Consider the following 1,112,791-nt stretch of genomic DNA (forward strand, 5'->3'; position numbering starts at 1 on the left):
TCCGCAATGTCCCACGGAAGCGTTCAGCTCTCCATCTCCCAAACACTGGATTGGAAGAGAAAGTACCCCCTTACCCATCCGCGATCCCTAGCCCTGAATGCCAGCATTTCTAAATTACTGGCTTTAATATTCTGTCATTCCATCTGGTGGAGACGGAGAGTTTTAAAGGCCTTATGGCGGTGGCTGTCCCACAGTACGTCGTGCCCAGCCGCCACTACTTTTCCAGGCGAGCCATCCCTTCCCGTCACAATCAAGTAGGGGACAAAATCATGTGTGCACTGCGCAACGCCATCTGTGGCAAGGTGCACCTGACTACGGATACGTGGACCAGTAAGCACGGTCAGGGACGTTATATCTCCATAACAGCACACTGAGTAAATGCAGTTGCGGCTGGGCCTGAGGCGGATAGCAGTTTGGTACATGTTCTTCCACCACTGAGGATTCCAGGGCGCTTAAGTTTGTCTCCTACTCTGCTTCCTCATCCTCTACTGGCTCCTCATCCGGTCAGCTTAACACCTTCACCATGAACTTCAGCACAGCCAGGGGTAAACAACAGCAGGCAGTTTTAAAACTTATCTGTTTGGGGGACAAACCCCACACCGCGCAGGAGCTGTGGACGGGCCTTGAACAACAGACCGATGAGTGGTTGGTGCCAGTGAGCCTCAAGCCAGGCCTGGTAGTGTGCGATAATGGGCGAAATCTCGTAGAAGCTCTGGGACTAGCCGGTTTGATGCACATCCCTTGCCTGGCGCATGTGCAGTGAGCAGGACCATGGTACAGTGGCCAATGTTGCAGTGGGTCAGGATATGTGTATGAAAGTCTATGAGTAGTTCGTGATGCCAATTGCACCTTGCGCAGGTACTGTTGCAGGGCCCTTTAAGATGTTGCCAGAATGCCAGAGTGGGGATAATGTATCTGTGTAGTGTTAACGGTGTCTCCTACTTTGGTACGGCTGGACTCCTGGATCCTGACTCACTTGCAATAAATTGAGTGCTGTTAGTAGGAGTATTTGAGGAATGAAAGAGATCCAGACTTGAAATAAAGTTCAACTTGTCTTTACTGGTTGCAGCTTGAATCCATCTGAGTAACAGCAATAGTCTTGGGTCCCAGCAGGTATTGGCAATATGTGGCAGGAATCAATATATCTATTCTGCTTCTTAACATATGCCTAGTGAATCTGGCAGGTATCTATCTTCTGCTCTGGCTGTCTGCTTGGTATGGGCCTGACTAGCTGAGGAGGAATTTGGCTTCTCCTGGACTCTGGATAAACACTCACAGGACTGCTCGCAGGGAATGGTTCTTCCTGGAGATCTATAGTTCTTGAGGCGCTGCTTGCTGGTCCACAGTCGAGGCTGAATGGCTCAGACTGGGAAGAGGGATCTTTTGGCCTCACCTACTAACACAGCCTACCCCTAGCCGGGGTGGCTGGTACACTAACTAGAACTTTCCTTCCTCCCCATGAGACAGGACATGGGCCAGCCCACTTCTGCTCAAAGAGGGGGGAGCTAGACTGGAACGTACTATTCCAGTCCAGATATACTAAACTGGCTAAGGTCCTGCTACATACTGCTGCCACCTGCTGGTGTACATGGAAATTACAGCATAATATATAAAACAGGCCTAGAAAATACATATACAGAAAGATGCAATGCTGGATTACACAAGATGACAATAAATATACACCTAACATATAGTAGCGGGGAGAAAGAGTTTGATAACATACTCCGGGATGTTACATTCCCCCTTACTTTAAGTTAAGCTGCCCTCGACTTACGTTTAGGAGGGTGAAAAAGAACCAGCTCTGGGTACCCAATAAATACAAAGTGCTGTGTGAATTACATATAATGACATACAGAGACAAAACATGAAACGGCTTTCCCCATGTTCCTGCCCGCTAGAGTAAGGTGTCCAACACACAGTTTCCTTCTCTTGGTATAACCAGGTAACCTAAATACTGAACAAAGCAAAACCTTTATTGACTGACTTTGTATGTCTTTAGCGCTGATGACATCAAAGAAAGCATGGGGGTGTCTTTACTCCGTAATCCCACCATTATGTAATGGAATGCCCGCAAATGAAAGGGTGGCTTTATTCTGTATTCCCTTTCCTGCACCATAACCTGAAGAAATTTGGCTTGTAGCACGATCACTATGATGACTGAGGGGAAGCTAAAATATGGCTCTAAGGCTTGAGGTGCCTTACCTTAGGCAAAAGGCTCAGAAGGGGAGGTATTTATAGTCTCCATATACTTCTAGCAAGTCACAGGAGGAGGGTAGCATAATCCCGTTGCTCTCCTGGAAATGAGACACCTCAGGATGGGAACAATCTGCAAGAGGGAAGGAGCAGCCTAGGGCTTCTAACGATTCCCGAAGCAGCGGGGGTACCTGTGTAATAACTGGATCTGTCAGGACTTACCACTTGGTCCTACCCTGGGTACCTATGGGTATATATCACCGGGTGTAGGCCATTAGTATTCAGTGTCCGTATGAAGACAGTCCGTATAAAGAGGGGAGAGAACAAGAGCTGTTAAGTTAAGGCACACTTAAGTAAGTTGCTACATTTTTGTTAAGTGCAATGGTTAAGTGCAATCATCATAAACAGTGCATAAATTCACATTGTGGCACCTAGAAGGATAATACACACAATGGGCATGTTATCTTAAACGTTACATAACTTGTAAACTGGTACTAGTGCAATAATTATTAAATAGTATGAAAAATCACAAAGAGCTCAGGTCTCACGTTTGAGTCTTTTCTTTGGGTGCAAGCTTTTATGTTGCCATAAAACATATTTTTATAATAAAGTAGCGCAATCTGTAATGCAAGGATAGGCTCAACAATAACTTGAGTCCTTTTTCCTGGAAGTGCTTAAAGTTGAAGAATCCTCTGGAAACTGATAAAAGTCAATTGTAATCCACAGGGATAAAAGTTAATTGTAATCCAAAGGGTGATATAAAATGTTTAAGAGCACCAGGCTATCAAGTAACTTGAGAAAGGGGATAAAACACTGAACTTGGACGTGAGGGGGTTAAACACTGTTGGGGGGAGTCCTTACTGAGCATAACCATCAGGGTGAGGACTAAATAGGGCAACCTGAAATTTAAAACGTTAAAACACATAAAGCCAACAGGTCCTCACCCGTCAGGAATCAGTCCATGGAGTGGCGCCTAAATGTCACTGTTGTAGTAGGACAGCTTTTAGAAGGCATCCATGTCCTCGTCACTACTCGAGCTGCTGAATCGCATGAGAGGACGCTCCTGCCTCTGGTGGTAGCTCATGGTGGCTGCGGTTGTGGTGCACCACTGCCCTCTATTGGTTGCTGTAGGTACTGGATGAGCAGACAGCCTGGAAAATGCTGCAGTAACACGCTGTAGCCTGGAATCTCCAGCCGGCACAGAGGGGCTCAGAACCTCTGGCTGAAGGGGCTCAGGAAGGGATGGAGCAGATGATTGAGGCTGCTTCCATGTCAGGATGTATAGCTGTATCTTGGGGTTGAATGTTAGGACTGAATTGTTAATTTGTCCTACCCTCAGGGTTGGTGGTGCGGCCAAATCGGGTATGAGAGGTGCAGGCTCAGGCTGGGGCTGCTCTCTGAACCGCATACGGCCATTCGGGGTCTCTTGGAGGCATCTCACCTTGCCCGCAGAGCCTGGATCTTCCTGCCAGGTCTCTGGGACGACGACAGGGGTGAGCGGCTTATCTAACAAGGTCACGCCCGCAGCAAATGGGCCCTGTATGGAGCGCATGAGGATGTATTCAACTTGGTCCCCCACATATAGATTGTGCCGGGCCTGCGCAGGTAATGCCGTTTCACTGAGCGTCGGCCCACGAACACTTCGGACCCTGAATGGTTGTCCTGCAAGAAACCGACTCCCCGTTCGACAGAGAACCATAGCACAGTCCCTGTTCTCCTGGTTAATTTGGGATCCCCTGGCTGGGGGTCATCAATCACCTGCTTCACCCATTCCTCGATGGCCGACTTGTACTCCCAAGCCGTCTGGGCAAAAGCGGTAATCTCATGGGGAACGCTTAGGGTTCAGGCTCTTTGGCTTGTTAGAAGTGGAGCTAGGGGGCGGAGGGAAACGCCAGCCGCCTCCGCCGCACCAGTAGGGTATTGCAGTGGAGCAGGCCTAGGCCTGGTGGCAGTTGCTGGGGTAGCAGGACGTGGTGCAGGGGCAGATGCGGACCGGGCCGGGGGCTCAGGTAGCTAGTTGTCGTCATAGAGTTCCATCTCCGTCCACGGTGCAGGCTGGTCAGCGACTTGCGCAGCGGCGTCAGCGGCATCCTCCGCGGGAGCAGGCTCGACGTCAGCACCCATCTTGACTGGAGTCTTGCTTTCCGTAATAGCACTTGACGGAGCGGAGGGATCTACAGTCTCTAGAGACTTGACTTGCATCAGATCCCCCTCCGCGGGGACCGGGATAGTACCAGCGGCCTTCTTCAGAACATCAGGGGCACTGGTCAAGATAAGCGACACGGGCTCTTTGGCCGCAGAGGGATCCACTGCCTCCGGGCGGGTAGCAAAGGTAGAGGGGCCGCCTTTCTTCAGTAACTGGGAGACTTGGATCTCCGGCAGGTTTTCCTCATATACCGGTTCTCCACCGATTGTCTTTTGGCTCCACTTGGGACGAGGGAACTCCATCTTCTCTGCCTCCTCGAACAAGTAGGCTGCCAGAGATGAGGGTGGAGCCCGGAGGGAGGAGTCCTTATTCCCTCAGCTCTCAATAGAAAATTCACTGGGGGCAGTCTTTAGTTTTCCCGCTTCCAGGGGGGCGTATTCGACATCTTCACGCTCTTGAAGGGGCATTACTAAGTTTTCCCGTTTCTGATGGGCGTATTCGGCAATTTCGCGCTCCTGAGAGGGCGTTCTTGTCTTTTCCCGCTTCTGGGCATGAAGAAGAAGCTCCATTTTACAAATATGGCGAATTAACCCTTAGACTGCTGGAGAGCACGTTTAGCGCTTTCTGGCATAGCAATACAGCAATAAAGTCACTTTTCAAGGTTTTGGCACAAGCTGCAGCTCCTGCAATACTGTGAAACATGCGATTGGATCCGTTTTAACACAGGATTTGATCCGGTTCTGTTGGACAGGGATGGCACACAATTCAATCCGATCCTGTTCGTGATGCCACTTATGCAGTGAGCAGGACCATGGTACGGTGGCCAATGTTGCAGTGGGTCAGGATATGTGTATGAAAGTCTGAGTAGTTCGTGATGCCAATTGCAGCTTGCGCAGGTACTGTTGCAGGGCCCTTTAAGATGTTATAACTCGCGTACCAGGTAAGGAATGCCAGAGTGGGGATAATGTCTCTGTGTAGTGTCAACGGTGTCTCCTACCTTGGTACGGCTGGACTCCTGGATCCTGGCTCACTTGCAATAAATTGAGTGCTGTTAGTAGGAGTAATTGAGGAATGAAAGAGATCCAGACTTGAAATAAAGTTCAACTTGTCTTTACTGGTTGCAGCTTGAATCCATCTGAGTAACAGCAATAGTCTTGGGTCCCAGTAGATATTGGCAATATGTGGCAGGAATCAATATATCTATTCTGCTTCTTAACATATGCCTAGTGAATCTGGCAGGTATCTATCTTCTGCTCTGGCTGTCTTCTGCTTGGTATGGGCCTGACTAGCTGAGGAGGAATTTGGCTTCTCCTGGACTCTGGATAAACACTCACAGGACTGCTCGCAGGGAATGGTTCTTCCTGGAGATCTGTAGTTCTTGAGGCGCTGCTTTCTGGTCCACAGTCGAGGCTGAAGGGCTCAGACTGGGAAGAGGGATCTTTGGCCTCAGCCGAGGCTGGATCCTAGGTTGGGATCTCTATGTCTGGGAGCTCCTACTAACACAGCCTACCCCTAGCCGGGGTGGCTGGTACACTAACTAGAACTTTCCTCCCCATGAGACAGGACATGGGCCAGCCCACTTCTGCTCAAAGAGGGGGGAGCTAGACTGGAATGTACTATTCCAGTCCAGATATACTAAACTGGCTAAGGTCCTGCTACATACTGCTGCCACCTGCTGGTGTACATGGAAATTACAGCATAATATATAAAACAGGCCTAGAAAATACATATACAGAAAGATGCAATGCTGGATTACACAAGCTGACAATAAATATACACCTAACATATAGTAGCGGGGAGAAAGAGTTTGATAACATACTCCGGGATGTTACACATGTGCTGAATTTGATAGTGCAGAGATTTCTTAAAATTTACCCCGATATGTCAGAGCTGCTGCATAAAGTGCGGGCTGTCTGTGCGCACTTTGAACGTTCTCACCCTGCTACTGCTCGCCTGTCAGCGCTGCAGTGTAACTTCGGCCTTCCCGCTCACCGCCTCATATGAGACGTGCCCACAAGGTGGAACTCCACCTTGCACATGCTGGCCAGACTGTGCGAGCAGCAGCAGGCGATAGTAGAGTTTCAGTTGCAGCACTCACGGATAAGTCGCTCTGCGGAACAGCACCACTTCACCACCAATGACTGGGCCTCCATGCGAGACCTGTGTTCCTTGTTGCGCTTTTTCGAGTACTCCACCAACATGGCCAGTGCCGATAACGCCATTCTCAGCGTTACTCTCCAACTTCTATGCCTCCTTGAAAAAACGCTGCTGACTATGATGGAAGAGGATGTGGCACAGGAGGAGAAGGAAGAGGGATCATTTCGTAGGGTTTCCGGCCAGTCATTCACAAGTGGCTCCGAGGGTGAGTTCCTGCACCCACAAATGCCAGGAACACAATTGTCCAGCCAGGGCACAGTTCTGGAAGATGACGAGGTAGAGGAGGAGGAGATGGAGGAGGAGGAACCTTGTTCACAGCAAGGTGGCACCCAGACCAGCTCATGGCCATCACTGGTGCGTGGCCGGGGGTATACAGAGGACACAGACGATACACCTCCCACAGAGGACAGCTTTTCGTTGCCTCTGGGCAGCCTGGCACACATGAGCGATTACATGCTGCAGTGTCTCTGCAACGACCGCCGAGTTGCCCACATTCTAACTTGTGCTGATTACTGGGTGGCCACGCTGTTGGATCCACGTTACAAGGACAACGTATCGTCCTTAATTCCCTCACTGGAGCGTGATCGTAAGATGCGTGAGTACAAGCGCACTGCTGGTGGCATTCCTACCTGACAGCGGGGGCACAGTGGAAGCACAAGGCGAAGGCAGAGGAGGAGGAAGAGGTAGCCAATGCAGCTGGGGCACTGCCAGCACCTCAGAAGGCAGGGTTAGCATGGCCGAAATGTGGAACACCACAACAACCAGCACCACCAGCTAATATGGAACGTCTTAGCAGGAGGCAGCATTTCACCAATATGGTGGAGCAGTATGTGTGCACACGCCTACACGTACTGAATGACGGGTCTGTCCCCTTCAACTTCTGGGTCTCCAAATTGAGCACATGGCCTGAGCTTGCCCTTTACGCCTTGGAGGTGCTGGCCTGCCCTGTAGCCAGTGTATTATCTGAACGTGTATTTAGCATGGCAGGGGGCGTCATCACAGACAAGCACAGCCGCCTGTCCACAGCCAATGTGGACAAGCTCACGTTCATTAAAATGAACCAGGCATGGATCCCACAGGACTTGTCCATACCTTGTGCAGAATAGACATGTTTACCGGCCTTACCCAGCAATTGTTATACTACAGCACAATTGCTTCTTGTTGTATTTTTGATATTTCCCACTCTTTTGGGGTGTACCCTAATTAAAAGAAAATAAAAAAATTAAAACCAAATCCAGTGTTGGCTACCTCGTCCTCCTCCACCGCCGCTTCCACCTACACCGATACGTCCACCGCCTCCTCAAACTCCTACTCAATATGGACCTCCGCCTCATAAATCAAGTTTTCTTTGGGTGTGATATACCACTGCTATACCTAGTATACAGATTCAAAAAATTCATGAATTTGTCTTTTACATTTTCGGGTGAAATTCACCAATTTTTGGGTGTGATATACCACTGCTATACCTAGTAGACCGATAAAAATAAAAAAATCACAAATTTTTCTATTACATTTTCGGTTGAAATTAACCAATTTTTGGCTGTGATATACCCCTGCTCTACCTAGTTGACAGCTTAATACATTTCACTAATTTTTATTTTACATTTTCGGGTGACATTCAACAATTTTTGGCTGTGATAGACCCCTGCTCTACCTAGTAGACGGGATAATAAATTTCACAAATTTTTCTGTTAGATTCTTGGGTTGACATTTTACCATTTTTGACGTGAATAAACCCCTGCTCTGCATAGGTGACAGGGACCAAAATGTAAAAAAAAAATCTGTTCCATTGGTGGGTGACATTAACCCATTTCTGGCGATGAAAAACTCCTGCTCTGCATAGGTGACAGTGACTTAAAATTCGTCTTTAATTGGCCCTTTCCTTCAATCCTTTTGCTTTAATAACTTTTCCCATATTTCCGCTCGATCAAAATTTAATTTAATCCATTCATCTCCCTTGGATGTGGTCTCTCTTTCTCAAGCTCCCTCTCTGGCGTGGAACCCTGATTCGCCGATAACTGTGATCAACATGGTAGGCTCAGAAAAGAACATCGAAAGTTGATAGAGAAGATATACAAATGGATGGTGGACGTCACGGGGGCACCTCTGCATAGGTGACAGGATGATAAATTTAAAAAAATCGTCTGTTATATTGTCAGGTGACATTTTACCAATTCTGCCGGATAGAAACCCCTGCTCTGCATAGGTGACAGGGACTTAAATTTCTAAAATTCATCTTTAATTAGCCCTTTCCTTCGATCCTTCTGCTTTTATAATTTGTCCCACATTTCCGCTTTATCCCATTGCAGCCATTGACCTCTCTTGGATGAGGTCTCCCTTTCTCACGCTCCCTCTCTGGCGTGGAACCCTGATTCGCCGATAACTGAGATCAACATAGTAGGCTCAGAAAAGAACCTTGAAAGTTGATAGAGAAGATATCTAAATAGATGGTGGACGTCACAAGGGCACCTCTGCATAGGTGACAGGAACATAAATTTCAAAAAATCATCTGTTACATTGTCAGGTGACATTTTACTAATTTTGCCGGATAGAAACCCCTGCTCTGCATAGGTGACAGGGAATTAAATTTCAGAAATTCTTCTTTAATTGATGCGCGCCACCTCCTTTCATTGAATGCTTAAACTTTAACAAGTTGTCCCACATTTGCGCTTCAATAGTTTGTCCCACATTTACGCTCTATCATATTTAATTTAAAACAATTAACCTCCCTTGGATGTGGTCTCTCTTTCTCACGCTCCCTCTCCGGCGTGGAACCCTGATTTGCCGATAACCGTGATCAACATGGAAGGCTCAGAAAAGAACATCAAAAGTTGATAGAGAAGATATCCAAATGGATGGTGTACGTCACAGGGACGTGCGATCAGGCAGAAGTTATCTAGAGTCAACAAAGCGGCAGCAGGGCCTCTCCTGTCTAAAGTTTCCTAATCCAAAATACCTCTGTGACATTCCCTGTAATTTTTTATTAATCATTCAAATAACAGGGCATCTTAAGAGTCCTGTATTATCATCACTACATCCCCAAGTCGGGAGTGGGTAATTGCCGCGCGCCCCCTCATTAACTTAGCTTATTCTTCAATACTTTGTCCCACATTTCCGCTCGATTACATTTAATTTCATCCATTGACCTCCCTTGGATGTGGTATCCCTTTCTCAGGTTCCTTCTCCGTCCTGGAACCCTGATTCCCCGCTACCCGTGATCACCATGGTAGGCGCATAAAAGCATCGAAAGTTGATAGAGAAGATATCCAATTGGATCGTGGACATCACGGGGACGTGCCACATGGTGGAGCAGTATGTGTGCACATGCCTAAGCATACTGAATGATGGGTCTGCCCCCTTCAACTTCTGGGTCTCCAAATTGGGCACATGGCCTGAGTTTCCCCTTTACGCCTTGGAGGTCTGGCCTGCCATGCAGCTAGTGTATTTTCTGAACGTGTGTTTAGCACAAATGGAGAGTGTTATCTCACAGGTTGTATTTCCCAATGTTTTGGGGTGTACCCTAATTTAAAAAAATAAAAATGTATTTAAAACCAAAAAGCAGTGTAGGCTACCTCCTCCTCCTCCACCACCGCTTCCACCTACACCGCCACATCCACCGCCTCCTCAACCTTCTACTCCATATGGACCTCGTCCTCCTAGAGCAAGTTTTTTTTTTTTAACGTATTTTATGTTATTTAAAGTAATTTCCCTATCCACATTTGTTTGCAGAGCACTTGCCATGCTCTTAACCACTTTTTGATGCCATTTGCAGCCCTCTAGCCCTTTCCATGACATTTTTACAGCCATTTTAGTGCTCAAAAGTTCGGGTCCCCATTGACTTCAATGGGTTTTGGGTTCGGGGTCAAGTTGGGGTCCCGAACTTGAACTATTTCGAGTTCGCTCAACTCTAGCTATTACATCTCACACGCTTGTTTACTATTATATTACTAATTTTCTTATGTAGGTTTATAGAATTAAAGTTTTCGGAAATATTCTTGTATGTGAAAACTATTTTCGTATGACATTTAAATTCGCATGTCATATACTTTGATTAGATATAAATGATTTGTGGAAACAAGTATTTTTGACATTCAAAAATATTTATTTCCCTTAATCATTAACATCTACTCATACAAGATAAAATGGGATTTTATTTGTATTACTAAAATAGATAGTTAAGCATTTTCGATATCACAATAAACTGTTGGTCTGCCATCAAACACTATCTCACTGGCATCTGATATGTACAGCAGGCTGGATTTCCAGCCTGCATTTGTGGGAGGGGCATAGGGTATTTACCTGCCGCACGGCCTCTCCAGGCTGTCGGCATCTCGTGGTGTGTGACGTCATTTTCTTGCGACTTCCGGTTCCGGCTTCTCCAGCGTGTGCGGGGCACCGGCGGCACGCACTCTCCTGCTGGGCTACTTCGGTGAGTTTAACCCGGTCCATTCAATCCTTCAATATGTCCGGTGTCACAGCCGGCCGCCTCCAGCCGGGCGGTCCACGCCGCCTTTACCTACGTTTGCAACGTTCTCACCGCTCTTCATCATCTGCATTATCGTCACTCATGTTTGGTCCCCTGATAAATCCAGGGACGCCCGTCACATTACCTAACTTCCCTTGTTCTCATGGCTTAATGTCATTCCTGCAAACGACGGCCTGCCCTATCAGACGTGCATGTTTCTTTGGAAAACATCAGTATGCGGTTAGGCGTCCCTCTCAAATTCAGTAAGGTGGACAGTGTTATATCACACACACAGTCTGTGGAGCAGGTCGGGCCCCATTACTGGATTATGGATGGCAGCTTGTTGTCTGAGGGATGTTATTTTAAGTAACTAGCAGCCTCCCCCCCCTGTGTTTGCGGTGTCCCCAGGTTTTTGATATAAAAAATAAAAAAAAAAATAATAAAAAAGCAAGGTACAGAGTCCATAATACATCTTCATAGTCTGGGTACAGCAGGCATCATACATGAAGCATTGCAAACAGAGCAAGGCATTACGTATAGCATCTAAATGAGGCACAGTAATAGATGAAGTCCACCGCGCTCACCAACTTTCCAGATTTTGGCCAGGCATCCTCTGTTTGAATTCCCTCCTTTCCCTGTGTTTTGCTGCGTCCATGTTCATCTGCCACACTATCTTTCATCATGCACTCCGCCGTTTCATGAGTCGCAGCATCCTCGGATGGTTCCATTTTCCCACGCCGAGGGACCTCCCCCGGGTCCAAGAGTCATGAATCCGCGGGTCTGGCCCGGTGGAGAACCCTCCAATCCGTCATTTGCATGCTGCGTCTCATCAAGCAGCGCTTACACTGCCACAGGTGTCAGTTGTTATAAAAATAAAAAAAAACTCCATCACACTTTCACCACTTTTCACACTAGCACTAGTGTTGCCTGATACGTTCAGGTCTTCTTTGTGTCCTGTTGCCTGATACGTTCAGGTCTTCTTCATGTCCTGTTGCCTGATACGTTCAGGTTTTCTTAGTGTCCTGTTGCCTGGTCTATTCAGGTCTTGTTCACTGCTCAATTTGTTCATCTACTAAAGTCACTGTCCTTTGTCTATTCTGCTCGACTCACGTCGCTCACGTCAACCCCCTCCTACTGTCCTGTCACGCTTCATGTCTTGTTGCCTGATCCGTTCCAGTCATGTCGTTACTCGTTGTGCGTCATACCAAGTCACGTCGCTGTCCTTTTTTGTCTGTGTGCTCGAATTACGTCACCCAGGTCTTGCCTCCTCCTACTGTCCTGTCGCTTTCAATCGTTCTTCACTGTGCTCATGTCATCTCCTACTGCCTATTGCGCCAGTCATATCTTTGTTCTTTTCCCAGGCTCAGGATGGTGCCCCCCATCTGCCTGTCAGCACCAGGGTCATGCCTTGTCTATTTTCAGTCACACCCAGTCTTGTACCTATCACGGTCAGTTCATGTTTGTTTTCTTTACCTGTTACGATTGGGTCCTGTTGCTCTCCGTTGCCGTTACGCACGGGTCATGTCGCCCCACTGCCTGCCACATTTTTCAGTCCGGGGCTGGCCTCCGTTGGGGTTTTGTCACCCGATGCGTCTCGGCCCACTGTCATGTCGCAGGGCCTAACACTTTCAAATCGCCTGATACGCCAGGTCATGTTCATTTCCTACCTGATACGCTTAGGACACGTTTGTTTCACCTGATTTCTTCAGGTCTTGTTTTTTCCATTGCTTGATATCCTTCAAGTCGCACCGCGTTCCTCCGCCCGACACGCTCGGGTCGTTTGTGTTTTTGTCCACCTGATACGTTCAGGTCGTCTTGTGGTCTCCACAGCACCCTCTTCTTGTCTTCTTCAGAACCAACGCCTGGCGCGTCCTTGGTCTCCAAATCCGATCATCCTGCACCGCTCAGGTTGTCATTTCTTTTCTCCTCATCCAAGTTTCGTCTTTTCCTGATCGTCATTTACGTAAGTTCCCTTATCAGAATGTTATGGGCGTACCTCTTCATGCAGGTACCAGTTAAGCTTTTTCCTCACTTACCGATCTCAGGTTCGCGGGGTGTGAAGTTTTCACCCTCTTCGCGGCCATACCCGGACATTTCAACTGCGGTCAGTGTTCCATTAAAATTCCGTCCTAACCTTCCTTGGCTCCAGGTAAATTCCAAAGAAATAAAAAATAAAAATGTATTGTATGGGGTTTGTCATTTCACTTCAGGTCCTCCCAACAGGGTCCGGCTCGAACGGTGTGCCCATACTCAGCGGTATCATGTCCCACGTGTCCGACATAGAAGACTCGATGTCTATCCCGGAGTCAGCGATCTCCGAAACAGCCAGCCGCGCTTCATACAGACATTGGATAATCCCCAAGTTGATCACTGAACTCAAAAAGAAGGGGATCCGCCACTCTGCTTCAGCGCGAAAGGCTGAGCTATACCGCTTGCTTTTTCCCGAATCACCCAGGGCTCCCGAACCACCCAGGGCCTCCGAAGATCTGGTGTCCATGTCTACCATTCAACTATCTCTGACCCAACTCCACGCGACCATCAACAATTTAGCGTCACTCCCGACATCGCCCCCGCCTTCTTCGTGCCAGAAAATATCAGGCGTGATATTCTGGCAGGAAAGGACATCAATTTAGCCGCCATCCTGATCTCCACCCACGACACAGTCGAAAACCGAACAATTGCCTGCGGTGATGTATCGGTAGTGCTCAGATCTAAATATGTCCGCCTCAATAGGAAGCTTTCCATCCCCAAATTCATGCTGACCTTCAGCCTATACCGAGACATCGTGTGCTCCGTGCATCCCCACCGCAGGGAAGAACTAGATACATACCTGTAAAGAGTCACCGAGTTAGGGTACAAATACGGCGGCTCCGCTTTCTATGAATACCACCGGTCATTTTCTGCAAAGGCAGCAGCAGCATTCCTCCAATATCAGCATGTCACTAATTGGGCTGTCCTGGACATGGAGCTTTTTTGCAGGCATTTTGCTGGCCAGAAAGCCCCAGCTTGTTCCAACTGCCAATCGGTCCTTCATTCTTCCGATTGGTGCCCCCACGTCTCCAACCCACCCCCTTCCAGGCCAATCATCAACACCGGAGCACAGAAATCTAACCCTTTTTCGGATAAACTTGGCCGTCCCATCACCTTCTTAGGAAAAAATCAAATCTGCAATAATTTCAACTTAGGCTTCTGCAGTTACGACAAGTGCAAAGCACTACACATTTGCTCCATCTGTTTTAGGGCCCACCCTCAGTCCTCCTGTTCCCAGCGAACGGCTAAACGCTTCTGACTAGGCGAGGTCAACATCGACCTGTTACTCTCCCTCCTCCAACAGCACCATGACCCCAATTTCGTTCTGTTCCTCAAAAAGGGTTTTTCCGAAGGTTTTCATACAGGGTTAGTCACCCTTCCGCAGGTCACTTGTGAATGCCCCAACCTTCTCTCATCCTTGGCAGACCCTGCAGCGGTGGATGAATTGTTGGAGGCAGAATTGCAGAAAGGCTTCATGATTGGCCCATTTGTCGAATCCCCCTTCCTCGTGTACCGGGTCAGCCCCATAGGCTTAGTTGTAAAGAAATCTTCAAATAAAAAAAAGATTAATTTACGATCTGTCTGCTCCTCATGCATCCAGCACCCCCAGCCTCAATTCTCTGGTCCCGTCAGATGAGTTCTCCATGCAGTATTCTTCTCTGGACAAAGCCATACAACTCATCCTACAGGTCGGAGCAGGAGCTTGGTTGTCAAAGGCAGACATTTTGGATGCCTTTAAGCTGCTGCCAATCCTGCCTCACCTGTGGAAGTTTTATGGCATTAAATGAAGAGCAAAGTATTATTTTGCCACCCGCTTGACGTTCGGGTCAAAGAGCAGCCCCTGGCTCTTTGATCAGTTCGCCCAAGCACTTCACTGGATCCTGGTCAATCATGCCCATTGTCCGAGGGTGATCCATTACTTGGACGATTTCCTGCTCATTGAGCAGGCTGAACACGTTCCGGACAGGCTGGACAGCCTTCTTAGCCTGTTCAGTAACTTGAACATCCCAGTGGCCCCCTCAAAGGTTGAGGGCCCTTCCAGGGTAATCACCTTCTTAGGTATCACCCTAGACACCATCAAAATGGAGGCCAGACTTCCCCTGGACAAGTTAATTAGGCTAAAGGACTCAGTGGCCAGGCTCGTGGGTACCCACACGGTGTCAAAGCTGGAACTCCAATCGTTGTTGGGGTCGTTCAACTTTGCCGCCAGGATCATGCCGCAGGGCAGATCATTCACCTCCGGCCTACTCAGACTCCTCCCAACGGCCTCAGATCAGCATGCCCTCATCCATCTCGAACGCGATGCGTTGGGTGATCTGGCCATGTGGTCAGTTTTCTTGTCCAGCTGGAACGGCAACTCTCTCTTTGTTCCCCAGTGGAACGACGCCTCTCCCTTGGTGTTTTCCGATGCTGCCGCATCCCTCGGTTTTGGAGCCATTTGCGGGGACCAGTGGTTTGCGGGTCCTTGGCCCGCGCAGGTCTCTTCAGATCAGGAGGCCGCCAAATCCTCTCCCCTGCTCTAAGTGTACCCCATCGTAGCAGCGGCTCTTGTCTGGGGGCAGTCATGGAGAAATAGGCCAGTATGCTTCATGACGGACAACCAAGCGGTTGTCGACATCCTCGCTAGGGGTAGGTCCAGCTCCCCCAAGGTCATGCGTCTAGTTCGCAAACTCACCTGGCTGTCTTTGCAACACAATTTTCACGTCATCTGTAGGCACATAGAGGGCAAAAAGAACACCGCAGCCGATGCCCTTTCCCGATTAAACTTCAATTTATTCTTTCAGATCATGCCAGGAGCTCGGAAAATCGGAATCAACCCTCCAGGGTTCGAAGCCCTGATCATGGATTAGATAAGTACATTTCGGCAGCCCACGGTCTCATCCGCAAGTCGCTCTCGGCCAATTCAGCCCGGAACTATCAAACGGGGTGGAACACCTTCAGACGATTTTCACGCCTTCATCCTAGGGGGGACAAGGACAAGGTCTCCTTTGTCCTGGCCTTCTTGGCGTACTGCCATAAGGAGCTCAGGTTATCTCACAACACCATCAGACTCTACCTAGCGGGCATCCAGCATCACTACATGATCAATCATCCCAGTCATATCTCCTTCTTTTCTTCCCAGGCGTTCAAGGCAGTCTTGAGAGGCATCCAGAAGCTCTCCTCTCCGTCCACTCCCACCAGACTACCAGTCACAGGGGATTTATTTCAAAAGATTTCTGCCGCCCTAGATGGTAATCCTTTCGGGCCCTTCAAAAGTTTGATCCTCAAAGCTGCCCTCTACCTCAGCTTCTATGGGTTCCTCAGGCCAGGGGAGTTCTGCTGCACCTCAGCCCAAAACTTAGGGCCAGTAATTAGTCAGCTCCACCATAGTCTCGACCATTTCATTTTCCTCCTACCTTCTTCCAAAACCTCCCAAGTCGGTCCACCGGTTCAGATCGAGTATTTCAATTCTTTCAATCCTTGGTGCCCAGTGGCAGTGTTCAACAAACTGCTCTCCACTCTCCGTGACAGAAATCCCGACAGTCCCTTACTGCCATTTCCCGTGCTCTCACTGACCTCTGCGCAGTTCATCAAACATGATCGCACTCTAGCTTCAGGTCTAGGGTTTCACGCTGCCTCCATATCCGGGCACTCCTTCCGAATCGGGGCCGCATCCGCGGCATCCAAACATGGCGTCCCAGCTCACGTCATACGCAAAATGGGACGGTGGCAATCTTCATGTTTTTCCCGTTACATTCCACATCCACAGGTCGAGATCGCCAAAGCTTTTTCTAGTTTGGTTCTGTAAATTTCTCAATCAATAAACTACCTAAATTCATGTTTTTGCCCCCTCTTCTTGGCTTACCCGCGTACATGGCTAAAGGCACACCACTAGCCAAGTTAGGTTCAACCGCATCCAGTTCTCTCACCTTCATCCAGTGCTCCTTCCGGAGCCTTGACCACAAGTACAGCAGGCTGGATTTCCACCCTGCATTTGTGGGAGGGGCATAGGGTATTTACCTGCCGCACGGCCTCTCCAGGCTGTCGGCATCTCGTGGTGCCCCACCCTACCCTCCCTCTTTTTCCAGTCTCACTTCAAGCTCAGACTTCTTAGGGTTTGCCCCCTCTTCTTGGCTTACCCGCGTACATGGCTAAAGGCACACCACTAGCCAAGTTAGGTTCAACCGTATCCAGTTCTCTCACCTTCGTTCAGTGCTCCTCCCGGAGCCTTGACCACAAATATTTATATGCTAGCCATACATACATGTGGCCAACGTGTCATTATGTATGGATAGCAGAAAAATATATATCAGATGCACATTGCACATCTAATTTCCTGCCTCACACAATATACCCACACTACATACCACCCCTCACCCCCAACACACACACACAGTTTATAGCAGACATCCTCAAACTGCAGCCCTCCATCTGTTGTCAAACTTCAACTCCCATGATGCCCTTCTATAGGATATAAGAGTGAGGAAAAAAAAAATCTGTGGAGCGCCAGAGGACAGATATTCATACGGATACTAGTCTCAGGATGGTTGGTCCAAGAGTGGATGTTATAATAATAGAATAAAAGTGTGGTGCTGTTAACGCTTATTTCTACGGCTGGACGTGCTCAATAGAAACAAAGATATATATATATATATATATATCAAACAAGAAACAGTAGCAGCACACCACTATATGCGCTAAGAATAAGTGAACAGGTGAATGTGTGAACAGGGTCAAATACATGACGCCATATAGTTACTGCAGTAACTATATGGCGTCATGTATTTGACCCTGTTCACACATTCACCTGTTCACTTATTCTTAGCGCATATAGTGGTGTGCTGCTACTGTTTTTTGTTTGCTGTATTATTGCCGGGTAGCTTGCACCTGCGATTTTTCACAGGAGGTGCTGTTCCGTTTTTTTGATATATATATATATATATATATATATATATATATACAAAAACAAGATATATTAAAAACGATGCTACTGACACAAAATTGTGCTCCAAATTTTAAAAACATGCATCCATACGGATTTTTACTCACTTCACCAGGGGGAAAGGCGCAAGATAAAGCTCAAGACACTTGACGCCATAAACCCCCCTCGCCGAGATCGCTTGTAGAATGTTAGGTATCCTCACGGTCCTTCAGATAGATGACCCGGTGGACTCCAATGATTAAACAAGGTTCCTTTAATAGATGAACTTTGTTTAATCATTGGAGTCCACCGGGTCATCTATCTGAAGGACCGCGAGGATACCTAACATTCTACCGGCGATCTCGGCGAGGGGGGGTTTATGGCGTCAAGTGTCTTGAGCTTTATCTTGCGCCTCTCCCCTGGTGAAGTGAGTAAAAATCTGTATGGATGCACATTTTTTTAATTTGGAGCACAATTTTGTGTCAGTAGCATCGTTTTTAATATATCTTGCTTTTGTATATATCTTTGTTTCTATTGAGCACGTGCAGCTGTAGAAATAGGCGTTAACAGCACCACACTTTTATTCTATTATTATAACATCCACTCTGGGACCAACCATCCTGAGACTAGTATCCATATGAATATATGTCCTCTGGCGCTCCACTGATTTTTTTGTTTTCTCACTCTTGTATCACGGTCTGCTAGTCAGAGCCCTGTAGTGTGAGCAGCCTTCTACTATTGGCTTCAGTCTGGGTCCTCACTTTGGTACTCCTTGGCGCCTCTAATTCCCCATCTTCTCTCCGCCAGATCCTCACCCATTCATTTCCTGGTCCCCTCTCTTCCATATTTTTTCCATCCTTTCCTTTTTCCCCCCCTGTATCTTCATCCCACTTTCCTATCCCCTTACCTGCCCTGTCCTATCCACTCTTGTCCTATTGTCAGAATCACCGCCCATCCACTAGCCCTGACCCACTTGTTGTCTCCTCCATTACTGATGCTCCTTTTTTCTATATTTTTTGCTTCTATAGGATGATAGCTGTAAGCTGTTATGGAATGATGGGAGTTGTATTTTTGCCACAGCTAGAGGGCCGCTGTTTGCTGGAGGGCCGCAGTGTGAGGATGCCTAGTCTAAAGATTCTAATAAGTGTCCTGTTGGTCAGGAGAAGTAATGTTTGATATTCAGTATTTGCTGGTTCATTTAGCGTTACCCAGGGTGCACCACGGGGAGGCAAACCAGCTTTACACCCCATACTATGCCGTCACATCACTAGACAGGTACACCTCTCCTCAGATGGACAATATCCAATAGCTTATACCCCACACACATACAATTTCAATACAATCAGATGTCATAAGTTAACGTTAACTTTAAATCTAATATTTCACTTTCAAACAATAATAATTTTTGGTTTGGTGGTTGAGATGATGACATGGTGGTGGCTATGAGTAAGTTACGGAGGCATCAAGGCAGCACACGGCGACTGGTTCCCTGGACTTAAACTACAACATGCAGAGCTTTTAGTTAGACTGCCTCTCGCTGTGTGCTGCCTTGCTGCTGCTGGAACCTTGCCCCCGCCCCCATTATAGTAAATGTGGATGGATCGTCATTCTGGTGGCAGGGGCGTAGCTACACGGGATGCAGGGGAAGTGGCTGCTTTGGGGCCCTGACCCAGATGGGGCCCTTCGAGGAGGAGGAGGACTAAAAGATTTTGTCAGAGCCCCCTCAACAGTATTACACAATGAAATTATATATAGTGACAGTATAGACAGTGGGGGGGAGATGGCACTAAGATACTGGCACATTATGGGGGGAGATGGCACTATGATACTGGCACATTATGGGGGGAGATGGCACTATAATACTGGCACATTGGTGGGGAGATGGCACTATGATACTGGCACATTATGGGGGGGAGATGGCACTATAATACTGGCACATTGGGGGGGGGTGGAACTATGATACTGGCACATTAGGGGGGAGATGGCACTATGATACTGGCACATTGGGGGAGAGATGGCACTATGATACCGGCACATGGGGGGGAGGAGAGAGGCACTCCGCACTTGATACTGGCACATGGGGGGAGGAGAGAGGCATTTGATACTGGCACATGATTAGGGGGCCATCTATGGGGACACTTACTGGCACATTATTGGGTGGCACTATGGGGCCACTTCTTATTGGCACATTATTGGGGGGCACTATGGGGGCATCTACTGAGGTCACAAAGAAGGGGTATTTTATATGGGGGGCTCTGTGTGGTACTAGTATTATCAGGGGTATTATCTGTTTCTGCAGTATAGTATTGGGGAGCACAGCGGAACAGTATTGGGGGTGTTAGGATGATTTGTCCAGAAGATGGGAGGATGATGGAAAAGTAGTAAACTAAGATTTTTTTTTTGTCAAACTGCAGAGACGAAAAATGGCTGAAAAATGGTGGTCTGTTCTGAAGGTCTGAAAGGAGAAGATGAGGAAAGAGAATATCTACATCAAAGGAGACGTCACTGGATGTAAGAGGTATGTGGCGCTGTATTACACTGTATGTTCTATAGTGATAGGAGCAGGGGCGTAACGATTGCGGTCATATAGGGTGCGACCGTGACTGGGAGGTGGAGGTTCAGACAAACTGACGCGGTCTGACTTTGTTTCTTACACCGTTCACACAATTATGTACAGGATTCGTAGGATTCGAGATTCGAAAGATTTGATATATTCGAGAACCTTTTCGGATTCGGATTTGAAAAAAATTGGATTCGTCCCACCTCTAATTCATACCAATAATTCAAAATTTCTGATACAACTCAAATAGCAGATATAAATTATGACCTCAATGCCAAAGACTATTCCTGGCACAATGGCAGGTTAGACATCCAACAATCAGATTTTATGTACACAGAACTTCTGAAAAAGTTCTTCTTCACAGTCTGTGTTTCTACTACAATCCCCATTAGTCAACAGCTTTATACAATATTCACTAAATTGCATGTAATCTGATGACAAATTAATAAACCTTTTTTTTTTTTTAACAGTACTGAATGAAATTAAAAAAATAAATAAATTGGCCCTTCAGCGGGACCACCAAGAGGATCTGCGGGAGCTCCCGGAGCTCCATGATCGCAAGCTGCGGGAGATAAAGCTCCAATTCTCCCACAGAATGGCCCTATTGGAGGAGCGATACAACAAGGCCGTGGAGGAACTGTTCAACCTCCACGACAAACTGAAATGATTTCCCTAATGGGAATTGTTTATTTAACAATTTTAGTTTTATATAATTATAACGTTTGAATAGTTAACTTATATTGTGTAATTGTTTTTATTTTTTTAATTGAAGGTTTCTTTTTAATTTCTAAACATTAGGTTAGAGTAAGGCCCCTATACTCCATCCCAAACTCATCAGTATCCTGACAAACAGCAGCCGCAGGTACATAGAAAAGGGGCAGTATTAGGCCTACACATAACTCCCAAGGATCTTGATAATAGCAGTTGTCATTGATAATGGTGGAGTATATGGCCTACACATAATCTTTAAGGATCAGGATAATAGCAGCAGTTATTGTTAACTGTGGATTATAAGGCCTACACCAATCTCCGAATCATCTTGACAAACCAGCAGCAGGCAGATGGTTAGTTAACGTTGTAGTTCAAGGTCTACACATAGCCCTGACTCACTCTGCAGGAACAGACAGCAAAATGTTATTAGTTTGTAGCAGTAAGTGTAAATGAAAAAAGAAATGTTGTGTTTATTAAAAAGTAATCCCAATTTTTTATTTTTTATTAAAACAATCGAATACAGCAAGTTACATGGTTAAATACAAGAATTAGCTATTTTGAATATAAATACATTATTTTTTATATTTACATAAATTTAAAAGGATTTATACATTTTCAAACATAATACTAATAATTTTTGTTCTAATAATATAAAAAAAATTATATTCGTATCCAATCATTGAACAGATTAGGAACAAAAACGTTTTTATTAATTAAAAGAGCTCAATTCCTAAGAGTGACAAATAATAACAAATTTATTTTGAATTAATGCAGGTTACCCCCAAAAAAACAAAAACAAAGATCAGTAACAATATGCAAAAATGTAAAGGCATGGGGTAAGAACTAACCAGCTAAATTGTGCATGTTGGAGCATTGCTTCCGCCAAACAGACCGAAACATGTGATTACATGACTCTGAGTATAAGAATTCTCTAATTGGTGACATGGCTTCCAGAAAATTATATAGTACACAGTTTTTACAGAAATTTTTTAACCTGTGTCTATGTACTTAGCATGTGCAAATTATCATTACATAATTGTCAATAATTAACATAAAATATAAAAGTACCTATACATATACACTCACCTAAAGAATTATTAGGAACACCATACTAATACGGTGTTGGACCCCCTTTTGCCTTCAGAACTGCCTTAATTCTATGTGGCATTGATTCAACAAAGTGCTGATAGCATTCTTTAGAAATGTTGGCCCATATTGATAGGATAGCATCTTGCAGTTGATGGAGATTTGAGGGATGCACATCCAGGGCACTAAGCTCCCGTTCCACCACATCCCAAAGATGCTCTATTGGGTTGAGATCTGGTGACTGTGGGGGCCATTTTAGTACAGTGAACTCATTGTTTACGCCAAATTCGGACTCTACCATTTGAATGTCTCAACAGAAATCGAGACTCATCAGACCAGGCAACATTTTTCCAGTCTTCAACAGTCCAATTTTGGTGAGCTTGTGCAAATTGTAGCCTCTTTTTCCTATTTGTAGTGGAGATGAGTGGTACCCGGTGGGGTCTTCTGCTGTTGTAGCCCATCCGCCTCAAGGTGTTGTGGCTTCACAAATGCTGTGCTGCATACGTCGGTTGTAACGAGTGGTTATTTCAGTCAACGTTGCTCTTCTATCAGCTTGAATCAGTCAGCCCATTCCCCTCTGACCTCTAGCATCCACAAGGCATTTTTGCCCACAGGACTGCCGCATACTGGATGTTTTTCCCTTTTCACACCATTCTTTGTAAACCCTAGAAATGGTTGTGCATGAAAATCCCAGTAACTGAGCAGATTGTGAAATACTCATACCGGCCGTCTGGCACCAACAACCATGCCACGCTCAAAATTGCTTAAATCACCTTTCTTTCCCATTCTGACATTCAGTTTGGAGTTCAGGAGATTGTGTTGACCAGGACCACACCCCTAAATGCATTGAAGCAACTGCCATGTGATTAGTTGACTAGATAATTGCATTAATGAGAAATAGAACAGGTGTTCCTAATAATTCTTTAGGTGAGTGTATACATGTGTCAATCAGGCTTCATTCACAAAACCAGATTTCCACAAGGATAAGTATAATGCCAGTCACACCCAACCATGTAGATAGGTCAACAGGGAAGTCAGCCATCCCTCCCAAGACAACAGACAACATTGTGTTCGAACCTAAATCCGTATCTAAATTAAAAAGCAACAAATATTTTATTTTTTTATTAGGTTCATCAATCAGTCCTGTACAATGTTTCCTGCACAAGACCTTTTGACAATGGAAGGCCACATGCGGTCCACAGCTTGCTACAGCGTGAACCACAACACGGCCGCACCAAACCCAATTTATTTTATAAAACATAATAAAATAAAATAAAGTAAAATAATTTCATTTTGTGAATGAAGCCAAACAACGCATGATTCTATTTAAAAAATATATTATTTATATATATATTTAAGTGTCTAAATATTGACAATACATAATTAACAGAGCATATGTGTGAATATGAAACATGCAAACCATGTTAACAGAATTCCTAACTCTATACTTGTTAAAGTGCAAAGTAGAAAAAGTGATCCATGCTGGTTGTTTACGCATGATCACGACATACAGGTTGTACAGTTAACACTGTAGTAGAATGCTGACTCGTAAGTTATGAGTCGCAAATTACGACTCATAACTATGCAGAATAACGGCAGAAAATAGCCGGTAAGTACAGAGCCTAAAATGGAGAAGGTCTGGACTCTGTGGTTTGCACCTGGGTTAAAATTATGTCTTATGCTCCCTGAACAACTATTTCACAATTTATACACGATGCATGATGGCATTGTCATCTTGAACACTGCCCCTGCCATCATGGAAGAAAAAATGCATTGATGTAGTAAAAACTTGGTCACTCGATCTGTTCAATTACTCATGTGACCTCATTCTTTGAAAACATACTGTTGCTGAACATTGACTTGACCCACTGCAGCAACCCCAGATTATAGCACTGCCCCCACAGGCTTGTACAGTAGGCACTAGGCATGATGGGTGCATCATTTCATCTGCCTCTCTTCTTGTTGAGCCCATCACTCTGGAACATGGTAAATCTGTAATTATCTGACAACATAACATTCTTCCATTGCTCCTGAGTCCGATCTTTATGCTCCCTAGAATATTGACTTTTTTTCAGATTTCCGTCACTATTAATTGTTTTTCATACGGGTACACAACTGTTCAGTCCCAATGTCTTGAGTTCCCTTTGCATTGTGCTTTTTAAAAAAGCACTTACTTTCACTAGTAAACATAGCCCTGAGTTGGACTGTTGTTTTAGTAAGATTTTATTTCACTAAATGTTTTAGTTATTGCCTGGCAGGATAATAAAGTGTATATTTCAAGCTATCTTAAATATTTAGCTTTTTACGTGTCCCTTCTAGCCTTCAAGTTTTTAACAATGTTTAGAACATTTATTACACCAATTTTAGGACTCGCGTCAATCTCTTTAATTGTTTGCTCTAGGCTTGATACTTGCCAATGATTTGACCTTTCTCAAAATGACAAACATATTTTTTACCCAAGCAGAAGATATGTCTTTCAACATGGTTGTTTAAGAAATAAAAAGAAAATGAATACGGAGCAGAAATATAATAACACATGCATTCATTTTCTAATAGGTAGCGCAGAGCTATTATCTTAGTGAAATCAAGTATTACATTTTCTTTGTGTACCAAAGCAATTGTAGTAAAGCTACAATTTAAGGCTTAAAAATCTACCGCCAGAACAAACTATAATCATGTAAGACAGCAGCATTGAAATGTCAACTATGTAGTGAAAGGACTACAAAATGTATTGACTCAGCAAAGCAGGTAATGTAGTGTTATTAGGCCCCTAGATGACTCAGCTAGATCAGGACAGGCAGTTGCATCAACAGCAGGATTTTTTAAATGGTCTAGTATGAGGCCCACATATAGCTCGGACCAACTCAGCAGGACAGGCAGCAGCAGCAGCTAAATGTGCAGCAGGATTATGTTACCCGGAATGGCCCCACCACCAAACCAGGGCAGCACCAACACTAAAAGAATACACCTCAGATCGCAGAAGTTTCTAACTTTGCAGGAGGAATGTGAAATCGTGAATGGACCACCCATCAGACCAGGACCACAACCAAAAATTAATAAAACATACGTTACAGTAGTAGTTTCAGAGTGTAAAACAGTAATGTAGTAACATGGATAGTTTAGTAAATATTTAAATTATAAATTGTTTTATGTAAAGCAATTTTAGCTTTTGAACAAACTCTATCTATAAGTAATCAATAAGCCATCCTCTATGCCAACAACATTCAGCTGTAATTGTCCATATAAGGCACATCAATTCTGTAGCAGACAACTGCGTTAACGCAGCCTGACTCACCGTGTTCCGATTCCTCCGAGCCAGAGGGCTGTAGGACTGCTAGGGTTTAGCAGTGGCTCTGTTGTCCTCCGTTTGTCTGTGAGGAGGGATGTGTACCACAGGTCGACAAACCCATACACGATCTGCGCTGCTCACACCCAGCGCTAAGGACAAGAGCACGACCACACCGTCCTCTGATCGTCAGAGCCCAGAAGTCAGTGAAGAAGTTGCTTGCCCTGGGCCAGGTGTGTTAGTGTCCCCGTCTCCGCCACCTGGGTCAATTCAACTTCCCTTCGTTCATGACTCGGTCATGGTCCCCGTCTACTGGCGTAGTCCTCGTTGGCAGTCTCTAGTGCGCAGCCTGGTTCATCTATTGCCGGTCATGCAGCAGAATAAGGATTTAGCTGTGAGGATTGACTACACACGGGGAGTATTGTCACCAAGCCTGGAGCAGACTTCATCGCGGAGTGGCTGACAGGCACAGGGGAGCACCTACACTGTAATCCTGCATAGCAAATATTCGACTCTGTAAACCAACATGTGTGCTGTTGTTACAGAGAAGTGCCGTTAAACAGAACCCACATAACTAATGCAGCAGTGATTATTTTTGGTCGATTTTACATTTATTATTGATTTAAGATCTGTAAAATAAGACAGTCATCCAGTCCTCTATAATGCAGTTCTCGTTAAGGGGAAGAATAATGTAGGGGTTCCCGTTAGAGATGGGGTAGATAGATATATACAAGTGGTCTATCCTGGAATAAATTATCTAGGTACCTTATCTCTACAAAGTAGACCGGTAATAATATAACAATCAAAATATCGCCATTATAGAGGAATGGATTATTGTGCGTTTTTCACAAAGGCTATGATTTTAGATGTCAAGTCCACATACAAGAATCACTGATACTTAAGTTATGTGGGTTAATTGTAACTGCTGTTCGATGTCAATCCAGCACGCATGGTGCCTTCCAAAAAGCCTACAACCACCGCTTTGCTGGATGACAGTGTAGGTGCTCCCCTGTGCCTGTCAGCCCCTCCCTGGTGAAGTCTGCTCCAGGATGCGTGACACTACTCCCCGTGTGTAGTCAAGCCTCGCAATTAAAGCCTTATTCTGCTGCATGACCGGCAATAGATGAACCAAGCTAGTGGAGACGGGGACACTAACACAAGTGGCCCAGGGCAAGCAACTTCTTCAGTGACTTCTGGGCTCTGACGATCAGAGGACGGTGTGGTCGTGCCATTGTCCTTAGCGCTGGGTGTGAGCAGCGCAGACCGTCTATGGGTTTGTCGACCTGTGGTACACATCCCTCCTCACAAACAAACGGAGGACAACAGAGCCACTGCTAAACCCTGGCAGTCCTACCTCCCTCTGGCTCGGAGGAATCAGAACACGGTGAGTCAGGCTGCGTTAACGCAGTGGTCTGCTGCAGAATTGATGTGCCTTATATGTAAAGTGTTAAAGGGCCAGTGTTATTAGCCTACAGATTGCCGTCAAATCTGCCGTCACCCCCCCCCCCCCCCCGGAACAAAACGAAGACTGAGTGATTAATTTACTATCAGCCAGGGACAAGGATGAGATAGCACATAGGGCCAGGAAGAAAGGAAGGCTAGAGTATCTAGGTGCACCAGTAATGTTATTTCTGGATTACGCAAGGGAGACGGTAAAGGAAAGAAGCCATTTTATTGATGTAAAAAAAACTTGCGCTCAAAAAATGTAAAGTACTCCTACTCCATGATGTTTCCAGCTAAATTACGTATAGAATGGGAGAAAATAACCCGTTTTTTTGAGACTCCTGGGGCGGTGGAAGAATGGATTAAGAAAAGATAAAGAACTGAGGTGCAACAGGTTGGGGAGGGGCAGGGAGGGAGTAATGCTAAGGAAGAGTACCAGGGTTAGATGGTACTCTGGATCATTCAGGAGAGGAGGGAGGGATGGGTTGGGCAAAGGGTATTTCCTTAGCTGTTTTTTTTTTCCCCTCTCCCGGTGTCTCTCGAGTCCCCCGCCTCCCCTCTTCATCGGCAATTAAGACTCAGGTGATGGGTAGTTAATATTAACAGTTTTTTTTAATGAGAATAATCTCATGGAATATTAGGGGATTGAGTAGGGGTGTAAAGAGGGTGGCAGTTTTTGACGCAATACAAAGGTCTCTCCCCGCCATAGTCTGTTTACAAGAGACACATCTGACAGGCGAGACTGTAGGAGGGGTGAGTAGACCCTGGATGCAATATTCCTTCCATTCAGTTTATTCATCATATGCGAGAGGCATGAGTATATTAATACATCGAGATATAGATATCAAAGTAGTAAGAACTGAGATAGATAAGGAAGGCTGTTACATTTTTGTGGATTGCATAGTAGAAGGGAAAGCATGGGTAATAGCAAACGTTTACATACCGCCACCCTTTAAATCAGAGTTCCTACCTAAAATTCATGACCTTGCCCTTAAAGGGATTCTGTCATCAGGTTTGGGGCTATAGAGATACGGACATGCACGGCTAGATCGCCGCTAGCATGTCAGCAATATATGTGTCCTATAGGGCTGTGTGGTTTTAATTTCTTTAAAAAAGGATTTTATAGATATGCAAATGAGTGTTGAATGTGTCCAAGGGGCTGCACTAACCTTACTTGTGCCCAGCTGTGCCCAGCCACGCCCGCCTGTGAAGGACCCCAGCACCGCCTATGTCTCCTCCTTTCAACAACGATAGATAGCCGTAATCTCGCGATGTGCGAGCTCGCGCATGCGCATTTCTTTCCCTGAGGCTGATGCCAGCACAGGGAAGGAACACTATAACGGCACTGCGCATGCGCGAGCTCTCGCATCGCGAGATTACGGCTATCTATGGTTGATGAAAGGAGGAGACATAGGCGGTGCTGGGTTCCTTCAAAGGTGGGCGTGGCTGGGCACGGCTGGGGAAAAGTAGGGTTAGTGCAGCCCCTTGGACACAATCAACACTCATTTTCATATCTATAAAATCCTTTTTTAAAGAAATTAAAACCACACAGCCCTATAGGACACATATATTGCGGACATGCTAGCGGCGATCTAGCTGTGCATGTCCGTATCTCTATAGCCCCAAACCTAATGACAGAATCCCTTTAAGGCGGGGGAAAAATCACTCTTGGTAATGGGAGATTTTAACCACCTCAGCCCCCCTAGCTTAAACCCCCTTAATGACCAGACCACTTTTTACAATTCTGCATTACACTACTTTCACGGTTTATTGCTCGGTCATACAATTTACCACCCAAATGAATTTTACCTCCTTTTCTTCTCACAAATACAGCTTTCTTTTGGTGGTATTTGATTGCTGCTAAGAATTTTCGTTTTTCCGATATTAATCAAAATAGGCCGCAATTTTCTCAAAAAAAGTGTATTTTTAACTTTCTCTGGTTAAATTGTTCAAATATAATTACATTTCTATACAAGTTTGTGTCAGAATTTATTGTACTACATGGGGGGGCGGAGCCTGGACGCCGAGGTGGATGGCAGCGTGAAGCTTCAGCTCCTCCACACTTAGGCACAAGAAGGCTAGTACAGAAGCAAAACCTGAACAAAAATGGTGAAATATGGCAGAGACAGAGGTGCTGAACCTACTGACACGCCGAAATCGCATAAAGGACAGCAGGAGATGCGACGATTCTTCAGCAAGAAAGCGGCACACTCACCAGGCTTGAGCGCTAAGATGGCGACGGCTGCAGCGCGGGCTGAAGAGGAGGAAGAGTCGGAAGTAGAAAGCACCAGAGAAGGACAGCTCTCCTGTATCTAAAACCTTCTTAACTAAGGTACTGGGGCAAGCGCTTGAGAGAGCTATAAAACCTGTCCTCAACGAATTGTCGGACATTAAATCAGATCTAAAACAAATCGGCCACAGGGTAGAATTTCTAGAAACAACAGCCCATGATGTAGTGGCGCACTCAGCAGGCATGGCGGAACATATAGAGCTACACACAGCTGAGCTGAATAGAGCCATGATTTTACTTGAGGATCAAGAGAATCGCAGCAGGAGGCGAAATGTCCGCATAAAAGGCCTGCCAGAGTCCTGGGCGAACGAGGCACTGCGCAAGGTAACAATGGAGATCTTTACCGACTTAGTCGGACAAGAGGCGGCTGCGTCCATAGTAATTGAGCGTGTGCATAGAGCGCTTAAACCAGCTCCAAAGCCCTCTGAGAGACCCAGGGATGTTGTGTGTGGCATCTTGTCATTTGTGGACACAGCTCGCATTCTAGCTGCAGCCAGAGAACAAGAGAGGATTTTATATGAAGGTGCAGAAATAGCTCTGTTCCAGGATATTGCACCCTCCACCTTAGCAAAACGTTGCATCATGAAACCGATGCTGGAAGTTTTGAGAAATCAAAAGATACCCTATTCTTGGCTGTACCCATTTGGACTCTCCATCCTCAAAAATGGAAAAAGGATAACAATCCATACACCGGAGGACTTTAATAAAGCATGGTCGGTCCTGGGACTTCAACCTATAGAGGTTCCTACCTGGATGCCTATAGTTCATCCATCCTCGCTTCCACACCTACCGAAAATGGAGTCCTGGCAGAAGATCCCTATCACCAAAACAAGCAAGACACTGAGAAATGCGAGTCGTCCATCTTCACCTCCGCCGTGACTAACCAGAGAATCAGGCGAATATACAGATCACTAGTTAGAAGGGGCCACCCAGCCACACTTAACCCTCCTGTCTAGCATAGGTTAGGGGTGTGGAAAAGGACCCTAAGTTTTAAAAAACAAGTTAGCAAATGGAAATTTGCCATGATGCATTGTGAGTTACCAAAAATGTAAAAAAAAAAAAAAAAAAAGGGATATGACACTTTCACTCCCCCTCAGAAAGGAACACGAGGGAGAATTATTAGGCAGACACGCATCTGCAGCTTAAGCTAATTTGAAGATCCACTTGTACCCCCCCTCCCCCGCCTTCACCTCTCATATCCCCCCCTCCTTTTCCATAAACTTCATCCCTCTTACTCCCCTATTCCCTTCCCTCTTCCCTTTAGAAACCCTCTGGTTTATAGCGCACTAGCTTTTCAGGGAACCAGAGTGTCTTACAGGATAGCAATGCTTTAATGTATTATGATATAATGCAAAGTTTTGTGGAGATGTCCATCTTATGCTAACATGTTCTTTACGGTTCAGGTTATTTCATAATGTTCAATGATTGCACTGGCTTTCAGCCTGAGGTAGGCTGGTAGGCTATAAAGTAAATACAAACACCCCTACTTACCGCCCTGTAACGTGTAACAACACGGCATAGTATCTGTTAATATCTGGGACTTAAGCAACAGGCCTTTGTCCTCTCTTGAGTCACAGATATTTAGGAGAGTCAGCAGGTATTGACTGACTCTATCCTAACACTCAGTATACTACGTCAATAGGGGTTTAGTGTATTTAGATAGACATAGTTGAGTCTATTGAAGCTGGCTGTGTAACTATGCTAATATACCTTACACTAAAAGCTACATAAGTCAGCATCTACTTATAGATATAGTTTATTTACTTTTACATTTATTGTTAATAACTTGTGATAGTCTTATTATTTGTTCGTGTCTTTCCTCCCTTTCATACCTAACCACCTTTCCCCACTAGCCAGTTTTTCATCTTATACAGGGCAGTTTAGCACCTGCAAGAGAGTTCTACTCAAATAGTAAAAAGAACCATAATACCAGCTTCTGAGTGGGACCACATCATGAGTGATTTAAAGGTCACAACCTTTAATGTAAAGGGTCTGAACACCCCTGCCAAGCGTAGCAAACTGATGCTAACACTTAAGAAAATAGGTACACATATCCTATTTCTTCAGGAAACACATTTTCGTCAGAGTAAAATACCAAAAATACATACCCATCCGTACAAACAATGGTTCCATAGCACACACCCATCCTCTGCTTCTAAAGGAGTTTTGATTGCTATACATCATACTGTCCCGTTCATATTGAAACAACAACTAACTGATGCAGAGGGTAGATTATTATTGCTTAAAGGGGATATAGGTACCCACAGATTCACCCTTGCCAACTTATACGCTCCTAACACGGCCACAGTCCCATGGATAATAAAAAGTCTGGACACAATCAAAACATTCGCAGAAGGACAGATAATCATAGGGACAGATCTCAATCTAACCCTCAATCCTGCAATAGACTCATCCACTACTAAAACGCATATCTCGCAAAAACATATTAGTAAATTACATAAGAAACTGCAAGAGCTACATCTGGTAGATGTATGGAGATCCCTTAATCCCACAGTAAATAAAGGACTTCTCTTTTTACTCTAACCCACACAAATCCTACCAGAGACTTGACTATATTTTAACCTCTGCCTCTCTTTTGCCTCTCTTTAGCACTTCTGGGATAGGAAACATCACGATTTCAGATCATGCTCCATGTACGGCGAGTCTCGCCCTGGCCTCCCTGCCTAGGAGGAATTGGAATTGGAGACTGAACGAATCGCTGTTGAACAGCAAGCAGAATTCGGATCAGGTTAGGTCACATTTGGAAACTTTCTTCGCAGTTAACTCTCCTGCACACAGCAAAAACACAGTTATCTGGGAAACGCACAAAGCTTACATAAGAGGAATTTTCATAGCCCTGGGTTCCAATGTCAAAAAAGAACAACAAAAAGAGATTGACTCACTCCTAGCTCAAATAGCGACCCTAGAGAGGTTGAATAAACAGTCTACAAGTAGGGCTTTCCAAGAAGATCTGAAGAACCTTAGACTAAATTTGAACAACTTACTATCCAGAAAGGCCGCAAAGCAGATGCTATGTTTCCAACATAAAATTTATGCACATGGCAATAAAGGGGGGAAAATGATGACCTCATTACTAAAAAAAACTAAGCAAGTGACACACATACACAAAATTAAGGATGTAAAGGGGAAAATTCACTCAGACACTCCTTCTATAGCAAAAGCTTTTCAAAAGTTTTATGAGGGATTATATAATCTTAATAAAAATGAGGATAGTGAAAGTGCAATTATTAGGAAAGAAAGTATCACAAAATTCCTTAGCTCCCTGAACTTACCCTTTCTTTCAACTGAAGAAGCATCCTTCTTGATAAACCCGATCTCAGCAGAAGAGATTAGCAGCATAATAAACAGCTTTCCGCAAGGTAAAAGTCCAGGTCCGGATGGACTCCCCCTAGCTTACTACAAAAAGTTTGAGGATCTCCTCATTCCTAAACTCACAGAAGTCTGCAACTCCCTCCTGCAAGGAGAGTCACTGACACGACAGACACAAGAATCCTTTGTAACGCTGATACATAAAGAGGGTAAGGATCCACAACATTGTGGCAGCTATAGACCTATCTCGCTGTTAAACCTTAATTTAAAAATATGGGCGAAAATAATGGCTTCTAGGCTGAGTAAGTTCCTTCCAAACCTGATAGGGCCAGAACAGGCGGGGTTTGTAAAAGGAAGAGAGGGCAGGGACAATTCACATCGAGTCTTCCACTCCATCCATATTGCTCAAACAAAAAAATTACCATTAGTGTTACTGGGAATTGACGCCGAAAAAGCGTTCGATAGGGTGAATTGGAGTTTCATAAGAGCAACTCTTAGTAAGTTTGCCTTGCCAGAGTCCTTTATTGACGCAATATTCACCCTATACGAGCAGCCAAACGCTAAATTAAGAGTTAATGGTACACTTTCACCAACATTTGAGATTACAAACGGCACTAGACAAGGCTGTCCTTTGTCACCTTCCCTGTTCATTCTAGTGGCCGAGACGCTTCTGCAAGCAGTCAGACAAGACCCAGAAATAACAGGCATCAAATATGGAGGGAAAGAGTTAAAATGCACGGCATTCGCTGACGATCTCCTCTTCATTGTAACGAATCCTCGGGTAGGACTGCTCAGTTTAGAGAAAAGGTTAGATGAATTTAGCAAAATCTCGGATTTTAAAGTGAATACGGCTAAATCGGAGATCCTGAATATTACACTTCCAGAGGAAGAAGCAGTGAGACTGGAGAGAGTATCCCCATTCTGCTGGACCAAAAATCCCATTAAATACCTTGGAATAAAAATTCCACAGAAGCTGGGAGACCTTTTTAAATACAACTATATACCCTTAATGAGCTCTATTAAGCAACTTCTTCAAAAATATAATATACCATTTTTGTCGTGGATGGGTAGAAAAAACATCATCAAAGCATATATAATGCCCAAGATCCTATACACTTTACAAATGGTACCCATACATATTGAGTCACATTTCTTTGTAGAAATGAAACGCCTCCTTTCTAGTTTTCTGTGGGCAGGGAAGAAGCCACGTTTGTCATATAAAATATTGATAAGGAGAAGAGAAAGAGGGGGTCTAGGAATACCGGATGTAGGTACATATTACAAAGCAATCCAAATACAAAGATGGCTAGAGTTAGTGCAACCACTGAGACAGTCAGATGTAGGAGAACTATGTGAATATAGTATTGGGCATTCATTCCAAAAGTATCTTTGGCTCCCCAAAATCAAGAGAGACCCGGTAGAAAGCATGGACCCTTTGTTTAAGGGAATTTACACAACGTGGAGCTCAATGAGAGATACTTTGGCCCCTTCTCCATCTCCACTGATGCCAGCAAACCTCCTCCCCGACTTGTTAGAGATCCCAATAAATGTGTTCCCAGACCTTCGGTCCAACCTGGCCAAAATTGGAGTGAGAGATTTCATGGGAGATATAGATCATCACTTAAAAGAACAGCTCACTGAAACACTTAGGAAATCTCCAACATTCTTCCTGGCCAATTCACATATAAACTCTGTGTGCGGGAGAGCTGCAAAGAGATTCTCATTCCAGAGACCCCTCACTGATTTGGAAGATCTTCTGAAAAACTGCCCAGACAAAGCGAAGGAAGATTTCCGAGGTTTACTTGGTGCTGGGAGGTCAGGGTGAGACCAAAAAGCCGCCTTATCTACTGGAATGGGAAAAAGAACTAAATATTGTGCTATCAGAACAAGAGACAAAGAAGATACTAGCAACGTCACACGGGTTCTCATAATGTGTACGATTGCAAGAAAACCATTACAAACTCCTTTCTAGATGGTACAGAACACCAGAATTTTTATACAAAAGAGGTCTAGCTGAATCCCAGGAGTGCTGGAGATGTGGGGAGGGAGTAGGATCTCTATCACATATTTGGTGGGCCTGTCCCCGTATCATTAAGTTTTGGGAGGGAATAAACAAAGCAGTCAAAAAGATAGCTACACCAGATTTTAATATATCTCTAGAGATGGTAGTTCTTTCAAAACCCACTAGTAACTATTCACCAACAAATAAAAACCTTATGACTCATCTGATAGCAATAGCTAAGTCTCTTATACCATTGCACTGGTTAGACACGCACTTTCCCACCCTTCAAGAATGGAAGGCAAAAGTGGATCAAATTCATAACTTCGAAGAAATGACTAGCTAGATAAACAGAAGACATGATAGCTTCAATAAGATATGGAACCTATGGGAGATAGTGAAATCTGTAGTTTGAGCTTCACATGGGGGCGTGTGAGTTGTTAGGGGATGATACAATAGAATATTATGAGAGCAAGTCCTGCACACCTGAAAGTGATTCAGATATTACTAAACATGATATGGGATACTAGGCTGTCCCCCCCCCCCCCCCTTTCCCACTCCTTCCCTCTCCTTCTTCCCCCCTTTTATGTTTTATGTTTTATGTTTTTGTTCTTCATAGAAGAACCGATTGTATTTTATAGAGTAAGATCATAGCAAGATAACTGGGACTTCCTAGTATAGAGGCGCAAGAGCTCTTATGTGCAGATTGAATAAGATATGCTAGTATAACATATAACATACCATTTTAATTTAATTTGTGCAACATTAACAATATTCATCAGTTTTTTGGCTTCTGCACCTAACTGATGCCTTAATGATGTTACCTGTTTGTACTGAAATTGCTTTTCATGTCTGTAAATGATTTGAAAAATTAGAAAAATAAAGAATTTATAAAAAAAAAAAAAAGAATTTATTGTACTACATGACTTTGATAAAAAAAAATCCAATAAGTGTATATTTATTGGTTTGCGCAAAAGTTATAGCATTTACAAACTATGGTACAAAAATGTGAATTTCCGCATTTTGAATCAGCTCTGACTTTCTGAGCACCTGTCATGTTTCTTGAGGTGCTAGAATGCCAGGATAGTATAAATACCCCCCAAATAACCCCATTTTAGAAAGAAGACACCCCAAAGTATTCGCGGAGGGGCATGGTGAGTTCATGTATGATTTAATTTTTTTTCACAAGTTAGCGGAAAATTAAGCTTTCTGAGAAAAAAATTAAATAAATAAAGTTTCCATTTCTACTAACTTCTGGCAAAAAAAAAAAAAATCTCCCACGGACTCACTATGCCCCTCAGTGAATACCTTGGGGTGTCTACCTTCCGAAATGGGGTCATTTGTGGGGTGTGTTTACTGTTCTGGCATTTTGGGCGGGGCTAAATTGTGAGCAACCCTGTAAAGCCTAAAGGTACTCGTTGGACTTTCGGCCCCTTTACGCATCTAGGCTGCAAAAAAGTGTCACACATGTGGTATCACCGTACTCAGGAGAAGTAGGGCAATGTGTTTTGGGGTGTATTTTTACATATACCCATGCTGGGTGAGAGAAATATCTCTGTAAATTGACAACTTTGTATAAAATAAATTTAAAAGTTGTCATTTACAGAGATATTTCTTACACAGAGTATGGGTATATGTAAAAAGACACCCCAAAACACATTGCCCTACTTCTTCTGAGTACGGCTATACCACATGTGTGGCACTTTTTTTGCAGCTAAGATGCGCAAAGGGGCCGAAAGTCCAACGAGTACCTTTTAGGAGGGCATTTTTAGGCATTTGGATTCCAGACTTCTTCTCACGCTTTAGGGCCCCTAAAATGCCAGAGCAGTATAAATACCCCACATGCGACCCCATTTTGGAAAGAAGACACCCCAAGGTATTCCGTGAGGGGCATGGCGAGTTCATAGAAGATTTTTTTTTGGCACAAGTTAGCGGAAAATGTTTTTTTTTTTTTCTCTTACAAAGTCTCATATTCCACTAACTTGTGACAAAAAATTAAATTTTACATGAACTCGCCATGCCCCTCACGAAATACCTTGGGGTGTCTTCTTTCCAAAATGGGGTCACTTGTGGGATATTTATACTGCCCTGGTATTTTAGGGGCCCTAAAGCGTGAGAAGTAGTTTGGAATCCAAATGCGTAAAAAATGCCCTGTGAAATCCTAAAAGTACTCATTGGAATTTGGGCCCCTTTGCGCACCTAGGCTGCAAAAAAGTGTCACACATGTGGTATCGCCGTACTCAGAAGAAGTAGGGCAATGTGTTTTGGGGTGTATTTTTACATATACAGTACCCATGCTGGGTGAGAGAAATATCTCTGTAAATGACAACTTTTCCCATTTTTATATACAAAGTTGTCAATACAGGGAGTGCAGAATTATTAGGCAAATGAGTATTTTGACCACATCATCCTCTTTATGCATGTTGTCTTACTCCAAGCTGTATAAGCTCGAAAGCCTACTACCAATTAAGCATATTAGGTGATGTGCATCTCTGTAATGAGAAGGGGTGTGGTCTAATGACATCAACACCCTATATTAGGTGTGCATAATTATTAGGCAACTTCCTTTCCTTTGGCAAAATGGGTCAAAGAAGGACTTGACAGGCTCAGAAAAGTCAAAAATAGTGAGATATCTTGCAGAGGGATGCAGCATTTTTAAAATTGCAAAGCTTCTGAAGCGTGATCATCGAACAATCAAGCGTTTCATTCAAAATAGTCAACAGGGTCGCAAGAAGCGTGTGGAAAAACCAAGGCGCAAAATAACTGCCCATGAACTGAGAAAAGTCAAGCGTGCAGCTGCCAAGATGCCACTTGCCACCAGTTTGGCCATATTTCAGAGCTGCAACATCACTGGAGTGCCCAAAAGCACAAGGTGTGCAATACTCAGAGACATGGCCAAGGTAAGAAAGGCTGAAAGACGACCACCACTGAACAAGACACACAAGCTGAAACGTCAAGACTGGGCCAAGAAATATCTCAAGACTGATTTTTCTAAGGTTTTATGGACTGATGAAATGAGAGTCATGATGGGCCAGATGGATGGGCCCGTGGCTGGATTGGTAAAGGGCAGAGAGCTCCAGTCCGACTCAGACGCCAGCAAGGTGGAGGTGGAGTACTGGTTTGGGCTGGTATCATCAAAGATGAGCTTGTGGGGCCTTTTTGGGTTGAGGATGGAGTCAAGATCAACTCCCAGTCCTACTGCCAGTTTCTGGAAGACACCTTCTTCAAGCAGTGGTACAGGAAGAAGTCTGCATCCTTCAAGAAAAACATGATTTTCATGCAGGACAATGCTCCATCACACACGTCCAAGTACTCCACAGCGTGGCTGGCAAGAAAGGGTATAAAAGAAGAAAATCTAATGACATGGCCTCCTTGTTCACCTGATCTGAACCCCATTGAGAACCTGTGGTCCATCATCAAATGTGAGATTTACAAGGAGGGAAAACAGTACACCTCTCTGAACAGTGTCTGGGAGGCTGTGGTTGCTGCTGCACGCAATGTTGATGGTGAACAGATCAAAACAATGACAGAATTCATGGATGGCAGGCTTTTGAGTGTCCTTGCAAAGAAAGGTGGCTATATTGGTCACTGATTTGTTTTTGTTTTGTTTTTGAATGTCAGAAATGTATATTTGTGAATGTTGAGATGTTATATTGGTTTCACTGGTAAAAATAAATAATTGAAATGGGTATATATTAGTTTTTTGATAAGTTGCCTAATAATTATGCATAGTAATAGTCACCTGCACACACAGATATCCCCCTAAAATAGCTAAAACTAAAAACAAACTAAAAACTACTTCCAAAAATATTCAGCTTTGATATTAATGAGTTTTTTGGGTTCATTGAGAACATGGTTGTTGTTCAATAATAAAATTAATCCTCAAAAATACAACTTGCCTAATAATTCTGCACTCCCTGTATACAGAGATATTTCTCTCACCCAGCATGGGTATATGTAAAAAGACACCCCAATACACATTGCCCTACTTCTCCTGAGTACGGAAATACCACATGTGACACTTTTTTGCAGCCAAGATGCGCAAAGGGGCCGAAAGTCCAACAAGTACCTTTTAGGAGGGCATTTTTAGGCATTTGGATTCCAGACTTCTTCTCACGCTTTAGGGCCCCTAAAATGCCAGGGCAGTATAAATACCCCACATGCGACCCCATTTTGGAAAGAAGACACCAGTATTCCGTTGCATGGCGAGTTCATAGAAGATTTTTTTTTTGGCACAAGTTAGCGGAAATTTATATATATTTTTTTCTCACAAAATCTCCCTTTCCGCTAACTTGTGACAAAAAGTTCAATCTTTCATGGACTCAATATGCCCCTCAGCGAATACCTTGGGGTGTCTTCTTTCCAAAATGGGGTCATTTGTGGGGTGTTTGTACTGCCCTGGCATTTGAGGGTCTCCGCAATCATTACATGTTTGGCCAGCATTAGGAGTTTCTGCTATTCTCCTTAGACCTCATGCACACGACCGTTGTTTGGGTCCGCATCCGAGCCGCCGTTTTGGCGGCTCGGATGCGGACCCATTCATTTCAATGGGGCCGCAAAAGATGCGGACAGCACTCCGTGTGCTGTCTGCATCCGTGGCTTTGTTCCGCGGCCCCGCTAAAAAAAATAACATGTCCTATTCTTGTCCGCGCTTTGCGGACAAGAATAGGCATTTATATTGCCGGCGCCCGTTCCGCAAAAAATGGACCGCAAAAACTGGCACGGTCGTGTGCATGAGGCCTTATATTGAGCATACGGGTAATGAGATTTTTTTTTTTTCGTTCAGCCTCTGGGCTGAAAGAAAAAATGAACAGCACAGATTTCTTCATTCGCACCGATCAATGTGAATGAAAAAATCTCTGCCATAAAATGTGCAAAAAAAAAAAAGCTGCGATCGCTAATAAAGATCCAAAAAGTTTAAAACTGATGTTTATAGCACCGCAGCGATTTTACGGTGTTTTTGCAGTGATCAGGAAAAAAAAACATTTCTGTCACTGCGGTGGGGCGGACTGAACGCAAGTGTGCGCACAAGATCAGGCCTGATCGGGCGAATACTGCGTTTTTTGTAGAGCCTAAGGTGACCCCAATGTACTGATATAGATCTGATTGCGATCAGTCTTGATCACTTACAGATACTATATAGTACTAGTGCTGATTAGCGACAGCGATGACGCTAATCAGCGACTAATCAGTGACTGCGGTGCGGTGGGGGCTAACTACCTAACAAGTGGCTAACTAACTGGCGGTGATAAAGGACCCTTAGGCCCCATTCACACGTCCGCAATTCTGTTCCGCATTTTGCGGAACGTAATTGCGGACCCATTCATTTCTATGGGGACAGACTTTGTCCCGCTCGGATCCGGAATTGCGGATCTGCACTTCCGGGTCCGCACTTCCGTTCCGCAAAAATATAGAACATGTCCTATTCTTGTCCGCAATTGCGGACAAGAAAAGGCATTTTCTATATAGTTCTAGCAATGTGCGGATCCGCAAAATGCGGAAAGCACATTGCCGGTGTCCGTGTCCGCGGATCCGCAAAACATATAAGGACGTCTGAATGGAGCCTTAGAGGAGTGATCAATGACAGGGGGGTGATCAGGGAGTCTATATGGGGTGATCAGGGGTTAATAAGGGGTTAATAAGTGACATGGGGGGGTGTAGTGTAGTGTGGTGCTTGGTGCTACTTACAAAGCTGCCTGTGTCCTCTGGTGGTCAATCCAAGCAAAAGGGACCACCAGAGGACCAGGTAGCAGGTATGTTAGACGCTGTTAACAAAACAGCGTCTAATATACCTTTCTGATGTTAAAAAAATCGCATCCACAGAAGTGGATAAAATAATATCAAGCATAACTAAAAATAAAATCCCCGGTATAGACAGCATCCCGTTTGAAATTTACACTCAATATAGAGAAATACTGATCCCAAAATTGCTTACAATGTGGGCAGCCTCCAGGGAGACGGGGAGATTGCCCGATTCCTTGAGGGAAGCCCTTATTACACTCATTTTGAAACCGGAGAAGGATCCTACCTTCCCAGATTCATATCGCCCTATTTCTTTGATCAACACTGATAATAAAATACTAGCACGGATTTTGGCAGCTAGACTTGGGGGAGTAATGTCGACGTTAGTTCATGAGGATCAGTCGGGCTTCATGTCAGGGAAAACTACATCTGAAAATATCATTAGATATTTTATGAATGTCTAATTGGAGCCCACAAACAGGGGAGAGCGTATGATCTTAACTATAGATTCTTCAAAAGCTTTTGATACCATAGAGTGGCCCTTCCTAATTGCAACATTGAAGAGAATGAGATTTGGTGATATATTTGTTTCCTGGATCAAATTGTTATACACCGAAATCTCTGCAAGGGTGATTCTGAATGGAGAATACTCGGATAATATAGCTGTTGGCAGGGGGGTTAGAGGGGTTAGACAGGGATGTCCCCTCTCCCCCCTGCTATTCGCTATAGTCATGGAACCCTTAGCGGATATGATTAGACAAGATAAAGAAATTGTGGGTTTTAGGTTTGGATCCCATGAAGAAAAGATTGCATTATATGCAGATGATATTACAGTATGCTGTTTGTGGGCTCTCATGGATCATTAGTTAGGATATTTGATGACTATAGTAAATATGCTGGACTAAATATTAATTGGTCTAAATCGGCCTGTATCCTGATTGATTCCTTGAATAACTTAATACCGGGGTCATTGGAAATCAAGAGAACAGATGAACCAGTAAAATATTTAGGAATCTGGATAACCCCTAATTCTAAGGATTATATTCACCTAAATGTGCTCCCCAAAATTCAGAAAATTAGGAAGAAAATAGAGGTATAGAAAAAACGACATGTCTCAATGGCAGGATGTATTTCTCTAGTGAAAATGTGCATTTTACCGTACTTGAATTACATTTTGTGAAATGCGCCGGTATTAATTCCCCAAAAATTCTTTAAAAAAATAGCGTCGCTTTTGGCAGATCTGATATGGCGAGGTAAAAAAAACGCGGATAAGAGCCCAAATGTTACATATTCGCGAGAGAGAGGGTGGGCTGTCGGTCCCAAACCTGGAACTCTATTTTTTCTTTGGCCATATCAGATATATGTTAATATGGAGTAATACACAAAGATACAAGACTATGATAGCAGGGATCAATAAAAAGTTGGACAAATGCAGCATCTTCAAATTGGTGGAGGCTGACATTTTGTCACAACAGCAAATCACCAAAATACCGATATTTGGCCTGTGGGCCAAAACCTGGAAAGAGGTAAGAGAATTGGGGCCACAGACCAGATTACATAGTGATACTCTATTGTGGGATAATACTCAACTTACAGAATTAAAGCTGATTGAACAGGGAATCTGGTAGAAATATGGAGTTTTTAGACTGGGTCAAATATGGAAGGAGGGAGATATTATTATATACCCGGACCTTAAAAACGAGTGTGGAATGGGAGATAGGGACATGAGCTTCTTCTATCTACAATTGAAACAAGCTTTAAGGATTTCATTGGGAAGGGGAACACAAATTACCACCTTCCCACACCCTCTAGCTAATATCTCTAAATTAATCGTGGGGAAGAAACTGGTGTCTAGGATATATGAATCATTGTTACATCAAAAGACAGATTTTTTTTTATTTTCTTCTTCTCCCAATTGGGGGGAAAGAGCAGCTGGGGAAGGAGGTTGGGCAACATGTAAAATTATATATATACAGTACAGACCAAAAGTTTGGACACACCTTCTCATTCAAAGAGTTTTCTTTATTTTCATGACTATGAAAATTGTAGATTCACACTGAAGGCATCAAAACTATGGCATCCACACATGTGGAATTATATACATAACAAACAAGTGTGAAACAACTGAAAATATGTCATATTCTAGGTTCTTCAAAGTAGCCACCTTTTGCTTTGATTACTGCTTTGCACACTCTTGGCATTCTCTTGATGAGCTTCAAGAGGTAGTCCCCTGAAATGGTTTTCACTTCACAGGTGGGCCCTGTCAGGTTTAATAAGTGGGATTTCTTGCCTTATAAATGGGGTTGGGACCATCAGTTGCGTTGAGGAGAAGTCAGGTGGATACACAGCTGATAGTCCTACTGAATAGACTGTTAGAATTTGTATTATGGCAAGAAAAAAGCAGCTAAGTAAAGAAAAACGTAAAGAAAAACGAGTGGCCATCATTACTTTAAGAAAAGTCAGCTGAAAAATTGGGAAAACATTGAAAGTAAGGGCTATTTGACCATGAAGGAGAGTGATGGGGTGCTGCGCCAGATGACCTGGCCTCCACAGTCACCGGACCTGAACCCAATCGAGATGGTTTGGGGTGAGCTGGACCACAGAGTGAAGGCAAAAGGGCCAACAAGTGCTAAGCATCTCTGGGAACTCCTTCAAGACTATTGGAAGACCATTTCAGGTGACTACCTCTTGAAGCTCATCAAGAGAATGCCAAGAGTGTGCAAAGCAGTAATCAAAGCAAAAGGTGGCTACTTTGAAGAACCTAGAATATGACATATTTTCAGTTGTTTCACACTTGTTTGTTATGTATATAATTCCACATGTGTTAATTCATAGTTTTGATGCCTTCATAGTCATGAAAATAAAGAAAACTCTTTGAATAAGAAGGTGTGTCCAAACTTTTGGTCTGTACTGTATATGTTTGTATGTATGCTGTTTTATAATACATTAAGTGATATGTTGCTTTATAATGTAATACAACTAAGTGATTGTTGAAGATGTATGAAATTTGAAATAATAATAAAGATTACATTTTAAAAAAAATAGGGTGAACTTGTTACATTTTAAAAAGATAGTAAAAAAAAAATTTGTCCAGTTAATTAAAAAAAAATTATATATTACGAATAATATTTGGAAAACAGTAATCAATAAATATATACACAAAGTACAATCAAACAATAGATAAATAATAAAATTAAACATAATTAAAAAAATACATGTATATATTTAATAATATAAAAATAAATAAATCAAGGAATCAAGAAAAACATGATTTGAAAAAATTCTGAAACATAAAAAGACAATTAGACATTACATGATTCAAACATTTAACAATTCATAAATAATTAAAATAATAAATTAATAAATACATGATTAAAAATGTACAATAAATATAGATAGAATAAATAATAATACGTTAATAAGTAAATAAATAATACAAAAATAAAGAATTATCATAAAAAATTTAAAAAACAACTGAGTTTTGGAGGGAGAGCAAAGGAGAGGGATGGACAAGGGACCCTTCAGCACCCTGAATCAACAGCGGGGGCCAAGAAGTCACTGTCGATCCAGGACTCATTCATTTTGATGAATGTGAGTCTGTCCACGGAGTCAGTGGACAGACGTGTCCTCTTGTCGATGACCACCCCACCTGCCGCGCTGAATGTCCGCTCAGTATGACAGTACGCTGGAGGGGGGGGCAAGAAAGTAACTCCAGCGCATACTGAGCGAGCTCATGGCAGGTGTCCAGCCTGGCAACCCAGTACTCCATTGGGTCGTCGGTGCTCATGCTGTCGGAAGCACCTACGGACTCCATGTAGTCTGCCACCATGCGGGCCAGCCACTGGTGGTGACTGATGCTGATGCTGCTGCTGGTACTGGGTCACGCAGACTGGTAGAACAGCCTCATCTCACCCATAAGGTCACTTGCTCAGCTGGTACTGCTGGTTCCAGCCACCTGCTGGGTGAGATGGGCAGGGAGAACTGGAGCGTGAGGCAGAGGGTTCGCCTCCTCCAGCCGGTGGACCAGACAGGCCCGCAATTTTTCAATACGGGCCTGCCTCCAGCTGGCTGGGATAAACTGCTCCAGTTTCCCCTTGCAGCGAGGGTCTAAAAGGGTGGCCAACCAAAACTCATCCCTCTCCTTTATTTTCCTGATCCGGGGGTCCCTCCTGAGGCATCTCAGCATCTGGGCAGCCATGGGAAAGAGCACAGCCCGCTGTGACTCTTCAGGGCTGCCCGGGACCATGACCATGGTCCTCCTGCTGCTGCTGCTCCCGGTCGGAGCTGCCCCACCCCTGGACTAACGGTGCCCCCAGCACCGGCTCTCCCTCCTGACCAGGCCCAGACTCCTGGACATCCACTAATTCATCATCCTCCTCGTCCTGAGCCTGGTCCTGGTGGAGCATGGTTGACTCTTCATGCTCCACCAAGGCACTCTCCCCAGTCTCGAGCAGGCATTCTAGTGTCCTGTCCAGCAGGAACACTAGGGGGAGCATGTCATTGAGGCTGACCTGCTCCCTTCTGATCATCTTTGTTGCCTGCTCGAATGGGGCCAACACGTCACAGGGGCCTGATGGGATACACCCAAAGCTATTAAAAGAGCTTAGCGGTGAACTAGCAAAACCATTAACAGATTTATTTAACCAATCACTGGTAACAGGAGTTGTCCCAGAAGATTGGAAATTAGCAAATGTTGTGCCAATTCACCAGAAAGGTAGTAGGGAGGAATCGGGCAACTATAGGCCAGTAAGCCTGACATCAATAGTGGGGAAATTAATGGAGAGGATTGTTGAACAAATAAAATCCCATGGATTGAAAGATGAAAAACAGCATGGGTTTACTTCAGGGAGATCATGTCAAACTAATCGTATAGATTTTTTTGATTGGGTGGCTAAAATAATAGATGGCGGAGGTGCAGTAGACATCGCTTATCTAGACTTTAGTAAGGCTTTTGATACTGTCCCACATAGAAGGCTTATCAATAAATTGCAGTCTTTGTGCTTGGACTCCCATATTGTTGAATGGATTAGGCAGTAGCTGAGGGACACACAACAGAGGGTTGTAGTCAATGGAGTATATTCAGACCATGGCCTTATTACCAGTACCTCAGGGATCTGTTCTGGGACCCATATTGTTTAATATCTTTATCAGTGAAATTGCAGAAGGCCTCGGTGGTAAGGTGTGTCTTTTTGCTGATGACACAAAGATTTGTAACAGGGTTGATGTTCCTGGAGGGATACACCAAATGGAAAAGGATTTAGGAAAACTAGAGGAATGGTCAAAAATCTGTCAACTAAAATTTAATGCTGATAAGTGCAAGATAATGCACCTGGGGCGTAAAAACCCAAGAGCAGAATATAAAATCAGTGATACAGTCCTAACCTCACTATCTGAGGAAAGGGATTTAGGGGTCATTATTTAAGAAGACTTAAAGTTAGGCAGACAATGTCATAGAGCAGCAGGAAATGCTAGCAGAATGCTTGGGTGTATATGGAGAGGCAATACCAGTAGAAAGAGGGAGGTGCTCATGCCGCTCTACAGAGCACTAGTGAGATCTCATTTGGAGTATTGTGCTCAGTACTGGAGACCATATCTCCAGAAGGATATTGATACTTTGGAAAGAGTTCAGAGAAGAGCTACTAAACTGGTACATGGATTGCAGGATAAAACTTACCAGGAAAGATTAAAGGACCTTAACATGTATAGCTTGGAAGAAAGACGAGACAGAGGGGATATGATAGAAACTTTTAAATACATAAAGGGAATCAACAAGGTAAAAGAGGAGAGAATATTTAAAAGAAGAAAAACTGCTACAAGAGGACATAGTTTTAAATTAGAGGGGCAAAGGTTTAACCCCTTAGGGACCAGACTCATTTTCACCTTAAGGACCAGTATCACGGTCGGCGTGGCTATCACATACGTGACACAGAGGGAGGGAACGAGGAAGGCCCTGCCCAAGTGAGAGGGAAGATGGTGACCCCTGACTCACCTGGCGGCTGGCACCTGGCTGCCCTGACGTCCCTAGACGGGTTCCTCACCCGTACGCCGATCACGTGCCTAAAGCCCTGGCTTTCCCTGAGCTGAGCCCTAGGTAGTGAACAGGGCGATGGGAACACTAGTCCGCACCACTAACTCTAAGGGAAAACACCAAGGGGAGGACAGACAACACAGACTCAACATATATTCCCAGGTGGGCGACAACAGGAGACAACAATAAGCCCAACAGGGATCCGGAGGGTAGCACTCAGGAACGACAACCAGGATTAACCACTCCAGTGGGTCAGTATAGATGTCCAGGCAGGAAGCTCTATAACTGGCAACTAGAGAAGTGTGAGGGGAGAATATAAGGAGGTAGGGAGTGGCAGACAAGAAACAGCTGAGGAGGAGAAGCTACGGATCCCTGAGAGAGACAAAAAGGATAGCAAGGCAAACACAGAAAACAATCACAAAGAAACAACGTGATCTTTCGATATAGAGCGCGCAGCCACCCGCTGCGACTTCCTGACCCCGGGTATAACGGAGTCAGACGTGGCTCTTGATACCCTCGTGACAGTACCCCCCCTTTCACGAGGGGCCTCCGGACACTCAGGACCAGGTCTCTCCGGATGAGAGGCATGGAAAGTCTGAATTAACCTGTTGGCGTTTACCTCTGACGCTGGAACCCACATTCTTTCCTCGGGACCGTAACCCCTCCAATGCACCAGATACTGAAGAGAGCGGCGGACCCGACGAGAATCAACAATTCTGGCTATTTGAAACTCCAGATTACCAGCCACAATGACAGGAGGAGGTGGCAGCGGCGATGGTTCTAGAGGTGGAACATACTTCTTGAGTAACGATTTATGGAAGACGTTATGGATCTTAAAAGTCTGAGGTAGCTCCAGGCGAAAAGCCACAGGGTTAATGACGGCTACTATTTTATAGGGACCAATGAACCTAGGACCCAGTTTCCAAGAAGGAACCTTCAACTTAATATTCCTAGTAGACAACCACACAGAGTCATTCACTCCTAGGTCCGGACCTGGCGACCGTTTCTTATCGGCCATGCATTTATATTTACCACTCATCTTTTTCAAGTTAACTTGCACCTTCTGCCATACCGATGAAAGAGATGAAGAAAACCTTTCCTCTTCGGGAACCCCAGAAGACCCCCCCTCTTTGAAAGTACAAAATTGGGGATGAAAACCGTATGCACCAAGGAATGGTGACTTGCCAGTGGACTCCTGATAATGATTATTTATGGCAAACTCAGCTAACGGTAAATATGATGACCACAACTCTTGGTTTTCAGACACAAAACACCTTAAATATGTTTCTAGGTTTTGGTTGGTACGCTCAGTCTGTCCATTCGACTGAGGATGGAAAGCTGAGGAAAAGGACAAGTGAACCCCCAAACGGGAACAAAAAGCTTTCCAAAACTTAGAAATAAACTGGGTTCCCCGATCCGAAACCACATCGGAAGGGACCCCGTGAAGCTTCACGATTTCACTGATAAACACCTGAGCGAGAGTTTTAGCATTAGGAAGTGCGGGTAGCGCAATAAAGTGTACCATTTTGCTAAACCTGTCTACTACTACCAAGATAACTGTTTTACCCACCGACAACGGTAAGTCAGTGATGAAATCCATTGACAGATGTGTCCATGGCCTATTGGGGATGAAAAGTGGCAATAAAGACCCTGCTGGACGTGTATGAGAGACTTTCGCGCGTGCACAAGTAGAACAAGTAGACACGAAATCCATTACATCCTGACGCAACCTTGGCCACCAAAAACGACGAGATAAAAGCTCCAAGGTTGCTTTACTACCCGGGTGTCCAGCAAGTGCCGAATTATGATGTTCTTTTAATAATTCAAGACGCAGGTTTAACGGTACAAACAATTTCTCTGAGGGGCAAGAGGCCGGGGCGTCCCCCTGAGCCTCTAACACCTTTCCCTCTAGAACAGAGTGTACAGCAGAGACAACCACTCCTCTTTGTAAAATAGGTACCGGATCACAAACATTACCCCCTCCAGGGAAACTACGAGATAATGCGTCTGCCTTGGTATTTTTTGCCCCAGGACGATAGGTGATTACAAAGTTAAATCTGGTAAAGAATAGCGACCACCTAGCTTGTCTAGGGGTGAGACGCTTAGCCGATTCTAGGTACAGAAGGTTCTTGTGATCCGTAATCACCGTGACGGGGTGGATTGCTCCCTCTAAGAAGTGACGCCACTCTTCAAGCGCCAGTTTAATCGCCAACAGTTCCCTATTTCCATATCATAATTCTTCTCCGCAGAAGATAATTTTTTGGAAAAGAAAGCGCAAGGACGCCATTTGCCAGGAGACGGACCCTGAGACAATACAGCTCCCACTCCCACCTCTGACGCATCTACCTCGACAATAAAAGGCTGGGAGACATCAGGTTGAATTAGAACAGGTGCCGAGGTAAAACTCTCCTTTAGAGAGGAAAATGCATCTTTAGCGGCGTCAGACCATTTGGAAAAATCCGTCCCCTTCCTAGTCATGTCGATAAGGGGTTTAACGATCACTGAATAATTTTTAATGAACTTTCTATAGAAATTAGCGAAACCCAAAAACCGTTGTAGGGCTTTAAGGTTCTCAGGAAGATCCCAATCTAAAATTGCCTGGACCTTCCCAGGATCCATGCGGAAACCTGAAGCAGATAATAGATATCCCAGGAACTGTAATTCCTGAACAGCGAAGACACATTTTTCAATTTTCGCATATAATTTATTCGTCCGTAGGACCTGCAGTACTTGCCTGACATGCACCTCATGTGTTTTCAGATCAGCCGAATAAATTAAGATATCATCTAGGTATATGACTACAAACCTGCCGATGAGATGACTAAAAATATCATTAACGAAATGTTGGAAGACAGCAGGGGCATTGGTCAGACCGAAAGGCATAACTAGATTTTCATAATGCCCCTCAGGGGTGTTAAAAGCTGTCTTCCACTCATTCCCTTCCCTGATACGAATCAGATTGTAGGCCCCCCTAAGATCAAGTTTGGAGAACCACTTAGCACCCGCAATCTGATTAAAAAGGTCAGGAATGAGAGGAAGAGGGTATGGGTCACGGATGGTTATCTGGTTTAACTCACGGAAATCTAAGCAAGGACGCAGGCCCCCATCTTTCTTTTTAACAAAGAAAAACCCTGCAGCCACGGGTGAAGAAGAGGGTCTGATGTGTCCCTTAGCCAGACTCTCGGAGATATAATCTTTCATGGCTTGTCTCTCGGGACCCGAAAGATTATACAACCTGGACTTGGGTAATTTTGCCCCGGGAATCAGGTTAACCGGGCAATCATAAGGACGATGAGGTGGTAGTTTCTGACAACCCTTTTCAGAAAAAACGTCCTCAAAGTCCGAAATAAATGTAGGTAGGGAAGCTATGGAGGCGATTAAGCAATTGTTATTTAAGCAATTCTCTCTGCAATGCTCACTCCACTCCAATATCTCCCTGGCCTGCCAATCCACCACTGGATTGTGCGCTACCAACCAGGGAAGACCCAATACCACCGGAGAGGGAAGGCCCTCCAGAACGTAACATGAAAGACACTCATTATGGTGGTCCCCTACCCGAAGGTGTAAATTACGAACAATGTGGGTGAGGTTTCTCTGAGACAGAGGAGCAGAATCTATAGCGAATACGGGAATAGGTCTCTGCAGCGTACAGAGAGACAAACCCATAGTGTGGGCAAAATGGGCATCAATCAAGTTTACCCCTGCTCCACTGTCTAGAAAAACAGAAATAGACTCCGTCTTAACACCAAAAACAATGACCGCTGGTAACACAAATTGAGATGTTCGTATGGAGGAAACGTATACCCCCCGGCTGACATCCTCATCACAGCCCAGGGTTAGTAGTTTTCCGACGGTCTTTTGTTTTTGAGAAAGGAGGGACAGACATTAATGAAATGACCCCTCCCCCCACAGAAAAAACCCCCCCCCCCCCCACGGCGAACCTCGGGAGGACGGACCTGACGAGAAGTTCCGCCTAGCTGCATAGGCTCATCTAAGTCAGTACAGGCTGACTGTTGCTTGGGAGAGGTAACCAATTGCTCCAGAATTTTCGATCTCTCCCTAAGACGTCTATCTATTCTGATAGAGATGGACATAACAGCATCAAGGGAAAGGGGGGTCTCATACAGCGCCAGTGCATCCTTAACCCTTTCAGATAACCCAGAGCAGAACTGACTCCTGAGAGCCGGGTCGTTCCACTGAGTATCCGTAGCCCACCTACGGAACTCTGAGCAATATTCCTCTGCTGACCGATCTCCCTGTAGGAGTCTCCGTAACTTCGACTCAGCCAGGGCGACTCGGTCAGGGTCATCATATATGAGACCCAAAGCCCCAAAAAATCCCTCCACTGACCGAAGAGCCTGAGAACCAGGGGGTAACGAGAACGCCCAGGATTGCGGATCCCCCTGAAGCAGGGAAATGACAATCCCTACCCGCTGTTCTTCATGACCTGAGGAGTAAGGGCGCAACTTAAAATATAATTTGCAGGCCTCACGGAACGTCGCAAATTTGTCCCTTCCCCCAGAAAATCTGTCGGGAAGAGCAACCTTGGGTTCAGTGACAACCTGGTTACCCATAGCAACCGCTGGGGGTGCGGTCTGCTGCATTTGCTGCTGTTGTTGGAGAACAGACGCCTTCAATCCTGCCACCTCCAAAGACAGGCTTTGAAGCTGTTCTGCCAAGGCATCAATAGGATCCATATTGGATTCTAAGTAGAGAGAGAAAAAAAAAAAACAACAAACAAAAAATTAAATAAATTTTTATTTATTTTTTTTCTCAAAAAGTAAGGGCCAGTTATAATATCACGGTCGGCGTGGCTATCACATACGTGACACAGAGGGAGGGAACGAGGAAGGCCCTGCCCAAGTGAGAGGGAAGATGGTGACCCCTGACTCACCTGGCGGCTGGCACCTGGCTGCCCTGACGTCCCTAGACGGGTTCCTCACCCGTACGCCGATCACGTGCCTAAAGCCCTGGCTTTCCCTGAGCTGAGCCCTAGGTAGTGAACAGGGCGATGGGAACACTAGTCCGCACCACTAACTCTAAGGGAAAACACCAAGGGGAGGACAGACAACACAGACTCAACATATATTCCCAGGTGGGCGACAACAGGAGACAACAATAAGCCCAACAAGGATCCGGAGGGTAGCACTCAGGAACGACAACCAGGATTAACCACTCCAGTGGGTCAGTATAGATGTCCAGGCAGGAAGCTCTATAACTGGCAACTAGAGAAGTGTGAGGGGAGAATATAAGGAGGTAGGGAGTGGCAGACAAGAAACAGCTGAGGAGGAGAAGCTACGGATCCCCGAGAGAGACAAAAAGGATAGCAAGGAAAACACAGAAAACAATCACAAAGAAACAACGTGATCTTTCGATATAGAGCGCGCAGCCACCCGCTGCGACTTCCTGACCCTGGGTATAACGGAGTCAGACGTGGCTCTTGATACCCTCGTGACAACCAGGCAATTTTTTGCAAATCTGACCAGTGTCACTTTATGTGTTGATAACTTTAAAACGCTTTGACTTATCCAAGCCATTCTGAGAATGTTTTTTCGTCACATATTGTGCTTCATGACACTGGTAAAATGGAGTTATAAAAAAATACCAAATTTACCAAAAATTTGGAAAAGTTAGCAAATTTCCAAGTTTCAATTTCTATACTTCTATAATACATAGCAATATCTACAAAAATAGTTATTACTTTACATTCCCCATATGTCTACTTCATGTTTGGATCATTTTGGGAATGACATTTTATTTTTTAGGGACGTTAGAAGGCTTAGAAGTTTAGAAGCAAATCTTGAAATTTTTCTAAAATTTTCAAAAACCCACCTTTTCAGGATCAGTTCAGATCTGAAGTCACTTTGTGAGGCTTACATAATAGAAACCACCCAAAAATGACCCCATTCTAGAAACTACACCCTTCAAGGTATTCAAAATTGATTTTACAAACGTCATTAACCCTTTAGGTGTTCCACAAGAGTTAATGGCGAATGGAGATGAAATTTCAGAATTTAAATTTGTTGGCAAATTTTCCATTTTAATCAATTTTTTCCAGTAACAAAGCAAGGGTTAACAGCCAAACAAAACTTTATATTTATGGCCCTGATTCTGTAGTTTACAGAAACACCCCATATGTGGTCGTAAACTGCTGTACGGGCACACGCCAACGCGCAGAAGGAAAGGAATGACATACGGTTTTTGGAAGGCAAATTTTGCTGGACTGGTTTTTTGACACTATGTCCCATTTGAAGCCCCCCTGATGCACCCCTAGAGTAGAAACTCCAAAAAATTGACCCCATTTTGGACACTACGGGATAGGGTGGAAGTTTTGTTGGTACTATTTTAGGGTACATATGATTTTTGGTTGCTCTATATTACACTTTTTGTGAGGCAAGGTAACAAGAAATAGCTGTTTTGGCACCGTTTAAATTTTTAGTTATTTAGAACATTCATCTGACAGGTTAGATCATGTGGTATTTTTATAGAGCAGGTTATTAAGGACACGGAAATACTTAATATGTCAACTTTTTTTATTTATGTACTTTTTACACAATTATTTCATTTTTGAAACAAAAAAATCATGTTTTAGTGTCTCCATAGTCCGAGAGCCCTGGTTTTTTCAGTTTTTGGGCGATTATCTTGGGTAGGGTAGGATTTTTGTGGGTGGGAGATGAGATGACGGTTTGATTGGCAGTATTTTGGGGTGCGTATGACTTTTTGATCGCTTGCTATTACACTTTTTGTGATGTAAGGTAACAAAAAATGGCTTTTTTTACACCGTTTTTTTTTTTTTTTTTTTTTACGGTATTCACCTGAGGGGTTAGGTCATGTGATATTTTTATAGAGCAGGTTATTACAGACGCGGAGATACCTAACATGTCTACTTTTTTAACATGTCTCCATAGTCCGGGAGTCATAGTTTTTTCAGTTTTTGGGCGATTATCTTGGGTAGGGTATGATTTTTGCGGGATTAGATGACGGTTTCATTGGCACTATTTTGTAGTGCGTATGACTTTTTGATCGCCTGCTATTACACTTTTTGTGATGTAAGGTGACAAAAAATGGATTTTTTTTACGGTATTCACCTGAGCGGTTAGGTCATGTGATATTTTTATAGAGCAGGTTATTACGGACGCGGCGATACCTAATATGTGTAGTGCTCAATGTTCTTGCCCCTTTAACTATGTGGGCAAAATGAAGAGAGAATTCAGACGTCACATCTGAGACCATGTAAATGATGTAAAAAATACATGACATGTCAGTGGCACGTCATATAAACCAGTGTCACGGTGGGGACATTACTTGCCTTAAGTTTATAGGCATTCAACATGTCCCCAAACCAAGGAGGGGTGGAGATTGGGACAAAATAATCCTGTAGGCGGAAGCGAGATGGATATACAGAATAAACTCTGTGACACCAAATGGTTTAAATGAATACCTGTCGTATAAACCTTTCCTGTAAATAATCCATCTAATAAGGAAAGTATCCTGTATATACCCAATCAATAAGTAATAATCCCCCCCCTTTTTATTCTCCGAACTCTCTCTTTTCTCCCCCCCTATGTATCTATCTGTGGCTTTATCCCTATATAATGGACCAAGATAGCATGGTTGTATAAAAACTAGGTACCGGGATGTATAATTTATATATCAATAGCATAGAATTATGTCCATACATATTAAATAGTACCTGTTCTATTTACTTTATAAGTGACCTGTTGATGAGCATTAATAATGAATATACACTCACCTAAAGAATTATTAGGAACACCTGTTCTATTTCTCATTAATGCAATTATCTAGTCAACCAATCACATGGCAGTTGCTTCAATGCATTTAGGGGTGTGGTCCTGGTCAAGACAATCTCCTGAACTCCAAACTGAATGTCAGAATGGGAAAGAAAGGTGATTTAAGCAATTTTTTGCGTGGCATGGTTGTTGGTGCCAGACGGGCCGGTCTGAGTATTTCACAATCTGCTCAGTTACTGGGATTTTCACGCACAACCATTTCTAGGGTTTACAAAGAATGGTGTGAAAAGGGAAAAACATCCAGTATGCGGCCGTCCTGTGGGCAAAAATGCCTTGTGGATGCTAGAGGTCAGAGGAGAATGGGCCGACTGATTCAAGCTGATGGAAGAGCAACGTTGACTGAAATAACCACTCGTTACAACCGAGGTATGCAGCAAAGCATTTGTGAAACCACAACACGCACAACCTTGAGGCGGATGGGCTACAACAGCAGAAGACCCCACCGGGTACCACTCATCTCCACTACAAATAGGAAAAAGAGGCTACAATTTGCACGAGCTCACCAAAATTGGACTGTTGAAGACTGGAAAAATGTTGCCTGGTCTGATGAGTCTCAATTTCTGTTGAGACATTCAAATGGTAGAGTCCGAATTTGGCGTAAACAGAATGAGAACATGTACCCATCCTCTGGCTACTTCCAGCAGGATAATGCACCATGTCACAAAGCTCGAATCATTTCAAATTGGTTTCTTGAACATAACAATGAGTTCACTGTACTAAAATGGCCCCCACAGTCACCAGATCTCAACCCAATAGAGCATCTTTGGGACGTGGTGGAACGGGAGCTTCGTGCCCTGGATGTGCATCCCTCAAATCTCCATCAACTGCAAGATGCTATCCAATCAATATGGGCCAACATTTTTAAAGAATGCTATCAGCACCTTGTTGAATCAATGCCACATAGAATTAAGGCAGTTCTGAAGGCAAAAGGGAGTCCAACACCGTATTAGTATGGTGTTCCTAATAATTCTTTAGGTGAGTGTATAATGTAGCATTATCATCATACCAAGTTTCTTCTCTCTCTCTCTGTTCCTGTATAATGGCACTTTAGCTACCAGGACAGACAGAGTTAACGCAATACGGGCTCTTTTCTAGCCGTCTGAATGCTTGCTTCTTTCCTCCATGCTGTGCAGAGCTTATAAGGATATTGATACGACGTGATCATAAGTAAAGACTTGCTGAATCCTGAATCAGCCGGGGACGCGGAGTAAGGTCCTCATAGCAACAATGCACACCTATTGACCACGTCATTTCCGGCTAGTAACGGAGCGCAGCGAGCCCGGCCCTGTAATAGGTGGCACCTCGTGACTGAGCGTCTCCGTGCGGAATTGGCTGGCACTTTCAGTGGGAGTAGTCAGTGTGCGGCACACCCACAGGGCCCATTGGTTGATTGAACGTGTGGGTGGAGCCTAGCGCAATGAAAGAGACTCCAGTGAGTGAACACCTTGCCACTGCTACAATATACAAGCAGAGCGCTGCCACTGCTGATAGTGCTCTGTGACATATCCATGTCCCTGAAGAGCCAATCTTCACTTGACGAAACGCGTCGGATGATGGAATAGATCTACTAGGGAGGTAAGCGTATAGGGAACTTTAGCACAGGCCCGAGGTTCCAGAGGCTGGGGGTCGTATTTTTCAGGGTGGGTGCCCCGATTACAGCCATTGAGGGATTCCCTGCCCATAGACTAGGTGACACAGGGATAGTGCTTAGGGAGTAAGTTACCCGCCTCACCATTAGGCCACCCCCCCTCTATATAAGGAATAACATCAGGCCATTTACGTGACTATATACCCTGTTTACCCTCCAAATAAGTGCAGAATTTCACTCTATATAGTGTCTCATTTATTTTATTAGAAATAAATAAAAGTTATATTTTAACTTTAAATAACAAGGCATACTCAGTTCAGTATATATTCACATGACATACCGGTACATCATGTGTCCTTAAGTACCAGGACATTATGCCATACCGGTACGTCATGTGTCCCCAACAGGTTAAAAGTAATATCAGGAAGTATTACTTTACTGAGAGAGTAGTGGATGCATGGAATAGCCTTCCTGCAGAAGTGGTAGCTGCAAATACAGTTAATGAGTTTAAGCATGCATGGGATAGGCATAAGGCCATCCTTCATATAAGATAGGGCCAAGAGCTATTCATAGTATTCACTATATTGGGCAGACTAGAGGGGCCAAATGGTTCTTATCTGCCGACACATTCTACGTTTCTCTGTTTCTATGTTTCTATTGTATGTTTTTTTGGCGCAAGCGATATTCCATGCCAGTTGATAGGGTGCAAGAGTGACAGTTTCTGAATGTTTTGTAAGTTTCTTAAAGAACTGAGTCTGTTGTTCTGAGTGGCGTTTCAATGCATTTAGCTTGTGTTTGCGAAGTTCTGTACCTGCCGGAAAGTCGCGGTCCATTTTAGTATGTTGTGAGGCAAAGTGGCGCTGAAGATTTGAAGCTTTAAAATGTGATATTGATGTCGTCTGGCATATCAGACAGAATGGCTTCCCTTTCCTCTCAATGAAAAAATACAAATCCTCCCACTCCGGTAGAAATGTTCTGTGTTCATCTTCATATTTACGCTTGGCATTATGTTTCCCAGACACTGCCATGTTTAGTGTGGTGACGTTGCAGCGTTCTCCTTACTGAGGGGTGGAGGCTGGCTTTGATTTTGTTTGGATTCCTAGTTTTCTTGGTTTCCTCCAATTATTTTTTATCCTATGTAAGACAGACCTAGGTTTTAGAGGAGAAAAATATGAAAAAATTAACCCAATCCTCATCAGACCTCCAAAATGTGACCTCTAATACTCAGATGAGACATCACAAATCAGACACCTCCATGCTCTGATCACCCACAATGCTCAGACAACCCCCCTATGCTCAGATGATCTGACATGGGGGGAGTTATGAGCAAGGTGGGGTGTCTGATTTGCGGTGTCTTATGTGAGCACTGGGGGGCTTATTTTGTGGGTCTGATGAGGATTTTGGGGTCTTATCTGAGCTTATACTACCCCCATGTCAGATAAGAACCCCATGATCAGTAGTTCAATAAAAAACTGTGGACTGTTCTCCATGTGTAGGAAGCTTATCCTCCGTACCTCTGCTGCCGCTGCTCTGAGGTATGTGGTGCCCTATCCACAGTGACCTAACATGCACAGGGTCAGGTCAGAGCGTCGGCCAGTACGTACTAACTATCATTATAGCGACACCAAGCTTGTATGTTTGTTTTTTTGTTTTAATACTTGAAAAAAAATAAAAGGTTTTGAATTTTTTTTCTTCATTTCATCACTATATTCTATTTTATTGATGCCAATTTTGTGTCAATTTGGTGTGTATCACATTTTTATTCATGTTTTTTAGGCCTCATGCACGCGGCCGTTCCATGCATTAGGGACCGCAAATTTTGGTCCGCAGTCCGTACGGTGGCCAGGACGGATCAAGACCCATTAACCTGAATGGGTCCGTGATCTGTCCGCACCGCCAAAAAATAGAACATGTTCTATTTTTTTGCGGTGCTGAGGCACTGACAGAAACACCACGGAAGCACTCCGTGTTCCGTGCCTCCGTTCAGCACTGCAGCTTCAGATTGCGGACCTATTCAAGCGAATGAGTCCACATCTGTGATGCGGGGAGCACACAGCTGATGCCCTGATTGCGGGCTGCAATACGGCCACAGCCGGGCAACGGCCATGTGCACGAGGCTTAGGCAGATGAAGAGAAAAAAAAAATGTAGTGGATAATTATACTAATTAAGTGTGACTATTGGGAGGATAATTAAACAGGGGTATATAATACTTCACATAAGTTTAAATTTTATTTTGCAGCATAAAATATGAGTGGAGCAGTGTCATTATCATTTGGAGGCAATTACAGTCATAACCAGTGAATTTTGTGGCCATTTTGCATTGCAAAGTCGTTATGGTTATGTAACTGCAGAAATACAAATATGTCTGACTGTCAAAATGTCCCTCCCAACCACTGTGACTAGGTTATCTACCAGCCGCACATTGCCCCTCACATAGCTTACACTTCAAGCTGCAGTCTAGCGAGCGTTCAGTACAGTGAGCAATGTGCTGACCCTTAAATTCACCTCCCGCCGCCTCTGTCTTCTGTTCTTGCTTCTGTACTTTAGGACAGCAAGGAGGCGGTGCTGATTAAGTCCCGTGCAGAACGTCCTCAAGCGTCAGGATGTTATCACTGTAGGCCTGCTGTGAGTACTTATTAGCAAGGCACTGCAACTCTCGGCAGTGCTGCGCTTAACACTTTGTGACACCAAACCAATGAGGTGCGTTTGGGGCAGCGTTGGACCCCAAAGACTACAGGGGCTGCCGACTAATATAATCCGCCACTGATTAGCTGGCTAGCTCCCCTGCGAGCCGCATCTGTAGACAGAGCGCTGCAGAGAGGAGGAGCCGCAAATGAAGTTGGAAGGAGCCGCATGCGGCTCGCAAGCCGTGGGTTGGCCACCCCTGCCCTACAGTAAACCCTGCACTAAACCCTATCTGCTACACTATGCCCTAACACTGTCACTAACTAGATTTTTCAGCTAACTAATACTATTCTAAACTATCTATAAATATTCAGACCCTAACAACTATAAAACTGCACTATTCACTAATCCCTAATCTCTACCTAACACTAAATAACAGTATTAAAGGTTATTAAAATCAGTTTATTTGTAAAACACAAGCACACCACAGCTCCTCTCTCACTCTCAAAAACAACACCAAAAAATGGCTGCTGGGGAGTGCCTTCATTTATATAGTGAAGAGGTAGGCTAGTTTCTGATTGGTTGCTGGGGATGTTGCTAAGCTGTGACAAAGCCTTCTCATTGGCTATTCAAGCTAGGAGAAGGGAGGGATTATGAGTCACCTCATATACTGTAGAAAAAAAAACAACGAATATTTGAATTGCGAATATATCGCTATGTTCCACATATTCAAAAATTCTACTAAAAAAAACAATAGGAAAATTGCTTAACGCCCTTACGCAAATCGATTTAAGCAAATATTCAGTACCTATTTATTCACATAAAAATTCAAAGTCATTACTGAATGGTATATTAGCTGTCACTGTCAGTGACAGCTAAAATACCATTCAGTATTGAATTTGAATTTTTCATTATGGTTTATATTATTCGAAAAAATCGGTACTGAATATTCGCTTAAAGCGATTCGCGTAAGGGCGTTAAGCAATTTTCCTATTTATTTTTTGTAGAATTTTCCATTATGTGGAACATACACTGACTGTGTATTTTACGAATATTCGCTATATTGCTATGCTATATATTCTTGTTTTAGAATATGACGAATATTCAAAAAAACTAAGTTATAGCAATATAGCAAATATAATCCCATATGAAAACATGATTCCTTCCTGCTTAAGTCGCTTGTGGGAAAATATGACTCATTGATCCACAAGAAAGAAGCAGGGAGGAATCATATTTTCAGATGTAAAAAATGAAGAATATTCAATATAGCGAATATATTGCACTATATTCGAAATATTCGCGAATTAGCGAAGTTACGATATTCGCAATTAATATTCACTAATCGAATATTCGCGCTCAACACTAATAGTGCATTTGTAATTTGCAGGAGTTGTGTGCGGTTCTGCTGAGATACCCCATCTATACAGAGGGACAAACGCTATTGGAACAAATAATTTCAACTGGTGTGATATACCAGTTGCCCCCCAAAATACTGATTGAGGCTGGGGTGTGATATACCTATAATATACTTTCTATATAGTGAATTTGTAATTTGCAGGAGTTGTGTGCGGTTCTGCTGAGATAACGCAGCTATAAAGAGGGACAAACGCTAATGGAACAAATAATTTCAACTGGTGTGATATATAAGTTGCCCCCCAAAAAAACTGATTGAGGCAGTGGTGTGATATACCTAGAATATATGTAACATCCCAGAGTTATGTTACTAAACACTCTTACCCCGCTACAACATGTTAAGTGTATTTATCTTGTCATCTGGTATCATTTAATATCACATCCTTAATAATGTGCATTATTCTAAGCCTGTTCTATATATTTGCTGTAATTTCCATGTACACCAGCAGGTGGCAGCAATGTGTTCATCAGGTCTTAGTTCAGTTTAGTGTTTCTAAACTGGAATAGTACATTCCAGTGTAGCTCCCCCTCTTTGAGGAGGTGTGGACTGTTCCCACATCCTGCCTCATGGGGAGGAAAGGAAGTTACAGTTAGTGTTCCAGCCACCCCAGCTAGGGGAAGGCTGTGCTGGTAGGAGCTCCCAGTTCTATGGATCCCAACCCTGATCATGCCTAGGCTGAGGCCAAAGATCTTCATCCCCAGTCTGAGCCTTCAGCCTCAGCTGGTTGACTAGCAAGCAGCACCTCCAGATCTTCAGGACGAACCATTCCCTGTGAGCATAACTGTAAGTAACATCCAGAGACCAGGAGAAGCCAAATTCCTCCTCAGCTAGTCCATCCCATACCAAGCAGAAGATATAGATTCCTGCCATATTCTCCAGGCATATGATAGAAGCAGAAGAGATATTGATCCCTGCCACATATTGCCAATACCTACTGGGACCCAAGGCTATTGCTGTATCTCATATGGATTAATGCTGCCTTCAGTAAAGACAAGTTAAATTATAATTCAAGTCTGGATCTCATTCATTGCTACCAAGTTCCTCCATTACTCCTACTAGCAACACACTCATTTATTGCAAGTGAGCCAGGATCCAGGAGTCCAGCCGTACCAAGGTAGGATATTTAGGAGAAATATGAGAACCGCACTCTGTTACTCAGCGATCAGGTGCCAGCCAAGGGCTAAGAATAGCCAATATATATAGAAGTAAAGTTGAGGCACACAGTTTTCACAATTTGCAAATAGGGCATTTATTCATTAGCATGTAATGCTGTCATCCGTAGGCCCAATCTATTTCAGATTATACACATATTGGCAGAAACCGTACGTTTCGGTCGCGCAGGACCTTAATCTGCGGTATTTATCTACAATATAATGATTAACATCAGCTGGACTGTCGCATACATTGCAATATAATTAGGTGCATACAGAGATATATGTGTTTTAGAAAAGGTCATAGAAATAACAGATGTGCGAGATTAATACTATGAGGGGAGATGGTTAAATGTTATTGTAGATATTCCCCCTTTTTTCTTGTCAGGTGGTAGCTCTATTCTAGTTATGTCACATTATTACAAGGCCCGGGGCAGGGGAACACATGGAGATACATAGATATTACCTCAATTAGATATTGCTCACACTACGGACTTGGGCCATTTGGCTACTATAGGTTTTCATTCACCTAGCAGTCCTATTGATGTATTCGATGTACTCCATGTGCTCTACATACCCCTTAGACAATGTATGATTTTTTTGCCTAGTATATAACTCTCTTGTTATTTCTATGACCTTTTCTAAAACACATATATCTCTGTATGCACCTAATTATATTGCAATGTATGCGACAGTCCAGCTCATGTTAATCATTATATTGTAGATAAATACCGCAGATGAAGGTCCTGCGCGACCGAAACGTATGGTTTCTGCCAATATGTGTATAATCTGAAATAGATTGGGCCTACGGATGACAGCATTACATGCTAATGAATAAATGGCCTATTTGCAAATTGTGAAAACTGTGTGCCTCAACTTTACTTCTATATATATTGGCTATTCTTAGCCCTTGGCTGGCACCTGATCGCTGAGTAACAGAGTGCGGTTCTCATATTTCTCCTAAATATTTGACCACAGTGAGATACCTGCACCTACGTCTGAATATGACAAATGTATTTTCATACGACATAAATACTGCTGAGAGCATTGTATCTGGGGTTCACTTACCCAATGAATTCTTACACATACCCAATCATGAGATGAAAATCCGTGAATATGAACGCGATCGAAGACGCCTTATTGGGTGGGAGCTACATTGTAGTACATTAACAGAATACTATAAGAACAGTCGCATCCCTAGAGGCTTAAGATCACGTCTGAGACCCACACTTTTTGCCGACAAAAAGGAATTCTGCGAGCGTTTTGAAAACATATTGAACAAATGTTCTTTTGACCTCATCCTCCTCACAATAGAAGAACTACAGTCCTCAATTGGAGAACTGACTAAGAAGATCGACAATACCGAGACACAATTAACCTCGACCAACCCCGAGGAAGACCTAACAAAAGCAAAAGAAAGGATTGAAAAACAGTTACAAGAATTTAAGAAGAATACAGAACAGAATAAACGACAGAAGTTCATACGTGACGCAGAAGACTACAGGTTGGATACGGTATACCAGTGGAAAGGAAACCAACAAGGTCAAGGCTTCAGAGGCTACCGAAATCCGCATTACTCCGGCTCATCAAATTCGGATAGCGATAGATCCGGCAATCAAAGATACCCGTCCCGTTTTTTAGGCAACCGACGCGGCCGATCAAGAGGCGGAAGACCAGGAGGGGCGGCAGGAGATCCAGAGGAACGAGCTCAGACACGATCCCAGGTAAGGGCGATAATTTAGTTATAAACATTTCATCCACTACGCTATTACCTGAACAGACCTCTGTCCTACAAAAGGGACTGTCTTTCTGTCCCACACCGAGATTAAATACGTTCATATTGGAACAGGAACTACAGAGGTTCTATCGTACACTGAGACTCAAAGCCCATTTTGAGGAAACTCCTATGGCACAACCGGACATTACTGTCCAACCAGGACCTCTATCTATTGACACTCTGGGCTTGAGGAACAAGAGTTCCTATATGCCGCCTAAAAATAAACATCCGGTAGAAACATACATTTCTTTATCCCAAAAACTAGTAGAGAAAATATTAATGGAGAACACACAGGGCCAGTTTAAACATACCAATAACTTGTCCCTCAGAGAAAAATCAGCAATTGAAGCCCTCCAATGTAATAAAAATATCATTATTAAACCTGCAGATAAGGGGGGAGCCCTGGTAGTCATGGACAAAAGAGACTACATGACGGAGATTATGAGACAGCTAGCAGATAGCGAGACCTATGAAATACTACCGAGAGATCCCACCATACAAATACAGACACTAATTACCAACACCATTGAGTTATATTCCAAGACAGGGACCATAGATAATAAAACAGCCAACTTTCTAGTTGAACATAATCCCATCACACCAGTGTTCTATACGCTACCCAAGATACATAAAAGCCTAATTAACCCTCCAGGACGCCCAATTGTTGCATCAACTAATTCCATATTTTCCCCTCTGGCCATCTACATGGAAAAAATCTTGACACCACTAATCAAAACATTGAGATCCTTTATACTGGAGACATCGGATTTCATCAAAAAATTGAAGGGTATAACACCCACACCAGATAGTACCCTATTCACTTTAGATGTAAACAGTCTTTATAGATCAATAGCACATAATAAAGGTATAAAAGCCACAGCAAGACTCCTACAAAACAACTCCAGTCTAACCACCAAACAACAGGAATTTTGCCTAATATTACTTGAGATCATACTTAAAAAGAATTTTTTTCTGTTTGGCGACACCTACTATGGCCAGAAGAGGGGTACTGCTATGGGGTCCAATGTGGCCCCCCCCTATGCTAATGCCTTCATGACAGCATTTGAAAAAGACTTTGTGTACACAAATCCCCTCTTCTGCCAATATGCAGATGTATGGTATCGCTTTATAGATGATATCTTTTGTATCTGGAGAGGACCGATATCCACTATAAATAATTTCGTAGAGAATCTTAACCAGATATACAGCGAGCTAGGCTTCACTTCCCATACTAGCCAAAAGGAAATCAGTTTTTTAGACACACTTGTCCAAATAGACTCAACAGGAGCACTAACCATAGACCTCTATAGTAAACCGACTGACCGCAACAGTCTGTTACATTATGAGAGCTGCCATCCACGAGCAACAAAGGACTCCCTACCGCGATCCCAATATACACGAGTCAATCGTATTGTCACTGAGGAAATAGTTAAGGTTAAACGACTCGAGACAATGACCCAAAAATTTCAAAACAGGGGCTATCCAGACACCACTTTGAAAAAAGCCCTTAATAGCCTCAACGAGACTCGTAAACCCCGCCCCGTGAATCAAAAGAGGGTAGCATGTATAACTACATACCATCCACTTATGCCTAAGATCCAGCAGGCCTTTAAGCAAAACTGGCCTGTATTAGCTAAATCCTACCCGGGAATAGAGGAATTCCAACAACCCCTTTTGACCTGCTACAAGAGACCCCCCAACATCAGGGACAAATTAGTTAGGGCGGATATAGGGAGCCCTACCAGACCACCAACACAGACTTACCTATGGAGTAAACGTAATTGCACGTACCCTTGTTTACACTGCGCACAATGCTCCAATGTAACGAAAGGAGAGTACGTCACACATCCACGTACCGGACAGACATTTGCCATTCAAGGGTTCTATACCTGTGAATCCAGCTACGTTGTATATTTGATAAAATGTCCATGTGGCCTCGCATATGTTGGGGAGACCACTCAACATGTGCGAGACAGAATAAGTAAGCATAAGTCTACCATTAGACTTCAACACAATTTTGCCAATCCCACATCATTTCTTTGAGAGGAAACACCGAATATCGCAACTTTGGCTCCAAATTCTGGAACAAGTGGACCGACCCAGGAGGGGCGGCAACCGGACACTCCTCCTAAAACAAAAGGAGGCCTTTTGGATCCATAAATTAGGAACACTGTCACTATTAACGCCTGAAATAATATTTGATTTTTTTATTAACGCTTGAAAAAATATTTAACTTGTTCTCATATTTTCTCATTAATATCCTATATCCAAACCGTATTTATTATCTGTTGTTATTGTGATCATATCAGGAAGATGTTCTAAATATTGTTCCCCTTTTTCCACAGACTCGCTGAGAATTATTTTTGTCTACAACGGGTGTGGGTGAGACTTCCCCTTTCCCTCCCCTTTCTCCATCCCTGCCCATCCCCCCCCCTTTTCCATTTCCATTTCCACTTTCCCTACCACCTACCTTTGTTTATAGTTACACTATCTCCGGATCCATTACTATATATTAACCCTGTACCTTACATTTCCTTCTATACCTAGCACAACTTAGATTTTTACCATACTACATTTTCTTTGTTACTATTCCCTTCTGGAAATTAGATATTGGATGGCTTTTGTATAAGGCAGGTGAGCGCTATTGCCCAGTCCCCTATAGTCCCATATAGACCTCTACTTTTGCATAAATGTCATAGACTAGTTCCTATTAATGTCAGGTCGCAATGAAAACATAGTGCAACGCAGCGCCCGCATCCAGACACAGTTAGAATACACACACCCCCTGCATCGGTCATGTGACTCCTGATCACATGACCGGAACTCCCAGTAACTTCACAGTGGAACGCAACGGCTCGTAGTGAAACACATAGGTCCGCCCCAGCGATCACGTGACATCCGATCACGTGACCGGAACCTCCAGGCAGCCCATACACATTTAAAGAGCGGCTTGCCCGAACATACGCCATGCATCCAGCGCCCCACTCACCCACATTCGTCTGAGCAGGTACAGATTGTCGTGCAAGTAATCCTAATAAGATTTTTTTCTTTACAGCTTCTTCTTCTCTCTATATATATTGATATATCGGCCTGCAGTACAAGACTTCATTATGGGCGTTGAACTACCATATACCAGCATGTTTGCCGCGACATAAGATCCAAACCACTATTGATTGCAATACTATACCAGATGTGCTAGATTAATACTATGAGGGGAGATGGTTAAATGTTATTGTAGATATTCCCCCTTTTTTCTTGTCAGGTGGTAGCTCTATTCTAGTTATGTCACATTATTACAAGGCCCGGGGCAGGGGAACACATGGAGATACATGGATATTACCTCAATTAGATATTGCTCACACTACGGACTTGGGCCATTTGGCTACTATATGTTTTCATTCACCTAGCAGTCCTATTGATGTATTCGATGTACTCCATGTGCTCTACATACCCCTTAGACAATGTATGATTTTTTTGCCTAGTATATAACTCTCTTGTTATTTCTATGACCTTTTCTAAAACACATATATCTCTGTATGCACCTAATTATATTGCAATGTATGCGACAGTCCAGCTCATGTTAATCATTATATTGTAGATAAATACCGCAGATGAAGGTCCTGCGCGACCGAAACGTACGGTTTCTGCCAATATGTGTATAATCTGAAATAGATTGGGCCTACGGATGACAGCATTACATGCTAATGAATAAATGCCCTATTTTCAAATTGTGAAAACTGTGTGCCTCAACTTTACTTCTGTACCAAGGTAGGAGACACTGTTGACACTATACCTACTACTACACAGAGACATTATACCACTCTGGCATTCCTCACCTGGTACGTGAGTTGCAACACCTTAAAGGGCCCTGAGATTGTACCCTGCGCACACTGCAATTGGCATCACGAACACCTGACCCAGTCAGTGCATCATTTACACCTGAACCAGTCAGTGCATATTGTTTGCGCCAGTGTGCATTAGTCCAATCCGGCTTACTGTATAAAATGGCATCACTGGAACAGGATCGGATCGAATTGTGTGCCTATCCATGACAACAGAGCCGGATCCAATTGTGTGCTTAACCGGATCACAGTACTGCAAGTTCTGAGAATTGTACAAACAACCCTGAAAATGGACTTTATTACTTTCATTGCTGGACCAGAAAACGCTGCATTGTGTGCGTCAGCACTACAAGGGTTAATCGGCCATTTTTCCCTCATGGCGCAGTGTCTTCATGGCTTTCAAGAGCGCGAAGTTGCCGAATCAGTAACGCCCTCTCAAGAGCGCGAAGATGTCAAATACGCCCCTCAGAAGCGGGAAAACTCAGTAACGCCCTCTCAAGAGCGCGAAGATGTCGAATACGCCCCCTAGAAGCGGGAAAACTAAAGACTGCCCACCATGAACTTTGTATGGTGAACCAAGGGAGTAAAGACTCCTCCCTCTTGGCTCCACCCTTACATCTGGTATTCTTCATGATCAAGGAAGTCGTGAAGATGGCGCTCCCTCAGCCTAAGTGGAACCAGATGGTCATTGGAGGAGAGCCGGTGTATGAAGATCACCCGCCAGAGATTCAAGTCTCACAGCTCGTGAAGGAGAGTGGACCCTCCGTCTTTGCCACAGGACCGGAGGCTGTGGATCCCTCCGCGACCAAGAAGTCCGCACCTCCTGTCCCAGTCCCTGCGGAAGAAGACAAGACTCTGGTCAAGTCCTCGGAGGCTGTGGATCCCTCCGCTTCTATTGCCGTCAGCGCGCAAGGCGAGACGTCATACCAGATGGCTGCCGACGCTGAACCCATCCCCGCGAAGGGAGCCGCTGCTGTTGCTGACCAGGCGTCCGATCAGCCTGCACCGTGGACCGAGATGGGACCCCGCAACGATCATCAGGAGGCACCGGAACCGGCCGCCCGGCCGCTACAACAGGTAGGAGCTGCCGCTCTCCCTGAGCCCCAGGCCCGGTCCGCATCTGCCCCTGCACCACTTCCCGTGGCTCCTGAAACCGCCACCAGGCCTAGGCCTGCTCTTCTAAAGACACCCACTGGTGCGGCGGAAGCGGCTGGTGTTTCCACTCCGCCGCCCAGATCTACCCCCATTAAGCCGAGATGCCTGAACCCCAAGGTACCGTGGGAGATAACTGCTTTTGCCCAGACGGCGTGGGAATATAAGTCCGCTATCAAGGAGTGGGTAAAGCAGGTAGTGGACGACCCCCAGCCAGGAGACCCCAAACTCACCAGGCGCACTGGGACTGTGCTCTGGTTCTCTGTTGAAAGGGGAGTTGGGTTCCTGACGGATAGTCATTCCGGGTCGGAGATCTTTGTGGGCCGTCGCTCAGTGAAGCGCCATTATCTGCCGCAGGCCCGTCACAACCTGTACACAGGGGATCAAGTAGAATATACCCCCATAGTCCCTTCGCTGCTGGTGTGACTTTGTTAGACAAGCCATTAACCCCTGCAGTCACCCCAGAGACCTGGCAGGAGGACCCAGGCTCTGCGGGCAAGGTGAAATGCCTTCAGGAGACCCCAGATGGCAGACTGTGATTTAAGGAACAACCCCAGCAGAATCCTGCACCACTCATTCCTGACCTGGCCACGCCACCTACACTACGGGTGGGTCAGATAAACAATTCAGTGCTGACATTTAACCCCAAAGTGCAGCACTATGTACTGCCCTGGAAGTATCCTCAGGCATCTCCTGTGTGTCTACCAGAGCCCCTTCAGCGAGAGGTTTTGAGCCCCTCTGCACCGGCTAGGGATTCCGGCTTGCAGCAAGTCACAGCTGCGTTCTCCAGGCTGTCTGCACAGACAATTCAACCAGCCACCACTAGAGGTCAGTGGCGCACTACCACAGCTGCGACAATGAGCTATCAGAGGCAGGACCGTCCCTTGATGTGCTTCAGTAGCTCAAGTAGCGAGGAGGACATGGATGCCTTCCTCTAAAAAATGTGTCCTCTATAACAAAATGGTGACATTTGGGAGCCACGTCATGGACTATTCCTGACTGGTGAGGATCTGTTGGCATTGTGTGTTTTAACGTTTTTATTTCAGGTTGCCCTAGTTTGTCCTCACCCTGATGGTCATGCTTTGTAAGGACTCCCCCCATCACCATTTAACCCCTCATGTCCAAGTTCATTGTTTTATCCCCTTTCTCAGGTTACATGATAACCTTGTGGAACTATGGTTCTTAAGCTGCTATTTTATACCTCCTTTGGATTACAATTAACTTTTATCCCTGTGGAATACAATTGACTTTTAAAGTTTCCAGAGGATTCTACTACTTCAAGCACTTCAAGAAAAAAGGACTCAAGTTATTGTTGAGCCTACTCTTGCATTGGTAAATTGCACTATTTTACAAAAAATGTTTTATTGCAACATAAAAGCTTGCACCCAAGGAAAAGACTCAAACGATACCTGAGCTCTTTGTGATTTCCATACTTTAATATTTTTGCACTTATTGTACCAGTTACATGTTACGCAACGTTTAGGATAACATGCCCATTGTGTGTATTTTCTCCTAGGTGCCGCAATGTGAACTTTACGCACTTATTGTAATGTTTGCACTTAACCATTGCACTTAACTTAAAATGTAGTAACTTACTTTTGTATGCCTTAACTTGACAGCTCTTGTTCTCTCCCCCCTTTATACAGACTTTCTTCATACGGACACTGAATACTAATGGCCTACACCCGGTGATTTATACCCATAGGTACCCAGGGTAGGACCAAGTGGTAAGTCCTGGCAGGTCCAGTAATTTCACAGGTACCCCTGCTGCTTGGTGAATCGTTTGAAGTCCTAGACTGCTCCTTCCCGCTTGTTATATGTTCAGGATTGTTCCCATCCTGAGGTGTCTTATTTCCAGGAGATCCATGGGATTATAATACCCTCCTCCTGTGACATTGCCAGAAGTATACGGAGACGATAAATACCTCCCCTTCTGAATCTATTTGCCTAAGGTATGGCACCTCAAACCTTAGAGCCACAATTTAGCTACCCCTTAGTCACCATAGTGATCGTGCTTTAAGCCAAATTTCTCAGGCTTTGGTGCAGGAAAGGGAATACAGGATAAAGCCACCCTTTCATTTGCGGGCATTCCATTACACAATGGTGGGACTACAGAGTAAAGACACCCCCATGCTTTCTTTGGTGTCTACAGAGCTCAGGACACTTCAAAGTCAGTCAGTAATGTTTTGCTTTGTGCAGTATTTAGGTTACCTGGTTATACCAAAAGAAGGAAACTGTGTGTTGGACACCTTACTCTAGCAGGCAGGAACCTGGGGAAAGCCGTTTCATGTTTTGTCTATGTATGTCTTTATATGTAATTCATGCAGCACTTTGTACTTAATTTGGGTACCCCAGAGCTGGTTCTTTTTCTCCCTCCTAAGCATAAGCCGAGGACTAGAGATGTCGCGAACATAAAATTTTCCGTTCGCGAACGGCGAGCGCAAATTTCGGCAAATGTTCGCGAACGGGCGAACCGCCATAGACTTCAATAGGCAGGTGAATTTTAAAACCCACAGGGACTCTTTCTAGCCACAGTAGTGATGGAAAAGTTGTTTCAAGGGGACTAACACCTGGACTGTGGCATGCCGGAGGGGGATCCATGGCAAAACTCCCATGGAAAATTACATAGTTGACGCAGAGTTGGATTTTAATCCATAAAGGGCATAAATCACCTAACAATCCCAAATTTCTTTTAACAATGTGGTTTAAAACATCCAGTGTGTGTATACGATCAGGTATGATGTTGTATCGATCAGGTAGTGTAAGGGTTACGCCCGCTTCACAGACATTGACAGACCAAACTCCCCTTTTAATGCCCCGCAAACAACCGCAAACAGTCCATTTGCCCAACCGCAAATTTCCCATTTGCACAAGGTTGGATACCAAGCTAGCCATGTCCCGTTGATGTCATTGAAGGTTTCTTCCCCCACCCAGCCACGTACAACACCAAGGGTCCCCGAAAGGTGAATTGAATAGATTTTTCGAACGCTGGCTCCCTCCCCTTTGTTTGAATCCACGCCACGGTCACTGCGTTTGCGCCGTGAAATTTACTGCCCCACCCGATATGACTGGTATTTTCTGTAGTTCTCTCTTCTCATCAGTTTAATCCCTGTTACGTCGCCAATCTGGGGTCCATTTATTATATTGATTTTTCGAACGGGGAGATGGTTAAAAAAACGCTGGCTCCCTCCCCTTTGTTTGAATCCACGCCACGGTCACTGCGTCTGCGCCGTGCAATTTACTGTCACACCAGATATGAGTGGTATTTTCTGTAGTACTATTCTCATCAGTTTAATCCCTGTTACGTCCCCAATCTGGGGTCCATTTATTAAATTGATTTTTCGAACGGGGAGATGGTTAAAAAAACGCTGGCTCCCTCCCCTTTGTTTGAATCCACGCCACGGTCACTGCGTCTGTGCTGTGCAATTTACTGTCACACCCGATATGAGTGGTATTTTCTGTAGTACTATTCTCATCAGTTTAATCCTTGTTACGTCCCATATCAGGGATTGCCTTTTGTGAAAAAATTTTTAGGCCGGGTACCTTCGACTGCCTTCACAGTGACAGACCAAACTCTGATACACCAAACTGAATTGATTTTAGGAACCGGGAGATGGAAAAAGCAGCTTGGTCGGTCCTCTTACTCCCAAGTTGGGGCACTGCGCGTGCACGGAGCAATGTGCTGTGACACCCTATATGAGTGGTGTCTTAACTAGTACTATTCCTATCAGTTTAATCCCTGTTACGTCCCCTATCCGGGGACATGTGTCGAATTGAATAACCATTGTCGAATTAACGAACCATTACGACATCCTGCAATAATTTTAATCTGAGCTTTGTACTTGCTTTGTATTGGAATTGATGGGGATTTTTTTAAATTGTCTGCATTATTATGATTTTTTTATTTTATGTATTAAAAACCCACCCATACAACTTAAAAAAAATAAAATAATGTTTTTTCTATGAAAAATTATCCAGCCGATCGCTTTTGGTCTGATCATAATGAAGCAACGGCCTTATCATCTGGGGTGTGGCAACATTGCCAACACACTCATAGAGGTGATGATCGCTTCATTGTGATACGCAAGCCCCTTCACCACAACAAGGTAACGATCACGAAGGGGAATTGACACTTGTATGTGTCTTTTTTTTGTTTTTGTTTTTGCAGCCACAGTGCAGCACCAGAGGCCATAAAAATTTAGCATGTACACATGCCCGAAAAACAATGTTATTGTTTCAGCCGCTGTTATAGCAGCAGCCGGAAAAATTGATGTTTTCAAAGCAGAAAGGTGACTAAAACATTGCGGATTGAACCCTAGTTGGTGGCGGAGAATTCACGAAAGTCATCCGGTATGCAGACATTAAATACAGCAGCGTGGGGACCATTTTGAGGCCAAGGCATGTCATCAGGCCTTTTGTTAGTCAAACGTATCCCCCACTGTCAGTCCCTTCGGGATCCATGCCTCATTCATCTTAATGAAGGTGAGGTAATCAACACTTTTTTGACCGAGGCGACTTCTTTTGTCAGTGACAATGCCTCCTGCTGCACTGAAGGTCCTTTCTGACAGGACACTTGAAGCGGGGCAGGCCAGAAGTTGTATCGCAAACTGGGATAGCTCAGGCCACAGGTCAAGCCTGCACACCCAGTAGTCAAGGGGTTCATCGCTCCTCAGAGTGTCGATATCTGCAGTTAAGGCGAGGTAGTCAGCTACCTGTCGGTCAAGTCGTTCTCTAAGGCTTGATCCCGAAGGGCTGTGGCGATGTGTAGGACTGAAAAAGCTCTGCATGTCCTCTATCAACAACACATCTGTAAAGTGTCCTGTCCTTGCCGCCGTGGTCGTGGTAGGAGGAGGATTACTTTCACCTCTTCCCCTGTTAGATTCCCGTTGTGCTGTGACATCCCCCTTATAAGCTGTGTAAAGCATATTTTTTAGTTTTGTTTTGAACTGCTGCATCCTTTCTGACTTTCGGTAAGTTGGTAACATTTCCGCCACTTTCTGCTTATACCGGGGGTCTAGTAGCGTGGCCACCCAGTACAGGTCGTTCTCCTTCATCCTTTTTATACGAGGGTCCCTCAACAGACATGACAGCATAAAAGACCCCATTTGCACAAGGTTGGATGCCGAGCTACTCATTTCCCGTTCCTCGTCCTCACTGATGTCATTGACTGTCTGTTCTTCACCCCAGCCACGTACAACACCACGGGTCCCAGATAGGTGACAACAACGAGCACCCTGGGATGCCTGCTGTGGTTGGTCTTCCTCCTCCTCAAAGCCACATTCCTCCTCTGACTCCTCTTCCTCATACTCCTCTTGCAGCGTTGCCGCAGGTCCGGCAAGCAATGATGACAAGGCTGTTTCTGGTGGTGATGGTGACCACAACTCTTCCTCTTCCTCTTCACGCTCATCTACAGCCTGATCCAGCACTCTTCGCAGGGCACGCTCTAGGAAGAAAACAAATGGGATGAGGTCGCTGATGGTGCCTTCGGTGCGACTGACTAGGTTTGTCACCTCCTCAAAAGGACGCATAAGCCTACAGGCATTGCACATGAGCGTCCAGTAACGTGGCAAAAAAATTCTCAGCTCCGCAGAGGCTGTCCTAGCACCCCGGTCATACAAATACTCATTGACGGCTTTTTCTTGTTGGAGCAGGCGGTCAAACATTAGGAGTGTTGAATTCCAACGTGTCAGGTTGTCGCAAATCAAGCGCCTCACTGGCATGTTGTTTTGGCGCTGAATGTCTGAAAAGTGCACCATGGCCGTGTAGGAACGTCTGAAATGGCCACACACCTTCCTGGCCTGCTTGAGGACGTCCTGTAAGCCTGGGTACTTAGACACAAAGCGTTGTACGATGAGATTCAACACATGTGCCATGCACGGCACATGTGACAACTTGCCCAAATTCAATGCCGCCAACAAATTGCTTCCATTGTCACACACCACTTTGCCGATCTCCAGTTGGTGCGGGGTCAGCCACTGATCCACCTGTGCGTTCAGGGCGGACAGGAGTGCTGGTCCGGTGTGGCTCTCTGCTTTCAGGCAAGTCAACCCCAAGACAGCGTGACACTGTCGTATCCGGGATGTGGAATAGCCCCTGGGGAGCTGGGGGGATTCAGTTGATGTGCAGCCAGACGCCGCAGCAGAAGAGGACTCAGCCGAGGAGGTTATCGAAGAGGATGGAGTAGGAGGAGTAGAGGAGGTGGCAGTAGGCCTGCCTGCAAGTCGTGGCGGTGTCACTAACTCTGCTGCAGAGCCACGCATTCCATGCTTGGCAGCCGTCAGCAGGTTGACCCAATGCGCAGTGTATGTGATATACCTGCCCTGACCATGCTTTTCAGACCAGGTATCAGGTGGTCATTTGGACCCTTGCCCCAACACTGTATGCCAGAGATGCCATGACTTCCTTTTCAATCACTGAGTAGAGGTTTGGGATTGCCTTTTTTGAAAAAAAAAATTTGTCCGGGTACCTTCCACTGTGGTGTCCCAATAGCGACAAATTTTTTGAAGGCCTCAGACTCCATCAGCTGGTATGGTAAAAGCTGGCGGGCTAAAAGTTCCGTCAAGCCAGCTGTCAGACGCCAGGCAAGGGGGTGACTCTGTGACATTGGCTTCCTACGCTCAAACATTTCCTTTACAGACACTTGACTGTGGGCAGATGAGATGGAACTGCTGAAGGTGAGAGGCGGAGTGGCGGGTGGTTGAGAGGGGGCTAGGAGGACAGCAGTGGTTGACGTGGCTGAAGATGCTGGACCAGGAGGAGGATGGTGGCTTTGAGCTTGTGTGCTGCTTCTACTCGTCATCATGTGTTGATCCCATAGGCGTTTGTGATGTGCGATCATGTGCCTTCGCAAAGCAGTTGTACCTAGGTGGGTGTTGGATTTCCCACGACTCAGTTTCTTTTGGCACAGGTTGCAAATGGCATCGCTGTTGTCAGAGGCAGACACACAAAAAAAAATGCCACACTGCTGAGCTTTGCAATGACGGCATTCTGGTGGTGGCAACAGCATGCGTTGATTGGCGTGCTGTCTGGCTGACCCCGGGTGCCGATACATGCTGTCTGACTGTGCCACTAGCTCCTTGCGACGACCTCCCCCTGCTTCCAACTCGTCTCCTCCTTCTCTCTGTCTCCCCTTCTGAACTTTCCCCCTCTTCTTCTTCTCTTCGAGCAGGCACCCATGTGGCATCCACGGACACATCGTCATCATCAACCACTTCACTTGTGTCTGACACCTCAGCAAAGGAAGCAGCAGCGGGTACAACATCATCATCATCATCACACTGTACGTCCATGTGTGTAATGCTGCCTGACTGAGACATATCCCTGTTATCTCCATCCTCTGGCAATAATGGTTGCGCATCACTAATTTCATCCAACTGATGTGTAAATAACTCCTCTGAGGGATCAAGTGAAGCGGCTGTGGTGGTAGTAGTGGTGGTGGTGGTGGCGCTAGGCGGGAGAGTGGTAACTTGAGAGCAGGTGACCAAAGCTGAGCTGGAGGAGAATGGTGCGTCAAGGTTCTTAGCGGAAGCTGTTGAAGATTGGGTGTCCTGTGGAAGTCAGTCAACTATTTTCTCTGAATTTTTTGGGTTCAGGGTACGTGGCCTCTGAACACTGGGCATTATTCCAGGGCCAGTGGAAATCACAGCACCACGACCACGATTGCCCCTGCGGGGTGACCTGTCTCTGCCTGGCATTTTTTATAAGATAAGTGTTACTATGCGTGCAAGGTACTGTGCCACCCTATATAAGTGGTGGGCAGTGGGCACAGTACAGTCTGTGTGGGCCTGACACACACTGGCTTGCAACTGTGATTATATCATAGAAAAAGATTAAATATAAAAAATTTGTATCTGAAAGGTATTTGAGTGAGTGACACCCTGTAACGGTATGAGTGGAGGCCTAGCCACTCGCCAGTGGCCACAATACAGTCTGTGTGGGCCTAACACACACGGGCTTGCAAATGCGATTATATCACAGAAAAATATTAAATATAATTTTTTTTATCTAAAAGGTATTTGAGTGAGTGTTACCCTGTAACGGTATGAGTGGAGGCCTAGCCAGTGGCCACAATACAGTCTGTGTGGGCCTGACACACACTGGCTTGCAACTGTGAAAATATCACAGAAAAAGATTAAATAGAATTTTTTTTTATCTGCGAGGTATTTGTGAGTGAGTGACACCCTGTAACGGTATTAGTGGAGGCCTAGCCACTAGCCAGTGGCCACAATACAGTCTGTGTGGGCCTGACACACACGGGCTTGCAAATGTGATTATATCACAGAAAAAGATTAAATAGAATTTTTTTTTATCTGCGAGGTATTTGTGAGTGAGTGACACCCTGTAACGGTATGAGTGGAGGCCTAGCCACTAGCCACAATACAGTCTGTGTGGGCCTGACACACACGGGCTTGCAAATGTGATTATATCACAGAAAAATATGAAATATAATTTTTTTTTTATCTGCGAGGTATTTTCTGTTACACCATGTATGAATGGTGTGCACACAGTACTGTCCGTGACTGAGCCTGCATCCTCTCACACACGGGCAGGCAACTGCAATATATATATATATATATATATATATATATATATATAAAAAAAAAGCAGACTGATGTACCAGCCCTGAAAAGGGCTTTTTGGGGTGCTGTCAGGACGCTGTCCTTACAGCAGATGAGTCTGTGGACACAGAACACTGCCCTAGCTAACGCTTTCCCTATTGAATCAGCAGCAGCAGCAGCACTGTCCCTCCTCTCACTGAGAATGCAGCTTCCGAATGAATCTAAAATGGATGCTGTCCAGGAGGTGGGAGGGTCTGGGAGGGAGGGTCTGCTGCTGATTGGCTGGAATGTGTCTGCTGACTATGAGGTACAGGGTCAAAGTTTACTCAATGATGATGTATAGGGGGCGGACCGAACATCGCATATGTTCGCCCACCGCGGCGAACGCGAACAAGTTACTATTCGGGACATCTCTACCGAGGACGGCTTAATTCAAAGTAAAGGGGAATGTAACATCCCAGAGTTATGTTACTAAACACTCTTACCCCACTACAACATGTTAAGTGTATTTATCTTGTCATCTGGTATAATTTAATATCACATCCTTAATAATGTGCATTATTCTAAGCCTGTTCTATATATTTGCTGTAATTTCCATGTACACCAGCAGGTGGCAGCAATGTGTTCATCAGGTCTTAGTTCAGTTTAGTGTTTCTAAACTGGAATAGTACATTCCAGTGTAGTTTCCCCCTCTTTGAGGAGGTGTGGACTGTTCCCACATCCTGCCTCATGGGGAGGAAAGGAAGTTACAGTTAGTGTGCCAGCCACCCCAGCTAGGGGAAGGCTGTGCTGGTAGGAGCTCCCAGTTCTAGGGATCCCAGCCCTGATCGTGCCTCGGCTGAGGCCAAAGATCTTCATCCCCAGTCTGAGCCTTCAGCCTCAGCTGGTTGACCAGCAAGCAGCACCTCCAGATCTTCAGGACGAACCATTCCCTGTGAGCATAACTGTGAGTAACATCCAGAGACCAGGAGAAGCCAAATTCCTCCTCAGCTAGTCCATTCCATACCAAGCAGAAGATGGACAGAGCAGAAGATATAGATTCCTGCCATATTCTCCAGGCATATGATAGAAGCAGAAGAGATATTGATCCCTGCCACATATTGCCAATACCTGCTGGGGTCCAAGGCTATTGCTGTATCTCATATGGATTAATGCTGCCTTCAGTAAAGACAAGTTGAATTATAATTCAAGTCTGGATCTCATTCATTGCTACCAAGTTCCTCCATTACTCCTACTAGCAACACACTCATTTATTGCAAGTGAGCCAGGATCCAGGAGTCCAGCCGTACCAAGGTAGGAGACACCGTTGACACTATACCTACTACTACACAGAGACATTATACTACTCTGGCATTCCTCACCTGGTACGTGAGTTGCAACACCTGAAAGGGCCCTGAGATTGTACCCTGCGCACGCTGCAATTGGCGTCACGAAAAAAACTCTTAACTATCATTTACACCTGACCCAGTCAGTGCATATTGTTTGTGCCAGTGTGCATTAGTCCAATCCGGCTTACTGCATATACTTTCTGTATAGTGCATTTGTAACTTGCAGGAGTTGTGTGCGGTTTTGCTTAGATACCACAGCTATACAGAGGGACAAACGCTATTGGAACAAATAATTTCAACTGGTGTGATATACCATTTGCCCTCACAAAAAAACTGGCTGAGGCAGGGGTGTGATATTCAGATGTGTCCACACTTAACTGATCACTGATCTCAACATGTCCTGAGATGTGTGTCACGAACTGACGTTATATCTAAATTGGATAAATTGCAATACAACGTTCAGACAGCAGGTGGCGCATTTTGTAGCACCATCCTGGTTGGTACAGCACACTGTCATCATTAGGTGAGTCTCTGCCTTTTAGTCCTATTGGCATTGGGTCAAGGTGACCTCCTATACCTGGTGATCACTGCGAATTTACTCTACTCTATGCACTTTAGCATATGTATGTGGTTTTAATACCTTAGCCATGGGGTCAATGTCATTGAGACTCATCCTGGATATCCTTTATATGCATAATTTATTGTATATTTAAATGTAATGTAATTACCGAATATTTAGATATGCTTGTCACCTCCTTTGACATGTGTGCAGCACCAGGATGGCGTTTTTTCTGTCACTCTCCTTCATTCTTAATGGCTTATTATTGGAAATGGCTGCAAAATGGTATAGCCCGTGGGAGAAATCCTGCGAGTTAGTGATCAGGGGAATCGGGTGGGTGGTGCAGGGGGGGTTGCGGGCGGTGCGGCAGGCGGGAACAATGGGAAATCACGGACCAACGTTCCCTCAGTTATGAGCATATTTATAACATCAAGTTCACAAGTCCCAGTTCTCACTGGAGTCTCACACTGAGTGAGAACCACAGGATAGTCCTTATTATCAGCATGCCTGTCCAGCCCCTTTATCACTTTATCAGTCTCAGGTTTCACTATCGTGCTACCTCTTACCCGGGCTAGCATAGGATCTCTGAGTTTTGCCATCCCAAACCTAGCTTTTGTTACGGACAATTTAGGCAAAACAGTAACCTTCTCCCCTGCAGACTCCTGAGGGGGAGCAACCACAACAGGCTTACCCACCTGTTCAGACACTGCTTTTTTCACATTGTCACATATTTTTGTAGGAGTTTCTCGGCTGGGTGTCTTACCCCATACCGGCCCAGCAGGTAGCAACTGCCGCCAGCCCACTGTCACAGAGTCTACCACACAATTAACAGGAACGTTCTTACCCCCTGATCTCACGGGTTCGGCAGTTTCGGGAGACGAGGACATTCCATGGACATCTCTACCGAGATCATCATCCTTCTTCTGGACTTTGGAAGCCTGCCCCTGGTTCCTGGTACCACGATCATCTGCAGAATCTGTGATGCAACTGTTGCTACTGGAAACGCCCTGTCCTTGAGTCCAGACTTTTCCCGGACGGTGACTCCAGCCGCACCCTTTAGGACTCTGTGCACATTTGAAGGAAATATAGGAACTCCTGAGAGCCAAACCGCTCTCCACCTCCTTTTCTTCCCATTGGTTGCACTTGGCAACGGCATATATCTTTGTCTCCAGAACTCCGACCGCAGAACTTGAAGCACTCTTGCCACTCCATATCTTCCAAAAGAACAGAAAGTCCTTGCCTAGTATGAACTCTACCCTCAGGGTCTCGCATTTCAAGAGCTCCCACTGTACAAAGCCATAGTCCGTCACAAAGGTCAGTGACACCGTAGTTTTTGTCTCTGACCCCTTGTTATAAAGTCCAGAATTTCAGGCAGGACCCGAGACACTTGCTGGCGGGAGTCTAGAATGACCCCCAGCGGGATTCCCCTGATCACTAACTCGCAGGATTTCTCCCACGGGCTATACCATTTTGCAGCCATTTCCACTGATCAGTCTCTCGTACTGGGCTTCTGGCCCTTTAAGATCCACAAAGCAATTTCCTTTGCAACCCAGCAAATAAAAAAATGTCCAGAACAGCAAGGACACTGCCCTTTGCTGTGATGTTGTTGCTCCTAGCAACCACTTTGCCTCTTACTTTCTGTGTTGTCCTTTCAGCACGGACACTGCACGCATCCTCCACCAATTGTGGGGGGTTAGATCTTTTTCGGGGGTTGCAACCACACACTTCTTCACGGACACCAGAATTTAGGGGCCAAACTGTGCTTTATTGTAGCAAAAGCACAAACAAACAGTACAAAATAAAAGTCTGCCCGTCTGGGCACTAACTAAAACATAAGATGTGTCTCTCTGACTCACCTACAGTATACATCACAGTTCACACACTGTTTCAGGTGCGGCTTTCTCAGCCCAATAGTCCACCAATCCCAAGGCCGCAGCACAGTCAGAATATCTCCCAGCCTCGTGGTCTCTCAGCCTTGCCCAGCTGAGACGACACTCACAGAGCCTCACCAGGCCTCTGTTTGCACACTCCCCCCTTACTGACACCCTGGGAGGTGCTTTATGATCGTCTGAGTACCTCCAGCTGGTCTCACCTGTGGTGGAATAGGGGTGTGGACCGCACTATCCACCCCTTTCTTGCCTCTAACCAGTGTGAGATCTGTCATTGTCTCACTACCAGTAGTCCAGTATGTAATCCTCTTTTGACCTCCCTCCTCATAGTGTGTGCTTTGCCAATAAAATATATTGACCACCCTGTATTGCCAATGGAGAATTCCCCCTGCAAAACATACAAGAATATGACAAGTTCTATATTCTTGGGGGGGGGGGGGGGGGGGCCAGAACAGACATTCAGATGCAGGCAGCACATGGTGTTTTTTCACATTTTTTTTGCCCCCATTGAAATGAATGGGTCCTCAAAAAATATGGATTGGATGCAGACCAAAAATATGGTCATGTGAATGCACTAAGGCTAAATACACAAAGTTTTTTGGATGAGGATTTGAAGCAGACCTGACTACAGAAAGGGACTGGAAAGGAATTAGAAATATACATTAAAGGAAGGGTTTATACTTCTGGCTTTGGCTGAAAATCGGCCGTGTTTAGCCCTGGTATGTTAGCATTTAGCATTATAGCTTCTCACAAATTTCCCATCATCTAAGTGTCCAGGCCTCATATTTACTGCTTATGTCAAGGTTCCAGTCTCCATGACCTGTCTCTTTATTAGCTGTCTGTTTGCTCTGACTATTCACCATTGTATCCAGCTGTTCTTTGATTAGTCCCTGATTAAGTTAAATACACTCCCTCCTCTATTGTTCACACCTAGAAGTGTAAATGTAAAGCTTTAGCAAGGATTAGATACACAGCTCAGCAGACAGTATCAAACATGAAAGGATTAGATACACAGCTCAGCAGACAGTATCACACAGGATAGGATTAGATACACAGCTCAGCAGACAGTATCACTCATGATAGGATTAGACACACAGCTCTGCAGAAATGATCACACATGACAGGATTAGATAAACATTTTAGCAAAACATATCACACATGGTAGGATTAGATATGCAGCTTAGCAGACAGTATCACACATGATATGATTAGATACACTTCGACTTTTAATTTATTTAACTGGGTTAGAGACATCCATCTCTTTGCAAGGAAGCTTAGATGGTGCAAACATTTCGCTCTGTTGAATAAACATGAAAGCAAGGAATTGGACATCTCACCAGACATCTTACAAGATGTCCGTCTACTATTCAACCTGAGTGAAAGCACCCCCCAGGAAGGGAAAGGTCCCTTTACCACCCTTAAAAACAAGAGCCTCAGAATGCCACCTCTTGGTGATCCAACATGTATAGATGTATTTGTAAATCAGGTATGTCGTGATCTGGCAAACCTTACCCCTTCTCAATATGGATTCAATTGCAGTAAATTATAATACAAATCACTGGTAGACTTGGAACACAATAAAAATGTGACCATCAAACCTTCTGATAAAGGAGGGAACATTGTGTTGGTGGACACGGCCGATTACAAAAAAATGTGTCAGGCCTTGCTAAGTGATAGAGAGACGTATGAGAAACTGAGCGGGGATCCAACCACCCAGTTTCAGAAAGAACTAGCTCTCATTTTACGGACGGCGAAGACAGAAAGTCTAATCTCAGAGGAGGAATTTGATTTTTTGTATAAAAAACACCCTACGGTAGCCACCTTCGACAGTCTGCCAAAAATTCACAAAGGTAATATACCCTTAAGAGGATGCCCTATCGTGTCAGGGGTAAATAGCCTGACCCAAAACACGGGGGTCTATTTAGACCGTATTTTGGCACCTTTTGTAAGGACATTACCCTCGTATCTGCGAGACACTAGCGACCTCTTGGGCCATCTCGAGGGAGTCTCATTGGAGGAAGATACATCATTGGCCTCCATTAACGTAGAGGCACTGTATTCCTCCATTTCACATACATTAGGATTGAGAGCAGTGGAGACATTCCTCAGCACAAAAGGACGACAATTTCAGTCTCATAATGTATTTGTACTGCGTCTATTGGAATTCATATTGACTAGAAACTATTTCTTATTTGATGGGGTCCTTTACCACCAGCTCAGGGGCACTGCGATGGGGAGTTCTTGTGCCCCATTGTATGCAAATTTGTTCCTGGACTGGTGGGAATGGACCCTGGTATTCAGTGATATACCCCGTAAAAATATCACAAGAGTGATTACATGGGCCAGGTTTATAGACGATGTATTTGTCGTCTGGAAAGGTGAGGAAAAGGACTTTGTTGACTTTGTACAGGACCTGAACATTAATTCAATTAACATGAAATTTACATCAGAATTTAGAACGAATGCCCTCCCTTTTCTAGACATTGAAATATCAAGGGGCCCAGAGGGTGCGATTCAAACGAGGACATTCAGGAAGCCCACCTCTATGAACTCCCTATTACATTGGAGTAGTCACCATCCACAGCCCCTTAAGAGAGGGATCCCAGTGGGGCAGTACCTGAGAATCAAGAGGAACTGCTCCACCAGGGAGGAACTGCTCCACAAGCTGATGATTTACGATGTAGATTTCGAGAGAGGGGCTATCCTGATTCAGTTCTTAGGTCAGCATACAGAAGAGCGTGTGACAGTAACTGTGATGAATTACTGTATCCTAAGCCCAAAAAGACAGATAATGGCCCCATGTGTCTTATAGGGACTTTTGATAAGGCATCAGAAGAGGTTAAGGAAGTGTTGAGAAAACACTGGGAGATCAACTTGACCCGGATATCAAGGAAGTGATCTCTGAAACTGTACAAGTGACATATCGCAGGGGCCTTAGCCTAAAAGACTGTCTGGTCCATAGTCACTTCAGTGAACCACAGAATAAAAAGGAAATGTGGCTCCATCGCCCCATGGGATGTTATCACTGTAGTGGCTGTGTGGCTTGTCCACATATCACCCAGGGACGTTCCTTTTAGTAGTAACGTCACAAATAAAGAATACCAGATTAGACACTTTGTAAACTGCCTCACCAAGGGGGTGATCTACAAGGCAAATTGTGACTGTGGCCTGGAATATATAGGCAAAACCACCCGTGAATTGCGGCGACGGGTAGGGGAACACTTGGGTGACATAAGAAATAAAATAGAGACACCGCTGGCGAAACATATTAACAGTGTACACACTGGTGATTTCTCCAGTCTCAAATTTATAGGGATTGAGGTAGTCCCACGACCAGGACGAGGAGGAGATTGGGACAGAAGGCTTCTTCAGAGAGAAATGTGGTAGATCTTTCAACTTAAGACGGTGCACCCAATGGGGCTCAATGAGCAATTGTCCTTCAGTTGCTACATTGATCCTTGACCAACCCATGTTTAGACAAGGGAGTCACCCAAAGCTCTAATAGCCACCTCCCCTCCTGTCCCAATACTCCATAAGGCAACCAGTGTCTCGCATCTTAATGTTTTGGATGCGATTCACTGTTGTGTCGTTTATGAACTAGATGATTACCTATCTTTAGGTTTTCGGTTATGATAGCTGCTCGGTGAAGTACATTTTGTAGATATTTGTTGCTATGCCAGAAATTACAAGAAATCGGCTTTACAAACTCTGTAATACTTCCCTGAGGATTGCTAACTTGGCGAATCCCCAGGGCATGTGCATTATTGGAGCGCTGTATGGGGTTGACTAACATTGCCCAGTAGTTTAACCCAGCGCATCGCGACCATCCCGCCCACCTGTGACGTCAGTAAGTTGGAGCGGTTGCCAGGGAATAAGTGTGTGTTTGCATCCAGAGCGCTTCCTGGAACCGTTGGATCACGTGACCGCGAGAGGAGCACATGACTTAACATGTGATCGGGTCATGTGACGCAGAAGGGGCATGGATGGGGCGGAGGAGCGCGGCTTTTTAAACGAGCCGCCAGTGTATTCATACCGCTGCTGCCACACGCAGGTCGCCATGGAGGACACCCGCACCATCCATCTGTGTACAATGCTCACCTAACATTGAACAGATAAGTATAGATAATAGTGATTCTGTGCCTTTGAATTGTTGCTGCAAAGCACTTGGGCACACCTCATTGAATAGTTAGAAACATTTATTGGCAAAATCTGACCATAATGACTGATTCAGTGTTTGGGAGTGAACACTATATGGATTTTGAGCATTGAATTAAAGTGGATCTGGGTTGATTATATCATATCACCTTTTATTATAACTGATCTGTGATTATTTGATACAACATCTTCTTGGAATTTTGACTACTCCAATTTGAATTATGACTTGACATCTTGTGGTCATATGTATATATTAGTCCCCTGAGGAATTGGTAACTACTGATGAAACGCGTCGGGTCATGTTTGTTGATTATTAAAAGGGACACCATAAGGTCCCTATTATGTTGAGCGACATTAGTGTTTATTAACATAGGCCTGATTAAGTCAGACAGGAACACTGTGTTGCGAACTTTATTTTCTGTCAGTTGTTTGTATTTAAATATCAGTGGCGTCAGGAGTGATCGGACCTGTTCATATCTGTTGGACGAAGTTGGGCAGTCTAAATCTAGGAAGGGACGCTCAAGGGTTTGTAAGTGAGAGGGGTATATAGGCAGAATCAGGGACACTTAGGGTTTGAGACCCAGCATTGTACATTTGTAATTTGCAGGAGTTGTGTGCGGTTCTGCTGAGATACCGCAGCTATACAGAGGGACAAACGCCATTGGATCAAATAATTTCAACTGGTCTGATATACCAGTTGCCCCCCCAAAATTTTTTATTTAGGCAGGGGTGTGATATACCTATAATATAATTTCCATATAGTACATTTGTAATTTGCAGGAGTTGTGTGCGGTTCTGCTGAGATACTGCAGCTATACAGAGGGACAAAAGCTATTGGAACAAATAATTTCAACTGGTGTGATGTACCAGTTGCCCCCCAAAAAAAAACTGATTAAGGGGCTTGAAATATCTGCTTCCAGCAAAAAATCATTAAGCGGTTCTATATATCTGATTCCACAAATACTGCTCTTCTATAGGGACTTTGTTACAGGGTAATTTTGAAAATGAAAGGCAGAGGAGAGGACGGGGTCGGGCAGGTGCACCAGGCCTGAGCCTAAGTGGGAAGTTGGAGAAGGTACGTGCGATTACGTCAAAGGGCTCACCAGAGTTGGTTGAGTGGCTCACTCAGCCTTCCGCTTCTGCACCCTCCTCATCCTCTTTATCTGCACCCTCCTCACTCTCTAATGTGTGCACTTCCAAAGACACCACCACCACCACCATAGCCCCTCCACTTGAGTCAGAGGAATTATTTTTCCATCAATTCCCAGACCTTACCGATTCGCAGCCATTCTTGGCATCGGATGAGAAAGGGGAGGTAGCAAAGGCCGCCACTGAGCGGTCTGACGACATTACTCAGATCAGCCCAAGGAGGGTGGTCCCCGCTGTTGCTGCCTACTCCGAGATCTCTAATGTCAATGGTGGTGAAGGTTATGATGATGACGTGTCGATGGACGTCACGTGGGTGCCCACAAGAGAGGAAGAGGAGGGGAGTTCAGAGGGAGAGACAAAGCAGCAGATAGGGAGGAGAAGGAGGAGAAGCAGGCAGAACTCGCAGTGCACAGTAGGCAAAAAGCAGACTGCAAATGTATCTGGAGCGAGCCATCCACCATGCATGGTCACATCTTGTGCTCCCAGGACGCCGGCACATGGCTCCGCAGTGTGGGCTTTTTTTTAACTTGTCAGCTGCTGATAATAGTGTTGCCATCTGCAGCTTGTGCTGTCAACGCATAAGTCGCGGTAAGCCCAAAACTCACCTAGGGACGACCGCCTTAAGAAGGCACCTGGCCTCCCGTCACCGAGCCCAGTGGGAGCAACGCCGTCAGAACCCACAAAGCCACACTCCTGGTACTCCGCGTCCTCCCTCTTCTCCTTCGCCTCTCTCCTCCCATTTGGCCTCCACTCCACCTTCCACCATGCCGTTGTCACGTTCATCTGGCACAAGGCAGGCTTCCGTGGCCCAAAGGTTCAGGCGTAAAAAAATTATGATGCCGGATAATCCTCTTGCCTAACGGCTGACCACTGGCTTGTCGGAACTGCTAGCCCACCAACTACTGACATATAAATTGGTGGACTCGGAGGCCTTTAGAAAATGTGTGGCCATTGGCACATGGCAATGGAAGGTCCCCGGAAGGAAATATTTCTCCCAGAAGAGCATCCCAGAGCTATATGACCACGTTTAGCGGCAAGTAAATGTATCTCTGGCACACAGTGTCACTGCCAAGAAACTTCTGACCACAGACCTGTGGTCTAGCAAACACGGGCAGGGAAGTTACATAACTTTTACTGCCCACTAGGTGAACCTTCTGACGGCCGTCAAGCATGTAACCCATGGCACCCATGTGGATTTGGTGTTACCACCACAGATTGCATGCAGTCCTGTCTCTTCTTCTCCTCCTCCTACTCCATCCTCCGTCTCCTCCTCGGCTGACTCCTCCTTTTCCACTGCTACTGCCTCTTTCGCTGCACCCCCCCAGCTCCCCAGAATCTATTCGACGTGCCAGGTGACACGTTGCCATGCTGTGCAGCGGCTGTTGTGCCTGGAAACCAAGAGCCAGACCGGTCCTGCACTGCTTTCAGCTCTGAGGTCACAGGCCAATCAGTGGCTAATCCCGCTCAATTTGACAGTTGGTAGCCGTGTATGGTAGCCGTCATGCCACCTAACAGGTAGAATTTAGCGTAGGAACCTGTCTAACAGAGATCGCCTTGACGTGCGGCAGACGGGCTCAAATAATTTTGTACAAAACGATTTGCCAAGTATCTCTCACTTATAGTGTAGCACTTGTAATTATTATGCAATTTTGTACTCTATATTGCAGTGAGTTGTCGCATTGCATGTTTTTGTCTTTTAATGTTGTTCCCTGCCATAGCAATGTGCTCCTGCGGTTTGGTATTTGCTGACTGACCCCCTTTTTTGTCTTTTCTTTGCAGTTTGTACTGGAGGTGTGGCTGCCTCCTCAGTCATGCACTCCTGACCACCCTGTCTGCCCTATAGGCTGATTTTAATTAGTGTTAGTACATAGTCAGGCCTGCTCCCCTTCACTCACTGAAGCCATGGCACCAGGAGTGAGATAGTTTGTGGACTCTCACTGCAGTCCTTGGTTGCCGTTTGGCGCCGGTGGTGTTGTGGAGTGGGCCTGCTGTGAAACCTACACTCCCTGAAGTGAATGGTAGCCGTCATGGCACCTAACAGGTAGTATTTAGCGTAGGAACCCGTCTAACAGAGATCGCCTTGACGTGCGGCAGACGGGCTCAAATAATTTTGTACAAAACGATTTGCCAAGTATCTCTCACTTATAGTGTAGCACTTGTAATTATTATGCAATTTTGTACTCTATATTGCAGTGAGTTGTCGCATTGCATGTTTTTGTCTTTTAAAGTTGGTAAAGTGGTGTGCGACAACGATGCCAATCTGCTGAGTGGGCTGAGACAGGGCAAAATGACACACCTCCTGAACTTAGTCGTGCAGCGATTCGTTGCCAAATGCCCGAGGGATCCAGGACATCTTGCGGCAGGCCAGAAAAATCTCTGCCCATTTTAGAAGATCTTACACAGCCATGGCTCGCCTTGCTGACTTTCAGCGGCGACATCACTTGCCTGTCAGACGTCTGGTTTGTGACAGCCTGATGCGCTGGAACTCCACATTGTATATGCTTGATAGGCTTCTCCAGCAGAAACGTGCCGTTAACGACTACCTGTACGAACTCTGTGGCAGGACAGGTTCTGGGGAGCTTGGTTTTTTTTCACCGCGCCAGTGGCTGCTCATGCGCGACGCATACAGACTTCTGCGGCCATTTGATGAGATCACCAAACTGGTCATTCGCAGTCAGGGTGCCATCAGTGACATCGTACCTTACTTCTTCTTTCTGGAGCATGCATTGTGTCGTGTCATTGATTAAGCTGTCGAGGAGCAGGAGCAGAAAAATGAGGAAGTCGCAATGCTGAATAAATTCCCAGTGGGGGCTACACCATCTGAAACAAGTCAGCAGGAGTCTGAAGAAGACTCAGAGGAGGATGGTGCCTTGGGGAAGGAGGAGGAGGAGGAGCAAGAAGAGCAGGCTTTAAACTTTTCTACGATCCCTGGTGTTGTCCGTGGATGGGGGGAAGAGACTGAGGACGACATTCTCCTGGGCGACAAGCAGAAGCCAGGCAGCTTCCAATTTAGTGCAAATGGGGGCCTTCATGCTCCAGTGTTTGAAGAGGGACCCCCGTATAAAAAGCATAAAGGGAAAGGACCAGTACTGGGTGGCAACGTACTTAGACCCCCGGTAGAAACACAAAATGGCAGACATGTTACCAGCATCACAGAGGGCTGTCAGAATGCAGAATTTCCAGGCCTTGCTGCGAGAGATGCTGCATTCTGCTGTTGCCGGCGCTGGCAGAGGAATTTCCACCCACAGAGAAACAGTTGCGAGTACCAATCCTACAGCGCATGCAAGAAGAGGGCGGTTTAAAGATGTGTTGGTCACTTCGGATATGAGATAATTTTTGCAGCCAACCCATCGACAGCCGCCCTCCGGATCCAGCCTCAGGGAACGCCTAGACCAACAGTTGTCCGACTACATCGGGTTAACGGCCGATGTGGACGCTCTGAGAAGGGAGGAACCCCTGGACTACTGGGTGTGCAAGCTTGACCTGTGGCCAGAGCTGGCACAATTTGCCATGGAACTTTGGGCTTGCCCCTTCTCGAGTGTCCTGAACAAAAGGACGTTCAGTGCAGCAAGGGGGATCGTGACCGATAAGCGCACTCGCCTAGCGCACAACATTGTGAACTACCTCACATTTCTAAAAATGAACGAGGCATTGATCTCGGTGGAATTTAACACCTGTGACGACCATGTTTAAATGAATTTCCTCATGACAGCCCACAAATGTCCGCCACCACCTAGAACAAATAATGGTCCCTGTTTTAGGTAAATACAGCGGAATAAAAGGCTTTTTCTGTCCGGTGAATGCCTAATGTTTGGGACCTCGGAGGAATTCAACACCTATGACGAACTTTCAACTATGAATAATATTTCAACTATTATCATTTGGGGTTTTTTCAAGAGGGGGGATTTTGTTAGCCATGTTTTTAATCCAATTCTATATTTTTTGTTCTTTTAAACATATGTATTTGACATCAATTTGTACTGGCCTGCAGAAAAATTTATATCTAATGACCGGCTAATATACCTCCAGGCACATAATTACTTGTTCTTTTCTGTCCGGTGAATGCATAATGTTTGGGGACTGTACTACATTGGCCTGTAGCAAAATTGATATTGAATGGCCGTCTAATATACCTCCGGCCACATAATAACTTGATCACATATGTTCGGTGAATGCATAATTTTTGGGGCCTGTAATCTAACTGGCCAACAGTAAAATTGTTATACGGTGACCGCCTAATTTACCTCTAGCCACATTAACAATTGTGCTTTTCTGTACAATGATTGAATAATTTTTGGGGCCTGTAGTCCACTGGCCTGCAGTAAAATTGATATCCATTGACCGTCTAATAAACCTCCAGCCACAAAATCACTTGATCATTTATGTAGAGTACAGACCAAAAGTTTGGACACACCTTCTCATTCAAAGAGTTTTCTTTATTTTCATGACTATGAAGGCATCAAAACTATGAATTAACACATGTGGAATTATATACATAACAAACAGGTGTGAAACAACTGAAAATATGTCATATTCTAGGTTCTTCAAAGTAGCCACCTTTTGCTTTGATTACTGCTTTGCACACTCTTGGCATTCTCTTGATGAGCTTCAAGAGGTAGTCCCCTGAAATGGACTTCCAACAGTCTTGAAGGAGTTCCCAGAGATGCTTAGCACTTGTTGGCCCTTTTGCCTTCACTCTGCGGTCCAGCTCACCCCAAACCATCTCGATTGGGTTCAGGTCCGGTGACTGTGGAGGCCAGGTCATCTGGCGCAGCACCCCATCACTCTCCTTCATGGTCAAATAGCCCTTACTTTCAAAGTTTTCCCAATTTTTCGGCTGACTGACTGACCTTCATTTCTTAAAGTAATGATGGCCACTCGTTTTTCTTTACTTAGCTGCTTTTTTCTTGCCATAATACAAATTCTAACAGTCTATTCAGTAGGACTATCAGCTGTATATCCAACTGACTTCTCCTCAATGCCACTGATGGTCCCAACACCATTTATAAGGCAAGAAATCCCACTTATTAAACCTGACAGGGCACACCTGTGAAGTGAAAACCATTTCAGGGGACTACCTCTTGAAGCTCATCAAGAGAATGCCAAGAGTGTGCAAAGCAGTAATCAAAGCAAAAGGTGGCTACTTTGAAGAATATGACATATTTTCAGTTGTTTCACACTTGTTTGTTATGAATATAATTCCACATGTGTTAATTCATAGTTTTGATGCCGTCAGTGTGAATCTACAATTTTCATAGTCCTGAAAGTAAAGAAAACTCTTTGAATGAGAAGGTGTGTCCAAACTTTTGGTCTGTACTGTACGTTGAATGCATAATTTTTCAGGCCTGTAATATAACTGGCCAACATTAATATTGTTTTTCGGTGACCGTCTAATGTACCTCCAGCCACATTATCATTTGTTATTTTCTGTCCGGTGAATGCCTAATGTTTATGGCCTGTACTACACTGGCCTGTAGTAAAATTTATATTGAATGACTGTCACCGCCAGCTCTGTGAGAAGATCTGGCAGACGTTCTTCTCTACCTGTTGTATGATGTTCTTTGTTTTGGTTTCACTTTCTCATCTCCTTTCCTTCTCCCAGCTGTCACCTATTTGCACTGATTGTCTCCCTTTATATTCCCTCCCATACTGCCTCACTTTGCGGTTTATACTTCTTCCTGGATTGTGTTCACTGCTGGAGGCTGCTTCTCCTGATTCCTCAGATAAGTCTGTTTCCTTTATTTGTGTTTCTTGCTGGCTTGATTGTAGGTGACCCTGACTCCATCCGTATTAAGGGCAAAGAGCCGGTGGTCGTGTCCCTTCACTATTATAGGATTTTCAGGTGTAACATAGTATAAGGTACGAGGGCATGCAATCGTCTACCATAAAGATCTTTGCATGGGCATAGCAGTCAGGGAGAGCTCTAGGGGTTTTATAGGGCTCACCCATATGCTCCTTAGTTTGGGATCAAGCCAGTCGGATGTTTATTTATAAGTTCCAGCTTTCTGAAACACCATCCGTGACATTATAAACCGCCATAACCGTCTTAAGCATGGATCCGGTTTCAGCCTTGATTGACCGCATGCAAGGTCTTTCAATGGAGGTAGCAGATCTCCGTAAAACTGTGTCTCAGTTTCAGGTGACCGGTTCTGCTTGCGTTCATGGAGTTTGTTCCGAGCCTAAGATCTCGCTTCTGGATACGTTCTTCGGGGGTAGTGAGAATTTTGTTCGCTTTAGAGAGTGTCACGAGTTGGAGGTCCCAGGAGAGACCACCGCGTCGTCAAGCAATAAACGGAAATCAGGTACAGACACATAAGAGTTTATTGCACAAACAGAAACATGGAAAGCAGCACAGATAAAACATGAGCTGTATGTACCGTCAGCACAGTGGGAGAAAACCCCCACTGCGCCACTGTCTAGTAATACTCCAGAGGGGCGTAACTAAGCAACTCCTGGTTTTCACTAGAGCCCTAGATGGTAGGGTTAGACTTAGCTGCAGGAAGTTGCCAGGGTCCACTCTGGAGAGTGACCTAGACAGTGACAGCAGGAGCGAATGGACAACAGGTACCAGAAGGTACCGACGGCACATAGGCAAACATAACTGACAGAACAGATAACAGAAAGGAAGACATCAGTTAGGACGGGAAAGGACGTAAATGAACAAGTAGGGAAACCCACAGAGCACAGACAGACAGACACAGATCCCATGGGTCAGCAGCATGGGAGAGAGAGTACAAACCAGGAGCAGGACAGGACAAGACAACACACACCAGGAGAGCTGACCCAGAACTGAGGAAACCTCAGCCTTATATACAGGTTCCATGGGTGCAGCAGAGAGACCACACCCATGGAGCAGACAGAGGATTAACTCCTAATAGGCACACAGGGGAGTTAACCCATAAAGAACCACAAATGACACACAGGAACAGAACTTCAGCGAGGAGAGCCCAACGAGCAAGAATGGAAGGTCACAGCCAGAGATAGTGACTGTGACAGAGAGGCTTGCAAACTCCATTTTCGCCTACTTGGTGGATGAATTTTTTGGAGCCCTGGGACAAATATATGATGACCCGGATCGTATTGCTCTGGCTGAATCTAAACTGCGTCTTTTATGCCAGGGTAAACAGTCCACAGAGATATATTGTTCAGAATTTCGGAGATGGGCAGCTGATACTGGTTGGAATGATGCTGCACTCCGAAGTCAATTTTGCCATGGTCTTTCGGAAAGATTTAAAGATGCATTTGCTTTTCATGAGAGACCAGCATCGTTAGAGTCAGCCATGTCTCTAGCTGTTCGCATTGACAGGCGTCTTAGAGAGAGAGAGGAGACTACTCCTTCCTGTCATATTCAGTCCAAGGACAGTGGGGCTGTCTCATTCAGTGCGCAGGGGTCTCAGTCTCTCTCAATCCCCTCTGAGGAGGAGGCCATGCAGCTGGGTTTGCTTGCCTCTGATAGTAGAGGATTCAGCTCTCAGAGGAGGGTTTGTTTCTGTTGTGGGGGTATAAATCATTTGGCTAATGTTTGCCCCTCTAGGAGATTCATGGAGTTTTCTGAGGGTAATAGAAGAAAAACAAATAGAAAAAAATCCCTCTAAAAACTTTCTATTTGCTACTATTGGCAAGGTTGATGCGGAAATTGAAGGTTTGCCATTTACTTGTAGTTCCCGTTTTCTCCTACCTGCCAGGGTGGCGCTAGACAGCAAGAACATTGTTTGTGAGATTTTTGTAGATAGTGGAGCAGCTGTCAATCTCATTGATAATCAATTTGCAATAACGCATGGTTTCCAGGTATGCACTTTGGAAAAGGATATACCTGTTTTTGCTATCGATTCCGCTACACTTTCTCAAAGATCGTTGAAGGGCATAGTTCACAATATCCGATTGACTGTGGGTGACGCTCATGTTGAGGATATGTCATGTTTCGTCTTAAGCGGATTACCTACTCCTCTAGTGTTGGGGCTACCCTGGCTCACTAAAAATAACCCCACCATTGATTGGCAAGCAAGGCAAATAAATAATTGGAGTGAGTTTTGCAGAGAGAATTGCCTCACGGCGTCTCTTTCAGAGATTTCTACCAAGACTGTGCCATCTTTTCTCTCAGAAATTTCAGATGTGTTTTTCGAGAGTGGTGTCCAGGAGTTGCCCCCGCAACGGGAGTACGACTGCCCTATTCATCTCATCCCAGGCGCCAAACTGCCAAAATCACGTTTATACAATCTCTCCCAACCTGAAAGAGTCGCTATGTGTACTTATATCTCTGACAGCCTAAGAAAGGGACACATCCGACCCTCGAAGTCACCTATTGCCGCTGGGTTTTTTTTTGTTAAGAAAAAAGATGGTTCTTTAAGACCCTGTCTGGATTTCAGGGAGCTGAACCATATCACGGTTCGTGACCCATATCCGCTTCCTCTGATCCCGGACCTGTTTAACCAGATTGTTGGGGCTAAGGTTTTTTCTAAGTTGGATTTAAGAGGGGCATACAACCTAGTCAGGGTCAGCGAAGGGGACGAATGGAAGACGGCCTTCAATACCCCTGAGGGTCATTTCGAGAATTTGGTTATGCCCTTTGGTTTGATGAATGCTCCGGCCGTCTTCCAACATTTTGTGAACAGCATTTTTCATCATTTAATGGGGATATTTGTACTGGTGTATCTAGATGACATTTAGATTTTTTCTCCTGATTTCAAGACTCATCGAGACCACCTACGTCAGGTCTTGCTGATTCTGCAGGATAATAAATTGTACGTTAAACTGGGAAAATGTGTGTTTGCGGCTCCGGAGATTCAATTTCTTGGTTTTCTTCTCTCCGCTTCTGGTTTTCGCATGGACCCTGAGAAGGTCCGCGCTGTACTTGATTCGGAGCTTCCTGAGAATCAGAAGGCGCTGATGCGGTTTTTGGGTTTTGCCAATTATTACAGAAAGTTAATTTTGAATTATTCCTCTGTTGTTAAGCCACTCACTGATATGACTAAAAAGCGGGTAGATTTTTCTTCTTGGTCGGTAGAGGCGCTTAAAGCTTTTTCTAGAAAATAGTGAAGAAATATCCGGCTCAATTCAGGTGAAGTATTGTAACTTTATTCCAGCGTAGTAAAATCCGTATACAAGTGTAAATCGACGCGTTTCAGACCTCTTGGATATGTGGGTCCTTCCTCATGACAAACATTAAAGCCTTTTCTAGTATCAAAGAGAGTTTTGCTTCTGCTCCCATTTTGGTACAACCTGATTTTTTTCAACCTTTTACCTTTTATTGTTGAGGTGGACGTTTCTGAGGTGGGTGTGGGTGCGGTCTTATCTCAGGGTCCCTCTCCTGCCAAATGGCGACCGTGTGCCTTTTTCTCAAGGAAACTCTCCTCTGCAGAGAGAAATTACGATGTGGGAGATAGGGAGTTGTTGGCCATCAAATTAGCTTTTGAGGAATGGCGCCATTGGTTAGAGGGAGCCAGACACCCTATTACCATGTTTACCGACCATAAGAATCTGGCCTACTTGGAATCAGCCAAGCGTCTGAACCCGAGACAGGTCAGATGGTCTTTATTCTTTTCTAGGTTTAATTTTGTTGTTACGTTACGCCCTGGGGTTAAAAATGTGAAGGCAGATGCCCTGTCACGTTGTTTTCAGGGAGGGGGGAACTTTGAAGACCCGGGTCCAATTTTGGCTGAAGGGGTGGTCGTCTCTGCTCTGATTTGGAGGCAGAGGTTCAGGCAGCCCAGGCAGAGGCTCCTGATATTTGTTCCCCTGGGAGGTTGTTTGTGCCTCTCGCTTTACGAAAACAAGGTTTTTAAGGAGCACCACGATACTGTCCTTGCTGGGTACCCGGGGAGCAGAGCCACAGTGGATCTCATTGCTCGGAGATTCTGGTGGCCGACTCTTCATAAGACGGTGGAGGGTTTTGTGGCAGCCTGCGAGACCTGTGCTCGTGCCAAGGTCCCTCATTCACGGCCATCGGGTTCTCTCATCCCGTTACCCATTCCTTCCCGTCCTTGGACGCATCTGTCCATGGACTTCATTACGGACCTGCCTCGTTCCTCGGGGAAGACTGTGATTCTGGTAGTAGTGGACCGTTTTAGCAAAATGGCGCATTTCATTCCCTTTCCTGGGTTACCCAATGCTAAGACGCTGGCGCAAGCGTTTGTTGATCACATTGTTAAATTGCATGGCATTCCTTCAGACATCGTTTCTGATAGGGGGACGCAATTTGTTTCCAGATTCTGGAAGGCCTTCTGTTCTCGCTTGGGGGTTAGGTTGTCGTTCTCTTCTGCTTTTCACTCGCAGTCGAATGGTCAGACCGAACACGTCAATCAGAATCTGGAGACATATCTGCGCTGTTTTGTAGCGGAGAATCAGGAGGATTGGTGTTCTTTTTTGTCCCTTGCTGAGTTTGCTTTAAATAACCATCGCCAGGAGTCCTCTGATAAGTCCCCATTTTTTGGTGCATATGGGTTTCATCCGCAGTTTGGGACATTCTCTGGAGAGGGGTCTTCTGGTTTACCTGATGAGGAGAGTGAGAGATATAAGCGTGTGGCGGATAAGAGACGTGTGCCTGGTCCGGACCTGAATGTGGGGGATCTGGTGTGGTTGTCTACAAAGAATATCAAACTGAAGGTTCCCTCCTGGAAGTTGGGTCCTAGGTTTATTGGGCCTTACAAGATCTTGTCCGTCATCAATCCCGTTGCCTTCCGTCTTGATCTTCCTCAGACTTGGAAGATCCATAATGTTTTTCACAGGTCCCTATTAAAACCTTATGTCCAACCCACTGTACCCTCCTCTTTGCCTCCTCCTCCGATTGTTGTTGATGGTAATCTTGAATTTCAGGTCTACTGGATTGTGGATTCTCGCATTATCCGCTGTTCTCTCCAGTACCTCGTTCATTGGGAGGGTTATGATCCTGAGGAGAGGATGTGGGTCCCAGTGACGGACATTAAGGCCACTCATCTCATCAGGGATTTCCATAGGTCTCATCCTGAGAAGGTGGGCTCTGAGTGTCCGGAGTCCACCCGTAGAAGGAGGGGTACTGTCACCGCCAGCTCTGTGAGAAGATCTGGCAGACGTTCTTCTCTACCTGTTGTATGATGTTCTTTGTTTTGGTTTCACTTTCTCATCTCCTTTCCTTCTCCCAGCTGTCACCTATTTGCACTGATTGTCTCCCTTTATATTCCCTCCCATACTGCCTCACTTTGCGGTTTATACTTCTTCCTGGATTGTGTTCACTGCTGGAGGCTGCTTCTCCTGATTCCTCAGATAAGTCTGTTTCCTTTATTTGTGTTTCTTGCTGGCTTGATTGTAGGAGACCCTGACTCCGTCCGTATTAAGTGCAGGGAGCCGGTGGTCGTGTCCCCTCACTATTATAGGGTTTTCAGGTGTCACATAGTAAAAGGTACGAGGGCATGCAATCGTCTACCATAAAGATCTTTGCATGGGCATAGCAGTCAGGGAGAGCTCTAGGGGTTTTATAGGGCTCACCCATATGCTCCTTAGTTTGGGATCAAGCCAGTCGGATGTTTATTTATAAGTTCCAGCTTTTTGCAACACCATCCGTGACAATGACCTTCTAATATACCTTCAGCCACATAATTACTTGTTCTTTTCTGTCCGGTGAATGCCTAATATTTGGGACCTCGGAGGAATTCAACACCTGTTGACGAAGACCATGTGTTTTCGAGTTTCAACTATTACCATTTGTTTTTTTTTTCAAGAGGGGGGATTTTGTTAGCCATGTTAAAATCCAATTTTATAGTTTTTGTTCTTTTAAACATATGTATTTGACATCTATTTGTACTGGCCTGCAGTAAAATTGATATCCAATGACCTTTTAATATACCTCCAGCCACATAATCACTTGATGTTTTCGGTCAGGTGAATGCCTAATTTTTGGGGCCTGTACTCCTGTGGCCTAAAATAAAATTCTTCTAGGCTCCAGCAGGCCACAGTTTGGAGAGTTTCCCTTTTAAGATGCATAAAAATGGCCCCTGATATTTGTTGTGGGAATTTTTGCCATTGTTCCCCCTCTGGTATGTCACTGTCCATGTTGTGGGATGATTTGTGCACTTCTTGTAAGTATTTGTTGGCTGCAACAATGACCTGAAGGTTTTTCAGGTTCGCCTGTCATTAAAGTGAATGGGACCCGCCGCGAACTTGTGGTTCGTGAACATTTGATCGCGTTCGCGAATCGTCCCGGCCAATGTTCGTCCATCACTACACAGGACCGATACAATTATCTTTTAACATGGCAAATCATAATTATTAAACACTTTCACCAAATATGCAATATTTCTCCGTATTACCTTCTCCTTACTGACTGCAAATCGTTTAAATTCTATTTTCTCATTTTCCTTTTCACATTTTGTATATGAAATAAGCCAAATACTTGACTCGACACTGGGCATAAACTTAAATTTCAAGCTACTATTACTAACAATACTATTCATGATGTTATTCATATTTATTACCTTAGAAGATTCCAGCTTGTATCTTCACAATGCAGGTTCCCGTCCTTAGCACATCTGGCACCTGTAGTCCTCCAGATTCGATTCTCCGATTTCCTGAAGCTTGAGCCTCCTTTTTGCGTGTTCTTCGTCCCCTTCTTAAAGGCAAAGGAATTTTCGGAACAGCTTGCTTGCCAATATAAAATATCCACGAATCTCTGTAATTTCTCTTCATATCAAATATAGCAGGAGGATGCTTTCTTATAAAAATATAGCATATTTATTAAAGAAGATACATCTTAATTACGTTGATAGCCGAATGTATAGGAAAATATAAATATAGTTCGGAATTGTGCTTGAAGCTTAGATGTTAAGGTCTTGTTGTTCCATCTTTGAATCTCCCAGCTCAAACACAACTTCTCCCTTAAAGGGGTTGTCCGAGTTATGAAAAAAAAATATATAGCATTGAAAATCTCATGGGCAGCAATATATAACTAAGCTAAGCAAGTTTTATGCAAAAAAAAATATATATTTCCTCATTTCCCTGGTTCTTTTCTGGCCCTTTGTTTACATGCAATAAAAACAATCTCTGCCCCTCCCCCTGCTATGCTAAGGGATTGAATACAAGTGCTGCCCTGAGTGACATGTCTGCCTGCTGGGAGAATCAGCAGCATGTTGTATGTGTAGGACTACAAGTCCCAGCTGTACAATGACACTGCTAAGGGAGTGAATACAAGAGCTGCCCTGAGTGCTGGGAGAATCAACAGCAACTTGTAAGTGTAGAACTACAAGTCCCAGCTGTATAATGACACTGCTAATACACACAGGATCTTCCCCCTACCTTATTGTGCAACGCTCTCTCTAGTCTGTCAGCTCCTGTGCCCAGAATTGTCACTGCTGCAGCTAGACAGTCTGTGCAGCTGAAAGGGTTAAGAATCCTTGGAGAGAGCAGCCCAGCTGAGAGGGGGGGCGTGGCCAGCACAGTGACGTCTCGTTTAAAGGCTTCTAAACAAACTTTATCAGAGCAGGGAGAGAAGCTGACATCATAGGTCATGTGACCCTCAGTCAAATCTGAGAAACCAGCCACTGGAGATAAAGTAAGTTAATTGGAAAGCTGTTACATTTGCCTAGTTAAGAACAAAGAAAGAACAAAAAAATAACTCGGACAACCCCTTTAAATGCTATGTACACCTTTGGGGAAATGTTTTTATTATTGCATTGTACTTAATTTGAGCTAAAAAAATATTTTTTTCAATTGATCTTTATTAAAAATAAGGAATCCTTTTTTGTGTACATAGCTGAGATGCTGTAGTAACCTGTAGATTTTCTCTCTTGTCTGTCAGGTAGGGAGCTGACTGGCTCCTTATCTCTGCTCTTAAATGCTTAAATAAGTGTTTATGACCTCTTAGCAGTTTAGATATAAGGTTTATTAGATGACTGGCACAAAGTGAAAGTACCAGTCACACAGAAAAACTGTTAACACTTTGTGACAGAATGGCTCAATATTTTTAATAAAGGTTAATTGAAAATATGATTTTTAGCCTCTGAAGGTGTACAAAAGTTCTCCAGTTTCCATCCCCCTTTTCATTTATCTAAAGTCAGAGCCTATATATTTATATATAGGTTTTTTCTGTTTTCGCAGATGAAGGATGGCTTGTTTCACATGCATGGAGAGCTTTGACCGCATGTTTTCTTCTCAGCAAAATCTTCAAAATGCAAGCACCAAACCTCAAATCAACTCCATACCTTTTATGTGCTTAATTGAGAATGATATGATGAATGGCCCACACCTGCCCATGAAACAGTCTTTGAGTCAATTGTCCACTTTAAAAACAGGGGGCCACATGAAAAGGAGCTGAAACTCCTAAACCCTTCATCCAATTTTAATGTGGATACCCTCAAATAAAAGCTAAAAGTCTGGACTTTATGTCAATGTCCATTATATAACTATAACTTGAATATGTTTTATTAAGCAGGTAAAAAAAACTAAAATTTGTGTCAGTGTCCAAATACATATGAACCTAACTGTATGTACTTTGACCTTTGTCCCACTTTCCTAAAACTAATACCAATTCCATATATGGTAACACTCCAACAACTTTTGCTATATGGTGAGACCCTGGCCCTTCAATAGCAGAGTGACTTAAGATATAACACTCATACAACTGATATATGCCTTATATAGCTTTGTCTACGACTGTTTATCACTACCTTGTGTGCATCTCATGGTCCTTCTGTCTGTGTATATATAGATAGATACTATACAGATATATCAGCATGATATGTAACACTTAACAATCTATACCATTTAGGGTCCATTCACACGTCCGTTTTGGTGTTCCGCATCCGTTCCGATTAAAAACGGAACGTTATGCGGATCCATTCATTTTCAATGGAATCCGCAAATAATCGGACAGCACTCATGGTGCTCTCCGATTCCGTGATTCCGTTCCGTTCCGTGGGTTCCGTTATTCGGATCCTGGAAAAAAAATATACCCTGTCCTACTATTTGTCCGATTTTGCGTTCCGTCATCCCATTCTAGTCAATGGATCCGTCAAAAAAGCGGATGACATGCTAAAAGCATCCTCTTGTCATCCAGATTTTCGGATCCGTTGACAGGAAATAAAAAAAAAATAGGTCAGCCCCCTGTGCCATGTGCTTTTAGCACCAGGGAAAGCTGTATCCTGTCTGCTGTTCTGAGTGTCTGCTCAGTGAAAAGTTAGTGCAAAAATGGCATATGAGGTGGAACGTTTGATCATCATGATCCAGGAGCGCCCATCCTTGTGGGATACAAGAAAGGACCAATATCAGGACCGTGCATTGAAGGACCGCTGTTGGGAGGAGATTGCCACCGAATTGATGTCTGCAGCCTGGGAGTCGGCTAATATTGCCAAGCGTGATAAAATTAGTGAGTATATTTGTATTGTCTAATTTTTTGTGTACAGAATCGATATTAGGTCAGTTTTTTGTGTCCTATCTGTCCTGGAACAGCATAGAAAGTGTACTTTTGAGTGTCAGTGATATTTGGGTGCTCATTAGAACATTTTCTATGCTGCTTCTGGACATGGACAATCACTGCGATTTGTAGTTCAGAGATGTTCAACCTGCAGACCTCTAGTTGTTATAAAACTACTACTCCCAGAATGGCCTTCTGTAGGCTGATAGCTGTGGGGTATGCGGCAATGATGGGAGTAATAGTTTTGCAAAAGCTGGAGGAACACAGGTTGAGCATCCATGGTTTAGATTTTATTGTACAAGGCCTAGTCTTTATTGCTTTGCATACATTGTTTTTTCCTTTTGTGCAATGCAACCTGAGGTTGCATAGCAACCATGGTTTAACCACCTCAGCCCCCAGTGCTTAAACACCCTGAAAGACCAGGCCACTTTTTACACTTCTGACCTACACTACTTTCACCGTTTATTGCTCGGTCATGCAACTTACCACCCAAATGAATTTTACCTCCTTTTCTTCTCACTAATAGAGCTTTCATTTGGTGGTATTTCATTGCTGCTGACATTTTTACTTTTTTTGTTATTAATCGAAATTTAACGATTTTTTTGCAAACAAATGACATTTTTCACTTTCAGTTGTCAAATTTTGCAGAAAAAACGAGATCCATATATAAATTTTGCTCTAAATTTATTGTTCTACATGTCTTTGATAAAAAAAAAATGTTTGGGTAAAAAAAAAATGGTTTGGGTAAAAGTTATAGCGTTTACAAACTATGGTACAAAAATGTGAATTTCCGCTTTTTGAAGCAGCTCTGACTTTCTGAGCACCTGTCATGTTTGCTGAGGTTCTACAATGCCCAGACAGTACAAACACCCCACAAATGACCCCATTTCGGAAAGTACACACCCTAAGGTATTCGCTGATGGGCATAGTGAGTTCATAGAACTTTTTATTTTTTGTCACAAGTTAGCGGAAAATGATGATTTTTTTTTTTTTTTCTTACAAAGTCTCATATTCCACTAACTTGTGACAAAAAATAAAAAGTTCTATGAACTCACTATGCCCATCACGAAATACCTTGGGGTCTCTTCTTTCCAAAATGGGGTCACTTGTGGGGTAGTTATACTGCCCTGGCATTCTAGGGGCCCAAATGTGTGGTAAGGAGTTTGAAATCAAATTCTGTAAAAAATGACGAGTGAAATCCGAAAGGTGCTCTTTGGAATATGGGCCCCTTTGCCCACCTAGGCTGCAAAAAAGTGTCACACATCTGGTATCTCTGTATTCAGGAGAAGTTGAGGAATGTGTTTTGGGGTGTCTTTTTACATATACCCATGCTGGGTGAGATAAATATCTTGGTCAAATGCCAACTTTGTATAAAAAAAATGGGAAAAGTTGTCTTTTGCCAAGATATTTCTCTCACCCAGCATGGGTATATGTAAAATGACACCCCAAAACACATTCCCCACCTTCTCCTGAGTACGGAGATACCAGATGTGTGACACTTTTTTGCAGCCTAGGTGGGCAAAGGGGCCCATATTCCAAAGAGCACCTTTCGGATTTCACAGGTCATTTTTTACAGAATTTGATTTCAAACTCCTTACCACACATTTGGGCCCCTAGAATGCCAGGGCAGTATAACTACCCCACAAGTGACCCCATTTTGGAAAGAAGACACCCCAAGGTATTCCGTGAGGGGCATGGCGAGTTCCTAGAATTTTTTATTTTTTGTCACAAGTTAGTGGAAAATTATGATTTTTTTTTTTTTCATACAAAGTCTCATATTCCACTAACTTGTGACAAAAAATAAAAACTTCCATGAACTCACTATGCCCATCAGCGAATACCTTGGGGTCTCTTCTTTCCAAAATGGGGTCACTTGTGGGGTAGTTATACTGCCCTGGCATTCTAGGGGCCCAAATGTGTGGTAAGGAGTTTGAAATCAAATTCTGTAAAAAATGACGAGTGAAATCCGAAAGGTGCTCTTTGGAATATGGGCCCCTTTGCCCACCTAGGCTGCAAAAAAGTGTCACACATCTGGTATCTCTGTATTCAGGAGAAGTTGAAGAATGTGTTTTGGGGTGTCTTTTTACATATACCCATGCTGGGTGAGATAAATATCTTGGTCAAATGCCAACTTTGTATAAAAAAATGGGAAAAGTTGTCTTTTGCCAAGATATTTCTCTCACCCAGCATGGGTATATGTAAAATGACACCCCAAAACACATTCCCCACCTTCTCCTGAGTACGGAGATACCAGATGTGTGACACTTTTTTGCAGCCTAGGTGGGCAAAGGGGCCCATATTCCAAAGAGCACCTTTCGGATTTCACAGGTCATTTTTTACAGAATTTGATTTCAAACTCCTTACCACACATTTGGGCCCCTAGAATGCCAGGGCAGTATAACTACCCCACAAGTGACCCCATTTTGGAAAGAAGACACCCCAAGGTATTCCGTTAGGGGCATGGCGAGTTCCTAGAATTTTTTATTTTTTGTCACAAGTTAGTGGAAAATGATGATTTTTTTTTTTTTCATACAAAGTCTCATATTCCACTAACTTGTGACAAAAAATAAAAACTTCCATGAACTCACTATGCCCATCAGCGAATACCTTGGGGTCTCTTCTTTCCAAAATGGGGTCACTTGTGGGGTAGTTATACTGCCCTGGCATTCTAGGGGCCCAAATGTGTGGTAAGGAGTTTGAAATCAAATTCTGTAAAAAATGACGAGTGAAATCCGAAAGGTGCTCTTTGGAATATGGGCCCCTTTGCCCACCTAGGCTGCAAAAAAGTGTCACACATCTGGTATCTCTGTATTCAGGAGAAGTTGAAGAATGTGTTTTGGGGTGTCTTTTTACATATACCCATGCTGGGTGAGATAAATATCTTGGTCAAATGCCAACTTTATATAAAAAAATGGAAAAAGTTGTCTTTTGCCAAGATATTTCTCTCACCCAGCATGGGTATATGTAAAATGACACCCCAAAACACATTCCCCACCTTCTCCTGAGTACGGAGATACCAGATGTGTGACACTTTTTTGCAGCCTAGGTGGGCAAAGGGGCCCATATTCCAAAGAGCACCTTTCGGATTTCACAGGTCATTTTTTACAGAATTTGATTTCAAACTCATTACCACACATTTGGGCCCCTAGAATGCCAGGGCAGTATAACTACCCCACAAGTGACCCCATTTTGGAAAGGAGAGACCCCAAGGTATTCGCTGATGGGCATAGTGAGTTCATGGAAGTTTTTATTTTTTGTCACAAGTTAGTGGAATATGAGACTTTGTTTGAAAAAAAAAATCAAAAAAAAAAATCATCATTTTCCACTAACTTGTGACAAAAAATAAAAAATTCTAGGAACTCGCCATGCCCCTCACGGAATACCTTGGGGTGTCTTCTTTCCAAAATGGGGTCACTTGTTGGGTAGTTATACTGCCCTGGCATTTTCCAGGGGCCCTAATGTGTGTAAGTAGGTTAATGACCTGTGAAATCCGAAAGGTGCTCTTTGGAATGTGGGCCCCTTTGCCCACCTAGGCTGCAAAAAAGTGTCACACATCTGGTATCTCCGTACTCAGGAGAAGGTGGGGAATGTGTTTTGGGGTGTCATTTTACATATACCCATGCTGGGTGAGAGAAATATCTTGGCAAAAGACAACTTTTCCCATTTTTTTATACAAAGTTGGCATTTGACCAAGATATTTATCTCACCCAGCATGGGTATATGTAAAAAGACACCCCAAAACACATTCCTCAACTTCTCCTGAATACAGAGATACCAGATGTGTGACACTTTTTTGCAGCCTAGGTGGGCAAAGGTGCCCAAATTCCTTTTAGGAGGGCATTTTCAGACATTTGGATACCAGACTTCTTCTCACGCTTTGGGGCCCCTAAAATGCCAGGGCAGTATAAATACCCCACATGTGACCCCATTTTGGAAAGAAGACACCCCAAGGTATTCAATGAGGGGCATGGCGAGTTCATTGAAAAAAAAAATTTTTGGCACAAGTTAGCGGAAATTGATTTTTTTGATTTTGTTCTCACAAAGTCTCCCTTTCCGCTAACTTGGGACAAAAATTTCAATCTTTCATGGACTCAATATGCCCCTCAGCGAATACCTTGGGGTGTCTTCTTTCCAAAATGGTGTTATTTGTGGGGTAGTTTGTACTGCCCTGGCATTTGAGGGTCTCCGCAATCATTACATGTATGCCCAGCATTAGGAGTTTCTGCTATTCTCCTTATATTGAGCATACGGGTAATGAGATTTTTTTTTTCCGTTCAGCCTCTGGGCTGAAAGAAAAAAATGAACGGCACAGATTTCTTCATTCGCATCGATCAATGTGGATGAAAAAATCTCTGCCAAAAAAAGAAAAAGGAGGGGAAAGGCGTCTGCCAGGACATAGGAGCTCCGCCCAACATCCATACCCACTTCAGCTCGTATGCCCTGGCAAACCAGATTTCTCCATTCACATCAATCGATGTGGATGAATAAATCATTGCCGGGATTTTTTTTCTTTATATATACAAAGTGTTTGCCAAAGTATATGAACACCGCCGCCTCCTCAGCTCATATGCCTCGGCAAACATATCTTTTACTGCAGAGGAGAAATCTCGTCTTGCAGCGCCGCATACACCGACTTGCGTGTAATCTGACAGCAGCGCAATGCTTCTGTCCGAATGCACATCAGTGCTGCAGCTGGTCGATCGGTTGGTCCACCTGGAAGGTAAAAAAAACAAAACAAAAAAGAAAAAACCAGGCCGCAAAGCAATAACTTTATTAACTTTAGAACAGAACATATTAACTTTTTTTAACTTTTTTAACTTTTTTACTTACCGGTAATTTTTTTTTTGTTTAGTTTTTTTTACCTTTATCGAACAAACCTCTCCTTCCCCATGGGACAATGTGCAAAGCGCAAATCGCCCAAAGATGTGGCGAAGTACGTTATGCACTTTATCCCAGGTGAAAGGAGAGGTTTGCAGCAGCTGAGAGTTAAAGGGCCCTAATAGCCCTGTGTGCCTGTCCTGTGAGATGCGATCCCTATGCTAGGTGTACCTGTGTGTGGTATATCCGGAAACACTCACCAAAGCATAGGGCAGGGTGGTCAGGACAGTCAGGACAGAAATAGCGGGTGTCACGCCTTATTCCACTCCTGCTACAGACACGACATCTTTTTCGGGGTGACGGTTGGGTTGAGGTACCAGGAACGACACTGGGGAAATGTCGCTCGTGTAGACGGCTAACTACACTGGTGGATGGGGCCACGGAACCTCCTGGGTAAAGGAGGTTCTCGATGATCTCTTCCTGGAATTTGAGGAAAGATCGTGTTCTCCCAGCCTTACTGTAGAGAACAAAACTATTGTACAGCGCCAATTGAATTAAATATACAGACACCTTCTTATACCAGCGTCTGGTTCTGCGGGAAACTAAATACGGAGACAACATCTGGTCATTGAAGTCCACCCCTCCCATGAGCGCATTATAGTCGTGGACACAGAGGGGCTTTTCAATGACACGGGTTGCTCGCTCAATTTGGATTGTCGTGTCTGCGTGAATGGAGGAGAGCATGTAAACGTCACGCTTGTCTCTCCATTTCACCGCGAGCAGTTCTTCGTTACACAAGGCAGCCCTCTCCCCCCTTGCAAGACGGGTGGTTACAAGCCGTTGGGGGAAGCCCACGCGACTAGTTCGCGCGGTGCCACAGGCGCAAATCCGTTCTAGAAACAAATGCCTAAAGAGGGCCACACTTGTGTAAAAATTGTCCACATAAAGATGGTACCCCTTGCCGAATAAGGGTGACACCAAGTCCCAGACTGTCTTCCCACTGCTCCCTAGGTAGTCAGGGCAACCGACCGGCTCCAGGGTCTGATCTTTTCCCTCATAGATCCGAAATTTGTGGCTATAGCCTGTGGCCCTTTCACAGAGCTTATACAATTTGACCCCATACCGGGCACGCTTGCTTGGGATGTACTGTTTGAAGCCAAGGCGCCTGGTAAAATGTATTAGGGACTCGTCTACGCAGATGTTTTGCTCGGGGGTATACAAATCTGCAAATTTCTGGTTGAAATGGTCTATGAGGGGCCGAATTTTGTGGAGCCGGTCAAAAGCTGGGTGGCCTCTGGGACGGGAGGTGGTGTTGTCGCTAAAATGCAGGAAACGGAGGATGGCCTCAAATCGTGCCCTGGACATAGCAGCAGAGAACATGGGCATGTGATGAATCGGGTGCGTAGACCAATATGACCGCAATTCATGCTTTTTTGTCAGGCCCATGTTGAGGAGAAGGCCCAAAAAAAATTTAATTTCGGAAACTTGGACTGGTTTCCACCGGAAAGGCTGGGCATAAAAGCTTCCCGGGTTGGCGGATATAAATTGTGTGGCATATCGGTTTGTCTCTGCCACGACTAAGTCCAAGAGCTCCGCAGTCAAGAACAGCTCAAAAAATCCCAGGGCCGAACCGATTTGAGCTGTCTCAACCCGAACTCCAGACTGGGCGGTGAAAGGGGGAACTACAGGTGCGGCTGAAGTTGGTGACTGCCAATCAGGGTTTGCCAGCACCTCAGGGATTCTAGGGGCTCTACGGGCCTGTCTGTGCGGTGGCTGCGACGGGGTAACTAGTGCACGTGCCACCGTACCAGCTTCAACTGCCCTTCTGGTGCTCGCCACGTCACCATGTTGTACGGCAGTGCTGGTACTAGGTCCAGGGAGGGCTGCGCTGCTGGTGTATGCCTCACCACGTGATCCGGCAGCGACAGCCCCACTCTGGTGCTCTTGAAGCGGATCCTGCGCAACCTGTGGTCTAGCGACACGGGGCCGGGTACGCCTGGTGCTGCCAGGGACCTCCACCTCCTCGTCCGAACTTTGGGTCAGAGAGCCACTGCTTTCCACAGGTTCATATTCTGACCCGCTAGATTCGTCAGATGAGGGTTCCCACTCCTCATCCGACTGGGTCAGAATCCTGTAGGCCTCTTCAGAAGAATACCCCCTGTTTGACATTTTGGACTACTAAATTTAGGGGTATTCCCTGAGACTACCCAAGAAAAAAAGCAAGCCTGTCTTACAAAGGGGAGGCTAGCGAAGTACCGGAGGCCGCTGCGGTTGATAAAAAATATCAAAACTGATTTTTTTATCGCCGCAGTGCGTGTAAAATGAATGTGCAGTGATCAAAAAATATATATTTTTTGTCACTGCGGTGGGGCGGGCGTGGGTGAACGCACGTGTGGGCGACCGATCAGGCCTGATCGGGCAAACACTGCGTTTTGGGTGGAGGGCGAACTAAAGTGACACTAATACTATTATAGATCTGACCGTGATCAGTTTTGATCACTTACAGATACTATAAAAGTACAAATGCTGATTAGCGATACGCTATTCAGCGAATAAAAGTGACTGCGGTGCGGTGGGGTGGGCGCTAACTGACGCTAACTACCTAACCAAGGGGCCTAAACTATCCCTAAAACCTAACAGCCAATACCAGTGAAAAAAAAAAAGTGACAGTTTACACTGATCACTTTTTTTCCTTTCACTAGTGATTGACAGGGGCGATCAAAGGGGTGATCAAAGGGTTAATTGGGGTGCAGGGGGGTGATCTGGGGCTAAGGTGTAGTGTTTGGTGTACTCACAGTTCAGTTTGCTCCTGTGCTGGATCCAACCGACGAAAAGGACCAGCACAGGAGCAGACAAGCCATATAACAGATCATATTTACTAATATGATCTGTTATATGACTTTTGATTGGATTTTTTGAAAATCGCCAGCCTGCCAGCTAATGATCGTTGCTGGCAGGCTGGTGACGAACTTCTTCTTTGAATTTTGCCGGCCCGCGATGCGCATGCGCGGGCCGGCTTTGAGCGAAATCTCGCGTCTCGCGAGATGACGCGTATATGCGTGATTGTGCGCAGCGCTTCCACCTCCGGAACGCGAATCTGCGTACAGCGGTCCGGAGGTGGTTAAACCAGGCATCCTCAAACTGCGGCCCTCCAGCTGTTGTAAAACTACAACTCCCACAATGCCCTGCTGTAGGCTGATACCTGTAGGCTGTTCAGGCATGCTGGGAGTTGTAGTTTTGCAACAGCTGGAGGGCCGCAGTTTGAGGATGCCTGGTTTAAACTATTTGCAAATCCATTAACTCCTTCATATTGCATACATCTATTATTTTTTGTAAAAAATTTAATGTTAATATAGTCACTTTTCAGGATTTATATAGAATGATGTGTGTGATAGGATTGGTTAATGCTGGCCAACATGCAGCTATCCAGCAGTTGGAAAACTACTACTCCCAGCATGGCCTTCTGTAGGCTGATAGCTGTGGGGTATCCGGCAATGATGGGAGTAGTAGTTTCTTACTAGGATAGCCACAGGTTGGACATATGTAGTGTAGGCGCTGATAGGGTCATATGGATTTTTTTATTTATTCAGATGGCTCATGGATGCATTTGTCCAAAATTGTTTTTTAATTGATTGTGTTAGCTGCAAGGATTATGCTAGTCTCTTATAAAATTAGTAATAATAATTTATTTTGTTTGTTTTTTTAAAAACAGTAAAAGACTTAAAAAAACGCTGGTACTCATGCCGGGACCAATATTGTCGCGAACAGAATCTGAAGGCTCGTAGTGGCGATGGCTCCTTAAAAAAAAAAACATATTTGTATACTCGGCAGCTTGAATTTTTGAAACCGATTATGGAATTAAGGAGGTAAGAGTTTTTAATTTAAAATATATATCCAATGTAATAAAATTTATGTGTGATAGTGCTGTGTCCGTTTGTGTGTACCCAGTTTTGCACTGGTCATGCATGACCGACGACCTAGACGGACATAGCGCTTCAGACAGGACTTGTTCAGACGATTTTTAATATTTTTTTTTACTTTATAGAACTGTTGATAATCTGTCCACGGAATCAACTCAAAATCCGGACGCAACAGGGAAAATTTCCCAAGAGGCCTCTCAGGCACCACTTGAAGAATCAAGAGAAGAAATTCCGAAAATTCGTATTGAACCAATTATTACTTCTTCTCCAGAAATTTCTGCAAATGTGGATACTGCTCCTGTTCAAGAGCAACCTGTTCGCCCTTCCTCAGGCAAACGACGGCGCAGACACGCGGCCGATTCTGATTTAGAGGTTAGGAACTTGATTGATTCTCGGGTTCTACAATTTCTAAATCACAATCGGTCGGACAGTTTAGAAGAACGAACCATAAGAAGTCTGGCCTCAAGTCTCTCGTGTGCCTGAGGAACGGCAAACACGTTGTCTCTCCTCACTGTGCTTATTAATTGATCTATATCGACACAGTGAACCATTTGAAATTGTGCATCGCATGGAGCTGCTACGAGATCAGCAACTCAATATAGAAACGCCTGTTTACAGGTTAAATAGGCCAGAACCTCCAGTGATACATACACCGGGCCCTTTTACCAGGGAATTATTTGACATATAAAATATTGGTTTATACAAAAAAACTTTATATTTCAAGATTATTTTATTACATTTAAATAATATATGGTTAATGTTAACTGTTAATTTAAACATTTTTTACAATGATATTGAACTTCTTTTTTTAAGAAAATAAAAAATAACTTTCACAATGGTGTGAGCAGCACCCATGTTCCTGCGGGGGATCAGTCTTTACAATCCATTTATGTAGATCAATGTGGTGTTATATTTCTGCACTGCCCCTATTCACTTGTGCACAATTACATTATACAATGAATGGGGCTGGAGCAGAAAAGTAGCAGAACAGTTGTATAGATTCAGCACGGAATTGGCCGGCTGTTCTATCAACGGAACATGCAGATTTTTTTATTAAAAAATACATTTTATATTAACCCCTTAAGGACACAGCCTTATTACACCTTAGGACCAGGCCATTTTTTGCTAATCTGACCAGTGTCACTTTAAGTGCTGATAACTTTAAAACGCTTTGACTTATCCAGGCCGTTCTGAGATTGTTTTTTCGTCACATATTGTACTTCATGACACTGGTAAAATGAAGTCAAAAAACAAAGTTTCAGTTTCTCTACTTCTGTAATACATAGTAATACCCCTAAAAATTGTGATGACTTTACATTCCCCATATGTCTACTTCATGTTTGAATTATTTTTGGAATGATATTTTATTTTTTGGGGATGTTACAAGGCTTAGAAGTTTAGAAGCAAATCATGAAATTTTATTAAGAAATTTACAAAAACACAATTTTTAGGGACCACTACAGCTCTGAAGTCACTTTGCGAGGCTTACATAATAGAAACCACCCAAAATGACCCCATTCTATAAACTACACCCCTCAAGGTATTCAAAACTGATTTTACAAACTTCGTTAACCCTTTAGGTGTTGCACAAGAGTTATTGGCAAATGGGGATGAAATTTGAGAATTAAATTTTTTTGCCTAATTTTCCATTTTAACCCATTTTTTCCACTAACAAAGCAAGGGTTAACAGCCAAACAAGACTGCATCTTTATTGCCCTGACTCTGCCGTTTACAGAAACACCCCATATGTGGCCGTAAACTACTGTACGTGGCCGTAAACTACTGTACGGCCACACAGCGGGGCGTAGAGTGAAAGGTGCGCCATATGGTTTTTGGAAGGCAGGTTTTGCTGGACTGGTTTTTTGACACCATGTCCCATTTGAAGCCCCCCTGATGCAACCCTAGAGTAGAAACTCCATAAAAGTGACCCCATCTAAGAAACTACACCCCTCAAGGTATTCAAAACTGATTTTACAAACTTTGTTAACCCTTTAGGTGTTGCACAATATTTAATGGAAAATAGAGATACAATTTCAAAATTTCACTTTTTTGGCAGATTTTCCATTTTAATATTTTTTTTCCAGTTACAAAGCAAGGGTTAACAGCCAAACAAAACTCATTATTTATGGCCCTGATTCTGTAGTTTACAGAAACACCCTATATGTGGTCGTAAACTGCTGTACGGGCACACGGCAGGGCGCAGAAGGAAAGGAATGCCATACGATTTTTGGCAGGCAGATTTTGCTGGACTGTTTTTTTGGACACCATGTCCCATTTGAAGCCCCCCTGATGCACCCCTAGAGTAGAAACTCCAAAAAAGTGACCCCATTTTAGAAACTACGGGATAGGGTGGCAGTTTTGTTGGTACTAGTTTAGGGTACATATGATTTTTGGTTGCTCTATATTACACTTTTTGTGTGGCAAGGTAACAAGAAATAGCTTTTTTGTCACCGTTTTTTTTTTTGTTATTTACAACATTCATCTGACAGGTTAGATCATGTGGTAATTTTATAGAGTAGGTTGTCACGGACGCGGCGATACCTAATATGTATACAATTTTTTTTATTTATGTAAGTTTTACACAATTAATTAATTTTTAAAACAAAAAAAAGTTTTAGTGTCTCCATAGTCTAAGAGCCATAGATTTTTCAGTTTTTGGGCGATTATCTTAAGTAGGGTCTCATTTTTTGTGGGATGAGATGACGGCTTGATTGGCACTATTTTGGGGTGCATATGACTTTTTGATTGCTTGCTATTACACTTTTTGTGACGTAAGATGATAAAAAATTGCTTTTTTTACACCGTTTTTTTAAATTTTTTTTACGGTGGTCATTTTATAGAGACGATCGATACAGACGCGGAGATACCAAATATGTATACTTTTTTTTTTATTTATGTAAGTTTTACACAATGATTTCATTTTTGAAACAAAAAAAATCATGTTTTAGTATTTCCATAGTCTAAGAGCCATAGTTTTTTCAGTTTTGGGGCAATTATCTTGGGTAGGGTATGATTTTTGCGGGATGAGATGACGGTTTTATTGTTACAATTTTGGCGTACATACGACTTTTTTGATCACTTTTATTACCTTTTTTGGGAAGTAAGGTGGGCAAAATTTCAATTTCATCATAGTTTTTTATTTTTTATTTTTATGGCGTTCACCGTTCGGGTAAAGTAACATGACCATTTTATAGATCAGGTCGTTACGGACGCGGCGATACCAAACATGTGTAGGGAATTTAATTTTTTTCATTTTTAATCTGTGATAAATGTGTTTTTTGATTTTTACTTTATTTTCACCCAGACCCACTTGGTTCTTGAAGATCCAGTGGGTCTGATGTCTGTATAATACAGTACAGTACACTATATATTGTACTGTACTGTATTTTACACTTTGTCTGAACAGATCTATGCCTTTTAGCACAGATCTGTTCAGCACCATGGACAGCAGGGTGCCTGAGACGGCGTCCTGTTGCCATGGGAACCTTCCCCGTCTGCTCAGTAGTGGTCAGAACTGCACAGACGGGGAAGGGTAAGGACGGGGCTCTCTGGGGGCTGTCTGGGGGCTCTCTCCCTCTCCATCGGAAGGCTGCAAAGGCACAGCAGCCCCCCGATGGGAGAGGGAGGGAGCTCCCTGAGCTGTTAACCTTTTCCATACAGCGGTCCGTACGGACCGCGGTATGGAAAGGGTTAAACGGCTGACCTCGCATCGCAGATGTCAGCCGTTTATACCAGGGTGTCAGCAATGTGCTGGCACCCTGGTATACCCACTAGACACCAACGATTATTCAAAAGGAGGCGGGCGGGGGATCGCGATCCCGCCTCCCGCACCGCCCGCCTCCCGCACCGCCCGTACCGCCCGCAAATCTCCCCCTGCACCTCCCACCGGGGGGGGGATACAGATATATTTTAGGAATACTAAAGTTTCTGATCCCCGCGGTCAGGGACCGCGGGGATCAGAAACTGCATAAATTGCAGCAAACCGCAGGTCTGAATTGACCTGCGGTTTGCCGCGATCGCCGACATGGGGGGGTCACGGGACCCCCCAGCGCATTTAGCCTAGGTGCCTGCTCAATGATTTGAGCAGGCACCGGGTTCCGATCACTGCCAGCCGCACGGCAGTGATCGAAAATACACAGGGCGTACATGTACGCCCTGTGTCCTTAAGTACCAGGGCACAAGGTCGTACCTGTATGCCCTATGTCCTTAAGGGGTTAATGAACTACTATTAGTGTAGGTCAATAACATAAAATGAATGAAATTTTTTTTCAAAAAAAATCTCGGTGAAATTTCTGGTTTAAATTAGACAGTACATGATGGCAAGCTGGTTTGTCTGAAGCCGTTCACCCATTCTGGAAGCACTAAAGATGCGGGCGTCTGAAGTGCTCCCATAGGCCCTGATATCCACAATTACAAACCTGTAGTTACTGTCTGCAAGGGCCATCAGAACTACAGAAAAATATTGCTTGTAATTGAAGTACCGGGACCCTGAGTGAGGCGGCTTCTTCACACGGATATGTTTACCGTCCAGTGCCCCAATGCAGTTAGGAAACTGTGCTGATTGGTAAAATCTCTCGGCGATCCGTAGCCAATCTTCCGCCTTGGGGGTGGGCATCACCGCTTCTCTGAGACGCTGCCATATAACTTTACAGGTATGACAGACAATCCCAGAGATTGTAGAGATTCCTAGTAGAAACTCAAAGTGCAGAGAAGCGAATAAGTTCCCAGTAGCAAGGAATCTGAAAGAAAAAAAAATATATATATATTAAAATTTGTTTGCTAACAATCATTTGTAAAAATTATTATTAGATATGTTATTTATAATACGAAAAATACACTTACCTCAAGGTGACTATCAACCTTTGCTCTGGAGATATACAGCGCCGCATACTTGTGTCCTGGAAACTGAGGTCAGGGTGGAGAGAGACCAGAAGATGGTCAAAAGCCTCCATGGACATACGGCAGTAAGATTTGAACTTATAGGGGTCCTGTCGCAGGTCATTAAATAATGTGTGGAATTGACCTTTCTGAAGTCTCTGAGCAATAATCGGATGTACCCAGTGTCGTCTCCGCTTTGTCCCCGGCTCTTCGTCCAACATAGCTGATTGCCGTCCGAATCGCCGAGAAATAAGCCAGTGAAGGAGTACATTATTCAAGTCTTCAGACATGACGATCAGTGAGATAACTGTAGAAAACTAAGCTAGCAAGCCAGAGATTTCTAACACAGCTCCTACTACACCAATAGCACAATAAAATGGCACCTGTTCTAGAAGATGTCCTCTGTTTTCACCACTTTTTTTTTTGTTACCCTAGCAACATCTATTCCTCCTCCTCTTTTTTGTTTTGAAAAAACAAAACAAAAAAAAAAAACGGAATCACGGAAACACGGAACGGATTCGGAAGCACTTTATTAAAAAAACGGAAGGTTGTACTGAAAAACGGATCCGCAAAAACAGGAACGTTTATCTTGAAAGGTAAAAATACTGACGTATGAATGGACCCTTAGGGCTCTTTCACACTTGCGTTCTTGTCTTCCGGCATAGAGTTCCGTCGTCGGGGCTCTATGCCGGAAGAATCCTGATTAGGATTATCCTAATGCATTCTGAATGGAGAGAAATCCGTTCAGGATGCATCAGGATGTCTTCAGTTCAGGAACGGAAAGTTTTTTGGCCGGAGAAAATACCGCAGCATGCTGCGCTTTTTGCTCCGGCCAAAAATCCGGAACACTTGCCGCATCGACGGATCCGGAATAATAGCCCATTGAAATGTATTATTCCGGATCCGTCCTAAAATCTTCAGTTGTTACGACGCAACGACGGATCCGGAAGTTGCGTCTGCGCCAGGAAGTAGGAAGGTCTTGGCTGGCGCGAGCTTCCACAGACAACCCGTGCGGGAGAGGTCGAGGACAGGTCGTGTCTTCAGCTCCTGGAGGTGAGTATTCAGTGTGTGTTTTGTCTTTTAATACATTGACTACATGCATCTACTATGTCCTAGACATAGTAGATGCATGTAGGAGGCAGCAAATGAATTTCGGGGGTAGTAGTCTCCTGGGAAAATGCTGCCCCCAGCAACCAGCATGCAGTCACCCCAGCTTCAGTCCCAAGTGCTTTTTCTTTGGGACTGCAGCTGGCTGGGGTGACTGCATGGTGGATGTTGGGGGTAGTAGTCACCTGGGGAATGCTGCCCCCAGCACCCACCATGCAGTCACCCCAGCTTCAGTCCCAAGTGCTTTCTCTTTGGGACTGCAGCTGGCTGGGGTTACTGCATGGTGGATGTTGGGGGTAGTAGTCCCCTGGGGAATGCTGCTCCCAGCACCCACCGTGCAGTCACCCCAGCTTCAGTCCCAAGTGCTTTTTCTTTGGGACTGCAGCTGGCTGGGGTGACTGCATGGTGGATGTTGGGGGTAGTAGTCCCCTGGGGAATGCTGCCCCCAGCACCCACCGTGCAGTCACCCCAGCTTCAGTCCCAAGTGCTTTTTCTTTGGTACAGCAGCTGGCTGGGGTGACTGCATGGTGGATGTTGGGGGTAGTAGTCCCCTGGGGAATGCTGCCCCCAGCACCCACCGTGCAGTCACCCCAGCTTCAGTCCCAAGTGCTTTTTCTTTGGGACTGCAGCTGGCTGGGGTGACTGCATGGTGGATGTTGGGGGTAGTAGTCCCCTGGGGAATGCTGCCCCCAGCACCCACCGTGCAGTCACCCCAGCTTCAGTCCCAAGTGCTTTTTCTTTGGTACAGCAGCTGGCTGGGGTGACTGCATGGTGGATGTTGGGGGTAGTAGTCCCCTGGGGAATGCTGCCCCCAGCACCCACCGTGCAGTCACCCCAGCTTCAGTCCCAAGTGCTTTTTCTTTGGGACTGCAGCTGGCTGGGGTGACTGCATGGTGGATGTTGGGGGTGGTAGTCCCCTAGTTAAGGTGGTACTGTTGTTTAATATTAATGTGTTAACTTTCATCTTTTTGTTCTCATTTTTCTTAGGTTATATTTTTTGGGAGACAGACCTGATCTTAATACTTTTAAAAAAAATGTCCAGTAAGTATCATTTTTGATGGATTTTTTTTAATGATTCAAAATCAATTGTTTAATTATTTTTAATTGTTTCAATAGGCTATTCAAGTGAGTCCGGGAACTCTCCTCCAAGGCGACGAGTTCGCTTGGAAACGGTATGTCATGTTTTAAAGTTTTATTTTATTTTCCCATCCATGTCCAAAATATTATTATTTTTTTCTTTTACAGCAATCGTCAACAGGGGAGAGGTATTCCGGCCCTGCTCCGACAGCGGAAGAGGAGGAAGTCGGGGGTTGACACCATGAATCGGTAATTAAAAAAAAAAAGAAATGTATTGTGTTTTTTCATAATTCTTAAAATTTTTGGTTATTAAGTTTGATATTCTTTTATTTTAGTCTAATCCTACTGTTGCCTGAAGAGGTCGTCAGCAACCACCCACAAGGCGCCGGGGAGCACGCGGCGGTCGGGGACGTGTGAGTATATCCAGGGCCGGCTCCAGGTTCATGTGGGCCCTTGGGCGATAAATCCCAGTGGGCCCCCATGAGGCATTTTTTTACATTGACATGTCCCCCTGTGGCTCCTACACGGTATAATGACCCCCAGTGGCCCCTATACAGTATAATGACTACTAGTGGCCCTTCACACAGTATAATGAACCCCCAATTCCCCCCCACTGTATAATGACCACCTGTGGCCCTGCATTCAGAATAATAACCCCCAGTCGCCCCCATTTAGAATAATGACCCCCAGTAGCCCCCACACTGGGGGAATACTGTATGGAGGGGGCTCTGGGGGTATTTATACTGAATGGAGGGTCATTGGTGATCATTACTAAATGGGGGACACTGGGGGTCATTATACTATGTAAAGGGCCCTCACAGTATAATGACCCCACAGTGGCCCTCCATTCAGAATAATGACCCCCAGTCGCCCCCACACTGGGGGTTATACTGTATAGAGGGGGCACGAGGGGTTATTATATTTAATGGGGGCTCTGGTGGTCATTATGCTAAATGGAGGGTCAATGGGGATCATTATACTAAATGGGGGGCACTGGGAGTCATTATACTGTATAAGGGGCCCTCACAGTGTGATGAATGACCCCCCAGTGGCCCCCTCACATACCTATCATTGCAGGGGAGCTGGTGGTCCTGTCATTCACTAACCGCAGCTCCCAGCTCCCCACATGAACCTGGAGCCGGCCCTGAATGACCACCAGTAGCCCCCACACGGGGGGAATACTGTATGGAGGGGGCTCTGGGGGTCATTATACTGAATGGAGGGTCATTGGTGATCATTATACTAAATGGGGGACACTGGGGGTCATTATACTATGTAAAGGGCCCTCACAGTATAATGACCCCACAGTGACCCTCCATTCAGAATAATGACCCCCAGTCGCCCCCACACTGGGGGTTATACTGTATGGAGGGGGCACGAGGGGTTATTATATTTAATGGGGGATCTGGTGGTCATTATGCTAAATGGAGGGTCAATGGGGATCATTATACTAAATGGGGGGCACTGGGAGTCATTATACTGTGTAAGGGACCCTCACAGTGTGATGAATGACCCCCCAGTGGCCCCCTCACATACCTATCATTGCAGGGGAGCTGGTGGTCCTGTCATTCACTAACCGCAGCTCCCTGCGCTCCTTCTCTCCTCCGGCCCGCTGCAGCAGTGAGCCAGGCCTGGAGGAGAGAAGGAGATGTGCAGTGATGGAGCTAGAACTGACTGGGCCCCACAGCAAAATTTAGTACGCCCCCCTCCCCCCCAATGTGTGTTCACATTACGTTTTTCCTATCGGATTGATGTATACACATGTGCACGTTTTTGTATCCTGCAGAGTCAAGTAAAAAATGCATACGTTAACGTATATGTTTTTTTACCATGGAACTGTATGGTGAACGGGCGCCACTGTATGGCATCAGTCTGAGGCATCTGTCAATGCATACATTTTCAGTATGCATTAAATGGATGGCAAAAATGTGATGTGAACCCAGCCCTAGTGTCAGAATAAGCCCCAGTACACAGCGGAGCAGCATGGAGGAGAGGGGAGGACGCCATGTACTGACAGAGCGCTACCTGGTCCTGGCGGTCAGGCATGAGGACTGTGCTTCCCAAGGATCATTTTCTACTGGAAAATACAGGGCACAGTATAATACACTAGAATCTATATAATATAAAGATATTAGCCCCACCCCCCGAATAATCATACGATTAGGGGGTCATTTATTATATAGAAATACGTCTATATTAGGCGTATTTCTGACACAGATTGTGGCGCAAAGGTCCTTAACACCGCAATCTGTATCTTTTCCCGCTCATGCCAGGTCTAAAAAAAGTGGTGTGGGCAGAAAGGTATACAGTTATGGCCATGCAGTTATTGGATACCACCGCCATATAGTGATAACACCGCCATATAGTGATAACACCGCCATATAGTGATAACACCGCCATACAGTGACCGGATAAAAGGGTATAAGAGGGCACAGTACAGGGAATGACTATGGGCACTGCACAGAGTGTGGTAAGAGGGCACAATGCAGGGTATAAAGGGGCACAGTACGGGGTGGGGGGCACAGTCACATGACCCTGTGATGTTAGAAGGTCCTTATGGTGAATGCGGTTCAGATGCCACCATAATGAGAGGCAGAGGAGTGAGACAGGGGCCCGGGGCCCTGGATGGACAGGAGGGGTGGACACAGCAAGTAGGTTGAAGGGGCTCTGAGGGGGATTCATACAAGTAGTGGCAGGAGGTCTGTGCAGGGCAGCAATAGGAGATAGGAGGGTGGGACAGGAGCCCTGGATACATGAGGGAGGAAAGGAGACAGCAGGGGCCCCATGAGGATGAGATAGGACAGGATGGGGGGGGAGGGGGGGCAGGTGTCATGGAGGCAAACTGCTTAATAAAACAGTAACACAACTAAATAGAATGAAGCAGCAGTGTCCCCCCCCCCCTTTCCTTCTGTCCGACAGAGAAGAGACAGTCACAGTGCAGACTCACTCACAGACTGTGTTCACACTTCTCTGCTCCAGCTCCAGCCGTGCGGTCTCTCTCCAGTCTCCTCAGGCAGCACTGTCCTGTGTAGAGGGGGCGTGTCCTGTGTAGAGGGGGCGTGTCCTGAGTCTCTGCAGCTCAGAGGGCCCACCAAAGGGGTACTGCGTATGTGAAATGACAGCAGTGAGAGCTCCCATCTGTATTGATGGAAGTGCTCATAGCAGCTCAGTGGGCCCCCCCAGGAGCATTGGGCCCCGGCACTTGCCCGGGGATGCCGGGTTATGACGCCGGCCCTGAGTATATCTCAGTATTGAATCTTGTTATATCATATGTGTATATTATTAAATTATTTTCAAAAATTAATACATTTTCAAATTTTTTTAGGGTTCAAGGGCCTCTGCCAGAACGGATGAGGAGGAATTATCCGGTTTCTATATAGACAATGAACTCCTCATCCATCTGGTGGAGGAACACGTCCCACTCTGGGACCATACCGACCGCCGCCATGCAGACCATCACCTGACCCGGAGTCTGTGGATGGAGATTTGCGGCAAAATGCTGACGGATTGGGACGACCTCAGTGAAGGCAAACAGAAAGATTGCAGTAAGTATCCCAATTTTTTTTTTAATTGATTAGTTCTGTCATGTCCAAACTGCGGCCCTCCAGCTGTTGCAAAACTACAACTCCCAGCATGCCCTATCCAGGCATGTTGGGAGTAGTAGTTTTGCAACAGCAGTAGGGCTGCAGTTTGGTAAATGCCAGTAATTTGAGAGTAATGTTTATTTTTATATTTTTCAGAGACGGCAGTCATGGTGCGATGGCGCTCAATAAGGGACCGCTACAAAAAAGATTATAATGAGGAGGTCAATCGCCCGAGTGGGTCTGGTGGAACCCGCCGGCAGCCGTGCCGCTATGCGGCTGCCATAGGGTTCCTACGTAGAACCCTAGAGCTGCGAAGGTAAGTAAAAAAATCCCTAAAAAATGGTAAAATGTTGAAATCAATTTTAAAAACATTCTAATTTTTCTTTGTTTTTTTTTACAGAACAACTAGCAGTACTCGGGCGCCAGAACCTCCTTGTGAAGGTCATCAAGAGGCGGTCCCTGCTGAGCTGCCACCCGCAGATCCCTCTCCACCTCGTCCAGCACCTGGTCAGGACCCAAATCATCCTCTACTGGTGCCCTCTGGTGACGCAACAATGGCCGTTATGGCGCCACTTTTTGAGGCGTTGAGTCGCCAGAGGGCCGGTAGAAGCCGCCAAGCTGATTATGAAGACCTCACAAGGCTCTTGTATGAGACCTTGTGTGGTTACAGCAATAGGATTGTAGCCATGGAGGCCGAGCTGAGAACTCTGCGGGAGTGTGTGGCGCAGTTTTCTCAGCCGGGCCCGCTACAACCCTATTGGCCGTCAGTTAATCAGCTGGTGGCGGACTTCACGCCCGACCAGGTGTTGGAGTTGAGACGTAGGGTGGAGGATGCGGTGTGGGATTTGAGACACCGCACAACTTCCGTCCCCCAACCACCAACCTATCCCCCCTCCCATTCCTTGTTCAACTTTCACCACTCCTTCTTCGCTGGCTCGGACAACTCCTTCACCCAATCCCCCATCCCGTTTGCATACTCCCTCTGTCTCTCCTCCCACATCACACATTTCAGTGTCCACCAGAACATACGAAGGTGGAGAGGGATCAAGCCGTGCACTGCCTTCCACCCCCCAACCTCCTCCTCCAAATCCTCAATACCAGGATTTGTAATTTTTGTTGTTTGAAATTTTATATTAATATTGTTTTATTTATATATATATTTTTATTTTATAAAATTCTGTAAAATTCTGTTAAAAGTTTTTATGTGTCCTTGTGTTTTTTTTTTACTTATCTAAAAATAAAGGCCTGACATGCTCTCCCACCGCTTGTGGAGCGACACTGGAACTGTCGCTCTACAGGCGGTGGGAGAGGGTGTGGTGGATAAAGGCCTGACATGCTCTCCCACCGCTTGTGGAGCGACACTGGAACTGTCGCTCTACAGGCGGTGGGAGAGGGTGTGGTGGATAAAGGCCTGACATGCTCTCCCACCGCTTGTGGAGCGACACTGGAACTGTCGCTCTACAGGCGGTGGGAGAGGGTGTGGTGGATAAAGGCCTGACATGCTCTCACACCGCTTGTGGAGCGACACTGGAACTGTCGCTCTACAGGCGGTGGGAGAGGGTGTGGTGGATAAAGGCCTGACATGCTCTCCCACCGCTTGTGGAGCGACACTGGAACTGTCGCTCTACAGGCGGTGGGAGAGGGTGTGGTGGATAAAGGCCTGACATGCTCTCCCACCGCTTGTGGAGCGACACTGGAACTGTCGCTCTACAGGCGGTGGGAGAGGGTGTGGTGGATAAAGGCCTGACATGCTCTCCCACCGCTTGTGGAGCGACACTGGAACTGTCGCTCTACAGGCGGTGGGAGAGGGTGTGGTGGATAAAGGCCTGACATGCTCTCCCACCGCTTGTGGAGCGACACTGGAACTGTCGCTCTACAGGCGGTGGGAGAGGGTGTGGTGGATAAAGGCCTGACATGCTCTCACACCTCTTGTGGAGCGACACTGGAACTGTCGCTCTACAGGCGGTGGGAGCGGGTGTGGTGGATAAAGGCCTGACATGCTCTCCCACCACTTGTGGAGCGACACTGGAACTGTCGCTCTACAGGCGGTGGGAGAGGGTGTGGTGGATAAAGGCCTGACATGCTCTCCCACCGCTTGTGGAGCGACACTGGAACTGTCGCTCTACAGGCGGTGGGAGAGGGTGTGGTGGATAAAGGCCTGACATGCTCTCCCACCGCTTGTGGAGCGACACTGGAACTGTCGCTCTACAGGCGGTGGGAGAGGGTGTGGTGGATAAAGGCCTGACATGCTCTCACACCGCTTGGGGAGCCAGCCAATGATAGTGGCTACTCATGCGGTGATAAGATTTTTTTGTAAAAATAATATAAATTATTTAAAAAGAAACACCATACTACTATATTTGAAAAAGTTATTAAACTTTATTAATGAACAATTTTTTGGAGAAAAAAAAACAGCAACAGTAAAAAATTTCAATTTTAAACATTCTGGTCCTGCCACTGTAAACGTCCAGCATCTGAGCTGAAGTAGGCAGCAAATGAATCGCGCATGGCGGACACCGCCACAGTACCACGTGGTCCAAAAGTTTCAATACTAGTCATTTCGCTGTCCTCGATTATTCGCTCAATGGCGGGTTCTTTAGTCCGTATGAAATTGTGAAGAACTACCCCACACTTTACCACTTCGTCTACAGTTTCAATCTTCAACTGAATCGGTTTAGCAAAAACTCTCCATTTAGAGGCAAGGATCCCAAAGGTGCACTCGACCATTCTTCGTGCCCTTGTTAACCGATAATTGAAAATGCGTTTTGTGGCATCCAATCCACGGCTGGAGTAGGGTTTAATCAGATTTACAGACATTTGGAAAGCTTCATCACCCACCAAGACGTATGGCAGTGGTGGACTGTCGGTTCCAGGCATAGGTTCAGGAGGTGGAAAGTCAAATTGCCGATTGTAAACGCTCCGTCCCATGAAAGAGTTTTTAAAAATCATTGAATCATTGGTGCGGCCATATGCACCAATATCAACTGCCACAAACCGGTACTCAGCATCAGCGATGGCCATTAAAACAATTGAAAAATACTTTTTAGAATTAAAAAATTCAGATCCGGTACCTGGTGGCTTTATAACACGGATATGTTTTCCGTCCACTGCGCCGACACAATGCGGAAATTGACACACCTCATAAAATTTTTTTTCAATTTGAAGCCATCTCTGCTGATTCGGAGTAGGTATGAACTCCTCATGCAGTTCCTCCCATAAAACTTGACACGTTTCTTTTACAATTGTTGAAATCGTTGAAATCCCAAGCCGGAAATGGTAGTGTAGGGACGTGAAACTGTCACCTGTAGCCAGAAAGCTGAAGAAAAAATATAAATAAAATATTAGATTAGTAATTTGAAATACTTAAAAATTTTAGATTATGGATTTGTCAAATTTGATATGGCCTGAATCACTATAATTATCATAAATATCGTTATGAGTAAAATTTTTCAATACTTGAAAGCATCAATATATATTTACCGCCTGTAATATTTAAATACATACAGATTAGTATAACTGCTATAAAAATCTTCTAAAAAAATTGTTAATGAAGTATATATACTAAACAACACATATAAATAATTGAAATATATCTATATGTCATTATCTTACCGGATGGTCAACATGAGTCGTTCTGTAGGTGACACACTCCTGCGGAAATACGTATCCATCCTGGCCAGTCTCGGTGATACTCGGTCTAGGAGCTCATCAAAGATAGCCATATTCATGCGAAAAAAATTATTACATTTTTCAGGATAATGACGCAATTCCGGGTACAGAACTTCAAATGCTCCTTCGGTAATCCGTGCAGACGAAATTGGATGAACCCAATACCGACGAAGACGACGCCGACGTCTATCTCGCTGTTGTTTCCTCCATCTTGAAACCAAGATCAGGGCTTTGAAAGCAAACTCTTGTTCAGGCATCATCCTGGCGACAATCCTAAGCAGAATCTGAGCTAGTCCCTTAAAGGTTTACTTTTTATAGACCAAAATATTTGCATATTTTATTAGTTGTACAACTATAAGTGATAAGATTAGTTGTGATAAGATTAGTTTCTGATTAATTTTTATTGATAGGATTAAGTTTCTTATTTTGCATACCGGATCCGCTCAAAAATACACGACGGATCCGCTGTTCCGACGGATCCGCATGCATACCGGATCCGTACGACGGATCCGGAAAAAAAACCGTAAACATTGCATTCAGGATTTCCGGATCCGTATCTCCGGAAAAAAAGCGGAAAGACGCATCCGGAATGAAAAAATGATGCGTTCTCACGCGTTTTTCCGGATCCGGCATGTAATTCCGGCAAATGGACTACACGACGGATCCGGCCAACGCAAGTGTGAAAGAGCCCTTAGGCTACATTCACACGTTCGTGGTGTGTTGCGGACCCGCAAATTGCGGGTCTGCAACACACCAGCCCGTCACCCCCATAGAAATGCCTATTCTTGTCCGCAAGCTGCGGACAAGAATAGGACATGCTCTATCTTTTTGCGGAGCTGCGGCCCAAAATCGGGGCCGCGCTCCGCAATTGCGGCTGCAGACAGCACACTGTGTGCTGTCCGCATCCATTCTATCCCCATAGAGAATAATTGGGTCCGCACCCGTTCCGCAAAATTGCGGAACGGATGCGAACACATTTTGTGGACGTGTGAATGGAGCCAAGGGCTGCATTCACACGTCCGTGGTGTGTTGCGGACCCGCAAATTGCGGGTCCGCAACTCACCAGCCCGGCGCCCCCATAGAAATGCCTATTCTTGTCCGCAAGCTGCGGACAAGAATAGGACATGCTCTATCTTTTTGCGGAGCTGCGGACCCAAAATCGGGGCCGCGCTCCGCAATTGCGGCTGCAGACAGCACACTGTGTGCTGTCCGCATCCATTCCGTCCCCATAGAGAATGAATGGGTCCGCACCCATTCCGCAAAATTGCGGAAAGGATGCGGACCCATTTTGCGGACGTGTGAATGGAGCCTTAAAGTAATACATTGTCACATCATATTTAACAATTGTACAGGACAGGAAGTTGTTGAGGAAAACATGAATACATCAGAGGGGTGGAGGTTAAGAGAGATTGAAATACAGAAATGTAATACTGTATTTCCTAACTAAACACATTTGCCAGAACTCTGGGGAAGCTTGGCAACAGTGCATAGTTATAATGGTGCCCCTGTAGTTTGTCACCTACATCTCCCATTAAAAACAATTCTAATAATGCTTGTAAACTGCTTTTCAGGCATCAGTCACACATTGCAGATTTGGTCAGTATTTGGCATAAAAAAACAGGAGTGGAACAAACAGGGGAACTATTATGGAGAGATTTATACTTCCCTTCATTGCACCCACTCTTGATTTTAACTTTGAAAATATTAATTCAACTCTGACCAACTCTGCAATGTGTGGATAATGCCTTATTTGCTGCATTTTGCTGAAATGTCCTGCTACAGAGACTTACTTTAGACCTGTAGGTCTGGAAAAGGCTCACTTTGGAAGTCTTTTCCTCCATGAAGAATTTAACATTTAAAATATTGTTTACAACTGCATATAAAAATCTCAATTTTTAGAACACGAAAAAAAAAAAAGGGCTGTCACACTGCTTGAAGGTTTTATTATAAGTCTAGTGTGTGCTACCTTTATTGCAGCAGCTTCCTAACAACAATGTTTATAGCAACAGAGTAGCAGAAACAACAAGGAGGCCAAGGAGCAGAGAGAAAGCGTTGCACCAGTCCACAGCCATAGGCTTCCTTCTGTAAGGTAAGATCAAGGATACATTAGTTTTGTGGTTTAGCTTTTATTACCTAAAGTGTTCATGGTGTATAGCATACTTCAGGAGTGTTGTACATATTGTAGACATTTTTACTAATCAGATTCCGTTCAATACATTTGAATAGTCTTGTGTCAGGTGTTTTCATTCACACCCCTTTCAGATACTCTATATGGAACAGTTGGAGACATTTCTCAAACAAATCTGGCACATTTGAACATACCCTTAGGATGGCTGCACACAGTGCAGATATATGTACAGAAAATCTGCAAGAAATCTGCACCAAAATCTCACAAAAAAAACACACATATATCCGCATTTATCATGGTTTTGGCACATTTTTGTGAATTTTTGCCCCAGGCGTTGTCGTCCAAAGCAATGCAACCAGGGGGAATAGTTGAGGGATTTGTAGAAATGATTGAGTCCAGACTTTTTATAAACGTTGGAAACAGCTTTACTTGAATAAACTTGCATCAGAGTTCTGAGAAGAGCAGAGCAATTATGCATGCTGGGAGCTGTAGTTTCACAACAGCTGGAGTGCTGGAGGTTGCCTACCCCTGATATAGAACATGCTGCAATTTTTTTCTGAATGCACCGATGATGCGTGAAAAAAGAAGCTCATGTGCACATACCCATTAAAATGAATGGGTCAGGATTTAGTCTGGATGCTATTCATTCACTACACGGATCACATCCGGACGGAAAACTCGCTTGTGTGAAAGAGCCATTAGGCTATGTTCATACTGCAAAAATTCTGTAGCAGATTAGTAGCAGATTACTAGCTGAAAACTGGTTGTTTTTGGTGACAGATTTGTAATTTGGTGAAGGTTTTTTGAGAAATATTTACAAGCAGTATTCCCTCTAAGCCTCTGCTGTTGCTGAGCAGAGCAGTTAGGTAGCTGGGCGATACATCATGAAAGGTGGCCAATCTCTTACTAAGGCCTCATGCACACGAACGTATATTCCTTCCGTGTCCGTTCCGTTTTCTTGTGCACCGTATATGGAACCATTCATTTCAACGGGTCCAAGTTACTCTGTGTGCATTCCGTTTCCGTATGTTGGTATTTCCGTTCCACAAAAAAATAGAACATGTCCTATTATTGTCCGCATAACGGACAAGGATAGTACTGTTCTATCAGGGGCCAGCTGTTCCGTTACGCAAAATACGGAATGCACACGGACTTCATCTGTATATTTTGTGGATCCCTTTTTTGTGGACCGCAAAATACATAGTCGTGTGCATGAGGCCTAAGGGTGCAGTCCCATGTAGCAACCATAGGCTAATCTGCAATACAGTGCCACCATAATTTAAAGGGGAATTCTCATCTCTAACGTTTCTGTGGATTTACAATAACCGTGTAACAGATAACTCTGTTGAGAAGAATTGCCTATAGCAGTGTATGGAGAGGTGGCTCAACATTTGTGGCTCCTTCCATTTACTTCTATAGGAAAATGGGACCTGTGGTATCTGAATCTATCAGACTCCTGTGGATATTCCATAAAAGTCTTACCTGCAGTCCTATGTAACACTACAAATAGCACAGTGATAACTCTCTGAGTACACATAATGTAGTAGATGGTCATAACTGTCAACTTTTAAAAAGCCCAAGGATGCCTATGATCAGCGGCACACATAGTGTGCCACAGCAAATCTTATTTAAGGCCTCATGCACACAAACGTATTTTCTTTCCGCCTGCGTTCAGTTTTTTTTTTTGCAGACCGTATACGGAACCATTCATTTCAATGGATCGTATACGGACCATTCATTTCAATGGTTCCGTATTTCAATGGGTCCTCAAAAAAAGGAAGTTAATTTGTGTGCATTCCGTTTCCGTATGTCCGTATTTCGATTCCGCAAAATAATAGAATATGTCTTATTATTGTCCGCATTACGGACAAGGATAGTACTGTTCTATTAGGGGCCAGCTGTTCCATTCCGCAAAATACGGAATGCACGCGGATGTCATCCGTATTTTTTGCAGATCCGTTTTTGTGGACCGCAAAATACATACGTTCGTGTGCATTAGGCCTTACACTAAGCCATGCCTCTAATGCTGGGTTCACATCATGTTTGTCCTATCCGCTTAACGTATACAAAAAACATATACAAAAAATGTATACGTTAAACAGATGTCTTAGACCAAAGCCATACAGTAGCATCAGTTTCCCATAGAGTTCCATTGTTAAAAAAACTTATTTATTTATTTTACATGACTCTGCAGTATACAAGAACGTAGTGTGCTGCGTTTTTGTACCCTTTTTTTTCTAACGTCTATATACGTATGTCAGACAGAGGCATAAAACATGATGTGAACCTACCCTAACCCTGCTTAACGTCTATCTATTTATGTCCCAATTCCACCGAGTCAGCTTTGGGTCCAAGAAAATTGAATTCCCCCTTACAGTAGTGCTGGCCCCTGAATTGTTAATAAAATAAAATAATAACACTTTTCCTGGCGTTCCCCTAGCGGCTGCTTCACCACTGCGCTCAACAGTCTGTGCATCCTAAAGATGCAGACAATTAAGGCAAGACATGCCACAGCTCTCCCAGGAAGGCAGAACAGCCACTGAACTCCAAGACTGTCCTGCTGGATCTTGGACGGTACAAGTACAGATAATGTAGTAGATGTCACCTGCAGTCCTATGTACCACCACAGATAACACAGGGATGGCTCTCTGAGTACAGAAAATGTAATAGTGTTACCTGCAGTCCTATGTAAAACCAGATAACACTAGTGCAGATCATGTGGTAGTATTACCTGTGTCCTTATAGTGCCTCCCTGTGCCTCGCCCATGGGACTCCATGCTGGGGGCGCTGCCTCCTCCTCCTTCTTGTTCTGATCTTTCAGAAGCACCTGAGTCAGGCCATAGGAACACTGTGGGCATGGTGACACACACATACACACAGGGACACACATACACATAAGCAGTGTCGGACTGGGGTGCCTGGGGCACATTCAAATATTACCTGCTCACACAGCAGCAAGATGCTACCAGATGATTGAATATGGGGGTCCCTGCAGCAACTTTGAGAAGGTAGGTCCTGGGGAAAAGAGGATACTGTCTAGCTTTCCTTTATACCTAGAAGTCATTTCAGCTCTGATTGTGTCTATAATAATAAACTGGGGAGTTTCTTTAATAACCTATCATGTTTTTATATGAACATAGGCTTGTTGAGGTGCTGTACATTTAATATATGTATGTAGTGCAGTAAGTATACTGTGTTATGTGCCACTTGTGCAGGGGGTGGGAGACTAGGGGCCCATCGGAGGATTCAACTGTACCCCTGTGGGCCAGTCCGAGCCTGCACATAAGGACACACATACACACAGGTACACACATACACACACAAGGACAGACAGACCCACACGGACACACATACACAAAAGGGACAGACATATACACGCTGGGTCACACATACACACAGGGACAGACACATACAGACAGGGACAGACACACACACGCTCCTTCTCTGGCCCCTGCACAATATTTCAGCTAGGACTCACAGAATAGTACTGCTCCTCTCTGTAACTACAAGAACACAGCTCTCTGGTCACATGCGAAATAATGTCAGGAAGGTCCTTTAGACCACTACGAAATATCATCCACCCTGAATTTTTGATAATGTTATTTTTAATTTTCCATGTCAATATCTATAAAAAAACAAACAAAAAAACTGCAGTTTTCACACTGGCCACTAAGCCTTATAATAGCTTCAACTTATAGGTCTATACAGAGCACTTTTCTGCAGTTATCTGTGCAGCAGGCCACCTGGGAGGTGCAGGAGGAGGATGAAAGTGGTGAATACAGACTAGATGGTGGTAGTAATACTCAGTGGCAATCTCCCCTCTGGCTCTCTCTGGAGCTGTACAGTAGTGATGAGCGGCATAGGCAATATTCTAATTTGCGATATTTCGCAAATTTTTGGCTTAATATTTGCCAATTCGAGAACTCGTGATTAGGGTTGAGCAAACCCGAACTGTAAAGTTCGGGTTCGTACCGAACTTTAGGATTTTTGGACCCCGGACCCGAACATTTCAGTAAAAGTTCGGGTTCGGTGTTCAGCTATTTTATGGCGCTTTTTGAAAGGCTGCAGAGCAGCCAATCAACAAGCGTTTAACTCTGTTCCCTTAGAAGCCATCAAAGCCATGCCTACTAATGGCATGGCTGTGATTGGCCAGTGCAGCATGTGACCCAGCCTCTATATAAGCTGGAGTCACATAGCGCTGCACGTCACTCTGCTCTGATTAGTGTGGGGATAGTATGCTGCTGGTGTGAGGGAGAGAATAGGACAGAATCTTTAATCAGAAGTGCTTGTTAACTCAGCGATTTTGTTTTGTGGGTGCAGTGCACAATCTTTTTACCCTACCCAGAGCCCAGTGACCCAGAAAAATAACTTTTATCCGTCTGTTAGTTATGTTGGCGGTGGCGGCGGCGGCCATTTTATGCAAGTTCTGTGCAACAGCACAACATATGTTCATTTGTGACAGTCAAATAGAAGCTTGAACTACTGCAATTATATTCTGGGTTTTAAAAAAAATCACTCATTTTTGGCAAGACCCTACATCTGTGGCCTTTGAAGCATCTGTCAGTGTGCAATTTAACCACTTCAGCCCCCCTACCTTAAACACCCTTAATGACCAGGCCACTTTTTAAACTTCTGACCTACACTACTTTCACTGTTTATTGCTCGGTCATGCAACTTACCACCCAAATTATTTTTTCCTCCTTTTCTTCTCACTAATAGAGCTTTCATTTGGTGGTATTTCATTGCTGCTGACATTTTAACTTTTTTTGTTATTAATCGAAATTTAACGATTTTTTTGCAAAAAAATGACATTTTTCACTTTCAGTTGTAAAATTTTGCAAAAAAACGACATCCATATATACATTTTTCTCTAAATGGTAAAAAAAAAATGGTTTGGGTAAAAGTTATAGCGTTTACCAACTATGGTACAAAAATGTGAATTTCCATTTTTTGAAGCAGCTCTGACTTTCTGAGCACCTGTCATGTTTCCTGAGGTTCTACAATGGCCAGACAGTACAAACACCCCACAAATGACCCCATTTCGGAAAGTAGACACCCTAAGGTATTCGCTGATGGGCATAGTAAGTTCATAGAACTTTTTATTTTTTGTCACAAGTTAGCGGAAAATGATGATTTTTTTTTTTTTTTTTCGTACAAAGTCTCATATTCCACTAACTTGTGACAAAAAATAAAAACTTCTATGAACTCACTATGCCCATCAGCGAATACCTTGGGGTGTCTTCTTTCCAAAATGGGGTCACTTGTGGGGTAGTTATACTGCCCTGGAATTCTAGGGGCCCTAATGTGTGGTAAGTAGTTTGAAATCAAAATCTGTAAAAAATGGCCGGTGAAATCCGAAAGGTGCTCTTTGGAATGTGGGCCCGTTTGCCCACCTAAGCTGTAAAAAAGTGTCACACATGTGGTATCTCCGTACTCAGGAGACACCCCAAGTTATTCGCTGATGGGCATAGTGAGTTCATGGAAGTTTTTATTTTTTGTCACAAGTTAGTGGAATATCAGACTTTGTAAGAAAAAAAAAAAAAAAAAATCTACATTTTCAGCTAACTTGTGACAAAAAATAAAAAATTCTAGGAACTCGCCATGCCCCTCACGGAATACCTTGGGGTGTCTTCTTTCCAAAATTGGGTCACTTGTGGGGTAGTTATACTGCCCTGGCATTCTAGGGGCCCTAATGTGTGGTAAGTAGTTTGAAATCAAAATCTGTAAAAAATGGCCGGTGAAATCCGAAAGGTGCTCTTTGGAATGTGGGCCCCTTTGCCCACCTAGGCTGCAAAAAAGTGTCACACATGTGGTATCTCCGTACTCAGGAGAAGTTGGGCAATGTGTTTTGGGGTGTCATTTTACATATACCCATGCCAGGTGAGATAAATATCTTGGTCAAATGCCAACTTTGTATAAAAAAAAAATGGGAAAAGTTGTCTTTTGCCAAGATATTTCTCTCACCCAGCATGGGTATATGTAAAATGACACCCCAAAACACATTGCCCAACTTCTCCTGAGTACGGAGATACCACATGTGTGACAATTTTTTACAGCCTAGATGCGCAAAGGGGCCCAAATTCCTTTTAGGAGGGCATTTTTAGACATTTGGATACCAGACTTCTTCTCACGCTTTGGGGCCCCTAAAATGCCAGGGCAGTATAAATACCCCACATGTGACCCCATTTTGGAAAGAAGACACCCCAAGGTATTCAATGAGGGGCATGGCGAGTTCATAGAATTTTTTTTTTTGTTGGCACAAGTTAGCGGAAATTGATTTTTTTTTGTTTTTTCTCACAAAGTCTCCCTTTCCGCTAACTTGGGACAAAAATTTTAATCTTTCATGGACTCAATATGCCCCTCAGCGAATACCTTGGGGTGTCTTCTTTCCAAAATGGGGTCATTTGTGGGGTGTTTGTACTGCCCTGGCATTTTAGGGTCTCCGCAATCATTACATGTTTGGCCAGCATTAGGAGTTTCTGCTATTCTCCTTATATTGAGCATACGGGTAATGAGATTTTTTTTTTTCGTTCAGCCTCTGGGCTGAAAGAAAAAATGAACGGCACAGATTTCTTCATTCGCATCGATCAATGTGGATGAAAAAATCTCTGCCAAAAAAAAAAAAGGAGGGGAAAGGCGTCTGCCAGGACATAGGAGCTCCGCCCAACATCCATACCCACTTAGCTTGTATGCCCTGGCAAACCCGATTTCTCCATTCACATCAATCCATGTGAATGAATAAATGAATTTTTTTTTATATACAAAGTGTTTGCCAAAGTATATGAACACCGCCGCCTCCTCAGCTCATATGCCTCGGCAAACGTATCTTTTACTGCAGAGGAGAAATCTTGTCTTGCAGCGCCGCATACACTGACTTTTGTGTAATCTGACAGCAGCACAATGCTTCTGTCAGAATGCACATCAGTGCTGCAGCTAGTCGATCGGTTGGTCCACCTGGAAGGTAAAAAAAACAAAACAAAAAAGAAAAAACCAGGCCGCAACGCAATAAATTTTATTAACTTTATAATAACTTTTGAACAGAACATATAAACTTTTGAACAGAACGTTAGCTTTTTGGCTTTTTTTTTTTTTTTACCTTTATAGGACAAACCTCTCCTTCCCCATGGGACAATGTGCAAAGCGCAAATCGCCCAAAGATGTGGCGAAGTACATTTTGCACTTTATCCCAGGTGAAAGGAGAGGTTTGCAGCAGCTGTGAGTAAAAGGGCCCTAATAGCCCTGTTTGCCTGTCCTGTGAGATGCAATCCCTATGCTAAGTGTACCTGTGTGTGGTACTTCCGGAAACACTCTCCAAAGCATAGGGCAGGGTGGTCAGCACAGTCAGGACAGAAATAGCGGGTGTCACGCCTTATTCCACTCCTGCTACAGACACGACATCTTTTTCAGGGTGACGGTTGGGTTGAGGTACCAGGAACGACACTGGGGAAATGTCGCTCGTGTAGACCGCTAACTACACTGGTGGTTGGGGCCACGGAACCCCCTGGATACAGGAGGTTCGCGATGATCTCTTCCTGAAATTTGAGGAAGGATCCCGTTCTCCCAGCCTTACTGTAGAGAACAAAACTATTGTACATCGCCAATTGAATCAAATATACAGACACCTTCTTACACCAGCGTCTGGTGTGTCGGGAAACTAAATACGGAGACAACATCTGGTCATTGAAGTCCACCCCTCCCATGAGCGCATTATAGTCGTGGACTGAGAGGGGCTTTTCAATGACACGGGTTGCCCTTTCAATTTGTATTGTCGTGTCTGCGTGAATGGAGGAGAGCATGTAAACGTCACGCTTGTCTCTCCATTTCACCACGAGCAGTTCTTCGTTACCCAAGGCAGCCCTCTCCCCCCCTTGCAAGACGGGTGGTAACAAGCTGTTGGGGGAAGCCCCGGCGACTAGGTCGCACGGTGCCACAGCAGCCAATCTGTTCTAGGAACAAATGCCTGAAGAGGGGCACACTTGTGTAAAAATTGTCCACATAAAGATGGTACCCCTTGCCAAATAAGGGTGACACCAAGTCCCAGACTGTCTTCCCACTGCTCCCCAGGTAGTCAGGGCAACCGACCGGCTCCAGGGTCTGATCTTTTCCCTCATAGATCCGAAATTTGTGGGTATAGCCTGTGGCCCTTTCACAGAGCTTATACAATTTGACCCCATACCGGGCGCGGTGGCTTGGGATGTATTGTTTGAAGCCAAGGCGCCCGGTAAAATGTATTAGGGACTCGTCTACGCAGATGTTTTGCTCAGGGGTATACAAATCTGCAAATTTCTGGTTGAAGTGGTCTATGAGGGGCCGAATTTTGTGGAGCCGGTCAAAAGCTGGGTGGCATCTGGGACGAGAGGTGCTGTTGTCGCTAAAGTGCAGGAAAGTCTCAAAACGTGCCCTGGACATAGCAGCAGAGAACATGGGCATGTGATGAATCGGGTTTGTGGACCAATATGACCGCATCTCATGCTTTTTGGTTAGACCCATGTTGAGGAGAAGGCCCAGAAAATTTTTAATTTCGGAAACTTGGACTGGTTTCCACCGGAAAGGCTGGGCATAATAGCTTCCCGGGTTGGCGGCTATAAATTGAGTGGCATACCGATTTGCTTCTGCCACGACTAAGTCCAAGAGCTCCACAGTAAAGAACAGCTCAAAAAATCCCAGGGCCGAACCGATCTGAGCTGTCTCAACCCGAACTCCAGACTGGGCGGTGAAAGGGGGAACTACAGGTGCGGCTGAAGTTGGTGACTGCTAATCAGGGTTTGCCAGCGCCTCAGGGACTCTAGGGGCTCTACGGGCCTGTCTGTGCGGTGGCTGCGACGGGGTAATTACTGCACATGCCACCGTACCAGCTTCAACTGCCCTTCTGGTGCTCGCCACTTCACCATGTTGTACGGCAGTGCTGGTACTAGGTCCAGGGAGGGCTGCGCTGCTGGTGTATGCCTCACCACGTGATCCGACAGCACCAGCCCCACTCTGCTGCCCTTGAAACGGATCCTGCACAACCTGTGGTCTAGCGACACGGGGCCGGGTACGCCTGGTGCTATCAGGGACCTCGACCTCCTCGTCCGAACTTTGGGTCAGACTGCCACTGCTTTCTACAGGTTCATATTCTGACCCGCTAGATTCGTCAGATGAGGGTTCCCATTCCTCATCCGACTGGGTCAGAATCCTGTAGGCCTCTTCAGAAGAATACCCCCTGTTTGACATTTGGACTACTAAATTTAGGGGTATTCCCTGAGACTACCCAAGAAAAAAAGCAAGCCTGTCTTACAAAGGGGAGGCTAGCGAAGTACCGGAGGCCGCTGCGATTGCTAAAAAATATCAAAACAGATTTTTTTATCGCCGCAGCGCTTGTAAAGTGATTGTGCAGTGATCAAAAAAATATATATTTTTTGTCACTGCGGCAGGGCGGGCGTGGGTGAACGCACGTGTGGGCGACCGATCAGGCCTGATCGGGCAAACACTGCGTTTTGGGTGGAGGGCGAGCTAAGGTGACACTAATACAATTATAGATCTGACTGTGATCAGTTTTGATCACTTACAGATACTATAAAAGTTCAAATGCTGATTAGCGATACGCTAATCAGCGAATCAGTGACTGCTGTGCGGTGGGCTGGGCGCTAACTGACGCTAAACTACCTAACCAAGGGGCCTAAACTATCCTAAAACCTATCAGTCAATACCAGTGGGAAAAAAAAGTGACAGTTTACACTGATCACTTTTTTCCTTTCACTAGGTGATTGACAGGGGGGATCAAGGGGTGATCAAGGGGTTAATTCGGGTGATGGGGGGTGATCTGGGGCTAAGTGAAGTGTTTGGTGCTACTCACTGTGATGTCTGCTCCTCTGCTGGAACCAACTGACGAAAAGGACCAGCAGAGGAGCAGACAAGCCATTTAACACATCATATTTACAAATATAATGTGTTATCTGGCTTTTGATTTGATTTTTTAAAAATCATCAGCTTGCCAGCCACGATCATTGGCTGGCAAGCTGATGACGCGACCCCCCTCTAACTTTTGCCGGCCCGCGATGCGCATGCGCGGGCCGGCTTTGAGCGAAATCTCGCGTCTCGCGAGATGACGCGTATATGCGTGACTCTGCGCAGGGCTGCCACCTCCGGAACGCGATCCTGCGTTAGGCGGTCCGGAGGCGGTTAAGCTAGAAATACAGCAATAGTTTTCTGGGTTTTAAAAAAACACCCTTTTTGGGCAAAATACTAAATTTTACAGCCCTTGCTGCATCTGTACGTGTGAAATTCAAGCGTTATATACTGCTGTCATATTCTGTTAGTAAAAAAACTACCTTTTTGGGCAAAATACTTATTGTGACCTTGTCTGCATCTGTCAGTGTAAAATGCACGCTTTAGATACTGCTGTGCTATTCTGTTATAAAAAAAACACAAATTTTGGGCAAAATACTTAATTTGCGGCCTTGTCTGCATCTGTCAGTGTGAGATACACGCTTTAGAAACTGCTCTGTTATTCTGGTATTTAAAAAAACACCCATTTTGGGCAAAATACTTAATTTGCGGCCTTGTCTGCATCTGTCAGTGTGAAATTCAAGCGTTATATACTGCTGTCATATTTTGTTATTAAAAAAACACCCTTTTTGGGCAAAATACTTAATTTGCAGCGTTGTCTGCATCTGTCATTGTGAGATACACGCTTTAGATACTACTGTGCTATTCTGGTATTGAAAAAAAAACTTTTTGGGCAAAATACTTAATTTGCGGCCTTGTCTGCATTTGTCAGTGTGAAATTCAAGCGTTATATACTGCTGTCATATTCTGTTATTAAAAATACACCCTTTTTGGGCAAAGTATTTAATATTGCAGCCTTTGCTGCATCTGTGATACTTGAAATACTTCAATAATTTTCTGGGTTTTAAAAAACACCCATTTTTGGCAATACCCTCCATCTGGGGCCTCTTCTGCATTAGTCAGTGTGCAATTTAAGCTAGAAATACAGCTATAATTTTCTGCGATTTAAAAAAACCCCTTTTTGGGCAAAATACTCAATTTTACAGCCCTTGCTGCATCTGTATGTGTGAAAATCATACGTTATATACTGCTGTCATATTCTTTTATTTAAAAAAACACCCATTTTGGGCAAAAAAATTAATTTGTGGCCTTGTCTGCATCTGTCAGTGTGTGATACAATCTTGAAATACAGCAATAATATTCTGCTATTAACCTCCTCAGGACCGCCGTACGCAGGATTGCGTCTTTGCGGCGGCCCTGCTCTTCTGGGTGGACGCGCCGGCGCGTCCTCTCGCGAGACGCGAGATTTCCTGTGAACGCGCGCACACAGGCGCGCGCGCTCACAGGAACGGAAGGTAAGAGAGTTGATCTCCAGCCTGCCAGCGGCGATCGTTCGCTGGCAGGCTGGAGATGTGTTTTTTTTAACCCCTAACCGGTATATTAGAAGCTGTTTTGATAACAGGACACAGGTAGCTCAGTAAAGTAGCACCAAGCACCACTACACTACACTACACCCCCCCCGTCACTTATTAACCCCTTATTAGCCCCTGATCACCCCTGATCACCCCATATAGACTCCCTGATCACCCCCCTGTCATTGATTACCCCCCTGTCATTGATCAACCCCCTGTAAAGCTCCATTCAGACGTCCGCATGATTTTTACGGATCCACTGATAGATGGATCGGATCCGCAAAACGCATCCGGACGTCTGAATGAAGCCTTACACGGGCGTGATCAATGACTGTGGTGATCACCCCATATAGACTCCCTGATCACCCCCCTGTCATTGATCACCCCCCTGTCATTGATTACTCCCCTGTAAAGCTCCATTCAGATGTCCGCATGATTTTTACGGATGCACTGATAGATGGATCGGATCCGCAAAACGCATCCGGACGTCTGAATGAAGCCTTACAGGGGCATGATCAATGACTGTGGTTATCACCCCATATAGACTCCCTGATCACCCCCCTGTCATTGATTACCCCCCTGTAAAGCTCCATTCAGATGTCCGCATGATTTTTACGGATGCACTGATAGATGGATCGGATCCGCAAAACGCATCCGGACGTCTGAATAAAGCCTTACAGGGGCATGATCAATGACTGTGGTTATCACCCCATATAGACTCCCTGATCACCCCCCTGTCATTGATTACCCCCCTGTAAAGCTCCATTCAGATGTCCGCATGATTTTTACGGATGCACTGATAGATGGATCGGATCCGCAAAACGCATCCGGACGTCTGAATAAAGCCTTACAGGGGCATGATCAATGACTGTGGTTATCACCCCATATAGACTCCCTGATCACCCCCTGTCATTGATCACCCCCCCTGTCATTGATTACCCCCCTGTAAAGCTCCATTCAGATGTCCGCATGATTTTTAAGGATGCACTGATAGATGGATCGGATCCGCAAAACGCATACGGACGTCTGAAGGAAGCCTTACAGGGGCATGATCAATGACTGTGGTTATCACCCCATATAGACTCCCTGATCACCCCCCCTGTCATTGATTACCCCCCTGTAAAGCTCCATTCAGATGTCCGCATGATTTTTACGGATGCACTGATAGATGGATCGGATCCGCAAAACGCATACGGACGTCTGAATGAAGCCTTACACGGGCGTGATCAATGACTGTGGTTATCACCCCATATAGACTCCCTGATCACCCCCCTGTCATTGATCACCCCCCTGTCATTGATCACCCCCCCTGTCATTGATCACCCCCCCTGTCATTGATCACCCTCTGTAAGGCTCCATTCAGACATTTTTTTGGCCCAAGTTAGCGGAATTTTATTTATTTTTTTCTTACAAAGTCTCATATTCCACTAACTTGTGTCAAAAAATAAAATCTCACATGAACTCACCATTCCCCTCACGGAATCCAAATGCGTAAAAATTTTTAGACATTTATATTCCAGACTTCTTCTCACGCTTTAGGGCCCCTAGAATGCCAGGGCAGTATAAATACCCCACATGTGACCCCATTTCGGAAAGAAGACACCCCCAGGTATTCCGTGAGGGGCATATTGAGTCCATGAAAGATTGAAATTTTTGTCCCAAGTTAGCGGAACGGGAGACTTTGTGAGAAAAAAAATTAAAAATATCAATTTCCGCTAACTTGTGCCAAAAAAAAAATAATTTCTATGAACTCGCCATGCCCCTCATTGAATACCTTGGGGTGTCTTCTTTCCAAAATGGGGTCACATGTGGGGTATTTATACTGCCCTGGCATTCTAGGGGCCCCAAAGCGTGAGAAAAAGTCTGGTATCCAAATGTCTAAAAATGCCCTCCTAAAAGGAATTTGGGCACCTTTGCGCATCTAGGCTGCAAAAAAGTGTCACACATCTGGTATCGCCGTACTCAGGAGAAGTTGGGGAATGTGTTTTGGGGTGTCATTTTACATATACCCATGCTGGGTGAGATAAATATCTTGGTCAAATGCCAACTTTGTATAAAAAAAAATGGGAAAAGTTGTCTTTTGCCAAGATATTTCTCTCACCCAGCAAGGGTATATGTAAAATGACACACCAAAACACATTCCCCAACTTCTCCTGAATACGGCGATTCCACATGTGTGACACTTTTTTGCAGCCTAGGTGGGCAAAGGGGCCCATATTCCAAAGAGCACCTTTAGGATTTCACATGTCATTTACCTACTTACCACACATTAGGGCCCCTGGAAAATGCCAGGGCAGTATAACTACCCCACAAGTGACCCCATTTTGGAAAGAAGACACCCCAAGGTATTCCGTGAGGGGCATGGAGAGTTCCTAGAATTTTTTATTTTTTGTCACAAGTTAGTGGAAAATGCAGATTTTTTTTTTTTTTTTTTCATACAAAGTCTCATATTCCACTAACTTGTGACAAAAAATAAAAACTTCCATGAACTCACTATGCCCATCAGCGAATACCTTGGGGTCTCTTCTTTTCAAAATGGGGTCACTTGTGGGGTAGTTATACTGCCCTGGCATTCTAGGGGCCCAAATGTGTGGTAAGGAGTTTGAAATCAAATTCTGTAAAAAATGACCTGTGAAATCCGAAAGGTGCTCTTTGGAATATGGGCCCCTTTGCCCACCTAGGCTGCAAAAAAGTGTCACACATCTGGTATCTCCGTACTCAGGAGAAGTTGGGGAATGTGTTTTGGGGTGTCATTTTACATATACCCATGCTGGGTGAGAGAAATATCTTGGCAAAAGACAACTTTTCCCATTTTTTTATACAAAGTTGGCATTTGACCAAGATATTTATCTCACCCAGCATGGGTATATGTAAAAAGACACCCCAAAACACATTCCTCAACTTCTCCTGAATACAGAGATACCAGATGTGTGACACTTTTTTGCAGCCTAGGTGGGCAAAGGGGCCCATATTCCAAAGAGCACCTTTCGGATTTCACTCGTCATTTTTTACAGAATTTGATTTCAAACTCCTTACCACACATTTGGGCCCCTAGAATGCCAGGGCAGTATAACTACCCCACAAGTGACCCCATTTTGGAAAGAAGAGACCCCAAGGTATTCGCTGATGGGCATAGTGAGTTCATAGAACTTTTTATTTTTTGTCACAAGTTAGTGGAATATGAGACTTTGTAAGAAGAAAAAAAAATAAAAAAATCATCATTTTCCGCTAACTTGTGACAAAAAATAAAAAGTTCTATGAACTCACTATGCCCATCAGCGAATACCTTAGGGTGTGTACTTTCCGAAATGGGGTCATTTGTGGGGTATTTGTACTGTCTGGGCATTGTAGAACCTCAGGAAACATGACAGGTGCTCAGAAAGTCAGAGCTGCTTCAAAAAGCGGAAATTCACATTTTTGTACCATAGTTTGTAAACGCTATAACTTTTACCCAAACCATTTTTATCAAAGACATGTAGAACAATAAATTTAGAGCAAAATTTCTATATGGATCTCGTTTTTTTTGCAAAATTTTACAACTGAAAGTGAAAAATGTCATTTTTTTGCAAAAAAATCGTTAAATTTCGATTAATAACAAAAAAAGTAAAAATGTCAGCAGCAATGAAATACCACCAAATGAAAGCTCTATTAGTGAGAAGAAAATGAGGTAAAATTCATTTGGGTGGTAAGTTGCATGACCGAGCAATAAACAGTGAAAGTAGTGTAGGTCAGAAGTGTAAAAAGTGGCCTGGTCTTTCAGGGTGTTTAAGCACTGGGGGCTGAGGTGGTTAAAAAAACACTAATTTTGGGCAAAGTACTTAATATTGCAGCACTGGCTGCATTTGTCATTGTGAGATACACAAGTTACATACTGGTGTTCTATTCTGTTATAAAAAAAAAAACAATTTTGGACCAAAATCTTAATTTGCAGCCTTTGATGCATCTGTCAGTGTGAGATAAATGTGTTAGATACTGCTGTTCTCTTCTGTTATTTAAAAAAACACCCATTTTGGGCCAAAAACTAAATTTGCGGCCTTGTCTGCATCTGTCAATGTGAGATATACTTTTTAGATACTGTTGTTCTATTCTGCTATTAAAAAAACACCTATTAAGGGCAAAAATCTTAATTTTGCAGCCTTTGCTGCATCTGTCATTGTGAGATACACCCTTTAGATACTGTTGTTCTATTCTGTTATTAAAAAAATGCCCATTTTGGGGAAGATCCTAAATTTGTGAAATATGAGGAGAGTGTCAAATAAGGGACGTGGCCCCGGTCGTGGTGCTGCTGGTGGAGCTCCTGTTGCAGGGAGAGGACGTGGTCGATCTGTGCCAGCTACACGCACAAGTGAAACACCTTCCTCAAGTGCGAGTAGGCGACAGAACCTTCAGCGGTATTTGGTCGGGCCTAATGCGGCTCTACGAATGGTGAGGCCAGAACAAGTACAGGCGATCGTAGATTGGGTTGCTGACAGTGCCTCCAGTTCCTTCACATTGTCTCACACCCAGTCTCCTGCTGAAAGTTCAGAGTTGGCACCTGCAGCCGATGTCCATCAGTCTTTCACCTCACCCCCTTGCAAATCAGCCAAGCAGTCTGAGACCCAAGTCATGCAGCAGTTTCTTCTGCTTTTTGATGACTCTGCTAGCAGGGTTTCCCAGGGCCATCCACCTAGCCCTGCCCCAGTAGTGGAAGAGATTGAGTGCACCGATGCCCAACCATTTGGCATAAACGTTCTCAACCTGAGAATGACCTGCATGACCAGGCATCTTAATGCAAAGCACGAGCTCCAGTGGAGTAGGCCCCTCAAAAAACAAGAAAGGTCTCTGGCTCCTCTTGCTTCCTCTTCTGCTGCAGTCTCGGCCTCTTCATTCACCTCTGGAGTGACAGTGGCACCTGCCACCCCGCAAACAGAGGATCTGCCAGCAACACCACTGTGGCGAAACCAACCTCGCCACTGGGTTTCAGAGGGGCCTGGCTACCAGCCTCTTGCCTCAGGATTATGGCCCATACTAACTTTAAAGGAGAAGACAGACTGGCCGCACAGCTTAAATCTGTCTTTGGAATTGTATTTTATGTTATGTGAGGGTACCCAGATAGCTAATTTTATTGTATTCGTGTAGTCTGAGTGCCATTCACCTAATAATATGCACTCAGACTTGAGCTATCTGGGGATATGTTAAATGTCTGTGTTTACTGTAAGGGTTGTGACATTGCATGTTTAAATGGTGATTTCTGTCCTGTTGTCCCCACATGTGTATTGGCGATTTCCCTTTGTCTTGAGAGATAATTGAATTACTCCTCGGGTGTCTCCAGGGCAGAGAGGAGGAAACCATGATGCATTGTGGGGATGTATTGTGTCTGTGTATCCTGAATTGCTGCATATCTGTCCTGTGTCACAGTCTTCCTTCTGGTCCCCTAGGGGCGTGTCCACCAGATGGGGACCTGCATAAATACGGGTGGGTAGCCCTCAATAAAGAGTGCCTGTTTTATCCTTCATCATGTTGAGGCTGGTGTTTGGGTAACTGATCAACACTGGGGGATTGCTATACGCTGAAGATTTGCTATACTCCCCTGGCTTTACCACTAGCTCTTGTAAGAGCTGTTCCTGCTCTCGGGTTTTAGGAGAGGTTCACCCACTGGAGCCTGGAGCCTTGTCGTAGGTCCAGGGTGGGTAGGAGACGGTGAGACCTCAACCAAGCTTCGGCGGTTCGTGGGGGCTGCAGTGCGTACGGTGTCAAGTGGAGTGCTTGGAGTCCTCAGAAAGCACTAGGAGCACCTATCAACGGAGGTACCTGGTCGGGGTGCCAGGAGATCCGTTACATTTGGTGGCAAGCATTGGGATGGCGTCCTAGTGAGAGGAGAAGCAGCTCGGAGACACCGTTCGTGGATTTACTAAATTGAGGGCAACGCTAGTATCCGTACAGCGCCCCTGGCTACAGCAGGATGGAATCGGCTAGTCTTCGGACAGCGTTATATGACGAGGAGGCAGTCGCAGACTGCAGGGATGCAGACAGAAAAGAAGGCTGAAGGTATGAAAGTTCCGTAGGCGGCGCTCACCTGGTCAGTCTTGCAGTGGAAGCACGGACGGTGCTTTGAAAGGGCACCAGTTGCAAACTGTATAAAATTAAGACGGGATGTCCAGCTTTCCAAAAAAGACGTTGTTCTTTATTCCAAAATAACACAGGATAAAAGACAATCCAACACGGCAAGCAGGTCTACATGTTTCGGATGCTCTAATACTGATCCTTATTCATGACACATTGGTTGCTGAATGGCTACAAACTTAAATAGCATGACTTCCTAGCTATACTCCCCTGGCTTTACTACTAGCTCTTGTAAGAGCTGTTCCTGCTCTCGGGTTTTAGGAGAGGTTCACCCACTGGAGCCTGGAGCCTTGTCGTAGGTCCAGGGTGGGTAGGAGACGGTGAGACCTCAACCAAGCTTTGGCGGTTCGTGGGGTCTGCAATGCATACGGTGTCAAGAGGAGTGCTTGGAGTCCTTGGAAAGCACTAGGAGCATCTATCAACGGAGGTACCCGGTCGGGGTGCCAGGAGATCTGTTACAACCACCACCTGGGTCGCCAAGCATCTCCACAATGTCCCACAGAAGCGTTCAGCTCTCCATCTCCCAAACACTGTCCTTTGAAATGCTGTCATTCCGTCTGGTGGAGATGGAGAGTTTTAAAAGCCTTATGGCGATGGCTGTCCCACAGTACGTCGTGCCCAGCCGCCACTACATTTCCAGGCGTGCCATCCCTGCACAACCAAGTGGGGGATAAAATCAGGTGTGCACTGCAGAAAGCCATCTGTGGCAAGGTCCACCTAACTACGGATACGTGGACCAGTAAGCACGGTCAGAGACATTATCTCTCCATAACAGCACACTGGGTAAATGCAGTGGTGGCTGGGCCTGAGGCAGATAGCAGTTTGGCGCATGTTCTTCCAACACCGAGGATTGCAGGGCGTTTCAGTTTTCTTCCTGTTGCTTCCTCCTTCTATTCCGATTCCTCATCCTCTGCCGGCTCCTCATCTGGTCAACGTAACACCTTCACCACCACCTTCAGCACAGCCAGGGGTAAATGACAGCAGGCAGTTTTAAAACTTATCTGTTTGGGGGACAAACCCCACACCGCGCCGGAGCTGTGGACGGGCCTTGAACAACAGACCGATGAGTGGTTGGTGCCAGTGAGCCTCAAGCCTGGCCTGGTAGTTGTTGATAATGGGTGAAATCTCATAGCAGCTTTGGGACTAGCCGGTTTGACGCACATCCCTTGCCTGGCGCATGTGCTGAATTTGGTGGTGCAGAGAATCTTTAAAAATTACCCCGATATGTCAGAACTGCTGCATAAAGTGCAGGCCATCTGTGCGCGCTTTTGGCGTTCTCACCCTGCTGCTGCTCGCCTGTCAGCGCTGCAGCATAACTTCAGCCTTTCCGCTCAGCGCATCATATGCGACGTGCCCTCAAGGTGGAACTCGACCTTGTACATGCTGGCCAGACTGTGCGAGCATCAGCAGGCGATAGTGCAGTTTCAGCTCTGCGGAACAGCACCGCTTCACCACCAATGACTGGGTCTCCATGCGAGACCTGTGTTCCTTGTTTCGAGTACTCCACCAACATGGCCAGTTCCGATAACGCCATTCTCAGTGTTACTATCCCACTTCTATGCCTACTTGAAAAAACGCTGCTGGCGATGATGGAAGAGGATGTGGCACAGGAGGAAGAGGGATCATTTCATAGGGGTTTCCAGCCAGTCATTCACAAGTGGCTCAGAGGGTGGGTTCCTGCACCCACAAAGCCAGGTACACAACTGTCCAGCCAGGGTACAGTTCTGTAGGATGACGGGGTGAAGGATGAGGAGGAGGAGATGGAGGAGGATGAACCATGTTCACAGCAGGGTGGCACCCAAACCAGCTTATGGCCATCACTGGTGCATGGCTGGGGGGATACAGAGGATGAAACAGAAAAAACAAAATCTGTAACCCGTGAAGTGATAGAAACGACACCGGGGAGGAAAAGGATGAGCGCCAAGCTTCCCGTCTGTGACTTATATATAGGAGAATAGTGAACGGATGGGTGAATACCCCAATAGATAAACATACAAGACAGACAAATATAGTATTGATATTGTTGGTTCTTATCGGTATTAACGCCAATAAGGCCTTCACTATAATAAAATATAGTTCCAACTAAACCAAGACCCAAAATCTGGGCACTTCTTAGCAGAAGAAGTATTTTAAATGGAGCTCAAAAGGAAAATTGGTACATTTATGTAAATATATATATATATATATATATATATATATATATGTGATAAATAAGTAAAAACAAGTAATATGAGCCTAGAGATTTTCCACTCACTTCACAAGGGGGTCACCTGCAGGATAAACTCAAGACACCTGGGGTGATACCCCCCTGATCCAAGGTCGTTCGTAGAATGGTAGAGATCCAGGTAAGTGGACCGAATCTGCGGTGAAGATGGAAACAGCAGGCGGATCCTTTACTTCATGAAATCTCTCTTTAATTCAGAATAAAACAAGCTCAACGCGTTTCGGGGGTCCATATAATATCCCCCTTCCTCAGGAGCAGATAGAAAAGGTGAGTAATTGTCTACAGATACATATATACCAAATGAACGAATCAAAACAAATCAAAAATCGGCGCCAAATTCTTGTGGGCGTGGCTACGGAAGTGACATCACACACACTCACCTCAAGGGTGTGAAAATCAATCTATATCAATTTTACAGCAGTCCCATAGGGGGACAAACAATATTACAATTAAGTAATAGAGTAATGAGCGAGCACTCATACACTTGGCAACCAAATTGACATGTGCAGAAAATATTTATTATATCCCCATAAAATACAAGTAATAAAATTTATAAGAACAATGTAGCAATAATATACAACATTACAGTCACATATTGTGGTAGATATGATCAACACTATATTCATATGACTCAATAGTGTCGATAAATTCAATAATATATATCACACCAAGAAACTTCAAGTATATGCTGTTATTTGGGAAGAGGGGGTATTATCTTCTAGCGCTCTATCCCAATTTGGGAAACTGAATGTCACTAAAAATGTTGTAGGTGTATTCACTGGGAGCGCAATATGTTCATAAAGTGTCCACAGGAATCCTGATAATGTGAAAAGTCTCTTATAGCTGATCCTTTTAAGCTCGATATGAGCTTTGGATTGGAGAAAACTTTAAAAATCGATGTTTGGCTTACCGTCTAGCGTCTGCTGTCTCCCTATTGCTTCAATGGAGCTTTAAATATTTGCCGGCTTATTCAGTCGCTCCATACAGCAAGCTGGTTTAAATTTCGCAGGAGTTCCAAAGATCGCAGGAGTTGCCACTCTGTTCCGCAATTTCCTTTGGTGCAGCTTTCGACGATAAGAATAGTTAATCCTTTACTGTAGAGATTTTCTTCTGTATGGCCATACAGTATTATCGGAGGCTTTTCAATGCAGGTACATTACTTGTTTCACCATACGCGTTACGGGTAGATTCACTCTCCCTTCCTCAGTGGTCAAGTGTCTGCCTGCTCTGCCTCCATTTTTATCCATTCCTTTGATTGCTTCCCAAATCTCGGACACCTGTTGTTCATGCTACTCCCAGTTTATTAATATTACAATTAAAACCAATGATATCTAAAATCAAAAAATGGGAGAAAAGTAAGGATTCAGAACTTAGTTTGGTAGCTGCCGGACAAACCGGATGTGACGTCAGTGGAACGCATAGAATTTGCATAAGGGTGTTCCATCAGGCCTTAGGATAAATGCAGATGACAAGTTTATACACATACATATAGCATATAAAATATACTGCCATACATAAAGACATATATAAAGACATATATTACCTCTCCAGAGTGAAGGTATTCAAGATTGTGGCTTCGTGTCGGTAGAACGAAAAAGGGGAAGGGGGGGGCGGGGGCGGGACGCACACAGTGACACGTGCGTTCCACTAAGACAAACCGGAACAATAAGAAGGAGCGTCAAGAGACGGGAAGCCCCATGAAAGCTATGGCAACCGTGGAACGCACGCGGGTCAGCGTGCGTTCCATACCGCTGCCATACCAGATATTGGCAAATCGAGCGCCCGGAGCTTCAAATAATGGGAGGCCCCATGAGATCCATGACAACTGTGAAACGAACGCTTGACGGCGTGCGTTCCATCAACTGTCAGTCGCAAAAAACGTGTTGGGTTGGAGTGGAAAGAGCCGATGCCCCTGTATTGGATCTCAGGAAGGCTCACATATGCATAGAAAAAAAAAATAATAATATATACAGTATATATATATATACAGGGAGTGCAGAATTATTAGGCAAGTTGTATTTTTGAGGATTAATTTTATTATTGAACAACAACCATGTTCTCAATGAACCCAAAAAACTCATTAATATCAAAGCTGAATATTTTTGGAACTAGTTTTTAGTTTGTTTTTAGTTTTAACTATTTTAGGGGGATATCTGTGTGTGCAGGTGACTATTACTGTGCATAATTATTAGGCAACTTAACAAAAAACTAATATATACCCATTTCAATTATTTATTTTTACCAGTGAAACCAATATAACATCTCAACATTCACAAATATACATTTCTGACATTCAAAAACAAAACAAAAACAAATCAGTGACCAATATAGCCACCTTTCTTTGCAAGGACACTCAGAAGCCTGCCATCCATGGATTCTGTCAGTGTTTTGATCTGTTCACCATCAACATTGCGTGCAGCAGCAACCACAGCCTCCCAGACACTGTTCAGAGAGGTGTACTGTTTTCCCTCCTTGTAAATCTCACATTTGATGATGGACCACAGGTTCTCAATGGGGTTCAGATCAGGTGAACAAGGAGGCCATGTCATTAGATTTTCTTCTTTTATACCCTTTCTTGCCAGCCACGCTGTGGAGTACTTGGACGCGTGTGATGAAGCATTGTCCTGCATGAAAATCATGTTTTTCTTGAAGGATGCAGACTTCTTCCTGTACCACTGCTTGAAGAAGGTGTCTTCCAGAAACTGGCAGTAGGACTGGGAGTTGAGCTTGACTCCATCCTCAACCCGAAAAGGCCCCACAAGCTCATCTTTGATGATACCAGCCCAAACCAGTACTCCACCTCCACCTTGCTGGCGTCTGAGTCGGACTGGAGCTCTCTGCCCTTTACCAATCCAGCCACGGGCCCATCCATCTGGCCCATCAAGACTCACTCTCATTTCATCAGTCCATAAAACCTTAGAAAAATCAGTCTTGAGATATTTCTTGGCCCAGTCTTTACGTTTCAGCTTGTGTGTCTTGTTCAGTGGTGGTCGTCTTTCAGCCTTTCTTACCTTGGCCATGTCTGTGAGTATTGCACACCTTGTGCTTTTGGGCACTCCAGTGATGTTGCAGCTCTGAAATATGGCCAAACTGGTGGCAAGTGGCATCTTGGCAGCTGCACGCTTGACTTTTCTCAGTTCATGGGCAGTTATTTTGCGCCTTGGTTTTTTCACACGCTTCTTGCGACCCTGTTGACTATTTTGAATGAAACGCTTGATTGTTCGATGATCACGCTTCAGAAGCTTTGCAATTTTAAGAGTGCTGCATCCCTCTGCAAGATATCTCACTATTTTTGACTTTTCTGAGCCTGTCAAGTCCTTCTTTTGACCTATTTTGCCAAAGGAAAGGAAGTTGCCTAATAATTATGCACACCTGATATAGGGTGTTGATGTCATTAGACCACACCCCTTCTCATTACAGAGATGCACATCACCTAATATGCTTAATTGGTAGTAGGCTTTCGAGCCTATACAGCTTGGAGTAAGACAACATGCATAAAGAGGATGATGTGGTCAAAATACTCATTTGCCTAATAATTCTGCACGCAGTGTATGTGCAAAATAATATTTAAAATGATATATATTTTGAGGATCACTGGTGGGAACAGAGACACATATTTAGAAAACTTTGGTTAGTCAAAAACTACAGTTTTTACACATAAAAGAAAAAATAATAAGGAAAAAATAATAAAAAATAAAAATAAATAAAAATAAAAAGTAAAAATTATATATATAAAAAATAATAATACATATTATGGTACCTACAGTATAGTCTGACAGGACAATATGATAAAAATAATGATAAAAAATCCTAGAAAATCTCTGGGGGGGAGGGATATCTCTCTCTATATATTATATATATATATATATATATATATATATATGTATGTATGAATTAAATATAAATATATTATAAATATATTAATAATATTAATAATGCTTTGATATTAAATTAATTATATAAAATCAAATTTTATAAAACGGTTTCTATGGGGCGAAGGGTTATAAGATTGTTTTAAAAAATCTTTTTAAGAAATAATATATTTTAAAAACATATTTTTTTATACATATATAAGGCATTGGTTATTGAATAAAATAGAGTATTATACGACTAAAAATGGTATAAAGCAGAAGGAAATCAGTAATTTGTATATTCTAGTGATTCATTTAGACCGAATGGCGACAGGGTATTTAATTTAAAAATCCAAAACATTTCCTTCCTACATAACGTTTGGAAGGAATGGGGTATCCATTCTAAAGGTGTAACCAACAGAGAGGAAGGGTCACCTTCATGGCGGAGGGCATAGTGACGAGAGACGCTATGTGTATTAACCTTTCGTCGTATATTCGAGCGTTCATGCGTTCTCTCAGTGACTGGGTAGTATGACCCACGTATAAAAGATCACAGGGGCATTGTAGTAAATAGACAACATTAGTGCTATTTACAAGACATATTTTGTTTTAAAATTACGTGTTCTCTCGAGGTGGGGTAGGGTTAGTTGTTTGCCACACACATTGATCATAGCACAACACATACACCTTTTCACGCCACATTTGTGGGGACCAGTACAGTTCTTTGGGCTAGGCTTTTCCAAGCCGAACGAGGAAGGATTAAGACATGATTGTGTTGTCGCTTTACTCCCCCCAGTAGCTAATTTAGGACAAGATGGGGCCAAAAGGTTCTTCAAAGTCTGGGCTCTCTTAAAAATTAATTTAGAGGTTCTGGGGATAGATGTACCTATAATGGGGTCTTTTAACAAGATATTCCAATGTTTATTCATAATTTTCCTGATGTCATTATGCCGTGTATTATAGCGGGTGATAAAGTTAAGACTAAATTGTTTCGTACCTGTCACAAGGGTGTCAAGAGCCACGCCTGACTCCGTTATACCCGGGGTCAGGAAGTCGCAGCGGGTGGCTGCGCGCTCTATGTCTAAAGACAGTGCTGTTTATTAATGGTAGCTTTCTGGGTTTGCCTTGCAATCCTTTTTGGCTCACTCAGGGATCCGTAGCTTCTCCTCCTCAGCTGTTTCTTGTCCAGCAATCCCAACCTCCTTATATTCCCATCTCTCACTTCTCTGGTTGCCAGATATAGAGCTTCCTGCCTGGACTTCTATACTGACCCACTGGAGCTGTGTAGCTGTGTTCCCTGGTTGTTGTTCCAGAACGTTACCCTCCGGATCCCTGTTGGGCCTTGGTGGTCTGCTGTTGTCGCCCACCTGGGATTATATGTTTCTCTGTATTGTCTGTCCTCTCCTTGGTGTTTTCCTCTTAGTGTCAGTGGTGCGGACTAGTGATCCCACCGCCCCGTTCACTACATAGGGCTCATCTTAGGGAAAGCCAGGGTTTAGGCACGTGATCGGCGTACGGGTGAGGAACCCGTCTAGGGACGTCAGGGCAGTCAGGTGCCAGCCGCAAGGTGAGTCAGGGGTCACCATCTTTCCCTCTCCCTTGGACAGGGCTTTCCCATTTCCCTCCCTTCGCGTGACGCCGGTCATTACATTATATCTGGCAACGAGTGGCTTTCATGTTATGTTCTGGAGGGGCTTCCCACTCCTGTAGTGTTGGGTCTTCCCTGGTTGATAGCGCACAATCCAGTGGTGGATTGGCAGGCCAGGGAGATATTGGAGTGGAGTGAGCATTGCAGAGAAAATTGCTTAGATGGCAATTGCTTAGTCGCTTGCATAGCTACCCTACCTACATTTGTTTCGGACTTTGAGGACGTTTTTTCTGAAAAGGGTTGCCAGAAGTTACCACCTCACCGTCCTTATGATTGCCCGGTTAACCTGATTCCCGGTGCAAAATTACCCAAGACCAGGTTATATAATCTTTCGGGTCCGGAGAGACAAGCCATGAAAGATTATATCTCCGAGAGCTTGGCTAAGGGACACATCAGACCCTCTTCTTCACTCGTGGCTGCAGGTTTTTTCTTCGTTAAAAAGAAAGATGGGGGCCTGCGTCCTTGCCTAGATTTTCGCGAATTAAACCGGATAACCATCCGAAACCCATACCCTCTTCCTCTCATTCCTGACCTGTTTAATCAGATTGCGGGTGCTAGGTGGTTCTCCAAACTTGATCTTAGGGGGGCCTACAATCTGATTCGTATCAAGGAAGGGGATGAGTGGAAGACAGCTTTTAACACCTTTGAGGGGCATTATGAAAATCTAGTCATGCCTTTCGGTCTGACCAATGCTCCTGCTGTCTTCCAACATTTCGTTAATGACATTTTTAGTCATCTTATCGGCAGGTTTGTGGTGATATACCTAGATGATATTTTAATTTATTCGTCTGATCTGAAAACACATGAGGTGCATGTCAGACAGGTACTGCAGGTCCTACGGACGAATAAATTAAATGCTAAAATTGAAAAGTGTGTCTTCGCCGTTCAGGAAATACAGTTCCTAGGTTATTTATTATCTACTTGAGGTTTCCGTATGGATCCTAGGAAGGTCCAGGCAATTTTAGATTGGGATCTTCCTGAGAACCTCAAAGCACTGCAACGGTTCTTGGGCTTCGCAAATTTCTATAGAAAGTTCATTAAAAATTATTCGGTGATTGTAAAACCCCTTACTGACATGACTAGGAAGGGGACAGATTTTTCTAAATGGTCTGACGCCGCTAAAATTGCTTTTTCCTCTCTAAAAGAGAGGTTTACCTCGGCATCTGTACTAATCCAACCTGATGTCTCCCAGCCTTTTATTGTTGAAGTTGATGCGTCAGAGGTGGGAGTGGGGGCTGTTCTGTCTCAGGGTCCGTCTCCTGGCAAATGGCGTCCTTGTGCGTTCTTTTCTAAAAAACTATCTGCAGCAGAGAAGAACTATGATATTGGCAATAGGGAACTATTAGCTATTAAACTAGCATTTGAAGAATGGCGTCACTTTTTAGAGGGGGCAATCCACCCCGTCACTGTGATTACGGACCACAAAAACCTTCTGTACCTCGAATCAGCTAAGCGTCTCACCCCTAGACAAGCTAGGTGGTCGCTATTTTTTACCAGGTTTAACTTTGTTATTACCTATCGTCCTGGAGCAAAAAATACCAAGGCAGATGCATTATCTCGTTGTTTCCCTGGAGGGGGTAATGTGAGTGATCCGGTACCCATTCTACAAAGAGGAGTGGTTGTCTCTGCGGTACACTCTGTTCTAGAGGGGAAGGTGTTAGAGGCCCAGGGGGACGCCCCGGTCTCTTGCCCCTCAGAGAAATTGTTTGTACCATTAAACCTGCGTCTCGAATTATTAAAGGAACATCATAATTCGGCACTTGCTGTGCACCCGGGTAGTAAAGCAACCTTGGAGCTATTGTCTCGTCGTTTTTGGTGGCCAAGGTTGCGTCAGGATGTAATGGATTTTGTGTCTTCCTGTTCTACTTGTGCACACGCGAAAGTCTCTCATACACGTCCTGCAGGGTCTTTATTGCCACTTGTCATTCCCAATAGGCCATGGACACATCTGTCAATAGATTTTATCACTGACTTACCTTTGTCTGCGGGTAAAACAGTTATCTTGGTAGTAGTGGACAGGTTTAGCAAAATGGTACACTTCATTACGTTACCCGCACTACCTAATGCTAAGACTCTTGCTCAGGTATTCATCAGTGAAATCGTGAAGCTTCACGGGGTCCCTTCCGATGTTGTTTCGGATCGGGGAACCCAGTTTATTTCTAAATTTTGGAAAGCTTTTTGTTCCCGTTTGGGGGTACACTTGTCTTTTTCCTCAGCTTTCCATCCTCAGTCGAATGGACAGACTGAGCGTACCAACCAAAACCTTGAGACATATCTAAGATGTTTTGTGTCTGAAAACCAAGAGGTGTGGTCATCATATTTACCGTTAGCCGAGTTTGCCATAAATAATCGCCGTCAGGAATCTACTGGCAAGTCACCATTTCTTGGTGCATATGGTTTTCATCCCCAATTCTGTACTTTCAAAGAGGGGGGGTCTTCTGGGGTTCCTGAAGAGGAACGGTTTTCATCATCTCTTTCTTCTGTATGGCAGAAAGTGCAAGCTAATTTGAAAAATATGGGAGGTAAATATAAATGCATGGCTGATAAGAGACGGTCGCCAGGTCCGGACCTAGGAGTGAATGACTGTGTGGTTGTCTACTAGGAATATTAAATTAAAGGTTCCCTCTTGGAAACTGGGTCCTAGGTTCATTGGACCTTACAAAATAGTAGCCATCATTAACCCCGTGGCTTTTCGCCTGGAGCTACCTCAGACTTTTAGAATCCATAACGTCTTCCATAAGTCGTTACTCAAGAAGTATGTTCCACCTCTAGAACCGTCACCGCTGCCACCTCCTCCTGTTGTTGTGGATGGTAATCTAGAGTTTCAAATATCCAAAATTGTTGATTCTCGTCGGGTCCACCGCTCTCTTCAATATCTGGCACATTGGAGGGGTTACGGTCTCGAGGAAAGAATGTGGGTTCCAGCGTCTGAGGTAAACGCCGACAGGTTAGTTCGGGCTTTTCATGTCTCTCATCCTGAGAGACCTAGTCCTGAGTGTCCGGAGGCCCCTCGTAGAGAGGGGGGTACTGTCACGATGGTGTCAAGAGCCACGCCTGACTCAGTTATACCCGGGGTCAGGAAGTCGCAGCGGGTGGCTGCCCGCTCTATGTCTAAAGACAGTGCTGTTTATTAATGGTAGCTTTCTGGGTTTGCCTTGCAATCCTTTTTGGCTCACTCAGGGATCCGTAGCTTCTCCTCCTCAGCTGTTTCTTGTCCAGTAATCCCAACCTCCTTATATTCCCATCTCTCACTTCTCTGGTTGCCAGATATAGAGCTTCCTTCCTGGACTTCTATACTGACCCACTGGAGCTTTGTAGCTGTGTTCCCTGGTTGTTGTTCCAGAACGTTACCCTCCGGATCCCTGTTGGGCCTTGGTGGTCTGCTGTTGTCGCCCACCTGGGATTATATGTTTGTCTGTATTGTCTGTCCTCTCCTTGGTGTTTTCCTCTTAGTGTCAGTGGTGCGGACTAGTGATCCCACCGCCCCGTTCACTACATAGGGCTCATCTTAGGGAAAGCCAGGGTTTAGGCACGTGATCGGCGTACGGGTGAGGAACCTGTCTAGGGATGTCAGGGCAGTCAGGTGCCAGCCGCAAGGTGAGTCAGGGGTCACCATCTTTCCCTCTCCCTTGGACAGGGCTTTCCCATTTCCCTCCCTTCGCGTGACGCCGGTCATTACAGTACCATCTTGTTCGCTGACAATTTTCTTTTTCCCTTTCAGGCTTTCTGTTTGAGAAGTTTCAAGGGCCCTTCTCATTGATTCGTTTACTAATTTATTTGGGTAGCCTTTATTCAAAAATCTTTGTTTCAAAATGGTTCGTTGTTCCTTACACGTGATGTCGTCTGAACAGTTCCTGCGAATTCTACGCATTTGGCTATAGGGAATATTATTCCGCCATTTTGTATGATGGCAACTTTTATAATCTAAATAACTATTCATGTCGACATTTTTAAAATGCGTTTTGGTAGTTATTTTATTGTTAATAATTTCTAGTTCTAGATCTAAAAAGATAGCCTTGGTGCGATGATGTTCCAGCGTGAAAGTGATGTTCCAATCATTTTTATTAATTTGTTCAGTATATTCTATAAGAGATGACGAATCTCCATTCCAAATCAGGATGATGTCGTCTATGTATCTCTTATAAAATATAATATTGGAATGTGATAGGAGGCCAAATTCCTCTTCGAACGCACCCATAAATAGATTTGCGTAGGCAAATTTAGTCCCCATTGCTGTCCCTTTACACTGTTTGTAGATTACATCCTGAAACATAAAGTAGTTGTGATGGAGTATGAAATGTATAGAATCCAATATAAGTAATTTCTGAGAATATGGCATCAGAGGATCCAGACTGAGTGTTTGCTCTATTGCACGGAGGCCTAGAGTGTGGGAGATGTTACTATAAAGAGAAGTGACATCTAATGTGGCCCAATAGTAGGTTTCCCTCCATATGAAAGGGTTTAAAGTGGTGATCAAATGTGAGGTGTCACGCAAAAAAGAAGGCAGCTGTAAAACATATTTTTGTAATAAGCTGTCAACATAATCAGATAAATTAGATGTTAATGAACCCACATCAGAAATAATGGGTCTCCCTGGGGGGTTGCTCACGGACTTATGCACTTTCGGTAAAAAGTAAAAACGTGATAACGTGGGATGCGGGGTTTTCAAAAAAAACACGTTCTTTTTTGTTGATAATACCTTGACTAAAGCCCTCATCAATAAGGTGTACTAAACTTTTTTTATAGTCATTAGTTGGATCGTGTGGTTACAATAGTAATACCTATTTTTCGGGATACAGAGGACACAGACGATACACCTCCCACAGAGGACAGCTTTTCGTTGCCTCTGGGCAGCCTGGCACACATGAGCGAATAAATGCTGCAGTCTCTCCGCAACGATCGGCGAGTTGCCCACAATCTAACTTGTGCTGATTACTGGGTGGCCACGCTGCTGGATCCCTGTTACAAGGACAACATACCGTCCTTAATTCCCTCACTGGAGCGTGATCGTAAGGTGAGCGAGTATAAGCGCACGCTGGTAGACGTTCCCACCTGACACCGGGGGCACAGTGAAAGCACAAGGTGAAGGCAGAGGAGAAGGAAGAGGTCGCCAATGCAGCTGGGGCACCAACAGCACCTCAGAAGGCAGGATTAGTATGGCCGAAATGTGGAAAAGCTTTGTCAGCACGCTACAACAACCAGCACCACCAGCTGATATGGAACGTCTTAGCAGGAGGCAGCATTTCAGCAACATGGTGGAGCAGTATGTGTGCACACGCCTACACGTACTGAATGACGGGTCTGCCTCCTTCAACTTCTGGGTCTCCAAATTGGGCACATGGCCTGAGCTTGCCCTTTACGCCTTGGCAGTGCTGGCCTGCCCTGCAGCCAGTGTATTGTCAGAACGTGTGTTTAGCACGGCAGGAGGCGTTATCACAGACAAGCGCAGCCGCCTGTCCACAGCCAATGTGGACAAGCTCATGTTCATTAAAATGAACCAGGCATGGATCTTACAGGACTTGTCCGTACCTTGTGCAGAATAGAAATGTATACCGGCCTTAACCAGCCATTGTTATAAAACAGCACAATTGCTGATTGTTGTATTTTGGATATTTCCCACTCTTTTGGAGTTACCCTAATAAAAAAAAAATTTAAACCAAAAACCAGTGTTGGCTACCTCGTCCTCCTCCATCGCTGCTTCCACCTACACCGTTACGTCCACCGCCTCCTTAAACTCCTACTCCATATGGACCTGAACCTCATAAATCAAGTTTATTTATTTTAATTTCTACGTATTTTATTTTATGTCATTTCACAAATTTGTCTGTTACATTTTCGGGTGAAATTCACCAATTTCTGGGTGTGATATACCCCTGCTATACCTAGTAGACAAGAAAAAACATTTCACTAATTTGTTTGTTAAATTTTCTGGTGATATTCACCAATTTTGGGTTTGATATACCCCTGCTCTACCTAGTAGACAGGTAACATTTCACTAATTTGTCTGTTACATATTCGGGTGAAATTCACAAATTTTTGGATGTGATATACCCCTGCTGTACCCAGTAGACAGGTAAAAACATTTCACTAATTTGTTTGTTACATTCTTGGGTGAGATTTGACAATTTTTGCTGTGATTAAACCCCTGCTCTGCATAGGTGATAGGGACATAAAATTTCTAAAATATTCTGTTACAAAGGTGACATTTTACCAATTTTGCCGTATACAAACCCCTGCTGTTTGACAGGGAATTAAATTTCATAAATTCTTTTTTAATTGATCCTTTCATTCAATGCTTAAACTTTAACAACTTGTCCCACATTTGCGCTTTAATAATTTGTCCCACTTTTCCGCTCGATCATATTTAAAAAAAATTAACCTCCAATGGATGTGGTCTCTCTTTCTCATGCTCCCTCTCTGGCGTGGAACCCTGATTCGCCGATAACCATGATCAACATGGTAGGCGCAGAAAAGAACATCAAAAGTTGATAGAGAAGATATCCAAATGGATCGTGGACGTCACGGTGACGTGCGATCAGGCAGAAGTTATCTAGAGTCAACAAAGCGGCAGCAGGGCCTCTCCTGTCTAACGTTTCCAAATCCCAAATACCCCAGTGACATTCCCTATAATTTTTTATTAATCATTCCAATAACAGGGCATCTTAAGATTCCTGTATTTTTATTTATCGTCATTACCTCCCCAATTCGGGAGTGGGTAATTGCCACGCGCCCCCTCCTTTCCTTCGGTTCTTCAGTTTTAATAACTTTTCCCACATTTCCGCTCAATTAAATTTCATCCATTGATCTCCCTTGGATGTGGTCTCTCTTTTTTTACGCTCCCTCTCTGGCGTGGAACCCTAATTCGCCGCTAACCGTGATCAACATGGTAGGCGCAGAAAAAAACATCAAGTTCATAGAGCAGATATCCAATTGGATCGTGAACATCACGGGGACGTACGACATGGTGGGGCAGTACGTGTGCACACGCCTACACGAACTGACTGATGGGTCTGGCCCCTGCAACTTCTGGGTCTCCAAATTGGGCACATGGCCTGAGCTTGCCCTTTACGCCTTGGAGGTGCTGGCCTGCCCTGCAGCCAGTGTTTTGTCTGAACGTGTGTTTAGCACGACTGGAGGGGGTTATCGCAGGTTATATTTCCCAATGTTTTGGGGTGTACCCTAATTTTAAAAAAAATATTTAAAACAAAAAACCAGTGTAGGCTACCTCCTCCGCTTCCACCTACACAGTCACATACATTGCCTCCTCAACCTCCTACTCCATATGGACCTCGTCCTCTTTGATCAAGATTATAATTTTTTATTTTTACGTATTTTATGTTATTTTAAGTGATTTCCCTATCCACATTAGTTTGCAGAGCACTTGCCATGCTCTTAACCACATTTTGATGCCATTTGCAGCCCTCTAGCCCTTTCCATGACATTTTTAGAGCCATTTTAGTGCTCAAAAGTTTGGGTCCCCATTGATTTCAATGGGGTTCGGGGTCAAGTTTGGGTCCCAAACTCAAACTTTTTTGTGAAGATCGGCCGAACCCGTCAAACCCGAACATCCAGGTATCCGCTCAACTCTACTTGCCACTCAACCTACAACCAGGCATGGTTTTGTCAGATAATGGCCGTAACTTGGTGGCGGCTTTGGAGCTCGGCAAGCTCCCACACATACCATGCCTAGCCCACGTGTTCAACCTAGTGGTTCAGCGGTTTCTCAAAGCCTACCCCAATTTTATCTGAGCTACTGGTGAAGGTGCACCGCGTGTGTGACCATTTCCGCCGGTCTGGCAATGCTGCAGCAGCGCATGCAATTGCCAGCTCATCGACTTGAGCACACACTGGAACTCCACGTTCTACATGTTGGCCAGGCTTTGTAAGCAGCAGAGGGCAGTAGTGGAATACCAACTCCAACATGGTCGTCGCCTTTCCAGTCAGCTTCCGCTCTCCAAAAGCGATGAGTGGGCATTGATGTCTGACCTCTGTGAGGTTTTACGCAACTTTGAGGAATCAACACAGTTGGTGAGCGGCGATAATGCTATTATCAGCGTAACCATCCCACTTCTGTGTCTACTCAAACACTCGCTGCTCACAATTAAGGCGGACGCTTTGAATGTGGAAGAGGTGGAAATGGGGGAAGACAGTACACAGGGTGATAGCCAGAGCACCCTCAGTTCGTCTTCTCAGCGCGAATTGAATGATGATGATGATGAGGAGGAGCAGAAGACCGTTGCCTCCGCTACAGAGGGTAGTAGCCATGGAAGTTTTATTCCATCTGTTCAGCGTGGATGGGTAGAAGAGAAGGAAGAGGATGAGGAGATTGAGAGTCATCCTTCTGATGGGGACAGGGAAGTCTTGTCTGTTGGGACTCTGGCACACATGGCTGACTTTATGTTAGGCTGCCTTTCCTGTGACCCTCACGTTGTATGCATTTTGGCCAACACTGATTACTGGTTGTTCACCCTTCTCTACACCCGCTACAAAGATAACTTCTCATCTCTCATTCCTGTGAGAGGATGAGCAAAATGGTACAATACCAGAAGGTCCTTGTGGAAAAATTGCTCCAGAAATTTCCAGCTGACAACGCTGACTGCAGAGTATGTAGTTTCTTGGCCAACCGAGGAGTGGAGACGAGGGGGAACACACAGCAGTTCCAAGAGAGGCAGGGGAACACTCTCCAAGGCTTGGGACAGTTTTAGGACACCCCGCCAGCACCCACAACTTGATGCGTGGCCTAGTTTCAACTATTGGGTGTCCAAGTTGGACACGTGGCACGAACTGGCGTTTTGTCAGAGCGTGTATTTAGTGCTGGTGGGGGCATAATAACTGATAAGCGCATCCGTCTATCAACTGAAAATACTGACCGGTTGACTCTTATTAAAATCAACAAGGCCTGTTTATGAGGGTCACCAGCAGGCCTTCACCCATAATGTTTTAGAGGGTCACCAGCAGGCCCTCACGCATAATGTTTTTGAGGGTCACCAGCAGGCCCTCGCCCATAATGTTTTTACCAGCAGGACCTTGTTCTTAATATTTTAGAGGGTCACCAGCAGGCCCTCGCCCCTAATGTTTTAGATGGTCAGCTCAGCAGCAGACCCTCACCCCTAATGTTCTAGATGGTCAGATCAGCAGCAGGCCCTCGCCCCTAATGTTTTAGATGGTCAGATCAGCAGCAGACACTCGCCCCTAATGTTTTAGAGGGTCAGCTCAGCAGCAGACCCTCACCCCTTATGTTTTAGATTGTCACATCAGCAGCAGGCACTCCTCCCTAACGTTTTAGAGCAGGCAACCTCAAACTGCGGCCCTCCAGCTGTTTCAAAACTACAACTCCCAGCATGCCCGAACAGCCTACAGGTATCAGCCTACAGCAGGGCATTGTGGGAGTTGTAGTTTTACAACAGCTGGAGGGCTGCCGTTTGAGGAGAAGAGGGTGGCAGCTTGCACATGAGGGTTGCAGCAGTGGGAGGTCGGGAGCCAAACATGTCCAGGATAGACAACCCGCTTCGTAGGAGTCTACCTGCCAGGAAAGTAGCGGTGCAGTGGTTCACGAAGGCAGCGGTAGCAGGCAATCAGTGTGAAGTGTTGGGGGGAAAATGCCATACTCTGCGGTGTGGCAATTTTTTGTTAGGCCACCGGAGGAGTTGAACATGACCTTTGCCGACTTTGTGGGCAGAAGTTGAAGCGTGGCCAGGGTGCCAATGTTGGCACCATGGCCCTGCGTCAACACATGCAGCGTCACCATAAAGTGGCCTGGGAGAACCGTGGCTCTAATGTGGTGGTTCAGAATACCGCAGCAACCGCTGCATCACCCAGTGGCACGCACCCAATTTCATGCAGTCAGGACTCCACCAGCTCAGCCGAAGGGAGTCTGTCCTTCCCATCATCTGCTGGTCCTGACGGTCCTGCTTCTCCTTCTCCTACTCTTTCTCAGTCATTCCGTCAGCAATCTATCACCCAAGCGATTGCTAAGAGACAACAGTATGCGTGCACTCATCCAACGGTGCAGAAGCTAAAAGGACTCCTGGCCAAGTTGCTGGGGCTGCAGTCCCTCCCTTTCCAAGTGGTGGACTCTGCACCTTTCAGAGAACTGACGGCTTGTGCCGAGCTAAAGTGGAAAGTCCCAAGCTATCATTTCTTTGCCAAAAAGGCAGTACCAGCCCTGCACACATATGTCGAACAGAAGGTGGGCCAGTCCTTGAGCCTGTCGGTGTCTGCCAAAGTGCACGGCAGCGCCGACATGTGGAGCTGTAACTATGGTCAAGGACAATATACAATATGTCCTTTATGTCCCACTGGGTATTGTGGTTCCTGCCCAGTCACACCAGCAACTTGGCCAGGTGACACCGCTACCGCCTCCACATTCTCACCCCGTTGGTCCTGCGACAATGTCCACCTCTGCATCCTCATTCCCCACCGTGTCCTCAGCCCTCACTGCAGGGACAATTCACAGGGCTTCTCCAGCATAGCACATGTGCAGGACACAACGGTGTCACGCTTTTCTGCACCTAGTTTGCCTGGGTGAACGGAGTCACACAGGAGAGGAACTGCTCCGCGTCCTTCATCAAGAAATCAAATCCTGGCTTTCTCCTTGACAACTCAAAATCGGAAACATGGTGAACGAGAAGAACATTGTGTCTGCGCTGCATCAGGAGGGATGAGCCATGCACCCTGAATGGCACACATGTTCAATCTGGTTGTAAAATGGTTCCTGAATAGGGTTGAGCGAACCCGAACTGTAAAGTTCGGGTTCGTACCGAACTTTAGGATTTTTGGACCCCGGACCCAAACCCGAACATTTCAGTAAAAGTTCGGGTTCGGTGTTCAGCGCTTTCTTGGCTCTTTTTGAAAGGCTGCAAAGCAGCCAATCAACAACCGGTTAACTGTCTGACCTTAGAAGCCATCACAGCCATGCCTACTAATGGCATGGCTGTGATTGGCCAGTGTAGCATGTGACCCAGCCTCTATATAAGCTGGAGTCACGTAGCGCTGCACGTCACTCTGCTGTGCTTAGTGTAGGGAGAGGATGCTGCTGGTGATTTCAGGGAGAGAATAGTAGAGAGTCTTTGCTCAAAATCTGAATCTAACTCAGCGATCTACATACATTGTGTTTTTTTTTTTATCCTGCCCTGAGGCCAGTGACTGAAAAAAAAATAACTTTAATAAGTCAGTTAGGTGGGCGGCGGCGGCGGCAAATTTATGCAAGCTCAGTGCACTAGCACTACATCTGAGCTTTTGGGACATTGAAAATCCGATTTACAACATCTGGTGCATTTGCAGGCTTAGTCAGTGTGCAATTTAAGCTAGAAATACAGCCATCATTTTCTGTGTTTTTAAAAACACACTTTTTTGCCAAAAAACACTATTTTCCTGATCTGCAAGTGTTAAATTCAAGTTTAATATATACAGCTTGCATATTCTGTTACCAAAAAAACCCACTTTTTTGGCAATATACAACATCTGGATTAGTCAGTGTGCAATTGAAGCTAGAAATACAACCATCATTTTCTGGGGTTTTAAAAACACACTTTTTTGCCCAAAAAAACACTATTTTCAGGCCTTGCAGCATCAGCACGTGTGAAATTACAGGGTTATATACTGCTGTCAAATTCAGTTGTTAAACAAACACCCGATTGGGCAAAAAACATTTAGTTGGCAGGCTTTGATGCAGATGTCAATGTGAGATACACCCTTTATACATTTGGGTTATATTCAGATATTTGAAATACCGCCATTTGGTGCACAAATCTTTAATTGAGGCCTACTGTGGGTCAGGCCATGTGAGATACACCCTGTATATACAGGGCTTTTATTCTTTCATTAATAAAACACCCTTTTGGGGGCAAAATACACAATATTTCAGGCCTTGCAGCATCTTGACGTTTGAAATTCCTGGGTTATATACTGCTGCCATATCGAATTATTAAACAAACACCCGTTTAGGGAGAAAAAGTTTATTTAGCAGCCTTTGCTGCATATGTCATTGTGAGATACACCCTTTATACATTTGGGTTATATTCAGATATTCATAATACCGCCATTTGGTGCACAAATCTTTAATTCAGGCCTACTGTGTGTCAGGCCGTGTGAGATACACCCTTTAAATACAGGGGTTTGATTCAGGTATTTGAAATACAGCCATTTTAGGCAAACAAATCTTTAATTGAGGCCTATTGTGAGTCAGGCCATGTGAGATGCACCCTTTACATACTGTCGTTATATTCTACTATTAAACACCCATTTAGGGCAAGATCCTAAATTCGAGAAATATGAGGAGAGCATCAAATAAGGGACGTGGCCCAGGTCGTGGTGCTGCTGGTGGAGCTCCTGTTGCAGGGAGAGAATGTGGTCAATCTGTGCCAGCTACACGCACAAGTAAAAACCCTTAATCAGGTGCGAGTAGGCGACAGAACCAACAGCGGTATTTGGTCGGGCCTAATGCGGCTCTACGAACGGTGATGCCTGAACAAGTACAGGCGATAGTAGATTGAGTTGCTGAAAGTGGATCCAGTTCCTTCACATTGTCTCCCACCCAGTCTTCTGCTGAAAGACCACAGTTGGCACCTGCAGCTGAAGTCCATCAGTCTTTCACCTCACCCCCTTGCAAATCAGCCAAGCAGTCTGAGCCCCAAATCATGCAGCAGTCTCTTCTGCTTTTTGACGACTCTGTTAGCAGGGTTTCCCAGGGCCATCTGCAATGAGCAGGACCGTGGTACGGTTAGGCGGACGCCAAAATATGCAGTGGGTCCGGATATGGGTATAATAGTCTATGTTTTTTTGCTTGTGACGCCAATTGCAGCGTGCGCAGGGTACAGTCTCAGGGGCCTTTAAGGTGTTGCAACTCACGTACCAGGTTAGAATGCCAGAGTGGTGTAATGTCTCTGTGTAGTAGTAGGTATAGTGTCAACGGTGTCTCCTACCTTGGTACAGTTGGACTCCTGGATCCTGGCTCACTTGCAATAAATGAGTGTTGCTAGTAGGAGTAATTGAGGAACTTGCTAGCAATGAATAAGATCCAGACTTGGAATATAATTCAACTTGTCTTTACTGGAGGCAGCATTAATCCACATGAGATACAGCAATAGTCTTGGGTCCCAGCAGGTATTGGCAATGTATGGCAGGGATCAATATCTCTTCTGCTTCTATAATATGCCTGGAGAATATGGCGGGAATCTATATCTTCTGCTCTGTCTATTTTCTGCTCTGTATGCGACTGACTAGCTGAGGAGGAATTTGGCTTCTCCTGGTCTCTGGATGGTACTCACAGTTATGCTCACAGGGAATGGTTCTGCCTGGAGATCTGGAGATGGCTGCTTGCTTGTCACCAGCCGAGGCTGTAAGGCTCAGACTGGGAATGGTGATCTTTGGTCTCAACCGAGACAAGATCCTGGTTTGGGATCCCTATTTCTGGGAGCTCCTACCAGCACAGCCTTCCCCTAGCCGGGGTGGCTGGCACACTAACTTCCTTCCTTCCCCATGAGGCAAGATGTGGGAACATTCCACACCTCCTCAAAGGAAGGGGGGGGGGGTTAAGCTAGACTGGAATGTACTATTCCAGTCTAGATATGCTAAACTGTTACTAAGGCCCTGCTGACACATTGCTGCCACCTGCTGGTGTACATGGAAATTACAGCAAAGTACATTCAAACAAGGCTTTCAATGCACATTTGTAAGGAATATTAAATAAAATTACATTAGATGACAAGGCACATGTTACCAACAAATAGTAGCGGGGAAAAAGAGTTTAGTAACATAACTCTGGAATGTTACACATCCACCTAGCCCTGCCCCAGAAGTGGAAGAAAGTGGAAGAAATTGAGTGATGACCAACCACTTGTTTTTCAAGATGAGTACATGGGAGGACCATCGCAGCACGTCTCGGATGATGACGAAACACAGGTGCCAAGCTGGGGCTTTCGAAAGTGTGCAGACCGACAAGGAAGGCAGGGGTGAAGACTGGGTGGAAGACGATGTGGAGGACGATGAGGTCCTCGATCCCACATGGAATCAAGGTCATGCAAGTGACCTATGTAGTTCGGAGGAAGAGGCGGTGGTCGCACGAGCCACCAGCACAGCAGAAGAGGGAGCAGGGTGCAAAAGCGGAGCGGCTGTCCTCTAGACAGTATGCCTGCTACTGCCCACTGCAGCAAGGGACCGAGCACACCAAAGCCAGCTCCAAGGAGTTCCCTGGCGTGGCAGTTTTTCAGACAATGTGCTTACAACAAGACACGATTGGTTTGAACGGTGTGCAATCAGAGCCTGAAGCGAGGCATAAACGTTCTCAACCTGAGCACAACCTGCATGACCAGGCATTTAAGTTCTAAGCACGAGCTGCAGTAGAGTAGACACCTCAAAAACCAAGAAAGGTCTCTGGCTCCTCCTGCTTCCTCTTTTGCTGCAGTCTCGGCCTCTTCATCGACCTCTGGAGTGACAGTGCCACCTGCCACCCCGCAAACAGAGAATCTTCCAGCAACACCACCACTTGGTTCACCAAGCATCTCCACATTGTCCCACGGAAGCATTCAGCTCTCCATCTCCCAAACGCTGGAGAGGAAGAGGAAGGGATGAGCGAACTCGAACTGTAAAGTTCGTGCCGAACTTTAGGATTTTTGGACCACGGACCCAAACTTTTTTGTAAAAATCAGTTGTTAAACAAACACTCGTTTGGGAACAAAAAAAATTTGTTGGTAGCCTTTAATGCAGATGGCATTGTGAGATACACCCTTAATACATTTGGGTTACATTCAGAGATTTTAAATACCGCCATTTGGTGCACAAATATTGAATTCAGGCCTACACTGGTTCAGACCGTGTGAGATACCCCCTCTACATACAGGGGTTTGAATCAGGCATTTGAAATACAGCCATTATATGCAAATAAATATTTACTTCAGACCTTCACTGGTTCAGGCCCTGTGTGATACACCCTCTACATACAGGGGTTTGATTCAGGGATTTGAAATACAGCCATTTGAAATACAGCCATTTTGTGCAAAGAAATAATTACTTCAGGCCTACACTGGTTCAGACCGTGTGATATATTCCCACTACATACAGGGGTTTGAATCAGGCATTTGAAATACAGCCATTTAAAATACAGCCATTTTGGGCAAAAAAAAATATTGAATTCAGGCCTACACTGGTTCAGACTGTGTGAGATACTACCTCTACATATAGGGGTTTGATTCAGAGATTTGAAATACAGCAATTTGAAATACAGCCATTTTGTGCAAAAAATAATAATTTACTTCAGGCCCACACTGGTTCAGACCATGTGAGATACCCCTTTACATACAGGGGTTTGAATCAGGCATTTGAAATACAGCCATTTAAAATTCAGCCATTTTGAACAAAGAAATATTTACTTCAGGCCTACACTGGTTCAGACCATGTGAGATACCCCCTCTACATACAGGGGTTTGAATCAGGCATTTGAAATACAGCCATTTGAAATACAGCCATTTTGTGCAAAAAAATATTGAATGCAGGCCTACACTGGTTCAGACAGTGTGAGATACTACCTCTACATACAGGGGTTTGATTCAGGGATTTGAAATATGGCCATTTGAAATATAGCCATTTTGAACAAAGAAATATTTACTTCAGGCCTACACTGGTTCAGACCGTTTGAGATACCCCCTCTACATACAGGAGTTTGAATCAGGCATTTGAAATACAGCCATTTTGTGCAAAGAAATATTGAATTCAGGCCTACACTGGTTAAGACAGTGAGATACCCCCTCCACATACAGGGGTTTGAATCAGGCATTTGAAATACAGCCATTTAAAATACAGCCATTTTGGGCATAGAAATATTGAATTCAGGCCTACACTGGTTCCGACCGTTTGAGATACTACTTCTACATACAGGGGTTTGATTCAGGGATTTGAAATACAGTCATTTGAAATACAGCAATTTTGGGCAAAGAAATACACTGCTCAAAAAAATAAAGGGAACACTTAAACAACACAATGTAACTCCAAGTCAATCACACTTCTGTGAAATCAAACTGTCCACTTAAGAAGCAACACTGAGTGACAATCAATTTCACATGCTGTTGTGCAAATGGGATAGACAACAGGTGGAAATTATAGGCAATTAGCAAGACACCCCCAATAAAGGAGGGATTCTGCAGGTGGTGACCACAGACCACTTCTCAGTTCCTATGCTTCCTGGCTGAATATTTGTCACTTTTGAATGCTGGCGGTGCTTTCACTCTAGTGGTAGCATGAGACGGAGTCTACAACCCACACAAGTGGCTCAGGTAGTGCAGCTTATACAGGATGGCACATCAATGCGAGCTGTGGCAAGAAGGTTTGCTGTGTCTGTCAGCGTAGTGTCCAGAGCATGGAGGCGCTACCAGGAGACAGGCCAGTACATCAAGAGACGTGGAGGAGGCTGTAGGAGGGCAACAACCCAGCAGCAGGACCGCTACCTCCACCTTTGTGCAAGGAGGAACAGGAGGAGCACTGCCAGAGCCCTGCAAAATGACCTCCAGCCGGCCACAAATTTGCATGTGTCTGCTCAAACGGTCAGAAACAGACTCCATGAGGGTGATATGATGGCCCGACGTCCACAGGTGGGGGTTGTGCTTACAGCCCAACACCGTGCAGGACGTTTGGCATTTGCCAGAGAACACCAAGATTGGCAAATTCGCCACTGGCGGCTGTGCTCTTCACAGATGAAAGCAGGTTCACACTGAGCACATGTGACAGACATGACAGAGTCTGGAGACGCCGTGGAGAACGTTCTGCTGCCTGCAACATCCTCCAGCATGACCAGTTTGGCATTGGGTCAGTAATGGTGTGGGGTGGCATTTCTTTGGAGGGCCGCACAGTCCTCCATGTGCTCGCCAGAGGTAGCCTGACTGCCATTAGGTACCGAAATGAGATCCTCAGACCCCTTGTGAGACCATATGCTGGTGCGGTTGGCCCTGGGTTCCTCCTAATGCAAGACAATGCTAGACCTCATGTGGCTGGAGTGTGTCTGCAGTTCCTGCAAGATGAAGGCATTGATGCTATGGACTGGCCCGCCCGTTCCCCAGACCTGAATCCAATTGAGAACATCTGGGACATCATGTCTCGCTCTATCCACCAACGTCACGTTGCACCACAGACTGTCCAGGAGTTGGCAGATGCTTTAGTCCAGGTCTGGGAGGAGATCCCTCAGGAGACCGTCCGCCACCTCATCAGGAGCATGCACAGGCGTTGTAGGGAGGTCATACAGGCATGAGGAGGCCACACACACTACTGAGCCTCATTTTGACTTGTTTTAAGGACATTACATCAAAGTTGGATCAGCCTGTAGTGTGTTTTTCCACTTTAATTTTGAGTGTGACTCCAAATCCAGACCTCCATGGGTTGAAAAATTTGATTTCCATTTTTTTTATTTTTGTGTGATTTTGTTGTCAGCACATTCAACTATGTAAAGAACAAAGTATTTCAGAAGAATATTTAATTAACTCAGATCTAGGATGTGTTATTTTTGTGTTTCCTTTATTTTTTTGAGCAGTGTATTTAATTCAGGCCTATACTGGTTCAGACAGTGTGAGATACCCCCTCTACATACAGTGGTTTGAATCAGGCATTTGAAATACAGACATTTTGTGCAAATAAATATTTAATTCAGGCCTATACTGGTTCAGGCCCTGTGAGATACACTCTCTACATACAAGGGTTTGATTCAGGGATTTGAAATACAGCCATTTTGGGCAAAGAAATATTGAATTCAGGCCTACACTGGTTCAGACCGTGTGAGATACTACCTCTACATACAGGGGTTTGATTCAGGGATTTGAAATACGGCCATTTGAAATACAGCCATTTTGGGCAAAGAAATATTTACTTCAGGCCTACACTGGTTTAGACCGTGTGATATATCCCCTCTACATACAGGGGTTTGAATCAGGCATTTGAAATACAGCCATTTGAAATACAGCCATTTTGGGCAAAGAAATATTAAATTTAGGCCTACACTGGTTCAGACCGTGTGAGATACACCCCTTAAATACGGTCGTTCTATTCTATTATTAATTAAACACCCATTTTGGGCAAGATCCTAAATTCGAAAAAATATGAGGAGAGCGTCAAATAAGGGACGTGGCCCAGGTCCTGGTGCTGCTGGTGGTGCTCCTGTCGCAGGGAGAGGAGGTGGTCGATCTGTGCCAGCTACACGCACAAGTGAAACCCCTTCCTCAGGTGCGAGTAGGTGACAAAGCCTGCAGCGGTATTTGGTCGGGCCTAATGCTGCTCTACGAATGGTGAGGCCTGAACAAGTACAGGCGATAGTAGATTGGGTGGCTGACAGTGGATCCAGTTCCTTCACATTGTCTCCCACCCAGTCTCCTGCTGAAAGACCACAGTTGGCCCCTGCAGCCGATGTCCATCAGTCTTTCACCTCACCCCTTTGCAAATCAGCCAAGTAGTCTGAGCCCAAAGTCATGCAGCAGTCTCTTCTGCTTTTTGATGACTCTGTTAGCAGGGTTTCCCAGGGTCATCCACCTAGCCCTGCCCCAGAAGTTGAAGAGATTGAGTGCACCAATGCCTAACCACTTATCTTTCAAGATGAGTACATGGGAGGACCATCGCAGCACGTCTCGGGTGATGACAAAACACAGGTGCCAACTGCTGGGGCTTTCGAAAGTGTGTAGACCGACAAGGAAGGCAGGGGTGAAGACTGGGTGGAAGATGATGTGGAGGACGATGAGGTCCTCGACCCTACATGGAATCAAGGTCATGCAAGTGACCTATGTAGTTCGGAGGAAGAGGCGGTGGTCGCACAGAGCCACCAGCCCAGCAGAAGAGGGAGCAGGGTGCAAAAGCGGAGCGGCCGTCCTCTAGACAGTACGCCTGCCAAAGCCAGCTCCAAGGAGTTCCCTGGCGTGGCAGTTCTTCAGACAATGTGCTGACGACAAGACACGAGTGGTTTGCACGCTGTGCAATCAGAGCCTGAAGCGAGGCATAAATGTTCTCAACCTGAGCACAACCTGCATGACCGAGCATTTAAGTGCAAAGCACAAGCTGCAGTGGAGTAGACACCTCAAAAACCAAGAAAGGTCTCTGGCTCCTCCTGCTTCCTCTTGTGCTGCAGTCGCGGCCTCTTCATCCACCTCTGGAGTGACAGTGCCACCTGGCACCCCGCAAACAGAGGATCTGCCGAAACTCGCATCGGGGTTACATGGCTCTCCTGAGGTGTATATCCCCATATCATGGGTATGTAGACATTTAATGCTTTGGTGAATCTTTGGGGATGTGTTTACTGGCTCTGGTACTTATCTATACCCACTTGGGTTATCCATAAGTGGATGTTGCTTGTGTACCCCAGCCATATTACTATGTACAGTATATGGAGTTCTTAGCTGTCACTACATATCTATATTTTTCTGTGGTATTTGACCATTGATGTGGTGACCTCTTATGCATTTGCACTTTAACTTCTTTTGGTTGTTGTATGTTCCCATATATACATATTTATTGGAACCATTACACATCCATATGTTGCGGTTTAGTCTGTGACCATTTATTGATGTGATGTTTCATTATATGCACTTGCACTTTAGTATTTTTGGTGGTTCTTTGCCCCTATACACTAAGTAATTGTGGTCACGGACTTACACGCAATATTTAGGCAGGCATTGTACTCTCCTTTTCTGCCTCCATTCCTGTACTCCATTCCTTCCCTTTAATGTTTCACCTGTGCTGATATGCCTCCTCAGATGTAGCCATTTTTTTATCTGTTGTATCACGTTCTCGTTTATATATGTTATTTGTGGTCGGATCGGCTATTAGAAAGGTGAACCTAACCTATCTAACCCTATCTACAAAGAGCAGTAGAATTATGCCATAACTGCTGTGGAAGTGCTAAAGTGGCCAAAAAGAGCAGACCTTAGTTTAGAGTAATATATACATACCGTTACAACACCCACTTTGAACGAAAGACCTTTCACGTTGAAGGTGCGGAATATACCGTATATAACACAGTGACTTCCATCTACCTTACCTCTTTGTCTTGTGCATCGGCACATCGTTCTTGGAGATGGTTAATGCTGATGCGATTGAAAGAGTGGCCGGTAACCAGAAATGATTTACTCCTATGTACGCTAACACATGACCATACAACGAGAAGGTCTGAATCCTGACGTGATGACGTAGACAGAGTACGTCACGCTCTCCGTCCTCCCCGCGGCTCGGCTATCCCGCTATCCTGACTCCCTTGGCGTCTCCGCGGTGGTTCTCAGCCCTATCCTCATGATCGCGGGGTATGTGCTGCTGCCTTGATTGCTGAATGTGTGTGGAGTTTGTCTTCAGCTTCTGCCGATCCCCCTTCCTCCTCGCTGTACTGGCGTGACTAACCCTGCTGTGTATTACTCGATCGACGGGCTGCTGGACTTCATCTGGTAATCCTGTTGACCTCCCCCCCTATACCTGACCTCATCTCCGTGTCTCAAGTTTCCGCTGATGCGCTTCCCCTCCTCCCCGCTACCGCTGTGATTAACCACATTGTGATCGTGACTAACCGTGCTGTGATTGACGGGCTGCCGGACGGACTTCGCCTGGGTGCTTTGCTTGATCCTCTCGTTATATTTGATCTCCTCCTCGTGCCTCCAGAGTTTGTTGACCCTTCTCTCTCTGCACTGCTAGGACTAACTTTACTAACCTTATTAACCTTGCTGTGATCGCCTCAGCTGACGGACTGTTGGAGACTGTGGTCTCTCCTCTCTGGTTGTCGGTGTGTCTCCTGGCTCTCCAGCCCTGGTCAGCAACGGCGTTTTTCGTGTGGACGTTCGGGGAGCGTTGAGAGCGGTGAGACTGTTCCTTTTTTGCCTCCTTTTGTCTCCCCTATGTCTTCTCCCTTTGATGCTAGTTATTAGTTAAAACTGTTTAATTATCCTTCAACATACTCAAGGGCTTATTTGCTACCCATTCCTACTGTTGAGGAAAAAAAACTGAGGTGGCTATAAAGGCAAAATAAAAGAAAATTTTTGATTTAAATATAAAAGGAATAAAACTACAAAGCATAAAGTGAAAAGTAAAAAAAGAGAAAAAAGGGGAGATAGAGCAGAAAGGAAGAAAAAAAAAAAGCGAAGGAAAGAAAGAAGGAAACAGACGAAGAAAGAAGAAAGAAGAAAGGGGAGAAAGGAAAAAGAAAAGAGGAGAGAAAGGAAGTAAGGGGAAAAGAAGAAAAAAAATTAAAAAAAAAGAAAAAAGGAGAGAAAAAGGGGAAAGGAAAAGAGGAAAACAAAAAGGCAAAGGAGGAGAGAAAAAGAAAAAAAAAAAAGTAAAAAAAGAAAAAAGGGAGAGAAAAAAGGAAAGGAAGAGAAAGAAGGGAAAAGGAAAAAAAAAAAAAGAAAAAAAAATTAAAATAAAAGGATATATAGGAACAGGGCATGGCTCCAAAAGCTAGCAGGCGCTCGGTCGACCTCTCCGGTCAGAAACCGGGGCCAAAAACTTTTGAAACAACAAAAATAGACCAGTTCCTGAGGTCTCCGAGGGTTAATACGAGGGGCGGACAAAAGGAATTTGCCGCTAAAAAAAATGACGATCCGGAGGTATCTGAGATAGAACCACAAAAAGCCTTCAGATACCCTGAAGAGGAAGATGTTATAATGGGGGAAGTTATCCCTAATGACAACTCCTCTCCGCTAGAAGAAATATTGCTAGCGGTTAAACAAAACGGGGATTTAATACAGGCTGTTACAACCCAACTTGGGTTTATCCAAGTTGATGTGGGACTAATAAAAGATGATTTGTCAAAAATCCGAGACAAAGTTAACAATCTTGAGAGCTCCGTTGCCGTGATACAGAACGTATCCCAAAAAACAAACTCTGAAGTCTCCACATTGAAATTAGAGTGTAGCCTTTTGAAGAAAAAGGTGGTGGACCTTGAGGATAGATCACGAAGATATAACGTGAGAATAATAGGGATCCCAGAGGGTGCTGAAGAGAAGAACTCAACCGAATTCATACAGAATTTAATTTTTGAGAATTTTGGGAAGGACTCGTTCTCCCCACTATTTATGATAGAAAGAGCTCATCGGGTCCCAGGGGGTAAACCAATCCCAGGGAGACAACCTCAGACATTTCTTGTTAAGTTATTGGCCATAGGGGATAAAGATATGCTCTTGAGAAGGGCGAGGGAATGCTCACCGGTTGTATACAATGGTAACAGATTGGCCTTTTTTCCAGATTTCTCAAAAGACATACAAGAAAAGAGACGCACATTTATGATGGTTAAAAAGAGGCTAAGAGAAAGGAGTATTAAATACTCTCTTATGTTCCCAGCAAAATTGCGGATCATTTTCAATGACAAAATCCTATTTTTTGATACCCCGGATGAAGCCGCGGACTGGTTTGAACAAAACGATCTGTGACTTAATTCTTTTAGGATTTGGTGGGAATAATAATTGCTATAAGGGGCTTATACCCCCAATTCTCTTTTTCTCCACTTCTTAATAGGGATGGCCGAGTGGGGGGAGTGTGGGAGGGATGGTCATAGGAGAGAAATCCACTACAATATGCGGTGGATTACCTGTACGGGGGGGGGTTTGGTCGGGCTGTGGTGCGTCTAAATTGTTTTTTTTTTTGTTTTTTTTTGTTTTGTTTTCCTCTTGTCCCACCTAACCACTTTTGATAATGTCGACTAGAATTATTGCCTGGAATATACGTGGTTTGGGGGACAGAGGAAAAAGACAAGCGGTTTTTGATTTGACTCAGGTCCACTTACCAGCAATAGTATGCTTGTTAGAAACCCATCTCACTGAAGAGACCTCTAGGGTGGTCGGCAGGGGATGGGCTGCGCATACGTATCACTCTACTTTTTCCAGTTACTCCAGGGGTGTTACTGTTTTTATACACAGATTGATTGACTTCGTTTGCGAGGCATCCTCTGTTGACCAGCAGGGGAGATTTATTTTCTTATATTGTAGGTTAAGGGGGAAGACATGTATTTTGGCTTTTGTCTACATTCCACCGCCATTTTCCTTTTCGGTTCTTAATTCTTTGCTATTATTTAAGGATAAATGGCCAGAGTGTCCAACAATGATTATTGGTGATTTCAACTGTGTCATTGATCCTCTACGTGACAGGGTCTCTACGAGTGTCAAGGGAGGTAGTCCGGTTCAGGGGTCTCCCCTGGCACGGTTTTGCTTGGAGGCTGGTTTCGAAGACCTCTGGGGATATTTAGGACAGGGGAAAGGGCTTTTTCATGCTTTAGTAAAGCAGGTAAATCTATGTCTAGAATAGATCTTGCACTGATAAGTAGTAAACATGTGAAACTGGTAAAGCGAATGAAATATGAAACGAGGTCAATATCGGACCATTCACCGCTACTCCTCGAACTCTGCTTAACCCAGGAAAGACACATACAAAAATCACCTTTTAGATTAAACCCCTACTGGTTATCAGTAAGGCTACTTTCACACCTGCGTTTGGTGCGGATCCGTCTGGTATCTGCACAGACGGATCCGCACCTATAATGCAAACGCTTGGATCCATTCAGAACGGATCCGTTTGCATTATCATGAACAAAAAAAAAAAAAAAAAATTTTTTTTTTTTTTTTTGTTCATGATAATGCAAACGGATCCGTTCAGACTTTACATTGAAAGTCAATGGGGGACGGATCCGTTTGAAAATTGAGCCATACTGTGTCAACTTCAAACGGATCCGTCCCCATTGACTTACATTGTAGGTCTGGACGGATCCGTTCGCCTCCGCACGGCCAGGCGGACCCCCGAACGCTGCAAGCAGCGTTCAGGTGTCCGTCTGCTGAGCGGAGCAGAGGACAAACGCTGCCAGACTGATGCATTCTGAGCGGATCCGCCTCCACTCAGAATGCATTAGGACTGGACGGATCCGTTCGGGGCCGCTTGTGAGAGCCTTCAAACGGAACTCACAAGCGGAGCCCCGAACGCTAGTGTGAAAGTAGCCTAATAAAGACACATGAAATAATCCAAAATGAAATTGGCCGATTTTGGGATAATAACCATGGTTCAGTAAAAATTCAAGTGGTATGGGACACCTTTAAGGCGTATATGAGGGGAATGATGGTCAGTAATATTGCGAACCTCAGAAAGGAGTACGGGAAAAAACAGAAAAATCTAGAAGAACTTGCATTACTGGCGACAGAATCCTTCTATATGAATAAGACGGAGGAGAATAGGGAAAGTATGCAAAGAGCCACACAAGCATATTCTAACTTCTTATTGGATAAGGCCCAACAGAGCCTTTTTTTTAAAGGGCAAAAATACTTTACGGAGTCAGGGCGACCCGGTAAACTTCTGTCCAGAGTGATCGCAAGCCAACAATCTAAAAAACATATAGATAACGTTCGACTGATTAATGGTAGGATGGTTAGTGGACAGGGTCCGGTAGAGAAGGCCTTTGTGGACTATTTCCTGGACCTGTATAAAGCTGAATCTAAGATCACAGATGATAAGATGGATTCGTATCTTGATGGGATTGCTATTCCAACTATTACTGAGGCGCAAAAGAAAGCACTTGAACTAGAGGTCTCAATTCAGGAACTTGAGGGAGCTATTAAACTATGCTCAGCCAACTCCACCCCTGGTTCAGATGGACTCCCATATGAATTCTATAGTAAATATGGGGACTATATTTTCCCCAAATTGCTGGAGGTCTTTTCTGAATCAGTGGAGGATGGAAAGTTGCCAGATTCAATGATGGAAGCCGTAATAACATTAATTTCAAAAAAAGGCAAGGATCCTCTAGATCTAGAATCCTACAGACCAATCTCACTTCTTAATGCAGATGTAAAGCTTCTTGCGAGGGTTCTGGCCACAAGGCTCTCTAGGGTTATTTCCTCTATTGTCCATCCGGACCAGAACGGCTTCATTCAAAACAAGGGCACCCATCATAATCTGCATCGGCTTTTTGCCAATATACAGGCCCCTGGGGGGACCGCTCGCTCCATCCTGTCACTGGATGCCTCTAAGGCCTTTGACAGGGTGGAGTGGCGCTTCCTCTGGAAGGTTCTGGCAAGGATGGGCTTTGGGGAAAAATTTATAGGCATTCTCAAACTATTGTATAGATCTCCAAGGGCAAAATTAAGTCTTAATGGGATCCTGAGCAGTAGTATTGATTTAAATAGAGGCACGCGGCAGGGCTGCCCACTATCCCCATTGTTATTTGATATTTATATTGAACCCCTTGCGATGGCCATTAGGCAGGATGATCAGGTTAAAGGATTCGGTACGCTAGGAGTGCAAGATCGTATCTCCTTATATGCGGACGACGTTCTTTTTTTTTTTATAGACCATACGGAAACAACTCTTCCTAAAATTATTCAAATGGTTAAAGCATTTGGTGAGGTGTCCGGTTTTCTTATAAACTGGTCTAAGACCAGTTTGATGCCAATAGACCCCCTGCCACAGAATGAGGTTCTTGTGACACAGTTGGACATCGTTGACACTTTTCAATACCTGGGTTTGATTATATCACCCAGGGTTGAAAATTTTGTACAACTTAACTTGATCCCCATAATAGCAAAGATTAGAGCTAAAATAGGGATCTGGCTGAGACTTCCCCTATCTAGAGCTGACCGAGTTTCATTGGTTAAAATGGTGATACTCCCACAACTTCTCTATGTGCTTAGGAATACACCTATTTGGATACAAGACAAGTACTTTAAACTCATGGAAAGAATAATTAATGATTTAATATGGGGAAGAAAACGAGTTCGAATAAAGTTGGAATATTTGTATAAATCACTGGAGTGCGGGGGTTTAAATCTCCCCTACTTCAAAGGGTATTTTATTGCAGCCCAGTTATTGATGTGCTACGAATCAGAAAACAGTGCACTGTTGGGGAAGTTGGTAGCTAGTCACGCTCATAATAATATATTTACCCTTTTAGAATCCGGGCTACTGAAGACCTATGAGCTGGGCTACAGAGATACTATAAAACTATTCCTGAAAGTGTGGGCTACTACTAGGACATGGTTGAAGGTAAAGGGTTCACTTACATTCACGCCTCTTTGGCACAATGTGCACTTACGAAGGCTAGACGATATTGCAGCCGACACATTTTGGCAAAAGAATGAAATTTTGTATATTTCACAGGTAGTTAAGGATAGAGAGATTAAGCCATTTATAGAGATGACACATAATATAGAAAACTTTTCATGGTTTAGATACTTTCAATTGCGTTCAGCACTATCTAGTCTGGACGATAAACTGGTGCTGGATATAGATAATTCATCCTTCCTGAATGATTGGGCAGGGGGGACACCGTCTAGAATGAAGATTTCAAATATATATAAGCTATTACTCAAGGCACGGTTTAGTGATATACAATCACCAGGACAAAGAGCGTGGGAGGTGGATTGTCCGAATTTACAATCAGAAGGGTGGGAGAACATTTTTGGGAATTTACGTTCACTATCCCAGAACTTCAACCATGTTTTAGTACAATTTTATATTTGCCACAGATTATATATCACTCCTTTATGGATGAATAAATGTGGACTAAGAGACACGTCTAACTGCCCTAAATGTGACACCTCAGGAGCGGACTATCTCCATATGATCTGGACCTGCCCAGAACTTAAAAATTATTGGAATAGCATCAATAACTTTATCATGTATAAATTAAAAATACGAATGCCTTTTGAACCACAAGTATTCTTGCTTAATGATCTTTCCATTATAAATAACCCTAGGTATCAAAAGATTTTCTTGGGTAGGATATTGATTTCTTGGCCAGAGTGTTGGTCGGTCGGAACTGGTTTGCTGGGTATACTCCAGATATAAATATATGGATAAACCTAATTGATAAAGGTAAAAAACTATGAGAAAATCATGTATAAACAGAGGGGAGCTGAGGAGAAGTGGACTAAGATATGGGGTGGTTGGAGGACTTGATTACTCATGATAAAAAAAAAAAAAAAAAGAAAAATTCTCCTTTTCTTTTTTTTTTTGACGCACCACAGGTAGGGGGAGGGGGGAGGGTGTAGGGAATTAGGGAAAAAATATATTCTTTTTTGTATTTTTTCTTGCATTGTAATTTGTTTGATATACCAATTAATAAAGATAATTAATTTAAAAAAAAAAGGTCTGAATCCTGAGAGCTGCAGACTGAAACAAACAATGGTGAATCTGTCGGAAGGGCCTAAATTAACTCCAACCATTCGCCAAGGTCCCTGATAGGACACCAACTGTTCCTGGTGGCAAAATACTTCATCGCTACTTATTCCCCAGGCCACACTTTATTTTATTTTTATTTTTTTATAAAGGAGCCAAAAAATTAGAACATGGCGTATGCCATCTTACTCTAGTAGTAGATTAATTGAAATGTGTAAACTCACCAGGCCTGGGGAACCACAAACAGGAATGCATGCCTATTTCGATTAATGAGCTAATGTTGTCTGTAATAAGGACAGACATACACCATACCTGCAGTTGTAACAGAAAATAAGCTTAAAGGGTTTCTGTCACCCTGCAAAACTCATATTTTTTTTTTGGGATAGTTAGATTGCTCATAGTGCGATATAGCAGAATATAATGCTCTTACTTACTTTCATGCGGCCGATTCTTTATAAAACGAACTTTTATAATATGTAAATGAGGGCTCTACCAGCAAGTAGGGCGTCTACTTGCTGGTAGCTGCTGCAGAAATCCGCCCCCTCGCCGTGTTGATTGACAGGGCCAGCCGTGATCTCCTCCTCCGGCCGGCCCTGTCAGTAATTCAAAAATCGCGCGCCTCGCGTCATTCGGCGCAGGCGCTCTGAGATGAGGAAGCTCGTATCCTCAGCACTCCCTCAGTGCGCCTGCGCCGATGACGTCTTCTCTTTCGGTGATGTCATCGGCGCAGGCGCACTGAGGGAGTGCTGAGGATACGAGCCTCCTCATCTCAGAGCGCCTGCGCCGAATGACGCGAGGCGCGCGATTTTTGAATTACTGACAGGGCCGGCCGGAGGAGGAGATCACGGCTGGCCCTGTCAATCAACACGGCGAGGGGGCGGATTTCTGCAGCAGCTACCAGCAAGTAGACGCCCTACTTGCTGGTAGAGCCCTCATTTACATATTATAAAAGTTCATTTTATAAAGAATCGGCCGCATGAAAGTAAGTAAGAGCATTATATTCTGCTATATCGCACTATGAGCAATCTAACTATCCAAAAAAAAAAAAAAAAGAGTTTTGCAGGGTGACAGAAACCCTTTAAGGTCGTGATAAACTATGTATACTGTGCCTGTAGTCGGGATATGCTTTGTCGTGTCTGTAGACGTGGCAGACTTCGTAAATTGCACCTTATTACTGTACCTCCTACTGGAAGACAGACCGATACCCAGGATTTAGGCCGGACACCAACACCCTCAGCCCGAGTTTGTAGATGAAGTAAGCCTGCCTGGGAGAAGGTGATGTCTGCAAAGGCAGGCTCGGGATGACGGCTTATAAAGAAAACAATGATTTCCTTTTATACCCAACAACCTAGAAATTAAAAGTTAGAGAAAACAATAATGTGAGTGAGGCTCTAATGACACAAGCCACCACAAGAAATTGTATTGCGAGCCACAGATGACAGCCATGCGAGCGGGTCTGAAGGCAGAAAAAGACATGGAACCTACTTGTGGTGGGACCACGCAGCCGGCCTCGAATGGAGGAGTTTATGTGTGTAAAATCTAAACGGAGAAGCCATGCGCGGCAGACTCTAATGGCTGAGCCATGCGTGAGGGACTCTAATGGCGGAGTCATATGTGTAAACCTAAAACGGAGAAGCCATACGTGAGAGACTAATGGCGGAGTCATACGTGTAACTAAAACGGAGAAGCCATGCGTGAGAGACTCTAATGGCGGTGCCATGCGTGAGAGTCTCTAATGGCGGAGCCATATGCGTAACCTAAACGGAGAAGCCATGTTCGAGAGACTCTAATGGTGGAGCCATGCGTGAGAGCCTCTAATGGCGGAGTCATAGGTGTAACTAAAACGGAGAAGCCATGCATGAGAGACTCTAATGGCAAAGCCATGCGCGAGAGACTCTAACGGCGGAGTCAAATGTGTAAACTAAAACTGAGAAGCCATGCGTGAGAGACTAATGGCGGAGTCATACGTGAGAGACTAATGGCGGAGTCATACGTGTAATAAAAACGGAGAAGCCATACGTGAGAGACTCTAATGGCGGAGCCATGCGTGAGAGACTAATGGCGGAGCCATGCGCAAGAGACTAATGGCGGAGTCATATGTGTAAACCTAAAAACGGAGAAGCCATGCGTGAGAGACTCTAATGGCGAAGTCATATGTGTAACTAAAACGGAGAAGCCATGCATGAGAGACTAATGGCGGAGCCATGCGTGAGAGACTCTAATGGTGGAGCCATATGCGTAACCTAAACGGAGAAGCCATGCTCGAGAGACTCTAATGGCGAAGCCACATGTGTAAACTAAAACTGAGAAGCCATACGTGAGAGACTAATGGCGGAGTCATCCGTGAGAGACTAATGGCGGAGTCATACGTGTAACTAAAACGGAGAAGCCATGCGTGAGAGACTCTAATGGCGGAGTCATAGGTGTAACTAAAACGGAGAAGCCATGCATGAGAGACTCTAATGGCGAAGCCATGCGCGAGAGACTCTAACGGCGGAGTCAAATGTGTAAACTAAAACTGAGAAGCCATGCGTGAGAGACTAATGGCGGAGTCATACGTGAGAGACTAATGGCGGAGTCATACGTGTAATAAAAACAGAGAAGCCATACGTGAGAGACTCTAATGGCGGAGCCATGCGTGAGAGACTAATGGCGGAGCCATGCGCAAGAGACTAATGGCGGAGTCATATGTGTAAACCTAAAAACGGAGAAGCCATACGTGAGAGACTCTAATGGCGGAGCCATGCGTGAGAGACTAATGGCGGAGCCATGCGCAAGAGACTAATGGCGGAGTCATATGTGTAAACCTAAAAATGGAGAAGCCATGCGTGAGAGACTCTAATGGCGAAGTCATATGTGTAAACTAAAACTGAGAAGCCATCCGTGAGAGACTAATGGCGGAGTCACCCGTGTAAAACTAAAACGGAGAAGCCATACGTGAGAGACTCTAATGGCGGAGCCATGCGTGAGACTAAAACAGAGAAGCCATGTGTGAGAGACTCTAATGGCGGATTCCTTTTTTTTTTTATAAAATATAAACCACTTATGCAGCACCAGTATGACTTGTGGACTCGCATAACCAATGACCCTCTCCGATAATAAACCTAGGACGCTAACCAGCCTACAACCATATTGTACACCTAACGAACATAAAGAACGGTCATCGGGCCCCCGAGGCCATGAAGCCCCCCGAAGCCAAGAGACTGAACTGAATGACCTTACAGTGACAAGTAATTAAAACGTGACCCAGACCTAAAGAAAAATGCATAGACATTAGTGATCTGAACCACGTGCATGAACGAAACATTAAACCGACCGCAAAATTGAAACAGATGGGAGAAAAACAAAAGCCAGAGGCATTGCAGTTCGCTAAGAGAAGACCCTTATCGTGACAAACGAATGAACTACTGTGAAAACATAGTAGGGGCTTACTCCTATTGGCCCACTGACCGCTGGGGAGCCATTTGGTTAACTGGGGCAGGAGACCAATCTGAGTGAATACGAACCAGAAGTCAAGGAGACCAGTCTTAGTGAATGCAAACCAGGACTAAAGAACACCACAATTTATTTTTTTTTTTTTTTTTGAAGTGAACAGAAAAGTAGACCTATGGAATGTAACAAACCACCAAGGAAAGAAACGTAAGCCTGAAAGGAAAGCAGCTATGTTTATCAGAAGAGTAGTATCAGAGCGGTGCGCCGTTTGCCCTAGTAAGAATACTGAGTAACCATAATGTAGCAATGAAAGGAAATGCAGCTTTAAGTGGAAGCAGAGTATAACACGTAATGTAAGAACAAGTGGGTGAATGCAGCTCTGGATGTGAGTGGTGTCTAAAACATGGTATGGGCACAGCTCTGAGTACGAGCATGAAGAGCATGGTATAAAGCAGCCGTATGAATGCAATCTGAAAGTGAGCAGAGTATTAACGTAATGCAACAGCGGACGTATGAACGCAGCTCTAGTAGTGAATGGTGTATAGGACAAAATGTAAATGCAGACACACAGACGTCGTTTTGAAGGTAACAATCCTAACCACAATCATTCGACCATTAGCGCCAAACCCCCTTCGTCCCAGAACACTGCAAATCGCGGACCGCAGTGTGAGTCCTGTGCAGCAAGGTCGATGCTACCGTGAGCGCCAGCATTCACATGGCACCTTTTGCTGTTTACCCAGATGTGAACGAGCTGCCACACAATGCTGCATTTTTTTTTTAATCGACCATTGATCCATATTTACCATCACTTAACACAGCGTGCATAGCTTGAGCCCCCTGCAGACACGCGCCCCGCATGTGAACCAGGTATCGGAAAACATACAACCATGCCTACTCTAAGCACATGCTACCCCAATAACTGTATGCAATGGCCCCACCAGGCCTCTGAATAGCCAGACAAACAATACTAACAACCATCGTTTGACCATTAGCGCCCAAACTCTGCTTCATCCCAGAGCGCTACATGTCGCGGACCGCAGAGTGGGTCCCGTACAAACAACTCCGATCCTACCATGAATACTAGCACCCTCCTGAGACATTCTGCCGTCGCCCAGCTGTAAGGAGCCTCCACACCATGCTGCTGTATCCTAGAGCTGACCCAGAGGTAGTGAAATCAGCGTCAGCCTGGGCCCACAGGTGCCTATAAATAGCCTAGTAATCAGCCAGCCTGGGCCCACAGGTACGTATGAATAGCCTTGTAATCAGCCTCCCCTCCCACAAATGCAGCAATATCTTGCTTATACTTATTCAATAAAGGATTTATTTTTGATGATGTACCCGTTTAATATCAGTTCATTTTTGGTGTTTGGTGTATCTATGTACACTGAGTGGGTTTTTACTTACTCTTTCCGGGTCTATTTAACATAGTACATCTAATTACCATTTATGTGTATGTCTATGTTTTGTGTAACCTATTTGTAATAACCCTGCTCTATCAAGTAGACAGGTTAATACATTTCTGTAATTTTTCTGTTACATTCTTGGGTTGACATTATACAATTTTAGACGTGAATAAACCCCTGCTCTGCATAGGTGACAGGGAATAAAATTTCTGAAATGCTTCTTAAATTGATGCCACCTCCTTTGATTCAATGCTTAAACTTAAACAAGTTGTTCCACATTTGCACTTCAATAATTTGTCCCATATTTCCGCTATACTCTTTTGGCCAATATTTGCGCCTAAATAGCTTTTCCCACATTTCCGCTTGACTCTTTTGGCCCACATTTGGGCTTCTGTAATTTGTACTATATTTGTGCCTTAATAGCTTTTCCCACATTTCCGCTTGACTCTTTTGGCCCACATTTGTGCTTCTGTAATTTGTACAACATTTGCGCCTTAATAGCTTTTCCCACATTTCCGCTTGACTCTTTTGGCCCACATTTGGGCTTCTGTAATTTGTCCCACATTTGCGCCTCAATAGCTTTTCCCACATTTCTGCTCGATCCCCAATTTTTTTAAATAAATTTATCTCCCTTAAATTTGGTCTCTTTTTCTCACGCTCCCTCTCCGGCCTGGAACACTGATTCCTTGTCACCCATGATCACCATGGTAGGCACATAAAAGTACATCGAAAGGTGATAGAGCAGATATCAAATTGGATCGTGAACATCACGGGGACGTGCGACATGGTGGGGCAGTAAGTATGCACACGCCTACATGAACTAACTGACAGGGGTCAGCCCCTGCAACTTCTGGGTCTCCAAATTGGGCACATGGCCTGAGCTTGCCCTTTTCGCCTTGGAGGTGCTGGCCTGCCCTGCAGCCAGTGTATTGTCTGAACGTGTGTTTAGCACGACTGGAGGGTTATATTTCACAATGTTTTGGGTTGTAGCCTAATTAAAAAAATATATAAATACATTTTAAACCAAAAAGCAGTGTAGGCTACCTCCTCCTCCTCCACCGCCACTTCCACCTACACCGCCACATCCACCGCCTTCTCAACCTCCTACTCCATATGGACCTGGTCCTCCTGGATCAAGATTATTATTTTTTATTTTTACGTATTTTATGTTATTTAAAGTCATTTCCCTATCCACATTTGTTTGCAGAGCACTTGCCATGCTCTTAACCACATTTTGATGCCATTTGCAGCCCTCTAGCCCTTTCCATGAAATTTTTACAGTCATTTTAGTGCTCAAAAGTTCGGGTCCCCATTGACTTCAATGGGGTTCGGGTTCGGGGTCAAGTTCGGGTCCCGAACTCGAACTTTTTTGTGAAGCTCGGCCGAACCCGTCTAACCCGAACATCCAGGTGTCCGCTCAACTCTATTCCTGAAGTCTTCAACCCATCTGCAAGATATCCTGAAAATGGCCAGGAAACTTTGCATGCACTTCAGCCACTCATACACCGCAAAACACACCCTCCTTGAGCTGCATCGGCAGAAGGCATCCCCCAACATAGGCTATAATATGCGTAGTTTCCACCCGTTGGAATTCCACTTTCCATATGTCGGACCGATTATATGAACAGAGAAAGGCCATAAACGATTTCTTGATGATACAGGTGGACAGAGATACTACCCTGTCTAACTTCGATGTTAGCCAGTGGCAGCTCGTGCGTGACACTTGCCGTTTTCTCGGGTCCTTTGAGGAGGCCACTTTGTTTGCCAGTCACCAGGACTACAGGATGAACAATGTCATTCCACTGATTCATGTCCTGGAACAGATGCTGCTAAATCTAGCTGGCCAGGGGACAGGAGAAGTGGCGACTACATCTCATGGCCACATGAGCCCTGTGAGAGCTGAAATAGAGGAGGACATTCGAGCACAAGCAATACATAGAGAAATGGGTGGTTTTTCAAAACAGGTGACAGCAGAGGAGGAGCAGGAGCAGCTGGAGGAGCTATAGGGTGATGAAGAAGACGAGGCAGATGACCCAGACACACCGTGGCAGTATGCAGTGGAGATGGAGGCAGGGAGTCCCTCCGAGTCACTTGTGCAAATAGCCCAATGCATCCTCCGTTTTTTGCGTAGTAACAGCCGAATTGTCACCATTCAGCAGGGGGGTGACTACTGGCTCTCCACCATGTAGATACACAAAGGAAAAAAGGACCAGTGGAGCGCCCAAGAATGAACCTCGTGTGGCTATAAGAGACTTGCAAAGCCACCCCATACACCTTAGGGAAAAAGCTATATGATGTGTAATCACATAAATTGAAGAGTGTATAGGAAGTCACATAAATAAAGGTATATGCATAAAAATAATGACATATAATTAAGGCATTACAATCAATACAAGGCGACTATTGAAGTCTTCAATAAAAGAAGTACACAATCTGGTGTGTTACTCACTTCACCAGGGAGGGTGGTGCAAGATAAGCTCAAAACACTTGACACCAAACCCTCCCTCGCAGGGATTGCCTGTAGAATAGTAGTCACCTTGTCGTCCTATTGATAGATGACCCAAAGAACTTCAAGGGTATGCAAGATGGCTTTTATTGTAGTTAGCTCGACGAGTTTCGGGCAATCAAAAAGCCCTTCCTCAGGAACATAATATAGACAAAAGTTCACAGTATTTTATAGTCATAGGGCACTGGAAAAAAGGGGAAAGGTTTTTTCCACTTGGTGGGGAACTCAGTTCCGGTCACCTGACCCGGAACCAGATGTCACGGCCTATGCTGTGTGCTGTGACACTGTTGCCACACTTGCTGTTGCCTGCGGCAACGTTTTGCTATGTGTGCATGCGGTGGCAGTGTCTCGGCCTTCTGGGTGATTGCCGTGACATGGTTGCCACGCATGTTGTTGCCTGCGGCAACGTGTAGCTTTCTATGCTTGTGTGTGCACTTCCCCTTTAAGTGGCTTCCTTCCCTTGTCTGGTGTTGGAAGGGTTAACTCCCTTCCTAGTGTTTTGTTAACACTGGGTTTTTGTCTGTGTGGGTGTGGGTGTGGCTGCTTGGGCTATTTAGCCTCTGCTGGATGCCTGAAGCTGAGGGGTACTCCAGCCATGGTGTATGCTGGAGTTATCCTCCTGGACTTCATATTCCATCTGTCCAGTGAGGGCCACCCTTGCGGTCATAGATGTTAGAAGATGGTTTTATGGTGTCTTATGTTTTTTGCAGCTATGGTGTCCTCGGTTCCTGTGTGGTTTGTGTTGTGTGCTGTGTCCTTTTATGTTGGTGCGGACATAAGCACTTGTGCACGGGTTCCAGTCAGTGTGTCTGTGGCAGGTAGGTGTGTTACTGGTTTCACTTACCTGCCATCTCCATATGCTGTATGTGTTCCCCTCTCCTTGCAGCCTGGCCTCAGATAGAGACTCCTGTTCCTCTATTACTGGGATGAACAGGTTGTCTCTCCCCTGCTCCTAAGTGAGGGATTACCAGGGCGACTTAGGGTTTCTAGGTATCCTGAGTATGAGTCGTCCTACCATCTGTGCTGGCTCATACAGTTAGGAGCTAGGGAGAGGATTAGGGATGCAATAGGAGGTGACCTGCTCCCTGATCCCGGCGTCCTGGCCTAGCAGCTACTCGTTATCCCTTTGATACTGCACGGTGGGGGGGTTTACCCCACTCCCCGCCGTGACACCAGAAGTTCGTTCCACCCATGGAACGCATGTTCAATAAAATGCATTTTTATTATTTAAAAGAAACTAATGGATGGCTGCAATGATTAAATATAATGGATAAGGAAGATACAATATGGGGGTGTGGTATTCATTGTGCCCCCACTTACTGGGACAGTTAAAAAGTTTGCGGGAGCGCTTTATCTATTACATCCGGATATGTGGTGCCGGAGGCCGGAAGTGCGTTCCACCAGTGGAACGCATCGCGGCCGAGATAGTGCTGGAACCGCCCCGGGCACCAAGGCATCACTGGAAAGAATGGTAACAGTAAAAGTAATAATGTGAAGCCCAAATACATATACATATTCCACAATCAGCCATATTAACTAGTAGAGGGGGAATAAAAAAAAACACATGGTAATAAAATTATAGGAATCCTGAGACTTCCGCGTTGGTGTAAAAAATCTGAGGAACAAGGGGGATGACCGCCCAAAACGATAAATAAATAAACACATACTTAAATTGAATAAATACATAAATAAAAGGGTTACTTCTTATAACCCTATGTATAGATAAATGACAACTATAACTTACATATTGGAGTTGGGAATAAGAAATCTACTTTTGGATGCAGTATATAAAATACAAATAAAAACATATCTGGGGTCATATACAGTAGCTACCTCCTTCCCCTTCTTCTCTATCCTTTCCCCTCCCCTCCCCTTTACCTCCCCCTCCCCCTTTGTATGATTTATGTTTGTTTTGCTGAGGTTCCAAATAAAAGCGATGTTTGGCCCTTAAACTTGGTGTCTGGCGAAGATACTTGTGTGAATGACCCCTGGAGAAGAGCTAACCCCCCACAATTGGTGTTGGATGCGGGTAGGACTCCCGGCTGAAAAGAGGCAAAGTGGTTGCTGAGAGCAACGACTGCACACAGGAGCCTGCTGGTGATAATCTTGATTTTTTTTTTTCCTGTGGTGCAAACGGTGCAGGATTTAAAGGGCCAGTAGCCGAGTAAAAGAGACTGACCTGTGGATTTTTTTTTGGGTCAAAATGGCGACCGAGGTGAAAGGTGGCCAATGCGGGAAACTAATTCCTTGTTGAGGAAGCAGAGTGCCTGGAGAGACTGCTCTGAACTGGGCTGAGAGTGGAGGAAAAGTGGATATATGCGGTTGCCAGTGGCAACGTCGGAGAGATAAAGAGGTGGAGAGCGGTGCGGCTCTAAGGAGTGCCAGTGTTTCCTGTGATGGTGTACAAGGTCCTAAAGGGTGCGCCACGGGCCATGTGGTTTCCGTTAGCAACGGTTGCAGTAAGGAGTCTGCCTGTGGTCGTGGTACCAGGAACCCAGAGAAGGCTGGAGTTCTCGGTAGACGTGATCTTGGAATATCTTCATCTCCAGAAACTGCCGAATCCGCGACGTCATGCGTTAAGAACATTCCTGTATTTATTGGGCTGGCAGACCCGGGACGGTACGCTGACGACAGTTGCTACCTGCTGGGCCGGCAGGTGGTAAGTTCCAGTGGCAAGGAACTGTCGCAAGGGGATGTGTCTCTGTGGAAACCGCAGCGTCTGAACAGGCAGGTAAGCCTGTTGCGGTTGCTCCCTCGCAGGAATCCACAGGGGAGAAGGGTATTGTGTGGCCCAAAATGCCCATGACCAAGGCTAGGCTTGGGGTCGTGAAAGTTAGAGACCCTATGCTAGTCCGAGTAAGGGGTAGCACAATGCTGAAAACTAAGACTGGTATAATGGTAAATATGCTGGACAGACATGTGATTAAAAAGGACTGTCAGATAGTTCCCACCGGACGTGAGACTATGGTGACAACTAGATCCAATGGTGCCAAGTTATCTAATGAAAATGTGAAGTTATCACCTAGGTGATAAGGATGACACCCCTTTTCCTTTGCAGGCTGTGATCAGGAAAAAAGCTACCCCTGCTTGTTTAATTGCATGTGTGGTAGGGATGTTGATTGATGGTGAAGGCACACAGTTGAAGGAACCCCCTGTGATAAACATACAGGAAAATGAGGCAATGCTAGAAGGGGCACCACATGTACTAGGTACAGATAAGCAGTCTCCACAGGGTTCTATGGTTAGTGAGCTCGGGTGCAAGATAGATGAAAGTGGTGTGACCTATAATGTGAACCAGGCACCTGAAAGAGAGCCTGAGCAAGTGCAGGTGGTTCTCAACTGAGGGGGAGTCTCCAGTGAGAACTGGGTCTTGTGGACCTGATGTTACAAATATATTCATATACAAACCGGATTCCAAAAAAGTTGGGACACTAAACAAATTGTGAATAAAAACTGAATGCAATGATGTGGAGATGGCAAATGTCAATATTTTATTTGTAATAGAACGTAGATGACAGATCAAACGTTTAATCCGAGTAAATGTATCATTTTAAAGGAAAAATACGTTGATTCCAAATTTCACGGTGTCAACAAATCCCCAAAAAGTTGGGACAAGTAGCAATAAGAGGCTGGAAAAAGTAAATTTGAGCATAACGAAGAGCTGGAAGACCAATTAACACTAATTAGGTCAATTGGCAACATGATTGGGTATAAAAAGAGCTTCTCAGAGTGGCAGTGTCTCTCAGAAGCCAAGATGGGTAGAGGATCACCAATTCCCACAATGTTGCGCAGAAAGATAGTGGAGCAATATCAGAAAGGTGTTACCCAGCGAAAAATTGCAAAGACTTTGCATCTATCATCATCAACTGTGCATAACATCATCCGAATATTCAGAGAATCTGGAACAATCTCTGTGCGTAAGGGTCAAGGCCGTAAAACCATACTGGATGCCCGTGATCTCCGGGCCCTTAAACGACACTGCACCACAAACAGGAATGATACTGTAAAGGAAATCACAGAATGGGCTCAGGAATACTTCCAGAAACCATTGTCAGTGAACACAATCCACCGTGCCATCCGCCGTTGCCAGCTGAAACTCTACAGTGCAAAGAAGAAGCCATTTCTAAGCAAGATCCACAAGCTCAGGCGTTTTCACTGGGCCAGGGATCATTTAAAATGGAGTGTGGCAAAATGGAAGACTGTTCTGTGGTCAGACGAGTCACGATTCGAAGTTCTTTTTGGAAATCTGGGACGCCATGTCATCCGGACCAAAGAGGACAAGGACAACCCAAGTTGTTATCAACGCTCAGTTCAGAAGCCTGCATCTCTGATGGTATGGGGTTGCATGAGTGCGTGTGGCATGGGCAGCTTGCATGTCTGGAAAGGCACCATCAATGCAGAAAAATATATTCAGGTTCTAGAACAACATATGCTCCCATCCAGACGTCATCTCTTTCAGGGAAGACCCTGCATTTTTCAACAAGATAATGCCAGACCACATTCTGCATCAATCACAACATCATGGCTGCATAGGAGAAGGATCCGGGTACTGAAATGGCCAGTCTGCAGTCCAGATCTTTCACCTATAGAGAACATTTGGCACATCATAAAGAGGAAGGTGCAACAAAGAAGGCCCAAGACGATTGAACAGTTAGAGGCTTGTATTAGACAAGAATGGGAGAGCATTCCTATTTCTAAACTTGAGAAACTGGTCTCCTCTGTCCCCAGACGTCTGTTGAGTGTTGTAAGAAGAAGGGGAGATGCCACACAGTGGTGAAAATGGCCTTGTCCCAACTTTTTGGGGATTTGTTGACACCATGAAATTCTGATTCAACATATTTTTCCCTTAACATGGTACATTTTCTCAGTTTAAACTTTTGTTCCGTGATTTATATTCTATTCTGTATAAAATATTAGAAGTTGGCACCTCCACATCATTGCATTCAGTTTTTATTCACGATTTGTATAGTGTCCCAACTTTTTTGGAATCCGGTTTGTATGATGTGATGTTGGACTGTGATATTGTTTCATTGTTGTGGGGTAAGGTAGACACTTCTGCAGACAGTTACGAAACTCCTGCAGAACCGGTACTTGCCCGTTTAAATGAAGGTCTAAGGGAGCTGCACATTGACCGCCATGGGGAAAGAATATTGCCTATTGAAAACAATGGTGCTGATAAGGTGCAAAGCGATTGTGCCAAGTTTGCGGAAAGGCATAATGAAAAGGTAATGACAGGTTAAATATGTGATGATGACATGCATTTTCCGTTTCAGGATGTAGTCAGGGGAAAAGCGCCCCCTGGTGGAAAACGTGAAGGATGCAGAAGTGCAGATAAATGTTGTGAGCACTGAGTTGAGCAATCCTACTCTGGTGAACGGGCAAGAAAGGGTAGCAATCCTAGAGGGTGTATCACACGTAGCAGAGGTGGACATGCAGTCTCCACAGTGTTTTATGGTCAATATAGTAATGTCCCAGGTAGGGATTAATTCGGCACTGCTTCTAGAGGTCAGCGTTAATAATGACACGAGTGACATAGGCGATGTATGTGCTGTGACCATTAGCAACTCCGGGAGGGAAGCTACCAGGTCAAGGTATTGCGAAATTCAGGCGGTTACTAGTAGCAACCAGATGACAGTTATACCTGATGTGACGAGAGCTGAGTGGGGAGATGGCAGCCTAGTGTCCGAGACCCATACCCAGGATGGGGTAGATGACCTGACACGTCAGTATAGCTGCAATCCTGAAGTTTTTTTTCTCTCCACACGGTCCTTAGATATGATAGAGAAGGGACTAGCTGTCTTTACAGAGTCATCGAAGAAGACTGCAGTAGACACAAATAAAGTCCTTAAAGGGACCCTGGGTGGAACCCCCACAGGGTGGCCAAAAGAGGATGGCGATACTTCTACATCGGCTGCAGCAGAGCGGAGTGAAGAGCATCTGGAACAGGAGGTAATCTCCTTGGCTCGATCCCTTGAAGAAGCGCTTGAGGAGTGAGATGAATGTGAGAGGCTGAACAAGCAACTCAGAGCAGAGATGGAAGATCTCATGAGCTCAAAAGATGATGTCGGGAAGAACGTCTGAGCCCACTGATAGGGCTGATGTGAATGCAGAGGCCAAGAGACATGTTCGTTTTATCTGAGGTTCCAAATGAAAGCAATGTTTGGACCTTAAACTTGGTGTCTGGCGAAGATACTTGTGTGAATGACCACCGGAGAAGAGCTATCCCCTCACACTACTTGGACGTGCATATGTGAACTAATCATAATAAATAATTATTTAGAGGAAAAAAAAAATAAAAAAAATAAAAAATATATATATATATATATATATATACACTGCTCAAAAAAATAAAGGGAACACTTAAACAACACAATGTAACTCCAAGTCAATCACACTTCTGTGAAATCAAACTGTCCACTTAGGAAGCAACACTGAGTGACAATCAATTTCACATGCTGTTGTGCAAATGGGATAGACAACAGGTGGAAATTATAGGCAATTAGCAAGACACCCCCAATAAAGGAGTGGTTCTGCAGGTGGTAACCACAGACCACTTCTCAGTTCCTATGCTTCCCGGCTGATGTTTTGGTCACTTTTGAATGCTGGCGGTGCTTTCACTCTAGTGGTAGCATGAGACGGAGTCTACAACCCACACATGTGGCTCAGGTAGTGCAGCTTATCCAGGATGGCACATCAATGCGAGCTGTGGCAAGAAGGTTTGCTGTGTCTGTCAGCGTAGTGTCCAGAGCATGGAGGCGCTACCAGGAGACAGGCCAGTACATCAGGAGACGTGGAGGAGGCCGTAGGAGGGCAACAACCCAGCAGCAGGACCGCTACCTCCGCCTTTGTGCAAGGAGGAACAGGAGGAGCACAGCCAGAGCCCTGCAAAATGACCTCCAGCAGGCCACAAATGTGCATGTGTCTGCCGAAACGGTCAGAAACAGACTCCATGAGGGTGATATGAGGGCCCGACGTCCACAGGTGGGGGTTGTGCTTACAGCCCAACACTGTGCAGGACGTTTGGCATTTGCCAGAGAACACCAAGATTGGCAAATTCGCCACTGGCGCCCTGTGCTCTTCACAGATGAAAGCAGGTTCACACTGAGCACATGTGACAGATGTGACAGAGTCTGGAGATGCCGTGGAGAACGTTCTGCTGCCTGCAACATCCTCCAGCATGACCGGTTTGGCATTGGGTCAGTAATGGTGTGGGGTGGCATTTCTTTGGAGGGCCGCACAGCCTGACTGCTATTAGGTACCGAGATGAGATCCTCAGACCCCTTGTGAGACCATATGCTGGTGCGGTTGGCCCTGGGTTCCTCCTAATGCAAGACAATGCTAGACCTCAGTAAATATCTTGGAAATAGCTCACTGGCCCCACAACCAAAAAGAGGTGCACAATCTGATGAATTCACCCTTGAAATTGTGTAACTGTCAATATACGATTGGCACACTCAAAACATGCGGAGCCCCTCGGAGTTAAAACAATTTATTATCACTACGTTTAGTAAAATATGATAAAATACAATAAAATACATAAAATTAAATTAAACAGTAGTTGTAGTTTTATAATATTCAGATCAACTTATTGCAGATAAGGTGCCCTGGGTATTCTCAATGGTAAATGGGTCTGCAATGACACACAATGAAATCTGTGTATGTTCAATTACAGATCCTAACAACAGGGTGTTATCATGCAAATAAATCACATTCTATGTCACTGCAATCCATACGTATACAGGTTGAAAATACTCAAAAAACCTGTTTAAATTTCCGGAGGTTGTCGAAAACAATCTCTCAAAAAAAGGAGAGAATCCTTTCAGAAACATTTTCCGCATCAAGCTCCGGTTGTATTCATATGCGAAAAAATCTTTCTGAAAGGATTCTCTCCTTTTTTTGAGAGATTGTTTTCGACAACCTCCGGAAATTTAAACAGGTTTTTTGAGTATTTTTAACCTGTATACGTATGGATTGCAGTGACATAGAATGTGATTTATTTGCATGATAACACCCTGTTGTTAGGATCTGCAATTGAACATACACAGATTTCATTGTGTGTCATTGCAGACCCATTTACCATTGAGAATACTCAGGGCACCTTATCTGCAATAAGTTGATCTGAATATTATAAAACTACAACTACTGTTTAATTAAATTTTATGTATTTTATTGTATTTTATCATATTTTACTAAACGTAGTGATAATAAATTGTTTTAACTCCGAGGGGCTCCGCATGTTTTGAGTGTGCCAATCCTATATTGACAATGCTAGACCTCATGTGGCTGGAGTGTGTCAACAGTTCCTGCAAGACGAAGGCATTGATGCTATGGACAGGTCCGCCCGTTCCCCAGACCTGAATCCAATTGAGCACATCTGGGACATCATGTCTCGCTCTATCCACCAACGTCACGTTGCACCACAGACTGTCCAGGAGTTGGCAGATGCTTTAGTCCAGGTCTGGGAGGAGATCCCTCAGGAGACCGTCCGCCACCTCATCAGGAGCATGCACAGGCGTTGTAGGGAGGTCATACAGGCACGAGGAGGCCACACACACTACTGAGCCTCATTTTGACTTGTTTTAAGGACATTACATCAAAGTTGGATCAGCCTGTAGTGTGTTTTTCCACTTTAATTTTGAGTGTGACTCCAAATCCAGACCTCCATGGGTTAAAAAATTTGATCTCCTTTTTTTAAATTTTTGTGTGATTTTGTTGTCAGCACATTCAACTATGTAAAGAACAAAGTATTTCATAAAAATATTTAATTAATTCAGATCTAGGATGTGTTATTTTTGTGTTACCTTTATTTTTTTGAGCAGTGTATATATATATATACAGTGTATATATCATATATATATATATATATATATATATATATATATATATATATATGCCAATCTGGAATAACAAGCTGTTCTAATTGTTTTATTTAGGGGGCAGCTTTTCATTGACCAAACCGGTATATACTGTAGTTATTTTTATTATTATTATTATTATAATTATTATTATTATGGGGAAAAATTTGTTGAAAAAACATTTTCTCTTCCTTTATAAAAATTTTCATTTCATTTCATTTTGTTTGGTATTCATTTAATAGTGACTATATTTCAGGCTTTACTTTAGGCCATTTGGGACGAGGGTGTTGAACCTAAAAATCCAATACATTTCCCTCCTACAGAGTTGGGAATATGATTGGGAGACTACATCTATCAGGGTTAGTTTTAAGCCAAAAAAGTTGCCCACATGTACCTCGGAAAAATGTTTCGACACCCCATGTTTCAAAAACTCTCGCTGGATGTTAGAACAATGTTGATTAAGTTTTTCTCTCACTGTTTGGGTAGTGTGGCTTATATATCGTAGGCTGCAGGGGCACTCCAACATATACATAACATACCTAGTATTACAGTTCATGTTGTGTCTGAGTGGAATGGATTCACCTGTGCTGGAAGCATTCACTGTATCTGCATTGTCTGTGATGCTGAGGCAGCACATACATCGGTTAGAACCACACCGGAATGAACCCTTTGGTAACATTCCAGGATCGTCATTCGAGGAACCCATGTTGCGACAAGTGAGTTTAGGGCAGGAAGGTGCTAATATATTTTTCAAAGTATGGGCACGTCTAAAAGTGATACTGGGTTTAATGGGAAGTACTTTTCTAATAACTGGATATTGATGGAGAATTGACCAATGTTTTTGGAGAATCAGTTTAATAGAATTATGGAGAGAGTTGTACCTAGTAAAGAAATTTAACTTTATCTAATAGTTGTGTTTTAGATGTATTCCTTAGTGTTGAGTGCGAATATTCAAATCGCGAATTTTAATCGCAAATTTCGCCACTTTGAGAATATGCGAATATTTAGAATATAGTGCTACAGTGGCGGAAATAATTATTTGACCCCTCACTGATTTTGTAAGTTTGTCCAATGACAAAGAAATGAAAAGTCTCAGAACAGTATCATTTCAATGGTAGGTTTATTGTAACAGTGGCAGATAGCACATCAAAAGGAAAATCGAAAAAATAACTTTAAAAAAAAGATAGCAACTGATTTGCATTTCATTGAGTGAAATAAGTATTTGAACCCCTACCAACCATTAAGAGTTCTGGCTCCCACAGAGTGGTTAGACACTTCTACTCAATTAGTCACCCTCATTAAGGACACCTGTCTTAACTAGTCACCTGTATAAAAGACACCTGTCCACAGAATCAATCAATCAAGCAGACTCCAAACTCTCCAACATGGGAAAGACCAAAGAGCTGTCCAAGGATGTCAGAGACAAAATTGTAGACCTGCACAAGGCTGGAATGGGCTACAAAACCATTAGCAAGAAGCTGGGAGAGAAGGTGACAACTGTTGGTGCGATTGTTCGAAAATGGAAGGAGCACAAAATGACCATCAATCGACCTCGCTCTGGGGCTCCACGCAAGATCTCACCTCGTGGGGTGTCAATGGTTCTGAGAAAGGTGAAAAAGCATCCTAGAACTACACGGGAGGAGTTAGTTAATGACCTCAAATTAGCAGGGACCACAGTCACCAAGAAAACCATTGGAAACACATTACACCGCAATGGATTAAAATCCTGCAGGGCTCGCAAGGTCCCCCTGCTCAGGAAGGCACATGTGCAGGCCCGTCTGAAGTTTGCCAATGAACACCTGAATGATTCAGAGAGTGACTGGGAGAAGGTGCTGTGGTCTGATGAGACCAAAATAGAGCTCTTTGGCATTAACTCAACTCGCTGTGTTTGGAGGAAGAAAAATGCTGCCTATGACCCCCAAAACACCGTCCCCACCGTCAAGCATGGGGGTGGAAACATTTTGCAGGACAACTTATTCGCATAAACGGGAAAATGGACGGAGCCATGTATCGTGAAATCCTGAGCGACAACCTCCTTCCCTCTGCCAGGAAACTGAAAATGGGTCGTGGATGGGTGTTCCAGCACGACAATGACCCAAAACATACAGCAAAGGCAACAAAGGAGTGGCTCAAGAAGAAGCACATTAAGGTCATGGAGTGGCCTAGTCAGTCTCCGGACCTTAATCCAATCGAAAACCTATGGAGGGAGCTCAAGCTCAGAGTTGCACAGAGACAGCCTCGAAACCTTAGGGATTTAGAGATGATCTGCAAAGAGGAGTGGACCAACATTCCTCCTAAAATGTGCGCAAACTTGGTCATCAATTACAAGAAACGTTTGACCTCTGTGCTTGCAAACAAGGGTTTTTCCACCAAGTATTAAGTCTTTTTTTGTTAGAGGGTTCAAATACTTATTTCACTCAATGAAATGCAAATCAGTTGCTATCTTTTATTTAAAGTTATTTTTTCGATTTTCCTTTTGATGTGCTATCTGCCACTGTTACAATAAACCTACCATTGAAATGATACTGTTCTGAGACTTTTCATTTCTTTGTCATTGGACAAACTTACAAAATCAGTGAGGGGTCAAATAATTATTTCCGCCACTGTATATATTAGTATTCGCGAATAGTGTTTAATATTCTAATCGCGAATATATTACATTGCCGATTTTCGCAATCAAGAAAACAATGACTGGAGATCATGAATTTTGGAATTTGCAAATTTATGGCGAATATTCGGCCAAAGATTTGTGAAATATTGCGAATTTGAATATTGCCTATGCCGCTCATCACTAGTATTTGTACGCGATTACAAACAATCATCCTGACTCTCTTTTAAAATTCGGGATCTAGAGTCTAGTATTAGATTTTTCGGATATCCCTAGTCTCTAAACCTTTTCTGTAGAATTACTAGTTGATTGGCTAGGATCTTGTCATCCGAGCAGTTCCTACGGACCCGTTTCATCTGTCCGTAGGGCATGTTCTTTTTCCATTTGTGGAAATGACAGCTACTGAAATCCAAGTAGCTGTTAGCATCCACTTCTTTAAAGTGCGTAATTGTTGTAATTTTGCCCTTTTGGACCTGAAGATGAAGATCCAAGAAGAGTATGGAGTTTGAGTCCGAATGAGCAGTGAAGGATAAATTCCAATCATTATAATTTAATTTCTGGATGAGTGTGGATAAAGTGGAGGGTTCCCCTTTACAGATGAAGATGATGTCATCATGATCAAGGGAACCCTCCTTACATTCAAATGCCCCCATAAACAGGTTAGCATATGACGGGGCAAACATAGTGCCCATAGCTGTTCCACATTTTATAGCTAAAACTCCCCCTTATAATGAAAATAATTGTGCGTTAATATAAAGAAGATGGAATCCAAGATGAATGTTTTCTCGCTTGTGGGTAGTCCTCATTAAGGAAACCTTCCACTGCCCCAATACCTAGGTGATGTTGAATATTACTGTATAGGGCCGATACATCAAGCGTAACTCAAAGCATCCCTGGTTCCCAGCTGATGTCCTGAAGGAGTGTAATCAAGTGACTGGAGTCCCTCAAGTAAGAGGGTAGGTGTTTAATATATCTCTGCAGGGTGTGGTCTACATACGCAGATAAGTTCAAAGTCACTGAATCAACCCCCGAAATGATTGGACGACCAGGGGGATTGATCAAGGTTTTATGGATCTTTGGGAAAAAATACAAATACGGAGAAGGGAATGCTGTTTTAAGAAATTGGGTTTCTTTCTTCTTGAGTATTTTTTCAGCATATCCTCTATCTATAAAAGAAGCTAGAGCCCTCTTGAAATCATCACCTGGGTCCTCTGGAAGTTTTATGTAATAGTTTTCATCGGACAAGATTTGCAAGGCCTCATTATTATAGGCACTGGAGTCCAAGATGACGATCCCCCCACCCTTATCCGCATTTTTTATCACAATTTCCTTGTTGGATTTCAGGGAGGAGATGGCCTTCATTTATGCTCCAGTGAGGTTACGTGATGGTTTGATCTCTGCCTGACCAGGGCCGACTAAAGTTTTTAGGTCAGTAAGGACCATGTTATAGAATGTTTTGAGATGTGGTCCCCTATCCTCTATTGGGGAGAATGCAGACCTTGGTTTAAACTGAGATGGAATGGGACAGTCAAAAAGTTCCTCCATTAGAGTATCAACTATATCATTCTCTGCCTCACCAGCTTGAGGGTTGGTGATGGTCAGTACAGTGGGGTTGGGGGCGAGATCTTTCATTATAAAGTGATGTTTTAATGTTAGTTTACAAATGTATCGGTTTAGGTCAACAAACAATTCGAACATATCGGGCCCCTTAGATGGACAGAAGGACAGCCCCTTAGAAAGTACTTCTATCTCACTTTGTCACTTGTCATTTATCTATACATAGGGTTATAAGAAGTAACCCTTTTATTTATTTATGTATTTATTCAATTTAACTATGCGTTATTTATTTATCATTTTGGGCGGTCATCCCCCATGTTCCTCTGATTTTTTACACCTTCCGATGGAATCTCTTTTGCGTCCCACTGTGGAAAGCGGAAGTCTCAGGATTCCTATAATTTTATTACCATGTGTTTTTTATTCCCCCTCTACTAGTTAATATTAGTAATGAGCGGCAGGGGCAATATTCGAATTTGCGATATTTCGCGAATATTTGGGCGAATATTCGCCATATATTCGAGATTTCGCGAATTTGTGATATCCAGGCATTATTTTCTTGATTGCGAAAATCCGCATGAAATTCGCATAAACATTTTCGCATAAAAATTCGCATGAACTGGTATTAAAAAAAAAAAGAATATTCGCAATTCCGAATAAATTTTGGAATATTCTAAATATTCGCGAATTCTCGAAGTGCCGATATTCGCGATTAAAATTTGCAATTCGAATATTCGTGATCAACACTAGTTAATATGGCCGATTGTGGAATATGTATATATCTTTGGGCTTCACATTGTTACTTTTACTGTTACCATTCTTTCCAGTGATGCCTTGGGGCCCGGGGTGGTTCCAGCACTTTCTCGGCCGCGATGCATTCCACCAGTGGAACGCACTTCCGGCCTCCGGCACCACATGACCGAAAGTAATAGATAAAGCGCTCCCGCAAACTTTTTAACTGTCTCAGTAAGCGGGGGCACAGTGAATACCACACCCCCATATTGTATCTTCCTTATCCATTATATTTAATCATTGCGGCTTCCATTAGTTTATTTTAAATAATAAAAATGCATTTTATTGAACATGCGTTCCACGGGTGGAACGCACTTCTGGTTCCGGGTCAGGTGACCGGAACTGAGTTACCCACCATGTGGAGCAAACCTTTTCCCTTTTTTCCAGTACCCTATCACTATAAAATACTGTGAACTTTTGTCTATATTATGCTACTGAGGAAGGGGTTTTTGATTGCCCCGAAGAGCGTCAAGCTAACTACAATAAAAGCCATCTTGCATACCCTTGAAGTTCTTTGGGTCATCTATCAATAGGACGATGAGGTGACTACCATTCTACAGGCGATCTCTGAGAGGGAGGGTTTGGTGTCAAGTGTCTTGAGCTTATCTTGCTGGTGAAGTGAGTAACACACCAGATTATGTACTTCTTTTATTGAAGACTACAATAGTCGTCTTGTACTGATTGTAATGCTGTAATTATATGTCATTATTTTTATACATATACCTTTATTTATGTGACTTCTTATACACTCTTCAATTTATGTGATTACACATCATATAGCTTTTTCCCTAAGGTGTATGGGGTGGCTTTGCAAGTCTCTTATAGCCACACAAGGTGTCAGCTTTATTGCTGTCCTCTCGCTTCACCCTTTCACTTACTCTTCATTCTTGGGTGCTCCACTGGTCCTTTTTTTCCTTTGTGTATCTACTGCTTGTTGCGACCTGCTAATCAGGCCGACTTAAACTCCTAGTTCTACTCAGTGTGAGCAGCCTCATCTACTCAGTCTTCCTTTTGGACTTGTCATGGGGATCCATTGGCGCCTTCATTCCCCTTTTTGTCATATATCCACACCTCCCCTCTTTCCCGCCCCGCCCCCCCCCCCCCCTCTTTGTCCCTTTCATTTACCTTGTGGCCTCCTACGCCACTTCTCATTCCTTCCCACTACACTCATTAACGCTCCCCTTTTTATATTTTCGGGGCTCTCCACCATGTTAGACCCTCGCTACCTGTCCAAAATGGGGGCCTTTTTTTACACCTGCTGAGAGGGAGGACAAACTGAAATACTATCGGAACATCCTATGTAGTCAGTTGGCTGCTGCCTTTGTGCACCATCGCCCATCCTCACGCAGGTCTGACTGGGGGGGCCCTTTGCGCTCACGTTCCACTGCCATGGCTGCTGGGGGTGGGGGGGGGCAGGAGCAGTACCAGCTCCATTAACAGCAACTTAAAGGGGTTGTCCGGGATTGGGGACATGGTTGCAATAGTACTATAGTGACATACATATTACATACATGCATGTCCTACCCTTGACAGATATTTGTGAAGCCCAGTTTTCATATATGAAATTATTAGCCGGAAGTGATTGTTTTCTTAGACCCGGTGACATACCGGGTCCCTTGCAGGCGATCGCAGCCTCTTCTTCCGGCTGCTCAGGGAGCCCGGTGACGTCAGCGGCAGCCTAAGTAATTATGCAGAGTTGAAGAAGGGGCAGTAACAAGGCTGGCCGACATAGCGCTAAGCCACGCCCCTCCATTCCGGTGACGTCACCGGCAGCCTAAGTAATTATGCAGAGTTGAAGAAGGGGCGGTAACAAGGCGGGCCGACATAGCGCTAAGCCACGCCCCCTCCAGTCCGGTGACGTCACCGGTCATGCAGCTTTCTATAAGGGGGCGGATAGATGGAGGAGTGGACGATATGAGGGGGGCTGGTGCAGGGACGAGATGTTAGACTGTAGAAAGTGGGAGATGCCGTGCTGCGCTGGGACCCACAGTGCAGTGCGGCAGGAAGTGATCGCACAGATAAACAACTATGTCAACAATCTGTATATAGGTGAACAGGGCACTCAAGGATAGCTGCGACCGTGTATTTTAAGCAAAGATGAGCTTTATTGATAATATAAATATATTTGATGCATAAAACAATCAAGAATGCAGTAGAATAAATAGGTTATTAACAAATAAATATAATGAATATTCGACAGAGCAAAGGCTATTATTCGATTAATCAGCAAATATTCAATAGTCCAATATTGTAAATCTTGGATCCAATGATTGTGAACATCCAAAGACTTGTTTGCAATAAGTCTATTCGTTTTTTACTTTCATATTGAGACAACAGTCATATGCTTTGCAGTTATTCAAATAGTCGCGGCGGCGTCCCGCCAAAGCGACGTGAATGGCAGCAACTCACTGCTGAAAAGCTTGCAAGCGAATTAAGTCCATTACCTTTGTATCGACCAAGTGTTCGTCCGAAATAATCACAAGAGCCTTCAAGTATACTTACTCCCAAGATCTGCCTTTAGATATTTGTAGCAGTATTCAATCAGGAGATTAAAGCCGGCTCTCTGTTCGGTTATGGTCGATTTAATGGTAAGGTAGGTTTTTCAGTACAAAGATGGGGTGTAGCACCAGACGCGTTTCGGTTGGACCCCGAAAGGTAATGGACTTAATTCGCTTGCAAGCTTTTCAGCAGTGAGTTGCTGCCATTCACGTCGCTTTGGCGGGACGCCGCCGCGACTATTTGAATAACTGCAAAGCATATGACTGTTGTCTCAATATGAAAGTAAAAAACGAATAGACTTATTGCAAACAAGTCTTTGGATGTTCACAATCATTGGATCCAAGATTTACAATATTGGACTATTGAATATTTGCTGATTAATCGAATAATAGCCTTTGCTCTGTCGAATATTCATTATATTTATTTGTTAATAACCTATTTATTCTACTGCATTCTTGATTGTTTTATGCATCAAATATATTTATATTATCAATAAAGCTCATCTTTGCTTAAAATACACGGTCGCAGCTATCCTTGAGTGCCCTGTTCACCTATATACGTATATTCTTTTCTAAATTGAGTGAGTGGCCTCAATTTACAGGAGCACCTGGTGTCGTTTGAGTGTTCTTAGTGCGACATCTTACTCAATTTTACATTTATGTCAACAATCTGTTGGGGACCGTAGGAGCCATGCAGCTGTGTAAAAACGACCTAAATACATCTGGGGAACCTTGACTCGGCTAGTAATAGTGAGTAAACTGTTTTTAAAAAATAATTTTGATCTCGGACAACCCCTTTAAGTCTAGAGTCGATGATGAGCAGTTTTTTTCACCCACCTACTGAGGAAACTATTCCCCAGCAGCAGCTAGACATAGAGCACAACCTGAACCAGCAGGTTGTGGCATACTTTTAGTGCACCCTGCCACCCCACATCAAAGACCCCTGGACTACTGGGCAGTCAAATTTGATCTGTGGCCGCAACTGGACGAGTTTGCCCTGGACAAGCTTTCTTGTCCGGCCAGCAGTGTGGCATCAGAGTGGGTGTTTAGTACGGCGGGGGCCATAGTTACTCCAAGGAGAACACCGCCTGTCCACCCAAAATGTGGAGAAACTGACCTATGTGAAGATGAATCAGGCATGGATCAGCCAGGATTTTCAAAAACCAGTGCCTGATGCATCAGACTAGATCATCCATGATGCCACCACACTTACACTTTGTCAAAAGAGACATGTTTCTTCTGGCTACCTGCTTCAGCTACTATTCTGATGCTGCCACCAGCCTAATGCCAAACATGCTGCAAGGTGCTCCTACTGCCACCCACCATCTTCATTTGGTACTGGTATTGCCCCCCACATCCCCTCTCTGTCACTGCGCCACTATGTCGTCTCCTCATGCTGCTGCCATCTCACCACTATGTCACTGGGCCACTCTGTGGTCTCCTCATGCTGCTGCCACCTCACCACTATGTCACTGTGCCACTCTGTGGTCTCCTGATGCTGCTGCCACCTCACCACTTTCTCACTGTGCCACTCTGTGGTCTCCTCATGCTGCTGCCACCTCACCACTTTGTCACTGTGCCACTCTGTGGACTTCTCATGCTGTTCCCACCCTCCCTACTCCATGACTGGGCCACTATTTTGCCTTTTTTGGCCTGGCTGACATCATCATTTATTTGACCCTTCTTCTGTTCTGCCAGAAGGAAGGAAAAATAAGACGCACAATGGATCCTGGCCATGTAGCAGCTGTAAGGCTCTACTTGTATAAGCATTTAATTGAACAGGTTCTGTAGACACCTATGTGGAATCAGCTGACGATGGTGTAAATATTCGGCAAACCAACCAAATTTTTGAGAAGTTTGCTCATCTCTACCTATAAGTCATTGTTTAAAAGGGTATTCTCAACACTCCGTTTAATACTTACCTGCTCCCGGCGCGCTGTCAACTTCCTGGTTTCGGCACTCGGCAGGGGGCGGGCTCCATCTTGATTGCCCTGGTGACTTCTTCCTGGCAAGTATACTACACTGGCCAGGAAGAAATCACCATAGCACATGCGCGGTCTCGGCGTGCGCGTTCAGTACAGCGCGTGGCCGGCCGGGAGAAAATAAGAAGTCGTCTGTGCACGCGCGGCAACCGCGATTCCTGAGAAGAGCGGTGGCCGTAACCAGGGGAGACGGAAGACAACAGTCAGGTAAGTATAGGTTTATTTTCTTCTAAGGGGTCGGAATTTGTTAATTAAATATATTTAGAAAAATGATCACTGTTAAACCATTAACAGATTTAACAGTGATCATTAAGATGATAATACCCCTTTAAGCTTTTGAAAGGCCTTGAGACATTTCTTGGATAATAATTAAGGCACCATCTCATCTGCAGACAGTTTTGTGGTGCTTGCCCCTCCTCAGTGCAGAGCAGAGAGTACTGGCTTAACTGGGTGACAGGTCAGAATTTGGGGAATAAAATATCTCCTTATGGAGAGCTTCCTAAAAGTTGTGAGGAGTCTTCTAGGCCATGAATGCTCCTCTGGAGTTCTGGGAAGAGGGTATATTGTATTCCCCAAATCCTGACCAAGGTCTCACCTTTTTTTCCCCTCGGGGCATGCCGTTGATTTGGTGAACCTGCCTGATGTTAGGTGGGGTGCCCTTGGTGATAATAGGGTTTATGCAACAAGTCCACTTTTTACTGAGGCAGTCCAATATATGGTTCACATAGGCACTGATCACATTAAATGCAGTTTTTACAGTTAGCATATGCAATGGGAGGCTGGTATTTATTTAACCCTTTAAGGACCCATGACGTAGCTGTACGTCATGGGTCCGATCCCTAAACATGGCGCTCGCTTTTAAATAGCAGAGATCCGCTGCACATGTATGCGATCAGCCATAAGGCCGATCGCATACATATTACAAATGTAAATGTGACCACGACATCTGCGCAGACCGGAACCGGAAGTCGCGCGCTTCCAGTCTGGCAACAGCGTTCCCCAGCAGAGATTGGGGGACCTGTTACCTCGATCTAATTGACCGAAGCCTCAAGCAGGATTCAGAGTCAATTAGATGTATATATTGATACAGGCCACTAGGTGTCAGCCTTGTATTGATATAGCGCAGGGATGCTCAACCTGCGGCCCTCCAGCTGTTGTAAAACTACAACTCCCATCAGCTGCTCGGCTTCAGGCTGATAGTTGCAGGCTTTCCGAGCATGCTGGGAGTGGTAGTTTTGCAACTGCTGGAGGGCCGCAGGTTGAGCATCCCTGATATAGTGCAAATAAAGTCTTCAATGATGGCTATTTATCCATCACTGAATACTATGGGCAATCGAATGATTGCCAGTTATTGTCACCCAAGGTGACTTAAAAAAAAAGTAAAAAAAGTTTTTACAAATATAAAAAAAAATAAAAGTTCAAATCACCCCCCTTTCCTTAAAATAAAAATACTTAACCAATAAAAAAATTAATATCATGGGCATCACCACGTGCAAAAATGCCTATACTATTAAAATATAACATTATTAATGGCAAATGGCGTAGTGGGGAAAAAAATAAAAACAGCCAATTTGCCATTTTTTGTCACTTCAACTACCCAATAATTTTTTAATAAAAAGTGATCAAAAAGTTGCATACTTAAAATTGGCATCACTGAAAATAATTCATCTTTCCGCAAACAATAAGCCCTCACACAGCCCCATACACATCGCTACAAAAAATTATAGGGGTCAGAAAATGGTTATGAAAAAAAATATTTTTTCCCCTCAAAGATTTTTTTTTTCAGTATTAAAACGCAAGAAGAAAAATATAAATGATACAAGTGTGGTATGGAACCATACTGACCTGGAGAATGAAGATAACAGGTCAATTTTACCGCATATTGTACAGTGTAAAAAAAATAAAAAATAAAAATAAAAAATAAAAACCTTTATCAGAATTGCGTTTTTCCCAATTCTACCCCATTTGGAATTTTTTTAACGCTCCCTACTACATGGTATGCAACCGTAAATGGTGCCATTAGAAACTACAACTTGTCCCACAAAAAATTAGCCCTAATAAGGCTATGTCAATGGAAAAATAAAAAAGTTAGGACTATGGGAAGGCGGGGAGTGAAAAACGCAAACGCAAAAATGGAAGATCCCAGGGTCCTTAAGGGGTTAATTAAGCTGTTCAATATTTCCTTTACCATACTAAGTGGTGCAATTTCTCTATCTCAAGATATATGTATATATCGCCAGCATCCTCAGTGGAATACACTCTCTGAACAGAGGGCCCCTCTATCCTTTTGCTATGATAGGGAACCTGAAGCTTATTGCTCCCACCAGAATGCAGAGGTGTCTGTAGCTAAAATATAGATATGACAAATAGCAACCCTCCCTACATGGCCACTGAACTTTCTGCTGCATTCAGTAACTCTTTCCCTTAAGGGCTGGCACATATACTGTCATTTTGCTGCTTATAATCCTCAGACTGAAGTATTCCCTGGTCAGGTCTGCTCCTTAGCTCTTTACTTATCCACAGCTGACACTACACTGACTCACGTCCTCCTAGTGAGAAAGGTATGGTGCCAGCCATATAATGCACAAAATATAGTACAGTAGGAGTTAACAATGCCGTGGAGACACTGCATGACTGATCTCTGTTCTGACCCTAAATTGCCTGCCATGACTTCAGACTTTATTAAATTGCACAAACTCTGATTGCTCTGACCTCAGCCTGTTCATGACTACAGGTATGTCTGATTCCTCTGTGTCCCTTGACCTCTATATGTGTTAGCCATCATTTGAACATAGACTACTCCAAGCGGAGTAGGGTGGTTCCCCTGCAGCAAAGTCTGGAGAGTTGTTTACTTAGATAACGCCCTTAGGGCTTATGCACACGACCATATGTATTTAGGGGTCCGCAAAAAATGGATCTGCAAAAAATACAGATGATTTCCGTGTGCATTCCGTATTTTGCGGAATGGAACAGCTGGCCCCTAATAGAACAGTACTATCCTTGTCCGTAATTTTTTTTGAGGAACAGACATACGGAAACGGAATGCACATGTAGTAACATCAGTTTTTTTTGCGGACCCATTAAAATAAGTGCTTCCGCTTATGATCCGCAAAAAAAATGGAACACGTTCATGTGCATGAGCCTTTAGCAGTAATCAGTATTCTGTCACTATAGATGACAACCCCATGACATAATTTGAAAACCTATGAAATGCCAAGTTTGTTCTAGTACAAAGCTACTTCTTTTTTATAGTATAAATAGATATTGAGTAAGTAATATACATATAAAAAGGTTGATGCATGTCCCAAGTGACTAGCTGAATTGATCAAGCCCAGGACTCCATAATTTAGGCTTCAAAAATTGTACTTTGAGACTTCTTGGGCTTATTTGCACAAAAATGTTGCACCATTTTGCACTGCTCACTTCAGTTTTGAAAAGAAGTATGAGAAGTGGGTGTGGTTAGCTTGTACAGCTTATTTAAAGGAGATTTATCAACTGCAGAAAGTGACAAAATTTGTCTCACTTTTACTCCAGTGAAGAGCAATAAAGGGATGGTTCTAGCAATAACAGCAAAAGGCCTTATACAGCCTCAATAGTAAAGATCCTGAGTGTGGAGTCTGGGGGTAGAGGAAAGTGATGTTGTAGAAATATTAATATTAGAAATCCGCTCGCATCAGGCTTTATGTAAGGACAAGCAAATATCTCAACCGCAGTCAGCCAAAGGTGTTTTCATGTTAAGTTCTGCTGAGCAACTGACCCTCCTCCACAGTCTGCTCACCTTTTAGTTAGTCATAGTAACAATAGAAAGGGGTTGGCCCATCACCTGACCACTTACTTCATGTAACAAGGATACCGGAAGTGATGACACAGGAAGATGAGATAGTTCAGGTACTTGTCAAAGGACAGGGGAGGGCATCAACGTGGCTGGACAGTGCAATGCACACACTCCATCCCTGTATAAGGAAGGATGAGTCGTGTCCATTGTCTGATCAGCCAGGTGGCCGCCCATCCCCCATCACTGTCAGCATGGATCTGCATATAGGTTTGAGATTATCTACGAGACATTGCTACGGCTATTGTCAGTATACGGTACGAGTATACCGACAAGGCAGATATGCATGTCTTAAAAACAGATATGTATCCAGAAAAGGATAGCGAAGCCACAGCAGAGGTATAATATGTATCTCTCGTTATGCAGACTTCACTTCTCTAATGTGTATAGACATTTGAAGGGAAGAAGCCCAGTGCATTGAACTTAGTGCTCATAAATCGGCAAACGCCCCCCCCTACACACTGAGAACACGTCTCCAAGCCCATGAGAAGGTTTTCATACTGACGGTTTTCACACTGGTCTCGATTCAACCCAAGTACCCTCTGCTAGAGCGTTTTTCGGTTAAATCCAACACAGGGAGACAGATGACAATCTATAAAACACACATACATCCTAAGATAAAATGTCTGCATAATAAAATTTCCACAACAGTCCCTCCTCTTTGTCATATACTCCCCAGTTCCCTCGATGAATCTCGATCTTCTTCTTTGAAAAAAACTGTCTTGTCTACGAAAAGTCCAGAATCCTTAAAACAAAACAGATGATGGAAAACAGAAAGTCAATCTTGACACGTAGCTTCTTTTCTTCGGTAGGTGACTCAGGAGGTGGCGTTTCACGTTGATCGCCGGCTGGTTTGAAATCCTCTGCATCTGGTCTTCAGGGCGTCTTGTCTGTTCGGGCTTCGGTAACTCAGTCGATTAGACATCAGGAACATCTCACTCCGGCGTATAGAAGGAATGGAAACAAAAAAACATAAGTACTTTCCTATTTCCTTTCGCCCGGATCCAATGGAAAACCAGTGAGCCCCAACACCTCCCAAAGCTTTAAAAAGGATTCCGACCCTCACTAGTCATAGCTCCGCCTCTGCCCGTCTCCTGTCAGCATGGGCCTGACCCTTGTCAATGGTGTCTGCTAGCCAGGCATAACCATATCACATCTACGGGTCGCCTAGCTGCCTAGAAACCCATACAGGATTAACAAGCGAGGAGCAGGAGACAGAGCTAATATTAAACCTATAGCTGATATTACCCTCTAGGAATGTATCGTTATGTGCTATCAACAAATGTCTCCTTGTAACAAATAAACAAAAGTGATACTCTTCATTCTTTGACTTAGTTGAGCAGCTTCTTGCAATGACTGGTGTGGATCCAGTTGTCTTGTCCCTCGAACTTCAGAGAGGTTGACGTCATCAGCAGCACCTGGAATGGCCCAAGATATCCCGTCCTCGGATGTTTCTTTAGCACGACCCAATCACCTGGTTGACTAGAATGAACACTGGTTATTGAGAGACTCCTGAACTCGGTGGTGGACATCGGGTGATAACCCGTGGGGCTGCCTGGGGGCATACCTGATGGAATAAAAGGGTTACAGCGGAACATTCAGGCCATGGATCGGCCGTGATTTTTACCTTCTTTGCAAAAATCTGACCCAAGTTCTGTCATAGAAAAGGCAGTCGTGATGGTTCTCAACGTAATTCCCTACTAGGTTAGAAATTGATTGACATTTGAGAGGTTAGAATGGTTAGTAAAAAGTTTGAAGATCGTTGTTTTCAGCACCACTTTCCCCCCTTTTCATCGTCCTTAAAACCAGGAGGAAGAGAAGCTGTATTAAACATGGTGCATCGTCTCAAGGTTAGATGGAGAGATAAGGGAGGGATGAGAGGGAGAGATAGAGAGAGAGAAAGAGAAAAGCGCTTCATTTGGATTCTGCAGTCTTAGCGGGATGGGAGCACACGACAGTGTTAGTTCGCACTGTCTGGGACTTTTGAATGCCCTGTTGCTGGAGATCGATGGATTCGTGCAGCCACAGTTCTGCTTTCTGGAGGGAACCATGGCTTTAGAGTCTAGTGGGGAATTTACGGACAAACTTTTTCCCAATCCAGACCTCAAAGGTCCCTTCTTTGGGGATGGTCCACTCTGAACCTACAGTCCCTTGGTGCCAATCTTTGAGGGGCTTAACAACTCCTCCTCCATAGATGGATTTCATGTACTGCTTGGCTGTCCTATAGTCATAAGTGGTACCCTTCTGTTCCCTAAATTTCCCTAAACCCATGCTCGAGCCTTCTTAAAGTACAGTGTCCACCTACAGTGTCCCGCGACACACACTTGGACTGTCCCGCGATGGCTGCTACTGCCGTTCGTTCGCCTCTGAGTTGCCCTAGGGTTTCTGGCACCGACACACGGACTCTGTTCACCCTAGTGAGACCTCAGGAAAAGGAGTAACAGTGTGAGGAAAAGGGCTCTCGCCGACACACGGCGGCCCTCTGAGTCTCCTAATGAGATATTCCAGCCTCGGTTTTGGCTCTGAAGAGTGACCTGACCACAGGATAGGGCTTCCAATTGACCTGGAGTGGAATGTGCGCACAGGAAACAAACACACAGTACTCCTGTGGGGAAAGAGGTTACTCACACAGCTATTGGTATGCCTGGGTGATATATATCATCTTGTCTCCTTAAAAAAAAAGCTCATCAACTCACTTTCCTTTGCCTATATGATTCTATATAGTCAAGCTGAACAGCACAGGAATCCCTTTTTGCAGTGACTGATCAAAAACCTCTCGCTCAGCAGCAACCCTTGAATTCAGACAGTAGTTCCCACACAATATCACGAGACCCCCAGTACTCCCAACCAAATCTACAGAGAAAAGAGAGGGAAAGAAAGAGAAAAAGAAAGAGAAAAGCGCCAAAATATGAAAAAGGAAAAAATTTATAATAGACTAAAAATAAAAATGGGTTAGTAAAAAGGAAAAACTGAAAAAAACTTGATTAAATCAATAAAAACCTAAAAAATAAAAATGGATTAGTAAAAGAAGACCTTTAAAAAGGAGAGAAAAAAAACAACATAGAAAACTTCAGTTACAGAAAGTCTTGCTATATACATTGAGATTCAGTAAAAAGTAAATTTTAACTTAAAAACCGAAACTCAACACATACAACTGTATAGGACTGAATTAACACATCAATGTCTTGGAGGGTTCACCTCAAAACCGTCAAAAATAGCAGGAGAATTTCTACCCACCCAGTCATTGAAATGTTAATTTGCCCAGCCCCAAACCAGCTTTAGATTCATTTTCCCAAAGAAGCAGGATTTAACATTATAAGGTCCCTAAACCGTTTTTTTCTTTTTAGGGGAAGGGAAAAATAAATTTAAATTAGGTCTCAGAGTTCCTCCATTTTCTTTAAATACAAACAGTAAAATGGTTTACAAAGATCTTAATTTACCCTTTTCTGGCACACAAAAATTAGAAACTCTGCTGAATTCCAGGAACCAATATCTTTCCTCTCTGAGCTTCAAATTTTCACATTTTAACTGTTCATATTGTGATTTGAAATCTGCTTCATTGATCAAAGACCTTGGAAGTCCCTGGGTTCTCTTCCTTTGCAAAGAACCATATCTGGGACCATTACCCCACCTTGCTGAATAAACCACTTTACTTCTAGGTGTGGTTCTGGGGTACTTAACATACCTGTGTCTGTTGCCATTAGCAACGTTACAATATCGTGCAATGTGCCCGTATCCCCTGCATGCAAAACAACGAATAGCTTGCCTCTCTGCACAATACCTTGTCTGAGCACATGGTGATTTGACTTGGTGCATAACATTAACCATCCTAGCATGACTAGATCCCACACTACTATCTGTATTGAGTCCACTTACCACGGACTCATCTGAGGAATCTTCTGGCATTGTGTTAATACTTCCAATCCAGGGTCATACACATTGTCCCTCTCCATCCCTGCGTCGGTTCCACTATCTGACCCACAGTCCTCAGACTTCTCCATGCTTACAGCCCATACATTGCCTCTAACCCCAGACACATTACTCTCTTTTTTTTAATTTATTTATTTTTATAGTGTTTGTTTTATTTTACCATGTTTATCGCCACATAAAGAAATGATAAAACCTTACACTTTTCACATCAGTACAAAATAATACTCTCCTGAATGTATTTCCTTGTACAGCATGCATCTCAATATTATTATTAGTAAGCAGCGGGTTAGTGACAAAATGACAGATGTGTTCTGATGCCTGAGCCTAGATAAGCAGCTTTCACATTGACTGCATCCAAGTAGTAAATTTAACACCTTTTTATACACTAGTGTACATACCTGGTGTTGTCTGGGTGTATATCCATCTATATAAATATTTTCTAATACTATTTCTTACCTAGAAATACTCTTTGTTGCCTTGGCCCATTAGAGAGGTAAAGAAAACTTCCACCAATTTTTAAATCATTATTTTTTCTTTTCTTTAAAGGCACTTTTATTTTATTTTTTTATATCTTTATTGGTATTTCAAAGATCCTTACAGTCATCAGCAATATTAATAATCCAAGGTTTTACATTATATAACCAGTACAAATGCAATTAATCTAATAACAATATTAATAATTAATAACTTACATTATGGCTTTATAAAATCAGTATATATCAATTGCCCACCCTATTTACCCCAAATGCCTGTTGCTCCCCCAGAGAGAGAGAAAAAAAAAAAAGGGGTTTTCCTCCTCCGTAACCCACCGTCTCTCCCCCGGCCCCCCCCCCCCATCCCTACCCCCCCAGGCCTCTCACCATTCTCAATCCCCTCAACCTTTCAACCATTTCTGCCACAATCTAAGAAATCTAAGTTTTTCCTTTATCGATACTAAGTGGAACTCTTCTCTAATTATAGAGGTTCTCACAAGACTCTCCCACTCCTTGACCGTAGGTAACACACTGCTACCCCAATGTCCGATGATACATTTCCTAGCAAAAAACAGGAGTTTGACTGCTATTTCCAGTTGATTTAAATTCTCTATCCCTTCCATGACTCCAAAAATACAGGTTTCCAACTCCACTGGGACTCTAAACCCATGATATTTCTCTATTCTTTCGTTTACCTTCCACCATAGTCTTGTATCTCTCTACATGTCCAGAGTATGTGGACATCGTCCACACCTATCAATCCGCATTTTTTGCAACTAAAATCGTTAGGTCTATAGAACTTTAGGGGAATAGTATAGTCAATATATTATATTAAATTGTGTAACCCTATGAGAGAAGTTATGTGAAACGCCATTTTGTGCATGTATCCCCTTCTCCCAAAACTCTATCTGTTGGGGGAAAAGCTCCTTCCATTTATGCAATAAAAAGTTGGCTGCTCTTTTTTTTTGTCTTCTGGTATAATAGAACTTGATATATCCTTGATATCAGCTTCTTACCCACTATTAACTTAGATATATTTTCTATAGGATATGGGAGGGTAGATATCTGTGTTCCCTTTCCTAATGCCGTCCGCAAAGCTTGTTTCAATTGGAAATAGTAGAAGTTCAAATCTCTATTTCCAGTACCGCAGATGTTTATAAGCTCTGAATATTCAATTACATTCCCCTCCTTCCATACTTGTCCCAATCTATAAATACCGTTATTCCACCACACTTTTTGTTCAATTAATTTTAATTCTCTAAGATAAGTGTTATCTCACAGTAGGGTGCCCACATGCACTCCAGTGTGGGACCACATTACCCTTACCTCCTTCCAGATTTTTGTCCACAATCCAAAGAGTGGCACTTTATTAATTTGCTGCTGTAACAAAGTATTAGCCTCTACTAATTGAAAAATGCTACATTTATCTAAGTTTTTATTAATCCCTTCTAGCATAGCTTTATATCTTTGCGCGTTGCTCCACTTTATCATATTTCTAATATGGCCAGAAAAAAAGTAAAGTTCCAAATCTGGGACTGATAGTCCACCTTCTTTCTCTTTAATGTACAATATTTGCGCTCTGATTCTAGTTTTTTTACCGCGCCATATCAAATCCGTCAAAAGGGAAACTATCCTTTTAATAATTCTCCTAGGGATTATTACCGACGTGTTCCACATGATATAGTTCAGGGAGGGTAAAATAGCCATTTTCACCAGTGAGATTCGGCCTGCCATTGATACTGTAATTTTTTCCACACTTCTACTTTTTTCTTTATTTCGTGTATTTTAGGAAGCACATTTAGATGTATATAATCCTTGGGGTTAGAAGTAATCTGAATACCTAGATATTCTACCGGCTCATCTATTTTCTTAATCTCCAATTGGCCCAGTGTTGCCTTTTTTTAGAGGGTCAATTGGTATACAGGCTGATTTAGCCCAATTTATTTTAAGTCCAGCATATTTACTATAATCCTCAAATATCTGGAAGATCTTAGGAAGTGAACCATGTGAACCCACAAATAGCATAATGTCATCCGCGTACAGGGCAATTTTTTCTTCGTGGGAATCGTACCTGAACCCCACAATCTCTCTATCTTCTCTAATCATCTCCGCTAAAGGTTCCAAAGCTATGGCAAATAATAGAGGAGAGAGGGGGCACCCCTGCCTAACACCTCTGCCAATAGGTATGTTATCAGAATATTCACCGTTCAGTATCACTCTTGCCTATATTTCCGTATACAGTAGTTTTACCCATGAGACAAAAATATCACCGACTCCCATTTTTTTAATGTTGCCATCAAAAAAGGCCATTCTATGGTATCAAAAGCTTTTGAGGCATCTAACGTCCAAATCATCCTCTCACCAATATTTGTGGGTTCCACTTGGGTATTTACAAAATATCTAATAAGGTTTTCAGTTGTAGTCTTGCCCGACATAAATCCCGTCTGATCCTCATGTATAAGCACCGGCAACACCTCCCTGAGCCTGGCCGCCAATATTTTTGCTAATATCTTGTTATCAGTATTAATCAATGAGATGGGGCGATATGAATCTGGCGAAGTGGGATTTTTCCCGGGTTTTAAAATAAGTGTAATAAGGGCTTCCCTCAAGGAGTCGGGTAATCTCCCTGACTCTCTCGACGAAGCCCACATTTTAAGCAAATTTGGGGTCAATATTTCCCTATACTGGGTATAAACTTCAAACTGAATGCCATCCGTACCTGGGATCTTATATTTAGTTATTTTTAATAATACACTATCCACTTCTGTTGGATCTAAAGGGGTTTCCAGCTTATCCCTTTGATCTATAACTAATTTCTTGATGGTGATTTTCTCCAAAAACTGTTGTATTTGCGGTGCATTCTTCTTTATTTTGCTACTATACATATTCTTAAAATATTCTTTAAGTAAATCTATTTTAGCAGCTTGTTCAACCAGGTTATGTCCGGCTTTATCTACCAGGCAGTGTATATATCTATTTTTGTTTGTCTGGGCTGCCACCAGGGCAGCTAACTTTTTACCAGGTATATGTGCATGGATATAGTTATCTCTCACAAAGTTCTCTTTTTGTTGTTCCGCCATCAAAAACAGCTCATCTTCCATTAACGTAACTTTATCTACCCATTCATTATAGTTTTGCACTGTAGGGTTTCCAATGTATTTTTTTTCATAACTTTCCGCTTCTCCTTCTAATTCTATTATTTCCTTAATTTTTTTTATATATTACCGTATATTTTATAATAATCCCTCTAATATAGGCCTTTGTGGCCTCCCAAACAGTGTTGATTCCTGCTGAACCCTTATTTATAAGAAAGTATTCCTTAATTCCTTTCAAAATTTTATCATGTACTCCCATTATATTTATCCAACCTATGTTTGTGTTCATACCTCTTATTTTCCTCCCACCACCCGTTTTCCTGTCTATTATGATAGGATTATGGTCCGAGACTCCCCGTTGTCCGTAATTAACTCTTTCAATGTCTAGTGCACCTTTATTATTAGTGAATGCTAAATCAATCCGTGATAGGTTTTTGTGTGTTTTGGAGAAACACGAATATCTCCTTGATTTTGGGTGCGTTATCCTCCAGATATCAATCCAACCCAATTCATGTGTGGTGCTTTTTATTTTAGAACCCGTGTTTTTCCCTTGAGTGTTCCCTATTCTACATCTATCTATCTTCTCATCCATTATATTATTAAAATCCCCTAACACCAATAGTGATTTATCCTCTGCATTAAGCGTAAGGTCATGAATTTTTAACAGGATTTAACAATTCATAAGAATATAACGCCCTTCCTTATCTACAACCATTTTTACTATATTAATATCAATATCACAGTGTATTAATATACTCACTCCCCTCGCATAGGATGAAAACACCGAATGGAAAGAGTGCTGCATCCATGCTCTACTTATTCCCCCTGCTGTCTCGTTTGTCAGATGCGTTTCCTGTAAACAGACTATAGCGGGGAGGGATCTTTGTATTGCATCAAACACTGCAACTCTTTTTATGCCCCTACTAAAACCCCTGATATTCCATGAGATTATTTTAATTAAAACCTCTAATGCTTTCCATCAATTATCTCATTTATGGGGCATAGGGGAGAAAAGGGGGGAAAAGGGGGGAAGTGGGAGCACGGGAGGACAGAAGAGGAGAAAGAAAAAAAAACACAAAAGAAAACCCTCGAGCAGCACAGGCATTGCCAATTACCCACCCTTCGTATGACCCAGGATAACATCTGACCCTGGCTCTCTTGCTTGGCATTACCCCCTTCTGCCCCAACCCCGGCCCTTTAATCCTCAGCTCTTTATCTTTTCTTTAATCCATTCGCTCACCGTCTCTGCAGAGGCAAAAAAACATGTTCTATTCTCCCACTCTATCCGTAGTTTAGCTGGGAACATCATTGAATACTTGACATTATTCAGATGCAGTATTTTTTTTGCCTCAATAAACTGGCTTCTCTCTTTTACCGTCTCCCTCGCATAGTCAGGAAATAGCATTGTGACGGTAGTAGAAAATATCCCCGTCAAGCATTCCCTTCTTCTCATAAAAGAAAATCACCCAATATTCCACGAGTAGGAATATCCCTGGAATCGCCGAATAATCCACACATGAGTCAAAACTTAATGCTGGAACAAGACCGATTTACTGGTACACAGAACTCACAATTTATGCAGCATAAAACTCCTCCTCTGGGCCAGGCTAGATAATTGAGTTTTAGCAATACACACAGCTCAATTATCTGCTGGCCAGAACATTTACAATTTTTAACAATTTCAGAAAATTACTTTCTATCCCACATACAAACATAATCTCAACATCCCTGTTCGGTACACGAATACATTCATTCTTGACATTTGGAACCAAACAATATAGACCTTAAAATAGCAGGGAGAGAATTAAACTGAAGCATATAGGCAATTGAATAAAAGTCCTTCACAATGGCCCCCCTTTTTCTCCCTGCTCCGGCAACTCGGTTGGACCTTTCCTGGTCCAGTAGGGTTGACGGGTTCAGAGCTTTTAGTCCGAGGTTAAATCCGTTTGGCGTGACAATCCATCGGCATTCCCGTTTTGCTTGCCTGGGCGATAATGAATCGTAAAGTCATAGGGCTGTAAGGCCAAGCTCCAGCGTAGCAAACGGGCGTTGTCCCCTGAAACCCGGTTAAGCCACACCAAGGGGTTGTGATCGGTGATGAGTGAACGCCCGGCCATAAAGGTAAGATGTGAGCTTTTTGAGTGCCCATACCAAGGCCAAACACTCTTTTTCAATGGTGGCATAACTGACCTCCCTTGGCAACAGCTTCCGACTCAGGTATGCCACTGGGTGCTCTCCTCCATCCTCCCCTATCTGGCTTAGTACTGCCCCCAGTCCAAACATTGAAGCGTCTGTGTGGACAATAAATCTTTTGTTAGGATCTGGGGTAACCAACACCGGAGCATTAACCAGAGCAGTCTTTAGTGCTTGGAAAGCCACCTCGCATTCCGGGGACCACAGGACTTGTCGGGGTAGCTTTTTTTTGGTCAAGTCGGTCAGGGGTTTGGCCAAGGCGCTATAGTCGGGTACAAAGCGTCTGTAATAGCCGGCTGTGCCTAAGAAAGCCATGACTTGTGTCTTGGTGTGGGGAGTGGGCCAATTGGCAACGGCCTCGATCTTAGCCGGCTCCGCCCGTTGCTTACCACATCCTACTCGGTGGCCCAAATATTGTACCTCCGCCATACCCAAGTGACATTTGTCGGGTTTCAGGGTCAGCCCGGCACCTTTGATCCTATCTAATACTACCCCTACGTGCGCTAGGTGCGCTTCCCAGGTATCGCTGTGGATGGCGATGTCATCCAGGTAAGCGCATGCAAAGCTCTGGAGACCCCTAAGTAACTGATCCACCATCCGTTGGAAGGTGGCCGGGGCGTTCTTCATCCCGAACGGCATAACCCGGAATTGGTATAGGCCGAACGGGGTGATGAAGGCCGACTTGGGTATGGCATCTTCTGCTAGGGGAATCTGCCAATATCCCTTGCATAGGTCTATTGTGGTCAGATACTTCCCTGCAGAGATACGGTCAAGCAGCTCGTCCATCCGTGGCATCGGATAGGCGTCCGTAACTGTCTTGTCGTTGAGGCGCCGGTAATCTACACAGAAGCGGGTTGTCCCATCCTTCTTTGGCACTAAGACTACCGGCGAGGCCCAAGGACTTTCTGAGGGTTCGATTACGCCTAGCCGAAGCATCTCATCTATTTCCTTCCGCATCCCTTCCCGGACTGCTTCGGGGATACGGTAGGGAGGCTGTCTCAGGGGTGCCTGTCCTGGAGTCTCTACCTTGTGTATGGCTAGGAGTGTGTATCCAGGCTCCTGAGAGAATGTAGCCTGTTTTGTTTCTAGTAAGCGGACAGCTTGAGCCCGCTCTTGTGGCTCCAACTGTTCACCTAGCTGGACTTTCTTTATCTTGGTCATCCCTTCGTTACTGCCCAATAGGTCGGGAAGGGGTAGGGTCTCTGTGTCTTCTCCTGCTGGTGCACAGATAGCGGCCACCTACTCTGCCCGTTCCTGATAGGCCTTGAGCATGTTGATGTGAAAGGTTCATTTCACATCTTCATCCTCGCAGCTGGCTATAGTGTAGGTAGTGTCGCATATCTGTCCTATACCTTTATAGGGGCCCTGCCAGGCGGCCTGGAGCTTGTCTGTTCGGACCGGCCTTAATACCATGACCTTTTGGCCTATCTGAAAGCTCTGGTGCCTAGCCCGTCGGTCATACCATACCCTCTGGCGCTGTTGGGCCGCCTGGAGGTTCTCTCGCACTGTCTGGGCTAATTCCTCCATGCGGTCCCTCAGCTCCAGGACATAAGGTACAACCGGGGTCCCCTCAATCTCTGTCTGCCCCTCCCAGTGATCCTTGATGAGATCTAAGGGCCCCCTCACCCGCCTCCCATAAAGAAGTTCGAAGGGTGAGAATCCGGTCGATTCCTGCGGCACCTCTCGGTAGGCAAAGAGAAGGTGTGGCAGGAATCGCTCCCAATCCTTGTATGCCCCCGTGAACGACTTCAACATTTGCTTTAGCATTCCGTTGAAGCGCTCGCACAGGCCGTTAGTCTGGGGATGGTATGGGGAGCTAGTCAGGGATTTAACTCCACAGGTAACCCCCTGCTAGCAGAGTCATCAAAAAGCAGAAGAGACTGCTGCATGACTTGGGGCTCAGAGTGCTTGGCTGATTTGCAAGGGGGTGAGGTGAAAGACTGATGGACATCGGCTGCAGGTGCCAACTCTGATCTTTCAGCAGGAGACTGGGTGGGAGACAATGTGAAGGAACTGGAGGCACTGTCAGCAACCCAATCTACTATCGCCTGTACTTGTTCTGGCCTCACCATTCGTAGAGCCGCATTAGGCCCGACCAAATATCTCTGCAGGTTCTGTCGCCTACTCGCACCTGATGAAGGGGTTTCACTTGTGCGTGTAGCTGGGACAGGTTGTAAAGGTTGTATCTCACATTTTGCCCAAAATGGTTGTTTTTCAAATAACTGAATAGAACCACAGTATCTAAAGTGTGTATCTCACAATGACATATGCAGTAAAGGCTGCAAAATTTAGTTTTTTCCCAAAATGGGTGTTTGTTTAAAAACAGATTATGACAGCAGTATATAACCATTGATTTTCACATGTGCAGATGCAGCAAGGGCTGTAAAATTGTGTATTTTGCCCAAAAAGGGTGTTTTTAAAACCCAGAAAATTATAGCTGTATTTCTAGCTTAAATTGCACACTGACTAATCCTGCAAAGGCACCAGATGTTGGATATTGCCAAAAAAGGGTGTTTTTTCAAAGACAGATTATTGCAGTATTTGAAGCTTGGATTTGAATGTCACAAAAGCACAGATGCAGTGCTGGTGCAATGAGCTTTCATTAAATGGCCGCCGCCGCTGCCCACCTAACAGCCGGTTCAGACCTGAGCGTTTTACAGCGCGTTCCTACGCGCTGTAAAACGCTCAACAAGGAGAAACCAATCCCCTATCGGCATGGTTCTCATCTGGGCGTTTTACAGCGCGTACGATCGCGCTGTAAAACGCCAGACACCCCAAGAAGTTCAGGAGCTTCTTTGGGGCCTAGTGTCGCGCGTTCCCGTACATAGACTTCCGGGAACGCGCGACAATGGGCGTTCGCTTGTCTCCGTGGCGCGATTGTAAACGCCCGTACCTTCGCGCATACAGAGCGTACGTTCAGTACGCTCTGGTGTGAACCCAGCGTAACTAACAGATGGTTAAAACTTTTTTTTTCTCTGGCACTGGGCTCAGGGCAGTTTTAAAAAGATTGTGCACTGCACCCACACAACTATATCTATGTAGATTGCTGAGTTCAATTGGAGTTCTGATAACAGATTCTGTCCTATTCTCTCCCTCACAGCAGCAGCATCATCCTCTCCCTACACTAAGCACAGCAGAGTGACGTGCAGCGCTACATGACTCCAGCTTATATAGAGGCTGGGTCAAATGCTGCACTGGCCAATCACAGCCATGCCATTAGTAGGCATAGCTGTGATGGCTTCTAAGGTCACACAGTTAAACGCTTGTTGATTTGCTGCTCTGTAGTCTTTCAAAAAACTCCAGGAAATCGCCGAACACCGAATCCGAACTTTTACTGAAATGTTCGTGTTCGGGGGCCAAAAATCCTAAAGTTCGGTACGAACCTGAACTTTACAGTTCAGGTTCGCTCAACCCTAGTGACCGCCTAATATACCTCCGGTCACATAATCACTTGTTCTTTTCTGTACGGTGAATGTCTAATGTTTGGGGCCCACAGTAAAATTGTATACGGTGTCCGCCTAATATACCTCCAGCCATATCATCACTTGTTCTTTTCTGCACTGTGAACGCCTAATGTTTGGGGCCTGTAATCTAACTGGCCAACAGTAAAATTGTTATATGGTGACCGCCTAATGTACCTCCATCCACATAATCACTTTTCTTTTCTGTCTGGTGAATGCCTAATGTTTGGGGCCTGTACTACACTGGCCAACAGTAAAATTGTTATTTGGTGACCGCCTAATATACCTCAAGCCACATAATCACTTGATCTTTTCTGTACGGTGAATGCCTATTGTTTGGGGCCTGTAATCTAACTGGCCAACAGTAAAATTGTTATACGGACCGCCTAATATACCTACGGCAACATAATCACTTGTTCTTTTCTGTACGGTGAATGCATAATGTTTGGGGCCTGTAATCTAACTGGCCAACATTAAAATTGTTATATGGTGACCGCCTAATTTACCTCCAGCCACATAATTACTTGTTTTTTTCTGTACGGTGAATGCCTAATGTTTGGGGCCTGTACTACACTGGCCTGCAGTAAAATTGATATCCAATGACCGTCTAATATACCTCCAGCCACATAATCCCTTGATCTTTTCTATACGGTGAATACCTAATGTTTTGGGCCTGTAATCTAACTGGCCAAAAGTAAAATAGTCAAACGGTGTCCGCCTAATGTAACCCCAGCCACATAATAATTTTTTATTTTCTGTACGGTGAATGCCTAATGTTTGGGGCCTGTACTACACTCGCCTGCAGTAAAATTGATATCTAATATAACTCAAGCCATATCATCACTTGTTCTTTTCTGTACGGTGAACGCTTAATGTTTGGGGCCTGTAATCTAACTGGCCAACAGTAAAATTGTTATTTGGTGACCGCCTAATGTACCTCCAGCCACATAATTACTTGATCTTTTCTGTAAGTTAAATGCATAATTTTTGGGGCCTATAATCTAACTGGCCAACAGTAAAATTGTTATACGGTGACCGCCTAATGTACCTTTAGCCACATAATCACTTTTCTTTTCTGTCCGGTGAATGCCTAATGTTTGGGGCCTGTACTACACTGGCCTGCAGTAAAATTGATATCCAATGACCATCTAATATTCCTTCAGCCTCATAATCACTTGATCTTTTCTGTCCGGTGAATGCCTAATGTTTGGGGCCTGTACTCCACTGGCCTGCAGTAAAATTGATATCCAGTGCGGTTTCAACTGGTGGTGTGAGACCACTATAGGGAAGGTAAGGAAAGTTTGCAAGATACCGAGTGTGCGGCCTCATTTGATATGAGGCCGCACGTTTGGCTGTGGCTTGCGTGCCACATGCGCTTGTTTAAATTAGAAGCGCCTTGCCTCTGAGCGGGGATGAAGTGTTTCCCGTCCTGGAGCGCTGTAGGTAGCTTTATGGGGACTGAGGAGATATAGAAAGAAATCGGGAGGTGGCTGATATACAGATAAGATAAGATAAGGAAAGAACCCTAAGGGAGTATCAAGAAGAGAGGATGAAAACTCTAAGCAGAACATACTGATGTAGTAGAGTTAACACACATGCTTTCTGAGATTGTGTTATCTAAACTAAATGCGTTAAGCAGACATCTTCAATTGCTTTTCAAAGGCTTTTGTTTCAAGATAATGCGATGAGTTAAGAAATTTGAGTTAAGAGTAGAGGTGGGACGAATCCAATTTTTTTTCGAATCCGAATCCGAAAAGGTTCTCGAATATATCGAATATTTCGAATCTCGAATCCTACGAATCCTGTACATAATTGTGTGAACGGTGTAAGAAACAAAGTCAGACTGCATCAGTTTGTCTGAACCTCCACCTCCCAGTCACGGTCGCACCCTCTATAACCGCGATGACCCCTGATATGACCCCTGCTCCTATCACTACAGAACATACAGGGTAATACAGCCCCATACCTCTTACATCCAGTGACGTCTCCTTTGATGTAGATGTTCTCTTTCCTCATCTTCTCCTTTCAGACCTTCAGACCAGACCACCATTTTTCGTCTCTGCAGGTTGACAAAAAAAAATCTTAGTTTACTACTTTTCCATCATCCTCCCATCTTCTGGACAAATCATCCTAACACCCCCAATACTGTTCCGCTGTGCTCCCCAATACTATACTGCAGAAACAGATAATACCCCTGATAATACTAGTACCACACAGAGCCCCCCATATAAAATACCCCTTCTTTGTGGCCTCAGTAGATGCCCCCATAGTGCCCCCCAATAATGTGCCAATAAGAAGTGGCCCCACAGTACCACCCAATAATGGGCCAGTAAGTGTCCCCATAGATGCCCCCCTAATCATGTGCCAGTATCAAGTGCGGAGTGCCTCTCTCCTCCCCCCCATGTGCCGGTATCATAGTGCCATCTCTCCCCCAATGTGCCAGTATTATAGTGCCATCTCCCCCATATTGTGCCAGTATCATAGTGCCACCTCCCCCCATAATGTGCCAGTATCATAGTGCCATCTCCCCCATAATGTGCCAGTATCATAGTGCCATCTCCCCCATAATGTGCCAGTATTATAGTGCCACCTCCCCCCATAATGTGCCAGTATCATAGTGCCATCTCCCCCCCATAATGTGCCAGTATCATAGTGCCATCTCCCCTCATAATGTGCCAGTATCATAGTGCCTCCCCCCCCAATGTGCCAGTAGTATCAGTGCCATCTCCCCCCATAATGTGCCAGTGTCATAGTGCCTCCCCCCCAATGTGCCAGTAGTATCATAGTGCCATCTCCCCCCATAATGTGCCAGTATCATAGTGCCTCCCCCCCAATGTGCCAGTAGTATCATAGTGCCTCTCACCTCTCCCCCTGACATCCACAGATCCCCCATCCTATAACAGTGCCATCCACAGACCCCCCCATCCTATAACAGTGCCATCCACAGACCCCCCCCACCCCATAACAGTGCCATCCACAGACCCCCCCCACCCCATAACAGTGCCATCCACAGACCACCCCACCCCATAACAGTGCCATCCACAGACCCCCCCCACCCCATAACAGTGCCATCCACAGACCCCCCATTGCCGCTCCAGTACAGTTATAAAATGTGTAATTCAATTAATAATGATTCATGCTGCCCCCTCTGTAGTATAACATTCAATATATCCTACTCACAGGGCTACTGTTATATCGTAATGCAGGCCGGCCGGGCAGACGAGCGGCAGAGTGACTGACTGACGTCACGTGCCTGCGCCGCCTGCTTTATTCATAAAGTAGGCGGCGCAGGCACGTGACGTCAGTCAGTCACTCTGCCGCTCGTCTGCCCGGCCAGCCTGCATTACGATATAACAGTAGCCCTGTGAGTAGGATATATTGAATGTTATACTACAGAGGGGGCAGCATGAATCATTATTAATTGAATTACACATTTTATAACTGTACTGGAGCGGCGGGGCCTGAGCACAGTGAACGCACTCCTCCTCCCAGTCCCTCCCACCGGGATTCGTCGGATTCGTATCAGGTCAATTACGTCGGGATTCGAGTCCACGAATCCCATGAATCCAGCAAGATTCGAGGGATTAGTGGATTCGACGAATCCCCCGTCCCATCTCTAGTTAAGAGTATGTGTGTTAACCCTGCTACATCTGTTTAGTCAACATCAGCATCCATGATGATTATAGTGCTGAACAATTCCTAGTAGGTTGTCATAGTGACTATGAAGTCACAGCTAGCTATTGGAATGTACTAACAGCTTTGTCAGCATGTACTTCATTTCACCCTCTCCAGGGTTGGACAGGCTTATGCAGCAGGTACACCAGGAAATGTTGTCCACATCAGAGAACTTTATCTTAAACTGACCTGACCCAGGTTTAGTTAGCATTTGTCTCACACAATAGTAACATATAGTAACAAAGTAACATAGTACATAAGGCCGAAAAAAGACATTTGTCCATCCAATTCGGCCTGTCATCCTGCAAGTTGATCCAGGGGAAGGCAAAAAAAAACCCTGTGAGGTAGAAGCCAATTTTCCTCACTTTAGGGGAATAAAAAATTCCTTCCCGACTCCAATCAGGCAATCAGAATAACTCCCTGGATCAACAACCCCTCTCTAGTAGCTATATCCTGTAATATTATTACACTCCAGAAATACATCCAGGCCCCTCTTGAATTCCTTTATTGTACTCACCATCACCACCTCCTCAGGCAGAGAGTTCCATAGTCTCACTGCTCTTAAGGTAAAGAATCCTTTTCTATGTTTGTGTACAAACCTTCTTTCCTCCAGACGCAGAGGATGTCCCCTCGTCACAGTCACAGACCTGGGGATAAATAGATGATGGGATAGATCTCTGTACTGACCCCTGATATATTTAATCATAGTAATTAGATCTCCCCTCAGTCGTCTTTTTTCTAACGTGAATAACCCTAATTTTGATAATCTTTCAGGGTACTGTAGTTGCTCCATTCCAGTTATTACTTTAGTTGCCCTCCTCTGGACCCTCTCCAGCTCTGCTATGTCTGCCTTGTTCACTGGAGCCCAGAACTGTACACAGTACTCCATGTGTGGTCTGACTAATGATTTGTAAAGTAGTAGGAATATGTTCTCATCACGGGCATCTATGCCCCTTTTGATGCAACCCATTATCTTATTGGCCTTGGCAGCAGCTGCCTGACAATAGGATCAGAAAGATCTGGTCCTCTACACTAAAGCACACAATATTTTGACAAAAAAACACTTCAAGAGTGTGGATTCAAATAGTTACCTTGACTATAAAAGTTGCCATTATTCAAGATGGAAAAAAAATATATAATACAGTTAATTCAATAGGATTTGCCGTAACTGTACCACTTTGGAACAACAACTCTATGTTATTAAATCTTCCTCGATAAGGGGTATCCAAAAAGTTTGATCAACCACTCAATAAAATGTGTAAGAGGCGAAGCCGGGTTGGATTGCCTCAAACCTCGTCCAACCAACAAATGAGGAAACAAGAATAACTTGTATGATTGCAATTTTATCACTAGATATAATACACTGCTCAAAAAAATAAAGGGAACACTTAAACAACACAATGTAACTCCAAGTCAATCACACTTCTGTGAAATCAAACTGTCCACTTAGGAAGCAACACTGAGTGACAATCAATTTCACATGCTGTTGTGCAAATGGGATAGACAACAGGTGGAAATTATAGGCAATTAGCAAGACACCCCCAATAAAGTAGTGGTTCTGCAGGTGGTGACCACAGACCACTTCTCAGTTCCTATGCTTCCTGGCTGATGTTTTGGTCACTTTTGAATGCTGGCGGTGCTTTCACTCTAGTAGTAGCATGAGACGGAGTCTACAACCCACACAAGTGGCTCAGGTAGTGCAGCTTATCCAGGATGGCACATCAATGCGAGCTGTGGCAAGAAGGTTTGCTGTGTCTGTCAGCGTAGTGTCCAGAGCATGGAGGCGCTACCAGGAGACAGGCCAGTACATCAGGAGACGCGGAGAAGGCCGTAGAAGGGCAACAACCCAGCAGTAGGACCGCTACCTCCGCCTTTGTGCAAGGAGGAACAGGAGGAGCACTGCCAGAGCCCTGCAAAATGACCTCCAGCAGGCCACAAATGTGCATGTGTCTGCTCAAACGGTCAGAAACAGACTCCATGAGGGTGATATGAGGGCCCGACGTCCACAGGTGGGGGTTGTGCTTACAGCCCAACACCGTGCAGGACGTTTGGCATTTGCCAGAGAACACCAAGATTGGCAAATTCGCCACTGGCGCCCTGTGCTCTTCACAGATGAAAGCAGGTTCACACTGAGCACATGTGACAGACGTGACAGAGTCTGGAGACGCCGTGGAGAATGTTCTGCTGCCTGCAACATCCTCCAGCATGACCGGTTTGGCATTGGGTCAGTAATGGTGTGGGGTGGCATTTCTTTGGAGGGCCGCACAGCCCTCCATGTGATCGCCAGAGGTAGCCTGACTGCCATTAGGTACCGAGATGAGATCCTCAGACCCCTTGTGAGACCATATGCTGGTGCGGTTGGCCCTGGGTTCCTCCTAATGCAAGACAATGCTAGACCTCATGTGGCTGGAGTGTGTCTGCAGTTCCTGCAAGACGAAGGCATTGATGCTATGGACTGGCCCGCCCGTTCCCCAGACCTGAATCCAATTGAGCACATCTGGGACATCATGTCTCGCTCTATCCACCAACGTCACGTTGCACCACAGACTATCCAGGAGTTGGCAGATGCTTTAGTCCAGGTCTGGGAGGAGATCCCTCAGGAGACTGTCCGCCACCTCATCAGGAGCATGCACAGGCGTTGTAGGGAGGTCATACAAGCACGTGGAGGCCACACACATTACTGAGCCTCATTTTGACTTGTTTTAAGGACATTACATCAAAGTTGGATCAGCCTGTAGTGTGTTTTTCCACTTTAATTTTGAGTGTGACTCCAAATCCAGACCTCCATGGGTTAAAAATTTTGATTTCCATTTTTTTATTTTTGTGTGATTTTGTTGTCAGCACATTCAACTATGTAAAGAACAAAGTATTTCAGAACAATATATAATTAATTCAGATCTAGGATGTGTTATTTTTGTGTTCCCTTTATTTTTTTGAGCTGTGTACATATCATAATAAAATTCAAAGTACTCTATTGGGACACTCTGTTGAAGGACCCAATTCTAATGTAAGTCCTGCCCAGATATCCCACCATTACCTATCAAAGTGCTCGGACTATTAAAAATCTTTAGCTCCCGACCGACCGACCCAACAACACAGCTGCAAAACCAACTTCTATACACCTGTTAAAAACCAAACATGGGGGAAGGAAATAGGTTCTTTTCATTGTCATTAGAGATGTCGCAAACTTAAAATTTTCCGTTCGCGAACGGCGAACGCAAATTTCTGCAAATGTTCGCGAACGGGCGAACCGCCATAGACTTCAATAGGCAGGCTAATTTTAAAACCCACAGGGACTCTTTGTAGCCACAGTAGTGATGGAAAAGTTGTTTCAAGGGGACTAACACCTGGACTGTGGCATGCCGGAGGGGGATCCATGGCAAAACTCCCATGGAAAATTACATAGTTGACGCAGAGTTGGATTTTAATCCATAAAGGGCATAAATCACCTAACAATCCAATATTTTTTTTAACAACGTGGTTTAAAACATCCAGTGTGTGTATACGATCAGGTATGATGTTGTATCGATCAGGTAGTGTAAGGGTTACGCCCGCTTCACAAACATTGATAGACCAAACTCCCCTTTTAATGCACCGCAAACAACCGCAAACAGTCCATTTGCCCAACCGCAAACTTCCCATTTGCCCAAGGTTGGTTAACAAGCTAACCATGTCCCGTTGATGTCATTGAATGTTTCTTCCTCCACCCAGTCACGTACAACACCAAGGGTCCCCGAAAGGTGAATTGAATAGATTTTTTCGAACGGGGAGATGGTTAAAAAAACCGCTGGCTCCCTCCCCTTCGTTTGAATCCACGCCACGGTCACTGCGTCTGCACCGTGCAATTTACTGTCACACCCGTGAGTGGTATTTTCTGTAGTACTATTCTCATCAGTTTAATCCCTGTATGGTCCCCAATCTGGGATCCATTTATTAAATAGATTTTTTGAACGGGGAGATTTTTTATCTGCGAGGTATTTGTGAGTGAGTAACACCCTGTAACGGTATGAGTGGAGGCCTAGCCACTAGCCAGTGGACACAATACAGTCTGTGTGGGCCTGACACACACGGGCTTGCAAATGTGATTATATCACAGAAAAATATTAAATATAAAAAAAATTATCTGAAAGGTATTTGAGTGAGTGACACCCTGTAATGGTATCAGTGGAGGCCTAGCCAGTGGCCATAATACAGTCTGTGTGGGCCTGACACACACTGGCTTGCAACTGTGATTATATCACAGAAAAATATTAAATAGAATTTTTTTTATCTGAAAGGTATTTGAGTGAGTGACACCCTGTAACGGTATGAGTGGAGGACTAGCCAGTGGCCACAATACAGTCTGTGTGGGCCTGACACACACTGGCTTGCAACTGTGATTATATCACAGAAAAAGATTAAATAGAATTTTTTTTTATCTGCGAGGTATTTGTGAGTGAGTGACACCCTGTAACGGTATAAGTGGAGGCCTAGCCACTAGCCAGTGGACACAATACAGTCTGTGTGGGCCTGACACACACTGGCTTGCAACTGTGATTATATCACAGAAAAAGATTAAATATATATTTTTTTATCTGTGAGGTATTTGTGAGTGAGTGACACCCTGTAACGGTATGAGTGGAGGCCTAGCCACTAGCCAGTGGACACAATACAGTCTGTGTGGGCCTGACACCCACGGGCTTGCAAATGTGATTATATCACAGAAAAATATTAAATATAATTTTTTTTATCTGAAAGGTATTTGAGTGAGTGACACCCTGTAACGGTATCAGTGGAGGCCTAGCCAGTGGCCACAATACAGTCTGTGTGGGCCTGACACACACTGGCTTGCAACTGTGATTATATCACAGAAAAATATTAAATAGAATTTTTTTTATCTGAAAGGTATTTGAGTGAGTGACACCCTGTAACGGTATGAGTTGAGGACTAGCCACTAGCCAGTGGCCATAATACAGTCTGTGTGGGCCTGACACACACGGGCTTGCAAATGTGATTATATCTCAGAAAAATATTAAATAGAATTTTTTTTATCTGAAAGGTATTTGAGTGAGTGACACCCTGTAACGGTATGAGTGGAGGCCTAGCCAGTGGCCACAATACAGTCTGTGTGGGCCTGACACACACGGGCTTGCAACTGTGATTATATCACAGAAAAAGATTAAATATAATTTTTTTTTTATCTGCAAGGTATTTGTGAGTGAGTGACACCCTGTAACGGTATGAGTGGAGGCCTAGTCACTAGCCAGTGGCCACAATACAGTCTGTGTGGGCCTGACACACACTGGCTTGCAACTATGATTATATCACAGAAAAAGATTAAATAGAATTTTTTTTTATCTGCGAGGTATTTGTGAGTGAGTGACACCCTGTAACGGTATGAGTGGAGGCCTAGCCACTAGCCAGTGGCCACAATACAGTCTGTGTGAGCCTGACACACGGGCTTGCAAATGGGATTATATCACAGAAAAATATTAAATATAATTTTTTTTATCTGAAAGGTATTTCAGTGAGTGACACCCTGTAACGGTATGAGTGGAGGCCTAGCCAGTGGCCACAATACAGTCTGTGTGGGCCTGACACACACGGGCTTGCAACTGTGATTATATCACAGAAAAAGATTAAATATAATTTTTTTTTATCTGCGAGGTATTTGTGAGTGAGTGACACCCTGTAACGGTATGAGTGGAGGCCTAGCCACTAGCCAGTGGCCACAATACAGACTGTGTGGGCCTGACACACACTGGCTTGCAACTGTAATTATATATCAGAAAAAGATTAAATAGATTATTTTTTTATCTGCGAGGTATTTTCTGTCACACCCTGTATGAATGGTGTGCACACAGTACTGTCTGTGACTGAGCCTGCAGCCTCTCACACACGGGCAGGAAACTGCAATATATATATATATAAAAAATAATTAAAAAAAGCAGACTGATGTACCAGCCCTGAAAAGGGCTTTTTGGGGTGCTGTCAGGACGCTGCCCTAGCTAACGCTTTCCCTATTGAATCAGCAGCAGCAGCACTGTCCCTCCTCTCACTGAGAATGCAGCTTCCGAATGAATCTAAAATGGATGCTGTCCAGGAGGTGAGAGGGTCTGGGAGGGAGGGTCTGCTGCTGATTGGCTGGAATGTATCTGCTGACTGTGAGGTACAGGGTCAAAGTTTACTCAATTATGATGTATAGGGGGCGGACCGAACATCGCATATGTTCGCCCGCCGCGGCGAGCGCGAACAAGCTATGTTCGCCGGGAACTATTCGCCGACGAACTATTCGGGCCATCTCTAATTGTCATTCCAGACGATGTAAATGTTGCTGCAATAAAGTACATAATATTATAGAGGTGGGGGTGACCGACACAGATGAAATAATCTAGTTAAGACATTATCTAGATTGCAGTTCAAGTAATGCAATTTATTTATGGCAGTATCCATGTAAATTACAATACATTGGTCAAACGACACAAACACTGAGTGAAAAAATAAACCAACACTGTTCAAATATTAATCACAATGGTGATTCTAAGTATTTATATATTATTCTGATAGATCATGTTCTTCAATCCTTTCAATAGCTTTGTAGAAAGGAAATTTACTGGATTTTTAAATTTAATTCAATACTCCCTTTGGCCTAAATGAATCTTTAGAATATAACTATTAAATTTTTTGCTCATTTATTATTAATATTACTCATGTACCATTATTGCCCTCGCACTGAGTATTGCTATTTTTTATTACTTATTTATTTTTAATGTTTTTTTTTTTTTCTCTTCCCTTTTTAGAGCATTCTCCTTATATATTGCAAGAGCCCAACACAACAGATAAAGGTACAAATAAAGAGTAGATAAATTAATTAACCAATTTTTTTATATAATAAATTAACAAATATTTCGTTTTCTCTTTTCTTCTCCATTAGAAAAAAGATTCATATGGTAGTATATCTATTGCCTTTTGACATTCATATTTATTATATTTTTATTCTTATCTGCCATTAATTATTTTTATCTGTCATGAACTTGTATATTTTTTTGTATTGTATCTCAACTTTGTATTTAAGATATTAATGTATTAGTATTTTTATTTCATAAATTGCAATTTTTGATTATTTATATCAAGCCATTTTGTCATGGGGTTGGCCCCATAGTAAGGCCATTCCCAACTCCTGTAGCGTGTGCGTTCCTTCCTGGAACACAGTGACCTCCTAATCAGAAGGAGAAGGCCCCAAGGCAAGGCTGCTCCCCGAATGCATGCATACCACCGTGGAACGTAACCACCTCCTCTTTTATAAAAAGACTGTCCGACCCTGCACTAGGGGATCATTTATATACATAGTTTATGGTAATTTAATTTAGACCATTTTATTTATTTAGATCACCTCTATGCGTTCCATTATTGAATGCATCTTTTCTTCTGCCTAACTATTACTGGACATCACATGACTGGTGACGTACTTCCGGTTGTGTGACCTCCAGTTGGCGGCCCTTGGTGGTAAAAATGTAATGAATTAGTGAGGACATGCTATATAAACAAGGTAATTGCCTGTTTGTTATGTTATATCTATTATGATAAAGGGGTTGTCTATCACCCGAAATGCATTGAGTTAAATAAAACATTGTAACTCCTGATTGGAGCCTTTCATCTGTATCCAGTGGGATTTACAACCGAAGTGCAAACCTGGTGTGAGAGGGACAATAGCAAGTGTATTGAGTTTATCTTTTCTCTCTCTCTCTCTTGGCATGAGTATGATGTACCAATCTGTCTCCAATTTTAAGGTTATTGTCTTGATGTGAGAAGCTCCTCTGAAATTTGTTCTATAGTTTTCCCGACATCCGCTGCAATATTATGATGGATGTTGGGTGTTTAAAGATGGCATCTGCTGTGCCAGGCCTAATATCTGAAAAAATGCGGTCGCCACACGCTCCTGCTCCGGTAAATGCGTCCTCCGGCTAAGATCGGAGAAGCTGTTACCTTGTAACAATAGGCTGGAACCTGCTTGAGATTCCGATGCCTGATCACTGGTGTATTTCAATACAGGCTTGCAGGTGGCAGCATTGCATTGTAATATACTGAATTCTGTATTATTTAATGGATAAAATGCTATTACAGAATACAAATGGCAATCTAATGATTGTTATAGTCAGTTAGGTTCACTTAAAGTAAATTAGGAAAAAGCTTTTCAAAATAAAAATCACTCCCTTTCCCCAAAATAAAAATAAACAATAAAACAAATTAACATCATAGGTATCACCACTTCTGTAAACGACCATAGTTGTCAATATAAAAATATTTATCCTATACGGCCAATGGCGTAAAGGGAAAAAACTAACTGGCCAATACGCGATACGTTGTTTTTCCATCACTTAACCTCACTCAAAAAGTCTAATAAAAAGTGATAAAGTCATACACACTCCAAATACTATCAATAAAAACTACAGATACCACCAAAAATGATCCCTCACACAGCTCCATGGATGTAACTATTAAAATATTATGGGGGTCAGAATATGGCAAAGAAAATAAAAAAATATTTTTTTTTTCTAAGCATATACCATACATTATAAATGTGATTTTGTTGTAATCACACAGAGACTAAAAGGCATGAATTAGTTTTACCGCATAGTGAACGCTGTAAAAACAAAACCCATAAAGACGTGCTTGATATTTTTTTTTTAAATGCCACCCTATTTGGAATTTTTTTTCAACTTCCCACTACATCATATACAATATTAAATGGTGGCATTAGAAATACAACTTGTCCCTCATACAGCTATGTGAACAAAAAAATAAAACAGTTGTAGCTCTGGAAACAGGGAGTAAAAAAATTAAAATGCAGGAAGGTGTTTATTGGCACAAGTCTGAGTTTTCAAAAATACTTTTTGTATCTAAGAGCAATTTCACACAAGCATATTTAGTCCAGGAAAACATGCTCCAGATCAACAATGTATTTTCTTTCAGGAAAATGGCAAAAGGCAAAAGAAATCATAAGGGTAAGAAAGTCACCCTGAAAGCAGCCAAGAATTCCATTCGCATCACATTTGATGGTAAAAGAAGACTGGATCTTTCTAAGATGGCAATTGCTTCTATGCCCAAATGCCTATTGAAACTCTGTGATATAGAAGAGCTGGACCTAAGTAGGAATTTTATACGAAAGATTCCTGATTGGATACAACGTTTTCAGAATCTACGATGGCTTGATCTACACAGCAATCAGATAGAAAAACTTCCAGAGTCCATAGGTCAACTACAAAACCTCCTATATCTTAATGTTTGCAACAACAAACTGACCGCAAATGGTATCCCAATAGAACTAAGTCATCTCAAGAACTTGCGTCAACTTAACCTTGGACTTAACAGCATTGATGTTCTGCCAACTACATTAGGGAATCTGAAAGAGCTCAAGGAAGTATGCCTCTTTGATAATCATCTTACTTCAGTTCCTCCTGGCATACTTAAGCTGCCGAAACTGAAGAAAATTAACACCAAGAGAAACCCTATCCAGAATACAGAAGAAAAAACTGAGGAAGAGCAACAGGAAACTATTGAAAGGGTTAAATGTCTTCATCTTGTGAATGAGAAGGATCTGTGTAGTCCTTGTCTGGCAAAGTACCAGATGGATAAAAGTAAGCTGAAGAAGCTGAAAGATCTTATGGCTTCTGCAATGAAAAATCCTTTCTCCAGTAATCATGTTTCTCCTAACTCTACAGCCAAGGAGACAATGGTAAATGTAGGTGAATGAGAAGATGAGAAAAATCAACAATAAGATCTCATGCTTTATTGTAATTAGACAATGTAGACAACAATAATAAAGGAAGCCAAAGACCAAAAATGTAAATAAACTGTTACTTTCTATTCTATTATATGTAACATTTCTTTGTTTTCCTTTCACAAAATTAAGAAATTTAATCTCCATACCTGGAATACCACCTATTGTTGCCGCCCAGAGCAATCCATATATTTTTTTTTTACAACCCTCGGTTTCCTGTTCATAATGGCATCCTATTTGCTGAAAGGGCTCCTGATATTGATGACCTATCCTTTGGATAGGTCATCAATATCCAATCAGTGAGGGTCCGACAACCTGCTCCCCCACCAACCAACTGTTCTTTGCAGTCTCTGATGCTGGAATTAGCACTTTGAATGGAACAGGAAGCACAGCTTTGTTTAAAGTATAGTGACTGTGCTGGGTTACTGCAGCTCTGCTCCCATTAAATTCTGTGTCAGCTTAGCTGCAGTAACCCAGCACAACCACTACACTTTCAATGTAGCTGTGCTACCTGTCCCATGCAGAGTGCTAGTTCCAGCACCAGAGGCTGCATGGAACAGCTGATCATGGGGGAGCCAGGTTTCGGACCCTCACTGATTGGATATTAATCACCTATCCTAACGATAGCTCATCAATATCAGAGGCCTAGAAAACCTTTTTTAAAGACTGTAGCTTGCCATATGGCAGAAACCACATGTTTTCTCCAGGGGTGGAGTCTTCATGTTCAATCTGACACTGTACTGTCATCAGAGTGGCCAGGTTGAGCAAGATCTTGCAAGATCTAATATATCTTGTGAGACCAGGCAAAGTGAAGACTTCATTTCCTGGCAATGAGATCCCTTGATCCCTTCTCACTGGTGATGATGTCTAGAATGAAGTCTTCAGATTGTGGGTCTTGTGAGATATGTTAAATCTCACAAGATCACGCTCAGACAGGGCACTATTTACAAGAGTTAACATGATGACTCCACCTCTGGAGAAAAGATGCGGTTGCTGTCCAAGGGCAAAACATAGTCTATTGGCATATAGGGCGCCAATATGAACAGGTGATTTATCTCATGAACCAGTGTTCAGATCAGAAAAAAATGCTCATGGGGTGGTAGAAATGATGCAGATTACATTTCCTAAACTTGTGACAAGTACATTTTTAAAGGGTTGTCTCACCTTTTTCCTATAGTGTGCAAGCACAGCTACTGCTTCAAGATTGTAGGATGGCCGTAAGCATGGAGATGAGCAGAATATAATGCAATGAAAAAAATAAATGAAATCAGCAAAGGAGGCAATATGTACAATTATAATATACACTCACCTAAAGAATTATTAGGAACACCATACTAATACGGTGTTGGGCCCCCTTTTGCCTTCAGAACTGCCTTAATTCTATGTGGCATTGATTCAACAAGGTGCTGATAGCATTCTTTAGAAATGTTGGCCCATATTGATAGGATAGCATCTTGCAGTTGATGGAGATTTAAGGGATCCAGGGCACGAAGCTCCCGTTCCACCACATCCCAAAGATGCTCTATTGGGTTCAGATCTGGTGACTGTGGGGGCCATTTTAGTACAGTGAACTTATTGTCATGTTCAAGAAACCAATTTGAAATGATTCGAGCTTTGTGACATGGTGCATTATCCTGCTGGAAGTAGCCATCAGAGGATGGATACATGTTCTCATTCTGTTTACGCCAAATTCGGACTCTATCATTTGAATTTCTCAACAGAAATCGAGACTCATCAGACCAGGCAACATTTTTCCAGTCTTCAACAGTCCAATTTTGGTGAGCTCGTGCAAATTGTAGCCTCTTTTTTTCCTATTTGTAGTGGAGATGAGTGGTACCCGGTGGGGTCTTCTGCTGTTGTAGCCCATCCGCCTCAAGGTTGTGCGTGTTGTGGCTTCACAAATGCTTTGCTGCATACTTCAGTTGTAACGAGTGGTTATTTCAGTCAACATTGCTCTTCTATCAGCTTGAATCAGTCGGCCCATTCTCCTCTGACCTCTAGCATCCACAAGGCATTTTTTCCCACAGGACTGCCGCATACTGGATGTTTTTCCCTTTTCACACCATTCTTTGTAAACCCTAGAAATGGTTGTGCGTGAAAATCCCAGTAACTGAGCAGATTGTGAAATACTCAGACCGGCCCGTCTGGCACCAACAACCATGCCACGCTCAAAATTGCTTAAATCACCTTTCTTTCCCATTCTGACATTCATTTTGGAGTTCAGGAGATTGTGTTGACCAGGACCACACCCCTAAAAGCATTCAAGCTACTGCCATGTGATTGGTTGACTAGATAATTGCATTAATGAAAAATAGAACAGGTGTTCCTAATAATTCTTTAGGTGAGTGTATTAATACACTGCCCGTCCCCAAAAAAATATTTCATTGGACTGCCTTTAGCTTTGATTACGGCTTGCATTCGCTGTGGCATTGTTTCGATAAGCTTCTGCAATGTCATAAGATTTATTTCCATCCAGTGTTGCATTCATTTTTCACCAAGATCTTGCATTGATGATGGTAGAGTCTGACTGCTGCGCAAAGCCTTCTCCAGCACATCCCAAAGATTCTCAATGGGGTTTAGGTCTGGACACTGTGGTGGCCAATCCACGTGTGAAAATTTCTCGTGCTCCCGGAACCACTCTTTCACAATTTGAGCCTGATGAATTCTGGCATTGTCATCTTGGAATATCCATGTGCCATCAGGGAAGAAAAAAATCCATTGATGGCATAACCTGGTCATTCAGTATGTTCAGGTAGTCAACTGACTTCATTCTTGGAGCACATACTGTTGCTGAACCTACACCTGACCAACTGCAGCAACCCCATATCATAGCACTGCCCCCACAGGCTTGTACAGTAGGCACTAGGCATGATGGGTGCATCACTTATTCTGCCATTCTTCTTACCCTGATGTGCCCATCACTCTGGAACAGGGGAAATCTGGACTCATCAGACCACATGACCTTCTTCCATTGCTCCAGAGTACAATCTTTATGCTCCTTAGTAGAGTTGAGCGAACCCAAACTGTAAATTTAGCTGAGAATCTGTCATATTAACCAGCCCATATACACCGCTGTGACACTATCTGTGCGTGACCGAACCTATTTAGAAGTAGCTGAAATAAATCTATTTTGCTGGGAATCTGTCATATTAACGAGCCCATATATACCGCTGTGACACTATCTGTGTGTGACCGTACCCATTTAGAAGTAGCTGAACTAAAGCTATTTTGCTGAGAATCTGTCATATTAACCGCCTCAGGACCGCCTAACGCAGGATTGCGTTCCGGAGGCGGTCGATTCATTCCTCTTCGACGCGCCGGCGCGTCATCTCGCGAGACGCGAGATTTCCTGTGAACGCGCGCACACAGGAGCACGCGTTCACAGGAACTGCAGGTAAACGAGCTGATCTACAGCCTGCCAGCGGCGATCATTCGCTGGCAGGCTGTAGATCCGATTTTTTTAACCCCTGAAAGGTATATTAGACGCTGTTTTGATAACAGCGTCTAATATACTTGCTACCTGGTCCTCTGGTGGTCCCTTTTTCTTGGATCGACCACCAGAGGACACAGGCAGCTCTGTAAAGTAGCACCAAACACCACTACACTACACCCCCCCTGTCACTTATTAACCTCTTATTAACCCCTGATCACCCCATATTAGACTCCCTGATCATCCCCCTGTCATTGATCACCCCCCTGTAAGGCTCCATTCAGACGTCCGTATGTGTTTTGTGGATCCACGGTATGGATCCGCTGATCCGCAAAACACATACGGCCGTCTAAATGGAGCCTTACAGGGGGGTGATCACCCCATATAGACTCCCTGATCACCCCCCTGTCATTGATCACCCCCCTGTAAGGCTCCATTCAGACGCCCGTGTGTGTTTTGTGGATCCGCGGATCCACAAAACACGGACACCGGCAATGTGCTTTCCGCATTTTGCGGATCCGCACATTGCCAGAACTATATTGAAAATGCCTTTTCTTGTCCGCAATTGCACTTCTTTCCAAAGTGACCCCATTTTGGAAAGAAGACACCCCAAGGTATTTCGTAAGGGGCATGGTGAGTTCATGTAAAATTTGATTTTTTGCCACAAGTTAGTGGAATATGAGACTTTGTAAGAGAAAAAAAATAGTAAAATAAAAATAAAAAAATAATAATTTTCCGCTAACTTGTGCCAAAAAAAAAATATTCTAGGAACTCGCCATGCCCCTCACGGAATACCTTGGGGTGTCTTCTTTCCAAAATGGGGTCACTTGTGGGGTATTTATACTGCCCTGGCATTTTAGGGGACCTAAAGTGTGAGAAGTAGTCTGGAATCCAAATGCCCTCCTAAAAGGTACTCATTGGAATTTGGGCCCCTTTGCGCACCTAAGCTGCAAAAAAGTGTCACACATGTGGTATCGCCGTACTCAGGAGAAGTTAGGCAATGTGTTTTGGGGTGTCTTTTTACATATACCCATGCTGGGTGAGAGAAATATCTCTGTAAAAGTCAACTTTGTATAAAAAAATGGGAAAAGTTGACTTTTACAGAGATATTTCTCTCACCCAGCATGGGTATATGTAAAAATACACCCCAAAACACATTGCCCTACTTCTCCTGAGTACGGCGATACCACATGTGTGACACTTTTTTGCAGCCTAGGTGCGCAAAGGGGCCCAAATTCCAAAGAGTATCTTTACGATTTTACAGGGCATTTTTTACGCATTTGGATTCCAGACTTCTTCTCACGCTTTAGGGCCCCTAAAATGCCAGGGCAGTATAAACACCCCACAAGTGACCCCATTTTGGAAAGATGACACCCCAAGGTATTCCGTGAGGGGTATGGTGAGTTCATGTAAAAAAAAAAATTTTGTCACAAGTTAGTGGAATATGAGACTTTGTAAGAAAAAAAAAAAAATCATAATTTTCCGCTAACTTATGCCAAATTATAGGAACTCGCCATGCCCCTCACGGAATATCTTGGGGTGTCTTCTTTCCAAAATGGGGTCACTTGTGGGGTATTTATACTGCCCTGGCATTTTCAGGGACCTAAAGCGTGAGAAGTAATTTGGAATCCAAATGCGTAAAAAATGCCCTGTGAAATCCTAAAGGTGCTCTTTAGAATTTGGGCCCCTTTGCGCACCTAGGCTGCAATAAAGTGTCACACATGTGGTATCGCCGTACTCAGAAGAAGTTGGGCAATGTGTTTTGGGGTGTCTTTTTACATATACCCATGCTGGGTGAGATAAATATCTCTCTAAAATGACAACTTTGTATAAAAAAATGGGAAAAGTTGACTTTTAGAGAGATATTTCTCTCACCCAGCATGGGTATATGTAAAAATACACTCCAAAACACATTGCCCTACTTCTTGTGAGTATGGCGATAGCACATGTGTGACACTATTTTGCAGCCTAGGTGCCCAAAGGGGCCCAAATTCTAAAGAGCACCTTTAGGATTTCACAGGGCATTTTTTAGGCATTTGGATTCCAGACTTCTTCTCACTCTTTAGGTCCCCTAAAATGCCAGGGCAGTATAAATACCCCACAAGTGACCCCATTTTGGAAAGAAGACACCCCAAGGTATTTCGTGATGGGCATAGTGAGTTTATGGAAGTTTTTATTTTTTGTCACAAGTTAGTGGAATATGAGACTTTGTAAGAAAAAAATAAATAAAAAAATCATCATTTCCCGCTAACTTGTGACAAAAAAAACTTCTATGAACTCACTATGCCCATCAGCGAATATATCTCGGAACACGAATATTCTAATCCACCTACAAGCAGGTAAGACCTGTATAGGCGGTTATTATAGTACATACCGGTAAGTTTTTTCCATCATGGACATAAACTAAGGTCTGGACATTCAAACCGCAAGCAAACTACATTTAAGCAATAACTGGACTGTTTCTCATCCCTTTTAAGAACATCTCGGTCTATAAGCCGCAAGTTACAATAATAGCCGAATGCACTTTATGCAGACTTTTGAACCAATATAAAGATTCAGTTCAGTTTCATTGGGAAATAACTCTCATCTATTTTAGGAACTACTTGCATACACGATTTATGACGTATTTTTCCCATAACATTCAATAGGTGTGAGCATGCATATGTTTGTTTGATGTTTTTATGATTCTTTTAATAGTTTTATAGTGTTATCAAGATTGTTTTTCATTTATTAAATTGAGTGTGATCACCACAATTATTGTGTATTCATTTGAAGCCACACATACAGAGTTCCAGTCCACAATTTACAATTATTTCCAATACTTTTCTCTGTACGGGTGATACAGCCATTTGGACTAGAGCACCTGTTCCCTGTCACATAAGAGTGAGCTATTCCTACTACTTTTTTCTCAAACAATTTTCTTATAGGAGTTTATATTGTGTTTTACAGGCATGTGTGCTGCTGAGCAAAGCAACACATGGTAATTGCCCTCTATTCAATTATTGGCTCCTCTGACCCTTTATTTTGGTGTACTGTAGAGATAGCCCCACGCTGCAGGCCCCCATGTAACACATGTAACTGGTCTTGTAACTGGTCTTGGTCTGTTATTTGATTCTGTTTACCTGAATTCTAAATGTAAAACTCCAGCAGCAGCTTCTGCCTTCTTCAGCCAAGTTTCCTCTGGGATCGGCTCGGCCAGGTTTCCTCTGGGCTCGTCTATGCGTCCTGAATCCTGATCGTGAATCTTCTGGCTGCCCCTGCTGATCAGCAACTCCGTGGCTCCTCCCCTGTGTCCTGCGCTGCTGCTGGCTGAGGCAGGCTTACATACGTTACACAGCTGTCACTCTATGGAAAGTGTACTCGCGGCGCATAGACTCTCTGCCTGGAGTCGGACTCAGAGATCATGTGAGAGAGGGGCCGGGCGCTGCGCAACATGAACAGAAGTATGCAAAAATGTGTGTACTCGCAGTCAGATGATTTTTTTTTTTCATTCATTCATTTTTGCACAGGCCGGCTGTTGGTGCGGGCCACAAAATATTGTACTGAGGGCCGCAAATGGCCCGCGGGCCGCGAGTTTGAGACCCCTGCCTTAGGGTGTCTACTTTCCGAAATGGAGTCATTTGTGGGGTGTTTTTACTGTCTGGGCATTGTAGAACCTCAGGAAACATGACAGGTGCTCAGAAAGTCAGAGCTGCTTCAAAATGCGGAAATTCACATTTTTGTACCATAGTTTGTAAACGCTATAACTTTTGCGCAAACCAATAAATATACACTTATTGCATTTTTTTTTATCAAAGAAATGTAGAACAATAAATTTAGAGAAAAATTTATATAGAAATGTAGTTTTGTTTGAAAAATTTTACAACTGAAAGTGAAAAATTTCATTTTTTTGCAAAAATTTCGGTCAATTTCGATTAATAAAAAAAAAAGTAAAAATGTTAGCATCAATGAAATACCACCAAACGAAAGAAAAGGAGGTAAAATTCATTTGGGTGGTAAGTTGTATGACCGAGCAATAAACCGTGAAAGTAGTGTAGTGCAGAATTATAAAAAGTGGTCTGGTCATTAACCACCTCCGGACCGCCTAACGCAGGATTGCGTTCCGGAGGTGGCAGCGCTGCGCAGAGTCACGCATATACGCGTCATCTCGCGAGACGCGAGATTTCGCTCAAAGCCGGCCCGCGCATGCGCATCGCGGGCCGGCAAAATTAAAAGAAGTATTTCGTCACCAGCCTGCCAGCAACGATCATTGGCTGGCAGGCTGGCGATTTTCAAAAAATCCAATCCAAAGTCATATAACAGATCATATTAGTAAATATGATCTGTTATATGGCTTGTCTGCTCCTGTGCTGGTCCTTTTCGTCGGTTGGATCCAGCACAGGAGCAGACTGAACTGTGAGTAGCACCAACACTACACCTTAGCCCCAGATGACCCACCTGCACCCCAATTAACCCTTTGATCACCCCTTTGATCGCCCCTGTCAATCACTAGTGAAAGGAAAAAAAGTGATCAGTGTAAACTGTCACTTTTTTTTTTTCACTGGTATTGGCTGTTAGGTTTTAGGGATAGTTTAGGCCCCTTGGTTAGGTAGTTAGCGTCAGTTAGCGCCCACCCCACCGCACCGCAGTCACTTTTATTCGCTGTTTAGCGTATCGCTAATCAGCATTTGTACTTTTATAGTATCTGTAAGTGATCAAAACTGATCACGGTCAGATCTATAATAGTATTAGTGTCACTTTAGTTCGCCCTCCACCCAAAACGCAGTGTTTGCCCGATCAGGCCTGATCGGTCGCCCACACGTGCGTTCACCCACGCCCGCCCCACCGCAGTGACAAAAAAAATATATTTTTTGATCACTGCACATTCATTTTACACGCACTGCGGCGATAAAAAAATCAGTTTTGATATTTTTTATCAACCGCAGCGGCCTCCGGTACTTCGCTAGCCTCCCCTTTGTAAGACAGGTTTGCTTTTTTTCTTGGGTAGTCTCAGGGAATACCCCTAAATTTAGTAGTCCAAAATGTCAAACAGGGGGTATTCTTCTGAAGAGGCCTACAGGATTCTGACCCAGTCGGATGAGGAGTGGGAACCCTCATCTGACGAATCTAGCGGGTCAGAATATGAACCTGTGGAAAGCAGTGGCTCTCTGACCCAAAGTTCGGACGAGGAGGTGGAGGTCCCTGGCAGCACCAGGCGTACCCGGCCCCATGTCGCTAGACCACAGGTTACGCAGGATCCGCTTCAAGAGCAGCAGAGTGGGGCTGTCGCTGCCGGATCACGTGGTGAGGCATACACCAGCAGCGCAGCCCTTCCTGGACCTAGTACCAGCACTGCCGTACAACCTGGTGAAGTAGCGAGCACCAGAAGGGCAGTTGAAGCTGGTACGGTGGCACGTGCAATAGTTACCCCGTCGCAGCCACCGCACAGACAGGCCCGTAGAGCCCCTAGAGTCCCTGAGGTGCTGGCAAATCCTGATTGGCAGTCACCAACTTCAGCCGCACCAGTAGTTCCCCCTTTCACCGCCCAGTCTGGAGTTCGGGTTGAGACGGCTCAAATCGGTTCGGCCCTGGGATTTTTTGAGCTGTTCTTGACTGCGGAGCTCTTGGACTTAGTCGTGGCAGAGACCAACCAGTATGCCACACAATTTATAACCGCTAACCCGGGAAGCTATTATGCCCAGCCTTTCCGGTGGAAACCAGTCCAAGTTTCCGAACTTAAAATTTTTTTGGGCCTTCTCCTCAACATGGGCCTGACAAAAAAGCATGAATTGCGGTCATATTGGTCAACGCACCCAATTCATCACATGCCCATGTTCTCTGCTGCTATGTCCAGGACACGATTTGAGACCATCCTGCGTTTCCTGCACTTTAGCGACAACACCACCTCCCGTCCCAGAGGCCACCCTGCTTTTGACCGGCTCCACAAAATTCGGCCCCTCATAGACCATTTCAACCAGAAATTTGCAGATTTGTATACCCCTGAGCAAAACATCTGCGTAGACGAGTCCCTAATACATTTTACCGGGCGCCTTGGCTTCAAACAATACATCCCAAGCAAGCGTGCCCGGTATGGGGTCAAATTGTATAAGCTCTGTGAAAGGGCCACAGGCTATACCCACAAATTTCGGATCTATGAGGGAAAAGATCAGACTCTGGAGCCGGTCGGTTGCCCTGACTACCTGGGGAGCAGTGGGAAGACAGTCTGGGACTTGGTGTCACCCTTATTCGGCAAGGGGTACCATCTTTATGTGGACAATTTCTACACAAGTGTGGCCCTCTTTAGGCATTTGTTTCTAGAACGGATTTGCGCCTGTGGCACCGCGCGAACTAGTCGCGTGGGCTTCCCCCAACGGCTTGTAACCACCCGTCTTGCAAGGGGGCAGAGGGCTGCCTTGTGTAACGAAGAACTGCTCGCGGTGAAATGGAGAGACAAGCGTGACGTTTACATGCTCTCCTCCATTCACGCAGACACGACAATCCAAATTGAGCGAGCAACCCGTGTCATTGAAAAGCCCCTCTGTGTCCACGACTATAATGCGCTCATGGGAGGGGTGGACTTCAATGACCAGATGTTGTCTCCGTATTTAGTTTCCCGCAGAACCAGACGCTGGTATAAGAAGGTGTCTGTATATTTAATTCAATTGGCGCTCTACAATAGTTTTGTTCTCTACAGTAAGGCTGGGAGAACAGGATCCTTCCTCAAATTCCAGGAAGAGATCATCGAGAACCTCCTTTACCCAGGAGGTTCCGTGGCCCCATCCACCAGTGTAGTTAGCCGTCTACACGAGCGACATTTCCCCAGTGTCGTTCCTGGTACCTCAACCCAACCGTCACCTCGAAAAAGATGTCGTGTCTGTAGCAGGAGTGGAATAAGGCGTGACACCCGCTATTTCTGTCCTGACTGTGCTGACCACCCTGCCCTATGCTATGGAGAGTGTTTCCGGAAGTACCACACACAGGTACACCTAGCATAGGGATTACATCTCACCAGGACAGGCACACAGGGCTATTAGGGCCCATTCACTCACAGCTGCTGCAAACCTCTCCTTTCACCTGGGATAAAGTGCATAACGTACTTCGCCACATCTTTGGGCGATTTGCGCTTTGCACATTGTCCCATGGGGAAGGAGAGGTTTGTTCTATAAAGGTAAAAAAAACTAAACAAAAAAAAAAATACCGGTAAGTAAAAAAGTTAAACGTTCAGTTAAAAAAGTTTAAAAAAAGTTTCTATGTTCTGTTCAACAGTTAATAAAGTTATTGCTTTGCGGCCTGGTTTTTTTTTTTTTGTTTTGTTTTTTTTACCTTTCAGGTGGACCAACCGATCGACCAGCTGCAGCACTGATGTGCATTCGGACAGAAGCATTGCGCTGCTGTCAGATTACACGCAAGTCGGTGTATGCGGCGCTGCAAGACGAGATTTCTCCTCTGCAGTAAAAGATACGTTTGCCGAGGCATATGAGCTGAGGAGGTGGCGGTGTTCATATACTTTGGCAAACACTTTGTATATATAAAAAAAAAAATCCCGGCAATGATTTATTCATCCACATCGATTGATGTGAATGGAGAAATCTGGTTTGCCAGGGCATACGAGCTGAAGTGGGTATGGATGTTGGGCGGAGCTCCTATGTCCTGGCAGACGCCTTTCCCCTCCTTTTTCTTTTTTTGGCAGAGATTTTTTCATCCACATTGATCGATGCGAATGAAGAAATCTGTGCCGTTCATTTTTTTCTTTCAGCCCAGAGGCTGAACGGAAAAAAAAAATCTCATTACCCGTATGCTCAATATAAGGAGAATAGCAGAAACTCCTAATGCTGGGCATACATGTAATGATTGCGGAGACCCTCAAATGCCAGGGCAGTACAAACACCCCACAAATAACACCATTTTGGAAAGAAGACACCCCAAGGTATTCGCTGAGGGGCTTATTGAGTCCATGAAAGATTGAAATTTTTGTCCCAAGTTAGCGGAAAGGGAGACTTTGTGAGAAAAAAATCAAAAAAATCAATTTCCGCTAACTTGTGCCAAAAATTTTTTTTTTCAATGAACTCGCCATGACCCTCATTGAATACCTTGGGGTGTCTTCTTTCCAAAATGGGGTCACATGTGGGGTATTTATACTGCCCTGGCATTTTAGGGGCCCCAAAGCGTGAGAAGAAGTCTGGTATCCAAATGTCTAAAAATGCCCTCCTAAAAGGAATTTGGGCACCTTTGCCCACCTAGGCTGCAAAAAAGTGTCACACATGTGGTATCTCCGTATTCAGCAGAAGTTGGGGAATATGTTTTGGGGTGTCATTTTACATATACCCATGCTGGGTGAGATAAATATCTTGGTCAAATGCCAACTTAGTATAAAAAAATGGGAAAAGTTGTCTTTTGCCAAGATATTTCTCTCACCCAGCATGGGTATATGTAAAATGACACCCCAAAACACATTCCCCACCTTCTCCTGAGTACGGAGATACCAGATATGTGACACTTTTTTGCAGCCTAGGTGGGCAAAGGGGCCCACATTCCAAAGAGCACCTTTCGGATTTCACAGGTCATTTACCTACTTACCAGACATTAGGGCCCCTGGAAAATGCCAGGGCAGTATAACTACCCCACAAGTGACCCCATTTTGGAAAGAAGACACCCCAAGGTATTCCGTGAGGGGCATGGCGAGTTCCTCGAATTTTTTATTTTTTGTCACAAGTTAGTGGAAAATGATGATTTTTTTTTTTTTTTTTTTTTTCATACAAAGTCTCATATTCCACTAACTTGTGACAAAAAATAAAAATTTCCATGAACTCACTATGCCCATCAGCGAATACCTTGGGGTCTCTTCTTTCCAAAATGGGGTCACTTGTGCGGTAGTTATACTGCCCTGGCATTCTAGGGGCCCAAATGTGTGGTAAGGAGTTTGAAATCAAATTCTGTAAAAAATGACCTGTGAAATCCGAAAGGTGCTCTTTGGAATATGGGCCCCTTTGCCCACCTAGGCTGCAAAAAAGTGTCACACATCTGGTATCTCCGTACTCAGGAGAAGGTGGGGAATGTGTTTTGGGGTGTCATTTTACATATACCCATGCTGGGTGAGAGAAATATCTTGGCAAAAAACAACTTTTCCAATTTTTTTATACAAAGTTGGCATTTGACCAAGATATTTCTCTCACCCAGCATGGGTATATGTAAAAAGACACCCCAAAACACATTCCTCAACTTCTCCTGAGTACGGGGATACCAGATGTGTGACACTTTTTTGCAGCCTAGGTGGGCAAAGGGGCCCACATTCCAAAGAGCACCTTTCGATTTCACAGGTCATTTTTTACTGAATTTGATTTCAAACTCCTTACCACACATTTGGGCCCCTAGAATGCCAGGGCAGTATAACTACCCCACAAGTGACCCCATTTTGAAAAGAAGAGACCCCAAGGTATTCGCTGATGGGCATAGTGAGTTCATGGAAGTTTTTATTTTTTGTCACAAGTTAGTGGAATATGAGACTTTGTATGAAAAAAAAAACAAAAAAAACAAACATCATTTTCCACTAACTTGTGACAAAAAATAAAAAATTCTAGGAACTCGCCATGCCCCTCACGGAATACCTTGGGGTGTCTTCTTTCCAAAATGGGGTCACTTGTGGGGTAGTTATACTGCCCTGGCATTCTAGGGGCCCAAATGTGTGGTAAGGAGTTTGAAATCAAATTCTGTAAAAAATGACCTGTGAAATCCGAAAGGTGCTCTTTGGAATATGGGCCCCTTTGCCCACCTAGGCTGCAAAAAAGTGTCACACATCTGGTATCTCCGTACTCAGGAGAAGGTGGGGAATGTGTTTTGGGGTGTCATTTTATATATACCCATACTGGGTGAGAGAAATATCTTGGCAAAAGACAACTTTTCCCATTTTTTTATACAAAGTTGGCATTTGACCAAGATATTTATCTCACCCAGCATGGGTATATGTAAAAAGACACCCCAAAACACATTCCTCAACTTCTCCTGAGTACGGGGATACCAGATGTGTGACACTTTTTTGCAGCCTAGGTGGGCAAAGGGGCCCACATTCCAAAGAGCACCTTTCGGATTTCACAGGTCAATTTTTACTGAATTTGATTTCAAACTCCTTACCACACATTTGGGCCCCTAGAATGCCAGGGCAGTATAACTACCCCACAAGTGACCCCATTTTGGAAAGAAGAGACCCCAAGGTATTCGCTGATGGGCATAGTGAGTTCATGGAAGTTTTTATTTTTTGTCACAAGTTAGTGGAAGATGAGACTTTGTATGAAAAAAAAAAGAAAAAAAAAAATCATCATTTTCCACTAACTTGTGACAAAAAATAAAAAATTCTAGGAACTCGCCATGCCCCTCACGGAATACCTTGGGGTGTCTTCTTTCCAAAATGGGGTCACTTGTGGGGTAGTTATACTGCCCTGGCATTCTAGGGGCCCAAATGTGTGGTAAGGAGTTTGAAATCAAATTCTGTAAAAAATGACCTGTGAAATCCGAAAGGTGCTCTTTGGAATATGGGCCCCTTTGCCCACCTAGGCTGCAAAAAAGTGTCACACATCTGGTATCTCCGTACTCAGGAGAAGGTGGGGAATGTGTTTTGGGGTGTCATTTTATATATACCCATACTGGGTGAGAGAAATATCTTGGCAAAAGACAACTTTTCCCATTTTTTTATACAAAGTTGGCATTTGACCAAGATATTTATCTCACCCAGCATGGGTATATGTAAAAAGACACCCCAAAACACATTCCTCAACTTCTCCTGAGTACGGGGATACCAGATGTGTGACACTTTTTTGCAGCCTAGGTGGGCAAAGGGGCCCACATTCCAAAGAGCACCTTTCGGATTTCACAGGTCATTTTTTACTGAATTTGATTTCAAACTCCTTACCACACATTTGGGCCCCTAGAATGCCAGGGCAGTATAACTACCCCACAAGTGACCCCATTTTGGAAAGAAGAGACCCCAAGGTATTCGCTGATGGGCATAGTGAGTTCATGGAAGTTTTTATTTTTTGTCACAAGTTAGTGGAATATGAGACTTTGTAAGAAAAAAAATAAAAAATAAATCATCATTTTCCGCTAACTTGTGACAAAAAATAAAAAGTTCTATGAACTCACTATGCCCATCAGCGAATACCTTAGGGTGTGTACTTTCCGAAATGGGGTCATTTGTGGGGTGTTTGTACTGTCTGGGCATTGTAGAACCTCAGGAAACATGACAGGTGCTCAGAAAGTCAGAGCTGCTTCAAAAAGCGGAAATTCACATTTTTGTACCATAGTTTGTAAACGCTATAACTTTTACCCAAACCATTTTTTTTTTTACCCAAACATTTTTTTTTTTATCAAAGACATATAGAACAATAAATTTAGAGCAAAATTTATATATGGATGTAGTTTTTTTTGCAAAATTTGACAACTGAAAGTGAAAAATGTCATTTTTTTGCAAAAAAATCGTTAAATTTCGATTAATAACAAAAAAAGTAAAAATGTCAGCAGCAAAGAAATACCACCAAATGAAAGCTCTATTAGTGAGAAGAAAAGGAGGTAAAATTCATTTGGGTGGTAAGTTGCATGACCGAGCAATAAATGGTGAAAGTAGTGTAGGTCAGAAGTGTAAAAAGTGGCCTGGTCTTTCAGGGTGTTTAAGCACTGGGGGCTGAAGTGGTTAAGGGGGTTTAAGCTAGGGGAGCTGAGGTAGTTAACCAGCCCATATACACCGCTATGACACTATCTGTGTGTGACCGAACCTATTTAGAAGTAGCTGAAATAAATAAATTTTGCTGGGAATCTGTCATATTAACCAGCCCATATACACCGCTGTGACACTATCTGTGTGTGACCGTACCCATTTAGAAGTAGCTGAACTAAAGCTATTTTGCTGAGAATCTGTCATATTAACCAGCCCATATACACCGCTGTGACTGAACCCATTTAAAAGTAGCTGAAATAAATCTATTTTGCTGGGAATTGTAATGACAGGCGTCACGCACAGGGAGGGAAAAGGGAAAGCCCTGCCCAAGGGAGAGGGAAAGGTGGTGACCCCTGACTCACCTTGCGGCTGGCACCTGACTGCCCTGACGTCCCTAGACGGGTTCCTCACCCGTGCGGCGATCACGTGCCTAAACCCTGGCTTTCCCTACAATGAGCCCTAAATAGTGAACGGGCCGGTGGGATCGCTAGTCCGCACCACTGACACTAAGAGGGAAACACCAGGGAGAGGACAGACAATACAGACAAACACATACACCCAGGTGGGCGCCCACAGCAGACCACAAAGGTCCAACAGGGATCCGGAGGGTAGCGTTCTGGACCAACAACCAGAGAACGCAGCAACACAGCTCCAGAGGGTCAGAATAGATGTCCAGACAGGAAGCTCTATATCTGGCAACCAGAGAAGTGTGAGAGGGGAATATAAGGAGGTTGGGAGTGCTGGACAAGGAACAGCTGAGGAGAAAGAGCTACGGATCCCTGAGTGAGCCAAAAGGGTTACAAAGCAAACCCAGAAAGCTACCATAAGGAAACAGCCCTATCTTACATAGAGCGCGCAGCCAACCGCTGCGACTTCCTGACCCCGGGTATAACGGAGTCAGGCGTGGTTCTTGACACCCTCGTGACAGTACCCCCCTCTCTACGAGGGGCCTCCGGACACTCAGGACCAGGTCTCTCAGGATGAGAGGCATGAAAAACCCGAACTAGCCTGTCAGCGTTTACCTCAGACGCAGGAACCCACATTCTTTCCTCGGGACCGTAACCTCTCCAATGCACCAGATATTGAAGAGAGCGGCGGACCCGACGAGAAATAACAATTTTGGATATCTGAAATTCTAGATTACCATCCACAACAACAGGAGAGGGTGGCAGCAGTGACGGTTCTAGAGGTGGAACATATTTTTTGAGTAACGACTTATGAAAAACATTATGGATTTTAAAAGTCTGAGGTAACTCCAGGCGAAAAGCCACGGGGTTGATGATGGCTACAATTGTGTAAGGACCAATAAACCTAGGACCCAGTTTCCAAGAGGGAACCTTCAATTTAATATTCCTAGTAGACAACCACACATAGTCATTCACTCCTAGGTCTGGACCTGGCGACCGTCTCTTATCAGCCATGCATTTGTATTTACCTCCCATATTTTTCAAGTTAGCTTGCACCTTCTGCCATACCGATGAAAGAGATGACGAAAACCGTTCCTCTTCGGGAACCCCAGAAGACCCCCCCTCTTTGAAAGTACAGAATTGGGGATGAAAACCATATGCACCAAGAAATGGTGACTTGCCAGTGGATTCCTGACGACAATTATTTATGGCAAACTCAGCTAACGGTAAATATGATGATCACAACTCTTGGTTTTCAGACACAAAACATCTTAGATATGTCTCCAGGTTTTGGTTGGTACGCTCAGTCTGTCCATTCGACTGAGGATGGAAAGCTGAGGAAAAGGACAAGTGTACCCCCAAACAGGAACAAAAAGCTTTCCAAAATTTAGAAATAAACTGGGTACCCCGATCCGAAACAACATCGGAGGGGACCCCGTGAAGCTTCACGATTTCACTGACGAATACCTGAGCAAGAGTCTTAGCATTAGGTAGTGCGGGTAACGCAATGAAGTGTACCATTTTGCTAAACCTGTCCACTACTACCAAAATAACTGTTTTACCCGCAGACAAAGGTAAGTCAGTGATAAAATCCATTGACAGATGTGTCCATGGTCTATTGGGAATGACGAGTGGTAATAGAGACCCTGCAGGAGGTGTATGTGAAACTTTTGCGCGCGCACAAGTAGAACAAGAAGACACAAAATCCAATACATCCTGACGCAACCTTGGCCACCAAAAACGACGAGACAATAGCTCCAAGGTTGCTTTACAACCCGGGTGCCCAGCAAGTGCCGAATTACGATGTTCCTTTAATAATTCGAAACGCAGGTTCAACGGTACAAACAATTTTTCTGAGGGGCAAGAGACCGGGGCGTCCCCCTGGGCCTCTAACACCTTCCCCTCCAGAACAGAGTGTACCGCAGAAACAACCACTCCTCTTTGAAGAATGGGCACCGGATCACTCACATTACCCCCTCCAGGGAAACAACGAAATAGTGCATCAGCCTTGGTATTCTTTGCCCCAGGACGATAGGTAATCACAAAGTTAAACCTGGTAAAAAATAGCGACCACCTAGCTTGTCTAGGGGTGAGACGCTTAGCTGATTCGAGGTACAGAAGATTTTTGTGGTCCGTAATCACAGTGACGGGGTGGACTGCCCCCTCTAAAAAGTGACGCCATTCTTCAAACACTAGTTTAATAGCTAACAGTTCCCTATTGCCAATATCATAGTTATTTTCTGCTGCAGATAGTTTTTTAGAAAAGAAAGCACAAGGACGCCATTTGCCAGGAGACGGACCCTGAGACAGCACCGCCCCCACTCCCACCTCTTACGCATCGACTTCAACAATAAAAGGCTGAGAGACATCAGGTTGGACTAGTACAGGTGCTGAGGTAAACCTCTCTTTTAGAGAGGAAAAAGCAACTTTAGCGGCGTCAGACCATTTAGAAAAATCAGTCCCCTTCCTAGTCATGTCAGTATGGGGTTTTACAATAAGTGAATAATTTTTAATGAATTTCCTATAGAAATTCGCGAAGCCCAAGAACTGTTGCAGTGCTTTGAGGTTCTCAGGAAGATCCCAATCTAAAATTGCCTGGACCTTCCTAGGATCCATACGGAAACCCGAAGCAGATAAAAAATAACCTAGGAATTGTATCTCCTGAACGGCGAAGACACATTTTTCAATTTTAGCATATCATTTATTCGTCCGTAGGACCTGCAGTACTTGTCTGACATGCACCTCATGTGTTCTCAGATCAGACGAATAAATTAAAATATCATCTAGGTATATTACCACAAACCTGCCGATTAGATGACTAAAAATGTCATTAACGAAATGTTGAAAGACGGCAGGAGCATTGGTCAGACCGAAAGGCATAACCAGATTTTCATAATGCCCCTCAGGGGTGTTAAAAGCTGTCTTCCACTCATCCCCCTCCTTAATACGAATCAGATTGTAGGCCCCCCTAAGATCAAGTTTGAAGAACCACCTAGCACCCGCAATCTGGTTAAACAGGTCAGGAATGAGAGGAAGAGGGTATGGGTCTTGGATGGTTATCCGATTTAATTCGCGAAAATCTAGGCAAGGACGCAGGCCCCCATCTTTCTTTTTAACGAAGAAAAACCCTGCAGCCACAGGTGAAGAAGAGGGTCTGATGTGTTCCTTAGCCAAGCTCTCGGAGATATAATCTTTCATGGCTTGTCTCTCTGGACCTGAAAGATTATATAACCTGGTCTTGGGTAATTTTGCGCCGGGAATAAGGTTAACCGGGCAATCATAAGGACGATGAGGTGGTAACTTCTGACAACCCTTTTCAGAAAAAACGTCCTCAAAATCCGAAATAAATGTAGTTAGGGTAGTTATGGAGGCGACTAAGCAATTGCTATTTAAGCAATTTTCTCTGCACTGCTCACTCCACTCCAATATCTCACTGGCCTGCAATCCACCACTGGATTGTGCGCTACCAACCAGGGAAGACCCAGCACTACTGGAGTGGGAAGCCCCTCCAGAACATAACATGAAAGCATCTCGTTATGGTGGTCCCCTACCCGAAGGTGTAAATTATGAACAATGTGGGTGAGGTTTCTCTGAGACAGAGGATCAGAATCAATAGCGAATATGGGAATAGGTCTCTGTATCGTACAAAGAGACAAACCCATAGTGCGGGCAAAATGGGCATCTATCAAATTTACCCCTGCTCCACTGTCTAGAAAGAAAGAAATAGTCTCCGTCCTATCACCAAAAACAATAACCGCTGGCAACACAAATTGCGATGTACGTATGGAGGAAACGTATACCCCCCGGCTGACATCCTCCACACAGCCTGGGGTTAGTAGTTTTCCGACGGTCTTTTGTTTCTGAGGAAAGAAGGACAGACCTTAATGAAATGACCCCTCTCCCCACAAAAAAAAAAAAACCCACGCCTACGGCGGGCCTCAGGAGGACGGACCTGATGAGTAGTTCCTCCTAGCTGCATAGGCTCGTCTAAGTCCGTACAGACTAACTGCTGCTTGGGAGGGGTTACCAATTGCTCCGGTTTTTTCAACCTGTCCCTAAGGCGTCTATCTATTCGGATAGAAAGGGACATAACCGCATCAAGGGAAAAGGGGGTCTCATATAATGCAAGCGCATCCTTAACCCTTTCGGATAACCCAGAGCAGAACTGACTCCTGAGAGCCGGGTCGTTCCATTGGGTATCCGTAGCCCACCTACGGAAGTCAGAGCAATACTCCTCTACCGGCCGCTCTCCTTGTAGGAGTCTCCGTAATCTTGATTCAGCCAGTGCGACTTGGTCAGGGTCGTCATATATGAGACCCAAGGCCCCGAAAAACTCATCCACTGACCGAAGAGCCTGGGAATCAGTAGGTAAAGAGAACGCCCAGGACTGCGGGTCCCCCTGCAGCAGGGAAATAACAACCCCCACCCGCTGTTCTTCATTACCAGAGGAGTAAGGGCGCAGTTTAAAATATAATTTACAGGCCTCACGGAATGTCAAAAACTTGTCCCTTCCCCCAGAAAATCTGTCAGGGAGAGGGACCTTGGGTTCCGCAACAACCTGGTTACCAGTAGCAACCGCTGGGCTTGCGGTCTGTTGTAATTGCTGCTGTTGCTGGAGGACCGACGCCTTCAATCCTGCCACCTCCAAAGACAGGCCATGAAATTGTTTGGTCAGAGCAGCAATTTGATCCATACTGGATTCTAAGTAGGTAAACTTTTTATTTATTTTTATTTTTTATTTTTTTACCTACACAAAATAAGGGCCAGATATAATGTAATGACCGGCGTCACGCACAGGGAGGGAAAAGGGAAAGCCCTGCCCAAGGGAGAGGGAAAGGTGGTGACCCCTGACTCACCTTGCGGCTGGCACCTGACTGCCCTGACGTCGCTAGACGGGTTCCTCACCCGTGCGGCGATCACGTGCCTAAACCCTGGCTTTCCCTACAATGAGCCCTAGATAGTGAACGGGCCGGTGGGATCTCTAGTCCGCACCACTGACACTAAGAGGGAAACACCAGGGAGAGGACAGACAATACAGACAAACACATACACCCAGGTGGGCGACCACAGCAGACCACAAAGGTCCAACAGGGATCCGGAGGGTAGCGTTCTGGACCAACAACCAGAGAACGCAGCAACACAGCTCCAGAGGGTCAGAATAGATGTCCAGGCAGGAAGCTCTATATCTGGCAACCAGAGAAGTGTGAGAGGGGAATATAAGGAGGTTGGGAGTGCTGGACAAGGAACAGCTGAGGAGAAAGAGCTACGGATCCCTGAGTGAGCCAAAAGGGTTGCAAAGCAAACCCAGAAAGCTACCATAAGGAAACAGCCCTATCTTACATAGAGCGCGCAGCCAACTGCTGCGACTTCCTGACCCCGGGTATAACGGAGTCAGGCGTGGTTCTTGACACCCTCGTGACAGGAATCTGTCATATTAACCGCTGTGACACTATCTGTGTGTGACCGAACCTATTTAGAAGTAGCTGAAATAAAGATATTTTGCTGACTATCTGTCACCGCCAGCTCTGTGAGAAGATCTGGCAGACGTTCTTCTCTACCTGTTGTATGATGTTCTTTGTTTTGGTTTCACTTTCTCATCTCCTTTCCTTCTGCCAGCTGTCACCTATTTGCACTGATTGTCTCCCTTTATATTCCCTCTCATACTGCCTCACTTTGCGGTTTATACTTCTTCCTGGATTGTGTTCACTGCTGGAGGCTGCTTCTCCTGATTCCTCAGATAAGTCTGTTTCCTTTATTTGTGTTTCTTGCTGGCTTGAGTGTAGGTGACCCTGACTCCGTCCGTATTAAGTGCAGGGAGCCGTTGGTCGTGTCCCCTCACTATTATAGGGTTTTCAGGTGTCACATAGTATAAGGTACGAGGGCATGCAATCGTCTACCATAAAGATCTTTGCATGGGCATAGCAGTCAGGGAGAGCTCTAGGGGTTTTATAGGGCTCACCCATATGCTCCTTAGTTTGGGATCAAGCCAGTCGGATGTTTATTTATAAGTTCCAGTTTTCTGCAACACCATCCGTGACATTATAAACCGCCATAACCGTCTTAAGCATGGGTCCGGTTTCAGCCTTGATTGACCGCATGCAAGGTCTTTCACTGGAGGTAGCAGATCTCCGTAAAACTGTGTCTCAGTTTCAGGTGACCAGTTCTGCTTGCGTTCATGGAGTTTGTTCAGAGCCTAAGATCTCGCAGTCTTGGGCCTTTTCGCTGCCGGTCGGGGCACGCCCCCTCCGATCGGTGGATGAATTTTTTGTAGCCCTGGGACAGATATATGATGACCCGGATCGTATTGCTCTGGCTGAATCTAAACTGCGTCTTTTATGCCAGGGTAAACAGTCCACAGAGATATATTGTTCAGAATTTCGGAGATGGGCAGCTGATACTGGTTGGAATGATGCTGCACTCCGAAGTCAATTTTGCCATGGTCTTTCGGAAAGATTGAAAGATGCATTTGCTTTTTATGAGAGACCAGCATCGTTAGAGTCAGCCATGTCTCTAGCTGTTTGCATTGACAGGTGTCTTAGAGAGAGAGAAGAGACTACTCCTTCCTGTCATATTCAGTCCAAGGACAGTGGGGCTGTCTCATTCAGTGCGCAGGGGTCTCAGTCTCTCTCAATCCCCTCTGAGGAGGAGGCCATGCAGCTGGGTTTGCTTGCCTCAGATAGTAGAGGATTCAGCTCTCAGAGGAGGGTTTGTTTGCTAATGTTTGCCCCTCTAGGAGATTCATGGAGTTTTCTGAGGGTAATAAAAGAAAAACAAAAAGAAAAAAAACCTCTAAAAACGTTCCATTTGCTACTATTGGCAAGGTTGATGCGGAAATTGAAGGTTTGCCATTTACTTGTAGTTCCCATATTCTCCTACCTGCCAGGGTGGCGCTAGACAGCAAGAACATTGTTTGTGAGATTTTTGTAGATAGTGGAGCAGCTGTCAATCTCATTGATAATCAATTTGCAATAACGCATGGTTTCCAGGTATGCACTTTGGAAAAGGATATACCTGTTTTTGCTATCGATTCCGCTCCACTTTCTCAAAGATCGTTAAAGGGCATAGTTCACAATATCCGTTTGACTGTGGGTGACGCTCATGTTGAGGATATGTCATGTTTCGTCTTAAGCGGATTACCTACTCCTCTAGTTTTGGGGCTACCCTGGCTCACTAAACATAACCTTACCATTGATTGGCAAGCAAGGCAAATAAATGGTTGGAGTGAGTTTTGCAGAGAGAATTGCCTCACGGCGTCTCTTTCAGAGATTTCTACCAAGACTGTGCCATCTTTTCTCTCTGAATTTTCGGATGTGTTTTCCGAGTGTGGTGTCCAGGAGTTGCCCCCGCACCGGGAGTACGACTGCCCTATTAATCTCATCCCAGGCGCCAAACTGCCAAAATCACGTTTATACAATCTCTCCCAACCTGAAACAGTCGCTATGCGTACTTATATCTCTGAGAGCCTGAGAAAGGCACACATCCGACCCTCGAAGTCACCTGTTGCCGCAGTTTTTTTTTTTTTTAAGAAAAAAGATGGTTCTTTAAGACCTTGTCTGGATTTCAGGGAGCTGAACCGTATCACGGTTTGTGACCCATATCCGCTTCCTCTGATCCCGGACCTGTTTAACCAGATTGTTGGGGCTAAGGTTTTTTCTAAGTTGGATTTAAGAGGGGCATACAACCTATTCAGGGTCAGGGAAGGGGACGAATGGAAGATGGCCTTCAATACCCCTGAGGGTCATTTCGAGAATTTGGTTATGCCCTTTGGTTTGATGAATGCTCCGGCCTTCTTCCAACATTTTGTGAACAGCATTTTCCATCATTTAATGGGGAAATTTGTACTGGTGTATCTGGATGACATTTTTATTTTTTGCCTGATTTCAAGACTCATCGAGACCACCTACGTCAGGTCTTGCTGATTCTGCGGGATAATAAATTGTATGTTAAACTGGGAAAATGTGTGTTTGCGGCTCCGGAGATTCAATTTCTTGGTTTTCTTCTCTCCGCTTCTGGTTTTCACATGGACCCTGAGAAGGTCCGCGCTGTGCTTGATTGGGAGCTTCCTGAGAATCAGAAGGCGCTGATGCGGTTTTTGGGTTTTGACAATTATTACAGAAAGTTCATTTTGAATTATTCCTCTGTTGTTAAGCCACTCACTGATATGACTAAAAAGGGGGTAGATTTTTCTTCGTGGTCGGTAGATGCGCTTAAAGCCTTTTCTAGTATCAAAAAGAGTTTTGCTTCCGCTCCCATTTTGGTACAACCTGATGTCTCTCTACCTTTTATTGTTCAGGTGGACGCTTCTGAGGTGGGTGTGGGTGCGGTCTTATCTCAGGGTCCCTCTCCTGCCAAATGGCGACCGTGTGAATTTTTCTCAAGGAAACTCTCCTCTGCAGAGAGAAATTACGATGTGGGAGATAGGGAGTTGTTGGCCATCAAATTAGCTTTTGAGGAATGGCGCCATTGGTTAGAGGGAGCCAGACACCCTATTACCGTGTTTACTGACCATAAGAATCTGGCCTACTTGGAATCGGCCAAGCATCTGAACCCGAGACAGGCCAGATGGTCTTTGTTCTTTTCTAGGTTTAATTTAGTTGTTACGTTCCGCCCTGGGGTTAAAAATGTGAAGGCAGATGCCCTGTCACGTTGTTTTCTGGGAGGGGGGAACTTTGAAGACCCGGGTCCCATTTTGGCTGAAGGGGTGGTCATCTCTGCTTTTTATCCTGATTTGGAGGCAGAGGTTCAGGCAGCCCTGGCAGAGGCTCCTGATCTTTCTCCCCCTGGGAGGTTGTTTGTGCCTCTCGCTTTACGACACAAGGTTTTTAAGGAGCACCACGATACTGTCCTTGCTGGGCACCCGGGGAGCAGAGCCACAGTGGATCTCATTGCTCGGAGATTCTGGTGGCCGGCTCTTCGTAAGATGGTGGAGGGTTTTGTGGCAGCCTGCGAGACCTGTGCTCGTGCCAAGGTCCCTCATTCACGGCCATCGGGTTCTCTCCTCCCGTTACCCATTCCTTCCTGTCCTTGGACGCATCTGTCCATGGACTTCATTACGGACCTGCCTCGTTCCTCGGGGAAGACTGTGATTCTGGTAGTAGTGGACCGTTTTAGCAAAATGGCGCATTTCATTCCCTTTCCTGGGTTACCCAATGCTAAGACGCTGGCACAAGCGTTTGTTGATCACATTGTTAAATTGCATGGCATTCCTTCAGACATCGTTTCTGATAGGGGCACGCAATTTGTTTCCAGATTCTGGAAGGCCTTCTGTTCTCGCTTGGGGGTTCGGTTGTCGTTCTCTTCTGCTTTTCACCCGCAGTCGAATGGTCAGACCGAACGCGTCAATCAGAATCTGAGGACATATCTGCGCTGTTTTGTGGCGGAGAATCAGGAGGATTGGTGTTCTTTTTTGTCCCTTGCTGAGTTTGCTTTAAATAACCATCGCCAGGAGTCCTCTGATAAGTAACCATTTTTTGGTGCATATGGGTTTCATCCGCAGTTTGGGACATTCTCTGGAGAGGGGTCTTCTGGTTTACCTGATGAGGAGAGATTTTCCTCGTCTTTGTCATTTATTTGGCAAAAGATTCAGGGTAATCTGAAGAGGATGAGTGAGAGTTATAAGCGTGTGGCGGATAAGAGACGTGTGCCTGGTCCGGACCTGAATGTGGGGGATCTGGTGTGGTTGTCTACAAAGAATATCAAACTGAAGGTTCCCTCCTGGAAGTTTGGTCCTAGGTTTATTGGGCCTTACAAGATCTTGTCCGTCATCAATCCCGTTGCCTTCCGTTTTGATCTTCCTCAGACTTGGAAGATCCATAATGTTTTTCACAGGTCCCTATTAAAACCTTATGTCCAACCCACTGTACCCTCCTCTTTGCTTCCTCCTCCGATTGTTGTTGATGGTAATCTTGAATTTCAGGTCTCTAGGATTGTGGATTCTCGCATTATCCGCGGTTCTCTCCAGTACCTCGTTCATTGGGAGGGTTATGGTCCTGAGGAGAGGATGTGGGTCCCAGTGGCGGACATTAAGGCCACTCATCTCATCAGGGCTTTTCATAGGTCTCATCCTGAGAAGGTGGGCTCTGAGTGTCCGGAGTCCACCCGTAGAGGGAGGGGTACTGTCACCGCCAGCTCTGTGAGAAGATCTGGCAGACGTTCTTCTCTACCTGTTGTATGATGTTCTTCGTTTTGGTTTCACTTTCTCATCTCCTTTCCTTCTCCCAGCTGTCACCTATTTGCACTGATTGTCTCCCTTTATATTCCCTCCCATACTGCCTCACTTTGCGGTTTATACTTCTTCCTGGATTGTGTTCACTGCTGGAGGCTGCTTCTCCTGATTCCTCAGATAAGTCTGTTTCCTTTATTTGGGTTTCTTGCTGGCTTGATTGTAGGTGACCCTGACTCCGTCTTTATTAAGTGCAGGGAGCCGGTGGTCGTGTCCCCTCACTATTATAGGGTTTTCAGGTGTCACATAGTATAAGGTACGAGGGCATGCAATTGTCTACCATAAAGATCTTTGCATGGGCATAGCAGTCAGGGAGAGCTCTAGGGGTTTTATAGGGCTCACCCATATGCTCCTTAGTTTGGGATCAAGCCAGTCGGATGTTTATTTATAAGTTCCAGCTTTCTGCAACACCATCCGTGACACTATCTGTGTGTGACCGTACCCATTTATAAGTAGCTGAACTAAAGCTATTTTGCTGAGAATATGTCATATTAACCAGCCCATATACACTGCTGTGACACTATCTGTGTGTGACCGTACCCATTTAGAAGTAGCTGAACTAAAGCTATTTTGCTGAGAATCTGTCATATTAACCAGCCCATATACACTGCTGTGACACTATCTGTGTGTGACCGTACCCATTTAGAAGTAGCTGAACTAAAGCTATTTTGCTGAGAATCTGTCATATTAACCAGCCCATATACACTGCTGTGACACTATCTGTGTGTGACCGTACCCATTTAGAAGTAGCTGAACTAAAGCTATTTTGCTGAGGATCTGTCATATTAACCAGCCCATATACACCGCTGTGACACTATCTGTGTGTGACCAAACCTATTTAGAAGTAGCTGAAATAAATCTATTTTGCAGGGAATCTGTCATATTAACCAGCCCATATATACCGTTCCCTTTATTTTTATTTTCTTGCTCGGCGGAACACTAACCACGAGGATAAATTCTAATGAGAGACGCGGTCATGGTCGTGGTGGTGGTGTTGTTGGAGCCACTGCTGCAGGGAGAGGACGTGGCTGTTCGGGCCCAGCTACACGTTCTAGTGAACCAACTACTTCGGGTCCCAGTAGGCGCCAGAATCTACAGAGATAGATGCCGTGAGCTAATAGATGAACTAATGCCGTTCTAAGGATGGTAAGACCTGAGCAAGTACAGGCGATAGTCAATTGGGTGGCTGACAATTGATCCAGCACGTTCACATTATCTCCCACCCAGTCTTCTGCAGAAAGCGCACAGTTGGCGCCTGAAACCCAAGGCCATCAGTCTGTCACACCACCCCTGTGCATATCAGGGAACCTGTCTGAGCCTCAAGTCATGCAGCAGTCTCTTATGCTGTTTGAAGACTCTGCTGGCAGGGTTTCCCAAGGGCATCCACCTAGCCCTTCTCCACGGGTGGAAGACATAAAATGCACTGACGCACAACCACTTATGTTTTCTGATGAGGACATGGGAATACCACCTCAGCACGTCTCTGATGATGACGAAACACAGGTGCCAACTGCTGCGTCTTTCTGCAGTGTGCAGACCGAAATGGAGCTCAGGGAGGAATACTGGGTGGAAGACGATGCAGGCGACGATGAGGTCCTAGACCCCACATGGAATGAAGGTCGTGCCACTGACTTTCAGAGTTCGGAGGAAGAGGCAGTGGTGAGACCGAGCCAACAGCGCAGCAAAAGAGGGAGCAGGGTGCAAAAGCAGAGCAGCCATGGCAAAGACAGATCGCCTGCTACTGGCCACCGCCACCAGGGACCGAGCACACCACAGGCAGCTTCAAAGAGTTCCCTGGCATGACACTTCTTCACACAATGTGCTGACGAGAAGACCTGAGTGGTTTGCACGCTGTGCCATCAGAGCCTGAAGTGAGGCATTAACGTTCTGAACCTTAGCACAACCTGCATGACCAGGCATCTTCATGCAAGACACCAGCTGCTCCCTCTTCTGCTGCTGCCTCTGCCACTTTGTCCGCCTCTGGAGGAACGTTGGCACCTGCCACCAGCAAACAGAGAATGTGCCACCAACACCACCACCTCCGTCACCAAGCATCTCCACCATGTCACACGGAAGAGTTCAGCTCTCCGTCTCCCAAAACTTGGAGAGAAAGCGTAAATTCCCACCTAGCCACCCTCGATCTCTGGCCCTGAATGCCAGCATTTCTAAACTACCGGCCTTTGAAATGCTGTCATTCAGGCTGGTGGAGATGGACAGCTTCAAACAGCTCATGTCGCTTGCTGTCCCACAGTACGTTGTTCCCAGCTGCCACTACTTCTCCAGGAGAGCCATGCCTTCCCTGCACAACCAAGTATCGGATAAAATCAAGTGTGCACTGCGCAATGCCATCTGTGGCAAGGTCCACGTAACCACAGATATCTGTGGACCAGTAAGCATGGCCAGGGACGCTATATCTCCTTAACTGCACACTGGGTAAATGTAGTGGTGGCTGGGCCCCAGGCGGAGAGCTGTTTGGCGCACATCCTTCCGCTGCCAAGGATCGCAGGGCATTATTCTTTGCCTCCTGTTGCCTCCTCTTCCTACTCAGCTTCCTCCTCCTCCTCTACCACCTCCTCATCCGGTCAGCGACAGACCTTCACCACCAACTTTAGTACAGCCAGGGTAAACGTCAGCAGGCCGTTCTGAAACTGATGTGTTTGGGGGACAGGCCCCACACCGCGCAGGAGTTGTGGCGGGGTATAGAACAACAGACCGACGAGTGGTTTCTGCCAGTGAGCCTCAAGCCCGGCCTGGTGGTGTGCGATAATAGGCAAAATCTCGTTGCAGCTCTAGGACTAGCCGGTTTGACGCACATCCCTTGCCTGGCGCATGTGCTGAATTCGGTGGTGCAGAAATTCATTCACAACTACCCTGACATGTCAGAGCTGCTGCATAAAGTGCAGCTCTAGGACTAGCCGGTTTGACGCACATCCCTTGCCTGGCGCATGTGCTGAATTTAGTGGTGCAGAAATTCATTCACAACTACCCTGACATGTCAGAGCTGCTGCATAAAGTGCGGGCTGTCTGTGCACTCTTCCGGCGTTCTCATCCTGCCGCCGCTCGCCTGCGGCCTTCCCGCTCACCGCCTCATACGCGACATGCCCACCAGGTGGAACTCCACCTTGCACATGCTGGAGAGACTGTGCAAGCAGCAGCAGGCCATAGTGGAGATTCAGCTGCAGCACGCACGGGTGAGTCGCACTGTGGAACAGCACCACTTCACCACCAATGACTGGGCCTCCATGCGAGACCTGTGTGCCCTGTTGCGCTGTTTCGAGTACACCTCCAACATGGCCAGTGGCGATGACGCCGTTATCAGCGTTACAATACCACTTTTATGTCTCCTTGAGAAAACACTTAGGGCGATGATGGAAGAGGATGTGGGCCAGGCGGAGGAGGAGGAGGAGGAAGAGGGGTCGATCATTTCTAAGACTTTCAGGTCAGTCTTTTAGAAGTGCCTCAGAGGGAGGTTTTTTGCAACAGCAGAGGCCAGGTACAAATTTGGCCAGCCAGGGCCCACTACTGGAGGACGAGGAGGATAAGGAGGATGAGGAGGAAGATGAAGCATGTTCACAGCAGGGTGGCACCCAACGCAGCTCGTGCCCATCACTGGTGCGTGGCTGGGGCGATACGGAGGACGCAAACGATACGCCTCCCACTGAAGACAGCTTGTCCTTACCTCTGGGCAGCCTGGCACACATGAGCGACTACATGCTGCAGTGCCTGCGCGACGACTGCAGAGTTGCCCACAGTTTATCGTGTGCTGACTTCTGGGTGGCCACCCTGCTGGATCCCCGTTATAAAGACAATGTGCCGTCCTTAATTCCTTCACTGGAGCGTGATAGGAAGATGCGCGACTACAGGCGCACGCTGGTAGAGGCGCTCCTGAGAGCATTCCCGACTGACGCCAGGGGACAAGTGGAAGCACAAGGCGAAGGCAGGGGAGTAGGAAGAGGTCTCCAACGCAGCTGTGTCAGCGCCAGCACCTCAGAAGGCATGGTTAGCATGGCAGACATGTGGAAAAGCTTTGTCACCTCGTCGCAACAACCAGCTCCAACTGCTGATATGGAGTGTGTTAGCAGGAGGTAGCATTTGACCAACATGGTGGTGCAGCGTACTCAAGTTGTGTGCAATAGGTGTTTCTGGGTGATGTAGTGCAATAGACACTAACCTGGTACGGCTGACTCTCTGCAAGGGCAGGTATAGGTAGAAATAGTTCGTGACGCCAGTGCCAAGTAAACGGTGGCACGCCGTTTGCGGATAGCAGGAATAAATTGAGGAACACGTGGTATTAAAACCAAACTCCAACTTTAGTAGTCATCATCAATACAGGGACATTAATGGAATCACAGTTCCTTTGCATACAGTCGATCTTGCAATACGGTTGATGCAGGCAATTACAGTTTTAGCAAGGTGATTACAGAGTGTTGAACACAGGACTTGCAGTACAGGAGCTTGCACTCTATTTCTGTCTGTTCCTGGAATATAGCAATTCTTCACCAAGGCCCAATAACCTAGCTCTGGCTTTATATCCTTGGCTGTAGCTTTATAAAAGTACCTCCTCTGTTATTCTTAGTACCTCTTGCTTCTCTGCAGTTTGCCTCTGTCCCTCTCAGCTTCCTCAGGCTCTTGAGCTGAGATATTCCTGTTTCTGCATATGGGAATTCAGGAGGGAATCTTCTCCTGGACAGCAGGCTTCAGGCCTGGACTGGTTTCTGACATTGTCCAATCTCCAACTGTAGATTACAGACACTAGACTCCGTCTGCCTTCTACTTCCCTGTCAGGGCCTTATATAAACTAGGGCTCCCTAGCTCCCTCTAATGACTAGAAGCTGAAATGACACCCCTACAGGCCTGTACATGCAAGTTTCACAGCAATAGGAAAATACATAGCATTGCATACATGACATTTTATAAAACTGACATATACCAACTTCTCCATAACTAAGGAGGGACGACAGCACACCAAGTGACACTTTGGTAGTGACGGGTATTACAGTCCCCGTACACTACATACCCCACTGCTTTAAGCTGAGTACGACCTCGTACTCCATCATGGGTCGCCCAACTGGAATCTCTACCTGAAATAGAAAAAGAGACATGCAGGCATACATACATGTAGTTCATCTACATTTACATTTACATCAGGTCCAATTGGATAATGAATGGAACGGGGGCGCTGACCTGACACAGCGTAACATTATAACCAGGATAGTCCATGACAATGAATAAGTCCATGATAGAACAGCAAAATGGATAAAACAGTATAAAAGTTCTTGGAGGCTCAAAGAACAAACATGAGTCCGTACCCAGGTTATTTCTTATTAAATCACAGAGGCTCTCATGCGGTGGAGTCCATCTCTTGGCACAATACTTTTAAAAGAGTAAGAATCTCAGAGGCTCAGGTACTTTTGAGTCTGTCTCCGGGCACGGTTCCTTAGTATGAAGTTGCACAATAAAAGGACAGCAAAGACAAGTGCTGTAATACCCCTGATCAACCTGAAAAGGGGGTGAAGGGTAAAAGGTGCAACTAAAGGAACAGGCACAACTTGGCATGGGGTAGCAAAAGCAGGCAGGAGATCCTGGAAACAAACGTGGCCTTGCTGACTTTGTGATTTCAGTGGTCAACACCTACCACTGAGCCGTGGACAAACTGGCAGCCGCAACAAAGGACCAGAAACGTAGGACTCCTGTCCTGGAAGGGTTAACATCAAACTTCTGCAGTGAAATAAATCAAAGGCCTAGCAGGCTGATTACAGTGGCATATCATATCCACTTGGCTCCGCTGGCAGGTATCGTCTATAGTATTCTTCTACAGGAGGGTGTGCCCACATAACTGTATCAGGGGGCAGCTGTAGGGTAAAGGGGCCCCTAATAGGTATTGGCCCATTAGGCCTAGGGGTGAACCCTCTGGTGGACCGTGCCGGTCCTTGCATGATCACTGCAGGGTGTAACGGGCTGGGCACCGCCGCAGCAAGCGGTCCGGTGCTCTGGGTGCAGCAGTTTACGGCAATCGCGGGTCCGGTCTGGGGCACTGACGGAGCGGTGGCAACAGAAGGCGGTTTACGGGTGGTGACAGGCACCCTTACCTCATCCTTCCTCGGCGGTGTCTGGATCCTGGCGGTGTATCTCTTGCGCAACTCCCGCAACTTCTCCTCCAGCCGGACGATCTGCTCACCGATGCTCTCTGTGTCGGAGTCGCTGTCCTCTGCTGGCGCCGCCGGCGCAGGTACAGTCACCGATGGCGCGGACTCGGCCTCTGCAGGTTCGGGCGATGCGTCTGGTCTCCGACCCATCCGGATGTTCTTAAAGGTAGCACTAAGTCCTTTTAACTGTTCCAGCTCTGATATGGTCTTCTCCCGACGAGGCAGCTCGGGGGAAGGATAGGGGCTCACCCATTTCTCCAACACGGTTGGCTGCCAGAAGACGTTAGGCCCAATGAAGGAGCTCTGCTCCTGGAAGGCGTGATGGGCCGGCTCTGGAGAGCGTTCAGGTTCCCGCTCGCAGCCAGAGTAGTCTTCTCCTTCTTCTGCCTCCCAGTCCTCAGGTGCTCGCTTGGGACGGGTCACAGCAGTCGCATAAGGGCCTCGCAGGCTCTCGGCAGGGGTGTACTCCACTTCCTCTCCCTCGCGGAGGCTGTGCTGGTACGAAGGGAGGTAGTCTCTTTTGACAGACCTTCGATTCACATAGAGGTCTCTGCCAGTTAGATAATCCTGGATAAACCCGTAGCCACGGGATTTGTCAAATGACAGCACCACTCCCTTTCTCCTTTCCAGGCGGGGTTGGGTGTGCGTATGCTTCTCATGTATTGTCTTAGTTAGTTCCTCATAGATGATTTTGGTCTTTGTATTCCGCTTTATAGCGGCCTCTCGGATCTCCGCCATCAGGGAGGACCATTTGAAAGATGGTTGGAAAAAGTCCCTCCACGAGCCATAGTAGGGCTCGGGTTCTTTCTCCCTTGGGCGGCAGGCGGGTTGCTCCGGTCCCGGAGAGTAGGCCGGTGGAGCCTCTTCTGGCTCTACACCGATATCAGTCATCTTTGCAATTTCAGGTGCGGACGCTGCAGTAACACTCTGCTCACTTTCCAACATGCTCGATCCTTCTGAGGAGAGCGATAGGGTCGCGTCAATTAAAGCAGCCAGCTCCTCCCATTGCACTTGGAGGCCGCCCCCCAGGTATTCCAGTATATGGAAGGCGGTGTCCATGCTGGCAGACATGCAAATGTCCAGATAAGCAGTGGCGCCTGACCTTGAACTCCTTCCCGCTCTTTTCTCAGAAAGGCGCCAATTTTTCCCGCCTTTTCGGGATGAAGATGACGCAGCAGTAAATTCAGCAAGCTCAGCGGCCATTTTTAGCAAAACGCTGTCCATTCACTGACAGCAAGCAGGATTGCAAAAAGTCCACAAAACCACACTCCAATGCGGCGATTTCCTTCCTCTGGGTAGCGCAACACTGCACAGCGCTTTTTAGAGGTTTTTGGTACACTTTGGGTATGATTTTCAGTCCACAAAGTCCACTTGAATAAAACGGGCAAATTGTCACTTTGGTCACAGGGCAACGGTATAAGGCACAAAGTTCACGCTTCTTGCACTAGAAAGCGTGCGTATCCTGTTCGTGACGCCAAAAGAGAGGTGCAGCGTACTCAAGTTGTGTGCAATAGGTGTTTCTGGGTGATGTAGTGCAATAGACACTAACCTGGTACGGCTGACTCTCTGCAAGGGCAGGTATAGGTAGAAATAGTTCGTGACGCCAGTGCCAAGTAAACGGTGGCACGCAGTTTGCGGATAGCAGGAATAAATTGAGGAACACGTGGTATTAAAACCAAACTCCAACTTTAGTAGTCATCATCAATACAGGGACATTAATGGAATCACAGTTCCTTTGCATACAGTCGATCTTGCAATACGGTTGATGCAGGCAATTACAGTTTTAGCAAGGTGATTACAGAGTGTTGAACACAGGACTTGCAGTACAGGAGCTTGCACTCTATTTCTGTCTGTTCCTGGAATATAGCAATTCTTCACCAAGGCCCAATAACCTAGCTCTGGCTTTATATCCTTGGCTGTAGCTTTATAACAGTACCTCCTCTGTTATTCTTAGTACCTCTTGCTTCTCTGCAGTTTGCCTCTGTCCCTCTCAGCTTCCTCAGGCTCTTGAGCTGAGATATTCCTGTTTCTGCATATGGGAATTCAGGAGGGAATCTTCTCCTGGACAGCAGGCTTCAGGCCTGGACTGGTTTCTGACATTGTCCAATCTCCAACTGTAGATTACAGACACTAGACTCCGTCTGCCTTCTACTTCCCTGTCAGGGCCTTATATAAACTAGGGCTCCCTAGCTCCCTCTAATGACTAGAAGCTGAAATGACACCCCTACAGGCCTGTACATGCAAGTTTCACAGCAATAGGAAAATACATAGCATTGCATACATGACATTTTATAAAACTGACATATACCAACTTCTCCATAACTAAGGAGGGACGACAGCACACCAAGTGACACTTTGTTAGTGACGGGTATTACAGTCCCCGTACACTACAGTGGAACAGTAGCTGTGCACACGACTACACGTACTGACTGATGGTTCTGCCCCATTCAACTTCTGGGTCTCCAAATTGTCCACATGGCCAGAGCTTGCCCTGAATGCCTTGGAGGTGCTGGCCTGCCCGGCAGCCAGTGTACTCTCTGAACGTGTATTTAGCACGGCAGGAGGCGTCATTACAGACAGACGCAGCCGCCTGTCCACAGCCAACGTAGACAAGCTCACGTTCATTAAAATGAACCAGGCCTGGATCCCACAAGACTTGTCTGTACCTTGTGCAGAATAGACAGTTCTAACAGCCTCAACCATCCATCCTTGTACTCAAGTGCACTTATTCCTTTTTTTTTTTATTTGTCCCAATATTTTGTGGCATACCCTTATGTAAAATGCAAAATATTTGTCCCAATATTTTGTGGGATACCCCTATGTAAAATGCAAAATAACACACATCTGTGTTGGCTACCTATTCCTCCTTCGCCGCCGCTTCCACCAAGACCGCCACGTGAGCCTACACCGCCACATCCACCCATTCACCACCTCTTCAACCTCTTCCTCCTAGATCATTCCTAATTTTTTTTTTTAAGGTCTTTTATGTTATTTTAATTAATTTCCCTATCCACATTTGTTTGCAGGGCATTTGCCATGCTCTTAAGCACATTTGCTGCCTTTTGCAGCCCTCTAGCTCTTTCCAGGGATATTTTAGAGCCATTTTAGTGGCCAAAAGTTCGGGTCCCAATTGATTCAATGGGGTTCGGGGTCAAGTTCGGGTCGCGAACCCGAATTTTTTAAAAAAATTCGGCCGAACCTGCCGAACCCGAACATCCAGGTGTCCGTTCAACTCTACTCCCTAGCAAATTAAAGCCTTTTTTCTGGTTTGCCTCACTGATTAGTGGTTTTCTTACGGCTACACAGCTGTTCAGTCCCAATCCCTTGAGTTCCCTTCGCATTGTGTGTGTGGAAATGCTCTTACTTTCACTATTAAACGTAGCCCTTAGTTCTACTGTTGTTTTTCTTTGATTTGATTTCAAATGTCTAAGTTATTGCCAATCACGATCATTCAGGATTTATTTCCGGCCACATTTTTTCCTCGAATACAATGTGTCCCCACTATCCTTCCAGTTTTTAATAATGCGTTGGACAGTTCTTAACCCAATTTTAGTAGTTTCTGCAATCTCCTTAGATGTTTTCTCTGCTTGATGCATGCCAATGATTTGACCCTTCTCAAATAGACTAACATCTTTTCCATGATCACAAGATGTGTCTTTCGACATGGTTGTTTAAGAAATGAGAAGCAACTCATTGCACCCGTTGGGGTTAAATAACTTGTTGCCAGCTGAAAGATAATCGCCCATGCAGTAATTATCCAATAGGAGGCTCATAACTATTTGCTTAGTTAAATCCAGGTGGCGACTTTTTTTTTTGACATGCAGTGTAAGTGCCTTGTATTAACTTTGTCTACATGATAAATGCCATTTGCTGAAGTGCCAGAACCCCTATAATGCTGAAAATGGGATCCACTGGAGCTTAGAGATAAAAATTTTGGTGCTGTAAGTATTCTTTATGATTTCATTTAGTAATTATTATTTTTAATTATATTAATTGCAATTTTGCTTAATAAACATTTATGTATTAACCACTTCCCGTCCGCCCATAGGATATAAACGTCCTATGGGTGGACGTCTATTTCTGAAAGCACGTTTTAGAACGTCCTTTCAGAAATAGCAGCTGCACGCTAATCGTGCAGCTGCTGATCGGGTTGCCCGCTGTCAGTGACAGCAGGGCAACCCTAAGACAAGGCAGGGACAGTGCCCAGGTGACCCTGCCTTCAGGATCGCTGCAGACACAGCGCTCACCGAGCGCTGTGTCTGCAGAGAAGGAAGCGCTATGCGCTTCCTGTTCCGGCCCGGCGGTCATGTGACCGCCGGGACCGGAGAGTGCAGGACCTGTGTGAGGTCTCTCAGAGACCTCGATCAGCCCTGCTCTGAGGCTGTACAGCGCTGGATTGCTGCTGTACAGCCTCTCTAGGGGTGTATTTGTCCTGTAACTGGGGCTACTATGTCAGCCCCAGTTACAGGAGAAATCAACATTGAAAAAAAAAAGAAAAAGTGAAGTAAATGTCCCCCAGAGGTCTTGTATGACTTTATGGGAGATGAAAAGTGTAAAATAAAAAAAATAAAAATAAAAGGTTGAAAAAAAAAAAAAAAAAAAAAGTTTCACATGTAAAAAAAAAAAGTCCCCAAGTAAGGAATGAAAAAAAAAAGTTAAAAATAGAAAAAATAAAAAAAAGTATACATATTAGGTATTGCCGCGTCCGTAAAAACCAGCTCTATAAAAATATCACATGACCTAACCCCTCGGGTGAACACCGTAAAAAAAAAAAAAAAAAAAACTGTGTCAAAACAAGCTATTTTTGTCACCTTGCATCACAAAAGGTGCAACACCAAGTGATCAAAAACGCGTATGTTCCACAAAATGGTACCAATAAAACAGTCACCTCATCCCGCAAAAAATGAGCCCCTACATAAGAAAATCTCTCAAAAAATAAAAAAAACTATAGCTCTCAGAACATGGACACATTAAAACATAATTTTTTTGTTTCAAAAATGCTATTATTGTGTAAAACTTTAATAAATGAGAAAAAGTATACATATTAGGTATCGCCACGTCCGTAACAATCTGCTCTATAATAATGTCACTTGACTGAACCCCTCAGGTGAACGCTGTAAAAATAAATAAATAGAAACTGTGCTAAAACAACCAATTTTTTGGTCACCTTGCCCCATAAAGTGTTAATGAATGATCAAAAAATAATATGTACCCAAAAATAGTACTAATAAAACTGGCACCTTATCCCCTAGTTTCCAAAATGGGGTCACTTCTTGGGAGTTTCTACTGTAAGGGTGCATCAGGGGGCTTCAAATGGGACATGGCATCTAAAAACCATGTGGAGTTCCTTTTCTTCTGCGCCCTGCCGTGTGCCCATACAGCAGTTTATGACCACATGTGGGGTGTTTCTGTAAACCGCAGAATCTGGGTAATAAATATTGAGTTTTGTTTGGCTGTTAACCATCGATGTGTTAAAGAAAAAAATTGATTAAAATGGAAAATCTGCCCAAAAAGTGAAATTTAAAAATGTGATCTCCATTTTCCTTTAATTCTTGTGGAACGCCTAAAGGGTTAACAAAGTTTGTAAAATCGGTTTTGAATACCTTGAGGGGTGTAGTTTCTACAATGGGGTCATTTATGGGGGTATCCACAATGTAGGCCCCACAAAGTGACTTCAGACCTGAACTGGTCCTTAAAAAGTGGGTTTTGGCAATTTTCTAAAAAATTTGAAGAATTGCTTCTAAACTTCTAAGCCTTCTAACGTCCTAAAAAAATAAAATGACATTTCCAAAATGATGCCAACATAAAGTAGACATATGGGGAATGTTAAATAATAAATATTTTATGAGGTATCACTTTCTGTTTTAAAAGCAGAGAAATTGAAATTTAGAAAATTGCGAATTTTTTAAATTTTTGGGTAAATTTGGGATTTTTTCATAAATAAAGGTGAAATATTTTGACTCAAATTTATGACTATCATGAAGTACAATGTGTCACGAGAAAACAATCTCTGAATGACTTGGATAAATAAAGGCGTTCCAAAGTTATTACCACATAAAGTGAGATATGTCAGTTTTGCAAAATTTGGCCTGGTCAGGAAGGGGGCAAATGGCCCAGATGGCAGGTGGTTAATAAGTAGATTGGTGCAGTCAGACTTCTGTGTTGCCCAGGCCAGGCCCAAATTACGGGTTTTTATTGTATACGCAGTCCATTCATGGATGCCCCAACTATGTGAGTCTTCTCCATCAGATACTAGGAAACATTTAGTAAGACTGGTGCATTAACCATGTTGAAATTTTAATGATAGTTCAGCATATTAATGAGCAAGATGCATGCCTAATAGAAATAATAAATAATGTTGGGTTGTACCAGAGGCATATACTTATAAGAGTGAGCCCTGTGCAGTTTATGTGCCCCTTTTTTTGCTAATAATTTGATAACAGAGTCTTAGACATAGCCCGCCTCATTTATGGTAAAGTTCCCTTTAGACGGGACGATACAGCAGGCGATTGTCGGGAAGGAAAGGGAGGAGACAACTGCATTTACATAGAGAAATCTGCTCCACAGTATGAGTAGAGATCGCTAATACCATTGCTTGTCCCCACACAGACTCGTTGTTTGCTGGCAGCATAGCGTGGCTGACAAACAATGTTTGTGTTCCAAGAATGATCTACTACCCAATATATGAGCGTTACACTCGTTCATTGTATAATCAGCTGCACCTTTACACTGCCAGATAATTATCTGGCAGATTCTCGGCCCTTGTAAAGAGCACTTAAATGTAGCCTCTTAGATCTTATGTAATAAACAATAAGTAGCACCTTTATAATTGTTTTTAAAGTAGCACCTCAACAGGATATACAGTACAGACCAAAAGTTTGGACACACCTTCTCATTCAAAGAGTTTTCTTTATTTTCATGACTATGAAGGCATCAAAACTATGAATTAACACATGTGGAATTATATACATAACAAACAAGTGTGAAACAACTGAAAATATGTCATATTCTAGGTTCTTCAAAGTAGACACCTTTTGCTTTGATTACTGCTTTGCACACTCTTGGCATTCTCTTGATGAGCTTCAAGAGATAGTCACCTGAAATGGTCTTCCAACAGTCTTGAAGGAGTTCCCAGAGATGCTTAGCACTTGTTGGCCCTTTTGCCTTCACTCTGCGGTCCAGCTCACCCCAAACCATCTCGATTGGGTTCAGGTCCGGTGACTGTGGAGGCCAGGTCATCTGGCGCAGCACCCCATTACTCTCCTTAATGATCAAATAGCCCTTACTTTCAAAGTTTTCCCAATTTTTCGGCTGACTGACTGACCTTCATTTCTTAAAGTAATGATGGCCACTCGTTTTTCTTTACTTAGCTGCTTTTTTCTTGCCATAATACAAATTCTAACAGTCTATTCAGTAGGACTATCAGCTGTGTATCCACCTGACTTCTCCTCAACGCAACTGATGGTCCCAAGCCCATTTATAAGGCAAGAAATCCCACTTATTAAACCTGACAGGGCACACCTGTGAAGTGAAAACCATTTCAGGGGTCTACCTCTTGAAGCTCATCAAGAGAATGCCAAGAGTGTGCAAAGCAGTAATCAAAGCAAAAGGTGGCTACTTTGAAGAACCTAGAATATGACATATTTTCAGTTGTTTCACACTTGTTTGTTATGTATATAATTCCACATGTGTTAATTCATAGTTTTGATGCCTTCAGTGTGAATCTACAATTTTCATAGTCATTAAAATAAAGAAAACTCTTTGAATGAGAAGGTGTGTCCAAACTTTTGGTCTGTACTGTACATACGGTATTCTTGCCCCTGTACCTGACATCATTCTTCTTCACAACAGAGAAAACTTTTTATATATAGTGGCTCTACTTACTGCCGTGAGCCTTCCCCCACTTGTCATGTACAGTGGTATCAAAAGGATTAAAAGGCCAGGATCTCCAATCGCTGCCATTAGATTAAGGTAAGAGCTATACAATACAGACAGCACCTGTATGCGATGTTGTGGTCACTGCTCACATGCCTAATTCACAATCATCCTCTACATTTACGTAAATGTGCGAGAACTGCATAGTTCCCATTTTGTAAATGTACACCCTAGAGCATTATAGGGTTTCGTTTTTTTAATTTTTTTATAGCGTTTATTTAACACTTTTCAAGTTAATACAACAATCCCAAAGGGAAAAACATTTCAACATGACACAGTCACTCGCATGAGCAAGTTCAGACAATTCCATCGTTATCATATTTCACGTAAGAAACATAAACATAGCTTTATTACAGATCCTCGCTGTCGTCAGAAAGGCAATTCTACACTCACTCACACCACATCCATACTCTCATACACACGCATGGGGGATGCAGTCTCAACCACCAACCAAACCTCAAGCCGTGCCCTCTGCTTGCACCCACAAGCCCCAGATTTTGTCAAAACGGTCAGGCACTCCCCTAGCTTCATAAGTTAATTTGTACATCTGCAGGTCATTGTTTATAAGGCGTACCCACTGGACCACCGTAGGACACTTTGGCGGTTTCCAATTCAGCAGTATGTTCTTCCTCCCATAGAACATTAACAAACGTAGCAGTGCTCTACTATATTTGGATGGAGTCGCTTCAGAAACTAGTCCCATGACACACACCACTGGATCGCAAATCCCCGGCAACCCCAACTTGACATTAATGAAGTCGCACACCCCCTTCCAGTATATCTGCATTATTGGACACCGCCACACCATGTGAAAGAAGGATCCTCTGGCTTCCCCACATCTGTCACACCCAGGGTTCGGTATTTGCCGCATCTGATACAGACGCATCGGGGTTAGATACACCCTATGTATCCATTTGACCTGAATGATCTGATCCCGAGCGCTTATAACAGACTTCCTCCACCCCAGACGCCATTCCTCCAAGTGAGAGTCTTCCAACTCCGGGATATCCACTGACCATTTAACAAATGATCGCTGAATCGGGGACTCCTGCATCTTAATAATTTCAGCATAAAAGGAAGAAATCGGCTTATGCGGTTTCTCTCTCCTGGCTATAGATTCCAGTGGGCCACTTTCTAAATTCAGGGTTAAGGACTGAAACTGCTTTTCACATGCATGTCTTAACTGGAGGAAGCGGTAAAAACTCGTTTGGGGTAACAGGAAGTCTGTACGCAAACTCTCAAAGGAGCGAAAAACCCCGTCCTGGAACAGTTGTGTTAGATACCTAAAATTCAAAATCTGAAAGGTGGAGGAGCTTGGGGAGGTGCCTATTACCCCACAGTGGGACATACGGGGACCAGGTGTCTCCTGATTGAGTAACCATATGCGTGCCCACAAACCTCTCCCAAGCCTCCAAAACCATCCCCATAGCCTCCGTACCACCCCTAGTATCCAGAGCCCCGCCTCCCCTATACACCAGGTTCGTCAGGGCTTCATATGACCCAACAAGCGCCGCTTCTAACACCACCGCTGGATTGTTGGCATCCGCCCTAATCCACCAGGACGCATAAATCAAGCGAGTCGCTATATAATAAACATACATATCCGGAAGTTGCAAACCCCCCTGTGAATAGGAAGCTTTCAGTGTCTTTCTTGCAATTCTTGGGGTCCGATTACACCACAGAAATCGGCCCATGACTTTGTCTAAAGCATCGAAGTGGGCTTTAGGAATCCTCACTGGAGCAGCTCTATAGACATATAATAATTTAGGTAACAGCACCATTTTAATGATGTTAATTCTGCCCACTAGGGTTAGGGAAAGATTTTCCCAGGCTTCCAACTTACGTGTGACATATTCCATGGTGGGTCTCAAATTCAAATGACAGAACTGCCGAGGGTCTCTATGAATATGAATCCCTAAATAGAGGAAGCTGTCCACTACTTTCAGAGGGGACACCGGTGAAACATCTATCCCATCCTCTCCATCCACTATGCACAGACTGGATTTAGCCCAGTTCACTCGTAATCCTGAGTATCTACCGTACCCATTCACCACCTCTAACAAAGTTTCTAAGGAGGGGCCAGGGTCAGCTAAGTACACCAACAGGTCATCCGCGTACAGCGATACCTTCTCTTGTATCCCAGCTATCGTCCATCCCTCTATCAAGGAGCTATTATTAATTAGTTGAGTGAGGGGTTCCATTATCAGGGCAAACAGCAGTGGTGACAGAGGACAACCCTGTCTGGTGCCCCTATACAAACTAAAAGATCAAGAAGTAAAGCCATTCACCCTAATGCGTGCCGTAGGTGCCTGATATAGCAACTGGACCCATTTAATAAAGGAGGAAGGGAATTGGAGACGGGACATCGTCTCCCAAATAAAGCACCACTCTACCGAGTCAAAGGCTTTCCCATTGTGGAGAGAAGCCAAGACTCTCGATCCCGCATTATCATGTCTGACCTGCAAGTTAGTATATAGTCTCCTAAGGTTGATATCCGTCGTCTTCCCAGACATAAAGCCTGACTGGTCCGGGTCAATGATAGACAATACCACCCCACTAAGTCTCCTGGCCAGGACTTTGGCTAAAATTTTGGCGTCAGTATTCAGTAGGGAAATAGGCCTATACGACGCACAGTGGTCCGGAGGCCTCCCAGCTTTATGAATTACCACAATGGTAGCCTCTCCAAACGATGGGGGCAACCCACCGGATTCATACGGATAATTAAACAGTTTTAGTAACTTCTTAGAATGTAAATCAACATCTAATCCGTACCATTCGACCGGGAAGCCATCCGGACCAGGTGATTTCCCCACTGCCATAGCCCCGATCGCCGCTTTGATCTCCCCCTCATCAATAACTCCTTCTAAATACGCGCTATCTGCCCTGGCCAAGGATGTCAGGGGGATGGCTTGAAGGAAGGATCGGATCTCATCCGGGGTCAAACTAAGTTTATATAGGTCTGCATAGAATTGGGCAAATTGCTCACAGATCTCCCCTGGCCGATGTACCTTCAAGCCATCCCCACAGGTAATGTGTGGGACTACCGTCTGTGGCATCTCAGTTCTAGCCAGAAAAGCCAAGGCGCTCCCATTCTTATCCCCATCAGCAAACACTAAGCGCCTTTGATACAATAACTTCTTCTGGGTATACTCTGTTAGGTGTAAAGTAAGCTTCCTCTGTGCCTCATCCCATAACCTATGATTCTCTACATTCGGGTCTACAGTGTAAGCCTGCTCTGTCACTACCACTTCCCCCTCTAACTTGATCCTAGTAGCACTCAACTCCTTCCTATGTGTAGCTATCGCCTGAATCAGGGTGCCACGCAGTACCACTTTAAAGGCCTCCAACTCCACAGATGGGTTAGTCGATCCCTCATTAAATTCCCAATAGTCTTTCATACCTTGTTGTGCCGCCCACCTTACCGGGAGGACCTCCAGCCATTTACTATTGAGTCTTCATATTCTTTCAGTCAATACTAGGGGTTATCTCAGAATTACCAGTAAGGGAGCATGGTCAGAAATGCCCCTTGGTAAATAGTCAGCCACCGCCAATGAGGGTAACAGGTCCCTACTGAGGAATACTAAGTCAATCCGAGAGAGTGCCGCATGAGAAGCCGAGTAACAGGAGTATTGACGCATCCCTGGATGTAAATACCTCCAGCCCTCCGTTAATGCAAATACATCTTCCCAGGAGCATAGCGCATCGTTATGAGTATCAGTAGGACGAAGCCGGTCCAACGACCGATCTAGGACCGCATTATAGTCCCCAAGCACAATCAGAGGCATCGGAGGCATGGATGCTACATGTTTCATAATTTCGTCCAGTATTTCCCTCCGAAAGGGGGGGGAACATAGACACCTACCACGAGGTAGTCAATGCCTCTGATTGCAGCATGAAGAACCACAAAGCGCCCCATCATATCGGTATACACCGAATATGACCGGAAAGGTCCGCCCCTGCAGAATTTTCCGCCCCTGCAGATGTGTCTCCTGCAACACCAGTACGTCTGGATTGTGATTACGGAGGAAATTAAAGACCAGAGATCTTTTAAGTTTGTCATTAAGGCCTCTGACATTCCAGGAGACAAATCGACAGACCGTCATCATGGCGGCTTGGTAAAACCATATCTCCAAACAAAACCGCACCACCCAAGCCAACCACTCACACAGTCATACCCACTCCTCACATTCAAACCAAAAAACTCCCAAAATGCCCAAAACACCCGGCACAACCCCCCTCCCTGCCCAGATAACCCCAACACATCCAAGCCTAAATACCCACCCCCCATTTGTCTCACAAGAGGAAATAGGGTCAGAGACCCGTATTCAATCCACTAATCTAGGTAAACATCTGAACCTAACCGAGACAGCAGAGTACCTTAACCGTCGCACATTCAGCTCCATCATACAATATAGTCATCTGAAAGCATAGGCTGAGACCCCCAGCCCATAAGTCTCATTATACTCAGCCCCTGCGGTCAAGCCAGTCCGAAGCCGCTTCAGGGGTAGCAAAGAATTTCACCAGCTCTCCATCTTGCACTCTGAGCCGTGCTGGATACATCATGGCGTAGATAAGTCCCTTTTCCCACAGCCGGGTCCTCACCGCCGTGAATTGTCTACGTTGCTTCTGCACTTCTGTAGAGAAGTCCGGGTAGAAGGAGATCCGGGCGTTGTCAAAACGTATGTCCTTTAGACTGCGGGACGAGTGGGAATCCTGTGGGCCCGCTCAACTGCAAAAGTCCCTTAGAGATTTATCGGGTCCAGGACTTGTTTAATAAGGCTCTCCGCAAACTCCTCAGGTGCGGTACCTTCCGCCTTCTCGGGTAGACCCATAATGCGGACATTGTTCCGTCTGTTACGGTTCTCCGCGTCCTCTACTTTCGCCATCAGGGTCTTGACTTGAATCTGGAGGGTGTGAATCGCAGAATCTTCATGCTGAGCTCTGTCTTCCACATCACCTAGTCTCCTTTCCACCTCAGTCGTTCTCTCCCGTCTCTTATCAATATCATGCCTGAGGAGAGTTAGATCAGCTTGTACATGGTCAATTTTGACGGTAAGCGCAGTCAGACAATTAGTGATAGCCGCCATAACTTTCGCTAGGTCCCCCTCCGGTTGTGTAGAAGGGGCCCCAACCTCTCTATCCTCCGTTTGACTCATATTGTCCAGCATCAATTTAGGCGGGATAGCCGGCCCTGAGGTGCCTGTTTTTCAGCCCATAAAGCGACCTCTCGTTCGCTAGCGGCAGTATTAGTGGCCCACCAGCCGTCACCTTCCCCCAGGAATAAACGGATTTCAGCCGCGTCACTGAAGTGAATGAGTCTCTACTGTGGAACAAGGGACAACCTCACCACCTCCCAGCACAGCGACCCTCTCCACCAGGTACGATCCTCTTATAGTGCAGGAACAGGAAAGCAGGAGGACAGGAGGGTCCACGGCACCGTAGGTCCAGCGCCAGTAACAGAGAGAGGAGGCCCCGATCCCCTGACTTGCAGTCAAGATGGCGCCCGTCACATCAGACACGTGGGGGAAACTTTACTTCAGCAGGCCGGCCAGCAGAGAACCTGGGGGTCACTCCGACCTGCAGCACCAGGCTCCGCTTGCCCACCGCCGCCAGCAGAGGTGATGTCCGCACGTCCCACCCCTCCCGCTCTCACCGGGAGGTCTGCAGTCCGGGGTGTCTTGCTGTGTGTAGGCCGCGCTCAAGGGGACCAGTCAGGCAGCGATAGTAACAGCCGCAGGGTAGATGGTCGGGCCACCGGTAGGCAATCCGGTTGCTGACTACCGCAGAGGGTCTCTGGCAAGAAATCAGGATCCGAACAGTCATATAGACAGGATCATTTCAGGATGATAGCGGAGCTGAAGTAACTTGCGACCTCACGCCATGACAGTCAGGCCACGCCCAGAGGGTTTAGGGTTTAATCTAATACAACATTGAAGAGCTAATATCTTAGAATAAAGACACTAAAAGAGCTTTTAATGTTTGCCATAAAAACATGATTTTATTGATTTTGTTAAAAATAATCAGACAATGCTAAAAGGATCCAATAAAAAATGCCTGTGATCCCCTAGGGTGAAATCAATAGATCTAGTAACCCACAACCCTGAACTATTTCAACATGGATGAATCACAATTACCTACATGGCTGGTGATAGTATAAGAGGATATAGGATATCACATCAATATTTCTATGAAGCTATTGTATGTATCTGTATAGAGTGTGATACAGATACAGAGTCCTGAGCAGCCACTGCTGAGATAAGAGAGGTGTGGGAGGTGCTGCTGTATTTCAGTCCCCCCCCATCCCCCTTTTTCACAGAAGAGAGCATTCTGTCTGGATGTGATGTGTGTGGTGAATAATAATAAACAGCAATCTTCACAGCATAGTCGATTGCCTTCAGATGATACGAGATGTGTAGCACCTGAAACTACGGATACTGGAAGCCTGTGCTAGCATTTCTCCTGCGGTGTTGCTATCAGTGTGTGAAAAGTGGGAGAAAAGGGTTGCATTGACAATCCAACACAATGGGCAGCACATTGAACACATTTTGTAAGTGGTCAGAAACTTGTAAATAACTCATGAAAGAATAAAGTTATGTTAAAACCAAGCACACCATTGTTTTTCTTGTGAAATTCCCAATAAGTTTGATGTGTCAAATGACCCTCTTCCTATTGAAAAAACAAAAGTTGGATTCAAAATGGCCGACTTCAAAATGGCCGCGATGGTCACCACCCATCTTGAAAAGTTTCCCCCCTCACATATACTAATGTGCTACAAACAGGAAGTTAGTATCACCAACCATTCCCATTTTATTAAGGTGTATCCATATAAATGGCCCACCCTGTATATTGCCCAAGGAGAAATACCCCTACAAAACAGACAAGAATAGAACAGATTTTATATTCTTGGCGGGGCCATGGAACAGACATTCAGATGCAGGCAGCAAATGGTGTTGTCAACACCTTTTTTCCCCCCATTGAAATGAATGGCTCCTCAAAAAATGTGGATCAGATGCAGACCAAAAATATGGTCATGTGAATGCATGAAAGGCTAAATTCACATTGAGTTTTTTGGATGAGGATTTGAAGCAGACCCGCCTACAGGATTTTTAGCCAAAGTCAGAAGTGAATTGGAAAGGAATTTCAAATATAAAAGGAAGGATTTATACTTCTCCTTCCTGCTACATCCACTTCTGGCTTTGGCTGAAAATCGGCTGTGTTTAGCCCTGGTATATAAGCATTAAGCATTACAGCTTCTCACAACTTTCCTATAATCTGTGTCCAGGCCTAATATTTACTGCTTATGTCAACGTTCCAGTCTCCATTCGCTATGTCTTTATTAGCTGTTTGTTTGCTCTAACTATTCACCCTTGTATCCAGCTGTTCTTTGATTAGTCCCTGATTAAGGGAAATACAGCCCCTCCTCTATTGTTCACACCTAGAAGTGTAAATGTAAGGCTTTAGTTCTTCTGAGACATTGGTCTTCATCCAAAATGCAAACTTCCTAAGTGCACAAAATCTAATTATACCAGAATTGTAACTAATGAAATATTCACTGCAAACAATGTTTCTGCTTCCCACAACTATCACCCCTATTTCCTGCACTGCCTAAATTTTAGGCCCTAAAACCCCCTAAAGCCCCTGCACACAGCAAGTAAATTCTTATCTCTCCCTTCATCTTGTCGGGGATATAAAGCATAATGCTTTATATAAAAGAACAGAATCAAAAGAAAAATTTCAAAAGGGAGTTGATCCTAGAGGTGGACATATAAAACACCTCAAAATTAGATAGTTGTTAATTTAATTATGTTGTGCAATCAGTAAAATAAGGTACAAGTTTCTATGCAAAAATATAAAATGATTTATTATACAATAACTTAGAATACAATCAAAACTTAATCAGTAGAAAAACTCAATAATATGCAATAACACAGTGATATGCAGTACCCACAATTTGTCACTAGATGGCTCTAACAGAATACCAGCTTTCCATATTATCTCACAAACATAAAATGTAATACAACAGTCTTGACAACAATTATGAGAAATTTATCTGATGATAATGTGCAATAAACTCAACAATGATTAGGGTTAGAGTTGGGCGGACACCTGGATGTTCGGGTTTGGCAGGTTCGGCTGAACTTGAAAAAAAATTCAGGTTCGGGACCCGAACTTGACCCGAACTTGACCCCGAACCCCATTGAAGTCAATGGGGACCCGAACTTTGGAGCACTAAAATGGCTGTAAAAATGTCATGGAAAGAGCTAGAGGGTTGCAAAAGGCAGCAAAATGTGCTTAAGAGCATGGCAAATGCCCTGCAAACCAATGTGGATAGGGAAATTAGTAACATAGTAACATAGTAACATAGTACATAAGGCCGAAAAAAGACATTTGTCCATCCAGTTCGGCCTGTTATCCTGCAAGTTGATCCAGAGGAAGGCAAAAAACCCTGTGAGGTAGAAGCCAATTTTCTCCACTTTAGGGGAAAAAAAATTCCTTCCCGACTCCAATCATGCAATCAGAATAACTCCCTGGATCAACGACCCCTCTCTAGTAGCTATAACCTGTAATATTATTAAGCTCCAGAAATACGTCCAGGCCCCTCTTGAATTCCTTTATTGTACTCACCATCACCACCTCCTCAGGCAGAGAGTTCCATAGTCTCACTGCTCTTACCGTAAAGAATCCTCTTCTATGTTTGTGTACAAACCTTCTTTCCTCCAGACGCAGAGGATGTCCCCTCGTCACAGTCACAGTCCTGGGGATAAATAGCTGATGGGATAGATCTCTGTACTGACCCCTGATATATTTATACATATTAATTAGATCTACCCTCAGTCGTCTTTTTTCTAAAGTGAATAACCCTAATTTTGATAATCTTTCAGGGTACTGTAGTTGCCCCATTCCAGTTATTACTTTAGTTGCCCTCCTCTGAACCCTCTCCAGCTCTGCTATGTCTGCCTTGTTTACAGGAGCCCAGAACTGTACACAGTACTCCATGTGTGGTCTGACTAGCGATTTGTAAAGTGGTAGGACTATGTTCATATCACGGGAATCTATGCCCCTTCTGATGCAACCCATTATCTTGTTGGCCTTGGCAGCAGCTGCCTGACACTGGTTTTTGCTGCTTAGTTTGCTGTTTATTAAAATTCCTAGATCCTTTTCCATGTCAGTGTTACCGAGTGTTTTACCATTTAGTATGTACGGGTGACTTGCATTTTTCCTTCCCATGTGCATAACTTTACATTTATCAGTGTTAAACCTCATCTGCCACTTATCTGCCCAAGCCTCCAATCTATCCAGATCCCTCTGTAGTAGTATACTGTCCTCATCAGTGTAAATTACTTTACACAGATTAGTGTCATCTGCGAAAATTGATACTTTACTATGCAAGCCTTCTACAAGATCATTAATAAATATATTGAAGAGAATAGGGCCCAATACTGACCCCTGAGGTACTCCACTAGTGACAGTGACCCAATCTGAGTGTGTACCGTTAATAACCACCCTCTGTTTTCTATCACTCAGCCAGTTACTTACCCACATACAGATGTTTTCTCCCAGTCCGAGCATTCTCATTTTATATACTAACCTTTTATGTGGTACAGTGTCAAATGCTTTGGAGAAGTCCAGATACACGACATCCATTGATTCGCCGCTGTCAAGTCTAGAACTTACCTCCTCATAGAAACTGATTAAATTAGTCTGACATGACCGATCCCTCACGAAGACATGCTGATATGGCGTTATTTGCTTATTTCCGTTGAGATGCTCTAATATAGCATCTCTCAGAAAACCTTCAAACAGTTTACCCACAACAGATGTTAAACTTACCGGCCTATAGTTTCCAGGCTCTGTTTTTGGCCCCTTTTTGAATATTGGCACCACATATGCCACGCGCCAATCCTGTGGGACATTCCCTGTCAATATAGAGTCTGCAAATATCAGAAATAAGGGTCTGGCTATGACATTTAATAAATTAATAAAAAAAACATAAAAGACCTTAAAAAAATTAAAATTAGGAATGATGTAGGAGGAAGAGGTTGAGGAGGCGGTGAATGGGTGGATGTGGCCGTGTAGGCTCACGTGGCGGTCTAGGTGGAATCAGCGGCGAAGGAGGAATAGGTAGCCAACACAGATGTGTGTTATTTTGCATTTTTACATAGGGCTATCCCCCAAAATATTGGGACATATAAAAAAAAAAAAAGGAATAAGTGCACTTGAGTACAAGGATGGATGGTTGAGGCTGTTAGAACTGTCTATTCTGCACAAGGTACAGACAAGTCCCGAGGGATCCAAGCCTGGTTCATTTTAATGAACGTGAGCTTGTCCACGTTGGCTGTGGACAGGCGGCTGCGTCTGTCTGTAAAGATGCCTCCTGCCGTGCTAAATACACGTTCAGAGAGTACACTGGCTGCACGGCAGGCCAGCACCTCCAAGGCATACAGGGCAAGCTCTGGCCATGTTGACAATTTGGAGACCCAGAAGTTGAATGGGGCAGAACCATCAGTCAGTATGTGTAGGCATTTGCACAGCTACTGTTCCACCATGTTGTTCAAATTCTGCCTCCTGCTAACACGCTCCATATCAGCAGTTGGGACCGGTTGTTGCGACGAGGTGACAAAGCTTTTCCACATGTCGGCCATGCTAACCCTGCCTTCTGAGGTGCTGGCGCTGACACAGCTGCATTGGCGACCTCTTCCTCCTCCCCTGCCTTCGCCTTGTGCTTCCACTTGTCCCCGGCGTCAGTCGGGAATGCTCTCAGAAGCGCGTCTACCAGCCAGGGGCGTAGCTAGAAATGCATGGGCCCCATAGCAAAAAAAAATTATGGGCCCCCCCCCATAACAGTGTCCCTGACAGTGACTGACCCCCAACAGGTGGGTGGAGGCCGGCAACTATTGTAAGACGGACCCCGCGTTTCTTATGTAAGTGAGCTTAAAGGGAACCTGTCACAAAAAAATCACTTATTAAGCTGTTAATAGTACCTTATAGTGCTGCATAGTAGTTTCCTAATGCACTTTTTCTTCGTTTAGCCGCATCTAGCCTCCTTGAGAAATCAATGTTTTATTCAGTCGCTGCCCCATGCTTCAAGTCAGGTTTGAAGTCAAGGGGGCAGCGGCCTAGGCGTCTCCAATCCTGCTCTCCCCGCCGCCTTTATTGACACGCCGGATCTCAGTGCCGGGACTGCGCTCCCAGCCCGCATGCGCAGTAAAGGGCTGCTGTAGCGCGATCCCAGCTCCGGCTCGTACACTCAGCCGGCTTCAGTTTCGCTACTGCGCATGCGCCCGCCAGCCTTACATACTAGCGCAGTTACAGAAGATGCCGGGCGCATGCACTGTAGAGAAACTGAAGCCGGCTGAGTGTACGAGCCGGAGCCGGGATCGCGCTACAGGCTACAGCAGCCCTTTACTGCGCATGCGGGCGGTCCCGGCACTGAGATCCGGCGTGTCAATAAAGGCGGCGGGGAGAGCAGGATTGGAGACGCCTAGGCCGCTGCCCCCTTGACTTCAAACCTGACTTGAAGCACGGGGCAGCGGCTGAATAAAACATTGATTTCTCAAGGAGGCTAGATGCGGCTAAACGATGAAAAAGTGCAATAGGACACTACTATGCAGCACTATAAGGTACTACATACTAGTACATACTTTGCACAAGTTTATTATTTACAACTTAAAGGGATCCTGTCACCAAAAAAAATCGTTTATTAAGCTGTTGATAGTATTAACAGCTTAATAAGCGATTTTTTTTGGTGACCGGTTCCCTTTAAGTTGTAAATAATAAACTTGTGCAAAGTATGTACTAGTATGTATACTACTATCTAATAATCCTTATCTATCACTTGACACTTCACTAACTTACTGGGGACAGTCAGGACTCCTCTCCACTCCAGACTTTTTATTTTTACTGTGCCAGACTGCTGGCAGTGCACAAAAGAAGATCAGAATCCATTCACTTCTGGCCTACTGGGCATGGGCAGTTAGGCACACTGGGCGCGGGCGGGCAGACAGGCTCCCGCTCTTCACATTCAAAATAGGCAGCCGGCGGCAGCGTAACGTGACGTCATTCACTTTAGAAGCAAGCGGAGCAGGCGCGTGACGTCGGACGTCGGAGTGAGTGACGTTACGACGCCGGCCGCCGGGAGACTGAGACAAGGAGGCGGAGCACAGCGGAGCAGTGGGGGTGGAGTCTGGACTGGATGGATTACACTACAGATGAGACCAGCATCCAGCAGTATGTAGTATGTCACACTGACATGATGAAGCAGCTGTGCGGTCGGACACCAGTGCGGGGCGGCTGGCAGTGAAGGAGGCGGAGCACAGGGGTGTGATTAGGGTGTGCCCAGGCACTCCCCGTGTGCACGCCCCCATTCCGGCCCCCTCCACCGCCTACCTCATCTTCTGCTCATGCGGCAGTGCGCCCAGGGCCCGCCTGCTCCAGTCCTGAGTCCTGACTTGACAAGGCTTCCCCCCAGCCAGGCCCGAGCCGCGGACCGCCCCTGCCCCGCCCACTACACTGGGCGGGCGGTCGGGCCTGGCTGCCAGTGCCTGTGTGTGTTAATAAAAAGAATAAAAAAATTATGCGGTCCGGACGGGCCCCCAGTGGCGTAGGGCCCCATAGCCACTGCTATGGTTGCTATGGCGATCCCTACAACACTGCTACCAGCGTGGGCTTGTAGTCGTGCATCTTCCGATCACCAGTGAGGGAATTAAGGACGGCACATTGTCTTTGTAACGGGGATCCAGCAGGGTGGCCACCCAGTAGTCAGCACACGTTAAAATGTGGGCAACTCTGCTGCAGGCACTGTAGCATGTAGTCGCTCATGTGTGCCAGGCTGCCCAGAGGTAAGGACAAGCTGTCCTCTGTGGGAGGCCTATCGTCTGCATCCTCCCTATCCCCCCCAGTCACGCACCAGTGATGGGCCCGAGCTGCGTTGGATGCCACCCCGCTGTGAACATGCTTCATCCCCATCCTCATCCTCCTTATCCTCCTCCTCCTCGTCCTCCAGTAGTGGGCCCTGGCTGGCCAAATTTGTACCTGGCCTCTGTTGTTGGAAAAATCCTCTTTCTGAGCCACTTCTAAAAGACTGGCCTGAAAGTATTAGAAATGACCCCTCTTCCTCCTCCTCGTCCTGGGCCACATCCTCTTCCATCATTGCCCTAAGTGTTTTCTCAAGGAGACATAGAAGTCGTATTGTAACACTGATAACGGCGTCATCGCCACTGGCCATGTTGGTGGCGTACTCGAAACAGCGCAACAGGGCACACAGTTCTCGCATGGAGGCCCAGTCATTGGTGGTGAAGTGGTGCTGTTCCGCATTGCGAACTGTTTTGGCGACGGCTGCTCTGCTTTTTCACCCTGCTCCCTCTTTTGCTACGCTGTTGGCTCGGTCTCACCACTGCCTCTTCCTCCGAACTCTGAAAGTCAGTGGCACAATCCATAATTCCATGTGGGGTCTAGGACCTCATTGTCCCCTGCATCGTCTTCCACCCAGTATTCCTCCCTGACCTCCTTTTCGGTCTGCACACTGCAGAAAGACGCAGCAGTTGGCACCTGTGTTTTGTCATCATCAGAGACATGCTGAGGTGGTATTCCCATGTCCTCATCAGGAAACATAAGTGGTTGTGTGTCAGTGCATTCTATGTCTTCCACCCCTGGGGAAGGGCTAGGTGGATGCCCTTGGAAAACCCTGCCAGCAGAGTCTTCAAACAGCATAAGAGAATGCTGCATGACTTGAGGCTCAGACAGGTTCCCCGATTTGCACGGGGGTGATGTGACAGACTGATGGGCATGGGTTTCAGGCGCCACCTGTGCGCTTTCTGCACAAGACTGGGTGGGAGATAATGTGAACGTGCTGGATCCACTATCGGCCACCCAATTGACTAGCACCTGTACTTGCTCAGGCCTTACCATCCTTAGAACAGCATTAGGCCCGACCAAATATCGCTGTAGATTCTGGCGGCTACTGGGACCTGAGGTAGTAGGTTCAGTAGGACGTGTAGCTGTGGCAGAACGGCCACGTCCTCTCCCTGCACCAGAGGCTCCACCAACACCACCACCACGACCATGACCGCGTCCCTTATTAGATGTTTGCCTCATAGTTAGCATTCACAAAGCAAAGCAAAAAGTTGTTAAGTCTGTTAAAAATAATTAACCGCCAATAAAAACCCTGATGTAGGGTATTGCCTTAATTTATTTATTTTTTTACTCTAGATGACAGCGGTATTTGTGGCCTAAATTTCACAGTAACTTATGCACGTCTAATGCAAGATGTGCAGTATATCAGAGGGTTTTTTCACCCCAGTAAGCAAAAAGCTGTATTTCTGGCCTAAATGTGACATTCACTTATGCACGTCTAATCCTAGATGTGCAGTATATCAGAGGGTTTTTTCACCCCAGTAAGCAAAAAGCTGTATTTCTGGCCTAAATGTGACACTCCCTTATGCACGTCTAATCCTAGATGTGCAGTATATCAGAGGGTTTTTTCACCCCAGTAAGCAAAAAGCTGCATTTCTGGCCTAAATGTGACACTCACTTATGCACGTCTAATCCTAGATGTGCACTTTATGAAACAGATGTGTTTTTTGTCACCCCAGTATGCCCCAGTATGAGAAAGCCGTATTTGTGGCCTAAATTTCTCAGTCACTTATGCACGTCTAATCCCAGATGTGCAGTATATCAGAGGGTTTTTTCACCCCAGTAAGCAAAAAGCTGTATTTCTGGCCTAAATGTGACACTCACTTATGCACGTCTAATCCTGGATGTGCAGTATATCAGAGGGTTTTTTCACCCCAGTAAGCAAAAAGCTGTATTTCTGGCCTAAATGTGACACTCACTTATGCACGTCTAATCCTAGATGTGCACTATATGAAACAGATGTTTTTTTTTCACCCCAGTAAGCAAAAAGCTGTATTTCTGGCCTAAATGTGACATTCACTTATGCACGTCTAATCCCAGATGTGCACTATATGAAACAGATGTTTTTTTTTCACCCCAGTAAGCAAAAAGCTGTATTTTTGGCCTAAATGTGACACTCACTTATGCACGTCTAATCCTAGATGTGCACTATATGAAAAAAAGTTTTTTTTCAACCCCAGTAAGCAAAAAGCTGTATTTCTAGACTTGCAGACATGCAGATATCCTGTGCTGGTGCACTATCGTTGCATACAATGGCTGCCGATTATGTATTGATATTGACAAACTGAAGCAAAAAAATTTCGTTTTCAGCAGTAGTTGGCTCAGGGCAGGCTTAAAAAAATTGTGCACTGCACCCACAAAACACATTTGCTGTGGATCTTTTATTCAGTAATATGCATCTTTACTGAATAGTGATAATATTGATGTACAGTCGTGGCCAAAAGTTTTGAGAATGACACAAATATTAGTTTTCACAAAGTTTGCTGCTAAACTGCTTTTAGATCTTTGTTTCAGTTGTTTCTGTGATGTAGTGAAATATAATTACACGCACTTCATACGTTTCAAAGGCTTTTATCGACAATTACATGACATTTATGCAAAGAGTCAGTATTTGCAGTGTTGGCCCTTCTTTTTCAGGACCTCTGCAATTTGACTGGGCATGCTCTCAATCAACTTCTGGGCCAATTCCTGACTGATAGCAACACATTCTTTCATAATCACTTCTTTGAGTTTGTCAGAATTAGTGGGTTTTTGTTTGTCCACTCGCCTCTTGAGGATTGACCACAAGTTCTCAATGGGATTAAGATCTGGGGAGTTTCCAGGCCATGGACCCAAAATGTCAATGTTTTGGTCCCCGAGCCACTTAGTTATCACTTTTGCCTTATGGCACGGTGCTCCATTGTGCTGGAAAATGCATTGTTCTTCACCAAACTGTTGTTGGATTGTTGGAAGAAGTTGCTGTTGGAGGGTGTTTTGGTACCATTCTTTATTCATGGCTGTGTTTTTGGGCAAAATTGTGAGTGAGCCCACTCCCTTGGATGAGAAGCAACCCCACACATGAATGGTCTCAGGATGCTTTACTGTTGGCATGACACAGGACTGATGGTAGCGCTCACCTTTTCTTCTCTGGACAAGCCTTTTTCCAGATGCCCCAAACAATCGGAAAGAGGCTTCATCGGAGAATATGACTTTGCCCTAGTCCTCAGCAGTCCATTCACCATACTTTCTGCAGAAGATCAATCTGTCCTTGATGTTTTTTTGAAGAGAAGTGGCTTCTTTGCTGCCCTTCTTGACACCAGGCCATCTTCCAAAAGTCTTCGCCTCACTGTGCGTGCAGATGCGCTCACACCTGCCTGCTGCCATTCCTGAGCAAGCTCTGCACTGGTGGCACTCCGATCCTGCAGCTGAATCCTCTTTAGGAGACGATCCTGGAGCTTGCTGGACTTTCTTGGACGCCCTGAAGCCTTCTTAACAAGAATTGAACCTCTTTCCTTGAAGTTCTTGATGGTCCTATAAATTGTTGATTGAGGTGCAATCTTAGTAGCCACAATATCCTAGCCTGTGAAGCCATTTTTATGCAACGCAATGATGTCTGCACGTGTTTCTTTGCAGGTCACCATGGTTAACAATGGAAGAACAATGATTTCAAGCATCACCCTCCTTTTAACATGTCAAGTCTGCCATTTTAACCCAATCAGTCTGACATAATGATCTCCAGCCTTGTGCTCGTCAACATTCTCACCTGAGTTAACAAGACGATTACTGAAATGATCTCAGCAGGTCCTTGAATGACAGCAATGAAATGCAGTGGAAAGTTTTTTTTGGGATTAAGTTAATTTTCATGTTAAAGAAGGACTATGCAATTCATCTGATCACTCTTCATAACATTCTGGAGTATATGCAAATTGCTATTATAAAAACTTAAGCAGCAACTTTTCCAATTTCCAATATTTATGTAATTCTCAAAACTTTTGGCCACGACTGTACTACATCTAACATTACACATCCGCAATAAAGCAGGGATTTTCCTAAATATCATGCTAATTATTTCAATCAATCTAAGGGAAGTCAGCTCTAAGGTCTGTTCTGATCATTGGGATTTTTCTCATTAGCACCTGAAAGTTTGGAAAATATCCTTATCTCAGCCATAAATCTATAAGGAGACAAGAATGACTCTTCTCAGACTGGTACATGTACAAAAAATGGTATATGAACTGTGTCCTTTCGATGAACCTCCTTCGGCCTACTTTAAAATACATACAAAATGGCTTTATATGTTACAATACGGCCTCTCATAGGTAATCAAATCCACTACAATTAGGATATATAAATGTTATACACCTATGAAAAAGCAGAACAATTTGACCTACTGCTCAGATCTGTTCCTTAACATAAAGATAGATAGGATTAGATACCCAGCTCAGCAGACAGTATCACATAGGATAGGATTAGATACATAACGCAGCAGACGTATCACACATGATAGGATTATATGCATCGATCAGCAGATAGTATCACACATAATGTTTGGATTCTGGATTTAGTGTTCTTTTATTCTCATGTGTTTGACTTTCGCACACTTAATATTCTCAATAGATCTCACCAAATTTTGCTGGGTCAGCCGATAAATATCTCCAGCTTCTTTGTTCTCTAAACAGAAGAAAAAGCAGCTTGAGCAATAAGCTAAATGTGGAGCACTCACCACCCAGTGGTTGTGTATTACAGTCATTTAGAGTTTAGTTACAGTCTTGCGATATTATGTTGTTTTGCTGTCAGGACAAAATTTACACCACTTCCAGTTTGCAGATCAGGTAAGAGTAGACGCATCTGTAATAGGATGCGCATGATACAATACATAAATATTGCAGTCTATTATACTAAATACATTTTCAAGACTAAAAATAATACATTAAAATGTTTAATATAAAAAAAAACACACACAACATTTTCCCAATTTAAAAAAGCTTTATTATATCAAATAAGTATAGATAATCTCTAGCAACCAAAACTATAACATCATTATGTTATTTTTGGCTACTTTCACACCTGCGCTAGGTGCGGATCCGCACCTAGAAATGCAAACGATGGTATCCGTTCAGTATCTATCCGTCTGCATACACTTAGTCTAAAAAAGTCTAAGTCTAAGTGTAAGTCAAACGGATCCGTCCTGACTTTACATTAAAAGTCAATGGGGGACGGATCCGTTTACAATTACAACAATATTGTGTCAATGTAGACGGATCCATCCCCATTGACTTACATTGTAAGTCAGGACGGATCCGTATGGCTCCTCACCGCCAGGCGGACACCAAAACGCTGCTAGCAGCGTTTTGGTGTCCGCCTCCAGAGCAGAATGCATTCTGAATGGATCCGCATCTATTCAGAATGCATTGGGGCTAAACTGATCCGTTTGGGGCCGCTTGTGAGAGCCTTAAAACGGATCTCACAGGCGGACCCTGAAACGGCAGTGTGAAAGTAGCCTAACCTGTATAGTGAATGCTGAGAGAATTGCTGTTTTTTGGTCATCAAAAGATCACAAATCAAATGTACTGTAAAATGATGCCAAAAATACAATTAATCCTGCAAAAACAAGCTCTCATATGGCTTTGGAGATGGAAAATAAAAAATATATGGCTCTCAGAATGATAAAAAAATGTGCAAAGCACACCATGGGGTGATAGCAGATAGACAATAATATCAAGAAGTGGGGGTTTATTTAGTTGTACAAATTGGACAAAATACTAATGTAGGCCTCCAAGTGGTGTAAACTGCAGCTGAAACTGTCTGAGCGACAGCTGTAGAACCGGGAGTTATAAAATCAGTAACTTGCAATTTAAAATAACTGAATAGAAGCAGAATGTACAAGGAAGAGAAAGAAGGGTACACTCATAGGTAAATGAGTAAAACACAGTACACATGCAGTGTTATCTGTAATTGTTGTGTATTATATGTAGGGTTGAGCGAACCTGAACTGTAAAGTTCGTGTTCATACCAAACTTTAGGATTTTTTGACCCCGGTCCCGAACCCGAACATTTCAGTAAAAGTTCGGGTTCGAGTTCGGTGTTCGGCGATTTAATGGCGCTTTTTGAAAGGCTGCAGGGCAGCCAATCAACAAGCGTTTAACTGTGTGACCTTAGAAGCCATCACAGCCATGCCTACTAATGGCATGGCTGTGATTGGCCAGTGCAGCATGAGACCCAGCCCTCTATATAAGCTGGAGTCACGTAGCGCTGCACATCACTCTGCTCTTACTAGTGTAGGGATAGGATGCTGCTGCTGTGATGGAGAGAATAGGACAGAATCTATCGGAAATCAGAACTTGTTGTTAACTCTGCGATCTACAGATATATATATTTTTGTGGGTGCAGTGCAACATTTTTGTACCCTGCCCTGAGCCCAGTGACACAGAAAAATACATTTTATCGGTCTGTTAGTTTGGTGGGCGTCGGCGGCCATTTTGTGCAAGTTCAGTGCACCAGAACTGCATATGTGCCAGGGACAATAATTGAATCCTGTTCTTTTAGTTCAGTGGGCAACATATACCCATTTTTTAAGTGCACCTGCACTGCATATGTGCCAGGGGAAGGGACAATAATATAGGTAATCCGTCTGAGTTCAGGGATCCAGGGGGTGACATATTTACATTTTTTTTCTGTAAAGTACAATCCAAGTAAATCCATCTGTTAGATTCTGAGGGGACAAATAATTATTATTTTTTTCTAAAAAGTACATTTGCGCCCTGCACTGCATTTGTGATAGTGAAATAAAATTAGTAAATCCATCAGTTTAACCACCTCCGGACCGCCTAACGCAGATTCGCGTTCCGGAGGTGGCAGCCCTGCGCAGAGTCACGCATATACGCGTCATCTCGCGCGAGCCGAGACTTCCTGTGAACGCGCGCACACTCACAGGAACGGAATGTAAGAGAGTGGATCTCCAGCCTGCCAGCGGCGATCGTTCGCTGGCAGGCTGGAGATGTGTTTTTTTTAACCCCTAACAGGTATATTAGACGCTGTTTTGATAACAGCGTCTAATATACCTGCTACCTGGTCCTCTGGTGGTCCCCTTTGTTTGGATCGACCACCAGAGGACACAGGTAGCTCAGTAAAGTACCACCAAGCACCACTACACTACACTACACCCCCCCCGTCACTTATTAACCCCTTATTAGCCCCTGATCACCCCTGATCACCCCATATAGACTCCCTGATCACCCCCCTGTCATTGATTACCCCCCGTCATTGATCAACCCCCTGTAAAGCTCCATTCAGATGTCCGCATGATTTTTACGGATCCACTGATACATGGATCGGATCCGCAAAACGCATACGGACGTCTGAATGAAGCCTTACAGGGGCGTGATCAATGACTGTGGTTATCACCCCATATAGACTCCCTGATCACCCCCCTGTCATTGATTACACCCCTGTCATTGATCAACCCCCTGTAAAGCTCCATTCAGATGTCCGCATGATTTTTACGGATCCACTGATAGATGGATCGGATCCGCAAAACGCATACGGACGTCTGAATGAAGCCTTACAGGGGCGTGATCAATGACTGTGGTGATCACTCCATATAGACTCCCTGATCACCCCCCTGTCATTGATTACACCCCTGTCATTGATCAACCCCCTGTAAAGCTCCATTCAGATGTCCGCATGATTTTTACGGATCCACTGATAGATGGATCGGATCCGCAAAACGCATACGGACGTCTGAATGAAGCCTTACAGGGCCGTGATCAATGACTGTGGTTATCACCCCATATAGACTCCCTGATCACCCCCCTGTCATTGATTACACCCCTGTCATTGATCAACCCCCTGTAAAGCTCCATTCAGATGTCAGCATGATTTTTACGGATCCACTAATAGATGGATCGGATCCGCAAAACGCATACGGACGTCTGAATGAAGCCTTACAGGGGCGTGATCAATGACTGTGGTTATCACCCCATATAGACTCCCTGATCACCCCCCTGTCATTGATTACACCCCTGTCATTGATCAACCCCCTGTAAAGCTCCATTCAGATGTCCGCATGATTTTTACGGATCCACTGATAGATGGATCGGATCCGCAAAACACATACAGGCGTCTCCCTGGAGCCTTCCAGGGGGGGTGATAACCCCATATAGACTCCCTGATCACCCCCCTGTCATTGATCACCCCCCCCTGTCATTGATCACCCCCCCCCTGTCATGCTGCATTCAGATGTCCGTATGATTTTTACGGATCCACGGATACATGGATCGATTCCGCAAAACACATACGGACATCTGAATGGAGCCTTACAGGGGGGTGATCAATGACAGGGGGGTGATCACCCCATATAGACTCTCTGATCACCCCCTGTCATTGATCACCCCCCTGTCATTGATCACCCCCCTGTCATTGATCACCCTCTGTAAGGCTCCATTCAGACATTTTTTTGGCCCAAGTTAGCGGAATTATTATTTTTTTTTCTTACAAAGTCTCATATTCCACTAACTTGTGTCAAAAAATAAAATCTCACATGAACTCACCATACCCCTCACGGAATCCAAATGCGTAAAATTTTTTAGACATTTATATTCCAGACTTCTTCTCACGCTTTAGGGCCCCTAGAATGCCAGGGCAGTATAAATACCCCACATGTGACCCCATTTCGGAAAGAAGACACCCCCAGGTATTCCGTGAGGGGCATATTGAGTCCATGAAAGATTGAAATTTTTGTCCCAAGTTAGCGGAACGGGAGACTTTGTGATTCCGCTAACTTGTGCCAAAAAAAAAAAATTTCTATGAACTCGCCATGCCCCTCATTGAATACCTTGGGGTGTCTTCTTTCCAAAATGGGGTCACATGTGGGGTATTTATACTGCCCTGGCATTCTAGGGGCCCCAAAGCGTGAGAAGAAGTCTGGTATCCAAATGTCTAAAAATGCCCTCCTAAATGGAATTTGGGCACCTTTGCGCATCTAGGCTGCAAAAAAGTGTCACACATCTGGTATCGCCGTAATCGGGAGAAGTTGGGGAATGTGTTTTGGGGTGTCATTTTACATATACCCATGCTGGGTGAGAGAAATATCTTGGTCAAATGCCAACTTTGTATAAAAAAATGGGAAAAGTTGTCTTTTGCCAAGATATTTCTCTCACCCAGCATGGGTATATGTAAAATGACACCCCAAAACACATTCCCCAACTTCTCCTGAATACGGCGATACCACATGTGTGACACTTTTTTGCAGCCTAGGTGGGCAAAGGGGCCCATATTCCAAAGAGCACCTTTAGGATTTCACAGGTCATTTACCTACTTACCACACATTAGGGCCCCTGGAAAATGCCAGGGCAGTACAACTACCCCACAAGTGACCCCATTTTGGAAAGAAGACACCCCAAGGTATTCCGTGAGGGGCATGGCGAGTTCCTAGAATTTTTTGTCACAAGTTAGTGGAAAATGATGATTTTTTTTTTTTTTTTTTTTCCATACAAAGTCTCATATTCCACTAACTTGTGACAAAAAATAAAAACTTCCATGAACTCACTATGCCCATCAGCGAATACCTTGGGGTCTCTTCTTTCCAAAATGGGGTCACTTGTGGGGTAGTTATACTGCCCTGGCATTCTAGGGGCCCAAATGTGTGGTAAGGAGTTTGAAATCAAATTCTGTAAAAAATGACCAGTGAAATCCGAAAGGTGCTCTTTGGAATATGGGCCCCTTTGCCCACCTAGGCTGCAAAAAAGTGTCACACATCTGGTATCGCCGTACTCAGGAGAAGTTGGGGAATGTGTTTTGGGGTGTCATTTTACATATACCCATGCTGGGTGAGAGAAATATCTTGGCAAAAGACAACTTTTCCCATTTTTTTATACAAAGTTGGCATTTGACCAAGATATTTATCTCACCCAGCATGGGTATATGTAAAAAGACACCCCAAAACACATTCCCCAACTTCTACTGAATACGGAGATACCAGATGTGTGACACTTTTTTGCAGCCTAGGTGGGCAAAGGGGCCCATATTCCAAAGAGCACCTTTCGGATTTCACTCGTCATTTTTTACAGAATTTGATTTCAAACTCCTTACCACACATTTGGGCCCCTAGAATGCCAGGGCAGTATAACTACCCCACAAGTGACACCATTTTGGAAAGAAGAGACCCCAAGGTATTTTGTGATGGGCATAGTGAGTTCATAGAACTTTTTATTTTTTGTCACAAGTTAGTGGAATATGAGACTTTGTAAGAAAAAAATAAAAAAAAAAATCATCATTTTCCGCTAACTTGTGACAAAAAATAAAAAGTTCTATGAACTCACTATGCCCATCAGCGAATACCTTAGGGTGTGTACTTTCCGAAATGGGGTCATTTGTGGGGTGTTTGTACTGTCTGGGCATTGTAGAACCTCAGGAAACATGACAGGTGCTCAGAAAGTCAGAGCTGCTTCAAAAAGCGGAAATTCACATTTTTGTACCATAGTTTGTAAACGCTATAACTTTTACCCAAACCATTTTTTTTTTACCCAAACATTTTTTTTTATCAAAGACATGTAGAACAATAAATTTAGAGCAAAATTTCTATATGGATCTCGTTTTTTTTGCAAAATTTTACAACTGAAAGTGAAAAATGTCATTTTTTTGCAAAAAAATCGTTAAATTTCGATTAATAACAAAAAAAGTAAAAATGTCAGCAGCAATGAAATACCACCAAATGAAAGCTCTATTAGTGAGAAGAAAAGGAGGTAAAATTAATTTGGGTGGTAAGTTGCATGACCGAGCAATAAACGGTGAAAGTAGTGTAGGTCAGAAGTGTATAAAGTGGCCTGGTCTTTCAGGGTGTTTAAGCACTAGGGGCTGAGGTGGTTAACTGTGGGTGAGAAAAAAATCATATTTTGTTTTCCATAAAGTACCTTTGCTGCATTTCTGACAGTCCAATACAAGCGTTAAATACTGCTGTTATATTGTAGTTTTGAAAAAACACCCATTTTGTGCTAGATACTACATTTGCGGCCTTTGCTGCATTTCTGACAGTCCAATACAAGCGTTAAATACTGCTGTTCTATCGTGGTTTTGAAAAAACACCCATTTTGTGCTAGATACTACATTTGCGGCCTTTGCTGCATTTCTGACAGTCCAATACAAGTGTTAAATACTGCTGTTATATTGTGGTTTTATAAAAACACCCATTTTGTGCTAGATATAGAGTTGAGCGGACACCTGGATGTTCGGATTCGACCGAAATTCACAAAAAAGTTCGAGTTCGGCACCCGAACTTGACCCCGAACCCGAACCCCATTGAAGTCAATGGGGACCCGAACTTTTGAGCACTAAAATGGCTGTAAAAAAGTGATGGAAAGGGATAGAGGGCTGCAAATGGCAGCAAAATGTGGTTAAGAGCATAGCAAGTGATCTGCAAACAAATGTGGATAGGGAAATGACTTCAAATAACATAAAATACATAAAAATAATAATAATCTTGATCTTGGAGGACAAGGTCCATATGGAGTAGGAGGGTGAGAAAGCGGTGGATGTGGCGGTGTAGGTGGAAGCGGCAGTGGAGAATGAGGAGGTAGCCTACACTGCTTTTTGGTGTTATTTTTTATTTTTGTTTGTTTAAATCAGGGTACACCTCAAAACATTGGGAAATATAACCTGTGATAACCCCCTCCACTCGTGCTAAACAAACGTTCAGACAATACACTGGCTGCAGGGCAGGCCAGCACCTTCAAGGCGTAAAGGGCAAGCTCAGGCCATATGCCCAATTTGTAGACCCAGAAGTTGAAGGGGGCAGACCCATCAGTCAGTACGAGTAGGCGTGTGCACACATACTGCTCCACCATGTCGCATGTCCCCGTGATGTCCACGATCCAATTGGATATCTGCTCTATCAACTTTCGATGTTCTTTTCTGCGCCTACCATGTTGATCATGGTTAGCGGCGAATCAGGGTTCCATGCCGGAGAGGGAGCGTAAGAAAGGGAGACCACATCCAAGGGAGGTCAATGGCTGCAATGTGATCAAGCGGAAATGTGAGAAAAGTTATTAAAGCAGAACGATCGAATGAGAGGGTCAATTAAAGATGAATTTAAGAAATTTAAGTCCCTGTCACCTATGCAGAGCAGGGGGTTTTCATCACCAGAAATGGATTAATGTTACGCACCAATGGAACAGATGATTTTTTAATATTTCAGTCCCTGTCACCTATGTAGAGCAGGGGTTTATTCACGGCAAAAATGGTAAAATGTCACCCAAGAATGTAACAGAAAAATTAGTGAAATTTATTAACCTATCAACTAGGTAGAGCAGGGGTAGATCACAGACAAAAATTGGTGAATGTCACTCGACAATGTAACAGAAAAATTTGTGAAATTTATTAACCTGTCAACTAGGTAGAGCATGGGTATATCAAAGCCAAAAATTTGTGAATGTCACCCAACTATGTAACAGAAAAATTTGTTAAATTTGTTTACCTGCCTACTGGGTAGAGCAGGGGTATATCACACCCAAAAATTGGTGAATTTAATCCTAAAATGTAACAGAAAAATTTGTGAAATGTATTAACCTGTCAACTAGGTAGAGCAGGGGTATATCACAGCCAAAATTTATGAATGTCACCCGACAATGTAACAGAAAAATTCATGAAGTGACATAAAATAAAATACGTACAAATAAAAAAAAAATATTATCTTTATGTATGAGGTGGAGGTCCATATGGAGTAGGAGGTTGAGGAGGCGGTGGACGTAGCGGTGTAGGTGGAAGCGGTGATGGAGGAGGACAAGGTAGCCAACACTGTTTTTTGTTTAAATTTTTTTATTTTATTAGGGTACACCATAAAAGAGTGGGAAATATCAAAAATACAACAATGAGCAAATGCGCTGTAGTATAACAATGGCTGGGTAAGGCCGGTATACATGTCTATTCTGCACACAATACGGACAAGTCCTGTGGGATCCATGCCTGGTTCATTTTAATGAACGTGAGCTTGTCCACATTGGCTCTGGACAGGCGGCTGCACTTGTCTGTGATAACGCCCCCTACCGTGCTAAACACACGTTCATATAATACACTGGCTGCAGGGCAGGCCAGCACCTCTAAGGCATAAAGGGCAAGCTCAGGCCATGTGCCCAATTTGGAGACCCAGAAGTTGAAGGGGCAGACCCGTCATTCAGTACGTGTAGGCGTGTGCACACATACTGCTCCACCATGTTGCTGAAATGCTGCCTCCGTTCTGGTTGTTGTGGCGTGCTGACAAAGCTTTTCCACATTTCGGCAATGCTAACCCTGCCTTCTGAGGTGCTGGTGGTGTCCCAGCTGCGTTGGCGACCTCTTCCTCCTTCTCTGCCTTCGCCTTGTGCTTCGACTGTGCCCCCGCTGTCAGGTGGAAATACCACCAGCAGCGCGTCTACCAGCGTGCGCTTGTACTCGCACATCTTACGATCACACTCCAGTGACGGAATTAAGGACGCTCGGTTGTCCTTGTAACGGGGATCCAGCAGCGTAACCACCCAATAATCAGCACAAGTTAGAATGTGGGCAACTCGGCGGTCGTTGCAGAGACACTGCAGCATGTAATCACTCATGTGTGTCAGGCTGCCCACAGGCAAAGACAAGCTGTCCTCTGTGGGAGGTGTATCGTCTGTGTCCTCTGTATCCCGCCAGCCACACACCAGTAATGGCCATGAGCTCGTTTGGGTCCCAACCTGCTGTGAACAAGGTTCCCCCTCCTCATCCTCCACCTCGTCATCCTCCAGAATTATGCCCTTGCTGGACAATTGTGTACCTGGCGTTTGTGGGTGCAGGAACCCACCCTCGGAGCCACTTGTGAATTACCGGCCGGTAGGGTTGAGCGAACCCGAACTTTGGGATTTTTGGACCCCGGACCCGAACCCGAACATTTCCGTAAAAGTTCGGGTTCGGGTTCGAAGTTCGGCGCTTTCTTGGCGCTTTTTGAAAGGCTGCACAGCAGCCAATCAACAAGCGTCATACTACTTGCCCCAAGAGGCCATCACAGCCATGCCTACTAATGGCATGGCTGTGATTGGCCAGAGCAGCATGTAACCCAGGCTCTATATAAGCTTGAGTCACGTAGCGCTGCACGTCACTCTGCTGTTACAAGTGTAGGGAGAGGATGTTGCTGCACTTGTGATTATCAGGGCGAGAATAGGAGAGAATCTAACTCAGCGATCTACCTAGAAATAGTTGTGTGAGTGCAGGACACAATCGTTTTACCCTGAGACCATTGACCAAAAAAATAATGACTTTTATAATTCTTTTAGCTAGGAGGGTGGCGGCGGCTGCGGCAGCCATTTTATGCAAGTTCGGTGCACCAGCACTGCATCTGAGCTTTTGGGACATTGCAAATCACCATTTTTTTTTTGCAAACTACAACATCTGGATTAGTCAGTGTGCAAATTAAGGTAGAAATACACCCATCATTTTCTGGGGTTTTAAAAACACACAATTTTTTTTTTTTTAAAACTGTATTTTCCAGATCTGCAAGTGTTAAATTCAAGTTTAATATATACAGCTTTCATATTCTGTTACCAAAAAAAGAATTTTTGGTCAATCTACAACATCTGTATTAGTCAGTGTGCAATTTAAGGTAGAAATACATCCATCATTTTCTGTGGTTTGAAAAACACTTTTTTTCTTCAAAAAAACTGTATTTTCCAGATCTGCAAGTGTTAAATTCAAGTTTAATATATACAGCTTTCATATTCTGTTACTAAAAAAAAGACTTTTTGGGCAATCTACAACATCTGGATTAGTCAGTGTGCAATATAAGCTATAAATACATCCATCATTTTCTGTGGTTTGAAAAAAACACTTTTTGTTTTCAAAAAACAGTATTTTCTAGATCTGCAAGTGTTAAATTCAAGTTTAATTTATACATCTTTCATATTTCTGTTACCAAAAAAGCACAATTTTGGCAATCTACAACATCTTGATTAGTCAGTGTGCAATTTAAGCTAGAAATACACCCATCATTTTCTGGGGTTTGAAAAACACACTTTTTTGACAAAAAACACTATTTTCAGGCCTTGCAGCATCAGCACGTGTGAAATTACAGGCTTATATACTGCTGTCAAATTCAGTTGTTAAACAATCACTCGTTTGGTCACAAAAAATTTAGTTGGCATCCTTTGATGCAGATGTCATTGTGAGATACACCCTTAATACATTTGGGTTACATTCAGAGATTTTAAATACCGCCATTCGGTGCAACAATATAAAATTCAGGCCTACACTGGTTCAGGCCGTGTGAGATACACCCTCTACATACAGGGGTTTGAATCAGGGATTTGAAATACAGCCATTTGAAATACAGCCATTTTGTGCAAAGATATATTTACTTCAAGCCCACACTGGTTCAGACCGTGTGAGATACCCCCTCTACATACAGGGGTTTGAATCAGGGATTTGAAATACAGCCATTTGAAATACAGCCATTTTGGGCAAAGAAATATTTACTTCAGGCCTACACTGGTTCAGGCCCTGTAAAATACTCCCTCTACATGCAGGGCGTTGAATCAGGGATTTGAAATACAGCCATTTGAAATACAGCCATTTTGTTCAAAGATATATTTACTTCAGGCCTACACTGGTTCAGGCCCTGTGAGATACTCCCTCTACATACAGGGGTTTGATTAAGGGATTTGAAATACAGCCATTTTGTGCAAAGATATATTTACTTCAGGCCTACACTGGTTCAGGCCCTGTGAGATACTTCCTCTACATACAGGGGTTTGATTCAGGGATTTGAAATACAGACATTTTAAATACAGCCATTATGGGCAAAGAAATATTGAATTCAGGCCTACACTGGTTCAGACCGTGTGAGATAACCCCTCCACATACAGGTGTTTGAATCAGGGATTTGAAATACAGCCATTTGAAATACAGCCATTTTGGGCAAATAAATATTTACTTCAGGCCTACACTGGTTCAGGCCCTGTGAGATACTCCCTCTACATACAGGGGTTTGATTAAGGGATTTGAAATACAGCCATTTTGTGCAAAGATATATTTACTTCAGGCCTACACTGGTTCAGGCCCTGTGAGATACTTCCTCTACATACAGGGGTTTGATTCAGGAATTTGAAATACAGACATTTTAAATACAGCCATTATGGGCAAAGAAATATTGAATTCAGGCCTACACTGGTTCAGACCGTGTGAGATAACCCCTCCACATACAGGGGTTTGAATCAGGGATTTGAAATACAGCCATTTGAAATACAGCCATTTTGGGCAAAGAAATATTTACTTCAAGCCCACACTGGTTCAGACCGTGTGAGATACCCCCTCTACATACAGGGGTTTGAATCAGGGATTTGAAATACAGCCATTTGAAATACAGCCATTTCGGGCAAAGAAATATTTACTACAGGCCTTCACTGGTTCAGGCCCTGTAAAATACTCCCTCTACATACAGGGCGTTGAATCAGGGATTTGAAATACAGCCATTTGAAATACAGCCATTTTGTTCAAAGATATATTTACTTCAGGCCTACACTGGTTCAGGCCCTGTGAGATACTCCCTCTACATACAGGGGTTTGATTAAGGGATTTGAAATACAGCCATTTTGTGCAAAGATATATTTACTTCAGGCCTACACTGGTTCAGGCCCTGTGAGATACTTCCTCTACATACATGGGTTTGATTCAGGGATTTGAAATACAGACATTTTAAATACAGCCATTATGGGCAAAGAAATATTGAATTCAGGCCTACACTGGTTCAGACCGTGTGAGATAACCCCTCCACATACAGGGGTTTGAATCAGGGATTTGAAATACAGCCATTTGAAATACAGCCATTTTGGGCAAATAAATATTTACTTCAGGCCTACACTGGTTCAGGCCCTGTGAGTTACTCCCTCTACATACAGGGGTTTGATTCAGGGATTTGAAATACAGCCATTTGAAATACAGCCATTTTGTGCAAAGATATATTTACTTCAGGTCTACACTGCTTCAGGCCGTGTGAGATACCCCCTCTACATACAGGGGTTTGAATCAGGGAGTTGAAATACAGCCATTGGAAATACAGCCATTTTGGGCAAAGAAATATTTACTTCAGGCTTACACTGGTTCAGGCCCTGTGAGTTACTGTCACAAGCAGACAGCTGAGAAGCTCTGACAGGAGCCGTTCAGATCCTCCCCCTTGAGTTTCTTTGTTTTGGTTTCTGTTCCTCACCTCGTTAGGCTATCTCAGCTGTCATGCAGTCAGACTCATTACCTCCCTTTATATTCTCCCCCATAAGGTAGTTGGGTGTGGCTGATACAACTTCCTGGATTGAGTGTGCATGCTGTCTTCAGCTCCCAGCTCCCAGCTCCCAGCTCCCAACTACCAGTTCTCAGTTCGTCTGCAGATAAGTGTTGTTTTAGTATTTATGATTTTCTCTTGTCTGGATCCAGGTGACCCTGACTCCCTCTGTGTCTGTGTAGGGAACCGGTGGTCGTGTCCCCTCACTATTGTAGGGCCTTCAGGTTCAGATAGCCGAGGTACGTGGATATGCGCCCATTCACCTTTAGAGTGGTCGCATAGGCTGAGCAATAAGGGAGAGTGGCAGGTCGATTGCAGGGGTCTCCCTTTTTGTTCCTTAGTTGTGGATCCAGTGAGTCATCGTATGTTATTTGTATGATCTTGTTTCCTGTACACCATCCGTGACATTATCAGCCACCAAAACCGTCTAGCATGGATCCGGTTTCACTTTTGGCTGAACGCTTTCAGGGTCTTGCTTTGGAGGTAGCTGATCTCCGTAAGACTTTTTCTCAGTTTCAAGTGACCGGTTCAGCTTGCGTTCATGGAGTTTGTGCTGAGCCTAAGATTTCGCTCCCGGATACGTTTTCCGGGGGTAGTGAGAATTTTGTACGTTTTAGAGAGGCCTGCAAACTCCATTTTCGCCTTCTTCCCCATTCTTCCGGTGATGAAGAACGAAGGGTGGGCATCATTATATCGCTGCTCAGGGGTAATGCTCAGTCCTGGGCCTTTTCGCTGCCGGAGAGGGCACAACCCCTCCGTTCAGTGGATGAATTCTTTTTAGCCCTGGGTCAGATATATGATGATCCGGATCGTATTGCTCTGGCTGAGTCTAGACTACGTCTGTTATGCCAGGGTAAACAATCCGCAGAGATATACAGCATTTCGGAGATGGGCAGCAGATACGGGTTGGAATGATGCTGCACTCCGAAGTCAATTTTGTTATGGTCTTTCTGAGGGATTGAAAGATGCATTTGCCTTTCATGAAAGACCTACCTCCTTGAATTCTGCTATGTCTCAGGCTGTTCGTATTGACAGGCGTCTTAGAGAAAGAGGAGAGATCTCTCCTTCTTATCATGCTCAGTCCCGGGACAGTGCAGCGGTGTCATTCTGTGCACAGGGGTCTCAGTCGCTGTCAGCCCCTTCTGAGCAGGAGCCCATGCAGCTGGGGTTGATTGCCTCTGACAATAGAGGATTCAGCCCGCAGGGGAGGGTTTGCTTTTGTTGTGGAGGTATAAATCATCTGGCAAATGTTTGTCCCTCTAGGAGATTCAGGCAGTTTTCTGGGAGTAATAAAGAGACAAAAAGGAAGAAATCTTTTAAGAATATTCCGTCTGTTACTATTGGCAGGGTTGAGGCGGAAATTGAAGAATTGTCTTTTGCTTGTAGTTCCCGTTTTGTCCTGCCTGCTAGGGTGGCACTAGAGAGCAAGAGCATTTTTTGTGAGATTTTTGTGGATAGTGGAGCAGCTGTCAACCTCATTGATAACCAATTTGCAATAACTCATGGTTTCCAGGTTTGCACTTTGCGAAAAAATATTCCTGTTTTTTCTATTGATTCAGCTCCACTTTCTCAGAAATCATTAAAGGGCATAGTTCACAATATCCGTTTAATTGTGAATGATACTCATGTTGAGGATGTGTCATGTTTCGTCCTTAGCGGTTTGCCTACTCCTTTAGTGTTGGGGCTACCCTGGCTCTCTAAACATAACCCCACCATTGATTGGCCAGCGAGGCAAATAAATGGTTGGAGTGACTTTTGCAGAGAGAATTGCCTCATAACATCTATTTCTGAGGTTTCTACTAAAACTGTACCACCTTTCCTCTCTGAATTTTTGGATGTTTTCTCTGAGAGTGGAGTTCAGGATTTGCCTCCGCACAGGGAGTATGATTGTCCTATTGATCTCATCCCAGGTGCCAAGCTGCCTAAATCTCGTTTATACAATCTTTCCCAACCTGAGAGGGTCGCGATGCGTGCTTATATCTCTGAGAGTCTGAGAAAAGGACACATACGACCCTCAAAGTCACCTGTTGCCGCTGGTTTTTTCTTTGTTAAGAAAAAAGATGGTTCTTTAAGACCTTGTCTGGATTTCAGGGAGCTGAACAGTATCACTATTCGTGATCCGTATCCGCTTCCTTTAATCCCAGATTTGTTTAACCAGGTTGTTGGGGCGAAAGTCTTTTCCAAATTAGACCTAAGAGGGGCATACAACCTGGTTAGGGTCAGAGAAGGAGACGAATGGAAGACGGCTTTCAATACCCCTGAGGGCCATTTTGAGAATTTAGTTATGCCTTTTGGTTTGATGAATGCCCCAGCCGTTTTTCAGCATTTCGTCAACAGCATTTTTTATCATTTAATGGGAAAATTTGTATTAGTGTATTTGGATGACATTTTGATTTTTTCTCCTGATTTCAAAACTCATAAGGAACACTTATGTCAGGTCTTACTCATCCTGCGGGAGAATAAATTATACGCGAAACTGGAAAAATGTGTGTTTGCGGTTCCAGAGATCCAATTTCTGGGGTTTCTTGTCTCCGCTTCTGGTTTTCGCATGGACCCCGAGAAGGTCCGCGCTGTGCTTGAGTGGGAGCTTCCTGAGAATCAGAAGGCGCTGATGCGTTTTTTGGGCTTTGCTAATTATTACAGGAAATTTATTTTGAATTATTCCTCTGTTGTTAAACCACTCACGGATATGACCAGAAAGGGGGTAGATTTTTCTTCCTGGTCGGTAGAGGCGCGTAAGGCCTTTTCTGATATCAAGGAGAGTTTTGCTTCCGCTCCCATCCTAGTACAACCTGATGTTTCCTTACCTTTCATAGTTGAGGTTGATGCTTCTGAGGTAGGGGTGGGGGCGGTCTTGTCTCAGGGTTCCTCTCCTGCCAAATGGCAACCGTGTGCCTTTTTCTCAAAGAAGCTCTCCTCCGCAGAGAGAAATTATGATGTGGGAGATAGGGAATTGTTGGCCATCAAGTTGGCTTTTGAGGAATTGCGCCATTGGCTAGAGGGAGCCAGACACCCTATTACCGTGTTTACTGACCATAAAAATCTGGCCTACTTGGAGTCAGCCAAGCGTCTGAACCCGAGACAGGCCAGATGGTCTTTGTTCTTTTCAAGGTTTAATTTTGTTGTTACGTTCCGCCCTGGGGTTAAGAATGTGAAGGCAGATGCCCTGTCACGTTGTTTCCCGGGAGGTGGGAATTTTGAAGACCCGGGTCCCATTTTAGCTGAAGGTGTGGTGGTCTCTGCTCTTTTTCCTGAATTGGAGGCAGAGGTGCAGGCAGCCCAGTCAGAAGCTCCTGATCTTTGTCCTCCTGGAAGGTTGTTTGTACCTCTCGCTTTGAGACACAAGATTTTTAAAGAACACCATGATACGGTCCTTGCTGGGCACCCGGGGACAAGAGCCACACTGGATCTCATTGCTCGGAGATTCTGGTGGCCTGCGCTTCGTAAGTCGGTTGAGGGTTTTGTGGCAGCTTGCGAGACTTGCGCTCGTGCCAAGGTCCCTCACTCACGGCCATCAGGTCCTCTCCTTCCTTTGCCCATTCCTTCCCGTCCTTGGACACATCTGTCCATGGACTTCATAACGGACTTGCCTCGTTCCTCGGGGAAGTCTGTGATTCTGGTGGTGGTGGACCGTTTTAGCAAAATGGTGCACTTTATCCCTTTTCCCGGTTTGCCCAATGCTAAGACGCTGGCGCAGGCATTTGTTGACCACATTGTCAAATTGCATGGGATTCCTTCTGACATAGTCTCTGATAGGGGCACGCAGTTTGTTTCCAGATTCTGGAAGGCTTTCTGTTCTCGCTTGGGGGTTCGCTTGTCATTCTCTTCTGCTTTCCATCCGCAGTCGAATGGCCAGACAGAGCGTGTCAATCAGAATCTGGAGACATATCTGCGCTGTTTTGTGGCGGAGAATCAGGAGGATTGGTGTTCGTTTTTGTCCCTTGCTGAGTTTGCTTTAAATAACCGTCGTCAGGAGTCCTCTGATAAGTCACCATTTTTTGGTGCATATGGGTTTCATCCGCAGTTTGGGACTTTCTCTGGAGAGGGCTCTTCTGGTTTGCCTGATGAGGACAGATTCTCCTCGTCTTTGTCATCTATTTGGCAAAATATTCAGGATAATCTAAAGAATATGAGTGAGAGATATAAGCGTGTGGCGGATAGGAGACGTATGCCTGGTCCGGACCTGAATGTTGGTGATTTGGTGTGGCTGTCTACCAAGAATATCAAATTGAAGGTTCCCTCCTGGAAGTTGGGTCCTAGGTTTATTGGGCCTTACAAGATCCTGTCTGTCATCAATCCTGTTGCCTACCGTCTTGATCTTCCTCAGACTTGGAAGATCCATAATGTTTTCCATAAGTCCTTATTGAAACCTTATGTTCAACCTATTGTACCCTCACCTTTGCCTCCTCCTCCGATTATGGTTGATGGGAATCTTGAATTTCAGGTCTCTAGGATTGTGGATTCTCGTCTTGTCCGCGGTTCCCTCCAGTACCTCGTTCATTGGGAGGGTTATGGTCCTGAGGAGAGGATGTGGCTCCCAGTGACGGACATTAAGGCCTCTCGCCTCATCAGGGCTTTCCATAGGTCCCATCCTGAGAAGGTGGGCCCTGAGTGTCCGGAGTCCACTCCTAGAGGGAGGGGTACTGTCACAAGCAGACAGCTGAGAAGCTCTGACAGGAGCCGTTCAGATCCTCCCCCTTGAGTTTCTTTGTTTTGGTTTCTGTTCCTCACCTCGTTAGGCTATCTCAGCTGTCATGCAGTCAGACTCATTACCTCCCTTTATATTCTCCCCCATAAGGTAGTTGGGTGTGGCTGATACAACTTCCTGGATTGAGTGTGCATGCTGTCTTCAGCTCCCAGCTCCCAACTACCAGTTCTCAGTTCGTCTGCAGATAAGTGTTGTTTTAGTATTTATGATTTTCTCTTGTCTGGATCCAGGTGACCCTGACTCCCTCCGTGTCTGTGTAGGGAGCAGGTGGTCGTGTCCCCTCACTATTGTAGGGCCTTCAGGTTCAGATAGCCGAGGTACGTGGATATGCGCCCATTCACCTTTAGAGTGGTCGCATAGGCTGAGCAATAAGGGAGAGCGGCAGGTCGATTGCAGGGGTCTCCCTTTTTGTTCCTTAGTTGTGGATCCAGTGAGTCATCGTATGTTATTTGTATCATCTTGTTTCCTGTACACCATCCGTGACAGTTACTCCCTCTACATACAGGGGTTTGATTCAGGGATTTGAAATACAGCCATTTGAAATACAGCCATTTTGTGTAAAGTTATATTTACTTCAGGCCTACACTGGTTCAGACCGTGTGAGATACCCCATCTACATACAGGGGTTTTAATTCAGGGATTTGAAATACAGTCATTTGAAATACAGCCATTTTGAGCAAAGAAATATTTGCTTCAGGCCTACACTGGTTCAGGCCCTGTGAGATACCCCATCTACATACAGGGGTTTGAATCAGGGATTTGAAATACAGCCATTGTAAATACAGCCATTTTGGGCAAAGAAATATTTACTTTAGGCCTACACTGGTTCAGGCCCTGTGAGTTACTCCCTCTACATACAGGGGTTTGATTCAGGGATTTGAAATACAGCCATTTGAAATACAGCTATTTTCTGTAAAGATATATTTACTTCAGGCCTACACTGGTTCAGACAGTGTGAGATACCCCCTCTACATACAGGGGTTTGAATCAGGGATTTGAAATATAGCCATTTGAAATACAGCCATTTTGGGCAAAGAAATATTTACTTCAAGCCTACACTGGTTCAGGCCCTGTGAGATACTCCCTCTACATACAGGGATTTGAAATACAGCCATTTGAAATACAGCCATTTTGAGCAAAGAAATATTGAATTCAGGCCTACACTGGTTCAGACCGTGTGAAATACTCCCACTACATACAGGGGGTTGAATCAGGGATTTGAAATACAGCCATTTGAAATACAGCCATTTTGGGCAAAGAAATATTTACTTCAGGCCTACACTGGTTCAGACCGTGTGAGATACCCCTTCTACATACAGGGGTTTGAATCAGGCATTAGAAATACAGCCATTTGAAATACAGCCATTTTGGGCAAAGAAATATTTAATTTAGGCCTACACTGGTTCAGACCGTGTGAGATACACTCTTTACATACTGTCGTTCTATTCTACTATTAATTTAACACCCATTTAGGACAAGATTCTAAATTTGAATCTAAAAATATGAGGAGAGCGTCAAATAAGGGACGTGGCCCAGGTTGTGGTGTTGCTGGTGGAGCTCCTGTTGCAGGGAGAGGACGTGGTCGATCTGTGCCAGCTACACGCACAAGTCAAACCCCTTCCTCAGGTGCTAGTAGGCGACAAAACCTGCAGCAGTATTTGGTCGGGCCTAATGTTGCTCTACGAAAGGTGAGGCCTGAACAAGTACAGGCAATAGTAGATTGGGTTGCTGACAGTGGATACAGTTTTTTCACATTGTCTCCCACCCAGTCTCCTGCTGAAAGACCACAGTTGGCACCTGCAGCCGATGTCCATCAGTCTTTCACCTCACCCCCTTGCAAATCAGCCAAGCAGTTTGAACCCCAAGTCATTTAGCAGTCTCATCTGCTTTTTGATGACTCTATTAGCAGGGTTTCCCAGGGCCATCCACCTAGCCCTGCCCCAGAAGTGGAAGAAATTGAGTGCACCGGTGACCAACCACTTATTTTTCAAGATGAGTACATGGGAGGACCACCGCAGCACGTCTCGGATGATGACGAAACACAGGTGCCAACTGCTGGGGCTTTCGAAAGTGTGCAGACTGACAAGGAATGCAAGGGTGAAGACTGGGTGGATGATGATGTGGAGGACGATGAGGTCCTCGACCCCACATGGAATCAAGGTCATGCGAGTGACCTATGTAGTTCGGAGGAAGAGGCGGTGGTCGCACAGAGCCACCAGCACAGCAGAAGAGGGAGCCAGGTGCAAAAGCGGAGCGGCCGTCCTCTAGACAGTACGCCTCCTACTGCCCACCGCAGCAAGGGACCGAGCACACCGAAGCCAGCTCCAAGGAGTTCCCTGGCGTGGCAGTTCTTCAGACAATGTGCTGACAACAAGAACCTAGTGGTTTGCACGCTGTGCAATCAGAGCATGAAGCGAAGCATAAATGTTCTCAACCTGAGCACAACCTGCATCACCAGGCATTTAAGTGCAAAGCACGAGCTGCAGTGGAGTAGACACCTCAAAAACCAAGAAAGGTCTCTGGCTCCTCCTGCTTCCTCTTCTGCTGCAGTCGCGGCCTCTTCATCCACCTCTGGAGTGACAGTGTTACCTGGCACCCCACATACATAGGATCTGCCAGCAACACCAACTCCTGGGTCACCAAGCATTCAGCTCTCCATATCCCAAACGCTGGAGAGTAAGAGGAAGTACCCCCCTACCCACTCGCGATCCCTAGCCCTGAATGCCAGCATTTCTAAATGACTTGCCTTTGAAATGCTGTAATTCCGTCTGGTGGAGACGGATAGTTTTAAAGGCCTTAAGGCGGTGGCTGTCCCACAGTACGTCGTGCCCAGCCGCCACTACTTTTCATAGCGAGCCATCCCTTCCCTTCACAACCAAGTAGAGGACAAAATCAGGTGTGCACTGCGCAACGCCATCTGTGGCAAGGTGCACCTGACTACGGATACGTGGAACAGTAAGCACAGTCAGGGCCGTTATATCTCCATAACAGCACACTGGGTAAATGCAGTTTCGTCTGGGCCTGAGGCGGATAGCAGTTTGGCGCATGTCCTTCCACCACCAAGGATTGCAGGGCTCTTCAGTTTGCCTCCTGTTGCTTCCTCCTCCTACTCTGCTTCCTCATCCTCTACCAGCTCCTCATCCGGTCAGCTTAACATCTTCACCACCAACTTCAGCACAGCCAGGGGTCAACGACAGCAGGCAGTTTTAAAACTTATCTGTTTAAAGGACAAACCCCACACTGCGCAGGAGCTGTGGACGGGCCTTGAACAACAGACCGATGAGTGGTTTGAGCCAGTCAGCCTCAAGCCCGGCCTGGTGGTGTGCGATAATGGGCAAAATCTCGTAGCAGCTCTGGGACTAGCCGGTTTGACACACATCGCTTGCCTGGCTCATGTGCTGAATTTGGTTGTACAGAGATTACTTAAAAATTACCCCGACATGTCAGAGCTGATGCATAAAGTGCAGGCCGTCTGTACGCACTTTTGGAGTTCTCACCCTGCTGCTGCTCGCCTGTCAGCGCTGCAGCGTAACTTCGGCCTTCCCACTCACTGCCTCATATGCGACGTGCCCACAAGGTGGAACTCTACCTTGCACATGCTGGCCAGAGTTTCAGCTGCAGCACGCGTGGGTGAGTCGCTCGGCGGAACACCACTTTACCACCAATGACTGGGCCTCCATGCGAGACCTGTGTTCCTTGTTGCGCTGTTTCGAGTACTCCACCAACATGGCCAGTGCCGATAACGCCGTTCTCAGCTTTACTTTCCCACTTCTATGCCTCCTTAAAAAAACACTCCTGGCGATGATGGAAGAGGATGTGGCACAGGAGGAGGAAGAGGGATCATTTCGTAGGGTTTCCGGCCAGTCATTCCCAAGTGGCTACGAGGGTGGGTTCCTGCACCCACAAACCCAAGGTACACAATTGTCCAGCCAGGGCACAGTTCTGGAGGATGAGGAGGAGGAGATGGAGGAGGAGGAACCATCTTCACAGCAGGGTGGCACCCATTCCAGCTCATGGCCATCACTGGTGCGTGGATGGGGAGATACAGAGGACACAGACGATACACCTCCCACAGAGGACAGCTTTTCGTTGCCTCTGGGAAGCCTGGCACACATGAGCGATTACATGCTGCAGTGTCTCCGCAACGACCGCCGAGTTGCCCACATTCTAACTTGTGCTGATTACTGGGTGGCCACGCTGCTGGATCCCCGTTACAAGGACAATGTACCGTCCTTAATTCTGTCACTGGAGCGTGATCGTAAGATGCGCGAGTACAAGCGCACGCTGGTAGACGCACTGCTGGTGGCATTCCCACCTGACAGCGGGGGCACAGTGGAAGCACAAGGCGAAGTCAGAGGACGAGGAAGAGATTGCCAACACAGCTGGGGCACCGCCAGCACCTCAGAAGGCAGGGTTAGCATGGCCGAAATGTGGAAAAGCTTTGTCAGCACACCACAACAACCAGCACCACCAGCTGATATGGAACGTCTTAGCAGGAGGCAGCATTTCACCAACATGGTGGAGCAGTATGTGTGCACACGCCTACACATACTGAATGACGGGTCTGCCCTCTTAAACTTCTGGGTCTCCAAATTGGGCACATGGCCTGAGCTTGCCATTTACGCCTCGGAGGTGCTGGCCTGCCCTGCAGCCAGTGTATTATCTGAACGTGTGTTTAGCACGGCAGGGGGCATCATCACAGACAAGCACAGCCACCTGTCCACAGCCAATGTGGACAAGCTCATGTTCATTAAAATGAACCAGGCATGGATCCCTCAGGACTTGTCCGTACCCTGTGCAGAATTGACATGTATACCGGAACTTAGCAGCCATTGTTATACTGCAGCGCAATTGCTCATGTTTGTATTTTGGATATTTCACACTCTTTTGGAGTGTACCTTAATTTTACAAAATTTAATTAAAGCCAAAAACCTGTCCTCCTTCACCACCACTTCCACCTACTCCGCTACGTCCACCGCCTCATCAAACTCCTACTCCATATGGAACTCCACCTCATAAATCAATTTTTTTTAAACGTTTTTTATTATATATCATTTCACTACTTAGTCATTTACATTTTCGGGTGAAATTCACCAATTTTTGGGTGTATAGTACCACTGCTATACCTAGTAGACCGGTAAAAAAATAGATGTAGTGGCTGTTACTAAGACGTGGTTCAAGGGGAGTAATGACTGGGATATAACAATACCAGGGTTCTCTCTATACAGGAAAGACAGAGAAGGCAAGAAAGGGGGAGGGGTGGCCCTGTATGTGAAAGATAGCATAAAATCTAATTTGATACAAGTTAGCGAGAACAATTTAGAGTCAGTTTGGGTTACCTTGCAGCTTGATAATCATAAGGCAACTCGTGTAGGTGTGATATTTACAGTATATAGACCACCTAGCCAAGTCAAAGAATTTGATGATCTACTAGTTGAGGAAATAGCTAAAATGACATTGAAGTAAGGAACTTATCATTATGGGAGACTTCAATCTTCCTGATGTAAACTGGAAAACCAAAATAGCTAGTTCTGCCAGGAGTACAGATATTCTAAATTCCCTACTGGGATTATCTCTACAGCAAGTAGTGGAGGAGCCAACCCGGAAGGAGGCCATTTTAGATTTAGTATTCACAAATGGGAATTTGGTATATGATATTACTGTAGGGGAAAGCTTGGGATCTAGTGATCACCAGTCAGTGTGGTTTACTATAAGTACAGTGACTGAGTCACACCACACAAAAACAAAAGTTTTAGATTTTAGAAAAACTGACTTTTCTAAAATTAGATTAGTGGTATACGAGTCCCTATCAGATTGGAACAGTTTCATTGGAGTCCAGGAGAAATGGGACTACTTAAAAGTGGCACTATTGAAGGCAACAGAAAATTGCATTATGCTTGTCAGTAAAAGAAAAAAAAGGAGACCACTGTGGTACTCAGCAGAAGTGGCCAAAATCATTAAAAACAAAAAGATAGCATTTAGGAATTATAAAAAAAAACTAAATGAGGATGACAGGCAAATTTATAAGATTAGGCAGAGAGAGGCCAAACAAGTTATAAGAGCTTCTAATGCACAGGCACTGGTCCATGTATCCATAGTCAGGTGCACCTTGCCACAGATGGCGTTGCGCAGTGCACACCTGATTTTGTCCCCCACTTGGTTGTGCAGGGAAGGCATGGCTCGCCTGGAAAAGTAGTGGCGGCTGGACACGACGTACTGTGGGACAGCAACTGCTATAAGGCCTTTAAAACTCTCCATCTAACTCTAGTTATAAGAGCTTCTAAGCACAGGCAGAAGAGAAATTAGCTCAGTCAGGGAAAAAACTTGATAAGGCATTCTTCAGATACATAAATGAAAAAAGGAAACTAAAGCAAGGAATTACCAAATTAAAAACAAAAGAAGGAAGGTATAAGGAAGAAGATAAAGAACTAGCTGACTGCCTCAATGAATACTTCTGTTCAGTTTATACAAAGGAAAATGAAGGAAAAGGACCTCAGTTAGGAAAGAAGACTAATGAATCTTTTGATGCATGTGTCTTTACAGAGGAAGAGGTTCTAAGTCAGCTGTCTAAAATTAATACAAATAAGTCACAGGGGCCTGATGGGATACACCCAAAGCTATTTAAAGAGCTCAGCGGTGAACTAGCAAAACCATTAACAGATTTATTTAACCAATCACTGGCAACAGGAGTCGTCTCAGAAGATTGGAAATTAGCAAATGTTGTGCCCATTCACAAGAAAGGTAGTAGGGAGGAATCAGGCAACTATAAGCCAGTAAGCCTGACATCAATACATCAATAGTGGGGAAATTAATGGAAACCATACTTAACCCCTTCACGACCGCAATCTGTATATATACGTGATAGCTGCACATACCCCGTGTATAGACGTCATGGCAGCTCGTTAATCCAAGCGCTGCAAAGCGCTTGGATTAAAGCTTCTGTCCCTGCCCTGCTGCTGTCACGGACAGCATACAGTCTAGTAATGCCGGCAAGGGACCAATCAGAGTGGCCCCTTGCCGGCAATCGATCCGATTGGTTAGTCTGTGCAGACTAACCAATCGGATGGCGGCAGTGAAAAAAAGCCGGTTTTCAGGCTCTGATCTGCGCTCTGCAGATCAGAGCCTGAAATCTGGTAGTGTCCTCGTGCCCCCCCGATCTGTGCCCCCATCTGAGCCCCTCATCTGTGCCCCTCCAAGCCCCCCTTGTGTCCGCCTGCCGCTGAAGCTTATCTCCTGCCTCCTGCCCTGATGCGGTCCGCCCCCTCCCCGCCCCATACATTCCTCCTGCCCCCATTTCGTGATGCATCACCTCCCTCAATGCTGGCCGTGATGCATCACCTCCCTCAATGCTGGCCGTGACACCCCCCCCTTTCCAGCGCTGCCCCCATGCCGTGCGGTCCCCCTGCTGTGTGTGATGGCTGCGGCTCCATTCCTGAGCCGCCGCCATCAGCAGAGAGTGTCAGCTCTATGCTGACACTCTGCTGTAACCCCATAGATGCCGCGGCAGCGGCATCTGTGGGGTTAATAGAGGGAGGGGTCTCCCTCTCTCCACCATCGGGGCTGCCGCGCTGGTTGCCATGGCAACCGGACGCTTTGCAAAAGCGTCCGCTGTTGCCACCTACAGGGGATCTGATTGTACTATACTTTGCAATGCAAGAGCATTGCAAAGTATAGTACAGCCATCAGCCCCACTGGATCTTCAAGATCCAAGAGGAACTTGATAAAAAAAAAAAGTGAAAATAATAAAAGTTAAAATAAATAAATAAATAAAAATGTAAAATAAAAATAAAAATTGCTTTTTCCTATAAAAAATGAAAAAAAAAATACACATATTAGGTATCACCGCATCCGTAACGACCGTCTCTATAAATATATTACATGATAGACCCCGTCCGATAAACACCATAAAATTTTTTAAATTAAAACTGTGTAAAAAAAGCTATTTTTGTCACCTTACATCACAAAAAGTGCAACAGCAAGCGATCAAAAAGGCTTATGACCCCCAAAATAGTACCAATCAAACCGTTACCTCATCCCGCAAAAAAATGATACCCTATTTAAGACAATCGCCCAAAAAATAAAAAAGCTATGGCTCTCAGACTATGGAGACACTAAAACATAATTTTTTTGGTTTCAGAAATGCTATTATTGTGTAAAACTTAAATAAATAAGAAAAAGTATACATATTAGGTATTGCCACGTCTGTAACGATCTGCTCTATAAAACTGTCACATGAACTAACCCCTCAGATAAACGCTGTAAAAATAAATAAATAAAAACTGTCAACAGACAATTTTTTGGTCACCTTGCCCCATAAAGTGTAATAATGAATGAACAAAAAATCCTATGTACCCAAAAATGGTACCCATAAAAACCTCAACTCTTTCTGCAAAAAACGAGCCCCTGCAAAAGACGATCGGCAGAAAAATAAAAAACATGGCATTCAGAAAATGGACACACAAAAACATAATTTATTTTTCAAAATTGCTTTATTATGTAAAACTGAAACAAACAAAGAAAGTAGACATATTTGATATCATTGCGTCCGTAACAACCTGCTCTATAAAAATAGCACATGATCTACTCTGTCAGATGAATCTTGTAAAAAAAAAAAAAAAAAAACTGTGCCAAAACAGCCATTTTTCAGTTACCTTGCCTCACAAAAAAACTTAATATAGAGCAATAAAAAATCATATGTACCCCAAAATAGTACTAATAAAACTGGCACCTTATCCCCTAGTTTCCAAAATAGGGTCACTTTTTTAGGAGTTTCTACTGTATGGGTGCATCAGGAGGGCTTTAAATGGGACATGGCATCTAAAACCAGTTTAGCAAAATCTAAAACCAGTTTAGCAAAATCTGCCTTCCAAAGACCTTTCCTTCTGCGCCCTGCCGTGCGCCCTTACATCAGTTTACGACCACATGTGGGGTGTTTCTGTAAACCGCAGAATCAGGGTAATAAATGTTGAGTTTTGTTTGGCTGTTAACCCTCAATGTGTTAAAGAAAAAAAAAAAAAAAAAAATGGAAAATGTGCCAAAAAAGTGAAATTTTGAAATTTCATCTCCATTTTCCTTTAATTCTTGTGGAACACCTAAAGGGTTAACAAAGTTTGTAAAATCAGTTTTAAGTAATTTGAGGGGTGTCGTTTCTAAAATGGGGTCTTTATGGGGGGTTTCCACTATGTAAGCCCCACAAAGTGACTTCAGACCTGAACTGGTCCTTAAAAAGTGGGTTTTGGAAATATTCTTAAAATTTGAAGAATTGCTTCTAAACTTCTAAGCCTTCTAAGGTCCTAAAAAAAATAAATGACATTTCCGAAATGATGCCAACATAAAGTAGACATATGGGAAATGTTTAGTAGTAAATATTTTGTTAGGTATTATGACTTTGTTTTAGAAGCAGAGAAATTGAAATTTGGAAAATTGTGAATTTTTCAAAATTTTTTATAAATTTGGGATTTTTTCATAAATAAAGGTGAAATATATTGACTCAAATTTATGACTATCATAAAGTACAATATGTCACGAGAAAACAATCTCAGAATGGCTTGGATAATTAAAAGTGTTCCAAAGCAATTACCACATAAAGTGACACATGTTAGATTTGTAAATTTTGACCTGGACACTGGGGCATCAATGACCCTTGGTCATGAAAGGGTTAAGGAGAGGATTGTGGAACATCTAAAATCCCATGGATTGAAAGATGAAAAACAGCATGGGTTTACTTCAGGGAGATCATGTCAAACTAATCTTATTGATTTTTTGGATTGGGTGACTAAAATAATTGATGGAGGAGGTGCAGTAGACATCTCTTATCTAGACTTTAGTAAGGCTTTTGATACTGTCCCACATAGAAGGCTTATCAATAAATTGCAGTCTTTGGGCTTGGACTCCCATATTGTTAAATGGATTAGGCAGTGGCTGAGGGACAGGCAACAGAGGGTTGTAGTCAATGGAGTATATTCAGACCAAGGTCTTGTTACCAGTGGGGTACCCCAGGGATCTGTTCTGGGACCCATATTGTTTAATATCTTTATCAGCGAAATTGAAGAAGGCCTCAATGGTATGGTGTGTCTTTTTGCTGATGACACAAAGATTTGTAACAGGGTTGATGTTCCTGGAGGGATACACCAAATGGAAAAGGATTTAGGAAAACTAGAGGAATGGTCAAAAATCTGACAACTAAAATTTAATGTTGATAAGTGCAAGATAATGCACCTGGGGCGTAAAAACCCAAGAGCAGAATATAAAATCAGTGATACAGTCCTAACCTCAGTATCTGAGGAAAGGGATTTAGGGATCATTATTTCAGAAGACTTAAAGGTAGGCAGACAATGTCATAGAGCAGCAGGAAATGCTAGCAGAATGCTTGGGTATATAGGGAGAGGAATTACCAGTAGAAAGAGGGAGGTGCTCATGTCGCTCTACAGAGCACTAGTGAGACCTCATTTGGAGTATTGTGCTCAGTACTGGAGACCATATCTCCAGAAGGATATTGATACTTTGGAGAGAGTTCAGAGAAGAGCTACTAAACTGGTACATGGATTGCAGGATAAAACTTACCAGGAAAGATTAAAGGACCTTAACATGTATAGCTTGGAAGAAAGACGAGATAGAGGGGATATGATAGAAACTTTTAAATACATAAAGGGAATCAACAAGGTAAAAGAGGAGAGAATATTTAAAAGAAAAAAAAACTGCTACAAGAGGACATAGTTTTAAATTAGAGGAGCAAAGGTTTAAAAGTAATATCAAGAAGTATTACTTTACTGAGAGAGTAGTGGATGCATGGAATAGCCTTCCTGCAGAAATGGTAGCTGCAAATACAGTGAAGGAGTATAAGCATGCATGGGATAAGCATAAGGCCATCCTTCATATAAGACAGGGCCAGGGGCTATCCATAGTATTCAGTATATTGGGCAGACTAGATGGGCCAAATGGTTCTTATCTGCCTACACATTCTATGTTTCTATGCTACACCTAGTGGACCGTAAAAAAAAATGAAAAAAATTGTCAGTTACATTTTATGGTGAAATAGTACATTTTGGGTGTATAGTACCACTGCTATACCTAGTAGACAGGTTAAACAAAAAAGTATAATAATTGTCATTTACTTTTTCGGGTGAAATTAACCAACTTTTGGGTGTATAGTACCACTGCTATACCTAGTAGACCGATAAAAAAAAAAAAATTAAATTGTCAGTTACATTTTATGGTGAAATTAAAAATGTTTTGGGTGTATAGTACCACTGCTATACCTAGTAGACAGGTTTAACAAAAAAAAATTGTCAGTTATATATTCTAGTGAAATTCACCAATTTTTGGGTGTGATGTACCACTCCTATACCTAGTAGACCGGAAAAAAATAAAAATAAATTGTCAGTTATATCTTTTGGTGAAATTCACCAATTTTTGGGTGTAATATACCCCTCCTCTACCTAGTTGACAGCTTAATAAATTTTTATAATTTTTCTGTTACATTCTTGCGTTGACATTATACAATTTTAGACGTGAATAAACACCTGCTATGCATAGGTGACAGGGAATAAAATGTAATAAATTATTATGTAATTAATGCGCACCACATTCTTTCATTCAATGCTTAAACTTTGAAAAGTTGTCACACTTTTATGCTTTAATAATTTCTCCCATATTTCAACTCTATAATTTTAAATTTGAAAAAATGAATCCTCCCTTGGATGTGGTCTCTCTTTCTCACGCTCCCTCTCTGGCCTGGAACCATGATTCCTCGCCACCCGTGATCACCATAGTAGGCGCATAAAAGAACATCGAAAGTTGATAGAGCAGATATCAAATTGGATCGTGAACATCACGGGGACGTGCGACATGGTGGGGCAGTAAGTTTGCACACGCCTACACGAACTGACTGACAGGGGTCAGCCCCTGCAACTTCTGGGTCTCCAAATTGGGCACATGGCCTGAGCTTGCCTTTTACCCCTTGGAGGTGATGGCCTGCCCTGCAGCCAGTATATTGTCTGAACGTGTGTTTAGCATGACTGGAGGGGGTTATCACAGGTTATATTTCCCAATGTTTTGGGGTGTACCCTAATTTTAAAAATAAAATTTAAAACCAAAAATCAGTGTAGGCTACCTCCTCCTCCACCGCCTCTTCCGCCTACACCGCCACATCCACCGCCTCCTCAACCTCCTACTCCATATGTCTTGGTACCACGGGCGAATCTAAATCCCCCTTGGTCACGAGGGGAATATAGAGACAAATGGAGAGAGGGGTGGGGGGCGCACAATAGGGTAGTACGTTCAACACAAACTAAATTGTTTGACAAATAGAGGTGCTCACCTTTAGGGGTTGTGCAAGTATAGACACAACTCTATTGTAGATATGTAGGTAGTTTATAGACCTTTAGGATCCGTGAGTGCAGCCGCAGAAGGAATGTCTTTGGGATCGGATGCCCAATCCCCCAAAGGATGCTTGCAGTAGGAGAAAATTCTGATCAGGCGCAAAATCACTGGTTCCAATGAGTCTCTGTTGGTGAATCTTCTTTATTTACATAATAAGTAATTATGCATAGAACAACGCGTTTCGGGGCTCAAACTGTCCCCTTCATCAGGTTAGCATATGATCACAATATCTAGTGGTAGTTATGGGTTTATATAAACAGAAAAAAACGCCAAAAAACGGGTTACCTGGGAGCTGCCCACAGCTGGGAGGGGCTAGCCCCAGGTGTACTATCATATATTCCATCAGCATGTCAAAATGTCAAATAAACAGTATATATATCCTTAGCTAATGCGAATAGCAGATTGGTAAAATGATACTGGTATTATGAGTGATTTTGGGAAACTAAATACATAAATACATAAGATCTGGCCAGCAGACTGGAGTCACATGACCGCTACACTGCGATCATGTGATGTGGGCAGGTCGGCTACTATGTGCGGTGAGCGTCCGGCGTGTGCGCTCAATACCTCTGTGTTACTGGTGTGAGCCGCCCGGTCATGTGATCGCTGGACTTGCGGTCACATGGCCGGTTTCCATGGTAGCAAAGACGCTGGTGAGCGCTTCAACAGAGCGCAGTGCCTGGGAGACCATCGGACACAGCGCAATAGGGTCATGAGGGATCCATATATAAAGATTGATGGCTACATTATATCTGGAGGTATGCTATCACATGGATAAAAGTGCATATGGTGCGATCATTCTGGCACTGATTAAGACAGTTAATTCAATAAATAAATAGACTTATAGAAAATATATATATAAAAAGATATGAAATATAAATAAATAAATAAATAAATAACATATGCAGCTAAATTGCTTCTGGAAATATATGTACCATGTCATGCACATAGTACACACCCCTTCCTGCGTCTGATATATAAAGAATCTTGTGTATATATGATCACATAAGAATACATACAGAGTATACATGTAAAACAATATCTATATATAAAAATATATATTTAAAAATATATATTTAAAAAAGACCTATATCCATATATGTGTCCATAAAAAGTGGTGATATTGCAATAAATCTGGGGTTAAAATATCAGCGATAGGTAAAAATAATTGCGTAAAACATGGGGGGGGGGAAGGTATACATAAATATTAATTGCTATTACACCTAAGCTTTTATAAATTGATCTCAAATGCTTCGTTAAGGCCATAGGGACTCAAACTGTTCAATTTAAAAATCCAGTACATTTCCCTGCGTCTAATGTACTGAGTATCTTTATATAGGTGACTTGGAATTTGTTCGATAGGGGTTACCTCAAAACCGGTTGAACTACCCTCATGGTGTTCTGCCGCGTGTCTTGATACACTGTGTTTCCAGTATTTTTTCTTGATATTAGATCTGTGTTTATTTAATCTGTTACGCAGTGTTTGAATCGTGCGCCCCACATACTGCAGGCGGCATGGGCATTCCAAAAGATATATTACGTGGTTAGATTCACAATTCAGATTACTCATGATGGGGAATGACTCCCCACTAGCTCGGCTATAAAAAGTGGATTTTTGGCATATGCTGGAACAGCATAGACATCTTTTATGTCCACATCTAGAACTGCCTTTCGGGACAGTGGTGTCATGATTTTCAGTGTGATATATAACTGGATTGAGTTTACTGGGGGCAAGAATATTTTTGAGGGTACGGGCTCTCTTATACGTAAGTTTCGGAAGCTCAGGAATAATTTGATTTAAAACGGGATCCCTTTTCAAAATATGCCAGTGTTTTTCCAGAACGGCTTTTATTGACAGATGGTTTTGGTTGTAAGTGGTAATGAAATTACAACTATATCTCTCAATACTATTATCTTTCTTCTGTTTGGGGGCTGGAATCAGACATTCGTCTTGAGTGAGTCCCGCGGCCTTAGCTCTTGCTCCAACAATGATATTGGTTGGATAGCCTTTTTGGCTAAACTTGGAGGCCAGGGCATCACATTGTTTGTTGAAATCATCTCCGCGAGTACAATTTCATCTTAGTCGTTTAAATTGACTGAAAGGGATGTTCATCTTCCATTTTCTATAGTGTGTGCTCTTGAAGTCTAGATAGCTGTTACTATCAACTTTTTTAAAAAAGGTCCGCGTATTTATTCTGCTGTCCTGAATGAAAATTTCTAGATCCAGAAACTCAATCTTTTTATTATCGTATGTGCCAGTGAAGGAGATTCCCCAATCATTGGTATTAAGATGTGAAATAAAACTGTCGATAGATGCTGGGTCCCCATTCCAAATGAAAATCAGGTCGTCAATATATCTACGGAAAAACACGATGTTGTTGTTGGCCCAGAAGCTTGAGTGATATATGAACCTCTCCTCGAACTCCCCCATAAATAGATTCGCAAAACTGGGCGCAAAACGTGTCCCCATTGCGGTCCCACGTATTTGTTTGTATATATCGTTTTGGAATGTGAATACGTTGTGCGTAAGTATAAATTCAATACCCCTCATGATAAACGCTTTTTGTGTAGTCGGCATTTCTAGATCTTTATCCAAAAAACTTGATGTGCACTTCATGCCCAAAGTGTGGGAAATGTTCAAGTATAATGCTGAAACGTCCAGGGTCACCCAGTGGTAGCCATCCAACCACTTGATCTCTTTAAGCAGAGTAATCAGGGAAGCAGAATCTTTCAGATGGGATTTCAGATTGAGAACATGTTTTTGTAAGTAAATGTCGATATAGTGTGACAAATTCCGAGTGAGGGAGGAGACTCCCGATATTATAGGTCTACCCGGCGGGTTCTGGATATCCTTGTGGATCTTAGGGAGGTGGTAAAATATGGCTGGTGCAGACTCTTTCACCATAATATACTCCCTTTCCTTCTTATTTAGGCAGAGATCTGCGGATTTGATTAATATCTCAAATTCTTCTTTGTCTCTTTCAGACGGATCACAGTCCAGGGGTATATAGTATTTTTCATTAGATAAGATATTCAGAGCTTCTCTCACATAGTCTTCACGATTCTGGATGACAATGCCCCCCCCTTTATCGGCGTTTCTGATAACTAGATTTGGATCTGATTGTAGCTTCTTTAGGGCTATTTTCTCTGATGGTTTCATGTTTTGCTTCATTTCTGATTTACGGTTGATGTCCCTAAAATCATTAGAAACCACAGAATAAAAGGTATCTAGGAAATTCCCTTTGTGATGGATGGGATAGAACGTGGATGGTGATTTTAGACCAGAGGGTATGGTCAGAACCTGAGTCATGTCGAGTGATGTGGTGTTTGGCTCTGGTGTTGGCCCAGTATTAGAATTTTCTTTAATTTTAAAGTGTCTTTTTAGGGTAAGTTTCTTTATATACTTGCTCAGATCGAGGAAGAGATCAAATTCTGCATATGTTATTTGCATAGCTGCATATGTTATTTATTTATTTATTTATATTTCATATCTTTTTATATATATATTTTCTATAAGTCTATTTATTTATTGAATTAACTGTCTTAATCAGTGCCAGAATGATCGCACCATATGCACTTTTATCCATGTGATAGCATACCTCCAGATATAATGTAGCCATCAATCTTTATATATGGATCCCTCATGACCCTATTGCGCTGTGTCCGATGGTCTCCCAGGCACTGCGCTCTGTTGAAGCGCTCACCAGCGTCTTTGCTACCATGGAAACCGGCCATGTGACCGCAAGTCCAGCGATCACATGACCGGGCGGCTCACACCAGTAACACAGAGGTATTGAGCGCACACGCCGGACGCTCACCGCACATAGTAGCCGGCCTGCCCACATCACATGATCGCAGTGTAGCGGTCATGTGACTCCAGTCTGCTGGCCAGATCTTATCTATTTATGTATTTAGTTTCCCAAAATCACTCATAATACCAGTATCATTTTACCAATCTGCTATTCGCATTAGCTAAGGATATATATACTGTTCATTTGACATTTTGACATGCTGATGGAATATATGATAGTACACCTGGGGCTAGCCCCTCCCAGCTGTGGGCAGCTCCCAGGTAACCCGTTTTTTGGCGGTTTTTTCTGTTTATATAAACCCATAACTACCACTAGATATTGTGACCATATGCTAACCTGATGAAGGGGACAGTTTGAGCCCCGAAACGCGTTGTTCTATGCATAATTACTTATTATGTAAATAAAGAAGATTCACCAACAGAGACTCATTGGAACCAGTGATTTTGCGCCTGATCAGAATTTTCTCCACCTACTCCATATGGACCTGGTCCTCCTAGATCAAGATTATTATTTTTTATTTTTACATATTTTATGTTATTTAAAAAGTCATTTCCCTATCCACATTTGTTTGCAGAGCACTTGCCATGCTCTTAACCACATTTTGACACCATTTGCAGCCCTCTAGCCCTTTCCATGACATTTTTACAGCCATTTTAGTGCTCAAAAGTTTGGGTCCCCATTGACTTCAATGGGGTTCGGGTTCGGGGTCAAGTTCGGGTCCCGAACTCGAACATTTTTCCGAAGTTCGGCTGAACCCGAACATCCAGGTGTCCGATCAACTCTACTGGCCGGAAACCCAATGAAATTATCCCTCTTCCTCCTCCTCCTCCTGTGCCACATCATCTTCCATCATCGCCAGCAGCATTTTTTCAAGGAGGCATAGAAGTGGGATAGTAATGCTGAGAACAGCATTATCGGCACTGGCCATGTTGGAGGAGTACTCGAAACAGTGCAACAAGGAACACAGGTCTCGCATGGAGGCACAGTAATTGTTGGTAAAGTGGTGCTGTTCCGCACAGCGACTCACCCGTGTGTGCTGCAGCTGAAACTCCACTATAGCCTGCTGCTGCTCGCACAGTCTGGCCAGCATGTGCAATGTGGAGTTCCACCTTGTGGGCATGTCGCATATGAGGCGGTGAGCGGGAAGGCCGAAGTTACTCTGCAGCGCTGACAGGTGAGCAGCAGCAGGGTGAGAACGACGAAAATGCTGACAGATGGCCCGCACTTTATACAGCGGCTCTGACATACCGGGGTCATTTTTAAGGAATCTCTGCACCACCAAATTCAGCACATGCGCCAGGCAAGGGATGTGCGTCAAATCGGCTAGTCCCAGAGCTGCTACGAGATTTCGCCCATTATCGCACACCACCAGGACGGGCATGAGGCTCACTGGCACAAACCACTCATCGGTCTGTTGTTCAAGGCCCATCCACAGCTCCTGCGCGGTGTGGGGTTTCTCCCCAAACAGATAAGTTTTAAAACTGCCTGCTTTCGTTGTGCTGAAGTTGGTGGTGAAGGTGTTACACTGACCGGATGAGGAGGCGGTAGAGGATGAGGAAGCAGAGTAGGAGGAGGAAGCAACAGTAGGCAAACTGAAGCGCCCTGCAATCCTCGGTGGTGGAATGACATGCGGCAAACGGCTATCAGCCTCAGGCCCAGCCGCCACTGCATTTACCCAGTGTGCTGTTATGGAGATATAACGTCCCTGACCGTGCTTACTGGTCCATGTATCCATAGTGAGGTGCACCTTGCCACAGATGGCGTTGCGCAGTGCACACCTGATTTTGTCCCCCACTTGGTTGTGCAGGGAAGGCATGGCTCGCCTGGAAAATTAGTGGCGGCTGGGCACGACGTACTGTGGGACAGCAACTGCCATAAGGCCTTTAAAACTCTCCGTCTAACTCTAGTTATAAGAGCTTCTAAAGCACAGGCAGAAGAGAAATTAGCTGTCAGGGAAAAAGGCGACAAGGCATTCTTCAGATACATAAATAAAAAAAGGAAACTAAAACAAGGAATTACCAAATTAAAAACAAAAGAAGGAAGGTATATGGAAGAAGATAAAGAACTAGCTGTCTGCCTCAATGAATACTTCTGTTCAGTTTTTACAAAGGAAAATGAAGGAAAAGGACCTCAGTTAGGAAAGAAGACTAATGAATCTTTTGATGCATGTGTCTTTACAGAGGAAGAGGTTCTAAGTCAACTGTCTAAAATTAATACAAATAAGTCACAGGGGCCTGATAGGATACACCCAAAGCTATTAAAAGAGCTCAGCGGTTAACTAGCAAAACCATTAACAGATTTATTTAACCAATCACTGGCAACAGGAGTCGTCCCAGAAGATTGGAAATTAGCAAATGTGCCCATTCACAAGAAAGGTAATAGGGAGGAATCGGGCATCTATAGGCCAGTAAGCCTGACATCAATAGTGGGGAAATTAATGGAAACCATACTTAAGGAGAGGATTGTGGAACATCTAAAATCCCATGGATTGAAAGATGAAAAACAGCATGGGTTTACTTCAGGGAGATCATGTCAAACTAATCTTATTGATTTTTTTGATTGAGTGACTAAAATAATTGATGGAGGAGGTGCAGTAGACATCGCTTATCTAGACTTTAGTAAGGCTCTTGATACTGTCCCATATAGAAGGCTTATCAATAAATTGCAGTCTTTGGGCTTGGACTCCCATATTGTTGAATGGATTAGGCAGTGGCTGAGGGACAGGCAACAGAGGGTTGTAGTCAATGGAGTATATTCAGACCAAGGTCTTGTTACCAGTGGGGTACCCCAGGGATCTGTTCTGGGACCCATATTGTTTAGATGTCAGCCTAATCAGGCACAGCATCTCAACATCTCTACTGGATCTCACCCTCCAATCACGGAAAGGTACCGGCCTATACCACCAGCTATGTACCAACCTATCAAAAAGATGATCCAAAAGTTGAAGAATGCTAAAATTATCAACGACAGCCATAGTCCATAGTCTGCATCGTTAGTACTTGTCCGTAAGAAAGATGGTAACATCAGATCTGTGTGGATTGCACAAAAATTAATATTTTAAAATTTAGCCCACAAGGATGCTTATACTTTGCCACGTATAGAAGAGTCCTTAATAGCATTAGGATCCTCAATCTGCTTATCTACTCTGGATTTAACCAGTGGATACTGGCAAATACCCATGGCTCCAGAAGATTGTGAAAAGACAGGAGTAGATCAAAAACAGAGCTAATACGTGATTGGAATATTTGCATGTCTTCTGTGTTTTGTTAAAGTGAATAAGATCCAGCGGCTCACCCCTGTCTCGTATGGATAGGTGCTCACCCTCCGGTCCTACCCTCAGGACCTAGAAAGGGTAATGAAATGAATGCAAAAATGAGGGGGAACACTCAAAAGGGAAACACTAGATGGATGGTTAAGTAGTATTTTAATACTCTAAAAGCAAACCCCTAAAATATATATAAAACATACATAAAAATGTACCTTGACACTGAGGCCTCAGTGTCAAGGTCATTGTGTTTGTTAGTTCCTGATACTCACGTGTGCTCCTGACCTATACTTCGTTCCTGGATTCTGCTTATCGTCTGATCCCTGCCTGCTTGTTTTGACTCTCCTGTTGCCGACCCAAATTGCCTGACCTGTACCTGTGCGGCCTGCCCTGATCTATTGCCTGTCTGACCACGTCTCTGCAGCATCCTTCGGTCCTGCACTGTTGCTCCTGGCAGCAAGGAGGGGTAAGACCGGGATACCACAAGCGGCGAGATACTGTAAGTAACCAGAGGCCAGTCTCAGCGTTCATAACCTGTACGCATCTCTGTATATTCATAATACCGGACATTGGTACACAACCATCACTACTGCTCTATCGGAATTGGCCATAGTGCTGTTATTATATCATTGCCCCAACACTGGTACTGTATAATCAAGACTATTGATCGGGACATTTGGTCATAGTGCCATTACCATAAGAGTCTGATTGGGACACTGCTTGCACGAATTTTGCGCTGCTATATTTCACCTACAGCTGTATTACATTGTGTAGGATTGCTGCATGTTACATATTATATGTATTTTTATGTATGTTTTATATATATTTTAGGGGTTTGCTTTTAGAGTATTAAATACTACTTAACCATCCATCTAGTGTTTCCCTTTTGAGTGTGCCCCCTCATTTTTGCATTCCAAATCATAGGCAAATCCTGATGAAAAAAACTGTGTGATAATGGCCTCATGCACAATTTTTATGGGTTTTGGCTATTTGCCTCTGAAATCGGTTTTATTCAGATGGAAAAAGAAGTCCTTCATGCTGGCTTATAATGGCTTCTATCACACGGTCAGTATTAGGTCAGGTTTTTCAATCAGTATTTGATCAGTATTGGTAAGGCAAAAACAGGAGTGAGTCCAAAACAGAGATAAAATGTGATGGAAATATTTGCATGTCCTCTGTGTTTTGGTGTCACAGATGCGAGTGGGGGAAACCCTCATCCGTGCGTTGTTAAGGATAAGGAAGCTGCTAGGCCTGGACAACAGAATTAGGGAGCCAGTCACCTCCTAAAGCGTCCCTAACTCTGACTCCTAACTGTATGAGCCAACCCAGATGGTAGGAGGGCTCATACTCAGGAACCTTGAGTCCCTACTAGCCCTCAAGAGATCCCTGGACTAGGAGCAGGGTAAGATGACCTGTTCCTCCTAGACACGGAGGAACAGGAGTCTCACTGGCCAAGCTGCAAGGAAAGGGAAACATCAACAGCATATGGATATGGCAGGCAAGTGAAACCATTTCCACACCTACCTGCCACAGACACACTGACTGGAACCCGTGCTCAATAGCTGTTATCCACACCAAACACAAAAGGACACAGCACACAACATAAACTCACACAGGAAACCAGATCCATAACTGCAATAAGGTAAGACTCCACACAAACATAAGCATAACATCAATACATTCGTTTTATGACCACAACCGCATGCACTTGACAGCAAGCTGCCTAGCAACCAGCTCAGGCTGTTATACTGCCAAATAACATCATGTTGCCAGCGGCAACCACACGTGAGGCATCATACTAACAGCCCTCACCTGTGATTGACCACAAGACCAGACCGCGGGCAACTGCATGCGGCTCAAGGAGTCACGACCATAACCATGGTCGTGACATTTGGACACACTCCTGCTTTTGGCTTCCAAATCATGAGCAAATCCTGATGCAAAATACTGACCGTGTGATAGAGGCCTTATCGATGCTCCAATAACAGGATCTTTTTTTTTTCTTTTCATTTTTCGGTTCTTCTGGCAGATCAGAAGAAGGGTAAAATAAATGGTGATGTCAACAAGGCCAAACAGGGACTCTAGTGGCCCTGTCACAGAGTGGTGAGAGTGACAACAACTAGAGGAGTCAACATAATGGCCCTATCACAGAGTGGGGAAAGTGGCAATAGCGAGAGGCGTCAACAGTCAACATAGTGGCCCAGTCGCAGAGTGGAGAGGTGGCAACAGCATGTGGAGTCAACATAGTGGCCCAGTAACAAAGTGGTGAGGTGGCAACAGCATGTGGAGTCAACACAGTGGCCCAGTAACAAAGTGTTAAGGTGGCAACAGCATGTGGAGTCAACACAGTGGCCCAGTCACAGAGTGGAGAGGTAGCAAAAGCATGAAGAGTCAACACAGTGACCCAATCACAGAGCGGTGAGGTTGAAACAGCATGAGGAATTAACACAGTGACCCAGTCACAGAGTGGCGAGGTGGCAATAGTATGAGGAGTCAACACAGTGGCCCAGTCACAGAATGGTAAGGTGCTAACAGCATGAGAAGTCAACAGAGTGGCCTAGTCACAGAGTGGTGAGGTGGCAACAGAATTAGGAGTTATTTAAATTGTATAGGTAGGCACTCCACATCCAGTCGTACACAGAGATATATATATAATACTATATATTTTATTATGTTAATAATAAAGATGGATATAAAACAATATAAAAAATCAATAAAATGCAGAAATGTAGTTAAAAAGTTAGAAATAAAAAGTACATACTTCGTAAAATAAGAGGTCTTATACTCCTAAAAAGCATCATCATATCTTCCTAGAGAAAGGTACATAAAGGTCCAATAATTAATATTAAAGGTCTAATAATTAATATAGCAGCTGATCGCCATCCTTGTTGTTATATCGTTTGGCTTATCAAATAGAAAAAGTACATACAATGGTTGTAATAAAAGATCTATTGTATGTTATTTTGCCTCTTCCTAGAATGAAGAAATAGATAGGTAAATAGAAGACATCTGTGTTTTTGGTAAATACTGTAAGCTGCTTGCTGTCCCTATGGGTATGTTCTCCTCCTAATTTTCATAAGGATAATTGTATCTTCTAAAAATGTCCTTGTGGCAAATAAAGTATCCTTTGGTATTGCCAAACACTGTTCACTTCAGATGAAAAAAAAAAAGACGAATATTCTAAAAAACAAATTTATAGCACTATATTTAATATATAGTGTTATATATTTGTTTTTTAGAATATTCTTAATCTTTTTCCATCTGAAGTCATGATTCCTTCCTGAGTCTGTCACCTCCATATGGCCATATACAGTGCTTACATTGTCCTATAGCACACCTATACATGAATGTAATGGTACCTTTGTCTTTTTCTTTACACTTGCAGAAGCTGGAAAAACCAACTTTGATTAATATGCAAATGAGTAGGAGGGCGGGCATAGGCAGAGGCTGGGGCAGGGAAACACTGAAAGAAGGCAGAGCAGCCTGGGCTCCAACACAGTGAACGCCGCCCCTGGGCGCTTGCGAGGGCTCATTTGCATATGAATCAAAGTTCTTTTATCAGCTTCTGCAATTGTAAAGAAAAAGACAAAGGTACCATTACATTCATGTATAGGTGTGCTATAGGACAATGTAAGCACTGTATATGGCCATATGGTGGTGACAAACTCCCTTTAAGTTGCTTGTGGGCCAATGACTCATTGGCCCACAAGCAAGAAGCAAGGAGGAATCATGTGTTCAGATGGAAAAAATGATAAATATTCTAAAAACTAATATACAGCACTATATTGAATATAGTGGTATATATTCTAAAAAATGAAGATATGGCACTCAAAGCAAATTACTTTATTATTACTACTACTATAACAGTTCTCAATTGTTAAAAGATTTAAAATATCATACACGATACGTAAGTTGTACAGAAATTAAATAACAAAAGGATAAAACATCACAAATGACGATAAGGTAAAAATCACTTGAGGTATAAATGTGTATGTCAGACAGCTTATAGGTGCTTTCTGAATTTCTGATTAGTCCACCACAGAAAAATTGGTTATCAGCACTATATAGGCTGTTTGTTAGTAATTCTCTGAGATTTTCGATAGTCACCAATTCTTCAGTTAGTAAAATAATAAGCGATTCTTGATGTTATAACGCAATGTTAGACTTTATGAAAGAGTCATATTATTCTTATAACACAGTTCTTAAATTTGTCAAATTGTAGAAATTCGGGAATTATTAGCTCTGGGTGGCGTCCCACCTATTATCAAGCTGCCTTATTCCCTTACCTCCAACCTCTGAGTGCGGCTTTTTCCTTTTGGTCGCCGTTCCTTCAGCGTCCCACGTTTTCAGATTCTCCTTAGCTTCAATTAGGTGAAGAGTGGAACTGTGTCATTCCAAGAAGCTATCAAGCATAAGTCTTTATGTAGGACGGATCAGTCACTTAAGAGGTTATTAAAAACGGATGTAGAGTTGTAAGTGTCCTTGCGTACGCCAGAATGGTGGTAATGTGGGGTCCAGATTCCTCCCAGACGCGTTTCGAAGTCCCAAAAGGTACTGACTTCTTCCTCAGTGGTGACCTGGCTCCCACTAAACCACCTTTTTATATCCTCTTTCCTAATTGGTTCCAGATGTCCCAAAAACCAGTCCTGGACTGGGATTCAAATTTCACAGTGTCCAAGATCTGGTCCGGAGTATAACAATGTAGTATAATCAATAAAATCGATAAAAAATGGAATTAAAATGAAATTAATCAGAAAATGGCACTTCTGTTTCTTCCATAGGTATACTACATCAAAAATCTTACTGTTTCTGAAAAAAAAAAAAAACGCAGGTGCGGTATTGATGCAGTTTTCATGCGTTTTTTGTGTACCGATGCGTTTTTTTTTGTTTTCTTTTTGTTTTCCCTTCTCTTCAGAAAAGCTGCTGAAATTTCACCCTTAATCTTTTGGGTGAAGGATTTGATATTATTTGCTTTCCTTATACCATGGTTTTTGACCCACGCCTGTATTGAGCGCGCAATATTCGCATATTACGGAATAATTACCTTGCCAATTTTGTGTAAAAAAAGAATGTAGAATATAACGAATATACAAATTCGCAAATATATGACAAAATATTTGTGAAATATCCCGAATTCGAATATGACCCCTACCGCTCATCACTATTCAGTACAATACATAATGTATTGTACTGAATTGAAACAGGGATAAAACCCTGAAAAAGTGAAGTCCCACAGTGGGACAAATATAAAAAGTGAAAAAAAGGTTTTTTTTATAATAAAAAAAATTAAGTTTCAAGTAAAAAAATAAATAAAGCGTTCTTTTCCCAAAATAAAGTAAAAAAAAAATTGTAAACAAATAGGGAAAATAAGAAAAGTAGACATATTAAGTATTGCCGCGTCCGTATCAACCGGCTCTATAAAAATATCACATGACCTAAATGCTCAAGTGAACAGTCCAAAAATAAAAATAAAAACTGTGCTAAAATTTTTTTTGCCACCTTACATCACTAAACGCGCAACACCGATCTATCATAAAGGCATATGCCCCCCAGAAGAGTATCAATCTAACTGTCACCTCATTCCACAAAAAATGAGCCCCTACTTAAGACAATCTCCCAAAAAATTTAAAACTGTGGCTCTCAGACTATGGAGACACTAAAACATGTTTTTTTTTTGTTTCAAAAATGCTTTTATTGTGTTAATTGTAAAAAAAAAAATATTAAAAAGTAGACATATTAGGTATCGCCGCATCCGTAACAGCCTGCTCTATAAAAATACCACATTATCTAACCCCTCAGGTGAACTCCGTGAAAAATATAAAATAAAGACGGTGTAAAAAAGCAATTTTTTGTAACCTTACATCACAAAAAGTGTAATAGCAAGCGATCAAAAAGTCATACGCACCCCAAAATTGTACCAATCGAACCGTCATCTCATCCAACAAAAAATGAGATGCTACCTAAGAGAATCTCCCAAAAAAACTTTCCCTCTAAGGCTGTCGCCCTTTCTTTCTGGTGTGTATGGGGTTAAGGTGTGAGCAAGGTGGAGCTGGGTGTGGCCTCTTGGCTCTTATAGTACTGGTGTTTGAAACCTGAGGTCTTTAATTTACTTCAGCTTCTGGTGGAGCTGGAGTTATGCTTCCATTCTGGACCTCTCCATCTGTCTAGCTTGTGGGCCACCTTGTTGAACGTAGTTTGTCATCCCTTTTGTATCTTCTATGTTCCCTACCTTATCTGTGTTGATGTTTGGTGTGGGATTATGTTAAGGGTGTGGTGTACATCTTGTTGTTTCATGTCTGGTCTTTTGGTGTTGTTTGTCCAGCATGAATGCAAGGAGTTTCCCGATGTGTTGTACCTCCGGGAAGGGGTTTCGGGATTCCCCGGAGGGGGAACCAAAAGTCAAGTCAGTGAGCTGTTGCTGGAGTGCTGGTTTCTATGTGTGTCAGTACATACAGAGTCCGAGATGGTGTTCGGATTACAGCCCGTTTGAATGGGTTCCAGTTCACATCTCCAGTTGTTGTGGCAGGTAAGTGCTGTTTTTCCAGTGTGTGTTGTTTGCTCTGGGTGCTTACCTGACAATCAGTTTTTGCTCACTGGCTTTCCCTTCCTTTGCTGCTAGGCCTGTGGGAGACTCCGGTTCATCCGTGTCGTGGATGAACCGGTTATCTCTTATTCCTGTCTCCTATTTCAGGGATCATTCAGGTTAGAAGAGCCCAGGTTCCAGGGTATGAGCCCTAAAATAGTACCAATCAAACCGTCATCTCATATCGAAAAAAATGAGGCCCTACATAAGGCAGTCGCCCCCCCCCCCCCCCAAAAAAAAAACACAAAACTATGGCTTTAGGAATATGGAGACACTAGAAAACCTATTTTTTTTTGTTTCTACTCTAGAGGTGCATCAGGGGGTCTTCAAATGTGACATGGCAACTTAAAATGATCCCATCGAAATCTGCCTTCCAAAAACCATATGGCGTTCCTTTCCTTCTGCACCCTGCCATGTGCCCATACAGCAGTTTATGATCACAAATGGGGTGTTTCTGTAAACTACAGAATCAGGGCAATAAATAGTGAGTTTTGTTTGGCTGTTAACCCTTCCTTTGTTACTGGAAAAAATTGATTAAAATGGAAAATCTGCCAAAAAAATTAAATTCTGAAATTTCATCTACATTTTCCTTTAATTCTTGTGGAGCATCTAAAGGGTTAACAAAGTTTGTAAAATCTGTTTTGAATACCTTGAGGGGTGTAGTTTCTAAAATGGGGCCATTTGTGGGTGGTTTCTATTATGTAAGCCTCACAAAGTGACTTCAGACCTGAACTGGTCCTTAAAAAATGGATTTTGGAAAACTTCTAAACTTCTAAGCCTTCTACCTTCCCCCCAAAAAAATTTCATTTACAAAATGATCCAAACATGAAGTAGACATATGGGAAATGTAAAGTAATAATTATTTTAGGAGGTATCACTATCTGTTTTAAAAGCAGAGAAATTGAAATTTTGTAAATTTTTGGTAAATTTGGTATTTTGAATTTTCTTATAACTAAAAATGAAATATTTTGACTCAAATTTACCACTGTCATGAATTACAATATGTGACGAGAAAACATTTTCAGAATGGCTTGGATAAGTAAAAGCGTTTTAAAATTATCACCACATAAATTGACACGTCAGATTTCCATAAAATGGCCTGGTCCTTTTTTTTTATTTCTTTATTCAGTTTTCTTATACACAATTACAGAAAATTAAAGATTTGACAGTGCCGAGTCCAAATACATCAATACAACTTCTGCCAACAGGCAGACATAATACATTAAATGTCCCATTATACAGATAATAGAGTAGGGATCAATACAACATCTTGTTGGTATCTGGACCTTCACCAGTTTTCCCATTCCCTGCCATATTGAATCGGACTCCAACTGATCTCCAACTGTCAATCCACACTTATCTCCCCATTTCTGCCTCCCCCTCCACGGTGGTTGTCTCAGTGGTTATCGCCAATAGTCACTACAATCCCTCCCCCCCACTCATCCCTCCCGCTCCCTCAGCGGCCGGGTCTATCATACAGTACCTACTGCATATTGCTCGTATCTCTCAGTCGTTGCCAAAAGGTTTTTCCATTTCCTGATACTGGGGGATGTTTTTGCTCCCCATTCCTTTGCTATAATAACTCTTGCCACCATTAAACCTCTTGTCCAAATATTTTTTTTTTATTTTTCCCTAATTGATGGTAAGGAACACCCTAGGACAGTGGGGGGCAAACTTTTTTGTCAACTGAGCCAAATATCGCCAAAACCACGATTGAAATTTTTTTGGAGAGCCACATTTTTAAAACCTAAAATATATAGGAAGGAAGCGCATGCTGAAGTGAATGGGTCCATGATGCGGGCTGCACACGGGTCAATGGGTCCAGGATCCGGGATATGAGTGCTACAGAGTGCCTCCGTGGTGCTTCTGGCTGTGCCTCCGCACCGCAAAAAAGTAGTGCATGCCATGCAATTGTAATAGACATGTCTGATTTACCTCTACATATCCAAGTATTTTAGCCTCTGTACCTTTCATACTGCAGCCATGGACGCAGTCATACACGCACTCTCCACATACATGGACGCAGTCATACACGCACTCTCCACATACATGGACGCAGTCATACACGCACTCTCCACATACATGGACGCAGTCATACACGCACTCTCAACATACATGGACGCAGTCATACACGCACTCTCCACATACATGGACGCAGTCAGGGCCGTCTTTAATATTGATTGGACCCTGGGCAAGAATTTACTTGGGCCCCCTGGATCCCGCCTTCACACACCCTAGCATGCAAACACGCCCTTAATATTTCTGTAAATGTTACCCCACTCAATTATATCTGATCCTATATCATTTGCCCATTTTTCTTCACTATTAAACTTTAGTGTTTTTGCCAAACCCTTCCTTATTAACCTATAAACCTGAGAGATGGTCACCTTTGTTATCATGTGTTTACAACAAAAGTCTATAAATTCGTGATTTCTTGTGATAAAAGAATCCCTATTTTGTGTGGGGTCAAATGCGTGTTTTAACTGATAATACCTATATTGAATTAAATCTGTGCTAATTCCAGGGCATAAGTCTTTTAATGTTCCTATTGACCCAATTTTAGTTAATTGTGAAGCATAGATAATGCCGTGATTTACCCAATATTTATAATCCATGATTAATCAAAATTTCTACAATATTACTATTACCCGACAAAGGCGAAAAATTTGTAGTGTTAATAATTCCCAATTTTTTTTTATCTTTCCCCATGACAAATTATATTATTTCCCCCTGACTTTATCCACTGAACTTGAGCAGCTAGATAATAACCCTGAAAAAAGTGAACCGATAGCCCTCTCTCCTCTTCCGCCAACCAGATATATTTTTGCTTCATTTTAACCCTTTTTCTTCCCCAAATTAAGTCATTAAGCAATCGTTCCAAATGATTAAAAAACTGATCTTCTATCCAAACTGGACATGATGCCAAAATATACAGAATCTGGGGAAGCAAAATCATTTTAATTAATGCGATTCTATCCACCTGTCCCATAGATAACTTCTGCCAAACTCCGATCTTACTTTTACATCTGGCCATCAAGGGAGTTACATTCAATCTTGCAAAGTCTAATATGCTTGCACTTAGCTTTATACCCAAATAATCCATGGATTCCGTATTTTTTAATACCTTAATACCTAAAGAGTTTGGTAGGTTTTTCTGATCCAGTGGTAGTAGTACTGATTTTGCCAAATTAACTTTATATCCCGAGATATCACTGAACTTATTTATTATATCCATGAGATAGGACAGCTGAGATATTGGGTTCTCCAAGAAGACAAGAATGTCATCCGCATACATGCTTATCTTGTCGAATATCCCATTCATACCAAAAGCAGAAATCCCCTCATCTGATCTAATTTTAGCGGCCAATGGTTCTATAAATAAAGCGAACAGCAAGGGAGAGAGGGGGCATCCCTGTTTTGTTCCTCTATGTAGCTCCAACTGTTCGGACCATACTCCATTGATGTTAATTCTGGCCTTGGGGTGATTATATGGAATCTGGATCCATTTAATAAAATATTCACCCAAATTCATTATTTTCCAAAGATATTCCCACTCCACCCTGTCAAACGCCTTCTCAGCATCTAATGACAGGATGGAGCGGGAACCCCCTTCCCGACCAACCTGGATATTTAAAAAAGTTTTACGTATACTAAATTGTTAGTTAAACAACCAAAAATTGTTGCATACAAATAAGGTAATATGTGTGTTGATTCAACAGAAAACCCATTAAGTCTCACACATATAGTATAATTCAATCTTTATTAATTAAAAAGAAGATAATACATAAATAGTACAAAAATGCGATTTCATATAGTGGTAATGATGCAGGAGGATAATGTGACAAGTACAAAAGGAGCCACCATTAATCCTCACAGTATAAATACATATGGTAAAATTAGGCTGAGTCACAGAGTTGCACACCTAAACTAGTGCGATGTAATTGTAAAAATACATATATATACCCACACATATATCAGACCACATGTCACCAATAAATCATATTAATTGCGATAATGTTGCAAGGAGGTCAGCACAAAGTATGCATAGGCACCCATGTGTCACTGATATGCCGACCCACATGCAACAAACAATAAATGAAAGGGACAATAGAACAGCCCATACTAACCAGGAGAGGAAAAGGGATGATGGCTCTTAGCCCGACGCGCGTTTCGCCTCGCTTCTTCAGGGGGCGTGTCACATTATCCTCCTGCATCATTACCACTATATGAAATCGCATTTTTGTACTATTTATGTATTATCTTCTTTTTAATTAATAAAGATTGAATTATACTATATGTGTGAGACTTAATGGGTTTTCTCTATACTAGATTGTACCAATCTGTTAGGTAAAAATCCAGTCTGGTCTGGGTGAATCAATCTATCAATTACTCCCTTTAATCTATTGGCGAATACTTTAGCACAAATTTTATAATCTGTATTTAAGAGAGAGATCGGGCGATATGCACCGATCTCCCTCTCATCCTTTCCCTTTTTTAGGATCAGTGTGATTACTGCTTCAGATAAAGATGCTGGTAACTGACCTGACTGATAGGAATTATTTAGGACCTGTAATAACATTGGCAAGATTACGTCCCCATATTAATGATAAATTTCCCTGAATGGTCCCGAGGGCTGCAGATAGTTCCTTTAATTCTATTGCCCGGTTTAGTATTTTGCACTCCTGATCTGTTAATTTAGGAAGACTGATACTCTCCAATAACATTTCAACATCTCCTTCCTGCAGGTTTTTATTATTAGTATATAGGATATTTTAACCCCTTAGTGACCAAGCCTGTTTGGGCCTTTATGACCAAGCGTTTTTCTTCCTTTTTTCATGGTCTCGTTCCAAGAGCTATAACTTTTGTATTTTTTCGTCTATATAGCTTTATGAGGGCTTGTTTTTTACGGGACAAGTTGTAGTTTTTAATGGCGCCATTTTGGGGTACACATAACTTTCTGATTAACTTTTATTAACTCTTTCTGGGAGGGAGATGGGGAAAAATAGCAATACTGCCACTGCGTTTTTACATTATAAATTTTATGGCGTTCATTTTTCAGTACAAATAACATAATATCTTTATTCTCTGGGTCAGTACGATTACAGTGATACTAAATACTTATAATTTTGTTTACGTTTTACTACTTTTTTTGCAATAAAACCCCTTTTATTACCAAAAAAATTATTTTGCATTGCCACTTCACAAGACCCATAACTTTTTTTTATTTTTTATATGGAATTGTGTGAGGGCTTGATTTTTGAAAGACGACTTGTATTTTTCATTGGTATGATTTTGGAGTAAATGCCGCTTTTTGATCGCTTGTTATTACGTTTTTTTCGGTGGAAACTAAGAATAAATTCGAAATTCTGTCTTTTTTTTTTTTACGGCGTTCACCATAGGGGATAATTTATGTAATATTTATGTAGTCCCGGTCGGTACGGATGCGGCAATACCAAATATATGGGGGATATTTTCTTTTTGCAATTTTTTTCATTGAAAAGCGTATTTTCAATGGGAAAAAAAGCATATTTTTTTATTTTATGGAATTTTTTTTATTTAATAAATGTGTATTTTTTTTCTATTTTTTTTACTACTTAATAGTCCCACAAGGGGACTATAATATACAGTATTTTGATTGCTTTTAAAATGTAATGCATTATCTCTATAATGCATTGCATTTCAATAGCAATGCTATTCAAACATTGACCAGCAGGCTGCGCCAGAGAGGCACAGCCTGCTGGCGGTAACGGAAGACAGGCTTGGGGCCCTGATCGGAAGCAAGGTAAGCTTCCCAACACATCAGCACCACGCGATCGCATTTTTGGGGTGCTGATGGGAGACAGAGGGAGACCGCTCCCTCTGTCACCACTTTACATGCAGCGGGCGCCATTGCGCCCGGCATGTAAAGGCTTAAACAGCCCGGATCGGCACTCCTGCCGGTCCGGGCTGTTAGAGCAGGGACCCTGCTCTCATGTGAGAGCCAGGCCCGTGCTCCCCGCTGCACGGGGGAGCCGTGCAGCGCTTAGACTGGGCCGCCGTAAAAACGCAGCGGCCCAGCCTAAGGCCCCTTAGTGACTGCCGTAAAAACATGTATGGGTGGTCACTAAGGGGTTAATAGTTTACGAATTCTCGCTCAATATCCTCCGGACACGTAATTATCTCTCTTACACTCTTTATATTTTTTATTCTATCCTTACTTTTTTGATTTTAAATCAAAAGTGACAAGAGGTTACCCGGTTTCCCTGCTTGCGAGAAGTATTTAGCTCCTGTAAAAAAAACTTATGTTGTGCTTTTTCGTATAGGTAATATTTATATTCTAATCTGGCTTCCTCAAAAAGTGATTGTACGGTAATATTATTGCTAATTGACTCTCCCTGTAAACTCTGAACCCTTTTTTTAAGAGCGAGTTCTTTTGCGGCATATTCTTTCTTTTTCCCTTTAATTTTGGCAATATATACACCTTACGCTTTAACCACTTAAGGACCACAGGTTTATACCCCCCTAGTGACCAGGCCCTTTTTTTTACATATCGGCACTTCACAACTTTAACGGTTTATTGCTCGGTCATGCAACTTGGCACTCAAATGAATTTTACTCATTTTCTTCTCACAAATACAGCTTTCTTTTGGTGGTATTTGATTGCTGCTAAGATTTTTAGTTTTTCCGATATTAATCAAAATAGGCCGCAATTTTCTCAAAAAAAGTGTATTTTTAACTTTCTCTGGTTAAATTGTTCAAATATAATTACATTAGGAATTTATTGTGCTACATGTCTTTGCTAAAAAAAAATCCAATAAGTGTATATTTATTGGTTTGCGCAAAAGTTATAGCATTTGCAAACTATGGTACAAAAATGTGAATTTCCGCATTTTGAAGCAGCTCTGACTTTCTGAGCACCTGTCATGTTTCTTGAGGTGCTAGAATGCCAGGATAGTATAAATACCCCCCAAATGACCCCATTTTAGAAAGAAGACACCCCAAAGTATTCGCGGAGGGGCATGGTGAGTTCATGTATGATTTAATTTTTTTTCACAAGTTACCGGAAAATGACACTTTCTGAGAAAAATAAAAAAAGTTTCCATTTCTGCTAACTTCTGGAAAAACAAAAAAATCTCCCACGGACTCACTATGCCCCTCAGTGAATACCTTGGGGTGTCTACTTTCCGAAATGGGGTCATTTGTGGGGTGTGTTTACTATTCTGGCATTTTGGGCAGGGCTAAATTGTGAGCAACCCTGTAAAGCCTAAAGGTACTCATTGGACTTTCGGCCCCTTTACGCACCTAGACTGCAAAAAAAGGTATTCCGTGAGGGGCATGGCGAGTTCCTAGAATATTTTTTTTTTTGGGCGAAAAATTATTTAATTTTTTCTTTTTTCTTTTTCTTACAAAGTCTCATATTCCACTAACTTGTGACAAAAAATAAAATTTTACATGAACTCGCCATGCCCCTCACGAAATACCTTGGGGTGTCTTCTTTCCAAAATGGGGTCACTTGTGGGGTGTTTATACTGCCCTGGCATTTTAGGGGACCTAAAGCGTGAGAAGTAGTTTGGAATCCAAATGCGTAAAAAATGCCCTTTGAAATCCTAAAGGTAGTCATTGGAATTTGGGCCCCTTTGCGCACCTAGGCTGCAAAAAAGTGTCACACATGTGGTATCGCCGTACTCAGAAGAAGTAGGGCAATGTGTTTTGGGGTGTATTTTTACATATACCCATACTGTATCTCTGTAAATGACAACTTTTCCCATTTTTTTATACAAAGTTGTCAATTTACAGAGATATTTCTCTCACCCAGCATGGGTATATGTAAAAAGACACCCCAAAACACATTGCCCTATATCTCCTAAGTACGGCGATACCACATGTGTGACACTTTTTTGCAGCCTAGGTGCGCAAAGGGGACCAAATTCCAATGAGTACCTTTTAGGAGGGCATTTTTAGATATTTGGATTCCAGACTTCTTCTCACGCTTTAGGGCCCCTAAAATGCCAGGGCAGTATAAATACCCCACATGTGACCCAATTTTGGAAAGAAGAGACCCCAAGGTATTCCGCGAGGGGCATGGCGAGTTCATAGAAGTTTTTTTTTTTGGCACAAGTTAGCGGAAATTGATATTTATTTATTTTTTTCTCACAAAGTCTCCCTTTCCGCTAACTTGGGACAAAAAGTTCAATCTTTCATGGACTCAATATGCCCCTCAACGAATACCTTGGGGTGTCTTCTTTCCAAAATGGGGTTATTTGTCGGGTGTTTGTACTGTACTGGCATTTGAGGGTCTCCACAATCATTACATGTATGGCCAGCATTAGGAGTTTCTGCTATTCTCCTTATATCGAGCATACAGGTAATGAGATTTTTTTTTCCCTTCAGCCTCTGGGCTGAAAGAAAAAATGAATGGCACAGATTTCTTCATTCACATCGATCAATGTGGATGAAAAAATCTCTGCCAAAAAAGTGCAAAAAAAAAAAGGAGGGGAAAGGCGTCTGCTAGGACATAGGAGCTCCGTCCAACATCCAAACCAACTCAGCTCGTATGCCCTGGCAAACCCGATTTCTCCATTCGCATCAATCGATGTGGATGAATAAATCATTGCTGGAATTTTTAAATTTTTTTTTTTATACAAAGTGTTTGCCAAAGCATATGAACACCGCCCCTCAGCTCATAAGCCTTGGCAAACCTATCTTTTTTTACTGCAGAGGAGAAATCTCGTCTTGCAGCGCCGCATACACCGACTTTTGTGTAATCTGACAGCAGCACAATGCTTCTGTCAGAATGCACATCAGTGCTGCAGCTGGTTGATCGCTTGGTCCACCTAGAAGGTAAAAAAAAAAAAAAACAGGCCGCAACGCAATAAATTTATTAACATTAACTTTATATAACATTTGAACAGAACATTAACTTTTATAAGCTTTATTGAACTTTTGAAACAGAACATTAACTTTTTGGCTTACCTGTGTTTTTTTTTTTTACCTTTACAGGACAAACCTCTCCCTACCCATGGGACAATGTGCAAAGCGCAAATAGCCCAGAGATGTGGCGAAGTACATTATGCACTTTGTCCCAGATGAAAGGAGAGGATTGTGGCAGCTCTGTGTGAAAGGTCCCTAAGACCCCTGTGTGCCTGTCCTGTGTCACGCAATCCCTACACTAATAGTGTACCTGTGTGTGGTACTTGCGGAAACACTCCCCTATGCATAGGGCAGGCTGGTCAGGACAGTCAGGACAAAAAAAGGTGGTGTCACGCCTTATTCCAGCCGTGCTACAGACACAACATCTTTTTCTTGGGGAACGCTGAGTTGGGGTACCAGGATAGACACTCGGGAAGTGTCTGCCATGTAGCCGGCTCACTACATCAGGGACTTAGGGCACTGACCCTCCTGGATACAGGAGTTCCGAAATGATCTCTTCCTGTAATTTTAGGAAGGATCCCGTTCTCCCAGCCTAACTGTAGAGAACAAAACTATTATACAGAGCCAATTGAATTAAATATACAGACACCTTCTTATACCAGCGTCTGGTGCTGCGGGACACTAAATAGGGAGCCAACATCTGGTCATTGAAGTCAACCCCTCCCATGTGAAGGTTATAGTCGTGGACAGAGAGGGGTTTCTCAATGACTCTAGTTGCCCTTGCAATTTGGACAGTCGTGTCTGCATGAATTATGGATAGAAGGTAAACGTCCCTCTTGTCCCTCCACTTCACCGCAAGCAGTTCTTGGTCACACAAGGCAGCCCTCTACGCCCGTGCAAGTCGGGTACTAACGAGCTGTTGGGGGAAGCCCCGGCGACTAGGTCGCGCGGTGCCACAGCATTGAATTCTGACTAGATGTAAGTGCCGAAAGAGGGCCACGCTTGAGTAAAAATTGTCCACTTATAAGTGGTACCCCTTGTGGAGTAAGGGTGACACCAAGTCCCAGACAATCTTGCCACTGCTCCCCAGGTAGTCAGGACATCCGACCGGCTCCAGTTTTGAGTCTTTTCCTCATAGACCCTAAAACGATATGTATAGCCTGTGGCCCTTTCACAGAGCTTATACAGTTTGACCCCATAACGTAAAATGTACTAGGGACTGGTCTATGCAGATGTTCTGATTGGGGGTATACGCATCTGCAAATCTGGATGACAAATAGTCTATGAGGGGCCGAATTTTGTGGAGCCGGTCATAAGCAGGGTGGCCTCTTGGATGACAGGTTTTATTGTCAGTAAAATGCATAAAGCGCATGATGCCCTCAAAATGTGCCCTGGACATAGCAGCAGAGAACATGGGCATGTAATGTATTGGGTCTTTAGACCAATAGGACCGCAATACATTTTTTTTTGTTAGACCCATGCTGAGGAGAAGGCCAAAATTATTTTAAATTCGGAAACTGTGACTGGTTTCCACCGGAAAGGCTGGGCATAGAAGCTTTCCGGATTGGCGGTAATATACTGTGTGGGGTAGCGGTTGGTTTCTGCCACAACTAAGTCATAGAGATCCGCGGTGAAGAACAGCTCAAAAAAACTCCAGACTGGGCGGTGAAAGGGGGCAATACGGGTGCGGCGGAAGCAGGAGAGTGCCAATTAGGGTTTGCCAGCACCTCTCGGAGACTAAGGGCTCTACGGGCCTGTGAACGTGGTGGCTGCAACGGGGGAGTTACTGCACGTGCCACCGTACCAGCTTGAACTGCCCTTCTGGTGCTCGCCACTTCACCAGGGAATACGGCAGTGCTGGTAGAAGGTCCAGGATGTGCTGCGCTGCTGGTGTATGCTGCACCATAAAAAAGATCAGCGCTAGCACCACTCTGCTGCAAATGAGGATCATCACGCGGGGTATGCAGAACACTGACATGGGAATGGGTATGCCTGACCGTAGCAGGGACCTCAACCTCGTCATCTTCGCTAGCGGTTACAGTGCCACTGCTGTCTACAGGTTCATATTCTGAACCACTGGATTCAGCGGGTGAGGCGTCCCCATCGCTTTCATCCATCACGGCCAGAATCCTGTAGGCCTCTTCAGCGGAATACCCATTGTTTGACATTTTCGGCTCACTAAATTTAGGGGGTATTCCTCTAAGACTACCCAGGAAAAAGAGCAAACCTGCCTAGTAAAAAGGAGTGCTTGCAAAGTAAAGCTGCGCTCGCTAATAAAGATCCAAAAAGGTCAAAAGTGATCTTTAGAGCGGCACAGCGATTTTACGGTGATTTTGCAGTGATGAGAAAAAAAATATTCTGTCACTGCGGTGGGGCGGACTGAACGCACAAGATCAGGCCTGATCGGGCGAACACTGTTTTTTGTAGAGCCTAAGGTGACCCTGATTGCGATCAGTCTTGATCACTTACAGATACTATATAGTACTAGTGCTGATTACTGACAGCGATGACGCTAATCAGCGACTAATCAGTGACTGCGGTGCGGTGGGCTGGGTGCTAACTACCTAACAAGTAGCTAACTACCTGGCGGTGATGAGGGACCCTTACAGGGGGGTGATCAATGACAGGGGGGTGATCAGGGAGTATAATATGGGTGATCAGGGGTTAATGAGGTGTTAATAAGTGACAGGGGGGGTGTAGTGTATGTGTGGTGTTTGGTGCTACTTACAGAGCTGCCTGTGTCCTCTGGTGGTTGACCCAAGCAAAAGGGACCACCAGAGGAGCAGGTAGCAGATATACCAGACGCTATTTACAAAATAGAGTCTGACATACATCTTTGATTGGATCTTTTAAAAATCTACAGCCTGCCAGCCAATGATCGCTGCCGGCAGGCTGTAGATGAACTTCTGAACTGCGCGATCCTGTAAACGCGCGCTCCTGTGAGCGCGCGTTCACACGAAATCTCGGCTTACGCGAGATGAGACCAATAGGCGTCACTGAGCCTGTGTGTGCCGCCGCCCGGACGCCTATCGGCGTTAGGTGTGCGGCAAGCGGTTAAAGGCATCCCATTCTACATGTATGGGTGCAGACAGAACATTCAATACCCAGAACTCCCAGATTTCCTTTATTATACTTTCCTGATTCTTAATTAACTTAATCCAATGCGGATTTAGTTTAAAACTACTTGTTTTCATTTTGACATTCCCCATTCTTATTGCAATGACCATAGGGGAATGATCAGATATTGTGTGCATTTCATACTTCATTTTTATTACACAATCTAATAAGTCAAAATTGGCTAAAGCTAGATGTATTCTAGACATGATGGTATTTGCACGACTAAAACAAGAGTGCTTTTTTTCCCCATATAAATATCGCCAAATATCTGTCAATGCCACTTCATAGGAGATCCTTCTTAATGGTGTTAATTTGTCCTTGTATACTTTATGAGGATGATCCCTAGAGTATCTGTCCTCCTCCAAATCCATAACATCGTTGAAGTCACCGGTTACCAGAACCAGACAGCGTGCTCTAGGACCTATAAAGTCGGCCAAGTAAGACATAATACACATAGAAAAAGGAGGGGGAACCTATACAAACGCCAATATGCAAACATGACCATCAAGATAGCAATGCAGGAAAACAAATCTGCCCTCTTTATCAATTCTGTGGGCAATTGGGGTATAATCCATAGATCAATGCACATAGACACTAACACCCCGGGAATACGCCGAGCAGCAAGCATGGTAGTCATATTTTGCCCATTTCCTTCTCATATAGTTGATGTTCTAATCTATAAGATGTGTTTCCAGATGGCATACTATCGCAGGGAGATGTATTGCTACTGTATCAAATATGACCACCCGCTTAGTCCTCTCGGCCATTCCACGTATGTTCCATGTTAGAATTCTATTCATATACTTTCCTACACAAAAATACAGCCTTCAGGACCCACCGCATGGGCGGGTAGGGAAGGGAGGGAGGAGAAGAAGCGACCACCAACAACCACCAGGACCCCATCCGCCCACCCACTCCCATTCCACTTCCCCTAACCCTTCCTCCCATCCCCTCCCTGCGCACCCCCCCTCCCCCCACTCAACCTTCCCCCCCCCCGTCCTCCCTCCCCAACCCCTCTTGGTCAGGCAAACCGAACGGTTTGCTAACCTCTTACACTTCGCCCTTCCCCCCTACCTGTCCATCCCCCCAACCATCGCCATTACTTATTAAGCTACCTATAAATTAGGAACCTATTCCCCTGCCGTCTAGCCATTCCCATACTTCGTCTGGTTGGTTAAAGAAAAGAGCTTGGTCCTTGTATATTACTCTCATTTTTGTGGGGTAGAAGAGGGAGTATTTGATCTTGGCTGCCGCCATTCTCTTCTTGACCTCTAAATTCACGACGCTTTGCCTGTGTTTCCCTCGAATAGTCCGGATATAGTTCTATTTCCCTACCGTTATACTCTAAAGGAGGTAAAAGTCTTTTATTTTTCATAATGTTATCCCTGTCCCGAACATTTATCATTTTGGCCAAGATCGCTCTTGGAGGGCTCCCTACCGGTAGCTGTTTAGTTGGTTTCCGGTGAGCCCTTTCCATGGAAAACCCCATAGAGAGTCTATCCACTCCAAGCACTTCTAATAACCATTGCTGAATAAACCCTGTCGGGTCTTCTTTTTCAGACCCTTCAGGGAACCCAACCAGACGTATATTCGCTCTGCGAGATCTATCCTCCATTTCAGTGACTCTTTCCTGTAATAAGTTCTTCTCAGTTTCTATCACCCGAATTCTATTCTTAATCCCATCCATCTCTCTCTTTAACTCTTTTGTAACCAACTGGAGGTCTTTGACTTTCTCACGTACTTTATTCATCTCATCTTTAATTAAGGAAAGATCAGTTTGAACTGTGGAAATTTTGGCGGATAGATCTCCCAACGCTTGGTTCGATTGTTGAACCGCGTCCAGGATATCTGTCAGCTTCTGATCCACTATATCTAAGATAGATAAGATAAGATGCCTTTATTGTCACTGTACAATACAATGTAATACAATGTACAATACAATGAAATGTTGTTTGGAGCAATCCTAGATGCCATGGACAGAGGAACAAGAACTGACATTTGAACTAAAGCATTACACTAGAAAAAAACAAAACATTGCAATAGAAAGCATTACTATTCACAGTTCACAGCATATATATATATATAGCAAGAGCAAAGTAGGAAGTGCTTATGAGTATATATACACACTGATTCAGACACCACTGCAGACAAGAGATCATCATGGGTTCATGAATGCAGCAGTCACTTTCAGTCTGTGGTAGTTTCTATCCTAGGAAGGGGCAATAATCTCTGAGCATTTAGGAGACTGATTGTTTTGGGGTAAAAGCTGTTCTTCAGCCTAGTGGTGTGGGCATGTAGGGCTCTAAGACGCCTACCAGAGGGTAGGGGAATGAAAAGGCTGTGGCCGGGGTGAGTTGGATCCCCGCAGATAATTTTTGCCCTGTTGCTGCAGCGAGCAGTGAAGATGTCCTCCAGTGATGGTAGCTGAGTACCAGTGATTCTGCCAGCCATTCTGATGATACGCTTGAGGGTCTTCTTGTCCTCAGAAGAGCAGCCGGAGTACCACACTGTAATGCAGTATGTGATAACAGATTCTATGGTGCACCTGTAAAAATTGACTAGCAGCTGTTTTGGGAGTTGTGCTTTCTTCAGACTCCTCAGAAAATAAAGCCTCTGAAGGCCTTTTTTGGTAATTTCTGTTGTGTTTTTTATCCATGACAGGTCCTGACTAATATGAACCAAGAATCTGAAACTTTGAACTATCTCCACGTTTCCACCATTAATGCTAATGGGATGGTGTCCATTTCGTTTCTTCTTCCTAAAATCCAGAATTAGCTCCTTTGTTTTCTTGGTATTGAGTATGAGGTTGTTGTTCTTACTCAGGGGCGTACATAGAAATCACTGGGCCCCATAGCAAAAATCTGAATTGGGCCCCCTAACCCCGCCCACTACCCATCCCTGGCCCATCCCACCTTCTGTTCTGGCTCCTCCCCCGCCACACCCCCATTTGCCAATAAAGAAATGTATACATACGTTCGTACGTATTCGTACTGACCCACAGAATGAAGGGCACATGTCAGTTTTGCGGCAAAGGGAATGCCGTGGGAACAAAACCCTGTGGTATCTGAGTCTATGGAACTCCTGTGGATATTCCATAAAAGTTTTATCTGCAGTCCTATGTAACATTACAAATAACACAGTGATAACTCTCTGAGTACAGATAATGTAGTAGATGTCACCTGTAGTCCTATGTAACACCACAAATAACACAGTGATAGCTCTCTGAATACCGAAAGTGTAGTAGTGTTACCTGCAGTCCTATGTAAAACCACAGATAGCACTAGTGCTGATAATGTGGTAGTGTTACCTGCAGTCCTATGTAAAACCACAGATAACACTAGTGTAGACCATGTGGTAGTGTTACCTGTGTCCTTCCTGTGCTTCTCCCACGGACTCAATGCTGGCGTCTCTGCCTCCTCTTCCATCTTCTTTATCTTGCCCGCACAGAACGTCCTGATGCAGCTGCGTCAAGACATAGGAACACTGTGGGCATGGTGATGGTGACACAAACACAGACACAGGGACAGACACACACATACATACAATAAATATGATCACATCACTGCTCCTGCCTGTCTGCTTTGGTAAAGCCGGGCATAGATGGGCTATGTCAGGCTTTAGCAGAGTGGGCACAGGACAGTGGACACAGGGCGCGATATGTATGTGAGCACAGCTGAACGAATGCAGGGCAGGAGCCCGCATACACATCGCTCCTCCTGCCTGTGTCCACTGTGGTAAAGCCAGACGTAGGCTATCCCCCACATCTTAACCCCTTTGCTACCAGCGCTATTTTGTCATCACTTCTCTTACCCCAAACGGTTGCAGTATGCCACTGCCCAAACCCCTTTATTCCTTGCTGCTGATGCTGAGTGTGCACATAGCCACCTATTCCCCCCCCCCCCCCCCCCCCAAAGGTGACTGATGTATTTGGGGGTGGGTGGGTTGGGGGAATATGATTAGTGGCTATGTGCACACGCATTTTGGGGGACATTAGGGGTTGGGGGGCTCATAGAGGACCTGGGGGGGCTAATAGAGGACAGTGTGTTATCCTCCTACCCCCCCCCCTGGGCATTGTGGGGGGCATTAGGGGTTGGGGGGGACTCATAAAGGACTCAAGGGGGGAGGCTCATAAAGGACAGAGTAGGAGGAAAGCAGACTGTCCTCTATGAGCCCCCCCTCCCTGTCCGGTCAGGAGCGGACCGCGGTCCTTTAGTCTGGGCTGGGGGCTGCACTCACTAGTGCCACTGCAGTTGCTGTCGGCAGGGCAGATGACCAGTCTTCAGCCAGGCGGGCGGCGAGGAAGAATAATACGCTCCCTGTCCCTGAGTAGCTGCTCTGTGTGTAGTTACTTTGCGGCGCCCGCTCCTGCTGCCTGTGCCATCCCAGCAATACACTTGCCAATCAGCAGCTGCCTCTTTGCACTGTCTTGCGCTGATTGGCCAGTGTGAAATACAGAACGCCTGCAGCCCGGAGTCCCGATCCTTCAGGTCAATGATTGGCCAGTAGCTCCGACGAGGGGGGGGGGGATGTTGGAAGCAGTTCGGAAGTAACACACAAGAACCGCTGCGCCGCTGATTAACTCATTAACCAAGTGTGCAGAGCAAACGGAGGGGGCGGGGCCTTCTGTGCGCTCCGGGCCCCCCTGTGCCGCGGGCCCCATAGCAACGGCGTGGTCTGCCTATATTGGCGGTACGCCACTGTTCTTACTCCATCTCTCTAGGTTCTTAACCTCTTTCCTATAGGCTATTTCATCATTGTTGGAGATTAGGCCTATCACGGTCATGTCATCTGCAAATTTTATAATGGTATTGGTATTGTGAATAGGTTTACAGTCATTGGTGAAGAGGGAGTAAAGGAGAGGGCTCAACACACAGCCTTGCGGTACCCCAGTGTTTAGTGTTAAGGATGAATAAAAGTGCTTGCCCATGCGTACGATTTGTGGTCTTTTTGTAAGAAAATCCAGTATCCAGTTGCACAGGTGTGAGCTGAGACCCAAGTTGTTCAGTTTCTTTGCCAACTTGTTGGGAGGGATGGTGTTAAAGGCCGAGCTGTAATCAATGAACAGCATCCGCACATAGCTGTCTCTCTGCTCCAGGTGTGACAGCGCAGTGTGAAGGGTAAGTGAGTGTAGAATAACGTTTATTATTTTACAGTGAGACAGCATCCTCAGTTGACCTATGTGCTCTGTAAGCAAACTGGTATTGGTCCATGGATGTGCAGATCTTGCTCTTCATGTGCCTGAGGACAAGTTGTTCAAAGCACTTCATAGCAATAGGAGTGAGAGCCGCAGGGCGATATTCACTTAAGGTCTTCACCCATGCCTGTTTTGGAATTGGGACAATTGTGGAGGACTTCAGGCAAGTGGGGACAATGGCCTGCTCTAGTGAGCTGTTAAACATACTGGTAAACACTGTTTTCAGCTGTTTAGCACAGTTTTTTAGGACTTTTCCAGAAACTTCATCAGGGCCAGCTGCTTTGTGGGGATTAATGTGGTTTAAGGCCCATTCTACCTCACGTGCTCTCAGCATCAGGGAACATGATGGAACCTCTTGCTGGGCTAATTTAATGATAGGCAGCTCATTGTCTTTGTCAAATCGTGCAAAAAAATGATTTAGGTCATCAAGAGAGAAAGAATTTCCAGTGTTGATAGAACAGGTGTTGCTCTTATAATTCATAATGGACTTGATACCCTGCCACATGCGTCGGGAATCAGAGCTTGTAAAATCTATCCTCTCTTCTGTTACTGCGTGCTTATTACTCCTTCCCGCTTCTCCGTCACCCATTTCCTCTATACTTGATGGATCTATTTGATCTATTTTGTTCTCCCTGTTGCCCTTCTGGTTAGTCCTAGTTTTGTATTGTGGTGACTTCAGAAATTTGTCCATTTTTAAGGCTGAGTTACCTCCACTTGCACCGATGGACTTCCTACCTGCAACCTTTGCTGGCATTATAACATAAAGCTTACAACATTAACACTAATAAAGAAGAGGAAAAAAAAAAAAAAGGAGAAAGGGAGAAAACAAATAACAATTGTCACAGCTACGAACAGATTCCAAAGTATTATGGCAACAGATTATGTCACATGACGTAGCAGTCCAGGATGTAGCATAAATAGTTGGGAACCAAGGGCTCCTCAGCCAGAGGGGTTAGAGTGGTTGATAGCCACAATGTTATCAAGTAGTCGTTTTAAATCGACCCATCTCCCCCTCTCTTCCCACCTGCCAATAAATGCACAAACAACAAATATCAGCAAACCAAGAAGGGTTAACAGGACAAATGTTAATAAATATTAGTAGATACTGCTTTTGCTTCTCTTTAATTTCCTGGTAGTATATGTAGCTAATCAAAAGTTAATCAAAACAGATCAGAACAAAAGTTCATCAGCTAGCAGAGTTAAGAAGGCTGATATCAACTAGTTTTAGTTGTTTTAGTTGCCAATGCTGACTCTCCGCCTGAAACTCCAGGACACCGCTCCACAAAGACCGTCCATCCCACAAACCACCAGACATCGCAGAGTAATCCAGGCAGGGTCTGCGACACAGGTACAACAAACAGCCCGGATTCACCAGCCGCAGCAGAACCAGACACACATCAGCAGGTGAGCAAGTGAATGTTAACAAAGATTAATTATGCTTGCTTTGCGGAGTTCATGTGGCGTTAGTTCATGGATCATAAAACTCACTCCTCGGGCTACTCACATACTCCAGACCAGTGCAGATCATCTGTGTCCCCCAGACGGGTAACGCTCAAGCTGCCACCGGATGCCGCTACCAGCGCATGGACGCATGCGCTCTCCACGGCGTCTCTGGTATCCGGCCTAGATCAGACCGGAGCAAAGGAGAGCAGAGCCAACGGAGCCAGGGGAGCTCAACAACCACCAGACAGACCCCCGCCGCCAGGTCGGATGAGTGTCGACACCAATCAAGGTCCCACCATCGCAAACTTCCAGCTGCTTTCCATCTCGACTGGGGCTGGTCATCCAACATCAGGCCGGGGGTAGGATACGGGGAATGTCAACGCTCATCAGGGACGAACGGTCCAACACATGAGGCCAGGAGGTGGAGGAGGTGGGAGGGATCGCGGCACGCCTACGTCCGTCACGTCATGCCGCTTTTTAATGGCCTGGTCCTTAAGGTGAAAAATGGCAGGGTCCTGAAGGGGTTAAGGACCAATTCAGTTATGAAGTCACTTTAAGGGGCTGATGTAGTAGAAACCACCCAAAAGACCCTATTTGAGAAACTACACCCCTCACATTATTCAAAACTGATTTTTGAAACTTTGTTAACCTTTTAGATGTTCCACAGGAATTGTTAAGAAAATGGAGGTGAAATAAAAAGAAAATCTTTTTTTGTGCAGATTTTCCATTTTAATTCATTATTTCCTGTAGCAAGGCAAGGGTTATCAGCAAAATAAACCTCAATATCGATTACCCTGATTCTGCAGTTTACATGAAAATGTGATCATAAACTGCAGTTTGGGCACACAGCAGGGCGCAGAAGGGAAGGGACACAATATTGTTTTTGGAGGGAAGGTTTTGCTAGAATGGTTTTCAGGCACCATGCTGCATGTGAAGAGACTCTGAAATACCCCAACAGTAGAAACACCCCAAAAGTGACCCGATTTTGGAAACTACCCCCTCAAGGAATCTATTGATGGGTGCAGTGAGCAATATGACCCAACGAGCAATTCAAAGAATTTAGAAACTCTTGTCTGTGAAAATGAAAAATTATATTTTTTACAATAAAATATTGCTTTAGCGCCAAATGTTTCATTTTCACTATGGGTGACAGGAGAAAATGTAACTCAAAACTTGCTATGCATTTTCCCTGAATACAGCAACACCTCATATGTGGTCATAAACTGCTGTTTGATGACATGGCAGCATTTAGAATAGAAGGAGCTGCACTTGAATTTTCTAACATGGGATTTGCTGTAATCTTTTTAAGGGCAATAACTTTTTTTATTTTTGTGTTGACTGAGTTATATAAGGCTTTTTTTGCGGGACAAGATGTAGTTTTTATTTGTACCATTTTGGGGTACATATGACTTTGTGTTGTGTTTTAGAATTTTTTTGTGAGGTGTGTCAGTTTTTTTTTATGGGGTTCTATATGTGGTTTATATGATATGATAACTTGGTTCTGTGGGTCGATGCGGTTATGGATATACCAAAGTTATATTGTTTTTTATGTTTTATTACTTTTGCAGTAAAAAGTCACTTGTTTATTAAAAATAGGTTATATTATGTATCACCATATACTAACATCCATAAAAAAAAAAAAATTTCTGTGGGGGGACTTTTTTTTTTTGCAGGACAGGTTGTAGTTTTTCATTTTGGGATACATATGAATTTTTATAACTTTTTATTATATTTTTTTGGGCGGTGAGGTGACAAAAACAGCAATTCAATCATTGTTTTTTATTTTTGTTATCGATCAGGTCTGTTATCGATCAGGTCATTACAGATGCGACAATACCAAATATTTGTAGTTTATTGTATTTTTTTATATTTTTTATCAATTATAGATGAGCAAATGTGGGAAAAGGCATTTTTTTAAAATAAAATTTTAATGATTTTTTTAACTTTTATTTATACTTTTTTTTAATCAAGTATCACAGAAGGCTGCAGGGGGAATGTGGGGAAGGCTGCAGGGGGCAGATGAGGCACAGGTGGCATCAGGGGTATGGCTTTAGGGGCACAGTGGGCATCGGGGGCACAAAGAGGGCATCGGGGACCATGCCAGAGTGGAGATTAGAGCCTGAAGCCGGCATTATTACACTCCCTATGCTCCGATTGGTTAGTCTGCACAGTGATTGGTCCCTTCCCAGTTGGTGAGTAGTGATGAGCGGCAGGGGCAATATTCGAATTTGCGATATTTTGCAAATATTTTGTAGAATATTCGTCATATATTCGTGAATTCGCGAATTCGAGATTATATTCTTGATTGCGAAAATCGGCGATGTATTATTCGCGTAGTGCGCACGAAATACCGGCGTGGGGTAGGCAACTTTTCTATTGGTTGCTAGGGATGTTGCTAAGCTGTGACAAAGCCTTCTCATTGGCCCACAAGCTAGAAGAAGGGAGGGAGGATAACCTGATATGTACTGTGTTAAAAAAAAATAAAAAAAAAGAATATTCGGCATTACGAATATATAGCACTATATTCTAAATATTCTGTCATAATAGAAGTCTATGGCCTGTATAACGGATCCATCCGGTTTACGTTAGGCAGGAGAGGACTCCAGCATAACGTAAACAGGACCGATCCGTTATGCAGGCCATAGACTTCTATTATGACGGAATGAATAACGGAATGCCTCTAGAGGCATTCCGTTATACATTCCGTCATGAAATTGCGTTATGTTTCATGGTAACGGAATCCATAACGCAATTCAGTAAATACCACAACACAAACTGAAAACTAATTTCAAAATATGAAATTTGCTCATCCCTAGTAGTATATATTACAGCCTGTCCTATTATTTGTATGCCTTGTATTCCATTGTTTGCTATATTTGATATGTAACGGGAGGTGGATTTTCAGTTATGCTTCTCTCTATTTAGAATGAACATATTACTATATGTGACTAAGTGCACTGAGCATGCTCAGACAGATGGTGTCAGACATTGTAGAAAGGGCTAGAAAGGTGGGGCACAGCTTGTTGCTGACAGGATGTAGGGCTGTGAGGAAATGTTATCAGAGGAGAGTCTGGAAAGATTGTGATGAGATCCTCGACAGAGTCTTGAAGGACAGCAGCATCTATAAAGAGAGATGAGAAGACTGAGACCAGGGTTAGAGACAACACAGATACAAGAGAGCTGCTAACAGTGGGTGGGACTGTTACCACTGAGAGGGGCAGTTGGGAGCTGAGTGGAGACTGGTGTCAGTGGTTTGTGGGGTTCTGCACAGACTTATGTTACTGTACAACCCAGAGTTATATATTTCATTGCTGAAGTAAAATTGTATAAAATCTGCCACCTGCCCGATTCCTGTGCTCGTATGCTACGCTGGTTGTACCACCCTTACACACTGACAGACATGATGCTGTGATGCTGCTGCAAACTAACAGCCATTGTTGTGAGATGTTGAGGTGCTGCTTTATATAGACTGACAGTTACAATGCTGAGATACCATGTTATATAAACTGACAGATATATTTAGATAAAATAAACACGTAATAAAAAGCAGAATTGTTCTTCAACTATACCTGAAAAAAATGTCTCTCACACTTGAGTCTGTGATTTCTGAAAGTCACGCTAACAATGATATTATTTATGGTTTCACACAAGTGCTACTATTGTATAGAAAAAGATCTACCGTATTTATCGGCGTATAACACGCACAGGCGTATAACACGCACCTTCATTTTAAGAGGGAAATTTCAGGAAAATTTTTTTAATTTCAAATAAAGAACTTTGAAGCAAAATAAGGGTAGCTCAGAACTTTTTTTTATTAATATTATTACCACTTATAAGGTAAATAATGTAAAAGGACAGTAAAAGCAACTGTTGATCTGTGGATGGCACTGTTATGGGGGATCTGTGGATGGCACTGTTATGGGGGATCTGTGGATGGCGCTGTTATGGGGGATCTGTGGATGGTGCTGTTATGGGGGATCTGTGGATGGCACTGTTATGGGGGATCTGTGGATGGCATTGTTATGAGGTGGGGGATCTGTGGATGGAACTGTTATGGGGTGGGATATCTGTGGATGGTACTGCTATGGGGTGGGATATCTGTGGATGGCATTGTTATGAGGTGGGGGGATCTGTGGATGGAACTGTTATGGGGGGGATCTGTGGATGACACTGCTATATGTCATCCACAGATCCCCCTCATAACAGTGTCCCCCAATACACCGGCCCTCTGCTCACCGAAGTATTTATAAACGTGAATCCTTATCCTGTTAGTAAGTTGAACTAACACTGCGCTCTCCCATGTTCCCATGTTCCCCTGTATCCCCACAGCACTTACGAACACGCTTCCATAGCAGGCAGAGCGGACGGCACCAGTAACGTCACTCACTGACGTCGCGCGTCTGCTCCGCCTGCTTCATTCATAAAGTGGGCGGAGCAGGCGCTCGACGTCAGTGAGTGACGTTACTGCTGCCGTCCGCTCTGCCTGCTATTGAAGCTTAAGTAAGTGCTATGGGGATACAGGGGAACATGGGAACATGGGATAGGGCAGCGTTAGTTCAACTTAATAACAGGATAAGGATTCACGTTTATAAATACTTTGGTGAGCCCCGCCCCTAGTTACGGACTCCAGCCCCTCCTCTCTCCCGGCTCATACATAGCAGTCTGCGATGCTGCATCTTTGCCGGGCCGCAAAGATATTCATTGCGGGCCGCATGCGGCCCGCGGGCCGCATGTTTGACACCCATGGTGTATACTGTAAAAACATGGCTTCTTAACATTATATCGGCGTATAACACGCATACATCATTTGCCCCCTATTTTCAGGGGGAAAAAGTGCGTGTTATACGCCGATAAATACGGTACTTACCAGATAGTTACAGAACTGATTATTCTTTTGTCAATTTTGTATGTACGTCATTTTCCAAGCAGAGTTGATACATCTTCATTTCCACAATACAGAAGAGTATTTATTTCATGCTTGCACTGCTGAAAATTCCTGAGAATTCTCATGACTCATAAAAATTGGCTGTCTTCCATACACAAGACAGGGAGGCATAGAATCAGAAAAGAGATCCAGGCCAGCTGTGCTGCCATGAAATGCAAACATGTTGGGCACACAAAACATTTTATAGTTTTATATCTAGAAAAAAAAGTGTGTCTTGTGCATTGAGAACAGATGAGGGTGTTGTATCGTTATATGCTATGTATTGTCTTAATGGCCTTACTACTTGTACAGGAAGTGCAGAATTATTAGGCAAGTTGTATTTTTGAGGATTCATTTTATTATTGAACAACAACCATGTTCTCAATGAACCCAAAAAACTCATTAATATCAAAGCTGAATATTTTTGGAAGTAGTTTTTAGTTTGTTTTTAGTTTTAGCTATTTTAGGGGGATATCTGTGTATGCAGGTGACTATTACTGTGCATAATTATTAGGCAACATAACAAAAAACAAATATATACCCATTTCAATTATTTATTTTTACCAGTGAAACCAATATAACATCTCAACATTCACAAATATACATTTCTGACATTCAAAAGCAAAACAAAAACAAATCAGTGACCAATATAGCCACCTTTCTTTGCAAGGACACTCAAAAGCCTGCCATCCATGGATTCTGTCAGTGTTTTGATCTGTTCACCATCAACATTGCGTGCAGCAGCAACCACAGCCTCCCAGACACTGTTCAGAGAGGTGTACTGTTTTCCCTCCTTGTAAATCTCACATTTGATGATGGACCACAGGTTCTCAATGGGGTTCAGATCAGGTGAACAAGGAGGCCATGTCATTAGATTTTCTTCTTTTATACCCTTTCTTGCCAGACAAGCTGTGGAGTACTTGGACGCGTGTGATGGAGCATTGTCCTGCATGAAAATCATGTTTTTCTTGAAGGATGCAGACTTCTTCCTGTACCACTGCTTGAAGAAGGTGTCTTCCAGAAACTGGCAGTAGGACTGGGAGTTGAGCTTGACTCCATCCTCAACCCGAAAAGGCCCCACAAGCTCATCTTTGATGATACCAGCCCAAACCAGTACTCCACCTCCACCTTGCTGGCGTCTGAGTCGGACTGGAGCTCTCTGCCCTTTACCAATCCAGCCACGGGCCCATCCATCTGGCCCATCAAGACTCACTCTCATTTCATCAGTCCATAAAACCTTAGAAAAATCAGTCTTGAGATATTTCTTGGCCCAGTCTTGACGTTTCAGCTTGTGTGTCTTGTTCAGTGGTGGTCGTCTTTCAGCCTTTCTTACCTTGGCCATGTCTCTGAGTATTGCACATCTTGTGCTTTTGGGCACTCCAGTGATGTTGCAGCTCTGAAATATGGCCAAACTGGTGGCAAGTGGCATCTTGGCAGCTGCACGCTTGACTTTTCTCAGTTCATGGGCAGTTATTTTGCGCCTTGGTTTTTCCACACGCTTCTTGCGACCCGGTTGACTATTTTGAATGAAACGCTTGATTGTTCGATGATCACGCTTCAGAAGCTTTGCAATTTTAAGAGTGCTGCATCCCTCTGCAAGATATTTCACTATTTTTGACTTTTCTGAGCCTGTCAAGTCCTTCTTTTGACCCATTTTGCCAAAGGAAAGGAAGTTGCCTAATAATTATGCACACCTAATATAGGGTGTTGATGTCATTAGACCACACCCCTTCTCATTACAGAGATGCACATCACCTAATATGCATAATTGGTAGTAGGCTTTCGAGCCTATACAGCTTGGAGTAAGACAACATGCATAAAGAGGATGATGTGGTCAAAATACTCATTTGCCTAATAATTCTGCACGCAGTGTATATTGACACAACTATTTATTGAGCTTCAGTTATGACAGCACAGTAACTGATTTGTTAGTTTCTATGAGAGATTTTATCTGCTGGCTTTATGTAATAGAGATAGGATTTGGATTAAATGGGTTATTCATCTTGTGAGAAACATATAAAAACAACTGCAAATGTAAAAAAATAAAATAAAATAAACCTTAACCACTTCTTTCCCCTGGCAATCCAGAGCAGAAGCACCAGCTCTCCTCCCGGGTATTTTTTATAAGCAGCCAGCATATGACGGCTGCAGCCAATCAGTGTCCACCACTATCATGTGCCATATTACTGCCATTATGGCTCCAGATGCTCTTGCTGTGTGATGATGTCAGTCCATACAGGATCACTGGGCAAAAGAAAAGGTGAGTAGTAGTTCTTTTAGGTTTTGTTACATTTGCAGTGGTTTTTATTTTTTTCTTTATAAGCTGGACAACCCAGTTAAAGAATATTCTATACTTCAATGTTTTCCTGATATTAATTGATTCTCAATTTAGTAAAGGTCCTTTTACATGGACTGATAGTCAGGCCAGTTATCGGGTATGAGGTTTGTAAAAAACGTTCGTTCCCAATAATTGACCTATATAAAAGGTGCCAGTGATCTCTCAATGAACAATCCAAAGGAAAAGCTTTTTCATCGAGTGACTATGCAATTCTACTGGCACCAAAAATAATTAATCCTGTGCAGCAGATTATACTGTGTAGTAATTGCTCATACAGCGGAGGAAATGCAATTATTTGGAATGTCTAGTTTGAACCTAAAAAAATTGCCTGATAAGTTGTTCCATGTAAAAGGACATTAAGGTTTTAAGGTTGGGAGAGCAGTCACAATATTAGTATCTTCTTAGGAGTCCAGGCTTGCCCTAATCGGCTCAAAGGCTGACAGACAGCCTGGATGAGCCAATCAGTGGGGCAACAGAAAGGGAGGTGCTGTTATGAATCCTCTGCCCCACGTGTCCAACTCCCTCTGAGGACAATGTTTGAGCACACCCCTCGTTCTTCACACGATACCTCTGATGATGAGGAGAGAATTTCCCGAGGGGAGTACTAGGTGCTACCTGAGAGGGGAATTGGAACACAAGGGAATCGGCACCAGAGTGTGAACCCACTGGACTGACCTCCAGGTGACACAATACATCCAGTGGATACTGGGAGGCCAGAGGCTCATGAGACGGAGATGTAAGGATGTGGGGCAAGGGACCTTAAATGTATTACTTTTGTGGGGATCAGCTCAAACAGTGACTTCAGGTGTCATTTAAACAATAGTCTTTTATTTTGTTCAACACACATGCTCGCTTACTTCAGCGGGTAAACACAAAGAAACACAGTTCATATCAAATGGTACAACTCACAGTCCTCTGTAGTTCCAGAGTTCCACCACCCGCTGGAGAGGGGGGAAAAGAGTAGGCAACAGCAGGCTTATCCACAGCAACACACCACACAGCTTTACTCCCAGTCTGTTACACTTCCAGACTAGGAACCACACACCCAGCTCTCCTGGGATTCCTGGCTTAAATAGGCCAGCCAACACCTGGCCTGGATACGTGGGAGTAGTCATCCCACCCTGCTCTTTGACTACTCCAATGAAACCCGGCCCGGATCAGCTGCAGCTAGCAGCTAAACTACCTCTAGCAACTGTCAGTAACCTAGGGTTACTGACAAAACATTACCGGTTCATTTCACTGAGGCCAGGCACCTCGGTGACACGTATCTATCATCTATTATGGCACCTTGTGCCTTCTCACACTTTGCAGATGTAAATTGTATAATTACTGCAATGTCCCACTTTGGTCAGTAGATGGCAGCAAAGGATAACATGCCAAAAGTCTACAGTCGTGGCCAAAAGTTTTGAGAATTACATAAATATTGGAAATTGGAAAAGTTGCTGCCTAAGTTTTTATAATGGCAATTTGCATATACTCCAGAATGTTATGAAGAGTGATCAGATGAATTGCATAGTCCTTCTTTGCCATGAAAATTAACTTAATCCCAAAAAAAACTTTCCACTGTATTTCATTGCTGTCATTAAAGGACCTGCTGAGATCATTTCAGTAATCGTCTTGTTAACTCAGGTGAGAATGTTGACGAGCAAAAGGCTGGAGATCATTATGTCAGGCTGATTGGGTTAAAATGGCAGACTTGACATGTTAAAAGGAGGGTGATGCTTGAAATCATTGTTCTTCCATTGTTAACCATGGTGACCTGCAAAGAAACGCGTGCAGCCATCATTGCGTTGCATAAAAATGGCTTCACAGGCAAGGATATTGTGGCTACTAAGATTGCACCTCAATCAACAATTTATAGTATCATCAAGAACTTCAAGGAAAGAGGTTCAATTCTTGTTAAGAAGGCTTCAGGGCGTCCAAAAAAGTCCGGCAAGCGCCAGGATCGTCTCCTAAAGAGGATTCAGCTGCGGGATCGGAGTGCCACCAGTGCAGAGCTTGCTCAGGAATGGCAGCAGGCAGGTGTGAGCGCATCTGCACGCACAGTGAGGCAAAGACTTTTGGAAGATGGCCTGGTGTCAAGAAGGCCAGCAAAGAAGCCACTTCTCTCCAAAAAAAAATCAGGGACAGATTGATCTTCTGCAGAAAGTATGGTGAATGGACTGCTGAGGACTGGGGCAAAGTCATATTCTCCGATGAAGCCTCTTTCCGATTGTTTGGGGCATCTGGAAAAAGGCTTGTCCGGATAAGAAAAGGTGAGCGCTACCATCAGTCCTGTGTCATGCCAACAGTAAAGCATGCTGAGACCATTCATGTGTGGGGTTGCTTCTCATCCAAGGGAGTGGGCTCACTCACAATTTTGCCCAAAAACACAGCCATAAATAAAGAATGGTACCAAAACACCCTCCAACAGCAACTTCTTCCAACAATCCAACAACAGTTTGGTGAAGAACAATGCATTTTCCAGCACGATGGAGCACCGTGCCATAAGGCAAAAGTGATCACTAAGTGGCTTGGGGACCAAAACATTGACATTTTGGGTCCATGGCCTGGAAACTTTCCAGATCTTAATCCCATTGAGAACGTGTGGTCAATCCTCAAGAGGCGGGTGGACAAACAAAAACCCACTAATTCTGACAAACTCCAAGAAGTAATTATGAAAGAATGGATTGCTATCAGTCAGGAATTGGCCCAGAAGTTGATTGAGAGCATGCCCAGTCGAATTGCAGAGGTCCTGAAAAAGAAGGGGCAACACTGCAAATACTGACTCTTTGCATAAATGTCATGTAGATGTCGATAAAAGCCTTTGAAACGTATGAAGGGCATGTAATTATATTTCACTACATCACAGAAACAACTGAAACAAAGATCTAAAAGCAGTTTAGCAACAAACTTTGTGAAAACTAATATTTTTGTCATTCTCAAAACTTTTGGCCACGACTGTACATGAGCTGCCTATAAGAGTAAAGTTAATAACCTGTTTTGTTTGCAAAGTTGTTAATTAGCTAATTTAATGCTGTTTGTGTCCCCTACAAGCCTGATAGCAGGCTGTATATGCAGGTTTGACACTGCACTTAGCAAATGACTTATTGCATCACACTCTCCCTGTGTAAGGGGAGGGGGGGCCTAGAGGAGCACTAAGTGAACAGACGGAGGTTGTGCTTGGTGCGGCTGGAGACCAGAAGAGATCTTCTCTGCAGATTCTGGAAGTGAATAGACCGGCTCACAGTGGAGACTGGCGACAGCACAAAAGGGAGGTTTGCAGAGATGACCACAGGAGTGTTGTGTCTGTAGGATCCAGTTCTGGAGTGAACCAGGAAATAAGATAAAGAACCAAGAACCTGCTCAAGGAACTTTAAGTGCGGCTGTGCCACATCACATTGCACCACACTGGTAAAGTGGCATTTGGACAGACAAATACGCTCCAAACACAGTTGCATTGCGGTGTACGGGCTGCAAGCTAATGCATAGCCCTAATGGACTCATACGCTGACACCTTCCTATCTCACTGGCTGCTCATAGGGGGTTATATTCTGGGCGCTGAAGTAAGGATTACAGCTGCAATCAAAGGGACAGACATCATTTACCTGTGGATTACAAATAGGGAAGTCTGATTTAAAAAGACAGACATTTACCTGTGGATTACAAATAGTATTGTGCAATACTTAGCGTGCAACCCAACGAGTAATTCGTCCAGGAACATACAAATACAGCTAGGCTGCTTAATGGACTTTGGGGAAAACATCACATTTACTGGTTTATTGTTAGGCTGTGTTAAATTCACTGGTGGTTTATTTTATGTGTACCAATCAGTTTTATATATTCTCAGCTTCTTGTTCACTATATTGTTCAGTAAACTCAACTGCTGGGAAAGAACCATTGTCTGTGTGGCATCATGTACCCTCTGTACCTGTGGGCCCAGCCCTTGGTCTTTTTTAATTTGGCACTGCGAGCAGGGTACATTGATCGCCATGCAGAACCCAACCGGTTCTGAGGCGGTTCCGACTGTGGCCCCCACCACCCTCCTGCTGTGGGAGTAGCTCTGATCATATGTTTGCCCACAGGGGCAATATTGAATCAGCTAGTGCAGTTTGATGGCCAAAATATGCTGCTAGAAGACTGGGCCGCACACCTTAAGAGCACCCTCAGGTTGTACAACTTGGCTCTATATTTACAATCAGATGTGGTGCTGAACGCCTTGGAAGGGGATGCTAGACAAACTGTCATGCTACGTCCAGAAGAGGAAAGGAGGACAATGGATGCTATATTCTCGATTCTTGAGTCTATTTACAGAGAAACGACTAGTACCGCAGCCTTAGGTCCTGTTTCTTCACTCGCTTCCAGCGTGAAGATGAGACTATTCCCCAGTTTGCCAAAGCCCCCCAGGAGATCTGGTCACATGTATGGAAGAGAAAGGCCAACGGTGCTAACATTCTTGGAAATGGAGATCAAATCTTCCGGGACCAGTTCGTACTTGGATTGCGTAGCCCTCCTCTTCGCCAGGCTCTCAGGGAACGTATCCTGGTGGATGCTAAGTTGCAGTTTCAGAAGATACAAGCTGAGGCTGTGGCCCAAGACAAGGAAGAGGTGTATGGGGCTTACACCGTAAGGATGCAGGCAGCAGGAAGTCAAAGAACTCCCTCTGATGAGGATCTGCGAGAGGCAGTGAAGGCACTTGGCAAGGTTATAGGCTCCATCGATGGCCCCAGTTCAGTCCGATTACTGGAAAAGGGGTGCTGCCCTTATTGGTCCCCCTCTATATAGCAATTCCAGAGGCTAATGTGAGACTCTCCCAGGCACTGGGCTGGTCCGTCACCATCTACAGATGCACAGACGTGTTATCCTCCAAAAGACCGGAAGGCAAGGGGGCAGCAATGTTGGATTTGCTGAGAAAAAAGACATATCTCACATCATTGCCCACAAAAGGCCTAGAATGCAAAACAGCTGCCGTTAAACAGGAGCCCCTCCCGGTAGTGGGGCATACCGCGGGGGAGGCCAGTTGCCAGGTTACCCCTAATGACCTCCGAGACCTGGTGACTGAAAGCCCCTACCTATAGGTGCAGATTGAAGAACAGATGGTGGAATGTCTTGTAGACACAAGGTCGGAAGTAACCATGATGCCAGTGAAGTTCTTTGAGAGATACTTTGGCCACCTCATGAAGCCTGACGGGGGGAACGTGATCAAGCTGACGGCGGTAAATCAGACTGCTATACCTGTGTTCGGAGTGGCTTGGATGAGAATGAAGCTATGCGGACAAGATGTCAGCAAAAAAGGAAGTGGTGCTTGTAGAAAAAAATGGCTCGGGACAGAACTCCCGTTGTATTGGGAATGAACGTTTTGCGAGAATTTGATCGGCTCATGTTTACAAAGGAGGGCCCGAGTTATTGGAGGAAGACGACTTCTCACAAGACTACCCAGAGAGCATTCCAGAGGTTGATCTGGACATGCGGTATCTGTAAAAGCACTTCTGAGGGTAAGCCGGTTGAAACAGTGTATGCCCCATATGGAAGAGCCTGCAACATACCTCCGCAACAGGAAACTGAATTTGATAGATATGCTGATAGAACCCCTGGGCATGTCGGAGCCCAGTGGCCGCCAGGGGCATGTGTTAGTCCGGTGTGTCAACGTACACTATCTTGAAGTTACCTTCCATGCTGGTGCTGGCTGAGTTGTATGTGCTGCAAGGAGAACCACTCGCAGGTAGTCAGTTTGCCCTCTGGGCTGTTGAAAATTATGCCTGGACTTTGACAGTGGACCAGAACTCTGTGGAGAAACCCACACATGAGTGGAATGGCTGGCGGATCTTAGTACAAATGGAGATGGATGTGAACCAGTTCACCGCCGATCAGATGGAGAAGATTGAAGCAATGCTATGGGAGTTTCAATCTGCCTTTTCCCGATGTGAGGAGGACTTTGGGTGCACAACGGCTATCGAACACCAAATACTGACTGGGGATACTCCCCGATTTGAGAAAGGTACCATCTGCTGTCACAGATGTTAGACAGTGGAGTGGTAAAAGAGAGCCAAAGCCGTGGGCCACACCAGTGGTCTTGGTGCTGCCACAGTAAAGGACGCTTTTCCTCTGCCTAGGATTAGAGTCATTGACGGCACTACAGCGTGCCATGTATTTCTCAACTCTGGACTTGGTGAGTGGCTACTGGCAAGTACCTGTGTCAGAGAAGGATAGACAGAAGACAGGCTTTATCCTACCCATGTGGCTGTATGAGTTCAACAGAATGCCCTTCGGACTGACGAATGCTCTGGGTACATTCCAACGCCTAATGGAACACTGCCTGGGTGAACTGAACTTTGAGTCAATTCTGACCTACCTGGATGTCGTAATTGTGACGAATACCACACCTCGTGCCCGCTTGACGTCACCTATGTCGAGCTCACGAGACGCAGTATAGTCACGGGTTACCACAGCGTGACGTTACGCCCTCCAGAGGAGCAGGTAAGGTCAGCTTGGTACAGTTTACACAGACACTTCCTGTCCACGCTGGCACAGAGAGGCAACAAGCTGAGAGAGCCTTTTCACTGCTGCAGTGAACACAGCTCTGTCTCAGCCCGCGTATCTGCCACCAGCTTCTCGTTTGATATAAGCCCGGTCCGCTAACAGGATTATATAGGGTGAGAAACATCTCACGGTAGCTTATAACTAGGACAAAACACGGACGTAGGGATTCGTGATCAAGATACAAGATAGCACAAGATTAAATTATATATTTAATCGCCGTAAGGGCACACTAGATACAACACAATATACACAGAGAATATATACAGTGGTCTGAGGTGACAGATACAGGTTATATGGGTACAACATGGTTAAGCAGAGCAAAAGTCAGTTACCGGAGAAGATGAAAGTTCCTTTCGCTTGTGTTGTGTTCTTTGCTGTAGTCACATGAAGGGCAGTGATCTCAGCTAGTTCCTGGGTCCCCCTAAACACATTACACGATGTGACCCTTCTTCAGTGAAAGACACGTCCACTTGCTGGCACAAGCTTTTTAACCTGTAGCCGGCCCCTCCCCTCCCGGCCTTTGGGAGGGGTCGACCCCCCTCTGCTGAACTGGCTGCAAATGACCCACAAAACCCTTTAGGGTTTATAGCTCCAGTCCAGAAGGTCACAAGGAGATGGTTCTGGGACCAACGGATCCGCCTGGGTTCCGGCTACAACTAGAGTCCAAACATGGTGCCGCTAATGGGTTTCTGTGGGGAGATATGTATATCTCCCTTTCCTGGCACCCTAGCCTCAAGCAAAGACCATGGGCACGATCATCGTGGCCACCGGGGCACAAATATGTATCCGGTTTGCGCCTTCGATGGCCGGTCGATTCATAATTCCTTATGAAATGTGGGTGCCAACATGTCTGGAAGGTATCATTGATCCTGGCAAGGGCTGATACCTCCTGCTGGGGGTTTTCCTGCAGGATCCAGGCTGTCTGACTGAAGGTGTGAAATGTAAATAAATGTGGCCTGCTAGGAGTTCTCTGCCATATGGTTGGGGCTTTGAAGCAGGACCCTCATGTGGAGTTCACTACCTCTGCTATCTGTCAGCAAATGGTGTGTGTGAGGACATGGCTGACAGTAAATATTAATCCATATTCCTCACACCTCCCCTTTTAGAGGGCGCCAGGGGGCAGCACATTCCTGTGTTCCCCTGTGTGCCCATCCGCACCCTCTCCTTGCCGGGATAGCCCATCGGCGTTCCCGTGGTCACGGCCCTTCTTGTGGCGAATGGTCAAGTGATACTGCTGGAGAGCTAGGCTCCAGCGTAGCAGCCTCCCATTCATTCCGGATACCGTGTTTAACCAGCTGAGGGGGTTGTGGTCAGTCTCCACAGTGAAGCGGCGCCCGTATAAATACGTCTGCAACCGTTGCAGTGCCCAGACAATGGCCAGGCACTCCTTCTCCATTGTGGAGTACGCCACTCCTTCGGCAAGAGCTTCCGACTCAGGTACAAAACGAGGTGTTCCTTGCCCGTAGTGTCGACCTGGCTGAGTACGGCACCGAGGCCAAAATCACTTACGTCGGTCTGTACTATAAACGGCCACGTGAAGTCGGCTGCCTGCAGTACAGGGAAGCTCGAGAGGGCAGCCTTCAGCGCCCGGAAGGCTGCTCGCAGTTGTTTGTCCAATCTACTGCAGAGGGCGGCTTCTTCTTGGTGAGGTCGTAAAAGGCTTTGCCAGGCTACTATAGTGGGGGACGAACCTCCTATATTACCCGGCAGTGCCCAGGAAGGACATCACCTGTTTCTTGATCCTGGGGGTGGGCCAGGATGCGATAGCATCCACTTTCCCGGGCCCTGGCTTCAGGATCCCCCAGCCTACCCGGTGCCCCAGGTAGTAGACCTCGCTCATGCCCAGCTGGCACTTTTCCGGCTTGATGGTCAAGCCAGCCTGGTGGATCCGCCCCAGCACCTGTGTCAGGTGCTGTAGGTGATCCTCCCATGTGGGACTAAAGACTGAAATGTCATCCAGGTACGCGGCCGTGTACTCTTCAAGTCCCTTAAGCAGCGTGTTGACCGTGTTGACTGAAAAGTGGCAGGGGAAATCTTCATGCCAAACGGCATCACCGTGGATTCGTACAATCCAAAGGGGGTGATAAAGGCAGAGCGTTCCTGCGCCTCACAGGTCAGGGGAATCTACCAGTACCCCCGGCTCAGATCCATGATGGTCAGGTACTGGGCCCCGGCCAACTGATCGAGCAGGTCATCGATGTGTGGCATAGGGTATGCATCGGTGACCGAGACAGTGTTGAGTCCCCTGTAGTCCACGCAGAACCGGGTGGTCCGGTCCTTCTTTGGGACGAGGACTACAGGCGAGGCCCAAGTACTGTTGGATGCCTGGATGTCCCCCAGCTTCAGCATCTCGTCAATCTCTTGGCGCATGTTCTGCTGCTCCTCCAAGGAAACCCAATATGATGAACGCCGGATTGGGGGGTGATCCCTAGTGTCCACGTGATGGATGGCCAACTCCGTCCTTCTGGGCTTGTTGCTGAACAACTCCCGGAAGGGGTAAAGGGTGGCTTCAAGAGCTGTTGACCACCTCCACATCCTCAATGGACCCACCCGCCTTCACCTGGGTGAGCATGTCCAGGAGGGTTTCCTCCTCCCCCTCTTCTGGAAGGTTGCAGACAGGGAGGGCACATGCCCCCCTCTCCTGATGTGCCTTCATCATGTTCACGCTGCTCCTCCCACACATGGGCGGAGCCTAAGAGTCCCGGAGACGGGAGGCAGTGGAGGCGGTGTGGTGAGTGCGGCTGGGGGCGGGCCTGGTGAAGCTCCCTTGTCTGGGGGCGGAGCCGGTGGCGTGTCTGGGAGCGCGCCCAAGCGTCAGCGCTCGGTGGTAGTGGCTGCAGGAGAAGCCGGGACTGGCGTGCCTGGGAGCAGCGGTTCCACGGCGCACCAGTCCCCCGTTAAGGTCAAGAAAATCAAAAATCAAAAACTAAGAAGGAAAAAAAGATGAAGAGGTTAGGGAAAGCTGGGTTTGTGTCCCCCAATGCGGTAGCGGAATATGTAAAAACTGGGCGTATTGCTGAGGACCCTGCCTCCTCCTCTAGCACTGAGTCAAGCGCTGGAGGGGGGAGGGTAATCATGACCTGTGCTCAGGTATTGAAGGAGTCAGGAAGTAATGGAGAAGTAAAAGAAGTTATGAATAATAAAGTGAAAATAAATACTGTAGTGTCAGCTGGCCCAGCAGTTTGCTCGCAGGCGGAGGGTCCTGGAAAAGGAGTCGCCTCTAGTGGGCAAACATGTGATGTGTCGCTGGCCGCTGGGGCTGGGGGGGCTATGGAGTTGGTGGTCGGTAGGACACTGGTGGCTGGGGTGGCTGCTGGTGCGCCTGTTCAGCTGGCTGTTGCCTCTGTGGCCTCTCGGGCTCCTGGGGTCGGTGACTGTAAGAGTGTGGGGGCTGTTGGCCCGGTCTCTGGTGGTGGGGTGGATGCGGGGGAGCGGTCGGCCGCTGTAAAAGTGGCAGGGGCTCCCCGTGTGCCCCCTTCAGGGGGCTCTGGGGTGGCTCCTGCCTCGGCTGTAGGTAGTTTAAGGGGGGAGGGGGCCGGCTAGGCTGCTCCTCCTGCGTCCGTGGCGCCTGGTAGAAGTTATGCCAGTGTGGCCGCGGCCGTGGGGGGGAGGGGCTGTCTTCGTTGGCTTCCTCACTCTCAGGGTCTGGTGATGGTGACTTGCAGCGGCGACTGCTTGAGGTGCTGGAGGCCCTCAAAAAGGGGGAGAGCTCCATCAATGTAGAGGGAAAGAAGGTTGACCTGTCATTGTAGTTCGACAGACATGGCATGAGGGCTTTCAGAGAGCAGAAACGGGGCGAGACCGCCTGGTCGTCGCCCACATCCGGCCCTGGAGTCAGACAGAATGTGGTCTGTCTCAAGTGGAGTAGCGATAAAGCTTGCCCTACAAGAAAGAGGGTGGCGGAGCTCCTGCTTGGGATGGGTTTCAAGGCGACTGACATCTTTGCCTTGATCCATCCGTACGGCTCCAAGGAGTTCGACGTCAGCTTTGTCCGGCCAGAGGGGCTGGAGCTCTTCTGGTCCGGGTATTTGCTGGCGAAGAACACTCCGGACTGGCGTGGTTTCCTTGCGAAAGCAATAACCCGTCAGAGTGAGGTCAAGAGAGTGACCGTTTTGACCCGTAACGAGCCGTTCGCTTGTGTTGACATCATGACCTGGCTGGGCAGGTACGGTGAGATCCAGGGGGTTCCATTAAAGAACCTGGATGAGTTTGGCATTTAGTCGGGCGCCTGGACGTTTAACATCAAGCTCAAGCGTCTGGGTAGTACGGTTTCCCACATTCCATCATCTACCTTTATCGGCCGTGATAGGATTTTGGTTTTCTACAGGGGGCAGCCTAAGCTCTGCCACAAGTGCGTCAGCCCCTCACACTTCAGCGCCAGCTGCCAAGTGAAGAAGTGCGCGCTGTGTGGGGGGACTGGTCATCTAGCCGCGTCTTGTGGGGAGATTAGGTGCAACCTGTGCGGTGAACTCGGTCACCCTTTCAGTCGTTGTCCACTCTCTGAGGTCAATGCGGCCTGAGCTCACGCAGGAGTGGGCCGGGAGTTCCCTTCGGCTGAGGCGGGTGCTGGTAAAGACAACAGAGTTCAGGGGTCGGTGAAGAGCAAAGATGGTCCGTCCCGGCAGAGGCGGAGGGAGAGGCGCCAGGCGGAGAGGGAGCGGGAGGAATCCCGTCCTGGGGTGATGCCTGCCCCTTCCCAAGCGGCTGCCCCTCCCACATCGGAGACCCTAGGGGACAGGGAGCTGATTGAGGAAAACAAAAGACTGGAGCGTGCCGAGGAGACTCTGTCCTCGCACTATGAAAGTGCCGCAGAGGATAGTATGACAGAGTCCACCGTACCAAGAAAAGACCTGGCTCGACCAAAGTAGCCAGGGAAGGCCTACCTGGCTCCCCTCTGGAGCTCTTCAACCGGTTTCTCACCTTGGATGAGACCTTTGCCTCCTCTTCTTCTGAGGGGGAGGTTGAAGGTGGGAGACCAGGGGCGAAGGAGGGAGGGCCTTCAGGAGGCCCCGCGCCCCCCTCTGGTGGGGATGTAAGGTCCTCAGGAAGGGTGGCAAAACCGGGCCTTGAGACCGAGGAAGCCGGGGGGTGGGGCGCGGGGGGGAGCGGTGGTGACAAATGAGATGGACACCACTGTCTCCCTCAAGAGGGGTCGTGCCGCCTTAGAAGACAGCCCCGGGAGGGGGAGGGTTGAAAAGAGTGGGAAGAAGGTCGTCTAACTCAATCATTCTGTATGGCGGTACCCGCTGTGCTGACGCTGGCGACCATTAATGTCGCCAGTATTAAGGCTCGTTTTACAGCCTTTGATTTTCTCAGCCGAGTTAAGCTGACATTTTGTTTTTGCAGGAGACCAGGCTGCCAGATTTGGCAGCGGTTCACAAAGCCAGGAGAAAGTGGAGATCAGGGCCCTCCTACTGGTCTCTTGCGGCTGAGCCGTATATCGGAGTGGCGGTCCTTTTTACCGCACCGGTAGAATGCCGACGGGTGATCGAGTTAGAAATGGGGAGGTGTTTGATCTTTGATATTCTCATGAGGGGACAAGAACTGCGCCTAATCAACATCTATGGACCCCAGTCCCAATGGGACAGGAAAAGTCTCTTCATGAGGATCAAGCCTTTTCTTTTTATGAGCCGGCAAGTGGTCTTTGGAGGGGACTTCAATACCATCACGAGGTCCCAAGATAGGGGAGGCGCCAGAGACCGGCTGACTTACGATAGTATTTCTTTAAATAGTATAGCAAGTGAGGCTTGTCTGGTGGATGTCCACATCAGGCATACCCCAGGCCACAGGGGTTTCACTTTCTATAGAGGTAGTCAGATTAGGTCTAGAATAGACAGTTGTTTTTTTAAAGGAGGAAGCTACTTTCTCACCCTTAAGGGTTGTGGAGGTAGAATTCTCCGATCACTGTCTGATTATGTTTTCTTTGAATATTTGAGAGTCCCCCCCAAATGGGAAGAGGTTACTGGAAGCTGAATTCGGGAGTCCTGGAGGAAGCAGAGGTGAGACAATCCTTTGAGGACTTCCTTCAGAGTCAGGTAGCTTTGCTGGATCTCTGTGATACTAGGTCAGAGTGGTGGGAGATATTCAAAGATCGGGCGGCAAAGTTCTTCTGCCAGGTCTCGAGCCTCAGGTCCCTGGACAGGTATCGCCTGTACCAGGGTCTGAGGAGGAAACTCGAGCATCTGGTCTTGACTGGAGGTAGCCGCGAGGATATCTCCAGGGTGAAATCTTTGCTCAAGAGGTGCCAGTATGATAGGCACACATCTTTGGTTTTTGAGAGGGATTTCAGGAGGTTCCGCTCGTAGTAGTAAGTTGGTGACGGGACTGGTTGATAGTACAGGACCCCTGAACAGGTCCAGATCAGGGATCCTGGAAATCGTCAGATCCTTCTACTCGTGCCTCTTGGGAAGGAAGGATCTAGATCGGGACACAATGTCGGCTTTCCTGGCTAAAATCACCCCTGAGTCAGGAGCTCACCTCTCTTTTGACGGTTTGGTGGAAAAGATCAGTAAGGAGGAAGTTATCCTGGCGATGGAAGAGTTAGCTCTGAAGAATTCGCCAGGTCCGGATGGCTTAACATCCGAGTTTTATAAGACCTTTAAGGACTCTTTAAGTCCCCTCTTGACTGAGGTGTTCAATGAGTGTCTATCCTCGGGCACTCTGCCGACCTCAATGAGGAGGTCAGCCCTGATCCTTCTGTCAAAGGGTAAAGATCCGAGTCGTATTGAGAACTGGCGACCCATAGCACTTCTCAATATGGACAGAAAGATTCTGGCCAAGATACTATTCAACAGGTTGGTGAAGTTTGCGCCACAACTCCTTTCGGTGGCCCAGCATTGCTCTGTTCCAGGCCGCAGCACTTTAAGTGCTGTGCTCGGTGTCCGAGAGGCAGTGGAACGGAGTAGAGTAGGTCACTGGAAGGGGTACATGCTATCCTTAGATCAGGCAAAGGCGTTTGATCGGGTGAACCACAAGTACCTCTGGTCGGTCCTTCTGAAGTATGGCCTGCCGGGGGGTTTGTTGATTGGCTAAAGACCTTGTATGTGGGGGCGGAGAGTTTCCCGCTTGTGATCGGTTGGTCTGGCTGCTCTTTTGAGGTTGGGTCTGGCGTTCGTCAGGGTTGTCCTTTGAGCCCGCTTCTATACTTGTTCGCGATCGATACCTTTCTTAAGAGGATCGGTCGTGGTCCGTTGGCGGGAGTCAGGATGGATCCGGCAGCACCAGAAGCCACTCTGAGGGCAGTAGCGTACGCTGATGATGTCACCATTTTCGTGTCCTCGAGAGGGGAGGCGGAGTACGTGATGTCTGAGGTGGACCGCTACTCGGAGGCATCCGGGTCCATGATCAATCGGGATAAGTGTGAGAGTCTCTGGCTGGGAGGGGGTGATCCAGTTTTTGATCCCCCGGACACCCTTCCAGGGCCCCAGTTGTCAGCAAAGGTCCTAGGCATCCAATTTGGCCATGGGGATTATCCCACCCAAAATTGGGATGACAGGCTTAAGATCGCCGCTCAGAAGGTTGACCAGTGGAGGGGTTGGTCTTTGACCCTCAGGGAAAGGGTGAATCTGATCAAGACTTACCTTCTCCCTTTGCTGATCTATTTGGGCAGTGTGTGTATCTTGCCAGAGACTCTCTGGACTCGGGTTTATAGCCTGTTCTTTCAGCTCTTATGGGGGAATAGGCAGAACCTGATCAAGAGAGAGGTGACTTATCGCACGAGGAGACTAGGGGGGTTATCTATAGTCAACCCCGTGGTGTTTCTTGTGAACACCTTTGTTAAGATAAATTTGGCGAACCTCTGGATGGAGAGGGCTCCTCCGTGGATAGTCTCCTGCAGGGGGAGGTTTCGGCCTTTCTTCCAGGAATGGGAGACAGGAGGGCAAGTGAAGGACTTGCGTACACCTCACGGATATCTTCCGGCTTATGTCACCCCGATTCTGAAGGTGATCCGCCGGTGCGGTTTGGAAGTGAGGGAAATCAGGACTCTGTCAAGGAGGTCCCTTGACGAGAGGGTCTTGTTGTCCCACTTTCAAAAGCACCTGGCCCTCAAGGATTGCCCAAGCCGGGATCTAGACAAGGGGTTACAGTTGCTAAATTCAGCAAGGATCCCCTTGAAGTTTTGGGACTTGGCTTGGCGCTGCTTTCATGGGAGGTTGTATGTAAAGGACAACTTGAAGTACAGGAACTCTGATGAAAGGGGTTGTCCCCGGGAGGAGTGTGGCTCCATTCTGGAAAGTATAGAGCACTTCCTGCATCATTGTCCCTTTAATACAGAGGTGTACAAACGGGTGGGAGCTTCCATTGGCTGGCCTAGGCTAGCCAGCCTCTCCTATGCGGAGTGGGCCTATGGAGTGTTTAGAGACCTGGGAAGGAGGGACCCGTGCACAGTTTTTCTAGTCAGTATAGTGGTTAGGTTCTACACGTGGAATGCACGGTGCTTAGTTTCTACGCGGCAGAAAGTCCTCCCGGTGGATGAGGTTTGTAGGAACATCCTGGGTGACCTGGTGAAGGTGTGTTCTCTTGAGTATGAGAGACTGGGTACCAGTAGGGCCTCTCTCCTCTGGAGAGGCTTTGATTTTGACGTACCGTGAGTCTAGTCATACTGTTCCTGGTGGTGGGCTGATGCTTTCACCTTAGATTTTTGTTATGTGTATATGTTGAGTTTTGGAAAAAGGCTTGCAAAGACCGAACTTAGGTCTTTGGGTAGTTTTTGTATAGTTGTAAGTTATGTAGTCATGTTGCTTGTTTCTGTTAGAGATAGAGAGAGTTGGGGCCAGTTAGGTTGGGGGGGTGTTTTATATGAGTGGGGAAGCCTGCATCTAGCCCTGGACTATGCGGACATGGGAGGACATGGGGCGAGGGGCTAGATGGGGTTGGTGGAGGAAGAGCTGGCCTCGGACTATGCGGACATGATAAAGACATGAGGAGGAGGTCAGCCCTGGGTGAAGGGTGATGGGTTAGGTAGTTGGGGGCTATGGCTTGGTTAGGCAAAGTAGAATGATTTTGCTTTGGTTTTTGTGTATTTTTATATAAAATGGTGATGGTAAAAAAAAAAATATATATATTTTTTATAGTTATTAGGTTAAGACAAGGTTATTTGGTTTTAGTTTAGTTTGGCGAGGGTCGCCTTTATTTACGTTGTTTTATGTTATGACGAGTAATCTATTTTTCAGTTGTGTTTTTGTCAGGGTTTTTACAGTCGGGTCGGCCAGGTAAGTTTCAGTTAGGGGTTTGTTGTAGTTGATTTTATAGGTCTGCTAGTTAAGGTATGAATGTGAGTGTGAGTATGGCTGGGCCAGAGGGGTTAATGTTGAATTTTAAAGCTATGTTTTGTACTTTTATATAAAATAAAAAGAGTTACAAGAATATGTAATAAGGAAGATCTCTAATGTATATATATTTGCCCAAAAGATTGCCCTTAAACAAAATGGTGGAGATTGGGTGCGCGTCCACGGGATGGGGACGTTCGATGATGCATGGGCGTGCGGTGTGTTGGTTGGTCCGCGTGCACCTTTGTGTGCGCTGGACGGGCCGACACTGCGCTGATGCCTGGCGTCGCGATCGTTTGGTTTCCGCCCCGGGTGACGACTAACAGATATGCACCACCCAGAAGGAGGGATATGGGTTGACACATGCGCACTAGATATCGGGAGACGCGCCGAATACAGCGTGGAGCACCGCGACTTGAGATGAATTTTTATCTTCCTTATTGGCTATATGAAATACAGCTTTAATGCCCCAGCAAGGTATTTTTAATAATATAGGTTTTTAATGCACTATGCACTTTATTGTAACATCACTACTAGAATATATATGAATTTTATGATCAATATCACAGATATGATATATAGATTGCTGTTGAACATGTATCAAACAGTATTTGTCTCTGTTCACACTGAGATGCAGTTTAAAATGAATGAATTGTAACATTGTTAAAAGGGGAGTGCACGCTTTTTATGGGATGACTAATTAGCTTGAATTGATTACATGATGTATATACACTGCTCAAAAAAGGGAACACAAAAATAACACATCCTAGATCTGAATTAATTAAATATTCTTCTGAAATACTTTGTTCTTTACATAGTTGAATGTGCTGACAACAAAATCACACAAAAATTAAAAAATTAAAATCAAATTTTTTAACCCTTGGAGGTCTGGATTTCGAGTCCCACTCAAAATTAAAGTGGAAAAACACACTACAGGCTGATCCAACTTTGATGTAATGTCCTTAAAACAAGTCAAAATGAGGCTCAGTAGTGTGTGTGGCTTCCACGTGCCTGTATGACCTCGCTACAACGCCTGTGCATGCTCCTGATGAGGTGGCGGACGGACTCCTGAGGGATCTCCTCCCAGACCTGGACTAAAGCATCTGCCAACTCCTGGACAGTCTGTGGTGCAACGTGACGTTGGTGGATAGAGCGAGACATGATGTCCCAGATGTGCTCAATTGAATTCAGGTCTGGGGAATGGGCGGGCCAGTCCATAGCATCAATGCCTTCGTCTTGCAGGAACTGCTGACACACTCCAGCCACATGAGGTCTAGCATTGTCTTGCATTAGGAGGAACCCAGGGCCAACCGCACCAGCATATGGTCTCACAAGGGGTCTGAGGATCTCATCTCGGTACCTAATGGCAGTCAGGCTACCTCTGGCGATCACATGGAGGGCTGTGCGGCCCTCCAAAGAAATGCCACCCCACACCATTACTGACCCAATGCCAAACCGGTCATGCTGGAGGATGTTGCAGGCAGCAGAACGTTCTCCACAGCGTCTCCAGACTGTGTCACGTCTGTCACATGTGCTCAGTGTGAACCTGCTTTCATCTGTGAAGAGCACAGGGCGCCAGTGGCGAATTTGCCAATCTTGGTGTTCTCTGGCAAATGCCAAACGTCCTGCACGGTGTTGGGCTGTAAGCACAACCCCCACCTGTGGACGTCGGGCCCTCATATCACCCTCATGGAGTCTGTTTCTGACCGTTTAAGCAGACACATGCACATTTGTGGCCTGCTGGAGGTAATTTTTCAGGGCTCTGGCAGTGCTACTCCTGTTCCTCCTTGCACAAAGGCGGAGGTAGCGGTCCTGCTGCTGGGTTGTTGCCCTCCTACGGCCTCCTCCACATCTCCTGATGTACTGGCCTGTCTCCTGGTAGCGCCTCCATGTTCTGGACACTACGCTGACAGACACAGCAAACCTTCTTGCCACAGCTCGCATTGATGTGCCATCCTGGATAAGCTGCACTACCTGAGCCACTTGTGTGGGTTTTAGACTCCGTCTCATGCTACCACTAGAGTGAAAGCACCGCCAGCATTCAAAAGTGACCAAAACATCAGCCAGGAAGCATAGGAACTGAGAAGTGGTCTGTGCTCACCACCTGCAGAACCACTCCTTTATTGGGGGTGTCTTGCTAATTGCCTATAATTTCCACCTGTTGTCTATCCCATTTGCAAAACAGCATGTGAGATTGATTGTCACTCAGTGTTGCTTCCTAAGTGGACAGTTTGATTTCACAGAAGTGTGATTGACTTGGAGTTACATTGTGTTGTTTAAGTGTTCCCTTTATTTTTTTGAGCAGTGTATATTAGCACTGTTGCACTTTATGTTTCACTTGGCTTGAAAAAGGTTCTGAGAGAGAACCAAAACGTTGCTTTATGACATGTGTGAATAAATCTCAATTTCTTTTCATCTTTCAAGAAGTGCTGCAGACTTTTATTATTTGTTCATCATCCTTAATCGAGGGATTACCGCTGGCACCCATCTTTCAACCAAATAAAGGAGTGCTGCCCGGCATTTTATGGATCTACTTGCGATTGAAGGCTCTGCACCCAGCTCTACAAATATGCAAGGTATTGCATCCCAACAAATGGTCACTAATGCGCATGTCTTTTCGTACAGCAGTATTGATGTGCAGAGAATAATGGGCAATGTGGAGGGTGATGCTGCCTTCCTCAATGTTCCCTCTGTAATCAATATTAAGAGGGATTATAAGAATGTTACTAAGAAGCTGTTATCCAGAGAGTTACATTCGTTGACACTAGCTCAGTATTATAAAAATAATCACATACCAAGAGGGATGCGATCTTAATTGAAACCGAATATGTTTTTACAAGATGGTGACTTTAGAATACGCTTTGAAGCCATTTCAAATAAATATGCGATGGATGTCATGTTATTAACCACCTCAGCCCCCAGTGCTTAAACACCCTGAAAGACCAGGCCACTTTTTACACTTCTGACCTACACTAATTTGACCGTTTATTGCTCGGTCATGCAACTTACCACACAAATGAATTTTACCTCCTTTTCTTCTCACTAATAGAGCTTTCATTTGGTGGTATTTCATTGCTGCTGACATTTTTACTTTTTTTGTTATTAATCGAAATTTAACGATTTTTTTTGCAAAAAAATGACATTTTTCACTTTCAGTTGTAAAATTTCGCAAAATAAACAAGATCCATATATAAATTTTACTCTAAATTTATTGTTCTACATGTCTTTGATAAAAAAAAAATGTTTGGGTAAAAAAAAAATGGTTTGGGTAAAAGTTATAGCCTTTACAAACTATGGTACAAAAATGTGAATTTCCGCTTTTTGAAGCAGCTCTGACTTTCTGAGCACCTGTCATGTTTCCTGAGGTTCTACAATGCCCAGACAGTACAAACACCCTACAAATGACCCCATTTAGGAAAGTAGACACCCTAAGGTATTCGCTGATGGGCATAGTGAGTTCATAGAACTTTTTATTTTTTGTCACAAGTTAGCGGAAAATGATTATTTTTTTTTTTTTTTTCTTACAAAGTCTCATATTCCACTAACTTGTGACAAAAAATAAAAAGTTCTATGAACTCACTATGCCCATCACGAAATACCTTGGGGTCTCTTCTTTCCAAAATGGGGTCAAAAAAGGACTTTCATTTTGCCCACAGGCTAAACCAGATTGGTTTCAGTTGGAACTGGACTTAAACCGCCTCTTCAGGAATCTTAGACTGAGGGTGTGGTTCGACTCCGGTTCCTCTGAAGCCCAGATTGCAAATGAGGGTTCCATGTTAGGTACTAGATTAACATTGAAACAGTTTGGTTTACATTTGAAAAGTGTTTTTTTTCCCCCCCATTGTTAATTCACATGCCTTGGAAGGATTTATTGAAGCAGTAAAGAGGGATATAGTAGCATTAAGACAACATACTAGATCTGATGTATTAGTCAAACCAAATATTACTGTACAGGAAATGAATGCATTGGAGAGTTTGTCCAGGAACCCCGATCTCACCATAAAACCCACCGATAAGGGGTGTGGGATCGTGGTTATGGACACCTCTCAATACATAAATGAGGTGTATAGACAACTAAGAGAACCAGGTACCTATGGACAATTAGGGAAAGACCCAAGGTTTGATATTGCTAGAAAAATTGAAGGGCAATTAAAGATAGCGGAGGAAAAAGGTATTATAGACAGACAACTTAAAGAATTTTTGATAGTGAAGTCTCCAGTTACCCCAACGATGTATGTATTGCCTAAGATACATAAGAGGTTGACAGACCCTCCTGGACGGCCTATAATATCAGGCAGAAACTCAATATCTTTTTAGATAAAATATTGAGATAATATGCTACGGGTGCAAAATCCTACATCAGGGATATTGGAGACTTCATTAATAAATTAAGAGAGGTGCAGATCCCAAAAGGGGCAATTTTAGCATCATTTGACATTGTATCATTATACACTTTAATCAATCATGCAAAGGGTTTATCGGCAGTGGAAGATATGTTACAAAATTCTAGAGTATCCTGTTCCAACCCGCCAGTTTATATTGACATTATTAGAATTATCACTTAGCAACAATTACTTTATGTTTCAAGGACAGTTCTATTTGCAGTTGGTGGGCGCGGCAATGGGTTCCAACGCCGCGCCCACTTATGCAAATATATTTGTACGGTCATTTGGAGGAACGTCTTGTCTATGTATCTCCCCACTTCAATCATGTTCTGACGTGGTGGACAGGCACTATGGATGCATTGATGGAGTTTCATGTTGTTTTGAACTCCATTGATGAAGAGATCCAATTTACATTAACGGCGTCAGAATAAAGGGTACAGTTTCTAGATACTCATGTATATATAGAAGAGCAAATACATACTGATTTGAATATTAAACAAACTGATAAGAACACATTGCTACACTTTAATAGTGGACACCCTAGAAGGATGGTAAATTCTCTACCTTACAGTCAAATGTTGAGAGTGAGAAGGATAGTGGACAAGGAGGATCATACTAACCCGTCTCTGCAGAATATGGAGGAGTCCTTCATAAAAAGAGGCTATCCCAGGAGTCTGGTATGTAGACATGCAAACAGAGCTAAAAAAAAATACCAAGAGAGGAAATGCTAACAACAAAACAGAAACAAAAAAGTGATAGGTTACCTTTTGTGTCATCCTATAATGAATTGAGTCCTAGTATTGAACGAATAGTGAGACAACATTGGGGCATAATCAGGAGCGGCTACCCTTCAATAGCGGCCTTTAGAGATCCCCCTATGATGGCATACAAAAGAGCAGGGAATATTAGAGATAGAATAGTGCGCTCAAGGGTGCCAGAAAAAGGCCAGGCAAGACAAACTTTTTTTTAAACTAAGCGTACAGGGAGTTTCCCGTGTTTGGGATGTGTGAACTGTAAACTTATGTATAAGGGATCGGTATTTACACATCCCGATACAGGAGAGACTTTTGATATCAAATATTATCTCACATGTGATTCATCTTGGGTAATATATGTACTGTGGTGCCCGTGTAAAATGCTTTACGTAGGGGAGACCACGTGTGACATAAAAACCAGGTTAAATAATCATAGACAATCCATCAGAAATAAAATAAAAGACCTACCGGTATCAAAGCATTTTTGGGGGAAAAATCATAAGGAGAATGAATTAAGATTTATGATTTTGGATCATGTGAAACCGCTGGAAAGGGGTGGTGATAGGCTAGTGGTACTAAAGAAAAATGAGCTTAGATGGATTTTCCGTCTTGATACATTGAAGCCCAAAGGCTTAAATGTTGAATTCAGGGTAACTGGAGGTATGGTAGGCTAGCGCCCTGCCATTCATTGTTTGTAGCTTTGTGTATCCGTATTGCTGTACCAGGTGACCTTAACGTATGTTACATATAACTATAACTTTGCAAATAAAGCTATAATATGATTACTCTACAGTTGGGAATATGAATCACGATAGAGTGGAAAACATGGAAGCTGTTATGCCGGGACACTTACTAGCTGGATAAAAGAATATGTAATAAGGAAGATCTCTAATGTACAGTCATGGCCAAAAGTTTTGAGAATTACATAAATATTGGAAATTGGAAAAGTTGCTGCTTAAGTTTTTATAATAGCAATTTGCATATACTCCAGAACGTTATGAAGAGTGATCAGATGAATTGCATAGTCCTTCTTTGCCATGAAAATTAAATTAATCCCAAAAAAAACTTTCCACTGCATTTCATTGCTGTCATTAAAGGACCTGCGGAGATCATTTCAGTAATAGTCTTGTTAACTCAGGTGAGAATGTTGACGAGCAAAAGGCTGGAGATCATTATGTCAGGCTGATTGGGTTAAAATGGCAGACTTGATATGTTAAAAGGAGGGTGATGCTTGAAATCATTGTTCTTCCATTGTTAACCATGGTGACCTGCAAAGAAACGCGTGCAGCCATCATTGCGTTGCATAAAAATGGCTTCACAGGCAAGGATATTGTGGCTACTAAGATTGCACCTCAATCAACAATTTATAGTATCATCAAGAACTTCAAGGAAAGAGGTTCAATTCTTGTTAAGAAGGCTTCAGGGCGTCCAAGAAAGTCCAGCAAGCGCCAGGATCGTCTCCTAAAGAGGATTCAGCTGCGGGATCGGAGTGCCACCAGTGCAGAGCTTGCTCAGGAATTTCAGCAGGCAGGTGTGAGCGCATCTGCATGCACAGTGAGGCGAAGACTTTTGGAAGATGGCCTGGTGTCAAGAAGGGCAACAAAGAAGCCACTTCTCTCCAAAAAAACCCATCAGGGACAGATTGATCTTCTGCAGAAAGTATGGTGAATGGACTGCTGAGGACTGGGGCAAAGTCATATTCTCCGATGAAGCCTCTTTCCGATTGTTTGGGGGATCTGGAAAAAGGCTTGTCCGGATAAGAAAAGGTGAGCGCTACCATCAGTCCTGTGTCATGCCAACAGTAAAGCATGCTGAGACCATTCATGTGTGAGGTTGCTTCTCATCCAAGGGAGTGGGCTCACTCACAATTTTGCCCAAAAACACAGCCATGAATAAAGAATGGTACCAAAACACCCTCCAACAGCAACTTCTTCCAACAATCCAACAACAGTTTGGTGAAGAACAATGTATTTTCCAGCACGATGGAGCACCGTGCCATAAAGCAAAAGTGATAACTAAGTGGCTCGGGGGACCAAAACGTTGACATTTTGGGTTCATGGCCTGGAAACTCCCCAGATCTTAATCCCATTGAGAACTTGTGGTCAATCCTCAAGAGGCGGGTGGACAAACAAAAACCCACTAATTCTGACAAACTCCAAGAAGTGATTATGAAAGAATGGGTTGCTATCAGTCAGGAATTGGCCTAGAAGTTGATTGAGAGCATGCCCAGTCGAATTGCAGAGGTCCTGAAAAAGAAGGGCCAACACTGCAAATACTGACTTTGCATAAATGTCATGTAATTGTCGATTAAAGCCTTTGAAACATCACAGAAACAACTGAAACAAAGATCTTAAAGCAGTTTAGCAGCAAACTTTGTGAAAACTAATATTTGTGTCATTCTCAAAACTTTTGGCCACGACTGTACATCATTTACCTGTGGATTACAAATAGGGAAGTCTGATTGATTTAAAAAGACAGACATTTACCTGTGGATTACAAATAGTATTGCACAATACTTAGGGTGCACTCCAACGAGTAACTCATCCAGGAACATATAAATGCAGCTAGGCTGCTTAATGGACTTTGGAGAAAACATCACATTTACTGGTTTATTGTTAGACTGTTAAATTCACTGTTGGTTTATTTTCTGTGTGCCAATCTGTTTTATATATTCTCAGCTTCTTGTTCACTATATTGTTCAGAAAACTCAACTGCTGGGAAAGAACCGTTGTCTGTTTGTGTGGCATTGTGTACCCTCTGTACTTGTGGGCCCAGCCTTCGGTCTTCTTTCAGAGGTAACAAAACATGGTTAAAATTACATACATGTGATGCCAAAGGACAAGGTAGATAGGAGCAGGGGAAAGGGAACAACGGCGCCACCCTGGGAGGGCACACAGGTCAAAAATACATATATATGGAGGTCAAAGGGAAGTACTTGATACAATGACCAGCCCATGAGCCAAATACATATACAAATAAAAGGTGAGTGAATGAGGCGGGGTAGCGCCATCCTGGGTTGTCTCACATATGGTCCATTTTAGGTGAGTCCTGGTCCCAGCCTCATCTCCACGGGTCTCCGACTTTGGTGTTTTATTTTTCACCTGGTCTTTATTTCTTTTGGGTATGCTGTTCATTGTTCATCTTTTACCTTATAGCTTCATGCTCAGCATACCTTGCTCTATTTCCGTGGTTGGTCTCGCTGCTGACCCTTCACTCACCTTTCATTTGTATATGTATTTGGCTCATGGGCTGGTCATTGTATCAAGTACTTCCCTTTGACCTCCATATTTATGTATTTTTGACCTGTGTGCCCTCCCAGGGTGGTGCCGTTCTTCCCTTTCCCCTGCTCCCATCTACCTTGTCCTTTGGCATCACATGTATGTAATTTTAACCATGTTTTGTTACAATGAAATAAAATTTAATATTGATTATTTGGTACTCTGAGCTCCATTTTCTTTGTTTTTCTGCTATTGTACTCGGGAGCTTGTACCGAGTCACCTCCCACAGGTGCCCTCCGTGGCTATATTGGGTGGGCACTGCCCCTTCTTCCCCTTGTGACAGCCGGGGTCCCCTCCCCTTTTCTTCTTTCAGAGGTGTAGTCAGGGTACGAAGGCAGAAGTCAGGACAGGCAGCAGTTAGGCAAAGTCCGTAAACGTAGATCAGGGTCAGGGCAGGCGTCAGTCAATAAGGCAAAGTCCGTAATACGTGATCCAAAGTCCCGTACACAAGAAACTAGACTAGCTAGGAACCTAAGTTGCTGAGGCGCCTTACTGTAGAAGGAGGTGCCTTTAAATACCTCCTGCAGACCAGCCATAGGTGGGGAAGATGGAGGGCGTGTGCAGGCTGCCTCACAAAGGGAGGAGAGACACGCCCATACACACCCTAAATACACACAAATAACTTTGAGCAAGAGTGCAAGCTCTGCTCAGAACAAGGAGGGAAATGCTGGTGGCAGGAATGTAGACCACAGCTAAGAACCCATCCATCCACGCCTGCAAGCACGGCGTGCAGCAGTGGGAAGGAGTGAAGATGCCTAGCGCCTGTAACTGCATGTGGGGACAGAATCGCAGGTACAGGGAGCTGGGCTAACGGGTGCCCTAGCAAAACATCTAGAACATCATTCAGTGTTCAGCTGCCGATGAGGTTGGATGAAAATAGCAGTGTCACACCTGTGACAGGTGTTAGAAGGTTTGAAAGAATGACTGCACATGAGTGATCTGACAGCCTCTTTTGGTTTCACTTTGTCTGTGTGTTGCTGGTAAGTACACACCACATGTTCAGGTGTGGATCATGTGACCTTTACCTCTCCCTATTTAGTCTGACTTTACCAATCACTCTTTGCTCTGGATAGCTTCATTTGGTTTTGGAAGAGCTGGAGTGTGGTTGTTGTTGTTAAAGTCCTGTTATTCCATCATCCTCAGAAGTGTTCCACTTGTGTTTTGTATTCCCCCCCCTGGTTGTTTACTAGGCCTCAGCGAGACGCTGGTTCCTTCACCAGGGAAGGAACGGGTTTTCTCTGCCCTGTCATTACCTTTAGGGCATTCAAGGGTTACCAGGGTTTTCCAGGTTCCTGTGTATGGGCATCTCTACCATCAAGAGGTGCCCATACGGATAGGAGTTAGGGCCAGGAGCAGGGTTTTATAGGTGGTGACCCTTTTCCTTCCCTATCAGTGAGGCCTAGTGTCTTTTCTCTTCTTCCTTGTTGTCTTTTGGTGTTCTCCCCTACTACATCCGTGACATTATCCAGAGCCAATACCGCCATTTTTTAATCTGATCTGTGCAGCTATGGATACTATGTCTGCACTGGTCGAACAGCTGCAGAATCTAACTTTGGAGGTAGCGGACCTCTGCGCGACGGTCTTGCAGAGTCAGAGTCCATAGGCTGCTGGTTCCAGTGGTTGGTACCAGGCATGCCCTGAACCGAAGGTGGCTCTCCCGGACAGGTTTTCCGGGGGTAGTGAATTTTTTCTGCAACACATCAAGGGTTAACAGCAAAACAAAGCTCAGAATCTATTAGCCTGAATCTGGAGTTTACAGAAACACCCTATGTGTGCTCAAAAAATAATGTATGGCCATACGGCAGGCTTAAGAGTGGAATGAACACATATGGCTTTTGGAGAGTGGATTTAGCTGGAATGGTAATTGGGAGCTATGTCGCATATGAAGACACCCAGAGGTGGCCCTAGAGTGGAAACACCCCAAAAGTGACCCCATTCCGGAAACTACACCCCTCAAGGAATATTTCAAGGTGTGTAGTGAGCACTTTGACCCATCAGGCGTTTCACAGAATTAGGAAACGCTTGGCTGTGAAAATGAAAAATGTAAATTTTTGCCAGAAAAAGTTGCTTTACACCCACATTTTACACTTTTACAAGGGAAAACAGGACAAAATGCACCACACATTTTGTTCCCCATTTTCCCCCGAATACGCCAACACCTCATGTGTGCTAAAAAAAATGATGTATGGAAGCATGGCAGGGTTCAAAATGGAAGTAGTGCCATAGGGCTTTTGGAGGACAGATTTTGCAGGATTGGCTTTTGGGAGCTATGTCGCATATGAAGACACCCTGCAGTACCCCTAGAGTGGAAACCCCCCAAAAGTGACCCCATTATGGAATCTACACCCCTCAAGGAACATTTCAAGATGTGTAGTGAGAACTTTGTCATCAAAGGTGATTCATGGAATTGGCTGTGAAAATGAAAAATTAAAATTTTTTACAGGAAAATTGACTTTGGGCCCAAATTTTTCACTTTCACAAGGGGGAACTGGGAAAAAAGGCACCCCCTAAGTTATTGCTCATTTACTCCTGATTATAGCAATACCCCATATGTGCTTGTATACTGCTATATGGGTGTACCACAGGGGTCAGAAGGAAAGGAGAACCAAATGGCTTCTGTAAGGCAGATTTCTCTGGAATAATTGATGGGCACCATCTTGCAATTGAACACACCCTGCGGTGGCCATAGAGTGGAAACCCCCCAAAAGTGACCCCATTCCGGAAACTACACCCCTCAAGTAATATATCAAGGTGTGTAGTGAGCACTTTGACCCATCAGGCATTTCACAGAATTAGGAAACGCTTGGCTGTGAAAATGAAAAATTAAATTTTTTCCAGAAAAAGTTGCTTTATACCCACATTTTACACTTTTACAAGGGGTAACAGGACAAAATGCACCCCACATTTTGTTCCCCATTTTCCCCCAAATATGCCAACACCCCATATGTGCTCAAAAAATTATGTATGGCCGCACGGCATGGTTCAGAGTGGAAGGAGCATCATATGGCGTTTAGAAAAGAGGATTTAGCAGGAATGGTAATTGGGAGCTATGTCTCATATGAAGACACCCTGAGGTGGCCAAATAGTGGAAACCCCCAAAATTTTACCCCATTCCAGAAACTACACCACTCAAGGAATATTTCACGGTGTGTAGTGAGCACTTAGAACCATCAGGCGTTTCACAGAATTGGGAAACGCTTGGCTGTCAAATAAAAAATGAAACTTTTTTCCAGAAAAAGTTGCTTTACACCCACATTTTTTACTTTCACAAGGGGTAACAGGACAAAATGCAACCCACATTTTGTTTACCATTTCCCCCCGAATATGCCAACACCCAATATGTGCTCAAAAAATGATGTATGGGCGCATGGCAGGGCTCTAGATACAAAAAGATAAATATGGATTTTTTTCTGACCTGAATTGGCAGGCATGGATTTTAGGTGCTATATCGCATTAAATAAATTCCTGAGGTCCCCAGAAATTAAAAACCCCAAGAAGTGACCCCATTTCAGAAAAAACATCACCGAACGAACATTTTTAGTGGTGGAAAGGGTACTTTTTAGCAAACCGGTATCTCACAGAAGGCAGAATTACTTGAGAGAAGCATTTCAAAGAACACATTTGTAAAAATTATTAGCAGACCCCAATTTTCACTTTCACAAGGGGTTAAAAGAGAAAATGCACCCCAGTATATGTTACCCATTTTCTCCCCATTTTGGAAACTCCCCATGTGTGCTCGTAGCCTGCTGTATTGGCGCACAGCAAGCATCTAGAGGCAAAGTGCAAAATATGTTTTTTGTAGGCCTGAATTGGCAGACACAGATTTTAGCTGCCATGTCGCATTTAACCACTTTAGGACAACAGGTTTATACCCCCCTAGTGACCAGGCCCTTTTTTACAAATCGGCACTTCACAAATTTAACGGTTTATTGCTCGGTCATGCAACTTGGCACCCAAATGAATTTTACCTCCTTTTCTTCTCACAAATACAGCTTTCTTTTGGTGGTATTTGATTGCTGCTGAGATTTATCATTTTTCTGATATTAATCAAAATAGTGTATTTTTAACTTTTTCTGGTTAAATTGTTCAAATATAATTACATTTCTATACAAGTTTGTGTCAGAATTTATTGTGCTACATGTCTTTGATAAAAAAAAATCCAATAAGTGTATATTTATTGGTTTGCGCAAAAGTTATAGCGTTTACAAACTATGGTACAAAAATGTGAATTTCCGCATTTTGAAGCAGCTCTGACTTTCTGAGCACCTATCATGTTTCTTGAGGTGCTAGAATGCCAGGATAGTATAAATGTAGTGTCCCACTAGGTAAAGGTGGGCACTACACAAGGGTTAACATGTATTTTGCATTACTGTGATGTTTAATTATGCATTTCCCTGTGTTATCTGGGTGTCAGGCCTGTTAGGGTGTAGTTTAGCCTCCTAGACATTAGAGGGAGCTAGAGAGCCCTAAGTATATATAGGTAGGCCCAGACAGGGGAGAGTTAGTTCATTCCAGGTGGCTAGAAGAGTAACCTAGTCAGCCTGAAGCTCCTGAGGCTAAGCTTAGCTCAGTAGAGTCACCCCAAGAGAAGAGATGTACCTCCTGGGAGAAACCTGCAGCTTCCCTCACAACAGGAACAATACAACCAGCTCAGATAAGTAAGCTGATGGGCAGAAGTACTATAACATAAAAACAAGGGTCAATACGGAAGGAAAATTTATTTACCAAGGATTAAAGCCAGCATTTAGGCATCCGGGCCTTGGGATACAGCCAGCCAGAATAGCTGTGGAGATAGTGCAGCCGGGGCTGTGAAGCATTAATTGTATTACCCTCCAAGTATCTTGCAAGATTATACCTGCCATATTATTGAATGTAAGCCTGCTTGTGGAACATTGCTATAAGGAACTGCATCATCATCTCTGTATAAAGTTGGGACTGTTTTCCAAGTAAAGCAACGTTTGGTTTACCATACCAGCTGTGTACCTCTATTACTACTCCTACAAATCGGTGTGTGCCACCGTTACAGGCACTGGCGTCACAAATCTTAAAGGGACCTTGCCCCAGGCACATAAAACACCTGCAACATCCAGGGCACCTCATCCACCACCAGGCCTGGTCCCTAAATACAGAGTGTGCCCCAGAGGACTCCTGTGCCAGCCTCTCCTTCACTGCTGTACGCCTGCCCAGGGTTTTCCTACAGAACTGTGAGTAACCCTCGCTTGCCATTAACCGTGAACTCACAATCGCAATACCCTGCAGGTCTGGCATGCTGCATAAATTGGCGTCACGAACAGGATTTACGGACTATTCCTGCGCCATTGCGGAATTTAAAACTGTGTGCCATTGTATGCCCAAAAAGTGACTAAGCCCCACTGTTTACTGAAAATTGTTGGGCCAAAGAACTGTAATAATTTGCGGTGTGAAGATTATAGTGCATGGACTGTTTGCCATTTGTGTAAGCCACCGCTTGCTGTCAGTGAATAGAAAGCGATTTGCTCAAAGATGGCCGCTTAACCTGACTGGATTACAAGTGCGCCTCGTTGTACCCGTTTGGCGCGAAAAAGGACAAGGTGAAGTTACCGCCCAGCCTGCAAGGAGGAAGAAACGCCGCCCTGTCGGAAAAAAGTACCGCCTACCTGAATCTTGAAGCTTTAAGAGGCAGCGCCTACCTTCTGATGCTGAACGTGGGACTCCCGTCTGACGTAGCCACGCATCTCGCGAGACTTGGAGCGAGCACCGCCGGAGTAAGTACTAACTTTATCCTTCACTGGCCCCCTTCTGATTACTATACCGGAGCAGCTCCGACCTCTGCTAGAGTACCGGGAAAGGTCCTCCCTTAGCAGCAAGAGACTTTACTTGAAAAAAAAAAAGAACTCTGACATTTTTGCTCCGGTCCGCTCCGCTGTCATTTAAAGGGCTATACCCATCTAGTAACACTATGTCCGCACCTGAAGGAGCAGGGCAGGCGGCCCCAGAAATGACTTTTGAAGTGCCCGCAACTGACAATAGGGCACCTGCCGCCACGGCAGCATCAAGCCTGATGCCATTAACCATGCCGTTTTATTTTGGGGCCCCCTGGTTTCCACGATATTCAGGGGAAGCCCATAAATTAAAGGACTTTAGGGACAAGATACTGGCCTTGTTCCGGCTCTATCCTATATCTGCTGAACAACAAATGGAGATCCTCCTAGCTTAGTTAGAAGGGGCCGCCCACAGGGAAGTCATGTCCTGGCCCCGTTCTGAAAAGAGTACCCTGGAGCAGATTTTTGATCGCCTCGGCACCACATTTGAGGCCAGAACGGTGTCCGAAGTTAAAATGTGATTCTTCAGCAGGAAGCAGCAACCTGGGGAGTCGATTTTGCTCTGTCCTTGCAAGAGACCCTGAGGGCTGTGGTCCAAGTGGACCCCAAGGAAGCTGAGGATCAGGACAGGACTCTTAGAGAACAGTTCATTGCAGGTATAAGTACGGAGCATTTAAAGGGCCAACTGAGGATGCTGTCAGCCCAACACCCCAATTGTGCATTTTTGGACTTTAAAGAGCTGGCCATCAGCATTCTAGGCCAAAACCCGGCCGCAGGGCCAGCAGCCTTGCCTGAATATCAGGTTTGTCAATCAAAGACTGTCAATGTGGGGCTGGCTGGAGTCAGTCAAGCCACTCAGGTTCCAGTAACAGATGTAGTGGCAGCACTAATGGAGCAAGTGAACCATCTCACTCTGAGCTTAGAGAAAGTATGCAAGAAAATAGAGGAGTGGGAAAGACCAATAATGTTGGAAGATGAAGGCCCTTTTCCTCCAAGGCTCCCACCTGCATATAGGGATGTCTACCCAAAAGAACCTGATGGACGAAAGCAGCCTGTTTGCCACTATTGCAAAAAATATGGACATAGTGAATCAATGTGCTGGCAGTTAAACGGGCAACCCCTGAGGCAGAGGACCGCCCCTCGGGAGGTAGAACAGTAGGTCCAAAGGATCCAAGCTGGATGCCTAAATATGTGGGATCCCGTCCAAAAATTTAAATATGTATCAACGGGATACCCTTTGAAGCCCTTCTGGATACGGGGTCACAGGTCACCACCATCCAAAGACCTGCCTTTGACAAGTTCTGGGATCCAAGTCTCCTCACCCTGCCACCAGAGTCCTGGCTAGATATCATTGCCAGCAACGGGAAGCCAGTGAAAGTCCATGGATACTGGGAACCTACTCTTCAGGTGTGAGAGGCCACCTTATCACAGCAAGGTGTAATTGTGGTACAAGCAGGAGATAAAGGAGGACACCCTGTGATCCTAGGGACTAATGTCCTTAAAAACTGTTACTCTGAAGTGCTTGAGGCATTGAACCAAACTATATACTCAGCCTCGCCTGCTTCCAGAAGGGTCATTCAAAAGACTATCAGTGTGCTGTGCGCTCAACAAAGGTTCGCCAACAAAAAAGGGGAAATTTGTACTGTTCGGATCCGGGACAACCGGCCAGTAATCCTGCCTCTGAATTCCCAGATCATCCTGTGGTGCCGTGCGGTGTTAGGGATCCAGGGTCAGGACTATCAAGCCCTAGTGGAACCCATCCAGATTGAGAATCATCCCTTCGTACGGACAGCCAAGAGTCTGGTGACCGTGTCCCAAGGTAAAGTGCCTGTCCGTTTAATTAATTTTGGTGATCACCCCGTTACTCTTTTTAAGCACTGCCCCGTTGCTCAGCTTTTCCAAGTGTCTTTCCAGGATGTGATCCGTCTGCCTGCCACTGAGACGTTCCAGACCGCACAGAGCAGCAGCGCTCCTGCCAGCGCCTCTACAGTATCCTGGTGGGAAAAACTTCATGTGGGGAACGAATCCACCCCGAAGGAGCAAATAGAGGGAGTTCTGAATCTGGTGAAAGAGCACCACAAGGCTTTCAGCAAGCACTCCACGGACTACGGAGAGGTCAGTGTAATCAAACACACCATACCCACTGGCTCTCATCCTCCTATCAAGGAGAGACACAGACCCATACCACCTACTACCTATCAGTCTGTGAAAGAGATGATACAAGAGATGAAAGACTCTAACATAATTCGGGACAGTCACAGTCCCTGGGCTGCGCCCCTAGTCCTCGTGCGAAAGAAAGATGGCAGTATAAGGTTCTGCGTGGATTACAGAAAGATCAATCAAATCACCCACAAAGATGCCTATCCACTACCACGCATTGAGGAGTCCTTGACTGCGCTGGGGTCATCAGCCTATTTCTCCACCTTGGACTTAACTAGTGGCTACTGGCAAGTACCTATGGCCCCAGAAGATCGAGAAAAGACTGCTTTCACTACACCTATGGGCCTGTTTGAATTTAACTACATGCCGTTTGGACTGTGTAACGCTCCAGGGACATTCCAACGGCTGATGGAACATTGTTTAGGCCATAGGAACTTTGAAACCGTATTGTTATATCTAGATGACGTCATTATATACTCCAAGACGTATGAGGACCACCTAGAACACCTGGCGGAAGTGTTCCAAGTCCTTACCAAATATGGTCTCAAAATCAAGCCATCTAAGTGTCACCTGCTGAAACCAGCGGTAAAATACCTAGGGCATGTTGTCAGTGCCGAGGAGTACAGCCTGATCCTGATAAACTTGCTGCTGTCCGCAATTGGCACTACTCTACCACCGTAAAAGAGGTGAGAAGCTTTCTCAGCTTTGCAGGGTATTACAGGCGTTTCTTACCCCATTTCGCACAAATTGCGGATCCAATCCAGGAACTCCTGAGGGGGCACCCTAAGAAGAGTCCAAAGACTCTAATTCCTGTTGAGTGGAGCGAAGAAAGGGAGATTGCCTTCCAGCTCCTCAGAAGAAGCTGATCGAACCCCCTGTTCTGGGTTACCCAGATTATCAGAAGCCGTTCCACCTCTACACAGATGCCAGTAAAAGAGGCCTGGGGGCTGTTTTGGCTCAAGTGCAAGATAACAAAGAGGAGGGTAATTGGCCTACGCCAGCAGATCCCTGAAGGGAGCTGAGAAGAACGACCAGAACTACAGTTTCCTTCAAGCTGGAGTTTCTTGCTTAGTGTGGGCTGTGACCGAGAAGTTCAAAGACTATCTCGCTGCCACGCCATTGTGGCCTTCACGGACAATAACCCCCCATCTGAGTACCGCCAAGTTAGGGCTCTGGAGCAAAGATGGGCCTCCGCCTTGCCAACTATGACTTCACTGTGAAAATACCGGGCAGGCCGCTCCAATGACAATGCGGATGCCCTGTCCTCGGCTACCCACTACAGAAGCCCCAGATGAACCAAAGATGCCTGGAAGAAGTGAAATGCCAGCGTTCTACAATAAATTTGCCCAGCAGGATAATATCCGCACTGAAAACCATCCCGCTGCTGATCCTTCCTCACCAGATATTCAGAGTCCAGAGCGACCAAGAAAGGTGGATTAAGCTCCAGTCCGAAAGTAGAGTCCTCGGTGAACTGCTCAACTTCCTTACCAGTGGGAGAACTCCTGAGAGAGTCCGCAGGAAGAGTGCAGACCCAGAACTGATGAGACTGTGGAGACTCGCCACTACTTTTCCTTCAAAGAGGCCTGTTGCTTAGAAGGAGCCTGGACCCAGTGTCCTGTGATAGGATATATCAAATCCTCCTACCACGTCGAGATGCCAGTCTGGTGCTAGAAATGTATCACAACCAATCCGGACACTTCGGCGTGCAGAAGACTGAGGCCACCATTCGCAGAAGATTCTATTGGATTGGGATGAGAGACGATATGAGAAATGGTGCAGAGAATGCACTGCTTGTGCTGTGGAGCGAACTGAGCGTCATGAGCCAGAGGGCGCCTCTCCATCCTATCGTAAGTAAAACTCCGTTAGAACTTGTTGCTATTGATCATGTGAGTTGAGCCGAGTCGCTCAGGGTATACTTATGCCATGACCATTATTGATCACTTCACTAAGTTTGTCGTAGCAGTACCTGTGAAAGACCTGACAGCTAAGACTACAGCAGAGGAGTTCTGGAAGCATTTCCTTCTGCCCTATGGCTGCCCAGAGAGAATCCTCACCGACCAGAGGTCTGCGTTTTAGTCACAGCTGTTCCAAGAGATGTGCCTGCTGCATAACTGCCAGAAAGTCTGGACCACCGCCTATCATCCACAAGGTAACGGACTCTGTGAAAAGATGAATCAAACTCTCATCGAAATGCTGAGAGCAGTACCCCCAGAGACAAGGGGTAATTGGCCTACTCTGCTGCCACAACTCATGTATACCTATAACAACACAATTCACTGCTCCACCGGTTACACACCTTTCTATCTGATGTTCGGCCATCAAGGGAGGTTGCCTGCTGATCAGCTCCCTAGATATACAAGTGCCCGATGTCATTAACCACTACCAAAACTGATTGGGTAGTGGAGCACCAAAGACGTCTCCTCAATGCAAAGAGATCATTCAGGATTGCATGGAAAATGTCCGGGAACGACAACCAATAGGACTATGACTGGCTGCTCATGCGGAACCCTTAGCTCTGGGAGACCTGGTGTGGTTGAAGAACAACCATAGAACCAGTAAATTGACAGTAAGTGGGAAAGGATTCCCTATGTTATTTCTGCCATTCCTAACGCTGAGGCTCACATCTACCAAATCTCCAGAGAAAGGTAATGGGCTCTCAAGTTGTACATAGAAATCGGTTGAAACCCTGTATAGAAGGAGAACCTGCAGCAGAGGACATGGAACCAGAATCTCCTGAGCCTGAGTTGCCAGCCCAACCTGCCTGATCCTATGCAGGCTGTTGAGAACCTGATACATGATAAAGATCACTTCATTGGTTTCTCACTCCCTGGTTAAACCTGGTAGTACCTGCTCCTGTTCCAGTTGTTTCTCCATCCCAGGATGAACCTACTTCAGTACCTGTTATTTCTTCGCCTCAGAGTGTACCTGAAGAGTTCCAGAGCCTTGTGGACTCCTCCAATCCTCCTGAACCAAGTCAGGAGGAATCTCCACCAGTAAGAAGGTCCACGCGGTCTACCAAGGGGCACCCACCTGTGAGATTTGGAGACTACATTATGGCCCAGGTAGCCCCTCACGGGAAACCCCTGTTTAACCCTCTACAAGCTGTTGGGTACGGATCATTGTGTCCTTGAGCCTCTAAGAATGTTATTTTTGTTCTACATTTTCTATGGACTATTATTATGGACTATCCTGGTATTATTGATATGCTGCACCAGGTCAGCGCCCTGTTCCCTTACAATTATCCTGAGAGAAGAACGCGCCCCTTGTCACCGCTTTTTCAGTGAAACTGTTTATTATATTTCAATTGCTAAAGTGGTGATTACTGTGTATGCCTGCTCTCCATTTTTGTGTTTCAGGCTGCAGTATCCAGCTGGACAGGGCCCCTCCATGTTGCGCCGAGGACGGGCAACGTTGTAGCATGGGGGTATGTAGTGTCCCACTAGGTAAAGGTGGGCACTACACAAGGGTTAACATGTCTTTTTCATTACTGTGATGTTTAATTATGCATTTCCCTGTGTTATCTGGGTGTCAGGCCTGTTAGGGTGTAGTTTAGCCTCCTAGACATTAGAGGGAGCTAGAGAGCCCTAAGTATATATAGGTAGGCCCAGACAGGGCAGAGTTAGTTCATTCCAGGTGGCTAGAAGAGTAACCTAGTCAGCCTGAAGCTCCTGAGGCTAAGCTTAGCTCAGTAGAGTCACCCCAAGAGAAGAGATGTACCTCCTGGGAGAAACCTGCAGCTTCCCTCACAACAGGAACAATACAACCAGCTCAGATAAGTAAGCTGATGGGCAGAAGTACTATAACATAAAAGCAAGGGTCAATACGGGAGGAAGATTTTTTTTACCAAGGATTAAAGCCAGCATTTAGGCATCCGGGCCTTGGGATACAGCCAGCCAGAATAGCTGTGGAGATAGTGCAGCCGGGGCTGTGAAGCATTAATTGTATTAACCTCCAAGTATCTTGCAAGATTATACCTGCCATATTATTAAATGTAAGCCTGCTTGTGGAACATTGCTATAAGGAACTGCATCATCTTCTCTGTATAAAGTTGGGACTGTTTTCCAAGAAAAGCAACGTTTGGTTTACCATACCAGCTGTGTACCTCTATTACTACTCCTACAAATCGGTGTGCCACCGTTACAGGCACTGGCGTCATGAATCTTAAAGGGACCTTGCACCAGGCACATAAAACACCTGCAACATCCAGGGCACCTCATCCACCACCAGGCCTGGACCTAAATACAGAGTGTGCCCCAGAGGACTCCTGTGCCAGCCTCTCCTTCACTGCTGTACGCCTGCCCAGGGTTTTCCTACAGAACTGTGAGTAACCCTCGCTTGCCATTAACCGTGACCTCACAATCGCAATACCCTGCAGGTCTGGCGTGCTGCATAAATACCCCCCAAATGACCCCATTTTAGACAGAAGACACCCCAAAGTATTCGCGGAGGGGCATGGTGAGTTAATGTACAAACTGGATTCCAAAAAAGTTGGGACACTAGACAAATCGTGAATAAAAACTGAATGCAATGATGTGGAGTTGCCAACTTCTAATATTTTATTCAGAATAGAACATAAATCACGGAACAAAAGTTTAAACTGAGAAAATGTACCATTTTAAGGGAAAAATATGTTGAATCAGAATTTCATGGTGTCAACAAATCCCCAAAAAGTTGGGACAAGGCCATTTTCACCACTGTGTGGCATCTCCCCTTCTTCTTACAACACTCAACAGATGTCTAGGGACCGAGGAGACCAGTTTCTCAAGTTTAGAAATAGGAATGCTCTCCCATTCTTGTCTAATACAGGCCTCTAACTGTTCAATCGTCTTCTTGGGCCTTCTTTGTTGCACCTTCCTCTTTATGATGCGCCAAATGTTCTCTATAGGTGAAAGATCTGGACTGCAGACTGGCCATTTCAGTACCCGGATCCTTCTCCTACGCAGCCATGATGTTGTGATTGATGCAGAATGTGGTCTGGCATTATCTTGTTGAAAAATGCAGGGTCTTCCCTGAAAGAGATGACGTCTGGATGGGAGCATATGTTGTTCTAGAACCTGAATATATTTTTCTGCATTGATGGTGCCTTGCCAGACATGCAAGCTGCCTATGCCACACGCACTCATGCAACCCCATACCATCAGAGATGTAGGCTTCTGAACTGAGCGTTGATAACAACTTGGGTTGTCCTTGTCCTCTTTGGTCCGGATGACATGGCGTCCCAGATTTCCAAAAAGAACTTCGAATCTTGACTCGTCTGACCACAGAACAGTCTTCCATTTTGCCACACTCCATTTTAAATGATCCCTGGCCCAGTGAAAACGCCTGAGCTTGTGGATCTTGCTTAGAAATGGCTTCTTCTTTGCACTGTAGAGTTTCAGCTGGCAACGGCGGATGGCACGGTGGATTGTGTTCACTGACAATGGTTTCTGGAAGTATTCCTGAGCCCATTCTGTGATTTCCTTTACAGTAGCATTCCTGTTTGTGGTGCAGTGTCGTTTAAGGGCCCGGAGATCACGGGCATCCAGTATGGTTTTACGGCCTTGACCCTTACGCACAGAGATTGTTCCAGATTCTCTGAATCTTCGGATGATGTTATGCACAGTTGATGATGATAGATGCAAAGTCTTTGCAATTTTTCGCTGGGTAACACCTTTCTGATATTGCTCCACTATCTTTCTGTGCAACATTGTGGGAATTGGTGATCCTCTACCCATCTTGGCTTCTGAGAGACACTGCCACTCTGAGAAGCTCTTTTTATACCCAATCATGTTGCCAATTGACCTAATTAGTGCTAATTGGTCTTCCAGCTCTTCGTTATGCTCAAATTTACTTTTTCCAGCCTCTTATTGCTACTTGTCCCAACTTTTTGGGGATTTGTTGACACCGTGAAAACTGGAATCAACGTATTTTTCCTTTGAAATTATACATTTACTCGGATTAAACGTTTGATCTGTCATCTACGTTCTATTACAAATAAAATATTGACATTTGCCATCTCCACATCATTGCATTCAGTTTTTATTCACAATTTGTTTAGTGTCCCAACTTTTTGGGAATCCGGTTTGTATAATTAGATTTTTTTTCACAAGTTAGCGGAAAATGACACTTTCTGAGAAAAAATAAATAAAAAATAAAGTTTCCATTTCTGCTAACTTCTGGCAAAAATAAATAAAATCTCCCACGGACTTACTATGCCCCTCAGTGAATACCTTGGGGTGTCTACTTTCCGAAATGGGGTCATTTGTGGGCGGGGCTAAATTGTGAGCAACCCTGTAAAGCCTAAAGGTACTCGTCGGACTTTCGCCCCCTTTACGCACCTAGGCTGCAAAAAAGTGTCACACATGTGGTATCGCCATACTCAGAAGAAGTAGGGCAATGTGTTTTGGTGTGCATTTTTGCATATACCCATGCTGGGTGAGAGAAATATCTCTGTAAATTGACAACTTTGTATAAAATTTTTCAAAAAGTTGTCATTTACAGAGATATTTCTCACACACAGTATGAATATATGTAAAAATACACCCCAAAACACATTGCCCTATTTCTTCTGAGTACGGCGATAGCACATGTGTGACACTTTTTTGCAGCCTTGGTGCGCAAAGGGGCCCAAATTCCACTGAGTACCTTTAGGATTTCACAGGGCACTTTTACGCATTTGGATTCCAAACTACTTCTCACGCTTTAGGGCCCCTAAAATGCCAGGGCAGTATAAATACCCCACAAGTGACCCCATTTTGGAAAGAAGACACCCCAAGGTATTCTGTGAGGGGCATGGCGAGTTCATAGAAGATTTTTTTTTTTTTGGCACAAGTTAGCGGAAAATGATTTTTTATTATTTTTCTTTTCTTACAAAGTCTCATATTCCACTAACTTGTGACAAAAAATAAAATTTTACATGAACTCGCCATGCCCCTCACGAAATACCTTGGGGTGTCTTCTTTCCAAAATGGGGTCACTTGTGGGGTATTTATACTGCCCTGGCATTTTAGGGGCCCTATAGTGTGAAAAGTAGTTTGGAATCCAATTGCGTAAAAAATGCCCTGTGAAATCCTAAAGGTACTCATTGGAATTTGGGCCCCTTTGCGCACTTAGGCTGCAAAAAAGTGTCACACATGTGGTATCGCCGTACTCAGAAGTAGGGCAATGTGTTTTGGGGTGTATTTTTACATATACCCATACTGTGTGTGAGAAATATCTCTGTAAATGACAACTTTTCCCATTTTTTATGCAAAGTTGTCAATTTACAGAGATATTTCTCTCACCCAGCATGGGTATATGTACAAATACACCCTAAAACACATTGCCCTACTTCTCCTGAGTACGGCGATGCCACATGTGTGACACTTTTTTGCAGCCTAGGTGCGCAAAGGAGTCCTAATTCCAATGAGTACTTTTTAGGAGGGCATTTTTAGACATTTGGATTCCAGACTTCTTCTCACGCTTTAGGGCCCCTAAAATGCCAGGGCAGTATAAATACCCCAGATCTGAACCCATTTTGGAAAGAAGACACCCCAAGGTATTCCGTGAGCGGCAGGGTGAGTTCATAGAAGATTTTTTTTTTGGCACAAGTTAGCATAAATTGATTTTTTTTTTGTTTTTTCTCACAAAGTCTCCCTTTCCACTAACTTGGGACAAAAATTTCAATCTTTCATGGACTCAATATGCCCCTCAGCGAATACCTTGGGGTGTCTTCTTTCCAAAATGGGGTCATTTGTGGGGTGTTTGTACTGCCCTAGCATTTGAGGGTCTCCACAATCATTACATGTATGGCCAGCATTAGGAGTTTCTGCTATTCTCCTTAAATTGAGCATACGGGTAATGAGATTTTTTTTTTCCGTTCAGCCTCTGGGCTGAAAGAAAAAATGAACAGCACAGATTTCTTCATTCGCATCGATCAATGTGGATGAAGAAATCTCTGCCAAAAAATGTGCAAAAAAAAAAAAGGGGAAAGGCGTCTGCCAGGACATAGGAGCTCCGCCCAACATCCAAACCCACTTCATCGATGTGGATGAATAAATCATTGCCAGAATTTTTTATATATATATTTTTTTATACAAAGTGTTTGCCAAAGCATATGAACACCGCCCCTCAGCTCATAAGCCTCGGCAAACGTATCTTTTTTACTGCAGAGGAGAAATCTCGTCTTGCAGCGCCGCATACACCGACTTTTGTGTAATCTGACAGCAGCGCAATGCTTCTGTCAGAATGCACATCAGTGCTGCAGCTGGTTGATCGCTTGGTCCACCTAGAAGGTAAAAAAAAAAAAAAAAACAGGCAACATATAAACTTTATTGAACATTTGAAACAGAACATTAACTTTTTTGCTTACCTGTGATTGTTTATTTTTTTTACCTTTAGAGAATAAACCTCTCCTTCCCCATGGGACAATGTGCAAAGCGCAAATCGCCCAGAGATGCGGCAAAGTACATTATGCACTTTGTCCCAGGTGAAAGGAGAGGTTTGTGGCAGCTCTGTGTGAAAGGGCCCTAAGACCCCTGTGTGCCTGTCCTGTGTTACGCAATCCTTACACTAATAGTGTACCTGTGTGTGGTACTTGCGGAAACACTCCCTATGCATAGGACAGTCAGGACAAAAAAAGGTGGTGTCACGCCTTATTCCAGCCGTGCTACAGACACAACATCTTTTTCTTGGGGAACGCTGAGTTGGGGTACCAGGATAGACACTCGTTAAGTGTCGTGCATGTAGCCGGCTCACTACATCAGGGACTTGGGGCACGGACCCTCCTGGATACAGGAGTTCCGAAATGATCTCTTCCTGGAATTTTACGAAGGATTCCGTTCTCCCAGCCTTACTGTAGTGAACAAAACTATTATAGACAGCCAATTGATTTAAATAAACAGACACCTTCTTATACCAGCGTCTGGTGCGGCGGGACACTAAATAGGGAGCCAACTGTCATGACCGGCGTCACGCAAAGGGAGGGAAATGGGAAGGCCCTGTCCAAGGGAGAGGGAAAGGTGGTGACCCCTGACTCACCTTGAGGCTGGCACCTGACTGCCCTGACGTCCCTAGACGGGTTCATCAGCCGTACGCCGATCACGTGCCTAAACCCTGGCTTTCCCTAAGATGAGCCCTACGTAGTGAACAGGGCGGTGGGATCACTAGTCCGCACCACTGACACTAAAGGAAAACACCAAGGAGAGGACAGACAATAGAGACAAAACATATAATCCCAGGTGGGTGACAACAGCAGACAACAAAAGCCCAACAGGGATCCGGAGGGTAAGGCTCTGGAACAACAACCAGGGATCACAGCTACTCAGCTCCAGTGGGTCAGTATAGAAGTCCAGGCAGGAAGCTCTATATCTGGCAACCAGAGAAGTGGGAGAGGGGAATATAAGGAGGTTGGGAGTGCTGGACAAGAAACAGCTGAGGAGAAGAAGCTACGGATCCCTGAGTGAGCCAAAAAGGGTTGCAAGGCAAACCCAGAAAGCTACCATTAAGAAACAGCACTATCTTTATACATAGAGCGCGCAGCCACCCGCTGCGACTTCCTGACCCCAGGTATAACGGAGTCAGACGTGGCTCTTGACACCCTCTTGACAGTACCCCCCTTTCTACGAGGGGCCTCCGGACACTCAGGACTAGGTCTCTCAGGATAAGAGGCATAAAAAGCCCGAACTAACCTGTCGGCGTTTACCTCAGACGCTGTAACCCACATTCTTTCCTCGGGACCGTAACCCTCCAATGCACCACATATTGAAGAGAGCGGCGGACCCGACGTGAATCAACAATTTTGGATATTTGAAACTCTAGATTACCATCCACAATAACAGGAGGGGGTGGCAGCGGTGACGGTTCTAGAGGTGGAACATACTTTTTGAGTAACGACTTATGGAAGACGTTATGAATTTTAAAAGTCTGAGGTAGCTCCAGGCGAAATGCCACGGGGTTAATGATGGCTACTATTTTGTAAGGACCAATGAACCTAGGAACCAGTTTCCAAGAGGGAACCTTTAATTTAATATTCCTAGTAGATAACCACACATAGTCATTCACACCTAGGTCCGGACCTAGCGACCGTTTCTTATCAGCCATGCATTTATATTTACCTCCCATATTGTTCAAATTAGCTTGCACTTTCTGCCATACAGATGAAAGAGATGACGAAAACCGTTCCTCTTCGGGAACCCCAGAAGACCCCCCCTCTTTGAAAGTACAGAATTGGGGATGAAAACCATATGCACCAAGAAATGGTGACTTGCCAGTGGATTCCTGACGGCGATTATTTATGGCAAACTCGGCTAACGGTAAATATGATGACCACACCTCTTGGTTTTCAGACACAAAACACCTTAGATATGTCTCAAGGTTTTGGTTGGTACGCTCAGTCTGTCCATTCGACTGAGGATGGAAAGCTGAGGAAAAGGACAAGTGTACCCCCAAACGGGAACAAAAAGCTTTCCAAAACTTAGAAATAAACTGGGTTCCCCGATCCGAAACAACATCGGAAGGGACCCCGTGAAGCTTCACGATTTCACTGATGAATAAGAGTCTTAGCAAGAGTCTTAGCATTAGGTAGTGCGGGTAACGCAATGAAGTGTACCATCTTGCTAAACCTGTCTACTACTACCAAGATAACTGTTTTACCCGCAGACAAAAGGTAAGTCAGTGATAAAATCCATTGACAGATGTGTCCATGGCCTATTGGGAATGACAAGTGGCAATAAAGACCCTGCAGGACGTGTATGAGAGACTTTCGCGCGCGCACAAGTAGACACAAAATCCATTACATCCTGACGCAACCTTGGCCACCAAAAACGACGAGACAATAGTTCCAAGGTTGCTTTACTACCCGGGTGCCCAGCAAGTGACGAATTATGATGTTCCTTTAATAATTCGAGACGTAGGTTTAACGGTACAAACAATTTCTGAGGGGCAAGAGACCCGGGCGTCCCCCTGGGCCTCTAACACCTTCCCCTCCAGAACACAGTGTACCGCAGAGACAACCACTCCTCTTTGTAGAATGGGTACCGGATCACTCACATTACCCCCTCCAGGGAAACAACGAGATAATGCATCTGCCTTGGTATTTTTTGCCCCAGGACGATAGGTAATAAAAAAGTTAAACCTGGTAAAAAATAGCGACCACCTAGCTTGTCTAGGGGTGAGACGCTTAGCTGATTCGAGGTACAGAAGGTTTTTATGTTCTGAAATCACCGTGACGGGGTGGATTGCCCCCTCTAAAAAGTGACGCCATTCTTCAAACGCTAGTTTAATAGCTAATAGTTCCCTATTGCCAATATCATAGTTCTTCTCCACTGCAGATAGTTTTTTAGAAAAGAAAGCACAAGGACGCCATTTGCCAGGAGATGGACCCTGAGACAGTACAGCCCCCACTCCCACCTCTGACGCATCTACTTCAACAATAAAAGGCTGGGAGACATCGGGCTGGATTAGTACAGGTGCCGAGGTAAACCTCTCTTTTAGAGAGGAAAAAGCAATTTTAGCGGCGTCAGACCATTTAGAAAAATCAGTCCCCTTCCTAGTCATGTCAGTAAGGGGTTTGACAATCACCGAATAATTTTTAATGAACTTTCTGTAGAAATTTGCGAAGCCCAAGAACCGTTGCAGTGCTTTGAGGTTCTCAGGAAGATCCCAATCTAAAATTGCCTGGACCTTCCTAGGATCCATACGGAAACCTGAAGCAGATAATAAATAACCTAGGAACTGTATTTCCTGAACGGCGAAGACACATTTTTCAATTTTCGCATATAATTTATTCGTCCGTAGGACCTGCAGTACCTGTCTGACATGCACCTCATGTGTTTTCAGATCAGACGAATAAATTAAAATATCATCTAGGTATATCACCACAAACCTGCCGATAAGATGACTAAAAATGTCATTAACGAAATGTTGGAAGACAGCAGGAGCATTGGTCAGACCGAAAGGCATGACTAGATTTTCATAATGCCCCTCAGGGGTGTTAAAAGCTGTCTTCCACTCATCCCCTTCCTTGATACGAATCAGATTGTAGGCCCCCCTAAGATCAAGTTTGGAGAACCACCTAGCACCCGCAATCTGATTAAACAGGTCAGGAATGAGAGGAAGAGGGTAAGGATCTCGGATGGTTATCCGGTTTAGTTAGCGGAAATCTAGGCAAGGACGCAGGCCCCCATCTCTCTTTTTAACAAAGAAAAACCCTGCAGCCACGGGTGAAGAAGAGGGTCTGATGTGTCCCTTAGCCAAGCTCTCGGAGATATAATCTTTCATGGCTTGTCTCTCCGGACCCGAAAGATTATATAACCTGGTCTTGGGTAATTTTGCACCGGGAATCAGATTAACCGGGCAATCATAAGGACGGTGAGGTGGTTTCTTCTGGCAACCCTTTTCAGAAAAAACGTCCTCAAAGTCCGAAACAAATTTAGGTAGAGTAGCTATGGAGGTGACTAAGCAATTGCTATTTAAGCAATTTTCTCTGCAATGCTCACTCCACTCCAATATCTCCCTGGCCTGCCAATCCACCACTGGATTGTGCGCTACCAACCAGGGAAGACCCAATACCACAGGAGTGGGAAGCCCCTCCAGAACATAACATGAAAGACACTCGTTATGGTGGTCCCCTACCCGAAGGTGTAAGTTATGGACAATGTGAGTGAGGTTTCTCTGAGACAGAGGAGCAGAATAAATAGCGAATATGGGAATAGGTCTCTGTAGCGTACAGAGAGACAAACCCATAGTGTGGGCAAAATGGGCATCTATCAAATTTACTCCTGCTCCACTGTCTAGAAAGAAAGAAATAGTCTCCGTCTTAACACCAAAAACAACAACCGCTGGCAACACAAATTGAGATGTTCGTATGGAGGAAACGTATACCCCCCGGCTGACATCCTCCACACAGCCTGGGGTTAGTAGTTTTCCGACGGTCTCTTGTTTTTGAGAAAGGAAGGACAGACATTAATGAAATGACCCCTCCCCCCACAGAAAAAACAAACCCCACGCCTACGGCGAGCCTCAGGAGGACGGACCTGACGAGTAGTTCCTCCTAGCTGCATTTTTGGGGATCACCATTAACGGTGCGGTTGGTGGATTATTCCCCGTCACCTTACCTTCCGTGTCCGTGTTGGTGATCCCTCGTCCCTCTCCATGTTCCTATCTCTGGTCGTCTGCTGGCAGCATTCCGTTAGTGTTCCGGCGGTGTGCTGGGTAGGAGTGTCTGCTCACAGCGACTGGAGTGGGGACGTGTTTGGAGAGTGGACGCAGTGTTAGTGCGCTCTCCCCGGGCTGTTTCTTTGCTGGTCTCCGGTTCCTGTGTGTTGCTCCGGAGCCTGGCAGTCGGCTCCTGGTTCCTGTGTGTTGCTCAAGGGGCCGGCAGCAGTCCTGGGGAGACGCGCATATTATTGACACTGATTCCCATTCTCCTATCCCCTTGTATGGGTCCCTCTCTGGTTTTCCTTTTTTTTTTGGTGGGGGGCTTTGAGGGGTAGGAGTTTCACGACCATGGTCATGGTCATGACTCCTGTGTCTGCATGCTGTTGCCTGCGGTCTGGTTTGGTTGTTCAACCACAGGTGAGGGCCGCTAGTTTGTTGCCTCACTTGTGGTTGCCGCTGGCAACATGTAGTTATTTCGCAGTTAGCAGCCTGAGCTGGTGCTGGGCAGCTTGCTGCAATGTGCATGCGGTTACACCTGGCAACCTGTCTTTGTAGGTGTGCCTTTTTATATGTTTGGTGTGCACGAAGTTTGGGTGTGTGCACTGTGATAGTTTCCCTTCACTTTTGGCTGCCCGAGGTAACGTGTTGTATTCTGTACATGTGGTGGCAGTGTCTCGGCCTTCTGGCTGACTCCCAGGACACGGTTGCCACGCATGTCGTTGCCTGCAGTAACAGCTGCAGTGTGATAAGGGTTTGTACACTTCCCCTGTATGTGGCTGTTTTCCCTTGCCTGGTCTAGGAAGGGTTAACTCCATTCTGTGTGTGTGAACACTGGGTGTGTCTGCGTGGGTGTGGATACTTGGGCCTATATAGCCTCTGCTGAGAGCAGTAGTCAGAGGGGTACTTCAGCCATGGTCTGCTGGAGTCATCCTCCTACTTTATACCATCTGCCTGTGAGGGCCACCCTTGTGGTCATAAATGTTGTTATGTGATGTTAAGTTTATGTTTATGTGGTGTCTGTTATTATTTCAGCTATGGTTCTGGCTTCCTGTGTGTTTGTGTGCGCTGTGTCTTTTTATGTCTGTGTGTGGACTTCAGCACTTGTGTCCAGGGATCCAGTCAGTGTGTCTGTGGCAGGTAGGGGTGGAAGTCTTTCACTCTCCTGCCATATCCATAGTCTGTTTATGTTTATATCCCCTTGCAGCTCGGCCAGTTTAGACTCCTGTTTCTCCGCATCCAGGAGGAACAGGTGGTCTACCCAGCTCCTAGTTCAGGGATCGGCGGAGGGTGAGTAGGGATCCGAGGTTCCTGAGCATGAGCCCTCCTACCTTCAAGGTCGGCTCATGCAGCTAGGAGTCAGGGTCAGATTAGGGATGCGTTAGGAGGTGACCTGCTCCCTTATTCTGTTGTCCTGGCCGAGCAGCGACTAACATCTCGTGGCATCGCACGGCTGAGGGTTTTCCCCATCCTCAGCCGTGACAAAACGTCCCTCTTGTCCCTCCACTTCACTTCGAGCAGTTCTTGGTCACACAAAGCAGCCCTCTCCCCCCGTGCAAGTCGGGTATCAATGAGCCGTTGGGGGGGAAGCCCCGGCGACTAGGTCGCGGGGTGCAACAGCATTGAATTCCGACTAGATGTAAGAGCCGAAAGAGGGCTACACTTGTGTAAAAATTGTCCACGTATAAGTGGTACCCCTTGTGGAGTAAACACCAAGTCCCAGACAATCTTGCCACTGCTCCCCAGGTAGTCAGGGCATCCGACCGGCTCCAGTTTTGAATCTTTTCCCTCATAGACCCTAAAACGATATGTATAGCCTGTGGCCCTTTCACAGAGCTTATACAGTTTGACCCCATACTGGGTGCACTTGCTGGGGATGTACTGTTTGATGCCAAGGCGCCCGGTAAAATGTACTAGGGACTATCTATGCAGATGTTCTGATTGGGGGTATACGCATCTGCAAATCTGGATGACAAATGGTCTATGAGGGGCCGAATTTTGTGGAGCCGGTCATAAGCAGGGTGGCCTCTTGGATGACAGGTTTTATTGTCAGCAAGCGCATGATGACCTCAAAACGTTCCCCTGGACATTGCAGCAGAGAACATGGGCATGAAATGTATTGGGTCTTTAGACCAATAGGACCGCAATACATTTTTTTTTTGTAATGTATCTAGTCTTTAGACCAATAGGACCGCAATACTTTTTTTTTTGTTAGACCCATGCTGAGGATAAGGCCCAAAAAAAATTTAAATTTGGAAACTGTGACTGGTTTCCACCGGAAAGGCTGGGCATAGAAGCTTTCCGGATTGGCAGTTATAGTCTGTGGCGTAGCGGTTGGTTTCTGCCACAACTAAGTCATAGAGATCCGTGGTGAAGAACAGCTCAAAGAACTCAATGGCCGATCCTAAATGAGCTGTCTCCATGCGAACTCCAGACTGGGCGGTGAAAGGGGGCAATATGGGTGCGGCGGAAGCAGGGGATTGCCAATTAGGGTTTGCCAGCACCTCTGGGATACTAAGGGCTCTACGGGCCTGTGAACATGGTGGCTGCGACGGGGGAGTTAATGCACGTGCCACCGTACCAGCTTGAACTGCCCTTCTGGTGCTCGCCACTTCACCAGGGAATACGGCAGTGCTGGTAGAAGGTCCAGGATGTGCTGCGCTGCTGGTGTATGCCGCACCATAAAAAAGATCAGCGCTAGCACCACTCTGCTGCAAATGAGGCTCATCATGCGGGGTAGGCAGAACACTGACATGGGATCGGGTACACCTCACTGTAGCAGGGACCTCAACCTCGTCATCTTCACTAGCGGTTAGAGTGCCACTGCTGTCTACAGGTTCATATTCTGAACCACTGGATTCAGCGGGTGAGGCGTCCCCATCGCTTTCATCCATCACGGCCAGAATCCTGTAGGCCTCTTCAGCGGAATACCCCTTGTTTGACATTTTGGACTAGGTAAATTTAGGGGGTATTCCTCCGAGACTACCCAGGAAAAAGAGCAAACCTGCCTAGCAAAAAGGAGTGCTTGCAAAGTAAAGCTGCGATCGCTAATAAAGATCCAAAAAGCTCAAAAGTGATCTTTATAGCGGCACAGCGATTTTACAGGGTTTTTGCAGTGATCAGAAAAAATATATTTCTGTCACTGCGGTGGTGCGGACTGAACGCAAGTATGCGCACAAGATCAGGCCTGATCGGGCGAACACTGAGTTTTTTGTAGAGCCTAAGGTGACCCTAATGTACTTATATAGATCTGATTGCGATCAGTCTTGATCACTTACAGATACTATATAGTACTAGTGCTGATTAGCGACAGCGATGACGCTAATCAGCGACTAATCAGTGACTGCGGTGCGGTGGGCTGGGCGCTAACTACCTAACAAGTAGCTAACTACCTGGCGGTGATGAGGGACCCTTACAGGGGAGTGATCAATGACAGGGGGGTGATCAGGGAGTCTATATGGGGTGATCAGGGGTGAATAAGGGGTGAATAAGGGGTTAATAAGTGACAGGGGGGTGTGTGTGTAGTGTATGTGTGTTGATTGGTGCTACTTACAGAGCTGCCTGTGTCCTCTGGTGGTCGATCCAAGCAAAAGGGACCACCAGAGAAGCAGGTAGCAGGTATATCAGACGCTATTTACATTCCCATTTCATTGGATCTTTTAAAAATCTACAGCCTACCAGCCAATGATCGCTGCCGGCAGGCTGTAGTTGAACTTGTGAACTGCGCGATCCTGTGAACGCGCGCGTTCACAGGAAATCTCGGGTGTCACGAGATTTCCTGAGGTTACCAGAAATGAAAAACCCCATAAAGTGACCCCATTTTGGAATGAGCTCCCCAGTACGAACATTTGAAGTGGTGGAAAGGGTACTTTTTAGCAAACAGGTGTCTCACAGAAGGCAGAATTACTAGAGAAGCATTTCAATGCACACATTTGAAAAAATGAAAAATTATTAGCAGACCCCAATCTTTCACTTTCGCAAGGGGTTAAAGGAGAAATTGCATCCCATTATATATTCCCCATTTTGGGAAAACCCCATATGTGCTTGTAGCCTTCTGTATTGGCGCACAGCAGGCCTCTAGAGGCAAAGTGCAAAATATGTTTTTTGCAGGTCTGAATTGGGAAAAGCTGTGCGTGTGGGAGCTCCCAGATATAGGGATTCAAGCAAGGATCTTGTCTCAGCTGAGACATTGATCATCATCCCCAGCCTGAGCCTTGCAGACTCAGCTGGTAAAAGCAAGCAGACAACTCCAGTTCCAGGAAGAACCATACCCTGTGAAGATAGCTGTGAGTATAGATCAGAGACCCAGGAGAAGCTATATTCCTCCTCAGCTAGTCAGTCCCCAGACAGCAGAAGATAGAAAGCGCAGAAGCCAAATTCCTGCCACATTACAGAGCTAACAAGCAGACGTCCCTTTCCTGCAAGCTCCAGGTTGATAGAGCAGAAGAAAAAATCCCTGCCAACCATTGCCAAAGCTGTATCTTGCTTGGATTAAAGCTACAACCAGTAAAGACAAGTTTGAACTTTACCCTTTACCCAAGGTCTAGATCTCAATTACTGCTGCAAATTCCTCTATTACTCCTACTAGCACCACACTCATTTTATTGCAAGTGAGCCAGGACCCAGGAGTCCAGCCGTCCCCAGGTAGGAGACACTGTTGACACCATTACTACTACCATAGAGAGACATTATACCACTCTGGCATTCCTAAACTGGGGCATGAGTGACAACACCTTAAAGGGCCCTGTGACAGTACCCTGCGCATGCTGCAATTGGCGTCACGAACAAACTATAGACTATTATACCCATATCCTGACCCACTGCATAATTTGGCGTCCGTGTAACCGTACCACGGTCCTTGCTCATTGCATTAAAGTGGCATCACAAACTGAATTGTGTGCCTAGCCCTGCTCGAACAGGATCGGATTGAATTGTGTGCCTATCCCTGCCAACCGGATCCAACTGTGTGCCAGCAGAACCGGATCCAATTGTGTGCCTTATCTGGATCAAATTGCATGTTTAACAGTACTGCAAGACCTGAGGATTGTGCAAAACCCTGAAAATTGACTTTATTGCTTTATTGCTGTGCCAGAAAGCTCTATCCAGCAGTAAATAGGGTTAATTCGCCATATTTCCGTAATGGTGCAGCTTCTTAATGCCCTTCAGAAGCGGGAAAACACAGGAACGCCCTCTCAGGAGCGCAAAAATTCTGAATACTCCCCTCTAGAAGCGGGAAACCTAAAGCCTGCCCACCAAAGACTCTGCGCTATAAGCCCAGGGAGTGAAGACTCCTCCCCTCAGGCTCCACCCTCACCTTCTGCACTCATCATAAAGGGGAAGCAAGAAAGATGACCGCCAACCCGGAAACCAACATGGCTGCCGAACTTAAGTCCACTTCTGCGGAGGCGACGACTCTGACTAACAAGGCCCCGGAGAGGACAACTACGCTTGAACCCTCATCGCCTGTACCAGTGACCGAAGCATTGGCACCGGAACAAGCCACGACTACGTCACCCATCGCAGTGACCATAGCACAGCAGGATGAGGCACTGGAACCGGCCACCCGGTCGCAACCTCAGGTAGTAACCAATCCGTTCCCTGAGGCCACAGTCCAGCCCACAGCTGCCCCTACACCATGCCCGGTGGTCCTGGAACAGGTCACCAGACTCCGGGAGGTCCCCATAGTGATCCCTGAACTCCCTGCGGCCTCAACTCTACAGGTGGGGCAAATAAATAACTTAGTAATGACTTTCAGTCCCAGAGTACAGGGGCATGTCTTACCCAGAGAGGTCCGTAAGGTGTCCCTCATCCCGCCGGTTGGCACGGCGGAGGCGGCCAAAGCTCCCACTCCGCTACCTAGAGAGAGTGCTCCTTCCCTGCCATCACCACCACTGGCGATATCTTTGCCAGAGCCACTACAGTCAGGAGCTCTGAGCCCTTCTGCCCCGGCAGGAGATCCCGATGTTCAGCAGCTCATCGTAGCTTTGACCAGCCTCACTACCCAGACAGTACCCGGAACCGCAACAAGAGGTCAGTGGAGCTCCTTCACAGTAGCCAGCCTGACCTACAAGATGCAGGAGCGCCCTCTTGTGTTCCTCAACAGTTCCAGCAGTGAAGAAGATGTCACCTGGCAGAATAACCTTGCCCGATGGAAAACTTACAGGTGGGAGTACATTACAGGACTTGCTAAAAATAGCGGAAGAACGGAAAAAGATAGAGAGGATGTTTAGTGGAGAAGATGACTTGACAGAAAGAAGAAAACGCATAAACATATACAAAGAAATTGTGGAGGAAAAAGAGCACAGATAAAGGGAATTGTACGAAGCCTCCAAGTCTTCTTTTCAGCTGCCTGCTGAAGACAGCACACCTGATATGACTCTATCAGATCCGGCAGCCACTGAAAGTGACCTATTCACCAGTAAGAAGTCCACTGATACTGCTTCACACACTCCAGAGGCACCACCGAATCCGGAGATCTTTGATATAAAAGACCAAGGGTCCATTCTTTATTGCTGTCCAGAGAACCTGTCACCTACAAGGAAAAAGCCAAGGCTTACAGAGGATTCTCCAGAGAAAGGTGATCCTGAAATCCCAAGTTCTGCCGCAGAATGCCACCAGGAGATCGCAGATGAAGTTTCTGCTGGAGTTACACAGTTCAAAGAAGAACTTTTGCGTCCTCAAATATGGGACCCAGGAGGAAGATTTCCAGACTTTCCAAAACTACCCACCGTGGCAATTACCCACTACCTTGTGTGGATTATAATTAACTTTATTGTTTCCTGTGGATTACAATTGACTTGTACCTGTTTCAGTGGATTACAACTCACCTATGGACTTATTGTTCCTGTCCACAGTCAAGCATTTCAAAAAGAAAAAGGACTCAAGTCATATTTGAGCATATTATTGCACTAATAAATTTGCACTGTTTTCCAAAAATAGTTACTGCAACGTAAAAAGCTTGCACCCAAAGAAAAGACTCAAACGTATACCTGAGCTCTTTGTGATTCCCATTGTGATATTATTGCACTAATTCCATTACCAGTAGGGATGAGCGAACCCGAACTGTATAGTTCGGGTTCGTACCGAATTTTGGGGTGTTCGTGACACGGACCCGAACATTTTCGTAAAAATTCGGGTTCGTTGTTCGGCCATTTCTATGGCACATTTTGAAAGCCTGCAAAGCAGCCAATCAACAAGCGTCATACTACTTGCCCCAAGAGGCCATCACAGCCATGCCTACTATTGGCATGGCTGTGATTAACCAGTGCAGCATGTGACCCAGCCTCTATTTAAGCTGGAGTCAAGTAGCGCCGCACGTCACTCTGCTCTGATCAGTGTAGGGAGAGGATGCAGCTGCTGTTAGGGCGAGATTAGGCAGGGATTAACTCAGCAAAAACACTTAATGAAGTCATCGATCTGAAGCTGTGAATCATTCAACTTCTGCTAGTTAATTGCTCACTGTTTTTAGGCTGCCCAGAGCGTTTTTCTTTCACTTTTTTCTGGGGTGATCGGCGGCCATTTTGTGTCTTGTGGTGCACCAGAACAAGCTGCCACCAAGTCTATTTAACCATCAATAGTATTTTTTTTTTTTTTGCTATATCCTATATCAGGGGCTTGGCTGTGCTTATTGTCACCCCTAGAAACTCAGGATAGAATTTTCTATATTTTATTGAAGGGTGAAATTCACTTGCAAAAATAGCAATCCCCTAAATCTGGTGTTCCAGCTGTGGCTAGCCAAGTGTAATACTGTCTGCTGTCTGGCAAAGGATATATTTTTTTCTGGGGTGAAATTCAATTGCCAAAATAGCAATACCCTAAATCTGGTGTTCCAGCTTTGGCAGGACAAGTTTTATAGTGTCCGTCAAAGCATAGTTTTTGTTCTGGGTTGAAATTGAATTGCCAAAATAGCAATACCCTAAATCAGTGGTTTCTGCTGTTGCAGGCCAAGTGTAAATCTGTCCGTAAAAGGGTATATTACACTCAGCGTGCATCTCCAAGTGTATTTTTTTTTCCGTAAAAGGGTATATAACACAAAGTGTAAAATTACAATTGCTGAAAGCATAAGCCTTTAAATTTGCACGCACTATTGTGCATCTCATAATGTATTTCTGTCTGTAAAAGGGTATATTACATTCAAGGTGCAAATTCAAGTGCTGATAGGGTCATCCTCAATAACTTCACACGCTACCGTGAATCTCCAAGTGTAATTCTGTCCGTAAAAGGATACCTTTCATCCAGGGCCTAAATACTAGGCCTACAATTTATATTCCCCTAAATCTGTGGTTACTGCTGTGCCTGTATTAGTGTAATACGGTACATAAATAGATAGCCAGATAGTGTTAGGTGCCTGTAAAAAAGGCCTGAATTTGAATTCAATACATTGGGCCAAATAATTTTTTTCTTATTGTGGTGAACGGTAACAATAAGGAAAACATCTAGTAAGGGACGCGGACATGGTCGTTGTGGTGTTAGGGGACCCTCTAGTGCTGGGAGAGGACGTGGCCGTTCTGCCACAGCCACACGTCCTAGTGAAGCAACTACCTCAGGTCCCAGTACCCTCCAGAATTTACAGCGATATTTGGTGGGGCCCAATGCCGTTCTAAGGATGGTAAGGCTGAGCAGGTACAGGCATTAGACAATTGGGTGGCCAACAGTGGATCCAGCACGTTTCATTATCTCCCACCCAGTCTTCTGCAGAAAGCGGACAGGTGGCGCCTGAAAACCAAGTCCATCAGTCTGTCACATCACCCCCTTGCATATCAGGGATACTGTCTGAGCCTCAAGTTATGCAGCAGTCTCTTATGCTGTTTGAAGACTCTGCTGGCAGGGTTTCCAAGGGCATCCACCTAGCCCTTCCCCAGCGGTGGAAAGACATAGAATGCACTTGACGCCACAACACTTATTGTTTCCTGATAATGAGAACATGGGAATACCACCTCAGCACGTCTACGATGATGACGAAACACAGGTGCCAACTGCTGCGTCTTTCTGCAGTGTGCAGACTGAACAGGAGGTCAGGGAGGAAGACTGGGTAGAAGACGATGCAGGGACGATAAGGTCATAGACCCCACATGGAATGAAGGTCGTGCCACTGACTTTCAGAGTTCAGAGGAAGAGGCAGTGGTGAGACCGAGCCAACAGCGTAGCAAAAGAGGGAGCAAAAGAAGAACACCCGCCGCCAAGAGAGTTTGCCTGCTACTGGCCACCGCCACCTGGGACCGAGCACCCAAAGGCAGCTTCAAGGACTTCCCTGGCGTGGCAGTTCTTCAAACAATGTGCTGACGACAAGACCCGAGTGGTTTGCACGCTGTGCCATCAGAGCCTGAAGCGAAGCATTAACGTTCTGAACCTTAGCACAACCTGCATGACCAGGCATCTGCATGCAAAGCATGAACTGCAGTGGAGTAAACACCTTAAAAACAAGGAAGTCACTCAGGCTCCCCCTGCTACCTCTTCTGCTGCTGCCTCTGCCTCTTCCTCCGCCTCGGGAGGAACGTTAACACCTGCCGCCCAGCAAACAGAGGATGTACCACCAACACCACCACCTCCGTCACCAAGCATCTCCATCATTTCACACGGCAGCGTTCAGGTCTCCATCTCACAAACATTTGAGAGAAAGCGTAAATTCCCACCTAGCCACCCTCGATCCCTGGCCCTGAATGCCAGCATTTTGTAAACTACTGGCCTATGAAATGCTGTTATTCAGGCTGGTGGACACAGACAGCTTCAAACAGCTCATGTCGCTTGCTGTCCCACAGTATGCTGTTTCCAGCCGCCACTACTTCTCCAAGAGAGCCGAGCCTTCCCTGCACAACCAAGTATCCGATAAAATCAAGTGAGCACTGCGCAACGCCATCTGTGGCAAGGTCCACCTAACCACAGATACGTGGACCAGTAAGCACGGCCTGGGACGCTATATCTCCCTAACTGCACACTGGGTAAATGTAGTGGCGGCTAGGCCCCAGGCGGAGAGTTCTTTGGCGCACGTCCTTCCGCCGCCAAGGATCGCAGGGCAACATTCTTTGCCTCCTGTAGCCTCCTCCTCCTACTTGGCTTCCTCCTCCTCTTCTTCCACCTGCTCATCCAGTCAGCCACACACCTTCACCACCAACTTCGCACAGCCCGGGGCGAACGTCAGCAGGCCATTCTGAAACTCATATGTTTGGGGGACAGGCCCCACACCGCGCAGGAGTTGTGGCGGGGTATTGAAACAACAGACTGACGAGTGGCGTTGCTCCCGGTGAGCCTCAAGCCCGGCCTGGTGGTGTGCGATAATGGGCGAAATCTCGTCGCAAGCTCTGGGACTAGCCTGGTCTTCAGCCTCATCTTGCCTGGCGCATGTGCTGAATTTTGGTGGTGCAGAAGTTCATTCACAACTACCCCGACATGTCAGAGCTGCTGCATAAAGTGCGGGCCATCTGTGCGCGCTTCCGGCGCGTTCACATCCTCCGCTGCTCGCCTGTCTGCGCTAACAGCGTAACTTTGGCCTTCCCGCTCACCCGCCTCATATGCGACGTGCCCACCAGGTGGAACTCCACCTTGCACATGCTGGACAGACTGTGCGAGCAGCAGCAGGCCATAGTGGAGTTTCAGCTGCAGCACGTACAGGTCAGTTGCACTGTGGAACAGCACCACTTCACCACCAATGACTGGGCCTCCATGCGAGACCTGTGTGCCCTGTTGCGCTGTTTCGAGTACTCCACCAACATGGCCAGTGGCGATGATGCCGTTACAGCATTACAATACCACTTCTATGTCTCCTTGAGAAAACACTTAGGGTGATGATGGAAGAGGAGGTGGCCCAGGAGGAGGAGGAAGAGGGGTCATTTTTAGCACTTTCAGGCCAGTCTCTTAGTTATTCAGAGGGAGGTTTTTTGCAACAGCAGAGGCCAGGTACAAATGTGGCCAGCCAGGGCCCACTACTGGAGGATGAGGAGGAGGTGGAGGAGGATGAGGATGAAGCATGTTCACAGCGGGGTGGCACCCAACGCAGCTCGGGCCCATCACTGGTGCGTGGCTGGGGGGAAACGCAGGACGATGACGATACGCCTCCCACAGAGGACAGCTGTCACGGCCATGGCTATGACCGTGACTCTTCAACCGCATGGGATTGTCAGCGGTTTGGTTTTGTTGTCAATCACAGGTGAGGGCAGTGGTTTTTGCCTCACCTGTGGTTGCCGCTGACAACGCTTGCTTGTGGCAGCTTTCTTGCTGTGCATGCGGTTGCACCTAGCAACCCCTATGTTAGGTGTGTGTGTATTGTGTTCATTGTGTTGTTTGTCTGTGTGCACTCTGTGTAGTGTGTTGTGTGCACTGACACTTTTTCCTGCACTGTGGTTGCCCATGGCAACGTTTGGCTGTCTGTACATGTGGTGGCAGTGTCCCGGCCTCTGGGCTATTCCCCAGGACACGGTTGCCACCCATGTCGTGGCCAGTGGCAACAACCACAGTGGGTTGCTACTGTTGGACACTTTCCCTTTAATGTTGTGTTTTCCCTTCCCGGGTGTTGGAAGGGTTAACTTCCTTCCCAGTGTGTGTGTGTGTCACTGGGTGTGTCCGACTGTGGGGTGTGGCTTCCTGGCCTATATAGCCTCACTGTTAGCATGGCTCTTGGGGTTGTTTCAGCCATGCTTGCTGGAGCAGCCTCCTGTGTTACTATCTGCCAGTGAGAGCCACCCCTGTGGTCATAAAGATATTGTCCTTATGTTTATGTCTGCTGTGTGTTGATGTTGTATGTTCTGTTCTGTTGGGACCTTCCTATGTGTTTGCTGCAGCTTACGGTTCTGGATTCCTGTTTGCGCAGGGATCCAGTCAGCAAGGCTGTGACAGGTTGGTGGAACTAATAGTTCGCCTGTCATTCCCGTAAGGCTGTATGAGTTCCCCTTTTCCCAACAGCTTGGCCATTGAGACTCCTGCTCCTCCGTGCCTAGGGGGAGTAGGTTGTCTTACCCAGACTCCTAGCGCAGGGACCGGACGGGGGGTGAGTTAGGGATCCGAGGTTCCTGCGCATAGGTCCTCCTACCTTTAAGGTCGGCCCATGCAGTTAGGAGTTAGGGTCAGGGTAGGGACGCTGTAGGAGGTGACCTGCTCCCTATCCTGTTCTCCTGGCCGAGTAGGCCTACAGCACTGTCAGCGCACGGCTGAGGATTTCCCCCATCCTCAGCCGTGACAACAGCTTGTCCTTACCTCTGGGCATCCTGGCACACATGAACGACTACATGCTGCAGTTGCATGCCGCAACGACAGCAGAGTTGCCCCACATTTTAACGGTGCGGACTACTGGGTTGCCACCCTGCTGGATCCCCGTTACAAAGACAATGTGCCCACCTTACTTCCTGCACTGGAGCGTGATAGGGAGATGCGCGTGTAGTACAAGCACCGTTGGTAAGCGGCCTACTGAGAGCATTCCCAAATGTCACAGGGGAACAAGTGGAAGCCCAGCGAAGGGCAGAGGAGGAGCAAGAGGTCGCCCAACGCAGCTGTGTCACGGCCAGCTCTCTGCAGGGCAGGGTTAGCATGGCAGAGATGTGGAAAAGTTTTGTCACCACGCCACCACTAACTGCACCACCACCTGATACAGCAACGTGTTAGCAGGAGCAACTTTTCACTAACATGGTGGAACAGTACATGTGCACACCCCTCCACGTACTGACTGATGGTTCATCCCCATTCAACTTCTGGGTATCCAAATTGTCCACGTGGCCAGGGCTAGCCTTTTATGCCTTGGAGGTGCTGGCCTGCCCAGAGGCCAGCGTTTTGTCTGAACGTATATTCAGCACGGCAGGGGGCGTCATTACAGAGAAACAGCAAATGTGGACAAGCTGACGTTCATAAAAAAATGAACCAGGCATGGATCCCACAGGACCTGTCCATCCCTTGTGCAGATTAGACATTTATAACTACATCCCCTTAACCATATATTCTTGTACTCCAGGGCACTTCTTCATTCAATCCTCTTTTTTTAATTTCACCATTATATTGCGGGGCAACCCAAAGTTGAATGAACCTCTCCTCCGTCTGGGTGCCAGGGGCCTAAATATCGTAAACTGGCCTGTACCAATGGTGTGTGACATGAAGCCTGATTCTCTGCTATGGGACCTCTCTCCTTTGTCTGGGTGCCCCGGCCTAAATATCTGACAGTGGCCTGTTCCTCCTGTGACATTGCCAGAAGTGCATGGAGACGCTTATACCTCCCCTTCTGAGCCTTTGCCTAAGGTATGGTACCTCAAACCTAAGAGCCATTTAGCTAACCATAGTGTTCGTGCTATAAGCCATATATACACTCACCTAAAGAATTATTAGGAACACCATACTAATACGGTGTTGGACCCCCTTTTGCCTTCAGAACTGCCTTAATTCTACGTGGCATTGATTCAACAAGGTGCTGATAGCATTCTTTAGAAATGTTGGCCCATATTGATAGGATAGCATCTTGCAGTTGATGGAGATTTGAGGGATGCACATCCAGGGCACGAAGCTCCCGTTCCACCACATCCTAAAGATGCCCTATTGGGTTGAGAACTGGTGACTGTGGGGGCCATTTTAGTACAGTGAACTCATTGTCATATTCAAGAAACCAATTTGAAATGATTCGAGCTTTGTGACATGGTGCATTATCCTGCTGGAATTAGCCATCAGATAATGGATACATGTTCTCATTCTGTTTACGCCAAATTCGGACTCTACCATTTGAATGTCTCAACAGAAATCGAGACTCATCAGACCAGGCAACATTTTTCCAGTCTTCAACAGTCCAATTTTGGTGAGCTCGTGCAAATTGTAGCCTCTTTTTCCTATTTGTAGTGGAGATGAGTGGTACCCGGTGGGGTCTTCTGCTGTTGTAGCCCATCCGCCTCAAGGTTGTGCGTGTTGTGGCTTCACAAATGCTTTGCTGCATACCTCGGTTGTAACGAGTGGTTATTTCAGTCAACGTTGCTCTTCTATCAGCTTGAATCAGTCGGCCCATTCTCCTCTGACCTCTAGCATCCACAAGGCATTTTTGCCCACAGGACTGCCGCATACTGGATGTTTTTCCCTTTTCACACCATTCTTTGTAAACCCTAGAAATGGTTGTGCGTGAAAATCCCAGTAACTGAGCAGATTGTGAAATACTCAGACCGGCCCGTCTGGCACCAACAACCATGCCACGCTCAAAATTGCTTAAATCACCCTTCTTTCCCATTCTGACATTCAGTTTGGAGTTCAGGAGATTGTCTTGACCAGGACCACCCCCCTAAATTTATTGAAGCAACTGCCATGTGATTGGTTGACTAGATAATTGCATTAATGAGAAATAGATCAGGTGTTCCTAATAATTCTTTAGGTGAGTGTATATACCTGAGGAAGTTTCTTTACCAAGGATAAAGCCACCAATAGGGCATACGGGCCTTGGGATCAAGACAGACAGGAGTTATGAGGAATAGTGCACAGGATTTCTGAGGAAAAGAAAAAAAATTTGCATAAAAAAATACCATATTTACCCAAAAATTTGAAAAATTTGCAAATTTCAAAGTTTCAGTTTCTCTACTTCTGTAATACATAGTAATACCCCCAAAAATTGTGATGACTTTACATTCCCCATATGTCTACATGTTTGTAGCATTTTGGGAATGATATTTTATTTTTTGGGGATGTTACAAGGCTTAGAAGTTTAGAAGCAAATCTTGAAATTTTTCAGAAATTTACAAAAACCCAATTTTTAGGGACCACTACAGGTCTGAAGTCACTTTGCGAGGCTTACATAATAGAAACCGCCCAAAAATGACCCCATTCTATAAACTACACCCCTCAAGGTATTCAAAACTGATTTTACAAACTTCGTTAACCCTTTAGGTGTTGCACAAGAGTTATTGGCAAATGGGGATGAAATTTGAGAATTTTATTTTTTTGCCTAATTTTCCATTTTAAAGGGAATCTGTCACTAGCAATTTACCCAATTTTTTTTTTTCATGAATCCATGTTTAACAGAGTACCTTTTTTCCATCTGTCTTATTCTTTTGATTGTCAGTCGTCATTTCTTCAAAAAATCGATTCTTATGATATGTAAATGACGCTGTAACGAGCCCAGAGGGGCGTTCTTCTTTCTCCACGGTGCCCAGGAACGCCCCTCTGAAGTGCCGTGCCTGCCGAAATTTGAAAACTAATAACGCCTCCAAGTTCATCTAAATCGCCTCCCAGAGGCGCGGCTAAGTGCTCAACACCCCCCCTCCTCGGCGCCGCGCTCTGCGGCAAACACCCCGATCCTCCTCTCGCCGGCATCCCAAATCCCGCGCAGGCGCAGTGCCGTCAGTCATCTTATCATAGCGCAGGCAATCGCCGGCACTGCGCCTGCGCTGGGATTGGGATGCCGGCGAGAGGAGGATCGGGGTGTTTGCCGCAGAGCGCGGCGCTGAGGAGGGGGGGTGTTGAGCACTTAGCCTCGCCTCTGGGAGGCGATTTAGATGAACTTGGAGGCGTTATTAGTTTTCAAATTTCGGCGGGCACGGCACTTCAGAGGGGCGTTCCTGGGCACCGTGGAGAAAGAAGAACGCCCCTCTGGGCTCCTTACAGCGTCATTTACATATCATAAGAATCGATTTTTTGAAGAAATGACAAGACTGACAATAAAAAGAATAAGACAGATGGAAAAAAGGTACTCTGTTAAACATGGATTCATGAAAAAAAAAATTGGTAAATTGCTAGTGACAGATTCCCTTTAACCCATTTTTTCCACTAACAAAGCAAGGGTTAACAGCCAAACAAGACTGTAACTTTATTGCCCTGACTCTGCCGTTTACAGAAACACCCCATATGTGGCCGTAAACTACTGTACGGGCACACAGTAGGGCGTAGAGGGAAAGGTGCGCCGTTTGGTTTTTGGAAGCCAGATTTTGCTGGACTGTTTTTTTGACACCATGTCCCATTTGAAGCCCCCCTGATGCACCCCTAGAGTAGAAACTCCATAAAAGTGACCCCATCTAAGAAACTACACCCCTCAAGGTATTCAAAACTGATTTTACTAACTTTGTTAACCCTTTAGGTGTTGCACAAGATTTAATGGAAAATAGAGATACAATTTCAAAATTTCACATTTTTGGCAGATTTTCCATTTAAATATTTTTTTTCCAGTTACAAAGCAAGGGTTAACAGCCAAACAAAACTCATTATTTATGGCCCTGATTCTTTAGTTTACAGAAACACCCCATATGTGGTCGTAAACCGCTGTACGGGCACACGGCAGGGCGCAGAAGGAAAGGAATGCCATACGGTTTTTGGAAGCCAGATTTTGCTGGACTGGTTTTTTGACACCATGTCCCATTTGAAGCCCCCCTGATGCACCCCTAGAGTAGAAACTCCAAAAAAGTGACCCCATTTTAGAAACTACGGGATAGGGTGGCAGTTTTGTTGGTACTAGTTTAGGGTACATATGATTTTTGGCTGCTCTATATTACACTTTTTTGTGCGGCAAGGTAACAAGAAATAGATTTTTTGGCACTTTTTTTTTGTTATTTACAACATTCATCTGACAGGTTAGATCATGTGGTAATTTTATAGAGCAGGTTGTCACGGACGCGGCGATACCTAATATGTATACAATTTTTTTTATTTATGTAAGTTTTACACAATGATTACATTTTTAAAACAAAAAAATTTTTTATTCCATAGTGTAAGAGCCATAGTTTTTTCAGTTTTTGGGCGATTATCTTGGGTAGGGTATGATTTTTGCGGGATGAGATGACGGTTTGATTGGTACTATTTTGGCGTACATGCAACTTTTTTGATCACTTTTATTACCTTTTTTGGGAAGTAAGGTGGGCAAAATTTCAATTTCCTAATAGTTTTTATTTTTTTATTTTTATGGCGTTCACCGTGCGGGGAAAGTAACAGGACCGTTTTATAGATCAGGTCGTTAAGGACGTGGTGATACCAAACATGTGTAGGGAATTTTATTTTTTTCCTTTTTAATCAGTGATAAATGTGTTTTGTTTTTTTTTGTTTTTTTTTTCACTTTTTTTTTTGACCCAGACCCACTTGGTTCTTGAAGATCCAATGGGTCTGATGTCTGTATAATACAGTACAGTACACCATATAGTGTTTTGTACTGTATTTTACTTACACTTTGTCTGAACAGATCTATGCCTTTAGCACAGATCTGTTCAGCACCATGGACAGCAGGATGCCTGAGACGCCAACCTATTCAGCCAAACTTCCCCGTCTGCTCAGTAGTGGTCAGAACTTCGCAGACGTGGAAGGGTAAGGACGGGGCTCTCTGGGAGCTGTCTGGGGGCTCTCTCCCTCTCCATCGGGGGGCTGCAAAGGCACAGCAGCCCCCCGATGGGAGAGGGAGGGAGCTCCCTCTTACTGTTAACTTTTTCCATACAGCGGTCCGGACGGACCGCGGTATGGAAAGGGTTAAACGGCTGACATCTGCACAGATGTCAGCCGTTTATAGCAGGGTGTCAGCAATGTGCTGACACCCTGGTATACCCACTGTACACCAACAAATTTTCAAGAGGAGGCGGGCGGGGGATCGCAATCCCGCCTGCCGCACCGCCCGCCTCCCGCACCACCCCTACCGCCCACAACTCCCCCCCCCTGCACCACCCGCTGGCAAAAAATCATGCAGGGGTGCAGGGTGGGTGCAAAATCTTTATTTTAGGGACACTAATGTTTCTGATCCCCGCGGTCAGGGACCGCGGGGTTAAGAAACTGCAGAAAGCGCACTTGACCCCTCCTGGCGTTGTGACAGGATGCCGGCTGAATGATTTCAGCCGGCATCCCGTTCCGATTAACCCCTGCGGCGCCGGAATAACGTTTTAAAGTTAGGACGTACCGGTACACCCTGAATCCTTAAGGACTCAGGAAATAGGGCGTACGGGTGCGCCCTGCGTCCTTAAAAGGTTAAGTAAGGTGTCTTTGACAAGGTGGTATTGTTTTACCTCGTCATCTGGAATAGCCCGGAAGGCTTCAGCTGCTCTCCCGGATAACTGGCCGGATAGAATGGTAACCCATTCCTCTGGGGGTACCTGGTGAAGTACACACTGCCTTTCAAAGTCCGCCAAATAGCTGTCGATCTCCCTCTCTGCCTCCCGGAACTGTTTAAATGCAGCAAACGGTACCTTCCGCTTTTGTGTGATGGCCGGAGTAAGGGTGACTGGGGGTAGCTCTGGAGGTCGCTGGGCAATAATTTGTTGCAGCTCGTATTCCCTCTGTTCTATAGCTTCCGCTGCTACCTGGGCAAAAATCTGTGCAATACGTTCCTCAGAGGGGTTTGGCCCATAGATCGCCAACCGCTCCCTCACTATGCGAGTCGTTTCCTCTCTAGACGGGGTAGGGGTTTCAGCCATGGCAGAATTCCGATCCAGCTGCTGTAACTCCGCAATCAGCTCCCTCTTAGGTCGGTTGCTGGCACTCCCTCCACGGCTTTCCAGTAGATCCTTGAGGGTCGTCCTTTTTAGCTGCTCATATCGGCTTTCTATTCGACCTGCATGCCTCCTGGGGTAGAAGGACCATCCCACTGCCTACCACCAAATGTAACGGTATCAACTGTTGGCGACGTCCTTCTCCCCTGGTCAGCGTAGCGCTGTAGAGCTGCTCTAGAGACTTCCAAGCCGAGTTGTGATTTCCAGTAGCTGTGCAGCTCTTACAAGAGCTAGTAGTGATATAGCTGTTCCCTACAACACAACACGAGACGAGGCTGCGAGTTGAGGGTAAGAAGAACAACATTTATTGGTGCCACCCTTGGCCTTATATACAAGTAAAGATCATGTATCCATTTAGTGATTTAGATTTTTGCCTTCCCGGTATGAATGGATGAGTGGATGGTTTCCCTCCTTCCACTTTCCTTCTCCCTACAATTTAATCATGGTAATTTAAAGATATATTCTACTATGAAATGATCTTGAGATTATATTTGTATTTTATGAATTTACCTATGAGCTGAAATGAAGATAATCGAGAGGTATGCTGAGTTATGGATAGCTAGCTTTAGCTCAATGACTGGTAGTTGTTTACAATAGTTGTATTCAGGACCTGGGAGATGGTCACATGTCCATGATGTCAGGACCATGTGACCGGTGAGTGATCATGTGATTGGGGGATGACGCGGCTGGAGCATGCGCTGTATGACTGCCACCACAAAGTGCTGGAATCAGGTCGCATTTTGATGACCAGGAAGCGCTGAAGGAGGCAGTCTTGCAACATGGGCGGTTCGCGCCTGAACACACCCCCAGTACAGATGATCATGGTGAGTGATAATTAATCCCTCCTCTTTAGCCATTATATGCCCAAGTTGTTCTTAGTGTGTTTATACCTCCTGACGAAGCCTACGTGGCGAAACACGTGTCGAGGTTGAAGCAGTGGGGGAATCGTGTTACCATTCTACAGCAGCAACATGGGTAGGTAACTTGGCAGCTGGATCAGGGTGGGACGAGAGGCTTGAAGTTTATTGTTATATGCCATCTTCATTAGTAGTATTGCACCGTCCATTGACACCTCACAGCATCCTTGGACAGATGTTGTGAACAATAGTCAGGTAGTTGTTTTATACTAGGGATTAGCAATTGCACCCGCAACTACACTTTTGTTCACGGCCTCTGGTAAATTGTTGTTCTCTGCTGTTCATGGTCACATTATCCCCCATTGTGATTCTCCACATTGTATAGCCCTTTGTGGCTCAGTCTCCATGTCCCGTCCCTTTTGAGCATTACCTGTAATGATCATGTGATTTATATTGAATAAAATGAGATTTTTTACTTTGTAAAAATCCTTGCTCTTTTTTTGTACAATTTCCAGTAGCTGTGCAGCTCTTACAAGAGCTAGTAGTGATATAGCTGTTCTCTACAACACGAGACGAGGCTGCGAGTTGAGGGTAAGAAGAACAACATTTATTGGTGCCACCCTTGGCCTTATATAAAAGTCTCCATGGAAGGGGCCCTCCCTGTGGACCTGATTGAGAACTGCGTGACAACCACACAGACCAATGGAGATAATCACACAATCCAGGATAGTTCCACACAATGTCTCCCCCCTGACTGGGAGATAATCAGGTTAGACACTGTAGTAACCTAATCAACTCTAGACAGTAAAACCACATTTTCTTTTTATACATTAAAAGTACCCCAAAATCCACAATATTCCAACAGACAAACAGAGGGCTTCTGTTACAACCCCAAAGTAGGCGGGGCTAGCACGCCCAATGAAAATTTACTTATTTTCTATACGCTACTCCTCCCACAGTTTTAGGAATACAATTACCAAACTTTGCACACTTGCTCGGCACATACCCGAATAGGTTGCTTGAGCTTTGTTAACTGGTCCCACCCTCCGGGCCCCTGGGGAGGCCCCCCGAAGACCCCACTTTTTGTCATAGACTTTCATTGTAAAATTTAAAAACTTTTGCTACTCGTACAGCTTTGAAGTTAAACTCACCAAACTTGGGTTGCTTAGTCACGGGGTCAACCTGAAAATTTCTGTCACATTTTGGGGAGTCTAAAAATTGGGCGGAGCCACAAACAACCAATCAGATTTTCCCTGTTGACTTCAATGAGAAAATTTAAATTGCTGCCATTCTCACAGTATTTAAGCCAGAATACCCAAACTTAGCACCATGGGTCACTGGGTGACTGGGGTTAAAATTTATAAAAAGTGGGCGGAGTCTACCACGGCCAATCAAATTTCAGACATTTGTTTAAATGGGAAAATGTAAAACTGCTGCTGCTCTTAGACTGTTAATGGCAGGGTCCTCAAACTTGGCACACTGGAGGACAGGGATTAAAATTCTGAAAAGTGGGCAGGGCCAAAAACAACCAAATTTATTTGATTGATTTAAATGGGAAAAACTAAAAATACGACCATGACTGGGTGACTGGGCTTAAAATTCGGAAAACTGGGCGGAGCTTAAAACAGCCAATCAAATATTACCTAGTGCTATTCAATGGGAATATTTAAATTGCTGCCATTCTTATACTGTTAATGGCAGGGTCTTCAAACTTGGTACATTCGGTTACTGGGTGACGGGAATTCAAATTTAAAAAGTGGGCAGAGCCACAAACAACCAATCAGATTTTCCCTATTGACTTCAATGAGAAAATGTAAAAAGCTGTTATTCTTACAATATGAAAGCCAGTCCCCAAACTGGCACCATGGGTCACTGGGTGAGTGTGGTTAGAATTTAGAAAAAGTGGGTGGAGTCTTTAGCAGCCAATCAAATTTCAGCCATTCGTTTTATATGGTAAAATTTAAATTACTGCCGCTCTTGACTGTTAATGGCAGGGTCTTCAAATTTGGCACAGTCAGTCATTGGGTGACTTGGGTTCAAATTTTAATAAGTGGGTGGAGCCACAAACAGCCAATCAGATTTCAAGCCAACATCCTGTGGTTTCTTCAGAAACGACACCATCTAGTTTTTGTTTGATAGGTTGTCAGTTGGTGTTACTTCAAAACTTGTTATCCGTGTTTTCTAAAGGACTCCTTCCATGCAATGCATTAACAGAAATCTTCTATCTGCCATTTTTTACTGAATCCAGAAGATCTTTGTCTTCTGACCTGAGTGTTTGTAAACTGGATTAGACTTAATCATGTGGATATTAGGGAACCTGTCATGTGGATATTTGATTATAATCTAACTAATTATATGCAGTCATTAACTACAAAAAAGTACCTTAGATGTATTCACTTACTGGTTTGACAGATGGTTACCTCATAATATACACACAAAGATGCCGCATGCTAATGAGCTGATTTGAGTCCAGCATGATGTCATTGAGTCCAGCGTTTTTTAAATTCAGAGGTATAGCCACTCCCCTGCCCACCTGCTGCTGATTCATATGGAAAATAACTGTCAATCAGCAGTAGGTAGGCGGGAAGAGTCAGGAGCTCATGAATATTCAGTACTCATCATAATGAGCTGGAGCTTTTCAATACAAGATGTTACATGCAAGAAAGTGACCTATTTTGCTAAGAGAATCAGTCACTTATTTATGTTGCCCTTAGTTAGGACACCATAAAACTGGTGACAGGTTCCCTTTAAAGGGTTTGTGTCACTTCAGCAAGTGCCATTTCTGATGTAGAGAAAGTTAATAGAAGCCACTTTCATCACATTATACACTGCTAGTTTCCATGGTTATGACCACCCTGCAAAACAATTAGCATTGGCCGTGCTTGCACACTATAGGAAAGAGTGTTGGCCTCTCTGGGGGTTGGGACCATCAGATCTCATATAGGGTGGTGCTTTTTTCTATAGTATTCAAGTACGGCCACCGCTAATGGATTGCAAGGTGGTCATAACCATGGAAACTGGTTATAATGGTGTATAATGTGATAGAAAAATTAATCCAGCCAGCAGAGGAAGCAATATGGACAATCACAATACATTAGTTCCTTGTATTAACTTTCTCTACATAATAATGCTATTTGCTGAAGTGACACAACACCTTTAAAAGGGAGTCTGTCACCAGATTGTGACCTTATAGACCGCTTACATAGCGCTCTAGCATAGCAGTCTATGATTCTAATGGTACCTTTGATGTTTTCTTGTGAAGTTCCCCCAAGGCAAAAACGGACTTTTATTCATATGTAAATTAGGGCTCGCAAGTGCCCAGGGTGGCGTTCACCTCGTTGGTGCCCAGGCTGTTCTGCCTCTTTTCATCATATCCCCGCCCCAGCCTCTTCCTCTGCCTGCCCCGCTCTTCCTTTGCGTCCTCCTTCTCTGCAGTGAGATCCCGCGCCTGCACTATCCATTGCTTGGCCGGGGCATGCGCACTGCGATGCCCATTGTGGGACGGCATCGCAGTAGCTACTACGCATGCGCCAGCCAACGGTGAGAAACAGTGGCGAGGAGGCGGACCAGAGACACCCACAATGGGCATCGCAGTGCGCATGCCCCGGCCAAGCAATGGATAGCGCAGGCGCGGGATCTCGCTGCAGAGAAGGAGGACGCAAAGGAAGAGCGGGGCAGGCAGAGGAAGAGGCTGGGGCGGGGATATGACGAAAAGAGGCAGAACAGCCTGGGCACCAACAAAGTGAACGCCGCCCTGGGCATTTGCGAGCCCTAATTTACATATGAATAAAAGTCCGTTTTTGCCTTGGGGAAACTTCACAAGAAAACATCAAAGGTACCGTTAGAATCATAGACTGCTATGCTAGAGCGCTATGTAAGCGGTCTATAAGGTCAAAATCTGGTGACAGACTCCCTTTAACAAGAGCAAACATTTTACTATTTCTATAATGTACACAAAAGGAGGGTCTCTTTTTTTATTGGGCCCTTTTTTCTGCCCATTCTATCTCCACACAATTAGGAAAAAAGGCTCCAAGTTTGTTGGACTACTACAAATTTCTGGTCTATCTTCTGTTTATACTTCTGACTAGTTTACATGTGCGTAGCTATTGGGGGTGCAGAGGTGTAGCAGTCAGGAGCCTGAAGACATTGTTATTATAGAAAGTGCACACTGGGTGGGCTCTGTTATAGATTTTGCACTGGGGCCCAGAATCATCAAGTTACACCTCTGACTGGTGGGAAGGGGTTAGGTCAATTTTTGTTCAAGGCTACAGGTGGGTTATGTGCTCCCCTGCCCCTTGTGACAAAGCACTGAGGGAAGGGGACCCAAGATGAACTCTTGCACCAGGGCTCATGAGCCTTTAGCTACGCTCCTGCTAGTGTACTGTATAAGGCTCTCATGACACATCCTTTTTTTTTTGGACTAGAGCTGTCCTGTAAGATTTCCCTCTTTTGTTTTGTTTTTGATTGCTAAAGCCCGACTGTGCTGTCTTTGAATGAAGAAGAATTTTTTTTTTCTCACCCTGCAATATATATATATATATATATATATATATATATATATATATTCAAAAGATGAGGCAGCACTCCAAAGGTAAAGTGAAAAACGATGGACCCTTTATTAACCCCTCTGCAACGTTTCAATGCAGTCTTTATCAAGCATAAAAAGTGGTGTCTCACATGGGTATATATACCCAGAATACATAGCAGCAAATTAAGTGACAATCAATTAATAAATAATACAATCATAAAAATAAGTGTTAAAATGCATAAGATACAATTATACAGTGATCCGTGTAGCATCAATACAGTTTCCATGATTATGTATTGTGCAAATTAACAATATTTATGATTCATACAAACGTAGACTTTATACTGTGTAAATTAAACACGAGACAGTGTTACATCACCTGTGCATAAGTGTCAGCAATTGCTGTAATTAATAAAAACTCACATAGTGGGGACAGACATGCGGCGCCAAAAGCCTCGTCCTCCAAGTCAGACTGCGCATGTCCAGAAGCCTATCAACCGCAACTCAAACGGAGCCAGGAGACACCACCAGCGTCACATGATTGATCACATGACCATCCACATGACTCGTGCAGCCATCGCAAGACTACGCTGAGAGGAGCGCTTGGAAACGCCACACCAGCGGGGAGGGGCAAGCACACACAGGCCAACAACACCAGTGAAACTGGTGTCGTTGTCCCAGCAACAACTGGCCGCCCACCGCAGGCAAAGCGCACACTAACTAGACAAAAGGGCAACGCAGTCACAACTATAGAGAGATGGGGAAACAGAAGGCACAAAATAAAATGATCAAAAGACCAATAGATAAAGATAACGGATGTCTAAATTTGGTAGGTAAAGACATCCATCTAACCGCTGTACTCAGGATATACAGTCGTGGCCAAAAGTTTTGAGAATTACATAAATATTGGAAATTGGAAAAGTTGCTGCTTAAGTTTTTATAATAGCAATTTGCATATACTCCAGAATGTTATGAAGAGTGATCAGATGAATTGCATAGTCTTTCTTTGCCATGAAAATTAACTTAATCCCAAAAAAAACTTTCCACGGCATTTCATTGCTGTCATTAAAGGACCTGCTGAGATCATTTCAGTAATCGTCTTGTTAACTCAGGTGAGAATGTTGACGAGCACAAGGCTGGAGATCATTATGTCAGGCTGATTGGGTTAAAATGGCAGACTTGACATGTTAAAAGGAGGGTGATGCTTGAAATCATTGTACTTCTATTGTTAACCATGGTGACCTGCAAAGAAACGCGTGCAGCCATCATTGCGTTTGTAACGGTCGCGTACACACACACACAGGGGGAGGGAAGTGACCACTGCACTCCACCCTTACCCCTGGCCCTGCCTACTTGCCTCACGAGTCCTAATGACAGGGGACAACTGGACGGCAATCCCTAACTTGGAATAAGTGCAGGGATGACAGACAGACAAACAACAGGACGTGAACGGACCGAGTCAATACCAGGAAAGCTACAAAGTACAATGGAGCAAGCAGAGAATTGTCAGGAGTAGCCGGGGTCATAAATACCAGGAGAGACGTGAAGTACCAAAGGAGTCAGCAGAGGAACATCAGGAGGAGGCCGGGGTCAGAATACCAGGATAGCAGCAAAGTACACAAGGAGCAGGCAGAGGATCGTCAGGAATTCAGCAGGAGGTAAGTACGCCAGGAAAGACCAAATCACAGGTGGAACCTAAATTAACAGGCAACCTGTGGCCAGCAGGCTGCCTGTATTTATAGTGGGGAGTGAGGGTCATGTGACGTGGCCAGCGTCACATGACCGACAGACCAACCAGTCGAGCACCGAGTGATCAGCTCGGCGCTCAAGGCAGACTAGGAGCAGGGAGCCACCCAGCTAGTAAAGCCGCCCTGGGAATGAGGTCAAACACAGATCCTCATTCCCAAAGCTAAGCAACAGGTCTGCGGGTAATGGGGGACCGAGTGCACCTTCGGAACCCCGTTACAGTACCCCCCCTTTTACGAGGGGCCACCGGACCCAAGACTTCAGGCGATGGCTTTTCAGGGTGTTCTAAATGAAATTTTCGAATAGGTCTAGGAGCATGAACCTCCCTGGCAGGTACCCAAGATCTCTCTTCAGGTCCATACCCCTTCCAGTGAATCAGGTACTGCAAGGAATTACGCACCTTCCTGACATCCACTATTTTAGACACCACATACTCGACAGCATCATTAACAAGAACCGGCGGAGGCGAGGCTTTTGATGGTACTACCGGTTCAAAATATTTTTTAAGTAGAGACTTATGGAACACATTATGAATGTGGAATGACTCGGGCAGCTCCAACCTAAAAGATACCGGGTTAATCAGCTCCGTGATCTTATATGGTCCAATAAAACGAGGAGCAAACTTTTTAGAATCTACCTTAAGAGAGAGATTCTTGGAGGACAACCATACCTTATCCCCAACCTGAAAATTTACCCCCCTTGAACGTCTCCTATCGGCCTTGAGATTCTGAGAACTTTGAGCCTTTTCTAAGTTCGATTGAACCCGGGCACAAACTGTGCACAGTTCAGAGGAGAGCCTATCCGCCTCAGGGTTAGTGGAGGAGACGGATGACCCAGAATGAAAACGGGGATGGAAACCATAGTTACAAAAGAAAGGTGAAACCCCAGCAGAAGAATTGACACGGTTATTCAAAGCAAATTCAGCCAATGGAAGAAATTTCACCCATAATTGCTGGTCATCAGCAACATACGACCTCAAGAATTGTTCGACAGACTGATTAAGGCGTTCAGTCTGCCCATTACTCTCAGGGTGGTAGGCAGAGGAAAAAGACAATGAAATTTTACATTTTTGACAGAAGGCCCTCCAGAATTTGGACACAAACTGCACACCCCTGTCAGAAACAATATTTTCCGGGATACCATGCAATCGAACAATTTCTTTTACAAAAATAGATGCCAGGGTTTTGGCATTCGGGAGTTTAGACAGGGGAATGAAATGGACCATCTTGCTAAACCTATCGACCACTACCCAAACTACAGTCTTACCCTCCGCCGGCGGTAGGTCAGTTATAAAGTCCATCGAGATATGGGTCCAGGTTCTACTGGGAATGGGTAGGGGTCGTAGGTTACCAGCAGGGCGAGTCCTAGGTGTCTTGGACCTGGCACAAACCTCACAGGCTGACACGTAGGACTTGACATGCCTAGTTAGAGTGGGCCACCAATAAGATCTAGAAACCAGATCCTTAGTGCCCTCAACACCCGGATGTCCACAAAAGCCGGAATCGTGACACTCACCCAACAGCTGGAGACGAAATTGTACGGGAACAAACAATTTATCTGTTGGGGTGGATACCGGTGCCAGATGTTGTTCAGACCTAATGCGAGCTGAGATATCCTGGGTAAGAGCTGCTAAGAAGAATTTTGCTGGTAGGATGGATTCAGGTGGTACCTCAGTAGGTTGAAAAGCCTGGAAGCTCTGAGATAATGCGTCCGCCTTCACATTTTTACTTCCCGGCCTGAACGTGATGGAAAAATCAAAATGAGTAAAAAACAGAGCCCATCTGGCTTGACGGGGATTCAACCTCTTAGCAGACTCGAGAAACATAAGGTTTTTATGGTCAGTGACAACAGTTACTCAATGCCTTGCCCCCTCCAGAAAATGCCTCCACTCCTCAAATGCCCATTTAATGGCCAGCAGCTCCCTATTCCCTATGTCGTAGTTTCTCTCCGTGGGAGAGAATTTCCTGGAGAAGAAGGCACATGGTCTCAGGTTAGTGAGGCTAGCAGGACCTTGTGAAAGGACTGCTCCTGCGCCGTCCTCGGACGCATCCACCTCTACAATAAAAGGTTTCTCCTGATCAGGCTGGATCAGAATGGGAGCGCTACTGAATGCCTTTTTTAATTTTTCAAATGAAGAAATGGCCTCAGTAGACCAATTCTCCAAATCCGCCCCTTTCTTAGTAAGGTCGGTCAACGGTTTAGCAATTACGGAAAAATTCATAATAAATTTACGATAGTAATTGGCGAAACCTAAGAACCGTTGTAAGGCCTTTAAGGATGAAGGTCTTACCCATTCCTTAATTGCTAGTACCTTACCAGGATCCATCTTGAAGGCGTGAGGAGTCAGAACATGCCCTAGAAACAGAATCTCCTGTACACCAAAGACACATTTCTCTTGTTTAGCGGATAGCTGATTCTCCCTCAACACCTCTAATACTTGTTTAACATGAGACACATGAGATTCGAAGTCAGGAGAGAATATCAAAAGGTCGTCAAGATAGACAATAACGAATTTACCTAAGAACTCCCTAAGAATGTCATTCATGAAGTTTTGGAACACAGCTGGGGCATTGCTGAGTCCAAAAGTCATCACCTGATATTCAAAGTGTCCTACCGGAGCATTGAACGACGTCTTCCATTCGTCTCCCTCCTTGATTCGGATTAGATTGTATGCCCCTTTCAGGTCAATTTTGGAAAAACATGTTTCCCCCAGAACCTGGTTGAATAAATCCGGAATCAATGGGAGGGAGTATCTATTCTGGACAGTGATTTTATTTAATCTCGGGTAATCGATACATGGCCTGTTAATCTGTAACGGTCGCGTACACACACACACAGGGGGAGGGAAGTGACCACTGCGCTCCACCCTTACCCCTGGCCCTGCCTACTTGCCTCGCGAGTCCTAATGACAGGGGACAACTGGACGGCAATCCCTAACTTGGAATAAGTGCAGGGATGACAGACAGACAAACAACAGGACGTGAACGGACCGAGTCAATACCAGGAAAGCTACAAAGTACAAATGGAGCAAGCAGAGAATAGTCAGGAGAAGCCGGGGTCATAAATACCAGGAGAGACGTGAAGTACCAAAGGAGTCAGCAGAGGAACGTCAGGAGGAGGCCGGGGTCAGAATACCAGGATAGCAGCAAAGTACACAAGGAGCAGGCAGAGGATCGTCAGGAATTCAGCAGGAGGTAAGTACGCCAGGAAAAACCAAATCACAGGTGGAACCTAAATTAACAGGCAACCTGTGGCCAGCAGGCTGCCTGTATTTATAGTGGGGAGTGAGGGTCATGTGACGTGGCCAGCGTCACATGACCGACAGACCAACCAGTCGAGCACCGAGTGATCAGCTCGGCGCTCAAGGCAGACTAGGAACAGGGAGCCACCCAGCTAGTAAAGCCACCCTGGGAATGAGGTCAAACACAGATCCTCATTCCCAAAGCTAAGCAACAGGTCTGCGGGTAATGGGGGACCGAGTGCACCTTCGGAACCCCGTTACAGCGTTGCATAAAAATGGCTTCACAGGCAAGGATATTGTGGCTACTAAGATTGCACCTCAATCAACAATTTATAGGATCATCAAGAACTTCAAGGAAAGAGGTTCAATTCTTGTTAAGAAGGCTTCAGGGAGTCCAAGAAAGTCCAGCAAGCGCCAGGATCGTCTCCTAAAGAGGATTCAGCTGCGGGAATCGGAGTGCCACCAGTGCAGAGCTTGCTACAGGAATGGCAGCAGGCAGGTGTCAGCGCATCTGCACGCACAGTGAGGCAAAGACTGGTGTCAAGAAGGCAGCAAAGAAGCCACTCTCTCCATAAAAAACATCAGGGACAGATTGATCTTCTGCAGAAAGTATGGTGAATGGACTGCTGAGGACTGGGGCAAAGTCATATTCTCCGATGAAGGCCTCTTTCCGATTGTTTGGGGCATCCGGATAAAAGGCTTGTCCGGAAGAAGAAAAGGTGGAGCGCTACCATCAGTCCTGTGTCATGCAACAGTAAAGCATCCTGAGACCATTCATGTGTGGGTTGCTTCTCATCCAGGGAGTGGGCTCACTCACTAATTTTTGCCCATAAACACAGCCATGAATAAAGAATGGTACCAAAACACCCTCCAAAAGCAACTTCTTCCAACAATCCACCAACAGTTTGGTGAAGAACAATGCATTTTCCAGCACGATGGAGCACCGTTGCATAAGCAAAAGTGATAACTAAGTGGCTACGGGGACCAAAACGTTGACATTTTGGGTCCATGGCTTGGAAACTCCCCAGATCTTAATCCCATTGAGAACTTGTGGTCAATCCTCAAGAGGCGGGTGGCCTAACAAAAACCCACTACATTCTGACAACTCCAAGAAGTGATTATGAAAGAATGGGGTTGCTATCAGTCAGGAATTGCCCCAGAAGTTGATTGAGAGCATGGCCCAGTCAAATTGCAGAGGTCCTGAAAAGAAGGGCCAACACCTGCAAATACTGACTCTTTGCATAACTGTTTATCTGTCAACTCGACATTAAGACCAAATGGTCTCAGAGTGTGTAGGCGATGGATCCAACGTAGCTCTCTCTGTTTGAGAGGCAATGTCGATCACTCCCCTCCTTGACAAATTGATCTGATCCAAAATCATGAATTTCAGGTCCCTTTTCATTATGCTCCGCCTCAACAAAATATTTCGGAACTGGCAAATCTTTCCTTTTATGTCTAATAGTGAAACGGTGGTTGTTTAAACGTGTCTTCATGTCACATGTGGTCTCCCCAACATATAGGGAACCACATGGACACGAAAGCACATAAACAACATAAGCACTGTCGCATGTCAGAAATTGTTGAATATCATAATGGGTCCCCTGATGTGGGATGAATGCATTTGTCACCTTGATAATAAATGAACAGTTTACACAATTCAAACCAGGGGTAACATCCTCTTCTGCGAGACCCAATGTAAGTTTGTACAAAACCCTTAGTCAGAATGTCAGCCCCAAACCAATTTGTCACGCAAATTGATAGGGCGCCCTATAGGATAAAGAGGAGGGTGCAGTGAAAGCTGCAATATGTGGCAGATTACTCTTCAAAATAGACCAATAATGCAAAATGATCTTAGCAACCATACCACTTTGTTCAGAATACGTAGATATAAACGGAAATCCGTACCGCTTTATTGGATATGGTGTCAGTTCTAATCTGCTGTGGATACCTGACCTTATCCGAATGCTTATCGATCACCGAGAGGGATATCCTTTCTGTCGACATTTACGCATCATCTGAGCATAATGTGTAGGTTATATTTCAGGATCCTGTTACTATCCTTTTAACTCTAAGCAGCTGACTATATGGTAATGAATCAATAGGTAGATCTAGGGTGACAGCTATTGTAATGTAATAAAGTGTTACAATCAGTTGGTTTGGTAAAAATATCTGTAGATAATATGTCACCAACCACAGTAAAACATGGTATCCAGGAATTGAACTTGTTTCAGAATGTGTCAGAGTAAATAAGATGTCGGATCCATCTGGTTCAAAAAAGTGTGAATAACTCCAGAGATGTGGAATCACCATGCCAAATAAGGAAGACATCGGTCTATGTACCGCCCACCACCCCAAGTACATGACTGAAGTGGTGGGATACTTAGACAAGGTCCTCCTCGAGGGCCGCCATGAAGACATTAGTGTAAGTGGGTGCCACAATTTGACCCCCATGGCGGTCCCCTCGTAACTGCAAGAAAAAACAATCCATGAATAAAAAATAATTGTTCCCCTCATTACCAGATACAAAGTGTATAATAAAATCCTGACACTCCACGGAGTATTCGCTGTCCAACAAACTCCTCTGGACAGCAGACACTCCCCCTTTTGTGGGCAATGGAGGTATAGAGGACTTGTGATCGTCAAGAGAGGCCACAAGGCAGCCATCGGTAATGTGATATCGGAGATCTTTTCAAGAAAATCACACCCATATCTCTAATGTAGGATCTAGCACTGATAGCATATTTACGAAGTAAGCGATCCAAAAGGATGAGATATTGGAGAAAATGGATCCAGTACCAGCAACAATAGGCCAACCTGGAGGGTCAACCATAGACTTATTGGATCTTTGGCAACACGTAAATGAAAGGTGTACGTGGATGTTGTATAACCACAAAAGTATATAGTTCCTCATCAATAATGTCCCGACTCAAAGCGACATCAAGGACCTTCTTGATATGTCGAGCATATCAAATTAGGATCAGCCATCAATGCTCTGTACACATTCTGATCACTCAGTTCTCTCCTGATTTTATGAATATACTTGGAGGTGTCCATAGTGAGGGTTTAATAGTGAGGCTGTTGTCACAGCCAAAACCCCTCAAGCAATTCAATATCAGAGGTAGTCATATTGGGATATTTAAGAGCCAGGCTATGAGCTGTGCGCTGCGATTGGCACAGCGCTGCAGCAAGGGACACGCCTCATACAAGAAATCACTCCAGTACAGCAGAGGGTGCGCAGACACCGGAGCCTATACCGGGCGAAACGGAGCGGCGCCCAGACTTTACTAGTAAGTGCAGGGGGACCCCTGGGCGCCGCTCTGCCCACTGATATAGTTAGTTTTTAGTTTCTAGAGTAGTGAAAGGTCCTCTTTAAGTACTCAACATGTTTGCTATCAAGCAAGTTCATTAGATTCAGTCACCTTATAAAGCTTCGTAGTATTAATATCTAGTGTTGAGCGTGAATATTCGAATAGCGAATTTTTATTGCGAATATCACCACTTCGAGAATTCGCGAATATTTAGAATATAGTGCTATATATTCGTTATATTGAATATTCGCCATTTTTTTCCATCTGAACACATGATTCCTCTCTGCTTCTTGCTTGTGGGCCAATGAGAAGGATGCAATGTCAAGTTCACAACAATACTTAGTGCACCAATCAGTAATCTGTAGTCAGACCTGCTAAAATGTGAAGTTGCTCGTAGTGTGAAAAAATATTCTAATCACAATTAGTGCAACCGCGAATATATTGGATCACTTGACTATCTGCATATAAAGCTATTGTAATGTTGTGCCGTGCCAACCATTTTCTCCAGTCTCAGGAGAAACTCATGAAACTTCTAGCAGCTTGAAAAAAAAAGTGACCCACGCCTGTATTCCGCGTTACAAATTCACATTACGCGATTTTTACATTGCCGATTTTTTCGCATTCAATAAAATAATCTTGAATTCTCGAATATATGACGAATATTCTACAAAATATTTGTGAAATATCGCAAATTCCAATATAGCCCCTGCCGCTCATCACTATTAATCTCAACTAAATTCTTACTGTATGTATGAAAACAAAGTTTGTTCCCCTAGCTCTGTATAAACAAACTCCATAAAACCATGTGTTGCATCACTCACACTGTCACTCAGCCCTGTCATCAGTACACATCCAGATTTAGCCTCTTCTCCATGCCAATGACATCAGTCTGCTCTGTATTCTTTCCATGTGCTGCTCTACAGGAGCTGTTATAAATAAATCTTCCAGGCACACATGCGTAAAGAAAGAATAAAAAATTGCTTGCACGTAATACACAGAAATCTTTATGAGCCGTTATCAAAAAAGCGAATACGTGAATGGTTATGCTGGCACATAGGTTTATGCTCATTATCATCTTGTTTTTAGATGGCATGCTTATGATTATCAACTCCATTTTGACCTATTACATATTACCTTACAAATTTAGGCTTAGTTGTAGGGAAGGGCAAATGTTTACATGTGGAATTTAAGCCACAGATTTTTAGGCTATGATGTATGTGTTATTTTTGTTAATGGCACCTATGCGCCTTTGCTCACACCCAACACTGCTCTCTTAGGGACAAAGCAACATTCCTCTTCACCTATTCCTAATGACAAGGACTGAGACATTATTAATTCGCTTTTGGGGGAAATGAAGGAAGCCTGTGATTTGTTTTATGAGAGAGAAAACTGCTACAGACACAGCCAGATATAAAAATAGACACAGAAGCTGCTACCATCTGCTAGACACCCGACACTGCACAAAGCTTGGACTTCTTTTGCTTGAGAGCATAGCACCCGTAATAATGCCCTATTCCTTCAATTTAAAATTTGGTGGAATGTAATTTAGGAGACTTTTACATTGAAGACATCATACATGCTTTCTAGAAACTAGGAGGCCAAGATGACTTTTCGCTAAATTCTTTACATATGGAAAAGGTAAGTAAGACCTTGATGTGACATTATTGTACACTATTATGGTCTTTTTCACTACTAGGAAAGTACTAAAATGTCTCTTTGGATTGATCCTGTGTAATATAGAGTAAAATGTATTTGGGCCCCCTCAATCTTTAATTTAATTCATTGAGTGACACAAAAATTGTACTGGCTAATAGCTGATTGATCAATAGGAACAAAAATAAAACTTGAAACTTGAAAGAAAAATAATCAAATGACAACTTTCAAAACACACGTTTCCATCCAAATCTTTTTGGTATAATGGTAATGTTTTATGACTTAACTTACTTTTATTAAAATATTCTGGTTAAAGTTTCTTGTACAGGATTCATTTTGTGACTCACAATGTGACAGTGTTGATATATAGGGCAATATTAGATGTATTATTTTTGTCCATATTATATGTGCATTTTTATAGTCATATATAAGGTTCAATAGCCTTAAAATTATAATTTATAAGACCTTTATGCTTTAGAAAATGGTACTGATCCAGTTTGAGTCTGATCGCGGCAACTATATAGTGTAATAGATATCACAATTTAGTCACAATGAATCATTAGAGTCTTGAATCAATGCACATATGTTCACAGATCATGCAAATATATATTTTTTTCCACTTGATGCAGTTGTAATATGACAGTATAAACCATTATCATTTTGTATATATTAGATCATTTTAGTTTTTATGTATTCTTGGTTGCCCTTATAGCTGTTACAATTATTTTTCGGATGCATTAAACACAATGGTCCAGTACAGGGCTTATGATATATTCATTGTACCAGTGTTGCTTATTCTGTTTTAAATTTAATAGAGAACTGTCACCTTAAAGGAAGTTGTCCAGGCTACAGATATTGATGGCCTATCCCGAGACAGGTCATCAATATCAGATTGGCGGGGATCCTACACCTGGTACACCCATGATCAGCTGTTTGAAGTGACTGGTGCTCGTGCGAGCACTGCATTTTCTTCTAAGTTTACCGCATGCCATCTTCCTTGTAGCGGCAGTGCAGTGTAGATTACAGGTTCTCCTTTCGTTCACTTGAAAAGTACGATCAGCTGTAATTACACTGTACCACCACTATAAAGTAGACGGTGTACAAATAAACATTGCAGAGGGACACAGCACTCGCACAAGAGCTGTGTACCCGTTCTGAGGATAGGTCCATCAATTTAATAATGCTATGCAATCTGCACACAGCATTTTATAGAGCAGGAGGAGCTGAGATATGGTAGGTAAAGGTTCAAATAAAACAAATTAAATATTAATTTAGACATCTGCTCTTTATGTGCTTAGGAGTCAAGTGGGTGGCTCTAATCAATGTGACAGTCTTTCAATGTGACTGTGCAATGATAACTGTTAATCACTGAGGACTTGGACTCCAGACATGGAGCACAAGGTTTAAATGAATATAATACAAGTTATCTGCATAGTGACGTTAAATTTGTTAGCTCTTCATGCTCTATAACATGCTACCCTGCGGATTAGACTACATTATTGATGTGACAGCTTCTCTTAATGCCCTAGTTCCTGTATGTCAGTAACATATTCCATAGTCACGAGTAATATATTCCTAGTGATTGGTGCTCACTTGTATATTCAGAGCTCCATTACATGAAGGATAGTAAACATGCATTTGTCTGATATTAGTGATCAAGGGCATTTGCCTCCCCATTGCTGATGTGAGCAGTATTTCCACCCTGGCAGGTGGCATTAGGTGGTGTCCTGGGTACTCACAAAACAGGATTTGGGGGGGGGGGGGGGAACTATCTCTCCTTGGGGGAGGGAGCGCCTTAATCAGCCTGAGTAGACATATACATGCTCCTCTGGAATTATGGGAAGAAAGGGATGCTAATTAGGCCTCTCACCCAGTTAAGCCAGTGCTCTATGCTCTGTACTGATAATGGGGAAATTACCCCGAAACAGGAAACAGCTGTCTGCATATGAGGTGCTGGCTTATTTAATATCCAAGTCATGTCTTAAGGCCTACTTAAAGGGTCGAAACATTATGGGATAACTGCCTTACATCTGGCGGTATTAGAAGCAGAGCTTGTTAAAGTTCATTTGCATCCCTTTCTTCACAAACAGGGTCATGGTCGAACAAAACAGGACCAGGAAAGAAAAGTAGATGGTGTGGTGAGAGTCCTTCCTTATATTATGCTAGCCTTCATTGGTGTTTCATTTTGTCTCATAATAACATATTGTTTTCACTGATTATCCAACCCCAAAAAGTCCCACCAAATGCCCAGACCCCTCACACAGATTGTACTGTGCTTCTGTGTTGCTTCTGCTTCCCGCACGTCCGCAACTGTATCTCCCCATTGTGCGGATCAAAACATACGATGACTTGCGGGGGTGGGGGGTGGGAAATGGAGCAACCAATAGCAGGCCACACAGGGAATGAGCCTCCCTAATGTCACCTGCGATGCCTAGAAAGGCTTGGTCCCGTCTCAGCCTGCTATTGTCTGCCCCATTTCCTCATCACCAGATATTTAGATCCGAGTGACAAGGAGATGCAGCAGCGACGCGGGTGGGTGCCGTGGAGCAACGTAAGTACAATCTGTGTGAGTGGCCCGGGCATTTGGGCGACTAATTGGGGTTGTGTAACCCCTTTAAGTGACTGTTAAGACAGAGCTGATATTCAAAGTAGCTTTTAATGTAGGGATGTAATTAACAGAAAAAAATGCGTAGTAGGACAGCACCACTTACTTGTTATATGCTCAAAATACTTAGCGGCGGTGCTCGTGGCGTCAGGTCTCGGCCTCAGAGACCCCCAGAGTTTACCAGTAAAAATGAAGATAGTCACGGCACTCCAAAAGTTCCTTAGTCAGTGTTCTTTATTCCACCAAAAGTACAGCAGCAACGTTTCGACAATAGTCTTTATCAAGCTTGATAAAGACTATTGTCGAAACGTTGCTGCTGTACTTTTGGTGGAATAAAGAACACTGACTAAGGAAGCTTTTGGAGTGCCGTGACTATCTTCATTTTTACGGGATGTAATTAAAGGACTCATCATAGTTAGCAATGAAGTAATCCTTGTGGCAGCACAAAAATGACTTGGCTGACAGGGGAGGTCAATAGAAATTTGTCTGCAAATATAACCATTGAAGCTCCTGAAATGCTCCTCTTTCAGAGAAAGCTGAACACATTTTCTTAGATAATTCATGTAGGATTTTAAACAGGACTTGTGGGATCATACAATACACTGTGTATCATATAGCTAAAACCAGTAGTACCATAACTTAAAGAGAACCTGTCATGCTAAGAATGGTGTTTGAGCTGAGTTTTTTTGGGGGGAACAGATTCAGTATAACTTGTAATATATTCATATCCCTGCTTATATTGGGCTTTGAAGTGAATAGAATGCAGCCTATTCAGTGATTGGCAGCCTTCCCTATGTGGCTGACCATACAGAATAGCTGCCAGTCACTGATAGGGCTACCCCTTTGACTTCAAAGCCCAGAATAAGCAAGAAGAATACGTTAATGAAACACAAGTTATACCGAATCTGCTCAGTGCCTCCTGCTTTGTAACATGTTGCTGGCAGATTACTTAATATTTTCATGGTGACAGGTTCTCTTGAATATTTTTTAAGTGCTTCTTACAACCCCCTTGCCTGTAAACTACACTACACAACTCTTTCAATTGCAAATCCTCATTGCAAGTTGGCTTCTGTTCGATCCATGGTCCCTTGCTGGACTTGTCGAACCGTAGTTTCTGGCATTTAGACCAGTGAAAATAGCAAATTATAATGTATATTGAGAGCATAGGACAGGATTGAATCCTTTTTGAGAAGGTCAGAAGAACTCACTTTAAATAAGACTATAAATATGTAGCTCCTGAACAACTTCTTGATAATTTTTTCGCGTTCGATTCACGAATTGGTTCCAAAAATTTGATTTGGGGTCTGATCCGATTCTTTCCAAGTCAAAAATGTTTCAGTTGGCCTGAAGATTGGTATACTGTATGACACTCTGAGGTTACCTGGGACTCATACTTGTATGTGTTTTTTTTTTTTTTTTGCTATCTCTCTTCCCCAAATTAAGCTCTTTAATGCATGGCAGCAATAATAAATAATGTCAAAGTGACACTAACATATATAGGGATGGGTAAATGCATGGTGTCAACAGCCTTGGTAAAAAAAGAACAATACTGCGCTGTTGGATTTGTTATACTTTTTTTGAACCAAAAAGACATTCCTACAATTGTCCCATATTGGAGGAAGATGGTGTATAAATATATACAGTGTTACTGGGGAAAAACAGTGTCATGCTCTCAACAATCGTTCCAAAAAATTATGCCTTAATGGAAGCATATGCTTGCCCACGTTGATACATCCACACGGTAGTGTCAGAAGAAACATTGGCTTGTTCTGTTCTGATCAAACATCCAAAAATGATGCCTTAATAGAGGCAAATGCCTACCCCTGTTTGTACACATGTAAATGTCAAAATAAACACTGGCTTGTTCTGAACAAGTGCTGGAAAAACTCTCGCTTTTATTTGGGAGCAGTAGCAGTACAGTGTGGATGTGGAAAGGGTTAGGTATGTAGGGGTAATAGTGGCATGTAGCAGCAGCAGAAGCAGCACAGCATGGAACAGGCAAGGCAGTATTTGTGTGTGTGGCTATGTAGGGGTATTACTAGTATTACTAGTGGTGGCTGCTGTGTAGGAGTAAAGGTAGTGGAAGTAGAGGCAGTATTAGCCATACAGCAAGGAACATGAAAACAGGCTGGCGGTGATATAACGCTACCATTATGAAATGGCAGATATATTCATTAGCCTGAGTCAGAGGTATGTGAAAATCCCCATGGATCCATACCTCATTCATTTTCACAAAAGTGATGTTTTGTACACTTGTGGAGGACAATGGGGTATGTGCTGGAAAAGGCTAGTCCAGGTAGTACAGAACCTGGTTAAGTCAGTATGTCTCCATTTGCTGACTTGCATCAACATGGTGCGGCACATGAAAAAACTGCTTCAATCGTGTTCATGAGACTAAGTTGGCTGTTGCTGGTGCTGCTGTGGCTTCTGCTACTTATGGTGAGGGTAGTGATTCAGTGGGGGGTCAGAGAGGGGTCAGCTGGTCAGACAGGTGAAGAGATGGCCTTGCGGTTCGCCCGGCGGTCGTTTTGCTGCAAACTTTGCCTGTTCGCGAATTCGCCAACATGCGAACATATGGAGATATTCGCGCCCGCCATATTCTTTTACATTGTGAAGAACTTTGACCCATGACACATCCATCAGGTGGTACAGGACAGCCAATTGAGATGTTTCAGCACATGGACATACCCCCTACCTTATAAATAAACTTGATCTGGGCCGCCATTTTACATTCAGTTGTTTTGCCAGTGTAGGGAGAGGTTGCTGTGTGGAGCAGGGACAGACTGTTAGGGACACCAAACGCTAGCTAATGGGCCACAAAAGTACTTTTAAGGACTGGTATAGGTGTGCTATCAATAGGTGTGATACACAGAGGGGTGCAATATACTTATAATATACTTTTATAATGAGTCAAAAACACATAGATCTATATAGTGATCACCTGAAAGTCAGAAGCCTAGGGGCTAGGGGCTTACTAGGGCCATTTTTATATAGGGTAAGGTTCCGGACGGGGTCACTCTTATCAGGGCGGGTGGTCTGTGGTTAGGCTATCAGGGCCAGAATAGCACCCCCTCCCTGTAGAACAATATCAGGGACAGTTCTTTGCCCACCCTGTCCTTCAATACCACATCATCATCTAGCCCAGGGATAGATGTTTTTTGCTTTCCCTCCGGTATTCATAGATGTGCACTCGAACCCCTCGGATTGTGCTAAGACATATGGTTTCTGATTTGGTGCAGCCGAGCACCTGATTTAGTGCTGCCGAGCACTCGTTATTGCCTACCACATCTATGCTTTTTGCTTTAATAATTAAATTTATTTTCATTTTGAGGGATATCTTTTCCATTCACTCGTCCGCAAAATGGGTCCTTATCCGTTCCGCAAGACCCATTCATTTTCAATAGAGCCGGAATGTGCTGTCCGCATATCCACATCCGCATTTGCGGATCGGCACTTCCGCATCCGTGCTTCAGTTTCCGCAAAAAAAATAGAACATGTCCTATTCTTGTCCGCAATTGCAGACAAGATTAGGCATTTTATATTATAGTGCCGGCGATGTGCGGTCCGCAAATTGCGGAATGCACATTGCCGGTGTCAGTGTTTTTCGGATCCGCAAAACACTTACGGACGTGTGAATGGACCCTCATAGTAACATTATTGAAGGTTAGGTTTTATCTTTATGTATATTCTAATGGATTGCCTTCCTTGTACAATGTTATAATATACTTTCTATGTTAGAAAGTATATTATAGTGCATTTGTATTGTGTGCGGTTCTGCTGCGATACTGCAGGTATATAGAGGGACAAGCGTTATTGGAACAAATAATTTCTACTGGTGTGATATACCAGTCACCCCCCCAAAAACTGATTGAAGCGGGGTGTTATATACCAATATACTTTCTTTATAGTGCATTTGGGTACTGTATAGTGCATTTGCGCATGCGTGTACGCGAAAATTATATTGTCGATATTTTGCATTGAAAAAATTAATGAATGGAGATCGCAAATTCGAATAATACATCTGGTATGTCACTGTCCATGTTGTGGGACTATTTGTGCACTTCTAGTAATTATTTCTTGGCTGCAAATATGAGCTAAAGGTTTTTCAGGTTCGCCTGCCATTAAAATGAATGGGACCCGCCGCAAGCTTGCGGTTCGCGAACATTTGATCGCGTTCGCGAACATTTGATCGCGTTCACAAACCGTCCCGGCAGATGTTCGTCCATCACTAGACAGAAGGCATCTTCTCGCTGAAAGCTGTGTGTACAGTGTATCCCAGTAGTATAGCAATTTTGCCTCCCGTTTGGTAATCAGAAAACATTACTCCATTGGTTCGATAGCAAGGGTCTAAAATCATGCTAATGATAATCCTATCAGTATGTAAGCAGGCATACAGCTTGCCAGAATATGTGAGGAACCAGTTCTTTCCAGCACTGTTACCGACTGGGATAATTGGTCATCATAGTCAGTGTCATCGTCCTAATCATCATCAGCCTTGTTCTCCTCCACCACCAATTCCTCTTCCTGCTCCTCCTTCAACAGCTACAGGGCAGCCACCAAGATGCAGAAGCTGTTCTTTTTCTACCATCATTTGCTTTAATATAAATATCAGGGGCATGACATTGTTGATTCCGCAGTTGTCCATGTTGATAAATCTGGTAGCCTCTTCGAAGAGCCTGAGTATATACGCAAGTTGGAATGTCGCTGATCAAGCAGTGCAGTAGCTGACTGTACTGCTGCTGCAAGTCCAGGAGGGCATTCCTTGCCACATAGAAATGACTGAAATGTGAGGACAGTCTTCTGGACATGTCCAGGACTTTCTGCAAGCCACTGTACTTTTTCAAAAAGACTCCACCACTAAATTTATCACGTGCGCCATGCAGTGAACATGTGTTATTAAACTTAAATGCAGTGCAGCCATGATGTTCCTGAAATTGTTGATGACCACTTTTCCCTGTTTGAGTCTGCGGGGAGGCATCCAGCGGGATATTTGCTGTTTGATGCACTTTAGCAACTGATCTGCTGTGTGGCTACTCTGACTCGGGCTCATCAGCTCTAATATATCCTGGCAATGCTGCACTTTACACATATGGGGGGTTAGGAGAAAAGAAGCAAGGCTCTGCTGTATTTCTGTTGGGGAGGATGTTCACTGATGAGGTTGTGGAGGAGGCAGATATTCATCTTGTGTGGAAACCAGACTGCAAACATAAAGGTGCCAATAAAAACTGTTCATATTGCTGTGTTGTCTGCAACATTGCCACTGCTGTGCAAAATATTGACCCAGTGAGCCATGAAAGACATGTACTGTCCATGTCCATAACAGCTGCTCCGAGTGTTCAGTGTCATGTACCTTTCCGCACAGTGACAATTGCAAGGAGCAGCCCACATTCTCCACCATGTGAAAGTACAAGGCAAAGATTAAAAAGAAAAATGTATAGTAATGGTGGCTAGATATATTTCATTGAGGCTGAACATATCCCATCAGTTCCCTGTTGGCAGCAGAATCTACTAAGTGATATGGCAGCAAAGTTTGCTGGGCTCATATAGTTTCCTGCCCACACATTCTATTATTGATGGCTGATAACTAGTGGAGTATGAGGAGGAGCAGCAGTCTAAGTGGGAGAAGTAGTAATTGATGATGATAACAAGGACACTGTACTGCATGTAGATGTGGTCTGGATGCCACAAAGAATACTGGGAGAGTCAGTCTTGTTTTGATTGGAAAGTTCTATTTTCCTACTGGATCCGGTGATGCCACTTGTGCTGCAGTAGAGCTGTTATGCCTATGTTTAAATACCCACTGCTTATTTTCCTCCTGCAGATCTTGCACATGGCAATGGTTTTGTCCTCCAGCACTAGTGAGAAAAACTGCCATTTAGAAGATACTCGCACAGAACTAGCGGCAGACAAGCTTGCTCTAGGTCTGGCACATTTTGAGCGTGGGATCACAGTATCAGAGGCATCACCCGTTCCTGAGCTGACCACAATAGAAGCAGAAATGGCCCTGTCAGTTTTTTTTTATTTTATTTTGGCCATACTTTGCCTCTGATCTTTATTGCCGCCATGGCCAACACCTCTTTATTCTGATGTCACCTGCTCCTCAGCACCCTGATCCTACTCCCATATCCTGTCCAACACAGGTCTTTCCCTGGCCCCTCTCATGATTCCCTCCCCTGTATTTACTCCAAGTGCCACTGTCACCATTGCTACCACTGCCATCAACATAGATGCAAGTGCCACTACTACTACCATCACCAAGAACACAGCTATGCATGTGGCCACCCACCTCTGCCTGAACCTCCTCATGGCAGTCCAAATGCTGACTATACTCACACAAGTCATCAACAGGGAGACTCTGTGGAGTATCTTCCATAGCACATTCGGTTTTGTTGTCTCTTTTTATGAAAAAAGAAAGTGCCCAACTAGGAGGGAGCAGTGAAGAGTGATATAATGCAACTGAAAAACTTCTCTGAGGCTGCTAGGAAGAGAAACAGGAGGAAGTTGTGACCCATGGGTCAAAGGCACAGTGTCAGACTCAGAGGTGACTTTGACATTATCCTGCTTTGATTGACAGGAAGAGTGAGCCATCCAGTCCACAATGTCATCCTCTTTGTCCTCAGTAATAATGTGGCACCTACCAGAAGTGTGATAGAACCGTGGCCTACAACTACTATTACTAATGGCTGGATGGCTGGTGCTGCTGCTGTATTCTGACTCGCGGATGAAGAGGCACATGTCTTTTGTTGTCCACTCTTCAGTTTACCAGACATTTTATTATGGGGCCTATAAATGAAAAGTCAAAGGTTTTGTACACTGATTATTAAACAGTATAAAAATGTCAAGTGTTTTATCAGTGATTCACAAATAAAAGTGCAATTAAACATCCCTTCTCTGCTTGGAACCCACTGCACGCTGGTATTGACAATTTACGATGGTATACTGAAACATTCCATTGCTTTAAAATAACTAGTATATTAAAGCAACAGGATATTGCATTAAATTTAAAGGCTATGTACACCTTTGGGGACAATTATTTTATTATTGTGTTGTACCCTTTTTGAGCTTAAAATCTTTTTTCAAATGGTCTTTATTAACAATTTTGTCTCTGTGCAGCCTTGAGATTCTCTAGTATGCAGGATCTAAATTTTCACTCTTTTCTGTCAGGCAGCTCGGCTTACGGCGCGATATCTCTGATCTCTGACCTCCTAAACACTCATTATAGCTCAATTATTATTTTATCCTGAATCACAGGATGCAAGGACAGGCAGCCACAGGTCGCAGTGGTCATGTGACATTGTCAGAAGGCCCACCAGAGCATGCTCCAGTGAGCCAGTCCAAAGCTGCCTATAAAACACTTATAGCAAACAAAATATGGCAGCACGCTGTTATACATGCAAACAATTGAACTACGGATTGGAATATAGATTATTCTGAATTACATTGGTACTATACCTGAAAAATGGAAGCTCTTTAGCTGATTCCTACACCGCCCTGAACATTGTAGGCTTAGTTAGACCCAGGAGAGGCAGTTCTGTCAGTGTTAGGTGCCCATCTGCAGAAGCCAACTTGACATTGGTAGATGGGCCCAGCACACGTTTGATCAAAAATGTGTGCAAGGGGCTTCCATTTTTCATGTATAGTACCAATGTAATCCAGAATAGTCCGTAATCCCTTGTTACATTGTTTGCATATATATATTGTAAGGGATCGTCTCTTTTCAGGGAGTTACACTCACAGATATCTCACCAGACAACGGATTTTCATGTCCAAACTGTGCATTTATTTTGACAGTCTTCTTATAAAGGATAGTCCAATTATACATCACTGGGTTGGGTGAGGTTCCTGCACCGCCAACACTTAAAACACAAATAAACTCCTGCCTGTCTAGGCGCTACCCAAAACAAAATACGTCCCTAGCTCACTCATAGAGCACAGTTCACACATGGACATTATATGCAGCTTTCCTCAGCCAACATCAATACTGCAGCCTCCAGGCTGTGGCAACTCCAGTACCTTTTGGGGGAGTGTGGCCCAGTAGTCCTCCAGACACTGGGCGTGCAACCCTCATTCTCTAGGTGTCGCTAGGTCCTCCAAACCTCAGGCAATTCAAAGCCTTGTGGCCCCTCAGTCCTCCTGACTGAGACCACACACAGAGCCTCTGCCGCACAAAACAGTCTCGCTCTGCCTCTCCAGACTGACCTACTCTGAGGTGCTTTATGCCAGCCTGATTACAGCAGGCCTCACCTGCGATCACCTCAGGTAGAAAGGAAAACCCATACTGGAAGGGTGTGGACTGGGAACTCCCTCTACCAAGCCTAGCCACCAGTCTAAGTAAAATCCAGCCCAGAAAATGTATACAGAAATGTCTCAGCAAACTATGCTTTGCTGAGACTACTGCCACTCTCTGGATTTTATCTGTCTCACCCATCTGAGGTACAACACACCTTCTAGCACTGTTCACATTACCACAATATATATATATATATATTGTGGTAGACAGTGACAAGTCTCACGCAGGTTAGAGGCAAGGAAGGGGTGGATAGTGCGGTCCACACCCCTATTCCACCACAGGTGAGACAAGCTGGATGTGCAATGAGCAGGACACTGGGTCAGTGGGAATGCTATGCAGTGGGTCAGTTTATATGTGTATAAGTTTGTTACGCCAGTTGCAGCTTGCGCAGGTACTGTAGCAAGGGCCCTTTAAGATGGTATAGGCTCACGTACCAGGTGAGGAATGCCAGAGGGGGATATCGTCTCTGTATAGCAGATATGGTAGTGTCAACGGTGTCTCCGACCTGTGGTACAGCTGGACTCCTGTATCCCGGCTCACATGCAACAAATTGAGTGTGGTTAATAGGAGTAACTGAGGAATGATGGGATTCCACACAGATAATAGGGTCCAACTTGTCTTTACTTGGTGGTATGCAGCTTTGATCCATACAGTGTACAGCAATAGTCTAGGGTCTCAGCAGGTTTTGGCAATATGTGGCAGGAATTTATATGTATTCTGCATCTGATCATATGCCTAGAGAAACTGACAGGTATCTATCTTCTGCTCTGTCTTTAGTCTGCTTAGTTTGGGCCTGACTAGCTGGTGAGGTAATTATCTTCTCTTTGTCTTAGGATCTTTACTTACAGGACTGCTCGCAGGGTATGATGGTGGCTTCCTGGAGATCTGATAGTTCTGTGAAAGCCTGCTTTCTTGGTCTACCAGCTGAGGTAAGGGACTCAGGCTGGGAAGGTTGATCTTGGGCCTCAGCCGAGGCTTGGATCCTTGGTTGGGGTCCCTGTTTCTGGGAGCTCCTACTAACACAGCCTACCCCAGCAGGTGGGTGGCTCACACTGCCTAGAACTTTCCTTCCTCCCTCTGAAGTAGGATGTGGAACATTTCACTCCTCCTCAGAAAGGGGGGAGCTAGCCTGGAATGGTCTATTCCAGCCTAGATCTATTAACTAACCATGGTCTGCTTACATATTGCTGCCACCTGCTGGTGTACATGGAAATTACAGCAAAATACATCAAACAGGCCTAGAAAATGCACATTATGGAGAGAGTGATGCAAACTTATACCAGATGACAATATACATACACTTAACATTATGAAGCAGGGGGAAAAGAGTTTAGTGACATACTCTGGGATGTTACAGATGTACAAACCGGATTCCCAAAAAGTTGGGACACTATACAAATCGTGAATAAAAACTGAATGCAATGATGTGGAGGTGCCAACTTCTAATATTTTATTCAGAATAGAACATAAATCACGGAACAAAAGTTTAAACTGAGAAAATGTACCATTTTAAGGGGAAAATATGTTGAATCAGAATTTCATGGTGTCAACAAATCCCCAAAAAGTTGGGACAAGGCCATTTTCACCACTGTGTGGCATCTCCCCTTCTTCTTACAACACTCAACAGACGTCTGGGGACCGAGGAGACCAGTTTCTCAAGTTTAGAAATAGGAATGCTCTCCCATTCTTGTCTAATACAGGCCTCTAACTGTTCAATCGTCTTGGGCCTTCTTTGTTGCACCTTCCTCTTTATGATGTGCCAAATGTTCTCTATAGGTGAAAGATCTAGACTGCAGACTGGCCATTTCAGTACCCGGATCCTTCTCCTACGCAGCCATAATGTTGTGATTGATGCAGAATGTGGTCTGGCATTATCTTGTTGAAAAATACAGGGTCTTCCCTGAAAGAGATGACGTCTGGATGGGAGCATATGTTGTTCTAGAACCTGAATATATTTTTCTGCATTGATGGTGCCTTTCCAGACATGCAAGCTGCTCATGCCACACGCACTCATGCAACCCCATACCATTAGAGATGCAGGCTTCTGAACTGAGCATTGATAACAACTTGGGTTGTCCTTGTCCTCTTTGGTCCGGATGACATGGCGTCCCAGATTTCCAAAAAGAACTTTGAATCGTGACTCGTCTGACCACAGAACAGTCTTCCATTTTGCCACACTCCATTTTAAATGATCCCTGGCCCAGTGAAAACGCCTGAGCTTGTAGATCTTGCTTAGAAATGGCTTCTTCTTTGCACTGTAGAGTTTCAGCTGGTAACGGCGCATGGCACGGTGGATTGTGTTCACCGACAATGGTTTCTGGAAGTATTCCTGAGCCCATTCTGTGATTTCCTTTACAGTAGCATTCCTGTTTGTGGTGCAGTGTCGTTTAAGGGCCCGGAGATCACGGGCATCCAGTATGGTTTTACGGCCTTGACCCTTACGCACAGAGATTGTTCCAGATTCTCTGAATCTTCGGATGATGTTATGCACAGTTGATGATGATAGATGCAAAGTCTTCGCAATTTTTCGCTGGGTAACACCTTTCTGATATTGCTCCACTATCTTTCTGCGCAACATTGTGGGAATTAGTGATCCTCTACCCATCTTGGCTTCTGAGAGACACTGCCACTCTGAGAAGCTCTTTTTATACCCAATCATGTTGCCAATTGACCTAATTAGTGTTAATTGGTCTTCCAGCTCTTCGTTATGCTCAAATTTACTTTTTCCAGCCTCTTATTGCTACTTGTCCCAACTTTTTGGGGATTTGTTGACACCGTGAAAATTGGAATCAACGTATTTTTCCTTTAAAATGATACATTTACTCGGATTAAACGTTTGATCTGTCATCTACGTTCTATTAAAAATAAAATATTGACATTTGCCATCTCCACATCATTGCATTCAGTTTTTATTCACAATTTGTTTAGTGTCTCAACTTTTTTGGAATCCGGTTTGTAATAAGGCTGGCATAAAGCACCTCCCAGGGTGTCAGCAAGGGGGGAGTGTGTTACCTGTGGACAGAGGCCTGGAGGCTCTGTCTGTGTTGTCTCAGCTGGGCAAGGCTGAGGGACCACAAGGCTGGGAGATAGCCTGGAGTTGTGGGACAAAGCGACACCTGGGAGGGTCGCAGGGCTATAGTCAGGCGGACTACTAAGCCCCAGTCCCCCACAAGAAACACTGACCTGGAGACAGTGGGCGTACTGGACTCTGTACAGCCAGGAGGCTGTGGGACATTGGCTGACAAAGCCGCATGGGTTCACAGGGTGTGAACTGTAACTTAGGTGAGTCAGGAACTTCATGTTTAGTTAGAGCCCAGCCGGGCAGGTGTTTATTTTGTATTATTTATGTTTGGTTTGCTGAGGCGCAATAAATGCACTGTTTGGACCTGAAACCTGGTGTCCTGAAGCCGTATCTGTGAGAATGACCCCCGGAGAAGAGCTAACCCCCCACAATTGGTGTCGGATGCGGGCAAAGCCTCCCTGCTGACAAGTTAAAAGGCTCGAAGCCTGCTAGTTTGCAGGAGCAGGGGCTGCTAGAAAACTGCTGGTGTTAATCTGGACATTTTTTTTTCTGTGGTGCAAACTGTGTAGGATTTAAAGGGCCAGAAGCCAGTGAGAGAGACTGACCTGTGGAACCCCCCACAATATATATATAAAGCAGTGTTCTACCAAATTTTGGTTGGTGTCTGCATGTTAGCTTTATGGATGTGTACCTGTGAGAAACAGGACAGAAACTCAATGCAAGGATGAGGTCCTACCGCCACACAATTAAAGAGAAGAGGCTACACTTTCCTGTTGCTAAGCATTTCTGTAGCCTAGGACACAATAAAGAACACATGAAAGTTCTCATATTAAAAAGTAACTTCAAATCCCAAAGAGCTAGAAGAATTTGGGAATACAAATTTATAACACTTCTTGACACTTTGAATACTGGACTGAATTTGTCCCCGGGTTTATGACAATCTAAAGAGTCTTCTATAGACATAGTCGGGGCACCAGGTCTCTGAGATAACATCAGTTTAGAGACCATAAAACTTTCACACCCCTTATCTGTAAGATAATTAAGGACTCATTTTCAAGATCTTTGATATGTTCTGTTAATTTTCAAATTTCCATTCATTCCTCCATGTCTCTGTTCTTATTGTATATATATTGCTGTTTCTTCATATATTCTTGTAGTACGCCTGATGAAGGGACTGGTGATGTCTCAAAAGCTCGCTATGTAACATCATTACTTCTATTTTTGTTAGCCATTAAAAGGTATCAAACCTGCAATACTCTTATTTTGTTTCTCTTAATGAGAGCACTAAACCTGTTAGTTTGGATATGCTAGTCTAAATTTTCTTGCAGTGCGTTTGGAGGGTAGCTGCATCCTTTTAGATTAAGCACTCCCCCGCCCATCTGCCCAGGGCTTCTGAGCAGAGTATAAATACAGCTGGTTCCTACACCGCCCTGAACATTGTAGTCTTAAATTAGGCCCAGGAGAGGCAGCTCTGTTAGTGTTAGGTACCCATCTGCAGAAGCCACCTTGACGTCAGTAGATGGGCCTGACACAAGTTTGATAAAAAATGTGCGCAAAGAACTTCCATTTTTCATGTATAGTACCACTGTAATCCAGAATAATCTCTAATACCTAGTTATATTGTTTGCATGTATAACAGTGTGCTGCCATATTTTGTTTTGTGTTTGTATGTTAGCTTTATGGATGTGTACCTGTGACTTGGATGTGCTAGTATAACATTTTCTTGCAGTATAAAACACTTATAAACTGTAGACACTTCTGTTTTTTTGTTTTTTTTTAAGGCTGGCTGCTGAAAAAAATTATGTTTCTGCAAGCTCTGCAAGATTTTGGCTATTCCAGTGTGAAGCTTTACAAATGCAGTACAGAACTAAGTGACCCTGTGTTTCCCGGCTGGATAAAATCCTGACTTTTCTACCTATTGATTCAATCTAAATACATATGAAACACAGAGAGGAAATGCACCAACCAGAAATGCTACTGACTATACTGGGAAGTCACAAATGCAGGTATTAAAAGCTGAGACTTTCGCCAATATGTTCCAGTCAGGAAAATATCGGAGCCCATCATTGCACCACGTCACGGTCACTCAGCATGGCAGAGGGTCCTAGCCGCTGCTCTAACTATGGTGTGAACACGGTCTGGGGGTGATATAATTCAGCTCACAGCCAAGCTTCCACACAAAAGCCCAGCATGAATACTGTGGTAGTACAATGTGAATGAGGCCAGGCTGTGAGCCACACCTATGCCAGACCATGTGATGGAGGTTACCAGGTGCAACAGCATGTTTAAACACACCCAAATCTAACAAGACAGAAATGAAGTGGCAATTCTTGAGGAGCTGCTCAGCCCCTGACACTGTGGCGTGTCTTTTTATTGGAGGAGCAGCCCGACCGCAAGTGGACCGCAATAATCGACTAACCCCAGCAAAATATGCATACAATGGAGGATGTCGACGCGGTCCACATGCATCACAAGAAGCAAACTACACAGAATGTAGCAAATAAACATATGAAACACAGAGAGGAAATGCACCAACCAGAAATGCTACTGACTATACTGGGAAGTCACAAATGCAGGTATTAAAAGCTGAGACTTTCGCCAATCTAAATACAGTAGCTAAATATGCCCCTAAACTGTCCCTACAGCACCATACGATTGCTGGCTTGTATCTGTAATTGCTTTTTGCCAGACCCACCCTACAAACCTCTTACTTCATAAGTTACACACAGAATGGTGCCTGTGGCTTATGAGCAAGTCCATAGACTCAAGGACCTGACAAAATCCTGCCTCCTGATTGGTTCACAGGATGGGCCCTACTGTATTTCCCCATGGGGCTCTATGAATTATAATTACACCTTTGATAGTCTCCCCTCTTAGTCCAAACTTGACACACAGGAAATGGCAGAAGATTCTTCCAGACCAGGCTATTACCCTCCAACAGTCAGGTCCATAAATATTGGGACATCGACACAATTCTAAAATTTTTGGCTCTATACACCACCACAATGGATTTGAAATGAAACAAACAAAATGTCCTTTAACTGCAGACTGTCAGCTTTAATTTGAGGCTATTTACATCCAAATCAGGTGAACGGTATAGGAATTACAACAGTTAGCATATGTGCCTCCCACTTGTTAAGGAACCAAAAGTAATGAGACAGAATAATAATCATAAATCAAACTTTCACTTTTTAATACTTGGTTGCAAATCCTTTGCAGTCAATTACGAATTGAAGTCTGGAACGCATAGGCATCACCAGACGCTGGATTTCATCCCTGGTGATGCTCTGCCAGGCCTCTACTGCAACTGTCTTCAGTTCCTGCTTATTTTTGGGGTATTTTCCCTTAAATTTTGTCTTCAGCAAGTGAAATGCATGCTCAATCAGATTGAGGTCAGGTGATTGACTTGGCCATTGCATAACATTCCAATTCTTTCACTTAAACTCTTTGGTTGCTTTTGCAGTATGCTTTGGATCATTGTCCATCTGCACTGTGAAGAGCCGTCCAATGAGTTCTGAAGCATTTGGCTGAATATGAGCAGATAATGTTGCCCGAAACACTTCATAATTCATCCTGCTGCTTTTGTCAGCAATCACATCATCAATAAATACAAGAGAATCAGCAACATTGGCAGCCATACATGCCCACGCCATGATACTACCACCACTATGCTTCACTGATGAGGTGGTATGCTTAGGATCATGAGCAGTTCCTTTCCTTGTCCATACTCTTCTCTTCCCATCACTCTGGACCTTTTATCTGCTCATTGTAATTGGGATAATGAGGGAATAACACACACCTGGCCATGAAACAACTGAGAAACCAATTGTCCCATTACTTTTGGTGCCTTAACAAGTGGGAGGCACATATGCAAACTGTTGTAATTCCTACACCATTCACCTGATTTGGATGTAAATACCCTTAAATTAAAGCTGACAGTCTGCAGTTAAAGCACATCTTGTTCGTTTCATTTTAAATTCATTGTGGTGGTGTATAGAGCAATGTCCCAATATTTATGGACCTTATTGCATCTAACCAAGCCTAATTTTGCAAATGTGACATTAATTTATGTGGTTATACCTTTGGAATGCTTTTACTTATCCAAGCCATTCTGAGAGTGTTTTTTGTGACACATTGTACTTAGAAGACTTTTTTTTTTTTTTTTTCACATTTTCAAGAACATTTCGAAAACAGAAAATTTAAGGACCAATTTAGTTCTGAAATGACTTTGATGGGCATATATAGTAGAAACTTTCCCATAATTAAACCCATTTTAGAAACGACATCCCTCAACTTATTCAAATCTTATTTATACCTTTTTTTTAACCCTTTAGGTGTAATTTTTTTTTGCAGATTTTCTATTTTTTCCTATAACACAGCAAGGGTTAAAAGCAAAGTAAATATTAATATCCCTGATTCTGCATTTTATAGAAACACCACATGTCAGCTTGTAAACTGCTAAAGGGCACACAGCAGGGATCAGAATGCAAGAAGCACCATATGGTTTTTTGGAGGGCATATTTTTTTACAATGGTTTTTGGGTGCCAAGCTGAATTTGAATACATAGACCCTGAGGTACCCCTACAGTGAAAACTCCCCAAAAGTGACCCCATTTTGCAAATTACAACCCCTTTAAAGAATTTATTGATGGGTATACTGAGTGTTTCATAGAATTAACCCCTTCAACCCCGGGCCTGTTTTCACCTTCCTGCCCAGGTAATTTTTTGCAAATCTGACATGTGTCACTTTATGTGGTGATAACTTTAAAACGCTTTTACTTATACAGGCCATTCTGAGATTGTTTTCTCGTCACATATTGTACTTCATGACAGTGGTAAAAATAAGTCAACAAAAATCATTTTTATTCATAAAAAAAATACCAAATTTACCAAAAATTTTGAAAAATTTCCAAATTTCAATTTCTCTACTTTTAGAATAGATAGTAATACCTTCAAAAATAGTAACTACTTTACATTCCCTATATGTCTACTTCATGTTTGGATCATTTTGAAAATTACATTTTATTTTTTTGGGACGTTAGAAGGCTTAGAAGTTTGGAAGCAAATCTTGAAATTTTTCGGAAAATTTCCAAAAACCCACTTTTTAAAGGACCAGTTCAGGTCTGAAGTCACTTTGTGAGGCCTTCATAATAGAAACCACCCAAAAATGACCCCATTTTAGAAACTACACCCTCAAGGTATACAAAACTGATTTTACAAACTTTGTTAATCCTTTAGGTGTTCCACAAGAATTGATGGAAAATGGAGATGAAATTTCAGAATTTCATTTTTTTGCCAGATTTTACATTTTAATTAATTTTTTCCAGTAGCAAAGCAAGGGTTAACAGCCAAATAAAACTCAATATTTATTACCTTGATTCTGCGGTTTACAGAAACACCCCACATATGATCGTAAACGGGCTGTACGGGCACATGGCAGGGCACAGAAGGAAAGGCGCGCCATATGGTTTTTGGAAGGCAAATTTAGCTGAAATGGTTTTTAGAGGTCCCATTTGAAGCCCCCCTGATGCACCCCTACAGTAGAAACTCAAAAAAGTTACCACATTTTGAAAACTACGGGATAAGGTGCCAGTTTTGTTGGTACTATTTTGGGGTACATATGATTTTTAATTGCTCTATATTACGTTTTTTGTGAGGCAAGGTAACAAAAAAATGGATGTTTTGGCACCGTTTTTCTTTTTTATTTTTACAGCGTTTACAGCATTTATAGCGTTTACAGCGTTTACCTGAGGGATTAGGTCATATTACTTATTTATAGAGCAGATCGTTATGCACGTGGCAATACCTAATATGTCTACTTTTTCTTATCTATTTAAGTTTTACACAATAGCATTTTTGAAACCGAAATAATGATATTTTAGTGTCTCCATAGTCTGAGAGCCATAGCTTTTTAATTTTTTTGACCGATTCTCTAAGTTAGGGTCTCATTTTTTTGCAGGATGAGGTGACGGTCTGATTGGTACTATTTTGGGGGGCATACGCCTTTTTAATTACTTGCTGCTGCAATTTTTGTGATGTAATGTGACAAAAATGTATTTTTTTTTACACTTTTTTTTTTTACGGTGTTCACCTGAGTGGTTAGGTCATGTAATATTTTTATAGAGCTGGTTGTTACAGATGTTGCGATACCTAATATGTATATATTTTTTATGTATTTCACTTTAGCACAATAATAGCAGTTTTGAAACAAAAAAAAATGATGTTTTAATGTCTCCATGTTCTGAGAGCTATATTTTTTTTTATTTTTTTGGGCGAGTGTCTTAGGTAGGGGCTAATTTTTTGCGGGATGAGTTTTATTGATACCATTTTGGGGGGTATACGCCTTTTTGATCACTTGGTGTCTCACTTTTTGTGATGTAAGGTGACAAAAATGGCATTTTTTTACACCGCTTTTATAAAAAAAATTATGGTGTTTATCGGACAGGGTGGATCATGTGATATATTTATAGAGCAGGTCATTATGGATGCGGCGATACCTAATATGTGTGGTTTTTTTTTTCTGTTTTTTATTATAAAATAAGGGAAAGGGGCGTTTTTTTATTTTTTACTTTATTAATTTTATTACTTTATTAATTTTATTTTATGTTTATTTTATTGTATTTTTTTATTTTTTTTCCCATTACAATATAAACAGTAAACATCCATGCACAGTTGCATACCCCATTATGTCTTCCCTGTTGCTTAGTCCTCTCCTAGAGGAGGTAGAGGGAACACAAAAAAATAATATATTTTCATCCTTGCTTCTCCTGCTCCTCCCCCCACCCGCATCCACCAAATATCCCGCGCCCCCACTCCCCGAGTCCACCACCAGCCAAGCCCGCTATTTCAACCATTTCTGCCATTTATTAGCAAATATATTTTTTTTCTTAATTGATACCAAATGAAATTCCGCTCTGAGAAGAGAGAGTCTAGTCAAATTCTCCCATTCATTAATTGTTGGTATTGTTCTGGCTCCCCAATGTGCTACAATACATTTTCTTGCAAAAAAATAGAAGTTTGGATGCTATTTCTCGATCTTGAGTAATATCAATTTTATCCATTACTCCCAAAATGCAAACCTCAAGGCAAGTCGGGACTTTAAACTTAATAGGATGTCAGATATAATACGCCTAGAAAAAGGTGTATATGTTAAAAGGCAATGTGTAACGAAGTTTACCAAAATATGGGATAAGTGGGAGAAATTTAGGATACAGTGTCCGGATTAGCCTCTCTTCTTAGTTGGACTATGGGAAGGTAGAGGCACAGTCCCTGATTTCTTTTGTTCTTCAGATTAATCAGCTATAGACGTACGATGTATGAAAGTGTTCAGCACTACACAGGATGGGTGTGAAGAAGAATGTTAAACAGATAGGAGAAGTACACCAAAGGCTATGCTTAAGATACATTAATAAAATAACTGATGTTGGAGATCGGATCCGTTCCATCGCTCGGGTAAGGGGGGGGGGAATTGGGTTATAGTTGGGCAGGGAGGGTTGATCTTATGTTCACTAATTACAATGGATGGAAAGGTGGTTTGTACATGGTATACTGTGTAACTAGATTACTTGATCTTAGGTGCATCTTATGATATGCCTGTTGACATATTACATACTCATGGAAGTAACTCTTTGGCCGATCATGTAATATTATGATACTATTGTTATCAACTGATGCATGTATAATGTGCAGGCTATTTTCTTTCTTTGTATTTTTGTAATTTTCAAAAAATGTTAAATAAAAATTATCTGATTTAAAAAAAAAAAAAAAAAAGTGATACCTCTCTATTTTTTAGTTCACCATCCTCCAAAATTGCTGAGTTTTTATACATGTCCAAAGTATATTAACATCATCTACTCCCTCTTCTCCACATTTTTTACAGCTAAATTGTTTGGTTTTATAACATTTCATTAATATCTTGGGGGAGTAGTATAAACGATATAGTATGTTAAATTGCGTGATTCTATAAGAGAAGTTATTAGAAACACTATTTTTGGACCTTATAGCCTTTTCCCAAAATGCTTCCCGTTGTGGGTTTAATACCTCTTGCCATCTATGATCTAGAGTAGTAACATCTCTTTTTTTTTTGTCTTCTGGTAAAGTAAACCTCCATATATCTTAGAAACCAGTTTCTTCCCTGCAAGTAACTTGGTGATATTAACTAAGGGGGGTGGAAGGGGGGCAATTTGCGTTCCTTTTCCTATCTCTGCTCATACAACTTGTTTTAATTGAAAATAAAAAAAACTCAAATCTCTATCTTCAAATAAATATTCATTCTTAAGGTCTTGATAAGTAATTATATCTCCCTCTTTCCATATCTGGCCCAGTTTAAAGATTCCATATTTCCACCAGATTTTTTGTTCTATTAATTTTAATTCCCTTAGATGAATATTGTCCCATAACAACGTGACTGAATGTAGTCCCTTCTGGGACCACAATTCCTTTACCCTATTCCAAGATTTAATCCACAACTCAAATAAGGGTAATTTATTAACTTGTGACAAAATATCCGCTTCTAGTAGTTGAAAAATACTAAAATTTTCCAAGTTTTTATTAATCCCTACTATCATACTCTTGTAGCTATGTGACTTGCTCCACGTTATATTTTTAATCTGTCCAGCGATAAAATAAAGATCCATATCAGGAACTGATAGTCCACCCTCTTTCTTATGAATATACAATATCTGTGCTCTTATTCTCGTTTTTTTCCCTCGCCATATCAAGTCTGTTATTAAAGTGGCTATTGTTTTAAAAATTCTCTTAGGGATTGTTATTGGTGCATTCCAGAACATGTAATTCAAGGAGGGCAATATACACATTTTCACGAGCGAAATGCGACCCGCAATCAAAATTTCTATCTTTTTCCAAACCTCTATCCTTTTACGCATCTCATGTATTTTGGGGAGTACATTCAACTGTACATAATCCCTAGGGTTAGTTGTTATGTAAATACCTAGATACTTAACCGGTTCCTGCCTCTCTTTAATTTCAAGTAGTCCTGGATAAAAACCATTCAAGGGATCAATCGGGATACAGGCTGATTTGGACCAGTTTATATTCAGTCCAGCATAATTACTATACTCTTCAAATACTTGAAAAATCTTCATAAGTGAGCCATGTGATCCTACAAACAGCATAATGTCATCTGCATATAGGGAAATGTTTTCCTCATGGGCCCCAAACCTGAAACCCACAATTTCTTTGTCTTGTCTAATCAAGTCAGCTAAGGGTTCCATAGCTAAAGCAAATAGCAGAGGAGATAGGGGTCAACCCTGCCTAACCCCCCTACTAATATATATTTTTTCTGAGTATTCACCATTCAATATTACTCTTGCAGAGGCTTCAGTGTATAGTAACTTGACCCAGTCTATAAAATTATCTCCAAATTCCATCATCTAAGTAGCAAATAGGAAGGGCCATTCTATCGTGTCAAAAGCTTTAGATGCATCTAAAGTTACAATCATACGTTCGCCACAGTTTGTGGGTTCCAACTGGGTGCCCATAAAGTATCTCATTATATTATCAGTTGTGGTTTTACCTGACATAAAGCCCGACTGATCCTCATGAATAATCCCAGGAACTACACTCCCAAGTCTATTTGCTAGGACCCTTGCTAATATTTTATTATCAGTGTTTATTAATGAAATAGGACGGTATGAATCCAGAAGTGTTGTGTCTTTCCCTGGTTTTAAAATAAGTGTTATCAAGGCTTCTCTCACAGAATATGGGAGTTTTCCTAATTCCCGCAAAGCGGTCCACATTGCAAGGAGTTTCAGAATTAATAGCTCTTTATATTGTGCATAGATTTCAAATGGGATCCCATCTATTCCTGGGGTCTTATTCTTAGTTATCCTTGACAAAATTGCCTCCACTTCTACCGAATCTATAGGAGCTTATAGGCTTTCTCTTTGATCAGCAGTAAACATGGTAATAGTAATTTTGTCTAAAAACTGTTGTAGTTCCACCCACTCTTGTTTATCTTACTACTATACATATCTTCAAAATATTCCTTGAGGAGAACTATTTTAGCTGATTGTTCAGTAATTTTATGGCCAGATTTATGTATAAAACAGTGAATGTATTTATTATTTTTTGAATGAGTTGCCACCAGAGAGGCCAATTTTTTACCAGGTATATGTGCATATATATATAGTTATCCCTTACGTAGTTCTCTTTCTGTTGTTCCGTCATTAGGAGCAAGTCCGTTTCCAATTTGGCTACTTTTTCTGTCTACTCTTTATAGTTTTGGACTATAGGGTCGTCAATATATATTTTTAAAAAAAATTTCCACCTCACTTTCTAAATCCATAATTTTTTTCCTTACTCCCTTCCTATATATTATGGTGTATTTAGTTTTCCTCTTTTATAAAAGCCTTTGCGGCATCCCATACCATATTATTTTCAGTTGACCCCTCATTTATCTAAAAAAAATCCCTAATCTCTTTTAATATCTTAAAAGAAAGGTAAAGGACGGCTTACCTCTGGCTCAAGATGGCAAGGTGCACCAACCAGATGTCGTACCCTGATCACCAAAGAACAATTGTAATGTAAAAAGGATGGGCACTCATATACCTAGTCCACAGAGTTAGCAAAGCGACAGTAATTTATTATTGACAGTATATATATACGAATAGATGACGGTATACAGATATATACAACTTGTCACCATACACAAATAATAATATATAACCTAAACAGAGCTTTGACCCCAAAATAGGTATTAAAAATAGATAAATATCAAATAAAATATGAGATAAAATATCAAATATCAGTCCACTGATATAACTAGTGAATAGAAAACCGGGAATCCGGTCCAGCAAGTGTGAGTGGAACAGAGTCTAACCAGACTATATATGAACTAGCGGACTTGTTATCCTCTGTTAGTTAGAACAGTGGCTAATACCGAGTAAATCTCCACAAATGAAATACAAAGTGATAATAAATATACCAACAAGTGAGTATAAGTACCAAGTACTAGCAAAACATTAAATCAAGAGTGATAATAGATGATAAAAAGCAATAACATAATAGTGCATTATGTGATAATACATATGTATTATGTATTATCACATAATGCACTATTATGTTATTGCTGCTAAAGTAATTTTACTGCTAAAGTAATTTTTTTAATAGTGTACATATTTTCCAAAACTGAAGTTCAGAAGAGGCAAAAAAAATTTGACAAAAAAAAAAAGGATTATAGCACTATATTAGCTAAATTACAATCTATGTGTATTTTACAAATATTCTTAATATTGCTCTAACTTCGTCTTTTAGAATATTCTTAATATTGCTCTAACTTCGTCTTTTAGAATACTCCTTTTTTTATTTTCTTTCTCCTTCCTTTTTTTTTTTTCTCCCTTCTTTTAATACAATCAACCAATTAATAATTTTAGTGAAAAGCAAGAAAAAAAACAGTTCAGTGTACATAAATAATTAATAATTCATGAAGCAGTTCCCCAGAAATAGTTCAGCAACGGCGACTCGACTTTCGCCTAGCACCAGATTATAAACCTGCTCCAAATCAAAACAGTCAATTCCTTAGAAGGCCGCTCCCAGCTTAGCAATTTTTATTAATTTTATTAAAAACACATTTTTTTTTTTTTACTTTTTTTTCTTTACTTTATTTATGACATTCACTTTTAGGGGTCTGATCCCCTCTACAATGCATTACAATATATCTGTATTGCAATGCATTGCCTGTTAGTGTATGACACTGAGTCATACACTAACAGGTTGCCTAGGAGACCCAGCATGAGGCTGGATCTCCTCGGCTCCCGTAGAAGGCAGTTCCCGATGCCGTGCAAGGCATTGGGCAGCCTCTGCACGGCATCGGGCTGCCTTGTGTTTCATCGGGTCCCCGCCACAGCAGCGTGAGTACTCGATGCGATCACTCACCCGACACAAACCTCTTCTATGTCGCAGTCAGCGCGGACTGCGGCATAGAAGGCGTTAATCCGCCGACACCAGCTTTTTAAGCGATGCCGGTGGATATAGCAGAGGCCCAGCTACCACGGACTGCCGGGCCCCTGCAGTGATCGCCCCTGCAGTGCCTGCGCGATCATTATGACGTACTATTACGTCAAATTACAGGAACTCAGTGGTTCCCATGACTTAGTAGTACGTCAAAGGTTGGGAAGGGGTTAAGAAACACTTGGCTGTGAAAATGAAGAAATATATATATATATATATATATATATATATATATATATATATATATATATAATTTTTTTTTTTTTTTTTTACAACAAAAGCCCCAGATTTTTTTTTTTTTTTTTCGAGGGGTAGCAGGAAAAAAAAATACACCCCAAATCTGTTACACATTTTTTTTAATATGCCATGGGGTATATTTGGTTGGAAACAGCTGTTTGGGGACACAGCAGTGCTCACAATGAAAGGAGAGGCACCTGGATTTTTAACATGGAATTTGCTGAAATGGCTTTTAAGAGCAATAACTAATACTTTTTCATTGACTGAGCTGTGTGAGGACTCATTTTTTGTAGAACAAGCTGCAGTTTTTATCACCATCATTTTAGTGTACAGTTAGATTTTGTCAAATTTTTTGGAGGTGAGGTGGGCAAAAATTGCACTTCTGTCAGTGTTTATTATTTTTCTTTTTAATTATCATATAGTATATATGATAATTGTATCAATCCATATAATAAAGTTATGACAAAACAAAATATATATATATATATATATAGATATACTGTATAGCATATATAATATGTAATATATATATATATATATAACAACCCGGGGTCATTTATCTCTCCAGGATCTCCGTCATTCTCACCTTAAATGGTTGGCACACCTCAAGAAGCCCCTCCAACACTGCAGATTTGGGTGCAAACTGGCCACGACCAGCTTTATTGTCACTTTTACAGCAGTCCAAACAAATCAGAAACACAAGTCCTCGGCCGTTTGGCCACTGACTACACAGTATTTCTGCCTCTCTATCGGGATCTGGGTCTACCACCCAGCTCCCCAAAACACAACACAGTGCTTACCCTACATAGTGTTAGAGGGTCCTGTCTCCCACAGGTCTTGGCGCAGCCTATTTCTTCTTTACCTGAGCTTCTCAACTGGCTGCTAATTACCTTCATTACCAGCCTAGCTGATCCACACAAAGAAAAAAAAAAACACTATTTCCCCAAGTTTCTTGTTGTCATATGGCCCTCTGGGGACACCTCAGCAGTAGGCATACCATGTATATCACCTTCTATGAGCATTTCCTCTACATGAGGTTGTTGACCTTTCTCTCTGGAAGGTCTGTCATCTGCTTTCTCTACATCCCTATCACACAGCTCATCACCCTGGACTTGTGGAAGTGCTACTTCAGCAATTGAAAACAGATATTCAGTAGTTAACTCTTTGACCACTGACAGTGCTGAGCCTCTATCCTCACTTGGCTCTTTACACTCAGTATGACTCACCCTGAGCTCTGATACCTGAAGGTCATCCCATACAAGCTCATATGTTGGGGCATCCCTTACAACATGCACCACATCACTCTTCATAACCTCATATTCGTTGTTACCACAGGCAACCTCACTTACATCACCGGGACACACATTACATCTACACCCACAGGACAGGTCTCGCCATCCCTTTTGGTGGCTTCCCTCTCAACCTGGGAACAAGCGAGGTCTGTGGTGATCTCAGCTACTACATCACACTCACGACCTGCAGGGGGCAGTGTTTCTACTGCACACACATTTCTACCATGAACATCCTGCTTGGCGGTGTTATACTTCAGGTTACTACCAACAACTGACACCTGTAAGGAATTTTCCACTAAGGTCTCTGGCTCAATTAGTTCTGAGGTGTCAGTACATAAGACACCAGCTGACATATAGGGTTCAGCATCATATACCTCTTCATCATTATCCAAGAGAGAATCCAGGCCCTTTTTAGGCTACTTTCACACTTGCGTTCGGGGTTCCGCTTGTGAGTTCCGTTTGAAGGCTCTCACAAGCGGCCCCGAATGCATCCGTACAGCCCCAATGCATTCTGAGTGGATGCGGATCCGCTCAGAATGCCTCAGTCTGGCTCCGCTTGGCCTCCGTTCCGCTCAGCAGGCGGACACCCGAACGCAGCTTGCAGCGTTCGGGTGTCCGCCTGGCCGTGCGTAGCCAAACGGATCCGTCCAGACTTACAATGTAAATCAATGGGGACAGATCCGTTTGAAGATGATATGGTGCAATTTCAAACGGATCCGTCCCCCATTGACTTTCAATGCAAAGTCTGGACGGATCCGTCTGACTAACCTTCACACTTAGTTTTTTTCTGAAATATAATGCAGATGGATCCGTTCTGAACGGATACCATCGTTTGCATTATAGGAGCGGATCCGTCTGTGCAGACACCAGACGGATCCGCTCCGAACGCAAGTGTGAAAGTAGCCTTAGCATTGACACCTGCTGCACCCACAGTCACTTTATCAGTGGCCTCCAAGGAGGTCCCTCCATGATCCATCACTGGTTCTGTATACCCTTCCAGCATACAGTCAATAACAGATATTTTCTCTTCCCACATCAAGCTCACTGACATCTCGTCACATACAATCGTCTCCTGGAAACTGACATAGCAGTATCACTTTCTGAGCTGCTATCAGTCACAGCACATGCCTCACATGTCACACTCATGTAATTATCAGCCCTGATCTCTAGGGGCACACATCAGCTAATTCCCACATTGGACATTTCCTCAGTAAACACTTCTGCTCCAGATTTTACAACAGCTTGGTCAATCTCAGGTTTCATTATTCTACTGCCTCTTACACCGGTTAGCATTGGATCCCTGAGTTTAGCCATCCCAAAGTTACCTCTTGTAACTGACAATTCAGAAAAAGTTGTGAATTTCTCTCCTGCAGACCCCTGTGAGGGAGACATCTCAGCTGGCTTACCTGCCAGTTCATACACTGCTTTTATCTGATCAGGTTTTGTACCCATTTCCTGAAACAAAAAGCAGGTTAGACATAGTATGTAACATCACATTACTGTTTCCACATAACAGTTGTGTCTCTTTTTCATCAGACACCTTTTTATTTAACCCATTGTCCATGAGTCCATTAGACTTTTTAAGTCCATGTTGCACAGTTTCAACATAAACCAACATGGTCCCACTACGCTCAGGACTCTTTCCAAGCAACTTCTCTGATTGCACTTGTGTTTGGTCACAATTCAGACTGTCCGATAGCGATACTCCACCTGCCATTACCTCACAGACTTTTGGCTGAGAGTCCTCTGGCTTTTCCCTTTTAGGTAGCTGAGCAGCACGCTCTGCAGCCTGATCTGGGACCTTGTCTTCCTCCTACAACTTCCAGAAATATAGGAAGTCTCTGCCCAGTATGGGCTCCATTTTAAGCTCAGCACACTTAAACAGTTCATGCTGTACAATTCCATAATCAGTCACAAAAGTAAGAAATACAGTCTCTGGACCCAACCAAAGGAACATCAGTACCTCTGGAAGCACCCATGACACTCTTTGGCGTCAATTGGGGATGAGCGAATCGACTTCGGATGAAACATCCAAAGTCGATTTGCTTTAAACTTCGTTCTAATACTGTATGGAGCAGGAGTTCTGTATAGTATTAGAATGTATTGGCTCTGATGAGCCGAAGTTATTGCTTCGCGAAGTCTCGCGAGACTTCGCACAATACCTTCATAAATTAATTTGTACTGTAAAAAAACATTTTCCGAACTTGGGTTCAGTTCCAAGGTACCACTTGGAACCGAACCCGAGTTCGGGGAACGTTTTTTTACAGTACAAATTAATTTATGAAGTTATTGTGCGAAGTCTCGCGAGACTTCGCAAAGCAATAACTTTGGCTCATTGGAGCCAATACATTCTAATACTGTACGGAGCTTCTGCTCATCCGAAGTCGATTCGCTCATCCCTGGCGACAATCCAGATCAACCAACAGTGGGATTCCACCCACCACCAACTTGCATGTCTTCTTCTGTAATCCCTCTGGCCTCCTGATCACAGGACACTCCAGTGCACACTTTCCCACTTGACGGTATCTCCAGCAGCATTATCTCTGTTGCTAGACAGCTGCATGCTGTAGTGATTGGTTGCTCCTAGAAACGGCACCTCCATACATCCTCTCTAAGACTCTGTACACATTTGCAGGGAAAATATGAACTCCTGAGAGCCGAACCTCTCTCCATCTCACTTTGCTCCCGTTGGTTGCCATTAGCAACAACTAACATCTTTTTCTCTGGATCTCCAGGTATATCACCGACACCTTGGACCTTTACAAAGTGTCCACTCAGTGTTGAAGACTTTCTCTCCAGGGCCCACTGCCTCCCGCTCTGCATCAAAGCCCACCATTTCACTTTGGGTATAACTCATCTTTTTGGCCAGGGTATCCCGCCGTTTTATCTGCCACAACAGTCTGACATTCTGCCATGAGACCCATGGTAACAGACTTTCAGCAAGCAAGTTCACTTAATCAGAGACCACAGCCTCCAGGTGTCTATCTATATAGAGACAATTTCAGCATTCACATTTCTTTTGCACTGCAGACATCACAGTCTATTTAAATTGGGCTTCTGGCCCAACGACCAGCTTTATTGTAACTTTTACAGCAGTCCAAAAAATCATAATTCTAGCCAATTCTGACCCTAAGCACATGTTTAGGCATATTTTACTTTCATTATTTACAAATGGTCAATGACACCAAAGAAGCCTTCTATTACTTAACTACTCAAGTAAAACATAACTTTTATTATATCTTGCACATCTATTGACTAATAAAACAAGTAAAAAATCTCAGCTGTGTCACTTGGTTTCTTTGAAGTCAGTACTTTTTGTAACACTGTTACTATCATAGTGTAATGTAGCAGTTGCAGGGATTAGAGATGGCCTTGCGGTTCGCCCGGCAGTCGTTTCGCAGCGAACTTTGCGCTTTCGCGGTTCGCCGAACAGGTGAACATATGGTGATGTCCGCCGGCACCATATTCTTTTACATTGTGATGAACTTTGACCCATGACACATCCATAAGGTGGTACAGGACAGCCTATTGAGATGTTTCAGCACATGGACATACTCCCTACCTTATAAATAAACCTGATCTGGGCGCCATTTTACATTCAGTCTTTTGCCAGTGTAGGGAGAGGTTGCTGTGTGGAGCAGGGACACCAAACGCTAGCTAATAGGGCCACAAAAGTAGTTTTAAGGACTGGTATAGGTGTGCTATCGATAGGTGTGACTTACAGAGGGGTGTGATATACTTAAATTATACTTTCTAACATAGAAAGTATATTATAGTGCATTTGTATTGTGCAGCAGTTGTGTGTGTTTCTGCTGCGATACTGCAGCTATACAGAGAGGCAAACTATCTTAGAACAAATAATTTTAACTGGTGTGATATACCAGTTACCCCCTTAAAAAATTGATTGAGTCAGGGGTGTAATATACCAATAAAATACTTTCTATATAGTGCATTTGGGTAGTGCAGCATTTGTTTGCAGTTCTGCTGCGTTACCTCAGCTACACAAAGTGACAAACGCTATTGGAACAAATAATTTCAACTGGTGTGATATACCAGTTGCCCCCCCCCAAAAAAAGTGATAGAGGCAGGGGTGTTATACACCAATAATATACTTTCTATATAGTGCATTTGGGTAGTGCAGCATTTATTTGCGGTTTTGCTGCGTTACCGCAGCTACACAAAGTGACAAACGCTATTGGAACAAATCATTTGAACTGGTGTGATATACCAGTTGCCCCCCAAAAAAACTGATTGAAGCAGTGGTGTTATATACCAATAATATACTTCCTATATAGTGCATTTGGGTAGTGCAGCATTTGTTTGCGGTTCTGCTGCGTTACCTCAGCTACACAAAGTGACTAACGCTATTGGAACAAATAATTTCTACTGGTGTGATATACCAGTTGCCCACAAAAAAACTGATTGGAGTAGGGGTTTGATTTAACAATAATATACTTTCTATATTGTGTATTTGGGTAGTGCAGCATTTGTTTGCGGTTCTGCTGCGTTACCGCAGCTACACAAAGTGACAAACACTATTGGAACAAATCATTTCAACTGGTGGGAATACCAGTTGCGCCCCAAAAAAATGTTTGAGGCAGGTTTGTCATATACCTTCTTCCAAAAATACTGCTTTCTATAGGGACTTTTGTCACAGGGTCATTTTGAAAATGAAAGGCAGAGCCATTCCGCAGGGTTGGTAGGGGTCGGGCAGGTGCACCAGGCCGGAGCCTAAGTGAGAAGTTGCAGAAGGTGCGTACGATTATGTCAAAGGATGCACCAGAGTTGGTTGAGTTGCTCACTCAGCCTTCCGCTTCTGCACCCTCCTCATCCTCTCTATCTGCACCCTCTTCCATCTCTGCTGTGTGCCCCCCCAAAGACACCACCACCACCACCACTTCCCCTCCGCTCGGGTCAGAGGAATTATTTTCCCATCCGTTCCAAGAACTTACCGATGCACAGCCATTCTTGGCATCGGATCAGGAAGAGGATGTATCAATGGTTGCCACCCAGCAGTCTGATGACAGTACCCAGATCAGCCCAAGGAGGGTGGTCCCCGCTGTTGCTGCCTACTCCGAGATCTCTAATGTCAGTGGTAGTGAAGGTGACGATGACGTGTCAAGGGACGTCACATGGGTGACCACAAGAGAGGAAGAGGAGGGGAGTTCAGAGGGAGAGATGGAGCAGCAGATAGGGAGGAGAAGCAGGCAGAACTTACTGCGCACAGGAGGCAAAAAGCAGACTGCTAATGTATCTGGAACGAGCCATTCACCATGCACGGAAACATCTGGGGCTCCCAGGATTCCATGCACATGGTTCCGCAGTGTGGGCTTTTTTTAGGTGTCCGCTGCTGACAATAGTCTTGCCATCTGCAGTCTGTGCTGTCAACGCATAAGTCGCGGTAAGCCCAACACTCACCTAGGGACGACCGCCTTAACAAGGCACCTGGCCTCCCATCACCGAGCCCAGTGGGAGCAACACCATCAGAACCCACAAAGCCACACTCCTGGCGCTCCACGTCCTGCCTCTTCTCCTTCTCCTCTCTCCTCCCATTTGTCCTCCACTCCACCTTCTACCATGCCGTCTTCCCGTTCATCTGGCAAAAGGCAGGCTTCCGTGGCCCAAATGTTCGAGGGTAAAAAGATGATGATGCTGGAAAACCCTCTTGCCCAATGGCTTACTGTCGGCTTGTCGGAGCTGCTAGCCCGCCATCTACTGCCATATAAACTAGTGGACTCAGAGGCCTTTATAAAATTTTGGGCCATTGGAACACCGCAATGGATGGTCCCTGGAAGGAAATATTTCTCCCAGAAGGGCATACCTGAGCTATATGGCCACATTCAGCGGAAAGTGAATGTATCTCTGGCACACAGTGTCGGTGCCAAGATACATCTGACTACAGACACGTGGTCTAGCAAACACGGACAGGGAAGGTACATAACTTTTACCTTCTGACGGAAGTAAAGCATGCAACCCATGGCACTCGTGTGGATTTGGTGTTACTGCCTCGGATTGCATGCAGACCTGCCTCTTCTTCTCTTCCTCCTACTTCATCCTCCATCTCCTTCCCGGCTGACTCCTCCTTTTTCTTTTGCTACCGCCTCTCCCGCTGAGCACTCCAAGCTCCCCAGAACCTATTTGACGTGCCAGGTGAGACGTTGCCATTCTGTGCTGGGGCTGTTGTTCCTTGAAGCCAAGAGCCACACTGGTCCTGCACTCCTTTCAGCTTTGCGGTCACAGGCTTATCAATGGCTAACCACGCTCAATTTGAGTTGGTAAAATGGATCTGCTGAGCGCGCTGAAACAAAATGACACACGTGCCGTGCATGGCACACATCCTGAACTTAGTCGTGCAGCGATTCGTTGCAAAAATACCCCGGGGTCCAGGATGTCTTGCGGCAGGCCAGGAAAATCTTTGTCCATTTTAGAAGATCTTACACGGCCACGGCTCGCCTTGTTGACGTTCAGCGGCGACACCACCTGCCCGTCAGACGACTGATTTGTGACTGCCCGACGCGATGGAACTCCACCTTGTATATGCTTGATAGGCTGATCCAGCAGAAACGTGGAGTTAACGACTACCTGTACGAACTCTGCGGCAGGACAGGTTCTGGGGAGCTTGGTTTTTTTCACCGCGATAGTGGCTGCTCATGCACGACGCATGCAGACTTCTGCGGCCATTTGATGAGATCACCAAACTGGTCAGTCACAGCCAGGGCGCCATCAGTGACATCGTACCTTACACCTTCTTTCTGGAGAATACACTGCGTCGTGTCATTGATAAAGCCGTCGAGGAGCAGGAAGATGAGGAAGTCACAATGCTGGATGAATTCCCAGGGGGGGGGCTACGCTATCTGGGACAAGTCAACAGGAGTCTGAAGAGGAGTCAGAGGAGGATGGTGCCGGGGCAGAGGAGGAGGAGGGGCAAGAAAAGCATGCTTTAAACTTTTCTGGGATCTCTGATGTTGTCCGTGGCTGGGGTAGGAGACCGAGGATGACATTATCCTGGACGATTAACAGGAGCCAGGCCACTCCACCGCTTCTAGTTTAGTGCAAATGGGGGCCTTCATGCTCCAGTGTTTGAAGAGGGACCCCTGTATAAAAAGCATAAAGGCCAAGGACCAGTACTGGGTGGCAAAGTACTTAGACCCCCGTTACAAACACAAAATGGTGGACATGTAACCACCATCACAGAGGGCTGTCAGAATGCAGCACTTGCAGGCCTTGCTTTGAGAAATGCTGAAATCTGCTTTTGTGGGCGCTGGCAGAGGAATTTCCACCCACAGACAAACAGTTGCGGGTACCAATCCAACAGCGCATGCAAGAAGAGGGCGGTTTAAAGATGTGTTGGTCACTTCGTATATGAGATAATTTTTGCAGCCAACCCATCGACAGCCGCCCTCCGGATCCAGCCTCAGGGAACGCCTAGACTGACAGGTGTCCGACTACATCAGGTTAACGGCCAATGTGGACGCTCTGAGAAGCGAGGAACCTCTGGACTACTGGGTGTGCAGGCTTGACCTGTGGCCAGAGCTGGCACAATTTGCCATGAAACTCTTGGCTTTCTCCTCGTCCAGTGTCCTGTCCGAAAGGACGTTTTAAATGAATGAGGCATGGATCTAGGAGGAATTCAACACCTGTGATGACCATGTTTAATTGAATTTCCTCATGCCAGCCCACACATATCCTACACAACACCAAGAACAAAGAATGGCCCCTGTCTTATGTAAATAATGAGGCATAAAAGGCCTTTTCTATCCGTTGAATGCCTAATGTTTTGGGCCTCGGAGGAATTCAACATCTGTGACGTCCATGTTTTTCAACTATTATCATTAGGGTTTTTATCAAGAGGGGGGATTTTGTTAGCCATGTTTTTTTTTTTTTATTGACAATTTTTATTGTTTTATATTTATCATAGCAAGGTACAGGCTTGAAGACAAATTGTAACAACAGTACAAGTGACATAAAAGAAGGCAGCATGTATATTCGAAAAATTGTCACAGGTTCAAGTAACTGGCGGGCGATTAGGTCCAACATTGACAGGTATTAGCTATTATTAGACATAGGTAAGATTCTGGGTAAACAGAATGTCAGGGATATTAAAGCTTATTTCCTGATATAAACGGAAGGGGCCGCGCGGGGTCACCAGGTTTTACTAGCAGAATATGAACAGGTGATCCTCTTCAAATGGGTACATATTGATATAGTTTGTTATACAAATCCTCTATATGTTTTCCATGGTGACCATATTTTCAAAAAAGGTCTAGAATGAGATTCCCAATGGGAGATTTCCTCCAGCCTATATATCTGATCAACTTTATTGATCCAATGGTCAATACAGGGGATGTCAGAAGACAGCCAGTGCGTTGGTAGAAGTAGTCTAGCAGCTGCCAGTAAGAGTGAGAAGAGGGATGATTTGTGTGTTCCTATACTACCCATCTCCAGGGATATCAGGGCTAGCTCAGGTGAACAGGGGAGAGATGTCTGACATATCTGGTTGCAAAGTTGAAGTATCTTGTGCCACCAAGGCTTAATTAGGTCACAAGACCACCAGATGTACATGAATGTACCTTTCGATACGTGACATCTCCAGCAAACATCGGAGGCAGTTGAACTATACATACATGTTTTATCTGGAGTCTTGTACCAATGCATAAGAATTTTGTAGCTATTCTCTTGTATGCGTATATACACCTGGATAGCCTGTGAGGAGAAATTAAAAGTTTGGTGATCTCTTGGGATGACAGACTACATTGTAAGTCTCTTTCCCAAAGGCCCACAACTGCAGGTTTAGGAAGGGAGGAGGGTGACTTCAGGTGTTTGTATATTTTAGAAATAGTTTTGGATGGATATACCTTACTACCCATCATTACATCAAACCAGCTGGATTCCCTTGTTTGGGAGACATTTTTTGCCCAGAGAAGAGCCTCTGTCTTGAGAAAGTGCTGCAGGATAGGATTGTGAATCTGTGTATCTAGTAACGAGCATATATCAGAATCAGAGAGAACACAGCCCTCCTTATCAAGTAGTTGTGAGGTGGCAATCCCTGAAGATCTTAAGGTAACTTGGCAGCTCTCTCTTAGTTCCTTGGACACCAAATCAATGATGTCTTTAATAAGCAAAAGGGGGGAAGGAAGTGTAGGACCTTCAGGGCTGTATGTGAACCACCTCCAAACCTTTAGGGTGTTGCGAGTGAGAGGATTGGTAATCGAGCCAAGTGTTGGGGGCAGTTTATTAGCCAGCATAAGGGCCCGAATAGGGGATGGGAGTAACGCATTCTCTAATTTGGGCCAGAATTTGTGAGCCGGTTCTCTGATCAAATCTATAGCTCTGGAGAGTTGGATTGCTTTCATATAGGTCTCAGGATCGGGGAGACCAATACCACCTGTAGCTCTAGACTTAGTTAGCATGTCAAAGGAGATGCGTGGGCTTTTACCTTGCCAAATAAACTTGCGAACCGTTTTATTCAGAGAGGCAAAATATGATTTAGGTATTTCAATAGGGAGAACTTGCATCAGGTAGGTGAGTTTCGGCATGATCAGGGACATAAAGATGTTCTTTCTACCAAACCACGAGAGATATTGAGAGTCTAAGGAGTCCATCTGGGCCTGCATAGATGCTAAGAGGGGTTTGTAATTTAGTCGGAATAGGTCAGGTAAATGGGGGGATAATTTGACCCCTAAATAGGTTAATTGTTGGGTTTGCCAATTAAATGGGGAATTTGCTTGAAGAGAGGAGATACTAGCAGAAGAGAGGCCTATATGAAGCACTTGGGACTTGGAGGGGTTAATCTTAAAATTAGAAAGGGAACCAAAAAGACTAAGTGTCGATAGGATCTTGGGCATGGATTTATGTGGGTTGGTGGTAATGATTAATAAGTCATCAGCAAATGCTGCTAACTTAAATTCTCACGTTCCAACTTTCAGACCACCAATATCACCGATTTGTCTAAGGGCTTGTAGGAGGGATTCCATCACTAGTACAAATAAAAGGGGTGAGAGGGGGCACCCTTGTCTCGTTCCATTTCTAATGGAAAAGCAGGAGGATAGTAATCCATTGACTGACACGGATGCCGAGGAGCACGTGTACATTGCAAATACTGCGTTGATATATGGCTCTGGGAATTGAAATTTCCAGGCAGGCACATACTTACTTGTTCTTTTCTGTACGGTGAATGAATAATTGTTGGGGCCTCGGAGGAATTTAACACCAGTGACGACCACGTGTTATCGAATTTCAACTATCATCATTATTTTTTTTCTAGAGGGATGATTTCGTTAGCCATGTTTTTAATCCAATTTTATATTTTTAGTTCTTTTAAATATATGTATTTGATCTGTATTTGTACTGGTCTGCATTAAAATGGATATCCATTGACCGTGTAATATACCTCCGGCCACATAATCACTTGATCTTTTCTGTCCGGTGAATGCCTAATGTTTGGGGCCTGTACTCCAGTGGCCTACAGTAAAATTTTGTATACATTGAGCCACATGATCAGAATTTCTTTTATGTCAGGTGAATGCTTAATTTTTAAGGCCCATACACCCGTGGCCTAAAATAAAATGTCTCTAGGCTCCAACAGGGCACATTTCAGAGAATTTCCCTTCAAGACGCCAAAAAATGTCCCCTGATTAAGATACATATTTTTTGTTGGAATTTTTGTCATTGATCCCCCAAATTATGTAAATATTTATATACAAATAGTCCCACAACATGGACAGTGACATACTAGAATGTCACTGTCCATGTTGTGGGACTATTTGTACACTTCTACTAAGTATTTGGTGGCTGCAAATATAAGCTGAAGGTTTTTTAGGTTTGTCTGCCATTAAAGTGAATGGGGCCCGCCGCGAACTTGCGGTTCGCGAACATCTGATCGCGTTCGCAAACCGTCCCGGCCAATGTTCGTCCATCACTGGCAGGGATATGACGAGCTGTTTAAATAAACTTGCTACTATTCTTCTCTTACTCTGTCCCTGCACTACTTACTAAAAACTAATCAAGCACTGCCCCACGACCTGTTTCGCCATCTGATATGGGAATTCGGGCAGAGTGTGCTTTAAGTGGGCGGGATGATCATTTAAATCCTCTGTTTGGACCTTATTTAGTCATACATCCTTTCTATAGTGTTGATATATGAGCTGGTTGGGTGAGTAACGAGAGCGCTGATTGTAGCGCTCTCATTTCATTTCTCCCTCCTCCTGAGTGACGTGCCGCTTCAGTCCTGCAGACCTTTCCTCCCATTAGTATACTGCGCATAATCCCACACTTACACATTGCGCTGTGTTCTGATGTATTGTGTGCATGATCCCGCACTTACACCTCGCGCTGTGTTCACATGTGTTATGCGCATGTCAAGGGACTTTGATTTCCTCTCCCTAAGTTCGTTCGGCACCGTATTATACTTTGCCATTATCGATTAGGAATTATCTCTGCACATGTCTTTAGACTTAGGCCCTTTCACACAAGCGAGTTTTCCGCGTGGGTGCAATGCGTGACGTGAACGCATATCAACCGCACTGAATACTGATCCAAAACGCAGCATGTTCTATATTCTGCGTTTTTCACGCAGCCCTGGCCCCATAGAAGTGAATGGGGCTTCAGTGAAAAACGCATTGCATCTGGAAGCAAGTGCGGATGCAATGCGTTTTTCACTGATGGTTGCTAAGAGATGTTGTTTGTAAACCTTCAGTTTTTTATTCCATTGCACCCGCATGGAAAAAACTGAACAACTGAATGCAATCGCAGACAAAACTGACTGAACTTGCTTGCAAAATGGTGCGAGTTTCACTGAACGCACCCTGAACGCATCCGGAGCCAATCCGTCACGCTTGTGTGAAAGAGGCCTTAGTCTCTTTCTTAGAGAGGGGAGAGACAAAAAGTTTATCTACTGTTTATTACTCAATTGTTATTATGAGAACAGGGATCATATGTATTTAGAATGAGCTTGTTATTCCCATAATGAGAGATCCACATATTTCTTACATAAGGGGACTTGATAAGTTCATATCTCTTCATTAAATTAAATTATATTTACATGAATTATATATGCACTATAAAAACATATATTTTTCATATATATTTTGTGGGCATTTGCTCTGGTCGGCAGGGTAAGCGGACGCAGTACAGAGGCAAAAAACTGTTTGTATGGCAAAACTTCAGTGTTTATTCACACATAAGGCAAAAACAAAACAACACTTTGCAGTCTTGGTGTTAGTTCATACAATGGAAAGTCCACAGAACAAAAGATCACCTTAATGGCAGTTCTATCTCCAGCGGTCCACAGCAGGCTTTAGGGGGCCTGTTTCCCCAGCGTGCGGCTTTCAGCCCTCCAACACATCACAAAGCCTCAGATCACAAAAAAACTGAGACTCAGCTGCTGAGCACAGTTGCCTATTAAAGGACAGCCAGGTGCTGCCAAAACCTGGACCGGCACTTAAACTCCGGTCCGGTATTTAACCTCACCTGGCTGGAAACCAGCCCAGCCACACATGTTGGGAGAAAAATACCTGCCTTCCCAGACAAAACCCCTCGCTGTCTCACACTTTGTTCAGCCCTGAGGGGGTGAACACATGCCAGAATGTGTACCCGGGACAGGACATCCACGTTTCCCTGTAACCGGCCTGCCCTGTATTCCACTGAAAAAAGTTTTGTAAGGACAGAAACCATCGGGTGTCCCGGGCATTTCTGTCCTTGGCCTGGCTCATCCATTTGAGAGTGGAGTGGTCAGTCACCAAGCAAAACTTTCTCCCCAACAAATAATAGCGGAGAGACTCGAGTGCCTACTTGATGGCCAGGCACTCTCTCTCCACTATACTATACCTTATCTCGGCTGGGGTGAAATTACAGATGAGGAAGACAACGGGATGCTCCTCCCCGTTGACTTCCTGAGACAGTACAGCACCGAGGCCTACTTCGGAGTCATTGGTCTGTACTATAAACTCCCTTTTGAAGTCGGGTGTCACCAAAACCACACAGGGCCGACTTTAAAGCGGAGAAAGCCCCTTCCGCCCGATCATCCCAGCGACCAACCCTGACTTGTGTCCCTTCAAGAGTCCTGTCAATGGCGCGGCCACCATAGCAAAGTGGGGATCAAACCTCATGTAATAGCACACTATTCCCAGGAATGACTCCTCAATGACATCTAGCTGCAACATTAGCTGCACCTCCTCCGAGATGGATTGTCGCCGAGCTTCGGGAACCCGGTATGGTTCTAACCGGACTTTTGCCTGAGGCTCAGTGACAATGTCATGCTGGATTATGGAAGTGCGTCCAGGGAGGTCCGCGAACACATCCTTGTTCCGACTAACGAACTCCCTGACCTCTTGAGTCTGTTTAGAGGAGAGGCTGTCAGCAATTTTTACTGTATATAATAAATCTCAGCGGACGTTTTTATTCCATCAATTCAGAGGATATAATATAAGGACGCGTTGCGGCTCATATAGCCTTCATCAGCTCAATGTATAATACATTCTTACACACTTTTATAACAGAACTGATTAGACACATTGAATGACGTCAGACGCCATGGGCGGTGATTAAACACATATCAATCAAATAGCAACGTGTATACAAACAATGATTAGCACAATTAAATCAAATAAAATCAAATAAAGAGATTGACGATACCACTCAGACCAGTCATCTGAGGTTTCCAGTCTGAAAAAAGAAATATTCATTTAGTTATATGCATTAGCGAATAACGATATTATAACTGGGTAATCTCATAATCTCTGTTCAACCCCCTGGGCTGCAATGTGCCCAGGGTGTGAATCCAGTAAGCTTTCCTGGGGAGCAACTCTTTTTTAATATCTCCCCCTCTCCTAGGTCTTTTGACCTGTTCTATCACCTGAAATCGCAGCTGTGAAATTGCTGGTATAGGAAGCAATAAGTTGCCCGTTCGTATCGTCAATTTGTGTTTGCAAACGCGATCTCTCACAGTTTGCATAGTTTCCCCAATATAAATTGGCCTTCCGTGTTCAGGGGTACTTCACGTGCGACTCCACTAATGTTATTTAATTAATAAAATGCCCTTGTGGTTCAATTTATATTGGGGAAACTATGCAAACTGTGAGAGATCGCATTTGCAAACACAAATCGACAATACGAACGGGCAACTTATTGCTTCCTATACCAGCGCACTTTCATGATTCTCGCCACTCGATTTCACAGCTGAGATTTCAGGTGATAGAACAGGTCAAAAGACCTAGGAGAGGGGGAGATATTAAAAAAGAGTTGCTCCCCAGGAAAGCTTACTGGATTCACACCCTGGGCACATTGCAGCCCAGGGAGTTGAACAGAGATTATGAGATTACCCAGTTATAATATCGTTATTCGCTAATGCATATAACTAAATGAATATTTCTTTTTGCAGACTGGAAACCTCAGATGACTGGTCTCCTGAGTGGTATCGTCAATCTCTTTATTTTATTTGAATTAATTGTGTTAATCATTGTTTGTATACACGTTGCTATTTGATTGATATGTGTTTAACCGCCTCCGGACCGCCTAACGCAGGATCGCGTTCCGGAGGCGGCAGCCCTGTGCAGAGTCACGCATATATGCGTCATCTCGCGAGACGCGAGATTTCCTGTGAACGCGCGCACACAGGCGCGCGCGTTCACAGGATCGGAAGGTAAGAGAGTGGATCTCCAGCCTGCCAGCGGCGATCGTTCGCTGGCAGGCTGGAGATGTGATTTTTTTTTTAACCCCTAACAGGTATATTAGACGCTGTTTTGATAACAGCGTCTAATATACCTGCTACCTGGTCCTCTGGTGGTCCCTTTTGCTTGGATCGACCACCAGAGGACACAGGTAGCTCAGTAAAGTAGCACCAAACACCACTACACTACACTACACCCCCCCTGTCACTTATTAACCCCTTATGAACCACTGATCACCCCTGATCACCCCATATAGACTCCCTGATCACCCCCCTGTCATTGATCACCCCCCTTTATGGCTCCATTCAGACGTCCGCATGATTTTTACGGATCCACTGATACATGGATCGGATCCGTAAAAATCATGCGGACGTCTGAATGGAGCCTTACAGGGGGGTGATCACCCCATATAGACTCCCTGATCACCCCCCTGTCATTGATCACCCCTCTGTCATTGATCACTCCCCTGTAAGGCTCCATTCAGACGTCCGCATGATTTTTACGGATCCACTGATACATGGATCGGATCCGTAAAAATCATGCGGACGTCTGAATGGAGCCTTACAGGGGGGTGATCACCCCATATAGACTCCCTGATCACCCCCCTGTCATTGATCACCCCCCTGTCATTGATCACTCCCCTGTAAGGCTCCATTCAGACGTCCGCATGATTTTTACGGATCCACTGATACATGGATCGGATCCGTAAAAATCATGCGGACGTCTGAATGGAGCCTTACAGGGGGGTGATCAATGACGGGGGTGATCACCCCATATAGACTCCATGATCACCCCCCTGTCATTGATCACCCCCCTGTCATTGATCACTCCCCTGTAAGGCTCCATTCAGACGTCCGCATGATTTTTACGGATCCGATCCATGTATCAGTGGATCCGTAAAAATCATGCGGACGTCTGAATGGAGCCTTACAGGGGAGTGATCAATGACAGGGGGGTGATCACCCCATATAGACTCCCTGATCACCCCCCTGTCATTGATCACCCCCCTGTCATTGATCACCCCCCTGTAAGGCTCCATTCAGAAATTTTTTTGGCCCAAGTTAGCGGAAATATTTTTTTTTTTCTTACAAAGTCTAATATTCCACTAACTTGTGTCAAAAAATAAAATCTCACATGAACTCACCATACCCCTCACGGAATCCAAATGTGTAAAATTTTTAGACATTTATATTCCAGACTTCTTCTCACGCTTTAGGGCCCCTAGAATGCCAGGGCAGTATAAATACCCCACATGTGACCCCATTTCGGAAAGAAGACACCCCCAGGTATTCTGTGAGGGGAATATTGAGTCCATGAAAGATTGAAATTTTTGTCCCAAGTTAGCGGAAAGGGAGACTTTGTGAGAAAAAATAAATAAATATCAATTTCCGCTAACTTGTGCCAAAAAAAAAAATATTCTATGAACTCGCCATGCCCCTCATTGAATACCTTGGGGTGTCTTCTTTCCAAAATGGGGTCACATGTGGGGTATTTATATTGCCCTGGCATTTTAGGGGCCCTAAAGCGTGAGAAGAAGTCTGGGATCCAAATGTCTAAAAATGCCCTCATAAAAGGAATGTGGGCCCCTTTGCGCATCTAGGCTGCAAAAAAGTGTCACACATCTGGTATCGCCGTACTCAGGAGAAGTTGGGCAATGTGTTTTGGGGTGTCATTTTACATATACCCATGTTGGGTGAGATAAATATCGTGGTCAAATGCCAACTTTGTATAAAAAAATGGGAAAAGTTGTCTTTTGCCGAGATATTTCTCTCACCCAGCATGAGTATATGTAAAAAGACACCCCAAAACACATTGCCCAACTTCTCCTGAATACGGAGATACCACATGTGTGACACTTTATTGCAGCCTAGGTGGGCAAAGGGGCCCACATTCCAAAGAGCACCTTTAGGATTTCACAGGTCATTTACCTACTTACCACACATTAGGGCCCCTGGAAAATGCCAGGGAAGTATAACTACCCCACAAGTGACCCCATTTTGGAAAGAAGACACCCCAAGGTATTCCGTGAGGGGCATGGCGAGTTCCTAGAATTTTATAATTTTTGTCACAAGTTAGCGGAAAATGATGATTTTTTTTAATTTTTATTTTTTCTTACAAAGTCTCATATTCCACTAACTTGTGACAAAAAATAAAAACTTCTATGAACTCACTATGCCCATCAGCGAATACCTTGGGGTGTCTTCTTTCCAAAATGGGGTTACTTGTGGGGTAGTTATACTGCCCTGGCATTCTAGGGGCCCAAATGTGTGGTAAGTAGTTTGAAATCAAAATCTGTAAAAAATGGCCGGTGAAATCCGAAAGGTGCTCTTTGCAATGTGGGCCCCTTTGCCCACCTAGGCTGCAAAAAAGTGTCACACATGTGGTATCTCCGTACTCAGGAGAAGTTGGGCAATGTGTTTTGGGGCGTCATTTTACATATACCCATGCTGGGTGAGAGAAATATCTTGGCAAAAGACAACTTTTCCCATTTTTTTATACAAAGTTGGCATTTGACCAAGATATTTATCTCACCCAGCATGGGTATATGTAAAATGACACCCCAAAACACATTGCCCAACTTCTCCTGAGTACGGAGATACCACATGTGTGACACTTTTTTGCAGCCTAGGTGGGCAAAGGGGCCCACATTCCAAAGAGCACCTTTCGGATTTCACCGGCCATTTTTTACAGATTTTGATTTCAAACTACTTACCACGCATTTGGGCCCCTAGAATGCCAGGGCAGTATAACTACCCCACAAGTGACCCCATTTTGGAAAGAAGACACCCCAAGGTATTCGCTGATGGGCATAGTGAGTTCATAGAAGTTTTTCTTTTTTGTCACAAGTTAGTGGAATATGAGACTTTGTAAGAAAAAAAAATAAAAATCATCATTTTCCACTAACTTGTGACAAAAAATAAAAAGTTCTATGAACTCACTATGCCCATCAGCGAATACCTTAGGGTGTCTACTTTCCGAAATGGGGTCTTTTGTGGGATGTTTGTACTGTCTGGGCATTGTAGAACCTCAGGAAACATGACAGGTGCTCAGAAAGTCAGAGCTGCTTCAAAAAGCGTAAATTCACAATTTTGTACCATAGTTTGTAAACGCTATAACTTTTACCCAAACCATTTTTTTTTTTTACCCAAACATTTTTTTTTTATCAAAGACATGTAGAACAATAAATTTAGAGAAAAATTTATATATGGATGTCGTTTTTTTTGCAAAATTTTACAACTGAAAGTGAAAAATGTCATTTTTTTGCAAAAAAATCGTTAAATTTCGATTAATAACAAAAAAAGTAAAAATGTCAGCAGCAATGAAATACCACCAAATGAAAGCTCTATTAGTGAGAAGAAAAGGAGGTAAAATTCATTTGGGTGGTAAGTTGCATGACCGAGCAATAAACGGTGAAAATAGGGTAGGTCAGAAGTGTAAAAAGTGGCCTGGTCATTAAGGGTGTTTAAGCTATAGGGGCTGAGGTGGTTAAGCACCGCCCATGGCGTCTGACGTCATTCCATGTGTCTAATCAGTTCTGTTATAAAAGTGTGTAAGAATGTATTATACATTGAGCTGATAAAGGATATATGAGCCACAGCGCGTCCTTATATTATATCCTCTGAATTGATGGGATAAAAACAAGCATATTGCAATAAGAAGAGAACGTCCGGTTAGATTTATTATATACAGTCTGGAAGCATTTCCTTCTCGTTCGGACTGAGTTTTATGTCGAGTGCCGACTGCTTTTTACTTTGAGCAATTTTTACTGTGGCATTCGCCTTTCTTGCATTAGATAGAGGGGCCGTTACCTCTTCTCCTACAAAACCCAGCCGCAGGCTGTTTTCTGTACAGGTTTCCCTATCTTTCCATGGTTTGAGTAAATTCACATGGTAAACCTGCTCCGGCTTTCGCCGCCGTGGCTGGTGCATCTAGTATTTATCATCTCCAATTTTCTCCAGTACCTGCCGATTATAGACCCGACTCTGGGCTCACTGAGCTGCCTCCATATGCTCCCTAACAAGAGGCAACAAGGTCTCTATCCGATCTTGCATCTGAGTAACGTACTCAATGACACTTTTATGTGGAGTGGGTTGTTGTTCCCACGCCTCTTTGGCCACGTCCAAGAGACCTCGAGGGTGTCTGCCATATAGCAGTTCGAAGAGCGAGAAACCAGTAGAGGCCTGGGGTACCTCTTGGACTGTGAACATGAGATAGGGCAGAAGGAGGTCCCAGTCCTTCCCATCTTTAGACACTATCTTTTTCAACATATTTTTTAATCTTTGGTTAAACCGTTCTTCCCAGACCGTCCATTTGCGGATGGTAAACTGACGTCCGTAGTTGTTTTATGTGCAGCAATTTACAGAGTTCCCTCATCACCTTGGACATAAAAAGGGGTCCCTTGGTCGGTCAGAACCTCTTTAGGTAGTCCTACTCGGGAGAACATCTCCATTAACTCCTGAGGTATGTCGCAGTGGCACCGCCTCCGGGTACCGAGTGGTGTAGTCTAGAATGACTAAGATGTGTTGATGCCCTCTGGTGGACTTCGGTACTGGGCCTTTGAGATCCATAGCTATTCGGTCAAAAGGGTACCTCAATAATTGGGAGAGATACTAGGGGACTACGGAAATGTGACTAGGGGCTAGTTATCTTCCACTTCTTTGAATATGTTGGGCCAGTAAAACAGCTGTAGAATCCGATCCTAAGTTTTCTGCAGCCCCAGGTAACCCCCGAGAATGTGTTGGTGGGCTATATCTAACACAAAGGATGGGCACTCTTATACCTGGACCACAGAGTAAGCAATATAACACTAGTTTATTGGTAACAATGCATAAAGGTCACCAAGCACATATAAAATGCAGTAATATATCCTGAACAGTTTGAAACCCTATTAAAATAGAATTAATAAAATATGAATATATAAAATATAATATTAGTCCACTGATATGCGGGAGTGGAGGCCTGGTATGCCGGCCAAGGGATCATATATAAATAGCCAAATTAAGCCAGATTGCATGCGTCTGCAATATTATGTATATTTGGTTATATGGAGCAGTGGCTGATACCAATTATATCTCCACAAAAACAAATATAATAAAAGTGTACAAATGGTGCCAAACCAGTGCGTCTAAATAAATAACCTACTACTTAAGTAATAAAGTATGGTGACATAATAAATCAGTGCAGTGAATAGCAAAATAGCAGTGCACAAATAATTGAAGTGATACGTATCCGTGGAAAATGTCTGTGGAGATTAATCCTAGAACTCAATCTTTCTGCAATGGTGTAGTAAGGTTCCAGAAAATCAGCTCAATGTTCCGATATTTAATCCAAAGAATATACTAGGTTACACAATGTAACAGTCCAGCGAATACCTAGTTAGAGCAGCCTTAAGTCGCAGTGGCAATAATTCATTAAATATGCAATGAAGGGTTAAGCAACAATGTGTGCACATATGATAAATGTTTTGTTACTCACGTACGGACTTAATACCGTCCTCACCGTGGCGTCCCACGTAGTAGAAATTCAGGGTGAATTATATCCCTGGGCAGCAGACAGATGAACAGCTTAGCTGTTAGATATGAACCTGTGGTTTTCAGGTTCAGCTGTGAGTAGAGGTGCTTGATAGTGCTTGCTCTATCCCACTACAGGTTCACCTTAGAGTTCCTTAATTGGAATGGGTGTTCCACCTGTCTTTGGTGCAGTCACGTCCATAGATAGCTGCTAGAAGTCCATGATTCCTTTATCTTAGAAAGCGCTTTCTTTTATCCAACATCAAATGGCAAACTGTTGCGGTTTTCTTGTCAGGTCCAATTCATCCACGCCAGACGCGTTTCGAAGGTTATCCACCTTCTTCTTCAGTGGCTCTATTGGATCTGACTCGTTTGCCTGCTTTTTATTCATTTTGGCTGTCAAAAGGGTTCTATAGTAAACCCGAAATGGATCGGGAAGATCTGGATGTCCCAGATACAATTTACCATATGCTGCGGTATTATCGCGGTTTATCTGCGGTTTTTTGTGTGACAATGCGTTTTCTTGTTTTATAGAATCTGGAGTTCATCAGGAACATTAGTCATACTCACTTTTCTATATATTCTGTTGCATTAACCTCTTATATGAATAAAATTACATGATAGTATATATTTGCAAGAGCATATAAAATGTAATATATTAAATCTGCTGCAGTGTAAAAAATGCATAGAAAAATAATGGTAAGATCCCATTATAGTTTATTCTTACCATTATGAATGTTCCATAATCATTAAATGGTCATATATTTTGCTATATATATATATCCATCAACTATCTAATAAAAAATGTGTGTTTAAAAATAAATAAAATAGTTTATTTAAAAAATATATTATTTAAAAAAATATTATATAGTGGGCGTCTGTTACAGGTCTAAAATTCTAAAATATTCTGTAATTTGGGATATACGCCTCCATATAAAGATTTATAATAATACATAATCCAATTGGAGAATGGCGCAGAGATAGTTTCAGACAGGAGAGCCAGAAGTCAAAACTTGGCTGCCCTAATAGATGGTATCCTAGCCCATTGGGGCTCATTGCCTAAATGTTTCGGGTAGAGATAGATATGTGACTAGAAGGTATAGGGGAGGAGACCCACAGCTCAGGAGGGGTCATAGAGCTGCTAAACAGCCCGACTAGTACCCCTCGTGGGCCGAAGGCATCCAACCCATCACAGGAACCCAAATATTTCCAATTCGGCATTAAGCCCAGCTGGAGCTAAACTGCCAAATTCGAAAATCCTTCTGGACTCAGCCCTAGACATTCGGGCAATGTGGTTACCTCCCCTCCAATTGCGCTCTATCTGTTCGAAAGCTGCAAAGGTTAGAGTTTTCGGGTCTTGGTTGTGTATCATTTTAAAATGTTTGGATAGTACATGTTTTTCATAGCCCTTTTTGATATTATTGATATGTTCCGCTATCCTAATTTTTAATGGTCTTTTAGTCCTGCCTATATATTGTTTAGCACAGGAGCATTCAATAATGTAGATGACATTTGAACTGTTGCATGTAAGAAGATTCTTTATCTCAACTACAAAAGTATTTTGTGTTGAGCTTACACGTTGGGTCTTCTTAGCAAAAGACGTATTTCTACAGTTCACACAGCATCCACATCTATAGAACCCACTCCTATTTAGCCATTTATTGATAGAACCAGTTTCTCTTATACTCTGTTTAATTGATGGTGCTATTTTCAGACCCAGATTGGGGGCCTTCGTATAGACTATCTCTGGTATTGGTGGGATCAAGGGGCCTATAATTTTATCCTTTTGGATTAGGTGCCAATGATTTTTAATGCTTTGCTCGATTTTTTTATGCTGTGCATTATAAGGCAGTAAAATGCGGAATTTGTCATCTTCCTTGGGCTTCTCAGTCCTCTCTTGATTGATTTCAAAGTTCTTGCCCGAATGTCTAGGGCTGAGTCCAGAAGGATTTTTGAATTCGGCAGTTTAGCTCCAGCTGGGCTTAATGCCGAATTGGAAATATTTGGGTTCCTGTGATGGGTTGGATGCCTTCGGCCCACGAGGGGTACTAGTCGGGCTGTTTAGCAGCACTATGACCCCTCCTGAGCTGTGGGTCTCCTCCCCTATACCTTCGAGTCACATATCTATCTCTACCCAAAACATTTAGGCAATGAGCCCCAATGGGCTAGGATACCATCTATTAGGGCAGCCAAGTTTTGACTTCTGGCTCTCCTGTCTGAAACTATCTCTGCGCCATTCTCCAATTGGATTATGTATTATTATAAATCTTTATATGGAGGCGTATGTGCCAAATTACAGAATATTTTAGAATTTTAGACCTGTAACAGACGCCCACTATATAATATTTTTTTAAATAATATATTTTTTAAATAAACTATTTTATTTTTATTTTTAAACACACATTTTTTATTAGATAGTTGATGGATATATATATATATATATATAGCAAAATATATGACCATTTAATGATTATGGAACATTCATAATGGTAAGAATAAACTATAATGGGATCTTACCATTATTTTTCTATGCATTTTTTACACTGCAGCAGATTTAATATATTACATTTTATATGCTCTTGCAAATATATACTATCATGTAATTTTATTCATATAAGAGGTTAATGCAACAGAATATATAGAAAAGTGAGTATGACTAATGTTCCTGATGAACTCAAGATTCTATAAAACAAGAAAACGCATTGTCACACAAAAAACCGCAGATAAACCGCAATAATACCGCAGCATATGGTAAATTGTATCTGGGACATCCAGATCTTCCCGATCCATTTCGGGTTTACTATAGAACCCTTTTGAAAGCCAAAATGAATAAAAAGCAGGCAAATGAGTTAGATCCAATAGAGCCACTGAGGAAGAAGGTGGATAACCTTAGAAACGCGTCTGGCGTGGATGAATTGGACCTGACAAGAAAACCGCAACAGTTTGCCATTTGATGTTGGATAAAAGAAAGCGCTTTCTAAGATAAAGGAATCATGGACTTCTAGCAGCCATCTATGGACGTGACTGCACCAAAGACAGGTGGAACACCCATTCCAATTAAGGAACTCTAAGGTGAACCTGTAGTGGGATAGAGCAAGCACTATCAAGCACCTCTACTCACAGCTGAACCTGAAAACCACAGGTTCATATCTAACAGCTAAGCTGTTCATCTGTCTGCTGCCCAGGGATATATTTCACCCTGAATTTCTACTACGTGGGACGCCACGGTGAGGACGGTATTAAGTCCGTACGTGAGTAACAAAACATTTATCATATGTGCACACATTGTTGCTTAACCCTTCATTGCATATTTAATGAACTATTGCCACTGCGACTTAAGGCTGCTCTAACTAGGTATTCGCTGGACTGTTACATTGTGTAACCTAGTATATTCTTTGGATTAAATATCGGAACATTGAGCTGATTTTCTGGAACCTTGCTACACCATTGCAGAAAGATTGAGTTCTAGGATTAATCTCCACAGACATTTTCCACGGATACGTATCACTTCAATTATTTGTGCACTGCTATTTTGCTATTCACTGCACTGATTTATTATGTCACCATACTTTATTACTTAAGTAGTAGGTTATTTATTTAGACGCACTGGTTTGGCACCATTTGTACACTTTTATTATATTTGTTTTTGTGGAGATATAATTGGTATCAGCCACTGCTCCATATAACCAAATATACATAATATTGCAGCCGCATGCAATCTGGCTTAATTTGGCTATTTATATATGATCCCTTGGCCGGCATACCAGGCCTCCACTCCCGCATATCAGTGGACTAATATTATATTTTATATATTCATATTTTATAATTGTATTTTAATAGGGTTTCAAACTGTTCAGGATATATTACTGCATTTTATATGTGCTTGGTGACCTTTATGCATTGTTACCAATAAACTAGTGTTATATTGCTTACTCTGTGGTCCAGGTATAAGAGTGCCCATCCTTTGTGTTAGATATAGCCCACCAACACATTCTCGGGGGTCACCTGGGGCTACAGAAAACTCAGGATCGGATTCTACAGCTGTTTTACTGGCCCAACATATTCAAAGAAGTGGAAGAGTTTTGTAAGTCTTGCCGACCTGCCAGATAACTAGCCCCTAGTCACATTTCCATAGTCCCCTAGTATAAGAGTGCCCATCCTTTTTATTACTATTATTGCTTTATTTCTGGTGATCGGGGTACGACATCGGGTTGGAGCACCTTGCCAGCTTGAGTCAGGGGTGAGCCGTCCTTTACCTTATCTATATATCTAACACAAGCTTGCGATAAGCCTTGGGGACCACCAACTGTTCAACACCCTCACCCCGTAGTTGGTTTACCCGATACAACAAATGATGAACCACAAAACGGGGAAACACTGACTCTGCCCCAGGTTGTTGTGGTTCACCATCTACTATTAACACATTTTTCCAGGCGCGTGATATGGTTGGGTCCTAACATTGGGCGGTACCAAAATTATCTCCTGAGAAATTTAGGCCTGCCAATTCAGGACCTGGAGGCAAGTCCTCCACATCTCCCACCATAACACTTAGCGGGGTTGTCTCCCCCTCTTCCACCGAAGTGGCGGTCACCCCTACCGCTGGCCCTTCGGTCTCAGGTTCCCAGGGTTCTGGTCTCCCACCTGAGCTGGGCCACTCTGCTAGGGTTACTCCTGTCTCATAGGTATGAGTCACTCTCAAAGTAGGCCACAGTACCGGGAAGCCTCTCCCTATTATAAGTTCGTAGTGTAGATTGGTGGCGTCGGCGACCTTGTGGTTCCACCTGCCGGCAACCATGGATAGACACCATAGCGGTGTAGTGAATACACATTACCCCAACTTTCCGGCCAGTATACTCAGCGGGCCATACCAGTGTAGCCCTTACCAGGAATACCAGACTCCCTGAATCCAGCAACACCACCGCCAGAGTGTTTTTTACTTCCACCTGGCACAAGTGGTTGTTGTATATAGTCTCTGGGGTACTGGAGGCACACAGCTTCCGGGCATATAATAGCCATAGTTAGTGTCAATGGGCTCACCCCGACGGGGACAGTCAGTCCTTACGTGGCCAAGCTCCTTGCACCCCCAGCAGACTATTGCAGCCGGGACCGTAGGGGGTACATCCCAGGATGGGTTTTGTTGGCACAAGTCGCCGGGCCTGGGGTGGAGATTTCAGGGGTTTGACTGCCCCCCTCCCAAAAGAACACCCCCCCCCCCCCCGTAGATTCTTGGTAACGTCATAGCGTTCCACAAGGTCCACCATCTCAAGGGCATTACCATGAGACACCTGGCCGATCCAGTGCTGGAGAGGGTATGGCAAAGCCCTCCAGAATACATCAGCCAACAGACGGTCCAGCATAGCAGTGGAACTCAGCACGTCAGGCTGCAGCCATTTTTGCAACAGGTGTAATAGATCATAATACTGAGGTCTTGCAGGTTCAACCGGGTTAAACTACCACTGATGCACCCGCTGGGCCCGGACCAACACATTCACCCCCAGTCTTGCCAGAATCTCATCCTTTACTGTTGGGTAATCGGCCGCTTGGTCGTCCGGTAAGTTGAAATACACCTACTGGGGTCCGGATGCCTGGAACAGAGTGACTACCTCAGCCCATTGATCTCGGGGTAGCTTCTCCCTCACGGCCACCTTTTTGAACACCGCCAGATAGGTTTCGAAGTCATCCGAGGGGGTCATCTTGGGGATCGCTGCACAGACCGCTTTCCAGGCATCGTGGACGCTCTGGGATGCTCCTGCTGCCTGTAAAGCCATCATATGTTGTAACAGCAGCTGCTTTGTTTCTTGCTGCTGCTTATGAGCCGTTTAGCCTCCACGAGGGCTTTCACGACGTCTTCCATTTTGTCTAGTTGTAACCTCGCTGGTTTGATGTAAGACATACAACCTTGCCTGGAAAAAAAAACTAAATATTTCGGCCTTCACTCCAGCCTCACTGTGCTGCACGCATCCTCCACCAATTCTGGGTATTCGCTTTGGTAGGTAGGGTATGCAGACACAGTACAGAGGCAAATTAACAGTTCTTAAATCAAACTTCTGTGTTTATTCACACATAAGGCAAAAACAAAACGTCACTTTGCAGTCTTGGTGTTAGTTCACACAATGGAAAGTCCACAGAACAAAAATTCACCTTGTTGGCAGTTCTATATATTTAGGGGGCCTGTCTCCCCAGCGTGCGACTCTCAGCCCTCCAGCATGGCACAAAGCCTCAGATCCCAAAAAGCAGAGACTCGGCTGCTGAGCCCAGCTGCCTATTAAAGGACAGCCAGGTGCTGCCAAAACCCAGACCGGCACTTAAACTCCGTACCGGTATTTGACCTCACCTGGCTGGAACCCAGCCCAGCCGCACATGTTGGGAGGAAAATACCTGCCTTCCCAGGCAAAACCCCTCGCTGTGTCACACTATATTGATGGATCAACTTCTTTCTATTTTTAATACATTAGTTATTTTATCTCTATTTTTTACTACTGTTTTCAAGAGTAATTATATATAGCTTATATTATGATATCTATATTTTGATGTCACCCTATCTATTGGCCATACTTTTAGTAGATTATTTTTATAAATTTTTGGTTAATGTATCTTGTCTCCCTTTATTTTCTTTGAATCGTGGAACATAGAAACATAGAATCATGGAACATAAAAACATAGAAAATCTACAAAGTGAAGTAAAAGAAAGGAAACACAGAAAATATAATAGATACAGCTTGTCTCAAAATCTCTTTTGTCTCTATGTGAAAAACACAATAAATAGTGTCCCAAACAATTATAGAAAACATTATACACAATATACAGACATATCAGAATAGGCTGAATCTGACGGAATTCTTGTAAATCAGCGGCTGGGAATTGTAAAGCAAAAAACAGAGCAGACTACTATCAGAAGAAAAATTCACATAACAGTAATATTATTAATAACCAAAAATGTAAATTAAATCAAGTACAAACTCAAAGTGGAGGAGAGATACAGTATGGAGAGGCTGGACACACACTATCACAGTCGCTGCCCTCCTGTCCATCATTATCTCACCCGCATATGGTTCCGCAATGCAACAACAGCAATAATGGTACCCCATTCTCCTTTATTAGTACCTGGAATACAACTGAGGGACAAATGGGGATATCGACAGGGGACATAGTTGCTAAACAAGATACAGAAATGAAAATAATTAATCATCGAAAACTATATTAAGACCGGAACATTAAATCCTTATATGTAAGGGTCTGTCATTTACACCAGCACCCTATTATGATTGTTTCACCTGGGTTAAAGATGTGAACCTTTTTGCCAGAAAGCTAGCACTGCACAAAGAATTTAAACACAAAGAAAATTATGTGAATTTAATGTCAAAGAAAGAGAAAGAAGCTATACAGATACTTGAAAATCTAGATAGAGAACAGAGTGGAGAATATCAACAACCAGTTGCTCCATTCAGCACATTAACCCCCCAATCAAAATCTATACTAAATATGGCAACATTCAAGCTTTTGTTGATCTAGTGACATGAGATCTTCAAAAAGTGAAAACTAGGGGACACATAATAGGTACTAATCTGACCAAAAAAGATAAAATAGCAATGCAGGAACTTATGGACAATAAGATTTGGAAATTAAACCATCAGATAAGGGTGGCAATGTAGTCTTACTAGATAAGAGTGACTATCAGTCAATGGTGATGAGATTACTAACAGATACAGATACGTATAGACCATTAAAAGATAATCTAATAGATAGAGTCACCAAAGAATTAAAAACAATAATACTGTCTGCAAAAGAAAAAATCTGATAACGAAAGATGAGTATAAAGTACTATTCAATCCTCGACCAACGATAGCAACCTTTTATGCCATTCCAAAGGTCCATAAAAGACGTAACCCTATCCCAGGAAGACCAATTGTATCAGGCAATCAGAACTCATGTGAAGCGATTATCAACTATGTCGACCAAGTGATCCCCACATTTGTGCCCTGTCTCTCCTCATACTTAAAGGACACGAAAGACACCCTCGCCAGACTCCAGGGCATTCAGGTCAATAAAACTACAATGATTGCTAGCCTAGATGTAGAGGCCTTATACACTGGAAACACAATTTGGGATTGGAAGCCACTGTCACTACTACAATTTTTGTTGATGCACAATTATTTCATGTTTAATGGTAAATATTATTTACAGCCCAAAGGCACAGCAATGGGGACGATTTGTGCACCGAGTTTTGCAAATTTATTTTTAGGATAGTTTGAGGGGAGGATAGTAATCACGGAACAGCACGTTAATTTCACTAAACACATTTTATTTTGGGGTTGTTAATTTTATGGGAGACCACTGAGAAACACTTTGACAATTTGTTGATGTACTAAATAATAACCAGATAGGTTTAAAATTTACTGCAGAAATATACAACAAAAATCAAAATTTTTTTGGACCTGAAGATATTACTACATTCACTAACAATCTTCTCCACTCGGAAAGCTACCATCCATTGGCTCTCAAAAGAGGCATTCCTGTAGGCCAATATTTACGAGCAAGACGCAATTGCTTAACAGATGATAGCTTTGAGCAAGAAAGTAGACTCCTATATGATAGATTCAGGGCAAGGGGGTACCCAAAGAAAGTCCTTCAAAAAGCATATAAGAGAGCAAAAAATACTGAAAGAATGTTATTGCTAACAGACAATAAACAAACGACAAATAATAAAGCCCCCCAAAAAAACAATACGATGTATAGGAAGGTATGATATACAACATGAGACAGTTAGAAATATCTTGAGACGACACTGGCATATCTTGACGATGGATGACGAATTGAGAGAAGTCCTCTATCCTAACCCAATCATCACATACAGAAGGTAGAACAACCTAAAAGAAAATCTGATACACAGCCATTTTCAACTAGACCGAAAATAAAATAAAAATACGTGGTTATCTATGACAGGGTCATATCCATGTGGAGACTACATTTTGCAAAAAGATGGTACCAAGGAAAGAATTCACTAACCCAGTGAACAATAAAAAATATGAAAATCAGAGAATACATTAATTGCAAGTCCACAGGAGTGGTCTATGCAATTCAATGTACATGCCCAAAACTATACATAGGGAAAACAATACAAGATTTAAGAAGACGAATATCTAAGCATCTAAGTTGTATTAATACCGAATCTGATACAGCTCTGTCCAGACATATTCAAGACAAACACAAAGGAGATATAAGCAACCTTAAATTTTGGGGAATTAGGAGAGTAAAATTAGGCCCAAGGCGAGGGGACGTAGACAAAAAATTACAACAGGAAGAGACAAAATGGATATATCGACTCAAAAATTCTTACCCCCTAGGATTAAATGAGGGATTTACGTATGTGTCCTTTCTCTGACTCTGACAGTCTATATATATAGTTTTTATAATAATATGAAGAGAAATCAATGGAAGGTGAATAATTATATTTGACAAAAGGAAAAATAACAGAAAAAAAATGAAGGGCCCTTTCAGTTCATATTACGTAATAAGGGTCCATTCACACGTCCGCAAAATGGGTCAGCATCCGGCCCGCAATTTTGTGGAACGGGTGCACACCCATTAATTTTTAATGGGGCCGGAATGTGCTGTCCGCATCCGTGCTTCCGTTTCCGCATCCGTGCTTCCGTTTACGCAATAAAATAGAACATGTCCTATTCTTGTCCGCAATTGCGGACCAGAAAAGGCATTTTCTATTATAGTGTCTGTGATGTGCGGTCCGCAAAACACTTACGGATGTGTGAATGGACCCTAATGGAGCGCTTTCTAGAAACCCTCCTATCTGGAATGATAAATAATAATGGAAAAATTATGATCTACACTACAATAAATGTTGGGATTGTACTAATTAGTTAACAAAAATACAATAACAATTAATGGAGAACAGTGAAGTAGAATGAGAAATAAAGTAGAAGAATAATTGTGGGAAACATAATAATCAAATAAGGTATATGAATTGATAACTTATAATATGATTCATGGACTATAAAAGCACATAAGGTAAATATGATCATAAATGATAAACCCATGAGTCAAAGAAAATAAGGGAGAAAAGATACATTAACCAAAAATTTATAAAAATAATCTACTAAATATATGGCCAATTGATAGGGTGACATCAAAATATGGATATCCATAATATAAGCTATATATATATATATATATATATATATATATATATATATATATATATTTTTTTTTTAATTTATCTTTATTTTTATTTTAAAAAAGAAACATAGAATTGATACATAGCCAATTAATAATCACTTTAGTGTATAGTATATATAGATATATCACATATCACGACCGTGTACATAGCATAGAAAACATACATATTTCTATAACCCCCCCCCCCCCCCCCCATTGGCTGTCGTTCCCCTCAGTTCAGTCAAAAAAAGAAGCGCAGAACATAAATATCTTATTTCTACGTGGCTCTGCGTGCGTCTCTCCGATTCCTTTCAATCTCTTCATACATTTTCACTTGCTGAAAGTATAAAGCCCACTCCCTTGACGAGGGCGGGGCGGCAGCGCCCCAATACCTGACCAGTATAACCTTTGCTACCATCAATCCTCTCATCCAGATCCGTCTGACATACGAGGGAACTTCTGTTTCTGAGCCATAATCCCCAAAGATTACTATCAAGATCCCCGGGTTATAATTCATTGAGGATTCCTTTTGTAAAGCAAGAAAAACCTCATCCCAAAATTTCCTGACTTTGCTGCAGCTCCAGAGCAAATGGACATAATTCGCATTCACATATCCACATTTAGGGCAACAACAGGGCCGATCCCTATTTTGGGGGAATTTTCCCTGGGTTTTAGGCGTATAATACAGTCTATGGAGAATCTTAAATTGGATTAATCTATGAGCACTGGAAACTGTCGCCCTTCTCACGTTCCTATGGATAGTGGGCCACTGTAGAGGAGAGCAATTCAGCTCTGGCTCCCATCTACTTGGGCTTTTAAAAGGCGTTACAGTTGCCAGTGCTCTACGAAATTTAGCATATAAGCTAGATAGCTTCACCTTCACATCCCTCTGGGCGTTACAGTAATCAAAGAAAATATTCTCTTGTGGAAAAATATGGCCCCTATTCCTAGAGGCTTCAAATATATGTTTCAAGCGTGCATACATAAATAAGTCTAGTGGTGAACTATCGGTTAAACCAAACTCTAAAAGTGACTTAAACTGACCTAAATAAAATAAGTGAGACACCCTACTGATGCCTTTACGTGTCCAATAACCAAAATCAGTAATTTTACAAAATTCCTCTAGCCCCTCGGGGTGAAAACAAGCGGGCCGGGAACTTTAAGTATCTCCTTTAACCTATTCCACACTCTCTGTAGTGAGCTATATATAATTACATAGTAACATAGTACATAAGGCCGAAAAAAGACATTTGTCCATCCAGTTCGGCCTGTCATCCTACAAGTTGATCCAGATGAAGGCAAAAAAAAAACCCTGTGAGGTAGAAGCCAATTTTCCCCACTTTAGGGGAAAAAAAAATTCCTTCCCGACTCCAATCGGGCAATCAGAATAACTCCATGGATCAACGACCCCTCTCTAGTAGCTATAGCCTGTAATATTATTGCACTTCAGAAATACATCCAGGCCCCTCTTGAATTCCTTTATTGTACTCACCATCACCACCTCAGCAGGCAGAGAGTTTCATAGTCTCACTGCTCTTACCGTAAAGAATCCTCTTCTATGTTTGTGTACAAACCTTCTTTCCTCCAGACGCAGAGGATGTGCCCTCGTCACAGTCACAGTCCTGGGGATAAATAGATGATGGGATAGATCTCTGTACTGACCCCTGATATATTTATACATAGTAATTAGATCTCCCCTCAGTCTTTTTTCTAAAGTGAATAACCCTAATTTTGATAATCTTTCAGGGTACTGTAGTTGCCCCATTCCAGTTATTACTTTAGTTGCCCTCCTCTAGACCCTCTCCAGCTCTGCTATGTCTGCCTTGTTCACAGGAGCCCAGAACTGTACACAGTACTCCATGTGTGGTCTGACTAGCGATTTGTAAAGTGGTAGGACTATGTTCTTATCACGGGCATCTATGCCCCTTTTGATGCAACCCATTATCTTATTGGCCTTGGCAGCAGCTGCCTGACACTGGTTTTTGCAACTTAGTTTGCTGTTTATTAAAATTTCTAGATCCTTTTCCATGTCAGTGTTACCGAGTGTTTTACCATTTAGTATGTGCGAGTGACTTGCATTATTCCTTCCCATGTGCATAACTTTACATTTGTCAGTGTTAAACCTCATCTGCCACTTATCTGCCCAAGCCGCCAATCTATCCAGATCCCTCTGTAGCAGTATACTGTCCTCTTCAGTGTTAATTACTTTACACAGTTTAGTGTCATCTGCGAAAATTGATATTTCACTATGCAAGCCTTCTACAAGATCATTAATAAATATATTGAAGAGAATAGGGCCCAATGTGACCCCTGAGGTACCCCACTAGTGACAGTGACCCAATCTGAGTGTGTACCGTTAATAACCACCCTCTGTTTTCTATCACTCAGCCCGTTACTTACCCACATACAGACATTTTCTCCCAGTCCGAGCATTCTCATTTTATATACAGGTTCTTTTCAAAAAATTTGCATATTGTGATAAAGTTCATTATTTTCTGTAATGTACTGATAAACATTAGACTTTCATAGATTTTAGATTCATTACACACAACTGAAGTAGTTCAAGCCTTTTCTTGTTTTAATATTGATGATTTTGGCATACAGTTCATGAAAACTTCAAATTCCTATCTCAAAAAATTAGCATATCATGAAAAGGTTCTCTAAATGAGGTATTAACCTAATCATCTGAATCAACTAATTAACTCTAAACACCTGCAAAAGATTCCTGAGGCTTTTAATTCATTACTCAAAACCGCAATCATGGGTAAGACTGCCGACCTGACTGCTGTCCAGAAGGCCATCATTGACACCCTCAAGCAAGAGGGTAATACACAGAAAGAAATTTCTGAACGAATAGGCTGTTCCCAGAGTGCTGTATCAAGGCACCTCAGTGGGAAGTCTGTGGGAAGGAAAAAGTGTGGCAGAAAACGTTGCACAACGAGAAGAGGTGACCGGACCCTGAGGAAGATTGTGGAGAAGGACCGATTCCAGACCTTGGGAGACCTGCGGAAGCAGTGGACTGAGTCTGGAGTAGAAACATCCAGAGCCACCGTGTACAGGCGTGTGCAGGAAATGGGCTACAGGTGCCGCATTCCCCAGGTCAAGCCACTTTTGAACCAGAAACAGCGGCAGAAGCGCCTGACCTGGGCTACAGAGAAGCAGCACTGGACTGTTGCTCAGTGGTCCAAAGTACTTTTTTCAGATGAAAGCAAATTTTGCATGTCATTCGGAAATCAAGGTGCCAGAGTCTGAAGGAAGACTGGGGAGAGGGAAATGCCAAAATGCCTGAAGTCCAGTGTCAAGTACCCACAGTCAGTGATGGTCTGGGGTGCCATGTCAGCTGCTGGTGTTGGTCCACTGTGTTTTATCAAGGGCAGGGTCAATGCAGCTAGCTATCAGGAGATTTTGGAGCACTTCATGCTTCCATCTGCTGGAGATGAAGATTTCATTTTTCAGCACGACCTGGCACCTGCTCACAGTGCCAAAACCACTGGTAAATGGTTTACTGACCATGGTATTACTGTGCTCAATTGGCCTGCCAACTCTCCTGACCTGAACCCCATAGAGAATCTGTGGGATATTGGGAAGAGAAAGTTGAGAGACGCAAGACCCAACACTCTGGATGAGCTTAAGGCCGCTATCGAAGCATCCTGGGCCTACATAACACCTCAGCAGTGCCACAGGCTGATTGCCTCCATGCCACGCCGCATTGAAGCAGTCATTTCTGCAAAAGGATTCCCGACCAAGTATTGAGTGCATAACTGAACTTAATTATTTGAAGGTTGACTTTTTTTGTATTAAAAACACTTTTCTTTTATTGGTCGGTTGAAATATGCTAATTTTTGGAGATAGGAATTTTGGGTTTTCATGAACTGTATGCCAAAATCATCAATATTAAAACAAGAAAAGGCTTGTACTACTTCAGTTGTGTTTAATGAATCTAAAATATATGAAAGTCTAATGTTTATCAGTACATTACAGAAAATAATGAACTTTATCACAATATGCTAATTTTTTGAAAAGAACCTGTACTAACCTTTTATGTGGTACAGTGTCAAATGCTTTGGAGAAGTCCAGATATACGACATCCATTGATTCACCGCTGTCAAGTCTAGAACTTACCTCCTCATAGAAACGGATTAAATTAGTTTGGCATGACCGATCCCTCATGAAGCCATGCTGATATGCCGTTATTTGCTTATTTCCGTTGAGATGCTGTAAGATAGCATCTCTTAGAAAACCTACAGTTTACCCACAACAGATGTTAAACTTAGGGCTGTTTCACACGAGCAGATGCCGTGTGTGGCATCCGCTCCGTGAAAGAGTGCCAAGACCCGATGCAGACTGCAGAGGCACGGAGCATTAACATGACTTATAATGCTCCGTGCCTCTCTGTGATCTCTTTACTACAAAATCACAGTTGTCACTGTGATTTCGTAGTAAAGAGATCACAGAGAGGCACGGAGCATTATCAGTCATGTTAATGCTCCGTGCCTCTGCAGTCTGCATCGGGTCTTGGCACTCTTTCACGGAGCGGATGCCACACACGGCATCCGCTCGTGTGAAACAGCCCTTACCGGCCTATAGTTTCCAGGCTCTGTTTTTGGACCCTTTTTGAATATTGGCACCACATTTGCTATGCGCCAATCCTGTGGGACATTCCCTGTAAACACTAGTAAAAAATAGAGAGATAAAAGAAGTAATGTATTAAAAATAGAAAGACGTTGATATATATATATATATAAAAAAAAAATATGTTTTTATAGTGCATATATAATTCATGTAAATATAACTTAATTTAACCCCTTTAGGACCCTGCCATTTTTCACCTTAAGAACCAGGCCATTTTTTGCAAATCTGACATGTGTCACTTTATGTGGTGATAACTTTAAAACGCTTTTACTTATTCAAGCCATTCTGAGATTGTTTTCTCGTCACATATTGTACTTCATGACAGTGGTAAAATTGACAAAAAATAGTAGTAAGACAGCACTACTCACTGAGACTTTTGCTCAAGGTAACCATTTAGTGGTGGTGCCAGCGGTGTCAAATCCTGGCCTATGGACTCCCAGATGTATAGCAGATGCAGAAAGCCGCGGCACTCCAAGGTCTTCAAATATTACGTGTTTATTCCCACCAGGCAAGCAGCTGGTGGGAATAAACACGTTGGTTGTTTGTTTCAGTTTCACATAATAAAGCATTTTTCAAAAGAAAATGATTTTTTTGTGTCTCCACATTCTGAAAGCCGTAGTTTTTAATATTTTTTGGTAGACTGTCTTGTGTAGGGGCTCATTTTTTTCAGGATGAGATGATGGTTTGATTGGTACGATCTTAGGGTGCATATGAGGTTTTGATCACTTGCTATTACACTTTATGTGATGTAAGGTGATTTTTTACAGTGTTCACCTGAGGGGTTTGGTCATGTGGTATTTTTATAGAGCAGGTTGTTACAGATGCGGCGATACCTAATATGTATACTTTCTTTATATACTTAAGTTTTACACAATAACAGCATTTTTGAAACCCAAAAAATCATGTTTTAGTGTCTCCATAGTCTGAGCGCCACAGTTTTCTTTATTTTTTGGGCAATTGCCTTAGTTAGGATATTATTTTTTGCAGGATGAGGTGATGGTTAGATTGGTACTATTTTGGGGGGCATACACCTTTTTGATCGCTTGGTGTTGCACTTTTAGTGATGTAAGGTGACAAAAAAATAATAATTTTAGCACCGTTTTTTATTTTATTTTATTGACCGTGTTCATTTGAGGGGTTAGGTCATATGATATTTTTATAGAGGCGGTCGATACGGACACAGCAATACCTAATTTGTCTATTTTTCTTTTTTTCCCAATTTTTTTAACTTTATTTTGGGAAAAGGACACTTTTTTTTTTACTTGAAACTTTAAATTTTTTTGTAAAACTTTTTTTTTTTCACTTTTTTTCACACTTTTTTTTTTGTCCCACTCCGGGACTTCAACTTTTTGGGGTCTGATCCCCTTTACAATGCATCACAATACTTCTGTATTGTGATGCATTGGCTGTAAATGTATTATCACTGTAATACACTTACAGCCTGCTTGCCTATGAGATCCATCGGGCTGTCTTCCATGCCATCGGGCCCCTTCACAGCAGCACGGGGACCCGATGACAGCTCCGATACCCGCAAGGACATTGCATGTGCCGCGATCAGCACTGACTGCGGCACATCAGGGGTTAATGCACCGGCATCAATGATTTCACCAATGCCGGCGCATGCAGCAGGGCCCCTGCCGCGGATCGGGCGCGTGCATCTCCTGCACCCGGCCAATCACAGCGCCGTACATGTACAGCGCTGGTCCTTAAGTCACGGACAGCTGTGCCGTACATGTATGGCACGGGTCCTCTACGGGTTAATGAAGAGCTATGAACTTATCAAGTCCCCTTATGTAAGAAATACATGTATCTCTCATTATGGGAATAACAAGCTCATTCTAAATACATATGATCAATAATAACAATTGAGTAATAAACAATAGATAAACCTTTTGTCTCTCCCCTCTCTAAGAAAGAGACTAAGTCTAAAGACATGCACAGAGATAATTCCTAATCGATAATGACAAAGTATGATACGGTGCCGAACGAACTTAGGGAGAGAAAATCAAAGTCCCTTGACATGCGCATAACATATGTGAACACAGCACGAAGTGTAAGTGTGGGATCATGCGCACAATACATCAGAACACAGCGCGATGTGTAAATGGGGGATTATGCGCAGTATACCAGTGGGAGGAAAGGTCTGCAGAAGTGAAGCGGCACGTCACTCAGGAGGAGGGAAAAATTAAACGAGAGCGCTACAATCAGCGCTCTTGTTACTCACCCCACCAGCTCATATATCAACACTATAGAAAGCGATAGGATGTATGACTAAATGAGGTCCAAACAGAGGATTTAAAAGATCATCCCGCCCACTCAAAGCACACTCTGCCCAAATTCCCTGAAGACGCCAGATCAGCTGGGGAAACATGTCGGGGGGCAGTGCTTGATTAGTTTTTAGGCAGCGTGCTCACTAGGTGTCAGAGAAGGAACTACAAGAAATATATATATAAGTAGCGCAGGGACAGAGTAAGAGAAGAATAGTAGCAAGTTTGCTCAAACACCTCGTCATATCCCTGCAATTGCTACATTGCACTGTGATAGTGACAGTGTTACAAAAAGTACTGATTTAAAAAAAAACAAGTGACACAGCTGAGGTTTTTAATGTGTTTTATTAGTCAATAGATGTTTCAGATATAGTAAAAGGTACGTTTTACTTGAGTAGTCAATAGGCACACGTAATAGAAGGCTTCTTTGGTCTCATTGACCATTTGTAAATAATGCAAACAAATCATAAACACAAATCCTCAGCCGTCTGACCACTGACTACACAGTATTTCTCCCTCTCTATCTGGATCTGGGTCTACCACCCAGCTCCCCAAAACACAACACAGTGCTTACCCTACACAGGTTTAGAGGGTCCTGGCTCTCACAGGCCTTGGCGCAGCCTGTTTCTTCCCCATACTGGGCGCCCTGATTGAGGAGCCTGACCCACCTTTACCTGAGCTCCTCAGCTGTTTGCTAATTACCTTTTTTACCAGCCTAGCTGATCCACACAGAGGAAAAAAACTATATTTCCTCAAGCTTCTTGTTCTCATATGGCCCTCTGGCAGCTCCACTGCCACTATATATATATATATATATATATAGTAGGAAAGCGCAAGGGGCCATCATTGACGGAAGATATGTGTCACCAAGGTTCCTGGCCCCGGTGAGGTAAGAGCCGGTAATTGTAAGTGTCAGCGGCAGCAAGTGCTGACTGACACTATTGATTATTTAGTGTGGCTGTAAAGCCGATCTGGGCCGGCTCTTACTGGGAGCAGCCAAAGTGCATGGTGGGTGGCTGTTCCCCACGTTCCAGGCCAGGTTTTGGTTTGGGATAAAAACCCAGCCAGCAGTCTCAGCTGGGTGGATTATCCTCCATCTGATAGTGGAGCTTTGTCAGTCTGGGTGTTGGAGCCTGAGAGTTTGGGACGGTACTAAGGCCTGCTATATTGTTTGGGAAAAAGCACGTGGAGTTCTGCTTCACCCGAGGACTTATGTGCTGCAACCTGGTGTGAACAAACACCAGACTCAAGGTGACTGTTTTTCCCTGAAACTGCCTTTTTTGTTGTCACTTTACGTATGTGTGAATAAAGCACTGCACTATTTAAGTTTAAGACGTTGTCATTGCCTCTGTAGTGCATCCGCAAGCCTGTCTACCAGAGCAATTATATAGAAAAGAAAATAATGGCGGCACTGGAAAAAACACAAGGAGGGTGCTATGTCCAGGGAAGTAGCAGCTTACCCCGTCAGATAGAGATGAAAAAACGGACAGCACTCCAAGTAAAAGCTAGTGGTGTTTATTCACCCATGTGGATGGCAATGTTTCAGCTCATACAAGAGCCTTTTTCAAGCTTGAAAAAGGCTCTTGTATGAGCTGAAACGTTGCCATCCACATGGGTGAATAAACACCACTAGCTTTTACTTGGAGTGCTGTCCGTTTTTTCATCTCATATATATATATATATATATATATATATATATATATATATATATATATATATATATATATATTATATTATATCTCCATAGAAAAGGTCAGGCAGCACTCCTTCATATGCAGCTGTAGTTGTGTGGGTGCCCGTGGCAGTCCCCCGATGCAGGACAGGATTAATAACACAGAAAATCCGCAGCACTCCTTGAAGTAAAAAAATGTGCAGTTTATTCACACATGTCAAAAAAAGACAACGTTTCGGTTCTCTCACAGAACCTTTCTCAAGTCAAAACTTGACTTGAGAAAGGTTCTGTGAGAGAACCGAAACGTTGTCTTTTTTTGACATGTGTGAATAAACTGCACATTTTTTTACTTCAAGGAGTGCTGCGGATTTTCTGTGTTATATATAGATAGATAGATCCAGAAAATGTGCGGCACTCCGGTAAATTAAGAACAAGTAATTCCTTTATTCACCCATACGGTGCAACGTTTCGGCTCCAAAAATGAGCCCTTGAAAAAGGCTCATTTTTGGAGCCGAAACGTTGCACCGTATGGGGTGAATAAAGGAATCACTTGTTCTTAATTTACCGGAGTGCCGCTCATTTTCTGGATCCATTGGTTGGGGTAAGAAGTCCATTCCCCTGGAACGTGCACCCGATTTTTTCCTCCTAAGTCAGTGCCGCCATTTTTCATATATATATATATATATATATATATATATATATATATATATATATATATATATATATATATACACACACACACACACACACACACACACACCTAAAGAATTATTAGGAACACCTGTTCTATTTCTCATGAATGCAATTATCTAGTCAACCAATAACATGGCAGTTGCTTCAATGCATTTAGGGGGGTGCTCCTGGTCAAGACAATCTCCTGAACTCCAAACTGAATGTCAGAATGGGAAAGAAAGGTGATTTAAGCAATTTTGAGCGTGGCATGGTTGTTGGTGCCAGACGGGCCTGTCTGAGTATTTCACAATCTGCTCAGTTACTGGGATTTTCACGCACAACCATTTCTAGGGTTTACAAAGAATGGTGTGAAAAGGGAAAAACATCCAGTATGCGGCAGTCCTATGGGCAAAAATGCCTTGTAGATGCTAGAGGTCAGAGGAGAATGGGCCGACTAATTCAGGGTGATAGAAGAGCAACGTTGACTGAAATAACCACTCGTTACAACTGAGGTATGCAGCAAAGCATTTGTGAAGCCACAACACAGACAACCTTGAGGCGGATGGGCTACAACAGCAGAAGACCCCGCCGGGTACCACTCATCTCCACTACAAATAGGAAAAAGAGGCTACCATTTGCACGAGCTCACCAAAATTGGACTGTTGAAGACTGGAAAAATGTTGCCTGGTCTGATGAGTCTCGATTTTTGTTGAGACATTCAAATGGTAGAGTCCGAATTTGGCGTAAACATAATGAGAACATGTATCCATCCTCTGATGGCTACTTCCAGAAGGATAATGCACCATGTCACAAAGCTCGAATCATTTCAAATTGGTTTCTTGAACATGACAATGAGTTTACTGTACTAAAATGGCCCCCACAGTCACCAGATCTGAACCCAATAGAGCATCTTTGGGATGTGCTGGAACGGGAGCTTCGTGCCCTGGATGTGCATCCCTCAAATCTCCATCAACTGCAAGATGCTATCCTATCAATATGGGCCAACATTTCTAAAGAATGCTATCAGCACCTTGTTGAATCAATGCCACGTAGAATTAAGGCAGTTCTGAAGGCAAAAGGGGGTCCAACATCGTATTAGTATGGTGTTCCTAATAATTCTTTAGGTGAGTGTATATACAGTACAGACCAAAAGTTTGGACACACCTTCTTATTCAAAGAGTTTTCTTTATTTCCATGACTATGAAGGCATCAAAACTATGAATTAACACATGTGGAATTATATACATAACAAACAAGTGTGAAACAACTGAAAATATGTCATATTCTAGGTTCTTCAAAGTAGCCACCTTTTGCTTTCATTACTGCTTTGCACACTCTTGGCATTCTCTTGATGAGCTTCAAGAGGTAGTCCCCTGAAATGGTCTTCCAACAGTCTTGAAGGAGTTCCCAGAGATGCTTAGCACTTGTTGGCCCTTTTGCCTTCACTCTGCGGTCCAGCTCTCCCCAAACCATCTCGATTGGGTTCAGGTCCGGTGACTGTGGAGGCCAGGTCATCTGGCGCAGCACCCCATCACTCTCCTTCATGGTCAAATAGCCCTTACTTTCAAAGTTTTCCCAATTTTTCGGCTGACCGACTGACCTTCATTTCTTAAAGTAATGATGGGCACTCGTTTTTCTTTACTTAGAATTTGTATTATGGCAAGAAAAAAGCAGCTAACAGTCTATTCAATAGGACTATCAGCTGTGTATCTGTAACATCCTGAAGTATGTCACTAAACTTCTGTTCCCCTGCTTCATAATGTCAATGGCAGGAACCTCGAGGAAACCGTTAAATGTTTTGTCTTTGTACGTCATTATATGTGAATTCATGCAGCACTTTGTATTAATTGGGTACCCAGAGCTTCTTCCTCTTATCCTAGCATGCGCCGAGGACGGCTTCACTTAAAGTAACGCGTTATGTAACATCCTGAAGTATGTCACTAAACTTCTGTTCCCCTGCTTCATAATGTCAAGTGTATATTTATTGTCATCTGGTAAAAGGTTGCATCACTTTCTCCATAATGTGCATTTTCTATGTCTGTATTGTATATATTCACTTTAATTCTTAATGTACACCAGCAGGTGGCAGCAATATGTAGGCTAACCATAGCTAGTTAATAGACCTAGACTGGAATATACCATTCCAGGCTAGCTTCCCCCTATCTGAGGAGGAGTGGAATGTTCCCACATCCTACTTCAGAGGGAGGACAGAAAGTTCTAGCAGTGTACCAGCCACCCCCTGTTGGGGTAGGCTGTGTGAATAGGAGCTCCCAGAAACAGGGACCCAAACCAGGGATCCAAGCCTCTGCTGAGGCCCAAGATCAACCTTCCCAGCCTGAGTCCCTTACCTCAGCTGGTAGACCAAGGAAGCAGGCAACTTCAGAACTATCAGATCTCCAGGACGCCACCATCATTCCCTGTGAGCAGTCCTGTAAGTACAGATTCCAGAACAAGGAGAAGATAAGTACCTCCATAGCTAGTCAGGCCCATATCAAGCAGACCATAGACAGAGCAGAAGACAGATACTTGCCAGATTCTTAAAGGCGTATGTACCAGATGCAGAATATATATATAATTCCTGCCACATATTGCCAATACCTGCTGGGATCCGAGACTAAAGCTGTACATTGTATGGATCTAAAGCTGCATATAATAACATAAGTAAAGACAAGTTGGACCCTATTTTCTGTGTGGAATTCCATCATTCCTCAATTATTCCTATTTACAGCACTCAATTTTGTTGCATGTGAGCCAGGATACAGGAGTCCAGCCGTACCAAGGTAGGAGACACCGTTGACAAAATACAGAGACAATATCCCCTTCTGGCATTCCTCACCTAGTACGTGTGCTCATACCATCTTAAAGGGCCCTGCTACAGTACCTGCGCAAGCTGCAACTGGCATCACAAACTTATACACATCTAAATCTGACCCACTGCATAGCAGCCCCAATGACCCAGTGTCCTGCTCATTGCATCAAGTGGCGTCACGAACAGGATCGGATTGTATGGTGTGTCCATCCCTAACAGAACCGCATCTAATTGTGCGCAAAAAACGGACTTATCAGTGTATGCCGGACAGCAGCGAGAATGGCGCACCCGCGTCCAAAGTGGAACCAGATGGCCATCGATGGAGAGGATGTTTACCCCGATCAGCCACTGGAGATCCGAGTCTCCCAACTCACACAAAGACGCGGCCCATCAAATTTTGGTACCGTATCAGAGGCTGTGGATACCTCTGCGCACAAAAGCTCTGTAGTACCTACCCTGTCTGGCACACCGGAGATGCCAGAAAGGATGACTGGAGAAGTTCCGGTTCCTGCTATCCGTGTTCCGGATCTGATGATCAAGTTCGAGGAGGCTGCGGATCCCTTCGCCTCGTACGGTGCACCAGCGGAAGGCGACGTACCTACCCAGATGGATGTGGACATCGTACCTGCTCACCGCACCAGCTGAGAAGAAGGCCGTGAACCAGACGGCGCTCGAATCCAGAGAGGACCAGCAGAGGACACCGGAACCGGCCGCCCGGCCGCGACAGCAGGTAGGAACAACCCAGCTCCCTGAGGCCCAGGCCCGGTCCGTGTCCGTCCCTCCGCCACATCCAGAGACCCCATCACCGGTCATCAACCTCAGGCCTACCAAGCCACAACCGCCTACTGGTGCGGTGGAGGCGGCTGGAGATCCCACTCCACCGCCCAGCTATAGCCAGTTGAGCAGCCTAAACTCTGAAGTACCCCACGAAATCACAGCATTCGCCCAGACGGCCTGGGAATACAAGTCGGCTGTAGAAGAGTGGGTGAAGGAGGTCCTTGATTGCCCCCAGTCCGGAGACCCCATCCTGACCCGGCGTACAGGAACTGTACTATGGTTTTCTGTGGAGCGCGGTGTGGGATTCCTCCAGGATAACCATTCAGGCACTGAAGTGTTCATAGGCCGCAGGTCGGTAACACGCCACTACTTGCCCCAGGAGAGGCATAACTTGTATATTGGGGATCAAGTCGAATACACCCCCATGCGGTCAATGTAAGGACTGTTTGCTGCGGGAGTCACACTACTCCAGAAACCGCTCTCCCCTGCCATCACCCCAGAGACCTGGCAGGAGGATCCAGGCTCTGCGGCTAGGACCAGATGTCTTCAAGAGACCCCAGACGGCCGACTGGTTTTCAAAGAAAAGGCGCAACCAGCCCCTGCACCTCTCATTCCTGACCTATCACTGCCACCAACCCTGAGGGTAGGACAGATAAATAATTCGGCCCTTACGTTCAACCCCAAGGTGCAGCCATGCTTTATGCCTCCTTATATGCTCCCCTGGAAGCAGTCTGCACAATCTGCTCCAGCTCTCCCTGCACCAATGCAGCCAGAAGTTCTGCCCCTTCCTGCACCGGCTGTGGATCCCGGTCTGCAGCAAGCAACAGCCACATTCTCCAGGTTGGCTGTACAGCCAATCCCTACTGTAACCGGTAGAGGGCGCTGGCGCACCACCACCAACACCACCCTAAGCTACCAGCAAAGGCAGGAATTACCTCTGATGCACGTCAGCAGCTCCAGTAGCGATGAAGAGCTGGACACCTACCTGTAAGGTGTCCCCATCATGAAGAAAAGTCATCAAGTGACATTGTTTGGGAGCCACGCCATGGACTGATTACCTGACGGGTGAGGACCTGTTGGCATTGTTTGTGTGATTTTAACCATTTTGTTCCAGGTTGCCATTGTTTATCCTCATCCAGATGGTCATGTCAGTAAGGACTCCCCCCATCAGCACTTAACCCTTACATCCAAGTTAACCGTTTTATCCCCTTTCTCAGGTTACTTGATAGCTTGCTGCTGTTTTATAACACTTTTAACCCTTTGGATTACAATTAACTTTTGCCCTGTGGATTGCAAAGGACTTTTCTACAACTTTAAGCACTTTCAGGAAAAAGGACTCAAGTATTGTTGAACCTCACCTGACATTGACATTTGCACTTATAAAATTTGCACTATTTTATAAAATGTTTGCAACATAAAAGCTTGCATATAATTGTCATGCTATTTAATAATATATATCATTGTAACCAGTTTACAAATGTTATGCAACGTTCAAGATATCCTACCCATTGTGTGTATTATCTTTCCAGATGCCTCAATGGGAATTTATGCACTGTTTAGAATGATTGCACTTAACCATTGCACTTAACAAAAAATGTCGCAATTTACTTAAAGTGTGCCTTTTCACAGCTCTTATTCTCTCCCCCCTCATACGGACTGTCTTCATAGGGACGCTGAATACTAATGGCCTACACCCGGTGATATATACCCATAGGTACCCAGGGTAGGACCAAGTAGTAAGTCCTGACAGGTCTAGTAACTTCACAGGTACCCCTGCTGCTTCGGGAATCGTTAGAAACCCTAGGCTTCTCCTTCCCGCTTGTTTTATGTTCCGGATTGTTCCCATCTGGAGGTGTCTCATTTCCAGGAGATCCATGGGAACGTACTGCCCTCCTCCTGTGACTTGCCAGAAGACATGGAGATGATAAATACCTCCACTTCTGAGCCTTTTGCCTAAGGTAAGGTGCCTCAAACCTTAGAGCCATATATATTTTAGCTTCCTCATAGACATCATAGTGATCGTGCTATAAGCCAAATTTCTTCAGGCTATGATGCAGGGAAGGGAATACAGGATAAAGCCACCCTTTCATTTGCGGGCTTTGCATTACATAATGGTGGGATTACGGAGTAAAGACACCCCCATGCTCTCTTTGATGTTCATGGCCAGAACATACAAAGTCAGTCAGCGATGCATGCTTTGTGCAGTATTTAGGTTACCTGGTTATACCAAGATAAGGAAACTGAGTTGGACACCTTATGCTAGCGGGCAGGAACCTCGAGGAAACCGTTAAATGTTTTGTCTTTGTACGTCATTATATGTGAATTCATGCAGCACTTTGTATTAATTGGGTACCCAGAGCTTCTTCCTCTTATCCTAGCATGCGCCGAGGACGGCTTCACTTAAAGTAACGCGGTATGTAACATCCTGAAGTATGTCACTAAACTTCTGTTCCCCTGCTTCATAATGTCAAGTGTATATTTATTGTCATCTGGTATAAGGTTGCATCACTTTCTCCATAATGTGCATTTTCTATGTCTGTATTGTATATATTCACTGTAATTCTTAATGTACACCAGCAGGTGGAAGCAATATGTAGGCTAACCATAGCTAGTTAATAGACCTAGACTGGAATATACCGATCCAGGCTAGCTTCCCCCTATCTGAGGAGGAGTGGAATGTTCTCACATCCTACTTCAGAGGGAGGACAGAAAGTTCTAGCAGTGTACCAGCCACCCCCTGTTGGGGTAGGCTGTGTGAATAGGAGCTCCCAGAAACAGGGACCCCAACCAGGGATCCAAGCCTCTGCTGAGGCCCAAGATCAACCTTCCCAGCCTGAGTCCCTTACCTCAGCTGGTAGACCAAGGAAGCAGGCAACTTCAGAACTATCAGATCTCCAGGACGCCACCATCATTCCCTGTGAGCAGTCCTGTAAGTACAGATTCCAGAACAAGGAGAAGATAAGTACCTCCATAGCTAGTCAGGCCCATATCAAGCAGACCATAGACAGAGCAGAAGACAGATACCTGCCAGATTCTTAAAGGCGTATGTACCAGATGCAGAATATATATATAATTCCTGCCACATATTGCCAATACCTGCTGGGATCCGAGACTAAAGCTATACATTGTATGGATCTAAAGCTGCATATAATAACATCAAGTAAAGACAAGTTGGACCCTATTTTCTGTGTGGAATTCCATCATTCCTCAATTACTCCTATTTACAGCACTCAATTTTGTTGCATGTGAGCCAGGATACAGGAGTCCAGCCGTACCAAGGTAGGAGACACCGTTGACAAAATACAGAGACAATATCCCCCTCTGGCATTCCTCACCTAGTACGTGTGCTCATACCATCTTAAAGGGCCCTGCTACAGTACCTGTGCAAGCTGCAACTGGCGTCACAAACTTATACACATCTAAATCTGACCCACTGCATAGCAGCCCCAATGACCCAGTGTCCTGCTCATTACATATCTACCTGACTTCTCCTCAACGCAACTAATGGTCCCAACCCCATTTATAAGGCAAGAAATCCCACTTATTAAACCTGACAGGGCACACCTGTGAAGTGAAAACCATTTCAGGGAACTACCTCTTGAAGCTCATGAAAAGAATGCCAAGAGTGTGCAAAGCAGTAATCAAAGCAAAAGGTGGCTACTTTGAAGAACCTAGAATATGACATATTTTCAGTTGTTTCACACTTGTTTGTTATGTATATAATTCCACATGTGTTAATTCATAGTTTTGATGCCTTCATAGTCATGGAAATAAAGAAAACTCTTTGAATGAGAAGGTGTGTCCAAACTTTTGGTCTGTACTGTATATACACTCACCTAAAGAATTATTAGGAACACCATACTAATACGGTGTTGGACCGCCTTTTGCCTTCAGAACTGCCTTAATTCTACATGGCATTGATTCAACAAGGTGCTGATAGCATTCTTTAAAAAATGTTGGCCCATATTGATAGGATAGCATCTTGCAGTTGATGGAGATTTGAGGGATGCACATCCAGGGCACGAAGCTCCCGTTCCACCACATCTCAAAGATGTCAGGTTTCTGTGATGGGAAAAAATTAGACAAAGATAAATCATTTTAGAACTTTTTCCACCTTTAATGTGACCTATAAACTGACAACTCAATTGAAAAACAAACTGAAATCTTTTAGGTAGAGGGAAGAAAAAAATATAAAAATAAAATAATATGGTTGCATAAGTGTGCACACCCTTATAGGGTTTCTACCATCAGAATTACTGTTATGTAGCTGACTGACATTAGCAATGTGCTAATGTCAACACTACATAACAGTATGTTTTTTACATTTCTCCCTGCAGCCGTTTCTGATAAAATAAGCACTTTTATAATATGCTAATGAGCCTCTAGGCGCTATGTGGGCGTAGAATCAGCACCTAGAGGCTCAGTCTACTCACCCTTTATCCCGCCCAGGTCCTCTATTCTGCCCGCCCCACTCCTTTTGATTGATGTCACGGTTCGCGGCATCGCTGACGAAATCCCGTGCCGTTCACTTCTGTAGTCGGCTCAGGCACAGTGAGTGAGGCTTCCTCACTGTGACATAGTCGTCGCAGGCGCAGTGAGGAATCCAGCAACAGGAGCGCATCATTCACTCACTGCGCCTGCGCCGAATACAGAAGTGAACGGCGCAGGAGCGGGATTTCGTCAGTGATGCTGCGAACCGTGACATCAATCAAGAGGATCAGGGCGGGCAGAACAGAGGACCTGGGCGGGATAAAGGGTGAGTAGACAGAGCCTCTAGGTGCTGATTCTACGCCCACATAGCACCTAGAGGCTCATTAGCATATTATAAAAGTGCTTATTTTATCAGAACGGCTGCAGGGAGAAATGTAAAAAATATACTGTTATGTAGTGCCGACATTAGCACATCGCTATTGTCAGTCAGCTACATAACAGTAATTCTGATGATAGAAACCCTTTAAACTAATACTTTGTTGAAGCACCTTTTGATTTTATTACAGCACTCTTTTTGGGTATGAGTATCAGCATGGCACATTTTGACTTGGCAAGATTTGCCCACTCCAAATCTGTCAAATTGCGAGGGCATCTCCTGTGCACAGCCCTCTTCAGATCACCCCACAGATTTTCTATCAGATTCAGGTCTGGGCTCTGGCTGGGCAATTCCAAAACTTTAATCTTCTGCTGGTAAAACCATTCCTTTATTGATTTGGATGTATGCTTTGGGTCGTTGTCATGCTGAAAGATGAAGTTCCTCTTCATGTTCAGCTTTCTAGCAGAAGCCTGAAGGTTTTGTGCCAATATTGACTAGTACTGTATTTGAAACTGTTCATAATTCCCTCTAGCTTAATTAAGGCCCTAGTTCCAGCTGAAGAAAAAAAAAGCCCCAAATAATGATGCTGCCACCACCATGCTTTACTGTGGATATGGTGTTCTTTTGGTGATGTGCAGTATTGTTTTTGCGCCAAACATATCTTTTGGAATTATGGTCAAAAAGTTAACCTTGGTTTCATCAGACCAGAACACCTTTTCCCACATGCTTTTGGGAGACTTCAGATGTGTTTTTGCAAAATGTAGCCTGGCTTGGATGTTTTTCTTCGTAAGAAAAAGCTTTCGTCTTGCCACTCTACCCCATAGCCCAGACATATGAAGAATACGGGAGATTGTTGTCACATGTACCACACAGCCACTACTTGCCAGATATTCCTACAGCTCCTTTAATGTTGCTGTAGGCCTCTTAGTAGCTTCCCAGACCAGTTTTCTTCTCGTCTTTTCATCAATTTTGGAGGGACGTCCCGTTCTTGGTAATGTCACTGTTGTGCCATATTTTCTCCACTTGATGATGACTTTCTTCACTGTGTTCCATGGTATATCTAATGCCTTAGAAATTCTTTTGTACCATTTTCCTGACTGATACCTTTTAACAATGAGATCCTTCTGATGTTTTGGAAGCTCTCTGTGGACCATGGCTTTTGCTGTGGGATGCGACTAAGAAAATTTCAGGAAAGACCAACTAGAGCAGCTGAACTTTATTTGGGGTTAATCAGAGGCACTTTAAATGATGGCAGGTGTATGCTGACTCCTATTTAACATGATTTTGAATGTGATTGCTTAATTCTGAACACAGCTACATCCCCAGTTATAAGAGGGTGTGCACACTTATGCAACCACATTATTTTTTTGTTTTTTGTTTTCTTCCCTCCACCTAAAAGATTTCAGTTTGTTTTTCAATTGAGTGGTATTTATCTTTGTCTCATTTTTTTTACATCACAGAAACCTGACATTTTAACAGGGGTGTGTAGACTTTTTATATCCACTGTATGTATATATATATATATATATATATATATATATATATATATATATATATATATATATATATATATATATATATATATACACTTGAGAAAGACTGCAAGGAGCAGTTGAAACGTTGCACAGGGGAATTAAAGTGGGTCGTTTTTACTGATACTCTGGAGTGCTGCCTCTTCTTTGAAGTCTCTACAACCATATTTGACCGAATTGCCTAAGGTCAGAGGATTCTGCACCCGATTACATCTACAAGTGCTGCTGCTCTTTCTTTGTGTATATATGTATATATATATATATATATATATATATATATATATATATATATATATATATATATATATATATATACACACACACAGTACAGACCAAAAGTTTGGACACACCTTCTCATTCAAAGAGTTTTCTTTATTTTCATGACTATGAAAATTGTAGATTCACACTGAAGGCATCAAAACTATGAATTAACACATGTGGAATTATATACATAACAAACAAGTGTGAAAAAACTGAAAATAAGTCATATTCTAGGTTCTTCAAAGTAGCCACCTTTTGCTTTGATTACTGCTTTGCACACTCTTGGCATTCTTTTCATGAGCTTCAAGAGGTAGTCCCCTGAAATGGTTTTCACTTCACAGGTGTGCCCTGTCACGTTTAATAAGTGGGATTTCTTGCCTTATAAATGGGGTTGGGACCATCAGTTGCGTTGAGGAGAAGTCAGGTGGATACACAGCTGATAGTCCTACTGAATAGACTGTTAGAATTTGTATTATGGCAAAAAAAAAGCAGCTAAGTAAAGAAAAACGAGTGCCCATCATTACTTTAAGAAATGAAGGTCAGTCAGTCAGCCGAAAAATTGGGAAAACTTTGAAAGTAAGGGCTATTTGACCATGAAGGAGAGTGATGGGGTGCTGCGCCAGATGACCTAGCCTCCACAGTCACCGGACCTGAACCCAATCAAGATGGTTTGGGGTGAGCTGGACCGCAGAGTGAAGGCAAAAGGGCCAACAAGTGCTAAGCATCTCTGGGAACTCCTTCAAGACTGTTGGAAGACCATTTCAGGGGACTACCTCTTGAAGCTCATCAAGAGAATGCCAAGAGTGTGCAAAGCAGTAATCAAAGCAAAAGGTGGCTACTTTGAAGAACCTAGAATATGACATTTTCAGTTGTTTCACACTTGTTTGTTATGTATATAATTCCACATGTGTTAATTCATAGTTTTGATGCCTTCATAGTCATGAAAATAAAGAAAACTATTTGAATGAGAAGGTGTGTCCAAACTTTTGGTCTGTACTGTGTATATATATATATATATATATATATATATATATATATATATATATATATTATAGATGAGCCAATTTCATATTTTGAAATTCGTTCACACTTCGTTTGTTGGTTAAAGTTGAATTGCGTTATGGATTCCGTTACCACGGACCATAACGCAATTCTACGACTGAATGCATAACTGAATGCCTTTAGAGGCATTCCGTTATTCATTCCGTCATAATAAAAGTCTATAGGCTGCAAAACGGATCCGTCCTGTTTCTGTCATGCAGGGGACGAATTTTATAAGCGGAAATTCGCTCATCTCTAAATATATATATATATATATATATTTATATTTTTTTTTTTCATTTTTTTTTATCATAAAAATACTTTTTATATACTATACTAACATCCATAGCAATTATTTTTTTCTCCCAACATAGGTGTCTGAGGGATTGTCTTTTGAGGGACAGAGCGTTGCTTTTATTAGTAAAGTTTTAGGGTACATAAGAATTTTTGATGGCTTGATATTATGTTTTTTTGGGAGGCAAGGTGACCAAAAATTAGCTGCTCTGGCACCATTCTTTTTATTTTTTTTCACGGTGTATACCTGATGGGGTAGATCATGTAATATTTTTACAGAACGGGTCATTAAAGACGTGCCAATACCTAATATGTCTATTTTTTATATTTTTTCTTTATATTTTTTCAGTATTTTTTGCATTTTTGAAAAAAAATTATCATATTTTTGTGTAGCCCTTTTTTGAGAGCCATATATTTTTTTTCTTTTTCTGGCAATGTGTTAGGGTTCTTTTTTTGCAGGATGAGGTGACAGTTTCAAGATCATTATTTTGAGGTACATAGTACTTTTTGATTGCTCACTATTATGCTTTCTGTGAGGAAAGGTGACTAAAAATGGAAGGCAAGAAAAAAAAAAAAAACATGGTGGGAGCCAGTTTTCTTCATTTTAGGGGGAAAAGCTCCTTCCTGACTCCAATCAGACAATCAGAATAACTCTCTGAATCAATGACCCTTCTCCAGAAATATAATAACTATAATATCTAATATTATTGCTAGAGATGAGCGAATTTAAATTTTTTTTTATTTGGACACTTTGACAAATTTCTCCCAGAAATTAGCTTTGTTCCGAATTAATCTGTCACGAAGCGCATCAAATCAGCTATATCCTGGCCTGCAGGGAGAGTGTATCTCTGTGTACATCACTGTGCATTGCAGCAACATACATAGCTAGTCCTTTCTGGTAGTAAAACAGTTACTGTGCGTCAGGATGACAAGCAGGTCACATACAGTATATGGATATGCGCATCATTGTGCAGGCCACTGACAGTCCTAACTAATCCCTAGCCAAACTAAAAGAAAGCATACAGCAACCTCTAGGAATAAAAAAAAACTCTGTTCTATTTTTTTGCAGTGCGGAGGCACGGCCAAAAATACCACGGAAGCACCCCGTAGTGCTTCCGTGGGGTTTCGATCCGTGCTTCCGTTCTGCATCTCCGTGATTGCGGACCCATTCAAGTGAATGGATAAGCATCCGTGATGCGGAGTGCACACGGGCCGGTGCCTGTGTATTGCGGACCCGCCATATGCGGGCCGCAATACGGCCTCGGGCACACAACGTCCGTGTGCATGAGGCCTTAGACTCAGTTCACACTTCACTTATTTGGTCAGTTACGGGGCAAAAACACAGAACAAATGCAGATCTTATATTGATACCTTATCTGACAGTAGGGTTGGCTCCTGATTTTGGCTCACCATACAATAACTACTGCAATTAACTGACCAAATAACTAAAGTGTGAACTCAACCTTATGGGTCAATGTATATAATGTACTTAAAAGGATTGACTCATCTCATACAATGGGGGAATATCGCTAGAATATGCCCCCATTGTCTGACAGGTATGGGTCCCATCGCTGGGACCAGCACCTATATAAAGAACAGAGCCCCGAAAGCGGTAGAGGGCGCACTGCGCATGTGCAGCCACCCTCCATTCATTTCTATCAGGCCGCTGAAAATAGCCGAGCACTCGGCTATATCCATCGGGCTCATAGAAGTGAATAGGAGCGGTGGCCAGTCATGTGCGGTACATCCCCATTCTATGGGGAAAGCGCTTGGTGCTGGCCGGACCGGAGTCTTCCAGCCACCACTTTGCGGGGCACCATTTAGGAGATAGGTGCGGGTCCCAGGGGTGGGACCAACACTGATAAGACAATGGGGGCATATCCTAGCGATATATGCCCCCCATTGTCTGAGATGAGACAACCCCTTTAACCATGCAGTGGCCCAAGATTCTAATATAGTGGGAAAGAGCTGTCTCATTTCACTGTTTTTGGGGTGTCCATTTTGATTGATAGATAACCTGTTCTGTTAGCCACTGATTCTACTATAGTGGGAAAAAGCTGTCTCATTTTACATTGTCTGCTGTTTCCACATTGATAGATAACCTATTTTGTTAGCCACTGTCCTGGCCCCATGACAAAGTGGGGAGGGTGTCAGCAGTAGGTTTGTGTTGACATCACTGTTTATTTTGCCCTTCTGATTTGACAGAACAACAAAAAAAGAAAAAAAAACAGATCCTATATTTTGAGCATCCGCCTTCACACGGTCAGTATTTGGTCAGTAATTGATCAGTATTTGTAAGGCAAAAACGGGAGTGGGTCCAAAAGAGATTCCTTGTGGTGGAAAGATTTGCATGTATTCTGTGTTTTGGACCCACTCCTGCTTTTGGCTTCCAAACCATGATCAAATTCTGATGCAAAATACTGACCATGGGATAGAGGCCTTATGGATGCTCCAAAGACAAGATCTGTTAGTGTTTTCCATTTTTCAGTTCTTCTGACAGATCAGAAGAAGGGTAAAATAAACAATAATGTCAACAAAGCCAAACAGGGACACTAGTGGCCCCAGAACAGAGTGGTGAAGGTAGCAACAGCATGAGAAGTCAACATAGTGGTCCAGTCACAGAGTGGGAGGATATAAATAGCATGATGAGTCCACATAATGGCCCAGTCACACAGTGGTGAAGGTGGCAACAGCATGAGGAGTCAACATAGTGGCCCGGTCACAGAGTGGTGAAGGTGGCAACAGCATGAGGAGCCATCATAGTGGTCCACTCAAAGAGTAGGAGGGTATCAACAGCATGACGAGTCCACATAGTGGCCCAGTCACAGAGTGGTGAGGGTGGCAACAGCATGAGGAGTCAACATAGTGGCCTGGTCACACAATGGTGAGGGTGGCAACAGCATGAGGAGTCAACATAGTGGCCTACTCACAGAGTGGGGAGGGTGGCAACAGCATGAAAAGTCAACAAAGTAGCCCAGTCATAAAGGATGGGGGGCAACAGCAGTAGCAGCACAAGATGGTGTTAGTAGTAAAAGATGGAAACAGTGGCAGCAGATGTTTGGCATCAGGCATGTGGCAGCATCAGAATAGTGTCTGAAGCACATGATCAGTATTAATGGGCCATATTTAAAAATGTTCTGCTGTGACAGCACACTGTAGTCAGAACATTGATGCCGGAATGATCTAGTCTGATGCGTCAGGCACTGATGTGAGAAAAATGATAAAAGTAAAAAGAGAACAAAAACGAGCGGCACTCACCATTGATAGGCAGGTAACTTTATTCCATGGCAGGAGGGGGGTGCAAGGGTTGCAGATACAGCAGCAAGTAAGCGACAGCCGTTTCGCGCATGTATGCGCTTCTTCTGGCTTTCCAACACTGAAGAGGTCACGGCACCTTCTTATAGTGCACAGGAAGCCGCATCATCGCAGTAATTTGCTTAATTACTAAGTAATCAACACCTGGCCTCTCAAGAGGGAGGGCAGGGATTTTAGTCAGGCGGGACCTCTTCAATGATGTAAGGTGCATATGTGAACATAAATAAACCAATAAGAACAAATCAAAATACGAAAATACAATAAGCAAGAGTGGTTCATTACAAAAATACGCTCATATCTATTTTTTCATTTAGTCCCAGCGGACCCAATGCATCCGTGCGTAGGATCCATATAGTTTCTCTTCTCAGAAGCTCCCTTTCTCTGTCACCACCTCTTTCAGTGCAGTTAACTACTTCAAGGCCAGCAAAAGTCAGCACATTGGGATTTCCACTATGTGCCCTGTTCACATGATCTATTAACCGCTATGATTAACTGATGTGAGAAAATCCTGGCTAATCCACACCTGATTCATCTTTATAAAAGGTTAATCTCTTAACATTTTCGGTTAAAGGAGAGTTCCCTTTGGGTAATTATGTCCCACGCTACACTAAACACCCAATCTGATGCCACACTACTGCAGGTTGCCACAATTCTAGTTTGCCTGTCCAGTAGTCCAAGGGATCTTGGTGACAGTGTACAGTCCAAGTATGCTATCACCTGGTGTTCAGGTTCTGCTCCATGTCCTGCTGCTGCTGGCTGGTTTCTTTCATTAGCGGCTGAAGAAACATGCTCATCAGAGACTCGAGACTCAAGTTATTGCTGATGGCTCTACTGCTGCTCATGCCTCCCCACCATCCTCTAGCAGTCATGGCAGTGGAGCATGAGCGCAGAGGGTTCCCCCGGTTCAGACCTTCATGATGATGGGCGATGGTGCACATAGGCAGTGACCAACCGACTACATAGGATGTCTCAATAGTAGTTGAGTTTATCATCCCTTTCAACAGGTGTAAAAAGGCCCCCATTTTGGCCTGGTAATGAGCGGCTAAAATCGTGGAGAGCCAATAGTCATCCCTCTGCCGAATAGTGATAATGCGTCTATCACTACGCAAGCAACTCAGCATGCATATGGCCATTTGTGCAAGGGAATAAAAGGGACTCCCTGCTTTCATCTCCACTGTATACTGCCATGGTCTGTCAGGGTCAGCTGCCTAGTCTTTCTCATTGCTCTCCAGCTCCTCCTGTTCCTCTCCTGTCGCTTGGGCACATCAACCACCAATTTCTGTATACAATTCCTGGGCTTTAATGTTCTGCTCTTCATCCTCATCATCCTCAACCTCCAGTTCACCCCCACAGGGCTCAGGTGGCCATAAGATTTAGGCACCACATCCCCTGGCTCCTGGCCAGTCAGATTTTTCAGCATCTGCTCCAGGACATGAAGGAGTAGAATGACATCATTCATCCCATAGTCCTGGCGACTGACAAATAAAGTGGCCTCCTCAAAGGGCTTGAGCAAACAGCAGGTGTTACACATGAGCTGTCACTGGCTAATGTTAGAGTTACACAGGGGAGTACTTCTGTCTTCCCGCATCAAGAAATTGTTCTCGGCTTTCCTTTGCTCATACAGTCTGTCCAACATGTGGAGAGTGAAGTTTCTATGTGTGCAAAATCACATATGAAGCGATGTTGGGGAACACTATTCTGCCTTTGCATCTCAAAGAGGGCGGGTTTTGCACGGTAAGATTGGCTGAAGTGAAGTGGCCATTTTCAAGCCATTTTGCAGTTGGGTGGAAGACTTCAGGAACTGGGATACGAACAGATTAAAGACGTGCACCATGAATGGCACATGGGTCAGCCCTCCTTGACATAGCACCGACAGAATGTTTTTCTCGTTATCGGTGACCATGGTTTCAATCTTCAGTTGGCAAGGAAACAACCAGGATTTAAATTCTTGATGAAGGAGCAGTTCCTCCCCAGTGTGACTCCAGTCACCCTGGCAAACTAGGTGCAGAACAGTGTGACACCTCCGTGCTAAGCATCAGTGGGGTACTGGAGGACAACTCAGAAATGTGCCTACAGTGGAGGCTGATGAGAAGGTGGATGAGGAGGCAGAGGAGTACATTGGCTCCGGAATCACAGCATGAGAACACGGAGGCGGCATTGACATCACCTGGCCAAGTTGATGGTGTGCCTGGGCAAGAACCACATTTACCCAGTGGGCTGTAAAGGACATATATAAGGACATATATGTTATAGCTCCACACATTGGCACTGCTATGAACTGTACCAGACACTGACAGGTTCAAGGACTGGCCTTCTGCTATATGTATGCAGGGCTGGTGCAACTTTTTAGAGAAGTAGTGACAGCTTGGTACTCTCCACCTTGGGTGGGCACAAGCCATCAGTTCTCTGAAATGTGCAGAGTCAACCACCTGGAAAGGGAGGGACTGTAGTACCAGCAACTTGACCAGGAACATGTTCAGCTTTTGTGTCGTTGGATGAGTGCACGCATACTGTTGTATCTTTACAATCGCCTCAGTGATCGATTGCTGGCAAAACGCATGACGAGCAAGAGCATCAGGACCAGTAGACAATGGGAAGGAAACACAGCTTCCTTCTGCTGAAGTGGTGGAGCCTTGACTACTGGAGAAGCGTTGCAGGCTGCTGTACCACAACATAAGTGCCACGGTTTTCCCAGGCGACTTTATGGTGACGCTTCATGTGTTGACACAGGGCCGTGCTGCCAACATTGGCCGCGCTTCACCTTCTTCCCAGGGATCCTACATACGATCACGCTGAAGTCCTTAAGCGACTAAAAAATTCCCAAACTGGCGAGTTTGGCTTTTTACTCCCACCACTACGTGCTGACTGCCTGTCGCTTCCTGTCTGAAGCCATGCACCGCTAGTTGTTTCCAGACAGGTAGGCTCTGGAGTAGCAGACAGTCTACCCCGGGCACGTTTGGCTCCAGATCTCACACTGTTGCCACCCTGCTGGCTCACACTACCACCCTGCCCGTTTCATGTGCAAGCCGCCACATGCCATCAGCTGCATCATCATCTATTACTGTCAGCACGTCACTTATGTGAACCTGACCAGCCTCATGGCCATGTCCCTGACTGCTCACAACACCTGCTCCCACGCGACTGTCATCATCATTACTTGCACGCCTACAGGAGGAAGCAGCAGACCTCTCCTTCAAATCTGGGCTGGCCAGTAGCTGCTGACTGTCCTTAATAATATCTTCATCACTAAAAAGTGGAGAAGAGCCAGTGGCATGCATTACTTGCCTGGCAGAAGGAGCAGCAAAGGAAAGAGGCAGGTTCAACAACAGGTGAGGGCACAGAGCTTGTTCCTGGACCATGCCAACTAAGTGTTGTGTCAGAGGGACCCACCGACTCCTGGCTGTGGGTGCCTGATGTCGGTTGAGATGATGTTGATCTGAGTCAACCATTCCAGGACAGAAAGATTGGTCGTTAAAACACAACTGCTGGATGACAATGGCAGCTCTGGCCTGTTACTGCAGCTGGTGCTACCACCCCCCTTCTACTGTTACTTCTACCGGCTCCAGCAACATTTTTGCCACTACCGGTTCCGTTGGAGGGCCCTGGCAACTGTCTGTTGGACAAACTATACTGTAACACTAACTATATATGTACAATACGTTATTCAGTGTTAATGTGGACAACCCACTAACAGTAGAACAAGACAGGTTATTCTCCTATATTTGAGAATCAAGGCATAGTATAATTGTTTATCTATTAAACTATGTGGACACCCGACTAACAGTAGAAGTAGGCAGGTTGACCGCAATTTGAGAATCAAGGCGTAATAGAGTTGCACCTAGGTTTTAGAGGAGGACAATAATAAAAAAATATTTTTCATTAGATCTCAGATCAGGCCAGCAATCAGACCCCCAATGTTAAATCAGACTTCATCTGACAGCCCCAATCAGACCCCCAATGTTAATAAGCCCCTTAATCAGACCTCAGATCAGACCCCCAATGTTAATAAGACCCCAGTAAGACCTCAGATCAGCCCCCCATGCCATTTATGAGCCCCCATGCCATTTATGAGCCCCTATTAGCCCCATGCCAGTTATGAGCCCCCGGTGCCATTTATTATGCCTCCAGTGCCATTTATTATGCCTCCAGTGCCATTTATTATGCCCCCAGTGCCATTTATTATTAGTGATAAGCCGCAGGGGCAATATTCGAATTTGCGATATTTTGCAAATATTTTGTAGAATATTCTACATATATTCGGGAATTCGACAATTCAAGATTGTATTCTTGATTGCGAAAATCGGCAATTTATTATTTGCGTGAGGCACACGAGCGTATTTTTTTTCCCGTGATCCGTGACCGTTTTTTCGTCCGTGGGTCTTCCTTGATTTTTGGAGGATCCACGGACATGAAAATAAAGTCGTGCGGAGCCAAACGGATCCGTCCTGAATTACAATGCAAGTCAATAGGGACGGATCCGTTTGACGTTGACACAATATGGTGCCATTTCAAACGGATCCGTACCCATTGACTTTCAATGTAAAGTCTGGAGTCCCTTTTATACCATCGGATCAGAGTTTTCTCCAATCCGATGGTATATTTTAACTTGAAGCGTCCCCATCACCATGGGAACGCCTCTATGTTAGAATATACTGTCGGATATGAGTTAGATCGTGCAACCTCATTTCCGACAGTATATTCTAACACAGAGGCGTTCCCATGGTGATGGGGACGCTTCTAGTTAGAATATACTACAAACTGTGTACATGACTGCCCCCTGCTGCCTAGCAGCATCCGATCTCTTACAGGGGGCCGTGATCAGCACAATTAACCCCTCAAGTGCCGCACCTGAAGGGGTTAATTGTACTATCATATCCCCCTGTAAGAGGTCAGGGCTGCCAGGCAGCAGGGGGCAGACCCCCCCTCCCCAGTTTGAATATCATTGGTGGCCAGTGCGGCCCCCCCCTTCCTCCCTCTATTGTAATAATTTGTGGTGCACAGTGTGCGCCCCCCCCCGCCCCCCTCCTTCCCCCCTCTCTATTGTAATAAATCGTTGGTCGCACAGTGTGCGCCCCCCCCCCCCCCCTTCCTCCCTCTATTGTAATAAATTGTTGGTGGCAATCATTGGCCCCCCTCCCTCTATAGCATTAACAACATTGGTGGCCAGTGTGCGGCCTCCCATCTTGCGCCCCCCCCCCCCCCCGATCATTGGTGGCAGCGGGTTACTAGCAATAGTACAAGATTCATACTTACCTGGGAGCTGTCATGTTCGTGTCCGGCCGGGAGCTCCTCCTACTGGTAAGTGACGGTTCATTTAGCAATGCGCCGCACAGACCTGAGGCTGTCACTTACCAGTAGGTGGAGCTCCCGGCCGGACACGAACATCGCAGCAGCAGGTAAGTATTAATCTTCTACTATTGTACTATTGCTAAGTAACCATGGCAACGAGGACTGTAGTAGCGTCCTGGTTGCCATGGTTACCGATCGGAGCCCCAGCGATTAAACTGGGACTCCGATCGGAACTCCGCTGCCACCAATGATGATGGGGGGGAGGGGGGGGGAGATGGGAGGCCGCACACTGGCCACAATGTTGTTAATGCTATAGAGGGAGGGGGGCCGATGGGGGGCGCACACTGTGCCACCAACGAATTATTACAATAGAGGGAGGGAGGGGGGGGGCCGCACACTGTGCCACCAACGAATTATTACAATAGAGGGAGGGGTGGGCCGCACTGGCCACCAACCTATTATTACAATAGAGGTGGCCATCAATGATATTCAAACTGGGGAGGGGGGGGGGGGGGGGTCTGCCCCCTGCTGCCTGGCAGCCCTGATCTCTTACAGGGGGATATGATAGTACAATTAACCCTTTCAGGTGCCGCACCTGAAGGGGGTTAATTGTGCTGGTCACGGCCCCCCTGTAAGAGATCGGGTGCTGCCAGGCAGCAGGGGCAGTCTTGTACACAGTTTGTAGTGTATTCTAACTAGAAGCGTCCCCATCACCATGGGAACGCTTCTGTGTTAGAATATACTTGCGGTTCTGAGTTTTCACGAAGTGAAAACTCAGCTTTGAAAAAGCTTTATGCAGACGGATCTTCGGATCCGTCTGTATAAAAACTAACCTACGGCCACGGATCACGGACACGGATGCCAATCTTGTGTGCATCCGTGTTCTTTCACGGACCCATTGACTTGAATGGGTCCGTGAACCGTTGGCCGTGAAAAAAATAGGACAGGTCATATTTTTTTCACGGCCAGGAAACACGGATCACGGATGCGGCTGCAAAACGGTGCATTTTCCGATTTTTCCACGGACCCATTGAAAGTCAATGGGTCCGCGAAAAAAAACGGAAAACGGCACAACGGCCACGGGTGCACACAACGGTCGTGTGCATGAGGCCTAATGCACACAAAATACCGGCGTGGGTCACTTATGCTACATTTTTCAAGCTGGTATAAGTTTCCTGAGACTGGAGAAAATGGTTAGCACGGCAGAACATTAGAATAGCTTTATATGCAGAAAGAGTGCTCCAATATATTTGCGCTTGCAAATTTTCGCAAAATGTGCAACTTGTGACTTCACAGCAATATGTCTGTAGCATGTATGTATGGACAGCAGAACCTATCAGGTACACTAAAGATCAATCTAACCTACACTGACTATCTCCCCCTAACTATCTGAATTATATATATATATATATAAAGTTAACTGTCTAATGTAATACAACAAAGCACAAAGCACAGAAATGACACTGCTGTCTCTTTCATAACCGCAATAAACTTTAGAAAATAGCTGCTGGGGAGGTTCTTATATACTAAGGGGTAGGCAACTATTCTATTAGTTGCTAGGAATGTTGCTAAGCTGTGACAAAGCCTTCTCATTGGCCCACAAGCTAGAAGAAGGGAGGGATGATCACCTAATGTGTACTGTGTTAAAAAAACAAACAAACAAAAAATTGAATATTCTTTATTACGAATATATAGCACTATATTCTAAATATTCTCAAAGTGCCGATATTCGCCATAAAAATTTGCTTTTTGAATATTCGCGCTCAACACTATTTATTATGCCCCTAGTGCCATTTATTATTCCCCCAGTGTCACAGAGCAAATAAAATAAAAAAAAACATTTACTGTCCTGCTCCTGGACGCCGCCGCTCCTCACCTCCAGCGCACTCTGTCTTCTTCATGCTGTCGGCTGTGCTGTGACCCGGCGTGCACAGCGTGAGGTCACAGCGTGCCCTCACACTGTGCGCAGCCTTCACAGCTGACAGCCAAGGACCAGGAAGCGGTGAGTACAGAGTCTTTACCGCTTCCCAGTCCTCCGGTACTAATGAGCACTTCCAAAATGGAAGCGCTTCATTAGTATTCGCCCCAAAAGACGCAGGGGCATTTTTCCACCCTTTTGCGTCTTATGGAGCGAAAACTACGGTATATTTTTAACAAGGTGGACACCTCAATAACAGTAAAATTATCAAGCTTATTCATCCCAATTTGAGAATCAAGACTTAATAGAATTACTTATCTATTAAGCAAGGTGGACACCCCAATAACAGAAAAATTAGCATGCATATTCACCCCAATTTGAGAATCAAAGCCCAAGGAAGACACTGTTCAGTTCGAATCGAGTATATTCAGACCATGGTCTTGTACCAGTGGGGTACCTCAGGGATCTGTTCTGGGACCCATATGTTTAATAACTTTATCAGCGAATTGCAGAAGTCTCGATGGTAGGTGTGTCTTTTTGCTGATGACACAAAGATTTGTAATAGGGTTGAAGTTCCTGAGGGATAAACCAAATGGAAAAGGAATTAGGAAAACTAGAGGAATGGTCAAAAATCTGGCAACTAAAATTTAATGTTTGATAAGTGCAAGATAATGCACCTGGGGCGTAAAAACCCAAGAGCAGAATATAAAATCATGATACAGTCCTAACCTCATATCTGAGGAAAGGGATTTAGGGGTCATTATTTCAGAAGACTTAAAAGGTAGGCAGACAATGTCGTAGAGCAGCAGGAAATGCGAGCAGAATGATTGGGTGTCTAGGGAGAGGCATTACCAGTAGAAAGAGGGAGGTGCTCATGCCGCACTATAGAGCACTAGTGATACTCATTTGGAGTATTGTGCTCAGTACTGGAGACCATACTCCAGAAGGATATTGATACTTTGGAGAGAGTACAGAGAAGAGCTACTAAACTAGTACATGGATTGCAGGATAAAACTTACCAGGAAAGATAAAGGACCCTTAACATGTATAGCTTGGAAGAAAGACGAGACAAAGGGGATATGAAAGAAACATTAAATACATAAAGGTAAAAGAGGAGAGAATATTTAAAAGAAGAAAAACTGCTTGTGAGAAAACCCACTGGGGAGGGGAGAAATGTGACAGACTGAACCATCACAGGGGCTGCTGAGAAGCTGAGGGCCAGCCTCCTTCCTACGGACTATGGACCCAGAACAATGGAGACCCCCTCAGACCTTTTGGGGTTACAAGGAACTATGAAACCCTGATTTTATGTGTGGAATTTATATGCCACATATTTCCTATTGCCCATTAAAGGTGCATGGTGTGGATTCAGCAACACAAAAAGGGTTGACTCTGCACCGAGACTCCCACTGATTGTGTAGTGAAGGGATTAAGAAAGCTGATTATAGGAGCAGCCAACACACTAAGGAGATAATCCCATCACATGTGTCTCCTCTCCCCTATTCATTCATTATGGAGGGGGTGAAGATGTCTGTTTTGCATGTTGTTCATGTTGATTGCGTTATGTTGTTAGACTTCTTGAACTGTATATATACTGAGTTGATCTTCAATAAAGACAGTTCCTGTTTTAAACCCTTCATCATTTGAGGCTGGTGTTTGAGTAACTGATCGACACTGGGGATTACTATACGCTGAAGATTGCTATACTCCCCTGGCTATAACTACTAGCTCTTGTAAGAGCTGTTTCTGTTCCTGGTTCCTGTGGAGGTTATGGTGTCGAGTGGAGTGGAGTGCTTGGAGACCTCGGAAGCACTAGGAGCACCCATCAACGGAGGTAACCCGGTCGGAGTGCCAGGAGATCCGTTACATATCCTCTTGTATCAGTGTATTAAATTAGAGGGGCAAAGGTTTAAAAGTAATATCAGGAAGTATTACTTTACTGAGAGAGTAGTGATGCATGGAATAGCCTTCCTGCAGAAATGGTAGCTGCAAATACAGTGAAGGAGTTTAAACATGCATGGGATAGGCATAAGGCCATCCTTCATATAAAATAGGGCCAAGGGCTATTCATAGTATTCAGTATATTGGGCATACTAGATGGGCCAAATGGTTCTTAACTGCCGATACACATTCTATGTTTTCTACTTTTGTAACACATGTAGCTCCATTTTGAAAAAAAAATATTCTATTACCATGAAGCGTTAGGAAATTCGTATTAGTTGCAAATTGAGATCAAATTCAACTTTGGATGCTTTGCTTCACTAAACACTAATTATTGCACTCCAAAAATACATCCAGACCCCTCTTAAAGAGGACCTTTCATCGGTCCAAACATTGTAAGATAATAAGCAGGCTGTGTAGAGCGGCGCCCCAGGATCTCACTGCACTTACTATTATTCTGGGGCATCGCTCCATTCTCCTGCTATGTCCTCCGGTATTTTCGCTGAATTTGTTAAACTAGGTGGAGTCTGCGCTGTTTTCCCCTGGGCATTACTTCTCCCAGGCTGTAGCGCTGTCCAATCGCAGCGCAGAGCTTACAGCTTGGGAGGTTTTTCTTCTGTAGTCCACCCATTCCAGTTATTACTTTAGTTGTGTCACGGGGCGCCAAAGGCGCACTCGGTCTCCCATCAGCCGCAGACCTGCTGCTTAGCTTCGGGAGCGAGGATCTGTGTTTGGCCTCATTCCCAGGGCGGCTTTGCTAGCTGGGAGGCTCCCTGCTCCTAGGTCTGCCTTGAGCGCCGAGCTGATCACTCGGTGCTCGACTTGTCTGTCTGTCAGTCATGTGACGCTGGCCACGTCACATGACCCTCAGACCCCACTATAAATACAGGCAGCCTGCTGGCCACAGGTTGCCTGTTAATTCTAGGTTCCTGGCTAATTGTGGACTACTGAATACTACCTGATCCTGTTTCCCGACGATCCTTTGCCTGCTCCTCCTGTACTGCGCATCTCTCCTGGTATCCTGACCCCGGCTTCCACCTGACGATTTCTTTGCGGACTCCTGTTGTAGTTCGTTTCTCTCCTGGTATTTGACCTCGGCTTTTCCTGACTATTCTCTGCTCATCCTTAGTACTGCGTAGCTCTCTAGGTATTTACCCGATCCGTTCACGTTCCGTTATTTGTCTTGTCTGTCATCCCAGCACGTATCCTAAGTTAGGGACTGCCGTCTATTTGTCCCCTGTCATTAGGACTTGCGAGGCAAGTAGGCAGGGCCATGGGTGAGGGTGGAGTGCAGTGGTCACTATCCTCCCCCCTGTGTGTAGTTGTACGTGACCGTCACAGATTAACAGGCCATAACCTAGCCACTTTATCATGAATCCTCTGGTGACCCTGACTGACCATGTCTCTACCCTGACACAGATGGTGCAGGAGCTAGGGAGAAACTCTGTCTTTTGAGCTAGGACAAGGTACCTACCATCCCTCAGACCTCCAGTCTGCATTTAGAGCCCCAGATTAAGCTTCCTGAGCCCTTTTCTGGAGATCGGAAGAGGTTTCTTCCTTAAAGAAAATTGTAAACTTTTTTTCCGTTGGCACCCTGTATCCCTCTGGCCCCGAGAGTCAACGTGTGGGCATTGTCATTTCCCGGTTACAGGTGATCCCCAGGACTGAGCATTTCTTTACCTGCTGACGCCAGTTGTTAACATCAGTGGAGGTTTTTTTTCAGGCCCTGGGTACCCTGTATGAAGAACCAGGCAGGAGACTGGTAGCGAGACTGCTCAAAAGGTTCTGGTTCAGTGCGATCTACCTGAGGAAGAGTATTGCACCCAATTCAGAAGGTGGTGTGTTCCCTCAGGAATGAACCAGCACTTAAGAGTCAGTTCAGGTCTGTCTGATAACTTAAAGGATCTTCTAGTGAGTTATCAGCTTCCAGAGACTCTAGAGGAGATGATGACCCTTGTAGTCCGTACGAGTTAGAGAGAGACGACAGGAACGACAGTTCTCTCCTCAGGTGGTGTCCAGCCTGAGGTCTATCCCAGAAACAACGCTGAGGTCTCTACCGAAAGAACCCATGCAGGTCGGCATGACTCAAGGGAATCTGCGCCGCAGACGTGGAGTGTATTTCTACTGCAGAGATACTGACCATTGGATCAACCAGTGTCCTAAGAAGGCCCTCTCTGTAAGTCTCCCAAGGCAAGGCCAACCTAAAGACCAGGTACACCCTGCTATTACAAAAATGTAAGCTTTTGGTACCTATAACAATATATCTGGGGGTTAATAAATGGCCGGGTGAGGCCTTTATTGACTCTGGTTCAGCGGACAGCTTTATTGACTCTGAATACGCCATTAGACTGGGTATTCCAATTTTTTCTCTTCCTACACCTATCCATGTCATGGCTATTGACGCCACTCCCCTGGTAGGTGGTATGGTGAGGTCATGTACCTCAGAGATTTCTTTAACCGTGGGGATGTGCCACTCTGAGAAATATTCCCTCTTAGTCCTGGAGAACTTACCGGTCGAGGTGGTACTAGGGTTGCCTGGCTCCGATTACACAACCCCACTATTGATTGGTCCAGGGGGGAGTTGGTTAAATGTAGACCTAAGTGTGACTCGTGCTTGTCTGTGGTACAAGCTGGGGTCTCAGTAGAATCTGATATATTAACCACGGTCATGAGGGAATATTCTGATGTGTTCTCATCACCTACCCCGGAGGTTCTACCACCCCATAGACCTTATGATTACGCCATAGAGTTAGTGGAAGGTGCCAGGTTTCCTAAGGGGCGTATTTATAATCTCTCTAAGCCCGAACGCAAGGCCATGGAGAATTATATTAAGGAAAGCCTCGGTAAGGGGCACATTAGACCTTCTGTCTCTCCTATGGGAGCGGGTTTTTCTTCGTTAAGAAGGATGGTGGTCTTAGGCCTTGTATCGATTACCGGAAATTGAATAAGATCACTATCCAGAATAGATACTCTCTCCCATTGATTCCGGATTTATTAACCAGGTTAGGGGGCAACCTGGTTTTCTAAGATTGACCTGAAAGGGGCATATAATCTAATCCGAATCAAGGAGGGAGACGAATTGAAGACGGCGTTCAATACTCTGGCAGGACACTTTGAATATCAGGTTATGCCTTTTGGACTCAGCAATGCCCAGCTGTGTTCCAAAACTTTATGATTGAATTCTTAGAGAGTTTTTAGGTAAATTTGTCATTGTCTCTTGACAACATTTTGATATTTTCTCCTGATTTCAATCTCATGTGTCTAATGTTAGACAAGTATTAGAGGTGTTGAGGGAGAATCAGTTGTCCGCTAAACAAGAGAAATGTGTCTTTGGTGTACAGGAGATACTGTTTCTAGGGCATGTCTGACCCCTCACACCTTCAAATGGATCCTGGTAAGGTACTAGCTATTAAGGAATGGTAAGGCCTTCATCCTTAAAGGCCTTACAATGGTTCTTAGGTTTTGCCAATTACTACCGTAAATTTATTAAGAATTTTTCAGTAATTGCTAAACCGTTGACCGACCTTACTAAGAAAGGGGCGGATTTGGAGAACTGGTCTACTGAGGCCATTACTTCGTTTGAAACACTAAAAAGGCATTCAGTAGCGCTCCCATTCTGATCCAGCCAGATCAGGAGAGACCTTTTAATGTGGAGGTGGATGCGTCTGAGGACGGCGCAGGAAGCAGTCCTTCACAAGGTCCTGCTAGTCTAACTAACCTAGACCGTGTGCATTCTTTTCCAGAAATTTTCTTCACCGAGAGAAACTACGACATAGGGAATCGGGAGTTTCTGGCCATTAAGTGGGCATTTGAGGAGTGGAGGCATTTTCTGGAGGGGGCAAGGCATTGTTAACTGTTGTCACTGACCATAAGAACCTTATGTTTCTCGAATCTGCTAAGAGGTTGAATCCCCGTCAGCTAGATGGGCACTGTATTTTTGCTCGTTTGATGCTCCATTACTTCACAGCCTGGAAGTAAAAACGTGAAGGCTGATCATTATCTCGGAGCTTCCATGCTTTCAGCCTACAGAGGCACCGCCTGAATCCATCTACCAGCAAATATCTTCGTAGCAGCCTTAACCCAAGATATCTCGGCTCTCATTAAGGCTGAACAACATCTGGCACCGGCAACCACCCGAACAGATAAGTTGTTTGTCCCCATACAATTTCGTCTCCAGCTGTTGGGTGAGTGTCATGATTCTGCCTTTTGTGGACATCCTGGTTTTGAGGGCACTAGAGAGCTGGTTTCTAGATCTTATTGGTGGTCCACTCTATTTAGGGATGTCAAGTCCTACGTGTCAGCCTGTGAGGTTTGTGCTAGGTCTAAGACACCTAGGACTCGCCCTGCTGGAAACCTACGACCCCTACCCATTCCCAGTAGACCCTGGTCCCATATCTCGATGGACTTTATTACTGACCTGCTGCCAGCGGAGGGTAAAACTGTGGTTTAGGTAGTGGTCGATAGGTTTAGCAAGATGGTTCATTTCATTCCTCTGTCTAAACTTCTGAATGCCAAGGCGTCTATTTTTGTGAAAGAAATTGTACGGTTACATGGTATCCCGGAAAATATTGTATCTTACAGGGGTGTGCAGTTTGTGTGCAGTTTGTGTCCAAATTTTGGAGGGCTTTCAGTCAAAGATGTCAGATTTTGTTGTCTTTTTCTTTCGCCTACCACCCTGAGAGTAATGGGCAGACTGAACGCCTTAATCAGTCTGTGGAACAATTCCTGAGGTTGTATGTTGCCGATGACCAGCAATTATGGGTTAAATACCTTCCGTTGGCTGAATTTGCTTTGAATAACCGTGTTAATTCTTCTGCTGGGGTCTCCCCTTTCTTTTGTAACCATGGTTTTCATCCCCGTTTTCATTCTGGGTCGTCCATCTCCTCCTCTAACCCTGAAGCGGATAAACTCTCCTCCGAACTGTGCACAGTTTGGGGCCCGGGTTCAATCGAACCTAGAAAGGCTCAAAGGTCTCAAAAACGCAAGGCCGATAGGAGACGTTCCAAGGGGGTGGGGATAAAGTATGGTTGTCCTCCAAGAATCTCTCTCTTAAGTTAGCTTCTAGAAAATTTGCTCCTCGTTTTATTGGACCATATAAGATCACGGAGGTGATTAATCTGGTATCGTTTAAGTTGGAGCTGCCCGAGTCGTTCCACATTCATAATGTATTTCATAAATCTCTACTTAAAAAGTAATTTGAACCTGTGTAACCGTTGAAAGCCTCGCCTCTGCCGATTCTTGTTTAGTGATGCTGTCGAGTATGCTGTCTAAGATAGTGGATGTCAGGAGAGTGCGTAATCCTTACAGTACCTGATTCACTGGAAGGGGTATGGACCCGAAGAGAGATCTTTGGTACCTGCCAGGGAGTTCATGCTCCTAGACTTGTTAGAAAATTTCATTTAGAACACCCTGAAAGGCCATCGCCTGAAGTCTTGGTTCCGGTGGCCCCCTTGTAAAAAGGGGGTACTGTCGCGGGGCACCAAAGGCGCACTTGGTTTCCCATCAGCCGCAGACCTACTGCTTAGCTTTGGGAGCGAGGATCTGTGTTTGGCCTCGTTCCCAGGGCGACTTTGCTAGCTGGGAGGCTCCCTGCTCCTAGGTCTGCCTTGAGCGCCGAGCTGATCACTCGGTGCTTGATTTGTCTGTCTGTCGGTCATGTGACGCTGGCCACGTTACATGACCCTCAGACCCCACTATAAATACAGGCAGCCTGCTGGCCACAGGTTGCCTGTTAATTCTAGTTCCTGGCTAATTGTTGGACTACCTTTGCCTGCTCCTCCTGTACTGCGCATCTCTCCTGGTATCCTGACCCCGGCTTCCACCTGACGATTCTTTGCGGACTCCTGTTGTAGTTCGTTTCTCTCCTGGTATTTGACCTCGGCTTTCCTGACTATTCTCTGCTCATTCCTTAGTACTGCATAGCTCTCTGGGTATTTACCCGGTCCGTTCATGTTCCGTATTTGTCTTGTCGTCTTCCCAGCACGTATCCTAAGTTAGGGACCTGCCGTCTATTTGTCCCCTGTCATTAGGACATGCGAGGCAAGTAGGCATGGGCCAGGGGTGAGGGGTGGAGCGCAGTGGTCACTATCCTCCCTCCTGTGTGTAGTGTACGTGACCGTCACAAGTTGCTCTCCTCTGAACCCTCTTCCACCACTGCTATGTCTGTCTTGTTCACAAGAGCCCAGAATTGTATACAAAACTTCATTTGTGGTCTGACTAGTGATTTGTAAAGTGTAGGACAATGTTCTCATCACAGGCATCTATGCCTCTTTTAATGTACCCTATAATCTTATGCTTGGCAGCAGCTGCCTGACACTGGTTCTACAGTTTTAAGTTTGCTGTCCACTAAAATCCTAAGTCACTTTCCATGTCAGTGTAACCCAGTGTTTTACCAATTTGTATGTACTGGTGACATGTATTTCCTTCCATTGTGCATACCCTTACATTTGTCAGTGTTAAACCTCATCTGCCACTTCTCTGACCAAGCCTCTAATCTATCCTGATTCTTCTGTAGCAGTATACTGTCCTCTTTGGTTTTAATTACTTTACACAGTAAAGTGCCATCTGCAAAATTTAATATTTACATTGCAAGCCTTTACATGATCATTAATAAAAATATAGGGCCCAATACTGAACCACAGGGTTCAGTATTGGGCCCTATATTTTTTATTAATGGTCTTGTAAAAGGCTTGCAATGTAAATAATAATTTTTGCAGATGACACTTTACTGTGTAAAGTAATCTGAGGTGTACCATTAATAATCACCCTCTGTATTCTATCACTGAGCCAGTTACTTTACCTACATACACACATTTCCCCCAGTCCAAGCTTCTCATTTTATGTACTAACCCTTTAAGTAGCACAGTATCAAATGCTTTGGAGAATTCAAGATATATGAAATCCATTGACTCGTCACGGTGAATTCTAGAACTTACCCCCTCATAGAAATTGATTAAATTAGTTTAACAGGACCGATCCCTCATGCTGTGCTGATATGGAGCTATTCGCTTATTAACATTGAGATATTCCATAAAAGCATCTCTCTGAAACCCCTTAACAGTTTACCCACACTTACCTACTAGAGATAAGCGAATTCGGTTGGACGGTTTGTCAAATCTCCCAAAAATATTTGATTCGATCCGAATCTATTCGTGACGAATCGCGTTAAAAAACTGCTATATCCTGGCTGCTGAGAGCCTGTATAGTAGTGTAGAACACTGTGCATTGAAGAAACATGCATATTGAGTCAGCTGTGCTAGTGAAACAGTACTGTGGTTGTATCAGATTGCAGAAGCAAGGATGAATGGAAGTACTTTTACTTTTATATGTGAAATAAACACCCCCTAAACTGTTTGTATCAGGCTGCAAATTCACCACAAAAGCAAGGATGAATGGTTGTACTTTATATATATAAAATAACACACCTAATACTGGTTGTATTAAGACCACACTTGCAGGGAGCGCCTCCCCCAGGGCCCTTAAGGAGTACTAGTACATGTTTCGGGATGCCAGTTTGCATTAAGCACAAGTTGGCAGCAGGCCCCCTTTTAGTGATACTTTGCATGGTACCCAGGTGTAGGAATGCCAGCGTGGTGTAGGGTGCCTAAATGTCCGTTAATGTTGGTGCATGTGTTACGGTGCTCCTACCTGGATATGCTAGACCCCAGGCGTTGGCCCCGAAGCAATGAAAGAGGGGTTGTTGATGAAGGGGATGATGAACTAAATTGAGTCCAGACCTTGTGATGAAGGTCAATAACAGCTTTACTTTGCATAAACGTTTCTCCAACAGTTTCAGGCTTTGTCTTGGTTCCCAGCAGGCTTTAGCATTAAATTCTGGCAGCAAACAAACTTAATCAAGCTGACAGGCTGACTGAATAGACTTTGCTTTAGCTGCATGCTGCAACTTCTCTCTTTGTAGTCTGACACTAGCTTAATTCAGGGAACTCTGCTCCTGGCTTCAGAGGCTCCAAGCTGTGGCCTCCACATACAGCAGAGCTGAAGGTGCTCTAGCTGGCTTAAGCAAGGCACGTCCAGCAGGGACGTGCACCTGCTGCACACCCTCCCTTGGCAGGGGTTAAGCTGAAATGACTAACTAACTAGTCTCCTCCCTTCATTAGAGAGAGGTTTGGAATGAAAAGAAGAGTTCCATTCTCTTTAACTGTAGCTCTGCCATGCTTGCTGCCACCTTCTGGTGAACCAGGTAAATTACATGAACAATAACAGTTACAAGGAATAGATATGCACAGTGTAGTGGACGTGAAATAAATGAGGACATTATATTAGCCCTAGGAGATAGTAGCAGGGTGCAGAAAATGGTATTGCACTCTGGTATTACACACTTTCACCCCAAAAGCAAGGATGTACTATTATATATGAAATAAACACACCGCAAAACTGTTTGTATCAGGTCGCAAATTCACCTCCAAAGCAAGGATGAACAGGACATAATTTTTATATATTTAAAATTAAACACACCCTAAAACCTTTTTGTTTCAGACTGCAAATTCAACCCGAAAGCAAGGATAATGGATGTAGTTTCAACCAATAACAGATTGGATTACTGCAATTACTGTTCAAACAACCTAAAATCTGTAGTAATAGATTACTTTTAGTAACCCCAATTAGTGCAGCAAGATGTAATAGAATAGCTCCTATTACCCAAGCTTGCACTCTATTGGTCCCTGCTCTCTCCCTACAGTGTGGATAATGCCTCTGTATCCTTTCCCTAGACTATGAATAAACTTTCCCTGAACAGCTTAATTTTCTTATTTGGAATAAAGTCTTCCTAATCACTGTCCGTAGTGCCTATACATCTCTCCCTGCACTAAATTCACAGTAAAATGGCAGAAACCGGGCATGAGGAGGCCTTTTTATAGCTGTGACATCACAGGCGCTGGCTACTGCTGATTGGCTGTCTACATGGCATTGTGGTGCTTCCTCATTCCCGGCTTCTTACTTTCACTTTGTAACATGTGCAGCATCCATTTTTGAAAAAATTGATTAGTACCACAAAGCACGAGGATATTCGACTTCGGGACAAATGGATTTTTCCTTAAATTCGGATGGAGCTCCACTTCGTCAACTTTGATTCTCCTATAGTTTTGTTTATAGTTTCCGGGCTCAGTTTTTTTACCCTGTTTTGAATATTAGCACCACATTTGCTAAGCGCCAATCCTGTGGAACACTCCCTGTCAATATAGAGTCCTTAAATATCAGAAATAAGGGTCTGGTTATGAGAGTGATGGCTAACCTCCGACACTCCAGCTCTGGTGAAACTACGACTCCCAGCATGCTCCATTAATTTCTATGGAGTTCTGAGAACAGCTAAGAAAGTTGTAGTTTTACCACAGCTCTAGTGCCAGAGGTTAGCCATCACAGGGCTATGACATGACTTCATTCTCTTAGGATACAGGGGTGTATGCCATCTGGACCTGGTGACTAGTGATGAGCGGCAGGTGCCATATTCGATTTCGACGAAATTCGCGAATATTCAATAGAATATTCGTTTTATATTAGTCTAAATCGAATATTCGTCATTATTCTTGTTATTCGCGATTAATATGCGATTTAAATAATCGCATATTGCGATTTTAACTTAAAGGCTACTCTCCTATTGAAATAGCAATGCGATTAATTCAAGTTATAATAATCGAATTTCGATTTAACTTAGCACTGCTATATTCCATATTCGTTAATTCTAGCTTAATATGGAATATAGCAGTGCTAAGTTAAATCGAAATTCGATTATTATAACTTGAATTTTTTTATTTTTTTTATTGTTATATTTTTTTCTTTCCCCACTTCCCTAAAGTTGTTCTTACCTGTCCTTTGGATTCCTGGCTTCCTGGCTGCTCCAGTCAGTGCGCGTTGCCGCTTCTGCCGACTTCCGTGCTCATGGAGCGTCCCCATCACCATGGAACGTCTCATATACTAGAAATGTACTGTCGGATTTGAGAATTACGTGAAAAAATCGCAATTCGATTATTTCAAGTTATAATAATCGAATTCGATTTTAACTTAGCACTGCTATATTTAATTCTAGCCTAATATGGAATATAGCAGTGCTAAGTTAAAATCGAAATTCGATTATTATACTTGAATTAATCGAATTGCGATTTTCAACTTAGACCTGTTTAACTATGGTTGCTTGGTAGAATTAGCGAATATGACGAATTAAATCGTCATATTCCACAAAACGAAGATAACGAAGTATTCTGCATCTTCGTTTTAGCTACCTATTCTCATCTTCGCTAATTCTAGCAATCATATAGGAAAGTTTACTATAGAGACAGCTAAGTTTAATTCGCTATGCGATTATATTACTTTGCTTTTTTTATAAATAGAATAATTATAATAATTATCAGGTATTTATAATTATTCAATATATTTTTTTTAAAAAAAGCAGTCATATAATCGCATAGCGAATTAAACTTAGCTGTCTCTATAGTAAACTTTCCTATTTGATTGCTAGAATTAAGCGAAGTTGACGAATAGGTAGCTAAAACGAAGATGCAGAATACTTCGTTATCTTCGTTTTTGTGGAATATGACGAATACATTCGTCATATTCGCTAATTCTACCAACCAACCATAGTAAACCAGGTCCAAGTTGAAATCGCAATTCGATTAATTCAAGTTATAATAATCGAATTTCGATTTAAACTTAGCACTGCTATATTCCATATAGGCTAGAATTAAATATAGCAGTGCTAAGTTTAAAATCAAAATTCGATTATTATAACTTAAATAATCGAATTGCGATTTTCACGTAATTCTCAAATCCGACAGTACATTCTAGTATATGGAGACGTTCCCATGGTGATGGGGACGCTCCATGAGCAACGAAGTCGGCAGAAGCGGCAACGGGCACTGACTGGAGCAGCCAGGAAGCCAGGAATCCAAAGGACAGGTAAGAACAACTTTAGGGAAGTGGGAAAGAAAAAAAAAAAAAAAAAAAATATTCGAAATATCGAATTTATATCACTATATTCGAAATATTCGCGAAAAAAATTCGATATTCGAATATTCGCGCTCAACACTACTGGTGACTTGTCTATTTTAATCTTTTTAAAACACCGCTACACTTCTTCCTGTGTCAGACTGTGCTTATTTTGACACTCTTCATTTCTTCTTTCATTTTCCTCAGTGAATACAGTGCAGAAATAAATATTTAATAGCTTTGCTTTCTCCTCATCTCTGTCTACAACTCGTCCGTCATGACGCAATGAGCCAACAGTCCAATTGTCTATATTAAAATAGTATTTTTTTTTTTTTTACAATAATACAGGGCGGCGATACCTAATATATCTACTTTTTTAATTTATGTACGTTTTACACAAATTATTTCATTTTTAAACAAAAAAAATCATGTTTTAGTGTCTCCATAGTCCGAGAGGCCTTTTTTTTTTTTTTAGTTTTTGGGCAATTATCTTAGGTAGGGTATGATTTTTGCGGGATGAGATGACCATTTGATTGGCACTATTTTGGGGTGCGTATGACTTTTTGATCGCTTGCTATTACACTCTTTGTGATGTAAGGTGACAAAAAAAATGGCTTTTTTTACACCGTTTTTTTTTTTTTTTTTTACGGTATTCACCTGAGGGGTTAGGGCATGTGATATTTTTATAGAGCAGGTTATTATGGACGCGGCGATACCTAAAGTGTAGTGCATTTAATTTTTTAATTTTTAATCATGTAATAGATGTTTTTTTTTTTTTAACTTTTTTCACTTTTTTGACCCAGACCCACTTGGTTCTTGAAGATCCAGTGGGTCTGATGTCTGTATAATACAGTACAGTACACTATATAATGTACTGTACTGTATCTTCACTTTACAAAGTCTGATCAGACTTCTGCCTTTAGCAGAAGTCTGATCAGCACTATGGACAGCCGGAAGCCTGTGAAGGCGTCCGGTTGCCATGGATAACCATCACTCGCTGCTACAACAGAGCAGCGGGTGATGAGGAGGGAGGGGGGCCACCTCCCTCTCCCATCGGGCTGAAAAGGCACAGCAGCCCCAGATGGGAGAGGGACGGAGCTCCCTCCCTGTTAACTCCTTCCATACAGCGGTCCCTACGGACCACGGCATGGAAGGGGTTAAACGGCTGACATCACAGCACAGATGTCAGCCGTTTCAAGCAGAGTGTCAGCAATTTGCAACTCGCGTTTCACCTCAGCGGCTTCGTCAGGAGGTGTATGACCTCCTGACGAAGCCGCTCAGGTGAAACGTGCGTCGAGGTCTCGCGCTCAGGGTCTGCTATCCATCCATTCACCATGTCTTCAGGTACGTCCTGCGTTTAGTGGTATCAGGCCTATTTTAGAGATTTCATTTATTGTGTATATTTTATGTATTGTTATTATATACAATTGACTTATTAGAATAAACTTATCACCCGGTGGTTCCGGATATTAGAGTGCCCATCTTTACTTTTATAATATTATACGGTGCTTGGAGTGCGACATCAGATAGGTGCACCTGATCGTCCCAAATCAGGAGGCAGAGCCGTCCTATATTTTGACCACGTCCTGCGTTTAGTATCGCCTGGCATCCCCATAGGGCACTTCTATATATATCCATAGTGGGTCCTGTATTTTCAGGTTTATCTTGCCACTTTTTTTGATATCCAGATAGTAACTCTAATTGAGGGTTCACTGTCATATTGGTCAGTGTTGTTGCCCATGTATTTTGGTATGTGTGGGATAGCTCATGGTCAACCAGGTACGATCCTTTGTACCTACTGCACATATCCCCATTGTGGCGATTATTTTTGTGCCATTCTGGTTGTCCCAGAGCTAATGCCCCGGTTTATTATTGGCGTTACTACTCTGAGTCTTATCTTGCACAGGTTGATAGGTGTATGGATTGGTGTTGCATGGCCCTTTGCTTTTCTGTATACTGTATACCATCCTGTTGTTTCCCCATACTTTATATTTTATAATAAATGATATTTTGGATACCAAGCTAGCCATGTCTCGTTGAGGTCATTGAAGGTTTCTTCCTCCACCCAGCCACGTACAACACCAAGGGTCCCCGAAAGGTGAATTGAATTGATTTTTCGAACGGGGAGATGGTTAAAAAAATGCTGGCTCCCTCCCCTTTGTTTGAATCCACGGTCACTGCGTCTGTGCCGTGCAATTTACTGTCACACCCGATATAAGTGGTATTTTCTCTAGTACTATTCTCATCAGTTTAATCCCTGTTACGTCCCCAATCTGGGGTCCATTTATTAAATAGATTTTTCGAACGGGGAGATGGTTAAAAAAACGCTGGCTCCCTCCCCTTTGTTTGAATCCACGCCACGGTCACTGCGTCTGCGCCGTGCAATTTACTGTCACACCCGATATGAGTGCTATTTTCTGTAGTTCTCTCTTCTCATCAGTTTAATCCCTGTTACGTCCCATATCAGGGATTGCCTTTTATGAAAAAAAAAATTTAGGCCGGGGTACCTTTGACTGCCTTCACAGTGACAGACCAAACTCTGATACACCAAACTGAATTGATTTTAGGAACCGGGAGATGGAAAAAGAAGCTTGGTCAGTCCTCTTACTCCCAAGTTGGGGCACTGCGCGTGCACGGAGCAATGTGCTGTGACACCCTATATGAGTGGTGTCTTAACTAGTACTATTCCTATCAGTTTAATCCCTGTTGCGTCCCCTATCTGGGGACGTGTGTCGAATTGATTAACCATTGTCGAATTAACGAACCATTACGACATCCTGCAATAATTTAGTTCCGAGCTTTTTACTTGTTTGTATTGGAATTGATGGGGATTTTTTAAATTGTCTGCATAAATTCTAATAAACTATTAAGAGACTTTATGATTTTTTTATTTTATGTATTAAAAACCCATACAACTTAAAAAAAATAATAAAAAAAAACATTAATGTTTTTTCTATGAAAAATTATCCAGCCGATCGCTTTTGGTCTGATCATAATGAAGCAACGGCCTTATCATCTTGGATGTGGCAACATTGCCAACACACTCAAAGGTGATGATCGCTTCATTGTGATACGCAAGCCCCTTCACCACAACAAGGTAACGATCACGAAGGGGAATTGACACTTGTATGTGCCTTTTTTTTTTTTTGCAGCCACAGTGCAGCACCAGAGGCCAGAAAAATTAGGCATGTACACATGCCTGAAAAATAATGGTATTGTTGCAGCCGCTGTTGTAGCAGCAGCTGGAAAAATTGATGTTTTCAAGGCAGAAAGGTGACTAAAACATTGTGGCTTGAACCCTAGTTGGTGGCGGAGAATTCACGAAAGTTATCCGGTATGCAGACATTAAATACAGCAGTGTGGGGACCATTTTGAGGCCAAGGCATGTCATCAGGCCTTTTGTTAGTCAAACGTATCCCCCACTGTCAGTCCCTTCGGGATCCATGCCTCATTCATCTTAATGAAGGTGAGGTAATCAACACTTTTTTGACCGAGGCGACTTCTTTTGTCAGTGACAATGCCTCCTGCTGCACTGAAGGTCCTTTCTGACAGGACACTTGAAGCGGGGGCAGGGCCAGAAGTTCTATCGCAAACTGGGATAGCTCAGGCCACAGGTCAAGCCTGCACACCCAGTAGAACAAGGGTTCATCGCTCCTCAGAGTGTCGATATCTGCAGTTAAGGCGAGGTAGTCTGCTACATGTCGGTCGAGTCGTTCTCTAAGGCTGGATCCCGAAGGGTTGTGGTGATGTGTAGGACTGAAAAAGCTCTGCATGTCCTCCATCAACAACACATCTGTAAAGCGTCCTGTCCTTGCCGCTGTGGTCGTGGTAGGAGGAGGATTACTTTCACCTATTCGCCAGTTAGATTCCCGTTGTGCTGTGACATCCCCCTTATAAGCTGTGTAAAGCATATTTTTTAGTTTGGTTTTGAACTGCTGCATCCTTTCTGACTTTTGGTAATTTGGTAACATTTCCGCCACTTTCTGCTTATACCGGGGGTCTAGTAGCGTGGCCACCCAGTACAGGTCGTTCTCCTTTATCCTTTTTATACGAGGGTCCCTCAACAGACATGACAGCATGAAAGACCCCATTTGCACAAGGTTGGATGCCGAGCTACTAATTTCCCGTTTCTCATCCTCACTGATGTCATTGACTGTCTGTTCTTCACCCCAGCCACGTACAACACCACGGGTCCCAGATAGGTGACAACAACGAGCACCCTGGGATGCCTGCTGTGGTTGGTCTTCCTCCTCCTCAAAGCCACATTCCTCCTCTGACTCCTCTTCCTCACAATCCTCTTGCAGCGTTGCCGCAAGTCCGGCAAGCGATGATGACAAGGCTGTTTCTGGTGGTGATGGTGACCACAACTCTTCCTCTTCACGCTCATCTACAGCCTGATCCATCACTCTTCGCAGGGCATGCTCCAGGAAGAAAACAAATGGTATGAGGTCGCTGATGGTGCCTTCGGTGCGACTGACTAGGTTTGTCACCTCCTCAAAAGGACGCATGAGCGTCCAGTAACGTGGCAAAAAAAATTCCCAGCTCCGCAGAGGCTGTCCTAGCACCCCGGTCATACAAATACTCGTTGACGGCTTTTTCTTGTTGGAGCAGGCGGTCGAACATTAGGAGTGTTGAATTCCAACGTGCCGGGCTGTCGCAAATCAAGCGCCTCACTGGCATTTTATTTCGGCGCTGAATGTCTGAAAAGTGCGCCATGGCCGTGTAGGAACGCCTGAAATGGCCACACACCTTCCTGGCCTGCTTGAGGACATCCTGTAAGCCTGGGTACTTAGACACAAAGCATTGTACGATGAGATTCAACACATGTGCCATGCACGGCACATGTGACAACTTGCCCAAATTCAATGCCGCCAACAAATTGCTTCCATTGTCACACACCACTTTGCCAATCTCCAGTTGGTGCGGGGTCAGCCACTCATCCATCTGTGCTTTCAGGCAAGTCAACCCCAAGACAGCGTGACACTGTCGTATCCGGGATGTGGAATAGCCCCTGGGGAGCTAGGGGCATTCAGTTGATGTGCAGCCAGACGCCGCAGCAGAAGAGGACTCAGCCGAGGAGGTTATCGAAGAGGGTGGAGTAGGAGCAGTAGAGGAGGTAGCAGTAGGCCAGCCTGCAAGTCGTGGCGGTGTCACCAACTCCGCTGCAGAGCCACGCATTCCATGCTTGGCAAGCCGTCAGCACGTTGACCCAATGCACAGTGTAGGTGATATACCTGCCCTGACCGTGTTTTGCAGACCAGGTATCAGAGGTCAGATGGACCCTTGCCCAAACACTGTATGCCAGAGATGCCATGACTTCCTTTTCAATCACTGAGTAGAGGTTTGAGATTGCCTTTTTTGAAAAAAAAATTTGTCCAGGTACCTTCCACTGTGGTGTCCCAATAGCGACAACATTTTTGAAGGCCTCAGACTCCATCAGCTGGTATGGTAAAAGCTGGCGGGCTAAGAGTTCCGTCAAGCCAGCTGTCAGACCGCGGGCAAGGGGGTGACTCTGTGACATTGGCTTCCTACGCTCAAACATTTCCTTTACAAACACCTGACTGTAGGCAGATGAGATGGAACTGCTGAAGGTGAGAGGCGGAGTGGCGGGTGGTTGAGAGGGGACAAGGAGGACAGCAGTGGTTGACGTGGCTATAGATGCTGGACCAGGAGGAGGATGGTGGCTTTGAGCTTGTGTGCTGCTTCTACTCGTCATCATGTGTTGATCCCATAGGTGTTTGTGATGTGCGATCATGTGCCTTCGCAAAGCAGTTGTACCTAGGTGGGTGTTGGATTTCCAACAGTTTCTTTTGGCACAGGTTGCAAATGGCATCACTGTTGTCAGAGGCAGACACACACAAAAAATGCCACACTGCTGAGCTTTGCAATGACGGCATTCTGGTGGTGGCAACAGCATGCGTTGATTGGTGTGCTGTCTGGCTGACCCCGGGTGCCGATACATGCTGTCTGACTGTGCCACTAGCTCCTTGCGACAACTTTCCCCTGCTTCCAACTCCTCTCCTCCTTCTCTCTGTCTCCCCTTCTGAACTTTCCCCCTCTTCTTCTCTTCGAGCAGGCACCCACGTGGCATCCACGGACACATCGTCATCATCAACCACTTCACTTGAATCTGACACCTCAGCAAAGGAAGCAGCAGCGGGTACAACATCATCATCATCACACTGTACGTCCATGTGTGTAATGCTGCCTGACTGAGACATATCCCTGTTATCTCCATCCTCTGGCAATAATGGTTGCGCATCACTAATTTCATCCAACTGATGTGTAAAAAACTCCTCTGAGGGATCAAGTGAAGCGTTGTGGTGGTGGCTGTGGTGGTAGTGGTGGTGGTGGCGGGCGGGAGAGTGGTAACTTGAGAGCAGGTGACCGAAGCTGAGCTGGAGGAGGATGGTGCGTCAAGGTTCTCAGCGGAAGCTGTTGAAGATTGGGTGTCATGTGTAAGCCAGTCAACTATTTTCTCCGAATTTTTTGGGTTCAGGGTACGTGGCCTCTGAACACTGGGCATTATTCCAGGGCCAGTGGAAATCACAGCACCACGGCCACAACGGCCCCTGCAGGGTTTCCTGCCTCTGCCTGTCATTTTTTATTAGATAAGTGTTACTATGCGTGCAAGGTACTGTGCCACCCTATATAAGTGGTGGGCAGTGGGCACAGTACAGTCTGTGTGGGCCTGACACACACTGGCTTGCAACTGTGATTATATCACATAAAAAGATTAAATATAATTTTTTTTATCTGAAAGGTATTTGAGTGAGTGACACCCTGTAACGGTATGAGTGGAGGCCTAGCCAGTGGCCACAATACAGTCTGTGTGGGCCTGACACACACTGGCTTGCAACTGTGATTATATCACATAAAAAGATTAAATATAATTTTTTTTATCTGAAAGGTATTTGAGTGAGTGACACCCTGTAACGGTATGAGTGGAGGCCTAGCCAGTGGCCACAATACAGTCTGTGTGGGCCTGACACACACTGGCTTGCAACTGTGATTATATCACAGAAAAATATTAAATATATATATTTTTTTATCTGCGAGGTATTTGTGAGTGACACCCTGTAACGGTATGAGTGGAGGCCTAGCCACTAGCCAGTGGCCACAATACAGTCTTTATACAAATTTTTTGGGTTCAGGGTACATGGCCTCTGAACACTGGGCATTATTCCAGGGCCAGTGGAAATCACAGCACCACAGCCACAACGGCCCCTGCGGGGTTTCCTGCCTCTGCCTGTCATTTTTTATTAGATAAGTGTTACTATGAGTGCAAGGTACTGTGCCACCCTATATAAGTGGTGGGCAGTGGGCACAGTACAGTCTGTGTGGGCCTGACACACACTGGCTTGCAACTGTGATTATATCACAGAAAAAGATTAAATATAATTTTTTTTATCTGAAAGGTATTTGAGTGAGTGACACCCTGTAACGGTATGAGTGGAGGCCTAGCCAGTGGCCACAATACAGTCTGTGTGGGCCTGACACACACTGGCTTGCAACTGTGATTATATCACATAAAAAGATTAAATATAATTTTTTTTATCTGAAAGGTATTTGAGTGAGTGACACCCTGTAACGGTATGAGTGGAGGCCTAGCCACTAGCCAGTGGCCACAATACAGTCTGTGTGTGTTCTGTCCCCACATGAAGGCGAATGAAGGTGTAACTGATAATGGCTTTGTGACTGTCCTACCTTCGTATCCAAGCAGTGGAGCAGACCGGACCGGCAGATGCTCAGGTTAGATGGATCCAGACATAGACATGAGGATGCAATCAAACGTGGGTTTATTTGATCCAGAGCAGTGACATACAGTGATGGAATACAGTAGATGCTGTCATGTGGATGTCTTTTCTGAGGCTAACTGCTGAGGCAACTGCTGGTCAAAAACTGATGCCTTCACAAGCCAAGGTGGGTGTCTCCAGTCACAAAGGAATGCAGCACTGAAAAAGGCTACAGGAAGTGACAAGGCCCAAGGCTGCTAAAACCACGCCCAGAGATAACTTTATAGACAACGAACGAGGCGTGCAGCATACAAATTCCGGCCAGCAGATGGCAGCAGAGAACAAACGACTTAAACAACATAGGTAAAACAAGAAATAATACAGTGCAGAAATTCAATATGAAAGGAACAGCACACTCCCCGTCTGAAATTCACTTTGGGGATTTCACTATGACGAATGTCCATAAAATATAAACAACCTGTAAAAGAAAAACATGTTAGAATGCAAACATAGATTAGTCCTGTGTTCCAACTTGGAATGGAGAAGATCTGCGAAGCTAGATACAGTCCTGTTCACCCAGCAGGGACGTTCTCGATGGGCAATATTAAAATGAGTTTGTTGATTGGTCTTGAGAACGTTTTGAGCTCGCCTTTCCTGAAGATCTTCAACTCCACCTTTCTGACCTTGCCATCCTTGCTAGGGAAAACCTTTGAAATTAGTCCGATAGGCCAGTCAATCCTTTCGGTTTGTTGCTCTTTCTCGGAGGGAAGTGGGGTATCCCAATCCTTGACTGTTTCAGAAAACTGTCTCAGTAGAGATTTACCTTGTATGGTGATGGGCGCTACAAATCCCAGCGGATCAAATAGGCTGTTTACCACTGATAGGACGCCTCGTTTTGTGAATGGCTTGTCTGCACAACTTATCTGAAAACCGAAGGAGTCAGCCGAGAGATCCCATCTGAGGCCCAAGCTCCTCTGCACAGGTGGACTGTCCAGTCCCAAGTTAATGTCCTTGAATCCTGGTGCATGATCGCCTGATTCGAAGGCCCTCATAACGGCCAGGCTGTTTGAAGCAATTTTGTGTAGTCTAAGTTTAGCTTGGTACAACATACTTTGAGTCCTTTTGAGCAGATCGATAGCCGCTTCTTCAGTCGGTAGTGATTTGAGTCCATCGTCTACGTAGAAGTCCTTTTCTACAAAGTCTCTGGCGTCTTTACCGTACTCGGATTCTCCCTCTAATGCAGTGCGCCGAAGGCCATAAGTTGCCACGGCAGGTGAAGGGCTGTTTCCAAATACGTGTACCCTCATTCGATATTCTGCCATCTCTGCGCTGGTGTCATTATTCTTGTACCACAGAAACCTGAGGAAATTCGGGTGGTCCTCTCTGACTACGAAACAGTGGAACATCTGTTCAATGTCGGCGGTGATGGCAACGAGCTCTTTTCTGAACCTCATCAGCACTCCAACTAGGTTATTCGTCAGATTAGGACCTGTGAGAAGGACATCATTAAGCGATACACCTTGATGTTTGGCACTTGAGTCGAAAACAACCCTAATTTGATTAGGTTTCCGTGGGTGATACACTCCAAATGAAGGCAAGTACCAGCACTCGTCGTTCTTCCCTAAGGATGGAGCTGGTTCTGCATGGTTGTTGCGGAATATTTTGTCGATAAAGGCAACGATGTGTTCTCTCATCTCAGGCTTACTGTTCATGGTACGCTGAAGAGAGTTAAATCTAGACAGAGCTTGTTCCCTATTGTTCGGGAGTCTCACCCTGGTAGCTCGGAAGGCTAATGGAGAAACCCAGTGATTGGTTTCGTCTTTAAGGAACTCATTGTCCATTATCTTGATAAATTCTCTGTCCTCTACTGACAAAGCTACTTTATCATCGTCCTTGCTTGTGTGAAAGACTAATCTTCCCAAGTTGTCAGCAAAGTAGGGAGGAATGTCGTCAGGTGGTTGTATGAGGTCTGGAGGCTTCTCTTTCACCTCATAGTGATGAGGGCAAGGCTTAATGCAAGTTGTGCGTCCATCTCCACGCACGTACGTTTTGAATGAGTGGATTTTTGGCTGATCCAAACATACATTTCCTATGACTACCCATCCCAAGTCCAGTCTCTGGGCGTATGGTGCATAGTCGGGACCATTACACTGTTGACGCACCTTGTGTACCCTTAGATTGTCTCTGCCAAGCAGGAGTAGAATCTCGGCGTTGTTGTCCATAGGTGGGATAACGTTGGCTAGGTGCCTTAGGTGTGGATGGTGAAATGCAGCTTCCGGGGTAGGAATTTCATCCCTATGGTTGGGTATTTGATCGCATTCGATCAGCGTCGGTAGAGATATTTCCGTATTTCCACTGACGGAACAAGCGATGAATCCTTGTGCCCTCCTGCCGCTAGTCTCTATGCGACCCGAGCAGGTGTTTAAGATGTAGGGTTCTGATGGTCCCTTTATTCCAAAGGCTTCAAAGAATTTAGGTCCTGCTAGGGAACGGTTGCTTTGGTCGTCAATGATGGCATACATTTTTACTGCCTTTTCAGGTAGCCCCTCCGGGTAGACCTTGATTAGGCATATGCGGGCACAACATTTCTCACTCTGGCCCTCCCCACATACGTCCGAGCATGAGCAGGAAACGGCAGTGGCTGTGTTAGCGTGGTTCTGGGGCTCCCCGCCATGACTTTGAGCAGGACTGGTGGTGACAGCAGCAGGTGAATCCCTCGTGAGTGGAGTTGGGTGCATAGCTGAGGCATGTCTATCACTATGACACTCCTCACATTTGATAATGGATTTACAGTCCTTAGCCATGTGCTCCAATGAAGCGCAGCACCTGAAGCATACCCCAAGCTCGGTCAGGACTTTCCTGCGCTCCTGTATTGTTTTGGATCTAAATCCTCTGCATTTGTTCAGTGAGTGTGGTTTTTTATGAATGGGACATTCACGATTGAAGGCCTTGTCTCCTGATGAGGTAGTGTACTGTCTACCAGTGGGTACTGCAGATGATGGTAGGTTAGTCTTTCTAACATTCACGCTGCTCTTAAAGTCTCTGTGTTTATGTACAATACTTTCATACCTTGATGATGGTGTCACTGAGGCTGTAGTATTGAACTCCAGGAAGTCGAGGCTGGGGTCATTCCTCATCTGGGACTGTTCATCGATGAATCTACAGAAATGAATAAATGGGGGAAAGGTGACGTCATGCACTCTTTTGTACCTTGAGACTGATGCCGCCCACTTCTCTTGCAGGCTGTATGGTAGCTTCACGACAATTGGGTTCACCCCATGGGCTGTATCCAGGTAGCACAGCCCGGACCGACGAGGGTCTCTTTTGGCGAGCTCCAGTTCCATGAGCAAATCACTTAAATCCTGAAGCTTATGGACATCTTTGAGACTGATCTTGGGGACGTTTTGCAGTCTCCTGAATAGTGCCTTCTCTATTGCTTCTGCACTGCCAAAGGTGCGTTCGAGTCTCTGCCAGGCTGCAGCGAGACCTGCTTCTGCTTGTCCCACATAGACAGTTCTAAGGCTCTTGATGCGATTTGTGGAGCCTGGGCCCAGCCAGTTGATCAAGAGGTCGAGCTCCTGCTCTGCAGTTAGGTTGAGGTTGGCGATGGCGGCTTTGAAGGTTGCCTTCCAGGCTCTGTAGCTCTCCGCACGGTCATCAAATTTTGAGAGACTGGTGTTAATTAGCTCTCTGCTCACCATAAACCTGGCAAACTCAGACATATCTGATTTCTCACTGCTTGTTGCCATGACAACTTGTGATGCCCCTGGGGCGTATAGGCTGCGTGGCGTGAAAGGGTGAGATGCTTCCGGGTAGAATGATGTTGCTGCAGGGTTGAGCTGTGGTCTAGCCTCTGTAGATTCTGATGACTGCTGCTTGAGCTGTGGAGGTAGGCCAGGAAACACCTGGTAGCCATCTTGCTGTAATAACTGCCCTTGAGAGGGCGCGTCTGGGCAACTGTTATTGGATTGCTCGGGTGCTGTGGGTATCGCTGCCACTGCAGGTAGAGCTGACTTGGAGGTTTCAGTGTTGTTGGCTTGGACAGTACTGCACACTGGGGGTTGTGCAGATAACTGTTTCAGTACGTAGTCGCTGGTGCGATCAGCTGGATCGTCTATCTCCTCTGGTGGTAAGCAGACTGAATCAAAGCCTTGGCTCAATGCTTGCTCAAGTAGTCTTACTTTTGCTAATGCAATTTCCTCTTCCCTCTCTGATTCAAGGATCTTTATTCGAGCCTCCGCTTCTGCCCTCTTGGCTTCTGCTTCTGCCCACTTGGCTTCTGCCCTCGCAAGGACTTCTTTTTCGGTGAAGGAACGCCTCACTTTGGATTGCTCTGCATTTATCATGCTTCTAGAGCATGATAATCTGTAGGACCGCGAGGAATGTTTGGATGAATGGGATCTGTGTGATCTGGTTTCTTGCAAATGAGAGATGCGGAGTTCCACTTTATCTTTAGTGTCCAGCACCATGGCGTCTCTTTGTCTGTCTATTGATTCTGCCTTGCACAATTCTGACGGGGCTTCTTCAATATTAGAGTCTTTTAGAAAGGTTATATACCTTGTGGACAGTTTCTTGTACCTTTCATGGGCTGCGTCCAGCCGCCCGACGGCAACTTGTAAACTGGTGGCATCGCCTGAGGAGGACTTAAGTCCTGATATGAGGGAGGAAACTCGTTCCCATAGCTCTTCCAGGTTGTCACATAGCTCATCTTTCCTGGTGTGATAATTTTCTGTGATCTTTATAGTTGGTTTGAGAGAGCGCCTTGGTCGCGTGACTTGGTCTGCTGGAAGTGTGGGTTCTACCTCCAGCTCTTCATAATGATCAGTATCAGGTTGCATTTGCTTTGTTTCATCACTGGGGAACTGTATGAGGTCCTTTTCGGCCATTTTGATTTAAGGTGCGCTGTCTCTTTAACCACCTCCGGACCGCTGTACGCAGATTCGCGTTCCGGAGGTGGCAGCGCTGCGCACAGTCACGCATATACGCGTCATCTCGCGAGACGCGAGATTTCGCTCCAAGCCGGCCCGCGCATGCGCATCGCGGGCCGGCAAAAGTTAAAGAACAAGTTCGTCACCAACCTGCCAGCAACGATCATTGGCTGGCAGGCTGGCGATTTTTAAAAAATCCAATCACAAGCCATATAACAGATCATATTAGTAAATATGATCTGTTATATGGCTTCTCTGCTCCTCTGCTGGTCCTTTTCGTCGGTTGGATCCAGCAGAGAAGCAGACATCACTGTGAGTACACCAAACACTTCACTGTAGCCCCTGATCACCCCCCTGCACCCCAATTAACCCTTTGATCACCCCTTTGATCGCCCCTGTCAATCACCAGTGAAAGGAAAAAAAGTGATCAGTGTAAACTGTCACTTTTTTTTTTTCACTAGTATTGGCTGTTAGGTTTTAGGGATAGTTCAGGCCCCTTGGTTAGGTAGTTAGCGTCAGTTAGCGCCTACCCCACCGCACCGCAGTCACTTTTATTCGCTGAATAGCGTATCGCTAATCAGCATTTGTACTTTTATAGTATCTGTAAGTGATCAAAACTGATCACGGTCAGATCTATAATAGTATTAGTGTCACTTTAGTTCGCCCTCCACCCAAAACGCAGTGTTTGCCCGATCAGGCCTGATCGGTCGCCAACACGTGCGTTCACCCACGCCCGCCCCACCGCAGTGACAAAAAATATATATTTTTTGATCACTGCACATTCATTTTACACGCACTGCGGCGATAAAAAAAATCAGTTTTGATATTTTTTATCAACCGCAGCGGCCTCCGGTACTTCGCTAGCCTCCCCTTTGTAAGACAGGCTTGCTTTTTTTCTTGGGTAGTCTCAGGGAATACCCCTAAATTTAGTAGTCCAAAATGTCAAACAGAAGGTATTCTTCTGAAGAGGCCTACAGGATTCTGACCCAGTCGGATGAGGAGTGGGAACCCTCATCTGATGAATCTAGCGGGTCAGAATATGAACCTGTGGAAAGCAGTGGCTCTCTGACCCAAAGTTCGGACGAGGAGGTGGAGGTCCCTGGCAGCACCAGGCGTACCCGGCCCCGTGTCGCTAGACCACAGGTTATGCAGGATCCGCTTCAAGAGCAGCAGAGTGGGGCTGTCGCTGCCGGATCACGTGGTGAGGCATACACCAGCAGCGCAGCCCTCCCTGGACCTAGTACCAGCACTGCCGTACAACATGGTGACGTGGCGAGCACCAGAAGGGCAGTTGAAGCTGGTACGGTGGCACGTGCACTAGTTACCCCGTCGCAGCCACCGCGCAGACAGGCCCGTAGAGCCCCTAGAATCCCTGAGGTGCTGGCAAACCCTGATTGGCAGTCACCAACTTCAGCCGCACCTGTAGTTCCCCCTTTCACCGCCCAGTCTGGAGTTCGGGTTGAGACGGCTCAAATCGGTTCGGCCCTGGGATTTTTTGAGCTGTTCTTGACTGCGGAGCTCTTGGACTTAGTCGTGGCAGAGACCAACCAGTATGCCACACAATTTATATCCGCCAACCCGGGAAGCTTTTATGCCCAGCCTTTCCGGTGGAAACCAGTCCAAGTTTCCGAAATTAAAATTTTTTTGGGCCTTCTCCTCAACATGGGCCTGACAAAAAAGCATGAATTGCGGTCATATTGGTCAACGCACCCGATTCATCACATGCCCATGTTCTCTGCTGCTATGTCCAGGGCACGATTTGAGGCCATCCTCCGTTTCCTGCATTTTAGCGACACCACCTCCCGTCCCAGAGGCCACCCAGCTTTTGACCGTCTCCACAAAATTCGGCCCCTCATAGACCATTTCAACCAGAAATTTGCAGATTTGTATACCCCCGAGCAAAACATCTGCGTAGACGAGTCCCTAATACATTTTACCGGGCGCCTTGGCTTCAAACAGTACATCCCAAGCAAGCGTGCCCGGTATGGGGTCAAATTGTATAAGCTCTGTGAAAGGGCCACAGGCTATACCCACAAATTTCGTGTCTATGAGGGAAAAGATCAGACCCTGGAGCCGGTCGGTTGCCCTGACTACCTGGGGAGCAGTGGGAAGACAGTCTGGGACTTGGTGTCACCCTTATTCGGCAAGGGGTACCATCTTTATGTGGACAATTTTTACACAAGTGTGGCCCTCTTTAGGCATTTGTTTCTAGAACGGATTTGCGCCTGTGGCACCGCGCGAACTAGTCGCGTGGGCTTCCCTAATGGCTTGTAACCACCCGTCTTGCAAGGGGGGAGAGGGCTGCCTTGTGTAACGAAGAACTGCTCGCGGTGAAATGGAGAGACAAGCGTGACGTTTACATGCTCTCCTCCATTCACGCAGACACGACAATCCAAATTGAGCGAGCAACCCGTGTCATTGAAAAGCCCCTCTGTGTCCACGACTATAATGCGCTCATGGGAGGGGTGGACTTCAATGACCAGATGTTGTCTCCGTATTTAGTTTCCCGCAGAACCAGACGCTGGTATAAGAAGGTGTCTGTATATTTAATTCAATTGGCGCTGTACAATAGTTTTGTTCTCTACAGTAAGGCTGGGAGAACACGATCTTTTCTCAAATTCCAGGAAGAGATCATCGAGAACCTCCTTTACCCAGGAGGTTCCGTGGCCCCATCCCCCAGTGTAGTTAGCCGTCTACACGAGCGACATTTCCCCAGTGTCGTTCCTGGTACCTCAACCCAACCGTCACCCCGAAAAAGATGTCGTGTCTGTAGCAGGAGTGGAATAAGGCGTGACACCCGCTATTTCTGTCCTGACTGTCCGGACCACCCTGCCCTATGCTATGGAGAGTGTTTCCGGAAGTACCACACACAGGTACACCTAGCATAGGGATTGCATCTCACAGGACAGGCACACAGGGCTATTAGGGCCCTTTTACTCTCAGCTGCTGCAAACCTCTCCTTTCACCTGGGATAAAGTGCATAACGTACTTCGCCACATCTTTGGGCGATTTGCGCTTTGCACATTGTCCCATGGGGAAGGAGAGGTTTGTTCTATAAAGGTAAAAAAAACTAAACAAAAAAAAAATTACCGGTAAGTAAAAAAGTTAAAAAAGTTTAAAAAAGTTAATAAAGTTATTGCTTTGCGGCCTGGTTTTTTCTTTTTTGTTTTGTTTTTTTTACCTTCCAGGTGGACCAACCGATCGACCAGCTGCAGCACTGATGTGCATTCGGACAGAAGCATTGCGCTGCTGTCAGATTACACGCAAGTCGGTGTATGCGGCGCTGCAAGACGAGATTTCTCCTCTGCAGTAAAAGATACGTTTGCCGAGGCATATGAGCTGAGGAGGTGGCGGTGTTCATATACTTTGGCAAACACTTTGTATATATAAAAAAAAAAAATCCCGGCAATGATTTATTCATCCACATCGATTGATGTGAATGGAGAAATCTGGTTTGCCAGGGCATACGAGCTGAAGTGGGTATGGATGTTGGGCGGAGCTCCTATGTCCTGGTAGACGCCTTTCCCCTCCTTTTTCTTTTTTTGGCAGAGATTTTTTCATCCACATTGATCGATGCGAATGAAGAAATCTGTGCCGTTCATTTTTTTCTTTCAGCCCAGAGGCTGAACGGAAAAAAAAAATCTCATTACCTGTATGCTCAATATAAGGAGAATAGCAGAAACTCCTAATGCTGGGCATACATGTAATGATTGCGGAGACCCTCAAATGCCAGGGCAGTACAAACACCCCACAAATAACACCATTTTGGAAAGAAGACACCCCAAGGTATTCACTGAGGGGCATATTGAGTCCATGAAAGATTGAAATTTTTGTCCCAAGTTAGCGGAAAGGGAGACTTTGTGAGAACAAAATCCAAAAAATCAATTTCCGCTAACTTGTGCCAAAATTTTTTTTTTTCAATGAACTCGCCATGCCCCTCATTGAATACCTTGGGGTGTCTTCTTTCCAAAATGGGGTCACATGTGGGGTATTTATACTGCCCTGGCATTTTAGGGGCCCCAAAGCGTGAGAAGAAGTCTGGTATCCAAATGTCTAAAAATGCCCTCCTAAAGGAATTTGGGCCCCTTTGCCCACCTAGGCTGCAAAAAAGTGTCACACATGTGGTATCTCCGTATTCAGCAGAAGTTGGGGAATATGTTTTGGGGTGTCATTTTACATATACCCATGCTGGGTGAGATAAATATCTTGGTCAAATGCCAACTTTGTATAAAAAAAAAAATGGGAAAAGTTGTCTTTTGCCAAGATATTTCTCTCACCCAGCATGGGTATATGTAAAATGACACCCCAAAACACATTCCCCACCTTCTCCTGAGTACGGAGATACCAGATGTGTGACACTTTTTTGCAGCCTAGGTGGGCAAAGGGGCCCACATTCCAAAGAGCACCTTTCAGATTTCACAGGTCATTTACCTACTTACCAGACATTAGGGCCCCTGGAAAATGCCAGGGCAGTATAACTACCCCACAAGTGACCCCATTTTGGAAAGAAGACACCCCAAGGTATTCCGTGAGGGGCATGGCAAGTTCCTAGAATTTTTTATTTTTTGTCACAAGTTAGTGGAAAATGATGATTTTTTATTTTTTTATTTTTTTCATACAAAGTCTCCTATTCCACTAACTTGTGAAAAAAAAAAATTTTTTCCATGAATTCACTATGCCCATCAGCGAATACCTTGGGGTCTCTTCTTTCCAAAATGGGGTCACTTGTGGGGTAGTTATACTGCCCTGGCATTCTAGGGGCCCAAATGTGTGGTAAGGAGTTTGAAATCAAATTCAGTAAAAAATGACGAGTGAAATCCGAAAGGTGCTCTTTGGAATATGGGCCCCTTTGCCCACCTAGGCTGCAAAAAAGTGTCACACATCTGGTATCTCCGTACTCAGGAGAAGGTGGGGAATGTGTTTTGGGGTGTCATTTTATATATACCCATGCTGGGTGAGAGAAATATCTTGGCAAAAGACAACTTTTCCCATTTTTTTATACAAAGTTGTCATTTGACCAAGATATTTATCTCACCCAGCATGGGTATATGTAAAAAGACACCCCAAAACACATTCCTCAACTTCTCCTGAGTACGGGGATACCAGATGTGTGACACTTTTTTGCAGCCTAGGTGGGCAAAGGGGCCCATATTCCAAAGAGCACCTTTCGGATTTCACAGGTCATTTTTTACTGAATTTGATTTCAAACTCCTTACCACACATTTGGGCCCCTAGAATGCCAGGGCAGTATAACTACCCCACAAGTGACCCCATTTTGGAAAGAAGAGACCCCAAGGTATTCGCTGATGGGCATAGTGAGTTCATGGAAATTTTTATTTTTTGTCACAAGTTTGTGGAATATGAGACTTTGTATGAAAAAAAAAAAAAAAAAAAATCATCATTTTCCACTAACTTGTGACAAAAAATAAAAAAATTCTAGGAACTCGCCATGCCCCTCACGGAATACCTTGGGGTGTCTTCTTTCCAAAATGGGGTCACTTGTGGGGTGTTTGTACTGTCTGGGCATTGTAGAACCTCAGGAAGCATGACAGGTGCTCAGAAAGTCAGAGCTGCTTCAAAAAGCGGAAATTCACATTTTTGTACCATAGTTTGTAAACGCTATAACTTTTACCCAAACCATTTTTTTTTTACCCAAACATTTTTTTTTATCAAAGACATGTAGAACTATAAATTTAGAGCAAAATTTCTATATGGATGTCGTTTTTTTTTGCAAAATTTTACAACTGAAAGTGAAAAATGTCATTTTTTTGCAAAAAAATCATTAAATTTCGATTAATAACAAAAAAAGTAAAAATGTCAGCAGCAATGAAATACCACCAAATGAAAGCTCTATTAGTGAGAAGAAAAGGAGGTAAAATTCATTTGGGTGGTAAGTTGCATGACCGAGCAATAAATGGTGAAAGTAGTGTAGGTCAGAAGTGTAAAAACTGGCCTGGTCTTTCAGGGTGTTTAAGCACTGGGGGCTGAGGTGGTTAAGAAAATGAACTTTTGAATTGGGGGCTGAAAATTGCAGTGCGGCTCAGATGAGGCACCCCAATGAGTTTCCCAAGGTGTTTTAAGTGAATAGCGGGGTTTTGGTTTGAGGGAGGCCCCGCGTGCGTGAAGAGTCCTTATATCATGCGAGCAAGAGTTAACATAGGATGTAGAAAGTGGCTTGGCGAGTAGTGGAGGACTTCCAGGCGAGAGTATATCTACTGCGGACACGCCGTGCTTCCCCTTAGGCTTATGGGACATGCACTGTTGCTGGGCAGATTTGCTGCGAGTGGGCCTGTTGCAGGGGAGGTTCCTGAGTGTGGCACTGGGCTCTGAGGGAACCTGTAGCCGGGCATTGGACATTCAGACGGATATTGACTGGGGTATAAGGCTTTAAGGCAGTTTTTGACTGTTCTGTCCCCACATGAAGGCGAATGAAGGTCTAACTGATAATGACTTTGTGACTGTCCTACCTTCGTATCCAAGCAGTGGAGCAGACCGGACCGGCAGATGCTCAGGTTAGATGGATCCAGACGTAGACATGAGGATGCAATCAAACGTGGGTTTATTTGATCCAGAGCAGTGACATACGGTGATACAATACAGGAATGCAGTAGATGCTGTCATGCGGATGTCTTTCTGAGGCAACTGCTGAGGCAACTGCTGGTCAAAAACTGATGCCTTCACAAGCCAAGGTGTGTGTCTCCAGTCACAAAGGATGCAGCACTGAAAAAAGCTACAGGAAGTGACAAGGCCCAAGGCTGCTAAAACCACGCCCAGAGATAACTTTATAGACAACGAGCGAGGCGTGTAGCATACAAATTCCGGCCAGCAGATGGCAGCAGAGAACAATAGACTTAAACAACATAGGTAAAACAAGAAATAATACAGTGCAGAAATTCAATATGAAAGGAACAGCACAGTGTGGGCCTGACACACACGGGCTTGCAAATGTGATTATATCACAGGAAAATATTAAATAGAATTTTTTTTATCTGAAAGGTATTTCAGTGAGTGACACCCTGTAACGGTATGAGTGGAGGCCTAGCTAGTGGCCACAATACAGTCTGTGTGGGCCTGACACACACTGGCTTGCAACTGTGATTATATCACAGAAAAAGATTAAATAGATTTTTTTTTTATCTGCGAGGTATTTGTGAGTGAGTGACACCCTGTAACGGTATGAGTGGAGGCCTAGCCACTAGCCAGTGGCCACAATACAGTCTGTGTGGGCCTGACACACACGGGCTTGCAAATCTGATTATATCACAGGAAAATATTAAATATAATTTTTTTTATCTGAAAGGTATTTGAGTAAGTGACACCCTGTAACGGTATGAGTGGAGGCCTAGCCAGTGGCCACAATACAGTCTGTGTGGGCCTGACACACACTGGCTTGCAACTGTGATTATATCACAGAAAAAGATTAAATAGATTTTTTTTTTATCTGCGAGGTATTTGTGAGTGAGTGACACCCTGTAACGGTATTAGTGGAGGCCTAGCCACTAGCCAGTGGCCACAATACAGTCTGTGTGGGCCTGACACACACGGGCTTGCAAATGTGATTATATCACAGGAAAATATTAAATAGAATTTTTTTTATCTGAAAGGTATTTAAGTGAGTGACACCCTGTAACGGTATGAGTGGAGGCCTAGCCAGTGGCCACAATACAGTCTGTGTGGGCCTGACACACACTGGCTTGCAACTGTGATTATATCACAGAAAAAGATTAAATAGATTTTTTTTTATCTGCGAGGTATTTGTGAGTGAGTAACACCCTGTAACGGTATGAGTGGAGGCCTAGCCACTAGCCAGTGGCCACAATACAGTCTGTGTGGGCCTGACACACACGGGCTTGCAAATGTGATTATATCACAGAAAAATATTAAATATAATTTTTTTTATCTGAAAGGGATTTGAGTGAGTGACACCCTGTAACGGTATGAGTGGAGGCCTAGCCAGTGGCCACAATACAGTCTGTGTGGGCCTGATACACACAGGCTTGCAAATGTGATTACAGGGATCTCAAGTCTCCCGGAGGTTCAGGGAGTCTCCCTCTATTAGATAGCGGCTCCCTGACACCCGCATGTGAAACAATATCTCCCGGAAAGGTTTACTGATAGCAGAGCAGAGAGATAAGAGAAGTGACAGGACACAGAGTTTAGATTACAGGTTGAATTAACCCTTTAGGGTCAAATTGGCTTCTCAAGGAGATATATATGTTAAAGGCATCCCTTCTTCTGTCTCATTCAGTAGCTATATAACTATTGAGAGAGATGTATTTTTTTTAAATACATTTACACATTTAACCCTCCATTTTAATTATATTATTTACCCCAGTGTTAAATTCACCCCCCCTGGATGCTTGTTTTTTTACCTACAGTGGGGTAGATAATTACACACAGGGTTTTAAAGAATAAACTTCCTGACTCAGACCAAGAGCCGACTCAGCGAGTCAGCAAGTGAATTGAAGCATCCGCGCATGCGCATTGCGCAACCTAAGCTTCGGTTCACTTGCTTCTTGTCAGCTCAGCGAATGAACCGAAGATTCGATTTATGAATCGGTTCATTTGAATGAACCGATTCATGTGAATGATCCAAACTTCCCATCTCTAGTTTACTCGCAGTAAACCTTTCCGGCAACCTGTAGCAGCGTCCCCTTCTCGGCGCGTGCGCACAGTGCAAGAAGAAGCCGGTGCCAGCAGTCCGCAACGGCGCATCAGGCTGAGCCTGTGCGCACGCGCGGGATCTCAAAGCAGGAGGGAGAGGGAGGGAGAGGCGGCACTGAGGAGTAGAAGGCAGCGCTGGGCACGAACGGCGATGCGTGCGGCCGGGCACCATGCATCCACAGACCTTTCCTGCTTGGGCACCTTAATTCAATGATTGACAGGTTAGTAAAACCTGTTTTTCCGCAGAATAAAGCCACAAATAGCTTTTATAAGGTCACCTTAGAAATCAGAATGCTACCCTGGACATGAGCATATGTTTAGCTCACAGGGCTTATAGGTGGTGACAGAATGCCTTTAATCATATACATAAATATGATAATTTGGGGCCGGGTAATGAGCCCAGTCCTCCACACCATAGAGCAAAGTGTGCAGATACTGCATATGTTTGGAAAATGTAATAAAAAGTTTGTGAAAGAAAAAAAAAGAAAACCTCCCTGAAATGAGAAGTACACCTCCCTGAAATGAGTTTTTGCAGGTTGGGATGTCTGTGATTATATCACAGAAAAAGATTAAATAGAATTTTTTTTATCTGAAAGGTATTTGAGTGAGTGACACCCTGTAACGGTATGAGTGGAGGCCTAGCCAGTGGCCACAATACAGTCTGTGTGGGCCTGACACACACTAGCTTGCAACTGTGATTATATCACAGAAAAAGATTAAATTGAATTTTTTTATATCTGCGAGGTATTTGTGAGTGAGTGACACCCTGTAATGGTATGAGTGGAGGCCTAGCCACTAGCCAGTGGCCACAATACAGTCTGTGTGGGCCTGACACACACGGGCTTGCAAATCTGATTATATCACAGAAAAATATTAAATAGAATTTTTTTTATCTGAAAGGTATTTGAGTGAGTGACACCCTGTAACGGTATGAGTGGAGGCCTAGCCAGTGGCCACAATACAGTCTGTGTGGGCCTGACACACACTGGCTTGCAACTGTGATTAGATCACAGAAAAATATTAAATATAATTTTTTTTTATCTGCGAGGTATTTTCTGTCACACCCTGTATGAATGGTGTGCACACAGTACTGTCTGTGACTGAGCCTGCAGCCTCTCACACACGGACAGGCATCTGCAATATATATATATATATATATATATATATATATATATATATAAAAAAAAAGCTGACTGATGTACCAGCTCTGAAAAGGGCTTTTTGGGGTGCTGTCAGGACGCTGTCCTTACAGCAGATGAGTCTGTGGACACAGAACACTGCCCTAGCTAACGCTTTCCCTATTGAATCAGCAGCAGCAGCACTGTCCCTCCTCTCACTAAGAATGCAGCTTCCGAATGAATCTAAAATGGATGCTGTCCAGGAGGTGGGAGGGAGGGTCTGCTGCTGATTGGCTGGAATATGTCTGCTGACTGTGAGGTACAGGGTCAAAGTTTACTCAATGATGATGTATAGGGGGCGGACCGAACATCGCATATGTTCGCCCGCCGCGGCGAACGAGAACAAGCTATGTTCGCCGGGAACTATTTGGGACATCTCTATTGCTGGTATGATTATTTTTAAGCTATACATGGTCACCAATTTTGAAAGGCCATGGTTTGGAAAATTGGTCTTTGTTGTTTCTGGCATGCATTTGCCATGCGGATTTGAATAATTCCTTGAGCATCAGCTAGGTGTTTTTTGATGTTCACTCACCCAATCTGACTGTGGTAAAGGGTTGATGGCATCTGGAACTCATACGTCTAAGGTGATTTCTACTGGTAGTTTACCTTGATGGCCAAACATAGGAAGTATTGTGTGTACCCAGCAGAACAATAGATGATGTTGTTATAGAGGTACAGCAGCAAAGTCAGCAAATCAGTTAGTTGGTTCAGGTGGTACACCTCTCAGCATCTCAATGAGAGTTTGATTCATCATTTCACAAAGACCATTACCTTGAGGATAATAAGCTGTTATTCTGAGCCTTTGACAGTTGTGGAGTGAGCATAGTTCTTGGAAGAGTTGGGACAGGCAGATCCAAGGTCTGTTAAGATCTTCTCAGAGCATCGGTAAGACAACACAAAAGTTTTTCCAAAAAGCAATTGAAGCTGTTTTGGCTGTTAGATCTTTCATAGGTACAGCAACTACGAATTTGGTGTAGTAATCAATTATGGTCATGCCATCCTGAGCGGTTTGGTTACAACTTGACATGGTGTATGGCCACTATCTCCAGAGGTGTACGGCTCACAATAGGATATAGAAGAGCAATCTGATCGTGTTTTTCACCTTTTCTAATGGCACAAGTAGAACATTCTCAACACCAGTTTTCCATGTCTCTTTTCATTCCAATCCAATATAATCTCTTGAGAATGGTGGCTTCTGCTTTCTGTACACCAAAGTGTCTGGATCGGTTGTGGTACATCTTTAGGACAATTCACTGGTAATGGGATATAGGGTTCTTCCCAGCCCTCGTTGCATGAGGAGCTGTTTCCACTGTCTCCATAGCTTGAGTAGCTCTGGGTCTGCATTTCTTCTGCGGATTCTCTATGGCATTTTTCCGCTGGTGAAGAAGTCTTGTAGTTTTCCTAACATTCAACTTTCAGCTTGAAGCTTGACCTACCTTTCTTTGTCAGCTTGTGGTTCTGGGTGTTTCTGCTGTTGGGAGTGGAAAGCTTCTTTACCTTTGCCTTTGATGGTGATGGCATCCTGCTGGGCAAATTGCTTGTAGAAAGCCGGAATCTCTTCTTCTTCCCATATGTCTTCCTGCTCAGTAGGGTCTTCTTTAGTAGGCAGATGGGATAAGTTATCTGCATTCTCATTTGACTTGCCTGTTCTGTTCTTGACCACGAAGTTGTAGTTTGCAAGACATGAAGCCCATCTCTGTTCTAGAACTCCTAATCTGGCTGTGTTCAGGTGCGCCATTTATCAGTATAGATCACGAATGGTGTTGCTGCAAGGTAGTCTTTAAATTTCTCAGTGATGGCCCATACATGGGCAAACAATTCCATCCTGAAGGAACTGTAGTTCTGGTCATTTCTTTCAGTTCATCTAAGAGATCGGCTGGCATAGGCAAAATATTTTCTTACCATCTTGCACTTGAGACAGGATAGCTCCTAGATCTTTCCTGCTTGTGTCCGTGTAGAAACGGAATAGCTGACAGGTGGCTCGATCAACTTCTTCTTCAGGAGTTGGAAGGCAATTTCTCTGTCTTTGTTCCAAATGATGGGTATTTGGGTCTTTTGGTACTTCTTTGGATATCCTTTCAGGAGTTGTTGCAGTGGTTCAGCAATTTGGGCGAATTGAGGGATGAAGTGATCTGTTGTAGCCTGCAAAACCAATAAAACTTCTCACCTCTTTTACAGTGGTACGGATTGACCAGTTGTGGACTAGTGTTGATCGCGAATATTCTAATCACTAATAATTTTTATCGTGAAAATAAGCACTTCTAGAATTCACAAAGATCTAGAATATAGTGCTATAGCTTCGTAATTGCGAATATTCTAGATTTTTTTTTCATCAGTACCCTCACTGCTTCTTGCTTGTGGGCCAATGAGAAGGCTGCAATATCTTTGTCTGAGCTTAGCAACATCCCTAGTAACCAATAGGAAAGTTGCCTACCCCTTACTATATAGGAAACTCCACAGCAGCCATTTTCTGCAGTTTTCTTGCAGTTCTGAGAGAGAGAGCAGTGTCATTGCTGTGCTATGTGCTTTGCTGAGGCATCTGGATCCCTATTTAATTACATTAGATAGTTAGTTAGCTCATAAATATAATACAGCTAGTTACTGGGAGATAGTCAGCGTAGGTTAGTAGTGATGGACGAACATCGGCCGGGAATTCGCAAGAGCGATCAAATATTCGCGAACTGCAAGTCCCGCGGCGGGACCCATTCACTTTAATGGCATGTGAACCTGAAAGACCTTCAGGTCATATTTGCAGCCACCAAATACTTACAAGAGGTGCACAAATTGTCCCACAACATGGACAGTGACATACCAGAGGGGGATCAATGGCAAAAATTCCCCCCCAAAATAAGTATTTTAATCAGGAGCCATTTTTATGCGTCTTAAAGGGAAATTCTCAGAAATGTGCCCTGCTGGAGCCTAGAGGATTTTTATTTTAGGCCATGAGAGTACGGTCCTTAAAAATTAGGTATTCACCTGACATAAAAGAAATGGATAAAAATGTTAATGTAGGCCAGTGGACTACAGGCCCCAAACATTAGGCATTCACCGGACAGAAAAAAATCAAGTGATTATGTGGCTGGAGCACTTGCGTAGCTATAGGGGTCGCAGCGGTCGCAATTGCGACCTGGCCCCTAAGTCAGGGGGGGCCACGGGGCCCCCTCAAGCCAGGAGAGCCACAGTAAAGCCGTACCTGCGGGTGGTGCGGCCCGCAGCTAAGTTGCTAACTAAAATCACATAGGGGGTGGAGCGGAGGCTGAGAGGCAAGCCCTGCGTGCACTGTGCAGGGCAGGCGAAGAGAGGAGGGGGAGCGGCTTCAGGTCAGGAAGAGAAGTGAGCAACTGTGTGCTGCTGACCGCTGGGTTTGGTTGCCAGTGAGACTGCACTGTCTCTGTTCCAGCAGAGCCTCTGACTCTGAGCACATGAGGAATGTCGGTAATCACTCACATCCTCACACCCCTGAAAGGTAGATGTTATGGTAGACCCTACAGAGCTTCAGGACCTGACCGTTTGGTAGTATAAAGGACCTTTGATGATGTCATGATCACGTGTGTAGGAGGAGTCAGCACTGCAATTGGTCAGAAGAACTGTCTGTATAAACTGCTGCAGAGCAATGTATGTAATGTGTACGGTGGTGCTGTGTGTGAATGTGTGTGTGTAACATCCCAGAGTATGTCACTAAAACTCTGTCACCCTGCTATATGATGTTAAAGTGTAAATGTGTTAACATCCTGTGTAATTTGACATGGCATTTGTATCATCTGGATTTTCTATGTCTGTATTTTATATATTTGCTGTAATTCTTGATGTACACCAGCAGGTGGCAGCAATATGTATGCAGAATACAGTTAGTTAGTTAGTTAGTAAACCTAGACTGGAATAGACCATTCCAGGCTAGCTCCCCCCTATCTGAGGAGGAGTGGAATGTTCCCACATCCTACTTCAGAGGGAGGAAAGAAAGTTCTAGCAGTGTACCAGCCACCCCCTGTTGGGGTAGGCTGTGTGAATAGGAGCTCCCAGAAATAGGGACCCCAACCAGGAAACCAAGCCTCCCTGAGGCCCAAGATCAACCTTCCCAGCCTGAGTCCCTTACCTCAGCTGGTGGACAAGAAAGCAGCCATCTTCAGAACTATCAGATCTCCAGGACGAAACCACCATACCCTGCGAGCAGTCCTGTAAGTACAGATTCCAAAACAAGGAGAAGATAAGTACCTCCACAGCTAGTCAGGCCCATATCAAGCAGACCTCAGACAGAGCAGAAGATAGATACCTGCCAGTTCTAATAGGCGTTTGTACCAGATGCAGAATATATATATAATTCCTGCCACATATTGCCAATACCTGCTGGGATCCTAGACTACTGCTGTACATTGTATGGATCTAAAGCTGCATATAATAACATCAAGTAAAGTCAAGTTGGACCCTATTATCTGTGTGGAATTCCATCATTCCTCCATTACTCCTGTTAACAACACTCAATTTTGTTGCATGTGAGCCAGGATACAGGAGTCCAGCCGTACTACAGGTAGGAGACACCGTTGACACAATACAGAGACAATATCCCCCTCTGGCATTCCTCACCTAGTACGTGTGTTCATACCATCTTAAAGGGCCCTGCTATAGTACCTGCGCAAGCTGCAACTGGCGTCACAAACTTATAGCACCTAAATCTGACCCACTGCATAGCAACCCCCATGACCCAGTGTCCTGCTCATTGCATCAAGTGGCGTCACGAACAGGATCGGATTGTATTGTGTGTTCATTCCTAACAACAGAACCGCAGCTAATTGTGTGCAAAAATAACGGACTTAAAAAACGCATGTTTCACAGTATTGCAAGCGCTACCGCTTGTACCAAGATCGCTAAAAAGTGACTTTCTTACTTGTGTTGCTGTGCCAAGAAAGCGCTGGACGTGCGCTACAGCACAAAGTGTTAAGTCGATATTGTGGAGATTCGCCATATTCGTCTCAAGATGGCGCTTCATCTTCATGCCCAAGAACAAAGAAATCAAGAAACGCCCTCCCAGGAGCGCAAAAATGCTGTCTACGCCCCCCAGAAGCGGGAAAAACTAGCGACACCCCCTCAAGAAAGGCGCAAAGATGTCGAATACGCCCCTTCAGGAGCGGGAAAAATAGAGAACGCCCTCAATGGACTTGTCACTGTCCTGGCCCGAGGTGATGGAAGCTCCACCCTCTGCGGCCCTCCTTTAGTACTAGCGAACAGTGTATGCAGAGGAGCGGCAGGAGTGGCGCACCGACGTCCCAGATGGAATCGAATGGCCATCGACGGAGAGGATGTCTGTCCTGAGCAGCCGCTGTAGATACGAGTCTCCCAACTCCATACACATAAAAATAAAAAGTTATGGGGGTCAGAATATAAAATGTATTGGTGAGATTTTAGCTTAGATATCAATTTTACTGCAGGCCAGTGGAGTACAGGCCCCAAACATTAGGGATTCACTGGATAGAAAACATCAAGTGATTATGTGGCTGGACGTACATTAGGCGGTCACCGTATAACAATTTTACTGTTGGCCAGTTACATTAAAGGCCCCCAAAATTATGCATTCAACGTACAGAAAAGATCAAGTCTTTATTTGGCTGTAGGTACATTAGGCGGTCACCGTAAAACAATTTAAGGATCCATTCACACATCCGTGTGTGTTTTGCGGATCCACGGATCCGTGGATCCGCAAAACAAGCACATCGCCGGCACTTAATAGAAAATGCCTAATCTTGTCCGCAATTGCGGACAAGAATAGGACATGTTCTATTTTTTTCGGGAACGGAATTGCGGACCCGGAAGTGCGGATCCGGAATTACGGATCCGTGCAGCACATCGTGCTGCCCCATAGAAATAAATGGGTCCACAATTCCGTTCCTCAAAATGCGGAATGAAATTGTGGACGTGTGAATGGACCCTTACTGTTGGCCAGTTACATTAAAGGCCCCAAAAATTATGCATTCACCATACAGAAAAGATCAAGTCATTATGTGGCTGGAGGTATATTAGACGGTCAGGCCCCAAACATTATTCATTCACCGTACAGAAAAGCACAATTAATAATGTGGATGGAGGTACATTAGGCGGTCATCATATAACAATTTCACTGTTGGCCAGTTAGATTACAGGCCCCCAAAATTATGCATTCCACTGTACATAAATGTCACGGTCGTATTGTTGTTTGACCGTGACGCGATTGCCGTGCAGACTGGTTGCCGGTGGCAACGTGTAGTTTTCGGTTTGCACGTGCACTTCCCCTTTAAGATATGTCTCCCCAGAAATTAAGTCATTTGTGGAATTATCACATAGTGTAGAGAACCTGTCATGGTTTCGGTATTTTCAGCTTCGTTCGCTACTTTTTAGCTTCGATAACAAATCACTTTTAGAAATAGATAATTCCTCCCCGTTAAATGAGAGGTTTGGGAAGACACCAGTAAGAATGAAGATTTCGAATATATATAAATTATTAATTAGGTCACGGTTTTCTGAGACACAATCACCAGGGCAAAAGGCCTGGGAAAGAGACTGCCCAAATATACAAAGTGTAGGGTGGGGGAGTATTTTCACTAATCCAGATGTACTTTCTCACAACTTTAATCACGTTCTAATACAGTTCAACATTTATCATAGATTATATGTTACCCCTACTTGGTTAAACAGGTGTGGAATAAGAGCTTCCTCCAATTGTCCTCGATGTGATACTGCTGGTGCGGATTACCTACATATGATCTGGGCATGCCCAGAAATCGGGCCATATTGGAGTGGTATTAATAAGTTCCTTATTTATAAATTAAAAATACGGATTCCTCTTGAGCCACAATTGTTTTTACTGAACAATCTCTCAACACTAATTAGTCATAAGCCTCAAAAGATTCTACTAGGCAGAATACTACTATTGGCCAGGGTCCTGATCAGTCGGAGCTGGTTTGCACGTCAGGCCCCACAAGTAAATAACTGGATAAATCTGGTTAATAAGGTGAAAAATTATGAACAGATCCTCTATAAGCAGAGGGGTGGATTAGAGAAATGGGTTAAGATATGGGACGGCTGGTAATTCTGATAGGACTGTACAATGGTATTTTGTCTTAATTATTATTATTTTTTTTATTTTTTTTCTCCCCCTCTTCTCTCCTCCCTTCTCCTTACTTTTTCCAAGGAGGGTTGGGGGGGGGGGGAGGTTGGTGTGCACACATCACATGCTGGGGGGGGGATAAAGGGGTTAAGGGGGGGAAAAGAGATGTTAAATAAAAAAAAAGGTGTGTCTCCCTGCTGTTTGGTGAGTGAGAACTTAATCTACTAGCAGGTGGGGAATTAGGTGTGTCATGGGTGTGTCCACTTTGTGGATATTACCTGTGGCTTCCTGGCTGGAGTCAGTGGTACTCCAGCCTTGTTTGGTGTTGGAGCTCTGCTCCTCTCCTGGGTAATTCTGACCTGTCCTTGAGGGCCATCTTGTTGGACATAATTTGTCACCCCTTATATCCTCTATGTACCCTCACCTCTCTTGTATATCTGGTGTGGGTTTGTGTTCTGGGTGTGGTATATGTCTAGTGTGTTGTTGCATGGCGGGTTTGTTGATGTTGTGTCCAGCATGTCTACTAGACATTTCCCCTGTCTGTTGTTTCCTCCGAAAGGGGGCCCCTTTGGTTTCCCGGAGGGGTGAACCAGAAGTCTAGGATGTGCAGTTGCTAGAGTGCTGGTTCCTGTGTGTCTGTACGTACTGCATCCTTTTGGTGTTGGATTGCAGTGCATTTGTATGGGTTCCAGTTTTTTACAGTGTGTTTTTCTTTGGTGCCTTCCAGCAGCTGCTGCAGGTAAGTGACTAGGTTTACTTTTCTTGGTTCAGTTGTCTCTGGCCACTGGTTACTTACCGGTCATTCTACTTGGTGTCCTTTTCCTTTGTTGCTAGGCCTGTGGGAGACTCCGGTTCATCCATGTCGTGGATGAACCTGGTTGTCTCTTATTCCTTTTCCCTATTCTAGGGATTGTTAGGGTCAGTAGGGCCCAGGTTCCAGTGTATGAGTCCTCCCACCATTAGGGGGCACTCATACGGTCAGGAGATCAGGGCTAGGATGAGGGTTGTATTGGAGGTTTTCATCTTCCCTATCCTTGCTTACTGGCCTGGTTACTTCCTTTTTTACCTTCTTTATACGGTGGGAAGTTTTCCCCACCATGACAATAAAAGATCAAGTGATTATGTGGCTGGAGGTATATTGGACGGTCACAAATCAGATGACTGACGGGCAAGTGGTGTCGTCGCTGAACATCAGCAAGGCGAGCCATGGCCGTGTAAGATCTTCTAAAATGGCCAGAGATTTTCCTGGCCTGCCGCAAGACGTCCTGGACCCCGGGGTATTTGGCAACGAACCGCTGCACGACTAAGTTCAGGACGTGTGTCATATTGCCCTGTTTCAGCACGCTCAGCAGATTGGCACCGGTGTCGCACACCACTTTACCAACTGTCAAATTGAACGGGGTTAGCCACTGATCGGCCTGTGACTACAAAGCTGAAAGGATTGCAGGACCAGTGTGGCTCTTGGCTTCCAGGCACAACAGCCCCAGCATAGCATGGCAATGTCTCACCTGGCACGTCAAATAGGTTCGGAGGAGCTTGGGGGTGCAGCGGAAGAGGTGGTAGCAGTGGAAAAGGAGGAGTAAGCCGACGAGGATGGAGTAGGAGGAGGAGAAGAGGCAGGCCTGCATGCAATCCGTGTCGGTAACACCAAATCCACTCGGGTGCCACGGGTTACATGCTTGATGGCAGTCAGAAGATTCACCCAGTGGGCAGTAAAAGTTATATACCTTCCCTGCCCTTGTTTGCTAGACCACGTGTCTCTGGTCAGATGTATCTTGGCACTGACACTGTGTGCCAAAGATATATTAACTTGCCGCTGAACGTGGCCATATAGTTCAGGGATGCCAATTCTGGGAGAAATATTTTCTTCCTGGGACCTTCCATTGTGGTGTGCCAATGGCCACAAATTTTCTAAAGGCCTCCGAGTCCACCAGTTTATATGGCAGTAGTTGGCAGGCTAGCAGTTCCGATAAGCCATCGGTCAGCCGTTGGGCAAGAGGATTATTCGGCATCATCATTTTTTTATGCTCAAACCTTTTGGCCACAGAAGCCTGCCTTGTGCCAGATGAACGTGACGATGGCATGGTGGAAGGTGGAGTGGAGGACAAATGGAGGGAGAGAGAAGGAGAAGAAACAGGACGGGGAGCACAAGGAGTGTGGCTTTGTGGGTTCTGACGGCGTTGCTTCCACTGGGCTCTGTGATGGGAGACCAGGTGCTTTCTTATGGCGGTCGTCCCTAGTTGAGTGTTGGGCTTACCGCGACTTATGCATTGACAGCACAGTCTACAGATGGCAACACTATTATCAGCAGCTGACACGTAAAAAAAAAAACACACTGCGTAGCCATGTGCCGGCGTCCTGGGAGCGCAAGATGTGACCATGCATGGTGGATGGCTCACTCCAGATACATTTGCAGTCTGGTTTTTGCCTCCTGTGCTCTGCGAGTTCTGCCTGCTTCTCCTCCCTATCTGCTGCTCTGTCTCTCCCTCTGAACTCCCCTCCTCTTCCTCTCTTGTGGGCACCCATGTGACGTCCATCGACATGTCATCATCGTCACCTTCACCACCACTGACATTAGAGATCTCTAAGTAGGCAGCAACTAAGTAGGGACACCTTCATTGGGCTGATCTCTGCACTGTCGTCAGACCGCTGGGTGGCGGCCATTGCTACCTCCTCTTCCTCATCTGAGGCCAAGAATGGCTGCGCATCGGTAAAGTCTGGGAATTGATGGGAAAATAATTCCTCTGATTCGAGTGTAGGGGCTATGGTGGTGGTGGTGGTGTTGTCTTTGGAGGTGCACACAGCAGAGAGTGAGGAGGGTGCAGAAGCGGAAGGCTGAGTGAGCCACTCAACCAACTCTGGTGCGTCCTCTGACGTAATCGCACGCACCTTCTCCAACTTCCCACTTAGGCTCCGGCCTGGTGCACCTGCCCGACCCCTATCACCCCTGAGGAATGGCCTGCCTATTCCTCTGCCTGTCGTTTTTAAAATGACTCTGTGACAAAGTCCCTATAGAAGAGCAGTATTTGTGGAAGCAGGTATACAGAACCCCTGAATCAGTTTTTTTGGGGGGCAACTGGTATATCACACCAGTTGCAATTAGTTGTTCCAATGGCATTTGTCCCTCTGTATACCTGCGGTATCTCAGCAGAACCGCACACAACTGCTGCACAATACAAATGCACACTAATATATACTTTCTATGTTAGAAAGTATAAGTATATCACACCCCTCAGTATGTCACACCTATCGATAGCACATCTATACCAGTCCTTAAAACGAGTTTTGTGACCCTATTAGCTAGTGTTTTGTGTCTCTATACTCTCTAACAGTCTGTCCCTGCTCCACACAGCAACCTCTCCCTACACTGGCAAAAAACAGAATGTAAAATGGCGGCCAGATCGGGTTTATTTATAGGGTAGGAGGTGTGTCCATGTGCTGAAACGTCTCAATTGGCTGTCCTGTCCCACCTAATGGATGTGTTATGGGTCAAAGTTCTGCACCATGCAAAGAATATGGCGCCGGCGGACATCGCCATTTGTTCGCCTATTCGGCTAACAGCAAACGAGCAAAGTTCGCAGCGAAATGACCGCCGGGCGAACCGCAAGGCCATCGCTTTAGGTTAGATAGTGATATAGTGTAGCTGATAGGTTCCAATGCTGGGTGTTAGGTAGTGTTATAGGAATTACTGTGCTGTGATAGGGATTAGTGTCTTTGTCTTTCGTCTTTGAAAAAAAAAAGTAATTTGCTGTCTGTTTATCTGTGCTGTGATAGGGATTACTGTGCTCAGATGACTACAGATCACGAATTCTAGAATTTGCTAATTTATGGCGAATATTAGGGCAAAAATTTGCAAAATATCTCGAAAACGAATATTGCCTGTGCTGCTCATCACTATTGTGGACTACACCTGTTTTTTCTCTGGATCAGGTTACACACCTTCAGAGCTGAGGACATGTCTCAGATGCTTGACTTCTGGGACATGGACCTTGAGACCATGCTTGATGAGGACTTGGAAGACTTAAATCAGATGTTGTAGATGGTCTTCATGACACTTGGAGAATATGATGACATCATCCAAGTACAGCAGAACAATTTCAACGTTTTTGTGACCCAAGTAGCGTTCCATTAGTCTCTGGAAAGTTTCTGGTGCATTACAAAATCCAAAGGTCATGCAGATGAACTCAAATAAGCCCATGGGGGTAGTGAACACTGTCTTTTCACAAACTTCTGGAGACATGGGTACTTGCCAATATCCACTTGTTAAATCCAAAGTAGAGAAGTAGGCTGAGGATCCTAATGCAATCCATCAGTGGTGGTCATGCTTGCACACTATAGGAAAAAGCACTAACCTATGTGTGGTCCCATGTTCCCGGCCAACAGTAAGGCAGGCGCTTAGTGTGCCCCAGTCCTATAGTGTGCAAACATGACCACCACTGATGGATTGCAGGGTGTCAGCTCCAGTAATCAGGGGACCAGGAGAGCAAGGCAGGCCAGACAGGTGCTGGTAGTGGGAGACTCAATTATTAGGGGTACAGATAGGGCAAGCTGTCACAAAGACCGGGATCGTCGAACGGTGTGTTGTCTTCCTGGCGCTCGAGTTCAACACATCGCAGATCGGGTTGACAGATTACTGGGAGGGTGTCACGAGGGTATCAAGAGCCACGTCTGACTCCGTTATACCCGGGGTCAGGAGGTCGCAGCGGGTGGCTGCGCGCTCTATATCTAAAGATCACGTTGTTTCTTAGTGATTGTTTTCTGTGTTTGCCTTGCTATCCTTTTTGTCTCAATCAGGGATCCGTAGCTTCTCCTCCTCAGCTGTTTCTTGTCTGCCACTCCCAACCTCCTTATATTCTCCCCTCACACTTCTCTAGTTGCCAGTTATAGAGCTTCCTGCCTGGACATCTATACTGACCCACTGGAGTTGTGAATCCTGGTTGTCGTTCCAGAGTGCTACCCTCCGGATCCCTGTTGGGCTTCTTGTTGTCTCCTGTTGTCGCCCACCTGGGATTATATGTTGAGTTTGTATTGTCTGTCCTTCCCTTGGTGTTTTCCTTTAGAGCTAGTGGTGCGGACTAGTGTTCCCACCGCCCTGTTCACTATCTAGGGCTCAGCTTAGGGAAAGCCAGGGCTTTAGGCACGTGATCGGCGTACGGGTGAGGAACCCGTCTAGGGACGTCAGGGCAGCCAGGTGCCAGCCGCTAGGTGAGTCAGGGGTCACCACCTTCCCTCTCACTTGGGCAGGGCCTTCCTTGTTCCCTCCCTCTGCGTCACGTATGTGATAGTCACGCCGACCGTGATATTATAACTGGCCCTTACTTTTTGAGGAAAAAAAAAATATATATGTTTTTTTTTCTCTACTTAGAATCCAATATGGATCCTATTGCTGCCTTGGCAAAACAGCTTCAAGGCCTGTCTTTGGAGGTGGCAGGATTGAAGTCGTCTGTCCTCCAACAACAGCAGCAAATGCAGCAGACCGCACCCCCAGCGGTTGCTATGGGTAACCAGGTAGTTACAGAACCCAAGGTTGTTCTTCCTGACAGATTTTCTGGGGGAAGGGACAAATTTTCGACGTTCCGTGAGGCCTGCAAATTATACTTTAAGTTGCGCCCTTACTCCTCAGGTAATGAAGAACAGCGGGTAGGGATTGTCATTTCCCTGCTTCAGGGGGACCCACAATCCTGGGCGTTCTCGTTACCCCCTGGTTCCCAGGCTCTCCGGTCAGTGGAGGGATTTTTTGGGGCTTTGGGTCTCATATATGATGACCCTGACCGAGTAGCCCTGGCTGAGTCGAAGTTACGGAGACTCCTACAGGGAGATCGGTCAGCAGAGGAATATTGCTCAGAGTTCCGTAGGTGGGCTACGGATACTCAGTGGAACGACCCGGCTCTCAGGAGTCAGTTCTGCTCTGGGTTATCTGAAAGGGTTAAGGATGCACTGGCGCTGTATGAGACCCCCCTTTCCCTTGATGCTGTTATGTCCCTCTCTATCAGAATAGATAGGCGTCTTAGGGAGAGATCGAAAATTCCTGAGCAATTTGTTACCTCTCCCAAACAACAATTAGTCTGTACTGACTTAGATGAGCCTATGCAGCTAGGCGGAACTTCTCGTCAGGTCCGTCCTCCTGAGGTTCGCCGCAGGGGGGGGCTTGTTTTTTCTGTGGGGGGAAGGGTCATTTCATTAATGTCTGTCCCTCTTTTCTCAAAAACAAAAGACCGTCGGAAAACTACTAACCCCAGGCTGTGCGGAGGATGTCAGCCGGGGGGTATACGTTTCCTCCATACGAACATCTCAATTTGTGTTACCAGCGGTTATTGTTTTTGGTGTTAAGACAGAGTCTATTTCTTTTTTTCTAGACAGTGGAGCAGGGGTAAATTTGATAGATGCCCATTTTGCCCGCACTATGGGTTTGTCTCTCTGCACGCTGCAGAGACCTATTCCCGTATTCGCTATAGATTCGGCTCCTCTGTCTCAGAGAAACCTCACCCACATTGTTCATAATTTACACCTTCGGGTAGGGGACCACCATAATGAGTGTCTTTCATGTTACGTTCTGGAGGGCCTTCCCTCTCCTGTGGTATTGGGTCTCCCCTGGTTGGTAGCGCACAATCCAGTGGTGGATTGGCAGGCCAGGGAGATATTGGAGTGGAGTGAGCATTGCAGAGAGAATTGCTTAAATAACAATTGCTTAATCGCCTCCATAGCTTCCCTACCTACATTTATTTCGGACTTTGAGGACGTTTTTTCTGAAAAGGGTTGTCAGAAGCTACCACCTCATCGTCCTTATGATTGCCCGGTTAACCTGATTCCCGGTGCAAAATTACCCAAGTCCAGGTTGTATAATCTTTCGGGTCCCGAGAGACAAGCCATGAAAGATTATATCTCCGAGAGTCTGGCTAAGGGACACATCAGACCCTCTTCTTCACCCGTGGCTGCAGGGTTTTTCTTTGTTAAAAAGAAAGATGGGGGCCTGCGTCCTTGCCTAGATTTCCGTGAGCTAAACCAGATAACCATCCGAGACCCATACCCTCTTCCTCTCATTCCTGACCTTTTTAATCAGATTGCGGGTGCTAGGTGGTTCAACAAACTTGATCTTAGGGGGGCCTACAATCTGATTCGTATCAGGGAAGGGGATGAGTGGAAGACAGCTTTTAACACCCCTGAGCGGCATTATGAAAATCTAGTTATGCCTTTCGGTCTGACCAATGCCCCCGCTGTCTTCCAACATTTCGTTAATGATATTTTTAGTCATCTCATCGGCAGGTTTGTAGTCATATACCTAGATGATATCTTAATTTATTCGGCTGATCTGAAAACACATGAGGTGCATGTCAGGCAAGTACTGCAGGTCCTACGGACGAATAAATTATATGCGAAAATTGAAAAATGTGTCTTCGCCGTTCAGGAAATACAGTTCCTGGGATATCTATTATCTGCTTCAGGTTTCCGTATGGATCCTGGGAAGGTCCAGGCAATTTTAGATTGGGATCTTCCTGAGAACCTTAAAGCCCTACAACGGTTTTTGGGTTTCGCAAATTTCTATAGAAAGTTCATTAAAAATTATTCAGTGATCGTTAAACCCCTTACCGACATGACTAGGAAGGGGACTGATTTTTCCAAATGGTCTGACGCCGCTAAAAATGCATTTTCCTCTCTAAAAGAGAGGTTTACCTCGGCACCTGTTCTAATTCAACCTGATGTCTCCCAGCCTTTTATTGTTGAGGTAGATGCGTCAGAGGTGGGAGTGGGGGCTGTATTGTCTCAGGGTCCGTCTCCTGGCAAATGGCGCCCTTGCGCTTTCTTTTCCAAAAAATTATCTTCTGCAGAGAAGAACTATGATGTTGGAAATAGGGAACTGTTGGCGATTAAACTGGCGCTTGAAGAGTGGCGTCACTTCTTAGAGGGAGCAATCCACCCCGTCACGGTGATTACGGATCACAAAAACCTTCTGTACCTAGAATCGGGTAAGCGTCTCACCCCTAGACAAGCTAGGTGGTCGCTATTCTTTACCAGATTTAACTTTGTAATCACCTATCGTCCTGGGGCAAAAAATACCAAGGCAGACGCGTTATCTCGTAGTTTCCCTGGAGGGGGTAATGTTAGTGATCCGGTACCTATTTTACAAAGAGGAGTGGTTGTCTCTGCTGTACACTCTGTTCTAGAGGGAAAGGTGTTAGAGGCCCAGGGGGACGCCCCGGCCTCTTGCCCCTCAGAGAAATTGTTTGTACCGTTAAACCTGCGTCTTGAATTATTAAAAGAACATCATAATTCGGCACTTGCTGGGCACCCGGGTAGTAAAGCAACCTTGGAGCTATTATCTCGTCGTTTTTGGTGGCCAAGGTTGCGTCAGGATGTAATGGATTTCGTGTCTACTTGCTCTACTTGTGCATGCGCGAAAGTCTCTCATACACGTCCAGCAGGGTCTTTATTGCCACTTTTTATCCCCAATAGGCCATGGACACATCTGTCAATGGATTTCATCACTGACTTACCGTTGTCTGCGGGTAAAACAGTTATTTTGGTAGTAGTAGACAGGTTTAGCAAAATGGTACACTTTATTGCGCTACCCGCACTTCCTAATGCTAAAACTCTTGCTCAGGTGTTTATCAGTGAAATCGTGAAGCTTCACGGGGTCCCTTCCGATGTGGTTTCGGATCGGGGAACCCAGTTTATTTCTAAGTTTTGGAAAGCTTTTTGTTCCCGTTTGGGGGTACACTTCTCCTTTTCCTCAGCTTTCCATCCTCAGTCGAATGGACAGACTGAGCGTACCAACCAAAACCTAGAAACATATTTAAGGTGTTTTGTGTCTGAAAACCAAGAGTTGTGGTCATCATATTTACCGTTAGCGGAGTTTGCCATAAATAATCATTATCAGGAGTCCACTGGCAAGTCACCATTCCTTGGTGCATACGGTTTTCATCCCCAATTTTGTACTTTCAAAGAGGGGGGGTCTTCTGGGGTTCCCGAAGAGGAAAGGTTTTCTTCATCTCTTTCATCGGTATGGCAGAAGGTGCAAGTTAACTTGAAGAAGATGAGTGGTAAATATAAATGCATGGCCGATAAGAAACGGTCGCCAGGTCCGGACCTAGGAGTGAATGACTATGTGTGGTTGTCTACTAGGAATATTAAGTTGAAGGTTCCCTCTTGGAAACTGGGCCCTAGGTTCATTGGTCCTTATAAAATAGTAGCCGTTATTAACCCTGTGGCTTTTCGCCTGGAGCTACCTCAGACTTTTAAGATCCATAACGTCTTCCATAAATCGTTACTCAAGAAGTATGTTCCACCTCTAGAACCATCACCACTGCCACCTCCTCCTGTTATTGTGGATGGTAATCTGGAGTTTCAAATAGCCAGAATTGTTGATTCTCGTCGGGTCCGCCGCTCTCTTCAGTATCTGGTGCATTGGAGGGGTTACGGTCCCGAGGAAAGAATGTGGGTTCCAGCGTCAGACGTAAACGCCAACAGGTTAATTCAGGCTTTCCATACCTCTCATCCGGAGAGACCTGGTCCTGAGTGTCCGGAGGCCCCTCGTGAAAGGGGGGGTACTGTCACGAGGGTATCAAGAGCCACGTCTGACTCCGTTATACCCGGGGTCAGGAGGTCGCAGCGGGTGGCTGCGCGCTCTATATCTAAAGATCACGTTGTTTCTTAGTGATTGTTTTCTGTGTTTGCCTTGCTATCCTTTTTGTCTCAATCAGGGATCCGTACCTTCTCCTCCTCAGCTGTTTCTTGTCTGCCACTCCCAACCTCCTTATATTCTCCCCTCACACTTCTCTAGTTGCCAGTTATAGAGCTTCCTGCCTGGACATCTATACTGACCCACTGGAGTTGTGAATCCTGGTTGTCGTTCCAGAGTGCTACCCTCCGGATCCCTGTTGGGCTTCTTGTTGTCTCCTGTTGTCGCCCACCTGGGATTATATGTTGAGTTTGTATTGTCTGTCCTTCCCTTGGTGTTTTCCTTTAGAGCTAGTGGTGCGGACTAGTGTTCCCACCGCCCTGTTCACTATCTAGGGCTCAGCTTAGGGAAAGCCAGGGCTTTAGGCACGTGATCGGCGTACGGGTGAGGAACCCGTCTAGGGACGTCAGGGCAGCCAGGTGCCAGCCGCTAGGTGAGTCAGGGGTCACCACCTTCCCTCTCACTTGGGCAGGGCCTTCCTTGTTCCCTCCCTCTGCGTCACGTATGTGATAGTCACGCCGACCGTGATAGAGGGGCTGGAGAAGATCCAGCGTTCATGGTCCATATGGGAACTATTAGTCTTGTCATAAGATTATGAAAGCAATAGCTCTTCATGAGTAGTGTAGATCTCAAATTTTCCATGCAAATGTCTTTCCCATATGCCCATGTTTATGCAAATTAGTTTTAGCATGAAAAACTGTATAGAAAGGTTATTGAATATTATGTTAGGACAATCAGAAAACTTTTTGTCACCCTAATGATATTGATCTAGCTGCGCAGGTCCACCCAAGCCATCCAACAGATGTGAAGCAACTTTGAGGCTTACTGGCTCTCAGTCAGATGAGAGTTGGTTTGGAATGTCTCATAGTGCATAAGGCTGCCATTGTAAGGTATGCTGACTAAGCCAGTTATCTGTCTCATGGATAGATTGATGGCTTGCACATACCTGGCTTTTGGCATATAGCCTTTGTGTGGTTGTCTATTGTATGTCGTAGATAATTGGAGTCCAAGACGCATCCAGCTATCCTCTTAATGCTGTTTCCAAACCATTTTGATGGGGTTTCCATCAATTTCTAACCTTTTTTTTGTGAACCAAACACCATCTTCTCTTTCGAGCAGGGGGTGCCTGGGGTTCTCCCATTGACTTCCATTGTGCTCGGGTGCTTGGTAGAGCCCACGAGCATACAGATGTGTTCGGTCAGAGCACACGAGCACTTTGGTGCTCGATCAGCACTAGTCAAGAGATTCATCTGTTGGGATGTCAACAACATCTGGAACTGGAGCTTTGACTTCTTGGTTGGCCAAAAGACTAATCTTTGGAGGCATAGTAGGCTTATTCACTGGCATTAACGCAGGTTTGGCAGGTCTAATTGGTGGTCTTTCCCCAGAATGCTGATAGCTAGCTCTTTAAAGTCTAGGGAGGTGGAATTTGGATGTTAACGGCCAGCATTTTCAACTGGCGTCTCAAGGTTTCTGTACTGGCACCCTCAATGAATTGCTCTCTCAGAATTTTTTCTTGGTTTTCTGCTTCATGGGGCTCTACATGTATAATAGCCTTTAGGGCTTCCTGTAAAAATAATTCAAAGTCTTTGAGTGACTTATCAGGCTGCTGTTTCTTGCTAAATAATCTCATCTTTATTTCAGACACAGTCCTGTGTTCAAAAGTAGCGTAGTCTTTCAAATTTCTGTTCCACTGTCCTCTGAGCTTGGCCAGGATTTCAGTTCTCTTAGTGCGGCACCTTCTAGTTGACCAATGAGAATTTCTAGCTGTTCTGTAGACACAGGGTAAATATGAATATATCAAGCATTTTCTCTTTAAAGTCTCTCAGAGTATGGGCTTCCCCAGCATAATGTGGAAAACCAGGGTGACCCAAGGAAGTATGGTATAGTTAATGGCATCATACATGCAGTGGCGTGCCCAGGGTGTTTGGCACCCGGGGCGGGTCCTTTCTCTGGCACCCCTCCCCCCAATACTTGACCACATACCTCTTACATCCAGGGACGTCTCCTGTCATGTAGACCTTCTCTTTCCTCTTCTCCTCCATTACACCGCCATGACAAATTCTTTCAGATTTCTCAGTTTTTCCATCAACCTCCCCATCCTGGTGTCCCCACAGTGTCATCCTGCTGCCAACCTCAATACTGTGCTCGTTGTGCCCCCCAATGCCCCAGGTACTATACTGCTGAAAAAATAGTGACATAATTGGGGTAATTTATCAAACTGGTGTAAAGTAGAACTGGATTTCCAAAAGAGCTGTCAAAAATGAAAGGTGGAATCTGATTGGCTGCTATGGGCAACTAAACCAGTTCTACTTTACACCAGTTTGATAAATTACCCCAAATGTCCCTATAGTGTCTACAGCAGCTATAATGTCATAAACTCCTATGAATGAACTAAACACCACACAAAATGATACACAAGAAAACTTTATTGTTAAACATATAGCAAGACAATAAATAGAATAATAAAAGCATATGTTGAGGAAGTGCAAGAATATGAGGAAAAAATTCCCTACAACCACGGGACTAGGTACAATTAAATAATACAACTACCCAGCCTATGTGGACTAATGCCACCCGCCCATAATATTGTAAATAATCGGTACCATCAGGAATCCATCATAGACTTATAACTGAGAGCAACTGCAATAACTCCTAAGAGTCGCAGAGTCCCACAAATACAACTGAGAGCTGAGTAAACATATAAAGTATATACCCGGGTGCAGGAGAACGGCCCAACGTCCGTTTCGCTATCGCGCTTTGTCAAGGGCACAACCCATCTATCTCCCACTCCTCCTATGTACCCGTAACTCATATCGCTCGGCCAATAAAAACACTGCATGGTCATATCTCCTCCTCCGTCGTCATCGCGTGATCCTGCGATGCGGCGGTGCGTCCCGTCAGAGGACGTCACACATGACAAATCCCATGGTACGGCCAAACCTCCAGGACGTCACCTGATGCGGCCAACATACAAGACATCACTGCCCACTGTAGTCACATGATCGGTGTTGGTAAGTTTACACCGTAAAGTCAGATAGCGTGACAAACCCCCTCTAATTATCAAACACCCCCCCATCTATTCCATAGTGCCTCAGGACTAGCCATATAAAGGCACACATAAAAACAAAATACCCCACCCTAGAAAAAATACATAACATACATACACTCACCTAAAGAATTATTAGGAACACCTGTTCTATTTCTCATTAATGCAATTATCTAGTCAACCAATCACATGGCAGTTGCTTCAATGCATTTAGGGGTGTGGCCCTGGTCAAGACAATCTCCTGAACTCCAAACTGAATGTCAGAATGGGAAAGAAAGGTGATTTAAGCAATTTTGAGTGTGGCATGGTTGTTGGTGCCAGACGGGCCGGTCTGAGTATTTCACAATCTGCTCAGTTACTGGGATTTTCACGCACAACCATTTCTAGGGTTTACAAAGAATGGTGTGAAAAGGGAAAACATCCAGTATGCAGCAGTCCTGTGGGCAAAAATGCCTTGTGGATGCTAGAGGTCAGAGGAGAATGGGCCAACTGATTCAAGCTGATAGAAGAGCAACGTTGACTGAAATAACCACTCGTTACAACCGAGGTATGCAGCAAAGCATTTGTGAAGCCACAACACGCACAACCTTGAGGCGGATGGGCTACAACAGCAGAAGACCCCACCGGGTACCACTCATCTCCACTACAAATAGGAAAAAGAGGCTACAATTTGCACGAGCTCACCAAAATTGGACTGTTGAAGACTGGAAAAATGTTGCCTGGTCTGATGAGTCTCGATTTCTGTTGAGACATTCAAATGGTAGAGTCCGAATTTGGCGTAAACAGAATGAGAACATGTATTTAACCTCTGATGGCTACTTCCAGCAGGATAATGCACCATGTCACAAAGCTCGAATCATTTCAAATTGGTTTCTTGAACATGACAATGAGTTCACTGTACTAAAATGGCCCCCACAGTCACCAGATCTCAACCCAATAGAGCATCTTTGGGATGTGGTGGAACGGGAGCTTCGTGCCCTGGATGTGCATCCCTCAAATCTCCATCAACTGCAAGATGCTATCCTATAAATATGGGCCAACATTTCTAAAGAATGCTATCAGCACCTTGTTGAATCAATGCCACGTAGAATTAAGGCAGTTCTGAAGGCAAAAGGGGGTCCAACACCGTATTAGTATGGTGTTCCTAATAATTCTTTAGGTGAGTGTACATACATGTCTTAAATGTCATAAATATCATAAAACAGACATTCATAAGTAGTAATCTACATAATAGTGCAAAAAAGTGCTAAAACTTGATAAGATGTACATATTGTCAGCCGACAACAAATAATAATAGCAGCAGTGATAGAACACACTAGAATTGAATAAAATACTACAATACATATCAAAATGGACAAAGTGCAAGTGCAACACAAGTGCAAGTGTGTAAAGTGCGCAAGTGAAAGTGCAAAACACATATATGTGCCACCACGTGAAGTGACTATAATATCATGATTAAGAACCACTAAAATACCTCAAACATCATTACTAATTATACATAAGTGGATATGATAAAATTTGCACTATTATAAAACATGATCATACATGCTAGACATATTAGTAGTTCCAATCTAAATGGAAGGAACCATGACCCAGAAGGGGGGGGGGGGAGCGATAGCTGGTTAATGGGTCCAAGTGAAAATCCATATTCTTCAGTCTAAGTATCCATATACTATGTCCCAAATGTCAAACTTCCATCATGGTGACTATAGGAGACATCACTGCCCATGCGGTATGATTCGGGTAACAGCTAGAAAGGTAAGGAAAAATAAGTGAGTGAAAGATGATCACCAGGTAACATTTCAACCTACATCTATAAGATAAAAACGACATAATATCGTCAAACTGTTAAAATAAATTAAAATCACATGGGAGCTAACCCAGTGGTCATCAAAGACCCATGGGATTGGAGCACAAGGGAGATCTACAAAAAGCAACTAAAACTATTATTGTCATTTAACCACCTCAGCCCCCAGTGCTTAAACACCCTGAAAGACCAGGCCACTTTTTACACTTCTGACCTACACTACTTTCACCGTTTATTGCTCGGTCATGCAACTTACCACCCAAATGAATTTTACCTCCTTTTCTTCTCACTAATAGAGCTTTCATTTGGTGGTATTTCATTGCTGCTGACATTTTTACTTTTTTTGTTATTAATCGAAATTTAACGATTTTTTTGCAAAAAAATGACATTTTTCACTTTCAGTTGTAAAATTTTGCAAAAAAAACGAGATCCATATATAAATTTTGCTCTAAATTTATTGTTCTACATGTCTTTGATAAAAAAAAAATGTTTGGGTAAAAAAAAATGCTTTGGGTAAAAGTTATAGCGTTTACAAACTATGGTACAAAAATGTGAATTTCCGCTTTTTGAAGCAGCTCTGACTTTCTGAGCACCTGTCATGTTTCCTGAGGTTCTACAATGGCCAGACAGTACAAACACCCCACAAATGACCCCATTTCGGAAAGTACACACCCTAAGGTATTCGCTGATGGGCATAGTGAGTTCATAGAACTTTTTATTTTTTGTCACAAGTTAGCGGAAAATGATGATTTTTTTTTTTTTTTCTTACAAAGTCTCATATTCCACTAACTTGTGACAAAAAATAAAAACTTCTATGAACTCACTATGCCCATCACGAAATACCTTGGGGTCTCTTCTTTCCAAAATGGGGTCACTTGTGGGGTAGTTATACTGCCCTGGCATTCTAGGGGCCTAAATGTGTGGTAAGGAGTTTGAAATCAAATTCTGTAAAAAATGACCTGTGAAATCCGAAAGGTGCTCTTTGGAATATGGGCCCCTTTGCCCACCTAGGCTGCAAAAAAGTGTCACACATCTGGTATCTCTGTATTCAGGAGAAGTTGAGGAATGTGTTTTGGGGTGTCATTTTACATATACCCATGCTGGGTGAGATAAATATCTTGGTCAAATGCCAACTTTGTATAGAAAAATGGGAAAAGTTGTCTTTTGCCAAGATATTTCTCTCACCCAGCATGGGTATATGTAAAATGACACCCCAAAACACATTCCCCAACTTCTCCTGAGTACGGAGATACCAGATGAGTGACACTTTTTTGCAGCCTAGGTGGGCAAAGGGGCCCACATTCCAAAGAGCACCTTTTGGATTTCACAGGTCATTTTTTACAGAATTTGATTTCAAACTCCTTACCACACATTTGGGCCCCTAGAATGCCAGGGCAGTATAACTACCCCACAAGTGACCCCATTTTCGAAAGAAGACACTCCAAGGTATTTCGTGAGGGGCATGGCAAGTTCCTAGAATTTTTTATTTTTTGTCACAAGTTAGTGGAAAATGATGCTTTTTTTTTTTTTTTTTTTTTTCATACAAAGTCTCATATTCCACTAACTTGTGACAAAAAATAAAAACTTCCATGAACTCACTATGCCCATCAGCGAATACCTTGGGGTCTCTTCTTTCCAAAATGGGGTCACTTGTGGGGTAGTTATACTGCCCTGGCATTCTAGGGGCCCAAATGTGTGGTAAGGAGTTTGAAATCAAATTCTGTAAAAAATGACCTGTCAAATCCGAAAGGTGCTCTTTGGAATATGGGCCCCTTTGCCTACCTAGGCTGCAAAAAAGTGTCACACATCTGGTATCTCTGTATTCAGGAGAAGTTGAGGAATGTGTTTTGGGGTGTCCTTTTACATATACCCATGCTGGGTGAGAGAAATATCTTGGTCAAATGCCAACTTTGTATAAAAAAATGGGAAAAGTTGTCTTTTGCCAAGATATTTCTCTCACCCAGCATGGGTATATGTAAAATGACACCCCAAAACACATTCCCCAACTTCTCCTGAGTACGGAGATACCAGATGTGTGACACTTTTTTGCAGCCTAGGTGGGCAAAGGGGCCCATATTCCAAAGAGCACCTTTTGGATTTCACTGGTCATTTTTTACAGAATTTGATTTCAAACTCCTTACCAAACATTTGGGCCCCTAGAATGCCAGGGCAGTATAACTACCCCACAAGTGACCCCATTTTGGAAAGAAGAGACCCCAAGGTATTCGCTGATGGGCATAGTGAGTTCATGGAAGTTTTTATTTTTTGTCACAAGTTAGTGGAATATGAGACTTTGTATGAAAAAAAAAAAAAAAAATCAGCATTTTCCACTAACTTGTGACAAAAAATAAAAAATTCTAGGAACTCGCCATGCCCCTCACGGAATACCTAGGGGTGTCTTCTTTCCAAAATGGGGTCACTTGTGGGGTAGTTATACTGCCCTGGCATTTTCCAGGGGCCCTAATGTGTGGTAAGTAGGTAAATGACCTGTGAAATCCTAAAGGTGCTCTTTGGAATATGGGCCCCTTTGCCCACCTAGGCTGCAAAAAAGTGTCACACATGTGGTATTGCCGTATTCAGGAGAAGTTGGGGAATGTGTTTTGGGGTGTCATTTTACATATACCCTTGCTGGGTGAGAGAAATATCTTGGCAAAAGACAACTTTTCCCATTTTTTTATACAAAGTTGGCATTTGACCAAGATATTTCTCTCACCCAGCATGGGTATATGTAAAATGACACCCCAAAACACATTCCCCAACTTCTCCTGAGTACGGCGATACCAGATGTGTGACACTTTTTTGCAGCCTAGATGCGCAAAGGTGCCCAAATTCCTTTTAGGAGGGCATTTTTAGACATTTGGATACCAGACTTCTTCTCACGCTTTGGGGCCCCTAGAATGCCAGGTCAGTATAAATACCCCACATGTGACCCCATTTTGGAAAGAAGACACCCCAAGGTATTCAATGAGGGGCATGGCGAGTTCATAGAATTTTTTTTTTTTTGGCACAAGTTAGCGGAAATTGATATTTTTAATTTTTTTCTCACAAAGTCTCCCGTTCCGCTAACTTGGGACAAAAATTTCAATCTTTCATGGACTCAATATGCCCCTCACGGAATACCTGGGGGTGTCTTCTTTCAGAAATGGGGTCACATGTGGGGTATTTATACTGCCCTGGCATTCTAGGGGCCCTAAAGCGTGAGAAGAAGTCTGGAATATAAATGTCTAAAAAATTTTACGCATTTGGATTCCGTGAGGGGTATGGTGAGTTCATGTGAGATTTTATTTTTTGACACAAGTTAGTGGAATATGAGACTTTGTAAGAAAAAAAAAAAATAATTCCGCTAACTTGGGCCAAAAAAATGTCTGAATGGAGCCTTACAGAGGGGTGATCAATGACAGGGGGGGTGATCAGGGAGTCTATATGGGGTGATCACCACAGTCATTGATCACCCCCCCTGGAAGGCTTCATTCAGACGTCCGTATGCGTTTTGCGGATCCGATCCATCTATCAGTGGATCCGTAAAAATCATGCGGACATCTGAATGGAGCTTTACAGGGGGTTGATCAATGACAGGGGTGTAATCAATGACAGGGGGGTGATCAGGGAGTCTATATGGGGTGATAACCACAGTCATTGATCATGCCCCTGTAAGGCTTCATTCAGACGTCCGGATGCGTTTTGCGGATCCGATCCATCTATCAGTGCATCCGTAAAAATCATGCGGACATCTGAATGGAGCTTTACAGGGGGGTAATCAATGACAGGGGGGTAATCAATGACAGGGGGGTGATCAGGGAGTCTATCTGGGGTGATCACCACAGTCATTGATCACGCCCCTGTAAGGCTTCATTCAGACGTCCGGATGCGTTTTGCGGATCCGATCCATCTATCAGTGGATCCGTAAAAATCATGCGGACATCTGAATGGAGCTTTACAGGGGGTTGATCAATGACAGGGGTGTAATCAATGACAGGGGGGTGATCAGGGAGTCTATATGGGGTGATAACCACAGTCATTGATCATGCCCCTGTAAGGCTTCATTCAGACGTCCGGATGCGTTTTGCGGATCCGATCCATCTATCAGTGCATCCGTAAAAATCATGCGGACATCTGAATGGAGCTTTACAGGGGGGTAATCAATGACAGGGGGGTGATCAGGGAGTCTATATGGGGTGATAACCACAGTCATTGATCACGCCCCTGTAAGGCTTCATTCAGACGTCCGGATGCGTTTTGCGGATCCGATCCATCTATCAGTGGATCCGTAAAAATCATGCGGACATCTGAATGGAGCTTTACAGGGGGTTGATCAATGACAGGGGTGTAATCAATGACAGGGGGGTGATCAGGGAGTCTATATGGGGTGATAACCACAGTCATTGATCATGCCCCTGTAAGGCTTCATTCAGACGTCCGGATGCGTTTTGCGGATCCGATCCATCTATCAGTGCATCCGTAAAAATCATGCGGACATCTGAATGGAGCTTTACAGGGGGGTGATCAATGACAGGGGGGTAATCAATGACAGGGGGGTGATCAGGGAGTCTATATGGGGTGATCAGGGGCTAATAAGGGGTTAATAAGTGACGGGGGGGGGGGGGGGTGTAGTGTAGTGTAGTGGTGCTTGGTGCTACTTTACTGAGCTACCTGTGTCCTCTGGTGGTCGATCCAAACAAAGGGGACCACCAGAGGACCAGGTAGCAGGTATATTAGACGCTGTTATCAAAACAGCGTCTAATATACCTGTTAGGGGTTAAAAAAAACACATCTCCAGCCTGCCAGCGAACGATCGCCGCTGGCAGGCTGCAGATCAACTCTCTTACCTTCCGTTCCTGTGAGCGCGCGCGCCTGTGTGCGCGCGTTCACAGGAAGTCTCGCGTCTCGCGAGATGACGCATATATGCGTGACTGTGCGCAGGGCTGCCACCTCCGGAACGCGATCCTGCGTTAGGCGGTCCGGAGGTGGTTAATAAAGACGGTGTCACGGACTTCAGGGTATAGATCCACCATGTTTCACGTTGTGCAAGGAGCCTTTTCCAGTTCGCGCCCCTTGGGGATACCCTCACGTGATCAATACCCCTAAACCATAATAAAGAGCTGTCACAATCATGTACTGCCCGAAAGTGTCTGGGTATCGTTGTTAACCCATCCACGTCTGCCGTATCTCTGGCCGCTTCTATGGCCAAAACATGTTCACGAATCCGCTTCTTGAATTGGCGGGTAGTCATCCCCACATATATCTTATTGCACGGACATATGGCCTAATATACTACCCCTTCTGTGGTGCAATTGATGGGATAGGTGATCGGGTATTCTTTTTCATGTGTGGCATCCCAAAAGATATTAGATCTATCCATGTTAGGGCATGCCACACATTTGCCATTGTTTGTTGCCCCATCTGGGGCCCTTGAACCCAAATAGGCCAGAAGTTTCAGTCAGATGGTGACTACATACTAGACGGTCCCTTAAATTTTTTGATCGTCTATATGTGATCTGTGGATCGTCTATATGTGATCTGTGGATCTCACCAATTTCGTTGTAGCTCTTATTGAAGGTAGTAGTAAAGTGAACATCATCAGGGTTCTTCTTCTTCAATTTTTCTTTCAGAAGGTTAGAACGTCTCGCCTTCTGAGCCCGTCGGTATGCAGTCTCAATGGATCTTGTCGTGTAGTCTCGTTCATGAAACCTCTCCCGCAGATTATTAGCCTGTAATTCAAAAAGCTGATCAGTAGAGCAGATCCTTCTTGCCCTCAAGAACTGACCTATAGGTATACTCTCAATGAGTTTTCTCGGGTGTGCAGATTTTGCCGATAGCAGGGCATTGACAGAAGTTGTCTTTCTGAAAAGGTCCATGGAGATTCTACCATCCACTGCCACATTAAATTTGACATCCAGAAAATCCATCCCCTCTCCAAGTCTTATAGGTTAGTCTGATATTCCTATCATTATTATTGAGACCATCGATAAAAGTCCCAAACTCCTGACTTGTGCCTTGCCAGATGATCAGCAAGTCATCAATGTATCTCCCCAGTATTGCACTTTGTGTGCCTGCAATGTCGCCTCCGCTTGCAGGATCTCCCTTTCCCACAGCCCCAGGAAAAGATTAGCATATGAAGGCGCACAAGCCACCCCCATCGCAGTTCCCTGGAGCTGTAGGAAAAAGAGACCCCCAAACATGAAAAAATTGTGTGTAAGGACGTATTCCAGCAATCTCATCACAAACTCACGTTTCTTAGGCTCCATATTTGATGTCTGTTGAAAGAAGTTTGCTACTCTTAAGCCATCATGGTGCCTAATAGATGTGTACAATGACTCCACATCACAGGTTGCCAGTATCATATCGGGTTCCAATTGTAGATCCTCCACTTTTCTCAGAACATCCCCAGTATCCTTAAGATACGATATGTACCTAGTCCCGTGGTTGTAGGGAATTTTTTCCTCATATTCTTGCACTTCCTCAACATATGCTTTTATTATTCTATTTATTGTCTTGATGTATGTTTAACAATAAAGTTTTCTTGTGGATCATTTCGTGTGGTGTTCATTCACAGGAGTTTATGGTATTTTTCCATGCGTGATATTTTGGGGTTTTGACCTTTATTAGAGTTAGCAGCTATAATGTCCCCTAGAGTGCCCCAGTAATAATAACACCCTATATTGTGCTCCAGGTAATAATTCCTGTATAGTGTCCCCAGAAATAATAGAATTGCCCCTACAGTGCCTCTCCAATAACAACGCCCCCATATAGTAATTTCCCCCCACACTGCCCCCCACAGTAGTTTCCCCCACACTGCCCCATATAGTAATTTCACCCACACTGCCCCATATAGTAATTTCCCCCACACTGCCTCCAGACAGTAATTTCCCCCACACAGTAATTTCCCCCACACTGTCCCCACACAATAATTTCCTCCACACTGCCCCCACACAGTAGTTTCCTCCACACTGTCCCCACACAGTAGTTTCCTCCACACTGTCCCCACACAATAGTTTCCTCCACACTGTCCCCACACAGTAGTTTCCCCCACACTGCCCCCACACAGTAGTTTCCCCCACACTGCCCCCACACAGTAGTTTCCCCCACACTGCCCCCACACAGTAATTTCCTCCTCCACACTGCCCCCACACAGTAATTTCCTCCTCCACACTGACCCCACACAGTAGTTTCCCTCACACTGCCCCCCACACAGTAATTTCACCCACACTGCCCCCATACAGTAATTTCCCCCACACTGCCCCCCACACAGTAATTTCCCCCACACTGCCCCATACAGTAATTTCCCCCACACTGCCCCCCACACAGTAATTTCACCCACACTACCCCATACAGTAGTTTCCCCCACACTGCCCCCCACAGTAGTTTCCCCCACACTGCCCCCATACAGTAATTTCCCCCACACTACCCCATACAGTAATTTACCCCATACTGCCCCCATACAGTATTTTCCCTCACACAGCCCCAATACAGTAGTGTCCCCCACACTGTCCCCATACAGTAGTTTCCACCACACAGTAGTTTCCCCCACATTGGCCATATAGTAATTCCCCATCCCCACATAGTAATGCCTCCCATAATTATTGCCCCCACATAGTAATCCCTCCCATGATAATTTGCCCCCACACAGTATCCCACCATATTTCCCCCCCACATGTCCTCCTGTGTGCACCCCCTCATGTCCCCCAAAGTTGGCACATAAAATAAAATAAAAAATTTGCCCCCACACAGAATCCCACCATATCTCCCCCCCCCCACATGTCCTCCTGTGTGCATCCCCCACATGTCCCCCAAAGTTGGCATATAAAATAAAAATAAAAAATTTGCCCCCCCACCATCCAGTAGTGGATGCATGGAATAGCCTTCCTGCAGAAGTGGTAGCTGCAAATACAGTGAAGGAGTTTAAGTATGCATGGGATAGGCATAAGGCCATCCTTCTTAGGGCCAAGGATATTGATACTTTGGAGAGAGTACAGAAAAGACCTACTAAACTAGTACATGGATTGCAGGAAAAAACTTACCAGGAAAGATTAAATGACCTTAACATGTATAGCTTGGAAGAAAGGTGAGACAGAGGGGATATGATAGAAACTTTTAAATACATAAAGGGAATTAACAAGGTAAAAGAGGAGAGAATATTTAAAAGAAGAAAAACTGCTACAAGAGGACATAGTTTTAAATTAGAGGGGCAAAGGTTTAAAAGTAATATCAGGAATAGGGTTGAGCGAACCCGAACTGTAAAGTTCGGGTTCGTACCGAACTTTAGGATTTTTGGAACCCGGACCCGAACCCGAACATTTCAGTAAAAGTTCGGGTTCGGTGTTGGGCAATTTCTCTGCGCTTTTTGAAACGCTGCAGAGCAGCCAATCAACAAGCGTTTAACTCTGTGCCCTTAGAAGCCATAACAGCCATGCCTACTAATGGCATGGCTGTGATTGGCCAGTGTAGCATGTGACCCAGTCTCTATATAAGCTGAAGTCAGGTAGCGCTGCACGTCACTCTGCTGTGCTTAGTGTAGGGAGAGGATGCTGCTGGTGATTTCAGGGAGAGAATAGGAGAGAATCTTTGCTCAAAATGTTAATCTAACTCAGTGATCTACATACATTGTGTTGTGTGGGTGCAGGGCACAATTTTTTTTATCCTGCCCTGAGCCCAGTGACGGAAAAAAAAATTAGTTTTATAAGTCAGTTAGGTGGGCGGCGGCGGCGACCATTTTATGCAAGATCAGTACACCAGCACTGCATCTGAGCTTTTGGGACATAGAAACCAAGCTTTAAAAACAGCACAAATAATCTTTTTTTTTATTTTTTATCAAAAATTTTTGGGCAATTTACAACATCTGCTGCATTTGCAGGCTTAGTGTGTAATTTAAGTTAGAAATACAGCCATCATTTTCTGGGTTTTTAAAAACAGACTTTCTTGCCAGATTCCACTATTTTTCTGGCCTTGCAGCATCAGCACGTGTGAAATTCCAGGGTTATATACTGCTGTCAAATTCAGTTATTAAACAAACACCCGTTTGGGCAAAAAGAAAATTGGCAGCCTTTGCTGCAGATGTCATTGTGAGATACCGCCTTTACATACTGTCTTTCTATTCAGTTATTTGAAATAAAGCCATTTTGGCCACAATTCTTTGATAGCGTCCTAGTGTGAATCAGGGCGTGTGAAATACACCCTTTAAATACAGGGCTTCTATTCAGGTATTTGAAATACAGCCATTGTGGGCAAACAAAATTAAAAGAAGGCCTATCTGGTTAAGGGCGTGTGAGATACACCCTATAAATACAGGGGTTTGATTATTTTATTAATAAAACACCTTTTTTTTTGTGCAAAATACACAATTTTTCAGGCCTTGCAGCATCTTGACGTTTGAAATTCCAGGGTTATATACTGCTGCCATATTCAGTTATTAAACAAACACCCGTTTGGGCAAAAAAAGTTTATTTGGCAGCCTTTGCTGTATATGTCATTGTGAGATACACCTTTTATATATTTGGGTTATATTCAGATATTTGAAATACCGCCATTTGGTGCACAAATCTTTATTGAGGCCTAGTGTGGGTCAGGCCGTGTGAGATACATCCTGTATATACAGGGCTTATATTCTTCTATTAATAAAACACCCTTTTGGGGCAAAATACATAATATTTCAGGCCTTGAAGCATCTAGACGTTTGAAATTCCAGGGTTATATACTGCTGCCATATTCAGTTATTAAACAAACTCCAGTTTGGGCAAAAAAATGTTTATTTGACAGCCTTTGCTGCATATGTCATTGTGAGATATTTGGGTTATATTCAGATATTTTAAATACAGCCATTTGGTTCAAAAATCTTTAATTGAGGCCTAGTCTGGTTCAGGGCGTGTGAGATACACCCTTTAAATACAGGGCTTCTATTCAGGTATTTGAAATATAGCCATTTTGGGCAAACAAATTTAATTGAGGCCTAGTCTGGTTCAGGGAGTGTGAGATACACCCTGTACATACTGTCATTCTATTCTACTATTAATAAAACACCCATTTAGGGCAAGATCCGAAATTCGAGAAATATGAGGAGAGCGTCAAATAAGGGACGTGGCCCAGGTCGTGGTGCTGCTGGTGGAGCTCCTGGTGCAGGGAGAGGACGTGGTCGATCTGTGCCAGCTACACGCACAAGTGAAACCCCTTCCTCAGTGCGAGTAGCGGTATTTGGTCGGGCCTAATGCGGCTCTACGAATGGTGAGGCCTGAACAAGTACAGGCAATAGTAAATTGGGTTGCTGACAGTGGATCCAGTTCCTTCACATTCTCTCCCACCCAGTCTCCTGCTGAAAGACCACAGTTGGCACCTGCAGCCAATGTCCACCAGTCTTTCACCTCACCCCCTTGCAAATCAGCCAAGCAGTCTGAGCCCCAAGTCATGCAGCAGTCTATTCTGCTTTTTGATGACTTTGTTAGCAGGGTTTCCCAGTGCCATCCACCTAGCCCTGCCCCAGAAGTGGAAGAGATTGAGTGCACCAATGCCCAACCACTTCTCTTTCAAGATGAGTACATGGGAGGACCATCGCAGCACGTCTCGGATGATGATGAAACACAGGTGCCAACTGCTAGGGCTTTCGAAAGTGTGCAGACCGACAAGGAAGGCAGGGGTGAAGACTGGGTGGAAGATGATGTGGAGGACGATGAGGTCGTCGAACCCACATGGAATCAAGGTCATGCGAGTGACCTATGTAGTTCAGAGGAAGAGGCGGTGGTCGCACAGAGCCACCAGCACAGCAGAAGAGGGAGCAGGGTGCAAAAGCGAAGCGGCCGTCCTCTAGACAGTACGCCTGCTACTGCCCACCGCAGCAAGGGACCGAGCAAACCAAAGCCAGCTCCAAGGAGTTCCCTGGCGTGGCAGTTCTTCAGACAATGTGCTGACGACAAGACACGAGTGGTTTGCACGCTGTGCAATCAAAGCCTGAAGCGAGGCATAAACGTTCTCAACCTGAGCACAACCTGCATGACCAGGCATTTAAGTGCTAAGCACGAGCTGCAGTGGAGTAGACACCTCAAAAACCAAGAAAGGTCTCTGGCTCCTCCTGCTTCCTCTTCTGCTGCAGTCTCGGCCTCTTCATCCACCTCTGGAGTGACAGTGCCACCCCGCAAACAGAGGATCTTCCAGCAACACCACCACCTGGGTCACCAAGCATCTCCACAATGTCCCACGGAAGCGTTCAGCTCTCCATCTCCCAAACTCTGAAGAGGAAGAGGAAGTACCCCCTTACCCACGCGCGATCCCTAGCCCTGAATGCCAGCATTTCTAAATTACTGGCCTTTGAAATGCTGTCATTCCGTCTGGTGGAGACGGATAGTTTTAAAGGCCTTATGGCGGTGGCTGTCCCACAGAACGTCGTGCCCAGCCGCCACTACTTTTCAAGGCGAGCCAACCCTTCCCTGCACAACCAAGTAGGGGACTAAATCAGGTGTGCACTGCGCAACGCCATCTGTGGCAAGGTGCACCTCACAACGGATACGTGGACCAGTAAGCATGGTCAGGGACGTTAAATCTCCATAACAGCACACTGGGTAAATGCCGTGGCGGCTGGGCCCGAGGCGGATAGCAGTTTGGCGCATGTCCTTCCACCACCAAGTATTGCAGGGCTTTTAAGTTTGCCTCCTGTTACTTCCTCCTCCTACTCTGCTTCCTCATCCTCTACCATCTCCTCTTCCGTTCAAAGTAACACCTTCACCACCAACTTCAGCACAGCCAGGGGAAAATTACAGCAGGCAGTTTTAAAACTTATCTGTTTGGGGGACAAACCCCACACTGCGCAAGAGCTGTGGACGGGCCTTGAACAACAGACCAATGAGTGGTTTGTGCCAGTCAGCCTCAAGCCCGGCCTGGTGGTGTGCGATAATCGGCGAAATCTTGTAGCAGCTCTGGGACTAGCCGGTTTGACGCACATCCCTTGCCTGGCGCATGTGCTGAATTAGTGGTTCAGAGATTCCTTAAAAATTACTCCGATATGTCAGAGCTGCTGCATAAAGTGCGGGTCGTCTGTGCGTGCTTTCGGCGTTCTCAGCCTGCTGCTGCTCGCCTGTCAGCGCTGCAGCGTAACTTCGGCCTTCCCGTTCACCACCTCATATGCGACGTGCCCACAAGGTGGTACTCCACCTTGCACATGCTGGCCAGACTGTGCGAGCAGCAGCAGGTGATAGTGGAGTTTCAGCTGCAGCACGCATGGCTGAGTCGCTCGGCAGAACAGCACCACTTCACCACCAATGACTGGGCCTCCATGCGAGACCTGTGTTCCTTGTTGCTCTGTTTTGAGTACTCCACCAACATGGCCAGTGCCGATAACACCGTTCTCAGCGTTACTATCCCACTTCTATGCCTCCTTGAAAAAACGCTACTGGCGATGATGGAAGAGGATGTGGCACAGGAGGAGGAGGAGGAGGAAGAGGGATCATTTCGTAGGGTTTCCGGCCAGTCATTCCCAAGTGGCTCCAAGGGTGGGTTCCTGCACCCACAAACCCAAGGTACACAATTGTCCAGCCAGGGCACAGTTCTGGAGGATGAGGAGGTGGAGGATGAGAAGGAGGAGATGGAGGAGGAGGAACCTTGTTCACAGCAGGGCGGCACACAGACCAGCTCATGGCCATCGCGTGGCTGGGGGGATACAGAGGACACAGATGATACACCTCCCACAGAGGACATCTTTTTGTTGCCTTTGGGCAGCCTGGCACACATGAGCGAATACATGCTGCAGTGTCTCCGCAACGACCGCCGAGTTGCCCACATTCTAAATTGTGCTGATTACTCGGTGGCCACGCTGCTGGATCCCCGTTACAAAGACAACGTACCGTCCTTAATTCTGTCACTGGAGCGTGATCGTAAGAGTACAAGTGCACGCTGGTAGACGCGCTGCTGGTGGCATTCCCACCTGACAGCGGGGGCACAGTGGAAGCACAAGGCGAAGGCAGAGGACGAGGAAGAGGTCGCTAATGCAGCTGGGGCACCGCAAGCACCTGAGAAGGCAGGGTTAGCATGGCCGAAATGTGGAAAAGCTTTGTCAGCACGCCACAACAACCAGCACAACCAGCTGATATGGAACATCTTAGCAGGAGGCAGCATTTCACCAACATGGTGGAGCAGTATGTGTGCACACGCCTACACGTACTGAATGACGGGTCTGCCCCCTTCAACTTCTGGGTCTCCAAATTGGGCACATGGCCTGAGCTTGCCCTTTACACCTTGGAAGTGCTGGCCTGCCCTGCAGCCAGTGTATTATCTAAACGTGAGTTTAGCACGGCAGGGGGCGTCATCACACACAAGCGCAGCCGTTTGTCCACAGCTAGAGTTGAGCGAACACCTGGATGTTCGGGTTCGAGAAGTTCGGCCGAACTTCCCGGAAATGTTCGGGTTCGGGATCCGAACCCGACCCGAACTTCGCCCCGAACCCGAACCCCATTGAAGTCAATGGGGACCCGAACTTTTCGGCACTAAAAAGGCTGTAAAACAGCCCAGGAAAGAGCTAGAGGGCTGCAAAAGGCAGCAACATGTAGGTAAATCCCCTGCAAACAAATGTGGATAGGGAAATGAATTAAATTAAAAAAAATAAATAAATAAATTAACCAATATCAATTGGACAGAGGTCCCATAGCAGAGAATCTGGCTTCACGTCAGCAGAGAATCAGTCTCTTCATGCCATAGAAGAGAATCTGGCTTCATGTCAGCAGAGAATCAGTCTTCATGTCATAGCAGAGAATCAGGCTTCACGTCACCCACCACTGGAACAGGCCACTGTCACACATTTAGGCCCTGGCACCCAGACAGAGGAGAGAGGTCCCGTAACAGAGAATCTGGCTTCATGTCAGCACAGAATCAGTCTTCATGTCATAGCAGAGAATCAGGCTTCACGTCACCCACCACTGGAACAGGCCACTGTCACATATTTAGGCCTCGGCACCCAGACAGAGGAGAGAGGTCCCCTAACAGAGAATCTGGCTTCATGTCAGCACAGAATCAGTCTTCATGTCATAGCAGAGAATCAGGCTTCACGTCACCCACCACTGGAACAGGCCACTGTCACATATTTAGGCCCAGGCACCCAGGCAGAGGAGAGAGGTCGCGTAACAGAGAATCTGGCTTCATGTCAGCAGAGAATCAGTCTTCATGTCATAGCAGAGAATCAGGCTTCACGTCACCCACCACTGGAACAGGCCACTGTCACATATTTAGGCCCCGGCACCCAGACAGAGGAGAGAGGTCCCGTAACAGAGAATCTGGCTTCATGTCAGCAGAGAATCAGTCTTCATGTCATAGCAGAGAATCAGGCTTCACGTCACCTACCACTGGAACAGGCCACTGTCACATATTTAGGCCCCGGCACCCAGGCAGAGGAGAGAGGTCCCCTAACAGAGAATCTGGCTTCATGTCAGCACAGAATCAGTCTTCATGTCATAGCAGAGAATCAGGCCTCACGTCACCCACCACTGGAACAGGCCACTGTCACATATTTAGGCCCAGGCACCCAGGCAGAGGAGAGAGGTCCCGTAACAGAGAATCTGGCTTCATGTCAGCACATAATCAGTCTTCATGTTATAGCAGAGAATCAGGCTTCACGTCACCCACCACTGGAACAGCCCACTGTCACATATTTAGGCCCCGGCACCCAGACAGAGGAGAGGTTCATTCAACTTTGGGTTGCCCCACAATATAATGGTAAAATGAAAATAAAAATAGGATTGAATGAGGAAGTGCCCTGGAGTACAATAATATATTGTTAAGGGAAGGTATTTAATGTCTAATCTGCACAAGGGATGGACAGGTCCTGTGGGATCCATGCCTGGTTCATTTTTATGAACGTCAGCTTGTCCACATTGGCTGTAGACAGGCGGCTGCGTTTGTCTGTAATGACGCCCCCTGCCGTGCTGAATACACGTTCAGACAAAACGCTGGCCGTCGGGCAGGCCAGCACCTCCAAGGCATAAAAGGCTAGCTCTGGCCACGTGGACAATTTGGAGACCCAGAAGTTGAATGGGGCCGAACCATCAGTCAGTACGTGGAGGGGTGTGCACAGGTACTGTTCCACCATGTTATTGAAATGTTGCCTCCTGCTAACACGTTCCGTATCAGGTGGTGGTGCAGTTAGCTGTGGCGTGGTGACAAAACTTTTCCACATCTCTGCCATGCTAACCCTGCCCTCAGAGGAGCTGGCCGTGACACAGCTGCGTTGGCGACCTCTTGCTCCTCCTCTGCCTTCGCCTTGGGCTTCCACTGGTTCCCCTGTGACATTTGGGAATGCTCTCAGTAGCGCGTCTACCAACGTGCGCTTGTACTCGCGCATCTTCCTATCACGCTCCAGTGTAGGGAGTAAGGTGGGCACATTGTCTTTGTACCGGGGATCCAGCAGGGTGGCAACCCAGTAGTCCACACACGTTAAAATGTGGGCAACTCTGCTGTCGTTGTGCAGGCACTGCAGCATGTAGTCGCTCATGTGTGCCAGGCTGCCCAGAGGTAAGGACAAGCTGTCCTCTGTGGGAGGCGTATCGTCATCGTCCTGCGTTTCCCCCCAGCCACGCACCAGTGATGGCCCGAGCTGCGTTGGGTGCCAGCCCGCTGTGAACCTGCTTCATCCTCATCCTCCTCCACCTCCACCTCTTCCTCATCCTCGTCCTCCTCGTCCTCCAGTAGTGGGCCCTGTCTGGCCACATTTGTACCTGGCCTCTGCTGTTGCAATAAAACCTCCCTCTGAGTCACTTCGAAGAGACTGGCCTGAAAGTGCTAAAAATGACCCCTCTTCCTCCTCTTCCTCCTGGGCCACCTCCTCTTCCATCATCGCCCTAAGTGTTTTCTCAAGGAGACATAAAAGTGGTATTGTACCGCTGATAACGGCGTCATCGCCACTGGCCATGTTGGTGGAGTACTCGATACAGCGCAACAGGGCACACAGGTCTCGCATGGAGGCCCAGTCATTGATGGTGAAGTGGTGCTGTTCCGCAGTGCGACTGACCCGTGCGTGCTACAGCTGAAACTCCACTATGGCCTGCTGCTGCTCGCACAGTCTGTCCAGCATGTGCAAGGTGGAGTTCCACCTGGTGGGCACGTTGCATATGAGGCGGTGAGCGGGAAGGCCGAAGTTACGCTGTAGTGCAGACAGGCGAGCGGCAGGATGTGAACGCCGGAAGCGCGAACAGACGACCCGCACTTTATGCAGCAGCTCTGACATGTCGGGGTAGTTGCGAATGAACTTCTGCACCACCAAATTCAGCACATGCGCCAGGCAAGGGATGTGCGTCAAACCGGCTAGTCCCAGAGCTGCAACGAGATTTCGCCCATTATCGCACACCACCAGGCCAGGCTTGAGGCTCACCGGCAGCAACCACTCGTCGGTCTGTTGTTCTATACCCCGCCACAACTCCTGTGCGGTGTGGGGCCTGTCTTCCAAACATATGAGTTTCAGAACGGCCTGCTGACGTTTACCCCAGGCTGTGCTGAAGTTGGTGGTGAAGGTGTGTGGCTGACTGGATGAGCAGGTGGAAGAAGAGGAGGAGGAAGCTGAGTAGGAGGAGGAGGAGACAGGAGGCAAAGAATGTTGCCCTGCGATCCTTGGCGGAAGGACGTGCGCCAAACAGCTCTCCGCCTGGGGCCCAGCCGCCACTACATTTACCCAGTGTGCAGTTAGGGAGATATAGCGTCCCTGGCCGTGCTTACTGGTCCACGTATCTGTGGTTAGGTGGACCTTGCCACAGATGGCGTTGCGCAGTGCACACTTGATTTTATCGGATACTTGGTTGTGCAGGGAAGGCACGGCTCTCTTGGAGAAGTAGTGGCGGCTGGGAACAACATACTGTGGGACAGCAAGCGACATGAGCTGTTTGAAGCTGTCTGTCTCCACCAGCCTAAATGACAGCATTTCATAGGCCAGTAGTTTAGAAATGCTGGCATTGAGGGCCAGGGATCGAGGGTGGCTAGGTGGGAATTTACGCTTTCTCTCAAATGTTTGTGAGATGGAGAGCTGAACGCTGCCGTGTGACATGGTTGAGATGCTTGGTGACGCAGGTGGTGGTGTTGGTGGTACATCCCATGTTTGCTGGGCGGCAAGTGCCAACGTCCCTCCAGAGGCGGAGGAAGAGGCCGAGGCGGCGGCAGCAGCAGAAGAGGCCGAGGCGGCAGCAGCAGAAGAGGTAGCAGGGGGAGCCTGAGTGACTTCCTTGTTTTTAAGGTGTTTACTCCACTGCAGTTCATGCTTTGCATGCAGGTGCCTGGTCATGCAGGTTGTGCTAAGGTTCAGAACGTTAATGCTTGGCTTCAGGCTCTGATAGCACAGCGTGCAAACCACTCGGGTCTTGTCGTCAGCACATTGTTTGAAGAAGTGCCATGCCAGGGAACTCCTTGAAGCTGCCTTTGGGGTGCTCGGTCCCAGGTGGCGGCGGTCAGTAGCAGGCGGAGTCTCTTGGCGGCAGGTGTTCTGATTTTGCCCACTGCTCCCTCTTTGTCTTTTGCTACGCTGTTGGTTCGGTCTCACCACTGCCTCTTCCTCCGAACTGTGAAAGTCAGTGGCACGACCTTCATTCCATGTGGGGTCTAGGACCTCATCGTCCCCTGCATGGTCTTCCACCCAGTCTTGATCCCTGACCTCCTGTTCAGTCTGCACACTGCAGAAAGACGCAGCAGTTGGCACCTGTGTTTCGTCATCATCAGAGACGTGCTGAGGTGGTATTCCCATGTCCTCATCATCAGGAAACATAAGTGGTTGTGCGTTAGTGCATTCTATCTCTTCCACCCCTGGGGAAGGGCTAGGTGGATGCCCTTGGGAAACCCTGGCAGCAGAGTCTTCAAACAGCATAAGAGACTGCTGCATAACTTGAGGCTCAGACAGTTTCCCTGATATGCATGGGGGTGATGTGACAGACTGATGTGCTTGGTTTTCATGCGCCATCTGTGCGCTTTCTGCAGAAGACTGGGTGGGAGATAATGTGAACTTGCTGGATGCACTGTCTGCCACCCAATTGACTAATGCCTGTACCTGCTCAGGCCTTACCATCCTTAGAACGGCATTGGGCCCCACCATATCCCTGTAAATTCTGGCGGCTACTGGGACCTGAGGTAGTTGGTACACTAGGACGTGTGGCTGTGGCAGAACGGCCACGTCCTCTCCCAGCACCAGAGGGTCCACTAACACCACCACGACCATGTCCACGTCCGCGTCCCTTACTAGATGTTTTCCTCATTGTTCCCGTTCACCACAATAAGAAAAATATTATTCGGGCCAATGTATTGAATTAAAATTCAGGCCTTTTTTTACAGACACCTAACACTGTCTGGCTATCTATTTAGGTATCGTATTACACTAATACAGGCACACCAGTAATGACAGATTTAGCTGAATATAAATGTGAGGCCTATTTTTTAGGCGCTGTGTGACAGGTATACGTTTAATCACAGAGTTAGACTTGTATCTGCACTGTAGCGTGTGTGTTAAGTTTTTCAGAATAACCCTATCAGCACCTTGAATCTAATATACCCTTTTAGGGATAGATTTAAAGTAGGCCTGATATAGCAGAAACTACTAATTTTGAGAATGGCAAATTTGGGAATTGTTTTTCAACCCAGAACAAAAACTGTGCTTTTACGGTCACTAAAAATAACTTGACCAGCTAAAACAGTACAGATTTGGATGAATATAAATGTCAGGCCTATTTTTTAGGCGCTGTGTGACAGGTATACGTTTAATCACAGAATTAGACTTGTATCTGCACTGTAGCGTGTGTGTTAAGTTTTTCAGAATGACCCTATCAGCACCTTGAATCTAATATACCCTTTTAGGGATAGATTTAAAGTAGGCCTGATATAGCAGAAACTACTAATTTTGAGTATGGCAAATTTGGGAATTGTTTTTCAACCCAGAACAAAAACTGTGCTTTTACGGTCACTAAAAATAACTTGACCATCTAAAACAGTACAGATTTGGATGAATATAATTGTCAGGCCTATTTTTTAGGCGCTGTGTGACAGGTATACGTTTAATCACAGAATTAGAATTGTATCTGCACTGTAGCGTGTGTGTTAAGTTTTTCAGAATGACCCTATCAGCACCTTGAATCTAATATACCCTTTTAGGGATAGATTTAAAGTAGGCCTGATATAGCAGAAACTACTAATTTTGAGAATGGCAAATTTGGGAATTGTTTTTCAACCCAGAACAAAAACTGTGCTTTTACGGTCACTAAAAATAACTTGACCAGCTAAAACAGTACTGATTTGGAGGAATATAAATGTCAGGCCTATTTTTTAGGCGCTGTGTGACAGGTATACGTTTAATCACAGAATTAGACTTGTATCTGCACTGTAGCGTGTGTGTTAAGTTTTTCAGAATGACCCTATCAGCACCTTGAATCTAATATACCCTTTTAGGGATAGATTTAAAGTAGGCCTGATATAGCAGAAACTACTAATTTTGAGAATGGCAAATTTGGGAATTGTTTTTCAACCCAGAACAAAAACTGTGCTTTTACGGTCACTAAAAATAACTTGACCAGATAAAACAGTACTGATTTGGAGGAATATAAATGTCAGGCCTATTTTTTAGGCGCTGTGTGACAGGTATACGTTTAATCACAGAATTAGACTTGTATCTGCACTGTAGCGTGTGTGTTAAGTTTTTCAGAATGACCCTATCAGCACCTTGAATCTAATATACCCTTTTAGGGATAGATTTAAAGTAGGCCTGATACAGCAGAAACCACAATTTTTTTTTAGAATGGAAAATTTGGGAATTGTTTTTCAACCCAGAACAAAAACTGTGCTTTTACGGTCACTAAAAATAACTTGACCAGCTAAAACAGTACTGATTTGGAGGAATATAAATGTCAGGCCTATTTTTTAGGCGCTGTGTGACAGGTATACGTTTAATCACAGAATTAGACTTGTATCTGCACTGTAGCGTGTGTGTTAAGTTTTTCAGAATGACCCTATCAGCACCTTGAATCTAATATACCCTTTTAGGGATAGATTTAAAGTAGGCCTGATATAGCAGAAACTACTAATTTTGAGAATGGCAAATTTGGGAATTGTTTTTCAACCCAGAACAAAAACTGTGCTTTTACGGTCACTAAAAATAACTTGACCAGCTAAAACAGTACTTATTTGGAGGAATATAAATGTCAGGCCTATTTTTTAGGCGCTGTGTGACAGGTATACGTTTAATCACAGAATTAAACTTGTATCTGCACTGTAGCGTGTGTGTTAAGTTTTTCAGAATGACCCTATCAGCACCTTGAATCTAATATACCCTTTTAGGGATAGATTTAAAGTAGGCCTGATACAGCAGAAACCACAATTATTTTTTAGAATGGAAAATTTGGGAATTGTTTTTCAACCCAGAACAAAAACTGTGCTTTTACGGTCACTAAAAATAACTTGACCAGCTAAAACAGTACTGATTTGGAGGAATATAAATGTCAGGCCTATTTTTTAGCGCTGTGTGACAGGTATACGTTTAATCACAGAATTAGAATTGTATCTGCACTGTAGCGTGTGTGTTAAGTTTTTCAGAATGACCCTATCATCACCTTGAATCTAATATACCCTTTTAGGGATAGATTTAAAGTAGGCCTGATATAGCAGAAACTACAAATTTTGAGAATGGCAAATTTGGGAATTGTTTTCAACCCAGAACAAAAACTGTGCTTTTACGGTCACTAAAAATAACTTGACCAGCTAAAACAGTACTGATTTGGAGGAATATAAATGTCAGGCCTATTTTTTAGGCGCTAGGTGACAGGTATACGTTTAATCACAGAATTAAACTTGTATTTTTTAGGCGCTGGGTGACAGGCTCAACTTGCCCCTGATGTAGTATATGGCCAAAAAATAACCACACTATTGATGGTTAAATGCACTTGGGTGACACAGGCTCAGCCTGCACCTGATGTAGTATATGGCCAAAAAATAACCACACTATTGATGGTTAAATGCACTTGATGAAAGCTTGACCCTGATGTAGGATAAAGCAAAAAATAACCACACTATTGATGGTTAAATGCACTTGGTGGTAGCTTGTGCTGGCGCACCACAAGCCACAAAATGGCCGCCGATCACCCCAGAAAAAAGTGATATAAAAACGCTCTGGGCAGCCTAAAAAAAGTGAGCAATTGAATATCAGCACTTCAATGATCCACAGCTGGAGATCGATCACTGAATGAAGTCTTTTGGAGGAGTTAATCTGCCTAATTTCGCCCTAACGTCGCAGCTGCAACCTCTCCCTACGCTTGTATCAGCAGAGTGACGTGCAGCGCTACGTGACCCAAGCTTATATAGAGGCTGGGTCACATGCTGCACTGGCCAATCACAGCCATGCCAATAGTAGGCAAGGCTGTGATGGCCTCTTGGTGCAAGTAGTATGACGCTTGTTGATTGGCTGCTTTGCAGCCTTTCAAAAAGCGCCAAGAAAGCGCCGAACACCGAACCCGGACTTTTTTAGACGAAAATGTTCGGGTTCGGGTCCGTGTCACGGACACCCCAAAATTCGGTACGAACCCGAACTATACAGTTCGGGTTCGCTCATCTCTATCCACAGCCAATGTGGACAAGCTCACGTTCATTAAAATGAACCAGGCATGGTTCCCTCAGGACTTGTCTGTACCTTGTGCAGAATAGACATGTATACTGGCACTAACCAGCCATTGTTATACTGCAGCGCAATTGCTCATTCTTGTATTTTGGATATTTCACACTCTTTTAGAGTGTACCTCGTCCTCCTCCACCGCCACTTCCACCTACACTGCTACGTCCACCGCCTCCTTAATCACTTAAGGACCACAGGTTTATACCCCCCTAAAGACCAGGCCCTTTTTTACAAATCGGCACTCCACAACTTTAGCGGTTTATTGCTCGGTCATGCAACTTATCACCCAAATGAATTTTACCTCCTTTTCTTCTCACTAATAGAGCTTTCATTTGGTGGTATTTCATTGCTGCTGTCATTTTAACTTTTTTTGTTATTAATCGAAATTTAACGATTTTTTTGCAAAAAAATGACATTTTTCACTTTCAGTTGTCAAATTTTGCAAAAAAAACGACATCCATATATACATTTTTCTCTAAATGGTAAAAAAAATGGTTTGGGTAAAAGTTATAGCGTTTACCAACTATGGTACAAAAATGTGAATTTCCGTTTTTTGAAGCAGCTCTGACTTTCTGAGCACCTGTCATGTTTCCTGAGGTTCTACAATGGCCAGACAGTACAAACACCCCACAAATGACCCCATTTCGGAAAGTAGACACCCTAAGGTATTCGCTGATGGGCATAGTGAGCTAAATATCTTGGTCAAATGCCAACTTTGTATAAAAAAATGGGAAAAGTTGTCTTTTGCCAAGATATTTCTCTCACCCAGCATGGGTATACGTAAAAAGACACCCCAAAACACATTGCCCAACTTCTCCTGAGTACGGGGATACTAGATGTGTGACACTTTTTTGCAGCCTAGGTGGGCAAAGGGGCCCACATTCCAAAGAGCACCTTTCAGATTTCACCGGCCATTTTTTACAGATTTTGATTTCAAACCACTTCTCACGCATTCGGCCCCTAAAATGCCAGGGCAGTATAACTACCCCACAAGTGACCCCATTTTGGAAAGAAGACACCCCCAGGTATTTCGTGATGGGCATAGTGAGTTCATGGAAGTTTTTATTTTTTGTCACAAGTTAGTGAAATATGAGACTTTGTAAGAAAAAAAAAATATATAAAGAATCATCATTTTCCGCTAACTTGTGACAAAAAATAAAAAAATTCTAGGAACTCGCCATGCCCCTCACGGAATACCTTGGGGTGTCTTCTTTCCAAAATGGGGTCACTTGTGGGGTAGTTATACTGCCCTGGCATTCTAGGGGCCCTAATGTGTGGTAAGTAGGTAAATGACCTGTGAAATCCGAAAGGTGCTCTTTGGAATGTGAGCCCCTTTGCCCACCTAGGCTGCAAAAAAGTGTCACACATCTGGTATCCCCGTACTCAGGAGAAGTTGGGCAATGTGTTTTGGGGTGTCTTTTTACGTATACCCATGCTGGGTGAGAGAAATATCTTGGCAAAAGACAACTTTTCCCATTTTTTTATACAAAGTTGGCATTTGACCAAGATATTTAGCTCACCCAGCATGGGTATATGTAAAATGACACCCCAAAACACATTGCCCAACTTCTCCTGAGATACCAGATGTGTGACACTTTTTTGCAGCCTAGGTGGGCAAAGGGGCCCACATTCCAAAGAGCACCTTTCGGATTTCACCCCAAAACACATTGCCCAACTTCTCCTGAGTACGGCGATACCAGATGTGTGACACTCTTTTGCAGCCTAGATGCGCAAAGGGGCCCACATTCCTTTTATGAGGGCATTTTCAGACATTTGGATCCCAGACTTCTTCTCACGCTTTAGGGCCCCTAAAATGCCAGGGCAGTATAAATACCCCATATGTGACCCCATTTTGGAAAGAAGACACCCCAAGGTATTCAATGAGGGGCATGGCGAGTTCATAGAATTTTTTTTTTTTTGGCACAAGTTAGCGGAAATTTTTTATTTATTTTTTTCTCTCACAAAGTCTCCCTTTCCGCTAACTTGGGACAAAAATTTCAATCTTTCATGGACTCAATATGCCCCTCAGCGAATACCTTGGGGTGTCTTCTTTCCAAAATGGGGTCACATGTGGGGTATTTATACTGCCCTGGCATTCTAGGGGCCCTAAAGCGTGAGAAGAAGTCTGGAATATAAATGTCTAAAAATTTTTACGCATTTGGATTCAGTGAGGGGTATGGTAAGTTCATTTGAGATTTTTTTTTTTTACACAAGTTAGTGGAATATGAGACTTTGTAAGAAAAAAAATAATAATTCCGCTAACTTGGGCCAAAAAAATGTCTGAATGGAGCCTTACAGGGGAGTGATCAATGACAGGGGGGGTGATCAATGACAGGGGGGTGATCAGGGAGTCTATATGGGGTGATCACCCCCCTCTCATTGATCACCCCCCTATAAGGCTCCATTCAGATGTCCGTATGTGTTTTGCGGATCCGATCCATGTATCCGTGGATCCGTAAAAATCATACGGACATCTGAATGCAGCCTTACAGGGGGGTGATCAATGACAGGGGGGTGATCAGGGAGTCTATATGGGGTGATCACCCCCCTGTCATTGATCACCCCCCTATAAGGCTCCATTCAGATGTCCGTATGTGTTTTGCGGATCCGATCCATGTATCCGTGGATCCGTAAAAATCATACGGACATCTGAATGCAGCCTTACAGGGGGGTGATCAATGACAGGGGGGTGATCAATGACAGGGGGGTGATCAGGGAGTCTATATGGGGTGATCACCCCCCTGTCATTGATCACCCCCTACAAGGCTCCATTCAGATGTCCGTATGTGTTTTGCGGATCCGATCCATGTATCCGTGGATCCGTAAAAATCATACGGACATCTGAATGCAGCCTTACAGGGGGTGATCAATGACAGGGGGGTGATCAATGACAGGGGGGTGATCAGGGAGTCTATATGAAGTGATCACCCCCCTGTAAGGCTCCATTCAGACGTCTGTATGTGTTTTGCGGATCCGATCCATGTATCCGTGGATCCGTAAAAAACATACGGACATCTGAATGCAGCCTTACAGGGGGGTGATCAATGACAGGGGGGTGATCAATGACAGGGGGGTGATCAGGGAGTCTATATGGGGTGATCACCCCCGTCATTTATCACTCCCCTGTAAGGCTCCATTCAGACGTCCGTATGTGTTTTGCGGATCCGATCCATGTATCAGTGGATCCGTAAAAATCATACGGACATCTGAATGCAGCCTTACAGGGGGGTGATCAATGACAGGGGGGTGATCAGGGAGTCTATATGGGGTGATCACCCCCGTCATTGATCACTCCCCTGTAAGGCTCCATTCAGACGTCCGTATGCGTTTTGCGGATCCGATCCATCTATCAGTGGATCCGTAAAAATCATGCGGATGTCTGAATGGAGCTTTACAGGGGGGTGATCAATGACAGGGGGGTAATCAATGAAAGGGGGGTGATCAGGGAGTCTATATGGGGTGATCAGGGGTGATCAGGGGCTAATAAGGGGTTAATAAGTGACGGGGGGGGTGTAGTGTAGTGTGGTGCTTGGTGCTACATATTGCTGAGCTGCCTGTGTCCTCTGGTGGTCGAACCAAACAAAAGGGACCACCAGAGGACCAGGTAGCAGGTATATTAGACGCTGTTATCAAAACAGCGTCTAATATACCTGTTAGGGGTTAAAAAAATCACATCTCCAGCCTGCCAGCGAACGATCGCCGCTGGCAGGCTGGAGATCCACTCGCTTACCTTCCGATCCTGTGAACGCGCGCGCCTGTGTGCGCGCGTTCACAGGAAATCTCGGCTCACGCGAGATGACGCCAATCGGCGTTAGTGTAGCCTGGGAGAGCCGTCGCGATGACGCCTTTCGGCGTTAGGTGTGCGGCGAGTGGTTAAACTCCTACTCTATATGGAACTCCACCTCATAAATCAATTTTTTTTTATTTGTACGTATTTTATTTTATATCATTTCACTATCATTTCTGGTGAAATAACAAATTTTGGGGTGTATAGTACCACTGCTATACCTAGTAGACAGGTTAAACAAAAAAAAAATTGTCATTTACATTTTCGGGTGAAATTCACCAATTTTGGTGTGTATAGTACCACTGCTATACCTAGTAGATCGGTAAAAAAAAAATTGTCATTTACATTTTCAGGTGAAATTCACCAATGTTTGTGTGTATAGTACCACTGCTATACCTAGTAGACCGGAAAAAAAAAAATATTTGTCAGTTACATTTTTTGGTGAAATTCACCAATTTTTGGGTGTAATATACCCCTCCTCTACCTAGTTGACAACTTAATAAATTTCAAAAATGTTTCTGTTACATTCCTTGGTTGACATTATACAATTTTTGAAGTGAATAAACACCTGCTATGCATAGGTGACAGGGAATAAAAATTTATAAATTATTCAGTAATTAATGCTTGCCACACCCTTTCATTAAATGCTTAAAGAGGACCTTTCACTAGTTTAAAAACTAAAAACTAACTATATCAGTGGGCAGAGCGGCGCCCAGGGGTCCCCCTGCACTTACTAGTATGTCTGCGCGCCACTCCGTTCGCCCGGTATAGGCTCCGGTGTGTGCAGCTCCCTCTTTTGTACGGGGCGGAGTTTTTGTATTAGGGTTGTCCCTTGCTGCAGCGCTGGCCAATCGTAGCGCACAGCTCATAGCCTGGGACTCCAGGTTTTTAGTTTTTAAACTAGTGAAAGGTCCTCTTTAAACTTTGAAAAGTTGTCACACTTTTATGCTTTAATAATTTCTCCCATATTTCAACTCTATAATTTTAAATTTGAAAAAATGAATCCTCCCTTGGATGTGGTCTCTCTTTCTCACACTCCCTCTCTGGCCTGGAACCCTGATTCCCCGCCACCCATGATCACCATGGTAGGTGCATAAAAGAACATTGAAAGTTGATAGACAGATATCAAATTGGATCGTGAACATCACGGGGACGTGCGACATGGTGGTGCAGTAAGTGTGCACACGCCTACACGAACTGACTGACAGGGGTCAGCCCCTGCAACTTCTGGGTCTCCAAATTGGGCACATGGCCTGAGCTTGCCTTTTACCCCTTGAAGGTGGTGGCCTGCCCTGCAGCCAGTATATTGTCTGTACGTGTGTTTAGCATGACTGGAGGGGGTTATAACAGGTTATATTTCCCAATGTTTTAGGGTGTACCCTAATTTTAAAAATAAAATTTAAAACCAAAAAGCAGTATAGGCTACCTCCTTCTCCACCGCCGCTTCCACCTACACCGCCACATCCACCGTCTCCTCAACCTCCTACTCCATATGGACCTCGCCCTCCTAGATCAAGATTATTATTTTTTATTTTTACCTATTTTATGTTATTTAAAGTCATTTCCCTATCCACATTTGTTTGTAGAGCACTTGCCACGCTCTTAATCATATTTTGATGCAATTTGCAACCCTCTAGCCCTTTCCATGACATTTTTACAGCCATTTTAGTGCTCAAAAGTTCTTTCAATGGGGTTCGGGTTTAATTTCGGGTCAAGTTCGGGTCCCAAACTCGAACTTTTTTCTCAAGTTCGGCCGAACCCATTGAACCCGAACAACTCTACCCAGAAAATGATGGCTGTATTTCTAGCTTAAATTGCACCCTGACTAAGCCTGCAAATGCACCAGATGTAAATTGCCCAAAAAATTGTGATTTTTTTACAAACAGATTATTTGTGCTGTTTTTAAAGCTTTGATTTTAATGTTCCAAAAGCTCAGATGCAGTGCTGGTGCACTGAGCTTGCATAAAATGGCCGCCGCCGTCCACCTAACTGACTTATAAAAGTTATTATTTTTTTCGGTCACTGGGCTCAGGGCAGGATAAAAAAATTGTGCCCTGCACCCACACAACACAATGTATGTAGATCGCTGAGTTAGATTCACGTTTTGAGCAAAGGTTCTCTCCTATTCTCTCCCTGAAATCACCAGCAGCATTCTCTCCCTACACTAAGTACAGCAGAGTGACTTGCAGTGCTACGTGACTCCAGCTTATATAGAGGCTGGGTCACATGCTACACTGGCGAATCACAGCCATGCCATTAGTAGGCATGGCTGTGATGGCTTTGAAGGGCACAGAGTTAAACGCTCTGTGATTGGCGCCGAACACCGAACCCGAACATGAACCCGAACTTTTACTGAAATGTTCGGGTCCGGGTCCAAAAATCCTATACAGTTCGGGTTCGCTCAACCCTATTCTGCACTAGTTGGGAAAGGTAAATATTTTTAATTGTTGACAATCCTTTTTTTTATGACAATAGGTTTTATTTCCCCAATTTATGTTGTATCTCCAGCTGCTTGCCTTATATTGTCACGACTGTGACTGATCCAGACAGGTCTGGGAGGAGAAGGTCGCAGCGACTTGCTACTCGCGATAGCTTGTGAGTTTGCTCCGTGGTTCAGGGTATGTCATCCGGGTTTTGCCTTGTGAACCTTTTTGTCCTGACTGGGAGTTTGTAGGCATCCTTCTCAGGTGAGTCCTGTCTGCCACTCCCAGCTACTATATTAGTTTCAGTTTCACTTGCAGTCATTGCCAGATATAGTCTTTACTTCCAGTGCTAGTCTGACCTTTGAAGGAGATCGTTTGACGGTGTTGCTGTGGAGCTCTTGTCCGGCGTGGACTGTCATGTTTGGGATCGCCTTCTCTGCTCGTGACTGGATAAGTCTATCTCTGCTATAGATTGTTTGTTTGTTGCTGTCTTCCCCTGTTGTTCTCCTAGACGTGAGTGATGGTGACTAGTGCTCCCATCTGCCGTTCCCCAGTCTAGTCTTGTTAGGGTGACTGAGGGTTTAGGCATCCTGCTCGCCGCTCGGGTTCACACCCCGTCTAGGGTATCAGGGCAGACAGGTGCCAGCTTAGGGTTAGTCAGGGGTGGCCATTCTATTTCCCATCCGTAGATAAGGGTCCCCCTTCCCCTCCGTCTGGTGCGACACGACTTCTGCTGGGATAGCGGTCGTGACATATATTCTGCAATGCTTCATTCCTGGTCATGTGATCCAACCAGCATTACCTTACATTGAGCACTGTGCACTAGTCACCTAGCAACCGGACCAGTAGCGTCCTAGCCAGTCTCAAACTGGGGTGCCTAGGGCCCATCAGTAAAATTTATTTTGGGGGCTCACCGTACTAATACATTCAAATATTACCTGCTCACACAGCAGCAAGATGCTACCAGATGATTGAATTTGGGGGTCCTTGCAGCAACTTGGAGAAGGTAGGTCCTGGGAAAAAGAGGACACTGGCTAGCTTTCCTCTATACCTAGAAGTCATCTCAGCTCTGATTGTGTCTATAATAATAAACCGGGGAGTTTCTTTAATAACCTATCATGTTTTTTATATGAACATAGGCTTGTTGAGGTGATGTACATTGAATATATGTAGGTAGTGCAGTAAGTCTACTGACGTTATGTGCCACTTGTGCAGGGGGTGGGAGACTAGGGGCCCACCTTGCTGAGGGGCCCACCGGGGATTCACCTGTACCCCTGTGGACCAGTCCAAGCCTGATCCTAGCCACTTCCCACTAGCCACGTCCGTAGATTGTCTGTTACTATGCAACATGCACACTTGGTTCTCATATTGTGAATTTTTATTGATTTGTTATTACATTAGAAGATGACAGTCTTTGCATAGTCATTTAGCAACACTGCTACTCTTTCTTATCAGAATCCAATCTGAATAAATGTTCTATAGTACAATTGGCACATTGGATATGATCTGTTTTAATGTTTATGTAAGCCTTGTACCGTTGACTGATTGGGAGAGAGTCCAGGATAGCTGTCGGGATTTGAGGAAGGTGAAAGAATGAGTTCGGAGCAAGATCTGGCCTCGGCCAGAAGAACGAGCTCTCCTGACCCCAGAGGGTCAGAAGTTGTTAAGGCAGTGGGACAAGCTGACAATTACTCAGGGCCTTCTGTGCCGGATCATATACTTACAGTCAGAGCTGCAGTAACGGCAACATATTGTCATTCCCATGTCGTTGGGACCGGAGCGACAAAACATTCAAGTGGCTCCAACGGCTGGTGTACTGTCCAGATCTGGCCGACATGGTGGCCGCGGCATGTCTTAAGTGTCGATCCTGTGGGTTGAGTAAGAGTACTGAACAGCGGGCTCCTGTGCAGACCATCCACACCTCAGCGCCCCTAGAACTTCTGATGATTGATTATGTACAGATCGGATATTCTACCTCGGGACACTCGTACTGTCTAGTTATGACAGTTCACTTTACCAAGTATTCGGTGGCTGAGCCCACCAGAGACCAAACCGCAGAGTCGGCCGCCAAAGCGGTCTGTAAACACTTTATACAGGTGTTCGGGTGTCCACGGAGGATACATTCTGACCAGGGAGCATGCTTTCAGAGTACTCTAATGAATAAACTGTACCAACTATATGGGATTAAACGCTCCCGAACCACTCCATATCACCCACAAGGAAACGGGGCGTGCGAATGCTTCAATCGCACCTTGCTTCAGATGCTGAGGACTCTGGAAGACATTCAAAAAGTCCAGTGGCCCGCATACCTACCTGAGTTGATGTGGGCCTATAACAACAGAGTACACAGTACCACCGGATACTCTCCACATATGCTCATGTTTGGACGAGCCAGACGGGAGATTGAAGATCTCCACATGTCTAACCCGATGGAGCCCCCATCGAGAAGTACTACCGCATGGGTGCAGGAGCACCGCCGCGGGCTGAGAGTGGTACACAAGGTTGTGGGGGAGCGCCTGGGACAGGTGGTACACCCTAACCCAAGACCAGTGCAGAAAGATGGGTATGTCCCTGGTTATCGGGTGATGGTCAAAGCCAAACGGCCGTCAGGGAAGTTGGATGGACGGTGGGAGGCAGTTCCATACAAGGTGAAGAGAAGAGTAGACCCTGCTATTCCGGTCTATGAGGTAGAGCCAGTAGGGACAGGGGGACCCTCACGGAACTTACACCGTAATATGTTGAGACGTTGGAATTTTGATGAGCCGGTGTGCTTAGAGAGGGTGCCTCCTCATGCTCAGGGTATGGAGGAAAGTCCCTCAGACGAGGAAGAGGAGGAATGGTGGGCCGTCCCTGCTCAAGTGTCCACAGAGGTTCCGGCCGTAGCAGGTTTGCCACCCAGATGCCATGCTGAGCATGTTCAAATATGCCTGATGTCCCCAGTATTTCTGAAACCCCCAATCTGAGAAGGTCAGTGAGGCCCAATGCTGGTGTGCCTCCACAGCGCTATGCTCAGGATGAGTTTGTATGGGGAGAGTTGCCAAGGGCACAACTTCTAGTGGGGTGGCATGTGAGATTGTGAAACAGCTAATTCTGCATAATGTCTGTACTTAAACTGTCATTTGGCATTCCGGGCACTAGAGGCCACTGTTTTGCAGCTAAAGCCAGCACACTCTGAGATTTTAATATTCAAAACAGATGATGACTCATGCTGATGACTCATGCTGCTGCCTGTGAGTGAACCAGGAAGTGTGTTGATCTGGCATGGTGGAAGGATTGTGCTGTGAGAGACTGAATCTGATTCCATCCTGGCTTGCAGATGTCCAGCAGTTAATGGACACTCAGAAGAAGGAGAGTAGCTGTAATATCCTTTCTGTATCCAGCTCTTTTGAAAGAGAGGTTGTCCCAGGAAGACCAGTCCAGTGTGTGGACAGAAGGCCTCATTATCAAGCAAGGCCACACGGTTGCTGAGAAGTTGGTGGCCATCTCTGGTAGGCTGCATCCTTGGGCCCAGAACGGACACAGGTCAGTACACCTGGTTATTGATTGCAATATATTGTGTGGCGCCTGAAGTTACAGAGACTAGCCTAGGCTTAGCATTAGTTTGTCAGTTATGATTTATATCGTTTTGCTAGGCTGTATTGTACTGGACTGCAGCGCAGTTATTGACTTGCAGGCTCTGCTGCGTTTGCCACCGGCTAAGGGTGTCCTCTGTATCGGCACCGCACGACTTGCAGGCTCTGCTGTGTCAGCCATCGGCCTGTCTATTGGCCAGGGACACTTACTGTGGGTCCGGGATATAGCGCTTATATGCATGTTTGTATTGCTTTGGTGATGCTTATGTTATTACTTGTTGTTTAAGTAAAGTTTTCTGTTCTTGCATATTAAGCTGGTGTCAGCTTACATAAGTTATATCTTTGCTCGAGTGCGCCGAGCTTGGCATTCTCCAGGTGTGCCAATGGGTTGTTGTCCGTCATCACGGTCACTTCTGCACCAGTCAGGTATTCTGCAAACCTTTCGGTCATGGCCCACACCAGTGCCAGTAGTTACAGTTTAAAGATGCTATAGTTATCAGGGTTGCGTTCTGACTCTCTTAGGGACCGGCTCCCATAGGCGATGACTCTCTCCCGTCCATCCTGGACTTGGGACAATACGGCCCCCAGACCATGTAGGCTTCCATCAGTATACAGCAGGAATGGGGTATCAAACCGCGTGTAAGCCAGGATCGGGGCATTGGTCAGCGCCTCTTTCACCGCTTCAAAGGCCTCTTGTTGCCGGGGCCCCCAGTTGACAGGGCGTTTCTTCGGGCCCCCAGCCGTGCCTCTTAGCAACTCGTTTAACGGGCCCACCAGATGAGCGAATTTGGGTATAAACCTCCTGTAGTAGCCAGCCAGTCCCACGAACGCCCGTACCTCCCGAAGCCTATTTGGCCGGGGCCACTTCTGAACGGCCTCCACCTTGCTGTGGGCCGGTTTTACCCCCTCCTGGGTGACCACATGTCCTAAGTACTCTATCTGCTGTCGGAACAGCTGGCATTTCTTTGGCTTGATCTTGAGCCCATGGTCTCGTAGCCGTCCCAAGACTTGTCGCAGCTTCTGGAGGTGATCTTCAAAGGAGGCCCCGAACACTACTATGTCATTTAGGTATATCAATACTGATTCGAAGTTGAGGTCCCCCAGACAGTGTTCCATCAATCGCTGGAATGTCCCCGGAGCATTGGAGAGGCCGAAGAGCATCTGGTTGAACTCGTAGAGTCCCATAGGTAGAATGAAGGCAGTCTTGGCTTTGTCCTTCTTGGCCACCGGCACCTGCTAGTACCCACTAGCCAGGTCAAGAGTTGAGAAGAACTTACCTTGGCTTAGGGCTGATAATGACTCTTCAATCCGCGGAAGGGGGTAGGCATCCCGGACAGTCTGAGCATTCAGCTTCCGATAATCCATGCAGAACCGGAGACTCCCGTCTTTCTTCCGCACCATGACTACCGGAGCAGCCAACGTACTTTGACTCTCCTGGATCACCCAGTTCTCCAACATGCTGGCCACCATATCTTTCACCTCCTGATACATGATGTCTTGAGAAGGCCTCCTGAAATTCCCAGAGGGTGTCTTCCAGCAGCTTCTGTTCCCCCGGGGTCAGGGTTCTGCAGTCCACCCCCATACGGGCCATGATCACTCGACCGTTCCACTCCGCTGTCGGGGTTTCCCTTGAATGGACCTCCACAGCATAGGTCCAGGCTGATCTCCTATCCGGCTGCAGCGTAAAGCCCCTTCGTCGAGCGATACCCCCTTCAGACACATAAACTTTGGCCAGCAGGGTGTTTGCGGGGACGGTTAACTCGCAGTCCTCAACATTACAGCAGCGTGTAGGCACACATCCGTCTTTCACAACTACCAGTGGGCAAATCTGCGTTTCTTCTTGATAAGCGGGCTCGATCAGGACCTCCAGTCCATTCAGTTGTCGTCCAGCCCCCACTGGCAGCATCAATATTCGCTCCTGTCGAGGTGGGATCTTCAACGGAGTCCTCCGTAGCACCCTCACGTCTCCAATGGCCCGTCCAGACAGGTTACTCTTTTGCAGGCTACAGCTTCTCACCATTTGTTGTAAGACCTTCTGGGTAGGCCGGTGTGCGGTGGCCCGTTGCCAGTACTTCGGCCCTTCCTTGGCATAGAGTTGATGATCTAGGTCTCTCAGTATATTCATGCCCAGGGTCACGTCCATTCCTTTCCGGGACGAATGGTCCACCAGCACGACCCCTTTCTGCCGATGTCTTGCCCAAACATTCGGACCCGCATCCAGACTATCCCTCGAACATCCATCTCTCTATTATCGGCAGCCGTCAGCCTGATGATGGTCCCATCTTCGGTGTCCATCATATGCCCAAAGTGCCTCTCGAAGAACTCCAAAGGCATTAGAGTGCACTCTGACCCTGTATCAACTAGGCAGCAAACCTTTTGGCCTTGCAGCTCGGCTTCTAATACGGGGCTGCTGGCATACAGATCACGTTTTTCACGCAGAGGGCTTAACTTCTGGTGCACCGCTGCAGGACACCCAGCTACTGCAGCGGTCGGAAGTTTAACGTCGGCTCTGACGCTACCTGTTCTGGGCACTTTCTGGCCATATGGCCGTACTTTCGGCAAACCCAGCAGAGGGGCCCTCTTCTGCCCGGCCCCCTCACCGGGATGGTTCTACCTTCATCTGGGACACTTCCAGCCGAAGCTCTTTCAATTCCGCTCGCAGGGCTTGGACCACATCCTTTAAGGACTCCGATTCTTCAGATCCTGGCCGGTCATCACTCTTGCTGCCGTAGGTATGGGCTCTTCCTCCCTCTCTACGGCAGCTAAATAAGCGCTGTAGAATGTCATATCGGCCATTGTTCGGGTCATCTCTTGTAATTTATCTTGTAGGAATTTATCGGAGAGCCCCACTATGAACTGATCTCGTAGAAGCCGGTACACCTCCCGGAAGGCGCCCATAGCCTCAAGGTCTCGTCATATCTCATTCAGTGTCTCCTGTACAGCATTGGAATATTGCATCAGGGTCTCGCCCTCTCGCTGGGTTCGGTTAAAGAAGTGACTCCGTAACTGTACTACTTTGGCCCGCCCCCCTTGGGCTCTCTCTAGCAGGGAGAATATCTTCTCTAGGGTATCTCTCTCAAAGTCAGGCCTTACCATCACTGTCCGCCTGACGTCACCCTCTAGGGCTCCCAATGCAACCTCGGCCCTCAGTTCGGGGGTCAGGTTACACATTTTAACCGAACTTCGCACCCTTTCAGTCAAGTCCTGCAATGTCATGTTGTTACCGTCATACTTTGGCAGATGACACAGCAGTGCCCCTACAGGGATGTATCCTACTGGAGTAGCCATATTGTTGGGGGCAAGCTGGACTTGCGCCTGTGCACCCTGGGCTGGGTCCTGATCCGGCACCACTGGCGCCGGGCGACGATCTCCCGCCGCGTTTCCGTCCATAACGGTCGCTGTATCCTGCCGACTATGCCAAGTTGTAAGCCGTGTACCGGGGTGGGCTCCCCAGAATACAGTGAAGTCACAGACAAGGAAAGCGACACTGACACCAGCTTAATATGCAAGAACAGAAAACTTTACTTAAACAACAAGTAATAACATAAGCATCACCAAAGCAATACAAACATGCATAGAAACGCTATATACCGGACCCACAGTAAATGTCCCTGCCCAATGGACAGGCCTAGTTGATGGCTGACACAGCAGAGCCTGCAAGTCGTGCGGTGCCGCTACAGAGGACACCCCTAGCCGGTGGCAAACGCAGCAGAGCCTGCAAGTCAATAACCATGCTACAGTCCAGTACAGCCTAGCAAAACAATATAAATCCTAACTGACTAACTAATGCTAGGCCTAAGCTAGTCTCTGTAACTTCAGGCGCCACACAATATATTGCAATCAGTAACCAGGTGTACTGACCTGTGTCCGTTCTGGGCCCGAGGATGCAGCCTACCAGAGATGGCCACCAACTTCTCAGCAACCGTGCGGCCTTGCTTGATAGTGAGGCCTTCTGTCCACACACAGGACTGGTCTTCCTGGGACAACCTCTCTTTCAAAAGAGCTGGTTACAGAAAGGATTATACAGCTACTCTCCTTCTTCTGAGTGTCCATTAACTGCCGGACATCTGCAAGCCAGGATGGAATCAGATTCAGTCCATCACAGCACAATCCTTCCACTATGCCAGATCAACACATTTCCTGGTTCACTCACAGGCAGCAGCATGAGTCATCAGCATGAGTCACTATCTGTTTTGCATATTTAAATCTCAGACTGTGCTGGCTGTAGCTGCAAAACAGTGGCCTCTAGTGTCCGGAATGCCAAATGACAGTTTAAGTACAGACATTATGCAGAATTAGCTGTTTCACAATCTCACATTTATGTCATGATGTCTGTATGTAATATTTTTTTTCTGTGAACCTTCCACTGCCACAACGTCATGCACTGCCCAGTGGCCATAATGTTCTGCAGTCTCTTGTCGGTTTCCACTTCTGTTATTAACCACCCAGTCATAACTATCATCCATCCATGTCTCAATTATTCCTATGTCATATGTATTCTCTAACTTTATTAATCCCAATTCATAAATTTTATCTGTAAGGCTCCCTTGTGCTATTAGAATACATGCAGTTTATTTTATTTTTTTTGCTTTAAATATATCCTAATCACCTACTCTCGACCCTCCCTCCATTCTGCCCTTAGTTTCATTATTTAGCAACAGCTCATTATGTACACTATCTTACCCTCCTATACTTTAATAACATCCCCGAGTTCCTAGTTTAAGCATTCCTCCAACCTTCCTGCTCTCCTCCCTAAGCACAGGTTCATTTTCTCCTTTCAGATTCAAGTCAGCCCAGTTCTCCAAGAACTCGAATACCTCCTTCTTACATCAGATCTTTAGTCAATTATGTACTTTCCTAATCTCCTGCTGACTCTCTGATGGAGTATGTGATACAGGCAGAATTTCAGAAACTACTACATTTGAGGTCTTAGCCTTAAGTTTATGGCCTAGGACCTTGAAAAAAGGACCTCTAACTACCTCTAACAGCATGCAATGTCAATCAGCTGCTTCTAAGGCTACTAGGATATTGTTATGTATTAAGCGAGGCAGGGATGAAATACTGGAAAGCAAGAATGGCTATGGGTAGGTGCACTCCTCAAGGATCACCCAATACCAGGAGATATATGTATAAATAGTGATGGAGGGGCACTCAAATATCAAGGAGCCTCGGATAGCAAGTGCATGAGAAGTGGAGTATTTAATAAACACTTATAAAACTAAATCAAAATATGTACCATAAAAATAACATAAAACTTGCATCTAAAATAGCTAAATGCTGTTATAAACAGATCAAAGGTATATTGGCACATCCATATGATCATACGCAATATTGTATCAAATCTGTGGCTCCGTATGTAGCCGTATAGGACCTTGGATGGAAAGCTGTGGGGCTTGATGGAAGACGTGCTGCCCGATCAGAAGACACTGTGGACTATACGGCTACCTACGGAGCCACAGATTTGATACAATATTGCGTATGATTATATGGATGTGCCAATATACCTTTGATCTGTTTACAACAGCATTTAGCTATTTTATATGCAAGTTTTAGGCTACTTTCACACTTGCGTTTTTCTTTTCCGGCACTGAGTTCCGTCCTAGGGGCTCAATACCGGAAAAAAACTGATCAGTTTTATCCTAATGCATTCTGAATAGAGATTAATCCGTTCAGGATGCATCAGGATGTCTTCAGTTCAGTCTTTTCGACTGATCAGGCAAAAGAAAAAACCTCAGCATGCTAAGGCTGCTTTCACACTTGCGTTGTCCGGATCCGTTGCGTACTCCATTTGCCGGAAGTGCCCGCCGGATCAGTAACACCGCAAGTGAACTGAAAGCATTTGAAGACTGATCCGTCTTCAAAATGCGTTCAGTGTTACTATGGCAGCCAGGACGCTATTAAAGTCCTGGTTGCCATAGTAGTAGTGGGGAGCGGGGGAGCAGTATACTTACCATCCGTGCGGCTCCCGGGGCGCTCCAGAATGATGTCAGAGCGCCCCATGCGCATGGATGACGTGATCCATGCGATCACGTCATCCATGCGCGTGGGGCACCCTGACGTCACTCTGAAGCGCCCCGGGAGCCGCACGGATGGTAAGTATACTGCTCCCCCGCTCCCCACTACACTTTACTATGGCAAACAGGACTTCAGCGTCCTGGCAGCCATGGTAACCATTCAGAAAAAGCTAAACGTCGGATCCGGTAATGCGCCAAAACGACGTTTAGCTTAAGGCCGGATCCGGATTAATGCCTTTCGATTCCAGCCGGAGCAAAAAGCGCAGCATGCTGCGGTATTTTCTCCGGCCAAAAAATGTTCCGGTCCTGAACTGAAGACATCCTGATGCATCCTGAATGGATTTCTCTCCATTCAGAATGCATTGGGATAATCCTGATCAGGATTTTTCCGGCATAGAGCCCCGACGACGGAACTCTATGCCGGAAAAGAACAACGCAAGTGTGAAAGAGCCCTTATGTTATTTTTATATGTCCTTTTTATGGTACATATTTTAATTTAGTTATATAAGTGTTTATTAAATACTCCACTTCTCATGCACTTGCTGTCCGAGGCTCCTTGATATTTGAGTGCCCCTCCATTACTATTTAGGGATAAATACTACCACTTTACAAAGCTTTGGAGTGGCCTCATCTGGAATATGCAGTTCAGTTCTGGGCATCAGTCCATAGAAAGCTTTGGAACTGGAAAAAGTATAAAGGAGAGTGACTAAACTGATAAGGGGCATGGAGGATCTTAGTTATGAAGAAAGATTAAAATAATTTTATTTATTTAGTCTTGAGAAACGTCTAACAGGAGATATGATTAACCTATCCAAATAAATAAATGGACCATACAAAAAATATGGTGAAAAGCTGTTCCATGTAAAATGCCCTCAAAAGACAAGGGGGGCACTGCATCCGACTGAAGAAGATAAAGTTCAGTCTCCAGAATTGTCAAAGCTTCTTTACTGTAAGAACTGTGAATCTGTGGAATAGACTACCTTAGGATGTGGTCACAGCAGGAACAATGGGTAGTTTTAAAAAGGGTTTAGATGAATTCTTAAAAGTAAATTACATTAATAGTTATGAAAATGTGTAGAAATCTGAGTCTCACTTCCTTTCTGGGATTCACATCCCCACCTATCCCTTGTTTGAACTTGATGGACTTATGTCTTTCAACTGCAATTTCCACCAAAACTGCAGTGTCTCACCAGTCCCTCCCAGTAATCTATGAAGCACATCCGTAATATGTATGTATGTAGAATGTACACCAGGAGGACAACACACTGTTTGACAATATGAGTTTCTGTGACATATTGCCCTATCTTTACACTTATCCCACACTACTGACACCTGTCTGGCCTACCCTGCACTCATATCCCCCACCTTATTGCAGCTAACATTCCCTTAGTTGGCAGAGGAATTGAACTGCTGCAACAAGTGCTACCCCTGAACTAACATCCTCCTAATCTGCCAAGTTGGCAAACCTGTTGGTGTGCCTAATATCATGCCAGTGTCTAATATCCTATCAGCCTTTGTAGTGCCACCAAAAAAAAAAGCTCTGACCTGTTGACACATGAACTTCGCAAAACCTTTTAACCTCTTTGCAACCTCCGTTGTATATGTACAGCAGAAGTTGCGTCTTTAAACATGGCATAGATGCCAGGTTTCTGCTGTTTCAAACAGTAGAGTTCCTCTGCACATGTATGCTATCAAATTCACAGAACTACCACCATTCTAAAATATAACCTTTATTATTTATTATATAAAAGTAGTAACACCCTTTTTTATATATAGATACAAAATGTTAAATAACAAATGAAAAAAGGAAATGGTAAAGACAAAAAGGTATAGGTCTGGTAGTAAGATCTTACTAAGATTATTTGATAGGGGTAGACGTAGATTAATAGGGGCCTAATGGGATATGTGTCCCTATATCTAGCCCTAATGTAAGATGCCCTACCTAAGTACGGAATAGCCGCCCCGATAGGCTATCCTATCGACCGGACGCCAGCACATCTTAGTGCCACTCGAATCCATCAGCAGGCACTGGCATCCTCATCCATGGTTATCGCCACTGGCCCATCAGCTCTCTCTGGGGAACGCAAGTATCGCTCATCATGATAGCGCTATCTGACCATTGTCAATGCTGTATTATGCATTGATATTAGATGTGTGATCCCCTATATAATGTGTAACTGGCCTAATATTGGTGATCTTCATGCCACAGCAGATGGCTATACCTCTATACCACTTAGGTTTTATAATTGCCTTAAATTCTTTGGTTTTACTATAAACTAATAGTCTATATGGGATATAAGTGTGCATCTGTAAACTGATATATCGGTATTTAGCCATATTTTGGATTGTGAGATAGAAGAGTCAGTCCCGATTGGACTATACATCTTTTTGACCCCATCTCTCAAACCCTTAATAGGCATGATATAAATTTCTTTGGGACTTGCCTACTAATTATGAGGCTGATACACATCTTTGTTTATTAAAATCAGTGGCTCTTTATCATGATTTTATGAATTATCAAAAATTAATTGAAAATCAAAAATAAATGAATTAAAGTGTATATATTATAATAATTTATTAGGTACTCTGGTGTTGGGTTTTCCATGATCAATTTTGTCCCCTGATGAGCCTGATAACAACCAGGCGAAACGCGTAGGGACGGTTTTGAGCATCTCTTTCTATTTTTTGGTTATTTTTCACTTGGATATTCACCATCACTATTGTTGGGTACTTATATTGCTATTTATTTATTATTTTTGTACTTTAGTATAGGTCGTCGATTAGGGCAGCTCCTCCTCCCCTACAGGGTCCTCCAGGGTCACCAGGAGGAACGAGAAACGGGATCGCCCCTATCGGGGCGGCTATTCCGTACTTAGGTAGGGCATCTTACATTAGGGCTAGATATAGGGACACATATCCCATTAGGCCCCTATTAATCTACGTCTACCCCTATCAAATAATCTTAGTAAGATCTTACTACCAGACCTATACCTTTTTGTCTTTACCATTTCCTTTTTTCATTTGTTATTTAACATTTTGTATCTATATATAAAAAAGGGTGTTACTACTTTTATATAATAAATAATAAAGGTTATATTTTAGAATGGTGGTAGTTCTGTGAATTTGTCGTTATACAACCTCATTCTACAATCTATTCCCCTGAACAGGATTATGTTCAAACTGTGAATAATCATGTATGCTATCAGCCAGTTTTATCACATACATTTAACCCCTCAGATGCTTTGGTCAAATGTGACCATGGCAACTGAGCAGTTCAGAAGCCGGAGCCACGCGATCCCACTCCTGTAAAAGGATTCCCCAGCTGAGATCGGGGAACCTGTTACACTGAACTAATAGCTGCCAAAGCCTGCTAGAGGCTTTGGGCTATTAGTGAAATATAACAATACAGGCCACTAGGTGGCAGCACTGTATTTTTATATTGAAAATTAAATTATAAAAATGCAAAAAAATATATAAAAGTTTAAATCACCCCCTTTTCCCAAAAATCAAATACAAAAAATACACATCATGGGCATTGCCGTGTGCAAAAATGCCCATACTATTAAAATATAACAATATTAATCCCATACGGTGAATTGTTTAATGGGGGAAAAAACGGTCAATTCACTATTTGTTGTCACTTCAACTCCCCAAATATTTTTTTATAAAAAGTGACCAAAAAGTCACACACAATTCAAAATGATAACATTGAAAAGTACAGATCGCTATGCCAAGAATGAGCCCTCACACAGCTCCATACGCATAACTACAAAAATGTTAGAATATGGTGCTAAAACAAATATTTTTTTTTTTAAGGTTTTTCATTTTTTTTCAGTATTAAAACGCAAGAAAAACTATTCAGGTGTGTTATTGCTGTAATCATACTGACCTGGAGAATGAATGTAACATGGTCATAAAGAATGATGGTCAATTTGACCACAAAGTGAACGCTGTAAAAGAAACTAAACAAAAAAAATGTTGCAGAATTGCGTTGTTTTCAATTCCGCTAATGAGATCAGTCATAGGATCTCAATAGCGATAGAAAATGCTTCAGTTTTGTCCCCATTCATTGACAATGGGGACAAAACTGAACTGAACAGAACAGAATGCTCCAAAATGCATTCCGTTCCATTTGGTTGCGTCCCCATCGCGGACAGAATAACACTGCAAGCAGCATTTTTATGTCCGCGATGTGGTTCGGAACAAAGTGGATCCGTCCTGGCACACATTGTAAGTCAATGGGGACGGATCCGTTTTCTCTGACACAATAGATGATGGATCCGCAAAAAATGCTAGTGTGAAAGTAGCCTAAGATGTCCTGTTTTTTTTCCCAAAAAGATGTTAGAAGCCACCCTTTAGAAACACAGAATCATAGAATAATGGTAGAAAAAGACCAAATGGTCTATCTAGTCCTCCCATATATTACTTCCTTTTTATTTTTTCTCATAGGATAGATATATGTTTATCCCAGGCATGTTTAAATTAACTTACTGTTGGTTTTCCAACCCAATCTGCTGGAAGTTTGTTCTTTCATCACAAAAATATCTTCTGACGTTGCTTCTGATTTTCTCCAACTGTAAGCTGTGTACCAGGGTGGGCTCCCAGGGATACAACGAAGTCGCGAACGAGCAGCTCAAACACCAGTTTTTCCAAATCCGTATTTTTGTTTAAACGTGGTCATGGACGCAACCACAGATGCTGGTTACACACAAATAAATTTACATACACACAGCCAGGAGCTGGGGCCTTTGTGCTTTACAGCATGGAGCCCTCCGGTGGATGCTGGAGGTATTAGCTGTAAATTTACCTACTGGCAGGCTCAAATAGACCAGCCACGCCTTACCAGTTATTACCCTAGAGTCAGGAACAATTATTTGGGTGCGTCATGCGGGCTAGCCTGCGGTACAGCACAACAGCTTATAATGTTATTCCATGCTATAATAATTCCTTCCCCCAGCAACTGGTTAAACAGCACATGCTATAGTGCCTGGCTTGAATTAGTTGTGAACCTTCTCAGCTCTCAGGTGCTAAATGACACTTTAAACATGAAGTCTTAGTTAAGAGCAGTTAACACTTGGGGCCTGACACAAACAGCAAACCAAAGTCTCTAGGATTCTAGGTAGAGATGAGCGAATTTTTCAAGAATTTGATTTGGTCGGTTCGCCGAATTATCCGAAAAGATTAGTTTGGATCCGAATTTATTCATGGCGAATCACGTTAAAAAAACAGCTATTTCCTAGCTGCAGAGAGCCTGTATAGTGGTGTAGAACACTGTGCCTTGCAGTCACACGCATAGGGAGTCGATGTTAGCATCAAGAAGAAGCTCACTCCTTTTACACCATCGTCAGCTGATTCCACATAATTGTCTACAGAACCTGTTCTATTAAACGCTTATACAAGTAGAGCCCCCCGACAGAGTGGAGAGGGTGTCAGCAGTAAGTTTGTGTTGACGTCACTGATTATTTTGCCCTTCCTCTGATCCATCAGAACAATAACCCCAAAAAACGGATCCGGTCTGTTGAGCATCCGCCTTCACTCGGTCAGCATTTGGTCAGTAATCCATCAGTATTGTTAAAGCAAAAAAACAAAACAGGACTGGATCCAAAACAGAGATGACACGTGAATGGAATCTTTGCATGTCTTCTGTGATTTGTACCCACTCCTGCTTTTAGCGACCAAATCATAATCCAATTCTGATGCTAAATAGGGACCATATCATACAGGCCTTCCAGCTCCCACATAGACAGAAGGAAGGGAAAATGAGACACACAACGAATCCTGACAGTTCAAAAGAAAGGTAAAATAAATAATATTGTCAACCAGGCCAAAAAGGCAAAATAGCAGCCCAGTTGTGAAGTGGGGAGGGTGAGAACAGCATGAGAGGTTCACAGAGTGGCCCAATGACAAAGTGGTGAGGTGGCATCAGCATGAGGAGACCAGAGTGACCCAGTGAAATAGTGGTGAGGTGGCAGCAGCATGAGGAGACCACAGAGTGGCCCAGTGACATAGTGTTGAGGTAGCAGCATGAAGACACCACAGAGTGGCCCAGTGACATATTGTTGAGGTAGCAGCAGCATTAGGAGACCACAGAGTAGTGAGGTGGCAGCAGCATGAGGAGACCACTCAGTAGTGAGGTGGCAGCAGCATGAGGAGACCACAGAGTAGTGAGGTGGCAGCAGCATGAGGAGACCACAAAGTGGCCCAGTTACATATGTAACATCCTGAAGTATGTCACTAAACTTCTGTTCCCCTGCTTCATAATGTTAGGTATATGCATATTGTCATCTGGTATAAGTTTGCATCACTCTCTCCATAATGTGCATTTTCCAGGCCTGTTGTATTGTATATTTGCTGTAATTCTCAATGTACACCAGCAGGTGGCAGAAATATGTAAGCAGACCATGGTTAGTTAATAGACCTAGACTGGAATAGACCATTCCAGGCTAGCTCCCCCCTTTCTGAGGAGGAGTGGAATGTTCCCACATCCTACTTCAGGGGGAGGAAGGGAAGTTCTAGGCAGTGTGAGCCACCCCCTGCTGGGGTAGGCTGTGTTAGTAGGAGCTCCCAGAAACAGGGACCCCAACCAAGGATTCAAGCCTCTGCTGAGGCCCAAGATCAACCTTCCCAGCCTGAGTCCCTTATCTCAGCTGGTGGACAGAGGAAGCAGCCCTTCACAGAACTATCAGATCTCCAGGAAGCCTCCATCATACCCTGCGAGCAGTCCTGTAAGTAAAGATCCTAAGACAAAGAGAAGATAATTACCTCACCAGCTAGTCAGACCCAAACTAAGCAGACTACAGACAGAGCAGAAGATAGATACCTGCCAGATTCTAATAGGCGTATGATCAGATGCAGAATACATATAAATTCCTGCCACATATTGCCAAAACCTGCTGGGACTCTAGACTATTGCTGTAACTCGTATGGATCAAAGCTGCATATCATAACACCAAGTAAAGACAAGTTGGACCCTATTATCTGTGTGGATTTCCATCATTCCTCAGTTACTCCTATTAACCACACTCATTTTGTTGCATGTGAGCTGGGATACAGGAGTCCAGCCGTACCACAGGTAGGAGACACCGTTTACACTACCATATCTGCTATACAGAGACAATATCCCCCTCTGGCATTCCTCACCTGGTACGTGAGCTTATAACATCTTAAAGGGCCCTGCTACAGTACCTGCGCAAGCTGCAACTGGCGTCACGAACTTATACACATATAAACTGACCCACTGCATAGCATTTCCACTGACCCAGTGTCCTGCTCATTGCACAGAGTGGCCTAGTGACATAGTGTTGAGGTGGCAGCAGCATGAGGAGACCGCAGAGTAGTGATGTGGCAGCAGCATGAGGAGATCACAGAGTGGCACAGTGACAGAGTGGGGAGGTGGCGGGCAATACCAGTACCAGCTGAAAATTGTGTCTGGCAGTAGGAGCACCTGGCATCAAGTGAGGCATCAGGCGGGGGTGGTGGGGGGGCAGCATCAGAATAGTAGCAGAAGAAGGTAGTCAAAATAAACAGGCCTCTTTTGTTAATGTGTAAGAGTGGCACCATGGATAATCTAGTCTAATGCATCAGGCACTGGTGTTTGAAAATCCTGGCTGATCCACACCTGATTCATCTTCACAAAGGTCAGTTTCTCCACATTTTGGGTGGACAGGCGAGTTCTGCAGGGCAAACTCGGCCAGTTGGGGCCACAAATCGAATTTGGCTGCCCAGTAGTCCAGGGGATCTTCGATGTGGGGTGGCAAGGTGCACTCCATGTACAGTATGCCACAACCTGCTGGTTCAGGTTCTGCTCTATATCTAGCTGCTGCTGCTGGTGAGTAGTTTCTTTAGTAGCTGGGTGAAGAAAACTGCTCATCAACGACTCTAGACTTAAGTTGCTGCTGATGGAGCTGATACGGCTTCTGCCCCCCCCCCCCCCCCCCCACACTTCCCCCCACTTCCCCCCAGCAGCCATGGCAGTGGAACGCGAGCTCAGAGGCCCCTCCCCGGGCAGACCTGCGTGAGGATGGACGATGGCGCACATAGGCAGCGGCCAACTGACTACATAAGATGTCTCCATAGTAGTTCAGTTTGTCCTCCCTGTCAGCGGGTGTAAAAAAGGCCCCCATTTTAGACAGGTTGAAAGGGTCTAACATGGTGAGGTGCCAGTAGTCATCCCTCTGGCGAATGGTGACAATTTGGCTGTCACTACACAAGCAAGTGAGCATGCATCGGGCCATTTGCTCAAGTGACTCGGAGGGACTCCCTGCCTCCATCTCCACTGCATACTGCCACGGTGTGTCTGGGTCCTTTGCCTTCTCTTCGCCCTGTAGCTCCTGTGGCTGCTCCTGCTCCTCCTCTCCTGTCAACTGTGTCGAAAAAACACCCATTTCTCTACACATTGCTTGTGCTCGAATGTCCTCCTCCTCTAATTCAGCCCCCACAGGGCTCATGTGGCCATGAGATGTAGTCGCCACGTCTTCTGTCTCCCGGCCAGCCAGATTTAGCAGCATCTGTTCCAGGACATGAATCAGTGGAATGACGTTGCTCATCCTGTAGTCCTGGCGACTAACAAATAAAGCGGCCTCCTCAAAGGGCATGAGCAAACGGCAGGTGTCACGCATGAGCTGACACTGGCTAACATCGAAGTTACACAGGAGAGTACCTGTATCATCAATAAATCATTTTTATGGCCTTTCTTACAACCAGCTTGAAAACGTGCTCCATGCAGGGTGCATGGCTAAGCCCTCCTTGATGCAGCACCGAAGTCGGTCACCATGGTTCTGATTTTCAGTTGTCGAGGAGAAAGCCAGGATCAATTGCTGACGGAATGATTAACGAGGAGTAGGAGCATCAGGACCAGCAGATGATGTGGAGGACAGACAGCTCCCTTTAGCTGAGGTGGTGGAGCCTTGATTGCATGAAATTGGCTGCGTGCCACTGGGTGATGCAGCGGTTGCTGCAGCAGGCTGGACAACCACATCAGAGCTACGGTTCTCCCAGGCCACTTTATGGTGATGCTGCATCTGTTGACGCAGGGCCGTGGCACCCTGGTCACGCTTCACCTTCTCACAAATTCTGCAAATAGCCATGATCACCTCCTCCGCCGGCCTAACAAAAAATTGCCACACCGCCGAGTATGGTATTTTCCCCCCAACACCCAGCGCTGACTGCCTGCTACCGCTGCCTCTGTGAACCCCTGCACCACTACTTTCTGGCCAGTAGGCTCCTGTGAAGCGGGTGGTCTACCCTGGGCACGTTTGACTCCCGACCTCCCACTGCTGCCACACTGCTGACTCAGAGCTACGCTACCACCCTGCTGGCTCAGCCGCTGCCTCACGTGCAAGCTGCCATCCTCTTCTCCTGATGATGATAATGAAGCCCCTTCTTCACCTGGCTCACAAGGGCGATCGCCTACATAATCATCAACATCCGCTACTGTCTGCACATCAGTGATGTCCCCCTTAACGGTCTCAGGGCCAGGAGCTTGACCAGTTGTGACACCTGCTACCACATGACTCTCATCACTACTTGCCCACCTACCGGAGGAAGCGGTGGATGTCTCCTCCAGATCTTGGCTGGGCTGTAGCTGTTGACTGTCCTCTAGTAGTTCGTCCTTGCTGAAAAGTGGAGCAGAGCCTAAGGCATATAATACTTCTCGCTCCAAGGAAACTGAAAATGACAGAGTAAGGTTCAGGACAGGTGGGGGCATAGAGCCTGCTCCCGGGCCATGCCAACTAAGCGTCATGTCAGAGGAACCCACCGACTCTTGACTGGGGTGTCTGATGTCATTTGCAACGAAGTCGAAGAGCGAGTCAACCATTCAAGCACCGATTGGTTGCTGTTCAAGACACGACCGCTAGATGACACTGGGAGTGCAGTGGACCAGACTGCAGGGGCAGTTTGTGAGTGCACGGTGGGCTGATGGGGGTAGTAGTCATACTCACAGTTTTGCAGCTCCCTGGGTCGGTGTGCAGTGATGAGGAAAACAGCACTCAATCCTCCGGGGCACTCTCTATTGCAGGGAACACCAGCCAGATGGAAGTTGAGGTGCCCTTGATGGTAATGGGTATGCTGAGGGTGCTTTGGCGGCTGGGCCCCTATGTTCGTGACACCAGCACCGTAAGGTGCAATTAGGAGATGATGTAGAATAAGGAGGCCAAGTTTCTTAACAAACTCCAAGTACTTTACTGAAGCTGATCCAAAGGTCATCAATGTATGAAAAAGTAATTTACAGCAAGGCAGCTTTTACAGTGATTCAGATTAGTTCCCAGAAGTTGCATAAGGATCAGTTTTCTATGACAATCAATCTTTCTCCCTTATTTCTCCAGGTTGGAGGGATGTACTATCTCTGCGGTACTGTATAATCATATACTTCTGTAACCTCTCTAGGAATACTATATGTTGACAGATGGCATGTCTATCCTTGGTTATGGTGGGTAGCTTGTAGCTTAGAATCTCTCCACCTAATGCAAAGGAGACTAAAGCCTGATAAACGACAGTAACATTCCTTTGCCAATATTCTCACTCACTCTCTGAGTTGCCTGGTTCCTCTGTAATCTTTCTCTTCTATAGGCTGGTACATGGAACTAACTATGGAGTTTAGATAACTCTCCAAAATGGCTGCTGAGGTCAGATATCACACACACTGACCTTTTTCTCCTTCTCCTCTGTACTGTGTGCAGGGAGGATTCAGCCCTGGGAGGCTTGTTAGAACCTTCCCCTCCGTATGCAACTTTGTTGGAACTCCTATACAAGCACAATTTGCATGAAACACGATCACAGTATTAAGCAGTGTGTTTCAGGACACTGCATCCCCCCCTGCTTCAATGTAAGTCATCCTCAACGCACTCTTGCCACGATGATGCATCACCTGAAAAATATTAAAAGGGCACGCATGCATATACAGATGTAGCAGGGGCAACACACACTCTTAACTCAAATTTCTTATTTTGTGTTATCTTGAAACAAAAGCCATTGAAAATCAATTGCCTAACGCATTTAGTTGCATTTAGTTTAGATAACATGTCTCATAAAGCATATGTGTTAACCCTGGTACATCTGTACACAGTACCAGTACCCCATTCTTGTGTTCTCTCTTCTTTGGCTATAAGAAATTTGTTTATATCAGGAGCATCACAATATATAATGAGTGACAAGGGCCATAGTTTCTCTTGTAACTTCGGATCTGGGGGTGCTGACCTGGCACAGCGAACAGTAAATACCAGGATAGTCCATAATGTAAACAAAAAGGAAATTTCTCAGGAGGCTCACAGAGTATGAGTCCCTTCCCTGGGAATGAAGCATGATGGTTGCAGAACATTACGGAGGGCTTAAGTACGTGAAAGTCCCTCTCCGGGCACATGACTTGAACGCTGCAAAATAATGGCAAAGGAGTCTTTTTAGAGCCTTAGAGCAAGGCAAATAATCAAGACAATGAGTCTCTTACTCTGGATCTGTAGCTCCAAATGATGTAAGAATGCAATCACAGTTGAACTGGAAGGGCTGGACGTCTCCTCCTCAGCTGCAGCTGCTGGAACTCCCTATAACGGGCAGGTGGCTGACCTTTAGTGGTCTGGTCGGATCTCCGAAGTGGCTGTGGCTCCACAGACCTTGGTTCGAGGTAACTTGGTACATCTTGAGCTTTTTAGGCTCCTTCACAAGGTAGTTCTTCTGGCTGAAGTGGGTCTGTATTAGTCTTGGCGGGAACAACAAAGTTAAGCAATGGTGTAAGGAACCACTGAAGGGGATCTGAGTCTAATAGTAATTTTCAAATAGACTGTGTTGGTTACTCTGCATCAGGTGGCTTTTCAGACAATTGCTCTGTGGATGGAGTTTCTTCTTGGACAATTTCTTTCAAACACAACTTGAGACGTTGCGATGCACTATTTGTGGTACTCTGTTCTCTTTGGTGATTTCGTAGATATCAGTCTCGGGATTAGGAATAGCTGTGATGTAGGGTTCTCTTTCCCATTTACTATCCAGCTTACTAGTACGATGATTATTTTTCAGCCACACATGGTTACCAATTTTTAAGGGTTCTGCTTTTGCAGACTGATCATAGTCTTTCTGTTGCCTTTGGCATACATTCGTCATGCAGATCTGGACAATCTCTTGGGCATCAGCTAGGCGTTTTTGATGTTCACTCACCCAGTCTGTTTGTGGTAAAGGATTGATGGATCCTGGAACTTGTACATCCAAGCTGAGATCTGCAGTTAATCTGCCTTGACGGCCAAACATAAGGTAATATCGGGTGTATCCAGTAGAACAATGGATGGTATTGTTGTAAAGATACATCAATTGAGGTAGTAGAGTTGGCCAATCAGTTCTTTTAGCAGATGGTACAGCTCTCAATATTTTAATCAAGGTTTGGTTCATTTTCTTGCAAAGTTCGTTACCTTGAGGATGGTAAGCTGTTTTTATCATCTTCTGACAATTGTGAAGTGAACATAGTTCATGGAAGAGTTGGGATTCAAAGGCAAAGCCTTGATCTGTGAGAAAATGTTTGCAGCGGTTTTGGTTGTCAAGTACAGCTACTACAAATTTAGTGTTGGGATCAATTATTGTCATGGCGTAGGTATATTCTGAGCGACTTGGCCTTTCTTACTGGCATCAGTGTAGAGATGGAATAAAATGAAGAAAAACGGTTCCGGCACTGCAATTTCTTCTCAATAAAATCTTCCTCTTTATTTTGTAACAGTATGAAAGATGCGGACAAGTTCATAAACAAGCAACTGTTTATGCGTTTTGGAGAACCTCTCCTTAGTCGTAACTAGATGGTCGTAGAGATGGAATGGCTGTTGGTAATCTGGATAGCCTAAAACAGGTGGTTCGGTCAACTTCTTCTTCAGGACTTGGAAAGCGATATCTCTGTCTTCATTCCATTCGATTGGTATCTGGGCTTTCTTGTACTTCTTGGGATGTCCTCTCAGGAGTTCTTGTATTGGTTCAGCAATTTGGGCGAAGTGAGGGATAAAGCGTCTGTAGTATCCTGCAAAACTAAGAAAACTTCTCACTTCTTTTACTGTGGTAGAAGTAGGCCAATTCCGGACTGCGGCTATCTTCTCTGGATCTGGCTTGACACATTCAGAACTGACAATATGTCCCAGGTACTTGACTTCTGGTTTCAGTAGGTAGCACTTAGAGGGTTTGATCTTGAGTTCGTGCTTGATGAGAACTTGAAAAACTTCTGCAAAATGTTTTAAGTGGTCTTCATAGGATTTAGAGTAGATGATGACATCATCTAGGTATAACAAGACAGTTTCAAAGTTCTTGTGGCCTAAACAGCGTTCCATTCATCTTTGGAAAGTTCCAGGTGCATTGCAAAGTCCAAACGGCATATAGGTAAATTCAAATAGGCCCATAGAGATAGTAAATGCAGTTTTTTCATGGTCTTCAGGAACCATGGGAACCTGCTAGTACCCACTGGTTAAATGCAGAGTTGAAAAGTAAGCTTAGGATCCTAATGCTGTCAAGGACTCCTCGATTCTTGATAAAGGATAGCCATCCTTGTGGGTAATTTGATTAATTTTCTGTAGTCCACACAGAATCGAATGTTACCATCTTTCTTTTGAACTAGAGGTGCAGCCCATGGACTATGGCTGTCTTTGACTATTTTTGAATCTTTCATCTCCTGGATCATCTTTTTCACAGATTGGTACATAGTTGGTGGTATAGGCCTTTCTTTGATTGGAGGGTGTGAACCGGTAGGGATGGTGTGCTTGATTACACTCACCTCTCCACAATCTGAAGGATGTTTATTGAAGGCTTGATGATGTTCCTTCACGACTTTTAAGACTCCTTCAATTTGTTCCTCAGGTGTAGAAGTATCTCCCACATTGAGTTCTTTCCACCATAATGTATTTGGAGTAGGTTGATAGGTTCTACTAGGGCTTGGCAGTCTTGACCTTGAATTCCAAGAGCGGCTTGGCACCATAGGAGTGTTTCAGTATCACTGGTTGGTTACCTTTGATGCGAGAACAGCAAATATCTCCTTTCTCATTAGCACATTTCTGTTCTGCACTTAATACACAGATGGTCTGTTGTATCACCTTTTTGGAGGCAGGTGAAGCGGTAGGCATGGACTTGTGTAAAGCTTCAAGCATTTCAGTATAACAGTTCCTAAGAATGTTCATTCCTAGGACTACTGGACGGTTGTTATCTTCCCTGACTTGCACAACAATGATATCTTGTTGGGGTAGTGTGGTTCCTCCCACTTGAAGAGTTGGCTCCCAGTACACAAGCACTGGCACGGGTTTCCCGTTGCTGGCTATAATGTTCAGCCAGGATTCTGGTGGCTGTGTCAGATGGCCATGGTCCCAGTATTTCTCAAATGCAGTCTGTTGTATAGTTGTGACTTGAGACCCGGTGTCCAATAAGGCAACAAAGGGGACCCCATAGATTCGGAGTACCACTTCTGGACGGGATCCTACATATCTGGGCATCCAGCTCGGATCTTCTGGACCTATTGATTTACCTCCCGAGAGGCGGTCCTTGGCCTCTTGGGTCGACCTTTTAACTGCCAGCTTGTGACAGTATCTACAAATGGGTCGCTTTTGCTCGTTAAAGAAGTCCGAAGGTCGTCTGCAATGGTTTCTGGGATAAGTCGCTTTATCATCAGGAGGGTAATGTTTCCTTGATAACGGTGTCTCATCCTCCAGCAATAAGGGTTTCTCCCACTGTTCCAGTTTCAGTTTTCGGCATACTTTCTCCAGGAAGTTGACTTGATCTGTCAAGGCAGCAACTGCATCAGGAACTGGAGCTTGGGTTTCCTGACTGACTATAGGGTGACATTTCAGCAGGCCTAGCAGGCTCTAGTTGTGGGTCTTTCCCCAGAAATACTGATAGCTAGTTCTTTGAAGTCTAGGAAAGTAGAACTTGGGTGCTGTGCAGCCAACATATTTAACTGTCTCTTTAAGGTTTCTGTCCTAACACCCTTAATGAATTGTTCTCTCAGTGTTTTATCTTGATCCTCTGCTTCATGTGGGTCTACCAGTATAACAGCTCACATGGTTTCCTGTAAAGATAATGCAAAGTCTCTGAGTGACTCACCGGGCTGCTGTCTCTTGCTGAAGAATCTAATCTTGTCCTCTGACACAGTCCTGGGTTCAAAAGTGGTGTAGAGTCATTCAAATATCTGCTCCACTGTTCTTTTCTCTAAACTTGGCCAGGATTTCACTTCTCTGAGGGCGGCTCCTTCCAATTGTGCAATGAGGATTTGCATTTGCTGTTCTGCTGACACAGGGTACAATCCGAATATCGACAACATTTGTTCTTTAAATTCCCTTATAGCATGAGCTTCCCCAACATATCATGGGAACCAGGGTGCTCCTAGAAAATAAGGCATTGTTAAGGGCATGCTGCTTGGTGCTGCAGCGGCTGGTGCTGTGCAGGAACTAGCTGCGGCTGCTGCAGGGAACCTGCTGATAACAGGCTGCTCACTATCCTCTTGTTCAGACATGGCAGTGACAGTCTTTCAATATAATGTAGATTAAATATGGTTTTACACACTTTTTGCGTTGCGTTGCTATAGGCATCCACTACTTTGTAGGTGTCTGACCCTTTAAGAGTCGCTGTGACAGCTTAATATAGAGGAGTATGGTGCTCTTAAAGCAGATTGTGATCCCAAACAGTCCTTAAGGTTAATTTTCAAAATTGCACTGACTCTGACATTCACGGATGATTCTCAGGCTGCACGGGAGTTGGAACACTCTTTTTTTTTTTTTTTTTTTTCAAGGTCAAGCTGCATTCATTTCCTTTATGGGTACAGCTGGATTTTTCTGTCCTCCCAGGAACTTGCACTCAAAAACTTTTGTTCTTCTGTGGAGGCAGGCTGTTTGTCTCCCTCAGGATGTGGAGAGCAAAAACAAGATTGCTGATTAACCCCTATTTTACCAGCAGCAAATAAATGCAATACAGTCACTTGTATGGGGTTTTTACAGATGCTGTAAGCTTCAGCAGCGATCTGAGAGCACATGTATATTGTTTATACTAAGGCACAAAGGATTTGGATCCTGTTCGTAGCGCCAAAATTATGCAGCGGACCGGACCACAGGAGCAGTATGTGAGTGCATGGTGGGCTGATGGGGGTAGTAGTTGTACTCACGGTTTTGAAGCTCCCTGGGTCGGTGTGCAGTGATGAGGAAAACAGCACTAAATCCTCCGGGGCACTCTCTATTGCAGGGAACACCAGCCAGATGGAAGTTGAGGTGCCCTTGATGGTAATGGGTATGCTGAGGGTGCTTTGGCGGCTGGGCCCCTATGTTCGTGACACCAGCACCGTAAGGTGCAATTAGGAGATGATGTAGAATAAGGAGACCAAGTTTCTTAACAAGCACCCGATTATAATGGAAGTCAATGGGAGAACCCGAGCATTAAACCAGGCACCCCCTGCTCTGAAGAGGGGAGGGTGCCTGGTTCATAGGAAAAGGTCAGAAATTGATGGAAACACCACCAAAATGGTTCTGGAACAGCATGGGGAGGATGTCTGGATGCATCTTGGACTCCCAGGTCACTGGTGGGAACGATATTGTCCGAGTAGTACGCCACTTTTACAGACTGACAATAATACGCACAAAACCAAAGATAAAATCGATTTTAGAGGAAAAATTGTTCGGAAACATTCTTTCCTGTATATTTACTTGTATATAAAGTGCAAGTTCTGCCAAAAATTACAAGCAAGAGGCACTCCGATACAACCTGTATAGCACATAAAGGAACTTCAATACACCATTTGTTACACATAAAGGAGGGCATCATACACACCCTTGAAAAATTATGACTGATGGCCTGCTGGTGACCCTCTAAAACATTTGGAGCAAGGGCCTGCTGATCTGATCATCTAAAACATTAGGGGCGAGGGCCTGCTGCTGAGCTGACCCCCTAAAACATTATGGGTGAGAGTCTGGTGCTGAGCTGATCATCAAAAGAAATATTATTGAGGGCCTGCTGCTGAGCTGACCCTCTAAAATTTTTTATGTTAGGGCCTGGAGGTGAGCTGACCCTGTAAAACATTATATGTGTGGGCCTGCAGGTGAGCTGACCTTAGAAAAAATTATATGTGAGGGCCTGCTGGTGAGCTGACCCTCTAAAAGGTTGTAGGTGAGGGCCTGCTGGTGAGCTGACCCTCTAAAAAAATTATATGCGAGGGCCTGCAGCTGAGTTGACCCTGTGAAACATTATATGCAAAGGGCATATATGCGAGGAGGATGAGAAAAGGAAGATTCAACCATATACCCTTGTTTGTGGTGGAAGGGGTGCATGGAAATACAGTGTATTCAGTACATTATAAAAAACACATTTAAAGTGCCTCTATGTTCATCAGCTTTCCTCTGGTGGAGTCGAGAAGTCAGGTCAATCCAGGCCTTGTTCATTTTTATAAGAGTCAACCTGCCAGCATTTTCAGTTGACAGGCGGATATGCTTATCTGTTATAATGCCACCAGCAGCACTAAATACCCGCTCAGACAAAACACTGGCGGCAGGGCAGGCCAGCACCTCCAAGGCGTAGAGCGCCAGTTTGTGCCACCCAGTAGTTGTAAGTCACTGAGGGATCATTGATGACGCTAACACGGTCTGCTATGTACTCTTTACCTTCATCATCTTCCAAAATTTTTCCCTCCTTGTGACACTAGGCCACGCATCAGGGTGAGGATGCTGGCAGGGTGTCATGAAACTGTCACAGGCTTTGGAGAGTGTGGCCATGCCTCTGTTGGAACTGCTGTGTGTTCTCCTTGTCTCCCCTCCTCGATTGGCCAAGAAACTACGGACTCTGCCGCCAGCGTTGTCAGATGGAAATTTTTAGAGCAATTTTTCAACAAGGATCTTCTGGTATTGTACCATTTTGCTCCTCCTCTCCACCAGAGGAATGAGAGTAGAGAAGTTCTCTTTGTAGCGGGGGTCGAGAAGGGTGAACAACCAGTAATCCGTGCTGTCTAAAATGTGTATAACGCGCGGGTCGTGGGAAAGGCAGCCTAACATAAAGTCAGCCATGTGTGCCAGAGTACCAACAGGCAAGACTTCGCTGTCGTCATCAGGAGGATCACTCTCAATCTCCTCATCCTCTTCTGCCCACCCACGCTGAACAGGTGGATTTAAACTTCCATGGGTACTACTGTCTGTAGCGGAGGCAACCATCTCATGCTCCTCCTCCTCTTCATTGTCCAATTTGCGCTGAGAAGATGAACTGAGGGTGGTCTGACTATCACCCTGTGTATTTTTTTCCCCCATTTCCACCTCTTCCACTTGCAAAGCGTTGTCCTTAATTGTGAGCAGCGAGCGTTTGAGTAGACACAGAAGTGGGATGGTTACGCTGATAATAGCGTTATCGCTGCTCACCATCTGTGTTGATTCCTCAAAGTTTCTTAAAACCTCACAGAGGTCAGACATCCATGCCCAATCCTCGCTTGTGAATAGCGGAAGCTGACTGGAAAGGCGACGACCATGTTGCAGCTGGTATTCCACTACTGCCCTCTGCTGCTCACAAAGCCTGGACAACAGGTGGAGCGTCGAGTTCCAGCGCGTGCTCACATCGCACAACAGCTTGTGAGCTGGCAATTTCAAGCGCTGCTGCAGCTCTGACAGACCGGCTGAAGCTGTTGATGACTTGCAGAAATGTGCACACATGCGGCGCACCTTCACCAGTAGCTCAGGCAAAATTAGGGTAGGTTTTGAGAAACTGATGAACCACTAAGTTTAAGAAGTGGGCTAGGCATGGGATGTGTCTGAGCTTGCCGAGTTCCAAAGCCGCCACCAAGTTACAGGCAATATCAGAAACAATCATGCCTGGTTCTAGGTTGAGTGGCGAGAGCCACAGCTCAGTCTGGTCTCTTATCCCCTGCCACAGCTCTGCAGCGGTGTGCTGTTTGTCCCCTAAGCATATCAGCTTCAGCAGGGCCTGTTGCCGCTTCCCCACTGCAGTGCTACACTGCTTTCAGCTACCGACTGATGACTGACTGGTGCTGCATGCAGATAATTCGGAGGTGGAAATGGAGAAGGAGGCGGAGGAGGAGAAGTGGGGGTTTTAGCCACTAACGTAGGTGCTGGCGGAAACCCTGATTGATGTAGGGCCCACAATCCGTCAGTAGCACCTGTGCCATCCCAGGGTACGACTCGCTCCCGGCCTCCACAACATTCACCCAATGTGCCGTCAAGGAAATGTAGCGTCCCTGGCCAAAAGCACTTGTCCATGTGTCAGTCTTTAAGTGGATCTTCCCAATAACTGCGCTGGTCTGGTCATGTGTGATGTTACGGGACACATATTGGTGTAAGGCGGGCACGACACACCTTGAAAAAATTAGTGGAGGCGGGGTACTGCGTAACACGGGACGGCCGCCGACATCAGGCTGCGGAAGGCCTCAGTGTCCACAAGCCTAAATGGCAACATTTCCAGGGCCTAATTTGGAAAGGTGCGCATTTAGTGCTATGGCCTGTGGGTGGGTGGCTGGGTATTTGCGCTTGCGTTCAAATGCCTGGGGTAAGGACATTTGTACGCTGCGCTGGGACACAGAAGTGGATGTGGTTGCTGATGGTGCTTGCAAAGGTCCAAGTGCAGGGCGGGAGACATCCGGGCCTGCGCCTTCGACAGGGGATTATCCAGCACGTAACACAGGGGAAGAGGAGGCAGTGGTGTGACCCGCAGACACAGATTGTGGACCCAGGCGTTCGGCCCACCTATTAAAGTGCTTTGATGCCATGTGAATGATCATGCTGGTGGTGGTGAGGTTGCTAGTGTTCACGCCCCTGCTCATTTGCTCATTTTGTATGGCACAGGTTGCAAATTACTATTCTTTTGTCGTCCGCACTTTCCTCAAAAAAGCGCCAGACTGCGGAACACTTACCCCTTGGCACGGGAGATTGCCGCAAGGGGGTGCTCCGGGGAACAGGGCCTGTTTGGTGTGGCCTGCCTTCTCCCTTTTGGTACAGCAGATCCCTCCCCCTCTGTACTGCTGTTCTCGCTCGGCTTGCCACCTTCCCAGGTTGGGTCAGTGATTTCATCGTCCACCACCTCCTATTCCACTTCCTCACTCTGGTCATCCTCCTGACTTGTTGACCTATCCATTACCTCAGTGATTAACAACTGTGTCTCATCCTCTTCATCAACCTCTTGAGACAGTAATTGCCATTGAGATATTGGCAACTGTGTCAAATCATCATCCACCTCATTAAACAGTAGTTGCCATTCCCCACCGTCATCTTCTTGTGATTGTGGATGCTCAAGAGTTTGGGAATCAGGGCACAAGATCTGTCCCTCTTCAAGCGTGCTTGGCGAGAGGGCCAAATCAAGGAATGGCGCTGAAAAGAGCTCCTCGGAATATCCAAGTGTGGGAACACTTGTTTTCCCAGACTCTCCATGGTGGGAGGAAGGAGGATCAAGGTGAGGATTGGGTTGAGTAAACTCTTGGCTACTGAGACTGGACTTGGTGGAAGACAGGGTGGTGCTTAACCAAATGGAAGCATTATCTGCTGCAATCCAACTGACCACCTGGTCGCACTGGTCTGACTTCAAGAGTTGTGCCCTGCGCCACCCTGCAAACTGGGACATGAAGCTAGGTATCGTGGATGATTGTTTTTCTTGTGCTCTGGAAGCAGGGACAGTTTCACCGCACCCAGGGCCACAGCCTCTGCGTGCACCATCAGCATCACGGCCGCTGCCCTGTCCCTTACTGCTCACCTTTTTCATATTAAGTGTTAAGGCTAGCTGCAGGCTAGCCTGGATTTGTGGGAGGAGCCGGTACCTGTCTTAAGCGGTCCGGCTCACACAGGCAGCACGTCGGCATTTCGGACGTCTGCTACTTCCGGGTGTGACGTCATCATCAAGCGTCCTGCACGAGTCGGAGCTCAGAGACGCCGGGTGGTGCCTTTTCTTTCAGCCTGCAAGCTGCCACAAATCATCTTCAGATCGCTGGTTTGTTTATGGAGTGTGGGAACGTGAGGGAGGGTAGGAGGGTGTAAGGCAAGGGAAAGTGTTCAGGAGGATCGCTTCTCCTCATTGCGATCAGGCACATGCGGTTCGAGACTTGGCACCAGGGGGCAGCATTGCCACATGTCTAAGCTCATTGCCTGCTCAGCACCTGCAGCACATTCAGAATTTTCTAAGTTCACACATGGGGCTGCGAGTCACCTGGGCACAGCATGACTAGGCTCTGGTAACTGGGTCCTGGTGCCATTACCTGTGTTGGTTGCTTGCAAGGTTCTCTGGTTGTGCACATGATTGACATTTATGACATACAGTACATACATACCTTAAACACATAGTTCCGCGCATCAGTCAGCTTGACGAAAAAAAATAAAAATAAAAAAGGGGGGGGTTGTTTAAACTTATAAAAATAAAAAAAAGGGGGGGGGGACCTTTTTCCCACCAAAGCTTCATGCATACACCACTAGCATAGGTACATTCGCTAGTACAGCCACACTCTCGCACGACAGACAGATACACCCCGTATCATCTCGTAGACTAGTGTCATATGTCATACGGTCTGTTTTCCACAAATCCTATACTTACATACATCACCTACCACGTCTGTAGGTTTGTTAGCCCGCAGTGTTCGTTTTTAATTAATCTGCCACGTCACAGATTAGATAAAACTCGGGCTCGCTTCATACGTCAGTGGAAACGACTATCATACTCCCTGTCAGCCTCGCCGGCTTCTCGTTCATTTGTTTCACGCTGCTGGGGAGAAAAGAGGGGGGGGTAGAGTCTGTCACCTTGTCTGCCGGCTTGCGGGCAGCAGGTCGTAGGGTTAACAGTTTATTTTTTTTCTCTCCCTTTTCTTTTGTGTTGTTTTCAGTGGTTATGTCTCAGCCTTCAGATATTGAGGAATTTGTGTCCTTGCCTCCGTCTCCAAGAGGGTCCGAACACGGTAGCACTCCATCTCTCAGGTCTTGGACAGTGCCTAAACTGACGGCCGAACTTCTCAGGAGAGGCATTCCGTTCGCGGCTACAGCCAGAACTGTTCAGACTTCTTTTCCCCGCTACACCACAGGCCAGGCCTGCTGCTACTAGCGACAATACTACCATCAACAACTCGTTGGTGCAGATACACGCGGTGTTGAACACACTCACGAGTTCCATCCAGGATTTACAAACCCGGATGGAGGTGATGGAGCAGCGTCGCGACCCCCCCTAGCAGTTGGGCCAGCCAGTGGCGCGGCACCTCCGGCTGTGGTGGCAGGTACTGTGCCTACTTTATTATCGACAACTAACCTGTCACAGGGTGGGGGAGTACCTTCAGTGGCGCCAGTGTATTTTGTCAGGCCGAGCATAAAAAAGGACATCTTGGAGGGCAAGGATGTCAACCTGGCATCCTTGTTAATAACGTCCCATGACGTAACGGAAAACAAGTTCTTTGGCTGTAGCGAGTTGTCGGTGGTACTTAAGACCAAGGACCCCAGGCTCAGTCGCAAACTGACACTGGCCGAATTCGTCCTGGCCTTCAGCCTGTTCAGAGACGTATTGTCACTGTGTATCTGACAGCCCACATTTGGCACACAAGTACGGGGGTTTGGCATTCTATGATTATCATAGGTCCTTCTCGGCCAAAGCGGCAGCCATTTGGGCCCAGTTCCAGGTAGTCACAGACTGGAGCAATATTGACATGGAACTATTTTGTAGGCACTTCGCCAGTTTGAAATCCCCGATGTGCGCCACATGTCAGTCTCCTGCTCATACTACCACTTGGTGCCCATTGGCTGACCTCACAGCTGCTCCCAGTACCTCCAGAGGTGGGATCAACCCGGGTCCTAGTCAGCAGTCAACCCAGTTTGACAAGCTAGGGAGACCCATTCACTATTTAGGGAAAGCCCAGCTCTGTAATAACTTCAACTAAGCCATCTGCAATTTCAGCCAGTGCAGGCTACTGCATGTCTGTGCCACGTGTTTCAGGGCACATCCGGTCACGGTCTGCACCTTGAAGCCGGCATGACTGAGCCGGGTGAATGGGGAGTTACTAGACCAGCTGCTGCAGCTTCACCCGGTTCAGCCTTTCCGCGCATTCCTGGTGGAAGGGTTTTCCCGGGGGTTCCACACTGGGCTCATCACCTTGCCACAGCAGACTCATGAATGCCCCAACCTACAGTCTGCTTCCAAACATGTTGGTCTGGTGGATCTACTGTTGGCAAGTGAGCTGGACAAGGGCTTCGTCATAGGTCCTTTCCAGTCCCCTCCTTTTTCCACATGGAGGGTGAGCCCGGTGGGGGTAGTGCAGGGAAAATATTCAAATAAATTTCGTTTGATTTATGATTTGTCTGCTCCACATTCTTCCCACGTTCCAAGTCTTAACTCGTTGATTCCATCTGAGGAATTTTCTTTGAAGTACACTTCTGTGGACCAGGCTATCCAGGTCATTCTCCAGACAGGCGAGGGTGCTTGGCTGTCCAAAGCAGATGTCTCTGATGCGTTCAAATTGCTGCCCATCAGCCCATCTCTCTGGCAGTGGCATGGTATCAAATAGAGAGATGCATATTATTTCGCCACCAAGTTGACGTTTGGTTCCAGGAGCAGCCCCAGTCTGTTTGACAAGTTAGCGCAGGCACTGGAATGGATTTTGTTGGAAGTACGGGGTTGCCAGAATATCATTCATTACCTGGATGATTTTCTGTTGATCGAAGGCCCCTCACAGGTGCCTGTTGACTTGCAAGTTCTCTTGCAAGTTTTCAAGAAGTTAAACATTCCGGTGGCTGACCACAAAACAGAAGGGCCTGCGCAGGTTGTCACGTTCTTGGGTATCTCCCTGGATTCACGTGACATGTCGGCCAGTCTGCCACAAGACAAACTCGAAAGAATCAAGTCAGGTGTCCGTTCCTTGCTCATGTCTCAGGTTTGCACCAAGAGAGAATTGCAGTCTCTGTTGGGCATGTTAAACTTTGCCATGAGGATCATTCCTCAGGGTAGATCATTCATTTCAAGATTGTTAGTCTTAATGCAAGAAACCAGTGATTTGGACGCATCAGTGCATCTTAATGCCAACGCCCGGGCAGATCTGTTCATGTGGGACAGATTTCTCAGCGGGTGGAATGGAATTTCCATGTTTATTCCGAGGGCCACTTCTGATTCTCCACACGTATTTTCAGACGCGGCCGCCTCGGTAGGTTTCGCTGCCATTTTTGCCTCACATTGGTACGCCGGCTCATGGCCCACGGAGGTACTACAGATGCCGGGGTTTTCTCAGACGTCGGCATTGTTTGAGATCTATCCTATCGTAGCAGCTGCTATAGTTTGGGGGCATAGGTGGTCGGGTCACACGGTGGTTTTCCACACTGACAACATAGCGACTGCAGAGATCATCAACAAGGGTAGATCCAAATCTTTACTCATTATGTCTTTCATGCGTAGATTGACCTGGATAGCTCTGGAAGAGGGGTTTCATTTTCATGCCCTGTTTTTGGACGGGGTGAGCAATGTTGCAGCTGATGCTTTGTCTCGTTTTGATTTTTCCCGCTTTTTTTTTACAGAACCCAGAAGCAGACTCAGTGGGCACCCCGGTACCGGACTGGTGGCTGCTGGTCTTGGATTAGACTCTCTGATGGTGGTCGCCAGTTCACTCATTACGAAGTCATTGTCGGCCAGTACATTGAGGTCGTACCACCGAGCGTGGGTGGTTTTCTCAAACTTTCAGTTGGCATATCCTAGGGGTGACACTGGTCAGGTCAAGTATATGGTGGCCTTTGTGTCGTATAGTCATTCAGTATTGGCTCTATCCTACAACACGATTAGGCTATATTTGGCAGGGGTGCAGCATTTTTTGGCACTTCAAGAGCAGGACAGACCTTCTATATTTTTGGCTCACCCAATCAAGGCCGTCCTCAGAGGTATTCAGAAAAGTCAGGTCACGGTCAAGTCGGTCCGTCGACCTATTACGGGGGACACATTTCGCAGTCTGTTGGAAGTTCTTGCATTATCACCATTCGGAGTCCTTCCCAGCCTGGTGATCAAATCAGCGATGTACTTAGCATTTTACGGGTTTTTGAGACCAGGTAAAGTGACATAGGCTAGACAGGGGGCGGTGGCTCTCCGCAAGGGAGATTTAGTCAGGGTAGGTAGTAACAATCATTTGCAGTTGCCTCACAACAAAACCAGGCAGGTAGGTCCCGGCCACTTAGTAAAGTTCTTCCAGACCACTAACGCATGGTGTCCATGACAGTCTTGGACAACCTCTTGCTGGCCCTTAGTCTTCACAGCTCCACTGACCCGTTACTCCCATTTCCTGTTGGTCCACTGACATCTAGCCAGTTCATCAAGCACATCTGCATCCTGTTGACCAATGTAGGGTTGAATCCGGCGCAATTCTCGGGGCATTCTTTCCGCATCGGGGCAGCATCCACAGCGTCCAAGCACGGGGTCCCAGTGCACATCATGAAACACTTGGGGCGCTGGAGTTCGGGGTGCTTTGTCCGGTATATCCCGGAGCCACAGGCTGAACTGGTCCAAGCATTCAGTAAGTTGGCAGAGTAACAGGCCAGGCCAATCCTTCCCTCACTGGTTGGTTTTTGCCCCCTTTTTTAGGCATACCGACCTAGTGAGGCCAAGGCACACCTCAGGCCAATTAGGTAGGGGGGTGGTGGTTGGGCAACTCCTACTCGTATAGGTTCTGACCACAAGTGTTAAGGCTAGCTGCAGGCTAGCCTGGATTTGTGGGAGGAGCTGGTACCTGTCTTAAGCGGTCCGGCTCACACAGGCAGCACGTCGGCATTTCGGAGGTCCCCTGCCCACCCATTCCCACTCTTCATTCAGTCATTCAATCATCACAATCAGAGTATGCCCCCTTTTTTAGGCATACCGACCTAGTGAGGCCAAGGCACACCTCAGGCCAATTAGGTAGGGGGGTGGTGGTTGGGCAACTCCTACTCGTATAGGTTCTGACCACAAATGTTATATATGATTGAAAGTCTGTCACCCGTACAGTAGCGTAGGATTTGGAAGTGCATACAGAAACAAATTTAAAAGGTATTTGGGATGTGGAAACGTCACACAGGAGATATCCCGCAGATAATGTCAATTATGTCACCAGAAGCTAATGAAAAATTACAGGGAATGTCACATGTATTTGGGATGAGGAAACGTTATGCAGGAGAGGTACCACCGGTAATGTCACTGTCCGCAGCATCTACGCAAAAAAGTACACTGTATGTCACAGATACATTTTTTAATGGCACACGTTACACTGAAGATGTGCCCCTGGTAATGTCACTGTCAGAAGCGGACGCCGTCTATTGACAAATAGTGATGGCCTTGCAGTTCGCAATGAAATTTGCGCGTTTGCGATCCGACGAACATGTGGCGATGTCCGCACGAGCCATATTCTTTTGCATTGCGCCGAACTTTCTCCCATGACACATCCATCAGGTGAGACAGGACAGCCAATTGAGACGTTTCAGCACATGGACACACCCCCAACCCAATAACAGAACCCGATCTGGCAGCCATTTTACATTATGTGTTTTGCCAATGTAGAGAGAGGTTGCATTTTGAAGCAGGGACAGGCTATAAGGAACTTAGGGACACCAAACGCTAGCTAATAGGGCCACAAAAGTCCTTTTAAGGACTGGTAACGTTGTGCTATTGATAGGTGTGATACACAGATGGGTATGATATACTTATAATATACTTTCTAACATAGAAAGTATATTATAGTGCATTTGTATGCTTCCACAAAATACTGATTGAGGGCTACGATCTATCAGCTTCCACAAAATAGCTATTGAGGTTTTCCATATACCTGAGTCCACAAAATACAGATTGCGGGTTTTGATATACAGTACCTGCTTCAACTAACAACTGATTGAGGCCTGCCATATATCAGCTTCCACAAATACTGCTCTTCTTTAGGGACTTTAACACAGGGTCATTTTGAAAATGACAGGCAGAGGAAGAGGCAGGCTGTTCCACAGGGGTGGTAGGGGTCGGGCAGGTGCACCAGGCCGGAGCCTAAGTGAGAAGTTGGAGAAGGTGTGTGCAATTATGTCAAAGGACGCACCAGAGTTGGTTGAGTGGCTCACTCAGCCTTTCGCTTATGCACCCTCCTCATCCTCTGTATCTGCACCCTCCTAACTCTCTGCTGTGTGCACCCCAAAGACACCACCACCACCATAGCCCCTCCACTCGTCAGAGGAATTATTTTCCCATCCATTCCCAGACCTTACCGATGCGCAGCCATTATTGGCATCGGATGAGGAAGAGGAGGTAGCAACAGCTGCCACCCAGCGGTCTGACGGCAGTACCCAGATCAGCCCAAGGAGGGTGGTCCCTGCTTTTGCTGCCTACTACGAGATCTCTAATGTCAGTGGTGGTGAAGGTGACGATGATGACGTGTCAATGGACATCACATGGGTGCCAACAAGAGAGGAAGAGGATGGGAGTTCAGAGGGAGATACGGAGTAGCAGATAGGGAGGAGAAGGAGAAGAAGGCAGAACTCGCAGTACACAGGAGGCAAAAAGCAGACTGCAAATGTATCTGGAGTGAGCCATCCACCATGCACGGTCACATCTTGCGCTCCCAGGACGCCGGAAGATGAGGAAGTCGTAATGCTGGATGAATTCCCAGGGGGGCTACTCCATCTGAGACAAGTCAACAGGAGTCTAAAGAGGAGTCAGAGGAGGATGGTGCCGGGGCGGAGGAAGGGGAGGAGCAAGAAGAGCATGCTTTAAAATTTTCTAGGATCCCTTGTTTTGTCCGTGGCTGGGGGGAGGAGACCGAGGATGACATTATCCTGGACGATGAGCAGGAGCCAGGCCACTCCACTGATTCCAGTTTAGTGCAAAGGGGGGCCTTCATGCTCCAGTGTTTGAATAGGGACCCCCGTATAAAAAGCATAAAGGGCAAGGACCAGTACTGGGTGGCAATATACTTTGACCCCCGGTACAAAAACAAAATGGCGGACATGTTACCAGCATCACAGAGGGCTGTCAGAATGCAGCACTTCCATGCCTTGCTTCGAGAAATGCTGCATTCTGCTTTTGCGGGCGCTGGCAGAGGAATTTCCACTCACAGAGAAACAGTTGCAGGTACCAATCCAACAGCGCATGCAAGAAGAGGGTGGTTTGAAGATGTGTTGGTCACTTCGGATATGAGATCAGCCAACCCATCGACAGTCGCCCTCTGGATTCAGCCTCAGGGAACGCCTAGACCAACAGGTGTCCGACTACATTGGGTTAACGGCCGCATGTGACATCACCTCTCAGGATCACCTCTCATTGGTCAGCTGCAGGGGCGGGCAGTATAAATAAATAAGCCGAGGAGAGAGGAGCGCTGCACGTCGGATCTCAGAGCCAGCACCCCCATCTGTTCAGAGATCGTCATCCAGCACCCCATCTGTGCCCCAGCACCCCCATCTGTGCACCCAGGTATTTAGGGAAAGGTTAGGGAAAGGTTAGGTTAGGCAGGGATATTCAGGGAAAGTTTAGTTGAACAAAAAATAAACATTTTGATTGCATCACCCTAAATCGGGTGTCTGGGTTCCACAGCACAGCTGTGTGACCCTAGACCCCCCAGGGGTGCTGCATCTTTCTCCCCTGCGTACGCTGACTGTGGCCGGCACTCTTAGCGTCCGGCCACTGTTAGCGCATCGTACACCCCACCGCTGATCAAATTCAGACAGTTGATCTGCGATTTTGAACTTTAAAAAAAAAAAAATTCTAATTTTTTGCCCTTTTTTTGTTATTTTTATTTTTTTTGTCTGTTAGGTTTAGGTTAAGTTTGCGAACATCCGTGCCCCCACACACACGCACACCAAATAAAGTTTATCACACACGCACACACACACTCCACTATGGCCCGCCGGATGTTCTCGGCCGAGGAGGCATACGCCCAGCTTGCCTCCGAGTCCGAGAGCTCCAGTGAGGACGAGGATGACCCCACTTTCCTTTTGTCATCCGCGTCCTCCTCATCATCTAGCGATGATTGATGATGAGCCCCCAAGGCGGCGGAGACGCCGACAGGCGGAGCAAGGGGAACGCCATGCTAGGGACCATTTGGCCCACACTAGTACGAGCAGCTCTAGGGCTCGTACTAGTTTTCCAGCCCACCAGTTAAGTCCACCGGAGCCCCCTGCCGGTGAACTTGCATGGTGTACCCCAGAGCGTTTTGAGCCCATGATTCCTGATTTTATAGGCCAACCAGGAATCCAGATTTCCACAGTGGGCTTCACTGAATACGACTATTTTAGTCTTTTTTTCAGTGACCACTTTGTAAATCTAATGGTGGAGCAAACAAACCTGTACGCCCAACAGTTTGTTGCTCAACACCCGGGCTCCTTTTTGGCTAGGCCCGGTGGCTGTACTCCGGTCAGTGCAGCCGAGATGAGGATGTTTTGGGGCCTCGTGCTGCACATGGGCCAAGTCAAGAAACCTAGTGTCAGGCATTACTGGAGTGGGGATGTCCTCTACCAGACCCCACTTTACAGTACGGCCATGACACGCTCCAAGTTTGAGGCCATCCGGAAATGCCTGCATTATTCAGATAATGCAGCATGCCCCCCCCCAAGGTGATCCTGCCTTTGACCGCCTGTACAAAATCAGGCCGGTCATCGATCACTTCGGGGCCAAATTTGTACAGGCCTATGAACTTGGAAGGGAGGTCGCGGTTAATGAGTCTCTCATTGTGTTCAAGGGGAGACTCCTTTTCCGCCAATATGTTCCCTCTAAGCGGGCGAGGTATGGCGTGAAGCTGTACAAACTTTGTGAGAGTACCTCAGGGTACACTTACAAGTTTTGTGTGTATGAGGGGTGAAATTCCTGTATTCAACCCCCAGAATGTCCCCCCACTCTGGGTGTTAGCAGGAAACTTGTGTGGGAGTCGGACCTTATGCACCCACTGCTAGATAAGGGTTACCACCTGTCTGTGGATAACATTTATACTAGTATCCCCTTGTTCCAATCCCTCGCCGCCAGATCCACGTCCGCTTGTGGGACCGTGCGGAAAAATCAACGCGGCCTCCCTACCCACCCCCTCCAGGTACCTATCCCCAGGGGTGCGACCCGTGCCCTTACCAGTGGAAACCTGTTGCTGGTCAGATATAAGGACAAGAGGGATGTCCTTGTACTGTCCACAATTCATGATAACGGCATCACCCCTGTCCCTGTGCGAGGTACCGCGGCAACGGTACTCAAACCCGATTGTATCGTCGACTACAATTGGTATATGGGAGGAGTTGATCTCTCTGATCAAGTCCTCAAGCCATATAATATCATGTGCAAATCCCGGGCATGGTAGAAAAAATTTGCGGTCTACTTGGTGCAGGTTGCTTTGTACAACTCTTTTGTGCTGTCCCGGATCGTCCCTGGCCAACACTTTCCCGGTGTGGTCCCCAATACTGGAAAGAAGGGACGGACCCAAAAAAGTGCAGAGTGTGTCACAGGAGGGGGATACGGAAGGACACCACTACTCAGTGTGACACGTGCCCCGATCATCCGGGCCTCTGCATTATTGGTTGCGTGTGGAGTACCACACTTCCCAATTTAGCCACTGACAATCAGATAAAAAACTATGGTTCTCAGACTTGAGACACTAAAATAAAAAATAAAAATTTCTAAAATATTATTTAGAAAAACTAAAATAAATAAAAAAGTAGACCTAATAGTTATCGCCGAGTCCGTAAGAATCTGCTCTATAACAATACCCCATGACCTAACCCCTCAGATGAACACGGTCAAAAAAATAAAATAAAAACAGTGCAAATAAAAAAGTTTTTTTTTTGTCACCTTACATCACAAAAATTGTAATAGCAAGCGATCAAAAAGTCATAAGCCCCCCAAAATAGTTCCAATAAAACCGTCCTCTCATCCCGCAAAAAATGAGCCCCTACCTAAGATAATCGGCTAAAAACTTTAAAAAAAAATGACTCTTAGTCTATGGAGATACTAAAATGTTTTTTTTTGTTTATAAAAGATAATATAGTGTAAAACATAAATAAATAAAAAAAGTAGACATATTAGGTACTGCAGTGTCCGTAAGAATATGCTATATAAAAATACCCCATGACCTAACCCCTCAGATGAAGGCGGTCAAATTTTTTTTATAAAAACAGTGCCAAAAAAGCAATTTTTGGGCAAATTTTCCATTTTCATCCGTTTTTTTCCAGTAACAAAGCAAGGGTTAACAGCCAAACAAAACTTAATATTTATTACCCATATACTGAAGTTTACAGAAACACCCCATATGTGGTCGTAAACTGCTGTATGACCAAACGGCAGGGCGCAGAAGGAAAGGAACGCCGTATGGTTTCTGGAAGTCAGATTTTGATGGCCTTTTTTTTTTGGCACCATGTCCCATTTGAAGCCCCCCTGATGCACCCCTAGAGTAGAAACTCCATAAAAGCGCCCCCATCTAAGAAACTACACCCCTCAAAGTATTCAAAACTGATTTTACAAACTTTATTTACCCTTTAGGTGTTCCTCAACAGTTTATGGCAAATGGAGATGAAATTTCAGAATTTCTATTTTTGGTAACCTTACCTCACAAAAATGTAATATAGAGCAACCAAAAATCATATGTACCCTAAAAATAGTCCCAACAAAACTGCCACCTTTTCGCATAGTTTCCAAAATGGGGTCACTTTTATGGAGTTTCTACTCTAGGGGTGCATCAGGGGGCTTCAAATGGGACATGGTGTAAATAAACCAGTCCAGCAAAATCTGCCTTCCAAAAACCATGCGGCACACCTTTCACTCTACGCCTTACCGTGTGCCCGTACAGTAGTTTACGGCCACATATGGGGTGTTTCTGCAAACTAAAGAATAGGGGCAATAAATATAGCATTTTGTTTGGCTGTTAACCCTTGCTTTGTTACTGGAAAAAATGGATTAAAATGAAATTTGAGAATTTAAATTTTTGGGCAAATTTTCCATCTCCATTTGCCAATAACTCTTGTGCAACACCTAAAGGGTTAACAAAGTTTTTAAATAGAGTTGAGCGGACACCTGGATGGGTTCGATGGGTTCGGCCAAACTTCAGAAAATAGTTTGAGTTCGGGACCCGAACTTGACTCCGAACCTGAACCCCATTGAAGTCAATTAGGACCCGAACTTTTGAGCTCTAAAATGGCTGTAAAAATGTAATGGAAAGGGCTAGAGGGCTGCAAATGGCATCAAAATGTGGTTAAGAGCATGGCAAGTGCTCTGCAAACAAATGTGGATAGGGGAATTTAAATAACATAAAATACGTAAAAAATAAAAAATAATAATCTTGATCTAGGAGGACGAGGTCCATACGGAATTGGAGGTTGAGGAGGCGGTGGATGTGGCGGTGTAGGTGGAAGCGGCGGTGGAGGAGGAGGAGGTAGCACACACTGCTTTTTGCTTTTAAATTTATTTTTACTTTTTTAAATTAGGGTACACCCCAAAACATTGGGGAATATAACCTGTGATAACCCCCTCCAGTCATTCTAAACACACGTTCATACAATACACTGGCTGCAGGGCAGGGCAGCACCTCCAAGGGGTAAAGGGCAAGCTCAGGCCATGTGCCCAATTTGGAGACCCAGAGGTTGCAGGGGCTGACCCCTGTCAGTCAGTTCGTGTAGGCGTGTGCGTAATTACTGCCCCACCATGTCGCACGTCTCCATGATGTTCACGATCGATTATGATATCTGCTCTATCAACTTTCGATGTTCTTTTATGCGCCTACCATGGTGATCACGGGTGGCGGGGAATCAGGGTTCCAGGCTGGAGAGGGAGCGTGAGAAAGAGAGGCCACATCCAAGGGAGGATTCATTTTTTCAAATTTCAAATTATAGAGAGGAAATATGGGACAAAGTATTAAAGCATAAAAGTGGGACAACTTTTTAAAGTTTAAGCATTGAATGAAAGGATGTGTCGCGCATCAATTAATAAAGAATTTCTTAAATGTTATTCCCTGTCAACTATGCAGAGCAGGTGTTTGTATCCGGCAAAATTTGAAAAATGTCACCTGACAATGTAATTGACGATTTTTAAAAAATTTATGTTCCTGTCACCTATGTAGACTCAGAGGTGCCCCAGACACATCCACCATCCATTTGGATATCTTCTCTATCAACTTTTGATGTTCTTTTCTGAGCCTACCATGTTGATCACGGTTATCGGCGAATCAGGGTTTCACGCCGGAAAGGGAGCATGAGAAAATGAGACCAAATTTAAGGGAGATAAATTTATTTAAAAAAATTGGGATCGAGCGGAAATATGGGAAAGTTATTAAGGTGCAAATGTGGGACAAATTACAGAAGCGCAAATGTGGGAAAAGTTATTGAAGCGCAAATGTTTTACAAATTAGTAAAGCGGAAATGTGGGACAAATTATTGAAACGCAAATATGGGCCAAATGAGTAAAGCGGAAATATGGGACACATTATTAAAGTGCAAATGTTGGCAAAATGAGTAAAGCGGAAATGTGGGACAAATTATTGAAGCGCAAATGTGGTACTACTTGTTAAAGTTTAAGCATTGAATGAAAGGAGGTGGCGCGCATCAAATAAAGAAGAATTTCAGAAATTTTATTCCCTGACACCTATGCAGAGCAGGGGTTTATTCGCGTCTAAAATTGTAAAATGTCAACCCAAGAATGTAACAGAAAAATTACAGAAATGTATTAACCTGTCTGTTTGGTAGAGCAGGGGTCTATTGTTTATTGTCACCCAAAAATGTAAAAGAAAAATTATTGAAATTTACTAAGCTGTCAACTAGGTAGAGGAGGGGTATATTGCACTCCAAAATTTGTGAATTTCACCCGAAAATGTAACAATTTAATTTTTTTTGTAGTGAAATGACATAAAATAAAATAAGTACAAATTATACGTACAAATAAAAAAAAAAAAAATTTGATTTATGAGGTGGAGTTCCATATGGAGTAGGAGTTTGAGGAGGCGGTGGATGTAGCGGTGTAGGTGGAAGCGGCGGTGGAGGAGGACGAGGTAGCCAACACTGGTTTTTGGTTTAAATATAATTTTTTTTTAATATAGGGTACATTTCAAAAGAGTGGGAAATATCCAAAATACAAGAATGAGCAATTGCGCTGCAGTATAACAATGGCTGGTTAAGGCCGGTATACATGTCAATTCTGCACAAGGTATGGACAAGTCCTTTGGGATCCATGCCTGGTTCATTTTAATGAACGTGAGCTTGTCCACATTGGCTGTGGACAGGCGGCTGCGCTTGTGTGTGATGACGCCCCCTGCCGTGCTAAACACACGTTCAGATAATACACTGGCTGCAGGGCAGGCCAGCACCTCCAAGGCGGAAAGGGCAAGCTCAGGCCATGTGCCCAATTTGGAGACCCAGAAGTTGAAGGGGGCAGACCCGTCATTCAGTACGTGTAGGCGTGTGCACACATACTGCTCCACCATGTTGGTGAAATGCTGCCTCCTGCTAAGACGTTCCATATCAGCTGGTGGTGCTGGTTGTTGTGGCGTGCTGACAAAGCTTTTCCACATTTCGGCCATGCTAACCCTGCCTTCTGAGGTGCTGGCGGTGTCCCAGCTGCGTTGGCGACCTCTTCCTCGTCCTCTGCCTTCACCTTGTGCTTCCACTGTGCCCCCGCTGTCAGGTGGGAATGCCACCAGCAGCGCATATACCAGCGTGCGCTTGTACTTGCGCATCTTACGATAATGCTCCAGTGAGGGAATTAAGGACGGTACGTTGTCCTTGTAACGGGGTTCCAGCAGCGTGGCCACCCAGTAATCAGCACAAGTTAGAATGTGGGCAACTCGGCGGTCGTTGCAGAGACACTGCAGCATGTAATCTGTCCTCTGTGGGAGGTGTATCTTCTGTGTCCTCTGTATCCCCCCAGCCACGCACCAGTGATGGCCATGAGCTGGACTGGGTGCCACCCTGCTGTGAACATGGTTCCTCCTCCTCCATCTCCTCCTCCTCATCCACCACCTCGTCATCTTCCAGAACTGTGCCCTGGCTGGACAATTGTGTACCTGGCGTTTGTGGGTGCAGGAACCCACCCTCGGAGCCACTTGTAAATGACTGGCCGGAAACCCTACAAAATGATCCCTCTTCCTCCTCCTCTTCCTCCTGTGCCACATCCTCTTCCATCATCGCCAGCAGCATTTTTTCATTGAGGCATGGAAGTGGGATAGTTACGCTGAGAATGGCGTCATCGGCACTGGCCATGTTGGTGGAGTACTCGAAACAGCGCAACAAGGAGCACAGGTCTCGCATGGAGGCCCAGTCATTGGTGGTGAAGTGGTGCTGTTCTGCAGAGCGACTTATCCGTGCATGCTGCAACTGAACTCCACTATCGCCTGCTGCTGCTCGCACAGTCTGGCCAGCATGTGGAAGGTGGAGTTTCACCTTGTGGGCACGTCGCATATGAGGCGGTGAGCGGGAAGGCCGAAGTTACGCTGCAGCGCTGACAGGCGATCAGCAGCAGGGTAGGAACGCCAAAAGTGCGCACAGATGGCCCGCACTTTACGCAGCAGCTCTGACATATCAGGGTAATTTTTAAGGAATCTCTGCACCACCAAATTCAGCACATGTGCTAGGCAAGGGATGTGCGTCAAACCGGCTAGTCCCAGAGCTGCTACGAGATTTCGCCCATTATCGCACACCACCAGGCCGGGTTTGAGGCTCACTGGCACCAACCACTCATCGGTCTGTTGTTCAAGGCCCGTCCACAGCTCCTGCGCAGTGTCGGGTTTGTCCCCCAAACAGATAAGTTTTAAAACTGCCTGCTGTCGTTTACCCCTGGCTTTGCTGAAGTTAGTGGTGAAGGTGTTTCTCTGACCGGATGAGGAGCCGCTAGAGGATGATTAAGCGGAGTAGGAGGAGGAAGCAACAGGAGGCAAACTGAAGCGCCCTGCAATCCTCGGTGGTGGAAGGACATCCGCCAAACTGCTATCCGCCGCAGACCCAGCCGCCACTGAATTTACCCAGTGTGCTGTTATGGAGATATAACGTCCCTGACCGTGCTTACTGGTCCACTTATCCGTAGTGAGGTGCACCTTGCCACAGATGGAGTTGCACAGTGCACACCTGATTTTGTTCCTACTTGGTTGTGCGGGGAAGGGATGGCTCGCCTGGAAAAGTAGTGGCGGCTGGGCACGACGTACTGTGGGACAGCCACCGCCATAAGGGCTTTAAAACTATCCGTCTCCACGGAATGACAGCATTTCAAAGGCTAGTAATTTAGAAATGCTGGCATTCAGGGCCAGGAATCGCGGGTGGGTAGGGGGGTACTTCCACTTCCGCTCCAGTGTTTGGGAGATCGAGAGCTGAACCCTTCCGTGGGACATTGTGGAGATGCTTGGTGACCCAGGTGGTGGTGTTGCTGGCACATCCTCTGTTTGTGGGGTGGTAGGTTGCACTGTCACTCCAGAGGCGGACGAAGAAGCTGAGACTGCAGCAGAAGAGGAAGCAGGAGGAGCCAGGTTTTTGAGGTGTCTACTCCACTGCAGCTCGTACTTAGCACTTAAATGCCTGGTTATGCAGGTTGTGCTCAGGTTGAGAACGTTTATGTATTCGCATTCAGGCTCTGATTGCACACCGTGCAAACCACTTGTGTCTTGTCGTCAGCACATTGTCTGAAGAACTGCCATGCCAGGGAACTCCTTGGAGCAGGCTTTGGTGTGCTCGGTCACTTGCTGCGGTGGGCAGTAGCAGGCGTACTGTCTAGAGGACGGCCGCTCCGCTTTTGCACCCTGCTCCCTCTTCTGCTGTGCTGGTTGCTCTGTGCAACCACCGCCTCTTCCTTCGAACTACATAGGTCACTCGCATGACCTTGATTCCATTTGGGGTCGAGGACCTCATCATCCTCCACATCATCTTTCACCCAGTCTTCACCTCTGCCCTCCTTGTTGGTCTGCACACTTTTGAAAGCCCCAGCAGTTGGCACCTGTGTTTCGTCATCATCCGAGACGTGCTACGATGGTCCTCCCATGTACTCATCTTGAAACATAAGTGGTTGGGCATCGATGCACTCAATCTCTTCCACTTCCCTGGCAGGGATAGGTGGATGGCCCTGGGAAACCCTGCTAACAGAGTCATCAAAAAGCAGAAGAGACTGCTGCATGACTTGGGGCTCAGATTGCTTGGCTGATTTGCAAGGGGGTGAGGTGAAAGACTGATGGACATCGGCTGCAGGTGCCAACTCTGATCTTTCAGCAGGAGACTGGTTAGGAGACAATGTGAAGGAACTGGAGCCACTGTCAGCAACCCAATCTACTATCGCCTTTACTTGTTCAGGCCTCACTATTCGTAGAGCAGCATTAGGCCCGACCAAATACTGGTGCAGGTTCTGTCGCCTACTCGCACCTGAGGAAGTGTAGCTGGCACAGATCGACCACGTCCTCTCCCTGCAACAGGAGCTCCACCAGCAGCACCACGACCTGGACCACGTCCCTTATTTGACCTCTCCTCATATTTCTCAAATTAAGGATCTTGCCCTAAATAGGTGTTTAATTAATAGTAGAATAGAACGACAGTATGTACAGGCTGTATCTCACACGCCCTGAACCAGACTAGGCCTCAATTAAATTTGTTTGCCCAAAATGGCTCTATTTCAAATACCTGAATAGAACCCCTGTATATAAAGGATGTATCTTACATCTGCAGCAAAGGCTGCCAATTTTTTTTTTTTTTTGCCCCAATTTTTTTTTTCAAATAACTGAATATGACAGCAGTATATAACCCTGGAATTTCAAACGTCTTGATACTGCAAGGGCGCAACAATTGTGTATTTTGCCCAGAAAAGGGTGTTTTATTAACATAGGATATAAACGTCTGGGAGGTGGTTCTCTATTTCTAAATGGACGTTCCAGAACGTCCATTCAGAAACTGCAGCTGCACGCTAATCGTGCAGCTGCTGATCGGGTTGCCTGCTGTCAGTGACAGCAGGGCAACCCAGAGAGAAGGCAGGGACAGTGCCCAGGTGTCCCTGCCTTCTGGATCGCTGCATACACAGCGCTCACTGAGCGCTGTGTATGCAGAGCAGGAAGCGCTATGCGCTTCCTGTTCCGGCCCGGAGGTCATGTGACCGCCGTGACCGGAGAGTGCAGGAGCTGTGTGAGGTCTTTCAGAGACCTCGATCAGCCCTGCACTGAGGCTGTACAGTGCAGTATTATGCTATACAGCCTCTCTGGGGGGTGTATTTCTCCTGTAACTGGGGCTACTATGTCAGCCCCAGTTACAGGAGAAATCAGCAGTGAAAAAAAATAACAAAAAGTGAAGTAAATGTCCCCCAGAGGTCTTGTGTGACCTTATGGTGGACGAAAAGTGTAAAATAAAATAATAAAAAATAAAGGGTTGAAAAAATTAAATAAAAAAAGGTTTCACATGTAAAAAAAAAAATTCCCCAAGTAATGAATAAAAAAAAAGTAAAAAATAGAAAAAATTAAATAAAATAGACATATTTGGTATTGCCGCGTCCGTAAAAACCAGCTCTATAAAAATATCACATGACCTAACCCCTTGGGTGAACACCGTAAAAAAAGAAAAAAAAAACTTTTCAAAACAAGCAATTTTACATCACAAAAAGTGCAACACCAAGTGATCAAAAACGCGTATATCCCACAAAATGGTACCAATAAAACTGTCACCTCATCCCGCAAAAAATTAGCCCCTACATAAGAAAATCTCTCAAAAATATAAAAAAACTATAGCTCTTAGAACATGGAGACACTAAAACATCATTTTTTGGTTTCAAAAATGCTATTATTGTGTTAAAGTGAAACAAATAAAAAAAAGTATACATATTAGGTATTGACGCGTCCGTAAAAACCAGCTCTATAAAAATATCACATGACCTAACCCCTTGGGTGAACACCGTAAAAAAAATTACATTTTTTTTTTCAAAACAAGCAATTTTTGTCACCTTACATCACAAAAAGTGCAACACCAAGTGATCAAAAACGCGTATGTCCCACAAAATGGTACCAATAAAACCGTCACCTCATCCCGCAAAAAATGAGCCCCTACAAAAGAAAATCTCTCAAAAAATAAAAAAAACTATAGCTCTCAGAACATGGACACATTAAAACATTATTTTTTTGTTTCAAAAATGCTATTATTGTGTAAAACTTTAATAAATAAGAAAAAGTATGCATGATAGGTATCGCCACGTCTGTAACAATCTGCTCTATAAAAATGTCACTTGACTGAACCCCTCAGGTGAACGCTGTAAAAATAAATAAATAGAAACTGTGCTAAAACAACCAATTTTTTGGTCACCTTGCCCCATAAAGTGTTAGAATGAATGATCAAAAAATCATATGTACCCAAAAATAGTAGCAATTAAACTGGCACCTTATCCCCTAGTTTCCAAAATGGGATCACTTCTTGGGAGTTTCTACTGTAAGGGTGCATCAGGGGGCTTCAAATGGGACATGGCATCTAAAAACCATGTGGAGTTCCTTTTCTTCTGCGCCCTGCCGTGTGCCCATACAGCAGTTTATGACCACATGTGGGGTGTTTCTGTAAACCGCAGAATCTGGGTAATAAATATTGAGTTTTGTTTGGCTGTTAACCATCGATGTGTTAAAGAAAAAATTGGATTAAAATGGAAAATCTGCCAAAAAAGTGAAATTTTAAAATTTGATCTCCATTTTCCTTTAATTCTTGTGGAACGCCTAAAGGGTTAACAAAGTTTGTAAAATCGGTTTTAAGTAACTTGAGGGGTGTAGTTTCTACAATGGGGTCATTTATGGGGGTATCCACTATGTAGGCCCCACAAAGTGACTTCAGACCTGAACTGGTCCTTAAAAAGTGGGTTTTGGCAATTTTCTTAAAAATTTGAAGAATTGCTTCTAAACTTCTAAGCCTTCCAACATCTTAAAAAAATAAAATGACATTTCCAAAATGATGCCAACATAAAGTAGACATATGGGGAATGTTAAGTAATAAATATTTTATGAGGTATCACTTTCTGTTTTAAAAGCAGAGAAATTGAAATTTAGAAAATTGCGAATTTTTCAAAATTTTGGGTAAATTTGGGATTTTTTCATAAATAAAGGTGAAATATTTTGACTCAAATTTATGACTATAATGAAGTACAATGTGTCACAAGAAAACAATCTCTGAATGACTTGGGTAAGTAAAGGCGTTCCAAAGTTATTACCACATAAAGTGAGATATGTCAGTTTTGCAAAATTAGGCCTGGTCAGGAAGGGGGCAAATGGCCCAGATGGCAAGTGGGTAATAGAAGAATATAACCCCTGTATGAAAAGGGTGTATCTTAAATACTCTGACCCACACTAGGCAGCAATTAAAGATTTGTGCCCAAAATGGCTGTATTTCAAATAACTGATAATAACCCCTGTATTTAAAGGGTGTATCTCACACGCCCTGACCCATACTAGGCCGCAATTAAAGATTTGTGCACAAAATGTCTGTATTTCAGTTAACTAAATATAACCCCTGTATATAAAGGGTGCATCTCACAATGACATCTGCAGCAAAGGCTACCAAATACATTTTTTTTTGGCCAAACGGGTGTTTGTTTAATTACTGATTATGACAGCATTATATAACCCTGGAATTTCAAACGTCTTGATACTGCAAGGGCAGAAAAATTGTGTATTTTCGCAGAAAAGTGTGTTTTTAAAAACCCAGAAAATTATGGCTGTTTTTCTAGCTTAAATTGCACACTGACTAATCCAGATCTTGTATATTGCCAAAAAAGTGTGTTTATTTACTAACAGAATATGAAAGCTGTATATATTAAACTTGAATTTCACACTTGCAGATCTGTAAAATAGTGGATTTTGGCAAAATAAGTGTGTTTTTAAAAACCCAGAAAATTATGGCTGTATTTCTAGCTTAAATTGCACACTGATTAATACAGAAGTTGTATATTGCCCAAAAGGTTTTTTTTTTTACTAACAGAATGTGAAAGCTGTATACAGTTGCAAGAAAAAGTATGTGAACCCTTTGTAATGATACGGATTTCTGCACAAATTGGTCAGAAAATGTGATCTGATCTTCATCTAAGTCACAACAATAGACAATCACAGTCTGCTTAAACTAAAAACACACAAAGAATTAAATGTTACCATGTCTTCATTGAACACACCATGTAAACATTCACAGTGCAGGTGGAAAAAGTATGCGAACCCCTAGACTAATGACATCTCAAAGAGCTAATTGGAGTGAGGTGTCAGCCAACTGGAGTCCAATCAATGAGATGAGATTGGAGGTGTTGGTTACAGCTGCCCTGCCCTATAAAAAACACACACCAGTTCTGGGTTTGCTTTTCACAAGAAGCATTGCCTGATGTGAATGATGCCTCGCACAAAAGGGCTCTCAGAAGACCTACGATTAAGAATTGTTGACTTGCATAAAGCTGGAAAGGGTTATAAAAGTATCTCCAAAAGCCTTGCTGTTCATGAGTCCATGATAAGACAAATTGTCTATAAATGTAGAAAGTTCAGCACTGCTGCTACTCTCCCTAGGAGTGGCCGTCCTGTAAAGAGGACTGCGAGCGCAAAGCGCAGACTGCTCAATGAAGAATCCTAGAGTGTCAGCTAAAGACTTACAAAAGTCCCTGTTATCGAATCTACGATGCGTAAAATACTAAACAAGAATGGATTTCATGGGAGGATACCCGGCCTTTGGGGCGTGCAATCTGTGCGGCCTCCATGGCAACAGGGGCGCCCGGCAGCCAGGAGGCTCCTTGGTCGGTGTAGCAACTGCCACAAACACCACACACTGTAATGACATACAGTACGGCGGTGGCCTTCTCTCACCTCCCAGCAGTGCCCTTACTACTTTATAGACGCCCTGCCTGTGTCACAACTTGCACGCTTCTCATTTACGAGATTCGAAACTGACGAGTCCCAGGCATAGTCATCTGTATTGCCATCTTTAGGAGAGGGAGAGATGTGTCTGCTGGGATTCGAACCCATGACCTTCTGTATCAGAGGCAAAGCACTTACCCACACAGTTATAAGAGCTGCATAGCCACAGACTTCTACTGTAGACTCTGTTATAGCTGTTATAGCCAGTGTACAGCTATACACATGACAGCTGCCCCAACACACCCAGCACTGCTATATCTCTATATGACAGCTGCCCCAGCACACTCAGCTCTGCTATATCTCTATATATGATAGCGGCCCCAGCACACCCAGCTCTGCTACATCTAATACACATGACAGCTGCCCTAGCACACTCAGCTCTACTATATCTCTATATATGACAGCTGCCCCAGCACACTCAGCCCTGCTACATCTATACACATGACAGCTGCCCCTGCACACTCAGCTTTGCTATATCTATATATCTCTAAGTATTACTATACATTAGATATATAGAGATATAGCAGAGTTGAGTGTGCTGGGACAGCTGTTATGTGTATAGATGTAGCAGAACTGGGTGTGCTGGGGCAGCTGTCATGTGTATAGATGTAGTAGAGTTGGTTGTGCTGGGGCAGCTATCATATATAGAAATATAGCAGAGCTGGGTGCCCTGGGGCAGCTGTCATGTGTATGGATGTACACTAACTATCAAAGCTATAAACGAGTCTACAGTAGAAGTCTCATATTTTTTCAATCAGTGGCTATGCAGCTCTTATAGCTGTGTGGTCAAGTGCCTTGCCTCAGATACAGAAGGTTGTGGGTTCGAGTCTTAGCAGAAACTTTTCTGAAATACAGGCTAAATTAGAATACACAAGCACTGACTCCATATATGGACATACAGCGCGGGACACAGGCCGGAAGAGGCCTGCATCGCATCGCTTACATGGAGGTAAGTATAAGTGTTTTTTTTTAAATACCCGACAGTTACTGCCACAATGGGGGAGCGGGAGGCACTTGATACTGGCACATGGGGGGAGGGGGGTTGGCACCTGATACTGGCACATGGGTGGGGGTTGGCACTATGATACTGGCACATGGGGGAAGGAGAGAGGCACTTGATACTGGCACATGGGGGGTTGGCACTATGATACTGGCACATTGGGAGGGGGAGATGGCACTATGATACTGGCACATATGGGGGTGGTGGGAAGGAGAGGCACTTAATACTGGCACATTGGGGGGAGAGGGGGCACTATGATACTGGCACTATGATTACCCAGTCCCCTGCCCTTCTTAATCATACCCAGGGTCTGTCACCCTTAATTTAAGGGGGGCAGGGTCTAATTGAGGGGGCAGGGGACTGGGTAAGGGTGACACTGGGTATGATTAAGGGGGCAGGGGACTAGCTCTGGGTGACACTGGGTATGATTATGGGGGCAGGGGACTGGGCAAAGGTGACAGGGTATGATTAAGGGGGGAAGGAGACTGGCTATGGGTGACACTGGGTATGATTGTACTTGTTTGCACTTGCACTTAAATTATATGTAATTAAACAAAATTGTTTGTTACAAAGATTGTTTTCCTCTCTGTGTATGTTTAGGTGAACGGGGGGGGGGGGCACCACAAGATTAGCTCGCACAGGGTGCCTGAACACCTAAGGCCAGCCCTGAGGATACCACAGAGGAAGCCACTGCTGTCCAAAAAAAACATTGCTGCACGTTTACAGTTTGCACAAGAGCACCTGGATGTTCCACAGCAGTACTGGCAAAATATTCTGTGGACAGATAAAACCAAAGTTGAGTTGTTTGGAAGAAACACACAACACTATGTGTGGAGAAAAAGAGGCATAGCACACCAACATCAAAACCTCATCCCAACTGTGAAGTATGGTGGTGGGGGCATCATGGTTTGGGGCTGCTTTGCTGCGTCAGGGCATGGACGGATTGCTATCGTCGAAGGAAAAATGAATTCCCAAGTTTATCAAGACATTTTGCAGGAGAACTTAAGGCCATCTGTCCACCAGCTGAAGCTCAACAGAAGATGGGTGTTGCAACAGGACAACGACCCAAAGCATAGAAGTAAATCAACAACAGAATGGCTTAAACAGAAGAAAATACGCCTTCTGGAGTGGCCCAGTCAGAGTCCTGACCTCAACCCGATTGAGATGCTGTGGCATGACCTCAAGAAAACGATTCACACCAGACATCCCAAGAATATTGCTGAACTGAAACAGTTCTGTAAAGAGGAATAGTCAAAAATTACTCCGGACCGTTGTGCACATCTGATCTGCAACTACAGGAAATGTTTGGTTGAAGTTATTGCTGCCAAAGGAGGTTCAACCAATTATTAAATCCAAGGGTTCACATACTTTTTCCACCTGCACTGTGAATGTTTACATGGTGTGTTCAATAAAAACATGGTAACATTTAATTCTTTCTGTGTTATTAGTTTAAGCAGACTGTGATTGTGTATTGTTGTGACTTAGATGAAGATCAGATCACATTTTATGACCAATTTGTGCAGAAATCCATATCATTCCAAAGGGCTCACATACTTTTTCTGTATATTGAACTTGAATTTCACACTTGCAGATCTGTAAAATAGTGGATTTTGGCAAAAAAAATTGTTTTTAAAAACCCAGAAAATTATTGCTGTATTTCTAGCATAAATTGCACACTGACTAATCCAGATGTTGTATATTGCCAAAAAAGTGTGTTTTTTTTAGTAACAGAATGTGAAAGTTGTATATATAAAATTTGAATTTTACACTTTATGTAAAATAGTGGATTTTGGCCAAAAAAAGTGTTTTTTGAAAAACCCAGAAAATTATGGCTGTATTTCTAGTTTAAATTGCACACTGACTAATCCTGCAAATGCACCAGATGTTGTATATTGCCAAAAAAGGGTGATTTTTTTACAACCAGATTATTAGTGCAGTTTTCCAAGACTGGATTTCAATGTCACAAAAGCTCAGATGCAGAGCTGGTGCACTGAGCTTGCATAAAATGGCCGCCGCCTCCACCCACCTAACTAACAGACGTTTAACTCCTTAAGGACCGGGCTCATTTTCACCTTCAGGACCAGGTCATTTTTTGCAAATCTGACCAGTGTGACTTTATGTGGTGATAACTTTAAAACGCTTTGACTTATCCAGGCCATTCTGAGATAGTTTTTTCGTCACATATTGTACTTCATGACACTGGTAAAATGGAGTAAAAAAAATTCTCTCTTATTTATAAAAAAAAATACCAAATTTGCCAAAGATTTGGAAAAATTTGCAAATTTCCAAGTTTAAATTTCTCTACTTCTACAAGGTGGGCCATTTATATGGATACACCTTAATAAATTGGGAATGGTTGGTGATATTAACTTCCTGTTTGTGGCACATTAGTATATGTGAGGGGGGAAAACTTTTCAAGATGCGTGGTGACCATGGCGGCCATTTTGAAGTCGGACATTTTGAATCCAACTTTTGTTTTTTCAATAGGAAGAGGGTCATTTGACACATCAAACTTATAGGGAATTTCACAAGAAAAACAATGGTGTGCTTGGTTTTAACGTAACTTTATTCTTTCATGAGTTATTTAGAAGTTTCTGACCACTTACAAAATGTGTTCAATGTTCAATGCAACCCTTTTCTCCCACTCTTCACACACTGATAGCAACACCGCAGGAGAAATGCTAGCACAGGCTTCCAGTATCCGTAGTTTCAGGTGCTGCACATCTCGTATCATCTGAAGGCAATCGTCTATGCTGTGAAGATACGAGATGTGCAGCACCTGAAACTACGGATACTGGAAGCCTGTGCTAGCATTTCTCCTGCGGTGTTGCTATCAGTGTGTGAAGAGTGGGAGAAGCAGCACATTGAACACATTTTGTAAGTGGTCAGAAACTTGTAAATAACTCATGAAAGAATAAAGTTACATTAAAACCAAGGACACCATTGTTTTTCTTGTGAAATTCCCAATAAGTTTGATGTGTCAAATGACCCTCTTCCTATTGAAAAAACAAAAGTTGGATTCAAAATGGTCGACTTCAAAATGGCTGCCATGGTCACCAACCATCTTGAAAAGTTTCCCCCCTCACATATACTAATGTGCCACAAACAGGAAGTTAATATCACCAACCATTCCCATTTTATTAAGGTGTATCCATATAAATGGCCCACCCTGTATAATACATATTAATACCTATAAAAATAGTTATTACTTTACATTTTCCATATGTCTTCTTCATGTTAGGATCATTTTGGGAATGACATTTTATTTTTGGGGGACGTTACAAGGCTTAGAAGTTTAGAAGTAAATCTTGAAATTTCTCAGAAATTTTCAAAAACCAACTTTTTAAGGACCAGTTCAGGTCTGAAGTCACTTTGTGAAGCTTACATGATAGAAACCACCCAAAAATGACCCCATTCTAGAAACTACACCCCTCAAGGTATTCAAAACTGATTTTACAAACTTTGTTAACCCTTTAGGTGTTCCACAAGAATTAATGGAAAATAGAGATAAAATTTCCGAATTTCACTTTTTTGGCAGATTTTCCATTTTAATATTTTTTTTCCAGTAACAAAGCAAGGGTTAACAGCCAAACAAAACTCATTATTTATGGCCCTCATTCTGTAGTTTACAGAAACACCCCATATGTGGTCGTAAACTGCTGTACGGGCACACGGCAGGGCGCAGAAGGAAAGGAATGCCATACAGTTTTTGGAAGGCAGATTTTGATAGACACCATGTCCCACCTGTTTTTTTTGACACCATGTCCCATTTGAAGCCTCCCTGATGCACCCCTAGAGTAGAACTTCCAAAAAATTTACCCCATTTTAGAAACAACGGGATAGGGTGGAAGTTTTGTTGGTGCTAGTTTAGGGTACATATGATTTTTGGTTGCTCTATATTACACTTTTTGTGAGGCAAGGTAACAAGAAAATGCTTTTTTGGCACGTTTTTTTTTTTTGTTATTTACAACATTCATCTGACAGGTTAGATCATGTGGTATTTTTATAGAGCAGGTTGTCACGGATGCAGCGATACCTAATATATATACAATTTTTTTTATTTATGTAAGTTTTACACAATGATTTCTTTTTTGAAACAAAAAAATCATGTTTTAGTGTCTCCATAGTCTGAGAGCCATAGTTTTTTCAGTTTTTGGGCGATTAAATAAGGTATGGTCTCATTTTTTGTGGTATGAAATGATGGTTTGATTGGAACTATTTTGGGGTGCATATGACTTTTTGATCGCTTGCTATTACACTTTTTGTGATGTAAGGTGACCAAAAATGGTTTATTTAGCACAGTTTTTATTTTTTATTTTTTACGGTGTTCATCTGAGGGTTAGATCATGTGATATTTTTATAGAGCCGGTCGATACGGACGCGGCGATACCTAATATGTATACTTTTTTTTTATTTATGTAAGTTTTACGCAATAATATCTATTTTGAAACAAAAAAAAAATCATGTTTTAGTGTCTCCATATTCTGAGAGCCATAGTTTTTTCAGTTTTTGGGCGATTATCTTAGGTAGGGTCTAATTTTTTGAGGGATGATATGATGGTTCGATTGGCACTATTTTGGGGTGCATATGACTTTTTGATTGCTTGCTATTACACTTTTTGTGATGTAAGGTAAAAAAAAAATTGTTTTTTTTAGCACAGTTTTTTTTTTATTTTTTTTTATGGTGTTTACATGAGGGGTTAGGTCATGTGATATTTTTATAGAGCCGGTCGATACGGACGCGGCAATACCTAATATGTATACTTTTTTTTTAATTTAAGTTTTACACAATAGCAGCTTTTTTAAAACAAAAAAAATTATGTTTTAGTGTCTCCATATTCTGAGCCATAGTTTTTTTATTTTTTGAGCGATTGTCTCAGGTAGGGGCTAATTTTTTGCGGGATGAGGTGACGGTTAGATTGGTACTATTTTGGTGGGCGTACGCCTTTTTGATCGCTTGCTGTTGTATTTTTTGTGATGTAAGGTGACCAAAAAATTGTTTATTTAGCACAGTTTTTATTTTTTACGGTGTTCATGTAAGGGGTTAGGTAATGTGATATGTTTATAGAGCTGGTCGATACGGACGTGACAATATCTAATATGTCTATATGTCTTTTCCCTATTTTTTTTTACTATTTTTTTACTTTATTTTTGGAAAAGGACACTTTTTTTTTTACTTGAAACTTTAATTTTTTTTTGTAAAACTTAAATTTTATTAACTTTTTTTTTCCACTTAATTTTTTGTCCCACTATGGAACAGGTTCTGATCCTTGTTTCAATACAACACAATACATCTGTATTGTGCTGTATTGAACTGCTAGTGTCTTACACTGTAAGACGCTAACAGTTGCCTAGGAGACCCAGCCTGGGGGCTGGGCCTCTTAGGCTTCGGTACATAACTGGCCACAAGCCTTGGAATGGCTTGGTGCTGCCATGGCAACCATCGAGTCCCCACCACAGCAGCGCGGGGACCCGATGCATGAGGTGAGGGAGCACAAACCTCCCATATGCCGCGGTCAGCGCTGACCGGGCCATATGAGGGGTTAATCCACCGGCATCGGCGTTATCGTCAATGCAGGTGGATGCAGCAGGGATCCGGCTCTCAGTAACCGCCGGATCTCTGCTGCTGATCGCAGAGACCGCACGCGGGGGGAGGAACGACTGCAGGACGAGAATGCTCGTCCTCGAGCGCTAAGTGCCGGCGATTGAGGACAAGCATTCTCGTCCTGGGTCGTTAAGGGGTTAAAAGTAATTTTTTTTGGTCACTGGGCTTAGGGCAGGGTAAAAAGATTGTGCCCTGCACCCACACAACTAAATGTATGTAGATCGCTGAGTTAGATTCACGTTCTGAACCAAAGATTCTCTCCTATTCTCTCTCTGAAATCACCAGCAGCATCCTCTCCCTACACTAGTAACAGCAGAGTGATGTGCAGTGCTACGTGATTCAAGCTTATATAGAGCCTGGGTCACATGCTGCACTGGCCAATCACAGCCATGCCATTAGTAGGCATGGCTGTGATGGCTTCTAAGGTCAGACAGTTAACACGCTTGTTGATTGGCTGCTCTGTAGTTTCTTAGATGGGGTCACTTTTATGGAGTTTCTACTCTAGGGGTGCATCAGGGGGCTTCAAATGGGACATGGTGTAAATAAACCAGTCCAGCAAAATCTGCCTTCCAAAAACCATACGGCGCACCTTTCCCTCTACGCCCTACTGTGTGCCCGTACAGTAGTTTACGGCCACATATGGGGTGTTTCTGCAAACTACAGAATTGGGGCAATAAATATAGCATTTTGTTTGGCTGTTAACCCTTCCTTTGTTACTGGAAAAAATGGATTAAAATGGAAAATTTGTCAAAAAATTAAAATTCTCAAATTTCATCTTCATTTGCCAATAACTCTTGTGCAACACCTAAAGGGTTAACAACAGTTGTAAAATCAGTTTTGAATACCTTGAGGAGTGTAGTTTCTAGAAAGGGGTCATTTTTGGGTGGTTTCTATTATGTAAGCCTCACAAAGTGACTTCAGACCTGAACTGGTCCCTAAAAATTGGGTTTTGAAAATTTCTGAGAAATTTCAAGATTTGCTTCTAAACTTCTAAGCCTTGTAACGTCCTCAAAAACTAAAATGTCATTCCCAAAATGATTCAAACATGAAGTAGACATATGTGGAATGTAAAGTAATTTCTATTTTTGGAGGTATTACTATGTATTATAGAAGTAGAGAAATTGAAACTTGGAAATTTGCAAATAATTCCAAAATTTTGGTAAATTTGGTATTTTTTTTATAAATAAAAATGATTTTATTTTTTTAATTCATTTTACCAGTGTCATGAAGTACAATATGTGACGAAAAAACTATCTCAGAATGGCCTGGATAAGTCAAAGCATTTTAAAGTTATCACCACTTAAAGTGACACTGGTCAGATTTGCAAAAAATGGCCTGGTCCTTAAGGTGAAATATGGCTATTGTCCGTAAGGAGTTAAAAACACCCTTTTTTGGCAAAATCCACTATTTTACAGATCTGCACGTGTGAAATTCAAGTTTAATATATACAGCTTTCATAATCTGTTACTAAAAAAACACACTTTTTTGGCAATATACAACATCGGGATTAGTCAGTGTGCAATTTAAGCTAGAAATACAGCATCATTTTCTGGGTTTTTAAAAACACCTTTTTTTAGCAAAATCCACTATTTTACAGCCCTTGCAGCATCAGCACGTGTGAAATTAAAGGGTTATATACAGCTTTCATATTCTTTTAGTAAAAAAAACACACTTTTTTGGCAATATCCAACATCTGGATTAGTCAGTGTGCAATTTAATCTAGAAATACAGCCATAATTTTCTGGGTTTTTAAAAACACACTTTTTTGCCAAAATACCAAATTTTACAGCCCTTGCAGCATCAGCATTTGTGAAATTCAAGGGTTATACACTGCTGTCATATTCAGTTATTAAACAAACACCCAGTTTGGGCAAAAAACTTAAATTGCGGCCTAGTCTGGATCAGTACGTGTGAGATACACCCTTTACATACTGTGGTTCTATTCAGTTATTTGAAATACACCCATTTTGGGCAAACAAATTTAATAGCGGCCTAGTCTGGATCAGTCGGTGTGAGATACACCATTTAGATACTGTGGTTATATTCTTCTGTTAATAAAACATAATTTTTTGGGCAAAATACACAATTTTTCTGGCCTTGCAGCAACAGCACGTGTAAAATTCAAGGGTTATATACTGCTGTCATATTCAGTCATTAAACAAAATCCCGTTTTGGGCAAAAAAGTTTATTTTGCAGCCTTTGCTGCATATGTCATTGTGAGATACACCCTTTACATAATGTGGTTCTATTCAGTTATTTGAAATACAGCCATTTTGGGCAAACAAATTTAATTGCGGACTAGTCTGGATCAGTCGGTGTGAGATACACCATTTAGATACTGAGGTTATATTCTTCTATTAATTAAACACCCTTTTTCGGGCAAAATACAATTTTTTTCTGGACTTGCAGCATCAGTATGTGTGAAATTCAAGGGTTATATACTGCTGTCATATTCAGTCATTAAACAAACACCCGCTTTGGGCAAAGAAGTTTAATTGCGGCCTAGTCTGGATCAGGGCGTGTGAGATACACCCTTTACATACTGTGGTTCTATTCAGTTATTTGAAATACAGCCATTTTGGGCACAAATCTTTAATTGCGGCCTAGTCTGGATCAGGGCGTGTGAGATACACACTTTACATACTGTGATTCTATTCAGTTATTTGAAATACAGCCATTTTGGGCACAAATCTTTAATTGCGGCCTAGTCTGGATCAGGGCGTGTGAGATACACCCTTTACATACTGTGGTTCTATTCAGTTATTTGAAATACAGCCATTTTGGGAAAATAAATCTTTAATTCAGGCCTACACTGGTTCAGGTCGTGTGAGATGCACCCTTTACATAATGTCACAGATGGTGTTGCAGATAGCTGGAAGTTATGAATAAACTTCCGACTGGCTTGATCCCAAACTAAGGAGCATATAGGTTACCCCTATAAAACCTTAAGAGCTCACCCTGACTGGTAAGCACATATAAGGGTCTCAAAGTTAGACGATTGTATGCCCCCGTACCTAGACTGTGTGACACCTGAAAAAACCCTATAATAGTGAGGGGACACGACCACCGGCTCCCTGCACTTCATACGGAGGGAGTCAGGGTCACCTAGAATCAAGCAAGCAAGGAAAAACAATACATGAAAGGACTTATCTGAACAAGCAGTAGCAGAAACCTCCAACAGTGAACACTTCAATCCAGGAAGTAGTATAAACCGCAAAGTTAGGCAGTATGGGAGGGAATATAAAGGAAAGAGGATTAGTCTAAATAGGTGACACCTGGGAGACGAAAATGAGATGAGAAAGTGAAACCAAAACAAAGAACATCATGCAAGAGGTAGAGAAGGATGTCTGTCAGACCTTCTCACAGAAGTGGCGGTGACAGTACCCCTCCCTCTACGGGTGGACTCCGGACACTCAGAACCCACCTTCTCAGGATGAGACCTATGGAAAGCCTTGATGAGACAAGTGGCCTTAATGTCCGCCACTGGGACCCACATCCTCTCCTCAGGACCATAACCCTCCCAATGAACAAGGTACTGGAGAGAACCGCGGACAATGCGAGAATCCACAATCCTAGAGACCTGGAATTCAAGATTACCATCAACAAAAATCGGAGGAGGAGGCAAAGAGGAGGGTACAGTGGGTTGGACATAAGGTTTTAATAGAGACCTGTGAAAAACATTATGGATCTTCCAAGTCTGAGGAAGATCAAGACGGAAGGCAACGGGATTGATGACGGACAAGATCTTGTAAGGCCCAATAAACTTAGGACCCAACTTCCAGGAGGGAACCTTCAGTTTGATATTCTTTGTAGACAACCACACCAGATCACCCACATTCAGGTCCGGACCAGGTACACGTCTCTTATCCACCACACGCTTATATCTCTCACTCATCCTCTTCAGATTACCCTGTATCTTTTGCCAAATAAATGACAAAGACGAGGAAAATCTCTCCTCATCAGGTAAACCAGAAGATCCCTCTCCAGAGATTGTCCCAAACTGTGGATGAAACCCATATGCACCAGAAAATGGTGACTTATCAGCGGACTCCTGGCGACGGTTATTTAAAGCAAACTCAGCAAGGGACAAAAAAGAATACCAATCCTCCAGATTCTCCACCACAAAACAGCGCAGATATGTCTCCAGATTCTGATTGACGCGGTCGGTCTGACCATTCGACTGCGGATGAAAAGCAGAAGAAAATGACAACTGAATCCCCAAGCGAGAACAGAAGGCCTTCCAGAATCTGGAAACAAATTGCGTGCCCCTATCAGAAACAATGTCTGAAGGAATGCCATGCAATTTAACAATGTGATCAAAAAACGCTTGCGCCAACGTCTTAGCTTTGGGTAACCCAGGAAAGGGAATGAAATGCGCCATTTTGCTAAAACAGTCCACTACCACCAGAATCACAGTCTTCCCCGAGGAACGAGGCAGGTCCGTAATGATGTCCATGGACAGATGCGTCCAAGGACGGGAAGGAATGGGTAATGGGAGGAGAGAACCTGATGGCCGTGAATTAGGGACCTTGGCACGAGCGCAGGTCTCGCAGGCTGCCACAAAACCCTCAACCGTCTTACGAAGAGCCGGCCACCAGAATCTCCGAGCAATGAGATCTACTGTGGCTCTACTCCCCGGGTGCCCAGCAACGACAGTATTGTGGTGCTCCTTAAAAACCTTGTGTCGTAAAGCGAGAGGCACAAACAACCTCCCAGGAGGACAAAGATCAGGAGCCTCTGCCTGGGCTGTCTGAACCTCTGCCTCCAAATCAGGATAAAGAGCAGAGACGACCACCCCTTCAGCCAAAATGGGACCCGGGTCTTCAAAGTTCCCCCCTCCCGGAAAACAACGTGACAGGGCATCCGCCTTCACATTTTTAACCCCAGGGCGGAACGTGACAACAAAATTAAACCTAGAAAAGAACAAAGACCATCTGGCCTGTCTCGGGTTAAGACGCTTGGCTGATTCCAAGTAGTCAAGATTCTTATGGTCGGTAAACACGGTAATAGGGTGTCTGGCTCCCTCTAACCAATGGCGCCATTCCTCAAAAGCTAATTTGATGGCCAACAGGGGAGGGCTGGCAGCCTTAGTCCTGGGGGGCAAATCCAGTCAAGTAGCCCATTTTAGCCCCGCCCATTATTAAAAGCCCCTCCTACATATAATAGGCCACTCCCAACAAACACTGTACAGCTGACATTCTATTGTTGAGGCCTGTCTCTACACATCATACAGAGAGGGGAGGCCTGTCCTGGCTGCACTGCCTGCTTCACATTATACAATAGACAGCAGGCTACAGCCAGGAAGCTCCTCCGCTCTCCTCCCTCCCCAGATCCTGCTCATTGCCTGTGGTTCCCCCCACCATCTGCCAGTGGCCTGCTGTCCCCCTTTGCCGTCCTCATCTAGCTCTGAATCCTCCTTCTGCAAATGGCAGGGGGGGGGAGGAGCCGGAGCATCTCCTCTCCTACATAGCGACCCATACCTCTTACATCCAGTGATGTCACCTTTGTTGTAGACGTTCTCTTTCCTCATCTTCTCCATTCAGACCAGACCGACATGATGATTTTTCTGCCATCTCCCGTCTCTGCAGAGAATAAGAAACAGACATTAGTTTCCCACATTTCCATCATCTTCACATCTTCTGAACACCCTTTCCTGCCACCCCAATACTATACTGCAGAGAAAGTCCCCCTGGAAATGCTACTACCACACAGATAGTGCCCCCTTCAACAATTATTGGCACACAGTGCTCTAAAAAATAACTGCCCAGACACTAATAGTATAAAGATAATGTCCCCCAAAAATAATTGTGCTAAGCTGATACTATGCCAGGGTGCCCCCAAAGTAACAGTGCTCCCCAAAATCCCACTAATAGAAATAATTCTCTGCCAGAGCACACTTAGTAGTAATAATGCCCCTATAGTGCCCATACTAGTAATCATGTTCCTCATAGCCCCCAGTAGTAGTAAAGCTCCCCATAATACCCCCTAGTAGTAATAATTCTCCCTATAATATGACAGTACATGAAATACCCCCGCTTAGTGCCCTTAGTTAAGCTAATGTCCCCATAATGTATGCCAGTATAAAATACCCCTATATAGTGCCCCAGTAAATGCCCTCATAGTGCTCCCCTCCCCCTTCCCCATAGTGTCCCCCATAATATGGCAGTAAAAAAATGCCCCTTCTTAGTGCCCCCAGCAGATGCCCCTATAGTGCTCCTCTCCCCCACAATGTGCCAGTAAAAAATCCCCCTTCTTTGTGCCACCATATGCCCTAATAGTGCTCCACTCCCCCATAGTGCCCCCAAATAATGCCCCATAGTGCCGCTCTCCCCTATAGTGCCTCCCATAATGTGCCAGTAAAAAATGCCCCCTTAGTGCCACCAAATGCCATAGTGCCCCCCATAATGTGCCAATAAAAAAGGCCCTTTTAGAGCCCCCACTTCCCCATAGTGCCCCCAAATAATGCCCTATAGTGACACCAGATGCCCCATAGTGCCACTCTCCCCTATAGTGCCCTCATAATGTGCCAATAATTACAAAAAGCCCCTTTAGAGCCCCCAGATACCCCCATAGTGCTCCTCTCCCCCATGGTGCCCCCCATAATGTGCCAGTAAGAAATGCCCCCATAGTGCCCCCCCATAGTGCCAGCTCCTCCCATAGTGTCAGCCCCCCCCCAAAGTGTCAACCCCCCCGTAGTGTCAGCTCCCCCCATAGTGCCAGCTCCCCCATAGTGCCAGCTCCCCCATAGTGCCAGCCCCCCCATAGTGCCAGCTCCCCCATAGTGCCAGCTTCCCCCATAGTGCCAGCCCCCCCAATAGTGCCAGCTCCTCCATAGTGCCAGTTCTCCTCCCCATAGTGCCAGCTCCCCCATAGTGCCAGTTCTCCCCCCCATAGTGCCAGCTCCCCCATAGTGCCAGCCCCCCCTATTGTGGCAGCCCCCCCATAGCCATAGTGACAGCTCCCCCCCAATAGTGCCAGCCCCCCCAATAGTGCCAGCTCCCCCATAGTGCCAGCTCCCCCCGCAAAGAAAAAAAACAAAACAACTAATACTTACCTCTATCAGAAGCGATGCGATGCAGGCCTCTTCTAGCCTGTGTCCCTGCTGTGTGCTGCCCGGCTCAGGCGGCGCAATGATAATGACGTCATCGCGCTGCCTGAGCCGGCCTCTGATAGGCTGCAGGCATTAGTGCCTGCGGCCTATCAGAAGAACAGGGGAGGGACACGCCTCTCCCTCCCCTGCCCCACAGCACAGCCATCTGTATCGCTGTCCTGAGGACGGCGATACAGATGAATATGGAGATGAGCGCTTCCACAGTGGAAGCGCTCATCTCCTACTGCCCGCCACAATTACATCCAGGGCCGCGCCGCCTGTGGTGATCGGCGGTGCGGCCCTGAGGAATAATTTTTTTAATTTTTTTTTTTTAATTATCTGTTAAAGACGGCCCAGCGGCCGTTTTTTTAGGGCGGTCTGGGGGGCAATTGCCTCCCTGCCCCCCGGCCCAGCCCGCCCCTGATGGCCAACAACTCCCTATCTCCCACATCGTAATTTCTCTCTGTAGAGGAGAGTTTCCTTGAGAAAAAGGCACACGGTCGACATTTGGCAGGAGAGGGACCCTGAGATAAGACCGCACCCACACCCACCTCAGAAGCGTCCACCTCAACAATAAAAGGTAGAGAGACATCAGGTTGTACCAAAATGGGAGCGGTAGCAAAACTCTCTTTGATACTAGAAAAGACCTTAAGCGCATCTACCGACCAGGAGGAAAAATCTACCCCCTTTTTAGTCATATCAGTGAGTGGCTTAACAACAGAGGAATAATTCAAAATGAACTTTCTGTAATAGTTGGCAAAAAACAAAAACCGCATCAGCGCCTTCTGATTCTCAGGAAGCTCCCAATCAAGCACAGCGCGGACCTTCTCAGGGTCCATGCGAAAACCAGAAGCGGAGAGAAGAAAACCAAGAAATTGAATCTCCGGAACCGCAAACACACATTTTTCCAGTTTAGCGTACAATTTATTCTCCTGCAGAATCAGCAAGACCTGACTTAGGTGGTCCCTATGAGTTTTGAAATCAGGAGAAAAAATCTAAATGTCATCTAGATACACCAGTACAAATTTCCCCATTAAATGATAAAAAATGCTGTTCACAAAATGTTGGAAGACGGCCGGAGCATTCATCAAACCAAAGGGCATAACCAAATTCTCGAAATGACCCTCAGGGGTATTGAAGGCCGTCTTCCATTCGTCCCCTTCCCTGACCCTGACTAGGTTGTATGCCCCTCTTAAATCCAACTTAGAAAAAACTTTAGCCCCAACAATCTGGTTAAACAGGTCCGGGATCAGAGTAAGCGGATATGGGTCACGAATTGTGATACGGTTCAGCTCCCTGAAATCCAGACAAGGTCTTAAAGAACCATCTTTTTTCTTAACAAAAAAAAAAAAACAGCGGCAACAGGTGACTTCGAGGGTCGTATGTGTCCTTTTCTCAGGCTCTCAGAGATATAAGTACGCATAGCGACTCTTTCAGGTTGGGAGAGATTGTATAAACGTGATTTTGGCAGCTTGGCACCTGGGATGATATTAATAGGGCAATCATACTCCCGGTGAGGGGGCAACTCCTGGACACCACTCTCGGGAAACACATTCGGAAATTCAGAGAGAAAAGATGGTACAGTCTTGGTAGAAACCTCTGAAAGAGACGCCGTGAGGCAATTCTCTCTGCAAAACTCACTCCAACCATTTATTTGCCTTGCTTGCCAATCAATGGAGGGGTTATGTATAGTGAGCCAGGGTAGCCCCAACACTAGAGGAGTAGGTAATCAGCTTAGGACGAAACATGACATAAGCTCAACATGAGCGTCACCCACAGTCAAACGGATATTGTGAACTATGCCCTTTAACGATCTTTGAGAAAGTGGTGCGGAATCGATAGCAAAAACAGGTATATCCTTTTCCAAAGTGCATACCTGGAAACCATGCGTTATAGCAAATTGATTATCAATGAGATTGACAGCTGCTCCACTATCTACAAAAATCTCACAAACAATGTTCTTGCTGTCTAGCGCCACCCTGGCAGGTAGGAGAAAACGGGAACTACAAGCAAACGGCAAACCTTCAATTTCCGCATCAACCTTGCCAATAGTAGCAAATGGAAAGTTTTAAGAGTTTTTTTTTTCTTTTTGTTTCTTTTTATTACCCTCAGAAAACTCCATGAATCTCCTAGAGGGGCAAACATTAGCCAAATGATTTATACCCCTACAACAGAAACAACCCTCCTCTGAGAGCTGAATCCTCTACTATCAGAGGCAAGCAAACCCAGCTGCATGGCCTCCTGCTCAGAGGGGATTGAGAGGGACTGAGACCCCTGCGTACTGAATGAGACAGCCCCACTGTCCTTGGGCTGAATATGACAGGAAGGAGTGGTCTCTCCTCTCTCTCTAAGACGCCTGTCAATACGAACAGCTAGAGACATGGCAGACTCCAACGAGGCAGGTCTCTCATGAAAAGCAAATGCATCTTTCAATCCCTCCGAAAGACCATGGCAAAATTGACTTCGGAGTGCAGCATTGTTCCAACCAGTATCAGCTGCCCATCTCCGAAAATCTGAACAATATATCTCTGTGGACTGTTTACCCTGGCATAAAAGACGCAGTTTAGATTTAGCCAGAGCAATACGATCCGGGTCATCATATATCTGCCCCAGGGCTAAAAAAAAATTCATCCACCGATCGGAGGGACCGTGCCCCCACCGGCAGCGAAAAGGCCCAAGACTGAGCATTATCCCTGAGCAGCGAGATGATGATCCCCACCCTCTGCTCCTCATCACCAGTAGGCGAAAATGGAGTTTGCAAGCCTCTCAAAAGTGAACAAAATTCTCACTACCCCCGGAGAACATATCCGGAAGCGAGATCTTAGGCTCGGAACAAACTCCATGAACGCAAGCAGAACCGGTCACCTGAAACTGAGACACAGTTTTACGGAGATCTGCGACCTCCAGTGAAAGACCCTGCATGCGGTCAATCAAGGCTGAAACCGGATCCATGCTTAAGACGGTAATGGCGGTTTATAATGCCACGGATGGTGTTGCAGAAAGCTGGAAGTTATGAATAAACGTCCGACTGGCTTGATCCCAAACTAAGGAGCATATAGGTGACCCCTATAAAACCCTAAGAGCTCACCCTGACTGCTAAGCACATACAAGGGTCTCAAGGGGTAGACGATTGTATGCCCCCGTACCTAGACTGTGTGACACCTGAAAAAACCCTATAATAGTGAGGGAACACGACCACCGGCTCCCTGCACTTCATACGGAGGGAGTCAGGGTCACCTAGAATCAAGCCAGCAAGGAAACACAATACATGAAAGGACTTATCTGAACAAGCAGTAGCAGAAGCCTCCAGCAGTGAACACTTCAATCCAGGAAGTAGTATAAACCGCAAAGTGAGGCAGTATGGGAGGGAATATAAAGGAAAGAGGATTAGTCTAAATAGGTGACACCTGGGAGAAGAAAATGAGATGAGAAAGTGAAACCAAAACAAAGAACATCATGCAAGAGGTAGAGAAGGATGTCTGTCAGACCTTCTCACAGAAGTGGCGGTGACACATACAGGGGTTCGATTCAGGCATTTGAAATACAGACATTTTGGGCAAAGAAATGTTTAATTCAGGCCGACACTGGTTCAGGCCGTGTGAGATACACCCTTTACATACAGGGGTTTGATTCAGGCATTTGAAATACAGCCATTTTGGGCAAAGAAATCTACTATTAATTAAACACCCTTTTAGGGTAAGATCCTAAATTTGAGAAATATGAGGAGAGCGTCAAATAAGGGACGTGGCCCATGTCGTGGTGCTGCTGCTGGAGCTCCTGTTGCAGGGAGAGGACGTGATCGATCTGTGCCAGCTACACGCACAAGTGAAACCCATTCCTCAGGTGCGAGTAGGCGACAGAATCTGCAGCGGTATTTGGTCGGGCCTAATGCGGCTCTACGAATGGTGAGGCCTGAACAAGTACAGGCGATAGTAGATTGGGTTGCTGACAGTGCCTCCAGTTCCTTCGCATTTTCTCCCACCCAGTCTCCTGCTGAAAGATCAGAGTTGGCACCTGCAGCCGATGTCCATCAGTCTTTCACCTCACCCCCTTGCAAATCAGCCAAGCAGTCTGAGCCCCAAGTCATGCAGCAGTCTCTTCTGCTTTTTGATGACTCTGTTAGCAGGGTTTCCCAGGGCCATCCACCTATCCTTGCCCCAGAAGTGGAAGAGAATGAGTGCACCGATGCCCAACCACTTATGTTTCAAATGAGTACATGCGAGGACCATCGCAGCACATCTCGGATGATGACGAAACACAGGTGCCAACTGCTGGGGCTTTCAAAAGTGTGTAGACCGACAAGGAGGGCAGGGGTGAAGACTGGGTGAAAGATGATGTGGAGGACGATGAGGTCCTCGACCCCACATGGAATCAAGGTCATGCGAGTGACCTATGTAGTTCGGAGGAAGAGGCGGTGGTTGCACAGAGCCACCAGCACAGCAGAAGAGGGAGCAGGGTGCAAAAGCGGAGCGGCCGTCCTCTAGACAGTACGCCTGCTACAGCCTACCGCAGCAAGGGACCGAGCACACCAAAGCCAGCTCCAAGGAGTTCCCTGGCGTGGCAGTTCTTCAGAGAATGTGCAGATGACAAGACACGAGTGGTTTGCACACTGTGCAATCAGAGCCTGAAGCGAGGCATAAATGTTCTCAACCTGAGCACAACCTGCATGACCAGGCATTTAAGTGCTAAGCACAAGCTGCAGTGGAGTAGACACCTCAAAAACCAAGAAAGGTCTCTGGCCCCTCCTGCTTCCTCTTCTGCTGCAGTCTCGGCCTCTTCATCCACCTCTGGAGTGACAGTGCCACCTGCCACCCCACAAACAGAGGATCTTCCAGCAACACCACCACCTTGGTCACCAAGCATCTCCACAATGTCCCACGGAAGCGTTCAGCTCTCCATCTCCCAAACACTGGAGAGGAAGAGGAGGTGCAGCGTACTCAAGTTGTGTGTAATAGAGTTTCTGGGTGTAGTAGTGCAATGACACTAACCTGAGACGGCTGACTCTCTGCATAGGCAGGTGATGGTAAGAAATTGTTCGTGACGCCAGTGCCAATTAAACGGTGGCACGCCGTTTGCGGATAGCAGGAATAAATGAGGAACACCGTGAGGTTAAAGCAGAACTCCAACTTTAGTAGGTTTCATAGAGACAATAATGGAATCGCAGTTCCTTGGCATACAGTCGATTTTGCAATACGATTGATGCAGGCAATACAGATTGAGCAAGGTGATTACAGAGTGTTAAACACACAGGACTTGCAGTACAGGAGCTTGCACTCTATCTCTGACTGATCCTGGAACATAGCAAATCTTCTCCAAGGTCCAATACCTTAACTCTGGCGTATATCCTTGGTTTTAGCTTTATAAAGTACCTCCTCTGTTATCTTGAGTACCTCTTGCTTCTCTGCGCTTTGCCTCTGTCTCTCCCTCAGCTTCCTCAGCCTCTAGAAACTTCAGCACACTCTAGAAACTTCTGACTGACTTTTGCTTCCCTGTCTGGGCCTTATATAAACTAGGGCTCCCTAGCTCCCTCTAGCGACTAGAAGCTGGAATGACACCCCTAGCAGGCCTGTACATGCAAGTTTCACAGCAATAGGGAAATACATAACATTACATTACATGACAATTTATAAAGATGACATATACCAACTTCCCCATAAATAAGGGGGGGACGACAGCACACCAAGTGACACCTTTGTAGTGACGGGCATTACAGTCCCCGTACACTACATACCCCACTGCTTTAAGCTGAGTACGGCCTCGTACTCCATCAGGGCTCGCCCAACTGGAATCTCTACCTGAAACAGAAAAAAGAGACATGCAGGCATACATACATGTAATTCATCTGCATTTACATTCATATCAGGTCCAATTGGCAAAGATGAAGGGTGGTGACAAGGGGCGTCGTTCTCTTCTCTCAGGATAGTGAATGGAACTGGGGCGCTGACCTGGCACAGCGTAACATTAAAACCAGGATAGTCCATGACAATGAATAAGTCCATAATAGAACAGCACAATAGATAAAACAGTATAAAAACGGAACTACCCAGGAGTTTCCTGTGGGTGTATCACAGGCAAGGGCTCACGTGGAGGAGTCCATTCTTGCGCACAAATGTCAAGTAAGGTATTGCCAGTGGCAACTGTTTGGGAGGAGACACCACCAGAATAATCAAAGTCTCCTAAACGGACTGGCGGGCGTCCCCTGGTCATCCGGGTAGACCTTCTCAAAACAGGGGTCTCCTCTTCCCTTAGCAACGAGGTAGAAGAGAGAGGAGCAACAGGAGGGTCTCCATCAGGGAGATCTTGGTCAGGAACAACTGGAACAACTGGAACAATTAGATCCATTAGATCCATTAGATCCATTAGAGGGGGAACTGGATCCGGTGCATCTTGAACTAGCTCTTCCGGAGGTGAAGCTACAGTAGGTGCCGGAGCAGGCACCAGCAAGTTCAACCAAGGTGTCAGAAGCCAATGCATGGGATCAGCGTCAAACCTCAGATTACTAACAGCCTGCATAGGATCCTCGGGCTGTATTGCTGACTCTGACACAGGATATTCGGATCCAGAACTCTCGGCACTAGGTTCTGGTGTCAGGCAGAGCTTTAACCGGTTTCGGTGTACAATTTGGGATCCCTTGTCTTCCCGGGTGATCTCATAAGTGTGAGTTCCAACATTTGGGATTGCCGTGACAACATAGGGACTTCGCTCCCATTTACTGTCCAATTTACTGGTACGGCGGTTATTCTTTAACCATACCACGGCCCCTATTGTCAAGGGTTCTGCATGGGCTGCTTGATCATAGTCTCTCTGCTGTCGGTCCCTAGCATAGTCCATACGCTCCTGAACAATGGCTTTGGCTGTATTCAATCGCCTTTGATGTTCAGCAACCCAGTCGGTGTTAGGTAATGGGTTAATGCAATCAGGTACGTGTATGTCCAATGAATGATCAGCAGGCAATGTCCCTTGGTGCCCAAACATCAAGTAAAAAGGGGTATACCCGGTGGAACAATGTATGGTATGATTGTATGTGAACATGAGCTGTGGCAACAGACTGGGCCAATCTCCTCTGTTCTCAGGAGGCACGGCACTCAGCATCTCTATCAAGGTCTGATTCATTTTTTCACATAATCCGTTACCTTGAGGATGGTAGGCCGTTGTCCGGATCTTCTTACAGTTGTGTAAGCAGCACAGTTCATGGAACAGATGGGACTCAAAAGCAGGTCCTTGATCGGTGAGGATCTTTTCTGGACATCCATAGGGCAGGAGGAAGTGCTTCCAGAACATTTCGGCTGTAGTCTTGGCTGTCTGGTCTCTCACAGGCACTGCTACAACAAACTTTGTGAAATGGTCAATAATAGTCATGGCATAAGCATACCCTGAGCGACTAGGCTCCAGTTTCACATGGTCGATTGCGACAAGTTCAAGAGGATGGGTACTTACAATGGGTCTCAGTGGTGCCCTCTGATCATGGTGCTCACTTCGTTTTAAGGCACAGGCTACACACTCCCGACACCACTTCTCCATGTCTTCTCTCATGCCCACCCAGTAAAACCGCTGGCGGATAGTAGCCTCAGTCTTTTGGACCCCAAAGTGACTGGATTGATTGTGGTACATCTCCAACACCATACCTGCATCTCGTCGGGGTATGAGAATCTGGTGCACTCTCTCGTTGGACACTGGGTCTAGGCTTCTCCGTAGCAATAGGCCCTTTTGTATGAAGAGTTGATGGCGCTGTCTCCACAGTTTGATGAGCTCAGGATCTGCACTCTTACGCCGAATCCTCTCAGGGGCTCTGCCACTAGTAATGAAGTCCAACAACTCACCCAGCACTCTACTTTCAGACTGTAGTTTCACCCACCTTTCTTCTTTAGGATCAGGCCTACTGGAGGGTGAAGGAACTGCAGCTCTGTTATTGGTAGCTCGAGCCTGATCCTGTTGAGCAAATTTGTTATAGAAAGCCGGCATCTCTACATCTTCCCAAGCATCTCGCACATCATCAGGAGCTGTCTCTGTGGGAAGCCTGGATAAAGCATCAGCATTATCATTAGTACGTCCAGCACGATACTTTACAGAGAAATTATAGTTGGCAAGGCGAGAGGCCCATCTCTGCTCCAAGGCCCCCAATTTAGCTGTATTTAGATGTGCCAGAGGGTTATTGTCAGTGAATGCAATGAACGGGGTGGCGGCTAGATAATCCTTGAATTTTTCTGTCACCGCCCACACTAATGCCAGGAACTCTAGTTTGAAGGAACTATAATTCTGGTCATTTTTCTCAGCTCCTTTCAGGGAGCGGCTTGCATATGCTATCACTCTCTCTTTTCCCTCTTGGATCTGGGCTAACACAGCTCCCAGGCCTCGCTTGCTAGCATCAGTATAGAGATGGAAGGGCTTGCTATAATCTGGATAACCTAACACTGGAGGCTCGGTCAGTTTCTTTTTTAGCAATTGGAACGCTATCTCTCTTTCCTCATTCCACTCAATGGGCACAGGAGTTCTAGGACTTTTCTTGGGTTGCCCCCTCAAGAGTTCCTGGATAGGATCAGCTATTTGAGCAAAATGGGGGATAAAACGTCTATAGTAGCCGGCAAAACCAAGGAAACCCCTCACCTCTTTGACGGTAGTAGGAACCGGCCAATTACGGACAGCTGCTAATTTATCAGGGTCAGGTTGCACTCCCTCTCCGCTTACTACATGCCCCAGGTATCTTACTGCAGGTTTGAGCAGGTGACACTTGGATGGCTTTACCTTCAAGCCATATTTGATAAGGATTTCAAATACTTCTGCCAAATGTTTCAGATGGTCTTCATATGTTTTTGAGTACACAATGACGTCATCTAGATACGGCAGCACTGTTTCGAAGTTTTTGTGACCCAAACACCGTTCCATTAGTCTCTGGAAAGTTCCTGGGGCATTACATAGCCCGAATGGCATACAATTGAATTCAAACAGGCCCATGGGAGTAGTGAAAGCAGTCTTTTCCCTATCCTCGGGGGCCATGGGTACTTGCCAGTAGCCGCTGGTCAAGTCCAATGTGGAGAAATAGGCAGAAGAGCCCAGAGCAGTTAGTGACTCCTCAATGCGGGGCAGTGGGTATGCATCTTTGTGGGTTATTTGATTAATTTTCCTATAATCCACACAGAAACGGATACTACCATCCTTCTTCTTTACAAGAACCAGGGGTGCAGCCCACGGACTACGGCTGTCCCGGATTACATTAGAGTCTTTCATCTCTTGGATCATTTCCTTTACAGTCTGATATGAAGTAGGTGGTAAGGGTCTGTATCTCTCCTTGATAGGAGGATGAGAGCCAGTAGGTATGGTGTGTTGTATGGCACTAACCTCTCCATAGTCAGTAGCATGCTTACTGAAGGCCTGGTGGTGCTCCTTGACAAGCTGTAGAATCCCTTCTTGTTGATGTTGGGGGGTAGTCTCGTCCCCTACATGGAGCTCTTCCCACCAGGGCACTTGTGGCTGGGTCACCGGCGAACATCCGCTGACTGCAGCTGGCGGCTTCTCTGTCGCTGGAAGACGAATGATGTCTTGGAAGGACACCTGGGACAGCTGGGCAACACGGCAATGCTTAGCAAGCGCAACAGGATGATCACTCAGGTTAATCAGACGGACAGGTACTTTACCTTGGGAGACGTTCACCAGGCACTTGGCAGCTCTCACATAAGGGTAATCCTCCATCTGGATTGGTTCCACCAGGGCTGGATAATCTCGGCCTTGGACTCCCAGGACAGCACGACACCATAAAAGAGTTTGAGAATTAGGAGGCAAAGTCACAGGCTTAATATCACTAATCCTGGCAGTACAAATTTCTCCTTTCCCATTAGCAAACCTCTGCTGGGCACTTAACACCGTAATAGTATTTTGAATCACCCTCCTGGATGCAGAGGAAGCAGTGGGCAAAGTCTGATGTAATACAGCAAGTATTTCTGAATAACAGTTTTTGAAGACATTGGTGCCTAGAATGACAGGATGTCCTCCTCTGTCACCGGCCTGTACTACGATCACTCCCTGTTGAGGCAGGGTTACTTCTCCCACCTGCAGGGTGGGTTCCCAGTATCCATGAATCTTTACTGGTTTGCCATTGCTGGCGATAATTTCCACCCAGGATTCAGGCGGTTGGGTCAACTGGTTGGTGTCCCAGAACTTTTCAAATGCAGGCAGCTGAATAGTAGTGACCTGAGACCCAGTATCTAATAGGGCTTCAAAGGGGACCCCGTTGATCTCTATATTGATTTTAGGATGGGATCCTACATAACGTGGCATCCAATTTGGATCCTCTGGACCTAGTGTTCTACCTCCCGAGGGGTGGTCCTCAGCCTCAGGGGTTGCCCGTTTAACTGCCAGCACGTGGATTCTGTGTGTCCCAGCTTTTTGCAGTATGTACACACGGGCCGCTTGCGATCTCTATTACGCCTCCCAGGATCCCTGGGGTGAGTCTCTTGGTAAGGAGATGGGAACGGCCTAGGAGGTGACAGGAATTCTTCTTCTGTCATTATGGGTTTTTCCCATTCCTCTATTTTTCTGCACACCTTCTCTAGACTTTTAGTGAGGTGATTTACTTGCTCTGTCAGCATGGCAATAGTATCGGTAGCTGACACTTGAACAGCTTGGCCGGCCTCAGCTCGGTTAGTGATAAGCGGTTTTGGCCTGCAGGCTGATGACTCAGGTGGGGTGCTCAACTCAGGAGATACTGCGGACCCCAGAATTTTTATAGCCAGTTCTTTAAAGTCCAGAAAGGCACTGTTAGGGTGCTGGGCGGACAGCATCTTTAATTGGGTCCTTATTTGTTCACTAGACACCCCGTTGATAAATTGTTCCCTCAGGGTCTGGTCAGGGTCTAGTTATCGGCCTCTTTGGGATCTATCTGAATTACAGCCCCTAAAGCCTCCTGAAGTGATAGGGCATAGTCACGGAGGGACTCACCGGACTTCTGTTTCTTGCCAAAGAAATGCATCTTTATCTCTGAGGCAGTCCTAGTTTCAAAAGTGGCCCTGAGGCGGGTGAATATCTGTTCTAGAGTACTCCGCTCAGTAGCAGGCCAGGATAATACCTCCCTGCGGTCAGCTCCCTCCAGCTGCGCTAGCAGGATTTCCATTTGCTGGTCGGCATTTATGGGGTACAGTTTGAATAATGCCAGCAACTTTTCTTTAAAGTCCCTTAGGGTATGGGTCTCTCCTCTGTAGCGGGGGAACCATGGGGCCCCGAAATAGTAAGGCATAGTAAAGGGCATCATGCTGGGGGCTGTAGGATGATTAGGAGCCGCAAGCTCTCCCGGGGCCGGCTGCTCAGGCACTCCCGGTTCTGACATGGTAGTCTATTGAGATATGGCCGCTGGCGACTAAAGGGGCCGGAACAATCCCCTTCCCTCCGGTTACAAGTTCTTACCGGTATCGCCGGGTTTGCGCAGTCCAAGTCTCTAGAGATTCCGGACGTCCTGAGTACGCTGTGACGTAGAAGAAGCAGGGCCGCGGCGGTGCGATGATGACGAGGGGCGGGATTCTCTGTGTCTTTGCAGGGATCCGCCCACGAAGGTCCTCAGCAGCGCGGGAAACTTTACTCCAGGCGGCCGGTGGCCATCTTTAGCAAAACGCTGTCCATTCACTGACAGCAAGCAGGATTGTAAAAAGTCCACAAAACCACACTCCAATGTGGCGATTTTCTTCCTCTTGGTAGCGCAACACTGCACAGCGCTTTTTAGAGGTTTTAGGAACACTTTTGGTAGGATTTTCAGTCCACAAAGTCCACTTTAAATAAACAGGCAATTTGTCACTTTGGTCACAGGGCAACTGTATAAGGCACAAAGTTCACGCTTCTTGCACTATAAAGCGTGCGTATCCTGTTCGTGACGCCAAAAGAGAGGTGCAGCGTACTCAAGTTGTGTGTAATAGAGTTTCTGGGTGTAGTAGTGCAATGACACTAACCTGAGACGGCTGACTCTCTGCATAGGCAGGTGATGGTAAGAAATTGTTCGTGACGCCAGTGCCAATTAAACGGTGGCACGCCGTTTGCGGATAGCAGGAATAAATGAGGAACACCGTGAGGTTAAAGCAGAACTCCAACTTTAGTAGGTTTCATAGAGACAATAATGGAATCGCAGTTCCTTGGCATACAGTCGATTTTGCAATACGGTTGATGCAGGCAATACAGATTGAGCAAGGTGATTACAGAGTGTTAAACACACAGGACTTGCAGTACAGGAGCTTGCACTCTATCTCTGACTGATCCTGGAACATAGCAAATCTTCTCCAAGGTCCAATACCTTAACTCTGGCGTATATCCTTGGTTTTAGCTTTATAAAGTACCTCCTCTGTTATCTTGAGTACCTCTTGCTTCTCTGCGCTTTGCCTCTGTCTCTCCCTCAGCTTCCTCAGCCTCTAGAAACTTCAGCACACTCTAGAAACTTCTGACTGACTTTTGCTTCCCTGTCTGGGCCTTATATAAACTAGGGCTCCCTAGCTCCCTCTAGCGACTAGAAGCTGGAATGACACCCCTAGCAGGCCTGTACATGCAAGTTTCACAGCAATAGGGAAATACATAACATTACATTACATGACAATTTATAAAGATGACATATACCAACTTCCCCATAAATAAGGGGGGGACGACAGCACACCAAGTGACACCTTTGTAGTGACGGGCATTACAGTCCCCGTACACTACAGAAGTACCCCCCTACCCACCTGCGCTACCAAGCCCTGAATGCCAGCATTTCTAAATTACTGGCCTTTGAAATGCTGTCATTCCGTCTGGTGGAGACGGATAGTTTTAAAGGCCTTATGGCGGTGGCTGTCCCACAGTAAGTCGTGCCCAGCTGTCGCTACTTTTCCAGGCGAGCCATCCCTTCCCTGCAGAAACCAAGTAGGGGACAAAATCAGGTCTACACTGCGCAACGCCATCTGTGGCAAGGTGCACCTCACTACGGATACGTGGACTAGTAAGCACGGTCAGGGACGTTATATCTCCATAACAGCACACTGGGTAAATGCAGTGGCGGCTGGGCCTGAGGCGGATAGCAGTTTGGCACATGTCCTTCCACCACCTTGGATTGCAGGGCGCTTCAGTTTGCCTCCTGTTGCTTCCTCCTCCTACTCTGCTTCCTGATCCTCTACCGGCTCCTCATCCGGTCAGCGTAACACCTTCACCACCAACTTCAGCACAGCCAGGGGTAAATGACAGCAGGCAGTTTTAAAACTTATCTGTTTGGGGGAAAAAACCCACACCGTGCAGGAGCTGTGGACGGGCCTTGAAGAACAGACCGATGAGTGGTTGGTGCCAGTGAGCCTCAATCCCGGCCTGGTGGTGTGCGATAATAGGCGAAATCTCGTAGCAGCTCTGGGACTAGCCAGTTTGACGCACATCCCTTGCCTGACATATGTGCTGAATTTGGTGGTGCAGAGATTCCTTAAAAATTACCCCGATATGTCAGAGCTGCTGCATAAAGTGCGGGCCGTCTGTGCGCGCTTTTGGCGTTCTCGCCCTGCTGCTGCTCGCCTGTCAGCGCTGCAGCGTATCTTCGGCTTTCCCGCTCACCGCCTCATATGCGACGTGCCCACAAGGTGAAACTCCATCTTGCACATGCTGGCCAGACTGTGCGAGCAGCAGCAGGCGATAGTAGAGTTTCAGCTGCAGCGCACACGGGTGAGTAGCTCTGCGGAACAGCACCACTTCACCACCAATGACTGGGCCTCCATGCGAGACCTGTGTTCCTTGTTGCACTGTTTCGAGTACTCCACCAACATGGACAGTGCCGATAACGCCATTCTAAGCGTAACTATCCCAATTCTATGCCTCCCTGAAAAAAACGCTGCTGGCGATAATGGGAGAGGATGTGGCACAGGAGGAGGAGGAGGAAGAGGGATAATTTTGTAGGGTTTCCGGCCAGTCATTCAAAAGTGGCTCAGAGGGTGGGTTCCTGCACCCACAAACGCCAGGTACACTATTGTCCAGCCAGGGCACAGTTCTGGAGGATGACGAGGTGGAGGATGAGGAGGAGGAGATGGAGGAGGAGGAACCATGTTCACAGTAGGGTGGCACCCAGACCAGCTCATGGCCATTACTGGTGCGTGGCTGGGGGGATACAGAGGACACAGACGATACACCTCCCACAGAGGATAGCTTTTCGTTGCCTCTGGGCAGCCTGGCACTCATGAGCGATTACATGCTGCAGTGTCTCCGCAACGACTGCTGAGTTGCCCACATTTTAACTTGTGCTGATTACTGGGTGGCCACGCTGCTGGATCCCCGTTATAAGGACAACGTACCGTCCTTAATTCCGTCACTGGAGCATGATCGTAAGATGCTCGAGTACAAGCACACGCTGGTAGACGCGCTGCTGGTGGCATTCCCACCTGACAGCGGGGGCACAGTGGAAGCACAAGGCGAAGGCAGGGGAAGAGGAAGAGGTCGCCAACGCAGCTGGGGCACCGCCAGCACCTCAGAAGGCAGGGTTAGCATGGCCAAAATGTGGAAAAGATTTGTCAGCACGCCAAAACAACCAGCACCACCAGCTGATATGGAACGTCTTAGCAGGAGGCAGCATTTCACCAACATGGTGGAACAGTATGTGTGCACACGCCTACACGTACTGAATGATGGGTCTGCCCCCTTCAACTTCTGGGTCTCCAAATTGGGCACATGGCCTGAGCTTGCCCTTTACGCCTTGGAGGTGCTGGCCTGCCCTGCAGCCAGTGTACTATCTGAACGTGTGTTTAGCTCGGCAGGGGGCGTCATCACAAACAAGCGCAGCCGCCTGTCCTCCACCTCATAAATCGATTTTTTTTTTATTTGTACGTATTTTATTTTAAATAATTTCACTACTTTGTCTGTTACAAAAATTTCTCAGTTACATTTTCAGCCGAAATTCATCAATTTTTGAGTGTGATGTACCACTGCTATACCTAGTAGACAGGTAAAAAAAAAAAAAAAAAATTGGCAGTTACATTTTCAGTTGAAATTCAACAATTTTTGGGTGTGATGTACCACTGCTATACCTAGTAGACAGGTAAATTAAAAAAACTAATTTGTCTGTTACATTTTCTGTTGAAATTCACTAATTTTTGGGTGTAATATACCCCTTCTCTACCTAGTTGACAGCTTAATAAATTTCAATAATTTTACTTTTACATTTTCGGGTGACAATAAACAATTTTTTTCTGTCATAGACCCCTGCTCTACCAAGTAGACAGGTTAATAAATTTCTGTAATTTTTCTGTTACATTCTTGGGTTGACATTTTACAATTTTAGACGTGAATAAACCCCTGCTCTGCATAGGTGACAGGGAATAAAATTTCAGAAATTCTTCTTTTATTGATGTGCGCCACCTTTCATTCAATGCTTAAACTTTAACAATTTGCGCTTCAATAATTTGTCCCATATTTGCGCTTTACAAATTTTTCCCACATTTGCGCGTCAATAATTTTTACCACATTTGCGCTTTAATAATTTGTCCCACATTTGAGCTTAAATAATTTATTAAATATTTGCGCTTTAACAGCTTTTCCCACATTTTTGCTCAATTCCCAATTTTTTTTATCCATTTATCTCCCTTGGATGTGGTCTCTCTTTCTCACGCTTCCTCTCAAGCATGGAACCCTGATTCGCCGATAACCGTGATCAACATGGTAGGCTCAGAAAAGAACATCGAAAGTTGATAGAGAAGATATCCAAATGGATGGTGGACGTCACGGGGGCACCTCTGCATAGGTAACAGGAAAAAAATAAAAATAAAATCGTCTGTTAAATTGTCAGGTGACATTTTTCAAATTTTGCTGGATAGAAACCCCTGCTCTTTCTCACGCTCCCTCTCCGGCATGGACCCCTGATTCGCCGATAACCGTGATTAACATGGTAGGCTCAGAAAAGAACATCGAAAGTTGATAGAGAAGATATCCAAATGGATGGTGGACGTCACAGGGACGTGCAATCAGGCAGAAGTTAGCTAGAGTCAACAAAGTGGCAGCAGGGCCTCTCCTGGCTAACGTTTACAAATCAAAAATACCACAGTGACATTCCTTATAATTTTTTATTAATCATTCCAATAACAGGGCATCTTAAGAGTCCTGTATTGTTATTTATCGTCACTACCTCCCCAAGTTGGGAGTGGATATTTGCCGCATGCCCCCTCCTTAATTTGGAAGCTTATGCTTCAAAACTTTGTCCCACATTTCCGCTCGATTACATTTAATTTCATCCATTGACCTCCCTTGGATGTGGTATCTTTTTCTCAGGCTCCCTCTCCGGCCTGGAACCCTGATTACCCGCCACCCGTGATCACCATGGTAGGCGCATAAAAGAACATTGAAAGTTGACGTGCGACATGGTGGGGCAGTAAGTGTGCACACGCCTACATGAACTGACTGACAGGGGTCAGACACTGCAACTGGGTCTCCAAATTGGGCACATGGCGTGAGCTTGCCCTTTACCCCTTTGAGGTGCTGGCCTGCCCTGCAGCCAGTGTATTGTCTGAACGTGTGTTTATCATGACTGCAGGGAGTTATCACATATTTCCCAATGTTTTGGGGTGTACCCTAATTTAAAAAAATAAAAATAAATTTAAAACCAAAAAGCAGTGTAGGCTACCTCCTCCTCCACCGCCTCCTCTACCTCCTCCTCCACCGCCGCTTCCAACTACACCGCCACATCCACCGCCTCCTCAACCTCCTACTCCATATGGACCTCTTCCTCCTAGATCAAGATTATTATTTTTTATTTTTACATATTTTATGTTATTTAAAGTCATTTCCCTATCCACATTTGTTTGAAGAGCACTTGCCATGCTCTTAACCACATTTTGATGCCATTTGCAGCCCTCTAGCCCTTTCCATGACATTTTTACAGCCATTTTAGTGCTCAAAAGTTCGGGTCCCCATTGACCTCAATGGGGTTCGGGTTCGGGGTCAAGTTCGGGTCCCAAACTCGAACTTTTTTGTGAAGTTCGGCCGAACCCGTCGAACCTGAACATCCAGGTGTCCGCTAAACTCTACTCACGGCCCCTAATGAACCCTTATTGGGTGAAGGACCATTTACATCACTTAAAAATAAGAGCAAAAAAACTGACTAACTGCATTGATGTGTTCTTGAATTTGGTGAGCACAGAGTTGGAAACCACATATTTATACTCTGCCTCACCAAATTGCACACAAGATGAATTGTGTGCATTAGAAGATTTAGCCCAAAACAAAAACATAACCATTAAGCCATCAGATAAAAGCAGGAATACGGTCATCCTTGACACAACCAGCTATCAATCGTTGTGTGAGACTCTATTGGCTCCACGGGATTGCTATGAAATACTAGAGGGTGATCCTACGATGAGTTATAAAATGGAACTTGAAAACCTCTTGGACTCAGCTAAAAACAATACATTAATCAACCAAGATGAATATGACTTCCTCCTTCCACAGCACCCACAGATAGCCACGTTCTATTGCCTCCCTAAAGTACACAAAGGCTTGGGGCGCCCAATTGTTTCAGGTGTTGACAGCCTAAGCCAAAATGTGGGCATATACATTGACAAAATTCTAGCACCCTTTGTGTCATCCCTTCCCTCACATGTAAGTGACATTGGAGACCTTCTAAAACAACTGGAAGACATCCAACTGGAAGAAGGCTGTATATTGGGGAGTGTGGACGTTGAGGCCCTCTACTCGTCATTTCCACACGAATGGGGCCTTCATGCAGTGGCATATTTTTTATCTACACAGGGGCGTCAATTTTTTGCCCACAACCATCTGGTCCTTAAGTTGCTTGAGTTTTCCTTGAGGAGAAATTACTTTCTATTTAATGGCCGGTTCTACCACCAGCTCAGGGGCACGGCGATGGGGAGCCCCTGTGCAAATTTGTTCTTAGGCTGGTGGGAGAATACCCTGGTCTTCAAGGATGAAATGACATCTGAACTTCAGCGGGTCCAAATGTGGGCACACTTTTTTGATGACATATTCATCATTTGGAAGGGCTGTCCTGGGTCGTTATCCACATGGGCTAATAGCCTCAATACCAATGATATTGGTTTTCGCTTTACATCTGAATGCAATCTGACAAAACTACCTTTTCTGGATATATGTGTCATCAAAAACCATAACAGCACCCTTGACACCTCGATCTTTCGCAAGCCAACCTCGACTAATTCCCTTTTGAGGTGGGAGAGCAGCCATCCTTTCCCCCACAAAAAAGGGATCCCCCGAGGCCAATATTTGCAGCTAAGGAGGAATTGCTCTATATGCTCTGATTTCATGAGACAGGCTGACGACCTGAAAACCAGGTTCACTGATCGAGGCTACCCTGTGGGCATATTGACACCAGCCTATCAGGCAGCCCTGAACTGTTATCGTGCATCCCTTCTTACTCCAAAAAAAAGGCAACCGGTGGGGAACAGCTCCCAAGGTAATACACGTGAAATCCGCCTCATTAGTACATTTAATGGGGCCTCCACTGCAGTAAGGGAGATAATCTCAAAACATTGGCACGTGCTCAGAATGGACATTTGTGGAGTCATAAAAGAATACCCCAGCATCACATATAGGAGAGGGAGAAGTGTGCGTGATTGAGATGGTGAATAGTCATTTCACCCCAGTACCAGCACAAAGAAAGTGGTTGGAGAGAGGCATTCACGGCAACTACAAATGTGGGGGTTGTGTAGCATGCAAGTACATGCAGTGTGGTAAAACTTTTAGGAGCAACAACACCCACAAGACATACACAATCAGGCATCGGATTAATTGTAAATCCACAGGGGTGATATATAAAATCACTTGTGTATGTGGTAAAGAATATGTTGGCAAAACAACAAGGGAATTAAGGAGGAGGATTGGTGAACATATTGGGGATGTGAACAATGCAAGGGACACCTCTGTCTCGCACCATGTAAGAATGGAACATGGTGGGAAGACAGAATGCCTTTCCTTTATGGGCATTGAAAAGATCAGACCAGGGGCGAGACGCGAAGATTGGGATAGGAGAATCCTCCAGTGTGAGGCCAAATGGATCTTCTATCTGAAGACAACTTACCCCCTAGGTCTGAATGAGCAGCTGAATTTCAGTAGCTTTATTTAAAATGTCACATATGAGAAGAGATCACTTCATTGCATGCACACCTAATTTACTGGTTATGAGGTTTTCTGAGTGTATATGTAATGAGGGACATGTAATGATTATCTCCGATGTATTATCAGTATGTATAATCAGTAACAATAAATGTACCTAGTGCTCTTGCCCTTTCAAATCCACTGTAATGCGATTCAGCTATATATACCAGCCGTCATATACTACTGATGGCATAGATGGACTATGTGTGTGAGTATCGCCCAGTTGCTTAGCTACGGGTGACGCGCACACACAGTTTTCACTCCACTTCCGGCAACCCGTAGATCACGTGGTGCCTGCTTCCGGTGCTGTGGAACGCACGCTGTCGGCGTGCGTTCCACCTGCGGATCACGAGTTCCGCTTGCGACAGCCAGGTGAGGTGGGCTTATGGGGGTTGGATTAGCTGGATACCTTGCTCATTTAAATAGGAGATGGAGCGCAATTCAGCGCTCTCCCAAATAACCACAACTTGCGGTGAGACGAAGGTGGGTAGGGGACACTTCCCCACACCTCGGTATGGACGTTCGCCATTGAAAGTCGCTACATTGTACACTACAAGGAACCCTCCTGTAGTTGAAATTAGTAAGTAGATACTTATACTGATGACTAATAAGGCCTTTCTATGTGGAGTCTGTCATATAAGATTGTAAGTGACCAATGTTTTTGTACACTGCTCAAAAAAATAAAGGGAACACAAAAATAACACATCCTAGATCTGAGTTAATTAAATATTCTTCTGAAATACTTTGTTCTTTACATAGTTGAATGTGCTGACAACAAAATCACACAAAAATTAAAAAATGGAAATCAAATTTTTCAACCCATGGAGGTCTGGATTTGGAGTCACACTCAAAATTAAAGTGGAAAAACACACTACAGGCTGATCCAACTTTGATGTAATGTCCTTAAAACAAGTCAAAATGAGGCTCAGTAGTGTGTGTGACCTCCACGTGCCTGTATGACCTCCCTACAACGCCTGTGCATGCTCCTGATGAGGTGGCGGACGGTCTCCTGAGGGATCTCCTCCCAGACCTGGACTAAAGCATCTGCCAACTCCTGGACAGTCTGTGGTGCAACGTGACGTTGGTGGATAGAGCGAGACATGATGTCCCAGATGTGCTCAATTGGATTCAGGTCTGGGGAACGGGCGGGCCAGTCCATAGCATCAATGCCTTCGTCTTGCAGGAACTGCTGACACACTCCAGCCACATGAGGTCTAGCATTGTCTTGCATTAGGAGGAACCCAGGGCCAACCGCACCAGCATATGGTCTCACAAGAGGTCTGAGGATCTCATCTCGGTACCTAATGGCAGTCAGGCTACCTCTGGCGAGCACATGGAGGGCTGTGCGGCCCTCCAAAGAAATGCCACCCCACACCATTACTGACCCAATGCCAAACTGGTCATGCTGGAGGATGTTGCAGGCAGCAGAACGTTCTCCACGACGTCTCCAGACTCTGTCACGTCTGTCACATGTGCTCAGTGTGAACCTGCTTTCATCTGTGAAGAGCACAGGGCGCCAGTGGCGAATTTGCCAATCTCGGTGTTCTCTGGCAAATGCCAAACGTCCTGCACGGTGTTGGGCTGTAAGCACAACCCCCACCTGTGGACGTCGGGCCCTCATATCACCCTCATGGAGTCTGTTTCTGACCGTTTGAGCAGACACATTCACATTTGTGGCCTGCTGGAGGTCATTTTGCAGGGCTCTGGAAGTGCTCCTCCTGTTCCTCCTTGCACAAAGGCGGAGGTAGCGGTCCTGCTGCTGGGTTGTTGCCGTCCTACGGCCTCCTCCACGTCTCCTGATGTACTGGCCTGTCTCCTGGTAGCGCCTCCATGCTCTGGACACTACGCTGACAGACACAGCAAACCTTCTTGCCACAGCTCGCATTGATGTGCCATCCTGGATAAGCTGCACTACCTGAGCCACTTGTGTGGGTTGTAGACTCCGTCTCATGCTACCACTAGAGTGAAAGCACCGCCAGCATTTAAAAGTGACCAAAACATCAGCCAGGAAGCATAGGAACTGAGAAGTGGTCTGTGGTTACAACCTGCAGAACCACTACTTTATTGGGGGTGTCTTGCTAATTGCCTATAATTTCCACCTGTTGTCTATCCCATTTGCACAACAGCATGTGAAATTGATTGTCACTCAGTGTTGCTTCCTAAGTGGACAGTTTGATTTCACAGAAGTGTTATTGACTTGGAGTTACATTGTGTTGTTTAAGTGTTCCCTTTATTTTTTTGAGCAGTGTATTTTTTGTTTCCCTTTCATTTTTCTATAGTATTACCTTCAGTTCATTGAGTCCCCTGATGAGTTCTGGCTATTTTAAACGAAACATGGCATGTAGGGCTTTGTAATTAGGGATTATATAAGGATTAGGCCCCAATACAGGGATAGGGGCGGGTGCTCTGTGTCTGTTAGGCAGGTGACCTTTATAGCCCCTGACCCTCCTCCTACGTAGGGCTTTACTTCTAGGACATAATAGGAGATTCTTATAGTGCCTCAAACTACAAGAGTGCCGGTCACAAGTGTCCTTTTGCAATCAAACATTAGGAAAAAAGGCCCCCATTTTGGACCAGTAGTGAGCTCCTGATTAGCCAGATTTACCAGCATCTGTTCCAGGACATGACGTTGTTCATCCCATAGTCCTGGCGATTGACAAATATTGTGGCCTCCTCAAAGGGCCTGAGCAAACGGCACGTGTCACGCATGAGCTGCCACTGTCTGACATCAAAGTTACACAGGGGAGTACTGTCTGCTTGGATGATCAGGAAATCATTTATAGGCTTTCTCTGTTCGTACAGTTGGTCAAACATATGGAGGGTGGAATTCCAACGGGTGGAAACGTCGCATATTAGCCTATGTTGGGGGATGCCGTTCTGCCACTGCAGCTCAAGGAGGGTGTGCTTTGTGGTGTACGATTGGCTGAAGTGCATGCAAAGTTTCGTGGCCATTTTTAGTATGTCTTGCAGATGGGTGGAAGATTTCAGGAACCGCTTGACAACCAGATTAAACACGTGTGCCATGCAGGGCGCATGGCTCAGCCTTCCTTGACGCAGCGCTGACACTATGTTCTTCCTATTGTCAGTCACCATGGTTCCAATTTTCAGTTGTCGCAGAGAAAGCCAGGATTCGATTTCTTAATGAATCACAAGGAGCAGTTTCTCCCCTGTGTGACTCCGTTCGCGAAGGCAAACCAGGTGCAGAACAGCGTGACACCGCCGTGCCCTGCACATGTGGTATGCTCGAGGGGCACTGTAACTTGTCCCTGCAGTGGAGGCTGAAGACATGGTGTAGGATGAGGAGGCAGAGGCGGACATTGTCGCAGGACCAACGGCGTGACAATGTGGAGGCGGAAGCGACATCACCTGGCCAAGTTGCTGGTGTGGCTGTGCAGGAACCACATTCACCCAGTGGGCCGTAAAGGACATGTACTGTCCCTGACCGTAGTTACAGCTCCACACGTCGGCGCTGCCATGCACTTTGGCAGACACCGACAGGCTCAAGGACTTGCCCACCTTCTGTTCTTCAAATATGTGCACGGCTGGAACTGCTTTTTTCGCTAAAAAATTACGGCTTGAGACTCTCCACCTCGGCTTGGTACAAGCCATCAGTTCTCTGTAAGGTGCAGAATCCACCACTTGGAAAGGGAGGGACTGCAGCACCAGCAACTTGGACAGGAGCACGTTCAGCTTTTGCGCCGTTGGACTTTTTCTGTTTGTTGTTCTCAGGTGTGTTTTGTGTAACGGTCACGTCCACACACACACAAGGGGAAGTGTAACGGGGATCCGAAGGTACACTCGGTCCCCCTTTAGCCGCAGACCTGCTGCTAAGCTTCGGGAATGAGGATCTGTGTTTTACCTAGTTCCCAGGGCGGCTTAACTAGCTGGGTGGCTCCCTGCTCCTAAGTCTGCCTTGAGCGCCGAGCTGATCACTCGGTGCTCGACTGGTTGGTCTGTCGGTCATGTGACGCTGGCCACGTCACATGACCCTCACTCCCCACTATAAATACAGGCAGCCTGCTGGCCACAGGTTGCCTGTTAATTTAGGTTCCACCTGTGTTTTGGTCTTTCCTGGCGTACTTACCTCCTGCTGAATTCCTGACGATCCTCTGCCTGCTCCTTGTGTACTTTGCTGCTCTCCTGGTTTTCTGACCCCAGCCTCCTCCTGACGATCCTCTGCTGACTCTTTTGGTACTTCACGTCTCTCCTGGTATTTATGACCCCGGCTTCTCCTGACAATTCTCTGCTTGCTCCATTTGTACTTTGTAGCTTTCCTGGTATTGACTCGGTCCGTTCACGTCCTGTTGTTTGTCTGTCTGTCATCCCTGCACTTATTCCAAGTTAGGTATTGCCGTCTTGTTGTCCCCTGTCATTAGGACTCGCGAGGCAAATAGGCAGGGCCAGGGGTAAGGGTGGAGCGCAGTGGTCACTTCCCTCCCCCCTGTGTGTGTGTGTACGCGACCGTTACAGGAAGGATAGTGACCACTGCGCTCCACCCCCACCCCTGGCCCTGCCTACTTGCCTCACGAGTCCTGATGACAGGGGAGAACTGGACGACAGTCCCTTACTTAGGATATGTTCAGGGAAGACAGAAAAGACAAAATACGGAACGTGAACGGACCGGGTCAGAACCAAGAGAGCTATGCAGTACAAAGGGTTAAGCAAAGAATGGTCAGGAGAAGCCGGGGTCAAATACCAGGAAAGTAGAGAAGTACCAGAGGAGTCCGCAAAGAGTAGTCAGGTGGGAGCCAAGGTCACAATACCAGTAGGGATGTGCAGTACAGGAGGAGCAGGCAAAGGATCGTCAGGGAACAGGATCAGGTGAGTATTCAGTAATCCAACAAATAGCCAGGAACCTAGAATTAACAGGCAACCTGTGGCCAGCAGGCTGCCTGTATTTATAGTGGGGTCTGAGGGTCATGTGACGTGGCCAGCGTCACATGACCGACAGACAAGTCGAGCACCAAGTGATCAGCTCGGCGCACAAGGCAGACCTAGGAGCAGGGAGCCTCCCAGCCAGCAAAGCCGCCCTGGGAACGAGGCCAAACACAGATCCACGCTCCCGAAGCTAAGCAGCAGGTCTGCAGCTGATGGAAGACCGAGTGCCCCTTTGGCACCCCATGACAGTACCCCCCCTTTTACGAGGGGCCACCGGACCCAAGACTTCAGGCGATGGCCTTTCAGGGTGTTCTAAATTAAATTTTCGAACAAGTCTAGGAGCATGAACCTCCCTAGCGGGTACCCAAGATCTCTCTTCGGGTCCATACCCCTTCCAGTGAATCAGGTACTGTAAGGAATTACGCACTCTTCTGACATCCACTATCTTAGACACCACATACTCGACAGCATCACTAAAAAGAACCGGCGGAGGTGAGACTTTCAATGGTACAACAGGTTCAAAATACTTTTTAAGTAGAGATTTATGAAATACATTATGAATGTGAAACGACTCGGGCAGTTCCAACTTAAACAATACTGGATTAATCATCTTATACGGTCCAATAAAAGGAGGAGCTAATTTTCTAGAAGCTACCTCGAGAGATAGATTCTTGGAGGACAACCATACTTTATCCCCAACCTGAAAGTTCACCCCCTTAGAACGTCTCCTTGAGTTTTTGAGAACTTTGAGCCTTTTCAAGGTTTGATTGAACCCGGGCCCAAACTGTGCACAGTTCGGAGGAGAGTTTATCCGCTTCAGGGTTAGAGGAGGAGACGGACGACCCAGAATGAAAACGGGGATGAAAACCATGGTTACAAAAGAAAGGGGAGACCCCAGCAGAAGAATTGACATGGTTATTCAAAGCAAATTCAGCCAACGGAAGGAATTTGACCCATAATTGCTGGTCATCAGCAACATACAACCTCAAGAATTGTTCCACAGACTGATTAAGGCGTTCAGTCTGCCCATTACTCTCAGGATGGTAGGCGGAAGAAAAAGACAATTCAATTTCACATCTTTGACAGAAGGCCCTCCAGAATTTGGACACAAACTGCACACCCCTGTCAGAAACAATATTTTCCGGGATGCTATGTAAACGAACAATCTCTCTCACAAAAATAGACGCCAGGGTTTTTGCATTCGGAAGTTTAGACAGGGGAATGAAATGAACCATCTTGCTAAACCTATCGACCACTACCCAAACCACAGTCTTACCTTCCGCCAGCGGTAGGTCAGTTATAAAGTCCATCGAGATATAGGACCAGGGTCTACTAGGAATTGGTAGGGGTCGTTACAGCAGGGCGAGTCCTAGGTGTCTTAGACCTGGCACAAACCTCACAGGATGACACGTAGGACTTGACATCCCTGGTCAGAGTGGTCCACCAATAGGATCTAGAAACCAGATCCTTAGTGCCCTCAAAACCCGGATGTCCACAAAAGGCAGAATCGTGACACTCCCCCAACAGCTGGAGACGAAATAGTACGGGAACAAACAACTTATCTGTTGGGGTGGATGCCGGTGCCAGATGTTGTTCAGCCGAGATATCCTGATTTAGAGCCGCTAAGAAGATGTTTGCTGGTAGGATGGATTCAGGCGGTGCCTCAGTGGGTTGAAAAGCATTGAAGCTCCGAGGTGATGCGTCTGCCTTTGCAATGAGCAGGACACTGGGTCATTGGGGCTGCTATGCAGTGGGTCAGATTTAGGTGTAACTAAGTTTGTGACGCCAGTTGCAGCTTGCGCAGGTACTGTAAAAGGGCCTTTTAAGATGGTATAGCTCTTGTACTAGGTTAGGAATGCCAGAGGGGGATATTGTCTCTGTATTGTGTCAACGGTGTCTCCTACCTGTAGTACGGCCGGACTCCTGTATCCTGGCTCACATGCAACAAATTGAGTGTTGTAAATAGGAGTAATGGAGGAATGATGGAATTCCACACAGAGAATAGGGTCCAACTTGTCTTTACTTGAGGTTATCTTATGCAGCTCTAGATCCATACAATGTTACAGGAATAGTCTCGGGTCCCAGCAGGTATTGGCAATATGTGGCAGGAATTATATATATCTTCTGCATCTAATACATATGCCTTTAAGAATCTGGCAGGTATCTGTCTTCTGCTCTGTCTATCTTCTGCTTTGTTTGGGCCTGACTAGCTATGGAGGTACTTATCTTCTCGTTGTATTTGGAAATCTGTACTTACAGGACTGCTCGCAGGGAATGATGGTTTCTTCCTGGAGATCTAGTAGTTCTGAAGATGGCTGCTTTCTTTGTCATCCAGCTGAGGTAAGGAACTCAGGCTGGGAAGGTTGCTTTGGGCCTCCTTTCTGGGAGCTCCTATTCACACAGCCTACCCCAACAGGGGGTGGCTGGTACACTGCTTAGAAATTTCTATCCTGCCTCTGAAGTAAGAGGGGGAACATTCCACTCCTCATCAGAAAGGGGAAACTAGCCTGGAATGGTCTATTCCAGTCTAGGTATACTAACTTACTATGTTCTGACTACATATTGCTGCCACCTGCTGGTGTACATGGATATTACAGCGAATATATAAAATACAGACATAGACATGGCAATGCACATTGAGATTACATCAGATGGAAATACATTAACACTTGACATTATGAAGCAGGGGACCTGAAGTTTAGTGACATACTTCAGGATGTTACATACCCGCTTACTTTAAGTGAAGCCATCCTCGGTGCAAGATAGGCGGGTGAGGAATGAGCTCTGGGTACCCAATTAATACAAAGTACTGCATGAATATACATATAAATGACATACAAAGACAAAACATTTAACGGTTTCCTCGAGGTTCCTGCCAGCTAGCATAAGGTGTCCAACACACAGTTTCCTTATCTTGGTATAACCAGTGAACTTATAACTGCACAAAACATGCATTGCTGACTGACTTTGTATGTTCTGGATCCTTTAAACATCAAAGAAAGCATGGGGGTGTCTTTACTCCGAAATCCCACCATTATGTAATGCAAAGCCCGCAAATAGAAGGGTGGCTTTATCCTGTTTTCCCTTCCCTGCATCATAGCCTGAAGAAATTTGGTTTATAGCACGATCACTATGATGTCTATGAGGAAGCTATATATAAGGCTCTAAGGCTTGAGGTACCATACCCTAGGCAAAAAGGCTCAGAAGGGGAGGTATGCGTCGTCTCCGTGTCTTATGGCAATGTCACAGGAGGAGGGTCTTTAATCCCGTGTGCTCCTGGAAATGAGACACCTCCGGATGGGAACAATCCGGAACATTTAACAAGCGGGAAGGAGCAGCCTAGGGCTTCTAACGATTCCCGAAGCAGCAGGGGTACCTGTGAAGTAATCTGGACCTGTCAGGACTTATCATTTGGTCCTACCCTGGGTACCTATGGGTATCACCAGGTGTAGGCCATTGGTGTACATCGTCCCTCTGATGACAGTCCGTATAAGGGGGGAGAGAACAAGAGCTGTAAAAAGGCACACTTTAGGTAAGTTGCAACATTTTTTTGTTAAGTGCAATGGTAAGTGCAATCATTTTGAACAGTGCATAAAATCACATTGTGGCACCTGGAGAGATAATACACACAATGGGCAGGTTATCTTGAACATTAAATAACATTTGTAAACTGGTTACAATAGTACATGAGAATAAAGTGCAAGCTTTTATGTTGCAAACATTTTTATAAAATAGTGCAATATATTAAGTGCAAGGGATAGGCTCAACAATAACTTGAATCTGTATTCCTGAAAGTGCTTGTAATTGCAGAATCCTCTGGAAACTGAATAAAAGTTCTTTGCAATTCACAGGGCAAAGAGTCAATTGTAATCCAAAGGGTTAAAAAGTTAATAGCAGCAGGCTATCAGGTAACCTGAGAAAGGGGATAAAACATTCAACTTGGAGTTGAGGGGGTAAAGTGCTGATGGGGGGAGTCCTTACTGACATGACCATCTGGATGAGGACAAACAATGGCAACCTGGAACAAAAATGGTTAAAATAGCACACAACAATGTCAACAGGTCCTCACCCGTCAGGTAGCAGTCCACGGAGTGGCTCCCAAAACAATGTCATTTGTTGACTTTCCTTAGTGGGGACACCTTACAGGTAGGCGTCCATCTCCTCATCACTACTAGAGCTGCTGAACCTCATCAGAGGTTGCTCTAGCCTCTGCTTGTAGCTGAGGGTGGTGTTGGTAGTGGTGCGCCACTGCCCTCTACCGGTTGCTGTAGGGGTTATGCTTTGGTGGCTTGCTGCAGCCCGGAATCCACAGCCGGTGCAGAAATTGGCAGAACCTCTGGCTGCATTGGTGCAGGGAGAGCTGGAACAGCTTGCTGGGGCTGCTTCCAGGGCAGCACGTAGGGGGGCATAAAGCATGGCTGGACCTTGGGATTAAAGGTTATTACGCTATTGTTTATCTGTCCCAGTCTCAAGGTTGGCGGTGGCGACAGGTCTGGGATGAGGGGTGCAGGTGCAGGAGGTGACTTTTCTTTAAACTGGAGACGGCCATCCGGTGCTTCTTGCAGACATCTGGTCCTGCCCGCAGAGCCTGGATCTTCCTGCCAGGTCTCTGGGGTGATGGCAGGAGAAAGTGGCTTCTGTAGCAAAGTGACTCCAGTAGCAAAAAGTCCTTGCATGGACCGCATGGGGGTAAACTCAATCTGGTCCCCTGAATATAAATTATGCCGGGCCTGGGGCAAGTAGTGCCTTTTGACTGAACGGCGGCCTACGAATAATTCAGTGCTGGAGTGGCTGTCCTGCACGAAACCCACACCACGTTCAACCGAGAACCACAGGACGGTTCCGGTTCTCCGGGTAAGCTTAGGATCTCCGGCCTGGGGGTGGTCTATCACTTGCTTCACCCATTCTTCAACCGCGGATTTGTATTCCCATGCGGTCTGGGCAAAGGCCGTAATTTCATGGGGAACCTCCGGGTTAAGGCTGCGGAGTTTGGCGTAACTGGGCGGCGGAGTGGAATCTCCAGCCGCCTCCGCCGCACCAGTTGGCGGTAGTGGCGTGGCAGGCCTAAGGTTAATGGCCGGTGCTGGGGTTTCAGGACGTGGCGGACGGATGGGCACGGACCGGGCCGGGGCCTCAGGGAGCGCGGCAGCTCCTACCTGTGGTTGCGGCCGGGCGGCCGGTTCCGGTGCCTTCTGGATGTCATCAGGAGAGACCATCTTCATCTGTGCGGTCGATGAGTTGTCAACTGGAGTAGCGATGTCAGCGACATCCTCCGAGGGCGCAGGCACGACATCCACCTCCATCTTCAGAGGTGCGTCGACTTCTGCTGGAGCACTTGACAGCGCGGAGGGATCCACAGCCTCCTGGAACTTGATCAGGTCTAAGTTCTTAGCAGCAGGAGTCGGGACTTCAGCAGCGGTCTCCTCCGGAATGCTGGGCAAGGTGAGGGGTGCTTCGGCCTTGGCCTGGGAGGAATCCACAGCCTCCAGCATGGTAGCGAATATTGAGGGTCCACCTTTCCTCGTTATTTGAGAGACATGGATCTCCGGCGGGTGCTCCTCATAAACGGCTTCACCACACATTGCCTTCTGATTCCATTTAGGCTGGGGAAATGCCATCTTGGCCTCTTCTTTCTTCTGGCAAATAGTAGGTTCTGAGGGTGCAGGCCAGGGGGTGGAGACTTTATCACCTCGGTTCACAATAGAAAGTCCATGGTGGGCAGGCTCGATTTTTCCCGCTCCTGAAGGGGCGTATTCGATATCTTCGCGCTTTTCCTGAGGGGGTGTAGCTAAATTTTCCCGCTTCTGGGGGGTGTAGACAGCATTTTCGCGCTCTTGAGGGGGCGTTTCTTTGTTCCTTTGTCTCTGGGCATGAAGACAAGGAACCATTTTAAACGAATATGGCGAATCCCACGATGCCAAATTTAACTATTTGAATACTGTAGCGCACGTGCAGCGCTTTCCTTGGCACAGCAATGCAAGTAAGCATTTCACTTTTTAAGCGATTTTGGTACAATCTTCAGTCCTGATTGTTTATACTGTGCAGCATGTGATTTTTTAAGTCCGTTTTTTTGCACAATTAGCTGCGGTTCTGCTGTTTAGGGATGGACACACAATACAATCCGATCCTGTTCGTGACGCCACTTTATGCAATGAGCAAGACACTGGGTCATTGGGGCTGCTATGCAGTGGGTCAGATTTAGGTGTAACTAAGTTTGAGACGCCAGTTGCAGCTTGCACAGGTACTGTAAAAGGGCCCTTTAAGATGGTATAGCTCATGTACTAGGTTAGGAATGCCAAAGGGGGATATTGTCTCTGTATTGTGTCAACGGTGTCTCTGATCTGTAGTACGGCCGGACTCCTGTATCCTGGTTCACATGCAACAAATTGAGTGTTGTAAATAGGAGTAATGGAGGAATGATGGAATTCCACACAGATAATAGGGTCCAACTTGTCTTTACTTGAGGTTATCTTATGCAGCTCTAGATCCATACAATGTTACAGCAATAGTCTAGGGTCCCAGAAGGTATTGGCAATATGTGGCAGGAATTATATATATCTTCTGCATCTAATACATACGCTTTTAAGAGTCTGGCAGGTATCTGTCTTCTGCTCTGTCTATCTTCTGCTTTGTTTGGGCCTGACTAGCTATGGAGGTACTTATCTTCTCCTTGTATTTGGAAATCTGTACTTACAGGACTGCTCGCAGGGAATGATGGTTTCTTCCTGGAGATCTAGTAGTTCTGAAGATTGCTGCTTTCTTTGTCATCCAGCTGAGGTAGGGAACTCAGGCTGGGAAGGTTGCTTTGGGCCTTAGAGAGGCCTAAATCCTTGGTTGGGATCCCTGTTTCTGGGAGCTCCTATTCACACAGCCTACCCCAACAGGGGGTGGCTGGTACACTGCTTAGAACTTTCTATCCTCCCTCTGAAGTAAGAGTGGGAACATTCCACTCCTCATCAGAAAGGGGAAACTAGCCTGGAATGGTCTATTCCAGTCTAGGTATACTAACTTACTATGTTCTGACTACATATTGCTGCCACCTGCTGGTGTACATGGATATTACAGCGAATATATAAAATACAGACATAGACATGGCAATGCACATTGAGATTACATCAGATGGAAATACATTAACACTTGACATTATGAAGCAGGGGACCTGAAGTTTAGTGACATACTTCAGGATGTTACACCTTCACATTTTTACATCCCGGCCTGAACGTAATGGTGAAATCAAATTGGGTAAAAAAACAGAGCCCATCGGGCTTGCCGGGGATTCAACCTCTTAGCAGACTCGAGAAACATTAGGTTTTTATGGTCAGTGACAACAGTTACCCGATGCCTTGCCCCCTCCAAAAAATGCCTCCACTCCTCAAATGCCAATTTAATAGCCAGCAGCTCCCTATTCCCTATGTCGTAGTTTCTCTCCATGGGAGAGAATTTCCTGGAGAAGAAGGCACACGGTCTCAGGTTAGTGAGGCTAGCAGGACCTTGTGAAAGTACTGCTTCTGCGCCGTCCTCGGACACATCCACCTCCACAATAAAGGGTCTCTCCTGATCAGGCTGGATCAGAATGGGAGCGCTACCAAATGCCTTTTTTAATGTTTCAAATGAAGAAATGGCCTTGGTAGACCAATTCTCCAAATCCGCCCCTTTCTTATTAAGGTCGGTCAATGGTTTAGCAATTACAGAAAAAATCATGATAAATTTACGATAGTAATTAGCGAAACCCAAAAACCGTTGTAAGGCCTTTAAGGATGAAGGCCTTACCCATTCCTTAATTGCCAAAACCTTACCAGGATCCATCTTAAGGGTCCATTCACACGTCCATTTTTTCTTTCCTGATCTGTTCTGTTTTATGCGGAACAGATCTGGACCAGTTCTGTACCCATTAATTTTCAATGGGTCCTGGAAAAAATCGGACAGCACAATGTGTGCTGTCGGTTTCCGTTGTTCCGTTCCGCATATCCGAAAAAATATAAAACTTGTCCTATTCTTTTCCGCAAAAATCGGATCCTGGACCAATACAAAGTCAATGGATCCGCAAAAAACGGAAGACATTCGTATGTCATTACGTATGTCATCCGTTTTATGCGGATTCCGTTCCTGGAAATTAAATGGCACCTGAGGTAACACATAACTAGACTTTTATTCACTTTTTTTTTTTCAATTTTTTTTCAAAGAAATCCAAACAACTTTATTTGCTTATTGAAATTTATACATGTTTCAGTTTTTTGCGGATCCGCAAAAAACGGATGACATACGGAAACATTTTCAGGAACAACGGATCCGCAAAAAACGGACAGAAAATCGGGATATAGAAAAATACTGACGTGTGAATGTAGCCTAAAGGTGTGAGGAGTCAGAACATGCCCTAGAAACAGTATCTCCTGTACACCAAAGACACATTTCTCTTGCTTAGCGGATAGCTGGTTCTCCCTTAACACCGCTAATACTTGTTTGACATGAGACACATGAGATTCGAAATCAGGAGAGAATATCAAAATGTCGTCAAGATAGACAATAATAAATTTACCTAAGAACTCCCTAAGAATATCGAAGTAAATAAATATAAAATAATCAGCAGGCACTCACCATCTGGATTTCACACATGTATAACACATTTAATATTATTTAAAATTAAAATAATTAAAATAATTAAAATAGATGAATAAAATGTTGTAAAATAAAAAATGGATAACAATATATCTTAATTTTACACACAGTATTGAAAGTTAATAATCATATGTCAATAGATAATGAATAATGAATAAATGTGGTAGAGTCAATTTGTAAAAAATCGATTAAAAATCAGATAAATAGCAGAAAGGTATCCTTAGAATATTTCGTATATAATTATCGGATAATATTCGAATATAATTCCGAAAATTCACTAAGTATACTTGTCTTTTTATTCTTGTGGGTAATCCAACACAATCCAGTGCTAAGTTAATTGTAGAATGTTCGTATTATATTATATAATCGCCCAAATTTCAAACAATAATTTTTCATCCATTTCCTTCTTAAGCCACTGAGGAAGAGGTGAGGTCACCTCGAAACGCGTCTGGCGGACTAAAGGAACCAAACTACAGACCAAATTATCCTGCAGGATTAAAGACTAAAGAATTGAAAAAGTAAGGATCATACAAGACCTACAACAACTTTGTCTTTTTTCGTCCAATACCACGTGAGACGCTGACAGCTGAACGAAACCAATATACCATACAGAGAAGCGCTCTAGGTCTGGGTGAGTAGCTTAACTGTGAGAGGGACGCCTCTACAGCAAGCATAATCAAAATTTATAAGAGACTATTTATATTGAACTATTAATTCGAAAATCACCCATTGACAAACTATATAGCCTCAGTGTTTTACTGCGAATACCAGACACTTTATGGTACAAATCAAGGAAATGGATGAAAAATTATTGATTGAAATTTGGGCGATTATATAATATAATACGAACATTCTACAACTAATTTAGCACTGGCTTGTGTTGGATTACCCACAAGAATAAAAAGACAAGTATACTTAGTGAATTTTCGGAATTATATTCGAATATTATCCGATAATTATATACAAAATATTCTAAGGATACCTTTCTGCTATTTATCTGATTTTTAATCGATTTTTTACAAATTGACTCTACCACATTTATTCATTATTCATTATCTATTGACATATGATTATTAACTTTCTATACTGTGTGTAAAATTAAGATATATTGTTATCCATTTTTTATTTTACAACATTTCATTCATCTATTTTATTTATTTTAATTATTTTAATTTTAAATAATATTAAATGTGTTATACATGTGTGAAATCCAGATGGTGAGTGCCTGCTGATTATTTTATATTTATTTACTTCGATTAAGAGATTGGGTGAATCACTTGCAGCAGAGCACCATTACCGCGGTGACATCAGAGTGAGCCACTATAATTTACAATTTAAGTATTCCCTAAGAATATCGTTCATTAAGTTTTGGAACACAGCTGGGGCATTGCTGAGTCCAAAAGGCATCACCTGATATTCAAAGTGTCCTATCGGAGTATTGAACGCTGTCTTCCATTCGTCTCCCTCCTTGATTCGGATTAGATTGTATGCCCCTTTCAGGTTAATCTTGGAAAACCAGGTTGCCCCCAGAACCCGGTTAAATAAATCCGGAATCAATGGGAGAGAGTATCTATTTTGGACAGTGATTTTATTTAATCTCCGGTAATCAATGCAAGGCCTAAGACCAACATCCTTCTTCTTAAAGGGCTTCTGTCACCCCACTAAACTGTTTTTTGTTTTTTTTGGTTACTTTTAATCACTATACTGCGATTTATGCATACATACTGTAATTCATCTTTTTGGTTCAGCAGATTATGTTAAAAACGTACTTTTAAAATATGCAAATTACCTTGCTGGTAGCAGCCGCATCCTCCTATCCTAAAGACGCATGTTGATTGACAGGGCGAGCGGACGGGATCTCTCTCTGCTGGCCCTGTTTGCATTCAAAATCTGGCGCCTGCGCCGTACCTGTCTTCAGTCGGCGCAGGCGCACTGAGAGGCGGACGCTCGCTCGGCCACTCCATCCTCAATGCGCCTGTGCCGATGACGTCACATCTACACACGGCGCAGGCGCATTGAGAAGGGGGACGCTCGCTCGGCGCTCCTTCCTCAATGCGCCTGCGCCGGCTGTAGATGTGACGTCATCGGCGCAGGCGCATTGAGGATGGAGCGGCCGAGCGAGCGTCCGCCTCTCAGTGCGCCTGCGCCGACTGAAGACAGGTACGGCGCAGGCGCCAGATTTTGAATGCAAAAGGGGCCAGCAGAGAGAGATCCCGTCCGCTGGCCCTGTCAATCAACATGCGGAGGGGGCGTCTTTAGGATAGGAGGATGCGGCTGCTACCAGCAAGTAGCCGCCCTACTTGCTGGTAGCAAGGTAATTAGCATATTTTAAAAGTACGTTTTTAACATAATCTACTGAACCTAAATGATTAATTATAGTATGTATGCATAAATCGCAGTATAGGGATTAAAAGTAACCAAAAAATAAAAAAAACTGTTTAGTGGGGTGACAGAAGCCCTTTAACAAAGAAAAACCCTGCTCCCATAGGAGAGACTGAAGGTCTAATATGCCCTTTATCAAGGCTCTCCTTAATATAATCTTCCATAGCCTTGCGTTCGGGCTTAGAAAGATTATAAATTCGCCCTTTAGGAAATTTGGCACCCTCTATTAGCTCTCTATGGCGCAATCATAAGGTCTAATAGGGGGGTAGAACCTCTGGAGTAGGGGATGAGAATACATCAGAATATTCCTTAATAACTGACGGTAATGTATTAGACCTTACTGAAACCCCAGCCTGGACCACGGATAAGCATGAGTCACACTTAGGTCCCCATTTCACCAACTCTCCTTTGGACCAATCTATTGTGGGGTTATGTAAACGGAGCCAAGGCAACCCTAGTACCACCTCAACCGGTCGGTTCTACAGGACTAAAAGAGAACATCTCTCAGAGTGGCACACACCCACGGTTAGAGAAATTTCAGAGGTACATGACCTCACCGTACCATTAATCAGGGGAGTAGCATCAATAGCCATGACATGGATAGGTGTAGGTAAAGCAAACATTGGAATACCCAATTTACTAGCATTATCAAATGAACCAGAATCAATAAAAGCCTTACCCGGCCACTTATTAACCCCCAGAGAAATTGTTATGGGTACCAAAAGCTTACATTTAGAAAAATCAGGATGTACCTGGTCTTTAGGTTGTCTTGCCTTAGGAGACTTGTCAGAGAGGACCCTCTTAGGACACTTGTTGATCCAATGGCCAGGATCTCCAGAGTAGAAGCACTCTCCGCGTCTGCGACGAAGATTACCCCGGGTCATGCCAACCTGCATGGGTTCCTCGGTGGATACCTCAGTGTTGTCCCTGGAAAAGGCCTCTGGCTGGACCACCATCTGAGAACAGAACTGTCGTTCTTTTGGTCTCTCTCTAACTCGTCGGTCAAGTCGGACAACTAGGGTCATCATCTCCTCTAAGGTCTCTAGAATTTGATAACTGACTAATAGATCTTTTAAATTATCAGACAGACCAGACCTAAACTGACACTTCAGGGCTGGTTCATTCCATTCTGAGGGGACACACCACTGTCTGAATTGGGTGCAATACTCCTCCGCAGTCGAGATGGCCCTGAACCAGTGCCCTAAGAGCCGTCTCGGCTACCCAGGGCCTGAAAAAAAACCTCCACAGAAGTTAGACAACTGTCCCCAGGAGGTAAGGAGAATGCCCAGTCCTGGGGATCACCCTGTAGTAGACATGGTTTGACAACAAGCGCAGTAGACGCAAACACAATTTGTGTTTGCGATTGAGCTGAACGGCAATTAGGCCCTAGTTTTTTTCTACTTTTACACAACCCAACATCCTTTTCAACAGATAAATGCAATGCTGGACGGCGAACATATATATATTTTTTCGCCATGAATACACAGAAAACGGGGCTGGAGAATATATCACTGCACTGCTGAATGGCAATTAGGCCCTAATTTATTTCTACTTTTACACTACACAAAAGCCTTTTTGAACAGATAATTGCAATACTGGACGGCAAATATATTTTTATTTCACCACTAATACACGGCAAACAGGGCTGTAAAATATATCACTGCACAGCTGAATGGCAATTAGGCCCTAATTTTTTTCCACTTTTCCACTACACAAAAGGCTTTTTAAAAGATAAGTACAACTCTGGACGGCGAATATATATTTTTTTGCCACTAATTAAGGCTACTTTCACACTTGCGTTTGGGGTTCCGCTTGTGAGATCCGTTTGAGGGCTCTCACAAGCAGCCCCGAAAGGATCCGTTCATCCCCAATGCATTCTGAATGGATAAGGATCCATTCAGAATGCATCAGTTTTGCTCCGTTCTGCCTCCATTCCGCTCTGGAGGCGGACACCAAAACGCTGCTTGCAGCGTATTGGTGTCCGCCTGGCCGTGCGGAGCCAAACGGATCCGTCCTGACTTACAATGCAAGTCAATGGGGACAGATCCGTTTGACGTTGACACAATATGGTGCAATTTCAAAGGGATCCGTCCCCCATTGACTTTCAATGTAAAGTCAGGAGTCCCTATTAATATACCATCGGATCAGAGTTTTCTCCAATCCGATGGTATATTTTAACTTGAAGCGTCCCCATCACCATGGGAATGCCTCTATGTTAGAATATACCATCGGATTTGAGTTAGATTGTGAAAACTCAGATCCGACAGTATATTCTAACAAAGAGGCGTTCCCATAGTGATGGGGGCGCTTCAAGTTAGAATATACTAAGAACTGTGTACATAACTGCCCCCTGCTGCCTGGCAGCACCCGATCTCTTACAGGGGGCTTTGATCCGCAAAATTAACCCCTCAGGTGCCGCACCTGAGGGGTTAATTGTGCGGATCTCAGCCCCCTGATCGGGTGCTTCCAGGCAGCAGGGGCCAGACCCCCCTCCCTCCCGAGTATTAAAAGCATTGGTGGCCAGTGCGGCCACCCCCTCCCTCCCTCCCCAGTATTAAAAGCATTGGTGGCCAGTGCGGCCCCCCCTCCCTCCCTCCCCAGTATTAAAAGCATTGGTGGCCAGATCCATGGATCGGATCCGCAGAACACATACGGACATCTGAATGGAGCCTTACAGGGGGGTGATCAATGACAGGGGGGTGATCACCCCATATAGACTCCCTGATCACCCCCCCTGTCATTGATCACCCCCCTGTCATTGATCACCCCCCTGTAAGGCTCCATTCAGACGTCCGTATGTGTTTTACGGATCCACGGATCCATGGATCGGATCCGCAAAACACATACGGACGTCTGAATGAAGCCTTACAGGGGGGTGATCAATGACAGGGGGGTGATTACCCCATATAGACTCCCTGATCACCCCCCCTGTCATTTTTCATCCCCCTGTCATTGATCACCTCCCTGTAAGGCTCCATTCAGACGTCCGTATGTGTTTTACGGATCATCGGATCCGTAAAACACATACGGACGTCTGAATGGAGCCTTACAGGGGGGTGATCACCCCATATAGTCTCCCTGATCAACCCCCTGTCATTGATCACCCCCTTGTAAGGCTGGCTCCATTCATAGGTCCGTATGTGTTTTGCGGATCCACTGATCCATGGATCGGATCCGCAAAACACATACGGACGTCTGAATGGAGCCTTACAGGGGGTGATCAATAACAGGGGGGTGATCACCCCATATAGACTCCCTGATCATCCCCCTGTCATTGATCACCCCCCTGTCATTGATCACCCCCCTGTTATTGATCACCCCCCTGTAAGACTCCATTCAGACGTCCGTATGTGTTTTGCGGATCCACTGATCCATGGATCGGATCCGCAAAACACATACGGACATCTGAATGGAGCCTTACAGGGGGGTGATCAATGACAGGGGGGTGATCACCCCATATAGACTCCCTGATCACCCCCCTGTCATTAATCACCCCCCTGTCATTGATCACCCCCCTGTAAGGCTCCATTCAGAGGTCCGTATGTGTTTTGCGGATCCACTGATCCATGGATCGGATCCGCAAAACACATACGGACGTCTGAATGGATCCTTACAGGGGGGTGATCAATGACAGGGGGGTGATCACCCCATATAGACTCCCTGATCACCCCCCTTTCATTGATCACCCCCCTGTCATTGATTATCCCCCTGTCATTGATCACCCCCCTGTAAGGCTCCATTCAGACGTCCGTATGTGTTTTGCTGATCCACTGATCCATGGATCGGATCCGCAAAACACATACGGACGTCTGAATGGAGCCTTACAGGGGGGTGATCAATGACAGGGGGTGATCACCCCATATAGACTCCCTGTCACCCCCCTGTCATTGACCACCCCCCTGTCATTGATCACCCCCCTGTAAGGCTCCATTCAGAGGTCCGTATGTGTTTTGCGGATCCGTGGATCCGCAAAGCACGGACACCGCGGATCCACAAAACACAAACGGACGTCTGAATTGAGCCTTACAGGGGGGTGATCAATGACGGGGGGGTGATCACCCCATATAGACTCCCTGATCACCCCCCTGTCATTGATCACCCCCTGTAAGGCTCCATTCAGACATTTTTTTGGCACAAGTTAGCGGAAATTGATTTTTTTTTGTTTTTTTGTTTTTTTCTTACAAAGTCTCATATTCCACTAACTTGTGACAAAAAATAAAATCTCACATGAACTCACCATACCCCTCCCGGAATCCAAATGCGTAAAAATTTTTAGACATTTATATTCCAGACTTCTTCTCACGCTTTAGGGCCCCTAAAATGCCAGGGCAGTATAAATACCCCACATGTGACCCCATTTCGGAAAGAAGACACCCCAAAGTATTTGCTGGGGGGCATATTAAGTCCATGAAAGATTGAACTTTTTGTCCCAAGTTAGCGGAAAGGAAGACTTTGTGAGAAAAAATATATATATATCAATTTCCGCTAACTTGTGCCAAAAAAAAAAAAATTCTATGAACTCGCCATGCCCCTCATTGAATACCTTGGGGTGTCTTCTTTCCAAAATGGGGTCACATGTGGGGTATTTATACTGCCCTGGCATTTTAGGGGCCCTAAAGCGTGAGAAGGATCCAAATGTCTAAAAATGCCCTCCTAAAATGAATTTGGGTCCCTTTGCGCATCTAGGCTGCAAAAACGTGTCACACATGTGGTATCGCCGTACTCAGAAGAAGTTGAGGAATGTGTTTTGGGGTGTAATTTTACATATACCCATGTTGGGTGAGATAAATATCTTGGTCAAATGCCAACTTTGTATAAAAAAAAGGGAAAAGTTGTCTTTTGCTGAGATATTTCTCTCACCCAGCATGGGTATATGTAAAAAGAAACCCCAAAACACATTGCCCAACTTCTTCTGAGTACGGCGATACCAGATGTGTGACACTTTTTTGCAGCCTAGGTGGGCAAATGGGCCCACATTCCAAAGAGCACCTTTCGGATTTCACAGGGCATTTTTTACACATTTTGATTTCAAACTACTTCTCACGCATTAGGGCCCCTAAAATGTCAGGGCAGTATAACTACCCCACAAGTGACCCCATTTTGGAAAGAAGACACCCCAAGGTATTCCGTGAGGGGCATGGTGAGTTCCTAGAATTTTTTATTTTTTGTCACAAGTTAGCGGAAAATGATGATTTTTTTTTCTTACAAAGTCTCATATTCCACTAACTTGTGACAAAAAATAAAAACTTCCATGAACTCACTATGCCCATCACGAAATACCTTGGGGTGTCTTCTTTCCAAAATGGGGTCACTTGTGGGGTAGTTATACTGCCCTTGCATTTTAGGGGCCCTAATGTGTGAGAAGTAGTTTGAAATCAAAAGGTGTAAAAAATGCCCTGTAAAATCCGAAAGGTGCTCTTTGGAATGTGGGCCCCTTTGCACACCTAGGCTGCAAAAAAGTGTCACACATATGGTATCGCCGTACTCAGGAGAAGTTGGGGAATGTATTTTCGGGTGTCATTTTACATATACCCATGCTGGGTGAGATAAATATCTTGGTCAAATGCCAACTTTGTATAAAAAAATGGGAAAAGTTGTCTTTTGCCGAGATATTTCTCTCACCCAGCATGGGTATATGTAAAAAGACACCCCAAATCAGATTGCCCTACTTCTTCTGAGTATGGCAATACCAGATGTGTGACACTTTTTTGCAGCCTAGGTGGGCAAATGGGCCCACATTCCAAAGAGCACCTTTCGGATTTCACAAGGCATTTTTTATACATTTTGATTTCAAACTACTTCTCACGCATTAGGGCCCCTAAAATGCCAGGGCAGTATAACTACCACACAAGTGACCCCATTTTGGAAAGAAGACAACCCAAGGTATTCCGTGAGGGGCATGGCGAGTTCCTAGAATTTTTTATTTTTTGTCACAAGTTAGCGGAAAATGATGATTTATTATTTTTCTTACAAAGTCTCATATTCCACTATCTTGTGACAAAAAATAAAAACTTCCATGAACTCACTATGCCCATCACGAAATACCTTGGGGTGTTTTCTTTCCAAAATGGGGTCACTTGTGGGGTAGTTATACTGCCCTGGCATTTTAGGGGCCCTAATGTGTGAGAAGTAGTTTGAAATCAAAATGTGTAAAAAATGCCCTGTGAAATCCGAATGGTGCTCTTTGGAATGTGGGCCCCTTTGCCCACCTAGGCTGCAAAAAAGTGTCACACATGTGGTATCACCGTACTCAGGAGAAGTTGGGCAATGTGTTTTGGGGTGTCATTTTAAATATACCCATGCTGGGTGAGAGAAATATCTCGGCAAAAGACAACTTTTCCCATTTTTTTATACAAAGTTGGCATTTGACCGAGATATTTATCTCACCCAGCATGGGTATATGTAAAATGACACCCCAAAACACATTTCCTAACTTCTCCTGAGTACGGCGATACCACATGTGTGACACTTTTTTGCAGCCTAGGTGGGCAAAGGGGCCCACTTTCCAAAGAGCACCTTTAGGATTTTACAGGGCATTTTTTACACATTTTGATTTCAAACTACTTCCCACACATTAGGGCCCCTAAAATGCCAGGGCAGTATAACTACCCCACAAGTGACCCCATTTTGGAAAGAAGACACCCCAAGGTATTTCGTGATGGGCATAGTGACTTCATGGAAGTTTTTATTTTTTGTCACAAGTTAGTGGAATATGAGACTTTGTAAGGAAAAAAAATAAAATAAAAAAAATCATCATTTTCCGCTAACTTGTGACAAAAAATAAAAAGTTCTATGAACTCACTATGCCCATCAGCGAATACCTTAGGGTATCTACTTTCCGAAATGGGGTTATTTGTGGGGTTTTTCTACTGTCTGGGCATTGTAGAACCTCAGGAAACATGATAGGTGCTCAGAAAGTCAGAGCTGCTTCAAAGAGCGGAAATTCACATTTTTGTACCATAGTTTGTAAACGCTATAACTTTTACCCAAACCATTTTTTTTTTTACCCAAACATTATTTTTTATCAAAGACAAGTAGAACAATAAATTTAGAGAAAAATGTATATATAGATGTCGTTTTTTTTGAAAAATTTTACAACTGAAAGTGAAAAATGTAATTTTTTTGCAAAAATGTTGTTAAATTTCGATTAATAACAAAAAAGTAAAAATGTCAATGAAATACCACCAAATTAAAGCTCTATTAGTGAGAAGAAAAGGAGGTAAAATTCATTTGGGTGGTAAGTTGCATGACAAAGCAATAAACGGTGAAAGTAGTGTAGTGCAGAAGTGTAAAAAGTGGTCTGGTCATTAAGGGTGTTTAAGCTAGGGGAGCTGAGGTGGTTAATACTGGGGAGGGAGGGAGGGGGGGGGCCGCACTGGCCACCAATGCTTTTAATAATGGGGGGGGGCCGCACTGGCCACCAATGCTTTTAATAATGGGGAGGGAGGGGGGTCTGGCCCCTGCTGCCTGGCAGCACCCGATCAGGGGGCTGAGATCCGCACAATTAACCCCTCAATTAATTGTGCGGATCACAGCCCCCTGTAAGAGATCGGGTGCTGCCAGGCAGCAGGGGGCAGTTATGTACACAGTTCTTAGTATATTCTAACTTGAAGCGTCCCCATCACCATGGGAACGCCTCTGTGTTAGAATATAATGTCGGATCTGAGTTGTGAAAACTCAGATCTGAAAAAGCTGTTATGCAGACGGATCCGCACTGAACGGATACCATTGTTTGCATTAATAGGTACGGATCCGTCTGTGCAGATACTATACGGATCCGCACCTAACGCAAGTGTGAAAGTAGCCTATACACGGCAAACAAGGCTGTAGAATATATAATTGCACAGCTGAATGGCTATTAGGCCCTAATTTTTTTTTACTTTTACACAACACAACAGGCTTTTCAACAGATAAATGCAACATTGGAAGTCGAATATATTTTTATTTCACCACTAATACACGTCAAACAAGACTTTAGAATATATCACTGCACAGCTAAAAGGCAATTAGGCCCTAATTATTTTTCTACTTTTACATAACAGGCTTTTCAACAGATAAATGCAATGCTGGATGGTGAATATACACTCACCTAAAGAATTATTAGGAACACCTGTTCTATTTCTCATTAATGCAATTATCTAGTCAACCAATCACATGGCAGTTGCTTCAATGCATTTAGGGGTGTGGTCCTGGTCAAGACAATCTCCTGAACTCCAAACTGAATGTCAGAATAGGAAAGAAAGGTGATTTAAGCAATTTTGAGCGTGGCATGGTTGTTGGTGCCAGACGGGCCGGTCTGAGTATTTCACAATCTGCTCAGTTACTGGGATTTTCACGCACAACCATTTCTAGGGTTTACAAAGAATGGTGTGAAAAGGGAAAAACATCCAGTATGCGGCAGTCCTGTGGGCAAAAATGCCTTGTGGATGCTAGAGGTCAGAGGAGAATGGGCCGACTGATTCAAGCTGATAGAAGAGCAACGTTGACTGAAATAACCCCTCGTTACAACCGAGGTATGCAGCGAAGCATTTGTGAAGCCACAACACGCACAACCTTGAGGCAGATGGGCTACAACAGCAGAAGACCCCACCGGGTACCACTCATCTCCACTACAAATAGGAAAAAGAGGCTACAATTTGCACAAGCTCACCAAAATTGGACTGTTGAAGACTGGAAAAATGTTGCCTGGTCTGATGAGTCTCGATTTCTGTTGAGACATTCAAATGGTAGAGTCCGAATTTGGCGTAAACAGAATGAGAACATGTATCCATCATGCCTTGTTAGCACTGTGCAGGCTGGTGGTGGTGGTGTAATGGTGTGGGGGATGTTTTCTGGGCACACTTTAGGCCCCTTAGTGCCAATTGGGCATCGTTAAAATGCCACGGGCTACCTGAGAATTGTTTCTGACCATGTCCATCCCTTCATGACCACCATGTACCCATCCTCTGATGGCTACTTCCAGCAGGATAATGCACCATGTCACAAAGCTCGAATCATTTCAAATTGGTTTCTTGAACATGACAATGAGTTCACTGTACTGAAATGGCCTTCACAGTCACCAGATCTCAACCCAATAGAGCATCTTTGGGATTTGGTGGAACGGGAGCTTCGTGCCCTGGATGTGCATCCCTCAAATCTCCATCAACTGCAAGATGCTATCCTATCAATATGGGCCAACATTTCTAAAGAATGCTATCAGCACCTTGTTGAATCAATGCCACGTAGAATTAAGGCAGTTCTGAAGGCAAAAGGGGGTCCAACACCATATTAGTATGGTGTTCCTAATAATTCTTTAGGTGAGTGTATTTTATTTTGACACTAATACACGGAAAACAGGGCTTTAGAGTATATCACTGCACGGCTGAACGGCAATTAGGCCCTAATTGTTTACTACACTTATACAACCCAACAGGCTTCTCAACAGATAATTGCAAGGCTGGACGGCGAATATATTTTTATTTTTCCACTAATACACGGCAAACAGGGCTTTAGAGTATATCACTGCATTGCTGAACGGCTATTAGGCTCTATTTTTTTTCTACTTTTACACAACAAAACAGGCTTTTCAACAGATAAGTGAAACATTGGAAGGCAAATATATTTTTATTTCAGCATTAATACACGGCAAACAGGGCTTTAGAATATATTACTGCACTACTGAACAGCTATTAGGCCCTAATTTTTGTCTACTTTTATACAACAGGCTTTTTAACAGATAAATGCAACGCTGGCTAGCGAATATATATTATTTTGCCACTAATACACGGCAAATAGGGCTTTAGAGTATATCACTGCACGGCTAAACGGCAATTAGGCCCTAATTTTTTACTACATTTACACAACACAACAGGTTTTTCAACAGATAAGTGCAACATTGAAAGTAGAATATATTTAGATTTTGCCACTAATACACGGCAAACAGGACTTTAGAGTATATCACTGCACTGCTGAATGGCAATTAGGCCCTAATTTATTTTTACTTTTACACTACATAAAAGGTGTTTCAACAGATATGGGCAACACTGGACGGCGAATATATTTTTATTTTGTCACTAATACACGGCAAACAGGGCTGTAGAATATAAAACTGCACCGCTGAACGGCAATTAGGCCCTAATTTTTTTTCTACTTTTACTCAACACAACAGGCTTTTCAACAGATAAGTGCACTGCTAGACAGCGAATGATTTTTTATTTCACCGCTAATACACGACAAACAGGGCTTTCGAATATATAATTACACAGCTGAATGGCAATAAGGCATCACGACACATCACAAGGGGCTTTTCAACAGATAAGTGCAACATTGGACAGCGAATATATTATTTTTTCGCCACTAATACTCTGCAAACAGGGCTTTAGAGTATATCACTGCACTGCTGAATGGCTATTAGGCCCTAATTTTGTTCTACTTTTACACAACACAACAAGCTTTTCAAAAGATAAATGCAATGCTGGACAGCAAATATATTTTTATTTAGCCACTAATACACGGCGAACAAGGCTTTAGAGTATATCACTGCACTGCTGAATGGCTATTAGGCCCTAATTGTTTATCTACTTTTACACAACATAACAGGCTTTTCAACAGATAAGCGCAACCCTGGACGGCAAATATATTTTTGTTTTGCCACTAATACACGGCAAACAGGGCTGTAGAATATATCACTGCACAGATGAACGGCAATTAGGCCCTAATTTATTTCTACTTATACACTAAATAACAGGCCTTTCTACAGATAAGTGCAACGCTGGACAGCGAATATATTTTTATTTCACTACTAATACACGGCAAACAGGGCTGTAGAATATATCACTGCACAGCTAAACCGCAATTCGGCCCTAATTTTTTACTTTTAAACTAAACAATAGAGATGTTGCGAATAGAGTTGAGCGAACACCTGGATGTTCGGGTTCGAGAAGTTCGGCCGAACTTCCCGGAAATGTTCGGGTTCGGGATCCGAACCCGACCCGAACTTCGTCCTGAACCCCATTGAAGTCAATGGGGACCCGAACTTTTCGGCACTAAAAAGGCTATAAAACAGCCCAGGAAAGGGCTAGAGGGCTGCAAAAGGCAGCAAAATGTAGTTAAATCCCCTGCAAACAAATGTGGATAGGGAAATGAATAAAAATAAAAATAAAATAAATAAAAATTAACCAATATCAATTGGAGAGAGGTCCCATAGCAGAGAATCAGGCTTCATGTCAGCAGAGAATCAGTCTTCATGTCATAGCAGAGAATTAGGCTTCACGTCAGCCAAAACTGGAACAGTCCATTGTCATATATTTAGGCCCCGGCACCCAGACAGAGGAGAGAGGTCCCATAACAGAGATTCAGGCTTCATGTCAGCAGAGAATCAGTCTTCATGTCATAGCAGAGAATTAGGCTTCACGTCAGCCAAAACTGGAACAGTCCATTGTCATATATTTAGGCCCCGGCACCCAGACAGAGGAGAGAGGTCCCATAACAGAGATTCAGGCTTCATGTCAGCAGAGAATCAGTCTTCATGTCATAGCAGAGAATCAGGCTTCACGTCAGCCAAAACTGGAACAGTCCATTGTCATATATTTAGGCCCCGGCACCCAGACAGAGGAGAGAGGTCCCATAACAGAGATTCAGGCTTCATGTCAGCAGAGAATCAGTCTTCATGTCATAGCAGAGAATCAGGCTTCACGTCAGCCAAAACTGGAACAGTCCATTGTCATATATTTAGGCCCCGGCACCCAGACAGAGGAGAGAGGTCCCATAACAGAGATTCAGGCTTCATGTCAGCAGAGAATCAGTCTTCATGTCATAGCAGAGAAATAGGCTTCACGTCACCCAAAACTGGAACAGTCCATTGTCAGAAATTTAGGCCCTGGCACCCAGACAGAGGAGAGAGGTCCCATAGCAGAGATTCAGGCTTCATGTCATAGCAGAGAATCATGCTTCACGTCACCCAACACTGGAACAGGCCTTGCCCCGCAATATAATGGTAAAATGAAAATAAAAATAGGATTGAATGAGGAAGTGCCCTGGAGTACAGAAATATATGGTTAAGGGGAGGTAATTATAAATGTCTAATGTGCACAAGGGATGGACAGGTCCTGTGGGATCCATGCTTGGTTCATTTTTATGAACGTCAGCTTGTCCACATTGGCTGTAGACAGGCGGCTGCGTTTGTCTGTAATGATGCCCCCTGCCGTGCTGAATACACGTTCAGACAAAACGCTGGCCGCCGGGCAGGCCAGCACCTCCAAGGCATAAAAGGCTAGCTCTGGCCACGTGGACAATTTGGAGACCCAGAAGTTGAATGGGGCCGAACCATCAGTCAGTACGTGGAGGGGTGTGCACAGGTACTGTTCCACCATGTTAGTGAAATGTTGCCTCCTGCTAACACGTTCCGTATCAGGTGGTGGTGCAGTTAGCTGTGGCGTGTTGAAAAAACTTTTCCACATCTCTGCCATGCTAACCCTGCCCTCAGAGGAGCTGGCCGTGACACAGCTGCGTTTGCGACCTCTTGCTCCTCCTCTGCCTTCGCCTTGGGCTTCCACTTGTTCCCCTGTGACATTTGGGAATGCTCTCAGTAGCGTGTCTACCAATGTGCGCTTGTACTCGCGCATCTTCCTATCACGCTCCAGTGCAGGAAGTAAGGTGGGCACATTGTCTTTGTACTGGGGATCCAGCAGGGTGGCAACCCAGTAGTCCGCACACGTTATAATGTGGGCAACTCTGCTGTCGTTGCGCAGGCACTGCAGCATGTAGTCGCTCATGTGTGCCAGGCTGCCCAGAGGTAAGGACAAGCTGTCCTCTGTGGGAGGCGTATCGTCATCGTCCTGCGTTTCCCCCCAGCCACGCACCAGTGATGGACCCGAGCTGCATTGGGTGCCACCCCGCTGTGAACATGCTTCATCCTATCCTCATCCTCCTCCACCTCCTCCTCATCCTCATCCTCCTCGTCCTCCAGTAGTGGGCCCTGGCTGGCCACATTTGTACCTGGCCTCTGCTGTTGCAAAAAACCTCCCTCTGAGTCACTTCTAAGAGACTGGCCTGAAAGTGCTAAAAATGACCCCTCTTCCTCCTCCTCCTGGGCCACCTCCTCTTTCATCATTGCCCTAAGTGTTTTCTCAAGGAGACATAGAAGTGGTATTGTAACGCTGATAACGGCGTCATCGCCACTGGCCATGTTGGTGGAGTACTCGAAACAGCGCAACAGGGCACACAGGTCTCGCATGGAGGCCCAGTCATTGGTGGTGAAGTGGTGCTGTTCCGCAGTGCGACTGACCCGTGCGTGCTGCAGCTGAAACTCCACTATGGCCTGCTGCTGCTCGCACAGTCTGTCCAGCATGTGCAAGGTGGAGTTCCACCAGGTGGGCACGTCCCATATGAGGCGGTGAGCGGGAAGGCCGAAGTTACGCTGTAGCGCAGACAGGCGAGCAGCGGCAGGATGTGAACGCCGGAAGCGCGCACAGACGCCCCGCACTTTATGCAGCAGCTCTGACATGTCGGGATAGTTGTGAATGAACTTCTGCACCACCAAATTCAGCACATGCTCCAGGCAAGGGATGTGCGTCAAACCGGCTAGTCCCAGAGCTGCAACGAGATTTCGCCCATTATCGCACACCACCAGGCCAGGCTTGAGGCTCACCGGCAGCAACCACTCGTTGGTCTGTTGTTCTATACCCCGCCACATCTCCTGTGCAGTGTGGGGCCTGTCCCCCAAACACATGAGTTTCAGAATGGCCTGCTGACGTTTACCCCGGGCTGTGCTGAAGTTGGTGGTGAAGGTGTGTGGCTGACTGGATGAGCAGGTGGAAGAAGAGGAGGAGGAAGCTGAGTAGGAGGAGGAGGCAACAGGATGTTGCCCTGCGATCCTTGGCGGCGGAAGGACGTGCGCCAAACAGCTCTTCGCCTGGGGCCCAGCCGCCACTACATTTACCCAGTGTGCAGTTAGGGAGATATAGCGTCCCTGGCCGTGCTTACTGGTCCACGTATCTGTGGTTAGGTGGACCTTGCCATAGATGGCGTTCCGCAGTGCACACTTGATTTTATCGGATACTTGGTTGTGCAGGGAAGGCACGGCTCTCTTGGAGAAGTAGTGGCGGCTGGGAACAACATACTGTGGGACAGCAAGCGACATGAGCTGTTTGAAGCTGTCTGTGTCCACCAGCCTGAATGACAGCATTTCATAGGCCAGTAGTTTAGAAATGCTGGCATTCAGGGCTAGGGATCGAGGGTGGCTAGGTGGGAATTTACGCTTTCTCTCAAATGTTTGTGAGATGGAGAGCTGAACGCTGCCGTGTGACATGGTTGAGATGCTTGGTGACGGAGGTGGTGGTGGTGTTGGTGGTACATCCTCTGTTTGCTGGGCGGCAGGTGCCAACGTTCCTCCAGAGGCGGAGGAAGAGGCCGAGGCGGCAGCAGCAGAAGAGGTGGCAGGGGGAGCCTGAGTGAGTTCCTTGTTTTTAAGGTGTTTACTCCACTGCAGTTCATGCTTTGCATGCAGGTGCCTGGTCATGCTGGTTGTGCTAAGGTTCAGAATGTTAATTCCTCGGTTCAGGCTCTGATGGCACAGCGTGCAAACCACTTGGGTCTTGTCGTCAGCACATTGTTTGAAGAACTGCCACGCCAGGGAACTCCTTGAAGCTGCCTTTGGGGTGCTGGGTCCCAGATGGCGGTGGCCAATAGCAGACGAACTCTCTTGGCGGCGGGTGTTCTGCTTTTGCCCACTGCTCCCTCTTTTGCTACGCTGTTGGCTCGGTCTCACCAGTGCCTCTTCCTTTGAATTCTGAAAGTCAGTGGCACGACCTTCATTCCATGTGGGGTCTAGGACCTCATCATCCCCTGCATCGTCTTCCACCCAGTCTTGACCCCTGACCTCCTGTTCAGTCTGCACACTGCAGAAAGACGCAGCAGTTGGCACCTGTGTTTCGTCATCATCAGAGACGTGCTAAGGTGGTTTTCCATGTCCTCATCATTAGGAAACATAAGTGGTTGTGCGTTAGTGCATTCTATCTCTTCCACCCCTGGGGAAGGGCTAGGTGGATGCCCTTGGGAAACCCTGCCAGCAGAGTCTTCAAACAGCATAAGAGACTGCTGCATAACTTGAGGCTCAGACAGTTTCCCTGATATGCATGGGGGTGATGTGACAGACTGATGGGCTTGGTTTTCATGCGCCATCTGTGCGCTTTCTGCAGAAGACTGGGTGGGAGATAATGTGAACGTGCTGGATCCACTGTCGGCCACCCAATTGACTAATGCCTGTACCTGCTCAGGCCTTACCATCCTTAGAACGGCATTGGGCCCCACCAAAAATCGCTGTAAATTCTGATGGCTACTGGGACCTGAGGTAGTTGGTTCACTAGGATGTGTGGCTGTGGCAGAACGGCCACATCCTCTCCCAGCACCAGAGGGTCCACTAACACCACCACGACCATGTCCGCGTCCCTTACTAGATGTTTTCCTCATTGTTACCGTTCACCACAATAAGAAAAAAATAATTTGGCCCAATGTATTGAATTCAAATTCAGGCCTTTTTTTACAGGCACCTAACACTATCTGGCTATCTATTTATGTACCGTATTACACTAATACAGGCACAACAGTAACGACAGATTTAGCTGAATATAAATTGTAGGCCTATTATTTAGGCGCTGGGTGACAGGTATACGTTTACGGACAGAATTAGACTTGGAAATGCACGGTAGCGTGTGAAGTTATTGAGAATGACCCTATCCGCACCTTCAATCTAATATACCCTTTTATGGATAGATTTAAAGTAGGCCTGATACAGCAGAAACCACTGATTTAGAGAATTGCTAAATTGGGAATTGTATTTCAACCCAGAAGAAAAACTGTGCTTTGGCGGACACTAAATGAATTGACCAGCCTCAGCAATAAACACAGATTTAGCTGAATATAAATTTTAGGCCTATTATTTAGGCGCTGGGTGACAGGTATACGTTTACGGACAGAATTAAACTTGGAAATGCACGGTAGCGTGTGAAGTTATTGAGGATGACACTATCCGCCCCTTAAATCTAATATACCCTTTTATAGATCGATTTAAACTTGGCCTGATACAGCAGAAAAAAATTATTTAGGGAATTGCTAAGTTGGGAATTGTATTTCAACCCAGAAGAAAAACTGTGCTTTGGCGGACACTAAATGAATTGACCAGCCTCAGCAATAAACACAGATTTAGCTGAATATAAATTTTAGGCCTATTATTTAGGCGCTGGGTGACAGGTATACGTTTACGGACAGAATTAAACTTGGAAATGCACGGTAGCGTGTGAAGTTATTGAGGATGACACTATCCGCACCTTAAATCTAATATACCCTTTTATGGATCGATTTAAACTTGGCCTGATACAGCAGAAAAAAATTATTTAGGGAATTGCTAAGTTGGGAATTGTATTCAACCCAGAAGAAAAACTGTGCTTTGGCGGACACTAAATGAATTGACCAGCCTCAGCAATAAACACAGATTTAGCTAAATATATATTTTAGGCCTATTATTTAGGCGCTGGGTGACAGGTATACGTTTACGGACCGATTTTAACTTGGCCTGATACAGCAGAAAACACAGATTTAGCTGAATATAAATTTTAGGTCTATTTTTTAGGCGCTGGGTGACAGGTATACGTTTACGGACAGAATTAAACTTGGAAATGCACGGTAGCGTGTGAAGTTATTGAGGATGACACTATCCGCACCTTAAATCTAATAGACCCTTTTATGGATCGATTTAAACTTGGCCTGATACAGCAGAAAAAAATATTTAAAGAATTGCTAAGTTGGGAATTGTATTCAACCCAGAACAAAAACTGTGCTTCGGCAGACAGCAGACAGTATTACAATTGGCTAGCCACAGCTGAAACACCAGATTTAGGGTACTGCTATTTTGGCAATTGTATTTTACCCCTCAATAAAATAGCAAGCACAGCCAAGCCCCTGATGTAGGATATAGCAAAAAAATAACCACACTATTGATGGTTAAATGGACTTGATGGCAGCTTGTGCTGACGCACCACAAGACACAAAATGGCCGCCGATCACCCAAGAAAAAAGTGACATAAAAACGCTCTGGGCAGCCTAAAAACAGTGAGCAATTAAATAGCAGCAGTTCAATGATCCACAGCTGTAGATCGATCACTGAATTAAGTGTTTTTGCAGAGTTAATCACTGTCTAATCTGGCCCTAACAGCAGCTGCAACCTCTCCCTACACTGATCAGAGCAGAGTGACGTGCGGCGCTACGTGACTCCAGCTTAAATAGAGGCTGGGTCACATGCTGCACTGGCCAATCACAGCCATGCCAATAGTAGGCATGGCTGTGATGGCCTCTTGGGGCAAGTAGTATGACGCTTGTTGATTGGCTGCTTTGCAGCCTTTCAAAAAGCGCCAAGAAAGCGCCGAACACCGAACCCAAACCCGGACTTTTACGAAAATGTTCGGGTCCGTGTCACGGACTCCCCAAAATTCGGTACGAACCCGAACTATACAGTTCGGGTTCGATCATCCCTAGTCGCGTACATAAAATTTTCCATTCGCGAACGGCGAACGCGAGGTTTTGCAAATGTTCGCGAACGGGCGAACCGGGCGAACAACCATAGACTTCAATAGGCAGGCGAATTTTAAAACCCACAGGGACTCTTTCTAGCCACAGTAGTGATGAAAAAGTTGTTTCAAGGGGAGTAACACCTGGACTGTGGCATGCCGGAGGGGGATCTATGGCAAAACTCCCATGGAAAATTACATAGTTGACGCAGAGTTGGGATTTAATCCATAAAGGGCATAAATCACCTAACAATCCTAATTTTTTTTGAACAACGTGGTTTAAAACATACAGTGTGTGTATACGATCAGGTATGATGTTGTATCGATCAGGTAGTGTAAGGGTTACGCCCGCTTCACAGACATTGGCAGACCAAACTCCCCATTTGCACCGCAAACAACCGCAAACAGTCCATTTGCCCAACCGCAAACTCCCCATTTGCACAAGGTTGGATACCAAGCTAGCCATGTCCCGTTGATGTCATTGAAGGTTTCTTCCTCCACCCAGCCACGTACAACACCAAGGGTCCCCGAAAGGTGAATTGAATAGATTTTTCGAACGGGGAGATGGTTAAAAAAACCATGGCTCCCTCCCCTTTGCTTGAATCCACGGTCACTGCGTCTGCGCCGTGCAATTTACTGTCACACCCGATATGAGTGGTCATTTCTGTAGTTCTCTTCTCATCAGTTTAATCCCTGTTACGTCCCCAATCTGGGGTCCATTTATTGAATTGATTTTTCGAACGGGGAGATGGTTAAAAAAACGCTGGCTCCCTCCCCTTTGTTTGAATCCACGGTCACTGCGTCTGCGCCGTGCAATTTACTGTCACACCCGATATGAGTGGTATTTTCTGTAGTACTATTCTCATCAGTTTAATCCCTGTTACGTCCCCAATCTGGGGTCCATTTATTGAACTGATTTTTCGAACGGGGAGATGGCTAAAAAAAACGCTGGCTCCCTCCCCTTTGTTTGAATCCATGGTCACTGCGTCTGCGCCGTGCAATTTACTGTCACACCCGATATGAGTGGTATTTTCTGTAGTACTATTCTCATCAGTTTAATCCCTGTTACGTCCCCAATCTGGGGTCCATTTATTGAATTGATTTTTCAAACGGGGAGATGGTTAAAAAAAACGCTGGCTCCCTCCCCTTTGTTTGAATCCACGGTCACTGCGTCTGCACCGTGCAATTTACTGTCACACCCGATATGAGTGGTATTTTCTGTAGTACTATTCTCATCAGTTTAATCACTGTTACGTCCCCAATCTGGGGTCCATTAATTGAATTGATTTTTCGAACGGGGAGATGGTTAAAAAACGCTGGCTCCCTCCCCTTTGTTTGAATCCACGGTCACTGCGTCTGCGCCGTGCAATTTTCTGTCACACCCGATATGAGTGGTATTTTCTGTAGTACTATTCTCATTAGTTTAATCCCTGTTATGTCCCCAATCTTGGGTCCATTTATTGAATAGATTTTTCAAACGGGGAGATGGTTAAAAAAACGCTGGCTCCCTCCCTTTTGTTTGAATCCACGTTCACTGCGTCTGCGCCGTGCAATTTACTGTCACACCCGATATGAGTGGTATTTTCTGTAGTTCTCTTCTCATCAGTTTAATCCCTGTTACGTCCCATATCAGGGATTGCCTTTTGTGAAAAGAAAATTTAGGCCGAGTACCGTATTTTTCGCCCCATAAGACACACTTTTTCTCCCCCCAAAATGGGGGGAAAATGCCCCTGCGTCTTATGGGGCGAATGCTTGCAGTTATACATCGCAAGCTGCGATGTATGAGCGAGCAGGGACTCGGGGAGGGACTGGGAGGAGGAGCTGGGGGCCGGCAATAGCGGCGGGGCGGTGCAGTCAGTGTAGTATAGCCCCGCCGCTCCGGTATACTAATATAAGTGTCACGAGGGTATCGAGAACGACGCCTGACTCCGTTATACCCGGGGTCAGGAAGTCGCAGCGGTTGGCTGCACGCTCTATTTAAGATAGGGCTGTTTTCCTTATGGTAGCTTTCTGGGTTTGCAAACCCTTTTGGCTCACTCAGGGATCCGTAGCTCCTTCTCCTCAGCTGTTCCTTGTCCAGCAGTCCCAAACCTCCTTATATTCCTCTCTCACACTTCTCTGGTTGCCAGAGATAGAACTTCCTGCCTGGACATCTATTCTGACCTTCTGGAGCTGTGTTGCTGCGTTCTCTGGTAGTTGGTCCAGAACGCTACCCTCCGGATCCCTGTTGGACCTTTGTGGTCTATTGTGATCGCCCACCTGGGTGTATGTGTTTGTCTGTTTTGTCTGTCCTCTCCCTGGTGTTTCCCTCTTAGTGATAGTGGTGCGGACTAGCGATCCCACCGGCCCGTTCACTATCTAGGGCTCATTTTAGGGAAAGCCAGGGTTTAGGCACGTGATCGCCGCACGGGTGAGGAACCCGTCTAGGGACGTCAGGGCAGTCAGGTGCCAGCCGCAAGGTGAGTTAGGGGTCACCACCTTTCCCTCTCCCTTGGGCAGGGCTTTCCCTTTTATCCTCCCTGTGTGTGACGTCGGTAATTACATTATCTCTGGCCCTTATTTTGTGTAGGTAAAAAAAAAAATAATAATAATTTTTACCTACTTAGAATCCAGTATGGATCAAATTGCTGCTCTGTCCAAACAATTTCATGGCCTGTCTTTTGAGGTGGCAGGATTGAAGGCGTCGGTCCTCCAGCAACAGCAGCAATTGCAACTAACCGCAAGCCCAGCGGTTGCTACTGGTAACCAGGTTGTTGCGGAACCCAAGGTCCCTCTCCCTGACAGATTTTCTGGGGGAAGGGACAAGTTTTTGACATTCCGTGAGGCCTGTAAGTTATATTTTAAACTCCGCCCTTACTCCTCTGGTAATGAAGATCAGCGGGTGGGGGTTGTTATTTCCCTGCTGCAGGGGAACCCGCAGTCCTGGGCGTTCTCTTTACCTACTGATTCCCAGGCTCTCCGGTCAGTGGATGAGTTTTTCGGGGCTTTGGGTCTCATATATGACGACCCTGACCGAGTCGCACTGGCTGAATCAAGATTACGGAGACTCTTACAAGGAGAGCGGCCGGTAGAGGAGTATTGCTCTGAATTCCGTAGGTGGGCTACGGATACCCAATGGAACGACCCGGCTCTCAGGAGTCAGTTCTGCTCTGGGTTATCCGAAAGGGTTAAGGATGCGCTTGCATTATATGAGACCCCCTTTTCCCTTGATGCGGTTATGTCCCTTTCTATCCGTATAGAGAGACGCCTTAGGGACAGGTCGAAAAAACCCGGAGCAATTGGTAACCCCTCCCAAGCAGCAGTTAGTCTGTACGGACTTAGACGAGCCTATGCAGCTAGGAGGAACTACTCGTCAGGTCCGTCCTCCTGAGGCTCGCCGTAGGCGTGGGGTTTGTTTTTTTTGTGGGGAGAGGGGACATTTCATTAATGTCTGTCCTTCTTTCCTCAGAAACAAAAGACCGTCGGAAAAACTACTAACCCCAGGCTGTGTGGAGGATGTCAGCCGGGGGGGTATACGTTTCCTCCATACGTACATCACAATTTGTGTTGCCAGCGGTTATTATTTTTGGTGATAAGACGGAGACTATTTCTTTCTTTCTAGACAGTGAAGCAGGGGTAAATTTGATAGATGCCCATTTTACCCGCACTATGGGTTTGTCTCTCTGTACGTTACAGAGACCCATTCCCATATTCGATATTGATTCTGCTCCCCTGTCTCAGAGAAACCTCACCCACATTGTTCATAATTTACACCTTCGGGTAGGGGACCACCATAACGAGATGCTTTCAGGTTATGTTCTGGAGGGGCTTCCCACTCCGGTAGTGCTGGGTCTTCCCTGGTTGGTAGCGCACAATCCAGTAGTGGATTGGCAGGCCAGGGAGATATTGGAGTGGAGTGAGCAGTGCAGAGAAAATTGCTTAAATAGCAATTGCTTAGTCGCCTCCATAACTACCCTACCTACATTTATTTCGGATTTTGAGGATGTTTTTTCTGAAAAGGGTTGTCAGAAGTTACCACCTCATCGTCCTTATGATTGCCCGGTTAACCTTATTCCCGGCGCAAAATTACCCAAGACCAGGTTATATAATCTTTCGGGTCCAGAGAGACAAGCCATGAAAGATTATATCTCCGAGAGCTTGGCTAAGGGACACATCAGACCCTCTTCTTCACCTGTGGCTGCAGGGTTTTTCTTCGTTAAAAAGAAAGATGGGGGCCTGCATCCTTGCCTAGATTTTCGCGAATTAAATCAGATAACCATCCGAGACCCATACCCTCTTCCTCTCATTCCTGACCTGTTTAACCAGATTGCAGGTGCTAGGTGGTTCTCCAAACTTGATCTTAGGGGGGCCTACAATCTGATTCGTATTAAGGAGGGGGATGAGTGGAAGACAGCGTTTAACACCCCTGAGGGGCATTATGAAAATCTAGTTATGCCTTTCGGTCTGACCAATGCTCCTGCCGTCTTTCAACATTTCGTTAATTACATTTTTAGTCATCTAATCGGCAGGTTTGTGGTAATATACCTAGATGATATTTTAATTTATTCATTTGATCTGAAAACACATGAGGTGCATGTCAGACAAGTACTGCAGGTCCTACGGACGAATGAATTATATGCTAAAATTGAAAAATGTGTCTTCGCCGTTCAGGAGATACAATTCCTAGGTTATTTTTTATCTGCTTCAGGTTTCCGTATGGATCCTAGGAAGGTCCAGGCAATTTTAGATTGGGATCTTCCTGAGAACCTCAAAGCACTACAACGGTTCTTGGGCTTCGCAAATTTCTATAGGAAATTCATTAAAAATGATTCACTTATTGTAAAACCGCTTACTGACATGACTAGGAAGGGGACTGATTTTTCTAAATGCTCTGACGCCGCTAAAGTTGCTTTTTCCTCTCTAAAAGAGAGGTTTACCTCAGCACCTGTACTAGTCCAACCTGATGTCTCTCAGCCTTTTATTGTTGAAGTCGATGCGTGAGAGGTGGGAGTGGGGGCGGTGCTGTCTCAGGGTCCGTCTCCTGGCAAATGACGTCCTTGTGCTTTCTTTTCTAAAAAACTATCTGCAGCAGAAAAGAACTACGATATTGGCAATAGGGAACTATTAGCTATTAAACTTGTGTTTGAGGTGTGGCGTCACTTCTTAGAGGGGGCAGTCCACCCCGTCACTGTGATTACAGACCACAAAAATCTTCTGTACCTCGAATCAGCTAAGCGTCTCACCCCTAGACAGGCTAGGTGGTCACTATTTTTTACCAGGTTTAACTTTGTGATTACCTATCGTCCTGGGGCAAAGAACACCAAGGCTGATGCACTATCTCGTTGTTTCCCTGGAGGGGGTAATGTGAGTGATCCGGTGCCCATTCTTCAAAGAGGAGTGGTTGTTTCTGCGGTACACTCTGTTTCTGAGGGGAAGGTGTTAGAGGCCCAGGGGGACGCCCCGGTCTCTTGCCCCTCAGAGAAATTGTTTGTACCGTTACACCTACGTTTCGAATTATTAAAGGAACATCATAGTTCGGCACTTGCTGGGCACCCGGGTAGTAAAGCAACCTTGGAGCTATTGTCTCATCGTTTTTGGTGGCCAAGGTTGCGTCAGGATGTATTGGATTTTGTGTCTTCTTGTTCTACCTGTGCGCGCGCAAAAGTTTCACATACACGTCCTGCAGGGTCTCTATTACCGCTCGTCATTCCCAATAGACCGTGGACACATCTGTCAATGGATTTTATCACTGACTTACCTTTGTCTGCGGGTAAAACTGTTATTTTGGTAGTAGTGGACAGGTTTAGCAAAATGGTACACTTCATTGCGTTACCCGCACTACCTAATGCTAAGACTCTGGCTCAGGTATTCGTCAGTGAAATCATGAAGCTTCACGGGGTCCCCTCCAATGTTGTTTCGGATCTGGGTACCCAGTTTATTTCTAAATTTTGGAAAGCTTTTTGTTCCCGTTTGGGGGTACACTTGTCCTTTTCCTCAGCTTTCCATCCTCAGTCGAATGAGCGTACCAACCAAAACCTTGAGACATATCTAAGATGTTTTGTGTTTGAAAACCAAGAGTTGTGGTCATCATATTTACCGTTAGCTGAGTTTGCCATAAATAATCGTCGTCAGGAATCCACTGGCAAGTCACCATTTCTTGGTGCATATGGTTTTCATCCCCAATTCTGTACTTTCAAAGAGGGGGGTCTTCTGGGGTTCCCGAAGAGGAACGGTTTTCGTCATCTCTTTCATCGGTATGGCAGAAGGTGCAAGCTAACTTGAAAAATATGGGAGGTAAATACAAATGCATGGCTGATAAGAGACGGTCGCCAGGTCCGGACCTAGGAGTGAATGACTATGTGTGGTTGTCTACTAGGAAAATTTAATTGAAGGTTCCCTCTTGGAAACTGGGTCCTAGGTTTATTGGCCCTTACAAAATTGTAGCCATCATCAACCCCGTGGCTTTTCGCCTGGAGTTACCTCAGACTTTTAAAATTCATAATGTTTTTCATAAGTCGTTACTCAAAAAATATGTTCCACCTCTAGAACCGTCACCGCTGCCACCCCCTCCTGTTGTCGTGGATGGTAATCTAGAATTTCAGATATCCAAAATTGTTAATTCTCGTCGGGTCCGCCGCTCTCTTCAATATCTGGTGCATTGGAGAGGTTACGGTCCCGAGGAAAGAATGTGGGTTCCTGCGTCTGAGGTAAACGCCGACAGGCTAGTTCGGGTTTTTCATGCCTCTCATCCTGAGAGACCTGGTCCTGAGTGTCCGGAGGCCCCTCGTAGAGAGGGGGGTACTGTCACGAGGGTATCGAGAACCACGCCTGACTCCGTTATACCCGGGGTCAGGAAGTCGCAGCGGTTGGCTGCACGCTCTATTTAAGATAGGGCTGTTTTCCTTATGGTAGCTTTCTGGGTTTGCTTTGCAAACCCTTTTGGCTCACTAAGGGATCCGTAGCTCCTTCCCCTCAGCTGTTCCTTGTTCAGCACTCCCAAACCTCCTTATATTCCTCTCTCACACTTCTCTGGTTGCCAGAGATAGAACTTCCTGCCTGGACATCTATTCTGACCTTCTGGAGCTGTGTAGCTGCGTTCTCTGGTAGTTGGTCCAGAACGCTACCCTCCGGATTCCTGTTGGACCTTTGTGGTCTATTGTGATTGCCCACCTGGGTGTATGTGTTTGTCTGTCCTCTCTCTGGTGTTTCCCTCTTAGTGATAGTGGTGCGGACTAGCGATCCCACCGGCCCGTTCACTATCTAGGGCTCATTTTAAGGAAAGCCAGGGTTTAGGCACGTGATCGCCGCACGGGTGAGGAACCCGTCTAGGAACGTCAGGGCAGTCAGGTGCCAGCCGCAAGGTGAGTTAGGGGTCACCACCTTTCCCTCTCCCTTGGGCAGGGCTTTCCCTTTTATCCTCCCTGTGCGTGACGTCGGTCATTACAATAAGATGTCTTATTCAATTAATAGTTATTAAACATGGCCCCTCACTCCTAATAGTACCTTACATCTTAACAGCTTCTGTAGAATGCAGGCAGGCAGGCCGAGCGGGCGGCAGCGTAACTCCCTGATGTCACGTGCCTGCGCCACCTACTTTATAAATGAAGCAGGCGGTGCAGGCAAGTGATGTCAGTGAGGGACGCGCCTACCTGCCGGCATTGTACAGAAGCGGTTAGGATGTAAGGTACTATTATGAGTTGAGGGGCATGTTTAACCACTACAGGACCGCCGTACGTAGGTTTGCGTCTGTGTCACGGCTGAGGATGGGGGAAATCCTCAGCCGTGCGTGCCAGGTGATGTTATGGCTGCTCAGCCAGGAGAACAGGATAGGGAGCAGGTCACCTTCTAACAGCGTCCCTACCCTGACCCTAACTCCTAACTGCATGGGCCGACCTTAAAGGTAGGAGGACCCATGCGCAGGAACCTCGGATCCCTAACTCACCCTCCGTCCGGTCCCTGCGCTAGGAGTCAGGGTAAGATGACCTACTCCTCCTAGGCACGGAGGAGCAGGAGTCTCACTGGCCAAGCTGTTGGGAAAAGGGGAACAAATGCAAGCCTATGTATATGGCAGGTGCTGCACTAGTTCCAGCCACCTGCCACAGCCCTGCTGACTGGATCCGTGTGCAGGAAAGCTGAAGTCCACAAATAGCAAACAGAAGTCAGCACTCATCCACACACCGGAACCCAGATACATGGCAGCACTGAAAAATACAGGAAAACATAAACCGAACATCACACAGACTTAGCTAAACATAAACTTAAACTTAAACTTATGACCACAGTGGTGGCTCTCACAGGCGGATAGACAACACAGGAGGCTGCTCCAGGTAGCAAGACTGAAGCAACCTCCTGAGCCCTGCTAAAGAGAGGGTCTATATAGGCCAAAGTGGCCACACCCAAGGGTGGGACACACCCAGTGACATCACACACACACTGGGAAGGAAGTTAACCCTTCCAGTACCACAGAAGGGAAAGACACATAAAGGGGAAGTGCACACAATACATAATACACCGAGCACACAACACACACACCTAACATAAAGAAAGTCAGGTGAGACCGCATGCCAGGGCAGCAAGCTGCCTAGCAACGCTCAGGCTGCTCTGCTGCTAAATACAACACTAGTTGCCCGCGGCAACCACAATTGAGGCCACACACAAGCGGCCCTCACCCGTGGTTGAACACCCATACAAAACCGCAGGCAACTGCATGCGGTAAAGAAGTCACGGTCATGGGCATGGCCGTGACACTCCCACCCCTCAAAGCCCCCCCACCAAAAAAAAAAGAAACTGGTGAGGCACTCACACAAGGGGATGGGAGAAGGAGACGTCCACTCTCAGGACATGGTTCCCAAGAGGTCAAAGGTCAGCTGCATCCTCTCCCAGCTCACACTAGCCAGTCCGACGAGACCTGCAGCCCGCACCAGCGACAAGGGAATGGAACCACAGAGAGTGGACGAGGGGACTCTCCACTCACGTCCCCACTCCAGTCGCTGCCAGCAGACCCTCCTAACCAGCACGCAGCCGGACCACTTACGGAGTGCTGCCAGCAAACGACCAGAGATGGGAACATGGAGAGGGATGAGGGATCACCAACACGGACACGGAAGGTAAGGTGGCGGGGAATAAGCCACCCACCGTGCCGTTAACGGTGATCCCCCCGGAACGCTCTGCCTCCGGAGAGCGCGCATGCAGGCCACAATGGGATGGCACTGCATGCTTCACCCTCTTCCGAAGGTGTGTAAAACGCACACCAAACAAACACCACGTGCCATAAAAATATCAGGGGACGCCAAGACAGAGCACGGTGAAGGAATGGCAGGGAATGCCACTCACCGCGCCGTCAGCGGCGAAACCCCCATAACGCTCTCCCTCCGAAGAGCGCGCATACACCCCATCCGCAGATGGCGGTACATGCTTCACCCTCTTTCGAGGGAAGGATACTCCCACCCCTCAAAGCCCCTTCCAACAACAAAAGGAGAAGGTTGGTGAGGCACAAAAAACAATGGGAGGGGGTGAGGGGAAAGACAAACAAAAAGGGGACACCAACACGGACAACGGTGAGCAAGGAATGGCGGGGAATGCCACTCACCGCGCCGTAAACGGTGAAAACCCCATAACGCTCTCCCTCCGGAGAACGCGCATGCACCCCATCCGCAGATAGCGGTGCATGCTTTACCCTCTTTCGAGGGAGCGCCACGCGAGAAGCCTTTGTGGTCATACTGTCACGGCTGAGGATGGGGGAAATCCTCAGCCGTGCGTGCCAGGTGATGTTATGGCTGCTCAGTCAGGAGAACAGGATAGGGAGCAGGTCACCTCCTAACAGCGTCCCTACCCTGACCCTAACTCCTAACTGCATGGGCCGACCTTAAAGGTAGGAGGACCCATGCGCAGGAACCTCGGATCCCTAACTCACCCTCCGTCCGGTCCCTGCGCTAGGAGTCAGGGTAAGACGACCTACTCCTCCTAGGCACGGAGGAGCAGGAGTCTCACTGGCCAAGCTGTTGGGAAAAGGGGAACAAATGCAAGCCTATGTATATGGCAGGTGCTGCACTAGTTCCAGCCACCTGCCACCTGCCACAGCCCTGCTGACTGGATCCGTGTGCAGGAAAGCTGAAGTCCACAAATAGCAAACAGAAGTCAGCACTCATCCACACACCGGAACCCAGATACATGACAGCACTGAAAAATACAGGAAAACATAAACCGAACATCACACAGACTTAGCTAAACATAAATTTAAACTTAAACTTATGACCACAGTGGTGGCTCTCACAGGCGGATAGACAACACAGGAGGCTGCTCCAGGTAGCAAGACTGAAGCAACCTCCTGAGCCCTGCTAAAGAGAGGGTCTATATAGGCCAAAGTGGCCACACCCAAGGGTTGGACACACCCAGTGACATCACACACACACTGGGAAGGAAGTTAACCCTTCCAGTACCACAGAAGGGAAAGACACATAAAGGGGAAGTGCACACAATAAATAATACACCGAGCACACAACACACACACACCTAACATAAAGAAAGTCAGGTGAGACCGCATGCCAGGGCAGCAAGCTGCCTAGCAACGCTCAGGCTGCTCTGCTGCTAAATACAACACTAGTTGCCCGCGGCAACCACAAGTGAGGCCACACACAAGCGGCCCTCACCCGTGGTTGAACACCCATACAAAACCGCAGGCAACTGCATGCGGTAAAGAAGTCACGGTCATGGGCATGGCCGTGACAGTTAACTTCCTTCCCAGTGTGTGTGTGATGTCACTGGGTGTCTCCAACCCTTGGGTGTGGCCACTTTGGCCTATATAGACCCTCTCTTTAGCAGGGCTCAGGAGGTTGCTTCAGTCTTGCTACCTGGAGCAGCCTCCTGTGTTGTCTATCCGCCTGTGAGAGCCACCACTGTGGTCATAAGTTTAAGTTTAAGTTTATGTTTAGCTAAGTCTGTGTGATGTTCGGTTTATGTTTTCCTGTATTTTTCAGTGCTGCCATGTATCTGGGTTCCGGTGTGTGGATGAGTGCTGACTTCTGTTTGCTATTTGTGGACTTCAGCTTTCCTGCACACGGATCCAGTCAGCAGGTCCGTGGCAGGTGGCTGGAACTAGTGCAGCACCTGCCATATACATAGGCTTGCATTTGTTCCCCTTTTCCCAACAGCTTGGCCAGTGAGACTCCTGCTCCTCCGTGCCTAGGAGGAGTAGGTCGTCTTACCCTGACTCCTAGCGCAGGGACCGGACGGAGGGTGAGTTAGGGATCCGAGGTTCCTGCGCATGGGTCCTCCTACCTTTAAGGTCGGCCCATGCAGTTAGGAGTTAGGGTCAGGGTAGGGACGCTGTTAGGAGGTGACCTGCTCCCTATTCTGTTCTCCTGGCTGAGCAGCCATAACATCACCTGGCATGCACGGCTGAGGATTTCCCCCATCCTCAGCCGTGACAGTCTGCCCTGTTATTCCGAGTGGACGCGCCGGCGCGTCATCTCGCGAGACGCGAGATTTCCTGTGAACGCACGCACACAGGCGCGCACGTTCACAGGAACTGCAGGTAATCGAGTGGATCTGCAGCCTGCCAGCGGCGATCATTCGCTGGCAGGCTGTAGATCCGATTTTTTTAACCCCTTAAAGGTATATTAGACGCTGTTTTGATAACAGCGTCTAATATACCTGCTACCTGGTCCTCTGGTGGTCCCTTTTGCTTGGATCGACCACCAGAGGACCACAAAACACATACGGACGTCTGAATGGAGCCTTACAGGGGGGTGATCAATGACAGGGGGGTGATCAGGGAGTCTATATGGGGTGATCACCCCCCTGAAAGGCTCCATTCAGAGGTCCGTATGTGTTTTGCGGATCCGCAAAACACATACGGACGTCTGAATGGAGCCTTACAGGGGGGTGATCAATGACAGGTGGGTGATCAGTGACAGGGGGGTGATCAGGGAGTCTATATGGGGTGATCAGGGGTTAATAAGGTGTTAATAAGTGACAGGGGGGGTGTAGTGTAGTGGTGTTTGGTGCTACTTTACAGAGCTGCCTGTGTCCTCTGGTGGTCGATCCAAGCAAAATGGACCACCAGAGGACCAGGTAGCAGGTATATTAGACGCTGTTATCAAAACGGATCCACGGATCCGCAAAACACGGACACCGCGGATCCGAAAAACACGGACACCGGCAATGTGCTTTCCGCATTTTGCGGATCCGCACATTGCCAAAACTATATAGAAAATGCCTTTTCTTGTCCGCAATTGTGGACAAGAATAGGGCATGTTCTATAGGCTCTACAAAAAACGCAGTGTTCGCCCGATCAGGCCTGATCTTGTGCGCACACCTGCGTTCAGTCCGCCCCACCGCAGTGACAGAATTAATTTTTTTCTGATCACTGCAAAAACACCGTAAAATTGCTGCGGCGCTATAAAAAGATCACTTTTGAGGGGCATGGCGAGTTCATAGAAGATTTTTTTTTTTTGGCACAAGTTAGCGGAAATTGATTTTTTTTTTTGTTCTTTTGTTTTTTATTACAAAGTCTCATATTCCACTAACTTGCGACAAAAAATAAAATCTCACATGAACTTACCATACCCCTCACAGAATCCAAATGCGTAAATTTTTTTTGACATTTACAGTTGCAAGAAAAAGTATGTGAACCCTTTGGAATGATATGGATTTCTGCACAAATTGGTCATAAAATGTGATCTGATCTTCATCTAAGTCACAACAATAGACAATCACAGTCTGCTTAAACTAATAACATACAAATAATTAAATGTTACCATGTTTTTATTGAACACACCATGTAAACATTCACAGTGCAGGTGGAAAAAGTATGTGAACCCCTAGACTAATGACATCTCCAAGAGTTAATTGGAGTGAGGTGTCAGCCAACTGGAGTCCAATCAATGAGATGAGATTAGAGGTGTTGGTTACAGCTGCCCTGCCCTATAAAAAACACACACCAGTTCTGGGTTTGCTTTTCACAAGAAGCATTGCCAGATGTGAATGATCCAGGAGAAGTATATGGTGGGCTCAGCGTGCATGTTGGTACTTGCATCCCTGGATCCGATGAAAGCTGTAATGGCACCGGACGGGGTTAAAAGCAGAGTGTGCTTGGCGTGCACGCTGACCTGCATTCCCTGGATTTTGTGTGGCTGTCATGGCCCATGAACAGGTAGGAACTAGAGTTAGGGACCACTCAAATGGAGGCGACCTTGACGTGGTGAGTGGCTTACTACGCTTTGGCGAGGATGTACACCAATGCCTCATCCAGCATGGAGGCAAATTGCTGGATGTAGAGTGCTATCACATTTGTATTTTTCGTTTGTATATGTATTTCGCCATAGTGATGTGCACCACATACAGGTTGTGGTGACCCAATTCCCCACATTTTTTCTTTGCAGTATATATTGGAGGCGTGGCGATCTCCTTGGAGTCATTGCACACCTGACCAGTCAATCTGTCCTGGAGGCTGGTTTTAAAGTCAGTATAAAACTGAGTCTGCTTATATAGAACCTACCAGTAGCCATTTGGCTCCAGGAGAAGTATATGGTGGGCTCAGCGTGCATGTTGGTACTTGCATCCCTGGATCCGATGAAAGCTGTAATGGCACCGGACGGGTTCAAAAGCAGAGTGTGCTTGGCGTGCACGCTGACCTGCATTCCCTGGATTTTGTGTGGCTGTCATGGCCCATGAACAGGTAGGAACTAGAGTTAGGGACCACTCAAATGGAGGCGACCTTGACGTGGTGAGTGGCTTACTACGCTTTGGCCAGGATGTACACCAATGCCTCATCCAGCATGGAGGCAAATTGCTGGATGTAGAGTGCTATCACATTTGTATTTTTCGTTTGTATATGTATTTCGCCATAGTGATGTGCACCACATACAGGTTGTGGTGACCCAATTCCCCACATTTTTTCTTTGCAGTATATATTGGAGGCGTGGCGATCTCCTTGGAGTCATTGCACACCTGACCAGTCAATCTGTCCTGGAGGCTGGTTTTAAAGTCAGTATAAAACTGAGTCTGCTTATATAGAACCTACCAGTAGCCATTTGGCTCCAGGAGAAGTATATGGTGGGCTCAGCGTGCATGTTGGTACTTGCATCCCTGGATCCGATGAAAGCTGTAATGGCACCGGACGGGGTTTAAAGCAGAGTGTGCTTGGCGTGCACGCTGACCTGCATTCCCTGGATTTTGTGTGGCTGTCATGGCCCATGAACAGGTAGGAACTAGAGTTAGGGACCACTCAAATGGAGGCGACCTTGACGTGGTGAGTGGCTTACTACGCTTTGGCCAGGATGTACACCAATGCCTCATCCAGCATGGAGACAAATTGCTGGATGTAGAGTGCTATCACATTTGTATTTTTCGTTTGTATATGTATTTCGCCATAGTGATGTGCACCACATACAGGTTGTGCTGACCCAATTCCCCACATTTTTTCTTTGCAGTATATATTGGAGGCGTGGAGATCTCCTTGGAGTCATTGCACACCTGACCAGTCAATCCGTCCTGGAGGCTGGTTTTAAAGTCAGTATAAAACTGAGTCTGCTTATATAGAACCTACCAGTAGCCATTTGGCTCCAGGAGAAGTATATTGTGGGCTCAGCGTGCATGTTGGTACTTGCATCCCTGGATCCGATGAAAGCTGTAATGGCACCGGACGGGGTTAAAAGCAGAGTGTGCTTGGCGTGCACGCTGACCTGCATTCCCTGGATTTTGTGTGGCTGTCATGGCCCATGAACAGGTAGGAACTAGAGTTAGGGACCACTCAAATGGAGGCGACCTTGACGTGGTGAGTGGCTTACTACGCTTTGGCCAGGATGTACACCAATGCCTCATCCAGCATGGAGGCAAATTGCTGGATGTAGAGTGCTATCACATTTGTATTTTTCAGATGTGAATGATGCCTGGCACAAAAGAGCTCTCAGAAGACCTACGATTAAGAATTGTTGACTTGCTCAAAGCTGGAAAGGGCTATAAAAGTATCTCCAAAAGCCTTGCTGTTCATAAGTCCACTGTAAGACAAATTGTCTATAAATGGAGAAAGTTCAGCACTGCTGCTATTCTCCCTAGAAGTGGCCGTCCTGTAAAGATGACTGCAGAGCACAGCGCAGACTGCTCAATGAGGTGAAGAAGAATCCTAAAGTGTCAGCTAAAGACTCACAAAAGCCTCTGGCATATGCTAACATCCCTGTTAGCGAATCTATGATAAGTAAAACACTAAACAAGAATGGATTTCATGGGAGGATACCACAGAGGAAGCCACTGTTGTCCAAAAAAAACATTGCTGCACGTTTACAGTTTGCACAAGAGCACCTGGATGTTCCACAGCAGTACTGGCAAAATATTCTGTGGACAGATGAAACCAAAGTTGAGTTGTTTGGAAGAAACACACAACACTATGTGTGGAGAAAAAGAGACACAGGACACCAACATCAAAACCTCATCCCAACTATGAAGTATGGTGTCGGGGCATCATGGTTTGGGGCTGCTTTGCTGCGTCAGGGCCTGGACGGATTGCTATCATCGAAGGAAAAATGAATTCCCAAGTTTATCAAGACATTTTGCAGGAGAACTTAAGGCCATCTGTCCACCAGCTGAAGCTCAACAGAACATGGGTGTTGCAACAGGACAACGACCCAAAGCGTAGAAGTAAATCAACAACAGAATGGCTTAAACAGAAGAAAATACACCTTCTGGAGTGGCCCAGTCAGAGTCCTGACCTCAACTCCATTGAGATGCTGTGGCATGACCTCAAGAAAGCGATTCACACCAGACATTCGAAGAATATTGCTGAACTGAAACAGGAATGGTCAAGAATTACTCCTGACCGTTGTGCACGTCTGATCTGCAACTACAGGAAACGTTTGGTTGAAGTTATTGCTGCCAAAGGAGGTTCAACCAGTTATTAAATCTAAGGGTTCACATACTTTTTCCACCTGCACTGTGAATGTTTACATGGTGTGTTCAATAAAAACATGGTAACGTTTAATTCTTTGTGTGTTATTAGTTTAAACAGACTGTGATTGTCTATTGTTGTGACTTAGATGAAGATCAGATAACATTTTAGGACCAATTTGTGCAGAAATCCATATCATTCCAAAGGGTTCACATACTTTTTCTTGCAACTGTATATTCCAGACTTCTTCTCAGGTTTAAGGCCCCTAAAATGCCAGGGCAGTATAAATACCCCACAAGTGACCCCATTTCGGAAAGAAGATACCCCAAGGTATTCGCTGAGGGACATATTGAGTCCATGAAAGATTGAACTTTTTGTCACAAGTTAGCGGAAAGGGAGACTTTGTGAGAAAAAAAAAATAATAATCAATTTCCGCTAACTTGTGGCAAAAAAAAATAATTGTGTCACATATGTGGTATCGCCGTACTCAGGAGAAGTTGGGCAATGTGTTTTGGGGTGTCATTTTTCATATACCCATGCTGGGTGAGATAAATATATCGGTCAAATGCCAACTTTGTATAAAAAAAATGGGAAAAGTTGTCTTTTAGAGAGATATTTCTCTCACCCAGCATGGGTATATGTAGAAAGACACCCCAAAACACATTGCCCAACTTCTCCTGAGTATGGCAATACCACATGTGTGACAGTTTTTGCAGCCTAGGTGGGCAAAGGGGCCCACATTCCAAAGAGCACCTTTAGGATTTCACAGGGCATTTTTTACACATTTTGATTTCAAACTACTTCTCACGCATTAGGGCCCCTAAAATGCCAGGGCAGTATAACTACCCCACAAGTGACCCCATTTTGGAAAGAAGACAACCCAAGGTATCCCGTGAGGAGCATGGCGAGTTCCTAGAATTTTTTATTTTTTGGTCACAAGTTAGCGGAAAATGCTGATTTTATTTTTTATTTTTCTTTCAAAGTCTCATATTCCACTAACTTGTGACAAAAAATAAAAACTTCCATAAACTCACTATACCCATCACGAAATACCTTGGGGTGTCTTCTTTACAAAATGGGGTCACTTGTGGGGTAGTTATACTGCCCTGGCATTTTAGGGGCCCTAATGCGTGAGAAGTAGTTTGAAATCAAAATGTGTAAAAAATGCCCTGTGAAATCCTAAAGGTGCTCTTTGGAATGTGGGCCCCTTTGCCCACCTAGGCTGCAGAAAAGTGTCACACATGTGGTATCACCGTACTCAGGAGAAGTTGGGCAATGTGTTTTGGGGTGTCTTTTTACATATACCCATGCTGGGTGAGAGAAATATCTCTCTAAAAGACAACTTTTTCCATTTTTTTATACAAAGTTGTCATTTGACAGAGATATTTATCTCACCCAGCATGGGCATGTGTAAAAAGACACCCCAAAATACATTGCCCGACTTCTCCTGAGTATGGCGATGTGTGACACTTTTTTGCAGCCTAGGTGGGCAAAGGGGCCCACATTCCAAAGAGCACCTTTAGGATTTCACAGGGCATTTTTTACACATTTTGATTTCAAACTACTTCTCATGCATTAGGGCCCCTAAAATGCCAGGGCAGTATAACTACCCCACAAGTGACCCCATTTTGGAAAGAAGACACCCCAAGGTATTTCGTGATGGGCATAGTGAGTTCATGGAAGTTTTTATTTTTTGTCACAAGTTAGTGGAATATAAGACTTTGTAAGAAAAATAAAATAAAAAAAATCATCATTTTCCGCTAACTTGTGACAAAAATAAAAAGTTCTATGAACTCACTATGCCCATCAGCGAATACCTTAGGGTGTCTACTTTCCAAAATGGGCTCATTTGTGGGGTTTTTCTACTGTCTGGGCATTGTAGAACCTCAGGAAACATGACAGGTGCTCAGAAAGTCAGAGCTGCTTCAAAAAGCGGAAATTCACATTTTTGTACCATAGTTTGTAAACGCTATAACTTTTACCCAAACCATTTTTTTTTACCCAAACATTTTTTTTTATCAAAGACATGTAGAACAGTAAATTAGAGAAAAATTTATATAGAAATGTAGCTTTTTAAAAAAAAAATTACAAATGAAAGTGAAAAATTTCATTTTTTTGCAAAAATTTCGGTAAATTTTGATTAATAACAAAAAATGTAAAAATGTCAGCAGCAATGAAATACCACCAAATGAAAGCTCTATTAGTGAGAATAAAAGGAGGTAAAATTCATTTGGGTGGTAAGTTGCATGACCGAGCAATAAACCGTGAAAGTAGTGTATTGCAGAATTGTAAAAAGTGGTCTGGTCATTAAGGGTGTTTAAGCTAGGGGAGCTGAGGTGGTTAATAACTATTAATTGAATAAGACATCTTATATTAGTATACCGGAGCGGCAGGGGGGGGGTTGGGATCTGTGGATGGCACAGTTATGGGCTGGTGGGGGTCTGTGGATGGCACAGTTATGGGCTAGGGGGGTCTGTGGATGGCACAGTTATGGGCTGGGGGGGTCTGTGGATGGCACTGTTATGGGGTGGGGGGGTCTGTGGATGACACTGTTATGGGGTGGGGGGGGTCTGTGGATGGCACATATATAACAGTGCCACCCAGAGATCCCCCCTGTAACAGTGCCATCCACAGATCCCCCCTGTAACAGTGCCATCCACAGATCCCCCTGTAACAGTGCCATCCACAGATCCCCCCTGTAACAGTGCCATCCACAGATCCCCCCTGTAACAGTGCCATCCACAGATCCCCCCTGTAACAGTGCCATCCACAGATCCCCCCTGTAACAGTGCCATCCACAGATCCCCCCTGTAACAGTGCCATCCACAGATCCCCCTGTAACAGTGCAAGCCACAGATCCCCCCATAACAGTGTCTGTCATCCACAGATTCCCCACATAATAGTGTCCGTCATCCACAGATCCCCCCATAACAGTGTCCGTCATCCACAGATCCCTCATAACAGTGTCCGTCATCCACAGATCCCCCCATAACAGTGTCCGTCATCGACAGATCCCCTCATAACAGTGTCCGTCATCCACAGATCCCCTCATAACAGTGTCTGTCATCCACAGATACCCCCATAACAGTGTCCGTCATCCACAGATCCCCCATAACAGTGTCCATCATCCACAGATCCCCTCATAACAGTGTCCGTCATCCACAGGTCCCCTCATAACAGTGTCTGTCATCCACAGATACCCCCATAACAGTGTCCGTCATCCACAGATCCCCCCATAACAGTGTCCGTCATCCACAGATCTCCAGTAATAGTGCCATCCACAGACCACCATTAGTTCCAAACCCACCAAACACACAGCACACCTTTTGGTTAAAAATATATTTTTTCTTATTTTCCTCCCCAAAAACCTACGTGCGATTTATGGGCCGGTGCGTCTTATAGGGCGAAAAATACGGTACCTTCGACTGCCTTCACAGTGACAGACCAAACTCTGATACACCTAACTGAATTGATTTTAGGAACCGGGAGATGGAAAAAGCAGCTATTCCTATCAGTTTAATACCTGTTACGTCCCCTATCCGGGGACATGTGTCAAATTGATTAACCATTGTTGAATTAACGAACCATTATGACATCCTGAAATAATTTAGTTCTGAGCTCTGAACTTGCTTTGTATTGGAATTGATGGGAATTTTTTTAATTGTCTGCATTATTTCTAATAAACTATTAAGAGACTTTATTATGATTTTTTTTATTTTATGTATTAAAAACCCATACAACTTAAAAAAAAAAAAGAAAAAAAAAAGAAAATTTATGTTTTTTCTATGAAAAATTATCCAGCCGATCGCTTTTGGTCTGATCATAATGAAGCAACGGCCTTATCATCTGGGGTGTGGCAACATTGCCAACACACTCATAAAGGTGATGATCGCTTCATTGTGATACGCAAGCCCCTTCACCATGACAAGGTAACGATCACGAAGGGGAATTGACACATGTATGTGCATTTGTTTTGTTTTGTTTTTGCAGCCACAGTGCAGCACCAGAGGCCAGAAAAATTAGGCATGTGCACATGCCTGAAAAATAATGGTATTGTTGCAGCCGGAAAAATTTATGTTTTCCAGGCAGAAAGGTGACTAAAACATTGCGGCTTGAACCCTAGTTGGTGGCTGAGAATTCACGAAAGTCATCCGGTATGCAGACATTAAATACAGCAGCGTGGGGACCATTTTGAGGCCAAGGCATGTCATCAGGCCTTTTGTTAATCAAACGTATCCCCCACTGTCAGTCCCTTCGGGATTCTAGGTAATCAACACTTTTTTCACCGAGGCGACTTCTCTTGTCAGTGACAATGCCTCCTGCTGCACTGAAGGTCCTTTCTGACAGGACACTTGAAGCGGGGCAGGCCAGAAGTTCTATTGCAAACTGGGATAGCTCAGGCCACAGGTCAAGCCTGCACACCCAGTAGTCAAGGGGTTCATCGCTCCTCAGAGTGTCGATATCTGCAGTTAAGGCGAGGTAGTCTGCTACCTGTCGGTCGAGTCATTCTCTAAGGCTGGATCCCAAAGGGCTATGGCGATGTGTAGGACTGAAAAAGCTCTGCATGTCCTCCATCAACAACACGTCTGTAAAGCGTCCTGTCCTTGCCGGCGTGGTCGTGGGAGGAGGAGAATTACTTTCACCTCTTCCCCTGTTAGATTCCCGTTGTGCTGTGACATCCCCCTTATAAGCTGTGTAAAGCATATTTTTTAGTTTGGTTTTGAACTGCTGCATCCTTTCCGACTTTCGGTAATTTGGTAACATTTCTGCCACTTTCTGCTTATATCGGGGGTCTAGTAGCGTGGCCACCCAGTACAGGTCGTTCTCCTTCATCCTTTTTATATCAGGGTCCCTCAACAGACATGACAGCATGAAAGACCCCATTTGCACAAGGTTGGATGCCGAGCTACTCATTTCCCGTTCCTCGTCCTCACTGATGTCATTGACGGTCTGTTCTTCCCCCCAGCCACGTACAACACCAAGGGTCCCAGATAGGTGACAAAAACGAGCACCCTGGGATGCCTGCTGTGGTTGGTCTTCCTCCTCCTCAAAGCCACATTCCTCCTCTGACTCCTCTTCCTCATACTCCGCTTCCAGTGTTGCCGCAGGTCCGGCAAGCGATGATGACAAGGCTGTTTCTGGTGGTGATGGTGACCACAACTCTTCCTCTTCACGCTCATCTACAGCCTGATCCAGCACTCTTCGCAGGGCACGCTCCAGGAAGAAAACAAATGGGATGAGGTCGCTGATGGTGCCTTCAGTGCGACTGACTAGGTATGTCACCTCCTCAAAAGGACGCATGAGCCTACAGGCATTGCGCATGAGCGTCCAGTAACGTGGCAAAAAAATTCCCAGCTCCGCAGAGGATGTCCTAGCACCCCGGTCATACAAATACTCGTTGACGGCTTTTTCTTGTTGGAGCAGGCGGTCGAACATTAGGAGTGTTGAATTCCAACGTGTCGGGCTGTCGCAAATCAAGCGCCTCACTGGCATGTTGTTTCGGCGTTGAATGTCTGAAAAGTGCGCCATGGCCGTGTAGGAACACCTGAAATGGCCACACACCTTCCTCGCCTGCTTGAGGACATCCTGAAAGCCTGGGTACTTAGACACAAAGCGTTGTACGATGAGATTCAACACATGTGCCATGCACAGCACATGTGACAACTTGCCCAAATTCAATGCCGCCAACAAATTGCTTCCATTGTCACACACCACTTTGCCGATCTACAGTTGGTGCGGGGTCAGCCACTGATCCACCTGTGCGTTCAGGGCGGACAGGAGTGCTGGTCTAGTGTGGCTCTCTGCTTTAAGGCAAGTCAACCCCAAGACAGCGTGACACTGTCGTATCCGGGATGTGGAATAGCCCCTGGGGAGCTGGGGGGATTCAGTTGATGTGCAGCCAGACGCCGCAGCAGAAGAGGACTCAGCCGAGGAGGTTATCGAAGAGGATGGAGTAGGAGAAGTAGAGGAGGTGGCAGTAGGCCTGCCTGCAAGTCGTGGCGGTGTCACCAACTCCGCTACAGAGCCACGCATTCCAGCCGTCAGCAGCTTGACCCAATGCGCAGTGTAGGTGATATACCTGCCCTGACCGTGCTTTGCAGACCAGGTATCAGTGGTCAGATGGACCCTTGCCCCAACACTGTATGCCAGAGATGCCATGACTTCCTTTTCAATAACTGAGTAGAGGTTTGGGATTGCCTTTTTTGAAAAAAAAATTTGTCCGGGTACCTTCCACTGTGGTTTCCCAATAGCGACAAATTTTTTGAAGGCCTCAGACTCCACCAGCTGGTATGGTAAAAGCTGGCGGGCTAAGAGTTTCCGTCAAGCCAGCTGTCAGACGCCGGGCAAGGGGGTGACTTTGTGACATTGGCTTCTTACGCTCAAACATGTCCTTGACAGACACCTGACTGTGGGCAGATGAGCAGGATCTGCTGAAGGCGAGAGGCGGAGTGGCGGATGGTTGAGAGGGGGCAAGGAGGACAGCAATTTTTGACGTGGCTGAAGATGCTGGACCAGGAGGAGGATGGTGGCTTTGAGTTTGTGTGCTGCTTGTACTCATGTGTTGATCCCATAGGCGTTTGTGATGTGCGATCATGTGCCTTCGCAAAGCAGTTGTACCTAGGTGGGTGTTGGACTTCCCACGACTCCGTTTCTTTTGGCAGAGGTTGCAAATGGAATCGCTGTGGTCAGAGGTAGACACACAAAAAAAATGCCACACTGCTGAGCTCTGCAATGATGGCATTCTGGTGGTGGCAACAGCATGCGTTGATTGGCGTGCTGTCTGCCTGACCCCGGGTGTCGATACATGCTGTCTAACTGTGCCACTAGCTCCTTGCGATCACCTCCCCCTGCTTCCAACTCATCTCCTCCTTCTCTCTGTCTCCCCTTCTGAACTTTCCTTCTCTTCTTCTTCTCTTCGAGCAGGCACCCACGTGGCATCCACGGACACATCGTCATCATCAACCACTTCACTTGTATCTGACACCTCAGCAAAGAAAGCAGCAGCGGGTACAACATCATCATCATCATCACACTGTACGTCCATGTGTGTAATGCTGCCTGACTGACACATATCCCTGTTATCTACATCCTCTGGCAATAATGGTTGCGCATCACTAATTTCATCCAACTGATGTGTAAATAACTCCTCTGACGGATCAAGTGAAGCGACTGTGGTGGCTGTGGTGGTAGTGGTGGTAGTGGTGGTGGTGGCGGCGGGCGGGAGAGTGGTAACTTGAGAGCAGGTGACCGAAGCTGAGCTGAAGGAGGATGGTGCGTCAAGGATCTTAGCGGAAGCTGTTGAAGATTGGGTGTCCTGTGTAAGCCAGTCAACTATTTTCTCCGGGTTCAGGGTACGTGGCCTCTGAACACTGGGCATTATTCCAGGGCCAGTGGAAATCACAGCACCATGACGGCTCCTGCGGGGTGGCCTGCCCCTGCCTGTCATTTTTTTTTAGATAAGTGGTACTATGCGTGCAAGGTAATGTGCCACCCTATAAAAGTGGTGGGCAGTGGGCACAGTACAGTCTGTGTGGGCCTGACACACACTGGCTTGCAACTGTGATTATATCACAGAGAAATAATAAATGGACTTTTTTTTATCTGCAAGGTACTGTCTGTGACACCCTGTATGAATGGTGTGCACACAGTACTGTCTGTGAGCCTGCAGCCTCTCACTGGCTTGCAACTGCGATTATATCACAGAGAGATAATAAATGGACTTTTTTTTATCTGCAAGGTATTGTGAGTGACACCCTGTAACGGTATGAGTGGTGGCCTAGCCAGTGGCCACAGTAAAGTCTGTGGGCCAGACACTCACTGGCTTGCAACTACGATTATATCACAGAGAAATAATAAATGGACTTTTTTTTATCTGCAAGGTACTGTCTGTGACACCCTGTATGAATGGTGTGCACACAGTACTGTCTGTGAGCCTGCAGCCTTTCACACACGGGCAGGCAACAGCAATATATATATATATATATATATATATATATATAACATTTTTTTTAAAAAGCAGACTGATGTACCAGCCCTAAAAAGGGCTTTTTGGGGTGCTGTCAGGACGCTGTCCTTACAGCAGATGAGTCTGTGGACACAGAACACTGCCCTAGCTAGCACTGTCCCTCCTCTCACTAAGAATGCAGCTTCCGAATGAATCTAAAATGGATGCTGTCCAGGAGGTGGGAGGGTCTGGGAAGGTGGGTCTGCTGCTGATTGGCTGGAATGTGTCTGCTGACTGTGAGGTACAGGGTCAAAGTTTGCTCAATGATGATGTATAGGGGGCGGACCGAACATCCCATATGTTCGCCCGCCGCGGCGAACGCGAACAAGCTATGTTCGCCGGGAACTATTCGTCGGCAAACTATTCGGGACATCTCTACTAAACAACAGGCTTTTCAACAGATAAGTGCAACGCTGGACGGCGAATATATTTTTATTTCGCTACTAATAAACGTCAAACAGGGCAGTAGAATATATCACTGCACCACTAAATGGCAATTAGGCTAAAAAAAAATTAACTTTTCTACTTTTACATAACACAACAGGCTTTTCAACAGATTAGTGCAACATTGCATGGCGAATATCTTATTTCGACACTAATACACGGCAAACAGGGCTATAGAATATATCACTGCATAGCTAAACGGCAATTAGGCCATAATTTTTTCTACTTTTACACTACACAAAAGTCTTTTCAACAGATAATTGCAACACTGGATGGCGAATATATTTTTATTTCGTCACTGTAACATGGCAAACAGGTCTGTATAATATACCAATGCACAGATTAACAGCAATTAGTCCCTAATTTTTTTTTACTTTTACACAACACAACAGGCTTTTCAACAGATAAATGCAACGCTGGACGGCAAATATATTTTTATTTCGCCACTAATACACAGTAAACAGGGTGGTAGAATATATCACTGCACAGCTGAATGGCAATTAGGCCCTCATTTTTTTCTACTTTTGCACAACACAACAGGCTTTTCAACAGATAAGTGCAACGTTGGACATCAAATATATTTTTATTTCGCCACTAATACACGGAAAAGAGGGCTGTACAATATATCACTGCACTGCTGAACGGCAATTAGTCCCTAATTTTTTTTCAACTTTTACATTACAGAAAAGTCTTTTCAACAGATAAGTGCAACGCTGGACGGCAAATATACACTGCTCAAAAAAATAAAGGGAACACTTAAACAACACAATGTAACTCCAAGTCAATCACACTTCTGTGAAATCAAGCTGTCCACTTAGGAAGCAACACTGAGTGACAATCAATTTCACATGCTGTTGTGAAAATGGGATAGACAACAGGTGGAAATTATAGGCAATTAGCAAGACACCCCCAATAAAGAAGTGGTTCTGCAGGTGGTGATCACAGACTACTTCTCAGTTCCTATGCTTCCTGGCTGATGTTTTGGTCACTTTTAAAAGCTGGCGGTGCTTTCACTCTAGTGGTAGCATGAGACGGAGTCTACAACCCACACAAGTGGCTCAGGTAGTGCAGCTTATCCAGGATGGCACATCAATGCGAGCTGTGGCAAGAAGGTTTGCTGTGTCTGTCAGCGTAGTGTCCAGAGCCTGGAGGTGCTACCAGGAGACAGGCCAGTACATCAGGAGACGTGGAGGAGGCCGTAGGAGGGCAACAACCCAGCAGCAGGACCGCTACCTCTGCCTTTGTGCAAGGAGGAACAGGAGGAGCACTGCCAGAGTCCTGCAAAATGACCTCCAGCAGGCCACAAATGTGCATGTGTCTGCTCAAACGGTCAGAAACAGACTCCATGAGGGTGATATGAGGGCCCAACGTCCACAGGTGGGGGTTGTGCTTACAGCCCAACACCGTGCAGGACGTTTGGCATTTGCCAGAGAACACCAAGATTGGCAAATTCGCCACTGGCGCCCTGTGCTCTTCACAGATGAAAGCAGGTTCACACTGAGCACATGTGACAGACGTGACAGAGTCTGGAGACGCCGTGGAGAACGTTCTGCTGCCTGCAACATCCTCCAGCATGACCGGTTTGGCATTGGGTCAGTAATGGTGTGGGGTGGTATTTCTTTGGAGGGCCGCACAGCCCTCCATGTGCTCGCCAGAGGTAGCCTGACTGCCATTAGGTACCGAGATGAGATCCTCAGACCCCTTGTGAGACCATATGCTGGTGCGGTTGGCCCTGGGTTCCTCCTAATGCAAGACAATGCTAGACCTCATGTGGCTGAAGTGTGTCAGCAGTTCCTGCAAGACGAAGGCATTGATGCTATGGACTGGCCCGCCCGTTCCCCAGACCTGAATCCAATTGAGCACATCTAGGACATCATGTCTCGCTCTATCCACCAACGTCACGTTGCACCACAGACTGTCCAGGAGTTGGCAGATGCTTTAGTCCAGGTCTGGGAGGAGATCCCTCAGGAGACCGTCCGCCACCTCATCAGGAGCATGCACAGGCATTGTAGGGAGGTCATACAGGCACGTGGAGGCCACACACACTACTGAGCCTCATTTTGACTTGTTTTAAGGACATTACATCAAAGTTGGATCAGCCTGTAGTGTGTTTTTCCACTTTAATTTTGAGTGTGACTCCAAATCCAGACCTCCATGGGTTGAAAAATTTGATTTCCATTTTTAATTTTTGTGTGATTTTGTTGTCAGCACATTCAACTATGTAAAGAACAAAGTATTTCAGAAGAATATTTAATTAATTCAGATCTAGGATGTGTTATTTTTGTGTTCCCTTTATTTTTTTGAGCAGTGTATTTTTATTTCGCCACTAATACACGGCAAATAGGACTTTAGAGTATATCACTGCACCGCTGAATGGCAATTTTTTACTACATTTAGACAATACAACAGTCTTTTTAACCGATATGTGTAAGGCTGGACGGCATATATATATTTATTTCGCTGATGCAGGGGGAGAGAAAGAAAAGACCTGGGCGGCACTGCTCGGTACTGTTACTGCCAAACAAACATCTAGCGAACGTGGTGCTCAGCTCAGAGAAACACAATATGAAGCTTGAAGAAGAAATTACAGGCGACTGCAGTTAAAATGCTTCTTTATTCATCCAACACACATGGACACAAAGTAAGGGCTGGGGCAGACACCAGATCACAGAGCACCGAAGTAGCGACGGCCGTTTTGCGCTGCTGCGCTTCTTCCAGCTACTGACAGAGGGGCATCTGCACCTCTTTTATGCGTCACCTGCAGAGACTTATAGCCAGGCGGGGTCAGGAAGACCACCCTCAACAAGAAACAAGTCTCGTGGAGACGTTAGTCGTCCCCCAAGTTTATGAAAACCTAGTTGTCAACATTTCTGGCTGCCAACTGTCTCCAGACTGTATCTCAGCCCTCAATCGAGGACTCAGATACAGTCTTGTTGAACAGTTTGACAGAGTTGCATTTGAAATTGATCTCTATAAATGCATAAGGAAACTGTATCTCTGCAAAACCTTTTTTGGTATTCCCGCATGTCCCCCCATGGCAAGACAAGATCATGCTCCAGCCAGTTTTGGCCCTTTTGGGTTTAACATTAACACCAATTCAGTCACAGTGAGGCTGCATGTTTAGAATGGTTAACGGATACCAGCTTGGCCATCTTCCACTGTGCCCTCGCTGTCAGGTGGGAATGCCACCAGCAGCGCGTCTACCAGCGATCACGCTCCAGTGCCGGAATTAAGGACGGTACGTTGTCCTTGTAATGGGGATCCAGCAGTGTGGCCACCCAGTAATCAGCACAAGATAGAATGTGGGCAACTCGGCAGTCGTTGCGGAGACACAGCAGCATGTAATCGCTCATGTGTGCCAGGCTGCCCAGAGGCAACAAAAATCTGTCCTCTGTGGAAGGTGTAGGGTCTGTGTCCTCTGTATCCCCCCATCCACGCATCAGTGATGGCCATGAGCTGGTCTGGGTGCAACCCTGTTGTGAACATGGTTCCTCCTCCTCCATCTCCTCCTCCTCATCCTCCAGAACTGTGCCCTGGCTGGACAATTGTGTACCTTGGGTTTGTGGGTGCAGGAACAGAGCCACTTGGGAATGACTGGCCGGAAACCCTACGAAATTATCCCTCTTCTTTTTCCTCCTCCTGTGCCACATCCTCTTCCATCATCGCCAGTAGCATTTTTTCAGGGAGGCATAGAAGTGGGATAGTAACGCTGAGAACGGCATTATCGGCACTGGCCATGTTGGTGGAGTACTCGAAACAGCGCAACAAGGAACACAGTTCTCGCATGTGTAACATCCCAGAGTATGTCACTAAACTCTGTCACCCAGCTTCATTATGTTAAGATGTAAATGTGTTAATATCTGATGTAATCTCAATGTGCATTGCCATGTTTATGTCTGTATTTTATATATTTGCTGTAATTTCCATGTACACCAGCGGGTGGCAGCAGTATGTAGCAGATAGTCTGTAGGAAAGTTAGTATACCTAGACTGGAATAAACCATTCCAGCCTAGCTTCCCCCATCTGAGGAGGAGTGGAATGTGCCCACTCTTACTTCAGAGGGAGGACAGAAAGTTCTAGAGAGTGTACCAGCCACCCCCTGTTGGGGTAGGCTGTGTGAATAGGAGTTCCCAGAAACAGGGATCCCAACAAAGGATTCAGGCCTAACCTGAGGCCTACAGCAACATTCCCAGCCTGAGTTCCTAACCACAGCTGGATGACAAAGGAAAGCAGCAACTTCAGAACTTCTAGATCTCCAGGACGAAACCACCATTCCCTGCGAGCAGTCCTGTAAGTACAGATTCCAAATACAAGGAGAAGATAAGTACCTCCATAGCTAGTCAGGCCCAAACCAAGCAGAACCCAAGACAGAGCAGAAGACAGATACCTGCCAGATCTATAGGCGTATGTTCAGATGCAGAATATATAGATATAATTCCTGCCACATATTGCCAACACCTGCTGGGACCCAAAGGACTATTGCTGTATACTTGTATGGATTTAAGCTGCCACTCAGTAAAGACAAGTTGGATTATATCTCAAGTCTGGATCTCATTTACTCCTACTAACAGCACTCAATTTATTGCATGTGAGCCAGGATACAGGAGTCCAGCCGTACCAAGGTAGGAGACACCGTTGACACTACACAGAGACATTATTCCCCTCTGGCATTCCTCACTTGGTACGTGAGCTATAACATCTTAAAGGGCCCTGTTACAGTACCTGCGCAAGCTGCAATTGGCGTCACGAGCTAAAAACTATTAATATTGCGCCAGTGTGCATCTGTCCCAATCCGGCTTACTAAATATTTTGGCGTCACTGTGAACAGGATCGGATTGTATTGTGTGTCCATCCCTAACAGCAGAACCGCAGCTAATTGTGCACAAAAACGGACTTAAAAATTGCATGCTGCACAGTATATCAAAAAGGGCTGAAGATTGCACCAAAACCGCTTATAAAGTGAACTGCTTACTTACATTGCTGTGCCAAGGAAAGCGCTGCGGCACTCAAAGTGTTAATTCGGCATTGTGAAGATTCGCCATATTCATCCAAAAAATGGCGCAGCGTCTTCATGCTGAAAGACAAAGAAATCAAGAAACGCCCTCCCAGGAGCGCGAAAATGTGGAATACGCCCCCCAGAAGCGGGAAAATATGTCTACACCCCCTCAGGAGCGGAGCGAAGATAGCGAATACGCCCCCTTAGGAGCGGGAAAAATTGAGCCTGCCCCCCTTGAGCTTTCTAGTGTGCACCGAGGTGATAAAGTCTCCACCCCTTGGGCTGCACCCTCAGAACCTACTATTTGCCAGGAGAAGAAGGAGGACAAGATGGCGTTTCCCCAGCCAAGATGGAATCAAATGGCCATCTGTGGAGAAGCTGTTTATGAGGAGCACCCACCGGAGATCCATGTCTCTCAAATAACGAGAAAAGGTGGACCCTCGATATTCGCCACCATGCTGGAGGCTGTGGATTCCTCCCAGGTCAAGGCCGAAGCACCCCTCACCTTACCTAGCATTCCGGAGGAGGCCGCCACTGAAGTCCCAGCTCCTGCTTCCAAAGACCCGAACCTGATCAAGTTCCCGGAGGCCATGGATCCCTCCGCGCTGTCAAGTGCCCCAGCGGAAGGTGACGCACTGTCATGGCCATGGCTATGACCGTGACTCCTCAACCGCATGCGGTTGTCAGCGGTTTAGGTTTATTGTCATTCACAGGTGATCTGTGGTATTTGCCTCACCTGTGGTTGCCGCTGGCAACGGTATGTATGTGGCAGCATAGCACTCTGAGCTGTATTGTCGCAGCTTGCTATGTTGTGCATGCGGTTGCACCTAGCTATCTTTCTGTTAGGTGTGTGTATGTATGTCTGTGTACACTCTGTGTTATGTGTGGTGTGCACGTACATCTTCCCCTCACTGTGGTTGCCCGTGGCAACGTTTGGTCGTTGTTGTACATGTGGTGGCAGTGTCCCGGCCTTCGGGCTGACTCCCTGGACATGAGTGCCACCCATGTCGTTGCCTGCGGCAACAGCCACAGTGTATGTGTTTTTTGGACACTTTTCCTTTTAAGTGTGTGTTTCCCTTCTTTGGTGCTGGAAGGGTTAATTCCCTTCCCAGTGTGTGTGTGTCTCACTGGGTGTGTCCGACTGTGGGGTGTGGCTTCTTGACCTATATAGCCTCACTGCTTTTCCAGGTCTGCAGGTTGCTTCAGCCATGCTTAGCTGAAAGCACCCTCCTGTCTTTACTACCTGCCAGTGAGAGCCACCCCTGTGGTCATAACCATAATGTCACGTTTATGTTTAGTTATGTGTGATGTCCATTTGATGTTTCCTTGTGATTTTGTGCAGCTATGGATCTGGGTCCCTGTGTGAGGATGCCTTGTGATCTGCACCCAGCTTACACAGGGATCCAGTCAGCAAGGCTGTGGCAGGTAGGTGGAACTTTTTGTTCACCTGCCATATCCATAGAGCTGTTTATGTTCCCCCTTTTCCAGCAGCTTGGCCATTGAGACTCCTGCTCCTCCGTGCCTAGGAGGAGTGGGTTGTCTTACCCTGCTCCTTAGCCCAGGGACCGTACGGAGGGTAAGTCAGGGCTCCTAGGTTCCGGCGCATGGGTCCTCCTACCTTTAAGGTCGGCCCATGCAGATAGGAGTTAGGGTCAGGTTAGGGGCGCTGTAGGAGGTGACCTGCTCCGTAATCCTGTTCTCCTGGCTGAGCAGCCATTACATCATCTGGCTTCACACGGCTGAGGATTTCCCCCATCCTCAGCCGTGACAGTATGACCACAGGGGTGGCTATCACTGGCAGGTAGTAAAGACAGGAGGGTGCTTTCAGCTAAGCATGGCTGAAGCAACCTGCAGACCTGGAAAAGCAGTGAGGCTATATAGGTCAAGAAGCCACACCCCACAGTCGGACACACCCAGTGAGACACACACACACTGGGAAGGGAATTAACCCTTCCAGCACCAAAGAAGGGAAACACACACTTAAAAGGAAAAGTGTCCAAACAACACATACACTGTGGCTGTTGCCGCAGGCAACGACATGGGTGGCACTCATGTCCAGGGAGTCAGCCCGAAGGCCGGGACACTGCCACCACATGTACAACAACGACCAAACGTTGCCACGGGCAACCACAGTGAGGGGAAGATGTACGTGCACACCACACATAACACAGAGTGTACACAGACATACATACACACACCTAACAGAAAGATAGCTAGTTGCAACCGCATGCACAACATAGCAAGCTGCGACAATACAGCTCAGAGTGCTATGCTGCCACATACATACCATTGTCAGCGGCAACCACAGGTGAGGCAAATACCACAGATCACCTGTGATTGACAATAAACCTAAACCGCTGACAACCGCATGCGGTTGAGGAGTCACGGTCATAGCCATGGCCGTGACACGCACCTCTGAAGATGGACGTGGATGTCGTGCCTGCGCCCGCGGAGGACGTCGCTGACGTCGCTGACGCCGCCACTCCAGTCTGCAACCAGTCTGCAGCCCAGATGAAGATGGTCTCTCCTGAGGACGTCAAGAAAGCACCGGAACCGGCCGCCCGGCTGCAACCACAGGTAGGAGCTGCCGCGCTCCCTGAGGCCCCGGCCCGGTCCGTGCCCATCCATCTGCCACATCCCAAAACCGCAGCACCGGCCATTAACCTTAGGCCTGCCACACCACTGCCGCCAACTGGTGCGGCGGAGGCGGCTGGAGATTCCACTCCGCCGCCCAGCTATGAGCAGCTCCGCAGCCTCAATCCGGAGGTCCCTCATGAAATCACGGCCTTTGCCCAGACTGCATGGGAATATAAATCTGCGGTGGAAGAATGGGTAAAACAGGTCATAGACAACCCCCAGGCCGGAGACCCCAGGCTCACCCGCCGAACCGGAACTGTCCTGTGGTTCTCTGTGGAGCGTGGTGTTGGATTCGTGCAGGACAATCACTCTGGCACCGAATTGTTCGTAGGCCGCCGTTCAGTTAAAAGGCACTACTTGCCCCAGGCCCGGCATAATCTCTATTCAGGGGACCAGATTGAATTTACCCCCATGCGGTCCATGCAAGGACTTTTCGCTACTGGAGTCACCTTGCTCCAGAAACCACTCTCTCCTGCCATCACCCCAGAGACCTGGCAGGAGGATCCAGGCTCTGCGGCCAGGACCCGTTGCCTGCAGGAAACCCCAGATGGCCGCCTAATCTTCGGAGAACAGCCTCAACTGGAACCTGCACCTCTCATTCCGGGTTTGTCACCGCCACCAACCCTGCGGGTAGGACAAATCAATAATAGCGTGCTGACATTTAATCCCAAGGTGCAGCCGTGTTTTATGCCTCCCTATACGCTCCCTTGGAAGCAGCCTGCACAATCTGTTCCAGCTCTCCCTACACCCATGCAGCCAGTGGTTCTGCCAATCCCTGCACCGGCTGTAGATTCCGGTTTGCAACAGGCAACAGCAACCTTCTCCAGGCTGGCAGTGCAGCCTATTCCTACAGTCACCGGTAGAGGTCGCTGGCGTGCTACCGTCAACACCACTCTCAGCCACCAGCAGAGGCTAGAGCAACCTCTGATGAGGTTCAGCAGCTCTAGTAGCGATGAGGAGATGGATGCCTACCTGTAAGGTGTCCCCATCAGTAAAGAAAGTCAACAAATGACATTGTTCTGGGAGCCACTCCGTGGACTGCTACCTGACGGGTGAGGACCTGTTTGGCATTGTTTGTGTGCTTTTAACCGTTTGTGTTTCAGGTTGCCATTGTTGTCCTCATCCAGATGGTCATGCTAGTTAGGACTCCCCCCATCAGCATTTAACCCCCTTAACTCTAAGTTGAATGTTTTATCCCCTTTCTCAGGTTACCTGATAGCCTGCTGCTATTAACTTTGAACCCTTTGGATTACAATTAACTCTTTGCCCTGTGGATTGCAAAGGAACTTTTATTCAGTTTCCAGAGGATTCTACTTCAAGCACTTCCAGGAATACGGACTCAAGTTATTGTTGAGCCTATCCCTTGCACTTATAAAATTGCACTACTTTATAAAAATGTTTTATTGCAACATAAAAGCTTGCACTTTATAACTTATGTCATTGTAACCAGATTACAAATGTTATATAATGTTCAAGATATCCTGCCCATTGTGTGTATTATCTCTCCAGGTGCCACAATGTGAAATTATGCACTGATCAAAATGATTGCACTTACCATTGCACTTAACAAAAATTGTAGCAACTTACTTACCCTGACAGGTCCAGATTACTTCACAGGTACCCCCGCTGCTTCGGGAATCGTTAGAAGCCCTAGTTAAATGTTCCGGATTGTTCCCATCCGGAGGTGTCTCATTTCCAGGAGCGCACTGTATTAACCCCTTAGTGACCAAGCACATTTTGAAAAAAATTGCATTCCAAGAGCTAGAACTTTTTAGTTTTTTCATAAATGTACTTGTAGGAGGTCTTATTTTTTGCAGGACAAGTTATAGTTTTTAATACACCATTTTAAGTACATGTAATGATTGATTAAAGCCAGCCATTTAGCTAAAACCCCCTTTGTTTACGTCAGTAAAAACACGTATGGGTGGTCACTAAGGGTCACTAAGACCCTCCTCCTGTGACATTGCCAGAAGACACGGAGACTACGCATACCTCCCCTTCTGAGCCTTTTTGCCTAAGGTATGGTACCTCAAGCCTTAGAGCCACTACTTAGCTTCCTCTTAGACATGATAGTGATCGTGCTATAAGCCAAATTTCTTCAGGCTATGATGCAGGGAAGGGACAAGAGGATAAAGCCACCCTTCTATTTGCGGGCTTTGCATTACATAGTGGTGGGATTACGGAGTAAAGACACCCCCATGCTTTCTTTGATGTTTAAAGGATCCAGAACATACAAAGTCAGTCAGCGATGCATGCTTTGTGCAGTATTTAGGTTACCTGGTTATACCAAGATAAGGAAACTGTGTGTTGGACACCTTATGCTAGCGGGCAGGAACCTCGAGAAAACCGTTAAATGTTTGTCTATGTAATGTCTTATATGTAAATTCATGCAGCACTTTGTATTAATTGGGTACCCAGAGCTTATTCCTTTACCGCCTATCTTGCGCCGAGGACGGCTTCACTTAAAGTAAGCGGGTATGTAACATCCCAGAGTATGTCACTAAACTCTGTCACCCAGCTTCATTATGTTAAGATGTGAATGTGTTAATATCTGATGTAATCTCAATGTGCATTGCCATGTTTATGTCTGTATTTTATATATTTGCTGTAATTTCCATGTACACCAGCAGGTGGCAGCAGTATGTAGCAGATAGTCTGTAGGAAAGTTAGTATACCTAGACTGGAATAAACCATTCCAGCCTAGCTTCCCCCATCTGAGGAGGAGTGGAATGTGCCCACTCTTACTTCAGAGGGAGGACAGAAAGTTCTAGAGAGTGTACCAGCCACCCCCTGTTGGGGTAGGCTGTGTGAAAAGGAGCTCCCAGAAACAGGGATCCCAACAAAGGATTCAGGCCTAACCTGAGGCCTACAGCAACATTCCCAGCCTGAGTTCCTTACCTCAGCTGGATGACAAAGGAAAGCAGCAACTTCAGAACTTCTAGATCTCCAGGACGAAACCACCATTCCCTGCGAGCAGTCCTGTAAGTACAGATTCCAAATACAAGGAGAAGATAAGTACCTCCATAGCTAGTCAGGCCCAAACCAAGCAGAACCCAAGACAGAGCAGAAGACAGATACCTGCCAGATCTATAGGCGTATGTTCAGATGCAAAATATATAGATATAATTCCTGCCACATATTGCCAACACCTGCTGGGACCCAAAGGACTATTGCTGTATACTTGTATGGATTTAAGCTGCCACTCAGTAAAGACAAGTTGGATTATATCTCAAGTCTGGATCTCATTTACTCCTACTAATAGCACTCAATTTATTACATGTGAGCCAGGATACAGGAGTCCAGCCGTACCAAGGTAGGAGACACCGTTGACACTACACAGAGACATTATTCCCCTCTGGCATTCCTCACTTGGTACGTGAGCTATAACATCTTAAAGGGCCCTGTTACAGTACCTGCGCAAGCTGCAATTGGCGTCACGTACTAAAAACTATTAATATTGCGCCAGTGTGCATCTGTCCCAATCCAGCTTACTGCACATGGAGGCCCAGTCATTGGTGGTGAAGTGGTGCTGTTCCGCCGAGCGACTCACCCGTGCGTGCTGCAGCTGAAACTCCACTATCGCCTGCTGCTGCTCGCACAGTCAGGCCAGCATGTGCAAGGTGGAGTTCCACCTTGTGGGAATGTCGCATATGAGGTGGTGAGCGGGAAGGCCGAAATTACGCTGCAGCGCTGACAGGTGAGCAGCAGCAAGGTGAGAACGCCGAAAGCGCGCACAGACGGCCTGCACTTTATGCAGCAACTCTGACATATCGGGAAAATTTTTAAGGAATCTCTGCACCACCATATTCAGCACATGCGCCAGGCAAGGGATGTGCGTCAAACCGGCTAGTCCCAGAGCTGCTACGAGATTTCGCCCATTATCGCATACCACCAGGCCGGGCTTGAGGCTCACTGGCACAAACCACTCATTGGTCTGTTGTTCAAGGCCCATCCACAGCTCCTGCGCGGTGTGGGGTTTGTCCCCCAAACCGATAAGTTTTAAAACTGCCTGCTGTCGTTTACCTCTGGCTGTGCTGAAGTTGGTGGTGAAGGTGTTACGCTGACTGGATGAGGAGCTGGTAGAGGATGAGGAAGCAGCAGGAGGCAAACTGAAGCGCCCTGCAATCCTCGGTGGTGGAAGTACATGCGCCAAACTGCTATCCGCCTCAGGCCCAGCCGCCACTGCATTTACCCAGTGTGCTGTTATGGAGATATAACGGCCCTGTCCGTGCTTACTGGTCCACGTATCCGTAGTCAGGTGCACATTGCCACAGATGGCGTTGCGCAGTGCACACCTGATTTTTCCCCCTACTTGGTTGTGCAGGGAAGGGATGGCTCGCCTTGAAAAGTAGTGGCGGCTGGGCACAACGTACTGTGGGACAACCACTGCCATAAGGCATTTAAAACTATCCGTCTCCACCAGACGGAATGACAGCATTTCAAAGGCCAGTAATTTAGAAATGCTGGCATTCAGGGCTAGGGATCGCGGGTGGGTAGGGGGGTACTTCCTCTTCCTCTCCAGGGTTTGGGAGATGGAGAGCTGAACGCTTCTGTGGGACATTGTGGAGATGCTTGGTGACCCAGGTGTTGGTGTTGCTGGCAGATCCTCTGTTTGCGGGGTGGCAGGTGGCACTGTCACTCCAGAGGTGGATGAAGAGGCCGAGACTGCAGCAGAAGAGGAAGCAGGAGGAGCCAGAGACCTTTCTTGGTTTTTGAGAAGTCTACTCCACTGCAGCTCGTGCTTTGCACTTAAATGTCTGGTCATGCAGGTTGTGCTCAGGTTGAGAACGTTTATGCCTTGCTTCAGGCTCTGATTGCACAGTGTGCAAACCACTCGTGTCTTGTCGTCAGCATATTGTCTGAAGAACTGCCATGCCAGAGAACTCCTTGGAGCTGGCTTTGGTGTGCTCGGTCCCTTGCTGTGTTGGGCAGTAGGAGGCGTACTGTCTAGAGGACGGCCGCTCCACTTTTGCACGCTGCTCCCTCTTCTGCTGTGCTGGTGGCTCTGTGCGACCACTGCCTCTTCCTCCGAACTACATAGGTCACTCGCATGAGCTTGATTCCATGTGGGGTCGAGGACCTCATCGTCCTTCACATCATCTTCCACCCAGTCTTCACCCCTGCCTTCCTTGTAGGTCTGCACACTTTCAAAAGCCCCAGCAGTTGGCATCTGTGTTTCGTCATCATCCGAGACGTGCTGCGATGGTCCTCCCATGTACTCATCTTGAAAGAAAAGTGGTTGGGCATCGGTGCACTCAATATCTTCCACTTCTGGGGCAGGGCTAGGTGGATGGCCCTGGGACACCCTGCTAACTAAGTCATCAAAAAGCATAACGGACTGCTGCATGATTTGGGGCTCAGACTGCTTGGCTGATTTGCAAGGGGGTGAGGTGAAAGACTGATGGACATCAGCTGCAGGTGCCAACTGTGGTCTTTTAGCAGGAGACTGGGTGGGAGACAATGTGAAGGAACTGGATCCACTGTCAGCAACCCAATCTACTATCGCCTGTACTTGTTCAGGCCTCACCATTCGTAGAGCCGCATTAGGCCCGACCAAATACCGCTGCAGGTTTTGTCGTCTACTCGCACCCGAGGAAGGGGTTTCACTTCTGCGTGTAGCTGGCACAGATCTACCACGTCCTCTCCCTGCAACAGGAGCTCCACCAGCAGCACCACGAACTGGGCCACGTCCCTTATTTGACGCTCTCCTCATATTTTTAGAATTTAGGATCTTGCCCTAAATGGGTGTTAAGTTAATAGTAGAATAGATCGACAGTATGTAAACGGTGTATCTCACACGACCTGAACCAGACTATGCCTCAATTAAAGATTTTTTTGCCCAAAATGGCAGTATTTCAAATGCCTGAATCAAACCCTTGTATGTAGAGGCTGTATTTCACACGGTCTGCATCAGTGTAGGCCTGAATTAAAGATTTCTTTCCCCAAAATGGCTGTATTTCAAATTCCTGAATCAAACCCCTGTATGTAGAGGGTGTATTTCACATGGTCTGAATCAGTGTAGGCCTGAATTCAATATTGGTGCACCAAATGGCTGTATTTCAAATGCCTGAATCAAACCCTTGTATGTAGAGGCTGTATTTCACACGGTCTGCATCAGTGTAGGCCTGAATTAAAGATTTCTTTCCCCAAAATGGCTGTATTTCAAATTCCTGAATCAAACCCCTGTATGTAGAGGGTGTATTTCACATGGTCTGAATCAGTGTAGGCCTGAATTAAATATTTATTTGCCCAAAATGGCTGTATTTCAAATGCTTGAATCAAACCCCTGTATGTAGAGGGTGTATCTCACAGGGCCTGAACCAGTGTAGGCCTAAATTAAAGATTTCTTTGCCCAAAATGGCTATATTTCAAATGGCTGTATTTCAAATGCCTGAATCAAACCCCTGTATGTAGACGGTGTATCTCACACGGCCTGAACCAGGGTAGGCCTGAATTCAATATTGGTGCACCAAATGGCTGTATTTCAAATGCCTGAATCAAACCCCTGTATGTAGAGGGTGTATCTCACACGGTCTGAACCAATGTAGGCCTGAATTAAATATTTCTTTGTACAAAATGGCTGTATTTCAAATGGCTGTATTTCAAATGCGTGCATCAAACCCCTCTATGTAGAGGGTGTATCTCACACGGTCTGAACCAGTGTAGGCCTGAATTAAATATTTCTTTGGACAAAATGGCTTTATTTCAAATGGCTGTATTTCAAATACCTGAATCAATCCCCTGTATGTAGAGGGTGTATCTCACACGGCCTGAACCAGTGTAGGCCTAAATTAAATATTTATTTCCCCAAAATGGCTGTATTTCAAATGGCTGTATTTCAAAAGCCTGAATCAAACCCCTGTATTTAGAGGGTGTATCTCACACGGTCTGAACCAGTGTAGGCCTGAATTAAATATTTCTTTGCACAAAATGGCTGTATTTAAAATGGCTGTATTTCAAAAGCCTGAATCAAACCCCTGTATGTAGATGGTGTATCTCTCACGGCCTGAACCAGTGTAGGGCTGAATTCAATATTGGTGCACCAAATGGCGGTATTTCAAATCTCTGAATCTAACCCAAATGAATTAAGGGTGTATCTCACAATGACATCTGCATCAAAGGCTGCCAACTAATTTTTTTTTGGCACAAACGAGTGTTTGTTTAACAACTGAATTTGACAGCAGTATTTAAGCCTGTAATTTTACACGTGCTGATGCTGCAAGGCCTGAAAATAGTGGTTTTTGTCAATAAAGTGTGTTTTTTAAAACCCCAGAAAATGATGGGTGTATTTCTAGCTTAAATTGCACACTGACTAATCCAGATGTAGTAGATTGCCAAAAAAAGTGTTTTTTTTGGTTACAGAATATGAAAGCTGTATATATTAAACTTGAATTTAACACTTGCAGATCAAGAAAATACAGTTTTTTGGCAAAAAAAGTGTGTTTTTAAAACCCCAGAAAATGATGGGTGTATTTCTAGCTTAAATTGCACACTGACTAATCCAGATGTTGTAGATTGTTAAAAAGTGTTTTTTTGGTAACAGAATATGAAAGCTGTATATATTTGAATTTAACACTTGCAGATCAGGAAAATACAGTTTTTTGAAAAAAAAAGTGTTTTTCAAACCCTAGAAAATGATCGGTGTATTTCTACCTTAAATTGCACACTGACTAATCCAGATGTTGTAGTTTGCCCAAAAAATGGTGATTTGCAATGTCCTAAAAGCTCAGATGCAGTGCTGGTGCACTGAGCTTGCATAAAATGGCCGCCGCCGCCGCCCACCGAACAGAATAATAAAAGTTAGGTTTTTTTGGTCAATGAGCTCAAGGCAGGGTAAAACAATTGTGTCCTGCATCCACACAACTATTTCTCTGTAGATCGCTAAGTTAGATTCTCTCTTATTCTCTCCCTGAAATCACAAGTCCAGCAGCATCCTCTCCCTACACTTGTAACAGCAGAGTGACGTGCAGCGCTATGTGACTCAAGCTTATATAGAGCCTGGGTCACATGCTGCTCTGGCCAATCACAGCCATGCCATTAGTAGGCATGGCTGTGATGGCTTCTAAGGTCAGACAGTTAACACGCTTGTTGATTGGCTGCTCTGCAGCCTTTCAAAAAGCGCCAAGAAAGAGCCGAACCCGAACTTTTACTGAAATGTTCTGGTTCGGGGTCCAAAAATCCTAAAGTTCAGTACGAACCCGAACTTTACAGTTCGGGTTCGCTCAACCCTATCGATGATGTCTTCATGTTGTGGTCTGGAAATCGGGAGCAGTGTGTCACGGGACGCCGAGGCGCTCGCTCTCCTCAGCGCCGTTGGCATCCCATCTCTGTGCAGGAGCGAGGACGCGCACAGCGTCCTTGTCTCCTAGGTGATAGGGGGCGGGATGGACCAGCCACGCTCGTCTCCTCTGCGCGGCTGGCGTCCTCAGTTCCACCGGCAACTAGGGAAGGTTTGAGCACCAAGCTGGGCACTCGGTGCTCAGCTGTATTGACTAGTGTGGGTCATGTGGCGTTGGCCACGTCAAATGACCCCAGCTAGCCAGTATTTAACAGGCAGCCTGCTGGCCACAGGTTGCCTGTTAATTAGGTTCTTGGCGATTTTGTATCCTGGCATACTTACCTTTTCCTGTGTTCCCTGACGATCCTCTGCTCTTCCTGTACTGCGCTGCTCTCCTGGTATTCTGACCCTGGCTTCCACCTGACGATTCTTTGTGGACTCCTGTGGTACTTCATTACTCTCCTGGTATTTGACCCTGGCTTCTCCTGACTATTCTCTGCTTTATACTTTTGTACTGCGTTACTCTCTTGGTATTGACCCGGTCCGTTCACTATCCGTTATTTGTCTTGTCTGCCCTGCAGCACGTATTCTAAGCTAGGGACTGCTGTCCAGTTGTTCCCTGTCATTAGAACTTGCGAGGCAAGTAGGCAGGGCCAGGGGTGAGGGTGGAGCGCAGTGTTCACTATCCTCCCCCCTGTGTGTGTGTGTGTACATGACCGATACACAGTGCAAGCAATTCATGTCTTTCCTAAATGACGCGACTGACATGAATATGAGGTTCGCTCAAAACTACAGGGGGGGGCTGGAGTTTTTAGACGTTCACCTCAATATTAAGGACGATAACATCATTACTGAGGGTTTTTTCGCAAACCAACAGCTACAAATTCCATTCTGCACCATGGGAGCTTTCATCCACGTAGCGTGAAGAAATCCATACCGTACGGATAATTCATTAGACTCAGACGAAATAACAGCATCGATGAGGGCTTTATGAGACAGGATCGTGAATTAATAGATAGGTTAATCAGGAGAGGCTACCCCGAAAGAGATCTAGAGGAAGCAATGCATAAAGAACAGGATTCCAGGCAACAGAGTTTATAGTCTAGAACAGTGTTTCCCAACCAGTGTGTCTCCAGCTGTTGCAAAACTACAACTCCCAGCATGCCCGCACAGCCAAAGGCTGTCCGGGCATGCTGGGAGTTGTAGTTTTGCAACAGCTGGAGGCACACTGGTTGGGAAACACTGGTCTAGAAAACACAAGGGGGCACATGCACCAAGCAAGAAGATAAGTTTGTGTTCACATTTAAATTCAGTCCCGTCTCTGAACTGGTCAACCAAATAATTTGCAAAAACTGGGATATTCTCAGGAATGAGCCCAGCTTACAGGATATAGCAAGCAATAAACCGCTAGTGGCTTTTAAAAGGTGCCACACATTAAAGGATGTATTGGTCAGCAGTCGTTTAGCTGAAGACAAGGCAATGAATTGGTTAACCAGCAAAAGACCCATAGGCAACTACAAATGTGGCAATTGTTCCTTCTGTAGCTCCAACCTCCAGAAAAAGTTTTTTTTACCATAGGAGGCATTGATCATAAGGCAACCCAGTTTATCACCTTTAAATCGAGTTATGTTGTATACGCGGTCACATGTCAATGCGGTGCGTTTTATATTGGCCTCTGAGAGATTTAGGGAACATCTGAGTCAGGTTTAGAGATTAACATCGCCTCCTACTCCAAAAAGAAGCCAGGTGGATATTTCGCACCGAGGCCACTGGAGCACTGGGACTCAATGAAAGAAATGATCTTAGTGTTTTCATATAATGACAGTCCATGCTCCACATAAAGGGAGCAAACTGTTAACTCGTGAATGCAATTACCTTTGTTTTTAATTGATGGGCGTCACACGCAGTCTCTGCAGATGACGCATAAAAGAGGCGCAGATAAACTGCCCCTCTGTCAGTAGCCGGAAGTAGTGCAGCAGCGTGAAACGACCGTCACTACTTTGGCGCTCTGTGATCTGGTGTCTGCCCCAGCCCTTACTTTGTGTCCATGTGTGTTGGATTAATAAAAAAAGCATTTTAACTGCAGTGGTGAGTGCCGCCTGTCATTTATTTTACCTGCAATCAAGTATATTTATTTTGCCACTAATACACAGCAAACAGGGCTGTAGAATATATAACTGCACAGCTGAACGGCAATTAGGCCCTTTTTTTTTTCTGTTTTACACAACACAACAGGCTTTTCAACAGATAAGTGCAACATTGAACGGCGAATATATTTTGATTTCACCACTAATACACGGAAAACAGGGCTTTAGAGTATATCCCTGCACTGCTGATCGGCTATTAGGCACTACATTTTTTCTACTTTTACACAACACATCAGGCTTTTCAACAGATTTAGGCTACATGCATGCGACTGTGCCATTTTTTGCGGTCCGCAAATTGCGGATCCGCCAAAAACGGAAGGCCCATTATAGACATGCCTATTCTTGTCTACAAAATGGACAAGAATAGGACATGCTATATTTATTTTTTTTTTATTTCGGTAAACAGGACTTTAGAGTATATCACTGCACTGCTGAACGGCTATTAGGCCCTAATATTTTTCTACTTTTACACTACACAAATAGTTTTTAAATAGATAAGTGCAACGCTGGACGGCGAATATATTTTTATTTCGCCACTACTACACGGCAAACAGGACTTTAGAGTATATCACTGCACTGCTTAATGGCTATTAGTCCCTATTTTTTTTATACTTTTGCACAACACAACAGGCTTTTAATCAGATAAATGCAATGCTGGACGGCGAATATATTTAAATTTTGCTACTAATACACGGCAAACAGGCTGAATAATATACCACTACACCGCTGAACGGCAATTAGGCCCTAATTTTTTTCTACTTTTGCACAACGCAACAGGCTTTTCAACAGATAAATGCAACGCTGGACGGCAAATATATTTTTATTTCGCCACTAATACACGGCAAACAGGGCTTTAGAGTATATCACTTCTTGATGAATCGCTACTAGGCCCTAATTTTTTTCTACTTTTACACAACACAACAGGCTTTTCAACAGATAAGTGCAACGCTGGACGGCAAATATATTTTTATTTTGCCGCTAATATACGGGAATCAGTGCTTTAAAGTATATCACTGCACCGCTGAACGGCAATTAGGCCCTAATTTTTTTCTACTTTTACACTACAAAAAAGGCTTTTTAACAGATAAGTGCAACGCTGGACGGCGAATATATTTTTATTTCGCCACTAATAAAAGACAAACAGTGCTATAGTATATATCACTGCACAACTGAACGGCAATAAGACCCTAATTTTTTTCTACTTTTACACTACATAAAAGGCATTTCAACAGATAAGCGCAACACTGGACGGCGAATACACGACAAACAGGGCTTTAGAATATATCATTGCACATCTGAATGGCAATTAGGCCCTAATTTTTTTTATACTTTTACACAACACAACAGGCTTTTCAACAGATAAATGCAACATTGAAATGTGAATATATTTTTATTTCGCCACTAATACACAGCAAACAGGGCTGTAGAGTATATCAGTGCACAGATGAACGGCAATTAGGCCCTAATTTTTTTCTATTTTTACACAACTCAAAAGGCTTTTCAAGAGATAAGTGCAACGCTGGACCGCCAGTATATTTTTATTTCGCCACTAATACACGGCAAATAGGGCTGTAGAATATATCACTGCACAGCTGAACGGCAATTAGGCCTGTGGGAGTTGGCTCTTATCCAAGGGTCATTCTCACAGACTTCGCTACGGACACCAGATTGAAGTCCAAATGATGCTTTATTTTCCAAGCACAAAACACCAACCAAAACATAAATCAAAAACATAAATCCTCAGCCGCCTGGCCACTGACTAAACAGTTTTTCCCTCTCTATCGGGATCTGGGTCTACCACCCAGGTCCCCAAAACACATCACCAGTGTTTACCCCACACAAAGGGTTAGAGGGTCGAGGGTCCCGGCTCCCACAGGCCTCGACACAGCCTGCTCCTTTCCCAGACTGGGGCCTCACCCAAGTCCAGCAACAGGATTAAATAGCATCCCTGGAAATGGGCATATTCCAAAATCTCAGACTGGAGCATGGGGAACAGGCACCCACCCAACATATTGCCTGTTCCCAGTAAAAGCCCATCCTGGACTAGCAGGGGCCAGCTAAGCTAACTATCTTGGTGTACCTCAACTAACGTGGTGGCCATCTATATCTAGGGCCTTTACTCCACCAAGGTCGGGCCCTCCTGGTGCAAACAACACCCCTTTTTCATGCTTCCCCGGGACTTTACTGCACCCATCACTATTCACATTGCCACATGTCCCCCCCCCCCCCCCCCTGTGTTCAACCCTGTGGGGGTGAACACATGTACCAAACGGATGCTTGAAAATAGGGCATCCGCATTAACCTGCAATCTTCCTGCTCAACATTCCCCCTGGATGATGTGTCCAGCATCACAGGCTTCCCTTTGCCAGACCCACGGCAGAAGAGCTCGGTTTGTCATAAACACTGCCATCCTACCTAGTAGAAGCTGTCTAAAGGCCTTCTGTGCCCAATTAACAGACAGACACGCTTTTTCAATTTTTTTCTGAGTGACAATAACATGCTCTCGCACTCTTTGATTCTTGCTCTCATGCTCAGCCCTTTTCTTGCACTGCTGCAGCTATTGACTGGACTGTTTGCATAGTTGCTGTCATTCATGGTCGTGTTCAGACCCCTTCTCCTTGGCTTTGCATCGCTCTTTCAGCAGAGCAGGCTTGCCCCCAATCGCTTCTTTTTCAGCAGTGGTTTCTTCAGATTTGGCCTCAGATTCAGGGTCTTCTGCTTCTTCAGTGGCTCTTCCCACTTCGGCAGACCCCTCTTCAGCCTTATCCTTGGTCTCTGGAACATCCGAGGATTTCTCCCACTTCAAGACCTCGGCCTTAGCTTCTTCGGCCTCTGTTTCTTTGGTGTCTCCATTCATTTTATTAGTCTTTTCATCTTTCATGGACACGGCATCATATCCTTGTCTTCTCAACTCCTCCTCCTCTTTCTCATCAAGGTTGGAGGCACTGGGGACATCGGGATCTTCACCAGACTCGTTGCCTTCTGGCAATCCCTCCAGAGGTTCACCCAGGATATTGTTCCCCAATCGTTTAGGCTCTAGGAGAGCCAACTCACAGTAGTAGACAAGATCTGCATACTGGTCGCCCATCTCCTCGTATTCCTTTCCCAGCAAGCTGCTGGCTACTTGGACGGCTTTGCAGGCGGAGGGGACGTCTTTCGGAACCAGATCCTGGCTACATCCTGCCATGTGTCTCTTGGCCTCTGCATTCATATCAGCCCCATCAACAGGCTCAACAGAAAGATCTTCTTTCTTCTCCGCCTCGGTCGGCGACCGCAGCGTCACCATCGCCAGATACCTTCTTAACAGGCCTAGGCTTCTCCAACTCATAGACGTTCTTCCCGACGTCATCCTTTGAGCTCATAAGATCCTCCATCTTTACTCTGAGTTGCCTGTTCTGCCCCTCAAACTCATCTCGCTCCTCTTGTGCTTCTTCAAGGGCTCTAGCCAAGGAGAGGGCCTTGGTCTCTCTTTCCTGAGCATCTGCCTTCGCTTGGTCATGTTCTTCGGCATATCGGGCCAAGATGTATTTCTCTTCAGCCCGGGCCTGTCAAACTTTTTCTGTTTTTTCTTAGTTTTTCGCACCAGTTTGTTGGAAGCGCCCCGCTCTTGGGCCTCCTGGTCCAACTGCTCCTCACTGGGTTCTGCGGCAGCAGATATAGGAGTATCACGATTCTTTTCCAGAGACTCTGTGGGGGTTCTACCCCGAGTCCGTTCAAGCACTTTATTGGTGCCTACCGCAGTTTTCTGTATTTCTTTCTGGGTCTCCTCCCTTGACCCCTCTGCAGCCTTCTTCGATGACTCTGTGAAGACAGCAAGTCTCTTCTTTATCAGATCTAGGGACCGTATAGAGAGTGAGGAATCATCTTCTTGCTTGCGGCTGTACCGACAAGTTAGGTCATTTATCATGGCCTGGGTATGGGTCTCAGACACTAGGCTGAAGTCTCCCCACTTAACTTTCGTCATGTCAGATAGAACTGTCAACTGGTCGCTACTAGTTACCACCTCAACTTCGCAAGACTTCGACCTGGTACCTTCCCTCTCGGAATTGCTAATGGTCACAGCACATACATCACCTATGTCACTCGTGTCATTATTAACGCTGACCTCTAGGGGCACTGCCGAGTTAATCACTCCCTGGGACATTACTTTACTCATTATAAAACACTGTGGGGACTACATGTCCACCTCTGGTAAGTGTGGTGCACCCTCTAGGACTGCTACCCTTTCTTACACGTTCACCATAGTAGGATTGCTCCACTTGGGGCTCACGACATTAATCTGCACTTCTGCATCATTCACATGTTTTCCACCAGGGGGTGCTATTCCCCTGATCACATCCCGCAACGGAAAAGGCATGTCATAATCATCACATATTTCACCTGACATCACATTTTCATTATGCCTTTCCACAAACTTGGCACAGTCGCTTTGCACCTTATCAGCACAATTGTTTTCAATATATTCTTTCCCCATGGCGGTCAATGTGCAACTCCCTTAGACCTTCATTTAAACGGGCAAGTACAGGTTCTGCAGGAGTTTCGTCACTATCTGCAGAAGTGTCTACCTTACCCCACAACAACGAAATGATATCACAGCCAAACATCACATCATACAGTCAGGTCCATAATTATTGGGACATTGACACAATTGTAACATTTTTGGCTCTATACACCACCACAATGGATTTGAAATGAAATGAACAAGATGTGCTTTAACTGCAGACTGTCAGCTTTAATTTAAGGGTATTTACATCCAAATCAGGTGAACGGTGTAGGAATTCCAACAGTTTGCATATGTGCCTCCCACTTGTTAAGGGACCAAATGTAATTAGACAATTGGCTTCTCAGCTGTTCCATGGCCAGGTGTGTTATTCCCTCATTATCTCAATTACAATGAGCAGATAAAAGGTCCAGAGTTCATTTCAAGTGTGCTATTTGCATTTTGAATCTGTTGCTGTCAACTCTCAAGATGAGATCCAAAGAGCTGTCACTATCAGTGAAGCAAGCCATCATTAGGCTGAAAAAACAAACCAACCCATCAGAGACATAGCAAAAATATTAGGCGTGGCCAAAACAACAGTTTGGAACATTCTTAAAAAGAAGGAACGCACCGGTGAGCTCAGCAACACCAAAAGATCTGGAAGACCACAGAAAACAACTGTTGTGGATGACCATATAATTCATTCCCTGGTGAAGAAAACACCCTTCACAACAGTTGGCCAGATCAAGAACACTCTCCAGGAGGTAGGTGTATGTGTGTCAAAGTCAACAATCAAGAGAAGACTTCACCAGAGTGAATACAGGGGGTTCACCACAAGATTTAAACCATTGGTGAGCCTCAAAAACAGGAAGGCCAGATTAGAGTTTGCAAAACGACATCTAAAAATGCCTTCACAGGTCTGGATCAAAATCCTATAGACAGATGAGACCAAGATCAACTTGTACCAGAGTGATGGGAAGAGAAGAGTATGGAGAAGGAAAGGAACTACTCATGATCCTAAGCATACCACCTCATTAGTGAAGCATGGTGGTGGTAGTGTCATGGCGTGGGCATGTATGGCTGCCAGAGGAACTGGTTCTCTTGTATTTATTGATGATGTGACTGCTGACAAAAGCAACAGGATGAATTCTGAAGTGTTTCAGGCAATATTATCTGCTCATATTCAGCCAAATGCTTCAGAACTCATTGGACGGCGCTTCACAGTGCAGATGGACAATGACCCAAAGCATACTGCAAAATCAACCAAAGAGTTTTTTAAGGGAAAGAAGTGGAATGTTATGCAATGGCCAAGTCAATCACCTGACCTGAATCTGATTGAGCATGTATTTCACCTGATGAAGACAAAACTGAAGAGAAAATGCCCCAAGAACAAGCAGGAACTGAAGACAGTTGCAGTAGAGGCCTGGCAGAGCATCACCAGGGATGAAACCCAGAGTCTGGTGATGTCTATGCGTTCCAGACTTCAGGCTGTAATTGACTGCAAAGGATTTGCAACCAAATATTAAAAAGTGAAAGTTTGATTTATGATTAGGGTTGAGCGAACCCGAACTGTAAAGTTCGGGTTCGTACCAAACTTTAGGATTTTTGGACCCCGGACCCGAGCCCGAACATTTCTGTAAAAGTTCGAGTTCGGTGTTTTGCGATTTCTTGGTGCTTTTTGAAAGGCTGCAGAGCAGCCAATCAACGGCCGTTTAACATTGTGCCCTTAGAAGCCATCACAGCCATGACTACTAATGGCATGGCTGTGATTGGCCAGTGCAGCATGTGACCCAGCCTCTATATAAGCTGGAGTCATGTAGCGCTGCACAACACTCTGCTGTGCTTAATGTAGGGATAAGATGCTGCTGATGTGAGGGAGAGAATAGGACAGAATCTTTAATCAGAACTCCATTTGAACTCAGCGATCTACATAGATTTTGTAACGGCCCGTTTCAGCAGACAAGGGGTTAAAATCAGTTTAGGCGATATGCCCCTTTCTGAGAGACAGGCCCAGCTACTGCAGAACACCAACTCCCGAACTGGATACAAAATAGCACTCCAAACTGGAACCTCACGAATAGCTGCTAGCAGACGAACAGGAATCAGCTTACACTCCTGGCAATCAGTCTCTAACAGCATACAGCGGATCAACCCAATAACGAGACAAGGCTCCGTGTTGAGGGTCAAGCAGTGGTCTCAGGTGCTGGCACACCCAGCCTGGTTTTTATTACAGTTGTTTCAAATACAGGACCGCCCACAGGGAGGTATAAAACAACCAAGCCCATCTGGTGTACACGCCCCTAGGGGACCAGAATGAAGACTGACATAGGACAGATATGCAGCACAGTAGGATACACAGAGACAATACATCCCCACAATGCATCATGGTTTCCTCCTCTCTGCCCTGGAGACACCCGAGGCGTAATCCAATTATCTCTCAAGACAAAGAGAAGTCACCAATACACATGTGCAGACAACAGAACAGAAATCACCATTTAAACATACAATGTCACAACCCTTTGCAATACACAGACATTTAACATCCCACAATGGCACGACTTATACCAGGAATTCAAGTGAGTTCAAGTCCTTTGTGAACAAATGAGGCCTGGCTGATGAGAGGGCCCATAATCCTGGGGCAAGAGGCCAGCAGCCAGGCCCCTCCAAAACCCAGTGGCGAGGTTGGTTTCGCCACACATCTCCCCTCCCAGGGAAGACTAACCAGGTACCTGACCTCACGGTCAGTACCTGAGTTAGTCTGGCAGTCCACCCACAACCCAATACTGGACCTGTTGAATTTGGTAGCCTGTCTTGGTCCAGTGAGTCCACCAAGGTTGTGTTGGTAGCTGGTACTCCCGGTCTCTGTGTTGCTCCCTGGCTTGGAGTGGAGGTTGCTTTGTGGGCAGGTATCAGCGGTACTCTGCCCTGGTGCCAGCGTTACCATGGAAGAAGCCTGGTTGGTACCTGGTTGTTGGAGGGCGAGACCGACTGTCTCTACCCCCTGGCTGTAAGTGCAGAGACCACGGTCCCATCTGCACGGTTGTGGGGCTTACTGTCTCCCCCTGGTGCGTTAAGCTGCCGCTGGGGAGAGGGGGTAACGAGCTCCTCTCCCATACATACTTCCAGCCGCTGGGGAGGGCGACCGACCGTCTCCGCTCTCAATACAGTGTCCTGCTGCTGGGGAAAGGGGGCTCTCTATTCCCTGCTGGACACTCTGCCGCTGGGGGACAGGACCGACTGTCTCTGCCCCCTGTAACTCCGCCTGCCGCTGGGGAATGGAGACTGGGCTCCCAATTCCCTGTACATCACACGGCCGCTGGGAAATGGAGACTGGGCTCCCAATTCCCAGCACATCACTCAGCCGCTGGGGAATGGAGACTGGGCTCCCAATTCCCAAAAAATCATGCTGCTGCTGGGGGGCAGGAACAACCACCTCTGCCCCCTGTAACTCAGCCTGCCGCTGGGGAGGGAGGACGCTGCTCTCCTCTCCCTGCATTTCACACTGCCTTCCCGGCATATCACCCTGCTGCTGGGGGGCAGGAACAACTACCTCTGCCCCCTGTAACTCAGCCTGCCGCTGGGGAGGGAGGACGCTGCTCTCCTCTCCCTGCACTTCACACTGCCGCTGGGGAATGGAGACTGGGCTCCCAATTCCCTGCAGGACCGGTGGAGAGACCTCGGTCCCATCTCTACCGGCCACCTGGGGTCCTTCCCAGTAACACTCTACAATATCTGCCCAGCTGAATGGGTCTGGATCTGGGTCTGTCACCTTACTGTCCTGCTGAGCCTTCTCAATGGAGTGGAAGAGATCTCGGTAGTCCTGCTCCAGTTCCCACTCCAGGGTTGCTAGGTGAGCCAGGTCTTGCTCTACCTCATGGGGGTCATCCCACTCATGCCTAGCCTCCCTCTCATAGAAAATGTCCTGAAGTCTGGACTGTGCAGGGCTCCCGAAGTCAGGCTCTGCAAAGGACTCCCATAACAAGCCAGGACCATAAAACTCCTCTCCCTCTGGCTTGTCATGTTCGGCTGTCCAGGGTATATACTGTGCCATATACCACCAAAGCGCCTGGTAGGCATCCTCCAGCCATAGCTCCCGCCATACCCGGTGCTCTAGATCCTTCACCCATTCCTCCAGGGGCTGCTCTCCCAGGAAGGGCATCCGCAGGGCCACTTGCTTCTGCAACCGCTGCTCTTCACTGGGGAGACTCTCACCCCGCTGGTATTGTACACTATCCAGGGCCTGGTACCAGATGCCTTTCCTTAATGCATCCCGGCCATCCAGGTCCTCCTCCTCGTATAACACTGCTGGTTCCATCCTGTTGCTTTTAGGGTCGCTGTACTGGGACATGCGTTGCCCTTAAATTGTAGAATCCACAGAAATGGTGTCTCCTGTAGCTGTCCTTCTGGCTGTGGGAACGATCCCGCTGCTTGCCACCAATGTAACGGCCCGTTTCAGCAGACAAGGGGTTAAAATTCGTTTAGGCGATATGCCCCTTTCTGAGAGACAGGCCCAGCTACTGCAGAACACCAACTCCCGAACTGGATACAAAATAGCACTCCAAACTGGAACCTCACGAATAGCTGCTAGCAGACGAACAGGAATCAGCTTACACTCCTGGCAATCAGTCTCTAACAGCATACAGCGGATCCCCCCAATAACGAGACAAGGCTCCGTGTTGAGAGTCAAGCAGTGGTCTCAGGTGCTGGCACACCCAGCCTGGTTTTTATTACAGTTGTTTCAAATACAGGACCGCCCACAGGGAGGTATAAAACAACCAAGCCCATCTGGTGTACACGCCCCTAGGGGACCAGAATGAAGACTGACATAGGACAGATATGCAGCAGACAATACATCCCCACAATGCATCATGTGCCAGAAGTCACCAATACACATGTGCAGACAACAGAACAGAAATCACCATTTAAACATACAATGTCACAACCCTTTGCAATACACAGACATTTAACATCCCACAATGGCACGACTTATACCAGGAGTTCAAGTGAGTTCAAGTCCTTTGTGAACAAATGAGGCCTGGCTGATGAGAGGGCCCATAATCCTTGGGCAAGAGGCCAGCAGCCAGGCCCCTCCAAAACCCAGTGGCGAGGTTGGTTTCGCCACAGATTTAGTTGCGTGGGTGCAGTGCACAATCTTTTTACCCTGCCCTGAGCCCAGTGACACAGAAAAATAACTTTTATCCGTCTGTTAGTTAGGTGGGCGGCGGCAGCCATTTTATGCCAGCTCAGACTATGACAGCTGTATATAACGCTTGAACTTCACACATGCAGATGCAGCAAGGGCTGTAAAATTGTGTATTTTGCCCAGAAAGGCAGTTTTTTTTAAAACCCAGAAAATTATAGCTGTATTTCTAGCTTAAATTGCACACTGACTAATGCGGCAGAGGCCCAAGATGAAGGTTATTGCCAAAAATAGGTGTTTTTTCAAAGCCAGGAAATTATTGAAGTATTTCAAGCTTGTTTTTAACAATCACAGATGCAGCAAAGGCTGCAATATTAAGTATTTTGCCCAAAAAGGGTGTGTTTTTTTTACTAACAGAATATGACAGCTGTAAATAACGCTTGAATTTCACACGTGCAGATACAGCAAGGGCTGTAAATTTGTGTATTTTGCCTAAAAAGGGTGTTTTTTTAAAACCCAGAAAATTATAGCTGTATTTCTAGCTTAAATTGCACACTGACTAATGCGGCAGAGGCCCAAGATGAAGGTTATTGCCAAAAAAGGGTGTTTTTTCAAAGCCAGAAAATTATTGAAGTATTTCAAACTTGTTTTTAACAATCACAGATGCAGCAAGGGCTGCAATATTAAGTATTTTGCCCAAAAAGGGTGTTTTTTTTAATAACAGAATATGACAGCAGTACATAATGATTGAATTTCACACGTGCATATTCAGCAAGGGCTGTAAAATTTTATATTTTGCCCAAAAAGGGTGTTTTTTAAATCCCAGAAAATTATAGCTGTATTTCTAGCTTAAATTGAACACTGACTAATGCGGCAGAGGCCCCAGATGGAGGGTATTGCCAAAAATGGGTGTTTTTTCTAAGCCAGAAAATTATTGAAGTATTTTAGGCTTGTTTTTGACAATAACAGATTCAGCAAAGGCTGCAATATTAAGTATTTTGCCCAACAAGGGTATTTTTTTTACTAACAGAATATGACAGCAGTATATAACGCTTGAATTTCACACGTGCTCAGGGCCGGTGCAAGGATTTTTGCCAACACAAGCGAAGCTACATTTTGGCGCCCCTTCCCCCCGCCCGCCACCGCAGAAGTTGAACTCTATGGTTTAGTTGACCCATTGTTGTCCTTTTGTTCCGCCCGTAATACAGACGCTAAATGCTCCAATAGTTCGACTATGTGAAAGCAGAGAGGTTTTCATGTTTTATGTAAATATGGCTTAAAAATAAGCAAGATAAACGGCACAATTAAAAAACAAAAAAAACATAAGAAGGCAAATAGCGCGTGCACACAACCACCATTTTCTGACCCATTCATTTCTATGGGGCTGAATTTTTGCAACTGTTCTGCAAATTACAGAGCAAGTCCTATTCTTGTTCATACTTTCAGAAGATAACAGCCCTTGCAATTGATGGGTGTGAGAAAAATACAGAACGCAGGCAGAAGGACTCCCCCCCCCCCCCCCCCCCTCGCAGCTCACCTGGCCCTGGTCCCGTCTGCAGCAGCTGTCTTCTCCTCTGTTTGGTCCTGGTATCTTCTCTCTGCTTCAGACAATCGCTGGTTTGAGGACCATATTTTTTGCCCTCTAAGGCGCACCTAGGTTTTAGAGGAGGATAATAAGAAAAAAATATTTTCCATTACACCTCAGGTCAGACCAGCAATCAAACCCCTAATGTTAATCAGACCTCAGATCAGACCCCCAATTCCTCAGATCAGCCCCCCATGTCAGCCATCAGCCCCCCATGTCAGCCATCAGCCCCCCATGTCAGCCATCAGCCCTCCATGTCAGCCATCATGCCTCCATGTCAGCCTTTAGCCCCCCATGTCAGCCATTAGCCCCCATGTCAGCCATCATCCCCCCATGTAAGCCATCATGCCCCCATGTAAGCCATCAAGCCCCCATGTCAACCATCAGCCCCCCATGTCACATTTATCCCCCTCCAAGTCACATTCCCCCTCCATGTCACATTTCTCCCCCACCTTTTTGCATAATCCCCTCTGTCACATTTCTCCCCCCATGTCACATTTCTCCCCCCTCCATGTAACATTTCTCCCCCTCCATGTCTCATCACCCCCTTCGTGTCACATCATGATCACGTCATTACCCCCTATTGTGTCACATTTCCCCCCCCATGGCACATCATCCCCCCCGACCGGCCCTGGCCCCATCCCCATGTCACAGACTACAGACATTGTCCCCCCTCCCATCATGTCACGGTCATCACCCCCCCCTCCATTTATGATAGTTGTTTGTGTAATAATTTTTTTAAAACACATATATGCCGTGCACTCTGGTGCTAGTGCGCTCATCAGTGATCACCTACCCACCTGTCCTGCTGCTACGGCAATCTGGCTGGGTGTGAGTTAGACTCACAGACACAGTCATCTCCAGTCCTTGCTGCCGCCCGCCGCCGCTGCACCACTCGCCAGTCACCCCCCCCTGGCCTGACCCGTGACCGTGTTGCCGTGCTGCCGGGCCCGTGCCGCTCTGTAAATCAGGACTGGGGCCGCACTGCGCACGCAGGCTGGGACGGGCGGCCGGCAGCGCTGCGGCGCAACTCACAAGTAAGTGATTTAAATAAAAAAAAGGTTCATTTTTCCGCCCTCCCCCAGGGTGCGCCCAAAAGCAGCTGCTTGGTCTGCCTTATTGTAGCACCGGCCCTGCACGTGCTGATGCAGCAAGGGCTGTAATATTGTATATTTTGCCCAAAAAAATGTGTTTTTTAAAACCCAGAAAATTATAACTGTATTTCTAGCCTAAATTGCACACTGACTAATGCGGCAGAGGCCCAAGATGAACTGCATATGTGCTTTTGTGACATTCAAATCCAAGCTTGAAATACTGCAATAATAATCTGGTTTAAAAAAAAACACCCTTTTTTGGCAATATCCTACATCTGGTGCCTTTGCAGCATTAATTAGTGTGCAATTTAAGCTAGAAATACAGTTATAATTTTCTGGGTTTTAAAAAACAAAATTTTTGGGCAAAATATACAATATTACAGCCCTTGCTGCATCAGCACGTGTGAAATTCAAGCGTTATATACTGCTGTCCTATTCTGTTAGTAAAAAAAAAACCACACCCTTGTTGGGCAAAATACTTAATATTGCAGCCTTTGCTGCATCTGTGATTGTTAAAAACAAGCTTGAAATACTTCAATAATTTTCTGACAAAAAACACCCATTTTTGGCAATAACCTTCATCTTGGGCCTGTGCAGCATTAGTCAGTGTGCAATTTAGGCTGGAAATGCAGCTATAATTTTCTGGGTTTTAAAAAAACACCCTTTTTGGGCAAAAATCTTTAATTGCGGCCTAGTCTGCATCTGTACGTGTGAGATATACCCTTTAGATCAGGCATCCTCAAACTGCGGCCCTCCAGCTGTTGTAAAACTACAAATCCCACAATGCCCTGCTGTAGGCTGATACCTGTAGGCTGTTCGGGCATGCTGGGAGTTGTAGTTTTGCAACAGCTGGAGGGCCGCAGTTTGAGGATGCCTGCTTTAGATACTTTGGTTCTATTCTGCTATTAAAAAAACACCCATTTTGGGGGAAAAAAATATTTTTCAGCCTTTGCTGCATATGTCATTGTGAGATACACCCTTTACATTCTGTTGTTCTATTCTGCTACTCCAAAAACTGCCATTTAGGGCAAAAAACTTAATTTTGCAGCCTTTGCTGCATATGTCATTGTGAGATACACCTATTAGATACTGTTGTTCTATTCTGCTATAAAAAAAAACTGCCATTTAGGGCAAAAATCTTTAATTGCGGCCTAGTCTGCATCTGAACGTGTTAGATACACCCTTTAGATACTGTGGTTCTATTCTGCTATTATAAAAACACCCATTTTGGGCAAAAAACTTAATTTGAGAAATATGAGGAGAGCATCAGATAAGGGGCGTGGCCCCGGTCGTGGTGCTGCTGGTGGAGCTCCTGTTGCAGGGAGAGGACGTGGTCGATCTGTGCCAGCTACACACACAAGTGAAACACCTTCCTCAGATGCGAGTGGGCGACAGAACCTGCAGCGGTATTTGGTCGGACCTAATGCGGCTCTACGAATGGTGAGGACAGAACAAATACAGGCGATAGTAGATTGGGTTGCTGACAGTGCCTCCAGTTCCTTCACATTGTCTCCCACTCAGTCTCCTGCTAATAGATCAGAGTTGGCACCTGCAGCCGATGTCTATCAGTCTTTTACCTCACCCCATTGCAAATCAGCCAAGCAGTCTAAGCCCCAAGTCATGCAGCAGTCACTTCTGCCTTTTGATGACTCTATTAGCAGGGTTTCCCAGGGCCATCCACCTATCCCTGCCCCAGAAGTGGAAGAGATTGAGTGCACCGATGCCCAACCACTTATTTTTCAAGAGGAGTACATGGGAGGACCATCGCAGCACCGTCTCGGATGATGACGGAACACAGGTGCCAACTGATGTGGCTTTCGAAAGTGTGCAGACCGACAAGTAGGGCAGGGGTGAAGACTGGGTGGAAGATGATGTGGAGGATGATGAGGTCCTCGACCCCACATGGAATCAAGGTCATGCGAGTGACCTGTGTAGTTCAGAGGAAGAGGTGGTGGTCGCACAGAGCCACCAGCACAACAGAAGAGGGAGCAGGGTGCAAAAGCGGAGCGGCCGTCCCCTAGATAGTACACCTGCTACTGCCCACCACAGCAAGGGACAGAGCACACCAAAGCCAGCTCTGAGGAGTTCCCTGGCGTGGCAGTTCTTCAGACAATATGCTGACGACAAGACACGAGGGGTTTGCACGCTGTGCAATCAGAGCCTGAAGCGAAGCATAAACGGTCTCAACCTGAGCACAACCTGCATGACCAGGCATCTAAGTGCAAAGCACAAGCTGCAGTAGAGTAGACACCTCAAAAACGAAGAAAGGTCTCTGGCTCCTCCTGCTTCCTCTTCTGCTGCAGTCTCATCCTCTTCAACCACATCTGGAGTGACGGTGCCACCTGCCACCCCGCAAACAGAGGATCTGCCAGCAACCCACCATCTGGGTCACCAAGCATCTCCACAATGTCCCACGGAAGCGTTCAGCTCTCCATCTCCCAAACACTGGAGCGGAAAAGGAAGCCTACATACCCGCAATCCCTAGCCCTGAATGCCCTGAAACCCCCCTATCCACCCGCGATCCCTAGCCCTGAATGCCAGCATTTCTAAATTACTGGCCTTTGAAATTCTGTCATTCCGTCTGGTGGAGACGGAGAGTTTTTAAAGCCTTATGACGGTGGCAGTCCCACAGTATGTCGTCCCCAGCCGCCAATATTTTTCCAGGCGTGCCATCCCTTCCCTGCACAAGCAAGTTGGGGACAAAATCAGGTGTGCACTGCGCAACACCATCTGTGGCAAGATGCACCTCACTACGGATTTGTGGACCAGTAAGCACGGTCAGGGATGTTATATCTCCATAACAGCACACTGGGTAAATGCAGTGGCGACTGGGCCTGAGGCGGATAGCAGTTTGCCGCATGTCCTTCCACCACCGAAGATTGCAGGGCGCTTCAGTTTGCCTCCTGTTGCTTCCTCCTCCGCTTCCTCATCCTCTACCGCCTCCTCATTCGGTCAGCGTAACACCTTCACCACCAACTTTAGCATAACCAGGGGTAAACGACAGCAGGCAGTTTTAAAACATATCTGTTTGGGGGACAAACCCCACACCGCGCAGGAGCTGTGGACGGGCCTTGAACAACAGACCGATGAGTGGATTTTGCCTGTGAGCTTCAAGCCCGGCCTGGTGTTGTGCGATAATGGGTGAAATCTCGTAGCAGCTCTTGAACTAGCCGGTTTGACGCACATCCCTTGCCTGGCGCATGTGCTGAATTTAGTGGTGCAGAGATTCCTTAAAAATTACCCCGATATGTCAGAGTTTCTGCATAAAGTGCTGGCCGTCTGTGCGCGCTTTCGCCGTTCTCACCCTGTTGCTGCTCGCCTGTCAGCACTGCAGCGTAACTTCGGCCTTCCCACTCACCGCCTCATATGCAACGTGCCCACAAGGTGAAACTCCACCTTGCACATGCTGGCCAGACTGTGCGAGCAGCAGCAGGCTATAGTGGAGTTTCAGCTTCAGCACGCACAGGTGAGTCACTCTGCGGAACAGCACCACTTCACCACCAATGACTGGGCCTTCATGCGAGACCTGTGTTCCTTGTTGCGCTGTTTCGAGTACTCCACCAACATGGCCAGTGCTGATAACGCCGTTCTCAGCATTACTATCCCACTTCTATGCCTCCTTGAAAAAAACGCTGCTGGCGAGGAGGAGGAAGAGGGATCATTTCATAGGATTCCTGCCAGTCATTCACAAGTGGCTCCGAGGGTGGGTTCCTGCAGCGACAAATGCCAGGTATACAATTGTCCAGCCAGGGCACAGTTTTGGAGGATGAAGAAGAGGAGGAGATGGAGGAGGAGGAACCATGTTCACAGCAGGGTGGTACCCAGACCAGCTCATGGCCATCACTGGTGCATGGCTGGGGGGACACAGAGGACACAGACGATACATCTCCCACAGAGGACAGCTTTTCATTGCCTCTGGGCAGCCTGTCACACATGAGCGATTACATGCTGCAGTGTCTCCGCAATGACCGCCGAGTTGCCCACATTCTAACTTGTGCTAATTACTGTGTGGCCACGCTGCTGGATCCCCGATACAAGGATAACGTACCGTCCTTAATTCCCTCACTGGAGCGCGATCGTAAGATGTGCGAGAACAAGCGCTCACTGGTAGATGCGCTGCTGGTGGCATTCCCACCTGACAGCGGGGTCACAGTGGAAGCACAAGGCGAAGGCAGAGGAGGAGGAAGAGGCCGCCAACGCAGCTGGGGCACCGCCAGCACCTCAGAAGGCAGGGTTAGCATGGCCGAAAAGTGGAAAAGGTTTGTCAGCACGCCACAACAACAAGCACCACCAGCTGATATGGAACATCTTAGCAGGAGGCAGCATTTCACCAACATGGTGGAGCAGTATGTGCACATGCCTACACGTACTGAATGACGGGTCTGCACCCTTCAACTTCTGGGTCTCCAAATTGGGCACATGGCCTGAGCTTGCCCTTTACGCCTTGGAGGTGCTGGCCTGCCCTGCAGCCAGTGTATTATCTGAACGTGTTTAGCACGGCAGGGGGCGTTATCACAGACAAGCGCAGCCGCCTGTCCACCGCCAATGTGGACAAGCTCACATTCATTAAAATGAACCAGGCATGGATCCCACAGGACTTGTCCTTACCTTGTGCAGAATAGACATGTATACCTGCCTTAACCAGCAATTGTTATACTACAGCGCAATTGCTCATTCTTGTATTTTGGATATTTCACACTTTTTGGAGTGTACACTAATAAAAAATAAAAAATTTAAACCAAAAACCAGTGTTGGCTACCTCGTCCTCCTCCACCGCTGCCTCCACCTACACCGCTACGTCCACCGCCTCCTCAAACTCCTACTCCATATGGACTTCCACCTCATAAATCAAGTTTTTTATTTTTATTTGTACGTATTTTATGTAATTTCAGTAATTTGTCTGTTACATTTTGGGTGTGATATACCACTGCTATACCTAGTAGACAGGTTAAAAAAATTCACAAATTTTTCTGTTACATTTTCGGGTGAAATTCACTAATTTTTGGGAGTGCTATACCACTGCTCTACCTAGTAGACAGGTAAAAAAAAAAACTAATTTGAAATTCACAATTTTTTGGGTGTGATATACCACTGCTATACCTAGTAGACAGGTAAATAAAAATCACTAATTTGTCTGTTACATTTTCGGGTGAAATTCACCAATTTTTGGGTGTGATATACCACTCCTACATGTAACGGGGTGCCGAAGGCGCACTCGGTCTCCCATCAGCTGCAGACCTGCTGCTTAGCTTCGGGAGCGAGGATCTGTGTTCGACCTCGTTCCCAGGGCGGCTTTGCTAGCTGGGAGGCTCCCTGCTCTTAGGTCTGCCTTGAGCGCCAAGCTGATCACTCGGTGCTCGACTGGTCGGTCTGTCGGTCATGTGACCCTGGCCACGTCACATGACCCTCACTCCCCACTATAAATACAGGCAGCCTGCTGGCCACAGGTTGCCTGTTAATTTAGGTTCCTGGCGTTTGTTGGATACCTGTATACTTACCTGATCCTGTTCCCTGATGATCCTTTGCCTGCTCCTCCTGTACTGCGCATCCTTCCTGGTATTTTGACCTCGGCTTCCACCTGACTATTCTTTGCGGACTCCTTTGGTACTTCTCGACTCTCCTGGTATTTATGACCCCGGATTCTCCTGACCATTCTTTGCTTATCCCTCTGTACTGCGTTGTCCTCTTGGTTTTGACCCGGTCCATTCACTATCCGTTATTTGTCTTGTCTGTCCTTCCCGCATGTATCCTAAGTTAGGGACTGCCGTCCAGTTGTCCCCTGTCATCAGGACTCGTGAGGCAAGTAGGCAGGGCCAGGGGTGAGGGTGGAGCGCAGTGGTCACTATCCTCCCCTCTGTGTGTGTGTACGTGACCGTTACACTATACCTAGTAGACAGGTAAAAAAAAAACACTAATTTGTCTGTTACATTTTCGCTGAAATTCACCAATTTTTGGGTGTGATATATCCCTGCTATACCTAGTAGACAGGTAAATAAAAGTTCACTAATTTGTCTGTTACATTTTCGGGTGAAATTCACCAATTTTTGGGTGTGATATACCACTTCTATACCTAGTAGACAGGTAAAACAAAAAATCACAAATTTGTCTGTTTCATTTTCGGGTGAAATTCACAAATTTTTGGGTGTGATATACCACTGCTATACCTAGTAGACAGGTAAAAAAATTCACTCTTTTGTCTGTTACATTTTCGGAAGAAATTCACCAATTTTTGGCTGTGATATACCACTCCTATACCAAGTAGGCAGTTAAAAAAAATTCACTAATTTATCTGTTACATTTTTGGGTGAAATTCACCCATTTTAGGGGTGTGATATACCACTCCTATGCCTAGTAGACAGGTAAAAAAAAATCACAAATTTGTCTGTTACATTTTCGGGTGAAATTCACAAATTCTTGGCTGTGATAGACCCCTGCTCTACCTAGTAGACAGGTTAATAAATTTCACAATTTTTTCTGTTACATTCTTGGGTTGATATTTTACAATTTTTGCCGTGAATAAACCCCTGCTCTGCATAGGTGACAGGGACCGAAATTTTTAAAAATAATCTGTTCTATTGGTGGGTGACATTAACCCATTTCTGGCGATGAAAAACTCCTGCTCTGCATAGGTGACAGGGACTTAAATGTCTAAAATTCTTCTTTAATTGGCCCTTTTATTCGATCCTTCTAATTTAATAATTTGTCCCACATTTCCGCTTCATCCAATTGCAGCCATTGACCTCCCTTGGATGAGGTATCCCTTTCTCACGCTCCCACTCTGGTGTGGAACCCTGATTCGCCGATAGCTGTGATCAACATGCTAGGCTCAGAAAAGAACATCGAAAGTTAATAGAGAAGATATCCAAATGGATGGTGGACGTCACAGGGACGTGCGATCAGGCAAAAGTTATCTAGAGTCAACAAAGCGGCAGCAGGGCCTCTCCTTCCCTATAATTTTTTATATTAAACATTCAAATTACAGGGCATCTTAAGAGTCCTGTATTGTTATTTATCATCACTACCTCCCCGAGTCAGGAGTGGGTAATTGCCGCCCGCCCCCTCCTTTACTTGGAAGCTTATGCTTCAATACTTTGTTCCACATTTCCTCTTGATTACATTTAATTTCATCCATTGACCTTCCTTGGATGTGGTATCCCTTTCTCAGGCTCCCTCTCTGGTCTGGAACCCTGATTCCCCGCCACCCGTGATCAACATGGTAGGCGCATAAAAGAACATCGAAAGTTGATAGAGCAGATATCGAATTGGATCGTGAACATCACGGGGACGTGCGACATAGTGGAGCAGTATGTGTGCACACGCCTACACATACTGACTGATAGGTCTGCCCCCTTCAACTTCTGGGTCTCCAAATTGGGCACATGGCCTGAGCTTGCCCTTTATGCCTTGGAGGTGCTGGCCTGCCCTGCAGCCAGTGTATTGTCTGAACGTGTGTTTAGCACGACTGGAGGGGGTTATCACAGGTTATATTTCCCAATGTTTTGGGGTGTACCCTAATTTAAAAAATAAAAATAAATTTAAAACCAAAAAGCAGTGTAGGCTACCTCCTCCTCCTCCACCGCTGCTTCCACCTACACCGCCACATGCACCGCCTCCTCAACCTCCTACTCCATATGGACCTCGTCCTCCTAGATCAAGATTATTATATTTTATTTTTACGTATTTTATGTTATTTAAAGTCATTTCCCTACCCACATTTGTTTGCAGAGCACTTGCCATGCTCTTAACAACATTTTGATTCCATTTGCAGCCCTCTAGCCCTTCCATTAAATTTTTACAGCCATTTTAATGCTCAAAAGTTCGGGTCACCATTGACTTCAATGGGGTTCGGGTTCGGGGTCAAGTTCAGGTCAAGTTCGGGTCCCGAACTGGAACTTTTTTGTGAAGTTCGGCCAAACCCGTCGAACCCGAACATCCAGGTGTCCGTTCAACTCTACTCAGTAGGTTTCTAGCCATGCCCTATTCTCAGTTCTAAAAGAAAAAATCACTACTGAAGTACAAATAACTACTCTACAGAGGTAAATACATGTGAGGCTCAAGTTACACAACATTTTATGTATACATTTTTACATATAGTAGTCAGCAGTATACAAAACAGTTACCAGATGTACAGTATGCTGTACAGTAGTTTTTTTAACTCTAATAAAAGAAAACCTGTCTGTCAAACAAATATAATCAACTAAGTGCCAATTGGATAGCTTTTTGACAAGATGGATCTAAATTGTTTGTTAACAAATGCTATGTTTTATGGGACCTTAAGGTGTCCGCTCAACTCTATTTATGATTATTATTCTGTCCCATTACTTTTGGTTCCTTAACAAGTGGGAGGCACATATGCAAAATGTTGTAATTTCTACACCGTTCACCTGATTTGGATGTAAATACCCTCAAATTAAAGCTGACCGTCTACAGTTAAAGCACATCTTGTTCGTTTAATTTCAAATCCATTGTGGTAGTGTATAGAACCAAAAAAGTTAGAATTGTGTTAATTTTCCAATATTTATGGACCTGACTGTATATGAACATATTTGTAACATCAGGTCCACAAGACCCAGTTCTCACTGGAGACTCCCCCTTAGTTAGAACCACATGCACTTGCTCAGGCTCTCTTTCATGTGCCTGGTTCCCATTATAGGTCACACCACTTTCATCTATCTTGCACCCGGGCTCACTAACCATAGAACCCTTGGGAGACTGCTTATCTGAACCTAGTACATGTGGTACATCTTCTAGCATTGCCTCACTTTCAATCAACATCCCTACCATATATACAATTAAACCAGCAGGGGTAGCTTTTTTTGTGATCACAGCCTGCAAAGGAAAAGGGGTGTTATCATTATCACTTAATTTACATAACTTCACATTTTCATTAGGGAATGCAGATAACTTGGCACCGTTGGTTCTAGTTGTCACTTCAGTCCTACGTCAAGTGGGAACTATCTGACAGTCCTTTTTAATCGCAGGTTTGTCCAGCATATTTACTAATCTACCAGTCTTAGTTTTCAGTATCGTGCTACCCCTTACCCGAGCTAGCATAGGGTCTCTAACTTTCACAACCCCGAGCCTAGCCTTGGTCAAGGGCATTTTGGGCAACACAATACCCTTCTCCCCTGCAGATTCCCGCAAGGGAGCAACCGCAACAGGCTTACCCGCCTGTTCAGACACTGTGGTTTCCACATAGACACATCCCCTTGCAACAGTTCCTTGCCTCTGGGACTTACCACCTACCGGTTCAGCAGGTAGCAACTGTCGTCGGAGTACTGTCCCGGGGTCGGCCAGCCCATTAAATACATGAATGTTCTTACCGCCTAATGTCATGGATTCGGCAGTTTCTGGAGATGAAGATATCCCAAGATCACCTCTACCGAGATCTCCAGCCTTCTCTGGGTTCCTTGTACCACGACCACCGGCAGACTCCTTACTGCAGCCATTGCTACCGGACACCACATGGCCTGGAGTCCAGACCTCTCCCGGATTGTCACTCCAGGCACACCCTTTAGGACAATGTACACAATCACAGGAAACACAGGCACTCCTGAGAGCTGCACCGCTCTCCCCCTCTTTGTCTTCCCGACGGCTGCCCTGGGCAACGGCATAGATCTGCTTTTCCTTTGGAAATCCAGGCACACCACCGTCACCTTGGACGTTTACAAAGGGTCCATACAGAATTTGTCTCGCGGGCCCACTGCAATTGAGCCCTCAACGCCTCTTACTCTACATCAAAGCACGCCATTTCACTGGGGCCACAACCCAGCTCCTTGGCCAGGTTTTCTTGCTGTTTGATATGCTGCCACCATCTGGCATATTCCGTCATGAAAGTCACTTTGACAGACATTTCGGCAACCAAGCCCACTTAGCCAGAGACCACCCCCCCCCCCCCCCCCCAAAAAAAAAAAAAATCATATTTTTTCACAAGTCAGTCTCTTTTTAGCAGGGACGCTTGCCTGCATCCAACACCAATTGTAGGGGTTGGCTCTTATCCAGGGGTCATTCTCACAGACTTCGCTACGGACACCAGATTGAAGTCCAAACGATGCTTTATTTTCCAAGCACAAAACACCAACCAAAACATAGATTAAAAACATAAATCCTCAGCTGCCTGGCCACTAATTAAACAGTCTTTCCCTCTCTATCGGGATCTGGGTCTACCACCCAGCTCCCCAAAACACATCACCAGTGCTTACCCCACACACAGGGTTAGAGGGTCTCGGCTCCCAAAGGCCTCGACACAGCCTGCTCCTTTCCAAGACTGGGAGCCACACCCAAGTCCAGCAACAGAATTCAATAGCATCCCTGGACATGGGCATATTCTAAAATCCAGAACTAGAGCATGGAGAACAGGCACCCACCCAACACATTGACTGTTCCCAGTAAAAGCCCGCCCTGGACTAGTTGGAGCCAGCTAAGCTAACTATCTTGGTGTCCACCAACTAACTTGGTGGCCACCTAAATCTAGGGCCTTTACTCCACCAAGGCCGGGCCCCTTGGTGACACGCTCCTGGTGCAAACAACACCCATTCTTCATGCTTCCACGGGACTTTACTGCACCCATCACTATTCACATTGCCACAGGCCCTAACTTTTTTTCTTCTTTTTTTTTCACTATACAAACGTCTTTTCAACAGAAAAGTGCAACGTTGGACGGCGAATATATTTTTATTTCACCACTAATACACGGCAAACAGGGCTGCAGAATATATCAGTGCACAGCTGAACCGCAATTAGGCCCTAATTTTTTTCTACTTTTACACAACTCAAAAGGCTTTTCAATAGATAAATGCAACGCTGGGCGGCGAGTATATTTTTATTTTTCCACTAATATACGGCAAATAGGGCTGTAGAATATATCACTGCACAGATGAACGGCAATTAGGCCCTCATTTTTTTCTACTTTCACACAACACAACAGGCTTTTCAACAGATAAGTGCAAAGCTTGACTAAGGTATTGGTTAGAGTGCTCGGGTTTCCCTAACCCCTTAACCTTTTTGATCCCCATTGACGAACAAGAGGCAGACTTCAGATTCGGATTAATTCGGCCACAGCATCTGTTTTATTAAATAAATATACATAACAAAACATGAATAACTTAACATTAACCCCCAATAACCTGAGTAAATGACGAGGGAAGTCCTAGAAGCCCAAATAAAATAAATTCACCTAAACAAACTGATAACTCCATCTTGCCCCCAGCCAATGAACACCAGCTCGGGAGGCACCAACTGATGGACGCCTATTACCTCAATTTCTGTTCACCGATGAGAGTCCAGCCCCACCCGTGGAGGCCCTCCCATTTTCAACTACCACCATATCCACCAACTTCTAGGACCTCCCACCGCCATGACTGCCACGACAATCCCCACCATAAATCTGCACACAATTTTCTTATCTTTTTAACAAAAAATAAAAACACCTTATTGTTGTCATGTCTTCCTTATTTTTTTTATTTTAGTGCCAAAATTAAAGGAGCGGGAGAGTGGGAGTTTCATTTCTAGCTAGAAAATGGCACCTAATTCTGCCTCACTACCCCTTTTGAGTACCCACCACACCCCCCATTTACCCTAGCAACTCCCTCCACCTCCTGGCCACTGGGCAATTAACACTTTAACTTTCTGACTCCTCGCCAACCAAACCAGCGTCATGCTGGCCTCCCCTCAGCTCCGCCCCAGTCCAGCCTCACTTGACTAAGGTATTGGTTAGACTACTCGGGTCCCCCTTACCCCTTAGCCTTCTTGATCCCCATTGACGAATAAAAGCCAGACTTCAGATTCGGATTAATTCGACCACAGCAGCCTTTTTATTAAATAAATATACATAACAAAACATAAATTACTTAACATTAACCCCCAATAACCCCTGAGTAAATGACGAGGGAAGTCCTAGAAGCCCAAATTAAATAAATTTGCCAAAACAAACTGACAACTCCATCTTGCCCCCAGCCAATGAATCCCAGCTCGGAGGCACCAACTGATGGACGCCTAATACTTCAATTCCTGTCCACTAATGAGAGTCCAGCCCCACCCGTGGGGGCCCTCCCATCCTCAACTACCACCATATCCACCAACTTCTAGGACCTCCCACTGCCAACAACGCGCAACTTGACCCACTTAATTTCGTGCGTCCATCCACATTCTCAGGGCTATCTCAATACCACCCTGGATTCCCAAAGACCATAAATCAATTCCAACTGCATTAATGTGCATGCCATCTGCTCTCCAAAATTCGCCCACTCCTGCTTCCAGCTCCACATGCCGAACTGCAACCGCTCCATTCCTAACCACAAATCTACCAACCACCCTATTGACCTTAATACGAGCCTTATTTAACCTATCCACTGACTTTACACCCCGCCAAGTCCATCTCGGCACAATGTCCGACCACACCTTAACCATGTTTGGAAACAAAGCCCATAACTAGGGTTGAGCGAACCCGAACTCTAAAGTTCGGGTTCGTACCGACCTTTAAGATTTTTGGACCCCGGACCCGAACATTTCGGTAAAAATTCGGGTTCAGTTTTCGGCGATTTCTTGGCGCTTTTTGAAAGGCTGCAGAGCAGCCAATCAACAAGTGTTTAACTGTCTGACCATAGAAGCCATCACAGCCATGCCTTCTAATGGCATGGCTGTGATTGGCCAGAGCAGCATGTGACCCAGGCTCTATATAAGCTTGAGTCACATAGCGCTGCACATCACTCTGTTGTTACAAGTGTAGGGAGAGGATGCTGCTGGACTGGTGATTTCAGGGAGAGAATAGGAGAGAATCTAACTCAGTGATCTACATAGAAATAGTTGCGTGGATGCAGGGCACAATCTTTTTACCCTGCACTGAGCCCATTGACCAACAAAATAATAACTTTTATCCGTCTGTTAGTTAGGTGGGCGGCGGCCATTTTATGCAAGCTCAGTGCACCAGCACTGCATCTGAGCTTTTGGGACATTGAAAATCAATTTTCTTTTGCCAATATACACCCTTTACATACAGGGGTTTGATTCAGGCATTTGAAATACAGCCATTTTGGGCAAAGAAATCTTTAATTAAGGCCTACAGTGGGTCAGGCCGTGTGAGATTCTTTCATTAATAAAACACCCTTTTTGGGGCAAAATACACAATATTTCAGGCATTGCAGCATAAGCACGTTTGAAATTCCAGGGTTATATACCGCTGCCATATTGAGTTATTAAACAAACACCCGTTTGGGCAAAAAAAGGTTATTTGGCAGCCTTTACTGCATATGTCATTGTGAGATAGACCCTTAATACATTTGGGTTAGATTCAGAGATTTGAAATACCTCCATTTGGTGCACCAATATTTAATTCAGGCCTACAGTGGTTCAGGCCGTGTGAGATACACCCTTTACATACAGGGGTTTGAGTCAAGCATTTGAAATACAGCCATTTTGGGGAAAGAAATCTTTAATTCAGGCCTACACTGGTTCAGGCCGTGTGAGATACACCTTTTACATACAGGGGTTTGATTCAGGCATTTGAAATACTGCCATTTTGGGCAAAGAAATCTTTAATTCAGGCCTACACTGGTTCAGGCCGTGTGAGATACACCCTTTACATACAGAGGTTTGATTCAGGCATTTGAAATACTGCCATTTTGGTCAAAAAAATCTTTCATTGAGGCCTAGTCTGGTTCAGGCCGTGTGAGATACACCCTTTACATACTGTTGTTCTATTCTACTATTAATTAAACACCCATTAAGGGCAAGATCCTAAATTCGAAAAATATAAGGAGAGCGTCAAATATGGGATGTGGCCCAGGTCATGGTGCTGCTTGTGGAGCTCCTGTTGCAGGGAGAGGACGTGGTTGATCTGTGCCAGATACACACAGAAGTGAAACCCCTTCCTCAGGTGCGAGTAGGCGACAGAACCTGCAGTGGTATTTGGTCAGGCCTAATGCGGCTCTACGAATGGTGAGGCCTGAACAAGTACAGGCGATAGTAGATTGGGTTGCTGACAGTGGATCCAGTACCTTCACATTGTCTCCCACCTAGTCTCCTGCTGAAAGACCACAGTTGGCACCTGCAGCCGATGTCCATCAGTCTTTCACCTCACCCCTTTGCAAATCAGCCAAGCAATCTAATCCCCAAGTCATGCAGCAGTCTCTTCTGCTTTTTGATGACTCTGTTAGCAGGGTTTCCCAGGGCCATCCACCTAGCCCTGCCCCAGTGTGGAAGAGATTGAGTTCACCGATTCCCAACCACTTATCTTTCAAGATGAGTACATGGGAGGACCATCGCAGCACGTCTCGGATGATGACGAAACACAGGAAGGCAGGGGTGAAGATTGTGTGGAAGATGATGTGGAGGACGATGAGGTCCTCGACCGCACATGGAATCAAGGTCATGCGAGTGACCTATGTAGTTCGGAGGAAGAGGCGGTGGTTGCACAGAGCCACCAGCACAGCAGAAGAGGGAGCAGGGTGCAAAAGCGGAGCGGCCATCCTCTAGACAGTACGCCTGCTACTGCCCACCGCAGCAAGGGACCGAGCACACCAAAGCCAGCTCCAAGGAGTCCACTTGCATGGCAGTTCTTCAGACAATATACTGACGACAAGACACGAGTGGTTTGCACGCTTGTGCAATCAGAGCCTAAAGTGAGGCATAAACTTTCTCAACCTGAGCACAACCTGCATGACCAGGCATTTAAGTGCAAAGCACGAGCTACAGTGGAGTAGATAACTCAAAAACCAAGAAAGGTCTCTGGCTCTTTCTGCTTCCTCTTCTGCTGCAGTCTCAGCCTCTTCATCCACCTCTGGAGTGACAGTGCCACCTGCCACCCCGCAAACAGAGGATCTGCCAGCAACCCCCAACACCTGGGTCACAGAGTATCTCCACAATGTCCCACGGAAGCGTTCAGCTCTCCATCTCCCAAACACTGGGGAGGAAGAGAAAGTACCCCCCTACCCACCCGCGATCCCTAGCCCTGAATGCCAGCATTTCTAAATTACTGGCCTTTGAAATGCTGTCATTCCGTCTGGTGGAGACGGATAGTTTTAAAGGCCTTATGGCGGTGGCTGTCCCACAGTACATCCTGCCCAGCCGCCACTACTTTTCAAGGCGAGCCATCCCTTCCCTGCACAACCAAGTAGAGGACAAAATCAGGTGTGCACTGCGCAACTACATCTGTGGCAAGGTGCACCTGACTATGGATACGTGGACCATTAAGCACGGTCAGAGACGTTATATATCTCCATAACAGCACACTGGGTAAATGCAGTGGCGGCTGGGCCTGAGGCGGATAGTAGTTTGGCGCATGTCCTTTCACCACGAGGATTGCAGGGTGCTTCAGTTTGCCTCCTGTTGCTTCCACCTCCTACTCTGCTTCCTCATCCTCTACCAGCTCCTCATCCGGTCAGCGTAACACCTTCACCACCAACTTCAGCGCAGCCAGGTGTAAACGACAGCAGGCAGTTTTAAAACTTATCTGTTTGGGGGACAAACCCCACACTGCGCAGGAGCTTTGGACGGGCCTTGAACAACAGACCGATGAGTGGTTTGTGTCAGTCAGTCTCAAGGCCGGCCTGGTGGTGTGCGATAATGGGCAAAATCTCGTAGCAGCTCTGGGACTAGCCGGTTTGATGCACATCCCTTGCCTGGCGCATGTGCTGAATTTGGTGGTGCAGAAATTCCTTAAAATTTACCCCGATATGTCAGAGCTGCTGCATGAAGTGCGGGCCGTATGTGCGTACTTTCGGCGTTCTCACCCTGCTGCTGCTCGCCTGTCAGCGCTGCAGCGTAACTTCGTCCTTCCCGCTCACCGCCTCATATGCGACGTGCCCACAAGGTGGAACTCCACCTTGCATACGCTGGCCAGACTGTGCGAGCAGCAGCAGGCGATAGTAGAGTTTCAGCTGCAGCACGCATGGGTGAGTCGTTCAGCAGAACAGCACCACTTAACCACCAATGACTGGGCCTGCATGCGAGACCTGTGTTTCTTGTTGCGCTGTTTCTAGTACTCCACCAACATGGACAGTGCCGATAATGCCGTTCTCAGCGTTACTATCCCACTTCTATGCCTCCTTGAAAAAATGCTGCTGGCAATGATGGAAGAGGATGTGGCACAGGAAGAGAAGGAGGAAGAGGGATCATTTCATAGGGTTTCCGGCCAGTCATTCCCAAGTGGCTCCGAGGGTGGGTTCCTGCACCCACAAACCCAAGTTACACAATTGTCCAGCCAGTGCACAGTTCTGGAGGATGACGAGGTGGAGGATGAGGAGGAGGAGAAACCATGTTCACAGCAGGGTGGCACCCAGACCAGCTCATGGCCATCACTGGTGCATGGCTGGGGGGATACAGAGGACACAGACAATACACCTCCCACAGAGGATAGCTTTTCGTTGCCTCTGGGCAGCCTGGCACACATGAGCGATTACATGCTGCAGTGTCTCCGCAATGACCGCCGAATTGCCCACATTCTAACTTACGCTGATTACTGGGTGGCCACGCTACTGGATCCCTGTTACAAGGACAACGTACCGTCCTTAATTCCGTCTTTGGAGCGTGATCGTAAGATGCGCGAGTGCAAGTGCACGCTGGTAGACGCACTGCTGGTGGGATTCCCACCTGAGAGCGGGGGCACAGTAGAAGCACAAGCCGAAGGCAGAGGACGAGGAAGAGGTCGCCAACGCAGCTGGGGCACCGCCAGCACCTCAGAAGGCAGGGTTAGCATGGCCGAAATGTGGAAAAGCTTTGTCAGCACGCCACAACAACCAGCACCACCAGCTGATATGGAACGTCTTAGCAGGAGGCAGCATTTCACCAACATGGTGGAGCAGTATGTGTGCACACACCTACACGTACTGAATGACGGGTCTGCCCCCTTCAACTTCTGGGTCTCCAAATTGGGCACATGGCCTAAGCTTGCCCTTTACGCCTTGGAGGTGCTGGCCTGCCCTGCAGCCAGTGTATTATCTGAACGTGTGTTTAGCACGGCAAGGGGCGTCATCACAGACAAGCGCAGCCGCCTGTCCACAGCCAATGTGGACAAGTTCACGTTCATTAAAATAAACCAGGCATCGATCCCTGAGGACTTGTCCGTACCTTGTGCAGAATAGACATGTATACCGGCACTAACCAGCCATTGTTATACTATAGCACAATTGCTCATTCTTGTATTTTGGATATTTCACACTCTTTGGCCTCATGCACACATGGGGTTCCGTTGTTCCGTGATCCGTTTTTGTTTCCGGGTGTCTTCCTTTATTTTTGGAGGATCACTAGACATGAAGGAAAGTAAAAAAAAACTAAGTCAAGTTTGCCATGCAAATGATAGGAAAAAAACGGATGCGGACACGGATGACAATCTTGTGTGCCTCCGGGTTTTTTCACGGTCCTATTGACCTGAAAAAACGTGAAAAAATCGTGACGTGAAAAAAATAGGACAGGTCATATTTTTTGGATGGACTGGAACCACGGATCATGGACGCGGATGGCAAACGGTGCTTTAGCCGAGTTTTCAACGGACCCATTGAAAGTCAATGGTCCGCAGAAAATCACGCAAAACGGAACAACGGACACGGAACACAACAACGGTCGTGTGCATGAGGCCTTTTAGAGTGTACCCTAATAAAAAATAAAAAAATTAAAACCAAAAACCTGTGTTGGCTACCTCGTCCTCCTCCACCTCCGCTTCCACCTACACCATTACGTCCACCGCCTCATCAAACTCCTACTCCATATGGAACTCCACCTCATAAATGAAATTTCTTTTTTTTTTATTTGTACGTATTTTATTTTATATCATTTCACTACTTTGTCAGTTACATTTTGGGTCAAATTCACCAATTTTTGGGTGCATAGTACCACTGCTATACCAAGTAGACAGGTTTAAAAAAATGAAAAAAAAAGTCATTTACATTTTCGGGTGAAATTCACCAATTTTTTTACCACTGCTTTACCTAGTAGGCCAGTTAAAAAAAATATAAATTGTCATTTACATTTTCGGGTGAAATTCACACATTTTTGGATCTATAGTACCACTGCTATATCTAGTAGGCCGGTTTAAAAAAAAAAAAAAATTGTCATTTACATTTTCCGGTGAAATTAACCAATTTTGGGGTGTATATTACCACTGCTATACCTAGTAGACAGGTTTAAAAAAAAATAATTGTCAGTTACATTTTTGGGTGAAATTCACCAATTTTTGGGTGTAATATCACCTAGTTGACAGCTTAATAAATTTCAATAATTTTTCTGTTACATTCTTGGGTTGACATTATACAATTTTAGACGTGAATAAACACCTGCTATGCATAGGTGACAGGGAATAAAATTTAATAAATTATTTAGTAATTAATGCGCGCCACATCCTTTCATTCAATGCTTAAACTTTGAAAAGTTGTCACACTTTTATGCTCCCATATTTCAACTCTATAATTTTAAATTTGAAAAAATGAATCCTCCCTTGGATGTGGTCTCTCTTTCTCATGCTCCCTCTCTGGCCTTGGAACCCTGATTCCACGCCACCGGTGATCACCATGGTAGGCACATAAAAGAACATCGAAAGTTGATAGACAGATATCAAATTGGATCGTGAACATCACGGGGACGTGCGACATGGTGGGGCAGTAAGTGTGCACACGCCTACACGAACTGTCTGACAGGGGTCAGCTCCTGCAACATCTGGGTCTCCAAATTGGGCACATGGCCTGAGCTTGCCCTTTACCCCTTGGAGGTGCTGGCCTGCCCTGCAGCCAGTGTATTGTCTGAACGTGTGTTTAGCATGACTGGAGGGGGTTATCACAGGTTATATCTCCCCATGTTTTGGGGTGTACCCTAATAAAAAACAAAAAATTTAAAACCAAAAAGCTGTGGTGGCTACCTCCTCCACTGCCGCTTCCACCTACACTGCCACATCGACCGCCTCCTCAACCTCCTACTCCATATGGACCTCGTCCTCCTAGATCAAGATTATTATTTTTTATTTTTACCTATTTTATGTTATTTAAAGTCATTTCACCATCCACATTTGTTTGCAGAGCACTTGCCACGTTCTTAACCACATTTTGATGCCATTTGCAGCCCTCTAGCCCTTTCCATTACATTTTTACAGCCATTTTAGTGCTCAACAGTTTGGGTCCCCATTGACTTCAATGGGGTTCGGGGTCAAGTTCGGGTCCCGAACTGAAACTTTTTTCCAAAGTTCGGCCGAACCCGCCGAACCCGTCGAACCCGAACATCCATGTGTCCGTTCACCTCTACCCATATCCTCAGGAGATCAAATTTGATGTCCCTAATTAGTTCTCTGAATGGCCGAGCCCCGAGATCATTACCCCCAACGTATAACACCATAACGTCTGGGGGTCAATCTAAATGCACAAAGCGATGCACTTCCCGCAACACCCCACCCCATAGCATGCCTCTAATCCTGAGCCACCACAAAACTGCCACATCTTGCTCGAAACCCAGCTGCCACCCGTTGGGTCTCACTTTTGCCCTTAACGCCCCCCAGAACATGAACGAGTGTCCCATTATCCACACCAAGGCCACCTGTAGACCTATAAATAAACCACAAGACAACAAACCACAAAACATGCAACATTAACAATTCATAACCAATTCACAATCTACCCAACCTCACATATGAGCGGAATCAAATGGATTCCTAGCGCCCTATTTTTTTAATCATTTCCTCGCTCAATCCCAAACGCGCTGCCTCCGTTGCTGCCCCAATCCTGAAAAAGTGCCCTGTAAAGCCCTCTGTATCAACCCCCAATACTCTCAAGCATCGTTTGAAAATATCTAGAAATTGAAACCGCGACAGGAATGTTACATCCTCGTGTCTTAGGAAAGGACCAGTCATCTTCCCACTCTGTAACCCCCCAAACACCTAATTGGACAAAGGGGTGCGATATACTTATAATATACTTTTATAATGAGTAGAGATGGGACGGGGGATTTGCCAAATCGACGAATCCCTCGAATCTTACTGGATTCGTGGGATTCGTGGACTCGAATCGCGACGTAATTTACCGGATACGAATCCGAAGAATCCCGGTGGGGCCCAGACTGGTGGTGGCGGCGGCAGGGCACAGCAGAAGATGAGCGCTTCGCTGCTGCGACAGGGGAGGGAGAGGCGTTTCCTTTCCCTGTTCCTCTGATAGGCTGCCGGCACAAGGCCTGCAGCCTATCAGAGGCTGGTGCAGGCGGCGCGATGACGTCATCGCGCCGCCTGAGCCGTACAGCGCGGGTCACAGGTCAGAAGAGGCCTGCATCGCAGCGGAGGTAAGTAAGTGTTTTTTATTTTTTTTATCTGTTACTGGCACATTGGCGAGGGGGAGAGGTGAGAGGCACTATGATACTACTGGCACATTGCGGGGGGTGGAGAGGCACTATGATACTGGCACATTATGGGGGGAGATGACACTATGATACTGGCACATTATGGGGGGAGGTGGCACTACAATACTGGCACATTATGGGGGGAGATGGCACTATGATACTGGCACATTATGGGGGGAGATGGCACTATGATACTGGCACATTATGGGGGGAGGTGGCACTATAATACTGGCACATTATGGGGGGAGATGGCACTATGATACTGGCACATTGGGGGGAGATGGCACTATGATACTGGCACATTATGGGGGGAGATGGCACTATGATACTGGCACATTATGGGGGGAGGTGGCACTATAATACTGGCACATTATGGGGGGAGATGGCACTATGATACTGGCACATTGGGGGGAGATGGCACTATGATAATGGCACATTGGGGGGGAGATGGCACTATCATACTGGCACATTATTGGGGGAGGTGGCACTATAATACTGGCACATTATGGGGGGAGATGGCACTATGATACTGGCACATTATGGGGGGAGATGGCACTATGATACTGGCACATTATGGGGGGAGGTGGCACTATAATACTGGCACATTATGGGGGGAGATGGCACTATGATACTGGCACATTGGGGGGAGATGGCACTATGATAATGGCACATTGGGGGGGAGATGGCATTATGATACTGGCACATTATGGGGGGAGATGGCACTATAATACTGGCACATTGGGGGGGAGATGGCACTATGATACTGGCACATTGGGGGGGAGATGGCACTATGATACTGGCACATTGGGGGGGGAGATGGCACTATGATTCGATATATTCGAGAACCGTTTCGGATTCGGATTTGAAAAAAATTGGATTCGTCCCACCTCTAATAATGAGTCAAAAACACATAGATCTATATCAGGGATGGCCAACCTGTGGCTCTCCAGCTGTTGCAAAACTACAACTCCCAGCATGCCCAGACAGCCTACAGCTATCAGCCTGCAGCAGGGCATGGTGGGAATTGTAGTTTTACAACAGCTGGAGAGCCGCAGGTTGGCCAGCCCTGATCTATATAGTGATCACCTGGAAGTCAGGGGCCTAGGGGCTAGGGGCTTACTAGGGCCATTTTTATATAGGGTAAGGTTCCGGACGGGGTCGCTCTTAGCAGGGCGGTTAGTCTGTGGTTAGGCTATCAGGGCCAGAATAGCACCCCCCTGTAGGGCAATATCAGGGACAGTTCTTTGCCCACCCTGTCCTTCAATACCACATCATCATCTAGCCCAGGGATAGATGTTTTTTGCTTTCCCTCCAGGATTCATGGATGTGCAATGGAACCCCCCGGATTGTGGTAGGACATATGGTTTCTGATTTGGTGCCGCCGAGCACCTGATTTAGTGCCGCTGAGCACTTGTTATTGCCTACCACATCTATGCTTTTTTGCTTAACTTTAATAATTTAATTTCTTTTCATTTTGAGGGATATATTTTCCATTCACACATCCGCAAAATGGGTCCGCATACGTTCCGCAATTTTGCGGAACGGGTGCAGACCCATTCTTTTTCAATGGGGCCGGAATGTGATGTCCGCATCCGCATTTGCGGATCCGCACTTACGCATCCGTGCTTCCTTGTCCGCAAAAAAATAGAACATGTCCTATTCTTGTCCGCAATTGCAGACAAGATTAACCATTTTCTATTATAGTGCCGGTGATGTGCGGTCCGCAAATTGCGGAATGCACGTTGCCGGTGTCCATGTTTTGAGGATCCGCAAAACACTTACGGACGTGTGAATGGACCCTCATTGTAGCATTATTAAAGGTTAAGTTTTATCTTTATGTATATTCTAATGGATTGCCTTCCTTGTACAATGTTATAATGTACTTTCTATGTTAGAAAGTATATTATAGTGCATTTGTATTGTGCGGCAGTTGTGTGCGGTTCTGCTGCAAAACTGCAGGTATATAGAGGGACAAGCGTTATTGGAACAAATAATTTCTACTGGTGTGATATACCAGTCGCCCCCAAAAAAACTGATTGAAGCGGGGTGTTATATACCAATATACTTTCTTTATAGTGCATTTGGGTACTGTATAGTACATTTGCGCGTCCGCAAAAATTATATTGCCGATATTTCGCATTGAAAAAATTAATGAATGGAGATCGTAAATTTGAATAATACATCTGGTATATCACTGTCCATGTTGTGGGACTGTTTGTGCACTTCTAGTAATTATTTCTTGGCTGCAAATATGAGCTGAAGGTTTTTCAGGTTCGCCTGCCATTAAATGAATGGGACCCGCCGCGAACTTGCGGTTCGCGAACATTTGATCGCATTGGGGAACAGTCTTGGCAGATGTTCGTCCATCACTAGTACGCAGCCCAAATGCCAGGACTCAATGATGCCCGAACAAGCCCCATTACTGTTCCTCCAAGATTTCCCAAAGACAAGCTGGACACTACAACCCCTTGGCATCCGCTTCTGGCGCCATTTTACGAGAACGCTCCAACTCTGAACGAGAAAGGTCATGCTCAATGCCATTAAAAACTCCCGGAACATGAACCGCCACTATCCAAGCATTGATGGACAAGCATCTTGGCACTAAAAACTGTAACAACTTAACCGGGGGGACAATGCAGACAAACTATTAATTGCCTGCACTACCCCCAGATTGTCACAATGGAACCGAACCTTCTTATTCACAAACCTATCTTCCCACAACACACAATCACATAGCTACAGGCTAATTTCCTTTCTTGTCCCAGATAATAAAATGTAACTTTTAATGATTCGCTTAAAATGAAGTCAGCACATCTATTAACTATTATAAGTGAGCTCTAAACACTGTGGGTTTAAACTAGCTGATGCTCATTATTAGTGCCAGATCACTATGTTATTGAATAGCTTTGTTATTAGATGGTGGCTGGGAGTGCACCTCCCCACACCACCACTCTGATTGAAGTGCGCATTGGCACACACTAATCGCTTATAGCATAGCACGTATCTGTGTATTAATCAAACACTTGAAGGCACATAAACATAAGAGGTTAGCAGTCTTAGGTTTTAGTTTGCTGACCTCTTATGTTTATTTGCCTTCAAGTGTTTGATTAATACACAGATGGTGATCTGGCACTAATAATGAGCATCAGCTAGTTTTAACCCACAGTGTTTAGAGCTCACTTATAATAGTTAATAGATGTGCTGACTTCATTTTAAGCGAATCATTAAAAGTAAAATTTTATTATCTGGGGCAAGAAAGGAAATTAGCCTGTAGCTATGTGATTGTGTATTGTTAAATCCTTTCCCAGATAGGGTCTAAATTATTCCTGTGTTGATTCCCACAACACAAGCACCATCACATTTGGAAAAAGCTCCAAAAGCGCCAAATGTCTCACCCATCCTTTAGTCATCCAAGAGACAGGCTACTGGCCCAAACACCATTGCCCATGGCAGTATGTCCTGAAACCTACCCCCCCCCCCCGCTCCATCAGAAAAAATCTTAAAATCAAAGTTATTAACCGCTTCATTCATAACCAACGTCCTCCCATTGTAGACCTCCAGAAAACCCCGCCCAAACATCTAAATCCCCCCGCAACTCTTTACCCAGCCGAATAAAATGATGTGGTGCCTTGACCACGACGTTGCAGAAGCCAAACGCTGGCAAAAAATGTGCCCCATCGGCATAATCCTAAATGCAAAATTAATTTTACCCAAAAGGGATTGTAAATCCCTCAACCAAATTCTTGCCGCCCTTTTTGCCTTACTGACTTCAAACCGCAAGTTTTAAAATTTTTCCTCAGGCAGCCTGCATTCCATTTTAACCGTGTCGATCACAATACCCAAAAAACACAATTCGGTCGTAGGCCCCTCTGTCTTATCCACCGCCAACGGCACCCCGGACTCCCCAAAAACTGACTGCATAGTGTGCATTATTCACAGTTTGAACTCAATCCTGTTCAGGGGAATCTGTTGTAGAATGAGGAGGTATACATAAACAATTTCACAGAACTACCACCATTCTAAAATATAACCTTTATTGTTATTATATAAAAGTAGTTACACCCTTTTATAGATACAAAAAATTAATAACAAATGAGAAAAGAATATAGAAAAATACGAATCTAGGTCTGGTAGTGAATTCCCACTGAGGTTGTATGGTAAGGGTTGGAGTGGGTTAGTAGGGACCTATTGGGATGAATGTCCCTGGTTCTGGCCCTGATGTAAGATTCCCTACCTGGATACGGAATTGCCGCCCTGATAAGGGCGATCCCGTTTCTCGTACCTCCTGGTGGCCCTAAAAGGACCCTGATAGGGGAGGATAAACTACCCTAATTAACGACCTATACTAAAGTACAGAAAAAAATAACAATTAGAACAATATAAGTACCCAACAATAGTGAAGGTGAATATCCAGGAATATTCACCTGGATATTCACCTTCACTATTGTTGGGTACTTATATTGTTCTAATTGTTATTTTTTTCTGTACTTTAGTATAGGTCGTTAATTAGGGTAGTTTATCCTCCCCTATCAGGGTCCTTTTAGGGCCACCAGGAGGTACGAGAAACGGGATCGCCCTTATCAGGGCGGCTATTCCGTATCCAGGTAGGGAATCTTACATCAGGGCCAGAACCAGGGACATTCATCCCAATAGGTCCCTACTAACCCACTCCAACCCTTACCATACAACCTCAGTGGGAATTCACTACCAGACCTAGATTCGTATTTTTCTATATTCTTTTCTCATTTATTATTCATTTTTTGTATCTATAAAAGGGTGTAACTACTTTTATATAATAACAATAAAGGTTATATTTTAGAATGGTGGTAGTTCTGTGAAATTGCATAGTGTGCAACAACAACGAACATACCTGCAACCCAGCCAGGCCCAGACACAAAAAGTCGTCTAAGTAATGAGTAACTGAATCACAACCAGACACTTCCACTATTACCCATTCCAGGAAGTAACTGAATGTCTTGAAGTAGGCGCAAGACAATGAGCACCCCATTGGCAAACACCTATCCACGAAATAACACCCCCCAAAAAACAACCAAACAAGTGCAGCCTCTCTGGATGAACCGGTAACAAGCTAAACGCCGCCTCAATATCGGTCTTTGCTAATAACGTACCCGGGCCCAACTACCTTACCCAAGCCACAGCCGCGTCAAATGACGTACAGTTGCAAGAAAAAGTATGTGAACCCTTTGGAATGATATGGATTTCTGCACAAATTGGTCATAAAATGTGATCTGATCTTTATCTAAGTCACAACAATAGACAATCACAGTGTGCTTAAACTAATAACACACAAAGAATTAACCCCTTAAGGACTCAGGACGTACCGGTACGTCCTAACTTTAAATCGCGATTGCGGCATGGCGGGGGTTAATCGCAACAGGATGTCAGCTAAAATCATTCAGCGGGCATCCTGTCACAACGCCGGGTGGGGTCATGTGACCCCACCCCCGCATCGGCAATCGCAGAAAACCGCAGGTCAATTCAGACCTGCGGTTTGCTGCGTTTCCAGTCCATTCGGGAATCCGGTGACCCGATGAATCGGAAAAGGACTGTGATCAGTGGTGTGATTACACACCACCAATCACAGTCCGAGCATTTGGGAGAGGCGGAGCTGGCTGTGGTGCTGATTAGGGGTGGCGGCGCTGTCCAAGGTGCTGATTGGTGCAGGGAGAGAGGCGGGAGATTCAAACTCCCGGGGCTCCTCTCTCCCCTCCTCTTCCTGTTTCAGCACCTGCACCGTCCACAACCGTCCTCACCAGGTTCCTGTGATCCACCCCATCAGCACCCATCACCCTCCTGCACCCATCACCCTCCAGGTAGGTTAGGGTCAGTGAGGGAGAGGCACCGTTAGGCAGGGATAGAAGGGAAAAGTTAGTTAGGAAAAAAACTAATAAATACACTTTATCTAAATGTATTGTTTTCTAGCTTTGAGACCCTAGACCCCCCCCCCCCCCCCCCAGCCCGAGATTCCGGATTTTGTTGGCAATCCAGGAATCCAGATTTATTTTTTATTTTTTTCAGTGACCCATTTGTGAATCTGATGGTGGAGCAGACAAACCTGTACGCCCAACAGTTCGTTGCTCAGCACCCGGGCTCCTTTTTGGCTAGACCCGGTGGCTGGACACCGGTCAGTGTAGCCGAGATGAGGACATTTTGGGGCCTCGTGCTGCACATGGGTCTAGTGCAAAAACCCAGTGTCAGGCAATACTGGAGTGGGGACGTCCTCTACCAGACCCCACTCTACAGTATGGCCATGACACGTCCCTGGTTTGAGGCCATCCGGAAATGTCTGCATTATTCAGATAATGCAGCATATCCCCCCCGAGGTGATCCTGCCCATGACCGTCTGTATAAGATACGGCCGGTCATCGATCACTTCGGGGCCAAATTTGCGCAGGCCTACGTACCTGGAAGGGAGGTCGCGGTTGATGAGTCTCTTATTGCGTTCAAGGGGAGACTCAGTTTCCGCCAATACATTCCCACTAAGCGGGCGAGGTATGGCGTGAAAATGTACAAATTTTGTGAGAGTACCTCAGGGTACACTTACAAATTTTGTGTGTACGAGGGGCGAGATTCCCTTTTCAACCCCCAGAATGTCCCCCCACTCTGGGTGTTAGCGTGAAACTCGTGTGGGTCCTTATGTACCCACTGCTAGATAAGGGTTACCACTTGTACGTAGATAACTTTTATACTAGCATTCCCTTGTTCAGGTCCCTTGCCGCCAGATCCACGTTCGCTTGTGGGACTGTGCGGAAAAATCAACGCGGCCCACCCCCTCCAGGTACCTATCCCCAGGGGTGAGACCCGTGCCCTTACCAGTGTAAACCTGTTGCTGGTCAGGTATAAGGACAAAAGGGATCTCCTTATACTGTCCACAATCCACAGTAACAGCATCACCCCTGTCCCTGTGCGAGGTACCGTGGCAACGGTCCTCAAGCCCGATTGTATCGTCGACTGCAATCGGTATATGGGAGGAGTTGATCTCTCTGATCAAGTCCTCAAGCCATATAATGCCATGCGCAAAATCCGGGCATTGTACAAAAAAGTTGCGGTCTACTTGGTACAGGTTGCCTTGTACAATGCTTTTGTACTATCCCGAAGCGCTGGCAGCACAGGGACATTCCTCCAATTCTATGAGGCAGACCTCAAGGACCTGATCTTTTCAGACCGGGAAAGAGCAGGCCGGAGTACCTCGGGAATTGGAGGCGTCCGGATTGTCCCATGCCAACATTTTCCAGGTGCGGTCCCCCATACTGGAAAGAAAGGACGAACCCCAAAAAAGTGCAGAGTGTGTCACAGGAGGGGGATACGGAAGGACACCACCACTCAATTTGACACTTACCCCGATCATCCGGGCCTCTGCGTTATCGATTGCTTCAGGGAGTATCACACTTCCATGGAGTACTAAATTTTTATAATCCCCAACAGTCCCCTAGAGAACATAAAAAACTATGGCTCTCAGACTTTGGAGACACGGAAACAATTTTTTTTCCCAAAAATATTAGTTTTAGTGCAGGCATCCTCAAACTGCGGCCCTCCAGATGTTGTAAAACTATAACTCCCAGCATGCCCAGACAACCTACAGCCATCAGCAGGGCATGGTGGGAATTGTAGTTTTACATCTGGAGGGCCGCAGTTTGAGGATGCCTGCTTAGTGTCTCCAAAGTCTGAGAGCCATACATATTGGGCATCGCCGCGTCCATTAAAATCTTCTCTATAAGAATAAAATTTAACCCAACCCCCCCGATGAACAGTGTTAAAAAAAAAAAAAAGGGTAAAAAAAAAGCCATTTTTTGTCACCTAACATAACAAAAAGTGTAATAGCGAGCGATCAAAATGTCATATGCACCCCAATTAGTGCCAATAAAACCTCCATCTCATCCTGCAAAAAATGAGTCCCTACATTAGATAGTCGCCCAGCAAAAAAAAAACTGTAGCTCCCAGGCTATGGAGATACTAAAATAATTTGTTTTGGTTCCTAAAATGATAATATAGTGTAAAATCTAAATAAATTTAAAAATGTAGACATATTAGGCATCGCCATGTCCATAAGAATCTGCCCTATAAAAATAACATTTGACCAAACCCCTCGGATGAACAGCGTTAAAAATATAAAATAAAAAACGGTGGCAAAACACCCATTTTTTGGCAAAATTTCCATTTGAATCCTTTTTTTTCGGTAATAAAGCAAGGGTTAACAGCCAAACAAAACTAAATATTTATTGCCCTGATTCTGTAGTTTGCAGAAATACCCCATATGTGGTCGTAAATGGCTATATAGCCACACGGCAGGGCATAGAACGAAGGGAACGCCATATGGTTTCTGGAAGGCAGATTTTGATGGACTGGTTTATTTGCATCATGTCCCATTAGAAGCCCCCCGTGATGTAGCCTAGACTAGAAACTCCAAAAAAGTGACCCCATCTAAGAAACTACACCCCTCAAGGTATTCAAAAGTTACTTTACAAACTTTGTTAACCCTTTAGGTGTTCCACAAAACTAAATAGCGAATGTAGAAACAATTTTAGAATTTAAATTTTTTGTTACCTTGCCTCAAAAAAGTGTAATATAGAGCAACCAAAAATCATATTTACCCTAAAATAGTCCCAAAACATCAACCACCTTATCCCGTAGTTTCCTAGATGGGGTCACTTTTATGCAGTTTCTACTCTAGGGGTGCATCAGGGGACTTGAAAGGGTACATGGTGTAAATAAACCAGTCCAGCAAAATCTGCCTTCCAAAAACCATATGACGTTCCCCTTCTTCTATGTCCTGCCGTTTAGCCAAATAGTAGTTTACGATCACATATGGGGTGTTTCTGCAAACTACAGAATCAGGGCAACCTATATTGAGTTTTGTTTGGCTGTTAACCCATTTTTTCCAGTAATAAAGTAAGGGTTAAAATGGAGAATTTTCCAAAAAATAGAAATTCCAAAATTGTTTCTCCATCTGCCATTAACTCTTGTGGAACACCTGAAGGGTTAACAAAGTTTGTAAACCCAGTTTTTAATACCTTGAGGGGTGTACTTTCTTAGATGGAGTCACTTTTTTGGAATTTCTATTCTAGGGGTGCAACGGGGGGCTTGAAATGGGACATGGTATAAACAAAACTAGTCCTGCAAAATCTGCCTTCCAAAACCCATATGGCGTTCCCCTCCTTCTATGTCCTCCCGTTTGGCCAAACAGTAGTTTAGGACCACATATGGGGTGTTTTTGCAAACTACAGAATCAGGGCAACCCATATTGAGTTTTGTTTGGTAGTTAACCCTTGCTTTGTTCCTGGAAAAAATGTATTATATTGGAACATTTTCCAAAAAATCTGTGTAGTTTCTAAAATGGGGTCATTTTTGGGTGGTTTCTATTACGTAAGCCTCACAAAGTGACTTCAGACCTGAACTGGTCCATAAAAAGTGGAATTTGGAAAATTTCTTAAAAATTGCAAAATTTGCTTCTAAACTTCTAAGCTATGTAACATAAAATAAAATGACATTCCCAAAATCATACAAACATGAAGTAGACATATGGGGAATGTAAAGTCATCCAAATTTTTTAGGGTATTACTATGTATTACAGAAGTAGCAAAAAAAAAAAATTTGTATACTTTTTTTTACCCAATTTTAGCAGTGTCATGAAGTACAATATGTGATGAAAAAATAATCTCAGAACGGCCTGGGTAAGTCAAAGCGTTTTAAAGTTATCAGCACTTAAAGTGACACTGGTCAGATTTGCAAAAAATGGCCAAGTCCTTAAGGTGAAATAGGGCTGAGTCCTTAAGGGGTTAAATGTTACCATGTTTTTATTGAACACACCATGTAAACATTCACATTGCAGGTGGAAAAAGTATGTGAACCACTAGACTAATGACATCTCCAAGAGCTAATTGGAGTGAGGTGTCAGCCACCTGGAGTCCAATCAATAAGATGAGATTGGAGGTGTTGGTAACAGCTGCCCTGCCCTATAAAAAACACACACCAGTTCTGGGTTTGCTTTTCACAGGAAGCATTGCCTGATGTGAATGATGCCTCGCACAAAAGAGCTCTCAGAAGACCTACGATTAAGAATTGTTGACTTGCATAAAGCTGGAAAGGCTTATAAAAGTATCTCCAAAAGCTTTGCTTTTCATCAGTCCACGGTAAGACAAATTGTCTATAAATTGAGAAAGTTCAGCACTGTTGCTGCTCTCCCTAGGAGTGGGTGTCCTGTAAAGATGACTGCAAGAGCACAGCGCAGACTGCTCAATTAGGTGAAGAAGAATCCTAGAGTGTCACCTAAAGACTTACAGAAGTCTCTGGCATATGCTAACATCCCTGTTAGCGAATCTACGATACGAAAAACACTAAACAAGAATGGATTTCATGAAAGGGTACCACAGAGGAAGCCACTGCTGTCCAAAAAAAACATTGCTGCACGTTTACAGTTTGCACAAGAGCACCTGGATGTTCCACAGCAGTACTGGCAAAATATTCTGTGGACAGATGAAACCAAAGTTGAGTTGTTTGGAAGAAACACACAACACTTTGTGTGGAGAAAAAGAGGCACAGCACACCAACATCAAAACCTCATCCCAACTGTAAAGTATGGTGGTGGGGGCATCATGGTTTGGGGCTGCTTTGCTGCATCAGGGCCTGGACGGATTGCTATTATCGAAGTAAAAATGAATTCCCAAGTTTATCAAGACATTTTGCAGGAGAACTTAAGGTCATCTGTCCACCAGCTGAAACTCAACAGAAGATGGGTGTTGCAACAGGACAACGACCCAAAGCATAGAAGTAAATCAACAACAGAATGGCTTTAACAGAAGAAAATATGCCTTCTGGAGTGGCCCAGTCAGAGTCCTGACCTCCACCCTATTGAGATGCTGTCGCATGACCTCAAGAAAGCAATTCACACCAGACATCCCAAGAATATTGCTGAACTTAAACTGTTCTGTAAAGAGGAATGGTCAAGAATTACTCCTGACCGTTGTGCATGTCTGATCTGCAACTACAGGAAATGTTTGGTTGAAGTTATTGCTGCCAAAGGAGGTTCAGCCAGGGTTCACATACCAGGGTTCACATACTTTTTCCACCTGCACTGTGAATGTTTACATGGTGTGTTCAATAAAAACATGGTAACATTTAATTCTTTGTGTTTTAGTTTAAGCAGACTGTGATTGTCTATTGTTGTGACTTAGATGAAGATCAGATGACATTTTATGACCAATTTGTGCAGAAATCCATATCATTCCAAAGGAATTTTCTTGCAACTGTATAAACCACTGAACATAATTCAGGATCAATACCATCATTGACCGATGCCCCTCTTGGAAAATACAGGTGATGAAAGAGCCGAAACTTATTCGGCTCTTTTTTGGGAACCACCACCAACGGCGATACCCTCAAATTCACCAAAGGCGGGTCCGAAAACTGACCCGCCATTTGTCCCATCATCACCTCCTTAGCCAATTTTTCAAAAACTACTTCCGGATGAATGAACTACGGAACCCAACGACGACAGAGAGGGAATGTAAAAACCCAACTTAAAACCCCTCTCTAACAACTTTGCCGCCTCCTGATTCGGGTACCTATAGTATTTAGAAACCGTGGCATCTTTTCCACCCGAACCGGCGTCCGACCCTTTTCCAGCATTGTCCCTCCCCTTATGTCTATTTCCTTTAAAGCATCTATTTGCTCTGTGGGATCCGCTGCATATTTTGCATTCATGCTTAAATGTACACTTTGGCCAAATTTACAGTTACCTTAGTTAAACAGGAAACACAACCCTTTTGCTGATGCCACCGCAAAATTACCCTGTCCTGACCCCCCAGCTTCCCCCGAAAGGAAAGCCCCGATCTTACTGGAGTCGTAACCCTTAGCCAGACACCTATTTCCTTGTGGTCTCAACGTATGTTGGACCGCACCGCCTTCCTCTGCCTGAATTGTTCATTGTACCTAAGCCAGCCCGTACCCCTGTAAACCCGGTATGCCTCCCCTATCGCATCCATATAATAGAACAGCGCCAAACAACATTCCGGCATCTTTTCCCCAATGATGCTGGCCAAAATTGCAAACGCCTGCAACCAATTTGCAAACGTCCGCGGGATCAAGCGATACCACAGCTTATCCTCGTCCTCTTTTTTACCTTCATCCTTCTTTCCCTTATCCAAATTAAATCTCTCCAAAGGAAGATACTCCCCTTTCCAAATCCTCTCCCTAACATCCTGTTTCAAGCGCACCCCCAATGGACCCTCCAAACACACGTACACCTCACCCTTTGCAGCGTAGTCCACTTTAGGCCTGTCATCCTCTCCCCCTGCCTGCATCTGTACTGACACTGACGCCCCCGACCTACTAGCTGAACCCACGTCAGACACCACACTCCCGGGACCCACTCCCCAAGCCAGAAGCGGCGACGCTCCCCCAGCCTCTAATACCGGCAACCACCCTGCTAATCCGCCCAAAAGCTGTCCCAGACCCCTTCCCACTTCACCCGGATGTCCCCCTCCCCCAACGGCCCCCTGGACAGCTAAGTAAATAAAGAGGACCCCATGAGATCTCACCAGGCTGCACAGGCATTGTTTAACCCATAGCCGCTGATCCTGTATCCCGCCGCTCCTGGTCGCCGTCGTCACGGTCCCTGGACGTACTTGCAACGCTGCCCCTGTAGTCCGGACTCACATATTCTTCTCCACTAGTGACGCTGCTGCTCCTCTCTAAGATGGCTCCTGCCACGTGGGGGGTGGGGCCTTCTTCTTCATCCCGGACAGCCTGGGGCCTGTGCACAGCTCTGGAAGCCTCCTGCACAGCCCGTACTCCGGCAGAACTGCTCCCTCGCCAAGTGGACCTCCCAGAAGAGGGACGCCTGGGAGGATCCACAGACCCTGGTCACGATCCCGACGCACATGCTGCAGAGAGCGGATGGGGGGAAGAAACTCCCCGCTCTGCTCTGGGTCCCGCCGCTGCATAGGATTCCTTCCACGGCTGGAGCGTCTTACCGAAACCTGCTGTGCCTCTCCCTGCCGTGGAGGGTCCCTGGAGGGGCTCCGCAATCTGCGCCGGACCCGAGGGGTTCCATCGTGGCCGTCTAGCCTCTTCATCAGGGATTGCCATTGGGGCTCCCTGCAGCAGGCCTCCTAACTGCTCCCTCAGCCAGCCGGGTCCCCTTGCCTCTGCCTCCATTATAATCTGAGCCAGCATCTCCTCCACAGACATAGTGAGCACAGTTTACAGTTTGATTTCTAGCTAGAAAATGGCACCTAACTCTGCCTCACTCCCCCTTTAAGTACCTCCCACCCCACCCCACAGTTACCCTAGCAACTCCCTCCACCTTCCGGCTACTGGGCAATTAACCCTTTAACTTCCTGACTCCTAACCAACCAAACCAGCGTCATACTGGCCTCCCCTCAGCTCCGCCCCAGTCCGGCCTCACTAGACGGCGAATATATTTTTATTTCGCCACTCATACACGACAAACAGGGCTTTAGAGTATATCACTACACCGCTGAATGGCAAGTAAGCCCTAATTTTTTTCTAGTTTTACACTACAAAAAAGGCTTTTCAACAGATAAGGCTACTTTCTGCAGCAAGCCAGACCTGCAGGGTATTGCGATAGTGAGGTCACGGTTATGGGCAATCGAGGGTTACTCACTGTATTGGAGAACCCTGGGCAGGCATGCGGCAGTGAAGGAGAGGTAGACACAAGTTCCTCTGGGGCACACTCTGTATGTAGGGACCAGGCCTGATGGTGGATGAGGTGCCCTGGATGTTACAGGTATTTTTGAGTGCCTCGGGCAAGGTCCCTTTAAGGATCGTGACGCCAGTGCCTGTAACGGTGGCACACCGTTTCCAGTAGCAATAAGTGAGGTACACAGGTGGTATAGTGAACCAATTGTTGCTTTACTTTAAATAGTCCAAACTTTGTACATACAGTTGGTAATGATGCAGTCCCTTTTAGCATATGTTCCACAAGCAGGCTTACATTCACTAATGGCAGGTATAATCTTGCAAGATACTTGGAGGGTATACAATTAATGCTTCACAGTCCAGGCTGCAGTATCTTTACAGCTATTCTGGCCCGGATGCCTAAATGCTGGCTTTAATCCTTGGTAAAATAATCTTCCTCCCGTATTGACCCTTGCTCTCACTTTATAGTACCTCTGCCCATCAGCTTACTTATCTGAGCTGGTTGTATTGTCCTTGCTTTGCTGGAGGATAACTGCAGGTTTCTCCCAGGAGGTAAGTCCTTCTTCTGGGGTAATCTTCTGAGCCAAGCTTAGACTCAGGAACTACAGGCTGACTAGGATACACTTCTAGCCACCTGGACTGAACTAACTCTCCCCTGTCTGGGCCTACCTATATATACTTAGGGCTCTCTAGCTCCCTCTAAAGTCTAGGAGGCTAAACTACACCCTAACAGGCCTGACACCCAGATAACACAGGGAAATGCATAATTAAACATCACAGTAATGCAAAAGACATGTTAACCCTTGTGTAGTGTCCAACTTTACCTAGTGGGACACTATATACACCCATGCTACAACATTGCCCGTCCTCGGCGCAACATGGAGGGGCCCTGCCCAGCTGGATACTGCAGCCTGAAAGACAAAATGGAGAACAGGCATACACAGTAATCACCACTTTAGCAATTGAAATATAATAAACAGTTTTCACTGAAAGTGCGGTGACAAGGGGCGCCGTTCTCTTCTCTCAGGATAATTGTAAGGGAACAGGGGCGCTGACCTGGTGCAGCGTATCAATAATACCAGGATAGTCCATAATAATAGTCCATAGAAAATGCAGAACAAATAACAATTCTTAGAGGCTCAAAGAACACAATGAGTCCGTACCCAATGCTTGTAGAGGGTTAAACAGGGGATTCCCGTGAGGGGCTACCTGGGCCCATAATGTAGTCCCCAAATCTCACAGGTGGGTGCCCCTTGGTAGACCGCGTGGACCTTCTTACTGGCGGAGATTCCTCCTGACTTGGTTCAGGAGGGTTGGAGGAGTCCACAGGCTCTGGAGCTCCTTCAGGTACACTCTGAGGCGAAGAAATAACAGGAGCTGAAGTGGGTTCATCCTGGGATGGAGAAACAACTGGAACAGGAGCAGGTACTACCAGGTTTAACCAGGGAGTGAGAAACCAATGAAGTGGATCTTTATCATGTATCAGGTTCTCAACAGCCTGCATAGGATCAGCAGGTTGGGCTGGCAACTCAAGCTCAGGAGATTCTGGTTCAATGTCCTCTGCTGCAGGTTATCCTTCTATACAGGGTTTTAACCGATTTCTATGTACAACTTGAGAGCCTTTACCTTCTCTGGAGATTTGGTAAATGTGAGCCTCAGCGTTAGGAATGGCAGAAATGACATAGGGAATCCTTTCCCATTTGCTGTCCAATTTACTGGTTCTATGGTTGTTCTTCAACCACACCAGGTCTCCCAGAGCTAAGGGTTCCACATGAGCAGCCAGGTCATAGTCTCTTTGTTGTCATTCCCGGGCATTTTCCATGCGTTCCTGAACGATCTCTTTGGCATTGAGGAGACGTCTTTGATGCTCCACTACCCAATCAGTCTTTGGCAGTGGGTTAATGACATCAGGCACTTGTATATCTAGGGAGTGATCAGCAGGCAACCTCCCTTGACGGCCGAACATCAGATAGAAAGGTGTGTAACCGGTGGAGCAGTGAATTGTGTTGTTATAGGTATACATGAGTTGTGGCAGCAGAGTAGGCCAATTACCCCTTGTCTCTGGGGGTACTGCTCTCAGCATTTCAATGAGAGTTTAATTCATCTTTTCACAGAGTCCGTTATCTTGCGGATGATAGGCGGTGGTCCGGACTTTCTGGCAATAATGCAGCAGGCACATCTCTTGGAACAGCTGTGACTCAAACGCAGACCCTTGGTCGGTGAGGATTCTCTCTGGGCAGCCGTAGGGCAGAAGGAAATACTTCCAGAACGCCTCCGCTATAGTCTTAGCTGTCAGGTCTTTCACAGGCACTGCTACGACAAACTTAGTGAAGTGATCAATAATGGTCATGGCATAAGTATACCCTGAGCGACTCGGCTCCAACTTCACATGATCAATAGCAACAAGTTCTAAAGGAGTTTTACTTACGATAGGATGGAGAGGCGCCCTCTGTTCATGACTTTCAGTTCGCCCCACAGCACAGGCAGTGCATTCTCGGCACCATTTCTCTATATCTTCTCTCATCCCAATGCAATAGAATCTTCTGCGAATGGTGGCCTCAGTCTTCTGCACGCCGAAGTGTCCGGACTGGTTGTGATACATTTCTAGCACCAGACTGGCATCTCGACGTGGTAGGAGGATTTGATATATCCTATCACAGGACACTGGATCCAGGCTCCTTCTAAGCAACAGACCTTTTTGAAGGAAGAGTTGGTGGCGATGTCTCCACAGTCTCATTAGTTCTAGGTCTGCACTCTTCCTGCGGACTCTCTCAGGAGTTCTCCCACTGGTAAGGAAGTCGAGCAGTTCACCGAGGACTCTACTTTCGGACTGGAGCTTAATCCACCTTTCTTGGTCGCCTCTGGACTCAGGAATATCTGATGAGGAAGGATCAGCAGCGGGGTGGTTTTCAGTGCGGATATTATCCTGCTGGGCAAATTTATTGTAGAACGCTGGCATTTCCACTTCTTCCCAGGCATCTTTTGGTTCATCTGGGGCTTCTGTAGTGGGTAGCCGAGACAGGGCATCAGCATTGTCATTGGAGCGGCCTGCCCGGTATTTCACAGTGAAGTCATAGTTGGCAAGGCGGGAGGCCCATCTTTGCTCCAGACCCCTAACTTGGCGGTATTCAGATGCGCCAGGGGGTTATTGTCCGTGAAGGCCACAAATGGTGTGGCAGCGAGATAGCCTTTGAACTTTTCGGTCACAGCCCACACTAAGGCAAGAAACTCCAGCTTGAAGGAACTGTAGTTCTGGTCGTTCTTCTCAGCTCCCTTCAGGGATCTGCTGGCGTAGGCAATTACCCTCTCTTTGTTATCTTGCACTTGAGCCAACAGAGCCCCCGGGCCTCTTTTACTGGCATCTGTGTAGAGGTGGAACGGCTTCTGATAATCTGGGTAACCCAGAACAGCGGGTTCGGTCAGCTTCTTCTTTAGGAGCTGAAAGGCAATCTCTCCTTCTTCGCTACACTCAACAGGAATAGGAGTCTTTGGACTCTTCTTAGGGTGCCCCCTCAGGAGTTCCTTGATTGGATCCGCAATTTGTGCGAAATGGGGGATGAAACGCCTGTAATACCCTGCAAAGCTGAGAAAGCTTCTCACCTCTTTCACGGTGGTAGGAGTAGGCCAATTGCGGACAGCAGCAAGTTTATCAGGATCAGACTGTACTCCTTCGGCACTGACAACGTGCCCTAGGTATTTTACCACTGGTTTCAGCAGGTGGCACTTAAATGGCTTGATTTTGAGGCCATATTTGGTAAGGACTTGGAACACTTCCGCCAGGTGTTCTAGGTGGTCCTCATACGTCTTGGAGTATAAAATGACGTCATCTAGATATAACAATACGGTTTCAAAGTTCCTATGGCCTAAACAACGTTCCATCAGCCGTTGGAACGTCCCTGGAGCGTTACACAGTCCAAACGGCATGTAGTTAAATTCGAACAGGCCCATAGGTGTAGTGAAAGCAGTCTTTTCTCGATCTTCTGGGGCCATAGGTACTTGCCAGTACCCACTAGTTAAGTCCAGGGTGGAGAAATAGGCTGATGACCCTAGGGCAGTCAAGGACTCCTCTATGCGTGGTAGTGGATAAGCATCTCTGTGGGTGATTTGATTGATTTTTCTGTAATCCACGCAGAACCTTATACTGCCATCTTTCTTTCGCACAAGGACTAGGGGTGCAGCCCAGGAACTGTGACTGTCCCGGATTATATTAGAGTCTTTCATCTCTTGTATCATCTCTTTCACAGACTGATAGGTAGTAGGTGGTATGGGTCTGTGTCTCTCCTTGATAGGAGGATGAGAGCCAGTGGGTATGGTGTGTTTGATTACACTGACCTCTCCGTATTCCGTGGAGTGCTTGCTGAAAGCCTTGTGGTGCTCTTTTACCAGATTCAGAACTCCCTCTATTTGCTCCTTCGGGGTGGATTCGTTCCCCACATGAAGTTCTTCCCACCAGGATACTGTAGAGGCGCTGGCAGGGGCGCTGCTGCTCTGTGCGGTCTGGAACGTCTCCGTGGCAGGCAGACGGATCACATCCTGGAAAGACACTTGGAAAAGCTGAGCAACGGGGCAGTGCTTAAAAAGAGTAACGGGGTGATCACCAAAATTAATTAAACGGACAGGCACTTTACCTTGGGACTTGGTCACCAGACTCTTGGCCGTCCGTACGAAGGGATGATTCTCAATCTGGATGGGTTCCACTAGGGCTTGATAGTCCTGACCCTGGATCCCTAACACCGCACGGCACCACAGGATGATCTGGGAATTCGGAGGCAGGATTACTGGCCGGTTGTCCCGGATCCGAACAGTACAAATTTCCCCTTTTTTGTTGGCGAACCTTTGTTGAGCGCACAGCACGCTGATAGTCTTTTGAATGACCCTTCTGGAAGCAGGCGAGGCTGAGGATATAGTTTGGTTCAATGCCTCAAGCACTTCGGAGTAACAGTTTTTAAGGACATTAGTCCCTAGGATCACAGGGTGTCCTCCTTTATCTCCTGCTTGTACCACAATCACACCTTGCTGTGGTAAGGTGACCTCTCCCACCTAAAGAGTAGGTTCCCAGTACCCATGGACTTTCACTGGCTTCCCGTTGCTGGCAATGATATCTAGCCAGGACTCTGGTGGCAGGGTGAGGGGACTTGGATCCCAGAACTTGTCAAAGGCAGGTCGTTGGATGGTGATGACCTGTGACCCCATATCCAGCAGGACTTCAAAGGGTATCCCATTGATACATATTTTAATTTTTGGACGGGGTCCCTTGTATTTAGGCATCCAGCTTGGATCCTGTGGACCTACTGTTCTACCTCCCGAGGGGCGGTCCTCTGCCTCAGGGGTTGCCCGTTCAACTGCCAGCACATTGATTCAGTATGTCCATATTTTTTGCAATAGTGGCAAACAGGCTGCTTTCGGTTTCTAGACTGATAATTTGGCCGTCCATCAGGTTCTTTTGGGTAGACATCCCTATATGCAGGTGGGAGCCTTGGAAGAAAAGGGCCTTCATCTTCCAACAGTATTGGTCTTTCCCACTCCTCTATTTTCTTGCATACTTTCTCTAAGCTCAGAGTGAGATGGTTCACTTGCTCCATTAGTGCTGCCACTACATCTGTTACTGGAGCCTGAGTGGCTTGACTGACTCCAGCCGGCCCCACATTGACAGTCTTTGATTGACAAACCTGAGATTCAGGCAAGGCTGCTGGCCCTGCGCCCGGGTTTTGGCCTAGAATGCTGATGGCCACCTCTTTAAAGTCCAAGAATGCACAATTGGGATGTTGGGCTATCAGCATCCTCAGTTGGCCCTTTAAATGCTCCGTACTTATACCTGCAATGAACTGTTCTCTAAGAGTCCTGATCCTCAGCTTCCTTTGGGTCCACTTGGACCACAGCCCTTAGGGTCTCTTGCAAGGACAGAGCAAAATCGCAGAGCCAAGGAAGACCGCCAGATGCATCCATTGCTCTGTCAGGCTTCCCAATGATTATGCTAAGAAACTTTGCAAGGATTGTATTGCCAAGTTAGTGAGAGAAGAACAACCCTCAATTATGCAGGAGTTTAGATCTATGATTCAGGAGGAAGTTAAGTCTTCTCTGGCCTCCCTCCGTGAAGATACCCTGGGGGCTCGCCCACCCAAACGACTCTAAAAAATTCTTCTTCACTCCTAGCGAGATGAGTGACCCTTTAAAGGTGGTCAGGGATACAATGGGGGTGGAGGACATCCAGGGACCCCATACAGTTCAGGAAGAGATGTTTGGGGTATTGAAGGTCAGACGCTCCCGTGTATTCCCCATAAATGAAAACAGTAAGGAGATGGTGATGGATGAATGGGCCCATCCAGAAAAGAAACTACGGATTTCCAAGGAATTCAGGAACCGCCTTATATTTGACCCGTCAGACTCTAAGATTTTTGACGAAGTCCCCAGAATTGACGTCCAGGTGGCCAAAGTTAATAAGAAAACCTTGCTACCATTCGAGGACTCCTGTCAGTTAAGGGACACCATGGAAAGGAAGGCAGACAGTTTATTAAAAAAATCCTGGGAGGCAGCTATGTTTAGTGTTAAGACCAACATAGCCACTACTTCAGTCGCCAGGTCTATGTACCTGTGGCTGAATGAATTAGAAAATCATCTAATTAACAAGACGTCCAGGGAACAGATACTAGACTCTATTCCCTTGTTAAAATCCGCCACAGGGTTCCTAGCGGACGCCTCCGCATAGACAATTAGATTCTCAGCCAAGGACGCGGCCTTGTCCAATGCTGCCCGGAGGCACTTTGGATGAAATCTTGGTCAGGCGACATCTCTTCAAAAATGAAGTTGTGTTCTATAGCCTTCTCGGGTGAATACGTGTTCGGTCCTGTATTGGACAAGATTCTCGAGAAGGCTACTGATAAAAAGAAAGGGTTCCCTGAGGAGAAAACCCCTAAAAAGAAACCCTCCTTTCGTAGTCAATATTCCCAAAATAGCTCCTTTCCCGGTAAAGGTAAATCCGGACGTTGGAGTTACCCAAAAGGGGGGAGGGGTAGAGGGTACCTCCTTAATCCCCAGAACAAGGGCGGTGAGAAACAGTGACGCCAGGATAGGGGGAAGACTATCCCAATTTTTTGCTCAGTGGCAGCAGACTTCTCCCAGCCCCTGGGCGCAAAATCTTATCAAAAACGGCTACAGGATAGAGTTATCCCCCCCCCCTCCGAATGTATTTCTGATTTCTCACCACTCTTCTCCTTTTCAGCACAGCCAGATTTGGAAGGAGGTCCAGAATCTCCTGGACTTAGGAGTAGTGATTCCTGTTCCCGAGCTTTAACGGGGGCAGGGATTCTACTCCAACCTTTTCTTAGTAAAGAAGCCGGGGGGTTCCTTCCGCATGATTATAAACCTCAAGAGGCTAAACAAATTTGTAATTTACAAAAGGTTCAAGATGGAATCCCTAAATTCTACCATTCCTTTAATTCAAAAAGACGCGTTCCTCTATACAATTGACCTGAAGGACGCATATTATCATGTTCCTATTCACACCCAGTCTCAGAGGCTCCTGCGTTTTGCATTAAGGGATCACAGAGAGTCCGTTCACCATTTCCAGTTCGTGGCTCTCCCCTTCGGGCTGGCCTCTGCCCCAAGGATTTTCACAAAGCTAATGGTAGAGATAGTCGCCTCCCTGAGGTCTCAGGGGGTGACTGTCGTTCCTTACCTAGACAACTTTCTACTGACTTCAAACACGGTGGATCAGTCTATAGCAGATCGAGAGATCTTCTGTTCCCTTCTGACAGCTCTAGGTTGGGTGATAAACCTAAAAAAGTCATCCCTAGTTCCAGATACCAAGGTAAAATTCCTAGGGGTTCTGCTGGATTCGGTAAAACAAACAATCTTCCTTCCAGCAGAAAGAATCCAGAACCTTCAATCATCAATCAGGGCCTTCCTAGGACGTCGCTGAACCTTTTAGGTCAGATGACAGCCTGCATGGTAGCAGTCCCTTGGTGCCAGGCCCATTACAGGGCCCTTCAGTCCTGGCTTCTAAGAAAATGGGACAGGCCTCTGTCCTCTTTGGACAGGAAAATCCTGATCCCGGGCCACATAAAATCTTCAGTCCAGTGGTGGCTTCAAACAAAAAATCTAAAGAAGGGCATGGTCTGGCTCAAAACCTCAGCAGTGCATGTTCAGACCGATGCCAGCGTAAAAGGGTGGGGCGCAAAAATATACTCCGACCTCTACCAGGGAGACTGGCCTCCGAAAATTGCAGCTCAGTCCTCAAACTACAGGGAGACAATACGAGCAGCCGCTCCAAAACTAAGGAACCAACATATAAAGATCTATTCAGACAATTTAACGACCGTGTCCTACCTCAAGCATCAGGGGGGCACACGGTCTCAAAAACTAGAAGGTCTGTCCAGAAAAATCTTCCTTTGGGGGGAAAAAAAAAATGTAAAGTCAATATCTGCAATATCTGCAATTTCAGCCTAAACAGCGCGGCGGACTTCCTCAGCAAGACCACCATAGACCAGGGAGGATGGTCTCTAAGCATCGACATCTTCAATCTAATTGTCCAGAGATGGGGCCTCCCACTGGTAGATCTATTCGCTACAGGAAAAACACAAGGAAAAACACACAAAACACAAAGGTATCAAACTTTTGCTCCCTAAACCCGAGGGACAGGCCCCTAGCGATCGACGCCTTCTCCCTGCACTGGAACTGGGATCTTGCATATGCCTTCCCTCCGTTCCTGTTAATCCCAAAGGTTCTCCAAAAAATCATCAGGGACAGGGCCAGAGTAATCCTGGTCACCCCGTACTGGCCCAAGAGGAGCTGGTTCTCGATTCTAACCAACCTCTACCCACAGGAAGCATTTATTCTCCCAAGGAGGAAGGATATCCTGATCCATTCTCATCCGGAAATCTTCAACCTCTCAGCTTGGATCCTGAGTCCGACCTTCTAAGACGCAGAGGTCTCTCAGAGGGTGTTATATCTACCTTGAAGGCAAGCAGAAAGAAGGTGACTAACTCCAATTATTTTAAAATCTGGAAAAGATTCTGCACCTGGTCAGGTGAGGAAGCCCCAGACCAGACTAAACCAAATATACAGAGGATCCTGGACTTCCTGCAAAAAGGACTAAAGTCAGGGTTAAGTCCTTCTACCCTTAGAGTCCAGGTCTCAGCGCTTAGTGCCTATTTTGATTCTGAATTAGCCAGCCATAGATGGATCCAAAGATTCCTGAGGTCTGCAGCCAGACTAAGACCATCTCTTAAATCAAGGGTGCCTACCTGGGACTTAAACACTGTCCTTAGGTGACTCACAGGTCCGCCTTACGAACCCTTGGACTCGAGTTCCCTGAAGCATCTTTCTCAGAAGGTGGCTTTTCTTATAGCTATAACATCAGCAAAAAGACTGAGCGAGATCCAAGCATTGTCAATAAGACAACCATACCTCACAATCCAGGAGGATCGAATTATCTTGAGGCTAGACCCAAAGTTTTTTTGCCAAAGGTAGTAACAGACTTCCATAGAAACCAGGAGATCATTCTTCCCTCCTTTTGTGAGAATCCTAAAAATTCTGGAGAGGAACGTTTCCATACCCTGGACGTCAAACGAACAGTACTAAAATACCTAGAGGTCACTAGAGACCTAAGAAAGGTGGACAATTTACTAGTACTCTTCTGTGGTAAAAATAAGGGGAAGGCAGCTTCCAGATCTACCATTGCCCGATAGGTAAAACAGGCTATTACAGACTGCTACAAGATTGAATGCATCAGTTGTCCAGACGTCATTAGCTGAAAGGGCAGGAGCTTCCCTAGATCAGATATGCCGGGCCGCAACCTGGTCCAGTATAAACACTTTCATCAGACATTATAGACTCTATTTATCCAGATCTTCCGACCTGGCCTTTGGTCGCAAGGTCCTACAGACCGTTGCCCCACCCTAAGGGTACTTTCACACTTGCGGCAGGACGGATCCGACATGCTGTTCACCATGTCGGATCCGTCCTGCGGCTATTTCGGCGAAAGGCCGCCGGACTAAAATGACTGCATGTCCGGCGGCTTTCGCCGTGCACCGCCGTGCTGCGCCAGAGCTCCGCCCCGTCCCCATTATAGTCAATGGGGACGGAGCGGCGGTCCGGCGGCACGGCGAAATAGCCGCAGGACGGATCCGACATGGTGAACAGCATGTCGGATCCGTCCTGCCGCAAGTGTGAAAGTAGCCTAAGACGTATATAATCTGTTATGTCTCTCTGGGCCATCATGGTGGTGAAGTGGAAAGCGGTAATTCATTTTCCACGAATCCACCATGACGGCATGATATCCCACCCAAAAATTATTGTAATGCCTTGGTAGTTGTTTCACTTCGTAACCGGTGGTTGTGGCACTATAATCTGGAACTCACTGGTGAATGATGGTGGGAGGGGTCCTTTAACCTATCTCTGTTCCTGCCCCTACAGAGGTCAGGGGTCAATCTCTGTGGGCCGTTATGTTGGATTCGTGGAAAATGAATTACCGGTAAGTCTAAATACCGGCTTTCACACTTGTGGCAGAGTGATCCGGCAAGCATTTCCGTCGCTGTAACTGCCTGCCGGATCCAGCAAAACGTATGCCAACTGATGGCATTTGTAAGACTGATCAGGATCCTGATCAGTCTTAAAAATGGCTGATCAGTCAGAAAAATGCATTGAAATGCCGGATCCGTCTTTCCGATGTCATCCAGCAAAACGGATCCAGCATTTATTTTCTTCACCTTTTTTTCGGTCTGCGCATGCAGACCGGAAGGACGGATTCGGCATTCTGGTATTTTGAATACGGCACTAATACATTCCTATGCAAAAAAAATTTGGATCAGGCATTCAGGCAAGTCTTCAGTTTTTTTGGCCGGAGATAAAACTGTAGCATGCTGCGGTTTTATCTTTTGCCTGATCAGTCAAAAAGACTGAACTGAAGAAATCCTGATGCATCCTGAACGGAATGCTCTCCATTCAGACTGCATGGGGATATAACTGATCAGTTATTTTCTGGCATTGAGCCCTTTTGATGGAACTCAGTGCCGGAAAAGAAAAACGCAAGTGTGAAAGTACCCTAAGTGCAATGCTGGACGGTGAATACATTTTTATTTCACCACTAATACACAGCAAACAGAGCTGTAGAATATATCACTGCATAGCTGAACAGCAATTAGGCCCTAGTTTTTGTCTACTTTTACACAACAGAACAGGCTTTTCAACAGAAAAGTGCAACACTGGACGGCGAATACTAAGTGCTTAACATATAATTGCACCGCACTATGGCAAATAAGACATACTGTAGAAATATTTCCTTGTAATAAACCCTGTTAATGGCTGTATCCAACAGCACTTGCACCCCAATAATGGAATTACAGGAATTACAGAGCTGTATAATGGCAATTTGAATCCCCAGTCAGTACAGCAAGGGGTAACAGGATTGTTCCTATTACCCAGTCTGTAACCTCCCCTACTGAACCCTGTTTTACATAAATGCTGTGGAATGATTCCTCCCTTTTCAACACAATCAAGTCTTTAATGACTGTATCAAACAGCACTTGCACCCCAATAACAAGAACGGTTTGCTGGAGTGACAGAGCTATATAATGGCAATTTGGATCCCCAGTCAGTGCACCAAGGTGTAATAGGAATGTTCCTTTTACCCAGTCTTTAACCTCCTCTACTGAACCCTGTTCTGCACAAATGCTGAGGAATGATTCCCCCCTATCCTTTCCCTGCACTTATAAATCGTTTTTTCACCTCAATCAAGTCTTTCCTATCACTGTCCCTAGCGCCTGCAGACGTCTCTCCCTGCACTAAGTACACTGGTAAATGGCAGAATCTAAGGTGGCTGCCGCTATTTATAGGGCTGTGACATCACAGGGCTGGTTGACTGCTGATTGGCTGCATGCATGGCATTATGGGTGATCCCGCTTTCCCAGAGTTCCTTTCTCTATGCCCTCACACAAGCAGCAGCCATTCTATAAAAAAAATGTCATTCGTTACCACAAAGCGCTAGGAAATTCGCCTTCTGTGCGAATCAAATTTTTCCTGAAATTTGGAACGAATTCCACTTCGTCAGCTTCGATTCGCTCATCTCTATTTAGGCCTCTTTTACACGGGCGTCATGATTTTTGCCCGGATAAGATGCGGGCGCGTTGTGGGAAAATGCGCAACGCACAAGTGATGCGTGAAAACCATCGCTCGTGCACAGCCCCATAGGAATGAATGGGTCTGGATTCAGTGCGGGTGCAATGCGTTCACCTCACGCATTGCACCTGCGCGGAAATCTTGCCCATGTGAAAGGGGCCTTATACTGACTGATGTCTATGATACCCAGCCTTGGGGCCTATGTATGGGTGCTAGCACACGGTGCAGTTTTGACATTCATTCAGGATGCAGTTTTTTTTAATTTAGCCAGTTTAGCAGCCTCATTAAACCCTGGTGTTTTGCATTGTGGGAATGATTTAATTAATTTCAGCTATCTACAATAAAAACTGCATCCTGAATGCATGTCAGAACTGCACAGTGTGCCGGCACCCTAAGGCCTCGGGCTGCCTTAGCAGCAATCGTACACAGCATAGTGTGGAGCCGATGGAGAGACAGAGAGAGCCCCCTCCCTCTGCGAACCGTGTAGATCAGGGGAAGGCAACCTCCGGCACTCCAGCTGTTGTGAAACTACAATTCCAGCATGCATACTTGCTCTGCTCTTCTCAGAACTCTCACAGAAATGAATGGAGCATGCTGGGAATTGTAGTTTCACAACATTAACCATGGCATCTAAGTGGTTAATGCACCATCATCAGAGTTTTCAGCAATGCTGGCAGATACAGTGGGGGTCTGGTTGTTATAGCCAGCCCCTGTTGCTGATCGATAGAGCTCAGGTTCTGTGTCTGCCTGATCAGCCCGCTGTACATTCATTATCTGCCCACGATACCGTACATGTACGGCGCTGGGTGTCTAGGTGTTAAAAGGTTAAGTAATGACTGGAAGGCTTAACTGTAGTTCAGGGGCGTAACTAGAGTTCTATGGGCCCCAGGGCAAACCTTGAATTGGGCCCCCCCCCCGCATCCACCCCCCGATCGCGGTCGCACCCTCCACGACTGCAATCGTTACGCCCCTGCTCCTATCACTACAGAAATATAGAGTAATACAGCGCCCCATACCTCTTACATCCAGTGATGTCTCCTTTGATGTCTATGTTCTCTTTACTCATCTTCTCCTTTCAGACCTTCAGACCAGACCACGATTTTTTTCAGCCATTTTTCGTCTCTGCAGTTTGACATAAAAAAAAACGAATCTTAGTTTACTACTTTTCCATCATCCTCCCATCTATTAGATAGATAGATAGGAGATAGATAAACAGACAGATAGATAATTTGTGCAGCTATCTCGGGCTCTCTCTGGGGGTGTCACCCTCCTGCAGCTCTGCCGGTTGTCGGCTCCGCTGATTGGTCTCAGCTTCTCACCGGGTGAATATAAAGGACAGGACTGAGCCCCAGGAGCTCACTAAAATCATGACTGGGAGAAAGGGCCCTCCCACCGCCCCCAGGAGCACTGGTTTTGGGATACAGGAGATTTTGGGTCTCAACAAGGATCGCCCAACTCCACCAAGGGACCACACCAGTCAGGGGCCCATCTTTTGGCTGCTCGCTCCAGCCTGGGGATCCTGGGAGCCAGCGGCATTCCTGCTTTCTACACTCAGCCTGGGCTCTTACTGGGGGAGCGCCAGGGGGTCAAAAAACATCCGGGGAGCAGGAGCCTGGGGCCCCAGGAGAGAAGAAGCACCTGCAGCTCAGGTGAGATGGGGCAACAGGGCAATAAAAAAATCACTGCCACAAAGATGCAGTTATAATATCCAGCATTCCTAACACACATCTGCTCTTCAGGGGTTAATATCCGAGATTTAGTATAATATGCCTGTAACACCCAGGGGTTAATAGCAGAGCTATAATATCTACATATAATATTTATTTGTTATAATTTGGATGATTATGGTTTACAGCTTATGAAGCCCCAAAGTCACAATTTTGAGGCAACCTTTGCTCAGGGGGTATGGACTAATTAGCTGACTAGAGTGTGACACTTTGAGTCTAGAATATTGAACCTTTTCACAAAATTCAAATTTTAAGTTGCATTAATGTAATTCCTATTTATATGCATTACTGAAATAAATGGACTTTTGCACGATATTGTAATTTTTCGAGTTTCACCTGTATGATACACAGTCACAGATAATACTGGGGGTAATAGCAGAGCAATATCCACCACGCCGCCGCCCTCACCTCACTCACTCTCGAGTCCGTCACTCCAGCAGGCGCTGCCTTCACCGGCCAGTACAACTCTGCCACCCAGACGGGAGCGGGGACCACTCCCTCTCCTGCACGCATGGCTCTGCCTCCGCCCCCCTATGTAAAGCTGCCAGCGCCGCCCGCAGGTATAGTATTATAGGGCTGCCCGCTGCCGCTTACTCTGTCTTTCCTCTAGGGGGCCCCATGGGCCCCACTGACTTAGTGGACCGGTCGCAATTGCAACCCCTGCGACCCCTATAGCTATACCACTGCTGTAGTTTTTAAACACTTTTTAAACGCTTTTTTAATCATTTTGCAAACAAAGCTGAATTAAACATGTTTTTCCTGTGTGGATCTCCGTTTTTATTTTCTTGAAACGAATTGCTAAATATTTGGATTTGTTAGAATCCAGATTTTTGAGAAAATTCAAGATGAGTCCCAAATTGATAGAATTGATTTGCTTATCTATATTTATACACCTTTTTGTGCTTCAAATATAAATTTTCTCCTTTTTTTAATCTATTTTTTATCTATTTACTAAGCTGTTCAATCAGTGCTTTTTCATAATAAGATTTTTTATCTGTTGCTGTGCTTATATAATGCTTCTCTGGAAAATAGACATGCAAGCTAGTCTCTATTCCAAAAGGAAAGGAAAACAGGGTGTCTCATACCAGGAACCCAGCTCATTCTTGATTAGTACTTTTTAATAGAGTTGAGCAAAGAAAATTTGCTTGGCTGTCTCAGAGTCTTTGGTTGGGGGCAGGGGCGTAGCTAGAACTGACTGGGCCCACAGCAAATTTTGGTATGGGTTCCCCCCAACTTAATGTACACACTCATACATGTACTCACCACATACATAGACGCACTCATACATGTGCTCACCACATACATGGACGCACTCATACACGCGGTCACTACATACATGGACGCATTCATACATGCGCTCACCACATACATGGACGCACTCATACATGTGCTCACCACATATATGGACGCACTCATACACATGCTCACCACATACATGGAGGCACTCATATATGCACTCACCACATACATGGACGCACTCATACACACACTCACCACATACATGGATGCACTAACACATGCACTCACCACATACATAGATGCGCTGACCACTTACATGGATGCACTCATACACAGTCACCACATACATGGATGCATTCATACACGCGGTCACCACATACATAGACGCACTCATACACATGTTCACCACATACATGGCTGCATTCAAATACGTGCTCACCACATACATAGATGCACTCATACACGCGGTCACCACATACATATACGCACTCATACACAATCACCACATTGTCACCCCCAGTTCTGTGAGAAGGTCTGGCAGACTTTCTTCTCTACCTCTTGTATGACGTTCATCGTTTTGGTTTCACTTTGTCATCTCCTTTCCTTCTGCCAGGTGTCACTTATTTAGACTAATCGTCTTCCTTTATATTCCCTCCCATACTGCCTCACTTTGCGGTTTATACTACTTCCTGGATGAAGTGTTCACTGCTGGAGGCTGCTGCTGCTGTTTGCTCAGATAACTCTTTTCCTTTATTGTGTTTCCTTGCTGGCTTGATTCTAGGTGACCCTGACTCCGTCCGTATTAAGTGCAGGGAGCCGGTGGTCGTGTCCCCTCACTATTATAGGGTTTTCAGGTGTCACACAGTCTTAGGTACGTGGGCATGCAATCGTCTACCATTGAGACCCTTGCATGTGCATAGCAGCCAGGGAGAGCTCTTAGGGTTTTAAAGGGCTCGCCTATATGCTCCTTAGTTTGGGATCAAGCCAGTCGGTTGTTTATTTATACGTTCCAGCTATCTGCAACTTCATCCGTGACACACATGCATGGAGGCACTTATACATGAGCTCATCACATATATAAATAAATATATGTATATATATATATATATATATATATATATATATATACACATATACACACACACATGAAAATACTTATACACCTATTTCTACACACAGACACTTACCTTTCCTGTAGACAGCTGATCACAGGCAGCCTGGAGAAGTAGGTGCCATCACCCCTCTGTGCCATCCAGCACAGCAGTGGAGGGGTTAATCAGTAACCTACTATGGGGGGTCAGAGAACAGGACACACAGGAGGGGGGGCAGTCATTATAGTGCTCTGTGTGCAGGAGCAGCCAGTCTGCTGTACACTAGCTTCGTGCTAGGGTGGGGATTGATCCCATGACAGTCTGCTATTGGTTGGCAGCAAGTGTCATAGTAAGCTGCCAGCCAATAGAAAACAAAAAGCAGTACTGGCAAGTGCTGTGCCAGTACTGCGGATCCCAGAGTGAGAATGGCCATAAGAGGAGGAGACAGCAATTGTACTCTTTCCTCCTCACTGAGCAAGGACCTTCAGTGGGAGGAGATCCAGAGCTGCTGCTGTATGTAGTACCTGCTTCTGTAAAGTACAGCACAACAGTATAGGGGAAGCATATAGATCTAATAAAAACATTCAGTACTGCCTCGGACCCCTTCTAAGTTCGGTCCCCGAAGCAGTCACTTCCCCTGCTTCCCTGATAGCTATGCCACTGGTTGGGGGTACTATTTCTCCATATGTAGGGCAAAAAGTATACATGAGGAGTATTATATGCCCATGTTTCTCTGGGTTTATGGGAAAAATATTTGAAAATAAGCACATCATACATCTGCTGGTATCTGATAGACTTAGGAGACTTAATTTGACTATTTGACTATATTTTTCAGAAACCCAGAGGAACATTGCCTGGCCTACAATCCTCATACTACACATACTATGCTCTCTATGTAATGAGGAAGTGTACCCCCAGAAAATGCATATATATATTGCCCAGAAACCCAAAGTTGCATACTAGGCTTTCCCTCACTCTATTTTGTTTGTCCACTCTCTCTCTGGTCCCAGAGATTTTCCAGAAAAGAAAATATAAAGTTTTATAAGAGACCAGAGAGTATTTTATACAAATTTTCTGAGGGATTGGAGCATATTTGATTTGGGTAGAAACAATTCTCACCCAAATAGAATTGAAGAAATAATTCTGCGAATTGGACCCAAAATAAATAGAGTTGAGAAAATTTCTCAAAAATTCGATTTGGTCGGTTTGCCGAATTTTCCGAAAAGATTTGATTCGATCCAAATTTATTTGTGGATAATCGCGTTACAAAACAGCTATTTCCTGGCTGCAGAGAGCCTGTATAGTGGTGTAGAACACTGTGCCTTCCAGTAACATGCATCAGGAGTCTGCTGTGGTAGTGAAACAATACTGTGAGTCTGTTCTGATTATTTTGCCCTCTGATCCGTCAGAACAATAACCCCAAATAAACGGATCCTGTCTGTTGTGCATCCGCCTTCACTCGGTCAGCATTTGGTCAGTAATCCATCAGTATTGCTAAAACAAAAAAAAAACAGGAGTGATCCAAAACAGAGATGAATAGAATCTTTGCATGTCTTCTGTGTTTTGTACCCACTCCAGCTTTTGCCTACCGGAATCATATGCCAATTCTGATGCAAAATAGGGACCATGTCATACAGGCCTTACAGCTGCTACATAGACAGGATTCGTTGTGCGTCTCATTTTTCCTTCCTTCTGACCGATCAGAAGAAGGGTCAAATAAATGATTATGTCAAACAGGCCAAAAAGGCAAAATAGTGGCCCAGTCATGGAGTGGGGAGGGTGGGAACAGCATTAGAAGTCCACAGAGTGGCCCAATGTCAGATTGTTGAGGTGGCAGCAGCATGAGGAGACCACAGAGTGGCCCAGTGACATAGTGGCAAGCTGGTAGCAGCATGAGGAGAGCACAGAGTGGTGAGGTGGCAGCAGCATGAGGAGACCACAGAGTGGCCCAGTGACATAGTGGTGAGCTGGCAGCAGCATGAGGAGACCACAGAGTGGTGAGGTGGCAGCAGCATGAGGAGACAACAGAGTGGCCCAGTGACATGGTGTTTAGGTGGCAGCAGCATGAGGAGACCACATAGTGGCCCAGTGACATAGTGGGGAGGTGGGGGGGAAATACTAGTACCAGCTAAAGATGGTGGGTGGCTGTAGGAGCATTAGAATAGTAGCTGAAGCAGGTATCCAGAAGAAACATGTTTCTTTTGTCAAGGTGTAGGTGTGGCACCATGGATGATCTAGTAGTCTGATGCATCAGGCACTGGTGTATGAAAATCCTGGCTGATCCACGCCTGATTCATCTTCACAAAGATCAGCTTCTCCACATTTTTGGCCCCCGCTGCACTAAACACCTGCTCTGATGCCACACTGCTGGCCAGGCAGAAAAGCTTGTCCAGGGCAAACTCGGCCAGTTGCGGCCACAAATCGAGTTTGGCTGCCCAGTAGTTCAGGGGATCTTAGATGTGGGGTGGTAGGGTGCACTTCAAGTATGCCACAACCTGCTGGTTCAGGTTCTGCTCTATGTCTAACTGCTGCTGCTGTTGAGTAGTTTCTTCAGTAGGCAGGTGAAGAAAACTGCTCATCAGCGACTCTAGACGTAAGTTGCTGCTGATGGAGCTGGTACTGCTGGCCCTCCCCCCCAGCAGCCATGGCAGTGGAATGTGAGCACAAAGGGCCCACCGGTCAGACCTGCGTGAGGATGGGCGATGGTGCACAATAGGCAGCGACCAACTGACTAAATAGGATGTCTCAATAGTAGTTCAGTTTGTCCTCCCTTTCAGCGGGTGTAAAAAAGGCCCCCATTTTGGACCTGTAGTGAGGGTATAACATGGTGGACAGCCAGTAGTCATCCCTCTGCCGAATTGTGTCAATTTGGCTGTCGCTACACAAGCAATTGGTCCTGCTCCTCATGCTCATCCTCTCCTGTCAGCTGTGTAGAAAAAACACCCATTTCTCTATGCATTACCTGTGCTCGAATGTCCTCCTCCTCATCCTCCTCTAGTTCAGCCCCCACAGGGCTCATGTGCCCGTGAGATATAGTTGCCATATCTCCTGTTCCCTGGACAGCCAGATTTAGAAGCATGTGCTCCAGGACATGAATCACCGGATTGATGTTGTCCATCCTGTAGTCCTGGCGACTGACAAATGAAGTGGCCTTCTCAAAGGCCCCTAGCAAACGGCAGGTGTCATGAATGAGCTGCCACTGGCTAATATCGAAGTTACATCGAGTACCTCTGTCAGTGGCGGATCCAGAGCCTGGTCTCGGGAGGGGCACTTTCAGATTTTTTTCTGTCCGCCGCCACAAAACAATGGTGCTTATAGAACAGACTACACAGTGTAGCGGTATACTGTATATTGTGTGGCACAATGTAGAGGTATACTGTATATTGTGGGGCACAGTGTATGCTATATGTGTATAACAAACATATTTCACATGAAAACTTACAATTACTTGGCTTGGCCCTTGGGGATCTCGGACGCCACTTCAACACTTTGGCCGGGGGCTCGGCGGAGCTGATGTGTTTTATCCTAATGAGAAAGATTTCATAATAAGGATTTGGAGAAGGGGCAGAGGGATAGCAGAGCAGGGAGAGGCTGGTGCTGCTACTAGGGGGTCATACCATGGGGGAGTAATAAAGCCCCCCCAGTAGAAATAATTCTCCTTATAATGTGACAGTGCAAAAAATACCCACTTGTAATGCCCCCAGTTGAGTTAATGTCCCCATAGTGCCCCCATAATGTCCCAGTATAAAATACCCCCTATATAGTGCCCCCAGTAAATGCCCCCATAGTGCTCCACACCCTCCTTCCCCCTAGTGTCCCCCATAATGTACCAATATAAAATGCTCCAGTAGATGCACACAGTGTCCCCCATAATTTGCAAGTATAAAATACCCCTTCTTAGTGCCCCCGTAGATGATCCCATAGTACTCCTCTCCCCCCTTCCCCATAGTACCTACCATAATGTGTCCCAGTATAAAATTGTACTGTACAGAGCGCCCATATAAAATACCCCTTCTTTGTGGCCTCAGTAGATGCCCCTATAGTGCCCCCAATCATGTGCCAGTATTAATAACAGCCCCCCATGTGCCAGTATTAATAACAGCCCCCATGTGCCAGTATTAATAGCAGCCCCCCATGTGACAGTATTAATAACAGACCCCCATGTGCCAGCAATAACAGCCCCTCTGTGCCAGCAATAACAGCCCCCCCGCCAGTAATAACAGCCCCTCTGTGCCAGTAATAAAAGCCCCCCCGCCAGTAATAACAGCCCCTCTGTGCCAGCAATAACAGCCCCCCCGCCAGAAATAACAGCCCCTCTGTGCCAGTAATAAAAGCCCCCCCGCCAGTAATAACAGCCCCCTGCCAGTAATAACAGCCCCTCTGTGCCAGTAATAACAGCCCCCCTGTGCCAGTAATAACAGCCCCCCTGTGCCAGTAATAACAGCCCCCCTGTGCCAGTAATAACAGCCCCCCTGTGCCAGTAATAACAGCCCCTCTGTGCCAGTAATAACAGCCCCCCTGTGCCAGTAATAACAGCCCCCCTGTGCCAGTAATAACAACCCCTCTGTGCCAGTAAGAACAGCCCCTCTGTGCCAGTAAGAACAGCCCCCCTGTCCCAGTAATAACAGCCCCCCTGCCAGTAATAACAGCCCCCCCCTGCCTGTAATAACAGCCCCCCTGCCAGTAATAACAGCCCCCCTGTGCCAGTAATAACAGCCCCTCTGTGCCAGTAAGAACAGCCCCTCTGTGCCAGTAAGAACAGCCCCCCCTGTCCCAGTAATAACAGCCCCCCTGCCAGTAATAACAGCCCCCCCTGCCAGTAATAACAGCCCCCCTGCCAGTAATAACAGCCCCCCCCCGCCAGTAATAACAGCATTGTATATATAAAAAAAAAACAACCACATACTTACCTCCATGTCAGCGATGCGATGCAGGCCTCTTCTGGCCTGTGTCATGCGCTGTATGGCGCGATGACGTCATCGCGCCACCTGCGTCGGCCTCTGATAGGCTGCAGGCACTAGGCCGGCAGCCTATCAGAGGAAGGGAAAGGGACACACCTATCCCTCCCCTGCCGCAGCACAGGCATCTGTATTGCTGTCCTGAGGACGGCGATACAGATGACTGGAGATGAGCGCTTCCACAATGGAAGCGCTCATCTCCCTGTGCTCCGCTGCCGCCGCCAGCTCGGGGGGGGGCAATTGCCCCGTTGCCCCCCCCCCCTGGATCCGCCACTGACCTCTGTTCGCCTGTACCATCAAGAAATTGTTTATGGCCTTTCTCTGTTCGTATACTTGGTCGCATATCAGCCTATGTTGGGGTATGCTGCTCTGCCACTGCAGCTCAAGGAGGCTGTGCTTAAGCGGTGTACGAGTGGCTGAAGTGCATGTAAAGTTTTCTGGCTATTTTCAGGATGTCTTGCAGATGTGGTGAAGACTTGAGAAACCGCTTTACAACCAGATTGAACACATGCGCCATGCAGGGCGCATGGCTCAGCCCTCCTTGACACAACGCCGATACCATGTTCTTCCCGTTGTCGGTCACCATGGTTCCGATTTTGAGTTGTCACAGAGAAAGCCAGGATTTGATTTCTTGATGAAGGACACGGAGCAGTTTCTCCCCTGTGTGACTCCTTTCACCCAGGAAAACTAGTTGCAGAACAGCGTGACTCAGCCGTGCCCTGCACATGTGGTATGCTGGACGAGCACTGTGAATTGTCCCTGCAGTGGAGGCTGAGGACACAGTGGAGGATGAGGAGGCAGAGGAGACCATTGTCAGAGGACCAACCGCTTGAGAACGTTGAGGCTGTAGCAACGTCACCTGGCCAAGTTGCTGGTGTGGCTGGGCAGGATCCATATTTATCCAGTGGGCTGTAAAGGACATATATTGTCCTTGAGCATAGTTACAGCTCCACAAGTCGGCGATGCCGTGCACTTTGGCAGACACCGACAGGCTCAAGGACTGGCCCACCTTCTGCTCTACATATGTGTGCAGGGCTGGTACTGCCTTTTTGGTAAAGAAATGATGGCTTGGGACTCTCCATCTCGGCTCGGCACAAGCCATCAGTTCTCTGAAAGGTGCAGAGTCCACCACTTGGAAAGGGAGGGACTGCAGCACCAGCAACTTGGCCAGGAGCACGTTTAGCTTCTGCGCCATTGGATGAGTGCACGCATACTGTTGTCTCTTGGCAATTGCTTCAGTGATCGATTGATGACGGAATGACTGACGAGGAGTAGGAGGAGGAGCAGGAGCATCAGTACCAGCAGATGATGGGAAGGACAGACAGCTGCTCCCTTCGGCTCAGGTGGTGGAGCCTTGACTGCATGAAATTGAGTGCGTGCCACTGGGTGATGCAGCAATTGCTGCGGCAGGCTGGACCACCACATTGGAGACAACGTTCTCCCTTTATGGTGACGCTGCATGTGTTGAAGCATGGCTGTGGTGCCAACATTGGCACCCTGGCCAAGCTTCACCTTCTGCCCACAAATTCGGCAGATGGCCATGTTCACCTTCTCCGGCGGTCTAACAAAAAATTGCCATACCGCCGAATATTACATTTTCCACCCAACACTCTGCGCTGACTGCCTGCTACTGATGCCTCCATTAACCCCTACACCGCTACTTTCTGGGCCGGTAGGCTCCTGCAAAGCGACTCGTCTACCTCGTGCACATTTGGCTCCCGACCTCCCACTGCAGTCACCCTGCTGACTCACAGCCACACTGCCACCCTGCTGGCTCAGCTGCTGCCTCAGGCGTAAGATGCCACCGTCTTCTCCTGATGATGTTGATTGGCTACATCATCATTATCCGCTACTGTCTTCATTTTCCGCTACTGTCTGTATATCACTGATGTCCCCCTCAACGTCTCAGGGCAAGGAGCATGACCGCCCACAACACCTGTTCCCACGCGACTCTCATCATCACTACTTGCCCGCCTACTGGAGGAAGTGGCGAATGTCTCCTCCAGATCTTGGCTGGGCAGTAGCTGCTGACTGTCCTCTAGTAGCTCATCCTTGCTGAAAAGTGGAGTTGAGCCTACAACATATAATACTTCTTGCGCTGAGGGAACTGAAAATGACAGAGGAAGGTAAAGGACAGGTGGGGGAACAGGGCTTGCTCCAGGGCCAGGCCAACTAAGCGTCGTGTCAGAGGAACCCACCAACTCTTGGCTGGGGGTGTCCATTGTCACTTGCGACAAAGTAGAAGACCGAGTGAACCATTAAAGCACCGCTGGGTTGCTGGTCAAGACACGACCGCTAGATGACACCGGGAGATCAGGCCTCTCGCTGCGACTCCTGCTGCCACCCCCCCTTCTTCTGCTGCCTGTGATAGAAACATTTTGGCCACTGCCCATTCCCTTTGAAGGGCCTGTCACCTGTCTTTCTTACATACTGTATAATAAAATAATTCAAATTATACCCCCAAAAAAAGGCTGTAGTACAATATAACTTCACCGCTGAACGGCAATTATGACATATATTTTTTTCCCTATTAATACACCCCAAAAAAAGAAATATAAAAATCACAATTCACCGCAGAATGTCTAATGGGACGTACGTATATGTCCTTTTTATACAGCATGTACAGGGCTGTAGTACAATGTAAGTTCACTGCTGAACAGCAATTAAGACATATATATTTTTTCTGATTAATAAACCCCCCCCCAAAAAAAAAAATAATCACAATTCACCGCACAATAGCAATTACCACACCCAAAAAAAAAAAAATATAACAATCACAATTCATTGCAGAACGGCTAATGGGACGTACGTACGCATTTAGGACATATATTTTTTCCTTTTTTTCCCCTATTAATACACCACCTCCAAAAAAAGTAAAACAATGTAAAATCAATGCAGAACGGCTAAAAGGACGTATGTATCTTTCCTATTAATACACCCCGTAAATGGCTGTAGTACAATGTAACTTTTCCACTAAACGGCACTTATGACATATATTTTTTCCTTTTTTTTCTTATTAATACACCACCCCAAAAAAGTAAAACAATGTAAAATCAACGCAGAACGGCTAATAGGACGTATGTATCTTTCCTATTAATACACCCCGTAAATGGCTGTATCACACAGAACTTGCACCCCAATCACAAGCAAGGTTTGCTGGAATTAGTGATGTTTCATATAGTGCAAACAACCTAAATGCAGCAGTATAACTGCAATTTAGATCCCCAATTAGTGCAGCAAGATGCAGGGCTGGCGCTACAATAAGGCAGACCAAGCGGCTGCCTTAGAGCTCAGAGACGGGGGGGCGGAAAAATTAAATATATTTTTTTTAAATACCCCGTATTTTTTGCCCCTGGGTCTTATGGGGCGAATACTAATGAAGCGTTTCCATATTGGAAGCGCTTCATTAGTACCAGAGGACTGGGAAGCGGTGAAGGATCTGTACTCACAGCTTCCAGGTCCTCCGCTGGGCTGTGTGCTGTAAAGGGCTGTGCACCATGTGACCTCACTGTGCGCAGCCTTCACAGCTGACAGCCGAGAACCAGGAAGAAGAGAGAGAGCACTGGTGGTGAGGAACGGCGGCGTCCAGGAGCAGGAGAGGTAAGTTATTTTATTTTATTTTATTTGAGCTGATGGCTGACTGGGGGGGCATGATGGCTGACTGGGGGGGCATGATGGCTGACATGGGGGGCATGATGGCTGACATGGAGGGCATGATGGCTGACATGGGGGGCATGATGGCTGACATGGGGGGCATGATGACTGACATGGGGGGCATGATGACTGACATGGGGGGCATGATGGGTGACATGGGGGCATGATGGCTGACATGGGGAGCTGATGGATGGGGGCTGATGGCTGACATGGGGGCTGATGGCTGACATGGGGGGCTGATCTGAGGCATTGGGGGTCTGATCTGAGGTCTGATTAACATTGGGGGTCTGATTGCTGGTCTGACCTAAGGTGCAATGAAAAATATTTTTTTCTTATTATCCTCCTCTAAATCCTAGGTGCGTCTTATGGGCCGGTGTGTCTTAGAGGGCAAAAAATACGGTCCTCAAACTAGCGATTGTCTGAAGCAGAGAGAAGATACCAGGACCACACAGAGGAGAAGCCAGCTGCTGCAGACGGGACCAGGGCCAGGTGAGCTGCAAATGGGGGGGGGGGGGGCGCCAAAATGTAGCTTCGCTTGTGTTGGCAAAAATCCTTGCATCGGCCCTGGCAAGGTGTAATATAATCGCTCATATTACCCAGGCTGTACACTCTACTATTGCACCCTGTTCTCCTTTTGTAGTGTTGATGATACCTCCCTATCCTTTGCCTACACCTTGACTAATTTTTCCCTGAACTTGTAAATCGTTTTTTCAGCACAATGTAGTCTTTCCTAGCACTGTCCCTAGCGCCTGCTGACGTCTCTCCCTGCACTAAGCACACTGGAAAATGGCAGAATCCAAGATGGCTGAGGCTATTTATAGGGCTCTGACATCACAGGGGCTGGCTGGCTGCTGATTGGCTGCGTGCATGGCATTTTGGTTGATACCTCATTCCCAGAGTTCTTTGCTCCATGTTCTAACATGTGCAGCAGACATTTTAGGAAAAAATGCGATTTGTTACCACGAAGTGTGAGGAAATTCGGCTTCAGTGCGAATCAAATTTTTCCTTGAATTCGGATTAAATTCCACTTCGTTAACTAGGATTCGCTCATCTCTAGAATTTCAATAATATCGCTAATATCTACCTGTTATGAATCTGGATGGTCTAATATGACACATTGTACAGAATACAATTGAAAATATACAGTGTCATCCAGCTTTCAGCCAATACTAGTCAAGAAAAAAAATACACATAGAATACCATATAAATAGAACCTACCTTTTAATACTATGCGGGAGTGTCACAGTGGAAAAAGCTGAAGGTCGTAGCTCATAAAATTAACACTCTGCACAGAAACACTTTACTGTACCAAATTTAAAGGGATTCTGTCACCAGGTTTCACCCCTGTCAGCTAAACATATGCTGATGTTCAGGGCCTCATCAGGATTCCTAATGTGGGCTTCTAAATGTGATCCGTAGCCTTATTTTGCTAAAAAACAGGTTTTACTAACCTGTCACTCAAAGAAATAAGGTGCCCAAGGGGATGCCAGGGGATGTCAAGGGAAGCAAGGTGCCCGCCGCACCCACCGCCGTTTGTGCCCAGCGCCGCCTTTCCAGACTTCTGCACCGCCTCCTAATCTGTGCCACCTCTCGCTCTCCCTCCATCCCCCCTCTTCCCTCCTCCTGCTGTAAGATCTCGCGCGTGCGCACAGGGCTTTGCCTGATGCGCCCGTGCGGACTTCTCGATTTGGCTTCTTGAAGCGAAGTGCGCATGCGCCGGCACTTCGCTCAACCCAGGTATGACCTGCACTCTGGCGCCAGCCTCTCAGAGCCCTGTGCGCACGCACGATATCTTACAGCAGGAGGAGGGGGGAGGGAGGGAGGGAGAGCGAGAGGCGGCACAGAGGATTAGGAGGCGGTGCAGAAGTCTGGAAAGGCGGCGCTGGGCACGAACGGCGGTGGGTGCGGCGGGCACCTTGCATCCCTTGACATCCCCTGACATCCCCTGACATCCCCTTGGGCACCTTATTTCTTTGAGTGACAGGTTAGTAAAACCTGTTTTTTAGCAAAATAAGGCTACGGATCACATTTAGAAGCCCACATTAGGAATCCTGATGAGGCCCTGAACATCAGCATATGTTTAGCTGACAGGGGTGAAACCTGGTGACAGAATCCCTTTAACTCCTCACTATAGATGGGAAGAATAAGCAGATGGAAAGGAAACATGCCACCCCCCCTCCTTATAATTTAAAATCTGAGACAAGAGCTTACAAGAGGTACAGAATGATTTGGCATTTTGAATTCTATATTTTACATAATAGTGAGAAGAATGACTCAGGTTTATAGAAAAATAATAGGATTGTTTGTGTTTAACTAGAACTTGACGAAGTGGAATTCGATCAGAATTTCAGGAAACATTTGATTCGTCCTTAAGTCAAATTTCCTCACACTTCGTGGTAACGAATTGCATTTTTTCTAAAATGGCTGCTGCACATGTTAGAACGAGGAAGTAAGAAGCCTGGGAACGAGGGATCACCCACATTGCCATGCATGTAGCCAGCCAGTCGATCAGCAGCTAGCCAGCCCCTGTCACAGCCAGGGGCAGACATATTGCCTGTGCAGCCGGTTCAGCTGCACAGGGGCCCGGCGTGTGAGGGGGCCCATTCATACTAGTGAGCGCTTCTGGAAGCGCTCACTAGTATCATACTAGTGAGCGCATCCAGAAGTGCTCACTAGTATGAATAGGCCCCCTCTAGCATGCAAGAGAGAGGCACTTATTTACCTCTCCGGCTCCGCTTCCTCCCTGGTCTCCTCTAGCCTGACTGTGTACAGCGTGCACTATAACCTGACGCTGTATGCAGTCAGGTCACGTGTTGGAGACCAGCAGGGCAGGCACTCACATCAGGACACCCCGGCGGACATGGAGAGCAGCGGAGCAGGAGAGGTAAGTTTTAATTATTTATTTTTAGTCTGTTCTGAGGTCTGATGGGGGGGGGGGGGGTCTGTCACATCGATATGGGGGCCCTGAATAAATAATTAACAACTGATATTAGGGAGGGGGTCCTCTTGACTCTGGGCCTGTGCAATTGACATATGGGGGGCCTGCCTATTTTATATACTAGCAGACATAGGGGGCACTATGGAGGGGAAAGAGCACTATGGGGGCCCTATCTTGTATACTGGCACACATGGGGGGCACTATGGAGGGGGAGGAGCAATATGGGGGCCCTATCTTATATACTGGCACACATGGGGGGCACTATGGAGAGGGAGGAGCACTATGGGGACCCTATCCTATATACTGGCACACATGGGGGCACTATGGAGAAGGGGAGAGGAGCACTATTGGGGTCATTATATAGGGGAATTAAACTGGCACACATTATGGGGGCATTTTATACTGGCACATTGTCAGGCACCACGGGGATAAGGGGAGGCGCACTATTGGGGCACGATATAGGAGTATTTTATACTGGCGCAAATTATAGGGCAATATAAGGACCTTGTCTCAACTGGGGGCACTAAGGTTTTTTGGGCACACATTATGAGGGCCCTATGGGGATATTGGCTCTACAGGGGGCACTAAGAGGAGGTATTTTTTATACTGCCACACAACAGGGCATTTTTATTTTTACTGTAACACATTATAAAGAGAATTATTACTACCGTGGGCATTATGGTGGGCTTTATTACAGTTGAGGGACTATGTGGAAAATGAATACTAGTATGATCACTATGGGAGCATTATTACTTCTGGGACACAGTAGGAAATTATTACTGTAAGGGCACTATTACTACTATGTGTTGTCTGGTAGATAATTATTTATATTGGTGGGACTTTGGGGAGCAGTATTACTGTGGGGGGCACCCTGGCATGGTATCAGCTTAGCACAATTATTTTTGGGAAACATTATGTTTACACTATTAGTGTACAGGGACACTGTTTCCTGGGCACAGTTATTTTTTAGGAACTATCTGTGTGTAACTTGTATAGAGATGTCGCGAACATAAAATTTTCAGTTCGCGAACAGCGAACGCGAATTTCCGCAAATGTTCGCAAACGGGCGAACCGGGCGAACCGCCATAGACTTCAATAGGCAGGCGAATTTTAAAACCCACAGGGACTCTTTCTGGCCATAATAGTGATGGAGAAGTTGTTTCAAGGGGACTAACACCTGGACTGTGGCATGCCGGAGGGGGATCCATGGCAAAACTCCCATGGAAAATTACGTAGTTGACGCAGAGTCTGGTTTTAATCCATAAAGGGCATAAATCACCTAACGTTCCTAAATTTTTGGAATAACGTGCTTTAAAACATCCAGTGTGTGTATACGATCAGGTATGATGTTGTATCGATCAGGTAGTGTAAGGGTTACGCCCGCTTCACAGTGACAGACCAAACTCTGACAGACCAAACTCCCCGTTTAACGCACCGCAAACAACCGCGAACACCTGCAATTTGGGGCGTGCGCCGTGCAATGTACTGTGCCACCCTATATGAGTGGTGTGTTAAGTAGTACTATTCTTATCAGTTTAATCCCTGTTACGTCCCTTATCAGGGGACGTGTATCGAATTGATTTTAGACAACCGCAAAGAGTTATCAATAGTTGACACACTCATGACATAAATTTTATTCCTCTATGCGTCAATCTTGGTGTAGTGATGACTGTGCTCATGCACACGTTTGGCAGATTGCAGGCGATGGCGGTTTTTCAAAGCCTATGGTCGTGCTGAGGTAGTTCAGTGACAGTTAAGTGACCCAGAAAACAATGATTCTGCAGTGTGGGCCCATTGTTGGCCTAGTAGGCTTTAATGATCACCTTAGATGATCACAAAGAAAATTAATGTTTTTTCTATGCAAAATTATCCAGCCGATCGCTTTTGGTCTGTTCACAATGAAGCAACGACCTTATCATCTGGGGTGTGCCAACATTGCCAACACACTCATAGAGGTGATCGCTTCATTGTGATACGCAAGCCCCTTCACCACAACAAGGTAACGATCACGAAGGGGAATTGACACATGTATGTGCCTTTTTTTTGTTTTGTTTTGTTTTTGCAGCAACAGTGCAGCACCAGAGGCCAGAAAAAGTAGGCACGTTCACATGCCTGAAAAATTAGGTATTGTTGCCGGAAAAATTTATGTTTTCCAGGCAGAAAGTGCACTAAAACATTGCGGCTTGAACCCTAGTTGGTGGCAGGGAAGTCATGCAAGTCATTCGGCATGCAGAGATTAAATACAGCAGCGTGTGGACCATTTTTAGCCCAAGGCATCTCATCAGGCCTTTTTAGTCAAATGCATCCCCCACTGTCAGTCCCTTCGGGATCCATGCCTCATTCATCTTAATAAAGGTGATGTAATCTTGACCTAGGGGACTTCTCTTCTCAGTGACAATACCTCCTGCTGCGCTGAAGGTCCTTTTTGACAATTTGTGATAGAAGTTCTATCGTAAATTGGGATAGCTCAAGCCACAGGTCAAGCCTGCACACCCAGTAGTCAAGGGGTTCATCCCTCCTCAGAGTGTCGATATCTGCAGTTAAGGCGAGGTAGTCTGCTACCTGACGGTCGAGTCGTTCTCTGAGGGTGGACCACGAAGGGCTGTGGCGATGCGTAGGACTTAAAAAGCTCTGCATGTCCTCCATCAACAACACGTCTGTAAAGCGTCCTGTCCTTGCCGGCATGGTCGTGGTAGGAGGAGGATTACTTTCACCTCTTCCCCTGTTAGATTCCAGTTGTGCTGTGACATCACCCTTATACGCTGTGTAAAGCATACTTTTTAACTTGTTTTGGAACTGCTGCATCCTTTCCGACTTCCGTTAATTCGGTAACATTTCAGCCACTTTCTGCTTATACCGGGGGTCTAGTAGCGTGGCCACCCAGTACAGGTCGTTCTCCTTCAGCCTTTTTATACGAGGGCCCCTCAACAGGCATGACAGCATGAAAGACCCCATTTGCACAAAGTTGGATGCCGAGCTACTTATGTCCCTTTCCTTGTCCTCACTGATCTCATTGAAGGTTTGTTCTTCCCCCCAGCCACGTACAACACCACAGGTACCAGATAGGTGACAACGAGCACCCTGGGATGCCTTCTGTGCTTGTTCTTCCTCCTCCTCAAAGCCACATTCCTCTTCTGACTCCTCTTCCTCAGACTCCTCTTCCAGCGTTGCCGCAGGTCCAGCAAGCGATGCTGATAAGACTGTTTCTGGTGGTGATGGTGACCACAACTCTTCCTCTTCACGCTCATCTATGGAATGATCCAGCACTCTTCGCAGGGCACGCTCCAGGAAGAAAACAAATGGGATGATGTCGCTGATGGTGCCTTCGGTGCGACTGACTAGGTTTGTCACCTCCTCAAAAGGACGCATGAGCCTACAGTAACGTGGCAAAAAAATACCCAGCTCCGCAGAGGCTTTCCTAGCACCCCGGTCATACAAATACTCGTTGACGGCTTTTTCTTGTTGGAGCAGGCGGTCGAACATTAGGAGTGTTGAATTCCAACGTGTTGGGCTGTCGCAAATCAAGTGCCTCACTGGCATGTTGTTTCGCCGCTGAATATCGGAAAAGTGCGCCATGGCCGTGTAAGAACGCCTGAAATGGCCACACACCTTCCTGGCCTGCTTGAGGACGTCCTATAAGCCTGGTACTTATGCACAAAGAGTTGTACGATCAGATTCAACACATGTGCCATGCACGGCACATGTGTCAACTTGCCCAAATTCAATGCCGTCTACAAATTACTTCCGTTGTCACACACTACTTTGCCAATCGACAGTTGGTGCGGGGTCAGCCACTGATCCACCTGTGCGTTCAGGGCAGACAGGAGTGCTGGTCCGGTGTGACTCTCTGCTTTCAGGCAAGTCAACCCCAAGACGGCGTGACACTGTCATATCCGGGATGTGGAATAGCCCCTGGGGAGCTGGGGGGGTGCAGTTGATGTGGAGCAAGACGCAGCAGCAGAAGAGGACTCAGCCGAGGAGGTTAGCGAAGAGGATGGAGTAGGAGGAGTAGAGGAGGTGGCAGCAGGCCTGCCTGCAAGTCGTGGCGGTGTCACCAACTCCTCTGCAGAGCCACGCATTCCATGCTTGGCAGCCGTAAGCAGGTTTACCCAATGTGCAGTGTACGTGATATTCCTGCCCTGACCGTGCTTTGCAGACCAGGTATCATTGTTCAGATGGACCCTTGCCCCAACACTGTGTGCCAGACATGCCATGACTTCCTTTTCCACAATAGAGTAGAGGTTAGGGATTACCTTTTGTGAAAAAAAAATTCGGCCGGGTACCTTCCACTGCGGTGTCCCAATAGCTACAAATTTTTTGAAGGCCTCAGACTCCACCAGCTTGTATGGTAAAAGCTGGCGGGCTAAGAGTTCCGACAAGCCAGCTGTCAGACGCCAGGCAAGGGGGTGACTCTGTGACATTGGCTTCTTACGCTCAAACATTTCCTTAACAGACACCTGACTGTGGGCAGATGAGCAGGAACTGCTGAAGGTGAGAGGCGAAGTGGCGAATGGTTGAGAGGGGGCAAGGAGGACAGCAGTGGTTGACGTGGCTGAAGATGCTGGACCAGGAGGAAAATAATGGCTTTGAGTTTCTGTGCTGCTTGTACTAATCATGTGTTGATCCCATAGGTGTTTGTGATGTGAGATCATGTGCCTTCGCAAAGCAGTTGTACCTAGGTGGGTGTTGGACTTCCCACGACTCAGTTTCTTTTGGAACAGGTTGCAAATGGCATCGCTGTTATCAGAGGCAGACACACAAAAAACTGCCACACTGCTGAGCTTTGCAATGACGGCATTCTGGTGGTGGCAACAGCATGCGTTGATTGGCGTGCTGTCTGGCTGACCCCGGGCGCCGATACATGCTGTCTGACTGTGCAACTAGCTCCTTGCGACGACCTCCCCCTGCTTCCAACTCGTCTCCTCCTCCTCTCTGTCTCCCCATCTGAACTTTCCCCCTGTTCTTCTTTTCGAGTGGGCACCCACGTGACATCCACATAGACATTGTCATCATCAACCGCTTCACTTGTATCTAACAACTCAGCAAAGGAAGCAGCAGCGGGTACAACATCATCATCATCACACCGTACGTCCATGTATGTAATGCTGCTTGACTGAGACATATCCCTGTTATCTACATCCTCTGGCAATAATTGTTGCGCATCACTCATTTCTTCCAACTGATGTGTAAATAACTGCTCTGACAGATCAAGTGAAGCGGCTGTGGTGCTAGTGATGGTAGTGGCAGCGGGCGGGCGGGTGGTAACTTGAGAGGTGCCCGAAGCTGAGCAGGAGGAGGATGGTGCGACAAGGTTCCGAGCGGAAGCTGTAGAAGATTGGGTGTCCTGTGTAAGCCAGTTAACCATGTCCTCAGAACTTTTCGAGTTCAGGGTATGTGGCCTCTGAACACAGGACATTATTCTAGGGCCAAAGGAAATCACAGCACCATGACAAAGACGGCCCCTGCGGGGTAACCTGCCAATGTAATTTTTTTTTAGATTAGTAGTACTATGCGTGCAAGGTACTGTGCCACCCGATATGAGTGGTGGGCAGTGGGCACAGTACAGTCTGTGGGCATGACACTCACTGGCAGGCAACTGCAATTATATTACAGAGAAAAAATTTAATTACTTCTTTATCTGCAAGCTACTGTGCCACCAGATATGAGTGGTAAGCACTGGCAGTGAGCACAGTACAGTCAGTGGGCCTGACACACACTGGCAGGCAACTGCAATTATATTACAGAGATAAAATTGTATTACTTTTTTATCTGCAAGGTACTGTGCCACCCGATATGAGTGGTGGGCAGTGGGCACAGTACACTCTGTGGGCCTGACACTCACTGGCAGGCAACTGCAATTATATTACAGAGAAAAAATGTAATAACTTTTTTATCTGCAAGGTACTGTGCCACCCGATATGAGTGGTGGGCACTGGCAGTGGGCACAGTACACTCTGTGGGCCTGACACACACTGGCAGGCAACTGCAATTATATTACAGAGAAAAAATGGTATTACTTGTTTATCTGCAAGCTACTGTGCCACCAGATATGAATGGTGGGCACTGGCAGTGGGCACAGTACACTCTGTGGGCCTGACACACACTGGCAGGCAACTGCAATTATATGACAGAGAAAAAATTGTATTACTTTTTTATCTGCAAGCTACTGTGCCACCAGATATGAGTGGTGGGCACTGGCAGTGGGCACAGTACACTCAATGGGCCTGACACACACTGGCAGGCAACTGCAATTATATTACAAAGAAAAAATTGTATTACTTTTTTATCTGCAAGCTACTGTGCCACCAGATTTGAGTGGTGGGCACTGGCAGTGGGCACAGTACACACACTAGCAGGCAACTGCAATTATATTACAGAGAAAAAATGGTATTACTTTTTTATCTGCAAGCTACTGTGCCACCAGATATGAGTGGTGGGCACTGGCAGTGGGCACAGTACACTCTGTGGGCCTGCCACACACTGGCAGGCAACTGCAATTATATTACAGAGAAAAAATTGTATTACTCTATTATCTGCAAGCTACTGTGCCACCAGATATGAGTGGTGCGCACTGGCAGTGGGCACAGATATGAGTGATGGGCACTGGCAGTGGGCACAGTACACTCTGTGGGCCTGACACACACTGGCAGGCAACTGCAATTATATTACAGAGAAAAAATTGTATTACTCTATTATCTGCAAGCTACTGTGCCACCAGATATGAGTGGTGCGCACTGGCAGTGGGCACAGTACACTCTGTGGGCCTGACACACACTGGCAGGCAACTGCAATTATATTACAGAAAATAAATTGTATTACTTTTTTATCTGCAAGCTACTGTGCCACCAGATATGAGTGGTGGGCACTGGCAGTGGGCACAGTACACTCTGTGGGCCTGACACACACTGGCAGGCAACTGCAATTATATTACAGAGAAAAAATTGTATTAGTTTTTATATGCAAGCTACTGTGCAACCAGATATGAGTGGTGGGCACTGGCAGTGGGCACAGTACATTCTGTGGGCCTGACACACACTGGCAGGCAACTGCAATTATATTACAGAGAAAAAAGTGTATTACTCTATTATCTGCAAGCTACTGTACCAACAGATATGAGTGGTAGGCACTGGCAGTGGGCACAGTACACTCTGTGGGTATGATACTCACTGGCAGGCAACTGCAATTATATTACAGAGAAAAATTTTTAATACTTTTTTATCTGCAAGCTACTGTGCCACCAGATATGAGTGGTGGGCACTGGCAGTGGGCACAGTACACTCTGTGGGCCTGACACACGCTGGCAGGCAACTGCAATTATATTACAGAGAAAAAATTGTATTACTTTTTTATCTTCAAGCTACTGTGCCACCGGATATGAGTGATGGCGGGCCCTGGCAGTGGGCACAGTACACTCAGTGGGCCTGAAACACACTGGCAGGCAACTGCAATCATATTACAGAGAAAAAAAAATATTACTTTTTTATCTGCAAGCTACTGTGCCAACAGATATGAGTGGTCGGCACTGGCAGTGGGCACAGTACACTCTGTGGGCCTGACACACACTGGCAGGCAACTGCAATTATATTACAGAGAAAAAATTGTATTACTTTTTTATCTGCAAGCTACTGTGCCTCCAGATATAAGTGTTGGGCACTGGAAGTGGGCACAGTACAGTCTGTGGGCCTGACACACACTGGCAGGCAACTGCAATTATATTACAGAGAAAAAATGGTATTACTTTTTTATCTGCAAGCTACTGTGACACCAGATATGAGTGGTGGGCACTGGCAGTAGGCACAGTACACTCTGTGGGCCTGACACACACTGGCAGGCAACTGCAATTATATGACAGAGAAAAAATTGTATTACTTTTTTATCTGCAAGCTACTGTGCCACCAGATATGAGTGGTGGGCACTGGCAGTGGGCACAGTACACTCAATGGGCCTGACACACACTGGCAGGCAACTGCAATTATATTACAAAGAAAAAATTGTATTACTTTTTTATCTGCAAGCTACTGTGCCACCAGATTTGAGTGGTGGGCACTGGCAGTGGGCACAGTACACACACTGGCAGGCAACTGCAATTATATTACAGAGAAAAAATGGTATTACTTTTTTTATCTGCAAGCTACTGTGCCACCAGATATGAGTGGTGCGCACTGGCTGTGGGCACAGATATGAGTGATGGGCACTGGCAGTGGGCACAGTACACTCTGTGGGCCTGACACACACTGGCAGGCAACTGCAATTATATTACAGAGAAAAAATTGTAATACTTTTTTATCTGCAAGCTACTGTGCCACCAGATATAAGTGGTGGGCACTGGCAGTGGGCACAGTACACTCTGTGGGCCTGACACACGCTGGCAGGCAACTGCAATTATATTACAGAGAAAACATTTTATTACTTTTTTATCTTCAAGCTACTGTGCCACCGGATATGAGTGATGGAGGGCCCTGGCAGTGGGCACAGTACACTCAGTGGGCCTGAAACACACTAGCAAGCAACTGCAATCATATTACAGAGAAAAAAAATTATTACTTTTTTATCTGCAAGCTACTGTGCCAACAGATATGAGTGGTCGGCACTGGCAGTGGGCACAGTACACTCTGTGGGCCTGACACACACTGGCAGGCAACTGCAATTATATTACAGAGAAAAAATTGTATTACTTTTTTATCTGCAAGCTACTGTGCCTCCAGATATAAGTGTTGGGCACTGGAAGTGGGCACAGTACAGTCTGTGGGCCTGACACACACTGGCAGGCAACTGCAATTATATTACAGAGAAAAAATGGTATTACTTTTTTATCTGCAAGCTACTGTGACACCAGATATGAGTGGTGGGCACTGGCAGTGGGCACAGTACACTCTGTGGGCCTGACACACACTGGCAGGCAACTGCAATTATATTACAGAGAAAAAATTGTATTACTTTTTTTATCTGCAAGCTACTGTGCCACCAGATATGAGTGGTGGGCACTGGCAGTGGGCACAGTACACTCTGTGGGCCTGACACACACTGGCAGGCAACTGCAATTATATGACAGAGAAAAAATTGTATTACTTTTTTATCTGCAAGCTACTATGCCACCAGATATGAGTGGTGGGCACTGGCAGTGGGCACAGTACACTCAATGGGCCTGACACACACTGGCAGGCAACTGCAATTATATTACAAAGAAAAAATTGTATTACTTTTTTATCTGCAAGCTACTGTGCCACCAGATTTGAGTGGTGGGCACTGGCAGTGGGCACAGTACACACACTGGCAGGCAACTGCAATTATATTACAGAGAAAAAATGGTATTACTTTTTTATCTGCAAGCTACTGTGCCACCAGATATGAGTGGTGGGCACTGGCAGTGGGCACAGTACACTCTGTGGGCCTGACACACACTGGCAGGCAACTGCAATTATATTACAGAGAAAAAATTGTATTACTCTATTATCTGCAAGCTACTGTGCCACCAGATATGAGTGGTGCGCACTGGCAGTGGGCACAGTACACTCTGTGGGCCTGACACACACTGGCAGGCAACTGCAATTATATTACAGAGAAAAAATTGTAATACTTTTTTATCTGCAAGCTACTGTGCCACCAGATATGAGTGGTGGGCACTGGCAGTGGGCACAGTACACTCTGTGGGCCTGACACACACTGGCAGGCAACTGCAATTATATTACAGAGAAAAAATGGTATTACTTTTTTATCTGCAAGCTACTGTGCCTCCAGATATAAGTGTTGGGCACTGGAAGTGGGCACAGTACAGTCTGTGGGCCTGACACACACTGGCAGGCAACTGCAATTATATTACAGAGAAAAAATGGTATTACTTTTTTATCTGCAAGCTACTGTGACACCAGATATGAGTGGTGGGCACTGGCAGTGGGCACAGTACACTCTGTGGGCCTGACACACACTGGCAGGCAACTGCAATTATATTACAGAGAAAAAAAATTATTACTTTTTTATCTGCAAGCTACTGTGCCAACAGATATGAGTGGTCGGCACTGGCAGTGGGCACAGTACACTCTGTGGGCCTGACACACACTGGCAGGCAACTGCAATTATATTACAGAGAAAAAATTGTATTACTTTTTTATCTGCAAGCTACTGTGCCTCCAGATATAAGTGTTGGGCACTGGAAGTGGGCACAGTACAGTCTGTGGGCCTGACACACACTGGCAGGCAACTGCAATTATATTACAGAGAAAAAATGGTATTACTTTTTTATCTGCAAGCTACTGTGACACCAGATATGAGTGGTGGGCACTGGCAGTGGGCACAGTACACTCTGTGGGCCTGACACACACTGGCAGGCAACTGCAATTATATTACAGAGAAAAAATTGTATTACTTTTTTATCTGCAAGCTACTGTGCCACCAGATATGAGTGGTGGGCACTGGCAGTGGGCACAGTACACTCAATGGGCCTGACACACACTGGCAGGCAACTGCAATTATATTACAAAGAAAAAATTGTATTACTTTTTTATCTGCAAGCTACTGTGCCACCAGATTTGAGTGGTGGGCACTGGCAGTGGGCACAGTACACACACTGGCAGGCAACTGCAATTATATTACAGAGAAAAAATGGTATTACTTTTTTATCTGCAAGCTACTGTGCCACCAGATATGAGTGGTGGGCACTGGCAGTGGGCACAGTACGCTCTGTGGGCCTGACACACACTGGCAGGCAACTGCAATTATATTACAGAGAAAAAATTGTATTACTCTATTATCTGCAAGCTACTGTGCCACAAGATATGAGTGGTGCGCACTTGCAGTGGGCACAGATATGAGTGATGGGCACTGGCAGTGGGCACAGTACACTCTGTGGGCCTGACACACACTGGCAGGCAACTGCAATTATATTACAGAGAAAAAATTGTATTACTCTATTATCTGCAAGCTACTGTGCCACCAGATATGAGTGGTGCGCACTGGCAGTGGGCACAGTACACTCTGTGGGCCTGACACACACTGGAAGGCAACTGCAATTATATTACAGAAAATAAATTGTATTACTTTTTTATCTGCAAGCTACTGTGCCACCAGATATGAGTGGTGGGCACTGGCAGTGGGCACAGTACACTCTGTGGGCCTGACACACCCTGGCAGGCAACTGCAATTATATTACAGAGAAAAAATTGTATTACTTTTTTATCTGCAAGCTACTGTGCCACCAGATATGAGTGGTGGGCACTGGCAGTGGGCACAGTACATTCTGTGGGCCTGACACACACTGGCAGGCAACTGCAATTATATTACAGAGAAAAAATTGTAATACTTTATTATCTGCAAGCTACTGTGCCACCAGATATGAGTGGTGGGCACAGTACACTCTGTGGGCCTGACACAAACTGGCAGGCAACTGCAATTATATTACAGAAAATAAATTGTATTACTTTTTTATCTGCAAGCTACTGTGCCACCAGATATGAGTGGTGGGCACTGGCAGTGGGCACAGTACACTCTGTGGGCCTGACACACCCTGGCAGGCAACTGCAATTATATTACAGAGAAAAAATTGTATTACTTTTTTATCTGCAAGCTACTGTGCCACCAGATATGAGTGGTGGGCACTGGCAGTGGGCACAGTACATTCTGTGGGCCTGACACACACTGGCTGGCAAATGCAATTATATTACAGAGAAAAAATTGTAATACTCTATTATCTGCAAGCTACTGTGCCAACAGATATGAGTGGTAGGCACAGTACACTCTGTGGGCCTGACACAAACTGGCAGGCAACTGCAATTATATTACAGAGAAAAAATTGTAATACTTTTTTATCTGCAAGCTACTGTGCCACCAGATATGAGTGGTGGGCACTGGCAGTGGGCACAGTACACTCTGTGGGCCTGACACACGCTGGCAGGCAACTGCAATTATATTACAGAGAAAAAATGGTATTACTTTTTTATCTGCAAGCTACTGTGACACCAGATATGAGTGGTGGGCACTGGCAGTGGGCACAGTACACTCTGTGGGCCTGACACACCCTGGCAGGCAACTGCAATATATTACATAGAAACAATTGTATTACTTAATTATCTGCAAGCTACTGTGCCACCAGATGTGAGTGGTGGGCACTGGCAGTGGGCACAGTATACTCTGTGGGCATAACACACACTGGTAGGCAACTGCAATTATATTACAGAGAAAAAATTGTATTACTTTTTTTATTTGCAAGCTACTGTGCCACCAGATATGAATGGTGGGCAGTGGCAGTGGGCACAGTATACTCTGTGGGCCTGACACACACTGGCATGGAACTGCAATTATATTACAGAGAAAATATTTTATTACTTTTTTGTCTGCAAGCTACTGTGCCACCAGATATGAATGGTGGGCAGTGGCAGTGGGCACAGTATACTCTGTGGGCCTGACACACACTGGCATGGAACTGCAATTTTATTACAGAGAAAAATTTTTATTACTTTTTCATCTGTTACTGTGCCACCAGATATAAGTGGTGGGCAGTGGCAGTGGGCACAGTACACTCTGTGGGCGTGACACACACTGGCAGGCAACTGCAATTATATTACAGAGAAAAAATTTTATTACTTTTTTATCTGCGAGCTACTGTGCCACCAGATATGAGTGTTGGGCACTAGCAGTGGGCACTGTACAGTCTGTGGGCCTGACACACACTTGCAGGCAACTGCAATTATATTACAGAGAAAAAATTGTATTACTCTATTATCTGCAAGCTACTGTGCCACCAGATATGAGTGGTGTGCACTGGCAGTGGGCACAGTACACTCTGTGGGCCTGACACACACTGGCAGGCAACAGCAATTATATTACAGAGAAAAAATTGTATTACTCTATTATCTGCAAGCTACTGTGCCACCAGATATGAGTGGTGCGCACTGGCAGTGGGCACAGTACACTCTGTGGGCCTGACACACACTGGCAGGCAACTGCAATTATATGACAGAGAAAAAATTGTATTACTTTTTTATCTGCAAGCTACTGTGCCACCAGATATGAGTGGTGGGCACTGGCAGTGGGCACAGTACACTCAATGGGCCTGACACACACTGGCAGGCAACTGCAATTATATTACAAAGAAAAAATTGTATTACTTTTTTATCTGCAAGCTACTGTGCCACCAGATTTGAGTGGTGGGCACTGGCAGTGGGCACAGTACACACACTGGCAGGCAACTGCAATTATATTACAGAGAAAAAATGGTATTACTTTTTTATCTGCAAGCTACTGTGCCACCAGATATGAGTGGTGGGCACTGGCAGTGGGCACAGTACATTCTGTGGGCCTGACACACACTGGCAGGCAACTGCAATTATATTACAGAGAAAAAAGTGTATTACTCTATTATCTGCAAGCTACTGTGCCAACAGATATGAGTGGTAGGCACTGGCAGTGGGCACAGTACACTCTGTGGGTATGATACTCACTGGCAGGCAACTGCAATTATATTACAGAGAAAAAATTGTAATACTTTTTTATCTGCAAGCTACTGTGCCACCAGATATGAGTGGTGGGCACTGGCAGTGGGCACAGTACACTCTGTGGGCCTGACACACGCTGGCAGGCAACTGCAATTATATTACAGAGAAAAAATTGTATTACTTTTTTATCTTCAAGCTACTGTGCCACCGGATATGAGTGATGGCGGGCCCTGGCAGTGGGCACAGTACACTCAGTGGGCCTGAAACACACTGGCAGGCAACTGCAATCATATTACAGAGAAAAAAAATTATTACTTTTTTATCTGTAAGCTACTGTGCCAACAGATATGAGTGGTCGGCACTGGCAGTGGGCACAGTACACTCTGTGGGCCTGACACACACTGGCAGGCAACTGCAATTATATTACAGAGAAAAAATGGTATTACTTTTTTATCTGCAAGCTACTGTGCCTCCAGATATAAGTGTTGGGCACTGGAAGTGGGCACAGTACAGTCTGTGGGCCTGACACACACTGGCAGGCAACTGCAATTATATTACAGAGAAAAAATGGTATTACTTTTTTATCTGCAAGCTACTGTGACACCAGATATGAGTGGTGGGCACTGGCAGTGGGCACAGTACACTCTGTGGGCCTGACACACACTGGCAGGCAACTGCAATTATATGACAGAGAAAAAATTGTATTACTTTTTTATCTGCAAGCTACTGTGCCACCAGATATGAGTGGTGGGCACTGGCAGTGGGCACAGTACACTCAATGGGCCTGACACACACTGGCAGGCAACTGCAATTATATTACAAAGAAAAAATTGTATTACTTTTTTATCTGCAAGCTACTGTGCCACCAGATTTGAGTGGTGGGCACTGGCAGTGGGCACAGTACACACACTGGCAGGCAACTGCAATTATATTACAGAGAAAAAATGGTATTACTTTTTTATCTGCAAGCTACTGTGCCACCAGATATGAGTGGTGCGCACTGGCTGTGGGCACAGATATGAGTGATGGGCACTGGCAGTGGGCACAGTACACTCTGTGGGCCTGACACACACTGGCAGGCAACTGCAATTATATTACAGAGAAAAAATTGTATTACTCTATTATCTGCAAGCTACTGTGCCACCAGATATGAGTGGTGGGCACTGGCAGTGGGCACAGTACACTCTGTGGGCCTGACACACACTGGCAGGCAACTGCAATTATATTACAGAAAATAAATTGTATTACTTTTTTATCTGCAAGCTACTGTGCCACCAGATATGAGTGGTGGGCACTGGCAGTGGGCACAGTACATTCTGTGGGCCTGACACACACTGGCAGGCAACTGCAATTATATTACAGAGAAAAACGTGTATTACTATATTTTCTGCAAGCTACTGTGCCAACAGATATGAGTGGTAGGCACTGGCAGTGGGCACAGTGCACTCTGTGGGTTTGACACAAACTGGCAGGCAACTGCAATTATATTACAGAGAAAAAATTGTAATACTTTTTTATCTGCAAGCTACTGTGCCACCAGATATAAGTGGTGGGCACTGGCAGTGGGCACAGTACACTCTGTGGGCCTGACACACGCTGGCAGGCAACTGCAATTATATTACAGAGAAAATTTTTTATTGCTTTTTTATCTTCAAGCTACTGTGCCACCGGATATGAGTGATGGAGGGCCCTGGCAGTGGGCACAGTACACTCAGTGGGCCTGAAACACACTAGCAAGCAACTGCAATCATATTACAGATGAAAAAAATTATTACTTTTTTATCTGCAAGCTACTGTGCCAACAGATATGAGTGGTCGGCACTGGCAGTGGGCACAGTACACTCTGTGGGCCTGACACACACTGGCAGGCAACTGCAATTATATTACAGAGAAAAAATTGTATTACTTTTTTATCTGCAATCTACTGTGCCTCCAGATATAAGTGTTGGGCACTGGAAGTGGGCACAGTACAGTCTGTGGGCCTGACACACACTGGCAGGCAACTGCAATTATATTACAGAGAAAAAATGGTATTACTTTTTTATCTGCAAGCTACTGTGACACCAGATATGAGTGGTGGGCACTGGCAGTGGGCACAGTACACTCTGTGGGCCTGACACACACTGGCAGGCAACTGCAATTATATTACAGAGAAAAAATTGTATTACTTTTTTTATCTGCAAGCTACTGTGCCACCAGATATGAGTGGTGGGCACTGGCAGTGGGCACAGTACACTCTGTGGGCCTGACACACACTGGCAGGCAACTGCAATTATATTACAGAGAAAAAATTGTATTACTTTTTTATCTGCAAGCTACTGTGCCTCCAGATATAAGTGTTGGGCACTGGAAGTGGGCACAGTACAGTCTGTGGGCCTGACACACACTGGCAGGCAACTGCAATTATATTACAGAGAAAAAATGGTATTACTTTTTTATCTGCAAGCTACTGTGACACCAGATATGAGTGGTGGGCACTGGCAGTGGGCACAGTACACTCTGTGGGCCTGACACACACTGGCAGGCAACTGCAATTATATTACAGAGAAAAAATTGTATTACTTTTTTTATCTGCAAGCTACTGTGCCACCAGATATGAGTGGTGGGCACTGGCAGTGGGCACAGTACACTCTGTGGGCCTGACACACACTGGCAGGCAACTGCAATTATATTACAGAAAATAAATTGTATTACTTTTTTATCTGCAAGCTACTGTGCCACCAGATATGAGTGGTGGGCACTGGCAGTGGGCACAGTACATTCTGTGGGCCTGACACACACTGGCAGGCAACTGCAATTATATTACAGAGAAAAAAGTGTATTACTCTATTATCTGCAAGCTACTGTGCCAAAAGATATGAGTGGTAGGCACTGGCAGTGGGCACAGTGCACTCTGTGGGTTTGACACAAACTGGCAGGCAACTGCAATTATATTACAGAGAAAAAATTGTAATACTTTTTTATCTGCAAGCTACTGTGCCACCAGATATAAGTGGTGGGCACTGGCAGTGGGCACAGTACACTCTGTGGGCCTGACACACGCTGGCAGGCAACTGCAATTATATTACAGAGAACAATTTTTATTGCTTTTTTATCTTCAAGCTACTGTGCCACCGGATATGAGTGATGGAGGGCCCTGGCAGTGGGCACAGTACACTCAGTGGGCCTGAAACACACTAGCAAGCAACTGCAATCATATTACAGATGAAAAAAATTATTACTTTTTTATCTGCAAGCTACTGTGCCAACAGATATGAGTGGTCGGCACTGGCAGTGGGCACTGTACACTCTGTGGGCCTGACACACACTGGCAGGCAACTGCAATTATATTACAGAGAAAAAATTGTATTACTTTTTTATCTGCAAGCTACTGTGCCTCCAGATATAAGTGTTGGGCACTGGAAGTGGGCACAGTACAGTCTGTGGGCCTGACACACACTGGCAGGCAACTGCAATTATATTACAGAGAAAAAATGGTATTACTTTTTTATCTGCAAGCTACTGTGACACCAGATATGAGTGGTGGGCACTGGCAGTGGGCACAGTACACTCTGTGGGCCTGACACACACTGGCAGGCAACTGCAATTATATTACAGAGAAAAAATTGTATTACTTTTTTTATCTGCAAGCTACTGTGCCACCAGATATGAGTGGTGGGCACTGGCTGTGGGCACAGTACACTCAATGGGCCTGACACACACTGGCAGGCAACTGCAATTATATGACAGAGAAAAAATTGTATTACTTTTTTATCTGCAAGCTACTATGCCACCAGATATGAGTGGTGGGCACTGGCTGTGGGCACAGTACACTCAATGGGCCTGACACACACTGGCAGGCAACTGCAATTATATTACAAAGAAAAAATTGTATTACTTTTTTATCTGCAAGCTACTGTGCCACCAGATTTGAGTGGTGGGCACTGGCAGTGGGCACAGTACACACACTGGCAGGCAACTGCAATTATATTACAGAGAAAAAATGGTATTACTTTTTTATCTGCAAGCTACTGTGCCACCAGATATGAGTGGTGGGCACTGGCAGTGGGCACAGTACACTCTGTGGGCCTGACACACACTGGCAGGCAACTGCAATTATATTACAGAGAAAAAATTGTATTACTCTATTATCTGCAAGCTACTGTGCCACCAGATATGAGTGGTGCGCACTTGCAGTGGGCACAGATATGAGTGATGGGCACTGGCAGTGGGCACAGTACACTCTGTGGGCCTGACACACACTGGCAGGCAACTGCAATTATATTACAGAGAAAAAATTGTATTACTCTATTATCTGCAAGCTACTGTGCCACCAGATATGAGTGGTGCGCACTGGCAGTGGGCACAGTACACTCTGTGGGCCTGACACACACTGGCAGGCAACTGCAATTATATTACAGAAAATAAATTGTATTACTTTTTTATCTGCAAGCTACTGTGCCACCAGATATGAGTGGTGGGCACTGGCAGTGGGCACAGTACACTCTGTGGGCCTGACACACACTGGCAGGCAACTGCAATTATATTACAGAGAAAAAATTGTATTACTTTTTTATCTGCAAGCTACTGTGCCACCAGATATGAGTGGTGGGCACTGGCAGTGGGCACAGTACATTCTGTGGGCCTGACACACACTGGCAGGCAACTGCAATTATATTACAGATAAAAAAGTGTATTACTCTATTATCTGCAAGCTACTGTGCCAACAGATATGAGTGGTAGGCACAGTACACTCTGTGGGCCTGACACAAACTGGCAGGCAACTGCAATTATATTACAGAGAAAAAATTGTAATACTTTTTTATCTGCAAGCTACTGTGCCACCAGATATGAGTGGTGGGCACTGGCAGTGGGCACAGTACACTCTGTGGGCCTGACACACACTGGCAGGCAACTGCAATTATATTACAGAGAAAAAATTGTATTACTTTTTTATCTGCAAGCTACTGTGCCTCCAGATATAAGTGTTGGGCACTGGAAGTGGGCACAGTACAGTCTGTGGGCCTGACACACACTGGCAGGCAACTGCAATTATATTACAGAGAAAAAATGGTATTACTTTTTTATCTGCAAGCTACTGTGACACCAGATATGAGTGGTGGGCACTGGCAGTGGGCATAGTACACTCTGTGGGCCTGACACACACTGGCAGGCAACTGCAATTATATTACAGAGAAAAAATTGTATTACTTTTTTATCTGCAAGCTACTGTGCCTCCAGATATAAGTGTTGGGCACTGGAAGTGGGCACAGTACAGTCTGTGGGCCTGGCACACACTGGCAGGCAACTGCAATTATATTAAAGAGAAAAAATGGTATTACTTTTTTATCTGCAAGCTACTGTGACACCAGATATGAGTGGTGGGCACTGGCAGTGGGCACAGTACACTCTGTGGGCCTGACACACACTGGCAGGCAACTGCAATTATATTACAGAGAAAGAATTGTATTACTTTTTTTATCTGCAAGCTACTGTGCCACCAGATATGAGTGGTGGGCACTGGCAGTGGGCACAGTACACTCTGTGGGCCTGACACACACTGGCAGGCAACTGCAATTATATGACAGAGAAAAAATTGTATTACTTTTTTATCTGCAAGCTACTATGCCACCAGATATGAGTGGTGGGCACTGGCAGTGGGCACAGTACACTCAATGGGCCTGACACACACTGGCAGGCAACTGCAATTATATTACAAAGAAAAATTTGTATTACTTTTTTATCTGCAAGCTACTGTGCCACCAGATATAAGTGGTGGGCACTGGCAGTGGGCACAGTACACTCTGTGGGCCTGACACACGCTGGCAGGCAACTGCAATTATATTACAGAGAAAAAATGGTATTACTTTTTTATCTGCAAGCTACTGTGACACCAGATATGAGTGGTGGGCACTGGCAGTGGGCACAGTACACTCTGTGGGCCTGACACACCCTGGCAGGCAACTGCAATATATTACATAGAAACAATTGTATTACTTAATTATCTGCAAGCTACTGTGCCACCAGATGTGAGTGGTGGGCACTGGCAGTGGGCACAGTATACTCTGTGGGCATAACACACACTGGTAGGCAACTGCAATTATATTACAGAGAAAAAATTGTATTACTTTTTTTATTTGCAAGCTACTGTGCCACCAGATATGAATGGTGGGCAGTGGCAGTGGGCACAGTATACTCTGTGGGCCTGACACACACTGGCATGGAACTGCAATTATATTACAGAGAAAATATTTTATTACTTTTTTGTCTGCAAGCTACTGTGCCACCAGATATGAATGGTGGGCAGTGGAAGTGGGCACAGTATACTCTGTGGGCCTGACACACACTGGCATGGAACTGCAATTTTATTACAGAGAAATATTTTTATTACTTTTTCATCTGTTACTGTGCCACCAGATATGAGTGGTGGGCAGTGGCAGTGGGCACAGTACACTCTGTGGGCGTGACACACACTGGCAGGCAACTGCAATTATATTACAGAGAACATTTTTTATTACTTTTTTATCTGCGAGCTACTGTGCCACCAGATATGAGTGTTGGGCACTAGCAGTGGGCACTGTACAGTCTGTGGGCCTGACACACACTTGCAGGCAACTGCAATTATATTACAGAGAAAAAATCGTATTACTCTATTATCTGCAAGCTACTGTGCCACCAGATATGAGTGGTGGGCACTGGCAGTGGGCACAGTACACTCTGTGGGCCTGACACACACTGGCAGGCAACTGCAATTATATTACAGAGAAAAAATTGTATTACTCTATTATCTGCAAGCTACTGTGCCACCAGATATGAGTGGTGGCGTGCACTGGCAGTGTGCACAGTACACACTGTGGGCCTGACACACACTGGCAGGCAACTGCAATTATATTACAGAGAAAAAATTGTATTACTTTTTTAATCTGCAAGCTACTGTGCCAACAAATATAAGTGGTAAGCACTGGCAGTGGGCACAGTACACTCTGTGGGCCTGACACACACTGGCAGGTAACTGCAATTATATTACAGAGAAAAAATTGTATTACTTTTTTATCTGCAAGTTACTGTGCCACCAGATATGAGTGGTGGGCAGTGGCAGTGGGCACAGTACACTCTGTGGGCGTTACACACACTGGCAGGCAACTGCAATTATATGACAGAGAAAAAATTGTATTACTTTTTTATCTGCAAGCTACTGTGCCACCAGATATGAGTGGTGGGCACTGGCAGTGGGCACAGTACACTCAATGGGCCTGACACACACTGGCAGGCAACTGCAATTATATTACAAAGAAAAAATTGTATTACTTTTTTATCTGCAACCTACTGTGCCACCAGATTTGAGTGGTGGGCACTGGCAGTGGGCACAGTACACACACTGGCAGGCAACTGCAATTATATTACAGAGAAAAAATGGTATTACTTTTTTATCTGCAAGCTACTGTGCCACCAGATATGAGTGGTGCGCACTGGCTGTGGGCACAGATATGAGTGTTGGGCACTGGCAGTGGGCACAGTACACTCTGTGGGCCTGACACACACTGGCAGGCAACTGCAATTATATTACAGAGAAAAAATTGTATTACTCTATTATCTGCAAGCTACTGTGCCACCAGATATGAGTGGTGGGCACTGGCAGTGGGCACAGTACACTCTGTGGGCCTGACACACACTGGCAGGCAACTGCAATTATATAATAGAGAAAAAATTGTATTACTCTATTTTCTGCAAGCTACTGTGCCACCAGATATGAGTGGTGCGCACTGGCAGTGGGCACAGTACACTCTGTGGGCCTGACACACACTGGCAGGCAACTGCAATTATATTACAGAGAAAAAATTGTATTACTTTTTTATCTGCATGCTACTGTGCCACCAGATATAAGTGGTGGGCACTGGCAGTGGGCACAGTACACTCTGTGGACCTGACACACACTGGCAGGCAACTGCAATTATATTACAGAGAAAAAATTGTATTACTCTATTATCTGCAAGCTACTGTGCCACCAGATATGAGTGGTGCGCACTGGCAGTGGGCATAGTACACTCTGTGGGCCTGACACACACTGGCAGGCAACTGCAATTATATTACAGAAAAAAAATTGTATTACTTTTTTATCTGCAAGCTACTGTGGCACCAGATATGAGTGGTGGGCACTGGCAGTGGGCACAGTACACTCTGTGGGCCTGACACACACTGGCAGGCAACTGCAATTATATTACAGAGAAAAAAATGTATTACTTTTTTATCAGCAAGCTACTGTGCCACCAGATATGAGTGGTGGGCACTGGCAGTGGGCACAGTACGCTCTGTGGGCCTGACACACACTGGCAGGCAACTGCAATTATATTACAGAGAAAAAATTGTATTACTCTATTATCTGCAAGCAGGGCCGCTGATAGGCCAGTACAGCTGGCCCAGTTGTACCGGGCCCGGCTGGCAGGGGGGCCCGGCAGTGGCGTAGCTATAGGGGTCGCAGCGGTTGCAATTGCGACCGGGCCCCTAGATCAGGGGGGCCCACGGGGCCCCCTCAGCCAGGAGAACGCGGCCCCAAGCTGGTGAAATCAGATTCACATGGGGCGGAGGCAGAGCGGAGGCGAGGCCCTGCATGACGCGCACTGTGCAGGGCAGGGCAGGCTAAGTAGGAGGAGGGAGGGGGAGTGGCTTCAGTTGAGGTCAGAAGACGAAAGAGGAAGCTGTGTGCAGCCGCCGGTACTGACTGACTCCGCCTCCTCTCCTGGCTGAGAGCTCCCCTCCTCGGCTCCTCCTATCCTGAGCCTGCGAGTGCGGCTGCCTGCCAGACTGTCTGCTGTGCTGAGGTGAGCGTGGCTAGCTGGACCATTCGACTGGACCAGGGTCCTGGTGGTCCGGTCCAGACCAGTTAAAGTGTGTGTCTGTGAACTGTGAGTGTCCCTGAGTGAGTGAGTCCGGTCCGGGGGCCCTAACCCGCCTGGTGGAAGCGCCGGTGGCGGTGACATAGTCAGTGATAACTAAGCCCAGCAGCCCCAGACCAGACCAGTCAATACCCGCTCCTTTAGGAAAAAACTAATCAGTACTCTCATCACTCAGATGTGACTGCAGGCAGCACAGCAGCAGGCCAGAAGCGATCGATCAGCCAGGATTAATGTGCACAGCCTGGGTGGGAGGCCCCCCTTACCCTGGCCTTAGGCAAGTGACAAACTGCCCCCCCTCCTCAATCTGAATCCACAGATCCCCTCCATAACAGTGCCATCCACAGATCCCCTCCATAACAGTGCCATCCACAGATCCCCTCCATAACAGTGCCATCCACAGATCCCCTCCATAACAGTGCCATCCACAGATCCCCTCCATAAAAGTGCCATTCACAGATCCCCTCCATAACAGTGCCATTCACAGATCCCCTCCATAACAGCGCCATTCACAGACGACCCCCCAGCGCCATAAATATCACTTGTAGACAAATCTGCATGTTGTTTCAAGGCGGCGTCTGGGGAGGGGCCAAGGGCGGGGCCAGGGGTGTGGCTGAAGGAGGGATCAGGGGGTGGAGCTGAAGGGGGCCCCGTCATGTATGCTGTACAGGGCCCCATGATTTCTATCAGCGGCCCTGTCTGCAAGCTACTGTGCCACCAGATATGAGTGGTGGCGGGCACTGGCAGTGTGCACAGTTCACACTGTGGGCCTGACACACACTGGCAGGCAACTGCAATTATATTACAGAGAAAAAATTGTATTATTTTTTAATCTGCAAGCTACTGTGCCAACAGATATGAGTGGTGGGCACTGGCAGTGGGCACAGTACACTCTGTGGGCCTGACACACACTGGCAGGCAACTGCAATTATATTACAGAGAAAAAATTGTATTACTCTATTATCTGCAAGCTACTGTGCCACGAGATATGAGTGGTGCGCACTGGCAGTGGGCACAGTACACTCTGTGGGCCTGACACACACTGGCAGGCAACTGCAATTATATTACAGAAAATAAATTGTATTACTTTTTTATCTGCAAGCTACTGTGCCACCAGATATGAGTGGTGGGCACTGGCAGTGGGCACAGTACACTCTGTGGGCCTGACACACACTGGCAGGCAACTGCAATTATATTACAGAGAAAAAATTGTATTACTTTTTTATCTGCAAGCTACTGTGCCAACAGATATGAGTGGTGGGCACTGGCAGTGGGCACAGTACACTCTGTGGGCCTGACACACACTGGCAGGCAACTGCAATTATATTACAGAGAAAAAAGTGTATTACTCTTTTATCTGCAAGCTACTGTGCCAACAGATATGAGTGGTAGGCACTGGCAGTGGGCACAGTACACTCTGTGGGCCTGACACACACTGGCAGGCAACTGCAATTATATTACAGAGAAAAAATTGTATTACTTTTTTATCTGCAAGCTACTGTGCCACCAGATATGAGTGGTGGGCACTGGCAGTGGGCACAGTACACTCTGTGGGCCTGACACACACTGGCAGGCAACTGCAATTATATTACAGAGAAAAAATTTTATTACTTTTTTATCTTCAAGCTACTGTGCCACCAGATATGAGTGGTGGGCACTGGCAGTGGGCACAGTACACTCTGTGGGCCTGACACACACTGGCAGGCAACTGCAATTATATTACAGAGAAAAAATTGTATTACTTTTTTATCTGCAAGCTACTGTGCCAACAGATATGAGTGGTCGGCACTGGCAGTGGGCACAGTACACTCTGTGGGCCTGACACACACTGGCAGGCAACTGCAATTATATTACAGAGAAAAAATTGTATTACTTTTTTATCTGCAAGCTACTGTGCCTCCAGATATAAGTGTTGGGCACTGGAAGTGGGCACAGTACAGTCTGTGGGCCTGACACACACTGGCAGGCAACTGCAATTATATTACAGAGAAAAAATGGTATTACTTTTTTATCTGCAAGCTACCGTGACACCAGATATGAGTGGTGGGCACTGGCAGTGGGCACAGTACACTCTGTGGGCCTGACACACACTGGCAGGCAACTGCAATTATATTACAGAGAAAAAATTGTATTACTTTTTTATCTGCAAGCTACTGTGCCACCAGATATGAGTGGTGGGCACTGGCAGTGGGCACAGTACACTCTGTCGGCCTGACACACCCTGGCAGGCAACTGCAATATATTACATAGAAACAATTGTATTACTTAATTATCTGCAAGCTACTGTGCCACCAGATGTGAGTGGTGGGCACTGGCAGTGGGCACAGTACACTCTGTGGGCCTGACACACACTGGTAGGCAACTGCAATTATATTACAGAGAAAAAATGGTATTACTTTTTTTATCTGCAAGCTACTGTGCCACCAGATATGAGTGGTGGGCACTGGCAGTGGGCACAGTACACTCTGTGGGCCTGACACAGACTGGCAGGCAACTGCAATTATATTACAGAGAAAAAATTGTATTACTTTTTTATCTGCAAGCTACTGTGCCACTAGATATGAGTGGTGGGCACTGGCAGTGGGCACAGTACACTCTGTGGGCCTGACACACACTGGCAGGCAACTGCAATTATATTACAGAGAAAAAATTGTATTACTCTATTATCTGCAAGCTACTGTGCCACCAGATATGAGTGGTGGGCACTGGCAGTGGGCACAGTACACTCTGTGGGCCTGACACACACTGGCAGGCAACTGAAATTATTTTACAGAGAAAAAATTGTATTACTTTTTTATCTGCAAGCTACTGTGCCACCAGATATGAGTGGTGGGCAATGGCAGTGGGCACAGGACACTCTGTGGGCCTGACACACACTGGCAGGCAACTGCAATTATATCATAGAGAAATAATTGTATTACTCTATTTTCTGCAAGCTACTGTGCCACCAGATATGAGTGGTGCGCACTGGCAGTGGGCACAGTACACTCTGTGGGCCTGACACACACTGGAAGGCAACTGCAATTATATTACAGAGAAAAAATTGTATTACTTTTTTATCAGCAAGCTACTGTGCCACCAGATATGAGTGGTGGGCACTAGCAGTGGGCACAGTACACTCTGTGGGCATGACACACACTGGCAGGCAACTGCAATTATATTACAGAGAAAAAATTGTATTACTTTTTTATCTGCAAGCTACTGTGCCACCAGATATGAACGGTGGGCAGTGGCAGTGGGCACAGTATACTCTGTGGGCCTGACACACACTGGCAGGCAACTGCAATTATATTACAGAGAAAATATTTTATTACTTTTTTGTCTGCAAGCTACTGTGCCACCAGATATGAATAGTGGGCAGTGGCAGTGGGCACAGTATACTCTGTGGGCCTGATACACACTGGCATGGAACTGCAATTTTATTACAGAGAAAAAATTGTATTACTTTTTTATCTGTTACTGTGCCACCAGATATGAGTGGTGGGCAGTGGCAGTGGGCACAGTACACTCTGTGGGCGTGACACACACTGGCAGGCAACTGCAATTATATTACAGAGAAAAAAATTTATTACTTTTTTATCTGTGAGCTACTGTGCCACCAGATATGAGTGGTGGCGGGCACTGGCAGTGGACACAGAACACTCTGTGGGCCTGACACACACTGGCAGGCAACTGCAATTATAATACAGAGAAAAAATTGTATTACTTTTTTTATCTGCAAGCTACTGTGCCACCAGATATGAGTGTTGGGCACTAGTAGTGGGCACTGTACAGTCTGTGGGCCTGACACACACTGGCAGGCAACTGCAATTATATTACAGAGAAAAAATTGTATTACTCTATTATCTGCAAGCTACTGTGTCACCAGATATGAGTGGTGGGCACTGGCAGTGGGCACAGTACACTCTGTGGGCCTGACACACACTGGCAGGCAACTGCAATTTTATTACAGAGAAAAAAATGTATTACTCTATTATCTGCAAGCTACTGTGCCACCAGATATGAGTGGTGCGCACTGGCAGTGGGCACAGTACACTCTGTGGGCCTGACACACACTGGCAGGCAACTGCAATTATATTACAGAGAAAAAATTGTATTACTTTTTTATCTGCAAGCTACTGTGCCACCAGATATGAGTGGTGGGCACTGGCAGTGGGCACAGTACACTCTGTGGGCCTGACACAGACTGGCAGGCAACTGCAATTATATTACAGAGAAAAAATTGTATTACTTTTTTATCTGCAAGCTACTGTGCCACCAGATATGAGTGGTGGCAATGGCAGTGGGCACAGGACACTCTGTGGGCCTGACACACACTGGCAGGCAACTGCAATTATATTACGGAGAAAAAATTGTATTACTTTTTTTATTAGCAAGCTACTGTGCCTCCAGATATGAGTGTTGGGCACTGGCAGTGGGCACAGTACACTCTGTGGGCATGATGCACACTGGCAGGCAACTGCAATTATATTACAGCGAAAAAATTGTATTATTTTTTTATCTGCAAGCTACTGTGCCACCAGATATGAGTGGTGGCGGGCACTGGCAGTGAGCACAGTACACTCTGTGGGCCTGAAACACACTGGCAGGCAACTGCAATTATATTACAGAGAAAAAAAATGTATTACTCTATTATCTGCAAGCTACTGTGCCACCAGATATGAATGGTGCGCACTGTCACTGGGCACAGTACACTCTGTGGGCCTGACACACAGTGGCAGGCAACTGAATTTATATTACAGAGAAAAAATTATATTCCTTTTTTATCTGCAAGCTACTGTGCCACCAGATATGAGTGGTGCACACTGGCAGTGGGCACAGTACACTCTGTGGGCCTGACACACACTGGCAGGCAACTGCAATTATATTACAGAAAAAATAAAATATTACTTTTTTATCTGCAAGCTACTGTGCCACCAGATATGAGTGATGGCGGGCACTGGCAGTGGGCACAGTACACTCTGTGGGCCTGACACACACTGGCAGGCAACTGCAATTATATATCAGAGAAAAAATTGTATTACTTTTTTATCTGCAAGCTACTGTGCCTCCAAATATGAGTGTTGGGTACTGGCAGTGGGCACAGTATACTCTGTGGGCCTGACACACACTGGCAGGCAACTGCAATTATATTACAGAGAAAAAAAATGTATTACTCTATTATCTGCAAGCTACTGTGCCACCAGATATGAGTGGTGGGCAGTGGCAGTGGGCACAGTACACTCTGTGGGCCTAACACACACTGGCAGGCAACTGCAATTATATTAAAGAGAAAAAATTGTATTACTTTTTTTATCTGCAAGCTACTGTGCCACCAGATATGAGTGTTGGGCACAGGCAGTGGGCACAGTACACTCTGTGGGCCTGACACACACTGGCAGGCAACTGCAATTATATTACAGAGAAATTTTTTTATAATTTTTTTATCTGCAAGCTACTGTGCCACCAGATATGAGTGGTGGGCAGTGGCAGTGGGCACAGTACACTCTGTGGGCTTGACACTCACTGGCATGCAACTGCAATTATATTACAGAGAAATAATTGTATTACTTTTTTATCTGCAAGCTACTGTGCCACCAGATATGAATGGTGGGCACTGGCAGTGAGCACAGTACACTCTGTGGGCCTGACACACACTGGCAGGCAACTGCAATTATATTAAAGAAAAAAAATTGTATTACACTATTATCTGCAAGCTACTGTGCCAACAGATATGAGTGGTGGGCACTGGCAGTGGGCACAGTACACTCTGTGGGCCTGACACACACTGGCAGGCAACTGCAATTACATTACAGAAAAAATTGTATTACTTTTTTATCTGCAAGCTACTGTGCCAACAAATATGAGTGTTGGGCACTGGCAGTGGGCACAGTACACTTTGTGGGCCTGACACACACTGGCAGGCAACTGCAATTATATTACAGAGAAAAAATTGTATTAATTTTTTTATCAGCAAGCTACTGTGCCACCAGATATAAGTGGTGGGCAGTGGCAGTGGGCACAGTACACTCTGTGGGCCTGACACACACTGGCATGCAACTGCAATTATATTACAGAGAAAAAATTGTATTACTTTTTTATCTGCAAGTTACTGTGCCACCAGATATGAGTGTTTGGCTCTGGCAGTGGGCACAGTACACTCTGTGGGCCTGACACACACTGGCAGGCAACTGCAATTATATTACAGAGAATTTTTTTAATAATTTTTTTATCTGCAAGCTACTGTGCCACCAGATATGAGTGGTGGGCAGTGGCAGTGGGCACAGTACACTCTGTGGGCCTGACCCACACTGGCAGGCAACTGCAATTATAATTCAGAGAAAAATTTGTATTACTCTATTATCTGCAAGCTACTGTGCCACCAGATATGAGTGGTGGGCACTAGCAGTGGCCATAGTACACTCTGTGGGCATAATACACACTGGCAGGCAACTGCAATTATATTACAGAGAAAAAATTGTATTACTCTATTATCTGCAAGCTACTGTGCCAACAGATATGAGTGGTGGGCACTGGCAGTGGGCACAGTACACTCTGTGGGCCTGACACACACTGGCAGGCAACTGCAATTATATTACAGAGAAACAATAATATTACTTTTTTATCTGCAAGCTACTGTGCCACCAGATATGAGTGGTGGGCACTGGTAGTGGGCACAGTACACTCTGTGGGCCTGACACACACTGGCAGGCAACTGCAATTATATTACAGAGAAAAAATGGTATTACTTTTTTATCTTCAAGCTACTGTGCCAGCAGATATGAGTGGTGGCGGGCACTGGCAGTGGGCACAGTACACTCTGTGGGCCTGACACACACTGGCAGGCAACTGCAATTACATTACAGAGAAAAAATTGTATTACTTTTTTATCTGCAAGCTACTGTGCCAACAGATATGAGTGTTGGGCACTGGCAGTGGGCACAGTACACTTTGTGGGCCTGACACACACTGGCAGGCAACTGCAATTATATTACAGAGAAAAAATTGTATTAATTTTTTTATCAGCAAGCTACTGTGCCACCAGATATAAGTGGTGGGCAATGGCAGTGGGCACAGTCACTCTGTGGGCCTGACACACACTGGCAGGCAACTGCAATTATATTACAGAGAAAAAATGGTATTACTTTTTTATCTGCAAGCTACTGTGCCACCAGATATGAGTGGTGGCGGGCACTGGCAGTGGGCACAGTACACTCTGTGGGCCTGACACACACTGGCAGGCAACTGCAATTATATAACAGAGAAATAATTGTATTACTTTTTTATCTGCAAGCTACTGTGCCACCAGATATGAGTGGTGGGCACTGGCAGTGAGCACAGTACACTCTGTGGGCCTGACACACACTGGCAGGCAACTGCAATTATATTACAGAGAAAAAATTGTATTACTTTTTTATCTGCAAGCTACTGTGCCACCAGATATGAGTGTTGGGCACTGGCAGTGGGCACAGTACACTCTGTGGGCCTGACACACACTGGCAGGCAACTGCAATTATATTACAGAGAAAAAATTGTATTAATTTTTTTATCAGCAAGCTACTGTGCCACCAGATATGAGTGGTGGGCAATGGCAGTGGGCACAGTCACTCTGTGGGCCTGACACACACTGGCAGGCAACTGCAATTATATTACAGAGAAAAAAAATGTATTACTCTATTATCTGCAAGCTACTGTGCCACCAGATATGAATGGTGCGCACTGTCACTGGGCACAGTACACTCTGTGGGCCTGACACACAGTGGCAGGCAACTGAATTTATATTACAGAGAAAAAATTATATTCCTTTTTTATCTGCAAGCTACTGTGCCACCAGATATGAGTGGTGCACACTGGCAGTGGGCACAGTACACTCTGTGGGCCTGACACACACTGGCAGGCAACTGCAATTATATTACAGAAAAAATAAAATATTACTTTTTTATCTGCAAGCTACTGTGCCACCAGATATGAGTGATGGCGGGCACTGGCAGTGGGCACAGTACACTCTGTGGGCCTGACACACACTGGCAGGCAACTGCAATTATATATCAGAGAAAAAATTGTATTACTTTTTTATCTGCAAGCTACTGTGCCTCCAAATATGAGTGTTGGGTACTGGCAGTGGGCACAGTATACTCTGTGGGCCTGACACACACTGGCAGGCAACTGCAATTATATTACAGAGAAAAAAAATGTATTACTCTATTATCTGCAAGCTACTGTGCCACCAGATATGAGTGGTGGGCAGTGGCAGTGGGCACAGTACACTCTGTGGGCCTAACACACACTGGCAGGCAACTGCAATTATATTAAAGAGAAAAAATTGTATTACTTTTTTTATCTGCAAGCTACTGTGCCACCAGATATGAGTGTTGGGCACAGGCAGTGGGCACAGTACACTCTGTGGGCCTGACACACACTGGCAGGCAACTGCAATTATATTACAGAGAAATTTTTTTATAATTTTTTTATCTGCAAGCTACTGTGCCACCAGATATGAGTGGTGGGCAGTGGCAGTGGGCACAGTACACTCTGTGGGCTTGACACTCACTGGCATGCAACTGCAATTATATTACAGAGAAATAATTGTATTACTTTTTTATCTGCAAGCTACTGTGCCACCAGATATGAATGGTGGGCACTGGCAGTGAGCACAGTACACTCTGTGGGCCTGACACACACTGGCAGGCAACTGCAATTATATTAAAGAAAAAAAATTGTATTACACTATTATCTGCAAGCTACTGTGCCAACAGATATGAGTGGTGGGCACTGGCAGTGGGCACAGTACACTCTGTGGGCCTGACACACACTGGCAGGCAACTGCAATTACATTACAGAAAAAATTGTATTACTTTTTTATCTGCAAGCTACTGTGCCAACAAATATGAGTGTTGGGCACTGGCAGTGGGCACAGTACACTTTGTGGGCCTGACACACACTGGCAGGCAACTGCAATTATATTACAGAGAAAAAATTGTATTAATTTTTTTATCAGCAAGCTACTGTGCCACCAGATATAAGTGGTGGGCAGTGGCAGTGGGCACAGTACACTCTGTGGGCCTGACACACACTGGCATGCAACTGCAATTATATTACAGAGAAAAAATTGTATTACTTTTTTATCTGCAAGTTACTGTGCCACCAGATATGAGTGTTTGGCTCTGGCAGTGGGCACAGTACACTCTGTGGGCCTGACACACACTGGCAGGCAACTGCAATTATATTACAGAGAATTTTTTTAATAATTTTTTTATCTGCAAGCTACTGTGCCACCAGATATGAGTGGTGGGCAGTGGCAGTGGGCACAATACACTCTGTGGGCCTGACCCACACTGGAAGGCAACTGCAATTATAATTCAGAGAAAAATTTGTATTACTCTATTATCTGCAAGCTACTGTGCCACCAGATATGAGTGGTGGGCACTAGCAGTGGCCATAGTACACTCTGTGGGCATAATACACACTGGCAGGCAACTGCAATTATATTACAGAGAAAAAATTGTATTACTCTATTATCTGCAAGCTACTGTGCCAACAGATATGAGTGGTGGGCACTGGCAGTGGGCACAGTACACTCTGTGGGCCTGACACACACTGGCAGGCAACTGCAATTATATTACAGAGAAACAATAATATTACTTTTTTATCTGCAAGCTACTGTGCCACCAGATATGAGTGGTGGGCACTGGTAGTGGGCACAGTACACTCTGTGGGCCTGACACACACTGGCAGGCAACTGCAATTATATTACAGAGAAAAAATGGTATTACTTTTTTATCTTCAAGCTACTGTGCCAGCAGATATGAGTGGTGGCGGGCACTGGCAGTGGGCACAGTACACTCTGTGGGCCTGACACACACTGGCAGGCAACTGCAATTATATTACAGAGAAAAAATTGTATTACTTTTTTATCTGCAAACTACTGTGCCACCAGATATGAGTGGTGGGCACTGGCAGTGGGCACAGTAGACTCTGTGGGTATGATACACACTGGCAGGCAACTGCAGTTATATTACAGAGAAAAAATTGTATTACTCTATTATCTGTAAGCTACTGTGCCAACAGATATGAGTGGTGGGCACTGGCAGTGGGCACAGTACACTCTGTGGGCCTGACACACACTGGCAGGCAACTGCAATTATATTACAAAGAAAAAATGGTATTACTTTTTTATCTGCAAGCTACTGTGCCACCAGATATGAGTGGTGGGCACTGCTAGTGGGCACAGTACACTCTGTGGGCCTGACACACACTGGCAGGCAACTGCAATTATATTACAGAGAAAAAATGGTATTACTTTTTTATCTTCAAGCTACTGTGCCACCAGATATGAGTGGTGGGCGGGCATTGGCAGTGGGCACAGTACACTCTGTGGGCCTGACACACACTGGCAGGCAACTGCAATTATATTACAGAGAAAAAATGGTATTACTTTTTTATCTGCAAGCTACAGTTCTAGCATATATGAGTGGTGTGCACTGGCAGTGGGCACAGTACACTCTGTGGGCCTGCCACACACTAGCAGGCAACTGCAATTATATTACAGAGAAAAAATTGTATTACTTTTTTATCTGCAAACTACTGTGCCACCAGATATAAGTGGTGGGCACTGGCAGTGGGCACAGTACACTCTGTGGGTATGATACTCACTGGCAGGCAACTGCAATTATATTACAGAGAGAAAATTGTATTACTCTATTATCTGTAAGCTACTGTGCCAACAGATATGAGTGGTGGGCACTGGCAGTAGGCACAGTACACTCTGTGGGCCTGACACACACTGGCAGGCAACTGCAATTATATTACAGAGAAAAAATGGTATTACTTTTTTATCTGCAAGCTACTGTGCCACCAGATATGAGTGGTGGGCACTGCCAGTGGGCACAGTACACTCTGTGGGCCTGACACACACTGGCAGGCAACTGCAATTATATTACAGAGAAAAAATGGTATTACTTTTTTATCTTCAAGCTACTGTGCCACCAGATATGAGTGGTGGCGGGCACTGGCAGTGGGCACAGTACACTCTGTGGGCCTGACACACACTGGCAGGCAACTGCAATTATATTACAGAGAAAAAATGGTGTTACTTTTTTATCTGCAAGCTACAGTTCTAGCATATATGAGTGGTGTGCACTGGCAGTGGGCACAGTACACTCTGTGGGCCTGCCACACACTAGCAGGCAACTGCAATTATATTACAGAGAAAAAATTGTATTACTTTTTTATCTGCAAGCTAATGTGCCACCAGATATGAGTGGTGGGCATTGGCAGTGGGCACAGTACACTCTGTGGGCCTGACACACACTGGCAGGCAACTGCAATTATATTACAGAGAAAAAATTGTATTACTTTTTTATCTTCAAGCTACTTTGCCATCAGATATGAGTGATGGGCAGTGGCAGTGGGCACAGTACACTCTGTGGGCCTGACACACACTGGCATGCAACTGCAATTATATTACAGAGAAAAAAATGTATTACTTTTTTATCTGCAAGCTACTGTGCCACCAGATATGAGTGGTGGGCACTGGCAGTGGGCACTGTACACTCTGTGGGCCTTACACACACTGGCAGGCAACTGCAATTATATTACAGAGAAAAAATTGTATTACTTTTTTTATCTGCAAGCTAATGTGCCACCAGATATGAGTGTTGGGCACTGGAAGTGGGCACAGTACACTCTGTGGGCCTGATACACACTGGCAGGCAACTGCAATTATACTACAGAGAAAAAAATGTATTACTTTTTTATCTGCAAGCTACTGTGCCACCAGATATGAGTGGTGGGCACTGGCAGTGGGCACAGTACACTCTGTGGGCCTGACACACACTGGCAGGCAACTGCAATTATATTACAGAGAAAAAATTGTATTACTCTATTATCTGCAAACTACTGTGCCACCATATATAAGTGTTGGGCACTGGCAGTGGGCACAGTACACTCTGTGGGCATAATACACACTGGCAAGCAACTGCAATTATATTACAGAGAAAAAATTGTATTACTTTTTTATCTGCAAACTACTGTGCCACCAGATATAAGTGGTGGGCACTGGCAGTGGGCACAGTACACTCTGTGGGCATGATACACACTGGCAGGCAACTGCAATTATATTACAGAGAAAAAATTGTATTACTCTATTATCTGTAAGCTACTGTGCCAACAGATATGAGTGGTGGGCACTGGCAGTGGGCACAGTACACTCTGTGGGCCTGACACTCACTGGCAGGCAACTGCAATTATATTACAGAGAAAAAATGGTATTACTTTTTTATCTGCAAGCTACTGTGCCACCAGATATGAGTGGTGGGCACTGCCAGTGGGCACAGTACACTCTGTGGGCCTGACACACACTGGCAGGCAACTGCAATTATATTACAGAGAAAAAATGGTATTACTTTTTTATCTTCAAGCTACTGTGCCACCAGATATGAGTGGTGGCGGGCACTGGCAGTGGGCACAGTACACTCTGTGGGCCTGACACACACTGGCAGGCAACTGCAATTATATTACAGAGAAAAAATTGTATTAGTTTGTTATCTGCAAGCTACTGTGCCATCAGATATGAGTGGTGGGCAGTGGCAGTGGGCACAGTACACTCTGTGGGCCTGTCACACACTGGCAGGCAACTGCAATTATATTACAGAGAATTTTTTTTATAATTTTTTTATCTGCAAGCTACTGTGCCACCAGATATGAGTGGTGGGCAGTGGCAGTGGGCACAGTACACTCTGTGGGCCTGACACACACTGGCAGGCAACTGCAATTATATTACAGAGAAAAAATTGTATTACTTTTTTATCTGCAAGCTACTGTGCCACCAGATATGAGTGGTGGGCACTGGCAGTGGGCACAGTACACTCTGTGGGCCTGACACACACTGGCAGGCAACTGCAATTATATTACAGAGAAAAAATTGTATTACTTTTTTATCTGCAAGCTACTGTGCCACCAGATATGAGTGGTGGGCACTGGCAGTGGGCACAGTACACTCTGTGGGCCTGACACACACTGGCAGGCAACTGCAATTATATTACAGAGAAAAAATTGTATTACTTTTTTATCTGCAAGCTACTGTGCCACCAGATATGAGTGGTGGGCACTGGCAGTGGGCACAGTACACTCTGTGGGCCTGACACACACTGGCAGGCAACTGCAATTATATTACAGAGAAAAAATTGTATTACTTTTTTATCTGCAAGCTACTGTGCCACCAGATATGAGTGGTGGGCACTGGCAGTGGGCACAGTACACTCTGTGGGCCTGACACACACTGGCAGGCAACTGCAATTATATTACAGAGAAAAAATTGTATTACTTTTTTATCTGCAAGCTACTGTGCCACCAGATATGAGTGGTGGGCACTGGCAGTGGGCACAGTACACTCTGTGGGCCTGACACACACTGGCAGGCAACTGCAATTATATTACAGAGAAAAAATTGTATTACTTTTTTATCTGCAAGCTACTGTGCCACCAGATATGAGTGGTGGGCACTGGCAGTGGGCACAGTACACTCTGTGGGCCTGACACACACTGGCAGGCAACTGCAATTATATTACAGAGAAAAAATTGTATTACTTTTTTATCTGCAAGCTACTGTGCCACCAGATATGAGTGGTGGGCACTGGCAGTGGGCACAGTACACTCTGTGGGCCTGACACACACTGGCAGGCAACTGCAATTATATTACAGAGAAAAAATTGTATTACTTTTTTATCTGCAAGCTACTGTGCCACCAGATATGAGTGGTGGGCACTGGCAGTGGGCACAGTACACTCTGTGGGCCTGACACACACTGGCAGGCAACTGCAATTATATTACAGAGAAAAAATTGTATTACTTTTTTATCTGCAAGCTACTGTGCCACCAGATATGAGTGGTGGGCACTGGCAGTGGGCACAGTACACTCTGTGGGCCTGACACACACTGGCAGGCAACTGCAATTATATTACAGAGAAAAAATTGTATTACTTTTTTATCTGCAAGCTACTGTGCCACCAGATATGAGTGGTGGGCACTGGCAGTGGGCACAGTACACTCTGTGGGCCTGACACACACTGGCAGGCAACTGCAATTATATTACAGAGAAAAAATTGTATTACTTTTTTATCTGCAAGCTACTGTGCCACCAGATATGAGTGGTGGGCACTGGCAGTGGGCACAGTACACTCTGTGGGCCTGACACACACTGGCAGGCAACTGCAATTATATTACAGAGAAAAAATTGTATTACTTTTTTATCTGCAAGCTACTGTGCCACCAGATATGAGTGGTGGGCACTGGCAGTGGGCACAGTACACTCTGTGGGCCTGACACACACTGGCAGGCAACTGCAATTATATTACAGAGAAAAAATTGTATTACTTTTTTATCTGCAAGCTACTGTGCCACCAGATATGAGTGGTGGGCACTGGCAGTGGGCACAGTACACTCTGTGGGCCTGACACACACTGGCAGGCAACTGCAATTATATTACAGAGAAAAAATTGTATTACTTTTTTATCTGCAAGCTACTGTGCCACCAGATATGAGTGGTGGGCACTGGCAGTGGGCACAGTACACTCTGTGGGCCTGACACACACTGGCAGGCAACTGCAATTATATTACAGAGAAAAAATTGTATTACTTTTTTATCTGCAAGCTACTGTGCCACCAGATATGAGTGGTGGGCACTGGCAGTGGGCACAGTACACTCTGTGGGCCTGACACACACTGGCAGGCAACTGCAATTATATTACAGAGAAAAAATTGTATTACTTTTTTATCTGCAAGCTACTGTGCCACCAGATATGAGTGGTGGGCACTGGCAGTGGGCACAGTACACTCTGTGGGCCTGACACACACTGGCAGGCAACTGCAATTATATTACAGAGAAAAAATTGTATTACTTTTTTATCTGCAAGCTACTGTGCCACCAGATATGAGTGGTGGGCACTGGCAGTGGGCACAGTACACTCTGTGGGCCTGACACACACTGGCAGGCAACTGCAATTATATTACAGAGAAAAAAATGTATTACTTTTTTATCTGCAAGCTACTGTGCCACCAGATATGAGTGGTGGGCACTGGCAGTGGGCACAGTACACTCTGTGGGCCTGACACACACTGGCAGGCAACTGCAATTATATTACAGAGAAAAAATTATATTCCTTTTTTATCTGCAAGCTACTGTGCCACCAGATATGAGTGGTGGGCACTGGCAGTGGGCACAGTACACTCTGTGGGCCTGACACACACTGGCAGGCAACTGCAATTATATTACAGAGAAAAAATTGTATTACTTTTTTATCTGCAAGCTACTGTGCCACCAGATATGAGTGGTGGGCACTGGCAGTGGGCACAGTACACTCTGTGGGCCTGACACACACTGGCAGGCAACTGCAATTATATTACAGAGAAAAAATTGTATTACTTTTTTATCTGCAAGCTACTGTGCCACCAGATATGAGTGGTGGGCACTGGCAGTGGGCACAGTACACTCTGTGGGCCTGACACACACTGGCAGGCAACTGCAATTATATTACAGAGAAAAAATTGTATTACTTTTTTATCTGCAAGCTACTGTGCCACCAGATATGAGTGGTGGGCACTGGCAGTGGGCACAGTACACTCTGTGGGCCTGACACACACTGGCAGGCAACTGCAATTATATTACAGAGAAAAAATTGTATTACTTTTTTATCTGCAAGCTACTGTGCCACCAGATATGAGTGGTGGGCACTGGCAGTGGGCACAGTACACTCTGTGGGCCTGACACACACTGGCAGGCAACTGCAATTATATTACAGAGAAAAAATTGTATTACTTTTTTATCTGCAAGCTACTGTGCCACCAGATATGAGTGGTGGGCACTGGCAGTGGGCACAGTACACTCTGTGGGCCTGACACACACTGGCAGGCAACTGCAATTATATTACAGAGAAAAAATTGTATTACTTTTTTATCTGCAAGCTACTGTGCCACCAGATATGAGTGGTGGGCACTGGCAGTGGGCACAGTACACTCTGTGGGCCTGACACACACTGGCAGGCAACTGCAATTATATTACAGAGAAAAAATTGTATTACTTTTTTATCTGCAAGCTACTGTGCCACCAGATATGAGTGGTGGGCACTGGCAGTGGGCACAGTACACTCTGTGGGCCTGACACACACTGGCAGGCAACTGCAATTATATTACAGAGAAAAAATGTATTACTTTTTTATCTGCAAGCTACTGTGCCACCAGATATGAGTGGTGGGCAGTGGGCACAGTACACTCTGTGGGCCTGACACACACTGGCAGGCAACTGCAATTATATTACAGAGAAAAAATTGTATTACTTTTTTATCTGCAAGCTACTGTGCCACCAGATATGAGTGGTGGGCACTGGCAGTGGGCACAGTACACTCTGTGGGCCTGACACACACTGGCAGGCAACTGCAATTATATTACAGAGAAAAAATTGTATTACTTTTTTATCTGCAAGCTACTGTGCCACAGATAGGAGTGGTGGGCACTGGCAGTGGGCACAGTACACTCTGTGGGCCTGACACACACTGGCAGGCAACTGCAATTATATTACAGAGAAAAAATTGTATTACTTTTTTATCTGCAAGCTACTGTGCCACCAGATATGAGTGGTGGGCACTGGCAGTGGGCACAGTACACTCTGTGGGCCTGACACACACTGGCAGGCAACTGCAATTATATTACAGAGAAAAAATTGTATTACTTTTTTATCTGCAAGCTACTGTGCCACCAGATATGAGTGGTGGGCACTGGCAGTGGGCACAGTACACTCTGTGGGCCTGACACACACTGGCAGGCAACTGCAATTATATTACAGAGAAAAAATTGTATTACTTTTTTATCTGCAAGCTACTGTGCCACCAGATATGAGTGGTGGGCACTGGCAGTGGGCACAGTACACTCTGTGGGCCTGACACACACTGGCAGGCAACTGCAATTATATTACAGAGAAAAAATGGTATTACTTTTTTATCTGCAAGCTACTGTGCCACCAGATATGAGTGGTGGGCACTGGCAGTGGGCACAGTACACTCTGTGGGCCTGACACACACTGGCAGGCAACTGCAATTATATTACAGAGAAAAAATTGTATTACTTTTTTATCTGCAAGCTACTGTGCCACCAGTTATGAGTGGTGGGCACTGGCAGTGGGCACAGTACACTCTGTGGGCCTGACACACACTGGCAGGCAACTGCAATTATATTACAGAGAAAAAATTGTATTACTTTTTTATCTGCAAGCTACTGTGCCACCAGATATGAGTGGTGGGCACTGGCAGTGGGCACAGTACACTCTGTGGGCCTGACACACACTGGCAGGCAACTGCAATTATATTACAGAGAAAAAATTGTATTACTTTTTTATCTGCAAGCTACTGTGCCACCAGATATGAGTGGTGGGCACTGGCAGTGGGCACAGTACACTCTGTGGGCCTGACACACACTGGCAGGCAACTGCAATTATATTACAGAGAAAAAATGGTATTACTTTTTTATCTGCAAGCTACTGTGCCACCAGATATGAGTGGTGGGCACTGGCAGTGGGCACAGTACACTCTGTGGGCCTGACACACACTGGCAGGCAACTGCAATTATATTACAGAGAAAAAATTGTATTACTTTTTTATCTGCAAGCTACTGTGCCACCAGATATAAGTGGTGGGCACTGGCAGTGGGCACAGTACACTCTGTGGGCCTGACACACACTGGCAGGCAACTGCAATTATATTACAGAGAAAAAATTGTATTACTTTTTTATCTGCAAGCTACTGTGCCACCAGATATGAGTGGTGGGCACTGGCAGTGGGCACAGTACACTCTGTGGGCCTGACACACACTGGCAGGCAACTGCAATTATATTACAGAGAAAAAATTGTATTACTTTTTTATCTGCAAGCTACTGTGCCACCAGATTCGAGTGGTGGGCACTGGCAGTGGGCACAGTACACTCTGTGGGCCTGACACACACTGGCAGGCAACTGCAATTATATTACAGAGAAAAAATTGTATTACTTTTTTATCTGCAAGCTACTGTGCCACCAGATATGAGTGGTGGGCACTGGCAGTGGGCACAGTACACTCTGTGGGCCTGACACACACTGGCAGGCAACTGCAATTATATTACAGAGAAAAAATTGTATTACTTTTTTATCTGCAAGCTACTGTGCCACCAGATATGAGTGGTGGGCACTGGCAGTGGGCACAGTACACTCTGTGGGCCTGACACACACTGGCAGGCAACTGCAATTATATTACAGAGTAAAAAATGTATTACTTTTTTTATCTGCAAGCTACTGTGCCACCAGATATGAGTGTTGGGCACTGGCAGTGGGCACAGTACACTCTGTGGGCCTGACACACACTGGCAGGCAACTGCAATTATATTACAGAGAAAAAATTGTATTACTTTTTTATCTGCAAGCTACTGTGCCACCAGATATGAGTGGTGGGCACTGGCAGTGGGCACAGTACACTCTGTGGGCCTGACACACACTGGCAGGCAACTGCAATTATATTACAGAGTAAAAACTGTATTACTTTTTTATCTGCAAGCTACTGTGCCACCAGATATGAGTGTTGGGCACTGGCAGTGGGCACAGTACACTCTGTGGGCCTGACACACACTGGCAGGCAACTGCAATTATATTACAGAGAAAAAATTGTATTACTTTTTTATCTGCAAGCTACTGTACCACCAGATATGAGTGGTGGGCACTGGCACTGGGCACAGTACACTCTGTGGGCCTGACACACACTGGCAGGCAACTGCAATTATATTACAGGGAAAAAATTGTATTACTCTATTATCTGCAAGCTACAGTTCTAGCAGATATGAGTGGTGTGCACTGGCAGTGGGCACAGTACACTCTGTGGGCCTGACACACACTGGCAGGCAACTGCAATTATATTACAGAGAAAAAATGGTATTACTTTTTTATCTGCAAGCTACTGTGCCACCAGATATGAGTGGTGGGCACTGGCAGTGGGCACAGTACACTCTGTGGGCCTGACACACACTGGCAGGCAACTGCAATTATATTACAGAGAAAAAATTGTATTACTTTTTTATCTTCAAGCTACTGTGCCACCAGATATGAGTGGTGGCGGGCACTGGCAGTGGGCACAGTACACTCTGTGGGCCTGACACACACTGGCAGGCAACTGCAATTATATTACAGAGAAAAAATGGTATTACTTTTTTATCTGCAAGCTACTGTGCCACCAGATATGAGTGGTGGCGGGCACTGGCAGTGGGCACAGTACAGTCTGTGGTCCTGACACACACTGTCAGGCAACTGCAATTATATTACAAAGAGAAAAATGTATTACTTTTTTCTCTGCAAGCTACTGTGCCACCAGATATGAGTAGTGGGCACTGGCAGTGGGCACAGTACACTCTGTGGGCCTGACACACACGGGCAGGCAACTGCAATTATATTACAGAGAAAAAATTGTATTACTCTATTATCTGCAAGCTACTGTGTCAACAGATATGAGTGGTGGGCAGTGGCAGTGGGCACAGTACACTCTGTGGGCCTGACACACACTGGCAGGCAACTGCAATTATATTACAGAGATAAAAATGTATAACTTTATTATCTGCAAGCTACTGTGCCAGCAGATATGAGTGGTGGCGGGCATTGGCAGTGGGCACAGTACAGTCTGTGGGCCTGACACACACTGGCAGGCAACTGCAATTATATTACAGATAAAAAATTGTATTACTTTTTTATCTGCAAGCTACTGTGCCACCAGATATGAGTGGTGGGCAGTGGCAGTGGGCACAGTACACTCTGTGGGCCTGACACACACTGGCAAGGAATTGCCATTATATTACAGAGAAAACATTGTATTACTCTATTATCTGCAAGCTACTGTGCCACCAGATATGAGTGGTGGGCACTGGCAGTGGGCACAGTACACTCTGTGGGCCTGACACACACTGGAAGGCAACTGCAATTATATTACAGAAAAAAAAATGGTATTACTTTTTTATCTGCAAGCTACTGTGCCACCAGATATGAATGGTGGGCAGTGGTAATGGGCACAGTATACTCTGTGTGGCCTGACACACACTGACAGGGAACTGCAATTATATTGCAGAGAAAAAATTGTATTACTTTTTTATCTGCAAGCTACTGTGCCACTAGATATGAATGGTGGGCAGTGGCAGTGGGCACAGTACACTCTGTGGGCCTGACACACACTGGCAGGCAACTGCAATTATATTACAGAGAAAAAATTGTATTACTTTTTTATCTGCAAGCTACTGTGCCACCAGATATGAGTGGTGGCGGGCACTGGCAGTGGGCACAGTACAGTCTTTGGGCCTGACACACACTGGCAGGCAACTGCAATTATATTACAGAGATAAAAATGTATTACTTTATTATCTGCAAGCTACTGTTCCAGCAGATATGAGTGGTGGGCACTGGCAGTGGGCACAGTACACTCTGTGGGCCTGACACACACTGGCAGGCAACTGCAATTATATTACAGAGAAAAATTTTTATTACTTTTTTATCTGCAAGCTACTGTGCCACTAGATATGAATGGTGGGCAGTGGCAGTGGGCACAGTACACTCTGTGGGCCTGACACACACTGGCAGGCAACTGCAATTATATTACAGAGAAAAAATTGTATAACTTTTTTATCTGCAAGCTACTGTGCCATCAGATATAAGTGATGGCGGGCACTGTCAGTGGGCACAGTACACTCTGTGGGCCTGCCACACACTGGCAGGCAACTGCAATTTCATTACAGAGAAAAAATTGTATTACTCTATTATCTGCAAGTTTCTGTGCCACCAGATATGAGTGGTGGGCACTGGCAGTGTGCACAGTACACTCTGTGGGCCTGACACACACTGGCAGGCAACTGCAATTATATTACAGAGATAAAATTGTATTACTTTTTTATCTGCAAGCTACTGTGCCACCAGATATGAGTGGTGGCGGGCACTGGCAGTGGGCACAGTACAGTCTTTGGGCCTGACACACACTGTCAGGCAACTGCAATTATATTACAGGGATAAAAATGTATTACTTTATTATTTGCAAGCTACTGTGCCAGCAGATATGAGTGGTGGGCACTGGCAGTGGGCACAGTACACTCTGTGGGCCTGACACACACTGGCAGGCAACTGCAATTATATTACAGAGAAAAAATTGTATTACTTTTTTATCTGCAAGCTACTGTGCCACCAGATATGAGTGGTGGCGGGCACTGTCAGTGGGCAGAGTACACTCTGTGGGCCTGACACACACTGGCAGGCAACTGCAATTATATTACAGAGAAAAAATTGTATTACTTTTAATTCTGTAAGCTACTGTGCCACCAGATATGAGTGGTGGCGGGCACTGGCAGTGGGCACAGTACACTCTGTGGGCCTGACACACACTGGCAGGCAACTGCAATTATATTACAGAGATAAAAATGTATTACTTTATTATCTGCAAGCTACTGTGCCAGCAGATATGAGTGGTGGGCACTGGCAGTGGGCACAGTACACTCTGTGGGCCTGACACACACGGGCAGGCAACTGCAATTATATTACAGAGAAAAAATTGTATTTCTCTATTATCTGCAAGCTACTGTGCCAACAGATATGAGTGGTGGCGGGCACTGGCAGTGGGCACAGAACAGTCTGTGGGCCTGACACACACTGGCAGGCAACTGCAATTATATTACAGAGATAAAAATGTATTACTCTATTATCTGCAAGCTACTGTGCCAGCAGATATGAGTGGTGGCGGGCACTGGCAGTGGGCACAGAACAGTCTGTGGGCCTGACACACACTGGCAGGCAACTGCAATTATATTACAGAGAAAAAATTGTATTACTATATTATCTGCAAGCTACTGTGCCAACATATATGAGTGGTGGGCACTGGCAGTGGGCACAGTACACTCTGTGGGCCTGCCACACACTGGCAGGCAACTGCAATTATATTACAGAGAAAAAATTTTATTACTTTTTTATCTGCAAACTACTGTGCCACCAGATATGAGTGGTGGGCACTGGCAGTGGGCACAGTACACTCTGTAGGCATGATACACACTGGCAGGCAACTGCAATTATATTACAGAGAAAAAATGGTATTACTTTTTTATCTTCAAGCTACTGTGCCACCAGATATGAGTGGTGGCGGGCACTGGCAGTGTGCACAGTACACTCTGTGGGCCTGACACACACTGGCAGGCAACTGCAATTATATTACAGAGAAAAAAATTGTATTACTTTTTTATCTGCAAGTTACTGTGCCACCAGATATGAGTAGTGGCGGGCACTGGCAGTGGGCACAGTACAGTCTGTGGGCCTGACACACACTGTCAGGCAACTGCAATTATATAACAAAGAAAAAAATGTATTACTTTTTTTTATCTGCAAGCTACTGTGCCACCAGATATGAGTGGTGGGCACTGGCAGTGGGCACAGTACACTCTGTTGGCCTGACACACACGGGCAGGCAACTGCAATTATATTACAGAGAAAAAATTGTATTACTCTATTATCTGCAAGCTACTGTGCCAACAGATATGAGTGGTGGGCACTGGCAGTGGGCACAGTACACTCTGTGGGCCTGACACACACTGGCAGGCAACTGCAATTATATTACAGAGATAAAAATGTATTACTTTATTATCTGCAAGCTACTGTGCCAGCAGATATAAGTGGTGGCGGGCATTGGCAGTGGGCACAGTACACTCTGTGGGCCTGACACACACTGGCAGGCAAGTGCAATTATATTACAGAGAAAAAATGTTATTAGTTTTTTATTTGCAAGCTACTGTGCATCCAGATATGAGTGTTGGGCACTGGCAGTGGGCACAGTACAGTCTGTGGGCCTGACACACACTGGCAGGCAACTGCAATTATATTACAGAGAAAAAATTGTATTACTTTTTTATCTGCAAGCTACTGTGCCACCAGATATGAGTTGTGGGCAGTGGTAGTGGGCACAGTACACTCTGTGGGCCTGACACACACTGGCAAGCAATTGCCATTATATTACAGAGAAAACATTGTATTACTCTATTATCTGCAAGCCACTGTGCCACCAGATATGAGTGGTGGGCACTGGCAGTGGGCACAGTACACTCTGTGGGCCTGACACACACTGGAAGGCAACTGCAATTATATTACAGAGAAAAAATGGTATTACTTTTTTATCTGCAAGCTACTGTGCCACCAGATATGAATGGTGGGCAGTGGTAGTGGGCACAGTATACTCTGTGGGCCTGACACACACTGGCAGGCAACTGCAATTATATTACAGAGAAAAAAATGTATTACTTTTTTATCTGCAAGCTACTGTGCCACCAGATATGAATGGTGGGCAGTGGCAGTGGGCACAGTATACTCTGTGGGACTGACACACACTGGCAGGGAACTGCAATTATATTACAGAGAAAAAATTGTATTACTTTTTTATCTGTTACTGTGCCACCAGATATGAGTGGTGGGCAGTGGCATTGGGCACAGTACACTCTGTGGGCCTCACACACACTGGCAGGCAACTGCAATTATATTACAGAGAAAAAATTGTATAACTTTTTTATCTGCAAGCTACTGTGCCACCAGATATAAGTGATGGCGGGCACTGGCAGTGGGCACAGTACACTCTGTGGGCCTGCCACACACTGGCAGGCAACTGCAATTATATTACAGTGAAAAAATGGTATTACTTTTTTATCTGCAAGCTACTGTGCCACCAGATATGAGTGTTGCGCACTGGCAGTGGGCACAGTACACTCTGTGGGCCTGACACATACTGGCAGGCAACTGCAATTATATTACAGAGAAAAAATTGTATTACTCTATTATCTGCAAGCTACTGTGCCAACAGATATGAGTGGTGGGCACTGGCAGTGGGCACAGAACACTCTGTGGGCCTGACACATACTGGCAGGCAACTGCAATTATATTACAGAGAAAAAATTGTATTACTATATTATCTGCAAGCTACTGTGCCAACAGATATGAGTGGTGGGCACTGGCAGTGGGCTTTTCAGTATACAATCCACAGTTTGGGCCACCAGATATGAGTGGTGTGCACTGGCAGTGGGCACAGTACACTCTGTGGGCCTGCCACACACTGGCAGGCAACTGCAATTATATTACAGAGAAAAAATTGTATTAATTTTTTATCTGCAAACTACTGTGCCACCAGATATGAGTGGTGGGCACTGGCAGTGGGCACAGTACACTCTGTGGGCATGACACACACTGGCAGGCAACTGCAATTATATTACAGAGAAAGAATTGTATTACTCTATTATCTGCAAGCTACTGTGCCAACAGATATGAGTGGTGGGCACTGGCAGTGGGCACAGTACACTCTGTGGGCCTGACACACACTGGCAGGCAACTGCAATTATATTACAGAGAAAAAAATGTATAACTTTTTTATCTGCAAGCTACTGTGCCACCAGATATGAGTGGTGGGCACTGGCAGTGGGCACAGTACACTCTGTGGGCCTGCCACACACTGGCAGGCAACTGCAATTATATTACAGAGAAAAAATGGTATTAATTTTTTATCTGAAAACTACTGTGCCACCAGATATGAGGGGTGGGCACTGGCAGTGGGCACAGTACACTCTGTGGGCATGACACACACTGGCAGGGAACTGCAATTATATTACAGAGAAAAAATTGTATTACTCTATTATCTGCAAGCTACTGTGCCAACAGATATGAGTGGTGGGCACTGGCAGTTGGCACAGTACACTCTGTGGGCCTGACACACACTGGCAGGCAACTGCAATTATATTACAGAGAAAAAAATGTATAACTTTTTTATCTGCAAGCTACTCTGCCACCAGATATGAGTGGTGGGCACTGGCAGTGGGCACAGTACACTCTGTGGGCCTGACACACACTGGCAGGCAACTGCAATTATATTGCAGAGAAAAAATTGTATTACTCTATTATCTAAAAGCTACTGTGCCAACAGATATGAGTGGTGGGCACTGGCAGTGGGCACAGTACACTCTGTGGGCCTGACACACACTGGAAGGCAACTGCAATTATATTACAGAGAAAAAATGATATTACTTTTTTATCTGCAAGCTACTGTGCCACCAGATATGAATGGTGGGCAGTGGTAGTGGGCACAGTACACTCTGTGGGCCTGACACACACTGGCAGGCAACTGCAATTATATTACAGAGAAAAAATTGTATTACTTTTTTATCTGCAAGCTACTGTGCCACCAAATATGAGTGATGGCGGGCACTGGCAGTGGGCACAGTACACTCTGTGGGCCTGCCACACACTGGCAGGCAACTGCAATTTCATTATAGAGAAAAAATTGTATTACTCTTTTATCTGCAAGCTTCTGTGCCACCAGATATGAGTGGTGGGCACCGGCAGTGGGCACGATTCACTCTGTGGGCCTGACACACACTGGCAGGCAACTGCAATTATATTACAGAGAAAAAAATGTATTACTTTTTTATCTGCAAGCTACTGTGCCACCAGATATGAGTGGTGGCGGGCACTGGCAGTGGGCACAGTACAGTCTTTGGGCCTGACACACACTGTCAGGCAACTGCAATTATATTACAGAGAAAAAAATGTATTACTTTATTATCTGCAAGCTACTGTGCCACCAGATATGAGTGGTGGGCACTGGCAGTGGGCACAGTACACTCTGTGGGCCTGACACACACTGGCAGGCAACTGCAATTATATTACAGAGAAAAAATGTTATTACTTTTTTATTTGCAAGCTACTGTGCCACCAGATATGAGTGGTGGCAGGCACTGTCAGTGGGCACAGTACACTCTGTGGGCCTGACACACACTGGCAGGCAACTGCAATTATATTACAGAGAAAAAATTGTATTACTTTTTTAACTGCAAGCTACTCTGCCACCAGATATGAGTAGTGGCGGGCACTGGCAGTGGGCACAGTACAGTCTGTGGGCCTGACACACACTGTCAGGCAACTGCAATTATATTACAGAGATAAAAATGTATTACTTTATTATCTGCAAGCTACTGTGCCAGCAGATATGAGTGGTGGGCACTGGCAGTGGGCACAGTACACTCTGTGGGCCTGACACACACTGGCAGGCAACTGCAATTGAATTACAGAGAAAAAAATGTATTACTTTTTTATCTGCAAGCTACTGTGCCACCAGATATGAGTGGTGGGCACTGCCAGTGGGCAATAGTACACTCTGTTGGCCTGACACACACGGGCAGGCAACTGCAATTATATTACAGAGAAAAAATTGTATTACTCTATTATCTGCAAGCTACTGTGCCAACAGATATGAGTGGTGGCGGGCACTGGCAGTGGGCACAGAACAGTCTGTGTGCCTGACACACACTGGCAGGCAACTGCAATTATATTACAGAGATAAAAATGTATTACTATATTATCTGCAAGCTACTGTGCCACAAGATATGAGTGGTGGGCACTGGCAGTGGGCACAGTACACTCTGTGGGCCTGCCACACACGGGCAGGCAACTGCAATTATATTACAGAGAAAAAATTGTATTACTCTATTATCTGCAAGATACTGTGCCAACATATATGAGTGGTGGGCACTGGCAGTGGGCACAGTACACTCTGTGGGCCTGACACAAACTGGCAGGCAACTGCAATTATATTACAGAGAAAAAATTGTATTACTTTTTTATCTGCAAACTACTGTGCCACCAGATATGAGTGGTGGGCACTGGCAGTGGGCACAGTACACTCTGTGGGCATGATACACACTGGCAGGCAACTGCAATTATATTACAGAGAAAAAATGGTATTACTTTTTTATCTTCAAGCTACTGTGCCACCAGATATGAGTGGTGGGCACTGGCAGTGGGCACAGTACACTCTGTGGGCCTGACACACACTGGCAGGCAACTGCAATTATATTACAGAGAAAAAAATTTAATAACTTTTTTATCTGCAAGCTACTGTGCCCCCAGATATGAGTGGTGGCGGGCACTGGCAGTGGGCACAGTACAGTCTGTGGGCCTGACACACACTGTCAGGCAACTGCAATTATATTACAAAGAAAAAAATGTATTACTTTTTTATCTGCAAGCTACTGTGCCACTAGATATGAGTGGTGGGCACTGGCAGTGGGCACAGTACACTCTGTGGGCCTGACACACATTGGCAGGCAAATGCAATTATATTACAGAGATAAAAATGTATTACTTTATTATCTGCAAGCTACTGTGCCAGCAGATATAAGTGGTGGCGGGCATTGTCAGTGGGCACAGTACAGTCTGTGGGCCTGACACACACTGGCAGGCAACTGCAATTATATTACAGAGAAAAAATTGTATTACTTTTTTATCTGCAAGCTACTGTGCCACCAGATATGAGTGGTGGGCAGTGGCAGTGGGCACAGTACACTCTGTGGGCCTGACACACACTGGCAAGCAATTGCCATTATATTACAGAGAAAACATTGTATTACTCTATTATCTGCAAGCTACTGTGCCACCAGATATGAGTGGTGGGCACTGGCAGTGGGCACAGTACACTCTGTGGGCCTGACATACACTGGAAGGCAACTGCAATTATATTTCAGAGAAAAAATGGTATTACTTTTTTATCTGCAAGCTGCTGTGCCACCAGATATAAATGGTGGCCAGTGGTTGTGGGCACAGTATACTCTGTGGGCCTGACACACACTGGCAGGGAACTGCAATTATATTACAGAGAAAAAATGGTATTACTTTTTTATCTGCAAGCTACTGTGCCACCAGATATGAGTGGTGGCGGGCACTGGCAGTGGGCGCAGTACAGTCTGTGGGCCTGACACACACTGTCAGGCAACTGCAATTATATTACAGAGATAAAAATGTATTATTTTATTATCTGCAAGCTACTGTGCCAGCAGATATGAGTGGTGGGCACTGGCAGTGGGCACAGTACACTCTGTGGGCCTCACACACACTGGCAGGCAACTGCAATTATATTATTGAGAAAAAATTGTATTACTCTATTATCTGCAAGCTACTGTGCCACCAGATATGAGTGGTGTGCACTGGCAGTGGGCACAGTACACTCTGTGGGCCTGCCACACACTGGCAGGCAACTGCAATTATATTACAGAGAAAAAATTGTATTACTCTATTATCTACAAGCTACTGTGCCAACAGATATGAGTGGTGGGCACTGGCAGTGGGCACAGTACACTCTGTGGGCCTGACACACACTGGAAGGCAACTGCAATTATATTACAGAGAAAAAATGGTATTACTTTTTTATCTGCAAGCTACTGTGCCACCAGATATGAGTGGTGGGCAGTGGCAGTGGGCACAGTACACTCTGTGGGCCTGACACACACTGGCAAGCAATTGCCATTATATTACAGAGAAAACATTGTATTACTCTATTATCTGCAAGCTACTGTGCCACCAGATATGAGTGGTGGGCACTGGCAGTGGGCACAGTACACTCTGTGGGCCTGACATACACTGGAAGGCAACTGCAATTATATTTCAGAGAAAAAATGGTATTACTTTTTTATCTGCAAGCTGCTGTGCCACCAGATATAAATGGTGGGCAGTGGTTGTGGGCACAGTATACTCTGTGGGCCTGACACACACTGGCAGGGAACTGCAATTATATTACAGAGAAAAAATTGTATTACTTTTTTATCTGCAAGCTACTGTGCCACCAGATATGAGTGGTGGCGGGCACTGGCAGTGGGCGCAGTACAGTCTGTGGGCCTGACACACACTGTCAGGCAACTGCAATTATATTACAGAGATAAAAATGTATTATTTTATTATCTGCAAGCTACTGTGCCAGCAGATATGAGTGGTGGGCACTGGCAGTGGGCACAGTACACTCTGTGGGCCTCACACACACTGGCAGGCAACTGCAATTATATTATTGAGAAAAAATTGTATTACTCTATTATCTGCAAGCTACTGTGCCACCAGATATGAGTGGTGTGCACTGGCAGTGGGCACAGTACACTCTGTGGGCCTGCCACACACTGGCAGGCAACTGCAATTATATTACAGAGAAAGAATTGTATTACTCTATTATCTACAAGCTACTGTGCCAACAGATATGAGTGGTGGGCACTGGCAGTGGGCACAGTACACTCTGTGGGCCTGACACACACTGGAAGGCAACTGCAATTATATTACAGAGAAAAAATGGTATTACTTTTTTATCTGCAAGCTACTGTGCCACCAGATATGAATGGTGGGCAGTGGTAGTGGGCACAGTACACTCTGTGGGCCTGACACGCACTGGCAGGCAACTGCAATTATATTACAGAGAAAAAATTGTATTACTTCTTTATCTGCAAGCTACTGTGCCACCAAATATGAGGGATGGCGGGCACTGGCAGTGGGCACAGTACACTCTGTGGGCCTGCCACACACTGGCAGGCAACTGCAATTTCATTACTGAGAAAAAATTGTAATACTCTATTATCTGCAAGCTTCTGTGCCACCAGATATGAGTGGTGGGCACTGACAGTGTGCACAGTACACTCTGTGGGCCTGACACACACTGGCAGGCAACTGCAATTATATTACAGAGAAAATAATTGTATTACTTTTTTATCTGCAAGCTACTGTGCCACCAGATATGAGTGGTGGCGGGCACTGGCAGTGGGCACAGTACAGTCTGTTCGCCTGACACACACTGTCAGGCAACTGCAGTTATATTACAGAGATAAAAATGTATTACTTTTTTATCTGCAAGCTACTGTGCCACCAGATATGAGTGGTGTGCACTGCCAGTGGGCACAGTACACTCTGTGGGCCTGACACACACGGGCAGGCAACTGTAATTATATTACAGAGAAAAAATTGTATTACTCTATTATCTGCAAGCTACTGTGCCAACAAATATGAGTGGTGGCGGGCACTGGCAGTGGGCACAGAACAGTCTGTGGGCCTGACACACACTGGCAGGCAACTGCAATTATTTTACAGAGATAAAAATGTATTACTCTATTATCTGCAAGCTACTGTGCCAGCAGATATGAGTGGTGGGCACTGGCAGTGAGCACAGTACACTCTGTGGGCCTGACACACACGGGCAGGCAACTGCAATTATATTACAGAGAAAAACTTGTATTACTCTATTATCTGCAAGCTACTGTGCCAACATATATGAGTGGTGGGCACTGGCAGTGGGCACAGTACACTCTGTGGGCATGATGCACACTGGCAGGCAACTGCAATTATATTACAGCGAAAAAATTGTATTATTTTTTTATCTGCAAGCTACTGTGCCACCAGATATGAGTGGTGGCGGGCACTGGCAGTGAGCACAGTACACTCTGTGGGCCTGACACACACTGGCAGGCAACTGCAATTATATTACAGAGAAAAAATTGTATTACTTTTTTATCTGCAAACTACTGTGCCAACAGATATGAGTGGTCGGCATTGGCAGTGGGCACAGTACACTCTGTGGGCCTGACACACACTGGCAGGCAACTGCAATTATATTACAGAGAAAAAATGTTATTACTTTTTTATCTGCAAGCTACTGTGCCACCAGATATGAGTGGTGGCGGGCACTGGCAGTGGGCACAGTACACACTGTGGGCCTGACACACACTGGCAGGCAACTGCAATTATATTACAGAGATAAAAATGTATTACTCTATTATCTGCAAGCTACTGTGCCACCAGATATGAGTGGTGGCGGGCATTGGCAGTGGGCACAGTACCCTCTGTAGGCTTGACACACACTGGCAGGCAAGTGCAATTATATTACAGAGAAAAAATTGTATTACTTTTTTATCTGCAAGCTACTGTGCCTCCAGATATGAGTGTTGGGCACTGGCAGTGGGCACAGTACAGTCTGTGGGCCTGACACACACTGGCAGGCAAATGCAATTATATTACAGAGAAAAATTTGTATTACTTTTTTATCTGCAAGCTACTGTGCCACCAGATATGAGTGGTGGGCACTGGCAGTGGGCACAGTACACTCTGTGGGCCTGAAACACACTGGCAAGCAATTGCCATTATATTACAGAGAAAACATTGTATTACTCTATTATGTGCAAGCTACTGTGCCACCAGATATGAGTGGTGGGCACTGGCAGTGGGCACAGTACACTCTGTGGGCCTGACACACACTGGAAATCAACTGCAATTATATTACAGAGAAAAAATTGTATTACTTTTTTATCTGCAAGCTACTGTGCCATCAGATATGAATGGTGGGCAGTAGTAGTGAGCACAGTATATACTCTGGGCCTGACACACACTGGCAGGGAACTGCAATAATATTACAGAGAAAAAATTGTATTACTTTTTTATCTGCAAGCTACTGTGCCACCAGATATGAATGGTGGGCAGTGGCAGTGGGCACAGTATACTCTGTTTGACTGACACACACTGGCAGGGAACTGCAATTATATTACAGAGAAAAAATTGTATTACTTTTTTATCTGTTACTGTGCCACCAGATATGAGTGTTGGGCAGTGGCAGTGGGCACAGTACACTATGTGGCCCTGACACACACTGGCAGGCAACTGCATCTATATTATAAAGAAAAAATTGTATAACTTTTTTATCTGCAAGCTACTGTGCCACCAGATATGAGTGATGGCGGGCACTGGCAGTGGGCACAGTACACTCTGTGGGCCTGCCACATACTGGCAGGCAACTGCAATTATATTACAGAGAAAAAATTGTATTACTTTTTTATCTGTAAGCTACTGTGCCACCAGATATGAGTGGTGGCGGGCACTGGCAGTGGGCACAGTACAGTCTGTGGGCCTGACACACACTGTCAGGCAACTGCAATTTTATTACAAAGAAAAAAATGTATTACTTTTTTATCTGCAAGCTACTGTGCCACTAGATATGAGTGGTGGGCACTGGCAGTGGGCACAGTACTCTCTGTGGGCCTGACACACACGGGCAGGCAACTGCAATTATATTACAGAGAAAAAATTGTATTACTCTATTATCTGCAAGCTACTGTGCCAACAGATATGAGTGGTGGGCACTGGCAGTGGGCACAGTACACTCTGTGGGCCTGACACACACTGGCAGGCAACTGCAATTATATTACAGAGAAAAAAATTGTATTACTTTTTTATCTGCAAGCTACTGTGCCACCAGATATGAGTGGTGGCGGGCACTGTCAGTGGGCACAGTACACTCTGTGGGCCTGCCACACACTCTCAGGCAACTGCAATTATATTACAGAGAAAAAATTGTATTACTCTATTATCTGCAAGCTACTGTGCCACCAGATATGAGTGGTGGGCACTGGCAGTGGGCACAGTACAGTCTGTGGGCCTGACACACACTGTCAGGCAACTGCAATTATATTACAGAGATAAAAATGTATTACTTTATTATCTGCAAGCTACTGTGCCAGCAGATATGAGTGGTGGGCACTGGCAGTGGGCACAGTACACTCTGTGGGCCTGACACACACTGGCAGGCAACTGCAATTAAATTACAGAGAAAAAAATGTATTACTTTTTTATCTGCAAGCTACTGTGCCACCAGATATGAGTGGTGGGCACTGGCAGTGGGCACAGTACACTCTGTGGGCCTGACACACACGGGCAGGCATCTGCAATTATATTACAGAGAAAAAATTGTATTACTCTATTATCTGCAAGCTACTGTGCCAACATATATGAGTGGTGGGCACTGGCAGTGGGCACAGTACACTCTGTGGGCCTGACACACACTGGCAGGCAACTGCAATTATATTACAGAGAAAAAAATGTATTACTTTTTTATCTGCTAGCTACTGTGCCACCAGATATGAGTGGTGGCGGGCACTGGCAGTGGCCACAGTACAGTCTGTGGGCCTGACACACACTGGCAGGCAACTGCAATTATATTACAGAGATAAAAATGTATTACTCTATTATCTGCAAGCTACTGTGCCAGCAGATATGAGTGGTGGGCACTGGCAGTGACGCCAGTCCACTCTGTGGGCCTGACACACACGGGCAGGCAACTGCAATTATATTACAGAGAAAAAATTGTATTACTTTTTTATCTGCAAGCTACTGTGCCACCAGATATGAGTGGTGCGCACTGGCAGTGGGCACAGTACACTCTGTGGGCCTGACACACACTGTCAGGCAACTGCAATATATACACTCACCTAAAGAATTATTAGGAACACCATACTAATACGGTGTTGGACCCCCTTTTCCCATCAGAACTGCCTTAATTCTACGTGGCATTGATTCAACAAGGTGCTGATAGCATTCTTTGGAAATGTTGGCCCATATTGATAGGATAGCATCTTGCAGTTGATGGAGATTTGAGGGATGCACATCCAGGGCACAAAGCCCCCGTTCCACCACATCCCAAAGATGCTCTATTGGGTTGAGATCTGGTCACTGTGGGGGCCATTTTAGTACAGTGAACTCATTGTCATGTTCAAGAAACCAATTTGAAATTATTCGAGCTTTGTGACATGGTGCATTATCCTGCTGGAAGTAGCCATCAGAGGATGGATACATGTTCTCATTCTGTTTACGCCAAATTCGGACTCTACCATTTGAATATCTCAACAGAAATCGAGACTCATCAGACCAGGCAACATTTTTCCAGTCTTCAACAGTCCAATTTTGGTGAGCTCATGCAAATTGTAGCCTCTTTTTCCTATTTGTAGTGGAGATGAGTGGTACCCGGTGGGGTCTTCTGCTGTTGTAGCCCATCCGCCTCAAGGTTGTGCGTGTTGTGGCTTCACAAATGCTTTGCTGCATACCTCGGTTGTAACGAGTGGTTATTTCAGTCAACGTTGCTCTTCTATCAGCTTGAATCAGTCGGCCCATTTTCCTCTAGTATCCACAAGGCATTTTTGCCCACAGGACTGCCGCATACTGGATGTTTTTCCCTTTTCACACCATTCTTTGTAAACCCTAGAAATGGTTGTGCGTGAAAATCCCAGTAACTGAGCAGATTGTGAAATACTCAGACCGGCCAGTCTGGCACCAACAACCATGCCACGCTCAAAATTGCTTAAATCACCTTTCTTTCCCATTATGACATTCAGTTTGGAGTTTAGGAGATTGTCTTGACCAGGACCAGCCCCCTAAATCCATTGAAGCAACTGCCATGTGATTGGTTGACTAGATAATTGCATTAATGAGAAATATAACAGGTGTTCCTAATAATTTTTTAGGTGAGTGTATATAGAAAGAAAGAAAAAAAGCAGACTGATGTACTAGCCCTAAAAAGCGCTTTTTGGGGTGCTGTCAAGACGCTGTCCTTACAGCAGATCAGATAAGTCTTTGAGGACTGGAGTGGACACAGAACACTGGCCTAGGTAACGATTTCCCTATTAATTCAGCAGTAGCAGCACTCTCCCTGCTCTCACTAACACTGCAGCTTCAGAATGAATCTAATATGGATGTTGTCCTTGCTTTTTGATAGGAGGTGGAAGGGTCTGGGAGGGAGGGTATGCTGATTGACTAGAATGTGTCTGCTGACTGTGAGGTACAGGGTCAAAGTTTGCTAAATGGTGACGTATAGGGGGCGGACCGAACATCGCATATGTTCGCCCGCCGCGGCGAACGCGAACAAGCGATGTTCGCCGGGAACTGTTCGCCGGCGAATAGTTCGGGACATCTCTAGTCGTAAACTGCTGTATGACCAAACGGCAGGGCGCAGAAGGAAAGGAACGCCGTATGGTTTCTGGAAGGTAGATTTTGATGGCCTTTTTATTTTTGGCATTATGTCCCATTTGAAGCCCCCTGATGCACCCCTAGAGTAAAAACTCCATAAAAGCGACCCCATCTAACAACCTACACCCCTCAAGGTATTCAAAACTGATTTTACAAACGTCGTTAACCCTTTAGGTGTTCCACAAGAGCTATTGGCAAATGGAGATTAAATTTCAGAATTTCTATGGTAACCTTGCCTCACAAAAATGTAATATAGATAAACCAAAAATCATATGTACCCTAAAAATAGTTCCAACAAAACTGCCACCTTATCCTGTAGTTTCCAAAATGGGGTTATTTTTATGGAGTTTCTACTCTAGGGGTGCATCAGTGGGGCTTCAAATGGGACATGGTGTGAATAAACCAGTCAAGCAAAATCTGCCTTCCAAAAACCATACGGCGCACCTTTCCCTCTACGCCCTACTGTGTGCCCGTACAGTAGTTTACGGCCACATATGGGGTGTTTCTGCAAACTGAAGAATCGGGGCAATAAATATAGCATTTTGTTTGGCTGTTAACCCTTGCTTTGTTACTGAAAAAAATGGATTAAAATGAAATTTGAGAATTTACATTTTTTGGCAAATTTTCCATCTCCATTTGCCAATAACTCTTGTGCAACACCTAAAGGGTTAACAAATTTTGTAAAATCAGTTTTGAATACCTTGAGGGGTGTAGTTTCTTAGATGGGGTCACGTTTATGGAGTTTCTACTCTAGGCGTGCATCAGGGGGGCTTCAAATGAGACATGGTGTAAATAAACCAGTCCAGCAAAATCTGCCTTCCAAAAACCATACGGCGCACCTTTCCCTCTACGCCCTACTGTGTGCCCGTACAGTAGTTTACGGACACATATGGGGTGTTTCTGCAATTTACAGAATCGGGGCAATAAATTTTGCATTTTGTTTGGCTGGAAAAAATTGATTAAAATTGAAAATTTGACAAAAAATTTAAATTCTCAAATTTCATCCCCATTTGCCAATAACTCTTGTGCAACACCTAAATTTAACAAAGTTTGTAAAATCAGTTTTGAATACCCTGAGGGGTGTAGTTTCTATAATGGGGTCAGTTTTGGGTGGTTTCTATTATGTAAGCCTTGCAAAGTGACTTCAGACCTGAACTGGTCCCTAAATTTTTATTTTTTTTTAAATTTCTGAAAAATTTCAAGATATGCTTCTAAACTTGTAATATTCCCAAAATATAAAATATACCTCCCAAAATGATCCAAACATGAAGTAGACATATGGGGAATGTAAAGTAATAACTATTTTTGGAAGTATTACTATGTATTATAGAAGTAGAGAAATTTTTGGTAAATTTGGTATTTTTTTTTAAATAATTTTTTTTGTATACATTTTTTTTACTTAATTTTACCAGTGTCATGAAGTACAATATGTGATGAAAAAACTGTCTCAGAATGGCCTGGATAAGTCAATGCATTTTAAAGTTATCACCGCTTAAAGTGACACTGGTCAGATTTGCAAAAAATGGCCTGGTCCTTTAGGTGAAATAAGGCTGTGTCCTTAAGGAGTTAAAAGGACTTTTGGGTCTATAACAAGTATAAAAGCTAAAATATTACTATTTCACTCCCTTTACTATCTCTCCCTTCTGCTCTCCAACTCTCCCTGACTAAGTCTGAGCTGAACACGTGTCATCGGGTGCTATATTGCAGCCGATGACGCGTTTCGGCCAGCCAATCACTGTAATGCCAGTAGCCAACATGGCTACTGCATTACAGTGAATGGCAGTACTTACCTGTGCATTTATTTGCTGCGTAGCAGCCAGCAAATGTGCAGGGAGGAGACTCGAGTGACTCTTGATCACACGCGGCATTCGGCAGAACACCGCGATGTGCCGAGCATCGCGATGCTCGAGCCGAACTAGTGTTCGGCCGAGCATGCTCGCCCAACACTTCTTGAAACGTCTCTTCCTATGCTCAGCTCACAGGACAATGGTGAAGACCCCCCCGGATGAGGCTTTTATAGGGCTGGGACATCACAGGGGATGGCTATCTGCGGATTGGCTGGCTGCACAGCATTATGGATGATCTTGCATTCACGGCTTCTTACTTTCCCTTTGTAACATATGCAGCCGCCATTTTTGGAAAAACTGATTCATTACCGCAAAACGATAGGAAATCCGGATTCATTAAAAATCTAAGTTTTCCTATGCTTTGGACCAAATTCCTCTTCGAATGATTCACTTCCCTCAACACTGATAAAAACTACAATCATATCATTTAACCCCTCAGATGTAATGGTGAATATCAACCACAGCAAACATCTGATTAAAAGGCCCTTGAAGCACAAATGTGCAATGCCAAGTGTAACATCCCAGAGTATGTCACTAAACTCTTTCTCCCCGCTGCATCATGTCAGGTGTATATGTATATTGTCATCTTGTGTAATCTAAGAATGCATTTTCCATTATATGTATTTTCCAGGCCTTTATAATGTATTTGCTGTAATTTCCATGTACACCAGCAGGTGGCAGCAATATGTTCAGCAGACCTTAGCCAGTTTAGTATATCTAGACTGGAATAGTTCATTCCAGTCTAGCTCCTCCCCTCTTTGAGGAGGAGTGGAATGTTCCCACATCCTACCTCATGGGGAGGAGAGGAAGTTAGTTAGAGTGTGTACCAGCCCCCTGCTTGGGGAAGGCTGTGTTGGTAGGAGCTCCCAGAAACAGGGATCCCAACCTAGGATCCAGCCTCGGCTGAGGCCTAGGATCACTCTTCCCAGCCTGAGTCTTCTACCTCAGCTGGTGACAAAGCAAGCAGCCACCTCCAGATCTACAGACCTCCAGGACAAAATATACCCTGCGAGCAGAACTGTGAGTTACTTATCCAGAGTCCAGGAGAAACCAAATACCTCCTCAGCTAGTCAGGCCCACACCAAGCAGAAGACAGACAGAGCAGAAGATAGATACCTGCCAGATCTACTAGGCATATGAATAGAAGCAGAATACATATTGATTCCTGCCACATATTGCCAATACCTGCTTGGGACCCAAGACTATTGCTGTACCCGTATGGATTCAAGCTGCCAATCATTAGGTAAAGACAAGTTGGATTATATTTCCTGTCTGGATCTCATTCATTCCTCAATTACTCCTACTAACAACACTCACTTTATTGCATGTGAGCCAGGATCCAGGAGTCCAGCCGTATCAAGGAAGGAAACACTGTTGACATACACAGAGACATTATCCCCCTCTGGCATTCCTCATCTGGTACGTGAGCTATTACATCTTAAAGGGCCCTGTTACAGTACCTGCGCAAGCTGCAATTGGCGTCACAAACTAAAAACTATTAATTTTGCGCCAGTGTGCAATTGCCCCAATCCGGCTTACTGCATATTTTGGCGTCACTATGAACAGGATCAGATTGAATTGTGTGCCACCCCCTGTCCAACAGAAACGGAACCAATTGTGTGTTAAAACGGACCGGATCGCATTCTCATAGTATTGCAAGGGCTGAAGATTGTGCAAAAACATTGAAAATTGACCTTATTACTTTTATTGCTGGACCAGAGAACGCTGCATTGTGCGCGTCAGCACTGCAAGGGTTAATCGGCCATGTTTCCCTCATGGCGCAGCATCTCTATGATTTTCAAGATGGCGAAGATAGCGAATACACGCCCCTTCAAGAAGTTATTGTCACCGAACCCAAGAGATGTGAAGAGACAAGAACGCCCCCTCAAGAGCGCGAAACTATCGAATATGCCCCCCAGAAGCGGGAAAACTTAGTAACTCCTCCTCAAGAGCACGAAGATGCTGAATACGCCCCCCTGGGAGCGGGAAAACTAGAGACTGCCCCCAGTGAACTTTCTATTGTGAGCCGAGGGGATAAAGACTCCACCCTCTGGGCTACACCCTTAGAACTAGCAGTCTGTTGGATCGAAGAAGTGGTCAAGATGGCGTTTCCCCAACCCCGGTGGAACCAGATGTCATTTGATGGAGAACCGGTCTATGAGGAGCACCCACCGGAGATCCAGGTCTCCAGAAGAGCGGTCCCTCCATATTCGCCACCAGTCCGGAGGCAGTGGATTCCTCCCTGGTCAAAGAATCTGCTACACTTACCTTGGCCAGTATCCCTGAGGATCCAGAAGAGGCCGCAACTGAAGTCCCGGTTACTGATGCCGAGAGCCCGGACCTGATTGAGTTCCCGGAGGCTGTGGATCCCTCCGCCCTGTCAAGCGCCCCTGCCGAAGACGACGTGCCTATAAAGATGGAAGTCGACGTCAAGTCTGTTCCCGCAGAGGACGCCGCTGACGTCGCTACACCATTCAGTAACCAGTCTGCGTCACAGATGAAGATGGCATCCCCAGATGGCATCCAGGAGGCACCGGAACCGGCCGCCCGGCCGCGACTACAGGTAGGAGCTGCCGCGCTCCCTGATGCCCTGGCCTGGTCCGTGTCTGCCCCTGCACCGCGTCCTGAGACTCCAGCACCTGCCACCAGGCCTAGACCTGCACCACCACAACCACCTACTGGTGCGGCGGAGGCGGCTGGCGTATGAACTCCGCCGCCCAGCTACAGCCAGTTAAAGAGCCTGAACCCCGAGGTACCCCATGAAATTACAGCGTTTACCCAGATGGCCTGGGAGTATAAGTCAGCCGTTGAAGAGTGGGTCAAATAGGTGGTCGATGACCCCCAGTCAGGGGACCCCACCTTGGTCAAGCGTACCGGGACTGTTCTGTGGTTTTCCGTGGAGCGGGGAGTCGAGTTTCTGCAGGACAATTACTCCCGATCGGAGGTGTTTGTGGGCCATCGCTCGGTCAAGCGGCATTACCTGCCCCAGGCCCGGCACAACTTATACGTGGGAGACCAGGTAGAATACACTCCCATGCGATCCATCCAGGGACCGTTTGCTGCGGGTGTAAGCCTGTTGTGCAGTTTGCTCACCCCTGCCGTAGTCCCAGAGACCTGGCAGGAAGACCCAGGCTCTGTGGGCAAAGTGAGAGGTCTTCAAGAAACCCCAGATGGCCGTTTGAGATTTAAGGAACAACCCCAGCCTGAGCCAGCACTTCTCATTCCGGATCTGGCAGCACCACCAACCCTGAGGGTCAGACAGATAAATAACTCTGTCCTTACCTTTAATCCTAAGGTACAGCCGTATCTCATGCCCCCATACATCTTGCCTTGGAAGCAGCCCCAGCAACCTGCTTCCCCCCTTCCTGAGCCCCTTCAGCCAGAGGTTCTATCACCCTCTGTGCTGGCTGGAGATCCCGGGCAACGGCGAGTAACTGCCGCATTCTCCAGGCTGTCAGCACAGCCAGTTCCTGCAGCCACCAGCAGAGGGCAGTGGCGTACCACAACGGCAGCTACAATGAGCTACCATCAGAGGCAGGAACGTCCTCTCATGAGGTTTAGCAGCTCCAGCAGCGATGAGGAGCTGGACACCTTCCTCTAAGGTGTCCCTCACTACAGAAAAAATCTGTGTCATTTTGGGAGCCACTCCATGGACTGCTACCTGACTGGTGAGGACCTGTTGGCCTTTTGTGTGATTTTAACGTTTTATGTTGCAGGTTGCCCTGTTTAGTTCTCACCCTGATGGTCATGCTCAGTTAGGACTCCCCCCATCAGCACTTAACCCCTCATGTCCAAGTTCAGTGTTTTATCCCCTTTCTCAGGTTACCTGATAGCCTGCTACTCTTGAACATTTTAACCCTTTGGATTATAATTAACTTTACCCCTGTGGATTACAATGAACTTTTATCAGTTTCCAGAGGATTGGAGTACAAGCACTTCCAGAAATAAGGACTCAAGTTATTGTTGAGCCTATCCTTGCCTTAATAAATTTGCACTATTTTATAAAAATGTTTTATTGCAACATAAAAGCTTGCACCCAAGGAACAGACTCAAACGTGATACCTGAGCTCTTTGTGATTTTCATGTTATTTAATATTATTGCACTAGTACCAGTTTACAGGTTATGCAACGTTTAAGATAACCTGCCCATTGTGTGTATTATCCTTCTAGGTGCCGCAATGTGAATTTATGCACTGTTTATGATGATTGCACTTACCATTGCACTTAACAAAAGCTGTAGCAACTTACTTGAAGTGTGTCTTTTTACAGCTCTTGTTCTCTCCCCCTTTATACGGACTGTCTTCATAGGGACGCTGAATACTAATGGCCTACACCCGGTGATGTATACCCATAGGTACCCAGGGTAGGACCAAGTGGTAAGTCCAGGCAGGTCCAGATTACTTCACAGGTACCCCTGCTGCTTCGGGAATCGTTAGAAGCCCTAGGCTGCTCCTTCCCGCTTGTTAATTGTTCAGGATTGTTCCCATCCTGAGGTGTCTCATTTCCAGGAGCGCACGGGATTAAAGGCCCTCCTCCTGTGACTTGCCAGAAGATACGGAGACGATACATACCTCCGCTTCTGAGCCTTTTGCCTAAGGTATGGTACCTCAAGCCTTAGAGCCACATATTCTAGCTACCCCACAGTCATCATAGTGATCGTGCTACAAGCCCAATTTCTTCAGGCTATGGTGCAGGGAAGGGAATACAGGATAAAGCCACCCTTTCATTTGCGGGCATTACATAATGGTGGGATTACGGAGTAAAGACACCCCCATGCTTTCTTTGATGTCTACAGAGCTCAGGACATACAAAGTCAGTCAGTAAAGGTTTTGCTTTGTGCAGTATTTAGGTTACCTGGTTATACCAAGAGAAGGAAACTATGTGTTGGACACCTTACTCTAGCGGGCAGGAACCTGGGGAAAGACGTTTTTTTACGTTTTGTCTATGTATGTCATTATATGTAATTCATGCAGTACTGATTCTTTCTCACCCTCCTAAGCATAAGCCGAGGGCGGCTTAACTTAAAGTAAGCGGGTATGTAACATCCCAGAGTATGTCACTAAACTCTTTCTCCCCGCTGCATCATGTCAGGTGTATATGTATATTGTCATCTTGTGTAATCTAACAATGCATTTTCCATTATATGTATTTTCCAGGCCTGTATAATGTATTTGCTGTAATTTCCATGTACACCAGCAGGTGGCAGCAATATGTTCAGCAGACCTTAGCCAGTTTAGTATATCTAGACTGGAATAGTTCATTCCAGTCTAGCTCCCCCCATCTTTGAGGAGGAGTGGAATGTTCCCACATCCTACCTCATGGGGAGGAGAGGAAGGTAGTTAGAGTGTGTACCAGCCCCCTGCTTGGGGAAGGCTGTGTTGGTAGGAGCTCCCAAAAACAGGGATCCCAACCTAGGATCCAGCCTCGGCTGAGGCCAAGGATCACTCTTCCCAGCCTGAGTCTTCTACCTCAGCAGGTGACAAAGCAAGCAGCCACCTCCAGATCTACAGACCTCCAGGACGAAATATACCCTGCGAGCAGAACTGTGAGTTACTTATCCAGAGTCCAGGAGAAACCAAATACCTCCTCAGCTAGTCAGGCCCACACCAAGCAGAAGACAGACAGAGCAGAAGATAGATACCTGCCAGATCTACTAGGCATATGAATAGAAGCAGAATACATATTGATTCCTGCCACATATTGCCAATACCTGCTGGGACCCAAGACTATTGCTGTACCCGTATGGATTCAAGCTGCCAATCATTAAGTAAAGACAAGTTGGATTATATTTCCTGTCTGGATCTCATTCATTCCTCAATTACTCCTACTAACAACACTCACTTTATTGCATGTGAGCCAGGATCCAGGAGTCCAGCCGTATCAAGATAGGAAACACCCCGTTGACATACACAGAGACATTATCCCCCTCTGGCATTCCTCACCTGGTACGTGAGCTATTACATCTTAAAGGGCCCTGTTACAGTACCTGCGCAAGCTGCAATTAGCATCACAAACTAAAAACTATTAATTCAGCGGTGACCTGTGGTCTGTGCTTCCCATCTCACCGCTGCAGTCCTGGGCTCTGTTTCTGTAGGTGTATTGCTATTGAGGATTCCGCTCCACAGCTTCCACTCAGCCCTGGACACAGCATTAGTTCGGCTGGTTTCAGGTTACACTGCTGTAAGGGCGGCGAGCATTACTCCCTGGGCTGTGGGGGTTAGGTCAGGTGACATTGTTGACCAACCCTGGCTCTCCTGCAGGTATTTATTGACTCAGCCCTCTTCCCAGATGCCTCAGTGTTAAGGTCCTTGAGTTTGCTAGTTCCTGATATTCTTGTGTGCTCCTGATCTATACTTCGTTCTTGGACTCTGCTTATTGTCGGATCCCTGCCTGCATGCTTGTCTCTCCTGTTGCCGACCTGGATTGCCTGACCTGTTCCTGTCCTGCCTGCCCTGACCTTTTGCCTGTCTGACTAAGCCTCTGCCTCCTTATTTGGTTATGCACTGTTGCTCCTGGTAACGACCCCACCTGCCTGACTACGCGTGTACTTCTGGTACCTACCCAGGTATATCCTGGTCTGCCTGGACCAGCTGCCACTGACTCGGGCATTGCTCTGGAGTAGCCCCTGGCAACTTCCCTAACAGCTCAAGTCTATCCTCACCATCTGAGGCTCTAGTGAAAACCAGGTAGTTGCTTAGACACGCCCCTCCGGAGTACAGCCAGTCAGTGGCACAGTGGGTTCACACCCGCTGGTTCGTAGCAAATAGGATGTTGTTGCAGCAAGCCCAGGAGATTCCAGAGAGGAGGATGGAAGTGGAAGTGGCTCTGGCTGTTGCAGTCAATCACAGTGGAAAAAAGAAACTAAAGGGGCAGTAGACTAAATAAAACTTCGCTTTTAATAAATAGGAGATAAAATGGCCCCTACTAGACAAACAACGAATAAGACGTGCCCTCTCATGGAAGGGTGGGCAAAAAGACACAACGTACAAACAATATCACTAGGGGAATAAGTCAGGTACAGAGTGGAGGTTCACGTTGGGGGCGGGGGGTGTAGTGTGTACTACCCACTGACCCTAGTACCTCCCTACTTGTCCTGTAACACCCTATAAAGTATCCAAAGGACGGGGTCCAAAAAGCCCCGCAAGGGGTGGCCCAGACAGGAACTCTGATCCTAATAGGAGACCCTAGTAAGGTCCTGGTAAAGTATATGACAAAGGAGACAGAGTACACACTTTAGAACACAACACTAATAGAAAAATGAACACGAAAAAATGGGTATAGCACCACCTAGACGTCCTATAGAGATAAGGGAGGGGGCATACTCAAGTGTCCCGACGCGTTTCTTCGGTTAGAGCCCCAGGATTCTTCAGGGGACACAGGGCTATGTGTTCGCTGTAATAAATTTGCGACTAAGCCTATAAATAATAAAGTGCATGTATAGTAATACGTCACAAGGAAATAGTCAAAAGAAAAAGAGACCTCCCCATCAATCACCCGGTATAGGGTCGTGGAGAGGTTTTACTTACTCGTTTTTGGCTGCGGTCAGGGGTGGCTGTAGGCACACTGCACAGCAGAACCCAGTGTGGTGGTGTCTGCTAGGATGAGGATCGGCAGCTAGTAAGGCGAAGTCCGCCACATTATATGGGCTAGGGGCCAGGTGAGGCGCGTTTTTCGGAGTCAGTGGACTTCCGGCTATGCGCCTATTGATGACGCTCCTGCAAGACGTCTGAGGCCGCGGTCATGTAAGCGGAGCATCCGGAAGTCACGTGCCCGCGCCTGCGCCTCAAAACCCTGTCCCATGCGTTCCATGGGGCTAGGGGTGGAACCCACGGCCGGTGCCGTGCCCCAACGTCATCCGGCCGCGCCATATGAGATGCAAATGCATCACAAACGCGGTCACATGATCGAGGTCCGGCCTCGGCCGCACAGGCGCAGTGGTATCCCGAATGGCCAGACCAGATGATCATATACATAATAGCACACATCTGTTGTCTGGCCATTAGACGGGATAGGCGAAGTATCCTGCCTTGGCCTCTCCTGCGCTCAGCAGGGTACTGTGATTATATACTTATGAATGGATTGCTTCCCATTCAGCCACATATGGGAGACTCACATCCATCACAAGCTTGGGGTGGAGGGAGGGAGCGATAAGAGGGGGAGACATACTGCTCGCTGGTCCAATCAAGACCCCTAACCCCCCTGTGCCTCCTCCACCTCACCGCAGGGATATGACAATGTGTGCCCAACATCCCGCGTCAAGGACCGAAATAGAAAGGGGTTTATAGTGGGGAAAATGGCCACAGGGCCCAAACAAGAAAGATAGGTAGTCAGAGGAAACAGCTGAAGTTCAGATGTTCATTAAGCCCGTTGGGGACAACCGTATTAAGTGTGAATGTCCACCAGCATTCCCTTTGTAGGATGGATCTATTCCAGTCTCCCCCACGAATGGGCTTAGGAACATGTTCAATCCCCATAAAGCTGATGGATGCTGGGCGTCCTTCATGGACCGTCTGTACATGACGTGCAATGGGGGTATCCCTATTATTGCGGATGTCGCCATGGTGCTCCTCCATACGTTTCTGTAATTCCCTAAATGTTTTGCCTACGTAACGCAGGCCACACACGCACGTTATCAGGTAGATCACTCCTGTAGTGCAGCAATTCAGGAAACCTTTAATATGGTAGGTGGTATTCTTACGCTCACCGACAAATGTCTTGCCCTGTGACAGGCAGCCACAGAAGCTGCACCGTCCGCATCTGTGGCAACCCGTCACAGATCTATCCAGCCACGTCCGTGGTTTAACTGCGGAGGTAAAGTGGCTGTGCACCAGTCTGTCCCTCAGATTGTTACCCCTCCTAAATGTGAGGGAGACCGAGGGATCCAGAACTTCAGCCAGGTCTGGGTCCATCAACAGGGTATCCCAATAGCGTGTCAAAATCCTCCTCACCTGTGATGCAGCAGCGTCAAAGGTGCCTACCACCCGGACAGTACTCTGAGGTCCACGTTCCCTAAAATTTGTGGGATGAAGAAGTTCAGTTTGTGTACGTGCCTTGGTTCTCTCATAGGCCAGTCTGAGGGTCCTATCTAGGTATCCCCTCTCCTGGAACCTAGACCTAAGGTCGCGTGCTTGATACTTGAAATCTTTATCTTCAGAACAATTGCGTTTGAGTCTCAGGTACTGTCCGGTGGGTATCCCTCTCTTAAGAGGGACAGGATGACAACTGTCCCACCTAAGAAGGGAGTTAGTGGAGGTGGGTTTTCTGTATATGGACGTATTGAGACCACCTTTGTCATCCCTAAGGATAACCACATCCAAGAAGGGAAGGCGGTCCCTAGCGATGACCGAAGTGAACCTAAGGTTAAGGTTGTTGACGTTAAGTTCAGCGATCAGTTTTGCAAAATCGCTCTCTGGTCCGCTCCACAACAGAAATATATCGTCAATGTAGCGTGACCAGAGAGCGATATGACCCACGAACCACCGTGGCGGATCCCCAAACACCACTGATTCCTCCCACCAGTCCAGGAACAGGTTGGCGTAGGATGGGGCACAGGAGCTGACCATCGCCGTGCCCCTGAGCTGGTGGTATATGTGACCGTCAAACATGAAAACATTGTTCGACAGCACAAAGTCCAGAAGCTCCAGGGTAAAAGCGCTATGTAGGGAAAATTGTTGCCCCCTAGTGCTCAGGAAATGACTAGAGGCCTCCAACCCTCGATCATGTGGGATGGAGGAGTAGAGAGCCTCCACATCAATGGAGGCTATAAACCAATGCGGCTCTATACCAATGTCCTCTAATTTCCCCAGCAAATCACCTGTGTCTCTCACGTAAGATGGCAAGGCCACTACAAAAGGACGCAATACCCTATCGACATAGATACCACAGTTCTGTGATATACTTCCGATCCCCAAAACGATTGGCCGACCTTTGATAGGTGTGGTCTCTTTATGCACTTTTGGCAAACAATAAAAAGTGGCCATGATTGGATAGGGCGGGTATAGGAAGTTGTATTCCTCGTCACTAATGAGATGGATGTTTTTGGCCCTCACTAAGATCTTTCTCAAAGTCCCTTGTAAACTGCTGATGGGACTACTTTGAAGGATCTCGTACCCCGTACTGTCTGACAAGATGGATAGGCACATGTTACGATATGCAGGCGTCTCCATTACAACAATGTTGCCCCCCTTGTCCGACGGTTTGATAACAATGTTTTTATCATCTTCCAGGTCCTTAATGGCCATCCTTTCTTGTTTGCTGCAGTTAAACCTAGGTGGGACTGGATGTATGTTGGCCAATTCTGAAGTGGTGTGTTGTAGAAATATGTCCACGCAGGACACTTCCCCCATTGGGGGCATTTTGACACTCCTATTTTTTAGGGATGTGAATGAACCCAGCCCTTCTGCGTTGGGGGGTGATTGGTCAAGATTAAATAATAAATGAACGTCTTTTAGGATTTCCACGGGGACACCTAGTTCACGGCTTTCCCTCTTGTCCCTAAGTTTGTGGAACTTATGCCATCTAAGTCTGCGGGCAAAGAGATTTAAGTCTCTTGTCCACCGAAAGATGTCGAATTTATTGGTGGGGACGAACGAAAGTCCACGTCCCAACAGACTAAGTTCAGTAGGTGATAGGATACGGGAGGAGAGATTTATAATCTGTTTGTCTAAGAGGAACTGGTCTACCGTGTCTGTTTTTCGGTGTTCCTGCTCCTGAGAGGGTAATGTGTCCCTTGATCTAAAAAAGGAGAGGAAGGACCCGGTACGGCTACAGGTGGAATTTGAGAGGGATATTGTGGGTACTGTCTCGACCGATTACTCCGTCCCCTAGACCTATGTGAACCCCGTCCGCGTCCCCTGCTCTTAGGATTTCTCTCTTTCTCTGTATCGGAGAATTCTGTATCCGTAGAGGAGATGTCTGTGTTCTGTGAAGTGGGTGGGTTAGTCAGAAATTGATATGCTTTGTTATCATGGAAATCCTGGGAGTCTCTGTTAAATTGTCTGTGCTTGCGGTCTTTCAGATGGAATTGGTACCGCTCTACCGTGTTCTGCAGCTGCACTTCTTTAACAGAGAATCCCGGTTCCGACTGGAATTTCTTTTGTAATGTCAATCTGTTCCTTAAGACTAGCCTCCGCCCGCTCCAGAACAGCTCTCTCTTCATCCACCAATAGTTGCATAAATTTGAAGGAACTAGCAGTGGCCTCCTTTTCCCACTTTTTAAGGAATTCTGGGTTCCTGATGCGATGTGCAGGGGATAGGGTTATACGAAGCCCTCTAAGCACAATCCCCTGTTTGATATAATGCTCCAGGCCCTGCACCTCCCACCAGGAACTTATGTGTTCTTTGTATAATCTAGTGAGTTCCGAGAAGGCGCCATTAAGAGTGGGGGTATACTTTTTCTGTATAAAGAGTTGTTCAGAGAACACCAAGCTGGCCTCAGAGACCCAAATGTTCCTATCTAGACCTGTGGTCAGAAACCCCGACATACCCCAATAATACAATATCACACAATTGTGGTCGTTCAGGAGGGGCAGTCAGAGCCTCCCTGATGTACTGCTCAAGGAATGCAAAAAAGAAACTAAAGGGGCAGTAGACTAAATAAAACTTTGCTTTTAATAAATAGGAGATAAAATGGCCCCTACTAGACAAACAACGAATAAGACGTGCCCTCTCATGGAAGGGTGGGCAAAAAGACACAACGTACAAACAATATCACTAGGGGAATAAGTCAGGTACAGAGTGGAGGTTCACGTTGGGGGCGGGGGGTGTAGTGTGTACTACCCACTGACCCTAGTACCTCCCTACTTGTCCTGTAACACCCTATAAAGTATCCAAAGGACGGGGTCCAAGAAGCCCCGCAAGGGGTGGCCCAGACAGGAACTCTGATCCTAATAGGAGAACCTAGACCCCACTCTTAATGGCGCCTTCTCGGAACTCACTAGATTATACAAAGAACACATAAGTTCCTGGTGGGAGGTGCAGGGCCTGGAGCATTATATCAAACAGGGGATTGTGCCTAGAGGGTTTCGTATCACCCTATCCCCTGCACATCGCATCAGGAACCCAGAATTCCTTAAAAAGTGGGAAAAGGAGGCCACTGCTAGTTCCTTCAAATTTATGCAACTATTGGTGGATGAAGAGAGAGCTGTTCTGGAGCGGGCGGAGGCTAGTCTTAAGGAACAGATTGACATTACAAAGAAATTCCAGTCGGAACCGGAATTCTCTGTTAAAGAAGTGCAGCTGCAGAACACGGTAGAGCGGTACCAATTCCATCTGAAAGACCGCAAGCACAGACAATTTAACAGAGACTCCCAGGATTTCCGTGATAACAAAGCATATCAATTTCTGACTAACCCACCCACTTCACAGAACACAGACATCTCCTCTATGGATACAGAATTCTCCGATACAGAGAAAGAGAGAAATCCTAAGAGCAGGGGACGCGGACGGGGTTCACATAGGTCTAGGGGACGGAGTAATCGGTCGAGACAGTACCCACAATATCCCTCTCAAATTCCACCTGTAGCCGTACCGGGTCCTTCCTCTCCTTTTTTAGATCAAGGGACACATTACCCTCTCAGGAGCAGGAACACCGAAAAACAGACACGGTAGACCAGTTCCTCTTAGACAAACGGATTATAAATCTCTCCTCCCGTATCCTATCACCTACTGAACTTAGTCTGTTGGGTCGTGGACTTTCGTTCGTCCCCACCAATAAATTCGACATCTTTCGGTGGACAAGAGACTTAAATCTCTTTGCCCGCAGACTTAGATGGCATAAGTTCCACAAACTTAGGGACAAGAGGGAAAGCCGTGAACTAGGTGTCCCCGTGGAAATCCTAAAAGACGTTCATTTATTATTTAATCTTGACCAATCACCCCCCAACGCAGAAGGGCTGGGTCCATTCACATCCCTAAAACATAGGAGTGTCAAAATGCCCCCAATGGGGGAAGTGTCCTGCGTGGACGTATTTCTACAACACACCACTTCAGAATTGGCCAACATACATCCAGTCCCACCTAGGTTTAACTGCAGCAAACAAGAAAGGATGGCCATTAAGGACCTCGAAGATGATAAAAACATTGTTATCAAACCGTCGGACAAGAGGGGCAACATTGTTGTAATGGAGACGCCTGCATATCGTAACATGTGCCTATCCATCTTGTCAGACAGTACGGGGTACAAGATCCTTCAAAGTAGTCCCATCAGCAGTTTACAAGGGACTTTGAGAAAGATCTTAGTGAGGGCCAAAAACATCCATCTCATTAGTGACGAGGAATACGACTTCCTATACCCGCCTTTTCCGATCATGGCCACTTTTTATTGTTTGCCAAAAGTGCATAAAGAGACCACACCTATCAAAGGTCGGCCAATCGTTTCGGGGATCGGAAGTATATCACAGAACTGTGGTATCTATGTCGATAGGGTATTGCGTCCTTTTGTAGTGGCCTTGCCATCTTACGTGAGAGACACAGGTGATTTGCTGGGGAAATTAGAGGACATTTGTATAGAGCCGCATTGATTTCTAGCCTCCATTGATGTGGAGGCTCTCTACTCCTCCATCCCACATGATCGAGGGTTGGAGGCCTCCAGTCATTTCCTGAGCACTAGCGGGCAACAATTTTCCCTACACAACGCTTTTACCCTGGAGCTTCTGGACTTTGTGCTGTCGAACAATGTTTTCATGTTTGACGGTCGCATATACCACCAGCTCAGGGGCACGGCGATGGTCAGCTCCTGTGCCCCATCCTACGCCAACCTGTTCCTGGGCTGGTGGGAGGAATCAGTGGTGTTTGGGGATCCGCCACGGTGGTTCGTGGGTCATATCGCTCTCTGGTCACGCTACATCGACGATATATTTCTGTTGTGGAGCGGACCAGAGAGCGATTTTGACAAACTGATCGCTGAACTTAACGTCAACAACCTTAACCTTAGGTTCACTTCGGTCATCGTCAGGGACCGCCTTCCCTTCTTGGATGTGGTTATCCTTAGGGATGACAAAGGTGGTCTCAATACGTCCATTTACAGAAAACCCACCTCCACTAACTCCCTTCTTAGGTGGGACAGTTGTCATCCTGTCCCTCTTAAGAGAGGGATACCCACCGGACAGTACCTGAGACTCAAACGCAATTGTTCTGAAGATAAAGATTTCAAGTATCAAGCACGCGACCTTAGGTCTAGGTTCCAGGAGAGGGGATACCCAGATAGGACCCTCAGACTGGCCTATGAGAGAACCAAGGCACGTACACGAACTGAACTTCTTCATCCCACAAATATTAGGGAACGTGGACCTCAGAGTACTATCCGGGTGGTAGGCACCTTTGACGCTGCTGCATCACAGGTGAGGAGGATTTTGACACGCCATTGGGATACCCTGTTGATGGACCCAGACCTGGCTGAAGTTCTGGATCCCTCGGTCTCCCTCACATTTAGGAGGGGTAACAATCTGAGAAACAGACTGGTGCACAGCCACTTTACCTCCGCAGTTAAACCACGGACATGGCTGGATAGATCTGTGACGGGTTGCCACAGATGCGGACGGTGCAGCTTCTGTGGCTGCCTGTCACAGGGCAAGACGTTTGTCGGTGAGCCCAAGAATACCACCTACCATATTAAAGGTTTCCTGAATTGCCGCACTACAGGAGTGATCTACCTGATAACGTGCGTGTGTGGCCTGCGTTACGTAGGCAAAACATTTAGGGAATTACAGAAACGTATGGGGGAGCACCATGGCGACATCCGCAATAATAGGGATACCCCCATTGCACGTCATGTACAGACGGTCCATGAAGGACGCCCAGCATCCATCAGCTTTATGGGGATTGAACATGTTCCTAAGCCCATTCGTGGGGGAGACTGGAATAGATCCATCCTACAAAGGGAATGCTGGTGGACATTCACACTTAATACGGTTGTCCCCAACGGGCTTAATGAACATCTGAACTTCAGCTGTTTCCTCTGACTACCTATTTTTCTTGTTTGGGCCCTGTGGCCATTTTCCCCACTATAAACCCCTTTCTATTTCGGTCCTTGACGCGGGATGTTGGGCACACATTGTCATATCCCTGCGGTGAGGTGGAGGAGGCACAGGGAGGTTAGGGGTCTTGATTGGACCAGCGAGCAGTATGTCTCCCCCTCTTATCGCTCCCTCCCTCCACCCCAAGCTTGTGATGGATGTGAGTCTCCCATATGTGGCTGAATGGGAAGCAATTAGGGAAGAGCGAACCCGAACTATACAGTACCGAATTTTGGAGTGTCCGTGACACGGACCCGAACCCGAACATTTTCGTAAAAGTCTGTGTTCGGGTTCGGTGTTCGGCGCTTTCTTGGCGCTTTTTGAAAGGCTGCAAAGCAGCCAATCAACAAGCGTCATACTACTTGCCCCAAGAGGCCATCACAGCATTGCCTACTATTGGCATGGCTGTGATTGGCCAGTGCAGCATGTGACCCAGCCTCTATAAAAGCTTGGGTCACGTAGCGCTGCACGTCACTCTGCTGATTCAAGCATAGGGAGAGGTTGCTGCTGCGACGTTAGGGCGAGATTAGGCAGATTAACTCCTCCAAAAGACTTCATTCTGTGATCGATCTGCAGCTGTGGATCATTGAAGTGCTAATATCGACTTGCTCACTTTTTTGAGGCTGCCCAGAGCGTTTTTAGATCACTTTTTTCTGGGGTGATCGGCGGCCATTTTGTGGCTTGTGGTGCGCCAGCACAAGCTATCACCAAGTGTATTTAACCATCAATATTGTGGTTATTTTTTGCTATATCCTACATCAGCTGCAGGCTGAGCCTGTGTCACCGAAGTGCATTTAACCATCAACAGTCTGGTTATTTTTTGGCCATATACTACATCAGCTGCAGGCTGAGCCTGTGTCACCGAAGTGCATTTAACCATCAACAGTCTGGTTATTTTTTGGCCATATACTACATCTGGTGCAGGCTGAGCCTGTGTCACCCAAGTGCATTTAACCATCAATAGTGTGGTTATTTTTTGGCCATATACTACATCAGGGGCAAGTTGAGCCTGTCACCCAGCGCCTAAAAAATAGACCTGACATTTCTATTCAACCAAATTTGTACTGTTTTAGCTGGTCAAGTTATTTGTAGTGACCGTAAAAGCACACTTTTTGTTCTGGGTTGAAAAACTATTCCCAAATTTGCCATTCTCAAAATAACTAGTTTCTGCTAAATGAGGCCTACTTGAAATCTATCCCAAAAAGGATATCTTACATTGAAGGTGCTGATAGTGTAATTCAGAAAAACTTAACACACACGCTACCGTGCAGATACAAGTCTAATTCTGTGATTAAACCTATACCTGTCACACAGCGCAAAAAAAAACAGGCCTCACATTTCTATTCAACCAAATCTGTACTGTTTTAGCTGGTCAAGTTATTTGTAGTGACCGTAAAAGCACATTTTTTGTTCTGGGTTGAAAAACTATTCCCAAATTTGCCATTCTCAAAATAACTAGTTTCTGCTATATGAGGCCTACTTGAAATCTATCCCAAAAAGGATATCTTACATTGAAGGTGCTGATAGTGTCATTCAGAAAAACTTAACACACACGCTACCGTGCAGATACAAGTCTAATTCTGTGATTAAACCTATACCTGTCACACAGCGCAAAAAAAAAAAGGCCTCACATTTCTATTCAACCAAATCTGTACTGTTTTAGCTGGTCAAGTTATTTGTAGTGACCGTAAAAGCACACTTTTTGTTCTTGGTTGAAAATCTATTCCCAAATTTGCCATTCTCAAAATAACTAGTTTCTGCTATATGAGGCCTACTTGAAATCTATCCCAAAAAGGATATCTTACATTCAAGGTGCTAAGTGTCATTCAGAAAAACTTAACACACACGCTACCGTGCAGATACAAGTCTAATTCTGTGATTAAACCTATACCTGTCACACAGAGCAAAAAAAAACAGGCCTCACATTTCTATTCAACCAAATCTGTACTGTTTTAGCTGGTCAAGTTATTTGTAGTGACCGTAAAAGCACACTTTTTGTTCTGGGTTGAAAAACTATTCCCAAATTTGCCATTCTCAAAATTGTGGTGAACAGGAACAATGAGGAAAACATCTAATAAGGGACGCGGACGTGGACATGGTCGTGGTGGTGTTAGTGGACCCTCTGGTGCTGGGAGAGGACGTGGCCGTTCTGCCACAGCCACACGTCCTAGTGAACCAGCTACCTCAGGTCCCAGTAGCCAGCAGAATTTATAGCGATATTTGGTGGGGCCCAATGCCGTTCTAAGGATGGTAAGGCCTGAGCAGGTACAGGCATTAGTCAATTGGGTGGCCGACAGTGGATCCAGCACGTTCACATTATCTCCCACCCAGTCTTCTGCAGAAAGCGCACAGATGGCGCATGAAAACCAAGCCCATCGGTCTGTCACATCACCCCCATGCATATCAGGGAAACTGTCTGAGCCTCAAGTTATGCAGCAGTCTCTTATGCTGTTTGAAGACTCTGCTGCCAGGGTTTCCCAAGGGCATCCACCTAGCCCTTCCCCAGGGGTGGAAGAGAAAGAATGCACTAACGCACAACCACTTATTTTTCCTGATGATGAGGACATGGGAATACCACCTCAGCACGTCTCTAATGATGACGAAACACAGGTGCCAACTGCTGCGTCTTTCTGCAGTGTGCAGACTGAACAGGAGGTCAGGGATCAAGACTGGGTGGAAGACCATGCAGGGGACGATGAGGTCCTAGACCCCACATGGAATGAAGGTCGTGCCACTGACTTTCACAGTTCGGAGGAAGAGGCAGTGGTGAGACCGAGCCAACAGCGTAGCAAAAGAGGGAGCAGTGGGCAAAATCAGAACACCCGCCGCCAAGAGACTCCGCCTGCTACTGACCGCCGCCATCTGGGACCGAGCACCCCAAAGGCAGCTTCAAGGAGTTCCCTGGCATGGCACTTCTTCAAACAATGTGCTGACGACAAGACCCGAGTTGTTTGCACGCTGTGCCATCAGAGCCTGAAGCGAGGCATTAACGTTCTGAACCTTAGCACAACCTGCATGACCAGGCACCTGCATGCAAAGCATGAACTGCAGTGGAGTAAACACCTTAAAAACAAGGAACTCACTCAGGCTCCCCCTGCTACCTCTTCTGCTGCTGCCGCCACCTCGGCCTCTTCTGCTGCTGCCGCCGCCTCGGCCTCTTCCTCCGTCTCTGGAGGAACGTTGGCACCTGCCGCCCAGCAAACATGGGATGTACCACCAACACCACCACCTGCGTCACCAAGCATCTCAACCATGTCACACGGCAGCGTTCAGCTCTCCATCTCACAAACATTTGAGAGAAAGCGTAAATTCCCACCTAGCCACCCTCGATCCCTGGCCCTGAATGCCAGCATTTCTAAACTACTGGCCTATGAAATGCTGTCATTTAGGCTGGTGGACACACACAGCTTCAAACAGCTCATGTCGCTTCCTGTCCCACAGTATGTTGTTCCCAGCCGGCACTACTTCTCCAAGAGAGCCGTGCCTTCCCTGCACAACCAAGTGTCGGATAAAATCAAGTGTGCACTGCGCAACGCCATCTGTGGCAAGGTCCACCTAACCACAGATACGTGGACCAGTAAGCACGGCCAGGGACGGTATATCTCCCTAACTGCACACTGGGTAAATGTAGTGGCGGCTGGGCCCCAGGCGGAGAGCTGTTTTGCGCACGTCCTTCCGCCGCCAAGGATCGCAGGGCAACATTCTTTGCCTCCTGTCTCCTCCTCCTCCTACTCAGCTTCCTCCTCCTCTTCTTTCACCTGCTCATCCAGTCAGCCACACACCTTCACCACCAACTTCAGCACAGCCCGGGGTAAACGTCAGCAGGCCGTTCAGAAACTCATATGTTCGGGGGACAGGCCCCACACCGCACAGGAGTTGTGGCGGGGTATAGAACAACAGACCGACGAGTGGTTGCTGCCGGTGAGCCTCAAGCCCGGCCTGGTGGTGTGCGATAATGGGCGAAATCTCGTTGCAGCTCTGGGACTAGCCGGTTTGACGCACATCCCTTGCCTGGCGCATGTGCTGAATTTGGTGGTGCAGAAGTTCATTCGCAACTACCCCGACATGTCAGAGCTGCTGCATAAAGTGCGGGCCGTCTGTTCGCGCTTCCGGCGTTCACACCCTGCCGCTGCTCGTCTGTCTGCGCTACAGCGTAACTTCGGCCTTCCCGCTCACCGCCTCATATGCGACGTGCCCACCAGGTGGAACTCCACCTTGCATATGCTGGACAGACTGTGCGAGCAGCAGCAGGCCATAGTGGAGTTTCAGCTGCAGCATGCACGGGTCAGTCGCACTGCGGATCAGACCCACTTCACCACCAATGACTGGGCCTCCATGCGAGACCTGTGTGCCCTGCTGCGCTGTTTCGAGTACTCCACCAACATGGCCAGTGGCGATGACGCCGTTATCAGCGTTACAATACCACTTCTATGTCTCCTTGAGAAAACACTTAGGGCGATGATGGAAGAGGAGGTGGCCCAGGAGGAAGAGGAGGAAGAGGGGTCATTTTTAGCACTTTCAGGCCAGTCTCTTCGAAGTGACTCAGAGGGTGGTTTTTTGCAACACCAGAGGCCAGGTACAAATGTGGCCAGACAGGGCCCACTACTGGAGGACGAGGAGGACGAGGATGAGGAGGAGGTGGAGGAGGATGAGGATGAAGCATGTTCACAGCGGGGTGGCACCCAAAGCAGCACGGGCCCATCACTGGTGCTTGGCTGGGGGGAAACACAGGACGATGACGATACGCCTCCCACAGAGGACAGCTTGTCCTTACCTCTGGGCAGCCTGGCACACATGAGCGACTACATGCTGCAGTGCCTGCGCAACGACAGCAGAGTTGCCCACATTTTAACGTGTGCGGACTACTGGGTTGCCACCCTGCTGGATCCCCGGTACAAAGACAATGTGCCTACCTTACTTCCTACACTGGAGCGTGATAGGAAGATGCGCGAGTACAAGCGCACTTTGGTAGACGCGCTACTGAGAGCATTCCCAAATGTCACAGGGGAACCAGTGGAAGCCCAAGGCGAAGGCAGAGGAGGAGCAAGAGGTCGCCAACGCAGCTGTGTCACGGCCAGCTCCTCTGAGGGCAGGGTTAGCATGGCAGAGATGTGGAAAAGTTTTGTCACCACGCCACAGCTAACTGCACCACCACCTGATACGGAACATGTTAGCAGGAGGCAACATTTCACTAACATGGTGGAACAGTATCTGTGCACACCCCTCCACGTACTGACTGATGGTTCGGCCCCATTCAACTTCTGGGTCTCCAAATTGTCCACGTGGCCAGAGCTAGCCTTTTATGCCTTGGAGGTGCTGGCCTGCCCGGCAGCCAGCGTTTTGTCTGAACGTGTATTCAGCACGGCAGGGGGCGTCATTACAGACAAACGCAGCCGCCTGTCTACAGCCAATGTGGACAAGCTGACGTTCATAAAAATGAACCAGGCATGGATCCCACAGGACCTGTCCATCCCTTGTGCAGATTAGATATTAACTACCTCCCCTTAACAATATATTATTCTACTCCAGGGCACTTCCTCATTCAATCCTATTTTTATTTTCATTTTACCATTATATTGCGGGGCAACCCAAAGTTGAATGAACCTCTCCTCTGTCTGGGTGCCTGGGCCTAAATGTGTGACAGTGGCCTGTTCCAGTGGTGGGTGACGTGAAGCCTGATTCTCTGCTATGACATGAAGACAGATTCTGTGCTGACATAAGGCCAGATTCTCTGTTACGGGACCTCTCTCCTCTGCCTGGGTGCCTGGGCCTAAATGTGTGACAGTGGCCTGTTCCAGTGGTGGGTGACGTGAAGCCTGATTCTCTGCTATGACATGAAGACAGATTCTGTGCTGATATAAGGCCAGATTCTCTGTTACGGGACCTCTCTCCTCTGTCTGGGTGCCGGGGCCTAAATGTGTGACAGTGGCCTGTTCCAGTGGTGGGTGACGTGAAGCCTGATTCTCTGCTATGACATGAAGACTGATTCTGCTCTGACATAAGGCCAGATTCTCTGTTACGGGACCTCTCTCCTCTGTCTGGGTGCCGGGGCCTAAATGTGTGACAGTGGCCTGTTCCAGTGGTGGGTGACGTGAAGCCTGATTCTCTGCTATGACATGAAGACAGATTCTGTGCTGACATAAGGCCAGATTCTCTGTTACGGGACCTCTCTCCTCTGCCTGGGTGCCGGGGCCTAAATGTGTGACAGTGGCCTGTTCCAGTGGTGGGTGACGTGAAGCCTGATTCTCTGCTATGACATGAAGACAGATTCTGTGCTGACATAAGGCCAGATTCTCTGTTACGGGACCTCTCTCCTCTGTCTGGGTGCCGGGGCCTAAATATGTGACAGTGGCCTGTTCCAGTGGTGGGTGACGTGAAGCCTGATTCTCTGCTATGACATGAAGACTGATTCTGCGCTGACATAAGGCCAGATTCTCTGTTACGGGACCTCTCTCCTCTGTCTGGGTGCCGGGGCCTAAATATGTGACAGTGGCCTGTTCTAGTGGTGGGTGACGTGAAGCCTGATTCTCTGCTATGACATAAAGACAGATTCTATGCTGACATAAGGCCAGATTCTCTGTTACGGGACCTCTCTCCTCTGCCTGGGTGCCTGGGCCTAAATATGTGACAGTGGCCTGTTCCAGTGGTGGGTGACGTGAAGCCTGATTCTCTGCTATGACATGAAGACTGATTCTGCGCTGACATAAGGCCAGATTCTCTGTTACGGGACCTCTCTCCTCTGTCTGGGTGCCGGGGCCTAAATATGTGACAGTGGCCTGTTCCAGTGGTGGGTGACGTGAAGCCTGATTCTCTGCTATGATATGAAGACAGATTCTGTGCTGACATAAGGCCAGATTCTCTGTTACGGGACCTCTCTCCTCTGTCTGGGTGCCGGGGCCTAAATATGTGACAGTGGCCTGTTCCAGTGGTCGGTGACGTGAAGCCTGATTCTCTGCTATGACATGAAGACTGATTCTGCGCTGACATAAGGCCAGATTCTCTGTTACGGGACCTCTCTCCTCTGTCTGGGAGCCGGGGCCTTAATATGTGACAGTGGCCTGTTCCAGTGGTGGGTGACGTGAAGCCTGATTCTCTGCTATGACATGAAGACAGATTCTGTGCTGACATAAGTCCAGATTCTCTGTTACGGGACCTCTCTCCTTTGCCTGGGTGCCTGGGCCTAAATATGTGACAGTGGCCTGTTCCAGTGGTGGGTGACGTGAAGCCTGATTCTCTGCTATGACATGAAGACTGATTCTGCGCTGACATAAGGCCAGATTCTCTGTTACGGGACCTCTCTCCTCTGTCTGGGTGCCGGGGCCTAAATATGTGACAGTGGCCTGTTCCAGTGGTGGGTGACGTGAAGCCTGATTCTCTGCTATGACATGAAGACAGATTCTGTGCTGACATAAGGCCAAATTCTCTGTTACGGGACCTCTCTCCTCTGTCTGGGTGCCGGGGCCTAAATATGTGACAGTGGCCTGTTCCAGTGGTGGGTGACGTGAAGCCTGATTCTCTGCTATGACATGAAGACTGATTCTGCGCTGACATGAAGCCAGATTCTCTGCTATGGCATGAAGAGACTGATTCTCTGCTGACATGAAGCCAAATTCTTTGCTATGGCATGAAGAGACTGATTCTCTGCTGACGTGAAGCCAGATTCTCTGCTATGGGACCTCTGTCCAATTGATATTGGTTAATTTTTATTTTTTTAATTTTTATTTTAATTTATTTCCCTATCCACATTTGTTTGCATGGGATTTACCTACATGTTGCTGCCTTTTGCAGCCCTCTAGCTCTTTCCTGGGCTGTTTTACAGCCTTTTTAGTGCCCAAAAGTTCGGGTCCCCATTGACTTCAATGGGGTTCGGGTTCGAGTTCGGGACGAAGTTCGGGTCGGGTTCGGACCCCGAACCCGAACATTTCCGGGAAGTTCGGCCGAACTTCTCGAACCCGAACATCCAGGTGTTCGCTCAACTCTACACATGACCTAACCCCTCAGGTGACCACCGTAAAAAAATAAAAATAAAAACGGTGTAAAAAAAGCAATTTTTTGTCATCTTACGTCACAAAAAGTGTAATAGCAAGCGATCAAAAAGTCATATGCACCCCAAAATAGTGCCAATCAAACCATCATCTCATCCCGCAAAAAATGAGACCCTACTTAAGATAATCGCCCAAAAACTGAAAAAACTATGGCTCTTAGACTATGGAGACACTAAAACATTTTTTTGGTTTTAAAAATGAAATCATTGTGTAAAACTTACATAAATAAAAAAAATTGTATACATATTAGGTATTGCCGCTTCTGTGACAACCTGCTCTATAAAATTACCACATGATCTAACCTGTCAGATGAATGTTGTAAATAACAAAAAAAAAACGTGCCAAAAAATCTATTTCTTGTTACCTTGCCGCACAAAAAAGTGTAATATAGAGCAACCAAAAATCATATGTACCCTAAACTAGTACCAACAAAACTGCCACCCTATCCCGTACTTTCTGAAATGGGGTCACTTTTTTGGTGTTTCTACTCTAGGGGTGCATCAGGGGGGCTTCAAATGGGACATGGTGTAAAAAAAAACAGTCCATCAAAATCTGCCTTCCAAAAACCGTATGGCATTCCTTTCCTTCTGCGCCCTGCCGTGTGCTTGTACAGCGGTTTACGACCACATATGGGGTGTTTCTGTAAACTACAGAATCAGGGCCATAAATAATGAGTTTTGTTTGGCTGTTAACCCTTGCTTTGTAACTGGAAAAAAAATATTAAAATGGAAAATCTGCCAAAAAAGTGAAATTTTGAATTTGTATCTCTATTTTCCATTAAATCTTGTGCAACACCTAAAGGGTTAACAAAGTTTGTAAAATCAGTTTTGAATACCTTGAGGGGTTTAGTTTCTTAGATGGGGTCACTTTTATGGAGTTTCTACTTTAGGGGTGCATCAGGGGGGCTTCAAATGGGACATGGTGTCAAAAAACCAGTCCAGCAAAATCTGCCTTCCAAAAACCATACGGCGCACCTTTCCCTCTACTCCCTACTGTGTGCCCGTACAGTAGTTTAAGGCCACATATGGGGTGTTTCTGTAAACGGCAGAGTAAAGGCAATAAAGATACAGTCTTGTTTGGCTGTTAACCCTTGCTTTGTTAGTGGAAAAAATGGGTTAAAATGGAAAATTAGGCAAAAAAATGAAATTCTCAAATTTCATCCCCATTTGCCAATAACTCTTGTGCAACACCTAAAGCGTTAACGAAGTTTATAAAATCAGTTTTGAATACCTTGAGGGGTGTAGTTTATAGAATGGGGTCATTTTTGGGCGGTTTCTATTATGTAAGCCTCGCAAAGTGACTTCAGACCTGTAGTGGTCTCTAAAAATTGGGTTTTTGTAAATTTCAGAAAAATTTCAAGATTTGCTTCTAAACTTCTAAGCCTTGTAACATCCCCAAAAAATAAAATATCATTCCCAAAATGCTAGACATATGGGGAATGTAAAGTCATCACATTTTTTGGGGGTATTACTATGTATTACAGAAGTAGAGAAACTGAAACTTTGAAATTTGCAAATTTTTCAAAATTTTTGGTAAATATGGTATTTTTTTATGCAAAAAAATTAACTTTTTTGACCCAATTTTAGCAGTGTCATGAAGTACAATATGTGACGAAAAAACAATCTCAGAACGGCCTGGATAAGTCAAAGCGTTTTAAAGTTATCAGCACTTAAAGTGACACTGGTCAGATTTGCAAAAAATGGCCAAGTCCTTAAGGTGAAATAGGGCTGAGTCCTTAAGGGGTTAATGGGGAAATTTAAAACTGCCGCTGATCTTACACTGTTAATGGCAGGGTCCCCAAACTTGGTACAGTTGAACAATTTAGGATTAGGATTAAAATTCAGAAGAGTGGGAGGGGCCAAAATCAACCAATCAGATTTCTTTGATTGATTTCAATGGGAAAATTGAAAAATGCAGAAAATTGAAAAATGCTGCCATTATTGATGTCAGGGGCTTCAAATATCAGAAATCAGGTCATAGGTTACTTCCACTTCAAAAATAGAAAAAGTGGGTGGAGCCAACAGCATTTAATCAGATTTTCCCTATTGACTTTAATGAGAAAATTTAAATTGCTGTCATTCTCACAGTATTTAAGCCAGAATACCCAAACTTGGCACCGTAGGTCATTGGGTGACTGGGGTAAAAATTTTATAAAATGTGGGCGGAGTCTACAACGGCCAATCAAATTTCAGCCATTTGTTTAAATGGTGAAATTTAAAACTGCCGCTGCTCTTAGACTGTTAATGGCAGGGTCCTGAAACTTGCCACAGTTGGTCACTGGAGGACTGTGAGAATGTCTGTCTCATTTTAGGGATGCAAAAAAGTGGGCGGAGTCACAAACAAACAATCAGATTTTTACCAATTGACTTCAATGAGAAACCTTTAAAAAGCTGTCATTCTCTCAGTATTTAAGCCACAGCACCCAAACTCGGCAAGGTGGGTCAGTGTGTGACAAAGGTTAACATTTATAAAAAGTTGGTAGAGTCTACAATGGCCAATCAAATTTCAGCCATTTGTTTAAATAGGAAAAATTCTAACTGCCACTGCTCTTAGACTTTTATTGGCACAGTCTTCAAACTTGGCACAGTTGGTCACTGGAGGACTGGAATTAAAATGAAAAAAAAAAAGTGGGTGGAGCCACCAACAGCCAATCAGATTTCAAGCCAACATCCTGTGGTTTCTTCAGAAACGACACTTTCTAGTTATATTTATTTTTTTGGGTTGTAGTTAAAGGAAAAAGAATACGTCTTAATTGACCTGCCGTGAATTGTGATTTTTTTTTTTTGGGGGGGTGGAGTTTATTAATATATAATATATTTAAAAAAATTATATATATATATATATATATATATATATATATATATATATACAGTACATACAGACCAAAAGTTTGGACACACTTTCTCATTCAAAGAGTTTTCTTTATTTTCATGACTATGAAAATTGTAGATTCACACTGAAGGCATCAAAACTATGAATTAACACATGTGGAATTATATACATAACAAACAAGTGTGAAACAACTGAAAATATGTCATATTCTAGGTTCTTCAAAGTAGCCACCTTTTGCTTTGATTAGTGCTTTGCACACTCTTGGCATTCTCTTGATGAGCTTTAAGAGGTAGTCCCCTGAAATGGTCTTCCAACAGTCTTGAAGGAGTTCCCAGAGATGCTTAGCACTTGTTGGCCCTTTTGCCTTCACTCTGCGGTCCAGCTCACCCCAAACCATCTCGATTGGGTTCAGGTCCGGAGACTGTGGAGGCCAGGTCATCTGGCGCAGCACCCCATCACTCTCCTTCATGGTCAAATAGCCCTTACTTTCAAAGTTTTCCCAATTTTTCGGCTGACTGGCTGACCTTCATTTTAGGGGACTACCTCTTGAAGCTCATCAAGAGAATGCCAAGAGTGTGCAAAGCAGTAATCAAAGCAAAAAGGTGGCTACTTTGAAGAACCTAGAATATGACATATTTTCAGTTGTTTCACACTTGTTTGTTATGTATATAATTCCACATGTGTTAATTCATAGTTTTGATACCTTCATAGTCATGAAAATAAAGAAAACTCTTTGAATGAAAAGGTGTGTCCAAACTTTTGGTCTGTACTGTATACACTCACCTAAAGAATTATTAGGAACACCTGTTCTATTTCTCATTAATGCAATTATCTAGTCAACCAATCACATGGCAGTTGCTTCAATGCATTTAGGGGTGTGGTCCTGGTCAAGACAATCTCCTGAACTCCAAACTGAATGTCAGAATTGGAAAGAAAGGGGATTTGAACAATCTTGAGCGTGGCATAGTTGTTGGTGCCAGACGGGCCGGTCTGAGTATTTCACAATCTGCTCAGTTACTGGTATTTTCATGCACAACCATTTCTAGGGTTTACAAAGAATGGTGTGAAAAGGGAAAAACATCCAGTATGCGGCAGTCCTGTGGGCAAAAATGCCTTGTGGATGCTAGAGGTCAGAGGAGAATGGGCCGACTGATTCAAGGTGATAGAAGAGCAACGTTGACTGAAATAACCACTCGTTACAACCGAGGTATGCAGCAAAGCATTTGTGAAGCCACAACACGCACAACCTTGAGGCGGATGGGCTACAACAGCAGAAGACCCCACCGGGTACCACTCATCTCCACTACAAATAGTAAAAAGAGGCTACAATTTGCACAAGCTCACCAAAATTGGACTGTTGAAGACTGGAAAAATGTTGCCTGGTCTGATGAGTCTCGATTTCTGTTGAGACATTCAAATGGTAGAGTCCGAATTTGGCGTAAACAGAATGAGAACATGTATCCATCCTCTGATGGCTACTTCCAGCAGGATAATGCACCATGTCACAAAGCTCGAATCATTTCAAATTGGTTTCTTGAACATGACAATGAGTTCAATGTACTAAAATGGCCCCTACAGTCACCAAATCTCAACCCAATAGAGCATCTTTGGGATGTGGTGGAACGGGAGCTTCGTGCCCTGGATGTGCATCCCTCAAATCTCCATCAACTGCAAGATGCTATCCTATCAATATGGGACAACATTTCTAAAGAATGCTATCAGCACCTTGTTAAATCAATGCCACGTAGAATTAAGGCAGTTCTGAAGGCAAAAGTGGGTCCAACACCGTATTAGTATGGTGTATATAATAATTCTTTAGGTGAGTGTATATACAGTACAGACCAAAAGTTTGGACACACCTTCTCATTCAAAGAGTTTTCTTTATTTTCATGACTATGAAAATTGTAGATTCACGCTGAAGGCATCAAAACTATGAATTAACACATGTGGAATTATATACATAACAAACAAGTGTGAAACAACTGAAAATATGTCATATTCTAGGTTCTTCAAAGTAGCCACCTTTTGCTTTGATTACTGCTTTGCACACTCTTGGCATTCTCTGGATGAGCTTCAAGAGGTAGTCCCCTGAAATGGTTTTCACTTCACAGGTGTGCCCTGTCAGGTTTAATACGTGGGATTTCTTGCCTTATAAATGGGGTTGGGACCATCAGTTGCGTTGAGGAGAAGTCAGGTGGATACACAGCTGATAGTCCTACTGAATAGACTGTTAGAATTTGTATTATGGCAAGAAAAAGGCAGCTAAGTAAAGAAAAACGAGTGGCCATCATTACTTTAAGAAATGAAGGTCAGTCAGTCAGCCGAAAAATTGGGAAAACTTTGAAAGTAAGGGCTATTTGACCATGAAGGAGAGTGATGGGGTGCTGCGCCAGATGACCTGGCCTCCACAGTCACCGGACCTGAACCCAATCAAGATGGTTTGGGGTGAGCTGGACCGCAGAGTGAAGGCAAAAGGGCCAACAAGTGCTAAGCATCTCTGGGAACTCCTTCAAGACTGTTGGAAAACCATTTCAGGGGACTACCTCTTGAAGCTCATCAAGAGAATGCCAAGAGTGTGCAAAGCAGTAATCAAAGCAAAAGGTGGCTACTTTGAAGAACCTAGAATATGACATATTTTCAGTTGATTCACACTTGTTTGTTATGTATATAATTGCACATGTGTTAATTCATAGTTTTGATGCCTTCATAGTCATGAAAATAAAGAAAACTCTTTGAATGAGAAAGTGTGTCCAAACTTTTGGTCTGTACTGTATATATATATATATATCTTAATTGCCGTTCAGCGGTGAAGTAACATTGTACTACAGTCTTTTTTGGGGGATATTATTTTAATTGAATTCTATTATACAGTATCTCAGACAGACAGGCCCTTCAAAGGGAACGGGCAGTGGCCAAAATGTTTCTGTCGCAGGCAGCAGAAGAAGGGGGGGGGGGGTGGCAGCAGGAGTTGCAGTGAGAGGCCTGAGCTTCCAGTGTCATCTAGCAGTATTGTCTGGACCAGCAACCCAGCGTTGCTTCAATGGTAACTTTGTCGCAAGAGAAATCAGACACCCCCAGCCATGAGTCAGTGGGTTCCTCTGACATGACTATTAGTTGGCATAGCCCGAGAGCAGGCCTTATGCCCCCACCTGTCCTGAACCTTCCTCTGTCATTTTCTGTTCCCTCAGAACGAGAAGCATTATATGCCGTAGGCTCGGCTCCACTTTTCAGCGAGGACGAGCTACTAGAGGACAGTCAGCAGCTACTGCCCAGCCAAGATCTGGAGGAATCAATTGTACTAGAGCTCTACTGGACCGTGAAAGTCAAGTGGGCGTGTGGACACAAGGCGCAAGGTCACAACCAGGTGTTGAATATATATATAAGGTTTATAAATAGAGTTGAGCGGACACCTGGATGTTCGAGTTCGGCCGAAATTCACAAAAAAGTTTGAGTTCGGGACCCGAACTTGAACCCGAACCCCATTGAAGTCAATGGGGACCCGAACTTTTGAGCACTAAAATGGCTGTAAAAAAGTCATGAAAAGGGCTAGAGGGCTGCAAATGGCAGCAAAATATGGATACGAGCATGGCAAGTGCTCTGCAAACAAATGTGGATAGGGAAATGACTTAAAATAACATAAAATACTCAAAAATAAAAAATAATAATCTTGATCTTGGAGGACGAGGTCCATATGGAGTAGAAGGTGGAGGAGGCTGTGGATGTGGCGGTGGAGGATGAAGAGGTAGCCTACACTGCTTTTTGATTTTATTTTTTATTTTTAAATGTTTAAATTAGGGTACACCCCAAAACATTGGGAAATATAACCTGTTATAACCCCCTCCAGCCGTGCTAAACAAACGTTCAGACAATACACTGGCTGCAGGGCAGGCCAGCACCTCCAAGGCATAAAGGGCAAGCTCAGGCCATATGCCCAATTTGGACACCCAGAAGTTAAAGGAGCAGACCCATCAGTCAGTACATGTAGGCATGTGCACACATACTGCTCCACCATGTCGCAAGTCCCTGTGATGTCCATGATCCAATTGGATATCTGACCTGGCCCTCTCCTGGATTACATCATACCTTACAGAACGGACATTTTGCGTCTCCCACTCCCGCACCACCTCCTCGTCTCATTCCCTCTCTGTTGGTGTCCCACAAGGCTCTGTCCTAGGACCCCTGCTCTTCTCTATCTACACTTTTGGCCTGGGACAGCTCATAGAGTCCCATGGCTTTCAGTATCACTCTTATGCTGGCGAAACACAAATCTACCTCTCTGGTCCAGACATCACCACCTTACTATCCAGAATCCCACAATGCCGATCTTCCATATCATCCTTTTTCGCCTCTCGCTTTCTAAAACGTAACATGGATAAAACAGAACTCATCATCTTTCCCCCATCTTGCTCAACCTATCATGATCAATGGCTGCACACTATCCCCGGTCAACCAAGTCCGCTGCCTTGGAGTGACCTTGGATTCTGCCCTATCCTACCGGTCACACATCCAAGCCCTTTCCTCCACCTGCCGCCTCCAACTCAAAAACATCTCCCACATCTGCGCTTTCCTCAACTTTGAATCTGCGAAAATGCTTGTACATGCCTTCATTATCTCCCGCCTGGACTACTGCAACAATCTTCTCTGTGGCCTCCCATCTAGCACTCTCGCACCCCTCCAATCTATCCTCAACTCTGCTGCCCGACTAATTCACCTCTCACCCTATTACTCCTCTGCCTCTCCCCTCTGCCAATCCCTTCACTGGCTCCCCATTGCCCAGAAAATTCACTTCAAAATAATAACAAATACATACAAGGCTGTCCACAACCTGTCCCCTCCCTACATCTCTGAGCTACTTTCCAGATACATCCCCACATGCACTCTCCGATCCTCAAAAGACCTCCTTCTCTCCTCTCCTCTTATCACCTCTTTCCACAATCGCCTCCAGGTTTTCTCCCGTGCATCCCCCACACTCAGGAACTCGTTACCCCAACATATCAGACTCTCACCAACAGTGGAATCCTTCAAAAGAAACCTGAAAACCCAACTCTTTAGACTAGCCTACAACCAGTAACCCTGCTGCCTCTATACCACCATGGCCAGCATCACCCTCACCTACTGTGTCCTTTTCCTATACCATGTAGATTGTAAGCCCTCATGGGCAGGGCCCTCTCTCCTTCTGTACCAGTTTGTAACTCGTCTTGTTCATGATTAGTGCAATTGTCTCTATTATGTATATGCACCGCTTATCATATGTACAGTGCTATGGAATGAATGGGGCTTTAATAATAAATAATAATAATATCTGCTCTATCAACTTTCGATGTTCTTTTTTGCGCCTACCATGTTAGAGGTGAATCAGGGTTCCACGCCGGCCAGGGAGTGTGAGAAAGGGAGACCACATCCAAGGGAGGTCAATGGCTGCAATGTGATCAAGCTGAAATGTGGGACAAGTTATTAAAGCAGAAGGATCAAATAAAAAGGCCAATTAAAGAAGAATTTTAGAAATTTAAGTCCCTGTCAACTATGCAGAGCAGGGTATTTTCATCGCCAGAAATGGGTTAATGTCACCCACCAATGGAACAGATGATTTTTATAAATTTCGGTCCCTGTCTACTAGGTAGAGCAGGGGTATATCATAGCCAAAAACTGGTGAATGTCACCCGACAATGCAACAGACAAATTTGTGAAATTTATTAACCTGTCTATTAGGTAGATCAGGGGTATATCACAGCCAAAAATAGGTGAATTTCACCCGAAAATGTAACAGACAAATTAGTGAAATTTGTTTACCTGTCTACTAGGTAGAGCAGGGGTAAATCACAGCCAAAAATTGGTGAATGTCACCCAAAAATGTAACAGACACATTTGTGAAATGACATAGAATAAAATAAAATAAGATATGTACAAATTAAAAAAAGCATCTTGATGTATGAGGTGGAGGTCCAAATGGAGTAGGAGGTTGAGGAGGCGGTGGACGTAGCGGTATAGGTGGAAGCGGCGGGGGAGGAGGACGAGGTAGCCAACACTGGTTTTTGGTTTTAATTTTTTGGAATTTTTTTTAAATTAGGGTACACCCCAAAAGAGCGGGACATATCAAAAGTACAACAATGAGCAATTGCGCTGGAGAATAACAATGGCTGGGTAAGGCCGGTATACATGTCTATTCTTCGCAAGGTACGGACAAGTCCTGTGGGATCCATGCCTGGTTCATTTTAATGAATGTGAGCTTGTCCACATGGGCTGTGGACAGGCGGCTGCGCTTGTCTGTGATAACGCCCCCTGCCGTGCTAAACACACGTTCAGATAATACACTGGTTGCAGGGCAGGCCAGCACCTCCAAGGCGTAAAGGGCAAGCTCAGGCCATGTGCCCAATTTGGAGACCCAGAAGTTGAAGGGGGCAGACCCTTCATTCAGTATGTGTAGGCATGTGCACACATACTGCTCCACCATGTTGCTGAAATGCTACCTCCTGCTAAGACGTTCCATATCAGCTGGTGGTGCTGGTTGTTGTGGAGTGCTGACAAAGCTTTTCCACATTTCGGCCATGCTAATCCTGCCTTCTGAGGTGCTGGTGGTGCCCCAGCTGCGTTGGCGACCTCTTCCTCGTCCTCTGCCTTGTGCTTCCACTGTGCCCCCGCTGTCAGGTGGGAATGCCACCTACCAGCGTGCGCTCGTACTCGCGCATCTTACGATCACGCTCCAGTGACGGAATTAAGGACGGTACGTTGTCCTTGTAACGGGGATCCAGCAGCGTGGCCACCCAGTAATCAGCAAAAGTTAGAATGTGGGCAACTCGGCGGTCATTGCGGAGACACTGCAGCATGTAATCGCTCATGTGTGCCAGGCTGCCCGGAGGCAATGACAAGCTGTCCTCTTTGGGAGGTGTATCATCTGTTTCCTCTGTATCCCCCCAGCCACGCACCAGTGATGGCCATGAGCTGGTTTGGGTGCCACCCTGTAGTGAACACGGTTCCTTCTCCTCCATCTCCTCCTCCTTATCCTCCACCTCATCATCCTCCAGAACTGTGCCCTGGCTGGACAATTGTGTACCTGGTGTTTGTGGGTGCAAGAACCCATTCTCGGAGCCACTTGTGAATGACTGGTCGGAAACCCTATGAAATGATCCCTCTTCCTACTCCTCCTCCTGTGCCACATCCTCTTCCATCATCGCCAGAAGCGTTTTTTCAAGGAGGCATAGAAGTGGGATAGTAACGCTGAGAACAGGTCTCGCATGTAGTGATTGGTGGTGAAGTGGTGCTGTTCCGCAGAGCGACTCACCCGTGTGTGCTGCGGCTGAAACTCCACTATCACCTGCTGCTTGCACAGTCTGGCCAGCATGTGCAAGGTGGAGTTCCATCTTGTGGGCATGTCGCATATGAGGCGGTGAGCGGGAAGGCCGAAGTTACGCTGCATCGCTGACAGGCGAGCAGCAGCAGGGAGAGACCGCCAAAAGCGCACACAGACGGCCCGCACTTTATGAAGCAGCTCTGACATATCGGGGTAATTTTTAAGGAACCTCTGCACCAGCTAGTCCCAGAGCTGCTACGAGATTTCGCCCATTATCGCACACCACCAGGCCGGGCTTGAGGCTCACTGCCAACAACCACTCATCGATCTGTTGTTCCATGCCCGTCCACAGCTCCTGCGCGGTGTGGGGTTTGTCCCCCAAACAGATAAGGTTTAAAACTGCCTGCTGTCGTTTACCCCTGGCTCTGCTGAAGTTGGTGGTGAAGGTGTTACGCTCACCAGATGAGGAGTCGGTAGAGGATGAGGAAGTGGAGTAGGAAGCAACAGGAGGTAAACTGAAATGCCCTACAATCCTCGGTGGTGGAAGGACATGCGCCAAACTGCTATCCGCCTAATGCCCAGCCGCCACTGCATTTACCCAGTGTGCTGTTAGGGAGATATAATGTCAATGACTGTGCTTACTGGTCCACGTATCCGTAGTTAGATGGACCTTGCCACAGATGGCGTTGCGCAGTGCACACCTGATTTTGTCCTCCACTTGGTTGTGCAGGGAAGGGATGGCTCGCCTGGAAAAGTAGTGGCGGCTGGGCATGACGTACTGTGAGACAGCCACCGCCATAAGGCTTTTAAAACTATCCGTCTCTACCAGACGGAGTGACAGCATTTCAAATGCCAGTAATTTAGAAATGATGGCATTTAGGGCCAGGGATCACGGGTGGGTAAGGGGGTACTTCCTCTTCCGCTCCAGTGTTTGGGAGATGGAGAGCTGAACGCTTCTGTGGGACATTGTGGAGATGCTTGGTGACCCAGGTGGTGGTGTTGCTGGCAGATCCTCTGTTTGCGGGGTGGCAGGTGCTACTGTCACTCCAGAGGTGGATGAAGAGGCCGAGACTGCAGCAGAAGAGGAAGCAGGAGGAGCCAGAGACCTTTCTTTGTTTTTGAGGTGTCTACTCTACTGCAGCTCATGCTTTGCACTTAGATGCCTGGTCATGCAGGTTGTGCTCAGGTTGAGAATGTTTATGCCTTGCTTGAGGCTCTGATTGCACAGCGTACAAACCACTCGTGTCTTGTCATCAGCACATTGTCTAAAGAACTGCCATGCCAGGCAACTCTTGGAGCTGGCTTTGGTGGGCTCGGTCCCTTGCTGCGTTTGGCAGTAGCAGGTGTACTGTCTAGGGGACGGCAGCTCCGCTTTTGCACCCTGCTCTCTCTTCTGCTGTGTTGGTGGCTCTGTGCGGTGGCTCTCATCTTGAAACATAATTGGTTGGGCATCAGTGCACTCAATCTCTTCCACTTCTGGGGCAGGGATAGGTGGATGGCTCTGGGAAACCCTGTTAGCAGAGTAATTAAAAAGCAGAAGAGACCGCTGCATGACTTGGGGCTCAGACTGCTTGGCTGATTTGCAAGGGGGTGAGGTGAAAGACTAATAGACATCGGCTGTAGGTGCTAACTGATCTTTCAGCAGGAGACTGGGTGGGAGACAATGTGAAGGAACTGGAGGCACTGTCAGCAACCCAATCTACTATCGCCTCTACTTGTTCTGGCCTCACCATTCGTAGAGCCGCATTAGGCCCGACCAAATACCGCTGAAGATTCTGTCGCTTACTCGCAACTGAGGAAGGTGTTTCACTTGTGCGTGTAGCTGGCACAGATCGACCACGTCTTCTCCCTGCAACTGGAGCTCCACCAACAGCACCACGACCTGGGCTACGTCGCTTATTTGACGCTCCCCTCAATCTCCTCAAATTTAGTATTTCTCCCAAAATGGGTATTTTTTTAATAACAGAAGATAACAGCAGTATCTAAAGAGTGTATTTCACACTGACAGATGCCTCAAAGGCTGCAAATTTAGTATTTTTCCCAAAATGGGTGTTTTTTTTTAATAACAGAAGATAACAGCAGAATCTAATGCATGTATTTCACACTGACAGATGCAGCAAAGGCTGCAAATTTAGTATTTTTCCCAAAATGGGTGTTTTTTATTTTTTTATAACAGAAGAGAACAGCAGTATCTAACGCGTGTATTTCAAACTGACAGATGCCGCAAAGGTTGTAAAATTTTGTATTTTGCCCAAAAAGGGTGTTTTTTAAAACCAAGGAAAATTATTGCAATATTTTAAGCTTAAATTTCACACTGACTAATGCTGCATAGGCCCCAGATGTAGGGTATTGCAAAAAATGGGTGCTTTTTTAAACCCAGAAAATTATTGCACTATTTCAAGCTTAAATTGCACACTGACAAATGCTGCAAAGGCCACAGATGTAGGGTCTTGCCAAAAATGGGTGATTTTTTTTAACCCAGAATATAATTGCAGTATTTCAAGCTTCTATTTGACTGTCAAAAATGCACATATGCTGTGCTGGTGCACTGAACTTGCATAAAATGGCCGCCGTTGCCCACCTAACTAACAGACGGATAAAAGTTATTTTTCTGTGTCACTGGGCTCAGGGCAAGGTAAAAAGATTGTCCACTGCACCCACAAAACAAAATCTAGGTAGATCGCTGAGTTAACAAGCACTTCAGATTAAAGATTCTGTCCTATTCTCTCCCTCACAGCAGCAGCATCCGATCCCTACACTAATCAGAGCAGAGTGACGTGCAGCGCTGCGTGATTCCAGCTTATATAGAGGCTGGGTCATATGCTGCACTGGCCAATCACAGCCATGACATTATTAGGTATGGCTGTGAAGGCTTCTAAGGGCACACAAGTTAAATGCTTGTTGATTGGCTGCAATTAACCACCTCAGGACCGCCGTACGCAGGATTGCGTCTTTGCGGCGGCCCTGCTCTTCTGGGTGGACGCGCCGGTGCGTCCTCTCGCGAGACGCGAGATTTCCTGTGAACGCGCGCACACAGGCGCGCGCGCTCACAGGAACGGAAGGTAAGAGAGTTGATCTCCAGCCTGCCAGCGGCGATCGTTCGCTGGCAGGCTGGAGATGTGTTTTTTTTAACCCCTAACAGGTATATTAGACGCTGTTTTGATAACAGCGTCTAATATACCTGCTACCTGGTCCTCTGGTGGTCCCCTTTGTTTGGATCGACCACCAGAGGACACAGGTAGCTCAGTAAAGTCCCACCAAGCACCACTACACTACACTACACCCCCCCCCCCGTCACTTATTAACCCCTTATTAGCCCCTGATCACCCCATATAGACTCCCTGATCACCCCCCTGTCATTGATTACACCCCTGTCATTGATCAACCCCCTGTAAAGCTCCATTCAGATGTCCGCATGATTTTTACGGATCCACTGATGGATGGATCGGATCCGCAAAACGCATACGGGCGTCTGAATGAAGCCTTACAGGGGCGTGATCAATGACTGTGGTGATCACCCCATATAGACTCCCTGATCACCCCCCTGTCATTGATTACCCCCCTGTCATTGATTACCCCCCTGTAAAGCTCCATTCAGATGTCCGCATGATTTTTACGGATGCACTGATAGATGGATCGGATCCGCAAAATGCATCCGGACGTCTGAATGAAGCCTTACAGGGGCATGATCAATGACTGTGGTTATCACCCCATATAGACTCCCTGATCACCCCCCTGTCATTGATCACCCCCCTGTAAAGCTCCATTCAGATGTCCGCATGATTTTTACGGATGCACTGATAGATGGATCGGATCCGCAAAACGCATCCGGACGTCTGAATGAAGCCTTACAGGGGCGTGATCAATGACTGTGGTGATCACCCCATATAGACTCCCTGATCACCCCCCTGTCATTGATTACCCCCCTGTAAAGCTCCATTCAGATGTCCGCATGATTTTTACGGATGCACTGATAGATGGATCGGATCCGCAAAACGCATCCGGACGTCTGAATGAAGCCTTACAGGGGCGTGATCAATGACTGTGGTGATCACCCCATATAGACTCCCTGATCACCCCCCTGTCATTGATTACACCCCTGTCATTGATCACCCCCCTGTAAAGCTCCATTCAGACGTCCGCATGATTTTTACGGATCCACTGATAGATGGATCGGATCCGCAAAACGCATCCGGACGTCTGAATGAAGCCTTACAGGGGCATGATCAATGACTGTGGTGATCACCCCATATAGACTCCCTGATCACCCCCCTGTCATTGATTACCCCCCTGTAAAGCTCCATTCAGATGTCCGCATGATTTTTACAGATGCACTGATAGATGGATCGGATCCGCAAAACGCATCCGGACGTCTGAATGAAGCCTTACAGGGGCGTGATCAATGACTGTGGTGATCACCCCATATAGACTCCCTGATCACCCCCCTGTCATTGATTACACCCCTGTCATTGATCACCCCCCTGTAAAGCTCCATTCAGACGTCCGCATGATTTTTACGGATCCACTGATAGATGGATCGGATCCGCAAAACGCATCCGGACGTCTGAATGAAGCCTTACAGGGGCATGATCAATGACTGTGGTGATCACCCCATATAGACTCCCTGATCACCCCCCTGTCATTGATTACACCCCTGTCATTGATTACCCCCCTGTAAAGCTCCATTCAGATGTCCGCATGATTTTTACGGATGCACTGATAGATGGATCGGATCCGCAAAACGCATCCGGACGTCTGAATGAAGCCTTACAGGGGCGTGATCAATGACTGTGGTGATCACCCCATATAGACTCCCTGATCACCCCCCTGTCATTGATTACACCCCTGTCATTGATCACCCCCCTGTAAAGCTCCATTCAGACGTCCGCATGATTTTTACGGATCCACTGATAGATGGATCGGATCCGCAAAACGCATCCGGACGTCTGAATGAAGCCTTACAGGGGCATGATCAATGACTGTGGTGATCACCCCATATAGACTCCCTGATCACCCCCCTGTCATTGATTACCCCCCTGTAAAGCTCCATTCAGATGTCCGCATGATTTTTACGGATGCACTGATAGATGGATCGGATCCGCAAAACGCATCCGGACGTCTGAATGAAGCCTTACAGGGGCGTGATCAATGACTGTGGTGATCACCCCATATAGACTCCCTGATCACCCCCCTGTCATTGATTACACCCCTGTCATTGATCACCCCCCTGTAAAGCTCCATTCAGACGTCCGCATGATTTTTACGGATCCACTGATAGATGGATCGGATCCGCAAAACGCATCCGGACGTCTGAATGAAGCCTTACAGGGGCATGATCAATGACTGTGGTGATCACCCCATATAGACTCCCTGATCACCCCCCTGTCATTGATTACCCCCCTGTAAAGCTCCATTCAGATGTCCGCATGATTTTTACGGATGCACTGATAGATGGATCGGATCCGCAAAACGCATACGGACGTCTGAATGAAGCCTTACACGGGCATGATCAATGACTGTGGTTATCACCCCATATAGACTCCCTGATCACCCCCCTGTCATTGATCAACCCCCTGTCATTGATCAACCCCCCCTGTCATTGATCACCCCCCTGTCATTGATCACCCCCCTGTCATTGATCACCCCTCTGTAAGGCTCCATTCAGACATTTTTTTGGCCCAAGTTAGCGGAATTTTTATTTATTTTTCTTACAAAGTCTCATATTCCACTAACTTGTGTCAAAAAATAAAATCTCACATGAACTCACCATACCCCTCACGGAATCCAAATGCGTAAAATTTTTTAGACATGTATATTCCAGACTTCTTCTCACGCTTTAGGGCCCCTAGAATGCCAGGGCAGTATAAATACGCCACATGTGACCCCATTTCGGAAAGAAGACACCCCCAGGTATTCCGTGAGGGGCATATTGAGTCCATGAAAGATTGAAATTTTTGTCCCAAGTTAGCGGAACGGGAGACTTTGTGAGAAAAAAATAAAAAATATCAATTTCCGCTAACTTGTGCCAAAAAAAAAAAATTTCTATGAACTCGCCATGCCCCTCATTGAATACCTTGGGGTGTCTTCTTTCCAAAATGGGGTCACATGTGGGGTATTTATACTGCCCTGGCATTCTAGGGGCCCCAAAGCGTGAGAAGAAGTCTGGTATCCAAATGTCTAAAAATGCCCTCATAAAATGAATGTGGGCCCCTTTGCGCATCTAGGCTGCAAAAAAGTGTCACACATGTGGTATCGCCGTACTCAGGAGAAGTTGGGGAATGTGTTTTGGGGTGTCATTTTACATATACCCATGCTGGGTGAGAGAAATATCTTGGTCAAATGCCAACTTTGTATAAAAAAATGGGAAAAGTTGTCTTTTGCCAAGATATTTCTCTCACCCAGCAAGGGTATATGTAAAATGACACCCCAAAACACATTCCCCAACTTCTCCTGAATACGGCGATACCACATGTGTGACACTTTTTTGCAGCCTAGGTGGGCAAAGGGGCCCATATTCCAAAGAGCACCTTTAGGATTTCACAGGTCATTTACCTACCTAACACACATTAGGGCCCCTGGAAAATGCCAGAGCAGTATAACTACCACACAAGTGACCCCATTTTGGAAAGAAGACACCCCAAGGTATTCCGTGAGGGGCATGGCGAGTTCCTAGAATTTTTTATTTTTTGTCACAAGTTAGTGGAAAATGCTGATTTTTTTTTTTTTTTTTTTTTTTTATACAAAGTCTCATATTCCACTAACTTGTGACAAAAAATAAAAACTTCCATGAACTCACTATGCCCATCAGCGAATACCTTGGGGTCTCTTCTTTCCAAAATGGGGTCACTTGTGGGGTAGTTATACTGCCCTGGCATTCTAGGGGCCCAAATGTGTGGTAAGGAGTTTGAAATCAAATTCTGTAAAAAATGACAAGTGAAATCCGAAAGGTGCTCTTTGGAATATGGGCCCCTTTGCCCACCTAGGCTGCAAAAAAGTGTCACACATCTGGTATCTCCGTACTCAGGAGAAGGTGGGGAATGTGTTTTGGGGTGTCATTTTATATATACCCATGCTGGGTGAGAGAAATATCTTGGCAAACGACAACTTTTCCCATTTTTTTATACAAAGTTGGCATTTGACCAAGATATTTATCTCACCCAGCATGGGTATATGTAAAAAGACACCCCAAAACACATTCCTCAACTTCTCCTGAATACAGAGATACCAGATGTGTGACACTTTTTTGCAGCCTAGGTGGGCAAAGGGGCCCATATGCCAAAGAGCACCTTTCGGATTTCACAGGTCAATTTTTACAGAATTTGATTTCAAACTCCTTACCACACATTTGGGCCCCTAGAATGCCAGGGCAGTATAACTACCCCACAAGTGACCCCATTTTGGAAAGAAGAGACCCCAAGGTATTCGCTGATGGGCATAGTGAGTTCATGGAAGTTTTTATTTTTTGTCACAAGTTAGTGGAATATGAGACTTTGTATGAAAAAAAAAAAAAAAAATAAAATCATCATTTTCCACTAACTTGTGACAAAAAATAAAAAATTCTAGGAACTCGCCATGCCCCTCACGGAATACCTTGGGGTGTCTTCTTTCCAAAATGGGGTCACTTGTGGGGTAGTTATACTGCCCTGGCATTCTAGGGGCCCAAATGTGTGGTAAGGAGTTTGAAATCAAATTCAGTAAAAAATGACAAGTGAAATCCGAAAGGTGCTCTTTGGAATATGGGCCCCTTTGCCCACCTAGGCTGCAAAAAAGTGTCACACATCTGGTATCTCCGTACTCAGGAGAAGGTGGGGAATGTGTTTTGGGGTGTCATTTTATATATACCCATGCTGGGTGAGAGAAATATCTTGGCAAAAGACAACTTTTCCCATTTTTTTATACAAAGTTGTCATTTGACCAAGATATTTATCTCACCCAGCATGGGTATATGTAAAAAGACACCCCAAAACACATTCCTCAACTTCTCCTGAGTACGGGGATACCAGATGTGTGACACTTTTTTGCAGCCTAGGTGGGCAAAGGGGCCCATATTCCAAAGAGCACCTTTCGGATTTCACAGGTCATTTTTTACTGAATTTGATTTCAAACTCCTTACCACACATTTGGGCCCCTAGAATGCCAGGGCAGTATAACTACCCCACAAGTGACCCCATTTTGGAAAGAAGAGACCCCAAGGTATTCGCTGATGGGCATAGTGAGTTCATAGAACTTTTTATTTTTTGTCACAAGTTAGTGGAATATGAGACTTTGTAAGAAAAAAAAAAAAAAAAAATCATCATTTTCCGCTAACTTGTGACAAAAAATAAAAAGTTCTATGAACTCACTATGCCCATCAGCGAATACCTTAGGGTGTGTACTTTCAGAAATGGGGTCATTTGTGGGGTGTTTGTACTGTCTGGGCATTGTAGAACCTCAGGAAACATGACAGGTGCTCAGAAAGTCAGAGCTGCTGCAAAAAGCGGAAATTCACATTTTTGTACCATAGTTTGTAAACGCTATAACTTTTACCCAAACCATTTTTTTTCTACCCAAACATTTTTTTTTTATCAAAGACATGTAGAACTATAAATTTAGAGCAAAATTTCTATATGGATGTCGTTTTTTTTTGCAAAATTTTACAACTGAAAGTGAAAAATGTCATTTTTTTGCAAAAAAATCGTTAAATTTCGATTAATAACAAAAAAAGTAAAAATGTCAGCAGCAATGAAATACCACCAAATGAAAGCTCTATTAGTGAGAAGAAAAGGAGGTAAAATTCATTTGGGTGGTAAGTTGCATGACCGAGCAATAAACGGTGAAAGTAGTGTAGGTCAGAAGTGTAAAAAGTGGCCTGGTCTTTCAGGGTGTTTAAGCACTGGGGGCTGAGGTGGTTAAATTGCGGAACAACAAACCGGAACCCAAACTTTTACAGAAAAGTTTGAGTTCAGGGTCCAAAAATCCTTAAGTTCGGTACGAGTGTTCGTTCGCTTAACCCTATTTATAAACCTTATCTATATATTCCACACGTGGGTGACCTTGCGCCTTGTGTCCACGTGCTCACTTGACTTTCACGGTCCAGTGGATCTCCAGTACAATTGATTATCTGGTCGGCGGTCTGTCCACTGCCAAAGGAGTCTTTGGACGGAATCGGCAGCACCAACCAGTAACCTGTAATTTCTCCAGCTGGCCTTCATTGGAGTTTCACCCAAGACTGGTGCAACCTAAACAGGTGAGCATAATTAAATCACCCGTGTTTGAAGGACACCCTATATCTGACATACTAACCCTATGAGCACCTTTCTCTCCTTGTGGCCATCACTTGCAAGATCTGGAGGAGACATCCGCCGCTTCCTCCAGTAGGTGGGCAACTAATGATGATGAGAGTCAAGTGGGAGCAGGTGTTGTGACCGATCAGGCTCCTGGCCCTAAGACTGTTGTAGGGGACTTCAGTGACATGCAGACAGTAGCAGATGATGATGATGATGTAGCCGATCGCAATTGGAAGCCGGGTGAAGAAGGGGCTTCATCATTATCATCAGAAGAAGAGGGTGGCAGCTTGTGTGTGAGCCAGCAGGGTGGCAGTGAGTCAGCAGGGTGGCAGCAGTGGGAGGTCAGGAGCCAAACATGCTTGGGGTAGACCACCCACTTCGCAGAAGCCTACCGGCCTGGAAAGTACCAGTGCAGGGGTTCAAGGAGGCAGCAGTAGCAGGCAGTCAGCACAGAGTGTTGGGGGGAAAATTCCATCCTTGGCGGTGTGGCAATTTTTTGTTAGGCCTCCGGAGGAGGAGGAGAACATGGCCATTTGCCGAATTTGTGGGCAGAAGGTGAAGCATGGCCAGGGTGCCAATGTTGGCACCACAGCCCTGCGTCAACAGATGCAGTGTCACCATAAAGTGGCCTGGGAAAACTGTGGCTCCAATGTGGTGGTCCAGCCTGCCACAGCAACCACTGCTTCACTCAGTGGCTGTCACAGTTTTGTCACGGTCTTGTTGTGCGCCGTGACACGTTTGCCATGTATGCTGGTTGCCAGGGGCAACGCATTGTGGTGCAGCATGTTTGTGCTTTCCTCCTTCTTCTGGTTCTTTCTCTGTCTGGTGCTGGAGGGGTTAACTTATTGGCTAGGTGTGTTCTGGGTGTGGCCTCATGACTCTTCTTAATATGGTGCTGTGAGCGTAAGGTCAGTAGTTTTCCAGCCTTGGTGTGTGCTGGAGCTATGCTCCTGCCCTGGATATTCCATCCTTCCAGTGTGAGGGCCACCTAGTAAGACAACGAGGTCATCCGATGTCATCCTTATGTATTTTACCATTCCTTCCCTTGTATATCTTTGGTGAGGGTTTATGTACTGGGTGTTTTGTTATGTCTAGTGTTGTGTTCCATGTCTGGTCTGTTTGGTGTGTTGTCCAGCATGGTTGCTAGACATTCCCCTGTCTTTCTGTGCCATCAATGAGAGGGCCCCTGGGTTCCCCGGAGTGGGAACCACAAGTCAGTGAGCAGATCTGCCTGGGGCCGCCATGCATTCGGTCTGCATGGCGGTCCAGGTAGTCTTGGTGCTGGTGTTCCACCCTGTTGCTGCAGCAGGTAAGTGCTTGTTGTTACGGTGTGTTGTCGTATCACTGGGTTCTTGCCTGCCAACCCATTTGCTGCTCACTATCCTCCCTTACCCTTGCATTTTGGCCTGTGAGACTCCTTTTTGTCCGCGTTCTGGAGGAACAGGTCATCTCTAGCTCCTAACCTTTATTCAGGGATCATCAGGGAGACTCAGGGTCCGAGGTTCCTGTGTATGAGCCCACCCACCATCTGGGTCTGCTCATACGGTTAGGAGTCAGGGCGAGGATTAGGGTGGCTTAGGAGGTGACCTCCCTTTTTTTTATGGTGTCCAGGACTAGCTGCTTCCCCGTTTACCCACGCTATATGGTGGGGAGTTTTCCCTCACTCCCCACTGTGACAGTGGCACGCACCCAATTTCATGCAGTCAAGGTTCCACCAGCTGAGCCAAAGGGAGCTGTCTGTCCTTCCCATCATCTGCTGGTCCTGAGGCTCCTGCTCCTCCTACTCCTTGTCACTCATTCTATTAGCAATCAATCACCGAAGTGATTGCCAAGAGACAACAGTATGCATGCACTCATCCAACGGCGCAGAAGCTGAACATTCTCCTGGCCAAGTTGCTGGTGCTGCAGTCCCTTCCTTTCCAAGTGGTGGACTTTGCACCTTTCAGAGAACTGATGGCTTGTGCCGAATAGAGGTGGAGAGTCCCAAGCCGTCATTTCTTTGCCAAAAAGACAGTACCAGTCCTGCACACACATGTAGAACAGAAGGTGGGCCAGTCCTTGAGCCTCTAGGTGTCTGCGAAAGTGCACAGCAGCGCTGACGTGTGGAGCTATAACTACGGTCAGGGACAATACATGTCCCTTACAGCCCACTGGGTCAATGTGGTTTCTGCACAGCAACACCAGCAACTTGGCCAGGTAACGCCGCTTCCGCCTCCATGTTACCACGCCATCGGTCCAGCGAAAATGTCCGCCTCTGCCTCCTCATCCTTTACAGTGTCCTCAGCCTCCACTGCAGGGACAATTCACAGTGCCCCTCCAGCATACCACATGTGCAGGGCACGGCAGTGTCACGCTGTTCTGAACCTCGTTTGCCTGGGCGAATGGAGTCATACAGGGGAGGAACTGCTCCATGTCCTTCAGCAAGAAATCAAATCCGGGCTTTCTCTGTGACAACTGAAAATCGGAACCATGGTGACCGACAACGGGAAGAACATGGAGTAGGCGCTGCATCAAGGAGGGCTGAGTCATGTGCCCTGCATGGCACACGTGTTTAATCTGGTTGTAAAGCGGTTCCTGAAGTCTTCCACCCATCTGCAAGAGATCCTAAAAATGGCCAGGAAACTCCCCTGTATAACTTTGATGTCAGCCAGTGGCAGCTCATGCGTGACACCTGCCATTTGCTCAGGCCCTTTGAGGAGGCCACATTATTTGTCAGTCACCAGGACTAAGGGATGAACAATGTAATTCTGCTTCATGTCCTGGAACAGATGCTGGTAAATATGGCTGGTCAGGGGACTAGAGACGTGGCGCCTAGATCTTATTGCCACATGAGCCCTGTGGGGGTGAACTGGAGGAGGACATTGGAGCACAAGCAATGTGTAGCATAATGGGTGTTTTTTTTACACAGGTGATGGGAGAGGAGGTGCAGGAGCAGTCAAAGAAGCTACAGGGCGATGAGAAAGACGAGGCAAAGGACCCAGACACACAGTGGCAGTATGCAGTGGAGATGAAGGCAGGGAGTCCCTCCGAGTTACTTGCACAAAAGGTCCGCTGCATGTTTACTTGCTTGGGTAGTGACAGCGGAAGCATAGGGATGACTTCTGGCTCTCCACCCTGTTAGATCCTCGCTACCGGTCCAAAATGGGGGCCTTTTTTACACCCGCTGAGAGGGAGGACAAACTGAACTACTATAGAGACATCCTATGTAGTCAGTTGGCCGCTGCCTATCTGCGCCATCGTCCATCCTCTCGCAGGTCTGACCGGGGGGGCCCTCTGCGCTCACGTTCCACTGCCATGGCTGCTGGGGAGGAGGGGTGGGGTGGCAGGAGCAGTACCAGCTCCATCAGCAGCAGCCTGAGTCTACAGTCGCTGATGAGCAGCTTTCTTCACCCACATAGTGAAGAAACTACTCACCAGCAGCTAGATGTAGAGCAGAACCTGAACCAGCAGGTGGTGGCATACTTGGAGTGCACCCTGCCAGCCGTCATTGAAGATCCACTGGACTACTGGGCAGCCAAACTGGATTTGTGGCTGCAACTCGCCGAGTTTGCCCGGGAAAAGCTGTCGGAACAGGCCAGTAGTGTGGCATCAGAGCGGGTGTTTAGTGCAGTGGGGGCCAAAGTTACCCCAAGAAGAACTCGCCTGTCCACCGAAAATGTGGAGAGACTGACCTTTGTCAAGATGAATCAGGCGTGGATCAGCCAGGATTTCCACCCACTAATTCCTGGTGCATCAGACTAGATCATCCATGGTGCCACACCAAAACTTTGACAAAAGAGACTGGTTACTTCTGACTACCTGCCTTAGCTACTATTCTGATGCTGCCACCCGCTTGATGCCACACATCTGATGCCAAGTGCTCCTTCTTTCACCTACCATCTTCAGCGGGTACTGTTATTGCCACTCACCTCCACACTATTTCACCTTGCCACTCTATGGTCTCCTCCTACTGCTGCCACCTCCACACTATGTCAATTTGCCACTCTGTGGCCTCCTGATGCTGCTGCCACCTCCACACTATGTCACCTTGCCACTCTGTGGCCTCCTGATGCCACCTCCAAACGATGTCACCTCTCCACTCTGTGGTCTCCTGATGCTGCTGCCACCTCCACATTATGTCACCTTGCCACTCTGTGGTTTTCTCATGCTGCTGCCACCTCCACACTATGTCACCTTGCCACTCCGTGGCCTCCTCATGCTGCTGCCACCTCCACACTATGTCAATTTGCCACTCTGTGGCCTCGTGATGCTGCGGCTACCTTCACACTATGTCACCTTGCAGCTCTGTGGTCTCCTCATGCTGCTGCCACCTCCACACTATGTCACTTAACCACTCTGTGGCCTCCTGATGCAGATGCCACATCCACACTATGTCATCTAACCACTCCGTGGCCTCCTGATGCAGCTGCCACCTCCACATTATGTCACCTTGCCACTCTGTGGTCTCCTCATGCTGCTGCTTCCTCCACACTATGTCACCTTGCAACTCTGTGGCCTCCTGATGCTGCTGCCACCTCCAAACGATGTCACCTCTCCACTCTGTGGTCTCCTGATGCTGCTGCCACCTCCACATTATGTCACCTTGCCACTCTGTGGTCTTCTCATGCTGCTGCCACCTCCACACTATGTCACCTTGCCACTCCGTCGCCTCCTCATGCTGCTGCCACCTCCACACTATGTCAATTTGCCACTCTGTGGCCTCGTGATGCTGCGGCTACCTTCACACTATGTCACCTTGCAGCTCTGTGGTCTCCTCATGCTGCTGCCACCTCCACATTATGACTACCTGCCTTAGCTACTATTCTGATGCTGCCACCCGCTTGATGCCACACATCTGATGCCAAGTGCTCCTTCTTTCACCTACCATCTTCAGCGGGTACTGTTATTGCAACTCACCTCCACACTATTTCACCTTGCCACTCTATGGTCTACTCCTACTGCTGCCACCTCCACACTATGTCAATTTGCCACTCTGTGGCCTCCTGATTCTGCTGCCACCTCCACACTATGTCACCTTGCCACTCTGTGGCCTCCTGATGCTGCTGCCACCTCCAAACGATGTCACCTCTCCACTCTGTGGTCTCCTGATGCTGCTGCCACCTCCACATTATGTCACCTTGCCACTCTGTGGTCTTCTCATGCTGCTGCCACCTCCACACTATGTCACCTTGCCACTCTGTGGCCTCCTCATGCTGCTGCCACCTCCACATTATGTCAATTTGCCACTCTGTGGCCTTGTGATGCTGCGGCTACCTTCACACTATGTCACCTTGCAGCTCTGTGGTCTCCTCATGCTGCTGCCACCTCCACACTATGTCACTTAACCACTCCGTGGCCTCCTGATGCAGCTGCCACATCCACACTATGTCATCTAACCACTCCGTGGCCTCCTCATGCTGCTGCCACCTCCACACTATGTCACCTTGTCACTCTGTGGTCTCCTCATGCTGCTGCCACCTCCACACTATGTCACCTTGCCACTCTGTGGTCTCCTCATTCTGCTGCCACCTCCACACTGTCACCTTGCCACCCTGTGGTCTTCTGATGCTGCCACCACCTCCAAACTTCTTTATCTGGCCACTCTGTGGTCTCCTCATGCTGCTTCCACCTCACCACTGTCATAGGGCCACTCTGTGGACTTCTCATGCTGTCCCTCCCTCCCCAGTTTATGACTGGGCCACTATTTAGCCTTTTTGGCTTGGCTGACATCATCATTTAATTGACCCTTTTTCTGATCTGTCAGAAGGAAGTAAAAATGAGACGCACCACGGATCCTCTCTGTGTAGCAGCTGTAAGGCCTGTACGATCCCATCAGAATTGGCTTATGATTTTGTAGCCAAAAGCAGGAGTTTGTACAAAACACAGAAGACTTGCAAATATTCCATTCATGTGTCATCTCTGTTTTGGATCCACTCCAGCTTTTTTTTTGCGTTAGCAATACTGATAGATTACTGACCAACTGCTGACCGAGTGAAGGCGGATGCTCCACAGACAGCATCCATTTTTTGTGGGGTATTGTTCTGACGGATCATAGGAAGGGCAAAACAATCAGTTACGTCAACACAAAGTTACTGCTGACTCCCTCTCCACTCTGTCGGGGGGGGCTCTACTTGTATAAGCGTTTAATAGAACAGGTTCTGTTGCCAACTATGTGGAATAAGCTGACAATGGTGTAAAAGGAGTGCGCTTCTTCTTGGCGTTAACTTCGACCTGTAAGGCTGAGTTCATACTTAGGTTATTCGGTCAGTTTTTGCTCCTTGACTGCCCACATAAGTGAAGTGTGCAGTGATTCTTAGAGCGATGCCTGTCATCTACATGTCATATGGACTCACAGTATTATTTCACTACCAAAGCAGACTCCCTATGCGTGTTACTGCAAGGCAAATATATTCAGATGAAACCAATTTTTTCCCAAAAAATTTGACGAACCAGCAAATTGAATTTTAGAAAAATTCGCTCATCTCTAACTATTTTTGCAGGTATCACTATCTGTTTTAAAAGCAGAGAAATAAAAATTTAGAAAATTGCAAATTTTTCAACTTTTTGGTAAATTTGGTATTTTTTCTAAATAAAAATGAAATATTTTGACTTAAATTTACCACTGTCATGAAATACTATATGTGACGAAAAAAACATTCTCAGAAGGGCTTGGATAAGTAAAAGCGTTTTAAAGTTATCACCACATAAAGTGACACATGTCAGATTTGCAAAAAATGGCCTGGTCCTTAAGGTGAAAAATGGCAGGGTCCTGAAGGGGTTAAATACATGAATTTTGAAGTCATAAATAATAGTGTTATGTATTTATCTTTTTCCACATATACATGAAATGTTATGGTAATGTAAATGTAACTTTAGAGGTACTCTGCAGTGAGTTTTACATTATGATCTTTCATTAGAAAGACATGCAGACAAAAATGTTCAATAGTGGTGTACTAAAATACAGTTTTTACCTTGTTTAGCTTTAGTCATGACTTTTTAAAAGAAACATTACTAAGAAAATGGTCCTAGAACTACTTCTATAGAGAACACCAAGTCTAGGTACTGCTTAAAGGGATTCTGTCATCAGAAATTAGCCCTATAAGCTAAACATATTGCAATGTCCCTTGTAAAACACTGAATCCTAAAGTGAGTTTATCAAATGCCCCTGTGGCTCTATATTCATAAAAAGCGGTTTATATCACCTGTCAATCACTTAAAATGTGTCCAGGGGGACGTCTCATGGTGAAAGGTGCCCGGCCGTTTAGGTGCCCAGCGCCGCCTTCTGAGCTGAAATTGCCGCCCTTCCTTTCATTTGATCCACCTACCTCAGATGACTAACCTTCCTTGTGCCCAGCCGTGCCCAGCCACGACCGCCTGTGAAGGAGCCCAGCACCGCCTATGTCTCCTCCTTGGACACATTTTTAAGTGATTGACAGGTGATATAAACCGCTTTTATTGGGAAGTGGTTTGATAAACTCACTTTAGGATTCAGTGTTTTACAAGGGACATCGCCATATGTTTAGCTTATAGGGCTCATTTCTGATGACAGAATCCCTTTAAGGGAAAACCAAATAAGACATAAATCTCATTTACTGTGAAGGATACAGTTGTAGTAAATTACCAGGTCAGAACACAACTACAATATACGAACCATATAATGGAGGACACACTGAACTCTGGGATGTATATAGTTTACCATTATTTCATTTAGTGTATGCATATAAAAAGGTGTTCAATATAGGTAATGGTTCTTTGATGCTAGAGAAGTCAAACTATGGAAAGGACTACCAGTAAATGCAGTGATGGCAGATATAGTGACAGCAATAATGAAATAGTATTGGAAGTTATTTTTAATATAGTAGTAAAGATAGTGTAATTGCTCACTCCTGTGTGCATCTCCTCCTATATACAGTAGATATTTCCTCGTTATCTGGCACATTTAAGTATTAAGTATCCAAATCATGTAAAATCTCCAGAAAACCTTCAATATTTTAGATTTTTTGCATAATAATACATTTAATTTATAATGATATAATAGATATCCTTGGCACATTTCCCATTTGTTGTAAAAAGGAAAAAAAAATTTTATGTTAAATAATGGAAATCCCATCTAGTTTAATTTATTGTCTTTTCTCTACTCATAGGATCCAGTAGGAGACTGACAACATTTCAGACATTTGCCGCCCAGATTTAATAAAAATTATTTACTGGCATGCTTCGTTACAAAAAGCATAAGAGGCAGGCTGATGGCCTTGGAACAAGTGTGACTCTAATGGATGACACAGACCGGGAAGTGAGCAGTTTCACAGACCGAGCTTTTAGGAGTTTATGTGTTGCAGAAGAAGATCTATTTAATGATGTTCCTCACTTGCCCTCCCCTATTAGAGGAATGCCACTTTCAACTAAGTACCACCTAGGAATTTTTAACCTTTCAGTCAGAAAAACGCAACCCTTGGCACAGTTACCCACCACTTCACATCAGCGTAATAAGTGGGCTCCAACATTCCAGCCTTTGCTTAACTATGCAAAAGTAGGGTTGACTGATGTAAAGACCAACAACAGCATTCTATGTGCCCCTGTGCCAAGAGGTTATAAACAGCATTCAAAAGTGTCATCATTGATAAAGACATTTGATAATATTGAAAATGAGATACCAGATAACTGTCCTTTGCCCACGCTACTTCATTTCTCTAAAGCTTCTCAAAGAGACATGGAAGCAAGTCCTATTAGTGAGACTGTAGAAAAAATTGACACCAGTGGTGCTTTACTGCTAGAACCTATCAATTCAGATGTTTCTAATTTTAATGAAAGTCACTTACACCGACGTACTGCCAGAGAAGTTTTTCTGGAGTCACAAATGGAAATTTGTTCTCAGATTTTAAGATCTCCATCACTTTCTTCAGGTTCACCATTAGCTGATCAAGTTAAACAAGTGGTAAAACAAACAGATTCACTGAGAAGGACAGCTTTTCTACATAGTGAACATAGCGCCTTTAAATCGTGGAGTGATATCAATAGGAAAATGATTGGAGATGATGAAAGTGACAGTTCAATACCAGGGACACCTCTTATTCCTAGAAGAGCAACCCCCTGCTCACCTTTACTTCAAAGAACAATAGCTGGAATGAAGGCAAGAGATGGAGGAATGGAATTAGGTTGGACTTCTCCTGCTTCTTCAGTATCTAGCAGTTTTGATGCTAATCAAATGCTAAGAACTGTGCCTCCACTTCCTAATAGAAAAAACACAAAACTAAATAAAGACTATAGCCTTAAACAAGCAAGACCTCCCCTACATGCAAGACCTCAAGATTTAATGAAGGTATATGAAGGACATTCATCAACTACAGAGCAAGTGAACTGGATAATTAAATCTAAATCACCAGATCAACACAGTCAAGAATATCAACCTAATCATGGGGCACAATTGAGTAATGCATCTCAAAGTTTTGTAAAACAAAATGAGAAAGGCCAAGCAAACATAGCTGTCACACAGCAGACTGAAATATCTCAAACAAAAAGCAAAGGAGAAGTTAAGGAACTGGAGAAAAACAAGCCACCCCCTGGAAGAATAAAAACATTAATACAGGAGATAAAAAAAGAAGCAATTAAAGAAATGGTACAAGTTCACTTTATAGACAAGAAGCATACCATTAGAGATTTACCAAAGGATGGATCTAATGATGTCCTTGCTACACTAGAAAAATCACCACAGAGCTCTAATACTCTATCAAGCATAAATGATCATATACCCCCATGGAGAAAAACAAAAAGCAGTAATAAGATTGTATCTGACAAGAAGATTCCAAGTACAAGTATGGTCACAGGAGAGATTATTGTAGCTCAACCCCATGAAACTGTATTTGTATGTAAGGATGACAATGTTTTAGAAGAAAAACCATCATCTTTTAACATTTCACATCTTTTAACTCCAGTTATAAGAAGAAAAAACATTTATGAAGCTTTAGAAGAAAACATAATAATAACCTCTCCAATTACAATTAAAAATATAGATCAAGAAGACCAAACAGACATTGGTTTATATAAAAAAAGAGATGATTATAAATCTAAGGCAACAAGTTTGCTATTCAACTTGAAAGATATGAGAAAAAGAGTCAAAAGCACATATAATCCAGTCACTACTGCCAGAAATGGCTTTGAAAAGACTTTGGTAACAGATATTAAAATTCAGGAGGGTGTGGCTCACTTATCAGAGATCAATGCATTGGTTTATGAAAATGAAAGTTCAAATCAAACACACTTAGAAGAACATTTAAGGCCAACAAAAGAAGTACAAATCAAAAGTGACGTTGCTGGAAATGAGTATGAGAACCGTTTATGCCTGAGTGCCATGGATCAGGGCACCGTATTTCAGAATGGAGAAATCCCTAAAGATAAAGTCATGTCAGATTGCAAATGTATGCTTATTGAGAATGCAGCCTCTGTATGTCTTACTACTAATGACAATGATATCAAGAAAAAAATTGATTATTCTTCCCTGAATGTATATTGCAAAGCAGATACTTATGTAAGTGGGGGGCATACAGACTATAATCAAGACTCTTTAGCTTGCCTAAAAAAAACAGAAGTCAATACTTCACCAAAAAGAGAAAATCCAACAGAAGACAATAAGGATGATGAACATATAGATGTTCTATCCAATCCATGCGTTTGTGATTTAGAAAAAATCATGGTGAATGATTTAAAACAATCAGAGCAATGTTTTCCATTCAAAGTGGATCAATGGGCTGTTGATCGTGATGAAAATGAAAAGCAAATTGTTAAAGAGGATGAAACTAAAAACATTTTACAGTATTTTTCTGTTAATAGTAGCAAAGGAGTAGATGTAATAGAGAGCAAAAGAATGTCTGAAGTTTTAGAAGATCAAATTGGAAAAGATGACCAAGTTAAACTGACAGATGAAAAATTAAGAGCAGAAAATATATGCGATGAGGAATTTCTAAGGCCATTATCCTTAACACCTTTTAAACCAAATTTATTTCACTTAAAAGATAATAAAATAAAATTTTCTCCAGTTACAAAGTCAGTGAAACTTCCTCTTTTCAGGAGTCTTTCTGAAGATTGCTTGGTCTTCAAGAAGTTAGAAGATAGTAACTTTCCATGGAGAATAGGAGACCTGAGAGAGACAAAAGAAAGCATTGGCATAAGTACTGATATACTCTGCATAAAGAATATGGAAATAGGTAAAGTGACTCAACATCAAAAGCAACTAATGGTAAGCGCTACCTCAGAATCTCCAAAACAAGAAGCCATAAAGTATAATCAAATAAAGTCTCAAAAGGAAGAAGCAGAAGACCATATATTGAATGAAGATAATATTACTAATGCTGAGAAAAGGAAACATAGAAGTAGAAATAAAACAGAAGAGTCAGATGGTATTAAAATGACATACAGTAGTGGGGGTAACAATTTATGCTTAGAAGAGTCCTTCTTTCATCCAGTTGAAACTTGTGTCTCAGAATGTAACACTTTGATTGTGCATAATGCAAGTGAATATTTGAAAGAAATAATAAATGGAGAACCCATAGGCTGTCCTTGTAATGAAGCTGAAAACACAAAATATTCTCCCATTGATAATGAACATTTGCAGTTTGAGGATAGTGTCAGTTTTGCACAAGACATTGCCTGTTCAAGCATAACAAGTCCCATGTCAGAGAGTTTGACTTGTTCCATTGTAGCCAGCCCCATGTCTATAAATACACAAAGTTCTGGCTTCACTACTGCACTTTCTGCTTTGGAAGATATGCCAAGTCCACCCTTAACAAGTTCAAACACAAGAAATGGAAAGTCTAGTTTATTGCTTCCTGTGGTAATTCCAACAGACTCTGAGCCTAAAACCACTTACTTAGCCAAACAGGAAAAGGAATCATTTTTAGAATCACAGAAGATCAATGCAAAACCTCCCGCTGTACCTCCTAAAACAGAAAAAGCATTACGTCGTGCCAAGCGTCTGACAAAAAAACATAGAAAGACTGAGATCCCTCAAAGGGTACAAGAAAGCGACTTTCAGGAATCTGACAATCTAGATCTTTCACCATTAGGTAATGTTACACCAGGTCAGGTTACACCACAATCATGTCACAAATTATTGCCATACATATCCAACTCCTTAGAGCATGAAGACATTGTTTCTGAATCATCAACTCCATCTTTTCCCCTTACCCAACGTAAAATTCTTCAGGACCCTGATTCTGGTCAGTACTTTATGGTCGACATCCCTGCTTGCTTGCGTATTAAAACTTTCTATGATCCCGAAACAGGAAGATACTTGCAAATGTCTGTACCTTCATCAGAAAGGGAAAGCCCAGAATTAGAAGTGTCCAACAGTCCATATATGATATACCCCAGGGTAACTCATGTACCAGTTTCATCCATAGCATCATTCAAGGGAAAATCAAAGCTCCTGAATAATGATAATGTCAACACTTGTGAAAGGAAACATTTATGGAATGACAAAGTGGAAGATTCTTTAAAAATGCATAATTTCATACATTGTGATTCCCATGACCAGAGAATGACAGGCACTCCAGTTAGCAGAGACAGAATTACAAGTAGGAGTCCAGATATTATCTCAATGAAGGATATAGATGACTTTGCAATGGAAGCAGTTTCATGAAATTTGCATTAAACTTTAAAAAATGAAAAAGCACAAATAAAGCAGTGCAACAAACAAGCAAAGGTTAGATATAAATAGCACATGTGAACACATTACTATTAACACCAAATTCTCATGTCACCAAAATTAATCAAGAGACAATGGTAGTTTATTTTATGCATTATACATTTGTCAAAAAAACCTCTATTGACTTGACGCCAGGGATTACACCTCTGACAACAAACTGTCCATTGTTCACATACATTTATTGAAAAGTGTATTTGGGTGAATCACTCTAGCACTGGTGCAAACCTCAAAGTGGAAAATCTGATGCAACAAAGAACACCTATGTTCCATTGAATTAATCAAGATAAAAGTGTATTTGTACTATATGTTTACAACCATACATGTTATATGCATAAAATATGCATCGATTTTGGTTGATTGTGCTTGAATCCCTGTCACTATAATTTTGTTACATAGGCAATGTTGAACTTGGCACAATAAAGTTTGTCAGCTGCTGCCCTAGTGCATTTTCTATCAGTGATTCTCTCTAGTATATCATAGTCTTTAATGCATAGTTTACCAGTACTATTTTAACTTTTAATGCCTTCTGTTTTTAACACAGATTTTCTTGATGCTAAAGATCTTAAAGGCTATATACACCTTTAGAACATTTTTTTTATTATTCATTTACATGTATTTATGGCTAAAAAGTTTTTTTGTAATAGGATTTTTTGCAAAAAAAAATGTACCATTGGCTTTTGCAGCGACCATTTTACACTATATAGTCAACTGCAGAAACATTCTGTGATGATTCCATGAAATCGGCTGTCCAATGTTAAGTCTCCAGTCCCTTCTTTGACCACTCCTGAATGATATTCCAAACAAATTTATGCTCAAATCAAAGTTACATTTTGATTTGGAAAAAACAATGAATCCAAAGGTGTCCATAGCTTTTAAAGATCTAATACTTTAGATGAGTAGATAATTATCACAATAATGATTCATGCTGGATAATAATCGTGTAGTGTAGTGTATGTATGTAGCAAGTGAATGTATGTACTGAAAATGCTTGTTGGTCACTTGTAAAATCATTTATGAGAACTATCATTTATTGTTATGAGAATTATCATGTATTGTGATTTTGTGATCTTTCAGAGATGTGAAATTTAAAAACACGTTTATGTCAATCATTGCATTACTATACTTGTCTAAATACTGCAAGCAATCCTCAATTGAGTAAATAATCACATGTGAACAAATTTGTACACAATTATGTTTGAATGAAAATGTTTGGCGTCAACTTTAAATTTCTAAATGCAATTGTGTCATTAATTGCCTAAATGATTATCCACTCGTCTAAATGCAGCAATAAAAAGATATAAAAACATCAGTACAGGGTGCTTCAGAGGGCATCATTACTCAAAAACAAAGGAATTAAAAACAATATGTCAACCCAAAAGATAATCTGCTTAATTATTTATTTTTTTTGGGGGGGGGCACTTATTTTTTGAGATAGTAACACACATTTGCAGCCACTGACTCGGAATCAATGTTACCTTGGGTGCCAGATGCTTGTAGAATAAATACATTTAAATCTTGTTCTATGTTTCTTCAACAGATATGATGTCAGGACACCTTGGATGGTGAAGATAATTCATTTATTGAATTTTAGCATTAAATTCAAAGCATTTCAGGGTCCTAACAAGTCCTTCCTAAAGAGGGGAACCAGTGTTTAAACAATGAAATATAAAGAAAGAAGAAAAGTTCCATGTTGGTTAAAGTAATTACATATAAACATGATAAAACATATATTAGAGAGGACCTACCATTTGTTCTGATGTGTTTCTTTTAGTAACTACTTGTTTTTCCCATTCAGGTCCTCTTTAATGTTAATATATTTAAGTAAGTATTAGGTAAAGTAACAAAGAACAGTCATAAAATGTGGTTATTACAAACTGATATAACATTTTGATTAGAACATTGTGATATAGTTTAACACCTACAGTTTTAATCAGGGGTGGACTTGAAGCTTTTGCAGCCATTTCAGCTGCAGCAGTACCGAAGGAGGGGGTTCCCATGTGGCCAGCATTATGTGAAGGTATGAAATAGGGGACTTAGAATGGGTATCCTGTACAGAAGTGAACAGTGAAGATAAGGGTGCAGGAGCTTGCCTGTTCAATCTCAGTGCCAATTAACCTATGCCCCCCCTTCTTTGGAGTCTGCTTACTTGGCAGCAGTGATGACATGCCATATTGGTAAATGAATACTGCTGCCCATTACTGGCGGCAGTGGTGATGCCAGTAGGTAGGGCTGGAATGAGTCATTGACTGCAGTGGTAACATCCTGATAAAGCACCATTCATGTGCAAAACAGCATTCAATAAGCGATCATGCATCAATACGACATGTCATCACTGCTGCCAGTCAGTGGCCACAGTGGTGATAACAGTAAGTAGGGCATGTGTCTATTATGGCACAGTGAATGGGCATGCATAGGAGCTATGCTTGCCTAATCAGGACAGAGGCCTGGCTGTTACTGACAACCAGGCCCCTGCTGCAACTGCCAGTATCGGTGAGAACACAGTTTAACATCTTAGACGAGGCAATAAATGCTGACTGTTGCATCAAAGCAGTTTACAGAGGGAGCTCCTTCTCATACTCCAAAATGCATATGGTGCTCTTTTACTCCCGAACCCTCACATAAGTTCAGGCAAAAGAATAGGGTCACATGTAGAGTATTTCTAAAACCATGAAATACCTAATAATAGGAGGGCTTACTTTTTACAAAGGCACACAATGGGCACAACATATTGGTCACTGAAATGGCATATCTGTGGAAAAATGTCATTTTTCACTTTTCACCATCTGCTGTGCATTAAAGGGGTTCTGCAGATTTTAAACTCTCGCTGTTTACCGCAGGCCCAGTGACGTCATGACTAGTATCAATGGCCTGGGCGGGGCTAAGCTCTGTTCACTTGAATGGTGCGTAGCCCCGCCCAGGCCATTGATACTAGTCGTGACGTCACTGGGCCTGCGGTAAACAGCGAGAAGGCAGCGGCACTAATGCCAGCGCTGCTGCCTTCTCAAACAGCTGATCGGCAGGGGTCCCGGGAGTCAGACCTCCGCTGATCAGATGCTAATGATCTATCCAGAGGATAGATCATCAGTTTAAAAAAACTGCAGAACCACATTCATTTTTGCTAAATACCTGTGTGGTATAAATTCTCATTACACTCCTAAATTCTGCAAGTGGTCTGACTTTTAAAATAGGGTCACTTCTTGGAGGTTTATTTTTTTTATTTTTTACTTAATCTCAGAATAGATATGTCGCGAACATAAAATTTTCAGTTCGAGAACGGCGAACGCGAATTTCCGCAAATGTTCGCGAACGGGCGAACCGGGCGAACCGCCATAGACTTCAATAGGCAGGCGAATTTTAAAACCCACAGGGACTCTTTCTGGCCACAATAGTGATGGAAAAGTAGTTTCAAGGGGACTAACACCTGGACTGTGGCATGCCGGAGGGGGATCCATGGCAAAACTCCCATGGAAAATTACGTAGTTGACGCAGAGTCGGGTTTCAATCCATAAAGGGCATAAATCACCTAACATTCCTAAATTGTTTGGAATAATGTGCTTTAAAACATCCAGTGGGTGTATATGATCAGGTATGATGTTGTATCGATCAGGTAGTGTAAGGGTTACGCCCGCTTCACAGTGACAGACCAAACTCTGACAGACCAAACTCCCTGTTTAACGCACCGCAAACAACCGCAAACAGTCCATTTGCACAACCGCAAACTCCCCATTTGCACAAGGTTGGATACCAAGCTAGCCATGTCCCGTTCCTTGTCCTCACTGACGTCATTAAAGGTCTCTTCCTCCACCTAGCCACGTACAACACCAAGGGTCCCCGAAAGGTGAAAACAAGCCCCCTGGGACGCCTGCTGGGGTTGGTCTTCCACCTCCTCAAAGCCACCTTCCTCCTCTGACTCCTCTTCTTCAGACTCCTCTCTCTGCGTTGCCGCAGGTCCAGCAATTGACGACGACAAGGCTGCTTCTGGTGGTGATGATGACCACAACTCTTCCTCTTCATGCTCACCTACGGCCTGATCCAGCACTCTTCGCAGGGCACGCTCCAGAAAAAACGCATATGGGATGAGGTCGATGATGTTGCCTTGGGTTTGACTGACCAGGTTTGTCACCTCCGCAAAAGGGCGCATGAGCCTACAGCCATTGTGCATGAGAGTTCAGTAACGCGGCCAAAAAATACCCAGCTCCGCAGAGGCAGTCCTCTTTTTTTTTTATAAAAAATCTGTTCTTACCAGTTTAATCTCAGTTTTTTCCCCTATCAGAGGCCGGTGTATGGAATAGATTTTAGGAATCGGGAGATGAAAAAAGATGGTTGGTCGGGTGCGCTGTGCAATGTACTGTGCCACCCTATATGAGTGGTGTGTTAAGTAGTACTATTCTTATCAGTTTAATCCCTGTTACGTCCCCTATCAGGGGCCGTGTATCGAATAGATTTTAGACAACCGCAAAGAGTTGTCAATAGTTGACACACTCATGACATAAATTTTATTCCTCTATGCGTCAATCTTGGTGTAGTGATGACTGTGCTCGTGCGCACGTTTGGCAGATTGCAGGCGATGGCGGTTTTTCAAAGCCTATGGTCGTGCTGAAGTAGTTCAGTGACAGTTAAGTGACCTAGAAAACAATGATTCTGCAGTGTGGGCCCATTGTTGGCCTAGTAGGCTTTAATGATCACCTTAGATGATAACAAAGAAAATTCACGTTTTTTCTATGCACAATTATCCAGCCGATCGCTTTTGGTCTGTTCACAATGAAGCAACGACCTTATCATCTGGGGTGTGCCAACATTGCCATTGCCAACACACTCATAGAGGTGATCGCTTCATTGTGATACGCAAGCCCCTTCACCAAAACAAGGTAACGATCACAAAGGGGAATTGACACATGTATGTGCCTTTTTTATTTGTTTTGTTTTTGCAGCACCAGAGGCCAGAAAAATTAGGCATGTACACATGCCTGAAAAAATTGGTATTGTTGCAGCCGCTGCTGTAGCAGCGGCCGGAAAAATGTATGTTTTCCAGGCAGAAAGTGCACTGAAACATTGCGGCTTGAACCCTAGTTGGTGGCGGAGAAGTCACGCAAGTCATCCGGCATGCAAAGATTAAATACAGCAGCATGTGGACCATTTTTAGCCCAAGGCATCTCATCAGGCCTTTTTTAGTCAAATTCATCCCCCACTGTCAGTCCCTTCGGGATCCATGCCTCATTCATCTTAATAAAGGTGAGGTAATCTAGACTTTTTTGACCTAGGCGACTTCTCTTCTCAGTGACAATACCTCCTGCTGCGCTGAAGGTCCTTTCTGACAGGACACTTGAAGAGGGGCAGGCCAGAAGTTTTATCGCAAATTGGGATAGCTCAGGCCACAGGTCAAGCCTGCACACCCAGTAGTCAAGGGGTTCATCGCTCCTCAGAGGTGTCGATATCTGCAGTTAAGGGGAGGTAGTCTGCTACCTGTTGGTCGAGTTGTTCTCTGAGGGTGGACCCCGAAGGTCTGTGGCGATGCGTAGGACTTAAAAAGCTCCACATGTCCTCCATCAACAACACGTCTGTAAAGCGTCCTGTCCTTGTCGGCGTGGTCGTGGTAGGAGGAGGATTACTTTCACCTCTTCCCCTGTTAGATTCCCGTTGTGTTGTGACATCAGCCTTATACGCTGTGTAAAGCATACTTTTAAACTTGTTTTAGAACTGCTGCATCCTTTCCGACTTCCGGTAATTCGGTAACATTTCAGCCACGTTTCTGCTTATACCGGGGGTCTAGTAGCGTGGCCACCCAGTACAGGTCGTTTTCCTTCAGCCATTTTTTACGAGGGTCCCTCAACAGGCATGACAGCATGAAAGACCCCATTTGCACAAGGGGGTAGTTTCCCAAGGAGGTTAGCAAAAAGGATGGAGTAGGAGGAGTGGAGGAGGTAGAAGCAGGAATGCCTTCAAGTCGTGGCGGTGTCACCAACTCCTCTGCAGAGCCACGCATTCCATGCTTGGCAGCCGTCAGCAGGTTTACCCAATGCGCAGTGTACGTGATATACCTGCCCTGACCGTGCTTTGCAGACCAGGTATCAGTGGTCAGATGGACCCTTGCCCCAACACTGTGTGCCAGACATGCCATGACTTCCTTTTCCACAATAGAGTACAGGTTGGGGATTGCCTTTTGTGAAAAAAAAAATCGGCCGGGTACCTTCCACTGCGGTGTCACAATAGCTAAATTTTTTTTGAAGGCCTCAGACTCCACCAGCTTGTATGGTAAAAGCTGGCGGGCTAAGAGTTCCGACAAGCCAGCTGTCAGACGCCGGGCAAGGGGGTGACTCTGCGACATTGGCTTCTTACGCTCAAACATTTCCTTGACAGACACCTGACTGTGGGCAGATGAGCAGGAACTGCTAAAGGTGAGAGACGGAGTGGCGGATGGTTGAGAGGGGGCAAGGAGGACAGCAGTGGTTGACGTGGCTTAAGATGCTGGACCAGGAGGAGGATGGTGGCTTTGAGTTTCTGTGCTGCTTGTAGTCATCATGTGTTGATCCCATAGGCATTTGTGATGTGAGATCATGTGCCTTCGCAAAGCAGTTGTACTTAGGTGGGTGTTGGACTTCCCACGAATCAGTTTCTTTTGGCACAGGTTGCAAATGGCATCGCTGTTATCAGAGGCAGACACACACAAAAAATGCCACACTGCTGAGCTTTGCAATGATGGCATTCTGGTGATGGCAACAGCATGCGTTGATTGGCGTGCTGTCTGTCTGACCCCGGGTACCGATACATGCTGTCTGACTGTGCCACTAGCTCCTTGCGATGACCTCCACCTGCTTCCAACTCATCTCCTCCTCTCTGTCTGATCATCTGAACTTTCCCCCTGTTCTTCTTCTCTTCGAGCGGGCACCCACGTGACATCCACGAACACATCGTAATCATCAACCGCTTCACTTGTATCTGACAACTCAGCAAAGGAAGCAGCAGCGGGTACAACATCATCATCATAACACCGTACGTCCATGTGTGTAATGCTGCCTGACTGAGACATATCCCTGTTATCTACATCCTCTGGCAATAATGGTTGCGCATCACTCATTTCTTCCAACTGATGTGTAAATAACTCCTCTGACAGATCAAGTGAAGCGGCTGTGGTGCTAGTGTTCGTGGTGGCGGCGGGCAGACGAGTGGTAACTTGAGAGGTGCCCGAAGCTGGTGGAGGATGGTGCGTCAAGGTTCCGAGCGGAAGCTGTAGAAGATTAGGCGTCCTGTGTAAGCCAGTCAACTATGTCCTCAGAACTTTTCAAGTTCAGGGTACGTGGCCTCTGAACACTGGGCATTATTCTAGGGCCAAAGAAAATCACAGCACCAGGACCACGACAGCCCCTGCGGTGTGGCCTGCCTCTGCCTGTCATTGTTTTTTAGATTAGTGGTACTATGCGTGCAAGGTACTGTGCCACCCGATTTTAGTGGTGGGCAGTGGGCACAGTACAGTCTGTGGGCCTGACATTTACAGGAAAACTATAAAGGGGCAGTATACTAGAGTAAAACTTAACTTTTAATAATATATAGGAGATAAAAAGGCCCCTACAGACAAACAAACAAGTAAGACATGTGTACCCTCAGCGTGGTGTAGGGAGAGAATACTGACGGCTACAATAACACCATAAATGTTTAGTGGTGGACTGGACAGATATAAACGTAGAGGGTCAGGGGAGGGTTTGTTGGTATAAAATACCCGCTAGCCCTAGTGCCTCCCTACTTGTTCTAGTCCACCCTAAAAGCCCCGCAAGGGGTGGCCCAGACTGGAACTCTGATCCTGTATTGGAAGCTCTAATGAGGCCCTAACCAGTAACAAAAAAGGACCTTCCGTACATTGGAACAACACATTGATGCAAATTATTGGAGATATACCCCACCCAAAAACCGGAGAGGATTAGATGAGGAATACTCAAGTGTTTCCTCGAAAATAGGCTCCAAGATTCTTCAGGGGACATGGGGCGTAAATGATGGTTACCCCCGTCGGCATATAGCCCGATAGCTGGGGAATAACCTGTACAGTTGCTTCAGTCAGTATGTGGCTGAGCCTAAAAATAACAACAAAAAGCACAAAGCATGAATATAGTAACCAAATGGATCTCCACAAGTCATCCAGTATGGGACAATGGAGGAGAGTAACTCACTTTTTGGTGGCTGCGGTCAGCGTATGGCTGTGGACCCAAACACGAGCAAGACCCAGGGTGGTGGTGTCTGCAGGGGTAGTTTTACCGGCAGCAAATGGGGCGCCACTGCCCCATTATAAAGGCTGAGGGGCCAGGTGAGACGCATCATCAATAATCGGCTCCAGCCGACAAGGCGTCCGCTGATGACGTCATGTGAAGCGCCTCAACATCGCGGTCACGTGATCGGAGGAACCGAAGTCAAACTCCTGCCCCATGCGTTTCATGAGGCCTAGGGTGGAACGCACGGCTGGGACTGCACTTCCGCATCACGTAAACGCTGAGACGCGCCAACGTCAAGCATGGTCGCGTCATACCAGCAGCCACAGGATCGGAGTCAGAAAACAACCGCACTTGCGCAGAAGTGCCCTGGACAGCAGATAAAGAACGACAGTCCAGTCTGGATACTGTCGATTCAGCAACCCGTCTGGCTGTGGCACAATTAATGTCATGCAAAGACCACTCCTCCGGTCTGCTTGACATCAAAGCTGGAACGCCTCCTAATGGTTAGTCTAATGGAGACGTAGCCACAGGGAGAACTCAGCTCCAGTATGAATTAGAATAAATATGGAGAGGGGAGAAACACAAAGGGGGAGCAAACTACTCACTGGTCCAGCCGGGCCATAACCCCAATTATCCCTTTCACATATTTTTAAGGGACATGGCAGTGTATGCCCACTGTCCCACATGGAAGACCAAATAAAAGGGGTTTATATGACAAAGAACCAGACCACAGGGCTGAACTGTCAAGTAATTTTTTTCTCTTTGACAGCCGGATCTACCACCAGCTCAGGGGCACTGCCATGGGCAGTTCGTGTGCCCCATCATATGCTAACTTGCTCCTGGGCTGGTGGGAGGAGTCTGTAGTTTTTGGGGAACCATCAATGTGGTTTGTCGATCATATCACTCTCTGGTCACGCTATATCGACGATATCTTTCTGTTGTGGAGCGGGCCAGAGAGCGATTTTGATAGACTTATCTCTGAATTGAATGTGAACAACTTCAACCTGAGATTTACTTCTGTCATTGTCAAAGATCGCCTCCCCTTCTTGGATTTGGTTATCTTCAGGGATGATAAAGGTGGCCTGAGTACGTCCATCTACCGCAAACCCACTTCCACTAACTCCCTCCTTAGGTGGGACAGCTGCCATCCTGTCCCTCTTAAGAGAGGGATTCCCACCGGACAGTATCTGAGACTAAAATGTGAAAGTGATTTTAAGTACCAGGCCAGAGATCTGAGGTCTAGGTTTCAGGAGAGGGGGTATCCGGATAGGACCCTCAGATTGGCCTATGAGAAAACTAAGGCACGCACACAAACAGAATTGCTCCACCCCACGACCAGTAGGGCACGTGAATCTCAAGGTACTGTCTGGGTAATAGGCACATTTGATGCTGCTGCTTCTCAAGTGAGGAGGGTCCTGGCACGTCACTGGGACACCTTTTTGAGGGACCCAGACCTGGCGGAGGTTCTTAATCCCTCCGTTTCCCTTACCTTTAGGAGAGGTAACAACTTAAGGGACAGGCTGGTACACAGTCACTTTACCCCTCCAGCGAGACCACGGACCTGGCTGGATGTGCCCGTGACAGGATGCCATAGGTGCGGCCATTGCAGCTTCTGTGGCTGCCTGTCACAGGGCAAGACGTTCATTGGAGAACCCAACAACACTGTCCACCATGTGCAGGGTTTCATAAACTGCAGCACAGGTGGTGTGATCTATCTAATAACCTGTGTGTGGGGGTTACGCTACATTGGCAAGACCTTCAGGGAACTGCGCAAATGTATGGGGGAACATTTTAGTGATATCCGAAACAACAGGGATACCCCCATAGCGCGTCATGTGCAGTTATCCCATAATGGACGCCCTGCGTCTATTAGCTTCATGGCCATGGAGCGTGAGGATAAACCCACGCGGTGTGGTGACTGGAACTGACACATTCTACAAAGAGAATGCTTGTGGACGTTCACTCTGAATACGGTTGCCCCTCACGGCCTTAATGAACAATTGAACTTCAGTTATTTTCTCTAATCATTACTGTTCCCGTTCAGCCCTGTGGTCTGGTTCTTTGTCATATAAACCCCTTTTATTTGGTCTTCCATGTGGGACAGTGGGCATACACTGCCATGTCCCTTAAAAATATGTGAAAGGGATAATTGGGGTTATGGCCTGGCTGGACCAATGAGTAGTTTGCTCCCCCTTTGTGTTTCTCCCCATATTTATTCTAATTTATACTGGAGCTGAGTTCTCCCTGTGGCTACGTCTCCATTAGACTAACCATTAGGGGGTGTTCCAGTTATGATGTCAAGCAGACCGGAGAAGTGGTCTTTGCATGACATTAATTGTGCCACAGCCAGACAGGTTGCTGAATCTACAGTATCCAGACTGGACTGTCGTTCTTTATCTGCCGTCCAGGGCACTAATGCGCAAGTGCGGTTGTTTTCTGACTCCGATCCTGTGGCTGCTGGTATGACGCGGCCACGCTTGACGTCGGCGCGTCTCAGCGGTCACGTGATGCTGAAGTGCAGTCCCAGCCGTGCGTTCCACCCTAGGCCTCATGAAACGCATGGGGCAGGAGTTTGTATCGCATGCGCGGTCACGTGACTTCGGTTCCTCCGATCACGTGACCGCGATGTTGAGGCGCTTCACATGACGTCATCAGCGGACGCCTTGTTGGCTGGAGCCGATTATTGATGATGCGTCTCACCTGGCCCCTCAGCCTTTATAATGGGGCAGTGGCGCCCCATTTGCTGCCGGTCAATCTACCCCTGCAGACACCACCACCCTGGGTCTTGCTCGTGTTTGGGTCCACAGCCATACGCTGACCGCAGCCACCAAAAAGTCAGTTACTCTCCTACATTGTGCCATACTAGATGACTGGTGGAGATCCATTTGGTTACTATATTCATGCTTTGTGCTTTTTGTTGTTATTTTTAGGCTCAGCCACATACTGACTGAAGCAACTGTACAGGTTATTCCCCAGCTATCGGGCTATATGCCGACGGGGGTAACCATCATTTACGCCCCGTGTCCCCTGAAGAATCTTGGAGCCTATTTTCGAGGAAACACTTGAGTATTCCTCATCTAATCCTCTCCGGTTTTTGGGTGGGGTATATCTCCAATAATTTGCATCAATGTGTTGTTCCAATGTACGGAAGGTCCTTTTTTGTTACTGGTTAGGGCCTCATTAGGGCTTCCAATACAGGATCAGAGTTCCAGTCTGGGCCACCCCTTGCGGGCTTTTTGGACCCCGTCCTTTGGATACACTCATTAGGGTGGACTAGGACAAGTAGGGAGGCACTAGGGCTAGCGGGTATTTTATACCAACTTTATACCAACAAACCCTCCCCTGACCCTCTACGTTTATATCTGTCCAGCCCACCACTAAACATTTATGGTGTTATTGTAGCCGTCAGTATTCTCTCCCTACACCACGCTGAGGGTACACACGTCTTACTTGTTTGTTGGTCTGTAGGGGCTTTTTTATCTCCTATATATTATTAAAAGTAATGTTTTATTCTAGTATACTGCCCCTTTATAGTTTTCCTTGTTGCAATTTTTGAGCAGCATTCAGGGGGGCTTCACTGCCTTCCCTGTCTGACCCTCTTCACTTGTTTTTGAAATTTAGGGGCCTGACACTCACTGGCAGGCAACTGCAATTATATTACAGAGAAAAAATGTAATGACTTTATCTGCAAGGTACTGTGCCACCCGATATGAGTGGTGGGCACTGGCAGTGGGCACAGTACAGTCTGTGGGCCTGACACACACTGGCAGGCAACTGCAATTATATTAAAGGGTAAAAATTAAATGACTTTTTTTATCTGCAAGGTACTGTGCCACCTGATATGAGTGGTGGGCAGAGGGCACAGTATAGTCAGTGGGCCTGACACACACTGGCAGGCAACTGCAATTATATTACAGAGAAAAAATTATGTGACTTTTTTATCTGCAAGGTACTGTTCCACCCGATATGAGTAGTGGGCAGTGGGCACAGTACAGTCAGTGGGCCTGACACACACTGGCAGGCAACTGCAATTATATTAAATGGTAAAAATTAAATGACTTTTTTATCTGCAAGGTACTGTGCCACCCGATATGAGTGGTGAGCAGTGGGCACAGTACAGTCAGTGGGCCTGACACACACTGGCAGGCAACTTCAATTATATTAAAGGGTAAAAATTAAATGACTTTTTTATCTGCAAGGTACTGTGCCACCCGATATGAGTGGTGGGCACTGGCAGTGGGCACAGTACAGTCAGTGGGCCTGACACACACTGGCAGGCAACTGCAATTATATTACAGAGAAAAAATTAAATAACTTTTTTATCTGCAAGGTACTGTGCCACCCAATATGAGTGGTGGGCAGTGGGCACAGTACAGTCTGTGGGCCTGTGGCCTCTCACACACGGGCAGGCAATTGCAATATATATATATATATATATATATATATATATATATAAAATTTAAAAGAAAGCAAACTGATGTACCAGCCCTAAAAAGGGCTTTTTGGGTGCTTTCAGGACGCTGTCCTTACAGCAGATGAGTCTTTGAGGACACAGAACCCTGGCCTAGCTAACGATTTCCCTATTAATTCAGCAGCAGCACTCTCCCTGCTCTAAATAACACTGCAGCTTCAGAATAAATCTAAGATGGATGCTGTCCTTGCTTTTTTATAGGAGGTGGGAGGGTCTGGGAGGGAGGGTATGCTGATTGGCTGGAATGTGTCTGCTGACTGTGAGGTACAGAGTCAAAGTTTGCTCAATGATGACGTATAGGGGGCAGACCGAACATCGCATATGTTCGCCGGGAACTGTTCGCCGGTGAATAGTTCGGGACATCTCTATCTCAGAACTTCTGTAGTTGTTGGCCAGTGCTGTATAAATCACTAAACTAGTATTGTATTGTATTAACTAGTAATAGTATTGTCATAAGACTTATGAAACCAATAGATGGCACTGTTCATGACTCATGAATAGTGCCATCTATTGGTTTCATAGTCTTATGACAATACTATTACTCTTGTCATAAGACTATCAAACCAATAGTTGATGCTGTTCATGATTCATGAACAGCGCCATCTATTGGTTTCATAGTCTTATGACAATACTATTACTCTTGTCATAAGACTATCAAACCAATAGATGGTGCTGTTCATGAGTAGTGTATATCGCAAAATTTCCATGCAAATGGTTTTTCACCTGAAAAACAAGGCAGATTCTGCTCATTTGCATGTCTTTCTCATTTGCCCATGTTTATGCAAATGAGTTTTTACATGACAAAACTGTATAGAAAGGTTATTGAATATTATGTTAGGACAATCAGAAAACATTTTGTCTCCCTTATGATATTGATCTAGGTGCGCAGGTCCACCCAAGCCATCCAACAGATCTGAAGTAACTTTGAGGCTTAAAGAGGACCTTTCACCGATCCTGACATTGTGAACTAAGTATCATGACATATACAGCGGCGCCCAGGGATCTCACTGCTCTTACTATTATCCCTGGGCGCCGCTCCGTTCTCCCTTTATGTCCTCCGGTATGTTTGGGGACTTGATTATAGTAGGCGGAGACTTAGGGGACTTGGTTATAGTAGGCGGGTTCTGCTGGGCGTCTCATTCTCCTAGGCTGTAGCGCTGGCCAATCGCAGCGCAGAGCTCACAGCCTGGGAGTTTTTTTTTTCCCAGGCTGTGAGCTCTGCGATGCGATTGGCCAGCGCAACAGCCTAGGAGAAGGAAACGCCCAGCAGAACCCGCCTACTATAACCAAGTCCCCGAACATTCCGGAGGACATAACGGGAGAACGGAGCGGCGCCCAGGGATAATAGTAAGTGCAGTGAGATCCCTGGGCGCCGCTGTATATGTCATGATACTTAGTTCACAATGTCAGGATCGGTGAAAGGTCCTCTTTAATGGCTCTCAGTCAGATGAGAGCTGGTTTGTCTTTTAGTGCACAAAGAAGGCCATTGTAAGGTATGCTGACTAAGCCTGTCATCTGTCTCATGGATAGGTTGATGGCTTGCATATACCTGGCTTTTGGCATATAGCCTTTGTGTGGTTGTCTATTGTATGTCGTAGATAATAGGAGTCCAAGACGCATCCAGTCATCCTCTTAATGCTGTTTCCAAACCATTTTGATGGGGTTTCCATCAATTTCTAACCTTTTTTTGTGAACCAGACACTCTCTCTTCTTCAGAGCAGGGGGTGCCTGGTTTGATGCTCGGGTCTCCCATTGACTTTCATAGCGGTGCTCGAGCCGAACAGCAGTTCGGCCGAGCATGCTCGCTCAAGACTATTTACTGGGCATATTACTGTCAGGGGACACACAACTGGGCATAACTACTGTGAGGGGGCACATATCTGGCCATAACTACTGTAAGGGGGCACATACCGTATTTGGACACCTGGATGTTCGTGTTCGACGGGTTTGGCCGAGTTCGGGACCCAAACTTGACCCGAACTTGACCCCTAACCCGAACCCCATTGAAGTCAATGGGGACCCGAACTTTCGAGCACTAAAATGGCTGTAAAAATATCATGGAAAGGGCTAGAGGGCTGCAAAATGTGGTTAAGAGCATGGCAAGTGCTCTGCAAACAAATGTGGATAGGGAAAATACTTTAAATAACATAAAATACGAAAAAATAAAAAAATATAATCTTCTTGATCTAGGAGGACGAGGTCCATATGGAGTAGAAGGTTGAGGAGGCGGTGGATGTGGCGGTGTAGGTGAAGCGGCGGTGGAGGAGGAGGAGGTAGCCTACACTGCTTTTTGCTTTTAAATTTATTTTTATTTTTTTAAATCAGGGTACACCCCAAAACATTGGGAATTAAACCTGTGATAACCCCCTCCAGTCGTGCTAAACACACGTTCAGACAATACATTGGCTGCAGGGCAGGCCAGCACCTCCAAGGCCTAAAGGGCAAGCTCAGGCCATGTGCCCAATTTGGAGACCAAGAAGTTACAGGGGCTGACCCCTGTCAGTCAGTTCGTGTAGGCGTGTGCACACTTACTGCCCCACCATGTCGCACGTCCCCGTGATGTTCACGATCCAATTTGATATCTGCTCTATCAACTTTCGATGTTCTTTTATGCGCCTACCATGGTGATCACGGTTGGCGGGGAATCAGGGTTCCACACCGGAGAGGGAGCGTGAGAAAGAGAGACCACATCCAAGGGAGGAATAATTTTTTCAATTTTAAAATTATAGAGCGGAATTATAGGACAAATTATTAAAGCGTAAAAGTGGGACAAGTTATTAAAGTTTAAGCATTGAATGAAAGGATGTGGCGCGCATTAATTAATGAAGAATTTATGAAATTTTATTCCCTGTCAACTATGCAGAGCAGGGGTTTCTATCTGGCAAAATTTTAAAAATGTCACCTGACAATGTAATTGACGATTTTTTAAAATGTATGTTCCTATCACCTATGTAGAGGTGCCCCAGTGACTTCCACCATCCATTTCGATATCTTCTTTATCAACTTTCGATGTTCTTTTCGGGGCCTACCATGTTGATCACAGTTATCGGCGAATCAAAGTTCCACGCCGGAGAGGGAGCGTGAGAAAAAGAGACCAAATTTAAGGGAGATACATTTATAATTTTTTTTTGAGATCGAGCGGAAATGTGGGAAAAGCTATTGAGGTACAAATGTGGGACAAATTACAGAAGCCCAAATGTGGGCCAAAAGAGTAAAGCGGAAATATGGGAAAAGTTATTGAGGCAAAAATGTTGGCCAAAAGAGTTAGGCCTCATGCACACGACCGTTTTTTTTTGCAGTCCGCAAAACGGATTTCCGTTGTTCCGTGACCGTTTTTTCTTCCGTGGGTCTTCCTTGATTTTTGGAGGATCCACGGACATGAAGGAAAAAGTCATTTTGGTGTCCGCCTGGCCGTGCGGAGCCAAACGGATCCGTCCTGACTTACAATGCAAGTCAATGGGGACGGATCCGTTTGACGTTGACACAATATGGTGCAATTGCAAACGGATCCGTCCCCCATTGGCTTTCAATGTAAAGTCAGGAGTCCCTATTATACCATCGGATCTGAGTTTTCTCCAATCCGATGGTATATTTTAACTTGAAGCGTTCCCATCACCATGGTAGCGCCGCTATGTTAGAATATACCATCGGATTTGAGTTAGATCGTGAAACTCAGATACGACAGTATATTCTAACACAGAGGCGTTCCCATAGTGATGGGGACGCTTCAAGTTAAAATATACTGAGAACTGTGTAATAACTGCCCCCTGCTGCCTGGCAGCACCTGATCTCTTACAGGGGGCTGTGATCCGCACAATTAACCCCTCAGGTGCCGCACCTGAGGGGTTAATTGTGCGTATCATAGCCCCCTGTAAGAGATCAGGTGCTGCCAGGCAGGAGGGGGCAGACCCCCTCCCTCCCCAGTTTTAAATTCATTGGTGGCCAGTGCGGCCCCCCTCCCTCCCTACCCTGTATTTAACTCATTGGTGGCCAGTGCGGCCTCCCTCCCCAGTATTATATTCATTGATGGCCAGTGCGGCCTCCCCTCTCCCCCCTAATTAAAATCATCTTCCCTCATCATTGGTGGCCAGTGCGGCCTCCCCTCTCCCCCACCCTAATTAAAATCACCTTCCCCCATCATTGGTGGCAGCGGAGAGTTCCGATCGGAGTCCCAGTTTAATCGCTGGGGCTCCGATTGGTTACCATGGCAGCCAAGACGCTACTGCAGTCCTGGCTGCCATGGTTACTTAGCAATAGAAGCATTATACTTACCTGCGATGTCTGTGAACGGCCGGGTGCTCCTCCTACTGGTAACTGACAGGTCTGTGCGGCGCATTGCTTATAGCACAGACCTGTCACTTACCAGTAGGAGGAGCGCCCGGCCGGTCACAGACATCGCAGGTAAGTATAATGCTTCTATTGCTAAGTAACCATGGCAGCCAGGACTGCAGTAGCGTCTTGGCTGCCATGGTAACCGATCGGAGCCCCAGCGATTAAACTGGGACTCCGATCGGAACTCTCCACTGCCACCAATGATGGGGGAAGGTGATTTTAATTAGGGGGGGAGAGGGGAGGCCACACTGGCCACCAATGATGGGGGGGTGATTTTAATTAGGAGGGGGGGAGGGGAGGCCGCACTGGCCACCAATGATGGGGGAAGGTGATTTTAATTAGGGGGGGCGAGAGGGGAGGCCGCACTGGCCACCAATGATGGGGGAAGGTGATTTTAATTAGGGGGGGGGGAGAGGGGAGGCCGCACTGGCCACCAATGATGGGGGATGGTGATTTTAATTAGGGGGGGAAAGAGGGGAGGCCACACTGGCCACCAAATGAATATAATACTGGGGAGGGAGGGGGGCCGCACTGGCCACCAATGAGTTAAATACAGGGGAGGGAGGGAGGGGGGGTCCGCACTGGCCACCAATGAGTTAAATACAGGGGAGGGAGGGGGGGCCGCACTGGCCACCAATGAATCTAAAACTGGGGAGGGAGGGGGTCTGCCCCCTCCTGCTTGGCAGCACCTGATCTCTTACAGGGGGCTATGATACGCACAATTAACCCCTCAGGTGCAGCACCTCAGGGGTTAATTGTGCGGATCACAGCCCCCTGTAAAAGATAGGGTGCTGCCAGGCAGCAGGGGGCAGTCATGTACACAGTTCGTGGTATATTCTAACTTGAAGCGTCCCCATCACCATGGGAACGCCTCTGTGTTAGAATATACTGTCGGATCTGAGTTTTCACGAAGTAAAAACTCAGATCTAAAAAGCTTTTATGCAGACGGATCAGCGGATCCGTCTGTGTGAAAGCAGCCTACAGACACGGATGATGGACGCGGATGACAATCTTGTGTGCATCCGTGTTTTTTCACGGACCTATTGACTTGAATGGGTCCGTGAACCGTTGTCCGTCCAAAAAATAGGACAGGTCTTATTTTTTTGACGGACAGGAAACACGGATCACGGACGCGGATGAACAACGGTGCATTTTCCGAGTTTTGAAAGTCAATGGGTCCACAGAAAATCACGGAAAACGGAACAACGGACACGGATGCACACAACGGTCGTGTGCATGAGGCCTAAAGTGGAATTGTGGGACAAATTATTGAAGCGCAAATGTGGTACAACTTGTTTAAGTTTAAGCATTGAATCGAAGGAGGTGGCGTGCATCAATTAAAGAAGCATTTCAGAAATGTTATTCCCTGTCACCTATGCAGAGCAGGGGTTTATTCTCATCTAAAATTGTATAATGTCAACCCAAGAATGTAATTGAAAAATTACAGAAATGTATTAACCTGTCTACTTGATAGAGCAGGGGTCTATGACAGAAAAAAAGTGTTTATTGTCACCCTAAAATGTGAAATAAAAATTATTGAAATTTATTAAGCTGTCAACTAGGTAGAGGAGTGGTATATTACACCCAAACATTTGTGAATTTCACCCAAAAATGTAACAGACAATTTTTTTTTTTTACCTGTCTACTCGGTATAGCAGTGGTACATCACACCCTAAAATTGGTGAATAGAGATGTCCCGAACTATTCGCCGGCGAACAGTTCCCGGCGAACATCGCTTGATCGCGTTCGCCGCGGCGGGCGAACATATGCGATGTTCGGTCCGCCCCCTATACGTCATCATTGAGCAAACTTTGACACTGTACCTCACAGTCAGCAGACACATTCCAGCCATTCAGCAGCATACCCTCCCTCCCAGACCCTCCCACCTATCAAAAGCCCTGACAGCACCCCAAAAAGTACATCAGTCTGCTTTATTTTTATTTTTTTTCTCTGTAATATAATTGCAGTTGCCTGCCAGCGTGTGTCAGGCCCACAGCGTGTACTGTGCCCACTACTGCCAGTGCCCACCACTCATATCTGGTGGCACAGTAGCTTGCATTTAAAACAGTAAAAAAAAAAATTCTCTGTAATATAATTGCAGTTGCCTTCCAGCGTGTCTCAGGCCCACAGAGTGTACTGTGCCAACTACTGCCAGTGCCCACCACTCATATCTGGTGTCACAGTAGCTTGCATTTACAACAGTAAAACAATTTTTTCTCTGTAATATAATTGCAGTTGCCTGCCAGCGTGGGTCAGGCCCACAGCGTGTACTGTGTCCACTACTGCCAGTGCCCACCACTCATATCTGATGGCACAGTAGCTTGCATTTAAAACAGTAAAAAAAAAAATTCTCTGTAATATAATTGCAGTTGCCTTCCAGCGTGTCTCAGGCCCACAGAGTGTACTGTGCCAACTACTGCCAGTGCCCACCACTCATATCTGGTGTCACAGTAGCTTGCATTTACAACAGTAAAACAATTTTTTCTCTGTAATATAATTGCAGTTGCCTGCCAGCGTGTGTCAGGCCCACAGCGTGTACTGTGTCCACTACTGCCAGTGCCCACCACTCATATCTGGTGTCACAGTAGCTTGCATTTAAAACAGTAAAATGATTTTTTCTCTGTAATATAATTGCAGTTGCCTGCCAGCGTGTGTCAGGCCCACAGAGTGTACTGTGCCCACTACTGCCAGTGCCCACCACTCATATCTGGTGGCACAGTAGCTTGCATTTAAAACAGTAAAAAAAAAAATCTCTGTAATATAATTGCAGTTGCCTGCCAGCGTGTGTCAAGCCCACAGCGTGTACTGTGCCCACTACTGCCAGTGCCCACCACTCATATCTGGTGTCACAGTAGCTTGCATTTAAAACAGTAAAACAATTTTTTTCTCTGTATTATAATTGCAGTTGCCTGCCAGTGTGTGTCAGGCCCACAGAGTGTACTGTGCCCACTGCCCACCACTCATATCGGGTGGCACAGTACCTTGCACGCATAGTACCACTAATCTAAATAAAAAAAATGACAGGTAGAGACAGGCCACCCCGCAGGGGCCGTCGTGGTCATGGTGCTGTGATTTCCTTTGGCCCTAGAATAATGCCCAGTGTTCAGAGGCCACGTACCCTGAACTCAAAAAGTTCTGAGGACATAGTTGACTGGCTAACGCAGGACACCCAATCTTCTACAGCTTCCGCTCGGAACCTTGACGCACCATCCTCCTCCAGCTCAGCTTCAGGCACCTCTCAAGTTACCACTCGCCCGCTTGCCGCCACCACCAACACTAGCACCACAGCTTCTTCACTTGATCTGTCAGAGGAGTTATTTACACATCAGTTGGAAGAAATGAGTGATGCGCAACCATTATTGCCAGAGGATGGAGATAACAGGGATATGTCTCAGTCAGGCAGCTCGCCAATGAACGCATGCTGTTGCTACCACCAGAATGGCGTCATTGCAAAGCTCAGCAGTGTGGCATTTTTTTTGTGTGTCTGCCTCTGATAACAGCGATGCCATTTGCAACTTGTGCCAAAAGAAACTGAGTCGTGGGAAGTCCAACACCCACCTAGGTACAACTGCTTTGCGAAGGCACATGATCTCACATCACAAACGCCTATGGGATCAACACATGATGACTACAAGCAGCACAGAAACTCAAAGCCACCATCCTCCTCCTGGTCCTGCATCTCCAGACACGTCAACCACTGCTGTCCTCCTTGCCCCCTTTCAACCATCCGCCACTCCTCCTCTCACCTTCAGCAGTTCTTGCTTATCTGCCCACAGTCAGGTGTCTGTCAAGGAAATGTTTGAGCGTAAGAAGCCAATGTCACAGAGTCACCCCCTTGCCCGGCGTCTAACAGCTGGCTTGTCGGAACTCTTAGCCCGCCAGCTTTTACCATACAAGCTGGTGGAGTCTGAGGCCTTCAAAAAAAATGTAGCTATTGGGACACCGCATTGGGAGGTGATAGGAATCTCAACGTCCCACTTGGTACCCCTGGCACCAAACTTCTAGTATCGGCTTGGTTTGAGTCCTTTTCTGACGTCAGGAGAGCGCTTCACTCAGTAGGTAACAAAAGACACAACGGTGATGTACTGAATGAACACTCTGAGGTTTATTTTTAATGCATACAGGTTATATAGAGGGGGCTTTACCCTCTTTATTAGCATATCATCGTAAGTTATGTATTCAACCTATCATATTAACACGTTTCATTCTACAGACAGAGAAAGAGAAACAAAAACGGAACTTCCATATTAGGAATATTGTCGGGGAGTAGTGCCAAAGAGATAAGATTCAGGGTTACAGAGAATAGAAACCTTACAGCAATTATTTTCACAGCAATCAGAGTTGGTTCCTAACAGAGAAACAAAACTTCAGCAAAAAGCACAATTGGTTTTGACATAAAAAAGAACATGGATTCCTTTCAGAAGGTACCCGGCTGAATTTTTTTTTCACAAAAGGCAATCCCCAACCTGTACTCTATTGTGGAAAAGGAAGTCATGGCATGTCTGGCACACAGTGTTGGGGCAAGGGTCCATCTGACCACTGATACCTGGTCTGCAAAGCACGGTCAGGGCAGGTATATCACGTACACTGCACATTGGGTAAACCTGCTGACGGCTGCCAAGCATGGAATGTGTGGCTCTGCAGAGGAGTTGGTGACACCGCCACGACTTGCAGGCAGGCCTGCTGCCACCTCCTCTACTCCTCCTACTCCATCCTCTTCTCTAACCTCCTTGGCTGAGTCTTCTTCTGCTGCTGCGTCTTGATCCACATCAACTGCACCCCCCCAGCTCCCCAGGGACTATTCCACATCCCGGATACGACAGTGTCACGCCGTCTTGGGGTTGACTTGCCTGAAAGCAGAGAGTCATACCGGACCAGCATTCCTGTCCGCCCTGAACGCACAGGTGGATCAGTGGCTGACTCCGCACCAACTGGAGATCGGCAAATTGGTGTGTGACAACGGAAGCAATTTGTTGGCGGCATTGAATTTGGGCAAGTTGACACATGTGTCGTGCATGGCACATGTGTTGAATCTGATCGTACAACGCTTTGTGCATAAGTACCCAGGCTTACAGTACGTCCTCAAGCAGGCCAAGAAGGTGTGTGGCCATTTCAAGCGTTCCTACACAGCCATGGCGCACTTTTCCGATATTCAGCGGCGAAACAACATGCCAGTGAGGCGCTTGATTTGCGACAGCCCGACACGTTGGAATTCAACACTCCTAATGTTCGACCGCCTGCTCCAACAAGAAAAACCCGTCAACGAGTATTTGTATGACCGGGGTGCTAGGACAGCCTCTGCAGAGCTGGGTATTTTTTTGCCACGTTACTGGACGCTCATGCGCAATGCCTGTAGGCTCATGCGTCCTTTTGAGGAGGTGACAAACCTAGTCAGTCGCACCGAAGGCACCATCAGCGACATCATCCCATTTGTTTTCTTCCTGGAGCGTGCCCTGCGAAGAGTGCTGGATCAGGCCGTAGATGAGCGTGAAGAGGAAGAGTTGTGGTCACCATCACCACCAGAAACAGCCTTATCAGCATCGCTTGCTGGACCTGTGGCAACGCTGGAAGAGGAGTCTGAGGAAGAGGAGTCAGAGGAGGAATGTGGCTTTGAGGAGGAGGAAGACCAACCACAGCAGGCATCCCAGGGTGCTCGTTGTCACCTATCTGGTACCCGTGGTGTTGTACGTGGCTGGGGGGAAGAACAGACCTTCAATGAGATCAGTGAGGACGAGGAACAGGACATGAGTAGCTCGGCATCCAACCTTGTGCAAATGGGGTCTTTCATGCTGTCATGCCTGTTGAGGGACCCTCGTATAAAATGGCTGAAGGAGAATGACCTGTACTGGGTGACCACGCTACTAGACCCCCGGTATAAGCAGCAAGTGGCTGAAATGTTACCAAATTACCGGAAGTCGGAAAGGATGCAGCAGTTCCAAAACAAGTTAAAAAGTATGCTTTACACAGCGTATAAGGGTGATGTCACAGCACAACGGGAATCTAACAGGGGAAGAGGTGAAAGTAATCATCCTCCTACCACGACCACGCCGGCAAGGACAGGACGCTTTACAGACATGTTGTGGATGGAGGACATGCAGAGCTTTTTAAGTCCTACGCATCGCCACAGCCCTTCGGGGTCCACCCTCAGAGAACGACTCGACCGACAGGTAGCAGACTACCTAGCCTTAACTGCAGATATCGACACTCTGAGGAGCGATGAACCCCTTGACTACTGGGTGTACAGGCTTGACCTGTGGCCTGAGCTATCCCAATTTGCGATAGAACGTCTGGCCTGCTTCGCTTCAAGTGTCCTGTCAGAAAGGACCTTCAGCGCAGCAGGAGGTATTGTCACTGAGAAGAGAAGTCGCCTAGGTCAAAAAAGTCTAGATTACCTCACCTTTATTAAGATGAATGAGGCATGGATCCCGAAGGGACTGACAGTGGGGGATGAATTTGACTAAAAAAGGCCTGATGAGATGCCTTGGGCTAAAAATGGTCAACACGCTGCTGTATTTAATCTCTGCATGCCGGATGACTTGCGTCACTTCTCCGCCACCAACTAGGGTTCAAGCCGCAATGTTTTAGTGCACTTTCTGCCTTGAAAACATAAATTTTTCCGGCCGCTGCTACAGCAGCGGCTGCAACAATACCAGTTTTTTCAGGCATGTGTACATGCCTAATTTTTCTGTCCTCTGGTGCTGCACTGTGGCTGCAAAAACAAAACAAAAAAAAAGGCACGTACATGTGTCAATTCCCCTTCGTGATCGTTACCTTGTTGTGGTGAAGGGGCTTGAGTATCACAATGAAGCGATCACCTCTATGAGTGTGTTGGCAATGGCAATGTTGGCACACCCCAGATGATAAGGTCGTTGCTTCATTGTGAACAGACCAAAAGCGATCGGCTGTATTCAGTATAGAATAGGAATGTCCCACGGCGCAAAAACCACCCAGTGGTTGGATTAGATTAGGGGTTCTTTTTATTGAGCAAGCGGTACAATGCGTTTCGGGGATATATCCCTTCTTCAGGTAAAAATGACTTGCATACATAAAAGCAAATTGCATACATTTAAATACATGTTAAAAAACCGCCAAAAACACAGGGGGCGGGAAAGGGGTTGGGTCAGTGGGCAGTGCTGGGAAAGCTCTCAAGGCTTGCAAAGAATCTAAATGTGCCAAAACAGAAATTTTTTCCTAGTTTCCCTTTGAGTCTACAACAATAAAATCGAGCCTCAGAGTGGTGCGATTTCTATTTCTTAATTTATTCATGAAAATACTGGCTCCGAGATGTCTGAGTGGGCGCAGGACGTGGGAGAGTCATGTGAGCCGATCAGACTGCTCACATGACCTATTGTGCGGCACGTGACCTCCGTTATCTGGAAACAGCAGGGAGAGTGTGGCCGCGTCAGGGGACAGCCGGTCACGTGATCGAGCGGCTGCACACGTCACCCCCGTCTCCTAGCAACCAAATGCTATGGCTGCGTTGGATCTGAGGAGTGTGAAGTCTGCTGGGAGGAGGGAGGTTCGTCCATTCTTATCGCACTATAGGAAATTTCCTCAGGAGAGCTGATTACAAAAATCCATTTTACAATTCTGTGACTATAAATAAATACCATTGTGCTGTAGAATACAATACAATCAATAAGAAATAATACTAGTGCTGACTATTTCAAGATATATAATAAACATCACATGCAGTAAAGGATATTTTGGGTACAGGAAAGATAATTGTAATACATGAATACAATAAAATGGGTGAAGTATAAAATAATACAATAATTTATGTAGTATAAATTAAGTAAATATCAAAAAAGAGACATTGGAAAAAAAAAATTTGATTAAGAGATATATGAAATATGGTATAAAATAATGATAAAATCCAGTGAACCTATTGGTACTGGATAAATAAATACTATATGTGGAAAAAAAATATATATTAATGGACTGTCTGATGATATAATACTATATCAAATCGATAGACTCTATGTGGATGTCTTGAAATGGACATATTAAGGGGAAGGTGTAAGGGACATCATATGTACTGGATGGTAGTATTGGATGGTGGCATTCAAAGGGGGGGCATTCAAAGGGGGTGAAGATAAATATTATAGCGGAAATACAATGGGAGAAGGGGAATTCATAAATTAATTTCAAAGGCTTCATTGAGGCCACATGGATTAAGGCAATTCAGTTTATATATCCAGAACATCTTGCGTTTTAAAAAATTGGTGTTGCTACGTTTTTGTCTTTTAGTTCCTGATAAACATTTTGACTGTGTGAATGATTTGGCTTTATTAAAGGCTGCGTCTACAATATCTATTGGGTAGCCTTTTTGTAGGAATCTGGATCGAATTACCCCGCTTTGTGTAGTGAAGTCATCATCTCTGGAGCAATTGCGCCTAATTCGCTTGAATTGGCTAAACTGAATGTTTTTCTTCCATTTTTTTAAAATGTTCGCTTGAATATTCCAAGTAACTATTACAGTCCACTTTTTTGAAAAATGTTCGTGTGTTGACTGTTCCATTGTTTGTACTTAGTTCTAAATCAAGATATTCTGCTGTAAACTTATCGCTTGTGCCTGAAAAGGTTATGCCCCAGTTAGTAGAGTTAAGATGTTTTGTAAAACTATTTATTGTTAAAAGATCCCCTTCCCAAATCAAGATCAAGTCGTCAATATAACGACGGTAAAATATTATGTTTTGTGCCCAATACTTCGATTTATAAATAAAAGCATCCTCAAAAGCCCCCATAAAAAGATTAGCAAAACTGGGCGCAAATCGCGTACCCATCACGGTCCCTTTTGTCTGTAAAAACAGGGTATCTTCAAACTTAACTCCACTAACTGGGGCATAACCTTTTCAGGCACAAGCGATAAGTTTACAGCAGAATATCTCGATTTAGAACTAAGTACAAACAATGGAACAGTCAACACATGAACATTTTTCAAAAAAGTGGACTGTAATAGTTACTTGGAATATTCAAGCGAACATTTTAAAAAATGGGGGGGCGTAGCTTGGAGCGCACCAGAGCGGATGCATGTCTCTGTAGCTCCGCTACTCACAGTCTTAAAGCGGCTCATAGGACTCCTTTACAGAAGTTTTCACTAGCCTTATTTAATCTCTGACAACTAAAGGCTTTAATCGCCATGCTCAAGATGCTGAGGGGCAAAAGAAGACCAGAAACTCCAGCTAAGCTCACCAGTTTCTTCAGCCCGGCCGGCACGCGGGAACCTACAACCCCTGTGCGTGAGGAAGCTGCTCCTGCCTTCGGATCTCTTCACAACTCACCAGCCGACAGTTCACCGTCCTGTACATCGGACAAATCACAAGGCAAGTCGCATTTCTCCTCTTCATCCCCTGTACACCCAGATCTTATGGGCACAGGGAAATCTCCTAATGCGGGTCCTATAACGTTTGAAGCCATGAAAGAGCTACTGTCTGACTTAAAATCATCATTTAACAATGACCTTAAGACAGCTCTCTCTTCATTAAAGGCAGACATTACTGCCATAGGTGACCGCACAGCCCATCTAGAAGAGAAAATGGAGGATTTTACAACTGCTCATAACTGTCTTGTGGACGCTCATAACTCTGCTGAGGATGACATAGCTGCTATTAAGCTAAAATTGGCAGACATTGAGGACAGATCCAGAAGGAATAATATCCGATTTAGGAATATACCAGAAACAGTACAAGACGATCAACTGCAGGACTATCTGATTGACCTGTTTTCAGCTCTGCTACCTCAAGCTACTAATACAGACCTATTAATAGATAGAGTCCACAGACTTCCTAAACCTAAATCTATCCCAGCTTCCCTACCCAGGGACACCATAGCAAGGATCCACTACTATCACATCAAAGATTCGATTCTCAAAGCTGCAGCCAAAAAGCCGGACCTTCCTGAACGGTTTCAAGAAACCTCACTTTTCACAGATCTTTCACCTGCTACCCTTGCCAGACGCAGGGAATTCATTAAAATAACACAAATATTAAGAGAGCAAAAAATCCTATACAAGTGGGGATTCCCAGTCAAACTCATAGTTTACTACAATGAACGCACTGCGGTGTTAATTTCTCCTAAAGAAGCTATAAACTTCCTATCTAAGAATGCCCTCATCAAGGATTCAGAAGAACCAAGAAGCCCTCCAAAGAAAAAACACCACACACTTGCCCATGAATGGACAGTAGTAGGCTCTCCCAAAGCTAATACCTCTCCCAAATAAGCAACTACTTTAATATTGGCTAGTACCAAGATAGCTGTTCTGTTTTCAGTCTGACCCAAAATAGTATCAGACTGGTGCGGTAATGTTAGAAGTAGATTATCATTCTAATTTTCACCACCACCTCCCATGTCATGCTAGCGACCTGGGGTCGCATTGGTTCACTTAGAACCGGACTTTACTATCTCACTTTTACATTCTTTATGTTTTTGGTTTTACTTTATTTTATTGTTCTGTTTAAAACTACTTGTTTGTGGTACATTGGTAGTTTACGGAATATTTCACAAATGCAGGTATTATATCCCCTCTGCGCACTTCTTTCCTCTAACGCACTATGGTTCTACGAATTGCCTCCTTAAATGTTAAGGGCCTCAATAGCCCAGCCAAACGCTCTTTTCTATGGAAGGAAGCCCACAGACTGGGATGTGATATACTCTGCGTTCAAGAAACACATTTAAATGAAGCAGACAGCTCCAGAATCAGCCATAAGGACTTTCCCACTATCTTTTTTTCACATGCCTTCAACAAGAAAAGGGGTGTTCTAATCGCTATAAAAAAAAATCTATCGCCTTTCAAACTTTATCTCTTGATATAGATCCTATGGGTAGATTTATTATTGTTACATGTCTGGTTAATAACTCACCGTATACTATAGTGTCTTTATATGCCCCTAACTCTAGAACTTTAAGTTTTATTAGGTCTATCTTGGAGTCCGTTTCAACCCAAAAGAAAGGTTCCACCATCATCTGTGGAGATTTTAACCTGGTAATGGACCCTCGTATTGACAAATCCTCTCCTGTAAGTAAAAAAGATAACTATAAACTTAAAGATTTATGTCACAAAGAAGAGCTGTTTGAAGCATGGAGATCGCTTCATGCCTCAGAAACAGACTACTCCTTTTTTTCTAATCCACACAACTCATATTCCCGGATAGATTTCTTTTTGGTTGATAAATGGTTACTTCAAAAGGTGGTGGACTCCAAGATAAGCCTGATTACTTGGTCTGATCATGCCCCTATTACAATCTCCATTCAAGAGACTTTCAACCTCAAACACTCTTCCCCATGGAGGTTAAATAACCTTTTATTATCGAATAAACACTACAAGGATTTAATATCAAAGGCAATAACAGAATATTTCCAACTTAATACTAACCCAGAGATTAACCCAACAACACTATGGTGCGCTCATAAAGCAGTAATCAGAGGTCTCTTTATTAAATATTCCTCATAACAAAAAATAAAAGAATAATTTAGTTAGAAGAACTACGCAAAAAACTCAGAACCTTGGAAATAGAAAACCAAAAATCCCCAACTCCCCATATCTCTCAAAAAATTATCAGCACTAGACATGAAATATATCTCCTGATGCAAAACAATTTTGAAAGACACCTTAGACAATCCAAGGCACAATTTTACAGGCAAGGAAATAGAGCGTCCAAAATGTTAGCTAACAAACTTAAAAATAAAGCAGCAAACACCGAATTCCTTTCCTGTGGTCCACCAATAAAAACAAAATAATAAACCCCCTTAAAATTGCTGAGGAATTTGCCAAATATTACCACTCCCTTTATAACTTAAAGAACGACCCAAATTCTCACCAACCAACCGCAGAAGATATCAACTCATTTTTGAACAACATATCACTCCCCCTCTTATCCCCAGTTCAACTCTCTCTTTTAAACAAAGCCATTTCTCCAAAAGAAATACTTGATACAATCTCCACTCTTAAAATAAATAAATCCCCGGGTCCAGACGGTTTTATAAATGAATATTATAAATCCTTCTCCCATATTTTAACTCCCCATCTACTGTCTTGCTTTCAACATATGATGCTTGACAAGGGTATCCCCACAGAAATGCTCCAAGCAATAATAATTACCTTACCAAAACCTGGAAAGGCCCCCAACACACCAGCTAATTTTAGACCAATATCTCTTTTAAATACTGATTTAAAATTATTTTCCAAAATCTTAGCTAACCGTCTGGCAGCTATACTACCAAGTCTGATAGACTCCGACCAGGTAGGCTTTGTCAAACACCGACAAACATCAGACGGGACAAGACGTTTTTTGGACCTGATTGAAATAGCCCATACCCGTCGAGCACCTTCCATGCTCCTTTCACTGGATGCGGAGAAGGCGTTCGACAGGGTTCACTGGGGATTTCTTCACTCAGTTCTGGAAAAATTTGGATTTAACGGCCCCTCATTATCTGGTATTTTAAACCTATATTCCTCCCCCCAAGCTTTTGTTTACTCTTCTGTATTTAAATCCCCCTTATTTCCCATCTCAAACGGCACTAGACAGGGATGCCCCCTATCCCCCTTAAACTTCGCCCTAATAATGGAACCACTTGCTACCCATATTAGATCATCCCCACACATTACTGGTATTTCAACTTCAGGAAAAGATCACTGCATAGGCTTATTTGCGGATGACGTTCTCTTATTACTATCTAACCCAGCCACCTCTCTTACTCACACTTGTAATATACTTTCATCTTTTACAAAGGCATCCTATTACAAAATTAATACCACAAAATCTCAAATCCTAAACCTGGGAATTCCGGAAAAAACTGTAAAGTCCCTAAAACTAGCCTTTCAATTTAACTGGGTCAAAAAATCAATCACCTACCTAGGAATTAACTTGACAGCAATTCCTAGCGAAACATTCACTCTTAACTATATCCCCCTATTTCAAGACATCAAGTCTAAACTAGCTAGCTTCAAAACACAAGGTATTTCCTGGCTAGACAAAATCGCTGTTATAAAAATGAGTATCCTGCCCAAAATTTTATACTATTTCAGAAACCTACCTATTCCAATACCCATCAAATACCTCAAGGATCTGCAAAAATCTCTCTTACATTTTATATGGGGAGGCAAATATAGAATAAAAGCAGATATACTATATCTTCCCAAAAAAGAAGGTGGTTTAAACTGTCCCTCAATCATACAATATTATAGAGCTACAATCCTAGACCAACTAAAACATTTATGGCATAATGACCAACAAAAAGAATGGTCTCGTATAGAAAAATATTCTCTTGGGAAACATTCTTTAAATGATCTCCTTACAGCCATGTCTCTTTTCAAGTTTTTCCCCAACAGCACTTTGGCCACCATTAAAGCCATCTTCAATATTTGGGACGTCGTTGCCAACAAACGTCAACTATTTGCTACACCCCTTCAAGATTACAACATGTCAATTCTAGAATCTTATATCCCAGATTTAGACATCTCCGCTTGGAAAAAAAAAATGGTCTATGTTATATTAATGATCTCTTCACAAATAACATTCTTAAACCCTTTTCGGAACTTTCACACTGTTACGGTCTCCCTACCAGAGATTTCTATAAATATCTCCAAATCAGACACGCTATTGCTAATACCATTTTTACACAACCTTTTAGACGAAATAATGACAACCCATCCTCAATTCCTTTCACAAGATGGCTTTTAAACCATAACGCCAATAGAAAAGGGATATCCAAATCATATGAGGTTCTTATCATACCATCAGAAGACCCTCTACAAGTGATTAAGTCCAAATGGTCTCAAGACCTTTCCATCGATTTACCTACAGAACAGTGGTCCTCCGCACTTGATGCAATATTTAATATTTCAAGATGCATCTCTCATTTAGAGACATCTAGGAAAATTCTATATAGATGGTATTATCATCCGTTAAAACTAAATAGAATATTCCCAGATACATCCTCTGAATGTTGGAAATGTGGTCACCTACAAGGATCTTTCCTTCATTGCTGGTGGGATTGCCCCCCCGATTAATGCCCTTTGGCAGAGATCATTTAGCATCTTTGCAAAAATCTGTCAATTTCCAATTGCACCTTTACCACAATTGGCACTTCTTTTTATAGGTATTGAGACCATTCCTTTTGATTTTAGAACAGTTTTTGGTCATATATGTATTGCAACACGCCAACTTATTGCCGCCCATTGGAAATCTAATCAGATTCCCAACAACCTTGATGTTATTAAAAAGGTCGAAGAAAACTGTTGGTATGAAGGAGTAGCTGCTTCCGCTCTCTTTAAAAAATAAATTTTTTATAAACAATGGGGAATATGGCTGAAGAGCAGCTTTCATGCTAATTCCAATATAGCAAATTCCTTAGCCATATAACTAGGCTCTAACTGGCTCACAACAAGATTTCGCAGCCTGTTTATATTATTTTGCAATTGTCATACTTGAGTTATATTAAATACCTGTGAATATCCATATTAATGTACCACTTTACGTTACCTTACGTTATTTTACTTTATTTAATCTAGTTTTTAGTATTACCACTAAAATACTGATCTCTTATGTGAAAATGTATTTTATACAATAGGTATTATCAGTATATCTGGTTCGTTCATTCTGTATTATTTTATTATCCTATGCCCCTCCTTCTCCCCCCACCTCCCCCCCCTTTCCTCCTCCTCCTCCTTCTTCCCTTATCCTATATTCCTATCCCCTCTCTTCCCTTCCTCCCCCCCCTTATCAACCCCCTCCCAACTCTTCCCTCCACAAACTCTCTTATGACTTTGTATGTAATCAATGCCTGATTTGTACTGATGTCATTATTCCTTAAAACTTGGAAAAAATGTAAAAAACTTTCATGTTTCAAAAAAAAAAAAAAATGGAAGAAAAACATTCCGTTTAGCCAATTCAAGCGAATTAGGTGCAATTGCTCCAGAGATGATGACTTCACTACACAAAGCGGTGTAATTCGATCCAGATTCCTACAAAAAGGCTACCCAATAGATATTGTAGACACAGCCTTTAACCGCCTCCGGACCGCCTAACGCAGGATCGCGTTCCGGAGGCAGCAGCCCTGCGCACAGTCACGCATATATGTGTCATCTCGCGAGACGCGAGATTTCGCTCAAAGCCGGCCCGCGCATGCGCATTGCGGCCCGGCAAAAGTTAAAGAAGTATTTCGTCACCAGCCTGCCAGCCAATGATCGTGGCTGGCAGGCTGGCGATTTTCAAAAAATCTAATCACAAGCCAGATAACACATTATATTTGTAAATATGATGTTTTAAATGCTTGTCTGCTCTTCTGCTGGTCCTTTTCGTCGGTTGGTTCCAGCAGAGGAGCAGACATCACAGTGAGTAGCCACCAAACACTACACTTAGCCCCAGATCACCCCCCATCACCCCAATTAACCCCTTGATCACCCCTTGATCGCCCCTGTCAATCACCTAGTGAAAGGAAAAAAGTGATCAGTGTAAACTGTCACTTTTTTTTTTCACTGGTATTGACTGATAGGTTTTAGGATAGTTTAGGCCCCTTGGTTAGTTATTTTAGCGTCAGTTAGCGCCCAGCCCACCGCACCGCAGTCACTGATTCGCTGATTAGCGTATCGCTAATCAGCATTTGTACTTTTATAGTATCTGTAAGTGATCAAAACTGATCACAGTCAGATCTATAATTGTATTAGTGTCACCTTAGCTCGCCCTCCACCCAAAACGCAGTGTTTGCCCGATCAGGCCTGATCGGCCGCCCACACGTGCGTTCACCCACACCCGCCCCAGTGACAAAAAATATATATTTTTTTGATCACTGCACAATCACTTTCCAAGCGCTGCGGCGATAAAAAAATCTGTTTTGATATTTTTTTGTCAATCGCAGCGGCCTCCGGTACTTCGCTAGCCACCCCTTTGTAAGACAGGCTTGCTTTTTTTCTTGGGTAGTCTCAGGGAATACCCCTAAATTTAGTAGTCCAAATGTCAAACAGGGGGTATTCTTCTGAAGAGGCCTACAGGATTCTGACCCAGTCGGATGAGGAATGGGAACCCTCATCTGACGAATCTAGCGGGTCAGAATATGAACCTGTAGAAAGCAGTGGCAGTCTGACCCAAAGTTCAGACGAGGAGGTTGAGGTCCCTGATAGCACCAGGCGTACCCGGCCCCGTGTCGCTAGACCACAGGTTGCGCAGGATCCACTTCAAGAGCAGCAGAGTGGGGCTGGCGCTGTCTGATCACGTGGTGAGGCATACACCAGCAGCGCAGCCCTCCCTGGACCTAGTACCAGCACTGCCGTACAACATGGTGAAGTGGCGAGCACCAGAAGGGCAGTTGAAGCTGGTATGGTGGCACGTGCAGTAGTTACCCCGTCGCAGCCACCGCACAGACAGGCCCGTAGACCCCCTAGAGTCCCTGAGGTGCTGGCAAATCCTGATTGGCAGTCACCAACTTCAGCCGCACCATTAGTTCCCCCTTTCACCGCCCAGTCTGGAGTTCGGGTTGAGACAGCTCAGATCGGTTCGGCCCTGGGATTTTTTGAGCTGTTCTTGACTGCGGAGCTCTTGGACTTAGTCGTGGCAGAAACAAATCGGTATGCCACTCAATTTATATCCGCCAACCCGGGAAGCTTTTATGCCCAGCCTTTCCGGTGGAAACCAGTCCAAGTTTCTGAAATTAAAATTTTTCTGGGCCTTCTCCTCAACATGGGTCTAACCAAAAAGCATGAATTGCGGTCATATTGGTCCACGAACCCGATTCATCACATGCCCATGTTCTCTGCTGCTATGTCCAGGGCACGATTTGAGGCCATCCTGCGTTTCCTGCACTTTAGCGACAACACCACCTCCCGTCCCAGAGGCCACCCAGCTTTTGACCGTCTCCACAAAATTCGGCCCCTCATAAACCACCTCAACCAGAAATTTGCAGATTTGTATACCCCAGAGCAAAACATCTGCGTAGACGAGTCCCTAATACATTTTACCGGGTGCCTTGGCTTCAAACAATACATCCCAAGCAAGCGCTGGTATGGGGTCAAATTGTATAAGCTCTGTGAAAGGGCCACAGGCTATACCCACAAATTCCGGATCTATGAGGGAAAAGATCAGACCCTGGAGCCGGTCGGTTGCCCTGACTACCTGGGGAGCAGTGGGAAGACAGTCTGGGACTTGGTGTCACCCTTATTTGGCAAGGGGTACCATCTTTATGTGGACAATTTCTACACAAGTGTGCCCCTCTTCAGGCATTTGTTCCTAGAACAGATTGTCTGCTGTGGCACCGTGCGAACTAGTCGCGTGGGCTTCCCCCAACGGCTCGTTACCCCCCGTCTTGCAAGGGGGGAGAGGGCTGCCTTGTGTAACGAAGAACTGCTGGCGGTGAAATGGAGAGACAAGCGTGACGTTTACATGCTCTCCTCCATTCACGCAGACACGACAATACAAATTGAGCAAGCAACCCGTGTCATTGAAAAGCCCCTCTGTGTCCACGACTATAATTTGCTCATGGGAGGGGTGGACTTCAATGACCAGATGTTGTCTCCGTATTTAGTTTCCCGATGCACCAGACGCTGGTATAAGAAGGTGTCTGTATATTTAATTCAATTGGCTGCATATAATAGTTTTGTTCTCTACAGTAAGGCTGGGAGAACACGATCCTTCCTCAAATTTCAGGAAGAGATCATCGAGAACCTCCTGTATCCAGAAGGTTCCGTGGCCCCATCCACCAGTGTAGTTAGCCGTCTACACGAGCGACATTTCCCCAGTGTCGTTCCTGGTACCTCAACCCAACCGTCACCCCGAAAAAGATGTCGTGTCTGTAGCAGGAGTGGAATAAGGCATGATACCCGCTATTTCTGTCCTGACTGCCCTGACCTCCCTGCCTTATGCTTTGGAGAGTGTTTCCGGAAGTACCACACACAGGTACACTTAGCATAGGGATTGCATCTCACAGGACAGGCACACAGGGCTATTAGGGCCCTTTCTCTCACAGCTGCTGCAAACCTCTCCTTTCACCTGGGATAAAGTGCATAATGTACTTCGCCACATCTTTGGGCGATTTGCGCTTTGCACATTGTCCCATGGGGAAGGAGAGGTTTGTCCTATAAAAGGTAAAAAAAAAAAAAAAACACCAGTAAGCAAAAAAGTTAACTTTCAGTTCAAAAAGTTAAAACAAGTTTATATGTTCTGTTAAAAAGTTATTATAAAGTTAATAAAATTTATTGCGTTGCGGCCTGTTTTTTTTTTTTTTTTACCTTCCAGGTGGACCAACCGATTGACTAGCTGCAGCACTGATGTGCATTCTGACAGAAGCATTGCGCTGCTGTCAGATTACACACAAGTCGGTGTATGCGGCGCTGCAAGACGAGATTTCTCCTCTGCAGTAAAAGATACGTTTGCCGAGGCATATGAGCTGAGGCGGCGGTGTTCATATGCTTTGGCAAACACTTTGTATATATAAAAAAAAATAAAAAATCCCGGCAATGATTTATTCATCCACATCGATTGATGTGAATGGAGAAATCTGGTTTGCCAGGGCATACGGGCTAAGTGGGTATGGATGTTGGGCGGAGCTCCTATGTCCTGGCAGACGCCTTTCCCCTCCTTTTTTTTTTTTTGGCAGAGATTTTTTCATCCACATTGATCGATGCGAATGAAGAAATCTGTGCCATTCATTTTTTCTTTCAGCCCAGAGGCTCAGGAGAAGTTGGGGAATGCTGGGTGAGAGAAATATCTTGGTCAAATGCCAACTTTGTATAAAAAAAATTGGAAAAGTTGTCTTTCTAGGGGCCCTAATGTGTGTTAAGTAGTTTGAAATCAAAATCTGTAAAAAATGGCCGGTGAAATCCGAAAGGTGCTCTTTGGAATGTGGGCCCCTTTGCCAACCTAGGCTGCAAAAAAGTGTCACACATGTGGTATTGCTGTACTCAGGAGAAGTTGGGCAATGTGTTTTGGGGTGTCATTTTACATATACCCATGCTGGGTGAGAGAAATATCTTGGCAAAAGACAACTTTTTCCATTTTTTTATACAAAGTTGGCATTTGACCAAGATATTTATCTCACCCAGGTAAATATATGTAAAATGACACCCCAAAACACATTGCCCAACTTCTCCTGAGTACGGCGATATCACATGTGTGACACTTTTTTGCAGCCTAGGTGGGCAAAGGGGCCCACATTCCAAAGAGCACCTTTAGGATTTCACCGGCCATTTTTTACAGATTCTGATTTCAAACTACTTACCCTGCATTAGGGCCCCTAGAATGCCAGGGCAGTATAATTACCCCACAAGTGACCCCATTTTGGAAAGAAGACATCCCAAGGTATTTCGTGATGGGCATAGTGAGTTCATGGAAGTTTTTATTATTTGTCAAAAGTTTGTGGAATATGAGACTTTGTAAAAAAAATAAAAAAAATCATCATTTTCCGCAAACTTGTTACAAAAAAAATAAAAATTCTAGGAACTCGCCATGCCCCTCACGGAATACCTTGGGGTGTCTTCTTTCCAAAATGGGGTCACTTGTGGGGTAGTTATACTGCCCTGGCATTCTAGGGGCCCTAATGTGTGGTAAGTAGTTTGAAATCAGAATCTGTAAAAAATGGCCGGTGAAATCCTAAAGGTGCTCTTTAGAATGTGGGCCCCTTTGCCCACCTAGGCTGCAAAAAAGTGTCACACATGTGGTATCGCCGTACTCAGGAGAAGTTGGGCAATGTGTTTTGGGGTGTCATTTTACATATACCCATGCTGGGTGAGATAAATATCTTGGTCAAATGCCAACTTTGTATAAAAAAAATGGGAAAAGTTGTCTTTTGCCAAGATATTTCTCTCACCCAGCATGGGTATATGTAAAATGACACCCCAAAACACATTGCCCAACTTCTCCTGAGTACGGCAATACCACATGTGTGACACTTTTTTGCAGCCTAGGTTGGCAAAGGGGCCCACATTCCAAAGAGCAACTTTCGGATTTCACCGGCCATTTTTTACAGATTTTGATTTCAAACTACTTACCACACATTAGGGCCCCTAGAATGCCAGGGCAGTATAACTACCCCACAAGTGACCCCATTTTGGAAAGAAAACACCCCAAGGTATTCGCTGATGGGCATAGTGAGTTCATAGAAGTTTTTATTTTTTGTCACAAGTTAGTGGAATATGAGACTTTGTAAGAAAAAAAAAAAGAAAATCATCATTTTCCGCTAACTTGTGACAAAAAATAAAAAGTTCTATGAACTCACTATGCCCATCAGCGAATACCTTAGGGTGTCTACTTTCCGAAATGGGGTCATTTGTGGGGTGTTTGTACTGTCTGGCCATTGTAGAACCTCAGGAAACATGACAGGTGCTCAGAAAGTCAGAGCTGCTTCAAAAAGCGGAAATTCACATTTTTGTACCATAGTTTGTAAACGCTATAACTTTTACCCAAACCATTTTTTTTTTTTACCCAAACATTTTTTTTTTATCAAAGACATGTAGAACAATAAATTTAGAGAAAAATTTATATATGGATGTCGTTTTTTTTGCAAAATTTTACAACTGAAAGTGAAAAATGACATTTTTTTGCAAAAAATCTTTAAATTTCGATTAATAACAAAAAAAGTAAAAATGTCAGCAGCAATGAAATACCACCAAATGAAAGCTCTATTAGTGAGAAGAAAAGGAGGTAAAATTCATTTGGGTGGTAAGTTGCATGACCGAGCAATAAACGGTGAAAGTAGTGTAGTGCAGAAGTGTAAAAAGTGGCCTGGTCATTAAGGGTGTTTAAGCTATGGGGGCTGAGGTGGTTAAAGGGTTTCTGTCACCTGAAAAATGGGTATTAAGCTGGCTGACATTAGCGATGTGCTAATGTCAGCTGAACATAACTATATTACTGCCATCTCACTGCCTGAAGCCTTTATTGAGAAAAACAAACTTTTATAATATGCTAATTAGCCTCTAGGAGTAGGGGGGCGTTGCACCTGCTCCTGGAGTCTCTGTTTGCCCACCTCTTTTCACGCCCTTCTACTCTGAATTGACAGGGCCAGGGCAGCGCTGCTCTCCTCCCGTCGGCTGTGTCTACTAAGAAAATTTCTCACCTGCGCTGTCCAGTTCAGTATTTGGTGCAGGCGCAGTGAGGGAAGGACGTTCTCCAGCAGCCAGCTTCCTCACTGTGACTTATTCAGCGCAGGCGCAGTGAGGAAGCCAGCAGCCGCTGAGCATCCTTCCCTCACTGCGCCTGTGCCGAATACTGAACGGGACGGCGCAGGCGCGAGATTTTCTTAGTAGACACGGCCGGTGGGAGGAGAGCAGCACTGCACTGGCCCTGTCAATCAAGAGAAGAAGAGCGTGAAAAGAGGTGGACAAACAGAGTTTCTAGGAGCAGGTGCAACGCCCCCCCCCCCTGCTCCTAGAGGCTAATTAGCATATTATAAAAGTTTGTTTTTCTCAATAAAGGCTTCAGGCAGTGAGATAGCACTAATATAGTTATGTTCATCTGACATTAGCACATCGCTAATGTCAGCCAGCTTAGTACCCATTTTTCAGGTGAGAGAAAACCTTTAATGTTGTATAACTGATCTGAGAAAAGTTGACTTTGACGGACCAGTGCCTTTCTTTTTTTTAACCTATGTAATAATTATGGGATAAAATATATGGAGCACAATATATACCTTTTCCTCTGTTAAGATAAAACTTTATCTGAGGCATATATATATTCCAGAATGATCCAAATATGAGACAGAAATTACACTTCACATCTTTATTTACACAATGACAATACATGCGCATCCTGGGAGAGCCTCACTAGTGCTTACATTGAATGCTTCTACCCCCACCCTACCCTCTAGCCCTCAAGCCCTCCACAGTCACTACGTAGGAGCTATGAATTATTAAATCTGTATTTCGTGGTAATACATAATTTCTTATCAATTATTCATGCTAATGTGTGTGTATTTTACTTAATTGTGTTATTGACGATCAAAAGTAATTTCCTGAAATTCCTGAAGGACAGAAAATTTAATCAGCATAACGGCTGCTCAAATGCGCAGACCTTAAGTATTTTAAATTTGCTGAGCAGTTCACTTATTTACTCTCCTTTCCCAGGAAATATGAGTTTAATCAAAATATGGCAGGAGGAGAGTGTGCTTATTCAGAGATCAACAGAGAAGACTAGGAGGGAGATAAACCCTTTCATTGCAATACTGGGAATCTGTTTTGCCTCCTCTTGCCACGGGAGTTGTACAAACAGAAAACAATTGCTAACTAATTGACTATATCATGAGAAGCATGAGCAATGTTATGTCCCACTGCATTAATGCTGAGTTTTATATTATTTGACAATATTTTCCTCATGCTTCGGACAAAACATTGTACTTTCTTAAATTGCACAAAACCCAGGGTGCTCATAGCTACACATTAAAATAACTACTGGAATGGGAAGCTCATCCTCAGTTTTTCTAATTAAGCCTAATCCCAAAAGTCATTGATGGATCCTATCCCTGCATTTAATATTAAAGGTTCCTTCACACACACTATTTTTCCAGCGTTTTAAATGCTTAAAAAAAACATATTGAATTTCAGGTGGTTTTCATAACACTTTTTACAAGCATTTTGGTGGTATTTTTATATTTGTAATATTTCAAACAGGATTTTTTTTCTGTTATTCAAATCCTATAGACAAAAATGCCAGAAAAAAAGGCTAAGAGCCTGCTGCATGTTGAAAAACAAACGACACAGCAAATCTCAGAAAAATTGCTGCAATTTGGTGCAACCAGGTACAACTAGTTTTAGAAAAATTCACTCTACCTAGCTCACAAAGGATGTGGTTTAGGCCTAGTGCAAACGACCGTATGGCTTTTTCAGCATTTTGCGGTACGCAAAAAACGGATCCGCAAAAAATACGGATGACATCTGTGTGCATTCAGTTTTTTGCAGAATGGAACAGCTGGCCCCTGATAGAACAGTAGTATCCCTGTCCGTTATGCGGACAATATTAGGACATGTTCTATCTTTGAACGGAACGGAAAAACGGAAATACGGAAACGGAATGCATACAGAGTACATTCCGTTTTTTTTGCGGACCCTTTGAAATTAATGGTTCCGTATACGGACCGTATACGGAACGCAAAAAACGGAACGGAAATGAAAAAAAAAGTAGCAGGAGATAAAAATACAACAGTTTATGCTAAAATTGAGCCACAAATTTTGAATAAAATTTTGTGGCAAAAAATAGTTGGTATAAAGTTAACAAAATTGTCTAGCCATGCACCAAATTTATTATCCAGAATGAGCCACTTTGGTGCATGTCTAGACAACCAAAGTTTGCACCGTTAACAGGATTAATAAATCTGTTCCTGCACATATACAGATTTTTTATTAATTTGCTGAAGACTTAGGCTAACTGCGCTGATTTATTGCCTCATAGGCCTCAGGCTGACTAGGCCACCCCCCTTCCCCCAGACTCTGCAGCTGAAAGGGATTGAAAAAATTAAGGTAAAAATCTACTTCTTGGAGCTGCAGGGGTGGGAGGGAGGGTGACTTTCTCCCTGCAGCTCATGCTCAGACAGCACAGTGCTGCTGTCTGAGAGTGAGCTGTTCAAAAGGGAATCCTATAGCAATGGTATAGAACCCCAGACTTCCTGCACAGAGCCCACCTCTCCCCTGGAGATGCCAAGAGGGAGCAGGCACCATTTCCCATATCTGGTGGTTTGGCACAAAAATCTCCACCTTTTGGAAGTAGGTGGAACACACCATTAATAAGATTTGCAATTGCCTTGTTTCTCTAACCCCAGACCTTGTCTTACTGTGGTCACCCCAGATAGATTTTAAACCAGCTGCTAATAACTTAATTATACACCTGATTTCAGCAGCTACGTGTACGTAAGTATATTATTCCTGCTAAATGGAAAAGTGCAGACCCTCCAACTATTAAAGAATGGTTAGATAAGGTACACCAAATCTGCCTCATGGAATAGATGGTGGGATGGGAGGGGAGTCGAAGAGACGCCTTTCTAATAATCTGGCAACCTTCGTTGAAATTCTATGGGTCCTACATTGAGACCTAAAATACTGATTTTTCCATGGAGTTAAGGCACCTCTCCTCGACTCACTCCCTTACTACACATGCCCCCGCCAGCATGGTAGTTGGAGGTTAAGCCATTGACACACCCAAGCAACACTCTGATATTCCACAAATGTGTTGCACTCTAACTGTATGTAGCACAAAACACATGGGAGAACTCCCCTACTTTCTAGCTGCCATCCAACAAAGATACCTTTATGATGATTCTAAGATCCACACTTGGGCCCACTTGGTTGAACTGTTCTCATGTTAACCTGTTCACCTCTTATTTATGGGTTTTTTCAACACATTAATGCTCACTGTTTACAGACTATCATTATGCGGTTTGCTCCTAATCCTCAGCTTTGACTACGTTCTATATTCATACCAGATTCTGTATCTTTTCACACCAGCCAATGTGTTGCCTGTAGTCATTGTGTACCACAACTATTTGCATTGCCGCTGCTCTTACTTAAATGGGGATTGTCCATTTATGTATAATAAGACAATCTGTACCAGCTTTGCTATTATATGCTTGCACCTGCTTTTGTTATTATCCTTTTCTGGAAAACTCTTTCCTTAAAATAAAGAATATACAAAAGGACATCCCTGTGTCCGTCCAGGCCCTGTGCCGTAGTCTGAAAGCCGGACTGTCCGGCCTAAAACCGGACCTCTGGCTATCCTATGGGCAGGCTGCTGTGGAGGTCGCAGTTAAGGGAAAGATCCGCTATGGAGGTCAGTGTTAAGGGGCAAATTGCTGTAGAGTCCACCGTTAAGGGGTGGGGTGTTGTGGAAATCACTGTTAAGGAGATGGGGTACTGTGGAGGTTACTAATAAAGGGAAGGCCACTGTAGAGGTCACTGTTAGGGGGGCGAAATTCTGTGGGGGTCACTGTTAAAGGGGCGAGCGCTGTGGAGGTCTCTGTTAAAGGGGCAGGAAATGGTGGAGGTCACAGTTAAGGGGACGGTCCACTATAGAGGTCAGTGTTAAAGGGCGGGATGCTGTAGAGGTCACTGTTAAGGGGGTGGGGTGTTGTGGAGGTCATATTTTAAGGGAAAGGAGCTCTGTGGAGGTCACTTGTAAGGGGCAGGTTATTGTGGAAATCACTGTTAACGAGATGGGGTACTATGGAGGTCACTAATAAAGGAGCAGCTGCTGTGGAGGTCACTGTTAAAGGGGAGGGTGCTGTGGATGTTACTGTTAAGGGGGTAGGCCGCTGTGGAGGTCACTGTTAAAGGGGCGGGCACTGTAGAGGTCACTGTTAAGGGAAAAGGGGACTGTGGAGGCAACTATTAAAGGGGCAGCGGGGTACTGTGAGGTCACTGTTAAGGCAGCGTGGTACAGTGGAGGTCACTGTTAATGAAGCCGAGTACTGTGTCAGTCACTATTAAAGGGGCAGTCGCTGTGGAGGTCTCTGTTAAGGAGGCCAGGAATGGTGGAGTTCACTGTTAAGGGGACGGGCCCCTGTGGAGGTCACTGTCAATGGGGTGGGGTGCTGTGGAACTCACTGCTAAAGGGGCAGGCTGCTGTGAAGGTCAAAGTTAAGGGGGTGGGCTGCTGTGGAGGTCCCATTTAAAGGAGACGGGGCACTGTGGGGGGGTCAGTGTTAAGGGGTGGGGGGCTGTGGAGGTCACTGTTAAGGGGGCGGGGTACTGTAGATGTCACTGTTATAGTGGATACTGTTATAGTGGATACTGTTTTAACGGCACACACAAACATTAAATGAAATATACCCGTGCGAAGCCAGGTCCTTCAGCTAGTAGAGTATATAATTTGTCAGGTAGTGCTCTCACCTCATGGGGTGGTGCATGGGCAATGTAATATTATATAGATATAATGTAATATTATATAGATAATGTAAAGTTAATTTGAATCTTTTCCCACAAACCTATATGGCAATTTTCTCAGTTTCTTCTGCTCTATATCCTGCTGCCTGCAGATCAGACAGCATGTTTGACATGAAAGATCCCCTTGGCCTTAATATTTGACATTTCGTAATGTGTTGCAGTGATGTCAGCGAGACCTTCTGTGCAAGGGTGCAGTGTGTTGCTGTCCATTACCAGGATCCACCATGAAATGTTTGGAGCCTGAGCCGTCTGTCATGCAGCCCCCACTCTCTGAAACGCACTACCAAGAAAAGAAATATCACTACTGGACTCTTTTCAAAGAAGACCTAATTTTGGCATTTGAGGACAAATAATTTGCTTTAACGACTTTTCATAGGACAAACATTGTCTGCTCCTGGACTGCGCTTTGAGTCTCTTGTGAGAAAAGTGCTGTTGTTGACTCAGAACATAAGCCACAGGAAGCCATGGTAGATATTGGTTGTAGTTTTTTCTTGGCCACGTCGGGACATTACCAGAGGCCTGTGGGTAGGGGAGGGTGCTGCTATACTAGAAGAACTCTAGGAACATTACTGGGGCATTATTGCAATATACGGGGCATTTTATTACAGGGTTGACATTAGGGTACACTATGAGGACATTAATTTTACTAGGGACGCTATGGGAGCATTATTATTACTGGGGACACTATAGAGGGCTGTACTGTCCCAACTGTAGAGAGTAGAGATGAGCAAAGTTTTCAAAAATTTGATTCGGATGCTTTGCCGGATTTTTCCCAAAAATTTGATTTGATCCAAATTAAATTGTATCAAAGAGCATTAAAAATCAACTATTTCCCAGCTGCAGGGAGCGTGTATATTGGTGTACATCACTGTGCATTGCAGAAACATGCATAGCTAGTCTGCTTTTGTAGAAAAACAGTTACTTTGTGACAGTATGACAGGCAGTTGACAAGCGTCACTCTTACAATCAGTTCACACTTCACTTACGGTATTTGGTCAGTTACGCGTTCGAAACTGAAATTACTGAAGTGTGACCTCATCTTTACAGGTCAATGTTAGCATCAGGTATAAAGGACTTAACTATGCAGTGGCCCAAGATTCTACTATAAAGTGAAAGAGAGCTCTCCTTGTACACCGTCTGCTGATTCCACATAGATTGCTAAAGAACTAGTTCTGTTACATGCTTACACAAGTAGTGGGCTCATGACAGAGTGGAGAGGGTTAGAGTAGGTCCCGTCTGCTTGAAGCTACCTTGTCGTGGGTAGATGGGCCCGACATATTTTTAATCAATAATATGTGCAAAGAGCTTTTATTTTTTCTTACAGTAAATATAGCCTCAATGCAGTTTCCTTTTTTCCCCATTAATTCACTGTTTACTTATGTCTTTGTGCATTAAGCAGGGTGCTGTTACTTGCCCACTAATTACACTTATATGGCTACCTGTGACAGGATAATATAGGACGTGGAGAATAACCTTTGGTGATGTCATCATCATCTGACCAGTGTAGAAAACTAGTGAAAGACCTGGGAGTTGTAGTTCTGTCCTATTATTTCCCTGTTCATGTAATTTCAACTTAGGGTCCATTCACATGTCAGTATATTTCTTTTCCAGATTTTCATTCCGTTTTTTGCGTATCCGTGTTTCCGCAAAAACCTTCAATTTTTCCAAATGTACATCTGTTTCCCCAAGAAAAACTGAAGGAGGAATACATGTTGCTAGGGCACCAAAAAAATAAAAAATAAGATGTTTAAAACAGAGGACATGTGATAGTACAGGCACCATTTTATTGTGCTTTAGGTGTCATTCAGAGCTGTGTGAGAAACCTTTGCTTGGCTAGCATTGTTTTCTTCTTAACTCTTAGCGATCATCATGGCAGAAGACCTTATGAATGAAGTACTATTTAGCTGGATTCTTTCTCTGCAATTCGGACGTCAGTCAGCGATGCTGGACGAAGAACAGGGGAGGAAAAGGAGATGGTCAATCCTATTGTCACAAAGCACCTTTACAAAGGACAATTTCATACTTTGTATAACTATCTGCGACGTGACCCCATCAAATTCAAAAACTATTGCTGGATGTCCATGGAAGCATTTGCTCACCTGCTGGTCTGTCTTCATCCTGACCTGACTTTCATGGACACCATTATGAGGTGCTGCATATCTGCAGAGCAAACGTTGATTGTCACCTTGAGGTAAGTGAATTTTATCTTTTTAAATAATATATATTGAATATTAACTTATGAAAATGAATAGTAAAACTTTTTTTTTTTTTTTTTTTTTAGATTCCTTGCATCCGGAAACTCATTTGTATCGTTGCATTTCGAGTTTCTCCTTAGCATCTCAAAAATCTCTGAGATTGTCTGTCATACCTGCAAAGTCATCTGGCAGCCACTCAGAGAAGCGGTGATGCCCACCGCCAAGGCGGAAGATTGGCTTTGTATCGCCAAGGGATTTTACCAATCAGTGCAGTTTCCTAACTGCATTGGGGCACTGGATGGCAAACACATTCGTGTAAAGAAGCCACCATACTCAGGGTCCCGACCTTGGCTGACAGTTCGAGATGAGCAAATCTTTCAAAAACTCGATTCGCCGGCTTGCCGAATTTTTCGGGATTTTTTTTTGGTTCGATCTGAATAAATTTGTGGCGAATTACGTAAAAAAAGGGCTATTTCCTGGATCCACAGAATGTTTATAGTGGTGTAGAACACTGTGCCTTGCAGTAACACGCATAGGGAGTCTGCTTTGGTAGTGAAATAATACTGCGAGTCCGTATGACATGCAGATGACAGGCGTCGCACTTAGAATCACTGCACACTTCACTTACTTGGGCAGTCACGGGGCCAAAACTGACCATATAACTCAAGTATGAACTCAGCCTAACAGGTCGATGTTAGCGCCAACAAGAAGCACACTCCTTTTACACTATCGTCAGCTGATTTTACATAGATGACACTTATACAAGTAGAGCCCCCCGACAGAGTGGAGAGGGTGTCAGCAGTAAGTGTGTGTGGACATCACTGATTATTTTGCCCTTCCTCTGATCCGTCAGAACAATAACCCACAAAAAACGGATCCTGTCTGTGAAGCATCCGCCTTCACTCGGTCAGCATTTGGTCAGTAATCCATCAGTATTGCTAATACCAAAAAAAACAGGAGTGGATCCAAAACAGATGACACGTGAATGGAATATTTGCAAATCTTCTGTGTTTTGTACCCACTTCTGCTTTTGGCTACCAAATCACAAGCCAATTCTGATGGGACCATACAGGCTTTACAGCTGCTGCACAGACAGGATCCGTTGTGAATCTCATTTTATCTTCCTTCTGAAAGATCAGAGGAAGGGTCAAATAAATGATGATATCAGTCAAGCCAAAAAGGCTAAATAGTGGCCCAGCAATGGAGTAGGGAGGGTGGTAACAGAATGAGAAGTCCACAGAGTGGCCCTATGACATTGTGGTGAGGTGAAAGCAGCATGAGGAGACCACAGAGTGGCCCAATGACAGAGTCTGAAGGTGGTGGCAGCATCAGGAGGCCACAGAGTGGCCCAATGACATTATGTTGAGGTGAAAGCAGCATGAGGAGACCACATAGTAGCCCAATGACAGAGTCTGAAGGTGGTGGCAGCATGAGGAGGCCACAGAGTGGCAAGGTGACAGAGTCTGAAGGTGGCAGCAGCATGAGGAGATCACAGAGTTCCCAATGACAGAGTCTGTAGGTGGCGGCAGCATCACAAGGACGCAGAGTAGAACAATGACAGAGTGTGGAGAGGGCGGCAGCATCAGGAGGCCACAGAGTGGCTAGGTGACATAGTGTTGAGGTGGCAGAGTCTGTAGGTGGCGGCAGCATCAGTAGGACGCAGAGTGGCCCAATGACAGAGTCTGAAGGTGACAGCAGCACCAGGAGGCCACAGAGTGGCCCAATGACAGAGTCTGTAGGTGGCGGCAGCATTAGGAGGCCTCAGAGTGGCACAATGACAGAGTGTGGAGGTAGCAGCAACATGAGGAGGCCACAAAGTGGCAAGGTGACATACTGTAGTGTGGAGGTAGCAGCAGCATGAGGAGACCACAGAGTGCCCAATGACAGAGTCTGAAGGTGGTGGCAGCATCAGGAGGCCACAGAGTGGCCCAATGACATTATGTTGAGGTGAAAGCAGCATGAGGAGACCACATAGTAGCCCAATGACAGAGTCTGAAGGTGGTGGCAGCATGAGGAGGCCACAGAGTGGCAAGGTGACAGAGTCTGAAGGTGGTGGCAGCATCAAGAGGACGCAGAGTGGCACAATGACAGAGTGTGGAGGTGGCGGCAGCATCAGAAGGCCACAGAGTGGCACAATGACAGAGAGTGGAGGTGGCAGCAGCATGAGGAGGCCACAGAGTGGCAAGGTGACATAGTGTGGAGGTGGCAGCAGCATGAGGAGACCACAGAGTGGCCCAATGACAGAGTCTGTAGGTGGCGGCAGCATCAGAAGGTCACAGAGTGGCTAGCTGACCTAGTGTGGAGGTGGCAGCGTCTGTAGGTGGTGGCAAAATCAGGAGGCCTCAGAGTGGCACAATGACAGAGTGTGGAGTGTGGAATGCCTGTTCAACAGAAAGGCAGTGGAATGATTCCTCCTTATCCTTTTTCTACACTTTCAATAATCTTTCCCTGCACTTGTAAATTGTTTTTTTTTAGCACAATGACGATTTTTCTATTACTGTCCCTAGCCCCTGCAGACACGTCTCTCCCTGCACTAAGTACGCTGGTGAATGCCAGAATCTAAGATGGCTGCAGTATTTATATGGCTGTGACATCACAGGTCTGGCTGGCTGCTAATTGGCTGCATGCATGTCACTATGGGTGATCTCGCCTTCCCACACTTTCTTTCTCCATGTCCTTACACGTGCAGCAGCCATTTTAGGAAAAATGTGATTAGTTACTACGAAGCGCGAGGAAATTCGCATTCGGTGCAAATCAGATTTTTCCTGAAATTCGTAACGAATTCCACTTCGCCAGCTTTGATTTGCTCATCTCTACTGACAGTAATTACAGGTTTATAATTGTTGATATCGGGGCCTATGCGAGGACTTCTGTTGCCCACATGTTTAGTGCTTCAAGAATGGGTTAATGGCTTCAGACAAACCAGCTTGCCCTGCCAGAGCCCAGTAGACTACCAGGATCAGCAGGTCCACTGGCTCTATTTGTGATCATGGCAGATGAAGGAATCGCATTGTCACCCCACCTGATGCGGCCTTTCCCTAGACGTGATCTGGATGACCGGAAGCACATCTTCAACTATAGATTGACTCGCGCCCATCAGTATGTGGAGTTTGCTTTCAGAATACTGTCCACAAAGTGGAGAGTGTTCATGTCATCCATAGAGATGAATCCGGACAATGCCACCCTGGTGATACAGACCTATGTACTCCTACACAACTTCACCAGGATTCATGATGCCTCCACAGATGCAGAATTGAGCCTATATATGACTTCTTCTGTCATTTTAGACCTGAGCTGGCCTGGACACCCTGGAACAGCTGGACTGGCTGTTTGGGAACTCTATGCTGACTACTTCTGCAGCCCTGAAGGTGCATTGTCGTGGCAGTTGGACTCCATCCGAGGAAGTCATTGATTTCAGCTGCAATCTGGTTTTACATTTTAATAAAAAATATTTTTGCTTTGTTTAGTTAGATCCACTGTTAGTATAGATTAGGGACTAGCAAGAGAACGAGGACTCTCAACGTGGGCTAGCGGGCTGAGGTATTTTGTAAAATCCAAAGTTTTTTTAATAATTTGGTGTAAATACCTTCTAATACCTCATTTCTAATTACGCTTTTAAAAAATGTATTCATATTTTTTATTTTAATGTAATTTAAACTTGGTATCCAGGTTCAGATCTGAACGCGAACATCTCCCATTTTTCTAATAATTAATGAGATATGTCTGGGTTCATCTTTAAACGCGAACAACACATGACGTAATCAGACCCGCAATCCACAAAGATGACACTTCTATGCAGACAAGGTAAGTATAGAACATCAGAATTTTAAGGGGACGGTACATGATGATTTCTATTGTTTGTTAATTCAGCTAAATGCCGTCCTTGCGTTGGCGTGATTGAAACAATAGAAGCCATCATGTTCTGTATCATAAAAAAGCTGATTGATAGGCTATAATAATTTCAAATTTTTAGGTAAAATCATTTGATATTGGTGACCTAAACAGATAATAGCTCATTAATATTAAATCCTAAATTTTTTTAGGCTAATTTCATACTGGGGCAGCATCTTCCGGCAGGCTGTTCCAGCCGGGAAACAGCCTACCGAATCCGTGCTAACGCTACCCTACTGTGCCGCTTGAATTCCGTTCCAGTCCCATTCACTATAATGTGGGCAGGCCAGAGTGAATGGGGCCAGAGCGTAATTCACGGTGGACTAGCGTTAGAATGGATCCAAAAGGCTGATCCCCCACCAGAACAGCCTGCTCGACCTTTCTGCTGCCAGTGTGAAAGTAGCCTAAAATAAAATGTTTAAAAATAAAGATAAACATACTTTAAAATACCAGTCATATAATTCCCTTTTAAAAGGACCAGGTTTTTTTTTTCCCGTTTTACAACTTTCTTGTAATAAAACGTATTTAAAAAAAAAATTATTTGCATTGCCGCTTCCCAAGACCCATAACTTTTTTACTTTTCTTTCTATGGAGTTGTGTGAGGGCTTGATTTTTGTGGGATGACTTTCATTTTTTATTGATATCATTTTGGAGTAAATGGCGCTTTTTGATCGCTTGTTATCACGTTTTTTCGGTGGCAACTAAGAAAATATTAGCAATTCTGCTTTTTAGCAATTCTGCTTGTTTTTTTACGGCGTTTACCATAGGGGATTGTTAGTAATGTAAGTTAGTAATAGAATATGTACACAGGTGCATTACATGTTTGAGGAACAACCCCAACAACCCCTTGAAGGTAGTCCATCAACACCTTGACTATCCCACTACTCCATTCACCCATTTACAGGTAGATTTCACACATATTCCCAAAACTCATGGTAGACAGGAATATGCTTTGGTGATTGTTGACATGTTCTCCAGATGGCCTGAAGTATTCCCCACCAAATCAGAGGATGCTAAAACAACAGCAAGGATACTTACTCAACAAATTATTCCTAGGTGGGGATGCCCTCTGATGATTGAATCTGACCAAGGGCCAGCAGGGATAATTTACGTGATATTTATTTAATCCGTGTCATTACGGACTTTTTTTTCACCACTTAATAGTCCCACAAGGGGATTATAACAGACAACATTCTGATTGATTTTAAAATGCAATGCATTATCCCTATAATGCATTCCATTTTAATGTCAGTGTCCAAGTCAGCCTGTCAAGACCCAAGTCAGCCTTCACACACATCAGCACCTCACGATCGCATTTGCGGGGTGCCGATGGAAGACAGAGGGAGTCCGCTCCCTCTGTCAGCACTTTACATGCTGTGGGCGCCTTTGCCAGCGGCATGTAAAGTGTTAAACAGCCCAGGTCGGTACTCCTGCCGGTCCAGGCTCTTAGAGCATGGCCGCGGCTCTTATGTGAGAGCTGGGCCCCCGCTCCCTGCTGCACAGGGGACCCGTGCAGCGCTTAGACTGGGCCACCATAAAAAAGCGGCGGCCCAGCCTAAGGCCCCTTAGTGACCGCCATAAAAAGGCATATGGGTGGTCACTAAGGGGTTAAAAATTACATATTATAATGTATATACCCACTAGTGTTGATCGAGCACCAAAGTGATTGGGTGTTCTGGTGCTCGAGTAGAAAACTTTGCGATGCTCGGGTGCTCTACAGAGCACCCGAGCACAATGGAAGTCAATGGGAGAAACAGAGCATTAAACCAGGCACCCCCTCTGCTCTGAAGAGGGGAGGGTGCCGGGGCCTACTAAGGTCTATGCAAAAGATCGCTGTACAGTTAGGGAACTCCCCAGTGTGCCTCTGTGGCTTAAGAGTCCCTGCTCTGAATATATAGCTATCTACATATATGGAGTCAGTGCTTGGGGACACCCAGTGTATTTAAATCTAATTTAACCTCTATTTCTGAAAAGTTTCTGCTGAGATTTGAACTTACAACCTTTGACATTAGAGGCAAGAACTTTAACCACTCTGCTATAAAGCTGAAAGAAAAGCTATGTCAGAAAAATCTCATAGTAGTTTGTCATGTACTGTAGTAAGTATTCCTATACAGCAGATGTATCAGTTCATATTTCAGCACATGTTAACATGTAGCTGTATAGTGTAGTGGTTAAAGTTCTTGGCTGTAATGTAGAAAGTTGTGAGTTCAAATCCTGGCAGAAACTTTTCAGAAATAGAGGCTAAATTTAATTTAAACACATTATATATATATATCAGTCCTGATCAAAAGTTTAAGACCACTTGAAAAATGGCAAAAAATCATATTTAGCATGGCTGGATCTTAACAAGGTTCCAAGTAGAGCTTCAACATGCAACAAGAAGAAATGGGAATGAGACAAAACATTTTTTGAGCATTTAATTTAATGAAAACAACGAATAAACTGAAACAGGCTGTTTTACAGCTGATCAAAAGTTTAGGACCACATGCCTTTAAAAGGCCAAATCTGTGCAAAGATGTGGATTCATTGTCATTTTCTGTCAGGTAGTCACACGTTGTGATGGCAAAGGCAAAAAAACTCTCCCTTTTTGAATGTGGTCGGGTTGTTGAACTGCATGAGCAGGGTCTCTCACAGAACGCCATCGCTGCTGAGGTGGGACGCAGTAAGACAGTCATTTGGAATTTCTTAAATGATCCTGAGGGTTATGGAACAAAAAAGTCAAGTAGAAGACCCAAAAAAATTTCATCAGCACTGAGCCGGAGGATCCAATTGGCTGTCCGTCAAGACACTGGACGATCCTCGACCCAAATTAAGGCCCTTACTGGTGCAGCCCCATAACCATCAGACGGCATCTGAGACTGAAGGGCTTCAAAAACAAAAAACGTCTTCAAAGACCTCGTCTCCTTGAACGCCACAGAACTGCTCTTTTGGACTTTGCAAGAGAGCACCAAACATGGGACATTCAAAGGTGGAAGAAAGTTTTATTCTCTCATGAGAAAAAAATTTAACCTTGATGGTCCTGATGGTTTCCAACGTTACTGGCATGACAAGCAGATCCCACCTGAGATGTTTTCTACGCGCCACGGTGGAGGGGGTGTCATAATGGTCTGGGGTGCTTTTTCCTTCAGTGGAACAATGGAGCTTCAGGAAGTGCAGGGGCGTCAAACGGCCGCTGGCTATGTCCAGACGTTGCAGAGAGCATTCCTCATGACTGAGGGCCCTCGTCTGTGTGGTAACGACTGGGTTTTTCAACAGGACAACTCTACAGTACACAATGCCCGCAGGACAAGGGACTTCTTCCAGGAGAATAACATCACTCTTTTGGCCCCGGTGCGTGTTTCCCTGATCTAAATCCAATTGAGAACCTTTGGGGATGGATGGCAAGGGAAGTTTACAAAAATGGACAACAGTTCCAGACAGTAGATGGCCTTCATGCGGCCGTCTTCACCACTTGGAGAAATGTTCCCACTCACCTCATGGAAACGCTTGTATAAAGCATGCCGAAATGAATTTTTATAGTGATAAACAATAACGGCGGTGCTACTCATTACTGAGTTCATGTCTGGAAGTTGGATTTCTGTTTTGGAGGGGTTTAGTTTTTTTTTGGAGGTGTGTCTTTTGATCAGCTGAAAAAACAGCCTGTTTCAGTTTATTCGTTGTTTTCATTAAATTGAATGCTCAAAAAATGTTTTGTCTCACTCCCATTTCTTCTTGTTGCATGTTGAAGCTCTACTTGGAACCTTGTTAAGATCCAGCCATGCTAAATATGATTGTTTGCCATTTTTCAAGTGGTCTTAAACTTTTGATCAGGACTGATATATATATACAGGGAGTGCAGACATATTAGGCAAGTTGTATTTTTGAGGATTAATTTTATTATTGAACAACAACCATGTTCCCCATGAACCCAAAAAACTCATTAATATCAAAGCTGAATATTTTTGGAAGTAGTTTTTAGTTTGTTTTTTGTTTTAGCTATTTTAGGGGGATATCCGTTTGTGCAGGTGACTATTACTGTGCATAATTATTAGGCAACTTAACAAAAAACAAATATATACCCATTTCAATTATTTATTTTTACCAGTGAAACCAATATAACATCTCAACATTCACAAATATACATTTCTGACATTCAAAAACAAAACAAAAACAAATCAGTGACCAATATAGCCACCTTTCTTTGCAAGGACACTCAAAAGCCTGCCATCCATGGATTCTGTCAGTGTTTTGATTTGTTCACCATCAACATTGCGTGCAGCAGCAACCACAGCCTCCCAGACACTGTTCAGAGAGGTGTACTGTTTTCCCTCCTTGTAAATCTCACATTTGATGATGGACCACAGGTTCTCAATGGGGTTCAGGTGAACAAGGAGGCCATGTCATTAGATTTTCTTCTTTTATACCCTTTCTTGGCAGCCACGCTGTGGAGTACTTGGACGCGTGTGATGGAGCATTGTCCTGCATGAAAATCATGTTTTTCTTGAAGGATGCAGACTTCTTCCTGTACCACTGCTTGAAGAAGGTGTCTTCCAGAAACTGGCAGTAGGACTGGGAGTTAAGCTTGACTCCATCCTCAACCCGAAAAGGCCCCACAAGCTCATCTTTGATGATACCAGCCCAAACCAGTACTCCACCTCCACCTTGCTGGCGTCTGAGTCGGACTGGAGCTCTCTGCCCTTTACCAATCCAGCCACGGGCCCATCCATCTGGCCCATCAAGACTCACTCTCATTTCATCAGTCCATAAAACCTTAGAAAAATCAGTCTTGAGATATTTCTTGGCCCAGTCTTGACGTTTCAGCTTGTGTGTCTTGTTCAGTGGTGGTCGTCTTTCAGCCTTTCTTACCTTGGCCATGTCTCTGAGTATTGCACACCTTGTGCTTTTGGGCACTCAGGTGATGTTGCAGCTCTGAAATATGGCCAAACTGGTGGCAAGTGGCATCTTGGCAGCTGCACGCTTGACTTTTCTCAGTTCATGGGCAGTTATTTTGCGCCTTGGTTTTTCCACACGCTTCTTGCGACCCTGTTGACTATTTTGAATGAAACGCTTGATTGTTCGATGATCACGCTTCAGAAGCTTTGCAATTTTAAGAGTGCTGCATCCCTCTGCAAGATATCTCCTATTTTTTACTTTTCTGAGCCTGTCAAGTCCTTCTTTTGACCCATTTTGCCAAAGGAAAGGAAGTTGCCTAATAATTATGCACACCTGATATAGGGTGTTGATGTCATTAGACCACACCCCTTCTCATTACAGAGATGCACATCACCTAATATGCTTAATTGGTAGTAGGCTTTCGAGCCTATACAGCTTGGAGTAAGACAACATGCATAAAGAGGATGATGTGGTCAAAATACTCATTTGCCTAATAATTCTGCACGCAGTGTACACTGCTCAAAAAAATAAAGGGAACACTTAAACAACACAATGTAACTCCAAGTCAATCACACTTCTGTGAAATCAAACTGTCCACTTAGGAAGCAACACTGAGTGACAATCAATTTCACATGCTGTTGTGCAAATGGGAGAGACAACAGGTGGAAATTATAGGCAATTAGCAAGACACCCCCAATAAAGGAGTGGTTCTGCAGGTGGTGACCAGCAGACCACTTCGCAGTTCCTATGCTTCCTGGCTGATGTTTTGGTCACTTTTGAATGCTGGCGGTGCTTTCACTCTAGTGGTAGCATGAGACGGAGTCTACAACCCACACAAGTGGCTCAGGTAGTGCAGCTTATCCAGGATGGCACATCAATGCGAGCTGTGGCAAGAAGGTTTGCTGTGTCTGTCAGCGTAGTGTCCAGAGCATGGAGGCGATACCAGGAGACAGGCCAGTACATCAGGAGATGTGGAGGAGGCCGTAGGAGAGCAGCAACCCAGCAGCAGGACCGCTACCTCCGCCTTTGTGCATGGAGGAACAGGAGGAGCACTGCCAGAGCCCAGCAAAATGACCTCCAGCAGGCCACTAATGTGCATGTCTCTGCTCAAACGGTCAGAAACAGACTCCATGAGGGTGATATGAGGGCCCGACGTCCACAGGTGGGGGTCGTGCTTACAGCCAAACACCGTGCAGGACGTTTGGCATTTGCCAGAGAACACCAAGATTGGCAAATTCGCCACTGGCGCCCTGTGCTCTTCACAGATGAAAGCAGGTTCACACTGAGCACATGTGACAGACGTGACAGAGTCTGGAGACACCGTGGAAAACGTTCTGCTGCCTGCAACATCCTCCAGCATGACCGGTTTGGCATTAGGTCAGTAATGGTGTGGGGTGGCATTTCTTTGGAGGGCCGCACAGCCCTCCATGTGCTCGCCAGAGGTAGCCTGACTGCCATTAGGTACCGAGATGAGATCCTCAGACCCCTTGTGAGACCATATGCTGGTGCGGTTGGCCCTGGGTTCCTCCTAATGCAAGACAATGCTAGACCTCATGTGGCTGGAGTGTGTCAGCAGTTCCTGCAAGACGAAGGCATTGATGCTATGGACTGGCCCGCCCGTTCCCCAGACCTGAATCCAATTGAGCACATCTGGGACATCATGTCTCACTCTATCCACCAACGTCACGTTGCACCACAGACTGTCCAGGACTTGGCAGATGCTTTAGTCCAGGTCTGGGAGGAGATCCCTCAGGAGACCGTCCGCCACCTCATCAGGAGCATGCACAGGCGTTGTAGGGAGGTCATAGAGGCACATGGAGGCCACACACACTACTGAGCCTCATTTTGACTCGTTTTAAGGACATTACATCAAAGTTGGATCAGCCTGTAGTGTGTTTTTCCACTTTAATTTTGAGTGTGACTCCAAATCCAGACCTCCATGGGTTGAGAAATTTGATTTCCATTTTTTTTTTTTGTGTGATTTTGTTGTCAGCACATTCAACTATGTAAAGAACAAAGTATTTCAGAAGAATATTTAATTAATTCAGATCTAGGATGTGTTATTTTTGTGTTCCCTTTATTTTTTTGAGCAGTGTATATATATATATATATATATATATACACACAGTTGCAAGAAAAAGTATGTGAACCCTTTGGAATGATATGGATTTCTGCACAAATTGGTCATAAAATGTGATCTGATCTTCATCTAAGTCACAACAATAGACAATCACAGTCTGCTTAAACTAATAACACACAAAGAATTAAATGTTACCATGTTTTTATTGAACACACCATGTAAACATTCACAGTGCAGGTGGAAAAAGTATGTGAACCCCTAGACTAGAGCTAAATGGAGCTAGAGCTAAATGGAGTCATGTGTCAGCCAACTGGAGTCCAATCAATGAGATGAGATTGGAGGTGTTTATTACAGCTACCCTGCCCTATAAAAAACACACACCTGTTCTGGGTTTGCTTTTTACAAGAAGCATTGCCTGATGTGAATGATGCCTCACACAAAAGAGCTCTCAGAAGACCTACGATTAAGAATTGTTGACTTGCATAAAGCTAGAAAGGGTTATAAAAGTATCTCCAAAAGCCTTGCTGTTCATCAGTCCACGGTAAGACAAATTGTCTATAAATGGATAAAGTTCAGCACTGCTGCTACTCTCCCTAAGAGTGGCCGTCCTGTAAAGATGACTGCAAGAGCACAACGCAGACTGCTCAATGAGGTGAAGAAGAATCCTAGAGTGTCAGCTAAAGACTTACAAAAGCCTCTGGCATAGGCTAACATCCCTGTTAGCGAATCTATGATACGTAAAACACAAAACAAGAATGGATTTCATGGGAGGATACCACAGAGGAAGCCACTGCTGTCCAAAAAAAACATTGCTGCACATTTACAGTTTGCACAAGAGCACTTGGATGTTCCACAGCAGTACTGGCAAAATATTCTGTGGACAGATGAAACCAAAGTTGAGTTGTTTGGAAGAAACACAAGTGTGTAAAGAAAAATAGGCACAGCACACCAACATCAAAACCTCTTCCCAACTGTGAAGTATGGTGGTGAAGACATCATGGTTTGGGGCTGCTTTGCTGCATCAGGGCCTGGCTGGATTGCTATCATCGAAGGAAAAATGAAATCCCAAATTTATCAAGACATTTTGCAGGAGAACTTAAGGCTATCTGTCCACCAGCTGAAGCTCATCAGAAGATGGGTGTTGCAACAGGACAACGACCCAAAACATAGAAGTAAATCAACAACAGAATGGCTTAAACAGAAAAAAATACGCCTTCTGGAGTGGCCCAGTCAGAGTCCTGACCTCCACCCGATTGAGATGCTCTGGCATGACCTCAAGAAAGCGATTCACACCAGACATCCCAAGAATATTGCTGAACTGAAACAGTTCTGTAAAGAGGAATGGTCAAGAATTACTCCTGACCATTGTGCATGTCTGATCTGCAACTCCAGGAAACGTTTGGTTGAAGTTATTGCTGCCAAGGGAGGTTCAACCAGTTATTAAATCCAAGGGTTCACATACTTTTTCCACCTGCACTGTTAATGTTTACATGGTGTGTTCAATAAAAACATGGTAACATTTAATTCTTTTTGTGTTATTAGTTTAAGCAGACTGTGATTGTCTATTGTTGTGACTTAGATGAAGATCAGATCACATTTTATGACCAATTTGTGCAGAAATCCATATCATTCCAAAGGGTTCACATACTTTTTCTTGCAACTGTATATACATACATATTAGAAGAATGGCAGCACTGACAAAAAATGGTTAGAAAGGTTGGGTGCACGTTCACTGGGGAATGAGCTTCTTACCCCTTGGTATATAAATATAAAAACGAACAGCACTCCTGGAATCCACAGAAAAGGTTTTTCTTTATTCACCCATGTGATGCAACGTTTCGGCTCTGAACTAGAGACTTTCTCAAGCCTCATGGGTGAATAAAGAAAAACCTTTTCTGTGGATTCCAGGAGTGCTGTTCTTTTTATATGTATTAAGGCAATTTGCCTGAATTTGTGGGAGGGGCTGAGGTCCGCCTCCAGCCTATTTAGGGCACTCCCCTTACCTGGCTCCTGCATCATTGAGGTCTGGTCTTTTGAGAGAGGAGGTCGCTTGTGGAGTTTCTGGACAGTTACCTGTGAGCCGCTGAAATTCTGGGAGTTTTCGTTGCCATCAGTTCTGGATTTGGAGCATTTCGGTTCTATTTTTCCGGCTTCACTCGGTTCACTGGGTGTTACGTTTGCCCGTTAAATTGCGAGTCATCCATACGGTACAGCCGGGGCCTCACGGTTGCCCCCTGTACCGGTTCAATTCATTTCACCAAACGCTGCACCAATGTCACTGTTTTCTCGTACAAGTCACCAGTATTTCATTTCTGTCACGCCTTGTTCATGCACAAATTTGTCTACACCGTACCACTATTCCAGTCGGCACCCCTGCGGCAAGCATGCAGTCGTTTCTAGGCATCCCCCATTTCTGTTCATTTCATTTCGCCAAACGCTGTACTAATGTCACGGCTTTCTCGCACAAGTCACCAGCATTTCATTTCTGTCATGTCTTGTTCATGCATAAATTATCTACACCGTACCACCACTCCGGTCAACACCCCTGCGGCATGCAGGCAGTGGTTTCTGAGTCATTCATACGGTTCAGCCGGGGCCTCACGGTTGCCCCTGTACCGATTCATTTCATTTCATCAAACGCGCACCAATGTCACAGATTTTTCATACAAGTCACCAGTATTCATTTCTGTCACGCCTGTTCATGCACATTTTGTTCACGACCGTACCACCATTCCGGTCAACAGCTCTGCAGCAGGCGGCCAATGGTTCCTGGGTTAATCCCCCATTTCTGTTTGTTCATCTCATACACGCTGCACCAATGTCACAGCTTTCTCGCATCAATCACCGGCATCTAATTTCTCTCATGTCTATTCTGGCGTCTTCCCACAGTACCAACACTCCGGTCAGCACCCTGGTGGTTCCGGCCTCAGTCCCCATTTCTGGGTTGGTGCTTATCACCCCACATCATCCATATTCATGCCCCCCCCCCTCCTCATGTTCATGTGCACGGCTACAGGTGCCAGCTGCGGTGCACCCGGAACACCCTCCATTCATGTACGCCTCCACTGGGCACACCGCTGCCACAAGCATCCCCTCCCCACCGCCTCCTGCCTGTTCCGCCGCTCCTCCTGCCGCGCGGCCGATGGCGCCCGGCCGCGTCTTGGTGCCTGGTCTGCGCATGCGCGGCCGGGGTACTGCGCATGCGCGGCGATTCCGTCGGCCGTTCGCGCCGCATCTGATGCGGGGGGCCGCCGTCGGGCGGTCCGGCTCGGCTGGTCGGCGGAGCTCCGGGGGCGCCGGTCACACAGCAGGCCCCTCCTGCGCAGGTTGCAGGGGGGGATTCCAGCACGCCCCACTAAAGCACCCTGCAGTCAAACATCACCCCAGCAGCCCCACACAAAAAAAAAAAAAAGGGGGTAAGAGATTTCAACTGGTTACTAATAATGAAAAAAAAAAAAAAGGACACAAACCAATACATACCTTGGATTGCAAACCGCACATTCCCACTTGTGCTTAGGCATGCGGCACGAGCTGGTCTCTTTTCACACCAGGCTCAAACTGTCATTTCATTAACAACCGTCATGATCCTCCGGGTCATGCATATGTACCATATACATTTCACATTTCATCACACTATTTTATGTCTACCCTCCCCCTTTTTCAGGCGGTCAACCTATATTGTATTCAAGTGGTCCGGGGATTATTATTATTTCTCCCGGTTGACCTTCGGGTCCAAAAGCGGTACTCCGGCCCGGCCGTTTTCTTCAAATATCACTCTTGCCCCCCCCCCTTTGTTTCGTTACAAACAGCGTGACCAGAAGTGCACACACTTGCTCACAAACCTTTCGTAGCAGTGCACACGGCACACCCTCCCTCCATGATCAGCATTTCTGGGCCGCACTGCTGCTCCAGGCGCCGCCCCCCCCCCCTGCCTCCGGTCCGTTCCGCCGCTCCTCCTGCCGCGCGGCCAGTGGCGGCCGACCGCGTCCCGGTGCCTGGTCTGCGCACGCGCGGCCGGGGTACTGCGCATGCGCGGAGATGCGTCGGCGCATGCGCGGTGTCCCGGCGGCCGTCCGCGGTGCATCGGATGCGGGGAGCACCGTCGGGGGCGGTCCGGCTCGGCTGGCCGGTGAAACTCCAGGGTGGGCGGTTCCCATAGCATGCCCCCTCCTGCGCAGGCGGCAGCCAGGGGGGCATCCAGCACGCCCCAAACTGAGCACCCTCCATATTAAAATCACCCCAGCAGCCCCCACAGTAAACTGGAACCCAAAAAAAAAAAAAAAAAACATTTTGATTTCAAGCAGCACGTTCCCACGTTTTACACGGGCATATGGCATACAATTAGTAGGAAAAAAAAACTTTCAGACAATGGAGACACTAAAATATGATTTTTTTTGTTTGCTTCAAAACTGCTATTATTGTGGTAAAATGTTTATTATTATTTTTTTTTAAGTAGACATATTAGGGATTTCCGCATCCATAACAACCTGCTCTATAAAAATATCACATAACCTAACCCCTCAGGTGTACACCGTAAAAAAAAAAAAAAAAAAAAAAACAGTGCCAAAAAAAGCAATTTTTGACACCTTACATCACAAAAATTGCAACACCAAGTGATCAAAAAGGTGTATGCCCCCCAAAATAGTACCAATAAAACCGTCCCCTCATCCCACAAAAAATGAGACTGTCACGGCTGGGGATGGGGAAAACCCTCAGCCGTGCGATGACTGAAGATGGTGGTCGCTGCTTGGCCAGGACAGGTCACCTCCTATTACGTCCCTAGTTCTGACCCTGACTCCTAGCTGCATGAGCCGACCCTGATGGTAGGAGGGCTCATACTCCGGAACCTTGGGGTCCCTACTAGCCCTCAGGGTGGCCCTGAACTAGGAGCAGGGTAAGACGACCTGTTCCTCCTAGATGCGGACGAACAGGAGTCTCACAGACCAAGCTGCCAGGAAGGGGAAACAAATACAACATATGAATATGGCAGGTGAACTAAAGCAGTTCCAAACCTACCTGCCACAGCCACGCTGACTGGAACCCGTGCATAACTACTGCTGTCCACAAACATTTGAGGGACACAGAACTGAACAGAACACATATCACACAGGTAACCAGGACATCCATAGTTGCAATAAACCGATAGACCATAAAGACATCTTCAAACATCAGACATAAAGTTTATGACCACAAGGGTGGCCCTCACTGGCAGATGGTATAAACCAGGAGGATGACATCAGCTAACCATGGCTGAAGTACCCCTCAGAGTCTGGCATCCAGCAGGAGCTAAATAGCCCCAAGTGGCCACACACACAACCAGTGTTCACACACTAAGAAGGGAGTTAACCCTTCCTACACAGGCAAGGGAAAAGCCACATAAAGGGGAGTGTACAATAAACAATTACACTGCAGCTGTTACCGCAGGCAACGACATGCGTGGCAACCATGTCCTGGGAGTAAGCCAGAAGGCCGAGACACTGCCACCACATGTACACAATACCACACGTTGCCACGGTGAAGGGAAGTGTCACAGTGCACACCTACAAAAACCTTGTGCACACCAGACATAGAAAGTGAACACTAAAACCACACATTACCAGGGGCAACCGCACGTATCAACAGTGAGACGCCTAGCAACCAGCTCAGGCTGCTACACTGCCAACAAACACCTGTTGTCCGCGGCAACCGCACTTGAGGCAAACAACTAACAGCCCCCAGCTGCGGTTGACAAAAACCCAGACCGCGGGCAACTGCATGCGGCTCCCAAGGAGTCACGACCATGCACATGGGCGTGACACTCCCACCCCTCAAAGTCCCCCCACCAAAAAAAAAAAAGGGGAAAAACCAGTAAGGGACCAAAAACAGGAATGGGAGAAGGGAAATGTAGGGGAATCAGCGCCAGAACATGCGAGTCTCCCCGGGACTGCTGCCGGACCCTGGAGCAACACACAGGAACCAAGATCCGACTGCCAGGCTCTGGAGCAACACACAGGAACCAGAGACCAGCAAAGAAACAGCCCGGGGAGACCGCACTGACACTGCGTCCACTCTCTACTAACGTTCCCACTCCAGTCGCTACCAACAGACACTCCTAACCAGCACACAGCCGGAACACTAACGGAATGCTGCCAGCAGACGACCAAAGATAGGAACATAGAGAGGGACGAGGGATCACGGACACGGAAAGTAAGGTGGCGGGGAATAAGCCACCAACCGCGCCATAAACGGTGATCCCAAAACGCTCTCCCTCCTAAGAACGCGCATGCACCCCACAAACATATGGCGATGCATGCTGCACCCTCTTCCGAAGGTAGGATCCAAGTGAGGAGCCATTGTGGTCATACTGTCAAGGAGGGGTACTCCAGGCATGTTGCTGGAGTCATCCTCCTGGTATCCTTATACCATCTCTCCAGTGAGGGCCCCCCTTGCGGTCATACTGTCATGGCTGAGGATGGGGGAAACCCTCAGCCGTGCGATGCCAGAAGATGATGTTCGCTACTAGGCCAGGACAGGAATCAGGTCACCTCCTATTACGTCCCTAATTCTGACCCTGACTCCTAGCTGTATGAGCCGACCCTGATGGTAGGAGGGCTCATACTCCGTAACCTTGGGGTCCTTACTAGCCCTCACGGTGGCCCTGAACTAGGAGCAGGGTAAGACGACCTGTTCCTCCTAGATGCGTACGAACAGGAGTCTCACAGACCAAGCTGCAAGGAAGGGGAAACAAATACAACATTTGAATATGGCAGGTGAACTAAAGCAGTTCCAAACCTACCTGCTACAGCCACGCTGACTGGAACCCGTGCATAACTACTGCTGTCTACAAACATATGAGGGACACAGAACACAACACATATCACACAGGTAACCAGGACATCCATAGTTGCAATAAACCGATAGACTATAAAGACATCTTCAAACATCAGACATAAAGTTTATGACCACAAGGGTGGCCCTCACTGGCAGATGGTATAAACCAGGAGGATGACATCAGCTAACCATGGCTGAAGTACCCCTCAGAGTCTGGCATCCAGCAGGAGCTAAATAGCCCCAAGTGGCCACACACACACCCAGTGTTCACACACTAAGAAGGGAGTTAACCCTTCCTACACCAGGCAAGGGAAAAGCCACATAAAGGGGAGTGCACAATAAACAATTACACTGCAGCTGTTACCGCAGGCAATAACATGCGTGGCAACCATGTCCTGGGAGTCAGCCAGAAGGCCGAGACACTGCCACCACATGTACTCAATACCACACGTTGCCACGGTAAGCCACAAGTGAAGGGAAGTGTCACAGTGCACACCTACAAAAACCTCGTGCACACCAGACATAGAAAGTGAACACTAAAACCACACATTACCAGAGGCAACCGCACGCATCAACAGTGAGACGCCTAGCAACCAGCTCAGGCTGCTACACTGCCAACAAACACCTGTTGTCCGCGGCAACCGCACTTGAGGCAGCCCCCAGCTGCGGTTGACAAAACACCCAGACCGCGGGCAACTGCATGCGGCTCCCAAGGAGTCACGACCATGCACATGGGCGTGACAGAGACCTTACCTAAGACAATCGGTCAAAAAATAAAAAAGCTATGGCTCTCAGACTAGTGCGCTCTGTCTGACCATTCGAATGGGGATGAAAAGCCGAAGAGAAAGACAGTTGAATTCCCTGACGAGAGCAAAACGCCCTCCAAAACCTGGAAACAAATTGCGTCCCCCTATCAGACACCACATCAGTGGGAATGCCATGTAGTTTTACAATGTTATCGATAAAAACCTGAGCGAGAGTTTTGGCATTGGGCAAGCTAGGTAACGGTACAAAGTGGGCCATCTTACTAAAGCGGTCCACTACCACCAAAATCACAGTTTTCCCAGAGGAACTCAGTAAATCGGTAATAAAGTCCATGGAAAAATGCGTCCAAAGATGAGACGGGATGGACAAAGGAAGAAGGGATCCTGAAGGCTAGTGTGAGCCACCTTTACCCGTGCACAGGTCTCACATAACCCTCCACAGCCTTGCGCAACCCTGGCCACCAGAATCTCCGGGAAATAAGATCTATGGGAGATTTGCTTCCAGGATGTCCCGCAAGGACCGTATCATGATGTTCCTTGAACACCTTGTATCGCAGTTCAGCAGGAACAAACAACTTGCCTGGAGGACAGGAATCAGGAGCCTCTTCTTGGGCCCCCAACACCTCCATCTCCAACTCGGGGTACAGAGCAGAAAACACCACCCCATCAGCCAAAATCGGAGCGGGATCCTCCGAATCACTCCCCCCAGGAAAACTTTGTGACAAAGCATCTGCCTTCACGTTTTTTAACCCCAGGGCGAAAAGGTAACCACAAAATTGAACCTAGTAAAAAACAGTGACCACCTAGCCTGTCTAGGATTCAGGCGCTTAGCAGACTGCAGGTAAGCCAAATTCTTGTGGTCAGTATATACTGTAATAGGATGAGTAGCCCCTTCCAACCAGTGACGCCATTCTTCAAAGGCCAATTTAATGGCCAGTAATTCTCCTACATCATAATTTCTTTCAGCGGCGGAGAGTTTTCGGGAGAAAAAAGCACACGGATGCCATTTGCTAGGAGATGGACCCTGCGACAGAACTGCTCCGACCCCCACTTCTGATGCATCAACCTCCATGATGAACGGTTGAGACACATCAGGTTGCATCAGAATGGGAGCAGATGCAAAACATTTCTTAATAGCAGAAAAGGCCTGTAATGCCTCATCCGACCAGACAGAGAGGTCGGCGCCTTTTTTTGTCATATCTGTCAAAGGTTTTACAATGGTGGAATAATTCAAGATGAATTTTCTGTAGTAATTGGTAAAACCCAAAAACCGCATCAGAGCTTTCTGATTCTCAGGCCAGTGCCATCCCAGTACCGCCCGGACCTTTTCGGGGTCCATACGAAAACCAGAGTCAGAAAGCAGGTATCCCAAAAACTGTAGCTCCTGGACAGCAAATACACATTTTTCCAATTTTGTATACAATTTATTCTGTCTCACCTGTCTCACATAATCCTGATGGGTCTCCAAATCGGGTGAGTAGTATGTCATCAAGATAAATAACAACCAACCTTCCCACTAAATGATGGAAATAATCATTGACAAATTGCTGAAAGACCGCTGGCGCATTAGTTAAACCAAAGGGCTAGAGATGGCCCGAACTATCCGACGGCGAACAGTTCCCGGCGAACATAGCTTGTTCGCGTTCGCCTCTGCCGGGCGAACACATGCGATGTTCGGTCCGCCCCCTATACATCATCATTGAGCAAACTTTGACCCTGTACCTCACAGTCAGCAGACACATTCCAGCCAATCAGCAGCATACCCTCCCTCCCAGACCCTCCCACCTCCTGCACAGCATCCATTTTAGATTCATTCTGAAGCTGCAGTCTTAGTGAGAGGAGGGAGACTGTAACTGCTGCTGATTTAATTGGGAAATCGATAGCTAGGCTAGTGAATTCAGTGTCCACTCCAGTCCTGAAAGACTCATCTGATCTCTGCTGTAAGGACAGCGTCCTGACAGCACCCCAAAAAGCCCTTTTTAGGGCTGCAACATTAGTCTGCTTTTTTTTTTCCCTTTATATACATATTGCAGTTGCCTGGCCTGCCTGTGTGTGAGGAGCTGCAGGCCCACAGACTGTAGTGTGCCCACTGCCAGTGCTCACCCCTGTCATTCCGTGTGGCACAGGACTTTGCTTAAAAAAAGGCACTTAATTTTTACACTTTAATCTAAGGTTAGTTGCCTGCCAGTGTGTGTCAGGCTGACTTCCACTGACTGTAGTGTGCCCACTGCCAGTGCCCACCACTCATACCGGCTGGCACAGGACTTTGCATAAAAAAGGCATTTAATTTTTACACTTTAGTGTAATTTCAGCTGCTTGCCTGCTGCTAGTGTGTGTCAGGCCGACTTCAACTGACTGTAATGTGCCCACTGCCAGTGCCCACCCCTGTCATACCGAGTGGCACAGGACTTTGCTTAAAAAATAGGCACTTAATTTTTACACTTTAATCTAAGGTTAGTTGCCTGCCAGTGTGTGTCAGGCTGACTTCCACTGACTGTAGTGTGCCCACTGCCAGTGCCCACCACTCATACCGGCTGGCACAGGACTTTGCATAAAAAAGGCATTTAATTTTTACACTTTAGTGTAATTTCAGCTGCTTGCCTGCTGCTAGTGTGTGTCAGGCCGACTTCAACTGACTGTAGTGTGCCCACTGCCAGTGCCAACCACTGATACCGGGTGGCACAGTAGCTTGCCGATAAATAAGGCATTTAATTTTTAGACAGTAGTCTAAATTCAGTTGCTTGCCTGCTGCCAGTGTGTGTCAGGCCCGCTTCCACTGACTGTAGTGTGCCCACTGCCAGTGCCAACCACTGATACCGGGTGGCACAGTAGCTTGCCGATAAATAAGGCATTTAATTTTTAGACAGTAGTCTAAATTCAGTTGCTTGCCTGCTGCCAGTGTGTGTCAGGCCCTCTTCCACTGACTGTAGTGTGCCCACTGCCAGTGCCAACCACTCATACCGGGTGGCACAGTAGCTTGCCGATAAATAAGGCATTTAATTTTTACACTTTAGTGTAATTTCAGTTGCTTGCCTGCTGCCAGTGTGTGTCAGGCCCGCTTCTACTGACTGTAGTGTGCCCACTGCCAGTGCCAACCACTGATACCATCTCCCCGTTCGAAAAATCTATTCAATAAATGGCACCCAGATTGGGGACGTTAGAGGGATTAAACTGATGAGAATAGTACTACAGAAAATACCACTCATATCGGGTGTGACAGTAAATTGCACGGCGCAGACGCAGTCACCGTGGATAAAAACAAAGGGGAGGGAGCCAGCGTTTTTTTAACCATCTCCCCGTTCGAAAAATCAATTCAATTGACCTTTCGGGGACCCTTGGTGTTGTACGTGGCTGGGTGGAGGAAGAAACCTTCAATGACATCACCGGGACGTGGCTAGCTTGGTATCCAACCTTGTGCAAATGGGGAGTTTGCGGTTGTGCAAATGAACTGTTTGCGGTGCATTAAAAGGGGAGTTTGGTCTGTCAATGTCTGTGATGCGGGCGTAACCCTTACACTACCTGATCGATACAACATCATACCTGATCGTATACACACACTGGATGTTTTAAAGCACGTTATTCCAAACAATTTAGGAATGTTAGTTGATTTATGCCCTTTATGGATTAAAACCCGACTCTGCGTCCACTACGTAATTTTCCATGGGAGTTTTGCCATAGATCCCCCTCCGGCATGCCACAGTCCAGGTGTTAGACCCCTTGAAACAACTTTCTCATCACTATTGTGGCCAGAAAGAGTCCCTGTGGGTTTTAAAATTCGCCTGTCTATTGAAGTCTATGGCGGTTCGCCCGGTTCGCCAGTTCGCGAACATTTGCGGAAGTTCTCGTTCGCTGTTCGCGAACTGAAAATTTTATGTTCGCGACATCACTACAAAGGGCATGACAAGATTCTCGAAATGACCTTCGGGTGCATTGAAGGCCATTTTACACTCGTCTCCTTCCTTTATTCTGATCAAATTATAGGCTCCTCTTAAATCCAACTTGGAGAACACCTTGGCTCTGACAATTTGATCAAATAGATCAGAAATCAAAGGAAGGGGATACGGATCACGGACCGTAATAAGATTAAATTCCCGGAAATCCAAACATGGTCTACGTGATCCTTCTTTCTTTTTTACGAAAAAGAAGGCGGCCACAGGGGACTTGGATGGCCTAATATGTCTTTTTGCCAACTCTCGGCAATATATTTCCGCATAGCCTCTATTTCGGGTTGGGAAAGGTTGTATAGCCGAGATTTTGGCAGTTTAGCTCCAGGGATGAGATTGACGGGACGATCATATTCTCGATGGGTGGGCAGCTCCTGAGCTCCACCCTCCGAGAATACATCTGCAAAATCAGAGAGAAACTGAGGTAGGACCGTAGTCGACACCCCTGAGATAGAAGCACAGAGAAAGTTGTCGGTACAAAATTCACTCCAGCTACTGATTTGTCTTGTTCGCTAGTCAATAGTAGGGTTATGCTTTATCAACCATGGTAAACCTAGAACCATCGGAGCAGGCAAGCCCCTCATAACAAAACAAGAAATGGACTCAACATGTGAATCACCCATCCTTAACTGAATGTCATGAACAATATGAGTAAGACTCTTTTGTGAGAGAGGGGAGGAATCAATAGCAAACACTGGTATTACCTTTTATAATGCGCTAGCTCTAAAACCAAAATTTTGGAGAAAGTGAAAGTCAATAAGGTTTACCCCCGCACCAGTGTCAACAAATACCTCAAAATTAAAATTTCCTGAGTCTAGCGCCACCATGGCAGGCAGGAGGAAACGGGTATTGCAGGGAGAAAGCATATTAGCTTGCTCAGACTCCCTATTCACACTACCAAGAGTCAGGGAGGTTTTTTTCTTTCTCTTTATGTGAATACATCTGTAGATTTTCATTACCGTTTTGAGGTTTAACAAAAGGACACGCATAAACAAAATGACCTTCTTTACCACAGTAGTAACATAGCTTATTCAGCTTCCTAAAATCCCTATCACCTGAGCGAAAGGAAACCTGGCACAACTGCATAGGCTCCTCTCCTGCCCCAGATTCAAAAGTCATATTACCCCAGGGATTAGGTGGGACGGATCCACTTAGACGGGACGCCCCGCTCGAGAGGAATCTTATACCTTTCTCTAAGACGTCTATCAAGCCGCACTGCCAAAGACATGGCCGTCTCCAATGAATCGGGATACTCATGAAAAGCAAGGGCATCTTTCAACCTCTCAGATAGCCCCTGACAAAACTGACTCCGGAGTGCAGGATCATTCCACCCAGAGTCAGTTCTAAATTCTGCACAATACGACTCTGCAGTACGCTCTCCCTGTAACAAACTGTGCAGCTTAGATTCAGCCATAGAGACGCGGTCTGGGTCATCATAAATCAAGCCCAAGGCTCTAAAAAATTCATCCACCGACCGGAGGGATGGTGAACCGGTCGGCATAGAAAAAGCCCAGGACTACACGTCCCCTTTGAGCAGAGATATAATAATCCCCACTCTTTGATTCTCGTCACCAGATGACATCGGCCGCAGACGAAAATACAACCTGCAGGACTCCCTGAACCATATGAAGTCATCACCACCCCCTGAGAGCCTATCAGGGAGAGCGACTTTAGGCTCTAAGCAGACCTGTTTTCCTCCAACGGCGCCAGACACCAGAGCATTTTGACACCGTGCAACAGAACTGCGGAGATCAGCAACCTCCAGCAATAATCCCTGCATGCGATAAGCCAAAGCATCCATACCCTCCATTTCGCAAACAGCAGGGATATGACAGTTTTATGGCGGGTTATAATTTCACGGAAGGTAGGTAAGCAGGGAAATAACCAAACACAGGGAAAAAAAACAGAACAATAGACTAGGCCCAAAAGCTAGGGAGAAAAGGGTCACCTCCTAGCGATCCATAAGGCTTTCCCTATACTACTGTGCACATGTGCATACCCTTATGGTGGATATGCACATGCCCTCGTGTCTAAGTCTATATACCCTGGGAAAACCCTGAGCAGTAGGGAAAGGGGAAGAGGTGACCTGCTTCTTCAAACAGGAGAAGGCAAGCGTCTCCCTAGAGGCCTAGAAAAAGACACCAAGGGAAGAAACAGAGAGGACTTATCTTGAGCTGAGCTGGAGCAGATGATCCACAACACATCCAAAGCCCACAGGAATGAACTATAACCCTCACAGGCCACTGGGAGAAGAAGGAATAAATAGCCTCGCTAACAATCAACCCAGTACACCTGAGGGAAGGTGGATCCAGCTCAAACCCAAACCAAAACAAAGAGAAGAGTCAGACATGTGCAGCCAGCCTGGCAGATCTCTGCACATTCACAGGGCAGGTGTGACACATAATTTTTTGGCTTAAAAAATGCTATTATTGTGTAAAACTTAAATAAATCAGAAAATGTATACATATTAGGTATTGCCACGTCCGTAATGATCTGCTTTATAAAAATATCACATGACCTAAAGCCTCAGGTGAATGCTTAAAAATAAATAAAAACGGTGCCAAAATTAACACTTTTTTTTGGTCATCTTGCCCCATAAAGTGTAATAAGGAATGATCAAAAAATCATATGCACCCAAAAATGGTACCAATAAAACTGGCACCTAGTTTCCAAAATGGGGTCATTTTTTGGGAGTTTCTACTGTAAGGGTGCATCAGGGGGGCTTCAAATGGGACATGGCATCTAAAAACCAGTCCGGCAAAATCTGCCTTCCAAAAACCATATGGCGTTACTTTTCTGCTGCACCCTGTGTGTGCCCTTACATCAGTTTACGACCACATGTGGGGTGTTTCTGTAAGCCGCAGAATCAGGGTAATAATTATTGAGTTTTGTTTGGCTGTTAACCCTTAATGTGTTAAAGAAAAAAAATCGATTAAAATGGAAAATCTGCAAAAAAAGTGAAATTTAGAAATGAAATCTCCATTTTCCTTTAATTCTTGTGGAACACCTAAAGGATTAACAAAGTTTGTAAAATCAGTTTTGAGTAACTTGAGGGGTGATGTTTCTACAATGGGGTCATTTATGGGGGCTTTCTACTATGTAAGCCCCACAAAGTGACTTTGGACCTGAAATGGTCCTTAAAAAGTGGGATCTGCTTCTAAATTTATAAGCCTTCTAACATCCTAAAAAAATAAAATGGCATTTACAAAATGATGCCAACATACAGTAGACATGTGGGAATGTTAAGTAATAAATATTTTATGAGGTATCACTTTCTGTTTTAAAAGCAGAGAAATAGAAATGTAGAAAATTGCGAATTTTTCAAAATATTTGGTAAATTTGGGATTCTTTTCATAAATAAAAGTAAAATATATTGACTCAAATTTATGACTATCATGAAGTACAATGTGTCACGAGAAAACAATCTCAGATTGGCTTGGATAAATAAAAGTGTTCCAAAGTTATTACCACATAAAGTGACACGTCAGAATTGCAAAAAATTACCTGGGCAGAAGGGTGAAAACATGTGCAGTTAAAAGATAGCTGCATACAAGCCTGCTCTTTTAAAGTAAAGGACAATTACTGTATCTAATGTTAAAAATTTATATAGTAAAGCTCTATTTACACTGATCAATATGCAGGGTGATAATCAGAAACTGTTTGTCAGCTGATCCGGACACTTTTATATGGGGCAAGAATCAGGAATGATTTTTCTTAAAGTGCAAATGTTCAATCCCAATAATTGGCCGAACCCTCAGCCCGTGTAAAAGGGATTTTAGACTCTTTCCAAACTAATGTGGTTCATCTGGTTTCCACCATGCTTTCTGGTAATTTTGAGCTTCAGAACATTGCAGTTTATGAACCCTATTAAAGGGATTTGTCAGGAATAGTTGGTATACTTTTGAAAATGGATGCCTAGGTAAAAGGATTCCCAATCATTTCACTACTAGAAATTAAGCCCGTTACAATAACGGGCGCTAGAACATAAGTGCATTAACATTAATAGGAACAGTCTATATTAAATGGCACTGACTGGTGGCTAAGATTGCTGGAACTGACTTGTGGCTGAGACTGGTGGCTGTGGCTGGTGGCCGAGACTGTTGGCTGCGGCTGAGACTGCTGGAACTGTGACTGGTGGCACTGACTGATGGCTGAGATGGCTGGCACTGACTGGTGGTGCTGAGACTGCTGGCAGCAACTGGTGGCTGAGACTGCTGGCACTGTAACTGGTGGTTGGTGGAAGTGTCTGATGGCTGAGACGGCTGGCACTGACTGGTGACTGAGACTGCTGGCACTGTGACTGGTTGCTGTGGCTAGTGGCACTGACTGATGGCTGAGATGGCTGGCATTGACTGGTGACTAAGACTGCTGGCGCTGTGACTGGTGGCACTGACTGGTGGCTGAGACTGCTGGCACTGTAACTGGTGCCTGTGGCTGGTGGCACTGACTGATGGCTTAGACTGCTGGCACTGTGGCTGGTGGCAATGACTGATGGCTGAGACGGCTGGCACTGACTGGTGACTAAGACTGTTGGCGCTGTGAGTGGTGGCACTGACTGGTAGCTGAGACTGCTGGCACTGTAAATGGTGCCTGTGACTGGTGGCACTGACTTATGGCTTAGACTGCTGGCACTGTGGCTGGTGGCACTGACTGGTGGCTGAGACTGCTGGCACTGTAACTGGTGCCTGTGGCTGGTGGCACTGACTGGTGGCTGAGACTGCTGGCACTGTGACTGGTGGCAATGACTGATGGCTGAGACGGCTGGCACTGACTGGTGGCTGAGACTGCTGACACTGTGACTGGTGGCACTGACTGGTGGCTGAGACTGCTGGCACTGTGACTGGTGGCTGAGATGGCTGGCACAGGTGTGGGCAGTGCGGGTGGCATGCAGAGAACCATGCGATGATTGGTCAGTGCGCCGTGTGCGCACTGGTGTAGGCGGTGCGGTTGCGTGATTGGGTGGCGCGCTGGTGTGGGCAGTGCAAGCGTCATTTGGAGCGCCGTGTGTTGACTGGACGGAGCGCCCCGCATGCGCAGTTCAATTATCGGCACACACGCACGGATACGCAGCCCCTCTATAATAAAATCCCTGTGTGCGTGTGCGTCCGTGCGTGTGTGCAGATTAGTGAAGTGTGCATGTGCGCCACTCCGAAACAGCCTGTATATCACATAAAGGAGGGCCTCATTTACATTGTGGTATAATTGTTCAGGTAGTGGGACTCCTACACTAATAAAGCCTATGCACTGTGAAAGTGCTGCCAAGTGAAAGGGCTGCCAAATATTACAAGGAACTGGCACTCTAAAACACCCTTTGTTACACAATAAAGGAGGGCATCATACACACCCTTGAAAAATTATGATTGATGGCCTGCTGGTGACCCTCAAAAACATTTTGAGCAAGGGCCTGCTGATCTGACCATCTAAAACCTTAGGGGAAAGACTGCACGTCCCCGTGATGGCGACGATCCATTTGGATGTCTGCCCTATCAACTTTCGATGTTCTTTTCTGCACCAACCATGGTGATCACGGGTAATGGGGAATCAGGGTACGATGCCGGAGAGGGAGCTTGAGAAAGGGATACCACATCCATAGGAGGTAAATTGCTGAAATCTGATTGGGTGGAGAGGGTGGTATCAAGTTATTAAAGCAGAAACATCCAAGGAAGGCAGCAGGCGCGCAGCAATTACCCACTCCCAGCTCGGGGAGGTAGTGACGATAAATAACAATACAGGACTCTTAAGATGCCCGGTTATTGGAATGAGTAATAAAAAATTACAGGGAATGTCATTGCGGTATTTTGGATGAGGAAATGTTATACAGGAGAGGCCCTGCTGCCGCTTTGTTGACTCTGGATAACTTCTGCCTGATCGTACGTCCCCGTGACGTCCACGATCCATTTGGATATCTTCCCTATCAACTTTCAATGTTCTTTTATGCGCCTACCATGGTGATCACCGATAACGGGGAATCATTATTTGATTTTGGAGAGGGAGCCTGATAAACGGCTACGGCTACTACTTCAAAGCAAGGCAGCATGAGTTGCAGGCCTGCATGTGAGCTAACCCTGTAAAAGATTTAAGTCGCGGGCCTGCATGTGAGCTGAACCAGTAAAAGATTTTAGGTGTGGGCCTGCTGTGAGCTGAGGTGGAACCGACAAACCCAACTTGAATTTGATGGCTGCATTAAACTGCAGGTGACGGTGATACAGCTCCACAGATTGTTTCCATCTGCATCTTTCTAAGCAATCTGTGGCCTTAGTCTTGTATCCAGACTAAGTCATTGTGCCACTATGTGGCCTCCTCATGCTGCCATCTCCACACCATGTCACCTTGCCACTCATTTTTATCACCATGCTGCTGCTGCTGATGCTGCTTAAAAGACCTTAAACTGATCACCAGGCCCACAATTTAGTTAAGGTTTTCTAATCGATAAACTCAACTTGGTTTTGTGGGCAGCATCAGTGGCGTAGCTAGAATTGACTGGGCCCCACAGCAAATTTTTGAATGGGGCCCCATCCCATAGTAATTTTTTAGTGACCCCTTCCTTTCATGCCGCCCCCATTCCTGTGGCTAGTAAAGATTGCTCTCTCAGACCAGGGCTGGCAGCTGTTCCATCCGTTTTATACACTGTCTATACTGTCACTGTATATACTGTTGTGTTCAAAATTATTCAACCCCCACTGAAATTGATTGTTTTGGCCAGTTTGACATTGATTTTGATCATTTCAGTCATCTTGTTTACAATTAAATCAAAGAGGCACTTGTAAGTCAGACAAATATAACATAACATTTATAATGAAATAACCACAAATGTCTTTTCTGTGCTCACATCATTATCAGTTTTATTCAACCCCCAAGTGACATTCAATCTTAGTACTTAGTACAACATCCTTTTCCAGTTATAACAGCTTTTAAACGTGAAGCATAGCTTGACACAAGTGTCTTGCAGCGATCTACGGGTATCTTCGCCCATTCTTCATGGGCAAAAGCCTCCAGTTCAGTCACATTCTTAGGCTTGCGCGCTGCAACTGCTTTCTTTAAGTCCCACCAGAGGTTCTCAATCGGATTTAAGTCTGGTGACTGCGATGGCCACTTCAAAATGTTCCAGCCTTTAATCTGCAACCATGCTCTAGTGGACTTGGAGGTATGCTTGGGATCATTGTCCTGTTGAAAGGTCCAACGTCTCCCAAGCCTCAGGTTTGTGACGGACTGCATCACATTTTCATCCAATATCTCCGGGTACTGAAGAGAATTCATGGTACCTTGCACACGCTGAAGCTTCCCTGTACCTGTAGAAGCAAAACAGCCCCAAAGCATGATTGACCCCCCGCCATGCTTTACAGTAGGCAAGAAGTTATTTTCTTCATAGGCCTTGTTCTTCCTCCTCCAAACATAGCGTTGATCCATGGGCCCAAACAGTTCTAATTTTGTTTCATCAGTCCACAGAACACTATCCCAAAACTTTTGTGGTTTGTCCACATGACTTTTGGCATACTGCAGTCGACTCTTCTTATTCTTTGGAGACAGCAAGGGGGTGCGCCTGGGAGTTCTGGCATGGAGGCCTTCATTATGCAGTGTGCGCCTTATTGTCTGAGCTGAAACTTCAGTCACCACATCTGACAAATCTTTTTTCAGTTCCTCAGCAGTCACACGGGGACTTTTCTCCACTTTGCGCTGTAATGACCGGCGTCACGCAAAGGGAGGGAAATGGGAAGGCCCTGTCCAAGGGAGAGGGAAAGGTGGTGACCCCTGACTCACCTTGCGGCTGGCACCTGACTGCCCTGACGTCCCTAGACGGGTTCCTCACCCGTACTCCGATCACGTGCCTAAACCCTGGCTTTCCCTAAGATGAGCCCTGTGTAGTGAACGGGGCGGTGGGATCACTAGTCCGCACCACTGACACTAAGAGGAAAACACCAAGGAGAAGACAGACAAACATATAATCCCAGGTGGGCGACAACAGCAGACCACCAAGGCTCAACAGGGATCCGGAGGGTAACGTTCTGGAACAACAACCAGGGAACACAGCTACACAACTCCAGTGGGTCAGTATAGAAGTCCAGGCAGGAAGCTCTATATCTGGCAACCAGAGAAGTGAGAGATGGGAATATAAGGAGGTTGGGATTGCTGGACAAGAAACAGCTGAGAAGGAGAAGCTACGGATCCCTGAGTGAGCCAAAAAGGATTGCAAGGCAAACCCAGAAAGCTACCATTAATAAACAGCACTGTCTTTAGACATAGAGCGCGCAGCCACCCGCTGCGACTTCCTGACCCCGGGTATAACGGAGTCAGGCGTGGCTCTTGACACCCTCGTGACATGCACTTCAGGTAGCGCACAGCAGTCGAAGTCAGCATCTTCTTTCTGCCACGACCAGGTAGCGTTTCAACAGTGCCCTTTGCCTTGAATTTGCGAATGATGCTTCCTATGGTGTCTTTTGGTATGTTTAACATCTTTGCAATCTTCTTATAGCCATTGCCCTTCCTGTGAAGAGAAATCACCTCTTCTCTTGTCTTCCTGGACCATTCTCTTGACTTCACCATGTTTGTAAACACACAAGTAAATGTCTAGAAGGAGCTGAGTATCACAGTCATTTTAAATCTGCCTAATTGGTGCTTATTATGTTTGATTGCTGCTCCTTGACATCCACAGGTGTTTTCAATACCTGATCAAAAACACTTGAATGAACCTCTGTTCTCAAGAGTGGTAGTCTTTAACATCTTAAGGACACATGACGTACCGGTACGTCATGATGTCCTGGTACTTAAGGACACATGACGTACCGGTACGTCATGTGTTGTTCCGATCACTGCCGCCCGGCCGGCAGTGATCGGAACCCGGTGCCTGCTCAAATCATCGAGCAGGCACCTAGGCTAAATGCGCGGGGGGGTCCCGTGACCCCCCCATGTGGGCGATCGCGGCAAATCGCAGGTCAATTCAGACCTGCGGTTTGCTGCGATTTCTGCAGTTTCTGATCCCTGCGGTCCCTGACCGCGGGGATCAGAAACTTTAGTATTCCTAAAATAGATCTGTATCCCTCCCCCTGCACCCCCCGAGTGATTTTAGCCCGGTGGGAGGTGCAGGGGGAGGGTTGCGGGCAGTGCGGGCGGTGCGGGAGGCGGGCGGTGCGGCAGGCGGGATCGCGATCCCCCGCCCGCCTCCCCTTGTATAATCGTTGGTTTCTAGTGGGTATACCAGGGTGCCAGCACATTGCTGGCACCCTGGTATAAACGGCTGACATCTGCGATGCGATGTCAGCCGTTAACCCTTTCCATACAGCGGTCCGTACGGACCGCTGTATGGAAAAGGTTAACAGCGCAGGGAGCTCCCTCCCTCTCCCATCGGGGGGCTGCTGTGCCTTTGCAGCCCCCCGATGGGAGAGAGCCCCCAGAGAGCCCCCCTCAGCCCTGTGCTTACCCTTCCCCGTCTGCGCAGTTCTGAGCAGACGGGGAAGGTTCCCATGGCAACAGGACGCCTCTCAGGCGTCCTGCTGTCCATGGTGCTGAACAGATCTGTGCTAAAAGCATAGATCTGTTCAGTGTAAGTAAAATACAGTACAGAACAATATATATTGTACTGTACTGTATTATACAGACATCAGACCCACTGGATCTTCAAGAACCAAGTGGGTCTGGGTCAAAAAAAAAGTTAAAAAAAGTGAAAAAAAAGTAAAAATCAAAAAACACATTTATCACTGATTAAAAATGAAAAAAATAAAATTCCCTACACATGTTTGGTATCGCCGCGTCCGTAACGACCTGATCTATAAAACGGTTATGTTACTTTACCCGAACGGTGAACGCCATAAAAATAAAAAATAAAAAACTAGGATGAAATTGAAATTTTGCCCACCTTACTTCCCAAAAAAGGTAATAAAAGTGATCAAAAAAGTCGCATGTACGCCAAAATAGTACCAATCAAACCGTCATCTCATCCCGCAAAAATCATACCCTACCCAAGATAATCGCCCAAAAACTGAAAAAACTATGGCTCTTAGACTATGGAAACACTAAAACATGATTTTTTTTGTTTCAAAAATGAAATCATTGTGTAAAACTTACATAAATAAAAAAAAAAGTATACATATTAGGTATCGCCGCGTCCGTATCGACCGGCTCTATAAAAATATCACATGATCTAACCCCTCAGATGACCACCGTAAAAAAATTAAAATAAAAACGGTGTAAAAAAAGCCATTTTTTGTCATCTTACGTCACAAAAAGTGTAATAGCAAGCAATCAAAAAGTCATATGCACCCCAAAATAGATGCCAATCAAACCGTCATTTCATCCCGCAAAAAATGAGACCCTACTTAAGATAATCGCCCAAAAACTGAAAAAACTATGGCTCTTAGACTATGGAGACACTAAAACATTTTTTTTGTTTTAAAAATGAAATCATTGTGTAAAACTTACATAAATAAAAAAAATAGTATACATATTAGGTATCGCCGCGTCCGTGACAACCTGCTCTATAAAATTACCACATGATCTAACCTGTCAGATGAATGTTGTCAATAACAAAAAATAAAAACGTGCCAAAAAATCTATTTCTTGTTACCTTGCCGCACAAAAAGTGTAATATAGAGCAACCAAAAATCATATGTACCCTAAACTAGTACCAACAAAACTGCCACCCTATCCCGTAGTTTCTAAAATGGGGTCACTTTTTTGGAGTTTCTACTCTAGGGGTGCATCAGGGGGGCTTCAAATGGGACATGGTGTAAAAAAAAACTGTCCAGCAAAATCTGCCTTCCAAAAACCGTATGGCGTTCCTTTCCTTCTGCGCCCTGCCGTGTGCCCGTACAGCAGTTTACGACCACATATGGGGTGTTTCTGTAAACTACAGAATCAGGGCCATAAATAATGAGTTTTGTTTGGCTGTTAACCCTTGCTTTGTAACTGGAAAAAAAATATTAAAATGGAAAATCTGCCAAAAAAGTGAAATTTTGAAATTGTATCTCTATTTTCCATTAAATCTTGTGCAACACCTAAAGGGTTAACAAAGTTTGTAAAATCAGTTTTGAATACCTTGAGGGGTGTAGTTTCTTAGATGGGGTCACTTTTATGGAGTTTCTACTCCAGGGGTGCATCAGGGGGGCTTCAAATGGGACATGGTGCCAAAAAAACAGTCCAGCAAAATCAGCCCTCCAAAAACCAAACGGCGCACCTTTCACTCTACGCCCCGCTGTGTGCCCGTACAGTAGTTTACGGCCACATATGGGGTGTTTCTGTAAACAGCAGAGTCAGGGCAATAAAGATACAGTCTTGTTTGGCTGTTAACCCTTGCTTTGTTAGTGGAAAAAATGGGTTAAAATGGAAAATTAGGCAAAAAAATGAAATTCTCAAATTTCATCGCCATTTGCCAATAACTCCTGTGCAACACTTAAAGGGTTAACGATGTATGTAAAATCAGTTTTGAATAGCTTGAGGGGTGTAGTTTCTTAGGTGGGGTCACTTTTAGGGAGTTTCTCCTCTAGGGGTGCATCAGGGGGCTTCAAATGGGACATGGTGTAAATAAACCAGTCCATAAAAATCAGCCCTCCAAAAACCATACGGCGCACCTTTCACTCTACGCCCCGCTGTGTGGCCGTACAGTAGTTTACGGCCACATATTGGGTGTTTCTGTAAACAGCAGAGTCAGGGCAATAAAGATACAGTCTTGTTTGGCTGTTAACCCTTGCTTTGTTAGTGGAAAAAATGGGTTAAAATGAAAAATTAGACAAAAAAATGAAATTCTCAAATTTCCTCCCCATTTGCCAATAACTCTTGTGCAACACCTAAAGGGTTAACAACGTATGCAAAATCAGTTTTGAATACCTTGAGGGGTGTAGTTTCTTAGATGGGGTCATTTTTTGGTGGTTTCTATAATGTAAGCCTCGCAAAGTGACTTGAGACCTGAACTGGTCCCTAGAAAATTGAGTTTTTGTAAATTTCTGAAAAATTTCAAGATTTGCTTCTAAACTTCTAAGCCTTATAACATCCCCAAAAAATAAAATATCATTCCCAAATCAATACTAACAAGAAGTAGACATATGGGGAATGTAAAGTCATCACAATTTTTTGGGGTATTACTATGTATTACAGAAGTAGAGAAACTGAAACTTTGAAATTTGCAAATTTTTCCAAATTTTTTGTTAAATTAGGTATTTTTTGGTGCAAAAAAAATAATTTTTTTGACTTCATTTTACCAGTGTCATGAAGTACAATATGTGACGAAAAAACAATCTCAGAACGGCCTGGATAAGTCAAAGCGTTTTAAAGTTATCAGCACTTAAAGGGACTCTGGTCAGATTTTCAAAAAATGGCCTGGTCCTAAGGTGTAAAAAGGCTGTGTCCTTAAGGGGTTAAGGGGTTGAATAATTGTGTCAATGAAGAAATCACAAAAAAAACATTTAATACTGTATTACAAAAACAATTGATGTCATTTTAGTTGCATTTGGTTCTTTAAAAAGTCCTTGTAAGATTTCATTCTGAACACAATTACAAATGTACACTAAATTCCCTAAAACCCTTTATAGCATTGGGGGTTGAATAATTTTGAACACAACTGTAATTTCATTGTGTAATACTGTTGAGGGGGCCCTGACCAAATCTTTTAGTCCTCCTCCTCCTGGATGGGCCAAAGCTGCAGCTTCCCCTGCTTCCCCTATAGCTATGGCCCCGGTCTGCATTAATCTGCAGGTTACCGTGATACAGCTCCACAGATGGTTTCCATCTGCATCTTTCTAAACAATCTGTGGCCATAGTCTTTTATCCAGACTCGGTCATTGTGCCACTATGTGGCCTCCTCATGCTGCCATCTCCACACCATGTCACCTTGCCACTCATTTTTATCACCATGCTGCTGCTGATGCAGCTTAAAAGAGCTTAAAGTGATCACCAGGCCCACAATCTAATTAAGGTTTTATGCACAAAACCAAAGTAAAAAAAATTGATTTTATAGGACAAATTGATTGAAAACATTCTTTCCTGTATATTTACTTGTATATAAAGTGCAAGTGCTGCCAAAAATTACAAGGAAGAGGCACTCCAATACAACCTGTATATCACATAAAGGAGGGCCTCATTCACATTGAGTTGCGGGCCAGCAGGTGAGTTGACCAAGTAAATGATTTTAGGTGCGGGCCTGCAGGTGAGCTGACCCTGTAAAACATTATATGCGAGGGCCTGCTGCTGAGCTGACCCTCTAAAACATTAGTGGCGAGGGCCTGATGGTGAGCTGACGCTCTAAAACATTATATGCGAGGGCCTGCTGGTGAGCTGACCCTCTAAAACATAAGGGGCGAGGGCCTGCTGGTGAGCTGACGCTCTTAAACATTATATGCGAGGGCCTGCTGCTGAGCTGACCCGCTAAAACATTATATGCAAGGGCCTGCTGCTAAGCTGACCCTCTATAACATTAGGGGCGAGGGCCTGCAGTTGAGCTGACCCTATAAAAAAAAATTAGAGTGGAGGGAATATAGACAATCTGGATGAGGAGGAGGAGGAGGAGGAGAAAACAAGATTCAACCAAATACTCTTTTTTTGTGGGTGAAAAGGTGCATGGGAATACACTACAGTAGATTGAGTACATTATAAATGATAGATTGAAATTGCCTTTATGTTCATCATCAGCTCAGCTCTCCTCTGGTGGAGTTGAGAAGTCAGGGGCAATCCAGGCCTTGTTCATTTTTATCTGAGTTAACCTGTCAGCATTGCCAGTGGACAAGCGCATACGCTTATCTGTTATAATGCCACCAACAGCACTAAATAAACGCTCAGACAAAACTCTGGCGGCACTGCAGGCCAGCACCTCCAAAGCGTAGAGAGCAAGTTCGTGCCACGTGTTCAGCTTGGACACCCAGTAGTTGTAAGGCACTGAGGGATCATTTAGGATGCTGACACGGTCTGCTATGTATTCCTTCACCATCTTCCAAAACTTTTCCCTCCTTGTACCATTAGGCCACGCTTCAGGGTGAGGTTGCTGGCGGAGTGTTATGAAAGTGTCTCATGCCTTGGAGAGTGTTGCCCTGCCTTTGTTGGATCTGCTGTGTGTTCCCCTTGTCTCCCTTCCTCGGTTTCCTGAGGAAGTACTGACTCTGCCGGCCGTGTGGTCAGATTGAAAATTTTGGAGCAATCTCTTAACAAGTACCTTATGGTATTGCTCCTTTTTACTCGTCCTCTCCACCACAAATGAGAGATGAGAAGTTCTCTTTGTAGCGGGGGTCGAGAAGGGTGAACACCCAGTAATCTGTGTTATCTAAAATGCGTATAATGCGAGGGTCGCTTGAAAGGCAGCCTAACATGAAGTCAGCCATGTGTGCCAGAGTACCAACAGGCAAGACTTCGATGTCGACATCAGGATGACTCTCCATCCCCTCATCCTCCTCTTCTGCCCATCCACGCTGAACAGAGGGAATTAAAGTTCCATGGGTACTACCCTCTGTAGCAGAGGCAACTGTCTCCAGATCCTCCTCCTCCTCGTCTTCATGGTCCAATGGGTGGTCTGGCTATCACCCTGTGTAATGTCCTCCCCCATTTCCTCGTCTGCCACATTCAGAGCGCCGTCCTTAATTGTGAGCAGCAATCGTATGAGTAGACACAGCAGTGGGATGGTTACGCTGATTATAGCGTTATCGCCACTAACCATCTGTGTGGATTCATCAAAGTTTTTTAAAACCTCACACAGGTCTGACATCAATGCCCACTCCTCGCTTGGGAATAGTGGCAGTTGACTCGAAAGGGGATGACCATGTTGCAGCTGGTATTCCACAACTGCCCTCTGCTGCTCACAAAGCCTGGCCAACATGTGGAACGTAGAGTTCCAGCGTGTGCTCACGTCGCACAACATTCGTGTGCTGGAAGCCAGAAAAGCTGTTGCAGCGTTGACAGATCGGCTGAAGCTGTGGACGACTTGCGGAAATGGACACATCACTAAGTTTAAGACGTGGGCTAGGCATGGGATGTGTGTCAAGTTGCCGAGCTGCAAAGCCGCAACCAAGTTATGGCCATTGTCGGACACAACCATGCCTGGTTGTAGGTTGAGTGGCAAGAGCCACAGCTCGGTTTGGTCCCTTATACCCTGCCATAGCTCTGCGGTGGTGTGCTGTTTGTCCCCTAAACAGATCAACTTCACCACGGCCTGTTGACGCTTACCCACAGCAGTGCTACACTGCTTCCAGCTAGCGACTGATGGCTGACTGCTGCTGGAGGTGGAAGTGGAGGAGAAGGCAGCGGAGGAGGAGAAGTGGTGGTTGGAGCCAGTAATATAGCTGCTGGCGGAGACCCTGATGGATGTAGGGCCCTCAATCCTGGGCGTGAGTAGTACCTGTGCCATCCCAGGGTACGACTCACTCTCGGCCTCCAAAACATTCACCCAGTGTGCCATCAGGGAAATGTAGCGTCCCTGGCCACCAGCACTTGTCTATGTGTCTGTGGTTAAGTGGACCTTCCCAGTAACTGCATTGGTCAGGGCATGGGTGATGTTCTGGGACACATGCTGGTGTAAGGCGGGCACGGCACACAGTGCAATATAGTGACGGCTGGGGACTGTGTACCGAGAGATGGCCGCTGACATCAGGCTGCGGAAGGCCTCAGTGTCCACAAGCCTAAATGGCAACATTTCCAGGGCCAGTAATTTCGAAAGTTGCGCATTTAGTGCTATAGCCTGTGGGTGGGTGGATATTTGCGCTTGCGCTCAAATGACTGTGTTATGGACATTTGGACGCTGAGCTGGGACAGGGAAGTGGATGTTGTTGCTGATGGTTCATGCGAAGGTCCAGGTGCAGGGCAAGGGGCATCCTGCCCTGCGCCTTCGACAGGGGATCGGCCAGCAGTGCGTACCACAGGGGAAGAGGAGACAGTGGTGTGATCAGCAGACCCAGATTGTGGATCCAGGCATTTGGCCCACTTGTTAGGGTGCTTAACAGTTTGCAAACTACCACTCTTGTCGTCTGCACTTTCCTCAAAAAAGCGCCATACTGCTGAACACCTACCCTTTGGCAAGGTAGATTTATGCATGGGGGTGCTCGGTGTAACGGTTGCGGGCCTGTTTGGTGTAAGCCAACTTCTCCCTTTTGCAACCCCACTGCCTCTTCCAGCCTGTTGCGGTGCTACGGACCCCTCCCCCTCTGTACTGCTGTCATCGCTCGGCTATTTACCTGCCCATGTTGGGTCAGTGACCTCATCGTCAACCACCTCCTCTTCCACTTCCTGACTCTGCTCATCCTCCTGACTTGACCATTCACCACCGTCATCTTTTTGAGACTGTGAAGGCTCAAGAGGTTGGGAATCAGGTCTCTTCAAGCGTGCTGGGCACGAGGACCAAATGTAATAGTGGCGCTGGATAGAGCTTCTCGGAGTATCCGAGTGTAGGATCATTCGTTTGGCAAGCCTCTCCATTGTGTGAGGAAGGATGATCAGAGAGAGGCTTCAGAGACTGGACTTGGTGGAAGAGAGAGTGGTGCTTAACCGACTGGAAGTATTATCTTCAGCAATCAAACCGACCAACTGTTTGCACTGGTCCGACTTGGACAGTGTTGTCCTGTGCCGCCCAGCTAAGTTGGACATGAAGCTGGGTACGATAGATGTTTTTTTTCTTTTTTCTGGTGCACTGGCAGCAGGCACAGTTTAATTGCGCCCAGGGCCACGGCCTCTGCGTGCACCATCAGCATCACGCCCACTTCCCCGTCCCTTAGTGCTCGCCTTCTACATATTAATGGTTTTGTCACTAGATGTGGCGCAGATTGTTTTACAGTCTGCTAAACACACAGTTTTCTGATGCAGGACAGTATATGTCACAGAAACACACAGAATATGGACACTAGATTAGGGCCAGATTTTTGGAATTTGACCTAAAGACACATTTTTATGATGCTGGACAGTATATGTCACAGAAACACAGAATATGGACACTAGATTAGGCCTAGATTTTTGGAATTTGACCTAAAGACACATTTTTCTGATGCAGGACAGTATATGTCACAGAAACACACAGAATATGGACACTAGATTAGGCCCAGATTTTTGGAATTTGCCCTAAAGACACAGTTTTTTTATGCAGGACAGTATGTGTCACAGAAACACACAGAATATGGACACTATTTTAGGCCCAGATTATTGGAATGTGCGGTACAGACACTGTTTTCTGATGTAGTTTATATTTATATTTTTCACTATGTCTGGCCCTGACAACCACACAATGTATTGAAGCGCAGATCACACAATTCAAGGATTACACCGTTGACAGCAAAAATGTGGATAAATTATGGGAGAAAAATAGTTCTGTATTTTAATTATTTTCCCTATATCTAGGCCTGACAACCACACAATGTATTAAAGCGCAGATCACACAATTCACGGATTGCACCGTTGACAGCAAAAATGTGTATAGATTATGGGAAGGAAAATTGTGTTTTCTCTATTATAATTTTTTCCCTATATCTGGCCCTGACAACCACACAATGTATTGAAGCGCAGATCATACAATTCACGGACTACACTGTTGACAGCAAAAATGCGGATAGTTTATTGGAGGACATTTTTTTTTGTATTTTAATTTTTTTCCCTATATCTAGGCCTGACAACCACACAATTTTTTGAAGCATAGATCACACAATTTACGGATTGCACCGTTGACAACAAAAATGTGGATAGATTATGGGAAAAAAATTGTGTTTTCTGTATTATAATTTTTTTCCCTATATCTGGCCCTAACAACCACACAATGTATTGAAGCACAGATCACACAATTCACGGATTGCACCATTAATAGCAAAAATGTGGATAGATTATGGGAAAAAATATAGTGTTTTCTGTATTATAATTTCTTCCCTATATCTGGGCCTGACAACCACACAAGGTATTGCAGCACAGATATGACAACTCATGGATGACACCGTTTACAGCAAAAATGTGGATAGATTATGGGGAAAAAAATGTTTTCACTAATATTCTCCCGATCTCTGCCCCTGACACACAGAAGGTATTGCACAGATGTCACAAGTCACTGCAGACACTCTCTATATAGAAAAAGAATCGCTATTTTGCAAAGTATGTAACAAAAAAATTGAGTACTACTTACTGTAGCTAAAATAAATTGCTGCCAACCACACACAATAGTCCTTAAAAGGACTTTTGGGTCTTTGAAATGTTATTCACTTGAATAAAATGCGATCACAAACTCCCTACACCATCTGTCCCTTCCTAAGCGCAGCTCTCCCTGACTCGCAATGAGCTGAACCCGCACCATCGGGTGCTATATGGAACCCAATGATGCGTTCTGGCCAGCCAATCACTGTAATTCAAATAGCCAACATGGCTACTGGCATTACAGTGATGGCAGTACTTACCTGCATGTTTATTGGCTGCTTAGCAGCCGCAAAACGTGCAGGGAGGAGACAGCGATGCTCGAGCCGAACAAGTATTCGGCCGAGCATGCTCATTCATCACTATCCGCCGTGCCTCCTCCTCCCCCTCCGGTTTCCTCTGCAGGCGATTCATACCCCGGGATCCAAGCCGTGCAACCACCGCCTGCCACAGCGTATCCTTCACCGGGCACCTTTATGCACCACCCACACCTGCGCACCAGGCAGAGAGTGGCCCCGTACCTGCTGCAGCATCGCATCCTGGAGTTCATAGAACTCCCAAAGAGCCTGGGAGGACAAAACTGGGAGCACTGGGGACCTCTGATTCTGGACCCCAGGTATCTGTTAGCACAGGGGGCACATATTAGTCCCCGCAGCGGCTGCATCCTCCTTGCTCCTATTTCGCCCTAACCCCACCCACCAAAGTCAGGAAATGGCTGCGCAGTAGCAAGGGAGGGATGCTATCACAGGCAGGGAGCAGTACACACGTATTACACTCCAACCCAAATCATTGTATACATATCACACAGGGATTTTATTATGTAGGATAAACACTCCAGCCCCCATCATCCTACATAATAAAAGCACTGTGTGAGTGCCGTTTGAAATACTGGGCATGCGCGGCGCGGGGACCTATCAGGACACAGCGCTCCACACGCCGCCGGCAACTGCGCGCCGGCCCGCTGCTGTGCCCAGCTCCACCGTGCCTCCTCCTCTGCCTCCAGCTTCATCTGAAGCAGCCTCATACCACGGGATCCCCATCATTATACACATATTACACTCCAACCCCCATCATTATACACACATTACACTCCACCCACCATCATTACACACATTGCACTCCAATCCACACCATTACACTCCAATGAGGGCTGTAGTGTAATGATGAGGGTTGGAGTGTAATATGTGTACAATTATGAAGACTGGAATGTAATATGATGGAGGTTGGAGTGTAATATGTATACAATGAAGGGGGTTGGAGTGTAATACGTGTGTAATGCTCCCTGCCTGTGATAGCTTCCCTCTCTTGCTACTGTGCGGCCATTTCATGACCTTGGTGGGCGGGGTTAGGGCGACATAGGAGCGAGCAGGATGCAGCCGCTGCGGGGACTAACATGTGCACCCTGTGCTGACAGATACCCGGGGTCCAGAATCAGAGGTCCCAAGTGCTCCCAGCTTTGTCCTCCTAGGCTCTTTGGGAGTTATATGAACTCCAGGATGCGATGCTTCAGCAGGTACAGTGCCACTCTCTGCCCGGTGAGCAGGTGTGTAAGGGTGTCCGGTGAAGGATACGCTGTGGCAGGTGGCGGTTGCAGGGCCCAGATCTCGGGGTGTGAGTCGGCTGCAGAGGAAGGCGGAGAAGGAGGCACGGCGGAGCTGGGCTCAGCAGTGGGCCAGCGAGCAGGTGTGGGCAGTGCGTGCGGAGCAGCGTGTGTTAGTTGGCCGGTGCGCCGTACATACGCACTTCACTAATCAGCACACACACACGGACGCGCACAGTTTTTTTTTTATTTCCCTATGAGGAGCCTCTGAAAATCATTTTCCCATCAACGTGCATGGCATGATCACAACTAGTTGATAATTGTGGACAACCAGTTAATCCCAACAAAAAAAATTACTATGATCTAATATATAAAGCTGAGTGTATGTGTGTATGCATGTATGTCCGCTAAAGGAATCTGTACCATCCCATTTACAATCACGAAATTTGGCACACAAGTACATGAGGTGTCCGGGAAGGTTTTAGACCAAGTCTCGGCTCTCTAGGACGTACCGTTTCTGAGATATTCCCAAAAAATGCATTAGCCAATAGAAGCTTGGTCACATGACCCTTATCAGCCAATACAAGCTCGCAGGTCCTCCAGATATACAGTTTTACTCCAGGTTTACATAACAACCAGGCCATTTATCTTCACTGCTGTAGGAGAGCTTTAAAGGAAATCTGTCACAAGGATAATTGCTATTGAAGTAAAGCCATGGCCTAATAGCACTTAGTACCTTATTTCAAGATGTGCCTTTGTTCCAGCAATAGATGTTTTAATCCTCTGAAAATCCAGTTTATTTGGTATGCAAATGAGCCAGTAAGGTGCCCAGAGTGGCGCCACAATGTTTCCACCCTCAAAAGACTTAAAAAACCCTCCCCCATGCCCGCTAAGCCATGCCCCTGACCCAGTTAGGCCACACCCACTCCTGAGCCGACGGGGATTGAAAAAATGAAGGTAAAAATCAACTTCTGTCAGCTGCAGGGGTGGGAAGGAGGATGACTTTCTCCCTGCAGCTTACACTCAGACAGCACAGTACTGCTGTCTTAGACTGAGCTGTTCAAAAGGACACGCTCCCGATGCGGTTAGGCCACGCCTCCTCCCACTCCTCAGCCGACTGAGATTGAAAAAATGAAGTAAAAAAATCCACTTATAGGTCGTGCTAAGCCAGGCCCTGTTCTAGTTAGGCCACGCCTCCACTCCTCAGCCGACAGGGATTTAAAAAATGAAGGTAAATATCAACTTTTGTTAGCTACCGAGGTAGGAGGGAGGGTGACTTTCTCCCTGCAGCTCACACTCAGACAGTACAGTGCTTCTGTCTTAGAGTGAGCTGTTCAAAAGGACACACCCCCGATCCAGTAAAGGCCACTGTTAAGGGGGGCGGGCCCCTGTGAAGTTCACTGTCAAGAGGGTGGTATGCTGTGAAAGTCACTGTTAAAGGGGAAGGCTACTGTAAAGGTCAAATTTAAGGGGGTGGGCTGCTGTGGAGGTCCAATTTTAAGGGACGGGGCACTGTGGGGAGGGTCAGTGTTAAGGGGTGGGGGGCTGTGGAGGTCACTGTTTTGGGGGCAGGGTGCTGTAGATGTCACTGTTATAGTGGATAGTGTTGATATCCCTTAACGACACACAAAAATTTAATGAAATAGATTAAATATACCCGAGTGAAGCTGAGTCCTTTAGCTAATTTTAAGATAAAATTTCATTATAATTAATGATGAGCGAATCGAAGTTGACGTAGTGGAATTTGATCCGAATTTCTGAAAAAATGTGATTTATCCTGAAGTCTAATTTCTTTGTGCTTCGTGGTAACTAGGGATGAGCGAACCCGAACTGTATAGTTCGGGTTCGTACCGAATTTTGGGGTGTCCGTGACACGGACCCGAACATTTTCGTAAAAGTCTGGGTTCGGGTTCGGTGTTCGGCGCTTTCTTGGCGCTTTTTGAAAAGCTGCAAAGCAGCCAATCAACAAGCGTCATACTACTTGGCCCAAGAGGCCATCACAGCCATGCCTACTATTGGCATGGCTGTGATTGGCCAGTGCACCACGTGACCCAACCTCTATTTAAGCTGGAGTCACGTAGCACCGCACGTCACTCTGCTATGATCAGTATAGGGAGAGGTTGCAGCTGCGACGTTAGGGCGAGATTAGGCAGATTAATTCCTCCAAAAGACTTCATTCTGTGATCGATCTGCAGCTGTGGATCATTGAAGTGCTATTATTGACTTGCTCACTTTTTTGAGGCTGCCCAGAGCGTTTTTAGATCACTTTTTTCTGGGGTGATCGGCGGCCATTTTGTGACTTGTGGTGCGCCAGCACGAGCTATCACCAAGTGTATTTAACCATCGATAGTGTGGTTATTTTGTGCTATATCCTACATCAGCTGCAGGCTGAGCCTGTGTCACCGAAGTGCATTTAACCATCAACAGTCTGGTTATTTTTTGGCCATATACTACATCAGCTGCAGGCTGAGCCTGTGTCACCCAAGTGTATTTAACCATCGATAGTGTGGTTATTTTGTGCTATATCCTACATCAGCTGCAGGCTGAGCCTGTGTCACCCAAGTGCATTTAACCATCAACAGTCTGATTATTTTTTGGCCATATACTACATCTGGTGCAGGCTGAGCCTGTGTCACCCAAGTGCATTTAACCATCAACAGTCTGATTATTTTTTGGCCATATACTACATCTGGTGCAGGCTGAGCCTGTGTCACCCAAGTGCATTTAACCATCAACAGTGTGGTTATTTTTTGGCCATATATTACATCAGGGGCAAGTTGAGCCTGACACCCAGCGCCTAAAAAATAGACCTGACATTTCTATTCAACCAAATCTGTACTGTTTTAGCTGGTCAAGGTATTTGTATTGACCGTAAAAGCACACTTTTTTTTCTGGGTTGAAAAAGCATTCCCAAATTTGCCATTCTCAAAATAACTAGTTTCTGGTATTTGAGGCCTACTTGAAATCTATCCCAAAAAGAAAATCTTACATTGAAGGTATTGATAGTGTCATTCAGAAAAACCTAAGACACACGCTAGCGTGCTGATAGAAGTGGGATTCTGTGATTAAACCTATACCTGTCACACAGCGCAAAAAAAAACAGGTCTCACATCTCTATTCAACCAAATCTGCACTGTTTTAGCTGGTCAAGTTATTTGTAGTGACCGTAAAAGCAGACTTTTTGTTCTGGGTTGAAAAAGCATTCCCAAATTTGCCATTCTCAAAATAACTAGTTTCTGGTATTTGAGGCCTACTTGAAATCTATCCCAAAAAGAAAATCTTACATTGAAGGTATTGATAGTGTCATTCAGAAAAACCTAAGACACACGCTAGCGTGCTGATAGAAGTGTCATTCTGTGATTAAACCTATACCTGTCACACAGCGCAAAAAAAAACAGGTCTCACATCTCTATTCAACCAAATCTGCACTGTTTTAGCTGGTCAAGTTATTTGTAGTGACCGTAAAAGCACACTTTTTTTTCTGGGTTGAAAAAGCATTCCCAAATTTGCCATTCTCAAAATTGTGGTGAACGGGAACAATGAGGAAAACATCTAATAAGGGACGCGGACATGGTCGTGGTGGTGTTAGTGGACCCTCTGGTGCTGGGAGAGGACGTGGCCGTTCTGCCACAGCCACACGTCCTAGTGAACCAACTACCTCAGGTCCCAGTAGCCAGCAGAATTTACAGCGATATTTGGTGGGGCCCAATGCCGTTCTAAGGATGGTAAGGCCTGAGCAGGTACAGGCATTAGTCAATTGGGTGGCCGACAGTGGATCCAGCACGTTCACATTATCTCCCACCCAGTCTTCTGCAGAAAGCGCACAGATGGCGCATGAAAACCAAGCCCATCGGTCTGTCACATCACCCCCATGCATATCAGGGAAACTGTCTGAGCTTCAAGTTATGCAGCAGTCTCTTATGCTGTTTGAAGACTCTGCTGCCAGGGTTTCCCAAGGGCATCCACCTAGCCCTTCCCCAGGGGGAGGAAGAGGCAGTGGTGAGACCGAGCCAACAGCGTAGCAAAAGAGGGAGCAGTGGGCAAAATCAGAACACCCGCCGCCAAGAGACTCCGCCTGCTACTGACCGTCGCCATCTGAGACCGAGCACCCCAAAGGCAGCTTCAAGGAGTTCCCTGGCATGGCACTTCTTCAAACAATGTGCTGACGACAAGACCCGAGTGGTTTGCACGCTGTGCCATCAGAGCCTGAAGCGAGGCATTAACGTTCTGAACCTTAGCACAACCTGCATCACCAGGCACCTGCATGCAAAGCATGAACTGCAGTGGAGTAAACACCTTAAAAACAAGGAAGTCACTCAGGCTCCCCCTGCTACCTCTTCTGCTGCCGCCGCCTCGGCCTCTACTGCTGCTGCTGCCGCCGCCGCCTCGGCCTCTTCCTCCGCCTCTGGAGGAACGTTGGCACCTGCCGCCCAGCAAACATGGGATGTACCACCAACAACACCACTTGCGTCACCAAGCATCTCAACCATGTCACACGGCAGCGTTCAGCTCTCCATCTCACAAACATTTGAGAGAAAGCGTAAATTCCCACCTAGCCACCCTCGATCCCTGGCCCTGAATGCCAGCATTTCTAAACTACTGGTCTATGAAATGCTGTCATTTAGGCTGGTGGACACACACAGCTTCAAACAGCTCATGTCACTTGCTGTCCCACAGTATGTTGTTCCCAGCCGCCACTACTTCTCCAACAGAGCCGTGCCTTCCCTGCACAAACAAGTGTCCGATAAAATCAAGTGTGCACTGCGCAACGCTATCTGTGGCAAGGTCCACCTAACCACAGATACGTGGACCAGTAAGCACGGCCAGGGACGCTATATCTCCCTAACTGCACACTGGGTAAATGTAGTGGCGGGTGGGCCCCAGGCGGAGAGCTGTTTGGCGCACCTCCTTCCGCCGCCAAGGATCGCAGGGCAACATTCTTTGCCTCCTGTCTCCTCCTACTCAGCTTCCTCCTCCTCTTCTTCCACCTGCTCATCCAGTCAGCCACACACCTTCACCACCAACTTCAGCACAGCACGGGGTAAACGTCAGCAGGCCATTCTGAAACTCATATGTTTGGGGGACAGGCCCCACACCGCACAGGAGTTGTGGCGGGGTATAGAACAACAGACCGACGAGTGGTTGCTGCCGGTGAGCCTCAAGCCCGGCCTGGTGGTGTGCGATAATGGGCGAAATCTCGTTGCAGCTCTGGGACTAGCCGGTTTGACGCACATCCCTTGCCTGGCGCATGTGCTGAATTTGGTGGTGCAGAAGTTCATTCGCAACTACCCCGACATGTCAGAGCTGCTGCATAAAGTGCGGGCCGTCTGTTCGCGCTTCCGGCGTTCACACCCTGCCGCTGCTCGCCTGTCTGCGCTACAGCGTAACTTCGGCCTTCCCGCTCACCGCCTCATATGCGACGTGCCCACCAGGTGGAACTCCACCTTGCATATGCTGGACAGACGAGCAGCAGCAGGCCATAGTGGAGTTTCAGCTGCAGCACGCACGGGTCAGTCGCACTGTGGATCAGACCCACTTCACCACCAATGACTGGGCCTCCATGCGAGACCTGTGTGCCCTGTTGCGCTGTTTCGAGTACTCCACCAACATGGCCAGTGGCGATGACGCCGTTATCAGCGTTACAATACCACTTCTATGTCTCCTTGAGAAAACACTTAGGGCGATGATGGAAGAGGAGGTGGCCCAGGAGGAAGAGGAGGAAGAGGGGTCATTTTTAGCACTTTCAGGCCAGTCTCTTCGAAGTGACTCAGAGGGAGGTTTTTTGCAACACCAGAGGCCAGGTACAAATGTGGCCAGAAAGGGCCCACTACTGGAGGATGAGGAGGACGAGGATGAGGAGGAGGTGGAGGTGGATGAGGATGAAGCATGTTCACAGCGGGGTGGCACCCAAAGCAGCTCGGGCCCATCAATCGTGCGTGGCTGGGGGGAAACACAGGACGATGACGATACGCCTCCCACAGAGGACAGCTTGTCCTTACCTCTGGGCAGCCTGGCACACATGAGCGACTACATGCTGCAGTGCCTGCGCAACGACAGCAGAGTTGCCCACATTTAAACTTGTGCGGACTACTGGGTTGCCACCCTGCTGGATCCCCGGTACAAAGACAATGTGCCCACCTTACTTCCTACACTGGAGCGTGATAGGAAGATGCGCGAGTACAAGAGCACGTTGGTAGATGCGCTACTGAGAGCATTCCCAAATGTCAGAGGGGAACTAGTGGAAGCCCAAGGCGAAGGCAGAGGAGGAGCAAGAGGTCGCCAACGCAGCTGTGTCACGCCCAGCTCCTCTGAGGGCAGGGTTAGCATGGCAGAGATGTGGAAAGGTTTTGTCAACACGCCACAGCTAAGTGCACCACCACCTGATACGGAACGTGTTAGCAGGAGGCAACATTTCACTAACATGGTGGAACAGTACCTGTGCACACCCCTCCACGTACTGACTGATGGTTCGGCCCCATTCAACTTCTGGGTCTCCAAATTGTCCACGTGGCCAGAGCTAGCCTTTTATGCCTTGGAGGTGCTGGCCTGCCCGGCGGCCAGCGTTTTGTCTGAACGTGTATTCAGCATGGCAGGGGGCGTCATTACAGACAAACGCAGCCGCCTGTCTACAGCCAATGTGGACAAGCTGACGTTCATAAAAATGAACCAGGCATGGATCCCACAGGACCTGTCCATTCCTTGTGCAGATTAGATATTAACTACCTCCCCTTAACAATATATTATTCTATTCCAGGGCACTTCCTCATTCAATACTATTTTTAATTTCATTTTACCATTATATTGCGGGGCAACCCAAAGTTGAATGAACCTCTCCTCTGTCTGGGTGCCGGGGCCTAAATGTGTGACAGTGGCCTGTTCCAGTGGTGGGTGACGTGAAGCCTGATTCTCTGCTATGACATGAATACAGATTCTGCGCTGACATAAGGCCAGATTCTCTGTTACGGGACCTCTCTCCTCTGCCTGGGTGCCTGGGCCTAAATGTGTGACAGTGGCCTGTTCCAGTGGTGGGTGACGTGAAGCCTGATTCTCTGCTATGACATGAAGACAGATTCTGCGCTGACATAAGGCCAGATTCTCTGTTACGGGACCTCTCTCCTCTGCCTGGGTGCCTGGGCCTAAATGTGTGACAGTGGCCTGTTCCAGTGGTGGGTGACGTGAAGCCTGATTCTCTGCTATGACATGAATACAGATTCTGCGCTGACATCAGGCCAGATTCTCTGTTATGGGACCGCTCTCCTCTGTCTGGGTGCCGGGGCCTAAATGTGTGACAGTGGCCTGTTCCAGTGGTGGGTGACGTGAAGCCTGATTCTCTGCTATGACATGAATACAGATTCTGCGCTGACATAAGGCCAGATTCTCTGTTACGGGACCTCTCTCCTCTGCCTGGGTGCCTTGGCCTAAATGTGTGACAGTGGCCTGTTCCAGTGGTGGGTGACGTGAAGCCTGATTCTCTGCTATGACATGAAGACAGATTCTGCGCTGACATAAGGCCAGATTCTCTGTTACGGGACCGCTCTCCTCTGTCTGGGTGCCGGGGCCTAAATGTGTGACAGTGGCCTGTTCCAGTGGTGGGTGACGTGAAGCCTGATTCTCTGCTATGACATGAATACAGATTCTGCGCTGACATAAGGCCAGATTCTCCGTTACGGGACCTCTCTCCTCTGCCTGGGTGCCTGGGCCTAAATGTGTGACAGTGGCCTGTTCCAGTGGTGGGTGACGTGAAGCCTGATTCTCTGCTATGACATGAATACAGATTCTGCGCTGACATAAGGCCAGATTCTCTGTTACGGGACCTCTCTCCTCTGCCTGGGTGCCTTGGCCTAAATGTGTGACAGTGGCCTGTTCCAGTGGTGGGTGACGTGAAGCCTGATTCTCTGCTATGACATGAAGACAGATTCTGCGCTGACATAAGGCCAGATTCTCTGTTACGGGACCGCTCTCCTCTGTCTGGTTGCCGGGGCCTAAATGTGTGACAGTGGCCTGTTCCAGTGGTGGGTGACGTGAAGCCTGATTCTCTGCTATGACATGAATACAGATTCTACGCTGACATAAGGTCAGATTCTCTGTTACGGGACCTCTCTCCTCTGCCTGGGTGCCTGGGCCTAAATGTGTGACAGTGGCCTGTTCCAGTGGTGGGTGACGTGAAGCCTGATTCTCTGCTATGACATGAAGACAGATTCTGCGCTGACATAAGGCCAGATTCTCTGTTACGGGACCTCTCTCCTCTGCCTAGGTGCCGGGGCCTAAATGTGTGACAGTGGCCTGTTCCAGTGGTGGGTGACGTGAAGCCTGATTCTCTGCTATGACATGAAGACTGATTCTGCGCTGACATGAAGCCAGATTCTCTGCTATGGCATGAAGAGACTGATTCTGTGCTGACATGAAGCCAGATTCTTTGCTATGGCATGAAGAGACTGATTCTCTGCTGACGTGAAGCCAGATTCTCTGCTATGGGACCTCTGTCCAATTGATATTGGTTCATTTTTATTTTTTTAATTTTAATTTTAATTAATTTCCCTATCCACATTTGTTTGCAGGGGATTTACCTACATGTTGCTGCCTTTTGCAGCCCTCTAGCTCTTTCCTGGGCTGTTTTACAGCCTTTTTAGTGCCCAAAAGTTCGGGTCCCCATTGACTTCAATGGGGTTCGGGTTCGGGACGAAGTTCGGATCGGGTTCGGATCCCGAACATTTACGGGAAGTTCGGCCGAACTTCTCGAACCCGAACATCCAGGTGTTCGCTCCACTCTAGTGGTAACGAATCATATTTTTTATAAAATGGCTGCTGCATATGTTAGAAAGAGGAAGTAAGAAGCCAGGAACAATGGAACACCCATAATGCCATGCAGATATCCAATCAGCAGCTAGCCAGCCCCTGTGATGTCATAGCCCTACAAAAAGTCTCCTCCTGCCCTGTCTCCACCATTTTACAGTGAACTTAGTGCAGAGAGAGACGTTATAGGCACTAGGGACAGTTTTTTTGAAAGACTTTATTGACCAAAAATAATTTTGAGCAGTTCAGGGGGAGATTATTCATAGTGTAGGGATATAATAGGGAGGCATTATGCACACTGTTGGGAGAGAGCAGGGGACAATTAAACAGTGTAAAGCCTGGCTAATATGGACTATTCTTTTACACCTTGCTGCACTAATTGGGGTTAAAATGTGATCTAATACTACAGATTTTAGGCTGTTTGCATTCTTTGATAAATCAGTAATTTAATTAATCCTTGATTCTGGTATTAAGATGAAACTGTGGTTTGATACTACATAATTTGGGGGGTTCACACTCTTTTATATATGATTTAATCCATTAATCCTTGATTGTTTAATTGGGGTGAAATTGCGGCTGGATACTACAGATTTTAGGGTCTTTGCTAGGGTTGAGCGAACCCGAACTGTAAAGTTCGGGTTCGTACCGAACTTTTGGATTTTTGGACCCGAACATTAAAAAGTAAAAATTCAGGTTCGGGTTCGGTGTTCGGCGAGCTAATGGCGCTTTTTGAAAGGTTGCAGAGCAGCCAATCAACAAGCGTTTAACTCGTGTGCCCTTAGAAGCCAGCACAGCCATGCCTACTAATGGCATGGCTGTGAATGGCCAGGTCAGCATGTGACCCAGCCTTTATATAAGCTGGATTCACCTAGCGCTGCACGTCACTCTGCTCTGATTAGTGTAGGGATAGGATGATGCTGTTGTGAGGGAGAGAATAGGACAGAATCTTTAATCATAAGTGCTTGTTAACTCAGCGATCTACCCAGATTTTGTTTTGTGGGTGCAGTGCACAATCTTTTTACCCTGCCCTGAGCCCAGTGACCCAGAAAAATAACTTTTATCCGTCTGTTAGTTAGGTGGGCAGTGGCGGCCATTTTATGCAAGTTCTGTGCACCAGCACAGCATATGTGCATTTGTTACAGTCAAATAGAAGCTTGAAATACTGCAATTATATTGCAGCATGTTTACGGCCCAATTTTTCTCCTTCACTTGTTCATTAAGTATGTAGCTTTGCTAACACTGGTTCCAGCTGCCTTCTCTATTATACTGTCACCATCTTATCCTTTTCCATCACCTTTGGCACCTCTGGTTAATTTCTACCTTTTGTGTACTCTGTACCTAGGTAGTTTCTGGTAACCGCATCCTCCTTTTTTCCTTTTATATATATCCACTGCCATGGATCGGCCGGGGTTACCACCCCAGCCGAACGGATGTTTTGAGGCTGACTCAGGATGGACTTACTTAACCACGGATGTTACCACCCTGATCAATAGAGTTAAGCGGGAAGTCACCAGCTTGATACCAACCGACTGTGCTGACAAACTTAAAACCAACCCAAAGGGAACTTGGCCCGATACTACAATCAATTCTACAGAGGAAACCTTTTCTATACAGAACGCTGATTATCTAGGACTAATTAAAGATTATATCATAATGAGATTGATGGTTATTTTTTAACCATATATCTCTCTCTTGGAATCCTACCCAGTGGATTAAGATTATCCTTAAAACCCACCTTTTTGGATCATGAGTTGTTTTCAAAAAGATGGCTTGAGATTAGTGATGAGTGTTCGGTTCAATTTGTGAGAACACTCATCACTAAACGTAAACGCATTTGTATAGATTTGGTGACTAGATTAAAAGGCATGTTACTCACTCCACCCAAAAATAACCACCAGTTATCCAATAAAAGAACTTGCTCTACGAATATATGAATAAAATGAGGTTAGAAATAAATGTAATAAACTCCTGAGAGATCTGGCAGACTATAGAAATGCCAACATCAGAGTATGGGAAAGAAAGAAATATACGGAACAAACATTGCACAAATATCCCACTTACACCCACAGCAATACATTAAACAAGGATGACGCTTCTTCTTATGACTCTTCCAATCATTCTCTAAAAAGTAATAAGACATGGATCCCCCCCACGAGAACCATTTATAACAGTCGTACGAAGGCCCAACAATCTGTTGGTTCCTACCCTAAACCCAACACGGTAGTTTCATTGAAATCATCTGGGCAGCAAATTAGTTGCCATAGTATATCTTCAGTTAGACCCCTCCCGATGAGATCGACATCCAACCCCTCTAATTTAAAGTCACAGGTCCAACAACCTAAACATTGCACTGACAAAACCATTCCATCTGGGCAGTGGTGCACCGAGAACTCTTTAACCGGGAGGGACTCTGTTAGCATTATTTCCTTTCAGAACCATTTGAGTCAATGTCCACCAGTCCCACCCAAATTGTCCCCTACATCTGTACCACCACTTGGGCCTAATATGTCAAGTTCTAATTCAGTCAACATCTTTCTAATATTTCATATTGCCTATGCGAAAGAACACGGTTTCCTGGCTCATCCGAACATTAGGTTTTATAAGAGGTACATTGACGACGTGATTCTTATATGGGATGGAAACTCCGATACCCTGTCATCATTTGCCAAAAATATTAATATAAATACTTGGAATATCACGTTTACATTAGAACATCATTCTCTCAAGCCTACTTTCCTGGACTTAGACTTAGAGATTATTAATAATATATTACTACCAGAACACATTTTTAAAAAGTAGACACAAATAGTTATCTTGATTTTAAGAGTTGTCACCATAACAGATGGAAAAATAATATTCCTTACAGTCAGATGAGAAGGATTCGGAGAAACTGCTCTGACGATGGAGTGCTGAAGGAACAGCTCTCCATTCTCAAGAAAAGGTTTTTGGACAAAGGCTACCCGAGGAATTTATTGAGAGAATCAGAAACTAGGGTCTTAAAAACAAGTCAAATGGAGAGTCTGGTAGGGAAGGTGAAAAAACAAAGTGAACATATGGTTGGTAGATTCAACCTTATAACACGTTACAATTCTAAACACTCGGAGATCAGAAAGATCCTTAACAAACATTGGACCATTCTCCTAAAAGACCCTATTATAGGCACAACGATTCCTAAACTCTCTAATCTTACCTATAGAAAAGCATGTACCATAAAGAATATCATAGCACCCTCTTATCCTAAATTACCCCAAGATCCAACTTCTCTTAAGTCCAGAAGCACTAAAATCACTAAAGCACACCTAAAATTAGGCTCATCCAAATGTGGTATTAAAAGGTGCAAATGTTGCGCTATTATCTGTTCTGTGAGACAAGTTCAATTACCATCACCCATAGAACCCATTATACTACGCCACGCTACAATGCCCGTGTGACCTCTTGTATGTGGGTAGCACCACCCAGTGTCTAAGAGAACGAATGAATAATCACCGCTCAAATATACGACGGAAAGTAGCAACCCATAGTGTATCCCGTCATTTTTCATTATATCGTTATGGGGATCCATCTACATTAAGGGTCACGCGAATGGATCCCACACTCCTATCAGACATTATGTAGAAAGGAAATGTTTGGGATTTTTAAACTTAACACTTTGACACCCTTTGGTCTTAATGAGTCACTTGAGTACACAAACTATTAATGGCCACCAGTTCTAATCTGTTATTATTTATTTATATGTATTTATATATATTTCACATATTTTTTAATTATATATTCTATCATCTTGTATTGATATCCATTATGTCTAATTTGGTGTTGTTAACACATGTATTCATTGATTATGATTTTAGCTATGATCACTGGAATTCTTTTCCGGATTATATTTGATATGATTTTATTGGATTATATGTGGTATTTCTCTATTTATGTTTTTATTATTATAGGTGCACCGCTTTTAATGCACCATTATTACTGTGCTCTTATTACCATTTCTAATAATAATATAATTTTAATATATATGTTTAATTTTTTTGTATTTAGTATATATATTTTTAATGTTTGTTTATATACATTTTTTAAAAATATATATGGCAATAGATTGTACCAATATTTTCTTTTAGTGCCCCCTAGCGATTCATTTATTATTAGATCATTATCAGAATAATACTATGCTACTTTTAGCTTTAATGATTAGATCAATATATTTACTCTGTGGGCAAAGAGCTTCACTTTCCTTATTTACACAAAGTCCATCCACTTCTTATTTACATATAGTCCATGTTTCCCCATTCATTTAGTTTCGCCTAACCCAATTATGCACACATGGTTATTTGTCCCCCCTATATATCCTCCATTTATGGACATATTCTTAATTTCAAACCTGATGCCCCGATTATACTATTATTTTATAGTTATCTCAACCTACGAGTACATTCTGGCAGAGCGCGTGCCCACTGGTGATTGTGCGATCCAGTTATGCGTTCCATCTTGCGTTCCACCTTCCCACCTGACCGGAAGATGGCCATTGTGCGTTTCATCACGGTACACCGGAAGTCAGTGCACTTCCGGTTCCCACTGGGGCTAGTTGTACTGTTACTCACTTGGGTGTTATAATTATTCACCTTGAGGCCTGTTTATGGGCCATTAATATCACCCTTCTTTCCTGAGAGGGGCGCTGTCATTTGTTTGTTTGTCCTTTGTTTGTCATATATGTGAGTAGGGCCGTTTTTTGAGACGTCCTTCCTGACGTTCCAGCTGTTTACGGCCCAATTTTTCTCCTTCACTTTGCAGCATTAGTCAGTGTGCAATTTAAGCTAGAAATAAAGCAATAATATTCTGGGTTTTAAAAAACACCCTTTTTGGGCAAAATACTAAATTTTACAGCCCTTGTTGCATCCTTCAGTGTGAAATACAAGCGTTAGATAGTGTAACAGTCCTACAGGCTCACCTGAGTCAGAGGACCGCTGGCTGGAGGTAGGAGTGGAGCCCAGTGGCAAGGACCGCAGGCAGGTAGTAGGTGCAGTAAGTCTGGCAGAGGCGTAGTCGGTAGGCAGGCGGTGGGTCAGGGCAGGCGGCAGTAAGCGTGGTCAGACAATCCGGATGGCAACGGTGGTAGCAGTTCAGTAGGTAGGGACAAGCAGAAGAGTAGTCGGTAGGCAGGCGGTGGGTCAGGGCAGGCGGCAGTAAGCGTAGTCAGACAATCCGGATGGCAACGGTGGTAGCAGTTCAGTAGGTAGGGACAAGCAGAAGAGTAGTCGGTAGGCAATTCCTGGTCAGCAGTGGACTTCCAGTTGTAGCAAGAGCAGCAGATGAGGAGAAGCTTGATCAAGGCTCAGGAGCTCAATAATCAGCAAGCTAGAGTGCAAGGGGCTGGACTTATATAGGGAAGTACCAGGTGTGGGGAATCAAGGGTGATGAGCAAGGCTTGGCAAGACTGAGGTTACATAATAGGTTTCAGGGAGTAATGTCCAGAGAGGACAGTAGCCTAGTAAGCAGGGCTACTGCCTGGGATGTAGCTGGTCACGGGTTCGAATCCCGACAGATAGTGCTGTCATATTTTGTTATTAAAAAAACACCCTTTTTGGCCAAAATACTATATTTTACAGCCCTTGCTGCATCTGTCAGTGTGAAATTCAAGCGTTATATACTGCTGTCATATTCTGTTATTGAAAAAACACCCATTTTGGGCAAAGTACTTAATATTGCAGCCTTTGCTGCATCTGTCATTGTTAGACACACGCGTTAGATACTGGTGTTCTATTCTGTTATTTAAAAAAAAAAAACATTTTGGGCCAAATACAAAATTTGCGGCCTTGTCTGCATCTGTCATTGTGAGATACAAGCTTGAAATACAGCAATAATATTCTGGGTTTAAAAAAACACCCAGTTTGGGCAAAGTACTTATTATTGCAGCCTTTGCAGCATCTGTCATTGTGAGATACACGCGTTAGATACTGCTGTTCTATTCTGTTATTAAAAAAACACCCATTTTGGGCCAAATACTAAATTTGCGGCCTTGTCTGCATCTGTCAATGCAGTGTGAGATACACGCTTAAGATACTGCTGTTCTATTCTGTTATTAAAAAACACCTATATTGAGAAAAGTACTTAACTCCTTAAGGACTGTGCTCATTTTCACCTTAAGGACCAGGTCATTTTTTGCAAATCTGACTAGTGTCACTTTATGTGGTAATAACTTTAAAAAGCTTTGACTTATCCAGGCCATTCTGAGATTGTTTTTTCGTCACATATTGTACTTCATGACACTGGTTTTTAAAAAATACCAAATTTGCAAAAAAATTTGAAAAATTAGCAAATTTCCAAGTTTCAATTTCTCTACTGTATAATACATAGAAATACATACAAAAAATGTTATTACTTTACAGTCCCCATATGTCTACTTCATGTTTGGATCATTTTGGGAATGACATTTTATTTTTGTTACAAGGCTCAGTAGTTTAGAAGCAAATCTTGAAATTTTCAAAAACCCACTTTTCAAGGACCAGTTCAGGTTTGAAGTCACTTTGTGAGGATTACATAATATAAACCACCCAAAAATGACCCCATCCTAGAAACTAAACCCCTCAAGGTATTCAAAATTGATTTTACAAACCTTGTTAACCCTTTAGGTGTTCCACAAGAATTAATGGAAAATAGAGATACAATTTCAAAATTTCACTTTTTTCGCAGATTTTCCATTTTAATAATTTTTTTCCAGTTACAAAGCAAGGGTTAACAGCCAAACAAAACTCAATATTTATGGCTCTGATTCTGTAGTTTACAGAAACACCCCATATGTAATCGTGAACTACTGTACGGGCACACGGCAGGGCGCAGAAGGAAAGGAATGCCATACGGTTTTTGGAAGGCAGATTTTGCTGGACCGTTTTTTTGACACCATGTCCCATTTGAAGCCCCCCTGATGCACCCCTAGAGTAGAAACTCCAAAAAAGTGACCCCATTTTAGAAACTAAAGGATAGGGTGGCAGTATTGTTGGTATTAGTTTAGGGTACATATGATTTTTGGTTGCTCTATATTACACTTTTTGTGAGGCAAGGTAACAAGAAATAGCTGTTTTGGCACCGTTTTTATTTTTTGTTATTTTCAACATTTATCTGACAGGTTAGATCATGTAATATTTTTATAGAGCAGGTTGTCACGAATGCGGCGATACCTAAGGCCTCATGCACACGACCGTATTTTTTTGCGATCCGCAAAAACGGGTTCCGTTTTTCCGTGATCCGTGACCGTTTTTTCGTCCGTGGGTCCTCCTTGATTTTTGGAGGATCCACTGACATGAAAATAAAGTCGTTTTGGTGTCCGCCTGGCCGTGCGGAGCCAAACGGATCCGTCCTGAATTACAATGCAAGTCAATGGGGACGGATCCGTTTGACGTTGACACAATATGGTGCAATTTCAAACGGATCCGTCCCCCATTGACTTTCAATGTAAAGTCAGGAGTTAATATACCATAGGATCGGAGTTTTCTCCAATCCGATGGTATATTTTAATTTGAAGCGTCCCCATAACCATGGGAACGCCTCGATGTTAGAATATACTGTCGGATTTGAGTTAGATCGTGAAACTCAAATCCGACAGTATATTCTAACACAGAGGCGTTACCATGGTGATGGGGACGCTTCAGGTTAGAATATACTAAAAGAACTGTGTACATGACTGCCCCCTGCTGCCTGGCAGGTGCTGCCAGGCAGCAGGGGGCAGACCCCCCCCTGTTTTTAACTCATTGGTGGCCAGTGTGGCCGGCCCCCCCTCCCCCCTGTAGTTAACTCTTTGTTGTCCAGTGCGGCCGGCCCCCCTCCCTCCCCTGTAGTTAACTCATTGGTGGCCAGTGGGCCCCCCCTCCCTTCCCTGTAGTTAACTCTTTGTTGTCCAGTGCGGCTGGCCCCCCTCCCTCCCCTGTAGTTAACTCTTTGTTGTCCAGTGCGGCCGGCCCCCCCTCCCTCCCCTGTAGTTAACTCTTTGTTGTCCAGTGCGGCCGGCCCCCCCTCCCTCCCCTGTAGTTAACTCGTTGGTGGCCAGTGGGCCCTCTCCCCTCCCTCCCCCTCCTAATTAAAATCTCCCCCCCTATCATTGGTGGCAGCAGAGAGTACCGATCGGAGTCCCAGTTTAATCGCTGGGGCTCCGATCGGTAACTATGGCAACCAGGACGCTACTGCAGTCCCGGTTGCCATGGTTACTTAGCAATTTGTAGAAACATTACACTTACCTGCGAGCTGCGCTCTCTGTGTCCGGCCGGGAGCTCCTCCTACTGGTAAGTGACAGGTCTGTGCGGCGCATTGCTTAATGACCTGTCACTTACCAGTAGGAGGAGCTCCCGGCCGGACACGGACATCGCAGCTCGCAGGTAAGTATAATGTTTCTACAAATTGCTAAGTACCCATGGCAACCGGGACTGCAGTAGCGTCCTGGTTACCGATCGGAGCCCCAGCGATTAAACTGGGACTCCGATCGGTACTCTCCGCTGCCACCAATGATAGGGGGGGAGATTTTAATTAGGAGGGGGAGGGAGGGGAGAGGGCCCACTGGCCACCAACGAGTTAACTACAGGGTAGGGAGGGGGGGCCAGCCGCACTGGACAACAAAGAGTTAACTACAGGGGAGGGAGGGGGGGCCAACCGCACTGGACAACAAAGAGTTAACTACAGGGGAGCCCACTGGCCACCAATGAGTTAACTACAGGGAGGGAGGGGGGGGGCCGGCCGCACTGGCCACCAATGTGTTAACTACAGGGGGGGGCTGCCCCCTGCTGCCTGGCAGCACCTGCCAGGCAGCAGGGGGCAGTCATGTACACAGTTCTTTTAGTATATTCTAACCTGAAGCGTCCCCATCACCATGGGAACGCCTCTGTGTTAGAATATACTGTCGGATCTGAGTTTTCACGAAGTGAAAACTTAGCTCTGAAAAAGCTTTTATGCAGACGGATCTTCGGATCCGTCTGTATTAAAGTAACCTATGGCCACGGATCACGGACACGGATGCCAATCTTGTGTGCATCCGTGTTCTTTCACTGACCCATTGACTTGAATGGGTCCGTGAACCGTTGTCCGTCAAAAAAATAGGACAGGTCATATTTTTTTGACGGACAGGATACACGGATCACGGTCTCGGCTGCAAAACGATGCATTTTCCGATTTTTCCACGGACCCATTGAAAGTCAATGGGTCCGCGAAAAAAAACTGAAAACGGCACAACGGTCACGGATGCACACAACGGTCGTGTGAATGAGGCCTAATATGTATACTATTTTTTTTATTTATGTAAGTTTTACACAATGATTTCATTTTTGAAACAAAAAAAAATCATGTTTTAGTGTCTCCATAGTCTGAGAGCCATAGTTTTTTCAGTTTTTGGGCGATTATCTTGGGTGGGGTAGGATTTTTGCGGGATGAGATGACGGTTTGATTGGCACTATTTTAGGGTGCGTGTGACTTTTTGATCGCTTTCTACTACACTTTTTGTGATGTAAGGTGACAAAAAATGGCTTCTTTTACACCGTTTTTAGTTTTATTCTTTTACGGTATTCACCTGAGGGGTTAGGTCATATGATATTTTTTTAGAGAAAGTTATTACGGACACGGTGATACCTAATATGTGTACTTTTTTATGTAAGTTCTACACAATGATTTCATTTTTGAAACAAAAAAAATCATGTTTTAGTGTTTCCATAGTCTGAGAGTCATAGTTTTTTCAGTTTTTGGGCGATTATCTTGGGTAGGGTATGATTTTTTGTGGGATGAGATGACGGTATGATTGGCACTATTTTGGTGTGCGTTTGACTTTTTGATTGCTTGCTATTACACTTTTTGTGATGTAAGGTGACAAAAAATGGCTTCTTTTACACCGTTTTTAGTTTTAGTTTTTTACGGTATTCACCTGAGGGGTTAGGTCATGTGATATTTTTATAGAGCAGGTTATTACGGATGTGGCGATACCTAATATGTATACTTTTTTATTATTTATGTAAGTTTTACACAAAAATAATATCATTTTTGAAACAAAAAAAAAAATCATGTTGTAGTGTCTCCATATTCTGAGAGCCATAGTTCTTTCAGTTTTTGGGCGATTATCTTAGGTAGGGTCTAATTTTTTGTGGGATGAGATGACGTTTTGATTGGTGCTATTTTGGGGTGCATATGGCTTTTTGATCACTTGCTATTACACTTTTTGTGATGAAAGGTGACAATTTTTTTTTTATTTAGCTCAGTTTTTTTTTTTTTTACTGTGTTCATCTGATGGGTTAGGTCATGTGATATTTTTATAGAGCAGGTGGATGCAGACGCGGTGATACCTAATATGTATACTTTTTTTATTTATGTAAGTTTTACACAATGATTTCATTTTTGAAACAAGAAAAATCATGTTTTAGTGTTTCCATAGTCTGAGAGCCATAGTTTTTTCTGTTTTTGGGCGATTATCTTGGGTAGGGTATGATTTTTGCGAGATGAGATGACAGTTTAATTGGCACTATTTTGGGGTGCATGTGACTTTTTGATCGCTTGCTATTACACTTTTTGTGATGTAAGGTGACAAAAAAATGGCTTTTTTTACACCGTTTTTTTTTTTTTTTTTTACGGTATTAACCTGAGGGGTTAGGTCATGTAATATTTTTATAGAGCAAGTTATTCCAGATGCGGCGATACCTAATATGTATACTTTTTTTTATTTATGTAAGTTTTACACAAAGATTTCATTTTTGAAACAAAAGAATCATGTTTTAGTGTTTCCATAGTCTGAGAGCCATAGTTTTTTCAGTTTTTGGGCTATTATCTTGGGTAGGGTACGATTTTTGCAGGATGAGATGATGGATTGATTGGCACTATTTTGGGGTGCGTATGACTTTTGGATTGCTTGCTATTACACTTTTTGTGATGTAAGGTGACAAAAAATTGATTTTTTTCACCGTTTTTATTTAAAAAAATTTACGGTATTTACCTGAGGGGTTAGGTCGGTGATTATCTTGGGTAGGGTATGATTTTTGCTGAATGAGATGACGGTTTGATTGGCACTATTTTGGGGTGCGTGTGACTTTTTGATCGCTTGCTATTACACTTTTTGTGATGTAAGGTGACAAAAAATGGATTTTTTTCACCGTTTTTATTTTAAAAAATTTACGGTATTTACCTGAGGGGTTAGGTCGGTTTTTTTTTTTTACAGTATTCACCTGAGGGGTTAGGTCATGTGATATTTTTATAGAGCAAGTTATTACAGACGCGGCGATACCTAATATGTATACTTTTTTTTATTTATGTAAGTTTTACACAATGATTTCATTTTTAAAACAAAAAAAAATCATGTTTTAGTGTTTCCATAGTCTAAGAGCCATAGTTTTTTCAGTTTTTGGGCTATTATCTTGGGTAGGGTATGATTTTTGCGGGATGAGATGATGGATTGATTGGCACTATTTTGGGGTGCGTATGACTTTTTGATTGCTTGCTATTACACTTTTTGTGATGTAAGGTGACAAAAAATGGATTTTTTTCACCGTTTTTATTTAAAAAAAATTACGGTATTTACCTGAGGGGTTAGGTCGGTGATTATCTTGGGTAGGGTATGATTTTTGCTGAATGAGATGACGGTTTGATTGGCACTATTTTGGGGTGCGTGTGACTTTTTGATCGCTTGCTATTACACTTTTTATGATGTAAGGTGACAAAAAATGGATTTTTTTCACCGTTTTTATTTTAAAAAAATTACGGTATTTACCTGAGGGGTTAGGTCGTTTTTTTTTTTTACAGTATTCACCTGAGGGGTTAGGTCATGTGATATTTTTATAGAGCAAGTTATTACGGACGCGGCGATACCTAATATGTATACTTTTTTTTATTTATGTAAGTTTTACACAATGATTTCATTTTTAAAACAAAAAAAAATCATGTTTTAGTGTTTCCATAGTCTGAGAGCCATAGTTTTTTCATTTTTTGGGCGATTATCTTGGGTAGGGTATTATTTTTGCGGGATGAGATGACAGTTTGATTTGCACTATTGTGGGGTGCATATGACTTTTTGATCGCTTGCTATTACACTTTTTGTGATGTAAGGTGACAAAAGAATGGTTTATTTAGCACAGATTTTATTTATAATTTTTTTAACTGTGTTCATCTGATGGGTTAGGTCATGTGATATTTTTATAGAGCAGGTCGATACGGACGCGGCGATACCTAATATGTATACTTTAGGTAAGTTTTACACAATAACAGCTTTTTTAAAACAAAAAAAATGATGTTTTAGTGTCTCCATATTCTGAGCCATAGTTTTTTTATTTTTTGGGCGATTGTCTCAGGTAGGGGATCATTTTTTGTGGGATGAGGTGATTGTTAGATTGGTACTATTTTCGTGGGCATACGCCTTTATGATCGCTTGCTGTTGTACTTTTTGTGATGTAAGGTGACAAAAAAATTGTTTATTTAGCACAGTTTTTTTTTTTTTTTTTTTACGGTGTTCATCTGAGGGGTTAGGTCATGTGAAATGTTTATAGAGCCGGTCGATACTGACGCGGCGATACCTAATATTTCCAAACTTTATTTGGGGAAAATGACATTTTTGTTTATTTGTATTTGAAACTTTTAATTTTTGGGGGGAATACTTTATTTTTTCAACTTTTATTTTCACTTTATTTTTTGTCCAACTTTGGGACTTTAACTTTTGGGGGTCTAATCCTTTGCAATGCATTCCAATACTTCTGTATTGGAATGCATTGGCTGTATGAGTAATACAGTGTGTATTACTCATACGGCTTCCGGCCTGTGAGATCCAGGGGGCTGGATCTCACAGGCTCGTCACAGGAAGGCAGCGCCGATGCCTCAGGAAGGCATCGCGCTGCCTTCCATGCCATCGGGTCCCCCTTACAGCCCCACGTGGACCCGATGGCACCACCGCCCGCCTTCCGCCGCAACCTGTAAAAGCCGCAAACCGCAGGTATGAATTGATGGGACCCCCCAGCGAATTGACCCTAGGTACTTGCTCAATGATTTGAGCAGGCACCTTGTTCCGATCACAGCCCGCAGGGCGGCGGTGATCGGAAATACACATGACGTACCAGTACGTCATGTGTCCTTAAGTACCGGAACAACATGCCGTACCGGTATGTCATGTGTCCGGAAGACGTTAATATTGCAGCCTTTGCTGCTTCTTTCATTGTGAGATACACATGTTAGATACTGGTGTTCTATTCTGTTATTTAAAAAACACCCAATGTGGGCAAAAAACTAAATTTGCGGCCTTGTCTGCATCTGTCAGTGTCAGATACAAGCTTGAAATACAGCAATAATATTCTGTTATTAAAAAAACACCCATTCTGGGCAAAGTACTTAATATTGCAGCCTTTGCAGCATCTGTCATTGTGAGATACACGCGTTAGGCTACTTTCACACGACGGAACTGCCCGCCGGATCCGCCGATCTGCTGCTGACTGAAAGCATTTGTGAGACGGATCCGGATGCGGATCCGTCTCACAAATGCATTGCAAGGACGGATCCTTCTCTCCGCTTGTCATGCGGACAGACGGATCCGTCTTGTATCTTTTTTCTAATTTTTACTGGTCTGCGCATGCGCAGGCCGGAAGGACGGATCCGGCATTCCGGTATTTTGAATGCCGAATCCGGCACTAATACATTCCTATGGGGAAAAATGCCGGATCCGGCATTCAGGCAAGTCTTCAGTTTTTTGGGCCGGAGATAAAACCGTAGCATGGTAAGTTTTATCTTTTGCCTGATCAGTCAAAACGACTGAACTGAAGACATCCTGATGCAAACTGAACGGATTACTCTCCATTCAGAATGCATGGGGATAAAACTGATCAGTTATTTTCCGGTATAGAGCCCCTGTGACGGAACTCTATGCCGGAAAAGATAAACACTAGTGTGAAAGTACCCTTAGATACTGGTGTTCTATTCTGTTATTAAAAAGACTCCCATTTTGGGCAAAAAACTAAATTTGCCGCCTTGTCTGCATCTGTCAGTGTGAGATACAAGCTTGAAATACAGCAATAATATTCTGGGTTTAAAAAAACACCCATTTTGGGCAAAGAACTTAATATTGCAGCCTTTGCAGCATCTGTCATTGTGAGATACACGCGTTAGATACTGCTGTTCTATTCTGTTATGAAAAAAAACACCCAATGTGGGCAAAATACTAAATTTGCGACCTTGTCTGCATCTGTCAGTGTGATATATGCGCGTTAGATATTGCTGTTCTATTCTGTTATTAAAAAAACACCTATTTTGAGCAAAGTACTTAATTTTGCAGCCTTTGCTGCATCTGTCATTGTGAGATACACGCGCTAGATACTGGTGATCTATTCTGTTATAAATTTAAAAAAGCACCCAATGTGGGCAAAAAACTAAATTTGCGGCCTTGTCTGCATCTGTCAGTGTCAGATACAAGCTTGAAATACAGCAATAATATTCTGTTATTAAAAAAACACCCATTCTGGGCAAAGTATTTAATATTGCAGCCTTTGCAGCATCTGTCATTGTGAGATATACGCGTTAGATACTGCTGTTCTATTCTGTTATTAAAAAAAACACCTACAGTACAGACCAAAAGTTTGGACACACCTTCTCATTCAAAGAATTTTCTTTATTTTCATGACTATGAAGGCATCAAAACTATGAATTAACACATGTGGAATTATATACATAACAAACAAGTGTGAAACAACTGAAAATATGTCATATTCTAGGTTCTTCAAAGTAGCCACCTTTTACTTTGATTACTGCTTTGCACACTCTTGGCATTCTCTTGATGAGCTTCAAGTGGTAGTCCCCTGAAATGGTCTTCCAACAGTCTTGAAGGAGTTCCCAGAGATGCTTAGCACTTGTTGGCCCTTTTGCCTTCACTCTGCGGTCCAGCTCACCCCAAACCATCTCGATTGGGTTCAGGTCCGGTGACTGTGGAGGCCAGGTCATCTGGCGCAGCACCCCATCACTCTCCTTCATGGTCAAATAGCCCTTACTTTCAAAGTTTTCCCAATTTTTTCGGCTGACTGACTGACCTTCATTTCTTAAAGTAATGATGGCCACTCGTTTTTCTTTACTGCTGCTTTTTTCTAGCCATAATACAAATTCTAAAATAAAACCAGCCTTATGGAAGTGTGAGACGGGTGATATCTTGGAGTGACGCTCTCCTGGTAGGATCCTAGTTCAGACAAAGATCTTCTGAATTGACGGCTTCTGGTCCTGACCTGCCCTACAACCTGAGCTCCTTGACTGAAGGCACACCTGTGTCTCTCTCTATGCGCATTACAAGTGATCCTTGTGAGTATATTGCATACATCTGATGCGACAGGTGTCTGAACATACTACACCATACACCATACTACATGTAGTGATTTGGAAAAGGTATATAGACGACGTCTTCTGTATATGGAACAGCACGACAGAGGCACTACAAAACTTCCTCACCTACCTAAACTCCATCTGGCCTGAATTGCAGTTCACCCTACACCACAGCAGCACATCAGTTAACTTTCTAGACACCATAGTCTCAAAGGATCCCAACGGTTTTCTGCATACCGACCTCTACACTAAACCGACCGACCGCAATAGTCTATTACATTACTCCAGTTTCCACCCCACCAGTATGAAGAAGTCCCTCCCACGATCGCAGTTCCAAAGAATCTCCCGAATAGTTGACAACACGGCAACTAAGGAAAAGAGATTGGACGAAATGTCCACAAGTTTCCTAAACAGGGGCTATCCCAACACTGTAATAAAAGAGTGCCTACAACCCAGCAAAAAAATCAGGGAGAACCAGGCCCAAAGGGTACCTTTCGTGCACACATTTCATCCCTTTGCCCACAAGATTCAACACATCTTACGTAAACACTGGCACCTCCTACACCAGGCGTACCCACACATTGAGGCATTCTCAATCCCGTTCCTACCATGCAATAGACGCCCCAAAAATCGAAAGGACATGCTTGTGAGGGCAGATGTGGGCTCCAACATCAGGGTCCCAAGACAACTGCTATTGCAAACACAACGCAAGGGCACTTTCCCCTGCCTACACTGCACGCAATGCTCACATGTCACAAAAGGGGACAAAATCTTTCACCCTCTCACGGGGCAAGGGATCCCGATACGGGGTTTCTTCACATGTGACTCAACCAATGTAGTCTACACCATCAAATGCCCCTGTGGCCTGACATATGTGGGTGAAACAACACAGACCATTAGGGACAGAATATGCCAGCACAAGTCCAACATTAGATGTGAAAATAACCACCTGCCCATTCCCGCACACTTCGCAGCCAAACGCCACACCATCGCTCTGCTACGATTCCAGGTAGTGGAACAAGTAACAGTCCCCAGAAGGGGCGGAGACCTATCACGCCTCCTCATGAATAGGGAAGCCATGTGGATACACCGCCTACAAACACTCGAACCCAAAGGTTTAAACCGGGACTATGACATAGGAAGCTTCATATAATACCCACATATAACCTTTGAACCTATAGTGGCGGCGTAAATAGAGCCGGGCTATCAAGTGAAAAACAATGAGCCTCCACTATGAGCAACACACAGCATGTACATTAGTGCTAACAAATGGCATGAATCACCCGATGAACCACAGGGAATATAGAAATACTTTACAGACATTGACCTTTGCTTAAAATAAATAGTTCTAACAATACCTCTATTCTTATTCTAGAGCAGATATTGACCTTCATCTAAATACGTAGTTGAAAACGGAATAGATCATATCCTTTTTCCACTGGTTATCTTCTAGAGGTAATTATAACAGATATTCCTCTGATGGACATCCATAGGTAAATATGACATCCACAGGTAAACGTCTCCATTGGTTGATCAACTAGAGGTAAATATGATAGACACCCCTCCTATGGACCTTCACAGGTACAGTCATGTGAAAAAATTAGGACACCCTTTGAAAGCATGTGGTTTTTTGTTACATTTTTAATAAATGGTTATTTCATCTCCGTTTCAACAATACAGAGAGATTAAAGTAATCCAACTAAACAAAGAAAACTGAAGAAAAGTCTTTTCAAGATCTTCTGTAAATGTCATTCTACAAAAATGCCTATTCTAACTGAGGAAAAAGATAGGACACCCTCACATGTATTCCCTCTTAAATTGGCTCAGATCTCACACAGGTATATCACACCAGGTGCACATAATTAGTAGATCGTTACTCTGCATGTTGAATGAGGCTTGCCCTATTTAAACCTCAGACATTTAGTTTGGTGTGCTCCTGACTGTTGAAGTGAGAGTGAGCACCATGGTGAGAGCAAAAGAGCTGTCAGAGGACTTCAGAAAAAAGATTGTAGCAGCCTATGAGTCTGGGAAGGGATTTAAAAAGATCTCAAAAGATTTTGAAATCAGCCATTCCACTGTCCGGAAGATAGTCTACAAGTGGAGGGCTTTCAAAACAACTGCCAACATGCCCAGGACTGGTCGCCCCAGCAAGTTCACCCCAAGAGCAGACCGCAAGATGCTAAAAGAGGTATCCAAAAACCCTAAAGTGTCATCTCGAGAACTACAGCAGGCTCTGGCTACTGTTGATGTAGAAGTACATGCCTCTACAATCAGAAAGAGACTGTACAAGTTTAACTTGCATGGGAGGTGTGCAAGGAGGAAACCTTTGCTTTCCAAGAGAAACATCGAGGCCAGACTGACATTTGCCAGCGATAAAGTTGACAAAGACCAGGACTTCTGGAATAATGTTCTTTGGACAGATGAGTCCAAAATTGAATTATTTGGACACAACAGCAGAGGACATGTTTGGCGTAAACCAAACACAGCATTCCAAGAAAAGAACCTCATACCAACTGTGAAGCATGGAGGTGGAAGTGTCATGGTTTGGGGCTGCTTTGCTGCAGCAGGACCTGGTCAGCTCACCATCATAGAATCCACGATGAATTCTACTGTGTATCAGAAGGTGCTTGAAGAACATGTGAGACCATCAGTTAGAAAATTAAAGCTGAAGCGGAACTGGACCATGCAACATGACAATGACCCAAAACATACTAGTAAATCAACCAAAGATTGGCTGAAAAAGAAGAAATGGAGAGTCCTGGAATGGCCAAGTCAAAGTCCAGATTTGATTCCCATTGAGATGCTGTGGGGTGACTTGAAAAGGGCTGTACGTGCAAGAAACCCCTCAAACATCTCACAGCTGAAAAAGTTCTGCATTGAGGAGTGGGGTAAAATTTCCTCAGACCGATGTCGAAGACTGGTAGATGGCTACAAGAACCGTCTCACTGCAGTTATTTCAGCCAAAGGAGGTAACACTCGCTATTAGGGGCAAGGGTGTCCTATCTTTTTCCTCAGTTAGAATAGGCATTTTTGTAGAATGACATTTACAGAAGATCTTGAAAAGACTTTTCTTCAGTTTTCTTTGTTTAGTCGGATTACTTTAATCTCTCTGTATTGTTGAAAAGGAGATGAAATAACCATTTATTAAAAATGTTACAAAAAACCACATGCTTTCAAAGGGTGTCCTAATTTTTTCACAAGACTGTAAATATGACCATATATAAGCCTTGGTCCCACAATACACAGTCCCAGCGCTTCCCCACTACCCCAGCTGTTAACAGACAACAGCATCATAGCCCGGCGCATGCGCCTTTGCATACAGCGGCTGGCTACAGCAGACCGCTTCAACAGACACACGGACTCAGCGCGCGCATGCGCAATGGCATCTTGAAAGCTCCGGACGCCATCTTTGTTCTACCCGGAAGTGCGTCATCCCAGACCCGCCCCTCTAACCACGCTGCGCGGCCGGATCCCACAAAAGGGGAACGGAGACACCACCGGAGGCATGGCAATCCGGAGTACAGGCCTTAGCCTCCCGGACCGCACGCCAGCAAGGGACACAGAGCCCACACATACAGCAGCACCCCTGCCGACCACCGAGGTATGGTCCTATCTAAAGCTTCTCTTGGACTTGATGCGGCCACAATCCGGGTAAGATTTAACAACTGACAATGGCAATCTACAATGAGTCAATGGCCTACTTTGAATGTGTTTTGTAACTCATACCTTTCCTGCCCTATTATACTGTGAATACTCCTACCTGAGCGGACTCTGCAGCAAACTAGACTGTCTGGTCCCCCCCTTGGATGGATTAAACTGTGTTCTACAGTATACATTCAATAAGTTCTATTAACATATACCATGCTAATCTTGATTACAGTCCATATAACAGTGTTCAGTATATTTTCTGTCCCACTCTGCAATTATGTTCTTTAACTCCACCTACTGCTACCTACTGACTGAAACTGATGTAGCACCATCACTACCACCTTAAACCACCTGCTGACCACTAACCACTCCGATGAAGATCCTGCTGGATCCCCAGATGACGGCTAAACGCTCTCCTCACGTGCCATGTCGACACGTCCTCCTCTTGTGTATATATATAAAACATTCAATATAATACCTGTTACCTACGCACTTAATTGCGACAATATGTATACTATATAATTGACTCCATGTCTATTGTAACTATTGTATATTCACTTGTGACACTTTGTATACCCCTCCAGTTACACTGAAGAAGGCTTCACAGCCGAAACGTTTTTGACTGGAACCGCACAAAATAAAAAACCTTGCACTAAAACTCAAGTGGAGTACAGGAGTCTTTATATATAGCATATATCTGGTTTGGGAACCATCTCCTAACACCCACGCTATCCAATTGGAGAAACCATCCAACCTTTCATCATCCATACTACACCATAGTGCGTTTTTTTCACTGCATTTTAGGTTTCCATGCATCTGTTGAAAATCTATGATTGAATGTGGTCCATTTAACTGAAGATTTTTCCGAATGTAAGAAAGAGAAAATAATAGAAACATTTAAAAGAATCCTCTATTGCAGCGCAATCCTTTCTCCTATCACTTTATCTAACAGACTTTTACCCACATTGTCTTGGGATCTGCAGCGCTTGAGTGGACCTATTTCCTATACAGAGACTTTGTGCTTTTATTCTATAATACAAATTCTAACAGTCTATTCAGTAGGACTATCAGCTGTGTATCCACCTGACTTCTCCTCAACGCAACTGATGGTCCCAACCCCATTTATAAGGCAAGAAATCCCACTTATTAAACCTGACAGGGCACACCTGTGAAGTGAAAACCATTTCAGGGGACTACCTCTTGAAGCTCATCAAGAGAATGCCAAGAGTGTGCAAAGCAGTAATCAAAGCAAAAGGTGGCTACTTTGAAGAACCTACAATATGACATATTTTCAGTTGTTTCACACTTGTTTGTTATGTATATAATTCCACATGTGTTAATTCATAGTTTTGATGCCTTCAGTGTAAATCTACAATTTTCATAGTCATGAAAATAAAGAAAACTCTTTAAATGAGAAGGTGTGTCCAAACTTTTGGTCTGTACTGTATTTTGAGCAAAGTTCTTAACCTCTTCGTATCGGTACGGTACGGCATGTTGTCCTGGTACTTAAGGACACATGACGTACCGGTACGTCATGTATAGTTCCGATCACCGCCGCCCGGCAGGCGGTGATCGGAACCCGGTGCCTGCTCAAATTATTGAGTAGGCACCTTGGCTAAATGCGCCGGGGGGTCCTGTGACGCCCCCATGTCGGCGATCGCAGCAAACCGCAGGTCAATTCAGACCTGCGGTTTGCTGCGGTTTTGGAAGTTTCTGATTGCGGGGATCAGAAACTTCAAATAAGCTTTATTTTAATGTTTAACCCCCCCCTGCTGCCCTCTTTGTTATCTGCCGGTGAGCGCAGCGGGGGGGGAGTGCGGGGAGTGCGGCAGGGAGGGCGGGCGGTGGGGCGGGCGGTGCGGGCGGTGCTTGGGGGGGCGGGCAGGCATGCGATCATCCGCCCCCCCCCTCTCTCAGGATAACCGAGCGGTTCGCAGAGTTTCAGCACATTGCTGACACTCTGCTCGAAACGCCTGAAACGCCTGACATCTGTGCTGGCACAGATGCCAGGCGTTTAACCCCTTCCATGCCGTGGTCCGTAGGGACCGCTGTATGGAAAAGGTTAAGAGGGAGTGAGCTCCCTCCCTCTCCCATCAGGGGCTGCTGTGCCTTTTCAGCCCCCGATGGGAGAGGGAGGGGGCCCCCCTCCCTACCCATCACCCACTGCTCTGCTGTGGCAGCGAGTGATGGTTACCATGGCAACCGGACGCCTTCACAGGTGTCCGGCTGTCCATGGTACTGATCAGAGGCTGTCCATGGTGCTGATTAGACTTCTGCTAAAGGCAGACGTCTAATCAGACTTTGTAAAGTGAAAATACAGTACAGTACACTATATAGTGTACTGTACTGTATTATACAGACATCAGACCCACTGGATCTTCAAGAACCAAGTGGGTCTGGGTAAAAAAAAAAGTAAAAAAAAGTAAAAAAAATAAGTAAAAATCAAAAAACACATTTATCACTGATTAAAAAAAATGTATAAATAATTCCCTACACATGTTTGATATCACTATAAAACGGTCATGTAACTTTACCCGAACGGTGAGCGCCATGAAAAAATCAAATAAAAAACTATGATGAAATTGAAATTTTGCCCACCTTACTTCCCAAAAAAGGTAATAAAAGTGATCAAAAAAGTCGTATGTACGCCAAAATAGTACCAATCAAACCGTCACCTCATCCCGCAAAAATAAGACCCTACCTAAGATAATCGCCCAAAAACTGAAAAAACTATGGCTCTCAGAATATGGAGACACTAAAACATGATTTTTTTGTTTTTGTTTCAAAAATGAAATAATTGTGTAAATCTTACATAAATAAAAAAAGTATACATATTAGGTATCTCCGCATCCGTATCTACCTGCTCTATAAAAATATTACATGATCTAACCCCTCAGGTGAATACCGTAAAAAAATTTAAAAAAGTGTAAAAAAAGACAATTTTTTGTCACCTTACATCACAAAAAGTATACTAGCAAGCGATCAAAAAGTCATACGCACCCCAAAATAGGGCCAATCAAACTGTCATCTCATCCCGCAAAAATCATACCCTACCCAAGATATTTGCCCAAAAACTGAAAAAACTATGGCTCTCAGATTATGGAGACCCTAAAACATGATTTTTGTTGTTTCAAAAATGAAATCATTGTGTAAAACGTACATAAATAAAAAAAATAGTATACATATTAGGTATCGCCGCATCCGTGACAACCTGCTCTATAAAAATATTACTTGATCTAACCTGTCAGATAAATGTTGAAAATAACAAAAAATAAAAACGGTGCCAAAACAGCTATTTCTTGTTACCTTGCCTCACAAAAAGTGTAATATAGAGCAACCAAAAATCATATTTACCCTAAACTAATACCAACAATACTGCCACCCTATCCTGTAGTTTCTAAAATGGGGTCACTTTTTTGGAGTTTCTACTCTAGGGGTGCATCAGGGGGGCTTCAAATGGGACATGGTGTAAAAAAAAACGGTCCAGCGCCTGAGCCGGATGGACGTGTGAAGGGCAGCTCTCCTGCTTGCATATCCCTCTGTCATGGTCTTACCTTCTTGCTGTTCTCCTTCGTTTGACATGTGCTGGCGGCCATCTTGGTTTCTGGGTTTCTTGTAGCCTTCCACCCTGCGGCTCCTCCTTCCCACTGGGAGGAGCTGGATGCCTAGCTCATATATATAGGAGGTCTGTGGCTTCAGTTCCTTGCTTGGTCCTCTTGTGTTCACATGCTTCTAAGACTGCTGCTGCTTCTGGTTCCTGATCCTGGCTTCGTCTGACTACCCTGCTGGTTCCTGATCCTGGCTTCGTCTGACTACCCTGCTGGTTCCTGATCCTGGCTTCGTCTGACTACCCTTCTGGTTCCTGACCTCTGGCTTCGCAAAGACTCTGCTCGGTTTCACCATCCGTTTGGACTTTTGCTTTACAGCTTTATTTTCAATAAAGCCTTCTTATTTTCACTTATCTCTTGTTGTACGTCTGGTTCATGGTTCCGTGACATTAGGACCAAGCCATGAATTCTGACGGTACAGGGCCATCCTCGCTACCCACGCTGGTTGCCAGACTTGATCAGCAGGATCACCTGTTGGGTCGGTTCGCTGTGGCGTTGCAAACCCTGCTTGAATGCACGGCTCATTTCGCTCCCGTTGCCGATGGGTCGGTTGTCGCTCCTGGGCTCGCTCCTACTGCCGCTCCGGTTGTTGCGCCAGAGTCTACCCCGACACCTGTTGTTGCGCCTGCGGTGTTTCGGGGTATGACCGGTTCTGCCCCTCTTCCACAGCGCTTTGGGGGAGAGCCAACTCAGTGCCGAGGTTTCCTTAACCAGGTGGGCATTTATTTCGAGTTGCTGCCACATGCCTTTCCCACTCAGAGATCAAAGGTGGGCTTCTTGATCTCGCTGCTCTCGGACAAGGCCTTGGCCTGGGCCAGCCCTTTATGGGAGAACAACAATCCGGTGGTTGCCGAGTTTTCCGGTTTTGTTGCTTCTCTTCGGAAGGTATTCGATGTGCCGGCTCATGCTGCCTCTGCTGCGAAGCTCCTTATGTCCATCAGACAGGGTTCACGATCCGTAGCTGAATACGCCATTGAGTTTCGTACCCTGGCAGCAGAGGTGGGCTGGAATAATGAGGCTCTAGTCGCTGCTTTCTCTCATGGTCTCTCGGATGCCTTGAAGGATGAGGTTGCAGCTAAGGACCTACCAGTTGAGCTCGAGTCTCTTATTTCTTTCCTGATTTTGATTGACACCAGACTCAGGGAGAGACCTTCCTTTAAGGAGAACCTGCGGAGGTCTTCTAACAGATTGGTGCCTACGTTTGCTGTCCCACCCGTGCCTCCCTCTCCTCCCACGCCTCCTGGGGATGACTTGTCTGGGGGTGAACCCATGCAGCTGGGGTTTGCTCGCCTGTCCGAGGGGGAGAGGGCACTCCGGAGACGCGAGGGCCGATGCATGTACTGTGGTCTCGGTGGGCATTTTCGGCGCATGTCCGAACCGTCCGGGAAAACGCTCGTACCTGAGATCCTGTCGGGGGCAGATCTTGGGTGGAGTCTCCTCGTCCCCGGTTTCCCGTGTTGACAAACCACTGATCACTGTTGTCCTCTCCTGGGTCGGGGGCTCGGTGACGACCCAGGCGTTGGTGGACTCTGGTGCTGGTGGTTTGTTCATTGATAGTGTGTTCGCTGCCGCCAATTCCATTCCTCTGCAGGCTCGAGGTTCCCCACTGGCTCTTGAGGCGATAGACGGCAGACCCCTTCTGCCGCCACACGTGACTCATGAGACCCTTCCAGTGGGGATAGCCATTGGTGCCGTTCACAGAGAGTCGGTCTGCCTCCAGGTTATTTCGTCTCCACACTACTCGGTGGTCTTGGGGTACCCCTGGCTCCAGAAGCATAATCTGACTTTCGATTGGAGATCGGTCGAGATCCTCTCGTGGTCACCGCAGTGTGGGGCTAGTTGCATCCATGGGTCTGTCAAGTTGCTGTGTACTTCCTCGGACTCTCTGTTGCCTCCTGAATACGAGGAGTACCGGGATGTATTCGATAAGGTGCGCGCGGTTGCCCTACCTCCGCACCGCCCATACGATTGTGCCATAGAGTTACAATCTGGTGCCGTTCCTCCTCGTGGCAAAGTCTATCCACTGTCGGTAGCGGAGAATGAGGCCATGGAGGAGTACGTGAGGGAGGCGCTTTCACGCGGACACATTCGCAAATCTTCGTCCCCGGCAGGGGCTGGATTTTTCTTTGTAAAAAAGAAGGGCGGTGAGTTGAGGCCTTGCATCGATTACAGGGGTCTCAATCGCATCACGATCAAGAACGCTTACCCGATACCCTTAAATTTCCGAGCTGTTCGATCGCCTTAAAGGGGCCACGGTCTTTACCAAACTCGACCTGAGGGCGGCATATAACCTGGTAAGGATCAAGGCGGGCGATGAGTGGAAGACCGCGTTTAACACCAGGACCGGTCATTACGAATCCTTGGTTATGCCCTTTGGGTTGTGCAATGCACCCGCAGTCTTTCAGGAATTCATCAACGATGTTTTCCGTGACCTGTTGCAGCAGTGTGTGGTGGTCTATTTGGATGACATCTTGGTATATTCTGAATCCATGGAGGCCCACATTCTGGATGTCAGACGAGTGTTGCAACGAATACGAGAGAACAAGCTGTTCGGTAAGCTTGAGAAATGCGAATTTCACCGATCCCAGGTAACCTTCTTAGGTTACATCATTTCCGCTGAGGGGTACTTCATGGATCCTGAGAAGGTTTCGGCTGTCTTACAGTGGCCCCAGCCCAGTGGTCTTCGTTCCCTGCAGCGCTTTTTGGGCTTCGCCAATTATTATCGGAAGTTCATCAGGGACTTTTCCATGCTGGCCAAGCCTCTCACGGATCTGACCAGGAAGGGCAGTAATTCCCAGGTCTGGCCGCTCGAGGCCATCCGAGCTTTTGAGGCCCTAAAGTCCGCCTTTGTGTCGGCTCCGATTCTGTCGCATCCCAACCCTGGGTTGCCCTTTGTCCTCGAGGTGGACGCGTCTGAGACGGGAGTAGGCGCCCTTCTGTCTCAGCGTTGAACACCAGAGGGTCCTCTGCTTCCTTGTGGGTTTTACTCCCGGAAACTGTCTTCCGCGGAGTGCAACTATCAGATTGGTGACAGGGAGTTATTGGCCATCGTGCAGGCCCTTAAAGAATGGAGGCACTTGCTCGAGGGTTCGGTGGTTCCGGTTCTCATCCTGACGGACCACAAGAATCTGACCTACCTTTCTGAGGCCAAGAGATTGACACCACGTCAGGCCAGATGGGCTCTGTTCTTGTCACGTTTTAATTACGTGGTCTCCTACCTACCCGGTTCCAAGAACATCAGGGCGGATGCCTTATCACGGCAGTACTCCGAGCTGTCCAGGGAGGAGTCGATTCCGACTTCGGTCATACCTCCGAATCAGATCCTGGCCGCCATTCGCACCAGCCTGACCTCTCCCCTGGGTGAGCAGATTTTGGCGGCTCAATCTGGTGCTCCCTCTGGGAGACCCAACGGCAGATGTTTTGTGCCTGAGGAGTTGCGCACTCGGTTGTTGCGAACCTACCATAACTCCAAGACCGCGGGGCATCCTGGAAAGAATCAGCTGTCCTGGGCTGTTTCACGTCTGTTCTGGTGGCCTTCCCTACGTTCCGACATCGCCGCATATGTAGCGGCATGCTCCGTTTGTGCCCAGAGTAAGTCCCCTCGGCACCTTCCGTTGGGCCTTCTGCAACCCATAGCCACCGGGGAGCGCCCATGGTCACACCTGGGGATGGATTTCATTGTGGACCTCCCTGCATCCCGAGGCCATACGGTCATTCTCATGATTGTGGATCGGTTTTCCAAAATGTGCCACTGTGTTCCTCTCAAGAAGTTACCCTCTGCACAAGAGTTGGCCACGATTTTTGCCAGGGAGGTCTTCCAGTTGCACGGTTTGCCCAAGGAGATTGTGTCGGATCGGGGGAGTCAGTTTGTGTCCAGGTTCTGGCGCGCCTTTTGCTCCCAGTTGGGGATTCATCTCTCCTTCTCCTCGGCCTACCACCCTCAGTCCAATGGGGCCGCAGAACGATCCAATCAGGCCTTGGAGCAATTCCTTCGTTGCTATGTCTCCGATCACCAAGACAATTGGGTTGACCTCCTGCCTTGGGCTGAGTTTGCCAGGAACACGGCGGTGAACTCTTCCTCTGGGACGTCTCCCTTCATGGCCAATTATGGGTTCCAACCTGCCGTGTTACCGGAGGTATTCTCTCCCCAGGATATTCCGGCTGTGGAGGATCACCTTTCCGTCCTACGTGCTTCTTGGGTACAGATCCAGAAGTCCCTTGAGGTCTCTGCGCAGCGCCAGAGACTCCAGGCTGATCGCAGACGAGCGCCTGCTCCTTCCTACCAGGTCGGAGACCGTGTATGGTTGTCCACCCGCAACCTCAACCTTCGAGTGCCCACTCCCAAGCTGGCGCCTCGCTTTGTTGGTCCCTTCCGAGTGCTTCGCAGGGTAAACCCGGTAGCCTATGCCCTTGCGCTTCCTCCTGGCATGCGGATCTCCAACGTGTTTCATGTCTCCCTGTTGAAGCCACTGGTGTGTAATCGTTTCACTTCCTCGGTTCCTCGGCCTCGTCCGGTCCAAGTGGGCAATCGTGAGGAATATGAGGTGAGCAATATCCTGGACTCACGCCTGGTCCGCGGTCGGTTGCAGTTTTTGGTCCATTGGCGTGGTTATGGTCCAGAGGAGCGTTCCTGGGTTCCCTCCGCAGATGTCCATGCTCCTGCCTTGCTCCGAGCCTTCCACGCACGCTTCCCTCAGAAACCATTTTGTGCTCCGCGGAGGAGGGGCCCTTGAGGGGGAGGTACTGTCATGGTCTTACCTTCTTGCTGTTCTCCTTCGATGACATGTGCTGGCGGCCATCTTGGTTTCTGGGTTTCTTGTAGCCTTCCACCCTGCGGCTCCTCCTTCCCACTGGGAGGAGCTGGATGCCTAGCTCATATATATAGGAGGTCTGTGGCTTCAGTTCCTTGCTTGGTCCTCTTGTGTTCACATGCTTCTAAGACTGCTGCTGCTTCTGGTTCCTGATCCTGGCTTCGTCTGACTACCCTGCTGGTTCCTGATCCTGGCTTCGTCTGACTACCCTGCTGGTTCCTGATCCTGGCTTCGTCTGACTACCCTTCTGGTTCCTGACCTCTGGCTTCGCAAAGACTCTGCTCGGTTTCACCATCCGTTTGGACTTTTGCTTTACAGCTTTATTTTCAATAAAGCCTTCTTATTTTCACTTATCTCTTGTTGTACGTCTGGTTCATGGTTCCGTGACACCCTCACAGCATTGCATTATAAGCTTACTGGACCCCAAAATGGTCAAAATAGGTGGCCAGAAACCTGCTGAACAACCTGGGCAGAGTCGCTCTCAGAGCCAGTCCGGAGAGATGGAGAAGTTCATCAAAAAAGCAGCCGCTGCAGCAGTGAGCCGTGAATCCAAGATGGCGCCCGGCACACCGCGCTCAAGCCACAAGCTAACAGCGGCCGCAGGCAGTGACAAGGTAGGGGAGGATTCCAGCGAGGCAGACTGTCTGCCCATATCCAGAGCTTTCCTGAAGGAAGCTCTCGCAGAAGCCCTGGGCCCCCTTAGTCTGGACATCTCCTCAATAAAAGAGGACGTTCGTCATATAGGCCGGAGGGTAGAAGTTTTAGAGGAAACCCAGGCCGCAATCCTACACCACCAGAGCGAAGTGTCCTCTAACCTGTCGCTAGCCCAAAGCCACATCAATTCCCTGTACACGGCCATAGAAGACCAAGAGAACAGGAGTAGGCGCAATAACCTGCGTTTTAGAGGCATTCCTGAAACTATTCCAGCTATGGACATTCCGGAAACGGTGATCCAGATATGCCTCAAAATTCTAGGTCCTGATTCTGCGCACAAAGTCCTGCTTGAAAGGGCTCACAGGGCCCTCCGCCCTAAACCACAAGCAAATGAACCCCCCAGAGATGTGATTTGCAAGTTCCTGCACTTCCCCAGTAAAAGAGGCCATACTGACCAGTGCCAGGAACTCCATCTCTGTGCAATGGGAAGAAAACAACATCATTATCTTCCAAGATTTACCACAATCAACCCTCAAAAAGCGTAAAGCCATGAAGCCTCTCACTGATTGGCTATGTCAACACAGAATTATATACAGATGGACATTCCCTTTTGGCCTATCTTTCATCCACGAGGGTCGACGCATCCATATCTCCTCCTTCAACGATCTGGACAGAGCGTATGATCTTCTTCAGATTTCCCCACTACCTATTGAGAACTGGGACATGGTCCAGAACTTGACCTCTCTACCTGACCTCCCTACAATTACGCCCTGGGAGCCTCTACGCACACCAAAGCTCCAAAGAAACAGAAGGGGAACTTTCTCTTCCACCCCCGCCTAACCATGGTGGATAAGTAATATGCTCTATTTCCTCTCTCCTATGATTAGGAGGTAGTGGATACCAATATACGGGACTCTCTAGCTTCAAGTTATTATTATAAAGCTCAACATGTGACTCCACCCTATATACTGTGTGGAGATCATAGCTCTCACTTTTTCATCCCTTACGCTTTGTTCTCCACCCAGTATTAGATGTCGAGACAGTAGGGATTTCTCTTGTTAGTTTTCCCATCTGTTTTAAGGTCTGTCCTGTCACAATATCAAACACCATCCCAGGTGACAAACAAGATCCCACCCGTAACATACTGCCTCTTCACCCACAAGGTGCCACTTGAGAGATCCCTCCCCTGCACCCCTACCTCCTTTCATAACCTACATCATCTTCGCCACCAGGTACCTTAACCTTGACCTTCACCCAATGTCCCCCATCTGCCCCCTATTGAGACAGCCGATAAAGATATTCCCCATCACCATGCCAACTCCAGGGGCCGCTATCTACTATCGTCACCATTCCCACCCTCCAGTATCATTGTCCTATAAGAGGGAAATGCTTCTAGGTACTTTACCTTTCCCCTCTTTATGCTACTTAATCAGAGAGGCACAATTGCTAAGTCCTCTCTTGTTTGGAGAATAACCAATCCTCACTGGTTTTTACTCACTGTATTACTTTGTTTTTTATATTGTTATTGTTTTGACAGGTACTCAGGAATTACTTTAATACTCTTTCAAGTGTGTGAGCGGAGGTCCCCGCAAAGAAAGATAACACATGAATGGGATTGTCTGGGAGTTTGGATGTTCTCTGGCTCCTCTCGAGGTTGCACTCTATCCATCACCTTAAATCTGGTTGGTCATTTTTCTCTTGTTGCACCACACATAGCCCTTCAATTCATCACCTCTCTAAAAAGATATGGCAGACTTTAGACTTGCATCATACAATGTTAAGGGACTGAGATCCCCCTCCAAAAGGTGCCAGATCTTCTCTCTCCTGCATAAAGAGAAATGCTCAGTAGTCTTTTTACAGGAGACACACTTCAAACATGATAATTACCCCAATCTTTCTCATTCTAAATTTCCCAGCTGGTACCACTGTGGTGCCGGGGGTGCGGCCTCGAGAGGGGTCAGTATAGGCTTCCGTAGAGGCCTTCCTTTTCAATATAAATCTCATGTTCAGGACCCAGAAGGTCGATTGGTGGGACAATCTATGTTCACATTTGTAAACGTCTACGCCCCCAACACAGACCAGCTTAGCTGGCTCATCCCTGTCTTTTCTCTAATAGAACAGCATAGGGAAGGATTCCTAATTGTTGCTGGTGACTTTAATGTCGCCTTTAATCCTTTAATTGACACCACCTCCAAAAAACCCTGCCTCAGGGAAGGCTCTCAGATTGCTACACACAAAATTATATAATCTGGGAGTTATAGATATATGGCGGTGCCACAATCCTGAAACAATTGATTACTCCTTCTATTCCCCTGCGAATAACTCATATAGCAGAATCGACATCTTAGTCCCAAAGGAGAAACTACAATTCTGTTTATTACCTAAAATAGGAGACATTACCCTGTCTGACCATTACTCGGTTTACTGTGATATACGTCCAGATCTAAAGAATGACAGACAACCAACCTGGAGATTTAATGAGTCCCTATTAAATAACGCCAAACACACTGCCCAAATATCCTCTTATTTAGAGGAATATTTCCGAACCAACAATACCCCTGAGGTATCCCCCCAAGTCCTCTGGGACGCACACAAAGCCTACATTAGGGGCAGGTTAATCAGTCTCTGCTCCTTTCTAAAGAAACAATCAGAGAAAAGACTTAATACTTTACTAACACAAATTCACCATGTAGAAAAGGCACATAAGCAATCTCTATTGGCCCAGCAACTGGCGGAACTCTCCTCTCTCAGAACCCAGTTAAAAAACCTGAATAAACGCTCAGCCAAATTTTTCCTGTCTGTTCAACAGAAGATTTTCGCCCATGGCAATAAAGCCTCTAGATACGTGATGAACCGAATTAAGCAGAGAAGAACTGCCCGTTATGTTCAATGCCTTAAATCCCCTCAAGGTGTCCAACTATTCAAAGCAGAAGAGATTGCTGAACAATTTAAACTATTTTATAAGTCCCTTTATAATCTCCCAGCCCCTGACCTTCCTAATCCCTCCTTGAGTAGGGAATCCAACATTAACTCCTTCCTGGAGACTCTTGACCTTCCTGCCTTAACCCCGTTGCAACAGAACTCATTGACCAAACCGTTCACCGTCCCAGAACTAACTACAGCCATTAAATCTACCCCTAAAGGCAAGTGCCCTGGCCCAGATGGTCTCCCCATATCTTATTTCTCATCCTTCAAAGACATCTTACTGCCCCACTTGCTCCCTATCTGTAATCTCACAATGGCCAACCACCCACTCTCCTCCGATATGACTAAAGCAGTCATTACAATAATCCCTAAGGAGGGCAAAGACCCCACAGCTTGCTCCAATTATCGCCCAATCTCCCTACTTAACGTAGACCTTAAACTTTTGGCCAAGATGCTAGCCACAAGACTGCAAAGCTTATTACCTGAATTAATCCACCCAGACCAAGTGGGCTTTGTCAAAGGACGAGAGGGGAAAGATAATAGCACCAAAATATTAGATGCCCTGTATTTTGCTTCACATAAAGCAACTCCCCTGGTTTTGATTGGCACGGACGCCGAGAAAGCATTTGATAGGGTTGATTGGACTTACATCAGGTTGACCCTGTCTAAATTCCAAATACTGGAACCATATATTAACTCTGTGTTTGCTATGTACACTTGCTCCTCGGCGTCCATGTCAGTCAATGGACTCCTTTCCGCCCACTTTCCCATTAGAAATGGAACGAGACAAGGGTGCCCCCTCTCACCCCTCTTATTCGTCCTAGTGATGGAATCCCTCCAGCAAGCCCTTAGACAGAACGGAGAAATTAAAGGATTGAAAGTGGGGACCCGAGAGTTTAAATTGGCAGCCTTTGCTGATGACTTACTAGTTATCACCACTAACCCACATAGATCCATGCCCGTGATCCTCTCAACTCTTAACCTTTTTGGTACCCTTTCTAAGTTTAAAGTTAATCCCTCCAAATCCCAGGTTCTACATGTAGGCCTCTCTCCCACCAGTCTCTCCTCTCTCCAAATAAACTCCCCATTTAATTGGCAAACCCAACAACTAACTTATCTGGGAGTTAAATTATCCCCTCATTTGTCTGACTTATTTCGACTAAACTACAAACCCCTCCTAACATCTATGACAGCTCAGATGCACTCTTTAGATTCTCCATATCTCTCTTGGTTTGGAAGGAAGAACCTCTTTATGTCTCTGATCATACCAAAACTCACATATCTGATGCAGGTTCTCCCTATTGAGATACCTAAGTCCTATTTTACCTCTCTGAATAAGCATATTCGCAAATTTATTTGGCAAGGTAAAAGCCCACGTATCTGCTTTGACACTTTAAGTAAGCCTAGATCTAGAGGTGGTATAGGCCTTCCTGACCCTGAGACCTACATGAATGCTATCCAACTTTCAAGAGTTATAGACTGGATCAGAGAACCCACTCATAAATCCTGGCTCACGCTGGAGAACGCTCTCCTCCCCTCTTCTCCCTGGGCCCTCCTGCTGGCCAACAGATCACCCCCAACTCTTGGCTCAATACCCAACCCTCTTATACGCAACACCATAAAGGTTTGGAGGTGGTTCTTGTCCAGCTCTGGGGCCCCCACACTTCCCTCTCCACTCATGCTTATAAAGGATATTATCGATTTAGCTCCCAAAGAGCTGAAAGAGAGTTGTCCGCTTACTATAAGATCCTCAGAGATTGCCATCTCCCAACTTCTAGACCATGAGGGCTGTGTACTCTCTGACCCTGAAATATGCAAACTACTCGGTATGCAGATCCATAACCCTATTTTGTTACACTTCCTCAGAACAGAAGCGCTCACTTTGGCTAAAAGCGCCCTCCTTTCAGGGGACTCTAGTTGGTTTGAGGTACTGTTAAGCAGAAAGAGATACCCACCCAAATCTATTTCCACAGTTTATAAACAACTGAAATCACCCCCCTCCTCCCCTAAGCCTGCAATAGTGGGCCTATGGGAAAAAGACCTTCAACGGACCTTGACGCCTCAAGAGATAACTAAGCTATTAATCTCCCCACATAAGATATCAAGGTGCATACGCATCCAAGAAAATAGCTACAAAATTCTTATGCGATGGTACAAGACTCCAGACAAAACTTGTAGATATAGTTCAACAGCCTCTGACCTATGCTGGAGATGCCACAAGGATAAAGGATCCTTTATGCATATCTGGTGGTCATGTGACCTTATTAAACCTTGGTGGCTCACAATAACTCAACTATGTAATCAGATATGCTTATCCTCCCTCCCCTGTACACCTGAATTGGCTCTGTTATCTCTGGGAATGGAGGGTATAGACACACACAAAAGGTCCCTCTTCACTCTTTTATTAGCAGCTGCCAGACTGCTCCTTCCAACTCAATGGCTATCACCCGATATCCCCAGCATCGATCACTGGATCAATAAAGTGGATAAAATTTATAGGCTAGAGGAAATCTCCCACTGGGAATCACACTCTAGATCCTCTTTCTTAAAAACATGGTCGCCTTGGAAGTCGTATAGAAAATTTACATAAAAGCATTTGTTTAGAGTGGTCCTCTACTTCCTATCCACCCACACTCTCACAAGATAATCCATTTATCCCACTACGCCCCCTCCTCACAACACAAGAAATAAAACCCAATATATATGATACTTTGCTCAATTTGGATTGTATAATGGTCTAATTCTAGCTGATACCTGTCTTGTTGGGCTCATCCGCCCATTGGTTACTTATACTTGTGACGCCTAAACTTATGAGATTGTTGCCTCTCCTTCTTTATGTCACATGTATTGTTACAATAAGTATTTTTTATTGACATTGTACTCTGCTATGGAAAAATTGTCAATAAAAAAATAAAAAATAAAATAAAAGGGTCCAGCAAAATCTGCCTTCAAAAACCGTATGGCATTCCTTTCCTTCTACACCCTGCCGTGTGCCCGTACAGCGGTTTATGACCACATATGGGGTGTTTCTGTAAACTACAGAATCAGAGCCATAAATATTGAGTTTTGTTTGGCTGTTAACCCTTGTTTTGTAACTGGAAAAAAAATATTAAAATGTAAAATCTGCCAAAAAAGTGAAATTTAGAAATTGTATCTATATTTTCCATTAAATCTTGTGGAACACCTAAAGGGTTAACAAAGTTTGTAAAATCAGTTTTGAATATCTTGAGGGGTGTAGTTCCTTAGATGGGGTCACTTTTATGGAGTTTCTACTCTAGGGGTGCATCAGGGGGGCTTCAAATGGAACATGGTGTCAAAAAAATAGTCCAGCAAAATTTGCCTTCCAAAAACTATACGGTGCACCTTTCCCTCTACGCCCTACTGTGTGCCCGTACAGTAGTTTACGGCCACATATGGGGTGTTTCTGAAAACTACAGAATCGGGGCAATAAATATAGCATTTTGTTTGGCTGTTAACCCTTGCTTTGTTACTGGAAAAAATGGATTAAAATGGAAAATTTTCCCAAAAATTGAAATTCTCAAATTTCATCTCCATTTGCCAATAACTCTTGTGCAACACCTAAAGGGTTAACAAAGTTTTTAAAATCAGTTTTACATACCTTGAGGTGTGTAGTTTCTTAGATGGGGTCACTTTTATGGAGTTTCTACTCTAGGGGTGCATCAGGGGGGCTTCAAATGGGACATGGTGTCAAAAATACCAGTCCAGAAAAATCTGCCTTCGAAAAACCATACGGCGCACCTTTCCCTCTACGCCCTACTGTGTGCCCGTACAGTAGTTTACGGCCACATATGGGGTGTTTCTGCAAACTACAGAATCGGGGCAATAAATATGGCATTTTGTTTGGCTATTAACCCTTTCTTTGTTACTGGAAAAAATGGATTAAAATGGAAAATTTGCCAAAAAATCTAAATTCTGAAATTTTGTCACCATTTGCCATTAACTCTTGTGGAACACCTAAAGGGTTAACGACGTTTGTAAAATCAGTTTTGAATACCTTGAGGGGTGTAGTTTGGGTGCTTTCTATTAGGTAAGCCTCACAAAGTGACTTCAGACCTGAACTGGTCCCTAAAAAGTGGGTTTTTGAAAATTTCGTAAGAATTTCAAGATTTGCTTCTAAAACTTCTAAGCCCCCAAAAATAAAATATTATTCCCAAATTGATCCAAACATGAAGTAGACATGTGGGGAATGTAATAACTATTTTTGGAGGTATTACTATGTATTATATAAGTAGAGAAATTGAAACTTGGAAATTTGCAATTTTTTACAAATTTTGGGTAAATTTGGTAGTTTTTTATAAATAAAAATGATTTTTTTTAACTTCATTTTACCAGTGTCATGAAGCACAATATGTGACGAAAAAACTAACTCAGAATGGCCTTGATAAGTAAAAGTATTTTAAAGTTATCACCACTTAAAGTGACACTGGTCAGATTTGCAAAAAATGGCCTGGTCCTTAAGGTGAAATATGGCTGCGTCCTAAAGGGGTTAATATTGCAGCCTTTGCTGCATCTGTCATTGAGATACACGCGTTAGATACTGGTGTTCTATTCTGTTATTAAAAAAACACCCATTTTGGGCAAAAAACTAAATTTGCGGCCTCGTCTGCATCTGTCAGTGTAAAGATACAAGCTTGAAATACAGCAATAATATTCTTGGTTTAAAAAAACACTAATTTTGGGCAAAGTACTTAATATTGCAGCCTTTGCTGCATCTGTCAGTGTGAGATACATGCGTTAGATACTGCTGTTCTATTCTGTTATTTAAAAAAACACCCATTTTGGGCCAAATACTAAATTTGCGGCCGTGTCTGCATCTGTCAGTGTGAGATCATGCGTTCGATTCTGCTGTTCTATTCTGTTATTACAAAAACACCTATTTTGGGCAAAAAACAAAATTTTGCACCCTTTGCTGCATCTTTAATTGTGAGATACACGCATTAGATACTGCTGTTCTATTCTACTATTTAAAAGAAATTGAAATATGAGGAGAGCGTCAAATAAGGGATGTGGCCCCGGTCGTGGTGCTGCTGGTGGAGCTCCTGTTGCAGGGAGAGGACGTGGTCGATCTGTGCCAGCTACACGCACAAGTGAAAAACCTTCCTCAGGTTCGAGTAGGCGGTATTTGGTCGGGCCTAATGCGGCTCTACGAATGGTGAGGCCAGAACAAGTACAGGCGATAGTAGATTAGGTTGCTGACAGTGCCTCCAGTAGTGATAAACGAACATCTTCCGCAACGGTTTGCGAACGCGATCGCACTTACGCGATCAAATGTTCGCGAACCGCAAGTTCGTGGCGGGTCCCATTCATTTTAATGGCAGGCGAACCTGAAAAACTTTAAGCTCATATTTGCAGCCAAGAAATAATTACTAAAAGTGCACAAATAGTTCCACAACATGGACAGTGACATACCAGATGTATTATTCGAATTTGCGATCTCCATTCATAATTTTTTTCAATGCAAAATATCGACAATATCATTTTCGCGTACACGCATGCGCAAATGCACTATACAGTACCCAAATGCACTATAAAAAAAGTATATTGGTATAACACCCCGCTTCAATCAGTTTTTTTGGGGTCGACTGGTATATCACACCAGTAGAAATTATTTGCTCCAATAACGCTTGTCCCGCTATATACCTGTAGTATCGCAGCAGAACCGCACACAACTGCCGCACAATACAAATGCACTATAATATACTTTCTAACAGAGAAAATTTCTAACAGAGAAAGTATATTATAACATTGTACAAGGAAGGCAATCCATTAGAATACCGTATTTTTCGCTTTATAAGACGCACCTGATGATAAGACGCACCTAGGTTTTTGAGGAGGATTTTTTTTTTATATATTTTAAACCAAAAGGTGTGCTTTTGGTAGGTTTTGAACTAATGGTGGTCTGTGGATGACGCACTGTTATGGGGGATCTGTGGATGATGCACTGTTATGGGGGGATCTGTGGATGATGCACTGTTATGGGGGATCTTTGGATGATGCACTGTTATGGGGGGATATGTGGATGACACTGATGGGGGATCTGTGGATGACACTGATGGGGGATCTGTGGATTACACTGATGGGGGATCTGTGGATTACACTGATGGGGGATCTGTGGATTACACTAATGGGGGATCTGTGGATTACACTGATGGGGGATCTGTGGATTACACTGATGGTGGATCTGTGGATTACACTGATGGGGGTGCAGTGACTCTACTCTAATACACCGGGCCCCGCAACTGTTAAATACATTCAATCCGATCTATATCTAAATGTATACGCACTGTTCGGTACTTACTGTAGTACCGTAAGTATAGCATTAAGACGGCGCAGACCGGAAGCTCCCTCTATCATGCGCCGCCTGCCCCAGCTCCCTCTGTCATGCGCCGCCTGCCCCAGCTCCCTTGGTCATGCGCCACCTGCCCCAGCTCCCTCCTCATGCGCTGCCTGCCTGCTTATCTCACTTTATGAATGAACAGGCAGGCGGCGCATGACAGAGGGAGCTGGGGCAGGCGGCGCATGACAGAGGGAGCTGCGGCAGGCGGCGCATGACCGAGGGAGATGCCGGTCTGTGCCGTCTTAATGCTATACTTACGGTACTACAGTAAGTACCGAACAGTGCGTATACATTTAGATATAGATCAGATTAAATGTATTTAACAGTTGCGGGGCCCGGTGTATTAGAGTAGAGTCACTGCACCGGGCCCCGCCATGAGTGTCCCCGCCTCCTCCCTCCACACTGATACTTCACTGGCCACGCTGTGCAGCATAGCGGCCAGCGAAGTATCCGCTTTATAAGACGCACGGCCATTTCCCCCCCACTTTTGGGGGGAAGAAAGTGCGTCTTATAAAGCGAAAAGTACGGTATACATAAAGATAAAACGTAACCTTTAATAATGTTACTATGAGCGTCCATTCACACGCCCGTAAGTGTTTTGCGGATCCGCAAAACACGGACACCGGCAATGTGCATTCCGCAATTTGCGGACCGCACATCGCCGGCACTATAATAGAAAATGCCTAATCTTGTCTGCAATTGCGGACAAGAATAGGACATGTTCTATTTTTTTGTGAAAACTGAAGCACAGATGCGGAAGTGCGGAAAGCACATTCCGGCACAATTAAAAATGAATGGGTCTGCACCCGTTCCGCAAAATTGCGGAACGGATGCAGACCCATTTTGCGGACATGTGAATGGAAAAGATATCCCTCAAAAGAAAATAAATTAAATTATTAAAGTTAAGCAAAAAGCATAGTTGTCATCGCCAGCTCTGTGAGAAGGTCTGTTAGACGTTCTTCGCTACCTCTTCCATGAAGTTCTTTGTTTTGGTTTCACTTTGTCATCTCCTTACCTTCTCCCAGCTGTCATCTATTTGCACTGATTGTCTCCCTTTATATTCCCTCCCATACTGCCTCACTTTGCGGTTTATACTTCTTCCTGGATGAGTTGTTCACTGCTGGATGCTCCTTCTCCTAATTCCTCAGATAAGTCTGTTTCCTTTATTTGTGTTTACTTGCTGGCTTGATTGTAGGTGACCCTGACTCTGTCCGTATTAAGTGCAGGGAGCCGGTGGTCGTGTCCCCTCACTATTATAGGGTTTTCAGGTGTCAGATAGTATAAGGTAAGTGGACATGCAATCGTCTACCATAAAGATCTTTGCATGGGCATAGCAGTCAGGGAGAGCTCTAGGGGTTTTATAGGGCTCACCCATATGCTCCTTAGTTTGGGATCAGTTGGATGTTTATTTATAAGTTCCAGCTTTCTGCAACACCATCCGTGACATTATAAACCACCATAACTGTCTTAAGCATGGATCCGGTTTCAGCCTTGATTGACCGCATGCAAGGTCTTTCACTGGAGGTAGCAGATCTCCGTAAAACTGTGTCTCAGTCTCAGGTGACCAGTTCTGCTTGCGTTCATGGAGTTTGTTCCAAGCCTTAGATCTTGCTTCCGGATACGTTCTCCGGGGGTAGTGAGAATTTTGTTCGCTTTAGAGAGGCTTGCAAACTCCATTTTTGCTTACTTCCCCATTCCTCTGGTGATGAGGAGCAGAGGGTGGGGATCATCATCTCGCTGCTCAGGGATAACTCTCAGTCTTGGGCCTTTCCGCTGCCAGTCGGGGCACAGCCCCTCTGATAGGTGGATGAATTTTTTGTAGCCTTGGGGCAGATATATGATGACCCGGATCGTATTGCTCTGGCTGAATCTAAACTGCGTCTTTTATGCCAGGGTAAACAGTCTGCAGAAATATATTGTTCAGCATTTCGGAGATGGGCAGCTGATACTGGTTGGAATGATGTTGCACTCCGAAGTCAATTTTGCCATGGTCTTTTGGAAAGATTGAAAGATGCATTTGCTTTTCATGAGAGACCAGCCTCGTTAGAATCTGCCATGTCTCTAGCTGTTCGTATTGACAGGCGTCTTAGAGAGAGAGAGGAGACTACTCCTTCCTGTCATATTCAGTCCAAGGACAGTGGGGCTGTCTCATTCAGTGCACAGGGGTCATTCAGAAGAGGGTTTGTTTCTGTTGTGGGGGTATAAATCATTTGGCTAATGTTTGCCCCTCTAGGAGATTCATGGAGTTTTGTGAGGGTAATAAAACAAAAAGAAAAAGAAAAAAACCCTCTAAAAACTTTCTATTTGCTACTATTGGCAAGGTTGATGCGGAAATTGAAGGTTTGCCATTTACTTGTAGTTGCCGTTTTCTCCTACCTGCCAGGGTGGCGCTAGACAGCAAGAACATTGTTTGTGAGATTTTTGTAGATAGTGGAGCAGCTGTCAATCTCATTGATAATCAATTTGCAATAACGCATCGTTTCCAGGTATGCACTTTGGAAAAGTATATACCTGTTTTTGCTATCGGTTCCGCTCCACTTTCTCAAAGATCGTTAAAGGGCATAGTTCACAATATCCGTTTGACTGTGGGTGACGCTCATGTTGAGGATATGTCATGTTTCGTCTTAAGCGGATTACCTACTCCTCTAGTGTTGGGGCTACCCTGGCTCACTAAACATAACCCCACCATTGATTGGCAAGCAAGGCAAATAAATGGTTGGAATGAGTTTTGCAGAGAGAATTGCCTCACGGCGTCTCTTTCAGAGGTTTCTACCAAGACTGTGCCATCTTTTCTCTCAGAATTTTCGGATGTGTTTTCCGAGAGTGGTGTCCAGGAGTTGCCCCCGCATCGGGAGTAAGACTGCCCTATTAATCTCATCCCAGGCGCCAAACTGCCAAAATCACGTTTATACAATCTCTCCCAACCTGAAAGAGTCGCTATGCGTACTTATATCTCTGAGAGCCTGAGAAAGGGACACATGCGACCCTCAAATTCACCTGTTGCCGCAGTTTTTTTTTTTTTTAAGAAAAAAGATGGTTCTTTAAGACCTTGTCTGGATTTCAGGGAGCTGAACCGTATCACGATTCGTGACCCATATCCGCTTCCTCTGATCCCGGACCTGTTTAACCAGATTGTTGGGGCTAAGGTTTTTTCTAAGTTGGATTTAAGAGGGGCATACAACCTAGTCAGGGTCAGGGAAGGGGACGAATGGAAGACGGCCTTCAATACCCCTGAGGGTAATTTTGAGAATTTGGTTATGCCCTTTGGTTTGATGAATGCTCCGGCCGTCTTCCAACATTTTGTGAACAGCATTTTTCATCATTTAATAGGGAAATTTGTACTGGTGTATCTGGATGACATTTTGATTTTTTCTCCTGATTTCAAGACTCATCGAGACCACCTACGTCAAGTCTTTCTGATTCTGCGCAATAATAAATTGTACGTTAAACTGGAAAAATGTGTGTTTGAGGCTCCGGAGATTCAATTTCTTGGTTTTCTTCTCTTCGCTTCTGTTTTTCGCATGGACCCTGAGAAGGTCAGCGCTGTGCTTGATTGGGAGCTTCCTGAGAATCAGAAGGCGCTGATGTGGTTTTTGGGTTTTGCCAATTATTACAGAAAGTTCATTTTGAATTATTCCTGTTGTTAAGCCACTCACTGATATGACTAAAAAGGGGGTAGATTTTTCTTTGTGGTCGGTAGATGCACTCAAAGCCTTTTCTAGTATCAAAGAGAGTTTTGATTCCGCTCCCATTTTGGTACAACCTGATGTCTCTCTACCTTTTATTGTTGAGGTGGACGCTTCTGAGGTGGCTGTGGGTGCGGTCTTATCACAGGGTCCCTCTCCTGCCAAATGGCGACCGTGTGCCTTTTTCTCAAGGAAACTCTCCACTGCAGAGAGAAATTACGATGTGGGAGATAGGGAGTTGTTGGCCATCAAATTAGCTTTTGAGGAATGGCGCCATTGGTTAGAGGGAGCCAGACACCCTATTACCGTGTTTACAGACCATAAGAATCTGGCCTACTTGGAATCGGCCAAGCGTCTGAACCCGAGACAGGCCAGATGGTCTTTGTTCTTTTCTAGATTTAATTTTGTTGTTACGTTCCGCCCTGGGGTTAAAAATGTGAAGGCGGATGCCCTGTCACGTTGTTTTCCGGGAGGGGGGAACTTTGAAGACCCAGGTCCCATTTTGGCTGAAGGGGTGGTCGTCTCTGCTCTTTATCCTGATTTGGAGGCAGAGGTTCAGGCAGCCCAGGCAGAGGCTCCTGATCTTTGTCCCCCTGGAAGGTTGTTTGTGCCTCTCGCTTTACGACACAAGGTTTTTAAGGAGCACCACGATACTGTCCTTGCTGGGCACCCGGGGAGCAGAGCCACAGTGGATCTCATTGCTCGGAGATTCTGGTGGCCGGCTCTTCATAAGACGGTGGAGGGTTTTGTGGCAGCCCGCGAGACATGCGCTCGTGCCAAGGTCCCTCATTCACGGCCATCGGGTTCTCTCCTCCCGTTACCCATTCCTTCCCGTCCTTGGACGCATCTGTCCATGGACTTCATTACGGACCTGCCTCGTTCCTCGGGGAAGACTGTGATTCTGGTAGTAGTGGACCATTTTAGCAAAATTGCGCATTTCATTCCCTTTCCTGGGTTACCCAATGCTAAGACGCTGGCACAAGCGTTTGTTGATCACATTGTTAAATTGCATGGCATTCCTTCAGACATCGTTTCTGATAGGGGCACGCAATTTGTTTCCAGATTCTGGAAGGCCTTCTGTTCTCGCTTGGGGATTCGGTTGTCGTTCTCTTCTGCTTTTCACCCGCAGTCGAATGGTCAGACCGAACGCGTCAATCAGAATCTGGAGACATATCTGCGCTGTTTTGTGGTGGAGAATCAGGAGGATTGGTGTTCTTTTTTGTCCCTTGCTGAGTTTGCTTTAAATAACCGTCGCCAGGAGTCCTCTGATAAGTCACCATTTTTTGGTGTATATGGGTTTCATCCCCAGTTTGGGACATTCTCTGGAGAGGGGTCTTCTGGGGTCTTCTGGTTTACCTGATGAGGAGAGATTTTCCTCGTCTTTGTCATTTATTTGGCAAAAGATTCAAGGTAATCTGAAGAGGATGAGTGAGCGATATAAGCGTGTGACGGATAAGAGATGTGTGCCTGGTCCGGACCTGAATGTGGGGGATCTGGTGTGGTTGTCTACAAAGAATATCAAACTGAAGGTTCCCTCCTGGAAGTTGGGTCCTAGGTTTATTGGGCCTTACAAGATCTTGTCCGTCATCAATCCCGTTGCCTTCCGTCTTGATCTTCCTCAGACTTGGAAGATCCATAAGGTTTTTACAGGTCCCTATTAAAACCTTATGTCCAACCCATGGTACCCTCCTCTTTGCCTCCTCCTCCGATTGTTGTTGATTGTAATCTTGAATTTCAGGTCTCTAGGATTGTGGATTCTCGCATTATCCGCGGTTCTCTCCAGTACCTCATTCATTGGGAGGGTTATGGTCCTGAGGAGAGGATGTGGGTCCCAGTGGCGGACATTAAGGCCACTCGTCTCATCAGGGCTTTCCATAGGTCTCATCCTGAGAAGGTGGGCTCTGAGTGTCCGGAGTCCACCCGTAGAGGGAGGGATACTGTCACCGCCAGCTCTGTGAGAAGGTCTGTTAGACGTTCTTCGCTACCTCTTGCATGAAGTTCTTTGTTTTGGTTTCACTTTGTCATTTCCTTTCCTTCTCCCAGCTGTCATCTATTTGCACTGATTGTCTCCCTTTATATTCCCTCCCATACTGCCTCACTTTGCGGTTTATACTTCTTCCTGGATGAGTTGTTCACTGCTGGATGCTCCTTCTCCTGATTTCTCAGATAAGTCTGTTTCCTTTATTTGTGTTTACTTGCTGGCTTGATTGTAGGTGACCCTGACTCCGTCCGTATTAAGTGCAGGGAGCCGGTGGTCGTGTCCCCTCACTATTATAGGGTTTTCAGGTGTCAGATAGTATAAGGTACGTGGACATGCAATCGTCTACCATAAAGATCTTTGCATGGGCATAGCAGTCAGGGAGAGCTCTAGGGGTTTTATAGGGCACACCCATATGCTCCTTAGTTTGGGATCAAGCCAGTTGGATGTTTATTTATAAGTTCCAGCTTTCTGCAACACCATCCGTGACAATAGTAGGCAATAACAAGTGCTCAGCGGCACTAAATCAAATCAGAAACCATATGTGTTACCACAATCTGGGGGGTTCCAGTGCACATCCATGAATCCCGGAGGGAGAGCAAAAAACATCTATCCCTGGGCTAGATGATGATGTGGTATTGAAGCACAGGGTGGGCAAAGAACTGTCCCTGATATTGCTATACTGGCCCTGATAGCCTAACCACAGACCACCCGCCCTGATACGAGCGACGCCATCCGGAACCTTACCCTATATAAAAATGGCCCTAGTAAGCCCCTAGCCCCTAGGCTCCTGACTTCCAGGTGATTACTATATAAATCTATGTGTTTTTGACTCATTATAAAAGTATATTATAAGTATATCGCACCCCTCTGTGTATCACACCTATCGATAGTACACCTATACCAGTCCTTAAAAGGACTTTTGTGGCCCTATTAGCTAGCGTTTGGTGTCCCTGCTCCACTGTCATGGTCTTACCTTCTTGCTGTTCTCCTTCGTTTGACATGTGCTGGCGGCCATCTTGGTTTCTTGTAGCCTCCCACCCTGCGGCTCCTCCTTCCCACTGGGAGGAGCTGGATGCCTAGCTCATATATATAGGAGGTCTGTGGCTTCAGTTCCTTGCTTGGTCCTCCTGTGTTCACATGCTTCTAGACTGCTGCTGCTTCTGGTTCCTGATCCTGGTTTCGTCCGACTACCCTGCTGGTTCCTGATCCTGGTTTCGTCCGACTACCCTGCTGGTTCCTGATCCTGGCTTCGTCTGACTACCCTGCTGGTTCCTGATCCTGGCTTCGTCTGACTACCCTTCTGGTTCCTGACCTCTGGCTTCGCAAAGACTCTGCTTCGGTTTCGCCATCCGTTTGGACTTTTGCTTTACAGCTTTATTTTCAATAAAGCCTTCCTATTTTCACTTATCCCTTGTTGTACGTCTGGTTCATGGTTCCGTGACATTAGGACCAAGCCATGAATTCTGACGGTACAGGGCCATCCTCGCTACCCACGCTGGTTGCCAGACTTGATCAGCAGGATCACCTGTTGGGTCGGTTCGCTGTGGCGTTGCAAACCCTGCTTGAACGCACGGCTCATTTCGCTCCCGTTGCCGATGGGTCGGTTGTCGCTCCTGGGCCCGCTCCTACTGCCGCTCCGGTTGTTGCGCCAGAGTCTACCCCGACACCTGTTGTTGCACCTGCGGTGTTTCGGGGTATGACCGGTTCTGCCCCTCTTCCACAGCGCTTTGGGGGAGAGCCAACTCAGTGCCGAGGTTTCCTTAACCAGGTGGGCATTTATTTCGAGTTGCTGCCACATGCCTTTCCCACTGAGAGATCAAAGGTGGGCTTCTTGATCTCGCTGCTCTCGGACAAGGCCTTGGCCTGGGCCAGCCCTTTATGGGAGAACAACAATCCGGTGGTTGCCGAGTTTTCCGGTTTTGTTGCTTCTCTTCGGAAGGTATTCGAGGTGCCGGCTCGTGCTGCCTCTGCTGCGAAGCTCCTTATGTCCATCAGACAGGGTTCACGATCTGTAGCTGAATACGCCATTGAGTTTCGTACCCTGGCAGCAGAGGTGGGCTGGAATAATGAGGCTCTGGTCGCTGCTTTCTCTCATGGTCTCTCGGATGCCTTGAAGGATGAGGTTGCAGCTAAGGACCTACCAGTGGAGCTCGAGTCTCTTATTTCTTTCCTGATTTTGATTGACACCAGACTCAGGGAGAGACCTTCCTTTAAGGAGAGCCTGCGGAGGTTTTCTAACAGATTGGCGCCTACGTTTGCTGTCCCACCCGTGCCTCCCTCTCCTCCCACGCCTCCTGGGGATGACTTGTCTGGGGGTGAACCCATGCAGCTGGGGTTTGCTCGCCTGTCCGAGGGGGAGAGGGTACTCCGGAGACGCCAGGGCCGATGCATGTACTGTGGTCTCGGTGGGCATTTTCGGTTGGCATGTCCGAACCGTCCGGGAAACGCTCGCACCTGAGATCCTGTCGGGGGCAGATCTTGGGTGGAGTCTCCTCGTCCCCGGTTTCCCGTGTTGACAAACCACTGATCACTGTTGTCCTCTCCTGGGTCGGGGGCTCGGTGAGGCGTTGGTGGACTCTGGTGCTGGTGGTTTGTTCATTGATAATGTGTTCGCTGCCGCCAATTCCATTCCTCTGCAGGCTCGAGGTTCCCCACTGGCTCTTGAGGCAATAGACGGCAGACCCCTTCTGCCGCCACACGTGACTCATGAGACCCTTCCAGTGGGGATAGCCATTGGTGCCGTTCACAGAGAGTCGGTCTGCCTCCAGGTTATTTCGTCTCCACACTACTCGGTGGTCTTAGGGTACCCCTGGCTCCGGAAGCATAATCCGACTTTCGATTGGAGATCGGCCGAGATCCTCTCGTGGTCACCGCAGTGTGGGGCTAGTTGCATCCATGGGTCTGTCAAGTTGCTGTGTACTTCCTCGGACTCTCTGTTGCCTCCTGAATACGAGGAGTACCGGGATGTATTCGATAAGGTGCGCGCGGTTGCCCTACCTCCGCACCGCCCATACGATTGTGCCATAGAGTTACAATCTGGTGCCGTTCCTCCTCGTGGCAAAGTCTATCCACTGTCGGTAGCGGAGAATGAGGCCATGGAGGAGTACGTGAGGGAGGCGCTTTCACGCGGACACATTCGCAAATCCTCGTCCCCGGCAGGGGCTGGATTTTTCTTTGTGAAAAAGAAGGGTGGTGAGTTGAGGCCTTGCATCGATTACAGGGGTCTCAATCGCATCACGATCAAGAACGCTTACCCGATACCCTTGATTTCCGAGCTGTTCGATCGCCTTAAAGGGGCCACGGTCTTTACCAAACTCGACCTGAGGGCGGCATATAACCTGGTAAGGATCAAGGCGGGCGATGAGTGGAAGACCGCGTTTAACACCAGGACCGGTCATTATGAATCCTTGGTTATGCCCTTTGGGTTGTGCAATGCCCCCGCAGTCTTTCAGGAATTCATCAACGATGTTTTCCGTGACCTGTTGCAGCAGTGTGTGGTGGTCTATTTGGATGACATCTTGGTATATTCTGAATCCATGGAGGCCCACATTCTGGATGTCAGACGAGTGTTGCAACGGTTACAAGAGAACAAGCTGTTCGGTAAGCTTGAGAAATGCGAATTTCACCGATCCCAGGTAACCTTCTTAGGTTACATCATTTCCGCTGAGGGGTTCTCCATGGATCCTGAGAAGGTTTCGGCTGTCTTACAGTGGCCCCAGCCCAGTGGTCTTCGTTCCCTGCAGCGCTTTTTGGGCTTCGCCAATTATTATCGGAAGTTCATCAGGGACTTTTCCATGCTAGCCAAGCCTCTCACGGATCTGACCAGGAAGGGCAGTAATTCCCAGGTCTGGCCGCTCGAGGCCATCCGAGCTTTTGAGGCTCTAAAGTCCGCCTTTGTGTCGGCTCCGATTCTGTCGCATCCCAACCCTGGGTTGCCCTTTGTCCTCGAGGTGGACGCGTCTGAGACGGGAGTAGGCGCCCTTCTGTCTCAGCGTAGAACACCAGAGGGTCCTCTGCTTCCTTGTGGGTTTTACTCCCGGAAACTGTCTTCCGCGGAGTGCAACTATCAGATTGGTGACAGGGAGTTATTGGCCATCGTGCAGGCCCTTAAAGAATGGAGGCACTTGCTCGAGGGTTCGGTGGTTCCGGTCCTCATCCTGACGGACCACAAGAATCTGACCTACCTTTCTGAGGCCAAGAGATTGACACCACGTCAGGCTAGATGGGCTCTGTTCTTGTCACGTTTTAATTACGTGGTCTCCTACCTACCCGGTTCCAAGAACATCAGGGCGGATGCCTTATCACGGCAGTACTCCGAACTGTCCAGGGAGGAGTCGATTCCGACTTCGGTCATACCTCCGAATCAGATCTTGGCCGCCATTCGCACCAGCCTGACCTCTCCCCTGGGTGAGCAGATTTTGGCGGCTCAATCTGGTGCTCCCTCTGGGAGACCCAACGGCAGATGTTTTGTGCCTGAGGAGTTGCGCACTCGGTTGTTGCGAACCTACCATAACTCCAAGACCGCGGGGCATCCTGGAAAGAATCAGCTGTCCTGGGCTGTTTCACGTCTGTTCTGGTGGCCTTCCCTACGTTCCGACATCGCCGCATATGTAGCGGCATGCTTCGTTTGTGCCCAGAGTAAGTCCCCTCGGCACCTTCCGTTGGGCCTTCTGCAACCCATAGCCACCGGGGAGCGCCCATGGTCACACCTGGGGATGGATTTCATTGTGGACCTCCCTGCATCCCGAGGCCATACGGTCATTCTCATGATTGTGGATCGGTTTTCCAAAATGTGCCACTGTGTTCCTCTCAAGAAGTTACCCTCTGCACAAGAGTTGGCCATGATTTTTGCCAGGGAGGTCTTCCGGTTGCACGGTTTGCCCAAGGAGATTGTGTCGGATCGGGGGAGTCAGTTTGTGTCCAGGTTCTGGCGCGCCTTTTGCTCCCAGTTGGGGATTCATCTCTCCTTCTCCTCGGCCTACCACCCTCAGTCCAATGGGGCCGCAGAACGATCCAATCAGGCCTTGAAGCAATTCCTTCGTTGCTATGTCTCCGATCACCAAGACAATTGGGTTGACCTCCTGCCTTTGGCTGAGTTTGCCAGGAACACGGCGGTGAACTCTTCCTCTGGGACGTCTCCCTTCATGGCCAATTATGGGTTCCAACCTGCCGTGTTACCGGAGGTATTCTCTCCCCAGGATATTCCGGCTGTGGAGGATCACCTTTCCGTCCTACGTGCTTCTTGGGTACTGATCCAGAAGTCCCTTGAGGTCTCTGCGCAGCGCCAGAGACTCCAGGCTGATCGCAGACGAGCGCCTGCTCCTTCCTACCAGGTCGGAGACCGTGTATGGTTGTCCACCCGCAACCTCAACCTTCGAGTGCCCACTCCCAAGCTGGCGCCTCGCTTTGTTGGTCCCTTCCGAGTGCTTCGCAGGGTAAACCCGGTAGCCTATGCCCTTGCGCTTCCTCCTGGCATGCGGATCTCCAACGTGTTTCATGTCTCCCTGTTGAAGCCACTGGTGTGTAATCGTTTCACTTCCTCGGTTCCTCGGCCTCGTCCGGTCAAAGTGGGTAATCGTGAGGAGTATGAGGTGAGCAATATCCTGGACTCACGCCTGGTCCGCGGTCGGGTGCAGTTTTTGGTCCATTGGCGTGGTTATGGTCCAGAGGAGCGTTCCTGGGTTCCCTCCGCAGATGTCCATGCTCCTGCCTTGCTCCGAGCCTTCCACGCACGCTTCCCTCAGAAACCGTTCTTTACTCCGCGGAGGAGGGGCCCTTGAGGGGGAGGTACTGTCATGGTCTTACCTTTTTGCTGTTCTCCTTCGTTTGACATGTGCTGGCGGCCATCTTGGTTTCTTGTAGCCTCCCACCCTGCGGCTCCTCCTTCCCACTGGGAGGAGCTGGATGCCTAGCTCATATATATAGGAGGTCTGTGGCTTCAGTTCCTTGCTTGGTCCTCCTGTGTTCACATGCTTCTAGACTGCTGCTGCTTCTGGTTCCTGATCCTGGTTTCGTCCGACTACCCTGCTGGTTCCTGATCCTGGCTTCGTCTGACTACCCTGCTGGTTCCTGATCCTGGCTTCGTCTGACTACCCTTCTGGTTCCTGACCTCTGGCTTCGCAAAGACTCTGCTTCGGTTTCGCCATCCGTTTGGACTTTTGCTTTACAGCTTTATTTTCAATAAAGCCTTCCTATTTTCACTTATCCCTTGTTGTACGTCTGGTTCATGGTTCCGTGACATCCACACAACAACCTCTCCCTACACCGGCAAAACACTGGATGTAAAATGGCATCCAGATCAGGTTTATTTATAAGGTAGGGGGTATGTTCATGTGCTGAAACGTCTCAAATGGCTGTCCTGTACTACCTGATGGATGTGTCATGGGTCAAAGTTCTTCACAATGTAAAAGAATATAGCGGGCGCGAATATCTTCATATGTTCGTATGTTCGGCGAATCCCGAACACGCAAAGTTTGCCGCAAAACGACCGCCGGGCGAACCTCAAGGCCATCTCTAGCCTCCAGTTCCTTTACATTGTCTCCCACCCTGTCTCATGCTAAAAGATCAGAGTTACCACCTGCAGCTGATGTCCATCAGTCTTTCACCTCACCCCTTTGGAAATTAGCCATACAGTCTGAGCCCCAAGTCATGCAGCAGTCTCTTCTGCTTTTTGATGACTCTGCTAGCAGGGTTTCCCAGGTACAATATATAGGGTTCGGACCGCGCTTCTGGTCCAGGTCAGTATGCAAGTTCTTTAATCCTTCTCACTTCCTCGTTTGCAGAGAGAGCCTGAGGGCTGCAAATATCCCTCAAGTAGATATCTTGCAACCAATGGAATTATAATAGTGTAAATCCGTATGTAACAATAACCTGCATTGCACTGATTGTATATTATAAGTATATTGCACCCCTCTGTGTATCACACCTATCGATAGTACACCTATACCAGTCCTTAAAAGGACTTTTGTGGCCCTATTAGCTAGCGTTTGGTGTCCCTAACAGCCTGTCCCTGCTCCACACAACAACCTCTCCCTACACCGGCAAAACACTGGATGTAAAATGGCATCCAGATCAGGTTTATTTATAAGGTAGGGGGTATGTTCATGTGCTGAAACGTCTCAAATGGCTGTCCTGTACTACCTGATGGATGTGTCATGGGTCAAAGTTCTTCACAATGTAAAAGAATATGGCGGGCGCGAATATCTTCATATGTTCGTATGTTTGGCGAATCCCGAACACGCAAAGTTTGCCGCAAAACGACCGCCGGGCGAACCTCAAGGCCATCTCTAGCCTCCAGTTCCTTTACATTGTCTCCCACCCTGTCTCATGCTAAAAGATCAGAGTTACCACCTGCAGCTGATGTCCATCAGTCTTTCACCTCAGTGACCTCACCGCTTTGCAAATTAGCCATACAGTCTGAGCCCCAAGTCATGCAGCAGTCTCTTCTGCTTTTTGATGACTCTGCTAGCAGGGTTTCCCAGGTACAATATATAGGGTTCGGACCGCGCTTCTGGTCCAGGTCAGTATGCAAGTTCTTTAATTCTTCTCACTTCCTCGTTTGCAGAGAGAGCCTGAGGGCTGCAAATATCCCTCAAGTAGATATCCTGCAACCAATGGAATTATAATAGTGTAAATCCGAATGTAACAATAACCTGCATTGCACTGATTGTACTCACACACTGCGTATCACACAAGGCGTAAATGTAATCTCTCCGTGGTAGGTTGCTCTTATTCTGTCGAAACAGCCACGTTTCCATACAATCTGGTTCAGTCCCCACACGGACTCAAATGGTATATACCACAGACAAATCTGTATTTCTTTTCTTCAGATTCCTGGAAGTATTCTGTGGACAAGAATGGCTTCTGCAATAGTGAAGCTCCGTAATACTTCTTTAAAACTTTTTATTTGTCCATACTCACAAGACAACTTTCTTAAAACAGCTTTTAAAACACATAAAATTCCCAGCGTCTGCTGCTTCTGCCCGACCCGGGTTTCACTCCTAGAGCTTCGTCAGGGGCACACTTGTTTTCTCCCTCCCCCACCTTCTTATTCCTTCCTTGCAACTAATCAGGAATCAGGTGTATTCTTCCACAGTATTTTCCTATCCTGCTATTAACCCTATACTGGACTCTCCTCATCCCCAGGGGAAAGAAGACGCATGTAGTTACGTCCCCATTCACATGAGCATGCTTTTTAGTATAACGTTTTTTCACTAATTCAATATAGCCTGCAGGTCAAAATCTACATTTAGACCTCCCAGCTGTAGTGTACCTAATTCGTATATCCACTTGGTTTCCTGCCTATTGATTTTTTCCAAAAGACTGCCTCCCCTCCAATGGTTTTGTACGGATTCCACTCCCATAAACTTTAGACCCTCTGGGTTTTTTTGGTGGTATTTTTTATAATGGGCCGATACTCCATGACTTTCAAGACCTTTTTTTATATTTCTTATGTGTTCCTGTATGCGGACATTTAGAGGTCTAATAGTCCGTCCAACATACTGGAGGCCACAAGGGCACTCCAGTACATATACAACCCCTTTACTATGACAAGTCATCTCACCTACTACTTCTAATTTTTTATCTTTATTGGTGCTTTTGATTAGCGTACTCTTTTGTAATTTTTCTGTTCTTTTTCTGTTCTTGCATGGAATGCAAAAACCACACCAATTAAAGCTATTTTTCGTTTTTTTATTTTTATATTTATTTTCAGAACGATTGGCGCTGTGTACCAATTTATTTTTTAGGTTGGGAGCCTTTTTATAGATGACTGTCGGTTGCTCAGGAATAACACGTCCCAAAATTGGGTCATTTTTTAAAATCGACCAGTTTTTTCTGATTGCGTTTTTCAGTTCACCAGAACACTGTGTGAACTGGGTTATAAATGAAAAGCGAAAATCCATGGTCTTCTCTATTTTTTTAGGTTTACTATTGGGAGTTCTCTCTTGCTGTTCTGTTATATCTTTTATACACCTCTCCAGGTCTTCATTTTTATAGCCCTTTTCAACAAAGCGCTCCTTTATTACATTGCTCTGTTTTTTAAAAATCGCCGAATCAGTGCAGTTGCGGTGGATTCGCTGGACCTGTCCCTTCGGTACATTAAGTAACCAAGGGGCATAGTGACAGCTCGTTAAATCTATATAGCCGTTTACATCAGTTGGTTTAAAAAAGTTTATGGGAGTGGAATCCGTACAAAACCATTGGAGGGGAGGCAGTCTTTTGGAAAAAATCAATAGGCAGGAAACCAAGTGGATATACGAATTAGGTACACTACAGCCGGGAGGTCTAAATGTAGATTTTGACCTGCAGGCTGTATTGAATTAGTGAAAAAACGTTATACTAAAAAGCATGCTCATGTGAATGGGGACGTAACTACATGCGTCTTCTTTCCCCTGGGGATGAGGAGAGTCCAGTATAGGGTTAGTAGCAGGATAGGAAAATACTGTGGAAGAATACACCTGATTCCTGATTAGTTGCAAGGAAGGAATAAGAAGGTGGGGGAGGGAGAAAACAAGTGTGCCACTGACGAAGCTCTAGGAGTGAAACCCGGGTCGGGCAGAAACAGCAGACGCTGGGAATTTTATGTGTTTTAAAAGCTGTTTTAAGAAAGTTGTCTTGTGAGTATGGACAAATAAAAAGTTTTAAAGAAGTATTACGGAGCTTCACTATTGCAGAAGCCATTCTTGTCCACAGAATACTTCCAGGAATCTGAAGAAAAGAAATACAGATTTGTCTGTGGTATATACCATTTGAGTCCGTGTGGGGACTGAACCAGATTGTATGGAAACGTGGCTGTTTCGACAGAATAAGAGCAACCTACCACGGAGAGATTACATTTACGCCTTGTGTGATACGCAGTGTGTGAGTACAATCAGTGCAATGCAGGTTATTGTTACATACAGATTTACACTATTATAATTCCATTGGTTGCAGGATATCTACTTGAGGGATATTTGCAGCCCTCAGGCTCTCTCTGCAAACGAGGAAGTGAGAAGGATTAAAGAACTTGCATACTGACCTGGACCAGAAGCGCGGTCCGAACCCTATATATTGTACCTGTTTATAACGTGATTGAACACACATCACTTTTCGGACCTGCTGCATAACATTATTGCGGACTGGTGATATATTTATTTCTTTATTGTATCTTGGTGGGACACACGCCGAGTCCAGCAATTATGGATATTTTTGATTTTAGAGCCAATATGGTATGCGATGTTGAAAGTATATTTACTGTAAATGAAGGAATGAAGGAAGAAAAAATGATGGGGGGATTGTTCGTAGAACTAGAAAAAGATTTGTGTAAAGAGATCAGAACCACCTGGGAAGTCTTATCCTTGGAGAAATATCTTGCGGAGGGTAAGATCCCAGAGGGTTTACGATGGCAGCTCCCCCTAAATACAGAAGATCCTAACGACATAGATGATTGGGAAAAACTAATGGATTTCTGTGGCTTCAAAGCCATGGAATTCATTATAAAAATACGCAGACAAAAACAAAAAAATATAGGACAGAATATAGAAAAATTACAAGAAAAACTAAAACCCTTCAAAACAAATAAAGAATACATTAAGCAAAGTGAAAAATGTCAAGATAATATTACAGTAGTAGACAAAGAAATAAAAGAAAAAAAACAGAAAAAATATCGCAAAACATGTGAAGAATACGAGAATAAGAAAATATATAAATGGAGATTCAGGTCAGAAGCAAATAGGAAGACCAATTATTTGGAAATGGGTGAGCAGAGAGGAGTAGAGGAAAGGAAATATAGTGTCAACATGAGTACTAATGGTTATCCCGGACAACAGTGGGGGGAATGGGATGTCAGCAGAAGAAAGGAACATTATGGGGATCGACCCACTGATACATGGGGCATGCAACAGTATGGCGGAAATAACAATGGGTATGGGAGGAATGCCAACCATTACCAATGGCCTAATGTAAGGAAACCATACCAACAATATGGGCGATATAACAGTAATCCTTATAAATTTGTAAAAGAGGATATTATAGATAGGCAGGTTAATAGGGCAAGACCTATGGAAAGGGGGGAAGAGCCTAGAGTTAAAGTACAAGAAGAGAGGAAGTTAGATCAACAGAATTTTCCACACCAAGCGATCAAGGGTGTACAGAGGGAGGAACAAGAAAAACTCGAGAAAGTAAAAGAAAAAATAAATACAACCACACCGAATATAAATACACCGCAAAAGAGAAGGTTCACAGAGGAAAAAGAGGGGGGAAAAAAACACAAAATCCGCGAACAAAAAAGGCAAGGTGTGAATGATGGGATATTTAATCTCAGCAGACACACCTTGTCGGAACCCGAAAAAGCGGTACTTAGAAAAGGGTTAAAATTCGCGCCATCGAAAAGTTTAAATAAATTTGATGCCTTTGTAGACATCCATAAGTATATCAGGAAGTTGAATATAGCCAAATTTTTCGCAGGAAAGGAGTCAACTAATAACCAGAATAATATAGAAGAGAAACAGGAATATATACATACAAAATTAAAAGATAAGTCAAAATTTTATCCGAAAAACAGAACGGATCCGTTTGCATTATTCTTTTTAAAAAAAAAGTCTAAGTCAAAACGGATCCGTCCTGACTTACATTGAAAGTCAATGGGGGACGGATCCGTTTTCAATTGCACCATATTGTGTCAGTGAAAACGGATCCGTCCCCATTGACTTACATTGTAAGTCAGGATGGAACCGTTTGGCTCTGCATCGTCAGGCGGACACCAAAACGCTGCAAGCAGCGTTTTGGTGTCCGCATCCAGAGCGGAATGGAGGCGGAACTGAGCCAAACTGATGCATTCTGAACGGATCCTTATCCATTCAGAATGCATTGGGGCTGAACTGATCCGTTTTTGAACCGTTTGTGAGATCCCTGAAACGAATCTCAAAAAAGAAATTCAAAACGCCAGTGTGAAAGTAGCCTAAGGCAGACATAGCAGAGGTGGAGAGGGTTCAGAGAAGGGCAACTAAAGTAATAACTGTAACTGGGTGTATAAGGAGAGGCATTAACAGTAGAAAGAGGGAGGTGCTCATGCCGCTCTACAGAGCACTAGTGAGACCTCATTTGGAGTATTGTGCTCAGTACTGGAGACCATATCTCCAGAAGGATATTGATACTTTGGAGAGAGTTCAGAGAAGAGCCACTAAACTAGTACATGGATTGCAGGATAAAACTTACCAGGAAAGATTAAAGGACCTTAACATGTATAGCTTGGAAGAAAGACGAGACAGAGAGGATATGATAGAAACTTTTAAATACATAAAGGGAATCAAAAAGGTAAAAGAGGAGAGAATATTTAAAAGAAGAAAAAATGCTACAAGAGGACATAGTTTTAAATTAGAGGGGCAAAGGTTTAAAAGTAATATCAGGAAGTATTACTTTACTGAGAGAGTAGTGGATGCATGGAATAGCCTTCCTGCAGAAGTGGTAGCTGCAAATAAAGTGGAGTTTAGGCATGCATGGGATAGGCATAAGGCCATCCTTCATATAAGATAGGGCCAG

At 45.2% G+C, this 1,112,791-nt stretch overlaps 2 protein-coding genes and 1 long non-coding RNA gene across 3 annotated transcripts; 2 read left to right on the forward strand and 1 right to left on the reverse strand.

Annotated features, from left to right (window-relative positions):
* Positions 1-125,843: 125,843 nt before the first annotated feature.
* Positions 125,844-234,271, forward strand: LRRC18 (leucine rich repeat containing 18). The gene is made up of 2 exons (XM_040438403.1): positions 125,844-125,887; positions 233,491-234,271. The coding sequence occupies exon 2, from the start codon at positions 233,495-233,497 to the stop codon at positions 234,269-234,271; it is 777 nt and encodes a 258-aa protein (XP_040294337.1). The 5' UTR covers positions 125,844-125,887; positions 233,491-233,494.
* Positions 234,272-346,760: 112,489 nt separating this feature from the next.
* On the reverse strand, positions 346,761-358,490 carry LOC121004058. The gene is made up of 3 exons (XR_005779651.1): positions 358,376-358,490; positions 351,559-351,568; positions 346,761-346,772 (listed from the first exon to the last, which is right to left on the reverse strand). It is a non-coding gene; the product is annotated as an uncharacterized LOC121004058 (long non-coding RNA).
* An 81,064-nt stretch (positions 358,491-439,554) lies between these two features.
* On the forward strand, positions 439,555-961,608 carry C6H10orf71 (chromosome 6 C10orf71 homolog). Its single transcript, XM_040437446.1, has 3 exons — positions 439,555-439,895; positions 442,001-442,048; positions 956,944-961,608. The coding sequence occupies exon 3, from the start codon at positions 957,012-957,014 to the stop codon at positions 961,431-961,433; it is 4,422 nt and encodes a 1,473-aa protein (XP_040293380.1). The 5' UTR covers positions 439,555-439,895; positions 442,001-442,048; positions 956,944-957,011; the 3' UTR covers positions 961,434-961,608.
* Positions 961,609-1,112,791: the final 151,183 nt, after the last annotated feature.

Source organism: Bufo bufo, chromosome 6 (genome assembly GCF_905171765.1).
Source record: "Bufo bufo chromosome 6, aBufBuf1.1, whole genome shotgun sequence".
Lineage (NCBI taxonomy): Eukaryota > Metazoa > Chordata > Amphibia > Anura > Bufonidae > Bufo > Bufo bufo.

Bases quoted from the DNA above. Each gene is read 5' to 3' on its own strand.
- LRRC18 (XM_040438403.1), top strand. From the start codon at position 233,495: ATGGCAAAAGGCAAAAGAAATCATAAGGGTAAGAAAGTCACCCTGAAA.
- C6H10orf71 (XM_040437446.1), top strand. From the start codon at position 957,012: ATGCTTCGTTACAAAAAGCATAAGAGGCAGGCTGATGGCCTTGGAACA.